Source organism: Equus caballus, chromosome 17 (assembly GCF_041296265.1).
Source record: "Equus caballus isolate H_3958 breed thoroughbred chromosome 17, TB-T2T, whole genome shotgun sequence".
NCBI classification, from domain to species: domain Eukaryota; kingdom Metazoa; phylum Chordata; class Mammalia; order Perissodactyla; family Equidae; genus Equus; species Equus caballus.
This window is the reverse complement of record NC_091700.1, coordinates 96568782-97515000: the sequence shown is the minus strand read 5'-3', so window position 1 is coordinate 97515000 and position 946219 is coordinate 96568782. Positions and strand designations below refer to the sequence as shown.

Sequence of the window (946219 nt, the reverse complement as noted above, 5' to 3'; positions counted from 1 at the left end):
TCAAAGATGACTAAGAATTCACCAAGTGAAGGTAGTGATGATAGACATAGGAGGAGAGCATGCCAGGCAGAAGGCTAGGAGTGTCTTACATTTGTGGAAGTGAAAATATTCTACTATGCCTAGAAGATGCAGGAGTGGAGAAATGAGGATTAGCATAGAGAAATTCAGGCATGGAAAAGAAATAGAAAACAAGATAACTGATACATTGGTGCTATTCCTTTTATAAAAATTAAAAATTAATGGGAGTGGTTTAACATACCTTATTAAAAGAGAAAATCTCTCAGATTTTATATATATAAAAAAGTAAACTCCAACCATGTGTCACTAAGTCTAAAATTATATAAATGGAAAACATATACCTGGGAAAATGCAAAGAGAAAGGCAGGATGGCAGGAAGGGAGGAAGAAAGAAAGAAAAGGAAAGAAGTGGCATAAATTTTATGCCATCAAGGCATAATTCAGGTACACATGAGAAGAAAAAAGAAAATATAGATTTGAAAAATACAAGCATAAGATGGAAATAAAATGGCATAGACTTCCAAAATGTTAAGAAAATTGGCTTCTTTCCTCTAGTGCTACCAGGTGAAATAATGCATAGTACGTAGCAACCAACTTTAACAGTAGTTGAAAATCAGATACAATGCTTTTGATTTTGGTTGTGTTTCCGTTCTGATTGTTTCTAATTGTGGTCATCACAGCTTGGGATATTTCTGTGCAATGCCTATTGATTTTCACACAGAGAAGAAATTTAAGGCAGAAATGAGTGACGTTGCTTTTAAAGAGTATAATGGAGTCAAAAGTCTTCCTTACGCTCATTCCAGCAACAGGATTTAGAAATGCTTTTGGACTTAAGTGGTGAGCAATGCAAGCTGGTTTGAGGGGCATCATACTCTTTCCTAAGGGGTCTTTTGGGGACACCTCACTGTAGATGTTTTCAACTAACTGGTAGCCAGTGCAACAACCCTGAAGTCACGTGGACACAGGATGGAAAGTTTATACCTGAAAGATGGATGCATGAGTCAAGTTGAAATGATTCATACTAGGAGGACAGAGATGACACCGTGGAAAGGGGGAGCGTGATAGTGACTCAGTGGTAAAAGGTGAAAAAGTAGGCTTGGTGTGGGTGGGATCGATTCGTCACCCACATTCCAGCTCATGGTGTTCCAGTTGGACACATGTGCACACATGCACACACAGCTCCGAAGGATGACTCCTACCTTGTTGACAGGGAGCGGAGCTCAGGATGCTTAGGGTCTTGTGTTGGTTATCCCCACATGAAAACGTTGTCTTGCAGAACTGATAGTAAATAACCAGGCCAAGAAATTAAATTAAGGCAGATCAATTTCATTCCACTGGGTCATAAACCTGGAATAAAATACGGTCGTAGGAAGAAAAAGCAGCCAAGATATCCGGACACTTGGCTTCGTATCCAGACTCTGGCACTACATAGCTGTGTGACCCTGGCCTCGGTTTCTGTATGTGTCTGGGGGAGGGAACGGTAGATGGTCTGGCTTTAATCTCCTGCTGTACTGCAGTTACAGATGCGGAGCAAGGTGTCCACTCCAGCCCTTTTGCAAAGAAGGCAGGAAATTATGCTGATGCTATCAAGAGTTGGTTATACATCATTTAAGGATTTCTGGCCTAGAGATAGGAGGAAGAAAGTGCTAGATGGGAGCACATTTACAGAGGGCTTAGGAAAGAGACAGATAAATGTGCCCCAGTCATGTACCAAGATATGGGTCAACCCTCCCCACGCAAGAGAAGTGCCCCCAAAGGGATCCAGAAAGCTGTCTCCTTTCATGCCCCAACTTAAAGCCCTTCCATGGCTTCCCAATTACCTTAAAATTAATGGGGTGAACAAGAAAGTTTTCAGAGAATCAACTCAAGGACCAGCTTGAAACTGAGATGACCCTGGGTCTCTGTGCTCTGCTGAGGGCCTGGGCGACTTGGAAGCGCAGCCCGGCATGAGGGCCATGGCCTCTAACACCAAGACAATGACAGGGTTGGCCTGGTCCACATCCTGGGTCGCCTCTAATCCCACGGTCCTCCTAGCTCATCCTCTGGTTGTGGGGGCCTACTCACCAGTTTTTGACAGTCCTTCCTGCCTCAGGGGTTTGGCCAACTCTCCTCCCTTCTGCCTGGAATGATTTCACCATCTCCTGCACTCCCATTTGTGATCTCTCTCCGCTTTCTAGACAGCTGAACTGCCTCCAACTTTGGGAGGCCTTCTTTGACCCATATCCCCCTGGACTGATCAGTAATAAGCACTGAGTCAGCTGTAATAACATAGTTATATACAAATACGTGTGGTTATGTGTCTGCCTCTCCCACCGGGCCAGAATCACCACGAGGCAGGTACTGGTTTTATTCCCAGTTGAATTCCCAATACCTAGCCTAGGGCTGTATGTAATAGACATTCAAATATGTGTTAAATAAATGAATAAATGCATCACTGCTCTTTGAAGACTTTCTAGACTTCTGTTATGGGTTGAACTAGGTCTCCCAAAAAGCTATGTTTGAGTCCTATCGCCCCAGTACCTGTGAATGTGACCTTCTTTGGAAATAGGATCTTTGCAGATGATCAAGTGAAGACGAGATCGTTAGAGTGGGTCCTAACCCAATATGACTGCTGTCTTTATAAAAAGGGGAACTCTGGACACAGACACGGACAGAGGGGAGACAATGTGAAGACAGAAGACAGCCGTCTACAGTGCAAGGAGAGAGTCCTGGCACAGATCCTCCCCTTATGGCCCTCAGAAGGAACCAACCCTGCCCACACCCTGATTTCCAGACTTCCAGGCTCCAGAACCGTGACACAACAAATTCTGTTATGAAAGGCCCCCAGGCTGTGGTGATTTGTTACGGCCACCCTAGGAAACTAAGAATGTTGAGCAACCCTCTCTTTGCCCTTCCTTTTGCCAGACAAGGGGGCAGTCCTCATTCAGACAGCAGGAGCTCGTGTCCGTGGGAAATTGTTCAGGACGACGAGCAATGGTCAGACTCGCTGTGCTGTGCTCTAAATATGGATACCGCACACATCAACAGTCACATCAGAGTGTGTTGAATAGTGAATAGCGTTTTATTCCACAGTCAGCTATCTGAGGGATTAGGGGAGAAAAAAGGAAATGTTGAACATTTTTTTTAAAAGATACGCTTTCCAGAAAATTTAGAAAAAAATTTTGAGAATGTCTAACATCCTAGGAACATACATGAACATGTATAAATGTGTGTGTGTCTGTGGTTTCCTAGTGTTTGCTGTCTCCAAAGCAAAGAAACTTCAAATTGATGTTATAATGCACCACTGCAGAGCAAGTTGCACAGGTGTCAGGTCATCGCCAGTGAGTTCCTGGGTTTTAAAGCAACTCTCCCAGCATCAGAATATTTAGTAATATTATCTATCAGAAGTCCAGGAAAAAACAACTATTGTGATGGTTTCGGTCTGTTTTTGGTTAGAATTGTATATCTATGTAGCTTGATAAATGTCTTCAAGAACGAGGTCGAACCTGTGTACGTGTTAAAAAAAAAAAATTCTAGGTTCACAGCAATTGTCCATCATGTGGGATTCTGCAGCAGAAACGGAGGGATGTCACCACGTGTGGTCTGGCAGATGAGCAGCACGTTTAGCACGTGGCGTGAAAGCACTCACGGACTTATTGATAGATGTCTCTAGGGTTTGTCCCAGCAAGCAGCCTGGAGTTCCACGGAGCCCCACTTCGCTCACCACGGGCAAGTCCCTTCACCCCACGCCTTTCAACCATCGGGGACTCCTTTTCCTTCTTACTTTAAATTCTCAACATTCAGTTATTTAGGAGAAAAACAAAATACAGTTAGAAATCCCGCACCAAATCAAGAACGTATCCATGCCTTGTACTTGAACAAGAGACTAAGTCTTTTCTCCGCCCATTCTTCATCCCTCAATGAGGTTTGGAATTCTGCCTGCGGTCAGGGGGTATTTTAAATGCCATAGAATTGAGGATGTTGGAGATAAATGTGGTTAGCTCTACTATTCTGTGATACAGGTGTAAGCAAAGTTATATGGGAACAGAGAGGAAGGGCAAATAATTTTGCCTCAAATCTTTTTTTTTTTTTTTAAAGATTGGCACCTGGGCTAACAACTGTTGCCAATCTTTTTTTTTTTTTCTGCTTTATCTCCCAAACCCCACCCTGTACGCAGTTGTATGTCTTAGTTGCACATCCTTCTAGTTGTGGGATGTGGGACACCGCCTCAACGTGGCCTGACGAGCGGTGCCATGTCCGTGCCCAGGATCTGAACCCTGGGCTGCTGCAGCGGAATGCGCGAACTTAACCACTTGGCCACAGAGCCGGCCCACCTCCAATCTTATATATTCGTTATCTCCTTCTGCGTGTGTCGGGCCGGTCAGACAGTACCACCGCGATTGCTGACTGACAGAGAGACACAGGACTCGGAGCCGTGCTGGGCGCAGGGCTATAGCTGCCGCGTGTTGAATACAGGCCTCGCATCCAGGTGCTGGGCCCCGTCCTCTGCCTTTCGGGTCCTGCAGGATGAGAGGCAAGCTCAGCCTGTGAGTCTGCTCAGGAGAGTAAAATGAACGGCAGAAAAAGCTGGCACTGCTGTCGGGTGTAATTCATCCTTGTTCTGATTAGGCGATTGTTACATTCAATTGCACCACTGTCCTCTCTTTATTTCCTGAAGGCTTTGTCAGGATTTTTTATTTTTTCCTGAATCAATGAGCAACTGAGTTGAACAACAAATGCAAAAGTGGCACTAATTTTCCTACAATGTTTGAAAATGTTTATAGAGCCTTAATCTGTAAAGAATACCAAGAAGTCAAGGGTGTGAATATTTCAAATTCCTTCAAAATGTTCCTGTTGGTGAGGAGAAAAAAGACACAGCTTCGAAATTTCCAGAAAGTTTCCATTTCTAAATGCCTTCTGCTTTTTAAGTGATGCGAAGATAGGGAACAATTAACTGTTGATATATGTTCTGAAATCAGTCACTTATTAACAAGAATGCCCTTGGGAAAGTTATTTAACATCTCCAGGCTTCCATTTCACCTCATGTAAATGGAAATAATCAACTCTATTTATAGTTTATTAGCATCAAATGACATAAGACATGAAAAGTTCTCAGAATAGCACCAGCATATAGTAAAAACACGCTATTATTTTATCATTGCTCATATTGCTAAGGGCTTCACTCCAGAATCTAGTTTGATATTTCTTTTTCCCTCCTGCTTTGTTTTCGATGTTTTTATCCCATAATTGGGTTCTCTTACTGAAAGCTGACTTCCTCCCTGGATTCTGGACGGGACTATTAACATTCGTTACACTATTGGTACTCCTTTTCGTTCTGTTTAGTCAACCACTTTCAGCAGCCATATGCTTCCCCCAAAGAAAGGCAATTTATAACCAGATAAAATTGAAGAAAAACGTTTTCATGGCTCTTTCCAGACCAAATGACAGAAGGAGGGAGAAGAGCCTGCAGCAGTGCTAAGAAGGCCCTGTAGAAGGGGGCACCTGGGACTGTTGATAAGGAATAGACCCTGAGGACTCTGATCCCTCCAAGAGAAGGAGCCTGGAGAGCAGCAGCGAGTGGCTGGGCAGTCAGTGTGCATCCTCCAGCTGGTCAGCTGGCCGGGAAGCTCTTCCTAGGGTGCCACACGAGCCTTTGAAGACTGAGCCAGTCTACCCTGACAGCATTCCCTGGCCAGGGCACGGGTCATCCCTCACACCCTTCTGGCTCCAGCTGTCCCAGGAATCCGGCATCCCCAGCCCAGCCCAGGCCAGCCTGTGGGCTTTCTGAGATGCATGTCCTGGCTTCCAGGAACCAGGGCTCCGGGAGGACAAGGCTTGGGTGCCCCCACTTGCTGGACAAGTTTCCTGCAAACCCTGACTCGGGCTGAAATGCAACAAAAGAGGAGAAAGTAAAGGCGTTTTGAGCTTGACTGGGGCATAAAGTGCTTGGCAACGTAAAACAATGGTTTTTTTTTCAGTACCGCTTGTTCAGTTCCTTCTCGAGGATAATAACCCCCTGAATATTCATGTGTAACCTTTCCAGCACTGTGTTTGGTGCTTATTCACGCTCTTGGTGTGGGTGCTGGTGACTCACACTGCCTGTTCCGGCCTCCTGATGTTCTTCTCCAAGCCCCCACTCCACGCGTATCCTCCCATGAGTTCTCCACGGAGGGCTTTGTTAGTCGTTGTGGTTGTTGTGTTGTTTCTTTGGGACTTTGACAGGATATGCGCCTCCGCCAGGGGACCAGCTCATCTGAGCCTTCAGTGCCCTCCCTCCACAGCCCTGCTCATCACACTTTGCCGACCTCATCTCCGAGGAGAAGAGAGCCACCCCTGCTTCCCAGTGGAGCTGGTCGTCACAGCTTCCTGCCTCTGTATCCACTTGTGGCAGGCAGAAGGATGCCCTCACCTTCCCGCCTCAAAATGTCTACTTCCCCAGAAGCTGTGACTGTGTGACCTTCCATGGCAAAAGGGACTTTGCAGATATAAATAGTTCAGGATTGAAGAAGGGTGAGGGATTGGTCCTGGATTATCTGGGTGGGCCCAGTGTAATCACAAGGGTCCCTGTGAGCAAAAGGAGGAAGCAGGAGAGTGACCGTCACAGTGATGCAATGTGAAAAGCACTCAACTAACCCTTGCTGGCTTTGAAGAAGGAGGAAGGTGCCACGAGCCAAGGAACACAGCAGCCTCTGGAAGCCGGAAGAGGCGGGGGAAGGGATTTTTCTCCCAGAGCTTCCAGAAGGAACAAGATTTGCAGGCAGCTTGATTTTAGCCCAGTGAAACCCACTTCAGACTTCCAACCTTAATAAGTGAAAACTAATGACTTTTTGTTGTTTTAAAGCCACCAAGTTTGTGGCAATTTGCTACAGCAGCAACAGGAAACTAATACGTCACTTTATCACCTTTCAATGTTGCATTTCCAGTAGTATTTTCTTCACCTCTTGTAAAGTATATAGACAGTGTGATGATATAATTTATCATGCAAACCAGGACCCTTTCTTGGGCGTGAAGGAAGGCAGCATCAGTAATTATATGGAGACAACAAGCATGACTGAGAACGTTCTGCTCAAACTGTGATGTGCCCTAGGAATACATGAGAGAAACATTCCTGATTCTAGTGTGTTATTTGGCTCAATTTTGCAGGTTTGGCTATTGCTTGTGTGGAACGTTGTGAGATGAAAGAAGCAAGAAGCAGACAAGTGACAATTGTGGGTGGTGGCCTTTCCTTATTGCTAAGCCGTCCCACTTCCATGCAATGACAGGCCATTTCTGCTTCTAGGAAGAGACTTTATTGTCCTCACCAGTCTTCTTTCCTAGTCGTCCTCACTCCTGATGCCTTTGCTCAATGTTCAAAGAGACGACATTCACCTTGGAAGAGAAATGGGAGGAATGGAGCTGAGACAGCATCGAAGACTTGCCCAGGGAGGAAATTACAACATTCAAGGGGCAAATGTTTTTCCATGGTTCCTGCTCTGCGCTGTTTCATCCTTCATCATATTCTAGCTCCATCATCCTAGAATTCCACATTCCGTCATTCCTCTTCTTGTTCTTATCAATAATTTAAACATGAAAATAAAGCATCAATAGACCCCTTAGAAGAAAAAAATGACAATTAACTCGGGACATTGGTTCTGTCTCTGAATTCATTCCCGGATAGAGCACAAAAGTAAGAGAGTTGATGGAAATCTGAACATAAACACAGTGAGAATTCCCTAGGGACTCAGACCTGCTGGTGTACCCACTGAATATGTGTTCAGAGAAGAGAATAGCACGCAGCTGACCAGTGCCACCCAATAAGAGAAAGAACACAGATGGAATAACTTTTGGCAGAGTCAGTAAAATTAATGGACAATACAGAGGTTAAAATAATAATAGTAACTGCTAGCACTTATTGAGACCTTAATATGTGTCAAGAACTGTTCTAAGCAGCTTTCCTACTTTATCTCATGTACTCTTTCCAGTAGCTCTATGACACTGGTATTCATCTCTATTTTACGGGTGGAGGAAACGAAAGTAAAGAGTTAAGCATCTTGCTGAAAGTCACACAGCTGATAAGAGGCAGAGCTTCATTTCAGACCAGGAGGCCTAGGCTCAGAGCCCACAGATCTAAACTCAAAGAGATGAGTGACCATAATGGAAATATGAGACGGGACCACGCCACCACCTAAAGCTAAATGAAACATTTTATATGGAAAATGTAACAATCAAAACAAAGAGCACAGTAGAAGGGCCATATAGCAGAATGGTTACAGCCAAAGTATGCAGAAGTGAGCTGGAAAATTAGGAGAAAATGTCTTGAAACACTTCTGATAGGGCTAAAGAGATGGAAAAATTCAAAAATGAAGATAAGAGAAATGGAGGAATGATGTTTAAGTGTCAAACTCCCCAGTAAAGGTCAATAAGTAGGAGAAAAACAATAAACAAGGGAGATAAGAATGACAGAGAACCTCCTTGTATTAAAGAAAGATGTAAGACCTCAGACTGAAAGGGCTCATAGAGTGCCAAGCAGGGCAGAGAAGAGAAAACCCACATCTAGATGTGTTAGAGGGAATTTGAGAACATGAGGAACAGAGAGCCTTGTAACGTGTTCCAGAGAGACTAAGCACATCCCCATGCAGAGGAAGTCAGACTGGTCTGAGCCCAGCCAACCCCCAGCTGAGTGCGGGAAGCCCACCGAGTCCCCCTTCCCAGTGCGGGAGGGAAGGAGGTCCTTGTGCGTCAGTCTGTCCATGTCAATTCTATGGACCATGAGCACAAAATCAATGCATTCTCTGGCATAAAGGGCTGCAGAGTGTTTACCACACAAGTTCCTCTTTGAAAACATCCTGAAGGACTGGCACCGAGAAGGAGAAGAGGAAATTCAGGCTCAGGTGTGCACTGTGATAGGTGGGAAGCAAGAGTAAGAAAATGCATTCACACATTTTTATTGTTTTCTCAGTAAGCAGTGGTCAAAACTTAGACCACATCAGCAACGCCAGCAATAACAGCAACAGGGGGAGACACACATCTACAGGAATCTGAAACTCAAACGTCCCCTGGGAGGTGGGGAGTCGAACAGCAGGACAGGCGAGTAACAGCTCAAAGATCAATGGAAAGAAGACCACGCACGTGGGTGCATACCTTGTTCCGGGGAGAGTTACAGAAATTGACTGACTGCATAAATTAGTAAGAAAGGTAGAATTGTGGTCTTAATAAAATAAAGAGAAATGTAAGAAGATTAGAGGAAGAATAAATTACTTTTTAAGCCACTAGAAAAAAAACCTACCTAATTAAAAATAACAAGGGAAAAAAGAAATAAAAATGAAGTTTAATAAATAAAACAAAATAAAAGTATCAGTAATGTCAGTAAAGATAAATTAAACTCATCAAAAGACAGACATGCTCAGATTTGGTGAATGAAGAAAAAACAAACAGATCCAGGAATGACTTGTCATGAAGAGGCACGTTGGAAATGAACATATACTGCAGTTTTGAAAATTAAAGGATAGAAGAAGGGTGTGCTCCCAAATCTAAACCAATAAGAAACTTAAGATGGTGATTTTGTTGCTAGGCAAAATGAAATTTAAGGCAAAATCATTACAAAGGACACAAAGGAGACACATCTGATAATATGACTATTTGACAAGATAGAAAACGGTGAGATGAAGTGTACACACAACCAACAGACATAACGTACACACATCAGGGACGCACGAAGCCGCCGTGGGGACCCACCTGCTGTCGGCCACGAAGAAAACGTCAGTGAATTCTAAACCTGTTCTGGATGTGATTCTCTGCCCCTGATCCAGTAAAATGTAACCAATAACAAAAGAATAGCTTTAAAATTCCATATATGACAAAACAAACAAAAACATGTTAAATAACTCCTGTGTTAAAAAATAAATAAGGAGCGATCTTGGGAAATCCTTGTAACTGAGTCACAGTGACAGCCCCACCTGTCACGTTCTGTGGGAAACTCTAGCATTGTGCCCAGGAGGAGGTTTGTAGCCATGACCACATTTATTAGAAAAAGGAAAAATAAAAAACAAGAGAATCCGAAAGCATCCAAATCCAAAAGCTAGAAAAAAATGAGTAAGCAGGAAGAAATAGGAAGTAAGGAAAATAAAATGTGCGAAATCAATAAAATTCAGGAAAAAATGATGACATAAATAATAACAGAATTTACTTCTCTTAAATGTTGGTAAAAACACAAACTCTGGCAAGAGAAAATTTCAAAGTTATACTGAAAGAAAAGGGGAAGTAGCAGATATAACTGATTCAGAAGCAGAAAGAATATTAGGAAGAATTACAACGTATTTTACAACTGAATTTAATTGAGTTTTTAGGAAAAAATCATAAAATGTCAAAAATGGTCAGAAGAAGTAACAGAAAAATCGAGTAGACACACAAAATTAAATTAAAATGGTAATCAGAGACTTCCCCAAGCAAAAACAAGGGCCGTCCGCACAAGTCAGTCCTAGCGGACTCTCCAGAGCAGCTCTCTTCCCAAAGGGGAGCCCCAGACGTTCAGAGGGCCAGGAGCAGTGAGGGCAAGACTGACTCCACCATGAGAGGAGTCCAGGATGAATCTTACACCCCTTCCACCGATCTTGTCCCCCACCTCACTGCAGACTTTCACGCCCAAGGTCAAAGCATAGCTTTGTCGTTAGACCACTCTACCTTAATCTCAGCTCCGTGTCTGCCACACTCTGACCACTACCTCCCATCTTTCCAGCTCCCTTCCCCTGGTTCTCGGATTCCCAGTGAACCTCAGGTTCTACCTGCAACCACACTCCACTGATGCAGTTTTCATGATCCCCCTGTCCACTGAGTTCCTCTCTTTCCTCATTATCCAGCATAAATGCCATAGCCAATCATAATCACCTTGCCCTTAAATATGTTTCAACCCCCTTGCTCCTCTCTTGCTTCATGGTACACACTTGTCAAAATCACAGGTTAGCTAGAATTCTCTGGGTAATCCTTGCCTGCATCAATTCAGCCTAAATTTGGCTGGAGAAAATCCGACAACCACACTGACCTCGTGTTAAATTGATAGTCAAGAACCTCAAGGGGGCTCTTGGTGCTTCTGGCGTTCATACCATGTTTCACCAGTCCATTTGCTTGTTCACTCACCTCCATGACTGTTTCACACTTTCCTCTCACTTCTGAAGCCCTAATAAGTGTGCCCTCCTCACTGTCAGCCTTCAAGTAATCAAAACGAGTGTGCTCACAGACTTCCATTAATTGCTTCAGTTCACATCCCAATATCTATAATGAAATACTCTGCCTGCCTCCTCTGTTACCAGAGGAGAACTGCTTTCACGGATTCCCCACATGTGCACTAGATCTCCAGGATATTATCCAACCATTCTCTCTTCCCTTCTATGTCCCCATTGTTTCCCTTTCCTGGGTCAATTTCATCACCACAACAATATGTTACGAGTTTTCCTAGCTTAAAAAAAAGAACACTGTGATCTCTCCATCCCCGTAGACTTCTCTTTAAAAGCAAACTCTTTAAAAACATTGTCTATATTCACTCCCATTTTTACTTAACCCCAATCCAATACAGACGCTCACCATACCTCTCATCTCCCCTCCCCAAGTCACTGACGGCTTCCTTATAGCCATTCCAGTCATCAATTGTCATCATTCTCTTACTTGGCCAACTATATTTAACAAAGCATTGTCCTCCCCCTCCTGGAGTATTTTCTTTTTTTGTCTTCCATGGTGGCAGCCTCCATTGGTTCTCCTTCTGTCTCATTGGTGGCTTCCACTTATATCTTTTGTTAGTTCCTCCCCGTGTTCCCAACCTTATCAATTTAGAATATGCAAGGGTTCAGGATCTGCTCCTCCCCACTCTCTGACTATATGCACTTCCTAGGTGATTTCATCCAGTGTTATGGTTTTAAATACTGTCTGTGTGTGGACAATCCCCTAATCTCTATCTCCAGCACAGATCTCTCCCTTGAAGTTCAAACTATATATCCAATTCCCGGCTCCCTATTTCCATGTGGATCTCTAATTAAACACATAAACTTGGTCTATTCAACACCAACTCCTGATTTTTTCTTCTTGCTTCCAAAATCACCCCCTCCCCCATCCTCATGCAGTCCTCCTGACCTAGTTGAAGACAATTCCAGGTACTAGGAGTCAGTTATTTGGAGTATCTTTAGCTTCCCTTTTCCTTTCCCATCCCATATTGACTCCACTAGGAAATCTTTTGGGGTCTACTTTCAAAATATATCCACAACCTTTATTCTCACCACTCTCCCTGCTGCTCTTTGGGTCAAACCTGGTTCATCTTCCTTCAACTGGTTATGAAATGGCAAATAGGCACCCTCATTCCTAGTAGAGAGAGGAGTGGGTTCATTCAACCTGGAGAGCATTCTGCAGCATTTATTAAAGGCAAGCACGCATATACTCTGTGAAGCAGAGAAGCCCACGCAGGTCCATATGGGGATACATGCAGCATCATTTGTGGTAGGGAGAACTGAAAGAAACCCAGGTGCCCAGCACTCAGTGGACAGATAAGTACATATGATGAAAACGTATGGTTGCATTTTATGCCACAGTGAGAAGTAAAATTTAGCAACATGGAGAGATCTTGAAAACAGAGCATCAAGCGAAAAAACGAAACAGGATAGGCAGTACAAAATTGTCTGTGTAGTTTAAGATTGCATTTATACTGTATGTCCTTCAAGGATATGTTTGCATCCAGGGACATTTAATAAAGGCATTTGAGTTGGTGCCTTGGTATGAAAAGAAATGCATCCGTGATGAATAACGAAGAAGAAAATAATGAAATAAAATAAAGCAAAAGTGTCCTCAGATAGACCCGTAACTACAGGGGGCTGTGACACCCAAATCTTTTCACTGGTAGGAAACAGAGAGAGGAAACTAAAGCAAAAAGAAGTTTTTGCAATTATCTTAACCCAATCTCTGCTTTAAACAAAAATACCTTCTATCATATCTGGGCTCCAGGCATTCTCTAGAAAGTAGAAACTTAAGGGAATCCAGTTGTCAAAACCCTTCTTTTACAGAAGAGCAGAGTTTTTTCAGGGAGAACTGCTGATGGAAGAGGGGTGGACTAGGTTTTCTAAGATGTCCTCGAACTGAATAAGTTACTAAAAAATACATGTTGCTCAACACACACATGCACACACACACACACACCCCAGAACTCTTTGAGGGCTAAAAAAAAATGTGAATAAAATAAAAACAGAACTGGGTGAAGGCAAGCACAGAAGCTAGTGTGCCAATGTTTGGGGACAGATGCCAATACTGGGAATCTAGTTTTGGGGATTAATGTGGCCACTAAGGGGAATGTGAGGTTGGGCTTGGAGTATGCTGGCAAAGTGGCGCGATTGAATTGGCGCCTCCTACAATTGAAGGGCGCCAGGACAATTGAATGGACAGCAGCCTCAGAGAAACCGTGGGTGAGAAAACCTGACTGCCTCCAGCGAATCAAAAACGTCTCTAACTTGGTCCTTTTGCAAAGAGAAAAACAACCTCCTCTGAGAATGTGGATCATAAGCCTGGTCTCATGTGGATCTGAAGCTCAGGCGTACACTACCCTGTGCTCAAGGAACCCCCAGGCTGAGCGTTGTATGAAAAGTTTTCAGGCAGGTGGCATCCAATATATTATAAAGCAAATCCCCTCTGGAGAAAATTATCTCCAATCCTGGTCCCTAGGGCTTTCCACATATTTCATTTGTCCAAATATTAGCTCACAATAAAAAACAAATTACTACACCATAAGGAATCAAGTCTCTATGAAGGAGAATAAGCAGAAGCCACAAGTGACTTATTTCAATTCTCAGACTTCACATACTATAGGGATCAGACAGAATACAAAATGACCAAGAAAATGGAGTATGAGGGAGGGATAAAAAGAAGAGTGGATAAGTGAGAATTTTTCAGAACTGATTAAAATAAATGAAACCAAAAGTATACACTAGAAGAAAATATAATGATATCTTCAAAGCAATGAGGAAAATAAATGTCAGTCTAGATTTCTGTACATGACAAAATGATCTCTCTAGATCAAGGGTGAAGTGATAATACTTTTAAAAAACAAAAACTGAAAGAATTCACAACCCCAGATTCTTCCTAAAGGCACTTCTGTAGGACCAACTTCAGAAAGAATGGAAAGCATCCCAGAGGAAAGTGTGGTGAGCAAGCAACCTGGGAGCACGCGCAAAGTCTAACCACCACTGGTTATGGAATGACAATTGCAATGTCTCATTTATTGGGTAAAATTAATACCATGAGATCATATGGCCAACAATAGCAGGTGAGCCAGATGGGGGGTGATAGAAGAGCATCCTGAGGTCTTTGCCTTGTCCACGAGAAGAGTAGACATACTGAATTAACTTTACACTTGTTATTTTAAATGGATATATAGATGTATGTCACATATATATAACAATCTATAAAATAAATGAAAGGAGAAAAAAGAAGTAATGATACAGAAAATAGAAGGACAAATAGTAAGCACAAAACGAGGTGGTGGAAACAAATCCACACCTACTAGGAACCACGAGGAATAAATTTGCTAGGTAAAAGACAGAGATTTCCAGATGGGATTTAAAAAATCAAATTATATGCCCCTTACAAGAGATATGCCTAAAGCATAAGAACATGAAAATGTTTAGGTAATTAATTGAAAAATGTGTGCCAGGCAAATAACAACCAAAAGAAATCTGACATAGTAATATTAATATCAGAAAAAAAGGCTAATGGGCAAAAACTGTTATTACAGATGAAGAGGGTCATTATATCTTGATTTAAGTTTAAATTGCCTAGGAGGGTATAATAATTCTAAATATTTATGGATGTAATAAAATAGCCGTAAAATGTAAAAACAAAAAATTGATAGAATTACATGGAGATATAGGCAAATTTATTAACAAACTTGGATACATTCATATAACTTGGTTAGAGATGGATAGGTCAGGCAGAAAATATTTCATACAGATAGAAAGATTTCAACCACACAATTAACAAGCTGGGTTTAATGGGCATATAATGAAACTCTGCTCAATAATTTGACAACACCATTATTTTCGTTACTACCAGGAATATTTACACAGGCCCTGTGCCACAAAATAAGTCTAAATGAATTTCAAAGAATTGAAATAAAGCTGGGCATATCTTCTGATTATAATGTAACCAAGCTGTAAATCAAAAAGAGGAAGATAATGTTCAAACACTGCATATATTGAGAAAAGTTTTAAAACTTCTAATTCATATGTCAAATACCAATTAAATAGAAATCAAAATGCAAATGAAAAATAGGCAATTAAACAATATTGCAAATACCACATATTAAAATATGTGGGAGACGGTTCAAGTAAGGCTTACAGGGAAATTTAGAGCATTATATTAGAAAAGAAAATTAACGAAATATTAACAAGCTAAGCTTCAATTTAAGAAGTTAGGAAAAGCAAAACAATAGAATCCTAGAAAGTGGAAGGAAAGAGATGATGAAGGTAAGAGTAGAACAGAGATACGATAGGGAGGTCAACGATCTCAAGAACTGCTTTTTAGAAAAGACGGCAAAATAAACCTCTGACGATATTGATCAAGAGAAGCGGGGGGAGCACAAATACTCAATAATACGGCTGCAGAGCGGATCATAGGTACAGATTTAGAAGGCTTTTAAAAATTATAAAAATTCAAGCAAAATGGACAAATCCCTAGAAATATGCCAAAACTGTCCTTTAAAAATCTGAGATTTTCTGTATTTGAATTAGAAAGCCTGAAAAATCTTGGACTTGAAGAAATTGGATGAATAGCTAAAAATCTTCCTACAAAGAGAACACTAGACCCTGCAGTTTTATAAGGGAATTCTTCCAGATTTTCAAGGAAAACCCCATTTCAAATATTTGCAAACTTCTTTTAAAGATTGGCACCTGAGCTAACAACTGTTGCCAATCTTCTTTTTTTTTCTTCTCCCCAAAGCCCCACAGTACATAGTTGTATATTCTCGATGTGAGCGCCTCTGGTTGTGCTATGTGGATGCCGCCTCAGCGTGGCCTGATGAGCGGTGCCATGTCCACTCCTGGGATCCAAACCAGGGAAAATCTGGGCCACACAAGCCGAGCACCCGAACTTCTCGGCCATGGGGCCGGCCCCTCCCCCAATCATTCTTGATACCAAAATGAAACAAGCCAAGTATGAAAAGTGAAAATTCAGGATAAATCTCATTCAGGAACAGATGTGAAATTCCTAGGTGTCACAATAATAGTAATAATATTGGGAAATCCAGTCCATACCTTGCCTCCTTGTTGTGGAGAGTCAGCTTCCACACATGTGCCTTCAGGCTTCCTGGCCGTTGCCTTCTCCAGGCCTTTCTTATCACCTTTTTTGGTGAAAGGAGAAGATTCTGGCAGACATGGAGCATCCCCTTGAGTGAGATTGGAGAGCCCTGCAGAAGGAAGGCAAGTGAGGCAGGATCAACAGCAATCCTGTTGATAATAAGCATCTACTCCGTGCGGTGGGCTCGTGTCTTTGTCCTCCTCTCCTTGAATCTGTGCTGAGAACCAGCTGGTGTAGGGTTGGTTTGCCTCGATCCTAATCAGGAGCAAAACAGCCTTGCCACAGAATGCTCTCCAGGATAAACAAACCTGATGAACAGATTCCATTCTTCCAAGAAAGACGGACATCAATCAAATAACCACACAAATAAATACAAATGTGCAACTGTGATAAGGAAGAACATGCAGCTCCTCAGGGTTCTAGAAGAGTATGTGATGTAGAGCCTGGCTTTCTTGGTGGTTAGCAAAGGCTGCGCTGAGTGAATAATATTTGATCTGAGATTTAATGAAGTATGAAAATTAGCCAGTCAAGGAAAGGAAGAGAAGATCGACCTAGGCAAAGGGAACAATATGTCCATGTGCCCCTACGTGGGAGGGAACAGGTCTTTCTGAGGAAATGGAGTCTAGGGAAGGAGAATGAGGCTGGGGAAGGAGCAGGGCTCAGTCAACCAGGCTCAACAGCCCACAGAGGAAGAGTGGACTTGAACTTAGACAGTCAATGGCTTTAAAAGAGGAATGACACAACCCAATTAGTCCTCTTCTAAAGCTCTTGTTATCTGTAGTATGAAGAATAGAGCAGAGCAGGGAAAATGGAGGGATAATTAAGAGAACATTACATTAGTCCAGATGAGAGGTGGTTGTAACTTGGACAAGGATGGCGGAGGAATGGGAGAGGCATGAGGAATGCCGATGAGATTCAAAAGGAGACAGGATAGATCTTTATGATTAGATAGGGGATGTGAGGAAAATGAAAGAATCAAGGATGGGCTAATAGAAAGAGAGAGACCATTCACTAATAGGAAACAGAAGAGAAGGACCAAGTTAGGGGTGAGGTGAAGCGAAGGTAAAAGTTTGTTCAGTTCAATGTGCTTTTGAGACAGCCGGGTGGAGGTTTTGAGTGGAGAACATGAGTCTGGACCTCAGAGGTGAGCTCTGTGTTAGAGAGGAATTTAAAAGTCATACGTGTATAGAGGGAAGTTTGAATCGCATCAATTATTGATGATGACAAATAGGGAAAGGCTATAGAGAGCCGAGAAGAGAGTTTGGGGACTTCAACTCTTAGAATTTGGACGGAAGATTAAAAAGCAGCAACAGAGAAATAGAAGGAAAGCCCGAAGAATGCAGAGTTATGGAGAACAAGGAAACGAGAGTGCTTTTTTCCCCTTTATTTTTTATTGTTGTAGGAAGATTAGCCTTGAGCTAACATCTGCCGCCAGTCCTCCTCTTTTTGCTAAGGAAGACTGGCCCTGAGCTAACATCCGTGTCCATCTTCCTCTACTTTATATGTGGGACACCTGCCACAGCATGGCTTGACAAGGGTGTGTAGGTCCACACCCGGGATCCGAACCAGGGAACCCTGGGCCACGAAAGGAGAATGTGTGAACTTCACTGCTGCGCACTGGACTGGCCCCATGACTTATTGCTTCTTTGGTGGAACTCTGAAATATCTCTCCAGGTTGTGCTGATATGGTTGGTATAGGGATGGCACTGAGAGAAACCATGTCCTGTATGTTGTACTATCATATGTGGGGCCCAGAATAACTATGGTTGCTGTACAATTATTCATCATCAAACAGAGACTAAGTGATAGTCATGAATTATTGCTTATTAAGGTAGTGTACATTTTAGAGAAGTTTTTAGCAAGGATTGAAAAAAGAAGATAGATCTTGCTAAGTTTCCGTTGACCAGCAAACAAGTTTGTGTCCATTCCTCAGTTCTGGAGAGCTCCCTGCCTCCCTGAGGCCAGTTACACTGGGTCACGGCCATCCTTTAGGAACCGGGGTGTCCTGGTTTCTCCTTTCAGCAGAGGGCCTACCCACGGCTGCCATCTTCACCTCCTAGTTGTCCCTACAAGGGTGCCCTTTGAGAGAGATCATGAGCACGCCGACAGACCAGGGGGGCCAGACTGAGGCCACACTGCAAAGGGACGAAGAAGGAAGAGATAAAAATTAAGATACAAATGATTTTGTAATTCAGGTTTTTTCCTTTCCTCAAATCTTTGAGGCTTCATGCCAAACAATAGCTGAGAAAAATGAAAAGGAAAAAAAAATGAGCATGTATGTTCAAAATCCTATATTTAAATTGTTCATAACTTGATTATTTTTGCTGGTTCTATTAATCTCCAGAAGAGTAGCTAAATGCAAATGCAAGAATTTTAAGGCATTAAAGATTATGCAGAAAAATCTGAGTAAAATTCCAAGAATATGTATATAGATGCAACATATAAATGATAATTTAAGGGCCTTTCCAAGAACATTTGCTTAATAAATAGGAACGAGAACGGGAATTTTTGCAATGCTAATTATTATACATTACTTTCTCCTTCCAAATCTTACAAGATGCTAGGAGATATGTTACAGGTATTCATTTGGAAGAGAAATAATCTTTAACATCTATTCATGAGCAGAATGGAAGGTTAAAGAAAACCAGAGTGTGTGGTTCAGAAAGAGTGTTCCGGAATATTGTAAATATGAATAGGTGTTTGTGTAGTGATGGAAAGAAAACATGTTTACTCAAAAGTAACAAAGATCATCACAGCCCCAGTGCAGGAAATGGGCTGGCCTAAGTCCATGCATCGTTTTAAAAATAGAATGTGGAGAGGCATGGTTTTGACCAAGATTGCTGTAACTACGCTTTCATTAAGGAAGAAGGTATCCTAACCCAAGGACAGGCTCACTCAGCTGCCTCTAAAGTGTTTACACTAACAGACTAATAAAGTCCGCAAGTGAGATCTTGGCACGAACTGGCCTCGGGTCGGCTTCCCGGAATGCAGAGGTCAGGCAGGAATTCAGGAACGCGAGCGAGGTCACCTTTCTTCCCGCTCTGGACGTTCTGTACCTCCTTCTGTGTCCCTGCAGGTACTGTCCTTTTCTTTCTCCAGGTAGCAGCGGATTTCGGCCAGTTTCATGGTCACCGTTCAGAAACTTAGAGAACAATGTCCAACGGTTCAGGAAGAATAGTGAAAAACAGCCTGCTGAAGAACGCGAGACCACACCGAGGAAAGTGAATGAACGTCCTCCTCGATCGAAGTGTTTATCCCAGATCTGTGCCTGTTTGTTGTCGCAGTTCTTTCGTGCTGGACTCACAGCGCTAAACACATAGATGTGCCTGATAAATTCTGACTCTTTGGCATACCAGCCGTGAAAAAAATCAAAACATGGACGTAATGTTGCTGTCTGCCCCTAAAATCCTGTGTAGGTAGATGGTGGAGGGCATTGGTTTCTCCACTCTGTGTTGGGAATGCTGTCCCTAGCCACTGAACGACTTCCCTGAGCCTGCACGGAGGATCAGCTCTCGCTCGAGGGGGGAGCCCTGGGATCCAGGTGCAGCGGCACGGGCAAGCCCCCGCGTACAGCTTGTTGCACGTTCAACTCTGCGGAGCCAAGGGACCGTAAACACAAGCAACTCATTACTCCAGTCTTGTAAGCCTCTTTTTCCCTTTAAAGATAGTTAACTATGCTAAATTTATTGAAAATAGGAACTGAAGTGAAAAAGACGACCTAGGCACGTAACCCATTCACCACCACCGCCAAGCTGAAGAGCTACCCTCCAGGGCGTAGCTGGAAGCGTCCCCAGCCTCTGTAATGAGTTTCTCAGACACCTTCATCACCTCACAGGTATTCTGATGTGGGAATGAGGAAGTGCGGGCTAAGCTTTCACTTAAATATCTGAAATGAGGAAAAAAAATGGTTCCAGCTCTCTTGAAGGTGCTGCGTTATTGTTTGAAACCCTGAGATACGAACAGAGTATCTCTGTAAATTGAGTGAGAGTGTGCGTCCTCTGATGCCATTAAAGTGGCTTAAATTGATATTGAATCAAAAAGTAGTCAACTTATTTATTTGATTTTTTCTTATGTATTACTTTTCCTTCTCTCCTCCCTCCCTTCCCCTCCTCCTTTCCCCCTCCTCCTTCCTTGCTTCTCTCCTTCCCTTCCTTCTCCTTGCCTTTCCTCTCCCTATGTCCCTCAAGTTCCCCTACACACACACACACACACACACACACACTCCCATTGACTTGTGCTGCTTCACTATCAAACACTGGACAAGTAAAAAGAGAACAGAACTGTTGTGGCATCAACACGTCCCCCCACCAGGGTTAAAGTATATTCAGGATGCCCCCCTCCTCTGCCTCCCATTCTTGGAGGAGGATGGGAGGGTTTATATCATCCCCAAAAGGCAACTCAGGAGGCAGGGTTGGTTAGTTTTACCAGGCAGGCCAGTCTCTAAGGTTGCAAGCAATAAGACAGACTTCTTTGATTTTATATTTGTTTCTTTTTCCTCTTATGTTATCAATTTTGATTTTTAAAGAAAATAAGAATTATATATTTGCTTTATTGTACTTTGTATAACAATTCTTTTAGAAAAATAATAGCAATATTATTACTAATAATGTCATTCTGAGAAGAGCTTAAGGTTTTCACGTTTTGTCTTGGTTTTGTTTTGCATTCTCTTTAGTCCTCGGATTATATGCCACGGAGAAGGCACAGTGAAATTGCTGTGTTTTAAAAATCACTTGAAACAACTCTTCTCTGTGTGACTGTGCCTCCTTCTCAACACACAGTTGCGTTAATTTATACCATTTTGTTTTAATTTTTAGGTACTACTTTGTAAAATTATGTGTAATCATATAAAACATTTACATAATTCCAAAATTAAATCTGCAAAATATAGTATGGGCAATGAGATTTAGCTCCATCCTCTTGATCTTATTGCCCTTTTCCTCTCCATTTATAGATAGCCTTTTATAGACATTGGCTTAACTTTCCATTTTTACATGTATATATGTATGTATATATACACATGTGTACATCACATACACACATACATATATTTAATACATTCGGTTTCGGTTATTTAGTAGTGTGTAACAAATTTCCAGAAAACTGAATGACTTAAAAATGATCATTTTAGTACATCTCTCAGTTTCTATGGTTCAGAAATTCTGTGAATCAGCTAACACGCTCAGCTGGACAATCTGAGCTCAGGTCTCTCCTGGGGCCACAGTCAGATGCTGTCTGGAGCTGGAGCAGGAAATGGAGTTGCTGGGGGCAGCTGGCCATCTTTCGATGTAAGTCTCAGGGCTGCTCCATGTAGTCTCACTGTCTGGGCCAGTGGAGGCTTCCTTGCAGCAATGCAGCTATTGAAGATTACTGGGGTAACACAGAAAGACTCAGAAGTCAACATGAAGCAACCCCACTGGCCAGTGGGCAATACGAACACCAGTAATAATAACAAATGCTTGGAAATACACCAAATATGTTTAAATCCATTGGCTCACAGTGATATTAAGAAGTGAAAAAATATTTCATTGGCCTTCTTGCTTGTTTAGAAGATGCTAGAGAAACAACTATCTATTTGGAAGACTGGTAAAGAAAGCAAAAGACTCAAGCATCTATCCTGCCTTTCCTAAATGAACACAGTGTCATCAGAGAGTCGATGAGGGGAAGTTTCAGTTATAAAAGTTTCTGGCTTATGAATGAAAAAAGTGTTAGAACAGAATTAGAACGCCATCATTTTACCATCCACAATTAAATAATGCCTTAGTTAACATCACAGTTAGTGTCAGTTTCTAGCAAAGATAGGTGGCAGAAAAATATGTTAAACAACACCAGAGGAATGTAGTCAGCAAAATTCTTTTTTTTTTTTTTTTTGAGGAAGATAAGCCCTGAGCTAACATTCACAGCCAATCCTCTTTTTGCTGAGGAAGATTGGCCCTGAGCTAACATGCGTGCCCATCTTCCTCTACTTTGTATGTGGGACTCCTGCCACAGCATGGCTTGACAAGCCATGTGTGTAGGTCCACATCCAGAATCAGAACGGCAAACCCCAGGCCACTGAAGCAGAATGTGCAAACTTAACCACTGCACCACCAGGCCAGCCCCAAACAGTAAAATTCTTTGGCAAATAAATTGCAAAAAAACAAAAACAAAAAGGGAAAAATAATCCGAAAGTTAAAGGAACCTTAAAAAACATAACCAATCATTGTACTGTGTGTTTTATCTTAGATTTTGATTTAAGAAAACAGATAGATAGATAGATAGATAGATAATTGGAGAAATTCAAACACTGACATTTAAGAAAATTAAGAAATTACTATTTCTATTTTTTAGATTATGATAATCTTATTGTTATTTGATTTTTAAAGTCATTATCTTTTAGACATTTATAATAAAATATTTACAAATGGAGTGATATGATGACTTTGAAATATTCTACTGGTTTCAGTGGGAGTGGGGGAGTGTAAATAGGAATTTAAACGGAAGGATACTGGCCATGAGCTGGTGATTAGTAAAGCCAAGTGGAGGGGCACATTTGAATTTATTGTACTGTTCTCTCTACTTGGCATACGTTGTGAATTTTCCAGAATAAAACATCTTAAACATTTAGTACACATATTTCCTTTCTTTTTTAATTCATAAATATAAATGTATAGATATGTATTCTTTATATAATAGGACTCATCTTGTTTTATTAATTTTTTTCTTAAACATGGTTTAAATTTTTTCTATTGCTAAATACATCATCACTTATAATGGCAGGAAATTGGATATGCCATCATTCTTGTACATTTGTTTCCAGGTTTTCAGTGTTACAAACAGTGCTGTTCTGATTACTAGCATAGCTAAATCCTTGTTCATTTTCTTAAGAAAATTACCTAGACGTGTACTTGCTGGATAAGATATGCACCATTTTTAGTTTTTATTTTGATACTGATTGCCCCCATACCCTCCTACAAAGTCTCCACACTGTTGATGGCTGTGTCAAGGTGGACTCTTGTCAATATCGGTAGCATACTTTTTTTCACTTTGTCATTTTGATAGACAATAGCTGGCACCTCATTTTTTCCTGCATGTATCTCCCATGGCTTATGGCCAAAGGCCTGTACAGAGAAGCTCGGGCCTACAAACCTGGAATCTTCAAAACAAATTAGGCTGGAATGCATATTTTAAAAGAAAAGTTCCCTGTTTGATATTGATTGTCACTAAAATCTCAGGCTCATGACATAAGGAGTCACATCACTTTCAGATCTCTAAGAACATATTTCTTTCAAGATCATTTCCCCAAGAGTGGCCCATATTCAAATGAAGCAATTGATTTAATTTACGAAATCTTTTTGAGAAAGGCAACAAAACTAAAAAGATAAATAAATGCAAAAGAAACATCGTTCATTAATTTATCTTGCTGAGTCCTCCATATAGCAGTATTTAAAAATCATAGAAGTAGTTTGCTCCTATCTAGTGATAGGTATGGATCTCCGTGAGGAAGCTAGCCATGTTCTTTTGACCCTGACGTATTCACAAGTCTTCTTTTTCTAAAAGCAAAGGTTTTGTTTTTCCCCTAGACAACGAGTCCAGGTCGAATCTTCTTTTCCAAGCAGCTAAAATAATCCAAGAAAGTCCGGTCCACCCTGCCCTGGAGTCATCTCTGCCCTCTCTCACAGCTCACTCCCTTGGTGGCACTCACCTACAAGGCCAGGACGTATCCGACTGGTGCTGCCCAACCTCCGGGCTCTCACTCCTCCCACCTCCATCTCAGCCCTGCCTCCAAAACAGTGTTGCTGTGTGTGGACCTGACCTGACAAAGTGGAATAGTTCCAGGAGCATCTTGTCACATCTGTGGCCTGGCATACCTCCCGCATTGAACAGTTGTGTTTGTCAATGCTTCTGGAGAAAATTCCAAAGAATGTGTGCTTGCCAGGCCTTGAGAAGACACTGACATTTCTCTCATTTTGGTGATGAATTGACCATACTTTTGAAAAGAAAACACCCACGCGCTATGTTAGAACACTAATCTAAGAATGTTGGCGTCGTTCTCATTTGACACTTTCAGTCACTAGACTTTATCACCCCTGGAAGCAGCTTGCCCTGGTAAGCTCCAAGTTTAACAGTTCTATCTTCTGTCTTGCAAAACATCTATTCCCCTTTAGCTTCCATCCAGAAACAATAATCTATTAATCCTTTTCTTAACAGACAGCCATTCAAATATTTCAATTAATTGATCTCCCCGGTCTTTAGGAGAAATCCCCAGTCTTCCAAACGTGATTCACATGGTGTGATTTTGAGTCCATACTCCAGGACGGCCTCCCTGCAGGGCCAAGCAGGACTGTACTCCACGTGTCCTTCAGTCTCTATCAAGCTGACATCACTTCCCACGGCCCAGGACACAGGCCTTGTGCCCTGGCCTCAGTTCATCATCCACTAAATCCCTGACCCTTTCTTATGGAAGCTGCTGCTGGCAGGGCCCTTCTGTCCTCCATCTTGGATTTATGCAATTATATGTTCTCAGACCCAAGAGTTAAAATTCATCATGTTTAGAGTTGGCCATTGCACCAGCCCTGTCAAGTCCTCTCTGCATCTTGGTTCTTGGTCCATTGAGGCGCATCCTAGAAGCAGCAGCAGACGGCCAAGCAGGCAGTTTAAACCTCTCCAAGTACTATATACTGAGCACCGGTGGGGTGCTCTGAAATCTGGGACCTGGGAAGGTTCACACTTTGCTCGCCAGCATTCCCATATGGGTGCACACCACACAGCTTGGACAGGACAAGGAGGGGACGTCGGGGGCTCGAGGGCCAGCTCTTTGCTGTTGCCACCTCCATAGCTGTCACTGCCCCTATCTCTGAAAACCAGCAATTCCCACTCAATAGGTCGTGGGCCACTATTTTGGGAAGTACACAAGCCCCAAACCTCCTGATATTAATATAGGGTATAGACAAGCTAGTTTTTAGGGTGGACTCTTAGATTGTGAACCCAATAAGGATAGAGATCCTATCTGTTCCTTCTCTATTCCCTCCCAGAGCAGCTCCTAAACAGCTACAAGCACTGTAGCTGTTTAATTAGTATTTCAAGAATAATGGATGGAGGGATCCCAACTTTTGTGTCCTTTGCCATTTGTCAGGGAAATTCTATTGAAATCAGGTAAATCTTGCTGAAATTGTTTCTTTTTTCACTATTCCAATTGGCTTCCTTCACCAACAAATTGAGATTAATTGATAACTAGGAACATTGAGTGTGATCCTGTCAACCCACCAGACTTCCTGGTTGTCCATTTTTTTAAATGAAAACAAGTTCTTTCAGCTCAGTTAAGGTCATTCCTAGGCTTTTATGATTTTTGTCCTTTAGAGTGAATGGTTTGACTGTCACATGCACTCGGTCGTCATATTTGCACATCCCCTATTTGTGAATTAGCCTCCTCACTAAATGCATTTGTAACTCCGGACTCAAGCCTGGCAGTGCTCTCGTGGTCACTGGCAGACACGCACAGAGTGACCAAACATCTGAGCTGCTCGGCGTGAGCTCTCAGCTGAGATTGAGCAAGGCGGCCCTCTGTCTTCCTCTTTTAGCTCAGAGTGTAAGCAAGCTTGCTTTTGGTAGTCTATTTAGTGCCATTTTTCACGTTTTTGCGGGATTTTTGGTGCTTTCAGGGTTAAAGTGGCCCTGAGCACGGTGCTGAAGTGCCATCCAGGGCCCCTAAGCTCGGGAAGGCTGTGACGTATCTCACAGAGAAGCCAGGTGTGTTCAATGAGCTTCCTTCAGACACGAGTGGTAGTGCTGATGGCCAGGAGCTCTATGTTAATGAATCAACAACATATTTAAATAAGGTGTCTTTCAGGAGAAACACACATAAAACAAGGTTCTGAACTGAGTGGTTGACGAACATGTGTGACCAGAGGCTCACAGGAACCTAACCCTGTATCTCCGCCGGGAGCAAAGGTTCAGACTTCACTAGTTCAGTGTTCTTGGTGACTTTGTAGAAGATAACTGCTGTGGATAAGAAGAATCGACTGTATTTCATACATCCATCAATATTTTTTCTTTCTCTGATTCTCCCATTCCTCACACTGCTTTTTTATGTATGTGATTGTGTTCTTAGATTAAAATGAATTTAAATGGGACAAAAGAGATAAATTGATCGCAGCTAACATCCAACCGGAGGAGAAGAAGCTGTGCCTGACACCACAGAGGTGGAGACATAAAATAAGCTGCAACTGATTAAGTGGCTGCTCTGTACAGGCCCCACATAAAGGACACGGGGCGTCATTCCCTTAAGTGTTCACAGCAACCGCCTTGTGAGGTGGCAATCGCCACCTGCAGTGATTTATGTTTGAAAACATTGAAATTTTGATGGATTAGGGAAATTCCCAGGGTGACATAGTGAGGAAGTCAGAATTGAACTTCAAACCCTGGTCTGTCTAATTCCAAAGTCTACACCCTGAACTACCTGCACCTGTCTCCAAGGTCTAAAGAAATTAAAGCAATTTCCTCCTGGGATGTTCCCTCCCATGGTGACACCACTATGTCACTAGCCTCCAGTTGAAAACATAAAAACATTTCCACACGGTAATTATTTGAACATTTCAGCTTCTTTAATGACCTATAGTGTGTTAAGGATGTATGTGTGTGTGTGTGTGTGTATGTGTACAGGAGACAGAGAGACGAGAGAGAATCATTCATTGGACATGTATGTCCCTTTTTCTCTTGTCTTATCTTCTTTCCCTTCTCATCCTCATTTACTTAAGAAAAAATGCATGGAAATTACCCAGATTTATTTTTCCTTAGGTTTTGTGTACTGAATAAACCAGCAGGACTGTTACTAACCAGCCCGCCTCCCTTTCAGACTTCTTTTGATAACAGCTCTATGTAACACTCTGTCCACGTGTTCTCTATAAATCAATGTTGGGTGGGTCACACGTGGGCCATTCTTGTTTCTAACATCCTCCTGCTTCCTGGCAAGCTCTTTTTACCTCAGTGCTGTAGCAGGAAATAATAACCCAGAAAGACTTAATTATTAAAACAGGAACAGTAAGAGCAAGGCTTTTCTCTGCAACACTGCAGACATAATTGAAACAGACTGTGCCCAAGCTTCTCGTGTCAGTTTTCACAATGTGTTCCTTATAAGATGTGTAGAGAGGAAACTTTTTGTCTTTTATCTTTTTCAAAAGAAAGAGAGGGGAAAAGTCTATTATGCTCACAGCATCAACTTATGTGAGGGAAGTACTAGGTGTTTATATGTTGGATCTGATATAACCATTTAGAGAGTTCAGCTGGCACGGATGGAAAGCGTGCACATGGGAACACACGCCTGCAAGGAGTCCATCCCCAGTGCCGAGGACAGAAAGTCCTTCAGGTGAAGCTCGTTGTCAAAGCTCATACACAAGGCAAGCCGTGGCCCCCTTTGCACTGGGAGAGTTGAGAGGCTAATATTATGCTATTTTGTCTCCTTCCTGGCCCTTGCCACTCTGAACTGATCTCGAGTATTTGCGCATTTGCTGTTTGGAGTGGCGACACCATCCCCTGCATAGCGAGCGGGGTGGAAGCTCTTTGCTACATTCCCGCCTCCGCCTAAGTTTGGCACATAGTACTGACAAGTTCCATAAGTACGTGTCCAATGAACGGTTATCAGAAACCAACAGGTGTCAGACAGAAAGCTTTGGAGAAACGGCCTGTTTCAGTGCATACGCTGGAAGAGAAAAGGAAGTCCAGCTTGCCCATCAACTTGCTGTTGAAGTACCATCAGTTAGTTAATTTCAGCCTCCAATGATCTGGGTGTCAAATAAGCCATTTAACCATTCAGTCCTATATACCTGAAAAGAGAAGTGTGAAAAAATTTTTAATTGGTCTGGAAACTTACGTGCAGGAAACTCTGCTCATTTATTGTACTGGCTGATGTGAGGAATTCCGGAAAATTGGTGGATAATTTTATGCCAATTCTTCTATGATTAATTTGAACTCACCTTTAGGTATGACTTATATGAAAAACAGAATATTGCTGTTGTCATATCCAATACTCTTTTATAATAAATCACGTGTTAAATCATTTCATAAGCGCCTATCATGAAAATAAGGCATATTTACTACGTTCAAACTTTAGTAATGCTCTTCTACTTTGTAAAGTATCCTACAGTATTTCCCTCCCATCCCCACACAGGAAAGAGGAGTGGAGGAACAAAGTTAAAATAACATAGCAGATTCTGCACCTCATCCTGCCCCCCAGGATGAATCCAGTTTTACAATGAGTATTTCTCTTGTAAGATAATGTGGCTGTCTTTCACAAGGTGAGTAAACATCACTAATGCACTAACACGCCCTTGGCAATACATTTGTTTTCTGCTGGCTTATTTTAATGTTTGTGGCTAAAATCGAGTTGATATTTCTCCACAAATACAGCACTTTATGTCATCAACTTTCTGAGGAAACTGACGTCAATCCCAGCTGATGAATAGCCAGTGATTAAAAATAAATTGTTTTTGAATGACGTGCCATCATAATAACGTCTAAAATCTCCACAGAAACCATAAACAGGGGCGGCCAGGGCCAGCGTCTGTCTGCGTGTGTGGTGAGGCATGCCTTCGTCAGCCGGCCCGATCTGCACAGGCTTCTAGAAAACACAGTTTCTGTGAAATCTAGGTTGTCAGCATGAAAAGAAAGTTGGCAGAACATGGGGTTCTGTTGCTAGGCGATCCTTGGCAAATGTGATACGTGCACATTACGGCGTTTGCAGACACCTTCGGGAGAGGAAAGATTCCAACCGGAGGGGAACACAGTTTCCGCGAGATGGGCAGAAGTCCGCAGGTGCGAGGGTCGGGCATCCGCGCTGCCTGCCTGGGAAGCCCAGGCCTGGGCCTGCCCTAGTCCTAGTTTGTGAGTAGCCGCCTCGCTTGGGAAATAAAATTAAGTTCTGTTTAATATTTTGAGTCTAAGTACTTTCTGCCTGTGTCTACTGTTGCCTAACCTTTGAAAGGGAGAGGGTGATGGTTCTGCTGTGTTTCCATTGACCACTATGTGGAAAAGGAACTTTAGTAACAGCCATATGCCCAGGTGAGCAAGGTTACAGGGCTTTTTGAGTGCAAAAGAAAAGGGAAAAAATATTATTTAATACTACCGCATGGACTGTGGGGCAAAGGTCTGGGAAAATGCCAGGGGTCTGGCGATTTTTAGGATGAAGTTCCATCCAGTCAGACTGGGAGAGATCGGTTGGTCCAATCTCCTGTTTACATATCAGAAGACCTGGATGCGGAGGGGTTAAAGGGGCGGCCACCGTCACAGGAGTAACCAATGACCCCCCTGGGACCTGCGTCTAGCCTTTAAGCCTCTGCAGGGCATCCTTCAATATGTGGCCATGTCGCTGTGATAAACCACACGATAAAATATAGACACTGATCTTTGAGAATCGTAGAACCTTAATGTATTATCTCTGTAGCTCCAACGAAAGTTACCCCTAACGATCCAGCAAAGACTGTTCTAAATTAAGAGAAACTCGAATGAAGGATTTGGTTACAGTGTGACTGGCTTGCTTGGTGGAGTTGCCACGGCCACTTTTGCGTGCTCTGTTCTTTCAGTTGGTTTGGTCGTAGACACTTTCTTCTGCTTTTAACTAAATAAATCGTATTTTCTGGGCCAGTTGTTCTCAGTGAGAATTGACACCTTCGTTCAGATATTCTCAGCGCTTCAACCTGACACATGTGCCCATGGTAACAATATGGCTCTTTCTGGATTTTTTTGTATCAACGTTGTACTCAGTTATTCCTGCTTCCAAGTAACCATTGCACACGCATGCTGTGAGGTGTTCACCAGGTTGATCAGCAATCAGGAAACTGACAGGAGTAATCAGATGGGAGAAAATATTTCAGAACAATATGTTATTCTAAAATTGAGACATTCTCTACTAAGAAATCATGAGCCTGACAGTTAAAAATTGCTTGATAGGGATGTCCAACATCCATATCATTTCAATGTGGACTACTTTACCACATATAAAAGAACAGCATAATTGAAAGCCTCTCATAGTCTTTAATCCTCCACGATTGACACTCTTAAAATTGTGTTGTTAACAAATAGGAAAATCTCCAATGCAAGGATTTTTTTTTTGAGGAAGATAGGCCCTGAGCAAACATCTGTGCCACAAATCCTCCTCTTTTTGCTGAGGAAGACTGGCCCTGAGCTAACATCTGTGCCCATCTTCCTCCACTTTATATGTGGGACGCCTGCCACAGCATGGCTTGCCAAGTGGTGTATAAGTCCGTGCCCAGGATCTGAACTGGCGAACCCCAGGACGCTGAAGTGGAGTGTGCAAAATTAACTGCTACGCTGCTGGGCTGGCTCCCAGTGAAAGGGTTTTTGAAGCCTCTCTCAGAGGTTAATTCAGGAGCTTTGAGACTGAAGAGCTCATTCTCTGGCAGCATTTAGACCTGGCTGGGTTGGAAGCCTGGCTGTTACCCACTAGCTGTGACCCTGGACAAGTGACGGTCTCTTTAAGTTTCCACTTATTCATCTGTAAAATGTGGAAGATAAAGCTGCCTGCCTCTCAGGGTAGTCACAGGGATTAAATGAGTTAATATGTGTCAAGTGCTTAGTACAATAAATATTTGTTATCATTTCTTCATCTGTAGAATTAAGATCGTAAAAATACCTACCTGTGGGACTGTTGTGAGAATTAAATGAAATGTGTCAAGTGCCTAGAATATGCTTCATAACTATTAGTTAAAATGACGATGGTAATGAGCCTCCATTTTAGTGAATTAAAAAGATTATGGAGTCCATATTATTATCGTGGAAGTCCTCAATCGCCTCCCCCCTCGCGGTCTAGACCCCTGTTGATCCAGACTCTCTCTTTGTAAGAAGGCTTACCCAAGAGAAGTCTTCCAGAAGAAAAGCATACCTAACTTGAAAGTGTATATTCAGCATATGGGAGCTTCTGCTCATTCCCAAGGCCCTGAGATCTGTTTCAACTTCTCTCACCTGACCTAAATCTATGCAACCACGTTACGCAAGCTACAGATTTTATATCAGCAAAAAGGTGCATCATACCCTAAGAGCAAGTGCTCTCTCCTGAGGGCAGGTTGGTAAAAGCTACAGTACAATACAGCTTCCAAGTCAAACAGTCTGTCTCAGCAAAAGAAAGCTATAATTAGACTCAATGAGTTTACCACTATTTTCAATTCACAAATGATATGAATTACCAAAATTTATAAAGATGATCTAGCTGTAGTCACAATCATCAATGAAAGAAGGTGGGTTCTGTCATCACAAAAATCACTGGTTTGGTGCTTTTACAGATGGAAAATAATTGCAAGATTAAGGCCAATTATTGCTGCTAATTTAAAATTTCACAACCAAAATTTGTACATCCATCAGATTTTAAAGCACTTAATATTTAGTAAATAGTTACCATTTTTTTGTTCTATTTTGTACAAACACTTCAAAGAAGGAGATACTTTGTTTTAAAGGACGAAGGGTCTGGAATTAAAAATCATTTAAATGTTTACTCCTAAGAGGCAAGGAGGCATTAGAGGGGGAGATGTGGGCAAGGAATGGGGTTCCCACTTATTCACCAGTTTTTTTCGGAACTGTTGGGTGACACATCTTTGTTATTTCCCTGGTCACAAAGGAATTAAATCACAAATTAATTTTAAAGCTATGAAACAGAAAAACCACTACTGCCTATAATTACCTAAACAAAAATTTTTTTTTTAACTCTAGGATAAAAATCGAAACCAGAGTTGTATAATATAGAGAAAATAATGATAATAAAACACTGCCTATGAAAATCTGTGCCACACAGCTAAAACAACACTCACAGGATAATTAACAGGCTTAAGTATTTATTTATATTAATAAACAAGGAGTGAAAACCAAAGAAATAAACATGAAATTGAATAAATTAGAAAAGAACAATAAAACCCTACCTAACACAGCAGATGGAAGGGACTAACAAATATAAAAATAGAAATTTATGAATCAGAAGAGAAAAAACAGTAAAAGTGTTAAAGAATAAGAATCTTGGAAAAATTAAGACATGGATACACTCACATGAACTTATTCATAGAAACAAAAAGGCTAAAGCACAAATACGCAAAGTTTTAAACGGTTAATGAGGGGAAAACAGAAATACAAAAAAATTGTATGAATTGTAAAAGATTATTGTGGTCAAATCTATACACATAAATGTGAGAATCAGGATGAATAGATGATTTGGGAACACTAACAAAACTGACTCCAGATGACAGAAATGTGACAGCAATAAACAAAATAGACAAATTATCAAAGGAAGAAATAACGACAGTTGACAAAGAGCTGCCTCCCACTCTGGCGGGCTCAGAGAGTTTCGCAGGGGAATCCCAACGATCTTTCAATATTCGGATAACTTCAGTACTATTAAAATTGCTTCCGAGCATAGAAAAAGCTTCTGAATTCTTTTTATAAGGCTAGCATGGGCAGGAAAGGGAAATAAATTACAGGTGCATCTCATTTATGAACAATGAAACAAAAATACTAAATTGAATATTAGCTTACTAAATCCAAATTTATATTTTTAAAACAACCCTCTGAAGAGTGAGGGGGGTCTATTTTAAGAATTCAAAAATGAGTCAATATTAGAAAATCTATTAATATAATTTTTATATGAAAGTAGTAAAAGAAAAAAATCACAAGCTAATCTCCAGGGATGTTGAAAAGACATTTATTAAAATTTAACATCTATTCTCAATTTAACAAAATATCTTACCAAAGTAAGAATAAATTGATAAAAACGAGATACAAATATTTCTATATATCAACCCCAAATCCAACATAGTATCCTGCTTAAAAGGCAAACACGAGGCCTGCTCCTGTGAACATCTGCCACAAGCAATGATGTTCATTGTCATATTTGTCACGTTGTTTTGGAGAAACTAGCTGCGTCGTTAGATAAGAGGAAGGGATAAGAGATGTAAATTTAGGGAAAAAGAGGCAAAAATAAATAAATTCATGAACAGATTCAATATATACATGAATTTAGTAAGTGATAAAGATGGTCTTCATAATCATTTGGGAAAGGTTGTCTGATTATCTAATAAATGATGTTGGAACAACTGAATCGCCATCTGCAAGAAAAAATAATGAAGTGAGATTCCCTTCCTCATTGCCAACACCAAAATAACTCTCAGCTGGATTAAATATTTGTTAAAAACAACAAAAATAAATCCCTATAAACATATAAATAATAAAGGTTCACATGAAGACTTTTCTCAAGATTATTTAGAAAGGAGAAAGCTTTTCTAAGAATGCCAAAAACTCAGAAAACTCAAAGAAAGGGTTCATAAATGTATTACATTGTACGTTTTAGGACCCTTCATTAATAAAAACACCAAAAAACAGAGTAACGACTTATTCAGAAAAAATATTTTTAACATAAATTCCAGTGCTATAAATTGAAAACATCAGACTAGTTAACCTCTAAAATTCCTTCCAGCACTAAATTTCCACTAACTTAATGTATTTAATGCAATTTACATTTATTGAGCCATATACACTAAGCTTACCCTGGTATATAAAACAAAAAATCTGTGCTGAGTTCCTTACCCGCAAAAGAATCTAGAGTTTGGTTGAAGCAGCAAGATAAATATATGAGATAGTTAGAAGGGCTTGACAGAATGATCATCAGGAATTCTGGAAAGATGGTGTTGGTGGTGTCTGCATTGTTTTTGACCTTCCGGAAAGCCTATATAAAAATTGCAATTAGGTGATCCAAAAAAATCCATCAAAAACATTTTTTTAAAAAAAATTGTTACCTGAGCTAGCAACTGTTGCCAGTCTTCTCCTTTTTTTCTTTCTTCCCAAAGCCCCCCAGTACACAGTTGTATATTCTTGTTGCGAGTGCCTCTGGTTGTGTTATGCGGGACGCTGCCGAAGCAGAGCACGTGCACTGAACCGCTCGACCATAGGGCTGGCCCCCATCCAAAACATTTATAATAAAATGGAATAATAAGGTAGCCCCACAAAGCCCAAATACAAGCTGCTGGAACAAGCCATCAACATCCACAAGGCCTGCATGCTATGGACATGTATGTGGGGGGGATGTAGGAAGCAATGGGGATTGTGGACGGAAGAAACCCCCAAAGAGCCGCTAGATAGACGACGGGAGCTGTGTTGTTTTGGGAGGGTTTTTCCTGCCTCTGAGTGCGAGGGGTCTGAGGTAACGTCTAAAGGGGCGTGATCTAGACTGTGAACCCTTGGAAATGTCTTCCAGAGCAGGCAGCCTTCCAGGTCAGCCCCTATACTGAGGAGGAGCAGCTGAGAACAATCATAACTGGATAGGATAATGACAGTAGAAGAGAAAGAAAGAGAAACTCCGAGCTGAAGTGGAGGACAGGGACAGAGACATGCAATGTCAAAAAGCAATTCACCATAGTTTTTAAAGCTATACAAAACAACAGAAGAAGGTAAGAAATCAATCTACAGCAAACCTCCTTCAAAAAATTCAGGAAAACTAAATTCGCATAAAAAGAGCAACAGGAAAGTATGGAAGTTAAATTCCATATAAAGTTACTCTAAGAAAAGACTAGAATAAGGATCAGAGTAACATCCCTATAGAAAATGAAGGCACAACAGAAAGACTTTCTCAGAAAACGTAACAAAACTGTAAGGCAGGGCCCAGCCTGGTGGCATAGGGGTTAAATTTGCACACTTCCCTTTGGTGGCCTGGGGTTTGCCAGTTTGGAACCCAGGCACGGACCTACACACCACTCGAGCCATACTGTGGCAGGCATCCCATATACAAAATAGAGGAAGATTGGCACAGATGCTAGCTCAAGGACAATCTTCCTCAGGCAAAAAGAAGAGGATTGGCAACAGATGTTAGCTTAGGGCCAATTTTCCTCACACACACACAAAAGAATGCTGTAAGGTACAATTTAAAAATAAGGTAAAATTTTAAAGAAAATCACACAAGACGTAAAAGAACAAAAATCAGAATTACAAAAAAATCAAAAGTGAGGTGAAAGAACTCAACAAATAATTATAAATATAAAATAAAAATTTTAGAAATACAGGCTAAACCAAAAAGAACACACAATTGAATGTACACAACTTATACTATGCTGAAGTGAAATAGAAGGTAAAAAGGAAAAAGAAATTGAAAAGAAATGAAGATAATAAAGAGAATGAAAGTGACAAACATTGAGGATGGGCAAAGATGATCCAATATGTTAATACTAGGAGTCTCTGAAGCGTGAAATCAAAGCAGGAGGTAATAATGAACACTAAAAGCTGTAATAGATAAAAACATTCCTTCAATTAAAAAACAGATTTGAACTTATAAACTGAAATAACACAAGATGAAGCTCAGAATATAACTGAAACAACCAAGACACGTTCTAGTAAAACTACTGAATTTTACAGAAAAAAAGATAATTCTTTGGCTTTTTAGGCAAAACAAGGCGTGGCTCTTCCAGGAAAGAAAATTGGGATATAATCTGATTGGTTTTTTTCCAGAAACAACATTTTGTGCCAGAAGAAAATGGAGTAACATATTTAAACTACTCAAGGAGAGAGAATGTGAGCCAAGAATTTGCTACCCAGCCAAACTGACCTTCAAATACACGAGACACAAACAGTAACCAACACTGATAAATCTAGAGAATTTTCTTCCCTGAGCTCTTCCTACTGAATCTACTAGAGAACAAGTTTCAGAGAACCAAAATGACTACAGAAAACCCACCATAAGAATTAGCAGAGAAAACTAAGTGTATAATTACTGATAGAAGTAAGACTAAATGAGGAATAAAGGAGAGAGCACAGCATAAAAGGGTTCTATGACATGATTGTAAAATGCAATATAAAAATTGGAAAGATAAAGTACAATATAAAAATTTTAACTATTTTTCATAATCAAAATTATAATTTTGGCAGCTAAGTATTATTCTGAGACTGTTATTTGTGTAATATGGGAAGCAATGAGTAGTTACAGGATGTTATAATTATCATCATTTTTGTCTTTGAGAGCCATGATTCTTGGTGTGGAAGAATGGAGACAGAAATTTAACATGGAAGAGGTCAAATATAAACTCTTTAGGCCTGAATTTAAATTGCAAACATTGGTATGTACTTCAGTATTTTATCTTTAAATAGATAATTAGGTTATCTATCTATCTGTCTATCCATCCATCCATTTTTCCCAACTCTTTCCACCAAGAAGTCCTAAAAGCAATGACCAACCAGGTAGCAATGAACATTCCTAATGCGGAGACTGTCGCCTTGAATTACCATTTCTTGTGAAAAGAAAACTGGGCTTCTTGGAGAAATGGCTGATCCCAGGTCTGTGGTAGGAAATCTGCAATGTGAGCCTGGAACATCTTGGTGTATCAGATAGCAAGGAAGCTATCAAAAGTCAGGACAGTCTGATCAAAAGACTCAGGAGCCAATTTTTAAAGACTCCTTCTGGCCAAAGATGGAAAAATTTGAGCTTCAAAAAGGATAAAAATTACAATGACTTGAAACCCATGGAATAGGTTTAAAGTCATGAGCTCATGATGATATTAAAAAGTAATGGTTGCATCTGGGAGATGACAGGGAAAAACTTATTGTCTTGAAAACTGGGTAAGTGTAAGAAAAGAATCAGGCGGTTTTCCCGGCTTCTTAAATACAAAATGTAGTTTGGATAACCAAATAAGAGATGAGAGAATATTTCTCCTTTCAAAATGGTTCCAGTTAATTAAAAAATAATAGAAAGAGGATATCATCATTTTGCAACTGCAGTGAAGGAATGGAGCTAGGCCCTAAGCATAAACAACAGTTACTGCCAAAGTCAATGAACTTTTGGATATTCTGTGCCTTCTGATGAACAATATGACATCATTTGTGCTCTTGCTAAAGAGATCAAACCTAAGTGCGATCAAGACAGTAGATTCAGCTGTCGATCTGCAGGAGAAACAAGAGACAGAGGAGCATGTGGAACTGCACCAAGAAAATGCAATTAGCAAAATCCAGACTGAGGGAGACTGCATTAGTCAAATACTGTATCTCAGATTTCCTCAACAGTTTAATTATAAGGAAAATAAAGCGATGAACAAGGTAACGTGACTTTAAAGAGACTTAAAAGCTATACCTTGGTTCTGGGTATTTTTCTATGTATAGGCTTTATTTTACAGTAAGAAGAATTTTTAAATCTATAATATAAAAATTAAAGAAAAGCTACTATCAGATATAATTTACATTCATCCCTGTATTGATTCTGCAAATATCTAAAGAGCCTTTTGGGGGTGCCACGTGCTGGCTCTGCACTGAGTATTGGTGCTGAGAGAATGCCAGAGCGAGCCAGAGGCTAAGAGTGAAGCCTGGGAACTTTCCGAAACCTGGGATTCCCTCCAGTTAAAGGGTTTCCTTGAATCTTGCTCAGTATCCAATCAATTGAAAACAGAAGTAAAATGCTCTAAGACATTTACGCCTGAAGCGAAGATCTGAAAGTAACCATCGTCTTTGCAGGTGTAATGAAACCAGTTCTGAACACAGTGACCTGTAAGGTTGGGAACATGAGAGAGGCACTGTTCTCATCCCATGTCCCATAGGTATTTGGTCAAATCTCAAATTATAATGCAGCAGAAGATGCAAAATGGCAAAATGAACACAAATGAAGTTCCGCCCAAACACTTCCTAACAGCACTGGCCCAAAAGAAAACTTTATAGAGGAGCCTTGCATCAAATCTAGATGCCTGAAGTTTGTGTTATGAATTAGGAAGCAAAGCGGTTTGGAGCTCTTTTAAGACAAACAACAAAGGTAACATCTCTGCGTGGTTCCGGCTTATATCCACGATGTAAGACAAAGATTGTCTTTGAGGAGAGATATTAAAGGACTGTAACCAGTGGCAAAGGATTTGGTCATTGGGAACATACCTTCATTTAGCAACATTTGATCCTTTTGTTTGAAGGCATTTTCCGTTGCATTTGTGTGTGAGAAAGCAAAGTTTCTCAGCAACCGTATTGTATGCTGACTGTCTAATCTGGTAAAATGAGTGGTTTTTTTTCTAGAAAAAGGCTATGTATCTAGTTCTTATAAACTGAATCCTTCAAGTGTATATTGCTTGATTATCAGAACTGTTTGGAAATTGATAATATTTTTGACATCAGAGTTTCCAGGTGAGAGACAAGATAAAGCCAGAGGGACAGCAGGCAGAGCCTGGATTGTTTTCCTCTGCCCACAGAGGAAATACCCACAGCTTATTCCCCTTTAATCTCTTATCCTCGCCGACAAATAGAAAAACCAAATGAGTTTTCTTTTTTCACCAGCAAACCCATTGACGAGTACGATGATAAACTGGTGAAGCATATGGCGCCCAATGGGACTAATTGGTTTGGACTTGGCAAACAATGCTCCACCAAGAGAGAGGTTTCTCAAAACAAGGCAGTATGGCCAATTTTTGTCATTTCCTCCACATTTATTAATGAACAAAGCAAGCTTTTTCTAAGCCTTTCAGTGAAGCTAGTTTTATCCCTCGGCTTGAGGAGTTAATTGGGCTGGCTGTCTCTGTGTTTTCATATGCTCTCTTCCCAGTAGATAGTATCTGGTTGCTTTTGATAAGACAGTGTTCAATTCACTATATAATGCTTACAAAGCAATATTATAGGACAATACTTATGGACCAATAATAAACAGTGGCTCTTTTCTTAGCTCCTTAGACTTGAGTGATAAAACTGAGAGGATGAATTTTTGTAATTAAGTTTGCAGACTGGCAAGCTGAGCTGGGTCTACCTCTTGGATCTACCAATCACCGCGCGTTTCTGGATAAGCTAGTTAGCCTCTTTGTCTCTCTGTCTCTTCTTTCGTAAAATAGAGCTAATGGCATCTCATATTGTGATGTAGACGCTCAAAAATTTTACCCATTACGGGAAATTCTGTGCTTAGCATCACAATTTCTCCACAAAATAGACATTTCTATCAAATTAACAGTGTGTTGAGGGTTTTATTTTTTAGAATTCTTTTAATTATATATATATATATATATATATATAAGTCATGTACCTATATGAAAGGGATGGCATATTTGAGCATATCTGACCTCTATTTGGGAATCAGCCTTTAATCTTGTTGGAGTATTCTTTGGTCCATCTACTTGAGAAAAATTTAGAAGGTGAAAACTTCTGGGCCCTACTTCTAACGTTGAGAGGAGAGGATGTGCCTCACTCGATTATGATTTTGTGGTCAGTGGTCCTGCCAAATGCCTTCGTGTTTGGTATGAGCAGAAGTCTCTGCCCCTGCATTTGCACACATTGGCGGGAGAGCGGTTTGGTTCCGAGCAAGATGGGGAAGTGATGTGTCTTTGTTTGTCAACATCCTTTCCCAGCTGCCCCTGTTTCACTGGGCTGCTCTTTCGGTGGAAACTTCTCCACCAGCAGCAGAGTAGCCAAGGAGAGACTGGGATGGAATACTAAACAGAAAATGGCCAAAAGATTCAACCCTGGGTTCACTGCCAGGTCAGCTGGAAGCAAGGAGAAGGAAAAAGAAGCCAGGAGAATAATGACGCTGGGAAGTGTAGAACTTGGAACGTGGACAGCCCCGAGTGGACGTGTGCCAGGGAGTGTCTGAGTGGGCACCGTGCATGAGTGCACCCCTGCGGAGGAGGAGGAAAGAGATCTCACTGTTATCCCGTGTCCCCTGCAGGGCCCAAGGGCTGCAGAGGATTTCCTGGGATGTTGTACTTTATCTCCATGTACATTAGCTTTTTGAACTTTGGTAGAGCAAGATGTAGCCTGAGGGACATTAAAAAAGTGCCCCCTCAAATACCTAGTCTGCACCCACTGAATGCACAGTGTCCACGTTGCACCTCTTCTCAGATACAGCAGGGCCTGGGCAAAGAGATGGGAGTGCAAGAGAAGTAGACATCCTCCCCACCCACTTGTGTGGGTGGAGAAGTTCCTCGGTGTCAGTACCACATCTCCGCTCCCTTTGCCTCTGTGTCAGGTCCCAGGAGAACCATGGCACCGAGGAAAAGGGCAAGTAACAAAACCTGTGGCAGCTTCGTAAGAGCAGAGTGACGGTAGGAGGGGGAAGGGAAAAGAGAGGAAGCCTGCCCTGTCTGCTTCTCTGTGTTTCCACGACCTCTTGGGTGCCCTGGGCCCCCTCTGCTACAATCACTCCATCCTTGAGAAATTGCACCCTTGAGAGAAGGCCGATTCCACGGCTTCAGTTAATGCCTATCCATTAAAGCAGAGGCTTCAGCAAGGGAGGGAATCTTGGGGTTGGAGATCCCTGGTCACCCTTTTCTCTCAGCTGCAGCATCGGGACCTGGATCCCACGTGGAGGTTGCTCCTCCCACAGACATAGCCCCCACTTCCTTCTCCATCTTCTCCTCACCAAGATCTGCAGTTCCTGTGACAGAGACTCCACTCTCCTGGGCCCTCTCCCAAGCCTCCTGCTCCCTGAGGACCAATGACACCACTGCCCAGCTCTGCAGCACCTCCTCCCACCACCCACATTCTGGCGGAAAGCTCACCTCTAGCACCTGTGCTGTTGGCACTCCTCCCCTGACTGCCGGCACCCATCTCTAGTCATCAAAAGCACGTCACAGCCCAGGGGATGGCTGCGGTCATGATCTTTATGTTTTTAATTAAATAAAATAGAATGGAAACAAAAGTCAGTGTATATCATTTGGTAAATGCAGGTATTACTTAATAAACCTTTTGTCCCAGTGGTGTGTGTTTGTACGTGCACACACTCAGCTTTGCGTGGTAAAGTGCATTTCTTATCCTGGGTCATGGTCTAACATGCGGGAAATGACAGAGTTAGAGTAGATGCTCTGTGAGGCCAGGACTGACGTGTGGGATGTGCCCACCCTGCCCAGCACCAGTGTACACCTGACACCTGATGTCAACAGACTGGGCCTTGAACTGTCCAGATGCTGCAGTGGAGCTTGGCCCACAGCTCTCCTTAATTTGCTCCTTAAAAAGTCACTAACACTCAGGCATAGCAGATAGAGTGACCTACTTTCAATCCTCAGTTTTTTCATTTGATGTTGATGGACTCCTTCTTCTTGGTTCTTCTTTCTTGGTATCTCTTTTTTGCGTTTCCTCGGTTCCTTTGGTCTCTGCTTCTGCCTATCCCATAAACTGACTGTTCTCTGGGGCACGGCCGGTGTCCTCAACTCAGAACAATCACCAACGTGATTAATTTGGTCAAACTAACTTCCTGGGACTTGGGTGTTTAAAATGCTCTATTTTGATGATGTTGTTATCATCCTCTTATTTAGCATGACTTTCTGCTCGTAAACAATGTAACGGGTGGACACACTGCATGTGGTTATATTTTTCATAATTATGAAATGCATAATTTCAAAATTCATTTTATATACATATATATAAACTAGAGAGAAAGAGAGAGAGAATCCCTGATATTCTTTTGCCAGCTTAGCATACAATAGTATTGTAAAAATGCTTTGCACAGCATATGTTCTGTACCAGTACACTATTTGTGAAGATCTGTAACAAGAACACAATTACAGCAGTGATAGTGGGCTGGCCCCTTCGTGGTGCAGAGTACCATCTCCAGGCAGAGAAAGCCTTCCAGGAAGTGGCAGTTTCTAGAATTGATGGCTGGCCCTCTTTGCCAAGTTCTTAATGCATCGACGTGGTTGTCTGCAGTGGCCGTGCAGGACAATTAAAACATTTCCAAGCTGCATGTTCTGCTTTCAGAATTATTCACACCATCCAGAATTCTTCTCCAAGTCAGCCTTTTCCTGTAGGTTCCATGGTGTAATTTCTATGCAGCTTGTTGTTCCTAATTCGATAGCTAAATTGATCTTCAGCACCACATTTGGAAGAGGGAAATGAGGCTTTTAGAACTTGCTACAGATTCAGAGAGCTCTTCTCCTGGGTGTTGGCTACGGTCTTAGGAATTATTTTTTTTATCTAAGACATCCCTGTGTGAATAAAATAATCTGTTTCTTAAATGAGACAAACAAACTCTATTTTACCTTGTTTCCCCAGGGCTGTGAGGTCCTTAAACTGAGAGAACATCTTTGTTCAAGCCCCTGGGAGTAGCACAGCTTTCATTCTTCCTCTTGACTGGCATCTATGCTCTGCATTTTTCACACCTCCATTACGTGGACAAGGCAGGGTGGGAGCTGAGCATTACCTTGTGGAAGGCAGCCTGGATAACTTGGCCCCACGTGATAATTGCCCGTGCAGGAATTGAGGGTCTCATTCTCTGGTTTGCATGGTCTTTGGTGCCAGTAGGTCTTTCCCAGCAGCCTACATCCTGATGGGAACAACAACTTGCCTACTCCAATGGCAATTCTTGCATTTCTATATATACGATAGCATTTTCCTTCTGTGTGCCGTGCCTTGCAGTCTGCAGGTCTGCTGTCACTATGGCACCATAAGGCTGCACTTAAAGTCACATGTGAAGTTTGCAGCAATGGAGAAAGCCCTTAGTCTTTGGGGTACCATTTATTATTGTTTAAAATATTCATTTTTTTTCCCTGGGGGATTACATTTCTTTACCCATGGATATCAGGCTTGGCCATGGAACTGTAAGTGTTCCTTCTGAAAGGGGCATTCGGAGGATCATGGAAACCCAGCCCCCACCTCGCTGAGTGGCGTGTCACTTGTGTGGACTATGAAATGTGAGAGCAGAAGCTTCAAAACCTGGCTTATGGTTCCCCGTATCTCTCCTCTGAGTCAAGACTGACCATGTCCCAGGCAGCTACTCCACGAGACTAGGTCCCAGATAGAAGACAATACCAAGCAGAGCCAAAGCTGACCCCAGATGTACATGGAACATGGGCAAGAAGTAACCCTGTGCTGTCACGGCCCCCATGAGGTGAGGGATATTTGTTAGTGAGCAGTGCACCCTAGACCATCCTGACTGATACACTTTCAAATCTGTGAGTATTTTCTATAAAGTTACCACATCTTTGAGTCTGGAGCCACGATAAATGATTCTCTTTTGTTCCTCAAATTACAGGGTCTTTGTTCTATTTATCTCCTCAGTAAATATTCTGATATAGATATTTTTTGTTACAAAGTTGTACAATGGCTTAAAGAAAGGATGTCAACCCTGGTGATGAAAGACACGGGACAAAGGAGAGTGGCTGGGTGACTTGGAGAAGAGTTAGCGCCCACCGTGCAGGAGGCTGTCACTGAGAAGGGATTTGCCTGGGTGGAGGCTGCAGCTACAGCAGGTGCTGGGGGAGCTCAGAGCTCCACCGCAGGGCTGTGCGCCTCTCAAACACAAAGGCCCTGAGCCATTTGCCCCTCCTCATTCCACCACACGTTTACATCCCTTGGACTACGAGGGCATGCACAAATGTATATCAAAGCTTAAAAGATAGGAAACGGTAAATGAAATTCGCAAACACCATTGCACTGATATTGTACAACTTCCATACATAGGACCCAATAGTCCCAGAGACAGACTGAAAAAATTGGCTGAGTGGACCTCAATCATTTTAAAGACATATTTCTAACCGAACTACAATATAAAATTCAGACGTATGATGTTTATCTGTCTATGTGTTTATATAGTGAAGTATATTGATTTTGACAGGCGCACTGAGCACAAACGGCTCATAAAATACATGGAAAAGAGGAAATTTTTGTTGTTGTCTAAAACATTAGAACACCTTAGAACCAAGGATGCAAGTTTCTGGATAATAGTCTTCAGAGGGGTATAGGAGTGTGCTCACCGGGGTGGAGGCAGTGCAGAAATGCACGATTTCATGACGCTGTGTGGTCTTGTTTCCCCAGGCTATACTGGCCTTGAGCAGCAACAAGGGTGTGACTGATGATTACCATAGTACTGGGTACCTGACAAAGCCAACAGAAGCCCATATTCTCATTGTTTGTTAAGGTCCTGGCTGCCACCTTCCTGTTCCAAGTAGATTTTGAAGTTTTTCTGCACTGTTAGGTACAGACTCCAAAGGTAGATGATCTGGGTTCAACTCCCAGCTCTGACAAATTATGATTTCTTGGCCAACTCACCTAATTTCTCTTAGTTTTCTCATCTGTAAAATGGGAGTTTTGAAAGTACCTATCTCAGAAGATTGTTTAGCATAAAAAGTGAGCTCACTCATCCAAGTGCTTAGGAAAGAGACTAGCACTCTGACAGCTGTTAATAAATATTACCTATCCTCTGTGTTCTTTTATTTAATTTTGTCATTATTTGATACAGTTTTTGTTGGTTCTCTGCTCCATCTATCTCCTGCTTGCACCTACCTAAGGGCCTTGTATAACTTTATAAAACTGAATCTTGAGTATTTTGACTCTTCTGATCAAGGTGAAGTTACAGACACAGGATTTCTCTCCTACCTGAAACAACAGAAGAAATAGTCAAAAACACGAAACAGAGTTTTCTGATACCAACTATCAGCCAGCACAGGACAGTGATCCTTAGAGATGGAAAACAAAAAGGATCCTCTCCGTCCTGGCCACACTTCCTGCCAGGAGAGAGTCTCCACCTGCAGACGAGGAAGGCGATTCCCAGGAGGAATCTTTCTGTTTCCCTGAGTTGAGGAGACGGAGCTGAGAATCCGCAGAAAACAAAGCAGATGGAGCTCCCCCTATAAGGCACAGGGAGAAGAGAGCTGCAAAGAGAGGGAGGAGAGAGAGGAGAGAGAGAGTGGAAGATGTGCGGAGAGCTCCCCTAAGTCTTCAGCTGAGGGTCATGACATGCTCATGAGGAAACCACCCCCAGCTGGGAGAGAGCGACCTGGGAGGATCAGGCAAACAGTCCCTGGAACGCACACAAGGCTGGGAATAGCATGTGTTCCCGCCGGCCAGGGAGAAAAATGCTTTAAATTCCTGGGGCATCAGTAGGTACTCAGAGGGGTCTTACTTGAGTAGTGGGTGCCCTTAGCTCTGGACAAAAGGCTGCTTTGGTCCCCCTGACAGCAAGATGTTAAAAGATCAAACTGTTCCTAAGTAGCTTCACTGTGGCCTAGAACAAAGCCCAAGGATATTTATAGGAATATAGAAATATCTGTCACAGGTGCTGGCCTGGTGGCACAGCAGTTAAGTTCACACATTCTGCTTCTCGGCGGCCTCGGGTTCCCCAGTTCGGACCCCGGGTGCAGATATGGCACCACTTGGCACGCCATGCTGTGGTAGGTGTCCCACATATAAAGTAGAGGAAGATGGGCATGGATGTCAGCTCAGGGCTAGTCTTCCTCAAAAAAAAAATAGAAAGAATCTTTTAATAATGATTTTGATAATCATGACAGGCTTTATTTCATAAGAAAACTTTGCATCACAGATAAGATACATGATGCCTGCTGTTCAATAAAAAATTAATATGAAAAGAAGCAGACAAATAGAAACAGACTGAGAACAGATCTGAAAATGACACATGACCAAATTAGTAGATAAGGACAGTAAAAGAGTTGTTATACCCACATTTTATATATTGAAGAAACTACAGGAAAAATTGAGCATGTTAGAGACAGAGACTCAGAAGACACAAAAATGACTCAGATCAAACTTCTCGTGATGAAAACTACGATGGCTGAGAAGAAAAGTATACTAGATGAGATTAGTGTCAGAGGAAAAGATTAGTGAACTTGAAGACATAGCAAATGAAACACAGAAAGAGATGTGACCAAAAAAAAATTATCTGTTGGACAATTTCAAGCAGCCTCCCATCTGTATAATTGGAGCTCCCAAAGGAGAGAAGAGAGGAAGAATAGCAAAACTGTTTGAAAAAATAATGTGCAAAAATTTCCCAAATTTTGTGAAAACTATAAAATCACTGCTCCAAGCAGCTCAACCAACCTAAGCACAAAAAAGCATAAAGAATGACACAAAGGGGGTGGATCAGGTGGCATAGTGGTTGAGTTCATGCACTCAGCATCGTCGGCCCAGGGTTTGCAAGTTTGGATCCTGGGCTCGGACCTAGCACCACTTGTCAAGCCATGCTATGTCAGCATCCCACACAAAATAGAGGAAGATTGGCAAGGATGTTAGCTCAAGGCTAATCTTCCTCACAAAAAAAAAGAAAGAAAGAAATTACGTCAAAGGTTTGGCATAACAGCAAATAAATATCTTAATTTTATTCCCCAAAGGCAGCTAGTTCTCTTTGTTTATTTAAGCCCATGGTGAGGAACTCATGACAGGTCCCAGGGCTTGATCTGGAGGGTCATTCATTGTCCTTGGTGCTCTTTGGGCTGACTCCAAACTTTGCCCCAGACATGTCCTCAGGCATTTCAAGTCTCTTCTAGATTCATTTGGAGTTCTAGGACTATCTCTGGCATTCCTCCATCTCTTCTGGCTTCCTTCTGCCTGCCTGGGGCCCCTTTGATTGAGTCTCTGTCTGGATGTCCTCTGCAGACAGAATTCCTAATGGCGTGTTCCGATATTCCTGCACACCTGAGGTGGGCAATCCTGCACACCAACCCTTCCTGTCTACCCTCCAGAGAAATTTACATTGCCTGTTAGTTTCACTTTACTGCTCCAGGCTGACTCACCTTTTTCTCCTGGCTGTCCACAAACATTGAGAGGTCAAAGGAAAATCTGCAGCCACCTGAACTCAGTTGTCGAAACTTTAGGGATCATCGTTTTTTTCTTCTTGGACATGACAGGCTTTATTTCATAAGAAAACTTTGCATTTGCTTTTCCCTTCACGTGGAAACGTCCCCTCTGCATTTCACAGGCCTGTGGTCTTTTCATCTTTCACATCTCAGCTTCGCTGGCCTTGCTATATCAAGTAGGTCCCACTGTTATTCTCCATCACAGCACCGTTTCTTTCCTTCTAAAACCATATCGCATGTGTAGTAAGGTCAGTTTTGATGGAATGGTATTTTTTTTCTTTCTCTCTGAGACATGAAAAGAGGTAGGATAGCTAAAAAAGTTGGGAGTGTGGTGGGATGATAGTTTAGTCATGAGCCCAGAAAGCTGCCTGTCAGTGTGTGACTTCACACCACTGACCGATGGCGCCCATCAGCCCTGGGAGGGGGAGCCAAGACATCCGCCTTCCTTGCACCTTCTGAAGCACAAAATGGAAACCTCTCCTTGAGGACACAGGTCACTGTCACATCACAACCTCATATTTTACCCTAGACACAAACCGGTTAATATTTTATGAGGCACTCATCAGTACACAGAGGGGTAATGGCCAGGTGGAGGGCTGCGGGCCACTTGTGCCCCTTTGAGGGTTTTATATGTAAGTAAAGTTGCTTTAACAATAAAAACACAAGATGAGGCTTGCTGTTCCTGGATTTATTCCCAGGACACACCATATAACAGAACGAATGAGTTTATGAGTTAAATGGAGGAGCTATGAAATCCTTGGATAAAAATGGAGCGTGTTTTAGTCTAAAAAAGGGGGAAATGCCCTTTCCATGGTGTTATAAAAGAATAAAGTTTTGGCATAACTAATGAAATAAGTTGTAGTCTTACAGAACATAAAGAAAAATACACGCAGTTAGTAAACTTAGGAAAATACTGTCAGTAGAAGAAATTTTCATATAGTCATGATTTTAAAATGCAATAAAGAATGATTTGGTTATGAGGCACAGGTAATTGGGAAATGATAGAATGTGCTAGGTGGATGATTTATTTTGCATTAATTAGAAGTTAGGGATTATAAAAAGACGTTATTATAAACAAAGTACTACTTTAAAAATAGCTCAGTCATATAATTCATTACTTAACTACAGTTTAAGAACTGTTTTCATTGCACTTATGTGCTCCTGCACACAGATAGTAGATATGTTTTTGACTTCATGAATTTTATGAGGATATTTTACTCATCAGTTCTATTTTATTATCCTCAACATATGCGTGTACGTTGAACAATCCATATATACTCAAGCAGTCTCCTGTTGTGCCTCTCATCGTTTGTACAAAGTATTTAAATGTGTTTTCTTTCCTTCCTTCCTTCCCTCTCTCTCTTCCTTTCTCTCAAGCAAATTTGCCCTCCTCTGTGGTGAAATAATGTAAAACACTTAGATAACTTTTCAAACACAAGAACACTCTACTTTGGAAGCCCGAATGTGAAGGCATAGGATTCCCCATGCTGAGGAATTCTTTGGAAGAGAAAGTAAAATCCCAAGGGCGAAAAAGGGTTCCTTTAATGGTAAATTTAATCAAAAATAAAGACCAATAGTGGCGAATGTAAGAAGCAAAGATCACTTATTGCTTATAATTTACAAAACTACACAGATGAAGCATATTAATAAGACTACTCATAAAATAATACAGAAAAACCATGAAAGAGATTTTGAAACCCTTTGAAATCCCTAATTGGTTAATCCCCGAGAGTTTAGGGCTGTTTTTCTGAGTTACATGGATGAGGAAATAGAGGGATTCTATGGCTCGAGGCCATGAAACAGCCAATAAAAGGGTAGAGCTTTTAGTCAACAGCTCTGTGCTCAGACCCCAGAGAGACAGCTTTTCCAGTTTACAGAAAACAAAACACAACAAATCCATTGCTGTTTGCTCAATGACGAGTTCAGTTGACAAGTGTATTTGCATCAGACAGAATCTGTTTTTGCTCTCTCCACTTTCTCCCACACAAAGCACAGTGCTTGGCACAAAAAGCATTTGTTGAAGGAATGAATGAAAAGAACAAACAGATAAACAAATAGGCTTCTGAGAGAATATCTGTGTGTGTTGTGTAAACTCGGAGACCAAATGTTCCACCACAGTGTTCCCAAAAAGAACCGGATCACGTAGGCAGAATCAGAAGACCAGGAAACGAGTCCGTTGACAGATTAGCACTGTGGACCATTCAAATGATCACTTCTGATAGTACGCCAGAAGGAGCTGGCGGTTCTGCTGGAAAGACGGTATGCTGGTGAACACAGCGCAGAATCTGGGCTTCTCGTTCTTCCCTACGCTACTTAATAAGAATCATTTTATTCTGTGTTTATGGACTAAGCAATAATACTGTTTAATAGCAAACATTTCCCATTTGTTTCTTCTTTTGAACTTCTTGCAGTGACGCTGGCAGCAAAGAGCTCAGTACTCCTCCTCACTTGGATCTGTGGGTTTTGTAGCTGAGGTTATGATACATGAAAATTTATGTAAACAGCAAAGGTTTAATCATTGAAGACTGTGCTCCCCTGCTCTCTTTGCCTGACCTTCCTGTCTACTGCCTAACGTGGCCGAGCACGCTGAATGTGAAGGTTTCACGCAGCGTTATTTTGTCAACCTAGCCATAAATTCACGAGACATCACCCATGCCCCCAGAAGTCCCTGGCTCTGAATGTTACCCTGATCCAGCCATCTTCCTCTTGCATTCTTCAGATAGGATGAGCTGCTGGATTAGAATTGAATAAAGCCAGATGAAATGGGACTGAACAGATATGCGCCAGTCATGTGAGCTGGCACCGCGCTTGAGCTTCAGAGTGGTGAGAACAGGAAAATGCTTGAAGGCCTTCTTCCTCAACATCTCCCGGTGAAATATTTTGAATAAGAAGAACTTTACGGTTGGTTGCAAATTAGAAAACAAACACGGAGGTCAACAGAAAAGCCAATAGTGAGCCATAGAATTATGAAAACATCGTTAAGTCTGCCAAAAATGGAAATTCTCCCAACAAGATCTCCTACTTTCTTTATCAAGCGTGAGAGTTTCTTTGACTATTAAAATCAGGAAGAAAGCCTTCAGCTCCAGGCTTGTTTGTCTTCAGGAAAACAAATCACTGTTTGATTTTATTTTTAAAACTTTTCAAATGTGAGTAGGAAATTTTCAGCCTATCAGCTTAAATTGTTCTACTTATTTGCAGCAGCATTAAATTGGTACATTAGTGATTTCCATTCTTGCTTTGCAATAGCACAGTACATTTCTAATTATATTTATTGTAAACACCTCAATCTATTATCATTGAAATGTGTTTTAATACACTTTAATTTAGAAAACAATCCACTCAACCATGATGGAAGAAGTTTATGAAGGGGAGGAGGATTGTTGAAAAACCAAACAATGAGAAGGTCATACAACCCCCGAAGGAGAATCGCAGTCCTGGGATCCCTCTCCTGACGTTTCTTCCAGTTCTTTCCCTTCATCTGTTGGCCCCTGACCTCAGAAATACACCATCATCAGTGAAAAGAACAGCTTAAGAAAACTTGCCCAAACTTCCAACATCCTTTCCAATTATTTCAGAATTTCTCCTTTGTGATTCTACACAGGAGAACTTGCTCCCATCCCTGGAGCTCATTCAGTGAACTGGGCTGCTTCTAGCATAGCCAAGCCTTGCCCATCAAGGTCTAGTCAACATCAGTTCTCACTCTGCTTTGGTTAGATGGAAGCTAAGTGTTACAGCCCTTGTTTCATGTAGGGAATCGCATTTCAACACATCTGGGTTTGAATTTTCACTCTGTTCTTTCCCAGCCTCAGCCAACTTCCATCAATCATCAACAATAATTGAAAACACTTAAGGCTTCTCTCTTCAAGTCCGGAACCAATAGCTGGATACTAGCTTTTACCCCAATGAAAATGAAGTTTGAAAATACTCTTTTGGGGTCTCAGGTCTGGGGGCTGAAGTGCCAAGCAGGGGCCTGTCGGAAAGTCCCTCACTTGTCCAGGCACAGAGTGTCCGAGGCTTCTGTCTTTCGGGTTCTTGGAGCCCTGCAGGTCTGACCTTGTCCCCGGGCACAGGCTCGCTGACTACCTTCACCCCATTCTTGTCAGACCTGTTGGCAAGAACTGAGCCCTATTTCTGATTGTGCTCCTCGTGTTAGTCATGGGCACAAAGTGATAAGTCTAACAAGGCCACCACCCCCTTTTTGTTTCTGCTGTTGTCCTGTCTTCTTCTCATAAGCTGAGCCTGGTTGGATTCAAGTTTGAGCCTCTCCCTTGAGTTCACATGTTAGGGGTTTGCAGCCTCCCCTGGATCCGCGGGGAGAGAAAGGCTCCCGCCCCCAGTCATGATTACCCCAAGGGCCAGTTCTTCTCCTCTTCTCTGGTCTTGCCCTTGTGGGAATCCATAATGACCCTAACTATGTGGGTTTTGTGTAAAGTCTCCTCAAGTGTAAAAAAATAATCTATTCTCAATGGTGGTTGTAATAATTAAATTTGGTAACGCGTGTGAATTGGCCTGGTAAATGCAGCATGATGGTTTTCCTATTTTCATCCTGAGTACGAATTGGTTAATCTCTAAAACACTCAAATGCTAGACATGGCGCTATTTGACTCATTGTAGACACTACATTAAGAAAAAAGATGTTTACCTGAGCGCAGACTGTGACTTGCAGGCCCAAAGACAGTATGTTTTCTCCCTTTTGTAGAAATTTGGAGGACAGCATGGGGCCTTGAGCATCAGCCACGGGGTCCTCAGCTGAGCTGCGTTTAAACATTGCCAAGTTTTGTGGGAACAGCCTGGGTCTCAAGACATCTTTTTACCCTGTCTCAATTTTACGCATTATTAAAATTCTCCCCAAAAAGACTGGGAGGAAGGAAAATAAACAAGATACCAGGATACTTTGGGCTATGGAAATGGAACACTGGGTGGGTGTATGTGGCAGATCCCATCTGCTGAGTGTCCAAAATTCAGACAAAGGGGCAGGGATTTCTGTCTGTTTTGTTCAATGCTGTGATGCCAAAACCTATTATAGTGACTGGCATAATCAACAAAGATTTGTTGAATGATACGCATTTTACAAGGGGGCAAGCAAGCCTTGGGGGAAATATTTTCAAAGCAGGATTCAATACGGCCTGAGTCTGACCTTCAGGTTATAATGCATTAATTACTCAAAAATATTCCCCTTAAATCTTAAGTTAAAAAAACAAACAGAAACTGATGTGGTTTTTTTTTTTTTTATGATTTCTATTTTCATGTTCAAGTTTGGTGTTTTGTAACACTATCTGAACGAAGTCACCGTCACATTTAAGGGACAAGGTCAGCTGAACCGAGAAAGCAGCACAACAATACTCATAAAAGAAAATAGCAGTATCCATATCCATAAAAGCAAATTTTAATCCAATAGCTGAAAAGGGCATTAGCAATACAATGGCTATATGTGGCTAATGGAGAACTCCTATCTCCATTCTTTGCTGAATGAATGCATGGGTGCATTCATCATTTTTTCTCTTAAAAATGAACTCAATAAAACAAATGAGAGAGCTAAACTTTATTTCACATAAATGAAAAGAGATAGGCTGAAATTTACTTTGTTCCCTGAGGAAAAGGAAAAATACAAATGAGGTTTAGAATGAGGCTTTTGGAAACTAGTGATCAAAAGTCAGCTGTAGGAATGTCAGCTTTGACAGCATATGGTTTAGCAACGCCGTTAGCAGAAAGCTCAACCTTGTGTTAAGTTTCAGCTTGGTCTAAAAGGATGTACATTTGCTGCAAAGATTTGAATATGCTGCACATTGAGTAAAAATGTGTGTGTTTCAGCTATCTGTGGCTTTGCCCTATCCCACTCCCACCTGTTTTTCTTACGTGTCTCTGAGCCACCATTTTGGTTTAGGTGGGTCAGTTGCTGTGAATAAGGGCAGATATTCCTTTGGGCCATGAGCACAGACTACACCCCAGATACCAACCTCCTTCTTCTAAATGCATGCATGTCCTCACAAGGATGTGTGTGCAAATCTAAGAATGTGTCAGCAAACATAAAGGAAATAAATGAGAAGACATGACTTAGAAGAATGTCAAACCACTATTGTCATCTTTGACTGCCATCTGAAGTCCAGATGGAAAGAAACATCTGTCTTAGTGTTTACAATTTCCCTTCACACCTGCCTCCCCTCTGCCCTCACCAGGCTGACACTGTGTCTCCCAACGGCTGTGGGCAAATCGCGTGGTTAAGGATCAGATTCCTCATTATGCAGCATTCAGTAGGATGACCGCCTTGTGTATGAGGAAGAGCTGCCCCAATTCCGTGTGTCATTCACGTAAATCCCATACTATACTTTCTTGCTGTCCTACAGAACACTTTTGATTTAAAGGACTTCATGTAGCCTCACACAAAAAGGGGCCAGTGAATCCATAGATGTTCACAGACACACCATAATCCACAAGACTGGTGTGTACTCACCTTCCTGGATTCCCAAGCACCCCTTCCCAGTGACTGAGCTCATTATGCTCCCCTCCTCCTCATGATGTTGTTTGCATGCACAACAGCATCTAAGTATTTTGTATGTGCTATAACTGTTATGAACTAGAAGGAGCTGCACTGAAGTTTATCTGTAACGAGCTATTTTTTAAAGTTATTATGTAGCCAAAGAGAATGGACAGGAAATTATTTAAATCCACAGTATATATTGTATGTCAAAAGAACCTTTGGGTAAGAGCTAAAAGTCAACCAAGAATTTATGAAAAACCTGAAAAAAAATGAAAAAGCATTTCTCATAATTTTGGAAAAAGTGTGCCAGACAAGAAATAAAATTATGAAAGAAATGGTTAGAAGACTTTTTTCTATAAAAATGTTAATCATACAAAAGTTGAAAAGGAACAAAAATGAAAGAAATAAGAAAACAATAGTAGGAAAGATGTTTGCATCAAATAAACCAGATAGAGGGTGAATACCTATAATAAATAAAACTGTCCACAGATACAATAACACTACAAAGACCACAGTAAATGAAAGAGCCTAGGATACGGATGAAAAACTCATTCCATTCCATTCCATTCAGTTTATATTCCATTCCATTCAATGGCATATAAATAGTAAGGAGAAAATGTCTCTCTTCCTAGTTATGAAAGAAATGCAAATTCAAGCAAGACCTGTAACCTTTTTATCCTTGTTAAGTTTTTTTTAAGGGATAGGGTTCCATACCGTTTGCTCTGTTGGAGTATTGCTATAAATATTAGGTGGTAGTATAAACTGATACTGTACTTTCTTGGTGAAAGCAGTTGCATAATATTTTAGTGCCCCAATGTTTCAGTCAATCTCTCATTCATTCAAGAAACATTTGCTGAGCATCTACGACGCGCCAATGATTCTACCATATGCTAAGGATGGATATGATAGATATTTTACTGCGCTCATAATTCTTACAGTTGTTTTAAGGAAACAGATATTAAAAAATAAAATAATACATGTTTTCAAGAGTTGGGGAAGCACAGTACAGTGTGGAATTGAACCAGATTATAGAGGTGGGGACCAGATGCCTTAAATCAGTGAATGAGACGGTGCTGCAACCAGACAACTGGTGAAAACCTGCATTTCCCAGATTAACCAGCACACGTGATCACCTTTATTACAGAGGATTTAACCTCTATGGGATTTTGAAAAGCTTCCCAACAAAGAAAAATTCCTGCCAAAGACCTGAAATTTGAGTAGAGTACAGCAGGTGAAGAGGGAAGGAGGAAAGAACATTCCAGAAGGAGAGCAGTGGGAGGGAGGCACTAAGGTAGAAGGAGGGGAGCTGCAGGTCCAGGAGGCTCCTCTGTGGTGAGTGCAGGGGAGAGTGCAGAGTCTAGGAGAGTCTGGGTCTTGCAAGGCCAGTAGGCAATGATGAGAATTTACTTCTTTATCCCCAAAACAATGAGAATCCATCTGGAGGGGACTAGCAGAGACGAGGCAAGACTTCAACTTATAAAATGTCTCTCTAACTGCAATAAAAATAACACTGGGGACAAGGAGGTAGGGAGGAAAGTGTATACCAGGATTCCAGGAAAGATAATGTTGTGATATTCTAGGCGAGCGCAGATGATGATGAGAGGTAGTCTTTAAACTGAAGTATAAACACCCTTTGAGATACACAAAAGTTTTTCATCTGGTTTGGGAACAAATGGGTAGCTTTAAGAAAACCGTTTTCAAGATTCTCAGATTCCTGATGTAATCCTTCCTAAAAGTGACCAGCCTGAAAATAGGCCTGCCGTTTGTATAGAACAGAACGTAGTTCTGCTTTCCCACCTCCCTTTCAGCCAAGACCATTTCCCAGAGTCCAGTTCAGCTGGGAACTCTTCTGGCAGCTGGGGAAATTAATGCCCCTGCCCAGAAGGGAGGACTGGGAGGCACTCTACATCATCCATGGCAATCCACTCCTTGCACCACTTGATCTGCTCTCCTAGCCTCAACAATTCACTCCACTGGGAACAGCTCCTCCAAAGTTCTAGCTGGGCTTTGCCTTGGGAATCTGTCAAGAATCAGGTTAATGTTATAAAATACAGATCACATCACTATAGCTGGTATAGGGCTTCAAATGATACAAATCACCTCCCTCCTTTACTACTCATTCTAGAAGCCCTTTAACCTTGGCCAGCATCTCTTCTGGTCATGCAGCTTACCTGTGGACCCAACAATCATTCCTAAGGAGCTCCAGCCCCTGCTCATCATTCCTTTCTTAGGCTGTGGCTGCTGCCTTTGTTCAGTTACCATCAAAATTGGACAAGGGCTTATCCAGAGATGCCTCAGTGGATCGCCTGATACCAGACATATTTTTTACCTGTTTCCATTTGTGATAGAAACCCTAGTTCCTCCTGATGATCATGGTCAATTACCTTTGTGAAGATGGTGGCTCTTTTCCTTGCTTGCTGGTCTTTTGGCACAAGGAGCTTGAAGTAACCGGGCAGGAGACATAGCTGAAAGTTTAATGGGACTCTTTCTGTGTATCATGATGGAAGTGTTCCACCCCTAAACCCACAGAGCCTAGAATTTCATGGGACAAGAACAAATTCTCCAAGCAAGACACTGGGAGTAAGAGAAAATGGAGCTACTCCAAATCCACACTTTGGTCCTTGGATCCATGTATTCTACCTATTGGGGACACAACACGTTATAGTGGTATTTGATTTGGAGAGTATGATATGTAATGGAGAATAGTGTCTCATTATCACATTGTATCATCTCTAAGCTGGCACGTTAGCTCTGCTGCAAGAGGCTGCCCCATTGCCCTATCAGGTCAGCAGCCTTGTGGTGTGGCACGTGGGAGGACAGATAGATCCCACGGCACGTTCACTCCTCAGTAGTTTTGCTGTAACGTGGATCTCTTGGTCCAATACAGTGTGGTCAGATGACTAAACTTCTGCAAGTTCTTGGAGAGCGGTGTTGGCTGAAGTCCTGCAAGGTAGGAAAGGCAAACTCATAGTCAGAATGTATATCAATGCCAGGCAATATAAATTGCTGTCACTTCCTACTTAGTGTCACAACTAGCTACCAAGAAGCTAGTTGTCCTCCTCAAGGGTTGGTACCATACAAGGGGAAGTCAACACTGATCTCCGTTGCTATCAGGTTGGATGTTCTACAGTAGCAGTTGTCAATCAGACACGGAAAAGGGAAGACTTTGTTGTTGGGCCCAACTAAGCCTCATTTCCTGACACCATAGTACTCTACTCATGTGCTCATTGTGCCAGAGTTAGACTAGCCAAAGATAAATGCTGGCTGCCATCACCTGGCCAAGTCGTTCTGTCTACATGACTGCTCCGTATTTCTTCCATGATGGGTAGTCTCTGGTGGACATTAATATGCAATAGGAAGATTTGCTTACTTTGCGACCATTCTCTTGGATACATCTTCTGGCATCTTCCCTGGATGTCTGTATACACAATTTTCTAATCTTTTTCTTCTAGGCCCCTGATCCAGTATCCAAGCTACTTTCCACTGCCAATAGGTCCCTCTAAATTCTAGCCGTGCCCACTTCTCTTTCTACACAATGTGGATACCCAGGTGAAACACCTGAAACTCTGCCCTCTTGGGGGATTCTCCCTCACCATTGACTTCCGGTGCCATCCTGAAGGGGCCATAGTTTAGTGGCTGTTCATTCTCAGCCTGTACCCATGTACTGAGCTGACCCATCTTCCTCCCAAACAAGCTATAACATTTAAAGTTCTCAGTATCTAGTGATTAAAGGTATTTTGTTGGCCAATTCTTTGTTAACTTAATTATTATGCATTTATTGGACTACAGTAAAATTCTACTTCTTAAAAATTCTATAATTCATATTTTGAACATATTTTAGCCTTTATTATTCAACAGAGGCTTCACATTCTGTTCACGTTCAGTGCCTTTTGATGAACTTATGAGAAGTGGAGTGAACTCATTCAGATCTGTTTAGAGGCAGCCTCCAAGACAGGATTAGACATGTGAGAGATCAGTTGGGGTGGGTGCGGGATATGGGGTGGAGAGCATGGAGACCACAGCACAGGTCTGACTCCTGTGAAAGGAGAAAGGGAAGAGGGATTGAGTAGGAAGAGACTTGGTACAGTGCAGTTCCAAGAACGGGTCAGCCAGGAGAGTGGGGAGTCTTGAACTAAAGTTGCCCAGTGGAGGAGTCTTCCATCACTCTGGGAAGAGCCTGCTGGGTTTATTCATTGTCTGTGAACAGGCTGTGGGAAGTGATTATCGTGGTGGATCCAGAAAGGCAGCAGCTGGGAGGATCGATCATGTAAGCTCCCTACAGCAGGAGATCCGAGGGGGCTTTTTCATGGCAACCTCACCATTGTCCTGGAGCAGGACCCCTTTCTGTGGCCTGCATGGGGATTGACACCAGGAGAAACAGATGTGCCGAAGCCAGGCATCAAAATCAGACACACCAAAGCTTCGCAAATTACAGAAATACTTTCTTATTCTTACCAAAACGTTAAAATTAAAATTGAATTTCAATCAATGTAAGATTTCAGGGGAGATTTTCCCGGAATCATGTGATGCAGAACCTAGTACTATACTTTCCCGGTGATTGTAGGAAATATTAGCACAAAACATTTGCTTCATTTCTGAAAGTCTCCTAGCTTTCCTCGAATTATTTGTGTAAACCCACAACTGCTCTGCCTGTATGGAAGACCTGTGCTGTGTCCTGCCCAGATCCTCTTCCTGCGAGCTGATCAAAGCACCCTACGATTGGAGAAAGTGCGCATCCTGTGTTTTGTTGAATTCAAAAGGGACGGTTGCCTTATAATCACTGTGGCGTCTCTTAAGGATTCATTGTAAGTAAACATTCATGAATGTATCTTGGTGTGTAAGTTGCTATTTTTAGCCTAAACTGAATTTCTCTTTTTTTAAGCAATGGAAAACTTTCACTCTGCTACACACGTTTTATGCATTCCAAAATTATTTTTGTGATTGATTATTCAGAAGAAAGTACAATTTTTCTCATGGGATTTTTGGGGCAGGGAGTGCATCTTATGTGTCTTGCTTTAGGGCATTTGTTTTGTGCACATAAAGACTCCTATTGCTTGGCTCACATCTTCCACTTGATGGTGATGGAAAGTCTTCCTATGTTGTAAGTGGAGACTAAGTGCTTCCTCTAAATAGATAATCACAGTGAGTGTTGGAAAGAAGAATTATGCCCACAATAATGCACTAATAAGCCTCAGGAACTATTTGCCTTTGCTTTTTCAAGTTGAAATTGTCTTTTGGCATCGAATACCTAGTGGCAGTTGTACACATTTTAAGCTTGAATTAAAAATAATAAAGAACAACAGAGTTTTATAAACATATTTAGAAAAGTTAGCATAAATTCAAACATAAATCCAAAAATAAGCAGAACAGAAAAGTAAATAAATAAACTAGCCCCAAACTGAGGTTCTTTATTTGAAGTTCTAGCTTCTGGCTGGAATAGTACATTTAGCGGTTGCCGAAAAAATTAGATGTGGGAGGAAGGTCCTGGCACTTTTCTAACTCTTCTCATGAATCATAACTAACACTTAATACAGTGCTAAATTCTGTTGGATGTTGTACCTTCCTGATATGAAGGAGGTGATCTTTAAATCATCTAGGAAGAAAGGTTGGTGAGATGAAAGGATCAGTTCACCTTATTCCAAGGGGCTTAGAATGCTTTTCCATTTGGAAGTCCCTGGACCACATCATACTTTACAACTCCTGGATCTGCTCCGCCTTCCAGCTGTGGCCAGTCCTCCTTCCTAAGAAGGTACATACTCTCCTTATTGTGACCATGAATTTCGGGCAGGGTGGGTCCAACTGTAGTTCTTGTGACGACTCTTTCTTAATTTAAGCCAAGCCTGGATGCTGATTCTCCTCTGTAGAATTGAGTTTTGACCAGGGCGTGTGGTCCAATTGCAGCCAATGATGTTAAAGAACAGATTTGCTGGGAGACTTGGAAATACTTCTTTGTTCTTAAAAGAAAGACTCCTTGAGGAAGTGGAAAACAATTATAATCATGCTTGTAAAGCTTGGATTCACGGCAGCTACCTTGTAACCATGTGGGATATTAGGCTGAGGAGCAAAAGGAAGAGTGAGAAAGGTCCAAGAAGATGATGGAAAAATGGCAAAAGAACCTGAGCCCTTTTTGACCTGGATGAACTTGTCAGACTGTTGAATGATGGCTCTCATATCGACAGCAGGAGGTCAGGTAGATTCTGATATTTCCCACTTCAACAAATTCTTAAAATAGCTCCATCTATGGAGAGGCACTACTAAATCCTGATGATGAAGCATCTTGGGGACCCCAAGATCATTTCAGGGGTTCTGAGAGAAGAAAACTAACTTCAGAATAATGCCAGGACATGTTTACCTTCCTCTCTCCTTGTCCCATAGGGCAGGCAGAGCTTCCCGCTTTGCATGGCTTGTGGATCACAACAGATCCGGTGCGGAAGCAGACAGGAGAATCCGGTGGCCTTCTATTCAGCTAATCATTTAAGAGATTTTTTTAAAATGTTGAACGCTGCCACTCTTATCAGGAAATACTTTTTTGAATCATTTTTCATAAATATATGCTGTTTATGTTACCATGTAATGTATTTCTAATTAGTTATAACTGAGTTCATAAATATATAAAATTTTTTCTAAGCTCTAATTTCTTTCTTTTCTTTCTTTTTTTTGAGGAAGATTGACCCTGAGCTAACATCTGCTGCCAATCCTCCTCTTTTTGCTGAGGAAGATTGGCCTTGAGCTAACATCTGTGCCCATCTTCCTCTACTTTCTATGTGGGATGCCTGCCATAGCATGGCTTGGTAAGTGGTACGTAGGTCCGCTCCTGGGATCCAAACCTGCGAACCCCAGGCTGCCGAAGTGGAGCACATGAACTTAACCACTACACCACCGGGTCAGCCCCTTAATAATTTTTTTTTTTTTAAGAATGTAAAGGAGTCTTGATACCAAAATATTTGAGAATTGCAGACCAGATGTATCCCTTTTAAATGAAAAAACAAAAAAACAAAAAAACAAAACCTCTTAGAGGTCATCTATGGTACCTCAAGGCTTTCATTTAACAAAAAAGCGTTGGCACCAAAATGAGGGTGTTCAGGTTCTCACGGGTACTTGTTGCTGCCTAGGACCCACACGGGGTTGCTGCAACTTCCTGATGCTTCTTCTCCCAGGTCCCCATCTTGTTCATGGTAGAGATGTCAGCGTTTTAGTCAGCTGTGGTCTGGGATGACGTTGGTTGAATTTTCTCTAATCTTCTGGTCATGTGCAGAACCTGGTGTGTCTTTGCTCCAACATATAAGGATTGCTTCTGTTTCTAAAGGCTCCAAAACCTACAGGAGTTCTGATAATCGACTTGATTTCACTTAAATGCTCAGAGTTTGATGATGATTCTCTTTTTACTAAACTTCAGCCTCTAGACCTGTCCCAATTTATGTCTCCAACATTGATGGCCATCTCAAAGATAACAGATTTCAGAAAAAAAGGGAGACATGCCATTGCCAGCAACTGCCTCTTTCTGGAACTGGAATTGACCTGTAACTGGCATCATTATAAAGTTCACATTAATTTATTCCTAGCTATGAAGCTAATATAGAGTTGTAATTTGGATAAGTTGTCTGCTATTAATTAAACTAATTAATGTGATGATTAGACTTGGTTAAAAATACTTTTTAATTTTACAACGCTGTGACTTCCTATAGATTTAGAAGAAAAAAAGAAACAAAATGATTAACACAAAGAAAACAATAAGAAGGGAAACGGCTAGGCTCCAAACAGCGGTCCTTGGATTCCATTGCCAGCCTTACACATAGACACCTCAGTTACCACTGGTCTACGGTCACCACAGCATACTTAGCACATGTCCACATTTATTGCGTCTGACTGAGAGAAACGAGTCCTGGTGGAGAGGTGGACCTGAAAATACAAGAGATGCAAGAAGTACGAGGTGGAGCAAGCTTCAGACGGATGGATAGAACCAAAGTGACAGACTGAATTCGAAGTACAAAGAATCTCTTTTTCTCTTTATCTGAGCCAAAGAGTGAATGGGGAAAAAAATTTAGAAGGTAGAGGGGAAGAAATTTGCAGGCATTTACTTTTGAAACATAAAACAGTGCACAGTTCCAGGCTTCATGAATAGATATTACTTACTTTGATTATGAATTTTGAAAAATGATTAGTTATTTCAGTATTGGGATCTCATATCATTCTATTCATCTGCTCAGCTGTATTGAACACACAGTAGGTACGCAAGAAACATTTTTTGAAAGAATAAACCAGTGTCTGTGTAGGCAGAATAATTGCCCTCCTCTCTAAAGATGTGCACGCCCCCATCCCCAGAGCCCGTGGATATGTTACCTCAATGGCAAAAGAGACTTTGCAGATGTGGTTAAGTTAAGCACCTTGAGAGGGGGAGATTATCCTGGATTGTCCTGGTGGGCCCAGTGTAATCACAGGGTCTTGATAAGATGAGAGGGAGGCAGAAGAGAGTGGAAGGGAGATGAGAAGATGGAAGAGGTGAGAGTAATGTGATTTGAGAAGCACTCGATCCACCATTGCCAGCTTTGAAGATGGAGGAAGGGGGCGATAGGCCAAGGAAGCTGGGTGTCTCTAGAAGCTGGAGAGATAAGGAAACAGATACTCTCCTAGAGCCTCTCCCAGGAGCACAGCCCAGTAAGACCTTGTCGGACTTCTGACTTACAGACTGTTAGATAATCAATGTCTGTTATTTTAAGCCACTGAGTTGGCGGTAATTTACCATAGTGGCCACGGAAAACTAATATAGTGTTCAATAAATACTTACTGAAATTGAACCAAAAGAACTTGCAAATATGTAATATATGCTACATTAAATATACATGGAGAGAGGAGAATTTAATGCTAGAGGTTCTGATGCGGGCTCGGCGAGCCAAGGAGTCGAAGGAAAGATTTCTTGGACTCTCAAGGTCTGGTAGCAGTGCTCTCTTATTCAGAGAATAGCAAGGGGACAGGACCCACGGGCCCTGAAGGGCTGCACGGTGTCTAGGGTTAGGGCTAAATTTATAAGCCAAGGGTACGTGACATTTTTACCAGATAAAGGAAAGATCATGCAAAAAGTCATTAAAATGGTATCGGTGCAGGTGGGTCTGGTTATTGTGTGGCCGTATAACTTTAGATATGAATCGAGTCATATAGATTGGCATGTGGGCCAGGACACCTTGGTCTTCTCTCCCTGGGGCAGCGTTGATCCACATCAGTTCCAATAATTAAGTTCCTGAGCTTCACGTTTCAGGATGTCACAAAAGATCGGACTCGATTTCAAGATTCAGAAAAGAAAAAAATTTCCCAATTATGAAACATTGCAACCAAGCTGAAGAAACATTATATGCCAACTTCTTTGAAGCACCTTGTAGAATGGTATTCGGAAAAGACAAAATATTAGACGGGACATAAAAATTACTGCATTTCCATTGCTTTAATATCTTTTTTGAACTTGCGTTTATGCAGCACATTAAAGTGATTTAAAGCCCATTTAGTGGCTTTCCTTTTGTAATATATTCCTTCGGAATCCTCACTCCCCTCTCTGGTTCATGACTCCTCTGACTAGGTAAGCCTTTGCTTTCAAGAGCTGTGCATGAGAAATAACGGTTTCTGTTAATAAAAATATTTTGCAGAATAGAAGACATATCTGTCCTTCCAATTTCTTTGTCTGACAAGATAATTAGGGATGCTACGTCTTTTTTTTCCAAGATAATTTTGATAAATCTAATTCTGATACATCGTCGTAGTAACTTGATTTCACACCAAAATCTGTATGATTGTAAACACTTTCCTTAAACCCCAGAGAATGGTATACTACTAAAAACTCTTTAATTTTTTCTAGTGGCCAAATAAATCTACTACTCTATAACTAGATTTGGAAAAGTGGTACAATTATTTCTTTCTATATTTTCTGGGGAAAAAAAGGTATTTTCCTTTATTATCCTTTAGTTTCTAAAAATAGCTTGGAATTAAATGTCATGTACCTTTGGAATTCATTTTATAAATACACTCGGTAACTAGGAAACTCACATTGTCATTATTTATAATCTAGGAATTCTTTCCATGGTAACTGTTATAAGGTCACAATTATGGAGCTGCAATGCAGCCTAAGAGGCTATGTAAGAATTCACCAAAAAAAGCCTCTTCCCAGGAGGTGGGGATGCCTGACGTCTCCATCACCCGGATTAATGAGGTGCGGCTTACGGATTTAAGCGAGTGGCTGCACCTACAGCTCAGCTCTGCCTTCTCTGCCACGGGCCTTCTTTTGGACAAGAAATGTTGCCAGCAGGACGAGTCCTTTCACTTCACAGCTCTTGGAGACTCTGTGTGCCATTTATAGTGTTTTCTCCTTCCTGTGACATCATGTGTAGTTAATGACACTCGCACACAGTAGGGCTGCCAAAGCCGGAGATGGCAGGGAGAATTGGGAGGCAGCCTCCGTGTGAGGCTGGGGCTACACAAGTTCATGTACAGTCTCCACCATGTCCCAGAGCCTTGCTGGGCAGCCTCCCAGGGAGCCTGTGCAGGGCGCTAGGCATTTTACCATGAGCATCTTTACCACCAACATTTTCCCCACATAACTAATTGGCTGTAAGGCAATTTTGCAGTAGAAGAAAAAATAACCGGCTGACACTTTGGTTTGACAGTTTGGTTTCAACTAGAAAATACGGTGATAAAACTTACTGGAAGTGTGAAATAAGAGAGTGAAAGGCAGATTGCACACTAGACTAGAAAATGATAACATAGTTTGCAAATCCTCCAGTGAGCACAGAGATCCCTCCCTCCCATCAAAACCAAATTTTACCAAGCTATGGCAGCTACCAACGATGGCTAGTCGCTCACAACATCTCTGAGAGTGTGAACTATCGGTTCTTAGCTAATTCGGGTACAACAGCTTGTTCTCTGATGCTGTCTTTACCAAATTTATCAGCAATCTTGGAAATCGGAGGTAAAGTAAGAATCAATTTCCTCCTCCTATTCACCCACCCCCACCCAAAAGAAATGGTTTCGTGATTCCTGAGGAGCGTAAGGTTCTTGAAAATGGTAAAAATTTTTTGTGATTTGATATTTGAGAATATAATGTGGACAGAATTTTTGTATTTGGCACAGAATCTGGCTTATATGATTGGGTGAAATACAAAGACCGGGCATGTGACAGAACATTTAAACATAGTCCGGATATACAGCATGTGTTTCATCACGTCTTTTTTAATGTCTTTCTTTTATTTCACTTTTCATTCATTTTATCTTTTGAGGCAAAATTACCTTGCAAACAATTAGCTATGTGGCAAAAATGCTTGCAGCAAAGATGCTTAGGGTGAAAGTACAGGACGCACCTGCGAAACAGGCTCCAAGGAACAAGGCCCTCTAGTCAGCTTTTACTCAAATCCCACAAGCGATGGAAACCAGCTCTTAAGTAGCTGCACAAATGACACTTGCTCCGAGACGCCTTCATAATTTGTTCATACTAATGAAGGACACGAACTCCTATCATTAAGCTGACAATCTTTACCGTGTGTCAACATCTACCCTAACCTGTCCCAAACGTGGAAAGAAGGTTGAATTAGGACAGTACGGTGATGACAGACAGCAGTCAAGGAAGATCCAGGTGTCCAAAAGTGATGCAAGAGTTTTGTTTTTCTTACAACCAGATTTGTTAAGAAGGACTTAACCCCTATTTTTTATATAACAGTAAGGAGAAACATGGTGTAATCAAACACTATAAAGAGACATTACGTGAATTAAGAATTTAAAGAATAAAATTCATTAAAATAAAGCTCTCATAAATGCCAGAAAAACATATAAGCTCGGAAATGTTTTTTTGTGGTAAATGACTTATTCATGCGATTCATTCACATGATTCCACAAAATATGCTGCAGCCACCTGGCCTGGCTTGGCCCCGCTGAAGTTCGTTATTCAAAAGACGTGAACAAGCAGCTTAAATAAATATCAACAAGAAGTAAGGGAAATAAGCACTATGATTAAATAATAACAAATAGAAATGAGGTGCTATTTTTTTTAAGCTATCAGATTGGCAATGACTAGAAAGTCAATATTTCACAGTGCACAGAAGATGTGGGCCCACAGATGGTCTCATCTGCTCTCGGTGGGAGTGAAAATGGGTAGAATCTCTTTGGAGAGCATTTTGGTAAAATCCAACAAAATGAAATGAATACTTTGACCTACCAATTTCACTTTGGGAAGTTACCTTAGAGATATATTCTCACATCTACACAAAGGCCTACACGAGAATTTTCCTTATAGAATTGTACGAAATAAAGTGGACAAAATCAATAGGGAATTGATTAATTAAATTAATGTACATCTAGAAAGTAGAGCTATTTTTAAAAATAAGACAGATAAATCTGTGCAAATATGGAAATTTATTCAAGATATGTTGGTAATTTTTCAAAAGATGGACAACAATGCAAAGGCCATATTCCCTTCAGTGTCATAAAACAAAGGAAAGGAAAAAGTATACATACAGGTGATTATTTATTATTTGTTGTTGGTAACATCATCAAGTGGATTCCAACTCCTAGTCGCCTCTGTGTCCAGCAGAGTGGGACCCTGCTTGGTTTTTTCACAACATCCTCTCACCCTCCAGTGCCGTGTCAGACAATGCTCTGCTGCTATTCATAGGGGTCTCATGGCCAGTTGTTTTGGAAGTGAGTGGCCAGGTGCTTCTTCCTAGCCTGTCTGGAAGCTCCACTGAAACCTGTCCACCATGGGTGATCCTGCTGGTATCTGAAATCCCAGGGGCATTGCTTTCAGCACCACAGATACACACAGCCACCATAGTATGACAACCAATATATGAGTGGTGTGGCTACCTGACCAGGAAACAAACCAGGCCGTGGTGGTGACAGCACCGGATCTTAACCACTAGGCCACCAGGGCTGGCTATAGGTGTTTATAGACCTAGAAAATTCTGAAAGATGCATAAGGAACGGTTAATGTTGATTTCTTCCAAGCTGATGATTATAGATCCATCAGAAAGATTTCCATTTCACTATAGTTCTACTTGACTCTGTGGGGGAAAAAAAGGTGTGCAATATACATGTGTTTCTTTGCATTGTAAAACTAATTAATTAAGATTTCCCATTTACTGATGAAGCATGCCAGCATATAGCTAAAAAGAATAGTATAGTTAGGCGGCAAATTTCAAAAACTGTATATCTTGACTCAGTATTATTAATTTTAATAAGTAGCCAAAGAAAATTATTTGGAGTATCTATTATAGAAAGCTATACATATATCCACTGAAGATTTGTTTTTAATAGCAGAATAATTTTACAAATAAAACAAGACAATTACTTTTGGCCATGATAAAGTAACTGGGACCAGAATAACCCCCCTGGCATAAGCAGCCAGAAAACCATACAAAATAGAGGAAGCAACCGTTTTCAGCTATCAGACAACAGAAAGCGTAGGGCTGTGTTCCAAGAGAGAAGAGAGATGCACAGGTTTCTTCTGATGACCCCAGTTTTCTGCCTAGAGGCCCTTTGTGGACCAAAGGCAGAGATGTGGAGCCCAAGTGAAGCAGGGTTAGGGGCTGCTGGTGGCAGGAATTTGTGGGCAGAACACAAGAGAGCAGGAAGCTACGCAGTGAAAGAGCTCCACACAATGCCTAGGGTCCTCACAAGTCTGTGGGCAAATCTGAAGCTGTACCTGTGTAGAGTAGGGCTCCCTGGAGCCTGGGAAAGAGCAGCTCCGGGAAGCTAGCAGCTGCAGGAGGTGCTGGCTTTACAGCATGCTGCAGACAGAGACTCCAGCCAACCAGAGACAAGATGCGAAATATCCCGGCATTCAATCACGGCCTGAGAAAGACCACGTCTTGGGAGAGGCCACTCTAGTTCTGTCCCAACACATTTTAAAACAAACCTTGAAAAGATTAAGGTGCCAGGAAATATCAAAGACATTATTCATCCAAGGTGCTACTGTAGAGCTGTTAACATGATGTTGAAGAAGAATGTTTAATAATGTAAAAAGACATTGTCTTACTCAGTTTGGGCTGCAATAAAGAAGTACCATAGACTGGGTGGCTTCAAGAAGAAACGCTTTTTTCTCAAGGTCCTTGAGGCTGTAAGTCTGAGACGAGGGCGCCAGCATGGCGGGTTTCTCCGTGAGGGCCCTTTTCCTGGTTTCATCCTCTTATTGCCTTTCTTCGGTGCATGCACACAGAGAGACCTGTCTTGAGTCTCTTCCTCTTCTCATAAGGGCATTAATCCCATCATGAGGACCCCACCCTCATTGCCTCATTTAGACCTAATCACCTCCCAAACACCCCATCTCCAAATGCCATCACATTGGAAATTAGGTCTTCAACATAAGAATTTTGAGAGAATGTATTCAGTCCATAGCAGATAGTCACCATATTATATTAAATAAAATGTGTGTGTGTGTGAGAGAGAGAGAGAAAGAGATAGAGAGAAGGAGAGAGCTGGAAATATACAACCTGAAATGCTAATAATATTTATGTCTGTATTTTCTATAAGGTCATGTATAACAATTTTCCAAAAAGCACCTGTTTTCGGCTCTAGGGTCTTCACAAATGTTATTTCTTCTCCTTGCAATACTACGTCCTCATTAGTCACTAGAAAACACACATTAAAACCACAGTGAGAGACCACCTTGCAACCATTACAATAGCTGATTTAAGTCAGTCAACAAATAATTGTGAGGAGGTTGATTCATTGAAACTCTCATGCATTGCTGGTGGAAGCATAAAATGGAACCGCTGTGGAAAATGATTTGGTAGTTACTTAAAAAGTTGGACATACATCTACCCTATAACCCAACAATTTCATTCCCAAAAGAAAGAAAACAAATGGCCACAATAAGAGTTATAGAAAAATGTTTGTATAAGATTTTTCCGTAATAACCCAGACCTGGAAAAAATGCAATATCCGTCACCATCTAGACACCACATCAACGTCGAGGGAGAGGTACAGACTCCGGGCCTTGGAAGGCTGGGGGAGGGGGAGGTGTAGGTAAGAGTAGGACTTGTTATTACCTGACTTTTTTGCACTATTAAAATTGTTCACCATGCGCACATATTTAATTTGAAAATATTCAACTGCATATAAATTGCCCACAGCATGATGAAACACGCCAGGGTTCAAGTAAGGAAAATCACACGGTTTTACACTATGTTTGGAAGCCAATTTTGGATTCTCTTTGAATCTGCAAATTCACATCTAGAAATGTATCTGAAAGATAACAAGATTGTCCTTTAGAGAGCTATTTATAATAACAAAAAATTAAAGGGGATTTAAATATCCTCAAAATAGTGGTTTGGTTGTGTCAGTTATAGCATATCCATACGTTTGTTACCAGGCACCACTCAGACAACGCTGTAGAAGAACGTTCGACAATACGAAACAGCATTCACCACACAGTGTTAAATAAAGACGTGCGTACGTGTGTGAGGTAGGGAAGGCCATGCTGTGAAATGCTAACAATGAATATGTCTTTATTTTCTATAAGAACTGTCTGAATTTTCCAAAAGGCTTGTCTTTTCTGCCTTGGAGAGTTCTTGGAAAGCTGTGTCCTGGTGATGATTCACGGGACTGGCTCCTCCTCCACCTTCAAATCCCCAGTATCTGCATCCGGGTCTTTTCTGCAATGGTCCCCAGACCTATGCTGCCCCCAGCAACTTCTTCACAGCTCTGTGTTCTTCACTCACAACTGCTTCTCTCTATTTCCAGTTTTGCAATGAATTATTCAATGTCTGATCCCCTCCCCGCTCTCTTTAGGCTGAGGGTGGGGACTGTATCTATTTTGATCATCACCTGTGTACCCAGTATGTAGCTTCATGCCTGGCACACGACAAGCATACAACACAGACTTGTCAGGTGAGTGAAGGAAGAGACAAGAGAACAAAGCTGCATACAGTGGAGCTGGGGTGGGGTCGTCACAAATTTACCCTCACTGAAACCTGCGTATGTCAAAAAGAGAGAAGAAACTTCTTTATCTGTAGCAAACCTGTCTTTCTCACAAGTTCTTCCCATTTTGGATAGAGGAAGAAGAATCTAATCAAATTTGCCATATTCAGGATGATCTGACGATTTGACCAGCCTCTCTGTGTCCCAGCACCCCTAGACCAGTGCCTGGCACATCTTTGATGTTCAGTAAATGTTCACGAAGAACTGAAATTAGCCTGTTTTGAGTAATTGCTCAGTTTTTCAAATTTCCTCCTCTTCTCCTTGTTGAATTCCCAGATGATGGTGCGATGCTTCTGTGACTTGCGGTGTTTAGCAATGGGGGGACAGTGGTCCTTGTGTTGTCTCCTGTCCCCTTGATTTCTAAAGGGATGTCATTTGTCCCCTCAGATGGGGGGTGTTCTGCTGAAACCTATGGCTGGTCAACTCCCGATTGTCCTCTAGCAGGTCTGGGTCCAGGTCTTCACATGATGAATTGGCCCCACCCTGACCCTTGCTAGGCTACTGATTCCTTGAGGATGGGCAGCGCTGTGCATGGAGCCCTTGGCTGGAGACTGCTGTGTAGCTCCAGGCTGTAGGCTTATTTCACCTCAGGGCAGTCTCCTCTGGCCAACCCAACTTTTCAACATTGCCCAGGAGTATATAGCAACTTCTGGTCCCTTCCTTTCTTGGGAGTGCTAGTCCAGTCTCTGTCTCTGACTAAGCATGATGAAGCCCCCACAAAGTCAGTGCATGGTACCTTGCAGCAAGTCTTCTCATTGAGTCCTGTCCTGGGCCCACTCAATGGTCATTTTCTCAGTCCCTGAATGTATAATAGGATTGACATATTTAGTATTTGGTAAAACCCCACATCAGGTCCTCGTCTTGAAGGATAAGGGCTATCAGTGGGGATGGTCTGAAAGTGCATCCCTGGTCAACAATATCACCTCCTGGGGCAGGGGTGGGACAAGTCAGTGACACCCCGAGGATCCATTGTACCCATTTAATTTACCAGGTTGGCTCCCAAAACTCCCACATCGGTCCTGAAGGATGCCAGTAGACTATCACAAACTCAACCACGTATTAGCCACAGTTGCAGCTGTAACCTCATATGTGGGAACTTGCTGTGCAGATCAAGATGACTTGTGGAATGTGGCCCTCAGGGCCTCAGCCAACACATACAGTGCTTGATCTACAGAAGAGATTTCCACACAATATCAGGCTGGAAGAGGGGGCCAACATCAGGAGAGGAGGTGCGATAGTGGGACTGCAACCACGAGACCCAGTGCTCATACTATATAACGCCCACCAGAAGCTACCAGCCAAATGGAGGGTTGGAATGGTCTGCTTAAGGTATGGTTGGAGAGCCAGCTCGAAGGCAGTACCTTTTGAGAAGGGAGCCCCATCTTGCAGGAGGTGCTGTGTGCATTTAACCAAAGACTTTTCCATGGTGCCGTGTCTCCTGTAGGAAGACTATCTGGGCCTGGGAAGCAAAGATTGGAAGTGGATGGTCTCAATTGTCATCCTTCTGAACAGCCATCTGAGGGGGTTGTGGTTTCTATCCCCCCAGTCCCAGGCTCAGCAAAGTTAGGGTCCTGATCCCTATTGGAGGCTCCCTTGGTCCGGGAAAGAGCAGGGATTCCATTGGACTACAGGCTATGTTTGCTGCCGGGACAACTTGGTCTCCTCGTGTCCAAGGACCTGCAGGTGAGAGAAGAACTCACCATCTTGGCAGAGGGGCTCCACCTGACCACTGTGGCGAGGTAGGGCTGCTATTAGACTGAGGAGGCAGGGAGAATGTGTGTGGTACCCAACCAGCAAGTGATGCTCTCTTGCCGAGTTTTTGACAATCAGTGGCGACATGAAACCACCCTTTCTGAAGAAAAGAATAATGACCAGGGGTTCAGAGCCTTCAGGTATGAGGATGTGAGTTCTGCCCCTAAGGCAGCCACTGAGACCAGTGGAGGTGGTAGCTGACGAGAGGAGAATCTAGAATGGATAGTGGACAAAGGAGATACAAGTATCAGTTGTAGCAAGTAGTGGCAAGGCGTGCAATTCTTCCAACTTTCTTCTCCTAAGTTTCTCCAGAGGAGAGAGGCTTGTCAGCATTTTGGAATGGCTATTTAACAAACATGTGGGAAGAAGTGGACCCCAGGGGCACAGCGGTGGACAGCAGTGGTTACAGAGCTGCACCATCTAGACCCCTTTTCAAGGAAGGACTTGTTGCTGCTGCAACTGGGAATGTGGGTGATGGACAGCCTTCAGCTGTCAGCTCAGAGCTGCCTCACCTAAGCGTCCGCCTCTCCTAGGACAACTGACATCCACTGACTGATCTTGATGGGGAATAACAGCTTGTATACCTCAGCTCAGTGTGGGAAGTCTGATGTGCCATATACATTCCAGTTTCCCGTGAAGGCAGCTGAGGCTTTGCTGGGGTGCCTTGGAGTTCAACCTCTCACTCTGCCATACTCCTGCTTCTCCTCCTTTCTTCACAATTGCTCACCCCTAATAAACAATATGCATCTCAAACTCCATCTCAGCATCTGCTTCCAGAGAGCCCAAAGTATAAATCCTAGCCAGCAAGCAGAGCAAATGGCCTTCTGCTTTCACCCGCCTGAGTCCTAGCTCCCAAGGTCGCCACCTCGGGGAGGTCAGGACAGCCAAGTCTCATCACCCACTCTCCTTACTGTTGACTCCTTTTTTCCTTCAACTCCTGGGAAGCTAGAAGAGATGGCTTTCCTCCTTCTACCTGTCCCATGGACACTTCCTCTATGTCTCAACTTCCGCCTTCCTGAGGAGGAAGCAGCCACTTTCTGCCTTCACTGGTGCTATCATGGTGGAAATCACATCAGGAAATACTATTTATAAGGAAGAGGAATTTGCTAAATATTTTGAAGTGTAACACTTGTTAATAAAATATGAGGACAAGGAAGAATGCCCCTCCTGTGAGACAATTCCTCACGGTCTCACGTTTCTCCATATTGTATGAGCAGAGTCACTGATGGCTCAGTTCTGGACTCTGTTGAAAGATGTTTGTGTAGCAAATATCCTTGGAAGATAGAGGTAGTACCTCCTTCCAGAGCAAAGAGTGGGTTTTCTAGCAGCCTTGGAAGACAGAGACAATGTCTCTCTCTGGAGCAAAGTGAAGACTGGCTTACTGTCCAATGTAATAGATTTGGGTTCCTCTCCTTTAAGGGCACCTGCTGCCAGTGCCCATCTGTGTTGCCCCTGGGGGACACAGGGGCAAAGCAAACTAATGCAAATAGGTGAATGATCAAGCTGCTTGCTCTGCTATGAGTAATAAAGTCTTCTGCCTCTGACTCAGGAGTCTTGTGCCTTTTGCCCAACATCCATGAAACTGTGCCATTCTAACCCGATGGCTTGTAAATAGGGTGGAATCTCAGATGCTGCTTCTTAGCAGCTCTGATGGAGCCCATAGGCCAGCATTTTTGGGTATAGACACTGAGCCACCCGTTTCATCATGTGTGGACACACTCTATTCTTCCCAACTTCCTTCGATCTTGAGCATCACTTAATTATGACTCAACTTGATTGTGGCTGGTTATTTTATGGCATCTGATGCTGAATGTTGGTCTCTCGGCTCAGTGAGTCTTCCTATTTATCAGAGCAAGCCCCCATTCCAGGAAGCACCTTGCTTGCACATGACTCTGCCAGCAGCTCCACCTGAGGGCTTCAGCCAAATAGCAGCAATTCAGTGGATGATCACACTGAGGCGGGAAATAAGTCAGCTCTTTGATCAAAGAATAAATCAAATGAGTGTTCAGGACTCTGCCAGGGTTGGTCGAAAGGAGAATATCTCAAAGGGATCTGGAGTCTAGAAATATTAGTCTGAATCTCACAAATAGAACATGCTCAATAAGAATGTAGTGAATTAATGAATGAACTAAAGCCAATTATTGGTCTTTAGGCATAGCACAGGAATAGCCACTCAGCAATTTTATGGAGAAAAACAAAGGCAACCTAAAGGAAAGTTAAACTTTGGTCTATAAGATAGAGTGTGAGTTGGCACATGATCAAACAGCTAGGATAGATGTAAGGGAAAAAGATACAACCAGTCTGCGGTCTCCAATTTAAAAGTTACGAGGACACGAGGGCACGAGGGCTGCGCTGGCTTCTCTGCCTCTTTGATGGTGTTGAAAATTGTATCTTCTTTTTACATTAATATTAACTCTCCATAACTAGTAATTTGACTTTAAAATAACAGTCTTTAAAGAATTAAAGGCGATTATAAACTAAAGCATTATATGGATGCGTATGTGAATATTTTTGCAATGAGAAGGTTTATTAAGTTGTGGTATTAGATTGGCAAGTGAAAAAAGACTGTGGCTAGAAATCACTAAAACAGTGGAAGATGGATAGGAAGGATTATTGTCTTTTACTTAAGAATGAGTTATTATAATACATCAACTTCCTAACATAGAATTTATTAAATTAGTGAAACAATTGTGACAATTACCTTATTGGTGACTGAACAGTCTTCTCCTGTAAACCTATCCTGATTAAATTTTGTCTGTTTCCCTATTTGCAAATAGGTAGAGGATAAGCTATTCCAACGCCTGGGTCACAATGTGTGACATTTTAGAGAATAAAGTCCTTACAATGGCCCCTATTCAATCTAGAATGGCGAGAAGATGCAATAGATGCATTGTAGGGGGGAAAAACAGATGTTAGAACATATACCTTATTTTGTGCTTAAGTTATGTGTTAAATTTAGATTATAAAAATTCCATGTGCAGTACAAATTCCAATGGCATGAAAGCTTTGATAGGGTCATGGACAAAGTCTTTATCTCAAGGCTTAATTATATTGGATAAAATAATGGAAGGGAAGATGAACTGAATTCACTATCTTCGTGTGTGTGTGTGTGTGTGTGTGTGTGTGTATGAGTGCTGGGGTATGGTTGAGACGTCCCCACAGTTGTGGAACCAGATCAAAGGACTTTTTTAGATGCCCACTTTTTAAAGCATTCTTCTATGGAGGCCAAAGATATGAAGGGCAACATCTTCAAAAAAACCCCTGAACACATAATATCAAACAGCAGAAAATTAAATTAATCCAACAGGCAAGACACTAGTGCTCCCCAACACAAAAAAAGGTCAAAAAAGTTCAAAAAACCCCAATCTCTTACTAAACTTACAGATGTAACTTATAATAGGTAAAAACTACTTGAAAAATTACAGAAGATATCATGCTGACGTTCAGAGGCGCCCGACTGCTTTATTTAATCAACATATCTAATGAAACTGAAGAACTCGTGGAATACAGAAGTAATAGATATGCTGATGGTCAGCCAAGTAAGGAGACCTTCTCATGTGCCCTTGGGCATGAAGCCCAGCTCCATCTGGCACAGAGCAATCAGCCTGGTTTCCTGCTCCCCCTCTGTTTGCCGATGGATAAGTTAGACAGGGAGGAAGCGTACTCACGGCCAGAACAAAAATTAGGATGACAGTGTTTCTTTGGCGTCTCTGCTGGACTTTCGTTAGTGACATCTCTCTCTCTCTGTCTCTCTCTCTTGCTCTCAATATGTACACTTGCATATGTACATACATATATGTCTATGCATACATATATTTATATGTATTCTATACAGCTATCGTGTATCTGTGCTTTGCAATTCCAAAATATCTTCACATATATTACTTATTTTATGTTTTTGTAGACATCTGATTTGGTGTATAAGACAGATATCAGTTTATTTGTTATTTATAAATCACCAACTAACAAAAGCAAAAACACCAGGAACATGTTACACGGCATAAAAAACTTAGCAATAAGACTGAAAAGGATAACACAGAATGCAAGGAAAATTAAAAATGGTATCAGATAAACAAGACTGAGGATGCTAAAAGGCTTGAGTACAAAACTTAATAGCCAAAAATATTATGGTTTTTAAATTCTCACTGACTAATTGAGAGGAGACCACAGGAAATTTTGGTTTGGTTTAGTTTTCCAGACAGAAAACTGAGACTCAGCACGGTTCAGAGATCTTTTCGGTCCCACCACCAGCAGGCGTCTGACTCCCAGTTCAGACCTGGGTCTCCAGGTTGCAGCGTTTGTGCTCTTTACCACCAGCACCTGTAGAAACCCAGGCTTACTCAATGCTAAACAACTAGTTACTAGCTCAGGTGACTCTATACCGCCAAAAAGAGCAATCAGCCGAGGCTTGATAACTGCAGCACAGTCCTTGCCATAATTTAGAATGTCTTCTAGCTCCAAGACAATCTTTATACAATTGAATGGGCCAGAGTAATGAGTATTGATTGTGACAACAGCCAAAACAGTGATTGGGTTGGGAGAGCCACGTTCCAATTCGTGGTTGACAGACAGACAGTAGGTCTACATTGAGGAAAATTTAAATGTGGTTTTAATGGCAAGAAATGCTTATCCTCGCTGGGTGTTGCTGATGCCCAAGCAGCTGCAGAGGTTCTCACTAGCAGGAAGGCAGCAAACCGCAGCCCCTGTCCAATAGATAAATGATTGTCTACCTCAAGCATTGCTGCATGTGGCTTTACGTGAGATAAATGTGCTGCCCCCCGCACACACACATAGAGAACAGCCCCTTTGGGTCTTGTACGTTCATTGGGTAGAAACCGGGAGAAGTGACCGGAATCTGTGGTGTGCAATACACCAGGATGCTTGTTTGGATGTGCCTGACACGCTTTGGTTTGGAAAACCAAAGCACAGAAAACTTGACTGGCTCACTCAAAGACCGCACACTGTCAGACTGGGATGAATCCACAGCACAAAGCAGCTTCCAGCTCGTCCTCCTCTGCTGCGAGCGCTCCGCAAACCACACGTTCTCTCCGCAGCTGGTGACGGGTTTCCATCAGGAATGATTTATCGCTGACAACTCTCACGTCCTCCTGCTGTCAGAGTACTTTCCTAAGCTTAGAGCAGGCAACCAACCCTCCTATTAGCAGCCCTAACTCAACTATCTTTCTATGTCTCTCCATATCTTTCAATTAACTCCAACCGAATTCCTCCCAGAGGATCTGACTTAAACTGATGTGCAGCAGAGCCATTCTTTCTCTGAAAATACATTTTTATTCCCAGCTCACTAGAAGTCGATTCTTATTTGGTTTGTTATTTTGTTCAACACAAATTAGAAGGAGTCCTTGCATGCATGAAACCAATTTCTACTGGACACGGGAACTGTTGTCTTCAAGAGGCAGCTACCATTAAGAGTTTCAGCAGCCATCGCCATTCTCTCTGGAAAGGAGAGCAGTTTTGTTTTAAAAATCTCTCTTTTCATCTTTTAAGATTTATATTATTTTTTATCATATACAGAAATACTTTGATTCTTAGTCATTGTGTGTTTTTCTCCTTACGGCATTTACACCATTGAAAATTAAATTCTATTACTCTTTTACCTTACAAATAACCGTAATTTATTTTTGTAATATGTAGCAAAATCCTTAACAATGTTTATTTTAATATATTAAGAATTTATTTCAGTATGCTGATATACTTTTAAATAATAATTGTTCCTATGATAATTTGGTGTTAATTTCGTAAAGAAAATAAGAAACTTTATTGTTACAATATTGACACACATTTACCCCATAATTCTTTCTCTGAGTGACATCATGGTGCATTAGGGCAGGATACAGGAAGAAGGGAGTAAAATGAGGTCACAACTCTGAATATAAAATTAGAGAAAACAATCCAGAGGGAAAGAATCCAAAAATTAACCTTGGTTGTGTCAAATAGCGTGAATAGTAAGTGACTTGTTTTCTTTATTCACTTCCGATTTTTCAGTGAGAGGATATTTTACCATGAGAGAAAAGTCTTGTTAGAAATTTTGCTTCATCACTAATGACAGCAAGTTAGTAGATGCAGGACAGCATAAAACTGACTTAATACATTTTAGGGAAACCCCTTCAATAACGTAGCTATAATTTTTCATGCTATTTTGTATTACGGGTTATACGCTGGAACATTTATACTCCTTGGTCTCCAACACGCCTGAAATTCAGTCACTTCTGCTTGGGATCCACTCTCCTCACTCCCAAGTTGCCACCCACCCTAGCTGCCCCCCGGAAGGGAAAGGGGACCACACAGCCTCGCCAATAGAAACATCTTCACTGTCCTGAACTCCAATCTCTCTCCCTGTTTCCATTTTGTGTCCACGTGGCCATAGAAAACAGGTCCAAACCACTGCCACCTAAGAGCAGGTCACATCTCTGAAGATAATCTCAAGTTCTCCAATTCCTTCTCTCTGAATATGGAATGATTCCCCCTCACTTTAGTCTCTAATCTGAACATGCATCTACAGAGGCTTATGAGGCATGACATTCCCTTTTCTACTTCAATGTAGGTGGGCAAAGGTGCAGCTTAGTCTCTGCCAACCAGATGTGGCTGCCTGGGATCTGAGGTGGGAGCAGATGATGGGAGAAGCAAGATGGTAGCTCAATCCATCTCACTCAGTGTTTCTGTCTCTCTCTCTAAATCTCTCCATCTCTTTCCATCCCTTTCTCAATATCTCTCTGTCTGTCTGTCTCTCTCTCCTCTCTATCTCTGCAGAGGCAGTATCAAGTTTCCAGGAAAGAGAAACACTATTACAACTGCTCTCCTGACTAGCACTGGAAAGCACAGTTTTAGGAATTGTTTCGGGAAGTTATAGTCCCAAGTCTGGGGGTAAAGCTGTTCCAGTGATTCCATAAACTCCACAACACACTCTCACTAAATTGATTTATTTTACTGAAATCAGCTTCTATTGTTTATGAATAAGAACTCTAGGGGCCGGCCCTGTGGCAGAGTGGTTAAGTCCACGCACTCTGCTGCGGCGACCCAGGGTTTCGCTGGTTTGGATCCTGGGCACGGACACAGCACAGCTCATCAGGCCATGCTGAGGCGGCATCCCACATGCCACAACTAGAAGGACCCACGACTAAAATATACAACTATGTACCGGGGGAATTTGGGGAGATAAAGGAAAAATAAAATTTAAAAAATCTAAAAAGAAAAGACCTCTAACTAGCAATTCTTTCTCTAAGGAAAAGCTTTCCAAATTTTCTGTATTCATGGCACTCTAATTGCCTCAGTATTTTTTTCACAACAAGCGTAGGCCAAAAGAAGTATCTATCGGGATAGATCTATTAAATATTTATTTATACTTACTACTTATTAAGCAGTTAGGTTCAAACACCTCATCTATTTTCATCCTAACAACTTAGTAGTCATTTGAAAAAATAACATACATATGTTGAAAAAATTTTATTTCACTCTTAAATAATCACAATTACTAAGGGACGTATATCTCTTGGTCACTCACAATCTGTCTAATCTTGGAACAGATTGAATACAAGCCCTTCTTTTCCTGTTTACATTGATGTTCATGTAGAACTTGCTTTTTATCACAGTAATAGCCAAAAATCCAACTTTACCAAGATATGTTGTCATCAAATGGAGTGTAACCTGATCTAATGTTGAAACTGAATTACTTCAAGCTGGTAGGACCTGAGATGGCCAACAGATGTGAAACATGGCTGTATTTCCCACAAATGCACAAATACTCTGTGTTCGCCTGGGTTCGCTGTGGCTGCCCAGGGCGCCTAAACACACAGTTTGAGAACCACAGCTCTAGGGTAATTTTATATTTCATCAAAATGCATGATACAAGATAATATACACAGTATCGTAAGATTCATTCATGTGTTCAACAAGCATTTATTGAGCGCTGTTCTCTGCCCGATGCTGTACTAACAGCTCAAGATGTGAAGATCTGTAGTTGCCGCAGTCAAGGACCTTGGAGGCCGTTGAGAAAAAAAACAACTGCAGATTCTATAATACGGATAGATTTTTTTTTTTATGGAAGTGTGTGAAAATGTGTTGGGAACACAGGAGAAAGAGAACCAAACTCTATGTAAGAATCAGATAAAGATTTATCAGAAAGTCAACACAAGGGGCTGGCCCAGTGGTGCAATGGTTAAGTACATACATTCTGCTTCGGTGACCCAGGGTTCACCGGTTCAGATCCTGGGTGTGTACATGGCACTGCTTGTCAAGCCATGCTGTGGCAGGCGTCCCACATATAAAGTAGAGGAAGATGGGCACGGATGTTAGCTCAGAACCAGTCTTCTTCAGCAAAAAGAGGAGGATTGGCAGCAGATGTTAGCTCAGGGCTAATCTTCCTCAAAAAAAAAAAAAAGTCAACACAAGCTGAAACACAAAGGATGGTCAGAACATATGTTAGTTGGAAAGCTGGAATGAGGGCATTCCAGCTGGGGAAAAGATGCTCAAAAGCCAGAGGTCATAGGAAACTGGTCTGACATGTTCTGGGATCACAGCTTGAGTTGGAAGAGGGAGAGGCACCAGCTGAGGCTGAATGCCAAACAGGGGCCCCAGCAGGACTGGTCCTACGACTGGTTTCAGCTGATAGTCTGCGGATGATGGTGCGATGAGAAACTGCGAGCAGGACAACCCTATCTGGTTCTCATGATTGAATGATGACTAGAGATATTTTGGCATTTGGGAGTTAGATTGGGGAAGAAAGGGGATGGGGACGTGACACCAAAACCAAGAGACTGTGAAAGAGGCATAATGCAGATAAATCCCACAAAAAGAGACACACATGTGGCTTACTTTTTATAATGGGGGAGGAGAGACAGATACTAAACAAATAAGAGAGGTAAAATAGATCAAGTGGTGATAAGTGCTAGGAAGAAGACTAAAGGAGATAAATGAGATAGAGATGCCTGATGGGAGTCCAGAAGGGGTGCGAGACGGGTTGCCGTTTTAATAGGATGGTCAGTGGGGCCCCACCAACACTATGACATTGGATTGAAGACCTGAGGGAGGTGAGTGAACAGAAGATGTGTGGATCTTGGGAAAAGCATCGCAGTGGTTCTTAACTGAGAATGATTTGCCCCTCGGGGACTTCTGGCTGTGTCTGCAGGCATTTCTGGTTGTCATAATTAGGAGGGTGGTGGTTGCTGATGACTAGTGGGTAGACCCCAGGGATGCTGCTAAACATCCTACCATGCACAGGACCCTCCTCCCAACAAAGAATCATACGGCCCAAATTGTCAATAATGCTGAGGTTGAGAAATCCTAGACAGAGGGAGATACTAGTGATGGCAAGTCCTAAGGGATCCCAAAAGCTGAGAGAGGATGAGTGTATGAATTGTAAATGTGACGATGGAGATAAAAAGCAAAGGCTGTATTTGCAAAAACATTTAAGGAGCAAAATCCACAGAATTCAGAGTTCGTTAGACATGAGCTAAACAGAGAAGGCTGAGTTTCGGATATCACTCAGGTTTCCGAGAAGAGCCACTGAGTGTGTTCATCACAACAGGGAGCACACAGCGGGATGGCCTGGTGTGGAGGTATTAATGAACTTGATCGTCCTGCAATTCCTTGTACCTGGTAGGAGTTCGATATCTGTTGAATGACTGCAAATTGATTTTGAAGGTGTTCGAAAGTCCCAGGTGGAGAAATTGAGTGGCGGATCCATCACATAACAACATTTTCTTTTCTCCGTATCAGTGATTAAATGAGACTTTCTTCTTCACATTTGTTCACTTGTTTATCATCTCTCTTCCTTCTGGAATGTAAACTCCATAGATGCAGGAGTGTCTACCTTCTTGGTTACCATGTCCCCAAATACTAGAACTGCCCTTGTCACAGAGTGGGTGTTCAACATGTAATTGTAGAATGAATGAATGGATGTGTGCATATATACATACCTACATGCATACGTGCATGCATGCATAAAAAACACGCGTAAGCAAATATCTTCTCCCAATTGTTAGGTTGTCTTTTCGTTTTGTTGATGGTTTCCTTTGCTGTGCAGAAGATTTTTAGTTTGATGTAGTCCCGTGTGTTCATTTTTTCTTTTGTTTCCCTTGCCCGGTCAGACATGGGACTTGAAAATATGCCGCTAAGACTGATGTCAAAGAGCGTAGTGCCTATGTTTTCTTCTAGAAGTCTCATGGTTTCGGATCTTACATTCAAATATTTAAACCATTTTGAGCTGATTTTTGTGCTTGGTGTAAGGGAATGGTCTACTTTCATTCTTTGGCATGTGGCTGTCCAGTTTTCCCAACACCATTTATTGAAGAGACTCTCCTTTCTCCATCGTAAGCTCTTGGCTCCCTTGTCGAATATTAGCTGTCCATAAACGTGTGGGTTTACTTCTGGGATCTCAATTCTGTTCCATTGATCTGTGTGTCTGTTTTTGTGCCAGTACCATGCTGTTTTGGCAACTATGGCTTTGTAGTATAATTTGAAATCAGGGAGTGTGATACCTCCAGCTTTGTTCTTTTTTCTCAGGAATCCTTTGGCTATTTGGGGTCTTTTGTTGTTCCATATAAATTTTAGGATTCTTTGTTCTATTTCTGTAAAAAGTGCTGTTGGACTTTGATAGGGATTGCATTGAATCTATAGATTGCTTTAGGAAGTATGGACATTTTACCGACGTTAATTCTTCCAATCTAAGAGCACGGAATATCTTTCCATTTCTTTGTGTCGTCTTCGATTTCTTTCAACAATGTTTTATAGTTTTCAGTGTACAGATCTTTCACCTAAACCGTGTATCAGATAAGGGGTTAATATCCAAAATACACAAAGAACTTATACATCTCAACAACAAAAAAACCAACAATCCAATTAGAAAATGGGCAAAATATCTGAACAGAGATTTCTCCAAAGAAGATATACAGATGGACAACAGGCATATGAAAAGATGCTCAACATCATTAGCTATCAGGGAAATGCAAATCAAAACTACAATGGGGTGTCACCTCACTTCGGTCAGAATGGCTATAATTAACAAGACAGGAAACAACAAATGTTGGAGAGGATGTGGAGAGAAGCGAACCCTTGTTCACTGCTGGTGGGAGTGCAAACTGGTGCAGCCACTATGGAAAGCAGTATGGAGTATCCTCAGAAAATTAAGGATAGATCTACCATATGATCTAGCTATTCCACTGCTGGGTATTTATCCACAGACCTTGAAAACACAAAGGCATAAAGATACTTGCACCCCTATGTTCATTGCAGCATTATACACAATAGCCAAGATATGGAAACAACCTAGGTGTCCATCAAGGGACAAATGGATAACGAAGATGTGGTATTTATACACAATGGACTACTACTCAGCCATAAGAAATGATGAAATCCAGCCATTTGTGACAGCATGGATGGAGTTTGAGGGTGTAATGCTGAGTGAAATAAGTCAGAGGGAGAAAGTTAGATACCGTATGATCTCAATCATAAGTAGAAGATAAAAACAGCGACAAAAAAACACATAGCATTGGAGACTGGATTGGTGGTTACCATAGGGGAAGGGGGAGGGGGTAGGGCAAAAGTGGTGATTAGGCTCACATGTGAGGCAATGGACTATAATTAGTTTTCAGGTGGTGAACATGATGTAATGTACACAGAATTCAAAATATCATGTACATCCGAAAATACTAAAAAGAAACCTAAAATTAAAAAAAAACATGCATATGGAACTCAGCAAAGTCCTAGGCTGGAAACAGAAATGGTGGAGTAGGTGTTGCATGTGTTTTGGGTGTGGTGATGATAATCTTGGAAAACATTAGCTCCTAGAAGAGAAGAGAATCAAGCAGGGAAATCAAACTTGGGAAACACCCATTTGAAGTCAAGGGAAGGAAAAGTCTGGAAAGGAGTGAAAGGAGCAGTCAGAGAGGTAGGGATCAAAAATAAAAAAGACAGCCCGAGAGTGAGGAAGGCCCCCTGTGAAGGAGAAAGTATCGGAAAGGGAGCAAACTCATGGTAATGACGGCTTACCCATTACAGTACGAGGAGGAATGGGAGGTGTCCTTTGAACTTGGCCAAGAGGAGACCACTAACCACATGAGAAAAGGTCATTCTAAGTCTTTGACCCTCCTGTCTATGCAGCTGCCTGATCATGAGCATAACCCTGACCAGAACCCCACCCTACCAGACCCTGCTGGACTCCAGCGCCTTCCAACACTCTCCTGCCTGCTCCCTCACTGCAGGGTCTTGGCCCGTCTCTACCGCATTTGCACAGGGTCCTTCCTCTGTCCAGGGTGCTGCTCCTTTGCCCAGGACATTCCAGTTATCACCGCCGATCATCCTTTCTCAGAGATTCCTGACCCCCTAATTGCAGTTTCTCACCGTCACCATTGCACCTGGCATGCAGGAGGCACACGATAAGTCATTACTAAAGAATTCAGTGGTGCACAGGGACCCCAGATCACAATGGGTTAAGGAAGTGAAGACGAGGGAAGGAATTAAAGAAAATAAAGTGAACTATTCTTTCTGGAGGCCTGATTCTTTAAGAAAATAAAAGTGTGAAGCTTAATTCTCCTAAATATGTTTTCATGCAGTCCATATTCCTTCATCTTGTCCCCAGAGTTAAGCATCGAGAAATCTTATAAGAATGCCCTGCCCAATCCCAGATAATAAGCAGCAATTAAGTAATATTTGCTGAGCACTTTCTGTGTGCTGGGCAATAAGCTCCAGAACATGAGGAAACTGCATCCTCAGCACAGCCCCGATGTGGCAACCCGGGTGTGTATATGAAAGGAGATGCTGCCGGATCTGCGTGCTGTTGTATTCTCCGCACCTGGGAGAGGAGCTGGCACAGAGTAGATGCTTAAGAAGCATTTGTTGACAGGAAAAATAAATAACTTGTACAAATGAAGAAACCGTGGCTTTCAAGAGGTTATTTAACCTGTGGAAGGTCTCTCAACTAGTCAGTAAGAGGGCAGGCATCTACGCCCAAACTCTAAAATGTTGCTGGAGCGCCACTTCTGATTTCTGCACCCCGTGTCGGCTGCTGGTGCTCTGACCTGAGGCATTCCAAACCTGTGTAAGGGCTCCGGATCCACGCCTTTCATAGTGTATCGTCAGATTTCCCGTATCTTGTCCTACTCACTCTCCAGCTTCGGCTATTGCTGAAAATGTGTGTTCTCACGGTGGATGACATGAGGGCAACTGAACAAAAACCAACGGCTCCTTTTAACATGATGAGTCAGGAACTGCCATCTTCAGGAGGAGAAATTAGACTCACTTGCTCCTCAGGCTGCCTCTTTCGTTCTTTCTCAAGAATCCTGGGATCAATAATTCAAGGAAGTTATCTCCGATCCATCACTGGTTTTCACCTTCTCACAGATAAGAGATTATTTCCTGGGACTATTGATTTCAGGATTCTTGAAAAAAGAGCCAGTGTCCCCCTGTGTGTGTAGCAGGGGGGAGGGAGCAGTGGCTGGGAAGTGACTGTGTGTGTGTAGGGAAGTTTCAGTGCGCTTGAAAACATAAGCATTCGCATCACCTCGTTTTCGTATATGCCCTGCAAGCATTAGCTCTATATTAAAATTTCAGTGCTCATACTGGTAAGATCAAAGATTCCTTGTTATTTAACCACAGTAAAGCTCTTGTCCACGCAGTTAATGAAAGCACGTCATCCTATAAGCCTGTTAAAAATGATATAGACGAAGTCTAGAAAATGCTCTGCAGGGAATGGTCTTATGCTGGTCCCTTTAGGGATGATTGAGATGAGCTAATAGGTCTCTTTCATGTCTAATTTATATGATTCTAATTATAGAGTCATTTTCATTCCTGTGGTTATTCTCATCTGCCAACATCAATGTGCTGTGCTTGTGACCCAGCCAGCCCTTCCTCCACTCTGCAGCTCTCTCTTGGGTCTTTTCTCAAACTTTGATATCAATCCTTTTAGGAGACATTTTTTAAATTGCAGACTTCTCCACAGCAGCGGTGTACATTTAATAGAACAGGAAGAAATCTAAGAGAGAACTCTCTTTCTATGACAAGCACAAAAAAAGCTTATTATGGGTAAATAGAGGGAAGCGATAAAGAACCTCCAGCCAAAGGAATGTGGCGACTTCTCCACGGAGTCTATGATCTTGTTTGCTGGTTGTGACTGATTATGATGTATCAAATTCACATTAAATATTTATGCAAACACCAAATATTACTGCAGAGAGGATGGAGTATGTTCCGGATCTAACACTTTGGGTGGCTTTTGCCTCTACTAAAATTCAGCAGATTTCAAATGGTCGTGAAAGCCCCAGAAAGAACCAGGCCAACCATGGAATTTTCTTGCTTGCTCTTAGGTGGAGGTGAGCATGCAAGGAACGCACATGCAAATTGTGGATCCTCTTAGGGCAGATATGTTTAACCCACAACAGCGTACCGTGAAGAGCACTTCTGAAGCCTGCATAGTGTGCTCTTTGCTCTTTCTAATCAAACAGCAGAGAGGAGAACAGGGCTGACAGATAAAAGAGCTCAGGGCAGGCTGCAGACCCCCTAGACGTCTTATTCCCGATGCTGGGTCCCTGGGAATGTGCTTCCCAGTGTCCTGAAGAGCCTTGTGGGAGAGCCCCATGTGCGAGGAGGGGAGAAAGGGATGGGCTGAACAAGGTGGCAGGCATTTCTGCAATGGGTTTCCCTTGTCTTCGTCCCACTTTAACTTAGTGGAGTACTGAAATCCATTGCTAAGGTGACCACATGCGTGTTTACCGGCGCTGTCTTTGTTTTACTTATCCTTCCATAGCACTGTTTTCTTCATCAGCTCTGTAGAGGCTGCACCATGTTTCCCTGTGTTTGATTTCCTCAAAAGATTGAAGCAGCGGTGGTGGTGGTGTTGGGCTGGCAGACATAAATATTCAGGCTTGAAAATCCGCACTAATCAAACAGTTTCCCTACGTCGTCTGCATACTTTGGTTAGTAACAGATGAAATTAACTCACCAGGCAATCTTTACAGGCACGCTTTCATCACTGGGGAATTTTAAAATAGTATCTTGAATGCTATACATTTTATGACACAAAGACACTACCTCCAGATGGGTATTTCTGTCTAAAGTGTACCCTGACCTATTGAAAAAGGAAAGAAAACAAAACAATCCCACAAAATAGTTTTAAGTGTGTTTTAAGTGTGGCGGGGTTCCCTGGCCCCATTAAAGCAGTCTGTCTCAACAACAAAAGATGGGATCAACACAGAACAGGACTGGAATTATGCATGTCATTTATAATGAACCTCATTATACAAGGGGGCCTCGTTCCATTATGAAGCCCTGCCGTTTACAATCTTATTGCTATTCAGCTTTGAACAATGACAAAGAAAAAATCCCCCTACCCCGTGTCAGAGCTAATCTTTTTTAATGCTCACAATTTTGTATTGTTTGTATATGCCCCTCAAAGAGAATTTTCCTGCTATGTTCATTCCACTCAGCAGGATGCATCCTTCACCCTACCCATGTTCGGTGTCTCACTTCCACTTTTCTTAAGAAACACTAAAGAATTCCATACACCGTTTGCTCCTGAGAAGTAAGGACACAATGGCCACCCCCACAGTTCTAATCTGGCATTATATTTATAAACAATAAGGTCCATTTACCATTCCACATAAGCCTCTAATTCCATCAGGGGTGTTTATGTGCCTCTCCATGACAGAATTATAGCTTGGTGCAGAGTATTTGGCTCAACGCTACGTCGTAACTATTTGTATGGCTCCTAGGTTTAATAAGACTATTCAGTATCACACCCTTTTTCTGCACATTTTTATTGCTCTTCAATAAATACATAGGGGAGATTCTGTTTGGTGCACGCATATTTTAAGGCATTTTGGGGCTATTATTTTTAAGCATGAACTCATAAATTCCAGAATATTGTTTTAAACACCTGAGCATTTCCTCCTGGTATGGCTCTCATTCCCAACACGACACCCTGGAGACCACACGTGTCTAGCTGGAGCTGTTTACCTGGGGTATTTGTCAACACCATTTATTTGTCTGCACTGAGAAGAGTGTCACGTTAGGGCCTGTGAAGAAACTGAGAAGAGATAGAAAAACTAACCTTTGTTCTGGAAGAGGTATTGGTCTGTTGTGTGGTTAAGGATGACGTGGAGGACCCCCCTGTGACTATGACGCAAGGACACCTAAAAAGCCAGGAACAGTGAGCTGAAGTGGAACACAGCGAACGGGGCACTAGATCCTCCTCTGCTCTTTCTCCTGCCCTGTCTTCTTTCCTCGCCTCTCCCTGCTGTTCTTCTTAGGCAGAGAGTCTGTGATACGTAGGTTTGGATTCCAGCTCCATTATTTCCTAGCTGACTTTGGGTGAGGCATTTAACATCACTGAGCCTCATTTTGCTCAGCTGTGGAACAAAGATAACAACAGTTCCTACTTTGTATGTGCGTTGTTAGAATTTCATTCACGTGAGATGCGTGTATAAATCACAGTGTGTGCTTCATAATAACCAGTTAATAAACGTGAGCTATTACTTACATCACAGCTTTTCTTTTCACCTGACACCCACTTTAATGAAATCAATGAGAGCATTGAATTAAAACTTGGGTTTTGGGGCTGGCTCCGTGGCCAAGTGGTTAAGTTTGTGTGCTCCACTGCAGCGGCCCAGGTTTCGGATCCTGGGCGCGGACATGGCACTGCTCATCAGGCCACGTTGAGGCGGCGTCCCACATCCTACAGCTAGAAGGACCTGCAGCTAAGATATACAACTCTGTACGGGGTGGGTTGAGGAGATAAAGCAGAAAAAAAAAAAAAAGAAGATTGGCAACAGTTGTTAGCTCAGGTGCCAATTTAAAAAAAAAAAACTTGCATTTTGTGGTAAGCAAGGCAAGAAGGAAAACTATGTGTTACAGGGTTCTTATTATCTGAATCATTATTGCAACAGTGATCCGAGACAAATTAGAGCTCAGGTTGGAGACTAGCCAGCAACCATTGAAACATTTATGAAAACACGGGAGGATATTAGGTCATAAAAAGGGATGAGGTGCTGACACACGCCACAATACAGATGAACCTTGAAAACATGACACTAAATGGAAGAAGCCGGTCACAAAAGACCGCATAGTGCATGGTCCTATTTATATGAAATACCCAGAGTCGGCAAATCCACAGACAGAAAGTAGCTTAGTGGTTGCCAGGAAGTGAAGAGAGTGGGGCTGAGGACTGAGTGCTATTGGGGCCAGCGTTTCTTTTCGTAGTGATGAAAATTAGACAGCTGTGACCGTTACACAACTCTGCGATTATACTAAGAACCACAAATTGTACACTCAGAAAGAGTAGATTTTATGGTGTATGAATTATATCTCAATAAACTTGTTAGAGAAAATGTATATTGCACAGAACACAGCCAAATTCAAAATTCTGAGGCTTTTACTAAGGATCTTTACATGGTTTGGTAACTAATGAGTTATTTAATGTTTTTTGTGTGTGGAATTTATTCAATAGAAATAAATTCAAACAGCAACCAGCACACACACATACACACACACACACAGAGGAGATGTGAGGTTGAAATATTTCTGGAAATGCAGGAAGTGTCTGCCAACCCAAAGCTAATATGTCTCTGGAGTAGGAATGTGAACTAAGTTTGAGATTAGAAGGTGATTCTTGTCTACCCTTTTCTCAGAAACTGCCCTTCGCCCTTATTTGCTAGCAAAAAGCTCCTGGTAAAGCAAGACATCTAAGTAAGGAAAATTAAGATAATATCATGAATCATCTTAATGCTATAAAGGGTTTGGGTAATAAAAATTCTGGAAAATTTTTATCAAGAGTGCTAACAAAGCAAACAAAAATATTTAGATTTAGTCACCAGCATTTTTAGTATTATTTAATAGTGAGAAATTATTGAGTGTTTTAGACACTAAATATTAAATATAACTTTAAAAAGATTAATAACAATAGGAGTTTTTCATTGAAAATTAGAGTTATGAGCCATGTTATCACAAAACTTTTATCTATTCAAATAAGACAGTAACATTTGGGAAAATTGTAAGAATAAAGGCAGTAAAATTTCAATCATTATTGATGACAAGGGTTTCGCATGAAACAGTTTTAATAATTTCGTGTGAGATTTAATATTTTCAGCTTATGTTTTCTGGTGATCTTGGGGAGCTACAAGGAACGTCATCTGAAAAAAAATCAAACCTTATTCTTGGTACATGGGAAAAATACGTTTTAAAGAGAAAGATATACAATAAAATCATATTGGATTTTGTACTGATGCTATCAAGATAAATCCATGGAGAAAATCTTAAGTTTCAGCCAAAATTTAGAAACACTTGTACACATTAAAATTGGGCAGCATCAAAGTCATGATAACTACTTGTAGATGTGCTGGAAAAGACACAAATTAAGTAAATCACTTTACCGTTAGCCCAGATAAATCTCATGTTTCTGCTATGTGCCAAATAAACACCTGAGAAAATTAAATATTATATCTGAAGAGATAGGAATTCAAATAATGAAAACCGGAAGACTATTTCGCTGTCAATAGTAGTATAGCAGCACTGGAGTTGCAAAAGCAGTTTGAAAATTGTATCAAAATTTGCATACTCACTTTAATAGTAACAACATAGAAAGAGTTAAACAAATAATAATTCTTTTTGGAACTTGGCTTTAATAAAACTCATTCTGAAAAAGATGTTACTGTCTTTGGTGTAACGAGAAGGACATGTTTTCAGTTAGAAGGCTAGTCTGCTCCTGCCAATCTCCTTGGCTCGAGAGTGATCTGATTGGTAAAATCAAGTCAACCGATGAAGAGGACACACCCGTGAACCAGGGTTGTGACTTGGATTACAGAGCTATCTAACAGGCAGAACCTCTAACTACATAAATGAGACCAGAAAACATTTGGAGTATAATTGCTGTTTGTGCGAAAGAATCTGAGAGAGTATGTGACAGCAGACGAAGGACGTGGATGATGACGTAGCTTCTCTTCTCCCTCAGGCTGAAAGTCATCTAATGGCCGTCAACTCAGTAGAGCTGTCTCTGGCAGACTTTGACACAGGCACTACGTCAAATCATGACAAAGACTGGGTCATCATTTACCTGGTGATAGCAGTGTCGAAAGATTACAGAAAGAATTCCTGAACTATCAACGAATAATTTGGAAAGTAGTATGATGATCTTAGAGAAAGTTATGGTAAATGTCCCATGGAAACCGTTTTTTAAAATATGTGTAATTTAATTCAATTAATTAATGAATAAAGGAGATGTATTTCTACTTTTTGATTGATTCATATACATATATATTATTTAAATGATCATAATAGTTGTTAAAATTTTTTTTTTTTGGTAAGGAAGATTGTCACTGAGCTAACATCTGTGCCGTTCTTCCTCTATTTTGTGTGTGGAACACCGCCACAGCACAGCTTGATGAGTGGTTCTAGGCTACTGCTGCACCTGGGATCTGAACCTGCAAATGGTGGGCTGTTGAAATGGAGCGTAAACTTAACCACTATGCCACCAGGCCAGCTCCTGTTAAAATTTTTAATATCAAAAAAATGACCACTTTTCCGAAAAGGACATAAAATAAATAAATAAGAGCTAAAATTTAAAAAAAACTGAAATTAGCTTACATTGTGGGTTTAGTACAATTTCAATCTAAATCCCCATGGTAAGTTTTTGGGGGTGAGGGTTATTGGCAAAGTGATTCTGAAGGATGATCGTCCATATGGAATTGGAGAGTAAAATATTGAGAAAGAAGTACAACAAGGGGCATTCTTGGAGCCGGCCCAGTGGCATAGTGGCTAAGTTCACATGCTCCACTTCAGTGACCCGGGGTTCACAGGTTCAGATCCTGGGCGTGGACTTCGCACCACTCATCAAACCATGCTGTGGCATCATCCCAAATAAAGTAGAGGAAGATTGGCACAGATGTTAACTCAGTGACAATCTTCCTCAAGCAAAAAGAGGAAGATTGACAACAGATGTTAGCTCAGGGCCAATCTCTCTCACCCCCCAAAAAAAGAAAGAAAGAAAGAAAAAGAAAAAGAAAAAAGAAAACTAAAAGCTTTAATAAACAGTGAAATCACTTCTGTCCTGGTGAATGGATCAGTGGGTTAAACAGATGAATTAGAAACACACCAAGATATTGCAAAAACAGTAAATAATAAGGACAACATCATGAAGTTATGAAAAACAGGAGGATTACATATTACATTGTTCTGAAACAATGTATTATTTTTTTGAGGGGAAAAAACGAACAGAAGCAAATTGGAGTCTATCATTACATATGGTGGAAAATGCAGGGGGAATATTTCTCTGTTCTCAAGATGGTGAAGAATTTTATAATCACAAAGCATTGTAAGAGAGTGTGGTGGAAACAATCAATACAGTGAACTACATAAAAAGCTTCTCTATTTCATAAATCAGCATCAATAATATTAAAAGGTAAACAACACCCTCGGAAGAACAGCAACAAATACAGCAAACAGTAGATTAATGTCCTTCATGCATAAAAAGGGCCTAAATCAATAGATGAGACAATAGCACATCTAGGAGAAAAGTTTTCAAAGCATGTGAAGAGGGAGTTTATTAAAGAAAAAGCGTACAACTAGTATACGTGAAAACATACTACTCTTGCTTTCAAATTAAGCAACTTTCTCTACCATGTTAATGGCATTTTTTTCCTGAGGATACTTATAAAAATTTATGTGGTTTGCTATGGTTTCCCACTGCAAAGTTACCATTTTCCCCTTTGTAAATAATAAGTATCACATCCGGAGATAAGTTGAGATTATGTAAATACCTTGTATCTCATCGTTTTGGGGTACTACTTTTAGCATCCAGTGATGATTTTTGTTTGAAACAATGTTTACTGCGGTGTTTCCCAAATGATGATTTTCCATCTTCAACATCCTTTCTATATTAATTAGAATTCTACTGAAAGTTCAGATTTCCCCATTGATAGAGAAACCTGGCAGACACTACCACCTACGATGTCGACCAAATGGTGATTTTTTATTTCTATCTTTCTTGCTACATGTATCAATTGGGATTCTACTGTGAAGACAGATTTCTCCATCAGTGGAGAAAGCAGGCAGAAGCCACATTAACCAAATGATCAAAGCTATCATCATCAGTAATGGGGCAAATCGGTGTACGTTTCTAGGTGTGATGCACCAAGAACATAACATCTCTTCTGCCAAGAATACAAACTGAAATTTAGTTATGAAAGAATATCAGGTAAACCAAAATGAGGGACATTATATCAAACTGACCAGTAGTTCTCTGAAGCGTCAAGATCCGGGAAGACAGATAGAGAAATTATCCAGATCAAGGAGATTAACAAAACGGGGTAACTAAATGCAACTAACATGTGATCTTGAGTTATATTCTGGAAAAAACATGGACATTAGTGGAACAATTGGTGAAATTTGAATGAAATGTGTAGGTTGGATAACAGTATTGTACCAACGTTAATTTCTTTCCTAAGTTTTGTTTCTGTACTGTGGACACCTAAGGTGTTATCATGGAGGGAATGGAGATGGAGGATATACAAGAATTCTTTGTAGGAGTTTTGAAACTTTTAAAGTCAGAAGTTATTTCAAAATTAAAAATTAAAAACAAAAAAATTTAAGTGGAAATGAATGTATATTGTGGGTGTGGTGGGGCTCTTTAATTATACGACTTTCTAAAAATATTCTATTGATATACTTCAAGATACTTACAGTGTTTCACCATTCTTCCTCGCCACAGTTCTGGATAACTGTCCTAAAGAAATAATCAGAGTTGCAGGCAAAAATATATATATATTATAAAAAGTTTCATAACAGCATTTTAATTTTCATATAAATGCAATATATTTATATAAAGACTGCCATAGAATCAAAAAAATTGGGAGTAGATATTATTCAACAGCATAATATTTGGGAGCTTGGTGGGGGTTTTACACACAGGGAAATCCAAAACTAGACCAAGCACCTCAAAAGAACACTCATCCAAAGATAGAAATAAGTTGAAAGTCTTCAGATATATTTCATGACTAAATAGGTCTACCATTAAGTTAATGTGTTTGAATGAATCTTGTTACTTTAAGAAATATCACACATCTGGAAGAAAGAAAAGAGCCACGCAGACTTCATGGTGACTATTTGTGGCTTTAAGAGCTTCCTGGGCTCCTCTGAATGTTAGAAAGACTGATGTTAGAAAAAACACAAAAAAGACTGTATTTTTTACATAGCCTCTAAGTAAAGTAACTGCTAATCATGACTATGCTGTCCAAGAAATGGAGCCACTTCACAGTCATCATACATGAAAAAGCTTCATGATATCGGGTTACAATATACACTACACTTAAATATTTGGTGTGGACCTATAGAAAGAATGACAGGAGAGACAGACAGATAGATGATAGATAGATAGATGGATGTATGGAGGGAGCGATGGGTGGATGGATGGATAGATGGATGGATAGATGGATAGGTGGATGGATGGATGGATGGATAGATAGATGGATAGAAGGATAGATAGATAGATGGATAGATAGATAAGATAGAGGCAGCCACACCACACTGCAGTGGGTGTTGAGGATCCAGGAAGACTTGGTAGTGAAAACTAATTCCTATGGTGGTCTGAGCCCAATTCTTTGACTTCTTATCTAGGTCATGTTGACGCTGAGTCCTCTGCACACAAGTCTTTTCCAAGAAGTTCATTCAGGGAGGTGGACAGGCCTGCCTGCCTTTGATATCCCCCATTTTCCTACTACATTGCCCCCTCTGAAGGATTTGCATTTTGTAGATGAAATTGGTACCCGTGTGTCTGCTCTGCATAGGTCAAACTCTTCCCCAGGAAACAAACGGCTTACTCAACTAGTGAAACTGAAGAGAGTTTAACAGAGCGACTCTTTTTAAACATGAGGTTTGAAACATGTTGGTTTAGGGAAACCACCCAAAGATGGGATGTCATGTTGGGGCTAGCAACTGCAGAAAGCCCTCATAGTCCCCTGGATTGACTGGCTAAGAGGAGGGAGTGGTGTTCAGCACCTGAGAAGGTAGCTCCATGAAGCTGATAGGAGCCGTGGTCTGCAGTGGAGGGATGCCCCAATTCTCAGAGATCAGCAGGTGGGGTGCCCAGGAGCAAGGACTGTGCCTCACTCTCTGCACATGCTCTCATTTTCCTCTTCCCAGTGGCTGGCCCACTGGACGAGGAAGCTCTCAAATGCCCTCCAGCTAGGTCAACCTTCAGGTGCAGAGTGGTGTGGGGAAAAGGCAGAGAGGAGGTCTCTTGTTCAAGGCTGCACCTAGCTGTAAACCTTTTGATTTTTCACTCCCCCCAAAACCCAGAGAAGACAGGCTCCCCACCATTTCCTTCCTGATTACCTGGAGCACCTTAATGCACCAAGCCCAGTACCTGGCGTGTTAAAGGAAGAGATGGTGGAATTCAGAAAATCCTTCTCAGAGCAGAACAATTATGAAAATGCCCCAAGGCACTGAGAAATGGAATCGCTGACCCCTCTGAGCCTGAGATGAAAACAAACAAATCCTTGTCTTTGTCAGTAGTATCTTATGGGGGAAGAGATTCCCTATTTTTGTGAAGAAGATTAGCCCTGAGCTAACCATTGCCACCAATCCTCCTCTTATTGCTGAAGAAGACTTGCCCTGAGCTAACATCCGTGCCCATCTTCTACTTTATCTGTGGGATGCCTGCCACAGCATGGCTTGATAAGCAGTGTGTGGGTGTGAGCCCAGGATCCGAACCAGTGAACCTTGGGCTGCTGAAGTGGAACGTCCGAACTTAACCACTGCGCCACTGGGCTGGCCTCGAGCAATCCCCATTTTGAACATTAGAAGCTGAATCTTTCTCTGGGCATCTCTGATACAAAATCTTAATGTCCTCAAGGCAGCCGTGCATTTGAAGGATGAAACAGAAGATCTCATAAATGAAAATGAAAGAAACCCAACACATTCATATTCATGCATTTTTCAAACCATTCTTCCTATTTCTCTTACATAGGAAAAATAAAGAACTAGAAATAAAAACGACAAATTAACATTGGTTCTATCTAAGTGACGGTATTGTGAGAAATTCTTACTTTCTTCTTTTATGCTTTTCTTTTTTTTCCAAAATTTTCACAGGGAATATTATTCACTTTTATATTCAGAAAAAAAATCTTCTTTTCAAAATGACCAGAGTCATCTAGGATGATAGAACCCCGAGTTAGAGGGTATATTTGGGAAAATGAAGTAAGTCTAAGAGGCACATTACCCGTCATTTCTCTAGATACTCAAAATTATTTTCATTGAGAAATTTTGATATTTAGAGGTACACGTAGTTATATTCTATTAGCTTTTTGCAGAATCGCATTTTCTGAATTCTGTTATAGCTTTACCTTTTATTCAGTGTTGCTTCTCTTCGACAATTTATGAGACTTCATATGTACATGTTAAAAGATATCTTATAAGATAAAATTGCTCTTTTCTTTGAAACATCTGTGTCCCTTATGTGGCAGTTATAGGGCAATTTCCTGGGAAATTTATTATTAGAACAAGAGAAAGAAAAGAAATCTCAGGATAAACAGTGGAAATTGTGATGTGTAAGGCATGACTAAGAGATAATATGACCTCTAACACTGGAATTCTAGGAGGGCTATTTTCAAAGTTTCTTTGTTTTTATGCAAATAATTTGCACTCACCTTTTGCCTCAGTTTCTCTCAATGTGAGATTAGTTTGAATACATGTTCTAAGACAGTCGAGCTTGAGTTAATATTTGGAAATTTAAAAATATTATGATATCGGGGCCGGTCCAGGGATGCAGCGGTTAAGTTAGTGTGCTCTGCTTCGGCGGCCCCGTGGTTCGCCGGTTCGGATCCCGGGTGCGGACATGGCACCACTTGGCAAGCCATGCTGTGGCAGGCGTCCCACATATACAGCAGAGGAACATAGGCACGGATGTTAGCTCAGGGCCAATCTTCCTCAACAAAAAGAGGAGGATTAGTGGTAGATGTTAGGTCAGGGCTGATCTTCCTCAAAAAGAAAAAAATTATGATATCCACTTTCTTTCACAAACTGTCAGTTAAATAGATATTTTTTTTCAAGCTGTCATAACAAGTGCCCAATTAAAAGGTAATTTCTGCAAGAAACTGCTCTGTATCTTGAGCTTTCATTTTATTAGACAGGAATTATAGCAAATACCCAAGAATTTACTTCTTGGAAGAACTGAGTGGCCTGGCCAGTAATTGTTGTTAAATATTCTTCCTTCCTGCCTGCCTTCCTTCCTTCTCCCTCCCTCCCTACTTTCCTTCCCTCCTTCCATGTCTGTCTATCTCTCTCTCTCCCTCATACACACACACACACACACACACACACACACACACACAGAGTTTAACGCCAGCAAAGTGCAAGGCACTATTCATGGTAAGAATTATACTTTTTAATATGTCTATTATTCAGATTTGATAGAAACAAGGAAGTGTAAGTTTAGGGTGTGAACAAAAATGTTAAATTTTTCCCAGTTCTTCCTAACCTGCTGCATGATCTTGAGTACTAGCCATGTATCTCTCTACATTATTCTTAATATTGTTAGTCAGGTAGAAGATAGAGAAAAACCAAAAGCTCAGGTGACTTCGCTTTAGTGTCTGCAAGGATCAAATATATAATAAAAGTAGAATATATGGTCAAACTTATGGTGACACACTTACCTATGTGAAGGGGACAAGCTGAGAAGATGAGAAAATTGGAGCGATCAGCAGGAGGAACACTTCCCACTGCTGAGGAGAGGCAAGGGTGTTGAAACCTCTCTGCATGGACCCTTAGTGAGACCAGCCTGAATTTTCAAAATTGATCTTGCCAATGTAGATAAGGAATTACACATCCCAGATTAGAGTGGGCCACACTTTATATTTCCCTGACATAAAGGGATATGGTTAGCTGTCTTTCCTAAATAAAACTTTTAGAAAACCATATCTCTTTAAAATTTATCTTCTGAGAAAACAAACGAGTTCTACGAGCAGGGTTTTATTTTTAGTTCACTATGAGCTACAGTGAAACCTTTCATGTAAAATCTCTCTCCAAAATGGACCTTTATGGGAATTTTAGTTAGTTCTTTGAAAAGGGAATTTATGATTAGTTCAAAGTGAATAGGTTATAGTTTCTTTTTCCTGAGAGATCTTTTAAAAACCTGAGAAACGCGGTTCTGGAATTTTGTCTAAGTACAATGAAAAACAAAATAAAATTTCTTTCACTATGTACAATCAAAAAATGCAAGTTATTTGTCCCATGGTGTCTGATCTGGAAAATCTGTTAGCCACGGGGCATTTTTGTTCTTTGAAGATTTCATTATACCAGTGGAATAACACATAACGTAAGGAATGCACGTACAACGGGGAGAACACGCGCCTGTAAATTTTTATTGAGCTAATTCCCTTCATTAAATAGGAGAAGTCACTTTGAATCTCTGGGTTGACACCTGCGGAGTAATAAGCTTCGCGTGGATTATATTATTTCTATTTGATGTTTAATGTTTCTTGGAATCACTGCCTTTCTGTGGTTTTGATTTCTGAGGTTGAAGCTGGTGCATTTGCAGCGAGCCTAATTGGGAACTGGAACCGCCGAATTGTCTTAAAGCAACAGTGCTCCGGGCCCGGCTGTCCTTCTGGAGAGTCGGCGCGCTCCTTCCCGACGCGGGAGGCTGTGCTCCTCAATTGCAAGCAAACCGCTCTCTCCCGGTGGCAGCGAGGCTGCAGGAGCCTCGGCTCAGGCCCGCCGCGCGCCATGGAGCGGGCCACGCGCCCCGCAGGTGAAGGGACAGCCGCCCCGCCGCGGAGTCACCCCTCATCCTTCCCGCATTTCTGCGACGAGCACTTTTGAAATATACACATCCTTAAAGGAAGGCTCTGCGGAGGCCCGGAGGAGCGTGCTTTTGGTGTTGAGAATAACAGCCGGAACATGCGGTCTCTCCCTGTCTGGGCAGAATGGTACCGTCCCAGACAGAGAGGTCTCCACGGGCCAGACAGGCCACGGAGCGCCGCAGCGCTGGGCGCGCCACCCCGCCCGGGGGGAGCGGCCACACGCGGAAACGGCCGCCCAGGCCGGGGACGATCGGCAGGACCAGCTCCGAGGACAGCGTGTGCGTGGGTGTGTGGGTGTGTGTGTGTGGGTGTGTGTTCGCGCCTGCGCACGCATGTGCGTGTGTAGTTCGCGTGAGGCTCCTATTCTTGTACACAGATTTAGACACGAGCCCGATGCAGTAGCAATCCACGTGGATTTTTAAATGATAGAACTGCAAAGAGCAAATTATTTGGAGTCCTAGATTGCTTATAATGGACAACAAAATGCTGTTTGGATGTTTTATTTTAAAATTGGTTGTCACATGCAGAATTCCAAAACTCAGAATCCAAACAATTATGCAGACAACACCTGTTTCCTTGGATTCTGTCTTCAAAAGAAAAATGATTCAGAATAAATGTTAATGAGAGGGTGTAGATTTTTAAATCTTGACTTGATAAATTTCACACGAACAAAAAACAAACCAGTTCTCCTCATTTTTACACCTGGTTCACAGCTACAAAAGATGGGGAGTCCCTGGCTCCCCTGTGGGGTTGCCCTGTCTCTCATATGTCACAGGCACCATTTGTTATTCCAAGCAACTGTTGGACATTAGTAGACTGGAAACAAAAGCCTGTAGAAATTTTGGGTACAAATAATTCTTAAGGGTCTTACTTTGCTCTTAGACACATCCCTTATTGAAGACCACAGGGAAACCCAATTAGTCCCTTTCTGATATTTTTCTGTTCTAAGGAACACAGCACAAAGACCTGGCTTTAAGCAACTTGTACAAACTACCTGCTGATTTGGACACGGTGGAAAAAAGTCACAGTGTACCTCCGCGTTTATTCTGATTGGTGCCTATTAAATGATGAAAATTGCTTCCTCTGCTTACAGACAATTAGTGCAATTAATTGCCCTTGTCTAGAGATGAAAGATTTGAGAAACACCGCCTAAGATCAGGCTGTGGACTTCAACCAGAGACCCGAAGATGTTCTCTGCTACACGTGAACCATTGTAGAATTTTAAAATATAAGAATGTAGATATTTCTGCCACTTATTTCAAGGTGCAATCTTTAAACTTGAGGGGTAGGTAAATTTTCTGAAAGATACTTCCTAGGAAATTTTTCAGAACGTGTCCTTGTTTAAAAGAGTTATCCTGTTGGCAAAAGAAGGTGCAAGCAGGAACTGCACAATCTCCATGCCATCCTACTGCTCTGTGCATCCACAGACAGAAGACACACCAGAGCCGGCTTTTGGTGGGAAGATGACCTCCTCCCCTTGGCAGATGTGGAGGCAATGAATGAGTTCATCTTCAGACAGGCACAGGCTGGGCAAGGTGAAACATGGAGACCCCGGTCACTGAGGTTTGAGAGCCACTGGGTTTCCAGACTTCAGCCCACCAGTACGGTGGCCTCTCAAGGTTCTGGAGGTGGTGGTCAGTGAGAGGCTGAGCAGAGATCCCACACCACACGCCCAGAAAGCTGCCTCAGCTGTGCCTTAGTCCAAGGAAAATTCTCCTCCTTGCTTCCCTGAGCCTTCTTCCACTCCTGCCCCAGGTGGCAATCTGTGGTTTCCATGCACCGTGGCAGGGAGCCTGCCAGTGGGGTCTACCTTTGTCATTTTTCACCTGTCCTTACAGACTCTAGCCAAGGAGGAGCCAAGAGCTTGCTTGCAGATAGCCAAACGTACCAGGGGCTCCCCAGCCTGCAGATGGCCACACACAGCTGAAAGTCCGTTTTAGGGTGTTTTGTAGACTCTGGACATGTGGGCCAGCACTTAATTGTATGCCTGATAAATATCTAAAAATTGTTCTTGCTAGAGATAGGTCACCTGAATGGAGAAAAATGTGAAAACAAACAGAATGATAAAAATAATTAAAGACCTCCTAATCATAGCTATGTTACACAAATCACAAGAAGGAGCTATTATACTGAAATTGGTCCTTCCAAATACTGATTTAAAAGGTACAGAAAGGTTAAATCTGACTTAGAAAAGTTGAAATATTGGTTTCTTTGAATTTCGGTCAAGAAAATTTAAAACTATATTTTTTGATGTTTATATATTTAAGAAGGATATTTTAGAATATTTTAATAGAAAATATCCACTGTAAAAATAGTTTTCTACAGACAGGAAACAATTCATCTACTGTGTAGTTCTGTGGAAATGTTTATCAGTGTTCTCTATATAACATTAAAATAATAAATATTTTTCTCAAAAACTAAAAGTGTATATCCTTACATATCAAAGCATAGAAGTCAGCTGCAAAAAACTGAAAAGAAAATTCTTTCTCAATTTGGATCTTTTAGTATTTTCTTTCAAAGTAGCACTAAAGTGGGTAATATGATTGAAAGACGTGGAAAAGTGTAAAATGTGGTTATGCTGGAGGGATGGGATTGTGGGAAAATTACATTTTCTTACGTGTGAGGTTTTATATTTCGGAGTTTTAAACAATAAATTGTGCTAACTTTAAAGTCACAATAACGTTTATTTTAAGTAAACAAAGAGAGATCACGTATTGCTGGGCTGCAAAGGAGGCAACACCTGCCCGTCATCCCCTTGATTCCTGGGGCTTGAGTTAGTCTTCACTCTCCGCTGCTCCTTTTCAAATTCCTTCTCAGCCTGCACTTTCTCTGCAACCTGAGTGCTCATTGTTCACTGGGTCCATCTTTTGGGCTCCTCATTTTATGCCCTCAATCCTAGCACATGACTATCCCACTTGACTTACTATTTATAACTTACCACCTCCACAGCTGAATTCAGTGCAGCCTCCAACATACCCACTTTTCTCCCTGGAAGCCCTAAGGCATGCCGTATAAACACCTTCAACTCAGCTTTCAAAGCTGAATTCACCGGCTTCGTCCAACCTTCTTTCTATCCTGTATTTGCAGCCTTCGGTCATTGAAGTCTCTATCCAATGGGAGACTTCAACGAGAACCCTACGGCTTTCCTCGATTGTCCCTCTGCATTTGCCCTCTGTAATGCCATCAATTTCTGCCGGTTGCAACATACTAAAGGTCTGTGTCGTGCTTTCCCTCCTCGCCATTGCCAAGAGCCTCTTGATTGGTTTTCCTAGACTTCATTCGCGTCCTCATTCCCTGACAATTTATCTTCTCTCAAGGCTATTGGAGTGACTTTTTTTTTAAAAAAAAACCCAAATCTAATCATGTCATCCCTCTGCTTCAGATCTTTCAATAGCTCCAGATTGCCCTGAGATGAATTCAGACTTTACAGCCCTGCCAGCAAATTTCATGATCTGCACTCTCATCTCCTAACACTAGCCTGAGCTGCTGGGCTACAAAAATCCTTGCTATTCCTTAAAGGAGTCCCATGTTTTCAAGTGTCCCTGACAAGGAACATGCAGCTCTTATTTTCCAGAATGTCCTGCTTCCATTATCCACCTGACAAAACTCCCACCTCTTATTTCAAAACTCCAATCTATTATCACCTCTTCCAAAGAGACTCCTTGAACACTGCAAACCAAACCGAGTTAGGAACCCACCTGGAGTTCATCACACTGAACCCAATCTCCTTCAGTCATCCTTCTCTGCCTCAGCTTGGGGCTCTTGCTGCCTTGGAGCTCTTTAAAGGCAGGCACGTTTTACATTCATTGTGGTGTTCCCAGCGTTCTGCACGGTGCCTGGCACATAGTAGGTCTTCAATAAATATTGGTTGAGTGATTGAATAGATAAGGGCTCTCTCAATAAATGGTTATGCCTATATGTACACAGATTTTGGAACCAAATATGATTCATCATTGTACCGTTCAGGTTAGGCCATATCTTAAGGTTTTTTTCTTCTTCCAAGCAGTTGCGCCATATTCAAAGCATCTTGGGCCTAAGATAATAAATGACATGGAAACGCAAATGAATTTTAGATAGAGTCGTTGCACAGAGAGGCCTCCTGCTGAAGTTGAAAAGCATGGGTCTTGAGAATAATGTAAGACTGGGCTCACGTAGCAGCCCTGACTTTAGTCAGATCACTCAACCTCTTCGAGCCTCATTTGTTCATCTGTAAAAGGTGTCTGTAAGGTTTAAATATAAAATACCTACACTATATGGCCATCTCTTCAGGTAACGATGAGAAAGCTTTAAAGAAATCAACATCCTATTGTAGCCATTCTCAATTTGAGAATTTCTCATTCCCAACAAATTGTTCGAGTCTCAACTTTTTCCTTCAGATTCTCAGTTTCAGTGAGTACGTTTTATTGGATGTTATTCTTCAAATAGCTAAGCATCTTTGTGTCTCTATTAATTTTTGTCTAAATCTAGCATAGTTTTATGTCATTATGATAAGCATTTTATTTTTCTTAACTTCATATTAATTATCTATGATATCTACATACACATTTTGAAACTAAGACAATGTTTAGAAACAATAACCAATAATGTTGAATGAGTGTGCATCTCATAAAATCTTGACTCATTGAAACAGTCACCAACATATATGAAATGTCTCAATCCAACAATTTAACATTTCTTTTCCTTTGAGGCTGATCTACTGTACATTTAATTACCAATAATTGCCCACCAGGTATAATATTATAAGAACTAAATATCAATAATTAGTAATTGTGTAAGACAGTTTAATTTTTTCTTTGGAGAGATTTATTTCTAACTGTTTCTCCAGTGTGTAGCAGTTGAAATATTACATAATGGATTTTTATTGATTTTTAGCTGAACATTGAAGATGTACAAAATACATTTCCATAACTTTGATGGTCATGAGTTTCAGAGTGTATTGATTGGATTGATGTAATATGTTTGTTTAGAATATTAATGTCATGAGAAGAGAAAATGCATTCCAGCAGATAGATGTGACACGCTGCGTTGAAGAAGAAGGCGGATGAGGAGGAGAAGAAACGTTTGAGTTCTGATGCCGAGCATCAGCCTGATTTATGGTGTGGTTCAAAGAACCGCTCATCTCCTCCGCTGTTGCATGCTCTATGTAACAAGAGCACGGAATAGCCTTAGACTTCCTCCCTTTTAAGTGAGTGAGACCATAAAGCAGCAATTGCCTCTTAATGTGTTTGTGGAAAGAGGGCTTGAGAAAACACAAGATAAAGCTCTGATTTTCACAACAATTAGGCAAGTGATGCTTTTTCATCAGGGTCACTTTCAGAGAAATGATTCTTCGAAGTGAGTTGCAAAAGGGGTCCCAGAGGCCGAGTTATGGATGGGGTCCTTTTTTCTTCCTGAGAGAGGTCTGAAAAGTTCATTCAAATGCAAACGGCGTTAGTGACAAATGCAGTGTTAATTTATTTATCACAGTGACAATTCCGGCTAGATAATTCAGTCCTAGGGACTGTCTTTATATCTGAAATAACTTGACCACGGCAGAATCAATCCAGTGACTGTAGCCATTTCAGAAAATAAATCAAATCGAATATAGTCAATCCAATCAGTCGCCTGCCTATTGACCTGGAGGGTTGGAAAGACATAACTGATGGTGCACAGCCCGTAGGACTGCATCTTGCAGTCTTGGTGGAAGTAGGTTTTAAACTAAACCCCACCGTGTCATCGCCACCTGTTTCCTTTACATCGTGCGTAAGGAATAGGGAAAAGGCAAGGGTTTTGGAGTCAGATAAGATGAGAGTTTGAATCCTCTCTCTTCCTTTTATTAAATATATGACCACGGGCAAGTTGGCTTACTCTCTTATCATCTTCACCTATAAAGTGGCATAAGGAGACCTAACTCACAGGATTGCTATGAGGAACAAGTGTGCAAAGTGTACACAATCGCTGTTTGGTACCTGATGGCTTCTGCCCCTCTCCCCTAATTAATTCCCCGCTTCTTTACTTACTGTTGTTTTGTCTAGAGGTGGGAGTGCTGTAGAGATTTTAAAAATTATTTTTAGGTAATTAATTTTGGGATCTTAAAAAGTGGCCAAACACATCTTGACCCTTAACTCCCATTATATATACATATAAATAAATTCCTAATAGATAATATATCAAATGTAAAATAATACACTTTTTATAATACAATATAAGAGGATATCTTTATGACCTTGACTAGGAAAAGACTTCTTAAATAGGACCCACCAAAACAGTAATCATTAAAAAATGATAAATTGTACCACATTAAAATTAATAAATTCAGTTCACAAAAGAGACCATTAAGAGAGTGAAAATGTCATCTGCAGAGCACAGAGAGCTATTTGTAATTACATATGTTACACAAAAGACTTGTGTCTGGAAGAGGTAAACAGCTCCCACAAATCAATAAGACACAGACAAATAATCCAAGAGAAAGATTGGCTAAAAAAGCTCGAAGAGTCACATCTCAAAAGAGAATACCCAAATAAAACATATGAACATATGAATAGCCGTTGAACATACGAAAAGGTGCACAACCTCACGATTCATGAAGGAAATGCAAACTGGAGCCACAGTGCGATACCATTACACACCCACGAGACTGCCCAAGTGTTGCTGAGGATGTGGAGCAAGCAGAACGTGCAGACATAGTGAGAGTGTAGAAGATATAATCACTTAGGGAGACTCTGAATCTCCTACCAAAGCACAATGTGTGCACCAACTGTGGCCCAGCAATTCCACTCCTAGAGACGTACCCAAAGAAATGCACAAGTTTACCAAAAAGTATATGCAAGAACGCTCATAGCAGCACTGTTTCTAATAGCAACCAAGTGGAAACAGTCCCAATGTGGCATATTCATACAATGGATATCATATAGCAAAGGGGAGGAAAACTCATCGCTACATGCAAGGCCCTGGGATGCATTCTCATAAGCATAGTGTTGATCTAAACAGGCCACAGCAAGAGTATATATTGCACTGCACTCCACTTATATAAAATTCAGAAACAAGCAAACTATTCTATGGTGTTAGAATTTATCCTTGAAGGGAGGTAATGATTGAAGGAGACATGGGAGATGCTTCTGGAAATGCTGGCAATGTTCTCCCTTGATCTGGATGCCAGTGACATAGACATGTCTACTCTGGGAACCTAACCAGCTGTACAATTATGATTTGTGCACTTTTCTTAATGTGTACTTCAAACAAAGGTGTTTTTGAAAGTTTCTGGTGACAACTTCTTGATGAAAATAATTCCTGAACATAAACACAATGCATGTTCGTTATCAAGAATTTGGAAAATGTAGAGAAAAAAGTTAAATTCATCTAAAAATCTACTACTCTGTGTATACACTGTTTGTATTTTAACATATTCCCTTCCAGTGTTTTTCCTCCTATTTGTACATTGTGTATGTGTGTGTGTAAAACATACTATCCAATAAACAGCATATCAGTTTTTACAACCTGCTTTTCTTGCTTAACAGTATGTCCAGGGCACTCTCTCCTGCCATTAACTATTCTTCAAGGTACTTCAAAAGCCTCCCTTTTCCAGACATGGCCCACTGCTGCATTTAGCCCATGGCCTTGACCATATGTACTTTCATCTCAGCATTGCTTAAACTACACAGCTGCTAGAGCCTGGAGCTAAAACTGGGTCATTAAAAACAGATCAATTTAGACCTAACAGGATCTAACCAACAGTCTTTGGCAGTGGGTGGCCCTGCCAAATATTACTTAATATTGTCATTGTTGACCTGGGTTAGGAGGCCCTTGCAGCATCATCCCCAGCAAGGAGCAGCATCAATTGCATGCAGATTATGTCCCACACCGGGGTCCAGTCGCTTGCTTGGAGCACAGCAGTTGGGAAGATTGTGCAATAGGGAGGCTCCTGGGTCAGGGCGACCTGGGTCGGGTCCCCAGCTCTGGGGCTACCAGCTGTGTGACTCTGGGTAAGTGACCTGAGAGTCAGAGACTCTGTTTCCCAGCAGGAAAATGATAATAGCTCCTACCTTGTAGCACAATGTGGGTATTTACAATAGTACAGAGCAGAGCAGGCACACAATAAATGATGGAGACATTTAAAGAAGTAATGATCAAGTCACCCCCTTTCTTAGGAACCTTAGAGTGAGCTCCTTAGCATGGCAGTGAGGTCTCCATGCTGTCTTCAGCCTCCTCTCTCAGTAGTCGATGACATCATGACCTGTGTGCCAACCACTCAGGGTGATTTGCAGCTTCCTGAAGACAAAATAGCTCACACCTTTTTTTTCTACCTGGAAGCCACTTTGCCTTATTCCCTGCCCCCTGCCACTTATCCTCACCCATTTACTTTTCTAATTTATACTCACCTGTATGTTTTCATCCAGATTTGCTGTCTCATCATAGATATATTCTGTGATGCTCCCCTACTCTCAGGCCTACTAAGAGACCCCTCTCATGGATTCCTGTGGCCCCCTGGATTTAGCCACATCACAGGAATTATCACATTGTACTAACATGGCCTGTTTACTGTCCTGGCTCTCTCTCACACAGTAAGATTCCCAGGGTAATGTGTATTTTGCTCATCCTTATGTCCCCAAGGCCTGGCACAAGGTCTGGAAAATAGCTGCTGCACACAAAATATTTGCTAAATCCATGACCAAATGTTGCATCTTAATTTCATTGAGAAATAACTTCACAAGGCCAAGGAGTCTGGAAGTCAGAACAGCCAAGTTTTTTCTCCTCTGGGCACCTACATAGGAAACCAAATCACATCACAGGGAGTCTGGAAGACCTAGAAAAGTCAGAAGAATCTAGCATTTAGAGCCCCAGACTGAGGCATCTCATGCACCCATCTGACCATAGGGATGGGATGGTTTTCTTTTTCTGAAACTTTGTTGTTAGTGTATGGAAACACAACTGATTTCTGCATGTTAATTTTATATCCTGCAACTTTACTCAATACATTTAGTTCCAACAGTTTTTGGTTGAGTGTTTAGGATTTTCTATACATAAGATCATATCATCTGCAAATAATGGCAATTTTACTTCTCCTTTCTGATTTGGATGCCTTTTATTTCTTTGTCTTGCTTAATTGCTCTGGCTAGGACCTCCAGTGCTACACTGAATAAGAGAGATGAAAATGGGCACCCTTGTCTTATTCCTGATCTTAGAGGAAAAGTTTCCAATCTTTCACCACTGAGTATGATGTTAGCTGTGAGCTTGTTGTATACGGCTGTTATCACGCTGAGGACATTGTTTTCATACCCAATTTGTTGAGAGCTTTTATCATGAAAGGATGTTGTATTTTGTCAAGTGCCTTTTCTGCATCTGTTGATTTGATCATACGATTTTTACCTTTCATTCCATTAATGTGGTGAATCTCACTTATTGATTCGCATGTGTTGAACCATGCTTGCATCCGAGGGATAAGTCCTACTTGGTCATGGTGTAGGATCCTTTTGACGTGTTGTTGAATTTGGTTTGCTAATATTTTGTTGAGAATTTTTGTATCTGTATTCATCAGGGATCTTGGTCAATAGTTTTCTTTTCTTGTAGTGTCCTTGCCTGTCTTTGGTATCAGGGCAATGCTGGCCTTGCAAAATGGGTTTGGAATTGTTCCCTCCTCTTCAATTTTTTGGAAGAGTTTGAGGAGGATTGGCATTAATTCTTCCTGAAATAGGATGATTTTGGTCACAGGGGAAAGAATGCTTTGAAGTATTTGAATAAAGGTCTCACCCTCTAAACAATGGATAAACAATGGCCACCTTTGTGTCAGTTACTATAATTTTGTGTGTATGTTCACAGCCCCTTCCCTCCCCTACCATCCTCCTGACAAGCTTTCTTCAGTCATGTGATCTTCTACTATGTTGAAGTGAAGCTGTGTAGGCGTGAGAGCTGGTCTGTTTCTTTAATTTGATCTTCTCTCTCTGCTTTGATATGTGCTTATTTTATAGCTGGACTCTCTAAAATAAATATTAATTTTTTTAATGTCCAAGTTATTGAAAGGCATCTTCTTGAGAGGTACCCATTATAGACTAGAGCTTGTCACTGATTTTATACTATGAATATCGTATGACATAGTTATGATATATAATGTGGTTTCCAGTCTGAAGAACTTGCAATCTGACTAGGATTTGAACATATGAATTAAAAAAAAAACGATTAGTAGTAATTTATTATAAGAAAGAATCTTGAAGCAAAGAGTTATTACAAGGATGTTTGTCACAGAGTTAGTCATTTTAGCAAAATATAGAAATAAACTAATACTTGAACTTTTAAAATATAATGAAGTCTTTTGTGGCTACTGAAATTATACTTTCAAAGATGCTTCATAATGTTCCTAAGGATAATTCATTTGGAGAAGAAAACTAAAGAGCACAAATTCAAAATAAAAGGTCATTATTTGCTATTAATGTGTGAGAAAAATGATATGGATATTGGAAAAGAAGGAGTGATTAAGCCAGCAAAGTTGTGTTTAAAAAATGAATCACAGATCTCTTCTAATTTTATTTATTATTGCTATCAAAGTGTATCTTATATCTTTAATACTAGTGAGATTTTTCCTAACCTGTTATACGTAATTCTGGGTTCCTTGGAAATTTCAAGAATTTGGAATTGATTCAGAGAAGGGCCAGCGTGGTGGATGGGAAAGCATGTTGTAGGTTCCCACTTTCTATAGCTCTTAAAAATATGACTATACATTTGTTTTTCTCTATCCTTGTCTTAGGTTTGATCTTGTCTCAGTATTTGAAGATTCCAGGCTCATGCATTGTCCATTTATGATTTTTTTCTAGGAAAAAGTGCCTTCTAGGCAACTTCCAGAAGGCATTAAGCAATAATGGGTTTTAGTTTTGCAAAGAACCTTGAAGGTCTAGTGCAACCACTTTCATTACAAATGGGGAGACTGAGGCACAGAGAGTCTAGGGGACTTGCTAGGTACTTGATGGCAGAACAGTTTGCCCTGAGTGTCCTTTTCTGCTTGCCTCTGCTCACAATGTCTCTCCTTGTACTTGACATATAACCCTGCAGGGCTGTTTGGGATAAGGTTCTGCCATTTTGTGCCTCCTTACTGAGTGATGCTGGAAGGCCAGGGAGAAAGCAGGAGCTGAGTGATAGGGGAAGGATGCAGCTAATTCTCTGTGGGGTCGCGCAGGATGGGTCTTCCCTGAGCACGTTGCTGGGCAGAGATTTAGGAAGCAATAGAGAGAACTTCACGGAAAGTGTATGTTGTCCGTAAAGCATCCAGTTTAGCTCTGACTTGTCTACGTTCTGATGATTTATATATATATACTTTTAGAATTGTTTATTAATTTGAAGGCCTTTAGGAGATAATATAGTAAAGGGAGAAATAGTAAAAGTATATTTAGAAACATAAATTGACCCCAAATATTATGTTTTGGTCATTCCAGAGGAATATTTTCAAGAAATTCAGTTCAGAATTAAATTTGGGAAATAAAAATGGTCCCCTAAACATTTTTGTTTGACCAGGGGATATAATATAATTGTTAAGACAATTCTACTAAAGAAAGACTGTCTCTGCTTTGTTTTACATTAAATACCTTACATTTGATATTTTTTCCGTAAGATTCTCTAAATCACAGTGCACATTATAAGACGGGCATAATAACACTCCCCCACACTCCCTGTATTCTTCTCTCACCATTAATAAAATAAAACTCACAGTCAATTCTTTGATCTTCAAAGGCCAGGTGTAGATATTGGGTGAAACGGAATGTCGTGGTATTTGTGGGAGAAAATTATGGTTTTCTTAAAGAAAACTTGGGGAGGGACTCAGTCCCATGCTTTCCTGGTGTGGCCGATGGTGGCAAAGCTTCAGGAAGCTTCGCTGGACGTCCCCTGCAGGACGCTGACCAGGACACCCTTCACCAGATCCACGGTTGCACACTGCCCTCTCTTTCTCCAGAAAACCTTTTCGTAGGGAGTTCAAACGACTGCTACTTTCCAAGGCACAAAAGGAACGATGCAGGTATAACTTACCTTTGCTACTGCATGAAAGGGCCACGTGCTCACCCGTGCATCAAGTAAAATGGGACCTAATGGATTTAGCTCAAACCAAAGATTAAGAAAAAAAAGTCTGTTGGAGTCCTTCCCTTCGCCTTTCTTCAGTTTTTATATTTAAGGAGTGGAAAAATCAATAGAGCTGAGGGCAGCAGGATGGAATTATAGCTCACCGCCCTCCTTTGCTATATGCAAGATGTCATATGACTTCTATATTTGCTTTGCAATTTCCTATCATTAATCATTGATTCCTTGTTTATGCGGTCTTACTGTGATCCATATCTTCGTAAGCTCTCTGTTGTTTTATATCTGAGCTGACTTAAGTGAATAATCAGAAAACAAATCGCTGCCTAATATTGTCTCAAGATGAACTGAGGATTAATGTCTGGAAAGAATGGCCCGTGGTGCGGCTGGAATATCTTCCATCCTGTTGTTTGTATAAATGTGTGAGTCCTTCACGCTGAGATGATGCTCAGGGTTGTTTGAATAAATTGCTCAGAACATATTGTCTTTTCCACCACGGGGATACGGGCAATTTTTGTGTTTGTGTGTTTTTCCACCCTGTGGCTCCAGCAGTGGCTTCTTTACAGAGATGTCTCCTGTTCCCTGTGCTGGCCCTTTCCTTGGTCTCACTCGTGTTTTTACCCCATCTTTTTTCAGTGTGTTTTAGTTTGTCTGCTACATACTAATACGTTTGTCCACTGGGTGTTTCATTGTAACATTATTTCAAGATGTTTCACCATATCCTTGTCTTTCTTTTCTCTACTCATATTGTTTCTAATTTCCCTACCAGAACTTTCCATGATGCTCAGGACAGTCCAGGTTTTCCATCTGTTGTCCTATTGTCATTACTAGCAGTTTCCCATTTCATGCTGGAAAGTAAAGGCATTGAAATGAAAATTACAGTAGTCTCTTTACCCATAAAGGCATTACTTCCCCCAGATTTTATACCCACCTTCAGAGAATCCGTATGCCAGGGAAAGACTGATTGGGTAGGTACTTAATTTAGATCCATCTTCTCCTGTCATGTATGAAATCATAAACTGGGGCCAGACCCTGAACCTAACACCAAGCAGTAAGTCAGTCTTAACAGAAAGCTTCTAAATGACAGCCAGTGTGGGAAAACATTTTAAAGTCCTCTAAACTCTTCTGGTCATTGTTATTTTCTCAGAAGCTGCATATGATTCTGTACTTGTCAGCGATGATTACTGTAGTCCTTATTTTCTTCCTTTCCCCAACGAGTATTTATTATGCCTGCACATATTGCGTACCAAGCACTGCTCTAAGATAAGTCTGTCTCAGTGATTGTATTGGATAAACTCTCTACAGTCGTGGTGCTTATTCCAGGGGTTGGAGGTAGAGTCATGGAATCAAAAGTTAAATAATGAAACAAAAAATCGGATAATGTTAAATCTTGTTTAAAAAAGAATGATGTGATAGAAACTGAAAGTTGTCACTGAGAGTATCTTAGAATGGGGGACCAGGAAAGCATCCTCAAAGAAGAGGGTATTTAAGAAGAGAACCAAGTGGCAAGCTGATGCCAGTCATGGGAGAGGATGTGTGGAAAATAGATTCTAGGCTGAGGAAACCATGAAAGCAAACATCCTAAGGAGGAGGGAGGTTGGCATGTTCAAGGAACAGAAAGAAGACCAGTGAGGCGGGAGGTCATGGGAAAGAGGACTAGTGTAAGGGGTAAGACCAGAGAGAGAGACAGGAGCTGGGTCACTAGGGGGTAGGTGATGGCAAAGAGCTCGGACATGTCTTTAGGTGGGTGTTTCACATGGCCTTGACATGCCATGATATACATTGAAAAATATTCTAACCAATAGGTATAGAGCAGGGCAAGGAAGGCACTTAGAGAAGCAGAGAGGCCAGGTAGATGTCTCCCATACACTCCCAGGGTGAAATGAAAAGGCTTGGGCTGGGGTGGATAAAGCAGAGATGGGAGAAGGGAACTTAAGCGGCATGTCTTGGGAGGTAGTCATCATGACTTGCTGAAGAGTCGGATGGAGGAGGTGAGAAAAGACAATGAATCAAAGATGCATCCTAAGAACTGGCTGGAGCAACTGGATAGAGAGAGTAGGTATCTAGAGTAGGTGATAATGGTGGGAAGAAAATGAAGAGTTTTGTGTTGTTATGTTGAGTTTTGAAGCCATGAGATTTACAAGTGGAGATGTCAAATGGAAAGTTGACTGTTGGCCCACAAGCCTGGAGTTCAGCACAGAAGACAAAGCTAGAGATATAAATTGGAGAGCCACTGGTGCTTTTGTTGTTAGTGCCACTGAGTGGATGCTGACTCCTAGCGACCCTGTCTACAGCAGAGCTGGATGCTGCCCCGTCTTTCTGCATCATCCCCTCACCTTCCAGCTCTGTATCACAGGGTTTTCATGGCCAATATTTTGGAAGTGGGTGACCAGGTCCTTCTTCCTAGTCTGTCTTAGTCTGGAAGTTCTGCTGAAACTTGTCTATCTACCATGGGTGATCCTGCTTGTATTTGAAATACTGTGGTGGTGGCATAGCTTTCAGCATCACAGCAACATGCAGGCGTCACAGTATGACAAGCAACAGATGGGTGGTGTGGTTCCCTGACTGGGGAAGGAACCTGGGCTGCAGAGGTGAGAGCACCAAGTCTTAACCACTAGACCACCAGGGCTGGCTCTTCGGTATGTAGATTGTGCTTTAGAAAGTCATTGGACAGAAAGAAAGCATAGAGAAGAAATGCCACCCAGACTCAGCATTTAGAATTTGAGCAAAGGAGACTGCGATGTAGAGAAAACATGAGAGCTGGTGTCGTGGAAGCTGAGAGACGACATATTTCAAGGGGGACAGGGTATTCACAAGTGCTGAATGCTGCTGAGAGGCCTGGACAGACGAGAAGGGAGGTGACACCTCTGGGTCTGGCAGCACCACCACCGGTGGTCAGCTGGGAAAGAACAGCTTCTAGGCAGAGGCCAGAAGCCCTGATGGGAGTGAGTTCGGGACAGAATGAAAGGTGGGGAAGCAGATGCAGTGGCTCCAGCTTCTTTCTAAGGGAGCAGAAAAATGGGGCTTTTATTAGGTGGAAATAGGAAATGAAAAGAGGGTTTTTGTTCTTTAAGAAAAGAAGCCAGAACACATTTGTATGTAGATGAAAATGATCCAGTAGAAAGAGAAACTGATGATGAAGGAAGAGAGGTGAGGGAGCAGAGAGGAAATAGACGGTTGGCCTTTGAAAGGAAAAAAGGCACTTCACCCTTTGAAACCTAAGAGAAAGCAGAAATATGGGAAAGCTCCAAGCTGTTAGACTGCCAGAGTTGGTAGCAGTAAGATGAGGGAGCTCCTCTCCATTTCCCTTTATTTGCTTAATGAAGTCTGAGGCAAGATCAGCAGATTCAAGGTTTAGGAGGATGTTATAGGGTGGAGGTTCAACATGGACTATTTTGATCTGACCGTGACTTGTACATCCTGAGATGACCTTGTGCCTGTACTCCAGGACTGGCTGGACCAGGTGCCCTGTGTGCTATGATTACACCATCAGAGTCCCTCCCAGTCACTGATTTTAGTGGTGCTTTGCCCAGAGGCTTGTATGCTCCCAGACAACATTCTGCAGTCTTGGCCCAGTCTCTATTTCCAATATTTTCTCACATTTCTCCACTGCACTGTCTTTCTTACTGTTCTTTCCTCTTTTCTTGAGCCTTACTCTTTCTGGGCCCTCATTCTCATCATTTTCCTGGCTGGAATATTCATATCCTTCTTCTGAGAGGGAAGTGGGCCAATTCTTTTCACCCCAGTTCAAATCACACCTTCAAGATGACACTTCCAATCACCTCTCTCTCCCTCTCCAAACTGAAATGAAAGAGTTCTGTCTCGGGACACCCGTAGAACATTCATTCATTTATCCATCCATCTATTCATTCACTCAACAATATTTATGGATCATCTACAGTGTACCACAAGTATGCCAGGTAGGCTCCAGGAACAGAGTGGTGAGCAAATTGACCTGGTCTTTGTCTTCACACAGCTTACAATCTAGAAAACGTGCTATGGTGGAGAAGGCACCCTCAGTAACTTTATACCCTTCATCCCTTATTTTTCCCCGAGCACCAACCATCCATGGTCGACTTCATTTTTTAGACTTCCTTGCAGCTAGGTATGGCATGTGAATAAGTTCTAGCCAATGCTTTATAAGTTGAAGTGTCATGTACAATTTATGGGATGTAACCTTAAAGGGAGAGAGCATGTCTCTCCCTTTCTTTTCTTTTCTGTTTCCTCATTCTGCTGTGTGGAATGTAGTTTTGACTCCTGGAGCTTGATTAACCATCATGGACAATACGGTGGAAGCCAAATGTTGAGTTTGATTAGCATAAGATTCTAGAAGGACCCTAGGTGCCTGGCACCTTCAGAGACACATTTGCCTCTATTCAGTTCTGCACTTTTTAAATAATAAAGTACAGCCTTGCTGGTTTAAACCACTGGTATTTCAAGTTTTCTGTCACACACAGTTGTGTCGAATTAAAATAAGGGCCAATGATCCAAACTGCAGGATTCTCTAAGAATGTATAGTATAATCCCGTCTATTGACTTGGAGCAGTTTTTCCGGAGTAGTAGACTTGGAGCTGAGATCAGAAGGAAGGTTTGAAGTTTAATACAGCCTTGAAAGGACAGTATTCCAGATGGGGGGAACGGTATTATAAAGACCCTAAAACAGGAGAGAATGCAGCCATTCAAAGATCCAAAGATTGTAACTTTAGCAGAGTAAAAGAGGAAGTGAGTGGCTCAGTGTGAGCAGTGTGAGCCTGGAGTGGTAGGCAGAGGCCAGACGACCCATGACGTCACTGCAGTGAAAATTTTGGTCTTTATTCTAAAAAGAAATGGGGAGCTATTTAAGAACTTTATGCAGATATTTTAATGATATTTCAGATGTGGGCTTTTAAAACATCGCACTGAATGCACTGGGAGAACTTATTCGAGATGAACAAGAGAAGGCGCAGGGAGGGCACCTGGGAGATTAACACCCTACTATGTGCTCCGTGGAAAAGGAGAAGGAAACGTCCAGAAAGAGTGCAGTCTCTTCAGCAGAAGATGGAGACTCCATGGGAGGATGGGTTTTCCAGCTGCATCTGGATTTCCCTTAGATGTCTGCACACATCATTGCTCTCCTCTGTCACATTACAGGCTGTATTTGATACATCTCCTACCCAGCAGAGTGCCTTGCTCACAGTAGGTTCTCAATACATATTTATTGATTTAGTTAACGGATGGATGAATAAACAATGGTTGTATAATTCTTCCCCAAGGAATCCAATGATGCTAGCAGAACTTGCTAGAAAGCTCCTTTGAGACTTGTTTATCTGCTGACTTTGTTGGTATTTGTAGCTAAGGCAGCATAATCTGGAAGAGTAGGTCTGATTTTGCAAATTCATTTGCCTATGAAAACAGCCCATCTTATGGAGCTATCAGTATGAGAAATAGGGATGGTGCAAGCTACGTTCTCTGGCAAACAGAGCTTCTGAAGAAAAAAGAATACAACTTGAACCCATTTACTCTTTTGCAATCATGTAGCAATAACTGTAGGAGGCTGTGGCTTTTTCTCCTTTGTAATAACGTAGGTTTGAGTAAGAAGCTTTGAGTAACAGATGATTTCACTACGTCTGGTTAATTATTATGGGTGGTTTATCAATTGATTTAATGCTTTTTACAAGCATCAGGAAACGAATAGAGAAACAAAACCAACACCATCACATATTCTGGGAACTGATAGTGACCCAGAGAATCAAATGTTCTGTGCTTAGCAATGTCATTCCTGAACAGTGCTCTCATTTCTGGGTGAAACATTCTGTGGTGGTTCAGAAGCCCTGGGTGACACAGAAGAGCACATGACTCCTATGTCGGCGAGACCCATATGACAAATGGAAGCAAGAATGCATGCAGGCCACCATACAGGAGCTGCTGAAAACAATGCTCCTTAAAAAAATTCAGAGTTTACTCCACATTTTAAGAGCTCATTCAGCATTTTGAATGATGGTGTTCTCACCACTGTGTTTGTGAAGAAGTGAGGAAAGCCAGGGAACCTGCTGAAGGTCTCCAGTAACCATGAAAACATGCGCGAATTGTAGTACTTCAAGTTCGACAGTTAAAGATCAGGGGGAGTTTAAAGATACCCCAGGAGGTTTCCCGAAAGGTGTGGAGGGATGGTGTTCTTTTCCAGCAGGTCAGTGTATTTTGCAGTTACTAATAATTATTGAAAGCCTATCGACAATCAATTTGTCTTAAACACTTCCTCGAACATGGTAAAACACATGATTTGAAAAGAAATTGTGTGAATGTCTGCATAGTCTCCATCTCTCCCACTTACAAACACACACACACACACACACACACACACACATTCTCAACAAATAAAATGTGAAAGTCAAAACCTTATTAACCATTAAGTTCCCAGTTCTTAATCAGCAAATTTAAATAATATACTAAAAAATTATCAGAATAATTGTCATCCAATAAAACTAATAACAACTACTGAAAACAGTAGGTCAATCCAGAGGCTGTCTCACGGGTTATTTTCACTGCACAATTGCTTTGGGTCTCCATCTCACTTTGTGTATGTCAGAATTAACTCTCTGCCATTTTTTTAAAAAAATTGTAACTACACAGATGCGGTTTCCCTCCTTTGAAAACTTGGTTCCATATCTTGGAATTCTTTTAACCTAGATATACATTGGTTAGATAACAGTGAGCACTGATTGCATACCATATGTCAGACACTGTGGGAGATACTGTACTGGTATCAGCTGATTTATTCATTCAATTCTGCATGAATTTTGCAATTTGTATGTGTGTGTGTGTGAGGAAGACTGGCCCTGAGCTAACATCTGTGCCAATCTTTCTTTATTTTATGTGGGATGCCACCATAGCCTGTCTTGATGAGTGGTGCTAGGTCTGCGCCTGGGATCTGAAGCCCCGGCTGTGTGAACCCTAGGCTGCCAAAGCAGAGCGTGAGAACTTAACCACTACACCACCAGGCCGGCCCAATTTTGTGATTTTTATTGTGACTTAACATTCTGCTGTATATTCTTTTCCATATCATTAAAAGTTCTTAGTAAACGTGATTTTTAATGCCTGTGCATTTTATGGGATGGATATATCATAGCAGGTTTATGGGACTGAAACAATTGGATGTTTCCAATTTTTCATTAGTGCAAATAATGTAAATATTTTCACTTACTGTAATTGTATTACAATATTATTATGATAATGAAATCAACACAGTTACATCTTGGATGTAAATCCTCATATGTGTTTCTGATTGCAGAGCTAAGATAGATTCCCAGGAATGAAATGCTAGGTAAAGAACTTGGAACATTTTCTATTGAAAGCGTTTTTTAAAGGGGAATTTTCATAGCAAAAGGTATTTTACTTTGACCAGATTTGCCTTGTTGAAATGTAAGTTCAGGACTGAAAATCTGTTAATTATTCAGACATCTCCCCAAACAGGAGAGCTGAGTGATTTGGAGCTCCGAGCCCATTGGATATTTGCTTCTAAGCCTGTTCTGGTTTTACTCAAATTCTCTATGGAAAGTGGGAAAGAATAGTGCTCACTGTTCTGATGATCTTTGATGAGCAGGTATACGAATGCACTGACGATCTTCGACCACCGAGGCACACGAATGCTGTGCTGCTCACGAGTTGAGTGGAAAAGTGGTGAGCCAAGTCTTCTTGTTCAGTGGCAGTTTGAATGGTGCCAATGGCGGCAGGAGGTTTGTCAGGAGACCCCTGCTGAGAGGGAGCCATGCCTGAGCCCGGGATGGGATGTCTGTGAGCCAAAGCTGGGGGTGTCTAGTATCTAATGATGCTCTGCTTTTGCCCACTATTCAAGAGGACCATGTTTTCAGGTCTATTCCCATCAGAGCAAGCTAATCCCAACAACATTTGGTCAATATCTAGAGAATATCTCTCGGGCTCACGTGTTGAAATCTCATGAGTACCTTCCGTGGGGAGAACCAATTTGGGGGCCACATGGAAAGCCCCTGGCTTAGTAAATTGCTGACAACGTCATCTTCCTTGTCTCCTCTCTTCCTTGAAAGTAAGAACTGTGGTGCTTAGTATAGGACCACTCTGAGCCTTGATCAAGGGACTGTGTGCTAATCTGTACCTTTAGAACATCTGTTGGATCCAAAGAGAGTACGGGAGAAGCGGGCCACCTTAGTAGTCTGTGTGTTCTCTGGGACCATAAGAACTTAGCCAGTTTGCATCAGTGTAGCTATAAATAACTGGCCCTGACAAAGGGTTGTGAAGAACAGGTCCAGGGCTCTGAGCAGTTCAGACTAGGTTTGGGGTCTGTGGTCACCTGTATCAGGAAGAAAATCCAGTCCTCCTGTATGACATCATGAAACACTCCCAGGAGCTGAAACAATGCTACTGAATGTGAATGATCTGCCCTAAGTGGGAGTTTAAGACTTACTACGAGCCCACAAAAGACTCTTTTGGAAAGTTTATTTTGTGAGGTGATGGACAAGAAATGACTTTTAATTCTGCCTTGGAGAACATGCATGGTGCTAGTGCCACAAAGGCATCGCAGATCCATAATCCCACGGCCTTGATGCGGGTTCGGCGAGCCGAGGAGTCGAAAGAGAGATTTCTCGGACTCTCAAGTTCTCGTAGTATTGCTGTTTTATTCAGAGAATAGCATGGGGACAGGACCCAGGGGCAGAGAAGGGCTGCAATGTGTTGACGGTTAGGGCTAATTTTATAAGGCATGGGTACATGACTTATTTTTACCAGACAAAGGAAAGATGATGTAAAAAGTCATTAAAATGGTATCAGTGCAGGTGAGGTCTAGTTATTGTGTGGTCGTATAACTTTAGATATGAATCAAGTCATATAGATCGGTGTGTAGGCCAGGACGCCTTGGGCTTCTCTCCCTGGGGCAGCCTTGATCCACATCAGCCTCACTGGAGAAGAAGGACGGGTAAAATGGACCAGAAGTAGACAACGCGTCTGCAAGCCCCAGGTCAGGCAATGATCTTGGTATTGAAACAACCAAGAAATCTCAGGTCTACTCTATGCAAATGTCTGCCCCAAGGAAGTGACACTCCAAAGCTTAGATTCCCTCTACCTTTTCCTTGCTAATTATTCAAACCACTTATCTCACCCCCTGAGTCATGAGTCCCCCAGCTCTGAGATCAGACGTTTCCTTACAGCATTTGGAGATCTGAGCGGGCCCTGAATGTCTTGTTGTAGCCGTGTTTCTTTGTTTCCTCTTGTTTTGTCTGCAGCTAGAATCTCTCTGCCCGGAGTTTCCAGGCATTGGTCTAAGTTTTATACCCCAGAGTTGTACAAAAATGTGTGTAATCTACCTTCCTATCTTGTTCTTAGGCTGGTCATGTCCTCCCACATCCCCTCCAGCTTCCAACATAGTCATCAGGTTATGATGTTCCACACCCACCCCCCCAGCACGGCCTGAGCAGCAGAGAGAGTGGTAACTCTCACTCTCAGTTACTGTCCGAGTCGGAGACGGAGCAGCAAAGAGCCTGTGCTGATGCCTGTTAGCCTAGACGGCACCTCGTTGCCAAGCTGCTATCCCCATGCCACAGGTGCCGAACACTGATCCCAGGCCTTCCTATTCCAGATGTGGACTTCTCGCTCATTCTTGTTAAACCGCAGCTTGCTGCGTAGGGCCCCATGCTGCAGTGCATTTAGAACTTTTTTGGATTCTGACTCTGCCACCGTTGTATTTGTGCTCCCTCGTACTTTTGGGACTTGCAGATTTGATTAAATATTTTCTATTTTTGCATCAAGTCATTGATTAAAACGCAAATAGAGCACAAACTAAAGACTGCACACTTCCCTCCATTCTGACACTAATTCGTTAATCAGTGACCTTTGGGTATGATTATCTAACACTTACTGATTCTCTTCTTTTAGCCAAAGCTGGGATCACCATGGGGTGGAAGCCACACGCTCCCATCTTTGTATTCCTAGGACTCAAGAGAGTGCCAAGTAGGTGGCAGTCACAAATAGGTGTTGGTTGGATAAGATGCTTGTCATAATGTTTTATTTTAAAATTTCATCTAGTCTGTCAGGAAATTACAGAAGACCCTGTTCCAGCTCACCGAAGTCCATACAATTGCTCATTAAAATACTTCCATGAAATCTGAGTCTAGTGATCCTGTCCAGGACAGAAATGATGTTCTCACAGCTCGTTCTTCTTGACCCTCACTGAGCTGTCATTATCCTTGTGTTCTCTTCAGGTACTTTCAGACCATTATTTTAATAATTTGTTCTAGATTCTTTCCAGGGATCTACTTTAAATTCAGCAAGCTATAGTTTGCCTTAAGTGAATCTTCTTTTTGTTGTGGTTACTGAAACGCCATTTAATCACTTCTGTTTTCTGCAGTCTTTCCTTTCTCTCTCTATTTTTCAAAGATCACAAAGATGTTTGAGCGATCAAATCTACAAAAGTTGTCTGGCTCCTAAGATTTTGTTTAGGGCGCTCACGGACTGTCTACGCACTTTCCTCACATCGGGTTTCCAGTCTCCTGACCTTTACCCTGAGCTGACCTCCCCTTTGTGTCAGCGTATCATTACTTCCAAAATTATTCTCACGACAAAAAAACAGAGAGAGAGAGAAGGAAGGAAAGAAGGAAGGAGGAAAGGAAGGAAGCCTTTTTGTCTCAGCATTGTCTTGTCTCTGAAAAACAGAAGTTTGTATTGGGGTTACTTTGCCTCAAAAGGGGTGGAGAGAGGCCTGTGGGGAGAGAGGAGCGGAGTCAGGCGCTGTGAGCATTTGGGCCCAGAAGAAAGGATATTATGTAGCTAGTGCCCAGCTCCTTTTCCCTGAGTCGGGGAATAGGTTTCAATTTACAGAGGGAAACATTTAACAAAGACTGCATTCTTCCGGTTGCATGGGCATACTTTAAAACCCACATTTATTTCTTACCACAGCCACCCAAGCAATCTGGGATCCCACATAAACGTGCCGTGCCTTCTGGAGAGGAAGTTTCTATGAATATTTTAGAAACAACAACAACAACAAAAACAAGAACAAAAACAAAACCGGCTGGAAGAGTCTGAATCTCAAAAATCTCAAAATTCTTATGCATTTTGAGACCTTCTAAAACAATACGAACATTCTCCTTGGTAAGTCAATAAGAAAACTCACTCTTTGAAACAATAATGCTCTGTTTTTCTCAAGTTGAGGGACTAAAATAATGGAGAAAGTCCCTGTTCCTAATTTCTCTAAACAGATGAAATGTAAAAGGCATGTGGCTGGAGTCATCGCTGGGTAAACATAGCAGGATTGTGGACACACGAGAACCTCCCGCTTCTGGGCACTCGCACATTTTCCTTCATTCCCTGAAGAATTGCTAAACCCAGCAATTAAGAACAGTAAACACCAATACTTTGCCTTGAGGGGAATTGGGGGTTCAAGTTAAAATATCTAGGAGATTTGAAATCTGTAATTAAATACAGTCTTGGTCTTAAATATCCACAATCTCCCTTTGTCATTGACTTTCTACAGTAACTTGTTTCTGACTTGTTCTGTCTCAGTTTAACAGTTTTGCTTTCTTAGGTTATAATCTCCATAAATGACCACTTGATCCACTGCTCTTCATTCGTGTATTGTTTTTCCAGTCTTCTTAATTGGAATAAATGAACATATGGCTTGACTTTAACCTATTTTTCCTTGTGCTTAAAACAAAGGGGTATAAAGTTATTTATGGATAGATGCACTTGTTTAATTTCAATCCCAAGACCTCACCAATGTGAAATGGGAGTTTATGCAAAATGCAAAAAAAAGTTCTCACCCTTTGCTGTACCTCAATTCAATGGTACAACAAAAACAAAAACGGAACAGTGGTATTTTGGATAGCATTGTCTTTACTGAAAGGCTAATTGCAGTTGTATTTTGGAGAAAGGAAGTTTACTAACACTATCTTGCTGGAAACGTTTCCTAGTACAGTTGATTCTCAATCCTAGAGCTGCCATCTTCTGTAAAGTCACATGAACACAGCGTTCGTGAACGCCCAACCACCGCTTCTAGAGGAAATGCAAGGTTAGCTTCCTGCCAGCCTCTGGTTAGGACATTTTCACCAAACGCTCAATTCATCGCTCTGTTTTAGGTGTGTTTCATTTAAAGATGCTTCTTTAATGTATTTTGTTGGCTCCGTAACGTTGAGCTCACAGCCTTCAGCGCTGTCAGTCAGGCCTGACGGAAGCTCCTTGAACGCACGTGGCTTCCGCGTGAGGCACGTCACAGCCTCCTCGCTGTGACGGGATGGCGCCTTAGCGCTACACTTTGGCGCCATTTTAAACAGCGAAATCAACAACAAAGAGCACAAAATGTGACAAAAACACTAAATACCACAAAAAGGACCCTCGTCTACAGCATGAGAACTGAAACAAGAGGGCAGAGCGTCACCTTGTCAGACCTCAGCTGGGAACACACACATCAGATGACTCAAATTTTTGGCCACTCTGTGCATGTCCGTGAATTACCAAGAAAGCACCATGAGCACTGATTTTGGGGCTACAAATACATTTTAATAAGCAGGTGAATTTGGAAACCCGGAGTCTGTGAATAATGAAGATCGACTGTACTTCTGAGTCATTTAAAGTGTTTACCGCTAATATATTTTTTCCAATACCAACACTGTCACTTTTGAATATTCATAGCTTCTTTAGTTAACTTTTTCTAACTAGAAAACCCTTTGGAATTAAAAAAAAATTTCATTCTCACTAGAAGTGTATGAAGGTTCCCTTTGCTTCGTGTCCTCTCCAACACTTATTATTTCTCACCTAGTTAATCATAGCCATTCTGATGGGTGTGCGATGATGGCTCATTGTGGTTTTGATTTGCATTTCCCTGATAGTTAGTGATGCTGAACATCTTTTCGTGTGTCTATTGGCCATCAGTATATATTCTTTGGAAAAATATCTGTTCATATCCTCTGGCCATATTCTGATTGTTTTATTTGACTTTTTGTTGTTGAATCATATGAGTTCTTTATATATTTTAGAAATTAACTACTTGTCAGATATATGGTTTGCAAATGTTTTTCCCAGTTAGTGGGTTGTCTTTTCATTTTGTTGGTGGTTTCCTTTGCTGTGCAGAAGCTTTTTAGTCTGATGTAGTCCCATTTGTTTATTTTTTCTTTTGTTTCCCTTGCCTGAGTAGTTGTGGCTTTTGAAAAGATAATGTTAAGACCAATGTCAAAGAGGGTACTGCTTATATTTTCTTCTAAGAGTTTTATGGATTAAGGTCTTACATTCAAGTCTTTAATCCATTTTGAGTTAATTTTTGTGTATGGTGTAAGATAATGGTCTGCTTTCACTTTTTTACATGTTTTTACATTGCCTAATTTTCCCAACACCACTTATTGAAGAGACTTTACTTTCCCCATTGTATGTTCTTGGCTTGTTTGTCAAACATTAACTGTCAATAGATGTGTGATTTTATTTCTGGGCTCTCAGTGTTGTTCCATTGAACTGTGTCTGTTTTTCTGCCAGTACCGTGCTGTTTTGATTACTACAGCTTTGTAATATATTTTGAATTCAGGGAGTGTGATGCAAACTGGTGCAGCCACTATGGAAAACAGTATGGAGACTCCTCAAAAAAATTAAAAATAGAAATACCATATGATCCATCTATTTCACTACTGGGTATTTATCCAAAGAACATGAAATCAATAATTCAAAAATATGTACACACCCCTATGTTCATTGCAACATTATTTCACAATAGCTAAGACATGGAAGCAACCCAAGTGCCAATCAACCAATCAATGGATGAATGGATAAAGAAGATGTGGTAAATATATACAATGGAATGCTACTCAGCCATAGAAAAGACAAAATCATGCCTTTGTGATGACATGGATGGACCTCAAGGGTACTGTGCTAAGTGAGATAAGCCAGACAGAGAAAGGTAAACACTGCATGATTTCACTCATATATGGAAGATAAACAAACACATGGACGGAGAGAACAGATTAGTGGTTACCAGAGGAGAAGGGGGTGGGGGGAGGGCGAAAGAGGTAAAGCGGCGCATATGTATGGTGACAGATAAAAACTAGATTATTGGTGGTGAACACGATGCAGTCTATACAGAAACTGAAGTATGATAATGTACACCTGAAATTACACAATGTTATAAACCAATATGACCTCAATTAAAGAAAAAATTCCCTGGTTGTTACTTTCCACACCTATCCTCTAATTTACTAAGGACTGTGTTTTTGTTTGTTTTTAATAAGTAAATTCAGTGATGGGAAAGGAAACTGTAGCAGATGTTGTTAGAGCCCCCCACCCATATCTCCTCAGCTCGCCCCAAGTACAAATACAACATGCAGACCGCTTGAGGCTTTGTCTTTTTGCCTGAGGACATTCTCTGTCCAAAGGAATATGCTAGACCCGTAGAGGGCAGACGACACCTCAAGAGTAACCCAATCCACCCGCTCCTTACCCCTCGGTGGGACGATTCCAGGACAGCTTCCCAGCTGGACTGGGCCCTGTTCCCCACAACACTCACCTGCACTTTTGACCTTCCCACATTTCCTGTCTCAACACCCCACTCTCTGGATTGCCTCTCACATTAACTACTTTTATTCAAATCCTAGAATCAGGTTCTGCTTTTAGTGCAACTCACGCTAAGGTAGAAACAATTTTCTCTGGGAACCCTGTTGGAACAATATGCATTTCTGCAGAATTGTTTGAGCTCCTGGCTTAGAGACACAGCAGGGCCTACTGGAATGGGGTCCTCTGGACACCGGCCCCTGTTCTGCCCCTGTCTAATTCCTTGGTGCCCATGTTTGTTTCTTAGGAGTGCCGTAACAGATTGCTGCAACCTGGGGCACTTAAGACAACAGAAATGTATTCTTTTACCATTCTGGAACCCAGAAGACTGAAATCCAGGAACCAGCAGGGCCTGACTCCTTCTGAAGATGCTAAGGGAGAACCTGTTTCAGGCCTTTCTCGTGGTGTGCAGTGTTGCCAGCCATCTTTGCTATTCCTTGGCCTGTAGATGTATCACTCCAGTCTCCGTCTCCGTCATTACGTGTGTGTGTTTATATCTTTTTCCCTCTTCTTGTAAGGACCGCAATCATTAGGGTCCACTCTATCACCATCACCATGTTAACCTGCTTATATCTGCGAAAGACCCTATTTCCAAATAAGGTCACATACACAGGAGGTTGGGACTTGAACATATCATGTTAGGGACACAATTCAAACCACAACTGTGCCTTACGTCCCTTGTCTGCAAAATGCAAGGGTTTGATGAAGAAGCTGGTCTCTGAGACCCCTTTTAGCTCTTTAATTCCATAATTTAGACTTCAAAGATGAGTGTCGCTTTTGTTGCTATGGTTCTTTTTCTCTTTATTCTCTTACCTTCCCATTATCACCAGAGTACAAATCCAATTATGGTTCGTCTAAGAAGAAATACACGTATCACCGCATATTAAAATATAGATAAAATAAAGCATAAATCAAATTGATGTCTCTTAAAATAATTATATTCTCAACCCTAAGCATTTAACTTTCTAACTCAATCTAAGATACTCATTTAACATTTGTAAAATATTTTGAAACACTGGGTGAAAGTAACAATTACTAATGACATGATTTTCCTCGAGGACTGTTATGTAGCTGAAGCTCTGTTGCTCAGGAGCAATCAAATGAAAAATTAATGTCAGAATTTTATCTGCCCAGGACCAGAGGTGGGTTTGGAAAGTTCAGAGTGCCTTCCACTCAGTTTAATCTCTCCTGCCAGGGCACGTGTCCTAATAGGGCCCATGGTATGTTATTTTTCTCTAAGCTATAATGTATTCTGCACAAGTACAGTGCTGTTGACTGGAAATGAAAATAACAGGTATACATCATATCATTTACCCTGAGGAGTGAAGCTCTCAAAAGACCACTCTCCTTGAAGGTTGTTTTTTTTCTGATTGCTTATTTTGTAAGATTTTTACTTTTTTTTTTTCATGTTCTGTTTATGCTACAGCAGCCAGTGGACATGAAGGCGAATTACCCTTGGAAGGAGGCACACGAGTTGTTTACTGCGCCGCGGCAGAGCCTCAGGCTTATCCGCTGAAAGGCAAGAAGAGGCTGACGGGAACAGAGCTGGACCCGCTGAGCCCGGCCCCAGCAAAGTCTGTTCGGCTTTGGTGACAGGAAGTCACATGTGGTGTCATTTTCAGCTGCTGAGAGAGACAGATGCACCCAGATCAATATCACTGTCCAGTATCAAAGACGTATTGTTATCTCATCGGGCATTTTCAACCAAGGAGAACAACACAAGTCTTATTCCACTGGAACCGCGGGAGCCTCCAGGGTCTTTCCCCTTTTCCTGGTCAAAGGGGAGAATAAAGGCTTAGCAGGTGATTGGGATTCTTATATTTGGAAACCCCCTTCAGCTAAGAGACTTTACGGTCATTTTGATCTAATCATATTGCTTGTTGGTGTCAGCGTAGAGTCTGTAAATGAGCTAATGACGCCCATAACCCTTCTGATCTTTGCTGACTTTCAAGGAGAGTGAAATGGTTCGTTTGTTTTAGGTACTGTTGAAGAAGCTGGTCACCATCCCACCTGCCGCATTTGTGCACAATGTCAAAATGCTCATGGACTTTTTTCTCAAAATGGACAATTATATATTAGTACCCTCGAGGTTGGGGAGACGAGAGGGATGAACGAGACTCTTGCTTCCAGAAGTTACCCAGGAGAAGTCAGGCAGAGAACTGAGATGATCTACTCTGAAACAAAAAGAGAGGTTGGTTTTGTTTTTCTTTTTGCATCAGCAGGAAACTTGGTCCCATTTTCCACTGCACACTGTGGGTGACCATGCCGTTAGATATTGCCGTCAGGACGCTTTGTCACGGCTTTCGTATTTCTCTCCGGGCACATATACCATCAGACCCTGTGGTCTTAGCAGGCACATACAACAGGAATGGAATGCTATAAGAGCATTTCACAGTGCCTCCAACATCATTTCTACAGGCGTTTCCACAGGTGGCAGGAAGAGCCGTATTGCCACATGCCTGGAAAGTGGGAAAGCAGCAAAAATTTTTATATGCATTTTAGGAGCTGGAGATTAAATGACATCACAGAGGTCACCACAGGGCAGCAACAGTGAATGTTTGCTAAGTCCCTGCTTACTCTACTGCCCACACTGTGAACCGAAATGCTGTGGTTGTAAGGCAACTAGATTGAGACAGAGGTCAGCAAGCCCCTGAAAGAGCTGGGCCCCACGCTTGTCTTACGCAATTGGAACCTTTTCAGTAACTCACATTATGTTCCTTAATATGTATCTTTTCCTGACCTACCTTCACTGTTGACTTGTTTTGGTGAGAACAAATTCAGAAGGTGAAACTGTGCAGGAAACATGAGATCTGAGAGTAACACTCATGCGCTGTGACACTGGGTTTCACTGCCTTTCTCCTGGCGTCATCACCCAGCACAGAGTGCTTATTATCATAATGTTTCCATTTTCTTACAAGAAGAATTTCTAGTAAGAGAAAACAGGCCAACAGTGTATTTAATAAGTAATAAAAATACATTCTTAAGGACTGACTGAGTAGTTCAAGGTTTCCAACCTGAACCGGAAAATGGGCTTACATCCAGCACCCACTAATAATGTCCCTCCGGCCTAAGGCTCCAGTGAAAAGATATGCCAAGGACATAAATTTGGGTGCCTGTTAACATATTTTGAATTCCCCAAATCTGGAGTTTAATCATTTACATATTCTCATATCACATCGTCTGCCCAGTGATTTCTTCTTCAGAGAACCTTTAAACGTTAATTAATTAGATAATGTGTTCGTGCTGTACCTTTAAGTCCAATTCACAATTGCGTCTGGCATATGGTGCCAAAGGACTCTGTCCCTAGACACTACTGAAATGCACAGAGCAGCACGGCAACCTTCCCAGGGGGCCCGTTCCCCGCAGCGAGTTAGCAGAAGTGCAGAGGGAGCGCTGTCCAGAAAGGAAAGACGCCACACGTGCCTCTGAGCTCAGGAGAGACTTTGCAAAAGGAGAAAACATGTTTTTCATCTTTCATAATTAGCCTTTGTAAACAGGTAAGGAGTTGTTTTATTTTGCTTGGAAAAAACATACTGTTAATTGGTTCATTCACTTATTCATGAAACAAGCGTGAATGGAGTGGAGCGAGATGATGCCGGCCTGGTGGCTGAGAGCCAGAGGTGAGGGTGCCCGGCCCCTGCCTGCCACGGAGAGGCCAGTGAGAGGGCCGGCCGGGGGGCCACCTGAGCAGAGCTGGGTTTACTTCCATAGACCAGATATAACTCGATGTGCAGGGGGTGGACGTCGTGGAGAGCTGCCCAGGGGACCCTGAAGGACGGGCACTCCTTCCCCTGTTGCGGGGAGTCCCTCAGCTGGAGGGAGCTGCTTTAAACAGACTTTAGCCCCTCCCTTCGGCAGCCTCTGTCTTAGTCCATTCTGGCTGCTATGAAAAAAATGCCACAAACTGGGGCCTTAAACAACAAACATTTATTTCTCACACTTTTGGAGGCTGGAAGTCCAGCAGAGAGAGGATGAGGGGGCTCTGTGGAGTCCTTTCATAAGGGCACTCATCTCATTCATGAGGGCTCCACCCTTATGACCGAATTGCCTCCTGAAGGCCATCTCCTAACACCATCACACTGAGGGTTAGGATTTCAACATATGAACTTGGGGGGGACACAAATATTCAGGCCGCTGCACCTCTGTCCAGTAACTGGTCGATGCAAGCACACAACGACTCAGCCCCCAGCCTTAATTCCCAGCAACCGCCAAGCCCCGTCCCAGCTCCGAATCTGCCCATGGGATCGGTAAAGTCTCTGGTGCAGCTGCACCGCCGTTCACGGTCTGCACAGTCCTGCTTCCTGACTCCTGGTGGGTGCTGTTCCCAACTCCTCTCCCCAGTATGCTTTCTATATGCAAATACATGTCTCAGAGTCGGCTTCCTGGGGAACTTGACCTACAAGAGTCACCACCAAGGGCAGCCCGAGAAAGCAGCAGGCCAGCCAGCTATGAGGGCCATCACTCATGGAACACAGAGGACAGACAGCCTGCGGCAGGCTGTAATGCTGCAAATGTGAAGACTGCCACTGCAGGTAGTCTGGGTGGTGGGAGGAAGTCACAGGCAGATGCGTTATCGTAGGTGTTTCAGAGGTTCCTGGGAGCGATAATTATGAGGACTGTGGAATCCACTGTTTCTTGCTGAGGGCTATTGATGCATTGGAGCAGTGGTTCTCATCAAGGGTGCATTTTGCTCCCCAGGGGATGTTTGACAATGTAACGAAACTTTTTGGTTGTCACAACTGAGGGGAGAGAATCGCTACTGACCGACGTTTGCTGCTAAAAATGCTACAGTACACAGGACAGTCCCCCAAAACAAAGAATGATCAGGCCTCAAATGTCGATAGTGCCAACGTTGAGAAACCGCGCATTAGAGCAAGACAACGAAAGGCTCAGAGTGTTAATTTAAGGCACGTGTGGAAGTCAGCGGCCCTCTGTTATGGACTGAATGTTTGTGCGCCCCCTAAATTCATACGTAGACACCTTAACTCCCAGTGTGGTGGTATTAGGAGGTGGGGCCTTTGGGACATGATTAGTTTAGATGAGACCGTGAGAGTGGAGCCATGATGGGGTTGATGCCCTTACAAGAAGAGGAGGAGACACTGGAGCTTTTTGCTGCCGTGTGGAAACATACGAAGAAGGCAAGGGTCTGCAAGCCAGGAAGACAGTCCTCACCAGGAATGCAATCTGCCAGCACCTGGATCTTGGACTCCAGCCTCCAGAACTGTGAGAGATAAATGGCTGTTGTTTAAGCCCCCGGTCTGTGGTATTTTGTTATGGCAGCCTGAGCTTACTCAGACAGCCTCCTCAGCAGAGTATAAAGAGATTATCCTCTTCTTTAGCTGGAGGGCAGAGGAAGCTGAGAATGGAGTCAGACAGCACTTTGTTGTTATTAGGGTAGTGGGCCCCCTGGGGGAGACTAAATTCTCAACTCCAGGAAATCTCCCACACCGTGCTCAGGACTCTGACTTCAGAACAGCGAGGCCCTGAAAATTGGGTCAATGAACTTGAAAATCTTGAATCCCCAGGCACCGGTCCACCCTGTGCACCTGTGGAAGTGGCCCACGGGTCCCTGTTAAAGGCCAACACTCTCATGTCGCTTGAAGACTGTGCAGTGTTCTCTGTCTCGTGGACACGCCCACCGAGCACTCTCAGAACGTGTCCCCACCTCTCCACATCGCCGTATAGCCCCACGAGGGAAGGGTAGCATCTGTGGTAGGAGGAAAGGGACCTTACAGGGAGGGATCTGGCCGACATTTTCAGCAGAAGCCTGGAGACGATATGCGAGGATGGATTCTGAGGGTGCTAGACACAATGGGGGCTGAACCTTGAAAAGGAGAAGAGAAAGTCTACTGATTTGGAGACTCCTATAATGCAAGACGTATCGCCTTAGCAAGCACCGTGGGAAATGCTGCTAAAGCCACGCGGGCTCTTGGATGCTTGGAGAACGTGATGGGTCCCACTAAGTGAGCTTGAAATGCTGGAACTTCCATGGCAGATGACTGGAGTAGGAGAAAAGTTTCAGAGAAGGGGCTGTGCTGTGTAGGACCAGCTGACTGAAGTCTGGGAACCAAAGTGTCAGAAGTAGGAGTGACCAGTTTACCACCGTCCCCAGTGCCGTCCTGAGAAGTTGTGTGCTCCATACCTGTGACTCACTCTGTGACTTTGAACCCCCTTGACCTCAGAGGGTGTTTCCACTTGAAGATGGTCTCATTCCACTTGAAACCACCACTGCCACCCAGTCCCATCCAGGTCCCCACACCAAGATGCCAGGGGGAAGGACACACTATCCTGGCAGGGGAAGGGGCTCCTGGGTTTCAGCTCCAAATGCCACAACAGGGATTATCAGAGTGTGTAGGAGCTCAGAGGAGAGTGAGGCCCCTTCAGCCGGGGGACTCTGTGGAGTCTTGGGGTAGGGTGGCCAGATAGACGAGGAAATACATGTGCAAAATCATTGAGTCATTAAGAAATGAAGGCTTTTGATTGACTTTTTTTTTTGCCAAGGAAGGTTCACCCTAAGCCAACATCCCTTGCCAATCCTCCTCTTTTTTTGCTTGAGGAAGATTAGCCCTGAGCTAGCATCTGTGCCAGTCCTCCCCCTTTTTTTGTATGTGGGATGCCCCCACAGTGTGGCTGGTAAGTGGAGTAAGTCTGCTCCGGGACATGAACCCACAAAAACGGGGCCGTGGACACGGAGCGTAGGGAACTTTAACCACTCGGCTGCCAGGCAGGGCCCTGGATTGATGTTTTTTTAAAAAAAATGCCTCAGTACACACCTGGGCTGGGGATGGAGGCACAGATTATACATAAAGTGAAAATACTACAGGTAAGCAGTTCTCTGAGAAGATATTCAATTCATGTGTTGAATAAATGAAAACAAACAACAAAGGACTATTTTCTTCACTTATCAAATGGCAAAATTTAAAAAAATGATAATACTCGATACAGATGAGAGGTCTGTAAAACAGATTTCTCTTTCCATCCGCTCCCGGGATAGGACTCGGACGAGCTTGCAGGTAGCAAATTTGTAATTAGCACAGATATCCTTTGATCCAATGATTCCTCATCTGGGAGTGCATCCTGAGGCAACATATTTAAATATGGGGAAAAAAAGCTGACGAAGAAATGTTTTTCAAAGAGTTGTTTACAAGATGAAAAGAGAGAGCAGTGGAGGGACTAACGAAACCATCATTTATCCACTCAGAATACTGTGCTGTCTGTTTAATGACTATAGAAACATTAGAATAAGACGGAAACATAGGTAGAATTAATGTTGAAATAATATGGTAAATGTTTGAAATGCAATGTCAAATGTACAAAGTAACACAACATGGAGAAAGTGATTAAAAGTATATAAAATACTTCCTTAAAGATGGGTAACTTGTGTCAAAATAGGTACTACTTTTCTGTTATGTTAGAATGTTGGAACTGCTTTATGTGCAGAACAGTTAAATATTGTCCTGCACACAACTGACCCAATAAAACACTGTGTCTAAAATATTTTCCTCAATAAAATATGAGTATAAATTAATAAATACACTACCCCCTTGCTGTATATATAATTTATGTAGTTATATGCCCTGCACAAAGGCTCTCAGCTCTGGGGGCTGACATCCAGCCCAGGAGGGGGTGCCTGATTCTATTTCCTCCTGCCCAGTGGGAGGAATTTTCTGGAAGGCAGGTGAGTGCAGCTGCTCTGGGAAGGAACACAGAGGGGGTTTCAGGCTGCTGCTCACCCAGAGGACAGCCCCGCATTTATTTGCTTTGCAAACAAATCCCATGAATAAAGTTATTTGCCCCCGGCGCCCCCGCCCTAGAGGACTTTAGAGTCAGATAGCCTCTCCTGGATATGGGGCTTGAGTAACTTGCGTACCTTCTGTAAAATGGGGATGTGTACACAAATTAGACATGGTGGAGGGTAGCCTTTCTGGTTGGACTTCTCTGTCTTTTCTCCTTCCCCGGCTTTCCAGCAAAGATCCTCCTTTCCGGGACCAGTTCTTGGGCTTTTGTGAACAAGCCGTGGAGTCCAAATGCTGAGGGCAGGTGCTGGGAAGCTGGCAGCATGCATCTTCCCAGGTGCTATGACCTGTGAGAGCAGCTGCAAGAAGATGAAATGGGAAGGAACAGGCGCAGTGGTGTGAGACTGTGTATCCACCCACTGCTTGGAGAAAGAAGGAGAGTAACTAATGAACACAGTTGCATTCAGCCAGCACTGACTGTTCTCTAGCAGCCTTTAGAGACACAGTGTGATGACAAAGTAACAGGACGTCGACCTCACGGAGTCATGGTGAGGACTGGGAAAAAATGCACATGGCACCAGAGAGGTGCCCAGCACCCGGCAGGTGCTCCGCAGATGTCAGTTTCCATCTCCATTCCCGTTCCTGTGGGATGGAAGGAAAATAGGGAAGCTCAGGTGGGCTGGTGATGAGCTGCCGCGAGATTGGGAGCGGGAATGGACTGGAGCGGTTTTCACTTGCTGGGCTCCCATTATGCTGGGAGGTCATTTCTGAAGGAAAGTGATAGGGTGAGGGTGCCGAGGAAAGGGTGGAAGTTGCAATAGCAGCCTAGCAACCCAGGAAAAGATGCTGACCAGGGTCAAGGAAGGACAAGGGATGACAGGTAGATGGCAAGGAGCCGAGTATGAGAACAGTGGGTTTGGATCCCTTCGCTGTTAGACCCCTGGCTTTTCCTCCGGTTTTCAGGGGCTCCCTGGGAGCACCACTGGGAACCTATGTTGGTGTTTGTCTGTGCCATGCATTCGTGGCTGCTTCTCCATAACGGTACAGGAGGTTTCTCCTTAAGGAGACCACAAAGAGGGTCCTGAGCCAGCCTCTGACTCGCAGGCCTGGGGCATCATTTCAGCAAAGAGGGAAATGAGCAGCACCCAGTGCTGTTTATGTCCCAGGCGGCAATTGGAGGCAGCCTTGCCCATGAATGAAGCACAGAAAAGTGAGGGTTATTCCCTCCAGGTTTGGAGAGGAACAGGAAGCCCTTTTCTGGGCTGGCATGTGATGTGTCTCAGGGGCTTCTGTCCTGGGTTCAGGTGCCTGGAAGAGATGGGGCCATCCTCCTCGGTAATGCAGCACAGCCAGCAACCCACGTGGATCCCCTGGGCTGGGAGGCTGCGAAATAAGCAACCAGTAGAATAAACAAGCAATGAGAGTTCATCTGGGGGCTGCAAACCCCGGCCGGCAGAGGCAGCCCTGCGCACACATACTGCGCAGAGAAGGCCACGGGCTTTGCGTGAATCCCTCCCTTCAGCCAGTTCCAATTTAGGAATTGAGACTGGTGACCCACATGCTTTGAATGGATTTTTCTATTTTTGCCGCTGCCTCTGCTGCTGCCGACAGATTCTAGCATTTTCTACTCTTTTTACATCTCTTGCTGCCTGGATGGAGATGAAAACATAATACACCAGGCCTAGGCTGTTCAAAATCAGGACACCAGAGAAATTGGAAGAAAAAAGAAACAACATTATTTTTTGCAGCGTGTTATGTTTTGTCTGCCAGCCAATGGCACTTTGTTATGTCACTTGGGGAGGGGGGTTATTTACTATAAGTTAGCATTTGGGTGATACTACTATTTCAATGATCTTTAAAAACTTAACCTATCTCTTGCCCTGAAACATCAGCTGTAGAGATTTTGTACACAGGGCAAATATATAGGGACACACACACGCATACACAGAAGCTTTTCTTTCATGACGGCGACCTTTCATAAGCACTAATGTTGATTTGAAGAGGAATGTTAACACTTTACAGCAAGGCTTAGAACAGACTGAGGGGATGGAAAACAGGCATCATCTGATGAATTTGATGGAGGAGGACAATGAGTCAAGATCATTGTTCAGTAGGACTGGTGCTGGTTTGGCGGGAATGTCCAAAACATGACATCAGGGCCCGGCTCCCTTCAGCTGATGCAGGTCAACTCCGGGCGTCAGAGCAATGGGGTCCAGAGCGAACTGAGACGTCTTTTCAATGTCCCTGGGGAGCTGCTCTGCATCAGAAGCCATCTAGAAACTAAATGATGGAGGAGACAAAAACAAATCAGAAGTATTCCGCTTAGAATTTGTGATGTTTTTCCTGCCCTCGATACCTAGCATAATATCCGGTCAGAAATATGTGCTGGGAATTTGCCTCTCCAGTGAGTGGATAAACAAGGGAATACATTTCTTTGGAATTTCTTGTCTTTCTTTTCTTCGTTGTCAATCTTATTTGTCTGTTACGACTCAGACGCAAACATCTGCAGAAGGCTGCTCTTCTCACTTGATCTCTATGTCACTTATGGCCTGGCCAAAAAGACCTACTGTTGTTATGAATGTCTTCATCTGGGCTTCTCCTGACACCAGCGTTGCTGTTATTTAATATGTTCAGCGTCTAAGTAAGAAGGTGAAGGCGGAATTATGCAAGCGAGCTGGTGAAAAGAACCCATTCAAACACCGAATCCTGGGAGATTTACTCTTCTTAATTCTGGGAATGAAATAGTGTAACAAGATGGCGGTTCACACCTGGGTCCTGCAGGTGGGGTCTGTGAGGCTCACAAGGGAAGGGGGAGTCACTGGGTTGAAGAGATTTTTCCAAAGTAGGTTTGGCTCTCAATTCCAGAGCCTTGGCTATTGGCTAAGAAGTCGAGGTACCATATTAGTTTCTGGGGCTGCTGTGACAAAATACCACAGACGGGGCAGCTTAAAATAACAGAGTTTATTCTTTCACAATTCTGGAAGCCAGAAGTCCAAGGTGAAGGTATCGGCAGGGTTGCTTCCTTCCGAGGCTGTGAGGGAGAATCTGGTCCTCCTGGCTCCGGTGTTTTGCTGGGAATCTTTGGTGATCCTTGGCTTGGTCATGCATCCCTCTCATCACTGCCACCATCTTCATATGGCGTTCTCCCTGTGTGCACGTCTGTGTCCAAATTTCCCCTTTTTAAGTGATATCAGTCATATTGGATTAGGGCCTGCCCATATGGCCTCATCATAACTCGATTATCTCTGTAAAGGCTCCCTTCAAAGAAGGTCACCTTCTGGGTTTGGGAGTTAGAACTTCAACATGTCTTCTTTTGAGGGGGACACAGTTCAACCCATAGCAGGTGCCAATGAAAACTCTGCTCTGCCAACTTGTGCTTTTCCTTAGTGATATGGCCTGTGTCACCTGTTTATTGTGCAAGAGCTTCTAAGGCCCCTGGATCGAGCTTACGACAAGATCAGGAAGACTTTAAAGACAGCATTAAAGTGAAGTCTTGACTCTGGTCTTTCATAAGCCTGCTTACACAGGGGGCGGCCATTGTGATGCTAACTAGTTTTACCAGCATACGGTTCTTGGCAATAAGAGGCCTTGTACATAATTAGTTTGCATCAAAAAAAAACTACCCTGGCTAATATTCCGTATTTAATAACGCCTATTTAACAACTCAAAATAACTGCATATCCTGCTCGACCATGGAACCTACAGTCCTGGATTCGGAGGGTGCCAATGGTATGAAGGGTTCATAAAGCAGACGTGTCTGTTGCTTTAATCTCACCTGGAGTGAGCTGACGCTGGCCCTTTGCGGGGCCCCAGCAGGGACACCCTGGTCCCCTCAGCGCTCCTCCCTAAGAGCAGCCTCTGGGCCTGCCCCTCACAGCCTGTCCACACGCGGGACGAAATGAGCATGAAACTGGGGCCATTTCAACCAGATGGCAGGTGTGAGAGCTGCTCATACAAACCTTATCACAATTTTCAGCTTCGCTCAGGGCTCTTGAGGTCAAGGTGACATGTTCTGCCAAAAGTGCAATTTCTTAGAAACAATCTCTAGGAAAGTACTTTGTGCACTTTAAAACTGTGACACAGATGGAACTATTATACTATTATTATTGTCATCATCATTATGATTACTTTTTCCAACACGACTAGCGTTACCTTTCCATGCTCATGTGTCGCCGTGTCCCAGGCCTGGAGGGGCAGACAGCTGTGTTGGCAGCCTTTGCACATGATTCCTAATGACCCCCACTCCCGGCACTCATGCCTCTGTAGTCCCCTCCCCTGAGTGTGGCTGGATTTAGTCACGTCTTCTAATGAGTAGCACCGACAGCAGAAGTGCTGCATGCCACTCCTAAGGGCAGGTCCTACAGGGTTGGACTCTCTGTTGCTGCCTTTCTCTCTTCCCTCACTCCCTGTCTCTTCTCGACTGCTTGCTCTCATGAAGCTAGAAAGGCCCACAGGACAAGGGGCTGAGGGCAGCCTCTGGCCAGCTGCTCCCGGGGGACCTGAGGCCCTAGAGTAAGCTTACCAGGTAGTGAGGTTAGAAGAGATCCTTCGCAGGTGAGCTTTGAGATGCCTGCAGACGTGGATGATGGATTGACTGCAGCCTGAGAGACAGCCTGAGCAGAGGACCCAGCAGAGCCATGCCAAGGTTCCTGCCCATAGGAACTGTGAGTGATGTATGCTGTTTAAGCTGTGTTGGGGACTGAATTGTGTCCCCTCAAATTTGTGTGTTGAAACTCTAACCCCCAATGTCACTATATTTGGAGATAGGGCCTTTAAGGAGGTAATTAAGGTTAAATGAGGTCATAAGGGAGGGGCTATTATCTGATAGGACTGGTGTCCTTCTAAGAAGAGAGAAAGACAGCAGGGATGCGTGTGCACAGAGGAAAGGCCAAGTGAGGACACAGCAAGAATGTGGCCTCTACAAGCCGAGGAGAGAGGCCTCAGGAGGAAGCAAACCTGCCGACACCTTGGTCTCAGACTTCCGGCCTCCGGAACAGTGAGAGAATAAATTTCTGTTGTCTAAGCCACACAGCCTGTGGTGTTTTGTCATGGACGCCCCAGCAGACTAACATGAGCTGCTCAGTTCAGGGGTGATTTGTTACGCAGCAATAGATGACTAATATAAGAGTCAACACATGGTGGATTCACATTCACTCTGGTTCTGAAATTATCTCCATTTTGGGATTGAATATGTGGTGGCTGAAAGAAGTTGGCTCAGTTGCCTAAAGTCATGAAGCTCATCATATAGCTGCCAAGATCCACACTCAGGTCTGCAAGGTGAGAAGAGAAACGATTCTTGGAGGGTACCAACTTCTCAGAGATCAGACAAAGAAAAATCCTAGGAGAGAAGCTGAGGAGGGGCAGTATGAGTGATAAGAAGACAACTGATGTTGTCCCCTAATCAAAGGAGGGTTCTTCTAGGTTGGAATAGTGTTCCCGGCCACAGGCAGGAGAGCCATCAGGTAAGTTATGGGTTTTTGGGAAGTGTTCCGTGAGGAGTTTCAGTGGTTTGATAAGAACAGAAACAAGACTCCTGTCCAAAGAGTGGGAGGTGAGGAAGAGGGAACCATGACCCCTTCTTTAAGAGGTTTGATGGTAAAGTGAAGGGGGAATGTGCAATGGCTAGGTCCCCTTTTGGTAAATTCTGGTGTGCAGACCCTTCCTTACCTGATTCCTTCCCGTCTGATGATAGAAATTTAAGTCAGTTGGGTTTTGAATGCCCAGACACCGGCATACTGCTCTCTTTAAACATTTTCTTCCTTTTTAATTGATCCAGAATATCTCTGTGAAGCATGCCATCAGACTTTGACTGTTAACTAGCCAATACATGGGAAAAAGTTCAACATGGGGCATCAAGAGATCTGATTATAGTCTGTCTGTATGTCAGAGCAGATGCTCCCTCCAGCAAGGTCTTTCCAGCCCCAGTCAGCCCATGTGTCAGGGCAGTTCTATTCTTGTGCCAAAGAGAGGGTTGAGTTGGAAAAGACAAACTTGAGAATTTCTTGAGATTTTGATTTTTGTAAAATCCTATAAAGACTCTCACCGAGCCAGTCTTGGCCCAGGTGTTACTTAATTCCCATACCTTGGAGAGCACCTATGAAGCCAATGTGCTTTCCTAGTATTCTTCAAGCTAATGTTGTCTTTGTTTATGACTTCCCTTACCTTGATATCCAAGAAGGTCATGCTTATAAGGGACAATGATTTCTGCAAAGTTGCATATGCATACTCACACACAGTTAGTTGGACAGTGGGAGATTGACTCGTGTGTAGAGCAATCTCTGAGACAAGGTCTCAAAGGAGTTGAAGAAGGCTAAGGAATAGAGCAGGCCTCGGACAGGAAGCGGGAGGCCAGGGAGATCATAAGAGGAGGAGGTTGGAATGATGGATGCAGACATGTCTGTGGTGGAGCGGGTCATAGTTGGGTGTCCTGCTTCATCTCCATTCTGTAAAAGACACACAGATTTAGGTGATGCTGAGTTTGGTTGTTAATTTTCCAGTCATATAATGTGGAAATTCAGCAAGGATCCTGGAACAGATCCCACACCTTCTACAACAGAATGTGCCATGCAGTGGTGGGACTGGGCTGACAATCCAAATGGGTGGACATTGTTGGCTATGGAGAGGCGGATTGAAATGGAGCCAACTACAATATCATGTTGAAGTAGCAGGGGGAATTTTGTAACACTCAGAATGGTCAAAAGAGATGTGAGGCCTTCCATTTGTAAATTGTGACAATGTCAAACTAGCAAATTGCCCTGAGAAAGTTAAAGACAGCTTGTGTGTGCCGTCTGATGGACAGACCTGCAATGACCCCAAGTTAGCTAGACTAGCCCAGACTGCTCGGGCTCAAGTACCCATGAGGCTTCCCCATCACAAGAGGCTGTTGCTTCTCTATATAGTGCTTTTCATAAACCAAAACTTCTCCATCAGTTCATGTTTCTATTTCTTGTCTGATGGATTGGCTGTTGGTTTTGTTTGTCTCTATCCCCAAGAAAATGTAGTCAACGTGACATCTGAGCAATTGTGCCTCTTATTTCCTGTTGTCTCCCCCCCTCCCACAGCTCTGCCTGAACTGTTTGGTGGTGGTAAAATGCATGAATTTGTCCCCCATCCCTTCCCACCTGCCTATTCCTGAATATCTTTTCTGTTCTGCCTGTGGAAAGGGTGCAGGGATAATAAAGTAGGTCAAACTTCTAATTATGCCATTAATTTGCTTGATTATTTGAGGTAAGTGTTATAGGCTGAATTGCATCCTCCCACAAAAAGATAGGTTGAAGTCCTATCCCCTGGTACCTCGGAGTGGGACCTTAGTTGGAAAAGCGGTCATTGCAGACAATTAGTTAAGATGAGGTCGTACTGGAGTAGGGTGAGCCCCTAATTCAATGTGACTGGTGTCCTTATAAGTGTGAAGACAGGCACAGAGAGAAGGCACGTGACAACAAAGAGAGAGGGTGGAGTCAGGCAGCTGCAAGCCAAGGAATGTCTGGGGCTTCCAGAAGCTGGGAGAGGCGAAGGATCCTCTTGCAGACTTCAGTGGGAGCCTGGCCCTGCCGATACCTTGATCTGTGAGAGGACGAATACACTTATGTTGTTTTAACCCCCCTGGTTTATGGGACCCTGTTCCAGCAGCTCCTAGACACTCACACAGTAAGTCTTGTGACTTCTCTAAGCATGGAATTCCTCATCTCAAAAATGACAATAATAACTGTGTCACTTAAAGAAAACAATTTAGGGAAATTAAAACAAGGCCTTCTTCAAATTAATTCATATACTACAGTATGTTTCATCTTTAAAGTTCAGGCAGTTTGCCTCCTAAAACAGTGATAGAATGGTCCCTGTGCCAATTTTGCCACTAACTTGCACCCAGTTTCCTCGTCTTTAAAACTAGCACCCGGATGCAGACTCTGCTCATCTTCATTCACCCTCACAAAAATGCAACAGCTCTTACATATTTCATTTATTTTTGATTGATATCCCATCTACTTCCAACATGTATTTGAGGCAGCTCACCATCAAAACACGTATACAAGTTTTATGCATTCCAAGCATGATAACACTGCAAAGACAAGACAGTAAAATACATGATGATATATGGTTATGTGGTATACTACATGCAGAAAGGGTGATAAATTTTTGTGACTCATGTATGAAGATGTATCTTTCTAATACTGTGTGACTCGGGTTATTTCATTTATTTATTTCATCAATTTTGTTCTTTTGTTTTCCTAGCGATTTCTAGGAATGACAAACTGATCATGGTTTAATACAAACTGTGAATCTTGTAGTCCCCTGTGTGTGACTTATAGGGTAATGAATGGTGGGGGTGGGGTGCATTTTGAAGACACTCTCAGTTTTTCTGTCTTCAGGCAGTATTTCGTGTGATTGATCGGTTACAGGTCACACATCAATTTCTGTTTGGTCACACAGGCGGCACGCGTAGATCTGTGTCTATAGGTCTGCTCTCCAGCTCTGTTAAGCAAGACAGGGAAGCTGATAATTGAGAGTTCTGGCCTGGAGGGATAAGGGCATGCCCCACTTTATTCCTGCTTTTCCCCCTAAAGCCTTCAAAGCCAAGTTCAAGTCAATTGTCACTTATCATTTCACGTATTTTTTGTTTTCATACTTTTTCAGCTAATTAACCAAACATTACTTTAAATTGGCATAATACCTTATAGTTAATAAATTGCTTTCATTTTTAAGTAATTATCTTGTGTGTGTGTGTGTGTGTGTGTGTGTGTGTGTGTGGTTGATCATTTCAACAAGAAGACCACTGATGGGGCCAGCCCCGTGGCCAAGTGGTTAAGTTCGCCTGCTCTGCTTCAGCAGCCCAGGGTTTTGCAGATTCGGATCCGGGGCACAGACCTAGCGCTGCTCATCAAGCCATGCTGAGGTGGCGTCCCATGTAGCACAACCAGAAGGACCCACAACTAGAATATACAACTATGTACTGGGGGACTTTGGGGAGAAGAAGAAGAAAATAAAATGATTGGCAACAGATGTTAGCTCAGGTGCCAATTTAAAAAAAAAAGCACAAAAAAAATCACAGACTTTTCCCAGACGCTCTCTCAGGAAGTGGAAGAGCTGACTCCAAGGGCCCCGTCCTGCCTTTGTCCTCTCTGTCACGACACCAGGACCTGCAGGTAGATATCTCTGACTTCTCCTCGGACCTCTCAGAAGGTGCAGTACAGCAGGCACTCATCCACACGTGTTCGCCCTACTGATCAGGGCTGGGAATGGTTTGGGGGCAAGGAGCTCTTAATTGGTCACTACCTTCAGAAGACAGCCTTGTTGGGTGTTCAGTAAGTGGGAAACTCACCTCAGTGAAGCACCTGTTCAATGACAAGACTGTTAGAAACATGTCAAAATCTCTCAGGTTGAGGGAAGACGACAAAAGGAACCCCAGGAAGCAGCACATTTGTCTGTTATGGAGAAACAGGCTGAGTGATGGACTTAGGTGGCAAAAGGGGTGGCCCGACGGTAACCTTTCCCTGAGTTCAGGCAGAACAAGACAGTGTAGGGGAGGGAAGAGATGTGATTTGATTCTTCCCTACCTTTTCTCCCAAATCAACAGATTTCATAGCCCATTTGCTGTCAATGGACTCTACTAAATGGAATGCGCAGATTAAAAAGAAAAAAGGCAGAGAAGACTGCGTCCCATACTTTCACCATAAGCATCTTCACTGTAGACATCCTCGCCGCAAACGTTTTCACCACGTAACTAATTGGCTGTAAGGCAATTTTGCCGTAAAAGATAAAATAACTGGTTAACAGAGCCAGTTATTTCTAAGCACTTGATAGAAAATACAGTGATAAAACTTCCTGAAAGTGTGAAACAAGAGAATGTCAGGCAGATCGCCTGCTGTACTAGAAAATGATAACACAGTTTGCAGATCCTTCGGTGAGCTGTCATTCCTCCCACTCATCAAACCCAAAACTTTACCAAGCTACGGCAAATACAAAAGAGGCGGTTAGGCATTCACAACAGTCTTCGAATGCATTGATTATCGATTCTTAGCTAACTTAGACGCAACAGCTTGTTCTGGAGTGCTGTCTTTACCAAATTTATCAGCAATATTAGGAGTTGGGGGCAAAAGAAGAATAAAGCTCCTCCTCCTGTCCTCTCATAGAAGAGGTGGTTACGTGATTCCTGATAAGTACAAATTGCTTGAAAATGGTTAAAAAAAGAAATTGTGATTTGATAGTGGAGAACACGATGTGGACAGAATTTTGGTATTTGGCAGAGAACATGGTTTAGATGATTTCGTGAAATAAGGGACTGGGCATGCGTTGGGACATTTAAATGTAGCCCAGACATGTACTACAAGTTTTTCTACGTCCTTTTTAATGTCCCCTTTAAATATTATTTTTTGTTATTTTACCTTTTACGGTAAAATTGCCTTATGGCCAGTTAGTTACGTGGTGAAAATGTTTGCAGCAAAGATGTCCACAGCAAAGATGCTTACGGTGAAAGTACCTAAAACTGTGACCTGCCATCATCTTGAATCATCTTTGAGTTCTGCTTTCTATCTTGAACTGCTTTACCTCCCGGTGTCAGTCTTAATGGATCATCTCAAATATATCTTTCTTCAGTCTCTTGAGGGAAGTGCTGGACATGTTTTCCCATCTTAGGCTGGTGGTGGGGCTGATTAATCTTGCTACCACAAGCCTTGTATCCAGTGTGCGAGGGGGAAACACGGACGCCAGACTGTCCTTGTAGAATCAGCTGTTTCCTTACCACTTTGAGTGAAATACAGACTTAATGGGTCTGGGCAGAAATAGGAGACCAGACACAGGTGAGCTAAAAATTGAAACAGGGATCAGGGACAAGAGCAAAGGAGAATTGCACTTAATAAGCATCTGACAGTGTAGGGGATATTTTATGACTAATGCTAAACTTCAATTCCATCTGTCATTACAGGACTTCAAATTGTTTTCTTCTTCTGTGAATGTGTCTGAATGTCATGTTGTGACGTGTTTATGTGTCTTGAATGATCGGGAGAACTGAATCAACTCTCATGTTTACTTTTCACGTGTACATTAACTAGCTCATTTCGACTGGCTGAATACCGCATCTGGGATATGAAGGTATAAATATCATGGAGTCTGTACCTTAGGTAATATTTTGCCTCTTGGGCATGGTTATAGTTATTTGTTACAGTAGAGCAGGTTAGGTCTACGGATGAAGGGAAAAACTCATGGGTCTGGGTCATGTTAATTATGGAGAAAGTAAGATCTAGGACTTCTACTGAAAGGATATTAGAATTTTGTGGCCATGTAAGTAGTGTGTGTTGGAGTATATGGCAAGACAGTCTACATCGAAAAATGAATTAAACAACAGTGGCCTCTTATAATGATGAAGAATTATGTAAAGTAGAAATGTAAGAAGGATTATGGAAGTAATTGAATTGCTCTTTTTAGTTTTCTTGACACCTCTGCGTCATGTGGTCTTAGCACTCTTCCTCATTTATCTACCCCTGAGTAGACAGAGGGATCTGGATCTACCTAAATACAGTAGCGCTATAGACATATTAACAACCTATCCATTGCCAGCTAGTGAGCAAGTCATATTTCATAGCTCTAATGTAATCAGAGGCTACAAAATTTAATCAAGGGCTACAATATTTCATGCTTGTGAGGCCATTACTTTGAAATATTGTGTTTTTTTTTAAGCACAAGAAAAGACCAGTACTTACATTGGATTTTAAACCAATAACATTGAAATATTTAAAAGAACTCAGATGAATCTTTTTTTTTTTTAAAGATTTTAAATTTTTCTTTTTTCTCCCCAAAGCCCCCCAGTACATAGTTGTATATTCTTCGTTGTGGGTCCTTCTAGTTGTGGCATGTGGGACGCTGCCTCAGCGTGGTTTGATGAGCAGTGCCATGTCCGCGCCCAGGATTCGAACCAACGAAACACTGGGCCGCCTGCAGCGGAGCACGCGAACTTAACCACTCGGCCACAGGGCCAGCCCCAGAACTCAGATGAATCTTGTAATAGTGATTGGAAATCTTAAACCTGAAAAAATTTTGCAAGTAGCCAGTGAAGAACAAAGCTGTAATTTGTGTGTTTTCTCTATTTCCTCAAATAGAAGGTGGCTAGCCGATGGCAAATGCATAGTGCCAAGTCAAAGAGAGATAAATATTTCAATTATAATCATTGCCTCAATATTTTTTTCTGAATTGTTTTTAAAGCCAAAATATCAAAGAGTGATACTAGATGCATATCACGTGTGAAGCATGATCAAACTACCCGATATCCTGATCATGTTCATTTTGCAGTGGAATTTTCCAGTTTAGTTCTTACAGACCTCATCTTTATAAGGGAGAATACATAAAGGGGTTCCATGATCAAGCAATTTTGGAAAATACTATGTATTATGTCTTATTTGCCTTTTGGAAAGCAGCTAAATATATTTGCAAGTTAAAGATTAATAATTCCTTTAGTAAAGAGACATTAAAAATGAAATCATTGCCACTAGGCAATCATCACACAAAAGCCCAAAGTCATCTCTCTCCATCCTTTTATTCTGAAACTTGAACTGGCCCACAGATTATTGAACTGCATTGTAAAAGGTAATGAGATATCCTACAAACACTCAGAAAATGACACCTATGTGGCAAAACTATCTAATTTATATGTATTGAACCACATCACTACGGCATAAAGAAATCCTAAAATTGTTTTTAAAATAATCTCTTTGGTTTGTAATAGAATCCATAATTTCTTGGTGTTGCATTCCCATAGTGCGTGATTTGGCACTCTTCAAACTTGGATTAATTTTCCCCCTTATGACACCACTTCACATGAAGAAGCAATGGTGTTTAACCACAGGACCCCCTGATGCACAGGGTGGGTTTCTCTCTTCTTGCCACCTTATTGGAGACACCAGTGATCACAAGGAGAGAGCAGGTGACACCTGGTGCTTCCCCTCAGGCTCATGGCTTCTCTACCTTCATGACTCTCTACAGGGAAGGGAAGAAGGAAGGAAGGGTGGGAGAAAATTTAAAATACTCACGTTTTATGTTCCTTTATTTCATGAATAGTAATAGTGTTGTGGGTTGAAATATATCCCCCAAACAGATATGTTCAAATCCTAACCCTCTGTACCTGTGAGTATGACCTTATTTAGAACTGGGGTCTTTGCAAATGCAATCAAGTTAAGATGAGGTCATTAGGAAGGACCTTAATCCAATGACCAGTGTTATAGGAGAAAACACCATGTGAAGGCAAATGAAAAACAAAGATAACATTAGCTTGAAGAATCCCAGGAGAGTTTCTTGGCTGGGGGGAACCCCATGTGATGACAGAGGACGAGGCTGGAGTGAGGCAGCTGCAAGCCAAGCAACACCAAAGATGCCTGGCAAGAACCAGACCTGAGGAGAGGGAGCGTGGCCCTGCAGGCACCTCGGTCTAGGACTTCCGGCCCCTAGAACTGTGAGTTGATAAATTTCTGCTGTTTTAAGCCACTCAGTTTGTGGTACTTTGTTAACAACAGCCACAGGAAACCAACACAAGTAGCTAGTGGTTACTTTCTTTTCTATTTTAGGCATGGTGCTAGGCCTTGTCCATGCTTTACTCCTTACAACTGCTCTGGCAATAGGTCTGTTCTCTCCCACTGTACACAAACAGAAACTTTTGATTGTCCTGGAGCAGCAGCATTAACATTACCTGGGAAATTGCCAGAAATTCAAGTTTTCAGGATCACCCCAGACACAGTGAATCAGAAACTCTGCAGGTGGGCCCAGCACTCTGAGCTTAATGAGATCTCCAGATGATGCTGATGCACGATCAGGTGTGAACACTGGCGATGTGAACGTCCGAGTAGGGACACAGGAAAGATTTGGATGCAGATCTCTCTAACTCAAAAGCCCATGTTCCTCTTGACAACCTGGGTACATATGCACACTCACACATGCCCACACTCACATGCAACTTACACTCATACATGCCCACATGCAACTACGCACACATAAACACACACACAGCCGAACACACTCACACTTAAACGCACCCACAACCACATACTCACACACAACCACACACACACATAAACGCGCACACAACCACACACTCACACACAACCACACACATAAACACACACGCTGTCACACACACTCACACGTAAACATGTCTGAACACACACTTATTTAAAAAAAGAAAGAGAAAGAAAGAAAGGAAGCGCTGGGAAACAGAAAAGAAGGGCCAGCTTTGGTGGATTGTTCCTCTTCTCCTCCCAGACGGCAGAAGCCCAGGGGACCTCGCTGGTTTCTGTTGTGTCCTGGAGGCTCAGGCACTCTCTTATGGCTTCGAAAGAGTGTGTAATGATAACCTTTGTTTCTACTCTTATCTGTGTCAAGGCCAAAGGCTAAATGACAAAGTCCAAGCAGCCTCTTCACCCAGAAGAAGAATGAATGAACTCATTTACAACAATTTGTTTGCCTTTCTATACTTTCCTCAAGGATGTTTATGAACATGTCGACATTATATTTTGCCTAATACAAGCTTTCTTTCAGAATATTTTCACCTGCTACCCTATGAAATACTTGATGATCCTGACTCGAATCTGTGAAGTTTAAAGCATTTGCAAGACACATGGGTCTCATTTTCTAAAGGCTTAGCAACAAGGCAAAGCAGACCATTGCACTTGCTGACCTGGGAATAGAATTGTAGCGTCGAACACATTTGGTGACTCAAATAAGCTCTTTTTTCTTATATCGTGGGCATTAGCTAACAGTGTTCAGCTAATACACTACTTTGATATAATATTGGTAATATAATAATTATATCGGAAAAGCCAATTCTCTCCCCTGTGAAAAGAGATGAGTATACTGCTCAGGCGATTTCCTACTGTACGACTTGTGGGAGCTTCTGGGGACCCAGGGCAGCCCCAACTTCATCTGATTTGCAGGTTCATCTCTGCTCAGATGTATTTGTAGTTCAGAAGTGAGCATGTCAATACCCTTGCCTGGATGGTTCCTAAGATTTCTTCCAGTCTTTAATGCTTTATAATTTTCTTCTCCTAATCGGTGACTTGGAAGAACCAGGAGTTCTGTTTTCCTAGCTTTTGGCTTTGCCAATATCCTCCCCAGCCAACCCCCATCTAAGAAGCGTTTATTAGGAGGGATTTAGGTGGAAATATTATCAGAAAGACATATTCTTGTAAAGATTGCCTTTGACAATACATTGGCCCAAAGCATAAAAAAGTCTTTTGAGTCTGAAGTTGAATCAAGACTGTGCCTCCATCCTTCCCTCCACAGGACTATCTTCAGAGAGTTCATCACGCTTTCCAGTAGTGCGTCTCTGGAAGTGCAAAGAACTGCCTTTAAATAGCTGCTGATCTTCGTATCATTAATTTCCTGCTCCGAAAACTGAAATGCCTTGTAATTATCCAGCTGTAGGAATACATAAGATGGTACTAAATTTTGCTTAAGTACAGCCCATTGCAAAAACGGAAGTCAAAATATATAATTAGGTTGGCATTAACATTCAATAGCTGTGTGATCTCGGAGTGGCACAATGGCTGGGACATCCGTGAAGGACAGGCAGTCTGGGTAATGTAGCAGAAACACTTATCTAATAGTGTGCCCTCCTGTGCCCCTGTCATAGCGCCAGCATATTAGTCCTATTACCAGTCTGCGAGTACAGTAGGATTCCACTTTGCAGTCCCTGCCAAAAGAAACAGCCTCCCCTGTCTTAGGAGCAAATGTCTGCACACGAAAATGAAAACGAAAAGTAATTAGATTACAGGGTTTCAGGCTGAACCCAGTGCAAAAAAAAACAGTCCATCTTGCCCATTTACATGAATAAACATCCCACTATTCTTCCCAGAGGATGTTCACAGGGCAAGGGTCATGATTTTCCATAATGAATTCCAAGAAAACTCTTTAGACAAGGAAAGAAAAGTGGTTGCTTTGACCTATCACCTGCCTATAATCGTGATGAAAAGTCACTGGTGATTTTGTGACAAGTATGTGTTTCCCTTTCTAGTCATGATTTTTAAAACTCTGCAATGTGGCTCTGTCAGGCCAATTTAGACACCAGGCAAGAAGAAAATAAACATTTTCTGCTTAGAAGTTGCTTAAAGCACAGCGCATATTCTTAAGAAACAAAATGCTATTGTCAGTTGTTAGCGGCTGTCCAGTATTTAAGCTCTTTTGACCTATAAAAGGGAGGGTTTCAGCATGATAGCTTGGAAGAAAAAAAAATCCTAATTACTATTAATGAGATTCATTATAATGTGGAGTCTCCCAGCAATGAATTTTAAATGTCCCTTGTCAGTTTTTCTATCAACACGGCACAGAAGAAAACATCTGCTCCAGGATACCCATGGAGTTGCATTCTTATTAGCTGATATGGATAATCTATTTATTTTCAGACTTGTCATGTTGGTGGACGAGGGATCAATCTTTCCTTTAAATCGGTTTTTCCACCAAAAGCTAAAAGCTAGGGTGTTTGTGTGGTATGTTTTTAAAATCTTATATTAAAAATAAGTGAAAGGAATTAAACTTTAATTGCTTTTTTCTTCTTTTTTCGGTTTTTTCCTGTTTGGCCTAATACAAATTACCCTCGTTGCTTCTTGTTGTCAGATGGGGGAAATCCCTACACTATTATATTTCAGAAAAATCAAGTCTTTTTGTGAACAACATAATTCCAACTCTATCAGAAGCTTAATAAAATCTTCCTAGAAGTTACTGTCTTGAAAAGCGAGGCCCAATCGAAATAGAGTGTGAGCCACATAGGCAATTCTAAATGTTCTTGTAGCCACATGTTAAAATATAAAAAGAAATCAGCTTTCATAATATGTTCTATTTAAGCCAATAGATCAAAAATATTGTCATCATATAATCAGCGTAAAAATTATAAATAACTTATTTTACTTTCTGTTTTTCTGCACTTATAGCACTTCGCTGCCCACATTTCAAGAACTTGACAGACTGATGCGACCTCCACGGTGGACAGTGCCAGTCCTGAGGAAATGCTTTTCTCTCATCCTCATTTGAGAAACTGGAAGGTGATGATTAAAAAAAAAGTTTGCAATTATGCTTCTTTAGATAAAATATTGTTTGCAATTATACTTCTCTAGAATAGGTTAAGTATCACAGAGCTTTGAAGTCTTACTTTTCTGGAGTTTAAATGATGTGTCATTGCTAAAATACAAACGTATTTTTTAAAAGATAAGACATCTGAATGCATTGAGATGAATTTCACTAGTCAGAATGGCTTCCACTCTTTAGAAATATCTATATCTAGTCAAAGGTTTCAGTAGATATAAAACAATTTAAATTTTTCGTGTGTAGAGACAAATGATTTTTCACTATTTATTTATTTTGCATATGGAAATTAAACAATTTAACACAGTAAAAAGAAGTTTTATTCACAGTACTTTTAATTAGCAAACATCTGAAAATATGGTCATAAGAAAAGTGTAATAGTTTTTAGTAATCTTTTTTTTCATCTAAATCCAACGTAAACTTTTAGTATTGTTTGAGCAGACTGCCCAGAAATGGTGCCCACTCTGGTGACCTGACGGTTTCACTATTTGTAGTTCTTGTTGGCAATTGCCAGCCATTTATACAACCAAAGGAAGCATTTTCAATAAGTGTAAAAATTTTGACTACCTTGCATACGCTCTGTATTATTCCCAGCTGTGTGGGAATCAGGAGCATGTTGTATGTAAAGAAACGTGTGACAATCTACCTGGAGATGTAAATGACGTGAGAAGCTGCTTTTGACTACAAGGCAGAGAATGGCCCATCCGCATTGACATCCGCGTGGAGCACACAGTCAGTCAGTGCTGGGGGTTCCAGAGAGGGGAGCAGTCTCTCCCCCTGTGGCCGATTGGAAAAGACTTTTGGGAGAACATGTGAATGATGAACAGGTCTTGGCAACCTGGAAAGAAACAGAGCCTCAGGCAAGGGGAACATTTGGGGAAAAGCAAACAAACAGTGGCTGGCACGTAATTTTAGTAAAAAGAAAAATAATGTAAAACAGTGGTAGTCTCCTTAAGACACGGATTCATAGGAAATTTCCCTGAGTTATTTAAGCGGTCTGCCAGTGAGAGGACTGGTTCCACGATACAGTCAGGCGCCCCCTCACCAGGTGTTGAAAGAGGAATCAAAGAGACAGGAAAAAAAAGAATTGCAAAAGCTGAAAAAGCTCTTTCTTTATCCTTTGTCTTTAAAACAAGGGCCTTTTACTTGGCATTCATTTGTGAACGTTAGAAGCTCAAGACCAATGTTCAGTAACCCCTAGGCATCATTTTTTATCTCCAATGTCTCAATTATTTTTAAAGCAAACACAGAAAAGAAGAGTGTAGCGATGCAGATTTTTAAAGATTGGAATAAACGTCTATTTTTACTTGATACAGGTCAGTGTAGGCTGGCTGCGTGAGTTTGAATCTTACCTCTGCCATTTGGTGTGTGAACACAGGGGAGATGCTGGACATTCCTGTGGCTCTTTTTTTCTTATCTGTAAAATGGGTAAGATAATTGTATCTACCTCAGGGTTTTTAAAAATAGACTTTATTGTTTTTATAGAAGTTTCAGCTTCACAACAAAATTGAGCAGGCAGTACAGAGAGGCCCTGTATGCCCTGCTCTGACATAGACACGGCCTCCCCTCTACAACAGAGGGTACAGTTACTGCAATCAAAGAACCTACACTGATACACCTTTGTCACTCAAAGCCCATAGTCTACATTAGGGTTCACTCTTGGTGCTGTCCATTATATAGGTTTTGACAAAGTATATAGATTTGTTTTTAAGATGAAAAAAAAAAATGCAACAAGCTTAGAAGACTACAGGGCATAGATTAAAAACTCAAAATGTTATCGATTATTACTGATGTTATTAATTATAGCAATATATATATATTTTTTTTAAAGATTGGCACCTGGGCTAACAACTGTTGCCAATGTTCTTTTTTTATCCTGCTTTATCTCCCCAAACCCCCCCTGTACACAGTTGTATATCTTAGTTGCAGGTCCTTCTAGTTGTGGGATGTGGGACGCCACCTCAACGTGGCCTGACGAGCAGTGCCATGTCCACGCCCAGGATCCGAACCCTGGGCTGCTGCAGCGGAGTGCACGAACTTAACCACTCGGCCATGGAGCCGGCCCCTAAAGCAATATATTTTTGTCATCTTTTGAGATACTCATTTTATTTTCTTTAAATTATAGTGGTATGTCTGTAATATATATAAAATATATGATATGTAACATGTAATGTATATTTTTGTGATACATAATATAATGATATATCATACGATATATAGTGTTATATAATACTATATAATATATTATACATGTTATATATGCCTCCAGAAACTGATAAGCAGAATCTCTGAATTCAGACAGACACAGAACACTTTTTTACGTACAGCATCCTAGGGGCTTGGGTTTGGGGAGATACCCTCCAGGTGACTGGATTTGGGGACATGTGCTCTGGGAAATAGTATACGTTAGGCCTGACTCCAACGTCCGAGGTTTCTGATATTCTGGCTGACTTTGTGTGTGGTGGGCTTGTATTGGGGTCAAGGATTTGTATGTCTTTCCTATCACACGGAAGGTATGATTTGTCTCCTCTGGGCAATCACAGCTTCACGAAGGAGGATGTAATCCCGCAACTAGAAGATGTCTTGAACAGATAGAATTGACTTCCAAGGACACAGACCAATATTTCCTGGACTAAGATTCCGAGCAGTTAATAGCTTCATCGTGCTGGTCTACATCAGTAGGTTTGACACATGAGAATATACGCAGACAAATGATGTTAGCTCGGATCATGAAAACAAAGCTTCAGAGTTGGGTCATACATCTCCCCCCGCCCACCATTCCCCACGGCCCCACAAGCACAGCCCATCTCTGGACTCTGGTCGCTTATTCTCAAACTGGATACAGATGTCCAGTCTCCGGTGGTCCAAGGGCAGTGCCTACTCTTGAACTTCTAAGGCTGAGGCTACTGCATTCTTACTGTTTTTCCGAACTCAAGTATTTCTTAGAAATGTGTTAAATTTTCTCATGCTGTCTCTCACATGCTTTAATTACAGGGGTACTAGGGAAAGTTGGGGATGTCTTGGAACTTTTCAGGCATGTTGGACATGGTTCAGGTCCCTGGTTGTACCTGGTGAGGGAGAGCATCTACCCAGCCACCTGGATTTGAGGACACGGAGAACCAGCACTGGTCACTTTGTGATTATTCTCTAGAAGGTAACCGGCCAAGATCTGAAACCAGCTCTTCTAACTCTAGGCCAAGAGTACTTTCTCTTCTGCCGTATTCTCTGACCATGGTCCAGAAGTAACTGTGACTGCTCAGACCTGTGTTGGCTTTCAGTTACGTGCAGTATATTTTATGGCGGTCTAGAGGTTAAGATTCGGTGCTCTCACCGCTGGGGCTTGGGTTTGTTCCCTGGTCAGGAAACCACACCACCTGTCTGGCAGTTGTCATCCTGTGGTGGCTTTATGTTGTTGTGATGCTGAAAGCTATGCCACCAGGATTTCAGATACCAGCAGGGTCTCCCATGGTGGATGGGTTTCAGTGGAACTTCCAGACTAAGACAGACTAGGAGGAAGGACCTGGCCACCCACTTCCAAAAAGGTTGGCCATGAAAACCCTGTGAATAGCAGCACAGCATGGTCTGATATAGTGCCGGAAAGTGAGAAGATGGCACAAAATACCAGGCAGGGTTCCCTCCGCAGTACACGGTGGTGCTAAGAATCGGCGTGATTATCAACAAAGTATATTTTAAAAATTTGTTGTAACTATTCCTTTGAAGGCCTTTAAACATTCTCTAAGTATGTTAAACACTACCTCATCATTAGAAACGGCAGAACTATCCAGATTTGCCAGTATGGGAAGGTTACTCTTGCAAAGGTTTTTACAGAAACAATAATTATGTGCTTAGCATTTAAGCAGTTTTAATAAGTTTACAATCATTGTTGTTTGTTTCTGCAGGAACCCTGTGACCTACAGAGAATATGACAACAATAACTTTTGTCAGGTGTGCCCAGGTATCAGTGCCAAGGTTGGGACAGAATTCAGGGCATAGTCCAAGAGAAACCTGTTCTCTGTACCATTCCTCCCTATTCTGGATGCATATTTTCCCATTCAGGGTTTAATGTGTATTTGTAAATACTAATGTGTATTTACTGGCTTCAGGTGACTTTTTCTTTAACCTTAGAATTTCTGCCCCTCTGAGGGAGGCCCTAACGTGTCACAGAGGCTTGATTGAAATACCCTTCTACCAAGTTTGATGCATTCTCCGTTCTCCTGGCTGACTACCGGCTTCAATCCTTACCGCCCCGCTGTAGACTCCATCAGTGCCAAGTGGTTGCAGTTTGCTGAGCAGCCTGTGCTGTTGCTTCTGACCTTTGCACCTGCTGTCCTCCCTACCTGAGGCCCTCTCCAGACCCTTCATCCCCATGGAATACTCTGCTCATCCCTCAGACAGAGCTCAACCCAGTCTCCCCATTTCCTCTTCTCTGAAAGCCTCTCTGCTCCCCCTCCAGGACCGTTGGCCACCAGCCTTTTGTACTACAACAATATGGTAGAAATTTCTGGGTTTTTTTTCTGTTATATAATGTCTCTTGAATTTTGTGTCTATTTCTTACCCATCCTGACTGAGGAGAGACCTTTGTTTGAAAAAATCATCAAGATACGCACAACCAGAAGTGGCAAACGGAGGGACGCCTGAACGTGTGTGGCACAGTGCCAGAAGTACACGCTTTACCATTTCTTGGGTAAGTTAAAGAGATTTACTTTCATCACATATACTTCTACAGTTGGACATTTTCATGTCGTTTCTGGGTACTTCTCTATTCTTCACTCCCTTAGTTTTTTTTCCTGGTTCATATTCACTTTAGAAGTTTAATTTTTAAGAGTTCTGAAACAAATGCCTACAGCTTATGCATTCAAAGCGTAAGACCAACTTGTAGATTGTTCTCCTGGGAAATTTTAATTCTGGGAGGTACTTCTTCCATTCACAAGGCTCCTTCTAGTCATGTAATTATTAATTGAAGAGGAATTTATCTAATGATCTATTGGGCACCAGGCACTGTGCCTTTGCACCATGTCGGGAATCAGAATCTTGTTAGTAATGATTCTAAAGTATTTTTTCAAGTCAATGAAACTACAACTGCATTGAAAAAGTTAAAAAGGACATTAAGAACAGCGATTATACCTTAAACATGTCACGTAAAAAAAAACTTTGGGAGTTAGAATCTGATGTAGTCGATTCGTCATTCATTTTTATTCAGCCATTTGGAAGGGAAGCATTTTATGCATGTCTGTATCTGTCTAGCTATCTCACTAGCTGTCTCGCTATCTGAATCAAAATGTCAGTTGTGACCTTTGGAAGTATTCAGGACTTTGTGTTAGAAATGGTAATTTCTCTGTGTATTTAAATTCAAACTTCTTTGGACAAACATCATAATTTTTTTCTTACGTATAGTAGATTTCATTTAAATGAAAGTAAACACTTTAAAACCTTTGCTGGTAGAATTAGCAAACACCAATGACTGATAGTTCTATTCAGCATTTTCCTTTCCTCACTGATTTTCACACCCTTTGACATCTCCTCTTTGCTGCTCTTAAGGATACACCACATACTTCTGTTAGAGATTTTCATGCTATGACAGCAGGAAGAAATCCCGCCCACAGACGTTTAGGTAGATCAATACTCAGAAATCAAGGCAACTCCATGAAACATCAATAGGTAACAAATCTGTTCCCTTTCTACAAGATTATAATAATTATTGATTAGGCTCACTGTCCTCCAAAGTTCTAAATTCTGTTGAGAACAACTGGTTAAAGCCTTTAGAAGAGTGGGCTTGTCAAATTTCTCATTTTTGTATTTAATGTTGATATTTGAGACCAATCTTAACATGATATATGTGACCACAATCTTTGCTGACTTTGTTATTGGTGTTTCCATTTCTTGGTTATTGATTTGGAAGAGGTTTCAATATGTTAAAGAATTTTTAGCAAGCTGGTATCATTATCAAATTAGTGCCTTACAAATACCCATCTGGCAGAAGAGGGCAGATCTAGTGTCGGGAACCTGGCATGAAACATGTTGAACTAATAAAAAGGAGAAATGCCAGGGAATAGTGTAAGATAGTAGCAAGAGAGATGAAGAGAAGGTGGTAAAGTCAGTAAATTTATGGAGGTAAAATCAGCAGAAATTGGTGGATCTATTAGGTACACAGAGGAAGGGAAAGGAAAGAGAAAATAAAGGTTGGCTTGATCAATCCCAGGCCGTGTCAGGCTGTAATGAAATTCTAGGAAGGGCAGGCTAGGGAAAGTCCAGAAGGAAAGAAAGAAAATGATGAGATGGGTATAACTCATGGTGAGAGAGTCTAAGCAGCCATTTAAGACAGACAAGTAATTTTTTAGATCCTATACTATTACCAGTGAACTTGGTGAGAAAGAACATTGGGGAGGCTGATGATAAAACTATATCTCTAAAGAGTTCAGATTTTAAAAGTCAGGTATAAAAAGTAAAAAGAGGGACACATAATCAAGAACTGTTGTAGAAACGTGGCAACCAGTGCTTACTATCAGGAGGGGAAAGATAATGCCAGTGAGCTCACCTGTTGAAATGCCATGGGTAACGATGACAGCAATGAGATAGCTAATACTGACTCTGCGCTCACGAGGTGCCAGGCACTGTTCTAAGTGTGTGAAATGCACAACCTCTGTCCTTGAGGAGCCCTCTCAGGTAGCACTGTGATTATCTCCAATTTAAAAAGATGAAATCGAGTTGGTAGAGGAGAAATGATTTTCTAAAGGACTAACAGCCAGAGGAACTTTGTAAGAATGCTCAGAACAGGAAGTGCTATCAAGAACCACAAAAACCCACAGTTTTGGTCAACGTTCATAGATGACAGAAGGCAAAGCTGCTCCTCTGCTACGTTTTTTTTTTTCAATCTTCTCTGATGGCAAGATCAATCTTTCAAGGGAAGCAGGGGGAGCAGACATGGAGCAATGGGAAGTGGAGTTGCAGATAACTGAGCAGGTGATAAGAGAGCATGAGCTCTCGACAGGGATTGAGTCTCTAGGTCTGGATGAATTTTATCCCAAGGTGTGCAGAACTTCAATGTGTGATTACAAAACCAATTTCAGCTATCTTCGAAGAATCTCAAAGGAAGCGAAAGGGCAAAGCCGTGAGTGCTGGAAACTTCAAATAGACATATTTGATGACATTTCCTGGTAAAATTGTAGAGTGAATTATTAGACAAAAGATTTATAAGTCCTTTGGAAAAAGGAGTAATGATTTCTAGGAGTCAGCATGGTTCATTGCCAACAAGTCATACCTCATTTGCTTTCTGACGCTTTGACTAGACTGGCAGCTCCTGGAATGACATGGACACGGTGGATCTGGGTCTCATCAAAGCAAGTGACAGAGCCATTTTTAATATGTTTGTGGAAACACAACAGGATGACATGAACTGACTGAAAGTAAAATTGGATGAAATGTAAAGTAGTGAATAACTGTAAAAAAAAAAAAAGTGGTGATTAATGTACTGATACCAGCCTGAAAGGAAGTTACTAGCAGCAGGCCTAAAGGTTCCGATATGATTAAGTCCAGTCAAATGCTTTTATCATTCACTTACTTGAGAGCACAGAGAACTCACTTCTCAAATTAGTAAGTGATGTAATGATTGGGGGGAAGAATCCGCTACAGCAGATCTGCATCGAGATTCAAATAATCCAGACGTGCCAGTATGAGGAAAAAAAGGAAATGTCAGAAACTTCTTCCATACAAATCCTCCAAAGCAAGGTAGATACCCATCAATTCAAAGCTGGTAGGGATTTCTGCTTTTACCATGATGAAGTGACGCTTGTGTTCCTCCTCTAAGAAGTAACTCTAAAATAAGAAGTAAAACATAAAAAAGTAAATCTCATCTTTGAGGAAACAAATGAAAGAAAGAAAGAAAGGAAGAAAGAGAGAAAAAGAAAGAACAAAATAGGATGATGGCTTGTCAAAAGTGATGGTTTGTCAAAAGCAATGAATGTCAAATATGGAAGATTTGGAAGGTGAACACCTGTGGTCTCAGATTCCAGAAAAGGTCAACAAAGTCCATTTCTTCAAAGTAAATGGCCATCAAGAGGGCTGGGTCCAATCTCATGTTCACAAGGCGGGATTAAGGTGCTTGGGTTCGCCCTGGGAGCTGCCCCAGAATGAGTCTGGCTCTGAGGAAAAGTAGCTGAGAGAGGGACCACACAAACACATCATGGTGAGTCAGATCTAGTTAATTAATAGCAAACACGTGAAAGCCATCATGAGATTCTGTTTTTGGCAAACTTCAGATTAGCAAAGTTCAATACATTTTATTAGGTAACACACTGTGCTAGCAAGGATTGTCATGAAGCAATTGTTTCATAATTTACTGGATTGAGTATGAATGTGAGTAACATTTAAGGAGGGCAATTTGATCATTTATAAAAATTTGAAATGTACATAATCTTTGATTCAACCATTTCACTTTTATAAATTTATTCTACCAATATGTTTACATGTTGGCAAGATGTGTGAAAAACGTAACGTATAAAGTACTATTAGATTATAAGCATAAAATAAATATCCATTAGTCCGTACTGATATAAATAAAAGAATAAATAAATAGGAGAGAATAAACAAATCTCCCATGCAGAAGGATTTCACATAATTCACGTAGATTCTTCACCCTCAAGGAGGATTACTCCCCACTTTACAGTGGAGGAACCTGACTGATGATCAAGGTCAACATCAACAGGGATACGTCATGTTGATGGAATGTGCCCATGATACAATGTAATAAAAATGGCACCTTATTTCTGGTGTAACCCTCCTAAAAACCCATAACCCCAGTCTAATCATGAGAAAAACATCGGACAAATTCCTTGCAGAGGCTTTCTACAAAATACCTGATGAATAGTCCTCAAAATTGTCAGGGTCAAATACAAGGAAAGTGTGAGAAACGGTCACAGCCAAGAGGAGCCTAAGGAGACATAACAGCTAAATGTCCTGTGGGATACTGGACGGGATCCCCAAACAGAAAAGGACAATAGGTAAAACTAAGGAAATCTGAATAAACTAAGGGCCAGGTTCCTAACAAAGAAGCAATACTAGCTCATTAATTATAACAATCACACGATACTAGCGTAGGTGTTAATAACAAGGGAAGCTGGCTGTGCTGGTATATAGGAGCTCTCTCTAGTATCGTCTTAATTTTTCTGTATTTCTAAAACTCTTATAATCATAAAATTTATTAATATTAAGGAGATGGGAAAAAATAGATATCACGACATAACAAAATCTAGGAGATGCTGCTAAAGCAATGCTTAAGAGCAAATTTTTAGCTTTAAAAAGTTACGTCAGAAAGGAAAACAAGTTCATAATCGGTGATCTAAACTTCCACCTTAAGAAGACAGAAAGATCAAGTCAAAACCAACATAATAGAATTAAAGAAAAAGACAGAATGAAAATCAATAAAATGCAAAAAGAATAATCGAGAAAATCATCATTGAAACAAAAGCTGGCTTTTTGAAAAGGTAAACATTATTGACAAACCTCCAGCTAGACTGCAAAGAAAGGAGAGAATGAGGGGTCTGTTCATGTCTTTTCCACACTTATCTATCATATTTTGCCCTTTGTCCCTCAATTTCTAAGAGATTTTTATATATTAGGGATATCAGCTCTTTGTCTGAGTTATTTGTTTAGAATATTTTCTCCTAGTTTTCAGTAGTGAGTTTTTGTCATATAACTTTTTTTGCATATTTTATATAGTCAAATTTAGCAATCTTTTCTTTTAATGAGTCTGAGTTTTGTCACAGAAAGCTTTTCTCTACACCAAGTTTAAAGAGAATTTACCCATTTTTCTTCTAGTACTTGATTTCTTTCATGACATTTAGTTTCTTAATCAATTTGGAATCTATTCTTAAGCATAGTGTGAGATATGAATCTAATCTTTTTATCTTTCTCCAGATGGCTACTCATTTGTCCCAGCCCTATATATTAAGTCCTTCTTTTCTCCAGCGATTTGAGAAGACTTCTTTGTCATATACTAAATTTCCATAGGTAGTTGGTCGAATTCTATACTTTATATATTTTTCCCACTGATTAGTCTGCCTATTCGTGCGCCAGTACCATACTGTTTTAATTATAAGAGTGTACTGTATGCTTTAATATCTGATAGAGCAAGCCCCCCCTCATAGCATTTGTTTTTCAGGGTTTTTGTAGGAATATTTGAATGTTAGTTTTTTCACCTGAATTTTCCAAGTTGTCTAACAGTATAAAACAGCTTGTTGGCATTTTTATTGATACTGCATTGCTTTTATAAATCGACCTAGGGAGAACATACATCTCCATGGTGTTGAGTCTTCCAAAAACAAGACTGACTCTCCATTTGATCGTCAACTTTCGCAGATGTCACAAACACTTTCAAATTTTTCTCATGTAGGTTTTGCACGTGTCTAGTTACACTTATTTCTAAGTATTAAATGTTTTATTGCTTCTGTAAGTGGGACTTTCTCTAACTGCTTATTATTTGTGTATATGAAGGCTATTGAAGTTTGTGTGTTAACTTGATATCCCACTGACTGAGTTCACTGAATCCTTTTGGTTTTGAATGTCTTTTTGTTTGAGTTTGTTTTATCATTGAGTCTCTGGGGTTTTACAAGTATACTATCATATCATCTGTAAATAGGGAAAATTTTACTCCTTTTTTACCCATTCTCATGCTCTAATGGATTTATCTTGTATGTGTGCATTGGCTGGTACCCCTAGTACAGTACTGAGCGGTAGTGGACACAGTAGGCATCCTTGCTTTCTTCCTAATCCCGGGGGCAATGTCTCTAGTATCTCTGGAATTCGCCCTGTTAAATAACACGGCAGATTTGGGACTAAATCCGCATCTGTCTATGTATCTATCTGTGTGTGTGTGTGTGTGTGTGTGTGTGTGTACGCGCGCGCACAAGCACACATGGTATATATATCCTTATTAAAAAAACATCTTTCTATTTTCTTCAGTATTTTTAATCATGAATGGGTGTTGAATTTGTTAAACACTTTCCTGCGTCTGTGGAGATTGAGAAGAAAAATGAGTTAGAATTAAACAAATATTTTAACTGAAGGCATCTCAGATCTTTTAATTTAAAAACAATCACTGAAATCACCAAGAAAATACAATAAACTATTTCCAATTTAAGGAATAAGAATCTTTTTTTCAAAAATGATCTTCCAGAACTTGTGTGCCCATGAACACACTTTGGGAAACAATGACCTTGTTCATCCCCATCCTCGGGCCTTTATTTTGTGTGTGGATAAAGGTGGTCCTGCAAAGGTTGACATGATCACTAGTTAATGTTAGTCAGAAAGGAAGCCTGCACCTCAGGACCATTGTTCCCCTGGTAGGCTACCTCTCAAAGCCATTTTCAGGAATTTTATTATGAAATCCTCTCAACAGAGCTCTCATGTAACAAGCCCAGCTAACTGGTGTGACTATCTTTAAGATCAGGCTATCAGGGGCCAGCCTGGTGGCATAATGGTCGAGTTTGTGCACTCCACTTTGGCAGCCTGGAGTTCCTAGGTTCAGATCCTAGGTGTGCACCTAGGACTGCTCGTCAAACTATGCTGTAGTGGCATCCCGCCTAAAATAGAGGAAGATTGGCACAGATGTTAGCTCAGGGCCAGCCTTCCTCACCAAAAAAAAAAAAGAAAAACCATCAAGCCATTTGAAGAAGGCAGCACATCGTTATGGAGGTACTGAACATTAGAAAGGAAAGAAAGGGAGACTTTAGAAATACAGAGTATGGACATTTTGAGCAAATTATTTTGCATGCGTTTTCTTTATTCCTTATGAATTACCGATGTTTATACACAGAAGTTAGAATATACAAAAGAATGAATTGTTTGGTTTGTTCCTTCTTTATTTTTCTTCTTCCCAGTGGCAAAGGAAGCGATATAGAGGGTAAAAAGTCCGTGGTCAAGAGTGTGGCTTTTTTATGAATTGAATTCCACGAATAGACTCCCCGCAACTGGAATAGAAAAAAAGGAGCCAGAGGAAGAGAAGGAGGTGCACTGAGCAGTGGCTCACATCAGTCTCTTTGTCTGGGCTTTTAGCCCACTGTGGGAGCATCTTCAAGGCCAGCTTTGCACAGCCTTAACGTCAATGGTGTGTTTAAGCTGCAAGCACCACAATTTGCTTTTTTCTAGGAGGATTTGTTTACATTGTCCTTCACTCTCCAAACAGACATTGACATTTTTACTGTCAAAACGAAAAACTCAGTTTTCCTTATAATGTGATAATATCCCCCAGCTTTTATCAGTTGTCTTAGGAAATGCCACTAAAAAGTGCCAGACCAGGTATGCAGTAATGAACAGCCTCGAATGAAAGCAAAGCCACCCAAAATATGCCATTTTTGCTCTTTGCCGCGTGTCATTGACCTTGCATTTTCATGCACACAGAAATAAATTTGATTTGATCTTCTCCAGATTTGATCTCCATCTATTCACAAGAGCTCCAGGATTTTAACAATGACTATAAACCAGGGTGCACAAAGGGTATATTGTACAGAGATATAAAGATAACATATTTATCTTGTTATGGCACAAAAATTGCCGTTTTTGTATTGTGAGCTTTGTTACTTTTTCATTACAGCAAAATTAAACATTTTGTTAAGTGTCCACCTCTGGTCTTCAAGGTTTGCTCCTCAGCCCTCCTTCTCTGGGTGACACCTGCCTGTAGAACGTTTTGCAATTGACTCAAGGTCCCAAAGTTTCCCCTGATGCCTCAGCCCTCTGGCTGCAATGCAGTCTTCACAGTATTTCAAATCCCTTTGCACTAAGTTTGTATCTTCTGTCTGCTGGCAGATTTATTCTGAACCTTTAAGCTTATGTGCATTTTCACAGGAAAAGTCAGCCATAATGTCGCATTAACGAAGCTTATTCATTTAGATTGTGCAGGATTCTTTTCCTCCCTTGATGTGCGTATTTAGTCTCCATTAACGGGGAATTATGTGGACATATTGACATAAGAATAGATCCCTTGGGCTCTATGTGTAGAGTACATTTGTTAATTGGGAAGTGCTTTCAAAAAAAACAAATATCCCACAAATCTGAAAAAAATTAAAATTACTTTGGAAAGAAAGAGGAAAAATTTTGGCTGACTTGGGAAGGATCTGGTTTGAGAGGATGCCAAGCTATCGTTCTCAAGTATCGTGGAATGTTTTTTCCCAACAAGAGGGATTCAGGAAGAATCGCGGCATTAGTTGTTCCAGCCTCCTCATTTCTCTCCCAGTCCCCTCCTGCCACGGTCCCCTCAAGTCAAAACCAGTCTCTGTAGCTACTCTGCCTGTGGTGAGGAAAGGGGATCTCCTCCACCGGCTGTAGCGTGCCCCTTTGCAGACACAAACGTGCTCGAGCTCTGAGCTTCCCGCAGTGGAACCTGCTTTTGGAAGATTTCTCAGGTGGCCTTTGACGCCAGTGACTTTCAACCGAGGATCTTGGTTCATTTAAGATACCTTCCCTCGTATTTCTTCAAATTTGTTAGTTCTCAGCAAATGGCTAGCCTCCAGACTTCCTCGGGACAGCTTGTTTACCTGCCCCACGCTGTCTTATGGTGATTGTGGTAAACTTGAGCTTGTGAGTGACAATTTTGCATAGCACCATACACACAGTATAGAATCCGTTTTTGACCAGAGTCCGTTTGGGGTCATCCTGTTCTTTGCGTGGCACATTACGTTACACTGCAGCTGCCTTGCATCTCATAGACTCTCTGGTTCAACCAAAACACATGAATAATTTCCTCCTCAAAGTGAATGAGCAACACAAGAGCCAGGTCTGCTCTGAGACTCTGCACTGGCTCGTGGAGGCCTCCTCAGGACTAGACAACCTGAACTGGGGTGACAACCTGCACAGATGGTGTTGGCAGCTGTGGGAACCAGGTGCAGATTTGGATGGGCTTCAGGAGGTTGTCCGTGTTGTTATGACGCTGTGCACACTGTCCAGAGAGGGGCGCGGAGGAAAGGGGAGCGGGCAAGAGTGCCAGCTGTCCCTCTGGTATGCCTGGGTTGGCACACCCCTGATGTGACCTTCATGTCACGTATATAAAAGCCTGGCTCTATTAGCGTCTTTCCCAACCATGAGATGTCACAGGAGCCACACAGGGGACAGAGACAGAAAGTTAAATACTCATCAGAAGCACAGGAAATAGCAAACAAAGGCTCCCCCCTGCACCCCCCACCCCGTTTCAATTAGAAATGTAAATATATTCAGATGCTCTGCCTGATACACCCTAGGGTGGTGCTAGGAATTTTCTGCCCTAGGCAAGATGGTGGGGGAAAAAGAGCCACAAACTCGCCTCCCCCCTCACAGCTTACAGACCCTCCCATAATCAAGTCACTCAAACATTTCGCTGCCCCAGGCAACCACCTGCTCTTCCTGTAAAAACCCTCCCTGGCACCACTTAATTCATCTCTGCCCGTGGGTCCATATCACACATAGCCCATCTGAGGTCAGGAAAAACAATTCACATGCGTTCCAATGAGAAACAGAACATCTACCCAAAACTAGACTTCCTCTACGCTCCTCTTGTTAAACCTGGGATGTTTACTTCTTTGCGTTACTATTGTATTTTCTTTGGGATTACAATTCTAGGTAACTGCTTAGGAGGAAGGAAAGAAGGATGCTTGAATGAGATTTTTACCAGGAACAAGTTGTAGCTCTTTCCCTTCCCTTCTGACCACTTTTCCAATTTTCTTATTATTCTATGTATCACGTATCCACTCCAATGTTACCTGGCCAATCCCTATACAATTAAAAATAAAAGCCCTTTTGAAAAAAGGACAAAAATAAACAAGTCATAGTAATTGCTGCATAGAATAGTCTCTTGGTGTTAATGTATATGCTATGTATCTGTGAGATGCATGTACTGGGTTTGTAATATCTGCCACTGACATTTGTGGGGTCAACTCAGCTCAACTTGACACATATCAAAACAACGACCTGAAAGGCCAGGCTTGAATTTAAGATTCTCAGATTCCTTGAACCTCTGAGCTAAACTGGGAGAAGCATGGTTTGGTGGCGTAGCCTCTCTCCTCCCTTCCTATCCTTGGCCCTGGGTGCGTGAAGGTGGGCACCCAGCCCACAAATCCAGTTTCCATCCACTTCCCACAAACAGCACCCCCTTGGCTACATGAGGTTATGAGGACCCCTCAGGAAGGAGGACGGGACTGTGCTCACGGGCCTTGGATATAAACTCCAGACTGTTTCTCGGGAGTTGCTGGTTCCCAGGCATGCAGCATGTGGACTAAAAGTGGAAGCATGGCTTCAGAGGCATGTCTCTTTGGTCCTTTAGACATCTTGCCCCTTTAGAAGGGCAAAGCCACAGGATGACCAGAAAGGAGACTGGCCCATGGCTCAAGGCCCATGACAGGAAGCTCCCTCACCCGGGCCGGAGCTTGGCCAGTCGTCTTGTGTTGATCTCAGGAACTGGACCCTAAGGACAACTCCAGCCACACACTTCATATTCATTATCTTACGTAATCCTTACAATCCCTGCAGGGTGGGTGCCATTCCAAGCAAGGAAAGGGACCTTGGAGGCATCAGTTCATGTAACTAGTAAGTGCAGAGCAAGGATGTCCCCCAGCCTCTCTCAAGAGGGGCCTGCATCCCTCCCTACTCTCTGCCACAGCCCCTATGTCTCAACGTCGGGGACTTAGAACACATTACATAAAGATGAAAGGCAAAGAATTGAAAGCCTGCAGTTGATTCTGATAACAGTCCGGGAAGGAAGATAAAGTATTGGAGAGTCAGGAACAGCAGATAAAGGAAGGGGCTTGTAAATAAAGACAGAAGAATAGAAGACTAACTGCGGGCATCCGCTTAGAACAGTGAAGCTGCCCGGCTGGAGCGATGGAGATACCCAGACCTCCTGTTTCGACAAGTACAGTTTTGTCATCCCACTAAGTGTCCTCAAAGGGGCCCTTGTGTCAGCATGGGCACGATTTGGCTTTACTGGTCTCCTGTTGTCTGTTCCCAAACTCCTCCAGCCTGTTCTTTCAAGGGATTTTGGAAGCTGAGGTCAGACACCTGTTTTACAAATGATGACTGCTTCAGAAAGCGGTTTATGACCTCTGTGATGAGCAGATTTATACAAGAGGCCTTTCCCATCTGGAAACTTAACACCCTGAAGCTCCGCACCTTTCTGAAACGCCCTCGCCTTTTGTTCTCATATGGCTGTTTAGAGTCATATTCCAAACTCTGAAAGTCAGGGGTTGAAATGACATTTCCCAGTCCAGGAGCCTCCTTCATCACGTCGTTTGGGTAGCGTTGCTATAGTAACCTCTAGTCTGTTTTATGATGCGCTGATGGTTACCAAGAGCATGACAATGGAGAAAAGATCAGGTTACAAGGCCAGCCGCCACTGTCAAACATCCTGTGTGACGAACACCCAATTTCCCAGCACAGAGTGGTTTCCGCTGCTCGGGAAGGAAAGGAGAAGTACACGTCACAAGGCAACACAGGTTTGCAAATATTGATTGCAAACACCATCAAACAACCGTGTCTGAATTGTGCTTTTGTCTTCCTGAGGCATTGAGTTGGTTCCCTATTCTTCGCAACTATTATCCTAAACTGTAAATGTCGCAAAGAAGAAATACAATCTGTGAAATTATTCTTCTGTGTTTAGATGGAAAAATAGACACAGTGGCTGAAAAACACCACCTTCCTTTTCCATCTGCCTTGTTGCATAGCAGTCTTTCCCATGCAGCATGAAGCAGCTAAACCAGCAGCAGTTGGTCGAGCTGTGAGCAGACAGCTCGGCATTCCAGGGAGGCGGCAGCAGAAGTGAAGTGCATTTAGAGGCCTGGGGTGGTGCAGTGGCCGCCACATAGAATTTTAATTGCCACCAATATTTGAATCAAAGAAAAAGTTATGCAGTGCTTCTTTGAAGTTTAACTGACCCAAAAAATTAAGAATATTGCAGTTACGGTTGAACCATTCGGTTCAGAAATAGATCCATTCTTTGGTTTTAAAAGACCACAAATACTCGGTACTCGAAGGGTAATATTTATGCCGTTATCATTGTCTTGTACAACACAAACAGGAAAGAATCCTGATTAAATTTAATGTGAAAAAGATGACCTGTTTGTCTGTTGCTTACATCATTTTTACGTCAACAGTTTGTCATCCTGCAAGATGAACGGGTTTGTATACTAAAAAAATCTAGGATCATTGGGAAAGCAAAGTGATTGTTAATTAAGGGTTGAAGCAGTAACAGAGATGCGTCCTTATGACTCATCCAGGTCAAAAACAGATTCTGAATCTTGAAACTATGCATTGATGATTTGATTTCACATGATAATACAGCACCACACATTGTCTCCTTAACGCTATGTGGACGGTTCCCCATGCTTGCGCAGGAGCTGACCAGCTGTGGGCCCTGGGCTGCCCCGCCTCTCAGGGCTTCCTCCTACGTATCAGTAAGAGGAGGCATTGGGCATCAGTGATTTTCAGCCTCCATTGCACATTAGGGTGTGTTTACACAAAATGCACATCTTAATATATAACACAGAACAATTTTACAATTTAATACTATACATGATAGTTTGGTGGTGTAATTTCGCAACCCAATGACTTTCCGTCACAGAATCCCCCAATCAAAGGGTTGCATTTCTGTAGCTGGTTAATGATGACATAGCCCAGGTGGTAGGAGGGTGTCGTGAAGTCTCCTGAGGGTCTACTTTCTGGAGGTGTCTGGCGGGCAGTCCTTAGGCGTCATTGCTCAGCCTTCAATTTCTGATCAACTTGGAAATATGCTCAGTGAGTGACAGTGGTGTTTCTGTTCAATGCTGGGACCAGTTTGAGCCACACCGAGGTGATTTTGATGGTCTAAGTCAACCTTGTTAGCACCGTTCTGTTATGCCCGTTGTCCAGGACTGATGTGTTTCTATGGATCCGAGTTACCGAGACCATTTTCCCTCCCACAGTGCTGCTGCTCAGCTAGTACCATCTCCAAAAAAGGGGAGTCATTCATCTGCAAGTGTAGAACCCTCAGATCTTTTTCACGATGCCCATGTCTATACACTGAGGCTTTGAATTACGATTGCTGAAGTCTTAACCAAAAACTGGTAGAGGCATTTGGTTTTCCTGCCATGATCTCTGCTCTTGCTCCCATTCACCCATTGGCCTACGGCACTGGCTTTGAGGCTAGCATAAACGTAATAAAGAAAGATGGTGCAGCCTCATTTGTGCTGTCTGCCGTATCCCCCTCATCTCCCACTTCTGGGTACCTGGAAGCATCACACTTTCTGTTCCCTGTCACGGAGTTAGGGCCATGTGACAGTGGTGGCTGGTGAGTTATGAGCTACGTGTGCTTGTCCTTATCAGGCTGAACATTCAATCACTTTTACGAAACACCCAGAAGAATGCACCTTTCTTTCTGCCACCTTCACAAGCAGTGTTCCTGCTCTCAGCCTCAGTTGCAGAATGAGGACTAAGCTGGTAGGAGAGGACAGTCCCCAGAAGTTGGGTGATGGAGATGTAGAGTGAGAAATAAACTCTGCTGCTGTTAAGTCTCAGAGACTCCTGGGTTGTGCGTTACTGCAGCAGAACCGAGTCTTATCCTGACATAGACTCTGGGAGGTTGTGTCACCTTTGCACATATTCATGCCAGCGACAAGCTATTCCAGTCCTATGAAAGTCTTGTGTGCTACCAGCCTCTGCTCTCATTTCTTTCGGTATCAATTTCTACCTATTTTGACCAGGACTTTGATATTTACTACTCTAAAAATCTGAATACAAATTGGAGCTCTTTAGTTTTAAAACTACTTAATGTTGACTTGAGAACATACAGCTCAAGTTCTGGTTTGTTAGTTTTCACAGTTAATTTTTCTTCAAGACAGTGTCAAATGATGACAAATACAGAAGAGATCTTAAGAAGACTGGTGGCTTTTGATTTCAAAGGTCTTTAAGAGTTTCAGCAGATTGTCAGATCCCAAATCTGCCTGTGCCCTTGGCTCGGTACCTTTTGTCCTTTCTGGTATGTGCTGCAAATACCTTCTCGTAGTGGTAAATGTTCAGCTGTGTCCTCCCCTCTACAGCTCCCTTGTATAAGGCTGCTTCACTTGCTACAGCAGGGTCTCTGAAGAAGAACTAGTTTGGAGGAAGAATTAAGTATTTTTATTTCCATGCATCAAGGATAAAACTTGTATGTTTTATATGGGGTTCATTTAAATGTACCGATGCCATCATTTGCTGAGTGTCTCCTATGCTCTAGGCTCTGAATTAAGAGCTTCACATGAGTCATTCCACCTTCACAGCACTCTGTGAGCTGGGAGGAAGTGCTGCTCCCATTTCACAGAGGAGGGAAACTGAGCCTCAGAAAGGACAGGCGCGTTGTCCAAGGTGACACAACAGGTAAACAGCAGGGGGGTAAGTTTGGAATGCAGGTCCATTTGAACACAGCCAGTTGCTTTTCTAAGGACCTGTGCGGTGATCTGATACTTCACAGAGGTGGGAAGGAGAGCCCCACTCGGAGACTTAACCAGGAGAGTGTCTGTAGTCACGCAACCCAAACTACAAGGATCACTTTTCTCCCCTCTCCGTTACCAGGAAATTTAATTCAGAGATAACTGCGAGGAGGACGTGACTGGGTGGGGAGAAAAAAGTTTATCCAATTGCTTTTATATTCAAAAAGATTTATTATAGACAATGGGAGAGGAATGTGCCAATGACCAATGGCTCCAAGCGGCAGAGTTGGTTCCTTTAAAACATGCAGATATTGAACCAAAACCTACACTATCTTACTCTATTTCTGAGTTTGAAGGTGCACATACATAGCTGACACTCAAGCCGCATTTTTGTCTTTTTTATTTCACCAAGAGTTGAGTTTTTCCCATAAATTTACAAATAAATGGAGAATTCTTAATAAACTATAAAATCCGATTTCTGCAAGAGGTTTTTAATAGTGCAAAATACAGTCATGGGTATGGGAATTTAATGTTCTTTCCAAAGGCTGGAATGATTTTAGACTCACCCCAAGCAGTTCTCAAAAATAATAGCCCATATGACTATTCCTGTTAGTGACCGTCAGTGGCATACTACTTTCTCTGAAGTCATTCTGTCTAATTCACTTTAGGTATCAGTAATGGGCACTTTCAAACTGTAGCCCAAATGGAAATGATGATCCACTCAGCCATGCCATCGTGGGAGCAAGACAGAGCAGCCAGCCTGGAGTACAATTATCTTAATACACTCCCGATCCCAGTCTAATTTGCAGGGGCATATGTCTATTCTCATTTTCTCCCGAGATAATCCCATAAGACAAAGCTTCTACACTGGAGGAGTCTGCTACAGTGGAGGGTGCAGGGGCCCAGCTGCACACTCAGGATTCGCCTATGGAGTGGCAGGTTCCATGTCAGCTCTCTGCTCTCTTAAGCCCCCAAATCCCATGAAAGAGTGAACGAAGCCCAAACACTTTTTGCCTAGCTCCCACTCAGAGAGGAAGACGTCCAGCTAATTATCAGCTTCCACTCAACTAATTCATTAGAGAAATGAATGCTTGTGAAATTTGGGAGGCAGTTTTGTCACGCTCTAACAGCACTTGCTCATCAAAACTTAATTTCTACAAAGTAGAACTAAATACAGGTTAACCTTCGAAATAATAATAATAATAGAAAGATTGGGGTAGGGTTTGGAGAAAGGAGATGGAATCAGTTCCTTTGTACTGAAACAAAGCAGAGAAAAAAACTTGTTTTGAATTTTCATCTCTGCGTAGCTGAGTTTTACATAACAGTTTTGGTTTATTTGGGGAAGGGAATCACTTCTCAAGCTTCTGCTACATTTTGGAAGCGAAGGAAACAGACCTAAGTGAGAGGATGACATTCATTTGTGTGAATGATCACAATTGGCGTTCGATTCTCCGACGCAGAGAAAAATAATCTCTTTACTTAGTCTCTAGTTGACTAATCAGAGGGGAGGCTGAGAATATACCATACTTTTCTCACTAAAATATGTTACAGTTTAAAATTATGTTTAGTGATGCAGAAGTGCAACCCAAATAAGTATGAGCCAGGCAGCTTATGAGAGAAAACCTTGTGGCCATACACAATTCTAGAGGCTGTTTGGCAGGTGGCCACACATGGTCTGTTTCCTCTAATGCTCTGTTCTTTTTGACTGACTTCTGGATGCAAGCAAGTGGCGGAGACTCTAGCATGACTCACACCAAGCCCAGGGGGGATTTGCCATTTTTGGGGTGAAAATTTAGGTCACTACAGCTACCTGTACAGCCTAGAACCAACTGCCACCCAACAAACATTTTAAGAGATAATAGTTTCCAAATACATACAAAGTTGAGTTCTCTACCTTCTACTAAGAGAATATGCAGCACAGGTGGACCCCAATTTTAGCCACACACCCCCAGACAAATGAGAGGATGGCTAAGTGCATCACAATTTCCCTGCGCTTTTCAAATCTTTCCAATTCAGTATTTTTTTCCAATGTCACATAACCAAAGGACAAAATACGCGTCTCTAATTGACAACTTCTCATCATTGCCTTGTCTTTCACTAGAACTCACGTGCAGCTATTTCCAGTGGAGACAGCAGAATCTGGGAAGAACATAGGGGATAGAATTTGAAATCCTTTGAGGTAATTCTGATATTCCAGCCTCCTCAGCCACGGGTAATACCTTGCTTTGTAAGAATTAGTGTTGTAAGTGGACAGTTCCCTAATACACTGAAATATAAGCTGATGACCTGATGGATCCTTCTCCTCCTCTTTTTTTTGGTAATGAATGAAGCACTGCTGGGTAGAGCCAATCCACCAGACTAAATCTACGTGGCAGGAAACAAGGTTTTGGCACTTCTGTTAAGACAAATCATGGTATTCTGACATGAAATGCGTGGGTTTTATCTTCCACGTGAAATTCCTTGTTTTGAGAACACTTCAGAACATTGACTTCTACCAAATAAAAAAGAGTTTTGGTGTTTAAATCATCTTTATTAGCCCTCAGTGGACGAGTACACTAGACAGCTTATTTTGAGCCTCTTGATTCCCTTGGTCTGGTCAGCCCAGATGCCCTCCCCAGTGACGGGAAGGAAGAACACCTAGAGACACAGGTGGCATCTACTCTAGGTAGGGAAAAACACAAAATGAAAAATTTCTTCACTAATATATCCTCTTGATTTTCCATGACTCTAAGTAACTGATTTGATCTATGATTTTCCCAAATTTACTAGATTTCTTCCTGAGTTAGCCAAGGGTTTTGGCATTCCACAGAGACAACCTGTTCACGGTACTACAGAGGAGTTCATATATGTCAACATGCTGTTGCTACTCAAGACGCATTGCCAACTGTTATTATTTGTTACGAATTTTCAAAAATAAGAAAACAACCATTTGATACACAGAGAGAGAAGTGGGGAGAGGGATTTACTTTAACGAACTAGTTCACACGATGGTGGAGGCACAAGTCCAGAATCCACAGGGTGGGAAGCAGCCTGGAGACCAGGGAAGAGCTGCACACACAGTTATTTCTGACTCTAGCATCATCAGTATTGTCATCTCCTAACATGAGGCTCAGATCACAAACAACCTTTCAGGACTCCCCGAGTAGATCCTGAACAGATGCTGAGGGATCTCCCAGGGGACTCACACGTCATCCACCCCAGCCAGGCAGGGATGAGCTGCTCAAGAGGAGCTCTCCAGTCCCAGGAGCTACTCTTTCCTGTCCTCACTGTGTAGAAGCAGCCCAATTTCCCCCTAACAATTAGGACTGATCACGCCAGCCAGTAGAGTAACCCCTCCTTTGACTACTGGTTTGCTGGTATGAGAAGCGAAAGTAGCCAAGAGGCAGTATCACCTTCTGTTTAATGGAACCATTGTGGCCCCTGGTGGAGGCATTCCTCCCTGGGGAACTAGGACCTACAAATCGTCAGAGTCCACAACTGCAAGGACAAGAAAGTGGTATTTTCTGGATGTTAGTGAGGAGAAAGGAATTAGAGAATCCATTCCACCTTGACTCCCAGACCTGAACCCTGGCAAAAAGAGAAAGATCACCATGCTTTGGTTGCCGACTCAGACAGCACCTGCCACACCCTGTGATACAGGAGTCCAGCACCACATTGCATGGCTACCCAGTTGCACGATAACTAAAATTTCCACAAGCTATTGACCTGTCTTATCGGGTCAGCAGCTTCAAGGCGAGGAGGTGCACCACGTGATGAGTGAATTCCACGAGCCAGAGAAAATTTCTTCACTTTGTTTGTGGGACAATGAGTTTCCTAATCAGAAGCAATGTTGGGAAGTGAGCATGGACTCTGCTGACCAGAATAGGACGTAGTCCTGAGGTCTGACAGGGGAGGTAGGTTGCTGGCCCTGCGAGCTGAAAACTAACAACCTCTGGTGGGCCTCATACATGGGTCTAGAGAAAAAAAATGCATCTGTCACACAATAGCTAAGACGAGGTGCGCAGGGTGTGCTGATTTGCTCCAACAATGAGATTGCATCTGGAAGAGCAGTTGCAGTTGGAGTCACCATTTGACCAAGTTTAGTATATTCTGCTGTCATTTTCCAAGATATGCACAGGCCAAAGAGGTGAGGTGAATAAGGATCTGGTAGGAAGTGCCATCCCTGCATCCTTCCAGTCCTTGGTCAGGGTACTAATCTCTGCAACCGGGGCGGAAACGTGGTCTTGCATTGTTCTCCTATTTCATTTAATAGAGGAAGAGACCTTAGCCACCACGTTGAAATTAATCTTCCAGGGTTTGAAATGTAGCTACTTGAAGGATATGTCCATTTTTAGAAACATTTACTTTCTTTATAAAATGTGTCTTCCTTGACACTTTTCAGTTTTTTTATATAAAGCTTTTTTGATAAATCTTTCTTCAGTCTGGAAATCTTTTCTATTATTATTCCTCCAAATATTTCCTTACCCCTATATTCTCTAAATCTCCATTTGTAGTTTATGCTGGACCTTTTGAATCTATCTTCCATGATTTTAGCAAACTTTTTGTGCTGTATTCTGGTTGATTTTTTCAATTCTAGTATCCATTTTAACAATTCTCTTTTAAGCAGGATCTGTTCTACTATTCATTTCCTCTATTGGGATTTTCATATCAATGACTATATTTCATTTCCAAGATTTTTCATTCAGTTATTGTTCACGTGTCTGGTTTTGTGTGTGTGTGTGAGGAAGATTGTTCCTGAGCTAACATCTGTGCCGATCTTCTTCCATTTTGTACATGGGATGCTGTCACAGTATGGCTTGATGAGCGATGTGTAGGTCTGAGCCTGGGATCTGAACCCCTGAACCCCAGGTTGCCAAAGCAGAATGTGCAAACTTAACCGCTACACCACCAGGCCAGCCTCTCACATGTCTGTTTTTATTTAGCAATTTCCTCTCCTTGTTTTAGCAATATTATGTCCTCCCATAACATTTTATACCCTTGTTTTACATTTCCTTTTTAGGTTGCCTCATTATTTCTACTTTCTTTGATGTGAATTCTCCCAGTTATCGAGTCTGGTGACTGACCTTCATGACAATGGGCTTTCTTGTGCTCCTTGTAAATTTTGCTTGAGAGTTCCTTTTCTACAGCAGATTTTTTCTGCTCATGTCCTCTTCTCCTCAGCCTGTTCCTCCCCCTCATTGTACACCCTGAGCTATATCTGCTTTTAGGAATTCTCAGACAAATTGCAGGTTTCCTCACCTATCTGCAACGCCACTTTGTTTCCATTCTTGCACAGTTGTATCTTATTTTTCTATGACATGTGGACAAAACCAAGTTTCTTTCTACAGTATCAGATACGCAGGCAGAGCTGCTTCAACCTCAATTCACTCTCATGGAGCTTATTTCTCGCCCCTTGGCTTCACACAGAGAGCTTGTTTCTGCTCTTCCACAATGCTTATCACCAGTTCTTCCATGATATGGAAGCTCCAGCCTGCAACATTCCCATCTAGACCTTGCTTGCATGAATGCCATGGGTTCAGGTCCTATTCGCTTCTCTCTCTATTCTTGATCCATGGAGATTTTGGTCTTGTAGAGCAGAGATGGGCACACTTTCATATTTTATCATTATTTTTTACATTTGTAGAGGAACTGGGAAAAATGGCCCGAAAATGTCATTTTGTATCTATCCAGTTTTCATTTATTTTGAATCAAGGAAACATTGAACCAACTAAAGTGAATTATATAGGCGGCTGACTCTAGGAGGTAAATTGAAATCAGTTCATTAGTTTACTTATACAGCATATTTTTCATCACCTGTAATATGCCAGACGCTTACTAGTCTTTGGGTAGCAAAGACTGACTTAAGCCAAGAAGGAAAAATTCCATTTGTATCACTGAAAAGTCTTCAGGAATGGTTGGATCCAGAAGCTCAATCAAAGTCCTCAAGTCCGTGTTTTGCACATTAACTTTATTCTTGCATGTTTAGCTTTCTCTAGCATAGCAGGAAAAATGTCCTGGGAATTCCAGAACTACATGGCTTCGGTGCTCAGAAAGAGGGAGATACTTCCTTTGCCAGAGCAATCACTGTGTTCAAGGGTGTGTGGTACTCACTTGGCCTGCTTAAAGGAAGCGCTGAGGGGGAAATCAGCCCTCCCCTAAGAAACTGATCTTTATGACATGCTTTCAGGTAGCAACAACAACGTTGTATTATTTTATTCTCTCAATCTCATACTCCTCTTCATTCTTCTGAACAAATACACTTTCTTTGAAAATGCATTTCTACATCTCCTTTCAGATTTATACCTTACCTAGTTTATTGTCCTATGCTTATCTTCAAAATGTATATTTGAGCTTCTTTTCAAATATGTATTTTATTTTGTTTACAGTTTCCCCTTATATTTCAAAATGTATACTCGGATCGCTTTCTAAATAAGTACTGCTAGCGTTGCTTGCTTTTAGGATAAGGTCCTCCTGCCCTGTGATCCCACAGTAATTCCTGGAGAGAGAAGAGCTGGAGGGAGGTGGTCTTAGGCTGCATTGAAGTATAAAGAGAATTTGAAAACTCGATGTGTTAAGCACTGAGGAACTGAGGTGTGAGCATTCCTTCTTTGTGGTGGGGGCCATCCCCCTCACTTCTTCCCGCATGCAGATAGGTAAACTACAAAAGCCACGATTCCAAATTTCTGAGCCTGAGGTGTTACTTTCATGAGAATGGAGCCATGCAATATATAGATCTGTTAGGTATATGGGGGCAATTCTTGAGAGTGTCGAGGCAGACTTAAGAAGTAGCATCTGATTCAAGAGGCAGAGTTACTTGTCGCCTGCAGTTTCAATTACAAATCACTGCAGTGCAGGGTGGAAGTGCAGTGACACACATTCGGAGTCCTGGGGAGCAGGGAGGAGCCACAGCAGGTGCCAGGAGGGGCGACCTGCTCCAGTTCTGCAATCTCGGGCGAGGCTTCTGGAGGAGGGGCACCTCCTGTGACTGTTGTGAGATGCAGGTGAATATAAGACATCTGTAAAGCAGGTCCCTGGGCCAACCTAAGTCCTCAATGAATGGTTGTAGTTATTAACGAAATATTCTTTAAGGCATTGGGCATATTTGTGTACTGACGTGGGAGAATTTCCCATGCTTTACCCCGAGGATGATCCAGAGCTTTACTCTAATATGGAATCTGGTCTCATTTTTACTTGTTTTGTTCTCAACGGGCCCATGTTGTGGGGAAGGGGAGGTTTGCTTAATTAGAGAGATGTGTGCAGTCTGGCTAGTGGTTAAACACGCCCTACAGTGGGCTCATTCCAAAGTTAACAATTATCTCAACACGATATTTACCTTATCAGGGAGAGTTGCGCTGTGTGCTGCTTCCTTCAGTGAGAGCCCCTACTGAGCCGAACTCAAAACAGTGAAGGCAAACGTTAGCTGTTCAGAGAGCAGAGCTCTAGAGCTGAGAAATGATGGGCATCAGGGTCATCTCCTGTGACACTCAGATCTTTACAACGAGGTCAGCTCTCCACACACTTCCCACGCACGTCTGATCTTTCCAGTATGTTGCATGTACACCTATCCATTTTTCTTCCAAATTGTGCCAGGCAATGTGGTAAAGCCCTGGTCAATTTCTTCTGCTAAGAACAAGTGAAACTTTTTGAAAACATTACCAAGAGGTCACCGTATTGATTATTTTTATTGATTATTTTATCCAAATATTTGCCCAATCTATGCTTAACTTACTGCAATGTAAACACAGTACTAGGATGTGGGGCGCATGGCAGATCATAATTGAGGTCATTGTGAAGCTACCAGAGAGAGCACTTGACAAAATCATAGCCACAGCTGTGTCTTTAACATTGATCCTATAAGCAGGGTTTTATACCTATTACACAAACTTGATTAAGACCTATAATTTCCACCTGACTCCTGAAATATTTTAAGATGGAGGAGGCCAACCGTCAAATTGCTATCTCCTTCTTGTAAAACGTTGAGATTTCTTATTTGACTATGATACGCTGAATTGCAGACTCGAATGGTGACCACGAAATCTTATGTAGATCTCCAAACTGTCAGCCCCTCACTGAGCCCGGAAGAATGAGCCTTTCTCTCTCTCTCTCCCTGGCTGTGGAGGACGCAAGAAAGCATGACAGCATAATACTTCTCTAAAGTACTGAAAACCTGGATGAGAGATTTATGGGCAAGAAGTAATTAGAGAATAATACAATTTGGTAGATAGCCCAGCACTTAACTGAGTATAAATAAGCCCAGATTTAGGAGAAGAGGCGTTTAATGTTGGCGGAATAAGAGAATAGGCTTTTTGAAAGAAGGCAAAATTGAGTTGGATGTGAAATACTTCCATTCCATATATATTAACTTTGGGCAAATAAGTTTTGGCAAAGCTGCATATATTTTTTAAATTAATATTAAATATTTGCCCCCAAATTTGTATATATACAGTCACGTGTCACTTAACGACAGGGGATACGTTCTGAGAAACGCATTGACAGGTGATTTCATAGTTGTGCAAACATCACAGAGTGCACTTACACAAACCTAGATGGTACAGTGTCCTACACACCTAGGCTATATTGTACTAATCTTAAAGGACCACCATCGTACATGTGGTCTGTCTTTGACCAAAACATCATTATGAGGCACATGGCTGTACATATGTTCAGCTGTGCCAAAAATTATTTATGCACAAAATGCAATAGAATAAAACAGTGCCATGCGAGATACTTTGCTACACACACACACACACACACACGCAGACACAGTGCTATATGTTTCAACAACGCTGAACTATTTGAGCACTCAAAAAAATGATGTGTTGCTTCAGAGTTTTATTGTACTCATCCTTGTCCTTGACTGCACAGACCTGTCACCCGGGAGCTTTCAAAGTTACCACTGTCTGAAACCATCAAATCTCAAATTTTGGGGGCGGAGTTCAGAACCTGCATTTTTAGGGCTTCCAGGTGATTCTAATGTGCAGCCAGGGCTGAAACACATTGTTTTGGACAAGCACCTGCCAGATTCTCTCTCTCAAATTCCCTCTGTCAGAGTTTTGTCTTCTAGGCGAGCCCTTATGGCCCCTTCAAAGTTCATCACAGGGTTAATCTTTGCAATAAAATCTTTGCTTTCTCCATCTTTCAAGCCACTTGTGAAGAGAGTGACTCTTTCCTCTGAATCTTCCACTAGAGGAAACAACAGGTGCACAGACTGTTACCATCCATGGAGCACTGGTTGTGTAAGAGCTGGGACAGCTTGGAAGCGGATCTTGAATTTCTGAGTACTTCGTGGGACCAGGTGAAGCAGCCCTCTGCCAGACTTGTGTGCTCCCACTGCTGCTGGCCCTCTTGCTCATGTCTGTCCCACTCTCACGCCCTTCCACGTCTCCCATGGGAGCACGTTATCGATAAATCACACACGTCCACATCCTTGACTCAGGGTTGATGCTGCAAGAACTTGACCTGAGACCTCCATTCATGGTTTTACTTATTCCTGGGCTGTGTTGGAGCTCACAAAGCCAATTGTGAGCATCTCGTCTCAATTCTTCCTTCAGTGAAGTCTTACTGATATCTTGAAACCAGTCATGGTGGGAGCAGTAACACCAAAGAAATTAGCAACTGCTAAAGTCAGGGCTGTTGTTTTTTTCTGAAGAGCTACTTGTTAAATGTGTCTTAGTACACCGCTGGCTTTTACTGTGGCTTTATTACCAAAGAATACATGAATAAATAAGGCACTTTGGAACTGGGTTCTCCCAAATCTTTACTTACCCTTTCCGCTTTTCAATAAATGTCTCATTCTGCACCAAATTCCTACACTGTTTCTGCCTTCCAAGCTGATCCCATCTTGCTCTCAGATTCTATCCAGGTGCTTCCCTCTGTCTTCCCCACATCTGTTGACTTTCCTGGGCTCCAACTTCTATCTTTGACCATCTGCATTGGTCCTCAGGAAATATAAAATAATGTTAACTCAGCTTCCAGGACATCAGGAACTCAGTTATGCTTTGAGATGCCTGGCCAGAGGAAGGTAGATATTCCCCGGAGGCTCAGGCCATGCTTCAGGCCCTTCCTAATGGATCCTGTAGAGGTGGCTGAGGACAAAGACGTTCTCCTTACAGGCACTGCTTGCCTGCTCCCACCACAAGATTTCACCCAGCACCATCCCACCCCCTCCCCTGGGGAGAGTCAGCTCCTCCTCAGATTGCTACATATTTCAGTATTGGACCCTGAGGAAGGTTCTTGAGCTTCTATTGAGTGTAAAATCATGGTGGGCTGAGTGTAACAGAGACTGGATGAAACTGTCTGAAAACTCAGCTGCATTCAGAAAAGCGAAGGGTTAGGTACCTCAACCATTAGTATGTGTCTCCACAAGAGCTAGAGCTAGGCCAGCTCCTCTGGACAAAACTTTCCAACACTTGCAACTCACTCTCTGTACCCTATGCTACAGAGCTTCCAGAAATTTCTCTGTGAGGATGAGTTGCGAATGGCACAGAGAGAGTAAAGGTCTAGAGAAATAATATGGGTAGATGCCATGAGAATAGGTATTTGGTAAAGCAACTGGTGAAATAAGTGGTTCAGTCATCCTTTTGATAGTAGAGGCAGAGTAGAAATTCAATTCGAGAATCCAGGAAATAAACCAGAGCTCCCACTTCGGAGAAGGAAGGCTCAGCACACAAGGTCAGAGCCAGAGTTGGAAAGATGCTTGTTCCATGGGGGAGGGACCCTGGGACTTTTCAAGATGCCTAAGGCCTTAGTCAAAGGTGGGAAGTGAGTGACCTGTCAAGAGCAGAAAATCAGCCCGTTCCCTGGGACCTTCCTACTACGAATTAGAAGCTTGTTTTCCCGTGGCCTCATTTCTCCTTCTCCACTGGATCATTCTGACCACCATCCAAACACACAATTATTTCCTCCAGCTTACTGCTCTGGCTACTTCCCATGAAACAAACCTTCCTGCATTTTCTACACTGTTGTCTTCCATGCCCCTTCCATTCTCTCTTGCACCCTCTCCAATTGGGCTACGAGCCCACCTTTCCACTGAAACCATTCTGGGAGGTGCTGATGGCTCCATGCTACTGCTCACAATGAAGAATTTGCAGTGTTCATCTCTTTCAGTTTCTGGCAGAATTTGATACATGTTACTCCATCCATCAAAAAAGATATTCTGGCTTTTCTCCTCCTCCCCAGGTTGCTCATTCTCAGTCTTCTTTGCTGGTTACTCCACATCACTCCAATTTCCTACCTTTGGAGTGTTCCAAAATTCTGTTCACAGTTCCTTTCTCTTCTTTACACAAATACCTTGATGACTTCAACCAGGTGCACGCCTTTAAATATCACCCACACGCTGAAGACTTCCAAATGCCTATCTTCAGTTCCGAACTCCCCCTTAAACCCCAGACTCATGTACCACTCAATATTTCCACTTGGATGCCTAAGAGGCATCTTGAATTTAACACCTCCAAAAGAGAATCACTGCCTTCCAACGTGTACACACACACACACCCCAACATACACACACACACACTTTTCCCTTCCTTTGGTCTTTCTCATCTCAGAACACTATCCCTCTAGTTTCGCATCTCTGACCTCTCCTTTGTTTCACACTCCACATCTAATGCATCATGAAATCAACTTGGCTCTACCTTCAAAATATGTCCAGAATCTAACCTTATCATCTCCACTCCACTGTGACTGCCCTCGTCCACACCACCATCACAACACATGAAGATGGTTGTGGTAGCCTCCTAACTGGGCTTCCAGGGTTCTTTCTTACCTGCCTACAGCACATTCTCACTCAGTGGTCAGCACATGCGTCATTCCTCTGCTCAAAACCCTCCAGTGGGTCTCCATTTCTCTCTGAAACCAAAGTCCCTGCAATGATCGACAAAGCCTTTCATGGCCCCTGTGTTTCTCTGACCTTATCTAGGTCCCGTGAGCACTTCAAACCTCACCACTTCCCCACGAGTCTTCAAACTCAGCAGCAGGCTCCCTCCCGAAGCTTTTGCCCTTGCTTGGAACTTCTCCCAAATATCACCTTTTGGTGGGCTTTCCCACACTATTTAAAATTGCAATCCTTCTCCGTGGGGACTGTCACTCTCACTCCCTAATTAGCTTTTCTCCTTGGCATTTATCACCATCTGACAAATTGTATAAGAGTTCCCTTCACGTCTCAGTTCTATCTGGTTCCTGAGTTGGGGTGTTGATTTTGAGCAGCAGGAGATAATGCATTATCTGAACTTATTGGTGTCTGAATTTCAGATAGCAAATAACAAGAATTTTGATAAGAGACTTATTCAATTATTTACCAGTGTATGTATAGTTTTGAAATTCGAATAGCTAAACTCGGGATACTTACTAAGTTTATTTATTTTTTTTTGTTTACTTCTCTCCCTGAATCTGAATATAAATGCATGGATTTGCCTGCTTTGCTCACTGCGGAGTCCTCTAGAACAGCACCTGGCACAAAGCAGACATCCAATAGGTATTTGTTGACAGATGGAAGGAAGGAAGGAAAAAGAAAAAATAAGACATAAGCTGAGCAGAGATGGAGGTGGGGGTTGGGGTGGAGAGGGAGAGTGGTCAGAATAGATAATACCTTACGTCTCTCCCAACCCTGAAATACTGGGATTCAATGGTTCTAGCCCCATATTTCCAAACACAAATAGCAACTCTGGCCCCAAGATCAGGTATGAAACACAAATGTCTTTTGTGTCCACAAGTCGTCTCTGCACAGCTCCAAAAGCTTTGATGGATTCCTCTGTCATGAGCCTTGTTTCCTGAGAGTTGTCACTTTTTTTCTGCAGCTACCCTTGAAGCAGTGGTCTGTGTATGCTGTGGGTCTTCCATAAGCTTACCTGTCCAGACCTTGATGGTCAAGCTTGCCGCCGCTGCGTGGTCCTCCTTTCTCTGGGTGATGACAGAGGCTGCATCCCCGGCACCAGCTATGCTGGCAGCACTGGCCGTGGGGTTTCCGCATCCGGCTGTTTCAGCGATGCGGTTTGCAGCAGTTATGGCAAGTTTAGTGTTTTCCTCTTAAAACCGTCCTCACGATGATCTTTTGATACACTTGATTTTCTTTAACAAACTTTTTTCTTTTTTGCTTAAAATAGCCAGAGGGGTTTTGGTTTTCTGTGGGTTAGTACCAGCTCTCGGAGGGAGAAGTTTTAGTTTCTACGATCCTTCCTACTTCCTCTGGTGAAAAAGAAAGGGAACTAACGTTCCTGGTAGTTAGGGCTTTTAATTCTGCTTTGAAACTTTCAAGGTTGAGATGCTTGAATTCCTTTATAAATTATTTAACTGCAAAATGGCTCACGTGGACCAGGGTCTCGCAGCCTCGGCGCATTGCCGTCTTAGGCTGGATCATTTTCCGCCTGGGCTGTCCTGGGCACCACAGGACCTCTCCCAGCATCCCTGGTTTCCACCACAGAGGTCAATAGCTCTCTTCCTCCATCTCTGACAACCAAAATGCCTCCAGACGTTGTCCAATGTCCCCCCAGGGGCAAATCGCCTCCAGTTGAGAACCGTTAATCTAGAGACAGTTAAACATAATCTACATGCATTTCCTTGTCATGTTAGGAAACCAGAGTACAGAGACGGAACCGGGCACTTTATTTCTTGAGTGTGAAATTCAGAACGAATCATTTTAGTCCAATGTCTTCTTCTTTTTACATATTAAAAATAAAACAAAACACTTACTATGAATCACAAATATCCTAAAATTTTTATTGCTTGAATTTTTGTACTTCAGTTAGTCATCTCTCTGTTGTAAGAGACACCACACTTCAATGATTACATCATTTCTTGAAATGGCTTAGTAAGCTGTCTAAAGCTAAGATCAGTAGTGACACATTTGGAAAAGTATATAACTGTGGGAAAGTGGTTATATTTTAGGGGGTTTTTGTCCCTAAAATGAAACTTTGTTTCTATCAACCCAGTTTTCCTTCGGCCATAAAGCTCCGTTAGTTTCAAGTTCACGTTGTGCTTTGCATTAGTGATCATTCCACACTTTACATTTCAACACAAGTTTTATTAAACCCATTTATTTGTAATAATAAAGTAGAGATATTTATAGAAGTCTCATTTTTGAAAACACTATAAACACATATTACAAATCTAATAGACCATAACTAGAATTTTGATTTGTTGAAAATCTGTCGCTAACACAACAGAATTACTAAGTTTCCAGCATAGCTGTTGAGACAGGCTACGGCTATGAGCAATTTTTAAAGGTAAAAGAAAAAAAGTTCAGAAAATTATTAAGATTATAAATAATTGATTATCATTTATTACAAAATAATTACCTTTAAGCAATTATCACAGTTAACAAGTGATTGCTTTGGGATTATTTCTTAATTACTATTAAACAGCAAAGTACATATGGCATATGAAATTCATTGTTTATTATTATTTTTACAAGCACAGATGGCCTAGTACAATCAGGGAGACTAATGGAAAGTAATCTTTTTTTAATGTAATTACTACATGAATATGTCAAATGAATTTTTTCCTTTGCTAACGTTATAATGTTATTTAATTAAGATGTTAAGGACAGTAATTTTTCCCACCTAACCAGGCCAAAAGGAAAAGATATATCCAAGATATTTTTGAAACTTTATTATAGGGGCCGGCCCCGTGGCCAAGTGGTTAAGTTCACGCGCTCTGCTTCGGCGGCCCAGGGTTTCACCAGTTTGAATCCTGGGCGGGGACATGGCACAGCTCATCAAGCTACGCTGAGGTGGCATCCCACATGCCACAACTAGAGGGACCTACAACTGAAAATACACAACTATGTACCTGGGGGCTTTGGCGAGAAAAAGGAAAAATAAAGTCTTAAAAAAAACCCCAAAAACTTTATTATAAAAAATTTCTATTTCATAAATATTAATCACATTGGTACATCTAACCTTGCTTCTATCTTAGCTGAAATAAATGCCTTTAAAATATCTCATAATTCAGTGATGATTCAGTATACCATAAAACTCAGGTGGTCCGTATGAAAATAATAAAATACATATTACGGATATGTGTATAGCTTTGGAAAGAATGGTGATGAGAAGGAAAGAGGTAACGTGACAGTTGCAGTGTGGCAGATAATTCGGATTTCTGCAGGTCTTTACTAGACCAATATGGCTACTCATAAAGATAACAGGATTCCACATCATTTTTGTGCATGAAGAACTGATAATGTAGAAATACAGTTGTCAGATGGACAGATGACTTTTTATAGGGCGATTTCTCTACCACCAGTACCTCCCTTCCAGGGACTCTGAAACCCACCTTGCATTCCCACAGATAAAGTCCAACATGAGCTTCGTCCAGATCCAAACAAAACCAGATAGAGGCAGAAAATAAGCTGGCAAAGGCGTGGAGGTCCGGGAGGTCTCACGGCTGTCGGGGTTTCCCAGGAGAGCTGATTCACAGCAAATCTCTTCCTGAGGCGTGGGGCACTTAGGTACTTAGCTGAAGTTTCCTTGCAGATCTGTGTTATCTTTGGGAGAAAGTGGCCTTGTGTGAAAACACAAAGAGTCAGCCAGCTTCCTATAGGTTGTAGGAGGATTCCTTTGGTCAAAACTGAATAGTTGGCTGGAAGTCTGGATCTCATGTCCGGTCAGAATTATTGCTTTTGTTCACAGATGGTTGCAAGATGGTGGCACATATGGTTATTTCTGACTCTAGCACCGTCAGTATTGTCATCTCCTAATATCACAGATTCACAAACAACCTTTCATTCAGATCTCAAACAACCTTTCATGCCTCCCCAAGCAGATCCTGAACAGATGCTGAGGGTTCTTCCTGGGGATATGCACACCTTCCATCCCAGACAGACAAGGAGGGCCTGCTCAAGAGGAGCTCTGGAGTCCCAGGAACCAGTTATGTTGGAATCCAAAGCCTGACTTCCAGTGTACAGTTGTGACCTTGTTGGGATTTGTGGAGCTTTTCCCTCCCAGTGGACACACACGCTTCCCTCTACTAAGACAGTGCCCAATTACCAAAAAGGCATGTTCTCTGGGGGAAGCTCTCCCTCCTGCTTAGAGGCAAAGTGCATAAATTATTTTCAAAAAATGGGAGGACTCAAGGCTGTGTGGCCCTCATGGCCTGTCCCCAGTGTGTTGCTGCCCTCCACCAATTCACCACCAGGTGCCTAGAGCTAGCCACTGGCCCACCACTCACCCACATCTCCAAGAGGAAGGACGGCAGCATTCCCCAAGAATCACTTCTCTCTGACTTTAGCTGAGACCATCAAGATCCAGCCTTGGGGACAAGTTGGAGTTCACTTCTTTTCCCCATTTATAGCTTTCTGTGCCCAAGGATTTATTTAAAGACTTCCCATGATGCTGGCTCAGGCCCTTATCAATAGACAAGTCGCTAGAATCTCCCTGCTTTTGTTCTTTCCTCCACTCTGCCATGAGAATAAACTTGCACAAGTAGACCTCAAAAGGCGTCACGATCCTGCTCACACATCTCCAGCAACCCCCATGCTGCTCTGCAGCAGTTAGCAAACCCGGCCACACATTAGAGGCATCGGAGAGTCTTTTATAAACCACCTAAGCTCAGGTAGCATGCACATTCTCACGTATCTCAGGACAAGGTGGCTTTCATTCTGTCCAACATTAAGCCTTATGATTTATTCAGAAAGTCTCACTAAATAAATAAAACTTTTTCTTAACCTGTAACTTTCGACGAGAGAAATAATGGAGAGGAACTAGGCAGAATAACCAAGGTTCTCTTCCTGATTCAAGAAATGAAAATAAAAGAGAAGAAAGGAAAAGAGAGAGAGAGAGAGAGAAAGCAAGGAAGCTACTGATGATTATTGGGTCATTTAGGCTGCTCTGCCAGGAGTCAGCCATTCCAATTCCATTCTGATTAAGCAACTATAGTACGCTAGTCTAAAGAACATTATGAATTGTTAGCTTCAGTAATGCAAAAAGGCCTTCACATAAACTGGTTTTGGTCACGAAGAATAAATGGTAAGTCCCATACACCAGACCTCACTGGGCTTTGACTATAAAATGAGTGCGTCTATACTGTATATCCCAGTGTTTGTTGTGTGCAACACAACCTGCCCCCTTGGTTGATATTAGCCCACCTCAAAACGTTTGCCAGTTATTTTTGCAAGTTTTTTGAGAACGCCTTGTTGTCCAGAAAGAGCCCTCCATGGTTTTCTCTTCCCAGCTTCTCTTGTCACCATGTCACTGCCTCTGCGGCTGACTGTTCTCTGAATGCTCCTCTGCTGTGTGTGGCTGCGTGACCAGGGACCTCAAAAAGCGTATCCTACTGCTCTAGGTGACAGACACGCATCTTTATTGCCATGGCAATTACAAGAATTCATCACAACCCGGATGTATCCAACCAAGGCTGGAAGTCTCCACCGTCGTTGTCTTGGATGCTGGCTGTCCTTGAAGATGCCTGGCTCACAGAGCTGGCTTGAGAGGTCTGAGCTAGAGCTAATGGCAGCAGCACCGACCTGGATTCAGCCCTCACCCCGAGTCTGAACCCACAAGGTCAAGCAAAACACTCCATCACTACACCCACTCCAGCCTGTGCCGTGTCATAGAGTCTGGGCTGAAGCCATAGGGCTCACAGAGAAGAAGAATTTCCATCCTTTTTTAACCCAACAGTCTCTCTCATTTCCTACTGAGAAATTATCAAATCCTTCGAACCATTGACCCAATCAGTTACAGAATGTTATTAAATTGTCTATTTCCCAAAGTGTTGTCAGCACTATCCAATAGAACTTCCTGTAATCATGGAAATATCCCATATCTGTGCTGTCCAATATGGTAATGACTAGCCACATATGGATACTGAGTATTTGAAATGTGGCTAGTGTGACTGAGCCACTATTGTTAATTTATTTCAGTTTTAATCTATTTAAATTTAAATAGTCCCAGTGGCTAGTGGCTACTACATTGACAAACAGGTCTAGGTTATTCAGTGGTCATCCTTTTATAGATAGGTTATTTGTCATCTATAAAATTATGATTATCAAATCAAACGTATCATCCAAACATGTTCTAAAACCGTCTTTCTAAAGCACGATGCTGATTAACATCAGACCATCTTAATAATCTCCCTCAGATTCTGCACTGAGCCCTCTTCTGTGAAGTCCATACCTCTTAGCACGAGATCCACAGTCTCCACAGGCTGGCCCCATCCCCGCCTTGCCTACTTCACTTCCCAAGATTCGTCTATGCAACACTATTGACTTTAAATTAAAATTTTTGTTAAATGAATTAACCCTGAAATACTAAAAGTAATCTTTCATCCATCTATTTATTGAGCATAGGACCACAGTAATATTTATTGAGCTATTTCTTTGTGCCAGGCACTGGTAAGTAATTTCATGTGTTTTCTCTTATAATCTTCATAGTAACTTTACAAATTAGGTACTCTTAGGCCACTCTTGCTACTGAGGAAACTGATCCTCAGAAAAATAACTTTCCCTTAGTTTCCACTGTTAATTGATGGGACTGTGACAACGTAAGGTCCTTGAAGTGGAGGGTCCTGCCTCATTCAGTCTTTCACCCTCATCACCTGGAATAGTACCTGACAAAGACTGGGCATTCCATTGATGTTTTTTGAATGAGTACATGAATCAAGTTTTAAATCGGTCCATTTTCCTCCAACAGACATGTGTTTTTGACCACAACTATACCGCCCCACAATCAATTATTTCAAATCATTTGGAATTTAAGTCTCTCTAGAGCAAGAATTGGCAAAATCTTTTGTAAAGGGCCAGATAGCAAATATTTTAGGCTTTGCAGTTTGTAAGGTCTCTGTGTGAGTTGCTCAGCTGTTCCTCTGCGGTACAAAAGCAGGCAGAGACCGTAGAAAAATGAGCGAGTAGAGCTGCATTTCAACCAAACTTTATCTGAAAAAACATTTTGCAATCAAATCCAGGCAGTGGCTGGATTTGGCCCACAGGCTGTAGTTTGCTGACCCCTGCTAACTATTAGCAAGTGGAAAAGTTCCATTGTTTATTTAACAGGAAGCTGATCGCGTACATCGCGAAATCACATCCAATAACCTTGCACAGCAACTTCGACCTGAAGTTCCTCTCCTCTTTGTCATCAAAATGTCATCAGTGAAGTATCTTGCATTATTTCTTCCTCCTTTACATTACTAGAATGAGGATCTTTTATTCCCCTGCATAACTCCCTTCAATCCTGTTGGTGATAAATACCCCAGAGGCCAGGCTGAAAGTCACAGCCATTAATAAGGGTAATCACGTCTAATAGGAGCTCTGATTCATTTCCTAGATGCAAGCACACAAACGGAATTTCTGCTTACCCCGGATCTCAGATGCATGCACTCAATAGCTGGGATGTATTTTGCCAGTGAGATGGATAAATGATATCCAAGCTTTAGAAATATGGAATCCAAGGATGACTTTAAGGTTAATTGGAAAATGAATAAAAGCCAGAAGTTCACACTGGGAGGGAAACAAGGAGCCTGCTTCTAAGTGTGGTTCCATGTTGACATACTATCAGCTAGGTCTTATACTTTAGTGTGGGCATTTCATTTTTCCCCCTACATTATTGTATTCATGTTGTTGGCGTTGACCTTGAACTGATGGGAACTAAGTTCAGGTTTCAAAAGCAGACTCAGTTGTTAACCTGCTTTTGTTTCAGCTTGATGAACTTCTCCTGTGATCTGTCCACATCTCTGAGTACCTGAGCAGACATTGTCTGTGCATGTGAGTCGTAAACTCTCAGGAATCCTAGAATTTCAGTGGGAAGTATCTCAAGTGGACCATTCCAAGTCCACTCTCCCACAGGCTTGTTCTTTGTCTAAAGCCATCATTTGCGGCTGTAAGCTCGAATGCCCGCGGTCAGGCAGGGATATAAATGAGAGGGTAGACCTGGCCTTTGATGAATGACAAGGAAGGACGGTGGTGAAGGGTAGTTGCCTCAGTCTCTGGGATAAGGAGCAGTGGAGTCCTTCACAAATGGCAGACGTAATGTCCAACAGATGCCACTGGAGCGCAGCTCCTGCCCATCGTTGCCTTGAAGAAATGTGGGCCCAGAGCTTTCAAATCTAATTTTTGAGAACTGGTGTGACCATTCCAAATTTGTAAGTATCAGTAACTCTTGCTTGTTTTTCTCTCCACAAGGAAAGGGCCAGCCACATCTGGTCCAGTGGTCGTCTGCTTATGATCTCTGCTTTAGCTCTTTGAAGGCTGCTTAAGTTTTAGGGATCTCAGTTACGGAGAAGATAATCTTGAAGAGGGTGGTAATAAAGTCATTGTTAACAGCTATCTAAATGGTAAAAGCAAATTAAGAGGTTCCAGCAGTGGAAACTGTAAGCAGAGAGGTGGGAAAGCCTCTTTTATGAACGTCTCCATCCTCACCGAGAGGCCTTGCTGCTCCAGGGCAAAAGTATGAATGGGGGCCCACATAGCCCATGACTCAATTTTGTCAAGTTATGCACCAAAATTGCATTGAATAAAAAGTGTTCTATCATGGCGTCCCTCAAAAACATACCTACGTAGAGACAAAATGAATAATATATGCAAATCTACGATTTTAAGGAAGGAATGTCAGCAACCTATTAAAGGCCTGTAATTTAATTAGTATTGTGAATGTCAGAAGAGCTTTCTTCTGATATGGAGCCATCTTTACCAATGGAAATCTCCTTGACGAAAAGGTGAAATTTATACTCTATTTTTAGCAGTTAGTGGGAGATAAAGAGCTTTTCCTATGTCTGCTGGTTCTCAATTGCCTTTAGCTCAAAATAATCCATGAGCCAAAGAGGCATACTCGAGGTGGCATATTCTGGTACCCTTCATGAGCAGTGTCAGCCGAGGGTTTTTTTAGGGATGGAATGTTGTTTTAACAAGCTCCTTCCAATCATAAAACCTGACTAGTTAAAATTGGTTTTACAACAAAATTCTAAATATAGCAGTTAATCTCATGCGGAATGGTTTGATCTAATCTTTAATGCTTTGCTTTCTAGTTATTACACCCACAAAGGATGAAATAACTATGAATGGGAGGTACGGAAGGCAGGTTGTAAGTTTGGGGTGTCCTTCAGTGGGGGCGCTGGGCCCTCACATGTTCTCACAATGAGACATTTAACTCATGCCTTGATTCATTCCAGTGCAGGGACTCGTGCTCAATTTTCTAGGGGGCCCTGGAAATTTAATTTGGCAGCACATGAAGACTCAAAAAGCTGATAACCATGGTTTTTGTAGGAGGGAGAACTTGTTGCCTGGGAGACGAGGGAGAAATGAAGATTATTCACTTTTTTGATTGTGGCACTTTGTGAGTTAATTACCTGTTTTATAGATAAGTAGTGGAATGACTGACTGAATGAAAACAGGTGCAGCAAAGAGACTGATGTGTAGCAAGAAGCCCATTTCATAACCCAGCAGAAAAGCATTGGTGCTCCCGGAAACCACTGACTCTGCCCTGTTACCACAACCCTGAGGGCTCCCTTGGGTTCCAGCTAATTGGGAAACCAGATGACAGGAGAAACTCTCAGGCAACTTTCACTGATAGAGCCCCCTCCCCTTTGTTAAGTGCACTACCTGGCGCCTGGCTGTGATCAGTTCTGTGCTGGCGTCTCCTCGCCAGTGCACACGTCCAGTGCACACTTCCGATTCTTCCTGCCAATGTGTGTGTTAATCAGGAATCGGGGGTGTTTCTGCCTACGCCTCTCTATGTCAGTTGTACTTTCATTGCAATTAGGTAAAGTAACTAACTATTGAGAGATTAAATACAGTGCAATAGGAGTATAAATACTCATTTCTATGAGAAATGAAGTTAAATTATTTGGAAGGATTTTATAAAAGCAAGATTTTCTCTTTTTTTAAGACTGTTTTTCCCAACAGATATAGATGAGGCAGCTGTAAATGCTAAGGAGAAAATTCTAGAGCTAAGTTATCTGAATTAAATTGTTTCATCCAAACTACTAAGTTCTTGATCTGATTTCAAGAAATCAAAACAGGAATTAACAGACAACCCATTGTCTGTTATCTGTGTGTGTTAACACCAGAAATACTATGGCGAGTTCAATTAGTGAAGCCATTAGCAAAAACGTCAAAGTGAGTGAATGTATATTTATATGTTTTAATAAATTTAAAAATCCTAAAATACGTATGCTTCATTGGTATAATTTTCTGCATTGATCTTTTTTTTTTTTCAGTTAAGCAACAACCAGTCACAACTCGGGAGCATGGTAGGATTTCCATTGTGTAGTCTCAAACTTGCATAGTGACCACATAGTTAGGAAAATATGGCTTCTGTAGATGGTATCAGAAGTTGAAGGGTATCAGCTTCACATACAGGAGCCACACCCTTTCCTTAGATGGGGTTTGGGAGTAGTTATACAAGTCAGCTCTGTCTTTCCACTTTTATTTAACGATTCCTCACTTCTCTCTCTTTTTAAAAGGCACATTCCTTCTTCAAATAATCTAATCCCTTCAGTTAAGTTAAGGGAGCCCTTCCATTTTCTTAAAGATGCTCTGAACTAATTCTGCTCTGAACCATTAAGTTGGTGCATGATTTCACTCTTGAAAGGTGATCTTAACCTCACTCGTCTGTTGAGTTCTCAGAGATGGCACCTTATGTAACCTTTCCGGCATCCTGCAGCCATCAGTGCATCAATGTGTGCAAAAGCCAGTAAGTTACTGTAAAGATATTCTTCACGTGGCTTTCCCATATATTTGAACTCTTTTCCTAGCTCACTTTTTGAGTTAATATCATGATTACCTTAATCTATAAGAATCACCAATATCTAATTTTGTGTCCTTTATCAAAACTCTTTCAAGACTAAGGAATACCTTATGATGAGCGTATCTAATTTCAACGCCAGAATATGAAAGAAAAAAAACAGAACTACAGCAACAAACAATTTTCTTATTGTCATCACCAGAATAGGATGTTTCCTGTTACGAAGACTTCTCATGTGTTGAAATCTTCATATACTGTGGTGAGTGAAACTCGGATGGGAGGTCAGAGCTCAGGTGCAAAGCCAATGCTTCCACTGAGTGTCAGTTTGATCTTGGACAAGTTATTTTATAACTCTGAAAGCTGGTATCTGATCTATAAAGTTGTTAACCATACAGCAGTTCAGAGATAGAACCGAGTAGTCAAAACTAGCATTGAGGAAAAGGTGGACTGTCATATTAGCTTCCCATTTTCCCTCTTCCAAGGTATTTGATATGTGCTTGTCACCCCAGGAGGGTATTGCCTGAGCAGGCCACTCGACCTCTGACAACATGCTAATCTTAATGTCACAAAACAACTGAGTAGTGCCATCACCCTTTTTAAGCCACAGAAACTTGCCCTGTAAATGGCCCCATAATTAATTTGCCTGCCATACATCCGTTTGGAAAAGGAAGGCTGCCTGCCCCTAAGGTGCTGACAGCCACTGTTTCAGCCTTAGAAACATGCCTGGAGTTGAGATTTAGTGACAAAAACAATTAGTTCTCAGAATGGATTCAAAAACTTGCTTTTTATAAAAACAATTTATTTAAAGTACTTATTTATGAGCATGTCTACATTAGTATTCTTTTTTTACTATAATGTCAATTTTAATCTATTGTTAATCCAATGAGCACTAAAACAACACACTCAGTTCAGCAGACATTTATTGATTCCTTTGCTCTCCACCAGGCACGCTGCTAGGTGCTGCCGAGAACGGAAGGGTGCGTTCAAACAGCAGCCAGACTTGGCTCAGGGGCACGGGAAGTGGAACTGGACAGGTGCACAGATTCCTTCCTTCCATCTTCCTCCCTCCCTCCCTCTCTCCTTTTTTCTCTTCCTCCTTCCTTCAACGATTTGTTTAGTAGCTACTGTGTGGCAAACACTAAGTATACATTGGTGAATCTGTTAGATATACAGAGTTCACAGTCTGAGGGTGGAGACAAATGATAAGTAAGTAAACAAAATTTTAAAGTGCCCTTTTAGGCAGTTATACACAAGGAGAATATTGAATGCCAGCAGAATGACACTGTGTTCTGCGGGGCAGATGCTAATTGCACAGGAGCTGAAAGTCGTTGTGCCCCCTTCACCTTTGTTCGATGGCCTCAGATCCCTCTTATGCCGAAGCGTGGCCCGTCACAAAGGCTCTTGGTGTGGTGTAGTTGGCACTTTCTCTTACACATTCTGTTGCTTCAAACAGAAACACTACTATCTTTCTCACCCCTTTCAGAGGGAAGTTTTTTTTTTTTCATCTGACCCTCCAAAGCATTCTATTCTGTGCAGATGTTGGTGGCAGGATGTTAAAGAGTTCCCTGGCAAAAGAACAAGTCTGTCTTTCTAACAAAAATAAACAAACAGCCAAATGTGTAGGAGAGGCAGCGTTGAAAATAGCTCGGGATATTAGGCTATCTGGCTTTTATTAGAAACCCAGCTTTCCTCTCAGGGCCAAGCGGGCATCATTCCAGGTTGGAATGTAGTTAGAAAGTGAGTTCTTCTCTTTCTGCTGCCATAGCTTTGGAGGTAGAACGGTTTTTCTCTGGGACACAGGCCCCCGGAGGGGCCCTCAGTGGCCTATCAGCAGTGTGAGACTGAAACAGGCAGAATCTGGAAAAAATCCTAGATATTAGACCTTACAAGTCTTTTCTATTTAGATTGTTTTCCTCCGAGTGATAACCTCAGAAACCAATCCAGAATAGATTTTGCAAACAGTATGAAAAAGCCTAGCGGAAATCAATCACTCCTTCCCGCTTAAATAAGAAAGGGTAACACTCACAGTCGTGCCTTATTGAAACGGCAGTGACGAATGTGACCTTAAGCTGTATTCGGAATGACCCAGGTCTTCGACTGTACGAATTGAGGGAACCATCTGTCTATCACCTCTGATCCCAGGAAAACGACAGTAGTCTCTGGCACTTGTAACTGCACCGTTTCTCAGTGCTTTCATATAGACTATTTCATAATGTGCTTCGATATGAATTTTCCTGTGTGCTCTGGTGACGTATGTCAACAGTTTGAATTCAGATACATTGAAAAACAAGCTGGGGTGAAGTCACCAGCAAATGGGTTCCCTGGCTGCCCACTCTCTCTTCCCTCTCTCCCTTTACTCTTCCTCTTCTTTTCACCCCTCCCTTCCCTTTCAAATGATGACAGGTTGCCCTCCTTTAGGACAAATCAGTACCCAAGAGTAGGATGACCAGGATGGAGAGAAACTCAACAAACCCCTGCCTTGGGACCTGAGGCTAACGTGAAAAACTCTGGGCCATGCAAAACTGGGTGATGATTTGAAGACAGACAAGGCACAGTGAGGTTAGACCTTAAGTTTTGAGAGATTAAAAGAGCTTGTTTTATTATAAAAGTGATAACATGACTATTGTAAAAATCAGACTATGCTATAAATTATAAAGAAGGAAAAACCATCAGCAATATCTTCGGAAAAACCACTGCTAACGTTTTGATATTTGTTTCCAGATTTTTTTCTATGTTTGCATGTTTGTGTGTATAATTTTTAAAAATTTATGTTGTAATTTTAAAGAATCTGTCTCTTTAATTTTTTCCATGCTGATAAATATAGATCTATTTCCATCATTTTTAACAGACATGTATTGTACATATCTACAATAATTTATTTAATAATGCTCCTATTAATGGTCAATTAGGTTTCTGATATCTCTATTTAAAAGAGACATTGAACATTCTCATACATATATTTATACATTTGTCCTCTTATTCACTTGGATCAACTTCTGCCAGCGGAGTTGCTGGGTCAAAAGTTGCCAACAATTTTGATTCATATGGCCAGGTGGCCATCAGAGAAGTTGACAGTCTTACAGCCTCCTGAGAAGAGCATGCGCTGTGTTGATCCCAAGCAGACGGGAGAAGAGGATTTGAAGAGAAAGAGGAGCAAGCTCCTGGATCTTCCGAGGGCCCTTCTGACTCAGTGGCCTTTCCTCTGCACTCCTAGAAACATCTCAGACTAGCTTGTCTTCAGGACAGGCCTCGTCCAGCCTTGTCACTACTGAAAGAACTCTATCTTTTCCCCCCAGCTTTCCACAGATTTCATTATTATCAAGAAAAGACTACTGAGAAATAAAGTGGAGGTGGAAAGTTGTAAACGACTTCCAAGTGTTAGCTGTGCGCGGGAAGAGAGTCACAGGAGAGCTGGGTTAGAACAGGAAGCTGGAGAGAAGTCAGGCCACGGACCATGGGGCAGGAAGCTGGGCAATGTTGCTTCTGGCTGGGTGGAAGTTCGTCCTATTTTTGTGTGTGAAATTGCTCAATTCATCTCAAGAGATTCCTCAAACAATCACTATTTTACTCAGCTCATGTAATTTGCATTGAAAAAGAGTCTAGAAAGATCCACACTAAATTTAATGATTTTCTTCTGAAGGGTGAAATTAGAAGGGCTAGTGTGAACTTTTTTACGTTTAAATTTTTTAAAGTGCTATTACAACTATTTTAAAGTTTATTTTGAATTTTATGATTTTTATATATTTAAATAATTATTGATTGAGTAGATGGAATTTTAGCTGGAGCGGTTATTCTAAGTCTACCATAGGGAAAACTCATGTTGGAAAGAACAGGAATACTAACGAAATGGATCTCCTGTTGAAAAGAACAGAAGTAAAAATAAGTCACAGAGATAGAGATGAATATGCATGTTCCTTTTTTTCCCTCCTATATCCCACATTACGCAAATACGTAATAAGTCCCAGGAATGGCCAGGTATTGTGGTAAGACCTAGGGACACAGTGGAACAAACAGGTGTAGTTCCTACATGGTCCATTGAAAAATGTCAGATATTATTCAAATCACTGCATATCCCTGAGTATTACAAAAGGCCAAGACTACGTGCCAGACACCTCTGTTTTCAGTGCTTTATGTCTTTCATTTTTCTTTATCACAACCACCCTATGATTTGGGTATGACCACACAGTACAGATGAAAGAGCTTAGGCAGTAAAAGTTTAAAGTAATTTGCTCAAGGTCACATGATATAGTTAATCAAATCTGATATATATTGATTGTAAGAAATACCCTGATTTTATGTACTATAAAAAAAAAGTGCTGCCTATTAACAGTATGAAATGCCATAGATTGAAAGGGTGATTCTAGAGATATTAGCATATGAAAAGATGTGCATCTTATGTCGGATGAAATATGGGAGTTAGCAAATGTTTAGAACTGTAATTTGAACACCAGGTCTCCCCTTCCCCCAACACACACTTTTGAAACTATACTATTAGATTATTGAGTACTACTCAACATTAAGCAAACGATGCTTGCTACTATAGGAGTGCCTAAGATTATTACTGTAAAAACACCTTCACTGAGGGGGAGGCTGGGAGTGAGTGCAGGGTGAGTTTGAGAGGTACTCTTACAGAAACTCATCATTGACCTAAAATCCAAAGACTGAATAAAAATAAGCCAAGAAAAAAAATTAACAGTGTTCTCTATGGACAGGAACATTATGCTTTAGAAGAAACAGAAGTAATCCAGAGACCGGAAAACTGAGAAATGGGGTAGGAATGTGTGAATATGGGGGAGATGCTGTAGGGGGATTCTGGGAGAAGACTCTGGAGAGGAAATTAGGGGGCAGAGTCTGCAAAGCTCAGTGGAACAAGGTTAGGATTTTAGTCCTATGCTGAGATAATGGGAAGGTGTTTGAAACCTTGGGAATGGCATAATCAGATTTGTGTTTGAAGAGAACAGTCATTTCTACTAAGTGGTGATGGAGAAGGAATTTTGGGGGCTGCAGTGGATATGGGCAGAGCAGCGAGGAAGGTGTCACATCCTGAGAACTGTGAGGAGAAAGCCTCACCCAACAAACGGTGCGGTGATTCCATGATTAGGACCAGCGAGTGTGCGCTGCCTAGTGGTGGAGGTAAGATCAACTCAAAAGAATGAAGACAAATATGGAGGGTTTTAAATCCAAGCCCAAGAGTTTAGACATTATTCATTCACTCCATAACTGCAAGAGTCATCTTGAAACCATGAAGAGAAGGCCAAGAAAACTGAAGACATCTCGGCCCAGATACCTCTGAGCCTCCACACCAAGGTCAGTAACTGCCCATCTCTAAACTTCTTCCCTTTTTGGTGAAGCTACTGAAGCTCTGTTGCTGTTGCATGAACCCTACAGCTTGACCTGCAGAACTGGATGACAGCCAGAGTCATTCACCGGGAGAGAGAACATTGGAATATATGTCAGTGTGGTCATGTAGAGGAGGGCAAGCATGCAAGAGACAAGAGAGGAACAGCCAGAGAAGTGAAAGAAATCCCAGGAGAGTGTGGTGTCATGGAAGCCACGGGAGGAAATTCTTTCAAGAAGGAGGGAGAAGGTCAATTGCTTCTGGACTTCTAAGAAGTCAAGTTCATTAGTTCTGAAGAGTAGAGTATTCTGGTAACTGCTGAAAATAGGCCTAATCTATATTCATCCTCTCCTTCTTTCCTAACAGAACCCACTTTCATCTGGATAGTCATTATGCCCCCCTTGGCCCTGGGGGGTGGCCGTGTGATGAGCCCTAATGACAATATCTCCCTGGCCTTGCGGTTTTCCAGGGATTTTAAAGGCCACACTCGGCTTTTGCCCCTGTCTCTTTCCCTTGTTCCTAGAAGCCAGAAGCATGGCTGACAGTGGAACAACAATCTTGCAACTCTCAGGAGATCATGAAGATGAAAGTGACACTAAAGAATGGCATCACAGTGAGGTGGAGTCGCCTGGGTCCCTGATGGCATCATGCAGCCAGGCACACATCAGCCATGGACTTCTTGCTACATAAAAGTAATTCTGTAACAATCGATAACTCATTTAGGCCAGTATTTACTCTGGTTTTCTGCTATCTTCAGCCCTGTGCCATCCTAAGTGATGCAGTCACCTCAGTGAGAACAGTTTTGCTGTGATGGGGTGAACCCCGACTGGTAGACTGAAGAGTGAGTCAATAGAGATTACATGTTCTTGGGAAGACGGTCAAAGGGAAATAGCTGAGGAGACCCAGGGGGCCAGGGAGTGGTGGGAGGATCTTTTTGAATGAGAGAGACTTGGGAATATGCAAATGAAGATGAAAAGGGCCCAGGAGTGACGGAGAGGATGAATACATAAGACAGAACAGATAATTATAATCTATGATTACTAGGTAGTTGAGATGAACTGGGATCCAAAGCACAAGGGATAAGTGTGCTTTAAATTTGGTAGGACAGCCCTTCTGTGTAGCAGGAGAGAAGGAGGAGAGAGGTGCAATGCTTACAACAGTCTTTATAAATGAATCATAAATTACAAATATCCTTGATGGAAAAAATGTCTTGAGCATCAAAGACAGCGTTCTATATAAGGCAGAGAGTCTGCAGTTTTGGCAGTTGCCTGGGAGGTCATGGCATTACTGCAATCAGCAGGTGATAAAAGCTTGAACTGCTGGGATCATGGCACAAGCAGAGAGGAAGAAGGAGGGAACTTTAAAGAAATTTTAACTTTATGAGCTAGTTTCTTCAGATCTCTTTCATTTCCCTCTAAAAATCAGCCAAAAGGTAGTATTCATTGCTCATTACTCCCACTCCAACTTCTGAGCACCAACCTTACCCCTGTTTTTGTAAGTTATGAGTCGGTCAAGTCTCGGCTCAAATGCTGTCTGAATTCTCTGTCTCGGCCATTTGGAAGTGAGTGTGTCCTCCCCTGAGATCCTCACCTTATCAGTAAGAATCTGTTTTACATTACCTCTCTTGTGTCCCTATTATTTCTTGTCTTGAATTATAATGATCTATGTTTCGGTTTCATCTCCTTCGTGAGATTGTAAAACCATTACCTCTGAGCGCCGTCTTTCTATCATACGCCCCTAATCATAGCACACTGTGCCACTGCTAGGTCAGCACTGTTTCACCAACTGGACATGCGCTTTCAAAGGACATATTGAGAGCCTGGTTCGGATGTGAGGGGAAGAAGGAGAGAGATTAGCAAAGAGGATTCTTAGGTTTTGAAACTAGGAGACCAGAAGACAGATGGTCATCACTGACAAGAGGGAGAGAATTGGGAGTGATGGTTTATGGAGTGAAGACAATGAGTTTCTTTTTGCCTTGGCTGAGTTTGGGAAGACTTTGATGCTAAGCGGGGAACTGGATTTCCGACACTGCCTTGGAAGACTGCAGGCAAGGGGACCAGCTCCCAGGCAGACAGAGTTCCTGGTACCCAGCCAGACAGTTTACCTGCAAATCCAGGTGAAGCCAAGCTAATCCCTCAACGTCTCCCAGTCTGCTCTCCCTGACTCTTCCGACAGAGACGATGAGGATGGTAAGAAAACGAATATCTTATCCCACAGGTAGTAATGAAGATGAATTCTGTAAAAACAATTTTTAAGCTTTATAAGACTTTTGTATGTCAGTTGTTATTATTATGAAATGTCAAGAAAAAAAAGATTTCTCATGAGAAATAGAGTGAGCTCTGAAGCCAGGTGCCATCTGCAGTGCCTACCTCATAAGGCTGTTGCTAGGATTAAGAAGTTAGTGCATTTAAATTCCCTAGACAGTATCTGGCACATGATGAATACTCGCTAAATAAAAACAAAACACTTCCCACCATGCCCATTGTTATTCTTAGTCGGGTCTGTGAATTGGGTGAGAATGTGGTGAGGAGTGTCATTGTATAAAGTCTACTGATTAAATGAGACGAGAAACAAAATATTTCTGGGGAAATTTCCTCCAGTGGGTTATTTGGGAAGGAGCAGAGCTCACACACATGGTGTATTTTCTTAGAGCCAGCTTTAATTAGAGTTCACAATCTCCCGTTTCCCTCATATGGCTCAGGGAGATATGGCCCTGTTGTCACTTTCTGAAGCGAAGGAAAATGTTTTTCTCAATCTACAAAGAAGACAAATAAAACAAAAGCTGAGGTGTGGCAGAAGTTCTCTGTGCTCACTGTCCACACTCCTAAGTCCCTCACGGAAGAGAGAATTCAGAGGGAAGAAGCTTACTTTTTGGTTTCTGACTCTGTTTTGCTATAGACAGACCTCTAGGAAGCCATGCAGGGGCTGTGAATCAATTGGGCATGGGGAGAGGACTGGAGGGGACGCTGCAGGACACTGAATGCTGGAGATTAATGGCCAGCCCGCCCTCCTCACTCTCCCATCCCATGGTGACATGTCATCTGTAGAAAAGTTCTCCTTTGTACACAGAGTTTCCCCAGATTTCAAATCTTCCAATTAATAATAACTTAGATGCTTCCAACATGAAGCCTCTTGTAGTGAAGCAGTAAATGAAGATCAACTTGGAGTCAGCTGTCCTTGTGAGCTCTCACCTTCAAACAGGAGAGCTGGCTGAGGGCCGTTCTGCTAAATTTAGCCTTTGAGCGGGAGGCCAACCAAGTTCCTGTTCCTACGCGGCCAAATGAGTAAGCGTTGGCTGTAATGACTTGTTTTGTCTCTAGTGATCTAGAGAGACTTTAAATTTCGATTGGCTTCAGAAAGCTCTGCCCTTTCAAATTCACTATTTCTCTCACAGCCATTCTGTTGTGAGCAGGAGATGAAACAAACAGTAACCTTCGCTTCCTTCATCAGAGGATCAATGTTGTTTAAAAAAAAAAGGAAAAAGCAAAGCAAAACAAAACATCTCTAGGCAACCAGTTCTTAAAAAAAAAAGAAAGATTTCCCTGTTAGCAGGGCAGCTGCCCAGAACACGTGTCGTGTCGCAGTATGTATGTTTGCTCCTCTGCTTTATGATCTAACACGTACTTCTGGGATGACATTCCCATGATCGTGATAATTGCCTCAAAGTCACCAGATTTCCAAATACAATGCCTCCCGCCAGTTGCCTTCCCTAATGTGATAGTTAATTATATGCGACGATTTAGCTGGACCACAGGGCCCAGATCTTTGGTCAAACATTATTCTAGATGTTGCTGTGAAGGTATTTTTAAGATAAGATTAGCATTTAAATCACTTTAAGTAATCCAGGTTACGTTCCATAATGTCGGTGGACCTCAGCTAGTCAGTCGAAGGCCTTAACAGAAAAGAGACTGACCTCTCCAGAGGGGGAGGGAATTCCATCTGCATCAGCCTTTGGACTCCAACTACAACATCAACAGTTCCCTGGTCTCCAGCCTGCCCATTTTGGACATGTTAGCCTTCACAATCAATCACACGAGCCAATTCCTTAAAAGAAATCGCTGTCTTATTCTCTCTCTCTCTTTCTTTCTTTCTCTCTCTCTCCACACACACACACACACACACACACATCCTATTGGTTCTGTTTTTCCAGAGAATCCTGACTAATGTGCTAATCATCCTATGATCCTCTATTTCTTGCTTTCACCTTAAAGACTCAAGGGAGACATGCTGGGCAGGATGGCTAAGCCAGATTTAACAAATAAAAATACAGGCTGCCCAGTTAAACTCCAATTTCAGATAAACAAGAAATAAATTTCTGGTATAAATATATCACAGGCAATACTTGAGACATACTTACATTAAAAAATCATTTGTTGTATATCTGAAATTCAAATTTAACTGCTGTCCTGTATTTCCTCTGAAGACTTCGTCCCAGCATCACTATGGATGGAAGGAGGGGCTGGTTTGCTCCTCTCTGTGGTTAAGGTGTTGTGTAAGCCCAGCTCTTTCCTCCAATCTTTAGGCTTCCTCTTTGGGTTTGAACCTCAGATGAAGCCACCACCCTCCTTGTCAGCCCCTCAATATGCCATCCCGTTCACTCTGATCACCTCAAAAGAAGGAAACTCTTAAAGAGTTTCATCATATATTCTATAAATTAAGATCAGGGCCACTTTCCTTATAATATAATTGTGGATAAGCTCTCACTCTATTTCTAAATTGGGGACTCTTTTCTTAATTTGAATAAACCTCTGCTGTATCATTTTACCTGTTGTTCTAAATGACTATCTTCCTCAGTTCTGCCCCCATATGACTGATAGATCATTTTCCTCTCTCCTGGGAACTTCAATGGTGTTTTTCTGATATCAAAATCATAATAGAAGAGGAATTATGATCAAGATCTATTACTAGAGGTCATCCCTTCTCATCCTAGGCCATTCATAAATGTTTGTGAAATGAGTAAATGAATGGTATTATTTAATTTTGTAGGTAAAAATAATCATAAGATCTTAGACTTAAAAAGTCCTGAGACATTATTTATTATAACTACTTGTCTAATGTTCAGCTCTTTCACTATCCTCTCATTGGAGTAGTAGTGAGCCATCAATGACAATTGATTATTATGATAGTTCATGTCTATTGGTATTTACCATGTTCAAGGCACAGCAATGTTAAGCAGGAGGTACCAATCTTACGGCAAGCTTACAGATGAAACAACTGGTGTGCATAGGACTCAAAGCTTTTTCAAAGCCACTTAGTGAGTCATGGGCACTGGGACTCCAGGCCTCTGCGGTTCCCATCAGCTTCTCTAAGTCACACGCCCGAGTAATTCCTGAGATGAGAAATCCTCATTAATGGGCATTTTTGTTTTTAAAGTTCTTCTTGAAAAGTGGTTCTCAAATTCTCCTTGATTTACAGAATGGAGATTGAAGAGCTGGTGAAGAATGTTCTCAGATGTGTACATTTGGACAGGTGAGAGCATCATCGAAGTACATGGGTCTTGGAATTGGTCAGGCAAGGGCACTGAATTTATGTAAGGGTCCCCTTACCTGCCTGGGTCTGAGGTGGGTGTGGGATTAGAGAAGCACACTACATCCTTCCACTCCAGTACACAGTTGACGCAAACAATTCTCATTCACTGAATCATTTATTCACAAGTAGTTATTGATCAGCTAAAATGTAGCATCTGTCAGCTAAAAGTATGGACTCTGGACCCAAATCTCTTGTGTCTGAATCTTGGCTCAGCCACATACTAGCAGTGTGAGTCTAGGCAAGTGGTTCACCCTCCTGTGAGTCAATCCCCGCATCTAGCAGTGGGGTAATAACTTCACTTACCTCATGAGATTACTGTGAGGATTAAATTAGCGAGCATCTGCAAAGTACTTGGTGTGGCCCATAGTGAGTGCTATGGAAATATCTGTAGTTGTGTAGTTGTGGTTGTGTTGTTGTGTTCCACGTGTAGTTCTGGGGACACATCTCGTTTACAAGATAGACAAGGTACAGGCCATAATGGGATTTATTTATTGCTAGGAGGATAGGCAAACTGTTAAAGAAATGACTATGCAATGTAATCCAGCTAATTATAAAGGCTATGCAGACAGACACAGCAAGGTGAGGTAAAGGGATGGTGGGCAGAGTCTTCTTTACAAAAGGATCTGGGAAGACAGGTGACTTCAAGCTAAGCCCTGTAGTCAAACATGTAAATGGCCCAGAAATTCCATGCCAAGGGACTGCCACAGAGTTATGGAAAAGTCAGCAAGGGTCTTCCGGAAGGATTTAGCTCGGCAGACAGGACACAGCTGATCTTCTTGGGAAAGGCAAGCTGAGGGACTTGCGGGCAGTGTGTTATCTAGGGGCCATCACAGGGAAAGCACTCAGGCTGCCCAGCACGGTGGCCCCAGTGCACTTTGTAAAATAATGGAAAATACTTCTGGGTAGGCAGCGCAGAACTAGGTTATGAACAGTCTTGAAAACCAAGCAAATGAGTACAGACTTGCTGTGGTGGGACATGGCAAGTGTGTTGAGAACTTCATGTGGCACGTTAATGTTGCTCTTTAAGGTGCAAGACTGGGGGCGTGCAGCCTGCAGTCACAGTGCCAGCCAGGAGGACGTGGCCCTGGGAGCCCCAAGCTTCCAATTTTGAGAGGAATATGGAGCATGGGAGATCCAAGAGGGAACAGCTCACACACGTCAGATTTCATGTGACAAGTGGCATGTGGGAGAGGAGAAAGTTTTCCCTGACCTCTTAGGATACCTGGCTGGATCTGAAAATTAAACTGAAAAAGACAGATTAACAGGAGAAAAGCATACAGATTTGTTTAATATAAGTTTGACAAGAGATTCTCACATATTGAGGTATATGGGGTAGCTATTCCACTTCAAAACTGATTTGGCTTGAACTATAGAAGCCTGACTTACAACCTATCATATATATATTGTATATCTGCTTTAACCATTAAAGTAAAGAATGCATTAAATATTATCTCAAAGTAAAAGAATGCCGTCTTTTAAGATAAGAATGCGTACTTCCGCTCCTACACAGCCAGCATCCCACCAGCATCTGTGACACCCAGATTAATACTCCTAAAGATAAGTCCACTTTCCAGGACATCAGGGTCATGCTGACCTGCTAATTTGCAACTGAATACCTCTTTGAAACTTTAATGAATGTGTATTCTGTGTATGTTTCATATATGTTCTTTGTTCTAAAAATGTATAAAACTGTGCTAAAAATCATGCTTCTCCAGAATGCTTTCTTCCTTTATAGAAACTGCCTTCCCAGGTTATAATCCTCAGCTTGGCTCAAGTAAAAGTCACTTTATCTCTCTTATTTATAGAATGGTTATTGGTTATTTTGCATTGACAGGTTTTACATGACATGGGAGCCTTCAGAAGGAATGAAGACATGAAGAGAAACGTGAGTATTTTATGCTAAGTTTGGGGAAGAATGGACAGTTGTGGAGGAATTTGAAAGGTCAAGGAGTGTGAGGGATGTGTAGCCTGTTTGTTAGGAGTCTTCTGGCATCTCTTTGTTTTCTACACTAAGGATGCTGTTTACCCCAGTAATAGGGAGGACATCTCTTACGTGAGGGTCTGATGACCTACCTCAGGGAAGAAGGGCAGGAAGAATGTCAGGGTGACCTCTCTGCTTTTGCCATTTTCTCAAACTCCATCAGTTTCTGATTCTCCGGACGCCAAGGTGTCCCATTGTGGGGTCGCGTGTCCTGACTCCATCACGGGTTCGGTGCTTACTTGGGCGTGGGAGAATTTCTGTTTTCCTTTTTCAATCCTTGTTGATCAACAACAGGCCAATGATGAAGGAGAGGACAGAGACCAGAAGAAGCAGAGATAAGTGAGCAGGAGGGAAGAACAAGGAAGAGGCTAGAGAAGGATGGGAGGGGAGGGAAGAGGGGGTGCAGATCCCAGAGACCCCAGGAGACCCTGAACACTTTCTAAAGGGTCCACCATGACTGCAGTGTTTACTTTTGTACCATCAAAACTCTCCCATCGCCTACCCCCCGCCTTCTTGAGAGACTGATTTTTTTTTAAGTATTTGCATTTTCTTCTCTGGTCTCACAGAGCTGGAAGGAGGGAGTGGGCATTTAAATGTGGCTTCAGATCCTCCCCTGAAAGTCAACCTTCTTGAGGAATCTCTCCCCAGGGCACTTCATGTCCTGGGACACAAAGGCTCCTTCAAAGCTGATCAACAAGGCCTCCTTTACCCTAAATAAGCAGGTGCCTCCCACCCCCGCCCCCAACAATGGTCAGGGTATAGCAGCCCAAGACACAGAAATCCCAAGACCAGAGAGAAAACAAAATAAACTGCAGCTCTGTGTTCTTACTGCAGATGGTAGCAATCCTGAGAAATGAGTCTTTTCTCTCCCGAGAGCCCCCAGGTATCAGTTCAGAATGTCCCCTTCGTGAGAACACTGTCAGGCCAGGGTCTGCATGCCCAGAGATGTCTCCATTAGGAGACTATTGTGCATCTTCCAGCTGTGAGGATGACGTGGAATGATGCACACTCTGGAAGGATGCTACTATTCTGTGACCAGAACGCAACACCGTGATTAGTAGTCAAATACTTTGAAGAGAGCTCTGAACTCTTCCTAGAAGCCAGCAGATGGACGGCAAGGGTGGTGCTTTCAGTCTCCTGGAAAGGGTTTCTTCTTGTCCTGCTTCAGCTGCAGCTTCTCACAGCCTTTCTCTCACCTTCTTTTCCTTCCTTTCCTACAAAGGGGATTCTCCATGCAAGCTGAAAATCCAGCGCACCTTCTGAATCTGAATGGTCACTGGAATATTGCCTTTCATGCTGATTGTTGAAGCTGAGCTCTCAGCAAACAGGCCCATTGGAACTGGTTAGAGGCGTCTGGATTTTAAGTGCATCTGATCCACTTCACACTTCGGGCTCCACAGGGGGAGGGAGGCGGGAGTCAGTCTGGGAATGCTGCACTTCAGATCTGTATCAATGCCTCTCCTTCCTCTTAGGACCCTCACAAAATTCACCCGCAAAAGATACCTACCTTTAATAGGAAGACAAACATCTCATTTCCTTCCAGAACTTTCCCCACTGATTTGTATGCATCTGGGCTTCTCTTGCAAAGCTGAGCTGTGCTTTGAACGTTCCTGGAGATCTGTTTCATTCTGCTCTGTGTACTTCACAGTTGTTCCTTCCCTCGTAGGCTGAGGACTCCCCTGGGATCCTCCTGGAATGTTATTCTGGTTTCTTGCTAGACTTCTTATTTGGCTGTGCGAGTGTGTGTGCGTGTGCGTGCGTGTGAGGGTTCACACAACATCCACTGTACCAGTACCGGGTGGAACTCTTCCACGAAAGGATTACTGAAGCAGTACTAATTAACTTATTTTCTTCCTTCTAATTTTTTTTTAATTTTGTTTCTGACATAGTAAGAATTAGAAGATTTTATTTTTCACTGGGGAAAAAAAGAAAACTTCATGCTCCGAATTACCTGCTTCAGGTTTCTAAAGACTTTGGACAGGCCAGGAAGCACACTCCAGTTAGATTTGATGCTTGAGGGCCCAGTACTCCTTCAGAACAAAGGAGCCTTCGATTTACACCTCTATAGGCTGATTTTAGCAAGTTCAATCTTCCCATTAACCCCTCGTAGCCATAATGACTTCCTAATACCAGTTAATTAACAAGTACTGGTGTGCCACCAAATGGATTCCTGAGAGCGTCTTTGGTGTGGTCCCAGTCTGCTAAAATGAAGTGCAAGCCCCTCCTTTGTTCTCCCCACCGCTTTCCTTGTGGGCTCACAGCACTCTGAATCTCAAATGAGCTGCCTAATTAATCCCCACGACTCTCCTGTGGGATAGGAAGGGCCGTCCATTATCTTCACTTTGCAGATAGTAACAATTTATAGGGTTTGGCTGAGGTCACAGGAGAATTAGCATCGGAGCCAGAATAAAATTCCCAGTTCCTAAACCCCTCTCCTCTTATCCTGTTCCCTAGACAACATCCTTTCATCCTCTTGGTATAAAATTAGTAAATGCAGCAGGACCTTACGGTGTGGTAACGAACTACTGTTTGGTACACGTGGCCTAGCGGCCATGGGGGTTTGTAAAAATGCACAGCCTGAAAAGGCACTAAAATATGTTTATTTTTGGAATATATCTTACAGAATGGCTTTTAGACCCCATGCGTGAATCTGTCTCCATGAAAGCAAAGTCATGCACGCGAATCGCCCAACATCTCCCCCGCTCAGGTATTCCCGTGCCAGGTTCAAGAGAACATGTTGTCCCTCAGGTGTTTTCCTGCTAATGAAGTGTGGGTGAAAGGTTTTGAACTCACCGTGTGCGGCGATGATTGCAAATGAGATGACCTGCACGTGCATATCCTTGTGTGGCATTGTTTGATCTCTGTCTCAGTGCGGTTAGTGGTTATAGTGCAACAAGAAGCTTCTTTCCCCACATCGCAGTAGGAAACATCTTAATAGCATTGCATGGCTGCAGTATAGCACGGTCTCTATTTTTTAGAGCTAGATATCTGACAGGGAAGGATATAAATCCAAGCGGTATTCATTCAATTCAACAAGCATTCATTAAGCACCATCTAATGACAAGCCAGTGCCAGGGGCTGTGAATGGGATCATAGGGAGGCAAATTTCCCAGAGTGACTTTCAGGTGACCTTTCCTGTGTGCTCATTTGAAAAATCAGAAGGGCAATGATGATCTCTTGATTCCCTCCAGCTCAAATGTTTGGGAACACTGTGATCGCTTCAGATATGTGTATCTTATTTTGATGTTCAATTGACAGAGAGTCCTATGGCTAGACTACCCACTCTCCCGTTAACAAGTAAACAAGTTCTTAAGCAGATTATGGGAACTAACTAATGAGTAATTAGATGCCTCTGTAAAGTCACTAGAATGGAATCCCAGGGTGGACCCTCTTAGAGAGAGAGTTCTTTGATAATGCAAACACATTCTTTGCATTCCAGGTTCCTACTGGGTTTCTGGATGGCAGAGTGAGGAGCACGCTTTGGAGACATGGAGCCCACGGTAGGAGGGCGTAGTTGACCCTATTAGCTGTTATCAGTCAGGAATATCTGGGTAGGGTCCCTGGAAATTCTAAGAAAATTCTGATTTTTGTTGCATCTGCTTCAAAAATGAAAACAATTTAATATAGAGATTATACTATTCTATACTTTCAGGCTTATCATCAACCTATAGCACTGAAAAGCTTTATAATTATTATTAACGTATTTGTGTTGATTATCAAAGAAATAGGCATTCTTTACATTTAGAAAATTGCAACCAATAAGAGGCATTCCATTTATCATGCATTTAACTTCTGAGACAAAATGAATAGTTCTCCTGATAATTATCAAAGCTGAATGTTTACGGAAGAAACACCCTCTCTATAAATCTTAAAAATTTCATATCCTTACAAGCAAATCACATCTCAAAATTTGGAAATCATTGCAAACATTTATTGACTATTTAAAGCTGACAAATGGTAAACAGGAATGTCGTTTCTTTCATTAGGACTGAAAAAGCACCCTCTGCCCCCCTCCCCCACCAAAGTCGGCTGTTCCCTTTGATGAATTGGTCGATTATTTCAAACAACATTGTTGCACAAATAGACATTAGCATGAATGATGGCGGCCTGTCACTTCTCGGGAATTGCATCCAGGGGGTATGTGTATGACAGCTCACACGTAGTTCAGGCCTGTATTTATGCAGCAAGAAAATAGGCTTTCTTCAATGGATCACTTCATCACAGGTGACTTACCTGTCTGAAAGACATCCTCACGTCAAAATCAGCAGACTTTCTCATGCATAACCAACTCATATTCCCATGAGAACTGAGGGGCATGATTAATCAGTTGAAAATAGTTCATTTGTTTAGTGTGTCAAACTCAAGAACAAGCCACAAGATTTAAGTTTTACAGGACACTGCCCTTTTTCGATGTTTAAAAGAAAACAAGAAAAAGAAAAGAGAGAGAAAAGAGAGTCAATGATATTTTCAATAGAGTCTCACAGAGATTGAACGTTCTCAGAGAACATCGAGGCCAACCCATTATTCTACATCCGAGAAAAGTGAAGCCCAGAGATGATAATAACTGGCACATTTTCAGAGCGAAAATCACACCTACAAGACCCTTAATAATACTTGTTGCTACTGGGGGAGGCCATGGTGAGGGGTTGTCACTCGGGCACCTCAGGTGGCATCACATGGTGGCACTGCCTGGATAAAGTTGCCATGGTCAAGGTCTTGCTCTCAGCTTTGAACTCCTGGAAAAACAAATCTGTCAATATTCCTGTGATTATTTGGATTCAGGGAAACTCATATAAATGCCAAAATATTAATTCAAAGAGATATCACGATTTTTCATGTCCTCTACATAGAGGACTCCCATTCTCATATTGCCCTTATGACGGGAGACCTTGTGATAACGCCTGAGACGCTGACTCAATCGGAAAGTTATGGAGCATCGAAAGGGCCAAGGCAGAGATTGACCTTCAGGAGGTGACAGCTGGTCGCCTCAGTTTTACCACTGAGGGCACGACTTTAGGAATAAGTTAAATCTGATTACATCACTGCCTCTTTTCTCTGAATAATTACAGCAAAATTCTGGCTCTCTGGAGCTCGTTCATCAATAATCCAGGCTGTGTTTTTCACAGTTAGTTTCCAGATGAGGTTCGATAAAATAGATTTGGTTTCACTTGATTGGATTTTGTTTACATCTTAATTCTCCCCTTGAACCAATCACCTTGGTTAGAGTTCTGGGTGCTGTCTTGATAAAGGTTCTTCTAGGACCTTGTCTCTTCTGCTTGTTTGCCACTTCCCAAAGAAGAGGGTTTAGGGTCCACCTTCCTCAAAACCCGTAGGTATCCGACCTTCTCCCAGCAAATGATACTGCTGTTGCACCCCCTGGGAACACATGACAGGAGTATTGCCCTCTGTCTACACGAGAGGGGACTCACCCAGGACCCATGGTTGCCAGGTAACGCCAGCACTTCTCTCTACTATTCGCATGTGCTGTGCCCTACTGAAACGGGAGAAGCTCCCAGCTCTGCACCCCTCCTGGCTAAAGGTGCTTTCCTTTCTTCCACAGGGGGTTGCTGGACAACAGGAGTCAGAATTAAGTCTTGCCAGTATTTTTATTCAGACTGAAAAGTGTTTTACTCCCTACTGGAACTAGAAATATAATCAGTAATCAGAATTATGCTGTATGTATTAAACACTTTAGTCACTTATTAGCAGGTAATTTCTTGGTTTGTTATCAAATATAGCAAACTATATCTATCACATCTGGTTTTGGTAATTTTTTCTTAGTGGGCAGCCTTAGGCCAATTCCTAGGGTGATGGGGACTGAAGAACAGCTGACCACTCCTCCTGGGAGGGCCCAAATGAACCTAGCGGCATCGGAAGAGAGATTATATGGGCAGAATTCCAACAGTAACTAATTGGATGTAGCGGACAAGGGGGAAGGTGATATCAACATGATTACGGAAACAATGATCAAAAGAAGGGTTTTATGGTTAAAGAAAGCTTTGGGGATTGAGATAATTGTTAGGTGTTTATGATTATTTTCCTGAACTAGGCTGCAATTTCTCTCTTAGCAGGGAACCTGTCTTTCAAGCCATGTAAAGCGATGTCAGGTGGGTCACTGCCCATGACAGCAATTTACAAGGAACGCCAAAACGTCCCTGGGAGATAGTGAGATGGAGAAAGTTTATTCTCTACAACTTCTTTTTGAAAGATTTCTGTACATGATTAGAAATAATATTTTGATAAAGTTGTTCGGGTTGGTTATGGGAATAATTTCTTCAAGAGGAATGCTTGAGTAATAACATATAAGAGTTAAATACTCTCATAACTTCAGGGCTTTTGTTCTGTTAAGCGGGCTTATAGGTATGATGGTTTCAGGTGGTTGGGCCGCAGCCCATGCACTCTGTCAGTGGTCCTTTCTTCTTCCATTTCTGTCTTCCTTGTTCAGTACTCAGTTTCTCTTAACATGTGTTTAACAAATCTTTTTAGCCTGAGGGACCAAATTGTCAGCCTAACAGGGTGCTCAAATATTTCCATCTGAACTTGCCTGTCCCTTTATCTGTCCTACCAGGGCTTTCAAATAAATATCAATAATCGATATGATTTATAATAAACATCAATAATCAAAAAATACATCAAGTAAATAAGACCACAAGCTGCTTGGCTAGAAATCGTGACCCTACCACTTGCTAGTGATAACAGTCGTGGAATGCAGGGCAGTTTAATTAACCTTTCATGGTCTCTGTGTTCTCATCTTTAGAAAGGAGATGTTCCGACTCATCTCGTGGGGTTATGTGAGGATTAAATGAGTTAATACACATAAAGCCCTGCTAATAATTCCTGCTACATAGTAATTGCTCAATAATGTTAGTTACCAAATGTGCTCATTAAATAACAACTGGATACCCATCATTCTCCCAGCATCTATCCCCAACATTGCGGAACTTGATTGTATTTCACAGTTCATGTGACCACATTTCCTCATTAGAGTAGTCTTAACAAATAGGAAAGGCATTATGATCCTTTTTTAAGAGACCAAATTGATGATAGGAAAGGTTAAACGACTTGCCCACGGTATACGTGGTCTGGTCTTCTATAACTGAGCCAAGCGATAATTTTCCCCATGATGTCTTTAAAATAGCACTTCGTCAACCTGCATGAGGATCTAAGCCATAGAAATTCAGAAAGTGCCACAAAAGAGGGTGAAAAAGTTTGAGACTAAACACTTCATGTTGATATACAAATCCAAAGTCTGTGAGGTTAAAAATCTCTATTCTTAAATTGAAGAGTTATGGTAAAACCTCCAGACTTTTGGAGATTCTGTCTCAAGGGAAGCCAGCTTGTCTTAGGGAGGCTTTACACGCATTAGAGAAAGGCTCCCCTCCAACACGTCTTATGATTTTGTTAGAAGATGACACTACTGCCCTATTCTGGGAAATGTGGTGGTGAATATGCCGATCTATAGCGTTTATGATGGGAACCTTGTCCCGTGGCTTGTGGTCCAGCGACGTGCTCTCCCAGCACACGCCACTGCAGGCAGCAGCCCTGAGCCCATTCCCACATAAATCTGTAAAGGCAGGAGCTGCTGGAGGAGCTGCCCACACCCGAGGACCACAATCCCAAATGAAAAATGGGCCCACCAATTTCTAACTATGGCTGCACAATGGCATGGTGCCTATTAAAAGTTATTCAGTGGGCTGTTCTTTCTTCTGCGTATGAATTCTTGGTTATGCCTCTTGGGGCATCTTAGCAAAGATATAAATAAAAATGCTTTAAAATCAACCGTATCTTGTAGTAATTTTGGGTGACCTCGACTTATTATTTTCATGACTTTTTCAAACTCTATACAAACATTGAAAATATTTTTGTATGGACCGTGGTTTTTCTCTCTTTCTTTCCTTCCTCCTTCCTTTCTTCCTATCTTCTGGAATTTAGAGAACGTTAACTTTTGACTTTCTTTTTAATATCAGGAGCTCTATTATATTGCTGCAGATCTCAAAACTTCTTTTATTTAAACTAATGTCAATGATAAGTCACTTTTAAAGACATTACTTAAAAAAATAACATGGAAATTTCAAAAATATAAGAAGTAAAGTGAGAAGATACTAATTTCATGTACTAATCACGTAGCTTCAAAAATTAGCTTGAGGACAGTCTCACTTGATCTATAATTCCACTTGACACCCCTCCTCCCTGATCATTTTGAAGCAAATTCCATAAGTCATATCATTTCTTCCATAAATATTTCAATATGCATCTCTGAAAGACAAGGACCCTTTCAAAATGTAACCTCCATATTATTATCACACTCAAAAATTGACAATTCCTTACTACTATTAAATATCCAGTGTTAAATTTTTCTGATTCTCTTTTTCTAACTTACAGGTGTTTGATTCAGAATTTCCATAAAAGTCCATACATTGCAATTAGTTGACTTCTCTCTTAAATCTCTTTTAATGAGTATGTAGACTCTCCTTTTTTCCTTGAATTTTATTTGTTGAAGGAACTGGCTAGTTTATCTTGAAGAGATTTTTTTTTTTTTTTTGGTGTGGAAGATTGTCCCTGAGATAACATCTGTGCCATCTTCCTCTACTTTTTGTATGTGGGATGCCACCACAGCATGGCTCGATTAATGGTGTGTGGGTCCACTCCTAGAGACCAAACCCACAAACCCCAGGCTGCCAAAGCAGAGCAGGTGAACTTAACCACAATGCCACTGGGCCAGCCTCTTAAAGAGATTTTTACAGCCCACATTTTGCTGTGTACTTATTATATAATTCCTTTGAATCCTGTATTTTCTGTAAATTGGTACTTAGACCTAGAGTTTTGATGCGGTTTGTACCATATTTTTATTTTATTTTACTTTTTACGCAAAAATTCCTCATAAGCAGTATTTTATATTTCTGAACATGTCTAGCCACCTTTCTTTTTGTAGAGATAGCTGCTATTGATAATCTGTCTAGAATTGATTAAAAATAATTTAGGGGTCGCAAAATGGTGATATCTTAATGCGATCACTCCCTTTTTATTTGTTGTCTATAAAAAATATCTTTCCATCATATTCAATTACTCTGAGGTAAAATTGTTACAAATAAGGCAATGTAAGTGCTTGATTATGTCTTCTTATTTATTAGTTTTCAAACATTGAGTTATTTTCCTAATATCCTCTAAACATAACTGCTGAGATTTAAGTATTATTACAAAAATGTGAATTAACAACTTTGATGCATTTCAATTTATTACAGTTATTAATCTTAAATTTATGTTCAAATTTACTCATTGTTGGCTAGTGGTAGCCTCTTGAAGGTGGCTCCTGAATTCTTTGGTCATGAGTCCAGCAGTCTTTGCTAGCTTCTTGATTTCTGGTACTGGACTAGCCCTCTAGCCATAAATATCTAGAAAACTCCACAAAATATGTTTTTCAGATACCTTTCAGACAAAAGGCAGCACAGGAATATAATCCATGACAGGAATATAATCCACATAAGGAGGTGATCCCTTGATGCCTTAGCTTTCTGCCTAGAGGATTCTTCTGGATGATGGCCCAGGAACAAGGAGCCCAAGAAAAGCATGGGGGCTCACTGAGATGAGGTGACAGAGATCAGAGTTCAGAGGGCTGAGATCACTGGCTCAAAGGCAATTTCACAGGTAATGCACACTTTGAATTTGTGGGGCAGAATACCGGAGAGCAAAGAGCTACATAGAGAAAGAGCTCCCGATTTGACTCTGAGTATCCCTTGAATCTTTGTCTGAATATTGGTCTGGCTAATAGTAAAGAACAACTATTAAGGACAGATAACGATCAGGGGACTCCAAACTGAACAAGTGATGAGGTTTCACATGGAGCTGGGAGGTATTTGAGTCCTGTCTAGCCTGAGTGGAAAGATGTTATTGAACACCTAGGACATAAGTACAGGCAGATCTTGGAGACATTGCAGGTTCTGTTCTAAACCATCACAGTAAAGTGAATATTGCAATGAAGTGACTTGCCTGAAGTTTTAGGGGCTAGCCCCATGGCCTAGTGGTTAAGTTTGGTACGTGTTGTCCAGGTTCCCAGGTGCAGACCTACACCACTCGTTGGCAGCCATGCTGAGGCAGTGACCCACATACAAATAGAAGAAGATTGGCGTGAATGTTAGCTCAGGATGAATCTTCCTCAGCAGAAAGAGGAAGATTGGCAACAGATGTTAGCTCAGGGCAAATCTTCCTCAGCAAAAATAAAAAACAAAACACCACTTTATTCCTAAAAAATGCTAACCATCAGAAAAAAAATACTAACCATCATCCCAGGCTTCAGCAAGTCATAACCTTTTTTTCTGCTGGTGGAGGGTCTTGTAAAAAATGCAGTATCTGTGAAGCACAGTAAAGTGAAGCGTAATAAAACAAGGAACGGGGGCCAGCCTGGTGTTGTAGTGGTTAAGTTTGGTGTGCTTCACTTCAGCAGCCTGGGTTCATGGGTTCGGATCCCAGATGGGGACCTACACACTGCTCATCAAGCCATGCTGTGCTGGCATCCTACATACAAAAAGGAGGAAAGATTGGTACACATATTAGCTCAGGGCCAATCTTCCTCACAAAAAACCAAAACAAAACAAAGAAAGAATGCCTATAGAGGCTCTAGAAAGGCCATACCTTAAAAGTAAGGCCGAACGACCCTTGGAGAAAAGTTAATCTAAATCCACTCTGACAAAGCTTAAAAATACCCTAAAAAACACTTATAAGGGTTGAACTAGTGCTCAAATAAATTGCCTTCGAGAACAAAGCCCAGTGCTCTTGAAAGGAAGGCAGGAATCCAGACATAGAACAATATTGATGATGTCAAACATCCAGTTAAAATTGCTAGACATGTAGAGAAGCAGCACATGTGGCCCACGACCAGGAGAAAAATCAGTTAATAGAAACACAGCTGTGCCTTCCTAATTATCAAGCCAAAGATTTCAATTTAGTTGTGATCTTCCTACTTGCCATTGTATGGCCTGATGCCTGTGACCACGCCCCTCCGTCCTTGGCACCTAGAACACCAGGCAGGCCTGGGTACCCACTACTTCTACCATCCCTTCTTATTCTCTGTTGTTGGCTGTTGGGTAGGCCTTCTTCCTAAATATTAGTCTTCATGGTTTTTATTTCTTTTGCCTCTTTCTGGCCAATGCTACAAGTTCACTTGAACAGTCTGATTATTCCTATTTCTTCAACTAAACCCCTGTTTTTCAGAAGTTTCTGCTTTTATAACAATAAAAATATTATAGTAATTTTTATAATGTCTATATGCATTAGACTTCATCAAATCTTGTTAAATACATTATTTCCTTTGATTTTCATGCAACTCCTTTGTGATGGAAAATTCAAGAACTCCTTAACAAAGAAGGAAATGAAAGCTCAGTGAAATTAAGGTACTTCCTCAAGGTCACCTGTCTGGGAGGTGGTTTGGCACAACCTAGACTCTAGGATTTCTGATTCTTTACACTGTGCTCTTTCCAGATCTGTAGTTTCCTAGAGTGTATCCTTCATAACCCACAAGGACTGGACACGTGGTGGATTATCAGGTATTCAGTAGTCATGACACCTGCTGCTAAGAGATTGGCTGAGATTCATTTAACTTTGAAATAGGAAAGTCTCCTTTTTGGGCAGTGATGTGTAGACAGGGTTTCTTTCAATAATGTCTTTAAATGGACTGAGGCAAAGCCTGTCAGGTGATTCATGCATCACATTGACATTCCAGAGTCAGATTGCACAATGTGCTTTTGACTTTCTCCCTCTGAGCAATTTGAACTATTTGTGCTCACATGTCCTATCATGGAGTTATGTGCCAGCGTGGATGTTCAGTTTCATTATAGACGAGGATTCTTATCTGTGTGGAAACAGGCAGGAAAGTCCAGGCTAACTCCAATATGAGGCCTTGGGTTGCTTACATTTTGAATTCATTGGTATTCACTTTCTTTATAGGGAGCCCAGTGCCTTACATAACAAACATTTGCCAATGGTGATGATAGCTTCCTTATATAGCTCATGCCCCATCACTGCAGTTAGGAACGTGGCACACATTTTCTTCCCTCATCCCAGGAATTTCTGATATGCTGTTTGATGTAATCCCCTAGTTTTTGTTTTGATATCTGACCTGGAAAGTCAAATGGTTGGCCACCTTCTGACTTTTCTCACTTTGCCCAGCACATTCAAATGTGGGTGAAAGTCAGTGGTCCTCAGGAAATCAGTATCCTTCCTTCCACCTTCTACACACACACACACACACACAATCAGCAACAAAAACTGAGACACAAACACACACACAAATAAAAACAAAAAACATCCTGAGAAAACTAAGTTTTCATTGAAGCTCTCTTCTGTCCAGATCTATTTTATCATTCACAATTTAAAAGCATTAAGGTAAACCTTATTTTAAAGCAGTTTATTAGCAATATTTTAAACGACTGCCTCTGTTATGTGTGTGAATCTAACAACATCTTTATATTCCTCAGAGTAGCACATGGATTGCTTGCTTAAATTCTGAATAATAACAAAGTTAAACTTATGTTGTTTTCAGAGGAGAAACAAATTTCATATTTATAGTATTAGCATTTTAAAATCCTGTAAAATTTGTGTATTAGTGCCCTGTGCTTATAGTATTTATTTTACTTGGGATGAAATAAGATTTTGTAACTTTATATTTTTCTTTCTAAGTAAAAAATATATGCTTCTCACTAAAAAGTGAAAGTCAGAGTTAAATGAGGAAGGATCAGAGAAAGAGTGAGTTTGTGGTGTCCCTTCTGAATTCCTTTCTCTGTGCGCCTAAATTGTACACACATCTCACAACAGTGAAAGTGTGGGTTTCTCTCGGTTTTTGAGTTCTGTGTTACATTTGTCTCACACTTCATCACACCAGGGGTGTGTTCAGTGCCACCCCATATGAAGTGTTTCTGTTTTCCTAACGTACAACCACACACCACATCAATAGAACGTGCTTGGCGACAGGCTGTATTTCCTTTTGCAAATAGCCTAAACAAATGAAGGTCTATATGTTTCTTGCCACCTTGAAGCAATCAGGTTTAAAATGCAGTCTTGGAGCTAGTTGTGGCAATGGAGTTGGCATGAAAGCAACATAGGGTTTCATCGACTTATGTTTCTAGAAAATACACAGTGTTGATTTCACTAGAAAAAGCATTTACGTCAGTGGCTTAATAAATAGATTATTTGCGGGTTTGTTTGCCAGGATGCTCAAAATTTAAAGTGGAAGTTGGTAATAAAATAGCACTATATGTGTCCCCAGATCTTTAATTGGGATTCTCCAAACCTTTGGTAGCACCAGTACACACAGACACTTTTCATTCTGCAACACCATGGTGACGGCACTGTTCTATCTATCCTACTTAGAGCTCAGGACTTAACTGTCCCACAAATTCTGCGTGGGGGTATTATTATCTCCATTTTATAAATGAGGAAACTGAGGTTCATATAATGTAAGTATTTTACCCAAGGCTACAAAGCTAGAAAGCAGTAGAGATGACATTTGAACTTAAATCTTCAAAACTCTTTTTTATTCTGTTTTAGCAATCTGCCTTTAGCAATCTGTAGGTTATTCTACATTTTTAAAAATATGGTCTCCTATGTCTGTGAGTGACAAGAATGCTTATTCTAAGTCTCATGAATGTTTGAATCAGGTGTGTAATAAGTCAGTTTATTTAGCCTGTGTGAGCTCTGTTAAAATGATTTTCCATTCAAAGGGAGACCAAAAGGCTCAGAACCAGGAGTCAGAAAATTTGGTATAAAGCTGTGAGTGTCTATCACTGTGTTCTGTCCTTGTACGAGCCTCTGAGGTTTTTGTGACATAGTTTGTTCATCTGTGTAGTAAAGGAATTAGGTAAAATAATCTCTATGATATTCCAGTGCTAAATTTCTGTGATTCCATATTGTATAATTTGGCTAAAATGCAGATTCTCTTTCCATCTCTGCTGCTTGTCGACTTCACAGTTAACAAGATAGAACAGAAAGAGGTTGCGGTTAGGTAAGATAGTGTGATCTACGGGGTTGAGCCCTGGTGGGCACAAGAATTGACTTTTACGGGTGGCCCCAGAGAGAACTCTACGTGTCCCAGAGAATCCCCAACCCAGGGATGACAGCTGGCCCTGGATCACACGGGTGTTGCTTCGCTGCTTCCAAAACGCCACCAAAATGGATTCTGGAAGTTCTTTCTCATTTTTTGAAGAACTTGGTTTTAGCTATCTATTTCAAAGTAATAGATTATTTGGCTGAAAAGTCCTGTTGATGCTGAAAAATAATTGCATTCAAATCAAACATTTAAAAGAAACAAAATGTTTTCTTCTATGCTGCTGTGATGTCAACCAAAGGAGCAGTGGCTCCTGTATTTTCCCATACCCATTATATTTCCTCTCAATGTATTGATGTCAACTAAATATGTAGATTTAAAAGTAAGCGTGAAGAAAATGTTTAAGCATTTTACTGATTTCTAAAAATATACACATAACCCTATAGCCTATATGTATTGTTCAATTTCAAAATCTGTCTTGATTCATTATTTAATAAATATATGAATAAATCAATTTATTATATAAGTGGGGACTCTTACTCAAATAGGGGTTTTGTAATGTTCTCAGACAGACTGAAAACATTTCAGTTCCCAAATTCTAGTATCGTCAGGATAGGTGAGGCTAGATTGTGCTGTGGTAACAGACCCCAAAATTTCAGCTCATGTGACACAAAGTTTTATGTCTCACTCATTGTCTCAGTCTGATGTGGGTCAGGAAGCTGTCTTCCAAGAATGTATACCCAGGATTCTGTCATCTTAAACATGTGGGAAAGAAAAGACAGAGAAATGTACAGAGATTGTTATAGTCAGGCTAAGAAGTAGCTTCTGCCCATATCCCATTCGCCCAGATCTGGTCACATAGCATCATACTATAAGAGGGGCTGGATGATGTAGTTTTTGGTGTGCCCAAGCAGGGAAAATGAGATGGGGTTTGGTGAAAACACTAGCATTGTCTCTGCTACAATTCCTTATTCAAACTTAGCTTGATGCTCCTTGGCAATAGCTCTCAAGAGAAAACAGCCAAACATATTTTCTTCTTGGGCCACAAAACCAAAGGAAAACTGAAGAACGGAATTGTTTAATACGACAGCAAGAATGCTGTAAAAAATATTTGTTCAGGGACAATGAAAATTTTTTTTAAGAAGTTACTGTTTGTGAACTCAAAGTAAACAGAACTGGCTCCTGAAATTCAGCAGAGGGCACTGATGTTGATTCTCCTTTGCACATACTCCTTTAAAAAAGGTCATGTCCAGGCCGGCCCGCTGGCGTGGTGGTTGGGTTCATGCGCTCTGCTTTGGCAGCCCGGGGTTCATGGGTTCAGAACCCAGGCGCGGACCTACACACAGCTCATCAAGCCATGCTATGGCAGGTGTCCCATATACAAAATGGAGGAAGATTGGTATGGATGTCAGCTCAGGGCCAATCCTCCTCAGAAAAAAATAAATTGAAAAATAAAGGTCATTCTCTAGACTGGGGAAAACGTCCAAAGGCACATGACTTGGTATCTCCTAAATATAGTTTAGGAGGAAAAACCAATAGATGGCGAGGAGTGGGGGACACCAAGGGGTCAAACAATACTTAAGTGAGATATCAACCAATTGTAGCTGTGGCTCTTATTAGGATTCTGACTCAAACAAGCTATAAAAAATGTGACACTTATGAGAAAATTAAAAGTTTTTACATTAACAGGATATTTGATGACATTAATAATTAAAAATTATTAATTTTTTGATGTGATAATATTATGATTGTTTCTTTTAAACAAGCTTTCATTTATTTTAGAGATACACGCTGAAATATTTAAAAATGAAACGATGTGATGTCTAGGATTTTCTTCAAAATAATAAAGGAGAAGAGTGAGTACGGGTAGAAATGAAACCAGATGGGCCTAGAGTGGGTAATTTTTGAAGCTGGGGTGTGGGTGTGGGTACATGAGGATGCTTTTTATCATTCTGTCTACTTTGTTAATGTTTCCCATTTCCCACAATAAAAAGTTTAAAAAAAACCACCTCAAAATGTAATGTTTTATTATTAGAGGATTAATGTTTTTACTCTTGACTCGTTACCTCTTTTTCTATATCTCTCTTTCTCTCCCTGCTTACTTTGCTTTTTTCAAAAGTGTTTCACTCTTTTCACCTTGACTATGGTTTTATCGGACTCATCTTTAATAATTTTGGTAGAGAACAAAGATGTTTCAAAATGAGGGCGTGCAGCAGAGCAACATACGGGCTTTGCCCATCCTGAAGCTGCGCCAAGTAAAGAATGAATGCCGTTCCGAGAATCTCAGGGTGTGAAAGTGATGTGCTAAGTGATTACCAGGATGGACTCAGTAGACATGGCCAGTTAAAGAATCGGTCCCTCTCTCATCACTGCCTGAGCCTCTCCCTTGAATTTTCATGATTGCTTAAAAAAGATTAAGTACCCTAGTAACAAAGGGTCACTTTCTGGAAAGAATACTAAACTACTTAGTTTAGCAAACTTGAGAGAACCTCCCTACCAAAAACAAAGAAACTTTTAGTCCTGATCTAGCAAGCTGTGCCAATTCAATTATGCTGAGAAATACTCTTCTCAGGGTATTTTGGGTCTTGCTTCCAGTCCTGAAGTTCTTGAGATTAGCCACTGACTGTTACCAGAACATTCTCTGGACGAGACTCAGCCATCTCACCAGGAGTCCCAACAGTGTCTCTGTAGCCTCAATTAGGATCAACTCTTGACTTTCAAAAGAAACAACAGTGCTCCTTTTTTTTTCTTTGGCTTCAGCACTCTTTATCAAAGGAATAAATGTTTATTTTTGGCACTTTGGGTGAGGGAGGAAGATTTATAAAGTTGCAGTTCATATTTTAAATCAGACCAAATGTTACCTGTTTTCCTTTCCAAGCCGAATTTCCCTCTCTCTCCTTAATCCGATTAGGTTCCTAAAGAATAGCACTTAATCATTGTATTGTTTTTCAGGCCCTTTAACTGAACTACAAATTATACTTTTCATATGAGGAAAGCTATTTTGATGACATTTCAGTATAGAGAATATGTCTTTCAATGTTCTGTGATCCTTTCTAATTGAATTTCCACGGTATCTTCCATATGATTTTTTAAAAACCTGTTGTCAGAGAAGAAAATCCTCCATAATCTGGCCATTTTGAGTGTCCAGGCTTTTCTTGTTACATCCTTCCACTCATTGAAATGGTTTCTAATGTGTTACAGTCATTCGAAGCCTTGTAATGAGCTCATAAAATGCCCTTGTGAACTATCAAGGCTGGAGTTTCGCTTGGAAAATAATGCCAGTATTAATTCAAGGAACTTTGCAGAAACCAATTAGCTTCCTCAAATCAACAATTCAGATCTGCAGGTGGTGTTTGGGGAATTCTTGATAACGAACACTTGGCAATATTGATCTAGAAAACTCTCTGTATGACTTTGAATAAATCCCATTGGCTCCATAGATAAGAAAGTCAAACTGTATTTGGCAACTGCTCTAACAACAATAGGAGAGGAAGTTGTTCTGCAGACCTGCCAGCCCTGTCAGAGCCTTTAGGAATCAGTCAGACGGAGAGTGTCTAGTGAGTTTTCACTTTCTAAATAAGTACGTGGAACAAAAAGACAGTATTCTGGCTCCACAGGACTATTAGCATTCTATGTAACATATAAAAAATTGCAAAACCATCTTATACTCTGCCTGGAACCTTACATGCTGAAGGAGTGTTGGAGTTAAGCTTTGGAAGAGTTAAGAATAACGGATGATGAGAAGAGTAGTGGAGTGGAGTGAAAGATCTATGTTGGGGAGTAATGACATAGAAATGCTAAAAGATAGGAGTATTTTATAAAACTTTGCAAGTGAAACATTGCAAAGTGAGTGTATGATTCAGATGATCATCATCACATCTCTTTTTCTATGTGACAATGGGGTCAGTTTCTCCTGAAGGACATCCCCATCATTAAAGATAGAGGATCAGAGGCAGTGAGAAAATGAAAGATTCTCCTTCTTTCTTGTGGGGTCCACTCACTCTAGCTGGATCCAGTTGGTCCTGTCTTCCCCACTCCATTTCATTTTTCTTTCCCAACTGTCTTTTCTGCTGACTTCAAACTGCAGCATCAGAACTGTAGGAAATGGTCTCCCATTGAATGTTTCACCAGCACGCATAGTTGCCTGAGGTTAAATATCTAAAACAAATCCTTTGTGATATAGTGGCTTATGATATCCTGGTGAATCTGCTTCCTTGATCAAACACTGACTCATTGAACCTGCTGGTCTCTTCCACCACCCTGCATTCACTTGTCACCTGGCAGTGTCTTGTGACCTTGGATACCACCCAAAGACTAAGCATTGATTTCTTTGCTCAGTCAGTCAGTTGGAAGAATTGAGCAATTGTCATGTGACAGTTGCTGTGCTAGGCACAGGGATACAAAGATGAATCTTTAAGGAGCTCTAGTAAGAGAGACAGAGATGTAAAGAGAAATATTTACTATGAAACTTACAAAGCTTGAGCTTTATACCTCTTCCCCTTGAGAGAGCCTCTCTCAAAGCCATAACTGATGTTTCTCCTTTCTTTTTAAAATAGCTTTTTTAAAGGTATAATAGGCATGTAATAAACTGCATATATTTAAATTATATAGCTTGCTAAGCTTTGACATGTGTATATGCCTGTGAAAGTATCAAAACCATCAAGGTGATGAGCACACTCGTCAGCCGCCAAAGTCTCCTCACGTTCCATTATAGTTCTGTCTGCCCCTCCCTGTGTCCTTAGGCAGCCACTGATCCCCTTTGTGTCACCATAGATTAGTTTGCATTTTCTAAAAATGTACAGAAATATGATACTACATTTTGTACTTTTTTGCCTATCTTCCTCCCTTTAGCATAATTATTTTGAGAGTTATTCATATGATAGTGTGTATCAAGAGTTCATTCATTTTTATGGCTGAGTAGCAGCCCATTGTGTGGATATACCACATTTGTTTATCCATTCACCTGTTGATGGACATTTGGGTTGTTTCCAGTGTTGAGTATTACAAATAGAGCTACTGTGAACATTCATGTGCAAGTCTCTGTAGGGACCTCCGCTTTCATTTCTCTTGGGTAGATACAGAGGAGTGGAATGGTTGGATCATACGATAGATGTATATTTACCTTTTTCAGAAACCTCCAAATTGTTTTCCAAAGTGATTATACCATTTTACATCCCCAACAGCAGTGTATGAAAGTTCAAGTTCCTCCACATCCCAACCAATACTTGATATTAGCAATCTTTATAATTTTAGCCATTAAGTTAGGTGTGTAGTGGCATCATATTGTGGTTTCAATTGACCTTTTCCTAATGGCTAATGATGTTGAGCATCTTATTTGCCATTCATATATCTTTTTTGGTGAAGTATCTGTTTAACTTTTTTTCCCCCGTTTTTTATTGGGTTATTTGGTTTGTGATTACTGAGTTTGAGAGTTTCTTATATATTTGGGATATATATCCTTTATCAATACGTGTCTTGTGCCTCTTGTGTATTTATAAACTCTATTGTTACTTTCATAAACTTTTGGGATTATTATATACTCAATGAATTGAGCCTTTAAAGAAATGACTTTCTTTATCCCTGGTAGCCTTTGCTCTGAAATCTACTTTGTCTGATATTAGTGCAGTTATTTTATTTTTATTAGTTTTAGCATAATTTTTTTCTGTAATTTTACTTTTAATCTTTTTTGTGTCTATATCTATAAAAGAAACTGCATTTCTTTTATATAGTTTAGAGTTAGGCCTTGGTTTTTTGTCTAATCTGACAATCTCTGTCTTTTAATTGGGATATTTAGAGCATTTACATTTAGTGCGATTATTGACATGAGCAGGTTTGAGCCAACCATTATGTTACTCGTTTTCTATTTGTCTCATCTCTTCTTTTATTCATTTTTCCTTTTTTTCTGCTTTCTTCTGGATTGAGTATTTTTTAGAATTCCACTTCATCTCTTATATTGGCTTACAAGATGAACATTTATATTCAGTTTGTTACTTTAGTGGTTTCTTTCAGGTGTATAGCATACATTTTAACCTTGTCACAGTAAAACATCCATGATATTATGTCACTTTACACATACTACAAGAATCTCACAATAGTATATTTCCATTTTTCCTCTCATAGCCTTTGTGCTATTGTTGTTATACATTGTATTTATATAAATATTATGAACCCCACAATACTTTGTTAATTTTTTGTTTTCATATTTAATTTTCTTATAAAAAGATTTTTAAACAATAAAAATGCCTTCTGTATTTACCCATGTAATTATAATTTCTGGTGCTTTTCATTTCTTCATGTAGAGCCACATGTCAGTCTGGTATCATTTTCCTTCAATATTTCTTTTCACAAGGGTCTGCTAGTGACAAATTCTTTCAATTTCTGTATGAATGAAAAAAATCTTCATTTCAGCTTCATTTTTGAGAGATACTTTGATAGTTATTGAATTCTAGATTGATAGTTTTTTCTTTCAGTACTTTAAAGATATTGCCCAGCTCTTTTGCGAGTTGCATTGCTTCTCATAAGAAATCTTCTATCATCCTTTGTTTTTTTCTGAATAGTTTGTCTTTTTTCTCTGGTTACTATTACACTTTTTTCAAAAAAATCACAGTTTTTGTACAATTTGACTATGGCATGCCTTGGTACAGTTTTCATCATGTTTCTTGTATTTGGGTATGTTGAGTTTCTTGTATCTGTAGGTTTATTATTTCATCAAATTTGGAGAATTTTAAGGCATTATATCTTCAATTTTTTTCTTCTTTAACCTCCTCTCCTTCAGGGAGTCCAATTATACATATTTTAGTCTCTTGAAGTTCTGACAGCTCAGAGATACTCTTTATATATATTTTTAAATTCTCTTTTCTATTTCATTTTGGATAGTTCTTATTTCTAGGTCTTAAAATTCACTAACCTTTCTTCTAAATATCTAATCTGCCATTTATCCTATCCAATATATTTTTCATTCCACATACTGTAGTTTTTGTCCCTAAAATTTACTTTTAGTTTTTTTTTTTTTTTTTGGTGAGGAAGATTAGCCCTAAACTAACATCTATTGCCAATATTCTTCTTTTTGCTTGAGGAAGATTGTCGTTCAGCTAACATCCATGCCAATCTTCTTCTTTTTTGTATGTGGGACACCGCCACAGCATGGCTTGATGAGCAGCGTGTAGTTTCTGCACAAGGAATCTGAACCCATGAATCCCGGGCCACCAAAGTGCAGTGTGCAAACTTAACTACCACTCCACTGGGCCAGCCCCTGATTTGGTTCTTTTTTATATTTCAAATATATGTACTTACATTTTGAATGTATATGGTACAGGTATAATAATTGTATTATGTCTGCTAATTCTTGGATCTGTGTCATTTCTGAGTTAATCAATTTTTCTCTTCTTTATGCATTTGCTAAATGTCCGATATTGTGAATTTTACCTTGTTGGGTGCTAAAATTTGTGTATTCATATAAGTATTTTTCAGATTAGTTCTGGGATACAGACAAATTATCTAGGAAACCGTTTTATCCCTCCTTTTACAAGTTTTCAGACAGGGTTGTAGTAGTCTTCAGTTTAGCCTAATTCTTACCCTTTACTCAGGCAAAACTCTTCTATGTACCCTACCCAACGCCCTGAGAATCGGGAGGTTTCTAGTCGAGCTGATGGGAACAGCATTGCTCTTGGTCCTTTGTGAGTGCCAGACACTGTTACCGCGGATCCTTGGGTGGCTCTTTCCCAGCCTTGGGTCATTTTCTCACATGTATGTGTGTATCGTTAATCAGCTGAATTACTGAGGGGGGGCCTTCTGCATGTCTCCAGAGCTCTCTCTCTCTGTAGACTCTTCCTTTGCTCTGTCCTACTCTGAACTGTGGTCACTTTGTTCTCCCAGCTCCTTCTCCTCAACAGAGACCATCTGGATTCACCTCAGATCCCAAGTTCTGATCTGTGGCTTGGACATTCTCCCAAGGCAGTAAGGTAGGACAACTTTATAGCTTCTGCCATTTGTTTCCCATCTCTCAGGGATAACTGTCCTTCATTGCCTGATAGCCTGTGTCTTCAAAACCATTGTTCCATATATTTTGTCCATTTTTTCATTGTTTTAGGTAAATCCAGACCTTGCCCCTCCATCTTGGACAGAAACAGAAGTCTCATCGGATACTTAATGTTGGATTAATAAAATTGTGTTCATTTTCTTAAAGATCCTCCTCTGTCCTAACACATCAGCCTCCATCTCAACAAACCACACACCTCCCTTCAAAACACCCCTACAACACCAGTGAATACATCAGGATCTAACACGCTGAGTGCAATAATGGATGCATATTTTGTAGGCCTTCACTCCTAAGTGGATGACAAGGACACAGGGTTGGAAAACTTCCCAGAGAAGGTGACGCTGGATTTGTTTCCAAAGAGAAAATACGAGTGAAGACGGGTGAGGAAAAGAGCGTCCAAGGCAGAGGGGAAGGTAAGGAGACCCTAAAACTGCCCTCCAAGTGCTTCTTTTCTAAGAGGGAAATGCAGACTTTATTGTAAAAAAGAACATAAGAAAATGAACATGGTCATGTATGGCCTGGCATCTTTGTCAGGGAAAAAGGAAGAGAGAGGAGACAGTTCGCTTTAATTCAAAGTGACCTTCCCAATTCTTGAAACTAGAAAGGTCATTTGAATTAATGTTATGTGGCAGACAACCACTTAACTCCTATTTTATACAGCACAAAGAAGAAAAAGGAGAAGGAAAAAGAGGAGGAGAAGTAAGAGAAAGATGGAGAAGAGGAGGAAAAGGAGGTAAAAACCTCACCCTAACTTAGAGCACATGAATGAAACTATTCCTTAAATAGGAGAATTATTCTCCATAAGAATCAACTTTCCCACAGACTCTGCTCCAAGTCGTGAAAAGACATTGAGTTTGTCTCCCTCAGCCTTGCCGGCTTGCAGGCTTAGCCCCCAAATATCCCTGGGGCTACCCTGGTCTCCCCATCATTTTTCTCACAGACTTTGTACATCTTCCCTTAGCACAGAGCTGGAGTCTCTGAAACAAAATGAATCCCACTTACTGCCAACGTTCTACCCCTCACTCACTTTGCCATCACTGTTCTGTAGCCAAAACAGATTTTGTCTTTCCTCTTGACAGATGAACTCTTTTTGCTTTTCTGATATTGGTTTATGTGATGCCTGCTGTGTGCTGACTCCTTTTACAGAAGCAGACACAGATGGGAACAGGGGGAAAGAGTTGTAGGCAAGAAGCCCCCAAGAGCATAATAACCTGTCCCCTTTCAAGCTGTCCTGTGTTTAGTGCTCCTGGCTTCCTGCTATCGAAGGCCCAGAGGAAAATGCAGCACAGGACGCTCAGCCTGCTTACTTCAGAACAGATAATCCCAGGGCATCACGGCACAATAATACGTCTTATTATTCCTTAACGTTTAATAAAGCCCGCAGTGATGGAGGCTGAACATGTAATAAGCTGGTGTGGTGTCTGCTTTTTGAAAAGCTGAAACTCAAAAGAGACCAGAGCAGGCAAATTATACAGATGGACAAAGGATTGCAGAAAATAAGAAGGAGAGGAACAGAGACAGATGGCCCACTCCTCGGATCTTTTCTTTTTTTTCCTCCAAGATAATTCTTCTGGGTAAGGACCCCAGGACATTCTGAAAGGGATTTTTGTCTTTTGTTTTTTTTGGTCCCATGTGCTTGTTTGTATTTAATCAAGGTTTGCTGTAAACAGTGAAGCCATCTCCTCTTAATCATGCTTGCCGTTAGGGGGTCGAAATACAAAACTGCTACTGAAAATTACAGCTCTGCTATGATGAAAAACCTTCCCAACACACTCCATTTTACATTTTTCCCATTGGTTTCCTAAAATAGGACTGGAAAGTGCTAATAGAGTGTTTTGGAACTCAGAGTTCTTTGTGGTTTTCTAAGTCTCTTTAAAAAGTCAGTCCTCCTTGCAGCCTTATCACCGCTAATCAGGGCTTACGTGTGACTGGAAAATTAGAACTTTCACACGTGCAGGCAGGAGACGTGGAGGCAGGTCTCAGAAAGAAAACATCTAAACAGTGATGTGATTACCAGGGACAGAATATCCCCTGCACCCATGTGGTTCTGGAAGTCACCCAAGTTATTAATAGCTATGGTGACAGGACTGTACATTATATTGTTTCCTCATCGAAGAGAACGGAATGTTAGGCGGTGGGGATTGTGACATGGAAACTATGTGGCTTGGCTCTGTTGTGTTTTATTTTCTCCTTTTGAGGGCTTTCTGTCCTCTGTGCTTTTTACCGCTGCTTGCGGGCAAACATCTTCATGAATGATGAACAAGAAATGACCTCATGGAAACCGTCTGGTGACCCACAACTGATTTAAAATAAGGGCATGTATTTTGATCACCCTCCAATGTATACAGAGGGTCTTAAAAGTGCTGTTTTGATCCCCTAGAGAATAACTCTGGACCTCTTTACTCTGAATCATTGAGTTGAAATGCCCGTCCCGTCCCAGGCTGGCTTCAGATTTCCATCTGGTCAAAAAGAGAGTATCTTTGTTGCTTCCGAGGTTGACATTAACTCAAAAAAGAGAGCACAGATCTGGGCCCCAGACCCCACTCAGCCTCTCGGACAAAAGCCAACTCCAGGCTCAGAAACGCAGTGAGTGCTCTGGGCCAGGTCAAAGGAAGGGACGAAGGAAACCACTAAAGAAATATTTTTTAAAAAATCTGAGATGGCACAAAATAATTCACTCCCTCATTAGTTGTTAGTGCATCTCTTCAATGGTTTCTTCAAAGGGACGTTACCTTTTGCATCTAGCACACAAAGTTTGAGAATTTTTGCATACATTTTATAAGACTACTTGAAGCTACCTCATCAGTCTTCATTTCCTTCTGCTTCTTCCAAGTTTTGAATGGCATATGGCAAGCTGGGGAGGTGCTCATCTCTCCTCTATGTTTTAGAATTAATTTATTATTATCTCCAAGCAACCTAATCTTGTAATGGCTAGATTTTGATGCTTTAAGCGTTAATGCTGCTGTTCTCTTACTCAACAGTCCAGATTGTTCTATACTCAAGACCTGGAGGTCTGGCTGTTTTGGTTTTTGTAAACCCTGGGGCCACTGTAAGCTTACCGCTTAGTAAGAGCTCAAAAATGTCAATTGATTGAACTAAGGTGTTCCTTTGGGAATTATCATGGAGGAATTCTCTCACTTTTTTTTTCTCTCAGAATAATCAGGGGGAATTGTATTATAGACGAAACAAATGCACAATAAATTAACTTCAAAAAAGTTATAATGTTGATCTAGTTCAATTTCATTTTTAACAATAGTCTATGTATTTAAAATAGGCAATGCACAGCAGCTCAGGACCTTTGCAACTGCTTTGATTTCAGGATCCTCCTAGATTTCATGGAGAGTCGTACACAAATTCTGTAAATGTTCACTCTACAGTTCTTGCCCCAATTTTAGATTTTAAAGTAGCCTTCACACGTGGCCCCATTCTAAAAGAAGTGTGCATTTCAGAGCATTCCTCTCCTTATAGGTTCCCCACGTGGTCAGGCTAAATATTCTTTCCTGTTAAATCATCTTTTAAACCATGCTCGCAGTTTTAAAAAGCTACTGTTTTGGCTTTGATAGGCTCTGGCCCTCTGAATTCCTTGTGTTTCTCTGCCTTCTTCCTTGGGCTTGCCCGAGGCAAGGACTAACATTGTCAAATCATTGAGGGGAGGGCTTTATTGCCAATCTCAAATCATTTTATTCTCATCATTCAAAAAGAAACGTTACGTCTTGGGGATAAATGTCAGCAAATACTTGGAAGATGGTGGACTCACGTTTCCGGCACAGTTAATCCTTGAAGTCACTTTTGTGTTGTTGATTTTTTAAACATATATACATTCCTAAAACTAACTACTACCTCGAATGAGTTTCATTCTTCTCTTTGACCAGAGACGTGCCTTTGTCTCCTTTGGGATCTACCATCACTTTTATGCTTTCTGCTTGGGACAAAACAATCTTTTGGTTATTATATCCGGTTTTTAAAAAAACATCAATTATCCTATTATGATAAGAATCACAACATTTTGGAATTACCTTTAGGAGTTTACTATACATCCTTTCACCTCTCTGTCAACTATTCCTTGCTGCCGTACACACTACAAAAAAATGCAAGCTAACTGTTAAGCCAGGACTAGCACCTGGATCCCTATGGTTCCAGTCCAGTGCTCCTTATGAATGAATGGCTATCAGACTCCTGCACTCTGCACATCATAGTAACTGGCCTATTAATTTTATCTCTCCTGAGGTAAAACAGAGTAACAAATAGGACACTTATTTATTCTTTTTCTTTCCTTACCTCAGGGCTATCTGAAATCACTTAGGAAAAGCAAAAGTTAAGTCTTCTTTTGCCATTCAAAGAGCTACAGATAGTTAAGTAACAAAGCAGTAACTCTACATAAAGTGACTAATGTCTGCACAGTTCACAAACTACTTTCACGTGTACAATCTCATTTGACTTTCACTCTGATATGATTGGTAGATGTGAATATTACCCCTCTTTGATTTTTGAGCATATTTAGGAACATGACAGTTGAAAGAACAGTTGAAAGAACTTTTCGTGTTCCAACACTCTGACGTGGGGAGGCAGTGTATTCTGACACTAAATTCTACTTCAGTTAACTGGATTTCTTTTCTACTTTCTCTTTCCTTTTTTACTTTCTTTCTTCCTTTTAAAACATAATTTGAATTTCACCATCTTTTTGTAAGTCAACATAGTTTATTCACATTCACTGTGATTTTGTATGTGTCTGGAATCATCTGATATTCTTAAGTTATGCTTTTAATCTACCATGCTTCCTAGTTGTTTATTGGTGGTTTATGTCCTGCCTGTGTGTTATTTAGTTGGATTAATATTCTTTTCCAGGTTTTAATTTTTTCTTCTATTTGTTTGAAATGTAGACTATCAATATCACTTCTTATAGTGTTTCTCTTAAAATTTTAGCAGAAAAGCCCCAAATTTGGTCAACGGGGGCCCTTTCAAGTCAGCTCCTGTTTTGCGTACACGGGAGAACACCCTTGCATCTGATCCCACAAGATGTTCCAGACTCACCTCCTACTTTCTCTGCTCCACTTAGAAACCTTGGTATGTGTGCTAGGGTGACTCACTGTTAATAGGGTCTATTATTTCTAGAGCTGGGATGTTTTTTATGTTATATTCTGAAACCTCCCAATCAAACCTGAAACCACAGAATTCTTTCCTGTCTTTCCTCATTCTATACCAGTATCTTCCTTTTCCTATGGTTCCAAATGACATGAACATGTTAATTCATTTGATCAATCCTGCCATAAAGAAAAAATAGTTCAGAATTATTTTAATAATACCTTGTTATCAACAAAGTTGCTATGTAAATTTCAAGATTTCTCTGAAGTTATTTTTGTCTTTGGACTACATTCTAGCAAAGATGTATCGTTAAAATACTTATTCACAATTTACCTGAATTAATTCCTTTATTGTATATGTTTGATTAGTATTTCAATATGTAACTTGGTTCATTTGTATCTATTTGTATTTAATTTTAGAATTTACTTTTTATTATTTTGATTACATTTTACTTTTTAATATCTAAAGCACTTAGTTGTGTCAAAATTATATAAAAAGGACACTCAGAGATTTATTATTCCCAATTCTATCCTTTCAACTCCAATTTCAACCAATCTTCTGTCATATTTTATTAGGTTTAAATTTATCTTATTCTTATTTCCCTTTTTGTTTCTGCCATAAAATATAGCATACCTCATATTATATTTTGTGGTTTGCTTTCTTCATTAAACAGTGGATTTTGAAATATGTCATACTAGTTTGTAGAGATCTTTTTCATTTTTTACAGATGCTTTTTTATGACTTTTTAATAACTTTTGAACATTTGCAAATCTGATAGGTAGAAATTTTACTCTGTTTCCATTCTGAGACTTGAAGCAACAGTAGTTACAACACCATGCTTCTGTTGAAGTGACCAGCTGTCTCTGTCTACAAAGTAGACCCAAACTTTCATGAACCTTGTCCACCTCTGGATGCTTTTTGTTCCTTTTCTAGTCCAGTCACAACATGATTCAATATCCTGTAACCTATGAAAATTCATTGCCACCAATACACTCTACATAAAACAGTAAGGGAAAGAAGAAGGGAAAATATGAACAATTGGAAACTCCAAATTTTCTTATTTTCCTATCTACCTATATTCCTATATCTATTCATCAATCAGTCAATCTATCTATCTATCTATCTTCCTACTTATATACATAGATATATACATAGTAAAGCAAGCAAGATCTATAGATAGCAAATTTAGTGCTCATTCTGAGCTAATTTGATATTTTTGAACCGATGTTTATAGCTTGCCTTACCTCTTCCATGTTCCTTTTGCCCCCAGCCAATTCCATCAGTAGCCAGGATTCTTTCCTAGTTGAGCACCCAGCTCTTGATTTTTGAAATGTCTTAGAATCCTACTTGCGTAGAGTTTTTGTACTCTATCACCTACCTTTCACCACTGAAAATGCCTATAATAGGATATGTCCTATAAGATTCCTTTGATTCCAGACATTCTTATTCCCACCCCTTTGTATTTTCCCATCACAATAAGGACCAATGGCTCTACTTGCACAGAATCCACTGTTGGTCTAGTGTATGTAGAATCCACCATAGTCATGGGACGTTTGCATCAGTGGAAAGGTTTCTTCCTTGCTTCTAAGACCACTAAATTCATAGAGCCCAAGGTTGACATCACAAGAACTTTGTGAGCATGCTATTAGGTGTAAGGGGAGTTACCATTCCCATTTTCTATCTGTGGATTCCTTACCCATGTGTTCTGGCTATGGGAGAATTGGCACCACATATTGGTCTCTGTTTTAGGTATTTAACTGCATTTAACAAGACAACACTCTTTCCTCACATGGTGTTGCATATCAGCTGGTGCCATGACTACATTTCCAGTGGAACATCTCACCATTCTTCAAGGCCAAGCTGCTTCTGGGTGATGAATGCCAGTAAATCTCACCAACATCTGTCCATCACCTTCTTTGCTTTTCTGTAAAATGAGGTTTTGGGTCAGTGATATTTTAGATGACACTATGACAGTTTTAAGACATTCTGTAACCACATGCATGGTGTTGCTAGGAGAGGCTTGACAAGAAAACGACAACAAATCCATAAACAGAATAAATGTCGATTCCAAGGAGGATGAATCTCCTCCTCCATGACTGAAGAGGTCCATTTTAACCGGGCTGCCACGGGGAAAGTGGCTGCTGCCTAGGGGATCATACTGGGTGCTCAGTGTTGGTCTCAATTTCTGGCGGTTTGGACATTGAGAAGTGCCAGAAACCAGATAAGACTTGGTGCGAAGAAGTCCATATTTACATCAAGTGATGCTTAATCGCCATCATTATCCCCATGGTCACTTTGCCCAAAAGTCCTTGGAGGTAGCCCTTGGGGTGGCCAAGAAATGAGGCTGACTGACATTCACAGGGTGGGCTCAATTTATGTAACACCCTCCAAAGTGAGTTATTTTTGTAAATATTAAAAAGTGACTCAATTCTGAAAGCTCAGCTTCATAATTCTGTCACAAAACTTGTCACCAAAATTCTTAATTTGTGTTTTCCAAGACCCAGATATCTAGCCAAAATGTTAACCCTTGCCCTGAATTCGTATAGATCCCTACCTCTCACTATCTCACCTTCTGGGAAAATGGACAAGATCTGTCTGTCCACCAGGAAGATTTCACTAATCCTTGTCCTCTTACATTCTAATATGGAGACACAGAAGATAAACTAAATATATAAGCATGATAAAACATATGTCAGATGGTGATGAATGTTATGGAGAACAATAACGCATAAAGGCGAATGGAGAGGGTAGAGAGATGGCAGTTAGGACTACATTGATCAGAGAAGGCTACCAGGGAAGGTAGAAAGAAATAAGAGTTGGTATAACAGGGAGTAAGATTAACTGAAATCCCCTTACAGCAGTGGTTCTCAATCTTGGCTGCATCTTGTAATTATCTGGGAATCTACACAAACTCCGATGCCTGGGTTCCACCTTCAGAGATTCTGATTTGATCAGTCTGAGATGTAGTCTGGGCATTAGGATGTTTGAAAGATCCCAAGTGATCTTAATATGCTGCCAAAGTTTTGAAACACTGCACATTACAGGGAAACTCCCCGAGGTGAGTTTAGCCTAAAGTCTTTAGGTAAGACAAGAATGGTCTCATGATAAAGGATGGAAAGAGCATCTCCCGCTAGCAGGGGAGGTTCAAGGGTTTGGGGGTCTTTGGGTATGCAGAGTAATTAATTTTTCTCACTAATCCCTGTTCAAATTCTTTGAATCTCACATTTTTGCAACAAATGCCTTGGTCTTAAGAGTCCTGTGAGTCCGCAAACTCCAGACTTATGATCAGATGCTGTGTTTTTACTACATCTGGCTCACAGCTCTAAGAGGTAAGCGTTCTTGAAGCCATGGAAGCTCCCTGGTCTCCTGACTACGCTGTAAGCTGAGAATTTAAAGCCCTGAACTTCTCATTTTCTACCTTGTGATCACTAATATGCCTTAAAACAACCAACAATCCATAGCTATCTTATTCCTCTTCTTGCCGTGCTGTTCTATGACGGCAGCCATGTAGCCCACCAAGAAACTGGGCTTCATTTTCCTTCACTGGGCACTTTATTTCCCACAATTCTTGGGGATAATTTAAGTATCTCCTTCACCACTGGATGCCATGGACTACCAGCATCCCTTCCTTTAATGCCAGCAGAATCTTTGCTGCCTTCAAATTTAACTAGGTCAGAAAACGCGTTTCAGATTCTCATCTCCCTGAGAGTCTGTTGTCTGCAGCTACCTCTGGTATCAATTACTGTATTGAAGGAGGTTCAGGTGAGGAAACAGCCAACTGTAGCTAGTTTCCCCCAGATTTTTCACAGAATATTAAACAATTTGCAGAATCTCTGGGTGGACTGAAAAATAGTCTCTAGATCATGGGTTAAAGATTTCTGTACTCTAAAACCAGGTTGCTGGGGGAGATGCTAAATTGGACAAAATGAGGAAGAAGTATGCAGAATCTGGAAGCAGGTCCAGAGCCTGCCCCCCACCTGCCAATTTGGAAGGCTGTTCCCCAAAATTACCTACTCCAAACCTATGTCAACATAGTTCTGCTTGCTCCAATGACGGCTCTTTGGGCATAATTTCTCTCTCTTGTTGAAGTCACTGTCTTTCTTTTCTCCAGTACTCTGTGATCCCTGATTCTGCTTTCATCTTTTACTCTGAGGCAGGTAGATGTTCTGCTGAATTTGTTTGTGCTGCCACCTTAGGGAAGGGGTGAAATGCGCAACTGTAGTTTCCATGAGATTATTTTCATGGGGATCTGGGAGGGATGAATGTACGACCAGATGATATTCTTTCTTGACTAGTCTGAGTGGGCCCAGGATTCCTGATACCTGGGGCACTGTTTTCCTCTCTGAATGAGCCTTTACATGCACTGATCCTATCAACTCTGCATGGCTGATAGTATTAAAAAAAGGAGACGTCTTGAGTTGTTGTACCTGGCTTCTCCTGCTGGGGTATCCCAGTTAACTCCTTCCAGGCGGTCCTGGACCCTATGTGTGTCCATGGAGTACTGTGGAATCTGCTCCCGCCATTGGCAGTGATGGTCTCCTGCATACTGTTTAGGCTGTGGTTTCCTTTTGCAATTCCGTTGTCGCTCTGTTCTCCTTTTCAGGGATTTCTCAGGTTTTCTCGTCCAACAAAAGTCCTAAATAGCGATTTAAGTATTTAAAAATGTTTTTTCTGTTACTTTTAAGGATTTTGGATGGGAGCAGAATGATACCATAAGTGCTGCAGCCTGATGCCTTGAAAACTTTTTCACTGGCTTTCATTCGTTTATTCATCCTTTAGCAGTAGGTTGCTGCATTCTGTGCACCAAAGACTATTCTAGAGTCTGAGGAATACCGAGATCTCTTAAATCCTCGTAGCTTAGTGGGAATGACAGAAATTAGGATACCGGTTGAGAGGTGTTGTACTGAAGGTATGTGCCGAGGACTCTGAGTCCTTGAAAAGGAAGAGTCACTTACAAGAATAGAGAACATCTGAGTTGTTTCCCATCTCTGAGACTTTCTACATTCTACATGGCAGCTGAGTCATATACCCGTCTCCTCATCCTATCCCTGACCATGTGTGTCTCAGTATGAATGCTATTTTAGAAAATACTTCCATCACTCCTTTAAGTAAATTAGGTTTTCTTTAGATTTTTGTGATACCCTGCACTTCACCAACATAGCACTTGACAACATCCCTTTTTAAATAGTTATTTGTGGAATTATTTGTCTAACTTCTTTTCTCCCCGCTGAATTGTAACTTCCTAGGAGCAGGAATTGTATCTGTTTGAACAAGCCCCTGTATTCAATGCCAAATATGCCGAGAAGGAGCTTTAGAAATATATGTTTAATTTTTGAATAAGTGAACGTGGCTTTAGGTGTTCTATCCATAAAATAAAAGGATTTTCACAGAGAAAATTTCAGTGGGCTTCTCTGTGAATTTGGTACCAAACTATAAGTTCTATTTCCTGGTTGAAAAAATACAGGTGGAGTGCATTAACTAACAGCCTCATTCCCAGGCTCGTGACTAATCCAAGGTGAGCACGCAGTGATGCTCTCTTTCCGCCGCTCTCTCCGCCCTCCGCACCTGGCTGGGAGAGGAACAGGACTCTCCACTCTTGTTGGCTCTACAGCTCCCAGCGGACCTGTGGACGGCCAGGCAGCAGGGGGTGCGGAACAGTGCCTTCACACACTGCTGTCAGCGCTGTGGTTTCACGTCTCATCACTGCCTTATCCACTCTACAGTTTGGAGTGAGTGGAAGTATGACATGTGACCCATCCTCCAGTAAAGGCCATAAACAGGAGAGACTATAAACAGAGCTGAGGTAGAGGTGAAATAAAAACCACAGGAAACGAGAAAGTATTCAATAAGTAAACATTGGTTGGATACTTTGAAGGGTGGTTTTAAATTTTGGAATAGTTGTCACATTGATTATTTTCTAGAAGTATGCTTCTCAGGGTAAGAGATTTCATTATGTTTTCTTGTTTGGAGATGGTACTGAAAGCAGAGACCACGTGTCAACCGAATTCATTGAGATCAAATTTGTTTTGACTTCATTTCACCTGGCGTTAATGGCTTGACGGGAGCCGTGGGAAGACTTGTTGTTGATTAAGAGATGGAAATTCAAACCAATTCAGTGTTAGGTGTAACATAAACACCTGTAAACAAATTTTAGCTAGAAATTTTGAATCAGGAATAGTTATAAATGAAAATATCAGTATGACTTGAAACTAGCACAAAGCAAACTAGTATTTAAATACCGAGAGTTGTGCTGAAAACCGAGAACTAGTGACGTGTAGGTCATACCTGTAAATATTACAGCTTGTAAGACGGTCACAGCACCAAAAGCCAGAGTGAAAATGCGAGCACTGGGAGACAGAGAACAATGACTATTAGAAATGCTCCTGCAAAACCCAGCAATTTTGAATGTTTCTCATGATTGTCCCTCCCTGAAGTTGGACTTAAAGTGTACAGAAATTAAAAGTTTTGGTGGATACTTTTGCCTAGAAAGACGTTTGGAATCAAGAATTGGTGCTCCCTATGGGAGCAGAGGGAGTGAGTTGTGGGTTTCCTGGTTTGATGCAAATTATAACTCTCTGCACTCAGTTTTACCCACAGGAAAAGTTTTGGTGACATCATTCTGCCAAGTGAGTGTAGAAGATGGTTTGAAACCTGTGAGTCATGATTTCCTTGCCTTCAGAATGACAAAAATGGAGAAATCCTTAAGGAGGCAAATACAGTGCAATTAACAGCAAAAACCTGTCAGCAGTGCAGCTGGGTAAGGCCGTGGGAATCAGTGGAGACAAGGAAAAGTTAGGGAAACTTCGTATTTCACATAATTTTTTTTTTTTGAATGTTAATAGGCATTCTTGTGACAAGGATTTTGTGAAAAATGCTTTTGCTGGATATCCTTTTTTTTTCCTTTTTCTCCCCAAAGCCCCCCAGTACATAGTTGTATATTTCAGTTGTGGGTCCTTCTAGTTGTGGCATGTGGGATACTGCCTTAGCATGGCTCCATGAGCTGTGCCATGTCTGCACTCAGGATTCGAACAGATGAAACACTGGGCTGCCTGCAGCAGAGTGCCCGAACTTAACCACTCAGCCACAGGGCTGGCCTCTGTATTTCACATACTTTTAAGGATGTGTCTGTTACAGGGTATTAGATTGCAACTCTTTCTGCCTCAGTTTCCACTAAAAGCCCAGAGTGACAGTGTTGGGGCACCACAGTGCATGTGAGGCCCTCTCTATAGCTTGCTTTCTGTCACCTGGGCCCCTCGGCACGATTAAAGACATGAAGAGGGATCTGAGAGAACGCCAGTGAGGAAAGCCTGTTGGAGGTCCCCGTCCCCACCTTTAGGGAGGGGTCTGGGATGCATGTAGCTTTCAGTGCTGATTAGTGAGAGGAGCTTCTGGAGGACACCGGGAGCATGGGGAAACGTGTCTACGCACGGGGGAGACAGAGCCAGGGCTGCCCTAGGCCTAATGGAGCTTTGGAGAAACCTAACGGGCTGGAGTTCACTGGCTACCTGCTGTGGAGGTGATGCCAAAGGGAGTTTCTGTACTGGGGTCCACCTGCCCTGCTGCTGTCCGTGCTTTGTGGAGGCTCCCCCAACAACTGATGTGGGCCATGCAGAGGGAGCTAGCACGGGCACTTCCGGAGCAGGGCTGCTCACACCTCTATGTGCTCACGAATCACCTGCAGGTCTTGCTAAAATGGAGACTCTGACTCAGCAGGTCTGCGGATGGGCCCCCCGGTGATGTCATTGCCGCTGGTCACTAGACTACCCTTTGAGGGTCCAAGAGCACTGTCTGATGGGGTCTCCCGTAGAAGTTATGGAAATCTCAGGGAAGAGAGGCATTCCTCCCGAGGCCTCAGTCACACAGCTGAGTTCTGGCCACTGGAATGTGAGCAGAAGTGACCTGAGCCACTTCCACCAAGCGGAGACTGCCCCATGCATGGCTCCCTGCGCTTCTGTCCCCATCCCCTGGGTAGACAGGAGCACTCTGAGGACCAGGAGGAGGTTGGAGCCTGGAGATGGAAGGACCCTCAGTCCCTCAGTGTCTGGATGGCTGCTTGGGGTCAACGTGCACAGGACTGTGACTTAGGGGGGAAAACAAAAATACAAATGCAGGTTTATTGTGCTAAGCCACTAGATTCCATGGTGTTTGTTAAAACAGCCAACTTGAGTAATACACATAGGTAGCATGGGAGACTCAGGATAAATAAGACAACTGCTCACCAGAGCCCAATGCCAACCTTCAGGAGTAAAATTGGGAGATGCAGCAACTTGTACCCCTAATGAGTGTTTCCTGTGAGTCACTGTGGGCAAACTTCTGGGTTTTGAATGCTCTGGGCACTGATATTCTGTCTTTGTAGGGCATGCCTTTTCATCTGGGGCTGAACAGTGAGCGTTCCTGGTGACACTAAGGAGACAATGTCACCTCCGATCTCCTAATTCCCTACGCTCGACGCCTTCAGCAGCTGCAGCCATGACCATGTGGGTTTCCTGTAGCCTCTCTTCTCTTTTGCTAGGGAAATTTCTTGCTTTTAAAATATGGAATGTTATCCTTTTACGACAGCTTCTAAGCCCAAGGGAATGACAACACGTCTCCAACTGCAAAATTTTCTGAAGAATTATTTCCCCCTACAATGCACATATATGTACAACCCACATAGAAAAGTACCCCAAAGGTTATATTTTTTTGATATTAGGACTGTTTATTCTATTCAAAAATAATGTCGATGAACCATAATAAGGACTCTGTTGGGTGGACCTGCTCTTTTTGTTATCACTCAAGACCCAGTTTCATCTACTAAACCTCAAAATAGATTCAGTAAGGAAACATCTCTTCAGAACAGGGCAGAATTTATACCCTTTTCAACCAATTGTTTTAGATCATGGACCTCCAGCCCCTTTGTTTGCTGAAATCTTAAAAGATCAAAACCTCAAATTGAATTTGGTTTTATTCCACTTTTCTTTAGAGCTTTGATCTCCCCCTTGGAATTTATCAATAGTTTCATTCTCTTTCATTTTCTTTAGACTTTAGAAACTAAGTGGTGACATCAGGAAAATGTCATCTGGGCAAGCTCACGAGCCTGCCTTTGAAGCAGCACATGATCCCCGGGGCTATAGCGAAAGGCAAGCTAGCAGATATGCCAGGATGTCTGTCGATGACTAATTCAAAGGAAAGAAAAGACACATTTGATGCATTCCTATTATAAAACAACAATTGAAATGAATGCATAGATTTGTTCACCTTTAATATGTTCTTATGAGAAGACATCCAGATTTTATTCTGCCATTGTAAGGATCTGGTAAACTACATAAAATCCAGACTATATTGTGCTGATGTCAAGCCTACAAAAATGATATTTTAGGTATAAATAGATTTTTTAAAAATCTGAAAAGTGATCTGAGAAATTAGAAGCGGTGATAGACATGTGCTATAGGCATCTAATGAGACTTACCCTTTGAAAAAGTCTTCTTTAAAGTTTTACAAAGCATCCTGGATTTTAGAGAAACTTACTGAAACCACAATAATGGAGCATCCCAGGGGTCTGCAGTACTTAGGTAAAGTGAAAAACTACAAAGGTAATTCTTTCCAGCCTGTAACTCAGCATGCTGCAGCCGTTTGCTATATGGGTATCTTTGTAACTCACATGGGTAGAACACTGTAGTAGAATTTGCTTGATAAAGTCATTGTTTATGAATAAGATGTAAAGGAAGTAGAATGGGGGTGCAGAATATATTTTTAGTTTTTTGATAGCAGTGCTGTTGTTTTCGGAAACCATGAGCATCATAGTGAATTTACCATTGCACAATAAATAGAAATATAATTGCTTTCATCTTCATTACATGGATTTTCACGTGCAGCTAAAAACAATTTGAAAAATGTATTGAAATTACACTAAACTTTTACTTGGAACACAGTTGTTTCTTTCCAGCTAATTTAAGAGTGTTTTTCATTGAAAACTTCCTGATGAGAATTAAAGTAAAAATAAATCCTACTGAAGCCTAACTAAAGATATACATTTAAAAGTTGGAAAGAAATTAGCAGTGCAGAGTAATAGCCAGCGGGTGAAAAGCGTCCCGTTATAGAACGTTACTATATAATACCCTCACGCCGTTTATTGTGATGTGAGTTGAGTCTGATGTCTGGCTAGAAAGTGACAGCAATAGAACTTTGACAGAAATTTAGCCATCCTTCTAGACTATGGAATTCATAATATGCCTTTTGTCCAAGTTGTGTAATGTTCATATGTGAAGTTCATTTACAAATCTAAGATTTTAATTGGTTGCTGCTTTTATTGGATAGATTTATGTAAGCATAATCTTACTAAATTAGATACCACTATTTAAGAATAGTAATGATATATTTTTCCACCCTAGAAAATACACTTTAAATCATTTTAACCCACTATAAACATTTTGATGGTAGTTTTTAGAGACCTCTCATAAAGCATTTTTTTAAAAAGCAATAAGTTTGGGCAGTTTTGAACATAGGGTAATAATTCATACCAATTATACTGCTAAACATAAGGTCTCAGGCTCGGTAATATATCATAATTCATACCTTATGGTTTGATAGCAATTAAAATACCATCATTAAATATATTGCAAACACACGTAATTGTTGAAATCTTGCTTACGTGGAACAGCATTCAGTGCTTCATTATCCAAACAGTACCTCTGTTCATTTTCTTGACAATATCCTAATCATTAGAGAATCGTTCTGAGAGTACCTTTAATACACACACGGACTCAGACTTTATTTCCCATTATTAGGACTATTAATGCTACTACTACTGTGATGGCTATTAATGCTTTTGAGTCTCTGCCGACTTTTCTATCATGTAAGTAGAACAGGAAGAATCATGTGGTTCTAGAGTGGTGATTAACACACACCTGAAATCTCTCTCCACTGGGACAAAACCAACAACTGAACACAAAGGCCTCACTTAGGTCTTAGGAGACGGGGTTCTAGAAAATCTTTGAGGGGTTTGACTTCTAGCTCCAGAAGCTCAACAAACACTAGGTGAGACAAAGGGATTACTCGACAGATTAAATATTCACCATTTCATGATGCTCATGGCACCTCCAGCAGGTGATGGTCAGGTTCAGCTTATGGCCATACAAACCCTGACCCGTGACCTGGTTAACAGAATAGAGAGGGGTGTAGTCTGGATCCACACGCGCTTGGGACCCTTCCTTCATGTAAGCTTTCACTGTAATAGTCTTCCATCAAGGTTTCACACAACTGTGGATCCCCAAAAAGTCAGAGAATTTGAAGTTTTTAAAGACATATTTCTATAAAATAAGTAGAAAATTTCTGTGTATCAAGTTGAAACGGAAGGGGCTTTGGAATCGTAAAGATGAAAGTTCATATTCTGACAGCCTACTGAAAGCTCTGAGCTCCCATTCAGGTTCAGGACACAGATGATAATAATGGCCATGGAGGCAGGTGTCAGTGTTAGGAACAATACGTGCAGAGCATCCAGGACAGTCACAGCAAGTGCATTTCCAACAAGTTCTCACCAGGTGCAATGCTCGCACAGTTCACTTCTCACTCTGGAATAAATAAATATACTGTGTGTGTTGCGGGGAAATCCAGCTAAAACTTTAATTCAGCCAAGGTCATTAAGTGTTTACAAGGTGCCACGCATGGCTGAGGAAGCCACGTGAGCAGAGGAAAGTTTGCTTCTTCTGTTGTTGAGTGGCTCAGTTAGGAGGTCAGACGTCAGGGAAATAGAGGAGAAGGAGGCAGGAGTGGGGCCTGGTGGTTGTCCAGCTGAGGTGGAGTAGAGCAGCTCACTGTGACTGTTGGATGGCAGCGGTAACACTGCCATTTAATAAGCATTAACTATGGCGTCTTATTTTCCGTATTGTGATGCTTTGGCATCTGGGCCTTGCTGATCCCCGAGGGACAGCTCTTCCCAGGACTAGCCAAGTCCTAGGGATAGTGAACAACCCCACTTAATCCAGAGCCCACACCCCAACTGCCCCCTTTATTGATCTCTCCCACTCCAGGCCACTATCCCCCTGCCCAGGGCCAGGAATCAGATAGCCAGAGACAGCCTCTGCACACCGAGGCCCACTGAACTTATTCCAGCCTGCCGATTCTATGCCTGCATATCCTGCAGTGCCCATTCCTTCCCACAGAGACCACAAAAGAACTAGCTCACTAGTGCCCTCCCTCCCTCTGCCTCCTGACTCACCCAGGTGCTTCTCCCTATGGCTTCCCCCTGGCATGGCATGCGACTTGTGAGTTTAACAAACTGTCTTTTCAATGGCAGTCGTCTCCTGATCTGTTGGCCTATTATATTATTCATAAATAACAAACACGTTATTCCTAAAACTGACACACGCCTACATGGTAATTATATCTGAAAAACCATAAACCCTTTATTTTAAAGCAAACTACCAGAGCCCAAATCTTGCAAAATGCTGTGAGAAGAACATATGAATGGGGCTGAACGAGACTGTTCACTGCCCCTACTTATCTGATCAGGAAATAGAAGCATTCATGGAAAGCAACAACAACAAATAAATAAAACCACAGAAGAACATAGTTGTGCCCTTTTATTGGTACAGTAACTTTTCAAAGGCTGGTATGAATAACAGGTTCCAAGTAGCAAGACATGATGGTCTGATGCCACAGCTCAGAACGTCCCGACAGCCAAGAGAAGCACATCAATAAACAAGGCAGTTGCAATACAGGAGAGTTGAGGATATAGAGCAGGTGAGCCATGCAGTGGAGCTCTGAGAAGATGAGCATCTTGGGATGCAGCATTGCTGCTGGAACCGGTAAATCTGAGCGTGCTTATTCGTACTGTGTAGACCTTTGAATGGATATGATCCTTTCATACCACCAGCTATGAATTTGAAGCCATATGTGTTTAAGTGAATGCCATGTAATTTCCTGTAACCCATGCTGAAGTCGGAGATGAGGTTTAACTAAAGAGCTCACAATCCACGTATCCAGAAATACAGGGCATAGGAAGGAACTGCCTCTGACTCAATGAATGAAATAGAAACATGGGACTCGGTCCACACGTTTGCAGGGCTGACACCGGCGAAGCTAAAACAACAACATAGTCTCAAGAGTTTTAAGTACTTTAGGTTAAAAAAAAAGTGTGTGGAGGGGAAAAAACTGTAGAAATGATTTTTTAAAATCTGTATTTTGAAGAAAGGGAGCACCACCAATTGCATAAAGTTATAAAATACAGTAATAAACATGTAAGTAATGACCAAGTTTGCAATTTCAATAAAACATACACACCTACAAAGACATACAACATCCATCCTGTGGCGTGTATCATAGTAAAATGGCCAGAGTACAATAAACATGTGGTGGGACCACATACAAACACCGTACAGTGTGGCTTCCCCTGCCTCCTCCACCTGTCTCCCTCCCTCTCTCCCCTCATCCCACACTTTTCCTAGCCTTTCTCTTGCTCCCTAGGGGTAGAATGGTCCTTTAACCACGGAGTCCGAAAATCAGAGTGTGTCCCCACAGAAAGGGTAAGAAAGAGCACACACGCGTGCACACACACACACACACGCACACACGGAATCTCGTGTATTTAACTTCGCTGTCCTGTACTTGTTCATGTAAATGTGTGGAGAGAGCACCCAGCATGTATCAGAGGCAGCCTTCTGTCGATGCAGCGTGGAATCACTATGCAGTTCTATTCTGCGAGTCTGCAGGCTGGGCCACGTCAAATGGTATTGTCCCAGAACTCAGACGGCAGCCGGCTGCAGGAGGCCCCCTCGGGCTTCTTCAGAAGAGTCGGCTTCTTGCAAGGAGGTGGGGGAGGCGCCCTGGGCTCCGGGTGGTGCAGGATTTGCTGCCAGTCTCCTCTCTCTTCACAGAGCTTCCGCCTCCAGTCCAGGAGCTCCTGCAGGGCCACACTTTCATTCTCTGAGAGCCTCAGCTGATGGATTACCTGTGGGAGGAGAGAGGGGAAAAAGTAGCACCAAATACTGTGAATGACAGAGAAATACAATAGCAATACCTGGATGCCAAGGGGCTGGACCAGGTGGAAAGAGAGAACACAGATTCTCTATAAAATCTCCAGGCATTTCTCCTCGGGAGACGGCAGCCACCTTGGTCAGCTGTGAACTGCTGAATTAAGATGATGAATGGAACCAAACACTCAGGATGGCTACACTGCTTACCGGGCAACGTACCTCCAGGGAACACAAGAAAGAATCAAAGGTCTGTTTGCCCTTCGCCCTCTATTATTATAGACACTCTATGACATCTTGTACTTTCTCTTCATTTAATTTATCACAGTTGTAATTCTGAACGCAATAGATGCTTTTGAGTTTCTCATGCTTCACTCCATCCTAGCATCTACTCCTCCTTCCATGCAGTTACTAATTACTTCCCTGTGCAGAATGGGGTAATGTGACCCCACTCTGACCACCATGCATTAACCCAAGGAGGACCCCTACCCAAGAGGGCCCACTCACATCAGTGTGAACAGAGGACTGCACTAATATCCAAAAGGTTTGCCACTGAAATATCAAATGAGCTCAGCGGAGGCAGGGTAGCTGTGCTGGATAACAATGGCCACCTCTCTGGGATGGCAGCACACACTCGATTTTGTGGGAGAGTGTACACTAGCAGCCGTGCGCTCTCTCAGACCTTGAGCCCACAGAAATGGGAACTTTAGGGGCCTTCACAGGAGAGCACCAAAACGTGCAATTTTATCAGCTACTTCCTCTCCCCTCCTTAGCGTACCCGAAGAGAGACACTCTGAAGCCTGAGCTTGCCCCCCGATGGCAGCTGGGGTACTTCAGGACAAGCAGGCTTCACTGCTGTGGGCTCCCCCTTCTGCCATCAGGCAGTCATCTCTAACCGCGAGACATTGCAGAAACGAATTTTTCTGTCAATTCTAAAGTGAATATGCTGGTTTAAAAAAATGAAATTCTGAACATTGCAATGGGAATATTGGGGAGAACTCAGAGGAATCGAGATGGCCCATCCCACTGCAAAGCACATACTGCTGTGTTCAGGTGCCACTTCCATCCTCTCCTTCAAAACAAAAGAGAATGAAACAAAGCAGGACAGAGTGGCTGGCTCTTTCGTGAGAACAGTCATGTGAAAGCAGCAAGGGTGGTCAGTGTTCTGGGACAATTTTAAAACCACACCTTCCCCTGGACACCGAGCCTATCGTTTCCTCGAGGAAGAAGACGGTAAAGCCTGAAATGAAGGCGATGGGCAGAAGGTTGATACACTACGTTTCAACACAGGAGCCGTGTTCAAACTCACGGCCAGAGTGTGTAGCTAGATTCCTGGAGCTGGTTATTAGCAAAAGAAGTTCTCCCAAATTGAATTTCTAGATAACCAGGAAAAAAAACCTGTGTGTGATTGTCCAATCTCTGCAGACATGCAGACTTCCACAGACAGTGGGCTGCGAATGCAGGGCGGGCCCCCTCAAAGGGCACTTTTCTCCAGTCTCCAGGACTGCGGCCAAAGGACCTGGAGATGAGACCTTCTCCTGCTGGGCAGACTCTTGTGAAAGCCAGATTGCCTGTACTGTCAGGAAAGTGAGCCAAGAAAGCGGGGTGGAAGGAGTGCATAAGAATTACTTATTTAGTCAACAGTTAAGAGTGCTAAATATGTGCCAGGTACTTTTATGAGCACCTTACAAACATTAAGGCACGCAATCCTCCTAAGGACTATATAAAGCACTGCTAGCATTTTCCAGATGAGGAAATTGAGGCACAGAGAGGTTAAGTAATTTGCCCAAAGTCACATGGAAAATGGTGGAACCAGGCCATCTGGCTCCAGGATGTGTCTTCTTAACTATTACTCTACAGCGCTCATTATTTACTGAACCATTGCTCTCTGGGATCTGACACATGCTAAAGACCAGGGTCCCTAGATCATCTTCCGTTCTTTTTCTAAATGAGATTTGAGTGAAATCTTTATGTTTCCTCCACTAATGTATTTCAGCTCCTCCATTTTCTCCACCAGCGTATGCTGTGGTGATTACATTTAGCTTCAGTCTCATTTACTCTGCGGATATTGAATATCTGCATATATGTTTCTTGGCACACATTCAGCACATAAGAACGATCTCTGAGAAATACTGCCACTGGATTTATTCTTATGAGAGAATATGTAATTGATGGAAGAATATCTCTAACATCTCAGTTGATTATATGCCCCAAATTTCCTTGAGATATCATCTTTCTTAAGTAACACAGCTTCATATTGATCTACTGAGAAAACAGGGGCCTTGCACATCTGCATAGGAATGTTGAAGCTCACGGCAGGTTATTGCTCCCATTGTAAAAATGAAAAAAAGGGACAAATTACAAAAATCATATATTTAAAACATCAGACAGCTCTGGCAAAACTGAAAACTAGAGAAACCAAAATGCTGGATGGGGAGAGTCTTCCCGACTGAACAGAAAATTGCCAGTTGCTTTTTTTTCTCCTGAGTTCACTTCCCAATTCTGAGTTCTTCTGTAGGTCTAGAGGGCACTTTCTAAAAGAAAGAAGAACGGTAAAATATTTTGCAGTTGTGTGGGACTAGGGATGCAAATCAGAAACTTGAGGACCCTCAAATGCACGGTCACTTTCCCCAAGGGACAACCGTATGAATGAGTGGTGCCTTAGGCCAAAAGCCTACAAAAAGCCAAGTGGAATCTCCTACGGTGATAGAGATGCTTCAGAACAAAGGTCTGACGGGAGATGATAGCCTCAAACGCCTGACTAGTCTCATCTTCAAGACTTGCAGATTTTGAAATGAGCGGAGTGCCCAAGTGGAGAGTGGGGCCAAGAGCCCTGAACCTCAGAGCCGGAGCCACTGTAACTTTCAGCGCTGAGGAACGAAGATCTGACGGGCTCTCAGTCAAAGCTTAGGAGGGCGCAGCCTGGGGCATAGAGGAGAAGCCCACGGGGGCTGGATCTTCAACACAGGTTTGTGATGGGGTTGGGTGATCATCCCTTGCCTTCGCCTTCTAACAGAGAAGGGTGGAATCCTCTTAGGCAGAAAACATCACCTACAGTGTCTGTAGTTTGTTTACATACGATGCTGACCATGTGATGAGAAATTACTATACACATGAAGAAACAAGGAAATTTACCAAAAATCAAAAGATAAAGCAGATTCACAGAGGATTCAGATTTAGAGTTATCAGGTGAAGACTTTAAAATACCTATGATTAAATGTTTAAGAGAATAGAGAAAAAGATGGACAAATAGAAGAAATAGCAGAATAGACATAGGAATGAAAGGAGTGCCAGAAACAGAAGAGATACAAAGACCGTGGCAAAGTAATCTTCAAAGAGGTAAGTTTCCAAAACCTGTGAATGACATACTCACGTTTAAGAAGCTCAGGAAACCACGCAAAAGATAACACACACACTACCATCACCAATAAGAAGACACAAGGTAGATCATATGAAAAATGCCAAAGCCCAAAGACAAAGAATAAGCTTTAAAAAACCAGAGGAAAAACACTCATTACCTTCAAAGGAACAAGAGGGAGAGTGAAAGCTGGTTTCTATACAGAAACATTGGAAGCTAGAAAACAACGAATCACACGTTAAAGTACTGAAAGAAAGTAATCCAACCATACTCAGTGAAAAACATCCCTCAAAAGAGAAAGTGAAATAAAAATTTTTGGACAAACAAAAATGAGGAACTTTGCCATCAGAAGTCTTTTGTTTTAAGGTGAATGAAAATGATCCCAGGTGGAAAAATGGAAGTTTAAGAGACATTAAATGACACCAGAATTAACTCCCTGGGTAAATATAAATTATATGTGTGGAATGTCTCATAGACTTTAAATTTATGTAGAACAAGAATGCGCGCCAACAGTAACTGTCAAAGCCAGGAGGGATTATATGGAGCTTAGAGGTTCTAAGGTTCTAGGGGTATTAGAAAAATAATAAAATCTGTAAAAGCAATAAAATCTGTTAAGATGCAATACATCAAGGATGCACGTTTTTATTCTCTAGTGAAACTATGAAAAGAATAGTGAGATAATGTATAATTAACAAGTTAAATTGAGGGAAATGTGAAATAAATATTCAATTAATCTAAAAGAAAGCAAGAAGGGTACAAAAGAGAATACAAAAATAGAGGCCAATTCCTAACAAAACAGAGTAAAACATAAACTAAAAAAATAAAATACAATCCTAATGTCCACCCAGAAGCTGGGGTTCCTCTTCCACGGACTGACGGCATCTGCTGTGTTCCTCTTCACGCTGGTGTCTTCAACAGACCATACAATTCTGACCTCATTACAAGCACAAAATATATGCAATCTCTGCTGCTTCTGAATCCTAAACTCTTCACAGCGGCTTTTCACAGTGATCAAAAGCATGCAGTAGGTGTGACCCGCTGCTAAGACCTTCATAATAGGAACAGATTTACAGGTTGAGTCACTCCACAGAAGCAGGCCAGTCTGCTGACTGACTTTCAGCAGCTGCTGATCTGAATTAGGCTGGAGAGAGGGATTTTGACAAAAATGTCCCAAATCCCCTGAGTCATTGATTCACTGTTTGAAAAAAAAAAAAAAAACAACTCTCTACCCTTTTCAAATATTCTCGATGTTTACTAAAAATATCTGAATTCTCGGGGCTGGCCCCGTGGCCGAGTGGTTAAGTTCGCGTGCTCCACTGCAGGGGGCCCAGTGTCTCACTGGTTCGAGTCCTGGGCGCAGACATGGCACTGCTCACCGGGCCACACTGAGGCAGCGTCCCGCGTGCCACAACTAGAAGGACCCACAACGAAGAATATACAACTATGTACCGGGGGGCTTTGGGGAGAAAAAGGAAAAAAAATAAAATCTTTTTAAAAAAAATATCTGAATTCTCAAGTATATCATAAAAGGCGAAACTTATACACACAAACCATTAGGACGCACTTTCTTAATGAGGATATTGATGGCTTCAATAATGTAGTGAGTATAGAGGAACAACATCTCTGAACTAACAGCCGAGGGCTTTCTACGCTTCCTTGATAAGCAAAAACTTGACTGATGTTTGCAATAATCAACTATTGCTCAGAATAAACCCTTTCATTGAGAGATCCTATGGAACTTTATTTTCTATTATGGAGATTAATAGGTTTTGACTAAAATCTAATAGGTGTATAAGGATAGTTGCCAGAATGACATACATGAGATGCTAAAAGATTAACATTATTGATCTTCATTTTAAAAAAACAAAGAATCTTCACAGGCTATGTCTTAAACGAAGGTTAAACTCCTGTGTACGGATGGAGGATAGGAAACTACTTACAACATGGTGAAGTTCAGAGGGCATTTTAAAATTACAATCTGGGAGACAATAAATAGAAGATCAGAAGATGAGGACAGTATGCCCTGACTAATGATGTTTAATCTGCTTTACTTAGATTTATTAAATTTATTAGACTGTGAGGCACAAGAATCATATTTGTCACAGAGAGAGAAAGAGATTTAATATTTTAGAATAGCAAACAAATGCAAACATGGATGCTATTTAAATGGTCAAGTCATGTATAAGCAATAAAAGTATTTACAATATGATTCAGCACTGTAAAAAACATCTAAATCAGTGTTTCTCCATTTTTAAATTCCGTGTCCTGTTAGTAATAACAAAAATCCTCCCAGCTTCCTTTACCATTATTTGATATTTCACAGTAAAGTAAATATTATCGTTAAAAAGGCAACAATGATTTTGTAACAAAAATATGAGTTTTGATATTGAAAGGGAACCATTTCTTTTCAGAAAGAGAAGAAATAACCCTGGGGACTAGGGATGCTGCTGGAAATGTGAGCTTAGAGTCAGCTGGCTTCACACCAGGACTCATTTATCCTGATCTGTTTGTAGGATAAAGGATGCCATTTTCGTGTCTTTTAACTTAAAGCCTGTTTTCCACTGCTTTGAAAGATATATCTCCACCCCATGTCACCACTTCAGATAGCTAGTCACTTACGTACTTTCTTTTCTGGCATGTTTTATATTACAGTGTTTGCACACAAAATCACTATTGTTCAGAACCAGAAGGCAGCTGTTCTAACTGGAAAAGTCAAAATTGTCCCACACCTATGAACCTTTGGATGTCTATGCCGTACGCCTCTGTGCTCCACAAGATGACAAACGCCCCGCCTTTAAAGCAGCTCTTTGACATGCAAAACACCCAAGTGTCTTAACGCGTTGTACTGGGCATAGAGACGGAGTGGGCCCAAAAGAAGGAGGTTTTTCTTTTAAGCTTTTTCTTCTTTTTAACCGTCTATCCGGGAAAGGGGGCTGCACAGAGAAAGTCTACAGAGACTTCACAGAGGAGGTAACTTTTGATCTGAATTTTGAAAAATGAGATGGTCGCCAGGTGCAAAAAGAGGGGAAAATAGGCAGAGAGAGAGGTTTCCACAGGGGTGCGTGTAGACAAGTGCCAGTAATGACATCAAACTTCTTTCTTTAACAGCAAATCACAAACCCATGAGGACTTTGATGCCGGTCTAGGCAGAAGTGCTGTGGTTGAAAAATCTGGACTCTGAAGTCTGAGTGCCTGGACTGGAATCCTGAAGTTGCCATCTAGTGGTTGTGCACCCTTGAGCCAGTCTCTCAGTGTCCTCATCTGCAAAGGGGGAGCACGGTAATAATCCACCTGCAAGGGACGGCTGAGGACGAGATGAGGAATACGCGTGGGCTACTGGAAAGAGGGCCTTCAAGAAAGAGCGAGTGCCCTATAAACGTGCACTATTCTGATTTTGTTACTGTTAGCTCTTGGACTTGAGAAAATCCCTAAACATTGCTGAGTTATGATTATCCTGACGACTACATCAGATGATGTTGGATGAAAGCACTGCTCACAATTTACGGCCCTATATAAATATAACATAGTCGCTTCCTTCATTATTAAAAAGAAACTCTCATAATACTGAGCAACACACTGGATTTATAACATAACTATGATTTACACATGATTTAAAACTAAAGAGAGTGAAACAGAAGAGAATGGTGGAAGGTCTGGAGGCTGTTTTGAACTTTAGGAGCAAGATGAAAAGGGCATATGCAGATTTTAGTGAGTAATTTAAACAACTCAGATGCAATGTTTCTGAAACTAGGGTTTCTATATAATGTATTTTCAGGGGTCCTCAAACTCTTGGGACAATCAAACATTTTTTGCATTTTTATTTTCATACTCTTGACTTTTTTTTAATTTTTACTTTTTTGAGGAAGATCAGCCCTGAGCTAACATCTACCACCAATCCTCCTCATTTTTGCTGAGGAAGACTGGCCCTGAGCTAACATCCATGACCATCTTCCTCTACTTTATATGTGGGACGCCTACCACAGCATGGCTTGACAAGCAGTGCATAGGTCCGCACCTGGGATCCGAACCGGTGAAACCCGGGCTACCGAAGTGGAACAAGCGCACTTAACTGCCATGCCACTGGGACGGCCCCTCATAGTACTTTTTAAAAAGTAATCATGCTTTGGATCATTTGAATACTTACTTTTTAAGCTAGTGCTCAGCAAGATTTCATTTTTGCCTTTGTAGTTTATTTACAAGCAGACTGACACTAGTAGTAGTATTTACATTGTTACAAGTTAATGAGAAAAGAGTAGATGGATTTAATACGCAAATAAGCCTTTCTCCTCCAAGAAAAAGCTCAGCGATACCACAGTGGAGGGTAGGTTCAAAGGTTGCCCAGCAGTTCAAATAGAAAAAGTGGTAGATTCTCACCACAAGAAAAAAAACCCTGTAACTATGTGTGGTGATGGGTGTTAACCAGACTTATTTTGGCGATCATTTCTCAACATGTACAAATATTGAGTCATTATGCTGTACACCTGAAACTACTATAATGTTGTATGTCATTATACCTCAATAAAAACAAACAAACAAACAAAAACAAAGTTTCATGTTCCTGAAAAAAAAGAAAAAAGGTAGTAGAGACATGGCTTTAACCAAGGGCAGTAGACCGGAGAAATGCATGGAAGCTCATGGAATCTGACCCAGTACCACAGTCAGATGTTCAACAGTAATTTCGTTTCAGCTAAACAAAAGTATGCACAACAGGAATGTTGTAAATTTTAATGTTTTTGCTTTTGTAGGTTTTTGTTCTGCTATATTTGTAAATTGGCTTTGGTTTACAGCTGTCATGAGAGCTAAAAGGATAAAGATGTTTTATGTAACAATGTGTGTATACATTTATTAACATTATAATAAAATAATTAAAGAAACATTAAGGGTCAAGGAGAATTTTCTTTTCGTTTAAAAAGCATCATATGTATTATGCAAGTGGGAAAAATGTCGATTGATGTGGGCAGAATTCCCTGTGCGTAGAATTAGTTATGGCTCGACAAGACTAAGGGTGTCCTTTAGAGCCCAAAATGAGTAAATTAATCTCCACAGAGCACAAAGCATCCAGGGCGCGCACTCAGAGAACTTAAATGGAGACAGTGCGTGAATGCCTGCATGCACGTTTGAGAGAAGGGAGAAACGTTTTCACAACTATTAGACTTGTAGTTTTATTTTTTGTAAACTTAGAGTCATTTGGGGGCCTCACCTTTATCAAGGCCAGGGAAGGAAAAGGAAGAGAAGGCCTTCACATAACGCCAGCCTGACTTGAACAAATTCTTATACTTGGGATGTAGTTCACATTTCACAAATTCAGATAAGGCCCTTTCAAAAGCTACAAAGCCCTGGGAACTTGTTAAAAATGCTCTGCTGCTCTGAAATCACACAGGGTGTGGGTGGGCCCAGACCCATTAGTTACTCTGAATTCAGACATGCCTGGATGGGTCTGAATGGCTAGTGAGTGGGGCCATTGAAAGAGAGTGGGACAGTCACCATAAACTTGGGGATGGCCAAAGAATGCAATGCCTTAGGTGATCAAATGAACTCATGTTATGGCGCCCATGTTTGTGTCCCCCCCAAATTCACATGTTGGAATCCTAACACCCAATGTGGTGTTATTTGCAGCTGGGGCCTTTGGGAGATGATTAGGCCATGGGGGTGGAGCCCTCATGAATGGGATTAGTGCCCTTATAAAGGAGACCCCCGAGGGCTCTCTCCCTCCTTCCTCCATGTGAAGTCCTAAGAAGAGGTCTGTGACCTGGAAGAGAGCTCTCATCTGACCATGCTGGCATCCTGAGCTCAGACTTTCAGCCTCCAGAACTGTGAGAAATAAACTTCTGTTGTTTATAAGCCATCCAGTCTGTGGCATTTTGTTACAATAGCCAAATGGACTAAGACATCCTATGCCCAGAATTATTATTTTGGAAGGCATGGCACAAAATGGCACTATCCTATAACAGATGCAGAGCCCAGGCTTATGGCAAAGGGCACAAGTTACCTGTCAGCTCGAGTGTCTTTGAAAACAATCTGGTTTAGTGGAAGATCGAATAATATACTTGGAAATTATTCCGTGACTTTTATTTTTAAATTTGGCATTCGGAAGAGATCTGAAAGCTTCAGAGCTTAGGGTATGAAAAAGCAGAGTCACAGTTTGCAGGACGCTGGGACGACCTGACCCTTCAAAGAAACTGACAAATGAGTCCACTCCATAATCAGGCGAGGCCTGGTAGTATTCCTCGAGCTGCCCCCATGTGGGCTGCACTGAAGGGGAGATGAGCATTTTTAATTTAAAACTTCTTGTCAGTCTAGAACACCGAAAACCTGGCCTCGGTTGCACCTATTGCCCCCACGTTCTCTTTTCTGCTTTTAAAGAAGTCTAAGGGGAGGGAGAAGCTAAGCCATGTACACTCAATAGATACGCATGCCTCTGCACACCGCGCTCAAGCTCCCAGCACGTGTGGGAAGATATATAAATGATTGTGGTCCAAGTTCATTTCCCTGTGGGCTGGGATACTCATCCTTGAACAAAATCCCTGCCTTTCAGCAGGTTTGTAACGAGAAGATTCCTTCATGGCAACAGTAATCCTTAGAAAATAGCGCTACTTAAGACACTGGAGATTACTCCCTAGACAACTCAGTATGAGGGTTAAAAAAATGGTTAATTCTGTTATTGAGAAAATCTTGCTGATTTGATATGTACAAGGTCAATACATGAATCAAGTTTCCATTTCCCCACCCGGGTTTGCAGAGTATTTTGTGTCCTCTAACGTCCAGGAGGTATCAATTACGTATGAAGACAGGGTCTGATAATGGCATGTAAAGACTGAGCTCATGCAAGCTCTACATATAAAGGGGGACATTTATAATTAGTTTGCTTACTTTCAGGGGTTAAAAACCACTAAATCTCTCACAGCCTGGAGAGAAATATAACATGATGTAAAGGCTTAATGAGGTTTATTACTTATGTATCTATTCACTAATTTTCAATAGTTTCCTATTGTGTCATTAACAGAGTTCTACAAGAAGAACTAATTAAAAAATGAGATATAAATTTTCTTCACTTCCTGTGGATATGCATTTCTATGAATAGTATTAATAAATGTAAATTAATAATCTGCAGCTGATTTTACCTTAAGTCTTTCCCTTCTAGGATAAAAATAGCCTTCGTTAAATAATTCACATGTAAAATCATGTTGCCGTTCATTTGTCACAGAATTGATTTTTCTATTGACTATTCACCCAAAGGTGAAAAGAGCCATTTACTGACATTTATGGAAATTAAAAGAAAGAAGTGTCTTGGCTGACTGCATAGTGAATATTAGTGTTTCAAATGCAAATCTCATTTCCACTCAATGCTAACAAGATGTTGAAGGAAAAAACGAAATTTGAAAATCACAGTTTGTAAATCCAGAGTCTACCTAAATAGATTCTAAAGATGTGGCACAAAATAAAATGTGGTTCAAAAAAGTCTTTGATTAATGGGTTGTATATTTTCATACTTCTGAAAAAAAAATCAAGAAAATGATCTGAAAACGAAAACAGCTTTTCTGGTTTAGGCAGAAAAGACTTGATCCTCCCTAATTCAGAGATAGTCCTTTACACAGCAATCCAGCTAAGCTCATTCTTGCCATTCTGTTTCCTGTGTTGCCAAAGGGTTAAATAAAGGGAAAAGCATCCCTTCAAAGGCAATTACAAGTTCTGTTGGAAACAAGAGTGAGTGAGGGGAGAGAGGATTTTAATTTACCTTATCTGTACACTTTGATTTCTTTAAAAAATTAACTGCTCTCTACTTTTTTAATAAGTAATATTATACTGGAAAACATTTAATATAATTTAAATGGACATTTATTTGCATTTTGCAGCTGATTTTAAGTTCACAGCTATGAATAAAAATAGACTCTGACAAGTGAATGTATGTTTCTTCCTATTAATGGAAAGTTATAAAATAGAAATTTACGATTGTATTGCACTTCATGCAATATAATTACTTTGTGACATTTTAGTATATGGATTTTGTATGAGCTCTGGTCTTTGCTTCAATTCACTTAAGAAACATGCCAGTATCAGTATAAGAGACTAGCAGATTGTAATTGATAACACATATTTAGAGTATGTTTATAGTAATGACATATAGTAATAGGAATATATGGAAAAACATAAATCTATTATATTGGAAACATAGAAAGTAAGAATAATTCCTTTTAAAATATTTTTCTTGGGATTATATGGGAGACTTGCTGCAAATAGCAGGAGGTATGATTGAGGATATTTAATCTACTAGATTTTACCCCTCCAAAGAATAAATCTGTTCATCTAATTTGCTTATTCCAAAATCTTCAATGCCACCGCCTTGCCCGAACCTAAAAAATTAAGTCCACGCCCCTTAGCATGTTACAGAAAGTCCTATATTTTCTGGCCACACGAACTCTTCCAGCTTCATCGTCATCCATTCTCATGCAGACTCTCTGTCAGTCCAATCAGATGGGCCCACAGCACACTCTGTAATTGTTTTTATTTTCTCTACAACAGTCCCAGTTTGTACGCCCAAGTATGGAACCATCTGGGGTTTCCAAGGCCCATTTCTAACATCATCTCCATGATATTGTTTTATATTCTTAAAGCATTTTCATATGTTCTTATCTAGTAGATTCTCATAACCATGTGAAACAGCAGGATCAGTATTATTAGCCTCATTTCATAGATGCTGAAATTCATCTTTAAAGCCCAAACTCACGTGGTTGCTAAGCGGTACAGTCAGAAGGCAAGTTCAAGTACATTGAGTTTAGTTGACCTTATTAGGTACTAATTACGTTTACCTTCCAAGAAGTTTTCCTTGTGTGCTAATCAATTAACTAATGTGCTTTAAATGATTATGAAATGGAAAGTGCTGTGATGAGCGCTACAGAACTTAGAATCACATGACATGACCTGCTCCTTCAACAGGCTTCCATTCAAAGGGAACAACAAGACATAAAAGCATAAAGAGTTAGATGAACAAAGAAGCTTAAACAGGACAGGACCCAAAAGGTCACGAGGCAGCACAGCATTAATTGACTAATGAGTTATATATGTAATTACTGTTGTTGGAACACAGAGAAAATAAGACTGAGTTCCAAACAACATGGCCAAGGAATTCATATTGGCTGTGGGGTTTGTTCTGGATTAAAAGGATGAGTAGGACAAAAGAGAAGAAAGGATATTTGGTTTGAGTAGTATAAGGAACGGTGTTCATACTTTGGTTCACATCTACATTTACAATTACAAACGACACAAGAGAGAGAAAAGCACTGTGCCATGTGGCTAGGACTTGAAGGGGCAATAGAGCTGTGACTAAGTCAGAAAGGAGGTAGGCACGGGTATGAAGGTGAAGGAAGCCAGGATGAAAACCGTGGTAGCAAAGTAGTCCACAGCCTTCAGAGGATGGAGGATCCAAGCTGAAGGACACTTCCCCTACTTGTTCAATTAGCCAGAGTCTTAATTTGCCTTGAGATGTAGGACACAGTTTACCTGCTAATTTATTAATTTCTCAAAATATTTTATCCAGAAATGACCACAACTTGTGTGTTATGGTGTTAAATAGAACTAAATAAGAATGAGGAAACTCATTTTATGAAACTGGATTCTAATAAAACTAGTAACTCAAATCCAGATAGATTTTAAAAATCAGTATGATCAGAAAGAGCTAGAGTTTAACAGCTCCTCTGGCCATGGAATTTACAGCAGGGGGGAAAGTATCTTCTTTGTCAGCAACCTTGACTCTCCCTCCAAAATTTAGTTACCAATTAGAGTCACTCACCTGAGAACTAGAGGTAAGAGAGGCAATTCTTTACAATCACTAAATGCACCAAAAAGGGCCTAAAAGTATTAAAACATTTCTCAGGGTGCCCAACTTGTTATAGGGGACTGACTTTGTCCCCGAGGAAAATTAAGTCCATTGGTTTTGAGGAATTTCTGAGAGACCAGTTGTTAAGAGTCACAAGCTTTGGTTTTATATAAATATGGCTTAGTGGCAGTACCATTGATCATTATTTTGTATTAGAATGTCTGATAAGCAATAGTCCAATAATTCTATCATTAGAAGATATGAACAAGCATGATTTTTGCTATTTTAAAAAATAAAGGTTGCTAAATAATGGAGGCTGAACTTAATTAAGTACTGTAAATAACAATGCTCAGCAGCAACATGTAAAATATTAAGCAAAATAAATAAAGAAGAGGTACTAGTTAGGATTATCCAAGATGCTATAGCAGACAAACCACAAATACCAGTGGCTTGACACAAAAGAAGTATATTGCTCACATTAAGGCCAAAATGGGTGTTTCTGATCAGTGGATGATCTTCCACATGTCATGAGCATATCTTGCACCTTCTTGGGTCTCAGATTATTCTGTGTCCAGCTTTTAGATGGGAATGTGCAGAGAAGATCAGGCAAAGGGAGGTTTGTAGGGCCCAAGCTTAGAAGTAGCTCACATCATTCTGGGTTCCTTTCCATTGGCTAGATCTCAGTCACATGACCACTCCTCGCCACAAAGGACGATGGGAAATGTAGTCTAGCTATGTGCTTAAGAAAAAGGAATGGATTTGGTGGGCACAGTGTCTGCCACTTGATCCTGGGGTCAATTAAGTGCCTTTAAGACATAGTCATGGCAAATCATGAGAGTACAAATGCTAGACAAAATAGCAAAGAGGAATGGACGTCAGGAAGGATTAGGAAGGAAAAGAGACAAGATTTTGCCAAAGTAGGCAACATATGAGAACAAATTTTTTTAATAAGACTTCTTTCCAAAAATAGATAATAAAAATCACCTGCAAGTGTATAAAATTAATTTAAATACACTTGGGCTTCAAAATCTAGGCTTTTTATATCACTGACTTCTTGACACTTCTTTCCAATATCATAGTTCATCTCTTTCAGAACCTATTTCTGACAGAGTCGGTAATACAAAATGACAGTTTCAAATACTAATGTAATCATAGAAATCAGAGACGAATCAGGCCTGGGAGGTCTGCTAAGGTCATAAAAGAAATTCTTCACCAATGCTAGCTGATTACATTTCGGCACAATAAAAACCTTTCTGTTCGTCTAGCCTGAATTTTGCTTTCAAAATTGTCAGGCCACATTAATGTCCAGAGCACATATGAACAGGTCAGGATATATGGGGCCCAGGTCCCTAGTGTCTCTCTTGCAATTCTCTGTTATCTTGAGCAGGAAAAAAGCTATTTGTCTCATATTTTCCACTTATAGAAAAGGCAAACATTTACCCTTTACTTAGATTCTGAGCTGATCAAAGCTTCCAAACCTGGTAAATGGTTTTGAAGAAAGATAATACAACAGTCATAATTGATATTATACATTCAGCTTCTGCTACAGTTCATAAAGTAAAAGTCTCCCTTTTCTAGAATTAACACTTATAACTAATGCTAATTTCAACTTCTCTTCATTTAAACACTAGTAATACACAGAGTTTCTCCACTCCAACAACACTGGCCATCTTGGAATTCAGGTGTGCTCCTGTCTCGGGCCTTTGCTGGTTCCCACCTGGGATGCTGTCCCCTGACGTCAACATGGCTACGTCCCTGATGTCCTTACTCTATCTCTGCTCAATGAGGCTTTCACTGACTGCCTGGTTCAAAACTGCAACCCAGTCCAACCTTCCTCCACATCAATCTTGTCACTACCAGTCCTGCTTATCCTACTTAATATTTTTTATATGACTTGCTTCTTCTTAGCATATTATACGTTTTACTTAAACATTGTTTATTGTTTGCTTTCTCATGCTAGAATTTAACTTCCACGAGGGCAAGGATGCTTGTTTTACAGACTATAGTGCCTAGACCTGTGTCGCACACAAGTAGTTCCTCAACAAATATCTGTTGAATGAATGAATGAACCTTGAAAATTCAATTTTATGCAATTCACTTTATTATAATTCAAAACACTATATTCATATTATTATATGCTTTGAGTTGTTTTACACATTATGCATAAAAACATGTATATAATTGCAGAGTTTGTATACTCTCTATGTATGTATGTATTGTGTACATGTATACAATCATGTAAATTGTCCTTTACGGGCAACATAAGGGATTGCCTAGAGTCATTTTCATTGTGTGTGACTTTCACATTACATGCCAACCTTAGAACTTAGTCATCATACAAAATGTAACTTTACTTATATTGGCAGCAATGCAACTGCCTGTGATCCTATTTACTAAGTTTATCGGTACATTTTTAACATGAGGGTGAGTTAAATTTTTTTTTTTTGCTTGAGGAAGATTAGCCCTGAGCTAACATCTGTGCCAGTCTTCCTCTACTTTGTATGTGGGTCACCACCACAGCATGGCTTGACGAGCGGCGTAGGTCCATGCCCAAGATCCAAAGCCACGAACCTGAGCCGCCAAAGCAGAGTGCACCAGACTTAACCACTACACCATGAGGCCAGCTCTTGAATTAAAATATTTGACAGAGTTAGGAAATATTTTATCAGTCTGCTCCTCTTAACTCATCTGAGGCTGCTACTGGTTGTCAATTACATTGAGCTGGCAATTTATTGAGTGCTTTGTGTTTGGAATATGAAAAAGATCAAAACGCATTCATTGCAGGCTCTTTACCCTCCAAAGTCTATCAGGGTGTAAACACACACACATGATTATAACACAACAACATAAGTTGCATAAAAGAGATAGGCATAAAGTTACAGGAACCAGTTTACAGAGGGCACTACTTTACTTGGAAGTGGGGCTCAAGGAAGGCCATGAAGAGGAAATTAATATTAAAGATGAGTCTGGAAGGCCAGAGAAAAATGTGAACAGTCCATCTCTGACAAGGTACTCAGCATTAGGAGGAAGCCAAAAGCATGGTCCTATGTTGTAAAAAGTGTGGAACAATTGTTCTGAGTACAGAAAAGTGTGAAATTACATTGCTAATTTACACTACTCTCAAAAATAAAGTTCAGGTAGCTTAAACTTCTAAATGTGAAAAACAACCTAAGCTTTAGAATAAAAAACAGGTAGCAAGATATCTTTATGGCAGCAGGGTAAGAGAGACTTTTATCTCTTTTTAATAACAGATTTTCTCAAATAGGGCAACAAAGGTACAATGCATAAAGATAAGGATCAATCAATTTCACCGTATTAACATTATAAATTTATGTGTGATAAATGCATAAGCTGTGCCAAGATGAAGTAAGCCCACTACAGCCCATTCTTCTCATTGATTAAAATCAAAAGTTTGTATCAAATATACAAACATCTATCTGAGGACTCAGAAAAGTAAACAAAAGGAAGTGAATTGTGGAGAGAATAAAAACTTGGAGAATGAAAGTAGAGTAAAGATGTTCTCAGATTAGAGAAAACTAAGAGAATTCATTGACCTGCTGTGAATGAGCTGCTAAAAGAAGTTCTTCAGGCTGAAGGCAATGGTACTAGAAGGAAACTCAGAACTTCAGGAATGAAGGAGAGCTGAAGAAATCTAAGTACTGGGATAACAAAAAGGATGATTTTTCTCCACCAAAGTTGTCTAAAACATGCATGACTGTTCAAGGTGAAAGCTACAACATTGCCTGGGAGAAGATATTCAATGTATGTAGACATAATAGATGTGACAAGTATGTAGATGTATGTAGATGCAACAGATGTGGCAACTATGTGGATGCATGTAGATGCAACAGATGTGACAACTACGTGGATGTATGTAGATGCAACAGATGTGACAACTATGTAGATGCATGTAGATGCAACAGATGTGACAACTACATAGATGCATGTAGATGCAACAGATGTGACAACTATATGGATGCATGTAGATGCAACAGATGTGACAACTATGTAGATGCATGTAGATGCAACAGATGTGACAACTATGTGGATGCATGTAGATGCAACAGATGTGACAACTATATGGATGCATGCAGATGCAACAGATGTGACAACTATGTAGATGTATTTAGATGCAACAGATGTGACAACTATGTGGATGTATGTAGATGCAACAGATGTGACAACTACGTGGATCTATGTAGATGCAATAGACGTGACAACTATAAAGTATGTAAGGTCAATAACAGAGGACACAAGAAGAATATGGTTGACCATAAATAGACTGAAAGGTAGGTGTGCATATGTTACAATTGCTAAATCAACCACCACAAAATAAGGCATATAAAGACATACAGCCAAAATACCAACAGATAAATTGAAGTGGAACACGAAAAAATATTCAAACAACCCACGAGAAAGCATCATGGTGAAAGAGAATCACAAAAGCAGTGGTAACAAACTAGAAAAAAAGAAAATGATAGACCTAAATCCAACCATATCAATAACTGTATCAAATGTAAATGGTCTGAACAAACCAATCAGAATACAAAGACTGTCAGATTTGGGTAAAATAAAGAAGACTCAGGCTGTCTACAAAAATCCCATGTTAATTATAGAGACAAATAGGTTAAAAGTAAAGGGATGGATTTCTTTGAACAGGAGGGGGTGAAAAACTTCTAAAAAGTTCTAGATTGCAGTGATAGTTGCACAACCATAAGAACTCACTAAGAATATGGAGTTACACACTTTAAAGGTGTGAATTGTGTCTTGTATGAATTATATCTTAATAAAGCTATTTAAAAAAAATTAAAATGATGGAAAAAAATGTACATTGTAGACAATGATCAAAAGAATGCTGGAGTAGCTATATTAATTTCAGACAAAGCAGACTTCAGAAAAAGGAATATCATCAAGGATAAAAAAAGAAAATTTCACAATGATAAATGGATCTACTTATCAAGAAGATGCAATATCTTAAAGGTCTATGTACCTGATAACAGAACTTCCAAGTACATGAAACAAAATCCAATAAAATTGAAAGGAAAAGTAGATAAAGTCGCAATTATAATTGGAGACTTTGGTGCTCTTCTCTCAATATTCAATAGAAAAAGTAGTCAGAAAATCAGCCAGGATACAGAAGAACTGAACAACACTATCAACCAACTTGACCCAAGAGACTTCCATGTCACTCAACCCAACAACAGCAGAATACACATTCTGTACAAGTGCATGCGGAAATTTCACCAAGATAGAACATATCCTGGCACATATATAACAAATCTTAATATGTTTACAAGAAGGGAAATCATACAAAGTATATTCTCAGATCATAATAGAATTAAACTAGAAATCAATATCAGAAACATACTCGAAAAATTCCAAAATATTTGGAAAGTAACAACATTGATCAAAGAGAAGGTCCTAAGAAAAGTTAGAAAGTATTTTGAATTGAATGAAAATGGAAGCAAAATATATCAAAATTTGTAGGATGCAGCTAATACAGATATAGATAGAAATTTATAGCATTAAATACTCATTAGAAAAACAGGAAGGTGTCAAATCAATGATCTATGCTTGCTATTTAAGAAACGAGCAAAAGAACAACTTAAACCCAAAGCAAGCAAAAGGAAGGAAATAATAAAACGTATGGAAATCAATGAAACAGAAAATTAATAGAGGAAATCAATAAAATCAAAGCTATTTTTAAAAAGTTCAATGAAGTCAATAAACTTCTAGCTAGACTGATTTAAAAGACACCATAAGCAAAGTGTTTGCCATGTATGCAACCAGAAGGAATATTACCTAGAACATGTAAAAAATTCCTACAAATCATCAATAAAGTCTCGCAAACTAGCCAGGAAATAGTAAAAGGATGTACTGGACTACCAGGTCTGAGTCCATAGGAAAGCAGTCCATACACCAGGGAAATGTTAACCAAAACCACCATAAGATCCATCTTACACTTATCACATTGGTAAAAAAATAAAATGACTCATTAAACCAAGTGTCTACCAGAAAAAAATGGGAAACATTCCCTTCTAGAGGTGTATAAATTGATTCAACCATTTTGGGGAGTAATTTGGCAAAGACTGCTGTGGTAGGAAATGGTGCATACCCGGAAACTCAGCACTTCCATTTCCAGGGGAAGCCTCTGGCCATTTTTTTTCTAATTACGAGTTGGAGGCTTGTTGAGTGATTTCATTGTAGCGTTCTTTGTAACAGTGATGACTTGGAAAGCTGATTTTGATAGTCTTCCACCCCACTTTGGCAAACTGTAAACATGTTTTTCTTAAGAGATGTCATGAACATATTTATGTAAAACTTATTTCTGAGAAAAGTTTTAATGCAGGAAGCGGGGCCAGCCCTGTGGCTGAGTGGTTAAGTTCGGTGGTCCAGGGTATCGCTGGTTCGGATCCAAGGCACGGACCTAGCACTGCTCATCAAGTCATGCTGGGCGGCATCCCACATAGCAGAACTAGAAGGACCTACAACTAGAATATACAACATGTATTGGGGGGCTTTGGGGAGAAGAAGGGAAAATAAAACACAAAAAAAGAAGATTGGCAACAGACGTTAGCTCAGGTGCCAATCTTTAAAAAAAAGAAAAAAAAACTGGGGGAAGCATGAATAATATAATTTTGTGTGTGTGTGTGAGTTGAAAGAGAGCTTACAGAGGCACCAGAAGCATCTGTGCTCATGCCCTGGTTGTTGGAATCTCTGGCCCTCTTGTTCAAGTTTGAGCATGAATGCCATACTGTCACTGAGCACTCAGCGTCACCCCCGCATCTCTCATGGAGACAGCTGGGTTAGGTTTTCTGTGGACCATGGGAGACCACTCCAATCGCCTCGCACAGATCTAGAGGAAGACAATCCGGCTGCCAGAGGCGCCGCTGCCCTCTGGGCCCAGAGACAGCAGAGTGTGGTGGTATCTGCCCTTCTGGGTGAGGTGGTGAGTCCCTATCGCCCTTCCTCTTCCAATCAGCTTGCTCCCTGCTGAGTGTGCTGCAGGAACACGAATGACTTGCCTCAGTGCTGGCCTGTCACCCGTAATCTCCTTTCTTACTGCGCCCGTGGACATCTTGACCTTCAGGCTTTTACATTTCACCTTGAGCTAGTACTCAACGTAAAACAACCAATGAGACTGAGATGTATCAAAGTGGAAAAAAAGAATCCCACTTCAACAACAACAAGAAAACAATTTGCAGAACAATCTGTATGGAGTGATACATTTACTATGTTGTAAAAGTATGCAAAGTATCGGTTATTTATGGACACTATATAATTTAAGAGCACAGCTGTACTCAGTCAAAGAGCAAAGTGGACAGAGGGTTATGCACTAATTCCAGGATGAGGTTTACCTTGCACGGCAGGCAGGGATGGGAGCAAAAATGGGAATATGTATTTCTCTAAAAATATGGCGCCAGAGTCAATATGGTAAAATGTTAAGATTCATTGAAGTTGGGTGTTTTATGAATCACTGTGTTTTTTCCTCTAAGTTTCCTCTAATATTCCATAACAAAATATTTTTGAAAATCACATACATGACATACTTTATCAAAATCCCAGATAAGTGTTGGGTCCTGCTGATTCAATCTAATCACCAACACATTTTAGGTAGCATCTACTATGTTTGAATCAGAATTGATGTTCAGAATATTGACCTTGAAAAAAAATAATACTACGATAATAATAGTAAGCATTTTTTGAGCACTTGTAATATTGCAGGCAGCACGCTTGATGGGTCACATTTATTTTCTTTAATCAATCTGAAAAATAATTACTACTTTGTGTACCCACGGGTTAAACAACAGATATGGGATTCAAACCTAGTTCTTTTATTTTTTCTTTTCTTTAATTTTAAAACTTAAAATGCATTAATTCATACTGAAATTCTTGAGTTAACCAGAATTTCTACTTCACCCCATTTTCCCACTTGCATTGCCTGTGTGAGCATGCTGGCTAACGTCAACTTCCCGCCTGGAGGGGAGCACATGGTTACCACAGGACCTTTTTTCCTCTTCGAAAACATAGCCACAATTCTGATTTCTCCTTATTCTAATATTTCTTGAAACTGAATTCTTCACTAGAAAAACACTATGTATTTGAATACATTTAGAATATACATATGGTGCAATTTTGAGAAGGAAAAAATACGAAATATAGGATTTGTTTTTGTTTTTCTATTTTGCAAGTTTCTATATATCAATACAGGCTATGTCCCTTTTCTGTTGAAAATGCTGCCAGTTAACTCACACCATCAAATTAATTTACTGCCTTCATTTCTTGCACATAATATGGGAGTCACGAGTGGTGCATACTGCTTTCCTGCACCCTCAGCTGTGTGAAAGAGCTCTCTGTGCTGGATCTCCTTCTGTTGGTAGCCTACAAATGAAATATACATATATTTTCTTTTGAAAAGGTTATCTAGTTTGTATTTTCTACCACATGCTTTAGAATTATCCCTTAATGATTAAACTAAATGTGTCTACCTTTCGTTATTTTATCTGACACACTGTTTCTATTCCATGCCACAATATATTTCAAGCAGTCCATGTGACAAATAAAATGAGTATAGAAAGAAGGGACTTGGTTTATTCAGTTTCCTGCAACTCTTCAGTTTGTTGATATGTGACACTACAAACAGGTTTTTTTGAGTTCAGTAAAACAAACCACATAACAATTTGTTTCTTGATGTGGCTCAATTGCATATTGATTGGGTTATGGCTTTCATTGATGGTGTGTCGGGAGTGGACTAGAAATTTATTAAACTCTTGGGTGCCGTATTACCACTATTTTATCAGAGACCATCAATGATTTCTTACAACAAATATTTGAATATGACAGATAATAATAACTTTTTATGTACTTTAAAAAAACAATAATATAAAAAGAAGTTTGCAAGAAATATGACAAATGCCCACAATAAAAATCGAAGATCATAAACAACAATATTATTGTGGAGAATAGACAGCTGAGAGGAATAAAATGGCATGAAGTGGAAGTTGGTAAAGCTAAAGTGAGAATGTAAATACAAATAAACTATGCTCAAATGCAAAGAAAACATATCATTTTTCAATGTCAAGAGTAGACCCCTAAACAGATGTGTAACTAGCAATTTTATGCCGAGGGCAAGCACTAAACACTCTATTTTATCCATCCCCTTCTGGTACCCTCCTGCCTTCAGGACCCCCTTCCTGCTCTGTTCATGTTTTTGCTCTATTTATAATCCGTGGGCTTCCTGTGTCAGGTTACCTGGCCTTTGGAGTCAGCAGAGGATCGTAATTACAGCAAAAACGCTAAGAAGTCATTCTGGGTTAGAAGATGTTCTCAGGATTTCCCTCACAGCAGGGTCTTTTACCACTGAGTTACTTCTAAGGGATCTCATCATGTCAAAGGATCAAAATCAAAATTATTTTACATCTCACAAAGTGGCAAGTAGATAAATGGCATATTATTTTTATAAATGCTGTCTAATTCCAAAACCAATCTGACATGACTTCTTTAATCTAAGAAATTCCAGATTTGAGATCTGGGAAGTGTCACAAAGCCCCCCTCCAGGGCCAGTGTGTGGAATTCCATGATGTCACACACTCACTGCTGGTTTTATTCATGCCTGAGGGCTGCAGAAGGTCATGAATATTTGATCTTGGTTCACACCATGGACCTACCGGAGCCTTTTATCTAAGGAGCATAAATGAACACAGCCACATATGCGATATGGCTAGAGTCTCAGCTGTCACTATTTTCAAATATTTTAAGTGACATTAATTTTTACTACTTTTATGCAAAGTCATTATATTTTGAAAATTAAAAAACTATGATGGAATGGAACATAAACCACATTTTCTATATTCTGTACTTTGAGGAAAGAAACAACCACTATTTATTGAAGCGCTACCCCTATTAGAAAATGCTTTACTTCTATATTAAGAATAGTTTGTGCACTTTATATAAAAAGCACTTGTTTGGATATAAAGTGAATTTTATGGATGATAGCAGTAAAATCAGATTAGTGTGTCAGTCAAAATTCATATTTGCAAGTAACGGAAACTTACTCTGAACATCTGAACAGGTAGAAACTTTGTTAGAAGGCAAAAGAAAGACAGGAAGTTAGAAGGAAAGATTTGACAGGGGAAGGGGCCTGGCTCTGTGGCTGAGTGGTTAAGTTCACGTGCTCCGCTGCAGGCGGCCCAGTGTTTTGTTGGTTCGAATCCTGGGCACGGACATGGCACTGCTCATCAAACCACGCTGAGGCAGCGTCCCACATGCCACAACTAGAAGGACCCACAGCGAAGAATATACAACTATGTACTGGGGGGCTTTGGGGAGAAAAAGGAAAAAATAAAATCTTTAAAAAAAAAAAAAAAAAGATTTGGCAGGGGAGGAACCAAAGAGGATGCAGTGGCTGGCAGTAGACATTTGCTGGCTAACATCTACTGCAGCTGGAGGAGCCACCACTGCCAGATGTCATCCCTATGGTGACATCTATTCTTCTCGTACCTTCCATTACATGTCTCTCACTCCATCATCCCTGGTTGATAGATTGAGCCCACCTCACAAACATCTGTCTACCTCTCAAAGGAGAGGGGGGAAGGGGAAGTCTCTCCTGTCTTATTTTCATTGTGGTAGGTGAGAAACTTAAAACTGTGGCTGGCAGCTAAAAATCCAAATCATAAACGTTCACCCACGGCTACTTAGATTTTTGTCTTGGCCAAAAATTCTTCACATTTTATGAAAAAGTTGGATGACTCCTGCATTCCTTTTAATGAGTTCTGGTAAGTTCATTTTCAGAAACAGGACATATGATCTTGACATCCCTTCAAACAGTGGACTCTGAATTTTCCCTATGATCCTCAGCAAATTACTAAATCTATTTCCTGTTTTCTCTATCTACAATAATGCCCATTCATCTTATCTTCCTTAAAGGGATTTCATTAAAATCACTGATGATACTAGTTAAAATATAGACATCTTCAGAGAGGGACTCAATTTTTAGTTAACATTTAGTTTTACTGCTACATGCCCAATCAGTCCAGGAGTGACTTTAGAGATTCTCTATTTAATTGCATTAGTAGAAAATCTAAAATGCAACATGCCTGTATGTGTGCATATTTTCTCTATAAATGTCATACAAGAAGCATTTATGCTGAAAGACATGTGGACATCAAATGAAGAGTTTCACAAACTCTCTTATAGTGTCTCAACAGCAAGGAATGTGTCGTACTATGAGAATGCCCACACTTCTTCATGGAAGAAAATGAGTCTGGACTTCCATTTCCTTGAAAAACTGCACTGTGAGACAATAGGAGGCAGAGATGGTTTGCACTTGAAAACAGCCCCCATTGAAAATGGGGAATGGAAAATTATTCCTGATGACCTTTCCCATCCCTCTTTGCTTCTTAGCCAAATCTATGAAAGATTAGAGGACAAGTTACAGAGATCCCTATTTTATGCATCTTCTTTCAAAATTAACCCTCTTCTCTATGAACCACATTGTAGTGGAAGCTCTGGAAAGGATGTCAGATGGCCTATCACCGTGCTATCGTTAGAAGGTACAGGAGTCAACCCGATAATAAAAATCAAACCAGTGTTCATTACAAGTAGGTTCCCCTGTGAATTATCTTAGATAAAGCGTCTGTAATGCTTACAAGGTAAGGTAAATGCATCTCTAAGGAACAGAGGGGAGATGAGGACAATCTATTATTGCAACCAATCAGCATTTTCTTTCTATTTCAGGGCCTATATATCAGTGTAAGTGATTTCAGCAGATTGCCTCCCATAAAATTTAGTTTTAAGATTAAAATTATTGATTTTTCTCACTACTTCATCAGTGTTATTTAGAAAAATCTCAGCTGATAATGTGGCTGAGCCTACATAGTGCCAAATATTCAGATGAAAGCTGGTCATCAGCTGGATAGTTGATTTCATGGAAACATCTGGACACTTGACATAATGAAAGTTGTACCATGACTTCATACAACATAAGAATCCCATTGGTATACTTTGAATATATTGATAATAAAGTCTTTGATGTATTGCTGTTGTGCCCCATCTTGAATGCAAATTCAAATCTTTTTGAAGACAATTATTGAAAATAGTATTTTAAAATTCAACACAAAATGAACACTAAATTATATAATATAAATCTTTTTTCTTTCTAAAAACACTACTGTTTATTTTTTTCTTGAAGTGATAATCTTCTTTATTTTGGCGAACTTTTTAAGGCCAAACACAGTAAGCATATACTCGAACTCACTGAAACACATGGAAACAGTTTTGTGAAGTCATCTCCTTTTGATTTTACAGTGCTCTGATCATACGTTATATTTTAAATGAACCTGGATTACATGGAATTTGGAGGCAGTAACTAAGATATAAAGGGCTGTCATAAAACCACAGGTGCTTCAAGTATTTTGCTTCCATGTTATTGTCACTTAAAGTCCTCTCAGCTTAGCTGAGGTCATAGCGGAAAACATTAACGCCATTCAGTAGATTTAACCTCATCTCCACCTGACAGTGTTTTAAAACACCACATCATAAATTATGTCTACAATATTTCATTTAAAGCCATTTATTAATTTTTACTTATTTTGGACATTCCTCTTTTTTTTTAAACCAGCAGAAAACTGAAGTCAGCTGAGTAGAAGAGAGTTAAGCATGTCGAGTTGGAGAAACTGAAGGCAGAGATGAGAATGCCTGCCTTCTCTAGCCCAGTAAGAAAGGACGTTCTTGCCCATACTCAAATGCATCTCTTATTGTAATTTAATTTCAGTTATTATTGTGAACTTGTGAATATCTAGGTATCATTACCTGAGTGGTGTGACTCTGTCTCTGAAATGACGAGGTCGCTGTGCCACTCACAGACAACCTGGAGAATCCATCCTCTTCAGGCAAACCTATTGAAGTCAACACAAAGTAGCAGTTAAGTTGTGGGTCCTTTCCCTGAGTAAAATAAGCTGTGTACTTATTGTAATAAACTAAAACTGTTGCACTTCACGGACTGAAATGATTGCCAATAAACACAAGCTGAATAATACATTTTCCAAGGCAATAAGGGACGGCACAGTATTGCTGCAGTTCCATTTAACAAAAGAAGAAATATACTGGCAAAAGAGATAAAACGATGGTGAAGAAATATGTCACAACAGCACAAAAGTGAGCAAAGATGTACTAGAGGGGAGAAGGGAAACTTTTCTAGAAACTGAAAATTGTTTAATGAAGCACCAATGTGGGAAAGAGAAGCATGTGGACAAAAGAGAATAAATGGTTTCCTTGGGTGGCTATGAAGACAGAGTTTGTATTTCACTTGTGGGATAGCAGGAAGGCAAAGAAGGGATGAGAGGACAGATAAGACATAAGCAAGTATACGTGTCAGATGAATTCTGTTGACTGTAATTCATTTCACACACAAAGGGAGGGAAGAGATTGGGTGGAATTCTACGAAGAAAAGCATGGGGTAGCTTTACTTTCACAACAGACCAATTCATAACAAACTATATAGGATAAATGATGGGTTTGAGGAAATTTACATACCCCCTAAATAATATAGAAGCACTTATGAGGCACCAAAGGATTTTATTAACCATCCCTCATTGCAGAAGCTGGGTTTCTCAATCTCAGCACTGCTGACATTTTGGGCTCTATAATCCTTGGCTGTGGGCTGTCCTGTGCATGAAGGATGTTGAGCAGCATCCCTGCTCTCCACTCTAGACACAAGGAGCACCCCTCCTCCTCCAGTTAAACAACCGAAAATGTCCCCAGACGCTGCTTAATATCCCCTGGGAAGCAAAAATCACCCCTGGTTGAGAACCATTGGGAGAGAGGGATCAAGTACCATCACAAGAGACTTATTAATAAAAATGAAGAGATAAAAATATCGTTACCCAATGGAATGAGTTCAACTCAGAGAAGTTCCAATTCTGAAGTGATTGCTACTCTCATCTGAAATCATAATTAGCCAACATGGCGTCACTGATTAAACATATACATGATTTCTAAACTAAAAATCATTAGAAATCATGGCACACTTTTCCAATTACAAGAGAGAGTGAGCTCCTCAGGGAAGTTCACAAAATCCTTCAAAACATAACAAGGCCTCCTAATTTATCTTCCTGTTAGATATACAAATGCCTTGGTATGGAGAGGCCAGCGTCATTGAGACTGGGCAGACTAGGGCCAGCATCTGGAAACTGACACGTCTACAGGTGGGGATCATGTGCTGGAGAACTGGTCCCTGCCATAAGCCATAGCAACATCTAAAGTTGGCTAGGGGCATATTGTATTACAGACTGTGGAAGCAGGTGCATGAAAGGTTCCAATCAAACAGTTAGTGTTACAGAGATCCAGGATCTAAACAGTGCAAGGGAGCATGGGAATCTAAGAGCCGGCATGAGGTGGAATTCCAGGCAACTAGATCAGCAGATAATAAAATGTGTATCTGGATAGCAGGGCATGGCAAAGGGTTTGGGATTCACATGGAGGGGTGTCAAAGGTGTAGGAGGGACAAAGAGATGATTGACAAGCAAGAAAAATGCCCACTTCCAGAGAATCTGGCTCTCTGGATGTCTTACGGAGACCAGGAATCTGAGGAAGGGGAAGAAAATTGTGATCCATTGTCAAAACTAAATTAAAAATTAAAAGTTTGCCCTCCAAATCAAAACCAAAACTTCATTTAGTGAAGATACACACTCAGAGCCCCATCAATAGCATAATGTGCTTCATACAGTGTCAATTAAATAAGCTGAGACACGAGATACGCAGAAGAATAAATAAAAGTCTCTACTCTCGAGGAGCTCGAATTTAATGGGAATGACACTTAACCAGAACACACAACAGAATGACTTGAGGGAGTACAGGTAACACTGAGCAGGATCTTAGAGAATGGAGGGATTAATTCTGATTGAAGGGATTTGAGGAAATGAGATGGTGGAAGTGCCAAAGGATCTGGGTCTCCCAGGATGAGAAGGACTTTGAAAGGTGAACAGGGTTGGGAAGGCCAGCCTGGGTGAGAAAACAAATAAGATATGGCAATGATCCGAGATTGCTCCTCATCCAGGGGAGTGGCCTGTAGGAGGGTATGGCCAGAGGCAGCCTGAGGAGGTGTTGGAAGGTAAAGCAGGCCAGGTGTTACAGCACTTTCCATAACATTTCACAGCAATTTGACAGTATTCTGTAGGCAGTCAGTAGCTCTGTAGATTTCTGAGAAGGGATGTGACACCATCTTACCCACGGGGTGAGTTAAAAGGCATTTCTTACCTGTTGACTAAAGAAATCATTGACCCCAGAACCTGTGGCAGGGTCAACAGAACTAGAAGGAGTGAAGTAACAGCAGGAGGCACAGAAATGCTAAGGAGGTCAGAGGGCAAGATTTTTTTTTTACCAACAAAATATTTTATTTTGCTGCCATATTGCAAATAGTATTTTTTTAAGGCAAATGGTCTAAAAATGACACCAAAGGCACAAACTGTAAAGGAAAAAAAAAGGAGGAATGCTTCTTTATGAACATTAAAAAAATGTTAAAAATATCATAAAAATAAAATGCAAATTAGAAAAAGAACAATATAGAACATTTAAACACACTGAGTAAAAGGTTTTATTATTTTTGAAACATCCTACAAATCAAAATAAAAGACTTACCCTCAGATTTTAAAACATGGGCAAAGGATACTTACAGAAAATCAGAGAATACAAACGACCACTAAATAATAAACATGTTCATTTTCATTGTGTTCAGAAAAATGCACATAAGACTATGACTTACCCATTTTATCTATCAAGATAAGAAATATTTCAAAACTTTTTATTTCGGAAATGCCACACACATATAAAAGTAAAGAGACTGTGTAGTGAAACTCCATATACCCAGCAGCAGGTGTTGGGGTTTTCATTATTCCAATCTTGTTTTGTCTATTTCTCATTATCTTTAAAAAAAAAATCATGTAATTTCACCCACAAATTCTTGAGCATGTGTCTTTCATGCAGCTAAGGGATTTCCTCCTGCTGCTAAGAGGAACACTGTTCTGCAAAGGCCTCAGAAAAGCCCCAAGGTCTTGGGGTAGAGAATTCCTCTGTGGATTCCCACAGGGTTGAAGATTCCAGATGGATGTTGGGGAGACATTTAAGGTCAAGCTGGAGCGCCTTATTTGTTGACTTCCATTGGAAGGTAGGTTTCCAACACAGAAGGATTGCTTGCTCGCACGTATTTACGAACTTGCTCGAGTTTTCTCAGGGCCACAGCCTTCTCCCCAGCTGACTCTCAGGTGCTACTTCCCAGCTTATGCCGTCCTGTGTCCCTTCCTCAACATATTCTTTCTATGGCAGCAGCAGTGTGCCTCAAAGTGCTAAGCAGGTCCATTTGATAGGAAATCTTCCTTTGAAAAAAGCCACACTTGCCCAAATTATAGGAAGGGCTAAGGTCTTCTGAAACTATACCCAACCTACCTACCCCCAGACACCCGGCTCTTTTGCTCAAAGAAAACACGCCGAGGCTTGGGGGAAGGCATCCGCTACACGATGATCTGAGCCATGCAGTTGATACCGACACTCCACAGAACGTGCTGCTCTTCACTGCAGCTTGGCAGAGGGGAGTCAGGAAGCTGTCAACCTTGAGCGAAGGACCAGGCAAGGCAGAGGGGGGAGGCTCCGCACTCCCCTTGTGTAGTGGGTGCTGCTCAGAGCTTTAAATTAAACCTCCCCCAGGATGCTCAGGAGGAACGGCTTTAGGACGTTCTCCTCATCAGTCACGGTGTGGATCCAGCTCCCGCAGTTCCATGAGATTTATAAAGTGATTTTGAAAAGTAAGAGAGTCTGAGGTCATGAAGTCTACATGCAGAGCACAGTGGGCTTTTTAGGCTTCTAAGAAGAGAAAAGTGGGGCAGACTGTGGAAGGCGGTGTGACGGCATTTTCAGTGGTTAACCGGGTAGAATCTGCTCATCGAACTCCCTGCCATTTCATAGTGACCCAAATTTGTTTAATCAATAGCAATGAGGTTTGGATTCTCTTTTCATGTCCTCCCAGTTTACCAATTGCTCCCTAATCCTCAAATCCATTCCTCTCCTGGTTTCTAGGAAATTGGACATCCGTACCCTCCTATCTCTTTGACCACCTATTCTGTAGCTCCATGTCTGCCCTTCTCAAGGTATATATCTCAAAGTTTGGCACTCTACATGATTTTGTGGTCAGATTTTTTTCCCCCTCATTTATCTTTATACTTTTTTCTCTGATGCTATAAATGATCCCCATTTCTCCGGTTTCCTTGAAAATTCTGCCTCTTCTATTTTTCCATCCTGCAATCCTCGCCTAAACTCCAAAACTATAATTGTCACTTCTGTAACAATCATCTGTAGCCAGATGTCCTTCTCGGCTCTTGAACTCCAACTCCAACCCATGGAATTGACCTCCTCTTAGAGCTTCCTACTTCTGTTAAGAAGTGAATCATTCTCCCACCTTTAGTCTCAAGTTCTTGGAGTCATCTTTCAATCTCCTTTTCTTGCCTCTTATACCAATACACTCTTGCTGGGTGTACACAAAGGCTCAAGTGGAGGAACACAAAACTGGTACTCCCAACTTAAGTTTTTGTTCCATTGTTCACCCTGAATGATGCAATCAGGTAAATTTCTCCAAAATGGCAGATAGCGCCCCCTCCACATAAGGACAACCCTTTCAGAGACACTTTAAATTGGCATTCAATGCCCTGTACACTCAACACTTTCTTTCCTATCTTACTTACTTATCTATTCCATCAACGCAGCCCATTCACACCCCTGCCACAAAGACATGGTGGGGTAAATCTTCTTCAGTGAAAGGTGTTCCCTTCTTGTCTGAATCCTATATGTTTTAAAAATCCCAACCTTCACCATGAAGTGTCCTTAACTATCCCAGCCCACAGGAATCTCCTCTTCTATGTGGAGGCAATAGAAAATCATTATTTAGGTGGTTGATTTGACATTTGTCACTGGCTGCTCTATTCTGTGATCTCTCAAGATGAATTGTCAACATTCTATGTATTTTCTCTGTTCGCACAAGAAGCACACCTTGAGTTGCTTAGATTTCCTATTGCTCTCTATGCATTGCACATTGCCTGCATGCAATTGGTGTTTAATAAATGCTTTAACTGACTGATGTGCACCCGGCTTTCACTAGGCTTCCTCCTGCCATTCTGCCCTTTATATTATTTTGAATCCTCCAGCCTAAAGGTAAAACAGATCCTTCCCCTGAACTCAACCTGTATATCCTGAGTTCCATTCATCCCAGAAGCTCCAAATTGTAATGTCTGTCATTGCCCTGAATACCAGTGTAGACCATCAAAATGATATGCATGTTTGACTACACATGTGTGTATTTGGGTCTATGTGCAAATAAGTCAGAAGGCATCAATTTTAGCATATAACCTCTATGGTCTTGGAGAAATTAATTCACTGCCTTGCACTTCATCTACCTTATACATATCATTTTGGAGGGTGTTTTTTTATATAAATCCTCAGGGATCTTCTAGCTCTAAAATATCTAAGATTTTTATGAGAGTTGTGTATAGGTAATGTTTATTGGGCACTAGCTTTGTGCTAACCTCATCATACTAAGTCTTCATAATCCCATGAGGCAAGCCGTGGGATTTGATATCCCCATTTTTCAGATGAGGAAATTGAGAACCAGAAAGGTTAAGTAATTCGTTCATGGTCATGGGGTTAGTAAGCATCAGAGCTGGGGTGTGAACCCAGGCAAACAGGAGCAATGCAACAATGCTGGGAAACTTAAGTTGGGCGCACCAATTTTGTGTTCCTCCACCTGAGCCTTTGAAGGCTGTGTGCACCCAGCAAGAGTATTAGAGAATGTATTGGTATGAGACAAGAAAAAGGGAGTGAAAGATGACTCCAAGAACTTGAGACTAAGGATGGGAGAATACTACAGCCTTTACCAGAGAGAAGGAAACGCAGTCAGTATTTCAATCCAGCCATTTTCAACCCTGACTTCTCAATTACGGTGGAGGAAATTTAATTAAATGAAGCCCAAATTAGAAATTATTTAATATGACTTCAAAATATTTTTAACCAGAAGGAGGAGTGGGGCAGAGCTTTCCAAATGCCCGAGGAACTTGCTTTCTTTGCAAAGCTACATTCTGTTGCTCAAAATAGACAATTGCCCAATATTCCAAATTGTCTAGTGAGGGCTTCCTTTCTCTGGAAGGTAGCCTTTGAGTCAGACAATAGTGTAAATTCCAAAGAAACTAGACAATTCCCACAAACAAAGTGAAGTGGTAAAACATATACTTGAATATATTTCACGAGCTCCAACCAGAGGCTCCTTTGCCAATGGTCTGGATCCATCTTGAGGGGAGGGATGGCTGATGAAAGCCATTCTTTGATGTTCCCAGATTCATTGTGGTTTGGTGCTCCAACTGTGCTAAGTTCAATATGGTGCTGGAGTCTATGCAGACCTCCTGGTTGCAAATGGTCTCACCCAGTCCTTCCCTGTGAAAAGTCTTTTATCACCACAGATAATCCTTACTGTGCACTGACGATAAACATGATGCAGATAAAAAGTAACAATCTTCACAGAATGGTAAATGTAAAATCAAATATAATGACTGTATTCTTTAATTGCCATTTTTCCTGATGCCCAGCAATAAAACGTATATTCATTGAGAGGCAAGAAAGAAAATCATCGTGAACATAAAATGGCCTAGCTGGAATCTTTTATATCTGTATTTTCCCACAAAATAAACATCCTTATATTCACAATATTTTGTTTGATATAACTAAAATGTTCTCACACTAAAAACTGTTCTCTAATCTAATGATAAATAACCGCAAGCCCAAGGAATAATTAAGTATACAAAAAAAGATCTAAGTCTGTGTTCACATCAGCAAAAGGATGGCAATTAAAGTAAGTGATAGCTATAATTACCCACACATAACTATATTTCAGCAAATGAACAAACAGATAATTATTTCTGGGAAGCAGAGGTAGCATGCAGATACTGGCATTCCAGAGAGAAATCATTTCCTAGAAAATAACACTATTTCTGATTCAATTAGAACTTCAAGTTATTTTAAATATTTATTTCCATCTTCTGCCTTTATTTAGAAAGCACGTCGACTCCACGTTGTGAATTATGAATCAGGACTAATAACTGCTATAAGAATTTAATGATCAAGTATCTATCATATGCTGCACATGTGTAATACTTGTTCAGTTTTTATCACACTGACTCGGAGAAATTTCCTGACTCTGCCCCCTGCGTAGGACTCACTGGTTCATATGTAATAGGCAATATTGCTTCAATCTAAGAATCTAGGGAACTGTGCTGGATATTTTAATAATCATGGGAAGGCTTCAGGAACTCAGAAGTTCACAGTATTCACACAGAAGATCAAGATAAACATGTCAAGTTGCCTTGAAAGATTGAAATCCCAAATGAAATAATTTTCCTCTTATATGTGTAACTCGAGATTTTCAAGCAGTCTTCAATTAATGACAACACAGAACTAGCTTTATTTTAAAATCTGGTTCCTAAAAGCATTTAAGGGACAACGTATGTTGTAAGTCTGTATTCTGGGGTTTGAACGTATCTATTTGTCACATGTAGAAGTTTAGAAGCCCAGTATTCCTAGAGAAGTAATTTTATATTATTAATTTCAGGAGTGTAGTCCACAGAAATTTCCACTTTGGTCTAGAGGGTCTTTTGTTTGTTCTGTTGTTTTTTGGCTTTATTTTGACTTTAGAGTAAAACTAAATTTTGTTTTTGTTTTTCTTGTTTTTTTTAAGCACAGCTTTTTACTTTTTTTTTTTGAGGAAGATTAGCCCTGAGCTAACACCTGCCGCCAATCCTCCTCTTTTTGCTGACTCACAGTTTTTTGTATTAAGTTTGCTAGGACCATTCCCAAGCCATAGCTTTTGCCTTTTGACTCAAAACACAGAAAAATTAAATACTTTGGTGAAAGAAGTTTCTATCTTCTCTTTATGGTAAGATATACGTCATCCAAAGTGAGCTGTGAAGAATGACATGGAGCGAAATTTTAGCAAAAGTGATGGGTATATGGCCATTTTTCTAAAATATTTGTGTATTCAGATTTGATCATTCTAATATATTTTAAATTCTCTTTTTTGTTTGCTGTTTATCCTTAAATACCCTCAAATTACAATTGAAAAAGGAATGAATTATCTTCTTACTAGGTGTATGCAAGCTTTGTGAAATATTCCTCTGTTACGCATTTGATGACTATTATTGTTACCCAAGTTCCATTTTTATTATTTTAATATTCAGTTTGAATGTAAGAGCATACATTGTTTTTGCTATCTTTACCTCCTTGCAAGGGGTTATCATCAGAGATTTCAGAAAGCAATCATTTTTTAAAAAAGATTATCTCTATATTTCTATCTAAACACACATAAATCTGAACATTACACTGTAACATGGAAAGTTTTACAAAATGCCTATTTTAATCAAATTGGAGCAGTACATTATAAACATTCTGTTATTTGGAGGGTGGAAAGTTGGGAGATAATTTTAGTATCTAACACAAAGGGCTTTGTTATTTTAAATCACGATAGTCCTATATCATGGCATGCTATGCATTGGTTACAATTAATGGCTAGCTGTAAACAATGCAGATCTATATTTGTTGACATAGAAATAAATTACATGATATTCCCAAGGGGAAAAAAAGCAGGCTATTAAAACTATATGTATAGTATAACTCAAACTTCATGAAAATAAAACCAAGTATATTATATAAACATAATATTTACATGAAAAAAATAAGGTTCTACACAGTGGAATATTAGACATATCTAGGTAATAGAATTGACATTAGTTTTTATTCTTTCTTTATCGTTCCCTGTGTTTTCCAAATTGTCACATACAGCATGTGCAATTTATGCAGGTTATAAAAATTAAGCTGCATAAAATTATAAATGTCATATGAATAATAATATATTTTTTAAGAAAGCTGTTAAAGTCAGTGAAGAGAAAATGTTAAGAAAGGCTAATATTTTGGGATCCTGGGAGCCTATATCATTCTTTGCTGAACTTTTGTCTGTTTTGGGTGGTAATAAATTTTTGGTAGCTGCAGCTCCTTTCTCTAGATGTCTTTCTTGCTGATCTGGAAAAGCCTTCTGTGTCTAACCTGTGTCATTACTCTCCCCCACTCTTCCACCAAAAAGTGTCCATCTTGTGAGCTGAATTCTTCTAACCATTACAAGTAATCCCTGCTTATCTGGTGGGGTAAGACTCGTAAACACTTTTGGGTTTTTTTCTGTGTGTGTGTGTATTAAAACAATGATTTTTTCTGAGTGCCAACAGAACATTCTCTCATTACTCCAGAGCCCTTAATGCTAAACTTGAACAAATCCTGCCCCCACCAACTGCCCACCTCCAGATTCATCCCAAACAGTGTGACGTGGTTAAAACTGCCCTGGTTAGTTTCTAGCCTATAACTGTTCTCGCCTTCCTCCTTGATAAATCAGCAGTGGACATCTTTGGTCAGCAATATGCTCAGCTGAAAACTACATCAGCACTGACGCTGAGGGCAGTCAGTGATAAGACGGTGGAGCCTCAGTCTCTGATGGCCATGGAGTTCCACAGTCCGGGTATCTAACATCTGTTCTGAAATCTCCCTTCCTCTCTCTTCCTCTACTTTCCCCAATAATTTTAAACTGTGGAGTTGTAACTACCACATGAATCAAGGAATAGAGCACTGTCAGCTACCCAGAAGTCCCATCATTCTGTCTCCAATAACTCTTCTCCTCCAGAGGAAGTCACATTCTGACTTCCGTGGTGATCCTCGCACAGAGCTCCTCATGCTTGCCAGGCAGTCTGTGATTCCGTAGAGCCTGTAGCAGCATCACGTTGTGGTTTTAATTTTCATGTCTCTAATTACTAATGAGGCTGGACTCTATTAAAAATGTTTATTTCCGTGCTTATTCACGTATTGCATCCAATTTTCTACTCAGTTGTCTTTTTTTGTTTATAATTTAAGTAAACTCTGAATATAATCCTTTATTGGCTAAATGTATGAGAAATATTTTCTCCCTATATATATATATATATATATATATATATATATATACTTTCCTTTATAGTTAGCACTCTTTTGTGTCCTGTTTAAGAACTGCTTCTTTCTTTTCCCACCTCTGAGGTAAAAAAGATATTCTCCTATAAATTTTTATTATTTTATGTTTGACTTTTAGATCTGTAATCTACCAGGAATGTTTTGAGTGTAAAACATGAAGTAGAGGTCAAATTTCTTTTTTTTCCTCACTTGGAGAGCAATTGATTACCCTTCCCCTACTGCCCTACAATGCCAATTTTGTCATAAACTAAGTGGCTATTTGAGCAGGCTGGGAGAGTTCTATTTCTTTTTTTCCCCTTTTCCTTTGTAATTTCTAGTCTCTGGAAGAGTTCATGTAACACGGGCATTACTTCTTCCTTAGAATTTTGGGAAAATTTACCAGAAAGCCATCTGGGACTAGACTTTTCCTTGTAGGAAAGCATTCAATTACAAATTAAATTAATTTAATATTTACATTATTACGTAGCTTTCCTATTTCTTTTCTCCATTTTGGGTAGTTGTACTTTTTTTTTGAGAATTGTGTCTGGTCATCTAAATTTACAAATTTATTTTGGCATAAACTGTTCATAATACACACTTATTATTTTTTAATTTCTGCAAGGTCTTGGTGGAGCCCCTTTTCCACCCACACAACTAGTTATTTGTGTCCACCTTGCTTATCTCTCTCTCACCTTTGCAAGAGAATTGTCAATTCATCAGTCTCAGACAAATTTTTTCAAAGAACCAACTTTTGGCTTTGTTGCTTGCTTTATATTTCCATAACTCATATTCTCATTTTTATTTTGTCTTTCCTTCTATGTTCTTGGTGTTCAATTTGTTGTTCTGTTTCTAATAACATTTTTAGCACCAATTTTCAGCCTTTCTTCTTTCAAAATAGTATATTTAAAGCTATAAATCTCCATTGATTAATACATTAGAAGTTTCCCATAGTTACATTTTCATAGTCATTAATTAGAAAGTTTTTTGATGATTTCTTTTGAATCCATTGATTACTTAGAGATTTCATTTTTATCTTCCAAGTAGATGAGAACTGTTGTTGTTTTTAAATACTTGCATGCTAGATCTTTTCCTTTTCTATCCTTTGACATTTAAACTTTCAGTATCCTCACGGTTTACAGGTTCCTTAGAAATCTTAGGCTTTAAAATATTGTGTTAATCAATTTATCTTTAATGTGAACTTACCAGATGACAATCTTTTAAAGTTTAACGGAATTCAATTAAGTTTTACGATTTTCAGATATGCTTTTCTATCTACCATCTAAGACCTTTCTATTTGTCTTGCCTTTCAGATAGTCCTATTTTTATCCTTTTTTACCATCTTTTGGATTGATTGACTTGTATTATTCTATTTTGCTCTTTCTACTGGTTTGGAAATTATATACCCCACTACTATTCTTTCAGTGGTTACCTTTGAAATTATAACCTGTTAGTTTGATTTATCAATGTATAATATTAAATATTGTTTTTATCCTCTTCTGACTTCACTACTTTTATATATAAATATATAAATATATATATATATATATATATTTTTTTTTTCTTTTGAGAAAGATCAGCCCTGAGCTAACAATCTGCCACCAATCCTCCTCTTTTTTGCTGAGAAAGACTGGCCCTGAGCTAACATCTGTGCCCATCTTCCTTTACTTTGTATGTGGGATGCCTGCCACAGCATGGCTTGATGAGTGGTGCATAAGTCCATGCTGGGGATCTGAATGGGTTAAGCCCAGGCTGCCAAAGGGGAATGTGCAAACTTAACTGCTGTGCCATCAGACCAGCCCCAGACTTCACTATTCTTTAAAATTGCTCTTTTTTTATTTTTATTTTTTTTTGCTGAAGAAGATTCACCCTGAGCTAACATCTGTTGCCAATTTTCCTCTTTTTGCTTGAGGAAGATTCACTCTGAGCTAACATTTGTGCCAGGCTTCCACTATTTTGTATGTGGGACGCCGCCACAGCATGGCTGCCAATGAGTCGTGTTGGTCTGCACCTGGGAACTGAACCTGGCCCCCTGAAGCAGAGTGTGCCGAACTTAACCACTAGCCCACCAGGCTGGCACCTTAAAATTGTTTATTCTTTCTTGTATCTCTGAACATTCTGGGTCTGCCTTTGTTTAATTCTTTCAGTTTTTATTTTTTCTAAAAATATCCTTAACTCTTCCTCACTCTTACAGGAGTTTCTTTTTATCATTTATAAAATTCTAGACTGGCAGTTATTTCATTTGAGCATGTTAAATATGTTATTTCACTGTCTTTGGACTTTAATTGCTGCTCCTTTGAAGGTAATTTGCCTTTTTACCTCTGGCTGCTTTTAAGATTCATACTTAGTCTTTATTTTACCAGTGTTTCACTATGATATGCCTAAGAGTAGTTTTATTTTTTTTCTACTTAGCCTTTGCACTTTTTTTTTTTAACAAAAGTCACATTTACAGACAGAAAGATTCGTCCTTATTAGATGTACATGTCTGCGAATGTGTAGGAAAACACGCAGTCCTGTCTGTCAACAGCACCACAGGCCCCTTTCCAGTCTTCTGTGGTCTGAATGTTTGTGTCCCCCCAAAATTCATACATTGAAATCCTAATCCCCAAGGTCATTGTGTCGGGAGGTGATCAGGTCAGGAGGGCTGAGCCCTCATGAGTGGGATTAGTGCCTTCATAACAGAGACCCTAGAGAGCTCCCTCGCCCCTTCTGCCACGTGAGGACAGTGAGAAGCTGGCTGCTGGCAGTCTGCAACCTGGAAGAGAGCCCTCACCAGAACGTGACCATGCTGGCACCGTGATCTTGAACTTCCAGCCTCCAGAATTGTGAGCAATAAGTTTCTGCTGTGTATCGTCACCCAGTCTGTGGCATCTTGGTACAGCAGTGTGAATGGACTAAACAGCAGTCCCTTCCCTGCCCCTGTAGCCAGCCTCTGGCAACCACGCATCTGTTTTCTCTCCCTACAGTTTTGCCTTTTCATAAATGGAATCATACCTATAGTCTTATTTTATTTATTTTTCGTGAGAAAAATTGGCCCAGAGCTAACATCTGTTGCCAACCTTCTTTTTTTTGCTTGAGGAAGATTGTTGCTGAGCTAAAATCTGTACCAATCTTCCTCTATTTTGTATGTGGGATGCTGCCACAGCATGGCTTGATGAGTGGTGTGTAGGTCTGGGCCAGAGATCCAAACCCATGAACCCCAAGTCACTGAAACGGAGTATGCAAACTCAACCGCTATGCCACCAGGCCAGCCACATACCTATAGTCTTTTGATTCTTTTTTCACTTGGTGCAATGTGTCTGAGATTCACCCATTTTGTCGTGTGTAATCGTAGTTCCTCATTTTTTGTTGCAGAGTTTTTCCATGTGCTAGTCAGACTGCAAAATGGCCCCCAATGAGTCCACCTCTAGGCTCTCAAATTGCACGTAATCCACTCCCATTGAGTGGACCAGACAGATAACTCACTTCCAACAGAATGTGACAGAAGTGCTGGATGTCCTGTTTGAGAGTGGGCTGTGTAAAGACCGTGGCTTCCATCATGAATGCTCCTTCTTGCTTTCTGTGAATTGCTTGCTTTGGAGGAAGCCAGCTGCCCCATTGTGAAACCACCCTCATGGAGGAACCCATGTGAGCGAGCTAGGAAGTGGATCTTCTGAGGGCTGCCAGAAGCCACATGAGTGACCTTGCAAATGGAACATCTCAATCAAGCATCAAGATGACTATGGTTTTGGTCAACAGTTGATTGCTGCCTCAGGAGGGACCTTGAACCAAAGACATGCAGCTCAGCTACCCCCAAATTGCTGACCCACAGAAACTACAAATTAATCCCATTTGTTGTATGATACTCAGCCTCTAAGTTCTGGGGGTAATTGTTACACAGCATTAGATAACTGATATGACCCAGTCGCCAGTTGAAGGACACTTCACTTCCAGTCTTAGGTGATTATGAGTAAAGGCACCATAAGCATTTGCACACAGGTGTTTGTGTGGACAGCGTTTTCATTTCTCTTGGGTAAATAGCCAGCAGCCGGATTGCTGGCTCATAAGGAAAGAGTATGTTGACCTTTACAAGAAACTGCCAACTTAAACCTGTTTCTTGATACTTTCATCAATGTTGGAAAATTCTCTAACATTTCTCACCAAATCTTTTCTCTGGCTCACATACTCTCTCTTCTTTCTCTAGGATTCCAAGAATACTTTTCCCTGTATCTTTTATGCCTCTAAAGCATTTTCTGGAATTTCCATTCTTCTCTTTTGCTTCTTTGTGTCTCATTCTGGATATTTTCTGATTTATCCTGCACTTCTCCCATTTTTTCAAATGACTGTCTAATTAACTTTAAACTCATCCTCTATTGTACTTAATTTTATGACTGCATTCTTCAATTTCAGAATTTCCATTTGACACGTTTTTATGGTTTCCCATTTCTGCTGAGATTTTCATTCTTTTATCTCCTTGGGCATAGTAAACATACTTATTTTAAAGTACGTGCTTTTGAATTCCAATCTTTTGAGCCCTCATGGATATAATACAATTGACTGCTATTTCTGCTTGTAATTTTTCATCTTATTTTGTGTCTACACGTGCCTGGTTCTTTTTGACTACGTGTTGAACTTTCTATCTGAAAATGTTTTCTTAGAACATTTTGAAGCCTGGAATGCTGTGGTTGTCCTTCAGGATAGATTAATATCTATATTGAATCTACATCTATATCTCCATCTCTATCTCTGTATATTTCTCCTAGGTACCTGGGGGCCCTGTCAATCCTGGAGGATGTCAGTCCAACTTCAGGGATTGAGATGATTCACAGATGAGCTATGGTTTCTGGTTCTGGACAGCTGATCCTTAGGATGGGTACTTTAAGCCTCACTCCACAATCTTAGCAGACTGTCAGCAGCACAGCCTGGCCTCTCAGCTGCCTTCTGTGGACTAGGCAAGTGTCCTGAACATCCCTCAGAGAAAAGCCTAGAATGTAAGCTTCCTTTCTTGGCTCCCATTGTTTTCGCCACCCTTCTTCAGTCCCTTCTCAGTATTTCAGTGTTTTGATAGTTTTCCAGTGCTTTTAATCACATTAAATAAACAACAACAAAAAAGTGTTTTGTCCAGCTCTTCTGGATATTCTCAGAAGAAGATTGGTCTGAATCTTCCTGGCAGCCATTACCAGAAACCCTGGGCTTCTTTCACCTGTGAGAGAAGTAAGCTATCTGTTTACGCCACTATTCGCCAGTTTTTGGATACACATAGTCAAGCCAGTTTCTAAATGATACATTCATTGATACATTCAAACTAAATACTTAAAGCCAGTGTGGTGTTTACCACGCTTTCAATATTATTTTCCTTCACACTTTTTAGATATAAGAAGAAGATTCTTTTAATTAAAAATATTCTTAGAGCATTCGCCTCCTCCTGCTCAGTATGAATCTGGCTTTATGCTGGTTCCCGCAGACCAAACACCCCAGAAAAATCTCTGAAAGTCAGCTCGCGCCCAACACAAGTTTGATTCTTTAACTTAACCAACAATATGTTGACAACGTGCTCTATAGTGATGTTTCATAGTTTATAGTCCGTTTTCCAATTTTTAAGCCTACTTCATTTTTATGTTTCAAATCCATTCTCCCTACGAAGTTGATACAACCTAAAACTTTTGTCTATTTACTTCTGAGTTTAGAAAGTGCTTACCATTTGAGATGGAATTTCCATTTTCAGCAGTGATGGCACTAGAGAGTGAATTAGATAATTGAATTCCGTGGTTATTTGCATTTCTATCCTGAGTCTCTGATGCAATTCCTGATGTACCAGGATCCTCTCGGGTAGTTAAGTTCATGTTAGTTTCAAAACCTAAAATAAATTTTAGAAAAGATTACTCTTTTCTGATAAAATGTACAGAATAAATTGAATAAAATAGCAGAAGGAAATAGTACAACTTATCAAATTAAATATTAATTACATTTGAAATAATAACAATAGTCCCTAGTCCAGTCTACGGCTTACGAAATATTCACCAAGTTTCGGCACAACGTTGTTAAACATAATAAGAAATACTAAATGGTGATAATTTCATAATTTATTATTTTCAAGCATATCTATACAGAACTTTTGATGTCATTTGACGCCAAATCCTTGTTATTATAACATGGAGAAGGCTATTTCCTAAAACAAATGTGGCAATAAGTTCATGTTTCCGGAGTTTTCTGAATTATTAAATTAAGCAGAGCTGAGGCAATCTTACAGCAACGAAAAAAACTAAGAAATATATTTTCAACATTATTATAAAATGTGTTATTATCGATTTAGGAATGCTAAACTTCAAAACTCTACTTCCACATTCTATATACTAGCAAAATTACCTAAATGCTTACTGCATGTCCCACATTCAGTGCTTTGACATAGAAGAACACAGAAGCCATGGTCCAAATTAAGAGCCAATGAAGATTTTTTAAATTATGTGGAGATTAATAAAGTAAAATGTAATGAACGCTGGGCTTTGGACTATGTCTAATTGAGATTTCTCCATAATTACTGCATTATCCTCAGGCAGGGTCTGCAAGTGACCAGAGTGTGCAAAGCAGGCACAACTGTCCATCCAGTGTCAGGCACAGACCTCTCCACCCCTCCTCCTGCCCCTCCATCTGTGTCAGACTCCCCTCCACCTGAGTCAGGCTCCCCCTCTACCTGAGTCAGGCTCCCCCTCCACCTGAGTCAGGTTCTCCTCCTACCTGAGTCAGGCTCCCCCTCCACCTGAGTCAGGCTCCCCCTCTACCTGAGTCAGGCTCCCCCTCCACCTGAGTCAGGCTCCCCTTCTACCTGAGTCAGGCTCCCCCTCTACCTGAGTCAGGCTCCTCCTCCACCTGAGTCAGGCTCCCCCTCCACCTGAGTCAGGCTCCCCCTCCACCTGAGTCAGGTTCTCCTCCTACCTGAGTCAGGCTCCCCCTCTATTTGAGTCAGGCTCTCTCCCACTGGAGTCAGGTCCCTGCTCAGACTGGCCAGGTGTACTTAGGATTGGCTCTCGCTTCCCTAGGGACCTCAAAAAAGCTCCAAACTCCTGGGGGATTTTGCTCAACGCCAAGGCTCTGCCTGCTGCTTCTGCTCTTGGTCTGTTGGCACAGAGTGGATTCTGGCTGTCTTTAAGTTAAGCCTTTCTGAAGTTTTAGGTTAACAAATATTCAGAAGTGATAATTAGCATAATTTGTTTGATTAGATGTTACATGCAGCAGAACAGTTTATGTCCCTGATCCCAAGTAGGGGAGGAAGGAGGGAGAAGACCAGCTAGCCCTCCAGAGCTTGTCTCCCACAGCTGGTCCTGATGTGAGCCTTTCTAACTCTTCCTCCTGGACATTCTCTCCCTTGAGACTTGCCCTGACACTTACACTCAAATAGCCCTAGAGGCCACAGGCATTTATCTGGATGTTCCATATGGATTTGCGTTTCAGTGCTGTCATGTATGCATTCCTCTGCCTGGAATATCCTGTCCTCTCATGAACGCTGCCTCTTCCTACCCACCGTGGGGATCCCTGTTCAGATCACCTGCATGGCAGTGACCGCTGGTTTAGGAGTAAAGCATACACATCAGAGAGCAGCTGGTCTGGCCAGGCAGGAAGGTGTGCTAGGGTTTAGCAGGAGAAGATGCTGGAGAGATAGAATGAAGGCAAAATGAGCAGGGCTTTGACAACCAGGCAGAAAAGTCATATTGAAATGATTCACTTTGAGCCACTGTAGCTCCTGACTCCTTGCACTTAGAAGACAAGCAGAGCCTCCAGCCAAGCCAGCGCGCGTGAGAGCAGTGGCCACAGTGAGCTCAGGTGACCTTCACCATCCTGCTTCTTGACAAGGAGCAGTCAGCCAACAGGCTGGAACTGAAAGAAGAGCTATTCAGTTTAGTGAACACTATTTGCCTTTTTTCAATCTTCTGGAAATTGGGAAAACAGGTTTGATTTTAAAGCTGTCTAAAGACACAGACAGTCACCTGCTCTTACTTCTTTTAAGATGGTTTTTTAATTCTTTAATCCAGTTGTTAATTGAGTGCCTATTATGTGCCAGACACTCTCCAGGGGCGGGAGGTACAATAACCAATACAAGGGCCAGGCAGCTTGGAGCCAACCTCTCGGGAACATGATCGACAACAGAGAACAAGCAGATGACTGGAAGAGGGAGCCTGCCAGCTGGGTGGGCAGTGGGGCTGGGCAACCGAGGTTTTCAGGCAGTGTGGGGCAAGGAAACATCCAGGGGGGTTGCATTTGGCTTCAGAGAAGAAGGAGGGAAAGAAGCGGCTGTGTAGGAAGAGACCTCCCCACATGTGTGAAGGCCCCTAAGCAGGAAAGGGCTCACCCTTTTCAAGGAGCCAGGTAGTAACGTCCTAATGAGTCGGGCACGTGGAAGCAGAGGGCAGGTGAGAAAGGGCAGCGGGCATATTGCCCAGGGCAGGGAGGGAGGCCACTGGACAGGAGGTGAGGTTTTGTTTTCAGTGCAATGGGAGGTACCAAAGGGTATGAGGTGAGAAGTGCCATGCTGGGTAGACGGGGACAGTCCTCTTCCGTCTGCTGGTGCAAGACTCAATCCTGAGACACTTGTTGACTCTTGGTACGAATATTTGATGCTAGCTTCCCTCATAACTGATTTCTCTCTCTTAAACAATTGACGCATTTAAATTATAGTCAAAACCTCCAACTTTGCTCTTGAAATTTATAAAGTATTTTCATATTTCCAATCAGCAGGTTAAATTATAGCCAAGAAATGTTTTTAGATTTGTCATATAAATAAGGCTGTGATCCTTACATTATCCACTAAAATTTTCTCTATCCTTTTATCTTAAAAGCATATGTCTACTCAAGGATGGCTCTGGATTGGAATAAGGGAATAAGACCTTCTTAACATAAGACTTAAGAATTAATGGCCAACCTAATGATAATTATTCACATTGCTCTTATAACAATTACCATCTCCTTAGTGTTTATTACTCGCCAGTCTCCCACTAGATGTGGGACTTGTCTTAGCCCTTGTTTTCACAACAATTCCGAATAGTTGTCACTATTACGCCTATTTTCGAGATGAGGTCATTGAGGCTCGGGAAGGTTAATCTATGTGCAAACATTTCACGATGAGTCAGTGTTGCAGCTCGATCCAGACTGAAGCACATAGCACTCCACTGTCCACCCACACTCATTCCTACACTTGGCCCGTCTGTGTAAAGTCTGCCCTCCTTGGTGCATTGGCTGATGTAAAGCATAAGGCAGCTTCTTTTCTGTGGCTTTATTTGATCATCTATGCCTTTGTGGTAAGGAATTGGGAGCTGTAGGTTGAAAACTGTACCCTAGACACTGAAACAGAGTTGTGAAATCAATGTTGGTGTCCTCACTTTGGAGTTACCCTTATTCATGACTATTACCAAGGGGGTTCTTGGCTTACTAAATTCTGTGTCAGCCTCTGCTCATAAACGCCCTTACTCCAAGTTAAATCCAAACACGTAAAAGCATCTGTGCCCCAACTTGTTAATTTCCCTATTCAGCCACAATGACTGTCAACTGCAGAAACTCAATAATCTGATTTTGCTGTAAAGTGTCAGGTTAGTGCACAAACGGTTGCAACGTCCCTCGTCAAAATACACCCATTATCCTGTTGGTGGGCACTGAAGGAATCACAACAATAAAAAATCAAGTGGACACTGGCATTAAGTTTGGAGATGTCTTAGTTATAAAAGTGCATGTACAAGAGGCATGCTTTATGGAGACTTTTCAAAGGAACAGTACAGGGCAAATAAAATATCAAGCCCGTTCATGCCTCCAAGCAGTGGCCATCAGTATTTTGAAGGCAAAGAAAAGTCAGTCACACCAAAAGAAAATATTTGAGACTCTCAATGAATCAAAGCAAACAAGTAGAGAAGTGAGTACTGCGAAATCCTGAACAATGATTCAAGGTGTGTCTGCGTCATTCTGTATCTCCTCATCTTGTGAAATCAGTGGTTTGTGTAGCTCGTGGCATCCTCTGGTTGGGCGCTTCCTAATCCTAGTTGAGTCAAATACCCATGATGTTTTCCTTTAGCCTGTAAATGGGATTTCTCTGTGACCCCAGCCTGGTGCTGTTTTTACAGGTACAGGAGAAATGAATCACAACGAATCTGACTCAAAGATAAAGTCTTGGCCTTTACGTGAGGCTATGATTATCAAACACAAGTATGCAGTATAGGCACATTTAAGCTGAATCTTAGTCTAGTGAGAGAGTTCTAGCAAATCTCTAAATGTGAATATAAGAAAAAGAAAAAATCCTGCGTTAGTTTTGATATATCGAAAATATCACATCAGGTGGGTGTGATCCTCTGAAAGCCGGTTTTCAATAGAAGGGGACATTGCCCATCAGGGGACATTTGGCAACATCTAGAGACACTTTTGGTTGTCGCACTGGGGAAGGGGGGGCCACGGGCATCTAGCCAGCGGAGGTCATGGATGCTGCAAAACACCCTGCAGGGCACGGGACAGCCCCCCACGGCGAAGAACCATCTGGCCCTGAATGTCAATAGCGCTGAGGTTGAGAACTCTGCTTTTTTAATTGAAGAATAATTGACATACAACATCCTATTGGTTTCAGGCGTACATAAGCTGGGTCAGATCATGCCATTTTTCCACTTAAGGCTCTTTACTCCTTTCTTATTTTGTTCATATTAAGGTCCCAAGGCTTCCAGAGGTTGAGACACCCTCCATGACCTGCCTCCCTGCTGGTCTTCCTCATTTCCAACTGCCCCCTTGCCACAGGCCGCCCCTGCATCCTTCTGCCGGGGAGAGCACAGGGTTCCTGCATCTTGTCCAGGCTTCGCTCAAACCTCCCCTCTCAGAAAGGGCCCACCTTCTAGATCACCTTCTAGAAAACAGCTCCCCTCTCCCCACCCAGGGCCGTCTCCGTCCCCACTCCCTGCTTTAGTTTTTCTGCCTCGTCCTTCTTCCCGCATGACACACTACCTTTCCCTCATTGGTTTATTTTCTGTCTGCTCCCTCTAGAATGTTGGCACCAGGAGCTCAAGCGCAGTGTTGGTGCTCAGAACAGTGCCTGCACACAGAAGGGCCTCAGTAAATATTTGTTGAAAGAAAGAGAAAAATAGAATGAATAATAATTGAATTATGACAACAAATTGCTATAGAAATTTTGTTTTCTTAAAGGAGCTACACTTTTTGTAACTAAAATAATTGACAAGTTTACTAACTAAAAAATTCATGTGAATGATTACGGAGAAATCACATATCACATTAATAGTTTTTCCCCATTTACATGAGATTATTGGAAACATATGACAGGATTCCCATTGTTAATAACACGCCTTTGAGTTCTAATCACTACTTATTCAAAATTATAAGGTAAGGAAAATTTCACATTGTGGGAGGTGAAACTTTTCTACCTATTCAAAGGGCCAGAGCTGTTTGCTTCCCGCCTGAGTGTTAACTGTGGGAGAAAGGACTTGGAGATATTTAAATGTATTCCTCACCCACGGTGTGAGATTCACATTTTCACTACTGTCCTACTAAATATCATTAATAATGCTTTCATTATTGTTCTACCAATCTGCAAGGTTCATACATATTTCATTTTTTAAAATCTTGCTTTACATGGCCTTATAATTTCTGATACCAGGAAATTGCAATCAATTTGGTAAGTGTTGGCTCTGCAATCTTGGTGGCTGGAGGTGAAAGAGGGAGGCTGACCAGGAGTCAAGTGAGTGGAGGTTCCAGACCCCACCCCTTCTTGCAAAAGCCACTTGCAAGGCAATGAATGCAGTTAACTCCTGTGTACCTGGCAGTTTTTGTAAACACACACTTTGCTCTGACTTATATTCTAATTTTAAATAAATGTTCACTTTACTCCCTAAATTTTTGTCATTTTTATTCTTTTTCTTAAAGAAGCCTGAACTCCCTGGACCCTAATTATATAAGCTTCAATGTCTGGAAAAAATGGAACCTGTCCCAGGCATAGAGAGATCTAGCAGAAATCTGTCTGATCAAATCCTTGCCCCTGGGGAGTCCACACTCACTGGGAGAAGAACAGGTGAGAAATCACAGAACAAGGCTACAGGGCAACATAGCCTCTGTTTGATGGTGGGTGTTGTTTCACACAGACCCTCAGGGCAATGTCCTCAGGAATTAGGGAGAATCCTAACTCCGCCCTAGTCACAGGACTATTTTGCAAGTTTACCCAGATAGGAGAGGTGTCAATAAATTCCTGTGAGGCAATGTGTCTAGAAGAAGAAATGGAGGCAGGATTTTGTTGGGGGAGAGTAGAGGTGAGATGGAAGCTAAGGAAAGAATGCAGATTCCTCAGGAGAGGAGAGAAACTTCTTACCAGGAAGAGAGAAGCTTTCTTGAATAAGTTTGGATGAGCTAGGGAAACATGGCGGGTATAATGAGTGACCGCGACAAGTGCTCACACCAAATCAACAGCTGGAAAAAACGGGGCAAAGGCCATAGTGGTGGGTCCATCCCCAGGAAAGAGTGAGATGTCCTTGAGTTGGTGGCCCCTCCAGGGGGCGCGTGAGAGCTGGATGTAGAAGGAAAGAGTGGTGAGAAATGAGACGACCACACTGCTCTTCCAAACTGGGAGATTCCTGCATTAATTCAACAAGTATCTATCAAGCCCTACAAAGTCCAAATTGGATGCCAAGATTTAGCTGTGAGCTTTTAGAAACATATATCTAAAAGAAATGATCCCTCAAACGCTTACATTCTAGAGGAGTGATAAGACACAATAAGTGACAGGAATGTATGGTACCAATTGATAAGTACAAGAAGAAAAAGCACAGATGACTGTAAACTATCTTGGGGGATTTAGGAATGAATACTCTGGAATAGTCACTGTGGGATTCTCATCCTACTCAGTTGAGTTAATGTTGGCTGTTTTTGTGTGTTAACGCCTTCAACACAGAAAACGTCAACCCATGTGGGAGGGACATGTGGGGTGCATGCTAACGGGTGCCCTTTCTCAGGCTTCTAGGTGGTGACTCAGCTCAAAGGGTGATTACCTTCGCCTTCAGGGTGCCTTCGATGCAAATGTTAAGGCAGCAGAAGACCAGGGGCTGAAATGAAAGCTGCGCAAAATGCCCCTGGAATCCACAGGAGAGTGGGGGGTGGGGGTGCAGCAGCTAGGTGGGCCTTTGGGGTGTGGGCAGGAGAAGAAAACACTGGATTCCGAAGCATGGACAGAAAGTGGAGAGGAGGAGGGAAAGGAAGCAGAAAGTGTTAAGCAGCAGAATCAGAGCTGAGTGCGCGGGAGAGCGAGAGGAGGCTGGCTCTGCCCACAGCGCTGCCCCTGGGAAGTGGGAGGCGTTTGGAGCTTATGCAGCATCACGAGAGTGGGTTCCCGCAAGTCTTCTGAGTAAGGGCACGACATGAAGAAGACTATTTTTAAAATGTTATTAATCTAGCAAACAAAGTGTACAGCTGGGTTAGCTTCGAGGAGAGACTAGAAGCAAAAAAAGGGCGAGGGTTTAGCCTCAGGCGGTGACAGAAGAAATGGGCAGTGAGGGAGTCAGCTGAGTTAAAGACCGTTTGAGCAGAGGGACCAGGAGTAAATCAGGACCAGCTAGGGACCAGAGGGGAGAATGAGTTTGAGGCTGCGCATGTTGACTTTGAAGTGACAGCCACATACACAAGGATTAAACTGAGTGACAGTTATTTGAACAAGAGCATTTAATAGGACTGAAAAGAAAATGTCTAGGAGAGACCTAAGAATTTCTCAGTAGGGAGGATTTCTTCCAGGAAAGTGATGTTCCTACGAGCAAGGTCAGAAGGCTAAGCAGAAGTGATAGTGGATCTAGACAGGCCAGAGAGGGCTTGGAGGGGGGGCACATGGGGCTGGGGAGCAAGGTGGGGCAGAGGGAAGAGCTTCACATGGCAGAGGGAGTCTGACAGGACCAAATGCCACAGAAAGGTCAAGGAGAATCAGGAAGGAATGAGCAACGGAGTGTTTCTTTAAGAAGAAAGCATTAAAACATCATTTCTCTCTTAGTTACCTTAACTTGAGATAATTTTAGAGTATATTTTGGAAATGTATGAGATAAAATCCAGGTTTCAGTAACACAGGAGAAAAACAAACTATAGCTGTTGGGCTGATTTAATACCAAGAGTGCTATGCAAGGCATAAAAAATGTGAAAATACATTTTAAACTCATTACTCATGCTCGCTATAATTCATTCTGCAACTCTATAGGAAAATTCCTCTTCAGAAAGGCTACTGCAGGGAGGGACTGTGCTTGTTTTTTCCTATTTGATTTTAAGGAAAAGTACAAATGCTGAGAGAGTTGTCTGGCGTGGTCCTGCTTCTTCTCAACTTCTTGTTTCTGAAATTTAGAAGTTACAGCTAGACTGTGCTTCCAGATACACATAGATGGTGTGTAATTAAATTTGGATTGGATCTCTTAGACCTGAAATCGGCGTCTAGTCTGTGTTAACCAAATCTGGTCTGTGTTACAAAGAAAAATGCCTTTTAAATCTCCGATTTTTCTAAAATCTATCATTGGACATGAGGAAGAAATACAAATAAGGCCTTATAAAGCTCTCCCACGTGCCCCCGCCTTCTGCTAGAACAAGCTTCTAGGCAGTGAATTAAACTTTTTTTCTTATACATGATAGCATAAACAAACATTTCGCATATTGCCTCAGAGAAAGACAAATGTCAAGTGTGAGGATTCACACAGACACAGTGGCTGATCCTAAACTTAAATAAGACAAGGGATTTCACCCGTTGGGCGTGTAACAAGGGACAAGATGTGAGCAGAGTGCTGTGTTACTAAAGAGGAGATGCGCATGCTCACGAAGGGTACACACTGGATTTGCGTATGTTTTGAACAACACAAGTCTAATTGACCCTACACCATGTGAATTAGACTTCACCATCCCTTTGCTAATAGTTGCAGAAATGTATCGAAAGAGGACTTCAGTGTCTAGTAGCAACTGAGAACTGAGCACAGAGCCCTGGCTTCCCCTGTGATCACGCTTCTGATACAGCTGTGTTCCACCACAGTTACATTTCTGTAAGAACTGATGACTTAAGAAACAGAAAAATATAACACTGCAGCGATTGGAAAGGATGGGTGGGTTGAGAAAATATGATTACCTGACACGTATCCGACATGCTATAACCTTAAAAGGCTGGAGCTGGACCCCCGCATTTATTCCTCCTTTTTAATAATCCCTATGGCATAGCCACTCTTGAGGAGATCAGAATTCCTCTTGAACTTGTATTCTAAGCATCCTGCTGTGGCAGAAAGTGCTACAAACACATAGCCTCTGGGTTAAGTAGGGTAGAATGGAGAAGCTTCCTTGTCCCCTCCTCTTAGCTCTTGCCACCCACTCCCCTGCCAAGCCTAAGGAGAGGATTTGCGCTTGAAAACACCAACTGAAGCAGGAAATACAGTGATATCTTCAACAACATATGTGCTGAGCACGGGAAGAATGTATTGATAGTAAAGCTAAAAAATGACTGTCAGTATAAATAAGGTTTTCAGAACCCAAAAATGCACAGAAAATTATGCCGTGCCAATTTTCTTCTAAATTTAACTAACTGGATCCTTTTGTGCCCATCTATTCTGTCCCTGCCATAATAGGAAAAAAATCATGTCAATTGCTTTCCTCTGCCTGCACTTGGGTAGCTTGCCTTTCCTGTAATTAGCTGAATGTGCACACCTAAACAACAGGCCTGCTGGGCCCGGAGACCCGTTCCTCATGTAGAATTTCCTAGGTCATGAGGTTATTTATGTTGCTGTTGTTTTCACATTTCCTACATGCCAGGTGGTAAAGTAAACCCAGGAGTCCTGGACTGCATCGCCTGCAGAGCAGCACTGCCAGTCTCGGCAGTGTAGGCTTCAGTTTAGGTAAATGCTTTCTCCAGAAAGCAAAGGTAGAGCGGGCGATGCTCCCGCTCCTTTACGGGGAGAATTTAGTATTTGTGACACCTACATGGTGTCACGTGGATGGTAAGCTAGTGATGCCTGTCATCTGAAAAAAACAACACAGGGGAGCCCCCAGAACACTTTGACCAGTTCCCACTTCCTTTCTCAAGTAAACAACCAATGCCCAGAAGCAGATCCCTTTAGGATAAAAGACTATTTATTTATTTACTTATTTCCATGAAAATTGTACTGACTCTATTTTATGTCTTTGTATTTAATCAGCTTTATAGATAGCTAGTAATAGAGTCGCTCTTGGATTTTTAATGGATAAATGGCTTTAAGAATAACTACTTCAGTCCTTTAGAAAAATATAATCTATGGTTGGACAATTTTAGGGGCACTAGATTGTGCTCCAGTCTCAACACTCCTGTTCTAGTGCCTTCTGGCCACCCCTATCTCCACCACAAAAACCCCAACACAACTAGAGATGTGGCTGAATCACTGTCGTGTCATACAGGACAATAAACCTCTAACTGTCAGCATTAATTTCACTGATGCTTTTGCAGTGAGCGGGTCAGCTCAGAGAGCACCAGTAAAATCAGCAAAACTTAAAAAACAAAAAGCAGTGGTCTGTGCTGAGCCTTTTCAAAATTCTTGTTCAGAGCTGATCACATAATTTACCCACCGAAAATATTTAATGACCCAAAGAGCACAGGCCAGGACCAACCAGAACAGACGGGAGCCACACATCTTATTAAGTTCTTGCCCTGTCAACATTTGACCAAGAAACTGGGCAGGCCTGGGGCCAGGACGGCCAAGGCAGTGGATGGACTTGGTCACCGCGGAGGGCTCAGCACAGCAGTCATTTCCAACTGGCACAGAGATATTTCGATACTGTAACAATGGTATGGTGGTGCCCTGCACCAGCCCCACCTGCCCCCATGGGCTGGCTACTCGCTAGCAGCTCCGAGGTCTGAAATAATAAATTAAAAATATCCATGTAGACATAAATTCTTGTCAAAATTCTCTGCAGGCCACATGGACTGTTTCTTTGATGGCTCTGGTGATTGCGTCCTTCACCGGAGGAGGAAGATTGGTGGGAAAGACTAATTCCTCCTGCCTCCAAACCGCATGCGCATGTGACTGACTTTCCCTTGAGCCGTGACAGTGACAAATCTCAGGGTAGATGTCAGTGACTCAGGAAGGATGAACAGCTGAGACAGTGCAGGAAAGGCTAACCTGTGTCTCAAGTGGGTTCTTATTTCACCCGTAACACAGGAAGAAACCACCAAATGGCCACCCGGTGGTGTTGCTCCACTTCCCATATGCCCCACAACTAATCATTTCTCATACATCCTTTTGAAAGTACATATGTTTACACGTCAGTGAACATAGAAAAATCTTTTCCAAGTAGCCTGGTGTAGTTATTCCCAAATGCAACCTGATTCTGTCCTCATGCCCTGGAATCACTGAGTGCAGGCTGGAGCACACACGGGGGCCAGCAGGAGGGAGGGTCTCCTTGCACGCTGCTGCTCTCTGTCCGGTTGCTTTCGTCTCTTCTCCCCAATCCTTCCATATAAATCCTTCCTTCTAGACCAGTGTTTCAAAGGACATATTTATAGGCTGTAAAATCAATTTAATGGGCCACGATAAACATTTAAAAATGAAAAAGAGTAGAATGAATTGAATAAAAATGCAGTGTTTCACAGGCATTAAAAGTAAGTCGCGCTTTGTGAAACCTGAATAGTATCTTCACGTAAAATGTGTTTCTCGCTGCCTGCACACACTGGATTTCTCTTGTTTCTCTGCTGTGAGCTGCTTATGAGCAGACCTCTCATTTTATTTTTAAAATCCATACAACTTAACATAATCCTGGCACAAAATAGATCCTCAACGCATTTCTGAATAAACGAATAAATGAGTGAATCTTGCGCCTTCTTTTTTAATGATTTTTCCAAACCTCTTGGAAAACTTGAGGCACTAGCAAACAGAAATACAAAATATTATTGCTAGATTAATCACTCTGCCTGAAGTTAACCTCTGACCTTTCAAGCCCTGAAAAGAGGCACATGTCTTGGAGCCATGTCATAGAATCACTGTATTATCTCAAAAATGGCATATTTTTCTAAAATCATTACAGAGGGTTCCTAGGATGGATTGAATCTCCACAGAAATGGAAATTCTCTCTGATTAGCAGGTGGACCATCTCGCTGGGTTTTTCTAATGATCATCAGATTAAAAGGACATTTTCACGATCCCTCATCACCCTACACAAGCACAGGGCCTCTGTCCTGAGTCACTGTACCAGCCTCTGTAAATCAGACATGATTTCAAGTCTGGGGAAGCGAATGGAGGAGACCCCCCGCATGGCTGCACCTACACCAGTGAAATTAATGCTGACAATTAGGGTTTTACTGTCCTGTATGACACGTCAGTGATTCAACCACCTCTCTAGTTGTGCTACGGTTTATGTGGTGGAGATGGGGATGGCCAGAAGGCACGAGAACAGCATGCTGTGAGACTCGAGTGCAAGCTAATGTCCCTGAAATGGAGCAATGTAGATTACATTTTTCTCAAGGACTGAAGTAGTTATTCTTAAAGCAATTTATCTATTAAAAATCCAAGAGGAACTTTATTACTAGTTATATATAAAGTGGTTAAATATCAAAAGACAAGATAGAGTCAACACAATTCTCATGAAAATCAATCAATCAATCAATCCTCTTTTGCTCTAGAGGATCTGATGCTGGACATTAGTTGTTTACCCAGGAAAGGATGTGTGAACTAGTAGAAGTGTTACGGAGGCTTCCCTACTTTAAATTAGTTGCTTTACTCCTAGATGTCCCCTCCATCCTGCTGTTGAAACCACCTGGGCCCTATCTGGTTGGTGATCTCATCAGAGAACTGGAATTGAGCAAAAGTAACTTCAACAAATGCATGTGACTTCAGGAAGCCATTTCATGGCTGCGAGCTTTGTCTTGCTTTTTGGTAACATGGAAATGCCTGGGTGTCGATAGTTTTCCCCATTGCTTTGCCCAAGTCTTCTCTCTCTCCCTCACTTCTTCCTGGATCACCCATCTTACCAAAGCAAAGGAGAATAATAGAACTAAAATCCAAAACATGCGTATTTGCCTGGGAAATACCCTGATATACTCACTGAGTATATGTCAGTTCTTCCTTTTTTTAAAGCAAACACGTCTTTTGGAAGAGTATGTTTCATTATGAGCCAGAGTTTTGGGTGTGAGGAAGCTCTTTTGTAGGTTTTTCAGAGACTTTAGGTACCGCACAAATTCCCAGGTGTCATGGTTCAGTGAGTGCAGCATTGTAAATCTTGGTAATCTCGGATCTAGCTCCTGCCTGTCATGGTTTGGGCCCTGCATATTTTAGGACCTACTCATCTTCGTGGGGAGCACAATGAACAATATTGTTGTTTATTGTCTTATTATAATTAACATGTATTATTGAATGGCAATTGGCCAGTAACTGCAAAGGTACAGTAGCCAGAAGAAGAAAGAAGTAAAAACCAGAGTAGAAAAAGGCCTGAGAAGCTTTGCACAGTGGATACCAGGTGACTGATGGAGACTCATGGAATGGAGCACTGGGTAAAGTGACAGTGAATATAGCCAGCTCTCGGGTGGTGTAAAATTCTCTAGGCTAATCTGAGGATTAATCATAAAAATGATTCAAGTAGGTATAAAGGACCTAAACACTGGTAGGTAATTAGGAAATAGGTTTTTGTCTTCCAATACTCTTAAGGAGGGAGAGAACATGGCACCAGTCCAGTCCATCTTTAGGAAAACATTCCACACACCACGTCGCTTCTAAGCATTTCTTCACAAAAGGAAGAAAACCCCAGGATATTGTATTATGTGGCAATAATGAGATGCAGATAGTCAGGAAGGTCTTTATTAACTTGCTTAAGGAGAGCAGCTGAGTGGCTTAGAGGATAAAGCACTGGGTTTCTCTCTGGAGCCCCCAGTGGGAGTTTAATTCACAATCCAGTATAGAGAACCATAATACACAATAGCTGCTTGCTTTAACGGGTTGATAGTATGAACAATATTTACTGGTTATGAAAGATAATCCACTCCTGAAAAGACTGCCTTTTTTTCAGAATCCCAGGTACAATGGATTCCACTCCCACTGGTGGTGCATTACAGAACATCTTGGTTGTGATGGCTTCTCTGCTGCGGTTGGCTCATCTCAAAAGTGATGCACTATTTACGGGAGATACATCCCTCTGGTCTGACTGGCATGCTAGTGGTTGTAGATTTACAGCCAACACGTTAAGGTAATTTCCCAAGATAATGCATACTATTCAAATGGTAACTTTGATCAGATTTATGTAAATATTTAATTGTCACAGCTCTCCACTGGTTTTGCTCCTGGGTTTCAAAGAATAACAAAGCGGCATGGCCTAGTGGAAGTACCAGGGTCACGAGACCTATGATTTTAATATTCTCCCAACAAATGTTTATTGAGGGGCTCTGAGTGTGGGCTGACTCTAGTGTCAGGGCCTCACAGCACACAGGAGGTTGTGTGCTATGTTTTAGGTTTTTATTCAGCTATGTTTCTAACGTTGCCATTATCTATATCTTTGTTTCTATATTCACATAATTTAGAAAATCATGAATTTCTGGCTTTTCTTTTTTTATAAAGTTGCTATAGAGACACATGATGAGGGCTTTTTTGAGTGTGTGTCTTTTTCCTGTCCCCATCACGGTGGCTGTTGAAAGTCCCTGCTGACTGTCTGTGCAGCTCTTAGCATCGTCCCTGGGACAAGGTGACAAGTGACGACACCTTTACTCTCTGGCTGGTCCTGCTGGGCCTCTGACACCCCATTAATAAGGTTGGAGCCCATATCCTACAGAGGTAAATGCTTCCTTAAGGAAAAATGAGCATTTTGCAAGTGAATACAACTTCAGTGTGTGTTTGTTTATCAGTAATTACAAACTCAGTTCCCAAGCAAAACCTTAGAGAGACTAAAATAAAGGGAGATAGAAAATAAGGACACATCGTTTTGAATGTAAGGAATTATCCTGGTGCCTCTTGTGTGCTGTGAGGACACACTGTGGGACAGGTGAGCAGAAGTAGAGACGGTGAGGACAAGAGGAGGAACAGGTGGAGATACACGAAAAGAATATCCTCTCAGCTTAAAAGCCATGCACGGATGTCCCTCAGGAACATTTATGACAGGTAAAAAAGCTTTATCTACCTCCTTCTTTCCTGGTAATGAGTTTATGTTTAACCTCAGAAGGGAATTCTTTTCTGAGACAGGGACTCTGTGTCATTCTAAAATTTTAATTGTTTTCGGATACTGAGAATGGCGTAAGAGAAAGAATCCAGGGGTTGGGAGAAAGGAGACGTGTTTGGTTCCTGACTCTGGGACCGATTAGTTTCTGTGACTATAGGAAAATCTCTTAATCTCTCAAAGTCTCAGATTACTCATTAGTAAATGGGGATGCTAACCCCTGCTTCCCTCACCTCACACAGAGGCAAGGATCCAGCAGGGAGAGAGACGTTACCGAGATTGGCCAACAAGAAAAAGCCACTTACAAATATTACTTATCAACATTATTAACAGAATACCATTAACAAATGTTCCATTGCATTTCTGAGTATCTCCCCTTGTGTGAAATCACATACCTAGACTTGCTACTATCATTTCAGTTCATTTTCCTCCTCTGGCTCTCTGCACTCTTTGTCGGAGAGATCCTGAGAATTAGTGTTCAATTCCCGCATGAAGAAGAGAAACAATGGAGATGATTCAAGGCCTTGTCAGGAAGTTTCCAGGTGGCACCCTGATCTTGCTATGATTCCATGCAAGGCAAGCAGTGCCTTCTGTTGTCTTTCCTTGTCCTTCAACATTTGTGGCGATATTCTAAAAGGACCATGTGCCCTGAACGTGCATGTCTCACCACACATTGCTTCTTCTGGCTGCCAGGCCGATGGTCCCACCTCGGCACCCAGAACTCCATCACTACTCTTCCTCTACGCTCTTCCTGCTCGCCTGTCAGTCAGCCCAGCGGGTGGCTGGCTTTCCTAGACTCTGCGGCAGAAACTCACCCCTCTTCTGGGCCACTACCCACACCCGTGGGCACATCTTGTGGCAGTGGTCCTTCACCTTTCCCAGGTCACTGACATTTTGTGCCTCTTCCTCAAACAAGGTCCAAGCAAACCCCCAGGGTTAGCAGGCCACTTGGAGCTCAGCTGTGGACCCATCAATGGTTTATGACTCCAGGCTAAAGCCTCTCCCTTCTCCTAGAATTTCACTCATTGAAATTGGGTGGCCCCGTCTGCCTCCCACACAGTCTGTGAGAGGGCAGGAGCAACCTCAGAGCTCGCTCTTGCTTTTTTGGATTCCCATGAGCAAGCCCTGGGCTTACATTAAGCAAATACTTATTGGATGACTATAAGGGAGTCAGCCCTACAAGTTAATGCAAGTCCAGTTTACAGGCCCTTGGTTGCACAATTTCCCTGGGTAAATTCTTGGGCATTATAGAGAGCAGACACTGTAAATTGTGAGCAAATATCACAAACATTCACAACAAACATTAGGCATTTTTAAAAAAATGTCCAATTAATACAGAGGACAAAGAACTTTATGCTCTTAACATAGGTAAGTTTGGCTACTGATCAATTTACCAACATCGAAAGCATATTTCTAAGTGGAGATGAACTATGTGTTATTTCTATTGGGCATTTGGGGCATTGGAAGCACTGCAACGTATGGCTGCAAGTCCTAAACACAGATCCTCTGCGTTACTGCAGAAGGGCCACGAACTTGATAAAAAAAAAGTCCTTTTCTCACAGAGAGATATAGTCTCCTTATGTCAAAGCTTGGGTTCATTGGCATGGCAAGGGAAGAAACTTTACACAGCTTGTCCTTGCCTAATATCCACTTAGTGATAAACGGGGAACTTGCTTCTCTGGGGACGTTAAGCTCGTCTTCCCAAAGGACTTACTCATTTGGAAAATGAGGGAAATTTAGTGTTGATTCAAAGTGGTTCCAGAATGCAGAGGAATGCCTTACTTTCACGGGAGGGAGATTTTTATGGGAGGCAGGAATGCAGACAGTAACACATCAGTAAACTATGTACTTGTTCTGTCCACGCCCTTTATAATTTTCATGAAGCCTCAGGCCACCAACCCCTACAAACAAATCACCAGAGAGAGAAAGCCTGTGTGTGGGGAGTGAGAAAGATTAACAGCTCTGCACAGGATAAAGTACTAAAACAGCCTGAGTATAGGCAAGAAGCCTACGGGATGTCATGTTGAGATTTGCATAAGGCCCACCAATTTCTTATCCTGTGACCTCATTAGAATGCGTCAGGGATTAACTTAAGATAGTGTCGAAACTTCTGTTTCAAACACAAGGAGCAGAGTGGCAATTTACAAACACTGTCCTTGAGTAAGTCACAGATTTCTGCCAGTAATCTGTGATATGACAGTGATTTTAAAGCATTCTTCTTGTTACTAAACAATGTATAAGCAACTGTACTTAAATCTGGCAAAGAAGTGTCTAAACCTCATAATATATTGATTTAAGATGCAACTGTATGTCTTTTGGAACACTGATCTTTCACACCTAGTTCTGTTTGGATGCCATATTTGGAAATCCACACCTTTTTTGTACTAGAAGGGGTCACCCGCACCCACGTCAGGGGCTGTCGTCAAAGTCCACGTAGAAGATCTTACAGGCTGGTGTTGTTTTGGTGGAAAGCTAACCCCTGAGAATTATTTTGTTTATGTCATGAAAAATGATGCCCTGATTTCCAGAAGCAGGCTTCTGTCTTGAGTGGCAGTCTCCTGTTGCGGAAGGCTGAAGGGATCGACTGGTCTGTATAACAAAAATGACTTAAGAATGAATCTTTTATTTCTCTTAAAGGACTTCTATAATAGAATATTTATAATATTTATTAATAAATTGATCTGACATTAGGATGTACTTCAAAATAATCCAGTAGCAGAGGAGGAAACTGGGAGGGAAAGGAGATAAACCAGGACCGGCCATGGTGAGAGCTCATTAATGTATTCTTTCCACTTCTGTACATGTTTGAAATTTTCCATAGGGTCAACTTTAAAAAAGAATTTCTTTTGAAACAAATGGCCTCATGGAATAAAAATATCATCTTGTAAAAATTTGCTTATATAACACTCTGATTTAAAAACTCAAAATACTCTTATTTGGAATTTATGCAATAATATAAAACATTTATAATTAACAGTAATTTCCATTTGGCTTGAGTGGTTCTTATTAAGTAAAAATGCCAGAAGGGCTAAATCTATCAAAAATGTTTATATCTGAAACTGATTTTTTTCAGGTAGATTTTTCATCAGATAAGTATTTAATAACAACCTTCTATATGAAAAGAAATATTGTACATTATTTTTGTTGACATCATTTTTATCTACCTGTTTATATCTTAAAAACCAAGGATGTACAGTAGCAGAAAATAATGAAACAATTTTTTGTAAAAATATTCTGCAAATCAGACTTTTCCTTAATTCAGCCTGGCTCCCCTCCACTTTCTCCTCCAGATTTCTGAGGCGTACTGCATTTTTGTCAATGTCCTATCATTCTGATCTCTTTCAATAAGTGAAGAATAACATGCTCATTTTATTTCACGTTCTAGATAAACTCAGCCAGACGCCGTGATGCCATTTGGAGCAATGGAGCGCCCTAGTGGCCTAAACAAGCCAATGAATCTCCTCCTTCATTTGAATTAGGTCTCAAAATCTTGAAACTAAGCAAGCGGAAATAATTAGCACAATAATATTAGTCACATTATGACTCCTGATAAAAAAACATTTTGTGAATGAATGGGATAATTGTATCTAGAAAGGCATAGACAATTAAACATTTAGTCATTCTTAATTTTAAGGGCCAAGTGGCCCCCATATGGTATTTCAAAATTATACATATGTACTCTTACGAGCTGTGAAGTATGTTTGGCATTTTTGAGTTTACAGAACAGTTTTCTCCATCCAAACTGTATGACTCTCTTACTTGTTGCACCTCAGGTGAGCAAATATGAATTTTTAAAACTTTATCCTCTTTGGTTTTTTTTTCACTCCTGTCCTAGGCACCATTCTGTAGGTGTCCCTCTGGTGACAGGATTACTGCGTTCAAGGCATCCCCTATCTCTCACAAGCAGGGTGACTTTGAGCAACTGGATTAATCTCTCTGTGACTTAGCTTTCCCGTCTGTAAAATGGGGATAATAGTAGCAGATACTTCTTAGTCTTGTAAGAATTAAACAGTTATTAAAACAATGCCTGGGGCAAGTAAGCACTATAGTTACTTGTTCCTAATTTTATTCCTCCCAGGCTGCAGCCACATCTTTCATCTGCACAGCCACATATGGTCTACACAAGCATCTTGGACTCGTAGAATTTGTGTGACTCTGTATGCCTCATTTGAATATCCAACAATCTATAGAAAATGAACTGTTTTGAGGATCATAATATTTATGAAATGCTACAGCTAAGTCTATGGAGTAGCAATGGGGTAATTACACATTAAAAGACCTCATTTCCCATGCACAACTCACCGTCCATTTTTTTTTCACTGGAAATACCTATAGCAGGGTAACAACGAGCAGTTTAGTCTCCTCGAGATCACTTTCCAAAGAAGCGAGGGGAATATTTTGAAACCTTCTGCAAAATTTGCAGTATGAGTTCCCCACATATCAACCAGAAGAGAGAAATGAGCTGTAATTAATTTAGGAGCCTTGAGGCTGACTTAGCCACCCACTGGATTATTCGGTAAGAAACCTATTTCAAGTGAAAATAAGAATATCTTTAAACATAAAGAAGGTAAAGTAGAAAATTTAAAACGTTAAAAGGAAGAAGTCCCAAGATTATAATAAATCGTTAATAACAGGCATTTGATCCATTCAGAAGGAAATGGATTACTGGTTTCAGGATCAAACTGTGTAAACCTTAATAATCATATAAGCAGCTCCAGGGCTTAGCTCCAGCATTAAGATTTTTTTTTCTCCCACATCTTATCTTTAGCCCCTGTTACATTCTGAAAGGATAACCCGTATGATCCCATGAGAACATGTCGTGCAATTTGTAAACTTATTTCCCACATCACAGACCATCAGGAATCACACAGCTCTCAAGCGCAGAGCTGGGACTCCTGTCACCTGGTGTGTGGGGATGACCTGGTCTCATAATGCTAAGTTTTCTGTTATTACAGCTACTGTGCTGGGGCAGAAGTTGCCAATTCATGTATTTATGAGAAAGTCATAAGTGGCTCAAACCAATCTTTTCAAATTAAAAAGTGTTTTGTAAAAGCCCACAGTAGAAAAATAGATGTTTTATAATTTTAGAGTTGAATTAACAAGGTCGTACTTGAGGTTTTGATATGTGTTCTCAAATAGTCCTGGTTAAGGCCACCATAGGGAACTATAAGTAGCAACTTCCTGCACTATGCCTGGAGGCCTCGCTATAATTCTCAGGATGCTCTGAGTCCTGGACTTAAGGATTTCTAAATGATGAGGCCTGTCCAGAAATTCATTACTTTTGCTTTCTTGAATAGAGTCAAGAAGAACTCACCCAATTCCTATCTACAATAAAATGAGGTTTATAAGGTTTTAGTAAACTTTGAGTTCTAAAAGCAAATATTAATTTGTTCATTAAATGTTTTTCTCTTAGATTCCACTTTGGTCCTTAGAATGAAACATATGATTTGTGAAATTCAAAATTCTCCTACTTACAAGCGCAATTTCATTTACAAGCACAATTTCATTTATTAACGGCCTATAATTAAGAAGAAATTGTTAGCTAAATGAACAATTAGCTTATTTGTCTGAAGAATAAATAGAGAGTAAGTTATTCATTCATTTGCTAAGTATTCTTAGCCTTGACCTACTTTTCACTTATTCAGTTTGCTTTCTAGATTTTCTAGAGTTTTTGTACCTAAAGTAATTTTCCTAATCAAATGATGACAGCTACCATATTCATGTATTCTCTTTAGGAGAAAGAGCAGGTTAATGAGTACATAAAATGTTATATCACAAGTCAAAATTTTAATTCCAACCCTAACACCTGACCCTAAGGAAAGTATTTAACCTTTTGTAGTTTCCCTTCTCTGTCAAGTGAGGATGTTAATAGTTGCCATCTACCTTGGGTTAATGACATCACGACTAAAGGGACCAGTTACAATGTCCTTAAAAAGAGGATGCTCCATATTAATGTAATTCTTCCACCAAATACAGAACATTGGGAAATATCCTGGTTTTTTAGAAAAGCCATCATTGGAAGACGACTCCATTCTTTGTCATTATTATGAGAATCTGCCAAAACAGGGCCTTTGGCACAAAGGCAACCTCATCTGAATGAAGCAGCCCGTGGTTAGATACTTACAGGAGTAAAGCAACATCCTTAAAGAGTATTTTTGCTAGCTACATTCTGCTTTTATAGGGACACAAGAATAAATACTATTGTATACAGGCAACAGTCTCCGGCTGCAACAGCCTAGGGCTGAGCTCACTTGAGAGGACTGTCAACCTCGAACTGGGCCCTAGGCCGAGCTGCCCAATGAGAAGACGCAAATAGAACAGAACCAAGTTAAAATGTCCCTCCGGTGGGGTACCCACAGAAGAAAAGCCCTCATTCAAAACAACATAAAGGTGAGGGGTATTAGGTGTAAGGTGGTAACTGAATACGTAATCTTCCTAGACGCCGGGTGGAAATGAGATGGACAGCAAGACAGAAGGACAACCGTGGGTTAATGGTGAACCGTACATCAAATGGGAATCCCAATGTAATGCTACAAAAATACCATTTCCATGATCTGAGGAAGTATTATTAGGAAAAAGAAATCAGCTGCTAAAATTGAATCTTGCTCTAATACTTATTGTCATAAGAATTTGTTAAACCCAGTTTTAGTGCTGTGCATTTTTACATCAAGAGCCTCTATCTGCAAAATGGAAATATTAATTCTTACTTACTTGGCCATGTAGTTCGCATAAGATTTTGTTTTAAGTTGATGTCTGCTCTGAATGACCACTACAATCACCTCAAACATTATTTTAATTATATATGTGTATGTGCATACGCCTCCACCTATCTGTCTATCCATCAATCCATCCATCCATCCATCCACCCACCCACCTACCTATCTCAATGTGCAAAAGGGGGATCCTGGTCCCTCCTGCTTACCTTCGGGTTCCCTGATTCTCCTTCCCGCCGCAGACTTCCGAAGCACGCTCCTACCGGAGTTGAAGAGACTGGTGAGCTCGTCCAGAGGACTGCCAAGACGTCTGGAGTTTGGGGGGCTGTAGGGCACCGGAGAGGACGAGTTGGAGTTGGCCTTTCTGTGGTCGGCTCTAGCTGCCTTCCCGGGGGAGTAAGGAATCTTGGAGAAGGAGCCGCAGGGCCCCGCGGCCAGAGCAGAGTTCGGCTTTTGCTGCCCCTTGGGCAGCTCGGGGCTGGCGGCAGCCGTCCCCGCGCCGGGCGCACCGGGCTCGGCCGGGAAGGGGAAGTGTGCGGGCGGCGGCGTGGGCGGCGGCGAGAGCCTGGGGGCCCCGTTCAAGACCGGGAGGCCGGGGGACGCGGGCCTGTCTGCTGCGTCCCCTTTTTGGTTTTTGCAATACTGCGGCGACAGAGGGCTCGCGCCTTCGGACGGCACGGGGTACTTGAGGTTGGTTTCCAGGACGGGCAGCTTCTTCACCTCCAGCGGCGTCAGGGGCGACTCGTCGGAGGCGGGGGAGCAGGTGAGCGGGGTGGGAGGGAAGACCAGGAGCGGGGGCCGGTGAGGCAGCAGGTTGGGGAAGGGGGCGGGAATGTCGCACGCGTCCCTGCAGGGCCCGGGCGCCTGGCCGCTCGCATCGCCGTCCTCCAGGGAGCTGGGGCTCCGACCGTCGCCCAGCAGAGGGGGCGACGCGGACTCCGAGGCGCCCACCGCCCGGCTGCCGCCGTCCTCGAGGGGCACGAAGTACTTCATCTCCTCGTACACGGCCTCGGCCTGCTCGGGGCTGCCGGCGCGGCCCACCATCTCGATGTAGACGGGCTCGGGCTCGGGCGCCGGCGCGGGCGGCGCAGGGACCCCCGGCACAGCCCCCGGGGCGCGCTGCGGGCCGCCTCTGCGCCGCGCGCCCGCGCCCCCCGCTGCCCCCGGCCGGCCGCCCGAGATCTCCTCCGAGGAGCCGCTGAGCTTGGTGTGGGGGCTTCGTTTGGGCTTCCGAGGAGGAATCTTTTTCATGGTGCTGTAGTCATCACTGTGCGGTCGGGGCCGGGTGAGAACTGAGGAAGGGACAAAGAAGCGACAGGAAGGGTTAGCGAGACCCCAGGACCCCACCACCGCGAGGACCGGACCGGCAGGCTGGAGCCGCCCTTCCCCGCGCAGCCCCCGCGCGTTCCCGCTGCGAGGACCAGGCCTGCATCCCTCTGCCCTCCAGGATCCCGGCTCCCCCGACCCTTCCCGAGACTGCCAATGAGAAATTGAGTTCTGATCTTGGCGCTGCAGGACATTTTCCACCCACCCGTTGAGGAAGACATAAGGGGGACAGCAAGGCGGCCCAGGGTCCTCAGCCATCTGCCGAGGGCAAGGGCCTGGCGAAGCAGCGGGAGAGGGCACTTCAGATGATGAGCGGCTGGAAACTCTCACACTTGTATTCTTGGGGCCTGATACAGGTGTGAAATATGTGTTGGCTGAACTGATCGTAAGGATTTTACAGAGCAGAAAATAGAAAGCTAGGGAGAGCAAGCAGGTTAGCTAATTCGTGGCATATGGATGCTTCCTGCAGGAAATGCATAAGCTTGATAGTAAAATAATATGAACAAAACAAAACATCAACAAGAGCACCTCCATGCATGGAGAGATTTTTTAAAGAATTTTAAATAAATGATGCCTAGGGTGGATTTTACGATTAATCAGTGTATTTGAATCCTTAACAGAAACATTTAACAGAGAAATCAAGATTATAACATTTCACTAAGAGCTTCTTAAGTGGAAACTTCTTAAACTGAAAAAAGGGAGATATTTAGAAAAACAAGTAAGTGTAATATTAGTAAGAACTAATTTTGAAAGAGGGAGAAAACCTACTTAAATATGACTCTAAAACAATTATTAAAGGTTATGTTTTGAAAAAAAGAAATTCCAAAAGACTTCTTTTTCTAATATATTTTTACTATAAATTCTAATAGTATTTTATTAAAAAATAATTTTTCTGGAAACAGATGTTAATTTTAGAAAATTGCATTTTACTGAAGTATCTAAACTTCTAAAAAATCTTGAACTATTTTCCTAATTTGGTATTTTACTAAACTGTAGGAATTCTTGATATAAACACATCTAATTTTGTGGAGTTCCTGAGTTGTTTAACTGAGGCAGCCAGGTTTTTGTCTCACTATGACTGCACCTATGACGCAGTCTCTGTCCCCAGTTTTGGGGAGACAATGAAATCTAATGGTTCAAATTGAAGGCTGTGAAGCCAGATAGGCCTGGATTCAAATTTTAGTATGAGCATTCATCCAATCATTCATTTAGCAGTCCAGTCAACCAGTCTTTTCTGAGACACCTTCGTGAATACAGAGAAAATGTATTCCTCTGCATACCTTCTTCTGCTCTAGTGGGGAGAGTCAGATAATAAAAAAAAAAAGTAAATAAAACAAATGAGTAAGTGCTATAATGTGTTTCAAAGTCATACATGCTATGAGGATGAGAAACAATGGACCACAAAAAGGGTGTGTGTGTGTTTGTGTGAGTGGCAGTGGAGCAAATTATAATTTTAAGAGAGGTCTTGGTCAAATCTCTCTCTTCTTTGGTATAGTCATGCATAGAATAGTGATATTAGTAATTATCTCAGAGGAATAAAATAGATGGATATTGTATGTAAAGTGCTTAGCTCAGATTCTGGCACACTGTAAACATGGAACAAATGGGAGACATCCAAATGAGAATGGGAAAGAACAAAGTTAATTTTCTAACTCAATGGACATCTTTGCAAGCCAGTATTACACAGGGTTCCCAAAAGCAGCCAACTTTGAAGAGCAGAAAATATGAAAAATGTACAAGTCTGTAATTAATAAGCATTATTCCAAAGGCTTTCAATGTGCTAAAGCATGGCAGCTCATAAGCTTCTCCTAGAAAGTTAATGAACCAAACAAATTTTTAACATTAGTATTATAGAGTTGTTCAAAGATTTGAATAATTTAAAGGATTTGTGGCAGATTGTATTTTCTGAAACTGGCTTCAACAACATTTTCAGTCCCACATGCTCTTCCAGAACCTTGAAACTGGGATGGTCTCTGAGACCGCTCCCGATGAACAAAATATGGCAAAGGGGATGCCACCTGCCTTCTGAGGCTGATTGTAGGCAGCACAGCTTCTGCCTGGCTCTCACTGTCTTGGGACTCATCTTGGGGCCCTGATCTCTATGTGAGAGTTCTCTTTACCCTGAAGCAGCCATATTATGAAGAACAAGTGGAGAGGCCCCACAGAGGTAAGAGAGATGCTGGGGGATCCCATCAGCTCCAACCTTCAGCTGTCCAGGTTTTCCCAACTCAGATACCAGACATGTAGTGGACTGAATTGTCAGACGATTCCAGCCCCAGCCAGTGTATGACTACAGCTGTGTGAGAGCCTGTGTGAGAACCGTGTAGCCAAGCTTAGCCAACGACCAGAACATAAGAGAGAGATAATGATAAAATCTTTGTTGTCATTTGAAGCCACTAAATTTTCAAGAGGTTTGTTATATGGCAATAGACAACAGAGAGCAATAATACAGATATTGGCACCTGGAAGCAGAGGGCTCCTGTGAAAAACTTTGAAGTTGTGGCAGTGACTTTGGGAAATTGGAGGAGTCTTGAAGAGACTGTTAGCAGAAGTGTGGTCATGTTCAAGAAAGCTCCTGATGAGGTTTCAAGGAAAGTGAGGAAGACATTGGAAGCTGGAGGAAACATGATTCTTTTTGTGCCATTTTGGAAAGTTTAGTGACTCTGTCACCTGCAGTAATGTGCTAAATAGAAAACACACTTAAGGAAATGGATGATCTAGCCAAGGAGATTTTTCAGGCAGAGTGCAATAGCTGCTTCTTGGATTCTTCTAGCTGCCTATAGTAAAACGTGACAGTAAAGAGATAAGCTAAAGAAAGAACTATTAATTGTAAAGGAGCCAGGACTTTCTGGGTTTGAAAATGAAATGGTTTCTCACTGCCAGACTGTCCAGATGGCAAATAATCCTGAAGTTAAGAAATGACTTCCAAGGAAAGATGAAATCTGGGACATTTTCAGGAAAACATTATCTAATGATGAATCCAAGATCATCGTTATGAAACCCTTTTTTAAGACCTTGGAAAGATTTAAGGTGGTACTTCATGGACCTTTTCAAGGCAGGAAAACTACAAGACTCCTAAGAACATCAAGAGTATTTCTCCACTTGCAGAAAGGCCAGAGTAGAGTAGAGAAGAAATCTCAGAGATTTATGGATGTGGCTTTTGACTAATGGAGTGGGTTATGAATTGATTCGCAAGAAACTCACAAAGCTTTTAAAGGAATTGAATCAGCTTGCACTGAAAGGGGCAGAGTCAGTGCAAAACAAAGAGGCTTTGGTGCCTCAAAATTTTATAAGCAGGAAGCAGGCTGAAAGAACTACCAGCCCCAAACATGCCACCTCTTGCAGATTAGGCATTAAAATTCAAAGGTGAGCCAAGGTTCCAGAACATGGATCTAAGAGCCACAGGAAATCATTTCTAGGCACCAGAAGCAAATCTTAATCAAGGTGCATGCAACATATGCCCAGGTGTTGTTTAGAACTGCTTTGTACCACTGCCTGCTGTATGAAACCTGACTTCTCCCTTTTCAAACAGGAGCATCCTGCACCTGTCCCTCTAGGGTATGTTTACTGTGTGGCAAATAGGTAACTTGTCTTCAGATAGAAAGGGGCATACTGGAGGAGCTCTCCTGAGCAGCCAGGATACCTGGACCTGACGTAGATGATGACATCTAGACCTTGGGCTTGAGCCTGATGTGATGATAGATGAAGCTTTCGGGAGTCTGGGGGAGAGGTGAGTGTACCTTGTTAGTGGGAAGGAAGTGAATTGTTTTTCCCAGAATGTGGACTGAGACAGATTGCATTTTTCAAAAATTGGCCACAATAATGTTTCTGGTGCCATCAAGAGATGGAGTCTATTTCTTCGTCCTAAACTTGGATGTGCCTTTGGGACTGCCTGATGGGTAGAATGTGGTGGAGGTGATGCTGCATGACTTCCAAGGCTCGCTCATAAAAGGTAAAATAGCATCCATCTGGCGTTCTTTATCCTGGAGCTTGTGCCTTTGACACATCGATTGTCCACGTAAGAAGTCCAGCTACCCTGAAGTTGCCATGCTGCACAAACCATGTGAAGAGACCACCTTGTGATAAAGATGCCCAAGCAGTCTCAGTCCTCAGACATCTGAGGCACCAGACATGTGAGTGACCAGCTTTCAGATGATTCCAGCTACCACCTGCCACTTCATGAAAGACCTTAAATGAGAACCATCCAGATGGGCCCAGTTGATACCCAGAACCTGAGCGATAATAATAAAATGATTGCACTTTATTTAAATCACTAAGTTTTAGATGAGTTGTTAAGCAACAATATATAACTGTTATGATAGACCCTAAAGATTTGCTTTAGATGCAGTAAAAAGGTTTTTTTTTTTTTTTTTGTATTAAACTACTATAAATAAAAGTAGCATGGCTGACTAGGAAGCAGTTGAGAGACTGACCTCTAGAGTCAACTGCCTGGATCCAAAGCTTGGGTATGTGACATGGGACAGGTTACACCACTGCTCCCTAACTCAGTGTCCTCTCTAAAGAGGAGTCATGATAGTCCCACGTTATCAGGTAGTTCTACAGAGTGAAGATACTTAGCTTAATGCCCAGCACATAATAAACACTTGATAAGTGTCAGCTACTATCATCATAATCATCTTGTTATTACTGTACAACTAGGAATTAATTATGAGTGATAGAACAGGGTTTCTTAGAGTATGGTCTGGGGTTCAGCAATATCAGATCACCTGGGGTGCTTTACTGACAATGTAAATAGTGCTGTTTCCAGTCAGACTGCACAACTGCTAAATTATAATTTCTGGGAGTGGAGACTAGAAAGCTTCATTCTTCGTAAACTAAAATTAAAAAACCACAGTTGGAGAATTATAGTCTAATTTTATTTTATGGCTATTTCTTTGTGTGTGTGTGTGTGTGTGTGTCCACACAAGCACCTGCTAAGAGTTCATTTGCAAATATAGATTGAAGGGCTATTAAAAATGAATTTAAATTAAGAATTTTCTTCTCAAAAAACAACAGAAAAGATCAAATGAAACTAAAAGCTTGTTCTTTGAATAGATAAACAAAATCAATAAATCAATAAACCTTTAGCCAGATTCATCAAGAAAAAAAGAGAGAGGGTCCAAATAAATAAAATCAGAAATAAAAGAGAAGTTACAACCGACACCACAGGAGTACAAAGGATCATAAGATCCTACTAAAAATGCTTATATGCTAACAAATTGGAAAACCTCGAAGAAATGGATAAGCTTCTAGAAACACACAACCTTTCAAGACTGAAGCATGAAGAAATAGAAAATCTGAATAAATTGATTACAAGTAATGAAATTGAACCAGTAATTTAAAAACTCCCAAAAAACAAAGGTCTGGGACCAGATGAGTTCACAGGTGAATTCTACCAATCATTAAAGAAGAGTTAATACCTATTCTTCTTAAATTATTCCAAAAAATTAAAGAGGAAGGAACCTTTCCAAACTCATTTTGCGAGGCCAGCATTACCCTATACTAAAACCAGAGAAAGACACCACAATAAAAGGAACTACATCCAATGTCCCTGATGAACATAAATGCAAAAATCCTCAACAAAATATTAGCAAACTGAATTCGACAATACATGAAAAGGATCATACACCATGATCAAATGGGATTTATTCTAAGGATGCAAGGAGGGTTTAATATCTGGAAATTAATCACTGTGATACACCACATTAACAAACAAAGGATTAAAATCACATGATCATCTTGATAGATGCAGAAAAAGCATTTGACAAAATTCAGCATCCATTTATGATAAAAATTCTCAAATAAAGTGAGTGTGGAAGAAACGTATCTCAACATAATAAAGGCCCTATATGACAAACCCACAGCTAACATCATACTCAATGGTGAAAAGCTGAAAACTTTTCCTTTAAGATCAGGAATAAGACAAGGATGCCAGCTCTCACCACTTATATTCAGCGTAGTATTGGAAGTCCTAGCTACAGCAATTAGGCAAGAAAAAGAAAGAAAAAGCATCCCAATTGGAAAGAAAGAAGTAAACCTGCCACTATTTGCAGATGACATGATACTATATATAGAAAACTCTAAAGACTCCACCAAAAAACTATCATAACTAATAAATGAACCCAGTAAAGTTGCAGGATACAAAATTGATATCCAGAAATCAGCTCCATTTCTATACAGTAATAATGAGCTCTCAGAAAGAGAAACTAAGAAAACAATCCCATTTACAATTGCATCAAAAAACAATAAAATACCTAGGAATAAATTTAACCAAGGAGGTCAAAGACCTATACTCTGAAAACTATAAGACACTGATGAAAGTAATTGAAGATGACACAAATAAATGTATAAGATAAACCATGATCATGGATTGGAAGAATTAATACTGTTAAAATGCCCATTCTACCCAAAGCAATCTACAGATTCAATGTAATCCTATCAAAATACCAATGGCATTTTTCACAGAACTAGAGCAAAGAATCCTAAAATTTGTATGGAACTACAAAAGACCCTGAATAGCCAAAGCAATCTTGAGAAAGGAGAATAAAACTGGAGGTACCATGCTCCCCGCTTTCAAACTACACTACAAAGCTATAGTAATCACAACAGTATGGTACTGGCATGAAAAGCAGACTCACAGATCAATAGAACAGAATAGAGAGCCCAGAAATAAACCCATGCATATATGCTCAATTAACTTATGACACAGGAGGCAAGAATATACAATGGAAAAAAGACAGTCTCTTCAATATATAGTGTTGAGAAAACTAGACAGCCACATGCAAAAGAGTGAAGCTGGACCACTATCTTACACCGTATACAAAAATAAATTCAAATGGATTAAAGACTTGAATGTAAGACCTGAAACCATAAAACTCCTAGAAGAAAACATAGGCAGTCAGGTCTTTGACATCGGTCTTATTTTTTGGATCAGTCTCCTTAGGCAAGGGAAACAAAAGCAAAAATAAACAGCAAGGGAAACCATCAAAAAAAATGAAAAGGCAACCTACAGAATGGGAGAAGATATTTGCAAAACATACATTTGATAAGGGGTTAGTATCCAAAATATATAAAGAACTTACATAACAATATCAAAGAGACAAACAACCTGATTAAAAAATGGGCAGAGGACTTGAAGACTGAGAAAGGCAGACACCACATAATTTCACTCATGTGGAAGATAAGCAAATACATGGACAAAGAGAACAGATTAGTGGTTACCAGCTGGGAAGGGGGTTGAGGGTGGGCATAAGGGGTAAAGGGGCACACATATATGGTGACTGACAAGTAATAATGTACAACTGAAATTTCATAATGTTATAAACTATTATGACCTCAATTAAAAAAAATGGGCAGAGGACTTGAATAGACATTTTCCCAAAGAAGACATAGAGATGGCCAACAGGCGCTTGAAAATATACTCGACATCACTAATCATTAGGAAAATGAAAATCAAAACCGTAAAGAGATACCACATTACACCTGCTAGAATGGCTATTATCCAAAAGACAAAAAGTAACAAGTGTTGGTGGGATGTGGAGAAAAGGGAACGCTTGTACACTGTTGATGGGAATGTAAATTGTCCAGCCACTATGGAAAAGAGTATGGAGATTCCTCAAAAAATTAAAAACAGAATTACTATATGATCCAGCAACTCCACTTCTGAGTATTTATCCGAAAAACACAAAAACGCTAATTCAAAGAGATATGTACACTCTCATGTTCATTGCAGCATTATTTAGAATAGCCAAGATATGGAAGCAACCTAAGTGCCTATCAATAGATGAATGGATAAAGACGTGGTGTGTGTGTGTATATATATATATATATATATATATATATACATATACATACAAAGGAGTATTATTCAGCCTTAAAAAAGAATGAAATCATGGCATATGTGACAACATGGATGAACCTACAAGTTATTTTGCTAAGTAAAATAAGTCAAAGACAAATACCATATGATTTCACTTATATGTGGAATCAAAAAACTAAAACAAGTGAAAAAAACAAAATAAAACAGAAACAGGCTCATAGATACAAGAAACAAACGAAACTGGTGTTTACCCGAGGGAGGAGTGGTTCAGGGGCAGGAGGAATACTTGAAGGAGTTTAAGAGGTACAGACTTCCAGTTATAAAATTGATAAATCACAGGAATGTAATGTACAGCGTAGGGAATATAGTCAATAATAGTGTAAGAATAATTTTGTATGGTGACAGATGGTAACTAGTCTTATTGTGGTGATAATTTCATAATGTAGATAGATACCAAATCACTATGATGTACACAGGAAACTAATAGAATATTGTATGCAATTATGCTTCAATAAAACGAAGAAATTAAAAGTAAAGAAAGAATAGTCCTGTTGGATATGGACAAAAAAAGAAGAATTTTCTTAATTCTTTTTTTAGTCCTAAGATTTATGGGTAAAACATTTGCGACTACTTGAAAATGTGAATTTGAATTAGGTTCAGGGAGACATTTCATGGTCACAAGACACCTGTAGGGCAGGTCCCGGTGTCATAACAGTAACTTAAGGGTTAATGCCACATTGTCAAGCCGTCACCATTTCATGAACTTGACTCTTATCTGAGCTACCATGCAATGATCTAGCGTCATTTTTAGGTTCTGTTAGGAGATAAAAGTTTTCTTGTACAAAATACTTTCCCTTTAAGTTTTTTGCTAAGGAATGTCAAGTGACTTTTAAGCCACAATTTCCACCAGGATATAAGTTATTTGGCCCCATTCTCATTGAAAACAAGGTACATACCTATTTAAATAGTGAGAAATAAGAAATGAAAAGCTCTTTCATCAAGAAAATACAAATATGTGTGTGTCCATTTCTTGGCACAGGGCCTTGGACATAAAGGATGCCTAAATAAATGCCGGCTAGCTGGAGGCACGTACACGAGTGTATGTAGCATCGATTTACAACCAGCTACAAAGTGTACAAATAAGGCTTCTACTGAGCTGTGATACGTTTCAACCTTGTTTTAACATTTTTTTTAGTGGGAGGAGTCCATTACCTTTGCTCTCACCTAATCTTTACCCGTTGCACTGCACCTACGTGTGTAATGCGGCTTACACGTCCTTCCTGACTCTTTGCCGGGTCCCAGCAGGGGTTAGCCCTCCTGCTCTGTCTTCCACACCCTCCTATTCTCTTTGCTATCACTCTGCTTCTCTCAAAGTCTGTTTGCACATTGATCTCCTCCACTGGTCTCCAAAGCCTTCAGCAAGGAGCCAGGCTCAGGGAATACACTTAATTAATATGTGTTGAATGGGCAAATGTGTCGTAAGTTGAGAAACACGCCATCAGGTTCTCCTGTTATGTCAGAAATACATTCTCAGGACAGCATTCACGGGAGACCTAATTTCTGAGAAATATCAGGTAATAGAAAAAATTATTACAAGGGCTTCTGCTAAAAATATGCTGACAAACCAAGTCTGACCAATCATCTCAGATGTACCCTTTGAATCCTGCCAAATTGTGCTCATTTTTGACTTATTGATAAGAAGCTAATTCTGCTTTAATGAAAGCAGCACAAAGAAATATATTTCCATAACATGTATTTATTTTTCAATAAATATTTACTGAGTGCCTACTATGTGTCAAGGGCTGTTCTAGAATAAAGATGTAAACAAGACATAAAAGAAAAAGAAAAGAAACAATGTTATTTCCGAATTAGGCACAGAGGTAACCATTCTTGTATCTGTAGGTATAAACTGTGTTTTGTTGAGAATAGAGTTGTACAGTAGTTTTTTAAAAAAATTGTGGATTCCTTAAGGTATTCTTTCTAGGGAGTGGGCTGCTGGAGCCTGAGGGAGGATGAGTGTGGAAGTCCCATCACAGAAGGATGAAATGATGGAGCCTAGAGCTGCCCAAGAGACACCTGTCTTCCGCCATTTCACGGTTCACTTACCACCGTGTTGGGGAGAAAGGCTGCACCTTGAGTAGAGCATCAGCTCTCCAGAAGGGCACTGGAGCTGGGAGCTCCTCAGTAAAGAGAAAGTGAAGCCAGGGCCCTGTTCTTCCTTTTCTGGTCACTCTTTGCCAGACTTTTAAAAAATAGTACTTTCAAATAGTTGGCTCTACTTTGTTCATAGTTTGCAAACAAGTATTAAAATTTACTGACCCATAAAAGTGTTTCAAGCTTTTCAGGCACAAAAGTAGTGAAAAAAAATGAGCCTTCCATCCTTCCTCTTTACTATGAGCATGTTTATTGGATGAAAACCTATAGGAAGGGCATGTGTTAATCAGAACAGGACTGGGCATGAAGATACCACCTGTAACGTGGCCGGATTGTTGGTTTCTCTAAGATCTTTGGTCTCCATTCTCCAGTCAGATCTCTTGTCCCTCTACCACCTCCTGAACTGATTGGTAGCTCTATTTGTAAAAGAAAAGACTCTGAAGTCAATTTTTTAATAGGTCACAGGGAATGGCTCAGATAATAAGCTGAGCTCAGCTCTGGTCCTTGTTCTTATGAAATTTTAAATAGTGATCCAGTTTTCTTCCTATCTTTTGCAGAGGGAGGATAATTTTGTGACATATAATATCAGGTGCAAAAAGCTGAGTATTGCCCCTGTGGCAAAAACACGAAGCATTTAGAATCACTGCTGACTGATAGAACTTTCTGTGGTGACAGGACATTCCTTGGCTGTGGCTTTTGGGCACCTGCAATATGACAAATGACTGAGGAACTGAATTTTAAATTTAAATTTTAATTATTTTAAATTTAAATAGGCACATGTGGCTAGTGGCTACTGTACTGGACAACACAGGTTGAGAATGTACTAGAACGGTGTAGTGTTGAGAGAAATGTCTGTGCTACGATCGATTCCACTATTGTTCTACTGGGCCACCTTCAGCTCCTGTCACAAAGTCATAAATGGGACCAGTGCCACTGCTGACGGCTGGTTTGTCACATATGGGTGTAGCCACCTTTGCCTTTATGGGTTAGGAATCTCCAGCACTGACAGCCTGAGAGAATAAGTCTCTCCACTGGCCCCTGACTCCTAATGCTACAAGACCAACCAGCCCAGCTGCTCTGTCCAACTAAGCAGGTTAACTTTCTTAATCTTAAAGATGCAATGTAGAGCACATTCCTGAGCACAGAAGTTCACCTCCAGCCCAGAGATGTGGGGCTGGGTGTAAAGTCACTGGGTCTTAGGAATCATCTATTGTAAGAAAGAATACATAATATAGATAGTAAAAAAGGAACTGAGACATCGACTCTGCCTTTTACAAACCTTCAAAATGTGAGCTCCCTGGGGTGGGACTCAGTGGGAGAGACACCCATAAGCACCTCAGAGTCACATGTGAGCTGACATTAGGTTCTAAGAACCCAAATTTTCCATAAAAATCTTGTAGTCGTGTGTTTTGAACAGTGAGCCTTGTGATCCCCCCCAGGAAGAAAGGAATCTAAGAGTTTTACCTCTGTAGTCTCTTGCTACCTCTTCATTATTCTTTGTTTCTGTTAGTTTCTTTTACATGTATTTTTATCTCCTATGGTTCTTGAGTAGCTTGTTTTTAATTGACGCTTTTTTGCTGCCCGTGTTATAGAGCACGATTTTATCCTCAATATTTGTCTCCTTTCACAATGTGTCACTAGTTGGCACTTGATTACCCCAAAATCTCAACTCCAGGGCAGTGAATCTTATTTTTTTTTTTTTTGAGGACGATTAGCCCTGAGCTAATATCCGCTGCCAGTCCTCCTCTTTTTGCGGAGGAAGACTGGCCCTGAGCTAACATCCATGCCCATCTTCCTCTACTTTATATGTGGGACGCCTGCCACAGCATGGCTTGATAAGTGGTGTGTAGGTACATGCCTGGGATCCAAACCGGTGAACCCCAGGCCACTGAAGTGGAGCACACGAACTTAACCTCTGCGCCACTGGGCTGGTCCCCAGTAAATCTTTTAACGTGCATACCAATGGAAAGTGTTTTCAGACTTTATAGTCTGTTCTGAGGCCTAATTATCCAAATTTATAGAGCTTGTTCAAATTTGGATGGTGCTCCATCTTACAGGCACTGCAATTTTCAATCTTGTTTTGTATTGTTTTTTCCAATTTCTGATGCTATCTTGAGTCTTTATTTCACATGCTCCACATCTCATTAGTATTATCCTTTTAGATACTATTCTTCCTCTTCCCGTATGCCAAAATAATCCTTTTTATTTTAATCATACCTTTTTGAGATCCATACCACAAATCCAGTACAAAGTTCCAAAGGTAATAATGGTTGAAATGTGATTTATTCTCCTTTCTCAGGGAGTATATTTATGATCTGTTTAGAGTGTCAATCTCTTCGATTTGGTGTAGTACATTGGGAGGATGCCATATTTCTCTGGAGCCCCGTTCTAGTTTTACCTCTATGTTCACATCTGTTTCCACCTGAAGACTCCCTTTTAGACGATTTCCCTCACGTCATTTTTCACCTTTCATTGTTGTCCTTATTACCATGACACTGAAAACACACGCTGGGACTCTTCTCCCCCAAGTTATGAATTTCTCCTACAGCTCCATCTAAGTATTATTGTAATATGACTCATACATTACAACAGCAACATTGCTTTTTAGTAAAATTCTCCTAAAGATCTATTCTTTCTTAAAGCTACCGATAAAAAGCATTTTTGAAGCAAGCTAGGGTCTACTCATTGCTCCAGGCTTCTGGTCCATGGTCTTTGCACGTTTCCATGGTGTCGGCCATCTTTTCTCAAAGGTGACCTTATGGCTTTGCTGTGCATTTATATTTTTGGTTCATTTATTTACCAAAGGAATTGTGTTCCATCCTATGTTCAGATGATATTTTCTAGTAAAACCTATGTAGCCACTTCCTTTAGAATTTCAACCCCCCACCCTACACTACCATCTTCTACCATATTTATTTTTCTCTGCAGCAACGACCTTCTAAAATACTCCCCGTATTCACTTGTTTATTGGTTAATTAACATCTGTCTTCCCCCACTAGAATGGGAGATGCACGAGGAAAGATAGTTTTGTTTGTTTGGAAAAAACTTTCTCTATTTTTCATAATTCTAAAAATTAATAATTAAGCAATAATAGTCACATGAACTAATCTACGAGAGCTCTGATTGAGAATAAGCTGTGATTTACCCTTTTTGGCAGAAATATTTGTAGACCACCAACGCAGACACTTTTGTTATCTAGTCCCAAAAGTTTCATGAACTGAATTCTGTGGTGCCCTGATTCTCCTCTGCATGAATTGTTTCACTTACTGCATGATAAAGCAGCTTTAATTTTTAATTAGATTGTGATAAGAGGGAAGCCTGAAGAATTTTTTTAGCTTTTTAATTAGTGAAAATTTACATGGACTAGCGACTGACTTTCTGAATTGTTCAGGTTTGAGGATCTTCATTGAATGTTGAAGTTGGGATGGGAGTTAAGGAAATAATACGTAAGTAGCTTTTCCCTAAGAGGCTTAGAGATTTAAATAAATGTTATTTATGTTTAATGATTAAAGAGCTGCTGGAAAGCCAACAATTGGATTTATTTCTATTAAAAATATATTAGGACAATAATACTGCCATGGGGCCCTCAAAGACCGGAAGTCAGAGCATCAATAACCCAACAAGGTGGCTTCCTCCTTCTCTGCAGCTAACCTTCATTTGCGGATTCCCTGGCTGCAGCCCACAGGCAGGCGCTCACAGCCTCATAGGAGGCACTCAGCCGCGTGGTGGGGTCCCTCTTTGGCTTGGGCGGAGGCTGTTTCCGTGGTGACGGGAGGCCACCGCTGTCATCCAGGCTGAACACCGAGTGCAGAGAAGGAGACCGGCTGGATGGGCCAGCCAGGGACTGGACCAGGCCGTCCACCGCCATGGGGACTGGAACGGAGCTGCAGTGGAAATGCCTGGTTCCACCTTTGTCTTCAGCTCTTGGGGGGAACAAAACACAAACAGCACCCCACCAGAGAGGCCCAGATGCATTATTCAAGTGATTAACAATGAACCTGCTCAAGCAGGCATAATCACAGCTTTTTGGTAAACAGCCTTCCCGCAGTGGCTGGAGGATGTGTGCACAGCTCTCTGGTGCCTGGCACACCCAGAGAGCCGCCCATCCTTCCAGCTCCTGCTTTATAAATGAGCACATTGGAGAGTCATCATTATGATTTTTTAAAAATCTCACAGAAACGCCATACTTCTTAAGGAGTGCCACATTTTCTCTCAGGTATTCACTGAATGAATTTTTCACACTCTGATTATTAAGCAAATCAAGAAACCAGAATTTCAATCTGCATGATAATTTCTGGGAAATCCATCTTAATAGAGGGTTACTGATGCATCAAATGCTGGGAGTTCATCACCATTTCCCCTTGCAAAAGAGTATATACTCTAGTTAAAACTATCAAAGGTTTACATTTTGGCTCACTCTTTTTCCTTTGCCATTTAAATTCCATCAGCAATTATTTAATTATGTGCAGAATTATTATTTTTCTTCTGTTACTCCATCTGGTTACCCAATGCCAAGTGAACTGCTGGTATTCAATAAATAAACAAATACTTCACTTAATTTTATATCAGGCAAATGAATATATAATCAAATTGAGAAATTGGGGTGGCTGTTTAAGCTCCAGCAGAGAAAATAATAAATACTATTCTGGAAGTCATATAAAATTAATAGTTATCTGGTTTAAAAAATTCCTTCTGGCTTCACATGTCAATGTAATCATGTACTAGCAAGATGCCAATGCATTCATTTCACAAGGAGTCTCCGAGCATTTGTTTTTATAATTATATCTTTGTGTGGCAGAGCACCAACAGGGCTGGGATCTACCGCAAGGCAGAGCCAGACACCCGTGTAGAAAATGAACTAGCTGAAGATGAAAGCATGGCACTCAGTGGGTAATTTGTTTTCCCTGTAATGTTTAATTACAGTTTTCCGTACAAAGGGAATTTTTTCAGTGTTTAATCACTGAGATATTTGAAGCTAATTAGCGAGAGACACATCACCATTTCCACTTTAATAAAAAATCATTTGACATAGGCAGTCCAGGCGAAGGGAGTCATTTTCAGTAAGAAACAACTAGATATTACCAAGGTCCTATGGAAAAACAAACATCTTCCAGACCGCAAATTAGGATTGAAAGGAGCCATTCTTGCCCTCCTGGGGAAGGTGATGAATCCGAGGTGTTCTCGTCATTCAGGGAGAGGAAAGAGTGATAAAATGGAGAAGAACCAGATTGTCCGCACGTTTCTGTTTCAAACTCAGCATCCAAAGTGAACTTTAAAATAAGAAGCTTTTCCCAAAGCTTTCCTTATTGGCAAAGAAAATGTGACCGTTTACTAAGGGAAATATAATATATAAAGCCATTCATTGATTTCACTACTTTTATGTTTTCAGAGTGGCTTGTCCATTTTCTTTTTCAAATTTCCAGAAGTTTCTTTGAGTTAGCCTTATATACATGACACTTGTATAAATATGTCAAGAAGCTAGTTATATATTTTTGCTAAGACAGAAATATTAGATGCCTTAAAACTTTGTGCTCAAAATGGCAAGTCATGCAATCATTGTGGATGAAGCAATAATTATTTCATATAACTAAACTAACACAGGTGGCACCTATTTCATGAAAAGAAAGCACAGGAAAAGCATCCTTTAAGATTGCTAGGAAGTTTCAAGTAACAAACTACGCATGCATACATGCCTTTTCCTGTAACTACTGTCATATTTGACTGAACGTTACAGTAAAGGCTATCAGAATTTTCTTGACTCCATTAGATCAATTACAGAGGTAATTAAAACTGCATACTATCTGTCTTTACCTTTTGGTTCCTTCCTCTGGCTTGTTTCTGGCCTCCAACTTCTCTTTGTGGTAAATAGCATTCATTTCGTTCCTGAGCCGGTCATTTTCGCGGGCAATGTCCGAAGCATTTTGAATGACCAGGGCATCATAGGTCTTCAGCCCCATGTCCTCTGTAATCTGCAGAAAGCTGTTGATGGACGTGACCTCTTGCTGTCTGATGCTCCTTTTCTGAAGCAAGTGCTGGCGTGCTAGAAATCCTCTTATAACTTCCATAAAAGAACATGATCATAGGTCAGTGAAAGGAGCAAAAGGGAGAAACCCAGGCACATCCAAACAAAAGTCACAATACATATATGTCTGAGCAGCTATAAGATAAGACACATTAACCCAGGATAAGAATTTACTAAAACATTCTAGTTTTGTGTTAAAAAAAAAGTTATCTAAATTCGGTAATAATAACACTAGAGTCAAAAATCTTTAGCCTGAAGGAGATTGTGCAGGTAAGATTTGTAATGAAGCTTCCACACGTCTTTTGGTAATACAGCCTGGATATTGATAGACTGGAATAAAATCAATGGGAAAGAACTAGGTTAGCACCCCAGAAAATTCTGGGGTGTGGCTTCAACTGGACCATTTTGGGACACACAGATCAACTCTCATTCTGTTGGATTGTAACAGAAACATCTGAGGCTCCTAGAGTTATTCTTTGAAAACGTCATGGGCATATTGTTAATAAGACTGTGACTCAACTCTTAGAAAAATTAACACTGCATTTAAGACTTTGAAAAGAGATTGCATAGAAGTCTAGAACATCCTTCCTGCTCTCCTGGGAAGCAGGGCTAGAAAAATGTGTAAGAATCGGGGAAATGAGTGAGTGAATACACTTTGAAATTGCTAATATGTCAGTAACAAGTATGAGACTTGAAAATAAAAATAATGACCACCAGGGTTGGTCTGGTGGAATAGTGATTAAGTTCACATGCTCTGCTTCAGTGGCCCAGGGTTTGCAGGTTCAGACCTACACACTACTCATCAAGCCATGCTGTGGTAGGTGTCCCACACACAAAATAGAGGAAGATGGGCACAGATGTTAGCTCAGGGCAAATCTTCCTCACCCCCAAAAAAATATATATATAGATAGATAGATAGACGACCACCATTTAAGGCACTTCCATATGTTAGGCACTTTATTCTATCATTTAATGCCAAAATTCAGTGATAATTAATATACCATTATCTCCATTTTCTACCCCAAAAAAGAGCAGTTTAATGAGGCTAAGAAAATTCCTCCAGGTAAACACAAGCAATGAACAGTAGAGTCAGGATTCAAATCTCTGTGCTTATGAGGCCAGACTCATTCCCATAGCCTCTGACCATATAGATGCGATCTTAGCTCTCCAGAGAGCAGACTACCCAGAGGGAAATCATAGGGAGGCATATTTGTGATCAATGTGAGGAAGAACTTTATTTATTTATTTTTGTTGTGGTAACATTGGTTTATAACATTATATAGATTTCAGGCATACATCATTATATTTCAATTTCTGTGAGACTACATCACGTTCACCACCCAAGACTAATTGCCATCGTTCACTGTACACATGTGCCCCATCACCCCTTTCACCCTCCTCCCTCCCCCCTTCCCCTCTGGTAACCATCAATCTAATCTCTGTATCTATGTGCCTGTTTGTTGTTGTTGCTCTTGTTTTTATCTTCTACTTATGAGTGAAATCATACAGTATTTGACTTTCTCTGTCTGACTCATTTTGCCTAGCATAATACTCTCAAAATCTATCCATGTTGTCGCAAATGGCGAGGTTCCATCTTTTTTTATAGCTGAATAGTATTCCATTGTGTACATATATCACATCTTCTTTATCCATTCACCCAGCAATGAGCACTTAGGTTGCTTTTTCCAAGTCTCGGCATTGTGAATAATGCTGCAATGAACATAGGGGTGCATGTATCTTTACACATTTGTGTTTTCATATTCTTTGGAATAGATACCCAGAAGAGGAATAGCTGGATCATATGGTAGTTCTATTCTTAATTTTTTGAGGCATCTCCATACTGTTTTCCATAGTGGCTGCACCGGTTTACATTCCCACCAGCAGTGTACGAGGGTTCTGTTTTCTTCACATCCTCTCCAACACTTGTTATTTCTTGTCTTGTTAATTATAGCCATTCTGACGGGTGTGAGGTGATATCTCATTGTAGTTTTGATTTGCATTTCCATAATAATTAGTGATGTTGAACATCTTATCATGTGACTGTTGGCCATCTGTATATCTTCTTTGGAAAAGTGTTCCGATCTTTTGCCCATTTTTTAATTGGATAGTTTTTTTGTTGTTGTTGAAATGTATGAATTCTCTATATATTTTGGATGCTAACCCCTTATTAGATACATGGTTTGCAAATATCTTCTCCCAATTGTTAGGTTGTATTTTCAGTTTGTTGATGATTTCCTTTGCCGTGCAGAAGCTTTTTAGTGTGATGTAGTCGCATGTTTATTTTTTCTTTTGTTTCCCATGCCTGGTGAGACACGCTATTTGAAAAGATGCTGCTAAGACCGATGTTGAAGAGTGTACTGCCTATGTTTTCTTCCAGAAGTTTCATGGTTTCAGGTCTTACAATCAAGTCTTTATTTCATTTTGAGTTAATTTTTGTGTATGATATAGGATAACAATCTACCTTCATTCTTTTGCATGTGGCTCTCCAGTTTTCCTAACACCATTTATTGAACAGACTTTTGTTTCTCCATTGTATGTTGTTGGCTCCCTTGTTGAAAATTTGCTGTCCATAGATGTTTGGGTTTATTTCTGGTTATTAATTCAATCCTGTTCCATTGAACGGTGTGTCTGTTTTTGCGCCAGTACCATGCTGTTTTGATGACTAAAGCTTTGTAGGATATTTTGAAATCAGGGAGTGTGATACCTCCAGCTTTGTTCTTTTTTCTCAGGATTCCTCTGGCTATTTGGAGTCTTCTGTTGTTCCATATAAATTTTAAGATTCTTTGTTCTATTTCTCTGAAAAATGTTATTGGAACTTTGACAGGGATTGCATTGAATCTGTAGATTGCTTTATGAAGTATGGACATTTTAACTATGTTAATTCTTCCAGCCCAAGAGCACAGAATATCTTTCCATTTCTTTGTGTCTTCTTCAACTTCTTTCAATAGTGTTTTATAGTTTTTAGTGTACAAGTCTTTCACTTTTTGGTTAAATTTATTCCTAGGTGTTTTATTCTTTTTGTTGCGATTGTAAATGGGATCATTTTCTTAATTTCTCTTTCTGCTATTTTCTTGTTAGCATACAGAAATGCAACTGATTTTTGCATGTTGATTTTGTATCCTGTGACTTTACTGTATTCATTTATTATTTCTAATAGTTTTTTGGTGGGTTCTTTAGGGTTTTCTCTATATAAAATCACGTCATCTGCAAATAATGACAGTTTTCTTTCTTCCTTTCCAACTTGGATCCTTTTTATTTCTTTTAGGAAGAACTTTCTAACAATGAGCACAGGGTACTAAATGAATGAGGTCATCCCTTGAGAAAAGAAGTCAGCTCCCAGGCCCTGAGCATGTCCAGAGGGCAAAATGGCCCCTTTCCATAGATACTGTGCACAGGTGCAGGCGGAGGAATTCCCACATGGGCCTTTTCACTCTAAGATGGCATCCCTTCCACTTCTAAGTTTCTAAGATTAGAAGGAGTTCTTCACATTATAACAAGAGCCTTAATTTCAGGGAAAACCAAAGTGTGTAGCAAAGACACTTTATTCTTGTCTGTAAGGGAGAGTGGCATCCTATAAAACATTAAGTGCCTTAAAATAGTTCGAGGTTACAGAAGAATAAATGTGAGTTAGCTGTGATATTCACTTTGATGCCTTTCCTTGATGAGAAGGTAGAAAGCTGGACAGAATTCTCCGCAATTATGGCTTCAGAGGCAAATAATATGCAGATATCTAAAATGCTTAAGTTTTTTTTTTTTTTTTTCAGAGAGCAATACTAACTGTTTGGTTACTCTGAATGCAGTTGTACTACGTTAACTATAACAGAGTCATGCTGAAGTAATCCTCAGGGGAAAAATTAAACAGTAAAAGGCACAACCACACTTCCAGGAGCATAAAACGTGGAATAAAAGGCAGACGTGTTAACCATGCGACTGGCACATGGAGAGCAAGAAGCAGAAGAGTCCAAATTGATCTGTTTGCTTGCTCTTCTTGTTTCATTAAAAAAAACTGAGACATTGACTTTTGGAAGGGTGAAGGTGAGGGTATATTCAAGATGTTTCATCTCTTGGAATAAAGGGAAGATTATGTGACTATGCCAGACTCTTGTGACCGCTTCCTGCAGCAGCACTACCCACTGGGTTCACAGGCACCCAGGAATCTATGGTCCCACCTCAGGGGGACTCCACTTTCTCACACCTCATACTGGCAGCCTTTTAAAATTCTTTAAAAATGTCACACCAATTGCTAAAAATTGGTATCCTTAATAAGAGACAACTAATAGAAATAAGTTTGCTTCAAATAAACATTGATACTTGTTGTCTTTCTGACGATCACAAAAGACCGCTTTTATCAAACCTACCGCATTCGGGTTTTAACAGACAGTTTTCATTCAGGACAAAATAAACATATAGAGTCAGAGGGAAACTGTGTTAGGATTAACTTGAAATTAAAATGATTACATTTAAGACCAAAAATTACAGCTTTTGTCCTCCAAATATTGAGAACTCTTAAAAAACTGGAAATGACTTCAGATTATACAAATTTTGAGTCAATTTCATAGTAGCAGAAAGTATTGGAGGAATTGTTCCAAGAGACATAAAAATAAAATCAATAATTAATGCGGTGCATTTGAGGGCCTGTAATTTAAAAAATGCTTTTATGTCCATTATTTCATCTATGCAATATGAAATTATGGTTTTTATCTCGATGCCATTTTTTTTAGACCAGTCTCAATTTTTATCTTTAGAGGTGAAGAGAGAGCCAGAGTTCTGCTCATTTCTTCTGTTTCAGGTCAGTAGGGCACAGCAACTTAATCTTTGTGAATAAATAGAAGAGAAATTTCTAATGAGCACCCCGATGGAAGACGGGGTGCATTTCTTCTGGTTATAGTTAAGGAGAATTTCTGTGAGAACTCGATACCCTGTTCTGTGTCCGTGTAACGTGATGTGAAATGGGACTCTCGGTTGGCTCCATCGCTCAGGTGCTAAGCACTGGTCTTGGGAATGAGACCCTCCCGTCCGAGTTTCAGCTGAGGCTGGGCGGGAGACTCCGCATTTCTAACCAGCTCTCAGGCGATGTCGATGCTGCAGGTGCTCAGATGACAAGGCCGTTTGTGGGGCTGACCATACAAATAGGAACTGCAAAGGCAGTGGTCCTAAACAGACCTGTGAGCCCAGCCTCTCCCTACACTGCTGGAGGACGAAGTTAAGGAGGTCAGACCATTGTAAGCCAGAGAGAAGCAAGAGTTGCTGAGAGGTGGCGCTGGGCTGCCTCTGTCATTTGAGGCTCCCCCACCACCTCTGACCTCCAGGCTGGTGAAGTGGCTTTGGGAGACTACGCAGAGAACTTGACATGTGTGACTCTGGAGTTTGGAGGACACAGTGGACGGTGAGGCTGGAGAAGGCCGATGCTGCACCAGCGGGGGCTGCCAGGTGCCAAAGGCAGGGTGGTTCTGCTGGGAGAAGCTGTACCTGTCAGGGTCTCAGAGTGTGTTTCTCAGGCACCAGACGTGGTTTTCAAGAAAGAGATGCCTGCTTGGAGTCATTTAAAGAGACTTCTTCTTAGAGAGCACTGAGGCCTAGCCAGGGAGTGTCCTTGGGGTGCCCAGGGTCTGACAGGGAATTATATGTGACCGTCCAAGGAAAGGTCTTGCTAGTTCTCAGGTAGGAGCCCAGGTGAGTACTGAAATGCTCCTGCATAAGCCAAGAGCCATTTGACATCCGTCCACCAGCTGGAGGGACCCAATGCCAGGTCTCACTGGTGCAGGTCAGACACAAGAGCTGCCCTGCACCCTCACGTCTCCTTGCTCCCTCCCTCATCAGCCCTGGGAGGTCTGGGGGCAGCTGAGTAGGTAGCGGTGAGGACCACGCTGCTCCCCACCTGTGGGCCCTGAGATGGCCAAAAGGGACATTTTAATTTGGAATGAAGTTCTGAATTTTGAGTATTTCTTGGACTGGACTTGCTGGATTCTGAATGAGACTATCTGAGGGATTAGCATGTAGCAGGACTTTTTATCATCAGGAAATGATGGGACCCCTGGAGATTTCATGAGGGGCGTACCTGGACTAGTCCCACGGGGGCTCAAATGGACAGAAGCTAAAGCCAATTTTTGCATCCTATATCTCAAGGTGCACTTGTTTTTTAACAGTTTCAACTATACCAGAGAACAAAGCTCATTATAGTAGGTCCCATCAAAAGCTAGCATATAGATTAATTTCTCCTTCTTTTACCTTTCTTTAAACATTTTATCTACGATATGTATAATAGTTAAATTATTAAGCAAATTAAAAATCTATTAAATATATATGTTTTATGTGGGACATAGTCATGATTTTTGAAATGTATCCATTTTTGATAGTCATTTGTGTTTTTATAGGAAAAAAAATTCTAAATGGAATCTCTCCCTGCGTCAAAAAGAAATAGATGCTATCTGCTGTCAAGGATAATCCTCCAAATATTATCATCACTTCACAAAGGAAAAATAAAGGCCAGGATTTTTCCAAGGCATATGTAGAATTACACAAAATGTAGTTTGGCTAATTGGCTGTTCCAGTCCTCCAAATTCTAGCATACCAGGGGCCCTGACTGAACTGGCCCGGGAATCTGGCCCCACAGCGGCACCTACGCATCCCTCCCACTGAGGATTCAAAGGTGCTCTCTGCTTGTCCTGTGCTCTTTGACAGGATCAACAAGCACGAATATTTGCAAGGTGGGGGATGCATAAATTGTAAGATAGGAATATCCCCTCTTCCAAATTGTGATTTAGGTGCAAGTTTGATGTAAATTTCAGATAGAATGACAACCCAATAATGCGGGAGCAGTGTCTGCACATGCTGATATAGAAACAGGTCAAGAGCAAGCTGAGCCACAGAGCTTCCTAAGCTCCTGGAGCTGGTTACCCGGATGCGATGTCATGGGATGGGTGGAGCAGGCCACGATAATGCAGAGCGCTCTGACACTAAACGTGGGGGTGTGCTAAATGATTGTGTATTCACAACTCAGAAATGTTGGTGTGTAATGGTTACCTTTTTGGCAGGTGATAATTTTTCTCTGCAGCTGTAGGCACAAATCATTGAGCTGGCCGGCATGCCAGTATTTTAGAAACACTTTTCGGACACCCATCTAAAAGGCAAACAGCAGGGAAACATTTAACAGCATGAAGATGCCAAAATGATGATGAGAAAATCATCAGGCAAGGGATACTTCCAGAAGAGAATTAGAAGGACTAAAGCTAACAAAATTAATTCCAGTATATCTTCGTATTTTTTTAAACACTGTTACATGTAATCAATATCCAAAAGGTTTTGTTCTAATAAGTATGGTCACAAAAGTTTGCAAGTGCCTACACACTACCGCTATGGAGGTTGCACTGTGCAGTGCAGAAGAGAAACATGGGCCTTGACTCTTTATGGGAAGATAAAACCACACCATCAAAGACCTCTGTATTCCAGAGCTGGACCCTCATCTTTCCTTGGCCATCCTTTTATTTCCTCAAGTCAAAGCAGGGAGGTTGAGTCTATGAAAAGGAAAACAAACAAGAAGACCAACGATAACCATAAAGCTGACCCACAAAATTGTTTCAATTTTTTTTCCACTGCACCGTATATTATTATAAATTGAATGTTTATACAACTGCAATTATGGAACTGCAGCACAAAAGAAAGATGTCTGCACAAAGTCATCCATGAGAAATAATCTTCCAGAGGCTTGCAAAAACAGTGCTGTACAATGAACACTAGTCTCTAGAATTCTTAAAAAGAAACTTCAGCAGGTTTCCAAATCAGTTTCTATGAAAAGCTCTACTGGTAGGCATCTAGTCCACACGTGCTGCTACTGATGGAGAGAGCTGTCAAAGAAAATGCTTAAGAACAGATAATAATAAGCCATATCCATGCATTTTTAAAATAATGTTCTTGTGTGTCGTGCTTATTTTCTAAGTGGACACAGAACTGTGGTAGGTATGAGGAATGCCCTCCACAATATTAGTGCTCACAGTCTCTTAGGAGAAGCAGACATAAATAATTACAGAAGAGCCTGGTAGATACTAACATGAAGCGCTGGGGAAGCTCTGAGGTGATATTCTGTTAGAAAAGAAAAAATACTGCTTAGGCAAACCTTGTGATACGTTCATAATCATATTCTTAGCACTTGAGACAAACACCATTAAAATGAGAGGAAAACTAACACGTGCGCCCCCAAGCATGAGCTGGGGACATTAAAACGTGATAACACCCCACAGCCTATGTCATACATCACAATGACACCCGACGCTTGCGCGTATATACACCCCATTAGGTACTGGAAAGGTTTATAGGTCAGACTTGTCTTGTCTTCAGAGTGCTTGGCCAGAGGTGGTTTATGAACCTTTTCACATGGAAAGTGAGTTTATTCCAAACATATTTGTCACTTCCCATCTTTCTATCCAACTCTCCCCTTAGCCACGACCTGCTGTATTAAAGAAACACATAGTTTTGTAAGAGAGTGGGACCCGAGTCTTGCATTATAGCAGGTGGGATGGTTAGTCAGACCAACGGGAAAAGCTCTCAACTCCTGTCCTGTTTCAGAGACCACTGACTGACTAGATGCTCTTCTTCATCTAGTCTTCTTTTAGTTATTTGAAATTTGAGACAGTCCCTGGGTGGGTGGCTATAGAGAGTTGTTACCTTTTTTCTCATTGTATTGCCATTCTCTGTCCCTAGTTATTTTCCATAATTCATAGTCTTTTTTTTCCCCTTCCCAACTGCTGACTTATTTTGGCAGTCAACAGGAAGAACAGTTGGTACTGTCTGTGAGCACTGCAGAACAAATCTGTGAGACAGGCATCGGGAAGGAGAGAGCATGTCATCTTTCTGTTCATCACTGACTGGGGTATGGAACTCATTGTGGGAAACTAAATCCCAAAGGCAAAATTCATGCAAATCTGGGTTCCCAAATGAAACTCCAAAAGAGTGATAGCCAGCAAGAACTACACAGTGGGTGGAATCAGTAATGATCATTGGGGGAACTAATGTATAGAAGGAGCATGACAAGGAGAAAAGACCGATGGATAGAAATAGGAGAGCTGGATTCTAGACCCACTCCCTTAATTAAACGGAGACCTTGGGCATGAAGGGAGTTTGGTGGGATGACCTCTTCCAGTGACATTTCTAACAGCCATTCAAAACCCAAAGTGGGTTTATCTTGAGAATTGTGATAGATTTGGGGGTTTCAAAGGATTTCCCTCTCTTTAAGTAGCTCATAGTTTACTGGGGAAGATGAACAGTGAGAAAACCCAGCAAGAATACTTGCTCAGTGCGACGACAGAGTTATGCCCAAGGACCATCAGAGAGGAGGAGGTAGCCAAGGTGGGATCAGGTAGAACTCAATGAGAAGCATGTTATCTAAGCCATTTAAATTTGCAGGATGAGCAGGAATTTTCCAGGGTATCTAGGGATGGTGGGAGAAGATGAACATGGGGCAGAGAATCTAGGAGGTGAAAGGCAAGAGCAGACAATGACAAACCAGCTTGGGGCACAGCTGTGGGAGGAGTGATGAGGGAGAAGCCTGCACACATAACTGGTGGCCACGTTGTGAAGAGCATTCCGGGAAACATGTCGATATTTCCCCATGAACAATGTGGACACACTGGGAGATTTAAAGAGGATCTGACCTAAATTTTATAAAGGCAATTTATGAAATTGTATTTAAAATTTACAAAGTTCCTTCTTAAAACTGTCTGGAGAATGGATTGTTGGCCTTGGCCTGGGAGTAGTTGGCGACGCAGGATGATATAATGCAGCTGAACACTCTACAACTGTTGCTTGTCTTTGGCCAACTCTTATTTACCTTTTACGATTGAAATCAAACCCCACCTCTATATTAGATTTTTGATGCCCATGTCTCCACTTCCAGTAGGGCTTTGATGACTTCCATTTGTATTCCTAAAGCATCCTATGAATGGTTCTTTATTTCTCTTGTATTGCATTGTATAATTGCCATTATACATATATATTAAACTATATTAATGTTAAAATATATAACATACACACACATACACCTCCTGAAGAACATGAAAATACATTATTGAACTTGACAAGTGGCAGGGACGTGGGAGAGTTGATTCAGATTGGAGACAGAAGGTGAGGAATTGGTAAGTCCTGGTATAAGATGAGTCAGAGAGACAGATAATAAGGTCTTCAAGGATGAAAATAAGGTATGATGGACAATGAAAACATAAAACCCTGAAGATATTCAGCAAGCTGCTAACAAGTCATGGAAGTCCATAGCTTATAGAATAAATGATGGAAGGAATAAAAGTAAAAAGAAAAGTAGAAGGAAATTGGTCCACAAATGATGTAGACATAAGACTTAGGTTGGGGAGCAATGATTTAGCTGAACTCTCTCCTCCACTGAGACAAAGAGAGTGAGAAAATGTAAAACCTCATAATAGAGTATTTTCAGGAAACAGCCAGTTTTCAGTTCATATATGGAGGCTAAATTAGAAGGGTTGTAAATATGGAAGAAGTGGATTTTTTTCATGATATATTAGAGATTGCATAGGAGCCGATGGCAGGTAGTTAAGAAGTGGTCTGAGTGTTTCACATGACAGATCTGCATGTCAGGCCAGAGTTGGAGGTAGAAAAAAGGAGTTCTGCTGGAAGACGTGGATTGGGATAATACAAGGGAGGTGCAGGGTGGGAGCACGAGACACAGGGCACGTGCGAGGGAAGGGGGAATGCAGGCGGACGCATGTCATGGTGGGAGCCAAAAGCTAGGCCAGCTCCCAAAGCTCCTGGTGAGTTCTTGGTGTAGTTAGGCCCAGGGAAATTCTCCCTGCAGAGGTAAAACCACGGGCTTTGTCAGCGAGGAGGGCTTCCAGGCGTCCGATTCATCGGAAGCAGGAGAGGATGGAAGTCTGAATCCACATTACAAGTATTGTGCTAAGACACAGCTAAAGACTTTGTGGAAATCACTCGGTATTATGCTACCATCACATTCAGATGATTCAAAATTTTTTTTCAGAGGCCGGCCTGGTGGTGCAGTGGTTGGGTTCGCATACTCCGCTTTGGCAGATCTCAGGTGTGAACTCACACACCACTCATCAAGCCATGTTGTGGCAGCGTCCCAAATGCAAAATAGAGGAAGATTACCACAGATGTTAGCTCAGTGACAATCTTCCTCAAGCAAAAAGAGGAAGATTGGCAACAGATGTTATTCCGGGGCACTCTTCCTCACCGAAAAATAAAATAAAATAAAAACTTCTTTTCATTCAGCTATTTGGGTCTACTTTACACTTATCCAATGGACTGATTTATTTATTACCATATAATTTATTTGTGGATTAGCAATATTTGGAGATGCTCATCGGAAATTTGAATGTTTGACTATGCAGGTCTTTTAGCCATGTCCTGTTTGTAGTAAGTGTTTCTTCTCTCTTTAAAGAATGAAATTAGCCTTTTAGTAGTATTTGGAATTTCTTCCTCAGAAAATATTCTGGATAATGCATTTTAGTCCTTTAGTCCTCTCCTATCACTAACACTAAGGATCAGTGAGACATAAATCTAGGAATCTTTCTTTTCCAGACAAGATCAGATGAATTCTAACTTTTCAGGGATTTCCATTGTTTTTTAATGATGTTTACTAGGAGAAAAGTATAGGCCGTTTAAACTTTTTCTATGGAATGAATTCACGTGAAGTTACTCTGTAATCAACGCCTTAGTGTGCTATATCAAATCCAACAAATTCTTACTCATCCAGATGAGACCAAATGTTCAGATCACCTACAATCTTGATTTTAGTTGCATTCTCTTATAAAAAGGTGTTGCTCACAACTAGAGCAAAGGAGAGATGGAACGTTCTCCTCCTGAGCCCTCTGCCTGTGCGCTCCCTAAGCGCAGAGTGTTCTGATCCGAGATTAAAATGTTAATGTCATTCTGACTCCTGTAAAAGTAAACCATCTGTGAATTATAGTCATCGCTATTTTTATTAGAAAACCAGTAGGGTTTTCTTTTTTTTTTGAAGTGACAGATTTTAAAAGATTAAACAAAATTGTCATTGATGACTTCGAAAGCTTCAATTACTGCTACAGTTTTCAGGGGTTTTTTAGAGGTGCAGGCTGTGGCAGCACAGACAACTGCTGGAATGGCGGTTGGAGCGTGGATGGCCTGAGGCTGTACTAGAGGGAAATGGCACGGGCACCTGTAAAGCTGCTCTCCTTGTTCTCCTCTTCCTCCGCCTCACTGATTGCCGCTTCCAGTCAAAGACAAAGAGGAGGGTGGCCAAGCTTGCATGTAGCGGTTGTCCCCTCTCGTGGAGGGGTAGAGGGACCTACACTCCTGGCTTCCACGGCAACCCTGGGATCCTGCAGGAGTTACACATTACTGGCCTCACCTTTTTAGGGACATCCCCCATTCAACCACCTGTCACTGTCTGGGAGACCTGGGGCAAAACTCTCTTCAGAGTGATCTTTCTAAACATCAATCTCATTATGTTACTTTCATGCTTAAAATTATTTAATAGCAGGTCATGATTTTCAGGATAATGTTCAAATTCTCCTAAAATATTTACTAGACTTTCTATCGTATGGTTCTTTTTCAATGCATTCGGTTTTATCTATTCTCAACCCATATCATATTGCTTGCTGTTACAAAATAGGAACTTGTTTTTCTCCTCTGGCTTAACATATACTATTTCATTTTTCTTCAATACCTTTCTCTGAATCATCTACTGGATAAGCTCCTATTGAACCTTTAAAACACAGATGGCTTGGTGAACTCTCAGTTCAGCATTTACTTTACAATAATGAACTCATTATAATAGCATATCTATGTCACTAATGTACCTTATTTGTATCTCTATAATACCACTGATTTCTTGGTTGTGTCATTATTTGCATACCTGTCTGAATATCCAACTTGACAGTGAGATTTTTGTCGGCTGGGATAATTTTGGAAATATATAAAGGTCATAAGTTACATGTATTAAGGTGAAGGAAATGAAAGTAAATGAAATGATAAAATGGAAAAGGCAGAATTTCAAAGAAAGGGATTTTAATGGACACTAGCTATTACATGAACTCAGATATTTAAAAAAATAATTTAATTAAATCTTAAAAAAATAAAATCTGTTTAAACCATTTGAATTCATTCATTTTATAAAAATGCATCTAATGCAGTTCAAGAAAATAGGTCTTAAGTTTCATATTTCTGGCGCCACCACATTTCTGGTCTAAGATAATTGCAAACCAACACCTAGAACTTACCTCTTCCTCTATTTCTTCACCTGCCCTTTGATACACATTGCCTCCAGTTTATTAATCTCCCAGAAACCTTCAATGATTCCATGTTGCCCATAAGCTGAAATGCATACTTTGGGGTTTAGCATTCAAAACTCTCCATAATACAATCTTTATTGATCTCTGAAGAGCTAACACTTTTTACTCCACTAAAAGGGATGCTATTTACTGTTATTTTAACTTCCCACACACTCCCTGAGAGCAGAAAACCAATGTGAAACTTCTGCAGATACCATCAAGGGCCTAGAGCATTCTACGCACAGAGTTCTTATTGACGGATGTCAGTGTTAGTGCTAGCTACTATCCCTTTATATCCATGGCTAAAATCATTGGAATGTTTTGTTAATAATTACCATAGATTATTTTAATCAGAAATAGTTTATTGTAAATGTGTATCTTTTGCTGCAAAAATTATTATTACTGATGAGAAATTAATCTTTAAAAATTTTAATCTCCCTTGCTCTAAAAATCATTAGCATTATTCTAGTAAGTACTTCTCATTTAAAGACAAGATATATAATAGCCAGATGCATTGCAAGTAGTCATCTTCCTTCACTAATATTAGCATTCTGAAAAAATGCCTTGGTATCTCTTAAAGTGTCCTACTCATGTAAATCTGTTCCCAGGTTTTCAAATCGCTTCATTGATGATGACATGAACAATACACTCTTTTATGTGTTTTGATGTCTGCATTGCTCTCCCATCAGACTTGTTTTCCTTCCTGCTGCTCTGAGAGTGTCACTGTACTCCTTTAAAACACTGTTCTTTCTACTTTTACCATGCAAAGCACTTTCTGTAGTTGAATATGCTTTCTGTACTCTGAATATGCTTGAGCACATTCCTGACCTACCAGGTAATGTCTTCCAAAAAGAAACAGCTCCCCAAACTCCAACACTTCCACACAGGCTCTGTATACAGTCCTTCACTCATTCTTGCTTCTATTTCATTTTCACATAGCTCCCAGGTACATTGTATCTTATATCATTCCTGATTTTCCTTATCTCACATTTATTCATCCATCTATCCTACCATGTGTCTGTCTTATCCATCTATTTACTCATCAGTCATTCATCCATTCATCTACCCACCCACCTACCCATCTGTCCATCCATCCATACATCCATCTATCCACCCATCCACCCATCCATCCATCCATTCATAAAGCAAACATTTGCCAAAGGCCTTCCTAATTCTAGGCACTGTGCCAGGCTCTAGGACCACAAGGATGAATATACTGTGGTCTATCCTTTCAAGAAGCTTGGTAGAACAAACATTTAACTACAATTCATCTTCTCCAGGCTGAATTCACATATTTTCCCCATTTGCTTTTTTGATTTAAGTTTCTAAGGATGATCATTATTTTGCATGTGTATATTTTACTATTAATATTTTAATATTTTATATTTTCATGGTAGTTTTAAAAAACTACTAAATAGAAATATTCTAATGTTCAGCCTGGCTCTGAATGTACTTTTAGACATCTTTAAATGGTACATTTATACTAAAATACAAGTTCTCTTCGTTATAAATAGACTATTCTTGAAGTTTAACTTCAACACAGAAAAGATAATTACAGCCACACACATCTAATAGAGTACTGTATCTTCTGGTATTTGAAGAAGGTGGTTTGGCTCAAATTACATATAATTGCAGGTTAAGAAAAATTAATTACTCTCACCTAGAACGGTATGACCCGTACAGCAAGCAGTGATGAATAAAAACTACTATTTTGAGCTTACTAGTGAATTACTCACTGTGTGATCCTACATGTTATTTCATTATGGAAATCGTATCGATATACTAAAGAAGCAAATCTCTTCCTCTCAAAGTGACACATTGTGAAAAGCAAACCAAAGCTAAACCCAAACAAGGCTGATTGGCCTCAAAATCATAGAGGAAAGTGCATTGCATAAGTTAATGTATTCATTTAAGGAGTACCTTTAGTCTTTCTTCTTTATAAAATAGCCTCAATGATGTCAATACTAATTACCTGCCCCATGGAATGTGTATGTTATAAATGATTAACAGCAACATAAACACTATCACAGCTCAGTGTACCCACTGGGGCGTGTACAGACACACAGGCAGACGGCCCTTCCATCACCAGCATCTGCCAACTTACTGCCAGTGATGTATTTTGATGTTTGCTCTACTTCTAAAAACAGGAGTACTCATGGCACCTCATCCTGGGTATCTGATCTTATATTGTTCATGATATTAAAAATACTTACATAGCTTTCCTAATTTTCCAAATATCTGTTCTGTGGTGTGTTCACGTTTGCTTTGAGACTGACTGACACTTATTTTTGTGAACAATCTTCTGCTTTCGACTTCTGAAGGTCTTCTCCATCTTTTAGAGCTCCCCACATATTTTGCGCAGCAAATTCACACTTGTTAATAAGGGCTTCAGCATATTCCTGACCTAAACTAACATGTTGCTTTTAAAGGGGATTCCACTCTTCAAGTCAATACAACCTAATGGGCCCATTGACTGAAGGCCGCCACGAGGTTCTCTCCTGTCCCTTCACTGGTTAGCTACCCTCTTTGTTGGGTCTCCCAGGGCTCTGTCTTGCGTGAGCTACTACATCAGTTTGCTAACTGGTTTCCCAACTGTATCCTTGCTCTTCAACAATACATTTTGTCATGTTTAAAGCATAAATCAGATCATGTTCCACCTCCTCTAGAGAGTATCGACAGCTTCACATTGAACTTAAAATAGAATATTGAGCTTTGACTTACACAACATCCCACTGGCTCTGGCCCCCGCTTGCCTCTGAGTACCCATTCCCAGTGTGGTGATTCTGCCCCCAGAGGGAGAAACTGGTTCCTGATCTGCAAAAACACCCTTAGCTATTTCAAGGTTTCTGGCATGTACTAGGTGCTTAATTAAGGCTTGGTGATGACTAAATAAATCAGGAATTGGGGAAAATTAGATTGATATATAAGAAATGGAAATGGGTTAGGCATAGGCATAACCACCATTTTTTCAGACGTTTTTAAGAGACACATATTGTCAAGGAGGATTGATCATTGAAGGGCCACAACCATTGTAATAGCTAAGATACCTTTTGCCCCCAAGAACTAAATTCCTTAGTGATTCTCTCATTAATTTTTCTCCTTAGTGGAGCAATAATGAAATGATAAAGGTTAAGAAACACTGCGCTACAGCATCTCATCTCCCCTTCTCACCCAGTTCTCGGGGCTCCAGCCATCCTGCTCCCATCCGTTCCCAGAGGCTGCCATCCTCTCAGGGTCTTGGCACACACTTCTCCCCTAGACCCCAGCTCCCTGCCCCATCACGTGACTGGCTCCTTCTCGTCCTTCAGATCTCAGCCTATACGTTTGTCTTGGAGATGCTCTTCATGACCACCGCCTTATCTAAGCTAGTGTCCCTCCCAGGGTGGATCCTACCCTGTACTTATTAGTTGACTGTTGCTTCCTCCCCCTAGACTGTAAGCCCTGTGGAAGAGGGATGTATCATTCATTCCTAATAGCGCATCACAATTGCCTTGTGTAACTTCGTGGACATAAAGGTGCTCAATAAATGCTTGTTGACTCGATCAATCAATCCACCTGGAGTTACAGGACATTAGGCTGATTTCTAAGACATGAAAGTCAGATTAAGAACAGGCAGAACCAGTTTTCACTGAGCAATTGTTAAGTGCCAGACGTTATACTAAGCCTTCTGCATAATGACACTGAGAGGAAAAATACAAAATTACTTTAAAGGAGAAACTGTCACACATGTGAGCAAGGCTTGACTGTGGATACTTTCATTTCGAAAGAGAAAATGTGACAATAAGTAGAAGATTTGTTCATTCATTCATCCAACAAATACTGGTTGAGTGTCTACTCTGTGCCAGACCCTGTAGGGATATAATAGTGAAACACACACACACACACACACGTGTGTGAAAACATATAAGAAAAAAAGGGAGATAATATTTGTCCTCAGTGAAGTTCAGAGTGAAAAGGGAATGAGACACATTGACCAAGAATCAAACATCTGTAATGTTATTTTTAAAAATTGGGTGAATACACACCAGACATTTGGAGTAGTTCTCTCTAGGGGGTTCAATTATGGATGATCTCCATTTTCTTCTTTAATTTTCTCTATTTTTCAGGTTTCTTATCAAGAATGAATACTACTTTTATAACAAAAATGTGTTCATATACATGTGTATGTGTATGTAAGTGATTAGTACAAGAGAGAAAAGGAAATGAATATATGTGCACATATATAGTAATTCCCAGTTATAATGCACATAGTACCAAGAGATACTCTTAGATCCTTAATTTTTATTTTTTTCAACATTAATAATTCCAGAGAAAAAGAAAGAATATAAGAGAAAGAAGAATGTTATAGGCTATTTTCTAGGTTGTACTTACTGTTGATTTATGAAGTGCTCCTTGAGTAATAAAACAAAGGTTATAAACCATTCATTTATTGTACTAATAAGAACCCACGGCCCTCATACAATTGTCTTGTCTTAGAAGATGTAAAAAAAAGTGGAGGGTGCTTAAAACTTTAACAGTTTCTCGCTCTTACTTTTATTATCTTTTCTCTTCTGTACTATTTTAGATTAATGAAATAATAAATCCTTCATCCAGCTGATTTTATTGAATGTTATGGTAAAAATGTTAATCTTGCAATTCTCAGCACCGTAAGAGTGAATCCTTCGAAGACCACATATTTTACAAAGACACTCAACAAAATCTAGGCCATTCTTTGAAAATTGTTAGAAGATGATGATGAAGAAAATAATTATTATAAATTTTTTTGTTGGTAATAAACACAAATAGGAGAAGTATATTACATTAAAATTTGGGGTTTGTCTTTTGTGAGTCTCACACACTCACACACACACGCACACACACACACACACACAGGAGAGTAAGTATCATATCATGTAGATAGTTGAGATGAAGTTGAAGTTCTAATTTCATTTCTTGCTTCCTGTCTGTATAATCTTGAATAAATCACCCAAATCTTCCTATGTTTGACTCCTCATCCTTAAAATGTTAGAGGGGATATAAAATCTCTCTAAGGTTATAATTTGAATTTCTCCCTTCTCCTATTTCCAGTAACAGGTATCATGAGCCCCCGCTTCAACAGGTCCTCACAGGATGCCCTTCTTTGCCTGTGCACAAAGTTCCTCTCACCCCACAGTTCTAGAAGCCTGTTTGAAACGACAGTGCACCTGTCACTGTGGAAGCTTCCTAACTGGAGGCCAGCCGCTCCCCAGCGCTGACTCTCCTGGGCTCTCAGAGTCTGTGTTCCGACGCGGCACCCCTGGCATCGCAGGAACTGACTCCGACAGATTTGTTTCTCCATTCGTCATCCCTCCAGATGGCTTTAAAATGAATATAGCATTCAAATAACTACACAGAAGAAATCATCCTATAACCAGTTGATTCATATAAAATGTGTGAAAATCAGATTATACCATTTATTTTTCCACTTAGAATTAGTTTCAAAAGTTTTCACTTTACATAAATGACATAACATGGCAAAGCACGCCTGTTCCACACGGGCCTCAGTGCCTGCCAGCCACTTCTGTGGCTTTGGGAATTTGGGGCAGAAAGTGATTGATTAAATGCTCATTGTTCAGGGCCGGCCCTGTGGCTGAGTGGTTAAGTTCGCGTGCTCCGCTGCGGCGGCCCAGGGTCTCACTGGTTCAGATCCTGGGTGCAGACATGGCACTGCTCGTCAGGCCACCTTGAGGTGGCATCCCACATACCAAAGCTGGAAGGACCCACAATTAAGATATACAACTATGCATTGGCGGGGGTTAAGGGAGAAAAAGCAGAAAAAAAAAGGAAGATTGGCAACAGCTGTTAGCTCAGGTGCCAATCTTTAAAAAAAAAAATGCTCATTGTTCTGGAGGGATTATTTTCAAAGCTACTTTAAAGTAGGACTCAACTAAAAATGCATATATTTAGATGAATAAAATACCTGAATAATTAAAAAACAAATATCAGAAGGTCAATAACTAGTGGCTTAATTAACTTATTTCCAAACTATAAATTAATTCAAGCTATGGGGATTTTTTTCCATAAACGAAGTAATTCACAGACTCTTCGTTTCATAAAGAAAAATATATCTAGTGAGACAGAAAACAGCACTGGGAGTTAGTCACGTACAGTCTCCTCAAATCACTTCAAGAACCTTCCATTCCTCTTTGAACAACTTACTTAAATTCTGCCTTGAAGTAAGGACAAAGCCCTGACTAGTCCACCATCTTCTTAAAATATCTCATTTCATAAACATAAACAAGAAGCCACCGCCAAGTAGGACTCCTTTCCTGACACCAATCATCGCGATTTTTCTTCACTTTTCTTCAACCCCAAATTACCTTTTGTTAAAGCAGTGATGTTGAGTATGTTAAGGGACTAGCAACATGAGTGAGTTTGCCAGAACTTGTGGTTACCAGTTCAAATCATGTGAAAGAAGTCTGCAGATTCCTTCAAGAAGTAAAGGCTAGTGGTATAAAATGCACAATAGGTTAATTATTATTTGAAAGAAAAATGTTTTTAAGAAAAACAGCTAGTGTGACTTACAGTTTTTTCACAAATGCTTAAAATAATTAATTTGACCCTATGTAGTATTCTACTTAAATTGTATTTATGTAGCAGTTACAAATTCCAAAAATCATTTTTAATTACAGAAGTAATGCATGAATATCTATACCTTCTAAACATAGATATAAGCTAAAATTCCATTTGACTATCATCTCAAAACAATTAACTAGATGCTACCACTGTTAGGTTTTTGTTGTGACTTAGTCCAGATTTTAAAGATTCTTAAATGTCTATGTACCCATATAAAATATATAGTATGGCTTGGTAGTTTCCTACTGACAAAGACTCTTTTATTGGCCCAGCATACATGCACGGAGTGTCCACTGTGCATCTTTCTCTGTCCTCAATGCAAATCCCTTCTGATGGAGCTTACATGCTAGTGGGAGAGAGAATCAACAACTCTGTAGAAGATGTGCAGTCTAAGGAATAAGAATGAACCAGCGAGGAGGAGCAAATTGTGGGGGGCAGGGGGAGGGTGGAAATGGAAAATAAGGTGCAAAAGCGTACTAAGCAAAAGCATGCTCATCCCCGTTCCCCTCCTTCGCTTGGCAAAAGATGTGTCCTTCAGTCGAGTGAGTGCAACCTAACGTCCACCGAAGATACTTTGAGCTAGTCTCCAGGGGCAAGCTTTAGTCTCACGATTTCAGACTATTTATTCTCTGAGCAGGAGGGTGTTGGTTAATTATGTCTTCAACTCTCCTCGCTGTTGTATGTGTGCACTCACTGCAAGGAACTGATGTCTTTTTATTTGAATGTGTTTTAAAGCGGTAGGTAGAATAACAAAAGAATATGAAAATCATGGGCAGAATGGACTGACTTTATGTATTCAGAGAGAGGAGCCATCCATCATCACAAAGGAAATACCAGTGTGAGCAATATGATAATAAATACCAATATGAGCAAAGCCTGGCATACTGCAAACTGGGTGCATTTACCAAAATAGCTTAGTAAGACTGTTCTCAAACTGCCTTTGCTCAAGTAGTGAATGTGAAGCGAGTATTACCCTGACTCGCATCTCAACCAGCACCACCCATGAATTGTCTCCACCCCAGGAATCCTGTCTAGGTGGCCTGAGCGGCCTCTGGCTCTCAGCAAGCAATCAGAGCCAGGATGGATATTCAACTCTAAAGTCAAACACTTCTTCACTAGATTCTGGTTCTTCTTCTCCGTCTTCTCTCCCTTTTCCTTCTCTCCCCTTTCTCCTCTCCTTCTCCCTTTCTTTCAGAGGTGCAGTTCAGAAATACAGTCCAAAAGTCCTGTTCTATTTAAGGGTCAGTTGGCTGACAGTTTGGGAAAGAAAGATTCTGATCGGAATCGGCCGGCAACGGGAAGCAGTCGGCTTGTTTCTCCTTCATCTACTGGGTAAATTATAAACATAAAAAACACACTAACTACAAGAAGCAATCTGCCCTGACCAATAAAGGTACATATAAGTGCCTTTGATCAAAGGGCACACTGCAGTGCATAGTCTGTGCCTTTCAAGTTCTGTAATCTGAATAAAAGGACTTTAGATAGTTACATTAAAAGATATAGATCGAGTTAAATGCAGTGGAAAGAACACGGCATTGCAAGAGCTAGATGCTGGTCTCAGCAAAGTGGCCTTCGCACTGAAACTGAATATTAACTACATCTAATATTTGGATCAGTATGTTGATCTCCAAGACTCTATTTCCTCTTATCTAAAATGAGGTCATTAAGGCTCACCCTGCCTACTTTCCTTTTTCTGCATAGAGTTGTTATTAGGCTTAAATCAAATAAAGCCAAAAAACTCTGAATATTTGTAACACATTCTGTTGATGAGAGAAATCATTATTTATCAAGTAATAAAAGTTCCAGTGCCTCGCATACGCACTCTAAGCCCACGACTACAGAAAGAATGAGTTGCTCGCGTGGATTGGTAAACATACACAAAAGCACTGAACATCAGATGTCTTTCTCCCCATCTGAAATAGGGAATGCTGGTGTTCCCCATCACTTACGGAATTGCTGGAATGTACAAAAGTATGGCAACTATGGAGTTAGAATACCATACTGACGAGTCAAAGGCTTTCTTACACAGGGTCTGATTAATGTTGAGAGAGGAAGAAATCTCACAAGATCTCTGAGACTCATCAGAGTGACAATAAAAAGAATGTATTTTTAGTTAAGAGAATTGAATTTCTAGCTAACACTCGATGTAGTTTCACACAGCAAAAGATGACTCCAATCCTTCTGTCTTTTAGCATTGCTTTAAAAAATATGGAAAAGAATAACGATTAATTCAGGCTCACCATTCAAAGCCAAAGGATAAACACTGACTGCTTAAGAGAAACATACATTGTAACTCTTAGCAATTTGGGAATCACGCTACAGACACAATAACCATCCAGTAGGTCCTTATAGTTGCTTCAATCAAACAGCTCCTATTTACTCCTTGTCCTGATTAACCACCCAGAATACGGTAATGGCAAGTCTTCCTGTAACTATCAACACATTTCAAACAAATGTGGTGCCTCTGAAACTGAGGAGTCTGAATTTCTAGGACAGGAATAAATGATTTTTTCAAAAAATTCTTTTTCTGTCTGACTAGCAAAAAAAGTGAAAGATGAATAAGCCTTATTTCTGTGAAGTCGATGATTTCTCTTACAGTATAAAGTATATGAAAGGTTACATCTTGGAGAAGCTGAACACAGCAGTCTTTCCCAACTACTTGATATGGAACCCCCAAGCAAACATGCTCAGCGAATGAATGAATTTCTTTTTTTTTTATGGTCCTGTATTCTCAGTCTCCTTTGGGGAGTTAAAACATAAGGGAAAATGGACTTAATGCAATGAAATGGTAGCCCTTTCCCATCTTTTATTTTAATGCACTTTTTCAAACTCTCAATGCGTGTTTCAATTTAATGCCATCTTCAGATGCAATTTCAAGTATCTTAGCACTTGCAGAAATGGGGAAGGAATGATGGCTAGCAGGCACCAGTTTGTCTCCCAGCCACCTCCCATGTCCGACCCCATACTCTACCCAGGTGAGTCAGTGGACTGACGGCTGGTCAGCAATTGTGGTTACTGCCAGGCACTTTCTTAGGGGAAGAATTATTCCAGATTTTCTCACTTTTTTCCTACAACTCAAGTTTCTTCCTCAACATTAATAAAGAAATTACTCTTACCTGTGAATATTCTTTAAAGAAAAAAATACAATGAGAAAATCTTAGTGTTATGTACTCATGAACCAGTACTATCGAAATACTTACTTAAAATTTCCTAAAAGTTTCATTGCTTACTAAAAAGCAATGATTCATTTGAAATGACTTCGGTTAGCTCCTAGCTTGAGTAACAATTCTATATGTGAAACCACATCTTATGTCACTGACCGAGAGTGGTCAGCTGACGTCATTCTGTTAGTAATTCCTCCTTCTTCCTTCTTTTTTTATCCACTCTTTCAGCACGGATGTGCATCCATGACTACTACAGACTGTGTGAGCTTCCTCCTTCAGACTGTAACTTAAAGTTCAACTCCATTATTAGTTAAAAAAAAAAAAAACAGAAAAAAGATAATAAAGAAAGAGATGGGTGGCATAGACAATTAAGTCATTACTCATCAAGGCTGAAATTCTAGGTTCTTAGTTCTCTGTCGAAAAGGATGAGTGTGCTAGTGTCAATCCAGCATTCTCCATCTTTTTCATCTTGATCAGGCCACTTTTAGGCATATTCAGCAGTTCTGAACCTTCTGTTAAAGTCGTTTCTGAAGGGAGGCCCTTGTCTTTGGCCTCTTCAATTGTCATACATTTTCACTTATAGATGTTCTTCTATCATTTTTAAAATGAGATTTATGTCTGCTTTCCAGCACTTGGTACATCTTGCCAGAACTATCAGCCGCCATGCTCTTTGCCACCTTTGGGTTGTTTTATAGGTAGAAACTTCTGATAATCCCTGGTGTTGTGGACTTTAATTATTTCTCATTATTACTCCAATATTACCTTCTCAATCCTTTTAGGTTTCAAATCTCCTCTTCCTAACGCTAGTCCCAGGGGGCATTCTGATGTTGTTTAAGATATTAAACAAAATCCACAGCTGTGCCCTACTGTTTCTGGGGAGCATTTATTTCCCTTGTTATTTGTCTCCTGTTACTTCCTCCTTCTGGAAGTCCAGCTACCTCTCCCGTAGCTCCTGGACTCTGCCAGCCAAGAGGATCACAGAAAAGAACTCAACATTTTCCGTTATGAACCTTCTGCCATTGAGTGAATTTAAAGGACAGTGATATTTTCAGTGTGTGTTAAGGGAGAGGCAGAAGAGGAACAGAAAAAGGATCCTAAACAAGGCTTGGCGGGCCTGGGGAGTCCTGGTCTAGGAACGCTTGTGAGATCCAGCTGGGAGCCAAGAGATCGACGCTCAGTCCTCATATTTTAGCTTCTCTGACTTCTGCTACCTTTTAGAGACTTCAAAAAGCTTCAGTGACAAAGTCAAATCTGAGATATGGACAAACCGAACGCCCCTCCTGGAACTTCTCGTCAGCACCGTGAAAGGGGCCTTGGCCTCCCTGCCGCGTTAGCCGCATGCTGCCAACACCAGTAAATCAGAAAGCCTGAGGTGTCTCCAGGGACCACACTTAGTGTTCCGCCTTGCCAAACACGTCAAAGCAATCTGTTTTTGCCAGGGAGACTTTGGTGGTTCCCCACAATGACTCAGCTACTTACTCAAAATCCTAACCTGGTCTGTGCGCAGCCTGTGGGCCACTAACCTGCCAGCCTTGTAATTTACACTGCTGCAGAACACGGCGACATTTCTCCTCAGCAGACAGCTTCTTCTTCTCGCCCGGGAGTGTACTGGCCAATGGCTTATACCTGTGAAGAGTGGCAGGGACATGAAAGCCATGACTGAATTCGTCAAGCAAATGATTACATTCAAAGGGCTTGTCTGCATTACTGTTTCTTAAATTTTCCCCAGTCTTACTTTATCCCGTGAGTTCCCAAATCTCCATCCGCTGTGCATTTAACATTGTGCAATGTGAAACAACCATTAGCTTTTACAGGGAAAATGATTTTTTAAATGAGTCAAATATATTTTTCAATCCTTTCATATATATTTAACACTGTTATGCAGTGATGCAAACCACTTGTCAAAAGAAACTTTAAAGAGGAAGAAAATTAATCTATTAGTTTTCATTCAAATATTTAGAATGCACTTAAAAATATGCCTTCTAAGAAATTCCAGCATTCTTTATTACCATTTGAGAGTGAATCTAGATGTAGTTAGAATCTATAATAAAGGAATATCAAAACATCCAGGTTTTATTGAAGTGAGAGGTGGAGTAGAGCAGCTTCCTCTTCATCTATTACATATTGAGTATTTTAAATCCTCTAGAAGGACGTTTGGTTTTTTTGGAAATTTCTCTGAATAATTAACTTCCATTCCCTAGCTGAAATTCATGGCAAAATAATGGTTTCCTATGGATTTAAAAAAAATGCCTTTCAAACTTCTATCACTCATTTTTAAAAAATCTATGTAAAATTTTCCTTTGCACTTGTGATGTTTAACCCGACATATAAGCAAAACTGCATTAGAGGAAGAAGCAGGAGGAGGAGGAAGAAAGGGAGGAGGAGGAGGAAGAAGAAAGGGAGGAGGACGATGAGAAGGAGGAAGAGGAGGAGGAGGAGGAGGAAGAGGAGATGGAGAGAAAGAAATGAAAGAAACAGCAAAGATCTATGCACCTGCATCTGGTTGCATTGTGTGTTTATGATTCTCATGCTGGGCTGCTCTGGGAACTCAGTGTCAAAAGTTAAATGACCAAAGTTTCCTGTAAAACATCTTAGCTTTTCATCTAAAGTTTGTTGCAGCAAACTTGGAATCTTCTAAAATGAGTTCCTTGTTTCCTTAGGGCAACTAAGGAAGGAAGTACATTGCCTACACATCTTTATTTCCCACCCTCCCTCTGAGCAAGCACTGAGAGTACTGGGCATGTCCTGCTGACAGCCTCACTGGATTTACACACACTTCTTTATTTCTGCAAGTGCTACAGAGAAATGAGGTGCCCTGCACGTCAGGCAGTGCAGCAGTAACTGTGGGTCTGGCATACAACATGGACTGAGAAAATATACCTATGTGACTTTTTCAGTAGCAGACATTCATTTCGTTTCTTAAATCCTTAGCATTGTCACTGAAAATTCAGTATATTATTTGTCCTGGATTGAGAACTGTCATAATCTTGCTAGCCATGAGTCAGACAAAATAAATACATCAGCATCAGCAACAACCCTTCTTTCTCATATATGGATTTTTGCTCATGTATCAAACTCAGGGAACAGGAGTGTAAAAATAGCAAGTAGCAGAGACTGAACATGAAATTGTAGTGCCAGAGGCAAGGATATGAAAAATCTTGCTCATCATTTTGATCACACCAAATGGACTGAAATGATCTATGGTGACTGAAGTATTCAGTGATTTTATTTTATTTTTTATAAGAGGAAAGAATGTGATTTCCTACCCAGCAGGCACTGAAGTTGGTAGCTGTTTTTTTTTTCTACTGGTCATATTGTGGTTGCTGCAGTAAAGAAAAGGGTATTTCCAGGGTAGAACAGAGCAGAGCAATGGGTCTAATGGAGTATGCGTGTGTGGAGGGTCAGGACCTGGGAGTAAGGTGTGCAGATGGCAGTTGGGTAGAGTGCCTAAAGGGTTATGAACATCCCCGGAAGATGCTGCTGCATGACCTCAGTGCATCTGTAAGCAAACAGGGACCATGTTTCATAATGTTTGAGTGGGTCAAAGGTGACAAGTGATATAAACTGTACAATGTGTTCAAATAGGATTAGGGATCTAAACACGGCTTCAGCATCCAACGTTGCAGCAAATTTGCTATGAGGCCCTTGGCAAGCCACTGAGCAGGTAATTCTCCCCTCTCTCAGTACCGCATGTGTGTGTTCCTCAGGATGTGACACAAATTCTATGTTGTATCATAAACACTAGTTTAATTCCTATCTGTCCTCAAAGTGTGTGAGCTTCCCCAGGGCCTGGGGTCATCTTTGCATGTTCCTGGTGTCTGCTAGATTGCCTTTGTATGGAGCAAGAATAAATGAATGACGGGAGGCCAGGAAACTGGGCTGGGGGCAGAGGAGAAGTAGCATTTCTTGAGCACTGACTGAGTGCAGGAATGTTTTAGACGTCACTTCACAGACTCCTCAGAGATATAGGAGGTGTGTATGATAATCTTTTAATAGTGCAAAAACGGATGGTCACAGAAGTTAAGTCACTTGCTCAAGTTCACACAGATGGTGTTATGGGTTGACTTGTGTCCCCCCAAAGGATAAGTGAATGTGACCTTATTTGGAAATAGGGTCTTTGCAGATATAATGCAGTTCAGATGAAGTCATCAAGGTGGGCCCTAATGCAATATGACTGGTGTCCTTATAAAGAGGAGAATGCCCTATGAAGACAGAGATACACAAAAAGAACACCAGGTGATGACAGAGGCAGAGACTGGAGTGATACAACTGTAAGCAAAGGGACACCAAGGATTGTTGATTACCACGAGAAGTTAGAAAGAGGCAAAGAAGGATTCTACCCAGAGTCCCAGATGGGCATGGCACCTTGCTGTTGACACTGATTTTTGGATTCTGGCCTCCAGAACTGTGAGAGAGCAAATTTCTGTTGTTTTAAGCCTCTGAGTTCGTGGTACTTTGATAGGACTGCCCTGGGACACTCATACAGATGGTAAACATGGCTGAGCTGGAATGTGAACCTAGGGCAATCAGAGTTCAGAGGGCATCTCTCCATCTCCATTGCTAAGGAACTAAAAAGCCCCCCCCCCCCACACCTCCGATGGTTCTAGAATGGAAAAGAAAGAGATTGAACATGGAAGACTGAAAAGGTCAAACATCAGCACATCAGACATGCAGAGAGAAGAATTCTTGGTTCTCTGACCTTTGGGTGACTGGGCCTGTCTTTAACAGCACACGACAACTCATGATGAAATAGACTCATTCAAGCACTGGGGAAATCAACATGGTTCCATCATTTAGCCAGAGTTACACGACGAAATGAAATCACTCTAATTATCTTTTTATTCTCTTATAATGATCTCATTCTGGAACTTTGTTAATTATCATGGAGAATTGAATTGACATAGTTCAAGCATCTGAATACAGTGTTAAGAAGTCAGAACAAAAATCTTACACTTGGTGTTTTTCTCATTTTATATTGTTCTTTTGACACCTAAAATGGTATAATTCTGACATTTCAACCAAAAAGACAAAAACGTCATCTTAGACACGGTGAGGCACTCTATTTTAGTGTAATTAAAAACATCTTGTCTTTTGGAATGCAAATGTCACCTATAGGTGGTGTCACTGGTCTATCTCTGTGCAAAAACATGATATCACAGAAACTTCAGTCTGAGGGCAAATGGTAATAATGAGCCTGCAGGAAGCAGTACACGGGTCCTGAGCACAGGTGTGCTTGGAGATGAGACTTCTCAGCTCTCATTCCCCACACCCTCCCAGCCTCTGTTGTCCAAGATGATGTCCCCTGGATCCAGGAAAGATCCTTATATTCAGGCTGACATCTTCCCTGCATCTGAGATAAACCAACTGACTGTAAGATGTAAATTTTCATTCTTCCAGCTAACCCGCTCTTGTCTCATCCTGGTTTGGGGATGATTGGGATCTAGTTCCATGACCATACTGGGGTCCTATGGCTTATTCATTTGGACTCATTGACTCAATAACCAATGCTGACTGAGTACTAAATATGTACCAGGAATGCAGCGGGGAATAAAACAGATGAAAATCCTTATATTCTATGATGGAGACAGAGAGAAAGAAAGGTAAATGAGGAAGGATATCAGACATGATGAGAGAGACAGAAAAATAAAGCAGGAAAGGTTTCACTGTAAGCAAATATCTGATGGCGAGGAAGGAAGTGGTGGCGTTCTCTGGGGGACAGGAATCCAAGTGGAAGGAACAGCAGGTCCAGAAGCCCAAGTGGGGTGGTGCATGCCTGTTTGAGGAGTATCAAGGAGGTGAGTGTGGCTGGAGCAGAGCAGGTGAGAGGAAAGGTGGGGGAAGTAGATTCACAGAGGTAACCATAACAAGGTAAGGATGAAGATCATGCAGGTGACTCCAAGGACTTTGGCTTTGACTCTGAGAGTCCTGGGGAGCAAGGGTTTGAGCAGATGAGTCCCGTCAATTCACATTAAAAGAATCACCGGAGCTGGTAGGCTGAGAGTGGGCAGTAATGGAACAAGACGCAAGCCAGGGACACTCTCTGGAGGCTCTTCCCACAGCCCAGGATGGAAGCCATGGAAGTGGTGGGAATTGGTCCAACTCTGTCCATATTTCGAGGTAGACCCAAAAGGATTTCCTGATGGATTGATGTGAATGTGAAGGGAAGAGTGGATGACTCCATGGTTTTTGACCTAAGAGACTGGAGGAAGCTGACATTTACTGAGGTGGAGCAGACTGGGAACAGTAGTTATTTCCCAGACTAATCCTGCACAAACATAAGAGAAACAGTCAGTGCACCTGAGGTGGAGCAGACAGGAGAAATTTAGGTGGAGCTTCTGAAAGAGGTATGGACCAAATGTCAGCCGATGCCCCAGAACCAGAGTTAGTGCCTCCCCGGTTGCCAATTACTCAGCTGTGGTCAGTTTCTTCTCTGTCACGGCCTTCTGCCTGACTGGATAGGACAGCACTGACCATTTAGGAAACTGAGTCTGTTTCCATTCTGGTTTTGAATATTCAGCGCTCTCTTGGGGTTTAAACCTAAAGCTGTGTCAGATGCTCCCTTTGCCTCACTTCCCCTGTGACTGTGTCTCTGATGACTTTCAGTGTGCCCTTCTTGCCTAAATTTCCAATTTATAAGTCTGAGGTTTCAGGGCAGGTTCTATCACAGTTACTGAAAAATTCTTTAACGTGCACACTATTCATTAAGCACTTTCTCTACCCCAAGGATTCAAACACAAAACCTCTCCTTAATATACTCACAGCATTGGGAGGACAATGACATTCAAATAACAGCAGACTTCATGATACCTTACAAAACTATAAGTCAAAGAACCACATTATAGGTTGTATCCATTTTGGAGTCTCCATATTCTAAGAGAGATACAGTGAAGTAGAAGGAGCAGAGAAAAGCTAAAAATTGAGAACTGTAAAGTAAAATCTAAGAAAATGATGAAATAAATATTTCTCTTTTCAAAAGTGATTGTTCCTCCTAGTTTTAAGGAGAACTTTGACATCCTATCTCTTATGGATCTAGAGATTAAAAAAAAAACATGCAGTGACCATATAACTCGGGTTAAACACAGTAGTGGCTCGGTTAACCACTTTAAGAAGACCAGGAAATAGTAGAATCATTTCCTTAGAAAAATACAGGTATGCACACGAAGCCAATACTTGAACAACTCAGATGCAGTTTCTCTGAAATTGTTTCTGTTTGCTGAATATTAGCCTCATCTCTTCATTCTCAAAGAAAATTCCGCTGTGAAAGTTTCGGTCCCAAAACCTCTTAAAAATTAATTCAACAAATATTTATTGAGCACCTATTACGAGCAAGATACGCTGCTAAGAAATGCATAGGTTACTAAGATGTGTTCTGATTTCACCACATATGTTCAAATAGAAAGCATGACTTTTTTTGGCCAAAATTACATCTCAGAAAAGGTGTGGTTTTCTTATTTCAAGACCTTATAAAATTACTCTTATTATGGACATATTTTAATTACCTAGTTGAGAACAACAAGATAATGTTTGGGGAGAACCATCAACCTCCTCATCCCTCAGAAGGGACTGGATAATCCATAGCAAGAGGAAAACGGGATGTGGCTGGAGTTCCCTGCTGGAGGACTGATAAGGACAGGCAGGGAGGCAGAGGAATGGGCACTAGGGCAGGAGGCGGGACTGAGACTGGGCAACTGCAGAGCAGCCGAGGGAAGACAGAGTTTGAAAGGTGGTTAGCAGGGCTAAGTGTTGCGGAGAGGTTAAAGAGTGTCAACGTTGCAAAGGGGCTGCTGGATTGGTGGTTGGGGAACCAAGGGCAATGCCAGAGACCCATAAGAAACCATGTTACTAAGGCGTCAAGACATTGGCAGAAGGTGGAGAAGCCAAGAGCCGGGCTCCGCTGGTTCACGACATAAATAAAAGAAAAAGTCAATAGCTTGAGGGTGAGACAGAACCAAGCAAAGCTTTTTGGGTGTTTTGTTTTCCAGAGGCAAGGAAGAAGCAACAGAGCTTACAGGCAACGTTTGTAGAAATATACAAATCCTACACTCTATTCATGCTTATTTTTGTGTATTGCCATTTTTTTCAGATTATTTTGTTCATTAATTTTTAGCTCTGATAGGATGAGGATGCAGTTTCTTCCATGACCATTTCCTTGATATTTTCTCACCGGGGACTGCATGGCTTCCCTACCTGGCATGGACGTCACCAATGGAGCTGCCTGGCTGTGGTTAAATAGGGATGCATTTTACTTGTTCTATGAACTTGCCTGGATTGTTCATTTTGCTCGTCATAGTCATGCTCTCACAGTAAACACAGTGCAGGTGCAGAAGGGTGATTTTCTAGCTATTTGGGGCTAATTTCCAGCATTCAGAATGCTGAGTGGTGGGTTGATCGTAACAGCTGCCTAGCAACGGACTGACATGCATCATGAAAATAGTGAGAAGTATGAAGAAAAAGGAGCATAAGTGGGCTTGAGAGAGGAATAAAATCTATTTCAACGTGGAGAGTGGGGGAGGATAAGAAGGAGAAATGAGACACAGAGAGAGGATTTGCAGAAGTGCTTTTCAACTAAAGAGGAGCACTTTTTTTTTCTTTTAAAGAAAAGGATGTGAAAGCAAAGAGATAAAGTCAAAAATCGCCTAGTTCACACAAAAATCTATCGTGCTTTAAAGGTGCACATTCTTTCTTTTCTTTCATGACTCTTAGGGCTTAAAAATCCCATCCACCGTTGCAGTTTGTCCAGGCCTTTGCCACCTGAACTATCCGTCCTGTGGTGGGTTAGCTCTGCTACCATACAACCTCCCCATGTCCACACAGCAGAATAACACCCGCACTGTTCAGTGTGCCATATGGAGCCTTTATCATGTGCACCTGCTGATCGTTCTGTCTTCCACCAGCTTCCCACAGGTCCTCTGCATCAAGCCAATCAAACCACTTCTGATATTCCCACAGTTCTTTGCACCTGCTGTGCCCTCTGCCTGGAGCTCGTCAGCCTGACACATGCCCTGGTGTGTTCACCTATCTCTACTCCTGAGTCCCCCAACCTCTTCCTGTATATTTACAGGAAGGACAAGAAGGGGTCATCAGCTGTATTTTGCAATGGCTTTTGGGCCTCCTGGAGTGTTCAGGCCTAGAATTTGGTCTTGAGTTTATTTTTACATCAATTGGAACCAACATTCGGCTTATCCGTGCCCATCAGGATGTACATATGGCTCTGTTAAGGGAAAAAGAAGTCTTTACACTAATACTATGACAATCCCAGACCTACTGCTTGTGCCACTGGTCAAGACTAATTTCTCTTCTCTTTCCAAATTATGGTGAATAAGCTGCTGCCATCTTTAGAAACAGGGAACACCATTCAAAGACAGTGTGGCATTAGACATTCCTTCCTGGTTCAAGAACCCCTAGGAGTGAAGTCCTTGGGATAAGTAGGGAGGGCAGTGGCGGAAGAGCAGCCCCACGTCACTTCTGTTGGGGCCTGGGTGACAGGCATGGTTAGTGACGACCCTAACTTCTATGTGTAATCCTCTAGAGTTGAAAATGAAGCAGAGAAGATGAAAGGGAGGGAGTGAAAGAGGGAATGTGGAAGGGAGGAAAACCAGGAAGATTTATAAAGTGCCTGTAAATTCCAGAGATGATGACAGGATACTCCATATCATCACTGGATGTTCACAACCACCCCAGAATGACATTTAAAGAAGGCAGGTGATCCTTCAGGATTAACTTATAGTAGATCTAGGATCTTAAACCAGGCATTAGATTCTGAGTCTAGCGTGGCTTCTACTATATTACTATGGGGATAAAAACAGACATTTGTTTTTAAGCTTGAAAGGATAAAGGTAACCATCACATAGAACAATGTATAAATGAGGAATATTAACAGGACAGGAAACTCCATGCTACTCCCTTAAATTCTGTGTTCTAAATCAAGGTTATTTTCTCTCTCTCTCTCATTACAGTGGTCGTTGTTGCTTTTGTTATTGTTATTTTAATAACATTATTATGTTATTACTTTAATGCCATCACAGTCATTTTTTTAGGCATTTATCTATTAAGACTCTAAAACATCACATTCAAAATTGAATCTCAGTGTCTGACTTTTACACCACCACTGGTGGAGACCCAGAGGAAGAGAAAGGAGCTCACATGGAGGAGTGAAGGGAATTCCAGAATTCCTGAATAATTCCTGGACCAGCTGAGAGTCCTTGGCGGAGCCTCTTACCCTCCATCTGAAAATGCCCAAGATGATCTTTCAGCTCTCACTGTGTGAGTTCCATGGAAGGTGTGGTGTTTTCTTTTGCTATGGCTGTTAATGTGCTAACTAGCTGCAAGGTGTGAAGGGCCAGCATAGTGGTGGTGGTGGGTATGGATGACCGCATCCGAAATTCGTCCACTTCCACCATAGCCACTTCCTTGAATGCATCTCATTCCTAAGCCCATGGCAAAGCAGACCACCTGGAGATTTGGCCTTAATCATATGGGATTCATTCATGCACTTCATGTAATTAAGGCAGGGGGCTCTCTCATCCCAGATAATATGCGAGTTGAATAATAAAAAACAATGCTAAATTATACCTCAGCTCCTGGGATTAGCCAGTACCACTATGCAGATGAAAAATGAATTCAGAGCATCTGCTAAGAATTTACATGACAATGCTCTCAAGTTCTCTTACTTAAAGCCGGTCCCACCACTTCATTTTAATTGCTCAATGTAACAACATTCTATTTATTCAATAAATGGATGAAAGTGAAACACTAAATTAGAAATGCCCCAGCATGAAATATCCACTAAGTTCCATTTCCTGAGTAGCCTTTGCAACATGTAACATTTATTTTAGCCAGGTTTGTACTCGCTTCTAATTCAGCCTTAGGCTATTTTTCTACACAGAAACCCCAACTGTGCATGCAGAGCACTCCAGAGCCATCTACCACTGGGGACATTTAAGACTGTGCCCTCTTGGGGAGCCGAATATGTGATGGGGCTGGAGTAACAGTTGCAGGTAAAGGAACCAATCCTGCTGCTTTCTGATCTCATTACACATGCCCAGAAGGATGCTGAGTGCAATCAGTGCGTATGTTCAGACTGATGTGCTCTCATCCTTCTGCATCCGTGCTTTGCAGAACTTACTGGCTGAGCCACCGCCTGTATTTATCAGGTACAAGAAGAGCTTGTTTAGTTAAACTGAAAAGAACAGATGTTCATTTGTTGTTTAAGCCTAAATAAGAGACTTCTTCAAGCTATGCAGTTCAAGTAAAATTATCCCATTTCTAAAGCAATTTGCTCCTTAACCAAATATTCACCAGGGTCAGTCTGACCTCCCGTCTTTGCCTAGGGACAGGAAACCAAGGCAGATCGATTTATTGTTAGAAATATTTGTTATTCCAGTGTCTTCTCTTCCTACTAAATAGAGAAGGCAATTCTTCTCCTTGGAAATGACTAAAAAGTTTTATGGAGATTGGTGGCTAATGCCAGTTATTTATTATTTCAACAAGTTTATGTCTATTTCAGATATCAAATTGAGTCACTTACCACCATGTGAATCTGCCATTAAGAATATCATTGTCTTTACAATTGGTTAGCAAATCATGACGAAGTTAAGAAGGAAATTACTGTGATCTTCAAAGGAACAGGCTGCTGCTGGACTTGGATCACACTGTTTCACAGGAATGAGACTGTTTTTGCACATCTACATTTGAAAGAGTGTGACATGGGTTGAATCAAGACTTAGGGTTTGACGTCTGAATCTAATTATGTTTTTTAATTTTGGAAAGTATTAAATTTTTTTAAAAGACCACTTTATTGAGGTATGATTGATAAACAAAAAGCTGTACATATTTAATGTGTTGAAATACATTAGAAATGTATTAGAAATAAGTATACATCTGTGAAACCATCACTACAATCAATGCCATAAACATAACTATCACCTCCAAAAGCTTCCTCTTGCCCTCTTTATTTTTATTTTCTGTGATAAGAACACAACGTAAGACCTACCCTTTTACCAAATTTTTAAGATTACAATACAGTATTCTTAGCTACAGGCACTGTCCTGCATAGCAGATCTCCAGAACTTTTCCTGCAGAACTGAAACTTTGCACCCTTAGACGTTTACCTCCTCATGCTCCGCTCCCCCAGGCCCTGGGAAGCCCCATTGCACTCTCTGCTTCTATGAATTTAGCAGTTTTACATCAAGATTCCACGTATAGGTGAGATCAAGCAGTATTTGTCTTTCTCTGTCTGGCTTATCTCACTTAATATTTGGTCCTCGGGGTTTATCTATACTGTCACAAATGGCAGAATTTCCTTCACTTTTAAGGCTGAAAAACATTCCATTATATGTAAATACCACATGGGAAGTATAATTTTAAAATACAGTCAGCCATTACTTATAAAGACAAAATGAACATTTGTATGGTGAATCGGTAAACATTATCGGTAGTGAATATTAACATCAGTTGACTGAGTTATGTCATCTTGAGCTAAGAATGCAAGAAATATGGACATTTTAAGAACATATGATCTTAATGAAAAACTTAATGTAAAGAATGGAATTTCTATTTTTCTTCAATGAGACACATTAAATGTGGATATATTACTTTTGAAGAATATAAGAGAGATGCTTTGAAAATAGTGAGGGATAATTAACATTAAGAATTAGAATCCAGTACACTCATATTAAGAGGCAGAATAACATATGCACCTAGTTGTCATATGAAATATTGGTTTCTTATTGTCACTATTTGAAAATATGGTCTGCATAGGTCCAAATAAGAAAAGAAGCATGATATTTGAGATATGTTAGAAATTTAAGCATATTATTATTCACTGATAGGTACTAATATCTCTATGAAAGTTTTAATTCAAAGAAAGTCATGATTAAAATTGACATTAATTAGAATCCTATAGGAATAAATAATATGCAAAATGCTCTGTCTCTTAATGTCCACTAATATACCTGACACCTTTGGCAGAGCGCACACTTCAAAGTTCTGGTTCCTATTTATTGTTTCTACCTCTTACATGACTTCATTTGATAATTATCCATTAGGATTAACACATGTACAACAATTTGCTCGGTACTGGAAGCAGTGGTGAACGTGGCATTGTCCTGCCTTTGCCTGTCCTTTCAACAGAATGTCGGACATCATCCAGCAGACCCTTGGGAATTACCTACTTCCATAGAGGTGTCATCTTTGATTGCTTTTGACTAAGCTATTGTACAGCCCTGTAGGAATAGCAAACTGCTCACAATGCAGGTGATTCCCGTCCACAGCAACCCAAATGGTGTTTGTCATGGTGTTGCAGATAACTTTTGTCAGTAGAGAACATAAATCTCTGCAAATCAAATTTCCATTGGAACTGGTTTAACATCATATTAGTTTCCTCTTTTCATAAGGAGCTGAATAAAATCTTTGATATGTCCTCATAATATATTTGTATGACAGTCATGATTGTACCTTTTTGAAAGTTATATTTTACCACAATATGATGTGATAGTCAAGAATTAGTAAGGCATGGGTGAGCATTCCAGCAATAATCAAATCCAATATCCTCTCCAATCTCTGCAATCCAGCTTCTGTTTTTTGTGCACACAACTTTACCAAAATATCCTATGTCGTGATATTTCACAACATTTTATACGTCAAATCCAATAGCTATATTTCGGGGCTTTTCCTCCTGCCACACATTTCTGTTTTCATATAACAATGTTTGTGTAGCATAAGAAATTACAGACTCACCCTCCCTGAAACAGCCTTCTCCCTGGCTGCCTCCCTTTCATCATGTTTCCCTCTCACCTGTCTCATGGCTTCTCAGTTTCCTTTGGAGACCTCATTGCCTTCCTCCTTCTACTAAATCGATGTGCCGTTCAGAATTTGCTTCCTGCTCTCCTGGAAGGTCTTCTCTGAGCAATCTCAAATACACTGAAGGCTATAACCATTGTTTATAAACTAGTGATTTCAAAATTTTCTGTATGTCAAACACAATAATCTCTTTCCTGAACTTCACACCAGTACGTCGAATTGCCTCCTGGACAGCACAGTTTGGATCTCCCAAGCACACCTCACGACCAACACGTCCCACTGCCCTCTCCTCCCACATACTCTCCCTTGCGTCCTTCTTCAGTTCTCTTCCATCCATCCCCCTCCCTACCTGTGAAACCTGGGAGTCTGTCAAGACTAGTTCATCAACATGTCCTGATTATTTTACAACCCATCCATCTCTAAAGTTTACGTCTTTTTCTTCATCTCAGTTAAGTTCTCTCCATAAACCCTCAGCCACTTATTTCTTGATTATTATAATCAATAATCTCCTAAATATACCCGATTTGCCCTGTCTACTCAAATTTTCACACTGTTTTGTTCAACATCCTTCAGGGACTCTCATCTTCAGCATATGGTCCTAGTTTTCATGGACAGGCTCCTTCATGATGCAGTCCTCACTTTGTCTTTTCTTAGTTAAACATCTCCCAGCCCTTAGGATCACGCACTCCTGCCATGCTGAAATTTACTGAATTCACCATTCTCCCCATTGTTGTGCTTCTGCACATGCTTGTGTGGACAACTGCCCCTTGACTTCTTTCTTGGTTAACTCTAAGTGGTCTTCAAGCCTCAGCCGAATGTCGTCCACTCCCGGAAAAGTTATGAATCCCTTCCCTGGGAACCTCCACTGCCTGATCTAGACACTGCCTGCATCCTCTTCTATCTCAGCTCGCCACCTTGTCATTTTCTATTTTCCCCAGCTTCTGAGACAAAGAATAGCCTATGCATTTCATATTTTTATCCTTAAAGAACCCCACAGTGCCTGGTATGTTGAAAACATTCAACAAGCTCTTATTGAGTGAGCAGATAAAAGAAAGAAGGGAAGAAAGGAGAAATGTGAGGAGGTGGGAGAAAACAAAATTTCAATGATTATTTAAATATCACTTTATATATGACTATAATTCAATCTATAATATTTATGTACATTTATTTATAAAGCAAATGTAATAAATAATACTATTTAATATTATTTTAGTAATAACTCTAGGATATTGTTTTGCTGGTGACCCTCCATTTATACAAATATATAAAAACTAGTGATCATACCTTCACATAGCATATTTTATTAGCCGTCGAGTGAAAGCACAGGAATTTCACAACAATTCATTCTTACTTTTCTTTCTAACTTATATTAAGGGGTACTGGCCATTTTTGTCTTCTGGCACCCGGTTGCTATCTCCGAGGTCAGAGTCGGTGTCGGGTTTCTCGCTGACCCTCTCCACAGCACTGAGGAGGCACTGGTTACATTAGCATCAGGGGTTCCGGGGAAGGGAGCAGGGGGATCATGAGGAAGAATTGGCAAGGCTGCCTCTTCTTCCCCAGGGCACTGTGCCCTGCCAATTGTGACCTAATAGCACTCTTTTCTTCATATTCATCTGGATTATTTAAAATTTTTACCAGTAGCCATTTTTCCTCAGATGTGTCTTCTTTTATGCTTTCAGATTGGGTGATGATATTAAAAGAAGCCTGTGACCGATTTATTTAAAGCCGTTTTTAAACCACCTAAAAGCCGTCTAAAATCAGGACTGCTGACTAGATCAACTTTACTGAAAATGACAAAACAGATCCACTTTTTTACCCAATGTGTAGTCTTCACTCAGCTAGCCTTTAGGTTTTTGTAAGAGGAAACTGTTCCATATGTGGCTGTAGACTCAGTGTGTCTCGTGGGAGGAAGTGAGTTCAGGATCTTCCTACGTCCCCTTCGTGAACAGGAACCAAAACTTATGTTTATATATAATGCATAATAAATGTGTTTCTGTAGAAAGATATATCCTACATCTGACCATAGATCTATATTATGAAAGGAGAAGGAGATGCAAACTATGACTTGCCAACATATTCACAGCCTGTTGCAAATATTTGGTGTGATGCTGATGCCCTTGAAAACCCTCTCATGCTGTCATAACTGCCACCTGCCAAGTACAATATCTATACACTCTAGAGGTTTCTAGGGAACCTGCCCTCATAAAACATTTAAACAAAGTGTCCTGCTCACCCACATGATTCTCGTAAATGTTTCTGGCCAGCATTAAGTGGGGACTCTCCTTACAGTATTCCTCAGAGGGCATGGCGCTCTTGACCCTTCATCTTGTCTCTTCTTGTTTGTCTTCTTCTTATGATATTTTTCACAAGTTCTCAACTACCATTCCCGCCTCAATCTACATCATTTTTCTCCTACCCAGCATCCTCAGTGAGTCATTCCCTAATTTAGAGATACAGTGGACAACCTGTACTCCTTATCTCTGGTTCTCTCTGCTGCAGAAACTCTTTTGGTTGCAGTCCACAGGCCTCACATTCCCATGGCTTTGCTGACACTGTACTCTTTGGTTTTCATCTAAACCCTAGCCATAATCTGGTGACATGCCGATATACGTCTTCTGCTAGAATTTTCTCATATTCAATAGCTTATTAGCCTTTTCTACCTCAGCACATCATAGGTACCTGAACCACTACGTCCAAACCCAAACTCATTCTCTACCCTTAACACCTGCTTCTCTGCTGCTACTACTTATCTCAGTTAAGGACACCTAACGGTGACCTAAGGCACCATCCTGAAACTCAGGCTAGACCTCTGGAAGTCATCTTCAGTTTTCGTCTGTCTGAAGGCCCGTGTTTATAATCACTAAGTGATGTTATTTTCACATTCCAAATATCTGTTTTTCCACATCTGTCTTTTCAGTCCATTCAAATTCACACTGTTTTAACTTTAGCTAAGATCATGTTCACTTAAAACCGAACTCCACTTCGCTGCTAGAAGTAGTTCTTAGCCAGAGGAGATCCTGCCCTCCTAGGAGACATTTGGCAATGCCTGGAGACATTTTTGGTTGACATGATGGGGTGCTCCTGGTATCTAGTGGGTAGAAGCAAGATATACTGTTAAATATCCTACAGAGCATAGGTCAGCCCACCATGACAAAGAATTATCTGGCCCAAAATGTCAAGTGCCAAAGTGGAGAATTTTTGTGCTAGAGACATCTAGCTCCTCAGCTAATTTTTTTCTGTAAAGAGCCAGATAGTACATATTTTAGGGTTTGTGGACATACGGTCTGTGTCACAACTACTCAGCTCTGCCTTTGGAACATGAAAGCAGCCGTAGACAACATGTAAACAAATGACCATGCTGTGTGCCAATGAAGCTTTATTTAACAAGCAGGCCGCTCACTGGATGTGGCCCATAGGCTGTAGTTTGCCAACCCCTCACCTAGCTTAAAGGAAAACAAAACCACATTATTCTACTGTTTTAAACATTTAATGCCTATTAGTGACAGGATAAATTCCAAGTTTTGTATCCTAAAATATGCAGGTCTTGCTTCTCTCTCTGCTCTCATTTTCTTTGCTTTTTCTTATGCTCCTGCAGTGAGAATGTCTTTCCCTGTACACCTTATGCTCCTGCAGTGAGAATGTCTTTCCCCGTACACCTTATGCTCCTGCAGTGAGAATGTCTTTCCCCGTACACCTTATGCTCCTGCAGTGAGAATGTCTTTCCCCGTACACCTGATGCTCCTGCGGTGAGAATGTCTTTCCCCGTACACCTGATGCTCCTGCGGTGAGAATGTCTTTCCCCGTACACCTTATGCTCCTGCAGTGAGAATGTCTTTCCCCGTACACCTGATGCTCCTGCAGTGAGAATGTCTTTCCCCGTACACCTGATGCTCCTGCAGTGAGAATGTCTTTCCCCGTACACCTGATGCTCCTGCAGTGAGAATGTCTTTCCCTGTACACCTGATGCTCCTGCAGTGAGAATGTCTTTCCCCGTACACCTGATGGTGCTCCTCACCTCCTTCCCTTTACTCATCCTAGCCTTAATTGACCTCATCCTTAGGTCTCAGTCTAAGTCTGGCATTTTCTCCATCACCTCCTTCAACAAGCTTATTTCTCATCACCACTCAGAGTCCTCTAGGAACTTCTTTTGAGCACCTTCCATGTGGTGAGATAACAGGCTTGACTTCCAGGCTGCGATGACACCTGCAGTACTATCATCTTATGTGTCTATTCTGTCTATTCCCCAACTTAACCGGGAGCTGCTGCAGACTCTGGCGAGACTTATTCATCTTTGTATCCTCAACACTTAGAATGGTCTCAGGTCGCTTGCAGGAACTCAGTATTAATTCCAATGAATAACTTTGATAGCAACGTCTTTGAGCTTTCAAGCTTTAGGACTTTAGAGAACACTTAGATAAGATTTAGGGCAAGAAATAAAATACCCTTTAGAGGGAAATAGAGTACAGGCATAATATAACATTTTACTTTGTTAGATTTTATTTGTGATCGCTACTTTTCCTAATTTTAAATACTTCAGTGAATGATGCCGAGAAAGTGTATCTGCAGCTTCATATGGACTTTATATTTTTAACTAAATGAATAAATAATGTATGAGAATCCTAAGGAAAGAATGTACAAGACATATATATGGCTTATACCTTCCAAGCCTGTTTTAATCAGGATTTTTGTTTGTTTCTTTGACACAGATTATTGCTAGTGTGATATATATATCCCCTGACCACTGAAATGAAATGGAAATTGCACACAGTAAAGGCCAAAGGGATTTGCTTAAATCTTAATTTTTTGAGCCTTATTCCTGAACTGATGAATGTCTGACAAATGGTTACAGCAATATTTGCAGGTAACAGTTGTTGCAAAGATTTCCGAGATAACATATGAGAAATATAAGTGAAGTGCACTTTTTAAAAGCACATGCTCTATTCTCGTTACTGATAAATTTTTGAAGTACCTTAAGGCTTTTTTATGTCTCTGAGTTCAAGCACTAATAGATTATTAATCAGAGAGTTGGAGATCTCCTGTTAACTCTGAAAATTCTACTGTGGGCAAAGCAAGTGGCACTTTCTTCCTGAGTCAAAGTATTTTTCTGTTGGTGCAGGGTTGGGGGCAGAGCGTTCGTAAGTCTGTTCAGAACCCTGCACATAAATGCGCATTTCTGACCATCTTGGTCATAGACGTTTTCAAGCCATGAATTCCCTAAGAACAAGAACGAAAGTTATCAGCTTCCTGGACAATTTCTAACGTGCTTAATTTTAGCTTATTTAAAATCCCATGCACATTCAAACAAATATAGTGTTCGCCTCCACTTCCTACCCAAAACTCTTGTCTAGCATCATCATTTTATGAAATACCAGCTGCTCAATGTTAATTTTTATAGAGAGATACAAGTCTGTTTAGGAAAAGTTGGTATACATAATCTGAATAATCAAAAGAGAAAAGTATACCATTATCCAAACTATCAAAATTTATCTTTAAAAAATACAAGCTTTCAAACAATACCATCATTTTAGGAAGTTCTCTGTCATAAGAATAGATTATAGGCGCTCACAAGATAGCCCAGGAACAATTTATAGATAAAGTACCCATCTAGTAGGAAACCAATAAAAACGTGAATTCACAGAGTTCTGCTTTCAGTCAAGACAGAGGAGTAGAAAGTGGTTTTACCTCCCATCCTCAAACAACTTAAAACTGGACAACATACGTGAAGCAATGGTTCTCAGGGTATTGGACACCAGAAGACGAAGATTAGAGATCCCCCGAGGGACAGGAGACAAATGAGTTAAGCCCTAAGATGCGCTCAGCTTACTTCATGGTTGGGGGAGGTGGATTCCAGGCTGTGGCACAAAGAGGGATGCCAAGTGAAGGCTGAGGATCTCCTCAAGTTAAGGCGATGGCACTGGGAGATGAGGGGTGCCAGGACAGCTTGAGTTCACAGGGCAGCAAATCTGAGAAGAGAGAGCTGCACCAAGAGAAGATCCCAGCGATCTTCAGAGACCCCCTCAAGTCTCCATCAGAACACTGATGAGTACACGCATGTGAATACACCGCCAACGTCTCAGAAAAGAACCACCCAAATGGAGGAGGGGTAACTACCTTATTCCTATCAGCCAGAGAGAAAAACCCAGCAATTCCTAGGGTGCTGGAGAGAGGACTCAATTGTTCTGCATCGGTAGTAAGAAATAATTAGCCCCAGACTACATACTGGCCTGGTTCCATCTAACAAAGCGTGAAAGCAAAACCTCAAAACAACAAACTCTTTCCACGTGACTTAATTGCTTCCTGGACCACATTTAAGAATATTTATAGAAACACAAAAATATGCACCACCTGTAAACGTAAAATTCATAATGTCTGGTATCCAATAAAAAATTACCAGGCATGCAAAGAAGCAGAACAATATGAGCTACAATGAAGAGAAAAATTAATCAATCAACACTGACTCAGAAATGACAGCTAATGAGATTAGTAGACTAATAGATACTAATAGAAAAATAAAATATATTAAAGACATGAGGCGTTTTTATTATTTATTTTATTTTTTATTTTTTTCAGTGAAGAAGATGGGTCCTGAGCAAACATCTGTTGCGAATCTTTTCTTTTTCCTCCCCAAAGCCCCAGTACATAGTTGTATATGATAGTTGCAAGTCATTCTAGTTAATCCATGTTGGATGCCACCACAGCATGGTCTGATGAACAGTGCTAGGTCTGCACCCAGGATCCTAACCAGCGAATCCTGGTCCACTGAAGTGGAGCATATGAACTTAACGACTTGGCCACGGGGCCAGCCCCCCATGAAGCATTTTTAAAAGATCCAAACTGAACTTCTAGAGATGAAAACTACAGTAACTGAAGCAAAAGATACATTGGATTGGATTAAGCATAGATGAGACATTGCAGAAGAAAAGATTAATGAATCTGAAGACGTAGCAATAGAAACTATCCAAAATGAAACACAGAGAAAAGACTGAAGAAAGATGAAAATCAGTGATGTGCACTGATCAGAAGGAGCATCAGTGATCTGTGGGGACAACTTCAAGTGTCTAATATACGTGTAATTGCAGTTTCCATATGAGAGGAGATAGAGGGGAGGGTAGAAAAAATACTTGATGAAATTATGGACAAATTTTTTCCAAATTTGATGAAAGCCATAAACCCATAGATCCAAGAAACTCATAGATCCAAGAAGCTTGATGAACCCTAAGCCCAGGAAACATGAAGAAAACTACACCAAGGTGTGACATACTCATATCACTCAAAAACAGTAAAAAAGAGAAAACTCTAAAAGCACACAGGAAAAAACCCCACAAAATTGCTTACAGAAAAACGAAGTTAAGACCAACAGCTCATTTCTTTTTGGAAAGAGTGCAAGACAGAGGAGTAATACCTTTAAAATACTAGAAGAAAAATACATCAACTTAAAAATACCTTAACTCATAAAAATATCTTTCAAAAATGAAGGTGATGATGTCCAACACCAAGAGCAAACCATAATGTACACTATGGACTGGGTGATTATGATGTGCCAATGCAGGTTCATCAGTGGTGACAAATGTCCCACTCTGCTGGGGATGTTGATAAGGGGTGGGGGTGTGCTGTGCATACACGGGGTCAGAGAGTATATGGGAAATCTCTTTATCTTCCAATCAATTTGCTGTGAACTTAAAAGTGCTCTAAAAAATAGGCTATAAAAAATGAATAAATTGAAATAAAAAAAAACGAAGGTGAAATAAGCCTAAGATCCACATGCACACAGCTTGGAGGTGAGCCATGGATTCATGAAAAGCTTTACTGAGTCACTTTCCAGGGCTCCTCCTCCTTCCCAGCCTCACTAGCACTTTCTGGTTACTTTGGTCTCTCCTTTCCTGTCCTTCCACCTGAAGTCTGGGGCTTTATTGACCCCTCTCCACTGTGTAGCCCCATGACTGCATCTGCATCTGGGCAGAGCTGCAGGCTGACAAGAAAGAGAGAAGGTCAATAAGCGTTCACTTTGCCCTCTTGGGACCATCACTCTCTGACCAGGGAGGAAGGCTCCCCTCCCTCAGAGAATTAGGTATCTGTGGGCCTTCTGCCACAGGACTGCTTGGGATGGGGCATGAGACAATGGAGGAAGTAAAAAACAGGGTATTTCCACAGGCTTGGAGTGTTCTGAGTTTCACATCCTGCTCCTGGAGCCTGAAGTAGAGAGCTTCTCCTGGAGCTGTTTCTGTTTGCACCAACACCCACTTCTGGGTTCAGAGCTGGCTGGATCCAGGCCAGGGGATATGGGGGAAAAAAATGGTAAACTCAGCATCAGCTCAATGGTGCTGTTTAAACAAATAGAGGGAAATTTATATTAAATTGATATGCTTATATTAGAAAAATATAAATAATATATACGCTTATATTAGAAAAGAAGAAAGGTTCCACACTGATAATCTAAACTTCCACCATAAGACTGGAAATAGAAGAGCTGAGTAAACCTCAAGCAAGCAGAATGGAAGAAATAACAAAGATAAGAGCTGAAATCAATGAAGTTATTTGAACAATTGTTTGAACAGAAAACAATAGAGATAATCAAAATCAAAAGCTGGTTTTTTGAATAAATAAACAAAATTGGTAAAACTCTAGTAAGACTGGTAAAGAAAAAAAGAAGACAGATATCAGTATCAGAAACAAAAGAGAAGATATTATCACAGACACTGTAGATATTAAAAGTATAATAAGGGAATGTTACCAACAAATCTGTAGAGATAAATTCGTCAATTTGGATGAAGTAGAGCAATTACTCAAAACCACAAATTACTAAAATCCAACCAAGATGAAATAGGCAGCATGAATATCCCCAGAATTACTAAAGAAATTGAATTCATACTTAAAATCCTTCCAATAAGAAATCTCCACACCCAAATGGTGTCACCAGCAAATTCCACCAAATATTTAATTAACAATGAACACCAATTCTACCCAATCTTTTCCACAACATAGAAGACAGGGCACAGTCTTAAAAAAAAATGTTTGGCAATTAAATATTTAGAATATGTGTGTCTTCGGAATCTGTAAAGAACTCTAAAACATAATCAACCCAAGGAAAAATTAGGCAAGACATTTGAACAGACAATTTACCAAAGAAGACATATGGTGAATGAATAAGCCCACGGAAAGATGCTTGACATCATTAGCCACCAGGGGAATGCAAAGTAAAAGCACGCTGAGATGCTAGCACCTCTCCATTAGAATGTCAAAAATGCAATGACTGGTCAAACCAAATGCTGGAGAGGATGTCAGTACTGGAACTGTCCTAGCCAGCTGGTGGGAAGACAAAATGGTTATGATCAATTTGGAAAACAGCTTAGCAGTTTTTTAAAAAGTTAAACATATACTAACCACATGGCTCAGCCACCCGACTCTGTATATTTACCCCAAACTCCACTCCCAAATGAAAACATGTCCATACAAAGACTTGTACACAAGTGTTCAAAGTAGTTCTGCTTGTAAGAACCAGATACGGGGACAACCTAGATATCTATCAACAGTGAGTAAATGTACAAAAGGAACACTACTCATTAAACTATAGAGACACCCGACCATATGGTTGGATGTCTAAATTATTATGCTGAGTGAAAAAAGCCAGACAAGAGTAGACAGTTTATGATGCCATTTGTAAAATATTTTAGAAAATGAAACTAATTTACAATAAACAAAAGCATATCAATCTTTGTTTGGGGATGAAAAAGCAGGGATGGATAAGAAGGTGAGACTATGTAAGGGCATGAGGAGTCTTTTGGGGGTGATGGATATATTCACCTCTTGACTTGCGGAATTGTTTCTAGGATGTAAGTTTAGGTCAAAATTTGTCATTTTTTTATAATCAAAAAACAGGCATAGTTTATTGTGTGCCAATTACATTTTATTAAAACTGTTAAAAATTTTTAGAAATAAACTCACACTCATAAAAATAATTTAGAGAAACTTAACAGAAAGTGTCTTCTGTACGCCTACAATAGAAACCAAAGTTCACGCTCCTTCTGATGTGTAGTTTGTACACTGAAGAAATACCAAAGGAGTATCTCCTTTTGGTGGAAAAAAGCAAGGAGGATGAATTCAGATGAATTGCGTCTGAGATTTTGATGGGAATCGCAATGCAGCTTGCCTAGTGGCAAGACGCTAAGATTACATAATACGAGTTTTGACAGTGTCCGGTCAACAGCAAAAACTATTAAATAGTAGTCATTTGTATTTGAAAAGTCTTACATTTTTGATGTTATAGCTATAAATATGTTTACTGGGTAAAGATTATTCTCAATAGGATATACTGAAGGGTAGAAAAAACAACGTCTATTATTCGCTCAGTGAGTTTCTAGCTTTTCAGTGATATCTGGTCATTATACATATAGTTTAGCCAATTGGTGTCCTAATAGTCAACTCATACTCAATGGCTGCATTTCTACATATGCCTACAGTTGTGTGTTGGTTTAAAGTATGTGAAAATATGTATCTCTATATCAAAATATGTATCTCTCTATTTTTTCCTTCAGGCTTAAGTAGATACCGCTTATACCTGAATAATGGGACAGAGATTAAAATGTATGCTAACAGAAAGAATTTTTTTCTTAGTATTTTTGAGTAATTTGAGTAAAGATCACAAAATTTAGACTCCATAGTATGATACAGAGATGCTCCATTCTTTTACCCAATACACTTATTCAACATTTAGCAATCATTAATGTAAAAAACAAACAGAAAGCAGAGACACATAAAAATAATAGATTTGCATACCCTAGTCTCCAAGAACTGCAAAAGTACTCAATTAGCTAGTGTAGCTAAGAATTCCTTGTACACAGTAGGTAATCCATACGTATTTGTGGAAGAAAGGAAGGACAGAAGGTGAGACTGAGGGAGGGAAGGAAATGGAAGAGAAGAGAGAGAAATGTTTAAAATAGTGATCCAGGACACATCAAGGTATCCCTAAGAAGTAATCTTTTTTGTCAATCTTCAACATTTGTTGTTTATCTGAATTTATATTTAACTGGGTATCCTGTCTCTTATCTGGCAACCTTACCTACCACACACAGGCCCCAACCCAGCCATCCACAATCCAGTGAGCCTACTGAGCCACTGCGGTTGAGAGGCACTCACTTAAAGAATTTAGTCTGAAGAATGCTTGGGGGAGGGTGTTTAGAAACACGGATTTCATAAACAGTAGCAGAGGCACAAGGACAAAGAGTATTCCCTGGAAAATGACCAGAGATAATTAGAATTTTTTATTCATTATTTCAAGACCAACAACATAATTATTAGGCACCAATCTTGTACCAGGTCCTGTGTTAGGTACAGGGATCACAATCTGAAATAGGAGACTGGTATACCTCACTGAGGTTGCATCTAGATAAGATTGTGAGACGATACTACAGTATAGTGGGAAGGACAAACTCTTTATTCCAATAAAGATCTTTTCTATTCCAGTAATAAAGAGCTGGAATGGGAAAGATGCTATTAACATTGCATTTCTAAGGTGCATTGTAGCATGGCATATGGAAATTAACCATTCTCAGTGAACATACACCATGAGAGTATCGACCAAGAGGATCCTGTATGGTGAAGTCAGCGAGCCTGAGAAACAAGGAACAAGACTAGAACACAGAAGCTGCTGTGAGATGAGACCTTTAATCAGTCACCACGAATAAGGGTACTGGCTTGGCTTTGGGGGAAATGCGTGCCGCGTTAAGAGAATATGTGTGCTTTATTTGGAGTAATGTTCAAAGCACAATAAAGGATTAGAAGTCAACATATAAAAGTATCTAATTAAAAGGTGCTGAACTAATTCAATTGTGGGAAGATGATTGTGGCATCAATGTTGGTCTTAACAATGGGGGTATTTGGCATAGAAAGTAGTTCATTCTGTTACTATACCTGCTCCAAACACACCTTCCACTGGGACAGGACTACTTTTCAATAGCTCTTGAAATGGCTCCTTTTAAAAGAGTCTCTTCCTAGTATTTCTATAAAAGTCAATCTTGAAACGATGTGATAATCTCTAATGGAAAATGTATAGATATAACTTTCTTGCTTTACTATCTTGTTAAATAATCATTTCTTTACTAAATCTAATGTATAAAGTACATTAGCTCTGTAGAGCTAGCTAGCTCTTAGCTCTGTAGAGACCTAAAAGAAGTTCCTTCACAAAAGGGAGAACATGATTTTGATGAATGCCACATGTGGTATTCTAGTTCTTGAATGTTCTTGAAAGTTCTAGTTCTAGAATCTTGAATTCATTGTTTAGAATATATTAAAAGTTTCTTCCTAATATAAGTTACTCCAGTTTTGACAGCTGCAGAGAAAGTAGCTGAGATCCTGTACAGAAATATGTTGGGATTTTTTTGGTCATAAATAGAAAGAGATTTGTAGGAATATTCATTTAAAGTTTAAAAATATGTTGTCATCACCATATTTTTAAAACTGTAGATTTTTTTTTAAAAAAACTGTGGATTTCTTAACAATAAAATAAATTACTTTTATACCAAAATTGAGTTCTGCTAAATGTAGAAATCTTTCTTTCATATAAATATTTACTTAGCAAATTGGCACAAAAATAGGTTTTCAAGTTTAACTAATAGGGTCTTACAATAATGTAGTTATAGTAGAGGATTCAGTGAGTTTATTGTGGAAACACTGTCAAGTGGGTCAGCTCTAACTGTAAATTACTCTTAGTTAAGAATAGCTTCTCCCCTAAACACAGATATCAATACAGCGTCTATTGTGATTTGATGTTTCCATCCCTAAAAATATTTCTACTGCATAAATTGATCTTCTACCTTTGCAAAGTCACAGAGAGTGCTTTTAGTTCAAAGAACAAAGAAAGAAACATCAAATGAAGTGATTTTTTATAATCAATATGAGTACTAATATATGCATTGTTGTATACTTATCAAATGACTAGAAATTTCAAAGAATGACTGAACAATGTTCATTGTTTTGGGAAGTGAGAATATTATTATACTGTGACTCAGGCCAGACTGAGATGGTCTCACACTAAAGTCTAAATGACTACCCTAAAAGGGAAATATTTAGGCATAATTAAACCAAACATCTTAAGCTGGCTAGATAATGACAACTATTTTGACCCACTAATGCATCTCATATAGGATATCAATGACTACTACATCTTGGACACAACATTTAGAGCTCAACTATAACACTACACAGAAAACTAAAACATTATTCATTCATATCTTAATTCATTCAACAAATATTTGTTGACAACCTACTATGTGCACATAGTAGGAAGTCTTCCTTAACAGAGCTTATAGTCTTTTGGGAATGACAGCGATTAAAGATTCCTGGTAATGAAATGCAATGAGACTCACAAGAAGATAAGCGCAGTGTGAAGACAGTCAGGGTGACCAATGTCCTGGTTTGCCAGGGACAGTTCCAGCTTGTTCTTGTATTCTTGTCAAAATTATTTATAGTGCCCCATTTCACTATGAAACATGCCCTGGTTTGGTCAATATACTCTACGGTTACCCTTGTCATTGGCAACATAAAACATTAGATTCTAGAATAATTCTGTGTAATATACTGCTCCAGAGATTAGGAATAGATTTCTAAATTTAATGTGTATATATTTAGTGCCAAAATAACTTTATGTCTACAATTTACTCATTGGACCCTCAATGTGAAGATGATGAGAGACTTGGCAATGAATTAATGCAACATATGAGATCTGAGTTAGTCGCATCCTTTAAGACAACTACTATGGATTGAATGTGCCCCCCCCCCCAAAAAAAACCCTCATATTTTGAAGCCCTAATACCCAATGTGACTGTATTTGTCAATAGGGCCTTTAGGAGGTAATTAAAGTTAAAGGAAGTCATAAGGGTGGGGCCCTAATTCAATAAGACTGGTGCCCTTTTAAGTAGAGACACCAGAGAGTGCTTTCTCTCTCTCTCTCTTTGTCTCTCTCATTCTCAGGCTTGTTCTCACTCTCTTTCTCTCTTTGTGTGCACGCACAGAGGCAAGCCTATGGGAGCTCACAGGGAGAAGGCAGCTGTCTGCAATCCAAGGGGTGAGCCCTCACCAGGCACCAACCCTGTTGGCGCCTTGATCTTGGACTTCTAGTCTCCAAAATCGTGAGAAAATAAATGTCTGCTGGTTAAGCCCCCCAGTCTATGGTATTTTGTTACCGCAGCCCAACAGGCTAATACAATGACTGACTGCTCAGACTGTTATGCTGAAGAGTCCCCAGCTCAACCAGGACGTCTGGAACCTCTTTAGCTAAGTCTGAGCCAAGTAAGAAAATGGAAAGAATGACTCAGAAATAGTAATTTAACTTATGCATATGGAATTTTGGACATTTAACTCAGAAAGGCAAGATAATCAGATTTGGTATTTCAATTCCTTTGGAATCGAATATCTCTGGACTTTAATTTAGAAGACGTATTAATCTTTGAACTTTCATTTTTCACTGGGAACTTGATAATGAAGAAGATTTATAGTCAAATTTGAAGAATATCTAGGCTACTGGAATTTTATTATTTGAATTGCTTTTTTTTGTATTTTAACGTTTTCATTTATTCTGCTTGCAGAATCCCTGAGGGACTCAGATGGACAAGCTGTCAGGACAGGGTTTGGGATGGGAAGTAGAATGCATTTATAGCCCCAAAGACAGAGAGGCCTTGAAATCATTAAAGTAAGGCCTTGTTGGCCCACTTCAGAATCTTTGGGTGCAAAATGTCTACTGCTTATCAGTGGTTCAGAAGGATACACGAAGAAGCAGTGGGGTGCTCATGACAGCGGGATAAAGAATGTTCTCAAAGACTACAGATGTCCCCCTCAGGGGTATAGCCACCTCCCCCCTTTGTTATTTATAGGTTTACTGGATGAGTCCACTGATTCCGGAACACGAGGCACTGCCAAGGGGTAGCTGAAGGAGCTTCCTTTTCTTTCCTTGTGTTTCCTTAGAGACAGAAGCAGGACAACACTCGGGGTCACCGTCTAATCCTTCACACTTCACAAGGGAAGGTGAAGTGACTGACCAATCTAATTGATAATTTTGGTGAGACAAACAGAGCATTCTCAGCTGTTTATTAACAAACTGCTTGCAAAGAAGCAGTTGTTTTCTCTGCTCTGCCAGGCTCCACGCCTTCCCTGAACAGTCTTCCTCATGGGGAGGTCTACCTGAGTCCAAGTTGTCTGTAACTTGGGGGGAATTCTGCCCAATTCTGAGTGTTTTTTGCAGGCGCTTTTGCCTCTTATGCCAAACAATGTCGTTCAACCTAGACTTTATGTGCAAGAAAGGTGACATCTTGATCATTTTTGTCTTCTAATTTTGGTGAAAAATTGGATAAGGAAAAAGATGATATTGATTAGCTTCCCTCAAAGATCCCAATGATGGCCTGAGGTTCTTTGTAGACTCCTGAATTATTAAGATCATTTAGATATAATGAATGAAAACTATCACGTACTAACGGTCACATTAAACAACATCATTCTTCTATAAACAGAATTAAATAACTTACAAGTAATGAAACAGGCAACTTCTAGGTAATTATTTAAAACTGTCTTGGTCCTGAAAGCAAGGTCATTTTGCGTTTATGTTTTGCTTGACATAATTTATAATTAAAAACATTAAGGTACGTCACTGGAGGGAAGTGGGGAAGCCCAGATACATCAAATGATAAATAAGATTCAGAATTCTGGGATTGAACTTTTTAATGTACTCCCAAAATTGTATTAAAAATACAACGCAACTGTCAAAATATTGAATTCATGCAGAAAATAGCTTCCTGTCTATTTTCCTGGAATAGCAATAATGACCCTGATTTCATTTGTTTCGTATTGAATGCTTACTCAAGTGGAATTACATATTCGTTTAAAATCATTTGGAATGGCCAGTTTGGGGTATTGTTTCCAAGGTTGTTATAAAGTTATTAAAGTCATTTTTGTTTCCATTTTTTTACATTATTTCAAAGGAAAATGTGCAGTTCTGCATATTCAGGATAACTTTTCTTCCGCTTCCTTGAGCTAAGTTTTCAGAGGTCATCAGTGGTGCATCTGCATTCCATCACCCAGCTACATTGTTGCCATCGTATAAATTTGCAAGATTGAGTACGAGAATAACCGCAGTCCAAGAAACTCAGCAAAATGAACTGGGCTGTTTTTCGGGAAACAGAACAAGATAATCCAGAATGAAGCGCCCACCACTGAATGTTAGGAATGTCCAGGGATTTCTTTTCCCCATTGATGACATAGTGCCATTCTGGCATTCCTGTGCCTGTGGGTGCTAGTGACAATCAAGCCCATCAATCAATCAAGAGATTGCCCATCCTAATTAGAAAAGCAGAATGGTGCCAATATCAGTATAAATCTTGCATGTGGAGGAGTTAAAAACACCCTCAGGGATGAGATGGGAGACTCTGGGCCAATACCTGACTCCTCGGGACCTCCGTATTTTCAGCTATAAAACAGGAATGTTACTAATAGTAAACTCATGGGAGTGTTATGAGGATGAAACGAGATAATGCCTGTAAAGAGCTTGGCACGCGCAGTGCCCAATGCTCTGTCAGCACTGATAAATGTCACTTAAGGTAAATTGAAATCAAAGCTCTGGCAGTTATTAATTAAACAATAACTAACATTTATATAATAAGAGTAGTTACCTAAAAATGTTATTATGAGGAAGGGAATTTAAGTATAAAGTGTAGATTTAGACTTTGACCCACAGCAGGTACACAAAGATAGCCAATGGTGATGCCCTTGCTGCCGCTGCTGATAGCGACTTCCCAAGCCATACGACATTTAGACTCAGTACAATGCTTGATAAAATAAGAGTGAATTAATGAATAGTGAAGAAATGCATGTGAATGAATGAGTGAATAAATGATCATGGGAGATCATATAACTTGTTAGGGTAGAAATTAAGATCTAAGCTAGATTACGAAAGTACAAAAGCAAATATCAAAGTCATCTTTCATTGCCTGTCCTTTTTCTGTGGATTGTTTTCCAACTCTGTCAGAAAGGGGGTGAATGAGACTACATAAAGGGTTAGCTGCCCTTGGGTCAAAACCACCCACCTTCTGTTTCTGCCAATAAAGTTTATTGCAACCCTGCCTCACCATTCATTTACATACTCTCCACGGCTGCTTTCCACCACAAGGCAGAGTTCAGCAGTTGCATCAGAGACATTGTGGCCTGCAAGCCCACCATAGTTACCATGTGGCCCTTTATAGAGGGCGTCTGCGGATTCCCAGAGTAGATTATGGGGGAATTTATGATTCATATTCCACTAGGCAGTGTAACAAATTCCCAATAAAAATATACTTAATAATATTTAGGCTGAAATGACTTCTAGGATTATTTCTTATACCTCTCTCTCCTATTTTATATTTCATTGAAAAGTAATAAGTCCTCTTCCCTCTCTAACATCATTAAACCTTAGACAATCAGCCAATCCTGCAGGGGGGTTTTAGCAGAAAGAGCACAGTTAGATTTGGCAAAATTACCCTGAAGAAAATTCACGCTTTGCCAATTAAAGCTTTTAGAATATTTAATAGCTCCTGAACTTCTTAATTCACATTTCTATTAGAGCTGCATTGACAGGAACTGGCCTCACTTCTGTGTAACAAGGAAAACTTTTAGAAGATTCCAATCCAGATCTGTGACTGGTGATTTCGCTTCATCAGGCAGCCACTGCCCATTAGTTTAATCCAATAAACTGGAGTGTGTCTTCTTTCATCCGTCTCCCCACACCCAATTTAATATCACGGCTGTGTTCTTTCACTGCTTGACCTTTCAGCAACAACTGTGTCATTTAAACAAGCTCAATGATTCAGACTAATTCTAACAGGGATCTCATCCAGTAGCTGTCTCAAAGCACAGATCGTGCTCCCTCACCATGCCAAGCATAATACCAATCCCTGGGGTGCTTTCACTGGACAAGCCCTTCTGTCTTCTCCAAATAAGGTCACCTCATTAAAGGGTCAACCTCTCCCTGTAGTGATGTCGTCGTACTCTCCCCACCAACATAAATAAGCCCATGGATGAATGATGATGGGCATGACCCCTAGAAGCTTCCACCCAGGATCCAGAGTTAGATTCCAAAAGATGTCCTTCCTAAGTCTAGACGAGGATGAAAATTTACAGGATTAGCACCCTGAGAAGAGTAGAGATACATATCACTAAAATCTGGCACTGATAACCACTGAAAAGCTATGTTACTTACAATGTCACAAGACTGCAGCATATTAAAGAAAGCTTTGGAAAATGATGGTAGGGTACCCTACAAGGTACAAGGCATGGTACCACACCTTTAAGGACTCCTCAAAAGCACTTAATCAGCATTTACTCATATTATTCTCTCCCTCAACTCTTTAATTTGGAAAAAAAAAAGATAGTATTATATTATCCAACACATTGAACTCATATACACGTACTGGGGTGAGATGAAATAACGGCAGTTGATATGAATGGGCGTGGCTGTGGAAGATTATTGTTCTCAGTGACTTGCACGTTCTCCCTTTAAGAGGATGTGGTAGCTTGTCCCAAAGTTGGCCATTGTCAATTGCTTCCTTTTCACCAAAAAGATCTGGGTTGATCTACAACTGCTTTGACCAACAGAATACAGGGAAAGTGATGCTGTATTAGTTCCAGGTCCAGCTTTCAAGAGGACTGCAAGTGTCCTTGCTTGCTCCTTGGAACCGTGAGGCACCAGGGAAGAAAGGCAGGCTATTCTGCTGGAGAGAGAGGCCATATGGAGGAACACTGAGGAACCAGACAGGTGAGTGAAGAAGCCGTCTTGTACATCCAGCCCAGCTAACATCAACCTCTGCTGCCATATGACTGCAACTGTTGGAGAGACCTCAAGGAAGAATTGCCCAACTAACCCCAGTTAACCCAGAACTGGGAGAAATAATAAACTTCTATTTTATGCCACTAAGTTTTGGGGTGGCCTGATACACAGCAACAGACAACTGAGCCAGAAGTGTACACATTCCACTCTTTGTTATGTGTTTTCCAGTACCTCCTATGAGTAGGACACTTCTCTACCCTATTGATGTTGGCCTTGACCAAGTGACTGCCTTTAACCAATGGGATATAAGGGAGTGACATATGCCACATCTCAGCAGAAGCTGTAACAGCCATTGCCATTTCTCTTCTCCCTCTTTCACCAAAAGGGGATGCCCTAGATCTGGGCTATTTTTTAACTGGGGCCCATTATGAAAAAGAGACCCAGATGAGAACTGATTTGGGCTTAGGTGTGCTACCTTTAAACCATAGTCAAAGTACTGTAAGAGGGAAATAAGTCTTTGCTGTTTCAAGCCACTGACTTGGGATTTTGTGTAACACAGAATATATCGGTGTTTCTCGTGATAATATTTCAGAATGGTGTCTTTCATTTAAGAGAGATGATGGCAAATTTCGATTGAAATAAATTAGTAATTGCATTTCTACTGATCTGCCATTGCAAATAAGGATGATAAGGAGAAATCACGACTCCTTTCAGGTAAGGGGCTGATGAAAGACATGGAAAGATTTACCGAAAAGTATCATTTCCCATCTCCACTACTCTTTTAACCAAATAAAGTATAGCTATGGTCTTTGTGATGCAGAAACTTTACTTTAAACTGAACAACAATCTCCCAATGCCGGGTTCATTCTGAAAACGTTGATTAAATACCTACAATGCACAGGCGTTGTGACTGAATAAGACACGGTCCTAGCCTAGAAGTCATAGTCTAGCAAGACATGCATACATACAAAAAATTGTACTTAATTTTAAGAGACATTCATTGCATATACTATTTTAATAGAGATTAGTCCTGGCAGGGTAGATATGTCAAACTAGACTTGGAAGAACACAAAAAACAAAGGTAAAACAATTCTTCTAATCATTGTTATATATAACATTGTATACATGTATACACACACAGCCATGTTCACACACTCTCCTGGGAATGGAGTAATCATGCAGCTACCAAAGATTATTCTAGAGAAACACTGAAGGACCCTTTAATGCAAAGTCTCTTTGATTCCGTGACTCTTGGACACTCTAATAAAATAAAGAAACAGAAGAAAATGCACTAAATGCCCTTTAAAAATATTCATCTATTGAGATTAATCTATTTCATATACAATGTAGGAATCCACGCACTTCTCAAACTTCAAGTGCATACAGATCGCTTAGGAATCTCGACAAGTTTATAGACTTTGTCAGTAAATCCACAAATGCCTGAGATTTTGCTTTCTCACCACAGTCACTTTGATTATCAAACCATTCACATACGTCCAACCTTTGGCTGGGACAAAACCAAACCAAACCAAACAAAGACATTATCCCCAAGTCACTAGGCCAGTGGTTCCCGAAGGGTCCACACACCAGCAATGTCAGCATCACCCGGGGACTCATTAGAAAGGTGAATTCGCGGGCTTCACCTAGACTTACTGAATCTGAAACTCTGGGGTTGCTGTGCAGGAGTCCGCGTTTTAACAAGCCTACGGTGATTCTGATGGGCTCTAATGTTGGAGAACCTTTGTTCTCAGCGATGCTTGGGCAAGGAGTTACTACTGCTGAGTGAACTATAATTGATCCAGGCCTGTGGCCCTCTGAGACTGTATGCCACTAGCGGGTAATACCACCTGACCCCTCACCATGAGACAAACCAGGGGTCCACGGATCCCACTCCCTGTTGATTGTCACTCAGAAGGTCTGGCATGAATTTGGGAATCTATAATTCTAAACTTGTATATGGGCAGGTTTTAAACTCATTGATCCAAAGACCACTTGTACTTAAATGGGCAGGAGGGGTGACTAACTCCCAAATGACAACGTGTGGGAAATATATATACTCTTTAATAGGCCAAACATTTCTGAAGACCACGAATGATTCTCCACTGAGGGACCAGAAAGACACAAATCCTCACCTGATGCCTCTTAAAGCACAATGAGCAGCGACGGGACGCCACCACCCCTAGCCAACAGAAGCACAAACTAATTCTTATATTCAGGCTTAATGTATCCCTACGTAATGCCCAACTTTGCAGCTCTTCCCTATAAAGAGGAGACAGTGTGTCTGTTAGCTCATTAATAAGCGTCTCTGAAGTTTTTAAACAGAAATATTTGTCTATCTGAAATACATATTCTGCAGGTTAAACATACTCATTCCCCAAATAATTTATCCTGATATGTGGCTGATTTTATCTTCTCTCTTCTGAAGACAGTCTGTCTTTTTAAAATGGATGGCTCAAACGAACTCATAGGATGTTTATTTTCTTATTTTGTGTCTTTATGAAGTCTACCAAAATACACGAGAAACAAACGCTACTTCTTTCTTATGGAAAAACAAATGTTATAAGAATTGAACATAAAACTTTAGCCATAATGTAAATATCATACCCTGTGTTCTGAGCTAAGTATTTCCAATTTCGTGATTCAGTTTTTGGGTTGGCTTGCTTTGTTTTACTTTTGTAGCTTCGTCACACTAGTGGTTCAAATTGAACTTCTGGTCAACAAAAGTCTTAAAATCTCTTTTTTTAGATGAATAACTTGTCAAACAGATTTTTCCATACCATTGTTTTGCAGTTAGGTTTTAACCACAAAATGCTAGTTTCATACTTGTAATGTTGATATTATTTTATATTATTTTTAAATTTCATAGTTTTAATCTAAGATTACTAAATACTTTCTAGTTTTCTTTCTGCCTACCCGTTTTCATTTTTTGGTTGCCTAAAAACAGACATTCTCATTATTTTCACCTGTGGCTGTGTTCTGATAAAACTTTATTTATAAAACCAGGTGGTGAGCTGCATTTGGTCCATGAGTACAGTTTGCCAATCCCTGAACTAAAAAAGTCTTGTTCGTGGATGTAAAGGAAAAAATAAACACATATATATGTTCTTCTTTTAAATTATAACTTTTATGTAAATGTTATATGCAACAATTTTATAAATCTTCAAATGCAAGGAAATCCACAAATTTAGGGGAACATGCAAATGGTTTTCAAGCTTCAGTAAAGTTTAATAAATTTTTACATAAGCCTTATCAGTGCATTTCATTGTTTCCCAGAGTATTTTGTTTACGCAAGATAGAAAAATATAAACAATAAAGGCAATGCCAGAGAAGAAAACAGAAGATTCCTGTTACAATATCATCAATATGCTACACTGAACAGCGGACACAATGTTTCAAGAGCAGAATTTACCTTGACAGAAAATCCGAGAAGGAAAGCCGAACAGGGTATCCATACCGGATGATCTTCACCATCTCCAGGACCCCGATATATTGTAGCTGAGCAGACACATAAAAATTATCAAAGGTTTCTGGCAGCTTGGAGTTATTGGGCTTGATGCAATGAATAAAGTGTGGAGTGCACTTCTCAAGTTTTCCAGTGATATCCGTCAGAGATTTCTAAGGAGAGAAGTACAACCAAACTGATTTTCCAAAGAAGAAACTGACTGAAAATATAAAGGAGTTTTTTTTAAGGAAGATTGGCTCTGAGCTAACATCCTCTGTCCGTCCTCCTCTTTTTGCTGAGGAAGACTGGCCTTGAGCTAACATTTGTGCCCATCTTCCTCTTTTTTATGTGTGGGACATCTGCCACAGATGGCTTGACGAGCAGTGCTAGGTCCGCGCCTGGGATCCGAACGAGTGAACCCTGGGCCACCAAAGCAGAGCATGCAAACTTAACTGCTACTCCACCAGGCTGGCCCCTTTATCTTCAATCCATGGCTCTTTTATTTATCACACATTCTCTGTGTGTGTGTGCGCGCACATGGGTGCACATGCTTACTTTTTTCTGAAGTTATTTAAGTGGTCAAAAATGGGGAAAAAATTCTACGCAAACGCTCTACAGTTGATATAATCAAAATTTATGTTTTTGAAATCTGAAAACTTTACTAACCCTGAGCTGCGATGCAATGGTGACTGGAGCTCCCCGTTCTAGTCTTTGAAGAAATGTGGAAGTTCCTTTCTTTTTTAATAACTGTAACGAAAACCAAAAGAAGAAAACGGTGAGCAGATTTATTTCACTAAATTCCATGTAGAAGAAAGAAATTAACCCTCCCATTCATGTAAATTCACTTACAGGCAGATGTAGATTTAAAACAGACTATAAAAATGAGTACCAGATGATTGTCTGTAATGGTGCTATAAGTTGGGGAAACAGACAACCACCTGTACAATAACAACCGTATCTGCAACCTTTCCAGTACGCGGCTATCCCCACTCTGCACCCACTGTGATTGGAGAATAAACGCAGACCCAGACTCTTGGTGGTAAAGTAAACACACCCTGGTCTCCTAGTTGTGCTACTCATTGTAATGTAGCCTACTCTGGGGCAAAAGGATATTATTTTATGTTACAAAGATTTGATGTTTTAACAATCATGGCTTTGTTCCCGTATGTTTAACTACACTTAGTTTGTTACACATCCTTTTCTTTCCCTTCCTTTTCTTCTTCTTCTTTTTTTTCTTTTAACTACTAAAAGGGGTTAGAAAACTTAGTCTGAAAAATAACAACAGATTGTTTTCTTTGATAAGTAATTATGTGTAGCTCTTTAACAAATTCATACGTTGCAAAGAGTATATGATAATGGAGATAAAAGAAGTCAGTGGAAATGAGCCAATGGGTGAAGAAATAAGGGCAGAAGGTAATTAATTAAATTCCACCAAGGGTTAAAAGGACCTCAGCCACTAATGTACTATTACATTTCACAAAATCATACAGACTTAGACCAAACATATCTATTGATCCAAAATCATTTATCTTAAAAGAAAAAGGTCTTGATAAAGAAAAAATTCTGATAAAATGTTCTCGTCAATTTGCTGCTGTTGCTATCACGGCAAGAGCACATTTCCTTCCATTAAAATGAACTGTCAAACTGAAACGATGAATTGTAACTGACAGCAGAATGTGAAACGAAGCCATTAGTCCAAGACCGACCTGTTTTCTACAAACACAAAGTCAAGTGTGATGCTGGTTAAACTGTGGGCAGACTCCTAACCTGCCGGTCACGGGGCGGCTGTGCAGGGATAGGACTGTAGGAAGGGAAGTGAGTGAGGAACGGAACATTTAAGGAATAAGCAAAATAAACAAATCTCCATCGCTTGAAATTGAACACTCAATTTCCCTTTCGGAGAGGAGGAAGTGCTGTGAATTATCTCCCTTTTGCAGTTCTTTGGGGAAAAGGCTAATGGAGTCTATGCCTGGTAATGTTTAATAATTAAGGTTAGAAATTACAGTTTAGAAGTGTGTGGCGATTTCTTGCTCTTGATTTCCAGGATGATTGAGAAAGAAAGGGCCATAGGGTTCAGCAAAACCCTCAGCAACAGAGATCTTCCAAAGGGCGACCCTCTGTCTTTTTTATGTAAAAGAGGCCATTTTGGATGCAGTGAGATTGAATTCCAGTGCTGCAACAACTACATCACAAAATCTTTAATTTTAGGGTCTACTGGCTAAATACACACACACACACTGATTTCTAATATGTTATACACATTTCTGTCACTCTTCTAAAATAGGGCTGATTTTAATTATGCGTTTGTTTTAATTGGTAAGCTAAAATGCATTCCAGCAAGCTACAACAACTGAATTTCTAAAGTCGATTGTCCTGGATGCCTTCCCAAACATATTTCTCATCTTGTATGGCTGAACAGAGGCAAGCAAAACAAACTGGGTTACAATCAGGCCCTGAATTCTTAAATTTAAAACATGTCAGTTTGAAACAACTCTTCACTGAATTTTTAGTTCTATTTTACAAATAGTCAGAACCTTCAGGTTGTAAGTGCAAACACATTTATGGGGGACAAACACACATTTAAAAATTAGCATAATACAAGAATAAGTTAAAAATCCACATAATACACACTGAAAACATTCTAGCATCTGAAAAATACACTATGTCTCTAAGAGAAACTACAACGTATCGTGTAGAGACCTAAAACTTCTGAAGTTATTGATGCCCACAGAATAAGGTCGGGGAGCTTCTTCCCTCCAAGCCTACTGTCCCTGAAGTTTCTTCTCATTCATCACAAAGACAGTCATAGAGATGAAACATAAACAGGATGCCGCACAGACAACCTTTTATAAAATCACTAATTCTCTTTGCTATGGAACGTTCACTCTACTGTGCTTTCCGGTACGGTTCCCTCCTCCCACGATTATACTTCAGGTAGGACTCCTTTCTGTTAATTTTTTAAATTAAAATATCAACTTCTCTTCATTAGTATTCAGAATTGTGCCCTTTTTTAAAAAAAGAAGAGAATGTGCTAAGCAAACTTAAAAACAATCAAACAAGAATCTTAAAAACTCCCACCTTGCTAAGTTCTAGGTAATTCCTGTTTTCTCCAATCATTGAAGAAGCCGTCATTTTCTTACTGAGCAGGGCAGACTTATGTCCTCTGAATTTAAAAGAAGGATAGGAAGATACGAGGGATCCTGTTTGTGACAGTTTCGACTGGAACAAATGATTGATCACGACGTTTTCACTAGCTGGGAAACAAATAAACGAATATCGTAAGTGGCATTAAAATTATTAGTTAAATGGGCATTAAACTTACTCTTCATCTAAGTGTTTCAAACATTAAACATTCTGAGTGGAAGATGTAATTGCGGAGTCTCTCGTCTTTGCCCCTCTTTATTTTCCCCACTATTAATCACACCATTTGATGAATTCTGACCTTCCTTGACCTTGGCCAGGAGTCCTGATCCCATGTTCGCCTGTCTTCCAACTGTGCCCTCCGCCCTTTGCTCTCTGAGTGGCACTTCTTACTCTCCAGTCATTAGAACCAAATCTTACCTGCTCAGACTTAAGGGCCTTCAGCGCACTTGACCAAGTCATGAAGACTTATGGTTTCTGTCAGCAACTCCTGACTCCAGGAAAACAACTACCCAGGAATACATTTCCCCCGGAGCTACCCTGTCTCAGAGCAGCATGTAAATACTTGGGGAGAGAACCTGTCTCAGGTGGTTGTCTCCGTTGTTAGGGCCAAGAAGTGTCTCTTTCTGACCCAGTTAAGCTACAAAGGGAAAAGTAAGCTGACATATTTTAGATGTTAGGTTACACAAATTCTAATACTTCTGGGCCCATATTGCTCTCTCCACACCTCTGAAAAACTGGAGCATGGACGAATGGATTGTTGGTTACAAATATGAATAGCATAGTGAAAACTATACGGTGGTTAAGGATCTAGAAGGCATGTTCTTGTATCACCTACATCTGGATGTGGACAGGTTCTTTTTTTTTTGAGGTTGAGGAAGATTGCCCCTGAGCTAATATCTGTTGCCAATCTTCCTCTGTTTTTTTCTTTCCTTTTGCTTGAGGAAGATTGCCTCTGAGCTAACATCTGTGCCAATCTTCCTCTGTTTTGTATGTGAGATGATGCCACAGCATGGCTTGATGAGGCGTGTGTAGGTCTGTGCCCAGGATCTGAACCAGCAAACACTGGGCCACTGAAAGGGAGTGCATGAACTTAACCACTATGCAACCGGGCCAGCCCCTGGATATAGACAGTTTTGAAGCCTCAGTCTCCTTCTCTATAAAATGACCATGACAGTCCCTACTTTGAGGATCACTACATGATTAAAATGTGAAATAACGTGCATCAATCACTTAGGATCATGCTTAGCCCATCAGATAGTTAGCGCTGTCTAGTAGCAAAGCAGTTTAGTTTCTGCCTTTTCCACATCCAGGTTATTTTGCTTGCCCAAGCTAATATATTTAGTAGCAATGTGTACAGAAAAGTCACTACATTAATAAACAAACAGGGAACTAGGGAGAAGTTTCAGAGAAGGGAGACACAGTTGTGGAAAACAGGAAGGCAAAAAGGAGCCCTGGGGTGTTGGGTTGAAATCAGAGGTATCAAAGTAAATTCATGATTTTTAGTCTAATCGTACAAATCTATATATTATTTACATCTGTATCTTAAATGTCCTAGTTTTGAAACATCCTAAAAGTAATGACACCCCAGTAGAAATAAACTCGCCATGTCCCCAGGGCTTAGTGTTTCTTTGTACCATGTTCCCCTAGAGTGAATCAAGTCTTCTTGGACACATAGCTGATTCTAAATCTGAGGCAAGATGGATGATCCCGGAACATTTTGGAAGGCCAGGATGTCAGCAAGTGCTAAAGAAAGGTCATGAGAACCTGTCAAGAGGACAGAGGAGCTACTTGAAGGGTTCTCACCGGCCAGGTCTTGGGCAATTTTAGCATCAAAATAATGATAGTAAAGGATTACGATTCATCGAATAACATAAGAATCCACAAGTCGATATTGATAATAAATAAATAAATTAATTAATTAGTGAGAAAAAGGAGTTCTTATAGTGGAATGTCACTGTTGATGGAAAAATGGGGTTAGAAAATCATAATTTTGCAACCATAAGAGAAATCATCCATTTAGGCAAGAACCATTCATGTGTACAAAACTAATGGGTGAAAGTTTGACGAGAAAGAGAATATTTACATTGTCTCAAAGTACTTCCTTACAAATTACTCATCAGTTACAAAGAAAAAGCAGTGACTTTTGACTAGGGAAACACGACATTTGCCACCTTAACGAAGTGATCAAATGTCACCAATGATGTTTCAAATGGTCATCACGTGCTCTGAGCGTGATGCACTGAGAAGGACACTCTATCACATCTCTGGGATTCCTGCCAAGAACACATAACTGATGCCAACGTGAGGAGACAGCAAATAAACCTAGACGGAGGATCGTTCTTCAAAATAACTGAACTTTCGTTTTTAAAAATATTAATGTCGTGAAAGAAAAAGAAAAGTGGAGCAAATGACCCAGATTAAAGAAGACTAAAGAAAAATGGCAACTAAATGAAGCAAATGAACCTGAACTGGGGAAAAATCATTATGAAAGGCATTAGGGGGATAAGTGGTGACGTTTTATAGGGACTCTGGATTAGACCTTAGTATTGTCTCAATGTTAAATATTCTGTAATTTTTCTTTTTAGTTTGCCCCTATTGCTTTATTTGGTGTTTTACACAAATGACTAACAGAAATAGAGTAACAAAAGAAGCTACACCGCCCCCCAATACCAAATACGGCAGCTCCCTTTGACTGCTGTCTAGGGTGAACAACCCCCTCCCTCCTCCCAGGACACCGCTGACCACCCCCCACCCTGTGCAGGACAGAGCTGACTGGGTGATGGAGGGAGAAGTCACATTTGGGGGTTAGAAGAAGGGGCCTGGGAGACAGGGATTCCTTATATAAGAGGAAATTTCTACTAAAAAATAGTAGAAAAAAGGTAAGAAATCTATTTTGACTCCCCAAAAGGCTTACAAAAAACCCCAATGAAGCTAAAAATAACCAAAGCTCCCTTGTACACCCCTGAGGGAAGGGAAGGAGCTGGCACTGCTGGTGAGAGTCATAGTGACGACAACCTCCCAGCAGGCAGCAGCCCATAGGACAGGCTGAGCCCAGGCACCAGGGGAGTAATGAGCACATGATTGACAAGATACGCTATGCAGGATATGTTACATAAGATAAAGTCCTTGATCTTAGGAGATACACTGAAGTCTTTAGACACAAAGACGCATGTGACGTATGCTCAGGTGGTTCAGAGAACGTACGTACACACACATGCGCATATACATACACGCAGAGGGAAGGAAGGAAGGAGAGGGAAGACAGAAGGGGAGAGAGGGAGAGAAAATGATAGAGAGAGTAGAAGAAAGGAAATGAAAATAGTGAATCTGGGAAAAGTACCTATGGGAGTTCTTTGTGCTAATTTTGTAACTTTAAGTTTAAAATCATTTCAAAATAAACAGCTAAACAATATACATACAGTCCCACGGCCCTATTTAAAGATGTAAAAAACAATGATATTTATAGCAAGTCTATGTATGGATGGAACCATAGATAAACAGTACAACACGTTATTCCTATAATTGGAAAAAAAAGCCTTTAATAAATCTAGGAAAACTAGACATAAATATGGACCCAAACAGGTAACTGACTGGTTTCTGTCTTTTCCCTGCATCGTATGGTCAGGCTGCATGAGGATACAGGGGGACTAGTGTCATCCTACTGACACAAGGAGATGCCATCATGCATTGGGACCCTAACAATAGGGCCCTGACCACAGCTGAGGAAATGGGAGGTGAGAACAGCTTCCTTGGGACATCAGAAGAGAAATTCTGCCATCGTTTTGCCTCCTAGAACCTGATAAAGAAGCTTGGTGAAGAGACAGTTTTGCCTTTCTTTCCTATTCCAAAGAGTCACTCGCTGTAGCCCACTTGCTCACGTCACTCTCCACACACGCTGCAATGGGAAGCATCCCTCTGGGGGTCTGTGAGCACTGCATTGGGTGGGTGTCTCTCTGCCAGGAAAATGGGAGGAGCTAACTTAGGTGTGTGCAGTTTATGAGCAGGTATGCAGAGACACGTAGAGACAAAAGACTCAACAGTTGTTAACATTATTGACAGTAAATCTGAGATTTTCCTTTTCTTATAAGCATACTTAATCGTCTGACTTTTGACTCTTTTTGCCTCTTTCTGAGTCAAGTGGACTTTATTTCTAGTCTCAGGCACAGACGAGAGCCCTTGCTGTATTTCCGCCTGAGCCAAGCCTCCAAGCTCCCTGCCTTCACTTGGGCAGGTGTCTCAGAGACACGCCTGTTTATTTGGATCCCACAACAGACCCTCCCACCTTTCTCAGCTTGAACTTTTTGATGATGAGAGGACTGAAGTAGATACTGTAAGCAAAGTACTTAGCAAGTTACCTGGAAATAGAAATTACTATTATTATGTATAAATCACATTTGCTTTTAATAACTATTTACAGCATCAAAACATTCCACAGGTTCATAAAATACTATCACAAGTGTGCATCTTTTGCTTAGACAATAGAATGGTTTAGCAACTATGGCCCCAGGGCCAAATTCGGCCCACTGCTTGTTTTCATAAATAAAGTTTTATTGGAACACAGCCTTGTCCATTTGTATTGTCTAAGGCTGCTTTCTCATTATAACAGTAGCAGAGTTGAGTGGTGGCAACAGAGACCTTATGGCTCACAAAGCCTACAGTATTTACTCTCAGCCCCTTTATAGAAAACGTTTGTCATCTCCTGAGTAAACATATAAGAGCACAATGTAAATGCTGTGCTCTTGCTCAGATATACTCATAGCCTAAAGTATTTAGAATAAAACAAGATTCACTTGTTTTCTCTTGGAACTTGTTAGCAAGTGTACATAAAAGAATGCCTTTAAAGTATAGGGCCTTTATTAAGATAAGCAGAATCGCAATATCACTAGCCATCATATTCTCATTCTAAATGTACATTCTATCACCGTGAAATACAAGAACAAAGAAAAAGGGTATCGCACCAACTTTAAAAACATGCTATTAGATCTTCATAAAATATATGGCTTAAAAGGAAGTACGTTATAAATGAAAGTTCAAATAATTGAAAACTAGGAGGAAGATATTTCCAATGATAATCAGTAGGATCAATTATTTCAATTCTTTCTTTCTACACGATATTACTCCAAGTCCATGCTTTTATCATTAGTCTCAGCCCTTAAGAGAATTCAATAAGCATAAGTTCTGAGAGGCGAGCGGAGTGATTCCCCGTGAAAAACAATATATTGCAACTGTGCTGCTTGATTTAAGGTAAATACATTCCTCAAAGCAGAAGTGATATGGATGTCTTATTCCCAGCTCAAAGACATCGGCTCTTTCCTGAAGGGCTGTTGTGTGCTTCTTTCTCCAGGAAAGGGAAATGACTCTACCTCGTTTACAGCAACTTCAAGCACAAAAGATGATACCTTTCAATTCATTGAAAAGCTTATTAAGAAAATGAGAATCATTGCAGAGCTGCTAGTAAGAAAATAACGACTAGAAAAGATAGAATTATATATATTGATATATATACACAATTATACCAGATATAAATGTAGTATGTAGTTTTACATATAGTGTGGAATTATAGATACAGGTATATAAAGTACTATGGTTCACTAAGTTGATGGAGCCTACAAATTTATATTGATATACACATATATGCATGTCTGTGTGTATATATAAATTTGTACGCTCCTCCTACCTCACGAGCGTTAGTTCTTTGTAACTGAAAGTACATCTTCAGCAATGAAATTCACCCTGCTGTGGCCTAAATGACTTTGGAAGCCATATTCATCTTCACTAGTCTTCACAAAAGAGCTTTTTTATATTCATATCACTAGAGTGGTTAAGGTGTTTTATATTTCTATCTGCTAAAAGCTTAGTTAAATTATGCTTTCTACTAGACTCCAAATTAAATTGTAACCAATGCACAGGGTGGCAAGATCCATTCCTTATTATTCTGGGCATTAGGAGGCAAAAGATATTTCAATTATCCCTTAGCTAGTAGCATATTTTATATGACAATGTTCAGAGAGAGAAAAATAAGGAACGTGTGACATTTTAACCGCGAGAGGGAAAAACTTACTTTTCATTACAAACAGAAGATTCTGTGAAAGGGAGTCCTTATTTTTTTCAATTGCTCTAGCAATTTCATACGTTACCTGCAATAAAAGAAAACAGCACAATTACTAATGAATGATTAAACATGACCACAAAACGAATTTCCTTTACAGGATAACTTGACTCAGCGGGAGTTTTCAATTATTCATAAAAGAAGTGTTTTCAGGGCTTCGAGTTCACATGGACGCAAGTTCAAAGCGCTGTCTGTGCACTTTCATTTGGCGCCCTAAACAAGGGCCCCCTCTCCTGTTCTAACGTGCGAAGCCCTCCTCTGAGCACGAGTTTAAGAGAAAATGGTAGGACTCAGACTCATGTAGCCCCCTTTATTCTCCAGGTCTCTTACCTGCTCAGAAAACTCACTAACCCAAGTGCAAAGACCCTGACACCTTGAAGGAATGTGATTTCCGTTTGAGGAATTCAATGGTCTCTATTAAAAGGGTCCTTTTGGATCATTTAAACAGTTTATCTGAAGTCTTTAAAATGAAGAATACATGTGAAACAATTAATTCTGGATTATTCAAAGGACAGTTTTCTTCCCCGCGGGTTACTGACAAATACCTTCAGACGACTTTCTTGCCCGATTTTACTGGTATTCCAGTCTGGCCTAGGAGACCTGATCTTTGAAGACAGATAAGTCTTACTGCCTCTCTCAGTCTCAGCTAAGTGTGAACTCCCTCTGTGGTCCTGAGAAGTCAGGTCGGCCATAGGCTTATCTGCCTCAACAGCTGCTTCTGCTCCTTGTGGAAATGTCTCCGGGACAGCACCACGGTTGGGTATCATAGCCTGTCCTTTGTCCTGGGTGGACCAGGACTGAGCTAGGGAGGGAGCCGACCAATGACACCTCTTCACGCTGCATCACTCATGAGGAGTATGGGCGGTTAGATCAACAAAGGCAATAATCACCTCCACTCCTTCGGGAATTTTAACTAGACAGCCCAGACAGGATTGTCCCATCGGCAGCAAGGAGGGACTAGACAGACTGAGAAAGAATCCATAAGAAAGAGGCTGTGTGGCCAGTGAGAGGAGCCTAGGAAAAGGCCACATGACCCCTAATGAGCCTTGATCCTAAATGACTTCCAAGTTCCAGGGCCTGACCATGTCCATCCTTACAATAAAGCCCCCTGAGTTTTTATTCTTTGCTGTCATAAGAACCTAAATGGCACAGTAGTCCCAAGACATCCTGCAGATTCTCAGATTTTCCATGAATTTGGATCCGAAGACTGGTTGAGCTAAGAGGCAGTGCCAAAAAACAAAACAACTTTCAGATACCCCCAGATCAATTCCCAATCATCCACCTTGCCAGGACAGAGTGATATATTCTGTTACATGTTATCCATTGTTAAATATGAACCATTTTATATACTCTAGAATAGTGGTTCTCAACCAGGGTTGATGGGAACCCCCAGGGGACACTTGCCGGTGTCTGGAGACATTTGTGTTTGTCCCAACTGGGGAGTGGGTGCACAGAGATGCTACTAAACATCATACAGTACACTGGACAGACAGCTCCACCACGAAAAATTCTCCAGCCCCAAATGTCCGTAGTTTGGGAGTTGAGAAACCTTTATCTAGAGGTTTGTCTTCTCTGCAAAGGGACAGCAGTGCCCAGGGAAACCATGGAAGAGAAGTCAGGACACATTTTTCTAAGCCACTCTGGATTTACATGGACTTTGCCAGGTCGTTTCGTGTCCCCGAGCTGATAATGCCATGCAGGGGCCTCCTCTGTATGGCTCCAATCTACAGTTCTGGCCCACTCTTTGCATGGGAATCTGATGACTACCTGCTTTTCTCTCAATACATTCCTTCCTTGTCTGTCTTTGCTCCTGGTATGGCCTTGTTTTGCGAATGGCCTTCCTAACCCTTGCAGCAAAATTCTTACCATACCTTGAGGGCAGTGACTATGTATTGTTCAGCTCTGTCTCCCTGTAGCAAATGCCTTGTCTATTGGGCACGTTCAATATATATTTGGTGAAATGAATAGAAAGGTTTCGTTATATTGTGACCACATATAGCATAACATTGTGCCGTCCTTTTTTTTTTTTTAAGGTATATTTTTTGGTGAGGAAGATTGGCCCTGGGCTAACAACTTTTGCCAATCTTCCTCTTTTTTTTCCTCCCAAAGCTCCAGCATATAGTTGTATATCTTAGTTGTAAGGCATTCTAGCTCTTCCATATGGGATGCCACCACAGCATGGCTTGATTAACAGTGTGTAGGTCTGTGCCCAGGATCCAAACTGGCAAACCCTGGGCCGCCAAAGCAGAGCAAGCGAGCTTAACTGCTATGCCATAGGGCCGGCCCCCAAGTGCTATCCTTTTTAATTTAAGATCATGCTGATGAGTCTCTTATTATCACAAAAACATGTGCTTTGGAAAGTTCTCATGATTGGCACCCTGGTTGCACTTAGATACCCAGAGAAAAAGCTGAAGGTCTCCAGTTAAAGCTAAAGCTCAAAACATCCTAGTTGGAGACTCCAACTGGTCAGGTTACCTAGAAAAGGATATTTCACACACACACAAGCGCAAACATCTGACAAGGGCAATTTGATGCTTGTAGGAAGCATAGGGTTTAGCAAAAATTATTTTGTATAGGAGCAGGCCTGGTGGCATAGTGGTTAAGTTCACGTGCTCCACTTCGGTGGCCTGGGGTTTGCAGGTTCGGATCCCAGGTGCAGACCCAGCATCTCCCCTCAAGCCACGCTGTGGCAGCATCCCACATAAAATAGAGGAAGATTGGCACACATGTTAGCTCAGGGCCAATCTTCCTCACAAAAAACAAGTAAAAAGAAAAAAAGCAGTTTGTATAAAATTACTGAATCATAAAGCAGGTGAGCTTATGTATTTTTGTGATAATGGGCAAACTACTCTAGCTCTTTGAGTCCATCTTCATGTATTAAATAACATTCTGCAAGGGCCCTCCAACTTTAAGCACTTCTGATCCTACTCATAAGACGTGGATGATTGCAGTATTGACAGAATCCGAGCTGACAGCTCCATACAAGTATGAAAGACTACCCCAAATAACTCAGCTATTTTATCACAATTAATATAATAATGCAAACGACTGGGGATGTGTTACAGAAAACTGGCATTAGTGGAATGTCAACATCTGTTTCCAGATGTCTTTTCCCCTGATCCCAAATCTGGAATCAAGTATTTCCTCAAAGAGTTCTTGCATATTTTAGTGAAAAAATTAAAATCAGAGACCACCATCTGGACCCTAGAGGTACACCGTAACACATTATAAATGGGTTAGTCAATGTTTATAGGAGCATTCAGTGGACAGATCTGAGAAATACACACAACACACACACGCACGTGTGTAGACATATATACACACAAATACACACTCATATAAACGAAGGTTTTTCATTCTTTTGCTATAAAGATAAAATATAGCCTGATTCCAAATTTGGTCTTTTAACTATGATAATTTCCTCAATCCAATGAAGTTTGATACTGGCCTTCTAAAGGCAATTTGAAAATCTAAATAAATGATACCCACTCACGCCCATTTATTACGTCCATATATAACCTGCTCCTATCACCTCTAAATATTTCTCAAAGTTTTAGAAAGTTTAAGAGAGGTCCTGTGGACCCTTTACCCAGTCCCCTGCAATAGTAACATCCTGCAAAACCATCGCAACCTGGATGCTGACGTTAACGCAGTGAAGATGCAGGACATTCACATGACCGTGCGGATCCCACATCTTGCCAATTTATGGACACCTTCACCTCCCCCAAATCGGTTGAACACATGAGTGTGAGTCTGTTTCTGCATTTTATAACCTGTCCCATTGATCTATGTGTCTATCCCTCCACTCTGTCTTGATTACTGAAGCTTCATAATAAGACTTTAAATTAAGTAGGCTAATTCCTCCCACATTCTTCTTCTTTTTTTTTTTTTTTTAAAGATTTTATTTTTTTCCTTTTTCTCCCCAAAGCCGCCCGGTACATAGTTGTATATTCTTCGTTGTGGGTCCTTCTAGTTGTGGCATGTGGGACGCCGCCTCAGAGTGGTTTGATGAGCAGTGCCATGTCCGCGCCCAGGATTCGAACTCACGAAACACTGGGCCGCCTGCAGCGGAGTGCGCAAACTTAACCACTCGGCCACGGGGCCAGCCCCATCACATTATTCTTCTTTATAAAAACTGTTTTAAGTTTTCTAATTTCTTCACCTTTCCATATAAATTTTAGAATAATATTGTCTCTATCTCTATATCTAAACAAAATTCTGCTGTGATTTTGATAGGAATTACATTAAACCTGTGTAGCAATTTGGGGAGAAATGACTATTACTCTGTTGATTATCAGTAAATTGACTATTCCCTGTGTCGCCTTCTAATCCATGAACACGACATATGTCTTCCTTTATTTAGATATTTGATTTCTTTCATCAGCATTCTGTGGTTTTCAGCATACAGATTCTTTACAAGTTTTGTTAGATTTATACCTATTTGCACTTTTATGAACAACTGGAAATGTTTTTGTTAGATTTATACCTATTTGCACTTTTATGAACAACTGGAAATGTTATTGTATTTTTAATTTCAGTGCCCACTGCTAGCACACAGAAATATAATTGGTTATTGTGTTTGTGCTGTATTTTGCGACCATGCTTATAAGTTCTTTGAGTTTTTTTCTTTTCTTTTTCACTTTTTTGGTAGATCCTTGGGATTTTACACACAGACAATCAGGCCATCTACCAATAAGGACAGATTTATTTCTTCCTTCCCAATACGTCTGCCTTTTATTTCATTTTTTGCCTTATTGCACTTGCTAGAACTTCTAGCATGATCTTTAATAACAGTGGTGAGTGCACACATCCTTACCTTGTTTCTAATCTTATGAGCAAAACATCCAGTCTTTCATTATTAAATATAATGTGAACGGTAAGATATTTGCAGATGCTCTTTATCAAATTAAGGATGTCCTTCTATTCTTATTTTTTCTCAGCGTTTTTATCATGAATGGATATTGAATTTTATCAAATGCTTTTTCTGCATCAATTGATATGATTATGTGATTTTTTTCCTTCTTTATGGTGGATTACCTTGATTGATTTTCAAATATTGAAACAACTTTGCAACCCCAGAAAAAAACTGAATTATTCACAGTGTATGACTCTTTTTACATATTGTGAACTTTTATTTTCTAATACTTAAAAGTATTTTTGCATCCATATTTATGAGGGATATTGATCTTTGGTTTTCTTTCTTGTGTGTGTATGAACTAACCCTGTCTGGTTTTGGTATAAGGGTATACTAGCTTCATAAAATGAATTGGGAAGTGTTCTCTCTTCTATTTTCAGAAAAGATTTTGTAAAGTCAGTGTTAATTTTCCTTTAAGTATTTGGTAGAATTCTCCAGGGAAACCATCAGCGACTGGAACTTTTCTTTTGGGGAGACTTAAATTACAAATTCATCTCCTTGATGGTTGCAGGTCTATTCAAATGATCTATTTCATGTTGGGTGAATTGAGGTAGTTTGTATTTTTTGAAGAATTGATCTATTTCATCTAAGTTGTCAAATCTCTATCTGTAGTATTCTCTTTGATCTTTTTGTTTTCTGCAGGGTCTGTAGTGATATTCCCTGTTTTTTCCCTGATATTAGCAATTTGTGTCTTTTCTCTTTTTTCTTTGTCATTCTTACTAGAGGTTTGTCATTTTTATGGTTATTTTAAAAGAACCAGTTTTTTTGTTTCATTGATTTTCTCTATTTTTTTCTGCTCTTGGTTATTGCCTTCTGTTTGCTGGTTTTGGGTTTATTCTGCTCTCCGTTTTCTAGGTTCTTGAGGTAGAAGCTTAGATTATCATTTCAGACTTTCCTCTTTCCTAATATATGCATTTTGTGCTAGAAATTTTCCTCTCGGTGCTGTTTTAGCTGTGTCACAAATCTGACATGTTGTATTTTCATTTTCATTCAGTTCAACATATGTTTTTGAATTTCCTTGAGACTTCCTTTTTGATTCATGGATTTTTTTAGAAGCGCATTGTCTAGTTTCTGAGTATTTGGAGATTTTCCTGTCATCTGTCTCATACTGATTTCTAGTTTGATTCCATTGTGACAGGTAAGCCCACTCTGTAGGATTTCAATCCTGAATTTGCTTAGTTTTGACTTATGGTCCAGCACAGTCTTTCTTGACACATGTTCTGCGAGTACTTGAAAAGAATGTGTTTTCTACTTTTGTTGCTTTGTGTTCTAGAAATGAGTAGATCCTGTTGGTTGACGGTGTTGGGTCTTCTATGTTCTTGCTGATTTCCTACGTAGTAGTTCTATCATTTGAAAGGAGGGTTTTGACATGTCCAGCTTAATCTTTCATTTTAACTGGCTTCCTCTGAAACCACCCAGCAGGGGAAGGGAGACACACCCCGTTACTGCCAGATAGGAGAAGCCAGGTTCTGCGCTCAATCTCCTCTGACATAAAAGAAGTAGGGATGCTCATTCCTGCTGGGTGAGGGTGAGAGTTCTGGGTCTCCACGGGGCCTCCAGTCACAGTTTCCTGGCCAAAGTCCTGATCTCCCAGTAGGCCTCCTCTGACATTCCCCCTGCAACGGGGAGGTGGGGGCACAATACAAATTCAGGAACTTAGTACAATATTAAAATCCGAAATATGCTTCAGTGTTTCAAAATGTATACACTAAAAGGAAAACTGTAATTTTAATGAATGTAACTAAAATGTTTTTTTTTTTTGCTGTTTTCACTTTAAAAAAAATTCATAGCAAATGAAGTGGCCACAGCTAAAAAGTTATTGTAATCTGGACTATGATAACTCACACGGTTTCTTTTTGTCCCAAATAAACAGAAGAGCTTGAAGTCAATTTTGAGAAAAATATGGAAATAGAAAACCAAAAATCTAACTCAATGATTGCTCATGTTGAATCCCGACAAATCTTCATTGTTTATGGAAAGACGTCCACCTCGCCTAATAAAATCCTTCCATATATGGCATATTTCCAGGTGCTTCTCATTGTACTTTTCTACTTGCTTTCTGACACTCTGCTGCCAAATTCCTCCCTTGACCTCAATCCTTCTTTCTGACAAATAAAAATGGCAAGCAATGGGATATATTGGAGTATATGAGAAAGCCATTTGGTATAAACCTAATTCGGCCTGACTTTGTTTTTTCCAAAAGGGCCTGACTGTGGCCATTGAGTATGCATTGTATATACATTTCCTATGGCAAGAACAAAGGCCCTTGAGATAAAGGTGCAACTTCCCTCCCCCTCCCAATGTTGGCATTTCCTTAAAGATTAAGCATCTTTCCTTAGGCTAGGAACTGATTGCAGTGCTCACCTGTGACCACTCAGCTGGAGACAACAGACTGCCACCCTGCTGTGGTCACTGAGACAGAAGACCTACCTGCTATTTCCATCAATCGCTGTGCCAACAGAGCAGCCTCGCGACTATTGTAAAAGGGACATTTCAATCCTATGCGAAACATCCTCTCTGGGGGTACATAACCACTCTGTGCACCCCACTTCTTTGGTGCCCTTTCTTCCTTCGGCAAGAAAGGCCCCGGGCCATGGTCCTCACATTTCAGCTCAGAATAAACTCAGCCAAATTATATTGGTTATGGATGATTTTCATCGACAGTTCCAACTTCTCCAGCTGTCAGTGCCAAGTCTGTTTTTCAAGGCCCAACTCTCTGGGGGACATCAAACCGTGGCGGAAAGAGCACAGCTTGCATGGCAACATACCTTCCGGGTTCCAGCTTCAACAAGTCCAAGGCCTGGTAGGTAACCCAGGTCAAGATACTGAGACTTCACGACTTCTCATCTACAGAACATAGAAGGTGCTGTCGCCCTCCCTCTCTGTGTCTGTCACTGTCTCTCTCTTCATCTCTCTCTCCATCTCTCTCAAGGTAATTTTGAAGATAAATGAAAAAGATTATTAGTACCTAGCTTTCCCTAGTCAACATACCTGCTTCTAATGCTCACTTGTCCCTTCTTCTCAGACCTATTTCACAATTTTTTTACATTGTTGACTTGAGAAGAACTCATGGGGTCACCTTGGTCAATAATTTGAGGCTGCTAAATGGGCTGCCATCTGAAAAGGAGACTCTCCTCCTGTACTCGTAATTTTATCAGTCAAAATCCATTTATTACTTTACAAAGGAACTGCTTCCAAACAAAACGAGCCTCCTGGGAGGGTCAGCCCCTTACCTTCCTGGGCCACCTACACCTGAGCATCTGGACCTCGCTGAGAGCAATGGCCTCTAGGAGGTGGAGGAAGCAATAGCTGCAGAGAAAAGAAACCACAGAGGCTGCAAAACTTAGTGGGACGAGGACACTGGGTTCCCAGGCAATTCAAAGGGAAGCGAGCCTCAGAGCCTAGTTGAATGGACAGAGGAACGTCTATGAAAGGAAGCCACCGAGGAGAAAGTCAATCTATCCTAGAAATCACCTCCAGCTTCGTGAGTCTGCAATGTCCAGAGAACAAATAAGGGTCTGTCCTCTCAGCTGTGCACCTCAGGATGGACACGATGGGCACTCCTGGAGCAGCAAGAAGCAGGTTTTACACGGAGGTCTTTCTAGGTCATTCGGGACAGCTATCTGCTCATAGGCTTACCCTTCCTTTTCTTGCTGTTTTGTTATTTGGGGGATGAAAGGAGAAAAACATGAAAGTCACAAATGATAGAGGCCGGGTCAAATGCTTTCCTTTTCCCTTCTGTCTTTACATAACTGAACCTCAGACTTTTTTTTTTCCCTCTTAAGGATTAGAAGATAGGATTCACACTCTAAGTGACAGCATCCCTCATGCGTGTAATAGAGAAATTTACATGCATACAGCCCAATACAAATCTTTAAGGAAACTGTCACGTATTCAAAGATTTACTTTGGCATGCTTCTGTTGAATAAAATGACTCCAAAGGAAATTTAGCATTTTGTTTACATTTCAGCAGTTAGCAGTGCACGGCTAAGTGCTTCAGGGTCATGCCAAACAGGGAGTGCAGCATGAGCAAGGGAGCAGGGCAGTATGCTGCTTTTTTCAAGAATTCGCGGTAACACTCCAGTACTGCGACAAAGACAATTACAAGATAAATTATGTTAGCTATACATGAAAAGGGATTATAAAGCTTTCGCCATGGCTGTGAATCACGGGTCATGAAGACGCCTAGTTTCCAGGGTTGACAAAGAAAAGTTACAACATACCAAGCCACACGCATTTTCTTCCGAACTGAAGGCTGTCAAGCTCATGCTTGGCTAGTCACCAAGGAAACCGGAATCCAAAGGTGAAAGAGAGCTCCACAAATATAGCTCTATCCACTGCCACCGATTTTAACTCCCTGAATTGAGAGCAAGAGCAGTTGGCTTCCTCCACCTCAATAAGGGAGGTGCTGAGCTCTGCCAGGGCTGACGTTTAGTGTGTTCTTTTGTCTGTAGTCTCGGTCCCCTCCAGGAGCCTGGCACATAGTAGGAGGCAGAGGGAGGTTTCGGAGTGTGTGCTAAACTGAGCGCCTACTCTGCGACTGATACCTTTAGTGTTTCTGAAAACGTGGTTTGCAAATTACCTGCAGGAGAACATTCTCTGGTGCTTAATAAACAGGCACAGCTTTTAGACCTCAGGCAGATCTCTTCAACATCATTTACAGGCGTGGAGCCAAGGAGCCTGCATTTTTAACTTGCTCCGCAGTTAATTCTGGTGCACATTCAAGTTTGAGAATAATGGCTCAGGTACTAGTGACCTATGATACAAACTCTGTCCTCCTCTGTGACGTTGGCAGGCAATAAGGGAGCCCAGGGACAGGATTTGCAGAGGATAAATGTTTCCTGGGCATTTTAGATACAGAACAGCTATTAGAGCAGATATTGGCATGTATTAAAATTGATAAGTTTAAAATGAGAATACACAATAATTATATGGTTTCCCCTAGGCAAAGGTGTCAGACAATGGTGCATTCTATCTCATCTGTTTAGTCCATACACAGAACATATCGTGTGAAAAGCTGGGCTAGACTCAGGTGAAGGAGGAGTGAAAATTGGTGGAAGAAATGTCAACAATCTAAGACATGCAGATGCCACCATCTTACTGACAGAGAGCAGCAATGGTTTAAAACGACTTCTGACGAAAGTGAAAGAAGAGAGCGTCAAAGCAGGGCTGCATTTGAACACCGAGAAGACAGAAGTCATGACTACAGAAGAACTACCCAACTTTAACACAGACAATGAAGACATTGAAATTGTTAACGATTTTGTTTACCTTGGTTCAATCGTGAATTTAAATGGAGACTGCAGCCAAGAAATCAAGAGAAGACTTGGAAGAGGGGGAGCAACGAAAGAATCAAGAAAGCTCATCAAGTGTTGAGGAGGTGTCATTAGAGATGAAGGCCAAGATGGTCCACACCCTCATATCCCCAATTACTAGGTATGGATGTGAAAGGTGGACATGAAGAAGGCAGATAGGAAAAAAAAATGATTCCTTTGAAATATGGTGTTGGAGGAGAGCTCTATGGATACCCTGGACTTCCAGAAAGACAACCAGTGGGTCCTAGAGCAAATTAAGCCTTAAATATTGCTGAAGGCAAAAACGATAAAGCTGGGGCTGTCCTACGCTGGGCACGTCATGGGAAGGCAGGACTCCTTGGAAAAGACAATAATGCTGGGAAAGTAGAAGGCAGCAGGAAAAGAGGAGGACCAAGTATGAGATGGATTGACTCCATAAAGGAGGCCATAGGCATGAGTCCACAGGAGCTGAGTGGAGCTGTTGAGGACAGGACATCACTCGTTCATTGGATCACCAGGAGTCGGAGTCCACTTGATGGCATGTAACAACACAATAATTATACTTAGGCTAAACTTTTTTTCTTAAGAGAGTTAGCATTTTATAAAAAACTGTAGAGAAAGAATTTTCAAGCACTTCTATCTAAGACCACAGCAATAGAACCTAGTACTTTTCAAATAACTCTGATTATTGTGGTGCCCTATATAAGCCATATATAGTGTGAAAAACTTGGGGAAAATAAAATGAATAAAATTGTGCTAACGTAAGAGGGGCAACGGACCAGGGGTTATGAAGAGGGTTCTGTTCTACTGTACACCCATCAACCTACAAAACCCTGATGGGACACAGGCTGCCATAATCAACTGTGGGAGCACGAGGAGTCAGCTTCTCTGAACCTCAGTTTATTTATTCAGTTGAGTGTTGAGTTGGGGCCAGTTCAGACTAAGTTTAATGATTTTACTAGTGTAGTCCATCAATAAAAAACTATTCTAAAGGATGGGAAACGGCTACATATGGCCATAGTAAATGGGCATGAGTGGACACCATCTACTTAGATTTTCAAGTTGCTTGTGAAATGACTAATAGCAAAAATTAATAAATACAATCTTCATTGAATTTTGGACATTATCTGTGTTAAACGACTACGCTTGGTGAAAAAAAAGCAAGGAAAACTGCTAGGACTGATCTTTTAAAACTATTTTATAGGGGCTGGCCTGGTGGCATACTGGTTAAGTTCATGCGTTCTGCTTTGGTCGCCTGGGGTTCGTGAGTTCATATCCCTGGCACGGACCCACACATTGCTCATCAAGCCATGCTACAGTGGTGTCCCACATATAAAATAGAGGAAGACTGGCACAGATGTTAGCTCAGGGACAACCTTCCTCAAGCAAAAAGAGGAAGATTGGCAATGGATGTTAGCTTAGGGCCAATCTTCCTCACAAAGAAAGAAACAAAAATTATAAAATATAACACGTGTATTTATAAAATTTAGAAAATACTAAAAACAACAAAATAAAAATTACCTCTAATTCTTTTTCCCAGAGTTGGCCAATATCTCATCTATCTATCTATCTATCAAACCTATTCTTGCCTATGTATGTACTTTCAGAAGAATAGGACTCTTCTTTCTGCACAGTGTGCTGGGTAATGCCTTTCCCAACACATGCACTGTTGTCTCTGCAATGAATTCCTGCCCTGGTCTGCTCTGTGGTCCCTAACCGGGCCCTCCAGCTAGGGCTGCTGCAGGAGGCACTGGCAGAAGACTGCAGGGCAGAAGCCTTGGTAATTCCCATCCTCTCCCAGAGTGCCAAGTCTCCTCCCTGGCTCATCCTCAGCCCACTCCTCATGGCCCCATTCTTCTGGGGCGGGCCACCCTGGTTCCAGCCCGCATCTGCTGCCCTCAGCTCCTGGTCCGTTAGTCTCGTCTCCTCTCTGCCTCTCCCCAGCCTCAGAGGAGGTGGCTGCTTCCACTGGGGATGCACCACCTTTCTGTCCCGTGTCTCTTTCCACTGTTGCTGTGGAACCTATTCCCCACCCAGACTCCTTTTCTTCTGGAAGATTTGGCGTATTTTCCTTTCCAGGTTGCAGCCTGACTGACCGCCGCCATTCCCAATTTCTTGATTTGTCCATTCTGGTCTTGGTGCTGACAGCTCTGATGCTTCTACCTGCTCTGCAGCTCAAAAAAGAACAAGGACAGACACCGTGTTCGCCACCATTCCAAATACCTGAAGAAAGAGAGTATAAAGGAAAGCACAGAGAATGATGCAGGGACTAGAGGGGCTCATGGCTGGAGACAGACAAAGTGATAAGAACCATTCATTCTAGAAAGACTGAGTGTGAAAGGAGATACCGAAGCCTATGAAATGAGTCACGTGGACAGAGCAGAATGGGTCCCAGCATCCCTGCAGATGCACCACCCTACAGGTTAGAGGAAGAAGAAATGAAAACTAACAGAGCACTACACCACAGGCTAGAAACATAAATATAATGGCTCTTCAATTCTTCATTCAGGCCCAAATCAGGAAGCTAACAGAAAAATGCTTGAGTGGCAGAACCATGGTCGTATACGCTTAGGAGAGCCTCTTGTGGCATTACTCAGAGATTCACTGCTTTGACTCCACTTGTCTTAGTCTTCCCTAGCTAAGACCTTACTCATGGCTTACACACAACACACTGCGGTAGAATGAGATGGCTTCCTCCGGCGTGCACACTCCACTGTGCAAGGCAATATGTCATGGACAAACCAAACTGCTACTTATATTATCACATCATTAATGTAGCTCTGATATGGAAATCTATATTTCCACATGTTTGAAGGGCTAAAAATTAAAGTTTCTCTAAGGAAGCTACCCTAAACGACAATTTAGTCATTTCAGGATATCCCAGATTGTAGCAGGGGTAACTTACATGTGTTTCTGGCAATACCGATATTTGATTTATAGATATGTGTGTGTGTCTATCTATCTATCTATCTATCTATCTGTCTGTCTGTCTATCTATCTATCTGTCTGTCTGTCTGTCTGTCTGTCTATCTATCTATCTATCTAACTGCCTGCCTGTCTGTCTGTCTATCTATCTATCTATCTGTCTGTCTATCTATGTATCTATCATCTGCCAATCCTGGTCATCCAGTGGTTTAGATTCTGTGCTCTCACTACAGAGGCCCAGGTTCATTTCCTGGTCAGGCAAGCACACCCCACACCCCCTCGTCTGTTGGTCGTCATACTGTGGTGGCTGTGTGTTGCTATGATGCTGAAAGCTTTGCCACCAGGATTTCAAATTCCAGCAGGGTCATGCAGGGTGGACAGGTTTTAGTGGAGCTTCCAGACTAAGACTGACTAGGAAGAAGGACCTGGCCACTCACTTTTGAAAAAATTGGAGGATGGTGCAAATAGACTGGACAGGGCTCCAGTCTGCCATCCACAGGGTCCGTAGGAGTTGGAATCCAGTCAGCTGCACTAACAATGACAAATCTATCTACTGTAGTTGATTTATACACCCATGTCTCTATCTGTAGATCTATGAGCCTACTGCTCTCACACCAATCTGAGCACAGGGTAGTGATTGTTTTATATGGCACACGAATAGCCATAAGCACTTTTACACAGTTTCTTTCCCCATCCACTAAGCCAAGAGGGAGGAGCCTTCACAGAACCTCTCGCACTCTGACCTGGTCTCACCAGTTAGAGAGATTGGGAACTGGTGATTGGCCCTCACTAAGGAGCACAAAGGCAGAAATGGGCAGTATGATGGGGATGGGAGGGAGGAACAGGCCCTGCTGCAACGGAATGGGCTGTTGGGCTGTTCTGGGGCAGCTCTTGAAAGTGGAGAGCATAGAACATATTCCATTTTTTTTTTTTTTAAAGATTTTATTTTTTCCTTTTTCTCCCCAAAGCCCCCCGGTACACAGTTGTATATTCTTTGTTGCGGGTCCTTCTAGTTGTGGCATGTGGGACGCTGCCTCAGCGTGGCTTGACGAGCAGTGTCATGTCCGCGCCCAGGATTCGAACCAACGAAACACTGGGCCGCCTGCAGCGGAGCGCGCGAACTCAACCACTCGGCCACGGGGCCAGCCCCTAACATATTCCATTTTTGATGAACTACCAAGGGCATGTTTCTCATCTGGTCCACAAACCAGAGTTCTGTCACATCCTGCCCAAGAGCATGCTTGGGAAGCTGGGAATAATGGAATCCAACGGAGAGAGTCTATGAGGAATGAACACTAGAAACCAGGGCCCTGGGGGGAGCTCCCAGCCGGGAGAATCAGTATCTCCTAGGTCATAAGAAGGGCATTGGAGGTTCCCAGGGAGGAGCATCTCAGGGATACATGAAAGCACCCAACTGAGAGTTAGCCCTAGACATCAGAAGGTGTGGTGTTCATGAAACCACATTGTGACAATACAAGAGGAGTCAGCGCAAGAAAGGAAAGCAAATAGGATGCCTCGGCCACTGTACAGTGTCTCATCTGTGGTTGAGGCGTGAGGGGACTTAACTTTCAGTTAAATCTGTAGTTCTGATTATTATATAGGACTAGAAATTCTTCATCACTGAATTGAGTCTGTGAGTGCCAATGAAAGCAAATAAAGGACTTTCTATTACTGGAGAGAGCCCAAAAATATCACCGGAGCTGCCAGGGATATTTTATCTGGTTACCAGGGAAGGACTGTCCCTGCTGAACATATTTTAAAAAGCAGTGTGAGCCAAAAATAAAACTGAATCCTGATTACATCCCCCGAGTTGTGCATGTTCAACTACCAGGTACATGAAGAACGAGAGTGTTAAGACAATCTGGAAGATCTGATCTTTCAAAGAGAAAGCGAAGTCTATTATTCTAGCAGGGACAGAGAAGCTGGGAGGCAAAAGTGTTCACAAGCATAGTGTATGAACACGTGATAGAGAAGGAAGCCATCACTGCCACTAGTTCAGGTCTACCCTTAACAAGTCAAATCAGAATCATCACAATTTTGAAAAGTATTACCAGAGAAGCAAAAAGATGACTGAAATAGAGGGAGTATCGCTTGTAAAAGTAGTTATTCATCCCTTTCTTGGTAATTATTGCTTATTCCATCAGTTAGGGTGGGGAGACTATTGAAGTAACCCAAGAGTTTGAGGGGGCGATGTGAACGCAGGTACTGGGATAAGAAAAGTAGTATTTGGTTTCGAGAGATAAATAGGGGAGAGTAGATTGTATTCGATAATTAATTGGGTTTCTGATTTTACCGTAAGTGGAAAAGTGAGACAAATATGGAAAATCAGTCCTATTTATTTATTTACTTCTTGAAATAAGTTGAGAGGGAGAGAGTGTTTGAAGGTGACTAGGGAATTTAGTTTAGTTGGCTTCTGGATCTGTTGAATTAAGATATCATCCAAGTATGGAATTAAAAAGTGGATACACAAGTACGAAGCCCACAGGAGAAATAGTTAGACTGGAGGTTCAGAATCATCTCATTTACGAAACTGAATCATGAGAGGATATACACATGACATAAAGCATTATCCTGAAAAACATCAATATTTATGCAATGGAGGTAAATTCACTTATCAGTCAAATTGATAACCCCTTTCTCCACCATGTTATTTACATGATGCAAAATATAATCCCTAGAAAAGAGGTGCTTGGGATTAACAGGTGATAAAAATGCAAAACTTTGAAATACACTCTTGATTTCAATAGATCACATCAGAATGTATGTAAAGATTGGATTTTAGCAGAAGAAATGAGATCATTTTCAGCAAATATAAAGGGGTCTGATAATTGTTCTTGCCTGGTTTCAGCTTTCTATCTGAGGTTTCATGTGTAGTGTTAAATTCATGTCTACAGCACCAGTATTTATAAGCAGAGGCTTCTATTTTTTACTTTTCCATTAAGTGATTCTATCTGATAGCTTTGCTTGCTTTCATTCTGATTCACTTTAAGTTGATAAACACTAATTAACAAAGACAGTTATTAGGAGCGCATAGTATTATTAAGAGTCCTTTTCTAGATATCTAGACTCTGGATGTGGACATGGCCGTGAAATTGACATATCTGAAATTTGTGAACATTATTTCATTGGTCCTTTTAAGGAAAAAAATACCAATCAACTAACAGTAAGATATCAATATTCCGGAAAATCTGAAGTTCCTTATTTATAACCTCTGTCAGCCCATGAAGATAATGGAATCTATTATATCTTTGAAGAAAGAGTAAGATTCCCTAAATGGGATCCTGAATTTTCTCTTCCTAACGGAACTCTGGGTAAGGAAACATTTATCTTGTCTCTTACAAAAATTTATACCAAAGGTGAAATTGATATAAGCAACAGAGTACCAGGAGCCTGGTGGAGTTAATTCTTATTTTTCTAAAAGTCTGCCCAGGAGGTGACCAAACACAAATGTAAATTGAACTCCTTCTGTGTGGGTCAAAATATCTTTGTCAAATAACCTTTAACAGTATCAGTAACAGTATTAGTTTAGACCAGACAGATTTCATTGTTATGTCTGGGGTTTTTGCCTGGAGAAAAGAAAGAGAAATAAATGGAGTCTTCCGCGTTGATTAAGCCACCACCTTTTCCTTTTGATTTCAAGGTTCACTTTCAGAGTCTTCTTGGGCCCACTCTGTCTCCCACAGATCTCCGGGGGTGAAGGCCAGCTGACAAGCCACAGAAGGTGTTCCCGACACAGGTGGAGTAGGGAAATTGAACAGGCCAAGAGGTATCCCCTGCATACACGTTACGTAAGTATGTCTAAGGGCAAAGAGGGCGGCTTTCGTCTGTGTGCCACCTAGAGTCTACTGCAGTATCAGTGAGAGAAAGACCTGCTTCTGAGAGGTCTGGGTAACAGCATAAATCTAAACGGACACATTTCAAACTTAGTTTATCCAACAATAGGGGTGGATCCTTTTCAAGGAGAAGGAAAAACTATCAGGTATTTATAGACGGGCCACAAATCAGTAACATCATCCTTTTTTCCACATGACTTTTTTGAGCAACCTTTTAGTAATATGTTTTCCGTAAAGGCCTGTGGAAGTCAGAAACATGATCAATAATGATCAGGGTCTCCCTGTCTGGGATTACAACTCATCTGCAAGGATTGGTTTAGGGGCATGGAAAAGGAATCCTGATGAATACAATCAAAACCCACGCACAGAAAGACACGTCTACCAGCACATCATATAAAAGGGCTATACATTTTCATTCTGTCATAAAATTACATCTCAGAATATGTATACAGATGGCAGAGAATGCTTTAATTTTCTTTAGGGGAATAACATTGAAAGAATCTTTTAAAATCTGTGGTAAAATTCTACACACCTGGATGCTCGATTAAAATATTAGTCAGAAAGCTAAATGGTAAAGAACAAAATTTTTTGCAAAAATTCTCTTTAATCAAGGTAGAGCTACTCATCATGAAAACAACCTGTATATTCATTGAAAAACAGAATGTCACATTAACATAAGTTAAAACATTTATCTAAATGTTTTCTCTTTTAGTATTATGTTTTCCACAGATGGAGAAATATCTCAATTTTCTGCATTTATCTTCCGCTGAAGTCTTTCAAGTGTGATTGGAAGAGCAAAAAATATTTAATATAACTTTAATGGTTACATCTTCCCTGTCATCTGCTGAAGTGATATTGACAACTTTGTGATAAGTAAAAAGAGATATTCTAACATGATTGATAAAACATTGCTTTATGCAATGTGAGCACATTTATAAGATATAAGAATTGACAAATACATTTTTTTAACTAATAAATGACATTTTACCACTAGCTTAATTTGAGCAAGTCAATAGGGCTTCTAATATTCTCATATGGAAATATAGCCAGCTGGATGATTCCCCAAATATTTTCTGGCTTTCAATATCTGCAATTGATGAGTTCAAAATTTTGCTAAATATAACAGTATTCCTGCATAGAAAGACCTTCAGCTACTGTTGGGGAAATACAACTCACACATTTGCCACAATGTCTCAAAATAATCCTACTTGCACTTATTGCCTGCCCACCACTTAGCCTTCAGAACAAGTTTATGAGTTTCATAATTACATTCTCCTTAATTACAGACTTCATGAGTGCGTCAACTGAGGGTAAGTGTCCTCCTCAAGGTCACAGCAATGGAGCCCCAGTGTACCCCAGTACATCTTCTCTTTCCATACACCACACAGATTCCATGACTATAGACCATAAACACTGTAAGCATTTCACCACACACCGTGGTGGAGAGAGAAAAACACGCGGGACTTGAGGAAAATGAAACACGGTATTGTGACCTACTAGCCTGTAGTGGAGTAAATAGCGTACCCTCCAAATTTTTGTCCACCCAGAATCACAGAATGTGACCTTATTTGGAAATAAGATTTTTGCAGATGTAATTAGTTAAGTCAAGATGAGTCCTATTGGATAGAGTAGGCCCTAAATCCAATGACTGGTCTCCTTGAAGCAGAGGATAAACACAGAGAAACATGGGGAGAAGACCATGTGAAGACAGAGGCAGAGATTGGGGTGCTGTGTCTACAAGCTTGGGAATGTCGACTGATGGCAATGCCTAGAAGCTAGGAGAGGAGCAGATTTCTCTCAGAGCCTGCAGAAGGATCCAGCCCTGCGACACCCGATTTTCGACTCTGGCCTCCAGAACCGTGAGAAAATAAATTTCTGCTGTTTAAGCCTCCTGGCGTGTGGGACTTTGTTAGGGCCACTTTGGAGACTCATACACAGCTGTACAATTTTTGGTGAATCATTGAACTTCACCAAGGCTTACTTACCTGAAAACCGACACAGTCACATTTATACACAAGGCTGTGGTGAAAGATCTCAGAAGGACTTTGAAAATTAGAAAATGCTGTGCAGGCATCAGGAATCATGACTGATCAGGGAAGGCAGAGATCAACAAAATTTGGATTAGGTCTTAGGTCAGGAACTTGATCCTTGGGAAGGCAGATCAGATTTGGAAAGAAAGAGGGAAGCAGCATTCCGGGTGAGGAAAACCACCTGAGCACAAACAGAGACAGAGAAATCGCCAGGGCCGCTTTCAAATGCATCGAATGTGGTAATGAAATTCTACCATGTTATGAGTTAAAACTGTTCACTTCTCTTCTAATCTGTAAATGCCAAACCAATGAGCACTTACGACAGTTTCCTAGGGCTGCTGTCACAAATAACCACCAACTGGGCCCACCAAAACTAGAGAAACTTCTTCTCTCACAGTTGTGGAGGCCCAACATCTGTGCTCTCCTGAGGCTCTGGGAGACACTCCTTCCTGCCTCTTCCAGTTTCTGGTGGCTCCAGGCATTCTCTGGCCTGGGGCTGCATCACTCTGATCCCTGCCTCCATGGTCACAAGGCCTCCTTTTCTCTCCCGAACCTCCCTCTGCCTCCTTCTTATAAGGATACTTGTCTTTGGACTGAGAGCCAACCCAGATAATCCAGGACGACTTCCTCATCTCAAGATCCTGACACTAATTACCTAAGCAAAGAAGCTTTTTCCAAATAAGATCCCATTTAAAGTTTCTACAGATGAGCACGTGGCCGGATCCTCTTGGACCCATTACAATATTAAAGTGTTTGGGGTGAGAAGGAGGCTAAAACACAGACACATCATCTTCGGAAAGAACAATATTGTCAACTTGATTTGCGTAAACCATCAAAGCCAATCATACAATGGGACACTTATCTGAGACCCAAAAAGAATCACTTCATGATAAAATAAATCATCAAATAAACAACTTTTAGACAAAGATATGAGCAGACAACACAAAGGTCAGATATTTAAGCGTCATATATTTTATAACTATTAATTTTGTCCTATATTTTCATTAATTTAATTTGTGTTACTTCAGATTGCTTTACTATCTCCTGATCTAGTCCCTTTCGTCACATTAAAATTTAGGAACTTCAGAATACTATGTCCTATTGGAGTTAGTTCAGAATCACCTTAATGAAAATTCAACTTTTCTAAGAGCCAATGTCTTTTGCCAAATCATAATTCTTCTTTCCTTTGAGATTCTTAATTTTAAAAGCCAATAAAATTAGACAAACTTCTGAATTTAACGCTTATCCATCATTTAAATCACCAGTAGAAGTTCAAGAGCAATTCCTAAAGCAGGTAATGCCACATATGATTTAAAATTTGCTAACACAAATAACAACAACAACAAAACACAACACACAGCCTTCTTTAATTCAGATTCATACTCATTAATGAGATCCTGTTAATATTTCATGCACAGTCTCTTCCCCATTTACTTTAAAATATTTCTGTAATGGAGATTGAAAAATACACCAGGCTCCTGTGAGTAATGAAAAATTCAAATGTGTTTAGGAAAGATCTTCAGCTATAATTCAAATAATGTTGCTTAAACATTTCTAAAAGGACCTCTGAGCCTCTGCTCCAAACCAGATTCAGAAGCACGGCAGGGTCTCGTAATTAGAGCGGAAGAGTCTGATGGGAAAGTCCATCCTGGTGGGGCTGGATGTCAATATCATCACCAACAGTAATGAGCATCCTTCCTGTGAGACGTAGGAAGTTTTCACTAACAAAACCAAGTAAACCAGTCATGGAGGAGCAAGTGGTGATGAGACTCTCCAGCCTGCCCATCTGGCCAAAGAGGAGACTACAAACTAACCCAAGAACCTCAGAGCCATCGAGCTCTCCTTTGGGAGCAGCTTTATCATCAAAGAGCTACTCACGAATGCTCATCCTACTGTCCAAAACAGACCCTGCATGCTGATTTTAAACCAATTAGCTCTTTACATCTCTTGATTTATAAAATGTAGAATGTGCTGCTTTTCTTGAAGATGCGATAGCTCAAAATTTAAGTACATGTAGCTACAACTGACGATTAGAATGGCATATAGCTTGACATATTGCCACAAATTACATATAATCTATGCTGTAACATGTGAATGAGTCCTTAGGGAGTCCTTGAGCTAAGACTCATTAGTATATCTCAGTGAAATGAAAGATTTTTATAAAACCACAAAACTGACTCTGGTTATGGAAAGTCCCGCTTAAAATATAAAGATGCTTTTACAGGGAAATTCATGATTCCATGGGGTTTTGGCTCAGTGGCAACTAATCTATTGGCTTTCTCTGCTTTGCTTTATTGCTATCAGAACTCAGTGAAATAATTATATTCATTCAAACCATTAGTTGTTTTTTTCCCCAAATTTTCTTAAAACAATTGAAATTGGCATTGTATTAAGCGCCTGTAGAACAATTTTTAAAGTGATCATTAAATAATTAACAAGTAAAATATTATGTCAAAACTCAGTCCCTTTCAGTATAACACAATTAGTATTTATTGAACATCTAATATATCCCCAAGATATAAATCAAACAGACTTATAAGCCAAATCAGGTATATACTGACTTAAGAAAGCTTACATGAATTTTATACCTTATTATAATTTCTCAACTAAATCCTATGAATTCAGTAAATACTTAATACAAAGAAAATATAAATTAAAAAATCTGAACACAGGACTAAAAGACCGATACTGTTGAAAGACTTTTTAAAGGCTAAATCTCTCAAATATAAAAGATAGTTTTAACACTTTGGGAAAATATATATACATATTTTTAGATTTATATATTTGTATAATATATTTATTTTTATTTTATATATTATTTATATATAAATACATTATTTTATTTATATTTATAATATATATATTTACATATATATATATATATAAAATCTTCCATAACTTCCTCTCCAAATCCATCAGCCAGTTAAGCCATCACTTGGCACCATCTACTGTAACTTCTCACAGAGGTGCTCCCTGGCCTAACCGTCCCATGTCCCACACAGGGGCACCTCCTGTTGACCCCTTATCCTCTTCCTTTTCTATTGGCCTCCATGATTCTTCTCTTTCCTACTAACTTCTTCTCTCTCTCTTCTCCCTGCTCTTCCTGGGTGAAATTATCAAGATACACATTTCCAAAAATGTGACTATGTATCTACAAACAACCAGCCTCTTTCATCCCAGCATCAAGTGTTTTAGCATCCTCTTGGGATTCCCATTAAAAACGTCAAATTCAAAACATCTAAAACTGAATATCTTTCCTTCCAAACTGCCTCATTCTGCAGGATTTCCTCTCTGGGTTGGCATTAAAAAAATCCACCAGTCAGCGGGCTGAGAAAGCTCAGTGTCATTTCAAGCTCTGTCTCCCTCCCTCTGCATGTCCAGTCAGTCATGGTCCCCAGCCCTCTGCCTTCTGACGCCGCCTCCTCTGCGCTCCACGCTCCGGCTCCAGTGCAGTCCTGGCCTGAGTGTTTCCACAGCGCTCTGACTTCTTTCCCAATCCATCCTATGTCATGATGTCTGTTTTACTTACTTCATCCCTCACTCTGTCTAAAAATATTTGATAAGTTAACACTGCCAAGAGTCCAAAGTCCTAAGTGCCTGCATATTTATTCAGGATTTGGCCAAAATAACCTTTTTAGACTTTCTTTCCTATCATTCTCTATAGACTTAACTGAACTTCTTGCCCCATTTCCCAAACATGTTGTGGGTGGATATGGTGGGACGGTATGGAGCATTCGCCCTCGTTGACCTCGTGTACTGCAGACATCAGGAAGCCACAAAGTTATCCTTCCCAGTCTCCTTTGCTGTTAGGGTCTGAGCTCTCTGTGGCTGCCACTCGTCCAGCACTATTGCACGAGATTTAGAAGGTGGAAGTGGTGGAGGCCCCAATTCTGCTGTTTCTGTGTTTTCCCTAGTGAGCACGTGCTGAAGGTGTTGTTTTTCTCTGGCAGTGGAGATCTGCAGGCCCAGACACCAACTTGTTCCCTGCAGAGTACCAGCGCACGGGCATTTCACTGCCGGAGGTGGTAGCAGTAACTGAGAATCAGTACCTATGGCAGCAGCTTCTCAATTTGGCTGGAGGCTTCCTGATCAATGACAAGGCTATGTTGGTAGCCCTGTCCTGTGGCATGGTTTTAAGGTCACTGGAAGGTTCAACATAGAGTCTCTCAGCAGTTACTTTCCTGCACTAAAGTTACTTTCTGCTCCAACAGCTCTGGTGGATTCCGTCCTATGCCACTGAATCCAGAGGGGCACACGTCCATTCACTTCCCAAAGTCCGTGTCTTTACTGGAGGCCCATTCCTTTTATCTTACTGAGTTCTGACTCGCCGTTGGAGGCCTAGATCACTTTTTACCTCCTCTAGGAAACATTTCTACACTTTTTTGGGAGCCAAATAATTGCTTCCTTCTCTGTGGTAATACAGAACTTTGTTTATGTTGCTAACGTTTTTATAAGTAAATTATATCATAATTATTTGTCAATTCACCTTTTCCTTATTTGAAAGTGAGATATTTGAGAGCAAGGAACATGTTTTGCTCAACTTTGAGTCTCGAATGCTCTGGCTTTGCTTATAGCAGAGTCTCAGTAAACATGGGTTAAAAAGGACTGAAAGACACCGAGTGTGAGAGAGTGACGGGATATCTCACCCTTGAATGTGTAATTTGTACTAAGTGCCAAATGAGGGGAAAAGCCAAGGGCTACAAATTCACAGGTGGAAGATATTAGATACTAACTGTAGATGGGAGGTGAATTGAGGACAAGTGAGATGTGGATTTCAGCACTAAAAGATGGATAAACATTCACCTGTTAAGAAGACAAGGAGGATATTTCAAGCTTGAATGTGAGAGATGCAGGACAAAAGTGAGCGCATTAGAAAAAATAACCTGAACAGAGGTTTTGAATGGGGGGGGTGGTGTGTGCGCAAATAAGTCATGGAAAAAATGATTGGGATCAGCTTGGAGAAGCCCAATATGAGCCTAGCCTGAGGAGTGTGAAAATGTTTACAGGTGAGAGCTGGTCCTTGGAAGTTCTGAAAAAGAAGCACGTGTTACAGAGCTGGTTAGGGAATCGACAGAGATCTGACAGTAGCTTTCTTTTCTGGGGTTGCTAGGCTTCAAGAAAAATAATTTAATACTAAAAACTATATTGAGGGTAAGCAAACTAGATGTCCAGTGTTTCTCTGGATTATGAAAATGTCTCAAAGTTCGTAACAGAGCCCTTTGTATTCAATCCAGGCCTCTTTTTGCTCATATGAAATTATAATTCTCGGAACATTATGAGAAGGATCATACTGCATGCTTCATCGCCCACGTTCTGAAGATGTGAAGCCCTCAACAGGCTAAAAGAAAATAGCTGAGAAAAGTACATTTGTGTGGGCTCTTCACCCAGTTTTCATTTATCAAAGCAATAAACTCGAAAATACTGCAACTTTAAAGCTCGTCCTTAGACCTTTGGTCCATCAGTGCACATCACAGCTGACGGCGCTCCTTTAACTTACCCTTCCTGCATAGTGCATAACAGTGAACGCTGTGCCTTCATCTTTGCGGGTGACATTCCCGTTGCCGTCCTTCGCGGGGGAGTACACTGCATTGGTGTTGGAGGATTCTAAGAGACTCTGGAGCTTTTGGGGGAGATCTGGTTCCACTGACCAAATCATTTGACTTTCTTCATCCAACAGAGAGAGAAATCCAGATGGCTTCTGAAAGTGAAGAAGAGAGAGTTTTCTTCTATAGCTCAGTTTAGTATTTGTGTTGTGGGTCATGCATTTCTTTCTTCATTACGTTCATATAAACAAGCAGAAAATGAATTAGTCTTTACCTTTAATACACATCTATTCTCGCTCACTCTTGGGTGCCCGCCCCCTCGCAAAACTCTGGTGCAAAGTAGGTCCTCAACACTACTTATTGATTAGAGGAATGAAGAAATAAACGAAGGAGTCTATTATAATGTGATTAGAACACTCGAGTTATTAAGAAGTATATTCTTAACAAGAAAAATAAAATTTCTGACTACAGGAAAGTTGTAATTTTTCTTGACCTAAAGCCCATATTGAACACTTTATACTTAATGGTGGGATAAGTAACTTATGAAGAAACAAAACCTACAATGATGTAAGTCATAAAAATTGTGGCAAAATCCCACTCAGCATGAGGTAGAAATGACTCTATGATGTTCCGGTATTTTGATTCAGGAAAAAGAAAGTTTGAAGCTATAACTTGTAAAATTTAAATTAGAAGTCTGATAGTTTATAGCTGCCAAACACGGGAAGTAAAGTTGCACAGGAAGTAGGAGTGTAAAATTGATCTCACATGAAGGAAAATGCTGCTTAACAGAACTTCCCAACCTCTGACACTGTGTCCCAAACACAGAGCACCCTTCCGCCCACGGGGCGTACACATCAGTTGAATAACTTTTTACTCAGCGCTGTGTGGTTTATCTTTTCTTTCTTAGGAAAGTTCTTCTGTTGACATGTCAAATCTACCTTTTAAAATAAGGTAACATATTATTTGCTTACATTATTCTGCCATATATCTTAACTCTTCACATCGACTCTGTGCTTTCAAAAGTGTGAATACCATAAGAATAATTCTTCTCAGGATGTGAAGAAACCTGGACTGACCCCTATAGCGATTTCACTTTGTATTATGACCTGAGGTCACCAAACCTGCCACCATAGGCCTTTCATGATGTCATTTATTTGGCCAATACAAAGTCATTTCTTCATGCTAGTAGTTTTAAGCCTTTTGGAGTCTCCTGCTCCTAGTAAAGAAAACTCAGACTATATACAGTTCTCTGAGGGTTGCAAAAGTTTAATCATTCTGGTGCCACTCATAGGGAACAAAGGTTAAAGGAGCCAGCCCCAGGGACGACCTTCACCTGGTGGGGGCTCACACACCAGAGGGCGCCCTATTGGAGACATTTGGCAATTATGATGGTCATCTCTAGAATGAGCAGCCAGACAGCCTCCCTGGGACGGACAAGGAAGAACTGATGAGATGGAAAATGGCACTGGAAGAAATTGGGAATGCCTGTAACAAGCAAGTTCATCCAACTCGGCAAATTACTGAGATCACTACTACCTGGAGAGACTTGTCTTACCAACACAAACATGTTTTTTGATAAGAAAATTTGGAGAAGAAAGTCCATTCCAGGGAGCATTAGCCCAGCAGGCAATTCTGCATGGTACATCACAAAAATCTCAGTGTAGCCAGGAACCCCATGGTGAGGCCCCCTGAAGAGCCCAGAGGTGAAAAACCAAAAAAATAAATAGGTATGCAAAATGGATGGGAGAGGCCCTAAAACTAAACAGTCAAGGTAGGAAGTTTGCTGAGGACTGGCTCTGTGTGTAACGTTTCAAAAATCAGAAATTCTTTATTTCCATTTATAGCAAGCTATTTGTTGAACAATAAGTAAAATATTGATATTGTAAGATCAGAAGTCGTGCCTTCATCTGTCAGTCTGAGCATGATGTCACGGCACTTCTCTACACGCTGTTACCCTTACACACAAACACACACACAGGCAATAGAGACATGCGGTGAAGACAAACGGGGTATTTCAAGGCTGTATGCAAGCGTGCCCACGCTGCAGGGGCAGTGACAGTCTCCTCTTTGGAGATGAGAATTTTTGTTTGTTTGATGAGGCCTTAAATGGATGTTTCCGTAATTCAAAGACAAGGCCTCAATTAGTGTAAGGGAAGGGATCTATTCAGAAAGAGCTAAACCACCCTGCTCCAAAAGCAAGATGACATTTTCCAAGGAAGGGGTGCTTGGTTACCAACAACATACTTTTTAAAGCATTATAATTTGTATTGTCTGCAAAATTTTAAAAATTCATGTGTGCAATGCTTTCTGGATGTTTGATATAAAGCCATGAAGGAAAGGTGGCAGACTTGGAAAACTTGCTGAGTGTCTGAAGAAGAAAGTAGAACATGGAGAATGAAGTCATAAAAGAGGATTAACGGCCTTCAATTCCTTCAGAAGTGAGGGCTTCGGAGAGACTGAATTGTTCTCCTGTAAGTGAGAGGTTATCATACGTAGTTTCATCTTAACAACGAAAAGCAGCAATATTGAGCATGCAACACAATGTCCTATGTCCTAGATGCCTGGAGCATCTGCTAAGAATCTGGATCCACACCCCCCTCAGGGACATGAGACAAACTTACGTTCACTGAAACAGAAATAAGGCCTGTGAGAAAATGGCAAATGCTTGTGCGCAGTAGGGGTCTATGGGTGCTAGAAAGGAAACAAGCAGCTTGTTTTGTTTTGTGGGGTACATGCTTGCCTGGTATACTGACCCACATCTTTCACCCTATACTTGATACGTCTTTTCATTCCAGTTTTACGGGTATCACAGAGGAGTAGCAGTCAACTTGTCCACTCTCATTTCCAACTCATACTGATAAAAGTCCTATTATTGAAATGATGATCCCAAAGACGAGCCCTCAAGGAGGATAGCCAAAGAGATAGAAACAACTTCATTCTTCTGGCCACTCTGTAGCGGTCAAGGATATCGCAGCAAGTGAGAATGAAGGTGGAGGGGCCTGAAGCTTCCTGTTACACAGTTAAGTATGTATTAGTGTCAGTTTGAAGACGTTTTTTTCTTTGGTGAGGAAGATTGGTCCTGAGCTAACATCTGTTGCCAATCTCTCTCTTTTGGTTTGAGGAAGATTGTCCCTATGCTAACATCTGTGCCCATCTTTCTCTATGTGGTACGTGGGATGCCTCCAAAGCATGGCCTGATGAGCGGTGCATAGGTCTGAGCCGAGGATCTGAAACCACAAACACTGGGCTGCCAAAGTGGAGCATGCCAACTTAACCACTAGGCCCCTGGGCTGGTCCCTGAAGACGTTTTTTAATCGTAGATAGGTAAGTTATATACTAAATGTGTATGATGAGGGAGGGCTTTCTGGAGGAAGAGGGCTTCCTCTGTAAGTAAAAAAAAAGAATGTTGAATAGTTGGTAGCAAGAACAGGAGTATTTTACAATACTTGGAAAATGCATACAAAAATTTATAAATCTACATTTATAGAAACAAAAGGTAAAAAACTAATTACTCTGCTCCCGATAGCTGAATGGTACCAGTTTTAAATCATGTTCAAGTGTTTGAGATATTACGTGTAAGTCTCCATACAGTCATGCATTGCTTAGCGCTGGGGATATGTTCTGAGAAATGCATAGTTAGGCAACTTCGTCATTGTACTGACATCACAGAGGGCGTGCACACAAACCTAGGCGGGATAGCCTACTGCACACCTAGGCTGTGCGGTACTCACCTTATGAGACCAACACCGTGTATTTGGTCTGTCATTGATCAAAACATTACTACGTGGCGCATGACTGTAATGTCTTCACATATTAGTAGACAGAGATTGCTGTTTATGTGATCGATTTTTGTTTATATGACGGAGGTCTTGAGGCAAAGATTCTTGCATTGTAAAGTGAAGCAAAGATAAGTATGAGCACCTTCAGATCCCTAAGATTATATATATGTATACATATTTTTACTGCCAATTTTTCCAAACAAATTTAAAAACTTTGAAGATAAATAAAAAATATTCTGTTGAATTTGTTTTATGATATTGTTATCCTTAGATATTATTTTATAAAACATTAATTTTGTACATTGGGCATTTGTAACTGTGCCGAAAGGAGAGTTTTAGCAAATAATCAATGCTGAATATTTTTATAACAAGATAATCTGATATTTCTTGTCCTTTCAATGAATTGGTAATCCTTCAGATGACCCTTCAGAAAAAGGTAACTTGTGCTCCTCAATCAACACTGAAAGATTATAAATACATTGCAGAGTCTCATATACAAAGATATCTCAAAAACAAGGCCCTTGAAATAAATTCCCTGCCTCCTGTATATTTAAATGCATGCATCCTGTAAAGTATCTAATTATACTATATGAATACCTGGAAAAAAAACTCCAAAACTCCAGTCTGGTTACCAGGAGAATAAGCTGTTTCCATGGTAACTCCCTCTTGTACACATTCTGTTTGCTCCTGTAGAAAAAGCACTTCATTGATATAATGGTGCATCTTCTCATTGGTCATGTTGACACAAAGCTATTGTGGGGAAAAAGAAAACAATTCACAAGACAATATGGCCATGCAGATTCACTCGTATGACACATTTTCAGATTTGTGAAATACTGACTCAAGAATATTCAACAGCAATTAGTCTATTGAGATAAAGAATGACAGTATTGCCTGAAAAGTCAAAGTAAAGTTTTACTTGATATTGTTGACTTCATATGGTCTGATTATTCAATTTAAAGTGAGTATGTTAAAAACAACAAGAAGCATAACTACAACATTGACTTGCAAATTTGGAGTCTAAAATATATTTGAGTATTTAAATAATATTTCCAAAAAGGAATTATATTTGGGCTCTTGTCAACAAGTGAAGATAAAAGCTGGATTTGCCATGAGATCCCTGAGAAAGGACAAGCATTTCTTGCCTCCTTATTTCTGTTGCACATCCACGATGGGCAAGGGAACATGGTGTTTCTTTTAGAAAAATAACCAGTCTAAGTATTGTATCTAGAAACTATTTTCTTTATAAGAAAATTTTTTACATTCTTTCAACTGTCAATTTTTCTCTTTTCAGAAGACATTCCCATCAGAAAACAAATATGCTACTTCTTAAGCTTAAAGTTTTAATTTCTTAGTCTTAAAAATTATCTGAAAATATTAAAGAATAAAATAAGCCTGATCTAACCAAAATGAAGTCTTACTTCCACTCTATGCTACTCTCCTACTCTTCTGCTTCCTTTTGTAACAAAAAGCCTCAAAAGAGATGTCTTATCTCAAATTCCTCTCCTCTCCACTATTGAAACCCCTTCAAGAAAACTGTGCCCCCACTGCTCCACCAAAATTGCTTTTGTGGAAGTCACACAGTGTGATGTGTGCACTTTTAAATCCAACGTTCAATTCTCAGTGTTCGTTTTCCTTGACCTCCCAGTGATACTTGACCATCGATTCCTCTGCTTCCCTGGGGCACTGCCTCTGCTGTCTTCCAAGACTTCATACTTTCTTGGTCTCCGACCTTACTGGCCACACCTTCTCTATCTCCTTCTCTAACTCCATCCTGGACTGGTCCAGGGCTCAGCCTGTGGGCCTCATGTCTTCTCTATCTGCACCCAGTTTCTTCATGAGCTCATTCAGTCTCAAAGAGCATCATGTTCTCCCAGCTGCAGCTAACCACTATGTTATACTAGGTAAAATCCAAAAAGCATTGGGAAATATCAGAATTCAGTAACCCACTGAAAATAGAGATGAGTAATTTATATAAACCAAAATAATTGGTAAAAATTTTTAAAAGAAAATCAGATCTCATTTGTAAAGGGAACAATATCTAGGATTCTACTTGATGTGAAATGTGCTATGTTTATACAAAGAAAATGCCAAAGCTTTTGTAAATCACACAAGACTGCAATAGCCATCAGAGAAGAGAAAGACCGCCCTGGGTTCCTCTTTTCCTTGTACCCAAATTCTTCTCCAAGCCATCATAACATAACATCAAGTCACCATAATGCCTGCTGACTAGGAGCTCCTCTTAGACATCCGTGTCCCTCTAATGAGAGTGCATGGCTTCTCTCTAGCTCGCGTAAGAGCATCTCTTATGCTCCAGCTTCCAACCAGTGAGAAGAGTCACCTTCTCAAATGACCCCCACCAAGAAGGCTTTCCCTCTCCATGCAGGTGTCTGTGCCTGCCCATCGGGGTGTGGCTATTAAGGAATTAAGAATGGCATGCACATAGGAGGAAAGAGCCGTTTTCTCACAGACCCAGCTATTTGGGAAAATGGAAGTTTATGGGATGCTAGGGACATGAAGAAGTCTCACAGGGAAACTTTCTCAGGGAGGAAACAATCGTATCAGAGCGCAGGACGAGGGTCAGATCACAAAGAGAGTTCGTCCTGAGACAGGGTTGCTTTGCTGTGAAGTTTTTTTCTTCACTTCTTGCCAGGGTTAGAATTTTGTGCATAGGTACAGACAGCTTGAACATCTTCAGAAACGGAGTGACTGGAGAATGACAGGAGTGCAGGCATGGGCCACTGTGACCAAAGCGGGGGTTGGGGAGCTGAAAACTGTAGAGGTTCTTAGGACTGAATCTAGTCAAGTTATTTCAATGATGAATGTATAACAATATTTCATTATTGATACAATAGGTGGAGAATAATTGATATACTAGAAATATACAAAAATATTGGAATCCCTCTTTGCATCATCTTCTTCCTACCACTCCATCCATGGTCTCTTGACTTTCTTGAATTTTCTTCCTTCTATCTGATGTGGCCAGTAGTTAAGTAGAACTTTTCCTCTCTTCCCCTTAACAACTAGACTTTATGAGATATACGCAAAGCTGACAGTTATTTAAATTTAAAGGTAAACATTTCTTAGATAAACCTGCACTCCTGCTGATAAGTTCTCTAAATGCAAAAATGTTAAAACTATAGTAACTTTGGTTAGGAATATACCATATAGGACATTTAACTTTACACGCTTTGTTGTTAAGGCAAAAACAGTTTGAATATAGATACAGACCAATAAATTCTGCACATTATAGCTGGAAAAGGGAGGCATGGAACTCAATATTTACATATCATATGAAAAATATTTCCTCCTTGTAACTAAGTCTACACATTCACCTCCTTGTATCATTAGATCAAAACTAAGTGATACCAGTAGATGAATATCTGTGTCTGTCTTATTCTACAGCGTATAAATCTCCAGGAATGATTCTGGAAAGATAAACCATTTTCTATAAAACTGTGTAGCATCTATCCACAGTAGTATCCCCACTGTGAAAGGAATACATCTATAGTTGCCCCCATTTTGATCATAAATGAAAAATAGAAATTTCAGAAAACTATTGTTAGAGGAAAAAAGTGGAAATTTAAAAAATTATTTCACTCTGCTTAAAAAACAATATTTTAAGGTGTTTCTCTCAATCTAATAATATGGCAAACTCTCTTAAAGCTGAAGTAATTTTGTTACTAAAGATCAATAAATGTTATAAAAGATTGTTAAAATTTGGGGTGAAATACAGTAAATGTACAGAAAACAAATGACTCCCTTATGGAATGGAAACATTGGAAACAATTCTCTTTGTTTATTCGATAGACACAATTGTAATTTTTCAAACTGTTTAATATTAAAAAAATACATTGAATCATTTAAGAAAAGACCAATAGATCCTATATCTCAAGAGTTTGATTTAAAAGCGGTTATGGAACGTGTGCCTAAATGTAACATATGTTAGGAAATAGGTTTCTCAGAAATAAACGTTGAAGCCACAAAAAATAAGGCGATGTCTCTTACTATGTGAAACAATAAAAATAAATCTGATAGAGGATTCCAAAATAAGAACATCAGTGGCTAATTCTCTATTGTACAAGAAACATCCAAATTATGTGACACTTATCTTTCCCCTCATTTTCAGATTCTCTAATTGAAAATACTTAGATGTGGATGTCTCAAGCATACTTAATATAATTCTCTTATCCTTTTCATTCAGAATAGATGCCAGCTCTGTAGTTAGAAAAATTCCTTTCGATGACAATCTGACTAAATCCTCCTGCTCTTGACCCAGCTGTAGTGTTTTGACTACTTGAGCATTTTTATAATAGAAAATAGATATTTTAATTGTTTTTGTTTACTAATATTTTATTGAACTGAACATTGGCTTCACTGAGTTGATCCTCTGTTTTAGTGAAAATGGTGATACCAAGTGGGAACGTGGACGAAGCCACTGGTAAATGAGAAAGAACTGGAAGGGGTCAGAATATCAGTCTTCTTTTTCTTCCCTTTTTTTTTTTTGTTCCAGGAAAGTCTAAAGCAATCTGCCAAACTTTGGCTGACAGAAAAAGGATTTGGCCTGTGCTTTTGATAGAATAACAATTTGTTACTCTCCTGGTCAAAATGATCCATAAAACATACAGCTTCTCTGGTGAGCTTTACTATTTTAAGCTGCAGGATCCGATGGTACTTTGTGACATGGGGTGATCCTTACAATACGGCTGAATCTTGTATTGTAGATTACGCTCTTTGTATTCTGGAGGAAAGAAAGATGTAATTTATCAAAATCCCATGGGGAAAGTTCCAGCTTGATGTGCAAAATTGAGTAGCCTGTGGAGTGAGTTTTGACTTGTAGCTTTTATGACAGTGGTGCCTTCTGAAACAGAACACGTATTTGTATTTCTAACAGAGGAGAGCGGTGCTGAGTGGTAAAGGGAACCACTGGGAGCATATGCAGCTTGAAGAAGAATGTTTTTCTAACTCATTTTGAAGTAATTGTGTACATTAACATTTTTTACCAGAATAGTTTGCGTTTCTCTATTCTGAATTGTTCAAAGCACTCACTGTTTGAACCAAAGTTAAATATAAAAGAGTGCTCTAGCATGAACTTCAAAACTGCCAGCAAATGTACCCACCGAGACTAATACAGACAATCACCATATGTCAGGTACCTGGTTGAAAATTGGAAAAATGTATTCCACCAAACAAATAGCCAAAATCATGGCAAGAATCTGCTTATTCTTGATGTATCTTCACTGAACTGTGTTCGTGTACATATGTGAGTCTGTGTTAAACACAGTCAGAGAACGATACAGTGTAAGATTTTTATAGGCAAATTAGTTTATGTATCTAGAAGCATAAATCTACATAAATAGTTGAGAACATCATTGACTTCAATGCAAAACAATCATTATTTTTGCTTTTTAACACTATCCATCAGAATTGCGTTTGGGTTTCATTAAATTTCCAGGTATTTCTCAGAGTAGACTTGAACGTGGGTGAAAGGTGAGTATTCATAGCCGATAATGAACAATTATTGTGTTGCTTAATTAGCATGCATCCTTTTCTGATTAAAATACATGCTTTGTACATTAAATGCTGTTGGTAAGTGGTTTAATAATAAAAATTGCGCACCCCTTGAAAGCACTCTAGTAACAGGACGTGATTGCTTATCCAGATGGCCTATCATTTGTATTAATGACAAACTTAATTTCTTGAGTAAATTTTCACCAACTGTTCTTCCTTTATTTTTATTACTCAGTGAAATATATCTGAAGCAAAAATACAATAGAGCATGACATCTCCATCGCAGAATTAAAGCAGGAGATTAATGAAAGCTGACTGCCGTCGAAGGCAGAGCCCCGGCGTGAGACAGTGATTCGCAAGCCTCCTGCACGGTGGAATTAACCAGGGGCTTTCTAAAAAGGCTGATGGCTGAGCTGACCCCAAACCAATTAAATCAGAGTGGGGCCCAAACATTGATGTATTTTAAAGCTTTCCAGGTGATTCTAACATGTAGACATGGTTGAACACAATGAGATAGATGGTGGAACAGAGCATACACAAGCCATTAACTGATTTGCTCATCAATTGATATATTTATATATATATGTCGTACATTTATATATGTATGAGAGTACAGGAGTGATGTTACATTTCAGATATTCAGTATTTCCTAAGCATGTTCCGCAGAACACTCATTGTAGATGCCAATTACTATCTTCTAGAGAACAGTGAAACACAAACCTAGTGGGGAAACACTGAGCTAAGCTAATGGGCGTCTCTGCGGGACTTCTCAGGGCCTTTACTGTGCCAAGTGTACTGTGAATCTCCAAATTACTTTTTTGAAGAAAGCCTTGGGGCTTAAGAGGCTGCTATATGTGCTTTCCACAGCAAATCAATTATTGCTGATTTTGGCACATTATCTGTAAAGCGGCAGGTGCAGGGGGCCGGGGGCGGGGCAGGCAGTAGCTCTCTAATTTGTTTCAGCTTTAAAATTCTAGAATTGATTTTGCCTTCTTTGAATCTCCTATCATTGGGGAGCCTTTCTTCTCTCCACCCTGGTTTAGGAAAGGTCACGTTGACTTCTCTTTGCACCATCTATCTCAACCTGCTGATGAGACCATGCCACCTCTGCCAACAATCTGACAGGATTTAATAAAGAGAGGATGCCGGTGCTCTGGGCAGATGCCGCGTGGGGGGACTGCTGCCCTTGGAGAGTTCTGCATCGGAACCTGGGGCCGCAGACGCCATGAGCGCCCACCGCCCGCGGGAGCCAGGCCCAGGCCCAGGCCCAGGGCGCCCCAGCTCCCCTTCCTTTCTCCTTTGTTTGTTGGCTTTGCTGATTTTAGCCCTTCCTACTCCCACCTCCCCTCCCCCCTTTTTTGGTGGATTGTTGTTTCTTAAAGGAACCAAACATACTTTCCTCCTCTGGTTTCCCTTTGAGATTTTAAAATCAAACTCTATGTAATAGGTTTTAAGCAAAGATGGATGGCAGTGACTTCACAGGCATAAAGACATCGTTTTTATACAGATCATCACTTTCGACAACATTTCCTTCAGTGATTCTATTACTTAGAGCACATAGATTAATACAATAAATCCAATATTCTAATGGGTTTAATTTGTGTCTATAATCTCCTTTAACATAAATAATCACTACTTGGGGATTTGAGCGATTGATGGAAGGGGTCAGCCAACAACAAACCTATTTGCTAAATTTATTGCCGTATTCTATATAACAACATGCTAACATCAGGATTGAAAAATACAGATAAAGAGAAAAAAAATTTAAAAAATATTTTGGATGATATCTTGTACATAAAATATATCCTTCAGTTTATAGAAAAGCCATGCCTGGGAGTCGGAAACATAACTTCTGGTCGAAATACTTTTATTTTAAAACTTTTGGCATGATCCTATATTGTTCATCACTTTTTAATGAAAAATGAATTTGTTTTTTCAGCAACAAACCTCAGCTTAATCAATATGCTTCCTCTTTTCATATTAATTTAATAATGTAAACCTAAAAACAATGACTAATATTTGATTTCTTCTGAAATTATTGTTCTTTTTCAAATACTTGTCATTATCCAGGATTAAATACAAAACTTAGAGGTACTTAAAAAACCACTGACCCTTCAGGGGCGTAGTCAGAAGGTGTTAGAGAGAGAAACAGCACAGCACAGAGAGCACTGGGCTCTGGGGCCCGAGGCATATGCACCCAAATTTCCACTTGGCCCCAAAAAGGCTTCTGGGCTGTCCCTTAACTTTCCGAGAGAGGTGCTGTAGGAGTCAGAGATCATGGAGGAGAAGCACCTGACTCGTAGTCGGGGCTCAAGAAAGTGTAACCATTATTGATTATTAGCAGAAAACTAAATAAAACCATATTCTTAATTAGCACGTTTGGAACTTAATATCTGGACAGCTACTATTGCAAATTTGAGCTTTTTCCTGGCTCGTGGCCATTAATTCAATCCACTCTTTTCTAAAATGAACTGATGTACATTTTCAAACCCATTAATTCTTCTTATTACGTCTGTAACATTTCTTTTAATCACCCTGGCACTCTACACGAAGAAGATAAACCTGCATTATCTTACTTATTTATTCATATTAAGCAGATTTGGTGAAAAGCTCTGCTAGGGAAGAAATAATTCATGGCACGTAAAATTCATTAAAAGTTTTATTGTTTCTACATTTAATAGAATAAATAATGTCGTGTCCTAAGAGAAATACAAACAAATATTTTCCTGTTTTATTGTTTCTTCCTTTTTAGAATCATGTAGTGTCCTAAGAGAAATACAAATATTTTCCTGAATGCGCAGTAGTTAAAGCTTAGAAAATGTATACTAATGAAAGTTTAACTCTAGCTTTCAAAGAACCTTTGGAGCTGGAAACAGCACAGATCATTGGTTCTGGAATCAGATTGAAGTTCTGTGTTTTCTCCTATGAGTTACTTAAATGATCTGAGCTTCTGTTTCTTTAGCTCCAAAATGGTGATATTGTTAAGTTACAAGGTTTTGAGGAAAAAATGTCATTCAATGTACACTGTACAGTGTACATGCTCAAAATTGCTTTCCCCTGTCTCATTTTTTTTATTTCCTCGAGTTTTCAAAAACTGTTACTTGAAGAAGACCTCCAACCATACTATTGTTAAACAAAGAATCCAATATTATTGCAAGAAGTACATTAAAATGACATCTCATTATTTAATTGCTTTGCTTATTTTTTTTTAAAGATTTTATTTCTTTCCTTTTTCTCCCCAAAGCCCCCCAGTACAAAGTTGTATATTCTTTGTTGTGGGTCCTTCTAGTTGTGGGATGTGGGACGCTGCCTCAGCGTGGTTTGATGAGCAGTGCCATGTCCGCGCCCAGGATTCGAACCAACAAAACACTGGGCCGCCTGCAGCGGAGCGTGAGAACTTAACCACTCGGCCACGGGGCCAGCCCCTTTGCTTATTTTTCTTTAGAAACATAAGTACACTATATTAGGGTTCTGCTATGCAAAGAAAATAAATTTCCTCATTCAGTTTTTTCTTAAACTGTGTTATCAATAGCTTGATGAGTTCCTGAAATGATTTCAGAAAATTCAGTATCATAGAGCAGAAAATATTTTAAGATGGAGTTAGATATTTAACATATGAATAATTTTAGAATCTAAATGTGGCTATTTCTACTCTCTTCTTTAACACTTACTTTTTAGTCATATTTAATCTGATTAAACTATTCATACAGTGCTATTAAGATACCTAAAGAATTCAGTGCTTTTTGAAGTGCCCTAAATTGTAAATGGGTTAAAAATAATCAATATCTCTTTATTCCATCATGAGTTTCCCATGATCACAGATATGAATGTCATGTAAAGATGAATCTACAAACAACAGCAGTTAGCATAAGAGAGAATTTCCATTCTGATTTTGGGCCAAGGATTCTGAAGACTCTTGCCCTGATTTCAAATATAGATGCCCTCTGTCTCTCTGGCCCAGTTGAAATAATATTTCCACAAGCACAATTCATGTCTTTGTCTAACATTGACTTTTAAAACAATTGCCTCTGTTTTAAAAAAATGATTATGCCAGTTGTTTACAAGACCACACAAAAATGAACACGTCCACAAATCAGGTACATTAATTTTACAAGATGGCAAAGTACTTTTTAAAATTCTGTGTTTGCAACTAATTATGCAAATAGTCTCTATTGAATTAAAAAGAGATAACTTACTAGTTGAAAAGAAACCATCAAAGTTTATAAAATTTCAAAAGAAACTCACTTACTTGTTCAAACTCATTCTTTTGAAATTCTTCAAAACCAAAGATGTCCAATATTCCAATATCCCAGGTCTGCGTGCTGTAAGGGAACAATAAAACCGTGAACAGGCGTACTTGAAGCTCTTACATGACCCCCTGCCCCTTGCTACTTCAGGTCAGAGAAATCCAGCCATTTAGGCGTCACTGCCCATTTGAAGTAAAAACATGCAAATAGTTATCTCAGAGTCTGGTGACAAACTCTGAAAGTAAGGAGAAAAGTATTCTTTTAATGGTTTGATTCAAACACAAATAGATTAACAAAAATACATTGATTTATAAGTTTAAAATGGAACAATACATGGGTGATTTAATATCTGCTTCTCTGAAACAGTCCTTGTGTCTGTCTCCTTTGACTACACTTCCTTTCTCTGAAGGAGTTTGCACTCACCTGTTAGTGGTTCTCACCAGCTAACGCTTGTATCTTGTTAGGTTACACAAGCAGTGAACCAAGCAATTTCTACATCACACTTAAGTACAATACAAGTCAATCACGATTAAGCCACGTGTGTGTTCTTTGATAGATCAAATTGAGCTGCATCAAAAATCATATTATAATCTCCCTACAGGAATTCTTATAAATAAAGAAGAATAAAGACCATGAAACTTGGATGTGAAGTTGCAGACGTCAATCTAAGTACTATTTCTTTTTTCAGCGTAAGCTATCACTCTTGGAATTTGCCAGTCTTGGATGGTCAAGTCACAGATGTTGGAACCCTCACAGTGAGTGAAGAAAGGAAAAAGAAACCCTGGTTTGTGACAGCAGCCCTGACAACCTGGGTTCTGTGGGGATGTGCAGGCAGCAGGGGGAGTGTGCATGAGGCTAATTCTTGTAAAGAAAGCCCCAGATGATTCCAGAATGCTGGTCACCAGGAGGGTACACACCCCTCCCTTTCACATCATTGGTCTAGATCATCAGCAGGATGACTACTATGCCCATTTTCTGCCAATGGGTCTGACAGTCCATCATCATTATGGTGTTTATGGTTTCAAAACCACTGTGCTTGTTGATGAAGGCATTTTTGTTGTTCTTGTTTCTTCTCTACTCAATCTGTCCAAACTGCAGAAGCACATTGGCAACCAACTCCATTTTTGTACCTGTATTTTGTTTGCATAATCATAATATTTTAAGGTCTGCCATATGTCACTTAAATGACCATTTTTTTCTTCAAAAAAGGTAGAGCAATGATTCTATGATATCCTGTCTCTAAGATTCTTTGTTGTAGACGGTACAAATACGAGCTTCATAAGTAGGCGGGAGAGTATTTTAAAAGCCTTTAATGTAAACTTCACATGGCAAAGAACATAAAGCAGGGAGGCAAAGGCAGACTCAGTCAGTGGATGTCTCTGGGTAATTGATGGAGTGTTTTAGAAGAAAAAATAAAGTTAGCATTGTAGCTCACCCTGTGTGCCCAAATAAACTCTACGTGGATTAGAAAGTTAAACGTTAGAATGAGAAACTATAAAAATGTACAAGAAAACAAATGTGGCCATTTTTTCTGCTTTCAGTTCTGGGAAAAATTTTTTTAGAAAATTTAAAAGTATGATTACCCAAATACGAAATTCTTTTGGAGAATAAACAGCACAAATAAAATTAAATTCTGTTAGAGGTAAGTATTATTTTAAGCTGCATTGCCTCTTGATTTCCATAGATTTTTTTCAACCTGTTGTTGAAAAACCTGTATGTTCAGTAAGACACCATCTTCCATTCACCCACGCTTCCTGCCCTCCTGCTGTCTTTATAATGTGCACAGAGATGCTGGGAATGATGCTATCTTTATAATGTGCACAGAGATGTTGGGAATGATGCTTACTCGCCGGTAACAATGGTGCTGAGGTTTAGGATGATTGGCTGCTTTGTTTTGGGGGGTGTATGTGTGCGCGTATTTTCCATGGAATGAGCTACATTGTTTCTCTTTTGGAGCTTTAGTGACGAAGTTTGCCAGGTTTTTGAGTTGTTCAGTCTTGGGTAGGAATCCTGGTTCAAAGAATTTTTAGTTGGATAACTTTGGGCAAGTTACTTAAATTTTCTGAGCTACAGTTTCATCATCTATAAAACTGAGATAATAAATAATGTTTGTCCACCTAGATGCTTGTTACAATTAGAGATGATGTACATAAAGTTCTAGGATAACAGCCGGTATACACTGGTATACACATACATACATAGCTGGTATACATATCCAGTCACTGGAAGTTGCTTTCTTGAAAAAATCGTTTAAGCTTGCTATAGAAATGAAGAGGGTAGCTAATAGAAGAAATATAAATACCTAGTAGGCATATTAAAAATGTCAACGTCATTAAAATTGCAAGAGAAATAAAATTTTAAAAATTAGGGAGAGAAAAATATTTCCTACACTTTTGTTGGGAGTTTAAATTGGTAGATCTTTCTTAAAAAGCAATTTGGTTATGTGGCTTAAAGCTCTGAAATGTCCATATCACTTGAACCAGTACTTCCAAGTTTAAGAATCTGTACTAACGATGATCAGAAATGCCATTAAAGACTCATGAACAAGGACACTCATTGCTGTCTTAATTACAGTAACAACAACAAAAGAAATAACAAATAGCCTACAGTAAAGACAATTAATTAAATCGCATGCATCCTATGATGGATTAATTTAGTGAAACTGCCAAGTTAACAGAAAGCACTATACAAGTTCTGTATAAAGAATAACCCCTATGATATATCCAGAAGACCTACAAAGGAGTACAGTCAGCCTGAGAAGAGGAATAGAGATGGTTTTGTTTACTTCTTTTTATTGCTTTGCATTTTCTAAGGTCTCTATAGTGAAACACAATTATTTTTATAACCAGTAAATATTCAATTGATGTTTCTAAAGACACTATGAAACCATGAGAAATGTCCTTGAACAACAATAAGCTAAAAACTAAAGCTGGAAACAAAATTTATACCTTTTGTATCCTTATAGTAACTTATTGTATAATTTCAACCATGCTAAAAATGAATCCATGTCACAGAAAAAGTACAGCACGTGTTAACAGTAGATGTCCTAAATGGTAGACCAAGAGGTGATTTCTTAATTTTTTAAATGTTCTATAATACTCTTTATGATTAACTTCTCCTTAAAAGATGTATGATTAAGCACGTGTTGGGCATATTGTGAGTTAGAGGAAAGGACAAAGATAACCTTCAGGGCAGAGAGAAGAAAGTGGAGCCCAGCAGAGAGGGTGGGGCAGGTGTCTGGTCTTCCAGGAACAGAAGGTCAGCAGAGACCTCAGGAGGCAGGAGAAGAAAAGCAGAGGTGCTTCCGGAAGGCCACGTGCTGTTCACAAGTATGCACGCTTCCTGCCAACTTATACCAGAATCTCCCTCTAGCCTCTCATCTCCGACTCCCCTGCCTGAATCCCACCCAGCTGGCCTTGGTGGCAGTGGCCCTATAATAACAGCACTCAATGCTGGTAAAAGTCAGGAAGAAGGGCAAGAGCTCTCAGTGACATGATGTCACCACATAAGTCCTTCCCCTTTTCATAAGGATGGTGACTTCGTGTTGACAAGCTAAGGGTGGAGGCTGAGGCTGCCCAGGCATTTGTGGTGAGCAAATGTGTTAAAGATTCTGGTTCAGACTGGGGAAAGTAAATTATTAATTAGTAATTTAGAGTAGCATAAATCTGGTTGAAAGAGCACTCTTTTTAAATGACTTTTTTTCATATTTTATAGATACTGGTTTCCAAACTATATTTGGCTACAAAATAAAAATGCTATTAAAAAAAAGATAGGAAGGAAGGAAAGACCATTGTCAGGAGAAAAACTAAATTCAGGTTTAATGCATTTTAAGGATTCCTTTTGCAACTACTGACAGACATAACGTGTTCATTTTTTCAAAAATCTCTTTCATCATTTATGATGGAATGAAATATGTGTCTGTTATTGCAATAGCAACCTTGGCAAGAGGGTTATAAGAATTTGTAGCCAGCAAAATGCCCACACTGTGTAGCAGTCAGCATCACTGTCATTTCTCCTATTGATGTCTCCACTCACATCACACAGGCATTTAACTCAACATCCAATTTCCAGCAAGGAGGAGCAGACAGAGGTCATCTGATCAACAGGGATTCAAGCCTATAGGTAAAATTAACATATTAATGAGATGGTCTGTTTTAGTTCAAATTCTGCCTTAGAATTCTCCTGAGGGCTTTCCTGATGGTTAACAAAACTGTCTAACTTGCACTATTTTATTAGTAAAATACGACACCTTTCACACTAGACAAAATATTAAATGCCAAGGCATCTGTCTGCTTTTGATTTTGCCTTCCATGCCTGTGGGTATGGGAAGGGGAAACATCCCAACTAAAATGTCTACCCTAGAGCTTGGATGAACTAATTTTATTTGGGCAGAGAGGTCTAGTGGCATCTAGAAGTCAGGTTCTGTCCTCAATCATCCCTAGGCAAGGAGATTAACTAGATGGTCACCTAAGTATTTAGTCAGTTTAGGAAATAGCTGAATCCTGCTTGGCACAAAACCCTTAGACTGAGCCAGAGTTGAGTCAGCCCCTCCAGTGGGTCAGTGACCGGTAGGAACCCAGACAGGATAAGAATGAAATATAAAAGCATTCCAGACTCGAGCAGTCTGGCTGTCCAGACACACTGCCCTGGGGATCAGATGGACTTCCACAGAGGTCAGCGGGTCAAAGTCCCTGGAGAGGTTGGGCTGTGCTACCTCATTCACCAACTCTACTGCCAATATGCCGTAGAACTCGGTTAAAATAAGTTCTGTTGTTGATTGCATGGTGCACCTTTTGTGGAGCCTAACTCTGCCCATCCCAAAGCTTACCTGAATTTCACAGGGTTTTCTCTAGTCTGTGAGATGAACTAGGGATGGAGAGGTGTGACTCCAGGATTGCATACTTTTGGGAGTTTCTCCCTTTCATTATTTGACCAAGCAAAGTACCTGAGGCTTATCATTTTCTGACAACATGTCAGAAACTGGGGAAAGAGTTTGCAGTTGCTGGCAAGGTGCACTAGAAGCTGGGTGGTGGGAGGGGCTGGTGGTTGCCAAAGCAGCCGCTGCCTCCTTCCATCCTCGCGACATCAGGCATCCTGACTTCGTTCCTAAATGCGGTCCTGGTAGCACTTCTCCACTGGAAATATAAGTTAGGAAGTGAAAAACTGGAGACCCCTTGAGGTGAAAATTGGACTTAATTAGCCTGGATAGTCAAGAAAATCCTGGGATCAGGGTGAAACCTAGAGCTAAAATTTTACCGAGTACTGTGTACCAAGCGCTGTTAGAAGCATTTAAAATGCCTTCCTTCATTTAGCCTTAAGAACTACCTATGAGATAAGTACAATAATCACCCCCATTGTACAGAGGAGAATATTGAGACAGAGGACTGCGATGTTTTAAGTTGCCCAAGGGCACACATTGGCATTAGATGGATGCAGGATTTGAACCCAGGCCGTTTGACACTAGCCCCTGTGTCTGTAAGTCCTATGAGGTCTCGCATAAAGCTGCTTCCAATTATTCGTCCTTTAAACAAGTCTAATTCTGAACTGCAGAGAAACCAGGAAGGGAAGTCTCCCCAGGAGTAATGAGACCATAAATAACACAAGATCCCTTAAACTCTTCTTATCAGTGAAAGCTACAACCTACAGCTGAAAAGCATTAATACTCAGTACTTTTAATAAACATATGTCCTCAGTCATTATGAGCTAAATTTACAATAGTGATATATATGTATGTATTGTTACCAAAAGCATCTTTAGAAACAAGAATCAACATACCACACAATTTACTTTTTTTAAAACTATTAGCTTATATGAACTCTTACATTCCTAGTCTAAAACAGCCCTCATTTCAGAACAATAGCACTATTTAAGTAAATTATGACATCACTGCTCCTTCAAGTATTCTGCGGTTATTAAAAGCGATGGTTATGAAGAATGCATACAAATACAGATAAATAGTTATCACAATAAAGGAGGCAGATGCAAAACTGCATGCATTGGATGTGGAGCAACTGGAACCCTCATACATTGCTGCTTGCAGTTTAAATGGGAAGTTTCGAACATGATTTGGCTTCATCTGTTAAAGCCTATCATGCCTGCTGAGTGACTAAGAAATTCCACTCCTGGTACATTCCATGCACCCAGGGGAATGAGGGTGTGGGTCCACTAAAAGAAACGCACGGGGGGCTGCCTCGTGGCACAGTGGTTTAAGTTCACATGCTCCACTTCAGCAGCCCGGGGTTCGTGGGTTTGGATCCCAGGCACCGACCCACACATTGTTCATCAAGCCATGCTGTGGCGGTGTCCCACATGCAAAATAGAGGAAGACTGGCACAGACGTTAGCTCAGTGACAATCTTCCTCAAGCAAAAAAAGGGAGATTGGCAACAGATGTTAGCTCAAGGCCAATCTTTCTCAACAACAACAACAGCAACAACAACAACAACAACAAAACACAGACAGAATATTCATGGCTGCTTTATTTACATAGTCAAAAACTGGAGACAACCCAGTGCCCATCAACATCAAACAACTAACTAGTGGTCTGTCTATACGTGTTGTTACAAGGGAATACCTCTCAGGAATAGAATAATAATGAATTCCTGCTGCACTCAACATTCTAGATGCATCTCACATACACAGCATTGAGCAAAAGAAGCCAGACATAAAAACAGTGCATGAAGGAAGCTTCCCAGAGTGCTGGATTGATTCTATACCTCAATCTATGTGGATGTTATGTGGTCCTGTTGCACGTGTAAAGTCCATTGACCTGTATCCAGAATATGTGCTTGTCAGCTGTTATACCTCAATACAACAGTACAAAAACGTATGCTCACTAGGATCATGACTATGCATGGGGATGGAGAGATTATTAGCTGAATATTTGTTAAATGAGATGCCCTCAAATGCACATTTACCTTGGTACTGCTGAGCCTAACATGATGTTTGAGTAGTGACCTTTCTTACAGTTGACGCTGGCTAGTACAAGAGGCTCAAGCCCCAGTTGTTAACATAAAGGCATCAGTAGGAAAGACAATGATAAACAAGATGTTTGAGCCGTCCAGAGGTTAAAGAAGAGATGGAAATACATTCTTCAAGCAGTTGAATATCATTAGAGCAGTACTTATCCCATTATTGTTTTCATTTATGTTTGAGATTTATATCTATCCTCTTCCCATGTCTGCTGACTCTTTTGGCAACTTCCTACTGCTCTTTGAAAGCAGAGTTGCATTTCCTGGGAATGCCTTCAGACCAGCGACTTTAGTCCCTCCAACAAAAGTACAGAGAAGTAAGTTCTCACGTTCAACCAGTTATCTGGACAGCTGAGTCAGAGAGAAACTAGAGGGAGGCTCCTCACTGTTGACGTGTGTCAGTACGAGGAGGGGTGATGGATTTCCTTCAGAGCACACGGCAACTGAAGAAGCACACCAGGCCTGAAAGCTTTTTGAAAAAGCAAAATAAAACAACAACAAAATAAAATCAACTCAGCTGTAGGTTACTTGTGGTTTACCCTGCTGTCTAAAGTCAGTGACCAACTATATCATTCCATATGCCGTACAATAAGTAGTATTATATCTACCTGCCTCTAAACTAGGATCCTGTATCCTTGAAATTGGACTATCTTTTATAAATCGGCAACTGTCAAAATTGAAACCTATATGAAAATGCAAGAATTCTGTAGCTTATTTGTCTTTCAAGGAAATGTTTATTTCAGTCTTGTATCCAGAAGATGTCCCTCCTTTCCTTTTCGTCCGTGACAGTTGGTAGATGATTGTGAGACAAAGTGCAGCATCAGGATTCAGGACTTGCATCAGGCTGATCCAGTGCATTTGGGAGACCCATGCCCTAAAAGGATCCATGCACACCAAACAGAGGACAGGCTTGAGAGGAGAGTGAACTCGGAAGGTGTATTTGCATTTCAAGTTTGGCTTTTGACAAGCCTGAGGTTCAAAGGGAAAATGGTGAGTCATGGCATATGGCCAGGGACAGTCAGGGAATTCTCAGGACAAAATGTAGGGAAACTCAGAAGGTGGGAAACCCTATTAGGTGGGTGTGGCTCAGAAGGCAGAGTAAAGGCAGGATCCCAATAGGGTTAGATAATCCAGGTAGGTCGGATGGGCCTAGTTTTCAGGATGCCATCAAAGCACTTCTCCCGCAATTTTCTGTGATATTCAAAGAAGAGACCTTTTTATGATTACTAATTAGGAGAAATGGAGTCTCTCCTAAGTGGGAACACCCTATGTGAATGGGTGGACAAGTGCTAGTAGGCACATGCTACTTTGCAAAGAAAGCCTGCCATGGCAAATGCTTGTGGATGGTGACAACACACTCAGAAGTCTAGACTCTCTGTGGAGTACCAGCCCTTCTGTGGAGTTTGGACTTGTTAGGGTAGAGCCAATGGAAGAGGTGAGCTAACCTAGGTCAAGGTTATGAGGATTTACAGGTGTTATCTGATCTGCAGGCTTTAAAATTCACCTCTTAACAGTGGTACTACCAATTCTCCTAAGACTCAAGGATCCATTTAATTTGACGCATTTTAGCATAATCTGTGTTGGAGAGGACCAATTCAGAGATCACCCATTATGGCATAGAGTAGTGAGGTTGCATTTGCAGAGGGAGAATTTCCATAGTGAAGACGTGGAGTTGCCAGCTGAGCCTTAAGAACAGGTCATTCAACTTAGTGGATATTTAAGGGAATTCCTGAATCAATCACCTCTTCCTGGTGGGGAAAACTTGCGTGGGCTGATTAATCCTGTTTTGCCTTTTCTTGATGTTAGATCGGTGCAGGAAGAATGCGATCGGCAGTTGTGTCAGCTGTTGACAATGAAAGAGATGAAAGACTCGAAAGAACTGCCTTGCAAATTGAAGAAGTCTATGGATAGTTCCTCCCTATTTCAGTCTGTCAAGTAAAAGGTATAGTGGAGGTTCACTACTTCCTTCAGCCTGTCAACAGTTAGAGTGTAAGAAATGGTGCCCATCCCCAAGCAGCTTTCAGTCTATTTGGGAAACTCCGAGCTTTAGTAACAGTGAATTACTTGCACACTAAGCCTGGCAGGAGATCCCCAGTCCACCAAGGCAGGCAGCTTCAGGCTCCAGCGCTCCTTCAGCTTTTTATACTGGCTACTGAACAGTTTCCCCAGCGTGTCCTCAGTTCTATGCTCAACTAGACCTGGATGCTCTTATCTTTAGTTCAAAGCTTCTCAGCACATTGTGCTTTGTGCCTCTCCAAGACAATGCACAGTCCTTTCTTGACCATAGGAAGCCCCTTCATTGAAAGTTTTTATTTGTTTTCTGAACTTCTTGGACTAATCCACAGAACATGCTCTCTAAAGCACTGTCCTATTGTAAAATATCTTATTCCTTCCGCGGTTCTGATGCAAGATTCAGATGGAGAAATGTATTGGAGGAAAGGAGGAAGAGGAGGAGGGAGAGAGAGGGAGAGAAAGGAGAGAAAATCAATAGTATATTTGGCATTTGTTTCTGGAAAAAGGATATTGACATTTCTCTGCATGGCATCTTTATTCTACACCTCAAAACAATTTAGAAAATTACAATTTACCTTTATTGTTCTGATTTCATCTTTGGCCTTGAGATACACATAATTTTCACTAAAAATCCAAATATTACTGGCAGTCTGGAGGACCATATCAATGAAAAAGGGTTTTTTTTTTTAAATTGTCAAAACAAAAATCAAAGAACATGTGACATTAAATCATTGTGACTTCAGCCACCCCAATCAGAAAACTGGGTTCTGGGGTAAACTACCAGTTGGTCCAATTTTTCCAACAGAATACATTTTAAGAACACCAGATATTTGGGTATGGCTGAGGTTTTCCAATGTACCCTGACTAAGGATGATTGACTCTGACGTCTCGAAGCCAAAACCAAGCCAGAGAGACACGTGAGCCAGGCCTCCTTTTGTAGGAAAATTGAAATAAGATTATCACAATTTTAGAGATTGAGAAAATTAAAATTCACAAGACATAAATGTCTTACTAAAGATTTCATTAATGATAAGTGTAGGCTCAGAACAGGAAACCAGATCTCTTTTTTTTTTTGTTTTGATGAGGAAGACCGGCCCTGAGCTAACATCTGTTGCCAATCTTCCCCTTTTTGCTTGAGGAAGATTGTAACTGAGATAAAATCTGTGCCAATCTTCCTCTATTTTATGTGGGATGCCACCACAGCAGGGCTTGAGGAGCGGTGTGAGGTCCACACCGGGGATCTGAACCTGTGAACCAGGGCCACTGAAGTGGAGTGCACAAACTCAACCACTATGCCACTGGGCCAGCCTCAGGAATCCAGATCTCCTGCTTCCTATTAACCTTTCAAAAAATTAAAACCGGGCCGGCCCCGCGGCTGAGTAGTTAAGCTCACGAGCTCCACTTTGGCGGCCAAGGGTTTCACCAGTTCAGATCCTGGGTGGGGACACGGCAACCGCTCTTCACATTCTGAGGGGGCGTCTCACATGCCACAACTGGAAGGACCCACAACTACGGGCACACAGCTATGCATCTGGGGGTTTTGGGGAGAAGAAGGAAAAATTAAAAAAAAATTAAAACCAAACTAAAAGACAAAATTACTAAATACATAAATTAACTACCATGTACTTGACCTTACTGTACATACACGAAAATGAAATCCACACAGCATTTGAACCCACTAGCCATAGACTACAGGAGAAAGTGCTGTTCCACTTTTCACTTATCATGCTTTTCTCTTTTTCCAGATTTATTGAGATATAATTGATATACAACTTTGTGTCCGTTTCAGGTGTACAACATGAGGGCTTGATACACGTATCCATTACAAAATTATCAGGCTTTTCTTAATAGAGTTCCTTTTCTCCCTTCACAGGAATTCTGTTTGAACCCAAACCCCATTTTTATGAGATTTTGACTATTTAGGATTGTAAAGAGCACTTCTGGATATCTTTGCAATTTAATAGGAAGCTTAGAAAAACATAAATCTTTATTACCAAAAAGTGTGAGAATTTACTGCCCAGAAGACGATAGAGCAGAGAGTTTGAAAACACCGGGAAAAGGGAATAATCTCAGAATCTCTCCAATCACTTGTGAAATGGGAAGCTGTCTTTCTAACAAGCGCCTTCACTTGTCCGTACTCACAGTTCGTGGTTCAAAGCAGCAGCAATGAAAATTACATTAATTAGATGGTGACTTGCAGCAAGTGGCTGTTGCTGGATAACCAACCACCCAAAACTCAGTGACTAAAAATAGTAAGCAGTTATTATGGTTCACAAGTCCTCTTGTGGGCTTGAGTAGCCTGGCTGGGGGCTGGCAGGCCTGAGATGACCTCACCCAAATGCCTTGGGGTTGGCCGGCTATTGGCTGGCTAACAGTGTCTCTCACCTTCCACGGGTGAGCCTGGGCTTACAAAAGTGGTGACGAGAGGAACCTGAGAAAGCAGATTCGTGCAAGGCCTTGGAATTGGCACATCATCATTTTTGCTGTGTTCTCTTGGCTAAGCAAGTCACGAGGACATCTCAAATTCAAAGGGAGAGGAAACAGACAACTTCTTGATAAGAGAAGTGTCAAAAGTCATATTGCGCAAGGCACGGATTCAGAGAAGAATAAATGATTGGGACCATTTTTGTAATCTACCAATCCCTCTCCTCTTGAGAGCGGCTTTTAAGTAACCCGTTTATTAGCTCATTCACCTTTTCAGTGAACATGCACTGAGCACCTCGTTTTGCAAAGCACTGTGCTGGATGCTGAAGACCCAGATATGAAGGAACAGAGAACAGTCTTGTCCTCAGGAACATGTCCATAGATTGAAATAAAGAAATCACATATATTTTAAAAGGTTAATTTTTAAAATTTAGCTTTAAAACTATGCTTTTGTATCACACTTCCAACAGTTTCAATGTGGGAGGCATTTTCTGAGAAACTCAGGTTTTAAGTCTGGCATATTGGAGTTCATACTCCAAGTCCATCACTTCCTGGCTCTGCGACTTGGGCCACTTACTTAACCTCTCTGAATTCCAGTTTCTTTATCTGAAAAAGATAATACCTGCCTCTTGGCTAAGGTCAATATTAACTGCAATGATCCGCAGCTGAAAGCCCCGCTCCTTTCTAGGTGATATCCAGTAAATGAAACCACAACAACGGCCCCTCACCACGTAATCACCTCGGCAAACGGACAGAAGCCGGGCTTGGAAAATGCCTTTTGAATAAGACAGCATGGGAAGAGAGAAAAGTGAAAAGCAAGGAGCTGAAAAAAACTAAAAATGTCCCTCAGTCGAAAAGCACATCCTCCTCAACTAGAAAATTATACGGGAAAAAGGCAAACAGAATTTAAATTGTGGTTCTGACATTTCCCTCCTGGTGTTTTCTTCACCAGAAGCAGGGTCACCCAGAGCCGGAATGGGACACTCTGCTCTCATTTCTGAACGATACTGCAGCATTATTTTTTCTGGCAGAACTGCTGCTATGCTCCAATGACAGGCACGGAGGAGCATAATAAATACAGATTTGGTTAACTCTGTTGAGCAGGACAGGTTATCAGGAGGTTGAAAAGAGGCCAAATGCATTTCCCCAGTTAGAAATGAAACAAGAGAGTGGGCATGGCCAGCAGTGCAATGAATTTTATCCTTTGTATAAAATACACAAGCTTTAGCCTCTGCATTCTTGGCTCAAGAAAGAGCTGGATAAGTAGAATGCTAGAAGGTTCTTATTAGCTGTATAAATCATTGACTTTCTTACACATTTTATGGAATCTAATTGGCTTTCAAATAATATTTGCAAATCACATAACAGTCATTATCAAAAAGGAAAAACAACTACTGTTTGATTCTAAAAAGTCATTTTCTCATAGATCTGACAAATCTCTTTCTTCTTCCATCTCCTGAAAATACGTACTTAAGGGAAAAGTATACAGTTCTTTATTGATCCAATAAGCTACACCATTCTTGAAACAATGTATCACATTATCAGATTAATATTTAAATTTAGCCACTATTGTGTGAATAATATACGGTAATTTTTATAATAAGAGTGGTAAATTTTTCTTTATTGAAGTTACGATAGTTTACAACATCGTGAAATTTCAGTTGTAAATTATTATTGGTCAGTCATTTTATAGGTGGCCCCTTCATCCTTTGTGCCCACTCCCCACGCCCCTGCCCCCTGTAACCACTAAGCTCTTCTCTTTGTCCATGTGTTTGTTTATCTTCCACATATGAGTGGAATTATACAGAGTTTGTCTTTCTCTATCTGGCTTATTTCACTTAACATAATAAGGAGTGGTAAATTTTTAACCATTATTTTGTATTTATTGTGTGGCAATTTAAAATTATTTTTGAGTATTATAACGTACACGATGCCTTGGTAAAACTCTGAGATTTTTTATTCCTCTGGATCCTTGTATTTGAAATAAAAATAGATCTCACAAAATAATGAAAAACAAATGTACAATTACAGAGAAAAGGTTCTTAGCTCTTTAGGAAATTATTATACATATGGGTGTTTTGGTAAAGAAATGGAGCAGAAGGAGAATTATTTAGAAAGCAGGTTTTGTCTCAGATATTTTGCTAAATTGTGTAGTTTGGGTTGTCATGGCAATAAGCACCGTCATTTCAATAAGCCTATGCAGAAATAGAAGTCACTCATACCAAATTCATAAGAATCAAAGAAATCTCATTATTTAATGGGAAAAAAACTCCCCACTTTAGATGAAGGAGGGAAAAACATGGTGTGTCAAATTTATTTTTCTGACAAACTGCTTGTTATTTTATCTCTGAAACAACATAAAGACAAAATATTTAGAACTAAATAACAAAGGAACTTGCTACATATAAAGCATCTGGGACGCACTAAGAAGGACTCAGGAGACACGTTACAGACTCAAGGTCAACAAAATCATCAGAAAATACGAAACAAACATTCCACTCAGAAAGTCACAAAAAAACAAAAAAGAAAAGAAAAATTCAAAGAAAGTCAAAATAGGGATATAGCAAAACTGCAGAAATCAGTAAAATAAATAACATAAACGTGATAAATGACAACAAAACAAAAAAATTGATTTTTGAAGATTAAATAATTCTCACAGGCAAGTTTCAAGGAAGACTTATCAATGACATTGGGGCAGAGGCTGAATAAACAACACCAGGAATGAAGAGCTGTCAATCTACAGCTGCAAGAGACTTTGAAGGATTAGAAAACAAAGCCGTGATTTAGTTGGTGAATACATTTAAAATCTTAAAGTGGACAATTTTCTGGAAAATATAAATGACAAAAAAGAAGCAAAATAATCTGATTAGACCTATAAACTTTAAAATAATTAGTATACCCAAGTCAGTCTTCCCTCCACCTCCCCAAAAGATTTTAGGGTTTTCACCAGACATTCAAGGCACACATCATCATCATTATCATAAATAATTTTAGAGAGAAGAAAACAGAGAAAGCTATTCAATTTACTCTTTAACATAAACTTGATAGCAAAGGATTGTAAGAAGAAAAAAAAATAAAATCTCATCTCACTAATGAAAATAAATGCAAACATCCTAAATAAAGACTAGAAAATTGAATCTAGTACATCATAACCAAATAGAGTTTGCAGTATAAATGAATAATTATTCGATATTAAAAAATATACATCAATACAATTTGCCACATGCGTAAAGAAAAGGAGAGAATTGCCACAATAATCCTTACCTATTAAGGTAAAGGAAAAACACTGGATAAAACTTAGCAGCCATCCATGATTGAAAATACTTAGTAAAGATTATGTACCGGAACTCTAAGTAAGCAGATTACTTACTGGCAAATATTTACAGGTAGTACATTAGTTTGGAAACAAGACTAGAATATCCACTATCCCAATTATATCAGCAGTGCTAGCCAATGCAATAAAATAAGAAGAAGAAATGAGATATGATACGACAAAGAGAAAAAAGACAATTATGATTATTTACATTACAAAACAGTAAGATATTCCACAGGAAAATTATTAGAACTAATAAGAAAAGTCAGCAGGGTTTCTAGATACAAGATCAAGATATGAAATTCAACACTGAGTGTCCCAATAAACAAATTAAAATGTAATAGGAAAATATCACTCATCAGAACAACAAAAAGCACAAAGCATGTAGAAAAAAAATCAAGTAAAAACATGCAATAAATTGATTAAAAATATAAACATTATTTGAGGAATAAAATATACATGAATAAATAGAAATATATAGAAATAAATAGAAATATATATTTGTGGAAGAGAAAGATCAATAGCCTAAAAAGGCCAATTCTCCCCATGTTAACCTCTAAGTGTATTTCTGGTCAAAATCCCCAAAGAATTTCTTTTTATGGACTGAGTCAAAGTGGTTATAAAATTCACATGCAAAAGTAAAGACCCAGGGACAACCAAAACAAATAAGAAATATAAGAACTTATTATGAGAACTTACTTATTAAAACAATATATTATTGATAATACAGTTTTAGTCAAATAGATTAAAAATCAGGAGGGGGTGAAAAAGCATTTCTAATAAATGGGATAGGGATAATTGAATATCTGACTGAAAAATATAAAATTATATCAATTCATCATATAAATAAAAATAAATTCCTAATGTATTGAAAATTTGAAGGTTTTAGGAAAAAGTGTAAGATGACCTTGGAGGAGGAAAAGTGTCTATGATGAGACCCTAAAGTCAGACGGCTCTGTATAACCAAACAGTTCTCACCGTGCCTTCACAGGCACGCCACCACGGGGCAGTCAGAACCTGCACGGCAGCATTCAACCTCACTTGTAATCAGGGAAACGCAAATTAATGCTCTCCCTGCGATTTCGCCACTAAATATGTGCCCCAGGGAAAATTCTAAACATATATCTCAGGAGACACGTATAAGGATGCAACACTGTTTGCAATTGAGAAAAAAAATATAAAGAGTCTTAATGGTCCATCAAAAGGGAGAGAGATGAGGATATCGTGGTTTCTTTGTCCAGGGGAATTAATGCAGCAGTGACAAAGAATTAGTTTGCTCTTCAGGTATCAATATAGTTAAATCTCAAAAACCACGTGGAGGTAAAAAGAGAAGTGCAACAGAAAATGCATTATGAGAGCATTGCGTTAATTCTTAATGACTCAGAATGTTATCTATTTGTTATGAAAAACCATTATATAGACAAATAAAAGAACAAATTGTGGAACATTTGCACAGAATTGATGATATTCTTCTACATAGGGTGTGAAGGAGAGGAATCCAACTATGTTGAAAAACAAAAGGAACTTCAGCTTTTAGCTGCAATTGTCTATTTCTTTACGTTAATAAAAATTTGAAGCAAAAGTCACGAATGTTAATAATGCGAATTCTAAATAGTAGGTAAGTGAGTGACTTGACCATAACCCTTTGTACTCTTCTCGACTACGAAATCTTTTCCCCCAAAATAAAGACAGTTATTGAAGAAAGATATCATATGTTAAGTAGGGGGAAAAATCTAGATAAGAAGTCTATTTTTATTTTCACATAGATGCATTGCAGGTGTTTTAGTATTTCTGTGAGGCATTTGGGAATTAATAATATAAATTCATTTATTAAGAATTAAATACTTTACATTACAACTAAGATAATACACAAAATATCATTTTTCCAACTCTTAATTACCTATGAAGTGATGATCTAGAGTTTTAGATTATCTTTTTCACAGATATCTTTTTAATTTGTAATATCCATTAAAGAGCTTAAATCTTTATAACCATTGCAATAAAGTCCTAAGGGACAAAGATGAAACTAATAAGTAGAGTAAACATTTGGTTTTTAATTGGACTCGTTTACACGTTCAATCCCCGAATGAGAAGCAAGTTTCACTTCTTCCCAGTTTTGTGTCTCGTCAATAAAGACAGACAATCTCTATGACCTTTTATGAACTCTTAACAGCAATTTGTAAAGTATATATCAAATGAGGGAGCGAGAGAATGAGATTTTACTTAGGATTCTCAAGTGATCTTAAATACATCACATGGTCAGATGTTTTCCTGGGGAAATTAATTTCCAATTTTACTATCAAAATAACAGTGAAAAAACATTTAATTTCTAGACATGTTTTTCTTAATCTGCTTTTCTATCACCTAGTTAACCATTTAGATCACATCCTAGTTTATTTCAGCCTCAAAAAACCTGAGGGGCATTGAAAACTCTCACTGTGATTCCTTGAGCATTATGGGTGAGATGTGTGTGGTTTGGCAAAAATATTTCAATCAATCTTAATATTCTTCTGCTTTTCAATGGTCGCTGAGCCATGCCCCACCCCACGCTGTCGAGAATCCCTGCAGGTCATCTCGTCAGCGATGCAGGTAGTCCCAAAGGGCAGACAACACTTGACTGTGGAGTCAGGTGACAATTACACAAGTTCCGTTCTGTATTTGGGGGCTGGGGGGCACACATTCTGAATGCATACATTCTGAAAAATCATGTTGCTTCTTTTCAATAAAATCCTCCCTAACCTTCTGACTCAAGAAGCAGGAGAAGGCCGCCTACTCTAACCCTCCTGTTGGAGGGAATGGTGGCAAGCCCTCCTCCAAAGCAGAGGTGACCTGTCTGTAAGGCAGCGTGGCGGGCAGTAATTAAGCTGTTATGTCCTTTTGAGATTTTCAAGTCCCAGCGAAGGACAGTTCTCATCATCTTGGATGCTCCCAATGGCTGCCACCCTTGGAGGAGATTAATCTTCAAACTCTTAACTCAAAGAGTTAACCTGTCCAATTGACATCATTTCCTTGCAAAAGCTAAGACGAGTTATACTGTTTGTTTTTAATGAGAAAGATTGGCGCTGAGCTAACATCTGTGCCCATCTTCCTCCACTTTGTATGTGGGACACTGCCACAGCATGGCTTGATGAGTGGTGTGCAGGTCCCCGCCCAGGATCTGGACCTGTGAACCTCAGGCCATGGAAGCAGAGCACAGGAACTTAACTACCATGCCACTGGGCTGGCCCCAAATTATACATTTTTTTTCTTTTTTGTGAGGAAGATTGGCCCTGAGCTAACACCTGTGCCAATCTTCCTCCATTTTATGTGGGATGCCACCACAGCGTGGCTTGACAAGAAGTGCTAGATTTGCACCCGGGATCCGAACCTGCGAACCTGGGCAACTGAAGTGGAGCATGCACAGTTAACCACCATGCCACTTGTCTGGTCCCGAAATTATATTTTTTAAGAACTATTTATAACTGTTATGGCTACATTTCAGTTCTTTTAAAAAGTCATAAGTTGCATGCATCTGATACAGTTTTTAAAAGCCTCTTGGTTAAATAATTTAAGAACAAAATAATCACACACACGCACACACATACAAACACACACACCTGATTTGAATTTAGGCTTATGCATCCCGTGAAATACGCAGAGATGGTGAAAGGGCCACAACAGCGCTGTGAGCCCCTGAAACTCCAGATCCCAGACATACAATGCATTGCTAAAAACTGATTACACTTTGATAAAATAATAGTGTCCTAAAGTCTAAAGCATACCAATACACTCCCAACTGCTGCTGTATTTAATAAGCAGACCAAGGGTTTCACAGTGAAGATGGGTAATCTTTTCTGTATCAGTAGTGACAAAACCTCCTGCATAGAAAGCAAAAAACAGTCTACGGATGGAATTTGAAAGCTGTCATAAGATGTTAGGTGAAGTATTTATAGGTAATCTGTGCAATTAGTGTAGGTATAAACCCTAACCCAGAAGACGTTTTGGATAGCTTGCCTGCAGTGCAGCAGAACGACGCTCCCCACGAGCTCCATCGTCAGGTCCCCCAGAGCACTGTCAACTAAGTTTCTGATTTTCAGTTGCTAATGCACAAGATCCTTGACAAATACTCGATTACACCTGAAAACCGACTAAAAATTATCTCACAAAATAGATTAACATACTTACTGTCATATTTGTGTTTTAAAAATTATGTTACTTATCTATTAGGAGGCATCTGTCTATGTTTTTAAAAATTACAGATTTTATCTAAATTTAGAAAGAATTTTTAATTAAAAAAAGGTCAACAACAAAATGATTATAAAGGAATATTTTGACTTAAAAATCCTCAAGACTTAACGGAAGACTGAGCCACATTGAAGGTATTCATTCAGAACTGATTCATTTCCGTAATCAACAAATTATACTACAGGTACAAAGAGTCCTTGTTTTGGAGGGGGGTCTATTAATCCTCAGAAATTATATGGAAAGCTGTGTATGTGTGTGCGTGTTTATGCCATTTAATAGATTCTCAAATTGGACGTTGACCTAAAGAAGATGGAGAGACACCACAACATTGCATAAGGACGTTAAGTACTACCTGCCAGCGTCAATGAGAGACAAACGGAAGTCATAAGAAGTTTGGCTATCACTTCAACATAAACAGCAAAAATATTCTCCTCTGTTTAAAATCCTTGGAAATTCAACAAATATGTGCATATATACCACTAAATATTCAAAACTAATAATATATGAACTGAATTCTCAGTAGAACAAAACTAAGGAGAATTACCAAATGAAAACTTAAATCAATCATATGTCCTCCGAACCCAGTTAATTCACCATCCTTTCATTTCAGAGCACCGGGGTCAGGATTCGCCTCTCTGCCAGTCAGTAAGATGGTCTTCAGACCAATACAGATTCCCCAAAATGCTGATGTGGGATTTCTTTTTAACCCAGCCTGAAGAACTCTTCAAGGCTATCATTATTTTTCCTTATATGAAATATTTGTCCCCTCTAACTAAGAAAGAATAGCAAGTCTCACCTGATGAAAGAGTGCAATTTTTCTGAAGATGGATATTAAATTGTTTGTCACGACTTATTAGTGCAGATTCTCTATATTCATTGAGATGCTAACACTCTTTGAAATGTTGTCAGATGCTGGAGAGGAATGTGTTCACCTGGTACGGTGATAGGACCTGAAATTTATGTTCTACTGGACATGTTCTTTTTTTCTCATTTCAGAGAATTAGTCTTTAGTTGTGGGACACTGGGAAGCTGCTTCCTCTGTTGACATTGCGATCTTTACAATGACCTCGACAAGACGGTTGGGGAACACACAGGCCATTTGGTAAATGTGCTTATACAAATCTTTCTGGACACCTAGGACATTACCTACTGACTAACAAAATCACTTTCCTTATAATCAAACTATGAGAATTTAGAAACAGGATAAGATGCAAAAAATATCCTACTGATGGTTTCAGAAATTAAATCATTGAGTTGATATGTGGATTTAAAAAAAAAATTTTAAGGAAAGAAGCTTCAATGGCTCTTTAAAACAGTCCAGGCTCCTCACTGATATATCTGTTTGATACTTTCTTCTGTTATGTAAACAATATTACAGTTATACTGGGTGGGAGAGGCAAGATTTAATAGTTTGACAAATTTTGCAAGTGATATTTTTTTCAACAGTCTTCTTTTCTCTCTCCATAATCAATCTCAATCTATAGATTGAAGGACAAAGACTCTAGACACTGCCTAGCATGGTGACCGCATGCCTCCCACGATCACTTTCATATTTAAAGCCCGGAGCCTTCATTCCAGCTTGACAACCTTCTCCCACCTGGTTCCAGGTGTCCATAGGATCCACATGTCTACACAGCACCAGTTCCCTGTTCGTCCAATGCTTCTTCTACTGGGTCCAGGCACCACTTACTCACCTGTCCACAGTTAGGAATTGGTGTCCTTCCATGGGATTTTTTTCCTCAGGGAACCCCTACTGATTGAGAAATATCATGTTTTCCAACCCATGTGGACCTTATTTTTGCAATAACGAAAGGCCACAACCCGTGCTCTGGACCCTAGTCAGGCATTCTGCAAATGTGTCACAGTGTGTCATAAGAGAAAGGAAAGGACTGTGGAAACCGATCAATGCGAACCCATTATCACTACTTATCACAAAGCAAGACTGAGCAAACATAGGGAACACCCCTTATGTGTTGGTAGTGTATGTGAAGAGTGACATTGCTATTTCTAAAAAAATAATTCCTCTATTTGCTACTCTCCAACTCAAACAGGGTTACTGAACCAAAATTAAATGGAAGAGAGAGACTATATCTTGGGTTTCCAACATGTTGTCCATCTGCACTTTTTATAACCCTCCCTTCTCCTTAGATACACCACCAAGAACCAAGAAGCCTTCTTTCCAGCCACAGCCACGATGATTTTACAGTGAGTTAGGCATGGTGCTGAAAACCTCATGTGCAGCATCGCATTTATCCTCAGAGAAACCTGGAAGCCAACCCAAGTTCTCCAACCAGGTGTCAAAGGAAGAGGCGTGGATACATGAGAACTCACAACAAAAATGAGTTGAAATGAACCATAGGTTTTGGTGTCAGAGGACATTTGGAGAACTATCCTAAGGTTTCTCTAACTCATTGAAGCTGAATGTAATTAATCACAAAGTTTTTCAATGTTTATGCTTAGGTCAGCTAAAATATTATAAGAATGTAGTATAATATAAGCATACTTAAACAACTGAAGGCTCAATGACAATCAAAAAAATCTCCATATGTATGCTTGAAACTCAATTTATTGACCATATTATATTTACATGTCAAATTGTGCCTTACAAAAACCTGGATTTCAGGACATGCAGACATAAACGAACAAATGAATGAACAAATAAAGTATATCTTCAACATCCCTCTATTGGGTTATCTCTTAAACTTCACCTTTTTATAACTCTCAGTCTATTTATTCTTAGGGTGTTTCCAATGGTAAAAAGGGCAATGATAAACAGGTTATATTTCTTAAACGTCCCCATATATAAACCATGGTATTCACAACTCATGATGAAATGAGTGGAAATAAACAGTAGGTTTTGGTGTCTAGAGACACTTGGAGAAGTCCCCCACAGTTTCCTAACCCCTCTGCCTGCCCAAGATGGTGTTAACCTGTGGGTGCTCTGCAGTAGTGAAGCTTGTACCAAAATTCTGATGAAGGTGTCAATTCAGGAAAAGATAATAATTTTAAATTTAACATTCATAATTCAATCTTGGGGATATAAGCATTGCATCATGAAACAGGTCCAATTTTAGAGGTTGTAAAATTATTTATAATTTTTTTAGAAAACTTAAGGTATTATTCATTACATTTTACTAAGAATCTCCAACCATTTATCTCATTTCAGAATCACACGGATAATATCCCTTATAAAAGTCAAATGCAGTTTAGAGCGTATCATTTGTTGAACAATTATAAAAAGTGGGTAACTGAAATGTCTGCGACCCCTCAAGTCTCTGTCCATTCCCAAATCCTTCTTGCCCTTAACCCAGAGAATCCTGGCCAAGAGGCACACCTGGGAGGGTGTGGGGACTCAAGCTACCTGTGGCGTGAGCCCATGTCTAATGGACTGCCCTGAGCCACAGGCAAAGGAGGGGGCAATGAATGCAGGAACGAACCCCCTTCTCACATCTCAAGGGCTGCAGGAGGTGGGGTCCAGCAGAGGGAATCCATGAGGAAGCCAACAGAAGGGTCAGAGACAGCTATCTTCCTCTCTAGGGAAGCCCCCAGATATCAGCGAGCCAAGATATCCCTCCCTTCCTTGCTCCTGCCCCCACTTCCCACGGGAGCTGAAGGCACAGCCTACAGGCTGGGTGCAGAAGCCCACCTCATTCGCTTCCTGGAAGGCAGTCAGCTGCCACCACAGGCCTAACTGCGAGGGAGAGAGGAGAATGCTCATCATTGGACAATTTCTGTTCAAATACCAGATATTTGGGGATGTACAGATTCATAGAATTGTAATTTATTTAAAAGAGAGTAGAAAAGTCTTGGGACCAATCTATGTTTTTTCTCAGGGCCAGAAAAATATTATCCTCACTGAACAAATTTTAAAGGAAAGTGAGACAGAAAAACGTGTTTTCCTCATACTGAAAATCGCACCTGTTTAATATAGTGGTTCCTCCAAAATAAGTAATAATACCACTACATGTTTGAAAAGTTGTGAACAACCCTAGTTAGAAGGTTGATGCAACGAAAAAACAAACGCTTTTCTTGTGGCCAATATGATATTGTTCATCACGCAACTTTTTCAGATCAAAGGTGAATTTAATGTGTCTCTAATTACCTTTTTCAAAGGTTTAAGTTTATTAAGTAAAAGAACAACAAATACTTAAGAGCAAGCCTTTCCACTTTGAATGTTATATTAAAAACAGCCAACCAATATCACAAACGACTTCTATAATAATGAGGCAAAATAAACCATGGAAGAGTAGAGATATTAAAGAAATTTTGTCAGAATCCTCCCTATGTCATAAAATTTGTTCTTAAGGTGATGTTCTGGAACCCAGCAGTTAGACCCTGGAAAGGATCCTAGTCAGAGCTACAGAGAGGTGCTTTGACAGAGAGGAGTCAACAGTCCCACAGTTTCTACACTGTATCTGCTATCACAGGACAGACAGGTGATGGAGCTCACTTAGGAAGCGGGAAAATCCTATAGTCCAGGATATTGCTGCTTCCTGATCAAATAGGCTAACTTAATGAGGAGAAGAAACGCTGCAATCATCTTAACGATTCCTGAAAGGAACGAGCAGACCACAACACAACGCTGTCTGTCTGCAATGAATGAAGCATCTGAGGAAAGACTTCTCCTTAGGGAGAAGGGCCATACCCCCAGGAAGGGCCTGGACAGCATCCCTCTGGATTCACTGAGTAAAAACTGGCCAGTGAAGAAAGGAATAGAAGGTCAATGTCCCTAGTGTCCTTAGTGGTTGTCAATTTCCCACATACGAAGCTATAGGAATCTGCGTATGGATCTCCATATGGTTTAAACACTAAGCATGTTTATGCCTATGCTCATCATTGGGTGTCAGCTGACAATTCACAGAGGAGTTGGAGCCAAAAAATACTATGAAAATAAGATCAAACTTAGAAGTTATTTGATATTATTTAAAATCAGATGTTAATAGTTAAATATTATCAGTTTAATGTGAACGATAGCAAGTTATGAATAAACCACAAGGGTATCCCACATATCTAGTGGTCTGACAAGACAGGTGCAGACATCTTCTCAACAACACTAGGGAAAAAGGCCCGAGTAACTCAGAATAGGAAGCCCAAAGCCCACCTACTTTACTGCATCTTTCAAGTCTGCTGACTGGACGTTAACACTCACATTTGTCAGCTGGAGATGCTCATGCCTGGCCCAGTGTTTCCTTTCATGAAGAGAAGCTCTGCCAGTTGTGACTCTCCTGGCCCCCAGTGGGGTGACCTATTCCACTCGACAGTGTGGGAGGTGACCAGGGCAGGCTGGCTCAGAGCTGCCCTTCGCTGGCCCCTCATGGAGCCGAGGCGGCCCTGCTCCTCCCGACCGTGCTCAGGCCCTGCCCACCCGTGTGCCCATGGGGACACGGGCAAGTCAGTCTAACTGTGGGCGCGGTGGTCAGAGGCAGCTCCTCCCAGGAGAGCCATGTCCTGTCGTGTCTGCTGGATCACTCAGGGAACTGGTGTCTGGGCTCCCATAGGCCTTACCCCACGGTCTTATTTCTCAATTGATTAAGAATTAGACATGAAAGTGAGTGTTCTTAGGGAATCCCCCCAAAAGACCATGAAAGCCCTGAGCAAATTTGAACAGGTGGGTATTGGAAGCAGCAGGGAGGGAACGGCAGCGACCGAGGGGAGGAGCTGGCAAGCAGGTGACCGACCCAGGGAGCGTGGAGGCAGCTGGCGGTCTGTCAGGGTGGGGAGAACAGGGTGAGGCCAGAAAGAGCACAACTGTGCTGGCCTTACAGTGGATTCTAATGTCTTACAATGATCACATTCTGATACAAAGTTAAAAGATATATAATATCCTTTGCTTTAGGAGTCAGAAAAGTCTCAGAAAATAGTTAAAACACTAAAACTCTGATTATTATAGAGATTCTCAAAGGGAAGAGCATTGGAAGGGGGACTGAAGAAGCAGGCTGTGGTCCACGCATCCCAATTTCCTAGAGCCTTTGTTTCTTCAACAAGAAAATGTGTCTTTTTAGCTGTTCAACAGGATTTCTTCTGAAGGTAATTAATATGCATACACTTTGAGAACAATGAAGTTTTAAACAAATAGAAGGCATTATATTATTATCATTATTCCTTTTACCGAGTTGGACCAAATCATTCTCAACTAAGCCTCATAAATAAAGTTTGAGTGTGTTTCAATTTCTGCACTAAATGTGGCCCTGGAATAAAAGCTGCCTGGCCAGTTAGTCCCCAGCCTGCGGCATCAATGCAGGCAGCCTGCACAGAAATCACGACCATGGCAGCCAACAGGCTGGTAGAGGTCCGCTCATTACCCTTACTGACTCAACTTCGGCCAGGCAATCTTGGCCACCACTTTTGCTCATCTTAATTAACTAATCTTCAGCTTCTCCTGCATTATATGCCAAGATTTTCATCTAGAAGTGACCTATTTGGAATCTAGGTAGAAAAAATAGGATCTTTTTAAATCCAGGAAATGAATACAGCATTACAAGAACAAATATTTCCTCTGCTTCAATTTCACTTGTTTTCCCTTTATAACTTGTTAGTGTATATCTTATTCATATTTATTCTCTCATGCAAAATATACAAAAACAATAATGTGGAAAATATTTCCCATCAACATCGAGTGTTTGCTGAACTTAACCATGGGGATATATATTTTTTATATAATATTTTTTGACATGATTACAACGTTTCAAAAAAATTAAGGATTCATAGGCAATGAAAGCCCATTCTAAGTTTATCCAAATTTTGAGACCTTTCTGTGACTTAGGAAATGGGTCTGTAAATCTGAAAAACCTTAAGCTTTCCATGAATTTCAATGAGTTAGAAATATTGCAAACATAACCTTTCTTTGCATTATTTCGGGATTTAAATTCAGGTTTGGGTGACCCATGGGAGAAATAGAAAGGAAAAAATGGGAGTTACAATTCAAATAAGAATACTGTCTCTCAGAAGTTAAACATATAATACATTAATTCACTTCTAATTTCCCACTAATACCTATCCTTATTCATTTACTTAGTAAAGAATTTTAAAAGATGAGACTAACATCATAAATGTACACATTGACACAGTGGCAATATTCCCCCTGAAAGGGAAAGAATGTGTTTTCCAAGGTTTATGTTTGTATTTTTTTCTATGTGTGTGTTTAGTCAAAAATCTAGACTAGGCACAAGTTTTTTCACATATATAAATTTAAGGCTCTGTAAGATTTAAATGTCAAATGGAAATTTTCTAAAAGTTTCTGTGTGCAGCTAGATTTATATATTAATTTTTTCAGTCTACTTCAGCAGATCAGCCAATAGTTTATACAAGATTAATTTGGTAGATTTATCATATTAGTATCATTCTGTGAATATTCTTCATATTTAAAAGAAAATCACAAATTAATTGATAATAAGAAATAATAAAATCAAGAATCCTCCCCATATTAAATACTAAGGTATATCTGCTAAAATACAGGTGATGATACACCTCAAATGACAGACTCTATATGGAATATGCTGATCAATGTGCTGTGGGATTTTATATGTGTATATTTTAACGAGAATTTTAGTATCTCTTTGTCCTTGAAATCTTCTGAGATGTCTATATTTATTTAAAAACTTTCCCATTAATACGTGTTAGTTCTAATGTTTTCCAAGAAACTTCTAAAGGCAGTAATTTTCAGGAATTTGTTGAAGAAGTCTATATGGACAACAAAGAAATTCTCAAAAGGTTTTATTCAAAGACAAGCATACGTGTGAAGACTTCTGGATGCAATTTTGCTTTCAATGGCTTGCTCAAGGTCATTATTAGCGACAAGAATACTAACGAAGTTTTCCATTGATAAGATGCTACAGAGATCTATAATCTTTAGATGATCAAATAGCTCTGAAAAGCTACTGCTTAAAGATGATTAAGGCTATGAGTCAAAATGATTACCATAGAGACCCTTTGTCGATAATCCACAAAATAGGAGAAGAAAACAGAAAGAATTACCATCCGAAAAAAATCATCAAATTGGTTCTGAGAAAGACATGGGCTTCTCAACAAACTTAAATGCTTTAGCTATTCTTGGACTGCCTTCATCCTAGATTTATAAATTTTTTTATACTTCTTGGTACTCCAAGAGCCATATATATATACACGAGAGACGATTTGATTAATTCATCAGTGTGTGTGTGTGTGTGTGTGTGTGTGTGTGTGGAGGAGGGGATTAAATCTCTCAAAAATAGTCAATAAAACTCTCAAGTAAGATCACCTTGTTAAAATAAAATGTTGTAATGGTGGTTTAACTTATGGGTCAGTCTGCACTATGAAGCATCCTTAAGAGTGAGCCTTTTAAGTTGGCCATGAAGGAGTAACACTGAGGACCAGGGTCCATCAACCTACCTGCTATGCTCGTCTTGACCGTGGAGGCAGCAATTCATGGTATTCACCAAAAAGCTAAACAAACGACTGTACAGGGACTTGGCCAGGAGATCCCGGTAAAATTCAGCCATCTCTATAGTATGTCGCCGAATGATTGTGTCTCCTAAAATAGTAGAAAGGAGAGGCGGCATAAGAACAAGGGTGCCTTCATTTGGAAGCAAATGAAACTACATCTTCTACTTATCCCTCATACCTCCGTATACATCAAAAGATGTTAAAAAATATATTATGGCGCTAATAAATGAGGTCTCTGTTAGTCATCACATAACATGTTTCTGTAAAATGAGTGTCGTATACATTGCCATCTTATTTGCTACAAATGTTGACCACAGCTTTTGACCTCGATGCAGGCTGTGTAATTTCCTTTCAGTTAGGGAGCCGATTCTTTGCAGGCTCCTCCTAATAAGTGTTCTGATAACAGCTCACTGGCTTGGATATTGAATCATCCCCAAGGCATTGGGTAAACCTGGCCATCTGGAAAATTAGTCATATTTTAAATATTTTCAAGGAAATGATTTAGCTAACCAAAATGCGAGTCAGGAGTTTGGGAACAAGATTGAGCCCTAAGGTGGAAATTTTTATGTCATTCTCAAAGAGATGGTGATTGAATTCTTGAATGATAAGATTTTTAGAAGAGAATAGACTAGAGAAGAAACCAAGAAAAAAAAAAAAAAACAAGTGAGGATGATTTGGAGTTGAGCCTATGACAGCATTTATGCTAGAGAGTCAAGAGGAAATGGGAAACTGCTATTCATATTCTGTGGCACTGGCTGACCTGGCCAACCATTGCAACTCAGGCTGAGCAAGGAGTCAAGTTATAGGATGATGAGTGTGTGAAATGAGGGTCGAGTAAGCTGTCCTTCAGTGGAGGTACAGGTCAGGAAGAACCACTTCTGAGACAGGCTGAGAGAAAAGGAAAAAACTGAAGCAGCAGGTAATGAAGAGTCAGGGAGCTATAAGTTCAAGGCCATCTGGATCAATACAGGGTGGCAGTGAAAGCAGGTGCGCCGTCTATGATATTATGAATTGAGGTCTCTAGAGTGAACATGATCGAAGGGTTTTGATGGGTCACCAACATGGCGGATGAGGAAGCAGAGCAGGACAGGGTAAACAAAAAGACCCCCATGGATTAAATTACAGGTATTAATGGTGAGTTCAATCTTTCTTTAAAAAGTCATGATAAATCATAATGCATTTGGAGAACCTCAAGAAACTTAATGTGGTTGGATGCAAGGGCAGTGGTAGGAAAATGGCTAAGAATGAAGCAGAAAAGTTAGTTATGGCCTGAATATTAATAAAGGACCCCTTATGTGACCCTGAAGGGATGAGATTTACTCTAAAGAAGTTGGAGTATCTTTGAAAGATCGTTATCCATGGATGAAAATCACATTTGCACTCAGAAAGATTATTCCTCAAGCAGTGTTGTAAAAAGGTAAAATGAGATAAGGCCAGACAAAAGATTACCAAGGATGTTCTTGCCATAATCTAAGGGAGGAATGATAAATTAAGGCAGTGGCAATGGAAATGAAGAGAAGGCAGTAAGAATCAGAGAGAGGAATGGAGGAGAGCTGACATGTGTCTGATGTACTCAGTGGAGGAGAAGCAAGAGGCGTCAAGAATGACTTTGGGGGCTGGCCTGGTGGCATAGGGGTTAAGCTCACGTACTCCGCTTCGGCAGCCCAGGGTTCCCCGGTTCAGATCCACAGCATGGACTTATGCACTGCTTATGAAACCATGCTGTGGCAGGCATGCCACATGTAAAGTGGAGGAAGATGGGCACAGATGTTAGCTCAGGGCCCATCTTCCTCAAAAAAAAAAAAAAAAAAAGAATGACTTTTAGGCAGCCGAGTGGAGATAATCAGGGATTCATGAAGTCTGGTCACAGAAGAGAAGTCTAAACATGAGGCAGAAATGCTAAGCCACGCACCTAAATACCTGCAAGTAGGTCCAACAGGAACATAGGCAAGAACAGTGGTGATGGAGAGAAGAAAGATCAGATGGACAGTGTGTCCTCAAAATCACAGTAACGAAGAAGGTTGGTGAGGCAGTGATTTAAGGAGAATAACCAAACAGCACGGAGGAAAACCACTCTCCTTGCCCAGTGAACAGAGATGTGTATAACTTAGGATTCACCTCGGGCGCCAGATAGCATTAGATTCTAATTCCAAACATGCCATTTACTAGCGATCTGACATTCAAAGTTACTTAACCTCTTTGAAACTTAGTTTTCTCATTTGTTACAATGGAAATAGTTATGCCAACTTCATAGCGATTTGTAAGAATTTAAAAATTCCAACATTTATGCACTTGGCACAATTCCCATCAGTTCATAAGTGCTCAATAAACGGAAGCTATTACTATGACTGATGAGGCAGAGGGAAAAGGACGCTTTTCATTGGGGAGGGCAGCATGGCGCCACATAGGCAATGGAACCAACGTTTTAATTGAATAAATCCTCTTGGATTGATGACTTTATTTGTCTAAAATGAGTGATTAGCTAGAAAAGGTGACCAGTTAATCAAAATGGTCTCTATAGAGTGTAAAGAGTTTACAGTACAGAGTCATATCAAGTAACCAAATAGGTTCATAATGCTTTTCTCATTTGGCATCCAATTCGTAGAACCAGTTTCTCTAGGTGGGGAAAGGCAAGGTTATATTTACTTTCCATATTTCAAAGAAGACCACAATTGCACAAAGATGAAACTCAGAGTATAGAAACACTTACCTTTAAAATATTGGATATCAGTTGTCAAAGCAGACACCAATTCATCAGTTGATACTTGTAACCATCCAGCCACTAAATTTAAAGCAGCATTGAAAATGTAAAGTTAGTACCTATTTTTTGACAGCGAGAACACTGTAGTTTATGGTTATAATGTATAAGTTTATATAGACTCATTAGAAAATGTGTGTATTAAAGAAAACTAAACGACCACCTTAATTGTCCAATTCGACTAGAAAAACAGCTTATAGTCATTAAAATGTTAATGAGCTCGTGGGGCTCCTGCATTAAGTAACAAGAGGATTATTTTTCCCTCCTTGCCCTCACACATGGCCCTGAATGTTTTTTCCCAGTCCTTTGTTAAATTACTTTGATATGAGGTGAAGATACACTGGTCATTGACAATCTGTGATTTTAAGGTACTTTGAAAAAATCTGGTAGTGACTAACAAAACAACTTCAAAGAAGAGAGAGATTTTTGGCAAGATCTTTGAAGGGAAGTAATTACATTCTGTTTCAAACGTTCAGCTATTAACATGCCCCCAAAATATACTGGATGGCAGGGGTGGGGGTAGAGAACACTCAGAACAGTGCAAATAAACCCAAGGATGTGCTGAAGAATCAGTGCTGTCAATGCGGTGGGCAGCATGAGAGCATAAATGACATCTTGTTATTCATTCCCATAACCATTTGTAAGAAAGAAAGAAGAACAAATTGGATACAGTCCTCTTTTCGCCACCGCCCTCGCTGATTTCTACGGTGGAAGTTTATTCCACCTGGCTTTTCTGTACTGTGTCTCCATCTACTGGCACGTCTGCAAAACTGCACATCCGTGAGATGAATGTTAGAAGGTCTGTTCCACTGACCTTGTTCCAGAAGCTGGAGGTCAGAGACGAACGCGGAGTCGGCCTCAGTCAGAGAGGTGAACCGAATGTCTCCGATGTGTAATATGGCTGCTAGAATCACAAACAGATTCTCCACCTCCTACACATTTTACAAATAGAGAAAAGGACTAAGATTGCTTACAAGCAAGATTAAAAGACAAATCCTTTAAAAACCTAAAAGGAGGTTAAAAAACTGATGTGGAGCCTAGTAGTGAGGCTGTGATTTTTCAGATCCCAAATGTTCAAAAAGAGAACTACCAATCTCCAGCTCAAAATCAAAATCTCATAATTCAATGCACACTTCCTCTAAATCAATTGTTCTGTTCCTTAAACAAAAGAATATAAGGAAGTGATGCTCTGATAGAAATTACTAGTTTCTAGATAAGCATCATAATGAAAAATGAGTCATTGTGTGATGATGGTCTGACTGCCTGGATGTCACCTGCGAGGTCAGACTTCACGTGTGTCCTCCCAGGCGTGATACAGAACTGCAAATGGAAGCTCCTCACAGCCACCGTGTCTGCCTCACTAGAGAATGTATGTGATGGTTTCCATCTTCCAGTTATCTCTCTCATGAGATAAACCCAAGCTATGATTATAGAATTTTTCACTTCTGCTGACAAATTAAGGGAGGCAGAATAGAAACAACTATGCCCAGATAAACAAGATGCTAACTACTTTTTAAAGGTATTTTAAGGAAAACAGAAAAAATAGCTATTGGTAAGAGCTATATTTGAGAAAAAGTAGCAGGAAGTATGAGGATGTTTGCTGAAGGGATATTGGAGAATCTGGAATGCTGCATAAAGAAAGAAATTAGAAGCTTCTGCACAGCAAAGGAAACCATCAACAAAACGATAAGACAGCCCACCAACTTGGAGAAAGTATTTGAAAATCATATATCCAACAAGGGGCTAATTTCCAAAATATATAAAGAACTCATACAACTCAACAACAAAAAGTTGAACATCCCAATCAAAAAGTGGGCACAAGGGATGAACAGACATTTTCCCAAAGAAGATACAGAGATGGCCAACAGGCACGTGAAAAGATGTTCAACATCACTATTAGGGAAATGCAAATCAAAACTACAATGAGATATCACCTCATACCCATCAGAATGGCTATAATTAACACGACAAGAAATAACAAAATTTGGAGAGGTTGTAAAGAAAAGGGAACCCACATACACTGTTGGTGGGAATGAAAACTGGTATAGCCACTATGAAAACAGTATGAAGACTTCTCAAAAAATTAAAAATACAAATACCATATGACCCATCTATTCTGCTACTGGGTATTTATCCAAAGAACATGAAATCAATAATTCAAAAAGATACAGGCATCCCTTTGTTCATTGCTGCATTATTCACAATAGCAAAGATGTGGAAGCAACCCAAGTGCCCATCAACAGATGAATGGATAAAGATGTGGTGTGTACACACACACACACAATGTATATATACAATATACAATACAATATATATATGTGTGTATATATGTGTGTGTATATATACACACACACACACACAATGGAATACTACTCAGCCATAAAAAAAGACAACATTGTGCCATTTGTGACAACATGGATGGACCTTGAAGGTATTATGCTAAGCAAAATAAGTCAGATGGAGAAAGACAAATACCATAGGATTTCACTCATATGTGGAAGATAGACAAAAAAACACACACATTTGGTCTCCCATAGGTAGAACAGATCGGTTATTACCAGAGGGGAAGGGGTTCGGGGGAGGGTGAAAGGGGTAAAGGGGCACACATATATGGCGACAGATGAAAACTAGACTATTGGTGGTGAACATGATGCAATCTACACAGGAACTGATATATAATAATGTACACCTGAAATTTACAAGCCAAATTTATAAGCTAATATGACCTTAGGAAAATACTTTTTAAAAAAGAAAGAAATTAGATCTTAAATTTAGTTTTGGACAGTCATTTTGTGGCAAGAAAGAAAGTCAAGAAAAAGTTGTAAGTTAAAAAATGTACTTCTCTAGAGTAACAAATATTTAGTGTGATGATATCAGTAGTAAAATTGATTACGTTTAATATGGGGCAAGTGACATAACCTTTTAAATTCTCACTTTCCTAATCCATAATTTGGGAATAAAAAGTTCCTGCCTGTGGAGTTTCACTGAGAACAACACTTATTTGCTTTATAAATATCCTGTTGAAACAATCTAGTCATTGGGACGTCCATGAATTTCCTGCAGAATCTCTAGTTTTCATCATGAGGTATGATTTTATTATCTTTAAAATGAGAGCATTGAAAAAGATGATCTCTAAGTAATTTCAGGTATAATATTCTATGATTTTGGCATTTCTTAAAAATGTTTTGGGTAACCCCTAAATCATAAATTAGTGCTTCAAATTTTCCTCATTTATGCTTGTTTGAATAACATTTTATCTCTTCCACTACTTGACAAGTTTTCCCCCTTTTAAATAAATCCAGTAACTCCTCATGAACTTTTCCAGCGTCCTGTGAGGTAGGCATAGGCACTTCTGGATACACAGAGGGGGACTTGGTTCCATTCTCAAGGATCTTACAGTGCAGTGTGGACACAGAACAGTGAAAACTAGCCATCATGTGAATTATAATGGGTGAATACCATGACAGAGGTGAAAATACCTTGCTCTGTGGGCAGAAGGCAGGGGCTGCTCTTCTGTGTCTCCTGAGAAACAATCTCCCACCATCTTGCTGGTGGTGGTGATGGGAGGGCAGCGGTGGAGGCACCTTAAAGACAGACCTCCCAGGACAACGATCACTTCCAGGTCTTGATTCAAGGGCCTCACCAGCCCAGAAATACCTTCCTTCCACTCTTATTGGACACGATCTACCCCTCCTGAACGGACTAGATTTCACCATCCAGTCACCCCAAAGGATCAAGATTAAGTGACGACCCCCACGTCTTTTGTTAGAATGCACATATTTCTTTCACCAAAAAGGCTGTTAGCTTCTCTATTAGATACCTTAGGTGGAAGATATACTTTGCTCACCCTGCCTTTCAGGTCAATTATGGATTTTTAAAACCCTGTTTCCAAGCAACTGGTCCTTTGGTAGAATGGTTCCTACCCAACGCTGTATCCCAGTTTCCTAAGGAAACAGAAATTTCAGGCATGGAGAAAGGGGGAAAAATGACAAAAAGGACAAGAATAGCAAGTGCAAAGACAGAAAAGTTCACATGGCTAAGTGTTAGTAAAAGACAAAAATTGGATAATCAGAACAAAGAAAAAAAGAAAGAAGAAAACAAGATACCATATGATTGCACATTCCTAGAACTCCACTCTCAATGGGGCGAGGGTGGAGTGGAGCAAAATGCCCACATCTACGTCATTTAGGGTGAGTCCCCATTTTCTTACCCCTCCTGCCACCTTCCCATCCACTCCCACCCAGTTGCTGTCCCATTAGCTTTATCTACGTGGGCAAGGGAAAAAAGAAAGACCCAAATTCATCAACTTATTGGTTTAAGAAAAAGAAACAGAGCATATTGAAATCTTTGACTAAATCAGAGTTCCTGAACTACTGGTATACCACAGCTATCCACGTGACCTTATATTAATTGCTAATGAGCAACTGGCTGTAATTCAAAACGACACCATATGGAATGGGGGGAAGAGAGAATGCATAAGCAAAAGAGAGATTTGTGGGAATTCTGAGAGGTCTCAAGGCTTCGATCATTTCACGTCTCTTATTCACTGGATCTGTGCTGTTCAATTCAGTAACCACTGACCACACAAGACTATTTAAATTCAAATTAATTAAAATTAAGAAAAATTAAAAATCCATTTCTGCAGTCTCACTAACCACATTTCGAGTCCCCAGTAGCCACATGTTGCTAGTGGCTTTTATATCATACAGCACAGACCCTGAACATTTCTATGATCACAGAGATTTCTCCTGGACAGCAGAGGTTTAAATATTTTAAATTGTACTTTTTGGCCTCATAATGCTTGCAGGTATTTGGTGATTCTTTAAGGATAAAAAAAGCTTTATATTGTTCAGGAAGACGTTTTAATAAAGTGAGTAGATTACTTTTAAAAGTGATTCTTAGCAGTAAACAGTTCCTTCAGATTTGCCAGTCTTTCCTTGAGTTAGTCTATGTGAAGTTCTTTGATCTGTTTTGCTCACATGGTTCATTTTGGGCAAAGGTCTCCTTGACCAGCGTCTTGAAAACAGTGGCCTCTCCTCTTGTCCCTGTCTATTTGTCTTTGTAGTATCTGTGATCCTGAGCCCATGTTTCTGTCTGTCTCCCCCACTAGAATATAAACTCTAGGAGGCAGAGATTGGGGTTTATTCTCTGCTGAATCATGAGTGTTTGCAACAATTTCCAGAATTTAATAGCAACTCAGTAAATGTTTTTGAATGAGTAACTTTTATAAATTTGTAGAAGGTTGGTTTTCTCAGTGAAATGTTTACGATATGACTCACCAAGTTACTGAAGCCAACTACATTCAGAGCTTGTTTCAAAACAGTGAATTTTTCCCTGTTCAGAGAATGCTCTGCTGTTGACAGATCTTCTCGTAGGGTCTGGTTCAAATACCTGTTAGGATAACAAACACAAGGCATTATGGCTTGGCTTGTAGTCAAAATCCAGTGGTTAAAAATCACTTCAGCCGTATTTGGTCTCCAGAATAATGGAAATCACCTGGACATTGTGTACTCATGTGTTTATGAGGCTTTGGTACATAATGTCACGTGATGTTTCAGGAAGGAAAAAAAAAAAGTTCTTGTTGTACCAGAACATATTTATACTGTTTTACTTGGTTCTCACCTTAGCTGTACTCTTCCTACCGAAAGGAGAAACTCACAATGTTTTACATATTTCATACAGAAATTTGGCGGGTCCTATCATATGCTTTGAAATTAATATTTGTATTAAAGATTTTTAATTTAGAGTAATTTATTATTTCTTCTTGTCAATATCTTTTAATTATGAGGTGGTTGATTAATTCATTGATTTGTTCCTTACATTCAAACATGTAGGAATCACTTACCAAATACACAATACTGCAGCTGAGGATATAAAGGTACCAGACTCACCCTTGGAAGCTCAACAGGAACAAAATAACGTACCCAGGGGCAAAGACAAGAGAAGATGGGGCCAGAGTACACTATGGAAGTAGAATAGGAAAGATGCACGCTAGGTGTTTGTAAGAGTGCAGGAAGGGGACCGGACCCACGGTGGGTGATGAGCAAAGTCTGTGGGAGAGGAGAGGCATCTGTTCCAATACTTGACACTTAAGTAAGAATTTGCCAAGCAAATGCAGGACTTAATGGTGTCCCTGGAATAACTAGCAACACATAGAAAAGCACACAGGATTGAGTGTGCATGATGAGTATGGGGAACTCAGGTATGTCAGCAAAATTAGAGCCTAAGGTGAGAGGAGCAAAGATTGATGAAGTTGGAGAAGAAGCTAGAGTTTTTAATATCTTGCAAAAGAGAGTAATTTATGTCTTGGAAGTGATGGGCAGTCCTGATGGTGCTGAAACAAAGAAATGTCATGATCAGACTGCTGTTTCAGAAAGAACATTCTGGTAGCCCAATGAAAGATTATCGGGAAAGAGATGAGGCAACTCAGAGTGTGAGGTGATCCAGTGAGAGACCAGCAGTGGTGAAGAAAAGAGGAGGAGAGAGAGAGGCATCGAGGAGGAGGCCGAACTGGCAGGATGAGGGGACAGATTGAATACAGAGGGAAGAGAAAAGAGACACATTAATGATGCTTTTCAAGATTCTGTCTGGGGAAACAGGATGGATAGTAGGTTCATTCAATGACAGAACGATCTCAAGAGGGGGAATATGTTTTTTGAGAAAGAAAGTCTTAAATTTTACATTAGTCATGTTGACTTTGAATTACTTGTTAAAGTGGAGTTCCAAGAAATAATTGGCTATAACAATCTAAAATTCAGACAGACTAGAAAATAAGATCTGGAAGTCATCAACGTGCAGATGACTAAAACCATGTAAGTGGATGAGCTCACTCAAAAGGGGACTAAAATTTTAGGAGTGAAGACACAATTGAATGTTCAGGAAAGGGAGCAGGAAAATTAAAAGAAATCAGAGTCATCAAAACAAAGGAATAACGCATTTTTAAGATTGTAACAGAAAAGAGACCATAGAAAGAAGGAAACGGGTGGTGTGTGGGGTGGACACAGACTGCAGTTGGTGGCCTGGAAGTGGGCCTTCTTTCTCCTCAATCTTGCCCATGAAGGGCTGAGGTGAAGCAGCTGAGAGGCTGGATAGGGAGTGGGAGAGACTTCAGAATGCTTATATACTGAGGTAGAAGCACAGAAAGACTGGAGAAAAGACGAAAATGAAAGATGTGGGGGATTTTGAAGAGAAAGAAGTTGCTGAGGAAGGAAGAGGGCATGGAATTCAGTAGAGTGGAGGGCGCACCTCCCACTGTGAAGGTGCTAGATAAGGTCATACACATGGGTCCAAGGGCTGGGAGCCTCTGCGGGTTGGGGTAGAGGAACCACTGCTTTGTGGCTGCGGTTTTTCTAGGAGAGAAAGCAGTTGAGGTTTAGATGACTAGGTGACGTTGGCTTGAGGAAAGTCATAAGAATCTAAGATATTTTCCGTGGGGCGGAGACATGATCATCCAGCAGGGAGACATCAGAAGTTTAGCTGGCACTAGAGAGGCCCAGGTGGAGCTGGAGACCAGCTTATGCGGTGGTTTCTCTTTCACCAGAGCTCCTCCACTGCCTGAGGTGGGATGGGTGAGTTAGGATTTGGGGCAGTGGAAGAAATGGAAAAGGTCAAGGGCAATAATATTAGCAAGAGATTGGGTTATGAAGGTCAGAGGCCATTTTGCCTAAAATTTACAAAATTTTAGTGACTAAAAAGTCTTAATGATTATAACCACTCTCAATTCTTCTGGTTTTCATGGAAGTTTTCCATCCCTCTTCCTGATGTCATCTTTTCTTTCTTACTTACTTGATGATCATTACATAGGTTAGTATTCCATTGAGAGTGGCCAGTTAACATCTTGTAAAGAACAACTAGCTCCTGTTATCATTACAGAGTCAAATATGAAAAATACCACTGTTTCTTTTAGAATTGTTAAAAAGTTGTCAATTGATAAGTTCCCCTTATAGCCACCTCAACTATTTCTTTAAACCTCCCCATCCACCATTTTAGGTGTCTTTATGGTGGAGAATTTATAGCAGCTATGACCTGTTCTATAAGGGAACATGAATATAATAGCATTTTTTTCTTCAGTCAAATTCTGGGTAGAAGAAGCCATGTGAAATTAACCCTGGTAGTTGCAGACAGTGCTGTTAATTACGTAACAGTCCAGGAGGAAACCAATCAGAATAGAGGATTTTAAAGGGCAGTTTGTCTAATGGCAGGAATGGTGCTTTAAAACTGGTTGTGAGGGGGCCAGCCCGGTGGCGCAGCGGTTAAGTTCGCACGTTCTGCTTCAGTGGCCTGGGGTTCACCAGTTCAGATCTCAGGTGCGGACATGGCACCGCTTGGCAAAAGCCATGCTGTGGCAGGCGTCTCACGTATAAAGCAGAGGAAGATGGACACGGATGTTAGCTCAGGGCCAGTCTTCCTCAGCAAAAAGAGGAAGATTGGCAGTAGTTAGCTCAGGGCTAATCTTCCTCAAAAAAAAAAAAAAAAAAAAAAAGATTGGTTGTGAGTATCTTCCTCTTTGCCGGAAAACTTGTTGGCATAAAGATGATCCAGAAAATAGAACTCATTACCTTGTATACAAATTTAAAATTTCTCCCAGTGTTCAATAGTGTCTAGGATGATTTCACTAGAAATATGGTTCTTATTTATCAGCCAAACTGTATCTTAAAATGGGAAGGTTAGTATCAGGAAAAAGAAGGCACTATAAGTTTACTTTTTGGCTTTTAAAAGTACTCATTTTCCCCTTGATATCATTTAATAATGAAACAGCACATGAGGACAGAGAAATACTTGAAAAATATACCTAGTAAAATGTTGAAACCAGAATCTGGAGACTTAGAGTTGAGTCCTATTCGACCCTTTCTGAAGAAATTTAAATCTTCATTTTATTATCTGTAAAATGTAGTAAAAATGGAGTAAAATCATTCTCCATCTCTAGCTTTTGGCAATTTTATGAGAATCGAATCAAGATACTGTATGTGGAATGCTTTCTACACTCAGGTTGCAGTGTACACATAGACTATGAGTGTTTCCTGGAAAGAATATGCCTGGCATCAATGGGGAGCTTGTAGTCAATGTGCTTTTTCATTAATGAGCCCTGGATCAAGTAACTAAGTCAAACGAAGTAAAGAAACATTTTGAGAAATTAAAACAATTATAACAAATGCTGTTAACAACGCAGAATGTCTTAAACTATAAAATATGCTTTCCTGTTCTCAAAGTAATAAACAGCTAAAAGACAACATCAGGGAGGGAGGAGGATGGAAGGGTGATTAGGCACAGGTGTGTGGTGATGGACAGTAATTAGTCCTTAGTTGTGAACATGATGTAATTTACACAGAAATTGAAATAAATAAAGATGTACACTTGAAATTTATATAATATTATAAACCAATGTTACTGCAATAAAACAAAAAAAAAAAACCATCACACACAAAAAAAGAAAAGAAAAGATCATAGCTCTTTTACACTTGAAAATAGGTAAGAATGATTGTGGGCCATCGGTTATAGACTTCCCCGCAGACTAGCTAAAACTCCACTGATGTTGTCCCATAATCTCAGAACAGTGCCAGAAAACCATGCTAGATGAATCGGTACAAAGGTTTCATCTGACTGACTTTCCAACTTTGTGACCTATTAATGGTCCCACAATTCCCAGTAGTCAAATCTTAGAACTCAATATTCAACATCTTTTATATCATCTCTTTTACGACTCAAAATCATATACTTAAAGCTCAAACAATCTGTTTATTTAATCGTCTTCTTTTAACTCATGCATAACTTGGAACAGTAACACTTGGCAACATATAGATATCTCAATGTGCAGAGTGAGAAACGTCAGAGACTGTCATTTGTCAAAACAAGAATTATTACTCATTTATTTTTAAAAGATTGGCAGATCAAGGGAATTCTCTGGATGTTGTTTCTACCACAGAGTAAAAGACTATAACCTGTAGGCTGTATAATGTTAAAAGTTATAGATGAATGAATACTATTTGACTAATTCTACCCAAAGGGAAAGGCGGTGGGAACTAACATCATGTGTCAAATCCTCGACTGGCTGTTTCAGAGGCACTTCACATGGATCGTGAGAAGATTGCGCCCGTCTAAGGGATAGGGGAACTGAAGCTTGTTTAAGGTCTCCAAGCCAGGAATCCACCCACCAACACTCTCTGTCCTCACCCCCCAGCGCTGCTCAAGCTCAGTTACAAGTTTCCTGCAGGGGAGATGGGAGGGGGAGGAAGAGCGAACAGCGTCCCCAGGCTTCTTCCTAGAGTTAAAAATGTTGCTTGAAAATGTCAGGGAGGACATAAAGTGGTGGAATTATTATTAAACATAGATCTATTTTACACAGAATGCAAAGTCTCATGAAGTTTTAAGATTTCATAGGCTGTTTTACTATTAATTTACTCTTTTCTGACTCAACTCTGTGCTTGCACTACAGATGTGAAGTGGAGTAGCTCACAGATCGGTGCAAGCCTAGCAGAAATGCTGGCAGGTGCATGCTGTCTCTCTGGGAAAGGGTCTCTGTCACCGTGGGGAGGCTTCCGGTAAAAGGCCCAGACATGTAGAAGCATCTTTGACATTAGAATGGAATTCTGGGATGGCTGAGACCACAGGGAAAGCCAGGGTGTTGCATGGTGAAGCATAGAAAGGAATTTGACAGTCTAGATCCTAATTGAAATCCAATAGACACAAATGTATATCTTAACCCAAAACTCACTGCACAATAATAAGATAGGTTGAGCATGAGTGAGTAAAATCCTAAGAATTTAGTTGTGCAAACATTAATCTGACCAAGGCAGTATGTAAATTTAGGCTGCATTAATGGTAAATCCATACATACTGTCCTTACTGTCATCATCATGATCATCATCAGCATCATCATTATAAATACCACTTCTTATGAGAATTTATTATATACCAGGGTTTTTACACAAATCCAAGGATGCTGTAAGAACCTAGCAGGAGGTAGGTATCAACACAACACAAGGGAACTATTTTCTAATAAACTTTATGGATAGCCATGCACTGCTTTGTTTTTGGTGAGGAAGCTTGGCTCTGAGCTAACATCTGTGCCAATCTTCCTCTATTTTGTATGTGGGACACTGCCACAGCATGGCTTGATGAGTGGTGTGGAGGTCCACGTTCAGGATCTGAACCCACAAACCCTGGCTACCGAGGCAGAGTGTCCACGAACTTAGGCACTATGGCACCAGGCTGGCCCTGCCATGCACTGCTTCTAAGATAGTAAGTTCCCCGTCATTAGTAGATAAGCTGAGGCTACACAGCCATTCAAGCAGGTTTGTTGAAAAAGAGATTCAAGGATCAGAAACTAGGTTGTGTTAGATGACCTCAGTTGATATTGGATGACAATATTAATGCTCCAAGCTACCTTATTTTGGTAAAATCTTGTGTCATTTTACATCAGTAAATTTCAGCGATGATTCAACTCCTTATGCTTACACTCCAGGAAATGAAGTGCACACGCACACACGTGTGAGGATAATGGACATGTGTGCATGTGCTAATCAACCTTCTACTCTGATTTATGAATTACCATAAATATCAAATGTACAAACGTACATTGGTACCTATCAAAATCTGTAGTCATAACAGCACATCTAGCTCTGATAGGACTGGATAATTCTATTTACAGTCCTATAAAGAAGCAAATGATTTGAACCAAAGTAAATTAAATGATGCAAAACTGAAGATTTATTTTGTTAACTCAATAAATCTCCAGTCAGTAAAATTGCGTGCTGGCTCCTCTGCTCAACGGTGAAGGAAAAAAATGAAATGAGATATTAAGTGAGGAAGATGAATGAAAACAGTAAAAGCACACCCTGATTTTTATCATGTGCTTAATGTGGATTATTTATTGCATAGCTCCATTGTCTCTGAAACAGGTAGGGTCAAGCTGATTCTGCAGGTCAGTTATATAAAAAAGTAGAAAATTTAGTCATATAACTGGAAAGTTATATCCATCCTGATTTCTGGAAGTAGAAGAAATATTCTACAAAGGAAAAGAACCAAGTCACTGTGTTTTTCTGAAGATACCTGAAGAGCTTGCGGTTCTGCCTCTATGGAAAGTCAGCCTTCATTGAATGTTCTTAGGTTTCATTAACAAAAAATGGACAAAAACACTGCAGAAATCAGGTAGTCCAACTTTTTAGAAATTTTGATAACACTGTTATCAACTATACAAAGTTATGTTTTAAATAAGTGAAGAGAAGATTCTTGACCTTAAATGTTGGTTGAGTTGGTAACTAAAAGGAGACTTGGTAAGACTGTTTCTCAGCAAAACTCTGTCTCTGCCCACTTACTTTTCATTCCTTCTCTCAGTAGTTTAACCAACTATTTGACCATGGTCATTTCTCCTTGAGGCAAATTCTAGGAAAAATAACTTTCTAGGTTCTTAAAGCGACAAATCACACAAAAATCCTAATTGATGTGAAAAGTGTCACTTAATGATGTTTCCTTTCAACAAGCATTTAATATGCAGGGATGTGCTAGGCAAAGAAATAGCCCCCAGGGAGAGAATCACGCAGAGCCTAGGGTCTTTGCCTTCTTGGCGCTCCTCATCCAGACACCAGTGCCATCTCATGTTTCACAACCTCCGAGATTTGTGTGTAATTTTACTTTCCGTTGGTTAACTTTAAGTCATGAACCTTTGGTATTTTTTTTTTTTATATCTCCATGAGTTAGTTTAAAAAGTCCTAAGGAAACAAAGCAGAAAGAGAGAAGGGATAGAAGGCAGATTGAAAGAACACATTCACAAATCCACAGGGGTTTGCTCTAAGTTGTGGGTTTATGGTACATTACTTTTTGCTCTTTCCCATATTCTCCAGTTTTCCAAGAATCAATAACTATTATGTATAATCAGAAAAAAAAATCTCTATGAAACTATGAATTTCAAAAACCTGGAGCATAATTCTCTGGAGAGTCACCCAGCTCGCTGTGTGTATCGATAATCTGTTTGTTTTATTGCTGAGCATTGCTCCACGGTATGGATGTACCACAGTTTGTGGAACCATTCAGCCATTTGAAGGACATCTACGCTGTTTCTGGTTTGGTGCTATTATGAATAAAGCTGCTATGAACTTTCATGTACAGGTTTTTGCATAAACGTAAGTCTTTGTTTCTCTGGGAAAAATGCCGAGGAGTATAATAGCTGGGTCATATGGTAGTTGCCTCTCTAGTTTTATTTATTTTTTTAAAATTTTTTTGAGGAAGATTAGCCCTGAGCTAACTGCTGCCAATCCTCCTCTTTTTTCTGAGGAAGACTGGCCCTGAGCTAACATCAGCGCCCATCCTCCTCCACTTTATACAGGGGACACCTACCACAGCATGGCGTGCTAAGCGGTGCCATGTCCGCACCCAGGATCCGAACCAGTGAACCCCAGGATGCCGAGAAGTGGACTGTGCGCACTTAATTGCTGGGCGACCAGGCCGGCCCCTCTCTAGTTTTATAAGAAACTGCCAGGCTGTTTTCCAGAGTGGCTGTAATACCGGAATTCCCACCAGCAATGCACGAATGATCCAGTTTCTCTGCATCCTCACCAGCATTTGTTGTTGTCACAGTTTTTCAGATTAGCTGTTCTGCTAGGTGGGTATTGACAGCTCATTGTGGTTTCACTTTACATTTCCCTAATGGCTAGTGGTACTGAACATCTTTTCATGTGCTTATTTTCCACCTTTATATCATCTTCGGTGAAATGTCTTTCGTCCATTTTCTAATTGGATTAGGATGGTCTATTTTTTTGACTGTTGAATTTGGAGAGTTCGTCATATATTCACATATACATCTTCCAACATAGGTCAGATTTATAGCCAAAAACCATGTGTGTGTATGGTATGTGTGTGTGAGTGAGTGTGTGATGTGTGTGTATGAGGATGTGTGTAAGTAGTGTGCGTGTGTTGATACTTATGTTTTGTGGTAAAGAAAAACAGATCACAGAATAAATTTATTAAGCCCCCTAAAAACATATGGATAAAGTCAAGGCATGCACTAAATCACAGGAGGATTTTCCCCTGGTAACAGGAGTCCACAAGGGGAAACTCTTTCACAATGTGCTACACTGAGGGGTGAACTGAAAATGCTACCCACTGCCTATGGCACCACTCTGACATGAGGATTGGGAATTCAAGGTAGCAGTGATACGATCTGAGTGTCAAATACAAACAACGACCATTTGCAAAAAACTCCACGGACTTTCAAGGGCCTTCATCCTTCTCTGGGTGCTGGTACCTCCCGTCTCACAGTAGTACAGGGCACATTCAAACTGCAAACTTGCAACTAATAGGGGAATAAGTCCTGGAGATGTCATGCACAGCCAACAATACTGTACTATAAACTTTGAAGTAGCTAAGAGACTAGATCGTAATTGTTCTCAACACACAAAGAAAATGATAATTATGTGACAGGATAGAGGTGTTAGCTCATGCTAGGATGGTAATCATATTGCAATATATAAATGTATCAAACCAAGATGTTGTACACCTTAAACTTACACAACGTTCTACGTAATTGTATCTCAATAAAAAAAATCATTAATTAGCAAACAAACATAAAACAGTTGCCCTCCCTTCACTCACCAGGTGGGTTCAATGAACACAAAACAACTCTTGTGTGCTTGCGTGTGTGCCCAGGGCACAATGGCAATGAAGGCTCACACAAAAAGAAAAGATATTACTACTTAAAACCACGTGCACGGCCCATTCACCAGGTCAGAGCCTCATAGAAGACAAACACGATGTTTTGCTCAATATTTTAGCTGCCTCATAAATACAAGAGAACAATGTCCTCTCTATTGTGAGCAAAGCTGCCTTCTACTTGGGCATGTTTAATAAGTAAACAGAAACCGGATAAGGCAAAATCAAACAGTTGGCATCAATAAAGACAGTACTGTGTACTAGTTTATTAATGCAGATAGTAAACTGCTGTGTCTTGCCCACCCGCCCCCACATAGCTCCTAAAAAGGAAATTCTTTTCTTTATTGTTTTTAAACTATCTGGAAAGTATTAACCAATTTTAAATTCCCCCCTAATGGAGTATGAATACGATTTTTTATTAACCACAGGTTCAGAAACATAAATCTCCACCAATGAAAATGTTAATATATTAGCTGCAAACTGTTTTTTTTGGAGAGAGGAAATCCTGCCAGTGGTCCTCAGGAAAAGAACAGAATCCATTTAATAAATTCAGGAAAAGAACAGAATCCATTTAATAAATTACGCATTCAGAAAGACTTTGGGTCTTGTGACATTCCCGGAATAGTTTGTCCATATTTTTCTAATCAGTCAGAATATTTCTTCAAAACATCTGGCGGAAGAAATTCTAAACTGTTACCATCTTTCAAATAGTGAATGCTTATGGTCAAATAACTCGTTTCTTGAAAATGTCTAATTCGGAGAGATGTGGATTGAGACAGAGAGCAGAGTGACCTCATCCTGCAGAAAGGACCCAGGACAAGGGTTTGGGGCTCTGAAGCCAGGTGCGCACCCATTCCCCAAGCCTGTGCTCCTCTGGCAGGGGAAGGGCACACAGACACTCACAGAGGACCTGCAATATTTAAACTAGTGAAATGTGGAGGAAGAGAAGTTTTTACTCAGAATGCATGGCTTGGTCTGGCCTTCAAGAACCTGGTTAACAAGCCGAGGCCTCGGGGCTGCATCTGCCGGGTGTGGAGGAGGGGCTTTCTGTAATTCACACCAGGTCTAGCTCACACCAGACCCGGCTCCAGCTCTGTACGTGGGGAGGGCAATACGTACGTATTTATAAATATGCTTCAGCCAAGATTGAACAGGTGCTAAAAACGTCCTCAGGGGAAATCTTTATGAAAAAGCATTGTGTAAGGTCCTGCCCGTAACACTATAATGAAGGATAAACCTAAACATAACCCTGTCTTAAATACTGACTGAGGTGAGCACCTGCATTGAAACTCCTGTCATATGTAAATATTACAGAATATGCCTTTCAGACACAGGACCATTTACAGACAGTTACTGCTAATGTATGCATGGTTTCCCCGTTTCTTCTGGGACCTACTCGCAAACTTGCATCCGATGATTATGCAGTCTAACTATGTGAAAAATACCTGGCTGACTGTCACCCCCAAAGAGATCAAGCAATCTCTTTCAACTTGGTAGGTCTAAAAGGGAATTTTAATTTCCTCTGCAATGAATTATTTCTATTATTTATCCTATTTCCCTTTCTTTTCTTTCAGTTTCACTGATGAGGATAGTTGCAACATGCAAATTTTTCTCCTCCTATACTGTGTGGAAATTTGCCTAATGGGGTTGATTCTTTGTTCACAGTGAATCTAAGAGGTGTACCGTCCTCCCCATCTTCCCCACAGCCTCCAGCATCCAGAGATCAGCTCATCCACCTCATGGCCAGGGGCAGAGGCACTCTCCATTTCCATCATTCAAATCACGCAATCCTGCAGGAGCCACTGACTCCCGGGATCCACTCCTGCTTACCTCCAATCTATTTTCTGCATTGCAGTCAAATTTCCCTTTTTAGAATGTAAATTTAGTGAACTCACTTCCCAAATCAAAACCCTTAAATGGCTTCCCATTGCTCTTAAGATACAAACTCAGGGCCAGCCCCATGGCTGAGTGGTTAAGTTCGCATGCTGTGCTTCTGCGGCCCAGGGTTTCACCAGTTTGAATTCTGGGCATGGATCTACCACTGCTCATCAGGCCATGTTGAGGCAGTGTCCCACATGCCACAACTGGAGGGATCCACAGCTAAAATATACAATTATGTACTGGGGGGCTTATGGGGAGAAAAAGGAAAAAAATTAAAAAAAAAACAAACCAAAAAACCCCCACAAATTCTCCCGCCTGGCTTGCCAGGGCCCACATCATCAGACTCCGCACATTTCTCCAGCTCCTGGTCTTGGCAAAGCCATTCCTCTCATTCTCTCTGAGGTCTTGCCCCACTTTCTTCCACCTTTGTGCCCTCACTCATCTGTTCTCTCCACTGGGAACACAATCCACACACATCCAAACCCCACAGAACATTTTGGGTAAGTCCCGTTTTAATTTGTATGCCATTTTCTCTGAGAAGTCTTGTAGGTTAGACGTCCTTCCTCTGAGCTCACCAAAACTCTTCATTTCCTCCAAAGGATGCTTCAACAGACTCTATCAAAATTGCCTGCACATGCATCGCCACACAAAAGGCAAGGCCAGCCTTGAATCCCACCAACATGGAACACACCAAGTAGCCATTCTTATTCTGGGTGTGTCTGTGAGGTTGTTTCTGTGTTAACATTTGAGTTGGAGTACTGAGTAAAGCAGGTTGCCCTCCCTAATTTGGTGGGCCTCATCTAGTCAGTTGAAGTCTTGAATAGAACAGAAAGGCTGACCCTTTCACAAGTACAAGGACACTCCTCCTGCCTGACTATCTTGAGGCAGGACATCCACTTTTCCTGTTTTCAGACTCCAACTGAAACAGCAGCTCTTCTTGGCTCTTGAGCCTGCTGTCTTTTGGGCTGAAACTGTCACCATCGGCTCTCCTGAGTCTCTAGCTTGATAACTGCAGGTTTTGGGACTTCTCAGCCTCCATAATTATATGAACAAACTCCTTGTAATAAATCTCTTTACATATAAAGATGTATTCCTTTCCCCACTCCACTTATTCACACATTCAAATATTTAATAGTTCTTATTTAACATATAAGAATAAAATGTCACCAATTTGATTCTTTCTGGACGGAGATCATGTCCTAACATTTCTGGTTGATTCTAGTAAAATCGGAGTCAATATTGGATGTATGGTAGGTTTCAGATACACCTGAAACTTTCCATATGTATCTCGAAGTTTCCATATATACCTGGTCGGTTCTGTTTATACCTGATTAGTTCCCAATATACCTGGGAGGGGCCACATGTAGCTGGTTGATAAATAAGTAGTGAACACAAACTCCACTCTTTTCCTTTGACCAAAGATGGGCAAAAGCAAGTGAAAAGTTAGGGCCATAAAAGTCAATAATTCTTTTGCCCAAATTAAACCAAAACCCCACAAATACTATAATGAAGAATTTATTGGGGAGATGTTTTAATGAAGAAAATCTAATATAAGAAACAAACAAGCAAATAAGTGACCAGAGGTGATAAACCTGCCTGAAATTCCTTTAGGTGTGGCCGGAGGGAAGTATGACAAAAGGGAAAGGAGGGAAGGAATGAGGAAATGAGAAAATAGTTCTAAACAGAAATATAAGTACTAGTTCACTTCGTTAGTTTGATGGCTTTTCCTGATAAGATAATTACACAAATAGAACTTAAGTGTCACCGAAAAAACTGCCAGTCCACGTGTCTATGGACGAACCCTCACGGTGCTGGCACCATGATAGCACCCCAAAATTATATTAAAATGTTTCTGTCATGTTAATAAGAAACATCAGCATCTCCATTTTAACAAATTCGGATATTTATAAGGAACTTAAAATGAGTAAAATAAAAATATACAGTATCTATAATTTAAGATTTTAAAAATAAAATTCAGGAAAATCTCCTTAACCACAACACCTTATTAAAATGTAGATGTACCCAGTAGTCTTGCCCAAGACCAAGAACGCAACTGATGAAGTCAGAAACGGGATATGAGAAAAGGTTATCTCAGGAGAGATTTATAAATGAAATTAAACTAAATATCCTAATTTTTCTTTTTGCTAAATATCAGTCCTCATTTAAAAGCTGAATAAAAGTGATTATGTTAGCACACACACAAAAACACATCTTCACTCCTGACTAACGCTAAGAAAACCAAGAAAAAAGGGATGGAAGATGTGGGTTCTATTCCAAGACCTGTTATTCTATTGACCTCTCCTGGTTCTTATTTTTGGATATTTTCCAGTAGAGTATGTCTGCTAGACCTGTTGTTGTGACTATGAATATGCTACATATTTTTGATAGAATTATATATCATATAAAAATATAATTCACATATAATATTACAACATAGAAATTTTAAAAACTGAGCCAAGATAGTCTAAAAGAAAAAAGACTGGAAGGAAGTCATTAGTGCTCAAAGTAAGCTCTTTACTTATTCTCAGTTTACAATGAATTTCTTTGAAATGCTCCAATGTTTCCACCTGTCTGCTAAATTTAAACTACTTATTAATCACAACAAAACGCTATTCATGAAATAACAAATGGAGTTCAAATGATAGGTCAATAGTCTACTTAAGCGGTCCCTAACCATGTTGTATTGTTTTCTTAGGTCAAAATCCTTCTACATGAAAGAACATTTGCAGAAAAGGCCCAAGTGTGTGGTCTAAATGTTATTATATCTTTACATTTAAAAATTAGCTGAAAGTCAAAAATTCTGAAAACATTATTATTAAGGTCAGATTGACATGCCTTAGCTCCAGATGTGAAATTCTAATTTTGAGATGTTAATATGAGAAATCCAAGAAGTTACACAAGAACATTAAAAAGCATGCAGTTACACAGAAAGGTACTGAAACAATAAAAAATATTTAAGACTAATTTTTCCAGAGATGGATTCTGGAATCCTTAATACCAGCGGACAAGACTATTCTGGTCTTAATATGCTCATCAATCTAGAGGAATAATTAACATTCCGTTTTAACTTTTCCCTTAGATCCGGGGGAAATGAAATGATATTCTGACCTAGCAGAAATCAGATCACCCTTTTACTGTTACTACTACTGTTACTGAAATATTGTTCTTTATAGAAATAACTTTATAGTTTCCTAAACCTATTCCACTTATTAAAAACGTTAAAAAAATAAATTTATAAAGAGAAATACAATGGAGCTCAGATGCATCTTCACTATAAAATTTATCTCCAATTTTCAAATGTACAAACTGTATATTTCCTTAGAAATAAGTTTAAGTGGATTTTTGGCACTGTGGATTCTTTGAACATTATACCAATGCCTCTGGCATTTTCTTCCAGCCCAATCTGCTGCTTCCAATGACCCCAGGATTTATATTTAAGGTATCCAATACTTCAAAGAGTTAACCCTGAACCTCAACTTTTAGGAAAATAAAAGCTTCTAAAATCAGGAAGATTAGAATCAGTAGATATTTACTTTTGATTGGTAGGAAATCTAAAACTTAACGTTGGGGGGAAGAATTAAATTATACTAATGAAGTAATAGAGTTAAAACCCAGAGTTGTCGCTATTAAAAAAACGGGAGCGCTCATGTCCTCTTTCCCTTTTCCTCTCTGGCTTAGACAGGTGATGATGTTAGGAAAGCTGTATTTAAAATAAGGTGTGCTGGCCTCTGATTTTCTTTTCTCTTTTTCACCTCCTCTCCCTGAGTGATGTTCCCATCATATGCACTGCAGCAGCGGGAGAAAGAAGTCTGGAGGAGGTGAGCAAAAAGAAGAAAACCTCTCTCGATATATCACAACACAGACAGCAGCCTGTGTCTGCTTTGTTTTTCTTCCTCTGGCTTAGAGCCGGAATCAGCTGATTTGCTAACAACAAGGACTGTAAATGTACTTCTCACTTCCCACTGAGCCACATTTTCAGATAGGAAATCTCTTCCTATCGAAATTGAAAATCTTCACTAAATGGAATCATTCACACATGCTAGCCAAAGAGAAAACAAGATCCATTTTAAAACATCAGATAATGTAGGACATTTAAAATGCTGATATTACCTTTAAACAACTGTCCTCTGTCTATATAATGGTCTAGATCCCGGAATTGCTGTGAGGTTTAACGATAGGCTGCCAAGTTATTTTTGCATTTCAGCAACACCATGTATTATGATGTGATCCTAGTAAATAATATTCTTGTAGTTAAAGCAGATATTTAAAGGCACCAATGTATCAACCATCATTTAATTTGCCCAGCGTAGGATGCTAAAAATACAGTGCTTATGTTTGGACAAAGGGCACTCTTAAAAATGTTTTCACACTTTTCCTCTTTTGGGCCAGAGTATTTTCTTGCATTAGACCGACATTCTTATCCTCACAGCAGATAAGCCAAGTTTTTTTCATTCGGCAATTTATCCACTCTATCTCTAAATGTTTAATTTAGTACCAATCATGCTTTCTTATCGGGGACATAGGCCTGAACAAACCAGGGTTTCCACCCTCTCATTATTCACTCACTGATAGGGAAGTTTTTAAACAAAAATGCACACTATGAAAATCGCTCTGATAGCGGTAACTGTATTGCAGTAGGTCTATGCTGCTTTGGTGACTTAGAGAAGCTTTATAAGGACAGACTTGAACAAACTGTGTGCTGGTGAGAGACAGCATTCCATGTCTTTACTAATATAAACTGCCAATTTAAGATAGTAAGCCTTCAGTAAAATAAATGAAAATACTGAGTTTCTACTTGTGCCAAGAATAGTGATTATTGGAGATTCAAAGATGAATGAGACACAGTATTTGTCCAGAGACATCATGCAAGTCAGCAGGAGAGAGAGAAGTACAAAGATCAAATTATAGTAATATAATCACACATTATATTAGATAGAATACTACTATATCTAACAGCAGGGATGATTTAATTATTGAGTCTGAAAGGCAAACTGATATTTAAGAAGGTGAGTGTTTTGTTTTTTTTAAATACTGAATTGCTGGTGCATGTTTCAACCAACAATTGGCTTGATCAGAAACTCTAAATGTGCATTTCAATTAGCAACGTAGTAAAATGTTAACAATTCTGTACGTGCACTTACTCTCATCAGCATATTCTCTAAGAGGCTTTATAATCTTGGAGATTCTTCAAACATTATAAAAATCCCTTGTCTAAGGGAGGTGAACTTGGAAGCAACGCAGATACTTAGAGGAAATGTGCTTGTAATAATAATTAGGCAAGACAAAGAAAAGATAGTCAAATAATCGAGTTATTATTTGAAACAATAAAGGAAGAGTTTAAGAAACCAATCTCTACTCATAGAAGAGGTAAAACGAAGTCCTCTTCTTGAAATGCAGACTTGTTGGCCTCTCTGGTATTCTTTCAAAGGTGGAATTGACTATATTACAAACTCAAAACAGGGTATATTTACATCAATTAATCCACAAAATTCATTATTGGATGTATGCATAATTGAACTGACTTCTAGAAGTTTAAGAGAATTCAAAGTTAATTAAGCAAAATTAATTTGCTTTGAGACAAGGAGGAGAATGTGTTTGCAGTACCCAAAGCAGTAAAACATGACATGTTAATTTTGGATTAACTTGAACTTTCATAGCTGCAGTGAGCTTTTCATAGCAATACAAAGAGAAAGGGCGTTTCTCCAATTAAATCAATGTTTGGGGAACATTTTTTAAGAAAACAAAAGGGCAAATGTGCATGCATGTCCGTTTTCTGGCCCCTTTGTGCATTGTCCTAGCTCACTCTTTTCATGGTGACTCTCGCACAGCTGGTGGGATCCTCCCCTCCAGGATGCTTTCTGAGGAGGATGGAGCAGGCAGCAGGGACTCAAGTGGAGGGTAGGATAACACAGTCAGTCTATTTTGAGGTCCCACCTCCTGCAGCGACTCCCAGTAACCTCTCTTTTCTGACTTCTTCTTACTTGAAATGGGTTCACTTCCACAGCAGGCACCCACAGCCAGCCTTGTCTCGAGCCTGCTCTCTCGGGAAGCTGTGTGAACTGAGCGCATCCAGCCCGTGGCTCACACTGATGGTAAAGGGCAGTCGCCATTACAGAAACACAACAGGAAGGTGGCCCAAGTTTAGTGGAACCTATTACAAGCGATTCTTCTCGTGAAAAACAAGGAGAGGTGGTTTACTGTGCAACATAGGCTAAAATACCTGAGTTTTATTTTATTCTTAAGGGATTCACTGTGAAGAACTTACTCAACGTGATATCAGAATCTCGTCACTTTAATTCTTCATCACTTGTAAGTGCTTTCTGCAGTTTATAGTGTTGAGGGTCTCTTTTTATTAGTAATTTATTTTGCAGAGGTTATCAGCAAGCAGCGCTTTCATGATGAGGGTTTACAAGTACAACATGCGGATTATTTCACCAAGTTAATGCATTTGATGTAAGAGACAACTGAGAAATAAAATCAGTCATCATCGCGTGACCTTCTGTTTACCATGAAATATTTAAACAGCTGAGATATTGCAGCATGCCCAGGACAAACTGTCCTCCACCTGGATATCACACACACTCATATTACATTATACATGACCCGTAGGTCATCCACAGTAGCGTGACGTCAGTATGTGTAACGCCACCCAGTGCCTTCTGTTGATGTTGATGTTTTTAGTACCTTATTTTAGATAAAAGTGTTAGATTAATCTATCTAAAAGTTAAAGCTCTGGACTTTCTATCTCTAACAATATACCCCAAATAAGCACAGAAGTACTTAGAATTTGTCAAAATATCTAGCTGTAATGAAATTTAGTAACAGCCGTTTCCTGGGTGGAGGTAAAGATGCTTACAATCACACACGTCGATACGGTCTATTCTACACATGTAGACAGTTCATACATCTTCAAATGACCCAGGACCTCTATTTACTCTGGATTTACAGTAGAGAGAAACAGAATTTCTTCAGACAAGAAATATATCATTAGCAAAGAACATGTTGCTTAGTAGACTTCTGGGACCATGCGGGCCAGATAAACGGACCGCATGCTTTCAAAGGGAGAGCGACATCTCACTGAGTAAGGAACAGTCCCTGAACCCCCCAGAGGAGACTGAGACTAGCACCTCAGGGTTTATGGGAACTGCGGCTTATTCTATTAACCAAGGGGCTAAGGTCCACATGGGGAAGAGCAGCACGTTCTTGGCCCTAGAAATTACATAAAGCCGGACAGTCAAGAGCCCACGACCTCTACACATCAGAGCAGAGCCTGAGTGGGCAAATGTCTCCCCCAGGGATATCATACCCGCAGCCAGCCCTCTCCCGGTTTTAGGGCTTAAACTAAGACTACATGTGTCCTTAAGATATTTTAACTAAAGAATTAACATAAAATGGTCCCAAACTGTAAGACTTCTGCAGCATTTCCCCAAAGCAAAAGGAAACCTGTGTGGAAGACTGACCCTTGGCCCAGATCACACAATTCTCCCAGATGGCCACCAAGGACACCAAGTCACACTCTAAAGGACAAACACATGGAGAAACAGCCCTCCTTGAGCAACTGCTGGCAGGTATAAGAAACAGCAATAGTAGAAGCTTGAGAACCGCAGATAATACAATGAATGGTTATAGATGGTATAACAAGCATCTTTAAGACAACCAAAAAAGTGGAAATATGAGAAAAGAACAAGAAACGATACTTAAGAGAAAGCAGATTTAAAAAAGAACAAAGCAGAACTCTTAGAAATGAAAAAAAAGTCATTGAAATTAAAAAGCAATGTATGCATTAAACATCGCATTAATCACTGATCACAATAGACTAGGAAACTATAAGAAAGCACTGCTGAAGTTACTCTGAACGAAGCACAGAAAGATAGAGAGAAAATATAAAAGAAAAGTTGGGGGAGGAAAGATAGAATGACAAAGGACAGCACGCATCTAAAGGGAGTTCCAGAAGAAGAGGAAACAAGGAAGAGGGAACATTCACAGAGATGATGGCCAATATTTGTCGGACTTGGTAAAATAAATGCTTCTGATGATTTGCAAATCGATGTCTCAAACAGAATAAGTAAAACAAAATTTGTATCTAGAATCATTGCAATAAAACTAGAAATCTATATACACATGAATGCGCACACACGTGTAACAATGCTTATTTATTCAACTATTTTATCTCACAGCTCCTGGGTGCCAACGATGGTTCCAGGACCTAGTTGATTAAGTCAGGGTCTCAAGTCTTAGGATACTTGCTTTCTGCGTAAAGATAGCAATGTAAACAAACAATATACAACCCATGATGAATTCCACAGTAGAGACGTGCACAGAATATACGAGAGTTCAGAAGATGGAGGACGACCTGTGACTACAAAGGACAAAGAAGGAGTCAGGGAAAGCTTCAAAGGACAGAGGCACCCAAGATGAATTTTTAGAACGAAAATGTTTACTAGGTGGAGAAAGAGAAGCCACTCAAAAGGAAGAGTGCGAAGGCATTCATTCACGCACTCATTCATTTAGTGAGCATCTGATCAAATTCATAATGTGTATTGGTACTCATGAACAGAAGACTTGGTAGGAGATTAGCTTAGACAGTAATAGAAAGAGGGAGAGATGAGTAATTCTTAGGCAGACTAGAATACCTCAGAGCAATGGTTTTAGAATTTTTTTCATCATGGAAACTTTGAATCTAAACCTCAAGGAATTCCAATATATAAAAGATGTAAAACAGAGTTGCTCAGATAGAAGAGGAGATGTGTGTATAAGTGAGCATGTTTGTATAAGTGTGTGTGTGCGCACACGCATGCTCACAATTGGAGCCCTTTGAGTCAGAAATCGCTGCCCTGATGACTGCATTTTATTTGTGAGTGTCTTTATTAGGTTTATTCTCCTTTACAGGTATTTGATACTTGAGCAGCATTGTTAAAAGAACAATTTCCGTGTGTCTATTTTATCTAAGTGGTTATGGCTGTTATATGCATGACTTTTTATTTTTGTACATGTTTGTTTTATAACCTAAAACTTTACTGAAATATACTTTGCCATGGATTTATTGGATTTTCTTGTGGACAATCATATCATCTTTAAATAATGGTAATTTTGTCTTATCTTTCTTGATAACATTATTTCTTTTTATTTTCTTCTCTTATCACAATGATTACAACTTTAAGATCAATACTACAAAGAGAAATTCTATTTCACAACTAAATATGATGTCTACTTAGGACTTAAGGTAAATAATTTTTTTTCTTGTGAAATATTCCTCTTCTAATTTAAAGAAAGATTTGGGAGTTGACTGTTAATGCCTTTTGGCACCTTTTGAAATGTTCAATTGATTTTTCTTGTTTTATTTATGGATGTGATGTGTACTAATAATGAAGTTTACTAATATTGATCACTGAGTATCTTTTAATGGACTGCTAGATTTATTTGCTAATGTTTTATTTATTCTTCTATATCTACAAGTCAGATAATGGTCTATTCTTTTATTGGTATATCTTTTGATGTGTTGATAGCATAGATATGCTGGATTTTTAAAAAATTTTTAACAATGAGGAAAGTCTTAAGAATTTTGAGAGGAACCCAGAGCCAGCCAATTCATCCTTCTTCAACAACATGAAAATAGCAACATGTTGACATAGTTACTTCAGATCTATTTTTTTCACAAAAAAATTCACAGATAAAGTTAACATCCCCATCTATACATTACTTTCCTTCCTTAGCAGATGAAATAAGTATGATCAATTTTGTTTCTACCTTTTTAGTCTTTGAAAATTTTTTTTAAATTATACATGTATGCACCTATAAAATACATAAGGTTATCTTGAGTATTTAAAATTATATAAATATATCACATGTATCATTCAGCAAATTGCTTTGCTTACTCAACTTTGGATTTGTAAGATCTATCCTTACATACATTTTAGATTCATTTATTTAAATTGTTTTAAAATACTCTACCATGACCACAGTCTGATTAAAGTATTGATTTCTTTAAATATGGCCACTGATTTTCTTTTCCACCTATTTGCATGTTTGAAGATCATGTCAGTGAAGACCCAGGTACATGTGTATTTATGCACGTGGGTAGGAAGCCCTAAGCCAGAGTTTCTCCACTGGGGAACTGCTGACATTTGGGGTCCCATAATTCTTTGTTGTGGGGCCATCCTGTGGAATGTAGAATGTTTTCAGCTCCCTCTGCATCTGCTCACTACATGCCAGTAGCACTCCCTTCCCAAGCTGTGACAACTAAAAACGTGTCCAAATGTTGCCAAGAGCCCTCTGCGGAGTAATAGTGACCTACGATGATATGTTATGCACATACCCAACTTTACCAAATATTGCCAAATTGTTCTTCAGATTAATCACACTCATTTAAACTCTCATCAGGAGGGTGTGAGAGTGCCTAGCTCTTCGCATTGTCTGATTTTTCTTATTGTTGCAAATGTTTTCATCGTGAAATGATATCTAATTACTCTTTCAATTTGCATTTCCTTGATTACTTGTGAGAATATGCATCTTTTTATATGTTTATTAGAACGCTAGGGTTTCTCTTCTGTATATGCTGCCATCTGAAAATGGAACAAAGGATTTTCCTCATTCTTTAATTTCCTACAATGGTTTAAACAATTTTCTGTTCTTTGAAGGTTTGAAAGTACACGCAGAGAAACTTCCTGGGCATGGCTCCTTTTGGGAATGGAATGAGTCTAAGTTCCTTCTATGGTTATTCATTTCCTTTGGTTTTCATTTCTCTTAGAGTGAATTTCAGATCTGTACAAAAGATTTTTACTTATTTAATGTCCTTACCTCTGCAGTTATACCCTTTGTTTCTATCACCAATGATCAATATTTAGTTTCCTAGTGATTTTTTTTGGCTGTTTGCCTTTATTTCTATATTTAGTTTCTAATTTTATTACATCGTGGACAGAGAATATACCCTCTAGAATTTCTGAATTTGGGAATGTATTAAATTTGACTCTATGGCCTAAGACATGCTCAATTTTTAAATAAGTATACCATAAGGGTCTGAAATATAGTATTGATAGCACAGACTTTGGTATGAAGGTATCATTTGCTTACGTGATAAATCTTTGCTCATTTTTTTTGCTACAGGCAATTTAAGTGTAAAAGTAAATACAGCTTTAGGCCCATTCCTTTTCCGTGAATTTTTATTTACAATACTGCTCTTTGTGTGGTCCCTCACATAAATTTTAAGTCTAACAATCTGTCCACATATATGCTTTTGCCTAACAAACTTCGCCATTTTTCCTCGCAATTATTCCTATGCTCAGTTCTTTATAAATATCATAAGTCTTTCTTTTCTTACACGTTAACATCCACTCCACATGACTTATCCAAATGCAAGAATTTCCATATTTCTAGATGAGTATCACATTGCTGCTCAGATATAAAACACACGGAATTACGTACGTCAATAGCTATATAATATTTTATATAACACTTACATAGAAAATCATGATATGTGGTATATCTGATATAATTATATAATAACATAACATCATTAACAACTATCTTAAAGCGCATACTGGTGTAGCATATGATGAAGTGTCTGGCACCTGCATGAGCCTTTCGCCCTTCATCCTCAGAGCCTTTCCTCACTGCCAGGCTGACCCCGTGTGTTCTTCTCACTTCTTTTCCTAAAGACCTCAGGAATTCATCCTCGTTTTCTCTCCTTTCCAAGCTTTTTTCCATCCCTCCATCTTTGGCATTCCTCCTCTCTGAGTTTGCGGAGAGGAGAAAGCTCCGAAGGCAAGCACACAGATGCCTCTTTGGAAGAGTCGCTGCTGAACACTGAGTTGGGCAAAGACAAGCTGGGAGATTGCAGCAGGGATTTCTAAAACGAGAGACTTAGGAAGATAGAAAGTTCTAGAAATCCCATGGAGAAGCTTCAGACGGACCCCTTCCTGAGCAATTCCTGGCCACTTTACTGAAAACGTGTCTGGCGGAAAGCAAAGTGGTGGGGAGAGACCTCACGACATCGAGGGCACGCTCGGGCTCGCTCAGGCACACTCAGGTTCCAGGTCTGACAGATGGCTTCTGACGTTCCAGAGCTTAGGTCTCTCTGCACTTTATTTCCTTATTAATGCTATGCATTTTCTCCAACTCATTATCGGTACACTCTTTGAATTGCCAGTTCTAAATAATACAAGACTATAACATACCATAGGAATAATGTATTTCAGATTGTAGTTCTGTTTGGGTTAAAGGCATTGCGTTGAGGCTAAGAGTACCAAAATGTAAAATAACCTGTGGCCGAATTTGCAGCGTCCTAGTGTGAAAAAGAACCATAGACAGATGTAGACGTTAAAGGGTGATAGGACAAATGAGATCCACCTGTGGGCCTCAGCCAAGAACGACGTCTCGAACAGCATGATGCCCTAGTGATTGGAGGAGTAGGCATTCACCAAATACAGGAGGGAGTGAATGTCCCAGATGGAGAGAGAACACAAGAAAAGGACACAGAGAAAACGAATGTGTCGTGCCCAAACACCAATGATTTTCCTAAGTGAAGAGGTAGTAAATAATGAATCACGTTTGCTCTTTAGCATCTTTTCTCTCTTATGCCTTCCTCCACACAACAGCAAGAAGTGATCTTTCTACAGTAGTGATTTCCAGCATCGCTTGGGGCATGTTAAACCTGTTGATGCTCCCTCCTTCCCAGAGATTCAGATATAATTGGTCCCAATGACCTGGACATTGAGATTCACCACCACGGGATTCTAATGTGCTCTAAAGAGAGCTGCCATCTCAGGTAAATTAGGTGCTGTCATTCTGCAGGCGCCAACCTTCCAGAGGTTCCCTGTGAAACCTAAATAAAATTCCAGCTTGTTGACTTGATTCTCAGATCAGGCCATCTGACTTGGAAATGTATTTATACTTTAGAGAGCTTTTGAAATTTCACAAATTTTCCTTTGAGACAAGGTAAAGTCAGGCAGGGCAAATATGCTTCTGTGTGGAATGGGAACCTAATGGATGGATGTAACATTTCCCTGGTGCCGTGGCAGGAGAGTGTTGAGCACATCACAGAAATTCAAGCCAACCTGAGTTCTCACAACAACCCCAGAAGGCAAGCCTTTCCTGTCATCTCTACTGATAAGGAAAGAAATAAAGTGCAGAGAAACCTAAGCTCTGGAATGTCAGAGGCCATCCGTCAGACCCAGAGCCCGAGCGTGCTCTCGATGTCGTGAGGTCTCTCCCTACCACTTTCCGCATTTGTCACTGTGATGGATGTATTCTGTAGGTAAGGAAAGAGCCTATCTAGAAAGGGCCTACCATTGGTGAGGTTTCATTTATGGCATTGCTCTTATTTCTCTCCAGAAATTGCATGAGAAATATCACTCCTGTTTTTCTTCTATGTGGTCACATGAGGCCATTGGTCTCCAGATACTTGTTCTGTATATACGCTCCTGCCCCAAGAACCTTTGGACTCAGCCCATATTTCCCTGTCACTTCGTCCTTTCTAGTCGCCCTGCATGCGTCTCCCTGCTTGAGCCCTGCTTCTCAGTTCTCCCACAGTCGGGGCACAAAGCATCCTCAAGCGCTCCTGGAACCTGGTAGGCAGGAGTTCGGAACATTTCTCACACTGCAATCGAGTTTGTACACTTTGAGTAACTTTAGAGCAGTGACCAACTCTTATTTTTGTATCCTGAGAAAAGCACATTGTGCCTGTGATACGAGAGATCAGACCTACTTTGAATCAGTGAGAGAAAGATGAGTGAAGACTTGGGCCTCCTTGGATTGGTGGCCTGCAGCCTCTTGATGGCTAGTGTTCAAGCCTCCTCCCTTCTCTGCTCAGTACACCATTGGGACTCCTCAGTCCATTTCATTTTCAAAGAGCTCTGTGAACACGCAATGGCTGAATGATAAGAAGGAAGTCAGGGGGCTGAGCCGTCTGAGCATGTGGTTCTGAGTGGATGTCAGAGCAAGGTGGCTGCAGCAGCAGCCCAGTAGTGGCGACAGACTGGAACAGAGGCCCCATGCACAAAGCCAAGAGACTGAAGTCTGTTCTGCCCTCCAGGGGAAAACACTGGGCGTTTTCAAGGTGGGGGACCAGTCTTGGTGGGGGAACCAGATTTGTTAAGGAGAAAATCAAAATGATCACACCAAAGTGACTAAAAACTCACAACTAGAATTGTACCACTGTTTTTATTACTCATTTATAAGTCATCTTACATACACCCTATCTCTGAGCCTACCATCAACCATTCAAGATCATTAGAATCACCTCTACCTATAAGTAAGTCAAAGGCAGGGCTCAGAGAGGGATCACACAACTGTCAAGTATCACATGCTAGTGACTAGCTCAACCCTGATTCGTCTCTCTGTTACCATCTCTCTTTACTCCACTGTTATTCCCGAAAACAAATGCACTATAAGAACTTCACTGTTTTAAAGATGAGTCAAACATCTTAAAAGATGCCACAGAGAAGCTGTTGCTAGCGAGAGCACTGGCATTTCAGGATCAAGGGCACTCCATTCGTCATACGTCAAACATCCTTGAACTCTGGGGTGCCTCTGGGTGATGCTCAGCTAAATATGCAAAATGATGCTGTTTACTTAATTCTGAGCAACCCAATGGCAGCAGAACACAGGAACCAATGAACCCAAACCCCCTTGCTGGAAAGACAAGGACAGACCTTTGTAGGCTCAAAATGAGTCTTCTTAGACATGAAGATGTCATCAAGGAAAGAGATGTCACATTCAGAGCAATGAAATTCAGAGATCATTTACTTGCTGATATGAATCAACATGAAAAATTTAAGCTGAATACCTCAGGGTATGACAAACAGATTAAAATAGACTGAGGTGTTGAACAGAATCCATCAGCCTTCACACATAGCAGAAGGTGTGCAAACAGAGGTGCATTCGCAGGCCAGCCCATGTGGCTGAAGAGAGCCTGCCCATGCCCTCCAACACAGTCCCCATGGACTTCTCTCCTGTGAGGAGGAGACGCTCTGGCTCTGTGAATGCAGGGCTCTGAAGCAATGGGAAATCGAAGCACGTGTAAATCAATAAGTGAAGAAAGTTTGAGGACATCATTCTATTAAATCTGATTCTAAGTGATTCTGATATGATACAACTGACTTGAATAATAAGAATTTCTTCCTATCGAAGTTCAAGCATCATCGACCCTTCAGAACACGAAGGGAAGAGAATGGCTCTTCGAAGCACTTTATGAGTAATGATCACTCAGCAGTTTATATTTGCAAAGAGGAAGGTATTTGTGGAGTAGGGGGCAGAAGCACCGTTAATGACCTTTCCCGTGACTCAAACACATGGTCTGGACCTGCTGTGTTTCTGGAGCTTCCCTTAGATTAGTGTGACTGGAAGGAGCGGGGTGATGGAGGAGTCGACTCCACTAGCTTACGGTGTCTTAGGTTCAACTTACGTGGCTATGAATTGTCACAGCACTTCACACATCTTCTCTGTGGTGCCTAGCGGGGCAGACTGATGGAGCCAAGCATCCTACTCAAATGAATTGTGTGTATAAACATAGAGTTTACTGGGTATATTTTAACATAGTTTTGACTCTATGGCCCTAAACTGGTGATAGAAGGCAGTAGAAACTCTGCTTCCTCCAAGATTCTGTAAGGAAGTTTCCGACAGCTGAAAGAGTTCAATAACAAAAGACATATCAGTGTCAGAACAGACAAAACTAACCAAGTCTGAAAATAAACATCCTCAGGACTAGCACTGGAAAGCTCCAGGTTACAGTAAATAACCCAAACACGGACAGTCATGGCATCATTTTGAAAATCTTTTCTATCTTAAGCACAAACAATATTCTTGGGGATAAGAATAAGACATTCTCAATGACTTCAGTTAAACTGATACTTTCATACATTCCACAGTGAACAAGTATTTACTCAGAACCTCTTCTGTGCCAACTATTCCAGCCACTTTCACTTAGTCAATGATTTGAACAAACACCCATGCTCCCATAGAGCTTAAATTCCCATGGAGGGACAGACAAGGCACAGCAGATATCACAAGCAAGTAAGTTATAGAGCGTGTTCAGTTGCTGGGTGCTATAGAGGGAGGAAAGCAGGGCATGCTGAGAGGGCTTGGGAGAGAGGCGTCCGGGGTTCAGGTGGCAGTTCTATCAGGGGCTCACTGAGAATGGGGTATGTGAGCAAAGTCTCGAAGAGGTAAGGAAGTGAGCCAAGGTGGAATCTAGAGGAAGAGCATTGTGAGAAGAGGGATCAGCTAGAGCAAAGCCTAGCATGGGCATGTACCTGGGGTGTTCGAGGCATGAGATGGAGTCCATGGCGGCCAGGCAGGAGCCACAGGGTGAGTAGAAGGGAGGTCAGTACTGAGAAGGACCAGATCATTCAGAGCTGGGAGGCTGTGGATGGTCACTACCCTCGGGGAAATAAGGAAAAACTGCAGAGTTGGCAGAAGAGCAGTTCAAACAATCACTCTGACTATTCCATTGAGTTCTGGTCACTTATAGGGATGAAGAAGACATGTGAAGATGTGCGCCATCATCCAAGCAAGGCACACGAGTGACACCCTCAGGGTGGAAGCAGTGGAGAAAGTGAGAGGCAGAGCCAGCTTGATGGGTGGCCTGTGTTGTGGGAAGAAAGGTGTCAGGGAGGCTGCAGGGAAGTTTGCTCTGGGCACTGGGAGCCTAGAGCTGCCAGTGGGCGGAGGGGAGCAGGTTTGGGGGAGGGGCTCACTCATCAGGACATGTTCAGCTGGAGATTTCTGTTAGACGTCCAAGTGCTTAGGGGGGCATGTGAATAGATCTTCATATAAGAATTTGCTTCTTGTATTAGCTCCAGCAGGCAAATGCTTTAATAAGCTAATTCTTCTTAAGGCAACCAAGGCCACACACTGGTGATGGAAGATGGGAGAATTCTCTGCTTCCTCTGAGACTGTGGGGAAGCTTCATGCAGCTGAGAGAGTTCAATCATAAAAGAGACGCTGCTGTCAGAACAGACGAAGCCAACAGCTTACATATGGATGCCCCCACCCGGGTTCCAAATTCAGAGTGTACAAAGGCTGGCTGGGGAAGATCTGGCTTAGGAGAAACTAGCGCAAAATAGAAAATCTATGCATGTCCATTAATGATGAGATCAACGTGAAGTCCTGGTGTGGCAGAATCCCACAAACAAGCAAAAAACAGCAGAGCCCAGAGTACTTGGCCTGAATTCTGAGACTTCTGCAAGAAAGAGCAGGAACTGAGAAGGCAGAGAGTGAAGGAAGTGTGCAGGCAGAAAGCTTGTGGCAAGAAGCCTGACATACTTGAGGAAGTGAAAGCCGGAAGGCTCCAGGCCCAGGTGAGGGAGGGTGCATGGAGATGGGCAGGCCCGGTGGGTGGGCCCAGCCTGGCTGGAGGTCAAGTTTCTCTTTCCTTCTCCGTCCTCACTTTCCAGTCTGCACCATGCTGAGAATGAGACCCCGTAACCCTCGGCAAACTGCCGAAGCCACAGCCCTCCCTGGCTCGGACCCCTGCACTAGTGTGGCAGCCACTTCCTCTGAAACAATTCTCCTGGAGTCCAAGACTTGTTAGAAACAGTAATCATTTAGCTTCACTGTCATCACTTCATTTCCAGTTCCTGTATCTCTTCCCTCCTTCCTGTGTCTGAATGACCATTCCTAACCATACTTGACGGCATCCTCGGCCATCCCAGTGGGATACCCAGGACCAGGGCCATGGAGATGAGCAACTGTCATCTGTGCCCTTGGGCTCCAGCCTCTCCTTGTGTGTTAGAAGTCCTTTCTTTGACTGCTCTAGTCCCACTGTGGCTCCTTTTCAAATATTTCCACAAAATTTGTCACCTGCTATTTAGACGTCAACATTTGTAAGGCAGAACTGTGAGGTGTTTAAGAGAAGCCTGCACACAGCCCTGGTTACCGCGCTCCACACCTGTGACTGTGGGCGATTCACTCAACCTTGCCTTGTGCCAGGCTGGGCTGGGGATAAAGCGAGATGATGTATGTCAAGTTCTTAGCTCAGCTCCCTTCCTAAACTCAGTGCCAACAAATGTTGATTGTTATGATTTTAACTATGCCCCCCACACGCCTTTGGATCTGGCTGTGGATTTAGAAGAACAAAGAGCTTGGCTTCAAAGTGCTCATTCTTATCACTGCGTGGAATGTAATTTCAGAGTTGTGTGTACACATAAACACACACGTTTTATGGTAGGATGCTACATAAATATCCACACCGTGTTATCAATTTCAAAACTCACCCTGTAATATACACAGTGCATGTCTGGTTTGAACCCAACAGAATTCACTTGAGGAGACAGACGATCGGTGACAAATGACGCATTGCAAAATCTTACTGAGGTCATCATCTGTTGTGATTAAGTAAGTGCAGGTTTTTAGACTTAAAGGAAAATCTCTATCTGTTCCTACTCTAGCTGGTACAGAAAGGCAAAGCATTTGAGGCATTCGAATTGATTTTTTGCCCCAGGGAAAATGTGAAACGGGAAGTGTTCCAGAAGTGTTCAAGTTCTGCCTTAGGTCGTACTTTTCTCTGCATCTGGGTAAGGTGACACTCTCTTCCTGTGCTGTGAGGGAACGCAGAGAAGCCAGGTCGTGGGGCCCATGGGAGACCAGCCCCAGAACTCTGGGTATACCAGCCCCGGCTGCACCCCTTCACCCGCTACACAGCTTTCCATGTCGACTCTCAGTAGCCCTCACCGCTTCAAAAAGGCTGTGTTGATTTTCATCAAAAGATCCAGTTAAATTTAAATAATTGAAATAAGTAATTCATCACAGTGACATGATGAATCAATGCCTGGACTTGACGCACAACAGAAGTTCCGGAAGGTTCCTGGGCAGAGCTGCGCTGACGTGGAGACATAAACTGGCAAAAAGACTTCCTGAGGTTCCGCTTTTTCCACGTGCACTGAAGCACTGATGTTAACTCATATCTTTTGCATAATTATTACTTCACTTCTTCTCCTGGGACTTCCATGGAGAAGAGCCTTCTATAATAACAGCGACTATACCAGCTGGTCCTTCTGCAGTGCCGACCGGGGTGGGTGCCTCCCTAAGGGCTCTCCCGTGGCAGCCCACACAGTACTCACTCGCAAGAGTGCTCTGAGGAAGGCCCTGCTCCACAGATGAGCAAAGGGAAGCACAGAGAGGTTGCATGGTTTTCCCAAATTACCCAGCCAGGGAGAGGTGAGTCCTAATTTAAACTGTGTCCTGCTTTCAGCAGCTCACACGTATTTATTATTGAATATTCATGACATGCAAAAGACAATCGTCTCACACCAAGGACACAATCCCCCTAAATGTCAGCAAGTGCAGGACTTGACTTTGTAGGCTATATAGGTGTAATTTTGCTAACAGCCATTCACGTGTATCATTTCGGCAATGTGGTTATACTGACAGGACAAAGGACAGCACCTCACCTTCCACTGTGCCTGCCTATCCTATACTTCCTGTGAACTACAAAGGAAACTTGGGGGACCATTGGGGAGAGTGCAGATGACAAGCACTGATAAGAGATATTTTTGTGTCACGGTCAAGAAAATGGGGAATGGTCACTGAGCCAGCAAAGGGATGAAGCCAGGCTGGAGCAGACATGGACCTGGATGGTGGGTGATGGCTCACCTGGGCTCCGTGGATGACTCATGGGGCAGTCCTGTCACAGGGTGATGGTCACTCCACTCCTGTCCCAGAGGAAGGCCTGGTGAACACAGCATGTGGGTCTGCCAAGTCCAAGGGGTAGGAGGGACTACCAAGTGGGGCTGGGAGAGACTAAACACCGACCACATTGGCTGGACATCCATGGGCAGGCGGGACTGGTGGAGGGTCCCACCCGAGTGTGGATGCTATTTGCTATAGTCACAGGGCAGGTTTTGAAAAGAAGGAGACACATTTGCACACACACACACACACGGACCTGTGAATGTGTCCCTCTAAGATGGCAGTGGAGTCCCCAAGCAAACACTTGAGAAGACTGGCCTTACTCTACAAGCTTCATTAGTGAAGTGAGGGATTGTTCTCTAAGTCCATGCCTGCTTAGTGTCTCGATACAATTCCTCATATTTTAGGATGCAATACAGTAATTTTTATTTATAAGGAAAATCTGTTTTAAAGGGAGAGAGACAACAGAGACACAGAGAAACAAAGAGAGGTTGAGAAGGAGGGAGGGGAGAGAGGGTCTTAAAGGTGGGCGGACCCTGATGTCAGCCACAGAAGCAGATGTGGAGGCCTTTTGGGTGAATGTTTGCTTTGTGGTCCTGAGGTAAGATGCGTCTTCACTTTGGTGAGCAACACAATGGCTGTCATGTTCTCAGACCTACGCACACCGGATGACACAAGCCACAATCCATCCCCCTAAACTTTTGGTGATAAATATGTTCTGTTCTACATGTCTATGAATATATTCACAATCGAAGAATATATTCATATATATATTTGGGGGGATTCTGAAAGTTAATGTGGTGTTATACCCCCAGTAAGGTTAGGGTTGGGGGCAGCATCTCCTAATCAGACATTTTAATTCTGGGGAAAACCATATGGATTTTCTCAATAAGTGATATATATATAAAGATTATAAAAATACTTATATCAATTCAGGTTTAAATTTTGCTTCAAATGAGTTCAGGCAGTGTCAGTTTTTTACCCACACGTGAGTCATAAATAAAATAAACTTTTGGTTTTCAGAACTTTTGGATTTGGGGAGTATGAATAATCAATTGAAGATCTACACTAAAGTGCTTTAAATTCATGATGACTCACTCACAATGACCCGGAGAATGTGTTACTACACCTAATATGCTGATTGGGAGAGCGAGACTCAGAGCATTTAACTCTCCCCTCATACAAGGGTGACTCTCTATTTTCACAACTGTAGGGAAAGACGCTGCCTAGCCATCTAGTTTCAAGGGAGTTTATCTTTTTCGCTTGGCAAAAAATAAGTTTTCACTTGACTGATACCCAACTCCACCCCTAAAAACTGAGACGATAGAGAGAATCTTAAAGAACACATCAACAATGCCTTCTTCTAAATTCCTTAAGGCCTGGCCAGCTCTGCTGCCTTCCTTCATCAAGGAGACTTTATTTGATAAGACAGAAAAGCAATGTTTATTTAAGATTTTTGAACTAGGGGGTTTCACAGTTAATTGGAATTCACCAAATGTCAATCTGACGTGGGCGTAGAGGGTGGGGTTGAAGAGGCAGGCAGATAAGAAGCTGTGCAGAGAGGTGGGTCTAGGAAGGGCCTGGCCAGGGAAGGAAGATGATATCAAAATGGTCAGCGCTTGGTGTTGCGTTTAAAGAGCAAAGATGTGTGAACGTTTGGGGATCATAGTATCTTCTTTTTGCATTGGTGACTGAGAAAATGGACACAATCAAATTGGAATGCCAAGGACTAGAAACAAAACTCTGAAAAGAGTGTAAAAGTCTAGGTTTGCTGAGGAAAGGTATATTTTCATCTGTCTTCCTCAAATGGTGACCGTGCAGACAGTGGCCTTACCATTTATGTATTGGAATACAGTGTAAATTTCTCAACTACAGGGCTTGCCATCACTCCTCCCAAATGGACAAACAGCTTTCAGTAGCTGAAAGCTAAGCTCTGGGGTCTGGACACAGACCACCAGGTTTGAAATCATTGTGCCCTCATTTCCTTTTTACATGGCCTTGGGCAAGTGATTTATTCTCCGGGTCTCAGTGTCCCCATCCATAAAACAGGCACCATATTAGTATCTATCTCAGAAAGTTGTTAAAATAATTAAGGGAGACAATCCAAGTAATTATTAAGCGTAGTGCTTGGCACTCAATAAATGTCACTGAAACATTGAATGCAGTCTTAAAAGTAGTTTCTTGTTGATTTTTATGTGCATGTACATATGTGTTTGCATGTTTATTTGTGCATGAATGCACTCTCAAAATTTTAATAATGCTACTATTCTCAAAAATTTGAAGAAGAAAGAAGAGTTGAGAAGTTAATTTTAGCAATGATTTTCTTGCTGTAGTAGAGGCAGTAAAATTTATCTGTAATGCAAATTCATTTACTATGTGGAATAATTTCAAAACTACTCATACAAATAATTGAGGATTGAACAGACTGGAATTCAAATATCACCTCTGCTCCATGCTGGTTAGTTAACCAAGTAACCACAGCTCTCAGTTACTCCATCTGCAATCTGAAGAGATCAATTACAACCTTCCACAGTCAAAACGAGTAGAAAAATATCGATGGGAAGCACTCAGTCAATGAGTAGTACTAGTTTCAGAAGTATCATAATAGCAACCACAAAACCAACAACCTCAAAAATAATAGACGCCACCATATCGTACACGTCAACCACTGAAAGGTAAGGTAGAAATCTGAGTTTTCAAGTTGTATTCAGATATCAAAATTCCCATATACCAGCTACTTAATAATATTGTGGATTGGGTGGATCACAGCGTTGTTTTAACTTTAATACCTCTGAACATTTTTGGGGAAAGATATATAAACCCAAAACTATGTGGAAACGTATGACAGTCTTTATTTTCAGGCCTCCTGAAGTAAATTTACCCTATTAGTGGTCCTGTGTATGGGTAGCTATTTGACCAGCTACTTGGAAAATCACGGTGGTGAGATGGGCTACAGTCACTCAGCAGTGGCAGACCTGTGTCTGTTGCTCAGGTTTCCTGACCATTATGTTCTGACACGGGGGTGACACTCCCCCCGGATGGCTGGGGGTCAGCCTAGTGGTTGGAGCATAATAGAATGGAGGGAACAGCCTTTGTGTTTAATTGTGCCTGTCCCCATTTTCACTTAAATAGTTTCCCTCTTGACTCTGGGATGAGGGATGGGCCTGAGGCCTAACTTGGGCCACCAAGATGGCCTCTTTGAGAGAGAAAAGCTTTGCTGCCTAAAATGTGGAAAGTTAGGGCTGTGTGTGTCACACTCCTCTCCGTGTTAGAAAACACATGCAAAGTAAAACAGACGTGTGTGTGTGTGGGTGTGTGCACATGCATGTATGTGTGTGTGTAAGAGAGAGACTGAGAGAGGCAGCACTCGAATTCCTGGATCTAGCCATCCCCATGGCGAGCACCACTGCTGTCTTCTCCAGTTACACAACCCTCTCAGCCCTCCTCCTTTTTCTTTCTTCCTAAGTGTGTTACAGGTGGGGATCTGACACTAGAGATCAAAGAGCTCTGATTAACAGAAAACTCGAAGCCAAATACACCTGGGTTTGGAATCCTGCTCGTCCACGTGCTAAACTTACCAGCTAACTATCCTTGACTAAATTACACATCTGGGTCTCAGATTTATTACAAATACAATTTAGGATACCTGTAACTCATCCGCAGGGTTTTGAAATCTAAAGAGGCAGCACACAGTGCTTGACAGCCACGTGTTTTTCCCTCTCTCCTCTTTTGGGTAGAAAAAATTCAAGAATAGAAGGACCTGAGAAAGCCATCGACCTGACTCCTTCCTGTTGACTTTTCACAAGTGAAATGTCCCTGCTCATTTACAGAGGTGAGCTAACCCTCTCTATATTTTCAATCTTATAACCTTCAGCTAGGGTAATGCAAGCTCTTGTAGTTTCAAAATTTTTATTACACTACTGGATAAAGAAATGACCCCAAATTGCTTTTTATGGTAGTTAGAGGGGACAAACCCTAGAACATCATAAGTTAGTTTTGCTTAGCCAATTTTAACTAAAAACACACATACAGACGTTGACCTTGTGCTTTCCCTTCCGTTTTCTTTAAAATCTCCTGGACACGAGGCTGCAAAGCTGCAGGACAGCATAGGCTTAAGGTTAGGAGTCAACAGGACCTGGATTCAAATCTAGCTCCCGGCTGACCTCTGTCTTCACGTCCTGGGCTAGCCAGCGCAGATGCGTAGTGTGCCCTCCGCTTAGTCACAATGAGGATTCATCAAGACAAGGGAGATGAGCAGTAGGACGAGCTCTGTTTATGGAAAGCACTCCATAAGCTGTATGTACTACAATTGTGATTGTCACATAGATAATAATAGAGTCAGTAAGAAATAGGTTATAATGCCTCCTGTGTCAAACCTTTGTCTTGGGATCACCTTCACGCTTTCCTTGTCTAAAATGTGTGGCCAAGTAAATATTTTATTATATCAAAAAATTATGAAGAATCACCCTCAAATAATATTTGTTTGCTCTTACCTTTTTTAAAAATTATGTGAGACTTTCTCAGATTAAGTTCAACGTGCATAATAAACCCTTTGCAAAAAATGAGCTTTTGCTGAGAGTTAATGGCTGCACTTCTGCTGTGACAGGCATGCTCCCGGGCAGCAATCACAAGTTCAAACACTCGGTGAGTCAGAGTTTCCCTTCACTGACACCCAAGGTTAGAAACAGGTCACACGCTCTGAGTCAAACGATTGCTTGCTCTCAGAGTATAATTCAAAATCTGACCTTTCCCGAAAATGTTATGATGCAGCTCCACGATCATTTCCATCATTAATCCATACGAAGGAAGATCAGGAATAACTTTTTTCGGTTTTGGAACCCAAGTTTTCTGGGACTAACGCCATAAAAGCCGTTTAAAGGAGCTTGAAGATCAGCAATTAAAGACTATTTCTAACTTTCATTCAAGCTTGATTCCCATGAACATAAACGACATTTATTCCCCAGATGTCATGTTAGTAATACTTACAAAAAAAACTTGAAATAGGACTTGAAAAATAAACAGCCAGGAAAAAAACACAAAAAACAGTAAATCATAGGAAGAACCGTAAATAAAAAAGAAACCTTTAGGGATGAGCATTGTTTCGCTGTCTGACTTTGTGGAGAGTGCACCATCTAGTGGGAATTCTCAATAAACACAATCTTATTGCCACCGCTGAAAATGTTAAAGACCCAGACACTTTTTTCTTGTTGCTGTTTTAACAATCTGTACGGGAAGGTTCTTGCACCAAGTGTTATAAATACTGTTTCCATGCAGTTAAGCTATAGGAGCTGATGTCTGTATCTGTACCATTTATATTCTATACTTGAGCAAGAGTGCTACCTGCTTATTCTAGGTATTGTTCCAAGTTCACAAACAGGAAAGTATTCTTATGTTAATGCTGAAATAAACGCCCATAAAATTTCATGTAATACTTTGAAAACTTTTAGTTCCAAAAACAGAGTCAAAGTTAAAAGAAAAACAAAACACTTTTGCAGCTTTAATTATAAAAGCATTAGTTACCATAAGGTTTTCCTCTCTTTAGGGTTCTAATCACATCAGAACGTATGATAACTATTGAGTATGCCCTCAGCTCACAGGTACTGTTATATGTCTGCTTGAGGTTTCATGCAGGTAATGAGTTTTTATTAATAAAGAAGAGAAAAACTGCATTTGAAGGAAGCAGGCTTGCAAGTTTTTCTAGTATTTGCTTAAGACAATACATTTCATCAAAATTTTATGACATGCTATAACATGGAATGAGGATTAAACGAGCAAAGAGAGATTCAGATGGTAACGCTGGGGCTGGTTTGTCCTATTTAATAGATATGCCAACATCTTTTTAAAGAAAACCAGATAAGTAGATGTGATGATAATAGCACTCAATAATAATGTTATATGTTTATATACACACATACATTCACACAACATATATATGTTTATATATATATACATATATACGTATTTATATATACATATATATATATATGTATAGTCATCTCTTTTACCTACAGTACTCAAAAGGAAGAGACTCAGAAAGATCATCAATTTGTGGAGGGTTAGAAAACTAGCAAGTTTAGATTTATACTACTGATTGCAAACAAGCCAAATAATTTCCAGAATTGTGGTACTTAATATATGTAATTACTAAACGAAAGACTAGACCCCAACACAAGTTCAAATATCATACAAATATAAACTCCTCAAACCTTACCAGCACTGTAAAAGTGGGAAGACCCACCTAACACAAATCACAAAAATATTGTGATATATAATGCATTATAACTTGCAAACAGCTGGTTTTATTATTAAAGAATACTTTGTGGAATTGTCATTGGACAAATGTTCCAACTGACATATTTATGAATCTGGAGTAACGGTATACGTTTTTATTGAAGAATGTTGTTTTGCGCCCCTTAGGCATTTATAATACATTTTAATAAAATAACTTCTTTGTTCAAGGAAATTGAATTATTCATGATTTTGCTGAGTTCTTTCCTGTTGGAGCTTCTCACAAAGCAACTCCTGACTGTTTGACTTTCTAAACAGCCTAAGTGAGTCCAAACTCTTTTGCAAAGAGAAATGAAGCTTAGAACTGGAGCTCCATAAAGAAATGCTTGTTTTCTCCCACACACTCACACACTTCAAAAGACTGGTCCAAACCACAGATATTTAATTGTTTCTTTTAATGGTAGATTTGATTATTGTCTTTTATTTGTCAGTGGCTCTATGTCCGCAATGCCAGGCATACACACGTACACATGTGCATGCACAAACACGCACACTCTCTAAACCAATGGTCTACTAAAGCTTTGAGTTTTCACTTGCAAGAAAGATTAGGAACACAGAAATCCAAGACTTCTTTTCTTCACAGGCAACCCTTGGACACCTAACCCACAGTTCCCAGTCTGATGCCATTCTTCCCAGGAACATGTCCCATTAGGGATATTCCATGTAGAAAAGTAAAAAGCTATTTCCAGGTAATGGTTTGTTCAATACTCCTGTTGGATAGGATATTCACTTCAGTACAAGCCTCTTTATGGCTTTGGGTTTGATTTCCTCCTTTAAAAACTGAGAGGATTCACCTTACACCTGTCAGAATGGCTACAATTAGACCAAAAATAACAAATGTTGGAAAGGATGTAGAGCAAAGGGAACCCTTACGCACTGCTGGTGGGAATGCAAACTCGTGCAGCCACTATGGAAAACAGGATGGAGATTTCTCAAAGTATTGAAAACAGAAATACCATATAATCCAGCTATCCCACTGCTGGGTAGTTATCCAAAGAACTTGAAATCAACAATCCAAAGTGATAAATGCACCCCTATGTTCATTGCAGCATTATTCACAATAGCCAAGATGTGGAAGCAACCCAAGTGCCCATCAACTGATGAATGGATAAAGAAGATGTGGTATACATACAATGGAATACTACTTAGCCATAAAAGGACAAAATTGTCCCACTTGCAATAACATGGATGGTCCTTAAGGGTATGATGTTAAGCGAAATAAGCCAGAAAGGGAAAGACAAACAATGTATGATTTCACTCATATATGGAAGATAAACAAACACATGGGCAAAGAGAACAGATTAGTAGTTACTAGAGAGGAAGGGGGCTGGGGGTGGGCGAAAGGGGTAAAGGGGCACATACGTATGATGATGGATAAAAATTAAACTACTGGTAGTGAGCATGATGAAGTCTATACAGAAACTGATAAATAATAATGTACACCCCAAATTACACAGTGTTATAAACCATTATTATCTCAATAAAATAACTGAAAAAAAAAGACCGGTTTTGATAAAAACATTTCTAGTGCCCTGAAGCTTATAATTTCTTTTTCTTTTTTCATCACTTTTGCCTGGGCTACCACATTTGAATATAAGTGTTCTCTTTTTCTTCTGAATTTCTGTTGTTTAGGGGCACAAAAAACCCCCAAACAGTCTTTCATTTGAAATAAAACACAATTTTCATAGGCTTCCTTAACTTCTTGACTACTTTTCTCCTACTCAACATGACAAACTCTGTCTATACTCTTGAACATAATATTTTCAAAGATTTGAAAATTTTCAATTGAAATATTTCAAAGAATTGAATGAGACTGTTTATAATGCAAGGGTAAATTAGAATATGGCCAATTCATTCGCTTCCCCTGGCCATATGCTGCACCATCATTCAACCTCACAGCAGTGGTGACCACAGAAGTTGTCCTGTCACTTCTCCGACCCCTTCCAAGAGAACGGCTCCATCACCCCGGGAAACCCCTCATCTGTCCAGCTTGTAGGTGACGCCTCTACTTGACAGTCTGTCAGCTTCTCCACCTTCAACTCTCAAAACCAGCATGTTTCATCCTTGAGCCACACTCCTCCTCCCTAAGCATTCTTTAATTTTTCTCACGAAGGTCTCATAAAATTATGAAAACTCACACCATTCTTCTTGAATCTAATAACAAACGCCCGATAAACTATAAATCAGGTGTTAACAGATATCTGAAGCAAATTCTTATCTCTTCCAGAGTCTACTTCCTGAATGCCTTGCCACGAATTTACAAATTTACTGGTGAGTTTGGTTCCCTCTTGTTTCCTCCTCCCTCCTACTTCTCTTCCGAATGGAGTTTACTCTCCTTATTGTTTTGTTCTCATCCTAATGCAAATCTGAACCAGTCCTTGTGAGGACACACATTGGATCAGGCAGTGGGCAGAAATGCGCACAATACAAAGACATTCTTCAGCTCAGCATCTTTATGACCGCCTCACATCCATCACCATCCTATGACCACTGCATCCTCATTTTAACAAATGCTTCCTGCCTCCAGTGCAGAAAATCAGCTCCTCAGTCTGTGTGTGCTGTTCCGCTTAAGCCATTATGGAACCTCATCTGTTACCAATGAACAGTAATTTGCCAAATAATATTTCCCATTATTTCAAAGACTACCAAAGATTAGGAATGCATAACTAATGTCATGATATGTTATATCCAAAATACCCAAAAGGAATATAAAACCTTATATATGCACTAATTTTTTTATTCTAATCTGAAAACTGGGAAAACGGAAACATAAGTTATTATACACAAGCAAAACTTCACCTAAACATTCAATAAACTGTTATAACCCTGTTATACAGATGCTTCTAGCCTAACAGTATCCAATTATTCTCTTTTAGTCACCATTTCTTGTCCAAAAAACAAGAGAATTTTAAGACCACTGAAATGCAATCAGAACTGAAGACAGAACTACTACATAGGAAATATGTAGTCACTTACCGGTGTGCGCATAAATTATTAAGGTGAAGTCCATATTTTTCTTCAGCGGACAACCCATCCATCATCAAGTAGAAAATGAGAAAATTGCTCTGGCCAAGAGGTTGTGAAACAAGTCGGGACTTCTCTAGCATGTATGTATAAATTCTGGCTGGTTAAGAAAAGAAAAGCAATTCTGTTAAATGACATTATTAGCTTCATTTCCATAAATTTACAAATATTAATTAATTAATAAAGAAAATAATGCAACTTCTTTTCAAACACAGACCTTCTTAACAAAATTAATAGACTATTATTTGGAGAAGTTTCTTAGGTTTTCCAGATAAATTAAGCAGAATGTACTGAGAGTTTCAATATACTCCCTCTCCCCTCTCCCACACATCATTTCCCCTATTATTAACATCTTGCATTAGTGCAGTACACTTTTTAAAATGGATGAACCAATACTGATACATTATTTTTGACTAAAGTCTATAATTTACATTGGTGTTCACTCTCTGTGTTCTATAGTTCTATGGGTTTTGAGAAATTCATAATGTCATGTATCCACCATTGTAGTATCATACAGAATATTTTCAATGCTTTCAAAACCCTCTGTGTTCTATCCATTAATCTCTCCTTCTCTCCTGATCCCTGACAACCAATGATCTTTTTCCTGTCTCTATAGTTTTTCCTTTTCCAGAATGTCACATAGTGGAATCATACAGTATATAACCTTTTCAGATGAGCTTCTTTCACTTAGCAATATGTGTTCGAGGTTATTTTTTATCTTTTCATGGCTTGATAGCTCATTTTTTATCAGTAAATAATATTCCATTATATGAACGTACTATCATTTGTTTATCCATTCACTTATTAAAGGATATTTTGGTTGCTTCCAGTTTTTGCAATTATGAATAAAGTTGCCATAAACATTCATGTCCACATTATGTGAACGTAAGTTTTCAACTCAGTTAGGTAAATACTATGGAGCAAGATTCTTGGATCATATGGTCAGACTATGATGAGTTTTGTAAGAAACTGTCTTCCAAAGAAGCTGTACCATTTTGCATTCCCACCAGCAATGAAGGAGCATTCTTGCGGCTTCACATGTTTGTCTGCATTTGATGTTGTCAGGGTTCCTGATTTTAGCCATTCTAATAGGCGTGTAGTACTACCTCACCGTTGTTTTAATTTCCAGTTTCCTAAGGACATATGAGGTTGAACATCTTCTCATATGCTTATTTCCATTTGTATATCTTCTTTGGTGATGTGTCTCTTCAGATATTTTGTCCATTTTTTAAAATGGGTTGTTTGTTTTCCTATTGTTCATTTTTTTTCAAAGATTTTATTTTTTTCCTTTTTCTCCCCAAAGCCCCCCAGTACATAGTTGTATATTCTTCGTTGTGGGTCCTTCTAGTTGTGGCATGTGGGACGCCGCCTGAGCATGCATCAACGAGCAGTGCCATGTCTGTTCCCAGGATTCGAACCAACGAAACACTGGGCTTCCTGCAGTGGAGCGCATGAACTTAACCACTCGGCCACAGGGACAGCCCCCCTATTGTTCATTTTTAAGAATGTATATTTTGGACACTAGTCCTTTATCAGCTCTGTCTTTTGTAAATATTTTCTCCCTGTCTGTTGTTCCTCATTTCATCCTGTTAACAGTGTCTTTCACAGAACAGAAGTTTTTAATTTTAAAGATGTCCATCTTACCAATTTTTCCTTTCATGGACTATGGTGTTGTATCTAAAACATTGCTGGAAAACCCAAAGTCACTTAGAATTTCTCCTACATTTTCTTTTGAAAGTGTTATAGCTTTGTCTTTACATTTAGTTTTATAATCCATTTTGAGTTACTTTTTATGAAATGTCTCTGTCTAGATTCATTTTTTGCATGTGGATATCCTATTGCTGTAGCACAATTTGTTGAAAAGACTATTCTTTCTCCATCGAATTACTTTTTCTCCTTTGTCAAAGATCGGTGGACCATGTTTACATGGATCTCTTTCTGAGCTCTCTATTCTGTTCCATTGATCTACGTGTCTGCTATTTCACCAATACCACATTGTCTTAATTACTGCAGCCCTATGGTAAGTCTTGAAGTCAAGTAGCACCAGTCCTCTGACTTCGTTGCTGTTTGTCAATGATGTGTTGGCTATTTTGGATCTTTAGCCTCTCCATACAAACTTTAGAATCAATTTGTTGATATGCACAAAATGACTTGTTGGGATTTTTATTGGGATTGTGTTGAATCTATAAATCAAGTTGGAAAGGACTGACATTTTAACAATAATGAGCCTTCCTACGCATGAATATGAGATATCCTTCCCTTTATTTAGATCTTCTTTGATTTCTTTCATCAGAATTTTGTAGTTTCCCTTATAAGGATCTTATACCTATTTTGTTAGATTTATACCTCATTATTTCATTTATTGGTGCTAATGGAAATGGTGATGTGTTTCTAAATTCAAATTCAAATTCCTCATTGCTGATATGTAGGAAATCAACTGATTTTTGTATATTAATCATGGATCTTGCAACCTTTCTATAATCACGTATTAGTTCCAGGAGGTTTTTTTTGTTTATTCTTTTGGATTTTCTACAGAGATAATAAGACAATTATCTGTGAATAAATACAGTTTGATTTCTTTCTTCTCAATCTGCATGCCATTTTTCTGTTCCTTTTTCTTTTTTCTTTTTTTTTTTAAAGATTTTATTTTTTTTCCTTTTTCTCCCCAAAGCCCCCAGTACATAGTTGTATATTCTTTGTTGTGGGTCCACCTAGTTGTGGCATGTGGGACGCTGCCTCAGCGTGGTTTGATGAGCAGTGCCATGTCCACGCCCAGGATTCGAACCAACGAAACACTGGGCCGCCTGCAGCGGAGCGCGCGAACTTAACCACTCGGCCACGGGGCCAGCCCCTGTTCCTTTTTCTTTTCTTATAACATTAGCTGGAACTTCTGTTATGATATGGAAAAGCAGTGGCAAGACTTCGAGATAGTCTTACTCTGTTCCTGACACAGAACTTCTGTCCAGAAATATAGTCTGAAACAAGACATGTCTTTGCCTATAACAAAGGCATCAAAAGAAGTTTTAGAATTTTCTTGATTAATGTCTCACAACTTGAGAGTACCAGTACTTGCTGTGCTATACATCAATAGACATTGGCTATGAAGTGCTGTGTTTTAGACACTAACAAGTATTACTATCAAACAGATCGCCAGGGTATATGGCCTCAAGGTTAAGGACCAGAAATACAGACAATAGTCTCGCACTGCTGGAAACACTGGAAGAAGCCCACTGCAGCAAAGACAACAATGACTTGAATCTATGCAGGTACAATTTAATATATAGAATGTACATTAGGAAAGTTTCAAGACCTATATTGAAATGATAAAAAGGACCTGAATCATGGTTTACAGTATAGTTGTTGACAATGACACACAGACTTCAACAATAAAGTCTGCATGCCGGTTAGGGTGCGAGGCAGGTGATGTGTCTGTAAAGTGACACACGCCCAGTGTGAATGGAGTCCAGCTATCTTCCTAGTTTACTGTGGCCTCGCATTTACTGTAGTAAGACTAATACCTAATATTCATTATTTTCATCCTCTACCTTTAAACATTACAAAAGCAAACAAAAAATAACCCACATCATAAAAACATGTTGCAATTTATTTCACAGTAGCTGAACAATGACGAAAGTGGGCAGCATGGGAATCACAACCTCAATTTTGCCTCAGAGCTAGCACCGGCAATTCAGAAGCTAGTGTAAATTAGAATTTATGGCTATATGTATGGCATGCTGAAAATGCTATTGTTTCTGGAGCATTCTTTTTATTTGAATTTAGGTTTATTCTTAACCTTATGAATGGTTAGTAAGCAATTATGTATTTGAATTTCAAATTCAACTGTGAATTACTGTAGTTTTCCACTTTAAAGTTAGAATTCAAAGTTGGTCAACAACTTTTTTGGATCAAAAGGTAGCAGCTTTTTCGGCTAGCCCCGTGGTCTAGTGGTTAAAGTTCCACACACTCCTCTTCAGTGGCCTGGGTTCATGGGTTCAGATCCCAGGCAGGGACTGACTCCACTCATCAGTCATGCTATGGAGGCATTTCACATACAAGACAGAGGAAGATTGGCACAGATGTTAGCTCAGGGCTAATATGCCTCAAGCGAAAAAAAAGAGGAGGTTTGGGAACAAATGTTAGCTCAGGGCAAATCTTCCTCACCAAAAAAAAAAAAAAAGAAAGAACAAAACAACAAGGTTGCAGTTCTTAGGAAGGCAAATGGATCTAATTATTCCCTATGTGTGAACTATAAACAACATCTCGTATAATGAATCTGCTAGTAATTATTCTAGAGTCCAGCCTCTAAAAGCAAAAATGTGAAGTCTCTCAATTTTGGTCTCACACAGAAAACCTACTTGAACAAAGGAACGACTATTACAGTGCTTTACCTCTTGTAAATTTCTTAAGTGGTCAATTTAGCCAGTCAGAATGACTACCATTGCTAAAATAAAGTCTCAGAATGAATATTCTTTACTAAGAAAAGTTGTCTTAGTAGACACCTTTCTAGAAAAGTTGTCATAAGTGCATAAAAAAAGGCTCTTTCAAAATATACCTCTAATTAGTGGCCCAAAGGAAAGTTAAAATTAGAATGGAGTGGCGTAGTTTCTTTTCCACTTCTCCATGAGTATTTAATCAGGTGGTAGTTTTAAGTTGAGGTCTTAATTATTAAATTTTCCTTACTTTTTTTTCCATCTTAAGCAAATTATTTGCTGAAAATACTTTCTGATTAAGATTAATAATAGCAACCCTGAAATAACTAACTGCTCAAGAGAATATTTTTAAAAATCTACACGCGGACGAAGTAAATTGCCGTAGTTGTTCTCTTCCAGTATTTTCCGGTCGTCACCTACAGAAAGATGAGGTGAGAATGGAGGGCCGAGGGTGACCTTCTGACCATCGAGCTTCCACACTCAGAGAAAAGGCTGACTTTACACCCACTTGTCCCAGCCAAGGTACAAGCTCAGTCTAAAGCAGCATTCAAAACTAATCACATTCCACACCATACAGTGACTTCAACACTTTTCATCTAAATTCAAAAACAGTGTAATTAGTAATCATCCTAGTTAGCTCATCTCCAGCAGTGAATAAAATTGCTGTGGATGAGCAGGATTCTGATCAGCAGGACTGAAAAAAAATCTTGAAGGAGCTTTTAGGTAGAAGGAAATGCATAACAACCAAAAATTCAAATTTCCGTGAGACTCTAATATTTTTCCAAATGGAGAAAATGCATGCCTTTTTGTTGTGTCTGAAATGAAACTGTGATAATGGAAGGAAATTGATAGGCTTTCAAGTTAGAGAGGTTTTAAAAATTTTTTTAATTTTTTTTCCAATTAATTTCACTGGGATTATAATGGTTTATAACATTGTGTAATTTCCGGTGTACATTATTGTTTATCCATTCCTAAATACTTGTGCTCATCCCTAGTAGTCTAATTTTTATCCATCACCATACATATGTGCCCCTTTATCCCTTTCACCCGCCCCACCCAAAGGGAGACGTTTTTGACTCATTCATGCAAATGTCCACACACAGAAAGAAACTTTCTGCTAACTGATTTCTTGACTTCACAAGACTTTTATTTTTTAAAAGTTGTAAGTCAGAAATATTCTTGACTAGAAATATATTTAGGATTCTCTATCTTTCCAGAAATCTACATAAGAATATGTTTCTCAAAAAGTTTTGGTACTATAAAAATATATACATTTGCAGTTATATATGACATAATGTAGTATAAGTGCCTGACGGTAAGCTTTTTTTTTTTGAGGAAGATTAGCCTTGACCTAACATCCACTGCCAATCCTCCTCTTTTTGCTGAGGAAGACTGGCCCTGAGCTAACATCTGTGCCGATCTTCCTCTACTTTATATGTGGGACGCCTACCACAGCATGGCGTGCAAAGCAGTGCATAGGTCCACACAGAGTATCTGAACGGGCAAACCTCGGGCTGTCAAAGCAGAACGTGTGAACTTAACTGCTGTACCACCAGGGTGGCCCCTGACATTAAGCTTTTGATTGACAAGACGTCCATTTAAAAGACATCTGTCTTGAATAAACACATTGTCAGCTACACAACTAGATAAAGAGCCAGGCTGCCCCCTCCATGAAGTTCCCCTTGCTTTTCCCTCCTGCATTGGCAATCACCAAAAGCAGACTATTGCTTAATTAATATAGCCAAATAGTCTCCCTTTCACACATATGCATTTCTTTTGACTTCATGATCATGGATGCTAGGGCTGCTATAAGTGAAACGTGCCTCAACTAGGTGTCGAAGCACAGTCCTAGCCTGAATCTGACACTACCAGTCTCCACATCCCTCTTAACTTCACTTTCCCCATCCACGATTGGGGAGAAAGAGATACAAAGGTCTCAGCTTCCTGTGGCCTCCACTTGGAAGGAAACACCACCTAACGCGCCGACTGTGCACCAGGTTTTTCAGACATCGCCTCCTTTAAAATCTGTTGCAGGTCTTTTCACGTTTAAGCCCAACTGGCTTTTCCCCAAAGCCCAGGCTCTTCGCCCTAAAAGGTGCTGCTCCTCAGAGGGATGAGATCAGCTAAAGCACTCTGAAACTTTTTAAAAGAATGTCCAACTGAGAGGACAACACTAAGGATAATTGATGATGATGACAATGAAGATGAAGACCGTCTTCTGGTCTATTTAAAATGAAGATTTGAAAAAACCCAAGGCAAAGGCCCTGATCTGTTCTCCATCTCATCAGAGTTACCTCTAAGGCTTAGGTTTCCCAAGTGGGGACGACGCAGCCTCGGCATATTTATCGGGAGACGTTTCTGATTGTCAGCAAATCTCAACGTCGACCTCAATAGATGTGTCACAGGGCACAGAAAAGACAAGGAGACAAGTATTCTTCACCTCCCACATGTGGGCTCTGGGTCCTCCTCCCTTTGTAGACCCTTCAGCACATTTCTGCTTTGCCCATGCCTACACGATAAAGCAGGCACTAAAGAAGCAGAAAAAGTATATGCTTCTATGCTTAGCATATATAAACTTCAATTACGAAGAGGAATTGACTCTAATTTAAAAAAATAATCCAGAATTAAATATTGATAACTTTCCGTATCGATTTCACACTCTCAATAATACACGTTCTTTGTTGTCACGAATGAGTTCATGACGGCTTTACACAACTTCCTCCCCAAGCTGAATAATGACTGCTTCACTTTATCGTCACTTCACGTTGCCCTTCTTTGGATTCATTAATACAACAAATACCTAACCTGTGCCTACTATAAGCCAGGGCAGACAAGACCTCTGCCATCAGTGGACTTATGTCCTAATAAGAGACACAGACAACAACCAACCAGACAAACAATGAAAAGGATACTTTCAGATTTTGACAAGTGCTCTGGAAGAAACAAGGAAGGAGACATGATCTAGAGTTAACAGAGCTGGGATGGAGTGACACTTTAAGAAACAGGGGTTTGAGGAAGAAGGAGGGGTTTCTCCAAAGATGCGACTTGAAACAAGACTAATACAATAAGTGACAGGCCACACCAGGAGAAGAGGTAAGAGACTGCTAGGCAGCTAAAGAGAACAAATCAAAGCTTGGTCTTAGACATGGAAGGAACCTAAGCAGTCCAGTGCGGCTGGGGAACGTGGACTGGGCTGGGGATAGGGGAGGACGCTGCAGTCCAGTGCGGCTGGGGAACGTGGACTGGGCTGGGGATAGGGGAGGACGCTGCAGTCCAGTGCGGCTGGGGAACGTGGACTGGGCTGGGGATAGGGGAGGACGCTGCAGTCCAGTGCGGCTGGGGAACGTGGACTGGGCTGGGGATAGGGGAGGACGCTGCAGACCCAGGCACAGTGGCCCTCACAGGCTGTGTTCAGAATGTCACTCTGGAAGAACTAGGAGCCAATCCTGGGTTTGAGCCAGGGACTGTCAGGCTGGAGTTGACATTTTGAAGAGACCAGCGAGGGGCTACCCTCTTAGGGGACTGAGAGGGGAAACAGCGGAGGTCTAATGGCACACCTGACAGTAAGTGTTGATTTAAATTTCTACCGAGCTACCACAGCATGTCATCTTTTTAGTTAACATGTATGCATTTAAATGAGGCAATGACCTGAAAAACAAGCAGTTCTGAAAACCACAGACAAAGTGGGCTGGGTCCGTGGCCTTCGGAGGGAAGGTTGTTACACACTAGGCTAGATTCAGAAAACGTGGGCACACAGGACGTCACTGAGAGCTTCTAGAGAAGTGGAAACCAGAAAGGGAGGGTCCTCATGCATGCTGAAACGGATGACGTTATGACTGTGGGGCGACTCAAGGGCCCAGAGTGGAGCAGAAGGGGGGTGTGAGGGACTGCCAGGAGTACTGGGGATGAGAGAAATGGGACGAGGGAGGAGGGAGCCAGCATATCCAACTTCTCCTGGTGATTCACCTGAACTCACACATCAGTGAGTCCTGGCAGAGCCCAAGTGCATGACAACACGCGAATAATAATATTTGTTTACCCTGGAATAAAAATGATCAAAGAACAGGACAGGCAGAGTAGGTTAAGATTATGACAGACTAGAAAGGAGTCGGTTTAGTCTCCAAAGACTTTACGGAAGCTACCTCCAAGGTTTTTGAAGTTTTAGTTAATAGTCTTCATATTACACAGTCTGATACTTTTCAAATCTCCAGCTTATTTTTTATTATTAAGAATGTACAATTCCACAATAAAATAGTTAGGAAATCATATGGAATCTCAACTAGTCTCGATATGCCTGGTGTTCTAAAAACCTTCCACAACTTCCATTATAGAGACGTTCGTCAAGGTTCAAGAAAAGGCCGTCTCTCTAAATGGTGAGAAAGGGGGAATCTCAGCTTTGAAATGAAAGTGAAAGAAAAAGAAAAAGAAAAAGGTGAGTGACTTACAGAGCGAGGTTAATGCAGTCAAAACTCATGAGGACCCTAGGAGATCAGGGCAATGACTGGACCCCTTTGTACAGAAGAGGAAAGTGAGGCACAGAAAAGTCAAGAGACCTGCCCAAGGTGAAGGTCTGGAAAGGAAAAGAGCCAGGACCAACCCAGACAGGGCGGCTCCAGGGCCTGTGCCCCCGCCCACTCCAGGGAGCTCAGGAACTCGGCGTCCTGCAAACACTGTCTTTGGATCCACCTGGATATGTTGCTGATGTTGACACACTGGGCACTCCGCACAGTCTGGGTGCAGTAAAAGCCTTATCCACTCTCAATTTCTACCAGGACTTAACAAGTAAGCGTTATAGGAAAGTGCAAGAAAAGGAAAAAATATCCCAGAAAGAGACCATTTCCTACCCCAAGGTAAGCACATAGGACAGTAAAACCCCATGTTTCCAGGGATGCAGTAAATTAAAAGTCCTTCAATTAGTGCTTAGTGAATAGCATTCTCTTCAACACAAATATCCCAGAAGGGGAGATACTAAATTGCCTGACAAATCATCAGGCTAGTAGCTAGATCTACCTTGGAGAGAGAGAATGTTTCAGTTTTGACCGTCTACCTGCCAACTGAAGTTGGAGACTGAACTAGACTATCCTAGGCTAAGCTAAGTATGCTAGAATTATGCTGTACTCACAGCCAACTCAGCTACGTGGAGAGGTAGGCGGAGACAGTGCACTTTAGGCCAAGACTCAGGATCACCTTCTCAGCACTGTCTTCATCCTTTTCACAGTGTAAGGCAGCTGTGGTGGACCATTTATGGCTCTGTTCTAAGACTGAGAAACTGTCAAAGTAGTTAATCTCCAATTAAATGAAACAACACTGAAAGGAACACAGGAGAGCATGAAGTCGGGTCTCTTAATTTTATAGCTGGGGAAAGAGGTGACATTCACAGGGTCTTATAAGCCAGTGGCGAAGCTGAAATTCAATGCAGATGCCCCTTTTCCACCATGCCAGGCTGCCTTGCATGAAGAAGCCTTTGTGTCTTGTTGTAGTTCACAAGAAGTGGGTGACTTGTGAAGAAATTCAAATAATAAAGAGCCAACTAAGAAAATCTGTACACATATTTTTAAAGATTTATGAACAATAAAATGATTAGCTGGTGAAAAGAATGAAGGAATATACTATATTAGTCTACTTTATCCATGCATATTCTGCAAGACCATTTTGCATAGCATAAAAATTTTCATATACACTAAAGTGAATGACAACCTTATATTTTTGTTCCCTTAAAAGACCAAAGATGATCCTGATCATAAGAGAATGAACTGAGAACATGCCATCTATTGTAGTCTCTGCCATTAAGTAAGCGCAGTTGTACATCATCCCAGGTAAAGCTCTTTGTACTCTTAGATGAAAAATATAAGTCATTAGGGATTCAGACAACGACACCTGAAAATACCTCAAGTCTCAAATGAAAGGCTCTGGATGAGTGAAAAGAAATCTTCACTGGCAAAGTCTTCCTCATATTTATACTTTAACCTCTTAAACCTAGACTACAATAAAGCATAAAATGAACCCATAAGCTACATTTTTCTGACCTCGTTTGAGGTGTACTCACCTTACTCCACTTGGATTAACTACTGTAGTGAACACTTACAATTCAGAAAGCTTTTACAGGGGACCGATTGGAGTGACTCAGCTCTCCTTAAAAATTGAGTAAAATACTTTAAATCTGTACCTCTTATTTTTCTTTCAGAGAAGAAGTTTCAGTAACAGATGAAATTACTCAGAAGTGTCAAACTGACTTGTAGCTTCTTAAAGTATTCCAGGTGTGTTTTGGGGAGTGACAACGACACTTGCTCTTAAACTGAAAATAACTTGAAAAGTAAAGACTCACACAGTCGTTCTCGCCGTATTCTCTGTGTGGGTTGAATTGTGTCCCACAAAAAGACATGCCTCAGTCCTCCTCCAGCACCTGTGATGGTGACCTTCCTCAGGGGATGAGGTCAGCCCACAGGTCGTGTGTCTTCCAGATCGGCACAGCCCCTACCTGCCCCGTTATCTTGCACTTATTCTACTTCATTCATTTACATTTCCTGGCTGGTCTCGTGGTCTAACCTTTCCATTTTATAGATAGAACTTAGAGAGTCTATGTGATTTGATCAAAGGCACAGAAATAGGTACAGTGTTAGGACCCGGCGTTTGAGCCTCAAGGCTTCTGGGGTTTGACTTCAGTGTGATGACATCAGCTTCACAGGCTCTTTGGAATCTAACAAAGACCAGTAAACACCCAGAGCTTTCAATCCACTATCCCTTTACGGCCCTCACGACTCCTTCCCGACATTAGCGTTACCTCTGTTTGCTCAATCGGCCCTATATCCATTTATTCACTCAGGATTTACCAAATACTTGACTCGGCCAGACCTTGTGCTAGACCCTGGGGATACAGCAATGAGCACAAATTTACACTCTGGTGGGGAAGATGGACAGACAGACAAGACTTAGCTCTTTGACTATTCTGCAAGCCTTTTAGGGGAGGACCCAATCTGATTTACTTTAGAGCTAACACTCAACACAACAGTATGAACATGTAAGTGTCCAATAAAACATGGAATAAGCTTTTTTTAAAAAGATGAAATCATACTGGAGTAATGTGGGTCTTAATCTGATATGACTGGTGTCTTTAGAAGAGGAGGAGAGAGACACAGAAGGCCTGGGACAAGGAGGCAGAGACTAGAGTGATGCCTCTAGGAGCCAAGGAACACTAGGCGTGGCAGCAGCCTTCAGAGGCTGGAAGAGACTGGAAGGATTCTTCCCTGGAGAGACCCGGGAGAGCACAACCCTGCCGCCACCTTGATTCCGGACTTCTGGCCTCCAGAACGGTGAGAGAAGACATCTCTGTTGTTTTAAGTCAGCGAGTTTGGGGTGTATTGTCACAGCAGCTCTTGGACACTAGCACACTCTATGGCATTCTCATGTCAACTCTGTTTATTCCACGCTGACAGGCACCAGAGGACAATACATGCTATCAAGTCACTCTGTAGTCATCAGAGCATCTGATCAACGGTTAAGAGAATGCTTATATTTGGACTTGGAGAATGGGGAGCATCCGCAACATCTTTAGGATGAGCTAGTCCCAGGGTCCTACCTCGGGTCACACTATTTTTAGGGCTGTTAGGTGTCTGCTCTTTCATCCTGCTTGAACACATCCAGTGGTGGGGTGAGAAAGCACGTTGCAATCATGAAGTAAAGTGGAAAGTTCTTGTAACTAAGTGAAGATACGCCTTCTCCGGAACATCTACCAACTCTTCACGGTACACGTCACAAATCTTCGTCCTCAGGACCCTTTCTTCACACGTGGTAGTGAATTTTGAAGGCACTTGTCCTATTTCCCTTGTGTCTGTTCTTTTTCAGGATAAACGTTTTCATTCTTCAGCGCCCACTCTGAAGACATGGCACTTGAGCTTTCATTCTCCTCATAAACATTCTCCCAACACATTCCTTTTATTTTTCTTCTTAAATACAGAAAACAAAGAACTCTGACCTCTTCAGACTCCCCCACCACTAATGTTCCAGGCTCTACGCTTTTATTCACGCAGTCTCAACTAGCACTGGCTGTATTGGTTTATTTATTAGCAGTTGTTTTATTCTTAATTAAAAAAAAAAAAACCATAAAAACAGTCATCAGATCATTTTGCCAGATTTTTAAAAGAGCACAGCAGGAAGCTACCAAATAAACAAACATAGGCTATAGGCACTGGGTTAAGGGCGTTCATCAGGAGGACAGAACGCAGGGAAAAACGATATGGAAAGTGGAGGAAGGTAGAGACCACCTGCATGGAAGCCTGGACTGCTGTTTTCCTAAGAGGAGAATAAACCCAGTTACGCTCAACATGTACTCAAGTTGTGCTCATAGCTCCTTAACGATTCGGAGAGCATTTCAGGCTCTGAGGTGCGTCAGGATCACCTCTATGAATATGTATTATCGCCGGGCCCAGGGTGCTGCCTGCAGACGCCGCGTGAGAGGTGTCTGAGGGTTTGATTGTGCTGACGCTGCGTGGGACCGCGTGCTAATAGACCGCTGATTAACGGAAGGCTCCATCAGTAAGTGTTCACCACAGCGCTTCCCAGTTCTTTTCTACACATGCATGTAATGCTTGGCTGAACTAACATTCCTGAAGAGGACATGTTAAATTCTACCCAGAAAAAAAGTAGACAAAATCAGTAACGGATAAGACCTTCAGTTACTGGATCTTCATCTTGGTAAAGGGAATATTGAACGGAGGGGAGAAGTTGCGCGAGTGATAACGCAGACAAGAGGTTTCCCCTCCGCGCCAACTGCGCGCAATCCCGGGTGGCCAGCCGCTGCTCCGGGTGGCGCTGGAATAGCGCCTCTTGAACTTCAGTATTTGTGTGAATCATCTGGGAATCCCGTTAGAGTCCCACTCCGCAGGTGTGCAGGGGGGCCTAAGATTCCGCATTTCTAACAAGCTCGCAAATTATGCCCATAGGCTCATGTTCGGGTCAGACATTGGAGCGACAAGGGGCTGGGACACGCAGCTTTGGGAAGCCCCTACCGCCCAGCTTCTCCGGCTCCAGCCGCAGGTCCCTGAAAGCCCAGGGGAGTGACGCTCTTAATTGAAGGGAGCAGACTGTGCCCTTGGCTTGGCGAGACACTGTCGCTGGGGTGTTATAACACTAAGACGTGAAGACCAGAGTTGATGCCTCGAGACATTCTCCCCTGAGGTCTTCCTAAAACGTAGACCTTCCAATGGGGCTCTTAGCCTTGGAATCAAAACAATAACTTTCCTATTGCGGAATCTCAGCCTCTAACTTCAACATCTGAAATTATCTCTTGCTACTCCTTTTATTCATATATCTTTTAACCAAATTTCACTTAGTAGTAATAGAATTTTGGCATACACTTACTGCAAAAGACAGGGTTTTGGTTTCTAAATTATGGTCAAAACTAACTTTTGTTTCCTGAAGGAAAGATAGGGTAACTTGAAAATGCCAAATAAAATCGATCTCTTTCAAAAATCACTGGAACTAACAACTGTGTGCTGACAGTTGTTATAAAAGTTTTTAAAATATTTGATCCTTCCAAGAAGATTAGGAGGGACACCAACAATTGTATTTACATTGTTAGTTTGCATGGATAATCTGTTTTGATTGAAAGATGTAAAATCTTAAGTGAATTTTAAATTAGTTAAATTTTAAATAAGACGTTTTCATAAAGCACACATTAAGTATTTAAAAAAATAAGAAACAGCTCTGTTTGGGTTTAGTTCAGTGATCATTCTGATGTTTTGATTTGTTTTAATTCAATCACTCTAAACTATAGATTCAGCTTTATTTGAGATAGATTTCAATGTGTGTTGTATGAAGAAATTATATACTCATTATAATTTATTTTAACTGAGTATTTAAGTTCACTTCTATGTTCAGCAAGTATGATTCATTTCAACTATTTTTGGTTTGCTTGCATATTATATAGTTTATACAATAATCATCTTGAAAAGGTTCACCTTCATTTCAAAATATTTTTCAATTCACAACACTTTTAGAACTCATAATCTAACATCTCAGATGCACGCACACACACTCGCACGTGCACACATACACACACACAGGCACACACAGCATTGCCCATTGCTGCCACACTTGGTGATTCTCTGCCCTCTTCTGGAAGCTCATGAGATCTCCCTTTGTTGATTTTAAACTTACCTCCAGTTAAGTGTTTTTTCCTCTCACAGAATTGGAGTTCAAAATACTTTATGAAGCAACTGGACAGATCATTAAGAGTCGTCTTGGCATGTCCGAAGGCTTCCAAGATGCACATGACCTGTAGTAAGAGAGACACGCTTATTGAACTACTTGTCTTCTTCCATGGAATTCGAGCATAACAGCAGAGACACAGGGAATGTTCCATTATCTAAGAGGTTTTCTATTGCTATATAAGACCATGTTGGATTTTTGAGGTCACTCTTTCCTCAACTACAAAGGCTTAGCAACCTCTGTCTCAAACTGTAGCAGATGTTACGAAGATAATGATGGAGAGAGACCTCACTTCCCTCGCTTCGCTGTCCTCTCCGTGTCAGTGGAGGACGACGTTCTCTTTACACACATATACAAACAACTCAGCACATGTTATTTGAGCTTTTAAAGTTGAGAAGAACAGTGAAAAGCTTTTGTAGCTTTCCAGGGGAGGAGTTAGAGTTAATATAAGCAATAGTCAGAATTTCTTTTAAAAATAGTAAATTCCCTTGAACACTGGCTTATCCCCCTCTTCTGAACTCGTATTTACTTTCCACACATACTTTTCAGCCCGGAGCCCCCCTACGACCCTCCCTCTGCCCTGTTGTTGCTCCATGCCAACCAGGGTCTCCCACAGGAGCAGGCGGCAGGGTTCTGGATGGAGCTGCTTTATTCAGTGTGCCTTATTCCATGTGCTCTCTTTCAGAAGTGGGGAGTTTGCAGCTTAAAATGCCCTTAATAAAGCTCCTCAGATCAAACTGACATCTGAAATTCTTTCTTGACGTGTTTCCTTAAACACTGACTATACAACAAACAGCATTTATTCTCACAATTGATTTTGTCTGTGATAATGGTGACGACCAAGCAAGTCTCCAAAAAATAAGGTTGGAAGGTGTTTTTCTTTCAAAATAAGAATACATTAACTGCAGTTCCTGCATCAGCCACAAGAGGGAGGACAATAATACCTAATTGATAGACTGTGTTCCTTATAATTTGTGGTGATAGCATCTTTTCATAATTTTATTCTAAATTTAAAAAAAAACCACTTTGCTCCTACCTTTCAGTTTTCTGGGGACTGCTAGATCAAGGCAGTCAGTTCACCTGGAAGTAGTTTATATTTTGAATGATTATAAAACAGTACTTTGATTCTAATTACAAATAAAAAATGTTAAAAGTTGTGGTAATAGTCAAATATATTAAAACGTCGGTTTTTTGAAGTTTTAACTTTTGGAGAGAAACATATTAAGTCTTTACAGAAACCCTATGATTTAGGTCTCTTTATAATAACCTAATATTAAAGATCGTAACAGTGAATTGATGGTGACGGTAGAAATGTTTTCCGAAAAATAATATGGAATAGTATTTATGAGAGCCCTATTTTTTGCTTTTTTTCAATAATTTAATATTAAATAAATATATAGTGAAATTCATAGTGTAATTATATCACATTTTAAACATTTATACTACTATATTAAACAACAGTTTAAAAGATCATAAAAAGAATTAGAATGAATTTTTAAAGATATTTTGGCTTCTAGTTATTTTGGTGCTGTATCTGCTAATAACCTGATTTTTTTATTATCATAGAAAAGGGAGATAAAAGATAATTCATGACACGTGTGCAAACAGGAAGTAAAGAGGGATGTGTGTGCTCTGGACTGAGAAGTAGCTGCCCCTGTCCCAGCTTTGCTGAGGACAAATTATGTGACAGTGAGCGAGTTTCACGACTTCCCCAAACCTCAGCTCCCTTTGTTCTAACGCAGGAATAACTCCCTCAGTGGTTATCAATGTCAGGGTCTGAAGCCCTCAGGGTGGTGCCTGCACATAGAAAGCAGTCAACTAAGAACACGGATTACCTTTATGTTTGTTAATAACAACAGAAAACATTAACACTGGGCTTACTACATGCCAGATACTATTCGAGCTTTATATATATAAATATATTTATAAATTACACATATATGTATTACATATGTGTGTGTGTCTATGCATATATTTCTTATAATCCTCACAACTAGTGTCTCCATTTTACAGAAAAGGAAATTGAGAGAGTACCTAACTTTCCCAAGGTTCAGAGCTTGTAAATAGTGGAGCTGGGGTTTGAGCCCAAGCAACCTTTCTGCAGAAGTGGTGTGTTTAATCTCTGCAGTGTAGGGCTTTCACTGTTAGAAAAACAATAAAGACAAATATGGCATAAAAATAAAACCACTGAGCAAAATATAAATACTCACAAAGCTTTCTTTCATTGTGCACTGCTGGCTGGTCCATAACTCAAGTTATTTCACTGATGAAAGTGAAATAACCAGAGTGGCTTCTATCTTTAATTAGCCACTTGGCCAATAGGTGGCACTCAACAAATGTGTTGAGAAATATCGAGAAATGCAAAACTTACTATTATTCCACCGTTCACCTTGACTGAATAAAATAATGAGAATGTGGTAAACTAAAAAACCTTTACATAAATATATAGGCAAAGAGATGTAAGTATATATGTCCTCAGTACTTACTTATTCAAATTTTACTGGCGTGATTTTTTTCTATGCATATTGTATGGTGTGTTTTCTATAAAATTTTAATAGTTATGCCACTAAAAGTTATGTGCTATTATCATGGTCTTATTAACCTTTTGTATTTTTTAAAAGTAAAAAACGGTGGCCTCCTCAATAAAAACTAATGGCTTAATCAAGTTGACCTCATCATTCTGCTCTGTGAAAGCAGTTGCTCAATAAATGTTTATTTCAGTAATTTGAATGGAATTGAATGTTCCTTAAAGTTGAAACTCATTTGGGCCAGAATGAGTAAAAAGTCCCAGGCAGCCTTTTATTTTTTTTTTCCCAAAACATGACTTTTCTGTTCCAATAAACCTATTGCCACGGAAAATCCCCTACTTCCACAGTTTGAAATTCAAATAGAGGGATTAGAAAGAACAGCCTTCTTAGCTGATCTTAGCTGTTTTGAAATTGTACAGGAAACAAAAGCAATATTTATAGTGAGAGGATTCAAACCATCTGCCCACCGTGGAAAGCACATCTGAAGCCCAAGCAAAGGCCGAATGCAAACCACGCAGACCTTGAAGACGGTACATCTGAGGAAAAGGTTAACACGCTGAAACCTCACAGCTGTGCATCCCTTAAAACTACATGTATCACCTGCATGCAATTACCAAAAATCATGCCTGGAGCTCAGTGTTGGGCTCTACCTCACCTTCCAGATGCTGGCTACATGTCCTTCTCTTCCCCTGTGCACCCCGCCCTGGAGAGAAACTACCCCTCACCATGGCAGCGTGGAGCTTATAAACGGCAAGCTCCCTCCCAAACCTCTTCATTCTGGTCTTCTGCTCCCCACACTCCAGATTATAACCTTTCATTTACAAACCTTTACTTATGCCATCGATGTAGACCACAAGGAAAGTGGGCCTAGTCCTCAGCCTCTACACGATTCTCTGTGGAAGACCATCCTAATATGTCCTGCTTATGTCTCCACCATTCTTTCACTGTTGATTCGTTGGTAACTGCTGATCAGAGTAACCTCCAATGACTGCTCTTCTCTCACACTATACTAGCATCCAGGGCAAACTTGTTTGGTCCAGCCTCAACCAGCATTTCCCAGGTGGAGAACCAGCGTGTGTTTGTGGGGCACAGCATGCAGGCCACCGCGTGGCAGCATCTTGCACTGTGTCTGCCAGTGTCCTGTCTCACTATCTTGAACCAACTCTAATTCAGCTCACTGGCTCCTCTCCTTTTAGGGCCACCTAACGGAGGTTCCTTTCATCTCATTGTGCACTGAGCTTCAAGCTCTCTGCGAAACAGTCCCACATAGCATGGCTCATCTCTTAAATGTACATAATTTCATTGAATCTCTGTGATGTTTTAAAGATTTACAATCGATTCCTAAGTTTATCCAATGCTTGTATTTAATGCCCACACACACACTTGACTCTGTGCAAAAACTGTGGCTGGGTAATTTTCAAGAACGTCTTGGACACAATGATATTCACGCAGATCATAATTTAAAGGGAAACCCAAAAAAGCGTAATTAACGTGAAGTTTAAGCCATACTCAAACCTGGGCAAAATTATTTCATGAGACTAGAAAACACTTATTTATGACATCCTCAATTTGCCATGAGAAATGAGTAAAACAAATGAATTGAAGTAGTTTTACTTGACGTTATAATATTGATTCCCAAATGCTAATTAATTTGGAAGAGTTAACTCTATCTTATCCAAAGAAATGCAGCTTAGAATGAATTCACTTAAGCTAAAATGCAAAGCCAATTTACATAAAGTAATCTAGAATGCATTTTAGAAATTACACAGCCTGCTCTTAAAGGATCATTTTAATAAATCATTGTTTTAGTCTATAATTTACAGTAGATGCTATTATTCTTTGTCATTACAATGAAGCCAATAGATCCTGCTATTCTATTATACAACCTGAGTCTATTTTATGACCGTATTGTTTCATAAATTCTCTAATCCTTAAGTGTCAGTAGTCAGTACATTACAATATCTGAACAAAGAAGATAATTTATGCTATTCTTCCCAAGTTGACCCAAAATGTTAAAGTATTTTGAGCTATGCTGTAGAATTACACAGGTACTTGATACATAGTTTGAGCTTAATAAATGGTTATGAGTTAAAGTTATTAATGAACACATAAGATGCCATAGATATGCGGCAGAATTGATTTATTATACATTCTTCATAGAGAGAAAAATCTCCAGAATCAGGCAGAAGCTTGAGAATCCACAGAGCAAATTTAAGATTTAATTTTTTAAGGGCTTCTTACTCAAAAGTAGAAAATGTTTTTTATAACAATCTATAAATTAAAAATAAGTTCCTCTCATTTCTAAATGAGCAATCCGATACTAAAATTTCCAGAATGTTCCCATAGACAGAATGTTCCCATGACAGAAATAACTCTGCCCTGCAGCTTCGAGATGAAAAGGGCAGATGACACAAAACCAAATATAAACAGCACAATAGTCATCGCGCAATAGGTTTCTAAATGTTTAACATCTGGGCTTTGAGAAGGCATTGTGTTTGGGAATGCTCTAAGATAATAGCAACTGTTCTTATTCCAATGCAATCAGATACTTTTAAATATACAACTGCTGAATGAAATGCAGGTGTCTTTCTGCAAATGTGTGTACAGTGAGGCCTGGACAGGGAAGATTCCGGAGGGGCTGGCCGTGTAAACTTGAGACTGCATTGTTATATTTGCAATACCTCACTTTGAAATACATGTCAAGCCAGAGTGTGTACTGCTATGACATGACCTAAGATGTGTACGATGCATTTTTCTTGTCAAGAGAATGATACACATATGTGGACAACATTTTCTTGAATACAAGAGCATGTTGATTTATTGTTAGCAAATCTTATATTCTTCTTGTGTGTGTGAGGAATTGAACGTAATTTTTGATACATAAGGTTAATGGTTTCTTGGTCTGAGAGATAACAATTAAAAATTTTGAACAAATATGTCTTTCCTAACTTAAACCAAAAAAATAAATGATGATTATTTTAAAAAAACAAAAGAGAGAGAAGGGGAAATTCCCATTGTCTAATTAAAGGTGGGTAAGACAGATTCAAGAAAATGACAATATTGGTTGTACACATCACATACACACACACAACACAAAATTTACAGGGTCCTGATTACATACAAATGGTTTATCCACAATAAATTTACTTGATAATACTAGAGTAAGTTAATTTAGGTTTGTGAATAATTAAATATTTCCTAGGTGTGCTAAACTACTGATAAATGTTTTATTCAGGTATTTATTCCTTCATTTACCACCTAGAAATTGACCCCTTACCATATGGTAGGTACTAAGCTGTGTCTCTGAATTCGAGGCAGCCACTTAATAGGTAATTGCTGAATAAACTAATAAATGAACAAGACCTCATGGCCCAGTTTGGGAGGGATATGTGTCCAAATGTGGCTTCAGCAAGAATAAGAGAACAGGGAAGTAACTCTATAAGGCTGGAGAAGAAAACGACACCATCCTGAAGAATGTCGGGCCCTGCTGACTTACTGAACTTGATCTAAAGGGAAAGAAAGTCATGTAATGGTTTTGAGCAATGGAGTTATGATACAAGCTGCTAATAGTTCACCAAAATCAACAGCTGAAGCTGAGCACATGGCTGCCTAGTTAGAGACAAGTTGTAACTTCACAGCTAAGTGACGAAGTCCAAGCCTGTCACTGTGAAAATAAGTGATGCACATCCTCCTTACAAGATAAACCCTCTCCCTGCTCTCGTGCTTCCTGTTCCTTTCCTGTCAGTTACATTGTGGATGCCTCACCATGCAGGTGGGGACAGTGCCCTGGGGAATGACAGAGCAATGAGTTAGAAGGAACCTGGGCTCTGATTGATGCTGGGGAGGAGAGCTGACCTGTCAGTCAAGACCAGCTACATGTACATGCATCGGGAGACCATCAAGAGTGGGGGAAGCAAGGAAACACATTAGGAGACTCTTGAAGAAAATCTGAGGACAGAAGATGACGGTCTCAACAATAGAGATGATCATGGGCCTGAAGAAAATTGGATGGATCCTAAAGAGCTGGATTGATGGATGTTGTTAATTGTGTGGGGGACAGAGAGAGGCTGGAGTCAAAGTGAATTCCAGATTTCTGGCTGTGGAAATCAGGAAGCGATTGTGCCATTTATTGTGATGGGTCACCTGGGAGGAGAACACTGGGGAGAAGGAAGACAATGAATTAAACTCTGGAGGTGTCTTTGAGGTGCACTGTGGGATGGCCAGGAAGGCTGTTGGAAAGGTGGGTCTGCAGCTTAAGAAGAGGAGGATGAGATTAGGATGGGGAGTGACAGCATATACATGGGACCCAATCACGGGGCCAGTGAGCACAGGCAAGGGCAGTGTAGGACTCCAAGTCCCCTAAAATAACAGGGGCGTACATAGGAGTCTCATTTTGTCTCAAGCTTAGAACGATCATCATGAAGTCCTATTATTCTGGAGTGACTTCCTAAAAATGTTGTAATGTGGAGGGTCAGCTCTGTAGGTAAAGGCTCCCAGAGCAGCACACTTTGGAGTTCTGACCATTTTCTTGATTGGTTATTGATCATCTTGCTGTCTGTTCCCTGCCGCTAGGGGTTCCCTCTTGCATGTGGAGTTTTCTAGAAATCCTTGAGTTTCTTCTTTCAATCTGCTGTGGCCTGGAACAAACCTGTTAACAAAATTTGCTGGGACTGTGTGAAAACGAGAGAATCAGTCTATGGACAAGAACCTGTAGGTGTTTCCTTGAGTTACATTTCGGAGTTTATTGCATGAAAATTTTTAACTTTATTTTAGCAGCTAATAAGTCTTTTGGGTTCCTCCTTGAATCCTGGCAGTATTTTAGGAAGATAAAGTAGCAAGATAAGGTGTCTTTAAATAAACGCAAGTGTTACAGAATATAACTTAAAATCAGGTTTGGGGTTGAAAGTTTATTACCCGCTCATCAATGTCATTAAGGTTACTTTATGACATTACCGTTATCAATTCTTTTACATACATTGAAATTTTATCATCAGCTCTCAATAATCCCCACAAAAATTGATTGCTGGGCCAATCCCCCCAAGTGTATATAAACACCAAAGTGGCACTTTCTACATGAACAAAAATCTCTAACTATATTGCATATTTTCAATCCAACCCTTCTGAGTGAATATAAAAAGAGACTATGTTCAAAATATTTTTAAATATATGTAAGAAAATAAAACTTCACTGGAATAATATTAATTTGTATCAGGCCTCAATCTTTTTTCTTTATTTCCCCCAATTTTCACCAATTTATAGTTAAATTATAGTGTATTATGATGTCCCCTTTTATTTGTAAATTACGTTTTTCTTGGTTCAACATATTTTCCAAGACAAAGAAGAAACTTACATGTTTAAATTTGGAATCAAATATAGGCCTGCTGGAGCCTGATCTGCAGGCGAGGTGCCTGATTATTTGTTTGCTGGCTTCAGACTTTCCAGATCCTCTCTCTCCACTAAAAGAAAACAGAGGGAGAAAACACAAGTTTACTGTTTTGGAGAATATAGTACAAAATTAAATAACCAAAGAGACTTCTCAGACACAGAGACGGTGAGGGAATGACATAACTTTGAATGAGTTTATGGTATCATTTAACTCTTCTGTTTGATTCACTTATCCAAAATTTTTAGTAAATATATACTATGTCATGTGCCCTATGGTGTCTTAGATGCTGGGACCACAAATGAATATGATGCAACTTCCACCATCCAGTATCTCACGTTGTAGAACCACGCATATGGGTGGATTACAGCAGAAAGGCGCTAGGCTGAATATAAAGACACTATCCACTTGTCTTCAGCTTCATAAGTGAGAGTCAGTGAGCTGGTCCCAAGGTGACAGCCATCTACTGTGGAGGGGCATGTGTCATAGAGCCACATGGCCTGGCCTTGTTAAATCTTTCTCTGCCTTCCAGGAAAGACACTATGTCTTCCTTGGAAAAGTGATTACATCGTTTTGAACTTTCCTTCCCTTTTCTCCAAAAGGAACATAAAGCACGCAGCTGTTAAAACTAAGTGGGTAGGACTGTCAGCTGTGACTAGGGGAGCAGAGGGCCTGGCATGCAGCAGATCCTAAAATGGCCTGATTCCTCTGGAGGGTGCTGTCAGATCTGACATCCCATGTTTTCCATTTTCCTCAAATCTAGGAACAAGTACTAACTAAACTTGCTATTTCTAATGACAACATTTTTTATATTTCCCAGGCATACTTTATAACTTGTCTAATTTCTATAAATAACTATATTATATTCCTGACACTCCACAATATAGGGTTAACATAAAATTCTAGTACAATAATTACTATACCAAAGTGGTCTGAGATAAAATAAAGTTTTTACTGCATTCAGTTGGAATATTCATAAAAACAGTCTTTATTCATCTAATAGCTAAAACATTTAAAAAATATATAAAGCCCTTTACTAGTGCTCTCTTGAGTTTCTCCCTTGAACATTTATTCTAATAAATGTGATTAAAGGGTATTTGCCAGAAAAGAAGAGCTGAAATTTAATTCTGTCATTCAAGTGTCAAGTTGTTAATGATGCTTGTATTCCTCTCATCTGGGCTGACCATAAACATTTAACTACTTTCAGAACCACCAGCAAGCAGCCTCGGGCGAACAGGTGACACGACCCACACACAACAAGCAGCTCCTTTTCTCAGTTCAAAGACCTATTCTTTTAACCTAATTTTAGAGCAGAAACAATCTAAATCTTTCATAATGGAAATTTAATTTCTACCATTATATTTGTTGTTACAAAAATTCTACTACCCAGCGAAATAATTTGATGTTTCATGAATTCTTGTTTTTATAGAGATTTTGCTTGGATTCATTCAGGGATCGATCTTGAAAATACCATTTTCCTTTTGAAAATATTGCACGTTCTCTCACAGGAAAGTTACAGTGGGCCTACTGTGTGCCAGAATCCATGTGAGGCTTTGGGGGTACAGAGGTGAAAAGATACCGCCCCCTGTGCCATCCATTGGGCATAGTCTACAGTAAACACTAAGTACATACATACATAACACATAACTACAGTGACATGGGACACAGCCAGCAATGTGCCCACAGGTGAAGGAGCAGTTGCATCTCCTGGAGAGAACCAGGGAAGACTTCTGGATAAGGTGAGCATTGAGCTGATCCTAGGACAGGGCTAGTATAGAAGGCAGCATTTATCCAATGCTAAACACTCATCCAAGGTTTCCTGAGCATCCACCGAGCAGCCTGAAATAGGTGGGGAGTCTAGAGTGCTGAATGTGGCTGACACAGTCTCTGCAGGGGTGGAAACCCAGAGGCACGCGAGGTCAATGGGCCTGACTGGGTGGTCAGGTGAGCCCCTCTCTCTTCTCCCTATCATTGTACTTACTCAATTGCCAGATGTGGGGGTAGGGGCAACGATCAACTCTCTTAGCTAGCTAAAATCACATGCATTTTAACCATCTCATAAAATCTCAAAATGGCCATATTTCATATAAACCTTGAGAAAATACAAGAAAATAAAATAAAAGAAAAGGTGGGCTATGATAGGCTTGGCTCCATAGGGATATCAGGTTAAAACTAAAAATCTTAGTTCAACGTGTTCAAGAAACATTCCTTGATCTGAAAATCCAAGTCTATGATTAGACTAGAAACTGACCAAGGATTCTGGGCTGTAACAATCATGGACCTATATTTCGAAGCTTATTTGAACAGCCTTGTCTGCTAAATCTGTACACGACAGAGGCAGACCCTATGCTGCTTATTTCACAAGTTACTTGTGTGTTCAGCATATAACATTAATTTAGGTTTGCTCAGAATACAGTTAGGATAATGAATATTTGGCATACATGCTCAAACAATTAATTAAAACCATCTATCAAGGCTTTCAGGAAATTAAAAGTAAGATAGATTACGGTAGACTCCAAACTCTCAGTCATAGCCTGGGACAAAGGACCGAAAATTATTAAAGACTATTGCTCAAGATGAGGCCTACTGTGCTACTGGGGCCTAAAATTATCAGGAAAGTGAGAAATAAAATTAAAATTTGGAAATAAAATTTTCTTGACCTAGTACCAAGTTATAGGACATCTATTCCAGGAATATTTGAGTTTTGATCCCCAATCCTAAAAACTATCCTTTGTAAATGCTACTTATGGGATACAACAGACACTCCATAAGTGATCTTTAGACAATGTATTTAATTGAATTCTAAATTTATTAATTTTAATGATAAATGGAGAAAGTCTAATCTTAGTCAAGACAACCAAGCAAGTAGAGAAGCTAATGAAAACACCAATCCTGAAAGAAAAAAAGAGAATGACTGAAAAGAAATCCTTATGGTCACAGATTTGTTCTTTGATTCTGAAGGCCAGGACCAGGGGATACTCTCTTGAAACTTGAATGAAGAATTCTTTTTCTCAGAAAAAGAGGTTGATACATGGCAATTTTAGCCTTATAAAATGTCCCAAAGGGATACTAGCTCTGCAGAATATTAACAAGTCTCACTGGGAAAATAATTCCATGAGCAAATACACATAGAGATCGTTGGGTTAAACAAAGATAAACAGATTTCTTTACTGACAGAACTTGCTAGACATTGTGAACTCTATAATAGGCAGATTCCCCAAGGAAATGGATCCATTGGCTCCTCTGAGCTTTGCTAAGGACCGATGTCTTTCACAAGCCATGAGCAACAGCTGGAGTGGTCTGCTTTAGAATCAAGTGAATTCAATAAGAATTTAGGTAAATCCATGGGTCTGTGACCTTCATTTTAGCGGAGATAGGGATGGGCTGTGGAAAGGTTATGTTAGCAGCAGGAGGCTAGCTATGCACTGGTCTCTGGCTATGAAAGTGGTTCATCCTCACTCAGGCTCAGAAGCCAGACGAGAGGACTCATATCCCAGATACACCATCTATTAGACCTTAGACTAATTAGTCATCATTTACTAATTCACACTATTGAGCTCAAAGCCCAGATTCACTGTTTACTAATCATGAGACCCTGGACTAATTAGTTAACTCTTCTAATACTGATATAAATAATGGTGACAATAATACTAACATCAATAATAATACCTGCCTTAGAAGGTTGCTAAAGCAAAGAATAACATAATACATGGAAAGCACCTAGTGGAGCTCCTGGCACTTAGTCCTCAATAAATATTAGTTGTTACTATTGTACACACACCCCATAATCTTACAGTTAAAAAAGGGTTTCTCTTTTTTATCAAAGCCAGGCCAGAAAACTCAATAGATAAAGCAGATAAAAACAGAGTTGCTAGATTCAAGAATAGGAGGGGCTACTCCCCCCATCCCCCACACCATGCCTCTCTTACCCCAGGGCACTTCTGAACAAGTGTGAAAAGTTGCACACTACTTTGAAAATTAGAACACTGCAGTGTGTGACCCATGGGTCTTACCCTCCCAGAATTTCTGATCAAATCGACAATGTAGAAGTATATAAACAAGTGCTTATGGAAACATCCTAGGATTCAATCCAGATTTCCATCCTCACAGGCTTTCATTTCACATCGACTGGATTTATGCAATGCTTTATTAACATAGACCCTTTTCAACCAATGCTACTGATGACACCTAAAGCAAAGCCACGAGTATTTGTAGAAGTCTCCCTCTTGCTGAGGTTTGGCCTAATCTAAAACATAATTCTCAATGCAGATCTTATTTTAACACCTAAAAATTTCTTTACTCCTCTGTCAATACATCATCACATTTCACCTCCACATCTTGAGGCACACTTTACTTTTAGGTGTGAAGAATTTTTGCTCCAAGGTAAATCATTCTCCTGAGCATCTTGATATTTATGAGCTAATGTTACCATTATATTTTAATAAAAAATTACTTAGGATGTATAATTTTGTTGAAATCCGAGGAAATGTAAGTACCCGGAAGCAGGTGGGAAAACGCATTTGCAAGGTGGTAAGCTATATTCGGGGCAGCACCACCTTTTGGAGAACTAAGGTAGAGATTCACCAACATGCGGTGCCTTGCTTTCCCCGTGTTTTCTGTTTGAAAGCAAAAACACTCTGGTTCTAAGTTGTAAATCTTCAAAATGAATTGAGTTTCAGGTTAAGTTTGTTGCTATTGATCCAGCCACACCTGGGGCTATTTCTAATAACAAAGATGCTTCTTCTTTGTAAGGAGTCAAACGTACTTATTGCAAAGACATCCTGGACTGCAAACTGCTGAGGAAGTAAATAAGCGTAAACCATAAGAAACACCAAGCCCCAGGGCAAAGTTGAGATGGGGTGAGGGGCAGGTGGGTTCACCTGAGGATAAAGCACTGGGGTCGCTGCTCCTGGTAAAGTTGGTGAAAGGCTCTCTCGGCGCAGGAGAATATGTGAGGTGGCAGAGAGGCGCTCGGCTGCCCGGTGCTGCTGAGGTACAGCTGGGAGACCTGAAAGAGGGCGAAGCAGGAAGACAAGTTCCTGTGAAAAGGTTCACGATCCTTTACCTCGTGATGCAACAGACTTATTTCCAATACACGAAAGCAAACAAATCTCTAACTTTGGACCTCATTTGTAACTTTAAAACATTGGAAACATTATGCCTTGCTCAGCACGTTTTAAGCATTCCTAATGACAAAATGGCAGCATACATTTGATCCTTTGTGACTTGGTTCACAGGCTTTAAATTATTCCGCTGTCTTTACGAAAAGCGACTCACAAAAATCAAGTTTAACAGTTATCCATAGTAAGCTGAAACTGTGGTCATTTACATCAAATACACTTTCTCTCAGCAACATTTAATTCCAGTAATGCAAGATAGCAAGGATTTTTAATGTGAATACAAGGCCATGGCAGCTAAAATGCCTATGCATTTACAAATTCCTCACTAAGACAAATTTAATTAACTTGATTTTAGTGATACAGTCATTTATGATGATTGCTATGGTGACTGAGTGCCAGTATTTTTAGTCCTTTTGAGTTTCTAGTGAATTCGATTACATTACGATAAAAACTAAATGATAGGAAGACTTCTGAGTCATGAAGAAATATCAGAAAAACTTAATTTTTATTTTACAAAATAACTGGCGTGTATCTTCAAAGATGTCCAGGTTGAGAAGCTCAAGAGAAGATTGAGGACCTGCTCCAGACTGAAGAGGAAAGACCTGGTGGTTCAACACACACAGCGTGTGATGGTGGCCTTGATCTTTGGCTATCTGGGCATGACTGGGGCAGTGGGAAAGACTTGAAGGAGGCCTCTTGATGACACAACAGCAGTGTAGCAGTAGTAATTTCCTGATTTTGATGGTTTTATGGAGGTTACACAGGAGAATGCCTTTGTTTGTAGGAAATGCACAACACATGTATTCAAGGTTGATGGGACCACATGCCAGCAAGTTATCTGAAAATGGTTGAGGAAAAGTCGTTTGTATTTATCTGCAAACTTTCCATAAGTGTGCAGTTATTTAAAATAAGGGCAAGAATTTTTAAAAGTAGAATAAATAATCTACACTGACAATAAATAGTTGGATGAATTTCACAGATGTAATATTGAGTGGAACCTATCAGACACATAAGGGAACATACTATAAGATTCCATTTACATAAAGTATAAAAACAGGTAAAACCAGTTGACGCTGTTAGACGTCAGGTTGGTGGTACTTTGGACAAAGTGTTAGTGATTGGAAAGGAGCAAGAATGGGGCTTCTGGAATGCTGGTAATGTTCTGCATCTCAGTTCTCGTGAAAACGTACCCAACTATACACTTAGAAAGGAGCACTTTCCTGTATGCATTATATCTCCATAAAAACTTCAAAGAGCCACAATCATTAACACTGTGGTTCTGGTGCAGAGACTAGGAAACGAGCTCACTGGAACAGACCAGAGAACTAACTTAAGCCCACACAGGCGTGGGGATTGGTGTATGACAGGTGCCGTGTCACTGCTGCATCGGTAGTAAAGGATGATGTCAAGAGAACTGAGGATCTGTTTGTAAAGGAGACAAACGCTGCCCTCTGTCTCGTGCCATGTGTAGCAATGAGTTCCAGAGGAGTTACATCCCAAATACGCACGGCAAAGCTTAAAACATTTACACGCGTACCACAATGATCCTCTCATGACTGACGTAAGGAAATATGGCTCACAAACACAAACTATAACGGGAATGATGGCTCAGTCTCACAACATTAACCTTAACTCCTGTTCATCCACAAACGCCAGACATGTAATAATAAAACAAAAAGTCAAGCAAAGACAGAGAGAATAAGCTGTGTGTATAATCAATAAATTATTAGTATTTTATAAATGACTCCTACAAATCAATGAGAAAAACTGGAAATAAAATAAAAGATTGGGCAAATAATATAAGTGGAAAAGAATGGCCAATAAATATGAAAAAAAGATGCAGAAACTCTCTAGTAACCAGATAAATCCATACATACTTGCAATTTTTGTATTTTTAATTATTCAAAAATTAAAAATAAATATTAAAAATAATTAATAATAGTGATGTATCCATTATAATTCCTAAACCAACAGGGAGTTTTAGCCCAGCTCTTTTCTCTTGTAGGACAAATTTCTGTTTTATTTTAAACTTGCACTCTTTCACTTCTTTCCAGGTCTAACATGTACCTAATATAGTTTGACACAATGCTTTTAAACTCAACCTGCCTTGTAAAATCCTGCTGGGGATTTCATTAGATGTTACAGACAAAGAGAGACCAGAGACCCAGGAGTGGAGATGAATCCTACTCTGTCTCAAACCTGTTTGGGGTTACATATTCTCTTTAGGGGAATTTTTTCTAGAGATTAGGTGTAATGGATCTTGAGTATCTAAATAAAGTTTGTTCATGATGTTGAAACTAAAGACCTTTTTCAGCTTCCTTTTCTTTAAATCTTTTCATGTGCAGTTGAGTGTATATTGTAGAATATTTCATTGCTACCACCTGGTAATACTTTGCTTGGTGCTGACTCGATGCTCTATAAGTAATGTAAATGTGACATAATATTAATAATGTATTTCCCATTTAATTATTTCTATCGAACTTTGAAGATTTTCACTTATGCAGTCCTAGTTTTCTGAGTTACTGACAAGCTATCTTTTATATTGCTTATCATTATCATTATCAGTATTATTGCACATTCTCATTTGCACATGCCTTCTCTCTCTACTTCACCATTCTCTCCCCATCTGCATCATTTGGCAACAGGAGGATTCTGGTCAGTGGGAATTTTAAGTGCTCTGTTTTAGCTCATGGATGAGATGGCATCTCCTCAGCCTCATTTGGGGTTATCGCTCTTTGCTGGACTCTGGTTCGAATGGATAAGGTCCTTCTCTATGGCTCACTTCCCTTGTTTTTTCCACTGTGTGTGATACTTCTAAATAAACTGCCAAGAGATAACAGGATCCTGCTACATCCTGATTTCTGAAGCCAATCACGTGTTCCACAGCTTCTGAGAGGGCCATTCACACTCCCCAGTGTCAGGATCCTGGGAACCCTTGGAACCTCCCTGACACCAATGGCTTGACTTGGCACGGGCTGTGGGTTTCACACTATACTATGAATATGTCATTCTACTTGCCTGATTAGATTTTCCACTCATTATTTATAGATATATATAAGGTGGCATATTCTGAAAAAAGTGTGTTTGTTTTTGCAAAAGATCAAATATAATTTAAAAAATATGTGTCTCTGGGCTCAGCATTTGCGTTGCTGAGGGTAGCCTGTCCTGCATTTGCTCTGGAGTTACGTGACTTGGATTTAAATTTGGTCTCTGCCAATCACACAAGTCTTTGAAAAGCTTATTTAATCCCTTTGAGTCTCAGTTTATCCATCTTCAAAGTGGAAATGGTAATTCTTATATGGAGCGGGTTGCCTTTTGAGATCAAATGTGATGAAGAGATCACGTTTATGTGTAAAGCCCTTTGCCCCAGGCTTGCCCTGTAATAAACCCTAAACAACGCCAACTACTGATCTTCCTTCCCAGGCCCGCTCATCCATAGTAAGCCCTGTGCAGCCACTCTAGCTGCTTGCCAAACTCGAACATGCCTAGAAATGGGAATATTAGGAGACCAACAGCAAGTGGATCTGAAATCAAACACAGCCCTAAGCCTGGCATCTCACACTAGATACCAGATTACACAGTGGGACAGCTCAATCTCACTGACAAATAGAGGAGGAAAAGAGAACGAGTACTGATCTGTTTTGTATCGTGTGTACTCAAAAATATAATTGTGAGAAATTATCCCCAGGTATTTTATCCTGAATGGTGTCATCATTTTGCACATTGAGATTTCACGATGATCCATCTTCGGTCTGTGAACTCCACAGAAAAGGTAGCAATAAGATCTGAGAAAGCTTTCGATATTGATGTGTGAGGGGCCAATGCATATTTATTGCTGAAGCGTCTACTCTCATGACATTTACTCATTTATTGGTTTCCACAATGATACAAACATCTAAGACATTCGTTCTTTCTCATCACGACTTCACCAATGCGTTAGACCTGGTTCTGGTGGCCGCCATCTTCCCTGTCATTGCTGTCTCCCACCCCCCCTTCTCCTATCATGATCTTTGTTTTCTATTATTTTCTACCTCATTCTTAAAAATAGTGTGAATCCTAAGTAATCTTACAAAAGGAACTATCTATGTGAATTATCCCTAATCTGGTACCCAGTATAGAATCCAAACATTATTTTAATTCAACTTCCCCAAACTTCATATGTTCACCTGAACCTGACTTTTCCTCATGAATTTCTTTTTTCTCATTTTCTTTTTTGCTATAGATACCCTTACTCTCCCAGACTCACAAATTCAAACCCTGTGTCTTCAATTGACCTTCTCCTCTCACTTCAGTCCTCAAATAAAATTACTCTATAGATACTTCTTATTGTCTTTTCATAGACTCACTCAATTTCTTCTCTTTCTGCCCACTCCATATTAGGCCCTGATAACCTTCCTCTTGGATTAATTCAGTATATACCTAACTAGTCTTCTTGACTAAATGTGTCTTTTTCTGAAACTGATGGCAGGCGACTTATAAACACTGTTTGTATTTTCTGCAAATAAAATCCAAATTCTCTAATTTAGCTTTATAATCTAGGCCTAAATCAGATTTCATGCATTCAACTTTTTTAACTTCTTGCTCTTATCAAATTGGTCTGTGCATTCCTCTAAATGGTCTTATATGTTTTCATCTCTATAATGTGGCTCCAGACAATTTTCCAAAATACACCCCCTGTCCCCTCTGCAGAGTCTTACTCATTCTTCAAGACTGAAATGCCTTTCTTATCCTGATACAATCTCCTTCACTCTAACCTCCTGACTTGTCAATTAATAGTGTGCCCTCAATCCTGCTATTTCACTGTCCTCAGGTACACGTGAAGTTTGTGATTACTTTTTCGCCATTATTTATGTCGTGTCTCTAGAATGTCTATGCAGTTCTTAAGTACAAGGAGACTCCTACTTAGCATCCCTAAATATTGAGTGCAACATATTGTATTTAATAGACTCAACTAACGTTTGTTAATTTGATGAAGCATTCTTGTTTCTGATTATAAGTTTACTTATTTTCCTAAAGCCTATTCAGAAAGATCTGGCTACTTTTCTATTTTCTCCTTTTCCTCCACCTGTTCATGTTTAAAATGAGTGATGTTACTTGCCTTCAACATAAGTGGGCAGCACCATAATGAACCCTTCCCTTTGGTTATACCTCATTTAGAACTGTCTGCCTCCTGGCCCACTAAGTGCCACTTCTCCTCAGCGCTTGTTAGCATCAGATCAACACTGCTTAGGGCAGTGAGCTATCTAATGGATGGGGCTGCTTGCTGTCATGTGTTTATATTAGTCTCAGAATGAAGTTTGCCACAAAGGCTGTTCTACATCCGTGATTAATGACCTGCTAGAAATAAAAAATGAATATTATGCAAAGGCTTAATATAACTCAGTTAATGGTAACAAAATAAAAGCGAGACACAGATGGTGCATGTGGACTTTTTCTTTTTAACACGAAACACAGCAGTCATTCTCTGAGTCTGTAAAATCTTTATGGATATGAATATGCTCAATGTTCTATCTTCTTCTTTTATTAAACTAATCAACACGGTATGAAACCAAATTATTTGAACAAAATTTATCACTCAAAATAATAAACATACATATAATTATAATCAATAGACACACAAAAGGAAATGAAACTTTCTCTTGTGTGTCCTAGGACGATGAGATAATTTTAACGTGGTTCAGTACATGAGTAGCTGATTTAGAATTACAAGGTACAAATATTGCTACAGAGGATGCCTTCTAATTCAACCTAAAAATTAAGTCCTTGTATCTACTTAACTATAATTTTACGGTTTATTACTGTAGATCAGGAAAGTACAAACTATTTCATTCTGCACAATGGATGTGAATTCCAAAAGCACCAGACACTGTACAATTTCACTATGATGTGTAAAAAGTGGGTAATTTGATTGTTAGTTTTACATCACTGCATATTTTACCTAAATATATTTATTTTCCCCATAAATTCTATGCCAGAGTCAGTTGGAAATGATGGATATAAAGGATGATACACATAATTTATGTGTTGCATTCGCCATTTTGTTTTAATGAACTGTTCTGGCAAAAATCTCAATGCATTATATCTTATTTCTACATTAATAAAGAAATATGTCTCTTAATGTTTCTCTCCTTATCTCTAACACGTATTTCTGAAAGAAGTGCAAATACAACATATTATTTGAAGCCATAAAAGTGCCATACTGTTGACACCCTAAAAACAAACCACAAAATAACAGGTGTTTTCCATTACAAGATACAATTTCATATAGGTAATGCCATACTATAGCAATTTATTGTGTTAAATTTTCCCTAATACATATAATTTGACCTCCAGATCCATAGAAGCATTTAAATAGTAATTATATATGTATATATATATATATATTTTGAGGAAGATTAGCCCTGAGCTAACTACTGCCAGTCCTCCTCTTTTTGCTGAGGAAGCCTGGCCCTGAGCTAACATCCGTGCTCATCTTCCTCTACTTTATATGTGGGACACCTACCATAGCATGGAGTGCCAACTGATGCCATGTCCACACGTGGGATCTGAACCAGTGAACCCCGGGCCGCTGAGAAGCGGAGTGTGTGAACTTAACCACTGTGCCACTGAGCCAGCCCCTATATTTTTATTCAGTTATTTACAACTGACTTTTGCCTCACCATAAGATTCTTGTTAACTCTACCATCCAACGTGACACTGTAATATAAGCCAGGAACAATTCATCAGTAGTTAACTCTAAATAGCATATGTTCCCCCCTCTCTGAAAGATACATATAGAATTAAACAATAAGGGACATAGAATTTCAACCAAGCTTAGATATTGAAGCTAAATGATTGTCTGACACCAATGCAATAAAAATAGGTATGGCCTATTTTATCAGATAGCTATAATGAAGTAACTGGTATCAGACTATCTCACCACGAACAACCATAAAAGCTGGATAAAATACAAATTAAACACCTAATTAGAGGCCTCTGAAAATCACCAAAGCAGCTAGGACTTCGTGGATCAAGGTCTTGGAGAGTGTCAAAGACATCTAACCAAGAAGCTCCTCCCCATACTCTTTCCCACCATACATTGTCACTTTGCTGAGTAAAACTCAGAGGCCTCTTGGAAAATAAATGTAAGTGTCTGAAAAGCTGAGCGGAGATGTTAGCAGGCTCACACTGCTGGGGAGACACAAATTCAAGGTCAAGGCTCCGTAACAGAGGAAAGCCTAGATGGACATCATCCCAGCTTCTCATTTGAGACCTATATGAGGGGCATACCTTATGCACAAGACAAATACAAAGCAAAGGGGCCTTAACTGAGTCAACGTGATCTGCCTACAGTTTATGCACCCACCAGGCGAAAAAAATCAAAACTTCTTTGGAAGAAAATAACACTATCCTAGCTTCTATAGTTTTTTATATAAGAGGTTTGGTATTCAATCAACATTTTCCAGAAATGTCAGTAAATATGTCCACATAATGGAAAACCAATTGACCAAAACGCACATACTAAAAACAGACCCAGATATTAGATATTATCATTAGGCTAGATTAGAATCATTATTTTCTAGTATTAGAGTTATTAGATTGATAATAATAATATTCTTATTAGAGTTATCAGGCACATTTAAAAATAAATCATTACCATATTCAAGAAATTAGGTGGCAAGACAAAGAATTTCACCAAAGAACTAGAATCTCTTAGTATAAAATGGAAATTTTAATATTGAAAAAATAACATAACTGAAATCAGCAATTTAATAGACAGTTTTATCTGCAGAGTCAAAACAACAGAATAGAGAATTAGTAACCTGGTCAGCCAGTATATGCAGACTGCAGATCAAAGAGAAACAAGTGTAGAATATAGAAAAAAATTGTTTATGTTTTCATAGAATTCATACAGCAAAGAAGAAATCACAATAGAAAAGAAAATATCTAAAGAAAGTGTGAAATATCAAAGATGCAGAATTATGTAAAGCTGTGTTTAAAGCAAAATAAAAGGCCTCAAATACTTATTTATAAAAGGAGGACATAAAATCAATGATATAACTATACAACTTAACTATCAAATCAAACTCAAAGAAGGTAGAAAGAAGAAAACAATAAAAATAAAAAGCAGAAATCAATTGTACAGAGAATAAATATACAATAGAAAAAAATAAAAAGTCAAGATTCTTTTCTTTGAAAAGACTAATATAATTAAAAATTCCTAGCAAACTGATTTTAAAAAGTCAGAGAAGGCACAAATTATCAACATATGGAATAGAAAGAAATCACTCAAAATTACACAAACATTAAAAAGATAAATAGCATTATGAATAATTTTATGCCAAAATCTTTTGAAAATTAAATATAATGAAGAGAATTCTTGAAAAACACAACTATTAAAAACTGACAAAAGAAGAAATAAAAAATATGACCAGTCCTAGATGTCAAAAAATTAAATCCAGAATTTAAATATTTTCCAATTCCTTTTATGGGTCCAGCATAATTTTGATATTAAAAACTAAAAAAGGGGCTGGCCCCACGGTGTAGTGATTAAGTTCACTGCGCTCTGCTTTGGCATCCCAGGTTCACGCGTTCAGATCCCAGGTGCAGACTTACACCTCCCATCAGCCATGCTGTGGTGGGGACCCACATACAAAATAGAGGAAGACTGGCACAGATATTAGCTCAGGGACAATCTTCCTCAAGCCAAAAGAGGAAGATTGGCAGCAGATGTTAGCTCAGGGTGAGTCTTCCTCAAGCAAAAAAAAAAAGAGGAAGATTGGCAGCAGATATTAGCTCAGGGCGAATCTTTCCCAGCAGAAAAACAAAAAACAAAAAACCCCACAAAGAAAAGTACAAGAAAGAAAAATTATTCAGTTGCCTGAAATAATTTTTCCAAAAGCAATTTCTCTTTTAATTTTGACAGTCTCATAATTAAAACTGGCAAGTTATTTGGGAAAATGTATAAATTCCATATTATCCTTTCTTATTCCCATTGCTTTAACATCACAGAACTTCTCCATAAGAGATCATGATGTTCAAACAAGGACTCTAAACCAACTGATCTTGAATTACTCAAGAATGCATGGAAAACACTGCAATATATTACTTAATTTTAGAAGTCTGTCTAAGTGACTACAATTACAGAGCAAGTACATATTATAAGTGCAAAGGAACCTCCTGATGAAATAACTTTCCTTTTCAGTGCTGCCTCAAGACAAATCTGAGTCATTATTACACAAAATCCAGTTAGAATTTCCTGAAAAGTTTGACCTTACCTTTTGTTTTGTTTTTTCTTCTTAGTCAATCATTTGATACAAATAAGTATGTCTGGTGAGTGTTACTGTACATTATTAAGCAGTATTTTAAATTTTATACTCACCATAGTGGAATAAATTGGAAGCTCTTTGAATGGGTTAACAAGCAAGAGGATATCCCCAATAAAAGTCTGTTAAAAGAAAAGGATATCAATAGTTATTGAACCATATAGATAGCACTTTTAAAATTAAAAATCACTGTGAAAATAGAGAGAATAAGTAAAAACCATACTTTAGTATTTTGATAATTGTTTTAAAAGCTTGTTAACAAAGAAATAGAAGAGTCAATGTCAAATAAAATAAAACCAATAGGCTTGTTCCATTGAACACATAACAAGCGAAATGATTGCATTCTAAGAATCTATCTTAAAGGGGTATTGTGAGAACCAGTCTGAATATAAAATACAAAATTAAAATACATGGGAAAATATACTGGAGGAAGTAAATAGGGTAATGAGTTCTATGTTGCTACAGAATAATAATAAAATGCATAACTGAAAAGTTAATTAAGCACAGTGAGCAAACAAGGATACTGTTTTAATTAAAAAATGACCAGAAATGAGATACAAAAGCACAAAGAACAGATGGAACAAATAGATATCAAATAATAAAATGATAGATTTAAACCCAACTACATCCAATGTAAAGCCACTAGATACTCTAATTAAAACACAAAGATTATGAACTGGATTAAAATACTAACTATGTGCTGCTTTAAAGAGAAAAACTTTAAATATGAAGACTAATAAAATTTAAAAGTTAAAAAATGAAGCAAGATATACGTGCAAACAATAATAGCAAAAAAGTTAGTTTAGCGATACTCAATTCATAGAAAATATACTTTAAGCTAAGAAGCAATACCAGTCACAAAAAGGACAAAACAATCAGGAAGATCCAGCAATTCTAAATTTTATGAAACTAAAATCTATCACAAAATGTATGGGAAAAAAAACACAGCTGTTCAGGAGAAAAGGATGAATTCACAATGATAGTGAGAAATTTTTAACAATTTTTTCTTAGTAACTCATGAAATAAGCAGATGATATTTTGAAATAAATAATTACCAAGTTGACCAATTTATTTATACAGAACATTGTTACCAACAACTGCAGAATGTACATTCTTTGAAATTGAACACAGGCTAGTTTCACTATGTTTAAAGGATTTGAGTCACAGAGAATATATTCTCTGATCATGGTAGAATTAAAATAGAAATAAATAATGGATACATAGAAAATCACCTAATGTTTGGAACTCATGCATCTGCAAATAACTTAGGAGCCAAAGAAGGAATCATAATGCAAACGAGAAAATATTTTGATTACACCATATCATAATTTGTGAGATGCAACTAAAGCTATACGTGGTATGAAAATTATCAGCTGAAATGCATGTTAGAAAAGAATAAAGGCTAATAGTTAATGATCTAAGTATCCATTTCAAGGAGCTCATCAAAATATATCAAATTATGCACAAAAAATAATCAATATAAGAGCAGAAACTAATGGAATATAAAACAAAAGCTAAAAGGTGATCTTTTGAAAAATCTAATAAGATAGAGCATAACGTAACAAAACTGACTGAAGAAACAAGAGGAAAGGCAACACTACCAATATCAGAACTATGACACCACTACAGATCTTACAGACATGAAACAGGGAAGAGGATATTAGCAATCATATTGCTATTGAAACAGCTGAAGAGGATATTAGCCACTAAGTTTGGATATTGAGATAGGTGGACAACAATCCACCATCTCACTAAAACCCAATAAGAAACACAATTAGAAACAGAAAATCTAACTAGGTTTTCTCTGTAAAAGAAATTGAATCCATGTCTAAAGACCTTTCCACAAAGAAAACTTTGACTTATTCTTCCCAATGTTGACATACAAAATAAACAAATGTTATACAAATTATTCCAGAAAATAACAGAAAAGGGAACACTGTTTCATTTTAAGAGGGCTGCATAAACTTGATATTAAAGACATAACTAGTATATTTAAAGAAAGGAAAATTACAAGCTGTTCTCTCTCATTAAAATACATGCAAAAATTCTGAGCAAAATATTGACAAACTGAATACAGCAATGCATTCAACAGATAATACGTTTCAACCAAATAAGCTTTATTCTAGTACTGTAAGCTTGGCTTCATTTTAGAAGATCAACTCTTGAAATTTACAATACTAAGAAGTAAAACAAAAGTCATATGAGCATCTCAATAAATGCCAAAAAAATTGAATAGCATTCAATGTCCATTCGTTATTAAAAATAATAATTTTGAAAAATAGTAATATAATAGAACTTCCTTAATCTAATAAAAAGTAATTCTACCTGTGGCATAGCTACTGCAAACAACTTGCTTAATGATAAAACATTGAAAGCTTTTGCTGGGATTGGAAATGAGACAAGGAAGCTTATTACTGTCACTTCTAGTCATTTGTTTATTGACAGTCCTATCCCATGAAATGATGCATGAAAAAAAGTAAAGAAGTTACCAATTTAAAAGAGAAAAATAAAAAAGTTATTATTTGCAGTATATGGCAACATATGCAGAAAATCCACAAGAATCTCCATCTAAATTAATATTCACATATGAATTTAGCAGGTTTGATGGATAAAAGGTAAATATAAAAAATCAAAATTGTCTCTCTCTATATTAGCCACAATTAGAAAATGAAATTTGCTTGCTATTTTCAACAAGAAAATAACATTTATTATAGTACCAAAACTTGAAAAATGCCTAGAGATAGACCTAATACAAACGGACAAGACTTCTACACCAAAAATTTAAGAATGTTTCAGAGAAATTAAAGATGACCAAAGGAGGGTTATAACATTCCATGAAAGGGAAAATCACTTGTTGTAAAAATTTTAATGATTCCCAACTAATCAATATATTCAGTGCAATAACAAATGAAAATTCAATCAAAATTGATAAATTGTCTTTAAAATATATATGGATCTCCAAGAGTCATGATTGGCCAAGACATCTTGAAGAACAGTCAGAAGTCTTTCTATATATCAAAATTTATTTTATAGCTTTTATAATTAATATATTTTGGTGTTGGTTTACAGACAGACAAGCAAATTCATACAATAGAAGACAGATTCTAGAGATAGACTCACTCCCCGTGGCCACCTGATTTATGACAAAGGAACCACTGCAATGCAGTGGGGCAGCCATGTGGGAAAAACATTAATCTTGGCTGTCCTCTTTAACCATCATAAAATCATTTCCACACTAGTAGTGTGCCTTAAAGGTTAAAGTTAAAACAACCAAACTGCAGGAAGAAAATATAGGAAAATACTTTCATGACTGAGGCCAAAATTTCTTAAGCAGAACACAAAAAGCACTAATGCTAAAGAACTTTGTAAAAATTACAAACTTCCATTCATCTAAAGACACTACGAGAAGTCTAAATTGCAAACCACAAACTGGGAAAAAAGGCTTCCAGTATGTACATCTGACAAAGAAACAATATCTTGAATATATAAAAAGCCCCATATGACAAGAAGAAAAAGTAAAACAACCCATTTATTTTTAAATGGCTACATAATTGAACTGGCACTTCACAAAATAAGATAATCAAATGAGCAACAAACAAATATTGGTCAACATCATTAGTTACCAGAGAAATTTAAGTTAATAGCTTAATGAGATACCATTGCACAACTCTCAGAAGGGCTAGAATTTGAAAAAAAATTAATACAAAAAATAATACTGATCATACTACATGCATAAGACTGTTTATAGCAGCATTATTCTTAATAACCAAAAGGTGGAAACAACTCAAAGGTTCCTCAATTGTAGATTAAATAAATAAATTAGGATATATTCCTATAGCAGCTTATCATACAGGAATAAAAATGGATAACTTCCACTATAAACCATAGCACAGATGAGTATCAGAAATATGATGATGAGTCAAAGATGACAGACGCTACAGAGAACGCTCTGGATGGTTCCTTTTATACAAAGTGAGAAACATACAACACTAACCTGTAAATGTATGTGCCATAATCTTTTGTAATGATGAGAGTAAATTGGGGAAGGGGCTTCTTATAATCCATTTCTTTATGAAGCTGCTGGTTACATAGGTGTGTTCACAAAATAAAAATTAATGAAGTCATACACTGAGTTGTGCATTATTCTCTTCATATGTTGTAATTCAATACAACATTTACTCAAAAGAAAGATTGGCCGGGATTTTACAGCCGAGTAAAGGAGAAAAGAAATAGGGGTTGTCCAGCTGGTATAGTGGTTAAATTCACCAGCCATGCTTCCATGGCCTGGGGTTCGTTGGTCCGGATGCTGGGCGCGGACCGAGGCACCACTTATCAAGCCCTGCTGTGGCAGGAGTTCCACGTATAAAGTAGAGGAAGATGGGCACAGATGTTAGCTCAGGGCCAGTCTTCCTCAGCAAAAAGTGGATGATTGGCGGTGGTTGTTAGCTCAGGGCTAATCTCCCCCCCCCCCCAAAAAAAGTGAAATAATTGAACCAAAGAAGGATCTTATTAGTGATGCATCTGAAAATTATTGTTAAGTTCCAGAGAAGAAAAATAAGATTAGAAAGTAGATTGAGGGAGAATTAAGAAATCTGCTAATTAAAGAAGATGAAAAACTTTAAAATCAAATAAAAAAATCTCTAAATTGCATTTTTCCACTGAGATATAGTTTTTATATTGGCTTAATTATTGCAGGAATTTGAGACTGTTCTTGAAAACACATTTTGTAACAAACGAAAAATAGTTTACAGGGCCGGGCCCGGTGGCACAGCGGTTAAGTGCGCATGTTCTGCTTCTCGGCGGCCCGGGGTTTGCCATGCTGTGGGAGGCGTCCCACATGTAAAGTAGAGGAAGATGGGCATGGATGTTAGCTCAGAGCCAGGCTTCCTCAGCAAAAAGAGAAGGACTGGCAGTAGTTAGCTCAGGGCTAATCTTCCTCAAAAAAAAAAAAAAAAGTTTATAAAGATGTGATTTGAATGTTAATGAGAGCCATAAAGCATAACTTTACATAGGTTTATGCCATATTCTGAAGACAGCATTTTGATGAAATAGAGCATTTTAAATGTACCGCAAAGAAAGAATTTTTTTTTTAAAGATTTTATTTTCCCTTTTTCTCCCAAAGCGCCCTGGCACAGGGTTGTGTATTTTTAGTCGCAGGTCCTTCTAGTTGTGGCACGTGGGACACCGCCTCAACATGGCCTGATGAGCAGTGCCATGTCCGCGCCCAGGATCTGAACCAGTGAAACCCTGGGCCGCCAAAGCGGAGCACACAAACTTAACTACTTGGCCACGGGGCCGGCCCAAGAATTTTTTAAACTGTAGAAACCTAGAGACTTCCTTCAGCTCATCGTTCTAACACACTACTTGTTTTTCAATAGCTTACACATGTTAAATACTCAAAAGGGTCTCCTAGATGGAGCGGATGATAGGAGCGGTGGAGCAGGTATGGCACAGCATATTGCAGATGAGGCTTAGAGAACTAGGCTGGGCGGCAGTATTAGCTTGGGAAGAATGTGTCCATCTACCTAATTTCAAATAGTCTTGAAGTGAGAGAGACTTCAACTTCTGACGCCAGCTTGTCAGCCTTTACCTCTTAAAATGCTCTTAAAAGAAGACCTGCTGGATCCAACCGGGTCACCTTGCGGGGAATATTAAGTTATTAAGTGGCTGAAATGAGCCAGGCTCCATGTATGATTAATTAGATATTATGGGAGCTCCTGTGTTTATTTGGTGGGTTTTTTTCTCGATGAGTCTCAAGTTCTACTAGTGTTTGTAGAGGGAATATTGCCTACATGCTTATCGGCCATCTGTGAAGAGATCTGACGGCACATTCTATTCTCTCTGTTACTGTGGACAATAATTATTCAGGGAATGCAATGCCTTTATTCTGTGCATTTCCTAGCAAGCGGATGTCTCATCACCCGCAATTCATTTTCTGTTTGAGGTTTGGGAACTTCCTACTGCTCAGACTGTATGGAAACACCTCAACCTGATGTCCAAATGGAATGCTGTACACTTAGTTAAAAGAGCAACTCACAGATTGTTTTGAAAGATCATCTTATAGAACAAATGAGACTATAGCAAAAAGAGATGACAATCCCGGCTAAAATATTAATTCAGCTGAAATATTTCGTCTTGGCTTCGATGGACCCGGGGCACAGCAGTGGATGTTGTATTCCGTGTATAAGTTGAAGGTACGGCTGATGAGATTTGTACTAAAATCAGATGTGGGTATGGAAGGAAAACAAGCATCAATACTCTTACCAAGCACCTTGGCCTGAAAACTGGGAGAATGGGGTTGCCATTAACCAGGATGGGAAATGCATGAAAGGAGCATGTTGGGAGGGTGGGTGTCCAGATCAGATGATCAGACTGGAATATTTTAATTTGTATTTGTGGGGACGGAACATTTGCTTTCATTTCCGAATTATCATGCACTGATACTTTTGTAAAATGCAATAAAAACGAAACTGAAAAAAGACAAATACATACAAAATGCAAGCCCTGATTCTTATTATAATCAACAGACAGAAATTAAATCTTCAAATTGCTATAAGAGTTCCTAACGCTCACTCTCATTACAGACTGTAATAAATGTTCATATATCCAATGGTCCACAGAATATACTTAAGAAGCACTTATTATTATTCAATCAATAATGTTTAAATTGCTTGCCTATCCATTAGACATGAATTCAAATGCCATAACTTAGAGCACTCATCACAAAATTGATCCTAAACAATTTAGCTCTTCAATATTTCAGGTATAGAGGAAAGGAAAATCATGTCTCACACAGTGGCAAACTTATATTTTACATGAACTTTAGCAAAGTAGGGAATATTAAATCTGATTATCCAGACAGAGAGAGAAACCTAGTAGCAGAGTATCTATGAAGATGATCCACTGTGTCGAGGGGTTAGAGCCACGACTCCGATAAACAGGCAGGAAGTATTTATCATTTAAGACTAGAAAGTGCTTGGCCAGGCCTCGTGGTGAGCAAAACCAGCACGGCTGCTATTCTCTCTGAGCTCAGAGTCTAGCTCCGGAGCCAGACATTAATCAAATCATCAATGAGGCACACAATCACAAGCGATGGGAAAGACTGTCCAAAGTGACTTAACCTGGAAGGTCTGGGAAGGTTTATTTAAGGACTGAAGAACTTTTGAGTGGGAATTTATAAAACTAAGTATTTCATGGGGGATAGAAAGAGAACTTTAGGAGAAAGGAAAACAGTCCAAGGAAGTCCCTGACGCAGGAAGGAGGGCATGATCAGCGGCTAAGAGTCACGGATAGAGTTTGGGGCCAGATGGTGAATAAGAATTGTGGTCAACTCATGAAAAATGAGAAGGTGTAGGAAAGTTTTAAGACCGGGAGTTTCAAGATTACATTTGTTCTTTACAAAAATTACTCTAGTTCAGTGTGAGATCAGATTGAAAGGGAATGAAGTTTCCTCTAGAAAGTGAGAAGGCTGTTGGAGAAGGGATGATGCTGGCTTTGATGAGGATGGTGGCCAGAGAGATGAAGAGAGGTAGATTAAACGGATATTTGGGAGACAAAGTCATTTAAAAAGCATGAAGGAAATAAAGGGATTCAAAAATATTCAAGCAGTCGTATTCTGATAATATAATTAAGAAGTTAAAAAGAAGAATCAACACAGTGCTGGGAAAGGCCAGAGAGCGGAATAAAAACAGTACACAAGTAACAGGGTGGTAACAGAGACCCAGGTAATCAGGGATCCCCACTTTATGTCCATGACTCAATTCCATTAATTTTGATAGAACTATTTAATTTTAAGTGTATTTATAGTGGCAGGCAATTTATCCAAGTATTAAGATGTTGCATTGAATTTTCATAGGCTAATCAGCACCTGACAATTTATTACTTGTAAGGAAATCTCAGATTTCACATTGACGTGGAAATTACTTAATCACCTTCTCAGTAGACTAGGGAAAAAAACGTTATCAAAAAGGGATAGCAGACGTGCATAATCAGATTTCTCTACAGACGTTCTGATTGAATTGCTCAGAGTTGACTATAACAAAATCAGTGAGAGAGAGCAACAGAGACAGAGACAGAGAGGGGGAGACAGAGAGAGAGACAGACAGGGGGAGAGAGAGAGAGAGATTGAGATTATAGGATGTCTAAATTGCTATGAGTATTGGAAGAAATAACACATATAAACCAGGATAGAACCACAACAAATCGATTCTCCATGCTGTTTGTCATCTGTCATATATTTGTATCCTATTATCAGAGATGTGTGTAAATCATTTACTTTACAAAGATATTTCTTGAAAATTTAGAGGAACAATAGTTTCCTATTCACGCAAATAGAGAGGCAGTCCATGCGTAGTCAATTTTTCCTCTTTAGCTTCCTTTTCCAGATCTAACAGGCTAAGCTAAAGTAGATGAAACAAACAGCATTTTTATAAGTGATTTATAAGTGGATCCCGCTGGATCCAGCAAGATCTTCCACCACAATCATGGCAACAGGAAAGCTGTCTACCCCCAAAGTATTAACTTTGACTTAACAACTTTGAAATGTGGATCTTTGCTGAATTTGCCTTATAACTGGACCAGAACAATGAACCTGAACTCTGAGAAATCCACCTTAAGCCATCAGCGTGAGCAGAAGCAACAATAGCCCTTTACCTGTAATATCAGCACGACTGGAGGGTGAAAATACGCAACAAGACAAAAGCAGCGCCAAAGGCAATTTCAAGGGCACTTACGTATATCTGATTGTTCCCAAAGCGCTTCTGAATTTCATAAAGCAGGCTGCCATCGTTGAGCTCACTGAGCGTTGCTAGGTCATCATTTGGAGCGGGAGGCATTAGCTTGACCTGGGAAAAAATACATAAGATCAATTCTAATTGCTTTCCAATCAACTTTCTTCACAGTTGGATATTCCATTTTCAATTACATGTCAAAGTTTAAAGACCATCTGAGTTCGAAACGGTTATTATAAGATGAAATGGTTCATGTCGAAGGAACAAAAAATTCAACTGCCCCAGAGAAACATATTCAGAGGAGAATTTCTGTTCTATACCCAGAAGCGTGCACGCACACTCACACATGCACTTACACAGACACAGCCTGAATGTCGCCTTACCTCTCTCAAAGTCAATAAGTCTGTCAAAATTATTTCAGCATGTTGACTCTTGCAAGTCCCTACTTATAATTTAGACAGCTCTGAACTGAACTGAGGCCTCCGGGAGACAGGCAGCTGAAAATCTCATGTATTTGCAGTGTTCCCCAAGCTAAAGCAAACTTCTCCTGTTCTCACGTTCCTGTTGTTCGCACGGCAGGCAAGCAGTCTGCCTGGAATTCAGTTTCTGCACACATGGAGGAGGAGGCTGCATTTTAAGAGTAGACACTAGAATTTTGGGTTGTGATTATTATTCTGCTCTACATTACTCTTAAGATTAAAGTAGCTGTGAGATTAAGATAACTCTGTCATAAAGAAAAAATGCTTTCCTATTCAATTTAACATAGAGTGACACAGGCTAAAAACTGGGCAACGTTTAAAACAAAAAAACCCATCAATCTATCATTTACAAGTTAGAAATGGGCATTGTTTAATGCAATATACGTAAGATATACTCTGAAAAGTAGATATTTAATAAACCAGGACAGCTTTGGTTTTCTCATGTCAAACACAGAGGAGCAAAAGAACAAGAATATTCTTATCAATGTTTCTGTGAGTCCAGATGCCCATAAAGCATTTTCAGTAACAGTAAGTTAATGTGTATTATTTGCATTTGTGACTGTATCCTATATTTGTATTTCCCTTTTATATTTGTATTTGCATTATATATTGTATTATTGTATGTTCCATTGCTAAATAATTTGAACTTAAATATTACTGTTTGCCAGCTAAATGTTTATGGAGTGAAAAATATTACACATTTCTAAAACAAGTAAATTTAAGACTATTTCTCTGACATTAGTAAATAGTTCACAAAATGTAATCTTTCTCATGAGTTCATAAATTCAGGTCATTGTTTTCCCAGACTGTTTCTAATCCTAATGCATTGATAATAGAAACTCAAATTCTTTACTGAGAATCTCAAACAGTCAGAAGGGGTCTGTTACGTCTTCCAGTTGGACAGCTGTAATGGCAGTGGGCTCTCTGGCATTGGATACGCAACCATTTGTATAAGTGGGAAACACACTATTCCAATAGCAACACATTTATTTATTAAAAAAATAATTTGTAAAATACTCCAGACCTCAGAAACGTCAAGAACAAGCCTCTTCCCTCCACCCAACATGCACACATTCAGCCAACACCTTGAGTTTATTATTTTCTGTTTTTGCAGCATTTAAAAGAAACGTTTCAAAATAAATTTCAGAATTAATATACAAAGAACATATAACATAGTTTGATTAAAATCAGTCATTTAACTTTGGGTTAGAGGCATAGCTTTACAGCTTTGATACTGTCAGAAACATTCACCTAAATAATTTAAGAGTGGTATCCAAAAACTAGAACTTGTTGCTGATAAAAATAGAAGTCATAATGTTCCAGCTCTCCTAATATTTTCTGGGTTGTCAAAATCAGTTTGGGGATTATGCTATGTCAGTTTTTTAATGTTATACACTTGGTTCCACCTTGTAGAGTCTCATAGGCCCCGAGTGCTGAGAGGCTGACCACTGTCAGTGAGGACCGCCCAGCCCCTCGCTGAAGCTCCCTGCAGGCTTCTTGACCAGGAAGTTTCTCATTCTGCGTTTTGCATCAGTCATGCTAACTCGGGTAAAAATCTTTCACAGTGATTTGAGCTTCCCCTCTCTGAATAAGGGGAAATTCAAACTTATCTAAATCTAAGACATCAGTTACTTGTATTCACTTGGGTGAACAGTGTTTAGATCCAGTGGTATCTCTTTCTCTCTGAGACCTTGAACGTTTTTCTTTCTTAACTTAAGTCAATTTCAGTTCTCTTACAAAATAGGGTAAATAAGAGTATGTCTTCATAGAGGGGTGTGAGAATTAAACTCCCGTGGAGGGCCTGGCACGGTGCGTGCCCTGCGGATGAGTGTGCAGTAACAGGGTGCATTGTTACGCAGTTAGTCAAAAACCTAGAAAGGGCCGTGGACACCAATGGCAAAGTCTCTGGCAGCTCCCTGAGGTTGCCTTTGGAGGAGGGAGGAAGTGGACAGCTGTAGAGGGCTCTGGGCCTGTCTCTGCTGCCCTCAGCAAAGATGCTCATCTTCCATCTGCTTTAGGAATTGGAGTTCTCTTTCCTCTATTTCTTTTGGGGGAGCGATCTGCTGCTACATAATAATTTTTAAAAGTTTAAATTCATTGATATAGTCCAACATCCTTAATTAGTAGATTCAGAACTTGAGGACCAGAGAGGCCAGGTGATTTCCCAGGGATCACACAGCTAATAAGTCAGAAGTGGAAGCGGGGAAAATAACCATTAGGTAACAGTGGAGAAATTCTAACAGATAATGAATAAACCTGATAACATATGTTCAATAATTTGCCTTTCCTTCTTGCTCACCTACCCTATACCAGCATTATGCTAGTGGTTTAGTACAAAGAGGGAAAAAAGATGTGGTATTTTACCTCAGAGTGTTTACAGTCTACTGAGGGAGAAGTAAGGACATAAAGAAGACATTACAGTTACAAAAAGTGCCACGCGGGCAAAACCAGGATGCTCCGAAACGAGAAAACTTGAACTTTTGATGGGATGGTCTAAGTCCTCCTTGAGGGAGTCATACTAAAGCCGACATTGGAAATAATTTTAAAAGGCCACCCTTTGGGATGTGGGAGCAGATGGTACAGGCCCCAAGGTCAGAAGGAGGTGGGTGTGGGGAGGCAGTGGATGTCGGCTCCCGAGGCCGGCGGGTGGAGGAAACGGCAGCAGATGGTGGGGGAGGAGCAGGTGAAGCTTGCCGGCCACACGAGGCTCTGCCGAATTCCAAGGAGCGTGGAAAGTCAGCGAAGGGCTGAAGCCAAGGGCTGACAGGAGCCGCCTCACACTGAGAACATGGTGCCCTGCAGCTTGTGGAGCGAAAGGTCGAAGTGCTGAGACCAGCTGACGAGCTCCAAGTGCTGGCGGCCCATCGGGGACTGGGAAGAGAAGGGGTGGATTGGCCGCAGATTTACTTAAGACAAAGAGGGGCCACCAGATTCAACTGTGGCTACTGAATTACGTTTGATTGATCACTTAGGACTGATTTGGACAAAATCGAAGGTTTACTTATAATGATGGACAATTTTCCTATATTCCAGGATCACACTTGTATGTTTGCCTTTAGATATAAAATATTTAGAAGGTAAGTGCAAGTGGGTTAATCTGTGTTTTCCAGAAATGAAAAGACTACTGGCAAAAGTTTTCATAGAGATGCATAAAAGGGAACTTTCATTATCAATTTAGGGATGGATACAAATATATTTTCTTTCTAACGTCTTTGCAAGCATTTCCTGAAAGTACACAAACTTCTAATTACACATACACTCAGATATGCACCCCAGAAAACTAATATGTATGTATGTATGTGTATATACATATATATACACAAAGATTAATACATGTATATACCTATTCATGAATATACAATATATGATATCAATCAATATGATTGCAATAACTTTGAATAATGCAAATATAAGACAGAAGTGTCCAGCAACTTAGCATACATATTTAACTCCCAAAGCAATCAGAAAAAGGAGAAAAATAAAGAGCAAAATTTTTTTCTTCAGAAGCAATGATTTTCACTAAGATAGTATTCTTCTTATAACCACAACTCTAAGGAGCTCAAAGCAAGTTTCTGTGTACATAGTTAGGAAAGGCATGAACTGCACTAACAGAAGTCCTGCATTTGCTCCAAGAAGCTGAAGGAGCCACTGCAGACATCTCCTCAGTATTCCTGAGGATTTTCATCTACAGTGGCACAGCTGTCACATGGGTTAGAAAAAATACTAGGCTGACAGTAAAAATGTGAAAACTCCCTAGCCTGTTTGTGGGAATGAAACATGACAAATACAGTGTTCGAGTAGACAAAAGCAAGAATTCTTTGCATTTATCACCAAGATTCCAAAATGATCAGGAGGAAAGCTTTGATAATTGATCCTAAGCAAGGTTATTCAAGGCACACATTCTTTATACAGATTTCAAAACATTGTGACAGCTGATAACAAGTAGGAAAAAAATAAGAAAACATGTCTGTGAATATTTTTATGCTATAATTGTTGGCTCGATAGTGTATACTACCAATGTCTATCAAGCAGTTAGAAAAATAGTTAGAACAGAGATGGGATAAAGATGTAAAAAACATTAACATCCTCTCTAGGATTGGCCATTATGGTTCTTATGAAGATATATAAATATCCATACATATCTATATGTATTTCTAAAAGGAGATCTCTAGAACACAAAACAGACATAATTCAGGATAGAAAGTCAGGAAGAACTTAGGAGAAATACTTTGAGAAATGTTTCACAGTCCAAAGGGAATTTAAGTTTTGGAAATATTCTGAATCCTCTGATTCCTTGTCTCTACTTTTCGGCACTGCTTTGAGTGCTGTTTGCTTTACTGTGTCGTTTTGTCTGTTTGTGGTGTTTCTCCCTGGGGGATTAGTGATATACGTCCAAGGACTGAAAGTTTAGTGAGCAAACGACATGGTCTGACAAACAGAATAAGAGCAACAACATCTTGGGGAAAGGCAGTTATGGAGGAAAGAACTGAGTAAGAGGGAACTAGAAAAAACATGACGTTACTGGGATGGTCATCGCAAACAAAGGGGTGATAATCTGCCACTTTACTAAGCTTTCCCAAGTTTGAGCCTATCACCACGGCAGGGTAGCAGTTTCAATGTTTTTCTCTGCTTTTTTTATTCTGTCAGATGTTTCTGAGATAGTGAAATTTATTGAGTGCGTTCCCTCACTCTTCCTTTTTCAGCTGAGGATCGAAGTTTTTGTGGACGTGGATGTTGGCATATCTGTGGACCACAGGAGGAGAATTCTTGCCCGTCTCCAAAACCCCTATCTTACACATGCAGCTATGGAATGCCAACTTTCCCTCCTATTTCTAGAACTGTCACAAGTCATCAGGGCTCTTGAAAATGAACCAGGAGCTCACTGTGGTGTCCCGAAAAGCACTGGATACAGAGGAGAAGAGACACTTGTGATTCTAAGCAATTTGCTTAACTTTCCCTGAGTTTAAGTTTGGTCAGTTTAAAACTCAACTTGAAACTTGAGTGTAAGTTAGGTACTGAAAGTGGATAATAACTTGCTTACAGTGGTATTTTGAGGATCAGATAATGCAGATGAAGCATTTTTAAGCTTTGAAATGTTAACCAATATACAGTACTATTTTGTATTATCTTCTAAAATAATCTATATTTTCACTGATGAAAAAAATAAACCTGGGTAAGTGTTGACTAGAATTACTTGACTTAGGAAGAGATAAATTTAGTGAAAAGAGGACTTGACCCCTTTAGGAAAATCTAATATACAGTCAGTCCATATAAATAATAACAATAAAATTATTAGATATATCTTATTGAGTTTTTATTCTGTTCTTGGTAATTATACCATCAGTTCATAGCCTTAATCTGTCATCTTTTTTTTTTTTTTTTGAGGAAGATTGGCCCTGAGCTAATATCCATGCCCATCTTCCTCTACTTTATATGTGGGACGCCTGCCACAGCATGGTTTGACAAGCAGTGCGTAGGTCCGTATCTAGGATCTGAACTGGCGAACCTTCAGCCGCCAAAGCGGAACGTACGAACTTAACCGCTGCGGCACCAGGCCAGCCCCTTTTGTCATCCTCATAACAAACACATGAGGTCAGTAATATGTGCCCATTTCACAGATGGGGCTTAGTGAGGTTAAGGAATGTCCAGAGTCATAGAGCTCCTGCAGCTGACCTGAACCAGAGCGAATCTTTATGACTGCATCATTCTTTCTCTTTATTCCCAGGCTAACATGCCTTCACCAAATGGAATAAAAAGTTGACCTGAATTGCAAGCTTGAACTAAATTTAAACAAATATATTCTGAAAGGAGAGAAAAGAGAGAAGAAGGGAGAGGGAAGTAGTTAAGAAGGGAGGAAACTAGTTAGAGACTGGAAGAAGAGGCCAGGGCAGGGAGTGGAGGAAGCGGAGGGAAAAGAGGACACAAGGGGAGAGAAGGAAGAATGTCTGGCATATTTCTCATAAACTTAGGAAAAATTCTACATTTTCAGAGGTGTTATAAAAGCGAATGTTAATTTTCATGATTATCAGAACCAAAAAAAGTTTAAATCGAGCCTTGAATATTCATTTAAACAGTTACCATTTGATGAGACCTATATTTCACAAAAATCTGAGAGGGGAGATGCTGTGCTTTTTGTTTCAATTTTTAAAAAATGTTCCACGTTATGGATTTCTCTTTAAAATGTCAATCAGAACTTTATTGCTTTGACAAGCCTTTTCTAAAGCCCTCCTATGAAACTCGAATGTATAATCCGGTCCGTGGACGGTGCTAGTCCTCCTCTGGGAGAATCACCTATGCAGCTCACAGCCAAGAACGCAGGATAGTGTGGTGCCTACAGTGGGAGATACGGGTGAGCAGGATATAGACAATAACCGAACACTATATACATAATATATGAACATAAAACCTGAATAATAGCTGTTCCCTCTCTAAGACCAAAGAAATAGAACATGATTCTAAGTGCTTTCAACGTCTAGGATACAATTTATAAAGAACTTAAATTAAAAACAGAACAGTCATTCTATAAGGATTACACTTGAAATTATGTTGTGAATGTTCTCTCACCTTTTTTAAGGTATTATTTTCTTAGAGCAGTTTTAGATTCACAGCAAAATTGAGAGGAAGGTACAGAGCTTTCCCATACACCCCTGGTCCTACAGAAGCACAGCCTCCCCCATTGTCAGCATCTCCCATCAGAGTGGTACATTTGTTACAATCGATGAACCTGCATTGACACATCATAATCACCCAGAGTCCACAGTTTACATGAGGGTTCACTCTTGGTGTTGCACATTCTATGGGTTTGGACAAATGTATAATGACATGTATCCATCATTATAATATCATACAGAGTAGTTTCACTGCCCTAAAAATCCTCTATGCTCCACCTATTCATGCTTTCCACCACCAACCACTTGGCAACCACTGACATTTTTACTGTCTCCATAGTTTTGCCTTTTCCAGAATGTCACATAGCTGGTCATACTGTATGGAGCCATTTCAGATAGGCTTCTTTCACTGAGTAATATGCATTTAAGGTTATAGAAGGTTCATAAGACCCTTAAACTTTGCCCTAAATTTTACCCAACATTCAATTTGCCTACTGCTATAGACTGAATTGTGTCCCCCTAAATTCATAACGTTCAGGCTTTAACTAATGTGACTGCATCTGGAGACAGGGCCCTTAGGAGGTAACGAAGGTTAAATGAGATCATAAGGGTGGGGCCTCGATTCCACAGGACTGGTGTCCTTATGAGACTATCTCTTTTTGCTCTATCTCTTTCCACCCTGTGAAGACACAGTGAGAAAGCAGCCATCTATAAGCCAGGAAAGAGCCTTCACCAGAAACCATATCATCCAGCACCTTGATCTTGGACTTCCAGTCTCCAGAACTGTGAGAAATAAATTTCTATTATTTAAGCCCCCCAGTTTGCAGTATTTTGTTATGGCAGCCGAGCTGATGAATATACCTAATAAAATTTAGAAATATTTCAAAATTACAAAAATTATTTATTAGTTATTTTAAAATAAAAATTAAACTTTTAAAAGAGGGTTTTTAGAAAACTAACTAAATCGTATTTAAACTATTCAAAATTAGATACAGTGAAACAAAATATTTCCAAGGATTACTCTGATATTTATAAAATTATTCTGCCATTTATAAAACATGAAACATATAAAAATCATTTATTTCTGTGAGAAAGATAACAGAAAATCGGGCTGGCCCCGTGGCCGAGCGGTTAAGTTCGCGCACTCTGCTGCAGGCGGCCCAGTGTTTCGTCGGTTCGAATCCTGGGCGCGGACATGGCACTGCTCATCAGACCACGCTGAGGCAGCGTCCCACATGCCACAACTAGAGGAACCCACAACGAAGAATGCACAACTATGCACCGGGGGGGCTTTGGGGAGAAAAAGGAAAAAATAAAATCTTTAAAAAAAAAAAAAAAAAAGATAACAGAAAATCCATTAATTTCTATAACCCCAAGCTCATCAATGTGATGTCTCATAACTTGGGCACTGGGGTGCACATACACACACAAACACACACACACGATGACGCCACCACAGTAACTTTTAAGGATAAATGAGTCTTGGTGACTGGTTTGTCTTTCTTATTGTTATGTGAAGTATTTTGATATCTGAAGGAAACAAAAAACAGCCTACATAATAATCAAAATGATGACTAATGATGTAACCGGAAATATTCAAGAATTAACATATTGGCTGAGCTTACATTCCTGGTATGTAAATAATGTATATATGGGAATTATAAACAAAATATTAACCTTTGCATTCATTCATTTATCTTTGAATGGAAATTAGTGGGTGCTTGTTTATGAAAGGTTAGATTGTAATGCATGATGTAATAGAAAGCAATACCAGCACGCAAGCAGTAAGGGTGTAATTACCTGCTCAAGTTTGGTGGGGCCAATCATGGTGGTGCTTTCAGGGGTGTTGTCCTGAGATTGTCTCTTGCACAGACCTTTTGTTGCATCTTTGAACATAATATCTTTTTCCAACAAACTGTCTTGCTTGGCAATTGGCAACGCCAGTGGACCGCTACAGGAAATAACCAATGCTATAATTAGTCGTCTTCTAACATTGCCGTATCAATCAAAAGTTCCCACGACAGGACAGCAGGGTATAGAAAGTATTTTATTCAGATAAGAAAGTTTCTCAACACTGCAGGGAAAAAAAATCTGTAAACTTTTCTATTAGCTCCAAATTTCAATTTCACCTTTAAAAGAAAAATACATTCATTTCAACCTCAGAAAAAAATGCTTATGAAGGTATATACGACAGTAATAGACAAATCAATAAGCAATTTAAATGCTAACGTTGAAACATACAACTGAAAAAAGCAAGATATTTAAATGTGAAAATCAATTGCAACCAAGAGAAGGCAAAATTATACAATTAATTAAAATATTGTTCATATAGGATTTAAAATATATTATAGAATCATGGGCAATATTTAGAGTTTGTAATAAAATAATAATAGGGTAATTAAAGGAATGACATATTTAAGGATTGTAATATTACAAAGAGAATAAGTTTTATCACTTACTTATAACTCAAGCTAGGCAAAAAAAAATAAATTAAAAGCTACTTTTCTTTTTTAGTTCTTCTGTAGACATCATTGCCAAGAAAAGCCATTATTTTGTAATGGTCATAAAAAAATAAACACAATCTAAATGCGTAATTTGCACTGTAACACTTTATTATAGTAAGACTTAAAAACTTATTTCCCTCAATGTTACCATGCAAGCAGAAATACATACATATTTAATCAAGTGCAATATATATAAACGTAATTATTTCATGTATTCTAACATAGTAGTTGTGATTCTAATTAAAGGTAATGCACTTTTTGGATTTAAAAAAATTCAGGTTTATTGAGGTACTACTTATATACAGTAAAATTCAATGAGTTTTGTCAAATACATATACAGTTATATATAGTTAGTTAAATATATATATGTTTGCATAACCCACATAACCAGCAATATATAGAATTTTATCACTCCCAAGTGTCTCTTTGTGCCCATCCTTTGGAGTTAATTATCTGCCGTAGCCTCCAGACCCTTGGAAGCCCTGATGACTGTTTCTTTCACTATTGTTTGCCTTTTCTACAGTGTCATATGAAAGGGATCACACAACCCGTAGTTTTTTGTGTCTGGCTTCAGTGACTTAATGTTTCTGAGATTCATCCACGCTGCTTCCTACATCAATAGTTGGTGTTCATTGCTGAGTGGCATTCTATCGAAGGATGGACTACACTTTGCCTATCCATTCACCATATAGGTTTGTCCGGTTTTTGTCAGCTGTGAGTGGAGCTTCTAGACACATTTGTGGACAGGTGTTTGTGGAAACATACGCTTTCATTACGTTGGTTAAATACCTTGGAGATAGCAAACTGTTTCCACAGTGGCTGCCCCAGTTGGTGCTCCCCTAAGGATAACTTAGAGTTGCAGTTTCACACCCTCGCCAGTACTTGTCTTCTTTTTTTAATCCTAGTTCTATTAAGTGTGTTAATGGCTTCCCCCTGTGGTTTTAATCTGCATTTTGATGGCTTATTTGACATAAGAAGCTCTCTTCTCTGGTAAAGCATGAGTTCAAATTTTTGGACTATTTTTTATTGGGTTCTTTGGTGTCAGATTATTGGGTTTATATATTCTGGATTCAAGTGCTTTATGAGACACACATGTAGCAAATATTTCTCCCAGTCTGCCTTGTCTTTATATTTTCCTAACAGTGTGTTTCAAAGAACATTTTTTTCTCCTATAGTTTGTGCTTCTTGACTTATCTAAGAATTCTTTTCTTAACCCAAGGTCAAAAAAGTTTTCTCCCAGGTTTCATTCCAGAAATTTTACAGTTTTATGCTTTTCATTTAAGTCTGTGATTCATTGTGAGTGGCTTTTTGTATATGGTGCTATATATGAGTCAAGGTTCACCATTTTTTCATATGACTGTCCAAATGTTCCAGCATCACTTTTGAAAAGAACATCTTTCTCCATCCAATTATTTGGACACTTCTGTTAAAAATCAATTGACCATATACATGTGGGTCTATTTTGGGACACCCCATTGTGTTCCACTGATATAAGTGTCTATCCTTATACCAATATTTCATGGTCTTGATTAATGTACCTTCACAGTAAGGCTTGAAATCAGATAATATGAGCCATCCAATTTTGTTTTCTCTACTCAAGGTCATTAACACTTTCATATAAATCTTACAATCTATTCATCAATTTTTATAAACATGCCTGTTGGGATTTTGATTAGCATTGTGCTCAACTGATAAATCAATTGGGGGAGAATTTGCACATTAACAGCATGGAATTTTGTTATCCATAAGAACAGTATGTTTTCCCATTTATTTCGACCTTCATCAATTTCTCTATTTTGTAGTTTTCAGCATTAAAGTCTTGCAAATAATTTGTTAGATTTATTCTGATGCATTCCATATTTTTATGTCATTATAAATGTATTTTTTACTTCAATTTCCAGTTGCTGATTGTTAGTATATAGAAATACAAATGATTTTGTAGATTAACCTTGATAGGGGAGAAAGAGAGTAATTTGAAGTGCTTCTTTTAGGATTCACAATGTTGCATTGTTTTGCAGCCCATCTCTATGCTGTCTTCCTACTGTACAACGGTCTAGGAAAGCATGAAGAAAGAGAGACTAGTGAAGGGGCTGCTTTGGGCCAGAACTGAGGGAAAAGCAGGAATAGCTAAAGAACAAGTTTCACTTCCTTTGAACCCTGAATGATGATGTTTTACAGTGTTTTAGTCAATGAAGACATTTCCAAGTAGACAAGGGGGCAGGGCAACGTATATTAAAAAGAGGCAGCATGGACTACTATAGCTGTAACAAGCATAACTTTTTGAGTCAGAAAAACTGCAAAGTTGGATGCATGGTTCTGCCACTTTGGGCAAGCATATAACCTTCTGTAAAGCCAACCTGTAAAAAAGGTCCGTAGGGAGGGATTGCTAACATAGTGCACATAAAGGGCTTAGCCCAATGACTACAGCAATAACCCGGCAATAAAATTAGCTGTTGTTATTTATATGTGTCCAGAACTTTGAATTTTCTGGGATTTTACTCTACAAGCTTAGTTAGTTGTTACTATTTTGTGAATAGGTACAGAAGACAAGAAATTCCTGGATCAGAGACAAAAGACTTATTCTTGGCAATCACAGCATCCAGAGCTTCCTGTTTGCACTGGTTATCCTTGGCCCCTGTCCCGTGGGGATGTCTGAGGGACAACACAGGTGGACCTAGATAGATGCCTACACATGCAGTGTGTTGTGTTGTAGAAGAGAAACCTGGCCAAAAGTCAAGTTACTTTTTGAGCAACCAGTAAACATTATACTAAGTAGCAGATAAGCCTGTGCCCCCGCTTTGGGACCGAGTGCTGCGGTCTCCTTGAGTGACTTAGTCACCTGCATGACTAACTAATTATGCCGTGCAGTCTGACAAACTGAGTAAGAATGTGGAGGGTGCTCAGAGCCCATGACAGACTGTCCTTCCCAATGGTTTAGTATTAATTAAAAAAATTCGCTATAAAAAAGGAATACTTATAAAAATTTCATATCCAGATCTGCTTGAATACCATCAAGTGATTAGATATCCACAACTCCCAAAGAAGCCTTATTTCTTCCATGAGCAACTTTGGAACAACACCTGCCTACCCTAACTTGTATTCATCATTCCTAGAACCCCCAAGACTTCCCTATGCTTCTTTGACATGAGAGCCCTTCAGATGTTTGGTTTCCTTATATTTTCTATAATTTGAGTGAACCACTTGCAAAACATTTTAACTAAATGGCATCTAATGTGTGACAGTCTCTCAGTACACACACTAACTCTTTATTTGACAACAATGCTATTATGAGGTATGTACCATTTTGTGTATGTGTGTGTGAGGATTGTCACTGAGGTGACATCTGTGCCAATCTTCCTCTCCTTTATGTGGGATGCCCCCACAGCACGGCTTAATGAGCAGTGCTAGGTCTGCGTCTGGGATCCGAACCTGCGAACCCCGGGCCGATGAAGTGGAGCACCAGAACTTAACTGCTGCGCCACTGGGCTGGCCCCAGGTGTGCACAATTTTTATGCCTATTCTATAGACGAGTAAACTGAGGGCCAGAGAGGAGAACTTGCTCTGGACACACAGCGAGGCAGCAGCGGACCGAGGTGTGAGCTCGGAGCTTCCCTTCTTAGCCCCCAGGTCGCACTGCCTACATCTAAAAATCCACCCTCACAGCTATCAAAACACTTCCTTACTTATCTCCCCTTGTATCAATCATTTCCTTTTTCTGTGTTATCATGAAATTTAAAAAAAACAATAGTTTGCATATACCAAATCTTTTGAATATAAAGCAATTACTAAAGCAGTGGTTTGATTGGTCAGGTAGAAACTAAAAAGATAGTTTATGAAATACACAAAATCAACAATTATAAAGTATTTCTAAAAGGAGGAAATAGTGAGTTTACTAAAATAGCTGACATACTCCTCTCTTATCTCAATTCTATGGCAGTGTTAACAGCAGGCTCCTCTGAGAGTCACAGTTGGAAAGAAGACTGCTCAAGGGACACAGCGACCTCATTCAAAGTCAGTTTCTACCTCCAGTTGGCTACTAGCTGACCGTCTAAGGCCTTCAGAACGTCACGATCACAGCTTAGCCTTTGCCAAAAGCAGGGCCTGGACTGGGTAACACTGAAGTGCGTACCAAGTCCTACGGTTCTATGAGACCAGTACATCATCTCTCTTCGCATACTTTTCACCTGCATTTTTAAAAATCATTTACACTCTCAGTAATAGCATAGGTTGTATAATCTAGTATCTTACTAACAATAATTTCCAGTAGCTAGTTGCAAATATTCTCTTATTCATATAAGAAGAAAACGATTCTCTATAATACAGTTGGATTGAATGGCAACGTATTAACTACTCATGCACGTATTTGCTACAGGAAAAATGCAAAACATGTACCTAGGTTGATGGCATGTAACAATGTTTTAAATATCTATGGAACCATTTCTGTTTAGGTTTCTATTCTACTTTTAAAAGGAAACATATTGTATCCACAATCATTGCAATTAACAATAGCATTCATATAAAGTAACTTCAGTGTTTTTAAATTTTCACTCATTATCCATCTGTAGAATATAAACATGTATTAAAGTGCTATTTTTCTAGAAAAAGGAATAATTTTATATTAGTCATTGGTATTTATTTTAATACTCATTAAGTGTTTATCATGGCAAACTATTTATGATATAAGATTAATTTTTTAAAACAAGATGCAATGATGTATATAGAGCAAAAACACAATAAAGAAGAAGAAACATATAAAGGATAAAAAGAAATATGGCAAATGATAGTAGCTTTGTCAAAAAGGTGGACTAATGATGAAGAAGAACTTAGAATTGCCTTCATCTCAACTAAACTTCATACAAGTTTCTCCCTGACTCGAGACGGCTGACCTCCTGCTTGGAACACTTACTTTAGAGAACTTTCAACTGTAAGTTTTCTCTCTGCCCCTTTGAGATGTAAACCTTGTCCCAGCCTCTTGTCTGTCTTCCAACCCAGGAATGTCTTTCTCAAGGACTTGGGAGCCATCCTGCTGAAATGTAATTATCAGGAAAGATAGAGCTGTCTGTCTCCCCATGTCTATGGGAGGGTAGGAGACTAAGTTCCATAAGCACCGATTAGCAAACTCAGTGGTCTGTTCACACTGCCCAACCTCCCCACTAACCTCCTCCTGTACTTTCCCACCAGCTCATCTGCACTCGAAAGCTCTCTGGCCTTTTGTTTCAGAGTCAAATTCAATCTCTCTCCTCTATTGCAGCACTCTTGGATAAAGTCTTTCTTGCATCTTTAACTTCTCTGGTGCAATTTTTCTTTGACACTAATGAGAGCTTTTTTTCATGCTTCTATATATTCTTCTGCACTTTCCAAATTTTCTTCAATGAGAAAAATTATTTTGATTATAAAAAAGAAATTATTAGGGATGGAAATTTATCAGGGAGAAAGAGAAAAAATAAGATTGAAATAGTACAATTTCTAAAAGAAGACTTTTGGTAAGGCAGACTCCATAAACATAAAGAAATCAAAATAGCTATCATCCAAGGCTAGTTTAGATTAATGCAGGAGAGGTAGCTTTAGCCTGACTGTAGAACAATATTAGACAGGACTATACCAGCAGACAACTAATTTCTGAACTCTACTGGATTTATTCAAGACTTACTTATTTCTATAAACATAAAAGGCATTTCATGCAGAGAAAATGTGCCTGTAGGAACCGGGATTTTATTTCTGAAAAGGGAAACAGGAATGTAATAAAATAAAACTAACAAAGGCGACAATTATTGCCCATTATATCTAAACCAATTTGAGAAAACTATAGGGAACAAATAAAACTGACTATATTGAGATATATCATACAAACAAAGAAAAATCGAACAGAAACAAATGTGAGGAAATGGCATATGTGACTCAGTTATTTTGGTGGTTAAAGTAATGGACCGAATAGATAGTTCTCAATTTTAATCCTGGGAACCTAGCTACACAAATTATTTATTATATGGAATTTGGGCTTTTCTACATCCATAAAATGTTACCGATCCAAATATTAATGTTGAATAAAACAGTTCTTGGAGAGTTTTGAAGTATTTGCTATCTTTAGCCCCTCAAAAATAACTTTAGTCTTTGTAAGAAAAAAAATTTACAATTTAAAAAACCATTTTGGTAAAATATTGCTTGTGTCTAAAACACAAATTAAAATTTCAACGTGTCACTTGTGGTTGAATTGGAAATTACATTGTTTTTAAGATATCTCATATTCATCTTAGTAGTTTGCAACAGATATCTACAAAGAAATGAAAAAAAAAATCTCAAAATTAAACTAAATTGACCCTAGCAGCTCTACGCACAGACGAAGGGGGTTTCTGAACACGTCAAGTTTACATTTGCTGGAACTGACTCTCTAGCATGTTCTTATTTTGCTGAATAGGTATTTAGTGAACGATATTCATATGAAACATTATCATTCATTTAAATCAAAGACCTGTTTAATAATCTACTGCATTTTTCAGACTTTTTAGTAAGTAAATTTGATATAATTTGGTAAAACTTAAGTTAACCACAGCAAGCACCAGAACACGCGCATTCAGTTTGTAATATGAAAAGAAGATGATGTGTGTATGTGGTGGTAGATGGAATAAACTGCCATAGGTAGTGAGTTCCTGCCTCTGAAACAGTTTCCAAAATAGAAAAAAACAATCGAATAGAAGTGGGAATGCCCATCCCTCCGTCTGCCGTCATCGCCTGTGAGTCCAGTTCTCAGCCAGCTTGGGAAGGCCAATGCGTTGCTCAACAACTTCTGAGGGATAGCGTAAATAGTTTAAAACTGGAAATCCGGTTAAACAATTCTCAATGTCTCCTTATGTCCCTATATTCTATGACATTTCTCCCTGTCCCCTACCAGACTATAGAATTTCTTTCTAAGTGTAAATTCTTAGGGAATTGACTGATAGCTTTATCAAGACTTTGTAAATACATTTTCAGATTTTGAGCAATGCTGTCATAATATTTGATTAGGAAACAGGCTAGATGTCGTGTAGAATTTATTACTAAAAGAAAGAATTTATGTATATCAAATGAGGATTTAGATGCAAAAGCCCTTACAATCTAAAGGGCAATATAAAAATATAAATTAGCATTGCTGAAATAACTGTCCATTTAATTATTTTCTTTAAAATATTAATCTGAAATGAAACTACATAAAAAATTTTATCCCATAGTTCCCTGATTCTATGCCAACTAGGACACTTTTAAGCTGAAAGAGGCTTTATTAACAATTATCCTGGTAAACAGGCATAAAGGAGGAGTGGACCAAACCAGGACATATGGTCACTCCAGCTACAGGAAACTTGACTTCTGATAGTGATGAACTAAAGTGTTCCTCAGGTCATAAAAACCCATAGGCAGGGGCCGGCCCGGTGGTGCAGTGGTTAAGTGCCCACATTCTGCTTCGGTGGCCCGGAGTTTGCCAGTTTGGATCCCAGGTGCGGACATGGCACCACTTGGCAAGCCATGCTGTGGCAGGCGTCCCACATATAAAGTAGAGGATGATGCGCACAGATGATGGGCTCAGGGCCAGTCTTCCTCAGCAAAAAGAGGAGGTTTGGTGGCAGATGTTAGCTAAGGGCTAATCTTCCTCAAAAAAAAAAAAAAAAAAAAACCCATAGGGAAAATTAAGACACACTGAAGAGTCAGTGTTATTGCCACAACTCCCGTTTTATAGAGTTAGGATGGAGAATGTACAGTCTCAGCCCTACACAGAGCAATTAAAAAGGGCTCCTTCGTAGAGAAGTGACTAGAACATGTTCTATTTGATGTCATATTAGCGCTTTGGGTTAAGCTAAAAGTCATCAGCACTGGGTTCAGGCATTCTCCAAAAGTTCCTAATAACAGAGGCCGGGGACAAAAATCGAGTCCCCCCAAACTGTGCAATGTGATCATGGCATGCTCAGCAGACCCAAGTTATGTGCACAGGACAGTTCAAGACCCAGGCTGCTCTAAATCCTCGAGTCTCCATTCCCAATGTACCTCCAATACAGGTAGTACCTCCGATACAGGTAGTACCTCCGATACAGGTAGTGGCCAGCTCACCACTCATCCTTCTTCCAGGGTTCAGATCTTGGGCCAATGCTGCTTCTCCAACACAAGTTCTACATTTGCCTGATGCTAGCTGTTTCTCGTTCTCTGAAGATTTACCACTTTAGATCAACACTCATTGATTAAAGAGAAACTTTGAGAACAATCTACAATTAGGAATGTTTGATTTTTGTTTTTTCCTTTGTGTTAACCTAGGACAGAACCAGTTAGGCGAAGACAAGCAACAGAGGATTTGTGGTGCATCTTATAGCCCAATCACAAAGCATGAAGCTTCTGATCGCCGGTCAGAGGTGTTACTGAAACCGCTTCCTTTAAATGAAATTGCTTAAGGAACTTTCACTCCAAATCCCTTTCCTGCTCATAAGGGGAAAAGTCTCTAAATAAGACACAGTTCTCTTTTTTAATGATAAGTGCCAATATTTTGAAATGGACTTCCATAGCATTTCTTTCATACATGAAGCTAGGATAAATGAAGAATGCTTCTGATCACTGAAAACATTTATTAAACGGTAGTAATAAAGTTCAATACACAAATACAAGGGCTGTGGTGGAAGTACTTTGCATGTTTATATATCAGTGATCATTTTCATGAATCCCTCTGGATGACATGCTCATAAAATCCAGACCTCCCACTGCCAGCCACAGCTTCCCTGACATCCATGACAACAGCACAAGAACTTCCAAAAGACTCTGGGAGTCGTGTTGGACTTTAGCTCAGGGGGTGCTACTTTACATTGAAGCTGTGCTGATTCGAAAATGCTTGGGTCTTTCAGGGTCAGCAGTAAATTCACAAAAAACAACTGCTTCACAGGAGTAACCAGAGATGTGGTGTTCAACAGTAGGAGCAAGGAAATTAATGGCCGTAGTGCTATTGTCCCTGAGGGTCTTGGAATAAAAGTGCACTTTTCAGTGCTCATCCAAGTGTCCTGGTCTAAATTCCAGGGAGGTATTTCCTAAACGAATATCCTCATGTATAGTAGTTAGGCATGGGTCAAAGGCGCTCTCTCTCATATGGAAAACTTTTTAGATCTACATGGCAAGGTTGTGCATACTCTGAGACTACGGAGATGCTCAGACTTCTTCTTAGGCCTGTTCCCATCTTAGGCTGGAGAGCATGAGCAGAGAATCCAAAGATCTGCGTTCTAATGGCAGATGCCACTGATTAGCTATATCCTTAAGTCTGTCACACCTCTGGGCTTCTGTTTCTCCATAAATATAATGTGGATAATAATGTCTATATCCATCCCAAGTCATGGAGTTTAAATAAAGTTCAATGTAAATGACAATCGAAATTGCTTTGATATGCAAATCGTATTTACTTTCAACTGAACAACAAAGGCCCTTGAAGACATCCTTGTGTAGAGACAAGTTGGCTTGCTTTTGAATGAATGCCAGTTGAGCCTGCTTCATAAAATGTGGCACCTTCAAGACTTTCCACAGCCATCTACTTTAAGCCTGTTGTGTGTCTCAGGTTTTACTAAGATGAAGGACACGTTGCATAACTCATATTGTGTTGCTCAAAAATCCCCACAGAGAATTTCTCCTCACCAAAGGCCACCTGGCTGACCCCACCCTGGGGTCCCCCACACCAGCCCCTTTTCCTTCCTGCCCTCAGCTCTGCTCTATTCTGCCTCATCCCATGTTTTCCCATTCAATGCAGAGCGGTACCTTCTCTCTAACCCAAGTGCCAGATAACTGAGAAGCCCTGGAGAACCAGCTCCAAAACAAGCTAATCAAAGGATTCACCCAACCAACAATGGTCTCAGCTTCTTAGAAAGTAAGACTTTTTCCACATGGTCATAAGTTTAAAAGCAACAAGCTGAAGACCTAATTCTATTGTCTCAGTTTATAGCTAGAAGGTCTTTATTCTTTAGATGGTTTTGCTAACAGTTCACAGATGAATGAAAAACATCTTTTTTTCCTTTTTTCATTTCTCAAGCATTTATGTAGCATCACAATGAGTCAGATATTGCTCTAAGCGACTTGGAAATATTAACTCACTTAGTCATCAAGAGCAACCCCATGAGACCCGTATTATCAACATGATCATCATGCTGTGGTATACTGCAGCACAATTCTGAAGCTGACCACCTAGCGTTAGCATGGACCTCACAAGTTAAGGGCACTGTAGGGACCTGAAATTGGCCACCCCAAGATATGTCTCTTTGGCATCAGGATTATTTGAGGCTCATTGCTTTTGATAAACTGGGACAGGGAAGGAGGCTCTGAGGAATGGAACTTGCCCTTTGTTAGGACACATTTACATTTGTAAGGTAAATCTCTATCTGTAAAAGGTGCCTCCATCTCTGTACCAGGAAGAAGAAAGGAGATGACCTTCTTTCTAGAAACTCTTAATCAATACCAAAGGCAAGGACTTAAATCTGCATTTTATTGTGCTTGTCTGGTAACCTTCTGTAACTGACTTCCCTCCCCCTCCCAATGTTGGCATTTCTTTAAGGATTAAGCATCTTTCCTTAGGCTGGGAACTGATTGCTGAGCTCACCTGTGACCGCCCAGCTCCAGACAATAGGCTTGCCTCCTGCTACGCCCACCAAGATAGCAGACCACTACCTGCTGTGTCCATCAAGCTCTGTGCCGACAGGGCAATCTTGTGACTATTGTGGAGCACCCTGTTTGGGGGTATATAACCACTCTGTGCACCCCACTTCTTTGGTGCCCTTTCTTCCTTCGGGAAGAAAGGCCCCGGGCCATGGTTCCTCATAAAGCTTTGTTTAATTTTCTCTTGCTATTCTGTCTCATGTGAATTTAATTCATTCTCCAGCCAGACGAACCCACATTTGGGAAGAGGAAATGTCTTCCTCCCCTACAGCACCATCCCCAGCAAGGCTGCCCCCACTTCAAATGCTAGCCACAAATTTGGGAATCTCCAGACCACCACACTTCTGACCAACTATTTACAAATTCCAGGGTTCCTACAATCCCTCTCACATTTGATAATTCACTAGGACAACTCACAGAACTCAAGAAAGCACTGTACTTACTATTACAGCTTATCATAAAGGATACAAATCAGGACCAGCCAAACAAACAGACACACAGGGCAAGGTCTGGGAGAGCCCTGAACACAGAGCTTCTGACCCCTTCCCCAGGAAGTCAAGGTTTGTCACCCTCCCAGAATACTGATGTGTTCACTGACCAGGAAACTCCATCGATCTTGTTGTCCAGAGTTTTCACAGAGGTTTCATTATGTGGGCATGGTTGACTCAATCATCGGCCATGTGTTTGAGCTCACCCCAGGCCTCTTTTCTTCCCCTGAGTTCCGGCTGGCTCAAAGCCCTAGTCCTTTAATCACTTGGTTAGTTTTTCCGGTGTGAGCAGCCCCAGCCCTGAGTCACCTTTGCATAAGCTCAAGTGCATCCAAGGGGCTCTTGAATAACAAAGACATCCCTATCACAGGTATTCTAACGATTGAGAGTTACTCTCCCAGCAAGCAGGGCTAAAGGCTGGCCAAATTCTTTATCAGACAATGCCCGCATTTTACACTTGAGGAAAAATGTCACAGAGAGGTGGATGAAATTGCCCAAGTCACAGAGCCAGTAAGTGCAGAGCCAGTATCTGAACCAAGGAGTGTGGCTCTGGGGTCTCTGTCCATAGTGGCCACACCACATGGCCTCACAGGTAATCTCAGAGAGTTAGTTTAGACAGAGTGAGTAAGGTCAAAGAGTGTGATGGATAACTTGACAAAGAGATGGAAAACCCAGTCCCCTGCTGTTCCATCTTGCCTCGCAGCTCTAGCTGAAATGCAGATTGGTGCAGACTGGATTGCAGGCAACCCTTCATGCTTGTCATTTCTGTGGAAGGATAACTTCCTCCTGATTTCAAATTGTCTTCTCAAGTTGTCACACTGAACACTCCTTCTAAATTGTTCACACCTGAAGCTGACTGACCATCACAGGGAAACTCAGATCAGCCATTTCCTCTTTAAAGCCAAATTAGTTTTAGATTACAAATAAAAGTGACCTCACAGAAACAACATAAGATTGGGTACACGTGTGTGAGATGAGTCACGTTGATGTGGATCAAGGCTGCCCCAGGGAGAGAAGCCCAAGGCGTCCTGGCCTACATGCCGACCTATATGACCCAATTCATATCTAAAGTTATACGACCACACAATAACCAGACCCCACCTGCACTGATACCATTTAATGACTTTTTACATCATCTTTCCTTTATCTAGTAAAAATGAGTCATGTACTCATGCCTTATAAATTTAGCCCTAACATTCAACACATGCAGCCCGTCACTGCCCATGGGTCCTGTCCCCTTGGCTATAGCCCGTCACTGCCCATGGGTCCTGTCTCCATGCTATTCTCTGCATAAAACAGCAATACTACCAGCCCTTGAGAGTCCAAGAAGGCTTTCTTTCAACTCTTTGGCTCACCAAGCCCGCATCAACGTTACTTAAGCTCTGAGTCTCAGACAGGAAGGTACAAAACGAGGATAGTAATAGATAAAGTACTTCCAGGTGTTGTTTTGAAAATGAAATGAAATTTTCCATGTAAACCACTCTGCACAAGTCCTGATGCCCGGAAAATGCTCAAAAACTCTCAGTTGTTATCACTATTGTTATTATTAATAAGTGAAAACCCAGGGTTGTTCAGTGAACCACTCTGCTCCTCTTAGGGATTATGCAGAACTTTTGTGGATTCCAACTCAAAGACTTCATGACATAGAATATTAGAAACAAAAGTTGGCACTATCAAAATCTCTCAGTGATTAAAAACCCTTGGAGAGCATTTCCACATTCAAACACCAAAGGGCACATTCAGCAGCAGCTGTTTGATTAGCAGCAATAACAGTAAATGAGGCACTGAGATCCAACTCAGGACAGAAAAGGCGGCACAGGGAGGAGGCCCCAGTGGCAGGAGAGAAAGCTCAGAGGAAGGAATAGCAGTCAAGTATGACAATAGCGGTTGCAAATTTAAAGCGGAGAGAGGAAGCCTAAAGGCTTAAGAGATAGAGAATATTATGGCTGGAAGGACCTTTGGATTTAAATATAACCTGTTCATTTTGAGAGATGAACTTGAAAGTCAGGCAACAAATAGAGACCTTAAAAATGTTCATTAGACAGACAATATCTTAGAAGACATGGACTATAGGATCACCCAATAATATAGGAATTTCCTACTGATTACATGTTTAACCAAAGATAGGCAGTTGCTACTAACAGTGGGGCACAGCAAAAGTGACGTTCTCATCCCGGCTAAATCATGATTTACTGCCAAAAAATGCACACAGAGCAATAAACATGAATTGACAATGGAAAGGAAATTTGACTTGTTTGCTGAGATATTAGAAAAAGGAATCCACTCAATTGTTTCCTAATATTTTAGCAAAATACATTATGGGAAAATGTAAAATGTAATTTTCTGTGAAAAATGTAAAACAAGTCAACTTTATGATGTAAAGGAATAGGATGTTGGGGTTAAAATTGGTGAAGGCGGACGGGCAAGCATAATTCAGATGAGGTACGGCATGGTAAGCCTTCCAAATGAGGGCTAGAGAGAAAAGGCGGAAAAGGAAAGACACTGAAGGAAAACGGTAGATCATACGGGAAAGAGGTACGTGCTTCTCATATCAATGAATACCGCACTATTCTTTCGTGAGCAAAATAAAGAAATTAAAGGAGCATAAGCTTCATCAGAATGCTTGCTCCTGACTGAAGCAGAGGAATGCTGACAAATATTTCCATCTGTACTTGCTCTTTCCCCTTTTTCCTAGATTTTTGTTTTGTTCTGTTTTAATTTCTCCTTTCACCTCACTAAAGCTGAGGGACTTCTGGAAACAGCTAGAAGACCAGGCTTCAGAGTTAAAATTCAAGAATGCACTTGGTTTAAATGAATGAAACCTGTACTTTCACAGAACAATAGTGTTTATTCATTTTAATGAAGGGAACAGATTGAAAGGAAGAGTTTGCAGAAAACTACAGCAATGTTGAGGAGAGGAGAGACAGAAGACCCGAACCCTCCCCAAACACCAGGCCTAAACCACTGACTCTCACACAACTGGTTTGTGAAGAAATGCTGCTTTGTAAATGACGTAAGAGATTTTTTTAAAGAAATTATTTATATTTCTTGTCAATTATGTCAGTTCTCTGATTCGCTTCATATATGTTCTCTATCAAAAGAACGGCATGTAGAAAATGTCTGTAGGGCCTGGGACTCCCATGTTCAGTAAAAGCCCCCAGGTCCATTGCAACCATGTGTCCTTCGGTTCCCTTCTGGGCAGGCCGCCCAGCTGCTGGGATTGGCAACAATCTAGGGCCTGGCCAGCCTGGATCCTCCCTTATCTCAAGTGAAGAACATCACGTCTTCCAGGGACACAGCCCCTCCATGTGAGCTACTGTTGCTGGGAACGCTGGTCGTAGCAAGGACAGCCCCTTGGCAAGCATGCAGCTTTTGCTCCTCTGCCTAGTTAAGCAAGCTGCTCTCAGGGGGCGGTAGCGGGTGCGCATTGCTGTCCAGCTGGCCACCACCTGACCTTTCCTGTAAGTAACTCCTGATAAACCCATATGTCTCGTTTGCTGTCTCCAGGTCTTTTCTTTGGTCTCTCAGCAACCTATCCTACACTGCTCACCCAGATGGGCATGTGGTGGAACAATGTCCCAATATGTTTCAGTAAATTTGTTGACCGAGTCATTCACCACTGTGATATTAAATACAATAAAATAAGCAAGCACCATTTTTTTCCTAATCCATATGCAAATCGGTTAGCTTTACAGAAAGTTTTGACCTTTGTGTTTGTGGATTTGTTTATAAAGAAGTACTCAAGTGTCCATATTTTTCCTTCTCATACTAAAACAAAGTTTGAAGGAGTGGATTATTAAAAGTATTCTTTTCTGCATTGAAATATAACTCTCCTTAGTTGTTATTTCATATCTATTTGCTCCTAGTTCATATTTATTTTTACTATAAAGACAATGAAAATAATCAGATGAAAAGCATCAAAATCATGGAGTATAAAAGAAAATGTAAGAATGCATTTAGTTGTTACACTAGCCAAGTCTACTTGCCGTTTTTTTCAAAGAGCTAAAAAAGTCTAATATTATGATTGACTTGTTCTTTGATTTAACTTTCAATTCTATCTCTGAAGAAAGATAACAGCAGACTACAATTAAAAGTAGGTCAAATTCAGTATAAAACAATGCAAAGTTTCAAAGCTTTACTCAGAGTCAACGAGAGAAAAAGATTATTAGGACAATTATATTTAATCACGTAGAAAAAATAAGTCATTGATTAATCTGTTTAAAACCTGCTCTTCAATCAGCAATATAGAAAAAAAGAAAAAAGTACTTTTTTGGTAAATTAGCTGTTTTTGTTTTCTTTTTTAACTAAAGCTTTTTTCTCTTTCTAAACGAAGAAAACAAAAAAAAACTACAGACACATAGAGCAGTTAATATTTATCCCAAATAACTTATTATGAAAGAATTTGGTTTTAACTCAAACTTTTAATTCTGCTTACATACTAATGTCTCTACTTGGAAGCCCAGAACATAATCCTAAAAGTAAAGTGGAACGTACTGGGTAGTGATTTTAATATCAACACTTGGGAGGTAAAATTCTTCCATAGCAAATATTTGTATTACTCCTCTCATTCCAGCAACGTCAGTAATATCGCAATATAAAGAGCAAGGTCACAATATTCTCATCATTAATTCCAGGTCACATGAAATGTATCTTATCATTTAACTACTTCCTGACTCAACTCCAACTTTGTTTCTACGGCTTTCTTCCTTTTTCTCCCATATAAATGTGATACCATTTTTACCCCCTGTGGAAGTATGAGAGAGATAATATTGTATAAGCAAGAATGATCTGCGTCCGATCTCTTGGCTATAAATCTTGATCTGTCATTGCCCAGCTCTGTCATCTTAGGAAGTTGAGAGAATTTTAATAGGGCTTTGAAGATGTAATAAGATAAAACAAGAGATTCCAAGCATAGTGTCTGACATAAAAATCAAGCTCCTTTACAACAGCTAAAAAATCAAGTCCCATAATGAATACAGTTTAGTTGTTAAGTAGAAGTCAATGCATTTATGCACAACTTTAGCCTCTGAATTATCTAGAGTAATTTTAAATTAAAAGTGTTTTTGAATACCTGTGAGGGGACAGGCTCTGAAATAAGAGTTTTCTCCTTTGAGCTCACTATCACAACAGCCTTGTGACACATCCACTGGAAACATCTTTTCTACTTCCTAGGAAGGAAAATCGAGTCCTGCTAATTCTGGGAATCTCTACACTGGGGAAGTGGAACGAATTCTCTGATAGACAAATCTGGGAAGAGTGTCTCCTTACCTCCTCTCTCTTCTTGCTTGGAAGGAGCTGACCTACAGAGAGCACTACTTGTCCTCTTCCTACCTTTTGGAGCCTTGTCCTGGATGCCCCTCTTTTGGGAGACCTGATCTGGTTTACAGGTGCCTTGGCCCTCGTTACTAAAGCTGCCTCGTAATGGGATATATTTATAAAGCCTCTTAGCTGCCACATTCCGTGATGTCCTCTATCACTGACTGGATTTGGTCTCCATCTTTGCTGTTTGATTATTTCTCAGATTGTCCAGAACCCAGATAGTGCTGTTTATTCAGTGCACCCTCAACTATTCCAATATTAAACATAATCTTCATTGCCAAACAAGAAACAGTGTTCAGAGAAAGAAAGGAACTTCCTCGAGTTCCCAATGCTTGTCTATAGCAGATTTTCAACCTGAAATATTTTTTATATATTTAGTTTATTGAGATATAATCCACACAGCAAAAATTGCTTTTCAGCATATTCACAAATTCGTGTAACCATCATTATCTACCTCCAGAATATTTCCATCATCGTCAAAAAGAAACTCCATATCCATTAAGAGTCACCCCCATTCCTCCCTCTCTCTGCTCCTGGCAACCACGAATAGACTTTCTGCTTCTATAGATTTGCCAGTTCTGGACATTTCATATAAATTGAATCATATAATACGTGCCCTTTTGTTGTCTGGCTTCGTTCACTTAGCATAATGTTTTCAAGGTTCATTCTCATTGTAGTATGTGTCAGCATTTAGGAGATACTTTAGACAACAAGAAATCATTAGTTTTACACTTGAGAGAGAAAATGAATATTTGTTTTTCCTACTTTAGAAACTTTAGCTATTATGACAGACATTGGAAACCTTACATATCAGTTTAGCTAAAAACCTGGAGTGTGTTTAAAACATTTTATTTGTTCTCATGGTGACAAATTGATCTAATAACTGAAATACTAATGTTTGAAAAAAATAAGAGGGTTTTCATAAAAGTTTTCTAAACTCCTTATTGTAAACAAGTATTTTTTAGTAAATGTGTCGATACGCAGCTTCAGTTTTCTAACTTTTAGTTGAGAGACAGACAATATTGACTGTGAAATGACTGGTGACTGGAGAGGATGACAAAGGAGAATCATTACCTCTTCAGTGAACAAGGTCTGACTCTATCATTCTACAAAGAAGGCACTTACAGCTTACTGGAAAGTGCTGGGAGGTCACGAACAATCTCTTCATACGGCTCCTCCTCCTGTGCTAAGGCAGGAACCGATAAAGGCTCCTTCATTTTTTCTTCCCAGGCAATTTCGGCTTTCAGCAACATTTCCTCAATATACTCAGATGCAGCGATATCTACAAGAAACAATAAGAAAATCAGAAAAAGTGGGTGTAGATAGCACAGAAAATATTTACTTTCGCTAATTCTGAGATGCCTAAAATGCTAAAGTTTATCAACACAAGAAACAAAATGAAAAACATTAAAAGTTTCCAATATGAATAAAATTGCAGTCCTGCCATTTTAAAACACTACCTTGTTTTGCATCAGTGACATTTAATTACCAATGAAATAAAAAAATATAAAAATAATATTCACTGGGTGGTGATGTGTAAAGCATAAAATCATTGAGAAGCTAAGCTTGAGCGAACTTAGTGTCACTTTATTCTCAGTGAAACTCTTCCTTCGTCTCAGTGAATATGAATCGAAATGGTGAGAACAGTTATGCCTTCCCAGCACCTGGTGATTTTAAAACACGTAGGAGGTAGTCTGTAAACAGTCTCCTAAATGGGCAGACATACAAATAAATACTCAGTTTGCTATTAAAACAGTGGGTCTAGCCTCTCTCCATGATCTGTTTTTTTCCCATCTGAAATATAAATAATTATATTAAGTTACAAATTACACATTAACAGTGACAGCTGAACATATTTGGGCAGGAATATAGATGTGATTACTCAAATTTACACTTATTAACAACTGAAACTGAAAATCAATAAATCCTGAAGAAAAATTCACATTAATAACAATTAAGAACCTAATGGAGGTAACTGCTCCTTTTCAGTAGTCATGACTAAACTGCACGATCACCTACATCTATAAATTTGAGTTATGTGGCTTTACAGGCGAGCTGAGGTAATTCAGCCACCACAGCAGATATTCACACCAGGATTTCATCACCATTTGCCTTCGGTTAAATATATCTGCATGATGAGTTAGGAGAGCTCAGCTTCCTCACCGTGGAAGATTATTTCTGTCCCACCCAAGAGATATACCTCAAACTGCTTTTATCCCCCAGATAATTTTGTTATATATCCATTCCAAATTCCAGAAACACAAAATAACAAGAATATAACAGATTATTGGTGATGATTTTCACTCGCTCAGTCATAAGGGTGCCTAGGTCACTGATCTCTTCACTATTGCTTTTATCGGATTCACTCTTCTTGCTGTTGGATGGGATGCTGGCACAGCCTGCGTTTACTTGAAACCTCTCACTGCATTAGAGCTCTTCGTCCCCTGTGTGTGAGAGAAGTATTTTCACTCAATCAACATACGTTTATTGAGAGTCACTAAGGTCCCATCACTGTGTCTCTCATGCTAATATGGCATGGAAAAGGGATGACACTGATGGTAGCCTTTGCATGACCAACATGGACAAAATTTTCTAAGAGAGTCATCATACACCAGGTCCGAGGTGACCAGGGCTGAGTCTACATGAGCAGTTTAGTCATTCACTGGGGCTTTAGGACAGTCAATTGTCAGTTGCCTTGGATGTCGGTTTTGGCACAGTTGACACTAGACCTAAGAGGTGAACGTGTGACTGGTGAGAGTCCAGGCAGCCAAGGCTCAATCATTTCTCCCTTCCCTGGGAAAGAAGCCAGGGATATGAACGAGAAAAAAGTCATCTTCCTTTGGAACTAGAGGACATGACTTATATTTCTCAATAAATACAGTTTTGAAAAAAGATAGAGAAAAGCTATAAATGGCTATTAACTCTTTCAATATTTACCATTAGGCATACTTTTGTAGATGATGTTAATATCCCTACACTATCACTAACATTAGCCTGATCTAAAGTGTCAGACTATTAAGCTATCTCATAGCGCTATTTGTTAAATCTTCAGTTTATTTTAGCAGAGAAGACGAATAAACATTAAACAAGGACACTTAATTCCCATAAAATAAGAAATAGAGCAAATCCCTCATCCTGTCTTAAACCGGAGGTTTATCAGGTAACCACACTCCCAAAGGTACAGCAAATACGAGGTCTCGGTATAAAGTGTTTTCAGGCAAGTAGAGGCATAGCAACAAGAAGAGTAAGTAGAAATAAGTCATTCAGATCAATTACTGCCTTCAAAATTGTTATATTATCTTGTTACTTATGCTGGACTTTTCTCTTCATTATTTAGAAATCTTTTATTCTTAATATACCAAAAATAACATGATTAGTAACTTTGTTGTCAAATTTAAAAGCTAAAAAATGAATGTGGCACCCATTTTTTAAATAAGTATATGAATATATAAAAGAACAGTGGTAAACAGAACTCTAGATATTTTCAAAAAGATATCTGTTAAGGAAGAGTGACATTAAGATTTTCAAAGTTTTAAATTAGGTTGAGAATGAATGCTAGATTCTATTTCTTGCGGTACAAATATCTGTGCAGAAAAATTACTATTATTGTTTAAAATAACACGCATGCATTTGGTATAATGAGAAACTAGTTAAATAATGGCAAAAATATATTCTAAAGTAAGTGACGCTGCAGGAATCCCTGTCCTGGAAGTTTAAAGCGGGAAAAGCCAATTGCAGTGAAGTCCAAGGGGACTCTACCATTTAACTGCTCTCGAACATCCTCTTGTCATGAGCAGCGCTTACGAGGGTGTGAATCCTGCTAGAACTGGGGTGGTGTTCACAGAGCTTCGCAGGAGAGGCTGACTCTCATCTCCAGCTATGCTCATGAAGAATGACTTACACATGACGGGAAGGGAACAACAGAACCGCACACAACCTACCTGAGGCCTTCTCTTCATTGCAGTTCAGAAGGTTCGGATTTGCCTGATGCATCAAAAGAAGTTTCACCAGGTTTGTCTGAAACATTAAAGATAATTGAAATAGGAGACACCGGGCTGGGTAGTGAAGGTTCATCAGTAAATAACACACAGTCGCGGCCTCGAAGGGGCACTTCCATTGGAGTGGAGTGAGAATGCCTTAGCATAACCTACTAGGCTAAATGCTTCTTACTCTCCCCATTTCCAGTTCCTTCTTAAAAAACGACAGATTTTCAAACTATTTCAGCAATGAATGCATTCAAACCAAAAATTACTTATCAAATAAGGGAGGAATTGCTGAGGATTTGAAAAGGTTCACTTAACACTTTCTAGGTTTACTTCAGGGCATCTTATGGGAGGAACTATATGATATAGTATGCTTTGTTTTGTTTTAACTTAGCAATCCATGAAAGTCTCATTTATTGATACTCTTCATTCATTCCAGCACCGTGGACAAAATGAACCTAACGTCACATTGGAGAATTAGAAAAACCTAACCTCATGCTGCAAGAATGAAGCAATTGGGTGAGAGACTAATATATTTTTAATATTTTATTATAAAATATATCATACCTACAAAGAGTATATATAACATATATGTACCATTGAGCAAGTAATGAAATAAATTCCAGTGCACCCAACTTTTTAAAATGTCATTCATGGTATCTTTGTGTTCCACCCCAAAATTATCCCTCTCCATATTTCCCAGATTTGACCACCATCATGAATTTGGGGCTGACCATTATTATGTTTTCTTTACATGCTTAGACCTTATGTAAGAAAACATCCCTAAACAACATATTGCTTCATTTCATCTGTTTGTGACATTTATAAAAATGAAATCCGAGTGTACATATACTTCTGTGCTTTGCTTTTGTGGCTTAACATTGCACATTTGAGCATCCTCAGAGATGATGGGTTTAACCAAGCTTCATTCATTTTTTTTCCTTTTTTTTTTTTGAGGAAGATTAACTCTGAGCTAACATCTGCTGCCAACCCTCTTTTTGCTGAGGAAGACTGGCCCTGAGCTAACATCATGCCCATGTTCCTCTACTTTATATGTGGGACGCCTGCCACAGCATGGCTTGCCAAGCGATGTGTGGGTCTGCACCTGGGATCTGAACTGGTGAACCCCAGGCCACCGAAGCAGAATGTGCAAACTTAACTGCTGTGCCACCGGGCCAGCCCCTTTATTTGTTCATTTTCTTGGTTGCACAGAATTGCATTGTACAAATATATCACAATTTATTCCCTTCTCTCAGTGAAAGCCATATGTAAGGCATTTATTTATTTTTATAAATAATGCTGCTATAAATATACTAGTTTATATATCTTGGTGCATGCATGCACGAGTTTCTTCAGGATATATATACTTAGACATATAAAACACTTACATTAAGTATGGAAAAATGTCTCTAATTTAAAGTCTCTAATTTTCTTGTTCTTTTTCAAGATAATTTTGTCTATATTAGGTACTCTGCATTTCCATATACATTTTAGGATGAACTTTTCAATTTCTGTAAGAAAGGCTGTAGGATTTTGATTACGATTTCTTTAAATAAATAGATACTATATTAGTTTTACATGGCTTCCTTAATAAATTACCACACAGTTGATGGTTTAAACAATAAAAATTTATCATCTTACAATGCTGCAGGTCAGATGTCTGACACAGGTCTCGCTGGGTTAAAGTTAGGGTCTTGGCAGCACTATGTCCCCTTCTGGCTGTAAGGGCAAGTCTATTTCTTGCCTTTTCCAGCTTCTAGAGGTCACCACATTCCTTGGCTTGCTGTCCCTTCCTTCATCTTCAAACCAGAAACATTGTCTCTCTGACCATTTTTTACATAGTCACATCTCCCTCTGACCCTCAGCCGGAATGATTCTTTGCTTTTAAGGACCCAAGTGATTACATTGGAACAACCAGGGTAATCCAGGAAGGTCTTCGCATCTGGAGATCCTTAACTAACCACAACTGCAAACTTCTTTGCCTTGTCAGGTTCTGAGGATTAGGGTGTGGGCATCTTTGGGGGCCACTATTCTGCCTCCTACAGAGATCTTAATAATATTCACCATTTCAACACATGAATACGGCTTACCTCTCCATCTATTTAGGTCTTTAATTTCTTACCGCAATGCTTTATAGTTTGCAGTGCAGAAATCTTGTACATCTTTTCTTAAATATATTCTTATATATTTTATGTTTTTAATGCTACTGGAAACAACCTTGATAAATTCAATTAATGATTCTAGTTTTTTAATTTGGGGGAGATTCCTCTGGAATTTTTATTCTCCTTTCTTCTTTCCTAACTTTGTCTTTCGTTTCCATTTCTTGCTTTATTACATTGGTTAGAATGGGACTGGCTTTTCCAATCTGTGGGGTTTTTGCTTTTGTAACACTTGCTGTGGCCTTCTCCACCCAGGCAGAGCTTCTCGTCGAGGACTTCCAAGGTACCTCCCCATCCATCGATTATTGCTTTTGTTAGTGTTCTTCTTATAAAATTAATTAGGTTTTAAATAGTCTGTCCCATTGCTAGCTTTCCCACAAGCCCATTCAAAATCATTGTTTGGTTTTACAGAGCACAAATTATTTCAGTAACACTTAAATCATGTTAAGGAGAATGCTTACATTCAGAAGTTTGCTTTTATTTCCAAATATATACAGTTTACTAAAGAAAGAGAAGTTCTCTTGGAATCTGAAAGAAGAAATACATACAGAAAATTCCTAGGACATTAAAATAGGTACAGGAATGAGTTTTGTTTTATATTAAAGATCTGAGAGATTTGCTTGCTTTTAAACCATAGAGAAGGAAGAAATGGATGGAGGGAGGAAGGGAAGAAGGAAAAGAATAATGGAGAGCGGGAGGGAGGGCTGAAGGAAGGAAAAGGAGTAAGGAAAGGAGAAAAGCAGGAAAAAAAAAGGAAAACCAAAAATTAGGCAAGCTTGACTTTGTTTTTCACAAATTTGAAAGAACAGCAGTAAACCTAAAAGCATTTATAGCTTTTCAAAAACGTCAGACTTTCAGGAAATCTACCAATTCCTTTGCATTTCTGAGTTCAATTCAGTCTTTGCGGAATTCCAAAGAGAAACTTGTGCAATCAGTCAACAGACCCCTCTCTCCACAGCTACAACTGTAACTGCAGAAAGCATTTAGGTCATAAAAGCAAAATGCTTCTTACATGAAAAGCTTTAGCAATAAAAGTAATTCTATTTTATTTCCCGCTTGTAAAAATAAACATTCATGTGCAGAATGAGGAAGCTTCTCTCACTCGGGGAATTCCTTTCTTTTTGTTAAGTTTGTATTTCCCGTGCATTTCCAATTAGAAATCAGTGAAGCACACCACAGAGATCAGCTGAGCTGGCCGGTGCTCATTTCAATGACTCTACTCTAGAACATTTGTTTTAACCTCACAAAAGATCTTTAGGTAAATTACTTCAAATGCAAATAGGTAGTGTGTGTAGCCCAGTGAGAATTCATCTCCATTATCAAAAGAACTTTATAATTGCCAAAGCTATCAGAAGTTAAGGTGACTTTCTGTGCATATCTGTGTGTGTGTGTGTGTGTGTGTGTGCCCGTTAAAGGAGACTCTACATGCTAATATATTTAAACTGAAATTTAAATTCACATAAGTTGCTGAATACATAGTTTATTCATTCTTTGGATAGTTTTATTTCGGTTTGGTTAAATTTAACGATATTAATTCCTTGGTGGTCATGTAAATTATCTCTCTAAAAAGTGAAAAAATAGCCATGAGTTTTTGGAGATAGTTGAATTCCCCGTTCGTTAACTTTCACTTAAATTAATAAAGGGAAATTATAACATTAAAGGTCTGTGGGAATTCAGAATTTGTATATCCCATGCTCATTGGGACATACTCTACATTGTAATGAGCAAATGTCTCTAACTCAGAACTACCTGAAGGATTTCAGATCTAAAATATAAAAACATGTAAGAAATTGTTAACATTAACTCTATTTGTGATTCGACTATGATTCCTCATCAAACAAGTAGTTCTGCCTTCACCCCTCAACATACATGCTTTCTAACCCCACCAGTACTCTGCACAATTGTCCGCTCTCTTTCCGGAAACATGCCTCCTTCACTTCCCTGCAGCAGCCTCATTCTCCTACGTCCATTCCTCCGCAGACTCCTCCAAAGGAACAAGTCTTATACTGTTAAATATGGTGTTGCTCACTGCACTTCGCTCTTGCTTGAACTCCTTTTCCATCGTGCACGATTTTTTTGAGTAATCTGTCACAGATCTCTATTTCCAGCTCTACCCAAAACCTTGCACGTGCCCAAGTTGTCTCCTGGATATCTCTGTGAGGATTTCTCCCACTGACGAACCAGTGTCCAGGTGTGTGCTCACTCACTTGCTCTTCACACATTGATTCAGTGATGCATTGAGAAAGACCAGCATCTGCTAAACTAGGACATCTCTTGATTCGACTGTTAATAAATGGTAACTGAGTACTCTGTGTCAAGCCCTGTACTGGTAAAGAAGTAGATGCTGTACCTGCCCTGAGTTCTCACAGACTAGAGGGTGATACGGACAAATGAAGAGACAATTCCAACATGTTGTGATAAGCGATGTAATGTGGGAGATAGAGGGTGTTATGCAGGGTGTGTGAGCAGAGCCATCACATCCAAACCCAGGAAGTTAGAGTAGACAGCTGGCGAAGTGACATCTCAGTGTGGTCCTGCAAGGTAAGTGAGATTTAACCACTTACCAATTTCAGGAAAAGCAAAGAACATGAAAAGGATGTACACAGTGGCATATTCCAGAAATTGAAAGAAGCTCAGTACAGATATATCCTCCAGCCTGGTGGGGGGGAGGCAGGGGAAATAAAGCTGGAGAATTACGCAGAAGCCCAGGCACATGGTGCTCATAAACTGTGTTATGGAGTGGGCATTTCATATCAACAGCACTGGAAAGAATGTTGTGTTGAAATAGTTTGATGATGTTTGCATTTGGAAAGATCACTGTAAGTGAATTGTTGAGAACAGAGGGGAGAAGAGGCTGGGTTAGGAGGCTGAGGGGTTAATCTTGACTTAGACATGCTGATGCACTGGAGGAGGGTAGAGGCAGTGAGGCTGTACAGACTGACTGATCATGCTTATAGTTCAAATAGCTTAAAACTATTTAGTAGGTAGAAGTTTGTGGGCTGGGTGGTTTATTAGACATGAAAGAAGAGAGAGAGGTAGAAAAGAGGATAATGCCCAATTTTGTGATGAGTAAATGATAAATCAGAGAAGGAATAACAATTTGGGGTTGGAGAAAAGAAGATGATAATTCCCTTTGTAAACAAGTTGAGTTTGAGGACAGATTGATAGAGATTTCCCACGGGGCAATGGTCCTCATGGGTCTGGAACACAGAGAGAAACAGAAGAAGGCTTCGGGAGTCGTGAGCATGTAGAGAATTCGAAACTGCAGGCTTGGAGACTCCCCAAGGGCATGCAAACACTGAGAAGAGCTGGAAGCTAGGGCAGAGCAATGGATTCATCAATCCCATATGCTCAGAAGGGTGGGAGGAAAACCAGAGAGTGTGTATATCTTTTCCAAAGCAAAGAAGAAATATTTGAAGGAAAAAAACACTCTGACTATGTCTCAATTCTCATCTACTTGGGTAAAAATGTATTTGAGAACACAAACGACTCCTTTGAACATCAAGATATGCAGGTTGTATGACACAAAACACTTCTGAAGGGAGGATATTAGATTTTAGAATTTGTAAAATTATTTTCCTATCTTTTGTTGTAGTATCTCCAATCCCATTATAAACATTAAAAATACGTACAAGGCTAGAATCAAATTTTATGTCCAATTCATCAAATTTTATTTTATGTACAACTCAGAAAAGAATCGTAAAACCTAAAGATTTATTGCGCACATAAAGGATTCAGTTCCCACTTTTAAACGAGAACAGTCTTCTTTTTCTCACTGGAAAAGTTAATATATTTCTAAAATGAAGTTTTAAACCATATACGCCATCCCAGTATAAATATAAATAATAAATATTGCTATAAATGATGAACTATCTTCTCCATAAAGGTATTTATATTTGTAAGATATTTATAGGAAAGTGAAATTGATATGAATGTCTCAGAAAATACCATTAGTCTGTCTAAAATGTTAGCATTTCTAAACCCTTTTTTTTCTGAACTGAGATACATTTATTTACAGAAAAGTTTTTAGAGTTATAAATCTCCCATGCATACAAACTGATATTCAAATAAAACCTGTTTCTAAAATATCATTTCCAAAATGAATATTAAATAGTATTTTTATGAGTGAACAATTTTTAAAAAATAATTTGATATCATATGGTATTTTCTTTTCTTTTTCTTTTGTGAGGAAGATTAGCCCTGAGCTAACATCTGCTGCCAATCCTCTTCTTTTTGCTAAGGAAGACTTGCCCTGAGCTAACATCTGTGCCCATGTTCCTCTACTTTATATGTGGGATGCTGCCACAGCGTGGCTTGCCAAGTGGTGCCACATCTGCATCCGTGATCTGAACCGGAGAACCCCGGGCAGCTGAAGCGGAACATGGAAACTCAACCACTGTGCCACTGGGCCAGCCCCTCATATGGTATTTTATTGACAAAATAATCGAGATACAATTTACTTAAAATTTTCTATTAACATAGATCTCTTAGTAGTTCTTGTAGTCTGAATCCAGGAAGAATATTTAGATTTTGGTGTCATATATTCTAACAGGAAATCCTCACTCTAGCTCTCTGTGTTAGAGCTTTGCCTCTAGTTCTCAGTTCATCAATTTGCCCATTGAATTCCTTCAGTCACCCTGCTGGACACTGGGACACCACGGTGGGGAACGCAGCTCAAGACCCTGGTGTCTGGAGCTTATGTTCTGGTGGAGACCCCATTCAAGTATGTATAATGGAGCAAAATAGAAAAGACACATATGATCTTCAGACTCTATCCTTGGTACTGAAATGTATAAGGATTTAGAAAATCTTGAATTAATGGCTAGTCATTTTCTAGAGAAGCAGAGGATAAAGGTGAGATTATTTTTAAAATATGCCTCATTTGCATGTTATAAATGATAATTTCTGGAAAATTTTGTGTTGGTTATCTGTCTGTACAAATCTAGCAAATGTATCAACTGCCCAGGACACATCCCCAGGGATGTTCAGCTTGTTTGATGCAGTCACCTTCATCATTCTCAACAATCTTCTATGTAAAATTCCTCCTTTCAACAGAGGTTGATGGTTCTCATTGATTGAAGATCCTGGGGGCCACACTCTATGGGAGAGGAATTATTGAGGCTTGTTATGTTCACACCGCCAGCAAGTGGTAGAGCTTGTGCTCAGAGCCAGCCAGCGAGGAGGACATGGGAGTCCTCAGAACAAAGCTGGCTTCATCACGTAGTTGAGCAGAATGAAATATAGGCGTGTTTGTATGGGGGAGTATCTGCGAAATAGCAGAAAGAATAGGGGACCCTAAAAAAATACATTGTTTTTTAAGAGTTGGGGTCAAATATTTTGCAGCTGGTTTAAAAAAAATGGAGCAATCGGAAAGTGTTTAATTCACCATTAATAAATGATGAATGTTAGAAATGTAGCTGCTACACTGGAAAAGTAGTAAGAAAAATATCAATCTTAATTACTCTGCATCTAGCAAAGTAAATGCAACTTTTGAATCATATTTCCATATAAGTTCATGACTATGATCCTCTAGGCTGCAAACATAGATTTAGAAAACCTAAAGTTTGGGAAATTTTTCAAATGTGACAGGTAATGGGGTGAGAGTACGGATATCCACTAGTTCTCTCTGCCTTATCAGTCAACGATTCCTCTAGCTGTTGACTTTTGTGTGATGAGAATCTCCAGGAAGCTTTATGAAGGAAGAGGCAATTGCATTGGCCTTATGTTCCTATGTCGCCAAGGCTTGGCAGGCATCATGCTTGGCATATATGTTAGTCATTAAATTATCTTTTTATTGTTAAATGTAACTGTGTTTATTAAAACCAATTGCAAACCTTTTCACCATTTAGCCAATCTGTTTTATTAGTTTAATATATTCATCAATCTTTTGCCATGTTTATATAAATCATGTCTTTCTGTGACACAAATTTAATCTGACTCTGATCCTGTCTTTTAACACTTAACATATAATAAACCTCAATTATAGGCACTTTAAAAAAGTAGTTTCTTGGGTAGAAGTTTCCATTTCTGCAGAGTAGGGTTTCTTATGGATCCCTGAAAGGTCCATTCCTTATTTTCACAGAGAACTCTTGGCCTCTGAAATGGTAGGCATACTTTCTGTGTCTGTGCATTTCTTGCAAAAGGATCGGTATCTTTATCTGTCTGCCTAAGGGATAAATTTCTGATAACCACTAATTCTTTCTGTCTTAATCAGTACAGCTCCCAGGAATTGGAAGTGAAACATCTAGATGTTTCTGCAAAATATGAGTGATAAAAAACTGGTTACATTTAGGCATGTTTAACGCACAGAACCAAAGACAGCAATAGATGCCTTATAATGGAACAGTTATTTAAACCAATCTTCATTTCTACTCTGCCCCACAGGTGGGTTTCATGTGGAAATAATCATAAATTAACTTCTTTTCATCATTCTTTATCAAGCTTTACAAGGTTTTTAGAAATAAGCATTTTTTTTTCAACAGAAGCAGTTGTTTTAAAACACACGAACTTAGACTGGTTTCCTTCTGGTCCTCCTCGCTACCTACAATAAAGCCTGGAAATAATAAGCGCCTCAAGAAGAACTCTGAAGAGTGGAAGGAGGAAGGTGAACTGGCTCAGGATCCCTGGAAGGGAGGAGTCGCAGAGGTGCAGGGCAACCTACGTCCTCCCATCCAATAGGAGAAGGCACCCCCAGACTTGGTATTTCCCAGCCCAACCCAGCAACAGAAGGGGGCCAGGTAGATGCATCCTTCCCCCATTCAAACCATGTCCCTTTGACAGCATCAGGTGAGTCCAGCACCATGACCGGCTAACACTAAGTGCCAGGGCAAGTGCTCTTCTTCCACTGAGCCTGAGATTCCCCTCCCCCATGAGAAACAAGGATGGCTGGGAGGAGGCACCTGCAGGAGGGAGCATACCCACAGGCTCCAGCCCTGAAAGACTTTATGTCCCCGTGGAGATTCCCCTACCTGACCCAGAGACTTGGGATATCCCAGCCTGGGGAAACCCCTCCCACCCATTTGGGGGCACCAAAAGGAATCAGTAGGAAGCCCAGGGGCACCAGACAAACCAAGCAGACCAAAATAACACCTCAAAAGTCTGAAAATTAAACTACCATTGGAACCACAGCCCACTCAAGTAGACAAGGACCTGCGATGCTGAACTTCAACAGGGTGACTGCCTGCTAAAGTAGAAGATTTGTATAGGACCAAGATTCTCCAACATAATAGCCAAAATGCCCAAGATAGGGTTAAAAATCACCCATCATACCAAGGTCAGGAAATCACAACTTGAACAAGAAATGATGATTAACGACATCAACAGCAGGATGAATCATGCTAGAATTATGAGGATGACTTTAAAGCAGCCATCATAAGAACGCTTCAACAAGTAATTACAAATGCTCTTGAAACAAATGAAAAAATAGAAAAACTCATCGAAGACATAGAAGTTATAAGAAAGGAAGAAATGGAAATGATAGAACTGAAAAATCCAATAACAAATAAAATATACCAACTCATACCAAATATTTCATTGGACCTGCAACCAAACAAAAAAACCCCACATACTAGGTTCTGATAACAATCATTAAAACGTCTAGTAACAGAAATAATGACATATTTAGTCCAAGGCATATCTTTATAACAACGTTGTTAAATCTAGTCCTATTCCCCTAGAATTCACTATGTTCTGAAAGTGAGTAAAGGGAACCGATTTGTTACTCTTTGAAATGACGTCTGACCCCAAATTTAAAAGTCCAATCAGGAAAAGTGAAAAATTAGGTAAAATGAAAGCCTAATCCATTCAAGCTCGGGTAGTGTTCTGTTACATTTTACCAAGCTATCACTCACTTCCAGATTTAGCTCCTTCCAGAAGCAATTCCTGACAATAATGGGCACGTTTTGATAATTCACTGATTACCATTTCTTCAGCACATGCCAACACGTTGTATTCTAAGAAACAGTACTTGCTTACATGTTCTCTTCTCTATTTTTTTTACCAATGACAAAACTTCTCACCTGGTGTATCCCAGTATGCTGCTGTGGCAGAAATGGAGTACTGATGTATTGATGTTGTACTGAGGTATCTATCCCCCAATACTCCAGTAGTCTAGTGCGACTTGGGGACCCTGGATATCTGAGGCCAATGACTTCAGCCACCTGCAGCCTCATCCCCTTAATCCATCCATTTACTTACACACACTCACTTGCTAAAAGCACATTTTGGGGGTTGTTAATAGCCTGTTAAAAATATTTATTGAGGGGCCGGCCTGGTGGCACAGCGGTTAAGTGCGCACGTTCTGCTTTGGCGGCCTGTGGTTCACTGGTTCAGATCCCGGGTGTGGATGTGGCACTGCTTGGCACACCATGCTGTGGTAGGCGTCCCACATATAAAGTAGAGGAAGATGGGCATGGATGTGAGCTCAGGGCCAGTCTTCCTCAGCAAAAAGAGGAGGATTGGCAGTAGTTAGCTCAGGGCTAATCTTCCTCAAAAAAAAAATTATTGAATTAATCTTTTTCTAAAGAAATATTGTCAAAGCAAACAATGTTCTTACTAGTTTGAAAGATCTTCCCTAAGCAATGTGTTTTTTCTAAAATACTTGAAATGCAAACACTTTCAATTCTTTCAACAATGACACTACTCAAATTTTATGATAGATATTTTGCATACCAGTTGGTATTTAAAGAATTTAACTTACTATAAATTCAATGAATGTGCTTCTTACCCCAAACTAATGTTTGGAAATCAACAAGTTTAGCTGCAATATCCATATATATGGAAAACTGAGTTATTTTTCACACTATTACTACTAAGAATTCTCTAACACAAAACATTATACAAATTTTATAAGTTGATTTTAATATCAGTGAGTTATTATGAACATTATTCAATCACATTCACCCATACAAATAATTTAAAAATAAGTTGGAGTTTACTTCTTCTTCACAATATAATGGTACCTCACAAGAAATTAACTTGTACAATAGTAACTCAAGATGTATTAGCTATAGTCAAAAATCAATTCAGAGGAAGAACTCTGCTACCCATCCTTCATTCATTAAAATGAAACGTAATTTATAGAGAAAACTAAAATTTAATTTTGCTTTACACCTGCTAATTGTAGAAAACAACAGAATTATTGCAGACTCAAGCAATTGTAAGCTTATAAGGCTATATAACATTAAGAAAATAGTATTAAGTCCATTCTATAAAGAATGTTTACAAGTTTCGATTATTTCTCCACTGATTTTGATTACAATATACAGAATCCTCAGGGATGTAGATTATTATGTGTCCTTCTAAATGTTTTTTTAACCATAAAAGTATTTGTTTAGTAAAGTGATGTGTTAAAAGTCAAATTACATATGATTAGTGCATGATTTTAAATAAAAATAAAACTAAATATGAAATGATACATTGATTATAAAGTGATTTTTTAAACATAATTCAGGACATCATTTTACCTGGCCATACTTTGCTGCCAAATGGAGTGGGGTCCAGTACTGATTATCTACTATGTTGAGATCTCCACCATGTTCCAGGAGAAGAGATACCACCTCCTTGTAGCCACTTGCACACGCCATATGCAACTGCAACAAAGAGAGATTTTGTTACTTACCTTAAAAAGAGCAGTGACGCCAATACAGTTTATTCAATAGCTTAAAGAGAGCTATTTTATAAAGTATTCGATCTAAAATATAGAGACCTTTAAAAAAAGAGAAGATATATGTAATTTTATTTATTTGGTACAAGTGGATGTCATGATTCTTTGAAAAAGGCTTATGGGTTAGTTTTTTATTATTTTCCTTCTGACTTTGACAATCTGCACTTTTTCATGTAATTTCTATTTCCCTCTCTAGTGCCCCCTTACGTAGCCGTCATTTTAACATTCTCTCGGTTTAGTTTCTTACTGCAATCTGAGATCTAGAAATGAGGCCTCAGGAACTAGAAAGACGAGACCAGCATTTGGAGAATTTTTCAGATGGGGGAATTCCTGTTTCTAAGGCAGCAGCTTTTATTCGTGAGTAAACTATCATCACATCCAATTTAAATTAGTTTATTAAGTAACTGCATGATTGAATTTGTAATCATAATAATTAAGAAGAGGGAACTATAAGGAAAAGAAAAAGAAAAACTAATTTAAAAGTAGTAAAACATGACTTCTAGGTTTTGTAGCATGGAATTTTGTAGGTCTCTTCCATTTTTATCAGAAAGACAAAATTACAATAAAGTCAAAAGCCTTATTAAATATCTAGATTTTGATATAATTTAGCAAAAACATTTGCTTTTCTACCTCTATACTTAATTACGTCTTCAATCTACAGTGACACTTATATGTATATTTCTTGTACTTTCAACTATACTAGACCAACAAATATATTCACCTAATTTAAGGCATAGAGATTAAGAGATCGTTTCATATCAATCTTCTTATAATTTGTTACATACAGAATTCATCATTAATATTCTAGTGAACAGTCCGAAGAATAATATATCCACAGGGATTTTAGAGAAATGTAATTTTAAATACTTGTTCTCCTAGACAACTAATCTTTCACCTGCTTCTAAATTTGTTCAACATTATTAAATGATCAGTCAATGATTGGCAGGTTACTCTGTGCCATATGCACTAACATCTGGATCTCAGAATTTCACTTCTAGTCTAAAACTACATTAAGAATGGGTCCATCGGTTGATTAACACCTGATACTAATGATGTCAAGGTCATAGGATCAGCCCCTTAATGAGTAGATTTGCTTTCTGTGCAGCAAAAATTGGGTTTAGCCCAACTCCCAGTCAGTCATCTTATGCCCTGCTCCTAAGGAAAAGACTAGAAGGAAAACATTCTTGACTCACTTAGTAGAAAAGCTATCCAAACATGAGCTACCAGTGATATCTATGGAGGCGGGCAATTTAATCCTAGGTAATTTCAAAACAAAAACCCTACCTTTGAGTACTTCCACCTCATCACAATGTACTGGAATTTGTTAAAATCATCATAACAAAATATCAGGAGCTTAGAGCCCTTACCTTCATTCTATCAGCGATCAACTTCTGAATCCATAAGCAAGTCACTAGACCCCATGGAGTACAGTTTCTCATCACTAAAATTAGCCTTAGAGTTAAAAAATTTAAAAAAGTCTGCTTTTGAAGTGGAATGTATACTCCTACCTTGCCCTGACCATGGCTGGAAGACATCAGGTGCCAAAATGGAACAGTGTTTATCACTGTGGTGTCTCAGAATTCTCCTCTCCTGCTATTGCACAGGGTCTTATGAGAAACACAGAGGTGGTGGTTGTTTCTGTACAGAACTAGCAGCAGCTATTTGAAAGCACGGTTCTCATGGAAAATTATCATGAGTTGGAAATCGCCCATCTAGTTACCATGTAGGACAGGACATTAGAGTGGTTCCACAAACATGATGCACAATTATAAATTATTTCATCTATTCTGTACAACCTGTGGTACAGTTATCATTGTCCTGATTTTGCGGTTGGGAAAATTGTGGCTTAGATAATTTAAGTAATTGGTCCAGGGACACATGGCCATTGTGGTCTGAAACCAGTTCTGATCTCCAGCACTGACATTTTGAAGTAGCAAAGGAGAGTGGACATCCGAGTTGGGCAGGCTAGAGTATAATGCTGCAGTATTAATACTCCTAACAAACCCTGCATTCATCCCATAAATTTATGGATTTTTTTGGCTTTTTTTTTTCCTTTTCTGAGGAAGATTTGCCCTGAGCCAACATCTGTTGCCAATCTTCCTCTTTTTGTTTGAGGAAGATTTGCCCTGAGCTAACATCCTTTGCCCATCTTCCTCTATGTTGCATGTGGGTCACCACCACAGCATGGCCATGGATGAGTGGTGTAGGTCCATGCCGAGGAACTGAACCCTGGCTGCCGTAGTTGAGCACGCTGAGCTTAACCATTAGGTCCTGAAGGAGAATGTTTGTACCCATTCACACTCCATCCAATAGTATGTGAGAGAACTCATTTGCATAGAACTTTAGCTTTTCTTGTCCTCACTATTATTTATTTCTAAAATGATTGCAAATAATTCCCACGTATTTAATTCCAACAATGCCTCCTTTTACATATTTATAGGCTAGTTGTATTTTTTCTTTTGTGAATTGACTCTGATTATTATTTTTTAAATGTTTTTATTGAGAGATGGTCATCCTTTTTTATTAATTTCTATGAACACTGCATATTTTAAAGATATTAACACTTTTAAATACCTGTTGCAAATATTACTCCTGGTTTATTATCTGCCTCCTAATTTTGCTCACTGTTTGACGCATAAATGTCAGTTTTAATTTCCGTGGTAGTCAATGACATGAATATTTCCCCTTGTCTTTTCTCCTCTTATTTTTCTATTAGAAGGGCCTTTGTCAGTTAGGCTTAAGTCCTTTCTTCTATGTAACGTAGAGAATAGGTGCTAATTATTAAGTCTCTTACTCACTCTTGTATTTGTGCATCTCATTTTAAAAAAAAATCTGCGTGTAAAATTTAAAATACACCCCCATTGGATTTGATCTTATTTAAGGTCTGTGACCCCACGAGTCTAAGGCTGGAAGATCACTCTGAGGCTAATGCCATCTTTTGATGAAAACTGTGTCAGGAGTAAATGAAAATCACTCTTGAGGCATAGCAATTCAAATACGTATAAGGATTAATGCAGATTTTTAACCACTAATTTCAGATCTCCCTTAATCTATATTTGTAGGAGAATGCTAACAGAGGATTTTTCCTATCTCAGTTTTGACCCAAGGATGAAGACTATATATAGATACATATCATATCTCAAAGTGAGACCATATACGGAAATTTGAAAATAGTCGTCCAAAAACTGCTTAGATGACTTTTGCCCTCTACCTCAAAACTGAGAGCATTATAGGTTTCAACTGGAGATAAAATGAGAATGAAAATGTTGGACAATTTTTGCAGAGAACTGCCAGTGTGGTAGGAGTCCACTTCCTCCTCCCACGGTGTGTGTGTGGTGGAGGGAGGGACCTGAGTTCCTTCCTGCTTTCAAGTCAAGAGAGACTGGCTTCAGCGACCCTCTAGAGGAGTTATGTGTCCTTGGCAGCTTGGCGGAGATACCATGACTGTTTTTGATCCCTGCCTAGTAAAAGTGAAGGGCAAGAGACGGGCTGGCTCTCTGCTTTGGTGTGCAATGAAGGGGCGTTATTGATACATTCAGATCTATATGCACACTTATGAGTTTGCAGGGGAAAAAATATACATGGAAGTTTTTCCGCAGGCAAGCTGTGTTCATTTCTGCTTCTCTGTCAGAGGGCTGCCTGAGGGAGCCAGCACGGCTCAGCAGAGAGAGGCGGGAGTATCAGCGGATTTCCCAGAGTTGAGGCAGGTGTCAAGGACCATCGTGATGGGCTGCATCCGCCCAGATCTGGTGCCGGCTGCAGAGTCCCAGTGAGGGGCTTGGGAGGTGGTGTCTTAAGAACCCCCTCATCCTCGCAGGAGAAGGAGTCAATTTCTTGCCCAGAGAGCATGATATATCATCTCAAGAAAGGTCAGGTTGAACCTTCCTGCTGTCATTGCGTCTCCTCTTGCCCATCTGTCTCCTCCGCTCTTCCCCTCCTTCAACTCCAGCAACAGCGAAGAGGAAGAAAGAGGCAGGAGTGGCAATGGTTGACCGTGTGCACCCTCCCTTCCATGGACTTCCTGATCTGACACTGGGCTACCCGGGAGTAGGTTCAAGATTTAACTGAAATGAGGGTTTACCACCTGGGCCCACCGGTCCCCGCAGGATCTGTGCATAGAATTCACAGGGTTTGCAAACTTGGGTGAGAAAATGGTTAGTTTTATATTTTTCTAGCCCCAACTGAAATTTAGCAAATTCTTCAGTGATGAACATAGGCAGCACACTCGTGATATTAAAGAAATCCTAATATTTTCATATGATGTTTCTGTTGTAGCAGATATCTCAGAATATTACTCATGTTCAACTCTATTCTTAAGTCATGGTAATTATTAGATCTGTTAGTATGTTAATAAAGAAGCACATGCGTTAAAGATCACAATTTAATTTTAATATTATGGTTACTGTGTTTCAACATAATTGGGTTTACTTGTAATTTGGGCACCATTTTTTAGTACATTAAAAACATTATTCTGGGAGCCAACTGGTGGTGCAGCCATTAAGTTCACGTGTTCCACTTCAGCGGCCTGAGGTTCGCTGGTTTGGATCCTGGGTGCGGACCTATGCACCACTTATTAAGCCATGCTGTGGCAGGCGTCCAACATATAAAATAGAGGGAGGCAGGCATGGATGTTAGCTCAGGACCAGTCTTCCTCAGCAAAAAAAAAAAAAACAAAAAAACCCCAAAAACCAAAAACCCATTATTCTGACAAGGAATCCATGATTACATCAGATGGTAGATGGCTAAAGTGGAGTACAGCAAGAAGATAGTGAGCCCTAACTTCATGCAAGCCAGGAGTTTTCATTTTTACATGGGTCCAGAGATTCTAATCTCTAAAGTGAGGCTATGTATCATTACATAAAGTAACCAAAGAGCTTTATTCCCTAAAAATGACCAGAAATCTAACAGCACTGGCTGAGGCTTCATCCAGAAGTAAGGATTGAACCACTACCACTGAAATACAAAAGGGGGACAAAAATAAAATTGCGTGATATTTGCATCTCATGAATAATTCTTTTCCAACAAACCAAGTAAATACGCCTTAAGGCCAAATGTGATATATCAAATCCTGTGACAAAACAGTAAAGAACCAGCACCTCCAGAATATATATGCTGGTTATAACAGTAGTATTTTCAAAGAGTATTTTTTTATATATACTCAAACTTAAGAACTAATTTTCACATGCTTGGTAACATGACTTTTTTTGGAATTGTATCCTTTTCTGAGGCTTTTGTTTTAATTTAAGAAGAATATTAATGTAAACTAAGTGACCTTTTTAAAAGACCTATGTTATGTTTGGTTATTTGATCGAATATTCTAAGAAAGGAAGAAAAAGTAACATAAAGACCATCTTACTAGAAGTTTATTCCTATTGAGCTTTTTGTTGATAGTTTCATCTCTTGTGTGCATACAATTCAACAGTAAGGGAAATTATGCCCAATTTTGAACCACAGATGACATTCCGACTGGAGATATAAAAATCAGCTTGTGGACAAAAGTGTCTTCTTATTGTTGTCATAACAATAAACAGGAACATACACTAGACATGCACCCTACAGAGAGACAGCTCCAGGGATGGCAGTCATTAACACAATGGACTGACCGACGCAGACATGAGAGTCCAGCTGAACAGTCTCTTGCGAAATGCTGTGATCTTCCAGGGACGACTTCCTACTCTCCTGCTTACTGTTACTTTCCTTGTAAGACGCTCAGAGATGATCAACACAAGATGTAGTTATTATAGAGCAATTATTTGCAATATTTATGTTCTCTATTCAGTAAAAAAAACTCACAAGTAATGCAAAATTGAAGATGGCTGAAAATGAGAGCAATTTATTGCTGTGTATTGATTCTTTCAAGAGCTTCTCTTCTGAAGTATGTAGGTCCTTGTATTTAGCAGTGATTGAAGCATGTATGCTGTTTTCATTTAACAAAAATTAGACTACTGGGGGTGAGCATGATGAAGTGTATTCAGAAATTGATAAATAATAATGTATACCCCCAATTACACAATGTTATAAACCATTAGGATCTCAACAAAATTACTTGGGGAAAAAAAAGTAAAACAAAAACAAAACTAAACAAAAAAATAAAGTTATAATATCTTCTGCCAAACGAAGAAACAAAGACTCTGCTGGCTTTCTCCCATGTGTTAGGCATTAGTGCATTACATACATTAAATGAACTATTAATTAAATAGCTCACTCCAATCCAGATTTTGACCCCACCACTCCACTGAAACTGTCCTAGATGGGCAGACCAACGACCTCCACATTATTAAGTCCAATAGCCAACTGCCATCTCCGTTTACTTGGCCTCTCAGCAGTGCCAGAGACTCTATGATTTCCTCCTCATTGTCACACTTCCTTCACTTGGCTCTGGGGACGTCTCATTTTCTTAGTTTTCCTCCTACCTCAGGAGTTCCTCCTTCTCATCTCCTTTCTGGATCTTCCTCCTTTCCTAGGCTCCATGGCTCAGTCCCAAATCCTCTTTCCTTCTGTGTCAAATTCATGATTCCATCCAGGGACAAGACTTCCAGTATCACGTACATGCTAATGTTCCCAAAATTGTTTCTCCAGTCTAGACATCTCCTGAATTCCAGACTCAACATCCAGCCACAAACTCAACATCTCTGTGGCAATGGCTAAGAGGCACTTCTAACCTCACCTTTCCAAAACTGGTCCTGCTCCTCCCTGCTCTAAGCTCCCTTCGTCCTCAGCTTTCTCTATCCCATTGGATGCCAACTCCATCACTCCAGTTGTTCAAGCTCAATATACTTGGAGTCATCCTGAAGTCTTTTCTTTCTCTCACACCACATTTCCATCAGGAAAACCCAATGGATCTTCTGTTAAGATAGAGTGAAATCAGCCACTTCTCACCACCTCAACTTCTACTGCCTCTTCCTGAGCCACAGCACCGCTTGCCTGGATCACAGGAACAGTCTCCTGACTGAAGTCTTGGCTGCAGTCTTGCCCTCTTACAGCTCATCCTTAACGCAGCAGTCAGAGCGAGAGATCCTTTTACAATGAAAGTAGGATCCGTGTCCCGCCTCTCTTCAGAACTCTCCAGTGTGTTCCCATCTCACTCAGAGTAACTGCCACAGTCCTCACACAGGCCCACAAGACCTTGTGTGATCTAATCTCGGTACCTCTTACTTCTCTCCTATCCTTTACTCGGCTCAGCCACGCTGGCATCCTTGCTGTTTCTTAATCACACTATACCCACTCCCGCCTCAGGGCCTCTGCTCCTATCACTGTCCAGCCTGGAATGCTCCTCCTTCACACCTGCAGTGTGTGCAGACTTCCTTCAGGTCATTACTCAAAACTCTCCTTGTCAGTGACATCTTACCTGTTGGCCTATCCAAAATGTCGACAAAATGCTCAGCACGTCCCTGTCTAGCTTTATTATTTTCTCCTTTGCATTTATCATTAACATGCTATATACTTAGCTCATTTATATTGTATATTATGTGCCTTCCCCAATGAAATGGGAGACCATGACAAAAGGACTTTTGTGGTTTTTGTTCATTATTATTCTGTTCACAGGATGTGGTCAATACATATTTCCTCGATAAGTTAATTAGAATGTTTTAACATTTGAATGTGTTATTTTTCAATAAACTCTAAACATTCCTTGTTTTCTTTTCTTATAGCTTAGAGTTAGATTTTTGATAGTCTCCTGAAACTTATATTCCAAAGGCTGAAAGCAACATCTAAGAAGAGAATTCCATCTAGAGGTCTCAAGGCACACAATCGACATTTAATACATCAAAAAATTTGTCAGATCTCACAAAACTCTCATGCATTGAGTTCAGTCACTTCCTCCATCTACTGTGTTCAGCCTCACGCCATAGCTTTCCCGTGGCAGAAACCGAATCACTGCCTCCAGCCCCTTCTGTGCGCCGCGTGCTTCATAGCTTCATCTTCTCGTCCGCTGCCCTTGTTTACTCTCTTTTTTGTTTTTCCCTGTTTTTTCCATTTATGTCCACCATATTAATTTTAACCTCAGCACGCCTAGTCCAAGTAAATTTTATGGGTCGATAGGGCCAAATGTTCTTATTTAGATGATTAGACATTGTGCTTATATTAAAATTAATCCAAATTTAATTGTTCTGTTTTTAATTTACTGCAGCTGTGCCTGATAGCAATAAAAAAAGTAATGACGTTTGCTTGAATTTAGAAATTCATTTACCAGAGTAACTCACAGTTTGTTTTGCTTAAAATTAAAATGAAAACATTCTCCTACAAGTTCCATCTCAACAATCACATTGACAAAGAAATGCATTAAAAATTTATAAATCTGTAGGAAAACACACATAGAAGGCAGGCTTGAAGAAAATATATCAACATCTAAACATTGTTTTCTCTGGGTGGTGGCATAAGTGATTTGCATTTTCCTCTTTGCATATTTATGTGTTTTCCAAAATTTCTACAATGAATATGCATTACTTTTATTATCAGGAAAAAATACATTACTTAAAAGTTAACTATATCCAATTCCATAGTTTAGAAATCAATTTAAATTCTCTATTTAAGCAATATTTCTGAGTCAGGAATGTTCACTTACCAGAGTCACTCCTTCATCATTTTTCTCGTTAACATTTCCTCCACACGATAAGAAGTGTTTGACGTCGGTTAACATGCTCATTGGCCTCTGAAGTTTCATCTGGCGCAGTGAGGTCAGATCCACTCCTAGGGGAAAAGGAGCTTTTCAAACAGAATGTAGAGATGCTTCTCAGCAACTAGGGGTCAAAACTTAGTTTTATCTTACATTCTTTCAACATGTTCTTCTTTGAAGTCCCTCTCCCACTTTGAATTCTCAAAGCGTCTATAATTATTTGTCCTGGCATCCATCCTATTTTCAGCTAGAGTATGGTCTTGAATAATTTCCTCTTACTATAGCCCAAAGATGGGATACAATGCTTTATATATGCCAGGCTCTCAATGGATATCGGTTTTCGTATAAATAATTAATACACACTGCCCCAGTACCTTTGAGTACTTGAATTGAATTAAGGTGAGTCATAAAGATATAGTTTTTGTTCTCTATGATTTTCTGGCCAAAATAGTTGCTCCTAAAAGCAATGTAGTATCCTGGGATAGAAAAAGGACTTTAGTGGAAAAATCTAAATAAAGTCTGTAGTTTAGTTAATGGTATTGTACCAATGTCAACCTCTTAGTTTGGACAAACTAATCTAATTCCATGGTAGCTTATATCTCTGCATTTATGGATCCCTGTTCCTAGCATTGGTTCCAGGACAAAATAGGCATTTACAAAGGGGAAATAATCCATCTTATTCCAAGTGAAAGTAATAATGATGATGATGATGACATCTCCCTCTCAGCAAGTATTTGCTATGAACCAGCCACTATTCTGAGCACTTTCTATCTCTTGTCTGATTGAGTCCTTGCTGCAAACATGGAGAGAGAGCAGGGCACAGTGGACTCGAGCACAGATGCTGGAGGGATCCTCCTGGCCGTGCTGAGTCTGTGACTGACTTCCCCAGGGTGACTTTGGGAAAGCTATTCAACATGTCTGGTCTTCTGTATCCTCAATCACTCAGATAACAACATACATCCCAATGGAGCAAAGCTATAGGTAATATTTATAAGATCTGTCTACACGGCAGAGACCATATTAGCACGTTGCCTCTGTGCTATCATTTTCCCCTTAGAGCCCACCAGGTCTGCCTTACTGCATAGCCTGTTGTCTGAGTCTGGATGGACACAGAGCACAGGCGCTCAGGAGTCAGCCTGCCTGGGTTTTAGTGCTGTGTCTTGCATTTAAACTATTTGTGCCAATGAGGGCAGGCAACTTTTCCTCTGCCTCAGTTTCTCCATTTGCAAAATGGGGCTGAAACTTCTTGTTTCACTAGTTGTGAGGAGAATGAGTTAAAACACATAAAGAAAACAAATAGTATTTAGCTTGCAGTAAGCACTCAGTAACAGTGAGCTGTCATTATTAGTCAGCCTTCTGGTATAGGGATTACATGCTATTCATTTAGGGAGATTTTCTCTGTTATAAGGAGGCAGAGAGAAACCAAACAAAATAAAGCAAAACGCAATATTTGAATAAGGTACCTTGTTCAAACACTCTGTTCAAAGCCAACCCATTTAGCAGAGAAATGAAAGAGGAACCCATTAACCATACCTCTGCTTCTGAGCCATCGTGCCCCATTTCAGAAGAACTGACACATTTCCCTTACAGGCACATCTGAGGTTTGTTAAGAACCAACTAAAACTGTCACTCTATTCTCATTTTTAGGATAATGGAATTTGACATGTGAGTTAATTTGGGAAAATATTATTTCTCAGATGCCAGTGTTCAATTTTGCACATTGAAGCAGCAGAAGGATCTGATGGTTACCCTACTCCAAGGCTACATTATTTTAACTTTTATAATGTTGCAAAGTTTACTGAAGTGGTATATATCTTTTAGATAATTATTTAAACTGTAATTAAAATTGAGTGATAAAAAAAGATTGGGTTCAGGGCCAACCTGGTGGCGCAGTGGTTAAGTTTGCACGTTCCACTTCAGCGGGTGGTCTGGGGTTTGCCAGTTTGGATCCCAGGTGGGGACCTATACACTGCTTGTCAAGCCATATTGTGGCAGATGTCCCACATATAAAGTAGAGGAAGATGGCCACGGAGCTTAGCTCAGGGCCAATCTTCCTCAGCAAAAAGAGGAGGATTGGCAGCAGATGTTAGCTCAGGGCTAATCTTCTTCTTCAAAAAAAAGAAAACAAAAGATTTGGCTCAAAGATAAAAGAGAAATTAAGACAGAGAGGTTAGCTATCACTTATTTCAGACTCATTTAAGTACAACACATTATGGGAAAACAATCTATTTCTGGTCACTGTTGTGAAGATATCAGAGGAGAATACTATGACATTGTCTTAAAAATTAATTTTAAATCAAATATGATACCAAATGTGATTCTTAGATTTTTGTTATATGTTCAGGAAAAAAGAACAAGTTTATTTCTGGTAATACAATAGAATGGAAATTCCCTCTCTTTTTGGTCAAAAAATTTCTTAAGCTCCTCCTGGCAAACACAGCTATAGCCCATAAGAAGTCTATTTCATAATGGATAATGGGCCAATCCTCTCTTCTTTCAAAGAAACTAGGTTTCATTTCCAGACTCTTTTCTGAAAAAAAAAAAAATTGATGTAAGTCCTGCTTAGATTTATTATTTTGACAGGAATTTGGTAATTTCTTCAAATTTAGGAAGTAAGAAATAAAATCATTTACCTCAAATTCACAAGTTATTCCATGTGATATTAATTACTGCTATCTGATTACATTTGATAATATCAATAGAAGCTCATACAAAACTGAAACTACATTAACACCTTGAGTCACTCTCAAACCTATCTGAACTTTCCTTATCTGTCCCTCATAAGACAATACTGTTTTTTTTAACAATTCAACTTTTCCTTTTCTCCATGATCCATTTCGTATTGAGGGTACTGTATGCCTCAATTATAGATAATTTTATCATGATGCTGACTATGATATGACCCATCCCATGATCTTAGCATAAGATTCCCTAAACCCCTAGAGTTGAATCTAACCCCAATTTTTGTCTCCATAGTAAGCTTCCCAAGGGATCCAACACTTGAAGGAAGCAAAAAGAGTTGAGCAGGCAAATCAACAAAGTTGGTCTAGCAAAGAGAAACAGACATGTTCAAGCCCAAAGGATGTTGTCACCCTCTACCCCATCCCTTTCCCCAACCCTGACCACAGGCATAATGTGGGACTGCCCCAAGAAAACTGGGATGCACTGTCACCCTAACAATGGTGATTCTGATCAGGTCAGTGCAGGGATAGTGTTGTGAGTGGACATTTAATAAGCAGAAGAAAGATACAAGGACATTTGTGGACTGATTAACCTGGAGTACTCTGAAGAATGAATAGGGAGGGCTAAGACTGGAGCAAAAAGACCACTTTCCAAGGCTGGTTCAAAACAGAAAGACCAGGGTTTTAACTAAGCCAGTAACAGGAAGATTGGCAAGGGAGGTGTACGTATTAGACAGATGTAAAGGAAGTAGAATCTGCAAGATTTGGTGACAACTCGATGTGAGAGATTTAGAAGAAAAGTGACGTTCAGATTCTTGGATTCCTGGCTGTAACGGTAAAATGGAATATAGACAGAGTATGAAAGGACAACAATAAGTTCCATATTGGACGTGTTATTTCAAATTGTCTGATAGCCAAGTCAAGATACTTAATAAAATTGCATGTACTAGGCTGAAGGTCTTGAATGATATCCAAGCTACAGGAATACTCTTGGGAACAGGCAGATGGTAACAATGCAAGGAAGAGGGTGAGATAAGCTAGGAACAGTGTGGAATGATAGAAGATACTCAGAGACAAAGCCCTAGGAACCACCCACATTTGGAATCCACGGCGTCTGGACGTCCAAGTGGTGCATACAAAGCAAACTAAGCAGAAGCTCAAAGAGAAGGGAAGAAAACTATGGAAATATCATTGCAGGTAAGAGAGATTTCATAGGAGAGTGTGATCAAGGTTATCCAATGTCACAGGACATGAGGATATAGGAGGATGGAAGTGATGGCTGAGTAGAGTACCAAGGAGGGCAATGGCAGTCATTGTAGGGACATTGCCATGGATCCACAGGGGCAGAAGCTGAACTTCAGTGGGCTGAGTGGGGGAGATTAGGAATTCAAGAGAATAAACATGAGCTGCTTTTCCTGAAAGGATGAATTTAAAAGGAAGGAGAAAGGGCAGTGGGTGATGATGTATGTAGAGCAAAGTAAAAACTTTTGTTTTATTTATTTTTCAAGGACTTGAAAAAAATTATATAGGTATTTTTCCCATGGCGAGCATCTGTCCTGGACCACCTCGAGCTCTCCCAGCAGTGCTTTCTTTCTTTGCTGGTTCATTTTACAATCAATTGCTTTCCTTGAATGCCATCTGGTTTGCCTAGCACTGGAGATTTAATATGCATCAAATGCTCGATCAGCCTCCATGGCTATCTCGTTTTCCAGCCCAGGAAGCTGAGGCGGTGAGCTGAGGTTAATTGCTGTGCCCGGGTGTACAGTGTACGTCAGCAGTGACAGTACAATTAGAACTTGTGACCAGCAATTTTCCATGTAATCAACTTGCTCACGACCTCACCTGCCTCCTGCCACATGTGTCCTGATGTGACAGCACGATAAGTACTCTGATTTGAAACTGTATGATGCGGAGCACAAATTCAAATATTGCAACCACCTGGTTATAAGAATGCAGTGCTGAAACACCGGGCACCAAATAATCATAAAAATCTCATCTCAGAATATTGGAAATTTCTAAGGACATCAGCCCACACTGTCAGAACAGATAACTCTAAATGTGCACCAACAAAGGGACCAGAGAATAAATCGTATTAGACAGTATTTACTGGAATTATGGCAGCTGAGACAGATAAGTAGGAGGGACACTGGCAGAAATGGAACCAGATTGTGAATGAGGTGAGGGAGGGGCAAGACGGATGGGAAGGCAGAAGCCAGTGCGACAGCAGTGACAAATGGAAAACAGAATTAAAAATTTAAGAGATATTAAATTGAATTTGTTCCAGTAAACATGTATTTTACAAACTGATTGTGACAGCCATTGTTGTGACAGATTTTCTCCTAACTATTCAGAGTCAGTAACTTCCTCTCCTTTTTTTCCCTTAATCATTTTTTTTTAAAGATTTTTTTATTTTTTCCTTTTTCTCCCCAAAGCCCCCCAGTACATAGTTGCATATTCTTCGTTGTGGGTCCTTCTAGTTGTGGCATGTGGGACGCTGCCTCAGCATGGTCTGACGAGCAGTGTCATGTCCACGCCCAGGATTCGAACCAACGAAACACTGGGCCGCTTGCAGCGGAGCGCGCGAACTTAACCACTCGGCCACGGGGCCAGCCCCCTTCCCTTAATCATTTTTGAAATCAAACTCTCAAAGGATTGCACGGATTTTTCTTTACATAAGACAGATAATCCTGCTTCTGCAAATACTAACATTTCTTATCGAACAAAATCCTTTAATGAGTTGGAAGGTTTATAAGTAACGTTGATTCTTTTGCAAATAAATATACTTATTTTAGTTTCCAAAGAGAAATGTTTATTACTGTGCCTATTAGAAATTCAGGACGATCAGAAGAGCAGGAAGCAATCCTATGGAACTGGCACAGCTAAATAAAACACAGCCAAGTCCTTCATTCCAATGCAGAATTGGGCACTGCCAAGTCCGATTTTGCAGAGGTCCAAATAATAAACTTCTCAAGAGTGGAATGTGCATAACTTTGAGCATCGTTCATTTTAGAAGTAATAGAATCTGTCTTCAACAAGTCACAATGGACAAGACGTGAAGAAACCATGCCATCTCTCATGTAGGTGCGAGAACAAGGAGGGAGGGAGATGCCGAGGGAACCAATGGCTACACCACACAGCCTGCATCCCATGCCGCTCTGTCACCCAAGCCTTAAGTGTGACCTTCAGTGGCACAGCTCTGCTCACATTTTCTGTAATGAAGATAATAGTATCTACCTTGCTTTCAGAATTAATGAGACTATATTTTAAGAATTCATGGCTGCTAAGTACTAATTATTATTATTCCAAGCCACCCCATCCTTTGATACAAGCGATCTGGAGAAGGCAAAAAGCAGAGCGAACAAAGAGGCAGATGTGGGGCTTTCTTAGAGGCGAGAAGGATAGAGTCAGAAGCACAGCGTGGCTCTTAAAATTCTTAACCTTTCTCTGACAGAAGATCATACTCAAAGGGATTGGAATTTCTTTGTTGTTATTTATACTTAAAAAAGAGAAAGAAAAAAAGAAGGGGCCATTTCTTTAGTTTAATATGATATCAGGCTCAAGCTTTCAAGTACCTCCCACTTTGCTGATGCTGAACTTACTCATGAAATTATATGCTGAGACTGTGCAATTAAACGTTCTTCGTCAGTGAACACATTTGGGGGCTCAGCCGCATCTTTGCAGGCTAGCATCGTGATAGTGGGGCTTTCTTCTAACAACGTTTGTTTTTCCAAGTGTCACTACGAGTGGATGCTGGGATGCTGTGCAAACTGCCCCTGACTTAAGCCTTCACTTACCTGCGTGTAATTGTTCCGAGGACCATCTGCTCCTAAGAGAATACACTTCAGATGACCTTGCTCTCATTAACTCAAAATTCAATTGTGCTGGTTCACTTCCCTTCCCATCCCAGTGGAGAATAGATTATAATTACAAAGACAGTCCCACTAATTATGGACTTTAGATGCTTGTTAAAATGTTCCTTCATTGTTGGCCTCTAGATTTCTGCTGGCTTGCAAAACTGCATTGACTAGATCCAAGATGCATTGCAGTAGGAGCAATGAAATGCTGTATAGACCTATCCTTATTTGACACAATCTAGGGAAACTGCACCACTCTAAAATCATGTAAGCACACCTAAAAATGTATATACACTTATCATTCTACCACTGTATCTTTTCATCTATCTTTCCATGGTTTTTCAAAGCATCAGCCCACCATTTTCATCCAGATAGGCCAATAGGATAGAGCTCGATTCCGTCCCTTCTACGGCATAGTCCAATGGGATATTTCCATTGACATCCTGCAGAAGGACATTGGCTCCAGCCTGTGAGTGAAAAGAACAAATATAACATCATGTATAGGTTAACACAGAAAGCTGATCAAAATTTCATTTCTATCTTAGTCGAGAAACAGACCAGAAAAGTTTACATTAGATATAACCCTGCAGAATCATGTAAGAAACTGGAATTAATTTTTAAGACAAATACATGAAATATGTTGTGAGAAACCCTGATGGTCTAAAAATATTCAACAGATCCTTACAAGACCTTAGTCCCAAACACTTCTGCCCACCCCTCTTTCTAAACCCTAAATATCCAATCCATGGCTGCTGAACCATGCATACCTCTGAGCTGGCTGCCCCATAGCCTGTCTTGTTTCTAACACAACAGAAGTGCCCCCTGCCTTCAGAGAGTCGAAATGGCAAACTCTTCTATGAACTCAGGCTGACCTGCCCCAAACTATCCTATTAAATCTTTAGGCACCTTGCTCTCCACAGAAACTCATCTGAGAGCTGTTCTCATACTATGATGTTCTAATAAAGGCTGGGGCTAATGGCTTCTGGTTAGTTTTTCTCTTTCCAGAAAGTGTTTTATAACAAAAAATATAATCTGAAGACATTAATGGATGGAGTATATTAATTATGGCTATGATACGTCTTTCAGCTTCACATGTCCTCCATCAAGCACCTCTGAGCATCCTGAGCACCCTTTGCCCATCCCAGCTTAAGTACAGTAACAGAGGGGCCAGCCAATGGTGGCATAGTGGTTAAGTTCACACATTCCACTTCAGCGGCCTGGGGTTCACAGTTCAAATCCCGGGTGCAGACGTACACACTGCTTATCAAGCCACGCTGTGGCAGGTGTCCCACATATGAAATAGAGGAAGCTGGGTATGAATGTTAGCTCAGGGCCAATCTTCCTCAGCAAAAAGAGGAGGACTGACAGCAGATGTTAACTCAGGGCTAGTCTTCCTCCAAAAAAAAAAAAACCCCAAAATACAATGATAGATGTGCTTTTGCTCTTAAAAAATTGGTTACATAAATTGCCACCATTGCTCCACATTCTTTAATGAGCTCCATAAAATTTATCAGGCATGGTTTGCACCTTTTCTCCAAGGGCATGGCATGAACATGTACCCATTGTCCAAGATTTCTCATGTGCCTCTCACTAACATGTCATTAAACTCAGGCCAGACAAATGAAAGTTCCCCCTATCCTTTTTACTGAATAGGAGTCTGTATTGCAATGTTAATATAGTTAATATAGTTCATATAATATCCAAATTCATAACTTTACAGAAAAAAGTATGTCACACTTATAACCTTACATATTAAAATGTGGGATTTTGCCTTTTGTTATTATATATATGCCTATGAGTATATATATAAATAGCTTGTATATATATACATATACAGGTTTTCCAAAGGACTGCTCTAAATATATTATAAAAACAAAACAAGGGGCTGGCCCGGTGGCACAGCGGTTAAATTTGCACATTCTGACTCGGGGGCCGGGGTTCGCCGGTTCGGATCCCGGGTGCGGACATGGCACTGCTTGGCAGGCCATGCTGTGGTAGGCGTCCCACATATAAAGTAGAGGAAGATGGGCATGGATGTTAGCTCAGGGCCAGTCTTCTTCAGCAAAAAGGGGAGGATTTGTAGCAGATGTTAGCTCAGGGCTAATCTTCCTCAAAAAAAACCAAAAAAAAAAACCCAAAAGAAACAAAAGGTAGATTAAAGTGGTCAAATACCCCATATTTTAATATTTTCCCTCCAGATAAACTGTGTTGCCAATTTCACCATCTTAACTGTACCACATTACATTTTCTATAACCATATAAAGATACTCTTTATTTGAATAGAGCAAGTTATATCTTTCAGATTTTCACTTATCTGAGGAAAACATGTAATTTTAAGGTACTAATGACTTCAAATTATCCTGCTAGTGCATTTAATTTTGGTTTAGTTATTCAGAGTTTGCAAAGAAATTACTTGAGGCAGTATTCTTAAGTAGACTTTGCTAAAGATTCCTTTCCTTTAATCTTCAAACACAAGAATAAGATTTTGCATACCTGCTCAAGCATTAATTGTTAAAGAATCAATTAAGACATAGAACTGCAGGGTGTTGTTACTGATTTCAACACTGATAGGTGGGAGATAATCAAGTTATTCTTTTTCTCCCAATACAAAAATCTTTCAGATAGAATCTTATCTATGCCAAACATCTGGGCACAAGGCGACAATGAACATAATTAAGAGTCATATATTATCAATAACAGCAAAAACAAATAGGAGAGCAACTTCGCGTCCAGGAAGGTCATGCACTTGGAGAGAATATTTTCTATTCTTTAAGAAGTCACAAAGCTCTTTCAAAGAAAGTCTGAAATTGAATCATGGCGCTGAATATTTTCACTGGGCTCATTCATTGAAATTGAAATAGTCACCTGCTCGTCTGTGCTGCTGAATTACCAGGTATTATTCCTTATATAAAAGTTGGACTTCCCTGGGGGCTGGCAACTTCCCTAACCACAGAGCCCATGTTATTCCTCTTTATATTCCCAACACTTACTACAGTGCCTGGCACGTATTAGGTACCAAAAAAGATTTATGGATACAAATTGAAAAATAAGAAGCCAAACACTGAACTTAACCTAATTATTAAAAATTGAGGCAAAGAGTTGTAATTTTCCTAATAATTCTTTTAAACTAAATTTTGACCTCTATTTTCAAGGATGTATATATACAATTTCAAAATCACTATGTGCATATGTATGGGTCCCATCTTCTCTCTTTCCAGATGGATGACATTTGTGAAAGACTCTTTCTTTCCTTCTTTCTCTCTCCCTCTCTCCCTCCCTCCCTTTCTTCTTTTTATTGCCACTGGACGTGGGTGACAGTGCCCAACCTGCGGTGGCCCTGGAGCTCTGCCCCCACTGCCTCTGCTCCTGGCAGATGTCCCTAGATGGGCTGGGCTATGTGTAATAAGAACATAGATCCTAAAGGATCCCCTGAGAAGCTGTATTTCTTGAATTAGAATTCTGAAACTGTACATCTATTTTAAAAAACACCATTGATAAGATTCATGGTTGATTAGCATTCTTAGTCTAACTCAAGTATTAATGCTCAATTTTAGTTGTTAATGGATCCCACTGGAAATACAGAGTTGATGACGTGTAGAGCAGGACTTTTCCTCAAAATGTCAGAAGACCTCTCTCAACACCATCGGGATGGTCTAATTTCTAGCATACGTAAAGGGAAATAATTCTTTACTAGAAATTATGAGGTATTCTGTTAATAATTATTTTAAAAAATACTTTGAACTACTCTGGAATATAAAATAAATTTTCTCAATTTTGTGAAGTTACAGCTAACAAATAATTCAATTCAACAAAAATATCACTCTTGACATTGTCTATTTTTATTAAGAGAATTTGAAAAAACATGTATTCAAAAATATAATTTTTTCTCTTCCAAGGCACGATATTCTTAAATATCTTTTTCAAAAATAATGTTCTTTTTACATTTCATATTTCATTGCACTGATGTAAGCACCCACTATATGATTTTTCAGCTATGAATATAAAAGCCAGAGCAAAGTTCTCCTGAACTGGTGCACATATTAATTATATTGTTTCCTTGGCTATACGTCTCAGTCCTTTCAGTACAGAATGAGAACCCCAACAGTAAACATTGACTTTAATTTTCTCGTGCGTTGGTGTGTGTGTTTGATTTTATGCATCATTGTTTTATTTCAGGTGATGAGAACTAGGAGGAGCTAAGGGGTTTAGACTAGATTTTTAAATACAGGACAAAGAATAGGCAAGCCTGCATTTATTTTATGATACAGAAACAATTGCCTTAGTAATCACTACACATTTTCTAAATGTAAAATATTTTAAAATAACTGAAGGCTGTAAATTATAAAAACATACGGATTAACAACTGTGTGTGTAAAAAAGATATTGAGAGTAAAGTAGATGGAAGACATGTATACTTTCCCATGATTCGAGAAAACTAATTTATATTCGGTGCCCATGGATCCCCTAAGCCCTAAGGGGGTGTGTGTGTGTGTGTGTGTGTGTGTGTAATATCTTCCTAGTTTACATTCCTATACCCAATCACCAGATGTCAAATTTTTGAAACTGACAGCAGTTATCACCCTTTGTCTCACTGAAAGAAGAAATTCCAAGTTAAGAAAAACTTGCACTAGTAAGAACAGCTCAATGAAAATATCATCTTTGTGCAATACAGCCTGGGAGGCAACCCTTTCGGTTTGTCTTCAAGAAAATCAGCTAATCACAGCCTGATTGGTTTTCATCAAGAAAATTAAAGTAATCAATGCTACATGTGCAAAGTCCACAGAAACTCCTCAAACACTTTCTGCGGTGGAGGACTGGACTGTGCCCCCGGGAGCAGGGAGTGTATTTCCCCTCCTTCAAGCTGGAAGGCTGCTCCACTTCCAATTCATCAGGAACCACGTTCCTGGAGTACTGGCAATGGAGCTCAAAGATCTCAGCCCCCCACGGAGGGATCTTATTTACTACTGATCAAACGACATGTGAAAAAATAAGTGGACATTCCCTGTAAAGAAACAGTTTATCAGTTTACTTTATGTAGCAACTTAGTGTCAATGAATATACTTATTTGTTTCATTTAGTAATAATTCTCTAACACACTAACACTGAAATTTTAATGAGAAGTAACCAATGACATTTTAATAAACAGACACCACTTTTTATACGCTAACACTTTTTGGTAATTTTAAATTTTGATGTAAATTCAAGTTTACTCAAAGTTGCAAGAGTAGTACATAAAATTCCTGTTTACCTGCTTTGGGTTGAATTGTATTCCCCAAAAAAGAAAGGGTGAAGCCCTAAGCCGTCATATGTAGGAATGCGTCCTTATTTGGAAATATGATCACTGCAGATGTAATTAGCTAAGTGAAACCGAGGTCGTACTGGAGTAACCTACATGGCTGGTGTCCTTATAATAAGAGGGGCATTTGGAGATGAATATACAGACCGAGAGGGAAGATGGCCAGGTGAAGATGGAGGCAGAGATTGGAGGGATGCTGCCACAAGCCAAGGAATGTCTGGGGCCACCAGGAGCTGGAAGAGACAAGGAAGGGTCCTCTCCTAGTGGTCTCAGAGGGAGCAAGGTCCTGCCAACACCTCGATTTCAGACTTCTGGACTCCAGAATTGTGAAACAAGAAATTTCTGTTGTTTGAAGCCACACAGTCTGTGGTACTTTATGGTGGCCGACCCAGGAAAGATACTTTACCCTTTACATAAATTCACCAATTGTTTATACTTTTCCCCTCTTTTTTCTCACTCTCTTTTATTTCTCCTGAATCAGTTAAAATTGAGTTGCTGGCACCATGTCATTTACTCCTAAATGTTTTAGTATGTACTTCACAAGAACAAGGATATTCTCTTGCACAAAAGTTATCAAAATCAGAAAATTTAGCATTAATAAATGCTATTGTCTAAACCACAGTCTACATCCAAATTTCATTAATTTTTCCAATTCTGTCCTTGATAGCTATTTTCTCCAGCTCAGGATATAATACGGGATCACCCAGTACATTTAGTTGTCCTTTCTCTCCAGTTTCCTTCCATTTGGAACAGTTCCTCAGCCATTTTCTTTAAGACCTCCTCTTATATGTCCTCACAATCAGATTTTTGGCAGGAAAACCACAGAAGGGATGGCACGCTCTTCCCATAGCATCATAGCAGCAGGTACACGATGTCCTTGGTCCCATCACTGATGAAGCTAACTTTGATCACTTGGTTAAGGGGATGTTGACCAGGCTTTTATACTGTAAAGTTGCAGCTAAGAACCCCTGAGTTCATACTGGTATTAATAAATAAATAAATACCTGAATATAGGGGAAAAGAAAAAGCCCCTCCTTACAAAAGGATACCAACTAATAAATGTAGAAGAAATTACCATTCATTTTGGTAATCATTGATTCAGATGAGAGTCATCAAGGGATGCTAAAACTAGAGTGCAAGTTTGTTCATGAATAGAATATTTACATAGTCCTCAAACATCTTGCCACAAAATATTCCATTTAAATATAAAAATGCTGGCATCTAACACGTTAGGAAAAATAGAGAAATTCTGTGAGTGGATGTTTTGAATTGTAGATGGTTTCTTCTTTCTGTAGAAAATTTTGTATTCCTGTGCTAGTAGGAAAAAGTGACGGTCATCTCACACTAATATATAGGACACAAGCAATTATTTTAGGTCAGAAAGCATTTTGCAAACTTTAATGACACAGGGAACTGTTCTTTGAGACCAGAGATCGAGCGACAGAGATTGCCTCGACTCTCTCATGTATTCCAAACGTCCGCATCATCTGGACCTCACCCTCTCTCCAACCCATCATCTCCACCGACCTCTGGCTCGCTCTCCCCTGCCCATACAGGCCTCCTCACTGTGCCTGATACATGCCCCACTCCCACTGACGTTATACCTGCTGGCCCAATTGCCTGGAATATTTTCCCCCTTGGGCATCTTGAAATGGCTGTTCTTCTGCAGCCTTCTTCCTAGAATCACTTATCTAAAAGTCCCCATTCTCCAAAACTTCATCACTTGACGTTACCTCACTCTGTTCTAATTTCTTACAAAGATGATTATAATCCACTGTCTTAAATACACATGTTTATTTATTGATGACATCCCACACTATGTTTTATGCTCCATGAGAGAAACTACTTGGTTATTGCTGTATCTCTAGGATCTAATACTGTGTCTAGTACACTCTAAGTTCTCAAGAAGTAATTGTAGGTGAGTAAATTATTAATAACATTAAATTATATATTTGTATATATTTTGTCACTGAAAATTTTATATGTTAGAACTTTTGTTTTCTTTTGTGTTCTTATACAACTTTCCTATGATCACTGAAAATTGAATTTTATAGAATTTTCACAGGTCACAAAATATTATCCTTCTTTTAATATTTTCAAGCACTTTAAAATGTAAATTGTAGCTTACGGGTCATATGAAAACAGACAGTGGACCAGATTTGGCCCATGAGGCATAGTTTGCTGACCTCTGGAATAGAACATAGATTGTCAAATACAGACAAATACAAGCTGTTAAAGTCTTGTTTGAAATTTGAGCCCCATTATTTGAATTTATTTTCTTTCTCTTCCAGCTCTGCTGAGGTATAAGTGACATATACCATTGTGTAAGTATAGGATTTACAACATGATAATTTGATATACATACATATTTCATGATTAGAACTTTTTTTAAATTAGCAGTTTTAATTCTAGGAAAGCTAACTAGTTCTTAACATGTTTGTGGCCATTTGTATTTCTTTTCTAAGTTATCTTTGCAAGTGCTTTGGCTATCTAAAAATTGGGCTTGTGTTTTTGTTAATATTAAAAAGACTTGTATTTTTTAGCGCAAATCTTTTGGAGGAGAGAGCAAAAATCCTAAAAACCAATTTCTTAGGAATGCCAAGTGTTCAGGCATGATAAACCATAAAGGCTAATATAACTTAACTTGATTTTCATTATGTTCTCCTCAAATATAATTATAAAATACATTACATAAATTGTTTTAAATTTTTTTGAAAATCTATATTAAAAATATTTTATATTCATGTCCTATAGAGTTTGAGGGCATATTAGCATATTAATACCTCTGAGAAGCCCCTCACTAAAGAAACTAGTTAAAGATTGTCCCCCAATTTTTTCAAATTCATTGACCAATAATACCCAGTGTTTGAGAAATGCAATAATATTCACTGTTGAACTGTTCATGGAGTCTCGTATCACAATAAAACTTGCTATCCTACAGGAAATGCACATTCAAAAGAAAGAAAGATTTAGATAAGAACAGGAAGTCTACATGGAGTTTCTTACATAGAGAAAGTCCACCAAATTTTAATTATTTATTTTATGCTATCCTGCATTTATTACGGTAAGAACTACCTTTTGGTGAAGCTATTGGAAAATGTAAAATAGAATATTATACCTCAGAGAGCAGTAAAATATGGACACAAAGGGCAAGGGGGTGTTCCACTTACAGGTGGTAGGAAACAGGAGAGTGGGGAAGGGAATTTCAGTGGCATAAAGAAAAGACATGAGGGGCCGGCCTGGTGGTATAGTGGTTAAGTTTGCTTGCTCAGCTTGGGCAGCCTGGGGTCTGCAGGTTCGAATCCTGGGCTCAGACCTAGCACTGCTCGTCAAGCCATGCTGTGGTGGCATCCCACACAAAATAGAGGAAGACTGGCACAGATGTTAGCTCAGCAACAATCTTCACCAAGCAAAAAGAGGAAAATTGGCAATAGATGTTAGCTCAGGGCCAATCTTCCTTGCAAAATAAAAAGAAGAAGAAGAAAAGAAAAGAGTTGAGGCTTGGGGTCAGAGAAGCCTGAAGCCTGGTTTTGAGTGTGCGGTACTGCTCACTGGTTTTGTGACCAAGGGCAAACCATCCACTTCTGCCCTTCAGTTTGCAACATGGAGCCAACTCTTAGTACTGCACATATATTAGCTACCTTCAGTGTAAGCCCATTCAGTACCCAGCCCAGTGATTGACATAGAGTAGGCGCTCAATAAATTGTAGCTACGCTGAGAAAAATGGTCAGAAGAGAAAGAGTACCATATTAAACAAACTATTTGCAAAGACAATCATGAAGCATAGTCTATTAAATCACCCATCTTCTCATCTGGCATAGTTTTTGGCTAAACATAAAAATGCAATTCTTGAGGGCTAGCCCCTGTGGCCTAGTTGTTAAGTTTGGCGTGCTCTGCTTCAGCTGCCTGGGTTTGGTACGCAGGTGCAGACCTACACCACTCATCTGCCAGTGGCTGTGCTGTGGTGGTGGCTCACATACAAAAAGTGGAAGATTGGTGGTCAATGTTAGCTCAGGGAGAATCTTCCTCAGCAAAAAAAAAAAAAAAAAAAAAAAAAGATGTGAATCTTGAAAAGAATGGGACAGAATGAAATAACTGGTAAGAGAGAGGGAAATTCAGACCAGAGCTCCTTGAAATATTGAAGATGGTAGATTACTTCCCATCTTCCCCTCAGTCTTACTATACAATATATTTGACAATACCAGCTTAAGGAAACAAAATAATTTTAGTCAAAGGCAAGAAATACTTATAAAATGTCATTCCCAGGATATGCAGGCCCAGCAATGTTAAGAGTTCCGAGTGCAGTATTTGTAGCAGACCAAAACAAATAACAGAATGCCCTCTATTATTACTGTTATTGGAAAAACCCAATGCAACATACACTTTGTAAATCTCTTTCTTAAAAACAACGCTGATGTAACAAAATACATTTATGAATGATTAAGTGGAAATTTGAGGTACCTCTGAAATAAATCTCCAAAGAATGACCCAATTCATTTATTTCCAGAGAATTTGCTACTTAGGTCTTTGAAGTCTATCTTGCAGCCAGCGACCCAGGAAAGCACTACAGAACTTTCTCCATTGCTACAACCACTATAGGAGAGTGAAAAGAAAAGTTTCTCTCAGTTCTGTCCTGTGTCTTCAAGGACAAACTCCAAACGAATCACAACAAAGACAGCAGACTGTTATCATAAAAAGAAAAGCAAACCCATAAGAGTCCCCCACAAAATGAAACCTAACATCACAGAAGAAAATGGGTGGCAGATAATGATCCCAAAGGGCAACCAAATGCAGTCAGGAATAACCGATGCACATGTTCTTGTGGAGTATCTACCTTTTCTACCCCGCATTGCTTTACACTCCTTATTATTGTTGAAATGGGCAATTTGTAGGAATGCTATTTTATAAGGATCATTTAGAAGGCAACTCCTCTCATTCTGAAATATTTATGCCACCAAAAGGAACTGGTGAAGAAACTCTTAAACATTGCTTCCCTAAACTGTGGAATCACAATCTCTTTTGACAAAGCTCAGCTGAGACATCACCGTTGAAAGACCCATGGAAGTCAGGGAGAGAGGCTGTCAGGAAGAGTGTGCACCAGCAGAAACCCATAACAGGGTGAATCACCTCTGATGAGCACCCGTGAACAGGGCTGAGAAGGACGGACCCGTTATCTTGGCGGAGGCTGACCCTCTTGCATCTGAGTCAAACCAACCAGAGGACTGCTGAACTTCTCCCTGCCCACCATCACGAAACGTAAGGAACCGGAACTGAAGATTCATACGTCTCCAGTCTCAAGCAGAGACTTTCCCACAGGTTTCCATTGTTTAAGCAGAGAGAAAGAACTAGAAGCACATAACTTTCCTTTGGATTCTAGATTTTTTGGCAGATACCATAGGAGGCAATGCCATTGGGAAATCTATTTATTGATTAAGGAACTATGTATTAAGCCCTTATTATGATTCGAGTATACTTTGAGATTTTAATGATCACAAATTTTTATGATAAAATATTTAAAACCTCTATTACAACCATTTAAAATTTTATAACAGTTGAAATCACATTGAAACACATTTTTACAGTTCCCTCTATAACTGTCCAGAGGTCAATAATTACTACTTTGGGGGCACATAAATATCTATGTATAGCACCGCTGCCATGCTAAGTAACAAACCATGTTAAGAAAACAAAACACGTAAGAAAAAAAGGTAACTGTAGAAATCCAAAATAACTAGGGTGTGAATAGCATTTATAGTCATACTAAATAAATCTCCACATATTGATATGACAGATGTTTGATGTGATGACAAGGGGAGGACGGGCACACGGCAGAGTGTGTGGATCTAACGGGGGTTGGGAATGCGCAAATAGAGAGCTGAATCCCTATCTTCCAGAATGAAGATGGAAAACCAAGTTTAGCAATGTAAACAAAACAGATATAAGAACGAGAAGAATCATCTAAAAGAGTTGAAAGTGGTTATATCTGGGAAGAAAAATTATAAGAGAAGGGCAGAATGGAAGGGATGGTCTGAGTTTCACAAGGATTTTAACAACCTTTGTAACACTATCTGGCTTTTTAAAATATGTTCATGTATAGAAATAAAAACCTAAAGCGAAAAAAACAATGGCAGGCATGAAATATTTCTCTCATGAGAGATTTATAGACGTAATCATGAAATGATGTAATTACAGTATCATAAAAATAGGAAAAAGTAATGAAAATTTGTGTAAAGTATCTAAAATAGGATAATGCTTGAGATTTATAATATGCAACTGCATATCATTAAAAAATCATGTGTGACAGGAAATTTTAAGGCCTGGAGAAATGCAGGAAATGGGTATAAAAAGACCGGTTACCAAGATATATATGCATGGCACCATATAAATTCAGCATGAATTTTACCTGTGTGGGGAAAAGGGAGAGAAGAGAGCGGGAGATTAAGAAGTACACCAAAAGATATTCAGGGCTGGCTGGGTGGCACAGTGGTTAAGTTCACACGTTCCACTTTGGCGGCCCGGGGTTCGCCGGTTTGGATCCCGGGTGTGAACACGGCACCGTGTGGCAAGCCATGCTGTGGTAGGCGTCCTACATATGAAGTAGAGGAAGATGGGCATGGATGTTAGCTCAGGGCCAGTCTTCCTCAGCAAAAAGAGGAGGATTGGCAGCAGTTAGCTAAGGGTTAATCTTCCTCAAAAAAAAAAAAAGATATTCATTGATTATCTCTATGGGATACAATTATTAGTGATTTTAAATTTTCTTCTTTACATTTGTGGGTGTCTTTCAATTTTCTACAAGAAACATGTATGATATGTATATTGAGAAATACATTTTTCAAAATAAAAAGTGAACAAAACTATGAAACAAGATGAAAACACATGACCATTCTTATGGCAAGTTTCAAATCTACTGAATCCAAAGATAAGAAGTGAAACTTTAGATAAGTTAATGATTATCTGGTGAGCTAGCTTGAGTACCACTTGAATCAATTAATGGCCACAATGTAATTAAAAGTCAATCTTCTAATTAAAAGATACAATTTTGTAAACAAGTCTATCGAGTAAGCGTGGCTGAGAAAAAGCCAAGGCAAGAAAGCAGAGGTTCCAGGTTAGTAAAGAGCTCATACGCTTGGGGTAAATTCAACATCATTTCAAGGTATTGCGCCAGTCACTTACGTCACATTTCCTACTAAGCCATTCGTTTCCTCTCGTGTGATGGTTTCGTGTGAACCACACGTTGGTACATCGTAAATACTTATTGACTAAGGCCTTGCATGAAAGGGCCTACTCTCCTAAAATTAGTTATTCATGTAATTATTCTCCAACACCAGTGTGTTTACTTTGCTTTTTAAAAAGCCTGTTTTTCTAATCTGAGCACTCCACATTGCTCTGAGAAAGTATAGCTTTTTCCAGGTCTGTTTACGAACAAACTGAAAACACAGGCAGTTGATATTTTCTGCCCTTTAAAACTTTGCACTAATGGGCTTCACGTGTGATTCATCTCTAGTGCCTTATGGTGCCAGTGCCAACACTTCTTTCTTTTTCTTTCTTTAGTCTAGAATATTCTATTATAGTTTTAATGTTCCGCATTGTAATATTTATGTACATATGAGTGGGAAACCATACAAAATTTAATATCTCCTTACATTTGAGTTATGGATGCAGTTTGCAACTTCCTGAGAATTTGCTTCTCTATGTTTGAATGACTAGCTTCTGCTCATGTTAGTTCTCCAGTTGCCCCAAGGAAATTCTCAAGGCATACTTCCCCTTGACTTTCATGACAATACAAGCTTCTGGTTTGCATTCTAAACCCAGCTTCTCTTTTTCAGTCTTCTTTGTAGCCTCCTGTTTCTCAAACAATCTTTAATCGGTTTACTCTGGACCCTCTTCCAAATGTTCTTTCTTCTCTGGGACCTCACATTTTCATGGGTTGATCTCCTTTACTTGAGGGCTTCTGTTATCATGTGTATTCACCTAAGACTTTTCTCTCTCTCCTGAGTTCCAGGACCAACTGCCTCCTAGACATCTCCAGGTGGATGTCTTCCACGGATCCAGACCTTAATATGTTCAAAAAGGAATGCATGGCCCTCTCACATAAAAAGATTTGTCCACTGGTGTTGGCTTTCTTGGTAAATTGCACCATTCCTCCCAATTTCCCAAAAACAGAAAGCTTGGAGTCACTTTTAAATTCCCTCCCCTTCTTTAGCTCCTACATTAAAAAAGTCAACATTACTAATGATTTCAAAATACATCATCATCAAAACATATCATCGTATATCGAAATATATCATCAATATTTCCTTCATTCCCATGGCTACCACCCGAAACCCCCAATCACCTCCCTGGGTTTTATGTAATGTTCTCCCAAAGGCGGTGCCTCCAGGTAGGTGCTCCTTCCGTCTTACTCCACCGCTGCCCAGTGTCTCTTAGATGAGGTCAGGCACTCCCTCTCCTGAGCTGCCACAGTAGTGTTTATCTACCCCATCACAGCACTCAGTGAAGTTAAGATTCGATGCATGGCATGCACAGAAATGTCTATGTCTATATGATATGTCTATGTCATATTAATGATTATACACTAAAAAAATGAACTAGTGCTTATGCTCATTTTTTACTTTCTCTCCTACACAAGACTATCAATGTTTAAGGCCAGAGATCCTGTTTCTCTTGTTGCTCCTGTATTCTCAGGAGCAAGCAAAGCATCTGGCACATAGAAGACCCTCAACAAGTAATGTGTTAAGGGAGTGAATGAATGAATGAATCCACATCATGAGTTAACCAGAGATATTTTTTAAAATAATGTTTCCATTATTATCTGGACTTTGAGAGGAAGATTCATGACTTACAACTTATTGAGGACCAATTTTATATTCTAAAATATTATTTGGAATTTATATTAGTTCAGAGAATAGAACCTGAGAGAAGTAGGAAATTTGACTGCCATGGGAAAAGTTTAAACCCCTGAGGAACCAAAGACCATCGGAGAGCAGATCTGTCACCGGTCGTCTGCAAGGTAAGGATGTGGGTTCCTCTCCAAACCCAGCCCCTAACCAGTGTCACACCTGGGACAGCTCAAGGAACGCTTTAAAGGAGATAATGGGACAAGATCCTTGCCAAACTCTAAAAATCCCATAATTCTGTTTTTTTTTTTTTTTTAGGAAGATTAGCCCTGAGCTAACATCTGCTGCCAATCCTCGTCTTTTTTGATGAGGAAGACTGGCCATGAGCTAACATCTGTGCCCATCTTCCTCTACTTTATATGTGGGGCACCTGCCAGAGCATGGCTTGCTAAGTGGCGCCATGTCTGCACCCGGGATCTGAACTGGTGAACCCTGGGCCGCCAAAGTAGAACGTGTGAACTTAACCGTTGTGCCACCGTGCCGGCCCCTCTGTTCTCTGTTTTTGAGGTCTCCTTTCATATTTTAGTATCTGCAGTTCTCAGATGAGGATACAGAAGTGGTATAAAAAGTATAAGGCAATGGAGGTGTTCAAGGTGTTTCCAGTTTACTTGAAGAGTCCAGTTAAATTTACAAAACAATCCACATCAGCACCAACCAGCACAAGAAGACAGTAGATACAGAGAGCTGGTGGAGAGAGGGACAAACACGAACTCTGGAAATAGACCAATCTCAGGGAGTCCCAGTTCTGAAACTTTACTGGCTGTGGAAACTTGGGTAATAGGATCAAGGTGAGGTGTCATCTCACTTTGAGATGAGACTCAAGCAGATGTCTCTTAAAGTGTTTTTTTGTTGAGATTTTCTCATTATCTGTGACCTTCCAATTAATTCTCCCTAATACCAGACTGACACTCTCAAACATTCTATCCTTACATATTTTCACTACCTGTTAACTCTACTCATAGGTGGTAACAGAGATGATGACATTCAATTGTGGTAGAGTTGACTCCCTATACAGCGAGCTGCCCTTTTTCCTTTCCCTGGTTTCACTAAGTTTTGCCAGCTTTTAACTGCATTTTATGGCACCCTATATTTGTAAGAGAGTTTTTTAAAAGGTGTCCATGGTCAAACCTATTTGGAAAGCCTTGCATACCCTCTAGCCTCTTATAACTCCACAATGCATCATGGCATTGTGAAGCTGCCATATGTTGGGATGGGTCAGGATGAGATGAGAACTAATTTGTCCAAATACTTTGGGCACTGCTGAGCTAGACAATCAAGTTCCAGGCATGGTCTATAAGCATCTATTAGGATGCACCTTGACTGGGGATGCCCGAAACACTTTTCTATGGTACTCCTTTTTATTTACCAGTTTAATCACTTCATAATGGAAGCAAGTGGTAACTGCGTCTCCATGGATGGGGGCAGCAGGACAGCTGAGTATCAGAACTGAAGAAGCAATTCTAGAACCTGAGTTCTACAGCTACAGGGTGGGAAAAGCAACAATTTAGGTTGGACCTATTTCTAACAGTTCTTTAAGAGAACGACGTGTTGGATGATCTTACAGCTGTTATAGCTGTTTTGTGTTTCCTGGCAAAGATATCTTATATCTACCACCAAGCCTATGATCATAATGATCCTACCATCAAATGCCTTCTTCCTTCTGCTATATTTAGAAATTAAACTTACAGATTTATTCCATTTCTACTTCTTCCTGACTGACAGAAAATCCTTAGTGATAACTAGATATTCTTTGGCATCATTTTGAATTAGTTTTTTTGAAATTTACTTTCTTGGACCAAAGAAAAATTATCTTTTACTCTATATATTCTTTATTCATGTATACATTCCCACTTGACTTAATAGTCCTTAAAGTTTTAACCCAAAGTCTTTGCTAAAAGTCTGCAATTATTATAGAAAGGACTATAAACACTTTTGCCTGCCAAATTCTCCAATTCTCCCCCTGAATGTTTTCTTTTATATTCTATATGCCCAGGGCAGTCAAATTGAATTAAATTTAAATGTCTTAGTTGTATCACGCTTTTTCCATATCGTTTCTTTGATATGACATGCCCTCACCTTCTTTCTCATTTTCCAGGTAATGCAGTTGCTGCATTTCTCCTGAGTCTTAACTTGTCAACAACTTAACAAACAGTACATAGTAACTTGTGTCTACGAGATCAAATATCAAAAATATGCAAATGGTAATAAAAACAACTGAATAATGTGTGTGTTTTATGCAATGGTAATTCCTACTCCATCTACATAAAAGCAACTAAAAATTATTCACATTTTAACATAGAATTCCAAAATTCTGTTAAAACATCTGCAAGTTATCCAGCTCTTAAAGTAAAATCTTTAGAAGGCTTAGACGTTACTATTTTTTTCTTTAGCAGATGACAATCCTTAAAAGAACATAGCCTACAAAATCAGTGGAAGAGTGATTTTCATTTGGCAAGTCTTAGCTGGAGCTTTCTGAATTAAATTATATATGTAAAAAAGTATAGATCTCATAACATCTTCATTGAAAATGATAAAATACCTAAAGTGTAAATTACCTAACATATTTCCATTAATATTAAAATACCCAAATCTGGCTGTTGTAATAGATACAATATCGAAAAAGAAATGAGTGTCAAGAATCATGAATGAAGAAACAGGTATTACATGAAAGCATCAATCAAGAATATGCACTATTCTGGGTCTGATATTTATGAGTCCAAAAAAATAAGTGCATAGTTTGCACTATCCTGGTATAAAAAAGCACTTTTAAAATGAGGTTTAAAGATTGAATGTTTCTTTAAATTTAAATGTGAAGGAATTCCTGATTTTGTGGAGCTTGATTTATTAACAAACATCGCACTCAACTCCCCAAGATGAGTTCTGAATTGAATAAAAAATACGCCATCATCCACATCTAACAGCTAGTGTGACAGCTAGGGCTGCTCTTCTGATGGAGTCAGAAGACGAAAGGGGGACCACTGATGACAAATCAAAAGACAGACATTTCTCCATCTGCTCGAGCACATGCGAACGACTTGATCCTTTTCCTCTCTCTTTGCTAAAAAGATTGCGTGATAATCAAGCGACCTCAGAACTAAGCTGTCTTAATAAGAGTGATCTCTTACAGAGGTGGTTCAATTAAAGTCATAGGCAATAAAATAAAAACTTATAAACGAGCTCTACCTAGAGGATACACAGCTAGGACAAATCCGCATGGGACACTAGTCATCCATTTACAGGGAATAAAAATTGAGAAAAACACAACTTGAACCAAAAGTTAAGGCACTGAAGCCCTGACACATTGGCAGGCCTCTGGGCTGTGGCTTCTCCCTCATTAAGCAGTTGCATGTGGTCCGTTAGAACAGTGCAGACATAAGTGGCAACACGACAATACTGAAATACAAACATATTTTAAAACCAGCTTTATCATGAATTGGATTCTAAGTGTGACTTCAAGAACTTAGATGACAGATGTTTTTGATCTATCTGTACCTTCCAACCATCAATATGTGTTGGAAACTCCTATTATAAATTAGTTTTCTGAGGTAGGAAAGGAATACTGCAGAGACAGTGAAAGATCAAAATTTCAAAGCACTGCTTCCACGTGGAATTTATCACAGATGCAATATGCTTGGAAGTGAGTGGGTACTTCAATGATATTGGTTTAATGTAATATATTTACCTAATAATTTTCTTAGCAATAAATCATCCCATTAAAATACTTTTATTTTATGGGTCATGTTAAAATATGCATTCTTTTTCCAAGAGATAGAACTAGATTTTTAAATCACAAGTTTCTAGGAACTTTTGAAATTAAGTTAAAAGTTAAATGTAGTTTTAGATTTATGGTAATCACTGTTTTAGAAGTTTACGAGAATCTCTAAGGCAACTGTTACGGCATTCTATTTCAATAATCTCATTATACTTTAAAGAATAAATAAAGGGCTATTATATAAATTTTAGTATAGCCTTGCCAGTTGTCATATTAAGCCATCATATATATTTATTAGGTTGCAAAACAGTATGGATACCATGATATCAACTTTATAAAAACATCTACAGTATACCTATATACAACTACATATACATATATATATGTGATCATATGAATATATTATTTTCTATAAAAGAGGGCCATATTATCTGTACTGTTTTATAACCATCTGCCAGACTTGCTCCATCTCTCGTGACCATGGTCACTCTGGCCCAGACTTCCGTCTCCCCTTACCTAAGCTGCAGCAGTAACCTCACAATGCTAACAGCATCCACCCCGACCCTCCAGTCCTTTCTCCTCTGCACCTCAAGGGAGGTCATTTCCATGTGACAATTTGACCATGTATCCACCTATCCTCACTTAAAACTCACCATTGGTTCCTGGTACAGTTTCCCCTTTCATCTGATTGGGTCTCAATTATCTCTCATTCTCACTCATCATGCTCTCTCCACTCTCTCCAATCATCCACACTGGTCTCCTCTCAGACCTGCTCCTTCCCATCAAGGAGTCTTTATACAAGCTGTTCAACTATCTGGAATGTTCCTTCCTCCTCCTCCTCCTGATTAACAAACCCAGCTCATCCTTCAGATCTCACCTTGGTGATCAGCTCCTCAGGGAATGCTTCCCAAACCTTCTGTCTATCACATACCTTCATTTCCTCCTCCTGGACAAAGCTTGTAACTCTTCTTTCACTTTGGGTGTATTCCATAAAGAACAATCTCTCAGGTAGCAATTTCATGGTATTTCTCACCATGCAAGATACTACTGATTTACATGCTAATCCCTCTTCCTCTGGGATTCTGCAATAGCCACTCAGCCAAAAGAACCCACACAGGGTCCACAATTCACCATTTTTAATTGCAAGCCTTATTCATGCTGTCACCATCACAGAGGACATTGGTCCACTCATCAATATCAAAAAGTTTAATTTCTACCTGTGCCATTAGTCAAAACTGGGTTGTTCCAGGTTCAGTTGGAATCTTTTGACAGATTGACTTACTCTGGTATTTAAAATTTTTAGCCCTGTCTATATGGACATGAGACTCACTCCATTCCTTACTACTTTAGAATTTCATCTTTTCATTTAATCCTGTATATCTCTCATTTAAGTGTGCTTCATCCTCACTTCAAGTTCTCAATAGAGAGGCCCCCTCTTTTATTTATTTTATACCCGATCTAGTGCCACCTATGTAGAAGGTGCTTTCCAAATTAAATACGGTTGCATTACAGCCGTGTTGTATAATGATTTACATGCTGTGATAAGCATATGGGGGAGATATTTCATCATTCCCAGCTATTCTTGAGTTATAACGGTCGAAGCAAGGTCAGAGGGGGGAAATGGAGCATAGCAGAAATGCTACATGGTTTTTCTCCTTTAGTAAATACTTCCAGATGTATTTGACCCTACAGTAGAAGCTCACGTCCTATGTTAAATTACTGTAGGGTACAATGGCATAGCCTCTCTCAGCTAGGGCTCTAACTTGACTATTTTTTCAATTCTTCCAAGGGTTGCATTACCAGGAACATTCTAGAGGAATGGGCCGGTCATTTTATATGACAAGTTTCTTACAGCAGAGCATTATATCTTAATTCTTTTGCTGAAATCTAACTGGCAAATAGTTAGAAAAACCTCTCAATTGACTGCATCTAGTTGAGAAAGAGCCATATTTGTTGATATCCATGTAAATCCTCAGAGCTTTATTTGAATTTATTCCGTTTCACTCATGGAGGAAATAAAAGTGATAATTATATTCTACGGTAAAAAGAAATCTCTTAAATCACAACTACTCATTATTTTTCAGTGTGAAAAACTGGAAACAGCTTAAGTTACCCAAAAGTATTATAGCACCTAAACTATGGAACACTATTGCAGCCGCTAAACACATGTTTGGGCAAAATATTTAAAAACATGGAAAAATTTCTGAAGGTTAAAAGACCTAATATGAATCCAAGTTTTAGGTGTGTGTTACATACACACCCCCTCCCCCACAGACAAGAACTAGGAGGACATGTATTAAAATGTTAACATTGATTTTCTTGGACCAGTGGGATTGTAGATGACATTTTCTTCTGGTTCTGTATTTTCCAATGATTCTAAAATAAATATGAATTGCCTGTGTAATTAGAAAGAGAAAACATCTTACTAAAATAACGTTCAGAAATTAAATCTAAATGCTTTACAATATTAATATAAATTATTAAATTTTAAAAATTGTCTTAAATATAGATTTAAGAGGTTATTTAGCATGAAAGAACAATTTTGAAGGGGAAATATAATTTACAAAAAATGGAAGATAAACAAATGAACAGGGTAAACCTGAAAAAGTTTTCCTTAGGTCTTGGGCACAGATGGTAGAGATGTGTGTTTTCCTAACTTATTAAGCCCAGGAAAAACCTAACATGCCCGTGTTTCTATTAGACGCCCATGAAAAGTATATAATGTACGCATTTCTCTGTTCTTCAAAGAATTTTCTATAAAATTATAGAAATGCCATGAAGCACACCTTTTTGAGTTTATGCTTTTGTATTTAAAGAGTATTTTTTTCCTCCTATCAGAATATAAGTCAAAAAGGAAAATCTTAATCACCAATAGAAGTCCTTGAAAATGTTGATTAATGACACAGTGTGTCACAAGAAATCAAGTTAATGCTATGTGCAAGCACAGGTCTTTCATCTTCCTGCATTAACAATTTATACTGCACAAAGGAGTGAAATCATGGAACCCCCGGGCCAACAGAAATCATGCTCAAAACAAGACAAATTTATTTTCAGCGATTGTGAATATAGTGTTTTTTGCCATAAATATAACACAGAAGTAATTGAAGTACTTCCAAATGTGTTAGGATTCTGACATTAACAGCCATGATTGAGTAAATTTCTGCATATTTAATATATCTTTACAGAAAAGACCATTTTCAATTTTTGTCTATAGCATGGATACTGAGTACACTGATATGGCATTGGCCATGGTGTACTTCACTCAATCACTTAAGTGAAAATATGTTGACAATCATGACAAAAGTGCCAAAACCACCAAACAAACAGAATTGAAGAATACAGAATTGAAAAATCAAGGCAGTCTTTAAAAATTACTTTAATTTTTTCCAGTTAAATAAACTTCCACAATAGTTGAAAAAACACCAATCATGAATACTACCAGAATACTTGATTTTTTAAAGGATATATACCTTGAATTTTACTTCACTTAGAAGCGAAAAATCACTGACTAGAAAGACACATCTATTCTAATGCAAAAAGTGTTACTTTGTTCTTAATAGTTATGTTAAAATTAAGATAAAGTGATATATTTTTTTCTTCAGAAAAAAACTGGTAGTAAAGTGTCAGGTGGTATCGAGTTAGTATCAGCTGATAAAATAAATACATAAACCTTTGAATATTGTTTTCATCTATTTTTGAAGGCTTTGCACTATGGTCAACAGGATTCATCTATTTATATATCCAACAAGATGACAGTCGGCATTTCCTCTACATCATTATGCAGACGAGCCCTCTGGCTCTGAGTTCTGCTCCATGCCTACTATCAAAACTTTCTACTTGTTTTAACTCTTTGTGATATAGTAGGAACTTGAAAGTATTCAAGCCTGAAGACTTTAATTTTCTCAGTGAATTTGAAGGCGATATCAAGTGCTGAGAAGCAGATTAAATATTGTGCGTGTGGTCATTTACATAAAAGGTTGATAACGAGGCCAAGATCTTCTGCCACAGTTTTATTGGCAAATCAGACTTACCCTGAACCATTTGGCTCTATGACTCATTTTCTGGAGAAGAATATAACCTTCTGAAATAGCAGAGCACCCAGTGTCCTAATATTTAACAAATGCAAGTCATGGGCAGGGTAATTTATAACTAAACAATATCAAATTTTGTATACTAGTATTTAAGCTGGGACTAGTCTAAAGAACTAATGAGTGAAGTTTTGGAACGACTTAATTTTGATCTATTACCTTAAGCCACCTAACACAAAGTAATATCATTTACTATTTTGAAATATCATTTACTATTTCAGTCATGACAGAATTGCTGTCTTCCAGAAGTTGCCTACAGCACCCATTAAAATGATCTAGTTTCACATCGCCCATTAAACACAGTCCACGACACACTCTATCCAACAAGCAGAGCAATGACTAACACCAGATGTTCAAACACAAACGGCCAAGGATAGAGAAAACACTCACTGCTGTTTCCAGTACTCACCCCGTTGTTATCAAAGTGAAACAATGATAAAGGTATTGCTGAGCCTCCCTTAGTTAATAACTCTCCACGGGGTAATATTTCCTCCTACACTATCTAATTTCAAGGAGTAAAAAAATCTTAAAAGATCTTCCAGTAATACATCATAGTAATAACTTAGCAATTTGCTATTGCCTGTCACCCCTTTAAAAAATAACAATAAACAAGCAAATGCCATTTTATCCTTCAGTTACGTAATACTCATTTCTTGAAATTATGTATAATAAATACCCTTTATAGCAAAATATATTAAATGGTTCTAGGACATGGGAAGTCTCAAGTCACATCCTCTCCAAATTTTCAACAGGGAAAAAAAAGACATCTGAGATGATGAGTTAGGAACATAGGTAATCATCTTCCCCAATACAAGCATCATACAGTATTTTACTCTATCAAATTATTTTCCTTTCAAAATAATAAACACTGAAATAAAAGTAATTTGTTTCTTATGGTTCAAAATGCAGTGGACTGTTAAAATGTGCAGATTTGTCACAGCTTTAGAACTGCTAACAGGACAGAGTAGCTTAGCAACTGTGGCCACATTGGAAAATTGAACGTGAAAATTCGGATCTAGCATGCTGCAGAGAAATGCAAACCTTCAATCCAAGGTCACATCAGAGATGAAAACAGAGCGATGCTATTTAGAGACCATCCCCTACGAAATCACATGGGACAAAATAGCAAAGAAAAGTCTATTGTTCCTCTCTCAGCAAGCAAGTAATTGAGCAGATTCTGAGTGTATTTTCCAAACACTTACTCAAGGCATAGATGCATTGATACAACATGCCAGAAATATATGTACACGAACATGGTGAAATAAAGATTTTCAAGAGAATAAAACGTGACATGGTCTGAGTTAATCACTTTTCAGCCTCTGTGATTTATTCTTGAATAACAGAAAAGCTTCTTAAAATCTGGGAAGTAGAAAATTACCTTGGAATTATTTTAAAAAAATACAAAAAATTTGCATTATATATCATTGGTGTTTGAATATGCCACAAATTAGAAAGCATTTTAAAAACTGGATAATGCAGAATGTAAAATAAAAAATTTATATATGTGAGATGCTCAAATAATCAATAAAACAAGGTAAGTGGAAGAAAATTCTCAGTGGACAAACTGTATAATTATAATGTATACAATATATAATTATATATTAAATATAAAAAACTATAATACATTAAAATATTATTTTATTGGCAGGCAAAACATTTAGATTTGGGGATTTTACTCTACTACATAACCTCTCATATTAAATTTCTTTATATAAAAATTATTACATATTAACCATATTGCTTGTGTCCTAGAAATGCTCTGCAGACCCAGTGAGATATTTGTGAAACTTCCAGGAAAATGCGAAGCTCTATTCAACTATAAGATGGAAATTGTGAAAATAATGAGAACTTTTTGTGTCTAAATTTTGAAAACATCTTGTAGAAATCTATCATTTTTGACCCATCCCAATTCCTAAAATATATGGGTTTAGATGATCGCTATTTCATATCCATAACCTAAAAAATGTCAATTGTTTTGCTTAGTAATAAATATGGATGATGCTCATTATTCACAGATTCCATATTTGCAAATTTGCCTATGTGCTAAAATTTATTTGCAATCCCAAAATCAACAGCCGTGGTACTCTGATATTCATTCGTGTGTATATGCAGAGTGGTGAAAAATTCACCCAACACGCACGTTCGCAGCTGAGGTCCAACAAGTCTTCTTGCTTAGCTCTCATAGTGTAAACAAATGTCCTTATTCCATCTATTTAGAGCCACATTTTTGCATGTTTGAGCTTTTCATTGGTGATTTCCCTGTTTACAATGGTCCCCTGGTGTCATGCAGAGGTGCTGTCTAGTGTTTCTAAGTGCAAGAAGGCTATAACAAGCCTTAATAGAAAATATATGTGTTGGAGAAGCTTTGTTCAGGCATGAGTTATAGTCCTTTTGGCCATGAGTTTGATGTTTATGAATCAACAATATATTAAAGAAGATGTCTTTAAGCAGAAGCACACACAAAACAAAGATTGTACAGATCTGTTGATGAAAATGTTGTGACTGGAGGCTTGTAGGAACCTAACCCTGTATGTCCCCTAGGAGCTATTGTTCAATATTCACTAATTCAGTGTTTGTTGTGACCTTACAGAACATAGTTACCACGAATAATGAGAATCACCTGTATGTGTAATATTTCTTAAATCTTGCCTCCACCACTATCATCCGGCCTTTAGCAGACAGACTAGCCTCTCTGTGCAACAGTCACCTCACCTGTAAAGAGCAGAAAAAGCTAGCACATACAAATTAGGATTTTGTGTGGACTGAGTGAATTAGTAATTGTAAAGCACATAGAAAAATGCCTGACACATAGGGAGAGCTGTATAAAAGCTAATTATTAGTATCTTCCAGAGTTTTGTAGATCATCTGACAAAAGTACTGACAACATTCACAGTAGCTACGCCTCCTCCAAAACATAGAACATTTGTGTTTCAATTAAAATTCCACTGTTCAAATGCTGTTCAGTATATGGTGGCAACACACACACACGGACACACACACACACACACACACACACATCCCTACTTAACAAAAACTCAACAGTAAATAATCTGAAAAATCAATGGAAATTTTTTTTTTTAAAAGATTGGCACCTGAGCTAACAACTGTTGCCAATCTTCTTTATTTTTTCTGCTTTTTCTCCCCAAGTACCCCCAGTACATAGTTGTATATTTTAGTTGTGGGTCCCTCTAGTTGTGGCATACGGGATGCTGCCTCAGCGTGGCTCGTCGAGTGGTGCCAGGTCCGTGCCCAGGACCCAAACCAGCAAAACCCTGGGCTGCTGAAGCGGAGCGCGCGACCTCAACCACTTGGCCACGGGGCCGGCCCTGAAACTTTTTATAAATAGAGTTCCTGAAGGACTTGAAAAATGTGATTCAAATATATTTTTTCTGCCATTTTTAAACCCAACCCCATGTCTTTCACCTACTCTAGCAAACACAAATTCCAACCCTCTGGTTCTCAGGCCATAAAAGGGGAAGTCATCCATGACTTCTGTCCTTTCTCTCAAGCCCAAATCCAACGCCACACCAAATACTGACAACTCAACCTTCACAACATCCAGATGTCAGCCCCTTCCCTTCCCGCCACCTCCACCTTGTCTAGCCTGGGTGGTGGCAACAGCATCCTGTGAATGTTCCCTGTACTGCCCCTCCCCCCTGCCTATTTGCAACCAGCAGCCAGGGTGATCTCCTTAAACAAGTCACCTTAAAGAAGTCAGACCATGTCACTTCTCCACTCAAAGCCCTCCAAAGGCTCCCCTGATCACCTGGGGTGAAAGTAGATGCTCCTCTCCTTGCAATGGGCTTGATTAGATCCACTGCCTCTCTGACTTCATGTCCTGCCCTGCCCTCATCCCCTCCAGGGAGCTGCACTGGCCTCCTTGCTGTTCCTCATCACAGGACACTGCCACACTGCTTTGCACTTGCTGTCCCCTCTGTCTTAACACTCTCTACTCCTTTCTTCTTGTCCCCTTCAATAATTCTCTTTAGTTGACCCACTATCTATTTTACTCATTAAAGTATTTGTTTTTTCCTGCTTCTCCCCAGGAGAATGTGAACTCCAAGAGGCAGAGATTTTTGCTTCCTTTGTTCACTGCTGACTCTCTTAGTCCAGATTAGAAGGCACTGAAACATTTATGGAATGAACGAATGTGCAGTCTCTCTTGCTCATCAATAAGCTTTGGAAAACGGAAGAACTATTGTACATGTAGCACTAAGCCAAGTACCACGGCTTTTAATTCTGGAAGTAAAATAAATTTCTCTTTTGAGATTGTTGGTAGGAACATATTTCTATAGTAATTACAATTTTTATAACAATATATTTCATCAACATTTATTTAAAAGTAAGTTATTTCTGTGGTTGGATGGTGGATTGGCTATAACAGTGGTAATGAAGCTAAGACCTGCTTAATCCATTGGTCAGACTTCTCAGTGGTACGCTTAGATTGCTTGCTTTTGCTCATTTTTGCCATTACCCTAGAATATGAAATGTCTTTTTATTCACTGTGTAGCACTTAGGACATAGTAGTCACTCAATAAACATTTCCTGAATGAATTAAAAGAAAAGGTAGTTTCCCTGAAGGCAGGAATTCAGTTAAAAATATTTGGTAATCAATATATATTAATTAAATCGATGAAGATAAAGATCAATAAATGAAGGTCACTGAATAACAGTAACTAACATATACATCACTTTGTATATGAGGTTGGATTATTCCATTATGTGAGAAAAAGGGAACTATAGAACCATGAAAATGTTAGTAATTTGAAAATTAGAGATTTAACTCTATGTTCATACATGAAATAACATCAATTTCTATTTCTCAGTTCTTCCTGGTAAAGAAACGCAATGTCATCAGACACTGAGACCATCTGTGTGCTGAAGTGGCACTTCTTCTAAGTAAAAGTATAGAATGAGTAGGATGAGGAATTCTAGAATCTGTAAAAGATGAATGTGACTATAAGACAGTATTTATTAGTTACAAAATGAGTTAATAGTAGTGATACTAAATTCAGGCTGACTTCCAAAAATGTGCCTGCCATTCTTTCACTCAATTGCTTATTTATGTAATCACTGAGTACACATTGCGTGTCTATAAAGTCCTGGCACCATTTTAACAAATAGTCATGTATGTACCAGCCAGCCACTTCTGCGACTTGCCAGAAGCTAATTATTAAGTATATGCCTAATTTGGTCCTCCCTGATGAACACCACTGATGTTTGCTAGATAAACAATTATTGAATATAAACCAAATTGTTCCAGGCAGAAGAGATGTTTACTATAAAGGCAACTGGCCATTACTACAATTGAGTTATTGCCATGGGAACAAATAAGAGTTAGAGAAATTGTATGAGATGAAAACAAAGGGAAAAGTAAATCATTATTTAAATAAGTACAATATATCTGAGGTGAAAGATCAAGAAACACAGGTAATGTGCTGATGATGCCAGCAGCAAGTGGGGAAAAATATCAAAGAATGGGGGATAAAATGAAAGCACAAAAAAAGTGTAGAGAACTCACTTCATCATAATAGAGCTATCATTAAGTCTGAAAACGACATGAGGCTGTCCCCAGTCAGTACCATAATTTAGAACTACTTCAGTTGTTATTCTTTTTCTAAGCATTTGTTTTTGGGAACGGGACTGGTGCCAGTGCTCACTGATTTCCTTTGGAAGACGCTGTTTAACCTCAACAGGAATTAGGCTCACACATATTCCTCAGTTATGCAAAGAGTCACTGGGAAGACCCAATTAATTTATGACTAAATATCTAACTTATTTCTACAATGAGAACGTACCTTGTGAATTGCCATCCAAGGCACTGTTCCCTGTAGCCTGCCCTAATCCCAGCTCTGGGTATAAACATGATTCATTCTTGTCCTTAGGGTGGTCCAAGTGGTTTGCTACTTCTAGTTCATCAATGTTATCTCTGATATTTATGCTGTGATAACAGTCTCTATATGCTGAAGGGGAGTCACTTGATGCAGTCATAGCTACTGCACCTTGAAACCACTACCCTGCCATGTGCTGAGCTCTTCTCTGGGTGACGTGTCCCTTCAATATTCAATTTTAAGTGTCATATGGGATGCCTAGATCAGGACTCAGTGCAGCCTCTATAAAGAAGTAGATCCTCCTGCCTTGTTCCATCAGAAATAGGAAACGGAGACATTCTAGGATGAAGGAAAGAAATCACGGCCTGCAGTGGAACTAAGAGCTGACAAACCCTGTCTGAACTCAGGAAGTTGAAGTCCTCATCCAGCAATTTGCACTGAGGAAATGGAAGAAGGATTTTAAAATTTCAAGCACAGCCACATGAATATTGGTTCCTGAGAATAAATATGGCCATTTTGCATACAGGAAACAAAAATAGAGAGCCTATTTTGGCAAAGCCAACTCTAGTGGTCTAATGGTTAATATTCGGTGCTGTCACCACCACGGCCAAGGTTTGTTTCCTGGTCAGGGAACCACACCACCCCTCTGTAGGTTGTCATCCTGTGGTGGCTACATGTTGCTGTGATGCTGAATGCTATGCCACCAGGATTTCAAACACCAGCAGGGTCAGCCATGGTAGGCAGGTTTCAGCGAAGCTTCCAGACTAACACAAACTAGGAAGAAGGACCTGGCCACCCGCTTTCAAAATAATTGGCCATGAAACCCCTGTGAATAGCAGTGGAGCATCGTCTGATACAGCACGAGAAGGTGAGAGGGTGGCATGAAAAGACCAGGCAGGGTTCCGCTCCCTGTACATAGGGTCACTCGGAGTGGCAATCCACACGATGGCACTAAAACAACAAATTTTGGCAATGGCTCTGTGTGATTAATCATAATTGGTTGGAGAAAATAAATGGAGATTGGCCTTGAATAGTTCAGTAACTTTACTGAATCCTCAACCAATATTCAGGAAAAAAAATCAGAACATAGGAAAACCACAAAAGCTATGAATCCAACTTTTCTATCCTATTCTCACTTAATTAAAGCAGCAACTTCACCCACGTCATCCAGGTGTTGAACTATCATATCAGCCAAGTACTACGGACCAAGCCCTTTCTTGAATAATCCAGCCTGGTGTTCTGTGAGTTCTGAGAATTCTAAAGACTTCAAAGTTGATGATTTTACAGTATCAAAGGTCATTCAGTTTCCTTCTGTGATGTGTTTCATATTTTCTTTTCATATTAAGCAAATCCCATAGCCGTTATGCTGAATTGTCAGTTTAGTTCCTCTTCAGCTCGATTTCTATAAAATGAATATTTGTTCTTATAAACGAGTTAAGTAACTTTTCGTGTCTTTTCCTATGGAGTATTAGCCCTCCAAACGTTTCTATATCAAGCTAAATAAACTTTATTTCCTTTGTCTTTCCTTATTAATTTAATACAGCAACCATCTTCCAGAATTTGAGAGAAACACATTTCCAGTGACATGAATTTCTACTGTAAATATAAATAAGTGTACATATTCTTGAGAGACAAATTAGAGAAAATTAGATCAAATTAAACCTCTTATGAAATTAAGGAAGTCTCAATTTACAGTCTTGCATCCTAAAATGCTTCCACTTATGATTTTAAAAAGAGGGAAGAGGGCAGTACAGTGGGGTTCATTCCATCCCCTAAAAAGATATGCTCGAGTCCTAACCCCTAATATCTACGAATAATCTTATATGAAAATAAGGTCTTTGCAGATCAAGGTAAGATGGAGTCATAATGCATTAAGATAGGCCCTAAATCCAATGACTAGTGTCTTTATAAAAGAAAACAGAGGACTACTTGGACACAGAGACTCAGGGGAGAAGGTCATGTGATGACAGAGGCAGAGACTGGAGTGGCACTCCTATAACCAAGAAACATCAAGGATGGCAGGGGGTCCCGAGAAGGAAGCCAAGGAAGGATTCTCCCATAGGACCACCAGAGAGTCATCCTCTGCCAATGCCTCAGTTTCAGGATTCTGCCTCTATAACTGTGAGATAACGAATTTGTCTTGTACTCAGCCTTAAAGTACATGGTAATTTGTTATGGCAGGCACAGGACACTAAGACAGGCAGCAGGGCCCATGGAGAAAAGACAGACCTTGTACAATGATCTTGGGTTCAAATCTATAGTTTGTTTTTTGGCCTATGGCAAATTGCTTAACATCTTTGAGCACCAGTTTGCTTGTGCGTAAAATCGTGAGGTCTTATGTGAAATAGTGTATGTGAAAACACAGGCACATACTAGAGCATCATTAAGGAACTGGATTATTTTTATTAATAAAGGAAAAAAAGCAAATCTTTCATTCTTACTCTTATGTTCCAGTATGTTTTCTAAAAAATCCTGCATAATTTCTTAAAATCTTTGTTAGAAATAACCTCACCAGAAAAGAAAATCTCAATTCCAAAATAATTAAAAACAGTGTGAAGCTCAACATGAGGGTCTAAGCTATAACCGAAAACAAGAGCACAAATAACTCCAATGACTTTCATATTTAAAGTTTTCATTTTCATGCACACAATTCTGTAGACATTTCTTTACCAGATGTAAACAAAAGAAGGAGATTCAGTATAAGCCATATCTCCTCATGATTGCACACTTTGTTGACTAAAAATTAAGAGAATGAAGTGAAAGAAACAACAATTATCTAACCAATTTAGTTAGGACTGACTTGCAGAGTATTGAGGTTTACAATTTCTAAGAAAAAGGCAAGAGGAGTAGAGCTTGGTATGACATCTACAGAATTTGTTTTATGAACTATGTGACCCACAACCTCAGTCTCTCATTATCTTGTAATTCCAGGAGCATAAGTGATGACATATATACACACTTTTTTTAACCAAAGCATTACATATTGTGAAATATCATTAATTAAATATGTAGCCTTTTATACGCCACGAAATCTTCAAATGGTAGTAAACTGAATTGTTTTACTTACTAATACAAGCAGCAGGACAATGTCAGGGTTATCACACGCACAAGCAATGTGCATTGGTGTCCAAAAGTCTTCATCCTGGTGGTTGACATTGACCCCTCTGTCAATCAAGATCTCTGCAATGAAGGCATTATCATACCGAGCACACTGGGGAAAAAAACCAAAGGAAATAAATTATTATAACAAACTAGGATAAAGTTTTCCAAATGTCCATGGATAGAAAACTTCAATGGCAATTTAGGAAGTTGAGAGGCAGAGCTAAACTAGGAAAGGATGCATTCATGTTCTCCAACTAGCCTACAAGTAAAGGGTCATATGGAAGCGTCTTCTTCATTTATTCTTGAACCATTTACCAGGATTACCTTTCTAAAGTACAGATTTGATCCTATGATGCTATAGCTTTAAAACATGCATAGTTTGTCATTGACAAAAGAATAAAGTTTCATGATTTTATTGCATCGAACAGACGAGACCCTTCAGAGTCTCTGCAAATTCTTCCATCATCATTCTCATATGTAGCCTTCATACTGGTTGCATAAAACAACGAGGCCTTCCACAACATGCCATCTTGTCAAAGTTAACTGTTGTGATTAAAGAATCTGCTAACACAAGTTTTAATGATTGCATAACATATTTTGTAGATATTTCATAATCTACAAAATCAGACTCTCCAGGAACTTATTTTGTTTTAATTTTTTATTTACTATTTATAGTTAAAACTCATAAAAATAGTATACGTATAAGTCAGAACTGGTTCCACAGGTGTATGATTTACACAGTTGTGCTTAGATGGGTCTTGCACTTGGTTTAATGCTCTGCTGTTGCTATCTTGAGTTTTTAATATTTTGAAGCATCCTACATATTCATTTTGCCCTGGGCCTTACAAATTTTCCAGTCCTTGTATAAGTCTTTTTAACATTTATATCTATAGGATACATTAATGTTAAATGCAATTAGTAAAATTAGTGAAAAATAAATAAATAAATAAAGACCTATTATAGGTCAAATGCCTATCAGTGAAATTTCTGGGTTGAAAAATGTATGCTTTTTATAGGATTTGGATACGTAGAACAGATTTCCCTCTCAAAAAGAAGCACCAAAGAATACTACCACCAGAACTACTGCCATATCAATTTATTTATCCACCTACTCATTGGATAGCATAATTAAAAACAAATCATTGGAGGACTTCCACTTTTGAGTAACAGGGATAAGATTTACATTCTTGCCTGAGTCAACTGAAACAAAAACAAAAACACACAAACAGAATATGACCTCTGTGAGGTGGGGAAAAAACAAGCAGCCCTATTGTTCTGTGGCTCCAGCTTACTGCCTTCAGGGAGTTCCCAAGCTGCAGCTCAGAAAGGAGAACCGCAGCCAAACAGGGCCATTCAAGAGGAGACTGAACTGGAGCTCCAGAGAAACCAAGTTGGGTAGAATGCACAGGGTGGAGCGGCAGAGAGAACAGAGCTGCAGAGAGAGAATTCAAAGATCTGCAGAAGGTCTCCCTCAAGTACTCAGCTGAGTCATGATTGGCACATACATTCTAGGAAACCACGTAAGTTCAGTGAAAGAACCCCCTGAAAAAGAAGAGAACTCAGAGCTCATAAATTGCCAGAAATAGTGCCGAGTCCCCCCAGTCAGATTTAGAAAGCTCATAATTGATGGGGCATTGGGTAGAGCACCAGACATGGTTTGCTTCAATGGTGGGGAAATATTAGCCCTAAACTAGACTCTGCTCTGTTGCCACCTAAAAAATATTAAATTCAAGTTCTGAAAGGATCAAACTGTTTCCAAATAACTGCCCTCAAAATAGAGCTCAAGATTATGTATAGAACTACGAAAATATTCAGTACCCAACAAGGCAAAATTTACTATGTCTAACAGCCAAGAAAAAATTACTAGACATACAAAAAATCAGAAAAATAGTAACCTCAATGAAGAGAAAAAGTTATCAATAGAAACCAACTCAGAAGTGATACACCTGTTAAAATTCTTATTATAACTATATTTTCATGTGTTCAAAGAGATGGGGGAACTGTTAAACATGGTAAGCAGAGACACGGAAGGGCTCAAATTTAACTTCTGGAGATGAGACCTACAGTGGCTGAGATGAAAAATATGCTACTGGATTGGATTAACAACAGACCAGATATTGTAGAAGACAAGATCAGTGAACTTGAAGACAGTGATATAAATTACATAAAATGAAACAGAGAGAAAAATGACTTTAAATAAATGAACAGAGCGTCAGTGAACTGCAGGAACACTTCAGACAGACTGATAACCAAACAGATGATAGCACGGAAATGGGAACCACATGAATAAATGTATGTTTTCTTATTCATTTTATTATCTTTAAAATTAGCAACTAGAAGACAACACAATTTTAAAAATTAGGCAAAAGATTTGACCTGATATTTCACTAAAAAAAAGATGTATGAATTGTGGCTCGCAATCACAATATAGTCATTGAAGGAGATTCATATCTTTCTCCATTACCTGATAGTCTCATGAATGTACAATAAATACAATGCAAAATCATGGTGTGAGTTCCTTATGGAGGAACATGTGAGCAGGCTTTAGTGTCAGGATGCAAAGAAGCATTTAGGCAACGGCTAACATGAAATTTGAGGGATTAGTTTCAGTTTTGAACTAAAATCTTTGTGTATCTGATGTTCCACATCAGTGCAATAATAACAAAGGGTCACTACCATTGGGGCCCGAAGACATGGACTGTGACCCCACCCACAGTCATTGGGTATAATGACTGATAAGGTAAGAACCAGAGTATCAAAGCTCAATAAATCTGTTTTAGAATTTGTGGCCTGGATCTAATTTGTTTTAGGAAATTCATATGCAAGTAATTCCTATTCCACTCTCTTTATCTTTTTGATAGCTCACTGCATAATCAGCAAGGATGTGACCTCCCCTTCTGTGCCTGTCAAGATATCCTCAACCTGCGCCTCAGGAATCCACATTTACAATTCAAAGATACTAGGGTTTGGCTTTTCAGTGTCTTTTACCAAACAAGAGTTAATTAGATACCAATGCTGAAAGTGATATCAGTCCCTCTCAAGTGATGTAAGTTTTAGATTCACATTTCAGAGGGTTATGAATAATAATTTGACAGCAATAAATACCTTCTAATCACACTTGTCTGAAAAGATTACGATGGCTGAACATTCCTGTTACAATATTCTTACAATATCATTGTTAGATAGTAAACCTAATTTTCCCAGGAAGTATTTGCTTCAAGATGGCAAATCTGTCTCCCAATTCAAGTTGTTCTTTACCACTTTAGCCAATTTCTGGTGACAGTTTATAGCACCATAAAAATGGCTGAACTCCCACCTTATCACCCTCAACAGAACTCTGACCCCACCAGTTATCTCCGCCTGGAGCTTAGAGCCAAGTCTCCCAGCTCTTCCTGTCACCATTGTTTACCTCTCAAAGGGCCAAGCAGGACTAGCTACATAATTTGTGGGAGCCAGTACAAAATGAAAACATGGGGCCTCTTATCAAAAAAATTATTAAGAATTTCAAGATGGTGACAGCAGAGCATGAAGCCAAGCATGGGCCGTTCTAAGTACAAGGCCCTGTGTGACTGCACGGGCCACATGCCCACGAAGCCTTCCCTGAACCACCAAGCCACTTACTCCACCTGTCTTCAGGGTTTCCTCATGTCCACACATTACTATTCCTTCTACTGAACCTCTGGAACCCAATCCATTTCAGATAAACTCTCCTCATCTGGAAATGTCCAGAGAACCTAAATGGAAATCTCTCTCTCTGGAAACACCATCTCTCCTACAGCCCTCTCCAGTGTAGATAACAAATTCTCCCATAGGGTCCTGAAAAGGTATGAGCATTTTCTGAGTTTGTTGTTGATTCTTCTAGAGTCAGTGCATATTCATCTTAACGTCCTTTTTTCCAAGATTCACCCTACCTTATGTACTACTCTCTTCTCCCAACCTGGTCACTCTCCTCTTTCATCAAAGGCTTAGGGACCATGATCACAGTCTTTGCTCCAATCCTAGCACTGTCAACAGATGAGGCATCATCAACATTGGGGTTACTCACCCTACATGAGAGCTTAAAATGTCTTCCTTGCAGTACTCCAGTAACCTTAGCCTCCAGTTTCCTTTAGTCACCCACTCCTGTTGGCTCACCATCACCAAGATTAGCTCCACTCTGAAATACTAAATTCTAATATCCCAATCTATGACCAAAATGTTCCATTCTGCCTTCTTAAAACATACTTAGAGAGCAACATGACGAATAGCTCCTTCCTAAAAGATGTTCACGGAAGTGACTAGGATTAGAAAGTGACAACTGACACTTCAAACACTAATTCAGCAGTTCACAGCTCCTCTGGCCATGCATTCTTTCACTCATTTTTCATTGTTCTTAAACAAAGGTAATATTTCTCAATGTACAAACTCAATACCATGTGTATTATTGATTCAGCTGAAAAGACTCTGAAAACCATAGAAACTAGACAACAAAGACAATTTTAAACTTAGAATGTGTTGTCTTTTCCCTATGTCTTGTTATAAGAGGTATTTTATGTTTTTTTAGTTCTTCTCTTTGGCTAATGAGTATGCCCTGAACAATACAGAAATCTCTCTCAGAAAATCAAAACTTGATACGAACATTAAGTTCACACATCAAATTTCATGGTTCATACATGAAAGTTATCTTTTGCCAGTTTTCTTTTTAAACTAGGGTCAGATCTGTACCACGAGTTTTCTCAATATCTATATATGTTCAGTGCAAATTCCCTTTCCTCTTCTCTGTACTGATTACAAAGCATTAGGGCAGAGGAGACCAGCAAGGAGTTACCAGAACAGCATCCAGTTTGATCCGGATATCATTTATTGAATGGCTATCATGTGCCAAGCACAGTTCTACTAATAAACCACCCAAAAAAGATCTCTGAATTCTCTGGGAGCTGTGGGGAGGGGAAGTAATATGATTTGTACAGTCCATTTGGATTAGCCATCATCCATTTTCTTGTCCCGTGTTTACAGGTTCTCAGTGGTTAAAAAAACTTGTCTACAATCAGAGACAGACAGAGAGACAGAGAGACAGAAACAGAGAGAGATAGACACAGAGAAAGAGAGACAAAGAAGGAGAGGGAGAGATTTATATCAGTAGCAGAATGATTTTGAATTTGTTGCAATTTCCAAAATTTCTGACATTACTCGGGAACTTCCATATGGTCCTTTGTTTTCAATGCCAGTCCCACAGGCCATCGTTTTCAGCCGGTGCTTGGATCCGTGCAAAATCACTCCCACTTCTCTGCCACTATATCACATGGAAGGATCATATTCATTACAGTGTCATCTTGAATATATTCCTTACCATTTTTGCTTTTCATGTATCTTCTCTCTGGTAAATATTTATACTCCAGATTACCTCACTGTAGATAAACTCCCAGAATACTCTGAGGTGAATTACAGTTATTATTTCCTGCATTATAGTTATAATGACCTGCATTCCAAACAGCCATAGCTTCCAGCCAATTGAATGAGACTCTCATTATGAAACAGGTCCTTACTAAAGGGATTCAGATGTACCACCGATGCACATCCAGAAATTTTAAAACTCCTAATACGACTGTTATCCTTTTAAGTAAATGTAAATTCTGCTCCTTCAGCTGCAGGGCTGGTTTGCTTCATTGCGAATTGCCAAAATTTTATTAGGCAACACTATATTCCAGGCGCTGTACTTGGTAATGTATATGTAAAGTTGAACGACAAAGTAACTACCCTTGAGAAGGAGACAGTACAGTGGAATGAGACTGAGGGTATAGAGAGCACTCTATGGTGTCACAGTAGAGGGTACTTAACAGCCTGATAAGAATCGGACAGTTAAGGATGGGAACACAGGAGCTGAGTCTTAAAGGCCTGGGGGGCAGGCATTGAGATTCATGATCCATTAATTAATTAAGTATTCACTGAGGACCTACCATGTGGCCAGTGCCGCGCCAAGCCAGAGGGTTGGTATTATGAACTGGATATCATCTCTAAACCAATGCCTAAAATCAATGCGGCGATGCAGTCATAAGAGAGCTAAGATGGAGGAATGCAGTGAGCTGTGGGGCCATCTCAGAGAAGGACCCCAAAGTAGGAAACAGCATGAATAATACTGAGGAGGGATGAAAATAGCCATTTTTGGAATTACATATAATCTGGCATGCCTAGGGAGTCAAATAAATGATTAGAGCTGCTTACGGAAGATCTTTCTGAGTAGGTGAGTTTCACATTTACCTAAGGGAGAAATTTCCTTGATAAGACATTCCACTTCCCCTAGAAAAGATTCAGTACCAGTGGTTTCTTCAATGCTGGTTGATTGAAAGTCTTCTTGGAGGGGCACACAGTTCTAAATCTATGAAAAATTCCTCACCTACATGCCTTCCCCCTATAAGAAAGGGTTCTGACTCTTTATAAATTGAGTTCCATTGATGTAGACATAAACAAAATCTCACTGGTAACTTCACTAGGGAATTTTTTTTTATATTTGCATATATTGTGCAATGATCACCACAATAAGTCTAGTCAACATCCATCGCCACACGCAGCAACAAATTTTTTTCCTGTGATGAGAACTTTCTTTTAAAAGATTTTATTTTTCCTTTTTTCTCCCCAAAGCCCCCCAGTACATAGTTGTATATTTTCACTTGTGGCATGTGGGATGCTGCCTCAGCATGGCTTGATGAGCGGTGCCATGTCCGCACTCAGCATCCGAACCGGCGAAACCCTGGGCCGCCGCATCAGAGCGCTCGAGCTTAACCACTCGGCCACGGGGCTGGCCCCCTAAGGAATTTTTTGTAATTGATGTTGAATGAACCAGTTAGTTCTGTGTGGTATATTTACTCAAAAATGGAAAACCCACTCCTTTCAATTTCTGGTGGCTTTCCAAGGATCTCAATTTGCTCTTCTGTTGCCTTTTTACCCTCTAAGTCATGCACATGAGTAGCCATAGTAAAAATACACCCATAGCTGGATACTATAGGAATGAGTTAAACTCCTCGACTTGGACTTTCCAGTTACAGATGCCATGATTCTCATAGACCAAAGAGATACTAGATTTTAAAAAGTAAAACCTAGTCAAGAATTTGAATATTAAGTCACATCCTTGGAAAAATTTAAAGAGGCCATTGTTTACAGTCCATGGCAACACTGTTTTGTGTTTTCCAGCACTTTGCAGCATCCTGCAATCTCTCACCCTCAGACATCAGAATGGTCCAGCTTTCTCTCTCACTGACATCATCCTTTCACTTCCACCTTGCCCCTTCATTTGCCTCTCTGCTTCCTATTGCACCATCTGGTATGGATGTTCCAAGTCGCCCAAAAAACTCCCAAGGAACAGCCCCTGGAGAGGGCATATCATCTTCTTCTATGATTAATTTACTCCTGCAGCCTCTGCCGTTTCTCTTCTGGGAAAGCAAAGAAGGTGGAGTTACATGGTGGATGCCCAGACCCTCTGGCTTGGTGGGCAGGGCAAAGCCTGGGCAACTCCCACACATGGAGGATTTTCGTTCTTTAATACCTAGAGAGTTTTAAAAATAAGCTATTTCCTTAAAGATTTTCTCCAGAGTCCTAAAATTCTGCCTCTTTTCAAAGTATAATATTTTCTGCTTGATTTTAAAGATCTTAAGCTTTTGAACCACTGCTACTGTATAACTTGCTAATTATCTCTGCTTCTTAGAGCTGCTGAGACTTCAGAGAGACTCAGAGTGAAGCCCAAAGAGAAGCCCAGCTCAGAGCACCAGATTTTCTTGTAAGAGTAAGAAGGTGATTAAAACATTCCGAATTTAAGCTTCTAATGAAAACATAATCCTAACTCTTTTTGCATTAATTTCTTTTATTATATGAAACATACATGCTTATTATTTAAAATGTTCAAGGAATATGTAAAAGAAAAAAGTAGAAATTGAAAATTCTTGTCCCCTTCCCCCAACCTGAGTCACTGTCAAAAATTTCTTGTCTAGTCTTCAAGATTTTCTCTGCTATTGAAAAAGATGCTTTCTCCTTCCATCCCTCTCTCTCTCCCTCTCTCTCTCTCAGATTGTACTCTATGTACTATTCTCTACCCTGCTTTTGATATTTACCAATATGTCTTGGACATATTTGCAGACTTTTTGTAGCTTAATATTTTTAACAGCTACATGGAATTACACCGCTTAAATGCCCGTCTTTATGTTAAAATTAGAATTCACCAGGTCAAAGAAGAAGTATTTCCTATTTCTATGGTATTCTACTTAATTTTCACTATGGCCTGCTGCTGTCATAGCACAGAATCAAAAGAATTTGCATTTCATACTCCATTCAAGAGGGTTTTGTTACCATCAGGAGATCCTCCCCAAAAGCTCATTTATTAGAGGATATAACATAAAACCCAGACAGCATTTTAGCAAAGCCCGTGGGATTCTGTTTTCAACTCCATAAATATCATAGTTCTTTCAAAGAGTTCAATCGGAGTTGTTGTCTATAGTGCCCTCATGAGACTAAATTCTTGGCATGCAGATACAGTTATTTGTTGTCATTATTTCCCCTCTGTCTCTCACAGTGCCTGACACCTGCCATATGTTTGATGCATGAACTATTTAATGAAGGGTAGGTAAACAGGCAAATTTAGACATATTTGTTGAAAATTTATTAAAAAGATTATAAAACTAAAGATTTATTTTGAAGAAAAATATTAAAACCTGTTTCTCAAATATCTACCTGTAACACCGTGGGAATTACTAATTTCCAACACAGAAGTTCTTGTGGCACTTCTAAGAGAAATGTCCTAAAGAAATCTACACTTAAAGTCAGGTACTCAACGAATAATAATCAAGTTCAATAAACAAAACTCTGGGAAACCTCAACAATTTCCACAGCTTATTCCTGATGCCCCACACAAACATATGCTGCCTTTTTTCAAAGACATTAATCTGAGAATATATAATTAGAGCTTTCATGCTGATAAAGCATCAGCTTCATAACATAGCCTGCTCAAAACGTGGGGCGAACAGTCAGCTACTCACACTTGACATGTTAGATGGCTAAATTGCCTTTTTCAGTACCTAAGGCATTTTGAAACCCTGTAATTTTGTCTCTCTGGCAACCTGCAATTTTTCATTTGTTTTTATTTACTCAGTAAACCCAGGAAAAGGAGACAGCACTGAGCCCATAACCCTTCAGCCTTCACCAGGTTTTCTTATGCATATTCCAGATCCATCTTCCCCTGCTTCTTACTCTCACAACCTATGTCTACCGGTATAAAAACACGATATATTTGCATTGGATGCAGAATTAATAAAGTGTTTCCCATCTACCTTATCACTTTAATTTTCTCATTTCTTTTTTTCTTCTGATCTTACCATTTCTGAATCTTTATACTCTGTTACCTGGGCCTAAAATAGCTAACTTCTCATTAACCAAAGAGATCCTTTATCCTTAGAGCCATTTATTCATTCATTCATTTATGATGTATTGAATATTTACTATGAATCACATGCTAAGAATGTAAAAGTATCTAAGACAGTCACTGTTTTTGAAAATTCAGTCTAGCAGGGAGAAAAGGCACAAAATCCATTAATCATAATCCATCATGACAAGATCTATAGCAGAAGCAAGGATCACATGTTATGAAAACTTGGATAAAACACTAATTAAAACTGATCAGGAGGGTTAGGAAAGGCTTCAGAACTGATCTCTGAAGGTGGGGAGTGGTCTGGTTATTATCTTCTTTCACTATCACCTGGTCATCCATCTTCCAGCTCTGCTCTAATCAGGGGTTTATTTTTCTATCTCCTTCAGAAAACTAAACTCTGTATGGACACAGAATGTGTCTGCCTCTTTGCGCCCCTAATATCTATCACAGCATCAGATATTAACTGATTAAGTAATTAATGCATTAACTTACCCACTCAAATAATCTACTCCACATCTGCTAAGTGCCAGGCACTCCCCTAAGAATTGCAGATATAATGGTGACATATTTGGTAGATGTAATATGAAGAAGTGGCAGTCTTTCTCTCTCTTTGTATATATCTCTGTCAAACACACATACATAGTAATAACACATCCCCCACAATATCAACAATGAATTGACATGATTTGTTCACAGAAAAAGTCTGTCTTCCACTAGTCAAATTGGAATGACAACGTGTTTTCTGAAAACTTAAATGAACACCTTGTAGGTATCACTGGGGAACATACTGTGGAAAGAATATAGTATTTACAGTCAGAGGCAGAATTCAAGCTCTAGTGCCGTCTAGTACAATGTGAACCCACTATGCAAATTGTTTAACCCTTCTATTTCTCAGTTTCTTAACTGGTAAAGTGACATAGGCCTATTCCGAACCCCACAGAGCTATCGTGAATGTAAAAAAGAAGTTAATTTATATGAATCATATAATTTATATAAAATCGCATCATAAATAACATACTGTAATGCATATATTGATCAATAGCTAACCTATCAAAGGCACATTATAGCTTAAAAGTTATTTTCATATCTATTTGATCATCACAGCGTATACTTTGATATAGTGTTCATCGCAGTATCTGTTTTGAGTACAATGGTCCAGATAATATCCCCATGTCACAGATGGAAGAATGAGCCTCTGTGAGCTTAAATGTCTGTCCAAACTTCCTGAGAGGAGTAAGCATACATGAATTCACACGAGAGGAGAAAGGACAGAAAGCAGTTGGCATGTGCTCTGTTTCTCTCCTGTCATCTTCTGACTGGGGACAGGGAGGGAGAGGCAGACACTCCCAAGAAAGAAGCCAGGGGCCCTGGCATGGTCCCCTCGGGACCACGCTGATTACTGGACCTCCTGGTAAAGAGACCAGTGATACTGGCTGAGAGGAGAATCTATCTATGGAAGGCTGTCGGCAGCTCGTCTGGGATTGCTTATCATCATCAAACCTAGGAGCTAGGGACATGAGGCCTGGCTCCTTGAAGATATCATGTAAACCATGTAATGATCTGAGTGTAAAACAGAGAGGTTTTATAACCAAAACACTCCAGAGAAGGAAAAGGTAGTCTAGAAATCTTTCTTTCCATCTCAAGTAACGCCAGTGAGAAAGGCTTACATTCTTCCCCAGAGTCTCCTATCAATAGTCGGATTCGGAGTAGTTTTTCTGTTCTGCTGAGCACATAATACGACTCAGCGTCATACAACCACAAAATTAAGTCAGAATCTCCACGGCAGGGTTGGGAGGTAGGTGCGGGTATTTTATAGCTTCCAGGTGATTCCAGCATGTGGTCAAGGCTGAGAAGCTGTGCCAGGTCAGGGAGCTTCTGTCTGACTGATGCACGGCCTCTAACTGCACGTTCACTGGAACATGAAGGAATGCAGCATTTTTTCAATTTTGGTAGACAAGTCTGAATTAGGGTTTTTGTTATGTTAATCATGGTACTTTTCAAAACCAAGGCTTAATCTTTAAATTAGTCTTAAAGGTCACTAAGTCGAATCATTGTTGACTTCCCTTTTACTTAATTTTTGCCTTTAACTGAACCAGCAAAAATTTCTTGCACTTGAAGCTAATAAAATTTTTCTTTATTTGTTTATGTGGTTATTTTGTTTATTTACTCAATCATTCCTTGCTTTGTTTCCAAAAGAATAGGTAAGTTTTATTCACATTTATATGAGCCATGAGTGAGGCCACAGAGTATAGTAAAAGTTCATTGGAACAATAAAACCCACTTGTTGAAGTAAAATAAAGATGATTGTTTGGGACTTTATAATTCACACAATATTAACTTGCTTATTTGTTGAATACTATTCATTTTCAAAAGCCTCTTCTTTAGGGTAGAGATTCTAATGCCATTTGCTAGAGATTATTTACAAACTAGAACGCAAATAATTAATAAATATTAGTTTATCATTATCCAAGTCTGTTAATTTGAGACACGCCATTTTTCTGATCATCTGTCAGATGTACATTTTGCTACTGAGTTTTGATGCCATAATTGAATCTCTGTCTCCTTGGTGTTACCCCAGGCTTGCGCCGGTTATCACTGATCTTACCAGATGGAGCAGGGACCCTCCTGAGGAAACGGGAGTGTGTGGGTCAGCCCCCTCCTTCAGGAGTCGAAGCGCTGAAAGAGTGAAAGAGGAGAAGGCAGTTAGGGCACATCCTTCTTCCACACCCTGAGCTACAAGTTGTACCATTTCATTAACGCCTAAAATGCCAACAGCCGTGAAAGCTGAAGAAGATGCATCAATCGCCGTCCGACCTTATTTCACCTATCTGTAGTTGGCGGTGTTTCTCTTCACATTGAAACTCATTCCTTGGTTTGTCAATATAATTACCTATTAGCCATGCAAATTATTTGGAGAGGGGAACACATTCTTATAGTTTATTGTTTCAAAGTGCCTAGTTTATACATCCTTTACAGAACAAAATCAATAAACAAATAGAAATTACTTCTCTAGGCTCATGTGGGCATTAGTTTACTTGATTTTTGTTTTTTAAATTTGTTACGACCTATTGGCTTAAAACAATAAAAGTTTACACTTTGCACATTAAACTTCCACTCATGCAGTTACCCCTTGGCAGTGCTTACACTTCACAAAGCACTGTGAGACAAAGCCATTTATATCTAAATTAGCAATGTCAAATAGATCAAAATGTATGCCAATTATGAGAATAAATGCACAGTTGGAAGGTGACCTATGTTTCCATTAGAAGAGTGAAAGTGAATTCGTTAGTACACGGAATGCCACGGGCATTAAGAGATTGATGGCATTACATTCTCTGCCTCTTACAGTGGGATCGAAGACCAGCCTTACGAGAGGCTCATCCATTCCCCAAGTGCTACAGCAGTTTCCGTTGTTAATAGTAGTATCATAGTTTTAATAAAAATCTGCTAATGCCTTTTCCACACAAACGTAATGAAAGCAACAGTTACTCTTTTATTCCATTTTAACACAGAACTGCACAAAATGGCTCAGATTCAAACGTATACCTCCCTGAGCATACTGTCATTCCTTTAAATTTCTCTGTCACTTGGAATGCTACCTGAATGTACCTTCTTTTCTATGGTACCCCAATATTCTATGTGTCTAATGTCTGGTCTGTCACCATATTCCTCAGTTCTAACTGCACACCGTAGATGGCTTCATGGCTCTTGGCAGATATGGTTACTCCTGCACAGTTTCCTCTCCGGAAGGCTGTCTCTTCCATGATGTGTGCAGTGCGTGTGAGGAGGGAGACAGGTGAGCCCTCCAACACAGGAGTAACGTAGTGTGAGCAGAGACAGCCTGAACCCAGCCCAACATGCCCTCCATACTGCCTTTCCAGAAACCAGAGCATCTTTTGTCCAAACCTCTCTCCCCAGGGAAGTCTGATACATTCCTGTTGTCTCAACCAACAGCAGTACTTGGCCTGGCTTCTTTGATCTTACTCCTGGGCACCCCAGTCCTCTCCAGTAAAGCAGTTCCTAGATAGAAGCATGTCCACATTTATTCGTTTACCAAATGACGTTCCCTTGATGATATTCTTTCTTCAATTAAGAATTTAATTCTTTTCATAACCTAGATTCTCCTAATGTCTGTATTTTGTTGCAAAAAAAATTTCTCAAAGGTGGCCATCTTCCAGGATCAACTGTCACATGTAAGCATCGGGTGGTGGGTCCATCTGCTTACTGCGTGCCCTCCTTCTCTGCCATTACAAAAATCCAAGAAGGGAAGGCCCTTGTCTTTTCTTCACTGTGTTTCTCAGAACCACCCTGCTGTGTGGTATGCAGGCACTCTCATTCTCCCTTTCTCTGCTTCTCTGTTTACGTACTTATAATAAACAAATGCACTTCTTGCTCCCTCACATAATTTTTACTATTAATTTTTAAAAGTCCATTCAAGACAACAGAAAGTTCATTAAATATGTTTACCAATGAATTCCTCAGAAGATAAATAGCACTTTTGCCCTAACATTTATTTTTTTAGCAAATGAAATTATTCATCTTGAATTAACTAATATCAACACGGTGCTTTATAGGCTTTCTAGCAAAGCACTTGCATAAGTGTGATCTCACTACAAACACAGTGTGAGGCAGATCACATTGTACTAGTTAAAACATGAGTAAAATGCCATCAGATTTTTACATACACTCTGCCATACACATGCATAGTGAATTACACATAATGTGAATCAGTGACATGTTGGCCTTGGGGTCGGACAGATTTGGAAATGAGGCCTGGCCCCACTGAAAAGCTACTGAACTTCTCTATGCCTTAGTTTTCTCTCAGTAAAATAACAGACAATCGTCGGACTCATGTCATGCGGGGCTTGTGAGAATTAAAGGAGACAGCATATCTAGCATGCTTATCAAGCCTCCTGGCACTGGGTGATGAGGATCACAAAAGAATTTCTATTAGTATAGTTACGATAAGTCATAAAACACTATAGTAATACATCATACAATTCATACCCTAAGGCTTATTCTAAATTTTCTCAAAACCTTCTGATTATTAAATGTTGAATTTAAGTGCAGAATGTAAGCAATACAAATTTATCAATGTTCACTTGAAGGATGAGTGTGCAATTTATCAAGCAGGAAAATGTGGTGAAAAGGACGATGCTCCGGCAATGGAAGAAGGATGAGCATGGGGAAGTGACCAGTTCTTAGGAGTGGAACATTGTTATTCCTTGGAGAAATGTGTCATGGACACATTTGTACACCACACTACAGGATTTGGACATCATTTTGTGGCCAGCAAGGTGAAACATAGGATTTTAGGCAAAGGAGGAAAATATTCACTGGATGAGTGCTATGGATTGAATGTGTCCCCCCAAAATTCATTTCCCCAAAATTCATAATCTCCAATGTGATGTTATTTGGAGGAGGGGCGTTTGGGAGGTGATTAGAAAGTAATGTGGGAGGTAATGAGAGTGGAGCCCCTTATTGAGATTAGTGCCCTAATAAGGGGATGAGGAGACCAGAGTTTGCTCTCTCCACCATGTGAGGATACAACAACAAGCTCATTTGTAAACCAGGAAGCTGAACATCACCAGGAACCCAATCTGCTGTTGCCTTGATCTTGGATTTCCCAGCCTCCAGAACTGTGAGAAATAAATTATTGTTTAAGCCACTCAGTCTATGATATATTTATTACAGCAGTCTGAGCTGACTAAGAAAATAAGAGAGGGCAGCATAAAGGCTTGACGGGGTCTCTTGCTCCCACTGTCTGTTTAAATTCTAAACAGAAGTTCAGGCTCAGTCCAGGGACGTTGCTGCAATGAGGATGCATGGTTTTGTTGCTGAGAATACAGAATGGAGTAACCAACCTGGGATATAATGGGAATCAGAGTCACACTGCAAAGGGGTGTCTACAGGAGCACTGACAGCCAAGGTAGGGCTAAGCCATCAGGCCCAGGGAGACCAGTTTCTAAGGTTCAGAACATGGATGGGTAATCTCCACAGGAGCGGGCGGGTCTCGGTCATGCTGGTGAATGCTCAGGGATGCACGGAGATGGGATCCAGACCTGGAACAAGATCTCTAGATGGATAGAGGTCTAGATGGATGGATGGATGGATAGACAGATAGACAGACGTGTTTATAAATGTATTACACGTTTTACTGATACAGACGCTGTGTGGTCCACAACTTACAAATAATAATTAAATATACAGTACTCATTGTTGTAAATCCCATATAGCCAATTGATTCTCACAAAATGCTTTTGATGATTTTCTCTGAACTCTTGTATCCACAAGCAATCTATGGTTACAATGAGTGACGGTGACCTTCATATTTTGGTTGATATTTTCATTGACATTCCTAAGTAAGAGCCAGGGGTCAGCAAACCACGACCAGCAGGCCAAATTCAATCCGGGCCTGTTTTTGTACTAAGAATGATTTTTACATTTTTAAAGGGTGTGGAAGAAGAAAACAACAATAACAAGCAAAACAAAAGAATCAAAGAAGAATGTGCACACAGACTGTATGTGGCCCCTAATGTTCAAAATAGTTATTCTCTGGCCCTTTACAGAGTGAGTTTGCTGACGCCTGAGTCAGATTAACGTGAAACAATGAAGTATGTCAGAATGTCACTGATTTATCAGTGACCTGAGAGACATCTTTGCTGAATCAGGTGATGTTTTTTGAATAATGTAACCATATTTCATCATATTTCTTTGAGCTGTTGTCAATACAGTGGGTACTGACATAACACATTTTTAACCTACGTAATTAACATTTTATCCGTCACTTCTTTAATCCTGGACAATCAATAAGACAATAAATCAAGCCCTGATTTGTAGGAGTTACCAGTTTCCATGGTGTAATTCTCCCATCTTGGTTGATCTCAAGTCACCAATGTGATGTCACTGAACCCAGACGTGGGAAGAGATGTGAGACAGAACATAATTATGTGGCATTTCCACCACATAGACATAAGAGATGTAAATAACTTCAAGAACATAAATGAGACAAGAAGGTAGTGAACTAATTAGGAAGTGATGAGTTTTGAGTATTTATTACCCTTGTTTTTAATACAATCTACTTAATCGTGAAGTAAGTACGTTAATTTTTACCATAGGCTTTGTTTAACTGTTTCACAATCAACTCACAAATTCCAGAAATTTTAAAAAATTGGCTCTCTGGGGCTGTAAAGGTGAACTCTAGCACTCACACTACAGAGAACAGCCCCGAGATGGATAAGGAAAATTGCCCAAGAATGTCCGGGAATGAGAAGGACACTACACCAAGAACTCCAGAACCTCCTTCTTGCCACAGTGATGCAGTGATACAGAGCAACAAGCCCAGCCCTTCCTGCCTTCATCTGGATGGACATCAATCGGATATCAGGGAGAAAAGCATGGGGCAATTTGAGGAGTTTTTTGTTCTTAGATAGAAGGCCTATTTTCTGAAAGAGCCGTTTACATTATCAGATAGAACTAAATTAGAACCACAGACTGGATATTGACTGGTTTGCCCCTGGAAACCATGAGAGGAGCCTCAAGATTAAGACAAAATCAACTATTGACAAACGGATGAAACATATTCTTCACATATACAAGTTGTAGAGTGAGGTAACTTCCATGTCTCTGCTAACGGTAAAAAATGACATTGTAAGGTACCTAGGCATAAAGATATATATTAAAAAAAAAACTCTATTTGCATAATAAGTCATTTATAAGAAAGAATTTTGAAACAGAAGGGGGCACATGTTTGTAAAACTAACCCACACTGAGCACTTTTCTACGTATTTAGGGTCTGACACTGTTCTAAGGACATCATGTATAGGAATTACTTTAATTGTCCCAGCTCTACAGGACAGATACTATAATTGTCACTGCTTTGTTAATAAGGAAACTGAGATTCTGAGAGATGATGTGATGGCCCAGAGCCACCTGAGCAGCACAGTGGATCTAGAACGCAAGTATGGGCAGCAGCATCCAAGGACTGTGCTCTTAACCAAAAGACCATCAGGACGCTTGACCTCTTCTGTCACAACAGAGTTGAAGGTGACCTTTCAACTCAGGAACAACAACAGGAATCAAGACCTATTTTAATGCCCTCATAATTACTAATTTTGTGGAAAGTTATCCAAATTTAAGTTTAAAAAGGTGCAGATTCGTAGCAACCTTGTAAAAATATGATTCGAATTGCCCGTCAAGTGAAACGGCACCACTTCTCTGAGCTTTTCTGTTATAATAAAATCTGCAAGGAAACAGCCTAAGGAAAAACAGCCATCTGGGGACCAAATAGAATAATGAAGCTCGGGCTTCCTTTTATAGTGTTACTGCTTGGCCCTGATTCAGCATGTATTGTATATTTGTGGCTTCATCATCAAGTTGCCACAGAACTCCATCAGGATGTCTGTGTGGGGGGCATGATTTGATATTTAAAAAGAAACATTCAGTCTCTAAATATTCAGCTATTGGGGTAAAAAGTAGATCAAAATACACCATAAAGTTTTGCTAAGGAGCTTTAATGGAATATGCAGCTGTCCCCACTGAATGTCCTCACTATCAGCAACAATAATGAAACCCAGCAGTCTACCTGATAACAAGTATTTAGTTTAGTCCCCAGATACTGCCGTGATTTATCTGTGTTGATGATACATACCACACTGATGATAGCAACTTGATGCTCATGCTCGTGAGGGCTTTGGCCATCATCTGAGCTCGAGTGGACACCTGATCACATGGAAATCTATGATGATTACTCTCACACAATTCCCATGATGATGGTGGGTCTGTATCCACAAAGATTTTACATTTAAAATTAACACAGGAAAGCAAGAATGGAACCAAACATAACAATAGGTTCTAAATTTTTTTGTACTGCAAAGGCATTTTCTAGAGAGAGGGAAGGACAAATACGTGGTAAAATGTTAGCCATTGGTAAACCTGGTTGAAAGGTATATGGGAGTTCTTTATATTATTTGCTCTACTTTTCTGTAGGTTTGGTTCCTTTTCTAAATAAAGTGTTACAATGCATAACAATAAAAAATGAAGCCAGTGTCATTTCTTCCTGAAATAATAATAGAAATATCAATGTTAGGACTTTTAAAAATGTAGATGGGAGAATTTCCATAACAATTGACAGTCCTCTAAGAAATGCTTTAAAAGGTTTATCTTATCTCATCAATATGTCAATAAAGGGAAGCAGAAAGCAGAGATATAGAAATTATGTTATCAACACCACAGAAATGTCTATTTGCACAGTAATGCTGCTTAACACATAAATTTCCTACCCTATGTAGAACTCAAATTTTAGGATGTCTAAGAATGATTTGAGGACTTTTTTAAAACAGATTTTCTTAGTTCAGTGCTTCTCAGCCTATTTTTCATTATTCTCCACCCTCACCCCCCAATCTCCCCCAGGGAACTGTAACACCACAGGCATTCTGTATGTCTCCTTATTTACTGTGCACCTATGAAGGGCAACAAACCATTTTTAAAATTAAAACTTCCCCCCAACAAAACCAACTTTTGCACCTTTGGGGGCTATTTCTCCCCATTTAGAATCCTGCCTAGTCCCACCTTCAGTTACCCTGATTCAGTAGTTTGGGAATGGGATCTGCAACTATGCATCTTAAAGAAAAACTGCTGGAGATTCTGGTGAAAATGGCCCCTAAAGGAATTTTGAGAAAAACTACTAGGATTTTACAATCTCAGAAAATTACTTCTGAGTGCCTCACTTATAGCAAGAAAATTTGTAAGGGGCAGTTAAGAATACACGGCAGATCCTTTCGCATTAATTTACCATCGAGAATTTGACCCCTACTGGTGTGTATGCTATAGAATCCCGCAGAACACACAATTGATTCTCAATAAACACATATTTAGCCAAACCTACCTAACAGGAATCTTGGTTTAGTGGGGCAACCTGAGAGGAGAAGGTCAAAGTTTTAGTGGATGGGGAGGCCTCAGAGCAGGACAGAGTCTGGGTCTAGGGCAATGATTCTCACCTCCACTATGCCTTAGAACAGCCACTAGAACTTGAAAAAGTAGCAATGTCACCAAATTCTTAAATCCAGTCCATTAAGGATGTGCCCATCTATCCACATGTTTTGAAGATCAAGGCACCTCAAGGATTACAATACTGGGAAAGGTGGGCAGCAGTTGAAATCAGTATCCAAAGGGCTGTTTAGCTTGTTTCCAGTTCAGTATGGCAATGATCATGACAGAGCCTAATAGGTTTTGAAGCTCATAATGAGTATCTGCCTGAAATCTATATTCAAGTGAGTTGCTCAGTCACACCTTAAATGGCTTCTTCTGATTTGGTTCAGGTCCACAGGCATCAACAGGACACTCAAAGATGTTACCAGCCACTCTCCTGGAAAAGGAGACCTGTGAGGGTGGGGCATGTGTTCAGGGCTGCATTTGAGTTCCAGACTTAGCAAGAGCACTAGAGACTAATCAGCTAGATACACCTTGGAATCAAGTAGGCTCAGGCCCTCTTTGCCATGCTGGCCTACTGGCCTGAAGCCAGTTAAGACTAATTTCATATTACTTTGCAACGCGTTTAAGATTTCTGCTTTCCTACCTAACTTGGTCAAAACTGGATCTGACTACGGCCTGGAGGTTGTAAGCCTGAGGTCCAAGACCTCCACTGCCAGCTGACTCAAATTCCCAATCCCAACCCAGTTGTGCAGCTATGACTAATGCAACAAATACGCAGTGAATGTCTTTTATGTGCTAAGCACTATTTTAGGAGGTGGAGGTGTGGCAGGGAAAAGAACAGAAAAAAATCTGCCATCATAGAGTTTATAATCTAGTGCACATCAGTGGAGAAGACAGAAGACAAACAAGAAATAATGACCTAGTGGAGGGATTTGTAGTTCCCTTGAATCAGTGGCTGAATATCCTGAATTTGTTTTGGAAAATTGTTTGCCTTTCATATCTTCAAATACTGCTTGTAATCCATTTTCTCCTTTTCCCTCTGCAAGGACCTTACTGACATGTAGCTGAAAAGATATTCAAGAAAAGGCTACTATCAAACTCACCTGTTCTATAGAATTGCTAACGTATATTATTGTGGTATATGTGCCTGGTGGGAATCGAGAATGGCCTCTGCATCTAAACCAATCCTAAATCATTAACTCTCTAAATATTCCGGAACAGACCCAAAGTGACAGTTTTATAACAACATAAACTTAACTGCATCATATTTCTTCAGACCTTGATGTAGGAATAGTAAATTCAGAATGTATAGTGTATAAATACACACTTTATTTTTTGTTTTCCCTCTCTCTACAGTCCACTGTCAATTTATGTTACATAAGCTCTTTTTATTTGCCACTGCACTGCACTAACATCTTTGTAGGAAATCAGATGACTGTGTATGTGTGGGCTTCATTCTGCAATCTATTTTATTCTTTCATCTACTTGTCTATTCTTGGACCAGTGCTCAAGAGTTTTGATTATGATAGCTTTCTAATAAATCTAATATCTCACCTTGTAATACTTTGCTCTATTTTTATCTCACTGAAGAATTCAGGCATTTTAAAAAAACTGTCTAGCCTTTCTAGTTGTCTTCAGTGAGTCCAGTGACCCAAATCAGAAACTGCCAACCAGTTTTCAAAAGTGGTTATACCATTTTACACTCGCATCAGCAATACACGAGTGTCCCAGTTGCTCCACATTCTAACCAACACTTGATAATGGCTATTTAATGTAGCCATGCTGATGGGTATGAAGACACAGCCCCTTGCGGTTTTAATTTGCAGTTCCCCGGTGAGTTATAACGTTGACAACCTTTATGTAAGTTTACTGGTCATTGGGATATTCTTTTCTATGGTGCCACATCCAGTTTGTTACCCAATATTTTGTGGTATATTTTAGAATCTTATTGGTTTATAGAAGTTCTACATTCATTGCACATGGCTGTTTCTCCTTTATTTGTTTAACGTAGAAAATCATGGCAGTTTTCAAATGTTACAACAACCTTGCATTCCTGGGGTGCAAGCCATGATCTTTATTTTCTCAGTGGTCATTACATGATGTTCATTTTCTGATAAATCATAGTTGCATGTTTTCTGAAAATTTTATTGTGTGTTTTGCTTCAAACTGAAAGGTTAGAATGAAAAATTTGCTGTATTACTGTTGAAATAATGAGTACTAACATTTCAAAATGCTGGTTACAAAGTAATAACTATTCTTTGGTAAATCAGCCTACTACAAACTAGCATCAGTGAAAACAAAAACACCTATGCAAGGGGGAAAAGGACACAGGAGATGGCAAACTGCTCCACCATTTTCTGGGGCATTTCTCTCATCAAAAAAGCCATAATACATCCTTATCAAAAACCCCATGCCCTCTTTTGCAGAAATGGAAAAGCTGATCCTAAAATTCATGTGGAATTACAGGGGACCCTGAATAGCCAAAACAATCTTGAAAAAGAAAGAAAAATAAAGCTGGGTGACTCACACTTTCTGATTTCAAAATTTACTGCAAAGCTACAGTAATCAAACCAGTGTGGCACCGGCATAGGCTAGACATGTGGACCAATGAAATGGAACTGAGAATGCAGAATTCATAAGCCCACACGTCTCTGTTCAACAGATTTCCAACAAGAGTTCCGGATCATTCAGTGGGGGAAGGGAGAGTCTCTTCAACAAATATAATTGCAGGACAACTGGATATCCACAAGCAAAAAAATAACGTTGGACCATTACTTCACAACACATGAAAAACATTTATCCAATGTAGACCAAAGACCTAAACATAACTCTTATAACTATAAAATTATTAGAAGAAAATTTAGGGGTAAACCTTCACGGCCTTGGACTTGGCAATGGTCCCTTGGATATGACACCAAAAGCACAAGCAACAAAAGAAAAAATAGATAAGTTGGGCTTCATCAAAATTAAAAACTTTTGTGCACAAAAAAGTATTATCAAGAAAATAAAAAGACAACACATAATGGGAGGAAAATTTTGCAAGGCATATATCTGATAAAGGTCTAGCATCCAAAATGCATAAAAAAGTCTTACGAGTCACCAACAAAGAAACAAAATATAGGCAAAGACTTAAACAGGTATTTCTCCAAAGAAGATACACAAATGACCACCAAGTACAGGAAAGACGGTCATCATCATTAACCACTAGGGAAATACAAAGCAAATCAAAACCACAATGGGTACTACTTCACACTCACCAGGATGGCTGTACTAAATTTTAAAAATAAGGAAAAATAACAAGTATTGGTGATGATGTGGAGATATTGGAACCTTCCTACATTGCAAGTGGGAATATAAAATGCTTCAGTCTCTGTGAAAAACAGTTTAATGGTTCTTCAAAATGATTAGATTTTGAAAAATCTAATATCTAATACTAATAATCTATAATAATAATATTAATAATCTAATATCTAATAAAATCTATGTTTGAAAATCCTATATTACCATATGAGCCAGCAATCCCACTCCTAGGTATAAACCCAAAAGAACTGAAAACAAGTACTCAAATACTTATTCATGAATGTTTATAGCAGTACTATTCACAATAGCCAAAATGTGGAAACAACTCAAATGTCCACCAACTGACTGATGGGTAAACTAAGTGTGTTATAGCTATACGATGGAATATTATTCAGCCATAAAAAGGAATTAAGTACACACTACAAGATAAATGAGAATGAAAAAAAAACATTAAGTTGCAAAATAGGTTATACATTGTGTGACTTCACTTATATGAAATACCAACAATAGGAAAATCCATGGTGATGCAAAGAAGATTAGTGGTTGTCAGGGGCAGAGGGGAGGGGGGAATGGAGAGTGGCTGCTTAACGGGTATGGGATTTCCATTTGGGGTGATAAAAATGTCCTAGAGTTACCTAATGGTGATGGATGCACAACACTGTGAATGTGCTAAATGCCGCTGAACAGTACACTCTAAAATAGCTAAAGTGGTACATTTTATTTTAGATGTACTTTTATTATAATAAAAAGGCATACTCCCCCTACTGTGATGCTCTTAAACTTTATATCCTTCTTAAACAATATATACTTTCTTATGATTATGTTTTCTATAACTATATTTACAGAATATCTAATGTCAAATAATTTTATTTGTGTAAATCTTGTTTGTTTTTTTAGTAATTCTGACGTAAGAAGGGAACAACTTTGGGGGATGATTAAGCCTTCTTATCTGTATAATATTCATCTGGAATTTTTTTCTCCAATGTGCTGAAATATGTATGTTTAGCCCCAAGAATAACCAGCGAGGACAGTTCTGAAATCATAGGTATAGTTTCTGGTCACGTAGAGCGAGTCCATAGAGCTGCTCAAGTCCTATCAGCACCATGGACACCAGTTCTTGTGGTTCTCAACTCAGCATCAAATAACCACATGCTCTTAGATGTTACTTGACCCTGCTATTTCCCAGTTTCCTATTTCAACCACTACCTTTCTTTCTGAGTCCCATTAATCAGGCTATTTTTCTTTTTTATACTCAGACATATGCCCCATTTAGCATTTATAACTATTGTCCCCGGAGAAGCTCACGTACAAAAATATGTACCATGTGACACATTAAGGAAGACAGATAAATGCTGCTCCTTAGGAAATTATCAATTCCAATTTCAATACTTGCCAGAGGCTTTAGCATTCAACAAAATCGAGTGAGCCTACCCCTTCCCAGGATGCTCCTGACCACAGAAGCTGCCAGAAAAATCCATCTACCAGTGTTAGGTCTTAAATGAAAGAACTGCCCTACAAAGGCAAAATCAACAGTACTTAATGTCTTCGCATGTTGAATACTTTATTTTAATTAACCAATTTTCAGTTTGTGTCTTAAACATTTTTTAAAATCCAATATTATGGGCACCAAGTTAGGCTGATGAATACCAAATACCTCAGGTAGTCTCAGAAGTGCTGAGGACATTTCTGTTTCATGAAAAATCAAGGAAGTATAAGGCATGTACGATGGACATCATTCTTTAAAGAGAAAGAACTAAAGAGAAATCTTCTCCTGGGGCCCCAGTCTGATTTAGCTTAGATCTATCTTGAGCATTTACATTTGATTCATGCTCTTTGTTTAAAAATTCATTATTAAATGTGAAGAGAAGGTCAAAAAGTTCAGAGGCCAGGATGAAAAATGAGTCAGGCATCAGGGATATTTCAAATGCTGTTATTGGAAGCGGTGCCTTTCAATCAGCTTAAAGACACTAAAAATAAATCTGCTTTTCTCTTGAAATGGGCACTTACTGTGTTATCAGCTAGTCAACCTCTAAACAGAGGTCCTGTTCTGTGTAGAGTACACTTTCCTGAAAGTTTGGAAATGTAACAGTGGTAATCGTCTCGGCTCTTTTTCCAGCCCGTTTATATTTATTAAATATATAACCAACTCTTAGTGTGGACTGCAAAAGTCACCCCTCTTCAAACAACAACAAAACATTGGTTTAGCTATAAATTGGAATGACTAAGCAAGTAACAGAGATTACTGAATAAGGACATCCTCCATGACTTTGGAATCAGGATGAAACAATTCTTTACAAAACAAACAAACAAAGAAAAACCAATGAGCAAAAACCTAAATGATCAAATGGGTTTTGCTAAGTCTCGCTCTCTCCCTCTCTTTCTCTCTCTCTCCTCTATTTTTCTGCACTACTCAGACCAGACTACTCTAGCTTTCTGGTTTTCCTTCTGTTATTTAAAATTTAATCTAATAAGCAAAAAATTGGCAGATCACACACAAAATAGATCCTGTAGAGTCAAACTCTTTCCTGAACTTCACACTCATTTAGGTTACATAAGCATCCATGCTGCTCAACAGGTATCTGAAAATATGTAGAAAACAGAACTCTGGTGATCCCTTGCAAGTCTAGATGTTGTAAACATTAATGTTGGGCTCCAATTTGGACATGTGAAAAAGCAAATTGAAAAGCCCATATAAATAATAATATGTTAATATGTTGCCATGTTACAACTAATTAGAACCTACAACTACAAAAAGAAGTCTAATTTTACAAATAGAAGAGAGCGGTGACTCAGGACAGATAACAATGCTTAGTTATCTTATGCTATAGTAGTTCCCGGGGCTTTGATCCTCGGCAACATGAAGAACTGATACACCTGAACCAAACTCCCCCTCGCCCCCCAACTTTCACGCCGTTACAGAATGTGTCCTTTGAGGCTATGAAATTATTTGTTAAACAATGCTGTCTTTTAAAAAAAGAATCCTAAGAAAAGTTTTAAATCTTTTCAGGAATAATTGTATATTACGAATATTAATTTGTTATTAACACAATAGTGGAATGAGTTGACATTTGGCCTGATGTCGGTGTTACCCAAAACAGTACTGGAGGCAAAGTATCACGTAAATCTGACATTCACTGGCAAACTTAAGATAGGAACTTAAATAAAGTAAATAAATAGCATTTATTCTATTTTAGGCAGACTTTGCCCTTCTGGAAATCAGTTAAACACCTAACTATATGTAAATGTACTTTTTTACCTTAAACTTATTAATCCAGCTGCCATTTGATTAAGCGTATGGCATGAAATAAATCGCCCTGTGATTTCCAATGCTCTTCTTGCCCCATAGCATTTTCATCACCTCCTGGCTATGCAGCATCATGTTGGGTACCACACTACCCAAAGGAACCCACAACAATCCACAGGTGGCGGGACTGCATGCTTTGAAAAGGCCTGTAAGAAAATCTGATACAATTTTCCCCTCATTCCCTACTCTAAGTCATCCAAAAAATACTGCTACAAATTGATTTACTTTTTTCAAATTAGCCTGTTATCCATACCCATTTGTTAAATAATCCCATTTTTCTTCGACTGTAAGTTCTTTATCATATACTCAGTTCTAACAAATACTATTTGATAATAATTATTTAAACAATGTTCAGAATTTCTGTCTGACACATATGTTGTTCATCACTGCTTCAAATTTTGTCTGCTGCATTCAAACCTTAGCTCCTGAGGTTATGAGAACTTTCAGTTTTGTGCTAGACTAGAACCCTGTATTTTCAAATAATCAAAAAAAGATTTTTAGATTATTATCACATACCCAAGTTTATGCAAAAAGGATTTATAATAAAATTTGTCAACCATTTGTATATGTGTAATAAAAAACAGTTGAGCCCTAAACTAAGAAAAAGATAATATATTTTTTAATTATTTTTATTGGATCAAAAAGACTTAGCAACTTTGAAGCATTTAGTACAGTGGAAGCTACAGTCTAGACTACAGCTGACAGTGAAGATAGGCAGCTAGTTAGAAGATTAAAGAGTGAGTTGAAAACAGACAAGTGACATCTCTACCAAATCAAGGACTGAGATGACATCAAGGAAGCAATGAGTTACAGAGATAGAGGAAAATGGAAAATGGTACAGCAGTTGAGCCAGCAGGAGATCTACCAGATTACACCACGGAGAAGATGAAGAAATGGATGTTCCATCAGCAAATCCAACCAGAAATGACAGCAGACAGAAATGGAAGAACGCTTTGAACGGAAAGCCTTCAACACGTAAGAGCCCAAATCTACATGGTATTTAACAGCACGATTATGTGAGTGTATGTGTGTGAGACAGAGAGAAAGAGAAAGGTCTAGTATTTTGTGCCAATATGATTAGCTTAATTTCACTGATTACAATCACTTCAAGAAGTTTAATTTAAAAATTGATGTAATTACTTAGAACAAAGCTTACAGAGCATACATAGGAAAAAATTATGTCGAACAAAAGTTGATTGTCTTCTATTATTCAGACATACTAATTGGTTCGACATATCTCATATGTTGATGTTATCCTTGGTATACATGTTTAATATTCTAGTCTTATCCAACTTGCTTATTCTTTAAAATATTTTTAAAAATTTTCTTTTTCTTCCCAGAGGAGTTTTTGTTTAACATAATTTGATTACACAAAAAGTAGCTTCTAGTTGCTATTTTCAGCAGACATTTTTCCTTTATATAGTAAAGATATAAAAAAAGTAAAAAGGTAATTTATGATCAACACTGAAAACATAATTCACGTATAATATATTTGTGAAATAAGAATATAACCCATAGCATGGATAATAAGCATATTCGTAAATCTGTCGTGATGCACTAATTGTCTAATTTTAATTTTTCAAATTACATGTCACTACTAAAATAAGAATGAAAAAATTTATGCAGTGAAGAGCATGATTTTGCACATTGGGGGGTGATACATATCGGCAGCAGAACTTTCCTTCAAAGTTAGCACTGTGAACGTTTTATAAGAAGAGTTTAAATGCTGTGAATTGTAGTTAGTTCGCTTAATTCTGAAAGGTCCTTTTAAAACTATTTAGCAGTTAAGGCCATTTAATATAAAACAAATTTAAGGAACTATATAGTAAACAGAAGGTTTAGATTAATGAAATAATTTTTGTATTAATTAATTTCTTTAGAGATGTGGAATTCAAATGATGAACAGTTGTCAATGAGTGTGTGTGTGTGTGTGTGTGTGTGTCTGTGTGATGGAAATGGAGAGAGGAAAAGAGAGAAATGTAAACACATGTCTTTATTACCAGGCTCAAATCATGGAGAAGACACAGCAGGATGGGCAGTGGGCATACTATAGAGTGCCCCCCACAATCTCCTCTTCTGGTCTTATGTTCTTTTGCAACTCCCTCCCCTTGAGTGTGGGCAGGACCCATGACAGCTTCTAACCACCAGAATATGACAAAGTGGTGGGATGTCAGTTCTGTGACTCAGCTTTGCTAGTAGAACCATTCTAGAGACTGTTCCGATCTGGTCTTGTAATTGGTCAGTCACGCTGAGAGGCCATGTGGCAAGGGGCTGAGACTGGTTTCTAGGGCCCGAGACAGCCTGCAAGAAACCAGGGCCCTCAGTCCTAACCCACAAAAAATGGATTCTGTCAATGTTGTCAGCTTAGAAGTGGGTCTTCTCCAGGCGAGCCTCCGACCTGACAACACAGCCTGCCCGTGCCTTGACTGTAGACTTTTGAGATCTTAAGCAGAAGACTCGGCCAAGCCAAGGCCAGACTCCTGACCCACAGAAACTGAGAGATAAGAAAAGTGTGCTTTAAGGTGCTAAGTTAAATAATTATTTAAACAATGTTCAGAATTTCTGTCTGACACATATGTTGTTCATCACTGCTTCAAATTTTGTTACAGAGCAATAGAAAACCAATAAAGCTAGCCCAAAGCAATTCACAAAAACAAGTATATGAATCCAAGAAAAAATTAATTTCATAAGTTTTGAGTATCTGCAAGACAATTTTTTTTGTTACAGAGCAATAGAAAACCAATAAAGCTAGCTCAGAGCAATTCACAAAAACAAGTATATGAATCCAAGAAAAAATTAATTTCATAAGTTTTGAGTATCTGCAAGACAATTTTTTTGACCATGGATGAGGAAAGAGAGGGAGAAAGAGGAGCATAGACAGATTTTTTGGAAGCTTTTTGGCTACAAAAATTTTATTTAGGGGGAACATGGCAGAGATTGAGAGAAGAGAAGAAAGCCTTTTGAGTGGAACCAGTATTACCAAGTCAGGGAGGCGAGAAAACACAAGATGCACTTGAAGAACCATCTAGAGAAGAGCTAGACCAAGGGACACGCATTGTAGTGAAACTAGAGATGAGGACAAATACAGTGAGAACAAGTTACAAAAATCTAGAAACTGGGCAACAAGGAAAGGGGTCTTCATCTCGCTGGAGAAAGGAGACAGGTTTCTGAGGATGGGAATGACATAGTAACTAGGGTCTTTTAGGGATAACACTCATGTATTAGTATGTGCCATAGGTTGGAAGTAGGAAAGAGTGAAGGTAGAAACACCAGGGAGAAGATGATGACAATCGCTCAAGAATAGTCCAGGTCAGTGGAAACCCTGATCTTGCCAACTCAATCCAGAATAAGTATTGCCCAAACATAATCCTTACGACAATATGGTTGTGGCTCGTAGACTATTTCAACTTTTCATTGAGTTCATTAAGTTACAACTGAAAACAAAGAAATGAATGAGAAGAGTCAATGGGATTGCACATATTTTAGAAGACCAATTCTCCACCGGATAGAGACTGATGAAAAAGAAGGAGATTTTGCTAAAAAATGAGTCAGGAATCCACACACAGCCCTTCCAGTTCCTAGGCAGGAAGTGAGTTTGGCAGTAGGAAAAAAAATGTAAATAACTTGCAAAATAAAATAGGATTTTTATTTTAATCGCTGTTGAGCAAAAGAGCAAAAAGATGAGAAAAAAGTGAAAAGGTGAGAGAGATAGAGAGAGATGGCTGAGCAATTGTTGACACTCCGTCTCCCAAACCTTCCCCCAAGAGCTTTCACAAAGGCTTGCATGGGTGCGTTTTAGTTTTGTTTTGCATTATGTCCATCTTATGAGGCACTGTTTGACCTTTATATTAACAGAATTTGAGTCTATCTTTTGGAAGTCCCTGGACTTACTAAGCTGAAAAATTAGGATTTTAAATAATATTTGGAGAAGATACCAGGAGATGAGCTGAGAGCTGGCTCATGCATAGACCGGGTAGAATCACTCAGACAAGGACATAATTCCTTACGTTCTGTGAAAGTACAGGTGACATTCTCTGTCCCCATGGCAAGTCATCAGATAAAGAATTTCATTTTGAAGTTTGTCTCTGTATCACACTATTCTCGCTGTTCCTCAATTAACTGTTTCTTTTCTGCTGGAAACGAAGTAACGAGAAATACATTGGCTGTGGCGGTGTCTCAAAGCCTGCTGGGTATTGTGTGAGCTTTCCTGCTTTAACTTCTTTGCTGCTATTGCGTTTGTATCTTTCACATCTCAGACTCTCTACATGGTGCATTCATTCACTTTATAAGAAATGGCAGTTAATAAAAAGAGAATAGGCAAGAAAATAGGCTATTTGCCTGGGTTTGACATAGATAAGTTTTGACAATGAAGTTTATCGAATTCTTACCAAATATGATCATTGCAAACATAATCAAAAGTGTCTATTCCTCACTAAAAGATCTTTCTGAGTCATTCGGGTAAAACGATTCATTTAAACTATTGTAGTACAGTCTCATGATAAAATTTTGAGCTCTTTAAAATTATTGATTTTTTAATCAATAAATTATTGATCTTAAGTTATTGAATCTAAAATAATTGATTTAATTAGTATGATTGTGACATTTAAAGGCAAATATATACAGACTGAGATAACTAAATTTTCAATTAACTAAATTTACAATTATCCACAACATATTTTTGAGAGTTCTTTGTGATAAAAATTATAATATTACCTAAAATTAAAACAATAAAATCACCGTGACTTGGGGTTAGCAGCTTTAAAACTCATATAAACTAGGAAAATGAAATTCAATGTGGCTTCAAGTGCCATATCAACAATCTATGTCATTAAAGCTTGTAACATAAAGTTTTAAAATTGTAAATGGTATTTTATGTCAATATTTTAATCACATCTTCCTTGTAATAATTATGAGTTGTAATAAATATAACGAAAATACGTTATTTACTGTGATATCTTGATAGATGAATAATAAGAAAACTACCTTTTAAGAATTATTTACCTAACGTCCAATCTTTACAGGTTTGTAAGCTGGTATTACTCCATTTAACTAGTAATGATCCCAAAACTCAAAGACATTAAGCTGACTTGCACAATGCCATCAAGTTAGATAAACACCCAGTACAAGCTTCATAATTCACAAACTGCTAATTCCAAAACTTATCATCTTTGCTAAAATATATTTTCATGAAGCACTTTGATAAAGATACAATTTTTCTTCTTTCTTTTTTTTTTTTTTTTGACGAAGATTAGCCCTGAGCTAACATGTGCTACCAATCCTCTTCTTTTTGCTGAGGAAGTCTGGCCCTGAGCTAAGATTCATGCCTACCTTCCTCTATTTTATGTGGGACACCTGGCACAGCATGGTTTGACAAGCAGTGCATAGGTCTGCACCCAGGATTTGAACCAGCAAACCCCAGGCTGCTGAAGCGGAACATGCAAACTTAAGTGCTGTGCCACCAGGCCGGCCCCTAAAGATACAATTTTGTATCCTCTCTCCCATGGCCCCTCAAGTGCTAACTGCATGGAAAGTTTGAGAGAAAGGAAGGAGGAAATTTTTAAGAGACTGTTCTCTGCTTAGATCAATTTCTACTTTTGCACTGAAAATAGTTTGCATTTGGAGTTAAACCTCATGAGAGATTTGACCCTGAGATTTTCAAGACTTCTAGAGCAATTCGATGGCAGCCTACAGTTCCAATTCAAGAGTACAATTATTTTGGTATACAGAACTTGGAGAATCACACTGTGATAATATTGGGAGAAATTTTAGAGTTCAAGCAATTCAAGAATGTACAAAATCATAATAGTAAACAATAATGAGAATTGTAGCTTAGACTTACAAAACTGTGAATTCATATTCATATTATCTCTGACGTAGGTACTACTTTCTTAGATGAGTAAACCACAGCACTGAAAGTTCCGTTAACTCGCCCAACTTGCTCACCACCTCCCAAGGCAGACTGTTCAGAGTACATAAAATCACTTCCTTCCATGGAGCTAAATTCTGTTTCCCCATAACGTTGAACCCCAGGCCTTCTCTGACCCATCGGATCCCACACTGAGCAAGTCTAAGTCACATGGAGAAGAAAAACCTAGAGGAATAAGTTCTACATGGGAAGACCTCAATGCTCAGAGCTATTCTGTCCTATTTGAGTCTTCCCTTCTCTGACCCAAACACCCTTTGTCCCTCTGCCTCTTCCTCATGCAAAATGGATTTCGGCTCCTCACTGTTCTCAAGGGCCTGATGGGCTTCTCTATATTTAACTATATTTAACCAAGGTCACCAAATTAAATTATGTTACCCCAGGCCTTCTTCCTTTCTTGTTTGGGAAGCTTTACTTCTATTAATGCAGACCTTGATTTTATTAATTGGGAAAGGAGAGCACTCATATCACACTATTATAACAAACCACACCTCCCAAATTAAGTAATTGATATTTTGGAATTTACATATGCCCTTATTAATTTTCCTATTGGTGGATTAAGCACACTGTTCAAATCTATTAAGTTCTTTTTGGATTATCTTTCTACAGTCAATAGATTCAATATATTTTCCACTCATCCCAGCTACAAAGTTAGGACACTCAAGCAGCCCATAAATAAAAGCTTTACAATGGACAAAAGGCAAACTCTCAGGAACAGCACAGAGGCTGTGATTTTCCTGCATTTGGCAGCTCAGCTCTGAAGGAGGGAGGCACCAGTCTGGTGTGGTTCAATGTGAAGAAAACATCAGCACGGAACACACAGAAGAGTCTGTGAGATTATAATTATCTCACTAAAAGGCACCAAAACCCCGAGGCCAGAGCCAGGCCAGGGACTCGCCATAAACACCTTTGCTACAGCTGTTTACCAAACCCCTAGGAACAGGACACTACAGTTAGCCTGCTAACCCCTGAGAAGTGGATTTTAACCTAGTTGTACTTGGCTGTGTGTATATTTATACCAAAGGCACCTCTTCAGTTAACTGCATAGGATTCTTCCACAGCGTGGAATCAGTCATTATATATGAGTCTCTGTTATTAGGCAATGTGTGAAGTGATGTAACTCTACTTCAAATTTGAGAATACGCAACTAAACCAAGGTTGGACCATATGAAATTGGCAACTATTCTTGGTCAGAAACGGTTGTACCCCCTGCAGTGCCCAAATCACACCAATGCCAGGTTTTTCACAAGCTGCCTCCCGTCAAAACGATGGAGTGCAGCAGGGGTCCCAATGCGGGCCCATTCCTGCAAGATGTGGGGCTCTCTGACAGCCAGCTTTGACAGGAGCACTACTTGTCAGACTAGTAGAGGGCCTTCTTAGAACTGTGCCGCACCATGAAACTTTCCCTGCTCCTACCTCTGCTTCCTTCTCTCCTTTATTGGTATTACGGGCTGACTTGTGTCTCCCAAAATCCACATGCTGAAGTCCTAAACCCGCCAGTACCACAGAAGGTGACTGTATTTGCAGATGGGGTCTCTAAAGAGGCGACTAAGGTTAAATGAGGTTGTTAGGGTGGCCCTAATCCAACCTGACCACTGTCCTTCTAAGAAGAGGAGATCAGGACACAGACACGTATGGACGGAGGGATGACCATGTGAGGACACAGCAAGACAGCCATCTGCAAGCCAAGGAGAGAGGCCTCGGAAGAAATCAAACCTTCTGACACCTTGATCTTGACTTTCTAGCCTTCAGAACTGAGAGAAAATAAATGCTTCTTGGTTAAGCCATGCAGCCTGCGGTACACTGTTATGGCAGCCCTAGCAAACTAACACAACTGGGGTCACACCAACAGTGTGTTCTGAAGGCTCCCAGCCTCCTTTGAGCCCTTCCTCCTTTCTCCTTGCTGATGTTTCTCCCAAAATCTCTTGCACATCTAATTTCATCTTGGTATCTGCTTTTCGGTGGACCCATACTAACACAGGTTCCTTGAAATGAAAAGTCAACCAAAATAAACCTGTTATGGACTGAATTGTGTCCTCCCAAAGTTCGTATGTTCAAGTCCTAACCCCCCATGTGATTGTATTTGTAGAAAGGACCGTTTAAGGAGACAATTAAACGATGTCATGAGGGTGGGATCCTAATCCAACAGGACTTGCGTCCTTATAAGAGACACCAGAAAGCCCTGGGTGTAGAGGACATGCTGGGTGGCAGCTGTCTGCAAGCTGGGAAGAGTCCGCACCAGAAACCGATTTTGCTGGCACCTTGATGTGGGACTTCTGGCTTCCCAAACTGGGAGAAAATTCACTTTCACTGTTTAAGCCACCCAGTCTATAGCATTTTTGTTACGGCAGCACGAGCAGACTCATACAACACCCTTCCTGCTCAAGATAATCCTACCAGGTGAAAAAAAAAAAAAAATCCTCCACCAGTGGCACCTAATTATCATCCAGTTCCCATAGCCTTTCTGTTTTTGAAGAAGGCAACCTATCTTAACTTCTCCAGAGTTCCCAGACGCACAAAGCATGTTACTCTCTATCATTTGTCCCACTTGGAAAGGAAATTCAGAGGGTGAACACAGAGACCCTAGACTCCTAGGTTTAACTTCAAGCCTTATCTTTCTAAAATTCAGATTGGACATAAAATTGTGTTTGTGATCTTCATTTTATTAGAACAAGAAAGTGATCTTGTTTTCTTATAGAATCAGTTTCAACTGAGAAGGAAATAGAGGCAATTGTCTAATCTATGTTGCCCCAGGGTATTCAAAATGGCTTCTAGAATCACACGGCTTGAGTGAGCTGAAATTATAGCCTCTTATATCATGCACCATATCTGCATGAAGCGGCTCATTTATCAGACACAGATTTCTTGCTTGTAGATGTTTCCCATGAGAGTCTGGTCATGGATTGTGATGTGCGGGTATTTCCTTTTTTATTTTTTATATTTCCAGACGTTGCTAAATCAATCAGTAGTGCTCTGCGTTTCTTGTGCTCAGGGGCTGCTACAGTCCAAGGAGGAAGGAACAGAAAAAGGGTTTCTACTATGAGCCTATCACAAGCTAGCAGCTCTGCTTGGGACAGAAAGTAATGGAAGACGTAATCCTGTCCTGAGTTTCATAGAGTAGGGAAGGTAAGACATTTATATCAAGAATTATATTAGAAGGCAGATATAAATAAGTAAATTCTAGATCCATGGATAAAATGCCTATGGGAGTACCGAGAGGAAGTATTATTCTTTCAGCTTAGGAAATCAGGGAAGATTCCTGAAGGAGGTACCATTTAATTCAAGCCCTGAAAGACGAACAGAATATAGACATTTTGAGATGGAGATAAGGATAAGAAACAGAGTGAGGAAAGTAACAGAGGCAGGGAACCAGCCTCTGTATGCAAGGCATGGCAACATTTCTGTTAGGCCCGATTCATCGTGTTCTCCAGAGGGATGATTGGGGCATGTGAGGCAGGACAATTATTTTTGTTTGTCACTGTCCCACAGACTGCACAATATTTAGCATCTCGGTCCCCTGAACAGAGACTTTCAGTGGATCCCAAGAGTAACTGAGACACACATGGCCAGCTGAAAACCATTAGAATCTAAGTAAAGCATCAGCACACATCGCAGTCACCTGGAGGGCTGGTTGAAACACATTGCTGGGCCCACTCCCAGAGTTTCTGACTCAGCAGGACTGGGGGGGGAGGGGAACCACACTAATCTGCATTTCTAAAAAGCTCCCAGGTGAGGGTGATGCTGTTCTCCTGAGACCACTCTTGAGTGACACTGTCTATGGTGCACAAAACAGAGAAATGGAAAGTACTACTGGAATAATAAAATTATGGAGGGTCATGAATGGCAACTAAGTTATAGGGGGAAAGAGTCTCTGAAGACAAAATCCTAACTACATTCTTATTATTCCATTCCAAACCCAAAGAGAGAGAAACACAAAGCAGCTGCATGGCTTTAGAAATCCCTTATGAAAGTCACGTAGGAGGGTCAGAGAAAGTCTCTCTGATCAAGTAACATTTGAGCAGAGAGCTGAAGCAGGTGAATGAATGATTCATGTGGAATCTAGATCAAAAAGTGCAAAGGCCCTGAGCCAGGAGAAGGTGTGACATTTTTGAGGAAAGTAAAGGATGCCAGAGTGGCTCAGGAAGAGCATGTGAGAGGGAAAATAGGATAAGATGAGATCAGAAAATTGGCTGAAATAGGACAGGACAGGGAGCAGATGTCATAGGGTCTTCTTGCCGGTGGCAAGGACTCAGTAGTTATTCTGAGTGAGCCCAGAAGCCATTGAATATTTGGGGTACTAAATAAGCATATAGGGGCACTAAAAATTATTCAAGTGTTAGAAGGATTATTCTGGCTGTTGGTAGATGGATTGTTGGGGGTGTGGTTAGAAGCAGAGTGATACTGTAGGTGACTATTACAATAATCCAGGCAAGAGATGATAATGGCTTAGAGGAGAGCGGCCACAGAAGTGGGGGGAGGTAGGCAAATTATGAATGCCCTTCAGAGGTAGAGCCAACAGAATGTGCTCCTGGATCAGAGAGGGGTGAAGAGAAAGAGAGGAGTCAAGAAAGACTCCAAGATGTTTGACATGAACAAATGGTAGAATGGAGTAATTCATTGATGGAGGAGCTGGTCTTGTCAGGGAAAACCAAGAGTGTGAGAGTGGACAAGCTTGTACATGATGCCACAAGGACATGCTGTAGAAAAGTCTGACATCCAGGGAAAAGGTCTTGGCTGGGAATAAAAATTGGGGTTCTCAGTATACACATGGCACAGGATGCAGTTTCGTAGAGAGTGAAGGTAGATAGAGAATGGTCTCCTGTTTCTTTCCTCCAACATCTCTTTGAAGACACTCCCATCAGGCTTTCTCCCAATAATTCCCAATGATACCTCCCAATGATAGTCAAGTGCACAACTGGAAGAATGACGATCTTGAGAAGGCCAGAGGGAGGGAGTCTAGTGTGCACTTGAACCTTGTTGTCAATGGGCTGCTGTACAAAACAGCATTTACAAATGTCTATTTCCTAGAATTGTCTAAAGTCTTGGGATACTAAGGTGTTCAAAGTTTGAAAAGTTGAGGAATATCCTGCAAAGAAAACTGAGAAGGTGGGACTAGCGAGGTACATAGAGAACTAAGAGAGAGAACAGGTCCAGAAACCAAGTCAAGAGAGTCACTGGAGAAGGGAGACATGACTGAGGATGTCACATGCTGCTTCTAGTCGACTGATGGGGACTAAGCAACATCCTGAGAACTTGGCAACAAGGAGATCACTGACAAGAGCAGGTAGCAGGTTTGTGGAATCATTGAGAGAAAGCCTGATGGGAGTGTCTTCAAAGAGACAACGGAGGAAAGAGACAGGAGACCATGAGTACAGACAGCTCTTCTGAGGAGATTTTTTGTGGAATGAAAAGGAGGTGGTTTAGTTTCATTTTGGTTTGTTTTCTTTTTACTTTGGACAATATTACAGCATTTTTCTTCCATGGAAATCTTCCTGTGTTGTGGATAATGAAGTGGACAACGTGAGGAATGACAATCTTGACAAGGCCAGAGGGAGCGGGTCTAGTGGGCGAGTTTGAACCTTCTTATCAATGGACTGCTGTACAAAACAGCATTTATAAATGTCTCTTTCCTAGAAATTGTCTGTGTGCTGAAAAATCTCAGAAAAAACTCTGATAATATATTTCGTTCTGTCCCTTCTTGCACGCACTAAACAACTTCTCCGCTCTTATGAATGGTAATTCTACATTTTCCCTATGAAGCATTTTGCTCTGGAGTGCACTATAGTCATACTGTCAAACACAAAGATGACCTACAGATTGTCGTGTGGCTGCACTGGCGCACAAGCAGGAGTCTGGGCCTCTGACAGATTCCGCCTTTTTCCCATGAAAATTACAAGTCACTTTTTTTCTCTTTTCATAGACTGTCCCAAGCACAATGAATCAGAAAACTCTCGGTTTATACCAGCGGCAGCAGCACTGGCTTAAATTTGATGGATCAGAGATCTTAGCTGCGGCATTAACCCCGTGAACTAAAATTTTTGTTTTTTTCAGTTTCAATTTAATCATAACTTGAGAGTGTGCAGAGTTAGAAATTACAGGTTCTGCCATAATTCTTATTAGACATTTACCTTACTCAAAAGAAAGCAGGTCTAAGAGCAATATCGTACAGAGAAGAAGTTGACATAGAGGAGTAAGACTGTAAAATTATGAGACGAGATTTCATTGTACATATCAGAACCCATCATCTGCCTTCCTCTTCCCTAAAATATGGAAACTATTGGCTTAAAAATTTTCTTTAATGTGCTTTTTTAAAAGTGCTTCTATACTTTTTCTTATATTCATATAAGAAGACTGATTTTAAAAAGTAAGGAATGACACCTAAAAGATTAGTTTCTACCTTTATGCTCTTGCCGCCATGTTGCCATTCCTTTGGATGACCAGAAAAAGCTTTAAGTCACTGTCTCAAGGAGGAAAGGGGTGGCAATGTCCACATTGGGAATATGGAAATTCAGAACTGTCGCGAGTGCTCATCTACAGTTGAACACAGTTGGGTAAGACCCACAACCCCTCTTTCATATTCCAACTCCCAGCTTTGAAGAGCCGCTAAGGTCTCTGCAGACCCATGCTAACCTCCCCAACCCCAATCATGCCAAATGCCTGCAGTTCTGGAACATTACACTCTCTTCCAGGACTTCAGGTCTTTGATCAGTTTACCTTCAGCTTAGTTTCCTGACTCAGAAGAGCCAAGAGAAGCCATTTCCTTTGTCCCCTGCTCCTCCCACTCCTCTCTGACCCCACTGGCCCTGCCACCCATCTACCTTCTCCTATAGACTTTAAATACCCACAGCCTTTGTTTGCTGTAGCTGTCTCTCCTCCTGCCAGGTTGCAGAGACGAGGCTCTACTCCTCTCAATATCCCCAATACCTAGCCCACTGTTGTGTAAACTTGAAAGAATGAACCGTTAATTTTGAATGAATGAGTGAATGAATCAATGAAATGTGTTGAAGGTTGATATGCTTATCTCATCACTCATGAGGTGCTATTAAAATCTATTTGTAAAAAGTAAGAGAAGTAGAATAACATACGCTAGAGATGAGGAGGTTGAAGTAAATGAACACAGATTTCAGCAATAAAAATGAAAAGTCCTGACTTTTCATGTACAACATCATACAATATCCTCAGGAAAAATAATTTGTTCTTCAGTTAATGATTAATTCCAAACACTCGTACTGATCTCCAGGGTAGCTTAGACTTGAGAGCACACGGTGACCAAGCGCTCACAATCACTCACTACTTAGCCATTGACTTGACTTGACCGAACTCTACTCCGCCTTCTCTCCTCCCCACAGGCCCAGACTCTGACGCATCCTCAAGTTTAAGCAAACACTAAGGTGCTGAACGTCTTCCCCTGACAGCTCATTCCAAAAATAAACTGGCTGCAGAGAGAAAGATGTCCTGTCAACCCACCAATGACGCTATCTGCTCACCCAAGCCCCTGGCCCCCCTCCCACAAAGCTCCTGCTAGCCCTGTTTCCCCCATCCTATAAAAGAAAAGCCTTTTCCATCCTATTTTGAGATGCTCACAGGTCCTGAGGTCAGAGCATTCTCCCTATTGCAATAGTATTTTCGAATTGAGTCTCCTTAGTTCAGTCCAGATTTGTTTTTATTTGTCAACAGGCCCTGGAGCTAGATTACCTGGGTTTTAATCTGAGGCTACCATAACCAGCTGTGTAAACTGTGAGCAAGTTGCTCAATGAATCTAAGCCTGATTTTAGACTTGTTCTGAGATCAGAGGTCTACAGCGAGGATTAAAGTCAGTCCATTTAAAGCACTTAGAACAGTGCCTGGATCACAGTAAACACTCCATCAATCTAGCTCTCACTAGTACCCTGGGAAAGTCTGTGATGGCTAATTTTATGCATTAACATGATGAGGCCATTGTGCCCAGTTGTTTGATCAAACACCAGTCTACACATTGCTGAGAAGGTAGTTTTTAGATGTATTAACTTTTCAATCAATTGACTTTGAGTAAAGCAGATTACCCTCCACAATGTGAGTGAGTGGGCCTCATCCAATCAGTTGACACCTTAAGAACAAAGGCTGAGGTTTCCAGGAGAAGGAATTCTGCCTCAAGACTGCAACAGAGAAGCCCTGCCTGAGTTTCCTGCCTGCAGATTTTGGACTCAAGACTCCAACATTAACTCTTACCTGAATCTCCAGCCTACCAGCCTGCCCCACAGATTGCAAATTTGCCAATCCCACAATTGTGTGAGCCAGTTTCTTAAAATAAATGTCTCTCTCCACACCTTCCCCCCGCCACACACATATCCAGAGCCCAGAGCACTTCCATCAATTCTTCCTCTCCCCCGGGTACCGCTGGGGGTCACTGGAAGCATCCGGCCTGAGGCAGGGAGTGAGCTGCAGGCTGCAAACACAGAATTAATGAGAGAGCCATTTCTCCACAGTTGCCAGAGAGGGAGAATGGCTTCAGCATAAGTAAAGAAGAAATTGATTCTCTCTGAAAACACTTTAAAAAAAGATCTAGAAGGGAGGTTCCAAACTCAGGATTTTGGACTAGACGCTTTCCCAGTGTCTTCTAACAACACAATCCAATACTCCGCATTCATTAAAACCACTGTTCAAAGAATGCATCTTTCCTCAGGAGGCCTGCATGTTACCACCACAGGGCTGCAGAAGAGATGAGGGAGGGAATTGCTGGGAGGGGTTGTAGGGAAGGGAGCTGTGGTCTGGGGTGGGGAGGGGGCTCTGGAGGGAAGGAGGGGCCAGGACAAAATGAGAGGAGGAGGGAGCAGAGTCTTATGCTCTCCACACTCAGTAGACTTGCAGAATGCTATAAGCAGACAGGACTTCCCTTAAGGGCAGAAATGAGCCCCATGGAGATGAGTCCTGGCTCAGGGACCCTCTTGCACCGCCACACACCACTGCTTTGGGCTGACCGGAGGGCCATTTGCATCCTGGAATACGGTGATGGAGGGATCAGTGTGCAGATGTCCTCAGAAACAGTTGCTAAATGGCAACGTATATACCAGACAGAAATTTGAGTGTCAAAATTGCCACCAACAAGAATGGAGGAATCAGAAGGAGGGAAAGGAGGCTCAGAGTCTGAACTTTTCCACTGCTCACAGCCTCCTCTCTGCTAGTCTCAACTGTGTTCTCAAGCTGCTGTCTGAACAGCCTCAAATGACAGTTACAGTGAGAATGGAGCAACGGGCTCTAACATTTCAGGGTCACAGAACGTTGGAAGTGGAAGAGGATTTAGAAGTCTCCTCCTCATTTACACCAGGAACACATGACTAATGCAGGGTCACCCTAGTCTTAGTATGGCATGAAAATTGAGGGAACAGAATGCAGCAGTTAACAACTTGGACTCTAAGGAAAGACACATGTGGGTTTGAATCCCAGCTCTCTCCCTTATTAGCACTCTGACCTGGAGCAACTTGTGTAACCTCCTTAAACCCTAGTATGCTAATCTGTAAAACTGAGGCAGTATTTGTATGTCCCTGCATTTGCTGGAACAATCCTACAAACTGGGGCCTTAAAACAATAGAAATTTATTCTCTCACAGTACCGGAGGCCAGAAGTCTGAAATCAGGGTGTCGGAGAGGCCAAGCTCGCTCTGTAGGCATTGAGGGGAGGAGCCATTCAATGCCTCTCTTCTAGCTTCTTGGGGCTGCTGGCCATCCCTGGAGCTGCTTGGCTTGCAGCTGCATCACTCCAGTCTCTGCCTTCATGTGCACATGGCCGTCTTCCCTCCGTGTTTCTGGGTCCAACTCTCTCCCTCTTTTATAAGGGCACCAGTCATTGGAGGAAGTCTCACCCTAACTGAGTATGACATGAACTTAACTTGATTATACCTGCAAAGACTCTAGGTCCAGATAAGGTCATATTCACAGGTGCTGGGTGGACAGGAATTTTGGAGGGACACTATTTAACCCAGTATAGTACTTCATAGGATTATTTTGGGGATTAAACGAGACAATGCATAAAGTGTTTAGGGAGATGATTGGCACATACTATGCTATATACATAAAACTATGTATATTATACTATATATATATAACATATATATGTGTATATATATATGCACACACATATATATAAAACACACGCAATGTCTTAGCAGAAAAGAATGAATGAAAATTGCTCAGTCAGGTAAATAATGTGAATTTTTCACTTTCAATCTGTTTCCAAAGGTACTATCCAATTTCTGTTTCTCATTATCTCATGTTTATGTTAATGCCCTGAGCTTATGTGTCTATCTTCAATCTTTTTTCCCTCTATTTCATTGTAATTTATAATACAATTGCCCCAAACATTCCTAAAGCTATGCTTTCATTCCTATGTATTAAAACCCACTCTGAATTACATGCCAATCGAGGTCATTAGTTAGCCACTCTTTATCGCCCCAATACTCTCTCTTAATTCCCTGTCAAATCATAATAGTAACTAACGTTTATTACATATGTAGTAATACATGACAGATGTCATTTTCAGTTCCTGGCATATATTATCTAACTAATCCTCACAGCCATTTATGAGAGACATTCACCTCTGCCTCTTAACCTTATTTGCAAAACAGGGAAGTGAGGCACAGAGAGTGCCCTGGTTGGGGGCGCACGGCTCCGAATATGAGGAGAGGGATGGAACTCATCATCCCACCTGCAGAGGTAGAACCCTTGGTGTGAACTCCCAGAGGTGCTTCTGTCATGAGGCTCTCCTGTCGGGAAGCTGCTTTTCTCCACCTCTGTTTGTGCACACAAGGTAGAGTCAAAAAGCCCCTTTCTCTCAACCTACAAAACTCCGAAACTTTCCACAGACAGAGCAGAGTTTCAGATTCATCTCATCCCCACCTCACCCCAATGAATATCTACTACAATTCCTTTCAAATGGATCAGTTCTAGTTTGTTTGTTTTATAAAGGACAGTATGTGTTTCCATTGAGATTATAAATGCTTATGAAGCACACTTTTTTCTCTACTTGTTTTCAGTTACTCTCACAGTACCTGGTAAAGTTGTGACTACGTAGCAGGCAGTTAAAATAATTAATACTTCTCAGGAATATGAATTTGGTATTGGTGAAATATTAAGGCACTCATGAAATTCATACAGAATACCTCAGAATTTAAATGGACTTAATTCCCAGCTCTTTATGATTCTATAAATGCTTTCGAAATGGGCACATTTTATTACCTAGCAGCTGTTTCCTATTAATTGAAAGCATCATAGGCCAGTGAACATAGCTCTGTGAAATTCGAAACTGCCCAGGGTTGCTGGATTCAGCATGTACAGGGGCTGAACACATTTAGCCTTCCAGAGCTCTGATGCAGACACGTGCCTGGAGCTGAACAACTCGTCCTTTGCGCTAAGATTTAGAAGTGTGTCTGTTACAAGTGTGTTCCTGTGTCTGCCTCAGAAAATACCTCAGTGGAGCTACATCTTCCCACATCTTCCTCTCCTCTGCCAAGTTAGAGGAATGGGGTCATTCACAGGTTAGCTTCCTGAGGTGTCTGTTCTCATATCTTTGAGAAGTCAATAAGATGGGGTGAATCTGATACAGCTGTCATTTCCCTCACTTTGCCCAGGCCTGGTGTCACTCTAGAACATGAAAGGTGCATACAACAGCATATTGCTGTGTCTTTTCACTGGGAATTTTCTTTTTCCCTATTTCTTCCTTAAAGACAGTATGACACTCTATATTTGCTTTACAACCCCAAATATCTAATACAGGACATACTCACATTAGTTGAATCCAACTATTCTAGGGAGGGTCTACCTACATTCTATGTGAAGTATATACTCCTAATTTTGAGTTGTAGAAATAATTACCCTCATGGAGCACTTAACACACATGACACCCAAATTTGTTCATAATACATGCATGTAGGAAACCAGAGCTGGGTACCTACTCGGTGAATTTGACTACCATTCTAAAGGTGGCAGGGCCTTGGTTTCAATTTCTATAGGGTTCAGCTTAAATCCTCTTATTGATTGTCACCTAACTGCCTATTTGCACAGCTGGTCACGGAGAGGTTACGGAGAGAGAATGAGGCTGCTTTCAGTAGAAGTCCATAGCGGCCACTGGGAAACAGTACCAGAGTAAATGGGTCGTCTTCTTATAGGCAGCATTAATTAAATGGTAGCAGTGAAAATTTATAATTGGCTTCTTTTTTATGCTCTAGGTACGAAAAATAAATAAAAATAAATTTTAAAAATTAAAAGAAATATAAATTATGTGCTAACCAACTACTTCACAATTTTCACTTCTATGCCAAGCTAGTGAATGCAAGGAGTGGGCTGGGGTGCTCATGAGCTCTAAGTTAACAGGCAGTCTCATTTCACGTTTCATTTAAAAACACTCAAGGAATATCTGAAATTTATTCTCTGACCCAAGGCTACATGTTTGGGGGTGGGGGTTGGTAGGAGAGTGAAAACTTGGTCCTAATGATTTACTTATAAATTTCTAAGGGAGGAGATGTTCAGTCTATCAATGGATCATCCGATACATATTGAGCATCCACTGCATTCTAGGCTTATTCTTAGAGGGTTCTGGATAATACACCAACAGTTAATACTTCCTGTAAATTATTCAGAGGAGGTGAAACCATCAAGGCTTTACAAATTTGCACCTAAATCAACATGACATCAAGATTTCTGGGCCAGAAGCCCAGGGCAATGGTGATGACATTAACTGAAATAGAGAACAGAAGAGGAAATTTTGGTTTGAGAGGAAATGGGGATAGATATTTAATTTTGAACATGACAAGTTAGAAATATCAGCCATCAGAAAGATGGAGTCCAGAGTTCAGCAGAAAGGTCTGAAAATGATTTGGGAATCTAGCGTGGGTCAAAGTGGATGCAATGAGAAAAGGTGAGGCCTTCCAGGGAGGATGGGTAGAAAGAGAAGAGTGTTAGGGTCAGAGCCTTACACCCTGGACCTCAGAACTTAGTCCTCTGCAGAAACTGGGGGCCAGGGTTCTGAGAGGCAGGAAGAGGAAAGAGAGTCTCACATTGTTGTAACTGATATTTTCCTTTTTTCCTAAGAGCCTACTTCAAATTTTCGGTTAAAATGGAGATATAAATGAAGTTGGACATTATGGGTCTGCAACTATGCTTAAAGCACTTTGTGTGGCTGAAACAAAACAAGACCTCAGCAAATACTTGGCAAATAAATTAATAAATAAATTCTCTGAAATTATAACAAAAAAGGGGGCAGGGCTGATCAGGGAAAAAGGAGGAAAAATGCCAGAACATAGAGAACAGCTGTTCCCTCCTTTGGCCATTCCCTTGACAGTGAGCAGAGAGCCCACTAGACAAGGGGAAGAAAGAGTTTCCCACAGCAGCGGAGGCCAGCCAACGTGTGGAGTTGATGGTGCAGCTCATTTACCACGAGAAATCAATCAGCTTGAGAGGTGATATAAGTGTTCTTACCACAAAAGAAAAAACAATTTTAATTAAAAAAAATTAAAGGAGTGAGAGGAAAGTTCTGGAGGTGATGGGTAAGTTTATGGCCTTGATTCTGGTGATGGTTTCACAGGTATATACTTATCTCCAAACTCCTCAAGTTGTATAGAGTAAATATGCACAGCTGTTTGCATGTCAATCATACCTCAATAAAGTAGCTAAAAAAAAAAAGAAATCAACTTGAGAGACAGTATAGTGCGGTGAACAAAATATGGTTTCCACATGCAGGTAGACACGGGAAAGTAAACAGTTCTTCTAAGGCTCAATGTTCTCACGGTTATACTGGGGAGAAAATCCTACCTATTATATATGGTCATCAGGAGAACTAACTGACTCAAGTCATGTAAAGCATCACCAGGGCTGAGTATGCCTGCAAAACACTAGATAATAAAAGCATAAGGAAGTCACTCCATTGCCATTTATGTGACTTTTAGTAGGAACATATTGTAACATATTGTGGACTAATTAGTAAAAACTGACAGATATTTGGGAGAGCAATTCTAACAGAGGAAGTGCATTCGCATTTAACTTTTCTCTGCATACAGACACTTCCTCTCTCTCTCGCTTTAACTCTTCCACTCTGTCTTTCTCTTTCTGTCTCTCACCCTCTCGCTTTTCTTTTGCATGGTATGAGTCAAAGATAGTTGAATTAAAAGCCCAAAAAGAAAATTTAGAACAAATTTTCCTTTTTAGATGGAAAAGAATTGCTGAACACAGTTTAGACTGATGCAGTATATTAGAATGACAAGTTACACACTAAAATATCACCAGCTCCCAGAAGAGAACAATAAAGCCTCAAAGATAGGAAAAATGCACTTACCAAAATGCAACATTTATGAAGTTCAACAAAAATCCTGAATTGCTTCTAAGCAACATGCTACAAAACTTGGCGTGAATAACATGTTGGTCTTTGATAAAGTGCATTTGATTCTTTATACTCAGTAAGCCAAAGGAAGTACTTGGAAATAAGAGAGGAAATTATTTATACAAATATGCAATCTGCAAAGATTTAAACAATAATTTAAATGGAAAGGTTTGTTCTTATGGCGATATTTTTACTGTGTCAATTGTATAAATGTGTACATTTGACTATTCGAATAGCTTAAAGATAAATGAAAATAGGACTATCTACCATGACTAAATGAAAACTTCTTCCTGGATACATTTCCAGGAGAAGAAAAACACACTAGAGAGGTTATGACACCTCTAAAGAGACTGCTTGCCTTCTCAATGCAATTTAACTTCTTAAATTTGCAAGAAATTAATAGTTTTCCTCTGATACAATGAGGTCTATTGGCAGTCATGTGAGAGTTTCCAAGGTAGATGAGAGACACAGAAGAAGTAATGGATATAACCACTACATCATACTTGGGTCACTCCAAGTAATGAAGAAGTGTACCATCTGCTGTGGGCCGAATGTGTGTATCTCCCCCCAACCCTGCCCCAAATTCATATATTGAAGCTCTAATCCTCAATGTGGTAGTAAGAGTTGAGGGCCTTTAGGAGATAAGTAGCTTTAGATGAGATCATGTGGGGGGAGCCTCCATGATGGGATTAGTGTTTTTATAAGAAAAGGCACAGAGACTAGAGCTTCCCCTCTCTGCCACGTGAGGACACAGTGAGAAGGTGGCCATCTACAAGCCAAGAAGAGTCCTCACCAAACAGTGAACTCGCTGGCACCTCCATATTGGACCTCTCAGCCTCCAGAACTGTGAGACACAAATGTCTGTTGTTTAAGCTATCCAGTTGATAGTATTTTTTTATGGCAGCCCAAGCTAAGACACGCTCTGTGGACAAATATTTTAATTTTACATTGCAATAATGTACTTAAAATGTAATAATTGATTAGAAATTCAAACTCTTTTGTTGAAATTTAAGGGGAATTCAACTATTTCTTCATCTTTTGATCCTAATGCTGACCTTAGTTATTGAACATCATCCTTGCTTCCATTAGCAATAGAAACTATTTTGGAGGAGTAGTAAAGTTATATAAGTTGTCCTTCTGAGGATGTTCTTCTCCAAGAATCTTTAAAAATTTTTCTGTTATTTCTGTCAAAGAGTAAACAAAATAGTGCATAGAAAGGATGTATTACAGTTTGTTGCACATAGCAGGAGCACAAAATACTGTGTATGTGTGTTCGTGATTGTTTTTTCCTGCTTCCTGTTGTCCCTATCACTTTGAATACCTTATATTGGTCATTACACCAAGCAAAATGTGGAACTTCACTATCCAGTTCTTTTTCTCCATTCAAAAACAAACACACAAAAATAACGTCTTCAACAAAAACCAGCTCAAAATTAATGATGGATTATTCAAACAAAACAAAAATTACTCCTTGCTTCTTTGAATTGAAAAGTCAAATCTGACTGCTTCCTTAGATTTTAGCATCTTTATATCAACATTCACATATAAACAACCTTCTATACGTAATCCACATTCATTTACTCCACTTAAAAATATACGTTAATGAGTCCTTGCCAGGTACTGGTGGTTAATGAAGGATCTTAATTTTAGGCAAGAAATATGAATGCCTATTTATCAGATTATATTATAGTCCGTCAAAATGGTATCTGTGTATACGTGTGGAATAATTTCTGTGAAGGCAACCTGAGGATAAACTGTACTCTAAATACCATGGGAGGGGCCGGACCTGGGCAGAGTAGGCAAGGGTGCACACTCCACTTCGACGGCCCAGGATTTCGCCGGTTCGGATCCTGGGAGCTGACCTAGTGCCGCTTATCAGGCCATGCTGAGGCGGCATCCCATACAGCAGAGCCAAAAGGATCTACAACTACGTACTGGGGGGCTTTGGGGAGAAGAAGGGAAAAAAAAAAGAAGATTGGCAACAGAGGTTAGCTCAAGTGCCAATCTTTAAATAAATAAATACTATAGGAGAATTTTAGGGTAGGAAATCAAATAGTTAAGAATAAGGACAAAGGAGTATAGACACCATGCCGACCCATTTCTGAAAACTTTGAGTCACATGTCATCCTTTTCTTCAGTTCTTATTTTTTATATCTAATTTCAGTTATAAGTCCCCTTTTTTCATACTGTGCTTCTCGGGTCCATTCATTCTCCTATTCTTATTCCTCCTTGCCTCCTCACTCTTAGCTGCCATAGCTCCTTCATCAACAAGTATATGATGCAGTAAAACTGCCACCATAAGCTCCATCATCACATCTCCATTTAGCTACATCTTTTCTCCCATTGCCCTGGATCGGAGGTTTCCAGCCCTCTCTGTGCACCACAACATCCAAGGCACCTTTGAAAACTGTCCTGGCCCCGGTCCAGACTGATTGAATCAAAATCTTTATGGGTATGGACTAGATGTTGGATTGGAAGATAAAATCTCTCCCCATGACCCTACCCTACAGACAGGGTTGAGATGGTCTTAGCCAAACCACACTCTCCCTCGGGCACCAGGCCTCATCAGCTGCATGCCCAAGGACCTTGTGCGGCAATTTTCTTCCTTTACTTGGGTGCCACCAGTTTTTCCCTCTCAAAAGAGTAATTTTTTTCAGCATATATTCATGCTCTTATTTCTCTCATCATTATAAAGACCTCTTGGGCTGGCGCCATGGCATGGTGGTTAAGTTTTGGCATGCTCCGGTTTGGCAGCCGGGGTTCACAGGTTCAGATTCCAGGTGGGGACCTACACCATTCGTCAGCCATGCTTTGGCAGCGACTCACATACAAAATAGAGGAAGATTGGCACAGATGTTAGCTCAGGGCTTGTTTGTTGCACCTGGTTGTTTTACCTCATTTCACTGAATTATTAATATCAGAGTTTCTTGGGACTCAGTCCTTGGACTTCTTATTTTTTTTATTTATTTATTTTTTTGGTGAGGAAGATTGGCTCTGAGCAAAAATCTTGCCAATCTTCCTCTTTTTGCTTGAGGAAGATTGTCACTGAGCTAACATCTGTTCCAGTCTTCTACTTTGTATATGGGATGCCACCACACATGGAATGATGAGCGGTGTGTATGTCCACACCTGAGATCTGAACCTGCAAACCCCAGGCCTCCGAAGCGGAACACATGAACTTAACCATTATGCTACTGGGCTGACCCCATGGGGTTCTTAGATCTTTACCTAAACTCCTTCCATAAGAGATATCATATAGTCTTTGGGCTTTCACTACCATCTATATGCTCATGCATCTCAAATTTATATCTCCAGCCAGCCCAACATCTTCTCTCTTATTCTGACCTCCTAGAGGCATCCCAAACTCAGTAAATGCCATTTCATTCTTTAAATTGTTCAGGCCAAAACAAACTTGATATTGTCTTTCAATCTCTTACTCCCTGTGGCAGGTAGGATTTGGGTTCCATAATTTTGCCCCCTGGTGTTATATATGTGAAAATGTTATGTCATCTGGGGAAAAGGAATTAAAGTCGCTAATGAGCTGAACTATTTTAAGGGAGATGATCCTGGATTACCTGGGGAGCCCAATGTAATCACATGAGGCCCTGAAAGCCAAAGAGGAAGGCAAAGATTTGGACAGAGAGATGTAAAAACAGAAAAGGAAACAGGAGGAATTCGAAGTATGTGACGGAGACTCAATCTACCATTGCCAACTACAGGTGGACAAGGGGGCTATGGGTCAAGGAATGCAGACGGTCTCCAGAAGCTGGAAAAGTCAAGAAAACAGACTTTCCCTAGAACCTCCAAAAAGGAATGCAGCCCTGATGATACCTTGATTTCAGCCCAGTGAGACCCATTCTGGACTTCTGACCCATGGAACTATAAGATAGTACATGTATGCTGATTTCAACCACCAAATTTGTAGTAATTTGCTCTGGCAGCAACAGAAAATTAATACACATCCGATCCCTAGTTCATCAGCATTTCCTGCCAGTTCTATCCTAAAAATATATCCAAAAATTGACTATTTCTTACCACACTCTTGTTCCACTTTGGTCCAATCACCGCCATTTCTCGCCAAGCTTACCACTAGAGCCTCCTAACCAGTTCCCCTGCTTCTGCCCCCCAGAATCCTTCAGTCAGTTCAGAACGCAGCAGCCAGGCCGATCCTGTTAACTCATAGTGATACGAGGTTTCCCTCCAGCTCAAAATCCTCTAACGGCTTCAACACTACTAAGCACCACAGAGTCCTTGCCATGACGCTCCCAGCCCCTACATGGTCTGGCTCCTCTCCTTCCACCCTTTCCAGTGAGGCATCTGCTGCCACCATGCTAGTTCCTCCAACAGGCTGGGATGCTCCCTCTCCAGGCTTTGTACTCCCCTGAAATGCTCCTCCCTAGATATCCACATGGTTAACTCCCTGCCTCCCTAAAGAGGCCTTCCTTATTAATGATTCATCTACTATACTAGATGTTTAACTTTATCTTATTGTTTATGGTCACCCACACTACACAGATGGGCATCATAGTGGTAGAGATTTTGTCTGCTTCATTCACAGCTGTCTTACCCATAACAAAGACTCAATAAATATTTGATGCATTAATGCACTTTTCTCATGAAAAATGACTCTTGGGTTTGTTCTTTTGTTCCTTTTCCTACTGGAACTATCCCAACCCAGCTCACTCTTCTAACATTGAAATTTCACCATGGTGTTTTTTATTGGTGTATTTTCTTCCAGTTCTTATCCTCACCCTTCAATCCATCCTAAAGATATATATCCCTGATTAATCTTTGCTAAAAAGGATTTGTAGCATATAAATTTCCTTCTTAGGGATATACAACGGCTCCTGCTGCATTCTGCTTCCAGATTAGACCTTGAAGTATCCGCAATAATCTTATCTACTTAAAACAAGCTCGGCAGCTCCTCGCCGCGCTTTCCTCTCCTTTCAGACAGACCTCCATGTTTAGGCTCTCCCACTTCTGTGTAGCTGCTCCCTCCTGCTGCTGCCCAAATGCAGGGTTTTCTCCTTTCCCTCCTTCAAACATCTAAACTTTAAGCAACCACCAAGATCAGAGTCTCTCAAAAATCGCATTCTCCAAGAAACTTTCTCCAACCACTCCAGTTCTACCAGACTTCACTTCTACTCATTACTATTTCATGATGACTTTTTTTTCCCCCTCTCTACTTAGACTGTAGGTTCTTTGAGGACAAGACTCGTGTCTCTTTCTGCTCTTTGTTCACACAAGTGACAGCAGAGTTCCATGCCCATAGCAAGCGCTCAAAAAGTATTAATTCAGTTTGTATGATTTCAATGTTTTCCCAAAACATTACAATATTTTGGGAAACATTGTAGTATAATATGTATTTCCTCTTGGAAATACAGTTTCCTCTTGGTCTCTGGGTTTATTATTTTACTATTCTTAATTTCTTTTTAACCCTAACTTAGGCACTGTTTGTCCCACAGATATGTTACACAAGAAACTTGGTGACTTTGCAAATCGTGTTTTTTGCTTCATTACTTTTAAATCAACATAGGATTTAAATGTAAAGGCATGCATTCTAATTCAGGTTTTCCAGATGCACTTGGATGAACCACTTCACTCTTTCCCTCGACACTATGGGAGGTCCTGGGATGGGCAGGAGGGTGCAGCGAGCCTGACTGACAGTGTCCCTGCCCCTCGATGTGCTTATAGCTTCATAGCTTCACAGAGGAGATGGACATTAAACAAGAGCTACAAGCAATAAGAGAATAATAAAATGGGAGGTGAGAGTTCCTTCCAGAGAATATGGTGCATTGGCTGCATCTCAGTGCCTCCACGTGTAAAATAAGAGGATTGGAGGAGAGGATCTCTTCGATACCTTCCAGCTCAGAGATTCTCTGCCACTGTCATTGCATTTTAAGAAAAATCAAAACTCAGAACTTCTCAAGAGTATTCCAGTTTGACTAGCAAGCCCAGACCAAACCATGAGATGAGCTACTTTAATCTTGTTATTATAGCTGCTATTGTATATAATGTGCTGTCATTTTTCTTAGATACAGATCCGCAATCCCTATTTGGAAGATTTGGGACCTTGTATGTTACTAAATTTATTATTTTTCCACATTGAATAGGGTAAAAAATATAAATAGCTCAGGGACAGTTTTACCACTGAATGAGTTACCAAAAATTTGGTTTTCAGAGTGACAAATAAATGGCAAGCAATAGGATATTGGAGTATATGAGGAAGCCTTTTGGTGTAAACCTAATTCAGTCTGACTTTCTTTTTCCAAAAGGGCCTGCTGTGGCCATTGAGCATGCATTGTATATCTGCTTTACGCATTTGCTGTGTCCCAAAGACAAGAACAAACAGCCTTAAGACAAAGGTGCAACTTCCCCCACAGTGGCATTTCCTTAAGGATAAGCATCTTTCCTTAGGCTAGGAGCTGATTGCTGTGCTCACCTGTGACCACCCAGCTCAAGACAACAGACCTGATACCTGCTGTGCCCACTGAGACAGCAGACCTACGACCTGCTGTGTCCATCAATTGTTGTGCTGATGGAGCAGTCTCATGACTATTGTAAAAAGGACATTTCAATCATATGTGAAACATGCTCTTTGAAGGTATATAACCACTCTGTACACCCTTCCTTCCTTAGGGAAGGAAGGCCCTGGGCTACATGGTCCTCACATTTGGCTCAGAATAAACTCATCCCAATTTTCATTTGTGGATTGGCTATGGATTATTTGCATTGACAAGAGATTTTGATTTTGAAATCTGGTTCATGGAATGTGGGTCTTTACTCTCTACATGCCTGTTTTAGATTAATTCAACTACTGGTTTTAGAGGCAATGAAGGTAAATTAATTTCTTTTGCTTCTTTGAAGTTTCTACACTTATACCTACAGCTGGAAAGTTTTCTCACTTTAGAACATTGGAAGGTAGATTCTAAAAACAAAAATAGAAAAATTCATACACAAAAATACATGAACGGTGTGAAACAATAGTCTTGTAAAGACAACTGAAATTTGGATTGAGTATCCTTAGTAAAATGTGATGCTATAAGCCAGCGAACTTTAAGAGGTAAATGAATTGACTCAAATCTTGAGAGGTTTGGGACTTTACTACCAAATCTTTACTACCATATCTATCCATAAATGGGATAACAATCACCAAATTTTGCAACACAATCTCATTATCAAAGTTAAAAATTTCATTGGAAAAAACCCTTCATTAACAATTTAAATCAACAATTTGAAAGAGAATCACTTACTTTTCAGGTAGGTAATTCCTTAAAAGAAATACATAACAATTTTATCAAAATTTTGCATTTTTTCACTTTTACTAGGAAACTTGAGACTTTTAACAGTGTTCATTAGAAAGAGTATTTTTTTCCTTATTTCAAGCAGTTAAAAGAAAGCCTCTAATATTTAAAAGAAATTCTATCCCCCATTATGCCACCAAGAAAACAAGCAAAAAACATGAAAACCACATCGGAAACATTTTTTCTTTTTGTCATGTACCTTCTTTGTCATCGTGGTGGATAATTGCATCCTGTATCATGTCAGCAAGGTTAAAATGAACCTTCTGATTCTTCCCATGCTTCAGCTTCTTCAGGAACCCTTCTTGCTTCTGAAAAGCCTTTTCTCGTTCATAGTAGGCTTTGATCTGTTCACAGCGCATGCGTTTCACCAGCCGCTGCCGTTGCCCAAGGGGAAGGGACTCCAGCAAACACTGGTCAATTTCCATTTCATGGGATCGAAAAACGTTACATAGCTGAAAGCAACCTGAAAGAAACGCAATGGAAAAGTTACCAGACCTACGACTCCAACCATGATCGCAGCACTACAGAGCACGGCTGATTTTCTATCACCCATCACACAAGCAGACTCTCATTCAATCCTCTTTGTGATTGACAGACAAAGGTGAAGCCCCCTCTACAGACTGGGTGAAAAGCAAAGAGAGTCGATGTCTTACTCAAGATTGCATAGTAATAAAGCAAAGAATAGAATTAGATATAGATATGTGGTTTTACTCAACATAATTACTAACAGTACATCCTTTCCTATTTCTTTAAATCCTCCCAAAGGCCTAAATGTTTTACCACTGTGTTGAGCTCCTTCATTTCATTGAATAATTCTGACTAAACTTTGCGTGTGAAATTTTGGCAGAAAGCCATTCCAAGTCTTTGAGAACACTTATAAAATTAGGTTTGCGTATCATGATGATTCTGCTAATCCAATTTAACACAACGTATGTATGCTATCAATTGTTTATATGACACAGTGATCATTTTCCACCAATTTAATGCTAAATACTTCTCCGTGCGATCAGTGACTTTCATTTCTAAGATATCTAAAGATGGTTACATATAAAGATTGAGAGCGAGAACAGAGATTTTTCTGAATATCATGGATACCATATTGCTGTTGTGGTCTTTGTCTTACAGAGATTGACAAACTGAGTTCTCTGTCCTGACACTGAAAATACGCACTACCTTTCAAGATGCTTTTTCCTACAAACGCCACTCAAAACATCTGTAATGAAATTGCACAAACTCGGATATTTGCCATGAGGTTAAAATTTTGCTATTGGCTGAAAATTAATGTTAGAGCCTGAAAATTCTAGAAACTGGCTCACAAATACAGGTTCAGATAAGTGTTTATATGTGTTTCTCTTAACATATTTATGCTGTAAGTCTCAAGCAGTAAGAGTAACCATGCATCCAAAAAATGTGGCTGATCTGGAAAGATCATGCAGTAAGGGGCTACTTCACCTCTGGAAAGGTGCCCTATTCCTTTCAAAGGACAACAAGTGGTGACAATATTATTTCCACTTCTGTTTCACTGGATAATTTGCAAAGCTTTATTTCACAATCACCAGGCATGACAGTCCTTCTGTTGCAAGTAATGTTCCATAAAGGCTCAAGACAAAAACAAAATCAAAGACGGTGATCCTCTATGGCCAGATATGTAATATATATAAGGGAGGTGGGGAGAGAAGTCGTGTTGGGGAATTTTGTTTAGTTTCTTAGCATTTGACGACATTTTAGAATCACATGTTTTCGTAACACTCTTCATAAGTATTTGTAAGAATGATGTTAGAAGTATCAAGTAATTACACATAGAATGTTCCCTTTCCAGTGACCTAAACACAAAGTGATGACAGTGATTCTGAAATAATGACACATTGCTCTAGAGTACGTTTGCTAAAAGCCATGATCGCTACCACAAACAGATTATCTGAGAGCTTATTAATAATGGACAGGAAATACCTTCTGCTTTCAACTCTGTTTAGAACACTGCACCAGGTTTGATTTATTGACTTTGATGCTGTGACACTGTGGCTCCTGTGACTGCTCTGGTTTGTCAGTGGATGCCCAGGGAATCATCGGAGCCACTGAAAAACCTAAAGAAGTAAAACCAGTGACATTGCAGAGTGTCACGTGCTGATTAGCATGCAGTCCGAGGCACAGGATAATCTAATAAACACAACAGTCCTCTCATCTGTAGCTCTTAGGAAAGATCCCATGGTGAAATTTTCAATTAACTTTTAAGGAGTCTTCAGTGACAGCTCATGATTCATTGAGCAGCCCTCTCAGGCTGTCAGAAAAGACTGCTGAGGGTTGTTCGTAAATTAATTCCCTTAGGATTTGGCAAATCAGAAGCCAAGCTGTTAAATTTCAAATCCCCCATGAATAAAATATTGATTCTTAACATATTTTCTTGTTAAATAATTCTCCATGCTTTGATTTTTAATGGTCTAAACTTTGATTTATTTTATATTCTGAAAATGTATTGGGCACTGTGACTTCCTTTTTGTCATTTAAAGCATATGGTTCCTTATCTACTTCCTATAGTGACTCAAATTACAACTTGGTTAAATCAGTTAAACATCCTGAGCAAAGATTATTACATATGTATAGTTATTTTCTCATGAGAAGTGGGTAATTCTTGATGCTGTCTGCTTCAGTCACGTCTTGGAAATCTCTCTGGAATATCTTTTCCTGAGTATTTGTTGTTTCTGAAGCACGTAAAATTTTGATTCTCCCAGGTGGGGTAGATGCAGTGGTATTCTGAATCGGCCTGCACTGACTCAGGAGAGCATCTCTTCCCATCTCTGTGTTTAGTGACATCACATTGATAGCTTGAAATTGGCCATGCTGAGAGTGTGCCATGAAAACAGACAAACACAACAAATCAAAGATTCCATTCCCACCTCGCCAGAGCTGACAGTTAAAAATTTACCAGGACCCCACTCAGGACAGTAAGGGTGTAGTCTTATCATTCAAAATTCTATGATAATTTTATTGTTACTTTGATTACAATTTAACACTGTGGAAAAAAATAACTTCTCAGCAACAGCAACCTATGTTAGGGGAACGTCAATTTTTGTAAAATATAACACCAAAATATCAGGCTACACACAACAGAAGTTAATTTTTGCTCAGATAAAAAGTTAAGATAAGGGCTGACTGGTGAACGTGCTCTTCCAGGCAGCAGTGGCAGGACCAAGGCACCATTATGCTGTGGCCATCCTTGGTATGTGGCTTCTACAGCTGCCGTGCTCCAAGGCATCAAGCCAACAGAAGGGACTGAACATGGTCAAACACTCGGGCATATTTCCTAAGCCAGGCCTGGGAAGCTCAAAAATGACGTCTACTCATGTAGCTAAGGAGAAGAAAAAACTGGTTTCAGCTAGTCAATCTCTGCTACAACAACGAAAACATGCTCTGTTTCACTACAACATGTGTCTTTGTAACACTAATTACCTATACGTCATCGTGAGAATGAGGGCCGTGCAACACTGCAGTTGTGCTAGTTCATGTGGGTTTTTCTTGTAGGCAAAGAAAGCCGCAATAGTGGGAAGGAATTACAGTCTTTATGGGGAAGAGCCCTCATTTCAGTACCTGGGCAGGCAGAACCCATCAACCCTACTTCATGACTATTGGAAACGAGGGCCTGCCCAGGACTCATTCCAGGGGAGCAAACAACCTGGCCAGCTCAGACTCACTCTCTTGCAGCCTTAACCACACCCTGCCCAGGCTGTGCACATTATCACCTGCCGTACTAAGTACTGTTATTCTTAGAGCCCTTTGACAAAGTTCTAAAGTTTTGAGTAGACTGCCTGGAAACTGTTTCCCATAACTCTGTTATTTTTAGTGTGCTGTCTTATAGATTGATCGCAGCACACAGATGTGACATAGCTGATCCATAGAACACGTATTATCCTCAAATCTACACAAATGCTGCTGACTAAAATGCTTATACCATATATTTTCTTGTTTACTTGTAAGCCCTGTAAACGCAGGAACTTGGGCTGTTTTATCCACTGCTTATTCTCAGCATCTGGAATAGTAAGTATTCAATATTTTGTTGTTGTTCTTGTTGAATGAAATTGTTTATTTCATACACATACCAAGGGAGGTCACAGCATAATGGCACCTTGGTCTTCCCATCACTGCTTGGAAGAGCACATTCACCTGTCAGCCCTTATCTTAACTTTTTATCTGAGCAAAAATTAACTATTAGATTGCTGGCAGGAATATCATGTGTCTTACTAGGAGCTGATCCAGCACTCAACCTACAGTCGATAAATGCTTTATACTTCTGCCCTTACAGACAGGTACAATGATACCATACTTGTTGTCTGGTTGTTCTTCCTCACACCATCTGGCCTGACGCAGTGTAGCCAAGTTTATCATTGCACTGGATTTCTAGATGGACAATTTTACTCTTTTCTTGGGGGGAGGGGCATCATATATATAGCACTATCCTACAATTCCTGATAAAAATGTATAGACATCTACCATAGCCAGAAGTCCCTGCGCAGCAAATGTGCTTCTCCATATGACAAAAATTGAGAGCCAGCAAACAAAATGCATAAAGGAAAAGGCAAAGATCTCTGTTAAGAAATAAATATGTACCATCTAGTAAAAACATTAGTAGCCCCATGCTTTGGTTTTGGAGGACCCTACACATGTGCCATGACCTCAGGACTATATACTGTAGCAAAGTAGAAAGATAAAGAGTAAAGTTACGGGGAAAGGGAACTAAGGAAATGAACTCCTGAAATTATTCTGTAGCACAACTGCCAGAAATGGCTTCATCTCAGTTAGAATGAAAATCTTCATGTGGCCATGGCACACTCAATGTGGGAGATTTTTATGCACATCTCTCCATGATTGCTAGAGTAAACAGGCAAAAAAGTTAGCAAGAGCGTAGATAATTTGATCTAAAGCACATTTATAGAAACTTGCACCCAATTTTCAGGGAAAAAGCTTTTTTCAAGAATTCATGGATGATTTATGAAATTAACTGTGGCGTAGGCCAAAAAGCAAAGCAAATTTCAACAAATACTGGAGAACTGAAATTACACAGATATTTTCTTAACACAGTTGAGAACTGGATATCAACTACAGAAGTAGAACCAAACCTCCCAATATGTCCAGAAACTTAAAAAGCTAATCCTAAATAAAGCATAGTTTAAGGACAAAAACATAATAGAAATAATGAGCTTTCAGAACTAATCACTGACGAAAGCAAGTCCACATCAAAATTTCATGGATAAAACTAAAATATTCATAGAAATGAATTTATAGCATTAAATGTTTATATTAGAATCTTAGAATCAATGAACAAAGTACCTGATTCATAGTTAGAAAAGAACAATAAAGGAAGCCCAACAAAAAAAGAAAGGGGAAAATAATAAAATGAGGATATAATGAAATAAGGAAAGAACAAAGAGGAAGAAAGACATGAGAAATGGACAACATCTAGGAAAATATAACTTGCTGCAAGTATCTCAAGAAGAAATAGAAAACTTAAATAGATTTATAATCTTATATTAAATTAATTGTTAAAAATTTAATCACCAAAAAGAAAAAACTAAACAAACTGACAAAAAAAACACAGACCAAATAATTTTACATGTGTGTTAGGAGTAGATACTTGCATTTCCCCCAATTCTTCTAGAGAGTAGAAACAGATGGAAATTGTCTCAACCCATTTTCTGAGACTAGCATACCCTTGATACCAAAATCAAGTGAGGACACCACAAAAAAGGGTGTTACAGGTCAATCTCACTCATAAATGCAATGAATATTTGTAAATATTTGATATTTGTAGATATTTAATATTTGTAAATATTTAATATAAATCTCATTTATAAATACAATAAATATACACAAAAGTATAAATATGAGTGCAAATAGCCTACATGTAGATGAGGAAAATGAACCCAGGAGTGTGCAAGTTGTTAGTGAAATGAAAGGATGGCTAATTTTAGATCTGTGAATGTCAATCACTACTTTAAACTGTTTCAAATTTAGAAAAGGAAGGCCCTCTATCATTCCCTCCATTCTACCTCAAAATAAAGGTTTTAGTCAGCCTAGAAAAAAAGGGGAAAAAATAAAGGCCATAAAATATGAGTAGGAGCAAGAAAAAATTCAGTTATCATTGTAAACACTGTTATCTGTATAGAAAGACCACACACTCTAGGACTCAGCTGTTAGAAATGATGGTCCAGAATGTTGCTCAACACAAGTCAATATTCACAGAGAAGATGGAAGCTACATTTTCACACCTAACAACAGATGTGCAGCCTCACTAAGGTATATAAAAAATATTAACATATTTCACACTCATTTGATTGACAAAGTTGATAAACCTTGTAACATGGCTATTAAAGTGCAAATTGGAAATACTTCATTATATCTAAGATGTATCTCTCCTACAACCAAGATGTGTATCCTAGAAACCTCTTAAAAAATGTTGTAGCTAAAAATAAACAAATACGAAATAATCTAGCATGCAATGAAAAAGATTAGGAGTAACAAAAACCCACTTTGTAAACAATCCTCCCTTATTACTGAAGGAAAGAAGTCTATTTCGTCAACTTCTGTCTTCAGTATTTTCTACCTGTGGCGTTGGTAGAATAAACACTTAGATCAGTGGGACAGAACAGAGACCTAGAAACAGGTGCCCACAAATGCAGCCAACTGGTTCCTGACAAGGTGCAAAAGCAGGTCAAGGAGAAGTCCTTTCAACAAATGATGCTGGAGCAAGTGAACAGCCATAAGGAAAGAAATGAACCTCGACCGAAGCTTCACTCCTTATACAAAGATTAACCCCAAATGGATCAGAGATTTAAACGTAAAGCACAAAACTAGGACACTTTTAGAAGAATGTAGGAGAACATTTTTGAGACCTAGCATTCTTAGGCTCGACACCAAAACATGGTTCAGAAAAAGTCATTGATAAACTGGACTCTATTGAAATAAAACCTTTGCCGTGTAGAAAGACCCATTAAGAGGATAAAGAGAAAAGCTACAGGCTCGGGGAAAGTTCTTGCAAACCATATATCTGACAAAAGAATCGTATGTAGAATATACAAAGAACTCAAAACTCAACAGTAAAAAAACAAACAATCCAATTAAAAAATGGGAAAAAGACATGAAGAGACATGTTACTGACATAAATAGATGACAAATAAATACATGAGAAGGTGTCCAACATCACTAGCCGTTAGGGAAATGTAAGTTAAAATCATGATGACATCTCTCTACACATGTGTTAGAAGAGTTAAAATTAAAATAACACTTGTGACAATATTAAATACTGGTGAGGACGTGGAGAAACCGGACCTCTCACCATTGCTAGTGGGAATGTAAAACAGTACAGCTAGTCAGGAAAACAGTTCGCCAGCTTTTTAAATATCTACATTATGTGGTAACATTTCTAGGTGTGATTATGTGGCTCATCAAGACCATTCAGGATGGTTTCAGATGTGCTGAGGCGAAGGCAAATAGCAAACTTCAGACGCAAGCATGAGAAAAGTTCCCTCCGCAGGCAAGCGTGTCAGAGGAATCTCTCCTGGAACATTGTTAGGCCGCTGCCCAGTGACAAGTTGGCGGTCACCATGGAGCACCAACAAGAAGACAAACAAGAAAATTAGGATACAGTGCCTGTTTTTCTTGAGTGATTATTTTTTTATTATTAGTGGAAATGTTTTTGTCCTTCGTGAGTAGACCTGAAAAGCCTGGGAATGGAGTGGACTCGGGTAAAATGCTCAACATATATCTAGGCATGACTAGAAATAAATGCCTTATTGACCTATTTTTCCAAAAGAAAAATGAATCATCAGAATGAAATAAAAATAAATGTTACAATTTTCCCTATGAAGGGAAAGATAGCATACTTTATCATATATCAGCAAGAATGGATAGTTATCTGAATCCATGAGGATAAATCATATGTCAGCTTGTATTGGCAACTTCGGGAATGCTTTCTCTTACAGACTTCAAATGTTGCGTGTATTAGTTAGTGGACCCTGACGCCCTGCTCAGAGCCCCTTTACTGGCTGAAGCACTGGTCCCCAGATACACTGAGTGCTGGCCCATAAGGATTCAGAGCCGTTCCCTCTGGAGAATTTCCAGCTAGGCCAGTCTCCCCAGGAGTGGGAGACTCTGCTCATACACCTTAAGTCACAGTCACTGATGACCCACACAGAGGTACAAAAACATGTCCCCTTGACTCAAGAGGAGACAACTTTATGGTATGATTTTCACCCCAGAGCAAATTGAATCAGGATGAGTATAGACCTCACCAAAGAATACATTGTTTTTCTACTTTTTTCTGTTCTATTCCCTGCTTCTCTAACTCCCTATGCATTTTCCCTGATGAGCATTCCCTCTCTATATTGTCATGCACTCCTGAATTTCCCTCTCAGACTCTGCTTCTAGGCGACACAATCTAAGATACATAAGATTATATACATTTATTTAAATTTTCTTTTAATTGTCATGATTTACTTCAAAGGGAAGGTTTTTTTTCATAGATGCAAAATTTATACAAACTGAACATATTTAATGATGTACGTTTTCAAAACCTGAAAATAACAGCACAAGAAATAAGATGACATATGCAAAAGAGTGAAGTTGGACCCTATCTTCCAGCATATGCAAAAATTAACTGAAAATTCATTAAAGCCATATACTTATGGCCTAAAACTATAAAAATCATGGAGGAAAACATAAAAGTTTCATGACATTTGACTTGGCTCTGATTTTTTGGATATGACACCGAAAGCACAGGCAACAGAAGCAAAAGCAGACAAACTGGACTAACTCGAAAACTTTTATGCATCAAAGAACGCAATCAACAGAGTGAAAAGGCAGCCCACGGAATGGGAGAGAATATTTGTAAATCCCATATCTAATAAGGGGTTAATATCCAGAATATACAAAGAAGTCCTACAACTCAACCACAACAAAAATCAAATAACCAAATTTAAAAACAGGCAAAGGACTTGAATAAACATTTCTACAATGAGCCATCACCCTCACGGCTATTAGCAATGACTCTTACCAAAATACAAACAAACAAAAAAACACCCAGAAAATAAGACTTGTTGATGAGGATGTGGAGAAATTGGAAACCCTTTGCACTGCTGGTGGGATCGTAAAATGGTAAAACCAGTATGGGAAACAGTATAGAGGTTCCTTAAAAAATTACAAATAAAACTACCGTAGGATCCAACAGTCCAATTTCTGGTGTCTGTCTGAAAGAATTGAAAGCAGGATCTCAAAGAGATATTTGCACACCTATGTTCACTGCAGCATAGCTCAAAATGGCCAAAAAGTGAAGGCGCCCTAAATGTCACAGAGGGACGAATGGATAAACAAAATGTGGAATATACACACAATGGAATATTAATCAGCCTCAAAAAAGGAAGAAAATCCTATCCATGCTATAACATGGATGTCTCTTGCGGACACGCTAAAGGAAATAAGCCGGTCACAAAAAGACAGATGCTGTATGATTCCACTTATATAAGGAGTCTAAGGTAGTCAGATTCATAGAAACAAACTAGAAGGGTGGTTCCCAGGGGCTGGAGAGAGGGAGAAAGGGGTAGTTGCTGTATAATGAGTACAGAGTGTCAGATTTTAAAGATGGAAAGTTCTGAGATCTGTGTCACAACAATGTGAATATGTTTAACTGCCTCAACTGTACACACAAGAATGGTTAACTTAGTAAATTTTATGTGTTTTACCACAAGAAAAAAAGTGGGATTAAAGAAAAGAATAAGACACAAGAGGCTGCATCACAGGGGTTTTAAAAACATATATACATAGTTTAAGTACTTCATGAAAAGTGTAGCTGCAAATTTATTGTTTATCCCACTTTATTAAAATGCTTGCTGTGAACTCGAAGTGGCCAGAAGTTAGTTGTCCAGGGAGGAAATTAGGAAGCTTACACACAGGTGAAGCACACGCATGCGTGCATGCGTGTGTACAGACACACACATTTATATCCATGCACCCAATGACTCTCCTAGCAGAGGTTTTATCCTCAGAATCAATTGTTATACTGTGCTTTCAGAGTTATTTTTTACTGCACATACAGCAACAACGAAACAAAGAACAACGAGGATTTCCAAAGACAACAGTATAATCAGCTTCAACATACTCCCTCAGAGCCTTAAAAAAAATCCTCCGTCAGCATTGAAGTCTTTAAAAAGTGCTAGATTTTAACATCCTTGTAATCAAGCTGCAGGGCCATATCCCTCTTTACAGAGTAAAAAATCATACAAAGAAATACAAATTACATTTGGGGAAGATATTGATGTTATGCCCTCAAAAGTCTCAGGAATTAGATCCACAATGCCTGTTTCATATAATCCTGCATTGAAACACTTGACCAAAAAATGAAGAAATAAACTTAAATAATTTGAATTCTTCTCAGGAAAGCCAACAATATTTTTCATTTCGCTATTTTACTGTCTTTAAATTTTTTAATTTATGTATCAAGTAAGCGTTTCTTGGGTTTCCATCCAATTATTAAGGCATGCTTCTCTAATAAAAGAATGTGACAAATGTCTTCTTTTTAAATTAAAATGGAAATAAAACAAATACACATGACATAAAAATTACGGCATACTCTAAAGTATATTTATTTTTTACATATCAATCTATACTTTTCTATGTTTAATATTTTCCTTATAATATTTATTTAATAACAAGTGATTTGATTGTGATAAATAGCTTTCCAGTGGATATAGATTTATAGTCCTAATTCTTTTTAGGTTTTGTTTCAGGGTAACAATAAAACTGAAGATTGTCACCTTGAGGTGACGTTCCTGGCTAATTAGCCAAATGGACCCACATGTCTAATTAAATCTATGGTTGATAGAGGGCACCACGTCATGAATGCTTTGTCCTGTGTCATAGGTGGTTCCAAAATCACATCCATGGGCTAATGCCCCGCACAATGATTTACCTGGATATGTAGAACACTGAATGACCAGGCTCATTTTCAGAGACAAAACAGGCACATTCAGGATCTGCAGAGCTTGGTGACTTGCAGCCCCACCTCAGGATATCAATTAGCTTTTATCTCATTAGAATCACACTCAATGAGAATTCCTCTGGAGAAATCTAGCCCCTTCAAGATCAGAACTGCCTGCTGATGGCTATTCTCAGATGCTTCGGTTGGCATGCCATATGGCTGAAATCAAACCCTGTCTTTTCCTGAATACCCCTGCCTTTCTAAACACCAGGCTCCCACTAGGGGTGTCTCCAAGATTTGGAACTGCAATTGCTGGCCTGTCGCTTACAAAAGAGGGTGATGCTATGGAATTAAGACAGGCTCGGACAAGCTGGATTCCCGGGTGGCTCAAGAGAAAAGCTCTCTTCCAGTTCACACTCAGTAAGATAGACTTAGACCCTCTGCCCCAAATAGACATTTTGGACCTTCCAACTTCAAATACTCTTCTCTCTGAATCCACATCCACACATCTCATCCTCAGTCACCATCTTCACTTCTGGTTGCAAAAGACTCAGCTCACTCTATTGCTGCCAGACTGTGTTTTCAACAGGCAAATTCCCCGGTGTTCAGATTGTCTCAGAATGGGGTCCCCGCGAGTTTCAACACACCAGTTCCCTCCTAAGGAAACAGAAGCCATGACTGGCTGCGTGACCCCACCAGTCAGTCATGCAGCTTCCTGGATGCCTTCAGTCTGCGTCCTGAAGCAACACTGTCAAATGAGCGCTGAGTATTTCAAGTACACGACCAGCGAGCACAGGCTTTACATTTACAGCTCCTCTTTAAATTCCTGTATTTTTTTTTAATTTGAAAGCTTGTGTATATCTATCCATGCAACTCTAATTTCACAGCTGTAAGTAAATTTTTTTTAAAATTTCATCATTTTCCTAATCTTGTAAAACATTTAATTTAAAATGTTACCTTCACATAAAATATTTGGCATTTGACATTATTTTGATATAAAATATTTCAGTCCTCAAATGGGCTGACACAAAATTGAATTTCCCACTTAATATTTAATTTTGGCTATATAGAGTCTTTTTGTCTCCCTTTCTTTTTGTAAAGGAAAAAATTTAGGGAAAAGTCAGATGTTGAAATTTCTATTATACTTTCTAGGTTAAGAAACTTTCTAGGTTATAGCTTGTGTTTTTAAAGGATTTCCATTGCCCTTTGCATCAGTTTGTAAGACATATTCAGATAAAAGATGTTCTTCAAGGTCAATTTAGGACTCAATGTCAGAACAAAAAGTACAATTCACGGATAAGCACCCCTACGTCCAACATAAGGACACTCCTTATCTCAAGTCTTAATTATTGCATTAAACACCTTTGGCTTTCATCCTTCACCACTCCACTCTGCTGGGAAAACTTCAAAAATACTTTGTCTTAATAGTAACCCAGAACAATGGTATAGTAAACAAAAGTAGCCAAAATCTACAAGCCCATCAATAGGCTCCACCTTGCCCACAAAGGATTACTACTAATTAGGGCCCCACACAAAAAGACCAGCCTTTTACATAACTTCCATCTTCATTCGTGTCTTCCTGCTACTCCATTATATGGAATTTGAAACCATCATTAACTACCTAGAGTGGCCTATTAATTTCTCCAGAAGCACCCTCCTTCTGGGAATCCCTTTCCTCTAGCACTTCATGTGATCCTAGTGGGGTTATTAAGAAGGATGCCCAAGGGGCTGGCCCCGTGGCCGAGTGGTTAAGTTCGCGTGCTCCGCTGCAGGCGGCCCAGTGTTTCGTTGGTTCGAATCCTGGGCGCGGACATGGCACTGCTCATCAGACCACGCTGAGGCAGCGTCCCACATGCCACAACTAGAAGGACCCACAACGAAGAATACACAACTATGTACCGGGGGGCTTTGGGGAGAAAAAGGAAAAAATAAAATCTTAAAAAAAAAAAAAAAAAAAGAAGGATGCCCAAGTGAAATGCCTGCAGGGCTGGAAATTTGACCTAAGTTGAGCCATCATACTGGCCCATACCTTGAGGATCAATGACTGGTCCTCATGTGGGGATATAATCCTAGTAGGGAAAATTCAGAAACCTTCCACGAGATTTGATAGGTGGACGTAGGGAGAAAAAAATAGACCCTGTCTTGTTGTTTTAATATCAATCCACTGGGATGTAGGCATGTGCTATCAAGGCTCATATCTTCTGAGATGAGAGAGAGGCAGAAACAGTGACAGAGAGACAGAGACAGTGAAAATAATATCCAGTTAAAATCCCCAGAGCCCAGATCCAGCAGTACCTGAAGTCAATGGAAAGTAGACTTTCAAGGTATGAGGGCCATTTTCCAGATATGAAAGCCAATAACCATTATGAGCTGATTTTCTGTCAATGGCAACCAAGTGACTCATATAACCTACAAGTCCATGGTAATCTTTTCTTTTTTTCTGATAAAGGATACATCCCTTTAGCACATCTACTTTATTTCTCTTCTGCCGTGAACATATAGCTGAGTTCCACAAGTAGAAGAAAGGTTTAAACTTTTACATTTCACTGACTATTTATTACATATTATTTATTTTAAAATAAGACATTTCCAAATTTCAGAAAGCTTCATGGTATGTGTTCCATATGTGCTGTGCTTAAGATGGAGACCAAAAATTCCCTCTAATCAGTCAATTCTCAGTAAACAAAGTATTCATTGAATGCCTTCTATCCACACGGCTAGGAACTAAGACATAAAAAGGTAGAAGTTAGGGGGCTGGCTCCATGGCTTAGTGGTTAAGTTCAGTGTGCTCTGCTTCAGAGGCCTAGCTTCAGTTCCTGGGTACAGACCTACACTACTTGTTGCTGGCCAGGCTGTGGCAGTGACCCACATACAAAATAGAGGAAGATTGGCACAGATGTTAGCTCAGGGACAATCTTCCTCAGCAAAACACAAAAATAAAAAAGGTAAAAGTTAAAGTCCCCAGTCACAAAGATATAACCATATAGTTGAGAATTCATATACACAAGAAAAAGTTGAGGCACAATGAAACTCAGTATTCCGTGCTTTCTCACACGGCACATGCCACACTGACGATTCCCAGAGAGTGCTAACACGACAGATCCAGAAAGCATATTCCTAGAGCATGAAAGTTCAGTTTAACCCTTCTTATGCCATTAGAGCCTAATGATTCTAATTCTTGAATTTTAATTTTTCCATATGAATATGCCCGACAAATTGATGCAAAAGTGTTTCCCATTGTGAAATTATGTTCTCATGATTAAAGGGATACTTTAGTCAACGTCCTTTCCTTCTCTCCTCCCCATAGACCATACACCCCACGAAGGGAGGGACCAGCTCAAGTTCTGCTCATAGGTGCACCTACAGAGCACATCAAGGGGGCTGCCATGTTCAAGGACTCAGTGATTCATTCATTCACTCATTCAAATGTATTATTAAGAACTTTCTATGTGCAAAGTTTAGTATTATACATTTGATGGTTACAAGTTTAACCATTCATTCCTCTGCACTCATATTGTTTACTAACTAAGATAAAGAGAATAGTCATGGGGACAGCCCGTGGCCGAGTGGTTAAGTTTGCACGCTCTGCTTCTGTGGCCCAGCATTTCCTGGCCCAGACATAGCACCACTCATCAGGCCATGCTGAGGCAGTGTCCCACATAGCACAACCAGAGGCCCTCACGACTAGAATACATGACTATGTACTGGGGGGCTTTGGGGAGAAGAAGGAGAAAAAAATAGATTGGCAACAGATGTTAGTGCAGGTGCCAATCTTTAAAAAAAGAAGGAGAGGATAGTCACCTAAATATATCTAGCTCCAAAGGAGATGAATAGATAAAGCGCTAAGTTAACTCAGAAGAGGAATTTAGTACTTGGAGAAGGTTAAGTATGATTTCATGGCATTTGACCTGAAATTTGATAACAGGTAAAATTTTGAAATTCAAAGATAAGAAAACATTTCTCAATTTTAAATTGAGAAAAAAAAAGAAGAATTGCAGCAATCACAGAAAAATTGGGAGTATTTAAGTTCAGTTTGACAGAAGGATACCTAAAGGTAAAAAGTTAGAAATGAAACTAAAACAAGAACGGAGTCAGAATATTTCTGAGGGAGTGAAAATAGTTTTACCATTTTTCGGTCTGCCGCAGGGAGCCACCAAAGATTTGTAAACAGCATTACAATCAAAATAGTGGACTCTGGAAAATCTGGTGGCTTCTCTAGTAGCCTGGATGGAAGCCACACAGGAGGGAGCACCGTCAAGATGCTACCCACTAGTTCAGGCCTAAGCTTATGAAGGTCTGAACGGGAGCGGGGCATCAGAGGGAGTGATTGACTCCAGGTGTGTTACAGGGAAGAGAGCGGAGGCCGAAAGCAAAGTGTGAAGTGCCTCTGAACTTTTAAACTGCGGTGACTGGAGTAAAGGAGGCACCCTTAGTAAAAAGAGGACACGACCCAGACTTGGGAAGAAAGACAAACAGATGTGTGTGTATAGCTATGATTACTATCCATCAGTTAATTAATTGATATGCAGCAGTATGTGTATTCACGGTGTTAACTGGCAGTGCACCAAGTAGGAACCATCCAGCAAGAAATTAGAATACTTTACAGATATCAGCAGCGTATAATTTCTTTAAACCGTAGGTTTATGGAGGTAAGAAACAAGTCTGACCCTGACTAATTAGTATATATTTTAAAACTTTATGAAAAAATGAGGAAAATCTATAACGTGATTTTGAAAGGAGTGCATTTGCTTATGTCTAAACCATATCAAAATAACCAATATTGTCCCCGTTTGACAGACTATACCAGTCACAGAACATTTTAACAAGATAATGCTAATGCTAATTTATAAATGCTATAGAGTGACATTAATTGGTTAATCATCAATTAAAGGAAGGCATGAGGACTCGCTTTGATGTATAGTAGATTTTATTTTCATAACTTTTAATATTCCCCTTTAATAGGACACTTTCTTGGCTGGTTTTGAATCACAAATGAACAAAAATGTTTTTCCAAATATAAAATGGGCTTATATGGCTTATCTGTGTGCCTCTGAAATCGTTGGACACGTGCTCAAAATTAATTCAGTAACACAGAAAGGCGAGAGTGCTAAACACTCCGATAAGCATGGATGATAAAACCTAAATACAGTCAGGGAATCATGTGCCACCAAAATCAAACTAAAATAAAACAAACAAACAGAAAAAGCCCTTCCTTGTTCTAATTTTCTTCTTTCCTTTCATGGAGACACCACTTTCTCCTCATGCAGACTTGGGATCACAAACTCGGGATTCAGGAAAATTGGAGTCCTGGTAGATGGGTCACCTACAGTCAGCTTGCGTCTTTGGCAGAGCTGCGGCGAGGCTGGGAGTAAATACTTGACCTTGAAAACACCCCTAAGAAGGGCTTCCTGCCTCACGCTTGAATCCTCACCTCCCTGTGCCCTGTGGAAGGGCTTCTCACGCTCTGTTCAGTCTGAGCCAGGAAACCAGCCACTGAGTGTGCTTTCTCTGTGGCTCCAGCTTCCTGCTGCTGGCCTAGGTCAAGAGCGGGCCTGCAAGGACGTATAGAGTACACACGGTGAGACGGGAAGTGCTGAGCTCTACTGTCACATTTGGCCATATCCCTTGCTCACGATCCTCCTCGCCTCCTGATCTACCATCTTCCCTGGGACCTCATCCCTGTTGATCTGTCTTTCATAACCCGGTGTGTTTGTGCTGCAGAGTAACAGCTGGGGAGAACTGTTGCTGGAGGCTTTTCCCCAGAATTCTTGTAGGTAAATGAGATAGCGCTCCATATTCCATGGGAGGGTTGATGGGGAGGTGGTGTAAGGAGACCTGAGGCAGGGGAGGCAAGATGGAGATCTCTGAATGTGGAGAAACACATTGGGGCCTCTAAAGGATAGAAGGAAATGGGGCACAAATTGAAGTATACATGGTTTAGAGGTCATTTTCAATAAGAAAATTGTCGTAGATACCGGAAAAAGAAAAACTATTGAAACATGATTTCATTAAAGAATATTAATGACAGTCATTATGTGAACTGATTATTATTGATGACTCTTTCATTTATCAAATATTGTTGTGTCATTAACATGTGCCCAATATTATTAATGTAAGTTTGGTTTTAACACTAAACCAGGTTTGTTGTATGAGCAGTCATTCTTTGCCTGCCTAGATCTGGCACAATGAGCCCTCACCGTAAGGGAGGGATACAGGAAAGAGCCAGCGTTGACTGCAGAGATGGATGGATGGATGGATGGATGGATGATGGATGAAGGGAGGGATTGTTAACGAATCGATTGACTTTCACAGAAACACCTGTAACACCTGTGAAGTGAATAAGGATGAGATTATCAGCTACATTTTTCAAATGAGGACGTCAAGTAACAAGCCCTAGAAAAGTTCGGCGATTTACCAAAGATGAAAAAAAACTAGAAAATAGTTGAGACACACTAGGATGGGCCCAAGTGGTCCCATCAGTAACAGTTAAGGCTTCCTAAACGGTTGTGGATGGTATGTGCTGCCTCCATTACCCACACTGGCTACATTTGTAATCATAGTTCATACCAGCAGAGCATGCCACACCACGCTTTGCTGGGTGTATCCTAAACTGAGTTTGCTGGTACATCCCTGGGGACATGCTTTATGGATCACTGGCGAGATGAAAAGGGAGAAGTAAGACTTGTCTAGGATCCCATAAGAATATGAAGCAACCTGTGGGCCTGCCCTGATTCTATTTCTGAGTGCCCTGCGGGAAGGGTATAAAGTCAGTCCCCAAAGCTAATCTAATAGGTAAAGTTGTTCAGAGTAAAGAATAATGAACTAGACATTTAGGAAATGATTCAACCTTCGAATGGTTTTCTCCCCTCAATGATACTCCCCAGAAGCGACTTTCATATTCTTAAACCACGAGGAACAAAGAGGCACATCCTACGTCAATCTCACGCTTGTTATCAGCCCACTTGGGTGAGTGACTTCCTCTTTTTCTTCTAAGAGCCTGAATGAAGAAGAGCAGCCAGTTGATTTTCACGAAACCATTCATTAATTTGCATCTGTCTGTCCTGTCACTCCTCATTTCTAGATAATAAATAATTCAAGCCTCTTTCATCTTTCCATATTCAGAAGACCCTGAAGCTCTCTGCCTTTTATTTACTCTTCTCTCAACCACTTCCTATGAGCAAACGACTTTTCTAAATGAACTAAACAAAACAGAGTCAGTGCTCAGAGTGCACCATCGAGTCACGCAACGTCATAATCTCCCTTTCCATTTTACCATCTACTTTCAAGTGCAGAGTAGCTCCTAATTGGCTTTTTTAACTAAACTATCTGTAGAGATGACATATTTATGGAACTGTCTACAATGACGCTTAGTTTTCTGAAGATGTAAGTCAGTTTAAGCTCAAGAGTTTAAGAATCGTTTAAATGGACTCTGCAGTAATACGATGTCTTCTCTTCAGAAAGGAAAACATACTTTCAAAGCATGGCACAAAAGGGTCATTCTCATATAACAATCACTCTTAAAACTTGATATTATAGGTTCTATCCTAGCATGAATTTATTTATGAAGATTGGTGAAAATCAAAGTTTCCTTTATGTCAAAGCTCTTCTAAATCTGCATTGTTATCAGCATTATTATCCTTGTTGTTATCATTATTTTAATTTCTCAAGAGACTGAACGATGCTCAAAGATTTAAAACAAAAAAGGGTCCCAATACATAGCCGTTAATGAAAGCAAGTATGAAGACAAAGATGGGTTTGAGTTCAAAGATGAGGAAGTAGATACAGTGTATTAAAAACTATTCAAGTGTTTCCTATCTTAAGAAAAAAACTTTTTTGAGAACCACATCTGTCCACAAATTCACCTTTATCCTCTTTTCCTTTTAGAAGCCAAAGCTTGTAAGAGCTCCGTACTTGTGATTCCCTTGCAACGATGGCCAGGTCACTGCAGTTTGGATTGCTCTCCCACCTCCCCGTTGACACTGCCCAGTGTCCACACAACCAAAGGACTCCTGTCCATTGTCCCAGTGGATCCTCCTCAAACGTGTACCCTCATCTTGTCACATTGCGCCAGGTTGTGTAGCAGACCCTGCCTCCTAACACTGTGATGCTTATGTTCTTGACTGAAGATCTCTTAATACCTTTATGAACTCCTCTTCCTCTGTCTGCTTTTCAGAAGTTTCTGACCTGAGCCATCTATTTCCTTGCTGGCTATTTCCTCCCATATCACAGCTTAAATGAAATCAATATGCTGATGACCAATGTCTATCTTAAATAGAGATCTCTTGCCTGCGCTTCAGATCTGTATGTACAAGTACACACTGGGCAGCTCTCCTTGGATGTCCTGGAACTTCACATATCCAAGCCTGTCCTTCCTCCTTTGGTTCACATCAGAAGCCACACACACAGTTGTCTCAAACAAAAATCTAAGGGCCAGTGTTGAAAATTCCCTTTCTTTCATCCTCCACAACTACGAAATCGGTCCTAAGGCCTAAGGTTCCTGGTACTCAACTTTCTTCAAATTCATCCACTTTTCTCCATTCTCAGGTCACTCACTCATAGGGACTCCCCTCCACCCAGGTGTGGATTGTCACAAGAGTCAGCCAGCTGGCTTCCACACTCCACTGCCACTCCCCTCCTCTTGTTCTCCATACTTGATCTTACTAACGCAAATCTTTGCCATCCACTCTTACACTTAAAGGATCTTTATGGATTCCAGTCTCTCTCAGGAAAAGTGTAAACATGATTACACAGCATACAGGCCCTTCATGATCTGGACATTCAAGTTTAGGAACGAAGAACATAGATTCAGTGTGGACGTTCTGAGTTTGAAGTGCTGATAGGGTATAGTGGTCTGTTGGGGTTTGATCTTGTGTACCTAGAGATCCAGACAAAAGCAGGACCAGGTATATTTTCCTGGAATCCATCCACAAAGATGCTGAAGATGAAATAATTAACATAAATAGGACATATATATAAAAAAGAAAGCAAAGCACAGAATTTTCCACTAATAAAACAGTAAGTTCTATTAATTCTATCTTATACTAAATATCTCTTATACCAGATGACACCTCATGATCCCCATTGCCATGATCCTGATTTAAGCTGTCATCTAGGCTATTGGATTGTCTGCTCCCCTTTCCAATCTCTCCTTTAACCCTTCCTCTACATGGCTGCCAGAGGGACAGTCAAAAACACAAATACGATCATATCCCTCACTCTTGAACATCACTCAGTGGACGCCCTCGCATGATGAATAACAGAAAAACTCATCACACATGTCCAAATATTGCACATTGCTCTCCTTTCTGCACCACATGCAACTCCTTTTCTTTGTCTTTTGAATGGACCACGCACTCACAATGCCCTGTTTTATACAGGGCCCCTCCTCGCCCCAGGCCCCTCCCCTGCTAGTCATCAGTAAATGCCTCATCATCTTTAAATGCCTTCTCACTCAGAAGTTTGGCCCCGATCCTCGCACACCTTCCTCCCGGTAGAACTGGTGCCTTTCTCTGTCTTCTCTCATGAGACTGACTTACAGAAATGTCTCGAAAGTGTTTATTCACTTTCCAATCTCCCCTCTAGATTGTGAATTTCTTGCTGAAAAGAAATCTATTTATAAATATAAATTGAGTGCATAGCATAATGTCTGACGTGAGGGTTGAAAACAACAGTGTCAGTGGAAAGACCAAGCAAGGAACCGAGAAGGGCAGAATGAGTCAGAGTTACAAGGACACTTTTGCAGAAAAGCAAACAGGGGGAGACTTAAGTTAGAGATGGTCACTGAATCAAACTGGGCAAATATTTTGAGATAAATGGGAAACAAAAAAGAGAGTTTTATGTTTCAAGGAAATAACAGAAGAGAATGAAATCAACCTAAAGCATCCAGCTCAGTTAAGTTACCATGGAATGGTTAGGTCCCTAAAGTGAGCCCACCATTGAAAGCATAAAGATCACCCTTTCATTCATCAAACAAGCTACAGAAAGAGAAGGTAACACATTGTAATAACAGATGCCAAGTAAAGACATGGGTGTGGAGTCCTACAGATGTAATGACATATACTATAATAATTTTATCATTTTATGTATATTCTTCAAGTCTGTTTATTCACTTTAGAACTGATGACACAGGAATGATAGATACAGATATAAAAGATAGATGATACATGGATAGATAGAAAATAGAGATATATAGGTACATAGAGAAAGAGAGAGGTATAGATTAGATTTGGATTTAGATATGATATAGATAACTGACATTAAAGATTTATCTTTAGCAGCCCATTTAATGATTTCTATCTTTTTCTTAATTGTGTTAGGCTTATGAGTCCTGGATTTATCACTAGTATGAGAGCTTTACTTAGTTTTTCTTTTATTTTAATAATATTCAATAAAATAGTTGATAAAATATTAAAATATTCTTATAATTCTTATTCGTATAAGTATACTGTTATAAAGATAAATATCAGTTTGAAATACTTGTGCTATGTATCGAAATTAATTTATGTTGTAGAATCATAGATATTATTGATCAATGGATCTTAGTATAACATATTATTAAATTTAAATTGCTGGGTAAATTTTTTTCTTAAAAACTTGATTGGGATTTTTTTTTTGTCATTTAAGATTACTTGAACAGTTTTAGTACTAAATACAAACATAATTATTTGAGAATATCTAAGAAAAGTATGAAAAAAGATAATCGGAAGGGACTCACTTTATCATCTATTAAAGTTACTGTAAAGCCACAGTAACTAAAGCAATATGGCCATGAACAAGACAAATAGATCAGTGCAACTTAACAGAAACCAGAAATAGGTGCAAGCACTTTTTAGAATTTAAAATGTTGCCAAAACGGACTATCAATTTGGTGGATGTGGTACATGTAGAAATAGAAGGGGGAAAAGTTACTTTCATCTCACATCATGCACCCACCCTAATTTTACAAGGGTTAGAATTTAAAATGTAAAAATAAAAGCTTAGATTAAGATGTTGAGGACTAATCATTTAGCTTGAGGAATAATAGACAACCCAAAACAATAAATGAAAACAAAATCCACAAAAGAAAAGATAGCATTTCTATGCAATTATTGGAAAATTAGATGCCAACACACACCCAAAACAAAGACGAAAGAAAAAATAGGAAAGCTATCTTCAGCACATATACAGAGAAACATTAATATTTCCTAATATGAAAGATTACATAAAATTGGTAAGAAAAAAGATAAGCAATTCAATACAAAAATGAGAACAGATATAAAGAAATAGGGCTACCAAAAAATGGGGAAAACTCCTTAATTGTGAGTAAAATAAAATTAGAGCCTTGTGAGAAACTGTATTTCAACCATGGAGCTGAATACACTTGAAGACAGAGAGCATCCCAGGCTGGCAAAGATGCTGGGATACGCATTCTGTGCTAGCGGCAGGAATCTAAAGTGCAACAGCTGGAAAGAAATCTGGCAGTTTCTACAACACTTAAAACTGCACATGCCATTTGATTCAGCAATACTGCTTTGGTTAATCAGTACTCTAATAATACAAGCCAAAATACTAAAATATAATGTGTTAATGCCTATCAAAAAGGGAAGAGTTTATAAGTAAATGGTTTAATAAATGCTATGGACTATCACTTAGTTATCAAAAAAGAATACTTAGATATATATTTATTGTCCAGAAAAGATATCCTTGTTATTAAAGGAGAAAAAAGGACATCTGAGAGACAGCCATGATGGCCTAGTGGTTAAATTCGGCACTCGCCAGTCGCTGAACCACACCACTCATCTGTCAGTAGACATGGTGTGGTGGCATCTCACATAGAAGAACTAGAATGACTTACAACTGGGATAAACAACTATGTACTGGGGTTTTGGGGAAGCAGAAAAAAGATTGGCAACAGATGTTAGCTGACGGCAAACCTTTCTCTGCAAAAAGAAAAAAAAAAATCTAAGTTAATGGCACATATTTGGGAAAATATAGATGATGTTTAAAGCTACAGGAATGGATGAGGTCAACCAGGGATTCTGCAAAGTGTCAGCACCAAGCTCTAAGAAGGAGAGAAAGCTGGGGATGAGGTAGAGGAAAAGTCACCAGCAAAATAGGTGAAAAATCCCAAGAATTGTGAAAGAAGAGGTAGAAGTCGTGAGAAATTAACTAACATGAGGAAGGACCAGCGCCCATTGGATTTTGCCACGTGAAGGTGGTTTAACTAAAGTCGATTCAGTGGAGTGGTGAATGGAGCAATTTGAAAAGTAAAAAAGGAGAGGAGGCTCAGAGATCATGTGTACAGGCAATTTTTCCAAGGTGTGACTGTGAAAACAAAGAAATGGGGTGGTGGCCACAAAGGAACATGAGGTCAAGGGGACTGTTTGATTGTCTGAATGGGTCTATTAGTCCATGATGGAAATGGTGCAGTGGAGAAGGGATAGATGGTGCAGGAGAGAAGGGGATAACCGAAGGAAGGAGACAAGAGGGGATGGAGTCCAGAGCACATTGGCTTTGGATACGTGGAAGAACAATTCACAATTACAGAACAGAGAGGGCAAAGAGGAATACACATGCCAGCACCTTCATAGACTTAACGGTGGGAAGATGCAGGAGTTACATCTGACGGTTTCTATTTTCTTAGGGTGTGAGATTTAAGGGGTCCCTGGGTACGAGTAATCATCATGCCTACTGGGAAGACATGTAACAGCGTGGGAGAATATTGCCTGTCTGAAATTAAAACGAAAATAGTCTGCTTTTGCTCTTACATCCTCCTTCAATGATCCTCCAACTTTGCTTTGGCATAAGGCCAGACAAGTTGGAACACTGGGTTCAACCTGGGTTGGCGTTTGTCACTTGTGTGCAACACTGGGAGATAAGGACATGGAGTGGAATGGCTTCAATGATGGACCACGCATCTGGACTGGGCAAAAAGTGGGGCTAAGGGAGAGGGAGGCAATCATTGGACCAACATGTGCTGTTTCAATGAGGTGGTAGAACTGTTGCAGTGTAGGTTTTTTCTTTGTTTTTGTTTTTTTTGGAGAGGAATATTGACCCCGAGCTATTGGCCCTGGCCCTAATATCTGTTGCCAAGCCTCCTCTCTTTGCTTAAGGAAGATTGTCGCTGAGCTAACATCTGTGGCAATCTTCCTCCATTTTGCATATGGGACGCCACCACAGTATGGCTTGATGAGCAGTGCATAGGTCCACACCCAGGATCTGAAACTTGGAAGCTGGGGCACTGAAGTGGAGCCACCCACATAACAACTACACCATGGGGTGGCCCCTGCAGTGGAGGTTTTAAAAAAGTCAACATCAGGTACATTCGGCAAAAGATCAGGGAAGGCATTTTAGTGGAAGTAGCATTTATGAGAATGAGTGACAAGAAAAAAAGAAAGTGTTGTCAGTATTGTAAAATTTGTTTAATATGCAAAATAGCAGCCTTTCTGGTATAATTCATCCTTAGTTAGCAGTTCTTGAGAATACTCATTTTAAATAACTTTAACCTTCCTCCCACTGCAAACAGTGCTGCCCATACATTTAGGTAAGATTTGAACTAGGGGACATATAGGCCAGGCATAGGTGTGGCAACGCTTTGATTCTCAAGGCACATGAGGGAACTGAATAGGGCAGCCCTCAAGCTTCTGCTCCAGTTTGTCGAGAGTAAATGAGAAGTATAGTTCCAAGGTTTCATGTGGCACTAAAACTGTGAGCCCGTGACTCCCATGGGTTCCAGTTCTCATTTCTGCTTGCACCTCTGCAGAGGCATCTCACCAAGCTCACATGTCACGCTCACCAGGCACAACTCAGAGACAGAATTTCACCAAAGACCCATCCAAGGTACTTCTTGGCCAGAGATACAGGAAGCATCGGCACTTTTTGTTGTGGCATTCCTAAACTTTCCTGCTACATCTTGCTTCCACAATAATTTTTTATACTCTAGTTTTTAACATTTCTATATAACATACGTGGAACATGCAGAATTAGGCCAGTTTCCACAGAGTCAGAAAGGAATGTGGGTGGTGATCTGGGTCTGAGCCCTTTCTTTCTCTGAATATTCTCTCTTACACTGTCTTAAAGTTTTGATATCCTGATGTAAAAGTAAAACACGCCCATCGTACACAATTTTGAAAATATAGGATAGTTTACAAAAGTAACTCATAATTCCATAAGTATAATTAGTTATAGACACATTATATATTTAATTATTCACAATTAATTAACATATAAATACTTATATTTATATATAATTACTTACATTATAATTATATTAGTTATAATCATAACGAGTTATTATAATACCATAAGCCAGAGTTAACTACTGTTGGAATTTGAGTTTAGACCTTTCAGTATATACATGTTTTAACATTACATAATGGATATTGTCCTAGATGATTAAAAGTTCTTCGGAAGCATTCCTTATTGATCTCCCAACATCCTGCTATAAGGCTTCCTTTATAGGATCACTCATGATTCTGTGGTTGCATCTTTCCAGAAGCTCTTGCTCCTGCCCTGGAATCTGACCACTTCCTGCATGGCTGCCTGGCCTGGAAGTGGATGTGGTGAAGTGATAAACCAGGGTCAGAATGAAGAGACAGGCATGTGGAGGAAAAAGAGCTCACTCGAGGAAGGAATGGAAGTGAAGAACGTGGGCCAATTAACCTTGCCAATAGGTCACCCAATATAAGGGACAAGGAAACACAGTATGGGAACATCTTATGCACCAAGAACAAGGATAAAACTGTGGATTATGATCCTTATCAATAAATTCTTCTGATTCTGTAAATGCCCTCACTTTTCCTTCTATATTCTGCTCATCCTTCAAGATCCAGCTCAAGACTATGAAATGTTCCTTGACAAGTGGCACACAATGAAACATAATTCTGAACTCCTTTAACATATTGTACCATTCCACCAGAGGAGTTAGCATTTGACAATATTCATGCTTCTTTTCCATTTTATAGATATTGCCAAACATAGAGCTTAGAGCACAGTCAGGTCTTTGGTAACGAGTTGGTAATTACTTTGATAAATTCATCAAGAACATTTTTTCCAGGTATTTGGAACATTTCGCTATTCATTAATTTTAGATTTCATCTGGATTGTAAGAATTATCTCAAATGGCTCCATTGATCACACATCATCACTTCTTTGAATTTTCTGGAATTCTAAACTCAAATAATTCAGCTGAAACAAAAGTAATGTAAGGCAAGGAAGGGCAGCCTCATGTTATATTAAGTGACCAACTGCTCCCTGAACCTCCCAAGTCCATGTCACTCTGTCCTTTGGTGCTTTTCTGCCTGCTCCATGGCTGCCGCCCAGGTGTGTCCACTCCGCCTCATGAGCACCCAGGTTCCCTGTAGAAATGGTGCAGAGGGCTTCAGGAATTTCCTCTGCAGAGGCACAGACTGGAGAAATGCTGACATTCTGCCAGTGCAGCAAAACATGAGGGGCAATATAAAAACCAGCCAAGAGTGCTCCCTAGGCATATTTATCCAGGATAATAAGTTCAGGATTTCAGGGGTTAAAACAAAAGACTATTCTCGTAATTCCTAAATATGCTGCATGTCCCCCATTTCTATTGATTAACGAGCTGCTTTTCAAACTTACAAGCTGATCAATGAATTGGTTTTGGAGTTAAAATTGTCCTGCAAGCCAAAAGCATGTCTCTTTGGGGTATGCTGAAGAGTAAGGCATTTTTATCTTCATTAATCACGGAGTTTTAATTCCTTTATACATTCCCCACCAGAGACAAGAGAAAGGTAAAGATTTTCTCCTTCTTAATTATCATTATTTTTTCAGTGTCCGTTAGTGCAAAACTCAAGATTCATCCAAAAACGTGTTCCATCAAATGTAACATGTGATGTCCTTTGCCAACAAAACCCTCATCCTAAGAGGAAACCATTTTCTATGAATGTCATCTGTCACTTTAAGACAAAGACATAAATGGACAGAAGTTTTCAGAAGTGCCACAGGAGAAAAAAAATGTATATCTAGCAAGCCATTTTTGCTATATATATGTCTCCTTGTTCTTTATTACCATCCAGAGAAGGTTTAGATGCAGCTTTTATCTAGCTTGGAAAATTCTGCTAATAATTCAGGCGTTAAAGAAACCCTTGATGGACCCATCAGAAAAGCCAATGATAAACTATTTTTCACCGCATATGCATTAGTGTAGAGCATCTGGCACTGGTGTCACTAAAGTCCCTGAGCACTGCAAGGTGAAGGATGCAAGGACAAAAGTTTACAGTCAAGGGTAATCCTAAGGATCAAGCTTACAACTTGAGCACTGAATGTAGCCTGAAGCAGTAAAATTTGATAGCAAAAGATCGACTAAATGGCCTCAGCCATATATTAATGAACTAAATTTTGATGCAAATGTTTTATTAATAGGTACTGATACCCAGAAATATCCTTATACATTTCCTTTTTATGGGTGGCTTTTTTTAATTGCTGTGTGTATGCATCTTTTCCTTAAAAAGCTGAAGTTTTGAACATTTCTATACAATCAGCATTTGGATCACAATGGAATTATTTCAGAACCTGAAATTAAGAGGAAATACATTTAGCATGTAAAACATCTTTCAAAGTCACCATTCTATGTCACTCATCTGGATGTGGCACCCCAGAAGACCTGCCTTAATTTTGAAATCTGCATAAAATAACATTTCAAGAAGACAACCATATGAACAAAATTTCAAGCTTACTTACAGCACTTGATAAAATGATAGTGAGACATCTTTCCATCTCAGACAGAAATCTTGCTACGGGTTCCAGCATTCTCTTCTGCTACAACTGTTGTCCCCAGGAAATGCATTATTTAGAGCCCTTACTCAGGTAACAGTTTACCTCAGGATGCATTATTGAACCGAGACTCTGTTCCATGATCCTGCAAAAAGCTTCAAACTCATTCTCATTCAGCAGCTGGAGTTAAGATAAGCTCTCCGTGGGTCTGAAGCTACCACTGCTGCACGTGCTATTGTAGCACCCTTGATTGACACGGATTCTGGTGCCACAATCCCGGGAATAGTCCGCTCTAATTGGTGCTCACGTGCAGACACATTCTGCCGGCACGGAGGTGTGCTGCAGTGCGGCGCTCCGGGTCCTGCCTGTTAATGGCTTTTCAATAGCTTTCAAACGGCAGCAAACTAGCTGATGAGTGGGCTGGAGGGAAGCGACTGAGGAAGGATCCTAAATCTTACTTGTGCACATTGTCCATGAGCCAAATGTGACCAGATTCTTAGCTGGTGGCAGAGCTGATTATTTTTAGTTGCCACCAGTTGCTGTGTGTGAACAAGAAATTGACAGCAGGATCTTGAAATAACCACCTCTTAGAATCAGAGGTCTTTTGATCTGCCTCCAGTAATGAAGAAATTACATTATATTTCACAACACATCTTTTCGGTTGTCTACGCAGAATGTAAAACTTAAATTATCCACCAAAAGCTTTTGCTTTGTATATAGCTTTACAAATTTAGGATTCTGCTACCTCTGCAGCCTGCAGTGAATTTCACTGTACAACAGGGTGAAGGAAGTCTGACCGAATTGGGATCAGAAGGAAAGAAATATATGGTCTTCAAGGGTTACTGCGCTAAAAATAAACTTCATGCTCATAATGCCATAGCCATGTTAGCCAAAGAAAAAGGGCATATTTAAGTCACTTAAAAATGCAAATTAATATTTTTCCACAAATTGATACTTTTTATGATGATCTTCTCAGAAAATGAGTTGACATAGGCTGGAATTTGTGTTGCAGATTTTGAGGGCTTTGGAAAAGCAAATTTGAACGGTATGTTAAACTTGCGTATCCTCCTATAGCAAAGCCTAGGTCATGGATTCCCTTACTAAGCAAAACTGGAAGAGGTGTGCCTTCATTAAACATGAATATTAGAAAACTCAAGTCTATGCAACAAAGGACCCCGCCTTCACTTTTCACAGAGGAATCATTCTAGCCATTTTTGTAGTGTGATACACAAGAGCAAGCTCAAGGTTTGGATCAGAATGGCCCAAGTTCAAAGCCAGATTCTACCACTTACAAGAGTGTCAACTTGGACAAGCTATTTAACTTCCTAGAGCCTCGGTTTCCTTATCTACACATGGAAGTAACCCCTGTCCTGAAGGTTAGGAAAATGCATATTAAAATTTTAGTTTATATTGTTGATGTTCGATGAAAGGTTGCTGTTACCATTAACGACGAAAAAGTATTTAGCTCTACATCGAATGACTACATGGGCACCATACTTGTTTTCCCAGGAATTAGAATGAGGATTTTCAGCCTTCATCAGTAATGCATATTCCTCATTTATTCATTCATTCCACAATTAATTCTTGAGAGTCATTGTTATGCAAGTCACCATTTTAAGTGCTTTTTAGGAATAAAAATATGTGGAAAACATAGCCTTTATATACACGGCATATGCAGTCTATTATCTAAGGTTTCCCTGTGCATTTTGAAATGTTCCCTGATAAAAGTGTTAGGAGATAACTTTTTCTGTTTTCCAGCAGGGAACAGGGCTCCACCCTCCTACCGCAGTACGAGACGGCATATACGCACACAGCAATTATGACTGTATGTGAACGTTGTCAGCATCTCTTTGGAGAAGGTGCTCTCTCTACATATCCCTACCCCTTCTTCCTAACACAATGGTGTGCTGTCTACACACGTTCCTTAAATACTTGAATTTCTTAGTTTCCTGCAAATTGCGTGCTTCCACATAATACATACTCAACAAACATCTTAAGACAACTGAGTTCTATGACACCACTTACTCTTTAAAAGGAAAAAATTATGTATGAGACTCACAGAAGCATTGTGTGCGCTTGGTAAAGAAAATATGTTGTTGAAAATACGATTGATTTGAACCCTAAAATCTGTTATTAAATCACTTAAACCATCCTCTTGTAAGAACTCTGACCAAAGTCCCTTATGAAAATTAGCATCTCACCTCATACACCAGGAGCTTATCACCAAATGTGTTTATTATTCATTTACCATTTATTCCATAAATATTTGGCAAGTCCTTATGTTTTGCTACTAGAGATACCCTGGAAAGATGACTCCATCCCTGCCCTCGAGGAGCTTGTAGTCTGGTGGAATATGATTAATCGAGCTAGCACAATGTAGTGCCCTAGAAATTACAACACAGGAAACGCAGACTTCTAAAACATCATATGGGAGTAATATCCAGTCCACTTTAAGGACATAAAGGAGGCTATCCTGAGGAATTGACTCTAGCTTTATTAAAATACTTAGAATCTGTTTCATATGCATGGACTGTATATACATACAATTCCCCCAGATTAAGAGGTCCTCTACCTTTTGTCTCTGGAAACCACATACTCCTGCTCAAAACATTGGTAGAACTATGTTTATTTCCATAGAAATGCTTCTTTACATTTTTCATCATTATCAAACAAAAATTTGTTTCTAATGCAGGCATTAATACCAAGCAAAGATAAATTTGGCTCTATTAACTTCACTCCCTTAATAAAATAGAAAAAATAATGGTAACTTAAAATTGATGAAAATGTCTTGATCTCTGTCCATCCCTAAGAAACTCAAATCGGTGTTAGGACATCCCATTGATCATTGCAGGGTTCTTTTAATCCAATATATTAAATATAATATCACAGTTGGTAATCATAGTAGCAAGTAAAGAACTAGATTGGATTGTATACATCGTTAGTAATTTATATAGTTTTCAGAATATGATCATTAAGTACAAAATTAAATCATGCATTTGAAAGAATGAGTTGTTTCTCATTGCTACAAAACTTACACATGAATAAAGTACAAGTATTTTATTATATTACAGAATTATTAAAATGGACAATTGCTCTCACTGAATGTCACACACAATATTTCAGAAGCAATTTCAAATAATAAAGAAATTCCTTTTTCTCTTTTATACACCAAACAGCTGCTCACTATTCACACTACTTCTGATGAAAAAAAAAACATGATTTCCTTCCTTTTAAATGTTAGCATCATTATACACCAGATTTTTTTCAAGTGAGGCTGAATTATTTCCCAGCCAAAAAAAAAAAAAAGAAATATGAAACTGGAATGATTCTAGTGATAGACAAACATTTAAAAATTATACATTTGCTTATTATTAAACATCTTTAAAAATGGGATATGTGTGACACACAGCTTCAAAATACTTTTTATAGTGAAAGCTCACAGGTGATATACTACTACATTTAGACTCCTGCTTGGAAGGCACTGTTATGCCAGTCTTTTCATAGATAATTCTTAAATCTAATTGTTCTGCATGTTTTCAAATTTTATTAACTGATGGAATTAAAACTAAAGTTTACAAACACCACTAGTTTAGGTAGGGTGCACATACATAGTAGGTTACAGTAAAAATTCCAATGAGTCCATAAATCACGTGCACAAATTGTTTGTAATGCAAATTCAAGCTCTGTGATTAGACATCTTTGCCTCTGCTCTGGGAATAGATTGGGGCTTATAAATATTAGATTTTGATGAAGCAAATCACACACAGGCTTAGCGACCCTGATCATCCCTCATGAAATAGCTTGGAGTTAAATTTATAGTATCACGAAAGCTTCTGGGTGCATGGAGTCAAGATCTCTCCTGATATTCTGGTTTAATAATTTAGGGCCCTACAAGGCTTACAGGGTCCTTTTCCTTCTGCAAAGAAGGAAAGAAATGAGTTGACAAGAAGAAAAAGGCACAAATACACTCAGTTCTTGCTAGAAAATCAGTCTCACTGGTCATCCCCAGGCGCCTTGTGACCAGGATCAAGCCTGCCTTACCTGGTTGATCAGCTCCCTGCCTCTCTGACTGTGTCCCTTTCCACAGCTTGCTAGCTGTTAGGGTCCATCTTGATTTCAGCCAGTCTATTAAGCCACTGGCTATCAGATTCCAGACACTTCACCTTCACACAGCTCACAAGTCTCCTACCAGAAAAAGTGGACATTTAACTTAGATGTAGGCAATTGTGGGGTGTACAGAGGAGGGAATTTACAGTGTAGATCTGCATGGCTGGAAGGAAAGCAGGGGTTAACGTGGACCACACTCTCTGTATTGGCAGAGCAGTGAGGATACTAACCCAGCAGAGCACTGCTTTAGTGCCTAGATGTGAATATGTAATGTAAGGGCTGGAAAATACTCATTAGCATTTAGACTAATATTTTCATAGAACAGCGATGTAAGGTAAAAAACAAATGAAATTTTAAAATTGCTCCAAAAATTACTCTTTGTGTAATCAATATAGAGGAATACAATAACATATGTATATATGTGCATTAATATGGAATATATATATATATATATATATATATACACATACACAGGTCACATGGGATAGTCTATTTGCTCCATAAGAGCATCTGGTTACCCACATTCCTTTTGTGATTTTTTTCTCCCTAATCAAAATAAAATGCTTTGAATTCTAATAAGTATCAATTAAATTAGGTGTCTAGGAAAGGAAATTTGTAAAACACTTGCAAATTTATTCACTTGAATGTTAACAACCACTTTGAAATATCTCCAGCGTACATGTTACAACTATCTAGGCTGACTTTCCCATTTTCAGATATTGTTTCGCCTCACCAAAGTTTGACCTTAAGAGTTGGCATACTTAACTGTAAATAAGAAATGGACAGTGCTAGTTTATGTCTGTAAGACTGCACCTAGGTTTGTGTGCACATGTGTAACACGGGTGCACGTGTGCAAATAAATAAGTATTCTCTGCCTTGTTCTTCAATCCATCTGAGGGAGTAAACAGCTTTCTGTCCCTACCAGGATAGGGCAACGGATGAACTTTCATTAATGATGAGGGTAAGTATGGAGCTTAGAGATGGCCTAACCAACGGTTGAGAAACGCTCAAACAGTTGGGCAGATCTCTCCACAACTACCACCTACAAGGCAATACCTGAAGTATTTCAATGGCAAAAGATAGTCTCAATTTTCCTGAAAAGGATGAAAGGAATTTTGAGGCTATTAAATTTGGAGCCTCTCTTTCATACTTTCCCAATTAATATACATTCCTCTAAAAAAATATGTCTCTTGTGCTTGGGGACAGGGTTGGAGCTCCAGCGCCCAGCTCTGTGGCCCATGGGAGGCTCCAGGGTCCCGCACCCGCCTGGCAGGGAAAGCCTCTGTTCACCATTAGCAGGGAGGCCCCGCCCAGAAACAAGAACAAAGGGAAGATCCCGGCGAGCGGATTCCCCAGCACGGCACCAGCCCGCCAGCTGCTGCTGGGCCCACGGTCTCTGGCTTGCATGGGTCAGTGCAGGGGGCACCCGGAATTCCCATGGATGTGCTTGGGGAATGGGTGGAGCTCCAGCGCCCGGCTCTGCGGCCCAGGGGGAGGCTCCAGGATCCTGCACCCCTCCCAGCAGGGAAAGCCTCTGCTCACCATTAGCAGGGAGGCCCCGCCCAGAATTCGGAACACCAGGAAGCTCACTAGAGCAGAATTTCCAAAAAGGCAGCAGCTTGCCAGCCACCGCCAGGCCCACAGACTCTGGCCGTGTCCAAGACGAGGCAAGGGGCTCCCAGAGATCCCGTGAGAGTGGTGTGGGGCAGAGTGGAGCTCCAGTGAAACAGCTACGTGGCCCAGGGGGTAACTCCAGGTTCCTACAGCAGCCTCAGTGAAAGCCTCTGCACAGCACTAGAGGAGAGGTCCCAACCAGCAATCACAAGGCAGGAAGGCCCTGGGGCAAAAGTAGCACAACTAGGTGAGCTAACAACGGACTGCAGAAGATACCCATAGCTCTGCTGGGACGTATAGTGGACAAGTGTGATCTTGTGGGCTCTGTTAGGGACAAAGTGACGATTATAGGTGATCCTGCTCCTGGCTGCTGGGAAAGCCCACAACACCGCTGCAGACCCCAAGAAGGGAGTACGTCTAAGTGGGCTGCAAAAGTAGGCACCAGCAGCCTGAGGCCCCCTTGTGATTGCCCCCACAACTGACAAGGGACCCCACAGGACCACTGTGACTACGAGGAGGGGTCCAGGTCCAGTCAGTAACAGCTGACAGGGTTCCTGGTTGGTGCAGTCTAAACACCTGCTCCCCCCCCTACACACACACCAGTCGCAACAAGTGGAAGCAGCAACTAAACTCTATCTCTATGCAGAGGCACAAATCCACGCCATCAAGCATTATGAAAAAATATATTAAATCTCCAGAACAGAAGGAAAATGATAAGCATCCAGAAAACAATCCCAAAGACAATGAAATCTATAACCTAAATGACAATTATTTCAAAACTGCCATTATTAAAAAACTCAATGAGTTAAAAGAGAATTCAGATAGACAACTCAATGAGTTCAGGCGCTATGTCACAAAAGAGCTTGATATTATAAAGAAGAATCAATTAGAAATACTGGAGATAAAGAACACAATGGAGGAGATTTAGAAAAATCTGGACTCTCCGAACAGTAGGGTCGATAGTATGGAGGACAGAATTAGCAATTCGGAGGATAGGAATATAGAAATGCTGCAGAAAGAGGAGGAGAGAGAACTAAGACTAAAAAGAAATGAAGAAACTCTCTGAGAATTATCTGACTCAATTAGGAGATGCAACATAAGGATTATAGGTATACCAGAGGTAGAAGAGAAGGAGAAGGGGGCAGAAGGCCTGTTCAAAGAAATAATAGCTTAGAACTCTCCAAACTTGGGAAGAGAGATGGAACTTCATGTGACAGAAACCAATAGATCTCCAAACTTTATTAATGCAAGAAGACCAACCCCAAGGCATATAGTAGTGAAACTAGCAAAAGTCAATGACAAAGAGAAAATACTAAGGGCAGCCAGGCAGAAGAAAATAACTTACAAAGGAAACCCCATAAGGCTATCAGCAGATTTCTCAGGAGATACCTTACAGGCTAGAAGAGATTGGAATGAAATATTCAAAACTCTGAAGGATAAATACCTGCAGCCAAGAATACTCTACCCAGTGAAAATATCCTTCAAATATGATGGAGAAATAAAAACTTTCCCAGATAAACAAAAGTTAAGGGAGTTCATCACCACAAAACCTCCTCTTCAAAAAATGCTCAGGAAGAACCTCATTCCTGAAAAATCAAAAAAAGGAAAGGGGTTACAAAATCCAGAACAAAGCAGGTAAGCAGAAGGATAATAACACAAAGTAACAACTCTCCATCAGGACAAAATGCAAAAGAACTGGAAAACAAGTGATAAAATGGCAACAGTAGGCCCCCATGTTTCAATAATCACTCTAAATGTGAATGGACTGAACTCTTCAATCAAAAGGCACAGAGTGGCAGGATGGATCAAAGAACAAGATCCAACAATATGCTGCCTCCAGGAAACACACCTCAGCCCCAAAGACAAACACAGACTCAAAGTGAAGGGATGGAAGACAATACTCCAAGCTAACAATGAACAAAAGAAAGCAGGTGTTGCCATACTTATATCAGACAAAGTAGACCTCAAAGCAAAACAGATAAAGAAAGACAAAGAGGGGCAGTATATAATGATAAAAGGGACGCTCCACCAAAATGACATAACACTTATAACTATATATGCACCTAACACAGGAGCACCAAAATTCGTAAAGAAACTATTAACAAAACTAAAAGGAGACATCAACAGCAATACAATAATAGTAGGGGACCTCAACACCCCATTAACACCAATGGACAGATCATCCAGACAGAAAATCAACAAGGAAATTATAGAATTAAATGAAAAATTAGATCAGATGGACCTAATAGATATATATAGGACACTTCATCCAAAAACAGCAGGTTACACATTCTTCTCAAGTGCGCATGGAACATTCTCAAGGATAGACCATATCTTGGGAAACAAAGCAAGCATCAATAAGTTCAAGAGGATTGAAATAATATCAAGCATCTTTTCTGATCATAATGCTATGAAACTAGAAATCAATTACAAGAATAAAGCTGGGAAAGGGCAAAAAATGTGGAGACTAAACAACACGCTTCTGAACAAACAATGCATTATTGCAGAAATTAAAGATGAAATCAAATATTATCTGGAGACTAAAGAAAATGAAAACACACCATACCAAATTATTTGGGATGCAGGAAAGGCAGTCCTAAGAGGGAAATTCATTGCAATACAGGCTCACCTCAAAAAGCAAGAAAAATCTTACATAAACAACCTCAAACAACACCTAACGGAACTAGAAAAAGAAGAACAAACAAAGCCCAAAGTCAGTAGAAGGAGGGAAATAATGAAAATTACAGCAGAAATAAATGATATTGAAACCAAAAAGAAAGTAGAAAGGATCAATGAAACAAAGAGTTGGTTCTTCGAAAAAATTAACAAAATCGACAAACCCTTAGCCAGACTCACTAAAAAAAAAGAGAGAAGTCTCAAGTAAATAAAATTAGAAACCAGGGAGGAGAAACCACAACAGATAACAAAGAAATACAAAGGATCATAAGAGAATACTATGAAAAACTATATGCCAACAAATCGAACAACCTGGAAGAAATGGATAAATTCCTAGACTCATAAAACCTCCCCAAACTGAATCAGGAAGAAATAGAGAATCTGAATAGACCAATCACAAGTAAAGAAATAGAAACAGTAATCAAAAACCTCCCCCAAAATAAGAGTCCAGGACCAGAGGGCTTCTCTGGAGAATTCTACCAAACATTCAAAGAAGATTTAATACCTATCCTTCTCAAACTATTCCAGAAAATAGAGGAAGATGGAGCACTCCCTAACACATTCTATGAAGCCAACATCACCCTGATCCCCAAACCTGACAAGGACAACACAAAGAAGGAAAACTACAGGCCAATATCACTGATGAACATAGATGCAAAAATCCTCAACAAAATTTTGGCAAACCGAATACAGCAATACATCAAAAAGATTATACACCATGATCAAGTGGGATTTACACCAGGGACACAAGGATGGTTCAAAATCCCCAAGTCAATCAACGTGATTCACTACATTAACAAAATGAGAAACAAAAACCACATGATCATCTCAATAGATGCAGAGAAAGCATTCAACAAGATCCAACATCCATTTATGATAAAAACCCTCAATAAAATAGATATAGAAGGAAAGTACCTCAACATAATAAAGGCCATATATGACAAACCCACAGCCAACATCATACTCAACGGACAAAAACTGAAACCCATCCCTCTCAGAACAGGAACAAGACAAGGGTGCCCACTTTCATCACTCTTATTCAACATAGTACTGGAGGTTTTGGCCAGAGCAATTTGGTAGGAAAAAGAAATAAAAGGAATCCAAATAGGCAACGAAGAAGTAAAACTCTCACTGTTTGCAGACGACATGATCTTATATATAGAAAACCCCAAAGAATCCATAGAAGAACTATTAGAAATAATCAACAACTGCAGCAAAGTTGCAGGGTATAAAATCAACATACATAAAATAGTAGCATTTCTATATGCTAACAATGAACTAACAGAAAAAGATCTCAAGAACTCAATCCTATTCACGATCGCAACAAAAAGAATAAAATACCTTGGGATAAATTTAACCAAGGAAGTGAAAGAAATATACAATGAAAACTACAAGACTTTTTTGAAAGAAATCGACGACGACATAAAGAGATGGAAAGACATTCCATGCACATGGATTGGAAGAATAAACATAGTTAAAATGTCCATAGTATCTAAAGCAATCTACAGATTCAACGCTATCCCAATCAGAATTCCAATGTCATTCTTTACAGAAATTGAACAAAGAATCCTAAAATTCATATGGAGCAACAAAAGACCCCAAATTGCTAAAGCAATCCTGAGAAAGAAGAACAAAGCTGGAGGCATCACAATCCCTGACTTCAAAACATACTACAAACCCACAGTAATCAAAACAGCATGGTACTGGTACAAAAACAGATGCACAGATCAATGGAACAGAATTGAAAGCCCAGAAATAAAACCACATATCTATGGACAGCTAATCTTTGACAAAGGAGCTGAGGGCCTACAATGGAAGAAAGAAAGTCTCTTCAACAAATGGTGCTGGGAAAACTGGACAGCCACATGTAAAAGAATGAAAGTCAACCATTCTTTTTCACCATTTACTAAAATAAACTCAAAATGGATCAAAGACCTAAAGATTAGGCCTGAAACAATAAGTCTTCTAGAAGAGAATATAGGCAGTACACTCTTTGACATCAGCTTCAAAAGAATCTTTTCTGACACCATAACCCCTCACGAGGGAAACAATAGAAAGAATAAACAAATGGGACTTCATCAGACTAAAGCGCTTCTTCAAGGCAAGGGAAAACAGGATTGAAACAAAAAAAGAGCCCACTAATTGGGAAAAAATATTTACAAGTTATTTATCCGACAAAGGGTTAATCTCCATAATATACAAAGAACTCACACAACTCAACAACAAAAAATCAAACAACCCAATTACAAAATGGGCAGGGGACATGAACAGACATTTCTCCAAAGAAGATATATGGATGGCCAACAGACACATGAAAAGATGCTCATCATCACTAATCATCAGGGAAATGCAAATCAAAACTACACTAAGATATCACCTTACACCTGTTAGAATGGCAAAAATATCCAAAACCAAGAGTGACAAATGTTGGAGAGGCCGTGGAGAAAAAGGAACCCTCATACACTGTTGGTGGGAATGCAAACTGGTGCAGCCACTATGGAAAACAGTATGGAGATTCCTCAAAAAGTTAAGAATAGAAATATCTTATGCTCCAGTCATACCACTACTGGGTATCTATCCTAAGAACCTGAAATCAGCAATTCCAAAAGTCCCATGCACCCCTATGTTCATCGCAGCATTATTCACAATAGCCAAGTCATGGAACCAACCTAAGTGCCCAGCAACTGATGATTGGATAAAGAAGATGTGGAATACTACTCAGCCATAAAAAAGGACAAAGTTGTCCCATTCACAACAACATGGATAGACCTTGAGGGTATTATGTTGAGTGAAATAAGCCAGACAGAGAAAGACGAACTCTGTATGACACCACTCATAGGTGGTAGTTAACATATGGACAAAGAGAACTGATCGGTGGTTACCAGGGCAAAGGGGGGGTGGGGGGAGGGCACTAGGGGTGCAGTGGTGTGCCTACAACATGACTAATAATGATGTACAACTGTAATTTCACAAGGTTGTTAACTATCATAACCTAAATAAAAAAAAGAATTTAGTATCATGGAAAAAAATGGTTCCAGATCAAGTGGGATTAAACAAACAGAACAATCAAACGCAAAAAAAAAACTATATATGTCTCTTTAGCTGAATCGTGTCCTTATCGACAATTTAACCACCTCTGCACTTATCTACATACACATTAAGTTACTTATTCAGTTTTTATGCATTCTTTGAAATTCACCTGGAGCCGATTTAACCTACAAACTCTTCTCGATTTCTTTTTCCCTAAATTAGTCCCAGCCTTAATAGAACCCTCTCTTCGCTTTTCTTGTACAGTCAATCCAGATGTGATAATACAATGCTTTGCATTTTTCTTTAATTGTATCATATAGGAGGCCTCTTCCTACTTAGATAATTAGCTATTTGAGGTGTAGACCTTCGACTTTCTCTTATTTCCTATAAAGTCTAAAATATCAGGCAACATTCAAGGGTCATCAAATGAGGAACCAGAGAACTAGAATTGCTTTAAAGCATCTTCCAGGGTACAACACATAATGTCTGGAGGGATATTTTGTTAAATGCAGGATTATTGAACACTTGCAAAACATAATTCACTACACTTGAGAGAAGGAGAAGAGAGAGACAGAGTGGAAGATAAGTACTTCACGCGAGCATGTGCGTACAAGCAGACTTAGTTTATTTGCCTTTGTCATATTCCCTACTGAGGCTCCTTCGAAACGGAGCAGGGGAAGATGCACGGGGGAAGTTTACATACTGATGACGTCCTTCCTCTAAACGAATTCCCTGGTTGCAAATGTCACTTTGGACTAGGAAGGATAAAGTGTGCTCTCTAGAGAGGTCCCCAAAATTTAACAGTATTTTTAAGTGATATTGAAAAGGAAATGTACAGCAAAATGTCCAAATCCACAAATGGTATTCAATTATTTCCCAAACTTAAAGGCTAAAACTTTTTGGATAAGTTGCAATAGCACTCATTGTTGGGAGACAGTTCTCCATAACTATTTTCTCATGTCTAAGCAGTCTAGGCTGTTGGGACAAAGAGCATTGGCAACCTTGGCTTAAGGACGATTGCGTAAAAACATGCCTCAGAAGCCAGAGATAGTGTACAGCTCTGGGGAGATTTGGAGAATTATCTCCCCAGGCTTATTTTCTCATATTTCAGGGTGCTGAAGCTGGAGAGTTTCTCCTCTCCTCTTTGGAGAAGTTTTGTTTACATTCTCTCTCTCTCTCCCTCTCTCTCTCTCTCCTTCTCTCTTTCTCTGAGCATGTGGGAAGATGTGCCAAAAGCCTATAAAAGCTTAGAGTTTTCTAATTCTGTGGTTCCTCTCCTGTGTCAGAACCCACTGAACATACAGGGTAATATCAGGCTTTCACTGCATTGTTCTGTGGGAGCTGGGGCTCAGGAAATCAGTGCTAGAATGCTCTGTGAATAGAAAACAGTCTGTTTTCTGATCCATGATCCATAACCTCATATTTTTTGTCAGAATTTCCCTCTCCTCCCTTCCCCTCCTCTTCTCTCCCCTCCTCTCTCTCTCTGTCCCTCACTCTCTCTCTTCCTCTCTCTCTCTCTAAATCCTCCACCGCTGCCCCCAACACTCCTATGAATGATTGGAGGTACTTCTCAGAATGAAGTAATAAATACAGGTAAGTTCTGCCCACATTGCATGAGGCTAATGAAACCCTGGAAAGATGTCATGTTCTTTCCATCACCAAGGCTCCTCCAGTGGATGACTCCTCTTTACTTTCACATCAGTGAATATGCTTCGATATGAATCTTGTCTCTGCCACTCCCTAAAGGTCAGACTACCCATTTGAAGCTCAAGTTCCTCAGATGAAAAATGGAGACAATAATACCTACTGCACAAGGTTGGTGTTCAGACTAGGTATTCAACAAGTGTATTGCCAACCATTATTTTTGAAACGTTGTGCACCCCTGATGATATTAACCTAATGCTATCTTTATATTAGTGAAAATATTTATTATGTGATTTGCCAGGAATGTATCACCACTCTTTGATACAGCCTTGTGGGTATCAATGACTAGTAAAACCCATCCACAGTAAATTTACTCCATGTTTCCTATGGGCCAGGCACTAAATACACAACTAACTTCACAGAATTCCATCAACCCTGGAAATATTTGTTGTGTACCACACATACGACAACTTCAAATCAGACCTAGGTATTGCCCTTTGAAGTTTACCAAGATTATATATCAGAAAATAGGAATTATTGAAAGATTATGCATGGGATCATGAATGCACTGTATCATGAACATACAGTATTATGGGGCAGACAACCAAAGCTTGAGAGTTTGGGGCATGTTTCTGAAGAAGCAGTGCCTAAGCAGATACCTGAGCAAGAACGGGAAGAAAGCAGGTTAAACAATGCTGGCACAGGGGATGTCACAGGGATGTTCATGACATGCTCAGATAAAAAAAGTTTGGTATGGCTAAAGGAGAGGTACACGGAATGGCCAGGTGAGAGTGAGACTAGAGAAGTCATCAGAGGTCAGGTTGCGGGGTGGGTGGGGAGGGTGGTTCTATTCCTTCTCATGAATCATAAAAAGACAGGGGAGAGTGGAGCTCCAGAGATGGAGATGATTAGACTTGCAATTTATGAATGTAACTCTGACTGCAGAAAGTGATTGAAGCAGGAGATGATAAGGTGGGGATCTTGTTGGAAGCTGTGGAGGGACTCCAAGGAGAGGGGCTGGTGGCCAGAGCAAAGGCAGTGGTAAAACAGGAGAGCAGAGGGCACGTCCTTCTCCAACCAAAATATAAGTTCCTCTACAACCTTGTCAAAATGTCCTCCCTGTATTTCTTTGTCTTCTTTGTAAGCCTCTCTCTTCAGATCTTCCATCCAGCCCTTTCCCCAGTGTCCTCATAAAGGTGAACTTACCTCATCTAATGTGCTATTTCTTTCATTTATCTCATGTCACCAATTCTAGAAATATCTTTTCTATAGAAGCCCAAACTCCAGAAGTTCCATCCATAGAAGTGGCATGGGAAGAAGGCTGGGATGCCAGACAAAAGTCACTTGAACTAATCCCCCTAGTATGTTTCGTCACTCTTTCCTCTCATCTTCAGTGTGGCTTCAATCTTAAATATCAGAACAGTCTTAAAACGCAGCTATTCAAAAAGAAAAAGAAATACATATAGAGTCATTCCCTTTAGCACTTCCAGAATAAACATTCAGATTAGTTGTAAAAAATAAGTAAATTATGAATGAGCTTCTAAGTGAAGAGTTTTAGAAAGTTACTTCAAATTTTTCTTAAGGCTTGATTTTATATAGCAAACAATTAAAAGTGCTTACTAGGTGCCAGGCACTATTCTAATCACTTTATAGGTATCAACGCATTTAATCCTCCTAAAAGATCTATGCAGTAGGTACTATTATCTTTTCTTTTTAACAGATGAGGAAACTGAGGCCCAAAGACTAAGCAAGATGTCCAATATCACACAGCCCTGAAGGCACATGACTGACTCACTCCCCAAGACGTTGGGGCCACAGTGTCCACCATACTCTTAATCACCAGCAATACCACCTCCTGCTCAGTGGTCAAGCCATTTTTTTTCAGATTCTTGAGCATACGAGGAACCCTCATCCCTTAGCACATACTTCTCCTTCTGTCTGGCACATTCTTTACTGCCTTTTTCACCTCCCAGCCTCCTCTGATTAACTCAACCCTACATACTACATACATATGGAGGGAAAGGAGAGAAAAAAGGAAGATGCACATAGAACAGACCTATAGGGAGGAAAAAGTGAAGAAGGTAAGAAGGTGGGTAAAATGAGGGAAAATAAGCAAGAAAGGATCAGAGGTTGGTGAGCTGCCTCCCTTTCTCTTTGCTTAGGTGAGATGCACTGATTTATTGCCATGATGCCTCCTGATTCTGCATCCTATTATGATTTATTTATGTCCCATGTGGGCTTCTTCTCAAAATGTTAATCTGATGCTAATACAATGATGTTTACTCTTATGCCCTGGAGTATCCATCACGGCCGGCATTGCAACGTGCAGGGTCAGTCAGCCATAGACGCGAAGAGAAGGGAAGTGTTAAGAAAAGATTTACAGATAGGAAGTAGGACTTTATAGAGGGAAGCGGGAGAGATTTTTATATACAGGTTTTAAGGGGGTAGAGAGGAAAAAAATTTTAGATTCTTATGACATAGCCAAGTGTAGCAACTTTAATAAACTTTTAAAAAACGTGTTAACATATTATAGCTGCTAGCAATTATATTTAAGCTGTTAAGATTATAGAATTATTTCCAGAGCACAGAGGATATTGATATGCATCTCTAGGTCCCAATGTGGAGGTGCTGATTAAGCGGTTTAAGGTAGGTTATAGTGAGGTGGGTGTGAAGAAACATCACCGAAGAAAAGTCTCACATGAAGCTGATAGGAGATATTTCGAGGGTGGCAAATATATGGCTCTTCATTTACATGGAGCTCAAGAGCACGTAAAACTAATCTATGATGACAGCAGCTTTAGAAAGTGGACTGTTGACAGGAAAGGAACACAAAGAAACTTTCCAGAATGATGGAAATGTTTCATATTTTGATCTAGGTGGTGGTTACGCAGATATAAATATATACATAGATAGATAGAAAGACTTACTGAGGTGTAGGATTTGTGCATTTTACTGTATCCAAATTATATCTATTTTTTTAAGTGTCACAAAAAGTGACATAGTTCTTAACACAGCATCAAGAGGTACAGAAAAAGGAAGGATTTCCAAGGCATATAAAACTAAGGTAATTCATCTTACATTCATTCATTCAACAACCACTGACTGACAGGCTACTTATTTTATGCAAATACATGCATATAAATATGGAACAGTCACTGCCCTTCAAGTGATTTCCTGGCGTGGTAAACAGGCAGTTACAATACAACACAGTCAATGCAAAGACAAGCTATAACAGAGCATCCTGGAAGCATAGAGGTGCATGTCATTCAGGGAACAAGAGTGCTCACAAATGTGAGAAAGATTGTTCTTAGCAGGGGACACCTCCAAAAAAGACAACGTGCATTAAGGCTGCTATAAGCCTTTTGTCTCCTGGAACATTTGCTTTGCAGATAGGAAGCGGCTAGAGTTGAACCTGTAGAGACAGACGGGGAAAGTCATAAAAGACAAGGCATGGCATAAAGAGGTTCCTCACCTAAACCACATTTATTTAATCTGTAATCCCAGAGACTCCTGTAGACTCTCCGGAGAAGGTCCATAGCTTTTCAAAGGGTCCGTAAACCCCCAAATTAAGACTTCTCTTGAGGCTGAGGGAGAGTGGTTAGCAGATTTTAAACAGATGAGAAGATCGTTAGACTCTGTGAAGGACAGACTCGAGGGAGATAAGATGGGCAGCAGGGAAGTAAATGAAAAGCTCTTATAAGAGTCCAACCAGAGATAGTGAGGGCTTGAAATAGAGTCGTGGTAGAGCAGACAGAGCAGACTGGGTAAATTCCCAGGAAGCAATGACTGAGATTGACAGGATGGGAAGTGAGACGCAGCTTGAGAAAAGAAGGAAGAAAAGACTGACTGCCAGTTTCTGAGGCGTGTGTGTTTGGTGAGGCCACCAGTGGGATCAGAGAGCAGAGGAAGGAGCACAGTGGAGGAAGCAGGTGTGGTTGTGGGAAAGGCATTAAATTATTCTTGGGAGATGAGAAGTCTAGGTAATGTCCACAATAGACTAAGAAAGTGCATATAGGAGGTGTCCAAAACATCGTGTCCTTGGCTCCCCGTAAAACCATCATTTATTAATTCAACATATATTTATAGTGCTTCTGCTGTGCACAGGCCCTGTGCTGGTGCTGGAGAGAACCCAGGATGGAGTGGACATGGATTCTGGTCTGCATGCATTTCTTCTTCTATGTATTCCTTGATAACTATTCTTATGGAGTCTGCTATGCAGCAAGACGCCAAATCCTGAGGTCCAACCAAGGCACAAATAAAAGCCCCTGCCTGGGAGGAGCTCACCATTGAAATGACAGTATTTGGGTATTTACAAGAGTAAATTGATGAGCACCGTGGAAGGAAGGAGGAGAGTACACAGACCCACACTGAAGGCCTCTGCCTAATCCGGGGAGTAGGACCATCTAGTATACGGGATCAGAATCTCTGGGGGTGGGCCCAGCACTCTGGGGATCTAACAGGAGCTCCAGGTGATTCTGATACATATTAAGCCTGGGAACCCCTGCTCTAGGCAATAAACAAGCAAACAACAACAAAAGAAAAATAGCACAGTAAAATATTGTAAGAGAAATCAAACAGAAACAGGTTTCATTCAAGTAAATGAAGATGCTTAGGTATGGCTGGAGCATTGAGCATAGGATGTGTGCACTGAGGGATGACGCTGAAGAAGGAATGAGAAACCAGACGGCAGAATGGTATATAGGGGTGTGGGTTTTATTTTGGGGATGACGGGGAACCACTCACAGGTTTCAAGCACTTGAACACAATGGACAGAATTGCAGTGTAGACAGCTCACTTTGGCTGCAGTGTGGAGAAGGCGCTGGGGTGGGGGCACACTGGAGGCAGAGAGGTCACACCAGGGGAGAGCTGTAGCAGCAACTCTGTAGAGAGGTGGTAATATCCCAAACTCAGGTCGTGACACTGGGATGAAGAAAATTAGATGACAATAGTTTGGGATTATCCAGTAAAGCTGAAGATATGAAGACCCTATAACCCCAAAAATGCACCTAAGGATGCCAGGACATAAGTATAAGAACGATCCTACGGCCTTTTCCATGGCGCAGAGATTAAGTTCGGCATGTTCTGCTTCAGTGGCACAGCTTGGGATTCCGGACAAAGACTTACACCACTTGTCAGCCATGCTGTGGTGGCATCCCATATACAGAGTAGAGGAAGATTGGCACAGATGTTTGCTCAGGGCTAATATTCCTCAAGCAAAAAAAAGAAGATTGGTGACAGATGTCAGCTCAAGGATGATCTTCCTCAGCAAAAAAGGGGGAAAAAAAAAAGACTGGTCCTAGAAGAGCTGTTTGTAGTGGCATTAAATGGGAAACAGATCAATTGTCCCCCAGTGGAATGGGCAAATTCTGATATATACAACAAATACATACTCTTCATCAAAAAAGTTAGTGAAAAAACTATCTTATTCAATAAGATTCAGTGCACAGAAGAGCACATTAAGGAATGTAATGACATAAATTAATATAAATTTCCATACAGGGAAAACTAAACTATATCTTTTCCTGGATTTTTAATAATTTTTTTCAAAAAGGAGGAAATTAAGCAGCCTCAAATCTACCAAGAGGGCGGATTTTACAGAATTTGGGGTGGATCCATTGGCAGTGGGCTGGGGAGACTACAGAAGACAAGATCATCACGCCTGCCTGCGACCCTTTGAGGATCTGGTTGAGGGCCACAGATATGAGCAGGATGTTAGGTTCAGAGATGGTCAGTTTCAGGGCTGCTTCTTGAACTCCCAGGGAAGCGCTCCAGCAGGGAATGAGTTATTTAGATCTACACAGTTCTTAGGAGGGCTGCCTGGGTTGGCAATGGGCATTTGGAATCAGTAGTTTACAGTCACGTGCTGTATAAGAACATTTTGGTCACCAAGGGACCACATAGACGGCAGCCCCATAAAGTTAGTACCGTATCGTCTACGTGTCTAGTAGGCTATACCACCTAGATTTGAGTGTAGTGTTCTGACACAAACACACTCTACGATATTAGTGCAAAGACAAAATCGCCTAACAATGCGTTTCTCAGAGCATATCCTCATCGATGCACGACTCTGTGGATGTTCTTTGGGATCCTGCACCCAATTCCAACGTGTGTGTCAGTTCAGGGGGAAGTTCTCACACAACAGCAAGCCGTTCTCCAGGCACCGGCTGGGTGGCCTATCGTTCAACTCAATTCAACTCAATTTGGACACTATCTACTCAGAGATAGTGTCAGACTCCACAAGTTAAGGGCTTAGTCTTAAAATATTGCTTCCCTCTCCCCTGACCCCCGCCACTTCAGACCCCAATCACAAGCCCAGGTTGGTCCCTTGCGCTTCTGACCAACTAACTATAAGTCAGGAGTTCCCGCTACCCCCTCCTAGGAGTCAATTAATTTGCTAAAGCTGCTCACAGAACTCAGAGAAACATTCTACTTACAGATCACCAGTTTATTATGAAAGGATAAAACCCAGGAACAGCCAGATAGATAAGATGCATAGGGCCAGGTATGGGGAAAGGGCACAGAGCTTCCATGCTCTCTCTGAGCTGCCACTCTCCCCAAATCTCCAGGTGTTCACCAACCTGGAAGCTCTCCAAACCCCATCCTTTTGGGTGTATATGGAGGCTTCATTACATAGGCATGATTGATTAGATCATTAGCGATTGGTGATTGATTCAACCTACAGTCCCTCCCTACTCTCCGGAAATCAGGGTGCCACTGAAAGAGTCAACCCTCTAATCACAAGGTTGGTTCCTTTGGCAACCAGGCCCCATCCTCAGATGCTATCTAAAAGTCACCTAATTAACATAACAAAAGACAGTTTGATGGCTTTCCTCGTTTAGGAAATTCCAAGTGTTTTAGGAGTTCTGTGCCAGAAATGAGGATGAAGATCAAATCTATATTTCTCATTATAAATCACAGTATTATAGATATGAAAGCCATGGGTGTGAGTAAGATCAGCAAGGGACAGTGTGTCAATCAGAGAAAAAAGTGCCCTAGAACCAAATCTTAGAAGTGGAGATGTCACAAGTGCACAACAGGAGGAAATAATAGACATCAAAAAGGTGGAAGCTGGGAGAAGTATTTCCCCTGTTTAGTCTTTTTATATTAGATCATACCTATTCCCTTTGTGCATTGCACATTTTAGATTTCTAATTTTGCTCCACTAAGCTATGATCCCAACCTTAGCTGTATTTATCTTTGAATCCTTATGGCCTGGCACATGGTTATTTAATCAATACATTAATAAAATAACTTACATATGGTATACAATTAAGATATAAAATAGTAGTGGTATTTTATTAATAATAAGTTCAGTGAAGAAATATTTTATCCTTCCTCTGACATTTTCCTGTATTTCCATATCCAATTACGATACAAGGAGATAAAAGACAGGTCTTCACAGCTCTTTCTTTCTACATTTTTTCCTCGCATTGAGTTACTGATGGATTCTGATAATTTTCTCAAAACAACAATAATTCCTAAAATAATGACATTTAATCTGCTTAGAGCAGCAAGTAAAGCATTCAGATCCTGCACAAAGAAATTCATAATTTTCTAGAACCACATGTGGCTTCAGGGGCAGAGAGAAGAATCTCTAGCTTAACTCACTGACAGATTGGTTTATATAAGAACAAGAGAAAAAGGACAGCTGCCTAGGGTTGGATTCTCAAGTCATTATCATCATATGACCCATCACCAAATGGCTAAGATTGAGCTAAAACAGAAAATGGAATAGATGCTACCCGTTGTTTTGTGAACTATCAAAACCGTATATGAAAACAGAGAGGAAATCAGCATCCCCAGGACAAACTGGCATTGCAGTTTGTTCAAAACATTTCATTTTGTTCTGAATGCCTGCTAACTGGTTTTACTTAGACACAAAATACAGAGAAAGTGAGCAGTTTTTCTTCTTAATGTCTATTCTGATGAGGATTATTTTAGGCTGGTTACTTTTAAAACTGCAGATGAGAATGGGGCTGGTTACTTTTAATAAAAGCAACTCTGAGGAGCTTGCCCTCAGAGCTTGCCTGCCCTTCGTTGGGAAACATTTACATTTGTAAGGGAAATCTCCGTCTGTAAAGATGCCACCCTCTCTGCACCAGGAGGAAGGCGGGATGGGCCTTATCTCTGGAAACTCTTAATGGGGCAGGCAAGGACTTAAGTTGGTTACTGTCTGGCAACCTCATGTAACTGATCCCCCCCCCCCCCAACATCCTCCTTTGTCTTTAGCTGAAGATAATATTTAAGGGGTGACTTCTGCCATTTACTCAATCCGGTTTGATTCTTATCTAAAAGTTATAGGGGGGCTGGTCCCGTGGCCGAGTGGTTAAGTTTGCGTGCTCCGCTACAGGCACCCAGTGTTTTGTTGGTTCGAATCCTGGGTGCGGACATGGCACTGCTCATCAAACCACACTGAGACAGCGTCCCACATGCCACAACTAGAAGGACCCACAATGAAGAATATACAACTATGTACCGGGGAGCTTTGGGGAGAAAAAGGAAAAAAGTAAAATCTTTAACTAAACATAAATAAATAAATAAAAGTTATAGGACCACCCAATAACCAGACCCTACAGGCACTGATGCCATTTTAACAACTCTTTTTACGTATTCTTTCCTTTGTCTTGTAAAGAGATAACTCACATACCTATGCCTTAAATTTAGCCTTACTCTCCACCCATGTTTGCAGCAGCAATATGTCCGCACCAGCTCTGCCTGCCCATGGGTCCTGTCCCCACGCCAGCAGCAGCGGCAGCAGCAGCAGGCGGGGAAGCAGCAGCTCCTCCTGCCCGTGGGTCCTGTCCCCATGCAGCAGCAGCTCTGACTGCCCATGGGTCCTGTCCCCATGCTATTCCACACTATTCTCTAAATAAAAGAGCCCTATTGCCAGATCTTGAGAGTCCAAGAAATCTTTCTTTCGACTCCTCGGCTCACTGACCCCACATCATATTCCATATTCAATTTTCATTTGAACCTGTTTCTCTGCAAATATTCAATTTAATAAATAGTTATTAAAGGACTAGTACAAGAAAAATCTTTTCCTTAAAGGCTAACTTGGATAAGACGCTGAACAAAAACGCATGAGTCTCATCCTTAAGTACCTAAAAGTTTCTCCGGGGAAGGAGGGTGGACATGAAAATCATTAGCTAAATTTGGCACAATTGTTTCTGCTAAATAAAGTGCTTTATGCAGTGCTAAGGGGGCACTGAAGAGAGTCTGATTCATTCTAATTAGAGATATAAAGAACTGTATTTGAGCTGAGCAAAGAAAATGGACAAGGAAGTCCAGATTGCAGAACGGTATAAAAAGGGCAGGAAGGAGGGAAGTGCATGTTTTATTTTTATAATAATAGATTGTCCAATATGGAGGAAGATAGTTGTAAATGAATTTGTTTGGAAACTAAACAACTAGACGCAGAACAATCTGAATGCCTCTGGCAAACAGTAATCTATTCCGTCCTTTGGATTTGCCAATTCTGGATATTTCATAAATGGAATCACACCACACATGGCCTTTTGTGTCTGACATGTTTCACCTAGCTAAATATTTTCAAAGTTCATACATTTTTGTCTCAAGGATCAATACTTCATTCTTTCTTCTGGTGGAATAATAACTCCATTGTATGGATATACCACAACCGTTTATCTATTTCAATTGATGGATATTTGGATTGTTTACACTTTTTTGCTATTATAAATAATGCTGCTATGAATATTTATGCACAAGTTTTGTGGGGACATATATTTTAAATTCTCTTGGGAATATACCTAGGTGCGGAATTTCTGAGTCATAAATATAAAACTTATATTTAAAATTTTACAGAATTAGCAAACTGTTTTCCAAAATGGGTGCACCATTTGATAATGCTATCAGCAGCCTATTAGAGTTCCAGTTTCTCGACATCTTTGCCAAAACTTGATAATGTCTGATTGTCTGACTTTTTGATTTTAACTACTCTAGTGGATGTGAAATGTATCTCCTTGTAGTTTTGACACACATTTCTTTAATTTTTAATGATGTTGAACATCTTTTCATGTGCTTATTAATCACTTGTTTATCTTATTTGGAGAAATGTCTAAGTTCTTTGCCCATTTTTTAATTGGGTTGTTTTTCTTTTTATTGTTTAGTTACAAGAGTACCTTATAAATTTTGGAGAAAAATCCCTCATCAGATATATAATTTCCAAATATATCAGCCATTCCGTGGGTTGTATTTTCATTGTCTTGGTAATATCCCTTCTAAGACACAGATATTAATTTTGACGTAATTTATCTTTTATTTTGTTGTATCCAAGAAATTATTGCCTACTCCTAACCAGAGGTCACAGAGATTTACTCCTATGATTCTTGCTAAGAATTTTATAGTTGTAGCTCTTACATTTAGGTCTATGATCAATTTTAAGTTAATTTTGTGTTTATGTGAAGTATGGGTCCCATTTCCTTCTTTTACTGGTGGATATTCCGTTGTGTCAACACCACCTGCTGAAAAGCTTACTGATGCCCCAGTGGATGCTCTTGACACCTTGGTCAAAAATTGACTCATCGTAAATGTAAGGGTTTATTTCTGGATTCTGAATTCTATTTCATTGATCTATATATCTAGCCTTAGCCAGTATCACACTGTCTTGATTACTGTAGCTTTGTAGTAATTTCGAAATTGGGAAGCGTCAATCTTATAATTTGTTTCTTCTTCTTTAAGATTGTTTTGGTTACTCTGAGTTCCACATATTGACATATAAATTTTAAGCTCAGATTATCAATTTATGCAAAAAGGCCAGCTGTAATTTTAATAAGAATTGCATTTACTCTGTAGACCAGTTTGGGGATCTTTGCCATATTTCCAACATTAAGTCTTTCAATCCGTAAACACAGAATGCATTTCTATTTTATTTAGGATATTAGTCAAATATTTATGTGTGGATTCCTTAGGATTTTCTATACGTGAGATCGTGTTATCAGAGTAAATCATTTTACTTCTTTCTTTGAAATCTCAATCCTTTCTATTTCATTTTCTTCATAATTGCCCTGGCTAGAACCTCCAGTACATTATTGAATTAAAGTGATGACAGCAGTCATCCTTGACTTTTTTCCTGATCTTAGGGGTAAAGCTTTCAGTCTTTCACCATTATGTAAGATTTTAGCTGTGCCTCCCCACTCCTCCAGATGCACTTTATCAGGCTGAGAAAATTTCCTTTTATTCCCAGTTAATTAAGTTTATCATGAGAAGTTGTTGGATTTTGTCAAATTTTTTCCTGAGTCTATTGAGATAATCATATGGTCTTTGTCATCTGTTTCATTAATATGTTGTTAAATTGATTGATTTTCACGTTAAACCAACCTTGCATTCCTGGAATAAATCCACTTGGGCATGATGCCTAATTCTTTTTATATGTTTCTGAATTTGGTTTGCTAATATTTTATTGGCTCCTTTTCATTGTATATTCAGAAGGGGCATTTGTGTATAGCTTTCTCGGGATGTCTTTCTCTGGTTCTGCTATTAGGGAACTACTGGCTGCACAGAATGATTTGGGAAGTGTTCCTCCTCTTCTGTTACAACACTAAATTTCCAGGGTAGATTGTTACACATTAAAAGCTAACTTACATGAGCATAAGCAGCAGACATGTTAACTAATTGGATGTCAAGAGACGGAAGGAGTGAAGACGAATTTTAGAATGTCTCAAGCATATCCAGAAATGAGGGCACATTTGGATGCAATCACTCATTTACATATTTCCAATGTTTTTACAGGCAGAATGTCAAATCCAGAAAGATTATGTAGATTTTCCCAGACATGCAAATATGTTCTACTATATTCAGAAAAAGCCAAAAACAAGTATTTTCACATTTTCATCAAATTCAATTGAACTTCAGCCATCCTCAGACAATGTGTCCAAATTGCTCTCCTGACCTTATGTGTGTCCATAACCAATCCACCTTTCTAAGCTATAAACCTTATTTTACAACTTCAGTCCAGTTTATTTGTTGTGCTCTTCATCTCAGCTCCACTACCTAAATACTATATCACCTTCAAATTTGCAGTGCTATTTCTTGCTTCAGAGTCTCAGAGTCTGTGTTGGAGTAATCCCCTCTCCTCATCCTGGCTACTTCTCTACATAATTGCATCCTAGTTTAATTTCAAGACCTTGTTAAATAAGATCTAACTTTTCTTGGTTTCTTTTCTCATTCAGCAGGAGAGGGAGGGTCTACTAAGAGGAGAGCAAGAATAGGAAATGGGTATCACTTTATTTCATTCCCACAATCTGAAAGGGGGAGGTGAGAATGTACCTGGAGAAAGAGCTGTCAGGGATCAGCCTCTGCCCCTGCTCTGCCCACCCCACCAAGCTCACTGCCTCACAGCTGATAGATGAGGGCCCTTCCTCTGAGCTTCCCTCTATGTGGTGTAGGGATGATCTTAGCATCTATCACTTGATACATAGAGTTGATTAAAATCTCTACAAAGATGCACACACATGCGTGTGTACATGTAGAAATTAAAGGATATACTTTATCAGCACATGTCACCTGCCTTCTATCTCATTCATCTTAACATATAACTAGAACATGAAAATTTGGCAGGAAAAGATAATTTCTGTTTCATGCCTCTTGCCCATTTTGTTTAATAAGTGTTATGCCTAAAACCAGCAGATTAGAGTGGTGTGTTTCCATTTGAGCTCTGCACAATGTCCAGGTGAGATGAGTATGGCCATTTGCTTGCCTTCTCTGAGCTTCCATCAGCTCATCTGTTACATGGCACAGAAGCCCATTTGCTGGACTTCTGTGAGGCAGAAGTTCAAATGGAATAGTTGAGGCCCTAAATCACAGATGCAACTTCTCTTTTCAGTAATCACTAATTACCAACCCAATTCCTGGACAAGCAGCAACACTATTTATTCTAGTTTTATGTTCTTTAAACGGCCTTAAAAAAGCCTTCCTCATATGGGATTCTCTAAAGATTGTAGTATTCAAATTTTACAAGGCACTTTATGAAGCAGATGGTAAAACATAAAAGTTGTTCTGATTTTAAATTGAACTCAATCCAATACTGGCTACATGTCATTTTTCTAGTAGTTCCAAATTAATTCCTTTTCCATTTGTTTCAATGTGACTTCCAACTTAGAATTTTTTAATGACTAATTTGATTCATTGAATAGGTGCTTTTTATGGTCTTTTTTTTCTCCCTTTTCTGTCATTTAATGCAGATGAAAACAATAGATAAGTTCCACCACCCAGGCCTTTGAAACTAGAAGGCTCTAAGCCAATGCCTTCTTACATTTTATGCGGACTCACTTTTACTTATGGATAGCTAAATTACATGGACCTTTATATCATTGAAATGATACTTCTTTCAAATTTAGACAGAAGATATGACATCATTTTCAAAATGACATATGTGATATCTAATGGCTATCTTTAATTTTTAAAGTTCATGTAAGAATTCATCATTCAAAACATTATGGCTTTTGTGCCACAGACAGCTTTCCTCTCATCTTTTTTATTAAAATGAGTCAACTTAATTTTTTACTGAAGCGTCGGGAAATGAACTTCCAACAGAGCTTTATTTATCTGGAGAAAAAAAAAAATACTCTAACACATTCAAGGTGAAAGAAAAGCCAAATGCCCCTTTTCCTAACCATCCTCCAATTCTGTCCACTCAATTCTCTCAGCTTTTCTCCTTCCTTCTGTTTCAAGGTGACCTGTCCCCTGTGAGGATAGTGCTCAGCCATTTGCTTATCAGACCCTCTGCCAGATCCAACAGTTCGGAAGCCAGGAGTGAAGCAAATATAAAAAGGAGGATTTACTGTGAACTGCAATGTGAATGCAGCTGAAACTTAAATGCTTACACAATTTCAACAGAGAGCACTCCATCAGCATCTTTCCATACACATTTGAAATCTTCCTTAGACACTACTGCTCCGTCCGCTGGTTCATAAACCACTGCTGGGGCCTTATCTGTCTATTCCACCAGACGGGCCAACATGCAGGAGGATTGCAAACATGGTAAGAGGACTCTTCTCCGCAAAACACTCACAGTCCCCAAAATTTTGAGGAATAGTCCAAGAAAAAAAATTCTAGCACAGCATAATCATTCAAAGGGAGTCCAAAGAGAGGAAAAGGCTGAAGCAGGCAAACATCAGTAAATTTGGCACTTTAGCATAAAGGCCTCTATCCGATACCACCCAAGAGTTGGAACGTACATTACACTCTTACTACACAGGTGCCAGTGCCCATGTTAAGACTTTCATGTGCATCTACTCCTTTAATCCTCCCCAAATCCCTGTGAAACACACACTATTATGACCTCCATTTTACAGATGAAGAAACAATGCCTAGAGAGGTCATTGTTCAAGGTCAGAGAGTAACCCCTGGAGACCTCTTTCAGGTATAGCAGTCTGTCCTAGAGCCTCACATGAACTTCCTTCTGCTCATACTGTCATTTCCTACTTCTCCCATATATTTTATGCATTACACTTTGTATTTGACTTTATTTGTATTTAATATATACAACTTTCTGGCAGACAATGCAGCTTTCTCTTCAACACAATATTTTTCTCCCCAGTATTCCTTCATGCGGCTATCATTCTTTCATTTCAGATTCCTATTAGTGCTGTTAGTTCTAGCCCATCTATTTAACAATAGAGTGCAATTTCATGAGACTTCTACTTAAATGAGTATTTATCTTCTTAGAATGTCCATCAGCATTCCTACATTTTTTCCACAGATGGTAGGGATCATCATAGCCTGTATCAGAAACAGAACAGCATGTGTATCAGCTTCAGTTCTGATTTCATACCATATATTTTCTTTTAAATTTAAGACAAGGAGGGAGAAGTGAAATTTCCCTCCTAGCAAACAGCTGAAACTTGACTTCTGCTGTAGTCATTGTGTTAACGTCCTTCTCTGAACTCCCTCTAGTGTTTTCAGTTTGGTACTACATTTCCTCACCAGCTTAATGACTCTCCAAAGTTGCTCCTTCATATATGTATTCAGCTGACACCACTGAGCATCTGCTGCGGACCCAGCACCACCAGTGTATGTGCCAGTGACCAAACAGAAGTGGCCCCTGCCCTGGTGGGGCCCGCGGTCTCGTGCCATGACAGGCATTAAGCACCGGGGGTCACACAATGGCCAGAGAGCCGTCCCAGCCATCTTTCCTTGCTTTGAGCCCCCTCTGGCTTTGTACCCACTTGGAGCACTTTCTCTCCCGTGAAGAGCCCACCGCCTCAGCTGGTTATATTGCAGAATCAGAAGAATGGGCCGGCCTGGTGGGTGGACCCCTGGAGAAGGCCACAGAAGGAAGGAGAAAGAATCCGCTCTCTATCGAGGGAAGTTCCAGTAGACAAAGCAAAGAAGAAACAAAGGAGAGTCTGAGAGGCAGAGTGAGTCTGAATGTTCAAGACCAGCGAGGTCGGAGACAGCTCGCGGGCTGGCTCGTGGCGAGGTTTGTGCTGTCCGGCAAGTGAGAGGGACTGAACCTGCTTTCTGGGAAAATCGACAAAATGACGCAGTAAGGACGAGGGGTTGTGGGCAGTGTGCCAGGGGCCACACAGTGGGTCCCTTTCAATGTCCTTCCATAGACGAAGATACAGAATGTCCTACGCTGATTACATTGCTCACACTGATTTTGGGTACGGGGGTGTAGTTTTTTAAATGTCATTGCCTGCACAAAGTGAGCAAATGGTTCAAGGTTTATTCAGGTTATTCACAGATATGTATGTATGTAGACAAAATTTGTGAAAAGTGCTATGAAAGTCAGGAATAGGATAATATGAAAGAAAAGCACAGAACAAGCATAATTTGATGGCAGCGGGGCAGGGTTCTGGCCAGTTTGGGATGAGAAGTGGATTCAAGATGAGTCATGCATGATGCACAGGTGTCAGGTGGGGCAGGAATTCCTAGGCACTGTGTAAGGCATGGGCCGTCCATGAGGCAGCAAGGGTAGCAGCAAATTATTGATGGATGAGCTGAAAAAATACCAATGTGGCTGCAGTGGGAGCGGACGCTGGAGGCTGGAGGCCAATCAGGTAGGAACTGCAAATACTTGGTAATAGGCATCTAATGTATCTCAGTAAATACAAGGTCATGTTTAAACACTGCCTTAAGCTGCCTTACATGACCAAAAAAATGTTAATACGAACCTTCCAGACCAGTAATGGAAACTAACATCAGACTTTCCAGAAATCTGCAAAACTGAAAGTGATAATTATCGAACGCTCGAATTACAAAGTGCTGTGGGAAAGAGATCCTGACCAGCTGAGAAAGTCAAGGAAAGCTTAAGGATGTTTACAGCGCCTACTTCAAAAATGGGCTGCTTTTAGACATTCTGAGATTGAGCTGAGGAAGAGCGCTTTAAGATCAGGAAAGTGTGGGGAAAGGCAGAGGAGGGAAGAACAGGGTAAAGCCCACGTGAGAAGAGCCAGGAGTTTCAGTCTGGCAGAAGCATGGGAGCTATAAAGGACGAAAGAGGGTCACGGGCTGTGCGATCCCATCGCAATGTTGACCAGCGCTGGGGGACGTGGGAGCAGGCTGCGTTCAGTCCCAAACTTCCATGGGCAACAGCCAGGGTGTAGGGCTTCCTTTCTTTCCACACCAACACCTTGGAGTCTGGGGATCAGCCCTCCATCAGAGAGATCTTAGAACACTGTGGGCAGTAAGAGATTTTTTTCTCCACATAGAGTAAGTCAGATGAGAAGTAGTCCTGTTATATAATCAAAAGGAAACATTCTTCCGTATATTACTAAGACAGGCTCCTTAGAAACATAGGTTCTTGGCACACAGAGCCATATTTAGCTCCAAGGTATAATTCTTTCACAGGAGTCTATACTGCGTCAATGAGTCAGTCTTTTAAGAAATGAGATTAATGTGTAACTATGACATGAGATTATATGTGTACTATATATGTAACTATGACAGGAGAATAACATGTAACTATGATAAGGAATACAAAGGCTTTGCTTTCAACCAGAACCCTATTACTACCACTGGATATGGTTTGTTCCCCACAGAATAGTCCACTGACAACTGCTAGATAAACAAATGTTTACACATGGATCGCATGTTTCAACAGTGCATTGTTCTGCTGGGGCATTCCAAATACATTCATCCAGCCAGACATCAACCAAACCATCTTTAAGTGCTATCTTGATTTGAAAGTGAAGAATGATAAGAAGTTTCAATTTCGATTTAAAGACATTACCAATCCAAACATCAATAGAAGTCACTGTCACTCATTCAAGTATTTCAAATCAAAGATTCAATATCTAAAATCACAAAAAATAACCTCCAAGATGTATATTAAATGAAAGAATATTATTATAGATTAGGACCATGAATTTTTGCCACCCTTGGCTCAATTTAGAAATAAAATATAACTAATCTCAGAGCCAATTAGCAATTCAGAACACATGCACTATCCCTAGTAGGAAAAACAGTCCATGTAATGCTTCACGGATTGATTACAACATTTTAGGATGATGTAAATATGTCTAGGATTTTCCGTAATTAGCGAAATTGGCTGTTCCTCCCTTCCCCTTCAGCCCCAGTCGTCAGGGCACACACCAGATCTAATTGTCTCAGCTAGTTTTTAGGCAAGATGTTTCATGATATTGCACAATATCCTCTTAGAATATATCCTCTTAAAGAGAGATAAATCGTTTATAATTTGTTTTAGATTCTAAATTCTCATTTACAGATGTTTTCTGTAGATCCTTTCTTTCATTTTCAAACCAACTTCTAGTTAATCAGGGCTTTCCTTGCTGTTTGAAATACAGAAGAAAATGAAAACTGGAAATTCTTCCAAGTTCTTTCTTTTGCAGGGTTCCCTCAATTGAGAGTATGTTTTTTCCACACCTGAATACATTCTCTTTAGGTTTGCCCACAAATTCAGCAGAAATTTTTCAGTCAACAAGAGAAGGTTCCAGAAGGAGAAATGGAAAATGGATTCCATTGGTGGTGGTTTAAAAATAAAAGCTCTTGTAAAGATACTGAATTATTTTCTGGAAAAAATATTCCTCAGTATTCTCTAGAATAATATAGGACCAAACCGTCCATTTATAACATGGCCTTCACTTAGTACTGCAAAGTCAAGACAGAATGATTTCTCAAAGCTAGACTCTAGGTCTAAATTACAATATAGCACATAAGTTTCATTCAGATTTGGTGACCATTTAATGTTTCAACTTATTAGTGACATGTTCTATGACTATTTTGGTTTTTGTAAAATATTCTTGATTGGGGGAAATTAAATTGTTGCCAAAACACATCGAAACTCTAAACATCTTAAAATCTAAACATAATGTTTCAAGATTAAAATTATATATGAAATCACTACCAAAAAGTACATCAGAGAGGTGAGAGTTAATAAAAGTATAACTAGGCCTGAAAGACGTAGACATCTTAAAGACATTGATAAAATGTTGAATGTCTGTGTGGGTAGGAAGGATCAAGACCACAAATTAAAAAGTCACATTTTCTCAAAACGACTTTAAAGGCCAAGTAACCAAACCCTTAGCAGTGTTAGCCTAATTTCTACCTTGAATTACTCTAAATAGTGTGGGAAACACAAAGGACAGACTCAGGGCAGAGCTGAGGGAGTGGGGCCACAGTCTGGGATGCAGGAGAATATGTTCTTGGCCTGTGGGCCCTTAGGAATGTCTCATAATTTCGCTGGTACACAATCTCCAAAAGCATACTATACAGAAGAGATTAAAATCATCTCAAAACTTGAAAAAATCATTGTATTATCATTATTAACAAAAAAGACTAATCCTCAAACTAAGTTTTGGTTGAGCACATGATTTACAGTTCTCTAAATAGGAAAGAATTATTTTTTTCTCCTTTGTTTCCTATACATGTGACAAAAAAATGATGTCCCTTCTCATTTGAAAAAGAAAAGTCTTTTGAGATGGAAGCTATTGGAAGTTTAAATAATTTACTCTTAGGATGGCATGTAGCTACAATCAATAGCAGAAAATTCTCTAACTTGGGTTTTAGGAAGCTTTCTAATTTTTCACTTCTCACAACACAGTCAAAGCCCATCAAATACTAGTTTCAAAAGCTTATTCCGTTGTATGCTCCCTGGGACACACAGCTCCAAAGGGAAAGGTGTGTTGAATGGAAGCACAGATTCCCAATTCTCTCTGACCTTCCTCTCAGAAAAGTGTTCTTTTTTTGGTAAGGTTTTTATGTGGGTCAAAACACCCTACACACTGAGTTCAAAGTCGTCTAAGAACCACTCAAGTAAAAAGGACCTCGTATTACAGTTTTTTGCTGTCTCTATTCACGATGAAAAATGTGTTATAGCTAGTTACCCAATTGTCAAAAAATATCCACTTTAAACAAGACCTGATGGAAAATATAAAATTGAGAAAAGTGAATTACTTATAAAAACCATAGTAAAATGACTAAACAGCCAGCATTTAAGGCAAGAGTGATTTCACCATCAGAGACTGTCATGGGCTACATGCAGTAAATGCCCCACAGCAACTGTAAAATGAAAGAGAAAAACAGTACTGCAGTTGATACAGCGGTTGCTAAGTTTCAAAGTATTTTCACTTCAAAGTGCTCGAATCTTTAACAGAAAGTCAAATGGTCCCATCACGACAGTAAGTCTAATGGGCCATTTTTTCTCCACTATTCACATTTAGGTTTTCAGTTTTGCTCCTTATTCCCTCCTAGAGAACTATTTTTAAATGTACTAAATTTTGTAGTGCAAAAATTTCTAAAGATGATCGATGGAACTTCAACAGACCCAGTCTTCTCAGTGTATAAGCGTCCACAGAGGAATACGAATAATACGAGGTTGACAAAAGAAAGCTCTTGGCTGCTCACCAGGTGCTAGACACTGTTCTGTGCACCTTACACGCATTATGCACACAACTCTAGGAGGCTGGTAAAATGTTATAATCACCTACATTTCAGAGGAGGAGGCTGAAGCTGGGAGAAGTTCAGCAAGTTAACCAATGTCAAAGATCCGTAAATATCAGAGCTCTGCCATAATCAAAAACTCGCGAGCAGCTTCCGTTCATCAAGCCCCCACGTCACTCTCTCTCAGGGCAATGTTGTCAAAAATTTTGCATTAGAATCAGAGTACTAGAAAATGTAGTCTTAAAAAGTCAAGAATTAGGGTAAATAGGAGTAATCAGAGAGGTGCTGACTGTTCAGTTGAATAATTTTGTTTGTAAAAATAGGTCCTGGGAGCACATCTAGATAGAGACTATGCAAATGGATAGAAACTGAGAAAACTTCCCCAATTTTGAATAAAGTCTGCTATCATCACAACCGGATATTCTTTGGTTGACTTTTCTTTCATTATGAACAAGGGTTTGAAAAATCGAAGAAAGAGCCTCATTTCATTTCTGAACTCTCCCAACACAAAACTGGAAAAACATGGATGGTTTTGTGAGACAATTAGAAAATTTTACTAAATGGTGTCAGGAGCCAAAAGGAACCATAAACATTTTAGCCCCTCAGGAATTCACAGAAATTTCAAGGAAGGCATTTGACTTTTTACATTGAGTGGGGTTTCAGTTAATTTTATTCACTCACTGATTCCAAACACACTTATTGAGCACTGACTATGCGTTAGATGCTCTTCCACATAATGTATCTCTGTTTTAGATATAAGTGGACTGTGACCTCTAACTGACACTTGGGTTACAAATTAATAGTCTAAATGAGCACAACCTTCATTGTTTTCCCAAGGTATTTATGAAAAGGAAATGCCCACACGAGGAGTAAATAAACCACAGGGAATTTTGTTCAATATTCCAGTTGTTCATATTCAGGGAGTTTGTTCTCAAGGCAGAGTACAAGTCGGGCCAACAACACAGTCTTAGGTGCCAGTGAGAAAAATAGTGTGAATGGAGATCATAAGTATCTCTTCAAATCACATCAGAAACAACCACATATTTGTCCATTTCTATTTCACCATTAAAACCATTTTTTTTTCTGTGAAATAGCTGGTCCAGCAACAAAAACCGGATTCTTTCAGGTTTTTTGTAGGGTGCCACAAAATACTAACATGAGACTGTCAGCTCCTTGAAGTCAGGGGTCTGAGTCTGATTCATTCTTTACCCTATCACACAGTGTCTGGCACATGGTAGGTGCTCAATAAATATCTGCAGAATCAATCAATAAAAGTAACGCTGATGTTGATCACTGCCCTCTTTCTCATTTCTCTCACTAACGCAGGTCTCTCCAAAGTGCTGCTGACTGGCCCTGCCAGCGCTAACAGCGGTATTGACTAAATGCCTGGTGTTTTCGGAGCTGGAGCAGCTGTGTCTCTGGACAAGGAAATGGTGGGCTGGTCAGAAGGAGAATCCATTCTAAGGTCAAGAAGGTAAAGGGCTAGAAAGAAGGGTCATCTTCTTCACTCTGCATCCCTGTTTCTAAACACATTTATATAGTCATAAGAATAGAAATAATAATAATTGGCTTTCCACTTTAAAACCATCCCATAGATATGGAACACTTAACAACGGTTATGAAATTCAATGTAATTTTATCCACCTTGACCGAGAGCATATGAAACTGCCATTTTTGTAGGCTAAAAGCAATCGCACATCAGCAGTTTCAAATGCTTTGCACTGCTCAAAATGAAGGTACCACTGATAGAGATCAGAAGGTGGAGGAGAGAATGACAGCAGGGGAAAGGCTGAGAGAGCCAACACTGAATTTGATAAAATGGAGCGTTAAGAAATACCATTTATGGTCGAAAGAACAATAAATACAGAGTTAGCTATGCTTTTTGAGCTTACAAAGGTGACTGACCAGGAGAGAAACTAAAAATAACACTGCATGTATATTCAACTGAAGGAGTGAAAGGGAGATGGAGGAAGGGATAAACTAAGGTGCAGGATGAACTAAATCCTTATCCATGACGGGAAGACATCAATAGACAATGTCCAAATGAAATAATTGCACTATTGGTATATTGTTAGGAATCTGGAGGTAACTCCCTAAAGAACTAAAAACAAATAAATATAGTTGCCTCTGGGCTGCAAAACCAGGTGAAGACAGCTATGGGGTGAGAGATTATAGATTTTTATTAAGATCTCCTCAGTATCATTTGGTTTATTTTGACTATGGTATGTACCACTTTAATACAATTAAGGAAGTAACAAAAATGCCTAACTCATGGGTTTGCTGTAAGTCCTATATGTAATGAGATAATGCATTTCAAGGACTAACAGTGCTCGGCATATAGGAAGCATTAATAAATGGTGGCTATTACTTTTTTTAAAGTTGTTGTCAAGGTTGAAAAATTCAGACAATGTAGATACAATGAGCCTACAAAAAATACACCATGTTTTGTGAAAACAAAGAAAGATGTGTGCAGTTTCAGGTTATATTATATACATTATAGAGGCATTTCAAATGTATGTTTACATGCTCTCAAAGAAGATAAGTAACTGTTTTCCACTAGGAGCTTCAACCATAGGTGACACATGAGAATCTGCTACAGCACATGTAACTGAGAAAAATCACCTTCTTTCCTTCTTTGTCTTTCAAAACTTTGCCAATATTTCCTTTTTTTAATGTATGGTTCCCCCAGGAAGACTTTCAGAATTCAGAATCAATTCCTTTTAGTTTTAGAGCTAAGCTTTTTAAGGAGAATGACTGCATTAAACTGAGCTGACTCTAACTATCCAAAAGCAAAAGCAAAAACAGAGATGAAAACAAAAAGCAAAACAAAGAAAAAAGTCTGGTAGTGAAATAAACACATTCTAAAGTTAAGAGAGTTAAAATTTGCTTGTGGAAAGTGCAGGGTTAATTCTGCACGGGTTTTCCCTCCCCTCCTAAACAGAAGAGTGAACTAGAGCTGACCCACTTACCACAGTGTGGATGAGAGGCTCGACCAGAAGGAAAATACACCCTTTAGAAAGCTCTCCTCTGCCTTTCCTCAGCCTCCGCATGCAGATCTGGTCCACTCTCAGCGTCCCTCGTGTGGGAGAATTCTTCCCCCTCCCCCACCTTCCCCCAGGCAGCTAATGGTCGATTCCTGTAAGTCAAAGCCTGACTTTTCAAAAAAAGTCATTCCAGAAAACAAAGCAGCCCAGGTTGACCTAAAGGCAGCCCCCAATTCAGTGGCATGGCAGTTGGTCACTGTTCTTTCACGACTATAATGCAGCTCTTTAATTAACAAGAGGAAAGTCTTAAGTCTGCTTGAGGTAAGAAAAAGAAATTCGAGACTGGAGTTTGTAAAGAACCGTGACTGGTGCACTACTTTTTATCTCTAGAAACACTCAAAGTAGCCGGCAAGATGAACATCACCATCAATGCAATAAATAAAGTTAAAGGTTTACCAATAAGACACGTCACAGAGAAAGAACCGGAGGGGAGCAGGGAGAAGGACGAGGAGGTGTGACAGTCAGCAGCTTTATTTATTGAGGGATCAGAGGCTGCTTAGGGCCAAGTCCTTGTTTTGTGTCAAAACACTGCCCAGCAGGTGGAGAGGGACTCTGGCAGCCTAGTGATGAGAGGGCCGAAAGACTGGCGAGCGTCTGTGGGGGAGCAGCCAGTCGCTGTTATTAGAGACGGGACTAGTCTGCCTCTAAAGAACGAATGTCACCACCTTAACCGCAGTGGCTGTCCTCATCACCAGGGAACCTAGCCTCATGTAATATTCAAAACTGTTTTTGAGGAAACTTAAAAAAAAAAAAATCTCACGAAGAAGCTCTAAGTTGTGCCCACGTAACACACATCAGATCCAGACTTTTTCCTAGTCATGTGGGGCTCGGGAGATGTGACCTGATTCCGTTAATCCAATTTTGTGGAATGAATTAAACAAGCCTAATATTCCCATGAAAAACTGAAGCAAAAGGCAATGTGAACTATGATTTTCCGAACTGACAGTCCAGGCTTCTGTGACTGGTCACTCGAAGGAATAAATATCTACGTCGAAAACAATTAGAGTTTATTAAAAGGGAGAGACGAAATGTACAGGAACAGCAAATTCTCAAGAGAAGCCAAGATTTTGACATTTCTATTTCAGAAATACTCAGGCAATCAAAATACCCATGAAATATATAGATCGAATATATTCAAAAGAGTTCAAAGTCTGAAAAGGAATAAATTATTTTTTGATATATATAATCCAGAAGTCACTGTCGTTAGTTACCTTTCAGCAAAAGAAATCCATAACTGATCATAAAGAAGCAAGAAAATATTCCTCTTCCTCAACTTCTGTGAGTCTTTATATCACAGAAATTTTGGTTTAGAAGGGCACTCACTCACTCTGGGTCCAACCTCCTTCCCAGCACAGGGATCCCATGCCGCCTATGCTTGAATATTTCTACGGAGCTCACAACTGTCACCTATCAGGCAGGTGATGCTACTCGACCTACCATTTACTCAGCAACACAGAGCTGGGGGAGCCTAAGAGAACTAATCCAGTGACAAGGATTGTGCCAAAGCATATAAGACAGGTGTCTGCACAGTGTTCCAGAGCCATCTGAAGTGTTCAGCACCCAAGTGTCCCATCAAGGGGACAGATAATGGGGAATTCCAGGACAGGTAAATCGGAGCCAATCCTCCGGTGTACAGATTCCAATGGATTCCAATTTGTTAAAAGATGGCAGAGCACCAATCACCTGGCTAGGGAGGAGAGAGTGGCTGGCTAGAGTAGAAAAAACCAGCTGGGATTCAAAAAGTGGCTTAATTAGTCAGAGGGTGGGGGAAACAAGCATGCATGAAGGTGGGAAGAGAATGTCAATGTTCTCCAGCCAAGATCCCCAGGAGCACTCCTAAAGCTGAATGAGTTTGATAACTCACTCACTGCAGAGAGGGAGAATACATACCCCGTGCAACTGTGGGCCATCTGCATAAAACGGACTTATTACAGGACTTGGGCATTAGGTAATTTGGAGTGGGTTCCATTAAGCAGAGGTTTGGATCAGATGATGTCAGGACACTGGGTTAATTCTATGACTGTTAGTGCCCTTGAGTGGATTCTGACTCTTGGCGACGCTGTGGACAGCGGAGTGGACTCCTGCCCTGTCTTTCTGCACCATCCTCCCACCTGCTGGCACTTCTATTCACAGGGTTTTCATGGCCAATTTTTTCAGAAGGGGTGGCCAGGTCCTTCTTCCTAGTCTGACCTAGTCTGAAAGCTCTGCTGAAACCTGTCCACCATGTGTGACCCTGCTGGCATTTGAGAGGTGGCATAGTTTCCAGCATCACAGCAACACGCAGCCACTACAGTATGACAACTGACAGACAGGTGGTGCGGTTCCCTGACCAAAACCACACCCTGGCGGGGGTGGTGAGAGAGTTGAGTCTTAACCACTAGACAACCAGGGCCAGTTAATTCTATTACTGGGTGTCAATAAATCTCTCTTAAGAGGAAAGATGGGAGCAAGGCTCAAGCTGTAATTGATCTGAGCGTCACTTATGTTGACCAGCATGGGGGACGTTTGTTAATTTCTGCAGCTTGAATAACGTTCATGTTTTTGCCTGTAATCATAGAGGATAACGGAGGGATCTCATTTTTGTCCTGATGCACCATAGACACAGAGTGTCTCACGTTGGTGCTTGGCAAAATCGTTTATGTTCAGTAGAATAACAGCACAGCCAAGCTGTGCATGCCAGGCAGCTCCTGGATGGCAGGGCTACTTCAGTCTTCTCAGAGGGTAAGGGGCGTGAGGTACTTCTACTGGACAGGAGGCCCGACTCGCTGTGCAGCACTTAGGAACCATGTGAGCCCAGCAGACATCCCCCTGCAGTAAAATTCTCAGTGCGACTGCATCACAGGTGTTTGGGGGGCAGTGGCGAGCCCTGATCTCTGGGGCTGAGTTAGTGGATTCACAGGTAGGGTCTGAGGAAGGCAGGGTCTGGGGCTGGAGATGTCAACTCCCTTACTAGCTAGTCCAGTCCACGTTTGTCCAGTGTTCCAGGTAACAACTTCCCAGCGTCATAGGTCAAAACATGCCACCGTCTGTATTCCTCACAGGAAAACTATTTATCCGCAAGGCTTCAGATTGTAAAGAACAGATTGTACATTCTGTCATTAACAATGTCTTGACGTGTCCAGAGTAAGGAAACCGTGCATTCTAAGTAGCAGCTCATGCCTGTCCCTGTAGCTCTGGCCCCAGGTAACTTATTCCCAGAACCATTTACCAGCACTCTCTGTTCTGTTGGATAACCCAAGGCCAACACTCCTCCTGCATCTGTCATCCAGCTTAAATAATACCAGCATTAAAACTTACATTTTGACCTTAAATTCCTCTAAAAGAGTTTCTTGAATATTCTAATTTATTTTAATCCCACTATGCGTTGTGTTCATACTAAATAACTGCTAACAAATTTTCCCCCATCATGAGGACTTGTCAGTCCATCTCGTAAGCATTATGTTCACCCCTACTTAACCACTCTTCATGTACTCATAGGTTTCAAGGGAGAAAATATGACCCTATTAGATAACATTGAAATGATAGTATAAGTATGAATTTCCTTGGTACAATGTGAAAGCTGTTGTACTCCATCCACGTTCACCAGAACTAACAACAGAGGGATCATCAGACTAGTTCAGCTTAAGCCTAACTCTATGGAGAGAGGAGTATTTTATTTTGAAGGAACTATAGTTATTATTTCTTCTGGAAAACAGTACAATGACTCACAAATTCAAGCAAACAAATAATTATATAAAAATCTTCACTTTCAACAGCAGCATACTTTGTTTCGTTATTTAAAAAACCACCTTTGCCATCAAACCCTATTGAGAATAACCCTATGCAGCTAACAAAGCATTGTAGACTGAATCCTATGTAGTACAGTGTAGCAGAACGGGCCACCCCAAAATATGACTGTGGGAATTCAGGACATGCCACCCCAAAATGTGCCACTTCCCTGTGCTGATTGGTTTGAGCTGAAGGCACGTGGAAAACAGCAGATGCACGGAGAGCATTTCTCTGCACTCCTCTCTTCTGCCCAGATGGAGCCCCTAAAAGGAACTCAGTGTCGTCAGTCTCCCCACCCCCAGAGTTCATCAACAGTGAAGACTGGCTCGTCACAGGAGAGGAGGCTAGAAGTGGACACCACACCCAGATGCACTTTGTCACAAACTATCAGACCTCTCATCTATCTTCTAAGGGCCAATTCATCTTTCCTAAAAATCATTTACTCTCCCCTGAGAGGCCTCATCTCCCTTCCCCTTCCCCCATTACCAGGCATTTAATCCTGAACCATAAACCCCCTCAGGGAGTCACTGATTTTCCCTTGGGTATCCCCTGTATATACATGGGGTGTACATGTTAATAAACCTCTGCTTGTTTTTCTCTTGTTAATCTGTCTGTTATTACAGGGATCTCAGCTAAGAGCTTGGCGAGGAGGGAGGGGAAAATTATTTTTCCTCCCCTACAATAACTAACTACACGGACACACACACACACATGAGATGTGCTCCCTTAAAAATTTGTTATGTCTCAAAAAGCGGGTAGACATATTTTCTTTCTTATTTTTTATATTTTTTTAACTCAAATGCCTCTATTCATAGAGTGCAAACATTGGCAAGTTTGCTGCTTTCCCTTAGAGCTAGAAACGTTCTCGTGAGTGTACCAGTAAAAGGAGAGAAGACAGGATAAGCTCTTTCTTTTCTTTTCTACACTCAGCCATGTCATACTCAAAGTCAGGACCTTTTCCAAATTTGCTAGAAAAAGACAGAATCAAGAGCCAAATAAAAGCCTATTTAACTTCTTTTTATTTGAAACTTCAAAGTAGGTCATTTACACAGTGAAAAGCACAAAGAAGAACAAAGAAAAAGCGGTTAACATACAAACGAAGCCTCAACAGCAGTAAAACCCAAATCCAAATACTCTTTTTCTCTAAAGCACATTGTCCAGTATTGTCAGGAGAGAGAAGTCATGAAATTGGTTTTGTTGTATGTTTCCTTCCAATCATTGTGAAAGGCCATTGACTGTACGCTAAAAGTGAAAAAGAAAAAAAAAAATAGCCTAGCACTCAAAGTGAAAGGAGGGAGACATTAACCATTTATGAACCTGAAGCCAGATTTTTCTTTCTTTTAAAAAGCAAGTGGATCAATAGTTTCCGGTGAACTCAATTTTCAACTACGTTTGCAATTACTGGATGTTCTTCCTTTTTGTTTAGGAAAAAAACTTCTGTTCTTAACAACTAACCAAACTTCACAGAAGACTGAAGCTCTAACTCACGTTAAAAGCTATTTTCCTGGCCACAGCCACCAGGCTCCTGCCTCATATCCCCTCAAGGAAAGGCTTCTCAAACTGCAGCGTGCGCAGGCATCACGCGGGGGTCTTGTTCAAACGCAGACCGGATTCCGGGGATCTGATTCAGGATCTCAGACTGCTTTCCCAACAAGCCCCAGGTGATGTCAATGCTGCTGGCCCACAGACTGCAAGAGACTAGGGAACTAAGTCAAAAGTTCAGCAACCCATGAGCCACACCAGATTCAGTTTAAGCGCCATTAGAGTAGGGACTGAAACTCTTGATTTTTAATAAATTCAACCAATGACCATAATACACTGTATCAGTTTCCTAGAGCAGCAGTAACCGGGTGGCCTACAACAGAAATTTATTCTCACTGTACTGGAGGCCACAAATCTGAAATCCAGGTATCCGCAGGGTTATGCTGCCTCTGAGGGCTCTGAGGAGAACACTTCCTCACATCTTCTGGTTTCTGGCATGGTGGGCCATCCTTGGTGTTCCTTGGGTGGTAGACGCATCGCTCCACACTCCACCTCCATCTGCACATGGCCTTCTCACTTTTGGGTCTCCTCCATCTCTATGTTGACACACAGCGTTTTCCTCTCTGTGTGTGTCTGTGTCCAAAGGTCCCTCTTCTTATAAGGACACTAATCATTGGATTAGGGGCCACCCTCTTCCAGCATGATCTCACCTGAACTAATTACATCTAAAAACCCGATTTCCAAATAAGGTCACATTCACAGGTACCAGGGGTTACGACTTTCAACCCAAAATGTGTGCACACCCAAGTTTAGGATCCACTAAAACTGGATCAGTTTCTCCACACTGATTACTCATTAGAATCACCTGGGGAACTTTCAAAATTACACCAATGCTAGATGCCAACCAATTAAATACGACTTCTCGGGGGTGAAACCAGGCATTACTATTCTTTAAAAACTTCTGAGGTAATTCCAGGGCATAGCAAGGGTTGAGAACCACTGTGTAAGACTCAGATTTTGCAGCTCTTTGTGAAAATATATAATGCTTTTAAATGGAATGTTTACATTTTTTTCTTAGCATGCATCAGAAAAAATATGCTGGTAATTTAGTGTATGCTAAAAATATACTATTTAGAAAATACAGGCTTTTTGACATTTCTCTTAAGGAACAGAAAAGTTTCTCATCAATATGACTGTAGGTGTTTGATAATTTCTTTAGAATGGGAATAATATAGATTATGAAATAGTTACTCCCATAGATAGTCATTATAGACATTTAGAAATAAAGGTACAGAGTTAAGGAAGAAAGTGCATTTGAGAGAATTACACTGAAGAAATTTGAACTTGAGAAGTTAATCTGAATAAATTCATAATTTATATATATAATTATATATATTTATATATATATAATTCATAATTCATAACCCCATTTTCAAGTCTATAGTATAGGACTGTATTTGGATTATTCTCTCCAAATTTTCCCCAATTTTCCCGAGTCATGATTTCAGAAAACACTTGGAATGACTTCTAAATTTTTAAAAATAGATAGATGCAATTTCTGGGTAAAAATTTAAAAAAGAAAAGAAAGACTGAGATGTTCAATATATATAGTCAGACCTAGACCCTAGAAAATACTTTGAAAAAGCTTAAATGATTAATATTGGGTGTCATTTGCTTTTTCGGATGGAAGACAATTCTATATTGGCATTTGCTTTGTTGTTACAGTGATTAGTGGCTAAACTAATAACTATTCTATGAAATAATGTTTCACTGTAACAATTTCATGAAATAATAAATTTTACTCTGCTTATTACCAGATGGTGTAAAGTAAGGAGCTGAAGACATACTGCTCTATGATAATCCAGAAGAAAAGAAACAGTGCATGAAGGAAAACAGCAACAGCTAGTAAATTGAGAGACACAGCACAATAAAATGTGAAAAGTAAAATACTAATAGGAAAGTGTGCCAAGCATATTAATCAGGTTAATGATAGTAAACAAATCACACAACTTTTTCAACAGGAAAAGGCAAAGATAAAGAAGTCAACATGAGGTTTTTGTAAACCTGAGACATAATTCATCATCCAGACCAGGACCATTGAGAGGGAGAGCTTGCTACTGGTAATTACACAAGGACAACAGCTACAATCAGGACTGTCTCCCAAACGTGAGGTGTGTGGTAACTGTAGTTTTCACCCAGTCTACCACTGTTCTTGGCTTTACCGTTCCTGCCACTGTCTTAGCCCTTGAAACACCTTTCTAATGTCTTTTCCATGATAAAACACGGAAGAGTACACATTTAGTCAATATCCATTCCAAAATGCCATCCACAAAATCCATAAACACTAAATCATTTTACGAGTAAGAATGGGCTAAATCACGCTGTGATGAAATCAACCCCGAATCTCACTGGCTGGAAAACAACCAAAGTTTATTTGTCTTCTATGTGACATGCCCATCAGAAGTAAGCAGGGGGTCACTATGCAGCTTATTCTTGAACACTGCCAGTCACTGTTTGGGAGGAAAAAGAGTGCCCAAGCCTCACACCACAAGTGAGTGACATGCCCTGGAAAAGACGTTTAACACTTTCTCTCTCATCTCATTTGCCCAAACTCATCACATGTTGCCACTCAACCAAGAAAGGCCTACAAACTCCAGTCCTGCCTTGGGTGTGGAAGAGTTGAAGTGGAACTATTTGCAAATGTAATTCATGACTACCATAAAAACATCTTCCTAACTCAGTATCTTCTTGAACCTTGCTCTTGTTATAAAGACCTTTCTGGTTGTGGGGGGCGTTTTTGTTGTTTTGGAAGGAGGAATGCTCCTCTCTTTTTCTTTTTTCTTCAGTATGTTTTTCTCTCTGATTTCTGTTTTGCTTTGTATCGTTTTTTTATAACTTTCTAACAAATGTATGTAAGTCTGCTCCTGCTACAAAACGCTGCAGAACAAACCATATTTTACGTATGTCACTTTCTGTACTAACTCCTCTATTTAATATTGAGCAAGCAATGATGCACGTCTGCACAATCTCTGTGATCGGTACAGCCGGGAAAATAGCCACATTTGTCAAAGTACAAATTAGGAGATCTTCCCCTCCCAAAACAAGCGAAGTGGTGATTGTAACACACAGGTAGCCTTCCTTTCAAGACATGGAACTTTGAGTAGGTTGCATTTGATACTCTGAGAAGCAGAAGGCACACACAAAATTCCATATACGAGGTGACTGCTACCATGTCAACTTAATATATGTGCACATTACGTGAGCCCTGAAGAAGGATTTTAAAGGTCGTTATTCCTGAGTGATGGTATTGCAGGCCATTTAAAAAATACATATTTCCTTCTTTAGACATTTTCTTCGTTTTCCAGATACTCCTCAGTACACTTGAATTTATTTAAATTATTATTTTAGAAACAAATGTGCTATATTCAGAAGAATTTGTCTTCTTCTGCAAAGGTTAACTTATGGCCTGGATGCTAACCATTGCTCACAGGGATGTCAGGACTTTCAGCTCTTGTTAGAACGCATTTGCTTATATGGCTATAATAACCTGGTGTTTTAGAAATAGATTCAGGTCATTTCCACGTTCAAGCAGAATCCTAATGTGAAAAATTGATTATATGGGTATAGTGTTGCATGGTGGACAAAAATTACATATGAACCCTTGTTCTCAGTGGTACCAAAAATTAGCAAATTCTAACTTCATTTTATACTCCTTCATGAAGCACACCTTTTAAATCTTAACTAAAATCCTTTTCCTAATCTATAGACTAAGGTATCTAACTATGTTGCTAAAACTTGCTGTTCAGTTCAAAATGTATAAAATTTTGAAACACGAGTAGCTGTTCTAACAGAACATTGTTTGCTAATTTATGGTGGTGAATTACCATTCTGCCCTGATAACTGACAGCCTCAAGAAGGACTTTAATTCATTGGTTATATAATTACTATGCCCTAAAAAAGAGTAGACAGGATTATCTGCGTGTTCTATTGAAAGAGAACATTTGCAATTTTGAATTTATTTCTAGGGGGGGAATTGAGAATCACACTGCATGCATCCAGATCTACTTGCTGTGTTTCTTTGGATAAATCAATGTCTCAAGCCTCTCTCAGCCTGCCAAATAGAGCTTTAATGGTGCCCAGCTCATTTTCTAATAATATTTTTTAATTTAAAATGTTATAAAGATGAAAATAATTTCTAAAAAGAAAAATTTTTTAAATAGCTAAATAAGGAGATTTCATAAGAAAAAAGGTTGTTTCCTCACTTTCAATGTAAAATGAGCATTTATAAACTTCTCTTGTTAATTTTAATTTAATCCTAATCTATTGTTCTTTATTCATTTACTATCAATTAATTTTTCTAATAGTCCCTTCTTACACATCTGGGATATATTGGTATGCGTGTGTGTTTTATGCATATATCACATATGTAAGTATATAATATTTCATTTCTTAAATGTAATATTATTTAAAATAGTCAGTGCTAATTGAGTGCTTACTCTGTGCCAGGATAAACTCTAAAGACATTTCTATGTTAACTTGTTGAATCCTCTAATAATTCATCAATCTCAGTTTACAGGTTGAGTCTTGGGAGTTTAAATTAATTTGCTGAATATTAAACATTATTATAAATAGCAACTAAATTATTGCTCCATCATTCAATTTATTATAATTTTGGAAAAATAATTACTTAGATTTTTATCTAAATATAAATCTAAGCTCAAATAAATCTAATTAATGATAACCCCTGGAATATCTCCCTAGTGGTTCACTATTACTCACAGTTCAAACATGAATTACAAGAGAAAATTAATCAGTTCTTGCTCATAACTAAATAACAAATTTATTATAGGGCTAAGGAGAGGAAAACCAATGAATCTTGGACTTTCCTTAAACATATTGATAAATTGTACTTCTACTGGACAAATTCTAAGACTAGAATTCAATTTATTATTACTCTTTAAATAAATAACTTGAAAAATTAAATTAAGTCATGAGTAATGGTAATCATTGTTATAGCTATAAGTCATAGAATTTTGTCCAAAGTTGATCTACTAAATATATACCTCATTTCAAATAATATTTATCAGAAATCACAAACAATATAAATAACTTTAGTTATAGCTACTAAAATTGATTCAAAAATGGTTTTAATAGAGACTAAATCTCAGAGACTCACTCCTTGCCTTGGATCCTTAATTTTTAATCTTTTGATAATGTCTTCTCAATAGGATTTTAAAGTATTTTTAAATTAAGTCATACTACGGTACAATAAATGATGTGAAAAAGCAAGTTACCAGAAAGTATGATTCCATTCACACAAAGTGATGTATATCTTATATGGAAAAGAATATATTTTTTGTAAAAAAACTGGATGGATAGGTACTAAGAAGCTAGCAGTTTTTGTTTTCTGCCTGGTGATATTGACAAAAATATTAATTCCTCTATTTTTCTTATTCTTGTTTTCCAAATTTTTTACGTTGTGCCAGAATCAGCTTTGTAATTTAGAAAAATTACAGAGGAATACAAAATCCAAACATGAGTAAATTATTACCATTAATCATTTCAACACTTTATGAATGCATCTATTTTCATTTCATTAAATCCTCTTCCATGTTTACCCATGTTAATGCAATAATGCATGATATAATTTCACTTAAAATAATTGTAAAATTAGTCTTTGTGAAATAGTAACAAAAGTAAAACATACCACCTTCCTAACTCTTCAAAAATGCTGAGCCATCACTGGATCACAATGTTTTAAGTCCACTATGCTTACTTGTGGTGTTCATACCAAATTATGAGGTTCAGACCTGCAATGTTAAGAAAATTGAACATTTGGAATTTTAGCAACCCAACAGAATATTATAGTCATGTATCAGGGACGCCTGTCTAAGTAAACTCTCTTCTAGAACCCTTTGCATCTGAACACAGGAATTCCAAGTGAACAATGCCATCAACCCTGTCAACTTGATGGATGGCTCCTTTTTCCATCCTCAGGATGACTTACGAATATGCTCCAAAAATTTTCTCTTATATTACATCCTGTGTACTTTCTGTGATCAAAAATATGAAGACAATGTGTACAAAAGAAAAATCCTACATACTTTTTTTAAAAAGCAGAAATGAAAACAAGACAATCACCACTGCTATCATTTTTTTAAAAATGTAATAGCCAAAACACACACCATACAATTTAAAAAATCCTCAAATATTGTTTCTTTTTGAATATTTTCCTTAATATTCCAATATTTACTCGTAAACTTGACCTATAACATTTTCTGAACCTAAAATATCAACACCAAAGCTGAATATTATAATAATATTGCAATTTAGTGTCTTTTAAAAAATGATTTCCCATGCTTGATTCCATTTGGGGTGGATGATCAATCCTATAATCCTGGGAAGTTGGCAAAGAAGGTAATATTTTCACCATTCTTCATCTGCCAAAACCATTCATAAACTTTTAGGCAATGACTCCATGCACCCATAATGCCTAATGCAAGCCCCTGTCTTCCTTTTGTGTGAAAGGGTCTTTATCTCCAGCCCCTCTCCATCCCGCTAACACTCTCACATCTTTAATTTGGCCAATCTTTCTTCATCCCTCAAGATTTAATGCCATCTTCACATGGCATGGCAGCCATCTCCAAAACGGTATATGAGATGCTTGGCAATTGTCCCTGCTGTCTGTTCCCACAACAGTTTCCTAATATTTACACTGTGAAGTGAAATATTCTGCTTAAATATCTTCCTTGCTCCCCTGGCTGGGTTGGTGTGCTAGGGGCTGAGTAGGGGTGTGTCACCTGCCTCTCCTGGTTGGAACATCTTCCTTCTCCTTAAGGATCCTCCAGTTCAGGAAGTTTGTCTATTTCACCTTGTACTTCCAGTATCTGTGAAAATGCCTCAGGAAGAACAGGCTGAACTCATAAATGTGAAAGTGGACAGACAGAACCAGACTGAGATACAAGGTCAAGAGTAAGGAAGAAATGACTCTGTGTTTTAGCATTGAGTTCAATATATTTTCACTATATTCCATCATCTCTTTGAATCTGAAATAGTCACAGATCATCAAGAGAAGGCTCTGAAAATCACACAATCATGATGAAAAGTACTGGAGAATCTGAACTAATTTACCTAAAAAAAATGTTTTCAAATTAGGAAAAGTTTTAGGTCTTTGCCTTATCCTAAAATGGCCTTAATGGTGCACAGAAAATATATTATTATATGTATCTAAATAATCTACAGTCACTCAAATGGAGACAATGAATATGCGTTAGTTCAATAAACTCATTGGGAATGCTGGAAGGATCTCAGCAGCTTCCCCTGATTCTAACAGTGCTGACATACTTCTCCTGCTTCATAACATTGCCTGGGGCTACCCTGTGAGAAATAGTAGAAAAAGAGGAAAACCTTGTGGGGCTGTGATACTGAGAGGTACAGGTTACATATACAAAAATAGGCAAGAAGAGAGGTGAAGGTTTATAGGTAGAGAAAAGACACTTCGCTTACTTGAAACTATCTTTGAACAAGAATTGGATAGTAACAGGATTTGAATATTTTGTTCAATTTAGCTTGCATATTATAAATGTATCTTATCTGCATACGATTTAGGATCCTGACAGTCAAAAGAATTTCAACCAAAATCTTTAATGATATTTGCATTTACTTAGAAATTTAGGTGACACATAATTTGCCCTTTTGCCATATGATTTTAGTGAATCATAAAAAATCTTAGTAAGTTCTTGTATCTTTTTTCATTTATATAAATTAGGAACTCAAAGAATGATGCCCCCAAATGATTAAATTTATTGTATTAATCATATGAATCCATGTGGAATTATATACTCATCAACATAAAGTTAATTTAATTAAGATATCACTCACATCTTCTGCCATACAGAAAAAATAATTTTAAATTGCATTTTAGAAAGAAACGTGTGTTAAAGACTTCCACAACAATTCATATACATTTATTTTCCTCAATATCTTTAGACTGTGTAAACTGTCTATATGACAAATATGTTTATATATTATTTTTTGGACTGCTAAATTGTAAAAAATAGGTGGCTACTCCAGGAGAAGATTTTAACTGATTTCCTTTCACTGGATACCCTCCATTCCCTCTCTAAAATATCTTGATTGATGTTGGTGACACTCTGGGTTCACACTGCCACTAGTCTTGTGTCTAGTTGGCCCAGAGAATTCTATTCCCACCTGTAGAAATGTGAGCTTACCAAGACAGCATTACCTTTAGTCCCAAATATGAATGTGCCGTTTGTACTTATTATGGTTACAAAATTTAACTAAATAAACAGATGGATTGAGTACCAAAAAGATAGAGTTATTACTATGAAAACTGAGCTTAATACTTTGTAAACACAAAGTTGTTCAAAAGAATACTGTTCAACTAGTTGGAAGATAAACAATTTAAAATGCGTTAAGGGAAATTCCTAAAACCTAGGAAGAGGTCCCCATAGTGTAGTGGTTAAATTCGATGTACTCTGTTTTGGTGGCCCAGGTTCACAGGTTCAGATCCTGGGCACTGGCCCTACACACTGCTCATCAAGCCATGCTATGGTGGCACCCCATTACAACAAAAATGGAGGAAGATTGGCCCAGATGTTAGCTTAAGGCTAATCTTCCTCAGCAAAAAAAAAAAAAAAAAAAAGCAAAACTAGGAAGATTCTGCACTCAAATGTTGCACGTGTGTCTTTCAGTTCTAGTTTAACCCGAAGAAGAATTTTGAACCTAGAAATCACAGGGTACATGTATGTGTGTGATTCAGTGAAGAAAGACCACTGGACTGCCAATCTGTGTACTTGTACTCATGAAAGCGCTACATCAAGTGTTCATATACATTTACATTTAACTATTTCAGGATATGCAAACCATAGCATTAATTAGAACTCCTTTATTGATCTTATTTTGATATTTCCTGATGTGAGTGACTTGTTCCAACTAGACAGAAGGCCATTCCAAGTAAAAAATGGCATGCACAGCCGCCATTGTCAGATGTGGTAGGAATTAGTAGGCAAGATGCAAAGATTGGCTCATGTGCACCAACAGGTATGACGGCAAACAGCTGGAAGTTAACGGGAGAGGCGTGAAGGGGAACAGTAAAGTCTTAGGCCGTAGGTTGAGCTTATAAAAATCTAACTTTTAAATTAAAGTCTTTCCTTATTCACCAAAGTTTAAAAAAAGAAAAAATTTTATTCACATCTATTTGGATAGCAAAAATCTAGGTAGAGAAGACTTGCTTATGAATTATTGCACAATTAGATATTTTAAAATAAATATCTAAGATAAATTAATAAAGTATATTCATTTCAAATACTTCTCTGCTTTTATTTTTAGCAACATGGTCTACTTTGTGGAAGTTCTATTGGCATGATTGACAGCCTTGCACACAGCCAGAAGTTGGAGAATTCCATGTAACAAGTGTGCCCTTGGTCACTCTATCCACCTATGACCAGAGTCATCTGCTATAACCATTAATTACAATACTCAAACAATGGACATGCTTCTTAATTCCTGTGTAGCATTTTCCTCTTGTGGAGATACCCCCAAAACTTGCCTTTATCATCGATAGGAATTCAGTTAGCAGCACTAATCCTCCATCTCTAATGTGCATACACACTGATTTCTCTTCCAGGCTCCAACTGACTGCTCTTTGGGATTATCATTGTAGATACCATATTTCTAACAACTTCTCTTTATAGTTATTTAGCTCATCCCAAAGGCAATGGTGATTAGTGGAAAGACTCCAAGACACCTAGGCAAAAGACACAAGCTACATCACATCAATACACAATCTCAACTGCAAATAAAGAACTTCACGGGGCATGGGCCACCACTGTGATTCCAGGTCCCAAGACCCTCAGGAGCCCATTGGGTCTCTCTCTCCTTACCTCTCTAACTGGTGGTGTTATAGCCACATGAGCTTCCCCCTGGCCCCCCAACTCCCACTACTAACTACTCTGGGCATCATGACTCTGTATTCCCTGCTTCCCAAATACAAGTTACTGGGGAAGAACAGTCCTCAGCAGGTTCCTAAGTATTTCCTAATATGCCAGAAAATCAACACTTAATTCTGTGTGTTGCAGCTCTTGACACATGGCAGCACGGGGCTTTCTGAGAGCCATTCTAGCACCCAACTATATTTGACTCAAGCCTCTTTGACTTTGATGATTTACTTGGGCAAGATGCTTTTCACTCATTAGCACATCTCCTCAGACATGATCCCACTATTGCACTACTGACCTCCAGCCCCAGTGAAGATCTTGACCTTTCCCCTCTGTCCCAGCCCCACAGAGCATAACAGGTAAGAGAACTGATCACCAAGCACCTCTCCATCCCCGGGACATAAATGTTGGGGGCAAGAGAGGGTGGGGGTGTCAGTGAGCGCTTATCAGAAGACAGAGCCACACCAGGTGGTGTCTCAAGGTAATTAGACCTAAGAATTGATAATTAGATGTCCAAGGACTGAAAAGATAAGAAGGAAATACTAAGGTGTCAAACAGAGGCGGCAACTACAAGATGCAGCTATGACCCCCAGAGTTTGGGTAGAAGCTTACTAGAGGGTACTGGAGCTGAAACCTGGTCTCTAGAGAGAAAATCTTGTCCTGCTGGTGCTGGCATGTTGGAAGGAGCATGAAAAAACCAGAATAATATGTTATAATACGCTACTTGAAAGAGCTGTTGGAACCAACATTTCTATTTCAAAATCAACCACACAATTTTGTAAAGAATATTAATATTTGCATTCTAGGACATCCACCTACATGAAATTTTGTAGCCATTACTTATGGAAATCTCGAGTGTTTGTGCCTTAATTTCAAATACATCCTTGTAATGTTGTTTATCCTCCAAACAGAAGTGTCTATATTATAGCAGATATTGAGTTTCTTTGGGGCTTAGGAATATAAGTTGAATTAAAAGTGCAATTGCAAAGTGATTTAAATTGGTTCGCAATCAATAGACAGATAGTTTTTATCATTTTTTTTTTTTTTAAAGATTTTATTTTTTCCTTTTTCTCCCGAAAGCCCCCCAGTACATAGTTGTATATTCTTCGTTGTGGGTCCTTCTAGTTGTGGCATATGGGACGCTGCCTCAGCGTGGTTTGATGAGCGGTGCCATGTCCGCGCCCAGGATTCGAACCAACGAAACACTGGGCCGCCTGCAGCGGAGCGCACAGACTTAACCACTCGGCCACGGGGCCAGCCCCTAGTTTTTATCATTTTTGATAGAACACTTTTTCATGCCACATAAATGACTTTGATGATTTCCATGCATGCAAAACTCTATACACGCAAAAGGGTGAACACGTTTGCTTCTCAATTACATTTTCCAATGAATGTCAGTTTTCTTAGTATTCTCTGAAAAAAAAACCTTGACTCTTTCTATGTCTCTAATTATAATTATACACAGCCAATGTCCTCAATCTCTAAAAGCCACAAGGCTTTCTAACAGTTTCCTTACTCCAAGACATTCTCCATAATAGCTCCAGAATAATTTTTTAAAACTCCAGTTCCTTATGTCACAGCTTTAAACACCAGAACTCTAGAGCAAGGCCAGCAAACTTCTTCTGTCAAAGGGCACATAGTAAATATTTTGGGGTTTGTGGTCCGTACAGTCACTGTCACAAAATCGCAAAAGTAGCCCCAGACAACACAAATTAATGGGAGTATCAGTTTGCCAATAAAACTCACTTATCAAAAGCAGATGAAGGGCAAGATTCTCAATGGGATGGTGCAAGCAATGGCCCACAAGCCAAACCCAGCCCAAGCCCAGCCCTGTCTATATTGTCTGCATGCGTCATCCACACCCCGTCCCTATGCTCCAGGGCTGCTTCCCCATCACAAGGGCTAAGCTGAGTAGCTAGTTGAGACAGACTGCATGGACCATAGAGTGGAAACCATTTAATCCCTGGCATTTTACAGAAAAAGTTTGCCAGATTCTGCTTCAGAGAAGAAAGTCTAAACCCCGCTTAGTGCATAGGACTTCAGGATCAGGCTCCTGCTTATTCCCGCAGGGCCTGCTACAGACCCTAATTTCTAACTCTGCCAAATGTCTGCAATGACCCAAATCACAATTCTCTGCCTGTTTGTGCAAGCTGTGACCTTTGTGTTCCCTCCCTACCACGTTCCTCACCAGGGGGCATAAATCCTGCCCAGCATTCAAGATCCAGCACAAATGTCACATTTCATGACAGCCCCCCAGACAGCTACCCCTAAATGGACCTTAAACCCACAGATCCTAGACTCCAATATAGCATTTAATAAAACACCTTATTTTGTAACTGTGTGTTCACCTACACACAGTGAACAGCTGGAGGGCAGTATTTTGCTGTCTTATTGTTTTACTTGGTCTCCCCAGTGACTCACATCACAAGAGTTACTATCCAATAACTGGAGGGAGGGGGAAGGAAAGGGAGAAAATTCAGAGGTTGGGCCAGGAGGATGGAAGAAGGGAGGAGCTAGGAGTTCGAAAGAGAGAGAGGGAGAGGCAAAAGGAGAGGGAGGGAGAGAAAGAGAGAGAGAAGGGAGGGAAGAAGCAGGAGGAAGGAGAGAGGGAAAAATAAAAGGAGGTGGAAGAGATGGAGGCGAGAGAGGAGACAAGAGAGGATAAAGCAGAGAGGAGGGCATGATCAAGGAGACAGAGCAAGCTAAGGAGAGGGCCAGGGTGTTACAGAGAGGCAGGATGCAGAGCGGGCAGCAGAAAGAGGTGCAGCGGAGAAAACCACTCCAAACCAGCAGACAGGGAGGAACGATGGAGGAGGGTACCTGCCGATACTAGAAAGAATCGCTTCCATTATTTATTGATTAAATAATTCTTTATTCAGTATTTTACACACAGTCTTGCATTTTAACCTTACGATAACTTTAAGAAATCAGTATTTTCCCATCTCACATATGATGGAGCTCAGGCTAAGAAAGAGATGTGGCAAAATCAGTACTTGAACCCTTGTTGTTAAGTAGGATTCATACTGTCTCTAAAAGAAGAGCGAGCGGCAGAGACCACACTCTCTCCTTCTAGACAAGGAGAGCATTTGTGCTGGTGTACATAGCTGCCCCAAATAAAAACTACACTTCGCAGCATGCCTTGCTGGTAGATGTGACTAAGTTATGACCAATAGGAGAGCAGCTGTGGCTATTTCCCAGACCTCCATTACTTAATAACCGCTTCCTGCTCTTTGCACTCCTTCCTTCATCCCTTGTACTTCTTGTTGTCAGGAACATGGGTGCCAAAGACTCGGATATCCTGAGGACAGCAGGCAGTAAGCTGGTGAGAGCTGCTCCCTGAGGAACTGAGCTCCCAGCTGCTGCACCAGCCCGGGGGTGCCTCCTCTGGACTTGCATGTGACAGGGCAACAAATGTGTATCTTGGTTAAGCCAGGATAGTATGGGGGTCTCTACCTCAGGATGCTAAATCTAATCCTAAATAATGCAGAGGGTGAAAGGGAGAAAAGAAGGCTCCATAAAGAAAATAATTTTGTAATCTTCTCTTCTATCAAGAAAATTCTTCAAAGAAAGCAAAATAGCTTTTCTATACATTTTTGCTCCATCTAGGTTGTATATATCTGCTGGGTTTTTCTTTTCAGTCTTATTTATCTATTTTCATTATGAGGCTTTTAAAAAATTTTTAGGAATTGGTTTGGGCAGCAAACATTGATGTTGGACTGCTTGCTAGAAAACTCTTTTTAGGTCCTGGCTTTATTTATTATTTATTGCATACCGACTTTGGGTTAATAATTCATCTTAGGGCAGACCCTAAGGGAAAGAAGACTTTGATTACAGAGTCCTGAGAACTTTAAGAAAAGTATAACATCATTAACCCCTTTTGAATTTACCATAAATCCTAAATGCAATAAGACTTTAAAGATATGATTTCTCAGCCACTATGTTTACAACGTTCTGATGCTGGAGTAGCAAAATAATGTGATCTGGAAATGTACACCCAACATACACAGTCATAATTACGATCACGCCACAGGACCAAGAAGAAAGCAAAGGAGTTGGGATGTGAAAGTGTCTCATAAAAGCTCATGGTGCTCTTGGTGATGTATATCCGGACCAGTAGTGTACATATTCTGAAGCCGAATGTGGAAAATTCATGGGCATCAGGACGCCAGAGGTTTCATTCCAACCAGACATCTTGGTGGGTAAGTTTCACAGATGGACGTTGATGCGCCCTAGTGAGAACACTGGCAGCTCTCTTAGAAAAAGGATGCTTAATAAACACACAGAAACAACCCAGCAAAGACAGATGTGGCATCATGGGTCGTGTGCCTTGTTTATAACATGCCTTTTCTAAGAGGTCACTTCTAGTCTTAAAGTCTTCAAATGGGCATCCAGTCCTGGCAGCTGCCTTGATATATCACTTTGTATAATAATCCTCATTTGAGTTTAAAATAGGAAGGTGACACAGATTCCAATTAGAAATTGTGTTACATAAATAATTTTCTCATTATGTAGCTTTCACTTTTCAAATGGCTGTTATACATGGCATTTTTAGTATTTTAATTCTTGAATTCAACCTGTCTCTAGTCGTACACATCGCACCAGTTGTGATTAAAGACTATGCTTAACAAACTGGAGAAGAAGAAATTCTTGGCAAGGAAAGAAGGAGTGTCTCACTCTCCCTTATAATCTCTCTCTCTCGGTAACACTTATCAGGGCCCCAATGTGAGAAGGGGAGAGATTTTAACTTTATGTCAGCTTAGAAATATTGATGATTTTCTGGCATTCAACATTGTAAGTTGTTGAACTGAAACTTTCTTGAGAATTAAAGTGACATAGGTCTTGCTGTTACATAAGAGTTAGCCCAAGAGCCATCAGGCCCGTCAGAATTTTCATCCAGTGGCAAAGGAAATACTGTCTTCATTGAGCAGGTTTAATGGTTCAGTAGGAGATAAAGTTTACTTGAAGGTTTATTTCATGATCTCCCATCAAGGAACCTGCATGCTCGATGAAATATTAATGCTACAGTGATATTTGCTTTTGAAACTAGAACATTCTCCAGCTGAGTGAGAGAGAAGAGATCAAAGAACTTCATCCTATTTCCTTGTTTGTCTAACCACGGAGCTTCAAGGGAGTTTCCTGAATTCCTCTGGAATTTCAGAGAGCCGGGAAAACAAAAGACACAGTGCTAGCAAACCCAGCCAGCCAATGACATATTCAGGAAAAATCCAGGTAAGCGAAACCCAACCAGGAGCAAACACAACAATGACGGCAGCTGACTGGCAGGGCCCTTGAAAAATACAGACCTTGACCTTCCAAGACTGTTGGTGACTCTATTCACTAATTACCTTTTTTTTTCAAATGGAGAAATAGTGTGTATGGGTGAAGAAGAGAATATGAAAATTGAGCTGCGACTACCCCTGCACCCTTGAAGTAGGGGAGTGGGCAGACTCCCCCACGTCATCTCTAACCTTCTCGTACTCCCAGGTCACGGTGTAGACAATTTGACCACCTTGCCTGACTTCATTCCTTGTTCAGAATCTATCCTCAGTCTACCCCTGGTCTGTCTGACTGACTCCCATTTCCTGGCAGCTAATTTTAATATGCAGCTAAGAAATTATAAATATCAAAACAGCAGAAATGTTGCATATGCACATTATGTCAATTAGAGTTTTAAAAAATATATGAATGAGTATTGGAGTTTAAGAATAAGTAGTATTTTTAAATACGTCCTACTTTAAAGAAATTACCATGCTTTAACAATGTTACTCTTTTCCAATTATGGAAGTAACTGATATTTATTGCAACACATTTTAGTAAATCTAAAAAGGTGAGAAAAGAAATATCATCCGTAATCTCACTCCTTGATAACCACTGCGCTGGATTAGATGAAAGCCTCAACTATGACCCTCTCTTTGCAGCAGGTGTATACACCCACACCTTTGCCCTGGGCCCTCTGCTGTGCCTCTCCATGGGCAGAAGCATTTGGGGGCTGGCCAGCTGATTTTCTTTAACCAACGGGATGCGGGCAGAAGTGGCAGCATGCCACCTACAGCCAGAGGATACAGGAATCATTGAGTGTTTCTGCCTGTTCGCTTAAGCTCCTGTCCATGTTCTCCTGGGAAAGAGTAGTCCCAGACAGTAGCTGTTCCTTCAGCCTGTGTCCCAGAATGAAAGACTCCTGAGGCAGAACAGAGCCCTGTTTACCTGCAATGGACGCCCATAGCCCTCAAGCAAGGTCACGAGGCAACAAGTGCTTGTTTTGGGTAGATATGAGATTTTGGTGATGTTTGTTGCTACAGCAAAAGCTGGTTCATAAAACCACTATTAGCCTCCTTCTCGTGACCCACTCCCCATTTAATTTAACAATCCTTTCAAATGGAGCTTTAGCTCTGATTTGTAAAGTATGCCATTAAAGTAAAGGTCATCAAATTCAAATTTTGAAAAATATAATCAGAATAGTAGCAGTTTCAGCAACTGTGCCACAAAAAGAATGATAAAGGAAGCTGATGTTTTTACATGGAGGGGGAGGTTCTAAGGCAAGGCAATATAGAAGGATTTATAACAATCAGAGCTGCAAAAATACAGAATGGGCTGCCTTATTCGGGAGTGGTCTACCCAAAGGAGATGAGTTCACACAGGGACTGAATGAACACTTGCAGGAATCTTATTGCTGGAATTCATGCATTGGTGGGGAGCCTGGTGTGGATGATCTTGATAGTTGTACACACATTCCAAGTTTCTACTCTTTACTTATAACTACCTAGAAGTTTGAAATCATGTTTTTTCTTCCAAATAAAATAAATGTCACTTGTATTTTCAGTTACTTAAATGATATAGATTACACCCAACTGCTAGTGAGAGTATACCATGGATTACAGGCCTTACAAAAACTTCAGAGTTTATGAAGCTCAATGCCAGCATTAAGAAAAAAGTAGTAAAAATGAGGTAGGGGTTGTGTCAGTGATTGCTTATATAGAAACTTCTCTCTAGTCAACTCAATTCCATGAAGACTTACTCGCGAAACATATATAGGAACTTGTAATCAGCCAACTTTGTTTTAAAAAAATATAAACCACTAGATTCATTACTTGGTTTTGTTTTCAAGTACACACACACCCACACACATGCAGGTGCAAGGCTGCAAACTACAATGGTGCACCTTCTCTCTTCTGCCATGTCCCGCACATTTGAAATTTTTAAAAGTATTTTCTACTCTCAGTATACAACTAATGAAAAGCTTAAATTATACTTCCCTACAACACTCGTGCTTGGTCTTTATTATTTTAGAAATTTCTCAGGTCAGCTTCAATATCATGATGTAAACGTCTGCCATCCTTCCCACTTTGGCGCCACTTGTCTTATTTTTTCTACTCTCCACAGTTCACCAACCTTGACGATTTTGTCTTTTCTTCCTCCTGGGGCTAATCCTCAGTTCTGAGCCATCCTCTGGTCCCCTGGCTTTCATCTTCACTGGATTCTCTTATCCTTAACCGGTGAGCCAACTCCTAGACTTCTACAGTTCACAGAGATTCAGTCACCAAAGAAGTATTTTCTTAGAGCCTGAGGAAAAAAATAATGGGAAATGCAGCACAAACTACTTGCCTTTCTACATCTTTTTTTTCTATTGTCTTAGTAATATTAAAACCTAATATAATCAGATCTAGATTTACTCATAATTAGTTATACCAAAAAACCAAAATTACAAAATTCTGTCAGCATCAACTTAGACCTCCTTAGCATGTTTTTAAGTGCTTTGTCCTTAAAGCTGGCTTCGAGCGAGTGCCTAACAGACCCATGAGATGTTCTAATTCAAAACCATGGCCATCTCAAAGGAAAGCCCTAATTTCAGTACAGAATCACTGAAGAGCATGGCTGCCACACAGAGTAATAGAAATCTAGAACAGCAAAGAGGCAAGAGTCTTAGCCACAATGGTGCCATTTATAATCAGGAACAGATTTCATCATTCTCAACGTATTTTTTTTTTAATTTTCATAAAGTCCTGAATTAAAAAAGCCTTCTCTATATTATTATCTCAGATATATACATGGATTTGGTATAACCTACAAAGGATTTCAGACTCTTGTGCCCCAAATTGGCAAGCAGGTAAGAAAAAACAGTCTTAAATGTTAACTTCCCAGGCCCATTTGGCTTCACTGGGTGTCACAACAAACATTTACGGAAGAATTAATACCAATCCTTCACAAACACTTCCAAAAAATGGAAGAGAAAGTGCCTCCCAACGCATTCTATGAGGCTAGTATTACTAAAACCAGGTAAACATAAGAAAAGAGGAAAACTACAGACAAGTATTTTACAAATATAGATGTAAAAACTCTCAACAATATATATAAGCAAATGAAGTCCAGAAACATAAAAAAAGGATTATATACCATGACCAAGTAGGATTTAGCTGGGAATGCAAAGTTGGTTTCACATATGAAAATCAGTCAATGCAACGCACCATATTTATAGCATAAAGGACAAAAAATACATGATCGTTTCAAATAGACACAGAAAAGCATTTGACAAAATCCAACAGCATTCCATGACAAAAACACTAAACAAACTAGGAAAAGAACTTCCTCAACCTGACAAAGGGAATCTATGAAAAACCCAGAACTAACATAATACTTAGTGGTGAAAATCGGAAAGTTTCACCTTGAAGATCAGAACAGGACAAGGATATCCGCTCTCATCACTTCTATTCAACATTGTAATGAAAGTTCTAGCCAGGAAAACAGACAACAAAAAGACATAAAAAGCATCCATATTGGAAAATAAAACCAGCTCTACTCACAAAGGCGTAATCCTGTATATACAAAATCCTAAAGAATCTACACTAAAAAAAAAACTATTAGAACTAATAACTGAATTCAGCAAGTTTGTAGGATCCAAGATCAAGATATGAAAATTAATTGTATTCCTATACAATACCATGAAGAAATCAAAATGAAATTAAGAAAAAAATTCTACTTACAGACGCAACAAAATAATGAAATAACTAGGAATAAATTTAATGAAACTCCAAGATTTTTACACTGAAGCCTACAAAACATTGTTGAAAGAAATTAAACATCAAAATAAATAGAAAGACATCGCATGTTCATGGATTGGAAGCGTTAACATTGTTACAATGGCAAAATTCCCCAGAATGATCTACAGATTCAATGCAAACTTTTGAAGAAATTGGCAAGCTGATCATAAAGTTTATCTGAAAATGCAAGGGACCCAGACTAGACAAAACAATCTTGAAAAGAAGAACAACGCTGGAGAGCCCAAATCTGCCAATTTCAAAACTTACTGAACAGCTCCCGTAATCAAGACAGTATGGTACTGCTATAAGTATAAGCATGTAGATCAATGGAATAGAATTAAGAGTCAAAAATAAATCCCCATAGGGGCCGGCCCCATGGCCAAGTGGTTAAGTTTGCACACTCCACTTTGGTGGCCCAGTGTTTCACCGCTTCAGATCCTGGGCACGGACATGGCACAGCTCATCAGGCCATGCTGAGGTGGCGTCCTACATAGTGCAACCAGAGGCACTCACAACTAGAATATGCAACTATGTACTGGGGATATTTGGGGAGAAGAAAAAAGAAAAAAGAAAAATGAAGATTGGCAACACTTGTTAGCTCAGGTGCCAATCTTTAAAAAAAAAAGAAATGAAAAGAAAGAAGCATCTCTTTAATTAAAAAATAAATAATTGCTGGTTCGGATGGATCCTGGGTGTGGACATGGCACAGCTTGGCAAGCCATGCTGTGGTAGGAGTCCCACATATAAAGTAGAGGAAGGTGGAGACGGATGTTAGCTCAGGGCCAGTCTTCCTCAGCAGAAAGAGGAGGATTGGCAGCAGTTAGCTCAGAGCTAATCTTCCTCAAAAAACAAACAAACAAAAAAAATTAAATAAATAAATTAAAAAATCTCTATGTTTATGGTTAACAGAATTTTGACAAAGGTGCAAATGGGGAAAGAATAGCTTTTTAACAAATGATGCTGGTAAAATTGGATAGCCCCATGCAAATGAATAAACTTGGACGCCTTCCTAATAGCATATGTATAAATTATCTCAAAGTGGATCATAGATTTAAATCTAAGAGATGAAACTATAAAACTCTTAGAAGAAAACATAGGGGTAAATCTTTGTGGCCTTGGATTAAGCAATGTTTTTTTTAGATATGAGACCAAAGGCACAAGTGGCAAAAGAAAAAAGTAGACAAATTAGACTATATCAAAATTTAAAACCTTTGTACATTTGTACGGTTGATACCATCAATAAAGTGAAAAGATAACCCACACAATAGGAGAAAATATTTGCAAAACATATGTTATAAGGAACCAGTATCCAGAATATATAAAGAACCTTTACAATTCTATGATAAAACAACAATCCAACTAAATAATGGGCAATGGATTTGTATAAGACAGTTCTGCAAAGAAGATATACAAATGGTCAATGAGCACATGAAAAGACGCTAGACATCATTAGTCATTAGGGAAATTCAAATTACAACCACAATAAGATAACACTTCATATCCACTAGGATGGCTATAACCAAAATTCAGACAATAAAAGGTGTTGGTGAGATTATGAAGAAACAGGAAACTTCTACAGTGCTGGTGGGAAAATAAAATGCTACTGTCACTTTGGAAAACGATTTGGCAGCTCTTCAAATGTTAAAATTAGAGTTACCACATGACCCAGAAATTGCACTCCTGTGTATATACCCAAAGAAAATGAAAACATACATCCACAAAAAAACTTGTACCTGACTGCTCATAGCAACACTATTCATAATACCCAAAAAGCAGAAACAATACAAATGCCTATCAACTGATAAGTGGAAGAATCACATGCGGTATATCAGTGCAATGGAATACTACTTAGTGTGAAAAAGAAGGAAGTTCTGATACGTGCTACATGGCTACAACATTATAACGTTATGTTAAGTGAATGAAGCTAGTCACAAAAGACCACATCTGTATGATACTATATATGAAATGTCTAGAATAGGCAAGAAATCGATAGAGACAAGAAAGCGTGTTTGTGGTGGCCTAGAGCTGGGGGTAGGCGGGTTGGAATGGGTGTGAGGATTCTTTTGGCAGGGGAAAGGTGATGAAAATCTTCTAAAATTCATTGTGGTAATGGTTGCATAGCTCTGTGAACATACTAAATATTGCTGAATTGTACATTTTAAAGGGGTGAATTTTAAGGTTTGTGAATTATATCTCAATGAAGACGTCAAAACAAAAGTTGACATAGTCACATTGGTTCATGTTTATCATGGTCATGACATAAATTCAGAAACTGTGATTCATTCACCAAGTCTTCTTCATTTTATAACATAAAGCTTGTAGGTGCCATAAGTTTCCTCCCTATTTTTCAGGTAATCACAAAATATATTTACATCCTTTCCCATGCCCAAATTTTGATTTTATGTTTTCAACTGTCTATTGCCCATTTTTACTTGCAGTTTTTGCTGTATCCCACTGCAGGTAACAAATCTATCTTGTCACCTTGGCTGATAAAGCTACTCTCCTTGCGCCACCCTGATGGCCTCGCAGTTAAAGTTTGGTGCGCTCTGCTTAGTGTCATGGGTTTGGTTCCTGGGCAGAACCACACCACTCATCCGTCAGTAGCCATGCTGTGGCTGCAGCTTACATAGAAGAAGTAGAAGAACTGACAGCTAAAACATACAACTATGTACTGGGGCTTTGGGGAGGAAAAAAAAATGACAGAGAGAGGAAGATTGGCAACAGATGTTAGCTCAGAGCAAATCGTTCCCAGAAAAAAAAACAACAAAAACCTACTCTCCTTGGTCAACTCCCATGCTCAGTCAATCAAGATCAAAAGAATCTTTTCTCCAGGGGTCCCGGATCCAAGCTCTGAAGCTGGCGTCTACACTTCCCCTTCCCTTCACGCTCACTCATCAGGATTTGTCAATTCTTGATTCCTCTTTTAACTGTCCTTCCCTTTCTACTTCCACTCCCATCATCCTGATTCTTTATCTTACTATCTCAAGGCAAGACTGTTTCACATGCTCCTTGCCTAGCTTTTCTCCTACCTGTAGTTTCTCCTCATTTCAACTCATACTAAAAATGAATTCCTAAAATCTCTTTCGCTGTGGAATTTTTTTGCCTCAAAAATAATATTTCCTCATTACCTATCAGGTTAAGTTCAATCATTTGACACTGAAAAGCCTCCACATACTGGCCACATTCCCACTTTTTTCCATGTGATTTTCAGGTACTCCATATTCATTACCTTTCTATCCTAATCAAATTGCTCCAATTACCATCTTGAAACACATCTGATGGTCTCCAACCCCCGTATCTGTAAGATAACATTTTGCTTCCACTTTGAAATGTCTTCTTCTTTGTCTGCACCTTTCTATTTTATCTAAAGTTAAATTTCTACTCAATTAAATATTTCTTTCTCATCACCATAGTGAGGAGAGCTATGATTTAGAAAAATGCTTGAATCCCAGATTTACCACTTGTGTTAAGGTTCAAGCAAGCAACAAAACCACTCTACATTTCTAAAATGGGAACAATATCACCTACTTTAGGGGATGCTTTAAGAATTAAATAACATAAAGTAGATGAAGAACCCTACATGATACCCAAAATATATTTAGTACTCAGTAAGTGGCAGTTTTTTGTTGTAATTGTTCCTGTTGTTTATCATCAAAATCAGAATTATTTTCTCTTCTAAATAAAAATATTCTTGATTAAATAGGCTACAGTTCATATCTATAAAATACGCCATTGGGTTTTTTAAAAGAAATAAGCTCTTAGCCTACACCCTTACACCAATGCTTCTTAAATTATCTGTATGAGTTACATTAAAAAAAAAAAATTACTTATGGATACATATGTGGTCCTGTAGTTGAAATCAGGATCTTGAAGAGGTATCTGCACCCCCATGTTCATGACAGCACTATTCACAATAGCCAACACATGAAAACAACCTAAATGTCCATCAACAGATGAATGGATGAGGAAAGCACAATGGAATATTATTCAGCCTTAAAAAAGAAGGAAATCCTGCCATTTGCAACAACCTGAATGGATGGATCTAGAGAATATTATGCTAAGTGATATAAGCCAGACACAGAAAGACAAATACTGTATGATCTCAATCATATGTGGAGTCTAAAATAGCCCAACTCACAGAAGCAAAGAGTAGAATGGTGGTTACAACGGGCTGGAGGGGGAGGGACGTGGGGAGGTGAAAGTCAAAGGGTGCAAAGTTTCAATTCTGCAAGATTAATAAGTTCTGGAGATCTACCATGTAGCACAGTGCCTATAACTAACAGTACTCTGCCTTATACTTAAAATTAGCTAAGAGGGTAGACCGTATGAAAAGTGTTCTTACCACACACACACACACAAATAATAACAATAATAATAATAAAGGAGAGGAGGAAACCTTGGGAGAAGATGGATACATCTATGGCCTTGATTTTGGTGTCGGTTTCAGGAGTGTATACTTATCCCCAAACCCATTGGGTTATATACATTAAATATCTACAGCTTTTTACATGCCAATCATAAAAAAAAAAAACATAAAAATAAAAACGTGTGGTCCTGTTACAGTATTCAGCTCATACCACGTGCAACACATCACTCAGGTCCAACAATACCCTATCTGATCCACACCAGTGAAAAGAGTCCCCTGACCAGGCAATTGGATGCCACACGAGTGACACACCGTTCTAAATATTTCTAAGCATATTCTCTCAATGCCTGTACTCATTAAAGGCCAGTAAAAACAAAAAAAATCATAGACCAGCACTGGTCTACATAAGTATGTCAAATAGCATCACAATTGTCCATAAAGCCCTTTTTAAATGCAAGTACTCCAAGCAGTTTGCAGAGAAATGGAACTCATCACTAATAAACAGTCACACCCTTAAAATCGGCATCAAATGATGTGCCAGTGTGCACTGTAGCAGTTATTTTACAATAAATAATCCCTTTTTCTATTCTTCCTACCTGTTCTTGTGCCCTCTGACACCTGGGGTACCTGCTGGGGAAAGGTGATTTGGGCAAGTAAAGCTAGAAGGTCTAGTTGATTAGAATCCAGACTCGAAAATGAAACAAACACATGGAGGGGATGAGGTTGTATTTAGAAATATTTTCCTCGTCTCCTGAGATTCCGTTTTGAATAGGCCGACTATCTTCATACCAGAAAAGATACCATTATTCCAAAAGTGACTTTGTACTAGAGGATAGATTTGATTTACTTATCTGAAGTGGATTGTCTTACTTATTGATTTATTTGAATGGCTTGTCTTGTTTAGTATTTTGAATACACATTTTTCCCTAAGGATGTGTGTTCCCAGCTCCGAATGAGTTCACACATAGGAAACAGGTATCAGCACTTGCATAGGAATGGATACATGCGTGACTCAGTACAAAGCACAATTTGGTCTACGGCATCATGTTAATATGCTCATGCCTCCAAATAAATACCAGTGCATGACCACAGTTTTAGGTCACAAAACAAAAGGGGAAACATTTTATAGTACCTAACTTCAATTTTAGCTAAAACATTTGTATCTTTCCATAAGAAAAATCAGCAGATCCACACATAACTATTAGAAAGTCACAAAAATGTTCAGGCAGCCCTGCTTTCGTTTACAGAGTTCCATTTTATCGCCCAAGGAGAAGCGCATCGTCAGCAAAGGTTGTGCCAGGATCTGGCAAACGTTGCCCTTGGAAGTCTATGCCAAGAGAATAAAAGCGAGCAAATATTGGTTTCTGTTATGTAAACAAGTCATGCTCTTCTGTTCTACAAGTTGAGCTAATGGGAAAGTAGACAGCTCTTAGTATGTACCAGTCCCCAGAGCTTCAACATGTTCTAATTTCAAACTGATTATGCCTGATAAATTTATTTTGTTAATACAAACTGTGTTTAATATTAGATAGAAGCCTTCCAGTAATTGCCACATCACAGATAGAGCCTCCCCTCTTCTATGGTTGCTTCAGCAACGTTATGGGGTAGACAAAGCCTAGGATATGAGTTATAAATAAGACAAGAAAGGAAGCAAATCACATCCATTTTATCAGATTTCTAGAAATAAACCATTTATCATCAAAGGACTGCATCGACCAAGTTCAAGACAATTTGTCCCTAGAATAGCACCGTATAATAACAGTGTGCTAAAAAGGAGTTCTGAACACAAAAAATATGTCGTGTGAATAAATTACTTTTATAAAGCCTGATCTTAGGCTCCTTAAGTATTAAATTATTGCAACTTGTTTATTTTTTGACTTATTTGGATTACTTATGATATTTTATACTATCCAATGCAAAATATAATTTACCAAGTTATCTAAAAATAAATACATATACATAACTTTCATTTACATTCCCTAAAATGTCATTTCTCTAAAGATGTTCATCTCAAATGAGCAAATAAAAGGAGTTTAACATCCACAGTACATAACTTAAAATATTCATCTCAAATGTAAAATTCTGCTTTAGATATCCAAATTTAAATAAATGGAAACAAAATCAGTGTTACCTGAAATAAGTGCAGAGTGTCTATAAAAAACATACAATTTCCATAATATATTTAATTTTCAAATACTGTTTTACTAGAATATCCAAAGCAAATATTTAATATCATATTGATCAAGTCTATGTAATTAAAAATGCAGTTTCCTACCAGAAATTTTATCCTGACAAATTTGGCTTGAGCGTATTCCTGTGTACAACTGAATCAATTTCACACTTACTCACCTCCTTGTCTCTGGGAGGTGGTCCATTCATTGGTTTGATATCGCCATAGCAACTCTGAGACATGGTAACACGCCAGCCAAGCTCTGCTGTTCGAGTCCCAGTGTATGGTGAGCTGCCTCACGCAATTAGAAAAACTGTGCCTTTAGAAATGGGGTTTTTTTGCTCCTTTTTAGCCTGATATTTAAACACTTATATTTCAATTCCAATTAATGATAATTCAACACTAGAAAAGCAAGCAAATCTAAAGTTAATTCTTTCTGCTAGAGAGTACATTTATGCATAACTAAAATTTCCTAAAAGCCCTAATGAAAAGAACATGAGCTAAGGTCTATCACCATTGGTAAGGGAGTTAGAGGGCCTGTAGTTTATCTTAACAATTTTTAGATAACTAATTTCCAAGTTGAATATCTAGCCACAACATTATACTTTCCAATAAAAGGTAGTTCTCTAACATTAAAGCTTTTGCTTGCTAATTCTAGAAAATGTGGTGGAACATTGTTTTTCTTACGGGATCTTCCTGGTTTAGTGATATATTTTGCATCAGTTTCCTAGGGCTGCCAGAACAAAGTACCACAAACTGGGGGGTTTAAAACAACCAAATACAATTTTCTCCTGGTTCTGGAGGCTGACAGTCCAGAATCAAGGTGTCAGCAGGGCCGTGCCGTGGGGAGGAATCTGTTCCATGCCATCCTCTTCAGCGTCTGGTGGCTGCCACCCGCCACCAATCCTTGGCCTTTCTTGGTTTGCAGCTGCATTACTCCAGTCTCTGCCTCTGTCTTCACATGGCTGTCTTCCCTCCATGTGTCTCTTATAAGGACATAGATCACGTTGGATTAGGGCTGCTCTAAGGACCCATTTTAATGAATTTCATCTGCAAATAACCTAGTTCCAAAAAAAGTTCACATACAGAGGTACCGGGGGTTAGGACTTCAACATGGCTTTTGAGGGACATTATTCGACCCACATTACTGCCACTGAGGGGATGTATATATAAACTCAAGACAAATCAAACATCTCATCAGTCCACCGCTTCATTCATCTGTGGGTACGGGCAGCCAAGTACTAAACTGTACAAACCAATATATAAATGAGTGAGAGAAGCGCTGGTTTAGCACACGCCAAGGGACAGGTTGTGACACCTGCCTTGGAGTCAGCACTGTTCTCTTACACATCCCTGCACTCAAGGGCACCACCCTGGGCCTTTGTAGCAGGTCCCTACTGGGAGCCATCGGTGGGCAACAGGAGCAAGAGGGAGGAGACAGCTCTGCCAGTCTGAGGGCACCTGCATCTATAATGCATTGGTGGAAGCTGGGATGGGTGGAGCGGCTTTGGCTGTGAACCAATGAATGCCTCCCTCCCCTCTTCACTTCCCTCAGACACAGATTTCATCTGCAAACACCTGATAGAGCCCTCCACTACACGTTTCTCTCCTCAGCTGCGAGTCTTTTGCAAGAAGATCCTATTGAAGGTCCCTCCCTCAGGAGACCCAGTCAGCAGTCAGCAGCTTTGCCCTTTGATTCAAAGTGGAGCTAAGTCAGTGTGACAGAGGATGCCTGTGCTCATGCTAAGCCCTCTCCCAAACGTGCAAGGGTGGGAGAGCAGGGGGACCTTTCCTAAGGCAAAATGCAGCGGGAGGTGAGAGGCCAGCAGGAGTCCCCAAAGCCAACCTGACTTCAAGGTAACACAGGTGAACTTGGCACAGCGAACACCTGGAGGAGGAGAGGAGCGAAACCACAGGAGTATGGAACCTTGGGGCCATTATCTTTGCTAGGAGAATCATCCAAGCTCTCTGTGGAAAACTGAAATCACAATATTTTTTTTAATTTTATTGCAAAGCACATAATATTTAGAATCCTTCTTTAAGAAAATTGAGAAAGAGTTTTTAATAAAAGACTATCTTAGCTATTCTCAGGGGGTGCTTGGTGTTGTCTGCTTGATTCAATCCAATTATCATGTAGCCCCACTATGTGATAAGATATGTGTATATATCTATCATCCATCTACCTGTCTACCTATTTATATATTTATGCATAAATATATAATTTTCTGTATGCTTTTCATCACTACATAGCAATAAAATTAAATAAGAGAGAAAATGCACGTGTAGTACTCAAGTTTCTATTTGCATAATTCTTTTTGTCTTTATAAGGATGGTGCTGAACGAGTAAGCATTTCAACTCTTTCTTTTGAATCACTTATTTACTTATCACTTATTATATTTAAATAATTGGAAACTTTTCTTCTCTTTTAAAGTTTTAGAGCAAACATAGCATTTTCACTTTGAGTATAGAAATTAATGGCAATTGTCCCCAACTTCAAGTAAACTACAGTGGTGCTGTTCAAACTACAGTTCATGAAACCAATTTAGTAGGTAGCAACCAGCGTTATTTCTAGACTTGAAAATATCAGAGTCTATCTTATATAGTAAGACAACTACTGTTTTGTGAAACTTTTGTTTCAGTTCTACATTAAACTTAAGTTTCAGTTATAAGTGTATATGTATGTGTTTGGGGGTGGTGTATAAATACGCTTGGTGCAGCATTAAATGTATTACTTAATGTGCACCATGATTAAAAAAGAAATCTGAAAGCCACTGTCCCCTCAGGACCTTTCCCATTCTGCATGTATACTGGCAGACATCGTCTGAGTTCAGCCTACCTGTGACTCTCCTTGACTTCTTACAGTTTTAGCTCACAACAAGCACTTGATGAAAACCTGTTGAATGATTGGATGAAATGATGAATAATTGGTTTAAGGAATACACACGGGTCCAAACATTTAACCATCCTCTTTTGAGAATAGACAACCTAATAATAGCTACTTATTAAGCCCATGCTACATGTTCAATGCTAGCAAATAAAATAGAAGAAATACATAAATTAGATTTCTGTGTGTCCTGAGTTTGCCCTCGTTAGATAATCTCCAGACCTCTTCCACATTTAGAAAGACTGTCACCAAAAGATGTGTGGAGGCACCTCATTTTCAGATAAAAGATGATCAAAGTGGATTTGAGAAGCTGGCGCAACCTGGAAAACATTAAAACTTCCCCCACAACGTAGACAATAATAAGAGATGGCTGATAATAAACAGATAATTTAGAATTGGAAGCCAGCGCCATAAAGGTCTCTTCTCAAGGCCAGAGAATGGATGAACTCTGAGACAGTATTTGTAGAAAAGATTAGGAGATGAGCACTGACCTCAGGTTTCTGCCTTTAGGTGAAGAAAAGCATTCCAAAAATGCCCAGGGAAGGAACTAAAAAGAAAAAGTCAGAGTAATATGACACATGACAGGGCAATATCACAGAATACTAGAAAAATTTTAGGAAGAAATGGTGACGCCTTGGTGGACAGTTTCTGTAATTCGTTGGCAAGTCAAGGCAGCATTGACTTGGACCCATGAACAGATTATAAAATAGTGAGTATTTGCCCAAACTGCAGAGACCCTCAAGGAGCTCCACAGTGCTCAACAAGAAGATCAGCAATGCCACGACGTTGAGAGAGAGCAGTGGCTTTGGGACGTGGGAGGATATTGGTGGTGACAACTCAGGTTCAGAACCAGCACTGAGGGAGAACGGCTGGCTCCAGCATAGAGACATGGTTTCAAATCACTTTTCCTTTTCTTCTGCAGGGCACTAGAGTGGCCAGCGGCAGATCACATGAGGAGGTGAGGGAAGCACACAAGTGCACGGGCACACTCCAGGGGGTAGCTGAGAAAACTGTGATATGAACACACAGAAGACACCACCAGGATGGCACAGGCTTGAAGTAGAACCAGAATATCTACATCTTGGGACAGAAACAAAACTACACAAATATGGTTTGTTATCAACACCATACCCTCGTATTCCCACCGTGGGAATAACTCAGCCTGGGATAATTCAGAACACCAACAGATAAAATGCTCAAAACTGTTCCCAGTGTAATTTGAGAGAATAAAACAGTAAGCATGAAATTACAGTAAATTATGATTAAATACTGTGATGGATGTAGACAAAGGAAGCATTCTCTCGAGGGTTTCTAATCCAGACTGGTAGGCTCACAGAAGCTTCTTAGCGAGGAGACAAAAGATCTGAGACTTGAAGGGTGAATGAAAGTTAGCCTGGCAAAGGGAAGGCATAGATATGACAGGAGGGAGGAGCTAGGTCATGAGGGCATATCACAGTGCACAGCTGAAACATATGCATGTACTGGAGGATATCCATTTGAGAATGTATTTGAGAATACTTAATTCTGCTATAAAGACAAGATACGCAAGCAGGTTAGATGAACTCATAAGATGAGTTCGATGCAAATTGTGAGGTAAGCTGTTAGTTTGTGAGATAAAGACAACATGTATGGGATATGTTAAGTATAGGTTATGTGTAAACAGGAAATTGTGCAACATAGGCAGAACTGAGAAGAGGGTTAGTGAGCTGGAAGACACACCAAAGATAGATGGAATAAAATATGTTTCAACAAACAAGAGTGTTGTGTGTTGTGTATAGATAGTAATGATGGTAGCACTAAACCATTATCTTGTCACTTCTGGGCTGACAGCTCTGTGACTCAAATTTGGCCATACACTGGTGACACCCAGTATACTCCCATTCTGGTTCCACACATTCCTGAACCAAGGAAGCATCAAAAGCCCATGTTTGCTCAGCAGACTAAAGATCAAGTGACAGCTATAACCAGGTCAACCCGCTCTCCCATAGAGAAAGCACGTGGCATTGGCCGAGGGCAACTTCTATCCATGGGCCCAGGCTCAAACCTCAGTTCGGGTCCTCATGACTACATCATCATCATCATCATCATCATCATCATCATCATCATCATGTGTCCCAGAGACTCAAGTAGTACAATCCTTGCCTGCCTGCACTCTGTCCTCTACATGTTAACTTACTCATCTCTTTCCTCTGTTCTTGTATCTTTTAAATCAAGTTAGTAAACAGAGTGATTTAGACATTTAATTTGACGTGTTTTGTATCTTTTAAATCAAGTTAGTAAACAGAGTGATTTAGACATTTAATTTGACGTGTTCTGTTCGGCATCCTCTGGGATAGCCTGGCTGGTAGTGCATTTGGAAGCTACGCTTGCATCAGGATTAGTCCCCAAACAAGTCACCATGAGGAAACCACAGAAAATTTAGTGTGCTTAGATTATTAGATGTTAGTTAAGGAGTGAGGAAAGATAAGTTGAGAAAAATAGGGGTCAAATCATAGAAAGGCTTTCCTACAAAGCTTAAGGCTGAATGATTTATCCCCTAGGCAATGCAGAATCATGGAAGCATTTTACAGAGAAAAAATATCATGATGTGTGAGATAATTCTGAAATAACTTTGGAAAATGAACTGGAGGAGAACCTGACTAGAGGGGGAAAGTACAGTTAAGGTGGTGCTGCATAATTCCAGCAGGAAAATAAAGAAGACTAAATAAGAGTTGTAACTGTAGGATTGATGAGAAGGAAACAGAGTCCAGAGACAGCAAGTGGACAAGACCAGGTGGTGAGAGAACTAAAAATGAAGCATCAGAGTTATAGCCAGTTAGGGTTAGTGGTTTCTATGGAAACAAAGATGCAGGAGTGGATTTGGGGGCAGGGGGGTGGTAATGAGTTCAATCTCAGACCTAGGGAGCTAGCCACAGGAAGAGGTCCACAAGATAGTTAGGAAGATGAATCTGAAATTTGAAAGATGCAGGCTGAAGATGTAGATAAGGAAGTTCCCAGGTATAGTTGCAAGATGAAGCCAAGGGGACAGCTGAAATTACTCAAGGGGATTGTGTAGTCTGAAAACAGATGAAGATGGAATAGATGGAGTTCTTTAGAACCCCAATATTTAAGAAAATTGTGTATAAAAATGACCATGTGAAGGAAAGCAAGGAGGAGCTGCTCTACCACAGGTGACAACGGTATTTTAGTATTACAAAGCTAAGGACGAAGTTACCATGAAGAGGCACAAAACAAAATGTCAAGTGCTACAAAGCATGGACTTCCTGATATTAGTATTTATCAAGTGCATAAAATATTAGATGCATTTTTAATTATGCATGATGCCTGTCGATGTAGTATTTCTATTTAAGATGCATTCTCAAAGAACAAGTTAACATTTCTGGCAAAGAAGGAAAGAAAGACAATGTGATACTGTTTTCCCAAATGCAATAATTCATTTTCAAAGCATAAGCAAGGATTCAATAAATGTATTCTAATTGAAAAAGCAAATTTAGAAGAGGATAGCTCTGGTAAGTAAATAAAGACAAATGATGATCATTACTTTCCTCTTTCAATTTAGCTTATTTCTATTACAGATCCACAGACATAATAACTTGAATAAATCTCAAAGTGCTATAAATGATTCAATATTATTTGCTTTAGTTAAAAGTCATGGCAGAACACAAACGGCAGATCTAACATCGTCAGCTTGCTTTTCTATTTTAAATTTTGTTTGTACTCCAGCAAGAGGGAGGAAAATTATTTCTACACTTTCTCTAAAGAACAAAAGACTCCACATTCAGGTCCAAGGTGTTTAGTCTACGTAAAGCATCAACATCGTTTGGTGGATCATTTTCTGACATCACTTGAGCATACAAGCTCTGCGTCTTTAACCACAAGTGCTATTTGAGTTAGACACTCTAGAGTACGGTGGGGCTGCATGACCAGGAAACTCAAACGTCTTGTTCTTTCCGAGACTCTGCGTGTAGCTGCCAAAGGGCTGCCACCACGGGAAGCAGCACAGCAGCAGCTATCCCAAACAGCAGATGGGGGAGGAATGGTGTCACCAGTGGCTAAACTGTCCCCCAGGCCTGCTGTCTCTCCTGATTGCTTATACGCTCCACTTCTCCTTGCCCATCAGCAATCTAGCCCATTGGTGCCCAGACACAGTGAGATGGTCTGCCAGCCAACTGGCCCCACCAACATCATGGACATGAAATAGAGCTGGATTCAGTTCCAACTGCACGGGAGACCATGGAAGACAGAAATCCAAGGTATCTTGCCCAGGGAGGGGCCAGAGGGTCTACACCCAAGTTCATTGCAGGAAATTTGGGTTCATGGTTATTCCTTTTGCTTTGCATTATTATCAAAATTAGCTTCTATTTTAAGTCAAATTTGTAATTTTTTTAAATGAAGACTTTGTTTCTTTAGAGTGCTTTTAGGTTCACAGTAAAACCAAGAAGGTACAGAAACTTCCCATATACTCCTTGCCCCCACAATGCATAGCTTCCCCCATTATCAATATCCCTCACCAGAGTGGTACATTTGTTACAAGTGATGACCCTGCGTTGACACATCATAATCACCCAAAGTACACATGAGGGTTCATTCTTGGTGTTGTACATTCTAGAGGTTTGGAAAAACGTATAATGACATGTATACGACCTTATAGTATCATACAGAGTATTTTCACTGCCCTAAGTATCATCTATGATCTGCTTATTCATCTTTTCCCTCTTCAAACCTTTAGCAACCACTGATATTTTTACTGTCTTCGCAGTTTTTCCTTTTCCAGAATGTCACAGAATTGGAAGCATGTGGCCTTTTCAGATTGGCTTCTTTCCCTTAGTGGTATGCACTTAAGGTTCTTTCATGTCTTTTCATGAGTTGATAGCTCATTTATTTTTAGAGCTGAATAATATTCCATTGTCTAGATGTACCACAGTTTATTTATCCATTCACCTACTGAAGGACATCTTGGCTGCTTCCAAGTTTTGGCAATTATGAATAAAACTGCTATAAACATCCATGTGCAGGTTTTTGTGTGGACATAAGTCTTTTAAACTCCTTTGAGTAAATAGCAAGGAACTCAATGGCTGGATCATATGGTAAGAGTATGATTAGTTTTGTAAGAAAGTGCCAAACTGTCTTCCAAAATAGCTGTATCATTTTTGCATTCCCACCAACAACAAATGAGAGCTCCTGTCACTCCGCATCCCAAGATTTTTTTTAAACCTTTAATCATTTTCTAGTGTCCTCTAGTGTGGTAGGAGTTGGGCTTTTTTTTTTTTTTTCTTTTTTTTGCTATTTTTATATTATTTCCATTATTTCAATATTCTCAAAGTTTTCAATCTCAGGTATCTACCAGCATCAGCCTTCTTTCCCCTCTTCCTACTCCTACCATGGCCCCAAGATCATTTTCTTTCTACCCCGAGGACTGACTGCCCCTCAGGCATTTGCTATAAACTCTACTATGCTCCATGATATGCTCCATTCTATCATTTACCTACTTACACATCAAATATTTACTAACTCTGTCCTCTATACATTTTGTATTGACTTCCCAAGCTACCATAACAAATTATTATAAACTTAATGATGTAAGACAACACAAATTTATTATTTTATATTCTGGAGTTCTGAAATCTAAAGTGAGTTTTACTGGGAAAAATCCGTGTGTCAGTAGTACTGTGTTCATTCTGGAGGATCCAGAGGACAATCTGTTGCCTTGCCTTTTCCAGCTTCCAGAGGCTGCCTGCATTTCTTGATTTCTGGCCCCTTCCTCCATCTTCAAAGTCAGCAATGTAGTATCTTCTAATCTTTCTCTGACACTCCTGCCTTCCTCTGACAAGGACTTCTGGATTATAGTGGGACCACTGAGATAATCCAAAATGATCCTCCCATCTCAAGATCCTTAATTTAATCACATTTGCAAAGTCCCTTTTGCCATGTACGGTAACGTATTCACAGGTTCTGGGGATCAGGAAACGGACCTCTTTGGGGGAAGATTATTCTGCCCACCAATATGGGAATCCAACAATCAAAACACTTTTCAGATTTCTGTCAACAATATTGCTGTCCAGTTGGAAGATATTTCTGTGAAATATATATAATTGAATTTTTTTCAGAATCATAAAAATGAAGCATGTAATTCAAGTTAGGGGAGGGGTGGCAGGATAGTTAGAACTTTCTGGATTATGGGGAAAACAAACTGATTCTCAGCGGATGAACAATAATCGATTACTTAAAGAGGAGGGATAAGGAGCAAGCTGAGAGTTGAGCAGTTCGTGTGGGGAAATGAGAAACAGTCCATCTTTGATGATATAGAAAGTGTGAGGAGGCGAGAAGCCAGAGAGAAGGCTGGGCAGTGGGTAAGTGTTGTCTCTCCTCATTGAAGAGTAAAGAAGTTGGGATTTCCTTTTTAGGAAATGGAGAGCCACTGAAGGATTTAAGCAGAAGAATGATCTGCCTCTAAAGGAGATTACTGTGGCAGCTAAGGGTGGCTGGATTTGAAACTAGAGACAGAAAAACTAGGCTCTGTTGGGCGCTGTGCTGCGTCTGGGGACAAGACAAAGGTTTGACAGAGAATCTGGACAGTGGGAATAAAGTGAAGAGACACATTTAAGCATATTTTGCTATGAAGTTGCTAACACTAAGCAAGAGTATATACAAGAGGAGAAACTGGCTCGAGCTGGAAGCCGATGAGTGGCGTGTCCATCGCTAGTGGGGCACTGCATTGATCATGTCAATCAGAAGTCCAGTAGAGTGAGAATAGAGCTGGTCATAAAGCAAGACATTGATCACTGATTTAAAGGTTGTTTCATCAAAATTCCTTGACCTGCTGCCTCCTGTTCGGAAGGGCTAAACACATGGGCCTCGTTGGATCCTCTGCTCTTGCTTCCATAGTTTCATTCACACAACGTACGATCCATTTCCACTCCAATTCTTTTTCCTCGATATCAAGGTAAGACTCCAGTTTCTTGAAAAACTTGCCAGCTAGTTTGTTTGAGGTTAAATTCAAACTTGGCTTAACCTCTCGACACTTTCCCACCTAGGCTGTGTCTGTACCTTCTCTGTGTCCAGACAACTCCTGTTTAAAAAGTTCATATAATGGACAGATTAAACAATGATGTGACCCACATATTTATCATAATTTGTTGTTTTTTCAGAATTAAGACTTCAGATGTCTGCCTCTCGTATCATAGAATAAGCACCAACAACTCTTTATTGAATATATAATGCATAGAGAATGACATTGAGTTCTGAGAATAAAAAGGGACACAAGAAGTAAATGTTTTTGAGTAAATTAATAATATTTAAAGATTCAATTAGAAGGTTTCCAGAGGCTAAAACCCCACTCATTTTATAAGTAATGAAATTACTGCCCTCAGTTAAAGTTTTAAGCTACAACTACTACTGAGCATAAAGAGGTGTTACAGAAATACGCTCTGGAAGTGGATCTGGGTTTTGTTTTGTTTTGCTGTTGTTTTATGTGAAACACAGACAAGAAAGCCTGCCCTACTGAGTTATTGTGAGAATTAAATGAGATATTATTAAGAGAACTGTTGGACCCTTAGCAAGCACTCAGTATAGGCCAGTCCTTCTTTGTCTTGTGCAAACAGCAAACTCTCTGGATTCAGACAGAAAATGCAAATACCTCTAAGGCCAGGAGGCATGAAAGATCAATAAGAGAGTCCGGGTGAAGGGTCAACAGAGAGCAGAGCCTGTGGAGGTGGTGAGCTAGAGCGTGCCCAGGCGTCTGCAGAGAGCACCCCACTGCTCCAGTCATGGGCACAGGGCAACAGAGGCCTGGGCTCACCAGCTCCGCCAATCTGTCCAAGGGAGTCATGTAATCACAGGGTTCATGTGAAAAAGTTTATTCAGCCTTGTTCAGGGAATAACAAAGAGGTCAGCTAAGTTTGCCATAGGTTTCCAGGCTGTGATCTCTCCTCTAGAGTTTATTTGCATTGAGCATTAATTATAATAACATTCAGTTAAATAAAAGTAAAGACCAATCATGAAAATAGCCAAGACTTCATCTAAAAGTAGAGATGTGTTTGGGAGGGGAATGGTTAGGGAGAGGGAAGAAGCTTACCTATATCTACTTTCATTTATTCAGGAAGTATATTTTCAGTATTTACTGTGTGTCATGTACTATGAATAGCACTGGAGATTCATCCACGAACAAAACAAATTCTTGGGGGCCCGGCCCCGTGGCAGAGTAGTTAAGTTCGCACACTCCGCTGCAGCGGCCCAGGGCTTCTCTGGTTCGGATCCTGGGGGCGGACATGGAACCGCTCATCAGGCCACCTTGAGGTGGTGTCCCACATGCCACAACTAGAAGGACCCACAACTAAAATATACAACTATATACTGGGGGGATTTGGGGAGAAAAAACAGAAAGAAAAAAAAAAAGATTGGCAACAGTTGTTAGCTCAGGTGCCAATCTTTAAAAAACAAAACAAAATTTTTTTCTCAGAATATAATTTTTTATGCAGCAAAACAGACAATAAACAAAGAAATGTACTATGCTTCAGCTTTATAGAAAAAAAGTGTTTCACAAAGGTGTGAATGGATATATACATAAATATACATATTGTTCTGAGAATTTTAGTATTCTAAATCCTCTATAGCATTAAAAAAGCACAAAATGATAGGCTTACTTATATACTCTAAATTATTTAATATGATAAGATAAAATCCTATTATACTAAAAATCGTATTATATGAAGTATAATTTACTGAGTCATCGTACGCCTCAAAATACAAATAAAGAAACCTTTCAAGCTGAGGTCTTCTAGGCTAAGAGGAATGGTTTTTTGTATGCTAAATGTTTCTAAGGTAGGCAGAGGAGCTAAAACTCATAATTAGAATATGTAGCATTTATTTCTTTTTAATAGCTATGGAATACCTGGTTGATATGACCCCAGAAACACACATCAGAATTTACAACCATATATATCAGGCAACACTATTTTCCCAAAAGAGCTCGACTTCACCCACAAGACTGCAAACCTGTGTGAGGAGAATATAAAATCTGACCAAACGAAAATGAGTTGACAGCAAATAAATTGGAACCAATAAGTAATCATCATACCTTATCATTTAATCTTTGCAAGAAAAAAGGTATTCTGGGCCATTCCTAGCCAACAAAAACAACCATTTAAAACCCTGATTTCTATTATAGGGTACACTTGGCATTGGGATGTACTGTCATGGTGTAACGGCTATTCTGATTGATTACTCTAGACCATTTTCTCCTAAATGAAATGAATCATGTTTGATAAAATGTATGTAGGTGAGCACGTGTGCACACACAAGCGCACACACACACACCACGATCACACATCTGCAACAGAGCCTGGCATCACTTGTGGAAATAACAAGGATACAACGGAGTCTTTTAAAAGTTTTTAAAGAAAAAAAGCAGATTTTCAAAATTGCAGTTAATTACATTTTTAAATGAGATTGTAATAGGGAATTAAAATAAAGCATAATTATAGCATAAATTAAAGAACAAACAAAGTTCTTATTTGGTAAGAAAGGCATGTGTCGCTCTTTATAAACTGACTACAGATGTGAAATACCATCCTTCCACATCTTAATCTTGCACCCAGCTTCTGTTTTTTTAATATTCTTGCACCAGACATGGAAGGAACCACATAATGAAGGCCCAGGAGCCATTCCTACACTATTTAGAGCAATCTGTGCACTCACCTAAAATGATACGGAGGAGCAGGATATATGTAAATATTAGATAACGTTTCTTTCCTGAAAAACTGTATTTTTTTGTATAAGATTGAATCTCTTTTCTGATCATTTCCTTTTCTTTCTTTTTCACCTTATAAAAGTATTTTAACAAACCAAGGATAGCCAAGAAGAGCAAGAAGTACAGCCATGTGCCGCATAACAACAGCATATACACCGATGGTCCCCCAAGGTTAGTACCATATAGCCTAGGTATGTAGTAGGCCATCTAGGTTTGTGTAAGTACACTCTGTGATGGCCACACAACAACGAAATCGCCTAATGACGCATTTCTCAGAACGTAGCCCCATCATTAAGTAATGCATGCCTGTAGAGTAGGTTGGCAAATCTCCAAGTTCTCGACGAAATTATACCACAGTTGGCCTGGTGCTATTACAGCTTCCTCCAAAAAAAATGGAGAATAAGACCTCGATAACTGTGCACAAGAAGAAACACCTGAGTTGGGATTCCTTGCCCATTTTCTTTTACTAATCCATACTGTGCAACTAGTTACAATAATTAATGAATTCCCAAGAAATTCTATTTGCCCATTGGGGTCTAAAAGACTGAGGTGGACAGTTGAAATGAGAGTATTTATTAAGATCCCTATCATCAGAATCATTACCATCATCACTGCTGCTGCCTTCATTAGCAAACCACCGTGCCATCACCATCATCATCATGATAATCGCCATCTTCATCATCATCATCATCATCCACATCATCATCATATGCAGCAGTACCTTACAGCATGGTACACTTGTAAACTGATTTTTACCACCTGAATACATCATTTTTCCTCAAAACGAGCCTGCAAAGTAGATCACAATTTTTGTAATGAACTGCCTCATGTATTTCAAACATAAAGAAAACTTATCCTCAGACAAAAGAGGGTATTTAGGGACTTGCCCACCACCTTCTATTCGAAGGTAACCAATCAGCTCTTTGACCTAGAACTTTTGATGACTCAGCACTCTTTTCTCAAAACCATGCTGACTCTTGAAAAGTATAAATGAAGTGGTATCTGAACTAGAAGAGATGGTGACAAGTTCAAAACAAAGATCCCAATTAGAAAAGGAGGATAGGAACTGTCCTCATGACTCAGTCTGCACACTGAAGGGTGCCACTCATTTCAGTTCTATCTAGTGGTCAAAGCCCTGCTCATCCAGCCTTACGTGACCTCATATTCCTCAGCATTTCCATGGCAACTGTTCAACAACATGGTGGAAGTATTCATACTTTGGAAACTAGAAAATGCTACTATCAAAAGGCCCTCTGCCCTGGAGAGAACTAATTGTTGGTTAAACATTACAGACACTACTGCTTGTAGACACAGGCGAATTGACATGGGCTTGGTATTCAGGGGTCCTGGATTTTGTTCTGAGCCCTGGGATGAGCTTACTAAGTGATTCTGAGCCAGTTCTGATTTCTGTTCTTTTCCTTTATCCTGGAGGAGGGATAACATTTACCACTTACCAACCTCACGTGATTCTGTCTCTTGAGTGATTTGAAAATCAGTTCTGCAAACACAAAGTTCAATTATTTTCATTATACTGAGGAAGAAAAACGAGGTGAGAAGTGGAAACACAAGTTCCCACCTCCACTGGGCAGCGGGGGCGGTCTGTGTTGCATCAATGCTGTAATGGGAGGAACAGAGACTGACTCTTGCACGTTGACGCTCTCCCAGCCTCAGTCATCAGCATCGGTGAGTATTTTCTCTGCTAAACTTTCAGAAAGCAAATGAGGAAAATGAACATTTAGCACTGGTAAAATGCCAGCCAAGCTTCATAATAAAGTACATTTGGGTCTGTGTGTGTGTGTATGTGTGTGTGTGTGAGAGAGATTTTCTCTGAGACACTATTCTCCAGAGATATTACACTGCCACATCACAGACTTTAAAGTTCTTGGATGCACATTCAAGGTCCTCTTGATCTTGTTTCAACATCCTTAAAACTAACTTCCCTAGAAGAGCCTATTTTCAGAAAAGGCCTTCTCAATTTTCTTCTGACAAGAACACAGCATAGAAGATGGATAGCTGCCCTCCAGGACCCATGTGCTCAGGGTATAGCCCTAGGGCTTCTGGTCAGAAGTGGCCATTGCTGCCTCTAGAACTCTCAGTCATCCAAATGCCACTACTCTAAGCCACATCTAGGTGGTCCCTGATCTTACTTTTGTCTGTACCTCGATTTTCACATGCAGTCAGAACACACTCAGGCCTGGGTGTCTTGTAACCACAAAGGCCTGCACTCCTGTAGAAAAATGGTAGCACAGCACAACTGAAAGGAAGTTCTGTCATCACGGCCAAGGATCAACATCATGGCAGCCTCTACACCAGTGCTAGTGTATACTGAGAGATTATCATGTGGCAGACCCGAGCCACACATTTTCCCATTTGGTCCTCATGGAAACTATAGGGAGAGATCTCTATTTCAGGAAAGCTAAGAAGGTTTTCCAAGGACACAGAAAGTGGCAAATCTACCATGATGTTGACCACTGCACGGCGATGCATGTATGAATATGATATCAAATATTTTCCCACCTATGTCCATCATTACAGTCCAGTTTATGTAGAATCTAATTCAAGAGTTGTATCAGAAAATGGATGAAGCTAGTCCTATAACTACAATATATACTACTCATTATCCCTAACATTTTGAATCTTTTTCTTAAGAACATTCTCTTGATATATGCTTCCCCTGTTACAGAGGTATTAATTTCAATTTTAGTGATTAACACTGCTTGCATGATCTTGCCACATAACTATCATCTTGCAATGACACAAATGATCTAATACTCTTTTTTCCAGCTCACAACACTTCTGCACCCCCTTGAAAATTATGCAAGTGTAGAGCCAAACAAAAGCAAGGAGAACCTGTGCGCATTTCCGCCCATTAGGTTACTGGTGACAAAAGACAAAATAAAATATTGATCTCCTCTTTTGACTGAGCTTCCGGAGGTTTGCACCCATCTTCTTCTTAGCTGTGGACAGTGCAAAACCAAAAATTGATTATCACTCACTTCGAAGTCTGAGCTTCAAGGATCTCCAACGGCTGACTAGTTAATTAAATATGGTAACAGAATCCCAGATTAGAACTTTCTTCATAAGCATGCCATTAATAAACCCATTTTTCAATGTAAGAAACATCTGCACATAACCAGCATAATATTCCTTCGTAGCCATAGCATTTCATTCACTATTTGACAGATCATAAGTTATCTGACCCACAGGGAGGCAGATCAATTTACAGTTCTTTGTCCTGGTTTCCTGGACGAAACATGAAGTTTAATACATATTTTAGGTCATTCATCATTCATTTGCTCAAAGGAGAAAAATGCCAGTTTTCTAAGAACTGAGAACAGAAAGGGGAGAGATTCATGCAGATAATCACTATTCGACCAATTTCAGCGAAATGTGGGCCAGTTCTGCTTTGCAGTGTGCGTTCCTTCTTAGACTCATAAAACAGCTTACTCTTCTGCAAAACAGATATTGAACATTTATTTCTTGTGTGTCATGCAAATTACTAATGCTAAGAAGGATATTTTCTTAGAAAGATAGTCTCTAGCAAACACTGATCAAATTCATTTCTCTTAAGTACAGAACATGAAACACTGGAAAACAATTTTCCTGATAAACGACAACTCAGCATAGTATATTTTTTAATTTGGTAATGTAGTAAGAAAGCTGCAGGTGGTGCCCAGCCTGGGAAGAGCACCAGGTGAAGGCAGGGTGGCATGGGGTTTAGGCAGGAGCAACGAGACATGACTTGACGGTGTGTCCTTATCAGTCAAGAGAACTAAAAAGAATGAAAATTTGAAACACACATCTATTCTTTTTGGAATTTAGATCAAATATTCTTACAGGCACCAGGGACCAGATCCAAGTTTGGGACTGGTGCCTGGGATAGCACAAAAGACAGCTTTATATTGGGGTGCCATGTGAGACTTTTTAATTCATTCCACAAATAGATTTTGAGTGTTCCAGCCACTGTGCTAAGGAGTAGGGACAAAGAGATAAGTGGAAACTCTATCCCTTAAGACCTTAGACTGGAGTTGGACAGAGGCAAGTACACAAATAAGGACTGATCGTGACAGGACTTCCCCAATCCTTTGACTGAGAATGAGAGGCTTCCCTGGAAAATATCGCCTTACTCTCCGCCAGCTCCTGACACGTTCTCCCATTCATAGCTAAGCTTCCCTGGGGAATAATCACTGTTTGCTGTCTCCACTCCAGCACCTCCACATTCGCTCTTCTGCCCTCTGCGTTCTAGTCTTGACCCCCATCCCACACCCACACACACCACTAGTAAAATTTCTCACGCCAAAGTCACCAGTAACCAATTAATTGCCAAAATTAAGGATCCTACTCACTTCTCACCAAGGATGATTTGCCAATTTTAATATTGATTTTTCTTCCCAAAATACTGTATTTTCGTGGTTCTCTTTCTAAGTTTTGACTACTTCTCATCTCCCTTACCGTTTTTCTATTCTCTCTACCCTTTAAATATTGTGATTTCTTCTGATCCTATCTTGGTCCTTCTCCCTATTAGACTTTCAGTGATTTATAAATATAACAGAAAAAGTGAAAATCAGAAATAAGAAAGTCAAAAAATTTAACTCATATTACAAGTTTTAGATTTCCCTTCATTAACTCCTCTTCCAAAATTATTGCTAAGTAGTTAAATTACCTGATTTGCACCCAGATTTTCATCACTACTGAGGCACTGGACAATACATTCATTTTCCCCATATTTGAATGAGAAAATCAAGACATACAGAGGTTGTGTGACTTTCCCATGACTGCACAGTTTGTTAATGTTACTGCTGAGATTCAAAAACCCTACCTCGCCTCCTGAATTCATGGGCTGCAGCTTCAAGAAACAAAGGGATTCAATGCATTCTATATTCTAAGCAGTTTGCTGTCTCTTGGAACATTATTACCAAAATTTTTTTCCTCTGCAGCTTCAATAATTTAATAAACTCCTCCTGCTGTGAAAGTGCACTGTGGTAGCTGCAAAACTAAACCTCTGAGCTATAACAAGTTAGCTGTAATCTTGGAATTACTGATCCCAAAGAGGTTACATTAAGACTGAAATTGTTTTTCTCTCCTGAGCGACCCAGTTGAGGCAAGGCTGAAATAGATCACCAGGGAGTTAATCACTAACTACTCTCAGTTGACCTACAACATATATTCTGATGTCCTTGGTTCTTGTATTATTGCTGAACCTAGCAAAGTTCCTGTACTCAAGAAAATTAAGTATACAGATACCCACACCCACACAATAAACGTTGAGCTCCACAAAAGTGAAGCTTTCCTTTTTTTTTTTGAGGAAGTTTAGGGTTGTGTGACTTTCCCATGACTGCACAGTTTGTCAATGTTACTGTTGAGATTCAAAAACCCTACCTCGCCTCCTAAATTCATGGGATGCAGCTTCAAGAAACACAGCCATGCTGTGGTAGGCATACCACACATAAAGTAGAGGAAGATGGACATGGATGTTAGCTCAGGGCCAGTCTTCTTCAGCAAAAAGAGAGGGATGGCAGCAGATGTTAGCTCAGGGCTAATCTTAGCTATGTCCGCACCCAGGATCTGAACCGGTGAACCCCGGGCCGCCGAAGCAGAATATACACACTTAACCACTGCGCCACTGGGCCGGCCCCAAAAGTGAAGCTTTCTTGTACCAGCTCGACATCACTAAAAAGATTCCTATTCCAAATGTTCAAGGCAAATCAAACCATTAATCTGGCATTAAGCAAAACCCTGGAATGTGCTTAGGATTTTATCATGAGCAACTGGATATGTAGAAAAAGAATAAACCATGATTCTAGCCTTCAAAATCTGAAACGCTGGTGAAGCGATACAGCTCTTGAATACCGGCTAGACATATGGCCACCTAGAATGAGGAGTGCATATCCCAGAATCCTTTATAGTTAGGTGAAACCATAGACTAAATTCCACCCACTGGAAGGTAAGAGAAAATGACAAATGCAATTTTCAGGAAGTGTCCTGAAAGGAAAGGGGCATGCCCTTCTCTCCAGTCCTTTGTCTTGATATCTGAAATGCAACATTGATCACTGAAGCTAGAGCTAGCAACTTGGACCATGGGAAGCCGCCACATAAGGATCCTGGTCCACGATGATAGTGGGGCCACCATGCCAGCCTCAGGCTATGCATGTTAATAGATTAGAGAGAAAAATAAATATCTCTATTATTTACCCCACTGTCATTTCGGATATTTTTGCTACTTTAGCAAAGCCTATTTAAAGTAATATACCTGAAGAGAACTGAGAACTGTTGATGGTTGGAGGGTTCTTTTTCCATTCCTCCTATTCCCTCTTTGTTAAGGAAATAAGGAAAAGTTAAGAACTGCCAAGTGTTGTTACTTGAACCTCTAGAGGTTTGTTGGCTACAGTTCCTGAGCCAACGAGCAGAGATTTCTTCCAAATGTCCTTACCCAGAAGTGGAGTGGGTGGAGATTCCACTTTCCCCACCTTCACTTTTGCTAAATGGAACTGGAAAAGTCGCTGTGATTCTTACACAGTTAAGTACCTGATTATGTGGACATTCAACGAAGGCACCAGGTTTCAGCTCCTCTGACAGCAGCATGACCCGTTTTTCTTGCCGTGTTCTGTTACCATCACAAATCATCACCAGACGCCAAACCTGTCTAAGAACAATCAGACAAGTGTGGGATGTTCTGAGCACTGGCCTTCCTCTGGAGATGATGAATATTATGTCAACAATATAAATCTCTTTCTTCAGAAGCTATGGGATAGTCAAGATGAAACTGCCCACTTTCAATAAAAATATGTAGAAATGGTGGCCCAAGGGAGACAAATGGCTTCTGATTTCAACCCTAAGAGATAACAGTAAAATAATATTTTTGTTTGGAGATTCTCTCCTGAATTTCCCATTGGTGCAGCTGAAGCAATAACTGTCATTATTAGACACATGCACAATGTACAGACACATGAAACGTAAAGCCAGAACTGAAATCCAAAAAAAGAACCTTTAAAAACAGGGCAAGCAACATTTCAGTTATTTAAAACTGATTGTAGTAATTAGTTTGAGTTCTAACACTTTTAGCAATATCCAGCCTATCTGAGTAAACATCAATCAAGTATGCTTTCACAAGCGTACAAAAATAAGGGGGTGGAGGGAGGAAAGTCATATGAAATCTCCAGTAAAGAAACAGTCCCACTACTAAAATCAGAGAATCATTTGCAGGCTGCTGTGTATGTTCAATTGAACATATGCGGTTGAAATCAGTACCAAAAAATCTGCATTTTTAAATTCAACGCAATTTTTAATTCAAGGAAATACGGATTGATTTCTATGGGAAATAAAATGTTACCTCATATGGAAATCTGGGATGGTATTCAAGGGACTTTGTGCCTAGGTAGGAGAATCTCATTATATGGCAGCGTCACTTACCGCAGTCGCCTGTCACAGAAAGTTTTTCTTTCACATAAGTTCCATTTACTAAAATTATTTCTTAAGCCAATTCCTTTCAACGTTATGGAGGAGAGGGGCACATTTCCCTATTCAGGCAAATCAGAAACACGTGATAGACTTTTTCCAGGGGTAGCACCTACCCAGATATTCTGAGCCACACTTGACCACCACCTGCTCCCCACTCATGACTCTCACTGATGCACGATGATCGTTTTTGGAAGTGAGTTGCTGTTACAAATGAGGGCTTGCTTTTTGTCTCACATGTGCTTGGGATAGAAAAACTATCATGAACTAATGCCTTCAAATGTGGTGTCACAGAAAACTCAGTTCTTAAGTTTTGTCAACTCCATCTCTGAAATCTCTCTGCATCTGGATCCCTCTTTGTTTCTGCCACTTCAACTACCCAAGTGGCATGATAGGGGAAAAACTGTAATAGTGAACTATGCATTTTTCTTGACTTCAATAGTCCCTAGTCCACCATTCACCTGACACGTGACTGAATCACAATTCCACAAGGCATTGCTGTGATCATGGCAGCTTCAATTCCCCCAAAATATGAAATGACTTGTACATGGAATGAGCCAAACTGTGAGGTTGAGGGCACATTCCCTAGAGACAGCAAAGTCTGTGCAAGCCTTCTGCCCTCTACTGCAAGGAGTTAGGGTTCAACCACAAAGTTAGAGAGAAAAATCCACACAAGACCACCCTCACTTCTGATACTGACTTCAGGTTCCTGGGGTTTTCCCAAAACCACCCTCAGGTTTGAAAATTCACTAGAAGGACTTAGGGAACTCACTGAAATGTATTACACTCATGGTTATGTTTATTACAAAGTAAGCATACAAATTAGAACCAGCCAAAGGAAGGGATGCACAGAGCAGAGTCTGGGAGGATTCCAGCGCAAACTTGCATTGTGCTCAGGGACGCCTTACGCTCACAGAATCAATGTGTGGCACACACAGCAGACTGTTAACCCAGGAAGTTCACCCAAGCTTTGGTGTTCAGAGTTTTACTGAAGCTTCATGAGGAAGGCACGACTGACGATTTATTGCCCATATGGTTGAACTCAGTCTCTAGGAAGACTAAAAACCAAAGGGCTCATTGCAAACCATACAGTGGTCTCTCCGGCATGGCCAGTCCCCACCCTGAGTCCATCTGGTGTGGCGAGCCCCATCCTGGGTCATTCATTAGAATAAACTATCAGATGTGGTTCTAGGGACCCACCAAACACTAATGTCACTAACAAAGACACATGCATCACGTGGGAAATTCCAAGGGTTTAATGGTTACCTCCAGGAGCCACGAAAAAGACCCCTCTTTGGTTGAAGCCAAATTTCTTACTATATAGGTTGCTACTATCTACATAAGCCCCTTAACCTGACATGAATGGCCCACTCCACCGCACAACCTGATTCCCTCTGACCAGCACTCCCAATCATGTTCACTAGATAACCACGCTTCATCATTTAAAAGGAAAATGGAAGTCATTAGACGAAATCCCTTCATCTTTCCACCAACAAACCTGCATCTCTACCTTCTTTTTCTTCTTCTTTCTCCTTCAGCTTATAATGAAACAAGTGTCTCTTCTCACTTCTTACCACCCTGTCTCCTCATAAACAAGCAGTGAATTACCTTCTCACTCTGCATCCCTCTTCAATACACTCCAGTTCTTCTCCTGACTCTGCCCAAACAGCTCTTCTTTGGATTACAATAAATTCCTTGTTGTTAATGCTGGTCCTCATTTGAGCCGACCACTTAGTGGGATTTTTCACAGGTAATTATCCTTCCTTCTTGAAATACTTGCTTCTTCTGGTTTTAATAATGGCACCTTCAGGGCTGGCCCCTTGGCCTATTGGTTAAGTTTAGCCTGCTCTGATTTGGTGGCCTGGGTTTGGTTCCCAGGTGCGGACCTAATCCACTCATCAGCAGCTATGCTGTGGTGGTGACCCACATACAAAGTAAAGGAAGATTGGCACAGATGTTAGCTCAGAGCAAATCTTCCTCAGCAAAAATAAATAAATAACGGCACCTTCTTTTAAACTTCCCTTTACTTTTATAGCCTAAAATTCCTCTGTCTGATCTTTCAATGCAGGAGTTCTTCCAAGAACCAGTCTTTTCCACTCATTCTTCTTTGACCCTGTCAGCAAATCCACACCCATGGTAATTAACTGTCAGCCACTGACTCTGATATTTTATTCTCAGGCCACGCATCTTTTGTGAGCTTTATGAAGCATAAACATGTCTCAAACTGAGCTGCTGCTTCTTCTATGTTTCCCATCCCAATAAGCAGTGCCTCCACCTACCAGTTGCTCAGATGAGAAGTCTGGTCATCTTCCTTACATCGTCCTCTTCCCCCAAAACCCACTTCAAATCTGTCCACACATCCTGTCTGTCTACCTCTAAAATGGATCTCTGGAATGTACCACCTTCTCCCTGCTCCTGCCACACTGGGCCACAGAGCTCTCCTTTGCCTGGACAACTAAGAGCATCCCTATGGCACATTCTACCTGCTCTTCTATCTCCTTCTGACATTGTCCACACTACCACCAGAGTGGTCTTTAACTTGGTCATATTATTCTCTTCTTTAAAACCTTTCCATGGCTGCATATTTCCCTCAGAACAAAGACACTAATCCCTAATACAGCCTCCAAGTCCTGCACACTCTGCCCTCTGACTGTCTTTCTATGTTCATTGTAACCCATCCTCTCTCTCGTTCTGACTTTCTTTTACCTCCTTGAAACCACCTCACCAAGCCAACTCCAGGTCTGCACAAATGCTATTCCTTCTTCCAGTAAGGCTGATTTTTGTATGGCCGAATACTTTCTAAGCCTAAAACAATGAAAGAGATCACTAAAGAAAAGATCCATAACTGTGAAAGTAACTAAATTAAAATATCTCCATTTCAAAAAGACTTCATAAATAAAAGCAAACAAACCTAGAAAATATTGACAACACTCACAGAAAAAAGTTAATAGCATCATATAAATGAATAAAACATTTAAGACCCAAATGGTAAATACTTAAAGACAATTATCCAAAATGGAAGTACAATGGTTAATAGTCATTAAAAACGTCAAAACCTGCTAATATTTAGAAGGACAGTATAACAAATACGTAACACAATTTTTTCTTACCATGAACTAGGCACTTACCTAATGTTTAGAATATGGCCATAATCGAATAGACAAATTCTCTGCCTCCACAGAGCCTATACTCTAGAAAAGTGGAGACTTAACCAAATAATCATATGTAATTAATGTGTTCATAACATAAGAAAACTAAAAATCTATTTTTGAAAATCAGAGTCCAATATTAAATTAAGTAACAGGGCTGGATATTCGATCTATGCAAATTTAATTTCTCTAAAAGAAACAATGCTAGAAATAAAGAACTGGTCTTATAATCCTATAACACCATATGACTAAATAATCATTGTCCCGTTCTCTGCAGCTTTTAGAACTATCCACCTTCTTCCCTTTTAATCCCTCCTCTTTTTTTTAGCACACCTCCTATTTTTCTTTTCTTTCCTGTTCATTTCTCCTTCTAATGACTCCCTATATGTGGTCATTGTTAAAAGGGGGCTCTTGTCCTCCCAGCTCTTCCTCTCTAGGATACACCCCTCCATAGAACTTGGAAGTGACTTGGAAGCAGCTGGGAGAGAAGAATTTGAAGCAGTGTTGGGGGATCTGAGCAGTAGGAAATGCAGAGCTCCATCAGCACCTAGCTCACTTTGGGAGCAACAAGGAATTGGGACTATGCACCCACATGATCAGTTAGAAAGGTTACTGGGGGAACAGCAGAAAATTGTTGAGAGAGATGTGGGGTTTCAGAAAACTCTAGTGAGAGAAAGCAAAGGAATACTCTTCAATAAAGTTACTGCTCTCTCACTGTGCTCTAATGGAGTAGACCTAAGAGAATACAGGCTGCACCATAGGTGGGCTATGGGAATGCTCAGCTTAGCTAAAATCAACGTAAGACCCGTTCTGTTGAACCAAGGATCATTGCAAGAGGTGTTTGGTATTCCCACAGAGTTATAAATGAGAACCCTGGTGGTTAATCAAATCAGCATTAATTAAATAAACTTCATTCAAGATGAGGCTGGTTTTTTTTTTCAGAATCCATTATAACTGACTCTGCCAATTCAGTGATGCATTTCACAATTAAGTATCAGGTTCAAGGAAAAAAAATGCCTTGAAGATAACTAAACTGGGGTCCATAGTCTGTCCCTGATGATCCATTTGATTTTACCCAACACCTTTAACCCATGAGCATGGGAAACATTGCTTGCTCTAGTAGAGCAAGGAGCTGACCTGACAGAGATTTCATAAAGGAAATGCAAATCCAAAATAAATATAGAGACTACTTTTCTTCTCCACTGGAATATCTGGGAGCTTCCAAAAGAAAGCACTTTATTAAGTTATGAAAATAGGTTTAATGTGGAAATATATAAGATTTTCAGATTGACAGTTTGACACATGAGGAAGTAAAACATTTAATGAAGAACATAGTCTCTTCAAGGATCATGGGTGCTGGAGTGATAAAAGCGTGCACGAAACTCTCCTTGCCCTCAGTACCCTGGGAATCCTGGTGATCCAGGTGAAGAGGTGAGAATCAAAGACCAGCACAAAATATATAAGAAAATTTTCATGATAACAATGAAATAAATATAATGCAATACATGATTACTTGACAGTTAAACTGTAGGCATCATTGGTGGCTAGTGTTGTGGTTTAGAAGTAGGGAGATTATTTCAGATTGGGGTGGGTCAGTAAGAAAGGCTTTCTGGAGGAAATACTATCTAAACTATGTTTTGAAGGATTTGGAAATGTAGAGAGAAAAGATATGAGATTATTTAAAATATGACGGCCTCCTTGGAGACAAAGAAAGAATAATTTGTGTGAAGCAAATCCAAACCCCTTGTTTTTTAAATTAAGGAAACATAGAGTGAAACTAGTTAAGTGTGTTCCTTGCACACCTAGTACACAACTCCAGTTAATGCCTGCCTCTACGACAAGGCTTTATCCATTCTACCATTGTGCTCCAAAGGAAGATGGCCCAGCTGGCATCAAAACTGCAGTTCTCTACTTCTGCTTTGCTAATCTTCTCTTTGGTTTTAGACTTGGACTTGAGACATTGCCACTGACCTAGCACCCTAGACTGGTTTAAAGGCTTGACTTGTCTTCTTCACTCTTTACCCTGCCTTCTCTTCCCTTGGTTAAGGTATTATCATTTCTTTTCATCCCACGTCTTCTTACAAGAAAGTCAAAAGCTGAAAAAAGGAAAGAAAGAGGAAAAGATGGAAAGAAGGAAGGAAAGAAAAAGGAAGAGGAAAGGAAAGGAGATGAGATGAAATGAAAAAGAAAGGAAAGACTCTATACTGTCTCCCAAATCTAATTACTTTCTTGCCCAATTCCCATCTTAAGTCTCTACTTCTCCTAGCCATGGAGTATAATTTAGGGAACTAATATATCCTAGTTAACACAAGAATTTACACTTTAAATCTTGCTATATTTATTTAAGCAGGATAAATCCATCCTTACTATGTTATTTTCTTGTCTTATTCTTGGACTTAGTGTTTCTTGTCTCAAATTCTATCCCCAGATCTTGATAAACAGCCTCAAGTTGTGCCATCTGGCCAAAAGGATAACTATTTGTAGGGTCCGTCTCTTTATGGGATTTCACCCTTCATCTCATTCACAATAATTTCACTTAAAATAACAAATATAAAAGAAGCTGTCAGATATGGTAAATACATATAATAATTTGGTTCCATGAAGCACTACTTCCACTTAATTACTTAAAGCTTCACATCTGTAGGGGGTTCTCAAATTTTTTTCTACTTTTTTACTGTAATCTTACTTCTTCATGACTCAGCAGATGCTTGGGTATCCTACGGTTTCTAATTTCCCATGTGTCAACCTTAACAGAATCAGGTCCCAGAGAATGGACTGTCACTGCAGTGAGGTGTTTACTTCAGAGACACATGGGATACGAGGGGATCCTAGAACAAGGAGTGTATTTTGGAATTCCATGAATAAATAGGAAAACTAACACCCTCAGTTTCAAAGAATTCTTTCATTGGCATACTATTAACAGAGAGGTTAGAAAGGCCAATTAAAAAGAACTTGATTTTTAATAAGTTAGGCAAAACAAACAGGAATACTACTGAACTAAGATTCCTATATTAATAACCCTTATAAATTAAATGAATAAATTGTGAAACTACCCTCTCGTGTTCAAAAAATCCTTCTATTGGCATTACTATTCCCATGGAGATGTTTGAACAGTCACTCTATACAGATTGATGACTCATATACAATGTAATTCTAACTGCCAAACAATTTTGAGCACCTATAGGAATCTGTGCCAAATGATTTCTTTAATGAGTGTGTATGGAAATGGAAAATTATAAGCCCCGTATTCTTTGATTCAGCATTTACTCAAAACTATAACTGAAGCCAGAGGCTACAAGCCTTAATTAACAGTTTAATAATATTAGGAAGCACGAAAAGAAATGAGAGACTATTGATATAGGGAATTTGATTAAACAAAGCACATATTTATAAACTGTTACATCTTGTTAAAAAATAAGACAAAGGTCGCCACATTTACTTACTAGTTACCACCAAACTCAGATTGACTCTACACTTAATCTGTAACTTATCATTGTAAACTTGAATTTCTAGAGAAACTCTGTAATGAGAAAAACAGTTTTCCTATAAATATTGAAAAATATGTTTAAATAATTTAAAAGTTCCAAGAACTATATTTATGATTGCTTGTTGTAAGAAGCTACATTTGTTAGAAATTTGTTTTTGAAAGCTGTGCTTGTTCATTTCAAGTTATGAGCCATTTTGTCATAGAAGGATGATTTTATCCACCAACCTCATGATAATTAACTTACCATCTGTGATCTCACAGTATTTTGTGACTCCATCCAAATTTAATAACCCGACCTTAATTGTCAGTGAGAGAACAAGATGGCACCATGTAATGGCTTTTTCCAAGATCAGCCTATTGCAAAACGAAGATTCGAACCCAGGTAGTTTGACAAGAAGTTTGTATCCGACACTATACTGGTTCTTCATGAACAAGGTGATATATTAGAGAGAAATATTAGCAGTAGAGTCAGAAGCATGATGACTAGGAAAGGAAGGCAGAAATAAAATAGAATATTGACAGGAATGGACTAGTTAATGACGCACTTGGACCCAAATTCAAATTTAGTGGACTGGGGAGTAAATGGGAAGTGAGAAATTGGAAACAGTATGTAGACTGCATTTTTGAGACTATTAAGATCCTTCCTTTCAACTATATAATTTAAATTAAAATTTCATGTACAAAATTTATTAATATAGCAATATTCAGCAATGATCTTGTTTGTTTTACCCACTTGCATTTTTTGAAAGGCTCTATTTCAATGCAATTAAACCATTAATTTATCAACATTTGGGGGGGAAATGTCTCCCCCAAAAATGTTGCCATGAATACATTTTAAGGGTCACTTAAATATTGTTGAGATCATTCTTTTTAAAATCCAACATAAACAGAAAGATCATTCTTCACCTGTCTGAAAGTTTTCTACTTTCAAGACATTTATGCTTTAATTTTAAGCCAGCATTTTTGAAATTTATTTATACATTTGTACTTAACAGAAATTCAAGTAGTATCAAACATTTAGTGAATCCATAAATTTTATAGTGGATTTCTGAGGCAATAGCACATATAGTCTAAAATTTTCATCAGATGTGGCATCTGTAACAAAGCCTCTAGCATCCAAATCCCAAAAAATTGCAACATATGCTTCCAAGAAAAAGAATAAAGTGTCTGTCCGATTACTGGTAATCGTAAAAGGGTAGGAACAGCTGCCAAAATCATTAGAGGTTGATAATCCATGTGTGTCTTTTTTGAGGGAAACAATCTGTAATTACTTCTGCATTCACCAGCTGGTGTCACTCCTGCCCTCCCCCCAAGAAAACTCAGACGTAGGGAGATGAAGAGCAGTGTCTGTTGCCAGCCTTAAAAAAAAGAAGAGAAATTGGCATCACTTGCTCAAGCAATACACACAGAAAATGTGTAAAATGAGTGAAACTAATTAATTCTACATCGTTTAAGTTACGTGCAATACACTCATTGAAAGAATCATAAATGTATGAGATTTTAGTTTCAAGATTCTTGTTAAAGCTCCTTTAATAAGATAATTAGCCTACAGGGCATGCTAAGCAACCATACCGTGATTCATTGAGTAGATGTTCTCCACAAAGTATTTGGCCACTCAATGTAATGAAAAATAAGATTACGGAGTTGGTGCTAATATCTAGATCAGTGGGTTTCAACAGGGGGTGATTTTGCTCCCTAAACATTTCAGCAACATCTGGAGACACTATTAGTTGTCACTATCAGTTGACACTATTAGTTGTCAAGACTGGGGTGGGAGGGTGCATCTAGATCTAGGGTAGAGGCCAGGGATGCTGCTAAACACCCTACAATACACAGGACAGGCCCCCAAACAAAGAATGATCTGGTCCAAAATGTCGACAGGACTGAGGTTAAGAAACCCTGACTAGTTATCTAGATGCTAATGAACTTACCACTTTACCTTTCTCTAGTGATGCTTCTAAAGGATCAGAAAACATCAATGGAATCAGGACATACCTAAAAATTACACAGCCAGCCACCTGATGGCAAGGCCAGAGCTTATTTCTGATACAATGCCCTCTTTAGATGGAAAGTTCAAACTATAAAAGGTTATTGCGAGATAGGGACAAAAAGCCATTCAAATGCACGTTCAAATGAAATTATAAAACATGACGACTTTCACTCATGGTCCAAGGACTGAGGACAGAGCGCAAACTTCACAAGATTTGGTCAATGATATTATTTCACTATTTCCATTATAAACAAATAATGCTTAACACCTGATGATTACTTCAAAGTTGGCAAATCCAAACAATTTAGCCATCACTTTGGTTGCTTCTTAATGTATATCTTAAGTAAGGCTATTTATCTTAAGCTGAGGCAACACTCCGCTAGGGGACATATTCAGGAGATCAGCGAATGAAGTGGGGCAGCATGGTCCACACCATCTGCACTCACTCATATTCCACCTATCAGTGTCCTAAGGTGATTTGATTACTATTCTCAATGAGACCCAGAGGTAATGTCTGTGCCTGTTCCATGACACCCTTGTCCTCACGTGAGACCCTTCCTCTCTGTTATTTCATTTCTGTATATAGACTGGTCATCAGAGCAGTTTGATTTTTTTTAAAGTTTTAAAAAATGTAAACTACAGGGCAATCATTTTAACCTGAAATCAGAAATAATATTAAATAAGCAAGTTGACATTTAAGATCATTTTCATATATTCAAAACTAATCTGTATGTAAAATACCTACCCGTTGCAACAATTTTACATCCAACTCCACTTACATTTTTTCTATGTTCTACCACCATCTCAATCTTTAGTTCATCATTGCATTCATATTTGTCATTTATCCTCATCATCACAGCACAGTTCCTGGTGCAGGTGTTATCATCTGGGTGCCACAGTCATTTTTCATAGTAGAGGCAGAATCTGAACCACTCGTGAATGACAGCATGGACATGGGTGAGAGTGAAGGCGTCTCAGAAGAAGAGAACATAACATCGGCACAAACAAAGACACAGAAGTGAGGACGCACACCCATGTGTTGAAATGGTCATGAGCACATGTCAGCTGTGTAACAGGCAAAGGTCCCAGAACTGGGGACAGAAGTAAGACACGCCCACTTAGCTGGGATGTTACTGAAGGACTCATGCAGACGACGTCTATGGTCCTTTCCCAAGCTGAGATTCTTTAATCCTACTGAACGTCGAAGTGAGAAATGTAGGTTGAGGCCAGGCTGTGAACAGATCTGACAATTTGAATGAAGAGATTGAATAAGATGGGTAGGCAGCGAGAAGATACTGAAGGTTTGGGGCCTACAGAGTAATGACCAAATTGAAATCTCCTCCATCTATACCCCATCTATCTTAGTGTCACTAAGGAGATGAATCAGGTAGTGACATGCAGGATGGATAGTGAATGGAAAATGATAAGCTCAGGGATATCACAGGAGACTACCAGCCATATCACCGACATTCTGGAAGTAAGGCCTGACACTGGGCAGTGGCAGTGAAAATGGAAGGAAGGAGAAAGACACAGTCATTTTGTGAGAAGAGAAGAGATCAGATTTGTGGTCCAAATGGATACGATAGAGGAGAGAGAAGACTCAGATTTTACTGGCTCCATTAATTAAACTAGGGAATTCAGGAGCAGGTGTAAGTTTAGTCAGAAAACTGAATTTCCTTTTAGATAAGTTAAATTTGAGGTTCGTGTTCAGTAGACAAATTTCTACATAGTCTCCAACTCTCAACTTCTACCTCCTCTGTGAAGACTTCCCTGACTTACCTCAATCAGACATGAGGGCTGTGTCGTCATTACTACCACTACACCGAGACCTCTTTCCATCCTAATATTCACCTTAAGTCTCTGCTACAGCTCATTTTCTATCTTCAATCTTATCCTCTGTCTAGGAAACTCCTATGTAGAAAGGGTTGGGGCCTTACTTTGACACTCTTTGTTATGGGTTGAATTGTGTCCCCCCCCAACAACAACAACAAAATACATATGTTCAAGTCCTAATGCCCAGTACCTCAGCATTTGACTATATTTGAAATAGGGTCACTGCAAACGTAATTAGCTAAGATGACATCATTAGGGTGGGCCCTAACCCAACATGACTGGTGTCCTTATAAAAAGTGGGAATTTGGACAAAAAGACAGATAGGTACAGAGGGGGGATGCCATGTGAAGATGAAGGCAGAGATCTACAAGGCAAGGAACACCAAAGACTGCGGGCTCCCCACCAGAAGCTGGGGGAGAAGCATGCAACAGAACCCCCCTCACCACCAACCCTGCAGACACCTTGATCCTGAACTTGTGGCTCCAGAACTATGAGACAATACATTTCTGCTGTTGAAGCCACCCAGTTCATGGGACTTCGTTACATCAGCCTTAGCAAATTAACACATTCATGAAAAATTAAATACTAGCATATTCTTAGAAATTATGTGATTCAAGAACTGGACTCCTCTGAAGTACAATTTTAAACCCATGAGAAAAAGAAGTAACAGATATCAAATGTAATGTATTCATATATTCATTCATTCACTCATTCATTCAGTAACAAATAGGAACATACTTGCCAGAGGTCTGCTTTCCAGCACATTATTTGGATCACTTAATTCATAGAAGTCATTGCTTCCTGAGTAAGGAAGAATTTGAGCATCTCCAAAATTCTGGCCCCATTCTGGGCAACATCAGAGCACGTTAAAAAGACTCTCCTTTCTAGTATATCATCGGTAGTGGTGCAAAATAGTCTCTGTGTTTGGTTTGTTTTCTTCTTCCCTTTATGACGTTGATTTTGCTTTTACATTTGGAAAGTAATTCATAACTATTTATTTAGCATCTTTTGTGCACAATGCTGGATATATTCTATTGAGGAGAAAAAATGTTGGGAATATTGCAAAAGAGCATTTATATAAATCTACATCATATTTATGTTGTTTGAGATAAATAATAATGAAATTGTGTTTAACATAAATCCAGAACAAAGTAGAAAATATACACAATAATAGGAACGTTTTCTGAATGTGTAATGCTCTTTTCTTTATTTTTCCACATTCAGATTCAGTTGACTACCCACAGAAAGGAAAAACCTTTGTATTTACAAAATAGATCATTAAATATAATTACATTTACAAGCAAAACTACTTAAGGTCCCAACTACCAGGCTCACAGGCAGATTCACAGACATAAAGAGGACAGTTATCAGTTTGAATAGTGCTATTCGCCAGCACCTGCACAAAGGTGAGGGGAGTGAGCAGCGTGCAGATCCTAATACATTTATCTTACTGCCGATGATGTATGAAACAGAAGGAACCAAAAACAACACTCTCCTCTAACAGATCTCTGTGTTAGAAGTATAATTTACAGATAATTAAAATAAATTGGAATCCATTTTAAAAGTTTCAATTGTTTGTCCTACTTGCCCAACACTGAACTGCAAAAAATAGTCAATACACAACAAAATCTTACCACATAACCTTTACTTTACTATCTCTATAACTCAATTGTACCTGTCTTTTAGGTACCCCATAAGACCCACAACACTTCCACGAACTCTCCCCGTCTACCCCAGTGTCACTAATCCGCCCTTGCCCCGAATCTCTCTAGCACTCACTGTCTATGCCACTCCTGTGGGGACAGAGTCATGCACTGGCTTGTGCTCTGCCTGACGCCTTTCCTAAGTTCATTTCCCTGCTCTTCATCAAGACTGTAAATTCCAGAAGGTCAGAGAACATGTCTTGCGCTGCTTCTTTCTCATACCTAGCACAATATGGATAAAAGGAGAAAGGGAAGGAAAGAGAGAAAACGGAGGAAGAGGAGGAAGAGGAGAAAGAGGAGGGAAAGTGGAAGAAAGGAAAGAAGGACGAGGAGGGATGAGAGAGGAAGGAGGAGAGAACAGATCTAGGCTGGGAACGGCCCATTACACAGAGTAATTTGAGTCCACTGGCTTAAATCCTAATAAATGCCAGTCCTCCACTGCCTGGAAGAGGAGTGTCAGAGCATTTACAGCTAGTTATTACTGGGAGAGAGAAATTTTACAGCCACTGTAATATCTTTGCTTCTGATAGTACACACTTTTATTCTATTGAAATCTCATTTGTCCTCTACGCTTTCAAATTGTATGTATCCATACCAGAGAGTGTAACAGTTTATTGACTTCAATGCATCTAAAGAGAATTTCAATGTATATTATAATTTAATAGACGTGTAAAATACATCAGAGTGTCAATAGATTTTTACTAGCCAATTTTCTCCTTGACGTATATCAATTTTGCTGAATGTATCGTATTACATTAATTCAAGGTATCAAGATTACTAATTTCCCCAAATGAGTACTTACAGGCAAGGTTCTAAAAAGAGTAAGAATCTCAAATTCACAATGCAGATATAAAAAATAATTCCTAATACTCAAATAGCAAATATAGCCTGATTACATCTGTGTTCATACTTACAAATTAGACTTTTTTAAAGTAAAATGACCTATGGTTTCATGATGATGATAATTGCATATTTTTATGTAATAGTAATATATAGAGATATGCGTATATAGAGTGCATATTATAGTTTTGAAAACGACTTTCACATGCATCATTTCATTTGATTCTCACTAAAACCTAAGCAGACCAGAGAGATCTTATGACACACGCTTCCTAAATTCGGGTACAGTCATACAGTGATATTAAATGACTCGCCCCAGGTCACGTAGAGGTAGGGAGAGAGGGAAGAAAGACGAAGGGAACGAAACAGCAATGGAAAGCCAGAGAAAATGAATATGTAAAAAGTTTTATCCTCACTTGTTTTATTTCCTCAGTGACAATATACTCAAAATTGTAGTAAGTGACTACCTTGTAGACTGATGATCCCAGAGTTATAGACTCAAGGACAAAAGGTTGGCTTCCTTTAGACGTTATTTATTAAATCAAATTCTTCATTAAAAGAGATTTGTACTAAAATGTACAAGTGCTTAACTTTTCAAAACTCGTACTTTCAGTCTATTTATGTAATGCCAGTAACTTCGGTTCCTTCTTTTAAAGGGAAGAGGAGACAGCAGAGTCATTCCCTAGGACACTTCCTTTGAATCTACAAATGATCTCCCCATGTTATTTTTACATAACATCCATTTATGAGACAGCTTTTGTAAACTCTGAAGAAAACATTTAGACTTTGGGTAAAAGTTGCATTTTTTTTCTATGTGTGTGTGTGTGTGTGTGTGTGTATATGTGTGTGTGATATTTTCCATACTGCTTATTTTGGTCAAATAAATCTTATTTGTACCATTATTTACATATTTCACATTCATGAATGATCTCCATTTCAGTATCCAATTTGCTTATATACGCAATACTTTCACACAAGAGAAAAACTAAATTCATGGCCTGAAGGAAAGAGAGGAAGGAAGGAAGGAAGACAGACTTCTATTCTATAGAAAAAGTCACCAGCTTATTTTATTTTTATAGAGCAGGTTGCACTCCAAGGACAGAGCTGGCTTCCTTACATTATCATTGGTGTGTTACAAATTGTTATTGGCCACTGACCTGGAGCCATCTGCTATGCAAGATTAAACCATTCCGTGCTCACCTGTGTGAAATCTGGACTTCTTGCCTCTGGGAAGATGATCTTGATGCAGATTTAGGAAATTTATTATGGTACTGATCTCTTGAGAAAAGGAAAATATCTAAGCAATAGGATTTCTTTTTTTCTATTTCCTTCAATACTTTTAAAGCAGCATCATCTATTCCAAGATGCTAAGGAATGGTGTTTCTTTTTTCACATGTGTCAATTTCAAGGCACAGCATCCAATTTATGTCCATCCTCTGGCCAGATTGAAGTTGTTAATTCTATTAAATTGTCCTGGAAAATTAAAATAATCAATGAATTTCTAAAGCACCTTGAGTTCTAACATTCTTTTTTCTCAACAAAAACCCCTTCCACTGTAATTCCTGCTTCTATAATTCAAGATTATTCTGAACGAGGTAAGCCAGAACTCTTAAGAAGGCCCTATTAAGAGTTATTCACTATGGCTTGTGATTTTGCACAACTTTTTTTTAAGTATCTCTCCTTAGGTGTTACTTTTTCCTTCGTTTTGACTTTATCCCTTTTTCAAGTGGTAATTACTCACATGGAAAACACGTGCAATTGTCTAAGTCACATTACACATGGTGAATGGAAGCTATAATTTAGAACTAAGAAATACCTCTCTGTTCAAGAAGAAGAGAAACACTTTGAGCAGGATATTTAAGGTTACCCTGGATTTCCCTGTGTGAGGTTGTGGATTTTTCCTGCCTCTCTTGAAAGGGAGATATACTGAGAAGACTCTAAAAAATCACCCTCTAAACTCAGGACATCTAGACATCTCAGGGAGATGCTCTTCCTGTTTCTGTTTGAAAATTCTCTGATGGTAAGCTCCTGTTTTAAGATGATCTTTTCCTTCCCTTGGAATTATTAGAGCCCAAATTTTATTAAATTTTGAGGCTTATGGAGTATGCCTTAATACCATCTCCTCCCACCCCTCCCATTGGTCCAAAGTCGACGGTATACAGATAAAATAGGTATAATAATTTTTCTACATGAAAACTACAACATCCTCTCTATCCTTTTCCAGGGTGAACCTTCCCTGGACAAATTTTTCTCATTGCTCTTTCTGGGCTTTAACCATTCTAGCTTATTTCCTCTGTCTGTATTCCAGTTTTGTCAAATCCTTAATTATACATGATTCCCCAAAATGAATACACTATTCTAAATGTGAACTCATCTACTTAGGATATTAGACACTAGGTTTCAATTTCAATGGCATATCTCCCTTTATTATGGTGACACTGGGCTTCTCATGTTGAGCATTTGTCAACCAACACACACATATTTATTCCACATGTTCTGTTGTCAGGACCTGTCTTTGACATTCTGAACTTGTGCCATAGATATTTTGAATCCACTAACAGAGCTTACAATTCTCCCTCATATATTCCCCCTTGTTATTCTTAGTCCAAAATGTCAACCTATCACGATCTTTAAAAAGTTGATCTAAATCACCTGAAGTATTCATTTTCCTGACCCAGCCCTTCCCTCCTAGGTATACATCATACATACATATGTGCATATCTGCATCTAGGACGCACGCCAGGACTCGACAAAGCAGCATTCATTATTCATAATATACACAAACTGCAAACTAAAACTCCAAAGCTCAGTAATGTAGAATGGATACACACATTTTGATATACTCCCATGAAGAAATATATCCAGCAATGAAACTAAATAATACAACTCATGCAATAAACATCAATGATTCCATTCACATGAAGTTCACAATCAGACTGAAAAAAACTACATTGTTCAGGGTGAGTAGATGATAAAACCATACACAAAAGCAAAGGAATAAATACTATAAAAGTAAGGACAGTAGGTAGCAGAGTTGCATACAATTGTTTATTTCTTAATTCATGTGTTTACCTTATGATCGTTTGTTAAGTGTGCATTTATATTTCATGCATTTTTCTGTATGGGTGTTATAGTCTTCAATAAAAATTGATTAAGATTTAAATTAATGGAATTAATTAGAATGACTGTCCTGTAACCCACAAACTTTCTAGGTCAGAGGTAGTGATGGTGGGAGTGTTTCAGGTGCTGTTCGATCATGGCTTTAGTGCCTTTCTCTTCTCATTCAACTTCTGCTCTATCTTGTGGTAGCTTTGTTCACAGGCTAGTTTCTGTCATGGTAGCAACATGGCTGCAGTAGGACAACGTGGAGAGAGAGAGACGGAGAGAAATAAAGAGAGAGATTCAAAAATGAAAGAAAAGTCTTGAGCCACACTTGGTTGGATCACATTCTTAACCCTGAGAAATCATCAGAGCAAGCAGAATACTGTTAAGATGATCAACCTAAGTCACACATGGTCCACTTCTGGAGTTTATTTTGGGTCAATTTCATCCAAACCATGTGGTTACTATGCAATAGGGAAAACAGTGAAATGAATACTGATTTATATGTACACATACATATATACGTAACACAACCACACTTAAAGACAATGTTATGGAGGGATATATGTCAAAGTGTACAGAGTAGATTTCCATAGAATAGAGAGAATATAAATTATTTCTTTTCTTTTCCTTTGGTTTATCTGTACTTTGTAATATTTCTATAACAATCACATGCCCTGTGTCTAGTTTCTGTATGAGTGTGATGTCCACTCATGCAGTGCTCTTCAGATCGTGCATGTATCTTACTGGTCTTGATGTTTCGCTGGGATTTCATTTCAATCTCTTGCTCCTTAATGATTTGATGTTGGTCAATCCTCTACTTACATTTCTTCCTGTAATTATCAGGTCTCTCTGCCTATTCTTTCAACTAGGTCACATTAAAGTTGATTTTTGATTGTCCAAGGCTGACACTAGTCAATTAAATATTTTGCTCTAAAGGCAAACTCGCTCAGTGGAACCTTTCTAACCTCAGCCAGGTTCTCCTTTCCACAGATATGGGTCACAGCTGATCAGGGCAATGAAGCCTCCTGTCAAATACAAGAAAGAGTGCAGAATGCCTTGTTAAAATCAAACTAAACTCCAGTCTATGAAATGACATCAGCAAGACGGTGGAATAGGAAGCTGCAACCCTCGTCCTCCCACAGAGGCATGGACTTAACTAAAATGGACCAAAATTCCTTTACATAAGTTCCAGAAACCAGCTAAGCAGTTATAGTAGCCCAGGCAAGCACAAAGCCAAGAACAGCTACATTTAAACAGGTAAGAAAAGCCTTTACATTCTACCCACAGTCACCCTGTCCCCCAAATGGCACAGCTCAGTATGATTGGGAGGAAACTCCCAACTCATGCCTTCTCCCCTCAGGAGGAAAAAAGAAGAGAGCAACATGCGTTCAGTGTGTTCCAGTGTTGGGGGGCTGCCTGAGGGACTGGTTTTTCTCACACTTGGCATGGCATGCTGACAGAACCAGCACACCCAGAATGCCTGGAAGCCACTGAGAACAACAGGGAGCTCAGCAACTTGCTGCAGCACTGGAGAAACTGCAGCACCACAAACAGACACCAGAGGGAGAAAGAGATTACAAGCCGCTGAAAAAGAAACAGGCTAACCTCTCAGAGATGATGCAGCCCCACAAAGGTTGGAGAGGCTCACAGAATCACTACCTGGGCTGACTGGCAAAGGGTTCTCCTGTACAAAGCCAGTTCATAAAGACTGGGAGAGGCAGCTTCTTTTTTTGATGATGATGAAGAAGCTTGGCCTTGAGCTAACATCTGTCACCAATCTTCCTCTTTTTGCTTGAGAAGGATAGTCGCTGAGCTAACATCTGTGTCAATCTTTCTCTATTTTGCATGTGGGATGCTGTCACAGCACAGCTTGATGAGCAGTGTGTAGGTCTGCACCTGGGTTCTGAACCCATGAACCCTGGGCTGCTGAAGTGGAGCGTGGGAGCCCAACCACTATGCCACCATGCCAGCCCCAAGATGGCTGTTTTTTAAAATGCCCGAGTCCAAGCAAAAAAAAAAAACTGAAATAAAATAAATTTCAAGGCACACAGAAAAACAGGGAAATATGAAATAACTGACAAAGAATTAAAAATAGCCACATTAAAGTAGCTCAGTGAGCTTAATGAGAACAAAAAGAGACAAGTAAACAATATCAGGAAAATGATGAATGAACAAAATGAGAACAAAAAGATAGAAACTAAATATAGAACCAAACAGAAATTCTGGAGCTGAACAATACAATAACTGAATTGAAAAATTCACTAGAGAGGTTTAACATCAGACTTGATCAAGCAGAAGAAAGAATCAGCAAACTCAAAGACAGGTCATTTGAAATTATTGAGTCAAAGGACCAAAAAGAAAAAAGAATGAAGAAAAGTGAAGAAAGCCAAAGGGATATGTGGAACACCAAAAAGGGATCAATATATTTATTATGGGAGTCCCAGAAGGAAGAGAAAGAAAGAAAGGGACTGAGAGCTTATTTGAAGCAATAATGGCTAAAAATTTCCTATTTAAGGAAGGAAATGGACATCCAAATTCAAGAAGTCCAAAGGATTCTAACTAAGATGAACCCAAAAGACTCACACTGAGACAAATAATCAAATTGTCAAAAGTCAAATACAAAGAGAGAATGTTGAAAGCAGCAAGAGAAAAGTGACAAATTATGTACAAGGGAGATCCCATAATATTATCAGCAGATTTCTCAGCAGAAATCTTACAGGCCTCAAAGGAGCAGGATGATATATTCAAAGTACCAAAAGAAAAAAAACCCTGTCAACCAAAAATATTATATCCAACAAAACTGTCCTTCAAATATGAAGGAGATACAGACTTTCCCAGATAAACAAAAGGTGAGGGAGTTCATCTCACTAGAACTGCCTTACAAGAAATGCTAAAGGCAGTCGGTCAAAGTGAGATGAAAAATGCTGGCAGGAAAAACAAGACGTATGAAAATATAAAACTCCCTGGTAAAGGCAAATAAAAACTCAAACACAGAATCCTGTAATACTGTAATGGTAGTGCATAAATCACTTTTAATTATATATAGAATTTAAAATAGTTATAAAATTTAAAATATAAACATTTAAAAAAATAACTATAAAACTATGATAATAGACACACACTATAAAAAATGTAATCTGTGACATCAAGAACACAAGTTGGGGGTGGAGGGACATGTAAAGGAACAGAAGTTTTGTATGTGCATGAAGTTATTATCAGTTTAAAGTAGATTATTATAACTATAAGATATTTTATGTAATCCTCATGGAACCACAAAGAAAATATCTATAGAAAATGTACAAAAGAAAATTAAAAAGGGGGCTGGCCCAGTGGCACATTGTTAAGTTCACACATTCTGCTTCGGCAGCCCAGGGTTCGCTGGTTCAGATCCTGGGTGCAGACCTAGCACTGCTTGTCAAGCCACACTGTGGCAGGCGTCCCACATATAAAGTAAAGGAAGATGGGCACAGATTTAGCTCAGGGCCAGTCTTCCTCAGGAAAAAAGAGAAGGATTGGCAGTAGATGTTAGCCCAGCACTAATCTTCCTCAAAAAAAAAAGAGAAGAAAAAAGGAACCTAAGTATGTCACTAAAAAAGATCAACAAAACATAAAGGAAGTTAGCAAGAAAGGAAAAGAACAAAACAGCTACAAGATATACAGAAAACAACAAAATGTCAATAGTGAGTCCTTCCTTATCAATAATTACTTTATATGCAAATATATTAAACTCTCCAATCAAAAGATGTAAAGTGGCTGAATGGATTAAAAAAAAAACAAGATAGAATTATGTGCTATCCACAAGAGACTCACTTCAGATATAAGGACACACATAGGCTGAAAGTGAAAATATAGGAAAAGATATTCTGTTCAAATGGTAACCAAAAGAGAGCAGGAACAGTCATGCTCATGTCAGATAAAATAGATTTTAAGTCCAAATATTGTCAAAAAGAGACAAAGACGGACACTATATAATGACAAAAGCATCAGCTCCCCAGGAATATATAGCAATAATAAATATATATGCACCTAACATCTGAGCACCCATATATATGAAGCAAACATTGACAGAATTTAAGGCAGAAATAGCAACATAAAATTAGCAGGAGATTTCAATCCCTCATGTGATGGTTAATTTTATGTATCAATACGAATGGGCCATGGGGTTCCCAGATTAAACTTTGTTTCTGGGTATGTCTGCGAAAGTGTTTCCAGATCGATTAAGCATTTTAATTGGTGAACTCAGCAAAGTAGTAGATTGTCCTCCCAGTGTGGTTGGGCATCATCCAATCTATTAAGAGCCTGAATAGAACAAAAGGCAGAAGAAGGAGGAATTCTCCCTTTTTTTCCTGCCTCACTGCTTGACCTGGGACATCTCATCTCATCTTCTTCTGCCCTTGGACTGGGATTCACACTGTCTGCTCTCCTGGTTCTCTGGCTTTTGGACTCAGAATGAATTCTAGCACAGGCTTTCCTGGGCCTTCAGTTTGCAGACAGGATATTATGAGACTCAACCTCCACAATCATATGAGTCAATTATCAACATGAGCTGATAAAAAAATCTCCTTTCTGTCCTATTGGTTCTGTTTCTTTGGATAACCCTGACTAATACATCCCACTTTCAATAATGGCTAGAACAGCCAGACAGAAGGTAAACAAGGAAAGAAAGGACTTGAATGCTATAGACCAATTTGTCCTAACAGACATCTGCAGAACACTCCACCCAACAACAGCAGAATACATATTTTTATCAAATGCACATAGAACATTCCCCAGGATAGACCACATATTAGGAGACATTAGGTCACAAAATAGTCTTAAAAATTTAATAAGATTGAATCATGCCAAGTATCTTTTCTTACTACAATGGAATGAAACTAAAAATTAACAGTAGAAGAATAACTGGAACATTCACAAATATGTGGAAATTAAACAAGACACTCTCGAAAAACCATTGGGTCAAAAAGAACATCACAAAGGAAATTAGAAAATATCGAGACAAAAATGAAACACAACATACCAAAACTATGGGATATAGTAAATCAGGACCAAGAGGAAAGTTTACAGCAGTGAACACCTACATTCAAAAAGAAGAAAGATCTCAAGTCAACAACCTAACTTTACACACCAAAGAACTAGAAAAAAAGAACAAACTGAGCCAAAAATTAGCAGAGGAAAGAAATAATAAAACTTAGAGTAGAATAAAGGAAATAGAGAATGGAAAAATATGGAAAGAATGGAATGAAACCAAGAGTTGGTGTTTTGAAAAGATCAACAAAATTGACAAAACTTTAGCTAGACTAAGAGAAAAGAGAGAAGACACAAATAAATGAATCAGAAATGAAAGAGGAGATATTACAATTGATGCCGCAGAGAAAAAAGGATTATAAGAGACTACTATGAACAATTGTATGTCAATATTGGATAACCTAGTAGAAATGGATGAATTCTTAAAATATACAACACGCGAATACTGAATCATGAAAAAATAAAAAAAAATCTGAGTACATCTATCCCTAGTAAGGAGATTGAATTAATAATCAAAAACCTCTTGACATAGAAAATTCTAGGACCAGATGGCTTCACTGGATAATTCAGTCAAACATTTAAAGAAGTTGCTAGGACCAACGGGGTGGGACATGGGGGAAGTAGGTGAAAGTGATCCAAGGTCAACTTCCAATAATAAGATGAATGAGTTCTGAGGATGTAATGTACAGCATCGTGACCACAGTTAACAACACTATATTGCATATTTGAAAGTTGCTCAGAGTAGATTTTTAAGTTCTCACCACACACATGCAAAACTGTAACTATGTGAGGTGATGGATGTGTTAACTAGCCTTATTGTGGTAATCATTTTGCAGTATGCACATATATAAGATCGCTACTTTGTATACCTTAAACTTACACAATGTTATATGTCGATTATATCTCAATAAAGCTGGAAAAAATTAAAATTAGAATTATCATACGATTCAGTAATCCCACTTCTAGATACATATCAGAAAAGAATTGAAAGTGATCTGAAACAGATATTTGCACACCCATATTCACTGCAGCATTATTCACAATTGCCAAAAGGCAGAAGGAATCTAAATGTTCATTGATGGATGAATGGATAAACAAAAAGGGATATATACATATAGAATATTATTCCAGCCTTAAGAAATAAAGGAAAACTTGTCGTATGCTACAAAAGGAATGAACCTTGAGGACATTATGTTAAGTGAAATAAGCCAGTCACAAAAAGATAAATAATGCATGATTCCATTTATATGAGGTATCTATAATCAAACTCACAGACAGAAAGTAGAATGTAGTTACCAGGTGCTGAGGGCAGGGGACGGCGAGGGAAATGGGAAGCTGTTCAATGGGGACAGAGCTTCAGTTTTGCAACATGAAAAAATTCTAAAGATCTGTTACACAACAATTAACACTACAGTACTGTACAATTAAAAAGGTTAACATGGTAAATTTTTTTTTTACCACAAAAAAAAATCTTGACACCAGGTAAAGACAAAAAAAAAATCAAACTAAACTCTACCATGAATTCTTAGAACATAGGAATCTTAGAAATTAATTCATCCAATTTTGTAGATGAGCAAAGTTTAGCATTAATTTTAACTGGCTTTATTCAATTAAGTAGTCAGATTTGTTTTCAATAACTTAGTTTTGTGAACTATTCTGCCTCCTTAAGCTTTTCTAAAGATTTAATAATTGCTTTGTGATGTGTGTGTGTCTGTGTACATAGTATATATAATTTATTTTTGATGAGAACTTATATACCAATTTATCACGGCCCAGAGTGCTTTCTGAAGCTCAGAGTGCGTGTCTTACCCCAGTTCTGTGGCATTTCTATAATTCTCCATCATGTTCCCAGATTACTAACAGCACTCACAAAACCACATTTGTGGTTCTTGCAGTATCCTGGCATGAGACTGACCTGAGGCTAACCTGAGTTCACTCAAAAGAGCTAAGTGAATCTTTTTTTTTAATTCCCTTGCCTATCTTGGGCTTTAATCCAAGATTCTTACTTGCTTTCCTTTTTAAGCTCATTCTCTTTGATAAAGAGGATGGGGACCAAAATTCTGATGAATAGATCCACTATATCATCTATACTTTTTACATCATCAGTCCAAGCAGAGGGTGACCACTTGCTTGCTCTTCTTACTCTAAACGTGACAAAAATAAGCGTGTTTACTGTCTCTAGCATTGTCTCAAATGTGCACTCACGCTGAGACTTAGTCCTGACCCTCTTCTTATGGCTTCACGTGACTCTTTTTCACTTTGCATAGACACGTCTCCCAGTCTCCACTTGGTACACAGGTCCTGACTAAATGTCATCTCACAGGTGGCCATGGGGAGTGACATGACATTTCTCTGTGACTGTTTTTGCTTCCTCCTAATGATAATATATGACCACAAAGCCGTTACTGTGCTCTGTAGAGTCTCCCGTTCCATTTATGCCGTATCTGATTTTACAATTTCTGTCGTTTGGGCTCTAATTATCTTTCTTCCTAACATTTCAAAATCTACTCTCTTAGGATCTACTATACAGAGACTATTTCAACATAATACAAACTATGATGGTAGAATCATTTTTTCTAATATTTTTATCATATATATGTCACCAACAAGTTCTTATTTATTAACTAGAATCAGGTCCATCATAGCACTTCCTCTCATTATTTTGATGTTTCAATAATAAGCTTGTTAGAAGGCTATTCAGGCTTTTTTTTAAGTAACCCAGACTTTCACAGAATGAAACTTTTTGGCAAAAATCTTGCTACATTGAACTCTTCTCCAAAGCAGGACAACGGCACATGATGTTCATAGAGCTCCTGCTAGGTGACAAGCCCTGAGCTAAACAGACACGAAAAATTTTACTTCATTTGACCTCACATTTAACTCTACAAGGCAGGCACTTTGATTACCCCATTTCACAGATGAAGCCTAGAAAGGCTTGTTCATGTATTCCTGGTCCCAGAGAAGTAAGAAGCAGAACTGAATTCCAACATATGCTTGTCCACCTCAAGTTCACACTCTCATTGACCATTTATACTACATTGTAATTTCCTGCCTCAATGCCTCTTTCATCATCTTTATTAGGGAAACTCTATTTATCATCTTTATGTGAATTCTCTTGTATCTATGGCTTCAGCAAACCCCTTCCTGAGAAATAATATCTCTTACCTTCACTCCAAAAAACTGTTGCTTCTTTCTACACAATACAAAATGAAAACAGCAAGCTAAAACCTATATAAAATATTTTCTCAGTATTCTGTTCTACTACATTTCTTAATTCCCTATGACAAAGTTCTTTTGTCTTGCTCTTGCATTTACTTTTAAATCACTGAAATAAATGTAAAGTTAATGACTTGCTGTTCCAAATCATAAAGATAAAAGTCATGTTAATAGACTTCTTAAAAGAAGATTTGGGAGCTCATGAAATTATTTCTACCCAGGGACTCCCAACCACATATTACTGAACTGCTTATAACCAAGAATCTAAATTAGAAAGAAAATGAGTAAGCCTGAATAAGACTTTATCATTCTTAAAGGAATTACTTAATATTTCAAATGTGTTCTTAAAAGGCACACAGTACCACATGCTAGCAGCTTTAACTTCCCAAGTTTATTTTTAAGATACGAATTCCAACAAAGAAAATGAAAAACAATGCATTCAACATTTTAGTTATGGAAAAAAAGAAGGTATTCAAATGCTGATTTTTATGCATAATTCAATTCAGTTTATGAAAATTTGAACATCAAACTCACCATTATCCATCCTTTCAATCATGTAGTTTTAATCAAAAATGCTCACAGTGATTTTTATGACTTATTTTACTCACACTACTTAACAGTAATGATGTCTATCATGATCATTATTTGTGGATAAATGAGAAGCATCAAAAACTTAAGAAATAGGGGCCGGCCCTGTGGCTGAGTGGTTAAGTTCACACACTCCACTTCGGCGACCCAGGGTTTCGCTGGTTCAGATCCTGGGCGCGGACATGGCACCACTCATCAGGCCAAGCTGAGGTGGTGTCCCACATGCCACAACTAGAAGGACTGACAACTAAAATATGCAACTACGTACTGGGAGGATCTGTGGAGAAAAAGCAGGAAAAAAAAAAAGAAGATTGGCAACAGTTCTTACCTCAGGTGCCAATCCTTTTTTTTTTCCTTTTTTTTTGAGGAAGATTAGCCCTGAGCTAGCATCTGCAGCCAATCCTCCTCTTTTTGCTGAGGAAGACTGGCCCTGAGCTAACATCTGTGCCCCATCTTCCTCTACCTTATATGAGGGACGCCTACCACAGCATGGCGTGCCAAGTGGGTGCCATGTCCACACCTGGGATCAGGAACGCAAACCCCAGGCCCCGGAAGTGGAACGTGTGCACTTAACTGCTGCACCACCGGGTGGCCCCCTGCCAATCTTTAAAAAAAAAAATAAATAAATAAACACAAGAAATAAATGCAAGCTATCAACCATTTGAATGAAGTATGAATTACGCCTTCATTTTTTTCTTCTTAAAATTCAGTAAATGTACAACATATTTTTTATATGTCCAGTTTTTTCTGGTATTACAATTACTTATCCAAGTCAGTTTCCACATAAATTATATTGGATGTGACCTTCAGGTCCCATTGTTCCTCTGGATCAGGCTCCGCAAACACTTTCTGGAAAAGGCAAGATAGTAAATAGTTGAGGGCCATCGCATCTCAGTGGGTCGCAGATTCTTTGCTTTGTTTTCACTGTCCTTTAAAAATGTAAACAGCATGCTTAGCTTACAGGCTGAAAACAAATAGGCCACAGGTTGCATTTGGCCAGAGGGCTGTATTTTCTCGCCTCTGGCTGTAATGGTTTTCTATATGGCACTTGTCAAAGAAGCAAAATTTTTTTGTTCTCCTAAAAAGAAAGAACCTGGACTTTCAATTAGTGATAAAAGCACAGGATTAATAATCAGGGCTTTATGCAAGTCCTGATCTACCCTAAGCTAGCAGGATAACTTGAATAAATTTCTCAGTCTCTCTGGGTTTTCCTCTCCTTATCTGTGAAATGAGCAGATGATTTTCACGGCAGGGAGAAGGAGACAGAGAGAGTCAGAAGGCTCAGTAGGGTAGGATCTTGGGTGATGGGAGAGAAAAGCTACAATAAAAAGTGAGATGGGGCTCCACGCGGTCAGAGCGCACAGCGCTGTGGAGCTAGAATCTTCAAAGGGCATTTTTAAGCCTCTAAGGCAGGTTGCCTTTTGCTTTTGCAACACTTAACATTCATTCATGTAACATCTGCCAAACCTAAACACTCACACAGAGATGAATAAGGAAAGAGTAACCACAGTGCAGCAGGAGGTCTGACATTCAAACAGAGCAGGTGACACTAAGAGTTAAGCACAAGGTGTGCATGCAGTAAGGAGAGATAAAAGAGGGACAAGTATGGGGTGTGGGTGTTTGGGAGAAGATGGATTTGACCCTCAGCTGAGCAAAGTGAGAAGAAGGACATTCCCAGCGCAGAGGAGAATGAATAACTACACACTCAGAAATGCTAAGTTCCATGTGGAGAACTACAGGCAGCTTAGTGTCGTCCAAGGTAGAAGACGTGAATCGGGAGAGGAGGCTAGAGGGTTGGCAGAAAGGGGTCAAGAAGGACAACACAGGTCACAGGTCAAGTCGAAGAGCACGTGCTGCATGCTGTGGGCAACAGGAAATCACTGAGGTCTTTTCAGCAAGAGGTCTAATAGCCAAAGTTGTATGTAAGACAAATCACTCTGGCAAATGAAAGACTGGATGTGAGGGAGCAGACTACAGCAGGAAGATGAATTAGGAAGCCATCTCTCAGCCCTGGCAGAGGGTGATGAAGCCTTGACCGAGGGCAGTCACAAAAGGTCAGAATCGAGAAGACTAATCTCAGCAATAATTTATAAGGTAAATTGTAAAGACTTAATGACTGATGGGAAATGGGAAGTGGGGGAGGGAAAGGGAAGAGCAAATGAATGAGGAGACTGTGCCTGGTGCTTCCACTATGGGAGTAGGGAAGAAAGCACAGGACAAACAGAGGCAGGCTTGGAGAGAGTGACAGAGATTATGAACTCCAGTTCGGACGTCTGAAATCAGATGTGGTACAGACCACTCAGGTAAGGTGTCCTGCAGGCAGACACAGGTCTAAAAGTACAAAAAGAAGTCAGGACTGGAGATGCAGTTCTGGAGCTCAGCCACATGCAAGTACAGAGTGGAGGAGAAAGCTCGTGCAATACGGAAAACAGGGGAAGCCGAGGCCCAAGGAGAGAGGGTGGAAGAACCCACTCGAGGAGACGGACAAGAAAAGCAAAGCCAAAGAAGGAGACAGAGGAACCACACGGCTAAAGGGTGAGGCATCAGCTGTCAAATTCTCTTCCGTGAGAGGCACAGAGGGCGGGCAAACAGTTTCAGTAGCATCATCTGAACAGAAGCTGGACTGCAAAGGGCTGAGGAATGAACTCGAATGAAGTGGCGTGATGCGGCCGACTCTGCCCCAGCTTCTTCCATCTCCACAGAAATAAACACATTGCAAAAACTATAAAATCAAGTTATTTAAAATAATTCCTTTAACACAATTATATACAAAGTATTATAATTCTGCATGGGATATAAAATAAATCAGTTAATATGATCCTGCCACTTAAAGTTTACAATCCATTGAAAAATAGCATCATCATAACTATTTCCGCTTCCCGTTACAGTTAGATAATATGAATCTACACTTCCTTAGAACTAATGGCCGGGTTTACTGTCAAGTCTTCCCAGTTACTGTAATCAACCACAAGAAGAACCAAGCAAGACAATCTTTGCAGATTCCTGTAGAACAGAAGGGGTGATGCTAAGTAGGTGGAGGAAGCTAGACGTGTACTCTTGAGCAACCATGCACCGTAATTCTCAAATGCAGTGCTCATGAGAATCACTTGGAGCTGGTTGGAGGGAGGGTCCTGTGTCCCACCACAGCCTCTGATTCCGCAGCTCTGGGGTAGGCTAGGGGAACCCACTCTTAAGAGACACCTCCGGGGTATCTAAATTAGGCAGGCCGGGGAGCACACTGTTCTGGTCCTTAGAAGTGTCCCATCTTCTTTTCTAAGTCACCTTACTGTGTACTTGAATGACTACTCATTCACAGGAAATATCACAACAGGAGGGTTAATAAATTTTTATCAGTTTACATCGTCTAAAAATTATTGGCACATTCCCTTGGGAAAAAAGTTTTCATTTTTTAAATGCTTAAAAGAAGCCAGCTGAGTATAAATGCTTGATTTAAATTAACTCATTAGCTCAATATATTCTAAAAGCATTGGCTGAATCCTTACTGAGTGCCACATCCCTCACAGGCGATTGGGACTGAAGGAGAAAACAGACTTGACGATGAGATAATCACCCACCTGTAGGAGAGCTCCCAGGAGCACTGAATTTTGCCTGGGGGCATCCACAGAGGGAGAAAGAACAGAATTGAGTGACGGGAAATGGGGAAAGTGGAGTGAAGGACCACGTCTGCCCTGCGTCCTTGGCAGAGCAGTCGTGAGGATGAAGCAGCATCCCAGGTGGAAAAGCAACCTACACAGCAGAGATGGTCAGGGGTTGTCACTGCAGCTTCTCCCTTTTTAAGAGTGAAGGCACTACACTGCCTCGGGCTGCTTCCTCACCTCAATGCACTTCAGGTGAAAATCAACTTTTTTTACTGCCTGGCTTTTTTTTTTAACCCACGTGAGTAAACTGTATACAATTTTTACTCTAAATAAGCGGTTTCATTTAAAGGTTTCTTGTTCTCATGACAGGCTCACTCTTTGCTCTCTGGAACTGTTAAAGAACAACGTGTTATTCCTAGGATAGAGAAGCATTAAGAACAAAGGAGTGGTCAGAGGAAGGGTTGGTGGAAGGAGACCCATACGGAAAGGGGTGAGGAGAGAAGAGAGATCACTCACATGAAAACTTACCATCTAGGAAAGGTTTCACCTGTGGGCCTTCCTCTCAAGGGGAGAGTCAAACCCTGACCTTCCCACACAGCGGACAGAGCCAGGCCCAGCAGCCTTGCCAGGATCTAGCTCCAAGACCTTGAAAAAATGACCTAAGTCCTCTGGGCCTCATTTTCTTCATTTGTAGTACTAGGGGCTCAAGCAAATCATTTGACAAGTGGACATTTACTCCTTGCACAAGTGCTCTCATGGGCCTGGACTTGCCTTTGAGATGAGATCCCAAAAGGGCAGATACACCTTTGAGGTGCTCAGCGAACCAAAGGCTCAAATTTAAAGAAGTATCATTTATAACTATCCCAGTTCCAACACAATATCTTTTCTCACTTATGCAAATATTTTAACACATTTAACAATCTGCAAGTTACGTACATCATATGGATACACACACACATATATGTAATAGGATCACATATGGATTACATATATGATTATGGTTTTATCCAAGAGATTTTATTTTCTCATTTCTTAAGGAGGAGGAAATGCTTCTGTGTTTATTTAATCCCTTTCAAGAACATTCATGTTCTGCAGTGGGCTCACATTTAGCGGACATTCTGCTTTTGCTGCAGGGGTACTGACTTACCCACAGATCACATTAACAGCCTAGCACAGAGCTACTGCAGCTTGTATCTGCAAGCCTTCTCAGACTAGAGGGAAAAAAATCTTTAAAGTATTTATTGCATGTGGAAAATGAAATACTTCAGCTATTTTAGCGTATACTGAACAAATCTTTTCACTCCCTCAATTCTCAAAGGACAAAGATAAACTCAACCATCGCATCATGCCCTCTGGATGAAATTTTATTAATTAAACTTATTATTCCTTTAGTAAATAAACATCACACTCTGGGTGATTTTCATAGCAAGTAATATATCCCCGGGGCATATTAATACTGTCTCTAAAGCAATGCCGTATATTAGGGTTTCCAAAAAGTCCATCAAATATAAACCTCATATGCTCACACAGGTTGATCACATGTGATGAGGCAGCGTCGCTGTTACTGTTAAGTATATGTCACATATGCTTGTATAATTTTAATAAACTAAACAACTTCACACAAAGACATGTTTTGGAGGACCCTTAACCCAAGAATGACCAATTACCCTCAAAGCCCTTAAAAATATCAAAAGCAAAATTTAATTTACTCTGGCAGTTCTGCAGTGATCCCATAGAAAGGAAGCTTGATGGTCCAGGGGAGTCTGTGGTTACCCCCTCCTCAGTCCTGTGGGTTTGATTTTAGGATGTCGTGGATGACTTTGGGGTCCCTGATCTTCCTATTCTAAGTGAAAATCACTAGGAGAGCATGGATAGGCTGCAGGGGCTTCATAAATACCCTTAAGAACCTGTGGCAAACATGTGCGAGGCATTTTAACCTTTACCCGAACAGAGATTCCAGACATTTCAGGAGATCCTCAAAGAAAACCACCACTCAAAGAGGATGAGCACTTCCAGAACCTTCCGCACTTAGGAGAATAAAGACCGTCTTTCCTGCCTGCCTTTCTGCTCCTTGACTCCTCTGGCCAATTCAGAGAAGTTAAGTTTTACTTGCCCTGCTCAGCAAAAGACAATCTCTCCTCCTCCAATGGCTAAAATAATCCTTCCAAGAGGCAAACGATTCACACACCATTCAAACGTATTTGGCTCACTCCCCCAAAACGGAGATCTGAGCCACGAGCGGGTAGTTACAGCTTTTCTACAAATGACAGAAATGCTAAGAGAACTTGAAGAAAATCATCTCCATTACCTTTTGGGGGCGTACAAGGTACCAATTAAACCCAGCACTTTCACCCACCTAGTTGGTTCTAGCCAGCCAGGGAAATGGGGCAGGGGCTGCAGGGAACAGAAGCCATGAATGAAGAGTCCCCGTTGGGTACCACCCCGCCGACTTTGCCCACCACGTAGTCGCAGGCCTCCAAGACAATGGAGCTGGCATTGTCCGGTGGGGGTCGCGGTCAGGGGTCAGTAGGATCAGTGGAAGAGGCAACATCCCGGAGCCCTCCTCCACCCCTACATCTTTGTTCTTTGAAGTAGTCGCTCTTTTTCATCCCCAAAGAAAAAGAGAAAGAGGACAAACCCCCCGCCGCCCCAAGAGTGGTCGTGTAGGTGACGGCGCCGCTCCTCCCATCTCCCCTAGCAACGAGAGGATTCCTTGTCCCTCTAAACCGCCAGTTTCGCCTCCTCGCCTGGGCTAGGTCCAGAGTTCAGAGGGTTTCCTCTCTCGCGTTCACACATCTCCCCGCGTCCCTTTCCGGGGAAGGGACCGCCAGCCTCCTCTCCACGCCCCCCTTCTCCACGCTGAGACTCGGGCTGGGCACCCGGCGACGCAGGTGCGAGCACCTTGCGCCCTCCGGAGTCGCCAGCGCCGCGGGGCAGGGGCGCGTCCGCCTCCCGCCCGCCGACCTCCAGACCCGGAGGCGCGGCTGCTCGGCCAAGTGCCCCGTCGCACGGCGCCCCGCCGCCGCCCCTACCTGCTGGAGACTGGTCTGCGGAAGTCGGGTGCAGCCGGCGGCACGATCGCGACGCTGGGCTCCGGGGGCGCCCCGCGGGGGGCGGCGGCGGCGGCGGCGGGTCTCCAGCACCCGGGGCCGCGGCGCGCTGGGGGCGGGCGCGGTGCGCGCAGCCCGGTGGACCCGGGCTGGGGACAGCCGCTCGTCCCCCGGTGGGCTGCGCTCGCCCGTCGGCCGGAGACGAGGACTCCGCGGCCCCTCTCGCCCCTCCCCGCGCGCCCCCTCCGCCGGGCTGGGCTCCAGCTCCCAGGGGCGCCGCTCGCCCCGCTGCCGCCCTCGCCCTGCGCCTCGCTCTCCTGCGGCGGCCAGCACGCGGAGCCCGCCTCCCTTCGCTCCCGCCGGGACGGCCCTCCGGGTCTCCTGCCTCCCTCCTTCCCACGCTCTCACGCGTTGTCTGAGACCGCGCCTCTCTCTCCCCTTCCAGCTCCTCAGATCCTCCCCTTCGGGTTCTCCCGCCTCTCGCTTTGCTGCGAGTCTGAGAATGGGGCTCGCTCTTCAAACTTTTCCGTCCTGCATTCTGCAAGAAGCGAGGGAGCAGGAGGGAAAGGAGGTCCTCTGTGCAGTGGCTGGGAGGGGTGCCCTGGAGCGGGCATCCCACTTGAGCAGTCCGACCAGAACAAAAGCCATCGCGGGGACTGTGGCAGTTGTCACCAGATGAGATGAGTGACCCTTTTTAAAGATACAGAAGCCGTAACAGTCCTTCGCCCACTGGTATTTGAGAGCCTCTGACAATCTCCCGAAATCTCCAAAATAGGAACTTGAGTGTGGGACAAGACGAACATGTGCGAGGACAACCCTTTCTCTAGGGAGCTGCTCTCTGTAGCAATTTCCACGACAAAATAGAAGGCTTCCACCCCCGTCTCCCCAAATTTCGTTCTTGGTTGGCTCTGTAAATATGTTTCACTGTCCACATTTTGCCTTGACGACTATATGTTATATGAATTCTGGGGTTAATGTGATATGTACATATATGTATACACACACATGGAAGTGTATAATAGCAAGGGCCTTGTATGTAAGACATACTCAATAACTGTTTATTCAACTGAGTTTATAAGCATATTAATTATTGGATGTATCTGAAAAAATCATATGATACATGAGTATATGGAAAATAGAGAAACTAGAATTGTCTGCACGGAATGTAAATTGCATACTTTGATGTTATACCACCTCATGTTCAGGAATGGGTTAAATAATGATTCTGAGGTACTGTTTTAATTTTTTCATTTATATTTCATATTTTTCTGCAATTTGAGATGTATTGTGTGAATTTTAAGATAGGATTAATTAAATGAATTAATCTACCTTATAGTTACTGAGACTATATGGAGAAGTTTTACATACATAATATGGCAAGAGAGGAGTCCCACATCAGGTTTAATTTACAAAATCATTGAATTTATCAAAGCAATTCAACAATAGTACTAAGAATAATGAAGACGAGTAAGAACGACTATGAATTAAAAGCAAAATAGATATTTCAGGACCTAATTGTTTTCTTGACATTTTATACATTGGCACCAAGAAATAGAAATGGGCTATGAGGAAGAGTAATTGTTCCTGTGTTTATTGTAATGCCTATTAGGTGAAACTGTTCCGCTTCTCTCTGTGTTGTCAGATTTGTACAGCAGAAGAACCTAGCACAGATTTAACTTCCCAAAAGTCAACTGTGCTAGCCAACACTCAAAATGCCACAGCCCTCAGACACACGCGGCCTATTAAGACGCTAAGGTGGATTCGGCTGGAGAGCTCATGCTTTGTATCCCTAAGTGCTTATATTTCTCAAATATAAGTTATATGTGTTTATATCTACCGTATATCTGTTTCTACATTATCAGCTTATAATTACAGGAAGAAACTAAAAGAAAGATATGTAAAGAAAACACCCATAAATGATAAACAATATCGTGTGTGTATTCCAGCTGTTCCCATCACATTCTGCTTCATGTGGTCATCGTAGTGGCTTCAAACACACAACTGGCTCTGATAAAATTTTAAAAAATGATTTGGCTAGCCAAGCATATAGGCAATATATTATTAAGAATGTCAATATTGGTTCAGTTCTCAAAGATAATTTCTCTCTTCAAAGTGAGATGTAAATGCTGGTTTGCCGTTGGCAAGCACTCTGTTTACATGGAGACATCCAATTCTGAAATAGCAATTCTTCTGCTAGCACAGAAGTGTGCATTATCCAGGTCTGGCAGCCCCATGAGGTGCATGGTAGTAAAAGAAGATTGCCTTAAACAGAAACCCCAAAGAACACGGCTACTCTTACATCCTGAATTAAAGTTTTTGTCACTTTTGAGAACATAAATTATTAGCTTCATCCTATTGAAAAGTGTGTGAAGTGAATTATTTGTCTTTTATTACACTCATAATCTAGTGTGCCTTTTATACGCCTTTCTCAGATAAACTGGAAATTTAACCATGGGAATAAAGTAGTTTGCTAATTCTTAATAGTTATTTGGGAAACAGAGACATTCATTCCCCATAAAACGACACCTCTAGATTAGTCATTTCCCTAAAAGTATTGGCATCTGCCTGAAAATGGACAATTTCAAATGTGTTACTGGGAAACACAGCATCATTTTTTATTTAAATCAGTGCACAGCTATAACTCCTGCTTCACAATTTGTATAAAAGTCTAGTTCCCCTATCTGTTTGCTATGGACTGAATGTTTGTGTCCCCCCAAAATTCATATGTTGAAATCCTACCCCCAAATGTGATGGGGTTAGGAGGAGGGGCCTGTGGGAGGTGACGAGGTCATGAAGGTGGAGCCCCATGAATGGGATAATTGCCTTTTTAAGAAGAGACATGCCTGGTTTGCTCTTGGCTCCTGCCATGTGAAGATGCAATGAGAAGACAGCTTTCTGCAGCTCAGAAGAGGTCCCTCCCCAGAACCTGACAATGCTGGCACCCTGATCTCAGCCTTCCATCCTCCAGGACTGCGAGAAATCAATTTGTATTGTCCATAAGCCACCCAGCCTATGGTAATTTGCCACAGCAACCAGACTGAATAAGACACTGTTCTATCAACTATTGAGGGAAGAGCACTGAAATCTCCAACTGTAAATGTGAATTTTTATATTTTTCCTTGTAGTTCTGTCAGTTTTTACTTCGTGTTAAGAATTTCTGGTTTTGGTGCATAATGTTTAACATTATGTACTCCTGATGAATTGATCCCTTTATCATTGTTCAAATGATCTCCTTTATCCCTAATAATATTCCTTAAGATGAACTCTGCTTTTTCTGATATTGTACGGCCATTCTAGTTTTCTTTTTATTAGGGTTAGCGTGGTACCTCATTGTATCTTTTTACTTCTAACATATTTGTGTCTTTATGTTTAAAGTGTGATTCTCTTGGAGCAGGTCATCAAGAGGACGTGGTCCCTGGTTAACCTGCCAACTGGCAATTTCCAGACAATACAAGGCTCTTCACCCTGTCCCCTGTTCTTGGAATGTATGTCTGCCCACCATTCCCACACTAGACGCCACTTTCAAGGACACACCTTTGAGAGAGTAACGTGTTGTTGAGACCATCTGGACTGAATTATGTGACTTAGCCCATTAAGACTTCTCCATAAACTTTGAAGATTCTGGCGGGTGGTATGGAGATCTACTCATCTTACAGCTGCACTAGACAAGCCTATAAATTCTCTGGTTTATTACACCTGCCAGCTACCAATCTGGAGTGGCCTGCCTCTCTCTCCCTCTCTCCTAGCCCTTCATTTATGGCGGCCCAGTTTCAGATTTCACCCCGGGGAACTCCTGAGGTTGAGAACCAACATCAACATACATTAGTTAGATGACATTCATAGAGATATGAGTGTCATTTTTATATGCAGATTTTATTGACAAAAAGAAAACTTCAGACATGGTGTAGTGGTTTTTGAGACCACATATGTGGTGTGAAATCTACTTATAAATCTAGGAGTTGTTCGTGAAAGTGTTTACAATTTTCTAAGTGTAAGAATGATCTGGAAACATTTTTTAGTTTTAAAATATTCCTACTTTATAGAGCATAATTGTTTTCTTTTGATTTATATATGTGTAAACTTGAATTTATAATTACCCATTATTTTTGTCCCTTCACTCCTTTTAGTTTCTAGCAGTCACTATAGGGCATCGATCAGTGGTCCTGAAAACCCCTGGGGTAAAGAAGATAACAACACATTTCTGCTCAATTCCCTTGTCAGAAGAATGTTCAGCACTGCCAGAAAGAATACAGTACAGTTTGCATTAAAACTATGTCAATTACATCAAAGGGTAGAAGACTGAGCTCCTTTTCACCTTATCAAACAAATGGCAGATTGCTTTCCTGGTGTGAGTATCAAGCTTTTAGAGTTGTGACACCACTGGGGTGTTTATCACATAAGCTCTGCAGCCCAATATGTCTCATAAAGCCACAGTGGCTCCTTTTCCTTCCAGGGTCTTCATTCTGTCCTACATACTCATCTCCTGGGTCTTATTACCTCAAACTTAGTCCCATGCAGGCTTTATGGTCACACAGACTCTGATTCCAGTTTAATTACTCCCTGCATTACCCTTATCTTTTCATATAAATGGACTTTTTACACACTAATCTAAATTGAAATGCATTTCCCAAACCAAGACTCTCAGCCCTGTTTTCATTTCTAGGAAAACTTCCTTGCTGGATCAATGCTGTCATATTGAAACTGAGTCTGTCTCCAACTTTATGAAGTCTGCTTAAGCTGTAACTCTGAGGTTCATTTCCGCTCTGACACAGGTATTTTACTTGTTATTATGTTGCTAATCTACACAAGGCAGCCTGGCTCTTTTCCATTTCTCATTAGTGTTGTCTACATATTTTTAGAGACATGATTAAATGACCAGGATAAGTGAACATGAACCTTAATACAGTTTCAACAATTTTTGATGATTGATATATGTTTGCTGACTTTATTATTGCAGTAAACACTTTCAACCAGCTGAATCTGACAGATCTAGTGATTTAAGTAATTATAATGGTGCTTCATGCTAATTAGACCAGAAAGGTAAGACATTCGTTTAAACTGTTGTAATTAACATTATTTTCTAAGTAGCCAAAGCAGCTTTGTGTTTCTTCTTGTAGGTTTTTAAAAAAATCTTACAACACTTATAACTGAGTTCAGTAGGATATATTGTTTATGATCATTACCCTCTTATATTTAAAATTTTGGCTTTTAGAATTTAAAAGGCAAAAGTTTTAAATATTTCTTCTTAAATATCTTGAGTTTTCCTAGCCCTTACCTACCTCCGCCATGATCTTAGAGTCTTAGATGATCTTAGAGGCTCATCCACGAGAGGCCGTCCAATCTTCTCCCAGGTCCCCGAACACACGCCAGACAGGCACTTCCGCTACTTGTCCTGCGTGCTCTGGCCCTCTCAGGTATCCTAGACTCTGTCATAGCTGAGATGGTAGGAAGGGTAGGCAGGGAAATGACAGCATTCCTGCAACCTAGCACCAAGGGGAAGCACGGGCGCTGGGAGGAGGAGAGGCCACCCTGAGAACTGGTTCTAAAGTTAAACATCCCAGGGGCTTGGAGAAGCAGGATGGGAGGGTCGTTTTTAGGAAATCAGCAGAAGAAGGAAAAGCAAAGGGAAGCCACAGGACTGGCTCAGCAGTCTGCTCACCTTCTGCATTCTGCTTCCTCCTTTTTATGGAGCCATGAAAATAAGCAAGCAGGTTCAGTGTCAGGCTGCTTGTAAGTAGGATACAGTCCTAAGTAAAAATATCCTCCTCCTACTGAAAAAAAATTCTTGGAACAGTTTAGTGGTTACCAGGGGGAAGGGGGTTGGGGGGTGGGTACGAGGGTGAAGGGGCAGATTTTTATGGTGATTGACAAATAGTAATGTACAACTGAAATTTCACAATATTATAAACTTTTACGACCCCAATTAAGAAAAAGAAAATTCTGTCATATTAGCTGAAATTTCTTACCAACAAATTCCTTTCTTCCAAAAGTGAAAAGAAAATATTTAAAAAAACAAAAATGCTTGAGAGCTTTGGAGCTGACCTATAGCAGGGAATTCATTTTTAATCAGTGTAAATGATGATACACGGTGTTTTCCGTTTGTTAGAAACGCGTGAGATACCCTTAAGGGAAGGTGGAAAAGAAAAGATACCACTGAAGGATGGAAGGAAATTGAACAAAGACTGGAGCTTCCCAAAGCCAGTTTTTCTGATTCTATAATTTTCCTGTTTCTTCTTAGCCAAGAGACCGGGCTGGATAGAAGTTCCTCATGAAAGCATTTCACATCTACAGGGCGCTTGGAAAACCCCCTCCTGCCCGAGGGCCGACGCACCAGAGGCCAGCCTGATTCTCAACCAAGGTCAGGCCTCTCTTAACTGTGCTTAAATCTTAAATGTGAATGCCAGTTTGCAACTGAGACCCCATTTGTTTCAATGTTGAAATCTACGTAATCAATCATTTTGCTTTGTTTCAAATCAATTGTGTAAATGCCATCACCTCTGGGCATTTTAGAAATTTCTTTGTACCAGAATACATTTGCCAGAGAAAATGAAGCATCATTTCAAATAAATCCCTAGACACCAAACTGGTGTGTTTTAGCCATTAGATTTTCATGTGGTTGTTCTTTATTCCTGTTTTATTAGAAAATCACTAAGAATGAAAGCAAAAATATCTTTGGTCTCTGAAAACACAATGTCCAAAATGAATTTTTAACAATTACATCTTGTTTTTTTTAACAATATGAAGTACACTTGTGAGGTGTGATTATTATTTAACTCACCATTCTCAATTTGGTTCCATCATAAAATCATTTTAAAATCTATATGTGTGTATACATTATATATATAATGGATATATATAATGTATATTTATCTCAAACATAACCTGCTTATGAACAGTATTCTGAGATATCTATTTATTTATTTTTATTTATTCTCCTCCTCTTTCCAAAAGAACATAAGACAGCTTACAAGGAGAAATATTATAAAGTAAAAAGAGATGACTAGGTTTAAAATAAATACAAAAGCCAAATAGAAGCAAAGCCATAAAATGAAAGAAGTAATTTGTGCACAGTACTGTGTAGGGTAAAGTCCTATGAAATGGCATCTATAATAAATAATTGATTAATAATATAGTGAGCATGGCCACTAAAGTTGGACCCCACGGTTGTTTCAGTCTAAGCAGTAAAAGCGAATGTAAATATAATCTATTTCAACATTTGTATTTTTCACAAGATAAATCTATACTGTTTGCTGTGGAAAAGGGTGCTTCCTTTTCTTGTTATTTTGGTCTGGGAAAAATATGTTTCATGGGGCATATTATTTAGACACACACGTAACAAGGTTTGTCTAAGAAGCAGTGTTTCGCGAATGATTGTCGCTAATTTCACCTGTTAGGATACACAGATTTAGAAAATATTCAGCATCTCAAGATAGAAGCAGCAAAAATAACAATTAATATTTGTATATGACTAGATAGCTTACAAATCACTTTTATATACAATAGGCCTTTTAATTTTACCATTCTTGAAAAACAATGATTATCATTATTCCCATTTTCTGTGTGAGGTCACGAGCTTCAGGCTCTTGATCAATTGACCTAATGGGATGAGGAAAGGATTTAGAACTCAGATTAAGATCCCGTGATTCCAAATTGTATCATCTTTTCATTTACCTCACCTGAAATTGAGGCGTAAAGCTATGCTTTTTTTTTTTTTAAAGATTTTACTTTTCCTTTTTCTCCCCAAAGCCCCCCAGTACATAGTTGTATATTCTTCGTTGTGGGTCCTTCTAGTTGTGGCATGTGGGACGCTGCCTCAGCGTGGTCTGATGAGCAGTGCCATGTCCGCGCCCAGGATTTGAACCAACGAAACACTGGGCCGCCTGCAGTGGAGCGCGCAAACTTAACCACTCGGCCACGGGGCCAGCCCCATAAAGTTATGCTTTTATTCTAAACTTATCATTTATATTCTTGGTTTACATTAAAAATTTTTTCTTCTGACTTTTGATCAGAGGTAAATATATCTCAATGTATTGAAAAGAATTTCACTAGTACATAAGGTTTATCCAAGAAATTCTCCAGAGTATGTAAGCTGAGTGTCTCCTATCTGCCAAGGTGATTTAAAGACTGTTTCTCAATTTTTAATGTGCAGGTGAGTCACCTGGGAATCTTGTTAAAATACAGATTCTGTATCAGTAGATGTGGGGCAGGCCCCGACTCTGACATCATCGCATTTTCCATCATGCCACATTGGTCTCTGGAGCAATCCCCTATCGGCTGGTGTAGTTCTCTTCCATTTAGAGATTTTAGTATAAAGTATCTCCTTTGAGAATTTCACAGCACCTTGTTTATGTGTAAGCTTTGAATTGCTATTATCGATCTTATTTCACCCATAAAACCGAATCTTTCAAGGTCAATGGGTGCCCAGAACCATTCAGCTGGCTAGAGAGGCAATTATAAAGTCCCACCAGGGCTGGTTTTCTGATTCCAAAGCTCTTTCCTCTGTGTCACCCCCACCCCAGAGAAAGTGCTGTGACACTGTCTCATGCGCTGTTATACTGGGAGGCTGTGCATCAGTGATCGCAGGAGATGGCCATGTGGCCGTGGTGACCCAGACCGGCGGGAAGACTCGTGGGGCCTCTGCTACAGCACTTCCAGCTCGCCTCCTACCTCACACAACAAACCTGCAGAAGTACCACTCGGAGGGTGTACTTGCTGGATTGCCTTCTCCCTGAGGACCCCGAGACGGGGTTAGAAATGTGCTGAGTCTGTTTGACTGGTTTTCTGAGCCCGCTTCACAGTTTATGGCCCGAGCAGCCGCTCTCACCTCACTGCCTGCATTTCTCGTCCTGTCACTCTTCATTTGGGCTTTATTCAACTTCATCCTGTCCTTTACTGCTGTTTAATGACCATCTCTGTCCTTCCTTATCTCTTATCTAACTTCGATTTCACCTCCTTTTTCCTCTATTAAAGTTATGTAACAGGAGAATTTCCTGTATGATTAGCAAAGCAATTGAAAATGCATTGTTAGGTGCTTATTTTTTCTTGTGGGAAAAATGCAATGTGTCAGGAGTTTTTAATGCTTTTGTTCCTTAATCTCCTATTTTAAGTTTTACCACCTATGTGATTTTCTTAGAAGATTGCCTTCATCACAGTCAGAAGAATACCTTATGTTTGGCGGATCAACGCTCTGCCGAGTGTGGGACCTCAGGGTCCCATCCTCATACTGCACGGCCCATAAATGTTGAAGGATGGTAATGACACTTATGGTATCATTTCACGGTGAGTGCAAAAGGGGCAGCTGGCAACTGCCAGTAAGAGAAACACTATAAATTTCAGTGAAAAAACCACAACACTATACAATGATAGCAAGGGAACATCACAGTCCAGAGCAGTGGACTCTCCTTGGATGCCCACACTGTGAATCTGGTGAGCATCTTGTGATGTACATAAGTAATGTAATTCAAGAAATACAGCTTACAAACGAGGTCTGCCATCACCAAAGAAGATTTAGAATGGAATAACCGCACACTACGACACTGTCATTTTTTACCCCTAGTTTATACAATCTGTTAGCATAACAGGTATTGGGGATATGAAAAAGAATAGCACGATTCTTTGTCCAAAATAAACTTAGAGTAACTTTATTAAAAGCAAGAGCAACTGGGGCTGGCCCCATGGCCGAGTGGTTAAGTTTGCGCGCTCCACTGCAGGCGGCCCAGTGTTTCGTTGGTTCGAATCCTGGGCGTGGACATGGCACTGCTCGTCAGACCACGCTGAGGCAGCGTCCCACATGCCACAACTAGAAGGACCCACATTGAAGAATATACAACTATGTACTGGGGGCCTTTGGGGAGAAAAAGGAAAAAATAAAATCTTTAAAAAAAAAAAAAAGCAAGAGCAACTATGTACATTTTATATATGTACATGTGTATATGTGAAAGCATATAGATGTAGATACACACACATGCATATATATGCGCATGCACATATATGTAACAGAGCGACCATGTATGTATGTATGTATATTTATATATATATTTACACACACTAACATATGTTTTAAAAGATATGTGTTAGTATTATTCAAGTATTGTGTGGCCAATAGATCAGGAGATGACTCATTGAAAGGATGAGTTGTTATACTCACAGATCCCAAGGGGAGGGGACATGCCAAGCCACACAGGGCCAGGTAGAGAAGCATCAGGGTAGGCCAGGAGGCAGAGAGAGCGAGGGAGAATCTTGGGCAGCAGCCTCTATTGTGGTTTCTGCAGGAAGGAATGAAGGAGATGAGATAGGTAGATTTAGGATTGGCCAGCGTGAATAATTCCAGCATGCTCTGGGGTATACAGTCTGTTCTCAGTTGCCTGGTACCTGGCCCTGGGGTGATTAGGGGAGGGGAATAATGGGGAGTGTGAGAGCCCTATAAAGGAGCTGGTTGTGGTGTGGGCTCTGCATTGGTTGGTTTGCTTATGAAAGGCACACTTAGTTACAGGCTGCAGGCAGTCCCTCACTATCTCTAGGAATTGGCTAATCCGGGGCAGGACGGCCCTCCAACGTAATCAGGGCCCCATATTCCAAAGCATCAAAAATACAGAAATAAAAAGGCATGATCAACACAATATATAATAGATTAAAACACTTATGTAAAAGGTTCTATCTTTCATTGTATATAACCACAATAAAAGATGCTAAAAATTATGCTTATAACGCACTTTCACAAATAGTTTCTCACTTGATTGGTTGCAAAATCTTGCAGTGAAGATAGAGAAGTGCTATCGTAATTTTACAGAAAAAAGGAAATATAGCTTTTCTTTGAAATGTAACCTTCCTAGTGCAAAAAACACAGTCCAAATGGGTTAAACATTTGACTGTTAAAATGAAATTATAACACAACTAGGATAAATTATAGATGAGTTTTATATAATGTTGAGTTTAAGGGTTTTTTTTTTAAGATAACCACTGTCTTAGTTATCTATTGATGTGTAACAAATTGCTCCAAAATTTAGCAGCTTAAAACAACAAACACGTATTATCTCAGTTTCTGTGGATCAGGAACCGGGACTGGCTTAGCCTGGTGGTTCTGACTCATGTTCTCTCAGGAGGCTGCAGTTAAGGTGCCAACCATGACTACAGTCCTCTCAGAGCTCAATTTGGGGAGAATGTCTTCCAAATTCACTCACATGGACCTGTCCCCTCCTGGTTTCCCCTCAGAGAGAGAGAGAGGGAGTGCACGCAGGAGCCCATGACAGAAACCACAGCCGTTTAGCCACGTCATCTTGGAAATGCCATCCCATCGCTTCTGCCGTGCTCGGTTCATCGGAAGTGAGTCCATATGTTCAGCCCGCACTCAACAGGTGAGACTTACAAGGGCCGGGGGCAGAGGACATCAGGCCACCTTAGAGGTTGAAGACCACACCACAAAATCGGGGAGCACGAAGGAAAGGATGACTCCTCACACACCCGCTTCAAACTGTTCTACATGTGCAGATTCAACACTGTGGGACACATAACAGACTGGAGAAATAGAAGAGTTGACAGAGAGCTTGTTAGTGGCCTAAATGTGTAAAGAGCTCTTAAAAATCATTTAGAAAATAATTAAATTAAAAAGAAGTGCTCCTGCGAGACTAAAGGGCAATTCATATTTCCATCAAACATAGAGGAAAAAATATTCAAGCATAGTAGCAATTAAACAAATGTCAATTAAAAAGTAAGATTATACTTTCAAATATCAGATAGGTAAAAATTAAAAAGACTTAGAACATCCAGAGAAGACAAGGGTCTTCACATGTACTAGTAATGATAGTACAAATTGGTATAGCTTTTCTAGAAAGTGAGTTGCTGATAAGTATAAAAAATTTTCATACACTTTGCGTAGAAATTCTCATTCTAGGCATCTAGAATAAGAAGATATAAAATGTCGCTACAGATTTAGCCATCAAGATATTTACTATAGAATTACTTGTATTAGCAAGTAAGTGGAAGCATTTTAAATATTCAGCATTAGAGGAATTAGATAAATAGAAAAATGACCCCCTCCCCTAACTAAGAAGTGCAAATGGGAGGATTCTCTTCTAAGTCAGAGAATGTTTAAAGAAGGCACCACAGCTCAGGTCCGGGACACACTGCCGAAAGCTGAACTGTTTTCCGAAAGTAAAAGGGAGACCCTCAGTTTTGCTGTGGAGAGAAAAGGGACAGAAAAGTGGGTGAACATGCAGAAATGAAGGAGAAGGGGGAGGAAGAGAGAGAGATGCTGAGATATGAAGCTTTAAAAAAATTCCTCAACCAAGACACGAATTAAGAGCAGTGATGTCTGGTGTTAGTAGTCAGGTTGTTTGCATTGCTGCAAGGTCAACCCCTCCGTCGCCCCAAATCTTCAGTCAGTCACACACATTGATGCCTTCTGTGAGATTTTTATGAAGGAAAATACCTGGCATTCATATCTTGGTGAGCGTGGTACAGACAGGGAGACCTTATGTGAGACTGTGAGAAGATTCGAAGATAGAACTGATTGAACGGATGCCCGAACATGGAGTCAGGACCGTTGCTGAGAAAATAACACCCCTAGCAATTTACAGAAATCCTGGGGAGGGCACTGAACTGTCTACTATCTATGATGGGGGGATTTGGAGCCAATCTTATCCACAGCTTAGAAAGCAGGGTGACCTCAATTGCTGTTTAGATTGCCCATATCATAGAATTCTGTGCAGCCTTATAAACGAAGCTTTAGAAGAATGTGTAATGGCAAAGAAGGGTGCCTAAACTTTATCGTTTAGTGAATAAGTAATGCAGAATATTATAGCTAGTGCTGTAATTTAATCATATACATACTTTTATATGTGAAAAAGAAGACAGAATATATACAACGTGTTAATAGTGGCTGTGTGTGGGTGGCAGGGTTAAAGTCATTTTTATCTTCTTCACTCATCTATATTTTATACAATAAAAAGCAGCACTTTCTTTCTGAGGCAATCAGATGTCCAAATCTTTGATCGGGCTACCTGTGTGTTTATGTGTCGTAGGTCAGGCCCCCAAGAAGCAGAACCTGAAACAGGGGTCCTTGTGTAAGCGATTGGCTGCTCTTCTCAGCAGGGGAGTAAAGGCAGCAGGAGAGGGCAGGCAGAAAAACTAAGCAAGAAGGGTTAGGTATCTCAGGCAAGCAACGACATTCCTATTTTCCCTTGTAAACTAGTGTTTACATGGCTGTTAAAATCCAAAGTTGGATGCCTTAATTCACAAAATGAGTACACACTCCTGCTTGGTTCAAACTGTTTTGGAAATTTTTTTCTCTATGAATGGTAATTTAAAGACCTAATGAGTAATTTGTAGGGTGGACTCCTTCATGGCTTTGCTTTGTCCAATGATGCCTCCTTTCTAACACTTTGAAGGAAGTATCTTACATAATCCGCTGTTAGGTTTAACAGACTGATACTTTCCCCATGAGAACCATAACACCATGATACAGTCTACCATTTTGGTGAAAAGTGAGGTCTCTCACCTGCTCCTCTTTACCCACTTGTTCAAGGCTGTTTCACGTCATCATCTGGTCTCACCCATCAAAGTCCAAAGCACAAAGGGAAGCAATTGTATCCGCTTGTTTGGGCCCAGCTTCTCAGAGTCACCCTGGAGCCTTCTCTTTTGTGCACTTGTAATCCACGAGCAAATTCTATTGGCTCCACCTTCAAACCACAGGCAGAATCTACTCGCATCTCATCACTTCTGGTACTCTCACCCATTTCAAGCCATCATTGTGTATGACTTGGGCTGTGGGATTAGCTGCCGAACTGGAATCTCTGCTGCTTTAACTCTCACTACAATCCGTTTTCACACAGTATTTAGAAGGATCCTTTTCAAATCCAAGTTGGGTCTCATTTCTCTTTTGTTCAAACCCCTCCAAAGCTTCCCATCCATTTCAAAGTCCTCAATGGTTACGGTCCTCATCCTGGCATCCTGTGGGCCCTCCCTCTCTTCCCAGAATCCTTGGGGTCCTAAAGCTCTTCCCTCTGCCCTGCCCCTGTATCTCTGTGGCTCCTCTGCTCATTTCTTTGGGTCTCTTTCTAGATGCCACACCACCAGAGAGGCCTTCCCACCCATCACGCTCAATCTTTCTTCTCTTCTCTGCTTCATTTTTAAAAGGCAAGTATCCTCATCCGGCATATTTTATGTTGACTTATTGAATTTCTGCCCCCTGAAATAGAAAGTAAGCTCCATAAAAGTGAGAACACAGTCTCTTTTGTTCATTTCTGTACCCCTGTGACTAGTGCTCATTATTATTGTTCAATTATTTTTTGAATAAACAAATGAGTCCATAACTCAGGGATGTTCCCTCTCATTTACTCCACTGTCATGAAGTAACTCCTCTTTTTAAAAATTGAGTACTTCTCTTCTCTTTGCCTAAAACTTGAGAAACGTTTACTACAGTACTAATACGGCCACACTTGCCGTGGGGTACATGGGAAAGACCTATCCCCTTCACTTAATCAGTTTTTTGAAGTATAAGAGTAGATCTCAAAACCTAAGCCTTAATGGAGGAAAAAATAGCCCATCAATTGATATTTTTAACAGCCCCATTAAAGTATAATCGATATACAGTGAACTGCACATACTTAAACCTTTATTGTGTATTCCCATAGGATTGTTTATATAGATGATCATGTCGTCTGCAAATTAACACAATTTTACTTCTTTTCCAACGTGGGTGACTTATATTTCTCTTTTTGCCTTGTTGCACTGGCTATAACCTCCAGTACAATATTGCAGAGAAGTCACGAGAGGGAATGTATATGGAGATCCTAATGACACATATTAGGGACGTGAAGCTGTCTCATGGTTCACTGATGCTCTCAGTGTTTTGGGGTCTTTTTCGCTCTCAGTTTTGTTTTGAATAGTTTCCGTTGTTATGTCTACAAGTTCAATGGTCTTTTTTTCTGTAGTTTCTAAGCTGTTATTAAAGCTACCCAGTATATTTTTCTTGTCAGACATTGTAGTTTTTATTTCTGGGAGTTTGATTTGGGTATTTTTATATCATCCACGTCTCCATTCAACATGTTCAGTCTTCCCTCTAGCTCTGGAACTCGTAGAATACAGTTATAATAACTGTTTAATGACCCTGCTTTCTAATATTGACATCCCTGTCAGTTCTAGTTTCAACTGGTTGATTCTTCTCCTTATTATGGGTAGAATTTTCCTGCTTCATTGCAAGCCTGATAATTTTGGATCGAATGCCAGATCTTGTGAATTTTACCCTCTGTATGTTGGACATTGCTGCATTCCTATAAATATTCTTGATATTTATTCTGATATGCAATTTTGTTACTTAGAACCGGTTTGATCTTTTTGGGTCTTGCTTTTAAGATTTGGCAGGGGAAGACAGAACACCATTTACGAGGGTTTAATATTCTCCACTACTGAGACAGCCACTCTGGAGGATTCCACCCAGTGCCCCAGGAATAGTGAGGTTTTCCATTCTGGCTTGCAGAAACACACACTCTCCCAGCCCTGTGTGTACTTCAGGTACTGTTCCCACTAACTCTCTCTCTTAGTCTTTCCCCCACCTGGCAACTTCTCTCATCTGTATGATTATCTTCAAAACACTCAGTGGGGACCCTCTTTATATCTCCAGAACTCTCCATGTGCTATTCTCCCACATGAACCCTGTTGTTAACCTGACTCTCAGCTTGGTCTTGTCAAGCCAAGGAGTCTGCAGCCTCTGCCTCGTTCCTCATGGTACAATCTCAGAAGGCTCACCTTGGTCCCATCTCTCAGGGTCATTCTCCTTATTGTGTGATGTTCAGTTTCTTGAAAATCATCGTTTCATATATTTTGTCCAGCTTTCTAGTTGTTTCATATGAGAGGGTAAATCCAGTCCCTGTTAATCTTTTTCAACATTAACCAGAATTTGATCCCCTGTAATTGATATTGTCCAGTCCTCAGCCTAGATGAACTTTCAAAATATTCTCCAAAAGCTCGGTTAACTTCTACATTGATGCGTTTTTTTCCATTGTAGGACTTTGTAAACTAAATAATACCTTGGCCCTAGGCCTTTATCTTTTTGTCTTTAGGCATGAGAAAGTACTTGATTTTAGCCCAGTCTCAATTTCAAAATTTATTTCCTCATACCTGGTATTCTTCTCTCCTTTTGATGTAAATGGAAAATATAATGCTAAGAAAGTCACAGAAATCTATAATTCTTCAGCAAACGTTGCCTTTAAATAGTATTTACATATAGGAGAGTAAATCATCACTTGAGTACATTTAATGGATCATGAACTTCAATCTTGTCACTTTGTAATCCTGTTTCCTTGATCAGATCCTTAAACTTCTCTGTCTCGGTCTCATTTTCCTCATTTGTGAATTTACAAAATTATAGCGGCACAACTGTCTGGGGGAATAATGAAGATCATTTGAAATAGTGGATACAAGGGGCCTTTGAAAAATAGAAAGTGAAAGGTTATTGTATGTAGGGCCGCTCATATACCTTTGCTTTGAGGAAATTTAAAAGTGCTTTCTCTGGGGAAGAATCATAACATGGCCCCCAAATTACCAAAAGGCCGCTTTGGGGATGTACTATCTCTCCAAAGCACAGAGCTTGGCAAACAGATCTTGCCAACCCAACTCCGCCAACTGTGAGGCACCCGTGTGCAGGGCACAGCTGTGCACCTTAACGGGAGTCCAGGTGACTAGGTGTAGCAGATGCCTCTTGAGAATGTTCCTGTCATCCTACTTGTGTCTTTCCAAGACTAATACCTGCTTCTTCACTAGGGCTCCCTGCCTTCTCTGGACCTAACTCCATGAAAGTCTCCGTCTCCTCTAGCTTCTACTTCTTTTTCTCCACTGGTTATTTTCTGTCCACCTATAAATACGCTCAGATGGATCCATGAAATTGTCTCCCAGTCTCCAGGCACTACTCCTGAGTTATCAATCTCTGCCACTTTTACTCTTTATGATTGAATTCTGTATATCTTCTACCTCACTTTCTGTTCACTCCTCAAGCCACTGAAATATGGTGCTTGTCTCCACCACTTAATTAATACCACACTTTCCAAGGTCACCAACAATCTCTATGTTGTCAAATCCAAGGGATGCTTTTTCTGTTTATTTTACGTGAGTCTTTGTTGCCTTGTGACCAGTGAGCCCTTCCTCCTTCCTGAAAGTCTCTCCGTCTGGTTTTGTAACAGTCCTCCCTCTTGTTTCCCTTCTTCCTCTCTGCCTGCCCATCATATTTATGAATTTTTCCCTTCCCCTTCTTGCTTTAGTGCCTATATTTGCAGGATCCACTCTTAGCCTTCTATTGAATTTAGTCCTTGTGTTATCTCAGATCACTTTCTAAAGTCAGATCAGTGTATCCAATTACTGATAGTCATTTTAATTTAGATATGGTCCCTCTAAAAAAGCAGATTGACCCAAACAGAAATCAAATCATCAACACCTCCCCCCCCCCCCACTCCATTTCATCCACCTCTGAGTGGTCCTCTGTCCCCATGCTGGCACCATCACCATGCCAATTTTTACACCCATTGCCCCTATTCAATTAGTCAACAAATCCAAGTGATTCTGCATCTTAAATATTTCTCAGATCTTTATATTCTGATTCACCGCCTCACTAGTAACTTCAGAGTTTTTTCACTCTTTCTTTAGATTACTGCCATAGCTTTTCATTAGCCTTTCTGTCACCAGTCCTTCCCGTATTCATTCATTCTGTAGATGTTTGTTGACTACCCAGCATGTGCCAAACTTCTTTCTCAGCCACGGTCAGTGCAGACATGAGGCTTCTCTCATGGAGGTTTCATTTTAGTGAGAAAGATGTGGGAGAGGGTCCCAATACAAACAAAGAAATTAACAACTAACAAGTAAAATATCAGTTACTGGTAAGTTCTACTCAAAGAATTTAAATTGTATGGAGAGGGAAATCCTCTCTAAAGAGAAGATATTTAAGATGTAAGTAGCATCTTATGAAGGTATGTGAATGAAGGTGTGAAGAAAAGTGGAGGATGTAGGGCCAAGATCGTTTAACATTCTATCAAAATTATTTTTCTAAAATAAAATTTTGTCATGCCATATCCTTCAATATGAAACTCTTCATTGATGGGCTTCTGGGAGAGTTCAGGCCGAGCTTATTATCTGAGTGTGTGAAGTCCCATAAACATGGCTCCTATAGGCCTCTCTGGCCCCATTAGTCTCTGTCTAGTCTGTTCAGGTTGCTATAACAAAATACCACAGACAAGGCGGCTTATAAACAGCAGAAATTTATTGCTCACAGTTCTGGAAGCTGGAAGTCTGAGACCAGAATGACAGCATGGCCGAGTGAGGGCCCTCTAGCAGCTCACTCTTCTCTCTGTGTCCTCACATGGCTCTCTGGGGTCTGTTTTATAAGGGCATTAATCTCATTTCTGAGGGATCTGCCCTCATGACATAATTCTCTCCCGAAGGCCACACCTCCTCATACTATCACCTTGATCATTAGGTTTTCAACATGAATTTTCAGGAAACACATTCAGACCACAGCAGCCACTAATGACGTAAGCAATTGCTTGCTATTCCTGAAATTCACCTTAATTATTGCCTCCTTTTCTCACATATTCTCTTTTCCTCTCTAGGAAATCCCTGACTGAATGAGTCGGTGGAGTTGAGCATCACTATGGCTGTGTATCACCAATTGTTCCATAGCCCACCCACAGCATACTGTGCAAGTCTTCGTTATCTGAAATAAGCTGGTGATAGACTCTGTACACATTCTGAGTGGGAAATTAATCCAGCTTCTGACTCCTAGAGTTCCTGTGATTACCACAATAAACACGCCTAACACGGAGACAAATCCAAGTGTAAAACTAAAGTCGAAACTCATGCAAGAGAATGTTTGAATTTATATTAATGGACAAAACAAAATATAATGTAACTCTTCTTTCTTTTTGCTCTTAAATTCCAACGAATGTTTAATATTGCTAACGTAAACTTATGTATACACACAGTTACAACATATAAATGCAGAGGTATATCTACAATGATACTAGCCTAGTGTTCAGGTTCAGATGCTAGATTATCTTGGTCTTTACTATACCTGAACCCGTTCTTATCTCCCTGTTTAAATAAAATAATGAAAACCATACATCCACTAGAAACGTACTATTTAGGCTTCTGTCCCTGAATATAAAAGGGGTAGGATGATTGTTATGGGCTGAATTGTGGCCCCTCCCCCAATTTCATATGTTGAAGCCCTGACCCCCAATGGGGCTAATTTGGAGATAAGTTTTCCAGGGAGATAATTAAAGATAGACGGGGTCGTAAGGGTGGGAATCTAATGTGATAGGACTGATGTCCTTATAGGAAGAGGAAGAGACACCAGAACTCTTCTCTCCACCATGTAAAAGTCCAGCCAGAAGGCAGCTGTCTGTAAGACAGGAAGTGTGGCCTCACCAGAAACCAGAATTTCCGGGACATTTATCTTGGACTTCTAGCCTCCAGGGCTGTGCAAAAGTCAATTTCTGTTGTTTAAGTTACCCAATGTGTGGTATTTTGTGATGGCAACCTGAGGAGACTAATAAAATGATATAGAACTACTGAGTAAAGTAAGCTATAATTTAATGGTGACCCTTGCTATGTAATCATCCTGAGTACAGATGGCATTTTAAACTTTCCTCAGTAATCCCCTCAGCGGACATTTGAAGACTGTGTGGGGTGAAAGGGTTAAGTAATGTTTAACCAGTATGTATACTTAGTTCTTTTTATCTCCCTGAGACTTGTTAGCACTCTGAGTATCAATTCACTAAGAATGAATAATACCTTGAATGACATCAGCTTCCGCCAACATGTAGGGGTTGCTATGGTAATGGAGAAAGTTTTTCAGAGCACAAAACAAGTACCATGCTTGATATATTAGTCAGCCAGGGAAAGCAGTCACATATAAGCTACAGCATTCATTCAATGAATAGTCATTTATGCAGCATGCATGTTAGCAATTCCGCTGTGTTTTTCTGAACATCAAAACTTTGGCAGTTGAATTGAGAATCTTGGCAGATTTACAAAAGTGGTAACACTCATTTTCAGAGCCTAGTTTTTTGTTTTTTTCTTTCTTTATTTCTTGGAACCCATATTTTCAACAGGTTCACAAGGTTTCTAATCCAAATGCCAAATGAAAATTCTCTACTAGGGCTCCACTCCACTGTTCACTGTAAAATCAGCAGGTTTTCCCCCGTCTAGTCGTTTAGAAATTATGTTTTTGTTGTTAATTATATTTGGGCTTTTCTAGTACAATATTTTATTATACCACCATTGTCTCTACATGTTTCCTTAAGATTTTAAATTTACACAATTAAAATTGTCTGGGTCTTATTAATTACTCTTAAATCCCTCTTAATTGCTCTTTGCAAAAAAGGCTGCAAAACAAAAGAATGAAAGTCAACTAAAAATACAATGACCAATCTGATCTCATACGGTCAGATGTAGATTTTATTTCAATATGTAGAAAAGGATCAGTTCCTTCCCCCAGGAGCAGATTACTTGAAAAAGGAAGTAATCATTGGAACCAGAACCAAAACAGGTTCGTAAAAGTGAGGTATGCCAAACTGACATTATTTCCTTTCTTAATAATGTTATTATACTGATGGTGCAGATCAAAACCATCTAGTATATCTCAATTTTAACCAACTATTTAGCAGGCTCTCACATGACTTTTGTGCATAAAACTCCCAAATTCTAGTCCCGGTAGGAATTTCTAGCTCTGTGATGTTTGTAGAAGGTTGAAGCCAAGTTTTGCAGGCTTCCAGCCTACACACTGAGTCTTCTGTAAGAGAGCCAGAAAGTTGATAATGCCAACAATACTGACAATAACACCGGTAACACGTGACAATGGTATCAGACGATCAGGTCTGCAGAGCAGAGCTGGGTCTGCAAGAAGTCACTCCATTGATGTACCATCTCTCTGCTTTGGATTTGTGATTGTTCAAAACTTGGAGAAAACAAGTCTTCTGTTTTCCCACCACATTGTAGCTAATAGTTCAGTGAAGGAAATAGACCTAGAAAACCAGAAATGAATGTTTCTGAGCAGTCTTGAAGTCCCCACGTTGAGATGGATTGCGCTGGATTAGACACGGGACCATGCAGTGACGTCTTTTCCTTAGAAAGGGATTTAGTTTGCAATTAACCCGTTCAAATATTTTTCTCAGCAATAAAGAAGGGCCACAGTCTTTAGACTTCGGTCATTAAATAAAGTAAGTTTCAGGAAAGAATTTATACAATTATTAGTTTGGACTTGTCAATTTTTTTTTTAATCAAAATATATTGACTCTTCTAAAGTAATGATTAACTTGCTGGAGTCATCAGGCTTCTCTCTGATTGATATGCCTATGGTCAACTCAGTTTTACTTTTTACCAATCATTTAATTTTTAATGTGGAACAATTTAAAAGAGCTTTGATGACCCGATTACTCTGATTTTAGTTTTGCAATGACATTCTACATTCATATACAAAAAGCATTTTGAGAATTTGCAAATTGTTTTACTTGAAGCTGAAAACAAACAAAGTAGAGTAACATTTTAAAGAGACCATCAATCATGTGTATAAATGACCTGTCTTATATTTTTGGTTTCATTACCTAACTATATTCAACTCTGAGTAGAAATGGCCAAACCACAAAGTCTAGTTTCAGTTCAAGCATGACAACAAGAACAACCTGAACTTGGCTATGATTACCTTCACTTGGTATTATAATCAAATTGGTTGATACACATCTCTGTGGATCTGGAATACATGGTGCTGTGTGTGAGCTTTCGTGGCTCCTTCCTTCCTCACAAATTCTTACCTGAGACAAGGTAGCACCTGGAGTCCCCAGGGAGTGAGGACCCCACCCCCCGCCCAATTCCTGATAACCTGGAATCCCAGGATAACCTGGGAATTGCGGGCACTGCTGCCTTTTCCACTGCTGTAGCTGAAGTTATGGAGACAGATGGCGGATGCCCAGCAGCACTTAATGGGTGTTCCTTGCCACATTTACACAACGTGATTACTTCTGTATTCAGTTCTTACTGTGTCTTCAGGCCCGCTCTCCTTGTCAGAGAACAGGTTCTGGACATGGCCTGCCATAGCCACAACGCTCTGAGAAGTACTTCAAACCACTAGTAACTTAAAAACTGAGAAATAAATTAAACTACTAGTCATGAAGCTGTCAGGATATATCGAAGGGGCAGACACTATACAGAATAAACTGTAGTGTGGAGAAAAAGCACTGCGCAAGATTTCCAACTTTAGATAAATCTCCTGGGCTAACATGAGTAAAACCAGTGTCTGTAAACACATGCCTTCAGCTGCAGTGTGCTGGTCATGGGCATGCTCGAAGGTTCCACAGCTCTGTTACTTAAAATCAGAGTGTCCTTGCTCAAGTAGCTTAAATACTCTTGCCTCAGTTTGCTCCTCTGTAAAATGGGCATAATGATAGCAACTGCCTTGTAAGTTTTTTAAGAGAGCAAATGATTTAATAAACGTAAAGCTGTCAGAACACGCCTGGTCCAAGTTGAGTATGTAAACTAGCATCATGTTTACTGCGGGATTCCTGGACTCTACAAAATCACCTCTACCCTCCATAAATTCAGGTTGAATTCCATGGCTATCTATTTATCCACTACTGAAAACATTTTGATTTTCACTGGAATAGTCTCACTTTTCTCAGCTCTTCCTTTTTGAAACACACTTTGGGTGGAAAAGAGCACTTCTTCACTCTGCTTCTGGGCTGCCATAGTCTCTGCTGGTATCAGAGGTGAAATTAGTGAGCAGATGCAGGTTTGAGACCTTCCTGAAGTGAGAAAACAGAAACCAGAAATGAGATGAGAAATCCTGAAAGTCAATGCAGAGGAAAGGCCATACAGGTAGCGTCAGTCTTGTGCTCCTTGACCATCTAGGCAGCTCTCGAGGCCAATGGCAGCTTCCTAAAGAATCAAAGAATAAAAATAATGATAATAATCATAACAGCAATTGCAGAAGCAGCAGCATTAGCACACACTGCAGTGTTCTAATTGTACCAACAGATGCGCCCCACAGTCCGTCCTCACCCTAGCAACCACCACTGTGAATTCTCATTTTATAACAGAATCAGACATAGAAAGTAACTTGCCCAAACTCATACAGCTTCAAACCAGGGTAGTTAGACATCAAGTCCATGTTCTTGAATAATACTCTAAACTATCTCCCAGAAATTACTTGAAATTGAGAGACACAGCAGGAACCTTATCAGAAATCCTAGAGTCATTGATGAAAAACATCTCAAGATGCAGTGCTTCTGTAGACACATTGCTTAGCCTTCTCAAGAAGATAGAATTTGAAAGTGCATTTAGCCTTATTTAGAAGCAAGAATTTCATTGTCATCCTTTAGTATTTGTTTCATAAAAAGAAACAAAAATAACTATTAGAGAAGGTTAGAATAGACTTTATGTTTCAAAGAAAGAATAATGCCATAGCACACCTCCACTTTCTCCACCATTATCACTCTTAGAGTGTGTATAAAAAGTACTACTGCTCTCAGTCTTCTAAGAGAAGCTGTTAGTTTCTGGATCATAAACAATCCTCCCCTAGGAGTTTATTCATAGTCCACTCACAGATAAATACAAGGTCTTCTGCCCTAGATTGACTATTTTGGTTGTGGCAAAAACGGGATAAAGTTTATACCATCCAAATCATATATTGCAAAACAAGTTTTCTTTTTCTTCTTATCAAAATTAGTTTTCCATTGAAAGAATTAAAATAATCCAGTTATACAGCTGGTTATCTGAACAGATTTTAAATATCACTGACTGGATAACAGAATCATTCATCTCTTCCTTCCTTAAACAGATATGTGATAAGTACATAAGTACTCAAAAGAGGTTGATAAGGCACCTTCATGGAATAAACATCTTAGTGGGGGAGAGGAATAATGAGGAAAGAAAGAAGAACATTAAAATTTTTGTTAGGATTAGAGAAGAAAGAGGGAGGGAGTAGTGTTGGAGACTATCAATACAGGCTACTTTAGTTAACTAGGGAAGGCCGCCTCTGTTTGTGACTTAGACTGAAAAAAATTTACATTTCTCAATGAGAAAGATACATTTTGTTCATGTGGTCTAGTTTTAGTTTACCAAAATGTTTTCAAATATAAATAATTTCCAGGTAGTCTCCAAAAATAGGAATCAAACACACTTTAAAATAAACTTCCCCTTTTTTTGTTTTTAAACTCAGAACAGTTCATTCCAAGAGATCTAAAACAAATTCCATCCACCCATCGGGTCCTAAGAACCACTGATGTCTTCTCTGGTGTATGTTGCGCAGAGTATTCATAAGAACAGCTTTGGTTCAACATTTAGTATTTTTCTGGCTTCTTTTATTTCAATAAAATCTTAAAAAAAATTTTTAAGACAAAGCTTTGAAAAGTCAAGAACGCTCACTTGAAATCGGTTTCACAGTTTTTTATCTGATGAAGATCTTCTCCCTCTTAGGCCCGTAGTTCTAACCTTACCTGTCAATCATTTGGGTCCCTGAATAATATCCATGAATATTTTAGAGATGTGCCCAGCTAATAATAAGAAGGAAGGGTAGCTCCTGCTCTCCTGTTCCAAAACGTATACATTTGCTTTCTTTCCTATAAAACATGAGCCCAGATACCTTCTATTTACTTGCTATACTTCAGTAACAATCTATTTACTTGTATATCATTTCAGTTAACAATTAAATGTGCGTGCTGAGGAATAATTTTGAAAGTTAAATATTTGATCACTGCAGGAGACCCAGAAGATGTAAAGATTTTATGCTCTGGAAAAAAGCGCACCAATCTGCTTCCTGGACATTTTTATACAGTATGTTGTATGCCCAAGCTGCTTCCTAAACGCAGCCTATTTATTTCTCATGTATTATGAAAAAGGTTTATTTTTTCTATTATTATAAACGCAATGAATGAATAATGTGAAGGGTTGAGAAAAAGATTAAAAATATAATTTATCTGTATCGCCAACACCCATAAATAATTATTATAAATATTTTGGCATATATTTTAAAAATGATTTTCTTATAAATTTGGAGACAGACTGCTCTTACTAGATGTCATTTCTTTGTTTCACTTTAAAACATATCAAAGAATTTTCCTATATCTTTAAATATTCTCCGAGAAGATAATTTTAATGGCTTAGCAAACATTTTTAGACTAAAAATATCTTACTGCAGAATATTCCACCACATGAATGTAACAAAACTTGTATTGAACCATTATTCCATTGTTTGACATTTTTGCTGCTTCCAAATTTTGTAAATAGAACTGGGATTAGCATCCTTGTTACATGAAGTCTTTGTGTATCTCGAATCATCTCTTTAGTGTAAATTAAAAGTGTGATTATTGCATTTACAATGCATTTTATATGTATGGCCAAATTTTTCTTAAAAAGGTTGTCCCGACTCACACTCCCACTGGCACGAGATGAGAATGCTTACCCTCATCCTTTTCACAGGGTCTGGTTTTACTTTGCTGAAAGTTGAAGGATGTGTACTATTTGTAGGAGAGGAAGATATATATATATATATTTGGCTATGTAACATAAATTTAAGATTTCGTAAGGCAGTGCTCAGATAAAATTTACTGACCTAATTATGTATGCCATCAAACAGGAATTAAATTAAACTAAGGCATTTCCTGGGAAGTTAGTTAAAACATGTCATAATAAAACAAAGGAGAAGATAAGAAAACAACTAATGATATAGAAACAAAAAGCAAGAGAAAGAAAAAAAGAAAGGGGCCAGTCCCGTGGCTAAGTGGTTAAGTTCTCGCGCTCCACTGCTTCCATAGCCCGGGGTTTCGCTGGTTCGGATCCTGGGCGCGCACATGGCACCGCTAGCTCATCAGGCCATGTTGAGGTGGCATCCCACATGCCACAACTAGAAGGACCTACAACTAAGATGTGCAACTATATACTGGGGGCTTTGGGGGAGAAAAAGCAAGCAAAGAAAACAAAAGAAGATTGGCAACAGTTGTTGCTCAGGTGCCAATCTTTAAAAAAAAAAACAAGCAACAAATTGGAAGTTTAAAATTAAAAAGAGATAAACAGAAAAGAAATGCTAAAAGTTGATTCTTTGACAACAGTCGTCATGGACTGTCTCTCTCATCTACTCCGGTGGACCACCACCACCTTCTGAAGTCTCATCTCCATTGCCGAGGAGAATCCGGGAGCCACATTTCCCAGCATCCCCCTCCCTATAGGATTTCAGACTTTCCAGCCCACCAGAAAGAGAGTCTCACTCTAGATTTGAATGGTCAGGGAAATACAAGAGAAAGTTGCTGGCAACAGGAGGACTGAGAGAGGACTGAAGAAGCTTCAATAACATGAAAAAGAAAGCACAGCAGTGTGTGAATATCTTGCAGAGTAAACAGAATCCAGCATACATGAAAGAATAATGGCCCCTAAAAAAGAGATTCACTCCAGGAATGCACTTGTAGTTAAAGGCTGGGTAAAATATTAATATAAAACAAAACAAAAATACTATCTTGTCATTTCAGTCAATGCAGAAATGACATTTGAAAATTCCAACACCATCCCTGATTAAAGAAAAACATTTTTATAAAATAGGAACCGTTAAATATCTCCCTACTGGATGAGAAGAACAGATGTGGGGGAAAAAAAAACAACGAACAAACCCTGGGTCCTGCTTAAAGAAGAGGCTCTGAGAACAGTTTGGTCTAGGCCAGATCAAGGCAGGAAGGCCCCTGATGGCACTGTCACTTCCTAGTCTGTTCAGGAGTACTAGTCAATGCAGAGAGACATGAAAAGAAAAAAATGTAAAACTGGAAAGGAGGTGACAAGTTCTTATCTACAGGTGATATAACTGTACCCCTAAATCCTGCAGAATCAAATTAAAATACTATAAATTACAAATACAATAAAAACTCTTAAATACAAGTCAGAAGTTGGTTCCATTAATGCAATCTCCCCAAATCGCTGTTTATTCTTTTTATCTTTAATTGAAAGAAAAACATCAGATTTACAATAATACCCCCAAAGGGAGGTTAAAATATGTTACTAAACTTAATAAGAAATATGCAACATACATTGGGGATAATTTTACAAGTGTACCTACTCACATAGAGTAAAAGACAAAAATGAAAACATATTGGCCACTCATATGAGAGAAAACAGAAATTTTCTTAAAATGAAAAGAGCATGTAACAATCGGCAAAAAAATTACAAACAACCCAATACAACAGTAGAAAAGGATATAACCCATTAATACACACAAAAAACTAAAATACTGATTAACGTATAGAAAGATGCTGACCTTTACTAATAGTAAGGAAAATAAAAATGAAAGAAACAATGAGATAGGAATTTTCACTATTAACAAGAGTTTAAAATGGAACCAAACCCCAGATTGACAAAGTGGGGAAACACAAACTCACAACCCCACTGTTACTTTTGAGTACAAATATTGGTAGAAATTTTAGCGAAAAATTTTAAGAAACTACCAAATTTTAAAATTAAATACATTGTCGTTATAACCTTTGACCCAACCTTCACTATAAAAATATCAAACATGCTTGATAAACAGGGCACTGACCAAATGTTTGCAGCCCACAAACATTTCAAAAGTGGCTTGGTTGGTTAATTAAACCAACAATCAATCTTTCTTGTGGCGCATGCAGGTCTATTTCTGCCTCTGAAAAAGTCATTGGAAAGAGCAGTGTTGGATTCCCAGGTGTTCTTCACTAAATTCTGCACTAGCCTGTGCTAACCCTAACCCTAACCCTAACCCTAGGGGTGTAGACCCTTAGAAAAGCTGATAACCAATCCTTGCAAGAGACGCTTACTTCTGCAGTCTCTGTCACTCCCCCACCCCAGAAGTGTGCACCTCTGTACCCTTCGTGACCCCCACCCAGCGCATCCCTGTGAAAAGAAGAAAAAAGCCTTTCTCTCATCCGAATTGAAACTTTCACCTCAGGATGCTGTTCTCTTTGGTCTTCAAAGTCCTCAACCCATCGATTATCCCATGCTGGCCTGCTTTTCAACATCTTTCTCTCTACAAACAATTTTTTTTGTTCATTACTATTTAAAATTACCGAGGTCTTTCCTTTCTTTTACCAAAAAAAAGGAAGAAGGAAAAGGTAAAAAGAATGAGAGAGAGAGAGGAAGGAAGGAAGAAGGAAGGAAGGAAGGAAGGAAGAGAGAGAGAGAGAGAGAAAGAGACAGAGAGAGACAGAGAGAGACAGAGAGAAAGAAAGAAAGAAAGAAAGAAAGAAAGAAAGAAAGAAAGAAAGAAAGAAAGATGCTCCTCTTTAATCCTCCTGCTTCCCAAGCTGTGCAGCAGGTAAACTGGAAAGATTTGACTACTTCCCTCACCCTTAGCTCCCAGGCGATCTCCTCGCTGCAGGATGGGGCATCCTGCCGTTACAGGGCTCTCTTGCTGCATCATCGTGGCCTGTTAACTTGTCTCTCCCTCCATCCGTAAAAACACTTCTTGAAAACAAACTGTGAGCTTACTTACTTTGTATTCCAAGTCCCTGTTACCGTGCCTGGCACCTATTAGGTGCAACATAAATGTTAGTTGAATAAATAAATTAATAAATGGATGGAGTTTGGATTCATTTACTGTGGCAAGTATCCAATATTATGGAAGACGATATGCCAGCACAGAAGCGTGTGTTGACTCTGTAAATAATCATAACCGTTTAGTTATAATTATATGTGAATTATATACATGAATTCATATATAGCATATTTGAATTATATGATATGAATCCTAATACTGTCAGAGAGCTCATTTCTCTGAGTTTTTAGTGAGATTATTGAGACACGAATGCTCCTTGATTTTTCCAACTGTCCTAAATTTGCTCAAGTTCTTCCTCTGTCTGGAATTCTCTCTCTCTGGTCCTTACTCAAAATCCCTCCTTTCTGTACAAGGAACTCCAAACTGCCACCTCCTCTTAGATGCTCGCCCTCATTTCTCTAGCCATCAATGATCCCAATTCTTTCTGGTTCCGTAGGCTTTTGTTTCTTTATATCATTTCATTACATTGTTATTTTCACGTAAGTAACAGCAACCTCCATTGACTTGCAAGTTCCTTAACAGCAGAATATATACTGCTTTCCTCTTTACGTCCCTCCAGAGCCTGGTAGAAATTTTTGCACAGAGTAGGCACTTAATGAATTTTATTTAAATTAAATATTGGGGATTTCAACTTCAGAATCACCAAGTTAACAGAAGATTCTTGATTCCAACACTGCTTTCCAGTGTAAAGTTTCAGGAACTGGGCTAAGATTTTTACATGTGTTAACTCTTTTAATTCTCAGAACAACCCTGTATATATAAGTATAGTTAATATCATCATTTTGTAGATTAGCAAGATAAAGTAGCTTGCCAAAGTGTACAAATCTGATAAATAGTGTGATCTGAACTGTGATGCTATATATTTAGCATAGTTATATATTGGCAATGGATTTTTCCCCGATGTGTTTGTTGATCTACTAAAAAAGGAAAGAGAGAGAGAGAGAGAACTGTGTTTTCTTTTAGGTAATTCAGTTCAGCTTATTTTATCCAAATGTTAAAAGATAATTTTAATCTTTGAATTAAGTTGATTGAATTGAATTTTAAAATTAAACCATGGTTAATTTGATTGAATTTCCCTAGATTTCATACATGAAATATATGTCTGTGTGTATGTATATATACATATGTAATATATACATGACATATGAAATTTATATATAAAATATAAATATATATTATATAAAATATTTTAAATTGCATATATGTATATATAATGGATAATTTAGTCTCTGAAATAAACCAAATTTATCTCAAGGATCCAAAATATGCAATGCTGCTTAGATGTCTAATTACACGTACTGAGTAGTTGCAACTCTCTCTGAAATGCTTATTTCCCTTCACTGATGGTATTTTGAGTCCAGGGGTGACCAGGCATCACTTTCGCTCTCTTTATAAATGATTAGTCAGCTTAGCCCCTCCCTAAGTGACCAAAGAACCATCTTCTATTCTGATGAATCCTCAGCTAGGCCCTCTCATCTTCTGTCTCCTTTGAGCTATTTACAGGATCTCCAGACAATAAGGGCCCCGTTGCATTCTAGGGTATACATTTAGTTCGTTGTTGTCATGGCAGTGTTCTTCTCTTGGTTACAGAGAAGTGGTCCTCATTTTGCATAATTGTCCCAGGTTGGCAAAAATCTCTCTCTTATCACTGGCCCTACATGATCTGAAGACCCTGTAGGGTAAGCCTGTCATGGATCCTCGGAAGCTGTGGTGTGGCCCTTTCTGCCCACTACCCCTACCCCACCTGCACAGCGGAATTTTTTGCTCCTCCTGATCTGATGTGCAGCTGAGCCCAATGTTGGGGAGGGCTGTGTGGAAAAGGGCAAGGCAGCAAAAACAGTAGGTTATCAGAACCTCTCAGGGAGATATTCCAGCTTAAATGATGCATCCTAGGCTGTCGTGGATAAAGTATGAATACTCGGCTCCCAAGATCTCTATCTGCTTTACTGGGATATTTTTACATATCTTATTCATTTATAACAGGATTGAATACCTTTCTCCACTCTGGGAGCTGATGAGAGAACCAAGATGGTGGCCAGTTTGCTGTACCCCAGAGTGGTGTGGTAGATTGGTCTCTTCAATGGCCTGATTCCCCAGGACTTTGTAGTGTCCTCCCACTCTTACTCTCAGCTTGGCCACGTGACTTGCTTTGGTTAATGGTGTTTAGCAAGATGATGCAAACAGAGGTTTAAAAAACTCAGTGCATCGGTTCTTGTTCACTTCTTCTGCCACCATCATGAGCATGTGCCCAGGCTAGCCCTCTGGAGAACAAGAGCCACATGGAGTGAAATGGAGTCAATTCAGCTGAGGCTGTCCTGGATCAGCCACAGTCATTTGACTCCAGACAAGAGCAAGGCAAGCTGAGATCAGAAGAAACACTCAGCCGAGACCAACATAAACCACCAACCTGTCCACTCATGAGCTAAATACATGCTAATTAGTTTTAGTCATCACACTTCAGAATCATTTATTACTCAGCATTGTGATGGCATAGCTCATTGATATAACTGGGAATGCCTTTAGCATAAGGATTTCCTCTTATCAACTTATTTCAAGTTCAGTATCTATTAAATTCTCCATAAACTATTTTGCATAGGACCTGTGTTTTTCCTTGTGCATTTCACTGTATGGGAAACTCCTTAAAGACACAGATTCTATCCAGTTCACTGTTGTAGCCTCAGTGCTTAGCACATACTAACTGTTTGATGTATTTTTGATAAATAAATGAATTCATGAATGAGTGAGAGAGAAGATATTCTTTGCAAGCTGAGAATAAGAAGAGAACTGTCTGCTTCCGAGCTGAAAGAATAACAATGTCATTCTCCTTCAATTGTAGGTCAAGCAGAATGGAGTTGCTTGCCCTTCCCTGGCCTTTTAAACAGAGGGGGGCCTCTTCCTCACGATGCTGCAGAGATCGCAGAGTGACTTGAAAGTGAGTGCCAGAGGTTGTCCCTCCCTCAAGCTCCTCCTTTCATCTGCTTCTTCACATTGAAAGCAGATGCCACACATCATGCCACTTAATCTCTGATAACCTTGACATCTTCTTCATGTTCCAAATAAATTGCCTTTTATGAATCTGTATTGGAATGATAATTAGAATTAAGGAGCAGAGTGGAAGATGTTAATAATGTTACATACAGTTTTTCCATATAAAAAACATGCATCCAGTGGACTTTTTCACCTCTACTCTCCTAAAGATAACCGAAGCATGACAGAGTCTGCCTGTTTTAAATCTTAATTCATTTCATAAAGAACAAAGCAGTTAGAGTAAGATTTTATGCTTGACCCTAACTGACTTGATCAACTCTATTTAAAGAGATTTATAAGGTGAATCTGTTAACCTAAAGTCAAGACCATAAAATAAAGGCAAAACATTCTCAACAAACTTCTATTTCTAAAGATCAAAGTCTCACGTGGCCCAAGGCCTGGACAAAGAGTCACAAATTCTGGACTCAGGCGCTAGGCCTACTCCTCAGTAATGAAGTATCAACCTTGTTACTGCTTCTCTATGGAAATGTCAGTGTTAGTTTGGGGGGGCTGCTGTAATACAGTACTGCAGACTGGGTGGCTTGAGCAACAGAAATTTTATTTTCTCACAATTCTGGAGGATAGCAGTCTGAAATAAGGTGTCCTTCTGAGGCCTCTCTCCTTGGCTTGTACATGGCTGTGTGCTCTTCCCTGTGTCCTGACATGGTCTTCCCTCCGTGCACATCTGTGTCCTGAGCTCCTCTTCCTATAAGAACACCTGTCATGTTGGATTAGAGCTCACCCATATGACCTCTTTTTACCTTAATTTCCTCTTTAAAGACCCTATCTCCAAATGCTGTCACATTCTGAGGTACAATGGGTTAGCCTTCAACACAGAAATTTTAGGGGGACGCAATTCAGTCCATAACAATGTCCAAGCCCAAAACAATGAGTTATTTTGAGGGTTAAATGAGATACTATTTCAAAAGTTACTTGTAAACCATAAAGCACTATACGGTGTTTAATGTTTGGTCATAATGCATCTTGTAATCCACCAGAATTTATTGCTGGGAATCAAGTATACTAAGTGCTGAGCTAGCTGCTTTTGGAATCATTGTACTTTAAAAATATATCACGTTAAAGAGAAAACAAAATTAACCCACATTAAGTGAAAGGCATGTAAACTAGGCAGATTTCAATAGGTGCAAACCTGAGTAATCTAGTCCTAAGAATGGAGCTCTCTGTAAGGCAAGGAGCGGCATCTGATCAGCCTTTTGAAGACAGAGTTAGGATTTTATGTGGTGGGAGGAAGAAGTGAGCACCTGGTGTCGCTGAAGACTTACTGTCCGCTTGGTATAGAATGAAGTCTGGCTGGACCCTACACTCTGCTGAGAAGTGGAGGGAAATAAAATTAACCAAGTATGACAGGGCTGGATTAAAGGAGACTTTAAAAGCCTTCCAGGTGAGTTTTAAGATAATGAATAAAATTTTGTCTAAGCCATAGATATAATTATTTCTGCATCAATGTGTTCATTCTTGATTTAACTATTTCCTAATATTAAAAATAGACAACTCTAAATAAAGAACAGAAAGGAAAACTCTTCAGTGTGATACTTACATCTGGATATGGTTTTATTCTCTTTATTTTCTGTCCACAATAATATTGGGCTGGCCTGTGTATTAGTTATCTATTGCCGTGTAATAAATTAACTCTGAATTTAGCAGCTTCAAACAACATTTATTATCTCACATAGTTTCTGAGGGTCATATCCCCAGCAGCACTTAACTGGGTGGTTCTGGCTCAGGCTCCCTCAGGAGGTTGCAGTCAAGCTGTCAGCTCAGGTGGCCCGTCATCTCGCACCTCGACTAGGGCTGGAGGACCTGCCTCTGAGCTCACTTACGTCGTTGTGAGCAGGCCTTCGTTCCTCACTAGCTTTGGCCAGAGATCTTTGTTTCTTGCCACGAGTCTTTCCATGGGCTGCCAGAGAGTACTTACAACATGGCAGCTGGCTCCCACCAGATTGAGTGGTCCAGGAGAGACTGAGAAAGAGAGAGAGAGAGAGAGAGAGAGAGAGAGAGAGAGAGAGAGAGAGAGAGGAGGGTGTTCTGAAAAACAACGGGGGGCCGTCTCAGAGGCTGATGCCATAGCCAGTCATAACGATATGCTGTTTCTTTAAAAAATCTTAGCTTTTGTCACCATTTGAAATTTTCTCTTTATATTATCAAGGTGAAATGAGTTTTCACCTGTTTCTTTTCATTATAAAAATAACTCAAGGGTAGAATCATTTGGGAGTTATGTTTATTGTTCAAACACCTTCCTTTGTGGAATTAATTCTAAGTTGAGTATTTGCATTACCTTGAAGACTATCAACCCAAACTAGCTGCTTTTGTAATTCTGTAAGTAAGATTTCAGAAAAAGAATAAATATTAGGTATAGATACATAGATGTGGGGATTAAAATTATACCTGGGGAATAATTCACTTTTAGCAGTCCGTTATAGTAGAGACAGATGAAGAAAAGATTGGTAAAATACTCAATACTTTTTTACTTTAGCAGAATAAGATATAAAGCACTATTTAAAGACTAAAATACAAATTAAGATATCTAAGGAAATTTAAGAGTAAAATAACACTCCTTGACACACAAATGATATTTATTATTTCTAGTACTGATGACAGAAGCAATTAAGCTGGGTAATCAGTGTTTTGGTTATATGGGTAGGAGGTGTCCTGAAATGTTAGTTCAAGCAGACAGATGGAGAATTCACGATTTCATGAAATGAAATGGAAAGTGAAGAATCTGGAACAATTGTCACTTGTAACTTGCAGGATGTGAGATCTGAATTAGATGTCAGGCACAAACACTACTATCCAATATAAATAAACATTTTTCATGAGAAAAATTGTAAATTACATTTCTCAAAATATACAAAATGAGGAAAGAATAAATTTGAAGTTTGTGAAAATTAAGAAATAAATGTGAACATAATACCATCAGTTCTCTGTCACTAGTGTTTCTGAAAAAGATAAACTGTTGAAAGCACTGGAACCAATGATTTGATAGCTCCTGTATATGATCTCACAGCATAGGTGATTCATGAGTCTCGTCATCCTTGGAAAGGCACAGATCTCCATACTTAGGGAAAGAAGCCTCAGACTCATTTGGATAGTAGCAATGTATATTGAGAAAAATGTATATCTGTGTGTGTGCTCGTGTGTGCGATGAAAGGATCAACCAAGGCAACTTCGGGGTTGCATATGGACACAGGAATATAATATAACCAGGAAGCCAAATTTTATCTTCCTGTTTAAAGCTAGTCAAGTATTTGTAGATTGAGGACCCACAGCTGCCTTTCTCCTCTGTTCACAAGAGAAATGAGGATCGCGTCAGGATGCACTTGCCATCATGGAATCATTGAAAGTAAGGGTGCCTCGCTGCAGGTCGACCCCCCTTTCTAGCTGAGGAAGCTGAAGCTAATCAGCAGAGCTGCCCACAGTGTGAGACCCACACAGTTGCAGAGGGCACATGCTTAGAAGGACCTGCTGCTTGGTTTAATGCTATTCTGTCACCGTTGTGAAATTCTTAATCAGTTTTGAAGAAGGGCCCCTCATTTCATTTTGCACTGCAAAATGGGCCCTGCAAACCCTGAAGCCACTCCGGGCATCTGGGTTGATGTTCTTTCCATGGTTGACATAGCATAGCATTGAGTGACGGGCTCCACCTGGTACCCGCATGCCTTGAGTGCGATCCTTCACTCCATTGTGTCTCAGTCTACCCACCTCTAACATGGAGCTGGTGACAGGACCCACTTCATAGGCTTCCTCTAAACTAAAGTGGGCAGAGCACTCGTCACTATGACTGGCACGGGGAATGGCATGCACATGTTAGCTGCCCTTTTTATTGTTTTGTTGCTGTTACTGTGGAATTGTTAAGGAAAAAAATCCAGTCCAGACTGCCAACAACCTGTCCAACAATACTCTACTCACCAAGTTGCATGTGAAAAAAAACCAATCAAAGACTCAAAGTTACTTTCTATACTTTCAATGAAGTAACTGATGTGACCAGCTGGTCATATACTTTTTAGATAAATCACACACACATATTTATATGTAAGATTGTGAGAACTTAACATGAACCATATGAGAGGAATACAGATAGGCATTTGCTCTGTTCAAAGCAAATACTAACCATTAATAATGTGCTCATTATCCAGTGACGGGCTATCCCGAGCATAAGAATAAGCCCTAGGGTTTTGGGGGAAGGTTGAGGTAGGCAGCAGGAGGTGACAGGGGAACAAGAGAAGTGGAATTGATAAAAGGCATGTGACGGTGTGGAGAGGAAACTACCCTCCGTATCCTTCAGTAGTAATGTTTTTGTTTAATAACTCCATGGACCCATTATCCCATTAAATGTCCCCACGTGAGTAATCTAGGTGTCCCCATTTCCTTCGGCTCTCATTTCCAAGGAGATAGCATTCAAGGAGATAACTATGTTTTCGTGAAATAGTGAAAGAGTAAGTTCAAAGTCCTTATGGACTCCTCTGTACAGTAACAAAGAGTTTATGAGAAAAATTTCATGTCCAATTTGAATACATAAGAAGACATTACTTTTTGCTTTTGATTGAAGGGTAAAGCACGGTTAGAATTCACTTTTAAATACATTAATTGTCAAGGTGCAGTTTAGTAAAAAATAATATGATAATTAAATATACTATAAACCTATGTGTAAGGAATTATGAGTTCAACGATTATACAAAATATTTTTTAAAATTTTAACTAATTTGAATCATAATATTAGCCAATTTGCACACCCCTAATATGATTCTTCCCTGGCAGAGAGCAGCAAAACAGACAACCAACCTTGTGGGAACGGTGCGTGTAATGAAACTCGAGGAGGGTCATGAGTCCCCTGGGTGACAGGTGTTATTAAAATTTGAAAGGACATTATTGTTACAGTTGGTCAGGGAATTTTGAATATTGGTGTTGCAGGCCATTATGGCCATCTGTCTTGCACAATGTGCCTAGCGATATTAAAGCAAATGGGAATAAGCAGCTATATATTTGAAATAAGGCAGAATACTTAAACCACTTATCTTGAAACACATGCATTCTCAATATGCTGTCATTTCTGAATTTCAGCCCCTAATTCTGCCTCTGCACAGGATCAACCCGTTTTCCTCCTTCCTGTTTACATCTTTCCAATATTTTCAGGTGGAAGCCTCACATCTAGAGACAGGAATGCAAATCGCTCGTGCTCTGAGTCTGAATCTATCATTTGCATGTGATTAAATTATTCGCATAATATTGTGCTCTTGGAAAAACATCCCCTAAAGAATATCTTCACCATTTTTTCCACCACACATAAAGTATGAGGCTAGAGGATTCTCCATTCCTTTAAAATGTTTTCTAAGTGAATTCTTTTCTTCCTCTGATATTCACGTTGCTGTATCTCTCAAATTTTATCACATCTTCATGTCATTGTGGTGCACTGAATGTCATAGAGTTCATTTCTGTCTACTTAGAATTCTCAGGCTTCTCTGGTATGACAGACAGAAGGATTATACACCTCAGGGGATGATGATTCCTTGGTTATAGCTGAAGCCACACTGGATTCGCCTACCCTTCAGTTGCAAACTCCTATCTATTTTGCAAACTAGCAGGTCTTTTCCAGCACTGCTGCTCATGGCTTTCTAAGTATTTCCCCTGCTGATCGACTGTGATCCAGATTGCTGGTCCCTAGATCTATTAACTCGAATTACCCAGGCTAAACATTACCTTGTTATTTCCCGTGTGTGTTTTTTAACTTCCCTTGTTCTATTTTGGCCATTAGATTCCTTTCCTTGGTGGTGCTTACAGCAGTTTCCAAATTGGGATCAGTTCAGAAATAACAAAGCTATTGCTGTTTGTCCTCATTTTCCCAGCCAAAAATAAAGATGAATAATAAATTCGGTGTAATGTTAATCCCTGTAGGACTTGGTTAGTAAATTGTCTTGAAATCAGTACATCGTAATTTCATTGAATTTGTCAGTGTTTGGCTCTTCCATACTAAGTAATTGTGAACTAATTTCACTTCTTTAAGCTATCTTCTTACTTCTACAAAGTGTCCCACACATGATGAAGTAGCTTGAAAAGAAGTACTTTGTTTTTACCTTGAATGGTACTTTGGACCATGTTTTTGTGAAATAGTGAAAGAGTGAGTTCAAAGTCCTTACAGATTCCTCTGTAAATTAACAAAAAGTTTAGGAGAAAAATTCTGTGCCAAAAAGGCACCAGCTTGATCAGGCTTTGTGTTTATTTTTAGTATTTTGCCAAGAAAACAGGTGCTGAGAAGGTGTGTAATTAAGCAAAATACGCAATGGTGTCTCTAAAGAGCCCTAGCATAATTAGTGTACAAGGGATTTCTGTTCCTAGCTACTCCACGCCAAATTTGCCAGGCTCTGGTGTGTCCAAAGGAGGGTGGTCCAGCTGCAGAAGCATCTGAAAATGGGGCTCTACCAGGAAGAGCTGAGAGAAAGGGGAAAGCTTAATTTGGAAGTGAAAGCTGAGAGAAACGTAATAATTGCCTTGTATATGCCAAGGTGTCATGCTGTAAAAAAGGGGTTATACTTAATCATGTGTTATTTTGGGGGGCAGAAGATGAAACCCACAGGGTTGCAAAAAAAAAGCAGGGAGGAGATTTAGTACCTAAAGATAATGAAACTGCAATGAGCTTCCTGGAAGGTTGTGAGCTCCCCACCACGCAGAGGCTGTGTGGACACTACTGAGCTCCTTTTGGCTGGGTTGGTAAGATGTGTGTGTAGGGGGGCAGGGAGGGCATGTTATCTCTGGGGTGATTCTCTATTGTTTTGTCTCTTATCTGAAGTTTAGAAAATTACAAATAGACATGGAATCCTTCAGAAATAGGAAGACTGACAGTGATAAGAAATTCATAATCAGCAGAAGGAAAAAGAATTGGAGTGCCCTATTTAGAATTTTTCTCCTGAATTGTTCTTTGTTGTGCTCTTGGCATATAGACCTTCAGTGTGAAGACCTCAGAAGTCATTTCTCAGGGATTAGTATGTATTAAAGATGGTTCTGATCACCAAATTCCAATGCAGGTGTGTGGGTGTGCCCCCCCCCCCCACACCACCAAGCAGTTCTCAGCAACACCTGCTCCGTGTCCTACAGTTCAACTTGATTCTGACAGTATCTACCTGGAAACAGCATCAGATTCTGCAGGTTAAGGACTCAGTCCTACAAAACTGCCCTCCACTTAGGTGCCAATTGCAATTGTTGTCACCTGTGCTTCTGACCAACAGGCTTCAGACTAGAAGTTTTAATGACCTCTCTTTGGGTTCGACTAATTTGCTAGAGTGACTCACAGAACTCAGAGAAACATCCTATTAGATTACTGGGGTATTATGAAAGGATAAAACTCAGGAACAGCCAGATGGAAGAGATGCGTAGGGCAAGGTGTGGGGACAGGCCGTGGAGCTTCCATGTCCTCTCAGATCTTGCCTCTCTCCCCAAATCTCCAGGTGTTCACCAACCTGGAAGATCCCTGAACCTAGTTCTTTTGGGTTTTTAAGGAGGCTTCATTACATAGCCATGATTGATTAAATCAACGGCCATTGGTAATTGATTCAAACTCCATTCTGTCTCTCTGCCCCAGAAATCAGGAGGTGAGACTGAAAGTTCCAACCCTCTACTCTTGGTTGGTTCCCCTGGCAACCAGCCCCCACCCTCAGGTGCTTTCTACAAGTCACCTAATTAACATAACAAAAGACACCTTTATGGCTTTCATCACTTAGGAAATTCCAAGAGTTTTAGGAGCTCGGTGCCAGAAATGACGGTGAAGATAAAATATAGATTTCTTATATATCTATATACTATACTATATACTGTAAATCACAATGTCACAGTGTGTCACAGCCCAGGGATATGCTTATCTCTACCTAACTCAACTCCCTTAAACCAGCCTGTGGTTTTAAGTGACTTGGAGAATGAACCTAAAACTAGCTGAATGCACCAGCAGGATGAACGCAGGACCAGGATTCACAGCATCTGTGCAAATCGTAAACCAGGGAGAGATGCATGTTTATGATGTATCAGTAACTCTGAGGAAAGATAGATGAGTCAGAAGCAACTACTTTCTAAAACAAAGATGCAAATATAGATTTTGACATTATATACTATCCATCCAATTATAACAAAGTGATTTGCTTGTGAGAAAAAGGGCTTAAAGACAGATAACAGCCACTATTAACTCCTTCTCCAATATAGTTCCCTCTGAGGAACATGTTGGTCACAGGAGTGGCAGCACCTGGTGACATTTTCCCAGTTGTTAGAGCACAAAGGGACCCCTGTAACTAATTAGCTGCCCAGCTGGCACAGACCGATAGCTCAACTCATCATGAAGACAAACAATGACAATCCTATGTGCCTTTTGGCGAGGCTTTGATGGGGACAATCTCAGGGCATTTGTTCTGTATGTAGACTGATTCAGTTGCTGGTTGGAGCCCTTTGCGTTTGTAGCCTGAAAGCAGCCATAGACAATACACAAGCAAATGAGCATGGCTTTGTGCCAACAAAACTTTAGTTAGGGACACTGAAATTTGAATTTCCTATAAATTTCATGTATCATGAAATATTCTTCTTCTTTTGACATTTTCCAACCATTTAAAAATGTAGAAACCACTCATAACTTATAGGCCACACAAAAAACATTGGGGTTTGGCTTGGAGGCTATAGTTTGCCAAGCCCTGATCTAGCATGCTAAAAAAACTACTACCTTCTTTTAAAAGAGTTTTTGGATATGATATGGCCATTCTCAATATTCAGAGATAATTGTAGTGATTATGATATCTATTGTGTATGCTGCTAGATTGGTGATTTTTCAAAGCATATCCACAGAGTTTATTGAAGAGTGCCATGATTAGTTGTTGTAATTGCTGTTCAATAGTCAAGTCCATGACTGTAATATGAGCTTTAGCCTCTTTCTTACAACCTACATGTCTGTTACACAACCACCCTGGTTCCTGGAGACTGCTGGGTTAAACATAAGCATCCGTGCTGTGCAGTTAAGAAAAGCATAGTTTCACTGGGGAGAATGAAAATTTCAAATTTGCAAAGTCCAAATTAATTACAGGCGTGGACTCTAACCTGTGTTACAACAAAGAAGCTTCGGTGGTAATTTTTGATCCCACAGAAAATCTGAGAATAGTTTACCAATCGTATTTAAATGGAATCTAACTGCTGAAGGCAATGTGATAATGGCACAAGTCAGTGTAGACACTGTTTATTTCCCTGACATTGGCATAATCCGTGAAGGACAATGGGGGCTTTCACTTATTCATAACTGTTTAGAATTAGGTAATGGAAAGTGACAAGGTTATCTAAATACAAATTCAATGTGAGCTTAATCTTATTCAGTTATAATAGGAATTTCAGCCAGGAGCTGGTCTAAGCTGAAAGATACCTTTTTCTAGGGCTGTGACTTCTACTCCCATCTCTGATTCAAATATCAAAGAGACAGAAATTAATTACCAACTACATCTACAATAATACACAGTTATGTTTACAAAATAAAATTCCCTAGGTAAAAAACAAAAATGCTTAAACTTTGCTAGCATTTCCAAGCAATATAGAGAAAGTTGTAATATACTTGAAAGTCAAATAGAATCAGTAGTTCATCTGCTGAGAGATCAGTGTCATCCATGGAAGCTTCAGGATGGGGGTGAGAACTGAATCCATTCGTAGACAATTTATTCAGTGGCAATTTAGACCCAAGCCAATATAATTCAATCTCAAAAGACTCCAGTCTTCTCTACCAATGGCAGAAGTTCAAGCTGAGCAATATCCCATTTCTAATCACAAAGCAGCCTGGCTGAAATAAATGCTTATTAGTTTTTTCCAGGGTGCTTACATTTTTAGCTTTTTTCCATGATGCTTACATTTTTAGCTTTTCTAAATTCTTGCCAGTATCTGTTGGCATGGTTATTTACTAACTTTCTTCCTTTTATTATATTTCTATATTTCTGAATTATTATATTTCTAAAGTAGGACATGCATCTGTCCTACTTTAAATAAAACAAAATAGAAACATATGAGTTTTACTGATAAATCAAATGTGGACATTTCTTTGTCTTGAGAAGCTGGACAATGCAGTGGTCAGTGGTTGAAGAGAAGATGGGTGAATAAGACAAAATGGGAGTATGATGCCAGGAGCAGCTTCTATCTTTCAATGAGAGGTGTTGAGAGCTGTTTACAGACAGTCAGAGTAGACAAGAGTTAATTCACAAGCCTTGCTTTTTATTTTTTGAGGAAAATATCATAGCTGCTCACCTTTGACTGAGTCCAGTTTTCAGCTCGCATAATAGCAAAAATGTAAACATACATTTCAGGATGAGGCCATTTACTTGGTTCATCTGAGCATCGAGTGGTGTAATCAGTCCACATCTGGACCAAACTTCCCACCTTGCATTGCAGTTATGTTGATCGAAGAAGTCTGTTTTATATTTATACATAATTTTATATTTTCGTCCTTTATAAAGTTAATAAAGTGATATTTTAAAGCTTACATAATAACATTTTAAGAATCAGGACCATAATTTCTGGCTTTGAGGGCATCCAGTTTACTCATTGGAGAAAACTATCCTACAGCATTTCTTCCTAAGCTTCCACGTGAGCTGTGCCAAGGTTTGGGGTGTTTCTAGTTTAGGCAGCAACCAGTTCTATTATTGAACACCTCTAGTATTTATGAGTTATTTCATAGTAATTGAACTTTTTTCGCCCTCTGTCTGTCAAGACTTCATCTAGAGGTAGAACACACATAGCAACATGTCAAATGTCTGGTGTTAGAATTGGCACACATCTCTTCTCACTAAATGCCCTTTGGATTTCCCAAGACAGAACCCTTGTATAAGTTCAGGCTCGCTCTCTGTGGCTGTTATCTTGGATTTTATGACACATCTCTCACCTGGGGTCTCTGGGGTCTCCTCAGACAAACTTGTTCAAGTTCCCATAGTCAATAAAGCCAAAGCAAAGTCCGGAACTTGCCTGCATGTTTCATTTTCCAGAACTGTCTCTTACTCTTGGATCCTCGGTGTTTTTGATTTGTCATCCCTGACAAAAAGTAGCATTTTACTACTAAGAAACGTGTGTGAGAGGAGGGGTGGGGGATGAAGTGAGCAGTTTGCTAGCATCCATCACTGCTGCATGTAATCTTTGAAAGCAGGAGGTAAAGTTACAGTACACAGAAAAATAGTTGCTATGTGTAAAACCCCAGAGAATCAAATTAAACGTGATTGAAAGAATGCTTGAGTTCAGTAAGCATACTGGTTAAAAATTTATGTACATATAGTCAATAGTTTTTCTATAGAACAACAATAAGCAAAAAGTATTCAGAAAAAAAGACTAAGTTAAAAAACAAAAACATAAATCAATTAGAAACAATACTAACAGTAAAATCTTTGACCAATGTTCTGTGACATTGACATTACACATTTTTCTGGAATGAAAATTTAGTAGAGGCATAAAAGAAAAGTATTAAAAATAAAAGATATTGGGGCCAGCCCAGTGGTGTGGTGGTTAAGTTTGCACGCTGCGCTTTGGCAGCCTGGGGTTCACAGGTGCAGATCCCAGGTTCGGGGCTAGAACTGCTTGTCAGGCCACACTGTGGCGGCACCTCACATAAAATAGAGGAAGATTGGCACAGATGTTAGCTCAGGGCCAATCTTCCTCACATACAAAAAAATATCAATTTATGCCCTACTAAAACATACATTTCCTACAATTCCAATAAAATTTTTTTATTGTTTTTTTTTCTAAAAATATGCAATACAGTTCTAAAGTTCTTCTAAAACAATATACTGGGAAGAAGAGAGAAACAAATTAATGAGACACATGTCCTATAAGATATCAAAAGATATTATAAAGAAATAATTAAAACCTGGACTAGATAAGACACTGGATTACTGGAATAGAGAAAATATTTAGAAGTAGTTTTGAATATGTCTAAGAATTTGGTATACGATAGAAGTGTTATTTCAAATCAATAGAGCAAGGATAGACTGTAAATAGGGTTGTAAAAACTAGGCCATTTGGGGAGAAATTAGATACTTGTATCATCTTTACACCTAAATAATTCTAAAATTGTTTGAAAAATATGTAAGTTGATATTTACATGCCATTTTGGTGGGGAAAAGGTAATTTAAGTACTACCCAAGATTAATAGACTTTAATACTTAAAGATTTAAACTCTTATCTATGTCTCTCATTATAAAGAAATCCATTAAGAAAATAAAAATATATTTACACACATACAAGGGACAATGAATTAATACTTTTAATAAACTTAAAGCCCTTTCAAATCAATGAAATAGAAAATGAGCAACAATCATCTATAGCAAATTATCCGAAGAAAATATACAAATAGCCAAAAATAAATAAAATTTCTAATAATAAAAGAAGCTCAATAATGAGATACTATGTCATACTTATAAAATTGTGAATATTTTGTACTTTAAAAACACCTAATTGTGATAACAGTGTAAGCACACTGAAATTTTTATACACAGCTGGAAAATTAGTATTGTATTAATGGAGTAGACAATTGGATAGTATTATCACTTTGCCTCAACATTTATTTGTAGAAATACATGCTAATGAAATAATAAAAACTATTCACAAATTTCTGGGTATAAGGATGTTCACTGAAACATTGCAAAGGTGAAAATTTAGAACTAAAATTAATGCCCAATTATTGCTTTCTTCTAAATATGTTATATTTGTATGATAGAATAGTTTACAGCATTAATTAACATCTTAACATATTTCCAAGTGAATATTCTTTAACAATAAATCTATGTGGTAAAACTAGGCTCAAAAGCAGTCTTAAATGGGATCTCCCACAAGCAGACACACAGATAAAGATTCATGTGAAAGTGATTTCTTAGGATGTGTTTCCAGGAAAAACCATGATGGAGTAGGGTATTGGGGCCCGGAAGGGAAGAAGGCCCATCAAGGATTCAGCATCAAGCAGAGTCGTAGAGGACCACTTTTGGGCAGTCCTGTAGAGAGCTCTAGACACTGTGTGCAGTGCACTGAGTTGTCCCACTCAGATGCAAGGGGACTGGAGCATTTCTTCTTCCTGCCCCTCTGTCATTAGTTATGGATTCCTCCAAGGAACTCGTAAACCCAGGCACCATGATGTCTTGGCACGTAGATAGAGCAACATCCAGCAGGCTGAGGGCAGTCCTATGCCAGAGAGAGAAAGTGACCATTCTGGAAGGAAAGGCAAATTGGGAGCCAATGAGAAACAAATGACAAAGGGATCCAAGCTTATATGGAGTAAACGTTGGCAGAGTCTGCAAAGCATAATATATGTGTCATAAGTCTATTCATATGTATTCACATTTTTTCATATTTGGTACATATGGAATGCTATATGTGTATGTATATGTATACTGTATAAATACATACACATACACCTACATATACACACATATATAATGTGCTATCTGTGAAAGCACCATTTGTTCAACAAATTTATGGGGGTGTCTATTCTGTGTGAGACACAGTTATAGGTGTTCTGAATAAGTATATTTAAATGTGATAAATCAAGATAGAAGTATACAGGTGTATGATTCTCCTCTTGGTGTTAGGAGATGGTTCTTTACTTGCTTTGCTTTTCTATATATTTCATAGTAAAACATGTATTTTTAGGGCTATATATATATATATATATATACACATATACACAGCTTTATATATATATATACTGTGTGTATATATATATACAGCTTTAAAAATATTCACTCTTTGAACCAGCAGTTTATTTTAATTCTAGGAATTTATCCTGAGGAAATTATCAGATTTTTCTTACAAGAATATTTGTTGAAATATTTCTTGTTAAGGAAAAATTGGAAATAACTTAAGTAACTAATGCTTTGAGTGAGCCTCTTCAATTTGAACACCTCTTTAAGAAAAACCTAAGTAGAATTTTGTTTTCCTGAAATTAGCCATTAAACCCATTAAGGCAAATGGCTATTTCACGCTTCACTAGATTAAGCCAACTGAGACCCTTTAGCTTCTACGACTGTAGAAATACCAGGGAGTTGTTTGAAGGACAATCAAATTAGAATTGAAAGCCCTGGATTTCTTACTTCTTCTGCCACTTAAAATTGCTTAATAGGTTTTCCTCTTCTTCCTCCCTATCCTTCCTGTGCTGAAACACTCAAGCCTAATGCCACTGTGTTGGCTAAAGCAAGGTAGTCACTTGTTCTGGCAGTGGAGAATGGGCAACCACGGTGGCCCAGAGAGGAGGTGCAGAGCTGGAGTGTGGTGGTGCGACTCAAATGAAAAGGAGCTGTCTGTCATGGAGTGTCAGCCCCAGCAGTGGGAAAAGATTGTGTACCCTGAGGGGTTGCCTGCCCTGGAGGTTGAAGCCCAAGCAGGTTGAGGAGGGCATTCGTGTAGGGAAGAGGGTAGCAGTGGACACAGGAAATTGGCAATATATAGGGAGAGTAACAAAAAGTAAAGATCTTAAGGACGATTAGAATTATTTGGTTTTTTTTTTTTGAATTGTCAGAGAAAGGGGATATTAAAATGGAAAATGAGAAGACTAGAATAAACTTCTTGTGACGTTGGATCGGACGGAGTTGGATGTATTAGTATGAACTCATGGTTTTCAACATATGTAGCTAGATATAGGAATAAATATAAACGTAATTGTGTGTGTGTGTTCCCCTTGCTCTGTCTCCCGAGAGAGACTGAGACACCTCAATGAGAATGAGCAGACTTAGTGCCCGTTTTCCACCATAAAGAACCAAGGTTCTTTGGAGAAATGGTTGGTTTCAGGGCTGGAGCAAAAAAATTACAAGATGAACCTGTAAAGGCTTGTTTTTCCAGAAGAAAAGGAAGTGTTCCAAGCATGGTGGAAATGTCAAAAGGACACAGAAGCCAATGTGAAGGGACTGCACTGGTCAACTCAAGGACAAGTGGAGCACTGAAATAATGAGAGTAACAGATTATAACTCACTGAATAAATATGGAGACCCTGAGTACACACAGCTAAAAACAAGTTAATAATTTGAAAGCATGATGAAGAAACAACTATTTACGTATTTTCAAAGTGTATCCTCACAAAATATGTACAGAATATAAAGGAGAAAAGAATAGCTTACCAATGGAAAATCCTGGAAGGTACCACCTTAACCCATGATCAAAGTGAACATCATCAGTGTGGACAAATCAACATTGTGTGCCACTTGAAGGATGGAATGAGAACAGTCTCACTTCTGCAATATTCCAGCCAAAGACCCATAACCTGAGTCATGAAATCATGAGTAAGTATCAGACAGATTCACATGGAGGACTGCCTTGCTAAATAATGGTGGTGTAATCTTCAAAAGCATCAAGATCATGATATTCAAAGGAAGACTGAGGAACTTTTCCAGACTGAAGAAGACTGAAAAGATGGGACAGCTAACTGCCATGCCCGCATCAGATCCTTTGATATAAAAGACTTTATTGACACGGTTGGCAAAACCTGTATGATGCCTGAGGATTTTAAGGTAGTCATATATCAGCATTAATTTCCTGATCCGGATGGTGTGTTGTGCTTTGCATTTTTCTTGTTGGAACACTACAGTATTCAGGGTTGATGGGCAATGTGTTGGCCCCTTACTTGCAAGTGGTTCTGGAAAAAAAATGTTTCTAGGAAAATGCATATTTATTTACATACTACAAAGCATTGTTGAACATAAGTTATTGCTGTAAATAATAATAATAATATACTGCATTAACAGAACCATTCACCCATTATTCCCTCTTTCATCTATTCAACAAACAATTAGCAAACATTTCATTGGCGTCAAGCTTTGTGCTGGGCATGGAAACGCAATCTCAAACAAGACATGCAGAAGCATGAAGGACAGACTAAGTAAATCATTTCTCCGGGCAGTATATAAGGGCTGTAATAAAGTAAAATGCAGATTTTGATGGGAGGGCTAAGCTGGAGCACATAAATTAGAATGCAGTGTCAAGAAAGGTTTATAAAATCATGATGCTTAAATTGAGTTTTGTAGGATGAGATAGAATTTGAAGAAGGGGAGAGAAACCATTTTAAGTAGAACCGACAGAATATATGATGCCTCAGAGTCATGAAACATGATATATTTGGGGAGCCCCAGGAGGCGCAGTGGTGCTGGAGTGAACTGTGCCCATGGGAGGGGAGTCAGAGGAGCGTTTACATGAGATAGGTGTATAGGAACTCGCCACGAAGGGCACAAGGTTCTAAGCTAAATCTTAGGTGATTTGTTAAAAAGAACTGGTATGAACTGATTTTCAGTACAACAAAGATCTTTCAGTGGTGCCAAATAATTCACTTCAGTTACATCAGCCTGGAGGTAGAAAATCGGGTGGTGCTGTATAGCCTCACATCACTGCCTCTGACTTGGGGTAGCCATTCTGGTCACTGTCACAGGGATTATAAGAGGAGATCAGATTTGGACAATGGACAGTTCAGGGGATCCTGATGTTGAAATTGCTGTGGGGTCTCCAAGGGAAGATATTAAGTATTTACTCCCTTTCCTGAACCTGCTGGATTCTCAAGGGTGCAGACAGCCCGTCTCCCAGAAGAGTTACTCAGCTGACCCAGTCTTCCTGGCTCCTGGAGGAGACTCAGGCAGGCCTGCAGCTTTCCCAGGCTCTGTAAGTCACAAGTGCAGTCTCATTTTGGCTTTTGAAGTGTCCCTGCTAGTACCCAGTCAAACTCCCCAGCCCTCATCCAATTTAAATTTCTCCCTGCCCCAGCCCTGGCCTGCTTCAGCCTTAGACGTCTGCAAAGGAGGAAAGGCGTCTGGCTGGCTGGCTTCTTTCTTCACACTCTCTCTTTCCTCATCTTCTGCTTTCCACGCTTGACTTCTCTGGGATGAGGTCCAGGATGGGGAGCAGAATGGGGGGATCGACCCCATCCTATCTAGTCTCTAGTTATGACCTGGCAGTGGTTCCCTGCAGGGGTGATGGATGTGTTGTGTCCAAAACTCACTTTGTCTTTTTTTTTTCAGTGGCCTTCTCTCTTGGCTTTCATGAATATCTCCAGCTGGGGTCCTCCTGTTGGAATTTCTTTGACTCAAGCCTCTTTTACTGGTGGTTTAAAACTTACCATTCTGCCCTGAATTTCCTGAGGCCCATCCTTCTTTGGGGGGGATCTCTTTCCTCCTCTAGGCATGCTCTGTTGAGTGGGATCCCTTTTAAGCTAACACCATGCCAGCCCCCAACTGCAGAGTTCACAGTTTGTCCCCCAAACTCACACATTTCCTCTTGCTGTGACAGTATTAGCTGCTTCCCACACGCTCACATTGCTTTGCTTTCCAAGCATCCCATTGGCAGCTCCACTCCTAGATTTTGCCTTTATGCTTTTGTGGTGTGTGAAAGTATCAGTTGCTCTGTCCCTCACACTGCAGGGGCACATGCCAAGCCTCCTAAAGATGCTCTTAGAGCCCCCTCTCATTTGATGTTAGCTGAAGGGAAGCCCACCTACCCTCTCACACAGGAACAGAGAGAATGCCATAGGAGTCCAACAATTCCTCACTTTCTGATACTTTCCATTCCATCTCCTTTTTATCAACAAGGTGGATGATGGGCTGGCAGAAAATCTTTACCATCTCCAAGCATTCCTGTTAACACATGCAGTTTCTTGGCGACTGTTACTCTTGTATTTTGGTTGAAGTGTAGGGCCTCTGCCCAAACCTTGCAACATCCTGTTTTAAGTATGTTATCTGGCCTAGAAACGTAGACCTAGGGGCTAACGCCTCCAGAGAAAATGCTGGATTCTGAGAAATCACTGTGATGTCCCTGTGACTGCTAAAGGGTTGGCATTTGTCCAGGAGTCCTAGAAAGACTAAGTTCTTTTTATTTTTCTGTCTTCATCTCTGAGTAGCTGCCATCAGGTAATCACCAGTTGTTAATTAGGTGAAGGTGAAATCTAACCAGCTTAGATATACATTTAGCATGAGTAAGCTGAGAAAGACAAATAGCGCTGCACACACGCTCACCCACTCACACTTTGCGTGCTCGGCTCTATACTGTCTAATTTACCTCACTCCACCTAAGAAGTAAAGGCTGTCTGATCCCTTTCATCTGACGTGAAGAACTAAAGAAAGGCTGTCAGCAGAACAACATCACTGCGGGCACACGAAGCATAAAGGAGCCTGGGCCACGCCCCCAGCAGACGCCAGCTTCCCAGCACCTCGTTCCTGGGGGCAAGCGCATGTGTTATATTGGTGACACTGCATGTTGACGCAGCAAACTGTGAGCTCAGCTCCGTCGGGAAGTAGTCTATTATTTGCTTTTCATAACATGGGAAATGAAGATAAGGGTTTTTGTTTTTCTAATTTTTAATTTGGTTTTATTTCAAAATAGGTTTATGCTTTTAGAAAAATTAGAGAACAATATAAAGACCTCTCAAATAATCTTTAGCTACATCCACCAATTATTTAACAATTGCCTTAATTTGTATTTGCTTTTTTTTTTCAGACTCCCTGAGGGTAGGATGGATGTATCAAGCTCCTTGAAACTTTCATATTTCAAAGTATATTTCCTAAGAATGGGACATTCTTCTATGTAATCATAGTGCAGTTATCAAATTCAGAAGATTTAACCTTGATACAATACTTTCATTTGCCATATGCATTCTGAATTTGTCAGATGTCTCGATAATGTTCTTTGCGGAATCTTTGTGTTTTGTTCTGCTTGTCCTTCAGTAAAGAGTCCAGTAAAGAACCCCTTTGGGCTGCCTCCTGTGTCCTTTTGACTTGTCCCCATGGTGTGTGTGTGTGGTGTGTGTATGTGGTGTGTGTGATGTGTGTGTGTGTGTGTGTTTGATTTGAACACTTTCTTTCTTTGTGGTAGGATTTTTTAATAGACTTAATTTTTTTAGATCACTTTTAGATTCATAGCAAAATTGAATTGAAGGTACAGAGTTTCCCATTATAACCCCTGTCTTCTGACACGCATAGCCCTCCCAATTTAATGACATATATTCACATTGTAGGGTCATACAGAATGCTTTCACTGCCCTAAAGGTCCTCCGTGCTCCTGCTATTCATCCCCTGCTCCGCACTCACCCCTGGCAACCACTGATCTTTTTACTGTCTCCGTAGTGTTGCCTTGTCCAGAATGTTATATAGTTGGACTTATACAGTGTGGAGCCCTTTCAAATTGGCTTCTTTCACTGAGTAATATGCATTTAAGTTCCCTCCATGTCTTTTCATGGCTTTATAGTTCATTCCTTCCTTTTGAGCACTGAACAATATTCCATCGTCTGGGTGGACCAGAGTTTATTTATCCATTCACCTATTGAAGGACGCCTTGGTTGCTTCCAAGTTTTGGTGAATATAAATAAAGTTGCTATAAACATCTGTGTGCAGGTTTTTTTGTGGACATAAGTTTTCAACTTCTTTGACTACCAAGGAGTGCAATTGCTGGACCGTGTGTTAAGAGTATGATTAGTTTCTTAAGAAACCGTCAAACTGTGATGCAAAGTGGCTGTACCATTTTGCATTTCCACCAGTCATGAATGAAAGTTCCTGTTGCTCCACATTCCCACCAGCTTTTGGGGTTGTCAGTGTTTAAGATTTCTAATAGGTGTGTGGTGGTATCGCATTGCTGTTTTAACTTGTGTTTCCGTGATGACGTAAGATCTGGAGCATCATTTCATATGCTTTTTGGCCATCTGTACATCTTCTTTGGGAGATGTCTGCTAAAGTCTTTAGCCCATTTTTAAAATCAAATTGTTAGTTTTATTATTGTTGAGTTTTAAGAGTTCTTTGTATATACTGAATAACATATTTTATCAGATATGTGTTTTACAAATATTTTCTCCCAGCCTATGGCTTATCTTTTTCTTCTCTTGACAATATCTTTCACAGAGCAATAATTTTCATGAAGTCTAGCTTATAAATTATTTCTTTCTTGGATTTTTCCTTTTGTGTTGTATCTAAAATGTCATCACAAAACCCAAGGTCATCTAGATTTTCTCCTATATTATCTTCCAGAAGTTTTATAGTTTTGTATTTTATGTTTGGGTCTGTTATCTGTCTTGAGTTAATTTTCGTGAAGTGTATTAAGGCCTATGTCTAGATTCATTTTTTTGCATGTGAATGTCCAGTTAGTCCAGCACCATTTGTTAAAAATATTGTCTTTGCTCCATCGTATTGCCTTTGCTTCTTTGTCAAAGAAGAGTTGATTATGTTTATGTGGCTCTATTTCTAGGACCTCTCTTCTATTCCATTGATCTATTTATCTATTCTTTTGTCAATACCACGCTGTCTTGATTACTGTAGCTTTATAATAAGTCTTGAAATCAGGTAGTGTCAGTCCTCCAACTTTGTTCTTCTTCAATATTATGTTGGCTGTTCTGGTTCTTTTGCCTCTGTGAATAAACTTTAGAATTAGTTTGCTGATATCCATAAAGTGAATTGCTAGAATTTGGATTGAGATTGCATTGAATCTATGGATAAAGTTGTAAAGAACTGACATCTTGGCGATATTGAGTCTTTCTATGCATGGACATGGAATATCTATCCATTTATTTAGTTCTTTGATTTCATTCATGAGAGTTTCATAGTTTTCCTCATAGAGATCTGGTTAAAATATATTAGATTTATACCTAAGTATTTCATTACACTTGCTAATGTAAATGATCTTGTGTTTTTAATTTCAAATTCTACTTGTTCATTGTTGATGTATAGAAAAGTGATGAACTTTTATATATTAACTGAAGTCTCAAGGACAAAATTCTAGCTGGAACGAAGGAGAAATAAGTCTTCACACAGCCAAAGTGGAATGGAGCTATCACGTACTTTCTTGTGACCCTTTTGTCAGTCTGAGCCTTATGATCTTTGTAGCATTTACTAGAGGGCATATTTATAAGTATCCTTAGAGTCAAGAGAATAAAGTTTGTGAGAATTCAGACATATTGCTGGTTAAATGCTAGTAAATGTTTAACAGCTGGCTCTCAGGAGAGGGAAGGAAGCATTGATTTATAGTGTTTGCCAATTTCTGTGGTGAAAAACCTCCCACCACAGTTGACTTCAAGCTACCGGTATGACACCCATGAACACAAAGTTAGAAGGAATGCTAACATCAGCCCTAGCAAGCCAACAGGGTCCAGGTCCATAACACCACTGTGTATGGTTGGGAGAAAGCCTCTAGACAATTAACACAATCAGGAGAATACCAGATGGGTAAGCAGGAGAAGTTTCATGAAAGTGTGATTATAGGTGATAATGAGTATCAGAGAAACCCAGCCAAACATACTAAGAGAAGTCCAGTTAGTCTTGGGGACGCTGCAGGAATGAGATTGGCCATAGGCATTAACTAAACCCTGTGACAGAGAGGTGACTGGCCTCCGGGAAAGCCGGTAGCAGGTGGTGGGCTCCTCCAGCTACTTCAGCAGGTGCAAGTCCTGAGAATCTAGTGGCTCATCGTTGGCCTGCTAGTCATTAGACTAGATGTTGCTCAGAAATGCAGCCATCTTGACTGTGGCACAGCCCTCCTGAGAGGACAATGTCCCTGCTTTTCTATCCAATAGCAAATGCTGGGACTAATTCCTCAGGATCCTCTTTGGACAGTTTCTGACCATATTAAATCAGCCGAAGGAAAAGTTCCTCCACTGTTGCTGAGCATTTTGTCTCCTGGTCTGACCTTGCGCTCTTGCTGCTTTCCTACTGCAAATCTAGAAGCCTTGTTGCATGATAAATTCAAGACCCTCACAATGGCCCTCAATGCTCTTCTGGATTGTGCTTCCTGTTGTTTCCCTGACTTATTTGCCTACCACTATCTGTTGTTCACTCACTTTGTTCTAGCTCTCGCCCTGCTCCCAGTTCCTGCAAAGCTTCAGTCTCATCTGCCCTCCCCTGGTCTCTACTCTTGCAGACCCCTCTGCAGACTCCTTTGCTCACTCCCTCACTTTCTTCAATTTCTTCTCGAATGATACTTTGTCAGGGTCCTTCCCTGGGCACTTATACAAAGTATCATCCTCATCTCCATCGCTCGCTAGCCCTTTCCCCCTGCTTTACAGTGTTTATCCCTTTGTGACATATCACGTATTTATTTATCATCTGCCTCCACACAGCCAAAGTACAGTTCTCTCAGAGGAGCGACTTTTCCGTTTTGTTCACTGTTATAACGCCAGCACCTAGAATCGGTCCTGCCACATGGAGATCCTCACAACGATTTTTTTTATTAAATAAGTGAATCTATTTCCATCTTTCGCTTTGTTCAAATTTGTTTGTTTGTCAATATACTCATTTATTAATTTCACAAATCTCTTGATTTTATACAATCTTCCAGGTACTGGAGATATAGTAATGAATAAGAATCATGATCCCTCGCTTCTGCCTTTGTCCCTCTCTGAGTTTCCCAATGACTGCCTTGTTGCTAAATTCAATGAATTCTTTTTCATCCTTTCTGTAGTATTTGGTACTTTACCATCTCCTTTTTAAAATACAGTTTTCTCTTGACTTTATTCACCTTTTAATTTTCCTTTTACATCTCTGTCCACTTCTCAGCCTCCTTTGCTGTTTTCTCTCTTCTACCTAATCCCTAGGGTTGGGTGTTCCCTGGTCCTCTGCTCAAAACTGCCTTCTGTTCTCCTTCAAGATACTTTACCTACACAATCTTACATACTTTCATTTCTTTAAATATCACTTATATGTTGATGGCATTAAAATTTCTGGATCCAGCTCAGATCTTTATTTATCCTCTTATCTGTCTCTAGTTCCAAGTACAAAGTCCAGCACATTGTAGGCTCTTAACAATATTTGTGGAATTCTTTGTTAAATGATTCTTTCCTCTGAGCTCCAGGACCAAATACCCTCTGGGCATCTCTTCTTGAGGATAGCCCACAAATACTTTAAAATCTGCAAGCTCCATAGAAAACCCAAGATCTCCTCCACTGAACTCTGTCCTTTGTGTTTCTTTCTCATTGATTGGTGCTGCCATCAACATGTTTGTCCAACACTAGAAACTTCCACATCATTCTTGATGTCTCCTTTTTTCCTCAACCTCCTACATCCAAGTGGTCACCAAGTCCTAAGTGTTTCATCATCTAATTGTCTTTCAGATCACAAGAAGCAGAAATATAAGCTTCATCTTCAATCTTCAGTAAACCTAGGAGATAAACACCCTCAAACCAAAAAAGAAAACTGCAGAGTGTTGCCCAAAAAATTTCAGAAGGAGCTTGCAAAGTATATGCTCTCTGTATACTAGAAAACCTACGGCTCAGACGGAATGGGTGCAAAAGCGGATTGTGGGAGATTCTTTGGACCGGATGTAGGTTAAAGAAGAAGAGAAGTTGGAGGGCCAAATAAGAACCCTAATGTGTCCAGCTTTCTCTCTGTATATACATAAATATATGCATATATATATACATGTATCCAGATACACAAATCTAAACATATGTGTGTGTGTGTGTATATATATACGTACATGCATTCATATAGGTACCACCCAGATCAGGATACATATTATTTCCAGCATCCAGAAGACTCCCTTGTGTTCCTTTATAGTTCATATCTGGACCCTGAAGGCAATCACTATTTTAATTTCTATCATCATATGTTGGTTTTGTCTGATCTTGATCCATATTATAAAATGAAATTGTACAGCTTATTCTCTTTGATGTCTAGTTTTTCTCTCATCTTTATTTCTGTGAGATGCATCCAGGGCACATGCATTAATCAATATTTCCTTTTTCTTTTCATTGCTGTGTAGTATTCCATTGTATAAACATCTCACAATTTTTTATCCAATCTCCTGTTGATGGGTTGGTTCTATCCTTCGGTTGTTTCCAGTTAGGGGCTATCATAAGTAAAGATGCTATGAACACTTGTATACAATCTTTTGATAGACATATCAACTCATTTCTCTCACAGAAGGTACATTTGCAGGTGGATATTGTCTCTGGGTTGGGAGAGAATAGGGATTTTTACCTTGTGAGAAGCCCTAGAACTGCAAATTGCTGCTGTCTACAGGGGCAGGCTAGGGAGGGCTTGTTAAAGTTGCTTATATGTTCTACGCTTAGTGCAAAAGAAAACTGCTCTCCTGGTCTTCTATCCTTAATATTGCTTTTGGAAATTAAGACTTCTAATCTACCATATTCACAAATGGATATTGTTTGTATATATGCAACCTAATGATCTTGTATATTGATTTTCAACTAGCCATCTTATTAAATTTTCTTTTCATATCATTTCGTCATTTCATGAACTCATTTCATTGAATTCATTCTCTTGGATTTCCCCTTATCATTTTCAAATAATATTTTGTGCAAATAATATTGTTTTAAAATTTTATTGGACTTTCATTTTTTTGAATAAATTACATTAGCTAGTTGCCTTCAAACAATAAAGAACAACAGTGGTATTGGGTGTTCTTGATTTTATTCTGACTTTAATAAAAATGTTTCTTGTCTTTCACCATTAATCATTATGCTGGGTTTTGGTTTAAGATATACATTTTTAAACTCCCAACTTACTAAGAGCTTCTAGCAGGAATGATGTATAATTTTATCAATCAGACTTTCAGCCTTAATCAAGATGTTGCTTTTTCTCCTTTGATATATTAACATGTTATAATGTATTAATTTATTTCTAAGAGGAGGCTATTTGTCTATTTTCTTAACACTTTTCTTTGGCAATTTCTCTTTTATATTTTAAATATTTTCTGAGGTCAACTTTAGAGATTTTATTTTTCCTAGATATCAAAAAGCCATTAGATAAGTAAGAGAAAAGAGCTCAGTGAGAAAGTAAACTTTTGACCAAAATCTCTAGCAAAGCAAATTTGCATAGCAAATCTCTATCAAATGATTTTATGATGTATTTAAATAACAAAAAACAAAAATAGTTTTAATCTCTTTTAAAATTTACCTTGTCCAAAGTAGATATTAATTCCACCAATATTTGCTGAGCTCCGAATACATTACAGACACTTTTCCAGGCACTGATGGTACAGTGGTGAAAGAGATGGACAAAATCCTCCCTCAAAACCCTCCCATTGCCTTGGGAGAGGGTGTGAGTGAGCCCATGTGTGCTGACCGCACGGCATGGCGTGTCCCAGACACCTCATTCCCTGCGTGCACAGTGCCTCCTACCAGAGAAGCAGCTCCACCCGGGGTCTCCACCTCAGCTCTTCAATGACTTTCCTCAGGGTTAACAACAATAAATAAATATTGTGCAAACCAACCAACCAAGAAGTCGCCCCTGCACCGTCTGTTCGTGCATGATTCCCTCCCTGGTGGTAAATCAGTATCACGTGAGCGTTATGTCTGTTCACAGAACGCGAGTAGATGATTCAGGTGTAAATTGTCTTCTACTAGTGCATATGTGCTGGTAACAATGAGGACATGTTCCTATGCAGTGAAAAGACTTTCAAACCCAAGTGAATTACACTACTCACTTGTCTTTAGCATTTCTCAAATTGATAAACTTCTGTTGAATTATCACTTACACATTTTCTTTAAAGTATTCTGTAGCAGGGATTTATCTGTAATTATAAACTAGTTTTTGAATCAGCTTATTAAAAGGTGTGATGAATACCAGGTAACACCTGATCAGCAACGTGCAAGTCCATTGGTAGACACAGTGGCAAGAACCAGAACGACATAGCCACCTTGGCTCACCCTAGAGACCAAGAAGGCAAGACATATGCTTCAATAAGCGTGTTGTGACTGTTATCAATAAATATCTTGATTATATATTGTTTAGAACACATTGTACTAAAAATGCTATATTCCCATATTCAAAACCTTTAACAAACCAGGCTTTTGAAATACTAATTACAGTATAATTTTTGAAAAAGATAAAAAAGAAACACTTTAAACATTAGCATGTTTCTGCTACTAGATAAGATATTGCTGGTTTCCTATTCACTTGAATTTAAACAAGATTTTAAAGTGTATATAAAACATTCGCACATCAAAGTGTAGCTACTGCAATGTAATCAGCTCCTTTTTATTCAGACACTGATAAGGCTTTTGCGAAATTGGCTGTACTTGCTGTCTTATGTGAAATATATTTTAGTTCAGCACTCTTTACAAGCTGCAGAAAAAAACAGGGATTTTATCGTAATCTGTCTGGCTATAGCTATTAGTTTTTTGTAAACCTTAATCCAGAGTTTAGCATCTATTTCATCGTCTTAAAGTCAAAAAAGAAAAGACAAGAAGTGAAAAGAAATGTAAATTTGATTTATTATATGAAAGATAATTATTCTTTTATTTTTATAATGTATTCAAATTCTTCATGGAGAGGAAACTAATTTTAGCTAAATTCTTAAAGAAAAGGTACAGGCATAGGTTCTTAAATTAGTAAAGATCTTACAATATACAACTTCCCTCTTTAATCAAAAATTGATGACACTTACTTGTGTGTTAATAACAAATGATGTTCTTAGTCAATATTTGAATACTCTTCATTTTTACATGGTTTTACCTTTTTGTTCTACTTACAGTTTTCTCTGAATTAAAAGAAAAAATATTCTACAGAGCCATGGTGGTCATTTCCTGCTATTTATTTATTAAGGCTAAACCTGAGCTAGCAGAGCATGGACCAGCCCAGCAGGGTTTCCTGATTGGTGCCCCAAGAGATATGAATAGGTGATCTTTGGGGGCAAAATGATTCAGAGATCAACTCTTCTGGGAAATCTGGAGTTGAAAAGTGAATCAGATATACTTTGCAGGGATTTCAGAAGGTGGGGTGGGATGGTGGTGGGAGGGGTCACCTGCAGGCTCTGGGTCTTGCCAGGCTACTGCTCGCCTGCTCCAGACCCAACCAGGACTGAAGGGTAGAGTCTTAGCAAATTTATTCAAGGACAAACTTCCTTATGGAAAACTAGAAATTTAACCTTTAGTCACACAACAATGGAAGCCCACAACAAAATGAAAAGGCAACGTACAGAATCGGAGAAAATATTTTCAAATTCTATATCTGATAAAGTGTTAATATCCAAAATACATAAGTATTCATACAACTCAATAGTAGAAAAACCACAATCCAATTAAAAATAGGCAGAGCAACTGAATAGACATTTTTCCAAAGAAGACACACAAATGGCCAAAGGTGAACGGAAAGGTACTCAACAGCACTAATCATCAGGGAACTGCAAATCCAAACCATAGTGAGATATGTCCTCATACTTGTTAGAACGGCTATCATCAAAAAGATAAGAAATAAATGTTGGCAAGGGAATGGAGGAAAGAACACTTGTGCACTGTTGGTGGGAATGTAAATTGGTGCAGCCACTATGGAAAACAGTATGGAAGTTCCTCAAAATATTAAAAATAGAAATACCATATGATCCAGCAAATCTACTTCTGGAAGGAAATGAAAACACTATCTCAAAGAGATATCTGCACTCCCATGTTCTTTGCAGATTTTTTACAATAGCCAACACATGGAAACAACCTAAGCGTCCATAGATGGATGAATGGATAAAGAAGATGAGGTGTACATATGCAATGGAATATTATTCAGCTATAGACATAAGGGGGCATTGTGCTAAGCGAAGTAAGTCAGACAGAGAATGACAAATGTTGTATGATCTCACCGACATGTGGAATCTAAAAAACCCAAATTCATAGTTAGAGAGAACAGGTTGGTGGTTGCCAGAGGCAGGGGCAAAATGGGTGAAGGTAGTCAAAAGGTACAAAATTCCAGTTAGAAGATAAATAAGTTCTGGGGCTGTAATGTACAGCATGGTGAGTATAGTTAAAAATACTGTATTACATATTTAAAAAGTTGATAAGAGAATAAATCTCAAAATTTCTCATCACAAGAAAAAAATTTTTAACTATGTAAGGTGACGGATGTTAACTAAACTTATTGCAGTAATCATTTCACGATATATACATATATCAAATCATTATGTTGTATACCTTAAACTAATACAATGTTATACGGCAATTATATCTCAGCTTACATATTTATAAATAAATAAATACTTTGTCAATAGAGAACTTCTAAATCTGACATCTGTGTTTCCAAGACACTTTGTCAATTAAAAAAACTATATATCAATGTTTCTGTTCCTAAAATAGTGAACAGAGTCAGAAAAAAAAGAATTACTGTGCTTTCAGTACAAAGGCAAGTTGAAATACTACATAGATAACACAATCACCCCATATCACTTTTTATTGAGATGTAATTCGCAGATGGAAAATTCACCCCTTTAAAGTGTACAGTTCAGTGGTTTTAGTATATTTGGAGTCGTGCGATCATTACCACCGTCGATTTCCAGAACATCCTCATTACCCCAAATGGGTAAGGTACCCACCCTACCCTTTAGCAGTCGCTCCTGATAGCCTTCTTGCCTTAGCCCCAGACAAACACTAAACTACTTTCTGTCTCTAGTGCTGCCTAGTCTGGACATTTTACATAAATGAAATCATAAAATATGTAGTCCCAGATTTTATACTTTCAAATAGACTTAATCCTGAATAAAAGAAATGTATCGTTTTTCTTTAGTTCACTGTCATACTATTATTTTCTTTTAAAAAGTTGTATTATAAGTTAGTATGTGAATAAGAGATCCTTGGGTCGATTAGCTAAATGTGTACATGGTGATGATGACAATCCTTTAAATTTTATATAAAGAAAAGATACCTCATCATCAATCGATCTTATTTCATTCTTTTCTTTTAAAACTGAGGTTTCTAAAGCCACCCCATGGTGACGCTGGTGAATCAAGGACAGTTAGGGTTACGATTTTCCCTATTAAATTGACTCACTTGCCTGGTTGTATAAGGGTATGCCTAAGTAACCAAAATCAGTAAAATCAAATTCCTAACAAAATTAGGCTGCAACATGTTCTGTTTAAAAAATGTTTATTCTGTCTTTACTGGGACGACGTATTGGAAGAAAACAATTTCTTCTGCCTGGTACAGTGGGAAAATTATATCTGAGAACTGTGAAAGTCCCTTAGTGCAAGACATTGGACAATAATTACAGTAGGATAGAATTGGACAATAATTACAGTAGGATAGTTACTACAGAATGGTATACTTAGTCTGCTTATGCTGAGAATGAAATAGATGTGGTCAGATAAGTGCAGTAGGGTTTAATATGTCATACATATAAAGAAATCCTGTGCAGCAGTAATGCTCACTAACCATGGGGGGAAGAAGGAGCTCCCTCACAGAACCACCTCCTCATCAGAAGCATTGGTCACCCAACCGGGAAAGTTCCCATTCCTACCTGGAACCTGCTGATGTGAACAGATAGAACACAAGAGCCGTGCCTCCCTCAGAAACACAAGGAAATAAAAACAAACAACAGAAACAAATGACTCCTTACTTCTGCCTCAAGCCATCCCTTTCTCTTCTCTTCACCTTTTCCTTCACCCAAGTAAACTTTCCCTGTGGAAAAGGGGAGACGATTTGAGTTAATGGCATGAGTTATGCATGAGATTCTCTCAACTACAAAATGTCATCTCTGTTGGTGGGCTACGATGTAATTTTAATCATTAATTTTTGTATTACATTAATATAGTGTCCCTAAGGTGCAAATAAATTACCCAAGACAGACTTCTATGGGATATTTGTTGCTAAGTGGCATATAAGAGCACTGGATACCTAGAAAAAAGGAGAGCCCCAAGGGTGGGGATGTAAGGAAATGAAAACTAATTTACTCTGTTTCACATGTATCTTTCAAGCTCCAGGAATTGTGCTTTGCTCTGGCCATACAGGGATGATTAAAACAAAATCACTGTATTTAAAGAATTCAATCTGACGAATGGTGATAATTATCCCCAAGGATAGTATAATATTTAAAATATAGGTGTATACAAAATATTATGAGGATGGATTTAAGTTCATATGAATGTTGGCACCAGGCCTGAGTGATGTAGAATAAGCTAGAATTTAGCAAGGAGTCGAGAAAGTAAAGGACTTTCTAGAGAGAAGAAACTACGTACAAAGTAATGGAGAGAAAATGTCAAGGTCAGAGAAATGCAAATTACTCAGCACACTTGAAGCATCACAAAATGTACAAAGTCAGGAACAGAGAGGCAGGCAAGGGCTAGTTCATTAAGGTCTTTTTTGTGCTAATAAAAAGAGTCTGTAGATTATCTGAAAAGCAAAAGAGAATCCATTGGAGTAATTTATGGAGAAAGGCATCATACTGACTCACCTTGGATAAGGTAAGTACATAAGTTGTCATTTTGCCAACAGCAAAGAGGATGCGCTAATGCAGTCCTATACAAAGGGTGACCCACTGATCTGCTGCCAGTCTACGAACTGTTTGTTACTTGCCCAAGATGTCATGTATGTAATCCATCAGAGTGTTAATCTACTACTTCATAACACACTGTTCAGTTCATCTGGCCCTTTTTTTAGTAGACTTTCTTGAAGAGGTAAATGACGTATTGATCTACATTCTGGCTTCAGCTCCCTATCTCCATGGACAGGCACTCTTGGTAGCATAGCTTAGAGGTTAGACTATAGTTTCCCTGCTGAGCAATAAGCCTCTCTGGATGGTGGATAATGGACTCCATAGGGTATCATCAGATGTGTCTTGCTCACTATTTCAAGTGCTACTCCTAGAACCGACCCCATCATGTGGTAAGTGCTCAAGCAGTGTCTGCTAACCAACGGATGGGAACAAGCCTAGAGTGTTATGACCGGTTATCATGCTAGTGAAATAGTCCAGGAAATAATGACTTTGCAAACCAAGCTGTTGTCCATGGAGCCAGAGAAGAGGGAAAGTTACGGAGATACTTACAAATTAGAATCAACCAACACATGGTTAATCAGATTTTTCTGGATGAGTCATATCGTAGAGATGGAGTGATCTAGAAAGTTGCTTATGAAAATTTGGTTTGGAGGATGGTCTGGGTGATGGTGGCAAATTCCTAGGTAGATTGCACAGGAGGATTATCAGAGTTTCGCTCTTTTCAGGTGGAGACATCACATTAATTAAGAAATCACATATACGTATCTTGGGCTTGCAAGACTTCAGAGTTAGAGATATAAATGTGGAGCTACCACCATATGCAGAGAGGGCAGGAAGGGGATGAAACTCTGAAGAACACTAAGGTTAAGAGGAGTGCAGGAGGAGAGTAGCCCAGACACCATACTAGGAATGAATTTTTGCAGAATTCGCAGGAAAATTGGGAAGGAATGATGTTACAGAAGAAAAGGATCAAGAAAGTTTCAAGAGGAAGGAAATGGTAAATACTTACAAATGTTCCTTAAATCATGTACAATACAGTTATTTTCTATTGCCACAAAGATAATTATCACAAATTTAGCAGCTTAAGGCAACACTCATTTATTATCTCACAGTTTCCACGGGCCAGGAGTCTGAGCACAAGCTCACCGGACCTTCTGCTGAGGATCTCACAAAGCTGTCATCAAGGTTGTAATCACGGTTGGGCTGTGTTCTCACTTGGAGCTTGAGTGGGGAAGCTCATTCAGGTTATTGGCATATTTCATTTCCTTGTGTCTACATGACTGAGAGTGCCTCACTTTTTCTGACTATCGGCTAGGGTTGTTCTCAAGACCTAGAGGCCCCCACCCTTCCTTGTTCCAGGAACTGACATAACATGGCTGTTGACTTCATCAAGCCAACAAGGAGAATCTTTCGCTTCAGTCGGCAAAAGTGGAATATTACATATTGTAATGTAATCACAGGAGTGACATCCCATCACTTTTGCCATATTTTATTGGTTAGAAGCAAATCACAGGTCCTGGACACACTCAAAGGAGGGTATCACACAAAGTTGTGACCACTAGGAGGTGGGTATCATTGAGGGTTACCTAAGAATCTGTTCGCCACATTTGATAAGGCCTGAAAAGGACTCAGTGGATTGATTTGTCAGTTAGGACATCACTGCATCCCTTAGAAGAGTTCAGTGAGTTGGTAGGGCCAAGAGACAAATTTCAGTGAACAGAAGAGAGAATGAGGAATCAGGAAGTGGAGACAATGAACATAAACAACTATTCCAAGATTCTTATCCATGAAGGGAAGAAGAGAGGATAAGCCTTTGGCTTTTTAGTGTCCAAGGGACAGAACCATGTGGTATTTGTCTCAGATCCTCACTGTAAGCTCAGAGTCTGATAAAGAGCAGCTGTTGAATAGGAATTCATTGAATGACAGTAGCCAGGGTGGATAAAATTTGGAGAAGTGTTTTTATAGTTGTTTAAGGTGGGACAAATTTAAAGATGTGATTTATAGAAGAGGAGTAAATGGAGAGGAAGAGGTTAAGGACATTAAGGATGAAGGGGAAAGGGGAGTGTTTGCTGCCAAGGACCCATAGGAAATGGGAGGCAATGGCATCTACAAAGCCACTGGAAGGTTGCTTTCTCCCACTTTCTTACTTGCATCTGATGCTCTTCCCATTTCACAGGGAAAACAGAAATGACTAGAAGAGCCCTTGCTCAGACCCACATCCCCGAGTCTCTCAATGGTCAGCACCAGTGCTCACATTTCTGTGTCCTCCTATTCCTAAGGATGAACTGGCTGTCATCCTATTAAGGTCACCTCTCCACAGGCACGCGGGTATCATTCCCTCTCCCCTTCACAGAGACTTCACTCCAGTACTTCTTGCCTCCTCTTCTGCTTCATCAGTTTTCCTCTTCAATGGTATCATTGCCATCAGCATACACACATGCTTTTAATTCTCTTAACGGGGCAAAAAGACAAAAACTAAACCTCTGCCTAATTCTCACCCAGTTTTCTGTTTCTCCTCACTGCGAAACTCCTGGAGACATTTTCCTTCACTCTCTCCAATAATGTATTTATGAATTTTATTTGTTTGTTTACCTAGATTTTTTAATCAGGATGCTGAAATGTGAAAGTCATCCTATATGTTCCAGCTGACAGTTTACAATGTGACGGAAAGGCAAGGATAAACATGATTACTCTTCTTGAAAATTCACTTCGTTTAGAAGGAGAGAACCACGAACACCTGCTCTCTGTTTATCCAGAATTCTGAAGGGAACTCAGTTTACCAAAGCAGCATGGTGCACTCGGTCTGTTTGGGCCAGAGGCTCACTCTAAGAGCTAGGACACGTCAAGCTGCGATGGGAACAGCCTCAGGCAGGGTTGACCAAGCAGAGTGCAGCCTCCCTGGGTCCTCTGCTGGTGTTGAGTTTCCTTGCTCTATAACCAGACCCATCAGGATGGAGATCACGTGCTGGGCCCCTCTGCCTACAGAGAGGTAACGCTGAGAAGCTGCACGTTTTAAATCGTTGATGTTACTTTGTTTTCTTGGCTTCAAAAAGCTTTTTTGCATTTCTCTTTTAACTTGATGCTATGGTTTTATTTAAAATTTGATTTTAAATTAGACAACAGGCTCTAGTCTGACGCTTACTTGCTGTTAGCATTTCCACTGTGGTCCAAATTTGACTTGCTTAAATCTGCTGTCTTTATGTGGCTAAGACAGGTTATTGCAATAGGACAATGTTTTGGTTCTTCCTCTAATTTTCTCTTTCTCCTCATCTTGACCACATAGCCATGATCTGTAATTGTTTCATAAATCCCCCCGGTGGGATTTTGGCTGGGATAAAAATAAAGGCAACTTGTCTCTCCCTGTCTTTTGTAAAAGCTAACCCATTAAGGAGATTACCCTGAGTTTTCTGGAGGCTCCTGGCCAAGAGCAATGCCCTGGGAGCCAGGCGGGGGAGTCCGAGAACGCCTGGAAGGAGAGTGAGATCTATGGTTCTGAGAGCAGAACCATATGCACGGCCACGGGCTCTCTGCCTCCATGCCTCCCTGTTTGGGGTATAGGAGCCTCTGCAGGTGGCAAGAGTCAGATGGAAATCGTGTCTGCAACCCTAGGGAGGTGGGAGTGTAGGTGCAGTGTTCCCTAGCATGCCCACCGGGCACATGGGGGTCAGGAAGATGAGTGGGTCGGCATGATTCAGACAGGCTGGTGAGTAGAAAGGCTTCCCCTTGCCTTGAGGCTTAATGAGACGCTGGATATACACACAGCTTCAGGACCTGAACACAAATGAAGTTGAATTTTCTGTTTTCTGCTTGGAATCCAGTTTTATCATAATATATACCTTGTTGACCTGACTCTGTGAATTGAATCAGCTACATTTATAAAAAGATTTGAATTTTGTTGATTTCTGTGTTGAACATTCTGCTTTTGCTATTTTACTCCCAGCTTCCACTTTTTTAAGCTACAGACATGTTTCCTCCAGGATTATTTTCTTGAATTGAGTTTAGTATTTAGTGCTTCTGTCTGTCACTATCCCACATAATAGAAAACATGAGGGACAAGGAGCACAGGTGGTTTTCATCACTGATCCTGATTAATTTGAGGATTTTTGAAAACTTAAAAGGATCATTGCAATCATATTACAAAATAACATCTTCTAAGAGGCAATCATTCTTGACAATGGTGTGTATCTTTTAAATTTATTTATTTGCACGGGAATGCATACACACATACATATTAATGAGCTCCCACTATATTTTGTTAATGCTCATTGGCCATATTTCATGACAGCACACCAGACTCATTCTTTTATTTATTAGCTGCCAATTATTGATTATTGTGTAAAATGATTAATTTATAGTTCCATACTCTTACTGATGGGAATATGGTTGTTTCTTTCCTTTGTGTTTTACTTTTAAAAACATCCTTGAAGATATTTTTGTGTGCACCTGTATGAGTAGATAAATCTAGAAGTGGAATTTCTGACTCAAAAGACACATGCATTTTTTATTTCGGTTGCTTTTGCCAAATCAATCTCCATAGTTAGTTCAATTTATACTCCCACAAATAAAAGACTTAAAAACACACAGGTGGTGCGAATTCAGACCCCACAGCAACGAGAGGGATAGCGTGTGGTTGCAGGTGCATTTGGGGTAAACTTTTTGTGTGTGCTTTTCCCGAGGCTAGGTGCTGGCTTACCTTTCTGGATACTTGGTTTTGAAAACTGAGAACTTTTTGTAATTACCTTGTACTTAGCCATGCATTTAAAAGAAATGTCTGAAAGTATTATCTAGCATTTTTTCAGTATTTTTTAGTGGGAATGTTGTTTAGCTTTTCTGATTGGCCATGTTGTCATATCTCAAAGCCTTGTCTTTTTACTTTGTTTCTGATGTCACTGTCTATACACAAGTTATAAACTTTTATGCAGTCATATTTGTCAGTCTTTCATTTGATAGCAAAGGTTACGACTGGCGGCATTTCTGTTGGCCACTGTAATATTTTATAAGTGTAGAATTAGACGAGTTATAGGACCCTGGTCTTTATGACTTTGGGATTTTTGTTATTGCTGCATTTACCTAAAATTATAGAATACTGTGCATTATTTAACCTCAGAAATCACCCAAGCATATGCGTGTGTGCGTGTGTGTAACTTTCTAGTTGGAGGGAAACATAAGAAACTGTAAAATTGCCTTTATTAAAATGACATCAGGGCCAGCCTGGTGGTGCAGCGGTTAAGTGAGCATGTTCCTCTCTGGAGGCTCAGGATTTGCCGGTTCGGATCCCAGGTGCGGACATGGCACCGCTTGGCAAGCCATGCTGTGGTAGGCATCCCGCATGTAAAGTAGAAGAAGATGGGCACGGATGTTAGCTCAGGGCCAGTCTTCCTCAGCAAAAAGAGGAGGATTGGCAGCGGATGTTAGCTCAGGGCTAATCTTCCTCAAAAAAAAATTAAAAATGACATCAACATTTACTTGGCTATAATTTTTTCTTCGCTCCAATGCATGTCAGTTTGTCTCTCCAAATTTTTTTTACAAGTATTAAGAAATGTCTGCCAATTAGACAGATTTCATCCTGGACATCTGACTACTGAAAACTCAACTCCTCATCTATCTAAATTTGTGTCGAAGATCTCTGAAGTATTATAGCTCTTCGTCTTAGAAGATGTACACTCAAATGTAGTATCAACACGTCCTAAATGTAAAGCTAAATTGATCTAAAATTTTCCATGGCGAGAAAACATGATGTTAATGTAACAAATTTAAAAGCGGGAAATCAGTATAACAGTTGGGTCAGTGCTCGTGAGAGTGCCAAGCGATCTATGTGATATTTTTAAAGTTAGATCTGCCGTTGATCTGTTGAACTGACCAAGTTGGTGGTAACCAGCATTTTAAATCAAGACCCTTCATTATCTGACTGAAGCTTTGTGAATATTTTAAAACCAGCAGTTAGGTTTTCACATTGCTAAATCAATTAACTGGTCTGTTGAGGAAAAGAGGCATCGAAGAAATGTGGTCCTGTCATAGAAATCAAACAAGAATGTGAGGGACCAAAGTTTTCATTGTCTGGGAAGATGAGTAACATAGTATGAAAGGAACACAAGACCTCTAAACTAAAAGACGAGTCATCTTCTGCGACAGTCACCTCCGCCGTGCTGTCCACTCACAATCTGCAACTGGATCCTTTACCCTTTGGCTATTTCTCAAACTAGAATTGACTTTAGAAATAGGCTCAATAAATTGAATGATATTGTGAAGGTGGAAATGATGTTCCCACGTAAAAATCTCTCAGTTGTGGAATTACAAATCTGACAATTAAGTCAGAAATTTTTACTAATAAATTCATTAATAAAAATGTTTTTAAATAAAAGGCATACAATTTAATATAACTTGAATTTAACAAAAGGAAAAAAGTGAAACTAAAGAAATTACACAAGAGATGTAGATTTATAATATATTCTATTCATGACAAGCAAAAAAGTATTACAAAAATATTTAAGAGCTTGGAGTCCTTCTCTTGGCTTTTTAAAATCATGTTTCAGTGTCAGACACTATTGATTGATTTCCTGGTAGAAAGATAATGAAATTAACATGCTTATATTTCTTTCTATGCCCCTCCAAGAAGCTATACTTACTTTTCTAACTTTATTGCTCTGAGAGGGTTTAGAACATTTTTTTTTCTGTTTCAATGTTTGCCAATTCAGTTCTCACAGGTGTTCAGTCTTATTCCTATATTTAAACAATTGTTACGCTCACCAGCATTCTTTTTCAACAGCTTCTCTTATTCTGAGTTATATCACTGTATCTATCTTTGTCTATCCATCCATCAGTGCATCTATCATGTATCTACATATCATCTATCTATCTATTCATCTATTTATTTACTATATAGAGAGGTAGTTTTCATCTTCAGTTGGTGTGTATGCATTTATTTGTTTCTCTAGAACTGCCTCTAATGACTATAAATACTGTATCTTTCATGCTTGGTTACTTTTTCTTCCTTGTACCATCTGCCTTTATTGTTTTATAAGATGTTATAAATTCTAAAGTAGAGTGTCAAAAATCTCACATCTTTTTTCAGAATAGCTTTCTCTTGGAGCCCTCTGTTCTGTTGCTTTCCTGTTCTCTGTGTCTGCTCCCTGTCTGTTATTGCTTTATGCTCCTTCATTACTACTCCAAGAGGGTTTGCTACAGCTGGATCCAATTATTGATTCCATTTTGGGGAACTGTTGCTTATTTTCAGAGCACATTCTAAAGTGAAGATGAATAGGAATAAACTTTGTGAGTCCTTGTAATCCAAAAATTTCTTTGTTTTAAAATTTTATTTCACGGGAAGTCTTGCTGCAACAAATTCCTAAATTGAGTGAGTTTTTATTATGCACAATTCTGAAGGCATTAATCTTTTAACCTAAAGTTTTTGTTATGACTAACGGAAAATTTGACAATTTTCTGATTCTCATCTCTTTGTGGTGATTTTTATTCTGCGAATTTTAGGAACTTCTTTTTAAAATTGATGTTTTCACTTATTACAGTGATGTACTTAGCATCATTCTTTCCTCATTCATTTTGTTGGACATTTGTTATTCTTCTTTTATCCATAGACTTCTGATCATTGGCTCTGAGAAATTATTTTGTGTTAGGTTTTTGACCATTTCGTCCTCTATTTTCTCTATTCTTTTTTTCTGGAATTTATATTATTTAAAAATATTTGAGATCAATTTCTCGGGATGATCTTCCATATTGCTTATCTTTTCACTCAGATTTTCCATTTCTTTAATTTTTATTCCACTTTCTAGGATGTTGCCTTGATTTTGAATTCCCATCATTGTTGTTGAATATTTTAAAATTTCCTAAATCATAGCTTTAATTTCCAAGTCTTCTTTTGTTTTCAATCTTTTTATAGTATCTTGTTATTTTACTGGATGTTATTTTATGGATGAACTTTCTTCTGAATCTCTCTATAGATATTTCTTTTCTTCTCTTTCTTTGGGTCTCATCTATTTCCTGGAGTGTCAGTTGCTTCTGTGATGAGCTGTTTGGTTAATCTTGGTATCAAGAATTTCATTAAGTGATCCTGTGGCTCACTTTTATTTGAGATGGAAAAAATAAAGCTGCTTGGAAGCTCTGTTTGTATGAGAAAATCTTGTCAACCTGCAGCCTTGTCTTAGGAAGCAGGAAAGTAACTAGGAGGGATATAATGTGAGCATCTTTGTTCTGGGGCAAATTTCTGTAGAAAAGATCAATACAGTGTTTTTACCTGGTGAGTAGACAATTAATTGCTGAGGAGAGATGGGGGGCTAGTGTTAACTGACCTAAAACCAGACTTTCCAACAATCTTCTTATTTCATGCCCTCAGTCTCACTCCAGCCCTTTTTTGTAGCTGGTATTTTTGAGACTCAGTGCTCTCTTGGGGTTCTGCAGATGTCTGCCTCCTTGTCTATAACCTACTCCTTTTCTGCTCTAGACCTCTGTTAGTCAATGTGTGATCAGTGGAATGAGGCACGAGCATCAGAGTGGAGTTTGACAGAGATACAAATTCTCATATTCTACCCTAAACCTACCGAATCAGAATCTCTGGGGTGGCGTCTAGCAAGTTCTGTCTTAATACGTGACTTTTTTTTAAGCACAAGCAATTTAAGAACTGCTACTCTGGACTGCGGATTTCTCATCTCCACTTCATTTTTATCTTTCCTTTAACCACATTCAGACTTCCAGACATTACAGATTTCTCTTGTCAAGCATGTTTGCTCCTCATTTCTTTATTGTGTTTTCATGACAGAGGTCACAAATGTATGTGTCTAAGGGACAAAACAAATAAAATTAGTGAGTGAATTGGATGGATGACAGGCACAGAGTGAAAGGAATTATGGAAGCTGAAGAGCACAGGCCTTCACCTAAAGGTTGTGCCTGCCCATGGTCCACTCTGTCCAGCCAACAGTGTCCAAGTAGAGATGTGGGATCATTGTTGCCAGAGCCTCAGGTTGTCCACCTGGGGAGTGGGAGTGTAAGTAAGTGGTGATTTCCTAGTTTGAAACACTATGCATACCATCAACACAGTTTGTGGGCCATGCCTGTAATACTTTATTTTTATCCTTTTCCTTCTTTAATATTTTAGCGGTGGCTTGGCAAGAAAAGGAGATGAACCCCTGTTGTTAATTGGCCCCATTTAGAAAGAATCTTTCTGTTCTTAGTTTATTTTTTATTTTTCGGTAAACATCTGAAGGCTTTTTTCTTTAGTTTGACCCATAGCTTCAACTGAATTTGAAATTTTCTACAGTTTTTCTGTGAATCAACAGTGGTGGATAATGGCAAGGTAGAAGTCAAAGACTTGAGAAATTGTGTCCTTTAAATTAAGTGTGATCTGTCATCTCTGCTTTGGTGATTATAATTGGGCTAGAATGGACCTTGGACTTCAATGAAGACCTAGATGGCACTAAAGTCAAAAATGGTCCTGCTGTTCCTCCTTGTAAACAATGCTTGGGTTAACTGTCATATTGGATTCTCTTTTATCATTTACAATGTTTTCTTCCTCACTTGAATCATATGGTAAAATAATTCTAGATATTTTCTTTTTTGAATGTACGCAATTTTGTCTCACCTTCATTTGTTTCAGTATTATTGCACATTAGGTTTTATATCTTTATATATATATCTTTTATATCTTTATATCTTTACTCCCATTTGCAAAGAAATTTCAGTTATTAAGTAAAATTCAACACACTTCTTTTTGTAAGACCCTTTCTCATTAACACAAAAACTGTCCTCTAAATGATTTCTTCTTGCTTAGGAATCATCAGGAAATTCTCCACTATATTTCCTGTGAGAAAAAGTTTATGTTCTATGTTCTTATGGGCCATTTTGTACTGATGGCTCATTAATGGATTGTCCAAAGATTTCATGTAAATGGCTCTCATTTCAGAATCATTTACAGCCTGTGAAAGATGACTCTCATCACTTAAGAAGTCAAGGAATGAGGAATCTTGCTCATTTTCTGACTCTTCATTTTCATCTGATGGTAAACTTGAATCCTGATTAGTGAACAACATTGGGAGGCCAATGTTATCAATGTCATGATTCTTTCTTCAACAGAATACTTTTCATGGCCTATGTTTACTTGAACACATGCTTGCTATGTACTAAATTTTCATTTCAAATCTCTTCATGTACTTTATCATCATAGTCACAGAGCCTACTTCATCTTTTATGTTTTATTGAAATATAATTCACACACATAAAATGTACCATTTTTAGAGCGTAAAATTCTTTGTTTTTCAGTATATTCGGAGTTCTGTAAAAATCACTATAATCACAGTTTAGAATATCATCATCCCCCCCCAAAAAAATTTCATATCCATTAGCAGTGGCTCCTCATTCCTTTTCCCTCTGGTCCCTGGCAATCATCAGTCTGCTTTCTCTCTCTATGCACTTACCTATTCTGAATATCTCATGTAATAGAATCATACAGAATGTAAATTTTTCTGTCTGACTTCTTTCACTTAGCATAATTTTTTCAAGTTTTATCCATGTTGTAGCATATGTCAGTACTTCATTTCTTTTTATGGCTGAATAATATTCTGTTATATGTATATATCACATTTTGTTTATCCATTCTTTCATTAATGGACATTTGGGTTGTTTCTGCTTTTTAGCTATTATGCGTAATGCTTCTATAAACATTCGTGTACATGTTTTTTGTCAATACAAGTTTTCAGTTCTCTTGAATGTACCCAGGAGTGAAATTCCTAGGTCTTATGGTAATATTATGTTTAATTCTTTGAGGAACCACCAAACAGTTTTCAAAAGTGGTTGCATGCTTTGACATCTCTACCAACAATGTATGAGGGATTTAGTTTCTCCACACCCTTGCCAGCACTGTTATTATCTGTCTTTTTAATTGTACACATCCTAGTATGTGTGAAGTGATATCTCATTGTGGTTTTGATTTGCATTTTTCTGATGACTGATGATATTGAGTATCTTTTCACGTGCTTATTTGCCATTTGTATATCTTCTTTGGAGAAATGTCTGTTTAAAGCCTTTGCTCATTCCTCACTTGGGTTGTTTGTCTCTTTATTACTGAGTTATAAGGTTCTTCATATATTTTAGATGCAACTCCTTTATATAGTATATGATTTGCAAATGTTTTCTTTCATTCCATGGATTTTCTTTTCAGTTTCATCATGGTGTCGTTGCAAGCACCTAGTGTACTTAATGAATGTTCTTTTTTTAAATATCAGGAATGGATATAAAATTTTCCTACCTGCTTTTTTGCTGTCAAAAGATTTATTTTATGTCACTTATGATATCCTAATATTGAATTAAATTTGTATTTCCAAGATGAACCGAACTGACTATGGCTTAATTTTATGTATTCATGTGTATATATACTTACAAGTATCTGTGTCTGTATCTAGATCTATGTATCTGCTTTTGTTTTATTTGCTTGTTTGTGTTTTGCCTCCTTGCTCTGACAAAGTTTGAGGCTAAATATTATCTTTATGGTAATTGAGTCTTTGTGTTCCTAATATTTTCAGATATAAATATTTAATACATTCTATTCAGTGCATGAAGAAGGTTATATATTGGCTGTCCAAGGCCACATATGGCCCATGGACATGTTTGGCACACACAATACTACAAACACTGGGAGAGCACCCATTAAAAAGGCAATGCAGTTTTATTTGAAAACCCTGACTGAGTGTCCCTGAGCTCATATTCCCACCCAGCAACAGTCAGGGCCTGGTTTCTAGGTTCCCCATGGGGCAGGTTTTATGGGCTCCAGATTGCTACCATCTTCCGCAATGTTGATTATCGTTCAGTCATTGATGTTATCTTCCTGTCGCCTGTATAGAACTGAGTTTGTAATCTCTGGAGTAAAGGTCAGAACATTTACATCTTCATTTTAAATTTACTCTTTCATTTTATCTGCTCTTATATATATTGTAATATTTCTTGATAGATCCTATTTGCTCTGGGTGTCTGTGTGTGTGTGTGTGTTGAATGGGAGATAGATAAGGTGCCAGGTCCTTTGAGAATTGCAATAATAGAATAGACAAGTGCAATAATGGAAATAATGGAATGGAGGGATTTTCTCTAGCTTTAGTGGTCAAGCGGGCTTCTCTGAGAGAAGTGGCTGTCTCAGGCATTGAAGTTTGATTATCCCACTTTAAAGAAGAAGAAACTGATTCAGGGGAGATAAATTACTCCATAAAAGCCATAGAGATATGAAGAGCTAGATCTTAGGCTTATTTTACATTTAGCCAAGAGTTGCTTTTTATTTTTGCAATTCTGGATAGGAATTTTAACTCTTGTCACTAATACCAAGCTCCCCAAACCACTCCCATGACATTTATTTTTTTCTCCCCAAAGCCCCAGTACATAGCTGTATATGCTAGTTGTCTGTCCTAGTTCCTCCATATGGGACGCCACCTCAGCGTGGTTTGACAAACGGTGTGTAGGTCCTTGGCCAGGGTCCGAACCAGTGAACCCTGGGCCACCAAAGCAGAGCAAGTGAACTTAACCACTACACCACCAGCTAGATCCCCAGGATATTTTAAAAGTCATTTTAACCAGTTTTCCTTGTCACTAGCATGCAAGTGAAAACATGTAGGTCAGCTAACAATGATCTATTCTAATTTCTCAGTTCACTGACTATTCTAATTAACCAAAACTTAGCACCATCTATTCAATACCCTTCACTGGGTTGGATGTAACATGGGATGTGTGTGTTATACATAGAGTTTGTGCATTTAATAAGTAAGTTCTTCCATTAAACAAAACATCCTGGAGTCTTGTCAACCAGGCATCTTTCAAAGATAGAGGTATGCCATTGTCCTCAAAAGAAGTTGATTTATTTTTGAAAATAACACTCACCCATAATTTTAATAGTCTATATGAAATTGCTCTTACGTAAACACAGAGTGCAGCAAATTGTTTTCATTCAGACACACCCTATAAAGAATTATCTTATTATTTTTTAAAGTATGTGCTATATTTATATTCATTTTCAGTGAGTGATTATCATAACCTGACACATTGGGTTTATTACATACGGCTTCAAATTATATTAAAAACATATATATAAGGATTTCATTAATTTAAATAAAGCCATTATCCTACATAAACTAATTTGAATTGAATTGCCTTTTCTCAAAGCCAAAGTATTCAATTGTAAAATACCTGTTTAATGCATGATATAATTCATTCTTAATATCCAAGTTTAAAAAAAAGGAGAAGAGACAGCAGCTGTAATCTAATATTTTATTCTGCTATGTGGACAAAATGATAATAAATTAAAGTGATGGGAAGAGTTTTATGTACTTCATGTTGCTCAGATTCACTTTCATTATTCTGATCGCCCAACAGAAACCTTGCAGTCATGATCTGCTCATAAGAATTGTTTCTGTTGAAAAGAAATTTTTGTGGGGAGAAATCAAGCTTCACCAGTGACAGCTTTTTTCTTCACCAAGACAGGGAGGGATCCTTAGAGTGGTGCTAACCTGGTCTCATCACCCACTTCCAGGTCTGGTGCTCATTTTTGCAGGCTCAGAAACTTGGTTGGTAGTACTCCCAGAGGTTATCATGTTGCAACATAAGGACATCATTTGAAACTCAAATAAAAATATAACTACCAAGTGGATGGAATACTAGTGTTCCCCAATTATCAGTCTTGCCCCAAAGATGGGAGGATATGGAAGCCGAATTACAGCAAGGGGATGTATGGTCTTAATGGTTTTGGTCAGCATACTACGATAATGGACTGTATCATTTACTCTTAAGTTTCACCTAAGTCACTAACCAGATATTTACTTCGTGAGCCATGTCCTTTTTCATCCACAGTCAAAAGCTTAAATACTTAAATACTTTAATACTTCGAGGTATCTTAAATACTGTTTAAGGTAATTTGCATAGCCACTAGAGATATTATTTATTTTTGTATTTAATTCTCAATATTCTTATCACCAACTCTTGTGCAGTATATAAATATATTGGTTTATAGCTCATTATTCTATAAGAAAATCTTCAAATTAAATGAAAAATGGAAACTTTAAGGAAGATGCAGTTTTCATCTTTTCACATAAAATATCCATGGAAATTGTTTAATCGGTCGCTTATTAATTTATATCAGTTAAGAGTTTAGAATACAAGATATGTTCTGAATATATAATATTTTGTTCAGTCTTTTTATCTGCAGTTTTTTAATTTTAAGCACAGAGGATGGTTTATTTTTTATAAACTTTCACATAGCTTTCAGAGTAGACAAGAAGCATCAGAAATAGCAGAATCAATATTTCAATGACACTTGGACAGCAATACATCTTAAATTGAATCTGTCAATCAAAGCAAGGAAGAGGATTCATGCATTCATATAACAAACATTTATTGAGCTCTGTTTTGTCTCAGCTACTAGAAATACAGAAATAAGTAGATATAGCCCCTGTTCACGAGAAACCTACAGCCTGGGTAGGTGGTGGGATACGGAAAAACCACTTATTTTATAATAAAGCATTTGCCTAAGTAGAGGTATGTACAAATGGCTTTCCCATTTTAAATATGAAACTTTTAGGTAACTCTGGGGCCATCTAGAAAGGCTCCATAGAGAGAGTTGCATCTGAGCAGCGATTTGAGGGATAAAAAGGAACTCTTCAAGCTGACAAGTTGCATAGGACCCTCAAGCCAAAGGGAGCATCATCTACCAAGACAAAAGTATGAGAGAATGAGGAGGATTCTGGAATCTATAAGTAGTTCAGTACGGCTGGATGAGAAGGACAATGACTAACAGAACATAGCAGGAGGTAAGACTGGACAAGAAGGCAAGAGGCCAGTTCATAAAGGGATTTGCAAACTCTGGAAAATATTTTAGAATCTTAAAAGAAGAGGTGCTATTCTTTACTTCAACTTTTAATTTTGAGATAATTGTAGGTTTACATGCAGTTGTAAGAAATAACACAGAGAGATTCCACGTACCCTTGATCCTCTTCCCCCCAGTGTTACACCTGGAAAAACTATTTTTACATTGGGAAAATTACTCTGTTGGTGATGTGGAGATGGACTGATGAGAGACACAGAATGTGTCAAAGAACCATTCAGGAGGCTCATCCATGGCCCAGGAGAGAGAAAATGAGGGCACAGCCTGAGTCATGCCAGTTCAGATGGAAAGAGGGTGATGGATTTGCCATGCATTTATAATGAAAAGTCACAAGATTGGGTGATTGACTGGGCGGTAGGACCACAGAAAGAAAGGGGTGCAGAAGACTTCCAGATCCTATCCAGGAAGATGGGTGAATGGTTTACCAAAATAGAGCGTAGAGAGGGGGGAGCAGGTCAGTATCAAATGCCAGTAGGTGAAGTAAAACATTCATAATCATGATTAAATATATCAAATAAGCCATCGGTGTTCTTAGAGCATTTGGAGAGCTGCTGCGTTGCCCAGCCCAGCTCCTGGGGAGAAGAAGCTGCACTCACTTTGGCCAATTCCATCCCTCATTTATGCTTCAGTCCACTGCAAGCTGGCTTCTTGTTAAGTGGTGAATAGTGTTTAAAAGTTATTAGATTATAATAGATTTATGGGCCAGGAACGTGAGAATTCCTAAGAATCATGTCGTCCTTCTGTATAGTTCCCCAAAGAGATGCACATAAAGAAAAATGGAAAATCAAAGTCTCTCTGTAACATCCATTAATCAAGTGCCTGCTTCTTCGTGCTCGTATAAATGAAGTGGGTGTTGGAATTTAGTTTTAAGGTCTGAACAGAGCGACTCCTTCCTGCTAGGTCAGATACAAACTGTGTAACCAGCCCATCACTGATGTACCAAGAAGTAGAGAGCCCGGTCTATGAGAGCTTTCCTGTAAAACAAGAGAGAGAGGCAGGAAGATGGCTAACTCCTGCTGGGGCTCCTGTCCTAGACCTGACCCTTGAGGGATTCTGCAACAGCTGCAATCAGAGCGGGAAGACCAGACAGCTCACAGAGGCCACGACCTCTGTGCCTCCAGTGAGCCCTCTTTGAAATGTATGTGAATCTCTTTGAAGCCTCTTGCCAGTTTTACAACACAGCAAAGTCTTTCTCCAGGACCTGGGAGCCATTCTTTTGAAATGCACTCATTAAGGAAGATACCACAGCCATCCCCCAGTTTCCAGGTGGCGGGCAGGGGTAGGAGTCTAACGTTGCATAAATGACAATTAGCAAACATGGATGGTCTAATCACATCAACTAGCCTCCCTATAAGGTCCTCCAGCACTTTCCACTAGCTCACCCCATTACTTAGAGACCCATCTTTTGTTTCAGCAGCCCTGGTTCAACCTCTCGACCCTATCACATAGTCTTGAAACAAGGCTCTCTGCCTGTTGAACCCAGCCTGGAGTAATTTTTCTTCATCAGTTGTACTGAATAAAGCAGAATCTTAAGTAATTTATTTTCATGTTAAGAGAATGAAACATTATTTTAGAGCCCCAAATCGTAAAACGCACCAATACAATTACTGAGGAAAAAAAAAACTACATATGACACATTTTAATAAAAATATTTATTGTGGCTAAAGGTCAAAACTCATTGAGTATTGTCCAGCATACATTATTAAATGAGATAGTGATTTAATTGTCTTTAAAATTTTAAGGAGAGAGAGGCTTGGAATTAAGCCTTAAGTAAAATTTAAGGGGAAAAACATGTCTCTTTGTGTTTTCAAGGCTTCTTTTTGAACCGGTTGTATTTCTGAATTTAATCCTGCTAATAATACTGTTGGTGATGTGTAAAGTAAGACGGTGCAGCATGGGTTCCTGGCTGTGGTTCTCAGTCTGGAGAGGAGCCTTTTGAAATCCTCATGCCAGTGCTTCACTCTGGATCCATGAAATCTGCTGGACTACGGGAAAGGACAGAAATGTGGACTATTAATGCCATCTAGGTGATTGATCAAGAACTACGAAATTCCAGTGCTGTTTCTGAACCAGAGCTTCTCAAACCTTAATGTGCAAACGCATCATCAAGGGATCAGGTAAAAATGCAGATTTTGATTCAGTAGGCCTGGGGGGACTTGAGAATGTGCATTTCTCACAAGCTCCCTGTGATAAGGGCTTCTGGGATCACACTTTGTGTGACAAGATTCTAAACATTGAGTAAAGAATTTTCAACCTTGGCTGCTCATCAGAAACACTTGAAGAAGTTGAAATAATCCTGACGCACTGCTTCATTGCCAGAGATTCTGGTTTTACTTGGTCTGGTCTGGTGTGCAGCCTGTGCTTTAAGGAGGCTGAGGATTGGGTCTGCCACCCATGAACCAGGACCCCTGGCCTTCTCATGATGCTGTAGAACCGAGTGTGGACCCTGGGGGCCTGGCAAGTGTGGCGGTTGTCCCAGAGATCAGACATTATTGGAACCTTCCTGAACTGCGCCTAGTAATAGTGAATGGACCACAGTGGTTCTTTTGGAGAAGGGTGTTCAGTCACACAGTGGAAAGACGGGACAGGTCCATTTTGCAGAGCTCCTGATTGACAGGGGAGGGAGGGAGGCCTCACCTGAGAGAGCCAAGCAAACAGCAGGGGCAGGTCTCCGGAAGGAGGAATCCCTTTGGCTCCTAACATCAGCACTGTGCAATCTGCTGGGACTGAGAGCTTAGAATCCACAGGGGAATGAAAGAGCAATGGGCCTCCTCATCCTTGATCGACCTCGGCATGTCCAAATCCCCAAAGGCACAGCCTTCCAGATTGATCTGGAGGTAGCCATTGACCAGCTTGTGGCATCATAATATCTGTCAGACATAAACTCTGAACCCTGCAGTTGCTCATGAGCTGCAGAAATGAGTCCACAGGTGGGCACAGCCTGACAGCACTGATGCAGATGCCAAAATTTAATGAGTGGCCTTGGAGAAACCTGAAACCATGGAAGTAGTTTCTGTGGTGTTATGGCTGTGGGGCAGCGAGCCTCTGTCCACAGCAAGGGAGACCTAACGACCTGGAACATCGTTCTTTGTTAATAATAGCAGTTATCATTTATTGGACTATTACTAGTTGACAGCGTTCTAAATATTGTGCAAACGTTATCCAAGGTAGCCACACATGTACACTAGTGATAGGTGCTATATCCTTTTTGCACATGTGAAAACGAGGCGCAAAGATGTTCTATAGCTTCCCAAGGTCACACAAGGTCACACATATGCCTGCACCAAGACAGCTGTCTTCAAAGGTTGTAGTTTTGAGCATCGTGACCTCATGCCTCATACGTACAGTTCTGCCCCCCGACCCCATGAAAGTCTGGCCATCTCTAAAGAGACGGCTTATTCCACAACCAAACTGCTAGCAATGGCACTTCTTTCAATACTGCGTAACTGGAAGATGATTGCAACCCTTAATTTCGCATTTTTGTCACCATACCTGGGACTTAGGAGGCAAACATCAGAGCCTTCTTCGGGTCATTATTCTGTAACAGCTGCAGCTCCATATGTTAAGTGAATTTTGGTCGGATTGCTCTCATGTGAACACCAAGTGCTAAAATCAGTGTAATTGGAAGCTAGAGTTAATTACTAAGGCTTGAAAGATTTTAAAAAGGAAGGCTGAAAAAACAGACATTGTTTCATTCTTAGTTGGCCTTAATGTACAGAATTCCTGATCAGCACTAAGAAATATTTTCTGGGTAATAATGTAGCTTTGTTTCATAAATATAACTGTTATAAATGTTTCTCAAGAGCTATAATACTCTGGGTTAATACAATATTCTCACATATTAGTCGTAGTAAGCAAGTGAAATATTCTTAAAGGCAATCTAATATATGTTTTCCACAACAGATTATGAATTGGAAGAAATCTCAGATTTTACATGTTCCAGCTTCCTTCTGCCAGTCAGACGAATGATGGTAAAACTGAAAAGTGAGCCCCCTTTTAGTTTATAGATGAAAAAGTCAATACCAAAAGGCTTGGCTGGCTCAAGGTCACACCACTTGTCAAGGGCAGAGAGAGAATTAGAATAAGGATGCTGCAGAAGCTTCAACTCTAAACCTAACTGAATAAATGAGCAATGAATTGGCTGCCCTGGAGGCTGTTTGATGAAGAACTCTGATCCCAGCCCCACTGAGGCTGGTGTGGTGATTGATTGGTAATGTCTGCATGAGTAAGGGGCGGAGGAGGGAGGGCTGTGTCTGCCAGCCTGTATTCCATACCTTAGTCACAGGCACGCTGCCAAACATAATCAAAGTGTAAATTCTCTTTGCTTACAGAACAGTGTCAGCCAGAGGATCTCACTGAGTAAATCACGTGACGCAGAGAGCGGTGGGAGGGCAGTAAACATGTCTACGGAAATGGCTGACAAGTACTGAAAGGTAAATAAGAGAATGTCTATCTGTGGATGCTTTGGCAGGTACTGCACGGACTTGTATGATGTACACGCCCGTGTTGTCATCCCTGGGGACTACGTCAATTTTGTTCTAGTCTGCTCACCTCTTCAGATATTCCAGCAATACCTGTAGTATTTGAAAGTCAGCCCCAAATACACACAAACCTGAAAAATCCCTGATCTCTCCTACTTCCAGCAATAGGTGCTTCCCCAAAACCACTCTGCTCATAACACACCTGTGGTTTTGTACCTGCCCTGGGCCTCTGGCTTCAAAGTTCAGCAGCCTCTTAAGAAAGTGTCAGCATTGCTGGTCACCAACAGACTCTGTTGGTGAACTTTGCAACGGAAAAGAAAGAATGAAATTAGTGCTACTCTTTTAAGCTAAAGAGGAATAAAAAACTACATTCTTTGTTTGGGCATGTGCTTTGTTTTTATTTTTGCTTTGGAAATCTGGAGCTATTAAGTACAATTGCTTGCAGTCACTGGCAAGGCAGTAGGTGTAAACACAGTGGAGAAAACCGCCTTCACTAAGACATGGAAAAGATGAATTATACTTCTGGTGACAAAAGCTAGTGTGGACTGTCACTATGCTGTTTGTAATTCTGTTAACAATGATTTCCAAAGAAAGAAATGACCATTTTTAGCTGAAGTTTTAATGTAATAAGTGTTTTATTTTAATACCACTCTCCCATACCATTTTTTTAAAGTTAATTTTTATTGAGTTGATGACAGTTTACAATCTTGTGAAATTTCAGTTGTACATTATTGTTTGTCAGTAACATTGTAGGTGCACCCCTTCACTCTTTGTGCCCACCCCCCACCCCCTCTTTCCCCTGGTAGCCACTAGTCTGTTCTCTTTGTCCACATGTTTAAATTCCTCATATAAGTGGAATCATACAGAGATTGTCCTTCTCTATCTGGCTTATTTCACTTAGCATAATTCCCTCAAGGTCCATCCATGTTGTTGTGAATGGGATGGTTTTATCCTTTTTTATGGCTGAGTAGTAGTCCATTGTGTGTGTGTGTGTGTGTGTGTGTGTGTGTGTGTGTGTGTGTGTGTATATATATATATATATATATATATATATACCATATATTCTTTATCCAATAATCAGTTGATGGGCACTTAGGTTGCTTCCATGTCTTGGCTATTGTAAATAATGCTGCAATGAACATAGGGGTGCGTGGGACTTTTGGAATTGCTGACTTGAAGCTCTTTGGATAGATACCCAGTAGTGGGATGGCTGGGTCATGTGGTATTTTTATTTTTAATTTTTTGAGAAATCTCCATACTGTTTTCCATAGTGGCTGCATCAGTTTGCATTCCCACCAGCAGTGTATGAGGGATCCTTTTTCTCCACAACCTCTCCAACACTTGCTACTTTTTGTTTTGGTTATTTTTGCCATTCTAATGGGTATAAGGTGATATCTTAGTGTAATTTTGATTTGCATTTTCCTGATGATCAGTGATGATGAACATCTTTTCATGTGCCTATTGGCCATCCATATATCTTCTTTGGAGAAATGTCTCTTCATGTCTCCTGTCCATTTTTTTGATTGGGTTGTTTGATTTTTTGTTGTTGAGTTGTGTGAGTTCTTTATGTATTATGTAGATTAACCCTTTGTCAGATATATGACTTGCGAATATTTTTTCCCAATTAGTGGGTTGTTTTTTTGTTTCAATCCTGTTTTCCCTGGCCTTGAAGAAGCTCTTTAGTCTGATGAAGTCCCATTTGTTTATTCTTTCTATTGTTTCCCTTGTCTGAGAAGACATGGTGTCCAAAAAGATCCTTTTGATACTGATGTCAAAGAGTGTATTGCCTACATTTTCTTCTAGAAGCCTTATGGTTTCAGGTCTTACCTTTAGGTATTTGATCCATTTAGAGTTTATTTTTGTGAATGGTGAATAAGAATGGTCAATTTTCATTCTTTTACATGTGGCTGTCCAGTTTTCCCAGCACCATTTGTTGAAGAGACTTTCTTTTCTCCATTGTAGGCCCTCAGCTCCTTTGTCAAAGATTAGCTGTCCATAGATGTGTGGTTTTATTTCTGGGTTTTCAATTCTGTTCCATTGATCTGTGCACCTGTTTTTGTACCAGTACCATGCTATTTTGATTACTGTAGCTTTGTAGTATGCTTTGAAGTCAGGGATTGTGATGCTGCCAGCTTTGTTCTTTTTTCTCAGGATTGCTTTAGCAATTCGGGGTCTTTTGTTGCCTCATATGAATTTTAGGATTCTTTGTTCTGTTTCTGTAAAAAATGTAATTGGGATTCTGATTTGGATTGCACTGAATCTGTAGACTGCTTTAGGTAGTATGGACATTTTAACTATGTCTATTCTTCCAATCCATGTACATGGAATGTCTTTCCATCTCTTTCTGTCATCATCCATTTCTTTCAGGAAAGTCTTGTAGTTCTCGTTGTGTAGGTCTTTCACTTCCTTAGTTAAATTTACCCCAAGATATTTTATTCTTTTTGTTGTGATTGTGAATGGTATTGTGTTCTTGAGTTCTTTTTCTGTTAGTTCATTATTAGAGTATAGAAATGCTACTGACTTACGTAAGTTGATTTTATATCCTGCGACTTTGTTGTAGTTGCTGATTATTTCTAAAAGTTTTCCAATGGATTCTTTGGGTTTTTCTATATATAAGATCATGTCATCTGCAAACAGTGAGAGTTTCACTTCTTCCCTCCCTATTTGGATTCCTTTTATTCCTTTCTCTTGCCTAATTTCTGTGGCCAAAACCTCCAGTACCATGTTGAATAAGAGTGGTGATAGAGGGCATCCTTGTCTCATTCCTGTTTTCAGGGAGATGGTGCTCAGTTTTTGCCCATTGAGTAGGATGTTGGCTGTGGGTTTGTCATATATGGCCTGTATTATGTTGAGGTAATTTCCTTCTATCCCCATTTTGTTCAGAGTTTTTTTTTTTTTTATCATAAATGGCTGTTGGATCTTGCCAAATGCTTTCTCTGCGTCTACTGAGATGATCATGTGGTTTTTATTCCTCAGTTTGTTGATGTGGTGTATCACGTTGATTGATTTGCAGATGTTGAACCATCCCCATGTCCCTGGTATGAATCCCACTTGATCACGATGTATGATCCCTTTGATGTATTGCTGAATTCGAGTTGCCAAAATTTTGTTGAGAATTTTTGCATCTATGTTCGTCAGCGATATTGGCCTGTAGTTCTCCTTTTTCGTGCTGTCCTTGTCAGGCTTTGGTATCAGTGTGATGTTGGCCTCATAGAATGTGTTAGGAAGTGTTCCATCCTCCCCAATTTTTTGGAATAGCTTGAAAAGTATAGATATTAAATCCTCCTTGAAAGTTTGGTAGAATTCCCCAGGAAAGCCATCTGGTCCTGGGGTTTTATTCTTTGGAATGCTTTTGATTGCTGTTTCAATCTCTTTCCTTGTATTGTCTGTTCAAACTGTCTGCTTCTTCTTGACTTAGATTTGGGAGATTGTAAGAGTCTAAGAATTTATCCATTTCCTCTAGCTTATCCATTTTGTTGGCATACAGTTTTTTCATAGTATTCTCTTATAATCTGTTGTATTTCTGCAGAGTCTGTTGTTATTTCTCCTCTTTCATTTCTGATTTTGTTTATTTGTGCTTTCTGTCTTTTTTTCTTTGTAAGACTGGCTAGGGGTTTGTCAATTTTATTTATCTTCTCAAAGAGCCAGGTCTTTGTTTCATTGATCCTTTCTACTGCCCTTTTTGTTTCAGTAGCATTTATTTCTGCTCTGATTTTTATTATTCCTCTCCTTCTGCTGACTTTGGGCTTTGTTTGCTGTTTTTTCTCTAATTCAGTTAGGTGTAATTTGAGATTGCTGATTTGGGATTTTTCTTGTTTTTTAAGGTGTGCTTGTATTGCAATGAATTTTCCTCTTACTCCAGCTTTTGCTGTATCGCATATGAGTTGGTATGGCATGTTATCATTTTCATTTGTCTCCAGATTTTTTTGATTTCTTCTTTAATTTCTTCAATGATCCATTGCTTGTTCAATAGCATATTGTGTAGTCTCCACATCTTTGTCCCTTTCTCAGCTTTTTTCTTGTAATTAATTTCTATCTTTATAGCATTATGATTGGAGAATATGCTTGTTATTATTTCAACTTTTTAAAAGTTATAGAGGCTTGCTTTGTTTCCCAACATATGGTCTATCCTTGAGAATGTTCCATGTGAACTTGAGAAGAATGTGTATTCTGCTGTTTTTGGACGGAGTGTTCTGCATATGTCTATTAAGTCCAACTTTTTTAGCTTTTCATTTAATTCCACCTCCCATACCATTTTAATAAGCAATTGTTAAAAGAACTGATTAAAACTTTATGCTATTTTTGATATAATTAAATCAATCTACAATGGCAAACACTTTTTGAAATTACGAAAACATTTCCTATCATTACTGAATTATCTGAGGTTTATCTGGGAGTGAAAATGTTAAAGTATATAATTTACATGACATTGTTAAAATGTTTTACTTTCTAATAAAAAATTATCCTGCAACAAATCATGCCATTGCATTTTGGTCATACCTTTGAATTTTAAATAGCTCTAATATGAATGAAAAATTTTCTGTTACTATCTCCAGCAAATAATTCTATGCTCCATTTTAAATCTAACAAAAATAAGTCTCACTTCACCTACCATGCAATAGAGAGGAAAGGGCATAGAATTAGCTTGGTGGTCAGTAGTCTCTTGTGGGAAGATGAATGAAGTAAAATAGAAAAATAGCCCACCCCAATTATTACAGCCTTCCTGTGGAGGGACTTAGAAGGATGTAAATGAGTTCAAAATAACTGGAAGAACAGAATCATTTTATCAGTGAATTGTGTAAAATTGCAGCACTGATTATGAAGATGCATGATTCTAAAATAAAATGACTTGAATATTTTCATACGATTCCACAAACAGCTGCTCTATCATAGTCCACTGCGTTCAGCATAAAACAGAAATAGCCAGTAACCAGAAAAATAAACTTGTCTGTGCAGAAAAGTAAATATTTCATAGCAAAAGTAAATCACAGAAATAAATTTGACACATGTACAACACTTGATTTTTCTGTAATCTATACTTGTAAAGAAATATTGGAGCATTCTGGAAATCAGATGGCATTGGATATTTCAATACATCTTTTAATATAAATCTCAATGCATTTTATAGCTCATCTTCATTGTGCTGATTTTAACAGGATTTTTCAGAAACGTGATTTTTTTGGTCAAGGTTTAACAAAGCTTGTTTCCAAACTGAAGTCACAAACTATGAGCAAGACAAGTCCTCGAGGACGACTAGCAATGTCTGGGGACATTTTTGATGGTCATGTCTGGAGGGCGAGAAGGGGAGTGCCGCTGGCGTCTAGTGAGTGGAGGCCAGGGATGCTGCTAAACATCGGACAATGCACAGGACGGCCCCCAGGAAAGAATTACCCAGTCCAAAAGATCAATAGTGCCACAGCTGGGAAAACCTGATCAAACTGGATTATAAATCTGAATGAAACTATGTAAAATATATCAAATTCTTAAAAATAGAAACGAATTCTCTAGTCAGCTAATAGGCTACAACTTACTTAAGATACCTTCTAAACATACTTTGCAAATTAGACAGTAAAGGTTTCAAGGGAGAACATTTTAGAGGAGGATGTGATATTTGGGGGAATAAAATTGTATGCGTTTTACATCCAATTTTCTGACTCATATTATCTAGCCACTGTAGTTCACAGGAAGTGAAATTGTCCTCCCATTAAAGTAATTACTGTGGAAGGAATTCAGTGGAGCAATATAAAAGGACACTTCCGTTCTTAGCCTTAGCAGCTCCACCCAGGAGGGCTGCTGCCCTGCAGCCCCAGCGGGCTTCAGAGGAAACCCACGTGCTGTGTAGTCCACGTGCTTCAGCAACGACCCCTGAGTTGGTTCTTCTTATTCCCAAGCAAACATGGCTATGCATCCAAGCTGGAAGAGTAGGACAAGGATTTAGTACACGCGGATGTTCTAGAAGGTGGAAGCTCTCAGAGACACCTGGTGCTGGAGTACGCTGCGATGGAGCCTTCAGTGCACCAATCTGTTTAACCAAAACTGCAGTGAAGCTGTTCCCAAGCCCAGTTTACAGTGCGTGATTATGATGTATTCACCAATTTGGGTTATCAAATGGATACTTTTTTCATTACGCACATGTTGTGAATATTTAAAGTAGGTACAGAAATTGAAACAGGGTGGGATTTAGCTCATTGACAGGTAATCATAACCAGCTAAAACCCATAAAAGAATAAATTAGAACTTTGAAACTAAACTTGAAAAACATAGGTATCACAATTTATTTCTTTAGACAAGGTTGAATTGGCTGTCATCAAACTATCTCCCACACCCGCAAACATGGAATTCATGGTCAAAATATCCATTTGCAATACGTAACCTGTGTCTATAAATCATTGTTAGTGCCATCAAGTGGATTCAGACTCCTTGCGACTCCACGTACAGCAGACTGAAGCCCTGCCCAGTCTTTTTGCATCATCCTCTCACCTTCTTGATTTCTATCAGACAGTGCTCTGCTGCTATTCATAGAGTTTTCATGGCTAGTTTTTCTGGAAGTGGGTGGCCAGGTCCTTCATGGTCTGTTTTAGTCTGGAAGCTCTGCTGAAACCTGTCAACCATGGCTGACTCTGCTGGTATTTGAAATACTGGTGGCATAGCTTTCAGCATCACAGCAACACACAGCCTCTACAGTATGACAGCCAACAGGGAAATGGCGTGGTTCCCCGACTGGGAAAGGAACCTAGGCCGGGGCAGTGAGAGCGCTGAATCTTAACCACTAGACCACCAGGGTTGGCTGTGTCTACATTACCTACTTTTTAAAAATAACAATAAAAAAAAAAAAACCCTCAACACTGATCTTTCTCACTTAATAAATTGATTAAATAATTGTTTTTTAATGATTACCCAAATAGATGCTGATACCCGGGATAACTGAAATCCATTTTAAACTTAAGACTTGACTTACACTACTAGTTTCAAGGCCTCCTCCTTCGAAACCTTTTAGAAAACAAGCCGACTTAAAGATGAAGAGTTACACTCAGACATCTCGGTGTCAAACACTGAGTGGCTGTTGGAGAATGTTTCCTTTCCCAGATAGAACTTACTAGATAATAGTCCTTGAGATAATTCTAGAAAAATATCAGAGACTTTTCAACACGAGATATAGCACAGCCCAAATGAGGGCAGTAATTGATGCTGGAGTCTCCAGTTAGAGTCTCAGGATAAGGAGACGGTGTTGAGGAAAGGTCATGACAGATCAAAGCAAGAATGAAGATCTGAGTTCTTGAGTCAGATTGTAGATACAGACAAATTGATTCTAAAATTTATACAAAAAGGCAAAGGAACTAGAATAGCCAAAACAATTTGAAAAAAGAAGAAAATTGGAAGACTCAGGTGACTCAATTTTAACTCATTATAAAACTACTGTAATCAGGACAGTATGGTACTGATGAAGGAATAGATACATAGATCATTGAAAGGGGAGAGAGAACCAAGCAAGTCAATGGAGGAAGGATAGTTTTTCAACAAATAGTGATGGAAAATCTATATGCAAACAAAGAAACAAACAAAATTGAACCTCAACGTAAACCTCACCTCTTATTTTAAAAAAACCTCAAAATGGATGATGCAATTAAAATAAAAGATAAAACTATCATTTTTCAGAATAAAACACAGAAAAAAACTTTTGTCACTTTGCGTTCTGCAAAGAATTCTTAAATACAACACCACAAGCATATTCGATAAAAGAAAAATAAATTAGACTTCATCAAAATTAAAAACGTTTGCTTTGTGAAAGACGTGGTTAAGGAAATGAAAAGACAAGTTACATATTGAGAAAATATTTGCAAATTATATATGTAATAAAGGACTTGTATTCAGAATATTTAAAGAATTCTCTGAAGTCCAGAGTAAGAAAACAAACAATCCAATAAAAAACGGCAAAATATTTGAACAGGCACTTTACCAATGAATATGTAAACACAAGCAAAGATGCTCAACGTTTCTAGCTATTAGGTAAATGCTATTAAAATCATAATGAGATAGCACTACACATCTATCGGAGTGGCTAAAACTTAAACAAATGATGAATGAATGAATGAAAACTGACAATAGAAATTACTAGTGAGGATGAGAAGCAGCTGGAATTCTTATGTGCTGCTGAGAATGCAAGATGGCACAGCCACTCTGGAAAACAGTTTGGCAGCTTCTTATAAAATTAAACATACACTTCCCCTGTGACTGGCAATATCACTATTAGAAATGAAATTCTGTTCACACAAAACCTGTACATGAATGTTTATAACACTTCTATTCACAGTAGTCAAAAAACAAAAATGGGGCAGGCCTGTTTTTGCACCCCACTTTCCTCAACTGGCCCAGTGAAATAAATATTCTGCCTAATGCTCTAGAACGTTCTGACTCTTCACTCCATCTTGCTACTCAATTGGCCTCCAGAAAAAGATGTGTCTTCTGTTGGATCAATTTAAGGGTAACAACCTGGAGCTTTTGTTCAAATAACAGATGAAGAACTTTCTCCCCTTTCTTAAACCTGAGATAAGTGGCAATAAAGGGAAAAAATCTGCAAACACATTCATGGGAAGAGATATGGGTATGGGCCTTCGGGGGAAGTGATTTGGTGCAGTAACTGGAGGACAGAGAGTAGACAGAGAAAATCTGATTGAGAGTCAGGCTGAACAATGGTCTCAGAGGGCAGGGAAGAGCCATCCTCTGGGCAGAGCCCATGGCAGGGTTCAAGTGTAAAGAGAGGCAGTGGAGAAGTGAACTTCTCTCCAAAAACCACACACACAACATGGGACAACCAGTAACGTCTAAAGGATAAAGAAGACAAAATAGCTAACTAGTGGAGTTCCTCTCTGAAGATATTTTGGAGGGAGAACAAGGAAAATGGAAATGGTTTCAGAATCACAGCATAAAGATGATCCATTTCCATATTTGAAAGTCCTGGCTCTTTCCCAATCATCCAGAGTAGAGTTTGTCAGTTCACAAGCCCACCAATAAATACGGAGTTTCTATTCAGCTTTCCCATCACCCTTTTCTTTGATGCGAACAATAGAGGACACAGTTATTTGAAGGACTCCTGTAATATGAACGGGAAATCTAAGATGAAAACGAAATGGCCCAGGAAGATCACTTCAGGAACAGAAAATAACAACAAGAAAGAAAACTGTAATGGAGAAATGCATACAATTCAAGAAATGAAAGAGGAAGAAGAAAAAGTGAGAGGAAAAATAAGCAACGTAGACTATCAACAGAGGAATTACAAATGGTAATTTATAGGGACTTCCGAAAAAGAGGGGAATGAATGATTAAAGAGTGACACATGATAATTTCTAAAGTTGAAGGGCAGAGGAATTCAATAGGTAGGCACCACGGGGAAGATAACAGACCTGCAACAGCGACTGTCAGGGCTCATTGCTCCCCATCTTATTCCTTTCCCCCTGGAGGAACCACGCACACATGCTTCACCACAGATGCCCGCTCCCGAGCCAGCACTGGGAAGGCAGCAAGAAAATAAAGCTTTGTTATGTTAAGCTGAAATTTGGGGGCAATTTTCCAGCAGGTCATACACTCTGACTAACACAGAAATCGGTACCTTGACTTGAGCTTCTGCTGCAGAAATAAAAATCTAAAATGTGGCAATGGCATTGCGATGGGATGGTGGTGGTCAGGGTACAGTTTGGTAGGGTGGACTGCAGGAAACTCATGCTCTGCAAGGGAAAAACACTTGGCAAAAGCATAGGCTGTGATACCGTGGCCCTGGGAAAGAGTTTGGAAAACAGAATGTAAGGATGTCTGTGGGTTGCAGTGGACTGAATTGAAACACATATTGCAAGAAAGAAATGAGCTCAAGAAAGAAATGGAGAATAATGTGCCTGAGGAAATCAGAGGAAGAGGGGATTTCCAAAAAAATGGGAGCCCTGAAGGGTTAGAGAAGCCACACTTCCAGAGCAAAATAGCAGGAAGACCTGCTATTTTCCTTTTTTAAAAAGGAAATAATGCAAAGGACCATTCACAGTGGGATGGATAAATAAATACATTGTGGTGTTTTTAAACAATGGAATATTAAATCGCAATAAAGAGAACTAACTATAACTACTAGTTATACGAGGACACCAGGCAGGAGTCAGGGGTACTAGTAATGTTCTAGATCAGTGTTGATCAAAATAAATAGAATGCGAGCTACATGTAGTAGTAGCTACATTTTAAAAAGTGAAAAAAGTTTAAATTTTTATCTTTTAAAAAAGATAAAACTATTTTTATACATTTTATTTAACCCAACATGAAATAAATTTTAAAAATTATTGGAATATTTTGTCTTTTGTACTGAGTCTTTGCAATCAGTTATTTTTCACGTTTACAACTCTCCTAAATTCAGACACTAATTTTTCAACAAAAATTTTTGATCTATACTTAGATTTTATAAATTTTACAGATAAAATGTGGATTCACATACTCAAGCTGTTCCAAATACACTTAAACGTGTCCAGTAACTGAATGGATGACCAAGTTTTGCAAGTGCATTGTAGATGCTCCAGGCCGTACGTGCCAGTGGTCACTGCACTGACGAGGCGGTTCCACAGCTTGGTCCAGGTTGCGGTTACACGGTGTGCTCACTTTGTGGAATTCGCCCGTCCATTGATGTTTGTGCCTTGTACATGTACGTCATTCTTCAATTTAAAGGGGAATTTATTGCTTTGGGAATAAGCCTGAGAGTGGGAATTGAATCAGGAGATCAATTCTTTTTATCTTAAGTACTTCTGCGCCGTTTGCTTTCTTATACATACGTATAACTTGACATTCTCTTAATTATATTTTAAAAAGCTTTTCAAGTTTTTATTTCATTCCTGGTAATGAGATGAATTCAATCCATTACGTTTACTCTGAGGCATAGCTCTGCCCCAAGTTAATTCACCCGATGAAGCCGCTGGGATGGAAAAACCTTAACGATACAGTGGTTTCATCATGATATATACGTACTTAACTTACTTGGTTAAAAGGCTTTTGAGAAAATAATAGTAGCTATTATTTTCTGGTTTCATGTTTTGTTTCAGAATAAATGTATTTCATCCTCAACCCTATGGAGTAGTTATCAGCATAAACGCCATTGTCCACATGTAGCAGTTGAGACACAGAAAGATTACACAATCATCACACATCTGGCAAGGGGCAGTGCAAGGATTCGAACCCAAGCACTGAATATAGGGAGGCTGAGCCACTCAATGAAACGTTTGCTGAATTCCTTTGTGGGATTGCAGTATTGTATCATCATATAGTCTAAAATATTCATTGATGTATATACACTCATCCATTCTCTGTAAATATTTTAGCATAGTGGAAACACAAGTGAAGTAAATAAGAATAAAATCATTCTGATTCCTTGCTGTGCTCTGCGCACGGCAATTCCAACAAAATCTCGCTCATTTGTCACAGCCCGGGCATGAGCAATCCTGCACGTGTTCTCGCTCACTGTCCTACTCTTTTCCACCCATGATGGTAAGCAACTGGTGTGGTCGCCCTGCACTGAGCTTGGCAGGTGCAAGATTTGCTAACACCGGCCAATGCCCTGACCTGTCACTCCAACACTTGTCTGGTGTGTCCTCAGCTGGTCTTCCCCTCTGCCCACTTCACGTTATCGCTGGCCTTGCTCCTGCTTGGAACCCACTTTAGTCTATTTCAGATTTCCTCAGCCTTGTTTTCTGCCTGAGAAGGTGGCTGACCATTTTGTTATTGATCAAAAATTGCATTAACTCTAGTATATTTTAAGAATAGAAATATGAGATATTCAATCCTCTTCCTCCCAGTGGAAAATCCCAATGCCCTCCATCCCCTCTGTGCTCTCACAGGATGCATAAAAGCTAGGATTTCCAAAGCATTGCTTTTCCTGCACTTCCCCAAGAGTTATCAAATCAATGCAATGAGAGATAGGTGGACCTGATTACTCAAAGTGACAAGGATAAGTAATAAAACTCGGGACTCAGAGAGTCTTCTTCAGTGATGGGCATCTGGATTATCTAAATAAGTTTCAAATATGTGCTTGTCTCGGTAGTTCAGGGAACAGAGGGATTTTTAGGTGTGTGGATAACAACGATACAAGATGGGTTTAGCAGAGGTCACAAAACTACATTGCCTTTCCTATGGGGCGTGTGTAAACAATAAGTGTTAGGAACTCAGCATTTGCTACTGTGATTACTGTGTGATTCGCTCTCCTCAAAAATAAAATTCAAAGATTAATGATAGACTCCTTCCAGATTTATATTCTACAATTGACAACCGTCTGGTCACATTTATGCTGTACATACACTTTCCATGAATACTGTTGCTGTAACTGATGGACCATGACAGGGAAAAAAGCAAAGTTCATATTGAAATTGCTTTTCCTAGTGATTCAGATTGACCATGAAAGAGTACTGTTAAACTCCTGTCTTGTAAATGGGACTTTTGACTGTTAATTGTTCCATTGATGAATAGGCAGCTGCTGGCTGACTCCAAAAAATGAATTGGCCTCTTTCAAGTACATTTGTAAAATCTTCTTGGGTTATGTGGACCCTCAAGCATTGAGTGAATAAATCTTTTTCTCCAGGAAATAAAATTTTAAGACTTCTAATGCCCTAAAGACAGCCTGACATATCCATCCAAAGAATAATTTACTTACCTTAGTCAGAGCACAATTACAATCAGTAAGTCCATATCTGATTCTAAATTCTACATTTACGTCATAACTATCTCAAATCCCTAAATTTGGGATTATTTTAAAACACTCTCCATACTAAGAAAACTGAAATTTGATATGTACATACAAATTGAATAAATGGCTGTTTCTACTGTGGGTCAGAAACATTTCATTGTTTAAATAATTTAAATTTTGAACTGGCTCTTGAGAAAAAATTATGCAATATGTGTTTGTCTCCAAATATCATGCTATACATCCTTTGTCCCTCATTTCTTTAAGTCTCAAGCGGTCAATTAGTCCATATTATTTTCTATTCTGTGCTGATCTATTAAAGGGAGGGCTATAGCACTGGATGTCAGTAATGATACGTCTACACCGTAGCCTTCTGGGCTCCATAGTCTGCTGTCAGTGACTGTGGAGGCCTCTCAGAATGAGGACCACAGCACCTTGTGCCTTACGGGTATCCTGAACATCCCCCAATCCATTGATTCTCAACCTGGGCTACACAGAAGAATCCCCAGGGCTGCTTTTAAAATGTACTAATGCCTTACGCCTGGGTCCCATTCCCAGAGTTCCTGATTGAATTGGTCTGCAGTGTAGCCTGGGTTTCAGGAACATTAAAATTCCCCACAGATGATTTGAATGTGCAGACAGCAGGGAGAACCCCTGCTTATCACACCACCCCTCAGAGACCAGAGTTCTGCTCCACACGCTTACTCCTTCATTTGGTTTTTGCAGTGTCCTCGAGAAGTAGTCAGGACAAACCATGTCATCTTCTTTTTAACAGAATGGGAAACTTGGCCATAGAGACTTTGGGTTACATAGCTGATAGGCACAAACCGGTGGCTGGGGTCAAGGAGTAGAGCTCAAGGACATCATGTCCCACCATATCACACTCATTCTCATATGCGAAGGATGACAATGAGGGAGGCATCATCTACCCAGCATTAATTATAAGTCAACTGTCTATTACGCATGAAGGATGAACTTCATGTTTCACTTTGACTCATTTTTGTGATTTTTGTTTTTATTTTTCTTTAGGTTTGTCTTCATTAACACCAAATCCATTAAAGTTAGGGGCAAGGCAAAAGAAGTGAAGGAGTGCTCAGTGGAAATCCTTGTCATGTATTATTCTACATCACACCTCTGCCTCAGCTGAACACATTAACATTCCAGCAAAATAGCATCAGCAGGAATTAATTCAGAGCAAACATACGGACAGTCTACAAAGAGTGTTATTATTCTTAAGTTTTTGTTGTTGAAATGCCTTCTAAGTATATACTTTTATAGTTATAAAAACAGTTGCCTAATAACGTGCTACACAGGATGTCATTGTCACTTCCATTGAGAGGTAAAAACTGTAGTGTCAGTCCACTTGTGGTGCTAAAATGACAATCTTTTCATTTTAATGTGCTATCTCTCTGGTCTGTAGCTGACATTTCTGACCTGCTATTGGGAGGACGTGCCCTGGGAATCTCCTCCATAGTGTGGATGGATATGTGGGTCACTCCATGTAAATTTCCTTTCCTTCTTTGTCTTGCTTGCATTTCTTATAATTTGATTTTTAAATTGTAACTCTGAATTTTTTTCTTGTGAATCTACAACAACTAATGGGTGATTTGGGGCAAGGACTTTGCCCTGTGTGAGCATACGTCCGAACACCTAGAAAATGTGGAAAATAATATACATCCCAAAGATTGTTGCAAGGATTAAATGAGACCATGGATGTGAAAGTACCTAGCAAAACGCTTGGACTGCAATAGATGCTCAGTGAATGTTATTTGAAAGCACTTAGTTAGGGCCACTTCAGTTCAGTAAGGCTGGGTTAGAATTATCAGCATTTGTGTTTGCCATATGTATTTTACTCTCTTGTAAATGCAGTTTATAAATCTACTTAAGAACTTTGTCGTATCTTACTGATTTTGTATCTACCACTAGTAGTTTATGCAATTCTGCTGCATGTATTTGGCTGTCCAATGTCAATCCTTCTGGAAGTACTCTATTCAGACACATCATTTATATGCTTCATGATATTATAGTACTGTCCTGCTTGTACGAGTATCCTATGCTGCATGAAAGACCTAATTCTGTATTTCTCTTTGTTTTTTTAAGAGAAAAAGAAAATCTTTGCTATGGTAGTAATTAACAACTGGTACTTGGGTGACATTGATAAAAAATTTACCCCAGAACAGCTGTAGTTTCTGTAATCTGCAACCCAGCTGTCCCAGACGGTATTTTTAGCATTACACTCGCTAAATACAGGAGGCAGGAGTCAAAATATACTTAAAAGATAATATCATTATGGAGATTCTGGGAAGGGAACTGGGCTTCTTTCTTTTTTTATTTTTTGTTTCCTGCAAATAAGTGAACCCTGATACAGTTGGCAAGTGTGCCTCTATGGCAGGGTCAATAAATAATCACCAACATACACTTTTGAAAATTGAAATCGTGACTATGCCTTCAGTAGTCTCATCTCTACTTGAATCCTATAGCCATGATCATTGCTGGTAGAAGAAACAACTCATGATTATAAAATTACTATTTCTTACCAAGAAAGTATTTATTGAATGCTTCCTAGCTGTCTAACATCCTCATGAATCATGCAAAAAGATCCTTTCTCTGTAGAAAAAAACACACTTTACTATCTAGTTGGTAACCTAGTTGTAGTGAGTAAAACAATTAAGAACAAAATAAAATGCTCAATTGTGGGTGAAATATTTTAATATACAAACATATTTATTTACATTTGTGACAGAATACTTGTACCAGGAGAATTACTAATGACTGAACATTTCTGCTACCTCAATCCTTCTTCTGCACACACATTGAAGACTCATATTCTACGGTTATATAGTATTCAGACCCAAGGTCAGCCTTGACTAAGCCAGGTGATCCACTGTGAGGCTACAGTAGAAGCTGGTTCCACAGCCAGGCCTGGAAATCCTCTGACATTCCAATAATGACCACAGGCCCACTCTGAACATTCCAGGCTGACCAAGCCTCTGCTCCAGTCCCTGCCTCTTTATCTGTTCTCACAAGGCTAGAAAAAATATCTTACTAATTTTTATTGGTAACATCCAACTTCAGAGCTTTAAATACTACTTGTTTGTTGATGAATCCCAAATTTATATCTACATGTCAGTCTTTTCTCCAAACTCCAGAAACCATATGTCCACCCATCTACTGGTCCCTCCATTTAGAGGTCCCATCATACTAGCATCAAAGACTTACGTCCAAAGCCAAATTTCCATATTCCCATCAATGCAATTCATCCCATAAATCTTCCCAATCTCAGGCAATGGCAGCTCTATACTACAAACCTTTGTTCTTGAGTCTTCTCCCCCTCTCACACCGCCAATCCTTATAGCAGTAAATCACGTGGCCTTTTCTTGCTGTCCTCATGGCCAGTTCCCTGGTCAAGGCCATCATTAACCCTGGGTTTGATTACTGTTCTAACTTTCTGCCTGCTTCTGCCTCAGCTGATCTGTGGTATATTCTCAACAGAACCATCAGTATAAACCTTTAAAACTTTAGTCATACCTTGTCACTCCTTTGCGCACAACTCTCCAAGAGATTCCCATCTCAGAGCCAAAATCCTTTCCATCTCCTGCAAAGCCCTATATTAACAGGCTCCCCGTTGCCTGTCTGACCTCATCTCCTGGTTCTTTCCTCATTCTTTCCACTCCAGGTGCCCCGTTACCCAAACAAGCCAGACACCCTCTGCCCAGCACCTTTCCACTCAATGCTCCCTTTCTGCTCCTGCTCCCATTAGCCACGTGACGGTCTCCCTCACTTCATTTGGCTTTACCTTAAAACTCTCTCTTGTAGTGAGGCTTCCCGTGTCCATGCTTTCTAAAATGTCATTGCTCACTTCTAGTCCAGACTCTAACATCTCCTCTGCCCCTCCTCCCTTTTGTATTTTCTCTTAAGCATGTATTACTATTACACCTACTGTGTACTTTATTTATTCAGCTTGCTTATTGTCTGTCTTCCCCACTGGAATGTAAGCTCTCTGAGCAGAGATTTTTGTCTTGTTCCTGACTGCATCTCCCAAAACTAAAACAAGACTGACACACAACAGGCTGCCAATTAAAATTTGTTTCACGATCCCATATAAGGCTTTAAAGATGAGCCTTCAAGTGTTGTGGTCTAGATAGCAAGGCATAGGATTGTGGTTTCATACATGTAACACCAAAACAGCAAATCAAGGGAGTACATTTGACTCATATTTGAACCCACTCATGTGGATTCAATAGCCTATGGATATGTGGCCTGCACATCTCTTTTCATGTCTGAATGTTATGTTTCAAAAATATCTGGAGCTTCCAAGAGTTTGACTGTTTTAGATACCGCTTGTAAGTAGAAAGTAGAATGGTGGTTTTCAGGGCCTGGGGAGGGGGAGAAATGAAGAGTTGCTTTCAATGGACGTAAAGTTTCAGTTATGCAAGATGAACAAGTTCTAGAGATCTGCTGTACAACACTGGGCTTATAGTTAACAATACTGCATTGGACACTTAAAAATTTGTGAAGAGAGTAGATCTCACGCTATCTCTTCTTACCACAATAAATACTTTGGTATTACATGGATTTGTCTCCTGTGACTGTAGAACCAACTTCTCATCAATGAGAGTTTCTTAAAAATTATTTGGTTGGTCAGAGAAGCAAAAACACCACCTTCCCTCAGCTGGAGACTGGACATACAAATATACAGTGGCAGCTCTTATGACAACATGGCATCCTTACAAAATACAAAGGCACAGTGGAGTTCCTCACCGTCAAGAGTCTTAAGCTATAACCACTCCTCAAATGGCTGAAGAAAGTGTTTGGTGAGCTCCTAGGAGCACCTTACTGCCTGTTGCTCAGAAGATGTGTTAAATACAAACAGTGAAAAGTTGATTGTCTGCACTACGGGACCTCACACTCTCCTTCGATGATGTTTCATTCTAAATGCCCCCTTCTCTGGTCGCATCTGTAACAGAAGGACAAAATCTAATAAAAATGTGTGGGGGAGTCCAACAGTACTGCAGGAATTGCTCCCTAGCTGCTGATCACTCACCATGAAGAGCTAGATTAAAATTTAACAAATGCCTACCAAGTTCCACTCTGTGGAGACTGAGTCCAGCACCCCTAAAGAGTGACTGAGTGTTCCTCGAGCAGAGGGCCCATGTCTTCTCCATTTTGAAAACTGTGAGTCTGACATATATCGTGCATATATCCGAAAGTGATTCTTGATAGAGTGAGACATGCAGCTGTTAGAACACATTATTGCATTTCAACTTTCCACTTAATATTTTATTTGTGGGTTTTTTTTGTTTTTTGTTTTTTTGGTGAGAAAGATTGGCCCTGAGCTAACATCTGTTGACAGTTTTCCTCTTTTTGCTTGAGGAAGATTGTCACTGAGCTAACATCTGTGCCAACCTTCCTCTATTTTGTATATGGGTCGCTGCCACAGCTTGGCTTAATGAGTGGCATAGGTCCATGCCTGGGATCTGAACCCATGAAGCGGGGCCTCCAAAGCAGAGCATGCCAAACTTTACCACTATGCCACTGAGCCAGCCCTTCCATTTAATATTTTAAATAAAAGCTGGTGTGCCTCCAAAGTAAGCCCGTTAGAACAAAGCAAGTGAGCAGACCTTGCCAGGGTAACTGTCAGCTTTACTTACAATTTCTCATCCAAGAGCTATACTGTTAGTTACTCTGTCAATATTATATTGATGAAGAGGAAAGCTAAATTCATCTTCCTGTCTTTCTCTTTAGGCTTCAACTCAGTGATTCTTCAATTACCTAGACCCAATGACAGGACATTTTTACTACACCATTTCCTGTACATCAAAGTTCAAAATACGTCAGATCCTCCCAACAATTTTTCTGCTTTGACATTAGGTAGTTTTGAACGTTTGTGTACATCACTTTGGACATAAGTGCCTTACTCAGCTGAGAGACCTCTTAAAGTCACCAGCAACAGGTCAAATGCATCCGTGCCTCTGTTTTGACTTTAAATATAATGGCTGTCAGAGGATTATCTAAGAAAGAGGTGCACTTGACGAAGACTGAGTTCTATTTTCAATCTAACAAATTGCCGAAACACAGTGACATTCTTTCTCCTATGGTAATTATAGAATTCCAGATTCTTTGAAATGTAGCAGAATAAAATTTAGGTTCTTTAAATACAGAATTATATCCCCAAAAGGCAAGAGGACAAACTGTGATCGTAGATAATACATTGTTCCCTGGCAGAACCAGACCAAAATCTCCAGAGGAAGAATCGCACAGTTTCCCTCTGCAGGCAATCACAATGCGCATTTGTCACTTTCAGGAAAAATAGAAGCTGAATACCGCATCTCTGGATCTCTTCTTGTTCTGTTGTCTTCTGACAGTGAAAGCACCTGGCACCTGCGACTTAGTACTGAAGGTCATCCTTTATTTTCACTCCAGCCTTTGCTTTCCTGGCTGAGATAATCCACAGTGACTGTTGGATTTATATCAAACCAAATGGATTTAAAAAGTATTATTAACACTATGACCTTAAGAGACTAAAGTGACAATATTAAACATTAACAAAATTCAAAGCTTTCTATCAATATGGTTTATCTGATGGTTTATTTCTCATTTCTTCACCATTTTTTACCAGTTTCTCTGTGTTTTCATTTAAAAGATTTTTGTCTTAACCTTTCTGTGTGCTCATCCTGTTCTTTATCTTCCAAAAGCTTCTTCTCTTCTCTACAATGCCTAACTTTGTCAATGAATACTACCCAAACTTATCTTTTCACAACACTTTTTAAAGAAACAGATGGCAATTGGCTGAGATTTGAGAATGTTTCAAGAATATCTTACAACTTATCATTTTTTCCCTTTGTTTACCATAGTACTGTAAAATTCCACGATTAGATATTTATTTTGGAGGTTAAATGCCGTCCTCACCACAAGAGCGTTATTTACAATGTGAAGCGTAAACTTTTGGTATGGATCTGGGGGGGGTATGATGGAGAAGGAGGAGATTGCTGCGTATTTAGAGCATATTCTTCTCTAGATATGTTTACATATATTCTTATTTAACGTTCACAGCAACTCATTTTATAGATGAGTAAACAGGTTTAAAAATTTGATTAACTTTTGCTAAAAACCCATCTGATGACTATCAGGTTCTAAACATGGTCGGTAAGTGTACGAGGGAAATGCTGAAAACCAGTTTCACCCTCTGCAGATTCATGCTCCTATCAAAATGTCTGGCTGATTTGTCCAATTAAGATTACAGGAACAAAGGCAATTTGCATTAAAGGCAAAATGCATGACCAGAATGACTCTGACTTTTCTCTATTCAAACCAGCTGCTTTGGCCTCATCAGGAGGAAACACAATGTGGGAAGCGCATGTTCTTTGGGGTGGTATACACTTGAGTTAAGGGACAAATTTTTCACTTTCTAATTATGTGACTAGGGAAAAACTGCTTAATTTTGATGATAACATAAACATTGTTTCAAGAATAAAATGCTTTGGGAATAAGAATAAAACAAGAATAAATACCTCATTAGACTACGAGGCACAAAGTATTTACTGAATAAACTAATGAAAGAATAATATAATAGTAATAGTAATAATAATAGCAACAGCGATGCTAGGAAGCCTAAGAAGGAAGGAAAGGTACTGCCTCCCACATCTTCCAAGCCTATAATCATGGCACAGGTTGCAAAACATAAGACAGAAATCCTCATGTAACATGAAGACATGTATTTTTACCATTGCTTTCATCTTGGTTTGTGCTCTGTGCTTTTACAAAGACCTTTTGCATTATGCAGTTTGAACGGACTTCAAACCTAATCTAGACTTTGTTTTTAAAGAGATTTACACCTCAGCTATCCTGGTCAAACAGGTGTAGGTCTGCTGTGTCCCAGCTGGGTCTCACCTGCTGCGTTAGGCAACCAACAGCTGAATATAAGTTGCAGACAGAAACACAGCCTGGCCAGTTGGTGCCACGACTTGTTGACAGAAAGCCGTATTTTGGTTATGCACATTCCCTTACACTTGGGAACGCTCCAGGTTGGGTTTTAAACCACAAGATCCTCAATTTCCCTTGAGTGAGTGCTTTACTGGAGACCTGAAGGCTATAATCTGGTTACAACAGAGAGTATGGGAGGTCAGTACAATGAAAGCTGGTTCCAGGAACTAAGAAAGAGCGGAACTATGGTGTTAGACTGTGGGTGGCTAAACACAAATTCTGCACTCTTTGGATCACTATAACTGTACAAGGAGAGAAATGAATGTGAGTCCTGGAATACATTTGAAATGGGTATGCCAAGGGAAGACAGTGACTCTCCAGACATGATGATTAAGCAAGCCAAGTTTGACTTGAGTTTGCCTTCCCAAATATTCAGATCTCTTCACCAGGCTCTTGAAACTCTGTCTCTCCATTTCTTACCTCCCCAAACCCCATTGTCCTAGCCACTTTCCACACTCTTATTTTCTCCCCCTCAAAAATCCTTCACATCTCTGCCAACTTTTTCCTATAACATATGTATATGATTGTCTTCTGTCTGCTAAATAGAAAAGATGGTTTCCCACTTTTCCTACAAGGTTGAATTTCACTCCTTATGTGACATGTAAAGACTTCCAAAGTCCAAAAGCCATCTCACTTCCAGCCTTACCCACATCCCTCCCTTCTGGCCACAAACACACAGACACGTGGGGCCACTGGTGGGACTCAGCTCCTGGGATCTTAAATATTCCCCTTCATATGGATAAGCAGCTGTGCCAGCACCACCTGTTAAATAAGCCTTCCTTTTCCTACGGAACTAAAATACCACTTTGGTCTAATATTTTATCTCATGAATACTGATTGTGCTGTTTTTCTGGATTCTATTTGGTTAAAATTATTTGTTTACTATTTGGTTAAACTAATCTTTTTATCCATCCTTATGTCAACACCATATTGAGTTTCATTCCACTGGCTTTATAGTATTTGCTGACATCTGGTAAATAGGTTTTAAAAGAGTTTTCTTGGCTAGTCCTAAAGATTTGCATTTTCATATAAATTATAAGATCATTTCATCCAATTCCAAATTGGATAAAATTCTTTTGGAATTTTCGTTGTATATTTCATTAATTTTACATATTAACATTGGGAAAATGGACTGTTGCAGTATAAATATGATTGGCTTTTTGAAAATGTCAGAAACATTTTAATTTATTTATCGAAGGCCTTATTAATTCTTTTACAAAAAGGACATGACAAATCAAAGTAGCCATTTCAGACATCCCAAAGCTATTTTACCTTTTTATAGATTTTTGAGAGCAAGAAAAGAAAGATAAATGTTAAAAGGAAATATTGGTGGGGAACTTCTGGGTAACTGATGTAATGGCAGTCACTCATGTCTGAATCGCTTTGCACATCTTCCAAAACACTCTATGGATCACCAGGAGGAATCAATAGAACCACACAGATATTATGCCTTCAGCAAAACCACATAATGGAGAAAGCACAGCAAATCCAACAAAAATTACATGACAGAGCCGAGACCAATCACATCAGTCATATTGATCTCTTAGATCTGGTTCACAAAGCTAGAGCCATCTGTGAGCCACAACAAGAGACACACTCAAAACAAAGTGAGTCAGCCAGGCTAAAGCTAGAGCATATGGAAGGTACCCAAGGCCAGTGGAAACAATGAGGATGCTGGGGCGCTGATCCCCACAGCAGACAAAGTACAATTTGAATCAAAAAAGCTAACATGACGCAAATTAAATACCATTTAATCATTTTAAATATTTTATATTAAGATATAGGAGGTATCCGGGCCTGCCCGGTGGCACAGTGGTTAAGTTCGCACGATCTCCTTTGGCCGGCCCAGGGCAGGGGGAGGTTCGCCGGTTCAGATCCCAGGTGCAGACCTACGCACCGCTTGTCAAGCCATGCTGTGGCAGGCATCCCATATATAAAGTAGAGGAAGATGGGCCTGGATGTTAGCTTAGGGCCTGTCTTCCTCGACAAAAAAAAAGGAGGATTGGTGGGATGTAGCTCAGGGCTAATCTTTCTCGAAAAAAGACATAGGAGGTATGAATACTTATGCACTAAATAACTCATCAACTCCTTCATAAGGCAGAAACTACGGGAGATGCGAGATAGACAGAAAGACACTTTTGGTGCAAGAAATATTCAGTGCACAAAATATAAGTGAGAATATTAAAGACCCCAAGTACAATTCTAGATAGGTCTCCCTTAACCAGTTACTTTTTCCACCTGTTAAAAAAACCCGGGGCCAGCCCTGTGGCCGAGTGGTTAAGTTGGTGTGCTCCACTTCAGAGGCCCAGGGTCTCGCTGGTTCAGATCCTGGGCACAGACATGGAGCGGCTCATCAAGCCACACTGAACAGGTGTCCCACACAGCAGAGCCAGAAGGATCTCCAACTAGAATATACAACTATGTGTATGTACTGGGGGCTTTGGGGAGAAGAAGGAAAAAAAAGAAGAGAGGCAACAGATATTAGCTCAAGTGCCAATCTTTAAAAACAAAACAAAACCCCACAATGAGCAGAAGGTAAGAAAATCCCATAGTAATGGGTGCATGTCAAAGGGGTAAAAGAGCCCCCAGTAGCCAAAGCTGGAATGATCTGAGCAACAGAATAGAGTAGTACTGGCTTACGACCCTAAGTATGAAGTAAGCATCCATGAGTCCATGTGATATAAATAAATAATTCAATAAGTTAATAAATATGGGATAAAAAACACATCTCCCATGCAGAAGAATTTCAAATAATTTATGTAGATACTTTTCCCTCTAAGGGGTGAAGCACAACTTCCCAC

The 946219-nt window shown here is 39.9% G+C and overlaps 1 protein-coding gene and 2 long non-coding RNA genes across 6 annotated transcripts; 1 reads left to right on the top strand and 2 right to left on the bottom strand.

Moving 5' to 3' along the window:
- Positions 1-3059: 3059 nt before the first annotated feature.
- Positions 3060-18536, bottom strand: LOC138918571 (uncharacterized). The gene is made up of 3 exons (XR_011428094.1): positions 16604-18536; positions 16253-16404; positions 3060-7364 (listed from the first exon to the last, which is right to left on the bottom strand). It is a non-coding gene; the product is annotated as an uncharacterized lncRNA (long non-coding RNA).
- Positions 18537-243693: 225157 nt separating this feature from the next.
- On the bottom strand, positions 243694-842079 carry MYO16 (myosin XVI). Of its 4 annotated transcripts, none has more exons than XM_023621818.2 (35): positions 841664-842079; positions 695765-696028; positions 654061-654131; positions 642030-642173; positions 611497-611605; positions 604553-604677; positions 595787-595912; positions 584122-584197; positions 581306-581462; positions 563029-563179; positions 554145-554255; positions 545469-545534; positions 535868-535995; positions 530955-531060; positions 523026-523143; positions 508393-508540; positions 468261-468372; positions 463796-463913; positions 462934-463005; positions 460170-460311; positions 432861-432933; positions 423698-423850; positions 419276-419476; positions 394734-394809; positions 388607-388782; positions 386195-386275; positions 385496-385701; positions 351029-351131; positions 333482-333578; positions 326248-326494; positions 324088-324359; positions 309347-310429; positions 286991-287149; positions 271078-271163; positions 243694-245073 (listed from the first exon to the last, which is right to left on the bottom strand). In XM_023621818.2, the coding sequence occupies exons 2-35, from the start codon at positions 695988-695990 to the stop codon at positions 244846-244848; spliced, it is 5547 nt and encodes a 1848-aa protein (XP_023477586.1). In that variant the 5' UTR covers positions 695991-696028; positions 841664-842079; the 3' UTR covers positions 243694-244845. The 4 variants fall into 4 exon arrangements, with proteins under 4 accessions (XP_023477586.1, XP_023477587.1, XP_023477589.1 ...); XM_023621819.2 differs by lacking the exon at positions 841664-842079 and adding an exon at positions 781827-781976; XM_023621821.2 differs by lacking the exon at positions 841664-842079 and adding an exon at positions 759154-759255.
- LOC138918570 (uncharacterized) lies at positions 751268-769115 on the top strand. The gene is made up of 3 exons (XR_011428093.1): positions 751268-751760; positions 757511-757658; positions 766296-769115. It is a non-coding gene; the product is annotated as an uncharacterized lncRNA (long non-coding RNA).
- Positions 842080-946219: the final 104140 nt, after the last annotated feature.

Bases quoted from the DNA above. Each gene is read 5' to 3' on its own strand.
- MYO16 (XM_023621819.2), bottom strand. From the start codon at position 781,902: ATGAAAGCCAGGGGACCAGAGGATGGCTCAGAACTGAGGATTAGCCCC. The intron at 696,029-781,826 runs GTTGGTGAACTG...CGTTTCTTTCAG, and splicing joins GAAAAGACAAAATCGTCAAG to GTTGCTTTCAGCTATGTAAC. The intron at 463,914-468,260 runs GTGAGTCATATC...TAAAATGTGTAG, and splicing joins TAGTTGGCTTCAGTAACTTG to GAGGTGGAGAATCTGTTTGT.